The 1,153,433-nt window shown below is 40.5% G+C and overlaps 4 protein-coding genes, 1 long non-coding RNA gene and 1 pseudogene across 15 annotated transcripts; 3 read left to right on the top strand and 3 right to left on the bottom strand.

Moving 5' to 3' along the window:
- Nucleotides 1-33,247: 33,247 nt before the first annotated feature.
- Nucleotides 33,248-38,192, top strand: LOC126058616 (uncharacterized). The gene is made up of 3 exons (XR_007513258.1): nt 33,248-33,272; nt 34,760-34,840; nt 38,169-38,192. It is a non-coding gene; the product is annotated as an uncharacterized LOC126058616 (long non-coding RNA).
- Nucleotides 38,193-232,137: 193,945 nt separating this feature from the next.
- GRHL2 (grainyhead like transcription factor 2) lies at nt 232,138-396,917 on the top strand. Of its 3 annotated transcripts, none has more exons than XM_049853820.1 (16): nt 232,138-232,563; nt 285,487-285,682; nt 291,493-291,560; nt 296,647-297,040; nt 301,006-301,061; nt 304,085-304,241; nt 307,993-308,104; nt 329,783-329,877; nt 349,037-349,195; nt 358,100-358,187; nt 358,701-358,840; nt 363,871-363,902; nt 376,049-376,143; nt 385,480-385,565; nt 391,529-391,593; nt 393,883-396,917. In XM_049853820.1, the coding sequence occupies exons 2-16, from the start codon at nt 285,515-285,517 to the stop codon at nt 393,995-393,997; spliced, it is 1,830 nt and encodes a 609-aa protein (XP_049709777.1). In that variant the 5' UTR covers nt 232,138-232,563; nt 285,487-285,514; the 3' UTR covers nt 393,998-396,917. The 3 variants fall into 3 exon arrangements, with proteins under 3 accessions (XP_049709777.1, XP_049709776.1, XP_049709775.1); XM_049853819.1 differs by having other exon boundaries at nt 232,138-232,506; nt 376,052-376,143; nt 393,883-396,916; XM_049853818.1 differs by having other exon boundaries at nt 232,138-232,506; nt 393,883-396,916.
- Nucleotides 396,918-396,987: 70 nt separating this feature from the next.
- On the bottom strand, nt 396,988-846,163 carry NCALD (neurocalcin delta). Of its 9 annotated transcripts, none has more exons than XM_049853826.1 (8): nt 809,298-809,360; nt 712,551-712,603; nt 618,585-618,634; nt 589,973-590,051; nt 570,024-570,370; nt 429,425-429,821; nt 404,790-404,895; nt 396,988-402,249 (listed from the first exon to the last, which is right to left on the bottom strand). In XM_049853826.1, exons 6-8 carry the CDS (start codon nt 429,800-429,802, stop codon nt 402,152-402,154), a joined length of 582 nt encoding a protein of 193 aa, XP_049709783.1. In that variant the 5' UTR covers nt 429,803-429,821; nt 570,024-570,370; nt 589,973-590,051; nt 618,585-618,634; nt 712,551-712,603; nt 809,298-809,360; the 3' UTR covers nt 396,988-402,151. The 9 variants fall into 9 exon arrangements, with proteins under 9 accessions (XP_049709783.1, XP_049709782.1, XP_049709781.1 ...); XM_049853825.1 differs by lacking the exon at nt 570,024-570,370 and adding an exon at nt 531,048-531,159; XM_049853824.1 differs by lacking the exons at nt 570,024-570,370; nt 809,298-809,360 and adding an exon at nt 846,147-846,163.
- A 76,224-nt stretch (nt 846,164-922,387) lies between these two features.
- Nucleotides 922,388-963,211, bottom strand: RRM2B (ribonucleotide reductase regulatory TP53 inducible subunit M2B). Its single transcript, XM_049853821.1, has 9 exons — nt 963,092-963,211; nt 959,024-959,179; nt 955,485-955,601; nt 954,562-954,695; nt 954,006-954,100; nt 951,290-951,423; nt 938,012-938,116; nt 936,463-936,576; nt 922,388-931,812 (listed from the first exon to the last, which is right to left on the bottom strand). Exons 1-9 carry the CDS (start codon nt 963,137-963,139, stop codon nt 931,660-931,662), a joined length of 1,056 nt encoding a protein of 351 aa, XP_049709778.1. The 5' UTR covers nt 963,140-963,211; the 3' UTR covers nt 922,388-931,659.
- Nucleotides 963,212-972,241: 9,030 nt separating this feature from the next.
- UBR5 (ubiquitin protein ligase E3 component n-recognin 5) lies at nt 972,242-1,145,136 on the bottom strand. Its single transcript, XM_049854462.1, has 59 exons — nt 1,145,028-1,145,136; nt 1,091,762-1,091,806; nt 1,091,337-1,091,418; nt 1,090,793-1,090,869; nt 1,089,666-1,089,785; nt 1,075,200-1,075,389; nt 1,074,844-1,075,003; nt 1,074,101-1,074,250; nt 1,072,112-1,072,323; nt 1,050,317-1,050,433; nt 1,050,121-1,050,231; nt 1,048,629-1,048,783; nt 1,046,773-1,046,890; nt 1,043,345-1,043,529; nt 1,040,635-1,040,744; nt 1,039,735-1,039,847; nt 1,038,299-1,038,442; nt 1,038,093-1,038,204; nt 1,037,711-1,037,865; nt 1,037,273-1,037,470; nt 1,033,122-1,033,332; nt 1,031,982-1,032,108; nt 1,027,811-1,027,962; nt 1,027,263-1,027,358; nt 1,026,601-1,026,724; nt 1,022,435-1,022,532; nt 1,021,121-1,021,269; nt 1,020,032-1,020,123; nt 1,018,666-1,018,812; nt 1,018,458-1,018,576; nt 1,018,256-1,018,382; nt 1,018,027-1,018,156; nt 1,012,244-1,012,404; nt 1,011,883-1,012,122; nt 1,009,083-1,009,206; nt 1,008,375-1,008,486; nt 1,006,996-1,007,127; nt 1,006,256-1,006,513; nt 1,005,397-1,005,665; nt 1,005,013-1,005,224; nt 1,003,436-1,003,666; nt 1,002,886-1,002,959; nt 1,001,557-1,001,729; nt 1,001,349-1,001,462; nt 1,000,172-1,000,392; nt 998,336-998,456; nt 998,144-998,242; nt 995,121-995,364; nt 992,002-992,113; nt 991,343-991,487; nt 990,092-990,222; nt 988,493-988,553; nt 986,449-986,624; nt 986,150-986,234; nt 984,422-984,577; nt 983,405-983,518; nt 981,071-981,215; nt 979,585-979,670; nt 972,242-974,467 (listed from the first exon to the last, which is right to left on the bottom strand). Exons 1-59 carry the CDS (start codon nt 1,145,087-1,145,089, stop codon nt 974,255-974,257), a joined length of 8,397 nt encoding a protein of 2,798 aa, XP_049710419.1. The 5' UTR covers nt 1,145,090-1,145,136; the 3' UTR covers nt 972,242-974,254.
- Nucleotides 1,110,559-1,113,540, top strand: LOC126059057 (chorion-specific transcription factor GCMa-like; annotated as a pseudogene).
- Nucleotides 1,145,137-1,153,433: the final 8,297 nt, after the last annotated feature.

Genomic DNA, 1,153,433 nt, shown 5'->3' with positions numbered 1-1,153,433 from the left:
CAGTCCTTATCTTACTTGGCATCCTACATGGCTTATAGTTTTTGCATGAAGGATACTCAGAGCTGCAGGATTTAAGAAAAAGAAGGAAAACGATGAATTCACATGCATTTGGCATAAAAAGGATCTGCATTCATCAACTTTAAAAGAAATTGGGGTCCCAGGGAGATGTAAATGGTTAATGTGCTCAGCTGCTAACTGAAAGCTTGACAGTTTGAGTCCATCCAGAAGCACCTTGGAAGAAAGGCCTGGTGATCTGCTTAAAGGAAAAACTGCCATTGAAAACCCTATGGAGTTCAGTTCTACCCTGACACACAGGGAGTCACCATGAGTTGGAGTCGACTCAACTACTCTTTTTTGTTTTGTTTTTTCCATCAAAGCAGAGGGTGAGGGAACATCTGTAACCTGCTTCACACAGAAGAAAGGCCTGGTGATCTGGTTCTGTGACGATTACAACCAACAAAACCCTATGGGACGGTTTTACTCCGTAACACGTGGGGTTACCATGAGTCAGAATCAACCTGACAGCAAGGGGTTTGTTTTTTTTTTTGTTGTATTTAATGTGATTATTTAGGATCCCTGTTGGCACAATGGTTAAGCACTCAGCTGCGAACTGAAAGGTCATCAGTTCAAACCTACCAGTGGCTCCATGGGAGAAAAGGCCTGGCAATCTACTGTTATAAGGATAACAGCCTAGTAGAACCCTAAGGGGCATTTCTACTCTGTCATATAAGGTCACTCCGAGTCAGAATTTATGGCACACAACCACAACAATCTTTTTCAAATGATTTCAAGTTATATTCTTATAACAACTGTAGAGTCAATAATAAATTTGCTTACAGTTCTCTGATCATGCTCTACAATATTTTAAATCGACCTTTCTCAAAGTATGCTCTATGGAATACCTGTCCTGAAGAATGTTAGTAGGAGTAAACATTAAAAGTAACCCCTTGCTCAGTAAAATATGAGAAAAGTTGGGTTTAACACAATTGAAATCATAGGATTTCTCAGGGCTTTTGAGATGAAATTATGCACTGTGAATCTCGAAGGAGGGTTATGGTCTGCAGTATTTTCCAAATTGGATTTCCAACCCTGTTTGTGAGAAGACTCTCTTAAGACTCGTGTTCTTCTAAATACACTTTGGAAAAATGATATAAGCTCAAGGCAGATGAAACCACATTTCCTGAGTATTCTACCAAATCCAAAGTGCAAGGAAGGCTAAGAACCACATACTTGGGAACGGCCAGAGAATTTGTCGTTTTGCCAGACAACAGGAGTTCAAGAGGGAGGAAGGACTGTCGTCAGCACTAGGCCAGCCAATCTAATTGGGGCAGCAATTTTGGGGGACAAAACAGCACAAGTGTAGAGAGCTCTTTTGCTCTGACTGCTTGTCACGGAAGGAGAAAACAAAGAGAGTGTGTCCTAGAGAGTGTGCCAAGTACATATGGTGTGAGGGAGGGTACAGAGGGGCATGGCATGGGTGTGTACTGGGGTAATGGGTACAGTCCCCTCTTGAGGTTTTTGGAAATATGCTAAAATTATGCAAATAAATTAAACCAAGATCATATATTATGAAATAAAAGACCCAATTCTGTATTTCTGCAACAGCATACAAAAATCATAAAATATTTAAAAACATGAAAAATGAAAACAAGAAAAATTCTGAGTGCTTTAATTTTGCCTTATTTTGCCTTATTGCCATCACATCCAAGTGACTTGTGCCTCCCCCTCTACTCCCTACTTTTCAGTCATACTATCCCTGTGCGGAGTCCCTGAGTGGTGCAAATGGCTAACATGTTCAGCTGCTAACTGAAAAGTTGGAGGCTTGAGTCCACCCAGAGGTGCCTTGGGAGAAAGCCTGGTGATCTGCTTCTGAAAAATCAGCCATTGAAAACCCTATGGAGTACAGTTCTACTCTATTACACATGGGGTTGCCATGAGTCAGGGTCGACAAGAGTTGGGGTTGGCTCGATGACAACTGGCACCAGTATCCCTGTGAGGATGGCCCATGTATTTGGCCACTGACTTTTTTCCCCATTTCTGCACCTCACCCCAACCACACATAGGATATATCGTTTTGTTTGGGACTATTTCCCTTGACTGTGGAAACAAACAAAACAAAATAAAATTAAAAAAAAAAAAAGAAATGGCTTGAACAAAAATTGAATTTATTGGATCACACAACTGAAAAGTTCAAGAGGAATCTAGCTTCAGGCAGGGCTTGAGGGTCTCTGTTCCATTTTTGGCTCCACTTTCCAGCGCTGGCTTCATACTTAAGCTGTACACTATGGCAAGATGGCCAGAGTAGTTCCTCATAGTCTCCTACTGAAAAAAAATGAGGCTTTTTCCCAGAAGTCTTTGCAATGGTCACATTGCATCTCATTGGCTCTGATTGGGTCCGATCTCTGAGCCTAGAGATTGGGATGCTCTGACCAGCTTAAGCCTAGGTCATGTGCTACACTTCTCCAAGAGAGCACAGGGTGAGAGTGGAGAAGGAACTGATTGTCCAGAGGAAAATTCATACTGTATTGCTTACAAAAAGGTGAATGGCTGCTGGAGGATAAAAATAGAGATGTTCATCATTTTAGACTTGAGATGTCATTTAGTACAGTGGATAAGAGCACAGACTCTGCAGATAGACTATCTGTATTCAAATCCTGGTTCTGCCCTTGTATTTCTAGTGATATTGGGCAAGTTATTTAACTTGACTCTGCCTCGGTTGTCTTCCCTGACAAACAGAGATGATGATAGTGTTTACTCCATAGGAATGTGGTGAGACTTAAATGAAGTACACCTCTCCTCACTTATCAACTATCCCATTATCTGACATTTCACATTTACAACAAATATTGTATGAGACCACTATTATTAAAAAATAAGAAAAGGTTTACACACAGAAAAAAACATTCTTTCATAGTTCCCAGGGAAAGGAGCAGGAGGAAGGGTAAATTACTAGACAGAAGATACATAGTAATACTGGTGAAGGGAAAGGCAATACACTATATGGGGGAAATCAGCACAACATGACTGTCTTAGTTATCTAGTGCTGCTATAACAGAAATAACACAAGTGGATGGCTTCAACAAACAAATTTACTCTCTCACGGCCTAGGAGGCTAGGAGTCCAAATTCAGAGCATCGGCTCAAGGGGAAGTCTTTCTCTCTCTGTTGGCTCTGGTGGAAAGTCCCTGTCATCAATCTTCCCCTGGTCAAGAAGCTTCCCAGCTCAGGGACCCGGACCCAAAGAATGAGCTATGCTCCTGGTGCTTCTTTCTTGGTAATACGAGGCCTCAGGTTTCTCTGCTCACTTCTCTCTTTTATATCTCAAAAGACATTGGCTTAAGACACAACCTAATCTTGTAGATTGAGTCCAGCCTCATTAAATAACTGCTGCTAATCCCATCTCTTGGACATCATAGAGATAGGATTTACAACACATAGGAAAATCACATCAGATGACAAAATTGTGGACAATAATACGGAACTGGGAATCATGGCCTAGCCAAGTTGACACATATTTTTGGAGGACATAATTCAATACATGACAATGACAAAGGCAAAGGAAGACACTAAAAGGAACATAAGAACTATGGCAATTACTATAACACAGACAATCTTGCAAAAACAGTACTGATAAACAATAATTTGTGAAGGAATACATAGGTAGATAGGTATACTAAAGAGGTGTGGGAGGATGTTAGGGAGTGCGCCTACCTGCAGATATAGGTTAAAAACCCAGAAAAACTGTTGCTGTTGAGTTGGTTCCAACTTATAGCGACCCTACAGGACAGAGTAGAACTGCCCCCATAGAGTTTCCAAGGAGCACCTGGTGGATTTGAACTGCTGACCTTTTGGTTAGCAGCCATAGCACTTAACCACTACACACCAGGGTTTCCAATAGGCTAGGTTGTGGACATCTCTACATACATATTTGTAGATGTTGAATGTATACTAATTTAGACAGCAGAATACATAAGGGGCACAGTCATGGAAACTTCTTATGAACAACCAAACACCTCCCGAGATGAAGATACTAGGCTTGGAGGCTAAGGACCGTAGACTTGGAGGACATATATGTCAATTGGCATAACATAGTGCACAAAAACAACGTTCTGCATCCTACTTTGGTAAGTAGCATCTGGGGTCTTAAAAGCTTGTGAGTGGCCGTATAAGATGTGACTAGTGGTCTCTTCCCATCTGAGTAAAGGAGAGTGAAGAAAACCAAAGACTTAAGGGAGCAATTAGTCCAAGGGACCAACAGACTACATGAACCACAGCGTATGTGACCCTGAGACCAGGACAACTTGATGGTGTCCGTCTATCACTATCGACTGCTCTGACTGGGATCACAATAGAGGGTCCTGGGCAGTGCGGAGAAAAATGTAGAACAAAAAATCAAGTTCATAAAAAAAGACCAGACTTACTGGCCTGTTAGAGACTGGAGGAACCCCTGAGACTATAGCTCCAAGAGATCCCTCTAACTTGGAACTGCAACAATTCCCAGAAACCACCTTCCAGCCAAACAATAGAAAAGCCTATATAATAAATGATAACACCTGAAAAGAATGTGCTGTGTAGAACAAACAATTATATGAAACCAAAAGGGCAACATTTGTCCAAAAACAAAGATGAGAAGGCAGGAAGAGGCAGGAAAGTAGGAAAACCAGACGAAAGGAAACAGGAAACCCAGAGATGAAATGGGGAGAGAGATGACACAGCATGGGAATTGCAACCAATGTCATGGAACACTTTGGGTACAATTTGTTGAATGAGAAGCTAATTTGCTCTGTAAACTTTCACCTAAAACACAATAAAATATTTTTTAAAAAATCTACTATCCAACAATTTTGCCCGTTAATGGCGTGTATCTTGGCAGTAAGGAATGCCAAGGTACAAAACAAGAGTAACACTGGCTGTAATAGGTAAGGTTATGTGTCAACTTGGCTGGGCCATGATTCTCAGTAGTTTGGCAATTATGTAATGATGTAATTTGGCAGCTATGTAATGATATAATTTGGCAGTTGTGTATGATGTAATTTAGCAGCTACGTAATGACGTGGGAAACCCTGGTGGTGTAGTGGTTAAGAGCTACGGCTGCCAACCAAAGGGTCGGCAATTCGAATCCGCCAGGTGCTCCTTGGAAGCTCTATGGGGCAGTTCTACTCTGTCCTATAGGGTTGCTATGAGTCGGAATCGACTTGACGGCCCTGGGTTTTAATGACATAGTCATCCTCCATTTCGTGATCTGATGTCGTCATCCTCCATTTTTGCATAATACTGATTTTCACATAATAACCTGGTCTTTCGAACCTAATCATGTTGATAAGTGAGGAGTGGGTATACTATACATACACCACTTAGAACATGTCAGGTATGTTGTATGTTGATATTAGCTATTACTCAGGAGCTACCTGAATTCCAAGTCTTTCCCTAAGATTTCTGCACTCTCTTTTCTTACTTTATCATCCTCTTTAAATGATAAACAGTGAGTAAGGGGGTGGGGCTGGTGGGTTTGTGACATTGGAACCTTCCATTCCCTGTCACTCAGGGCCTCAGGCAGCATCAATATTATCTTATTTGATATGGAAACCCCAGGAACTTTAAGTCAATAAATGCCAATAGAGTCCTTTATAAAAATGATCGTTAAGAATCATTCATTAACTTAACACTCACTGAGTAAACGTTTATTGACTTCTATGTGTCTGCTGCACTGCGGTTGTCAACTTGAATGAGTGCATAGGCCTATTTTTCAGAACCTCATAGACTATAGGGGAAAGGGGCATGGAAACAGGTACCTACAATAAAGTGAGAATTTATTATGGAAGTGTGTACAAGGTACCAACATAATCGAGCAGCAGGGATGGGTGTTCATTTTACACAAAAGAAGAGATGGTTAAGCTGAATCTTTTAAAAGATAAAAATGTGTACAATGGACAACGAGGGAGGGTGAGGAGAAGTCATTCAAGGTTGGGAGGTCAGCATGTGCAAAGGCAGGGAGGCACGAATGAGCCATCTCAACAACTTCCTTGGTGGGAATTAGTTTTGATGTCTAGGTTAGTACTTAAACATCTAAGAAGATGGCTGAAGATGGAAGGAAATCCGTAGTAACGGGACAGCACAGTTCATTTTCAACAGCCCCAATTATAGTTGTTTTCTCCTTCAGACTTTGATGAGACTGTGTTCCAGACGTTGCAACTACTTCTCTGGCTGGATTCTTAGAAAACCAGCTGTCTAGTTCTACTGCTTCCACCCACTCTCTGCCAAAGATCTAAGTGGAGAGATGGTAAAGTACAGGCAATTGGAAACAAGAGCTGCCAGACTGAGATCTCCAGGGTGTTTATGTGGTTAGGAGATGAAGGGAAGACTCAGTTAATTAATGAAAATTTATTGAGTTCCCACCATGGGCCTGAGTCAGGCACCAGAGGTCATCTTCAAGATTACAAGCAGCTAGAGTCAGCAGGAACGTGGTTCTTTAAGTGGCTCTGTCAGCGGTGGGGTAGCAGGCAGTGCTGTTGGGGGAGAAACTGGGGGATGACTTGGCAAGATGTACCAGAAGTCATAGAATTTTGCTTACCTCTTAACATTTACAAAAGTGTGGCAGTTTTGTTTACTTTTTACTTCTAGATGTCTATTTTAAGGAAGTGATCATAGATAGACACAAATATTTATCCACAAGAAGGTCAGTTTAGCACTTTTAGATTAGCAAAAAATGGAAATAACACAAATGTCCAACCATGGGGGACTGAATAAATAAGTAATAATTTGTTCATTATAAGTAGCCATTAAAAACATACCAGTGAACCCAATCAATGTCACTGAATTGTACATGTAAAAAGTGTTGACTTGGCAAATGTTTTGTTATATACTTTACCACAATAACAAAAAGAATACCAGAAGCCTTAATAACATGGGAAAAGGCATATTACATATGGTTCAGTTAAAAAAAGTCACAAATAAGTGTGCTCACAATTATATAGTGATTCTGTATATGTATATAAATCATACACAGACACGGGAAGTGGGAAGTTAGAAACTAAACTGACGTCAATGGTTTGACCTATATGGCAGAATTTTGAGTTATTTTTGTTACTTAACATTTATATTTCTTCTTTATATATACCAAAATTTCTACTAGAAATAATGATTACTTTTATAATTCAGAAAAAAAAAATTTGTATCTGTCTTGAACCAGCCTGGCAAAATCAAATCAGAAATAATTGCTTCTTCCCCATATTCCTCCAGTTCCCCTGTCCACTTTCCTTGACTTCCGTCTTTGTCTTTGTCTGGCTCCTCCTTCTCCTCTTCTTCATTTTCAGTGACCTCCAGGTCATCTTTTGCTTGGTCTGGGAGTGCTGCCCCTCCCTTACTGCAGCCCTCTCTGACTCTGCCTCTTAGGTTCCAGATAGAACTCAATGCTCGCTTCTCTGTCTTCTGTCTCATCAAATGCTCTGGAAGAATCTAGAAATCAATGATAGAATCTTTAGCCTCATTTGTTCACCTCTGTTTTTTATACAGCATATGTTGAGGGCCTGTAGGTGCTGGGCAGCTAGGGAAACCAGATTGACACATGTGACAACTGTGGTACCACCAGCCCTGTGACACTTGGAAAGAAGAAGGCAACATGAGAGGGTTAGAGAAGCCTTCAGGAAAGAGGTGGGTGTGCAAATAAATGCACTTTGAAGGATGCGCGGGGTTTAAAAAGGCAGAGTTGAGTTGAGGGGGGATGGCGAGCAGGGCCATGTCTGGGATGTTTGGGAGGACTGTGGGGAGCCTGGCCTACAGGAGCAGAAGGTGTGTTGGTGGGGGAGGACATATCTGAATAGACCAGAATGAAAACAGGCTCTACAGGCCTCTGAGCTTCCACTGCTATGAAAATGTTTGTTACTCCTCATGAACTGGGAATGTCATAATCAAGGTTCTTTTGATTGCCAGCAACAGAAACTCACTCAAGCTAGCTTGGTTAAAGACGATGTTTATTGCAGGCCTTATTGTATCTAGAAAAGCGTTGGCAACAAGCAGCTCCTCCCTTTTCATCTGGCCTCTTATTCCGGTTTCTCCCCCAGCCTCTGCTCTGGGCTCCCCTCTTTGCAGACCAGCACTCTCTGCAGCCTTATCGGCTTTCCCATGGCTCAGAGTGACCTCCTCAGCTCCTGGGCTCCCTGACTCAGGGTCCCAATTTCTGGGTTCTGAGAGAAGAATCCGATTGGTCCAGTTCATTCAATCCTACTAGGCCAAAGGGGAATTATTTGTTAGGGTTTTTCTTCACTGTGGGTTGTGAACGGGACTCTTGTTCATCGTTGTATCTCCAGTACTTGTCACAGAGCTTGGCACATAGTTGGTCCTCAAAAGCTATTTGCTGCATGAATGGATGGATGGATGGCCAGCTTATGGATGGGTCACTCTCATCCAGACAACTGTGGGCCAAAGTGAAGGTGAGCTCAGGAGAATAATAGAGGCCATGGGAATGAGCAGTTTCCTTTGAAGGGCCAGTGGGCCTAAGGCACAGCAATTAACATCTCTAGAGCATATAAGTGGATTAGAATCCCGTTGAGTAACCTGTTTAGACTTGGTTGCCATAAAGCTCAGATCCAAATTTTGGGCTTAAGTTTAGCAACTATCGTCAGCTTAGATTTTACCAACATAAGCATTCCTACCTTCTCGTTAACTGATCTCCCTATACCTCCAAAATTTCATGAATTTTTAATAGTTATCTTAATGGCCCATTACCTGTCTTTAACTTTCCCAAACCCTTATAAATAATAATTTATTATCATGTAATTTTTTTATAATTAATTACATAAGATTTAATAATATAATGATAACATAATAATAGTAGTTTTAAATCCTACATGAATAGGTTGGAGACAGGGGGGTTCAGAGCCCATGAGAGGCTGACCCCAGAGGCACAACCTGGGCTGAGGGCACACAAGAAAGATTCTCCCCTCCATGCTCAGGAGAAGAACAAGAGCTGCTGCCTTCCTGGGCACAAGGAGGGAATTGGGCTCTGTAATTTGAATTTGGTGGGGTCAGAGTAAACTCAGGGTCTTTGATCAAGCTTAATAATGGGGTAGAAAGAAGGCGCTCCTGTTTTAATACCTTTGTCTCCTTCTATCAGATTTTTAGAATATTCTAAAGCCATCAGCTTTACCTTCTAACCATTCTCTGATGATTCATCATAGGATTCCCAGGCTAGCATGAACACCACATGGGTGTAAATTTTGTGGCTGGGATTATATTCGGGATTCCTTCCCTCACGTTTGGTCCTGTGCCAGCAGTACTCAGGACCTGGCCTTGGTCCCTCTAGGTAGCTGCTGGCTCCTCCAAGTCCATATTCCTCAACTAGCTAGCATCCTTGCCCTTCATGCCACCTGTGTTCTCAATCTGCTCCCTCCTAGCCTACCCTGTGTGCCCTGCACCCTCTAGGAATATATATAATAGGGTCTCACTGAGAGATTCCCTGGCCATTGTTAACACCAGGATATTGCCCTGCACCTGAGGCCATTTTAGTTGAGGCCTTGGAACAGTGGGCAGGCCAAAACCCCCCCTCCCCCCTTCCTACTTCCTCCTGCTGGCAACATAGCATAAGGATAGCTATGCTGGGCTCCCCCACACCCACCTCTGTCCCGTTGCCTTAGCAACAAGATTGAGAAAGTTGGGTTTCCCAGTATCCAAGGTTACATTGTGTTCAGACAACTGCTATGTGCTACGTGTGCATATGGGTCTACAGTTGGTTCAATGAGCTGAACTTTTAATTATATACAGGTGTATATAGGTGACACAGCTAATCTGGGCCTAATAACGAGATTCCCTTTCATTTGTATAACTAGAGCTCAGGGTAATAGGTAGGAACATTGCAATGTTTAATATGACCTCCCCCAGTCAACAAAAAGCTCCCGTTCTTTCTCCCAAGGAACAAGGAAAATGGTTCCTAAAGGCTGGGGAAACTGCTAAGCAGACTGAGGAACAGGGGAGAGGAGTGGATGGAAGGGAAAGATGAATGTTATTTTAAGGTTTTTGTTTAGTAACGTGGATTTGGAGTCCCTGAGTGGTGAGTCCCTGGGTGGTGCAAACGATTAACACACTTGCTGCTAACTTAAAGGTAGGCAGTTTGAGTCCACCAGAGGCACCTTGAAGAAAGGCCTGGTGGTCTGCTTCCAAAAAATCAGTCATTGAAAACCTTATGCAGCACAGTTCTACTCTGACACATGAGGTTGCCATGAGTCAAAACTGACTTGATCACAACTTGTTTGTTTTGTGTCATGGATTGAATTTTGTCCTCCAAAAATATGTGTATCAATTTGGCTAGGCCATGAGTCCCAGTATTGTGTGTTTGTCTACCATTTTGTCATCTGATGTGATTTTCTTATGTGTTATAAATCCTACCTCTACGATGTTAAAGAAGTGGGATAGGCAGCAGTTATGTTAATGAGGCAGGACTCAATCTACAAGATTGGATTGTGTCTTGAGCCAATCTCTTTTGAGAGATAAAAGGAAGAGGCGAGCAAAGAGACAGGAGGACCTCATATCACCAAGAGAGCAGCACCTGGAGCAAAGAGCGTCGTTTGGACCCCAGGCTCCTGCGTGGAGAAGCTCCTAGTCCAGGGGAAGATTGATGACAAGCACCTTCTTCCAGAGTGGACAGAGAAAGCCTTCGCCTGGAGCTGAGGCCTTGAATCTGGACTTCTAGTCTACTAGACTGTGAGAGAATAAACTTTTGTTTGTCCAAGCCATTCACTTGTGTTTCTGTTACAGCAGCACTTGATGACTAAAACAGTTTGGTTTGGTCAGTGTAGATTTACCAATGAAGAGGAAGAGGCTTCTAAATACCTTACAGCTCACAGCTCCAGGTGCTATTTCAGGGGGTCCCACAGAACACCTTCCCCCAGACAACTGGTGTCACGCTCGTACTTTGAGGAGGCAGTGGTCCACTCTCAAGCCCACTGCAGACACTAGGATCCACCAGAGGCAGCAGTCTTTCAAGCCATCTTCCTTTGGTGCCTCTGCCCTGCTTCACCTTCCTAGCTCTCTCCTGTGGGCTGTGGCTGCCCTGGGGCAGGAGATTTGCTCTGGCTGGGGCCTCTCAGCCCAGGCTCAGCTGCCCAGGGTCTTCAGGGCCTGTTGCCCAGTCCAAGGTGCCGAGCTCACAGCTTGGTTGGTTTCACAAGGGAGAGAACCTGGGTGGTTTCCAAAGCACTTTTGCAGACATCTCACACGATCCTGAAAAAATGTGAGGAGGAGGAAGGTACCATCAGGCCCATTCTGCAAGTGAGGAAACTGGAACTTTGAGGCACCCGCTCGTTAGCCTGGAGCTTGGCTGGGCCTGGCATCAAGTACACTGGGCCCTGGGGTGCTATCTCCCCATTCCTTAACTCCACGACTTGGGAGCGTGGTTGTGCTGAAGGCAAATTTTCCATCCAATTACAAAGGGGATTTTGCATACCACTTTTACTTGATGGAAATCCCGGCAGTGTAGTGGTTAAGTGCTACGGCTACTAACCAAAGGGTCGACAGTTTGAATCCACTAGGTGCTCCTCAGAAATTCTATGGAGCAGCTCCCTGTCCTATAGGGTTGCTATGAGTCGGAATTGACTTGACAGCACTGGGTTTGGTTTGGTTTTTTGGTTTTACTTGATATTCTCTCAGAGAAATAAGAAGAAATTAAAAAGATTCCATTGGCTCTAGTAGAATATAAACCTATTGCCATCAAGTCCATTTTGACTCATGGTGACCCCATGTGTGTCATAGTGGAACTGTGCTCTATGAAGTTTTCAATGGCTGATTTTTTGGAAGCAGATCACCAGGGCTTTCTTCCAACATGCCTTAGGTAGACTTGAACTCCCAACCTTTCAGTTACAGCCAAGAACATTAACATTTGTACCACCCAGGAACTCAATAAAAAGTTCTTAGTCAGAGTGGCCATATTTTCCAAATTAGAGTATAGAACATGTGGCCTGACCAGAGATTCTTTCTCATTTCTGAATTTGGTTTTATGAAAAACAAAACTCATAACAATTAAGTCTCATCTACCAATTGCCATCGGTGGAAGAAAAAAAAAAAACGTCTTGACTCAGGATTATCCCAGAAAGTTGAGACAGTTGTGGCTGTATTATTGATGGTGGTATATAGACATGTTTACTTTTTTTTTTTTTTATTCACGTGGTCCTTTTCTTCCAAGAAGATTAAAGTGATTTCAAAATAACTTATATTCATCGTTTGGTAACCATTAAAATTGAGTTCAATAGAAAGTGATTACTTGATAAAACTTCTAAGAAAAATGGCAGAGTTAATATTTAAGCTAGAATTCTGATTATTAAGTATAGCTTAAAAAATAATTCCATGTTAGGAAATTATTAAAGTCAATGGTTCAAACTTAAAAAAGACATGTAATCTTTCATTTATAAGCCATGATCCATTTTCAAAAGCTTTTAAAGGAAACTATCCCAGATTTCAGGGTTTTTTTTTGTTTGTTTGTTTTTGTTTTTTTTTTTTTCTGGTTTCCTCTCAAGAAACTTTCAGAGGGGTTTAATAAAAATGCAGGTCAGGCAAATGTCTGGAATTTCTAAGAATGAGATTGTAAACTCTTTACTACCAGAGCTATCCTAAGAACAGCTGGTGATAGCATCATGCCAAGAACTTTAATTTATGACTATCAGAAATAGTGAAAATTTTAGTTTTAATTTGATTAAGGTACATTCCAGAAACATGGGCAACACAACAGCCATGGGATTCCTTATAACCAAAAAAACCCCAAACCCTCTGCTGTTGAGTTAATTCTGACTCATAGTGACTGTATAGGACAGAGTAGAAATGCCCCAAAGGCATTCTTCAGGGAAGCAGAGTCCCACATCTTTCTCCTGCAGAGCAGGTGGTAGTTTGGAACTGCAGACTTTTTGGTTAGCAGCTGAGCACTTTAACCACTGTGCCATCAGGGCTCACTTATAATTCCTTGCAGGTTTTTAAATTAATAAAAACCTAATTGCACTACACTTTTAGTACACCTTTATATTGCTCATAAAATTGTAATTTTACAAACATGAGAATAGACTTCCATTATTTTTCTCTCATTTTGTGCTGCTCTGTGAATAGTCTCTCCTCAAACACAGCATGAAGCACCTTTAAGCTGCCTATTTTACAGCAGCAACAAAATTAAACTGTGTTTGTCTTAACTCAGAATTTTTGAAAGAAAACACCTTTGAGATTTAATAAGTTTTACAGGTTTTAAGAGAGTGGAAATACATGCTGGCCTTTTCAAAATGGGATTTGCATTCTTGCTGTAGGTGATTATAAAAAAAAATGGGATGAAAACTCAGAACCATAATCAACGTTATGAAAGCAAAAGCTCCAGAGGGCATGCCCTCTTTAAACACATGTTTGTTCTTGTTTAACGTTTAAAATTGTAAATTACCAACCACCACTTGTAATAGCCTTCATGACCGCCATGGGATTGGTAATTTGAGTCCAGGAACTCCAATTTCTTCCCACTTTGGAGACGGCATGTAAGAAACGTATTTACATAAATATTCAGAAACTCACAAAGTGCACGTGGCCACATTTTACCAGCATATTCACATCTTCCCCTGCATCTGAATGATGTTATGTGTTCTGATATTGAGCAGGTGAAACACACAGTCTTTTCTGGTTCCGGGCCTGTGGTCATTAATCTGCTTACGGAGAAACCACACACCAGAGAGAGATCTGGTACAAAATGTAACTGGGTTGAATTGGATTCCAAAAACAGCCACCAGTTTTTCCCAGATTCGACTCTGTAACACACACAACCAACCGCAGTTAAAATGGGTCATAAACACAGCTTGCGTTACAGAAGCTACCAGATTTTGGGCATTGCACCAGGACCTTTCTTTTTCCTTTTTTTCTTCCCCACTTTATCTTTGGCCAGGCTACATGCTAGCACAACTGGACCTTTGTTCTGCTGCCCACCCAGCAAAGTGAGTAGGGCTTCCTATCCTTGTGTTTTTCTTCCATCTGCACAAAAGGAGCTCTCCTCCTACCCACTCAATCAAGATTCATGCAGTGCGAGCAGCTCTTTCTAATAGGACTTGAATTTGGGGGATGAAAGAGAAAACAGAATTGAGTTGCCTTTATGGAGGTTAATTGAAATTAATCCTGGATGGAATTAACTGCTTGAATGTCATTGTTCATCCTCTTTCTTCTGTCCCCAGCCCTCTCCCACTCCTGAATGTTCCTGCTCTCCCTTCCTCTTCCCTTTCCCAGTCCTGCCCCACACTGCTGGAAAGCTTGTTTCCTAACACACTACCTGATACCAGGTTCTTAAGAGAGCTTTTACACAGCAAACCCATTCTTTCTGATCTCTGCTTCAAAGTTCAGTTATTTATTCATTGATTGACCATTAGCTATGGGCCAGGCACGTGTTGGGGATGCAAAGATTTACTCACTCATTTACTCAATATTTTTTTTAACATTTTTATGAATAAGGAAAACTGGAAAAGAATTGACACACTTGAATTGTGCTGTGGGTGAAGAATATTGAATATACCATGGACTGCTAGAAGAATGCACAAATCTCTGTTGGAAGAAGTACAGCCAGAATGCTCCTTAGAAGCAGGGGTGGTGAGACTTCATCTCATGTACTTTGGACATGTTATCAGGAGGAACTAGTCCCTGGAGAAGGACATCATGCTTGGTAAAGTAGAGGGTCAATGAAAAAGAGGAAGACCCTCAACAGGATGGATTGACACAGTGGCTAAAACAATAAGCTCAAACATAGCAACGATTGTGAGGATGGCTCAGGACTGGGCAGTGTTTCGTTCCGTTGTACCTAGGGTTGCTATGAGATGAAACCGACTCAACAGCATCTAACAACAACAGCTCACATAAGAAAGGGGATAATACAGGGCATGCACAACAGGGGGCAGGAATCTTCGGAGCCATCTTTGAATTCTAGCTGCCCTACCCATTATCCCCCTTCCCTCTCCTTTCTCATTTCCTCTCTGCAGTCTTTTGGGATTTAATCTCTATGTACTTCCTACCACTAAAAAAATGCAAGCCACATTCTAGAATAGAAATTTCTTTGTCAGAAGGGAATTTGAACTGAATCAAGGGAATTGGAACAGAACCGAACCTCCCCATTGACTAAACTGAGGTCCACTGAGTTTATTTACCAGACCATAGTATTCACTGTGCTGTAAACCAAAAGTCCACTGCCATTGAGTCGATTCCGACTCATAGTGACCCCACAGGGTTTCCAAGGCTGTAAATCTCTACAGAAGCAGACTGACACATCTTTCTCCCCTGGAGCTGCTGGTAGTTTCAAACTGCTGACCTTTTGTTGATCGCTTTAACCACCACATCACCAGGGCTCCTTCACTACGCTCTAGGCACTGTTAAATGTTTTACATACGTGAGTTTTGCTTAAGCCTATCAATAACACTATGAAGGGAGCATTGGGGCCCCCATTTTACAAATGAGGAAACTGAGACCAAAAGTAACATAACTCACTCAGACTCACACAAGTAGCAAGCAGGGGAAGCAAGTCTGTCCAAGGACCAGGGTTTTAACTGCTGCGTCAGATTGCCTTCAGCCATCACCCCACCATCGGGGGTATGTGTGTGGGGCGGGGGGTGGACAACAAAGTTCCTCCTGGGATGCGAAACTGCACTATCTTCTGAAGCTCTACACATCTGGTGTGTCAGGCAGCTCCCTTTGGTTTCCCTCTGAGTGACTAATGGTGTCTGGCATTTTCAAATCAGCCTCCCGGTCATCTTCATTAGAAACATAAATTTGAACAGGAGCAGAAAAATTTTAAACCTCAGCAATCAGAACTAAGAGACTGTGTGTGGGTTAAACCCAAGGCAGAGTTTTCGGCTTTCAGGACTTGTATCAACTTTGGTTAGAAATCAATGAAGCATGAAATAGAAACACTGACTGATCCCAAGCAAAACACACACCTTCCCTGGGCCTCTCTCTCATGCCTTTGCACTGGCCGAAGAGGCACTGGCATTGGTTCTTCAGAAATTAGCTCTTCATTTGTCGCTGCCCAGATTTTGACTGAGGCTTACAAAGGAGGCACAAAATGGTCACGTTGCTTTGTTTCAGGGCCTTTATCGGCACTTGAGAAAGCACCACGGAAAACCTGGTGGACATGTCAAGGGAAGAAGCTTAGCACAGTGATAAAGAGTTTTGGTCCAAGTCCTTGCTTAAATATTTGCATTGCCATTTGCTAGTTGTTTGACTTGGAGATATTGCTCACCCTCTCTGAGCCTCAGTTTTCTTATCTGTAAGCTGGGATTCAAATACCTATACATGGGAGAATTTAAATGAGATATTAAATCACTGAGCACATATTAAAGCACCTGCCCATAGTAAGTGTCTGATAAGGGATAACCTGATGTGTTGTTTTTCCAATTTTTTCTAATACTTTCTTGCTTGTATGTTCTGTCTGCAAAGTTGTAGCAGGGGCATCTCCATACATCCAGTGGTAGTTTAGTCAAACTGCAGCCAGGAAATAATGTCACATTTAAAAAATCTGCTTTCAGTAGAAGCACCAAATCAAACCTGGGACATCAGAGAAGCTTCTGGTACAAGAGGACATCTCAGAGCTACAGCAGTGGGTGCACAGGAGTTAGCAGAGGAAGACACTGTGGAAAGGAGCTCAGGAAGAGGAGTGAGCAGGTGCAAAGGTCTGGAGGTGAGAAGAAGCCCGGTGCCTTCCCAGCGCTCTGCGGTTTGTTATTGCTGAAACTTAAGTCTCTATCTTATACCTGCTCTGATGTCTAAATGAGAGCATGGAGGAATTTAAAACATCATCTAGATTGCTAGATATTGAAGTGTTTTGAAAAATGTGTGTGTGAGTGAAACACACACACACATACATACACACACACGCACAGACTTAAACACAGTTTTTTTAAGGCAATATTCTCCAAAGTTTCAGTGATGATTCCAGTCTTAGGAATCAGAATCTGTTATACAAACCCTGACCTAGAGGAGAAGCTGACTGCTGTTTTGAGAAGGTGCCTCTGTGGACAACACTCCCATTGCATTTTTTAAAGGAGCCAAACCATGGAAGCAGCAGTCAAGAAATAAAACAATGCATTGCACTGGGCAAATCTGCTGTAAAAGACCTCTTAAAGTGTTAAAAAACAAAGATATCACTTTAAGGACTAAGGTGCATCTAACCCAAACAATGGTATTTTCAATTGCCTCGTATGCATGTGAAAGCGGGGCAATGAATAAGGAAGATCAACGAAGAATTGACACCTTTGAATTATGGTGTTGGCAAAGAATATTGAATATACCATGGACTGCCAGAAGAATGAACAAATCTGTCTTGGAAGAAGTATGACCAGAACGCTCCTTAGAAGCAGGGATGGTGAGACTTTGTCTCATGTGCTTTGGATGTGTTATCACGAGGGACCAGAACTTGGAGAAGACTTTATGCTTGGTAAAGTAGAGGGCCAGTAAAAAAGAGGAAGGCCTTCAATGAAATGGATTGATGCAGTGGCTGTAACAATGAGCTCAAGCATAAGAGAGATGGTGAGGATGGCGCAGGACCAGGCAGTGTTTCATTCTGTTGTACATGAAACCAGCTCGATGGCACCTAACAACAACAAATCTTTTAGCTCAAGACCCAGGCACTGTAGTAAGCATTTTACCTGCATTCTGGCAGATATGTGGTTGCCTTTATTCCAGGACTTTGAACCAGTTTGAAGCGGTTCAGTCGTGGCCGAGGAAGTAAAGCCAGAATAGACCTGAATTTTCTTAAAATTTGGATGAAGTGGAACAATAACCAGAATGGGAAAAATCACAGATTTAAACCCTGAAATGGGAGACTCAAAAGAGGCATAGTGAGCCCTTTCAGGAGTTCTGCTGATGCATGAGATTGGATGATTAGCAGGATTAAAAAGAAGACACACATTCAGAGCAGCATGGTTGGGTACCATCTTTGAGCAGCCATCTTTGAGTGGGGCACAGCTGTTTCTGCCTCTGCTGAAAATTCACCAGACGAAAGATTTGGTTGCTATGCGGTGAATATGCTGCCTTTGTTTTCTAAGAGGGAGATTAAGTTTATAGCAGGGCTTCAATCTGTAATTTTTCCCGTTCCGGATATCATTCCAGTTCACTCAAATTTTAAAAATTTTAAAAATTTTAAAATTTGAGTCTGTTCCGGTTTCACTTCCTCAGCCATGACTGAACTGGGAAGAACAGGTTTGAAGCCCTGCTTTATTCATTTCTCCTTCACTCAATCTGTATGCAGTTTCGTTTCATGTTGACACAGAACACTGGGCAGGAAGACCGATTTTCTAACAGCCTGTCCTGCCTAACCAGGTGACTGGGGCTTCTGTTGTTTGTTTGTGGCTCCTGTTGTTTTTGAGGCCTGAGTGGAGGCACTTTGTACCAATGGACATGTAACCTGGAAGGGACCGAGACCAAAGGACCGTCTGCACTGGTGAAGGGGACAGAATGCTTACAGCTGGTGGACATTGCAGCTATTCCTTTCAGGTTTTTTTTTTTTTAATTTCACCCCCATATTGTATTCAGCTTTGTTTACACCCTGTCTCTCGCAAACTATGCCACAAAATGGTATCATCTGAAAACAAAAGTATCTTCCCCTGGATCTCCTGAAACACACAAACACATACACACAACACACAAAAAAGAAATTGGTACAATGTTCTCACGTCAACCAAATGAAAATCAGGGCAATGTCACTGTTTGCGGACTCCCAGATACTAGAGCCTATAGGCAAATACAGCTTCAGAAGAAAGCACAGGCAGGCCTCGCTCTCAGGCCCTGAGCAGGCCGGGCAGAGACCGCAGGCCCTACCCAGATGGGTCAGGCCGGTAACCAGCCCGCCTGACCTGGCTGCTCCTCTCTCTCTCTGCACCATTTTGAAGCTGGAGTTTCTGCATTTTCATCCTCTTCTCTCTGAAAGTCTTTTGTTTGCATGCAGAGGTTACTATAGTGATTAAAAAAAAAAAAAAACCCTGTTGGGTTAGAAATTTTGTAGGAATATAATTTAGGCAGAAGTGTGAAAATTGTGTGTTTATCTTTTGGTGGGAATAGAAGCCCGCATTCTGAGCATCCAGGGGAGCCGTGAGTGCTAGTCTGCCCACAGCTGCCCAAACCGTCTGGAAACTGGTCATTGCCTGGGGCCACTGAACGAAAGGACTGTTTCAGACGTCAGGTGAATCAGAAGTGTCTCAGGATGAGGTGAGGAAAAACAATCCTGCCCCTCCCCACTTTTGAGTATGTTGTCAGACTCCCAGGTACCCTCATCTCCCCCACACCTGAGCAGTCCTTGCTGAGTGGATGAATAAAGACTTGGCCTCATTTTCCATTCATTTTCCAAGCTTTCTCTTTCTCCCCTTAAGAGCTGTGTTGGGGGAGGTCTTCCTGAAAGCAGGGCTTGAAGCTTACTTATTTTTTTGCCACCATTTCTCCTGCTTCCCATCTGGCCCTGATTCCAGGCTCAGTGGACACTTAGTAAAAGCTTGCGTTGAATTGAGCCAACTAGCTTGCAACCCACAGCAATGCAGAACAGGAGAGACAGATTTCATCAGTGATCCAAAAGAAGTAAGGTAAATGGAAAACCTCCTCTGGAGAGGTTTGTCTGAGCAGAGTTCCTGGGACAAGAGGAGCTTTGCGTTATTACACAAGTCTTAAGACATTTCTATACAGAGGTTGGGCATTGGTGTTTAGTGGTAGAATTCTCACCTTCTATGCGGGAGATTTGGTTCAATTCCTGGCCAGTGCACCTCATGCACAACTGCCACCTGTCTGTCAATGAAGGCTTGTGTGTCACTATGATGCTAAACAGGTTAGAGCAAAGCTTCCAGGCTAAAATGGACAAGGAAGAAAGGCCTGGTGATCTGCTTCCTTAAATCAGCCAATGAAAACCCATGAGTCACAATGGTCTGATCTGCAACCAAACATGAGAATGGCACAGAACTGGGCAGTGTTTTGTCCCATTGTGCATGGGGTCACCATGAGTTGGAGGTCGACTCAATAGGAGCCAACAGCAATGACAACACACAAAGGTTGAGAAAGGGACCCCCCCCAACACATACACACAAACCCCACACAACCCAGAGCAGCATGTGATGTTGAGTTTTATATGACTATTATATGCAAAACATTTAAGTGACTCATGATGTGGGACCCACTCACAAATTCTCCCCTCTCACTCCCCATCCCTGCTGCCTTTTTTAATGCTAATTACCTTCTCCTTTGCTCTGCAGCATAAATCATAGGGAGGTGGTTTAGCTGTTCACACTAGCATTTTGTAGAAATCATAGTCTCACAGAACGTAAGCACTGCCATGGATCTTAAAGATCATCTGGAGGAATGATTCACCATCTTTTTCCACCCCAGCACCCTAGAGAGATGAAGCACACTTCAATCAGCAGGAAGAGTGCTCCATAGCAGTGATTCTAACTGAGGGTGGGGTGGGGAGGGTCAGACTGGCATCTTGGGAGGTGGAGGTGGTACCTGAACATATGAGCAAGGATTTGTTTATCAGGTTTGCTATCTATCATTAGAAGGTAGAACCCTGGGGGAATGGGACATAGGACAGGTATATTTTGATAACGTTTCTAACTGGAGCACACAGCTTGAAGCCCTGGACCCCCTACAATATGTTTCTGATACCCCCTTTGTCTACCGGCTCCTTAGGTTGAAAATCACTGGTTAAGTTAACACCCTGGTTTTTAGATGTGGAAAATCAGTGAGGCCCAGAGAAGTGAAGCGACCAGAAACACACAGTAAAAGACAACGTTGGGTGTCAAACCTAGGTTCTCCACGTCCCAATCCAGCACGGTACAACTCCAACTCATGGTGACCCATGTGTTTCAGAGTAGAACTGCACTCCACAGGGTTGTCCAAGCTGAGACCTTTTGGACATAGATTGCCAGGGCTTTCTTCTGAGGTGTCTTGGGAGGCTGTTGAACCGCCAGCACGTCGGTTAGTAGTCCAGAGCACATAACCCTCTAAAAAGGACTAAGATGCTTTTTGAAGGAGAAGAGTAAAGGCTATTATTGATCTATTCATTCATTAGTTTAAAGTGCAGCAAGATGGAGAGCCCAGAAAGTCCTTGGAAAGAGGCCTAGAGGTATGGAAGAGTATGGACTGGTGCTCGGTAGCAGGAGAAGCCCTGCTGTATCTGGGAGCTGATCCCCAGGCTTGGGCAAGGCTGGACAGGTGGTGTGCTAGAGCCAGCTCTTACTGCCTCAAGAGGGCCCACTGTGCACTTCTTTTCCCAACTCCACATTCAGTGGCATCGAGTTGGTTGCGCCAGGTCTGCCACTTATCAGCTAAGTGGTTTTGGCAAGTTGCCTAATGCCTGTATGCCATGTATAAAATGGAGATGGTAATGAAAGTACTTATCTTACAGATTATTGAAACCCTGGTGGCATAGTGGTTAAGAGTTTGGCTGCTAATCAAAATGTTGGCAGTTTGAATCCCATGGATCAGTTCTACTCTGTCCTACAGGGTCACTATGAATCAGAACCAACTCAACGGCAATGGGTTTGGGTTTATAAGGATTAAACAAGTTAATGGGTGTAAAGTTTTTAGAAGAATGCCAAGTAGAAAATAAGCAAATATATTAACAATTAGGATTGTGATTATTACTCTGCCTCATGAGTCCCCAAAAAGACAAAGAACCTCAGGGCTGTTATAAAATGCAGGTACTATAGAGAAATGTAATGGGGTAAACTGGTGGCTAAGCCGGAAACACTGGATCCATCTTGAGGAAAACAGTGAAGGGGGGGGGACAGCACCTTGAAAGCCCATGACAGTGGGCCCATTAAGATCTGCCAAACTTGGTGCCAGCTACTTTCCATTCATTTTCTCAATATCCCCACCTGCTTTCAGAGTCTTCCTCCCACCTCCCACCTCTGCTGGTATCACACTTTCTGGCTGTGGGTATAACCCTTCCATACATGGGGCAGCTCCCCTGGGCAGGAGGGCTTGTATTTGCAACTTTACTGGGAACTGTCATCAACTCTTCCCCGTCCTCAGGAATGACGCTGAGCATCTTTTCATGTGCTTGTTGGCCATTCATACATCTTCTTTGGAGGGATGTCTATTTAAGTCCTCTGGCTATTTTTTAAATTAGGTTGTTTGACTTCTTGTTGTTGAGTTGTATGAGTTCTGGATATATTCTGGATATTAAACTCTGATCATATATTGTTGTTGTTAGGTGCTGTCGAGTTGGTTCACACTCATAGCGACCCTATGTACAACAGAACGAAACACTGCCGAGTCCTGTGCCATGACCACAATCATTGTTAAGGTTGAGCCCATTGTTGCAGCCACTGTGTCAATCCACCTCCTTGAGGGTTTTCCTCTTTTTCATTGATTCATTGACCCTGTACATTACCAAGCATGATGTCTTTCTCCAGGGACTGATCCGTCCTGACAACATGTCCGAAGTATGTAAGATGTAGTCTCTCCAACTTGCTTCTAAGCAGCATTCTGGTTGTCCTTCTTCCAAGACAGATTTGTTCATTCTTTTGGCAGTCCATGATATATTCAATATTCTTTGCCAACACCACAATTCAAAGGCATCAATTCTTCTTTTGTCTTCCTTATTCCTTGTCCAGCTTTCCCACGTGTATGATGTGATTGAAAATACCATGGCTTGGGTCAGGTGCACCTTAGTCTTCAAGGTGACATCTTTGCTTTTCAACACTTCAAAGAGGTCTTTTGCAGCAGATTTTCCCAGTGCAACGTATCTTTTGATTTCTTGACTTGCTTCTTTCATGGGTGTTGATTGTGGAGCCAAGTAAAAGGAAATCCTTGACAACTTCAATCTTTTCTCCATTTATCATGATGTTGCTTATTGGTCCAGTTGTGAGGATTTTTGTTTTATGTTGAGGTGTAATCCATACTGAAGGCTCTGGTCTTTGATCTTCATCAGTAAGTGCTTCAAGTCCTCTTCACTTTCAGCAAGCAACGTGTGTCATCTGCATAACGCACATTGTCCTGATGCCCCATTCTTCTTCATATAGTCCAGCTTCTCAGATTATTTGCTCAGCATACAGATTGAATAGGTATGGTGAAAGAATACAACCCTGGCTCACACCTTTCCTGACTTTAAACCAATCAGTATCCCCTTGTTCTGTCCAAATGACTGCCTTTTGATCTATGTACAGGTTCCTCATGAGCACAATTAAGTATTCTGGAATTTCCATTCTTTGCAATGTTATCCTCAATTTGTTATGATTCACACAGTTGAATGTCTCAGCATAGTCCATAAAACACAGGTAAACATCTTTCTGGTATCCTCTGCTTTCAGCCAGGATTCATCTGACACTAGCAATGATATCCCTGGTTTCATGTCGTCTTCTGAATCCGACTTGAATTTCTGGAAGTTCTCTGTCGATATACTGCTGTGACCGCTTTTGAATGATCTTCAGCATAATTTTACTTGTGTGTGATATTAATGATATTATTCTGTAATTTCTGTATTCGGTTGGATCACCTTTCTTGGGAATAGGCATAAATATGAATCTCTTCTTGTTGGTTGGCCAGGTAGCTGTCTTGAAAATTTCTTGGCATAGATGAGTGAGCACTTCCAGTGCTGCATCGGTTTGTTGAAACATCTCAATTGATATTCTGTCAATTCCTGGAGCCTTGTTTTTCACCAGTGCCTTCAGTGCAATTTGGACTTCTTCCTTCAATACCAGCGATTCCTGATCGTATGATACCTCTTGAAATGCTTGGACGTTGACCAATTCTTTTTGGTATAATGACTCTGTGTATTCCTTCCATCTTCTTTTGATGCTTCCTGCATCATTTAATATTTTCCCCATAGAACCCTTCACTATTGCAACTCGAGGCTTGAATTTGTTCTTTAGTTCTTTCAGCTTGAGAAACGCAGAGTGTGTTCTTCCCTTTTGGTTTTCTATCTCCATGTGTTTGCACATGTCATTATAATACTTCACTTTGTCTTCTTGAGCTGCCCTTTGAAAGCTTCTGTTCAGTTCTTTTACTTCATCATTTCTTCCTTTTGCTTTAGCTACTTGACTTTCAAGTGCAAGTTCCAGAGTATCTTCTGACATCCACTTTTGTCTTTTCTTTCTTTCTTGTCTTTTTAATGACCTCTTGCTTTCTTCATGTACAATGTCCTTGATGTCATTCCACAACTCGTCTGGTCTTCAGTCATTTGTGTTCAACACGTCAAATCTATTCTTGAGATGGTCTCTAAATTCAGGTGGCATATATTCAAGACCATACTCTGGCTCTCGTGGACTTGTTCTAATTTACTTCAGTTTCAACTTGAACTTGCATATGAGCAATTGATAGTCTGTTCTACCGTTGGCCCCTGGCCTTGTTCTGACTGCTGATATTGAGCTTTTTCCTCATCTCTTTCCACAGATGTAGTCAATTGGATTCCTGTGTATTCCACCTGGTGAGGTCCATGTGTATAGTCACTGCTTGTGTTGGTAAAAAAGGTATTTGCAATGAAGACATCGTTGGTCTTACAAAATTCTATCGTGCAATCTCCGGCATTATTTTTATCACCAAAGCCGTATTTTCCAACTACCGATCCTTCGTTTCCAACTTTTGCATTCCAATCACCAGTAATTATCAGTGCATCTTGATTGCATGTTAGATCAATTTCAGACTGCAGAAGTTGGTAAAAATCTTCAGTTTCTTCGTATTTGGCCTTAGTGGTTGGTGTGCACATTTGAATAACAGTTGTATTAACTGGTCTTCCTTGTAGGCATATGGATATTATCCTATCTCTGACAGCGTTGTACTTCAGGATAGATCTTGAAACGTTCTTTTTGACTGTGAATGCAACACCATTACTCTTCAAGTTTTCATTGCCTGCAGAGTAGACTGTATGATCATCTGATTCAAAATGGCCAATACCAGTCCATTTTAGCTCACTAATGCCTAGGATATTGATGTTTATGCATTCCATTTCATTTTTGACAATTTCCAATTTTCCTAGATTCATTACTTCTACATTCCACTTTCCAGTTATTAATGGATGTTGGCAGCTGTTTATTCTCATTTTGAGTTGTGCCACATCAGCAAATGAAGATCCTGAAAGCTTGACTCCATCCACGTCATTAAGATCACCTCTATTTTGAGGAGGCATCTCTTCCCCAGTCGTCTTTTGAGTGCCTTCCAACCTGGAGGGCTCATCTTCTGGCACTATATTAGACAATGTTCTGCTGCTATTCATAAGGTTTTCACTGGCTAATTCTTTTCAGAAGTAGACTGTTCCATCCTTCTTCCTAGACTGTCTTAGTTTGGAAGTTTAGCTGAAACCTGTCCTCAATGGGTGGCCCTGCTGGTATCTGAATACTGGTGGCATAGCTTCCAGCATCACAGCAACACACAAGCCCCCACAGTACGACAAACCGACAGACACATGAGGGATCAGATATATGGTTACCAAAAATTTTCTCCCATTCTGTAGGCTGCCTCTTCACTTTCTTTGTAGTCTTTTGAGGCACAAAAGTTCTTAATTTTGATGAAGTCCATTTTATCTATTTTATCTTTTGTTGCTTGTGCTTTTTGTGTCATATCTGAGAATCTGTCATCAAAAACTAGGTCCCAAAGCATTACTCTAATTTCATCTTCTAAGAGTTTTGAAGTTTTAGTTCTTATATTTAGAGCCTGGGTCCATTCTGAGTTAATTTTCATATATGGTGTGAGGTGTAGGTCCAACTTTATTCTTTTACATGTAGAGATTCAATTGTCCCAGCACCATTTATTGAAGACAATTCTTTCCTCAGTAAATAGACTTGACACCCTTGGGTCATTCATTCTTGATCCCTTCCTCTCCCTTATACCCCTCCCGCTACTTGATCGATCAAGTCTGCTGAACTTAGTGTGACCAACCACCCCTGTTTTCCTGGGATGGAGGAATTTCACAGGATGGGAGACTTTCAGTACTTAAGTGCTTCGCTGCTAGCCAAAAGGTCAATAGTTCAAACCCACAAGCCTCTCCAGAGGAGAAAGATGTGGCAGCCTGCTTCTGTAAAGATTGCAGCCCTGGAAACACCATGGGGCAGTTCTACTCTGTCCTATAGGGTTGTTATGAATCAGAATCGACTCGATGGCAATGGGTTTTCGGGGATTTTCAGTGCAAAAATTTGGAAAGTTCCACGCAAACAGGGACAAGTTAGTCACCCTAGTTGAACGTCCTCCAAAATATTTCTTGACTTTGGATCTCTTCTCCCATCTTCATGGCTACTTTGCTAGTTTGGGAGTTTCTCCCCACTCATCTGGACCACTGCAAGAGCCTCCTGGTGTATCATGATGCCCCAGTCTTGCTCTCTCAAATTCACCCTCCAAACAGCTAGCAGAGCCACCTCTTTATAAGCAACTCTAAGCATGTTACTTCTCTTAATGGCTCTCCCCTGACCATTAGGACTTCAGTGGCTCCCCATTGTCTACTGGATGCAGCTGAGATCTTCACCTGGCACATGGTGCCCTCTGTGATCCAAGCTCTGACAACCACTCAAGACTCTTAATGACCTCCTGGGCACTTTCACACACCAATAATGTAAGCTATCTTGTGGTGTGCCCTGTGCCCACATTCCCCTCTGCACAAGTCCTTGATTTTGTATCTTTACTTACACTATTTGTCCTAATTTGGGTTGATGTTTTCAATTGCCTCATATGCATGTGAAAGTCGGACAATGAAAAGGAAAGACAGAAAAAGAATTGATGCATTCAAACCATGGCGTTGGCGAAGAATATTGAGTATACTGTGAACTGTCAGAAGAACAAACAAATCAGTCTTAGAAGAAATACAACCAGAATGCTCCTTAGAAGCGAGGATGGTGAGACTTTGGCTTGCTTACTTTGGACACATATTCAGGAAAGACCAATCAGTAGAAAAGAACATCACAGTTGGTAAAGTGGACAGCCATTGAAAACAAGGGGAACCCTCAATGTGATGGATTGACACAATAGCTGAAACAATGGTGTCAAACATGCCAACAATCATGAAAATGGTACAGGACCAGGCAATATTTTGTTCTGTTATATATAAGGTCTTGTGAGTTGGAGCCAGCTTGATGGCAACTAACAACAACAGAAGCAGAATATGAGAGAAGGATTTGGATGCAAATAGTTAATTTGGGAGGTGATCCCAGAAGGCAGAAATGAGGGTGTGAGGAGAGTAAGACAAGGAAGAACAGCCAATATATAAATGGTGCACAATCAAGGTCACTGCTGCAGACGAAGTGTTCCATCCCATCCAGACCTCTGAAGCACACAGAGTGCCTCTCTCAATTGTCCATCCACAGGACAGGAGACAAGTGGTTATCTACTGACTCTCACTCTCCTTTACCATATCAGGGAAGTTTTCTGACAACAAATCTTCAACAATTCTCTCTGTATTTTCTGTTATCCCTCCCTGTTCTAGTACTCCAATCACTTGTAGGTTATTTCTCTTGATAAGAGTCCCACATGATTCTTAAGGTTTCTTCATTTTTAAAAAATTCTTTTATCTGATTTTTCTTCAAATATATTGGTGCCAAGTGCTTTATCTTCAAGGTCATCAATTTTGTCTTCCACTTGCTCGATTCTGCTCCTCTGACTTTCTATCGAGTTGTCTAATTCTGTAATTGTATTGTTAATCTTCTGAATTTCTGATTGCTGTCTCTCTATGGATTCTTGCAGCTTATTAAATTTTTCATTATGTTCTTGAATAACCTTTTCAATTTCTTCAACTGTTTTATCTGTGTGTTCCTTGGCTTGTTCTGCGTATAGCCTGATCTCCTTCCTGATGTCTTCAAGAGTTCTGTGTATTAATCTTTTAAATTCTGCACCCAGTAATTCCAGGAAGTCACCTTCATCCAGAAGATCCTTTGATTCTCTGCTTTGAGAGCTTGTTGAGGTGATTATGGTCTGTTTCTTTATGTGGTTTGATATTGACTGTTTTCTCCAAGCCATCTATAAGTTGTTGTATTAGTTTATTTTATGTTTACTTACTGTATCCTAGTTTCTTGCTTTGTTTTGTTTTGATATGCCCAAATGGGTTGCTTGAGTGAGCTAGCTTGATTATTTTCACCTTGGAAGTTCTGACTCCCTGTCACCAGATGGTTAGAGCTGTTATCAGGTATATCAGTCTAGGAGTTCATTCACTTTTCTTGTATGGATTCAGCTCAGGTGTGCAGTACCTGGCCATCAAGTGTGTGGTACAGACTCTGCCCTACAGTCTTAGAAGGGCAGGGGTGATTGGTGTAGGTACCTATATCTGGTTGCAGCAGGGGGTCATGCTCTGAACAGGGCAGGGGGCTGAGAACCGTCCCCAGAGTGTCTCTGAAGAAAGTACATCTCTGTTCCCTAGAGCATACAGGTGGGTGGGTTCTGTAGACAGACCGTGGGCACCCAATGCTTTTGGTTGTAAGGACTGGGAGGTACCAGTTATCCTTCGACCAATGTCACAGGTGGCTGGGTGACCTGAGTGGAGCCACCAGTCCTTAGGTTCCTGATGTAGGTAGGTGAGGGCCCTGTTTAATAGGCAAATCGGTGTCAAATATCAAACACCCACCTCTCCACCGCACACCTTAAACAGTTGCAGTCTGCCAGAAAGGCCCTATTCTCCTGAAATAGGCCCACACAGGTCCATGCAGGTGGAAAGGTATTCAAAGTCCACGGACCATTTATGCCTGAACAGGAGCAGCTTCTGTCCTGAGCTCCCTGGGTTAGTGGAGCTGGCAAATTTTCTTTTCCCCTGTTGTGAATTTATTCCTTCTCCAAGTCCAGGAGCATGGCTCAGGGTGCTCAGATGGGCCTATTTCAGGCCCAGGGAAATCAACAGCCACTGAAGCCAGCTTGGGGGTGGGGGGGTGCAGTAAAATATATGCAAGTACTTAGCTTCTGCCGAGAGCACTGTTCTTCTCTGGTTCTGGAGGTGTGAGTAGGCTGTGCAGCTGGCTGCTTCTCCCTGAGGAAATTGCGGCTGAGCGCTACTACCAGCTACTACCAGCACGCTGCTGCAGCCGCTCCTGGGAGTGGTGCCTGATGGATCCCAGTGACTCAGATCCGGCAACTCCTCTCCACTTCTGAACTGTCCCTTCCCACCCCCTCCCATCCCCCCTGCTCAGTCCATTTTCTAACTTTGCCTTTGATGTTCAGGGTTCTAGCTTGTCATAAATATAATTGTTTCACTTAATTTTTCAGGTCTTTGTTGTAAGAGGGATCGCCGGAAGCATCTGGGTATTCCACCATCTTGGCCCCACCTCCTCACTCTCCTTTAGTTGAATGATACCTCCTGGATGTAATCTCCCCCACTTGCAGGCCTGGCTTTCAAAATGACCTCAAGGCAGAAACCAGAAAGATGCACGGTGCAGCTCAAACAGTGACGCTGCACCATTGAGTCTGAGTCCACTGCAGCTTCGGTGCAGGTACTACAGTGTTTTGTTCTGTAGTACCTACAGACACTGAGTCAGAACCAACTCAATGGCACCTAACAGCAACAATAACAATCCTTATGAAAACCCTACAAATTATGTGTAATTATTATCCCCACTTTATGGTTAAAGAAACTGAGGCACAAAGAAGTTTAGTAACTTAGCGAAAGTCACACAGCTAATAAGTGACAGAACTGGGACTCAATTCCAGGCAACTGGCTCAGAATCCAAGCTCTTAATCTTCATGCCCCTCTGCTAAACTAGACAGGCTCTCTGGATACATAATGGGAGGAGGTAGGAGCCTTGGGAAATGCCCTGACTTCCAGACCCCCTGCTTTCTGTGATGAGGGGAAGAGCTTGAGTACTTATACTCAGGAGATGCATTGGCACTTGAGAAGGATGCCCAGGCCACCTTATGATCAAGCTGGTAACCTCTGTAGTATGTCCCTCAGCATCTAAAATCCAGTGCCCTGAGAATGGTACACAACATTTCATTCCTTTTCCTATCAGCTGATTTTTCAGAACATGGAGAATCACCCCTGTTAGGTACCCTTGAATTTTTTTTTTTTAATAACTTTTATTAAGCTTCAAGTGAACGTTTACAAATCCAATCAGACTGTCACATATAAGTTTACATACATCTCACTCCCTACTCCCACTTGCTCTCCCCCTCTTGAGTCAGCCCTTTCAGTCTCTCCTTTCTTGACAATTTTGCCGGCTTCCCTCTCTCTCTATCCTCCCATCCCCCCTCCAGACAAGAGTTGCCAACACAATCTCAAGTGTCCACCTGATATAATTAGCTCACTCTTCATCAGCGTCTCTCTCCCACCCGCTGACCAGTCCCTTTCATTTCTGATGAGTTGTCTTCGGGGATGGTTCCTGTCCTGTGTCAACTGAAGGTCTGGGGAGCATGGCCGCCGGGATTCCTCCAGTCTCAGTCAGACCATTAAGTTTGGTCTTTTTATGAGAATTTGGGGTCTGTATCCCACTGATCTCCTGCTCCCTCAGGGGTCCTCTGCTGTGCTCCCTGTCAGGGCAGTCATCGATTGTGGCCGGGCACCAACTAGTTCTTCTGGTCTCAGGATGATGTAGGTCTCTGGTTCATGTGGCCCTTTCTGTCTCTTGGGCTCTTAGTTGTCGTGTGGCCTTGGTGTTCTTCATTCTCCTTTGCTCCAGGTGGGTTGAGACCAATTGCTGCATCTTAGATGGCCGCTTGTTAGCATTTAAGACCCCAGACGCCACATTTCAAAGTGGGATGCAGAATGATTTCATACTAGAATTATTTTGCCAGTTGACTTAGAAGTCCCCGCAAACCATGTTCCCCAGACCGCCGCGCTTGCTCCGCTGACCTCTGAAGCATTCATTTTATCCCGGAAACTTCTTTGCTTTTGGTCCAGTCCAACTGAGCTGACCTTCCATGTATTGAGTGTTGTCTTTCCCTTCACCTAAAGCAGTTCTTGTCTACTGATTAATCAATAAAAAACCCTCTCCCACCCTCCCTCCCTCCCCCCCTTGTAACCACAAAAGTATGTGTTCTTCTCAGGTTTACTATTACTCAAGATCTTATAATAGTGGTACCCTTGAATTTTTCCTCTCTGCTCTCTCTCCTTCCCTTGACGTTCCCTCAGTTTTTCCTGCCCCCGGGGCTGGATTGCTCTTCACAGGGTGACAAAAAATCAAGGTCTTGAACACCATGTTCTAGACTAAACTCTGGAAGGAATGTTGTCCTTAAGCTTCTCTGTAGCAGATGTTGTGCATTGTCCATATGTCTCAGACCTTCGGTGTGTTCTGGCCAACTTTCACTGCTAGTCTCTGCCTCTGAGCCTCAGAGCTTTCCCTCTCTCTCCTCCCCTCTGATCCCCAGCTCAAACTCCTGAAATTTCTGCCCACCTGCAGGCAGACCAGAAGTGCTAGGAAATTCATAGTTCCTGAAAGCAGTCTTCAGAAGTGGTGTACAAATTACTCCAGCTCCCCCACTTCTTGGGTAGGGTGGTTCTGAGATGTGTATTTTATACCATTTCTCAGTTTCTCTATAGGTTTAAGCTCCAGTCACTCACTGTAGTAGCTGGCTTAACTGTTGTTGTATACCATTCTGTTGATTTCGACTCATAGCAACCCTATATGATGGGCTAGAACCGCCCCATAGGGTTTTCTAGGCTGTAATCTTTACAGGAGCAGATTGCCAGGTCTTTCTCCCACAGAGCCACTGGGTAGGTTTGAACCACCAGCATTTCAGTTAGAAGTTGAGAGCTTAACCATTATGCCACCAGGGCTTAATAATGTACTCTTCTTTGTTACCTCCCTCCCCTGTATCAAGTCCCTACTGCCCTACAGGTGCTCCTTGTACTTCTCTAATAAACCACTTACTCTTGCATCTTTGCCTCAAAATCTGCCTCTGGGAAAACCCAAACTAAAACAACTCCCATAGGAAAAGCCTTAGGACTTTCAGATTCCTCAAAGTGGAGCTTCTAGATCAGCGCTGTCCATTAGAACTTTCTGTGATGATGGAAATTTCTATATCTGTGCTGCCCATATCAATAGTCACTAGACACACGTGACTATTAAGCACTTAAAATGTGGCTAGTGTGACTGACAAACTGTATTATTTCTTTTAATTAGCTTTAACTTACATAGCCACATGTGATTAGTGACTACCATATTGGACAGCGTGTATTTAAAGGACAATCACATACCTCTTTGGCCTACTCTTTATAACAAAATTAAAATGTGTTTCGATTCAGAAAAATCAAAGGTTGACCAAAGTCTCAAATAAGAAACTAATCTACAGAGCTAATGGCCTACATGAGCCACAATCCCTTCTACCCTGAGACCAGAAGAACTAGATGGTGCCCAACTACCACTACCAACTGTTCTGATCAGGGCCACAATAGATGGACCCTAACAGAAGGGAGAAAAACATGGAACAGAACTCAAATTCTTAAAAACTCCAGACTTTCTGAATCATTTGAGACCAGAGGACTCCCTGAGACTATTGCCTTGAGATACTCTTTAAATAAAACTATCCCCTGAGATCACCTTTTATCGAAATAACAGGTGGCTCACAAAATAAAATTTATTACTCTTAAGTATGGTACTAAAAAACCATCTATATGAGACCAAGAGGTCAACATTTACGCTAAAACAAAGATGAGAAGATAAGGGGGCAGGGAAACTAGAGCACTAAAAACAGAATAACCAAAACTCAGTTAAAGAGACTGTTGACACACTGTGAAAACTGTAACTAATGTCACGGAAAAATTTGTATAGAAATTGTCAAAAGGGAGCCTAAATTTCCTGTGCAAACTTTCACAAAAAAGAATAAAATATTATTAAATAAATAAATTGTTGAGAGTTGATAAGAAGAGGGTTGGAGGAAAACCCTGACTTTTTACAGTTGCATGTCACCTGTTTCGCTGGAAGAAAGTTGTGCAATCGGGGAAGTGCAGTTTCGTTTAAGGCAGCTGCCATCCACAGAAGAATCCCACTGGCAGCACTTAAAATCATAGACTTACCTGCACTAATTATAAGATTTGTACCATTCAGGATGCTTGGAGGTTTTGTAATTAGTTCAGACAAAACCACTCGAGTGTTCTCTTGGTAAAACTCTCCAAAACCCAAGCTAATTTAATGCCTCTTGTTCTTCTTTTAGCCTCGTGTCCTTAGTGACAACGTTTCTCATGACCTTGATTTTATTAGGTCGCCAAGAGAGGTTGAGAGCAAGGTCCTTTGGAGAACGTTCCTAGGGGAGAATGCTCGCTAATCACCATTTGTACCGCACAGAGAAAGAAATCAAAACCTCTTCTGCGTAATGGCCCGAGCCAGGCTGTCCACAAGTACAGTGTTGAGACCGGCCATGGCTCTCTTGCTGCTGTTGAGACAGAGAAGGCACTGTGATGACCGTGATGAGGTAAGCGCTTCAGGTAACCCTGACCTGGGATTGATGACTGACTCTTCCTCTATGTGACCATGAGATTTTGGGCTGGTTACTTAATCTTAGCCCATCTGTAAAATGGGCATGATAATAGTACCTGCCTCATAAGGTTGGCGTGAGGATTAAATAAAGCAATATATAGCATGTAGGAAACAATAAATGCTGCTATCTTCACCATGACTGTCATCAGACAATCTGAGTACAAATCCCAGCACAGCCATTTGTTGATTAACCAACCTTGGCCTTAAGTTGCTTAACCTCTCTGTGTCTCACTTTCCTCACTCTTAAAACTAAAGGACTGAAAGGAATAAAAATAATTTGTAGACAGTACTTGGCATGCAAAATGTACTAATTAACTATTATTATATCCTCCCCCACCCCACACACTGGTACATAGTAGGAATGAAACAAATACTTTCAAACTTGATTTTCCCCCTTGCCGAACAATACCATGCCTCTTTGAAATTACTTCAGTGGACTCTGAAATTTGTGTAGCGTTCTATACCTTATTAAGGTATGTCAGGAATATTCTCTCATTTGACTTATCTCATTTACTGACTGTAGTCAGGGATAAGCTATTTCACACATCAATTTCAGTGATTTTTTTGTTCATATTTGAGTCCGTTTCAGGGATAAAGAGTCTGGGCTAAGGATAGGAATAAATGAATACGTCTTGAGCACTCCCTCTGTGTCGGGCACCGTGCCTAGCTTTATTCACACTCTCTCATTTTGTCCTCAAGCAATCTTCAGCTAGTCCTATGATGGACTATATTATATTATACCCATTTCGTAGGTAGGAAAAGTGAGGCAAAGTGTGCCCAAGATCACACAGGTTGGAGCCAGGTTTCAAAACCAGGCTGTCTCCTCCAAGAGCCTTAGCTCTCCTCCACTCTGCTACTTGCCCACATCCTGCACTTTAGTCCTCTTCCCTGGAGAAATCTTGGCTTAATGATCCTTAAAAGCATTCCCCAAAGGACCCTGCACAGGCCAAGTTTGGTGAGTGGAGAGGGCGGAGCTTCCTCATGATCAGCCCTAGGGCCTGGAGCCTCAGCTCCTTTCTTTTCTTTTTAAGCTCCTCTGCCCCTTCCTCTCCTTGAACTGCTGGACCCCAGCAGCAGTTCAGCCCCTGCCCTCCCTCGCCCGTCCCTAAGGTCTGGGTGTACAGCAGCTGGCCCCACTTGCCACACGTTGGGGATGGCTCCTGTGCTCACTTGTCTGCAGTTAAGAGCTCAATGACGCATGTAACATGATAATGGATTTCCAATTGCTTTAGCTAACATCTCAGTAAATAGGCTTCTGGCTTTGGCTCCACTGCTGGCCTTTCACCGTTGTGATGGGGGCCAGTCAGATGCGGATTGATGGGTAAGTGGGAATGCGGTGCTGGTATGCATGTTGGAGGGGGGGTCAAAACTAAGTTTGGGTACTCTCTTTTTCCATCTGTCTCTCTCTCTCTCTCTCTCCAGCAAATGAAAAACCAGCTGTCGTCGAGTCGACTCTGACTTATGGTGACCCCACATGTGTCAGAGTAGAACTGGGTTCCCTAGGTTTGTAATGGCTGATTTCGGGGGGAAGTGGACAGCCAGGCCTTTCTTCTGAGGCACCTCTGGGTAGGCTTGAGCCTCCAAATTTTTGATTAGCAGCCAACCGCATTGACAGTTTGTACCACCCGGGGGCTCCCTAGAGTAAACTGGGTGGATATTAGTTATTTCATGAACACAAATGTATGGCGAAGTCCCTTTTTGAGCAAATGGTATCTTATTTCCAGACTTGCTGTGGTAGGTTGAACGATAACCTTACATGGGGTGGATCTGGGCTGTGTGTCACACAATTCACATTCCTGGCTTCCTGAGTTGCTGTCATTATCTAACCTTTCCTGAGAGCCAGCAGTGTGCGGGTGGAGACGGACAGGAAATCAGATAAACACCATCTGTGTGTGCATCTGCTCGGGGACCTCTGTACCTGATTCTGGAGAAAGGATTTCACATTTCAAGTAATGTGACTGGAAATCCTCCTCAGAATTTCTTAATCCCTTGCTACAGCCAGTGAACATTTCTGGACCGGAAGACATATGGCTGCCAAGAAGGGCTGAATCAGAAGGGAGAAAGCATCTCTTGAAATCCAAGGCCTTTTTAACAGTTGGGCTAAAAAAAAAAAAAAGAATCAGAGGCTCAAAGTAACAGCAGATTGTAAAAGTCTTCTCAGAGTGGGAATCATTCCCCAGATCTAGTCTGAATTTTCTTCCTGTTCTCTTTATTTTCACTACTGTTGGGACAGAGTCTTACTCATGTGGGAAATACGGAAGCTGTCTCTCGGCAAGTTATCCCTTAAGTGGCAGAAAAGTGTTTAGTCCTCTTTGTCCTTCGTTCCTGCCCTCTGGTTTGTGTAGAAAGCCTTAATAAACAGCGATGAAACTCCTCAAGGGGTCGACAGTGAGGATGAGGCTGAAGGTGTTCGTTAGATCCTGCAGCAGTTGCTCTGTGAGGTCTAGGCTTAGGATCAGAACGCTTCGGTTCTCCTGAGGAGCTGGCTGGCCTTTATCCCATTGTTATTAGCTGCCATCAAGTCAGCCCACGCACCTCACGCACAATGGAACAAGATGCTGCCCAATCCTGTGTCATTTCCACAAACAGGATCAGACCCGTGTTATCCATAGGGTTTTCATTGTCTGATTTTTGGAAGTAGATCACCAGCCTTTCATCCTAGTCCTTCATAGCCTGGAAGCACTGTTGAAACCTGTTTGGCATCACAGTAACACACAAGCCCCCTACTGACAGATGGGCGGTGGCTACACATGAGCTGCATTGACCAGGGATCAAATCCAGAGCTCCCACATATCAACCAGACTCACTGCCGTTGAGTCTATTTCGATTCACAGTGACCCTATAGGACAGAGTAGAACTGCCCCATAGGGTTTCCAAGGCTGTCATCTTTACAGAAGCAGACTGCCACATCTTTCTCCTGCAGTCTCCCACATGGAAGGTGAGAATTCTACCCCAAAATAAAACCTTGGTTTTATTATGGTAAATATATGTATAAGAAAATACCATCTCAACATTCTTCACATGTACAACCACGTGTTCCTAACATTGTGTCCCCGTCAAAATTATGTTTCCAGATTTTCCTATCACCCTTAACAGAAGCTCAATGTCCCTAAGCAAAGAGTTCCTCTTTCCCCCTCCCTCCTGCCTGTCCCTGGTAACCACTAATAAACTTAGGTCTGTATATACTTGCCTAGTCTAGATATTTCACATAAGTGGAATCACAATATATTTGTCCTTTTGCGGCTGAATTATTTTACTCAACATGCTGTTTCCCAGGGTCATCTATGTTGTAGCATGTGTCAGAATTTCATTTCTCTTTATTTGCCTCTACCTCTTGCTTATCAACTTTAGATGGTATAAAGCTGACTTCTCCCTACAAGAGAAGAGGAATTTGCATACTTTCTTTTCCTCCACAAGTTATGTGATAATTTTTAGTCCTACTTTTGGTTACCTTTACAACTCTAAATAACACATTTAACTTCCATTGCTTGAGTTAACCAATTTTAGAGAGTCTCAATTGACTTTCCATTATGTTGTTGTTAGCTGATGCCCCTTGCTTTTATCCAAACCAAACCCACTGCCATCGATTCCGACTCATAACCCCCCTGTAGGACGGAATGCCCCACAAGGTTTCTAAGGCTGTAATCTTTTCCAAAGCAGACCGCCACATCTTTCTCCTGTGGAGCTGCTTGTGGGTTCATACCACTGACCTTTCAGTTAGCAGCTGAACACTTTAACCACAGCACCACCAGGGAACCTGTAAACTCTCTAACTCCAGGGTCACATACCAGAAGGGCCATGCGGCAATGCAAGTAACAGACGAGGACGGTGGGGTGGGAGGCCACACAGAGAACTGAGAAGACATGCACCGTTGTGAGGAGGCAACTACTCTCAGCTCGGGCTGATTGTTGCTGGCTGGGAAGCAGGCTCAGTGTTGGTAGAGCTGCTATTTTTTTTTTTAAGAGCGAAGCTAGAATTACAGATTTTAAAAAGTACAATGTATCCCAATTTTTTAAGGTTGGCAATCAGTCAGCTGAAAAACAAACAAACCCTACTGCAAAGGCCCAAACAAACATATCTGTGGGTTACATTTGGCCCACAAGCCACCAGTGTGCAACCTCTGGAGAAACTGGTCTGCGTTCCCCTCCCTGCTTTTTACTAGACCCAGCTTGTGGCCACCCTTAGCAAGCTTAGAGGATGCCATGGCGTGCATTTTTGGTGCTTGACCTTGTATCAGGCTTGATTTTATGTATTCTTGTTTTTTTCTTTACTTCATCCTCATCACTTAATTCTATTGTATGTCCTCTTGTCAAGTTACATGTATCACTGAAGGTACCTTTTTGGAATAAGAAAGGGAAATCATCAATTACTTAATTGAAACATACCAGTCCTCTATTTTTCCCCAAACCAAAACCAAACCCGTTGCCATAGAGTTGATGTCAACTCATAGCAACCCTATAGGACAGAGTGGAGCTGCCCCACAGGGTTCCAAGGCTGTAATCTTCACAGAAGCAGACTGCCATATCTTTCTTCCACGGATTGGCTGGTAGGTTTGAATTGCCAGCGTTTCCACTGTGCCACCAACGTCCTTCCTGTTCTCCCAGACCCACTCATTTGGACTAGTCTTCAGGTGAATATTGATTAGCCTGAGACAGTCATGGTCATTCTACTCCCCTTGCTCATGATTGGATTAAGTATGGTCATGTGACACAACTGTGGCCAATGAGATATTAGATCAAATCTAGAGGACAGAAAGTAGACTCTGAGAGTTTTCTTTGTTCTTAACAAAGAACCAAGATAAGGACCCCCTCTTTTTCTGCTTTCCAAGCAGTTGTCTAAGATTGTGTGACCAAGAGAGGACATCTGAGGACAGAGGCCATCATGCTGAGAACTGGGAGATGAAAAAGCTCCTGGACCTTTGTGACCTTGTGAGTTTTTGACTCAGAAATCCTCTCCCCCTGCTTCCGGCTAGGTGAGGTGATTTTTGTTCAAGCTACTTTTAGTTAGGTTTTTCTCTTGTTTGCAGCCAAAAACATCCTAACTGTTACTTAAAAGAAAATTATTGAGTCACTAACCATGCTGAACTCACAATATTGTTGTTGTTTTAGGTGCTGTACCTATGTACAACAGAATAAAACATTGCTGGGTCCTGAGCCATCCTCACAATCATTGTTGTGTTTGAGCCCATTGTTTTAGCCACTGCGGCAATCCATCTCATTGAAGGTTTTCCTCTTTTTTGCTGGCCCTCTACTTTACCAAGCATGATGTCCTTCTTCAGGGACTGGTCCCTCCTGATAACATGTCCAAAGTATGTGAGACGTCGAAGTTCACCATCCTCTCTTCTAAGAAGCAATCTGGCTGTACTTTTCCAAGACAAATTTGTCCATTCTTCAGACAGTCCATGGTATATTCAGTATTCTTTGCCAACACCATAATTCAAAGGCATCAATTCTTCTTTGGTCTTCCTTATTCATTGTCCAGCTTTCATGGGCATGTGAGGCAATTGAAAATGTCATGGCTTAGGTCAGGTGTACTTTAGTCCCCAAGGTAACATCTTTGCTTTTTAACATTTTAAAGAGGCCTTTTGCAGCAGATTTGCCCTCTACAACAGATTGTTTGATTTTTTGACTGCTGCTTCTATGGGCATTAATTGTGGATTCAAGTAAAATGAAATCCTTGACAAATTCAATCTTTTCTCCGTTTATCATGACGTTGCTTGTTGGTACAGTTGTGAGGATTATTGTTTCATTTATGGTAAGGTATAATCCATACTGAAGGCTGTAGTCTTTGATTGTCATCAGTAAGTGCTTCAAGTCAACTCACATAATCAGATCACTATCAGACAAGTCAACTCACAATTGCCGATTATTTACCCCTCAGAAATAAAAACCCTATGGATCACAACAGAATATTGTCCTATATAGTTGCTGGAAGAGGAGCCCTCTAGGTTGGAAGGCCCTCAGAATAAAATACACAGTAGCCACCACAGTGGACTCGATCATGAAAATGGCACAGGACTTGGCAACATTTCATTCTGTGGTACATGGTGTCACCATGAGTCAGAGCTGAATCCACAGCAGCTAACAACAACCTCTCTGAAGACACAGGCTGGCTGTCCCTTGAGGGCCATCAAGTTGAGAACAACAAATAGGAGATTCTGCACCTCTGTTGCTATTGCCAAGTGGGTGGAGATAGGTCCCAGGCACAGACCCCTTCATTTGATAACATTTTCTGAGTGCGCACAGGTACACCCTTTATATCAACAATCATGGTGAAGATGAACAGGAGGAACTAGATGCTTGTTTAGGGACGGACTCACAGAATTCTAGAGATTAGAGCTGAAGGGAGTCATTGCTGACAAAAGTCAGGTAAATTCATTTTCTTCTCACAAGCTCAGGAATCCTAAACTGTCAGGACTATGCCATATCTCTTACTTTTTTCTTGTATCAAAAATCTTAGCCATGTTTGGTTCTCTTACTTAACATGAGACTGGGAAATGAGATTTGTGACACTCAGCAGAGGCACCAAGGGGTCAGCTACACTTACAGGTCACAGTAGCCCTAAACACATGAATAGGATCAGCCTAAGATAAAGCTGTAATATAGGGAAGCCTTTCCCACAGTGGCCCTGTGCCCCAATGTGACACCCTCTGGTCCGACAATCCTCCTCCCTAATTCTAGGTTTCTTCCAACTTTAGTTCCTGACCTCTCCCAGGTGTTACTAATTGCCAGTCTGACACAAAGGGCCCTTGTCTTTTCCCAAGTAAGAATATAGGTGGAAGATAAACTTTATTTCAGCAAGCTTTATTTCGCTTGAGTCAAGCAAAAGGAGTCAGCAGAGGACTAAACCTCTCCAGAAGGCTGACTCGAAAAGGGAAGCAAGGCTAGGGCCTACATGGGTTCTGTGGAGACAATAAAGTAATGAATATTTAGTGGGCTTCTTTCAAGGGGCGGGTACGTCTCAGAATGGTGGTGCATGTTAATTAGGTTGCACGCTCATCTGGAATCCAAGATGGAACCTACTGATATTCAAGATGGAGCCCTCTTGGCAGCGCTTGGCATTACTTATTATGGGATATAGTGCAAACCCACTAATCTTTGACACTGCATCACCATCTTCGGAGGGCTAAGGAAGGTTAAACAGTGGTCACACTTTGTTCTGTGCATGTGGGAGCCTGTAAAAGAGGGAGGGGCTAGAAAAACACTAAGAAGGATATAGTAATTCACAGGTTGTTTCTACCTTGTCTCATGTTGACAGGGTGTGGCTCCTGTTTACCCAACTTCTAGGTGGTAATCTTTTAACAGCTTTTTTGTTCTGCCAGCACAGTTAACCATATCTGTCTCACAGGCTATGGAAAAATATTCTTAACAACAATGAAGATGTGAATAATAGTAATGGCTAACCCATGTTGAGCACTAGTATGTGTCGGATACTAATCTAAGTGCATTAAACTGTATTTTTGCACAAATAACGTGTGCCTTCTATGTTTGTTTGCCAACTGCATTCCCCCCCCCCGTCCCGGTATTTGTGTAAGTGCACTATGCTAAATTTTATTTTTACAGCAACATGTAAAAAAAATTGACATAGCTATACTTATGAAAATGCCTCATGGGGGCGGGCATGGTTATCAAACAAATGTAGAAGATGCATGTTATTTGTGTAAAAATACAGTAATTCATTTAACTTTCACAACAAACCTTTGAGGAAGGTATCCATGTTATCCCTGTTTTATGGATGAGAGAACTAGGGCCAGTGTCACAAAGCTAGTTTGGTGGCTGTCTTCACTATCTAGTGCTGCCATAACAGAAATATCACAAGTGGGTGGCTTTAACAAACAGAAATTTATTTTCTCACAGTTTAGGAGGCTAGAAGTCCAAATTCAGGGTGCTAGTTCCAGAGGAAAGTTTCTCTTTCTGCCAGCTCTGGAGAAATGTCCTTGTCTCTTTGAGCTTCTGCTCCTGGGCAATCTTCCTGTGGCTTGGCATTTCTCTTCTGTACCTCTGCTTCCTGGCTTGCTTGTTTAATCTCTTTTTATATCTCAAAGGTGATTGACTCAAGACACACCCTACACTAATCATGGCTCATTAATAAAGCAAAGATAACCCATTCTCAAATGGGAATATAACCACAGACATAGAGGTTAAGATTTACAATACATATTTTGGGGGGACACAATTCAATCTATAACATTCCACCCTTTGGCCCTCCAAAATTCATGTCCTTGCCACATGCAAAACACATTCACCCCATTACATCATCCCAAAAGTCTTAAATCAACTCCAGCTCTAAAATTTTGCCTTCTGAATCATCTAAATCAAATATAAGTGAGATTTCAGGCATAGTCCATCCTGGAGCAAAATTCCTCTTCATCTGTGAACCTGTGAAATCTAGAATACAAGTTATCTGCTTCCAAAGTACAATGGTAGAACAGACACAAGGTAGACATTTCCCTTGCAAATAGGAGAAATTGGAGGGAAAGAAAGATAACAGGTACCAAGCAAGTTCAAAACCCAGTGGATAAAATCACATTAGCTCTCAAGGCTTGAAAATAATCCTCTATTCTTTGAGACTGTCTGGACAATGGCCCTGCCCTCTAGACTCTGAATGTTGGCTATGCCCTCTGGATTCTGGGTGGAATCCCTTGACCCTGGGCTTCAGCTGTGCTTTCCAGGCCCACTGGGATGGCAACTGTATTCTGGGCTTCAGCTTTGCTTTCCAGGCCCACTGGGATGGCAACTGTATTCCCTCGGCTTTGGGTGACCCCATTCTCCTAGTCCATCTGAGTGGCAACCCTACCCCCTCAGCCCCAGCAGTCCTCACTCTTCTGCCCCTTGGGCATGGCAGTCCACCCCTTCAGCTTTGGGCAGTGGCCCCATCCCTCTGGCACTCATGATCGGCAGCACTACACTCCAGAACCGAGTTGGTGAAGATCTGTCTCTTTGATACCTAGAAGTCCGTGGCCTCACTCTATGAAACCCAACAGGCCATGGTTCCACCCTTTGAAACAGAGGCAGCCCTGCTTTCCCTGCTCCTTCCAACAGTTCTGCTGATCTCCAAGATGCTCCAGGTATGGTCCTTTCTTTTCTTGAAGGACAACAAATGTAGCTCCTTTGGACGGTTTCCTGCCTGTAGAATTCCAAAAGGCAGGCAGCATTCTTTCCTTTCATTCTTTCTCTGTCCTTTTCAGTCTAAGCTGATGGTTTTTTTCTTTTTTCTTTTTTTGCTGTGATAGTTGGTTAGATCCATCCATCGCAGGCTTAATTTCTTTAACAAAAGATTATGTAGATGTAACCATGGCCTTTGTGAACGTTTTAGGACGCGTGCCCTTAGTGTGTACGTCAGAATTTTCTAAATCTTTAAGTTTTGTTTTCATTTTGCTCAGTTCATTTTTAAGTCCATCTCTTTCCTCTTGCATATTACTATAAGCGACAAGGAGAAACCACGCAGCCCCTTTAAGATCTTGCTTAGAAATCTCCTCAGCTAGATATCCAAGTTCGTTGCTATAGGGTTGCTATGAGTTGGAATCAACTGGACAGCAATGGGTTTTAATGGGCATCTTCCACCAAACGTTTAAACACAATCAGACAAGTTATTTGCCACTGGATAAAAAACATTGCCCTTCCTCTATTGTCCGGTCACATGTTCATCATTTTCTTTTAAAGCCAGACCAGAAGGACATTTAACGCCCACATTTCTAGCAACATTCTGTTGCTCATGCCATGTGTGTTCTCTAAGACAATAGGGACTTTCTCTATAGCTCTCCTCACTTCCTTCTGAGCTCTCACCAGAATTGCCTTTGACACCCGTAATTCTACCAATAATTCCTTCAAGGAAATCAAGGCTTTTACTCCTAAAACCAAACCCATTGCTGTCAAGTCAATTCTAACTCATAGCGACCTTATAGGTCAGAGCAGAACTGCCCCAAAGGGCTTCCAAGGATCAGCTGGTGGATTTGAACTGCTGACTCTTGTGTTATGAACCCGGTAATCTAAGAACTAAGATAAACACCTGCCTGCCCAAGCTTACCTTCCACATGCCTTTATTTAACTAATTCCCCACTTCACTATCACTCCCCCAAGCCCAAGGGCATTCTAGCCAAGGCTGCCCAGGGACAACATGGAGGCCCCCAAACTGGTACCATAAAATCCACCCTTTATCCCCCCTCTTCCAGTATCTCACTGTGTGGAGAATGATGAAGATTTGTAGGAACAAGATATGTAGACATTTGGGCTTTTATGAGGGTTAGCATGTCAGATTTTAAGGTGTATGATCTTTCGACACACTCCCAAGAGCGAGTACTAGTTGTCATGTCCAATATCGTTAACCCAGCCAGAAGTAGTGCATGTTCAAGATTAAATATCCAAATCACACAAAGAGTAAGAGGAAAAAGTCTCCAGTTCCCTTTTGCCATCCCCAGTGGTAAATACTTTTAACACCTGGTAGAACAGTGGTAACCAGGGGCTACTGATGTATTAGAATGATCTCAGATTTTCTTGGTTATGTGTCTTTCCTCATTTTGATATCATTGGGTGCATTTGTTCCAGTTACTATGGCTATATAACAAGTACCCCTCAACTTAGTGGCATAGAACAATCAATTATTATGCTCCTGTATTCTGTGGATCAGGAATCCAATCAGGGCAGAGTGAGTACGGCTCACCTATGTTGCATCTTATCTTGGGCCTCAGAGAAAACCTCAAAGGCTAGGGGCTAGGATCTTCATTCACATGTCTGGAGGTTACTGTTGCTGAGAGCCTTAGTTCCTCTCTAGGTGGCTGTGCATGTGGTCTCCCCACTTGGGCTAGTTTGGGCTTCCTCACTGCGTAGCGGCTGGGTTCCAAGAGAGAGGAGAGAGGGAAAGAGAAATAGATGTAAGTGCCAAGTGGACGCTATAACCGTGTTATGGCCTAGCCTTGGAGGTCACACAGGATCATCTCCATGGTGCTCCAGTGGCAGAGGAATCATAGGCTCATGCCTGGATTCAAGGGAAGGGAACACACAATATTGATGTTAAAAATAGTTGTGTTTGGGTGGTGGGACAAAGGGTGACTTTTGTCTAACCCATAACCATTGCTGTCGAGTCAATTCTGACTCATAGCGACCCTATAGGACAGAGTAGAACTGCCCCATAGGGGTTCCAAGGAGCAGCTGGTGGATTCCAGCTGCCAACCTCTTGGTTAGCAGCTGAGCTCTTAACCACTGTGCAACTAGGGCACCATTTTTGTCTACTTTTCTCTATTTTCTTTTTCATGAGTACATATTACTTTGATAATGAAAGCAAAGATCATTATTTTTTCAATTTTCGTTAGTAAGGGATGGGGGAAACAGGAGATCTGGGCCCCAACCTTCCCTGTGCTATCAGTTTGTGACATCTCTCAAGGCCCTAGACAACTCTGTGACTTCATTTCCGTAACTGTCAGTCGTGGTGTCATTCCTACCTCCTGCTACTTCACAAGGTTGCCTTGATGATCTTATGAGTAAGTCGATGTAAAGCATTTGGAAAAGTTAAAGGCATACACAAAGATGAGATTTACCATGTATTTGCTCTCTTCCTGAGTAAACGAGACTTCTTAAAATCAATAAAGCAAAGTAAGGCTGACTTGTTTACTTATTCACCCTAGCATTCAGGGCTATTGCTGAATCTGAGGCTGAAACAAAGGATTCACATGTTTTGAAATCCTATGAAGTTCACACATACATACAAACACACACACATGCAGGCACACACACCTATACATATATATTAGATGTGATATGTGGTTAATGGAAAGAATGGCTTCAGGGATCCCACACTCATGAACAGAAATTTCCCTTAATATTTTTGTTAGCATTTCTTTCTTTGACCTTCTTGGTATCCATCTTATAGCTCTATGTAGCACCTGTGAGCTAATAAATAATGTATCCAAAGAATTCTGCAAATCCAGAAAGGTCACCATTTGCACATCATCTGTCTGTCAAGTGAAATTTTTGGTTCAAAGCTAAAAAGCGAGTTAATTTTGGGGACTGGTGACTTGGAATAACAAATGCAAAAAGAAATAGGACATCAAGGCCCTTCACTTATTCCCCTTTCTAAATATTCATTTAAAGCCCTACTTTAATAAAATTTGATTGGTCTGAATTGGAGAAATCTTGCCACATGGGGTCACAAACATTGGGAAAGGAGAATAACTTGGAATCCAGAATTACTGGATTTATTCAACATGTATTTGTTAAGAACCAAGAGTATGCAAGGCCTAGAATGGGTGTCAACTCAACCTTGACCTTGTTCCAAGCCCCTGGCTTCCTTATCTGCATGGCTGAGGAGGGTTAATGGTACTCCCAAGGCTCAGGATCTTACCCACCACTCCCTCCTTGGATCCCAGAGCAATCCTGATTGAGGCCTGAAGTATTTATGCAGAACTACCCTTTCCGCACCCTAAGCTGAGAATGAAGCCATATGAATGACTCCAACCCCAGACTGACCTTAACTCCTTGATTCATTTCTTCTGTTGCAGCAGCTTCTTCCTTCCCTTTCTCTCCTTATGCTAGTGACATGACGTGCAACAGGCATTCCCTGATCTAATCCTCAAACAACCACAAGAACTAGATATTTCCATTCTCCCAGTAAGGAAACTCTAGCTTTTAGAGGTTAAGGGACTTGCCAAAGGCACACACCAGTGGTAAAGCCAGGCCTGCCTGTCCCAAATGCCTTCCTTTTGGCTTCTGTGCTGTCCTGCCTTCCAAGGCTGCTGTTGGGCCCCTCATCTGAGTTCTAGACCCCACGGCTTCCACCCTCATCTCTTCAGTGCTGGTTTATAGGCTAACCTGTGTTCCACTAGGGTATGCCATTGTTGCTTCCTGGGTTCTAGCCACCAAACTACCATGATTCTGGGGCTTAGCACTCTCTTTGGATGTCAGTGTCTTGAGAAATTTCACCTTTGTTGTGAGAAAGAAACTCTGCCACTCCTTTCTCAGCCTGAAAAAAATAGGTCATGGCCAGGGAACACCAAACCAAAAAAACCTGTTTCTGTCAAATTGATTCTGACTTATGGTGACCCTAAAGGACAGAGTAGAACTGCCCCATAGGGTTTCCAAGGAGCAGCTGGTGGATTCAAACTGCTGACCTTTGGGTTTGCAGCCATAGCTCTTAACCACTATGCCATCAGAGTTTCCCCAAGGAACACAGTACCAGTAATTTCCCCTTCTCCAGAGGAGAAAGGGCGGGATCCGAGCTCAAGTCTTTGGCTTCAGTAATCTGGCCCCAGTCAGAAGCTGGCCAAATGGACACGAAAATAGACAGTGGAGGGAAGGAGTGTGCTGTCTCATTAGAGGGAGAGCAACTAGGAGTATATAGCAAGGTGTATATAACTTTTTGTATGAGAGACTGCCTTGGTTTGTAAACTTTTAATTAAAGCACAATAAAAATTAAAATAATAATAAAAGTAATCTGGCCCTAGGGAGCATACAGTTCCTTCCAAAACAATGGGTCCTGTCTCTGAAAGACGGAGCCTTGATCTTGGGAGAGCCAAGTTGTTTACAGAGTCGTATTTATAGCAAGTCCTACAAACGAAAAGGTGAAGGCCTCTGAGTCATGATGGATGGCTTTTATATAGACTTTCTCACCATGGTCTTGCAACTCCCGCCAAATGATTGGGTGAGACTACCCAAATAAGGTGCTTGTGGCCCACCTAGGGGATTGGACAGCTTGCTAATAATGCAAATAAGGTGCATGGCACCCTTGTGGGTGTGGGGCCATGCAAATAAGGTGTATGAAAACCCTAAGAAAGGATTGCTCTGTTTTGCCGTTCCACTAGGCTTAAAATAGGCCATCCCAGAGGTGGAAAAGGGGGTCCTCAACACCACCAAAAAGAAAAGATGGGAGTGGAGCACGTCTTTTGGACTCGAGGTCCCTGTATGAGAACCTCCTAGACCCAGGAGACGGACAGCTGTAACACCAGAGATGGCACAAGATGGTGAGAAGAGGCGGCAAGTGTGACAGGGAACTGGCAGCAGCAGAACGAGGACACCTGCAGGAGATGGCACGGTGGATTTCCTGGCCCACAGAACAATAACTTTAAGTGAAAAGCTGAGTGCCTTCAGGCAGGAAGCTTGCTGGTGAGGTAAAGTGGCACTTCTTGGCAGAGCTAGGCTCATTGACCCACAGAGCTAGAGAGCTGAGCGTCTTTGGGTTGAGGCTTACTAGTGGAGTGGGGTACCTCTGAGCACTTATCGGTGGAGCTGAAGAGCTTTATAACACTTGCCCAAGGGCAGAGGCCAGGTGACTCAAGAGGCCCAAGGGGCTGAGGGACCGAGGGCCAAGGGGTCGAGGGCCAGGGGGTGGCCTGCCTATAGACACGGCTGAGAAGTTGTTCTAACCGAAGAACTGTATTCTGAACCTGAATTGTAAACTGGTTAAAAAAAAAAGTGTTAATGGTACCCTAGAAGCCATTGAGTCCATTCCGACTCACTCTACTCTGACCCTAAAGGACAGAGTAGAACTGCCTCATAGGGCTTCCAAGGAATGGCTGGTGGTTCGAGCTCTTTACCACAGAGCCAACAGGGCTTTAATAAACCCCATCATCATGAGTATTGTCTGTGAGTTCTGTGTGGTCATTGCAACGAATTATTGAACCCAGCAGAGGAGTAGAGTGCTGTGGGAGGGTTGGCTGGGGTCAGAATTGGTAAAAAGATAGGAGAGAGGAAGTCTGTCTGACCTCTACCTCAGAGCAATCAGCCTTGGGCTGTTGATGCTAATTATGATTCTCCTCCTTCCTGGCAAAGTTAGACCAGGAGGTCTAGCACTGCTGCTGCCCATTTTACAGCCTCAGAAATGGAAAGCTAATGTCCCAGGCTACGCTGGCCTTTTCTCCCTGCTCAAATGCAGTGTGCCCAGAGCGAAGCCGAGCAAAGACAGGCCTGCCTTTTGTTTTTTCAAGCCCACACGTTTTCTCTGTGTTCTGTCAGGGGAGGCTATACAGGACAAGTCCTGTGCAGTCAACAATGAACAAAGCCTTTCAGAATGGCCAAAAACATGGGGAAATTCCAATCGGGTTCTTAAAATTCAAAACTGGAATTTGGCACAAGAATCTTACTCTACAAGACAGAAGAATGTGCATTTGTGTGCTCTATCTCAGTTGTTTGAGAACAGCTCCTCATACTGTGTAACCAAAGGCCTTGGGTCCTGGAGGCAACGTCGGTCTGGCTCCTGACAGCCCTTGAATTCCAGCTTCTAATCTTTTACAGATCTCACTATGTACAAGCTAAACCAGAAATGTCTTCAAAAGGCAGCTTTCTAGCATTGCATATGCTGCCTATTTTCCTGGGCCGAAGTTCATTCCTTGATTGCCTGAACTGTCTTCCCTAGACAGTCAGATTTATTCCACCCCAGTTCTTTAATCATTATTTGTGTTAGACTTGATCAAACTTTCTGAAGGGCAATCGATTTTAAATAAGTAGTCCCAGGCTCAAATATAGCCTACAAAATATATGTTTATTACCCTGTAGTGAAAAGGCACTTATAAAACTGTACGTGAACCAGAGAAGGCAAGAGAGAGGAGGGTCAGCTCAGGACAGGAAGAGAATAAATTTGTCCACAAATTATATAATTCACAAATTACATCATACATTAGCAAGGAACACATTAGAGCTCAAACGCTCAGGGAGAAAAAGTAATTTGTTTTTATTCTCCCTGGTCCTTTATTTCCTCTTAACTACTGAAAATGATTTATGATGTGTAAAAAGGGCGTGGTGGCAGCGTTGGACCTTCTGGTCGGACTTCACTAGGGGAAGGAGAGAGAATCAGCATCAGCGTCAACAGTCCAAGCCTGATTCCTATGACGCGGAGGTCAGACATACCTCCTCTCTCCAACCTTTTTACCTATTCCTACACCAGCCTTCCCTCCCATGGCACTCTCTATACTCTTCTGCTGGATTCGATAATTTGTTACATTGGCCACACAGAACTCACAGACAATACTCACGATTATGGGGTTTATTAGGGAAGTACCAGCTTACAATTCAGGATTAGGAATGACTCAGGATACAGTTCTTCCATCAGAACAGCTTCTCGGCTGTGCCCATAGGCAGGCTTCTCCCTGGCCCTCAGCCTGTCAGCCTTCTAACCCTTGAGCCTCTTGGGCCAACCCAGCCTCTGCCCTGCTTGGGCAAGTGTTACAATGCTCTTTAGCTCCACCAATAAGTGCCCAGAAGCACCCCATTCTGCCAGTAAGGCTTGTTCTGAAGGCACTCAACTCCCTAGCTCAGTGGGTCAGCAAGCCTAGCTCCACTGACAAGTACCTGGAGGCACTCCACTCCACTGGTAAGCCTCCTGCCCAAAGGTGCTCAGCTGTCTCACCCCATGGGCTGGGAAGCCCACCATGCCATCTCCTGCTGGTCTCTGGTCTTCTGGTTCTGCTGCTGCCAGTTCTCTACTGTGCTTGTCACTGCTTCTTGCCATCTTGCACTGTCTCTGGTATTATAGCTCTCTGTCTCCTGGGTCTAGGAGGCTCTCAGCACAGAGGCCCTGGGTTCAAAGGATGTACTCTGCTCCCAGCTCTTCTGTCTTGATGGTAATGAGGTCCCCCCTTTCTGCCACTGGGATGGCTTATTTTAAGCCTAGCAGAATGGCAAAACTGACCAATCACCAATCCCCTCCTTAGGGTTCCATACACCTTATTTGCATGGCCCCACCCCCAGAAGGGTCTCATGCACCTTATTTACACAATCAGCAAGCTGTCCAATCCCCTTGGTGGGCCACAAGCACCTTATTTGCATAGTCTCACCCAATCATTTGGTGGGACTTACAAGACCATAGTGAGAAGCCCATATAAAATAAATCCATCGCACTGAGGCTACCCTCTGGCTTTTTAAGCCATGGTTCTTTCATACTTGGAGAATAATTTCCCCCTCACAATCATTTTACCAGTCCCAAACAGTCATTAACGATTAGTCCTTCAGTAGGGCAAAGAGTCCTCAGGGTAAGGTTACTCAGGTACCAGCCATTCAGATCTGCTGCAGGTATCCATCTGATCTCATTCTCCAAAAGAAACCTCAGCTTTGCCCTTTCTGGTGTATGATAAAATTTAACTGAGAGAAGATTATTCCCTTACTCTGAGCCTCACAAAGTATCAGCATAGCAAAAGCTTAAGAGACTTTAGGTGCAGCCACTGTACCTCAGTCCAGCAGTGCCTCTCCCTTATGATGCCAAATCAAATTATGTTGAACATGTTATCAACACCCACACTTGGAGACAGCATTGTAAAAAAGAAGAGAATGACTATTTTCTATTTAATTTCCCCTGTGATACTGTTACTGTAACTACTACTACTAACTATGATATTGGACTAGGCTTTCTCAGACTACAAAGACTTTCTTATTCCATGGGTTCGTCCAGACAACTCAGTGATTTGGTATTTCAGTTCTCTTCACTTCAGAGATGAGTAAACTTACCGGTTTATCACCACTTAGAGAAGAGAAGTTCAAAATCAATACTACCTGATGATAATAATTCTAACTGGAGTTTGTGAATCGGTGCCCCCTAAATTTCTATCCCCAGACTCTATAGAAAGTAAACAGTACATAGTGTATGTGATAGTCTCCAAATTCTGTTCTGGATGTCCATTGCTGTATGATAAGTTATCTGCAAATTTAAAACTAAAACCACTTTCTTATATCTCATGGTTTTGTGGATCAGTAACCAGGGAGGACTTGGATGCGTGATTCTTTTGCTTCCTGTGGTGTGGACTGCAGTCACTCAGAAGTATAAGCTGGCAGCTGGTCTGATCTGGAGGGTCCCAGAGAGCTTGTTGACATGCCTGGTGCCTTGGTAGGGACAGCTGGAAAGGAAGTTTGTGCTCAGCTATTCCCTTCTTCTTCTCCAAGTAATCTTGAGGCCTCTCCGTGTGGTCGCTCCAGCAAGTTCATGAACTTCTTATACAGCCCTCCACCCCCGATCCCCGAGCCAGTGCTCTAAGAGACAGAAAGTTAAATTTGCCTGACTCTTAAGGCCTAGGTGTAACGGTTAATTTTATGTGTCAACATGACTAGACTATGGTTCCCAGTGGTTTGACCAAACAGTAGTCTAGTTGCTGTTCTGTAACATAATGTAATGCCCTTCTATAATGTAATCTAATATAATTCAGTCAACCAGTTGAAAAGGGAGTTTCCCTTGAGTGTCTTCTGCCTCCAGACTATAAACAGATATTTTGGCAGAACTGGCTCTCTCTCTTCACTCTGCACTCTTCCCATCAACCTGATCTATACATCTTGTGATGCAAGGCTGCAGGCCAGACTGTTTCCTGACCAATGGATTTTGGACTTGCCAGCCCTCCACAATCACATGAGTCAATTCCTTGGAGTAAATTATTCCCTCCCCGCCTCTCCCACCTCCGGTTCTGTTTCTCTAGAGAACCCTGAATAACTGGATTTGGTCAAAGCAGTCACAGAGCCACCTGGATTTAAGGGGAATGACAAATTTATATAATGTCTACACAACTCCGTATAAAAAAGTGAGGTCCAAAAACAGATGATGGTACTGAATAACTCTTTATAAATGAATGCTCACAGTTTTGAGGAATTCCCATACACAAGAGGAGAAAAGAACTATGTATCATCTGCTTTGGGGCCCTCAAATTCATCCCTTCAGACAAATGACCTGCTCAGGGTTTCCCAGAGCACAAGTGTATGTTACTGTCAGTTGACCACCCCAGGAAGACCTAAAAAAAAAAGAAACAGTTTTGACCTAGTTTGTGAAGCCTGGATTCCCAATAGCTCTTCCTCCCCTGTGGTAGACTGAATAATGCCCCTGCTCAAAGATGTCCACATTCTAATCGCAGGAACCTGTGAATATGCTACCTTATGTGGCAAAAGAGATTTTGCAGATGTGATTAAGTTAAGGTTTTGAGATCGGGAGATTATCCTGGATTATCCAAGCCGGCCCAATGTAATCACAAGGGTCCTTGTAAGAGGGAGGTAGGAGATCAGAGTAGGTAGCAAGAGATGTGATGATGGAAACAAGAGTTTAGAGTGATGCGAGGAAGGGGCTATGAGCCAAGGAACGCAGGCCCCTAGAGGCTGAGAGAGGCAAGGAAATGATTCTCCCCGGTAGCCTCCAGAAGGAACCAGCCCTGCTAGACCTTGATTTTAGCCCTGTGTCTTAGTTATCCAGTGGGGCTATAATAGAAATATCACAAGCGGATGGTTTAACAAAAACAAATTTATTCTCTCACAGTCTAGTAGGCTAGATGTCCAAATTCAGGGCACCAGCTCCAGGAGAAGGCTTTCTCTCTCTGTCGGCTCTGGAGGGAGGTCCTTGTCATCAATATTCTCTTGGTCTAGGAGCTTCTCTGCATAGGAACCCCAGGTCCAAAGGACACACTGTGCTCCTGGCACTACTTTCTTGGTGGTATGAGGTTCCCCATTCCCCGTCTCCCTGCCCCTGTCTCTCTGCTTATTTCTCTTTTATATCTCAAAAGAGATTGTCTTAAGATACAACCTAATCTTGTAGATTGAGTCCTGCCTCATTAACATAACTGCCTCTAATCCTGCCTAATTAACATTATAGAAATAGGATTTACAACACATAGGAAAGTCATATTAGTTGGCAAATGGTGGGCAATCACATAATACTGGAAATTATGGCCTAGCAAAGTTGACAGTCTTATACCCTGTAAGACTCATTTTTGATATCCAACCTCTAGAACTGTAAAATAGTAATTTGTATTGTTTTAAGCCACTAGGTTTGTGGTAATTTGTTACAGCAACCATAGGAAACTAATACACTCTGCTAAAGCATAGCTAATAAACTACCTACAGCATCTCATGGACTTTTATCAAGAAATGGGTCAACCCAATAAAGTGTAGCAAAACTTCCTTCTGCCCAGAGATAATCTGTAATTCAGCATCCTGCCTCCAATTTAACCTCTGCTAACACACTGTTTGATCTTTGCTCTTTCTTCCTTCCTGAGTAAAAAACCTCCAGGGGCAAGAATTAAAGCTTAAGAGCTAAAGGGGAAACCCTGGTGGCATAGTGGTTAAGAGCTACAGCTGCTTACCAAAAGGTAGCAGTTCAAATCCACCAGGCGCTCCTTGGAAACTGTGGGGCAGTTCCACTCTGTCCTGTAGGGTCGCTATGAGCTGGAATTGACTTGACAGCAGTGGGTAAGAGCTAAAGGAGGAAAGGAAAACACATTTTAATACTCAAAGGAGGGAAGGACAACACATTTTGCTTTTGTTTAAACTTCAAAACTTAAAAGAGTGGTTTAACTGGGAGGAGCCTCTCTCTCTTTTTTTTATAAATTGTGCTTTAGATGAAGGTTTACAGAACAAACTAGTTTCTCCTTAAACAGTTAGTATACATATTGTTTTATGACATTAGTTAACAACCCCATGACACATCAACACTTTCCCTTCTCGACCTTAGGTTTCCTATTACCAGCTTTCCTGTCCCCTCCTTGTCCTTGCCCCTGGATTGGTGTGCCCCTTTAGTCTCTTTGCTTTATGGGCCTGTCTAATCTTTGGCTGAAGGGTGAACCTTGGGAGTGACTTCATTACTGAGCTGAAAGAGTGTCTGGGGGCCATACTCTCATAGGAGGAGTATCTTTTAATAACAAGGCCATTAAACATTGAAAGAATTTCCCAAGAATTATCTGGATGGTTCAGATTTGACTTTTCATGCCAGATAACCAAGCTCAACTAATATCTTTTTTACAAGAAATACTGTTGGAGATCTGCGTGATAACGTTTATTTAATTCTGACAAGTACTTCCCAGGCCACTTTCCTTGAATTTATTTTATTTTCTGTCCTTGAATTTTAAGCCTAATAACAAGTAACCTGGTCTTCCCTGTAAGAGATTCTGGGACGTGGAGGTTCAGCAAGGTTCAGAGACTCACCCAGACCCCATGATAAGTCATTGACTAGCAGATTTGGGATTTGAATCTAGCCCAAGTCCCAGGTGCCTTTCACTAAATCTCTCAGGTCAAGGTTCAGAAGGAAATGTTCCTGTCTAGTACCCTGCTTCTCATTTAGCAAGAAGGGTTTGGGAATTGAAATACCTTGGATGGAAAATCAGTAAGATTGCTTTATGAAGTAGTAATCTGACTTCAGTTTAAGAGAAATGGCCTTTGGAAATAGGGAAATATAAATATGGACTAATATGATATTAGATGATAAAGACATGGTAGTTATGTTTTTAAAAAAGTTCTTATCAGTTAAAGATGTCCCTCTGATGTATTTATGAGTAGAATGACACGTTATCTGAAATTCACCTTAAATTCTCTAGCTTATGTCTATAAAGGGACATGACATAAGATTGGTCACCTGTTGATAATTGTTTCTGCTTTTGTGTATGTTTTAAATTTTCCATGATTAAAAATAAAGAAAACAAAGAGAGTGCCATTGCTTAGGGGGCACTGAGCTTCTGTTAAGGGTGATGGAAAAGTCTGAAATCAGATACTAGTGATGTACAACATGATGAAAGTAATTAATGTCACTGAACCGTACATGTAAAAAATGTTGAAAGGGTGAGTGTTTATATATATATACATATATATACAACAAACATTTGTTATATATATAAACACATATGTTTGTATATATACATAATGTATATTTATGTACATATATAAAAACCAAACCCATTACGGTCAAGTTGATCCCACCTCATAAGTGACCCTGAAGAAAGAGTAGAACTGCCCCATAGGGTTTCCAAGGAGTGGCAGGTGGATTCAAACTGCTGACCTTTTGTTTAGCATCTGAGCTCTTAACCACTGTGCCACCAGGGCTTCATGTATGTGTGTGTGTGTGTATACATATATATAGTTGTCATTGTTGGTTGCCTTCAAGTCAATTCTGTCTAACGGTAACTTCCTGTACACAGAATAGAACTGCTCCATAGGGCATTCAAGGCTGTGACCTTTTGGAAGTAGATCACCAGACCTGTCTTCCAAGCTGCCTCTGGGTGGGTTCAAACTGCCAACCTTTCAGGTAGTAGTCAGGCTCTTAACCATTCGTGCCACCCAAGAACTGCAGTATATAAGTTGGAGCTGACTTGATGAAGCGTCCCGCAGCTAACCAAAAGGTCAGCAGTTTGAATCCACCAGCCACTCCTTGGAAACCCTATGGGGCAATTCTCTGTCCTATAGGGCCGCTATGAGTTGGAATCAACTCGATGGCAATGGTTTTTTTTTTTTTTTTAACAACAACGTGTATATACTTACCACAATTAAAAAAAGAGAGAGAGAGACTGTGGCCTTGGTTTCTAGGACAAATTCCAAGGAGATCTCATTATGGAGTGTCTTCTCGCCTCAACATGCCAGCCTCGGTCCTCAGACTGGCCTGCTGGAGCATTCCAGTGTCTCAGAGCAAACAACTGTCCTCGAGGCATGAGTCTGAGGAAAATGGATGTGGCAAGCTGCTCCTGGTGAGCATTTCAAATAACGAAAAGACCGTCTCTAGCTTGTTTGAAAGAGAAACAAGGAAATGCTAAGAGGGGCAGCCAAGCAGTGTCTCATCACCTCTCTGTCTGGCACCAGTGGAGATGGGACCCATGTGCCTCAAGGAAGACAAACAGAATCAGGATCAGCCGCCGAGGGCTGGGATCCATCAGGCTCCGCGAGCACAGCTGTGCCCCCTCATCAGTTCCAGGTCTACTTCTAAGATCCCCTTTCACTTTGAGATTCTTGAGGAATTTCAGAGTAGAAGGGGGAGAGGCAGGAAGCGAGGTACAAGGTCAAAAGACGTGGGGTGAGGGAACAGCAGCTCAGGGCAGTCACCTGAGTTTATTTGAGGAGCAAAATAGGAGCGCTCCCTTCTCTAAGACAGAGAGGTGGGTGAGACAGTCTGCGGCTCCCAGGCTCCCACGCGGGCCACCCGAGTAAGCCCAAGTGGGGGTGGGGGTTGAGGAGGGGAGGGGCAATGTTTCCTCTTCCTCCTTGGAGAAGTGAGATTAGTCACAGTGCAGAGGACTGGCAGAGATAGAGAAAGGCGTTTTCTGAGCTCTGCTGCCCATCCTGACTGGGTTTCAGTCAGCAACAGAGGCCTTTTTGCTCTTCTGAATACCCAGTTACTTTTCATTCAGCTGCAGGACAATTCCCTAGCAAGGGGCAGGGGTTCCTACTTAGATAAAGATAAAGATGAATGGTTCGCAACCCTGGCTGCACACTAGGATCCCCTGGGAGATTTAAAACCCTCCACTGTCACAACTCATCCCTGAGCAGTTTCTTCAGCGTCCCTGGGGGTGGAGCCCAGGCATCACATTTTTAAAGCTGTCCACACAGGGCCGGATTAACCAGTAAGCTAGGTACACATGGCCTTAATTGTGTTTACTTACTAATCTGTAGTGGACAATTTCACATGGGTTTCATGTGAAAAACAGGTGAAATTGTGCACTACAGATTTAGTAAGTAAGCACAAATAAGTCCATACATGCCTTGCTTATTGGGTAAGGCAGATGAGTCCAATGGGCAGGCCTGGTTAGAACCACCGCTTTAGAATCCTTCAGGCCTAAGCCCACATGTCACCTCTTCAAAAGACTTCCCTGAGACCAGCCTGTCTGAAACAGCCTGCTTATTTTTCTTCCAGAGTATCTAATGATAACAGATACTATGTACTAGAGTTATAATAGAGGTTTTTGTGTCTGTGTGTGTCCAACTGTTTAATTAGAAAGTTCTATATGGGCACGGACATCATTTAATCATCTGTTCTGCTCACTGCCATATCCCCAGCACCTAGAACTGAGCCGGGCACATGGAAGAGACATTAAATAGTTGCTGAAGGAATACATCACTAGGAGGCAGTTTTTATATAGCTTTTTGATTCACTCACCGGCTTGTGGTGGGAGGAGGGTATGTTAGAGCCCAGTCTGGCTCCAACCCCAGGCGCTGGAGGGAAAACCTTCCAATTTAAGGGGGTTGCCAAATCCAAACTAAACCCACTGCCTTAGAGTCGATTCGGAATCATAGAGACCCCATAGGGTTTCCAAGGCTGTAAATCACTATGGAAGCAAACTGCCACATCTTTCTCCCGTGGAGCTGCTGATGGTTTCAAACCGCTGATTTCATTTAGCAGTTGAATGCTTTCACCACTGTGCCACCACGGCTCCTAAGAGGGTGGTAAAACCGAAAAAAAGAAACCTGTTGCAGTGGCGCGGATTCCAACTCATAGCGACCCTATAGGACAGAGTAGAAGTGCCCCATAGGGTTTCCAAGAAGCAGCTGGTAGATTTGAACTGCCGACCTTTTGGTTAGCAGCCAGATGCTTAATCACTGTGCCACCACCTACGGCAACTAGTTTTAAATTGCCAAATGAAGTATTACATTTGGCAGTGGAAGCCGGGATGGCCAACAGAAACTGCGCCTTAACGCCCCTCCTCAAGCAGCGCCCATGGCACGCTCCCTACAAGCCAAACCTTAGTCAAGCCTCTGGCGTTGTCCAATCCCTCCTCATCGCCTTTCGATCGCCCTTCAGCGCACGGTACACAGCGCCATCTACTGGACAAAACATAAAATTACGTTTATTTCTGTAAGATCTTAAAGAGTTGCTTCAGAGAGGCTCCGCTTGGAAAATAGCAGCAGGTAAACCTCATTCTGGACATATCTGCTAGTTTGCGTGCCGTGTCCACCATCGTGTGTGTGTGTGTGAGTGTGTGCATATGTGTGCGTGTGTCTATGAGATTGAGATTTTACCTAATATACAAATGCACAGCCAAACCCCACCACTCTTTTAGACTCCATGGAAGCAGTGAAAAATCTCTGGGTTTGGGACCAGCAGAGTCAAACCTAAGAATTTTGAAATAACTGTAACAAAATAAAAAATGCCAAGTCCGCGCTCAGTGGGAGATACTGTTCTCTTTTTTCAACATCTGTTGCTGTGGGCCCAGACCTTGTTGACCACATAAGGGGCTGATTTGTGGTCTTTGATCAGTTTCCTGGAGCTAGAATGACAGAAGGCACAGCTGTTAGAAGAGCTATTCCAAGTACTTAAGTGGGTTTCCAAATCCTTACCTTATGTTCATAAAACTGTAGGCTGATTCAGTATTTTCATACTGCAACCTGACCCTTAGGACGAAAGCCACACACACGCACACACGCACACACACACACACACACACACACACAGAGTTCAATATATTTAGAAGCTTCTCTTAGACCATTACAGGAATATTGTATTGCATTTTAACTTAAAGAGAATCTTGAATCCCTAGGAGAACTGAAATTATTTAACTGGAAGAGAAGAAAAGTTGATTTAATAGAATCTTCAAATAAAGACCAGGCCCTGTTTAGGTGGAAATAGGAATAAAACGTGTGTGGGCTAGTCACTCTAGGGGGCTTCCACTTTATAGTTCTATTCAGGGGACATTATGCCATCTGGTGATATATACACGCTACCCTGTGTGATACCAAGTCACGTTTTAACAGAATTCTAAGATCTATCAAGGGAGTCCTGAGTAGTGCAAACAGTTATCATGCTCAGCTTCTAACTGAAAACTTGGAGGTTAGAGTCCACCCAGACATGCCTCCGAAGAAAGGCCTGATATCTACCTCTGAAAAATCAGCCATTGAAAACCTTATGGAGCACAGTTCTACTCTGACGCACACGGGGTAGCCATGAGCTGGAGTTGACTCCACACCTGCTGTCCTTGTTTGTTTGTTTGTTTGATTATTGTTATTTCTATAAACCTCAGTTTATAACTGTTTCCTCATCTGTGAATTGAGGATAATACATACTGTATTTTGTGGTGGGAAGAGAGTTAGCCTTATTGAGGCATAATTTGCATACGATAAGACCGCTCCAATTTTAAGTGTTCAACTTGATAAGTTTTGTATATATGTATACAGCTGTATAACCACCCCCACAATCAACATAGTGAACATTTTAATCACACCAAAAAGTGTCCCTGTCCATGGTCTTGGGGACACCTAGCTCAAATGGTATAACAAAGTTTGTAAAGAAAATGTTCTACATCCTACTTTGGTAAGTAGCGTCTGGGGTCTTAAAAGCTTGTGAGTGACCATCTAGGATTCGCCACTGGTCTCACCCCTTCAGGAGCAAAGGAGAATGAAGAAAACCGAAGACATAAGGAAAGATTAGTCCAAAGGACTAATGGACAGCGGCTACCACGGCCTTCGCCAGACTGAGTCCAGCACAACTAGATGGTGCCCAGCTACAACCACCGACTGCTCTGACGGGGATCACCATACAGCATCCCAGACAAAGCTGGAGAAAAATATAGAATAAAATTCAAACTCACAAAAAAAGACCAGACTTACTGGTCTGACAGAGACTGGAGAAACCCCAAGAGTATGGTCCCGGACACCCTTTTAACTCAGTACTGAAGTCACTCCTGAGGTTCATCCTTCAGTCAAAGATTAGACAGGACCATGAGACTATATGGGCACACCAGCACAGGGGCAAGGACAAGAAAGCAGGAGGGGACAGGAAAGCTGATGATGGGGAACCCAAGGTCAAGAAGCACAACCAATGTCACGAAACAATATGTGTATTAATTGTTTAATGAGAAACTAATTGGCTCTGTAAACCTTCATCTAAAGCACAATATTAAAAAAAAAAATTTCCTTGTGCGTATGATGCAATCAATCCGCTTCCCCATCCCTGACCCCTGGAAACCACTGATCTGCTTTGTATCCCATAATTTTGCCTTTTCTAGAATTCCATACAAATGGGCTCAAACAGTATATAATTTTTATGTATGCTTTTTTCACTTAGCATAATGCTTTAGAAATTCATCCCATGTTGTTGCTCTTACTAAGAGTTCATTCCTTTTTATGGCTGAGTAGTTTTCTAGTTTATCAATTCACAGTTGATGGACATTTAGGTTGGTTCCAATTTTTGGCTATTATGAATAAAGCTATTATAAACATTTGTGTATAAGTCTTTGGGTAGACATATGCTTTTATTTCTCTTGGGTAAATAAATATCTAGGAGTAAAATTGCTAGGCATATGGCAAGAATAACTTTATAAAAACTGCCAGTCCGTTTTCCAAAATGGCTGCACCATTTTGCATTCCCACCAGCAGCGTCTGAGAGTGCCAGTTGCTCCAGAGCCTTGCCAATATTTGGTATTATGATTCTTTTTAAAATTTTAGCAATTCTAGTGGGTATGTAGTGGTAATTTACTGTGGTTTTAATTTTCATTTTTCTGAAATGCTCTTAAACACTTTTTCATGTCCTTAATGGTCATTCATGTATCTTTTTTAGTGAAGTGTACAGATTTTGCCCCCCTTTTTAAAATTAGATAGTTTTTTAAAAATGTATATTAAATCATAAGAGTTCTTTACATATTCTGATACAAGTTCTTTATCATATTTGTGATTTGAAAATATTTTCTCCCAGTCTGTGGCTTGTCTTTTCATTTTTTAACAGTGTCTTTTGAAGAACAAAAGTTGTTCATTTTGATGAAATCTTTTCTAGTTCATACTTCTTGTGTCCTATTTAAGAAATTTTTCCCCAGCCCAAGGTCACTAAGAATTTCTCCTGTGTTTTATTCTAGAAGTTTTATAGTTTCAGCTCTTACCCTTAGGTCTATGATCCATTTAGAGTTGATTTTTATGTCTAGTATGAGCTAGTTAGTATGAGCTAAGGGTCAAAATTCACGTGATTGCATATGTATAACCAATTGTTCCAGCACCATTTGTTGGCAAGACAACCCTTTCCCCCAATAAATTAACTTGGCCTCCGTGGAGAAAATCAATTGACCAAAAATGTGTGAGTTTATTTCTGGATCTCTATTCTATTTCATTGATATATATATTTATCTCTTTACACCAACACCATTCTCTCTTGATTGCTTTAGCTTTATAGGAACTCTTCAAATCACGATGGGCAACTCATCAAATGTTGCTCTTCTTTTAAAAATTGCTTTGACTATTTTAGATCCTTTGCATTCACTTACATTCTAGAACCAGCTTATCAATTTCTACAAACAGCTTTCTGGGATTTTAACTGGAATTGTGCTGAGCCTATAGATCAGTTTGGGGAGAACTGACATCTTAACAAAACTGAGTCCTTTAAAAATATATATATATATACACCCCCTTAAAAGAAACTGTACCCATTAGCAGTGCCACTCCTCACATCCTCCCGCACACCAGCCCTAGAGAGCCACTAAACTGATTTTGGCTTCTATGAATTTGCCAGTTCAGGATATTTCATATGGATGGAATTAAACAGTGTATGGTCTTTTGTGACTTGCTTCTTTCATTTTAGCATAGCTTTCAAGATTCATCCATATCGTAGCAAGTGTCAGTGCTTCATTTCTTTTTCTTGCCAAGTAATACTCCATTGTATGGATATACCACAGTTTAATTAACCATTCATTAGTTGATGGGCATTTGGATTATTTCTACTTTTTTGACTATTATAAATAATGCTGTGAGAAAATATGTATACATGATTTTGTATGAACTTTTTTTTTTAATTCTATTCAATATACACATAGTAATGGAATTGCTGGGTCATGTGATAGCTCTATGTTTATCATTTTAAGGAAATGTTAAACTGTTTCCAAAACATCTGTATCATTTTATATCTCCACCAGTAATGTACAAGGGTTTCAAATTCTCTACATGCTCACCCATAATTGTTATTTTCTGTGCTCTTGATTGTAACCATCCTGTGCATATGAAGTAGCTTCTCTTTGTAGTTTTGATTTGTGTTTCTCTAATTGTTAATGATGTTGAGTATCTTCTTCATCTGCCTAGGGCCATTTATATATCTTTTTAAAAGAAGTGTCTATTGATCCTTTCCAATTTTTAAATTAAGTTATTTATCTTTTTTATTGAGTTGTGTAGTAGGTTGAATTGTAGTTCCCAAATGATGTGTCCATCCTGGATGTCAGAATGTAACTTATTTGGAATAAATATCTTTGCAGATGTAAAATATATATATATATATATAACACAACATTTGCCAATTCTATATTTTTCAGGTAGAAATTTAGCAAAATCAATTACAGTAATCGTGTTGTGCAGTCTTCGTCTATCGTTGGCAACTCACCTATCACCGTAAGTGTAAACCTACTGCTTCCCAGACAATGGTTCCTCTTCTCCCTCCCCACCCCGCCACCTCTGGTAACCACTAGTAAACGTTGGTTTCTATACATTTGCCTATTTTTTTCTAAATTTTATTTAGTTTGTTGTTGTTGAGAATATACACAGCAAAACATACACTGATTCAAGTTTCTAAACATACAATTTAGTGACACTGATTATGTTCTTCAGTTGTGCAACCATCTCACCCTCCTTTTCTGAGTTGTTCTTCCCTCATTTACATAAACTCACTGCCCTCTAAGGTTCCTATTTAATCTTTCGAGTTGCTGTTGTCAGTTTGATCCCATATACATAGTTCTTAAAAGAGCTTAATGCTCAAGGCAGACCTTTTTGATTAGTTAAGCTAGACTATGGTTTTAAGAAGACTTCAGGGGATATTTTTGGTTTAAAGTTTAAGGATTATCTCAGGGCAATAGTTTCAGGGAGTTATCTACCCTCCATGGCTCCAGATAGCCTAGGGTCCATAAGAACTTGAAATTCTGCTCTGCATTTTCCACCTTTTCATCAGGATTCTTCTGTAGCATCTTTAATTAAAATGTTCAGTAGTGGTAGCTGGGCACTATCCAGTTCTTCTGGTCTCATGTCAAAGGAGGCAGTTGTTCATGGAGGCAATCAACCACACACTCCATGTCCTCCTCTTATTCCTGACTCTCCTTCTTTCTCTCTTTCTCCAGGTGAATAGAGATGAGTTATTGAGCCTTGGATAGCCACTTGCAAGCTTTTAAGACCCCACATTTGCCTGTTCTTGTTATTTCAAAATTGAGTCTTCTGACCAATGAACCTGACATATCTCTCCTTCTTTAATTTCCTTAAGCAATGTTTTGTAATTTTCAATATACAGGTCTTATTTATATTTTTAAAATTTACTTATAAAATTTAATATTTTAATGTTATTGAAAATGGTGTTTTTGTCATTTAAATTTCTGATTGTACATAGAAGTACAAATGATTTTTCTAATTGACCTTGTATCCTGTGATCTTGCTAAACTCACGTATTGGCTAGTAGCTCTCTTCTAGATTTTTTAAGATTTTCTGTATCAAAGATTATTTTCTAAGAATAGACAGCTTTCTCTTTCATTTCCAATTTGTATGCCATTTTTTTCTTTTTTAAGCTTTTTTATTTGCCTTATTGCACTGGCTAGGACCTCCAATAAAAGGTTCACTAGGTATGGTGAGGATATCCTTGACTTGTTCTCAATCTTAGGGATAAAGTATACAGCCTTCCACCAGTAAGTATAATTTTAGCTGTGGTCTTGCAATAGATGCCATTATTGGGTAAATTCCCTTTGATTCCTAGTTTTCTAAGAGTTTTTTTTTCCTTAATTTTATTTATTTTGTTGAGAATATGCACAGCAAAACATATACTAATCCAACAGTTTCTACATGTACAATTTAGTAATATTGATTACATTCTTTGAGTTGTGTACCCATTCTCACCTTCCTTTTCTGAGCTGTTGCCCCCTGATTAACATAAATTCACTGCCCCCTAAGGTTCCTATCTAATCTTTCAAGATGTTCTTGTCCATTTGATCCCATATAGTTAGTTCTTAAAAGAGCATAATGCTCAAGGCAGACATTTTTACTAGTTAGGCTAAACTATAATTTTTTTTTTTTTTTTTTTATAGTTCGGTTTTAAGAAGACTTCAGGGAATATTTTTGGTTTAAGGTTTAAAGATTATCTCAGGGCAATAGTTTCAGCAATTCATTCAAACTTCATGGCTCCAGGAAGTCTGGAGTTCATGAGAATTTTCAATTCTGTTCTGCATTTTTCCCTTTTTGATCAGGACTCTTCTATAGAATCTTTTATCAAAATGTTCAGTAATGGTAGCCAGGCACCATATAGTTCTTCTGATCTCATGGCAAAGGAGGCAGTTGTTCATGGAGGCAATTGAGAGGTTTTTTTTTTTGAATCATGAATTAGTGTTCAATTTTGTCAAATGATTTTTCTTCATTTATTGATATGATCCTGTGGTTTTTCATTTTTAGTCAGTTAATATGATGAATTACATTGATTTTTGATAGTTAAATCAATATTTTATTCCTGGAATAAACTCCTTTTGGTTATGGTATATTCTCTTTTTTATATATTACTGGATTCAATTTCTTAAACATATTTGCATCTATATTAACAAGGGATATTTGTCTGTGGTTTTCTTTATTCATAATGTCTTCGGAGGCCCCTGGGTGGCGCAGATGGTTTGCATTCAACTCCTAAACTAAAGGTTGGCAGTTCAAACCCACCCAGCAGCACCTGGCAAAAAAAAAACCCTGGTGATCTGCTTCTATTAAGATTACAGCCAAAAAACAAAACAAAAAACCTTATGGAGCAGTTCTACTCTGTAACTCATGGGTCGCCATGAGTCGGAATTGACTGGGTATGCCATGAGTCGCAACAGGCTTTTTCTTTTTTTAATGTCTTTGGCTTGCTGTCAACTCTTTCTCATTTATGGAGTTCATTGCCCTCCTTCCCCTTCCCTGTACCATGGCCTACAGACTCTCTCAGAGCAGTAAGTTAGGACAATCCTAGGGCTCACTTATCTGTTTCCTGTCTTCCAGGGATCATTTATTCCTGATGAAGATTGCTGTTTCATGTATTATGTCCAGTTGTTTTCTTTTTTTGTTTATTTCAGGTGGGAAGGAAAATCCAGTCCCTGTGACTCCATTTTGGCCAAAAAAGCAGTGTGCTGGCTTCTGTAAGGCTCTCTCTTTATCACTCGTTTTCAGCAGAGGTTTCTGTCTGTTTTGTTCCCTGTTGTTTTCCCAGCACTCAGGAGTGTGACTGACACGAAAAAAAATGCCATCAAGTTGATTCTGAATCAAAGCAACTCTATACGACAGAGTAAAACTGCTCCTTATGGTTTCCAAGCCTGTAATCTTTATGGGAACAGACTGCCACATCTTTGTCCCATGGAGCGGCTGGTGGGTTTGAACCACCGACCTTTCAGTTAGCAGCTAAGCGCTTAAGCACTGTGTCACCAAGGCTCCTGCCTGGCCCATAAAACCAAAAAAAACCCACTGCTGTCCAGTCGGTTCCGACTCATAGCGACCCTGTAGCCTGGCACATACCCCTTGCCATCGAGTCAATTCCAATTCATAGTGACTCTATAGGACAAAGTAGGACTGCCCCATAGGGCTTCCTAGGAACAGTTGGTAGATTCGAACTCCTGACCACTTGGTTAGCAGCCAAACGCTTCACAATGTGTGCCACCAGGGCTCCAGCCTGGTGCTTACTGAATTAATAAATTATTAATTAATTAATACTGAATGAATGAATGAATGATCCTTTCTATTGTTGTACCCTGTTGTTTTTCACATTTGACTTTTCTCCTTTATCTCCCAAACTAGAGCCTAAATTTCTTGAAGACACCTCTGATCATCAGTTCAGGATCATTTTGAAGATTAAATTAAATTACATGTGAAAGGGCCTAGCCCAGAACTGTGTGCATATAGATGCTCACTAGATGCCAACTGTGTGTTTATTCATTCATACTTTCTGCTATTCATTTAATTCATTTTTATTTTCCAGGCACCAGGAAAGGAATTCAAAGGCAAGGTTCTCAGGCAGAGGTGACCTCTAAGATACCAAGTGATGGTATCATCAATGTAGCCACATCAAATTGCCACATTTTAAAATCTGTAGTTCTGCAGTGAAGTAGTGGTATATTTGTCACAGCCCACACCAAAGTCCCAGATGGAATGAGGGAGGGATGGAAGGGGGGCTCCATAACCCCCAGGAACTCTTAAGATTTCATCTCCAAAGTGGTATTGTCCATCTGTTTCTGCAATTTCCGTAGCAACTTAACAAGTATATCCTTAAATAGTAACCACTAGCAGTATTTCAGTTCTTAGTATTTCTTATTAGGTACAAGGGCCATAAAGGTTGCCCTTCATAAACTGTATGACTATTCGTGTTGTCCGTTGAACTATTCTTCTAGACCCATATGCCCCTTCAATTTGCCTCTTATGGGGAGGTCGACATTTGGTCACAACAAGCCAAAATTCATAAATCCTGTGTCTGGACATCTGTTGTTTCTGCCAGCCCAGCATCTAATACTTGTTCTTGAGGTATTGGATGCTGATCTTCCTTGGGACCCGCCCCCTCACCTGTCTCAGACTACATAGTTAGGGTGAAGGTGATGACCCTCGGATAATTGTTTATTTAGGGAATCATTCTGAGAAGCATTTCTTCCTTTAAAAGAAATATGTAAAAATAATGCTTTTTTCCCCATCTTCAATCTCCTGAAGGGGTCTATCTGTGAAGAGTTCTTTTTTTTTTTTTTTTAATGCAGAGAAAACAGTTGTGTTACACATCCTGCTTTGATTGACAGTCCACTGGCAGGCCTGGGGATATGACGAGTGTGTTCAGGCATGAAGTCCTGTAGACTTTTTGTCTTAGATGGTGTTTTTCATATCAGAACTTTTTGTTATATTTTATCATTACTTGTCATATGACTCAACTTTTAGTCACCACCAGAAGGACTCAGTGCTGTTTATCATTAAAACTTCCCGGAAACCAGAACCTAGACCTCAGAAAACGTGAGTGTTCTAACGCAACCATGGAATGAGGTCAGCAGATTGGAACAGAAGCCTTCATCTTCTTCATGTCCATCAGCCAGGTTCCCAGGCACGTGTGAGGCCCAGATATGACCACCATGCAACCCAGATTTTTCAGTTCTGATTTCAAAAATGACCCCTTGTTCCCATTTATATTTAGTTGGTCAGCTGTCTTGATTTTTGAATTTGGGATCTCAGGTCACTGTAAGACTAGAGCCCCTGGTTTTACCTTCTTTGTCATCCGAATTCTTGGTTCCCCTTCCCCACACTCCTCCTTCTGCCTCACGGGCCCCTCTTGTTCTCCCTGCCTCTGGAATGTTGGCCTATGGGTTTTAGCCATTCTCATGGCAAACTGACTCCTCTATCCTGATGACCCTCGTAGTGGATAATAGCAGTACTCTACCTCAATCCCCTCGGATCCACCCTTTTTTTTGTATTTTAACTAAGAGACTTTATTTTTTAGAGCAATTTTAGGTTTACAGAAAAATTGAGCAGAAGATACAGAGAGCCCCCAAATAGTCTCTCTCCCCCTGCCCACAGTCTTCCCTATTACTAACACTTTGCATTAGGGCGGTACATTTGGTACAGTTGATGAACCAATGCTGATACATTATTAACTAAAGTCCGTAGTTCACATTAGAGTTCTCTCTGTGTTGCACAGTCCTATGGGTTCTGACAAATGCATAATATCATGTGTCTGCCATTACAGTATCATACAGGATAGCCTCACTGCCATAGGTCTCTTTTTAAAAACATGCATTTTGGTGTGATTTTAACTACACAAAAAGACACACACAGTGCTGGAAGTGCCTAGGAGTTTCTAACCCCTCCTCTACAGCCCTCAGGCCTTAGCCACTGACCATCAGCACAGGAGCATAGAGGCCCAACTCAGGTTGGAACAACCCTAGAGTACTCCTTACACCCACAGCTACCCCAAAGATCAACCTTTTGCCTGAGATCCCACCCTTACTTGGTTTTGTTCCCTTCCCTGTCCTGCTTCTACCTCACCTTTACTGGTATTTCCTGAGAGCACATCCTTCATGAACCACTTAGACGTGGATGCTCACAGCCTAAAACAGATGTCAGGTGTCACCAGCCTGGATCTTTCTCCTGAGGTACACACTATAGCCAGCTGTCTACTGGACACCTCCGCCTGGATGGTCCATAAATACTTCAAATGTGACATGACAAAGTCAGACTCATCACTTCCAAAGTCTCTTTTCTCCCCAGTCCTGTACCTCCAACATGTCATGGCACCATCAACCTTCAAATGGCTTGTGTCAGAAATCTGAAAACTATCCTTGACCCCTTTTCCTTATTCACTCTCTTAGAGGCCATCTTTGTCCAAGGCGTGACAGTTTTAGCCCTCGGCTTCCAAGTCTACCCTCCCCACCCCATTCCTACCTGCTATTGCCCTGGCTGGACCTTCATTTTCTCCCCCTTGGACGATTACACTAGCCCTATTGTCTCCAGTCTTCCCTCCTCTAACCTACCCCCCATATGACTGCCAGAATGGTTTTCTATGATGCAATCCAGCCATATTCCTCTCTCTCTTAAAACCCTTCAAGGGTTCCCTAGCACCAGCAGATGAAATCCAAACTCCTTGGCATGGTAAACCTAGCCCCTGCCCCCATGGGCCTCACTGAACCACTAGGTGTTCCTCAGGTATGTCGTGCTCCCTCCTGCTTCCTGCTTCTACATCCACTGTTCTGTGGTCTAAAACCCCTTGCTTCCTCATCCCCTGACTGGCTAAATTTCAGTAGCCCTCCAAATTCCCCCTGAAGCTTGACAAGTTCCATGGAGTTTCCTGGCCACTCTGTACACTGACTCCTCTGTGTGCCCTGGATGCCTTCACTGCACCCCAGGATGCTGGCCAATCACCCCGCATGGGAGTTGTCTGGTCTTCCCAATAGATTGTGAATTACTTGAGGAGCAAAGGCACAAGAGCCAGAGCCAGGCAGCTAGGTGGAGCCTGGAGAAAGCCTGTCCAGGACCTGCTTTTAGTGGTGACAATAAAACCTCCTTGGAGAAACCTGAATTCCACGTGGGTGTTACACATTTGTTTGAAAGGTAACCCAAGCTCTTTGCTGTCAAAATTAGGAGTCCAGAATTAGCCTAATCCCCAACTCTCCTCCCCTTCCCCTTATTAATTCCACTCCCACCATTTACCTGGGACATAACAGACAACTGTGCCCATTATTCTCTGATGGCAAAGAAAAGATAAGCTTCCTTCTAGGGCTTTGACGATTATGTATCCCTTTTTGGGTAGGTGAGGAGGATGACATTAAAACTCAGGAAGGTGGGATTAATCTCAGCTTTAGGCTCATTAGTATTTTCATTTTCATCTCTTTGGACACTTGTCCTTTGTTTTGATATAAAGGTGGCCACCCTTAATGAAATAGGAAGTCGAGGGAAACGGTCACCCAGACTCGGGGTAGAATACCAAAAAAAAAAAAAACCCAAACCAGTTGCCATCAAGTCAATTCCGACTCATAGTGACCCTATAGGACAGAGTGGAACGGCCCTCATAGGGTTTCCAAAGAGCGCCTGGTGGATTCACACTGCCAACCTTTTGGTTAACAGCTGTAGCACTTAGCCTCTATGGCACCAGGGTTTCCTGGGGTAGACTACAAGGCAGAGAGTAAGCATCTTCAATGCACAACTCATACAAGAGGCAGTCATTTTTATCGTCCGAGTTTACACAGAAAAGTTTGTGCTCTATGACTCTCATATATGATAGTCATTCATTTTGCAAGCACTTGTTAAGCACCTACTGTATGCCAGGAAGAGCTCTGGCATTGCAGTGGTTAAGAGCTACGGCTGCTAGCCAGAAGGTCGACAGTTTGAATCCACTAGCTGCTCCTTGGAAACCCTATGGGGCAGTTTACTCTGTCCTATAGTGTCACTATTAGTTGGAATCGACTCAACAGCAATGGGGTTTTTTTTTTTTTTTTGGTTGTGTGCCACGCACTGGTCTAGGATCTAGGTATTCAGACTGACCAAGAAATGGTGCCTCTCTTCAGACAGACACCGAAATGCTAAAGAGAATATAGTGTTATTGCGGCAAATGGCCAGTTATTCCGCAATCTGTCTTCTCTTCGGAGGAATCGAATTTTCTCAGCCACTTTGGACAACTGGGAAAGACAGTGAGAGAGGAACTGGGACTCAGAAATGTCAGGAACCAAGAGCAGGTGATGGAGGAGGAGAATAAGGGAAATTTCCAAGAGCAGAGAGGAAGGAACCTTTGCAGCAAAACTTTGTGACCCAGATTCCTGGTCTATAGGTCACGCCCTTCAGATCCACTCCACATATGTGACTTGAGTTTCTTTTACAATCCTAAATTTTATGATTTAAAAAAATCACACGGCAAGCTTACTTGGTCAAAGATTACAGCCTAGAAAGCCCTATGGGAAGTTCTTCCCTGTCATGTGGGGTTACCATGAGTCAGAACCCACTTGACAACAACCACAGCAGGAATTTTAGATTCTTAATCTCTCGCTGGCACAAGTGGTTAAATACTTAACTGCTAGCAGAAAGGTTGGTGGTTCGAACCCACTGAGAAGTGCCTTGGAAGACAGGCCTGGTGACCTGCTTCTGAAAGCTTTGAAAACTTTATGGAATGTAGTTCTACTCTGCACACATGGGATCACCAAGAGTAGTAATCTACTCAACGGCAAATAACACAAGAATAAATTCTAGGGTCTGCCTATTCTATGGTTTCTTATGTCAATCCCAAGTCTTTTCAGGTTTCAGTATGCTCTTTTTTATCTTCTAAAATGAATGAAAGTACAGTTGGATCTTTTGGAGGCAGCTGTCTCTTCTCGGCTCCAGGGATCTCGCCTCCCATGCCTAAAACTCTTTTACTTGTTGGAGCCCATTTCCACCCTTGCTGTCAGGGCAACATTCCTGTCATATTTCTCACCAAACAAGGACACTCAGAAGTGGGAAGGGCCTCCCTGCTTGAATAGGAAGAGAAGTCTTCCTCCCTCCTTCCATCTCTACTAGAGTTTCAGGAAGCAAATCCCTTGTCTCAACCAGAGAAAGATTACTTAGTGTTTTCTTTCATCATTTTAATTTTCATTTAAATGCATTAAAACTCCATCATCTGAGGCTTTGGTTTTCTTTTAACAGCAATTTCATGACTATTCAGGATTTAAAGATTAATCTTTCTGTCTCTTGTTTTTGTTTTGCCATTTGGATTAGTCAGACAAACCCTTTTCTTTGTAAGGAAATTGTCTTTGTAACTCAGGGGTTATTCATCTCCTAAAAATATTCTTGGGATGCATACAGAGCTAGAAATGCATACATGATGTGCCCAGCAATGAAGTACAAAGCCATGAGTTTCTGTACATAATTTCAACCATCTAGCTATGTACAGGTTCATAGTTTCTCACAGTGCCTTAACTTTCCTTGGCCACACTATAGACAACTCCCATTTCTTTCAGTGCTTGAGAAATGGAGTTCCTGATGAAGTGCTTCTTCTGGTTATATGAAATCATCAAAATGGCATCCATAGTGACTGTCTTAGTCACTCTTTTAGTTATTTTTTTAGTGCTGCTATAACAGAAATACCACAAGTGGATGGCTTCAACAAGGAGAAATTTATTCACTTACCATCTAGTAGGCTACAAGTTCAAATTCGGGGCATCAGGTTCAGAGGAAGGCTTTCTTTTCTCTGCCGGCTCTGGAGGAAGGCCCTTGTCATCAATCTTGCCCTGGACTAGGAACTTCTCAGTGCAGGGCACTGCTTTCTAGATGGTATGAGTTCCCCCCTCTCAGCTGGCTTCCCTTTCCTTTTATCTCTTGTAAAATAAAAGGTGGTATAGGCCACACCCCAGGGAAACTCCCTTTACATTGGATCAGGGATGTGACATGAGGAAGGGTATTGCATCCCACTCTAATCCTCTTTACCGTAATCTAATCTTGCCTCATTAACCACAGGCAGAGTTTAGGATTTACAACATTTAGGAAAATTATATCAATCACAAAATGGAGTACAACCACACAATACTGGGAATTATGGCCCAGACAAATTGATACACATATTTTTGGGGGACACAATTCAATCCATGACAGTTACCTAGTGCTACCATAACAAAACTGTATTTTCTCACAGTTCAGGAGGCTAAAAGTCCAAACTCAGGGTATAGCTCTAGGGGGAGGTCCTTCTTTGTTTATTTCAGCTTCTAGTAACCAGCAATCCTTGGAGTTTCTGGGCTTGTAGATTCATCTTCTGCAGTGGTCAGATAGCACCTTCCTCCCCTGTGTTTGTGTCTATGCCGCTCTTTATATAGCTCAGAAGTGGTTAGGTTCAGGATCTACCATACACTGATATGACCTCAACTGATCAATTGATTACATTACATTAGATTGCACTATGGAAAATAATTATATTAGATTAGATGTAAGGTCATTGCATTATATCACAGCCACAGATATAGGGGTTAGGATTCCAACACATATTTGAGGAGGACACAATTCAATCCATAACAATGACCAATGTTCAAATAAGTCCACCACAAAGTCTACTTAACCCTAGAACCATACAGAACATCCTTGGGTCTTTCTCTAATGCTTCATGAGCTTCTCTGTCTTGCATTTTATTTTTCAGGGCATCACTAGACTATGGATTATCCATACTGGAGGGAATATTCCAATTATTTGAGCTTCCTGGAATTTGGCATTTAGATGACTGGAATTACTCTAAAACATATGAGTAAATGTGCTTGTCTATAAATGGCCCCATTTTGAGCAGCTTAAATGTTGACAGATAAGAAGTGATTTGGGCTTAAAATAGATAAACAGAGACAGATGCTCAGATCTAGTTCCTTTATTCTTTTCCCAGAGTGGGGCAGAAGCAGGAGCAGGAAGATACAGCCAGTGAACTACCCAGACTGTGGATCTACCTTTTTTTCCAGGAAATTTTAAGTACAGAGACCAAGAGCTTGACTTATAATCACCCTAGAGTTGTTTTTGCTGTCTTCAAAAAGTGTTGAATGCTCTGATCATGCACCAGGGATATTCAGTTGATACATCTTGCATGGCATACCAGCCGATATCCTTTCTGATTTGCTGGGTGGCCTCTGACTAGTTAGGGCTTATACCATACCAGTTGTTAAATATTTTGAATGATAAAATTCAAATTATAAGAAATTTCTAAAACTGTAGTGGAATAGTAGTTTATAATATCAACAAAGTTTTGCTTTTTTGTTTTCTTTTCCCCTCAAGAATCTCACTGTGCCCCTTCTACTTCCTCAACCAGTTTACAAAGCACTTTTGCCTATGGTATTAGTAAGTATAAGCTAGACTGTGCTGCACTAACAAACAACTGCAAACATCTCAATGGTTTAACAAGATAATTTATTTCTCACTCAATCTAAATGTCCAATGTGGGTCCGTGGGGGACTCTGCTCCACACAGTCACTCTGGGACTCAGGCTGAGGGAGGCGCCATCATCTTGTAGCTGCACCATTTGGGACATGACTTTCTCAGTACCCACAGCATTAGGAGAGAGCACTTGGAGATTTGTACGTGGGCTTTTTGCTACTACTGAAAAGAAGGGACACTCATCGCTTTCAGCCACATTTCCTGGCCAGCACTAGTCATGTGGCCCTGCCTAGCTGCGAGGTGCTGAGAAATGTAAGAGACCAAATGAAATATTTGTCTTAGGGAAGGGAAGACCCAGCAGAAATGCTGAGAGAAGGAAAAGAGTCAACTCATTTCCACTGAAGCATTCGGTAGTGAGAATAGCGTAGAGATAGAAAAGTATGGAGTTCTGAGTGTCAGAAACCATATCCTGAAGAATTCAAAGCAAAAAAAAATGTATTCATAAACACATACTGGAGAGAAAATAGGTGAAGAGTTCTAATGTTTCCTTAAAAAGAGAGGCTAGTTAAAGAAAAGGGTAATGGGGTTAGATATTGGCAGGGGCCCACCCACTGAAAATAGTGCCTAGGGAAATTAGTGTTAAATTTCTGACTGATCTCTCACAGCTGGCAATGGAAATGGTGATGGCCAACAGAAATGGCTCATCAGTGCTCCACCTCAAGCGGTGCCCTGGGTAGCACTCTACCTGCTATACCTTAGTTATGCCCCTGGTTGGTGGTATGCCTCACTGAAAAGGGGCACCCTGGGTTGAGATCTGGGGCTTAGAGGGTACATGTTAGAAAATCAAGTAGGTTTGGTGGTATTCAAGAGCAGAGCAGACCTGCAAATCTTTAAGTCCCCCTAATGGCCAGAAATGGCAGCAGGTATGTCCAGGCAGAGTCCACCAAAAACATCCAGCATTCCTGGAATCCCCAAGGAGGTCTCGGTGGGAGACTGAGAAAGCGCCGGAGAACCTGAAGGCGCCCTGTGGTTGGGATAAGGAGGATGCAGAGTGTGTGGAATAATGAATAACCAGGGGAGAGATGGAAAACACAGATGCCTCAGAGACACAAGTGGGGAAGGTTGCTAATGGCTACAGACCTGCAGGGTCATTTATACCTCAGAGGACAAATGACACCTTAAAACAGACACCCCCTTCTCTCAGATTCTTGGATACTCTTGACATCCTTGTTTTAATGCATGGCTTCTTACCTTGTGATCAGATCTCCAGTGCACCACACCCCCCTTTGTACCTCAGTTCCCATGACTGGATCTCTGCCCCAGTTCTTGCCCAGATGCAGGATTCACTAGCATTTGTTGATGTATCAGACGCCCCTTACTCACTGCCTCAGATGCTCATGGCCTCACCTATTTCCTAGACCCTCAGAGACTAGAACCCAGAGTACATGGATCCATTTATTACTTTTAGACTCAGACAAAGTACCACACCACAGAGTGTGAAATCTGGCTTCCTTTTGTATTTTTTTCTGCCTTCTTTTGGATTAATTGAATACTTTCAATGATTCTGTTTATGTCCTTTGTTTTGTCACTTTGGTGGTCACTTTAGGGTGTATAATATACATTTTTAATTTATCACAGTCTACTTTCAGGGAACATTATGCCATTTCACATATAAATAAGAACTCTATAGTAGTGTACAGATAGTCCCTGGCCAATGACAGAGTTCCATTCCTACCACTCTGTTGCAAGTCAGTTCTGGTGTAAGTCCAATATCTCATTTTTTTTTTTTTTTTTTAGTTTTCATTATTATTGCCTTTTATTATCAGTATCTTTATAAATCCAATATTTATTTGTCTTTGGGAGTTGGAAACATTAGATATAAACTTACATATATATTTTAATACACATATACATAAATAAAAAATTACTCAAATCATAAAAATTTACTCCAACGATGAAGAAGAATTGGACAATGTTGGCATTTTGTCAGTTATGGTAATAACTCCTTGTGGAAGGTTCTGGATCTTCTGGATCATCCCAGGGAAATGGGATGGCATTTCTAGTCAGAAAATTAATGAGAGTTGTTTGTGTGGTCCTTTTCTTTTTTTCTTCATGTAGTTTGCAGTAACATCTCACTGCTTCCCGAATCAGCGTATTGATAATAGCAAAGCGATCAGCATTTGGGTCTGTGTTTTCAAACAACTGAAGCCTCTGATTTAGTTTAGAAAAAAACACCAGCTAATCCTTTCACTGTAAAATTTTTTAACAATTTCTCTCCTTCCGCTTTTATCTTGTCCAGCTCATCCTCGACTTTTTCAGCAGCTTCAACATTGGCATTTCCAGTTTCTCCAGTTATACGCACTTTATGTAAGCCCAATCTGCACCTGGAGCAATGAAACCAGCCCTTGCTGGCATTCAAGTACTTGAAGCAGTCTTCTCCTTGCTGTTGCTTCAGGTTTTCAAAAAGCCTGTGTGCTTCATTTGAATTGTCAGTAAACACACAGGCATCCTCTTCTGGATTTGGTCTTCTATCCAAATCATCAAGTTTCCTCATCTAGTGGACTGGCCCTTGCCTATTCTTTGTTAAAATTGTCAATTTTATCCAATCGCTCCTTTAACTGCCTCCGAAATCCTATTCTTATCCTTAATGATTGTCAAAGGTTGAAGGAGACAGTCTTTCCTCATATGCTATTTCACTGACTTTCTTTCCGTTATCATAGGCCGTGACGATCTTCATCTTTATATCTGGGTCTAGAACTTTCCTTCTCTTCCTTTTTGGATTAGAACTTTTGGTGGCATAACTTCTTTTGCTAGACATGTTGTTGGGGGTATACACAGTACAGGTGTTATAGCTGAAGAAACTTGAACACCTTAGCTTCAAATTAACAACAGGTGTTTCTTATGGTACAAAATGCTGAACAAGATCATGCTATAGGCCTGGTCTACAGTAAAGGCAGTGTCTGTGTCATAACCTCGAAGCTGGAGTTGTAACTGCCATCAGTGGGTGTGCAGTTCAATTGTTGTACGTCGCTAAGAGTTGAATGTTGCCCAACTTTCTATCCCTTACGACTCCCAACCCCAACATTGACTTCATTATAGGCCAGGCCATAGCTTGCTATACAGCAGTGTTTTGAACAGTAAATCATAAAAATTGAACATCTGTAAGTGAACTTCTGAGAATAACATCTGCAACACTGTATGTAGTACATATTATTAACGATAAGATGTACATTAAAAAAAGAATGGTTGTAAGTATGGCTGGTCATAACTCAAATACGTTGTAACTTGAGGATTGTCTGTACTTCTATTTCTCTCCTCCAGGTCTTTGTGCATCTAACACATGCCTAGCAAGTCATTCGATTTATTATTTATATTGTTCTTGTTGTTAGGTGCCGTCAGGTTGGTTCCGACTCATAGCAACCTTATGTATAAGAGAATCAAACGTTGCCTGGTCCTGCATCATCCTCACAATCGTTGCTATGTTTGAGCCCATTGTTGCAGTCACTGTATCAATCCATCTTGTTGAGGGCCTTTCTCTCTTTTGCTGACCCTCGACTTTACCAAGCATGATGTCCTTTTCCAAGAATTATTCTTATTACTATTAACAGCTAACGTATATCGAGTATTTTGAATAGGTCAAGCACTGTGGTAAGTATTTCACATGTATTAACTCATTCTCATTCGGGAACTTTTTTTCACCTAAGTGATCTCAGTGGCATTTCTCCAGTTACAAAACATCTTTACATGGGAAACGTATCTAGAGCACTCATTTTGTGCTCAACACTGTTCCAACTGCGTACACTTGGATGCACGCATCCGTTTCCCTTAGCAATAGCCCGACAGGCCAGGTATGGGAATTGAGGTGGGTTGCTCAAGACCAGGATTTGGGCCTATCAATCTGACTCTAGAATCCACCTTCTTAATCAGTGAATGCCCTATTAAGAGAACTTTATTAAGCAATCAAATTAATGCATAATTATAATACTTCGAGAAGAAAGCATTTCATGTCAGGACAACAGATAAACAGAGATAACTGAGAAGGGTTATGTCTGCTCTCTGAACGCAGTGTTTTTGTTGTGAAAATCCACCTACTCATCTGCTCTTTGAGGCTGGCTTGCTTTGCCAGCTTGTAGATATCACTCACTCAGATCTCTTTGGCCATCTGCTTCCTCAGATAAAAGGGTTGGATTCACTTCTGGTGAGAGTATAGCTGTACTGTGCAAAATCCTATTCCTTTGATGAGTTATTCATTGAAAATGATTGTCCATGAGCCACAAAGCTAAACAAAATAGTGATAACTTTTCTACCATCTGAGTTCTGCACTTATTTTTAGAGTCTTGTCGGAGCTTTATCCTTTCAAATGATATTTCACTTACGATAGTTCTAGGGGAAATACGGTGGATGGGTGTGTGTGCAGTTATGAGTGACTAGATCAACATGTGCTCAATTGCTTGTGCTACGCACCATGTTTCTGTTGTTTATTTTGTATGACTGTGCTCTGTGGTAAGTGTTATTTGCATTTTATAGATGAAGACATGGAGGGCTCTAATGAACACAGCTAACAAACTTGAGAGAAGGACTGTGCGACCAGGACTCCCTTCAGCACACATCATGCTTGCTCTAGCTCTGTGTATCATCATTATGAATACATTATTATTTTTTCTATACTTCGTATTTATTAAACGTAAAGGCTAAAGTCAATTTTAAAATAACAGGTTTAATTGTGTAATTTCTGATTTTAAGTGAAAGCATGTTTCTGGAGAACTTAAGAAAGGAAGTGTAATCTAGAGTTGATGCTTGGCTTGGTGAAGCTGATAAATATTTTAGTAACCTGTGGATTTGAACACAAATCCTGTAATGCATTTTATTTTAAACGATTTATGCACACAACTGTGCTGTGGTGTTTTGGCCAGCAGGTGGCGATATTGTGTCACAAGGGACATTCAATGTGATGTTTAAGAGATGAGGTAATTTTGTTTCCATATCAGTTACTGTATTTTAGGATAAAATAATGGGTTCAAATTTGATCCCCTTGAATCCTTTTTCTTCATATGAACAAGGCTACACAGGTATTTCAGAAAGCTTCCTAAAAGCGATGCTTAGGTTGCTGTCCCCTGGACCTCAGAGAAGAATGGAATCAGCACTCCTAAATCCTGGCATTAGATGCCCTGGTTTCAGAATCGTTCAGAATGGCCCTCATAGAAGGTAGATTCTTAGTGTGCCGGTGGACGTTATAGTAAAATCTTCCTTATTTAGAAATTCCCAGTCCAATAATTTCAGCTATTAAAATCCCAGTCAAAAAGTGAAGCAAGGGTAAAAAAAAAAAATTGACACCAACAAAATGGTCGCGGTTCATGTAACTTTTCCATGAGAGAGACGTCAAGCTCCTTTCTTAGGGTCTATTTACGCTTATTTTAGACGTCATTCTAATCTGGCTACTGGGTTTTCTGGTACAAAACGTTAGAAAACAGCTATTTGGAAGAAGAAAAAAATGTTAGAGGCAGGTACAATGTTAGATTCACGTTCAGAAAGCTGGGTAGTAAGGCTGGGAACAGAACACAAGAACTAGAAGGCCTGGACTATTTCTTGTGGAGGGGATGGGTTACCAGTCGTCAGTTGCCCTGGAGTTGATTCTGTCTCCTGGCAGCCCCATGTGTGTCAGAGTAGAACTGTACTCCGTGGGGTTTTCAGTGGCTAATTTGGGGGAAGCAGAGATTGCTAGGCCTTTCTTCCCAGGTGCCTCTGAGTGACTCAAACCTCCATCCTTTTGGCTGGGCCAAGCCTGTTAACAGTTTATGCCACCCAATGACTCTGGGGGGGAGGGGCAACTAGCCCCTGAGTGCCTCACTGAGTGAGAGCTCAGCTCTGTTAGACAAAATGCCCCGCGTCATCCAAGTGGGAGTTATGCTTGTAACGCTCAGTTTTGTAAGGTGAGTAAATGCGCGGCGCAGGAGAGGGGAAGAGATTTCTACCAAAACGGGGAAATGAGACAAAAATTATTCGCTGCCAGGAACAGTTTCAGCGACTGGGAAAAGTAACTCTTCTCCCATTAGGATGAAGGATAAGCCCTTTGGGCTCTGGAGGCAGACAAAGTTGGGCTCAAATCCCAGCTGAGATGTGTGTTATCAGCAAGGCATTCAAGCTCCCTAAATCTCAGTTTCCTCATCCCTGAAATGGGGATTAAAGGGTTTTGGTGAGATTTATGAGAAAACGCATGTAAGGTGCTTAGCTCAGGCCAGGCATACGACAGTCCCTTAATATTCCCTGCTATAAGTTTTAATTCCTGGTAAGCCAAAGTATAAACACCTGGCTGTGACCTCCTGCTGCTCTTGGGATTCGCAAGACCACAGCTGCACCCTGGTTTCCCCTTTTCTCTTATAGATGTTGGGGCCGGATTCCACACCTGGGTTCAGGATTCTGGCTACAGCCAGCATCACACTGTTCTTGGTGCTTGCTGCAAAGTGTGCCTAGCGGCCCTCCACTGCACCCTCTGATGCTGGGATCCTGGGCCATATGACTGCTCTGTCCCCTGCATGCCAGTGTTGCAAGATCCAGCACAAGCTCGGGGACAGCACTGACCTCAGGATGAGTATCCCCAGCCCAGACAATCGCTGGCAGGCTGGGCCTGGGTCCCCTTCTTTATGTGAACTCTCCCACCTCATGCCCCTCCCTGGTCCCCCCAGGAAAGTATTCTTAGCACCTGGTGTCTTCGCGGCAGCTCTGGATTCCCATGCTGGGCTGCCAAGGAGAGCCCTGGGGGTGCATTCCCCAGACACTCTACATTAGCTTCCTGTGGCTGCTGTAACAGATTGCCACAAACTTGGTGGCTTAAACAAATTTATTCTCTCACAGTTCTGGAGGTCACAGGTTCAAAATCAAGGTGTCATCAGGGCCACACTCCCTCAGAAGGCTCTAGGGGAGATTCCTTCCTTATCTCTTCCAGCATCTGGTGACTCCAGGTGTTCCTTGGTTTGTGGCTTCACAACTCCAAACTCTGTCTCTGTCTTCATACGGCTTTCTCTTCTGCTGTGTCCATTTCTTCTCCCCATAAGTCTTTCATACAGATACTTGCCACTGGATTTAGGGCTCACCCAGGTAATCCAGGATAACCCCATTCTGAGATCCTTAACTTGATTACATTTGCAAGGACCCTTTTTCCACATATGGGCACACTCATAGGCTCTGGGTTATGGACTTATCTTTTGGGGGCCACCATTTACCCCCTACACGCTCTATGCCCTGGTGATCACTGAGTGTGGAGGGGGCAACAGGGTATGGCTGGTCGTCACTGAGTGTGGAGGGGGCAATAGAGGATGGCTGGTTGCCACTTAGTGTGGAGGGGCAATAGAGGATGGCTCTGGGGTTTCTGGTTTTGAATTGTTTTCCCAGGTTCTTATACTAACTCCGTCAAGGTATCTTTCAACCTTACCCACACTCCCCAACTCTGCCTCTTTCTTCGCACCCCCAACGCCCTCCATCACTCCAGGTTATTTGAATAAATGTGGAGCACTGACCGGAAAGATCTTCAGCATCTCCAGATCCAGCACCCCCATGCCACAGTTTCCCTAAACCAGGGCCTTGTGAATTCACCCAGGAGCCCCCCAAGTCCCCTCAATGCTCTTACCTGCTCTCTGTGACACAGACCCAAGGCCCCCATGCTCTCTCCTGGATGCTGACCCCACACCGTGACACCCAACCGCAGCCCCACTGGGTGCTAAAGCTGGCTACACCAGTTTCACTCTTGTCGAAGTCCCTTAGCACCCCAAGTGTACACACACACGCACACACACACACATCCCAACTCAGTGCCTCCAAGTAGACAGTAGCACCATTAATTCCGACAGACTTCTGAAAAGGTTATATCCAAACTGGAGTTTTGGAAATTGGCTTCTGTTTTCCCGTGATTTTCAGTATTTAGTGATGCCCCACATTTCCTTCCTCATTACTTTTGTTATAATTTGAATGTTTCTGTGCAACTCCCATGTGTGTACATCTTAACATGAACCAAGAAAGCAGCTGCTCAGGAAGCCTTACTAGAGAATCAGGTGAATACTGGGACTCTGGCCTATTGATCTGTTTAATCTCTGAGCAGGGTTGTTTGGCTCTTAAGTGAAAAGAATGCTGATTTTACTTATTCGTCACCAGCACACAGTGTCTAAAGGAAGCTGAATTAATTTAGTAGGCACTTAACAATTTGGTTTTTTAGCTTTTGGCAAAATTGCTATGTAAGATCCCCCCTACACTCCAAATTCATTCCTCCCTGAGCCTGAAGTCCCCAAAACACATGCTGCTTTGGCAGCAGAGAGCCCCACGACCTCAGCAGGGGGTCTGAAACCCCAGCATTAAGTTTCCGTGACCTTGGACCAGACACACAGGACTGCACAGGGGAAGAAAGCAATTACCTCGCCATTCAGAAGTGTCTTCTCCCGTGGACATCTGCCCAGATTCATCCTACTCTGCTCTACCCTGTCAGACCCAACACCTCTTTGTATAAGAAATATTTTGTAACACGTTCCCCCTCTTCACTAGGCTGAAGAAAAATTCATAGCTAATATAACTTAACTACATGCATGCTCTTGTTGTTAGGTGCTGTGCAGTCCCGGTGGCCCCATGTGACGGAGTGGAACTGCCCCACAGGGTTTTCTTGGCTGTAATCTTTTACAGAAGTAGATGAGCAGGTCTTCCTCCTATGGAGTCACTGAGTGGGTTCAAAATCAACATAATGCCCTACCTGTAATATACAGAAGAAATAAAAAATGGTGCAACCATTAAGCATTCAGCTGTTAACCCAAAGGTAACCAAACGTGTGGTGGTTCAAATCCACCCAGAAGCACCTCGGAAGAAAGGTCTGGTGATCTGCTAAAAAATCAGCCATTGAAAACCCTGTGGAGCACACTTCTAATCTGACGTACAGGAAGGTTACCATGAGATGGAACTGACTCCAGGGCAACTGATTTAACTTAAATAATAACAATAATATGTATTTCAACAGACTTGGCTTTGCCTGAAGACAATAAAGTAGTCAGATGCTTGGCCCTCTGTACGGAGCCCCCGAGAGTGGTTGTTGTTGTTAGGTGCTGTCGAGTTAGTCCTGACTCGTGGCGACCCTGTATGCAACAGAAAGAAGCGCCGAGACTGACTGCCTGGTCCTGTGCCATCCTCACAGTCATTGTTGTACTTTGGACCATTGTTGTGGCCACTGTGTCAGTCCATCTTGTTGAGGGTCTTCCTCTGTTTCGCTGAGCCTCTATTTTACCAAACATGATGTCCTTCTCCAGGGACTGATTGCTCCTGACAGTATGTCCAAAGTAAGTGAGAGAAAGTCTTGCCATCCTTGCTTCTAAGGAACGTTCTGGTTGTGCTTCTTCCAAGACAGATTTGTTCGTTCTTTTGGCAGTCTGTGGTATATTCAGTATTCTTTGTCAGCACCACAATTCAAAGGCGTCAGTTCTTCAGCCTTCCTTATACATTGTCCATCTTTCACATGCATATGAGGCAATTGAAAATACCATGGCTTGGGCCAGGTGCATCTTAGTTTTCAGGGTGACATCTTTGCTTTTCAACACTTGAAAGAGGTCTTTTGCAGCACATTTGCCCAATGTGACATGTTTGATTTCTTGACTGCTGCTTCCATGGGCATTGATTGTGGATTCAAATAAAATGAAATCCTTGACAGCTTCATTTTTTTCCCCATTTATCATGATGTTGCTTATTGGGCCAGTTGTGAGGATTTTTGCTTGCTTTATGTTGAGGTGTAATCCATACTGAAGGTTTCAGTCTTTGATCTTCATCACTAAGTGCTTCAAGTCCTCTTCCCTTTCAGCAAGGAAGGTTGTGTTACCTGCATATCACAGGTGTTAATGAGTCTTCCTCCAATCCTGATGCCCCGTTCTTCTCCATATAGTCCGGTTTTGGGATTATTTGCTCAGCATACAGATTGAATAGGTATGGTGAAAGGATACAACCCTGACCCACACCTTTCCTGACCAAACCATGCAGTGTATCCCCTTGTTCTATTCAAACAACTGCCTCTTGATCCATGTACAGGTTCCTCAGAGCAGAATTAAGTGTTCTAGAATTCCCATTCTTCAAAATGTTATCCATAATTTGTTGTGATCTACACAAATGCTTTTGCATAGTGAATAAAACACAAGTAAACATCTTTCTGATGTTCTCTGCTTTCAGCCAGGATCCATCTGACATCAGCAATGATAGCCCTGTTTCTGTGTCCTCTTCTGAATCCAGCTTGAATTTCTGACAGTTCCCTGTCGATATACTGCTGCAGTTGCTTTTAAATGGTCTTCAGTAAGATATTAATGATATGTTTGATAATTTTCACATTCTATGGGATCACCTTTCTTTGTAATGGGCACATATGTGGATCTCTTCTGGTTGGTTGGCCGGGTAGGTGTCTTCCAAATTTCTTGGCACAGACTAGTGAGTACTTTCAGTGCTGCATCCATTTGTTGAAACATCTCAATTGGTATTCCATCAACTCCTAGAGCCTTGTTTTTTACCAATGTTGTCTTCAGTCCAGCTTGGACCTCTTCCTTCAGTACCATCATTTCCTGATCATATGCTACTTTCTGAAATGGGTGAACATCAATCAATTCTTTTTGGTATAGTGACTCTCTGTCTTCCTTCCATCTTCTTTTGATGGTTTCTGCGTTGTTTAATATTTTCCCCATAGAATCCTTCAGTAATGCAACTCGAGGCTTGAATTTTTTCTTCAGTTCTTTCACTTGAGAAATGCTGAGTGTGTTCTTCCCTTTTGTTTTTCCATCTTCAGGTCTTTGGGCACAGCATGGTGAATGCCCCAAGAGTGGGGCAGCTACAAATGTGGACCTCAAACACCACTATGTCCCTCTCTGAAATAGTGAACAACTCCTGAAAAAACAAAACCAAGTTCAATCTTTACCCAATTTGCATGATATTTAGGTTCCTGAAAAATTCAGTGTTAATTATCATGTGAAAAAATACTTCAGTTATGTATAAAATGGAGTTAGTTTCTATGATCAGATCTTCATTAACAGGCTGTTCGTGTAGGTGAATATTCAATGGACCCTTCAAAAGTCATGGAATATGTTTCAGCCATAAAGAGTAACAAAGTTCTGATACATACTACAACATGGATGAACCTTGTAAACATTATGCTGAGTGAAATAAAAAAAAAATGTCAGACACAAAAGGATAAATATTGTGATTCCACTTACATAAAATATCTAGAATAGGCAAGTGCATAGAGACAAAATGGATTATGGATACCAGGGACTGTGGGGAGGGAGCAATGGGGAGTTATTGTTTAAGGAGGTACTGAGTTTCTGTTTGAGGTGAAGAAACTAATTTGGAAATAGTGATGAGTACACAGCATGGTGAATGTAATTGATGTCACTGAATTGTACACTTAAAAATTGTTAAAATGGCAAATTTTATGTTATATATATTTTACCATAATAAAATTATTAATTAAAAAAGAAGTCATTCAGGAGGAGGGCAGCACTGCCCCACACCTTGCAGGTTGTCTGGCATACCTGCCCTCCCTTAAAACCCAGTACTGCCCCCTCATCATTATGACAACCAAAAGCACAATGGGACCGACCACTCAGGGAAGTGGCCCTAAGCAAACCCTTTCCCTCAAAGAGAGAAGTACGGGTAAGATATCTTGGGTAGAGCTGCCAGAGAGGAAAGTCCTAAGGAGTACTGAGGCTTGGATAAGTTTCTCTTGGGATTTTTTTCTAAGCTCCATTTCTAAGAGTATTGCCTACCACTGGTTCTCTGATGTAAATCTCAATGCCTATTAGCTGGTTACACTGATGAGTGCTAAATGGACTTTAGGTTTTAATCCTACTAACATTTAATACTTTGAAGACCTGGTAGATATTTATGCCTAATATATGGAAACAACAAGAAGCCCTGGTGGTGCAGTGACTAAGTGCTTGGCTGCTAACTGAAAAGTCGACGGTTCAAACCCACCAGCCTGGTCTGGCGGGAGAACAATGTGGCAGTCTGCTTCTGTAAAAAATTTACCGCCTTATAAAGGGGTAGTTCTACTCTCTCCTTTAGGGTCACTATGAGTTGGAATCTACTCAATGGCACACAACAACAACAACCAACTCTGTGAGGCAATTAGTTCTACTCAGTCCTGTAGGGTCCCGAAGAGTTGGGACTGACTCAACTGGTTGGTTTTATATGGAAATAAGCCTATATGCAAATAGCCAAATCTGCTGAGCCAAATGCAAAGTAATGCTCCAGGTCTTTCAAAAGATTGTCTGGGATGGTTGGATAAGAATAAATAGGTCCTTCCCCAAGCGAGAGAGTCCCTGCGTGATGCGAAGGGTTAGAATGCTAGACTGCTAACCTAAAGGTTGGCAGTTCGAGAGTCCACCCAGAGGCATCCCATAAGAAAGGCCTAGTGATCTACTTCCAAAAAATACCCATTGAAAACCCTATGGAACACAGTTCTACTCTGACACTCATGGGATCGCCGTGAATTGGAGTCTACTTTACTGTAACTTGTCCCTACAGGAGAACTGCTGTCTGCTCTCCTTCTAACCCCTCAAAGCCAAGTTATCTAGAGACCACCTTCTAGTGAGCTCCCTAGCTTTGTTCATTGTGCTTGCCTTTGTGCAACTAACTCCGCATTCGCAGTGCCAATTACCCCCATTCCCAGAGGGCCTGTATTTCCTTGGGGTTTTGAACAGTCCTTAGAGTTTTTACTCTTTGGAGCAAGATAGGCAACCAGGTGCTCTCAAACTCACTGACAGGGAACTGATTTTTCCCAGCCTTGCTCAGGTTCCAGGGATGTGATTCCCGGAAGTTGTAAACCAGGAAGGAGGAGAAGGTACTCCTTCCCATTGGGCAAATATTGACCTGTGGTTTTGTATCATGGCACAGAGGCGGGGGCTAAGCCCTCAGGCGCAAGTCCAAGGGGGTGCCTGATGAGGCCAGTTGGCAAATCACCCTCTGCCCCAGTAGGTGAACCGCACCCCACCTTCCATTGACGAGGGGGGGCACAAACTTAGAAATTGCCCCAGGCACTGTTATCCTCACTATGCCTGCCATGGCAATCAAGGTCTTTACTGCCCTGGCCTCCACATACCCCTCTGTTCACTGCCACCCTATTCCAACTACACAGACTGTTTATATTTCCCATAATAAGCTGAAAAATATGCATAAAAACCCTCTTTATTTTGTTCACTCAGGTCCTTCTGGATTGTCTTTCTCCTGCTTCTGTCTGGCAGAAGCTTCCTCATGCTTCCAGGGCTCAGAGAATTCTTGCTGGCCCAGTCTAGGTAGAATTAAGCAGGCCTGGTGGTGCAAAGTTTAAGTGCTTGGCTGCTAATGGGAAGGTTGGCAGTTTGAACCTACACAGTGATGCTTCCCAAGAAAGACCTGGCAATCTGCTTCCATAAAGATTACAGCCAAGAAAGTCTTCAAGGCAGTTCTGCTCTGTCATGTGGGGTTGTCATGAGTTGAAATTGAAGGAATGGCACCCAACAACAATCCCATAGAGTAAGCCATTGGTGGTTCAGTGTTAGGCACGAAGGGGCTCCACTGAGAGCAAACCAAAAAAAAAAACCCATTGCTGTCAAGTCCATTCTGACTCATAGCAACCCTGTAGGACAGAGTAGAACTGCCCCATAGGGTTTCCAAGGAGCAGCTGGTGGACTTGAACTGTCAACCTTTTGGTTAACAGCCCAACGCTTAACCACTGCACCACCAGGGGTCCCCATGGAGAGTACAGACAAGGAAATGCACAGGCAGATTTACCTCATATTGTGAGGTAAAAAATTGCCCCAGAATTCAAAATGATTATTAAATTACCTAGACGACTTAGAAGCACCTTGAAAAATGTGTTGAAAGTGCCAGGGTACACCCGGACTCTCTGAAAACCCCGAACTAAAACCATTCCTGAGGTCAACTCTTCAGACAAAGATTAGCCTGGACTATAAGACATAAAATGATACTCGTGAAGAATGTGCTTCTTAGTTCAAGTGGATACATGGGACTAAACAGGCAGCTCTTGCCCAGAGGCGAGATGAGAAGGCAGAAAGGGACAGGAGCTGGTTGAATGGACATGGGAAATCTGGGATGGGAAGAAGGAGTGTGCTGACACATTACAGGGATTGCAGCTAGGGTCACATAACAAAGTGTGTATAAATCTTTATACGAGAAACTAATTTGAGCGGTAAACTTTCACTTAAAGCACAATTAAATAAAAAAGTGCCAAGGTATAGAGGGTAATGAATTTATATTAATGGAGGAGGAACAACTCAGGAAAGGAGGGTGAGAATGGTTACACAACTCCAAGAATGTAATCAGTGTCACCAAGCGGTACATGTAGAAGCTGTCGAATTGGTGTATGTTTTGCTGTGTGTATTCTCAACGCCAACCAAATAAATAAAATTGTATGTATATATATACACACACATACATAACTTCTTGCCTTCGAGTTGATTCCAACTCATAGCAACCCTTTGGACAGAGTAGAATTGTTCCATAGGGTTTCCAAGGAGCAATTGGTGGATTCGAACTGCTGACCTTTTGGTTAGCAGCTGTAGCACTTAACCACTGCGCCACCAGGGCTCGCTCTTGCTCGCTCGCTCTCTCTCTTAAACATATGTATATATATATACACATACTCGACTTGACGGCACTGGGTAACTGGGGGTATGTATATATATATATATATATAATGGTGCCAAGGTATGCGGTTTTCTAAAGTGTAAACCTGTCGCTTGGAGTTTTGAAAGAGGACCCTCTCTGCTTTTGCTCTGTCTGAAGATCTTACTTGAAAACCATATTCTATGTGAGGCCTCGTCATGAAAGCATGTTTTAAGGATCTTGGAGAGGTCCCAGAAGAGTGAAATCAAAGTGAGCCCACAACCACCAAATGAACCTTACTGGAAAGGCCCTGCCAGGGGACTGAGTCTGTGTGGGTTGGAACGGGGTTGCTGAACTTGCCAAATTATGTCCCTTAATTATGAAATTGTGAAAAATCCTCACAACCTGGACCAACAAGCAACATCATGATAAACAGAGAAAATGCTGAAGTTGTTAAGGATTTCATTTTACTTAGATCCACAATCCACACCCATGGAAGCAGCAGTCAAGAAGTCAAACAATACATTGTACTGGACAAATCCGCGGCAAAAGACCTCTTTAAAGTGTTAAAAAGCAAAGATGTCACTTTGAAGACTAATGTGCACCTGATCCAAGCCATGGTATTTTCATTCGCCTCATATGCACATGAAAGCTGGACAATGAATAAGGAAGACCAAAGAAGAATTGATGCCTTTGAATTATGGTGTTGGCAAAGAATATTGAATATACTAGGGACTTCAGGAAGGACAGCCAGAATGCTTCTTAAAAGCGAGGATGGTGAGACCTTGTCTCGCGTACATTGGACATATTAGATCAGGAGGGACCAGTCCCTGGAGAAGGACGTTATGCTTGGAACAGGGTCAGTGAAAGAGAGGAAGAGCCTCAACGAGATGGACTGACACAGTGGCTGCACTAATGGGCTCAAGTATAGCAAGGATTGTGAGGATGGTGCAGGACTGGGCAGTGTTTTGTTTTGTTGGACATGGGGTCGTTATGAGTCAAAACTGACTCGACAGCACCTAGCAACAACAACAGTTATGGAATAAATTATGAAATAGTGTGCCCATGCCTCTGTATTCATATATTTACTCTTAAATTATGTATCATATTATTATGTGGGTATTATTATGTATGATATCAAATACATACAAAATAGAAATTTTTAAAAGAGAAAAATAAAAAAATATTTTAACAATGATTTTAATCAATTGTACAAGATAAATTGTAGTGAAAGTTTTTTGATCAAAAGTCCATTATTACTATCATTATTTTATCATTACTATTTTAAAATCTTGTTTTGAGTCTTAGCAATTCAGTATCTGGTTCTAAAATCAGTTTCCTTCAGTACTAGGCTTTAGAGGTTGTCATAGGTTTGAAAAAAACAAAAACCAAACCCATAGCTGTTGAGCTGATTCCAACTCATAGAGACCCTATAGGACAGAGTAGAACTGCCTCACAGGGTTTCCAAGGCTATAATGTTTATGGGAGCAGATTGCCACATCTTTCTCCTGTGGAGCTGTTGGTAGGTTCGAACCACCAACCTTTCAGTTAGCAACCAAGCTCTTAACCACTGTGCCACCACAGCTCCTTAGGTTTGAAAAAGTACCCTGTAAGATATGTGAGGCCATGTGTAAGAGTTATATCATTGGCCACATTTACTGAATTGTGAGGTTTTTTTCCAAGTTATTCACAATGTCTACTTTACAGAGGAGAAAATGAAAGCCCTGGGAGGTTCAGAACTTGCCAAGGCCAAATTATTGGTCTCTTCTAGCCCGGAGCAAGAAAGAGTGAAAAAAAAAATAAGACCCAAGCGAGCAATGAGTCCAAAGGACTAATGGACCACATGAACCACAGCCTGCGTGACCCCAAAACCAGAAGAACTAGATGGTGCCTGGCTGCCACTACCTACCACTCTGACTGGGATCACAACAGAGGGTCCTGAACAGAGTGGGAGACAAATCGCAGAACAAAAAATGAAATTCACAAAAAAGACTAGACTTACTGATCTGACAGAAACTAGAGGAACCCCCGAGACTATGGCCCCAAGACATCCTCTGGACCTGGAATTGAAGCCATCCCTGGAGACCACCTTCCAGCCAAACAATAGACAAGCCCAAAAAATAAACAGCAACACCCAAGAGGAACATGCTCCTTAGAACGAGGCAAAGACTGTGTTATTATTTTATTGTATTTTTCCAGTTTTTTTAGTGGACAGTAGGGAGAAAGAATGAGAGACAGAGAGAGGGAGAGAAATTGGTTCCCACACCTCCTAACACAGAGGCTCTCCTAGTTAATTGAGGCCCTGCTCTCGCCCTCTGGGGATTACCAGCATATGAACAGTTTCCTCTGGGAGGAAAGGTTACTGCCAATATTACAGAAGGTTTTTTTTTTTCTCTCGGTGATTCCCATCTGAAACTGCCAATTATCACTGGCACCTATTGTTGCTGTTGTTAGGTGCTGTCGAGCTGCTTCCAACTCATAGCGACCCCATGTACAAAAGAACAAAATTCTGCCTGGTCCTGTGCCATCCTCACAATGGTTGCTATGTTTGAGCCCACTGTTGTAGCCACTGTGTCAGTCCATCTTGTTGAGGGTCTTCCTCTTTTTCACTGACCGTTTACTTTACCAGGAGCCCTGGTGGCACAGTGGTTAAGAGCTTAGCTGCTAACCAAAAAGTCAGAAGTTTGAATCCACCAGCTGTTCCTTGGAAACCTGATGAGGGTAGTTCTACCCTGTCCTATAGGGTCGCTATGAATCAGAATCGACTTGATGGCAACTAGTTTTGGGTTCTACTTTACCAAACATGATGTCCTTCTCCAGGAACTATTCCTCCTGATAACACGTCCAAAGTACGTGAGACAAAGTCTCACCATCCTCTCTTCTAAGGAGCGTTCTGGCTGGAGCATCTGTACTTCTTCTAAGACAAATTTGTTCATTCTTCCCACAGTCTTTGGTATATTCAATATTCTTTGCCAACACCACAGTTCAAAGGCATCAATTCTTCTTTGGTCTTCATTATTCATTGTCCAGTTTTCACGCACACATGAGGTGATTGAAAATACCATGGCTTGGGTCAGGCACACCTTAGTCCTTAAAGTGACATCTTTGCTTTTCAACACTTTAAAGAGGTCTTTTGTGGCAGATTTGTCCAATGTAATATTTTGTTTGATATCTTGACTGCTGCTTCCATGGCGGTTGATTGTGGATCCAAGTAAGATGAAATCTTTGACAACTTCAATATTTTCTCCGTTTATCATGGTGTTGCTTATTGGTGCAGTCATGAAGATTTTTGTTTTCTTTATGTTGAGGTGTAATCCATACTAAAGGCTGTAGTCTTTGATCTTCATCAGTAAGTACTCCAAGTCCTCTTCACCTGGGACCCAGGATTTGATTATCAGGTATTAAACTAACATATTTTTTGATCATAAACATTGGGGCAGATTTTTGCTTTTTTGTGACGGCTTATCAAACAGCACACTGATTTATTAAGCACAGCATGGCTAAAAGCTCAAGTGGGAGATTTAAAAATGATTGTTTATTCTAGTAAAATCTCAGTAATAGGATTAACTAGGATTTAGCATCCTCCTGTGGGAAACCTATGAAATGGCCCTAAAAATATGTTTGTGTGCAATTTCTCCCATTTCCTGATATTTTTATTCTTGTTCCTTGTAACTCGGGGATTCCAAGAACAGATGAAATCACCCAATTCTCCTGGTGGGGCTGGCATAGTTTCAATTCCATTCTATTTCAGCAAAATTGAATTGAAGCCCTATGGTGCAAATAACTATTTTGTTTGCCTAACACTCATGTCGGCTTCTAGCAAATTCACCGCCCCCTCTTTTTTGGGGAATTAATCCCCTCCCCTTCTCCAACCATGTGGCTCTAGTCATGACTGCCAATCATAGGTCCCACTCTCTGGCTACATTGAGACTAGAGATGTGGTCCAAGCCATGCCTAGAAGAGTCCTTCCCTGTCCTGAGGAGACTTGTAGGATTGTTGGTGGTGGTGATAGTGGGGGCTCTGTCTATCTGTTTTTGGAAGAAAAAAAAAAGAGCTTCTAAATTCAGAAAAGTGAAAATGAAAGTGGAAAGACCGTCCTCTATAGCTATACCCCTGGCCTTTTCTAGTTCCTTGGACTCCTAAATTACTCCTTTAGCCTAAATATACTAGTTTAAATTGAGTTTCTGTCACTTACAATCAAAACTGTCCTGTTGAAGACGACTCTCTCTTAACAGGTACCTGGTCCTATTCCCAGCATCAGGGAAAGAAAAACAAATACGATTCTATATCTGTCCTCAAGGAACTCAGAATCTATGAGGAAAGAAAGATGCCTCAACATATAACCACAAAGCAATGTGTCATGGATTGAATTATGTTTCCCCAAAAATGTGTGTATCAACTTGGTTAGGCCATGATTCCCAGTATTGTGTGGTTGTCCTCCATCTCCTGATCATAATTTTATGCTGAGAGGATTAGGTCACCTCCCCGATCCAATGTGAAGGGAGTTTCCCTGGAGTGTGGCCTGCACCACCTTTTATCTCTCAAGAAATAAAGGGAAAGGGAAGCAAATAGAGAGTTGGGTACCTTATACCACCAAGAAAGCAGTGCCAGGAACAGAGCGAGTCCTTCTGACCTGGGTGCCTGTGCAGAGAAACTCCTAGTTTGGCTGAAGGTTGATGAGAGAGAAAGACTTCCCCTGGAGCTGATACCCTGAATTTGGACTTTTAGTCTACTTTACTGTGAGAAAATAAACTTCTCTTTGTTAATGCCATCCACTGGTGGTATTTCTGTTAGAGCAGCACTAGATGACCAAGATACAATGTGATTTCTGCCATAACTGAGAGTGAATACAATCATAAGGGTTAGGGGAAATGGGCTCAGGAAATGCTAAAACTGAAGATGAATGTTTGAACCAGGCCTTCAGGTCTTAAGAGACAAAGCAAACAACAACTCATTAGGATGGGCATTTGAAATCCAGTCTCCTTCATTTACTAACTGGGCAATGTACTGAAGTCTCAGTGCCTCAGTTCCTTATCTGTAAAATGGAGATAATAATAGTACCTATCTCAGGTTTTGGTGAGTATTAAGTGATATAATGCTTGTAAAATGCTTAGCAATATAAGCGTTTAGTAAACGTTAATGATTACTATCATCCTTACCCCAGGGGCAAAGATTAACACCCACTTATTTTTAGGTTGTATCTCCTAAATGGGGCCAGTCAGGACAAAAATACCAGGGAAGACAACATCCTACACTTTGCCTGGTAACATACACTACTTCACAAAAAAGGGATATTCACACTAGCCTCTTGTCTCAGACTGTCAGCGCTGCTGTAACAGAAATACCACAAGTGGGTGGCTGCAATGAACAGAAGTTTATTTTCTCACGGTTTAGAAGGCTAGAAGTCCAAACTCAGGCTGCCAGCTCTACTGGAAGGCTTTCTATTTCTGTCTGCTCTGGGGGAAGTCCTTGTCTCTTTTCTGTTCCTGTTACTGGGTTTCTTGGTAATCTTCATGTGGTGTGGCATCTATCTTCCCCCATCTGTACTTGCTTCTGTGCCTAATCTGCTCTTTTATACCTCAAAAGTGATGAGGTTTAAGACATTTTTAAAAAGAACAATGATATTACCTCATTAACATAACAAAGAAAACTCTATTCTGAAATAAGATTACATCCACAGGTACACCAAAAAACCAAACCAGTTGCCATTGAGTTGATTCCGACTCATAGCGACCATATAAGACAGAGTAGAACTTCTCCATAGGGTTTCCAAGGAGCACCTGGTGGATTCGGAACTGCCGGCCTTTTGGTTGGTAGCCATAGCACTTAACCACTATGCCACCAGGGTTTCCACCCACAGGTATAGGGGTTAGGATTTACCACACACATTTTTGAGGGAATCTATTCAATCCATAACAGCTTCCATACACTCTCATCATGACTTCTGTATGGTTTCTGGACCCTTGTCTGTTCAGAGAGGAGACCCTCAGAAGGAATTTAATGAACTCTGCTTGGAATTTTAATGAACTCAGAGTAACATCTCAAAGAATCTGAAAGGGAGACAGAAAGCCCATTAATTTACAACCTTTTATGTAAGGTTTTTAAAAATATCCTGCTCATTAAAATTATTCTCCACAAAATCCATGGTACTGGGGGGTTTGTTCAGCTTTGCAAATTAATAAACAATGAATAAAGTACAATGAGGGACAGTTCCAAATTTGACTTTTTAATAGCAATTCCCAAAATTCTAAGACCAACAGAATCTAGTCCTGATTTCATTTGGTGAATTCTCCTGGGGTCTGGAGCACTGAGATTTTAACGAGCCTTGATAATTGGATGATTATGCTTTGCTTATTGTGAAGGTCTAGTTATACATCTTGTGTGGCAAATTGTTGCGATTCAGCAGAAGGAGCAGAGACCTGAAGTCTGGCTCTGATGACATAATGAATCAAGTTAATACAGACCACCCTCCCACTAAAAACACGTAGAAATGCTAGAAAAAATAGAAGCAGCACCTCCTCTAATTCAAGTACTGAGAATCCATTTTATTTCTCCTAGAATCCCGATTTCTGGGGTTCATGGAATTGGAATGACCCACTTAGGCCATTGCCCTGAGATCTTCTTTTGAACCTTGAGCCTTGAGAAAATGGGTTTCCTAAAATCACCTTTAAGTCAAACAATAGGCCAATAAGTAGCTAAGCAGAGACCATTTTGGCTTAGGTATTGGGCTCTTCTGAAGAATTATCTGTATGCAGTCTGTTTCAAGGAATAGAGACTCCAAGGTCAGACTAGAAGCTGTGTTTTGGGGTAAATTGTTATTATACATGTAAACACTGCCCTGGCCCTTTTCCATGTCAATGTCTGCAAGATGGGGTATAAGAATCTTTAGAAGTTCTTTCATCTTTGGAACGTTGTTGAGTCCCTAGTCGAAATGTTACTCTGATTTGCAAATTGTATATTCAGTATACTTCAGTCAGTTTCTACCGTTGGCTTAATATGATTTTTGTTTTAACAGTACATAGCTAAACTTTAGATAGAGACAGAAAGGGGAGGGGAAGTGGGAGGTTGAGAGTGAAGAGAAGGAGAAAACCCAAAGCCCAGACATGCTGCCATCGAGTCCATTCATAGTGGCCCTATAGGACAGAGTAGAACTGCCCATAGGGTTTCCAAGGCTGTAATCTTCACAGTAGCAGACTGCCACATCTTTCTCCTGCAAAGACCTCCAACCTTTCAGTTAGCAGCTGAGCACTTAACCACTGCTCGCCCCCGTCCCCCGCCCCCCAGGGCTCCTTAGGAAAGGAGAAGAGAGAAGAAAAAGGAAGCCCCCAGGTGCCTAAAATGAAGAAGAAGCTTAAAGCCATAGAATCATGAGCCACTAACTGATGAGCTGGTACTGAGATGACCAGGGGTATATGTGGACAAGACATAGGCCTTAGCAGAGAGCAGCTGAGATTTTAACACCCATGCAGAATCAGGAGACATGGCCCAGCATCCAGTGGAGTAGGGGAGTGGGGGATAGAATTGAGACTTCTGCAAAGTGCCAAGATTCTGAAGAGCTTTTTCAGAGTAAACTGGATGCCCCCCCAAAACACGCGCGCGCACGCACACACACAACACACACGCACACAAACTCTATTCGCTGCCCCAGGGAATCAACAAGGAAGCTTGTATCAGCCTAATACTCTGGGTGAGAAAAACAACTTGCCTCCTGTAAGAAATAAAAGATGTGGAGCCCGAATAGACACTACAGTACCTATATGTCATGGTGCTCCATAGTGTTTTCAATGGCTGTTTTTTTTTTTTTTTCCCCAAGGCAGCTCTGGGTGAACTCGAACCTCCAACCTTTCTGTTAGTAGCTAAGTGTGTTAACCGTTTGTACCTCCCAGGGATTCCTTAATACATTTCATAGCACTTCATTCCTGTTTTTTGGACAAGAGACCCCACATTGTCATTTTGCACTGAACCCAGTAATTACATAGCCAGTCCTAAGGTTCTATTCATTAATCTGGTGGTAAACATACAGGTTTTTGTTTGCTTTTAATTATTATTCCTTAAATAGTTCATATTTGTTTCATACCCTTCTGCATATATGATGGTTTTTTACAAGATAAAGAAAAGAAGAGGAGAGAGGAAAAAGATGGTTGAAACTGCTTGCAGAGCCTGAGGCTCTTTTCTCTAACCACAAGGAGGGCTGGTCTCTCTTATGGAAAATGGATTTTCTTTTTGGATGCAGCCAAAAGTAATTTAGTGAAGAGTCTGATTAGTGACTTTGCTGGAAAATGCCACTTTAATTCACATATAAAGTCATTACTAAAGCCAATTATCATATGGTTCATAAAGCAACTCAGCTGCTAACCAAAAAATGTTTCAAACATACTTTATAAACACAAATATCACTAGATTGTTTAAAAACCTCTTAATTGACTCTTTTGACTGTATCAATAATTTTTGAGAGTATGAATCCTGATTTTGTTCAGAAATTAAGCAAACTGCTTGTATTAGTCATCTAGTGCTGCTATAACAGAAATACCACAAGTGGATGGCTTTAACAAAAAGAAATTTATTCTCCACAGTCCAGTAGGCTATAGGTCCAAATTCAGGGTGTCAGCTCTAGGACGCTTTCTCTGTCTGCTGGTTCTGGAGAATGGCCCTTGTCATCAGTCTTCCCTTGGTCTGGGAGCATCTCAACACAGGAACCTCAGGTCGAAAGGACGTGCTGTGCTCCCGGAACTGCTTTCTTGGTAGTATGAGGTTCCCAACTCTCTGCTTGCTTCTCTTTCCTTTTATCTCTTGAGAGATAAAAGGTGGTACAGGCCACACCCCAGGGAAACTCCCTTTACATTGAATCAGGGACGTGACCTGAGCAAGAGTGTTACATCCCACCCTAATCCTTTTTAACCAGGCAGAGATTATGATTTATAACACGTAGGAAAATCACAAAATGGAGGACAACCACACATGGCCTAACCAAGCTGACACATATTTTTGGGGAACACAATTCAATTCATTACCCTACATTAAAGTCATTTCTCCACGCACGCCCTTGAACACTGTGAAAGCTCAGTAAGATTTATTTCATAGTTTATTCTTCCGATTTATGAAAAATTCAACATGCAAGGAAGCACAAATGCATCTTTTACCAGTGGGGAAAGGTATGTTTATTATTCGATTATAATTTATGAGTCAAACACAAATGTATAATGTCTATAGGGTGTCCTAAGTCAACGCTATGCTCAACTTTTAAATTTAAGACAAAGTTGGTTGCTGGCACCTCTACACCTTTAATTAAATAAGGTTCTTGCCTCTCACTGGTCAAGAATGAACAGGTAAGGCATGGAAAATTTTCCACAGGAGCAAAGCTTTATTGAAGAGGCTTGCAAGCGGAGATGAGGAGGGCCTAGGCAATGCTTAACCCCGCCTCCCACAATAAAGGATTTGCATGGGGTTTTAAAGGTTTTTGGGTGCTGGGGGTGGGGAGGATTTATGTTTATTCATAGTATAGGCGGCATTTTCCAGCAAGTGGCCCATCTGGGCAAGGAATATGTTAACTACAGTGTGCACAGCAGCTTTTTAAGATGGCTTTAAGACGGCTCCTGTCCCGGAAGCTTCTGGGATTCTTAGCAGGACTTACTATGGGGTGTCGCACCTGTGCAGTCTCTCGTTCCCTGAGTTCGATTCCCTGGCTGTGACTGTGGACCTCTGCTGCCCCTGGTGGAAGGTCACTTAGTGGTCAGAAGTGGATGTTCTGCACATGCTGCAGGGACAAGATCAGGTCTGTCCTGCTGAAAAACATGTTACAAGGGAGTACATTGTTCTTTCCGTATTACACATTCCAGGATGGGGGGTTTGCATTAGCCAAACACACAGTATTGCAAGTAAGTTGCAAGTTACAGGTGTTGCAGGGCTCCTTGCCTAGGGACTTAGTCCCTGTTTTTTCCCTATCTCAGTTTGACGGTAAAGTTCTTTTCTTCTAACTAATCAGCACTTTTCCTTCTGCTCTGCATGCCATTGGAGCTCTGGTGGCACAGTGGTTAAGAGCTCAGCTGCTAACCAAAAGGTCAGAAGTTTGAATCCACCAGCCACTTCTTGAAAATCCTATGGGGTGGTTCTACTCTGTCCTATAGCGTCACCATGAATCGGAATTGACTCAATGGGAACGCATTTTTTTTTTTTTTTTTTGGTCTGGTTGACATTTGGCAGGACTCTAGATTCCCCCCCGCCCCTTGCTAAGATGATTTACTCATTCTTGTTTATTAATTTAGATAAAAATTTACAAATCAGCTCCCATCATGTCTGATTCTAGCGTAATCTCTTATCCCATTTAACTTGCAAACCATATTTTGGTAATGACTTCCTGCAATGGTGATACACTGGGCATATTACATGCTAATGACACTCATGGGCTACATCTTCCATGATGCTAGTTTCTTATTTTCTCTGGGGGAGGAGTTAGGACAGAAGAGTCACTAAGGTTATAAAGTAAGACACCATAGGCCATGAAATTGGCTCTCTGTCTCGAGTACTTTTCTCCTTGGCCCTGTTAGTAGTCCGCTTCATAGCTCACCAGGAGGAGAAGGTATGGAGCTCTGGCACAGTCACCTGGGAGCTGGTCCCCAGGGCTAAAACCAGCAATGTGTTGGAACTAGCTCCTACCAACTTGCTAGAATCAAATGTACACATCTCTTCCCGACTCTGTGTTCAGTGACCTCACACTGATAGCTCAAAATTGATGGTAATGAGATTATTTACATCAAGGGAATTAGCCAATGCAGAAGCTTTATCTGCAGAAAGCCTGTTGTTAAACATTTACCAGTACCCAGACCAACTACCGTTGAGTCAATTGCAACTCATGGCGACCCCATGTGGTCAGAGGAGAACTGTGCTCCATAGGATTCTCAGTGGCTGATTTTTTAGAAGTAGATCACTAGGTCTTTCTTCGAAGGTGTCTCTGGGTGGACGCGAACCTCCAACCTTTCAGTTAGCAGTCTAGTCAGTTAACTGTACCACCCAGGGACTCCATTTACCAGCACACTACTGGCTAAAGGCTTGAGAGCTGAGAAGGAGCCCATAGGGAAATGAGTGGCTGCAGGCCCTGGGAAGCCTGGACTGACACCATTCAGTCATGATTTAGCTGGTCATGCTGCAGGAAGAAAATCCAGCACAAGGACCAAGCTGGAAGGACTATTCTAGAAAGCACAAACCAGCTGCCTGGGTGACCCTCACAGGGTTAGGGTGAGCTGGGTTGTTTAAGCATTCCTTTCATCACCCACTCAATTGTTTTGGGAGAAGGGAAACACTTGTTCTTCCATGTGCAGTGGGCATCCCATTGTGAAAATTGGTCCCTGTTCTTTTTTAGTGAAAACCACATGATCTCTTCTAATGTTAGATATCATCTTTTGTTCATCTGTGTCTAAACATCAATGAAAAAATAAAAAGGTAGGTAAATAACTATTTTTTTAAAAAGAAAAGAAAACCTTAATCAGAACTTAAATAGAAGAAAAGTGTTGCATAGCATTTGTTTTGATGTCTTTATCATGTTGTGAAAGTGTGTCCTCAGTTTTCCGCTTTGCAGGTGTTTATATATCATAAATGGATGAGGCATTGGTGGTTCAGTGGTAGAATTCCCGCCTTCCACGCAGGAGGCTCAGTTTGATTCCTGTTCACTGCACTACATGTTCAGCCACCATCTGTCAGTGGAGGCTTGCATGTTACTATGATGCTGAACGGGTTTCAGCAGTGCTTCCAGACCAAAAGAGGCTAGGAAGAAAGGCCTGGCTTTCTGCTGCTGAAAATCAGCCAATGAAAACCCTTTGGATCACAATAATCCAATCTACAACCTCAACTGATTCTGGGGATGGTGCAGGACGGGACTGTGTTTTGTTCCCTTGTGCATGGGGTTGCCATGAGTCAGAGACCAACTCGATGGCAGCTAACGACAACAACAAATGGAATATATAAATGGAAACCATTATGAGTGATACAAGAACTGTCACCCTTGATAAATTTGGATGGATGGAATATCTGCTGGTTAAAAATAAATGTTGTTGAAGAAATTCAGGGCTAAATGTGTACTGGATAGAAACTGTTCCCAGTGTTACTATGTCTGCTGATTTGAAGTTCAAGTGTGATGCTTCTATTCCATCTGACATTATCTAAATCATAAATAGAAGATGATGGATTGAGTCCACTTAGCAAAATGACATAGACAAAGTAATGCCTAGAAATGTATAGTTTTAAATATTTTTGTCTCAGCAGAAGTGAAATGATTTCTTTTTCTCCTTTCAAGACTAATGTCCAGTTCCTAGTCATATTAAGCTGTCGTTTTTTTTTTTTATCTAAAATTGACACTTCTGGTCACATTAATTTTATTCACATTTAAAATTGTGAATGTAAAAAGAGTAGAAGTCACTTATAAAATTCTCACTTCAGAAATGATTAGAGATTCTTTTTTTATTTCTGAGTATATATGGAGAAAAGTCTGGCTTAAAGCTCTAGGAAGTGTATGAAATAGGTAGCATTTAATTAAATGTGTTCTGGGTGTTAGGGGAGAACCTTCTAGGTTTACTCAACTTTTAGGCAACTGCCATCTTTGAAGAGTACAGCCAATACTGGTCTCTAGAGAAGAAAGCTCCTAATCCCAGAATTTATTAAATATTAAATACCTTATTGAGGAAAAGTTGAGGTGGAAAATGTCAACTCTAAAATGTCAGAAAATTCTGAAGTTGTCATGGCGATGCTAATTTGCTTTTCTCATAAAGCATTTTAATATTACTGAGAATGCTATTCGCAGACTGAGAAAACACAGCTCCCTCTGAATGATGTTGAGTAACCTCATCTTAACTATGCTACAAGGTTTTCCATTTCCTGGCTGGACACAGAAAAGACTTTGTTGGTGCTATAGAACAAGAAAAAGAAGGCACTGCATGAGCTGAGGTGGAGTCTGTGGTTGGGAGATGTCAATAAGAGAAAAACACTCTTTGAAAGGCCCTGAGCTCAAACAGCTGGCCACCGTCAAACACCACTGGTTTATTTTGAAGCAACTTAAGGGCAATTCCAAACATCCAAAGACGTTTGGAATCCAGGCCCAACCACACAGTGATGGAGTTTTGGATCCTGAGGCCCACAGTCTGCCTTGATGGGCTAAATCTAGAAGTTTCCTCTAAACTGTCCTTAATCCTTGAACTGATTTCGGAAGCTATAGCAAATGCCGTTGGTTTCAGATCTGTTCTTCAATCCTGCTTCCAAGTAGGCCATTAAAATAAAATTCTGCAAATGGCGCTCATGTCAGTGACTAAATCTAAAATAAACCTTTTAATCTAAGTGCCCCAAAACCAGCCTGGGGAGGGCAAGTACTCAGGGACTGCACAAAATCACCTGGCGTTTTGTGGGCAGGATTAAGACTTACATTGATTCTCTGGCCTTGCTAGTATGACCCAGGACATGCCATTTAAACCTCTGACTTGGATCTCATGTGAAATGGAGACAGTAATACCTATTTCACTTTGTGTGTGTGAAATTAAATGAAATAATAGATACCAAATATATAAGTATCTGGCCTGAGACATTATGATTTATTTATTTAGACTCCTCCCCCCGCTCCATACCCTCTTTCCACAGATATACATGTTGTCCTAAAAAGAATTTAAAATGGGCTGCTTCATACATACTGTTTCCTTCTCGTTCTATTTCTCAAACTCCAAATTCTTTGTTTATGTAACTACCTGGGATTTCTTGTTAGGGGAGCACAAGAAATGTTGTTAAAGCAATGTTTAGTTGGTTAGTGTTCCTTGCGCCTAAAGTATCCCAACTATTACATCTGTATTCTTTGAATCTTTTAAGAATTTCAAATGGGATTTAGTACAGGCAAATATAAGAGGTGGTTCAAGGTATATTCCTTAGGGGACTAACCACAAATTCTAAGGCAGTGATTCTTTACCTTGTCTGCACATTGTCATCCCCTAGAAACCCTTAAAAATATTGATGTCTGGGTCTCATCTCTAGGGTTCTAATGAAATGGTCTGGGGTTTGACCTAGACATCAGAATTTGTTAAGCCTTCTCAGGGGATTCTAATATGCAGCCAAGATTTAGAACTGCTGACCGAAGAGTTGCATTTAATACGTTCTTGCAAACAGCTTGCAAAGAGCTGTGCGAAGAAGCCTTTGGGGGCTAGTGTATCTGTTCTTCATGTCCACCTTTGCCTGGTCGCTTTTCTGAGCCAGTTCTATCCCTTTAACCTTTTAACTTAAACTCATTCCCATCACATGGTGACCTGCACCAGGACGGTATGTCAGTCAACACTTATGCCTCCCATCAATTGCAGGTAGAGGGTAGATAGCACACCTGAGTCCTCATTTCAGCCTTTATCAGAATGAGTGGGCAAATCTGTTCTTTCTATCCATGGAACAGCTGGTGATGAGACTGAATGAACAGGCAGCAGAAAGGGCCCCCCAACACACAAATACCCAAACATTTCTCCTAGTAGCTGTCCAAAATTTGTCACCTCCTGTTTCGTACGATTTAAATCTTGCCAACAAGTGAGAGCCTCTTTTAAAAGCCAGCTGGCCCTGGAAGGTGTAAATGTGGACTACCAACCATTCAAATCATATTGTGAGTTAGTTCAAATAGTTGCTTTTCAGCAGCACACCTGTGGGATCACAGCTCTGTGGTATTAGCAACACTAAAGCAAGGTTTCCCAACCCCAGTACTTTTATTGACATTTTGGGCTGGATAATTCTTTGATGTGGGGGACTGCCCTGTGCATTGTGGGATATTCAACAGCATCTCTGGCCTCTACCCGTTAGATGCCGGTAGCACCTTCTCCCCACCCAAGTTGTAACCACTGAATTGTCTCCAGACATTGGCAGATGTCCCCTTGGGGGCAAGCTCACCCCTGGTTGAGAATCACTGCACTAGTGGAATGGGAATTTTGAAAGAAGAGAGCGTAAAGAAGATACTCAGTAACATAGGAAATTTGGAGGAAGTCAGGCCTGGATAAGGCTGGGGAGTTGTTGATACCCCCTTACTTCTTTCTCCTGACCCACCTGTCTCTCAGCCCCAGAAAATCCCTCTTGCTGTTCTGGGTATGAAAGACAGGTGCATCTTGGGAGCTAGGAGGGCACTGAAGACAAAGGCCTTTTTTTTTAAAAAAAAAAAATATCGCCTTATACCTGTATGGAAGCTGTGCCATCTGGCACTGGCTCAGTCTCTTCTCAACTTCCTTGGTGCCTCCAAAATGTAAAATTTTCTGAGGTTAGAGTTTATTATGGGAACCACCCTACCCCACACTCTCCCTACAACAATATTTCCAGCTTTTTACGGTTACTTGTGAATGCCATACACATGGTTTGTTCATAGCCACAGCATCACATCATTTATCACCTTTGAGACCCTAAAATAAATAAATGAATAAATCAAACCAGCTGCTGACAAGCTGATTCCAACTCATGGTAATCCCCATGTGTTTCAGAGTAGGACTATGCCCCATAGGGTTTCATGGCTGCCACCTTTTGGAAGTAGATTATCTTTCTCTGAGCTGTCTCTGGGTGGATTTCAACTGCCAGTTTTTTGGTTAGTAGCCAAGCATTTAACCGTTTGTGCCACCCAGAGACTCCAAGACTATATAACAAACATTCCGAAAATTCCTTAATTCTAAACTACTCGAATTCTGAAGGGCACTATGTTTGCTAAAATGGAGGCATTTTTAAGTGCGCAGATGGAAGGCAGAACATTGCTGGCAGAGGGCTGAGGGCCTGCTTTCCAGAGTAACCTGGAGCCTCTTACCCCATGTTCTGGAGAGGGGCGAAGTCCCTCCCAGCCTTCTAGCCACGCTCTTCCTCTCAGGCTCTTTTCCAACCTTGGAGCAAGAACTTTAAAATCTACTTCCCAAGACTGTTTCTAACTGACAGGACTTGTTTTGTGCCTTTTCTCCTTCCATTTTGTTCTCTTCACCTAAGGCTTCTGCTTCTTTAGGGTTATAAGACCCTTCGCCCCTCACTGTGAGGATTATTCACCCAACACTGTCTCCCATAAGCAGGCAGCAGTAGGCAGGGAGCCAGCACAGGTGAGCGTGTGGACACTGCTCCCACATCGGAGCATTCTGTCTGCCAGCTCCACCCAGCTCAGCTTCTGACTCTAATGGGGGTGGCCATTTTGCAATGAAAGACCAAGTAAACAAAGCGTTTTTCCCGGGAGACTGGCTCAGATTTAATAGAGGATGTGTGCGAGCTTTCAGCAATCCTCGGCCCACAAGTTTTAAGCACTATACAAACTGATTTAGAACACTGGAGCCTGACTGTTTGTTTAGTGCCTTTATTGACTCAATTCCCGCCTCTAGGGCAGTGGCCTCAGCTGCCCACTCAGTCATTGTTCTCTAGTCATTGACTCAGTTCTCCTCTGAGCCTGTGGCCTCCCTGTTGGTAGTTCTTTGTTTATTTCATTTTCTGGTCCTTGAAAAGTTGGGCAATCAACTCACACTTACAGGTGTAGTGTTTCATTTTTAAAGAAGCATAATTCACTCCAGATAGTATTTTCAGTTGAGTTTGTTGTATAATAGGGACTTTTTCATTTTCCTCTTGGAAAGCAAAGGGCTGATTTTCTGGGTGATGAGGAGTGTTTGTCACTGTTCTGGTGTATTAACTCTGACCATAAGCCTCATTTGTAAAGGGTTTCTAATACGTCCCGGTGTATAATTAAGAGGGGGCCCCAAAGTTTTTGCAAACCTCACACAGTGCCTAGCCCAACTATGAGAGCTATTGATTTTGTCTCCAAGTGGCAACTTGGAAAAAAGAAGCAGGGTTTTTTTTTTTTTTTTTTTTTCATTGTTTTTTCATTGGAGCAATAATATCATTTATTGGGCATATACTTTATCCAAAGTACCATGCCTAGTGCTCTAGATGCATTGGCTCCTTTGATTGTCACCATAAACTTTTGTGGTGGGTATTATTGCTCTTTTTTATTAGACAGGGAAGCTAGGACCAAAAGGTTAAGTAGCTTACCCACAGTTCCTCAGCTTGCTGGAGGCAAAGCTGGAATGTAAGCCCAAAGCTGTTTGACTCCAAAGTCTGTGCTACTAGGCACGCCTCAATTCCCTCCCTATGACCTGAGGCACTTCCCTATTCACTCCACTCATCTCTGAGAAAAGGAGAACTCACACAGAGGGCAATAGTCCCTTGGGGGTGGTCCAGGGGGCTAGGCCTGTAGCAGCACTGGATTTTCAATGCTGCTGCTTCTCAGGGTCGGCTTGGCAGCTTCGCCCTGGCTTGGCAGTTTCTCCCCATGGCGCAGAACTGACGACGTCCACTCTTCTCTGGGCCAGAGCTGTCCTTCAACAACTTCCTCAAGCTTTCCTGCCAGAGGGCAGAACTCGTGTGCCACCTGATCTTGCTGCCAGTAAAGGAAGCTGGGAACAGCACACACGTTCACACATACATACGTACATGTGCACACACATAAGCACATGTACTCACCAGTGTTACGGAGACATGCACACACCTTCACTCAAATACACATTTGAACACATACACATTCACACTCACTCGCTCACACACGGGCACACACACACTCACACGCATACGCCTCTCACTTTCCTGCACAGAAGCTGAGCACACACTGGGATGCAAGGTCAGGAGGCCAGTGCCCAATGAACTATATATTGCTAGAGGATGGCGCTCTGTGTGTGGTGGAAACCCTGCTGGCATAGTGGTGAAGTGCCACAGCTGCTAACCAAAGGGTCAGCAGTTCAAATCCGCCAGACCCTCCTTGGAAACTCTAAGGGGTAGTTCTACTCTGTCCTATAGGGTCGCTATGAGTCAGTATGGACTCGACGGCACTGGGTTGGGTTTGATTTTTTTTTTTCTTTTTGGTGCACTGTGGAATTCTGGAGAACTTATAGCAAGGGCATGGGGTTTGTTGTAAGGAAATTTGGTCTCTATTCTAACTTTAATCACCCCTGGTCATCAGGAGTTCGGTCTCTGGCACCAGGTCATTTGCTCAGAGCATGGGCTTCAGAGCCACACTCTCTCTGTGACCTTGGGCAAGTTGCTTATCTTCTCTTTACCTCCATTTCTTCATTTGTAAAATGGGGATAATAATAATGCTTGTCTGATAGAGTTATGAGTATTAAATGAGTTCATACACATGAGGCTAGGACAGGGCACAATAATGGTGAGTTATCAGTGGCATACTATCGTTACCCAGACACCAAACTCATTGCCGTCGAGTCCATTCTTACTCATGGGGCCCCTACAGGACAGAGTAGAACTGCCTCACAGAGTTTCCAGGCTGTAAATCTTTACAGAAGCCGACTGCCACCTCTTTCCCCAGTGGAGCATCAGGTGGATTCAAACCGTTGACCTTTTGGTTAGCAGCCAAGCACTTAACCACTGCGCCACCAGGGCTCCTTTACCCAGACCCAATGGGTGTTAAAGGTGTGGACCAATCTGAGATTTCAATATGGAAATGAGGTCCCAGGAGAGATTTATCAAGTGTTACAGGCTTCAGTTCCATTTCCTGCAGTCTATAAACCTTACACTTGAAAAACAACTCCAGAGAAGAGAAGACCTTATTTTCTCTCCTTCTTAGTCTCAGAGCATCCTCGGCTCCCTCAGGCAACTGAGTGATAAATTCAATCATCTGGAGCAGATGGGTAGATTCACAGACTGCTGAAATGTCCAGGATTTGCATCGTGCTATCCCTCCATCCCTCCTCCTCTCCCTTTGGGGTTAAATTAATGTTCATTGTGTGAAAATATTGCTAAACCCAATTGGAGTAGGAGCCATGCAACAATACAGTTTTTATTGATATGTTCAGCTTATTTGTAAGTAGGTAGAATTTAGCAATTAACATGTTTATTCTGTGGTTCCGAGACATCTTCTTTTGAATAGTACAGAAGAAACTCTTCCATACTAGTTAAGCTAGCTAGACCAATGATACACTATCCTGTTCTATTTCTTTCCTTTGATCAGACCTGGTATTATTTTTTAAATCTTCCAAGCTTCCATATTCCGATCCCCGTATTTTTCCTGTCTGGTTCATACTTTCTGTTTTCTTTTTTGCTCTGTGATGGCCTACATCCTGGTGGCTTAGTGGTTAAGCACTACTAACCAAAGAGTCGGCAGTTGGAATCCGCCAGGCGCTCCCTGGAAATTCTATGGGGCAGTTCTACTCTGTCCTATAAGGTCGCTATGAGTCGGAATCGACTCGATGGCACTGGGTTTGGTTTGGGTTTTTGGCCTACACCTTGGTTCTACAAGGGCCTCTCCTTCAGAATGTCTCCATGTGGAAACTCTTCATCTTTCCTTGCCGTCTCTCACCCCTGAGTTAGGCCAGAAAGGCATTATTTTGCCTTAAAATTCCAACTATGTCGTTATCAGAGCACTCATCTCTTCAAACGAATGCCTAGAAAGAGGCTGTTTTATAGGCTTGGACCTCACAAGTTCCTTTCTCTCCAACCCCTAAGAAATGAAGGGAGATTTCCCAAGTGATTTTCCTTTAAAATTGGCTTTTTCTTTAAATTTGTACACTATCACCCCATGTTTACAAAATAATTTCTACCTAGGCCTAGAGAATTGTCAGAATGATATTCACTTAATGCTAGTAATAATTATTTGGGGAAGTGGCCTTGGGAATGATTTTTTTTTAATATATTGCATTCTTCTTTGTGCTTTTCTGTATTGATTAACTTACGAAATGAACACACATCATTTTTAATAAAAATAAAGCCATTTTAAGGAGGAAGTTAGAAGGATGTTGTTTTTGTTTGTTTAATGTACACACAGTGATACTGTTACACTTTTTTCAAATGCTTTGAAATGTACCCTTTTTCCCATGCTATTTTTGAACACCTCATTCATCTGGACCATGAAGCAGCACTTCTTTCCAACCTGTGTTTAGGGCATGTTTTAAGGTGAAAAGAAAGTTACTCCAGATATGGAGCTGTTATGGATTGAATTGTGTCTCCCCAAAATGTGTGTCAACTTGGCTAGGCCATGATTCCCCGTATTGTGTGGTTGTCCACCATTTTGTAATTGATGTAATTATCCTATTTTTTGTAGACCCTAACCTCTATGTTAATGGACCGCTGGTGAAGCAGTGGTTAAGAGCTCAGCTGCTAACCAAAAGGTTTGAATTTCAAATCCATGAGCTGTTCCTTGGAAGTGCTATGGGATGGTTCTACTCTGTTCTGTAGGGTTGCTATGAGTTGGAATCAACTGGATGGCAACAGGTTTGTTTGTTTTTGGTATGGTTAATGAGGAAAGATAGAAGCAGTTATGTTAATGAGGCAGGGCACAATCTACAGGATTAGGTTGTATCTTGAATCAATCTCTTTTGAGATATAAAAGAGAAAAGTGAGCAGAGAGGAGGAGGGGACCTCATTAACACCAAACAAGAAGAGCCAGGAGCAGAGCACATTCTTTGGACCCAGGGTCCCTATATTGAGAAGCTCCTAGACCAAGGGAAGATTGATGATGATGACCTTCCCCCAGAGCTGATAGAGAGATAAAGCCTTCCCTGGAGCTGGTGCCTTGAATTTGGACTTCTAGACTCCTAAGCTGTGAGAGAATAAACTTCTGTTTGTTAAAGCCATCCACTTGTGGTATTTCTGTTATAGCAGCACTAGATAACTAAGACAGGAGCCAACAGCTTTCTTGATTTCAGAAAGCATAGTTTAATTATATTATCAAGTCATGAGCAAGGTAAATTTCACCTTATAGGTATTTCCCTATGCCCCTCTCCCCCTCGAATTTTTGTTGCACTTTTCTAAAGACAACCAAAATGGTTATTTGGAGGAAAAGAGTGTTCATGGGTCACAGTGTATGAGTTTTCCTGGCATATTCAAAATAAATTAATAAAATTTCTGCTGCTTGTCCCTTGATGAGCACCATCAGCTACATGTTTTATACACATCCTTGGGGCCAATTTCAATTTTTTTTTTTTTAAAGATTTTTGTTGTTTAGAATATACATGGCAGAACAGAACATACACCAATTTGACAATTCGTACGTGTACAATTCAGTGACATTAATTACATTCTCCAAGTTGTGAAACCATTCTTACCCTTCTTTTCCAAGTTGTTGCCCCCTCATTAACATAAATTCACTGCCTCCTAAGTTTCCTATCTAATCTTTCTAGTTGCTGTTGTCATTTGATCCCATATAGATAGATCTTAAAAGAGCACATTTTCAAGGCAGACATTCTTTTCTAGTTAAACTTTTGCTTGATTTAAAGACTTCAGGGGATATTTTTGGTTTAAGGTTTAAAGTTTAAAGATTATCTCAGAACGATAGTTTCAGGGGTTCATTCAGCTTCCATGGCTCCATAAAGTCTGGAATTCATGAGAATTTGAAATTCTGTTCTACATTTTCCCCCTTTGGATCAGGATTCTTCTGTAAAATCTTTGATCAAAATGTTCAGCAATGGTAGCTAGGCATCATTCAATTCTTCTAGTCTCATCGCAAAGGGGGCAATTGTTGATGGAGGCAATTAACCACATATTCCATTCCCTCCTCCTATTTCTGACTCTCCTTCCTCCACTGTTGCTCCAGGCGTATAGAGACCAATTGCACATTGGATGGCCACTTGCAAACTTTTAAGACCCCAGGCACTACACAATGGATTAGGAGGTAGAACAGAAGCACTGAACAGGATATTAGGCCAAAAAAATGGGATGTCCCATGAAACCACTACCCTAAATCTCCAAACCAAGGAGTCAAATTCCACGAGGAGTTTGGTTGTACATAAGCAGCCTCAGCAGCTACTTTTTGTGTCTGTGTGTGTCACTGTAAATATATCTATCACACAACTTTTGCCTATTCAACTTTTTACAGGTGTACAACTTATTGACAGCAGTTACACTAATAAGCTGTGCAACCCTACCTGTAATCAATGAGATTTTTCCATTACCATAAACTGAATTTCAGTACTCCATAAGCAACAACCTCCCGCCCTTGGTAACCACTAATGACCTTTGGTCTCTATATATTTGTCTGTTCCTATCTTTTTATATAAGTGAGGTCATACAATATTTGTCCTTTTGTGATTGACTTATTTCACTCAGCATAATGTCTTCATGTTGCGTCCATATCGTAGCATGCATCAAAACTTCATTTCTCTTAGTGGCTGAGTAGTATTCCATTGTATGTATGTACCAACTTTTGTTTATTCATTCGTCCATTGATGGGCATTTAGGTCATTTCCACATTTTGGCTATTGTGAAAAGTATGATTTCAACTTTTAATCAGAGTATAATATATGTACAAAAATATATATCATAAATGTACAAGTCAATTTTTATAAACTAAGCACACAATATTAATGGGAATGTTCTGATCTGAAAATTAGTGTGAAAGATGAACAGTGCTTAGACCCCTTGAAAGGACTCCTCCTGCATTATCACCTTTTGAATCAGGCAATGGAATTTGGTTTCTTGGTTTGGAAGTTTAGGGTCATGGTTTTATGAGACAGCCTAATAATACCTGCCTGATTCAAAAGATGACAATGCACAGGAGTCTTTCCAAGGGGTCGTGGCTTCATGGGACATCCAAGTTAATAGACCTAATATCATGCTTATCATTCAGATCAAGAAATAGAGCATTTCAGAAAGCCCCTTGTGTTCCCTTCCAATCACTAACACCCCCCCCAATGTTAACCATAATCTTGACATATCGATTTTGCCAGTTTTTATATTTATATAACCACAGTATGTACTCTTTTGTGTCTAGCTTCTTTCATTTAAACTTAATGTTTGTGAAATTCATCTAATTTTGCATGAAATTGCAGCTTATTCATTTTCTTTGCTGCATAGTATTCTTTTGTCTGAACACATTACAACTTATTTACTCCTGCTATCATGGATGGTCATTGGGTAGTTTACAGTTTTGCGGTATTATGATTAGTGCTTCTGTGAACATCCTAGTGTATGTCTTTCAGTAAATGTTGGGTATGTATGTGCGTAGGAAGGTATGCAAACCTTCAGCTTTAATAGATGTTAATGTTGTTGGGTGCCTTTGGATCAGTTCCAACTAATAGTGACTGCATGTAACAGCGTAGAACTGTCCCATAGGGTTTCCTAGGCTGTAATCTTTATGGGACCAGATTGCCAGGTCTTTTCTCCTGCAGAGCTGCTGGGTGGGTTCCAACTGCCAACCTTTTGGTTAGCAGCCGAGCGCTTAACCATTGTGCCACCCAGGACCAAACGTTTCTTCAAAGTGATTGCACCAATTTACACTCCCACATGCCACATATGAGAATTTCAATGGACTATTTTTTATGAGAATTGTGTTGGATGGTAACCCTGGAGAGAAATACTTGCCTGATTCAAAAGATAATAATGTACAGGCGACCTTCCAAGGGGTCTGTCATGGATTGAATTGTGTCCCCTGAAAATATGTGTCAACTTTGTTAGGCCCTGGTTTCCAGTATTTCCAATGTGGTTGTCCTCCATTCTGTGATTCTCCTATATGTTATAAATCATAATCTCTGCCTGTTGTTAAAGAGGATTAGGAGGGGATGTAACACCCTTGCTCAGGTCACATCCCTGATCCCATGTAAAGGGAGTTTTCCTGGGGTGTGGCCTGTACCACCTTTTATCTTACAAGAGATAAAAGGAAAGGGAAGGAAGCAGAGAGTGGGGAAACTCATACCACCAAGAAAGAAACACTGGGAGGAGAGTGCATCCTTTGGGCCCAGGGTTCCTGTGTGGAGAAGCTCCTAGTCCAAGGGAAGATGGACAAGGAGGACTTTCACTCAGAACTGACAGAGAGTGAAAGCCTTCGCCTCAAGCTGACTCCCTGAATTTGGATTTCTAGCCTACTAGGCTGTGAGAGAATAAACTTCGCTTTGTTAAAGCCATCCACTTGTGGTATCTCTGTTACAGCAGCACTAAATGCCTAAGACAGGGTCTAAGTACCATTCATGGTTCACATTAATTTTCAGATCAAAACATTCCTGTCAAATAGATGGGAGTATATCTAATGACGTTTCCTCCTGATGAGGAGGAAATATGAGAAAATAGATGGGCATGATTTTTCTAAGCGCTCTACCAAACTCCATACCTCCGTTTCTAGCCCCAGAACTTTGATTTTAGGTCTGAATGCCTATCTGTGAGATTATTACGTACGTATCATGCTGACATTTCTACTATAGCATTTCTAGTTTCAAAACATAAATGCACTACGTAACAAAACCAGACCCCACTTTGTTGTTGTTGTCGTTGTTGTTTTGGTATAGCTGCCCAGGGGAGTGGGGGGGCCTGGCATTTGATAGCCTGAGCTTTCAGTGGCCCCTCTTGGAGAAGATGAGGCCTTGGGCTGTGCTGTCTCAAGGTGGAACAAAGCCCCATACTTAAAGTCTCAAAACCTGGAACACAGATGTATTAAGTATTTTGTTTATTGATGTAAATTTTATGGGTCTTTATACCAGTGGTATGCTGGAAATTGTTAATTTTTCCCAAATTTTGTAAGTTTGTAGTTAGACAAAGCCACTAATAAAAGTCATGTAAACTTGCTATTAAATAAATTATATTAAAAACAATTTTTTTATTATTATTATTCGGGTAATAAATACCCAAAACTCAAAACAAAAACAAATCCCAGGTATAACGAAGTCAAACGCTCTGAACCCTCAGAGTATTTTTCAGACAATCAGGCAGCTCAAAAGTGGTGTATTCATGAACTCTATTGCCTGAACTTGGAGGTCCTCTGATCAATTAAAATGGAAAAAGAAGCCTGACCAGGATTCCTGGCCTGGCTACTCATCGGACTTAGCTGGGCAGCTACAGATTCCCCACTCCTCCCCTCTAGAGAAACTGAATTGGAGCCTTCAGGGTTGGGGCCAAAGAATCTGTATTTTATAGTTTTCAAGTGATTTTGATTAGACTGGAGACCACTAGCAAACTTTTGGAGCCCCTGTTGTCCCAGATAGCCATCAAATACAAATACTACAGCAAAAATCCTAAAAAATATAAAATAAAAGGAGACCTTCTCTTCTTGCAAAAATATTCTCTCAAAATACAATTTTTTGCCAAGTAAAAGACAGATGAGAGAGCTCAGATGAAGATGGCTTTGATTCCAGGGTAAAAATAATCATAAGTAACAATTACATGGCACTGAATAGATTGCTGAACACTATCACATGTGTTATTTCACTTAATTACCCAGGACCACTTTAAGGTAGATACAATAAGCCCCAATTCACAGAAGCAGAAACTGAGGTTTGGCGGTTAAGTATATCATCTAAGGTCAGACATGCATTAAATGGCAGAGCAAGGACACAAACCCAAGCCCCCTGGTTCCAAATTTCATGTTTCTCACTATCCCCCAGTATTCCAGGAGCCATAAAGCTTCCTGAAGGCCACTTGCCAGTGGTTAAGTGTTTGGACAACTCTGAATGAGTTCTATGGAATCTTACTAGATAGTATCATTTCCTCACTTCTCTCCCCTCTCCCCATGTTTTTAGAGTCTTTCCTGTAGCAGGAAATCTGCTATGTGCTAGGGAACCAGAGATTAAAAAAAATATCTCTACCCTCACAAAGTCACAATCCAATAGGGAGATAGGCAATACATTGGTGTTACACCAAATATCATGGTCACAGGGAGTAAAATGACAGACCAACACAGTTAGGTCATAGCAACACTATTCCCAACAGCCAAACAGTGGAAACAGCCTAAATGCCCAATAGGTCAATGGATAAACAAAATGTGGTATATCCATACAAAGGAATATAACTCAGCCATAAATAGAAATGAAGAGAAACATGCTAAGACATGGACGAACCTTGAAAGGATTATGCTGAGTGAAATAAGTCAGTCAAAAAGGAGAAATGTATGATGTCCCACTTATATAAAATAGGTAAATATATAAAGACCAACATTCATTAGTGGTTACTAGGGGTGAGAGGGAGCGGGAAAGGAGAGTCATTGCTTAGGGGACACGGAGTTTCTGTTAACAGTGGTGGAATAGTTTGGAAAAGGATAATGGAGATTGTTGCAAAACATGATGAACGTAATCAGTGTCATTGAATTGTACAGGTAAAAATTATTGAATCGGCAGATGTTTTGTTATATATATTTTTACGATAGTTTTAAAAAAGGGGGCAAAAAAGTGGGAGGGGGAGATTCATGACCATCCATCTGATTGGGCATGTGGATTCATACTCTCCACTTAGAAGAAAAGTCCAAATTCTGAAAGATCAAAAGAACTTGCTTTGAGGTGCTCTTACATCAAAGGAGGACTGTTTTATTTTAAAACAATCTCACTGCCTTCAATATCCTGCTGGGACACCTTTCAGAATGTGTCCTTGGATCTTTCATCTATATTCTATAACACGTTTATCCTTCTCTGACTAAATTTGGAAGCAATGTCATCTTATTAGTGGTTCATTTACATACTCTTTAAAGGGTTATCAGTGTTCAAAAGAGACATAATACCAAAGCCAAACCCACTGCCATCAACTCAATTCTGACCCAGAGCAACCCTATAGGACAGGGTAGAACTGCCCCAGAGGGTTTCCAAGGCTGTAATCTTTATGGATGCAGACCGCCACATCTTTCTCCCGAGGAGCAGCTGGTGAGTTCCAACCCACCTTAAATAAGTGTAGGGAGGGGCTTAGGGATTGCCTTCCAGATGTGGTGTATACGAAAAACAACTTCTAATGTACCGGAAAATAGCCTTGTTCATACTCAGCAACTGGGCTCAAGTGGGGATGGGTAGGTGTGTGTGTGTTGTGTGTCTGGCAGAGTTTGGTGGCAGGTACATTATCCAGCACACTATTTCAATAATTGTTTTCATAAGCAACAATAAACTGCCCAGTTTGTTTTCAAGTGCCTAAGAATTATCCAACAATAGTAAGTAGCTGCTAAGTGCTCACTAGGCAGCTTCTGAAGCATGAGGTCCACAGTTGTGGAAGAGACAGTTTCTGCCATCCTGGAGCTTATACCTAGTGACCTCTCCAAATTGACTACTGAGGACCAATTAAACATTTCAGGAAGACTGAATGTGACCATTGCTCTTAAGCCTAACACTTCACCTCGTTGCTTAACCCGCTTGACATTTCTGAAGCAGTGCACACTACTGGTGGCCATTTCGTCTCTGCACTCTCGTTCCTTTGATTTCTGTGCTGTTGTTCTTCCAAGTTCTCATTTTTCTGAATTCTCGGTCTCCTTCTTGTCTTCATCATATCTCTCCCGGACAATTGTGCCATCCTCTTCCCTGCTTTCTCTGCTCCAGAGTCCCTAACCTTTAATCTAGTCTCATCTTTCATTTTTCCATTGAAGTTATCTTTTTTCCCCCACTTTCCAACTCTAAGATTTTATAATAACTGGGCTTCTTTAAAAATGATTTATTTTTGAAATTGTGGTATATTCACACAATGGAATACTACGCATCAATAAAGAACAGTGACGAATCTGTGAAACATTTCATAACATGGAGGAACCTGGAAGGCATTATGCTGAGCAAAATCAGTCAGAGGCAAAAGGACAAATATTGTATAAGACCACTATTATAAGATCTTGAGAAATAGTATAAACTGAGAAGAACACATACTTTTGTGGTTACGGGGGGGGAGGGAGGGAGGGAGGGAGAGGGTTTTTTACTGATTAATTAGTAGATAAGAACTGCTTTAGGTGAAGGGAAGGACAACACTAAATACATGGAAGGTCAGCTCAATTGGACTGGACCAAAAGCAAAGAAGTTTCCGGGATAAAATGAATGCTTCAAAGGTCAGCGGAGCAAGGGCAGGGGTTTGGGAACCATGCTCTAAGGGGACTTCTAAGTCAATTGGCAAAATAATTCTGTTATGAAAACATTCTGCACCCCACTTTGAAATGTGGTGTCTGGGGTCTTAAATGCTAACAAGCTGCCATCTAAGATGTATCAATTGGTCTCAACCCACCTGGAGCAAAGGAGAATGAAGAACACCAAGGTCACACGACAACAAAGAGCCCAAGAGACAGAAAGGGCCACATGAACCAGAGACCTACATCATCCTGAGATCAGAAAAACTAGTTGGTGCCCGGCCACAATCGATGACTGCCCTGACAGGGAGCACAACAGAGAACCCCTGAGGGAGCAGGAGATCAGTGGGATGCAGACCCCAAATTCTCATAAAAATACCATACTTAGTGGTCTGACTGTGACTAGAGGAATCCCGGAGGGCATGGTCCCCAAACCTTCTGTTGGCACAGGACAGGAACCATTCCCGAAGACAACTCATCAGACATGAAAGGGACTGGACAGTGGGTAGGAGAGAGATGCTGAAGGAGAGTGAGCTAATTATATCAGGTGGACACTTGAGACTGTGTTGGCATCTCCTGTCTGGAGAGGGGATGGGAGGATAGAGAGAGTTGGAGGCTGGCAAAGTTCTCACGAAAGGAGAGACTGGAAGGGCTGACTCATTAGGGGGAGAGCAAGTGGGAGTAAGGAGTAAGATGTATATAAACTTACAGGTGACAGACTGACTTGATATGTAAACATTCACTTGAAGCTCAATAAAAGTTAATAAAAAAAAAATGATTTATTTTTGGTGGCAGCATACACAACCAAACATACATTCATTCACAATTTCTACATGAACAGTTCAATGACATTAGTTACGTACTTCATATTGTGATACTCAAATAACACAACCTTGCTTGCTGAACACAAAGAGGACTTGAAGCACTTATTGATGAAGATCAAAGACTACAACCTTCAGTATGGATTATACCTCAACATGAAGACAACAAAAATACTCACAACTGGACCAATAAGCAACATCATGATAAATGGAGAAAAGGTAAAAGTTGTCAAGATTTTATTTTACTTGTATCCACAATCAACACCCATGGAAGCAGCAGTCAAGAAATCAAACGATGCATTGCACTGGGTAAATCTGCTACAGAAGACCTCTTTAAAGTGTTAAAAAACAATGATGTCACTTTGAGGACTAAGGTGCACCTGATCCAAGTCATGATATTTTCAATCGCCTCATATGTATTCAAAAGCGGGACAATGAATAAGAAAGACCTAACAAGAACTGATGCCTTTGGATTATGGTCTTGGTAAAAAATATTGAATATACCATAGGCTGCAGGAAAACGAACAAATCTGTCTTGGAAGAAGTACAGCTAGAATGCTCCTTAGAAGTGAGGATGGTGAGATTTCATCTCACATACTTTGGACATGTTATCAGGAGGGACCAGTCCCTGGAGAAGGACATCATGCTTGGTAAAGTTGAGGGCCAGGGAAAGAGAAGGAGACCCTCAATGAGATTGATTGACACAGTGGCTGAAACACTGAGCTCAAACATAGCAATTACTGTGAGGATGGTGCAGGACCAGGCAATGTTTTGTTCTGTTGTACATGGGGTTGCTATGAGTTGGAATTGACTCAATGACAACATACATATTGTTATAATCCCATTTGTGAGTGTGTTTTCTTTGTTATGTTAATGAGGCAGTATTAGTGTAGAAAACCAAAAAAGACAAACCCAGTGCCATGGAGTCGATTCCAACTCATAGCGACCCTATAGGACAGAGTAGAACTGCCCCATAGAGTTTCCAAGGAGCACCTGGTGGATTTGAACTGCCATCCCTTTGATTAGCAGCCATAGCACTTAACCACTACGCCACCAGTAGTGTAGGGTATATAAAAGGGCAGATTAAGCAAGCAAGCACAAACGAAGAGAAGATACATACCACATGATCACCAAGGAACCGAGGAATGGAAACTGAACAGAGACAAGGGCCTTCCCTCAGAGTAGATAGACAGCGAGACTTCCCCTGGGGCCGGTGCCCTGAATTTGGACTTCAAGCCTCCTAAACTGTAAGAAAATAAATTTTTCTTCAATAAAGACACCCACTTGTACTTTTGTTATAGCAGCACTGGATCAGTGGCATCACTGGGGGGATGCAGGGGTTCCAGACCACACCAGGTGACACCAAAATGACCATCTATAAAATTTCTAAAAGCAGAAATTTATTATTTTTTATAAAAATATTCCTGTAGTTAGTTACAACAACAAATTCTTTTTCATAAGCCCAGCTTACATGTATCACTATACCTACAAGGCTAAAACTCTATGCTAACTTACTTTTTGAAACTCCAGTCAGAGCTGTCATTATTACCCAATTACAGTGAAGCTTCAATTCCTGTGCCTCAAGCAGTCACTGTTGTTTTTGTTGCTGCTGGTGTTTTTATAGATGCTGATTTTGTCAAATTTGCTGGTGTTTTAGCTACAATATTGTAGTAGTTAGTTTGGGGGGATCACCAACTCTAAGGACACTACTGGTCTAGATAACTAAGGCAATCACACTTACCAAACTTTATAGCAGCTAGTTAGTTGCATGTAAATCTGATTTTCCTAATAGTATGCAAACCACTTGAAGGGTAGGTTTATAGCTTTGGATCTCTCATGTCATCAAAGCTCCAAAAATACTCTGAGTATTTTTAATAATCTAATTTTAACAACAATAATTTTGTCCAATTCTTATAGTAAATAATAGTAATAATTTTAGTAATAAAATTTTTAATAATTTTAAAACATTTAATAATGTTTTAAATAAGCAATGAATCAACTATTAAATATATTTTCCTTCTAGCTATCAGGGCTTTCCAGGAAGAATAAGCTAGAGATAAATTGTTTCTACTGAGAAATCACTAAAATAGGAAGCCCCCTGAGAACAGGCTCTGGAATGAGTGAAGCAGCAGGCAGAATCGAGAAATCCTAGAAAGGCTCCAGGTACAAACCTAAAGTTCCCAGGAGAAAATAAGGTTCCTAGTGCCAGAATCTTGCTTGATTTCCTGGGATGATCTCTCCCTTAAAAGGAAAGCTAAAAAAAAAAAAAGAAAGAAAGAAAGTAAAGCTTTTGATACACTGTTTTCAAATGAAAAATTCAAATACAATCAATGCATATATTCAATTCCTGAGAAAGGAGTTTAACAGCACTGATTTTTCTCCACTTAATATCACCTAGCCAAAAGCCTTTGGCAATAGCAGCTTTAATGTGCTTTACTTTGTTCTAAGGAACCGGTGCAGTCTAATGAACAATTAAGAGTTTATTGGAATCAAAAAGAGACTGGGGCTCGAAAAGGACAAGCAGATGCTTTGCTAAATAATCTCAACAACTTCCGCTAAAAGAACATGAGGTCATAACTGCAGCCAAGCCTGTTTAGCCCCAAATGCTGCTCTTAAACAGGGCGGGCAGAACCATTACAAAGGAGGAAAACCAAACTCGAGCTCTTAAAAACCTTGATGGTTACTTGGCATTTAGCACATGCCGGGCTCCAGGAGCTGAATGCTGTGCTTGCATTGTTTCATTTAATCTTACAGGAACCTTGGAGTTAGCGAGGGTTTTATGGTCTGCATTTTGCAGATGAGGCTTAGGGAAGTTAAGGGACCATAGGTCACCGGGCCTCTCAGTTGCGAGGTAGCACTGGAATCCAGGTCTGGATAACTCTGAAGATAGTGTCCTAACCAGCTTCTTGCAAACTTGGCAGCTTGTTACAATCACTCTAGGATCTTGTGAAAGTGCGAAACAAATCAGAATAACAAAAAACAAGTAAAATACTGACTATGTTATGGTGGTGCTCTGGCTTTAGAAAAAATAAAGCAGAGAAGAGGGACAGAGAATCAGTGTGGGGAAAGAGTAGGCTGCCATTTTAAATATGGTCAGGGAAATCCCTAGTGAAGTAACATATCAGCAAAGATCTGAGAAAAATGAGGGGGCCATGTGGATACCTGGGGGGAGAGGTTATAGCAGAGAGAGGTTCTAGCAGTATAAAAAAAATATAGCCCTGTTATAGAGAACAATCGACTGGACCAGCGACTGGGGTGGAGAGGAGGGGAGCAGCGGAAGATGAGATCAGAGAATTAAGGGGACAAGCTTATATGGGACCTTGTAAACCACTGTAAGACCTTTCCCCTCTTGCTGTTAAGTCTACTGGTGAAATTGTTCACCCTTGACTCTTAAACTTTTGAAACATAGTAAAATTGGTCTAAACTACATTAAAAGTGTATCTTCAAAGTTGAAGCACCTGAGCAAACATCAGGGATCAGGATACAGAGAAGGGAGGAGTCTGAGAACTAGGGATGGTGAGAGAAAGGCCATCAGATAGTTAGGACTCCTGACCACTACAAGGGCACACCCTTCTAAAACAAGAAAGAGTGTCAGAAAATCCAAGCTCCTTCTCTCTCTGATTTAAGAAAAAAAAATCAGAAATATGAAATCTGCATTTTTTTTCTGTCTATTGCCAAGTTTCTGACTCGCTGCCTATTTGGTTTCTGTGATTTTTATCCTGACTTCCTGACCCTGACCGTGCTATAGACTGTATCTGCTTGACCAGCTACAGTCCCATCATTCTTCTCTTCAGTTCAATTTTCTTGTCCCCACCCCCACCTCCAATTACCAGTTGCCATCAAGTGTATCCCAATTTATGGTGACCCCATGTGTATCAGAGTAGAATTATGCTCCATAAGGTCTTCAACGGCCAATTTTTTGGAAGTAGATTACCAGATCTTTCTTCCAAGGTGTCTATGAGTGGACTCAAACCTACAACCTTTTAGTAAACAGTCAAGCGTGTTAACCATTTTTATCACCCAGCGACTCCCCACCTCCAATTAGGGACTTTGTTTTAGGCGGTGGCTACCTTCCTATGGTGACCTCTGTTTTATCACATCCCCTTACTATATCTTCCTTTACACCTTCATCCCTCCCCTATTTCCTGGTCTTGGTCCCTGTGGTAGACTGTAAGATTGTGGCCCCCTGTAAACCACAGCTCCCAATAATCACACCCTGTGTAGCGCCTCCTCTATTGACTTTGGGGTAGGCCATGTGACTTGCTTTGGCCAATGGGACATTAGTAAATATAATGCAAGCAGAGACTGTATTAGTGCTGACACATTCAGGTATGTATTCCTGGAAGTCAGCTGCCATAAAGTAAAATTACTAAGGCCACATGGAGAGAGATCCTGACGGATAAGGGGCCATCTTGGACTATCAGTCCCAACCAAGCTCCCAGTTGAATGCAATCATGTGACTTTAGCTGTACGATGAGAGGCAGAAGAACTGCCCAGCTGAGCCCATTCAAACCCTCAGACTCATGAAAAAATAACAAATACTATTCTTGTTTTAAGCCACTAAGTTTTGGGGTGGTTTGTTACGCACCAATAGATAACTAAAACAACCCCCATTTTATCTGGACCAAAACCTATTAATAGTCCCTGGTCAGGGCAGGCTACCTCCACACCTGTGACAGTCTCAGTTTCTGTCTGTTTCACTTCCACCAAGACATATTGACTCAGCTCCCCCTGAGCCTGGGGCTGCTACAGGGATCTAGTTTTGGCATTTGAGCTTTCCGAGCAGGAAAGAAATTGAAAGAAACTGGATATACAAATATTTACTATTACCATGCTATGTTATGACTTGTGACTATCCTCACTTATTCTCTAAGCCTGTATTATATATGTCATTATGCTGAGTAATTTCTTTGAAAAGAATTCATATTTGCATTGTCTATCAGTGGGGTTGGTTTTGGTTTTTTTCAGCCAGAGAGCACAGTACTTCAGGTTTTCTTTCATAAATATACTCTTTATAACAGTGTCTTCTTTTGTCTAGTTTTCAGTTTCCTTGTGCTCTTTCGGATAAAGGATTGTTGGCAGTTTTACTTCTTTTAAAGGCTGGCTGTTTTAAAACAAAACTTAAATTTTTAAAAGTCCCAGAAATACTTGAGAAAAACTAACATTATATTTTTCAGTAAGAGGGTTACATTCTTACTTTTGAAGGGCTACTTATGAGCTCATGATAATAAATTTATTTTTGGTGAATTAAATGTTCACTAAAGGATGCTGATGGAGCCCTGGTGGTGCAGTGGTTAAGAGCTTTGCTGCTAACCAAAAGGTCAGCAGTTTGCATCCACCAGCTGCTCCTTGGAAACTCCGTGGGGGCAGCAGTTCTACTCTGTCCATTAGGGTTGCTATGAGTTGGAATCGACGGCGATGGGTTTTGGTTTAAAGGACCCTGACATTTAGGAGGAGTGGCTTCCATATGTGAAAATGTCTCACATCATATTCTGAAATCAAACAACATATTACATTGGGCAAATCTGCTGCAAAAGACCTTTTTAAAGCATTAAAAAGTAAAAATCTCACTTTGGGGACTGAGGTATACCTGACCCACACCATGGTATTTTCAATCTTCTCATATTCATTCTAAAGTTGGACAATGACTAAGGAAGACCAAGGAATAAGGGTTGATACCTTTGAATTAGAGTGTTGGCAAAGAATACTGAATGTACCATGAACTGCCAGGAGAATGAACAAGTCTGTCTTGGAAGAAGTACAGCTAGAATGCTCCTCAGAAGCAAGGATGGCGAGACTTCATCTCACGTACTTCAGCCACGTCATCAGAAGGGACCAGTCCCTGGAGAAGGACACAATGCTTGGTAAAGTAGAGGGTCAGTGAAGGGGAGGAAGACCTTCAATGAGATGGATTGACACAGTGGCTGCAACAGTGAGCTCAAGCATCACACGAATGAGAGTACGGCGCAAGATGGGATAGCATTTCATTCTGTTACACATGGGGTCACTATGAGTTGGAACCAACTCAACAGCAACTAACAACATGGTCTGAGTGCTAGATTGCTAAGTATTATGGATTACATTGTGCTCCTTAAAAATATGTGTTGAAATCCTAACCCATATACCTCTAAATAGGTTCCCTGGGTGGCACAAATAGTTTGCATTCGTCTACTAACTGAAAGGTCAGTGGTACGAATTTACCCAGTAGCAACATGGAAGAAAGTCCTGACTATCTTATTCCACAGAATTACAGCCATTGAAAAACCCATGGAGTGCAATTTTTCTCTGACACACATGGGATCACCATGAATCAGAATCAACTCAACAGCAATGAGTTTTTTTTGTTTAATACCTGTAAAAATAACCTGTTTGTCTTACTCCAACAAGGGTAGCATTAATCCAAAAAACAAATATAATAAATGTTGGAGAGGTTGTGGAGAGACTGGAACACTTATACAACCACTTTGGAAATTGATTTGGCGCTTCCTTAAAAAACTGGAAATAGAACTACCATACGATCCAGCAATCCCACTGTTTGGAATATACCCTAGAGAAATAAGAGCCTTTACACAAACAGATATATGGACACCCATGTTCATCGCAGCAATGTTTACAATAGCAAAAAATTGGAAGCAACCAAGGTGCCCATGAATGAATGAATGGATAAACTATGGTATATTCACACAATGGGATATTACGCATTGATAAAGAACAATGATGAATCCAAGAAACATTTCATAACATGGAGAAATCTGGAAGACATTATGCTGACTGAAATTAGTCAATTGCAAAAGGACAAATATTGTATAAGACCACTATTATAAGAACTGGAGAAACAGTTTAAACAGAGAAGAAAATATTCTTTGATGGTTACAAGAGGCGGGAGGGAAGGAGGGCGGGAGGGATGGAGAGGGGTATTCACTAATTAGATAATAGATTAGTTTTATTTTAGGCGAAGGGAAAGACAATGCACAGTACAGGAGAGGTCAACACAACTGGACTAAACCAAAAGCAAAGAAGTTTCCTGAATAAACTGAATGCTTCAAAGGCCAGCATAGCGGGGGTGGCGGTTTGAGGACCATGGTTTCAGGGGACATCTAAGTCAATTGGCATAATAAAATCTATTAAGAAAACATCCTGCATCCCACTTTGGAGAGTGGTGCCTGGGGTCTTAAACGCTAGCAAGCGGCCACCTAAGGTGCATCAATTGGTCTCAAACCACCTGGAGCAAGGAAGAATGAAGAACTCCAAAGACACAAGGTAATTATGAGCCTAAGAGACAGAAAGGACCACATAAATCAGAGACTACATCAGCCTGAGACCAGAAGAGCTAGATGGTGCCTGGCTACAACTGATGACTGCCCTGACAGGGAACCAACAGAGGGAGGGAGCAGGAGAGCAGTGGGATGCAGACCCCAAATTCTTGTAAAAAGACCAGACTTAATGGTCAGACTGGGACTGAAGGTACCCGGAGGCCATGGTCCCCAGACCTTCTGTTAGCCCAGGACAGGAGCCATTCCCAAAGCCAACTCTTCAGACAGGGATTGAATAGGTGATGGAAAATTATACTGGTGAAAAACAAGCTTCTTGGATCAAGTGGACACACGATACTATGTTGGCATCTCCTGTCTGGAGGTGGAGATGAGAGGGCAGAGGGGGCCAGAAGCTACCCAAATGGACGCGAGGAGAGAGAGTGGAGGGAAGAACTGTTCTCTCATTGAAGGGGGAGCAATTAAAAGTGTATGGCAAGGTGTATGTAAATTTTTGTGTAAAAGACTGACCTGATTTGTAAACTTTCACTTAAAGCACTATAAAAATTAATTAAAAAAAAAAAAAGTAACCCTGTTTGGAAATGGGGGGTTCCTTTTGTTATGTTAGTAGAGTTATACCAGATTAGGGTAGGTCCTAAACTAAATCACTTCTGAATTATGAAAAGAGCAGATAGACACAGTGACACATACAGGGGAAAGACAGATGCCAAGGAGCCCCAAGGATCGCCAATAGACATTAAAAACTAAGAGAGAAACTCACAGAAGGAATTGATGTGGCTGAGACCCTGGTTTGGACTTTCAGTCTCCAGAAGTTGTGAGAAAATAAATTTCTGTTCTTTAAAGACACCCACTTGTGCTATTTCTGTTACAGCAACACTAGGTAACTGAGATAACAACATGTTTTTAAAGTGCCTTTTCAGAGTTGCATCTAGACTGTGAACATGTTAAGTACAAGGATGATCAATCTAGTCTGCCACTATCTTCTCAGTCTTCAGCACAATGCTGAATACAGAGATATACTTAATAAATATTAATTGAATAAGTGAATGAATTATCTTTACAAGAAACTTAGTGCCTTAGAAATTATGTTTAATTTCTCATAGGAAACCACATGTCTGGATAAGTTAAAAAAAAAAAATTGGAATAAAGAAGCTGCTGCTCCAAAAATAATAACAACAAGTTCAGTACTCTTTTTATTCCTGTGTCAAATACTGGCAGGCAAACAGGTTCAATTTATGAACAAATACATTCTACGGAATGAGGGCCAATTCAATAAGAAAAGACATGCATGTGTGCTACCTATGCATTTCATTTGAAACTTCAAAGGTAAAATTTTGAAAGCAAAAAGAATTTTTAAAGTATCTTTTTTTCTGATTGTAAAGGTAATAAATATTTGTACTTGATATTTTAAAGACAGTATACTTAAGGAAACCCTGGTGGCATAGTGGTTAAGTGCTATGCCTGCTAACCAAAAAGTCAGCAGTTTGAATCCACCAGGCGCTCCTTGGAAACTCTACAGGACAGTTCTACTCTGTCCTCTAGGGTCGCTATGAGTTGGAATCAACTCGACGGCAGTGGTTTTTTTTATACTTAACTAAAATTGAATAAAATAAAAACTTCCATTAAAAAACAGTAAAAACAAATTGTTATCTACCTTCATTTCATACAACAAAAAAGGGATTATAATGTTTTATGATCTGCCCCTTAACAGTATCTCATGCGTAACTTTTCACTTTGTTAAATACCTCCTATGCTATCATTTTAATGGTTGAATTGTATTACTCTACTACATCTAATGTGAATACCTATTAGTTTTTTTAACCAATTCACTCATTTTACACTGCTTTCATTTTTTTAATCTTTTACAATTACTTGTAAATGAATCTTTGCATATATTCATGATTATTTCCCAGGACTGAAGTCCAAGAATAGACTTCCTGAATTAAACGGTGTGCGTTTAAATTTTTTGGTACATATTGTTAAGTTTTCCCCCAGAAAAACATTGTACCTCTCTCTGTTTCTCATTCTTAGCAGTTGGACGCTCATTCACTCATTATTATTGTTTTCACAGTCTTTGTAAGTGTGAAAAATGAAAGCGATAGCTCATATTTTAAAATTCTCTGATTATTAGTGAAATTGGACATTTCTCTATTTGATTATTAGTAAGGTTAGATATTTTAATGCTTATGAACCATTTATATGTCTTCTTTTTTCAAGCACATGTCCTATGCCTATCTCTGTCTATTGTAATATTATCCTTTGATGTGTTGGTTTGTATACACTCTTTACATAGGAATGATATTGACCGCTTGTCATATAATTTCCATAGGAAGCCAGGGCTAGAGCACAAAAAGAAGAAGATAGCGGAAGCCATGTAGCCTATGTCCATGGACACATGTGAGACACCTCCTGGAAATAGCTGGGGGTGGGGTGGGATAGGGCAGATGTTAAATGAGGAATGGCTAGGAGTTAGTTTAGGTCCTCCAAGAAGCAGACATCAAGTCAGGATTAGACGTTTAAGAGATTTCCTTTGGGATATTTATTTATCTAAAAAAGGGGAGGAAGCCAGAGAAGGTAGAAAAAGCCTTCAGACTGTGATGCAGGTCTGATCCATGTAAAGGAAAGGAAGAAGGAAGGAAGACTAAGTAAGAAAAGTCTTTAACTGTAGCACTGCTCTGAAGAAGTTTTGACCAGGCTGATGAGGAGTGGAGTCATTGAGCCAAAATCTCCCATTTGAGTCATTCCATGTCCCACAGGAACCCACTGTACTCAGTCATTGTCTAGGAGAAGCCCCTGTAAACCATGATCTAGGTGCAGACATGATGGTAGATCCAGCAGAGCAGCAGTTGGAGCTGTCAGTCAACCATGCTCCCCACTGCAGGAGATCTTTGCAGCTCATGTTCGTGGCCACCACAGTCCCATATTGGCAGATAGGCCAAAGCAGAGAAATATTATTTGCTCTAGTCTGTGAAGTCACATTTTTAACACAGGCCAGTGTGATCTTGATTGAGAAGTTTAAGCTGTAAATGGTTACAAATTTTAAAGCTTTTTGTTGCTTAAAGAGTTATAGGCTTAGTTATCTGAACTCTCTTAAACATTGCTTCATAATGCCTGTTAACTGAGGCATATCTATAGCAGATAATCTTAGAAGGCATTAAAAAAAAGAAAAACTACAGTTGCCATCAAATCAATCCTGACTCATGGCAACCTAATGTATGTCAAAGTAGAACTCTGCTCCATAGGGTTTTTGATGGGTGGAATTTTGGAAGTAGATCACCAGGCTTTTCTTCTGAGGTACCTCTGGGTGGACTTGAACCTCTAGCCTTTTGGTTAGCAGCTGAACATCTTAACTGTTTGCACCACCCAATGATATTACAAGGCATCAAAGAGGTCCTGGAATAACTGACAATTTGAGCAGAGATGGTCAGAAAGAGATTTTCTGGCCTCAGAACACTGAACAGATTGTTTACATTTCTCTATATGTACGTAGGGTTGGCTAGGGTGATAAAAGTGAGGACATGTGAAGGAGTACAGGTAACAGAAGGGAGCCTACACCCGCTATTCCAGCTGCTCAGAAAGGCCAAGGATTTAACCATTGCCTGGGAGTCCTGCCTAAGGGATAGAAAAGCTACGCAGCGTGTCCAAGATTGGAGGCCACTGGTGATTGCTCCCTCAGGAAGGATTTTAATAGACTGAAAACCTGAGCCAAAGTTCATTTGTAATGGTGTTATTTGTCAGAACGTCAATTCGAGAATTATTTGTTCAACTGGTGCTTCAGCCATATCAGATCGAGCTTGTTCACCAACACACAACACCTAGGGATTACCTAACCCCCCGGAAAGTGCGAGAGGTTAATATAGGACAGGTAAAAGGAAGTGCACAGCTGGTGGTAACTTACTGAGCTTGTTACCCAGGAGGTGACGACGGGCCAAAGCATAAATAACATCACTACTTAAACTCTTAAATAAGCTCATGCCTGATAGATCACTAGCTGTGATTTGGGGGTGTCCATCTTTAATCTTTACAGGGTGACATCAAAGAGATTGACAGCATTTACTGGGGCCTCTGTGAAAACCAGATTGCTGGACCAGATATACGATGGTTCTAATTTATTTAACTATTTGTTTTTTTAACCTGTGTATTTTTTTGTCTTATTATTACAGTGAAATACACAAGAACACAAAAACATTTCTTCTGCATGTATGCTTCCATGACATTGATTACATTCTTCAAGTTGTGTGACCATTTTCACTCTCTTTTTCCAAGTTATTTTGATTCATAGCCATGTGTAGGATATAGTAGAACTGCTCCATAGAGTTTCCAAGGCTGCAAATCTTTACCAAAGCAGACTGCCACATCTTTCTCCCGTGGAGCAGCTGGTGGTTGAAACTGTTGACCTCTTGGTTAGCAGCTGAGTGCTTTAACCACTGCACCACCAGGGCTCCTTCCTCCACCCCTGGCAACCTCTAATTACTTTTAGTTTCTATACATGTGCTTTTTATTATATAAGTGATATCGTATAGCATTTGCCCTTTTGTGACTGACTTGTTTCACTTAACGTAGTGTCTTCTAGGCTCATCCATGTTGTGGCATTCTTCAGGACCTCATTCCTCTTTACGGCTGAGTAGTATTCCATTGTATGGATACACCACATTTTGCTTGTCCATTCATCAGCTGATAGGCATTCAGGTTGTTTCTACCTTTAGGCTATTGTGAATAGTGCTGCAATGAATATTGGTGTACAAGTGTCTGTTTGTGTTGCTGTTTTCAGGTCTAACTTACTCTTAAGTGTGTTAATGTATGTGAGGAAATTCTCAGGCAGTGTTAACTTCTGATGTTGTGTTGGGCTAGGCTCATCACACTCTTGTTGGTGTTATAGTGCTCTTCAGCCAAGAAGACTATGTTACGGACACTAACCAGACATCATCTGCCTAGATCTAAAGAACTCTGGAGTCCATCTTATTTGTGAATTCCCTCTCACACAAGGTGTTGAACCACAGATTGGAGAGCCTTGAAGAACAGAAGTTATCTAAGCCCTTTTCAAGCAATAGAGTCCTAACCCACAAAAATGGAGCAGCTATGTAATATACCAAAAAGAAAGACCCAAACGCATTGCCGTCAAGTCAACTCCAGCTCACAGCAACCCTGTAGGACAGAGTAGAACTACCCCATAGGGTTTCCGAGGCTGTGATCTTCGTGGAAGCAGACAGTCACATCTTTCTCTCATACAGTGGCTGGTGAGTTCGAACTGCCAACCTTTCAGTTAGCAGTCGAGTGCTTAACCACTGCATCACCAGGGCTCCTTACGTACATATAATGGAATATTATTCAGCCATAAAGAGAAATGATATGAAAAAAGACCAGACTTACTGATCTGACAGAGACCGGAGGAATCTCTGAGACTGCGGCCCCCAGACACTCTGCTAACCCAGAACTGAAACCATTCCTGAAGTTCACTTTTTAGACAAAGATTAGACAGGCGTATAAAACAAGCAATAACACATGTGAGGAATGTGCTTCTTAGTTCAATCAAATATATGAGACCAAATGGACAACTACTGTTCAAAAGCAAGACAAGAAAGCAGGAAGGGACAGGAGCTGGACGAATGGGAACCTGAGGTAGAAAGATGGAGCTGTTATATTGTGGGGATTGCAACCAATGTCACAAAACAATATGTGTATAAACTTTTGAATGAGAAATTAACTTGAGCTGTAAACAGTCACATAAAACACAATAAAATCAAAAAAAGAATACAATAAAATATTTATAAATAAATAAATGAAGTCCTGATATATGCTACAACATGAATGAGCCTGAAAACATTATGATAAATAAGATAAGACAGACACAAAAACACAAATATTGTATGATTCCAGTTACATGAAATATCTAGAAGAGGAGAATGCAGAGACAAAAGTTTAGTAGTGGTAACCAGAGGTTGCAGGGCAGGAGTGGGGAGTTATTGTTTAAGGTATACTGAAAAAGTTTGGGGTGAGGAAAAAGTTTCGCAAAGAGTGGTGTTGGTTGTACAACATAGTAAATGTAATTATTGTCATTGAACTGTACACTTTAAATGGCTAAAATAGAAAATTTTTCTTATATATATATATATTACTGCAATAATATTTAAAAAAAAAATAGAGAAACTCCGGTTGATGGATGGTGGAGGAGAATTGTGAGGTAGGAAGAGACAGTAGGTGACCTCTGCCCATCCTCTTTCTCTGCCCCCATAGAAGTCCCTTCAACTCACAATTCGAGAAGCACTGTGTAAAGTAAGTCACTGTATTTACACCTGGATGATTAGTGACACACTCCCAGTCCCAGGAGTGCATGTTTGACTGTATGAGTACGGAGTGGCACGCCATATGTGACATCAGTGTTCTCTGATGAGCGCAGATGGACTTTTCTAAAAGGCAGCATGGTGACCTGGACAGAATATGAGCTTTGGGGTCACAAGACTTGGGTTCCAGTCTTGGCTCTGACATTACCTGTATGATCCTGGGCAAATGACTTAACTTCTCCAAGTCTCAGTTTCCTGGCCTTTAAAATGAGGAGGAAAACATCTACCTCAAAGAATTGTTGGGAAGGTGAAGTGAGATGTCCATATTGTCTAGGCCATAAGCAGGACAATCCTGGTCACACGAATGTTCTCCTACCCGTGTTTGCTTTTCTGAAGTCCTTTTGCACCTTGGCTCCCAACATTCCTCCCAGGGCTCCAGGCTTTGGCAGCCTACTTTGTATTGCAGCCCAATATCAGTGTTTCCTCAGGGATACAATCCTGATATTCATTTGACTCAACCTACAACTACCATGCATAAAAGGTACCCAGGCACTCCTCAGAAAGGGCTTGCAGGACTCTGGCTTCTGGAGAGAGAAGATGGTAGGTAGGCTCCCAGCCGCAAGATCTGCTTGGTGCCTGACCTAGCTCAGAGTCAGCCTTCCTACTGAGACTTAGTTCTGGGCCTTACCGGAGGAGAGAGAAGGCACGGTGACTTCACCTATCCCAAAAACCTCCCACCAGTTGGATTCAGGCAGCCCGATTTTCACCCCAGATAAGCATCTGTCTTGATTATAAGTCACTGGGGGAAGTCATATGTCTGGAGAGGGTGGCATGCACAGAGAAGACCAAGCAGTAGCCAAGATTCAAGAGCAAGAAGGCATGTTGAGCTCACTCAGATAAATATTGGCTGCAAAGAACAAAAAACAAAAGCACCGAGGAGAATCTACTCCAGCCAAGAGCATGGAGGCAACAAGGGCTAGAAGGAGGAAAGCATAATGGCCTCAGAGTCAGGACCCTGGCTCCCTCTTGGTTCAGCCACAGCCAAGCTGCGTGATCCTAGGCATGTCACCATACTTCTTGATTTTCTCATCAGTAAAATGAAGAGGTTGGATGAAGTGATGCCCATGGACCCCGTAGGTTTATAGGAATAAACCTATGAATACAAGACCTTGAGTTACATGGAGTCAACTAACTAGTTATATATTCCCTAGAGTCCCACTCTAACAGTTTGGCCATATGGGAAGGTGAAAGGAAGCAAAACTTTCCAACCTGGCTTATTTGGGAGAAAAAATCCTCAGTTCTTTAAAAACCAGTGGAAGCAACACCTCAGCCTTATCACAATTCATGCTAAACGATACACCACCGAAGCCTACAGCACATGTTCTTGTAATTCTGTAAGGAGATAGCCCTTCTGTTCATTGGGGGGTTAGTTAGCAGAAGTGAAAGGGTGCCGACAACGAGTAATAGGGAAAGCAGGTTTGTTAGTCTCCAATCACCCTGGAAGCCAGGAAATCTAATCTGAGGAATATCAGATAAGCAAACAAATCTGTTCGTGGTAGGAAACGAGTCCAGCTCCACAAACTAAGAAGAGAGATTGCACCAGATATTAAAGAGCCCTTTCCTCCTCAGAGGCCATCATTTCTATCTTATTGCTGATAAAGACGGTGAGACATGTGTTTACATTTCACCTGCAACACGGGGTGGACTAGTAACCTCATATCCCAACTGACTAGAAGTCTGACAGGAAACAAGAATAACAGAATTTGGCAGAAAGGAGTTGGGAAAACAAGAAGCAAGAACTCCAGTGATAAGTCAAGAAACAAATAAGCAAGAGCACACGTTGCCTTATAGGCTCAGCACAGACGGTTTTAGAGCAGGAGGAGGTCCCTGGGCAGGTGAGTGATGCCCAACAGGACCATTCCTCCAGCCTGAACCTTGTCTAATTTATCAGAGGAATTTCATGACAATCCACACCCATTTTACCACCATTTGACCAAATCATTTACGTGAAAACTCTTTATATTCTGTGTGCCAAGTATGCATCATATATCAGGCTTATTGTGTTTCAGCCAGTCTTCAAAATATTTCTGGGTATTAGGAGGCCAAATAATAATAAAATAGCTAAATGTCAGACACTCTCCCAAGCCCTCTAAGTATATTATCTCGTTTAATCCTTATCACTCTTTTACAGATAAGAAAACCGAAGCTCAAACAGATGAAGCAATTTACTCACAGTTTCAAGGCTACTCAGCGATGAAGCTGGTGGAACTCCAGCCTCGAACTATCTGCACCCAAACCCATGCTCTTGGTTTGCAATACAGCCAACTGCTAGGAGGTAGCATTTCCTGAGTACTTACTATTGCTTAGCATCTCCCAAGCATTCCATAGCCATAGTATCATTTAAATTGTGCTGTAAATTATCATTTACAGGAATCTACAAGTCAAACCAAAACCTGTTGCCGTCAAGTCGATTCCAACTCATAGCCATCCTGTAGGATAGGGTAGAACCGCACTATGGGGGTTCCAAGGCTGTAATCTTTATGGAGGAGCCCTGGTGGCACAGTGGTTAAGAGCTCTGCTGGTAACCAAAAGGTCAGCAGTTTGAATCGACCAGCCATTCCTTGGAATCCCTATGGAGCGGTTCTACTCTGCCCTATAGGGTCGCTTACGAGTCGGAATCGACAGCAAAGGGTTCGGTTTTGCAATCTTTACGGAAGCAGACTGCCACATCTTTCTCTTGAGGAGGCCAATGGGTTCTAACCACTGACCTTCCAGTTAGCAACTCAGTGCTGAATCATTGTGCCAGCAAGGCTCCTAGTCTATAATGTAGGTACTATCATTATCATTCTTTTTTCTTTTTTTAATTACAGAAGTGGACGATGAGACATTAGAAGTTTGATGGTTTTCCCAAAGTTACATGGTAGTCAAGTGGTAGATACTTAATGCACCCCTGAGCTCACTGTTAATCTCTGAGTTAAATTTAGAGAGTACCATTTGTGCACCCAGCAGTACACATATTGTGTGTTGTCAATAATCTGAATATCCAGGGTAAATCCCATCTGTTCAGCAAGTTCAATTTTATAGCTTAACTGCTTAAGGCCCTCTCCACAGGAATAATGTTTGATACCCAGTTAAATGCCACCATTTGAATCCTGGAACAGTTTCATCTCTCTCCTATTTATGGTTGTGCTTAAATACTTATTGCACATCACCAGTAATTTACCAGACAAAGACAATCCCCTCTATGTAAATTGAGGGATGGTAGCTCTACCCCCTACGTGGAACTTTGTCTAAACTTCCAATACTGGTGTGTTGCCAACTCAGTGCGCATTTTTGTCCTATTTAACATCCTGCCAGGATTTGAGCCCTGTCATTAGGAAGGGCCAGGTCTCAGAACAATGCAGGCTATTCTAAGTCGTGCCTCAGTGTCATAAAGGGCTCTAAGACTTTCCGAAAATAGACCTCCAACAGACTGAGGGCCCTAATCTGTTCCAAGTGCTCTTTTCCCAGACGTAGTATTGCCTTACCGCTTCCAGGTCTCCTCAATTTTTGAAAAGATCCACTAAAGCGTTTCTAATATCCACCTCCATTTCCTTCAGCATGTTTGGATGTATGTTTTCAGGAGTCTTATCAGTATGAAGAATCTTGAGCCATTTCTGTTGTAATCTGCCCACTTCCCAACTCCTCCTCATTAATCCACGGTAATTTGATTCTTCGGTTCTTCCATACAAGTGAATGCAGGTGCTCCAAGGGTTTCACAATTTCTTTGCCCTTGTCTCTCGTATAGCACATTACCCTTGCCGTTTGAGGAAGAAATTACTTTCGCCTCCTTTATCTTTTATCGTTCATTGTTTCTGTTCCATAGGATCCTTTGAAATGGTCATTTACGTCTTTGCCCTGTCTGCAAAGTATGCCTTGTCTTTATGAAACAGAATCTTGGCCAAGTCAGTTCACTCCTTTGAGCTTCCATTTCCTCATCTGTCAAGCAGTTGGACTGGATCAGAAGTCGGTAAAATTTTTCCCATAAAGGGCCAGGTAGTAAATATTTTAGGGATGGGGGCCACAAGGTCTCTGTGGTAATGGCTCAACTCTGCCATGGTAGCACAAGAGCTGCCATAGAAGAATAAGCATGGCTGTGTGCCAGTAAAGCTTTATTCATGGACACTGAAATTTAAATTTCAAACAATTTTCACGTTTCATGCAATACAAATTTATTCCCAACCATTTAAAAACATAAAAACCATTCTTAGCCTGTGGGACATACAAAATCAAGCAGAAGGCCAGATTTGGCTGGAGGACTAGATGATTCTAAATTTTCTCCTTATTCAAAGCATGATAACATTTCAGAACTGGAGGGAGCCTTAGAAGTCATCGAATTCAGTTGCCCCGCGTTTCAGAGAAGGAAACGGAGGACCATGCTCGGAGAGCCGGCCGGCCAGTGACAATTCAGGAAAACAGCGTGAGTCTGCTGACCCTCAGTCTAGTCACTCCCACTACCGCTCCCTGCCTCCAGCACGTGAAAACGTAGGCTGTGTTCCACTTATTTGCAGAGCAAGCTAATTTTAAAGAGTTACAAATTTGAGGAAGACTCTACTCTTAACTAGAAATGGCATTTTATAATCTTGTGTTTAAGTAAAAACATGACCATAAACACTTTTTGAATGAATGTATAAACTACTTGCTTCAGTAAAACACTAAAGAATTTTTGTCGTATGTGCTTTTTTTGTTGTTATGACTGAGGTCAAATTAGACAACAGTATACATCAGTGCAGTGCAGTTTGCAGCATTTGTGACACTTGAAGTACAAAAATAAAAGTAAATTTACACAGAAAATTTTCTTGGATGAATTGGACTAAAGTACTAAATAGGAAAATAATCATACGTGTGCACGCCACACACACATAGACAAAGAGAAAGAAGAAAAAAACTGACTTATTCCCCTTCTCAAAAGACCGGTAAAATTAGCACAAATAAATTAAAAACCACCCTAGATGAGCTGGGAGGGGTAGAAGCCTACTCTACCCTCTAAGGAGCACTAGTGGGTATTAGCATTAAAAGCCTTATTTTTGCACCAAGATTGATTCAACCGCAGTACAAACAGGTTAAAATGTGAGGTTTTATTTTAAAATCTATCAGTTACCATCTGTTGTAGTTATCTACTGCTGCTGTAACAGAAGTTCCACAAGTGGATGGCTTTAACAAAGAAAAATTTATTCTCTCACAGCTTAGGAGGCCAGAAGTTCAAACCCAGGGCACCAGCTCCAGAAGGCCCTCTCTCTCCGTCGGCTCTGGCGGAAGGCCCCTATCATCAATCTTCACTTGGTCTAGGAGCTTCTCAGCCCAGGGATCCCAGGTCCAAAGGACACGCTCTGCTCCCAGCTCTTTTTTCTTGGTGGCAGGAGGTCTCTCTTCTCTCTGCTCACTTCTCTCTTTTAAATCTCAAAAGAAATTGACTCAAGATACAACCTAATCCTGTAGATTTAGTCCTCCCTGATTAACATAACTGCCTCTAATCCTGCCTCATTAACATCATAGAGGTTAGGATTTACAACACATAGTATAATCACACCAGATCACAAAATGGTGGACAACTGCACAACACTGGGAATAATGGCCTAGCCAAGTTGACATACATTTTGGGGGGACACAATTCAATCCATAACACCATCCAAATGGATTGATTAGGCAATAGATAGATCACCCCAAAGCCTGCTTTTTCTTTTCCCTTTTTATAAAAACTGCAAAAAATGGATAAAGTGGTATGTGCGGGTGTGCGTATGTATGGTTCTAGCGTGAGGACTGGGCAGTTGCTCTCCCTTCCAATTTCAGTGACTAGGAAAGTAGGAAGCAGAAGGTTGGGATAAAGATGAATTTTGTAAAAAACAGCCCATTACAACAAATTTTAGGGTGGTAGTGGAGGGAAGAAGAGGTGGCCCAGAAAGAAGGCTGTTCCAGCAATTCCCATCTGGAACTTGGTTTATGCTTCCTGAATCTTTGCACTGTGTCTGCAGTTTTAACTTCTAAGAGAGTTCCTGCCTTAGCAGCCAACTCTGGTAAATTCTATCTAGTGATTCAGGGAGAGATATTTATTGCAAAGGGAGAGATGAAAGATATCTCATATAACTTTTCAGATGCTCCAGGCCTTTCCCTAGTCAACCTGCTGTGGATTGCTGGCTTGCTCCCCTTTCGGAACCCTCCCCTGAGCCATTCTACTCTCACAGCTGGGAAAAGGAGGAATCAGAAGTTCTAGCAGAACAGCCCCAAGTAATTCATGCTTGGTTGTCTACCCGACTGACAATAGGCGGACATCATAACTGGTCAGGAGGCTAGGATTCTCTCTTACATGTGGAAACTTTATCTTGAGGGTTGCTAAACCATTTTCCCCTGCGCCCCAGACTTTTCTGGAGCTCAAGGCTACATCTCACAAAAGAAAAGGAAGCTGGCTTTGTGCTTTGCAGAATAGGAAATAAGTGGCTTAGTTTTTCCTCTAGGGTAAAGAGGTCCTTGGGCCCTGTTCTCTTAACCATCCACAGGCCACCCAAACAAAATCTGGCACTCGTGTCTGCTCAGTATGAAAATCCTCTTCGTTCTCACTTTCTTCTCAGCTTAGCTCCGTTCTTGGTCGTATTTGACTCCTATTATCAGTTGCCATTGAGTCAATTCCAACGCATGGTGACCCCATGTGTGTCAGAGTAGAACTGTTCTCTACAGGGTTTTTCAATAGCTGAATTTTTTGGAAGTAGGTTGCCAGGGCTTTCTTCTGAGGCCCCTCTGGGTGAACTCAAAGTTCCATCCTTTCAGTTAGCAGTTGAGTACATTAACTGTTTGTGCCACCAAAGGACACCATTTAACTCCTAACCTCTCGGATTGTCTCTTTTTCTATCCATTTCTAGGTCTTCGGATCTTTATCTCTGTTTATTCATTTAGTGTTTATTCATGCCACCAATATTGGGTGCTTCCATGTACAGGCACTGTGTTAATGCTGGGATATGTACGGTAGAGAATAAAATAAAGGAAGTTCCTGAGCTCTTAGGATTTACAGTCTAGCATTGAAGAAGACAGTCAAAAAATAATTATATAACTACTAACATATTTACGATATTGTGAGTACTACCAAAAACACTAACTTAACTAAATATTTATAGAGTGCTAGGTTTCAGAACAAAGGAGCCCTGGTAGCATAGTGGTTGAAGCACTTGGCTGCTAATCAAAAAGTCAGTGGTTTGAACCCACAGGCTGCTCCTCAGGAGAAAGATGTGGTAGTCTGCTTCTGTACAGATTACAGCCTTGGAAACTCTACGGGGCAGTTCCACTCTGCTCTATAGGGTTGCTATGACTCCATGGCAATGGGTTTAGGCTCAGGACACAATGGAGAACATGAAGAAATCCCCTCCATCTCTATTCTTATTGAAACAGACCATTAATCAAAAAATCACACTCATAAATGTACAGTACAAGCTGAGTATATAATTGGAGAACTTAACATACACAGTCCTGGGTGTTGGGGATGGCTTCTGGGAGGAAATGGCATTGAAGCAGAGACTTGAGGGGTGAGTAGGAGGCAACGAGGCAAGCTGAGCTAACTCCTTTGGCTTCTCTGGCATGTACTCACTAATGTGACTCCTGGCATCCCTCCACACACCTGATTTCTGTTCCTGCCTTTTGCCTTTACCTGGACTTGCCAGGGAATCATCCAGATTAAGCTAACCTCTCCCCAGGGATCTTGCCAAGACATCTGCCTACCTGACCAGCATCCCAGGTCCCTGACTATGCATATCTGACATATGGGATATCTACCTGCTTAGTTTTTGCTTACCACCTAGCACAGGGTCTGCTTGTAGAAGCCATTCACTAAATATTAATATTTAGTATGAAGTAATTAATTTCATTTTTTTTTTTTTTTAATAAATAAAGGTAGTGGTCACCTCTTATGTTTTTCTCACATTCCTTTGCTTTCCAGGGAGACCTTAATGCTAACACACTTCTATCTGCTTTAGCTATTTACTCTCCATCAACACCAGGCCAATATTTAATTTCTATTTTATATTTATATTTTAAGGAGCCTTGGTGGCGCAACAGTTAAGCACTTGGCTGCTAATTGAAAGGTTGGTGGTCCTAAGCCACCCAATGACTGCGGTAATCTGCTCCTGTAAAGATTATATACCCAAGAAAACCCTGTGGAGCAGAACTACTCTGTCACATGGGGTTTCTGTTAGTCCGAAGTGACTCAATAGAAAACAACAACTTATATTTTATATAAATTTATATTTTAGCCTCTGGGATATCTCTCCCATTACTTTGATTAATCTAAAACTCATCACAGTCCCTCCTTCCTAGGCCTCTGTTTGTACAAACTGGAAGATTAAGCTGGAGGAATGTGTACAGGCAGTCCCTGGATTATGAACAAGTTCCGTTCCTAAGTCTGTCTTTAAGTCAAATTTGTAAGTAGGTTGGAACAGTTAGGTATGGTTCATGCCTGACGTCAGTAGTCAAATGTTTATCTTGGTATATAGTACACAGTGTAGCTCTCTATGCATTAAAAACATTAAAGAAACACTTCCAGATACACTAAACATACATCTACGACATAACAATACAGTAATAATAACAATAATGTTTTGATGCACATGCAAAGTAGTGCCTGTTTGTATTAAAAACCATCGTATCTACCTTGAATTTTTAATATAACAGGCTTCACGGGGTCGTTCATAACTACAGGCTGTATTTAAGTCAGATGTTTGGAACCCAAGGACTGTATAGCTTGATAGATTTGTAATAATATGAAGCTCAGGAGCAAGTGGATGCAGAGAAGCATGGCCTACTTATGCATGGGCAGAACTTGGGTCAAGTCTCTTTGCTCCTTCTTCACTTATTCTTTTCCGTCCTCCCTAGCCCAGAGCATTGGCTGGGCTCAGTGAGCTAAGAAAAGGTTAGGCCACAGGAACACAGAGTGCTTGTTCCTGGTCTTCCCCCAGTGGGTCTCTGAGCAAGCCACTTAATGACCTGTTGAACCTCACTGGGAAAGGAGTGACATGACCAACCTTGGAGCTGACCTCCTCGGAGGGCTGCAGGAAATCCTCGTAAGATCATTTAGAAGCACTTAGCAAAGATGAAGTTCAGGGTCAGTGTTAAACGTGGCTCCTAATAAAACCCTCGGAGCTTTTAGGAGGGAAGATATTGAGGATGGTGCTGCAGTGTTTGGCTGCCAGAGAGAATGGGCACAGGTGGGATGAGGGCAGGGTCAGGCCTGGCCAAGGAGCTGGCCACCGTGTGCTCATTTGGAGGACACTGCTCCGCCTTTGCTTCCATTTTGCAGGTGTTTGATGGCAGTATTTAGGCAATGGGAACAGGTTGCAAGGTCTGGTTGTGCTGAAGCGGTCACCTAGTTCTCATCTTGGGCTTTATTGACAGTCTGTAGTCTGTGTCTCTGGCCAGCAGGTGGGCGTCACCTCTGACATGAGCAACTACTTCCTCTGAAGGCCTTCTCTGGACCCACTTCTTGACTTGACTCTTTTCTTCCTTTTTTTGCTGTATGACTCCCAGAAACCACCCAAATTGCTCAAGTTTGAGCATTAGCAAGAAGAGTTCTTTAAATTGTTTATATAACGTAGCCACTTTCTAGAAATAAAGTTAGGGGGGAAACTAACCTAACACATTATTACTACATATTACCATTTTTGTGTATTTTCCTATCTTAATTCCAAATACTTTTTTTGCTTTCACAATGCTATGATAATGTGTATTAAAATTGGTGCCTATTTTGCTTTATTTTACTATCTAGTCTTCAAGATAATCAATTTTAATGGCTAGATATTATTAATTCAAAGAATCAATCATATTTATCTTAATTATTCCTTATAGTTTTACTTTTTTTATCCTTTTTTTTTTTATTAGTATAAATGGCACTGGAACATTTTTGCACAAGAGCAATGGCACAGAACCAGATGGTGCCTGGCTACCATTACTGAATATTTTGATCAATGATTTTATAGAAGATTCCTGATTAAGAGGGGGGAAGTGTGGAACAGAATTTCAAATTCTCATGGAATCCAGACTTTCTGGAGCCGTGGAGGCTGAATGAACCCCCAAAATGATTGCCCTGACATAGCCTTAAAATTTAAACGAAAAATACCCCTGAAGTCTTCTTTAAACCAAACAATAGCTTAATTAGTAAAGGATGTCTGCTGCAAGCATTGCACTCTTCTAAAAAATTATCTATATGGAATCAAATTGACAATAGCAACTACAGAGGTTAGATAGGAAGCTTGCAGAGCAGTGAGTTTATGTTAATGGTGGAGGAACAACTCAGAAAAGGAGGGTGAGAATAGTAGCATAACTTGGAAAATGTAATCAGTGTCACTGAGTCATACATGTAGAAATTGTTTAATTGGTGTATGTTTTGCTGTGTATATTTTCAACAACGATAAAAAATTTTTTTACAAAGACCAATGGCACAGCTCTAGAAAAGGACCTGAGCCTCCACTGAAAGTGAAAACTGAAGGCTAGCTTAAATCAAGGGTATATCTGGGGATCTGACCTGAAGTTAATTGCTTATCAATAAGACACTCCTCCAGATCATATTTATGACTTTGGGTGTAAAAATCAATATCTCAGTTGAGCTAAAGCAAGGAGGGACATTTGTAGTAAAGATGAAGGGATATTTTATGGAATCTAAGAGGGGTTTAGAGGCAGGCCTCAGGGAGGGCCTGGGTCCTGAATGTAGAAAGTTAACAGGAACCTATCCGGTTTCTCACACCTGCTTCACACTCTCTCCACTTCCCTGAATACATGGTAGGTTTACCCACATTTTAAAAATTTGGTCCCCTGTTCTGGTGTTGCTTCCTTAGCCATGATTGAACTGGGAAGAGCCTGTTCAAAGCCCTGATTTGGAACATCATCCTAGCTCCAGATATACCTGTTGGATTGTCTGAGGTTTCTGCTGCACCCGTATCACATTTCAACTTATTTCTCTGTCCAATTCTACTTCCCTCACTTCCTTGTATGCACTGTTCCTAAGAGCTTCCCTATAATCCTCCAGCACAGGAATCTCCATCTCAGACTTTACCTCCAGAGAACCCAACCTAAGATACCCAAGTCTCCTGGTTTTCCTCTTACACCACTTTCTGTCACCAACGACCTCCTGATTTCTTACAAATTCACACAATTGATTTCTTTTCTGCCTCAAGAACTTTAAAATACCTCTTTTTCTCTCTTTCCTTACTTCCATTCTCTCTCTAGCCCTTTTTTCTTTGCTTGTTTTATCTGGTTGTTACACCGATGTCAAATAGAAAACTGATAAGATAGTGGTCCCATTCTAACAGTTTTCTCTAGAAAGAGCCATACTCCCCAACAGCTATACTAAAGTGTTCTAAAATCTAAGGAAGAGAGAAATTACAGGATGGATTTTATCCACTGGGTCAAATGAAATGAATGCAGCAGCAGCTGATGTATTTATTTTTCCATAACTAGTCAAATACAAAGCATTTCACCATAAGCACAAACCTGAAGACCTGATGTACAAATCAAACCAGTGACAGTGAAATTATATACACTTAGTTGCTTTTTTGTTGAAAGTGTAATTTTTTTATATACTTCATTATTTCTTTTAATTCAGCTTTAAAATAAAGAAGAAAAAGACCAAATATTTGGATATGTAATTGCTGTAAAATTTTCAGTGGAGAAAGAGCTTCACAAGGTGAGGCATCAAGAGGAAATTGGCTAGATGACTATGTACAAATGAGATCATCTAGAAAACCGAGAAATATCTGTTACATAATGCAGTGTTCATGACTTGTAGCCTATTAAATGTACATACACAGCCAATGCTGATTTCTTAGTTTTGACAAATGTACCATGGTTATATAAGATGCGAACATTAGGAGAAGCTGGGTGAAGAGTATAGGGAAAGGGGGATAGAGTAAAGTTACTATCTATGCAACTTTTCCATAAATCTAAAATTTAAAAGTTTAAATAATACGTATTCTAATATGTAAGCCCAATTTGATTGGTAAAATGTTGAGAGAAAGTACCTCTGTGATGCTGAAATTGGGGGTTTGGGGACTTTAGCCTTTCAGAGTATAGTTAATGTGAGTGCTAATGTAAGAGAAAAGATCTTTGAGTAGTCAAAAGCTCTCATGCAAAAAAATGGGCAAAGGACTTGAATAGACATTTCACCAAAGAAGATATACAAATGGCTAACAAGCACATGAAAAGATCTTTAACATCATTAGACATTTAAAAAACTAAACAAACCCATTGCCGTTGAGTCGATCCTGACTCACAGCTACCCTACGGGACAGAGTAGAACCTGTCCGTAAGGTTTCCAAGGAGTGGCTGGTAGATTTGAACTGTCAACCTTTTGGTTAGCAGCCAAGCTCTTAACCACTGTGCAACCAGAGTTCCTCATTAGACATTACCAAACCAAAATCCAAACCTGTTGCCATCGAGTTGATTCCAACTCATAACGGCCCTATAGGACAGGGTAGATCTGCCCCATAGAGTTTCCAAGAAGCGCCTGGTGGATTTGAATTGCTGACCTTTTGGTTAGCAGCCACAGCAGTTAACCACTACACCACCAGGGTTTCCCATTAGACATTCCAAAACCCATTGCCATTGAGTTGATTCTGACTCATAGCGACTCTATAGGACAGAGCAGAAGTGCCCCATAGAGTTTCCAAGGAGCACCTGGTGGATTTGACCTTTTGGTTAGCAGCTGTAGCACTTAACCACTATGCCACAAGAGTTGTCTTTCCAAGGAGTGGCTGGTGGATTTGAACTGCCGACCTTTTGGCTAGCAGCAGTAGCTCTTAACCTCTGTGCCGTTTTAGCTCCTCATTAGACATGAGGGAAGTGAAAATTAAAACCACTTCATCCCCATTAGAATTGCTATAATCAGAAAAATGGAAAACAAGAGGTATTGGCAAGGGTGTGAAGAAATTGGATTCCTCATCCATTGCTGGTTGGATTGTAAAATGGTGCAGTCTCCTGTGGAAAACAGGCAGTTCCTCAAAAAGTTAAACATAGAATTACCATACGATCCAGCAACTCCAGTTCTAGGCATGTATATATCTCAAAGAATCGAAAGCAGACTCAGATACTTGTACTCTACTGTTCATTGTAGCACTATTCACAATATCTAAAAGGTAGAAACAGCCTAAATGTCCATCAGCAGAAGAATGGATAAACAAAATGTGGTATATACATGCAATGCAATATTACTTAGCCATAAAGAAGAATGAAGTTCTGATACATGCTACAACATGGATGAACCTTGAAAATATTATGCTGAGTGAAATAAGTCAGACACAAATGGACAAATATCGTATGATCCCACTTATATGAAATATGTAGAATAGGCAAGTGTATAGAGGTCAAATTCATTAGTAGTTACCAGGGACAGGAGGGGCAGGGAAAGGAGGAGTCAGCGCTTAGGAGGCACTCAGCTTCTGTTAAGCTGATGGAACAATCTGGAAACGGATAGTGGTGATGGTTGCAGAACGTGATGAACATAATTAATGTCACTGAATTGTACATTGCAAAAAATGTTGAAATGCTAAATGTTTTGTTACACATATTTTTACAAAAAAAAAAAATCCAGTATTAGGAAAAGAAAGAAAAAAGCTCTCATAAGCTTCCCGTAGAAAAGGTAGAGTTACCCGCAGGCTTACTCACTAAAGCCAGGCATGAAGAAATGGAGGACACTGGAAGTTGCCAAGAAACATGGATTGCAGCAAGCAGTAATACCAGGAAAGCTATCAATACATGCACAGTTGTTTGGGGACATTTGATGTGGAGGCAGACAATTCTACATACTTCAACGAGTGTGACTACGTTGTAACACATTTCAAAGGAAGGGGTTCATAATGATGTTCTTGGATGATCAAAGACGGTTGAAGTTACTTTTGGCTTAGGTAAGAAATGCTTCTTAGAAGCTCCTGTTGGCCTAGGCTCACGTACTCTCTGCACAAGCAGAAATGCAGTGTAGAGGGATGAGCCTGGGTTTTAGAGTCCAAAGTTCTAGGCTGCCTGACCTTGGGCAAGTCCCTTAAGCTTTTTGAGTCTGAGTTTCTCCGTCTGTAAAATGAGAATAATGATACTTATCCTGCAAGAGTTTCTGTGAGGATTCTGTATTAGAACCTTTATGAAACACCTCGCAAAAGTCTGGCACTCATGAGTACAAAGAGCTCAAGGAGACAGCAATTCCTGCTGCTCAGATCACCTCGTTTGTTGGAGTCTTCCAGGGCTCCGTCTCCATTTTGTATCGGAAAAGAAGATGGGCTGGTATGGGTTAAGTCAGTGACTCTCACAGGTCCCAGTGTTCAGGGTGAAACTTACAGGGTGAACAGTAGGAGAGGTTAAGAAGCTCTGGCATCTCTGTGGTCCTGCCCTTTCAGCTTGCCTTTGTGTTGTCTTCTATTTGGAGTTCCATGTGGCCTGGGGCTGCCACTGCCCTCCAACTCCAAGACGGCAGTGAGTTGCTCAGGCCAGCTCTGCTCTGAGTCTTAAGGAGAAGACTCTTCTGTAGATAGATTTTTCTTTGTGTAAATATTCCTAAGTTTTTCGCCATAAGATTAATAGGATCCAGAGAGCCAAGATCAGAGGCCAAGGAGGCCATTAGCCCCAGTTTGATATAGGTCAACTGTGCCTGTCCATTCTGGGAAAAAGAATCCTCCTTACTCCATGAAGTCCATCTTCACTAATTAGGGCCAAAGACTCCATGTGGTTATTTGGAACCAAGGCCTTTTTGGAATGGGGTTCTTCTGCAGAGCACCCCCAGCATCCTCAGTGTAGGCAGCTGGTGGAGGGCCTTTCATTACTAATATGGTGCCTTGAGCCCCTCCAATCTGCAGATCTCAATTGCCTACCTAGAATGGTGCTGGCTCTGGCTTTTAGAACGAGTACTTATCCCTGGTCTGGGCTGAGCTCTGGGTTATCAGTGTTCCTGTATGATCTTCTGAGCCTTGCTTCAAAGGACCTGGTTCCAGACTGTTGTTTTGTGTCTATTGCCAAATACCCTAGCAAGAAAAGTGTACCCTACTTTACCTGACTTCAGAACCTATTATACAGCCACAGTAGTCAAAACAGCCTGGTACTGGTACAACAACAGGCACATAGACCAATGGAACAGAATTGAGAACCCAGACATAGATCCATCCATGTATGAGCAGCTGATATTTGACAAAGGCCCAGTGTCAATTAATTGGGGAAAAGATAGCCTTTTTAACAAAATGGTGCTGGCATAACTGGATATCCATTTGCAAAGAAATGAAGCAGGACCCATACCTCACACCATGCACAAAAACTAACTCCAAGTGGATCAAAGACCTAAACATAAAGACTAAAACGATAAAGATCATCGAAGAAAAAATTGGGACAACCCTAGGAGCCCTAATACAAGGTATAAACAGAATACAAAATATTACCAAAAATGATGAAGAGAAACCAGATAACTGGGAGCTCCTAAAAATCAAACACCTATGCTCATCTAAAGACTTCACCAAAAGAGTAAAAAGACCACCTACAGATTGGGAAAGAATTTTCAGCTATGACATCTCCGACCAGCGCCTGATCTCTAAAATCTACATGATTCTGTCAAAACTCAACCACAAAAAGACAAACAACCCAATCAAGAAGTGGGCAAAGGATATGAACACACATTTCACTAAAGAAGATATTCAGGCAGCCAACAGATACATGAGAAAATGCTCTCGATCATTAGCCATTAGAAAAATGCAAATTAAAACTACCATGAGATTCCATCTCACACCAGCAAGGCTGGCATTAATCCAAAAAACACAAAATAATAAATGTTGGAGAGGCTGCGGAGAGATTGGAACTCTTATACACTGCTGGTGGGAATGTGAAATGGTACAACCACTTTGGAAATCTATCTGGCGTTTTCTTAAACAGTTAGAAATAGAACTACCATACAACCCAGAAATCCCACTCCTGGGAATATACCCTAGAGATACAAGAGCCTTCATACAAACAGATATATGCACACCCATGTTTATTGCAGCTCTGTTTACAATAGCAAAAAGTTGCAAGCAACCAAGGTGTCCATCAACGGATGAATGGGTAAATAAATTGTGGTATATTCGCACGATGGAATACTACGCATCGATAAAGAACAGTGACGAATCTCTGAAACATTTCATAACATGGAGGAACCTGGAAGGCATTATGCTGAGCGAAATTAGTCAGAGGCAAAAGGACAAATATTGTATAAGACCACTATTATAAGATCTTGAGAAATAGTAAACCTGAGAAGAACACATACTTTTGTGGTTACGAGGCGGGGGAGGGAGGGAGGGTGGGAGAGGGTTTTTTTATTGATTAATTAGTAGATAAGAACTGCTTTAGGTGAAGGGAAAGACAACACTCAATACATGGAAGGTCAGCTCAATTGGACTGGACCAAAGCAGAGAAGTTTCCAGGATAAAATGAATGCTTCAAAGGTCAGCGGAGCAAGCGCGGGGGTCTGGGGAACATGGTTTGCGGGGACTTCTAAGTCAATTGGGAAAATAATTCTAGTACGAAATCATTCTGCATCCCACTTTGAAATGTGGCGTCTGGGGTCTTAAATGCTAACAAGCGGCCATCTAAGATGCATGAATTGGTCTCAACCCACCTGGAGCAAAGGAAAATGAAGAACACCAAGGCCACACGACAACTAAGAGCCCAAGAGACAGAAAGGGCCACATGAACCAGAGACCTACATCATCCTGAGACCAGAAGAACTAGTTGGTGCCCGGCCACAATCAATGACTGCCCTGACAGGGAGCACAGCAGAGGACCCCTGAGGGAGCAGGAGATCAGTGGGATACAGACCCCAAATTCTCATAAAAAGACCAAACTTAATGGTCTGACTGCGACTAGAGGAATCCCGGCAGCCATGCTCGCCAGAGCCTTCTGTTGGCACAGGACAGGAACCATCCCCGAAGACAACTCATCAGAAATGAAAGGGACTGGTCAGCGGGTGGGAGAGAGACGCTGATGAAGAGTGAGCTAATTATATCAGGTGGACACTGGAGAGTGTGTTGGCAACTCTTGTCTGGAGGGGGGATGGGAGGATAGAGAGAGAGGGAAGCCGGCAAAATTGTCAAGAAAGGAGAGACTGAAAGGGCTGACTCAAGAGGGGGAGAGCAAGTGGGAGTAGGGAGTGAGATGTATGTAAACTTATATGTGACAGACTGATTGGATTTGTAAATGTTCACTTGAAGCTTAATAAAAGTTATTATAAAAAAAAAAAAGAAAAGTGTATCCTATATCTTGGAAAGATATCTCTTCAAAATGGCTCAAAAGACAAGGATTGAAACTCAAAGAAGAGAGTATCAGGTATCATAAAAAATTATAAATGTGGCATATCTTATGGATCCAGATATAAAGAAGACCCAGTAATCAAGCATATTTTCCTTGGCTATCCTTAAAGAATTTGGCAATTTAGGAAATAGAGCTGCCCAGTTTTGCCTGTCTCCCTTGCACACACCTGTCTCTCCCCACCTCTCACCTTGCTGTTGATTTCCTGAGTCCCAGCTTTCTATGTTCCCAACCCTCCCCCACCATTTCAGGGACTTAGAACTGATGAGATCAACCACTTCCCAACGCACTTAAAACCAATTCTCAGCTGCCAGGCTCATCTCTGATCACAAATTTACAGCATTTTAACAAGTCTAAAAATACGATAATAACAACTCATAAAATCTTGTTGACAGCAAACGTCCTGATTTGAACTGCTTCTAAAAAGAAGGCAGCATCCAAATAAACTGAGTCATAAATTGGTGGGTCTCAGCTCCTCTGGAACTGCCAACATCCAGCTCATGTACTTCCTTAGGAGGAGGGGACAGGCTTCTCGCTCTTACCTCCTTCCCTTTTCCTTGTCAGGTCTATGCCTGTCAGCTCCCAGGGGCACCTCCACGCTAGATTAGTGCTTCCTTATCCCTGTCAGTCCCTTTCAACAACTCCTTTTCCAACAGACTCACCTTTATAGTGTGACTCCATCCCTTCCCTCTAAGGAGTGTTGCTGAGTCCTTTGCAGTCAAGTATCCTCTTGTCAACACCCACATCCCCTTGATCAGTGGGTGCCATGGTAACTAGTCTGGAAAGGGTGAGTGAACAAACTTTTTTTTTTTTTTTTAATTCTTTCTTAGGAGAGTGAGGATAAGCAGCAGGAAGGTGGAGATTCTATTTCAGCCAAGCAGTGGGCAATTGTCAGCACACGCTGAAGAAGTAAACTCAATGACAGGCTTTAAACCATCAAGTTGTATCTACAGAGGGACACGAACTAGAAACATGAGGAAATCATTTTTTGTTGTTGTTGAGAAGATAAACATAGGATGGAATTGTGAGGAGTGCATGTTTGTGTTTTACCCAAAAAACCTGTTGCCATCGATTCCAACTCATAGCGATCCTATAGACAAGAGTAGAACTGCCCCATAGGGTTTCCATGGAGCGCCTGGTGAGTTCGGACTGCCGACGTTTTGGTTAGCAGCCTAGCTCTTAACCACTATGCCACCAGGGTTTCCATGTCTTTAGCATCCCTTTTTTCACCTTCCCGCATCCTTCTTCACTAGATTCAAGGCTCTCAATCAGCCCCATTCTGCCTGCCTGAAAGCTGGCCCCTAAACTCATCCTCACTATGGACACAAAGAACAGCTGCAGCTTACAGACTGTTAGTGTTGAAAGCGGGAACACAAACAGATACTTGTACATCAATGTTCATTGCAGCACTATTCACAATAGTCAAAAGGTGGAAACAACCCAACTGCCCATCAACAGATGAATGGGTAAACAAAATGTGGCACATACATACTCTGCCATAAAGAGAAATGAAGTCCTGATACGTGCTACAACATGGATGAACTTTGAAAACATTATGCTAAGTGAAATAAGTCAGTCACAAGATGACAATTTTATGATCCCACTTATATGAAATATCTAGAATACGCAAATCTATAGAGACCAAAGTTCATTAGTGGTTACCAAGGATGGGAAGTCCCTGGGTAGTGCAAATGATTAAAGTGCTCAACTGCTACCAGAAAGGCTGGAGGCTCAAGTCCGCCCAGGGGTGCCTTGGAAGAAAGGCCTAGCAAACTACTTCCAAAAAATCTGCCATTGAAAACCATTTGGAGCACAGCTGTCCTTTGATACACATAGGGTTGCCATGAGTCAGAATCAATTTGACAGCAACTAGGGTATTTTCTTTCCTTCTTTCTTTTTCTTCCTTTCTTTCTTTCTCTCTCCCTCTCCGTCTCTCTCTCCCTTTCCCTCTCTCTCTCTTTCTCCCTCTCCCTTTCTTTCTTTCAACCAGGGGTGGGAGGAAGCGGGGAGGAGGAAATCATCACTGAGCTTCTGGTAAGCATGATGAGAAATTTGGAAACAGATAGTAGTGATATTTGCACATGATGAATGTAATTAATGTCACTGAAATGTACATACAAAAATGTATAAATGGCAAATATTTTGTTCTCTTTCTATATATACATACATGTGCTTGTATATATATGTATATTTACAATAACAACAAATACTTGGTAGCACTTGAAACAGAAGAAATATGAAACAATTACTAATTGTAGAATTTAAAAGAACTACTTTTTTAAAAAATTAAATATGAAAGAGGGAGATGGGATAGGGACCAGGTTTCTTGGGTCTACTTGACTACTGTGTGTTGACAGCTGCTGGTGTCTTCCATGTATAAGGCTGGCCCAGAAAGAGGGGACAATTTAGACACTTGCAGAGACATTCTGGGGTGCCAAATCATTAGGGTGAGACTTTCTGGATCTTCATGATTTTCACTTTATTTCCCCAATCACCAGATGCTGGGATGATCAAGTAAAGGCAAGGTTCCAGGTGCTGGTGATACAAATATGACTAAGATACATCTCTGCTCTTGAGGATCTCATAGTCTGGTTTATTTTCACGTGAACAATTTCAGCAGGAAGAACTCAAGACATGATAACTGCAGGAATTGTAGAAGGGGACAACCAGTGAAAGATGGCTATAGGAGAGTGCCCTTCTCCAAGTTACCTGGAGACAGGCTGGAGGAATCTGGATCCTGCTCACCTGAGTCTTTAAGGCTTTACCAGTGGGTAGGTGGAGACCCACTTGGTCCCCTCCACTTTTCTGTGGGGAACATTCTCTCAGGAAGATCACTTTCCTACAAGCCCCTTCATTTCACTACATTAACTCTTAGCCTCCTGGACCCTAAGACCTGCTCTTGTTCCCCTGGTGAACTGCCCCCTCCTCAATACCTGAACTAGAGTTCTCTAGAGAGACACTAGAATGTTTTTCTGAGAATCTTTTATATAAAGGCTGAACAAAGACTGCAGTCTGCTAACATCAAGCTCCAAGAATCAGCCAAATACTTGGTCTATCCAGGCCTAGAATCTAGAAGACAATATTCCCATCATGCCTCTCTCCTCTGTCAATCTCAGCCTCTGGTCAAAATGCCAGGCCCTGCAGTTTCTTGTCCTGTTATCCCCAGAAAGTTCTGTGCCTTCTTCTTAATTCCCCCTTTCACTGCTGACTTCTTCCAAATTATTTTTAATGTGGGACTCTCATTATTATGATCAGACTCTTGTGTGTCCTCAACCTTTATTGCACAACACCCCCTCTCCTTTCTTTAAATAAACCTGGCTGTCTACCATTATTCATTCTGCTTTCCCCATTTGCTGTTTCAGATCCTACTCAAAACTCTCATGCAAGAACCTTTCCTCCTTTGAGACCCATACCATTTGACTAAAGCACTCTCTGGGATTCACTGCTGTCAACCACAGATTGTCCACCCCTTCAGTCATGAGGACCTTGTCTCCTACTCACACTTTTCCTTCCCCCTCAAATCCTGCCATCATCACAGGGACCTTGACCAACTGTGTCAATGACTCATCCGACATCCTGGCCTCAAAATCCCTGACATTCTCAGTTGCAACAATTTTTCCCATACAACTTTAGGAACCTACCCTCAGGACACACCCTAGTATTTGTGATCCATCTGTCAGTTCATCCATCCTTTCTTCCATTTCACAGACACTTATTGAAGGTCTCCGTGTGCCAAGAACTATGATCAGCACCAGCACTCCAGTTGTGAGAGACTAAAGTACAAACAAATAGGTGTTTGAGGTATAATATAAGAAGCATCCTAGGTGACTATCATAGAAGTTATCTAGGTGGTTTCTCCTCATCTCCTGAGTGGCAATATTGAGTGCTCCAGTTCTATCAAGTCTTGTCCTCTATGTAATGCTCTCTTCCCCGATAATCTCATCCAATCTTAAGGATTTAATTATCATCTTTATACTGGTACATCCCAAATTTGCATCTCTAGCCTGGACCTCTTCCCTAAACTCCAGTCTTATATGTCCAAATGATTGCTTGGCATCACCAATTTTATGTTTAACGGGGAAAACTTGTTGTGCCTTCAAGCAAACTCCTGATTCCCAACCTTCCCCTTCTCCTTGCTTACCTCAGGCACTTTCAGGAATTGGAGTCAGCCAAGAACTACACAGACAGCAGAGTATTTTCCCCCATGGAACTTACATTTCAGACAGCCAAAGCAGGCAGAAAGCACATATAGAAGTAAATTAATTATTTATTTTCAGGCAGTAATACATGCCATAAAGAAAATAAATGAAGGTGATGTCACACAGAATGATTGGGGATTTGTCAAGTAACCATAGACTTATTCATTATCCTATTGTCCAGAGAATTAATCGACCTAATTTTCAGCACCTTCCTATCTCAAGACTGAAAAATGAGATTTAGTATTCAGAGTGATTGTCCAGAGGAGGTAAAGGAAGCTCAAAGAAAGATTAAATTATGTCCCTTAGACTCATTTTGAAAAACAAAAGAAGACTGGAAGAAGAAGGAATGAGGGAAGAATGAAGCGAGGGCTAGAACTATGTTCTAGAAAGATTTCTTACAAGGGAGAGATAAAAATGGGGTTCTTGGCCAGCACAAAATTTCCCAGAAGACCTAATTAATCAAAGCATGACACTCCCAAAGAATTCTAGGCAATCAAGAACTCATTGCAGTGATTAAAGCTGTGTCTTACACTTTGCCTGCTTAGGTTAAAAATCTAGGAAAATATTGCTTATATTTATTTTCCCTGATTAAAAAAATCACCTTCTCTCTTAAATAAAGAAAATCCTGGAGTAGTTTTAATAAATATTGTTTTGATTTCAAGTATATGTCATTCCATAATCTAGTTTCTTTTAGATTTATAAATGATATCCACAGTCTTTATATAAAAAACCCATTGCTGTCAAGTTGATTCTGACTCATTCAGTCTTTATACAGCTGGAAATAAATATTTCTGCAAAAATGACACATTTGTAAAAGTTATAATATTTCTTAGATCAAAGTGATGCAATTTAATTCAAAATTGGCTTAAATTATTACTGTCTTTGAAAAGGGTTCAGAGCATTGCTCAATCAATTGCTCTGATTTTTCTGGATTGGCTAATAAAAGGTAGGCATATCCTTCTCAGAGTGAATTAAATTAAGCTGAGTATAACATGGGCCAGCTCCACATGATTTAAATGCAATTCTTTTCCCATCCATGAATATAGCTTTTAACACCTGAGATAAAGGACATGAGTCTGAGCGTAGGGAAGAATTGGGATTTTCCAAAGTAAATTTCTGTCTTATTGAGGTTCATGGAGAAAATCAAGCTTTGGTCAGTATAGAGGCTTTAAAACCAGAAAGGTACAATTAGTAAAATCTGAAGTCTTTAAATGTAGTTCCAATGTAGATGCCTATGTGATGGCTACCAAACCAAACCCATTCCACTGAGTTGATTTCGACTCAGAGCAGCCCTATAGGACACAGTAGATGTCTTAGTCATCTAGTACTGCTATATAACAGAAATACCACAAGTGAGGATGGCTTTAACAAAGATAAATTTATTTTCTCACAGTCTAGTAGTCCTAAGGGCATCGGCTCCAGAGGAAAATTTACTGTCTCTGTCAACTCTGGAGGAAGGTCCTTGTTATCAATCTTCCCCTAGAGTAGGAGCTTCTTGGTGCAGGAACCCTGGGTTCAAATGATGCACTGTCCTCCTGGCAGTGCTGTCTTGGTGGTATGAGGTTCCCTACTCTCTGTTTGCTTCTTTCCTTTTATCTCTTGTAAGATAAAACGTAGTGCAGGCCACAATTCAGGGAAATTCCCTTTACATTGGATCAGGTACGTGACCTTAGTAAGGGTGTTAAAATTCCACCCTAATCCTCTTTAACTACAGGCAGAGATTATGATTTATAACACATAAGAAAATCACAAAATGGAAGACAACCACACAATGCTGGGAATCATGGCCTAACCAAGTTGACACATATTTTGGGGGGATACAATTCAATCCCTGACACTTGGAAAAGTGGAGGGTCATTGAAAAAGAGGAAGACTCTCAAAGAGATGGATTGACACAGTGGCTGCAACTGGTTTTAAGTGTCATGAGGACTTGGGATCAGTCCAACTACCCAACTCAGACACAGACAGACCAGAGTCAGCTAAGAAGCAAAAAGTGACGAATTGATCCATTGAGTCATTCTTTTATTCAACAATATTTCCTGCATGCTTGCTATTTTTTGGGCTAAGCTAGTTTTGTTCATTAGCTCTCCAATTCATTCAGCAAATATTTACTGAGTGCTTCATCCTGGGGATATAAAGATAACTAAGTCCTTGTCTGCAGAAGCACCAGCCTAGCAGAAAAGCTGTGTTGACAAATCTCACTCAAACACAGAAGTGGATTAAGCACTGCACACTCGTTTACATACAGCAAGGTACGCACAGGCTTACTTGTGTTTATTTACTAATCTGTAGTGAGCAATTTCACAGAGGTTGTAAAATCGTTCACTACAGATTAGTATATATGTACAAATAAGCCTATGGGTACCTTGCTTACTGGGTAATCTGGCTCTGCCCAAACAAATGAACAACCAAACCAAGCCCCACCAACCCTGGGGGCTTCCTGTCTGGATTGCCTCCTCCCCAGGTCCAGAGGCTGATGAAGAGGGAAACTATGTACTCTGCCTGTGTATGCGGGGAAGCTATTGCAGAGCTGTTGATGCTTGCTGCCAAAGAGTGCAGATCTTAGGAGATGACACTTTTTTACTCATTAGTGGGCTTTGGATACCGAAAGGTAGATCCAGATGTTAGCTAGGGAGAGAATGGAGACCTAAACTGCTGTGAACAAGAAATTTATAAGAATTAGGGTTGGTGACTGGAAAGAAGGTGGGGCATGTCCTGATGGACAGACAAGCCCTGAGACAGGGCAGGAATATAGCGGGGCTTTTGGGAGTGACACAGCTGAGAGCAGAGAATGGTTGGTAGACCACTGCTAGTTAATACCATTTTAAGTTGTTGCCTGTATTCTGTGTGATCACAATCTCCTCCTTTGCCCACAAACCTCGGGTAAATATGTAATATGCTGGCATTACTTGGGGGCAGAAACAGGAAGAGCAGCTAGTAGGACCCAGGCAACAACAGGGAAGCTGGGTGCAGACTGACTAACAGACCTGTAGCCCCCAGATAGGCTCAGAAGCCTTGATGAGGGGCTGGACTTTCCAGGTACAGTAGGCATGCAGGTGTAAAAAGGATCAGAATCAAATCAGGATTGGAAGGTGGAACCACTTGCTGAAGCAGAAGTACTTCTAAAAATCACCTGACTGGTAAAATTCCAAGGAGCCCTGGTGGTGCAGTGGTTAAAGAGATTGGCTGCTAACTGAAAGGTCAGCAGTTTGAAACCACCAGCTGCTCTGCTGGAGAAAGATGTGGCAGTCTGCTTCCATAGAGATTTACAGCCTTGGAAACACTATGGGGTCACTATGAGTTGAAATCGACTGACAGCAATGGGTTTTTTTTTTTTTGGTTTTGGTAAAACTCTGCAGATTCTATACCTGGGGGTATGAGAGGCAGATTTGGGCTGTAAATTAAGAAATAGGATCAATAAATATTTGTGGATCAATAAATATATCTAGTCTGTGCTTAGCACCATCAACCATAGTCAAGTGGGGGTGATGAACACAGAAATAGACCTTTCCCACATGATACAGCAAGGACTAAAAAAGAGATGTGCAGGGTGCTACGGAGCACAAAGGAGGGGTCTTCGACAACCACGAAGTCTTCCTGCATGAGATCATGCCTGAGCTGGGCATTGAAGGGTGAGTAGTTCGCCAGCAGAGCAAGGTAGGATGAGCACTCCAGCCAAATGGAAGAGAGAGAACAAAGGTTCATGGTTGAGGAACAGCAAGGTCTGTGGGAGGAGCCACAGCAGTTCTAAGTGGTTAACTCCAGGCAAGGGTGAGTGAGAGATAGAGGAGGGGTAGGTAGAAGAAGCTGGGTCATAGAAGATTGGGTGCATCCTGGGGAGGCTGACTGTCCATCCACGGCCGATATCCATCCACTGTTCCCAAACAGTGCTCCAAGCAAGGTCTATCCATGATGGAGTTTTCACAGGCCTTGCTGAAGTGAGAAAAATATGGACATCTATTTCATTTAAAGGAGCCCTGATGGCACAATGGTTAAGCACTTGGCTGCTAACTTGAAGGTTGGCAGTTCGAGCCCACCCAGCAGCTCCTAAGGAGAAAGACCTGGCAATCTGCTCCTATAAAAGATTACAACCAAGAAAACCCTATGGAGCAGTTGTACTCTGTCACATGGGGTCACTTTGAAGTCGAAATCTACTCGATGGCACCTAATGTCTTACTTAAGTGGCTGTCTTTTTTCTAAAATTATACTCATTTTCAATGTTTGGTTACGATGTCCTTTCTTTTATGAAAAGATAGTGAGTACTCGATGGTTGTTTTTTGTTTTGAATGCCTTACTTGGCAAAAGGAAAAGCTGGCAGCTTTACACAGCTCTCCAATATAATTTCATTATTTGTAATATTTTATTTTACTTTGCTTTTTTCTTAACCTATACTATGCAATCCAGATGTCCAGGAATGCAGTTGAGGGTGATGAGGAGGTGTTAAAGCAGGAAAGCAGCACAGATTTGCATTTTAGAGAGAAAACTGTATGAGGATAACTTCAGGAGGGTGGAGCTGGTGACAGGAAGATAAGTAAGGAGGCAAGAGCCACTGCCTGAATGTAGAGTAGGTCTCAACCAGGGCAGTGACAGTAAAGACAGGATAAAGAGGACAAACTCTAGAAACACTTGTAAGGTATTTAAAGAGATGGAAAAACTAATCATTAACTGTATGTGGAAAGGGAAGAGGCCCTGGATAAGTAAAGCACTATTGAAGAAGAAGAATAAAGTAGGAGGACTCACATTACCCGATCTCAGAACCTGTAGTGAAAACAACCTGGTACTGCTACAGCGACAGATACATTGACCAACGGAACAGAACTGAGAACCCAGTCGTAAATCCATCCACCTACAGTCACCTGATCTTCAACAAGCGCCCAATGTCCATCAAATGGGGAAAAGACATTCTTTTTAACAAATGGTACTGGCAAAACTGGATGTCCGTCTGCAAAAAAATGAAACAAAATCCATACCTCATACCATAACAAAAACTAATTCAAAACGCATCAAAGACTTACATAGAAAACCACAAACTATATAAAGATCATAGAAGAAAAAATAGGATGACTCTAGAGGCCCTAATACATGGCGTTAACAGGATACAAACCATAACTAACAAAACACAAACTCCAAAAGACAAGCTAGATAACTGGGATCTTCTAAAAGTTAAACACTTATGCTCATCAAAAGGCTTCACTAAAAAAGTAAAAAGAGAATCTATAGACTGGGGAAAAAATTTGACTATTACAAATGCGACAAAGGTCTAATCTCTAAAATCCACAGGAAAATGCCATACCTCTACAACAAGAAGACAAATAATCCAATTAAAAAATAGGCAAAAGAAATGAACAGACACTTCACCAAAGAAAACATTCAAGCAGCTAACAGACACATAAGGAAATGCTCCTGATCACTAGCCATTAAAGAAATGCAAATCAAAACCACAATGAGATACCATCTCACCCAGCATTACTGGCACAAATAAAAAAAAAAAAAACAGAAAATAACAAATATTGGAGACGCTGCAGGGAGACTGGGACTCTTATGCACTGCTGGTGGGAATGCAAAATGGTACAACCATTCTGGAAAACGATATGGCACTTTCTTAGAAAGCTAGGAATAGAAATACTATATGATCCAACAATCCCACTCCTAGGAATATATCCTAGAGAAATAAGAGCCAACACACAGATAGCCATATGCACACCCATGTTCATTGCAGCATTGCTTACAATAGCAAAAAGATGGAAACAACCTTGATTCCTATAAACAGATGAATGGATAAACTATCGTACATACACACAATGGAGTACCACAAAACGATAAAGAACAATGATGAATCTGCAAAGCATCTCACAACATGGATGAATCTGGAGGACACTATGCTACGTGAAATAAGTCAATCACAAAAGGACAATTATTGTATGAGACCACTACTATAAAAACTCATGAAAAGGTTTACACACAAAAAGAAACAATCTTTGATGGTTACAAGGGGGAGGAAGGGTGGGGATGGAAAAACACTAAATAGACAATAGATAAGTGGTAACTTCGGTGAAGGTAAGATAGTACACAATACTGGGGAAACCAGCACAACTTGTACAAGGCAAGGTCATGGAAGCTCCATAAACATATCCAAAATCCCTGAGGGACCGAATTACTGGGCTGAGGGCTGTGGGGCCATGGTCCTGAGGAACATCTAGCTCAACTGGCATAATGTAGTTTATGAAGAAAATATTTTACATTCTACTTTGGTGAGTAGTATCTGGGGTCTTAAAAGCCTGTGAGCAGCCATCTAAGATACTCCACTGGTCTCATCCCTTTGGGAGCAAGGGAGAATAAAGAAAACTAAAGATACAAGGGAAAGATTAGTCCGAAGGGCCAATGGACCACAACTACCACGGCCTCCACCAGACTGAGTCCAGTACAAAAAGATGGTGCCCTGCTATCACCACTGACTACTCTGACAGGGATCAATAGAGGGTCCCGGACAGAGTTGGAAAAAAAATGTAGAACAAAGTTCTAACTCACACACACACAAAAAAAAGACCAGACTTACTGGTCTGACGGAGACTGGAGAAACGCTGAGAATATGGCCCCTGGACACACTTTTAGCTCAGTAATGACGTCACTCCTGAGGTCCACACTTCGTCCAAAGATTAGACAGGCCCACAAAACAAAATGAGACTAAAGGGGCACACTAGACCAGGGCCAAGGACCAGAAGGCAGGAGGGGATGGAAAAGCTGGTAATAGGAAACCCAAGGTCGAGAAGGGAGAGTGTTGACCTGTCATGAGGTTAACAAATGTCATAAAACAATAGGTACTAACTGTTTAATCAGAAGCTAGTTTGTTCTGTAAACCTTCATCTAAAGTACAATAATGAAGGAAAGAATTTTAAAGCTAAAAAAAAAAAACTTTGGAAGGTGACTTAGTTAGCTAGAGCTGCTGTAACACAAATACTACAAGTGAGTGGCTTTAAGGAACACAAATTGATTTGCATGGCATCTGTCTTTTCTCATATGTGTGTCCCTGTCTCTAATCTGCTCTGAACTTCAGAATGCTCCCTGACGCCCCTAGGAGGCAGCCAGCTGGGGGAAAGGGAGGGAGTTCTACCACAGGATACTTAAAAGCATCTCTGACATGACTACAAAGTGGCAAACAAAATCTTATTGAATATTCCAGAACATATCAGTATGAGAAACGTCCGCCATGGCCAGACCAAAAGGCTAGGTCAATTGTCTCCTCCTAAATTTAGACCCTGTAGGTCTCACAAAACAATATGTGTATTAATTGTTTAATGAGAAACTAAACTGCTCTGTAAACCTTCATCTAATGTACAATAAAATAAATAAATAAATAAAAAGGAGAAAATACATTAATAAAGAGCATTTGTGATGAGGAAAAGATCTTTTCTGGAGCAATTACTATTTGGCAGACACTGTACTAGACACTTAAAACATACTATGTCATTTAATCTTCACACAAGTTCTGCTGGGCAACATTGTTAGTTCTTACAAACAAGGGAGTTGAGAATCACAGAGGTTTTAAAACTGGTCTGTGTAGTCTCATGGGACAACTCAGTCAACTGGCATACTATAGTTCACAAAAATCATGACCTGCATCCTAGTGAAGTGAGTAGACTCTGGGGTTGTAAAAGCTTGCAAGCAGCCATCTAACACACAACTGCAGATTGCTACTCACCAGGAGCAAAACAGTAAGAAGGTAACCAAAAGCTCAGAGAAGAAACAAGTCTACACAAGCCACAACTTCATCTACCCTGAGACCAGAAGAACTAGATGGTGGCTGGCTACCACCACTGACTGTTCTGACTAGGGTCGCAACAGTTGGTCCCAAGTAGAATGGAACAAAATTACAGAGCAGAACTTAAATTCTAATTTAAAAAGCCAGACAAACTAGAACAGAGAACAGAGGACTCCCTGGGACTCTTGTCCTGAGATACTCTTTAAACCTAGAACCAAATCTATCCCCTGAGATAACCTTTTAGTGAAATAACAGAGTGGCACACAAAATAAAAGATATTATCTATAAGATCGGTGCTCTACTTAAAAACCATCAGCATGAGACCAAAAGGTCAACAATTACTCAAAAGCAAAGATAAGAAGACAATAGGGCAGGGAAACTAGAGTAATGAAAAGGGAACAAACAGAACATAATTAAAGAGAATGTTGATACATTGTGATAAATGTGACTAGTATCACTGAACAATTTGTGTGGAAATTGTCAGATGGGAACGTAACTTGCTGTGTAAGCTTTCACCAAAATCTCAATAAAACATTATTTAAAAAACAAACAAATGGAAGAAAGAAAAAACTGTCCTGTAAGTGGTGGATGTGGGATTTGAACCCATATATGTGTGGCCCCAAACTCCTCGGGAAAGCCCAGCACATAATCTGATTTCTCATCTACCATCTGCACCAAATACTGCTAGGCAAGGCCTGCATCTGTAGAGAACTGTACTTGCCTCAAAAGGGCACTTTTGGTTTGCACAGGCTTTGATGTGAGAAATCACCAGGAAGGAATCCTCTTCCGAAATCTTCTACCACAAGATTATTCTACTGCATTTGAGTGAAGAGGGAGAAGGAAAGGGTGAGAAAAGGAAAATTCAGTAATGGCAAACTCATTTACTCCCTGAAAGCTCTCACGAATGAAGGTAATGCTCAGCCTATCAGAGCACCTTGAGGCCAGGAGACCCATGGAGGTCATCCAGATCAGGGCAGAGGTGTGTCTCACCTGTCTGGGTAGGCAAGCCAAGTGCCCTGTCCCTGCCTCCTGCCAGCAGGGGTCACTCCATGAACTGAAAGGGGCACCAAGGCCACATTCAAAGGCTCGGCCACCAACCTGCCTTCCAACCCAGTCCTCTTCATTCACTTGGCCAAAGAGTAGAGGAAGGGAGGTGTCTGCTTAGGATTTAAATGGCATCCGTGGCCAACATTTTGGGAAATATTGTAAACCTAGGCTACAATACGACAATGCCTGTTTCTGTGGGGCCTATTCATTCATTTCTTTAACAAATATTTTTTGACTGGCACTAAGACTATTCCCACCCAAAACCTACCACTGTTGAGTCGATTCCAACTCATAGAGACCCCATGAGACAGAGTACGACTGCCCATAGGGTTTCCAGGGCTGTAAATCTTTATGGAAGCAGACTGCCACGTATCTTCCCCACAAGATGGCTGGTGGATTCGAGCTGCCGACCTTAAGGTTAGGAGCTGAGCACTTTAATCACTGTGCCACCATGGCTCCTGACTGTTAGTGGTGAATAAAACAGACCTGGGCTTTTTGCGTTTGTAAAGCCTGGGGAGGGATAGATAATAAACAAATAAATAACCCAAAATACATAACTAGAATTATAATCATTGCTTTCTCTCACAGTGGTGTCATACCTCTGGTAATCATCCATATATACCAAAATACCAAACCAAGCCCATTGCCATCAAGTCAATTCCAACTCATAGCAACCCTATAGGACAGAGTAGAACTGCCTGATAGGGTTTACAAGAAGTGCCTGGTGGATTCAAATTACTGACCTTTTGGTAGGCAACTGAGCCTTAAGTACTGCATCACCAGGGCTCCCATCCATATATAATCCTGCTACAACACCATCTTTGGGAGGCAATGGGGTGGGGGTGAGGTACCCTGCCAGGCTTGCAAGAAAAGACAGCTCCATCAAAGCCAGCGCTCACTGCCTGAGCAATAGCATGCAGGATGACCTGTGCTAGGAGATACTGGCTTTGGAGGAAACTGAAGGTGACCAGAGAAGATAGTATATGGACCACAAGAGATGAAGCTTAGGATAGACAGAGTTACTAAAAAATAAAGTCTAACCTCCTCTTCTCACATTGCTCTTGGGCAGAGGTGGGGGAAGGAGAAATGCTCTCGAATACCAGATAATTAGATGATGTTATGGGTTGAATTGTGTCCCCCCCAAAAATATGTCGAAGTCCTAACCCCTGGTACCTGTGAAAGTGACTTTATTTGGAAGTAGGTCATTTGCAGATGTCATTGGTTATGTTAACATGAAGTCATACTGGAGTAAGGGTATCCAATATGACTGATACCCTTATATAAGGAGGAAAACAGACAGAGAGGAAAAACAACCATGTGAAGGAGGCAGAGATTGGAGTTATGTTGCCACAAGCCAAGGAGCACCAAGGATTGCCAACTGCTACCAGAAGTTAGGAAAAAGGCATGGAACAGATTTTCTCTTAAAGTACTCAGAAGGCATAAACACTGCCAACACCCTGATTTAGAACTTGTAGACTCCAAAACTGTGAAGGAATAAATTTCTGTTGTTTTAAGCCACTCAGTTTGTGCTATTTTTACAGCAGCCCTAGGAAACTAATACAGATAGTTACTTAAATGCATATATTTCCCTGCCCCTTGACTTCGGGCTTGGCCATGCAATTTGTCTTGTTCAACGGATTGTTAACAGATGAAACACAATCCTGAACAGTTGGGCTTGTCCTCTTGCATCTTTGTCATGGCCATGAAAACAGCTTTCTCTGGATAGCTGCTGCCCCTTCAGCCTCACAGTGAACACACAGGACCAAACCCAATCCACAGGAAGGAGTCCAGCCCAACTACAGCTCAATACAATCACCAGCGGATCCACAGACAGGCGGACACATAGCCTGAGAATAAATGCTTGCTCTGGTAAGCCTGCTGTTGAGTTTTGGGGTGGTTTGTTACTCAGCATTATGTGGGAGTAGTTCATTGATACAACCAGTGCCAGGAAGTGGTTAGGAGAGTTGCCCCCTCTTGCTGAAGCCACCCCAAAACAGTCTAAGTGAAACACAACAAGCTTACTCTGCAAATACAGCATCAATAATTCCCTAGCAATTGCTCTTCTTCCTTATTACCAATTAATTCTCAGCTCTCATAGGAATTCTGAAGCCTCCATTGTTGAGTATAACTTCTGCCTAGAAAGTGAACATCGTTTGTGTGGGCATGGCCAGTCCTCAGCCCTATGGTGGCTCCGACTTACAGGGTTAAAGGCAGAAGCTTTCATTTTCATCATGCCTTGACGTGTTTGAATCTCTGTGGGAGTATAGGCCAAGGCAAGTCAAGTCCTTCCCTAGTCTTGCGAGAAGTGTGTCAATTTGCTCTGAGGGAGGAGCAAGGTGGAGCACATGGCTTATAGACATACAACAGCTCCAGGATAAAACACATCATGGAGAGGAAGTTTCCTGAGGAAAGGGGAGGTCTGTGGAGGCTTCCAGTCCAAAGGGGTTGCCATTTCCTTCTAGAGTGGACATGCTGTCAACTTTAATCTCTTGAGTGCTGTCCTGGAGCTCCGTGTAAGACGTTTAAAGCAGGACTGGTAATCTGTTGTCAGGAACACTGAGGATAATCTCTCTGTTCTCTCTCTGGTTCTCAGTAAGTGTCGATTTCATCCGTCTCTCCCCACAGATCTGCTTTCTCCAGTATTCACAAACATGGGGGTCAATAAATTGCCACCTAAAACTCTGCCCCTTTACCTCAGTCTATCTGGCCACCTCTCTCTTCCCCTTCTCTTCCCTATCCTGCCATCCCCTCCTCTCTCTAATTTCTTTTTTTTAACTTTATTGTGCTTTAGGTGAACATTTACACCACAAGTTAGTTTCTCATTCAAAAATTTATGCACAAATTTTTTGCAACATCAGTTGCAATCCCTGCATTGGAGCACTCCCCCTTTCCACCCAGGGTTCCGTTCATCTAGATTTCCTGTCCCTTCCTGACTTCTTGTCTTTGCTATTGGGCAGGTGTTGCCCATTTGATCTCGTATACTTGATTGAACTAAGAAGCATGTTCCTCATGTGTGTTGTTGTTTGTTTCATAGGTCTGTCTAATCTTTGGCTGAAAGGTGTACTTTGAGAATGGCTTCAGTTCTGAGTTAGCAGGGTGTCTGGGGGCCATAGTCTCGGGGGTTCCTTCAGTCTCTGTCAGACCAGTAAGTCTGATCTTCTTTTGTGAATTTGGATTTTGCTCTACATTTTTCTCCTACTCTGTCTGGGACCCTCTGTGATCCGTGGCAGAGCTGTCAGTGGTGGTATCCGGGCCCCATATAGTTCTTGTCCCAGGCTTGTGGAGGCTCTGGTTCATGTAGTCCATTAATCCTTTGGACTAATATTTTCCTTGTGTCTTTGGTTTTCTTCATTCTCTTTTGCTGTGGACACAATGGGACCAATAGATGTATCTTAAATGGCCACTCACAAGCTTTTAAGACCCCAGACACTACTCACAAAAGTAGGATGGAGAACATTTTCTTTATGAACTATGTTATGCCAATTGACCTAGATGTCCCCTGAGACTACAATCCCCAGGACTCTGCCCCAGCAACTTGGTCCCTCAAGCTGTTTGGATATGTCTAGGAAGCTTCTATGACTTTGCCTTGATCAAGCTGTGCTCATTTCCCCTATATTGTGTGTTATCTTTCCCTTCACTAAAGTTAACACTTGTCTACTATCTAGTTAGTGATTTCCCCTCCCCTCCCTTATAATCATCAAAGATTGTTTTTTTTCTGTGTGTAAACCTTTTCTTGAGTTTTTATTATAGTGGTCTCATACAGTATCTGTCCTTTTGTGACTGACTTATTTCACTTAGCATAATGCCCTCCAGATTCATCCACGTTGTGAGAAGTTTCAGTGATTCATCATTATTGTTTATCATAGTATTCCATTGTGTGTATATACCATAATTTGTTTATTCATTCATCTGTTGATGGGCACTTAGGTTGTTTCCATCTCTTTGCTATTATGAATAATGGTGCAGTGAACATGGGTGTGCATATGTCTTTTCATGTGACAGCTTTTATCTCTCTAGGATATATTCCTTGGAGTGGGATTACTGGGTCATGTGGTATTTCTATTTTTAGCTTTTTAAGAAAGCATCATATCATTTAACATAGTGGTTGCACCATTTTACATTCCCACCAGCAGTGCATAAGTTTTCCAATCTCCCAACAACCTCTACAACATTTGTTATTTTCTGTTTTTCTATCAGTGCCAGTAATGTCAGAGGGTGAGATGGTATCTCGTAGTTTTGATTTACATTGCTCTAATGGCTAATGATCATGAGCATTTTTTTCATGTGTCTGTTAGCCACCTGAGTGTCTTCCTTGGTGAAGTGTCTATTCATATCCTTTGCCCATGTTTTAGTTAATTTGTCTTTTTGTTGCTGAGGTGTCCCCTCCTCTCTTGTTCCCTTTCCTCCCTCCCTCTCCTCCTCACTTTCCTCATTTACTTCTTCCTTCTTCTCTGTTTTATTTTCCTCTCCCACCCATACATTTCCTGGATATAAGTTCTGATTGGTTCTATTTGGATGGAGTGGACACTTGTGATCCAATCAGCTGAGTTCAGAGTGCAGGATCATGTTGAACAAGCATGACCACAGTCAACCCACTTCTTGTTAACGGATGTTAAGGAGACATTGCAAATTTGGCAAAAATTCCTAGAGTAGTCTGTTCTAGGCAGGGCCATTTCTGTTATTCCTTTGTACCTCTACAACATTTCGTAGCATGCTGATATAAACATGTGATTGTTAAAAGCTTCAGATGGATTTATTGATTGATTGGTTAACTGACTCGGATTGATTGCAGGAGGATTTTTACATTGCGAAAGAAGATCTAGTATAGCAGTGATAAGACCAGGTCCAAGGCAGTATTAGAGGACCGAGATTTCTCAGTATCCTCAGGTAACGCTGGACAAATACCCAGTTAACAGATGAACAGTCTCAACATTGCAGCCCCAGTGTTTTCTCCTCTCCCTGCCTTACTCTGTTTCTCCTGCCCCATTACTTCCCATATGTCAGAATCAAACTTCCACTCTTCATTAGCACTTCTGCTTTGTCCCTTCCAATCTCCTCAAATCAAGGTTGAAAGGAAAAAAAAAAAAAAGCAAAACCATGGGCAGTGTACTGAGACCCTAATCCAGCTTAGGCCTTAGTACAGTCAAGCCCTTGTGACCTAGGGCAAATTACTTGATTTCTCCAGGCTTTTATTTCCTCAACCATAAAAAAAGAGGGTGAACAAGAGACAGAAAGTGCCACATGGGTCAGAGACTACATCAGCCTGAGACCAGAAGAACTAGATGGTACCTGGCTACAACCAATGACTGCCCTGACAGGGAACACAACAGAGAATCCCTGAAGGAGCAGGAGAGCAGTGGCATGCAGACCTCAAATTCTTGTAAAAAGACCAGACTTAATGGTTTGACTGAGACTAGAAGGACTCCAGACCTCATGGTCCCCAGATCTTCTGTTAGCCCAAGACAGGAACCATTCCCAAAGCCAACTCTTCAGACAGGGATTGGACTGGACTATGAGACAGAAAATGATACTTGTGAAGAATGAGCTTCTTGAATCAAGTAGACACATGAGACTATGTGGCAACTCCTGTCTGGAGGGGAGATGAGGAGGCAGAGGGGGACAGAAACTGGCTGAAAGGACATGGAAATACAGGGTGGAGAGAAGAAGTGTGCTGTCTCATTAGGGCAAGAGCAACTAGGAGTATATAGCAAGGTATATATAAATTTTTGTAAGAGAGATTGATTTGATTTGTAAATTTTCACTTAAAGCACAAAAATTAAAATAAAAAAAAAGGGTCGAATGGTTAGCACACTGTCTTCCCAGAATCCTTAAGGGCCTACAGAGGTGCTTCAGGGCTATCCACAGGGCAGGAAGATGAATGGGAGGCCCAAGCCCAGCTTCAACCAACCAAGCATCTGAGGTTTTATAATAACAGGTATAAGATGTACAATAGTGCTGCTAAACAGTACTAATTGATCTCTAAATTTCTTTTCCATATCAGCTAAGAATTTTTTTAGACTGCAAAGAAAGGGTTTTAAGAGGTTTTAAAAAGAAAGTGAGTGGTCTACTTTTCTCTCATGTAGAAAAGACCTAGGGTTCAGGGCTAGGATGGCTGCTTTACAATATTAGCAATTACCTTGTGTGATAGTTAAGATTGTGTGTTAACTCATGCCTCTGAATCAACAGGCAAAGAAAGGAGTTACCATACTGGCTGGTGTGATTGGTCTTGATTACCAAGAGAAAATCGGATGGGTGTTACATAATGGAAGTAAAGAAGAGTATGTCTGGAATGCAGGAGATCCCTCAGGGTATCTCTTAGTACTACTATGCCCTGTGATTAAATTTAGTGGAAAACTACAGCAACCCAATTCCGACATGACTACTAGTGGCCCAGACCCTTCAGGAGTGGAGGTTTGGGTCACCTCACCAGGCAAGGAACCACTATCAGCTGAGGTACTTGCTGAGGGCAAAGGGAATATGGAGCGTGTGGTGGAGAAAGTAGTTCTAAATACTGCTTATGGCCACACGACTAGTTGCAGAAACGAGGACTGTAATTGTTATGAGTATTTCTGCTTTGTACATGTGCATCAGATATTTTTGTTTTCTTTGCTTACAAAATATAAGATGTAAACAGGGCTAATGTGTTTTTTGTTGTACATGTGTTAGTTGCATCATGTTAGCAGCAAATATGAGTTTGTAATTGTCTTTGTTCAGAGATTATGTATGGTTTGGGGAGATGTGTACAGATGCCAAGCTGACAAGGGGTGGACTGTGATGGTTAAGATTTTGTGTCAACTTGACCAGTCTATGATTCTCAGTGTTTTGACAGTTGTGTAATGTTGTGATCACTTCCCTGTTGAAATTTGATATGTGGTGGCCCCCATGATGGAAGCTGCTGAGTGGTACCAGTGGGGGCAGGGCCTGTGGTGGCTTACTGCTCCCTCAGCCTTCATCTCCACCCTCTGCCACCTACTTCCTTCCTGCTCGCCTTGCCAAGGCTTTTTGGCTTGTTCTGGAGCCTGCAGCTGTCTCTTGTTCATCTGATGTCTGGTTCTTGGGACATGAGCTAGCAGCCTACTTGCTGACCTTGTGCTCACCAGCTCCTGCAGCTACGTGAATCAAAGAAGCCTTGCAGTCTTGCCTGATGATCTTGGGATTCATGGATCTTCACAACCTGTGAGCAAGAATCCCGCTCTCCAATCTGCCAGTCTTGGGTTCACCAGCACCCGCAGCTGCTTGAATCAGGAGAGGCCTTGTGGTCTTACTTGCCAATTCTGGGATTCACCAACCTTCATAGCCTGTGAGCAAGAGCCGTGCTCTCCAACCTGCCGATCTTGGGTTCACCAGCCCCTGCACCTACGTGAATCAGGAGAAGCCTCTGTCCTGATCCATGGACTTTGGACGTTCCAGCCTCAACAATTGTGGGAGCTATTTTCTTAATATAAATCTCTCTCTCTGTATAAATACATTTATATGCTTTACTGGTTTTGCTTCTCTAGAGAACCCAGTCTAAGATACCTTGGCCTCCTTTTTTCCTCCTGCTTCACTGTTCTTAGCACAGGCTCCTGGTTTCCATCTTCACTGTTGCTTCATGGTCACAAGATGGCCACTGAAGCTTTGTCCATTGCTTCTGCATTCCAAACAGGAAAAAAGAAGAAGATGGAGAGGTGTTGATATGGAGCATGGCAACTGCAACTAGTTAGTTCCCTTCGAAAGGTGTCCTGGAAATCCCAGTTAATAATTTCACTTATATTCTATTGGCCAGAACTTAGTTACATGGCCACCCCTAGCTGCACGGGAGGGCCAAAACCCATCGCCATCGAGTCAATTCTGACTAATAGTGACCCTATATGACAGGGTAGAGCTGCCCTATATGGTTTCTAAGGCTGTGATCTTTACCAAAGTAGGCTGCTATATCTTTCTCCCGTGGTGCAGCTGGTGAGTTCAAGCTGTTGACCTTTCCGTTAGCAGCTGAAGGCTTAACCAGTGCACTACCAGCACTCTTTATGAGGGAGGACAGGAAATATAATTTTCTAGTTGAGCACTTTGCTTCTCCCAAAAAGACCAGGGTTAAGTTAGTAAGGAAGAAGAGAAGATGGGTATTGTATAGGCAATTAACAGCCCTACTAAAGTTCCCACTTCCATAATACTGGACTTATAACCTGCTCAGTTCTTCAACCGCTCTAGTTCATGTGTTGCCCACACCAGGGCTTCAAACTGGTTCACTGGGGTTTGAACGCCCACTGAGAATTTGCATTTCTAACCAGTTCCCAGGCATGCTGATGCTGCTGGTTAGGAACCAATAGAGCAGTGATTCTAAAAATTTATTATACATAAGAATCACCTGAGGATTTGTTAAAATGTACATTCTGATTTAGTGTACCTGGGGTAGAAGAGAACTGGTTTGAAGCCCTGGCCCACTCTTTATCGGGTGGGTGGGAGTCTGTTTCCAGTGGGTCTTCTTTGCTGTGCTTTTTAGTGATACACTACATAATGTTCTCTCTCTTTTCTTTTTTTTTTTCCCACTAATTAGTATTATCAGGCAGTGAACTTTTCTTTGCCTGACTTTTCACAATGGCACTGCTTTCAGTGTAGCAGGCATGCTGGGTAACGAAGTACTAGAAAGTGACAGAGAAAAAAGGATAGGTGGCCGCAAGGAGAAGTGGGGCGTAGGAGAGTGCACTTGGCAGGGTCTGGCCAGAAAAACAACCAGTAGTAGATACGTATTAAGAGATTTGTTGCATCATCTGCTTATGAGGGCTAGCTAGGTGAGTCTGAATTCCGTAGGGCTGGCTGTCTGGAAGGGCAGGCTGAAACACTCAGACATGAACAAAAGCTGCTGTCCACAGGGGGAATTTCTTCTGCAGGGATGCTTTTAAGGCCTTTGAACTGGTTGAATCAGGCCCACCCAGATTATCTGGGATGATCTACTTTACTTAAGTCAACCAATTGTTGGTGGTGGTATTGTTAGGTGCTGTTGAGTCAGTTTCAAGTCATAGCTACGCTATGTACAACAGAAGAAAACATTGCCCAGTCCTGTGTCATCCTCATGATCGTTGCTATGTTTGAGCCCATTGTTGCAGCCACTGTGTCAATCCACCTCATCGAGCCTCCTCCTCTTTTTCGCTGACCCTTTACTTTACCAAGCATGACGTACTTCTCCAGCGACTGATCCCTCCTGATAAATGTCCAAAATACGTGAGACAAAGTCTTGCATCCTTGCTTCCAAGGAACACTCTGGCTGTACTGCTAAGACAGATTCGTTCTTGCTTCTGGCAGTCCACGGTATAGTCAATATTCTTTGCCAACAGCATAATTCAAAGACATCAATTCTTCTCTGGCCTTCCTTATTCATTGTCCAACTTTCACATGCATATGAAACAACTGAAAATATCATGGCTTGGATCAGACGCACCTTAGTCTCAAAGTGACACCTTTGCTTTTGAACACTTTAAAGAGGTCTTTTGCAGCAGATTTGCCCAATGCAATATGTTGTTTGATTTCTTGCTTGCTGCTTCCATGGGTGTTGATTGTGGATCCAAGTAAAATGAAATCCTTGACAACTTCAGTCTTTTCTCTGTTTATCATGATATTGCTTATTGGTCCAGTTGTGATAATTTCTGTTTTAAGTTGAGATGAAATCCATACTGAAGCCTGTAGTCTTTGATCTTCATTAGTAAGTACTTCCAGTCCCGTTCAGATTTCCATAATCGAGGTTGTGTCACCTGCATAACACAGTTTGTTAATAAGTCTTTCACCAATGCTGATGCTGCATTCTTCTTCATATGATCTAGCTACTCTGAGTATTTGCTCAGCATACAGATTGATTAAGTATGGTGAAAGGATACAACCCTGACACACACCTTTCCTGACTTTAAACCACACAATACCTCCTTGTTCTGTTCGAAGGACTGCCTTTTGGTCTATGTACAGGTCCCACATGAGCACAATTAAGTGTTCTGGAATTCCCATTCTTCACAATATTATCCATGATTTGTTATGTTCTGTAATTAACTTTGTACTTTAATCACATCTACAAAATATCCTCCCAGCAATATCTAGATTAGTGTTTCAGTGAATAAACTGAAGGCTGTAATCTAGCCAAGTTGACACATAAAATTGCCCATCACAGAGAGGAATTTTAAAAATTTGTGAAGATTAGAGAACTCACATCTTGCCCTCTCCTCACCACATTTCTCTCTCTTTCCAACTCAACCAAGAAAAACACAATTTATTTGGCCCTTCTCTAATAGACTATAAGCTCCTTGATGTTAGGACATTTTGTTTGTTTTGTTCCCTTCTGTATCCCCAGAGCCTAGAACAGAGCTTGGCACAGAGAATGTACCCAATAGCTATTTATTTAATGCTTGAATACTCATCAAACAACACCTTGTCTGTGAAGTCTTCTGCTGGCTGACTTAGTAATTCCCACCTCTGGGCACTCATTCTACTTTATCTCTCTCAAGTATTGTGTTTATCACATTGCATTCTATTTCATCTTTCTGTGTGTCACATAGATCTGGGCTCCTTGACAATGGACACTATGTCTTATTCCTCTTTGGGTTCCTGGTATCTAACCTCATGTTCAGCTTCCAGAAGGAAGATGGTACTTGTGGAATGGATTTGGGGGATGGATGAGTAGATAGATGAGCGAACGTACCACTCTTGCCTCACCTCCCAAAGCCCATATCTAACAAATCAGAATCAAACTGTTTTATCACCTTGGTTTCCCCAGGAAAAAGGGAGAGGAATAATAGAAAATGGCTGATTACCTACAAGTCTGAAGCTTCAGAAAAGGTCTGGTCTGGAGGTAGATTTGGAATTTCTTGACATATATGTGCAAGTTAAAATTACAGGGTAGAGTGACACTAATTGGAACAAGCCAATGAAGAAAAAGAAGAGGAAGGGAACTCTAGAGAGCATCAACGTATAAGAAGTGGATAGACAAAGAGGATGCAATAAAGGAGACTGAGCAGGAATGCAGAGGTAGGAAAGAACTGAGGCAAGTGAGTTTCAGAAGGAAGACATGGGCAGCAGTGTCAAAAGCTACAGTGAGGTCAACAGATCCACCCACTAAGCTCTGCCCCTCTTGACCAGTCTTTAGAGTTAAAGGACACCAGCTGAACTCTGACCCTGCTCCTCATTCTCAATATGCTCTGGACAAGGCACATTTTCCAGGCAGTCAGAGGAAGCTCTTTCCCACCCACAGCCCCACTCAGCCATCACTACCACACCTCCTCCACTAGGAGGTAATTTTATCTATACCAAAAGCCAGTTACAATGAAAATACGTATTTAAGAAAGGAAAGAAGCTCTTGCTGTTAGGTTTTATGGCTGGCAGGGTCATAACTTAGGTTTCCTCTGGGGTGAATCAGCCAAAGCAAAACCATGAATCAAGGATGCAATCAGAGTCTGAGTCAGATCTCCAGGCTGGGGTTACGAGAATGGCAGCATTTTCCAAAGCGTATGCAAGTGTCTCTTTCATGTGCTTTGGAAAACACTGCTATTATATAACACAGTATAACATAACATAATATAGTCTTAAAAGAATTAGGGAATAATTAATTAGGTTATATTCTTAAAGTGTGAGAACCATTTTCTAGCTTCCTCCAGTGGTTGATGAGAAATGAGCCTGAGGCTGAATAAGAGCAAGATCATAACCAGCTTGCTGAGTCAGAGTCTAGAAGATAGAAGCTCAGAATCAAGAGGAACAGGGGAAGTTCCAGAGTTTGGCCTCATAGGCTGGAAAAGAACGACAGCCCCACAGTATAAAAATGATAATAGAAACAAAACGCTAAGAGGGTAGTGGCGAAGGAGAGATTCAGACCTCCCTGGTCTGAAATGGCTTCCTGGGCAAGTGCCTAGCACGCAGTAGGTATTCATATGGAAGAAATGATTTAGGTAGGATTTGAGCTGCACTTAAAAGAATGTTAGACGTGAATGTGGGAGGATTATTTGGGACAGAGGAAAAGTTTGAACAATAGCCTGGTTGCTGGTGGTTGGAAACGGGAGCATGAAGCTTCAGCTTTGTGCACTCTCAGCCTCTCCCCAGGGAAAGAAGAGCTACTTTTAGCCTTGTGCTGTTTCAGGGCAAAGACGGAGGCTGAAACAGGACCCACTGCCCTCCTCAATGTCAGCTTTTGACTGAGAGTGGACTGAGCCCTGGGCCAGGCAGCCCAAATTCCCACCTGGACAAAGCAGACACTTTAGCTCTCCTGAGCTAGGCCACCTGTGTGGGGCCTGCTTAGCCAAGCTCAGAAGCCACATCTCCATTCTCTGAGCTGCAGACTCCCAGGCAGGGCCCTAATGGCTTTGTCCAGGGTTGGTCTTTTGAGCCAAGAAGGACAGTGATGCTGATATCTTGTGCCCAGCTGAGATGCTGCTTTGTTCTGAAGGACAGCCCCACTGTTGCATGCTCTGTCACCTGTCCCAAGGTCTTCCTCTTAGTCCACAGTGCCAGCCTCACAAGGCCAACGAAGCAGGAGATGCTGTGTTTAAAATGTTCAAGAGTTCTGGGCGGTGGGGGCATGTGGAAGATGTCCACAGTGAGAATGTTTAAGGGGAGTGCAAAAGCTCAGCACTTTGCTTTTTGAAAAGCCTCTCAATAAACTGACACATTCAAAATTGAAAATTAAAGACAAATAAAAAGCTTTCTTTTAGTTCAACAGTCAACTATGAGAGACTCAAGAAGGCTAGAAGACTTTAATCAAAGAGCGAGAATCATTTGCTGGGTTTTCCAGTGGTTGATCTTTAATTTCTTAGCAGTTATCCTAAGCTCCTAACAGTTTTTCCTGCCTATAAGATGGTCACCTGAGTCCACACATGCCAATGTAGCTACTGTGAAATATATGAAAGCGTTGATAAAGACATTCAGGGAAGATGAATATGTACACCAGACTGGTGGATTTCTCCCTCCTGATTGCTCCCGATTGTACAATACTGTTCAGGAGAGTGAGCAGAGGTATTTCAGCAGTGAGACTTACTGGGTCGCAATCTCAGCTCTGCCATCTATCTGCTGGTCAGACTAGATCTAACCACTTAACTCAGCTAAGCCCCAGAATCTTACTTATCTATTGTTGCTCTAACAGAAATACCAGAAGTGGATGGCTTTAACAAAGAGAAATTTGTTTTCTCACAGTCTTGTAGGCTAGAAGTCCAAATTCAGGGTGTCAGCTTCCAGAGAAGTCTTTCTGTCTCTGTCAGCTCTGGAGGAAGGTCCATGTCATCAATCTTCGTCTGGTCTTGGAGCTTCTCAGGGCAGGAACCTCAGGTCCAAAGGACACGCTCTGCTCCTGGCGCTGCTTCTTGGTTGTATGAGGTCCCCAACTCTCTTCTTGCTTTCCTTTCTTTTTATCTCTTGTAAAATAAAAGGTAGTGCAGGCCACACTCCAGGGAAACTCCCTTTACATTGGATCAGGGATGAACCTGAGCAAGGGTGTTACATCCCACCCTAATCCTCTTTAACATAATCTAATCTTGCCTTATTAACCAAGGCAGAGATTAGGATTTACAACACATAGGAAAATTATATCAATCACAAAATTGTGGACAACCACAGGATACTGGGAATCATAGCCTAACCAAGTTGACACTTATTTTGGGGGGACACAGTTCAATCCATGACCCTCAGTCTCTTCATCTGTTAAATGGAGATAATCATATCTACTTTAAGAGTAATGAGGATTCAGTGAAATTATGGGTATAAAGCATTTAGCACAATGCCTGGCACCTGGTAATAAATAAATGTGTGTACTGTCAGTGTGAAAACCACTGTCCTGTCAAGGCTATCCCCTTTTCCCAAGACAAGTGGGGACACACATTCATGGCCTTTGATCTAGTAATCCCCCTCGCAGGAATTCACCTTAAGAAATTATAAAACCTTCCCAAAAAGTTAAAACACAAAATTACCATATAACCCAGCAATTCCACTTTTAAGTATATACCCAAAAGACTAGAAAGCAAGGACTTAAACTAATACATGTACACCAATGGTCATTTGCAGCATATTCACAACAGCCAAAAGGTAGAAATAACCTAAGGATCCATCGACAGGTGAATGGATAAACAAAATGTGGTATATACATAAAAAAAAAAAACAGAGTAATTATTCAGCCATAAAAAGAAATGAAGTTATGATACATTCTATGACATGGATAAACCTTGAAAACATTACGCTGAGTGCAGTAAGTTGAACACAAAAAGACTAATATTTTATGATTCCACTTATGCGAAATAACTAGAATAGACAAATGCATGGAGACCAACGTTCATTAGCAGTTACCAGGGACTAAGGGGAAGAGAGAATGGGAGTTACTGCTGAAGGGGTACCAAGTTTCTCTTTGGGGCAATGAAAAGCTTTTGGAAGTAGATAGTGGTGATGGTAGCACAACACAGTGAACGTAATTAATGTTACTGAATCATACACTTAAAATGGCTAAAATGGCAAACTTTTTGTTATATATATTTTATCACAATAAAAAAAATTTTTAAAAAGTATACAACCAGCAGGAAACAAGATGTAGGCATAATGAGGTTTTTGGCAGAGCAATAGAAAAAAGATAGTAACAATTAAATTATGAAGTACATTTATTATAAATATCCATTTTATGGACTATTCTACACCCATTAAAATTTTTTAGGAATAATATAGCCCAAGAATTTTGAAAAAAGAACAAAATTGGAGGACTTACACAACCTTATTTCAACATTTACTATAACTCTACAGATACCAAGACGGTGTGGTATTGACGTAAGAATAGACAGATCAATAAATCAAAACTGGAAGTCCAGAAATAAACCCTGACATTTATGGTTCTTTGATTTTTGACAAGGAGGCCAAGACAATTTAATAGAGAAAGGATAGTCTTTTCAACAAAAAGTGCTGGGATAATTGACATCCATGCGCAAAAAGGAAACCTTGGTGGCACAGTGGTTAAGAGCTATGGCTGCTAATGAAAGGGTCATCGGTTCAAATCCACCAAGTGCTCCTTGGAAATCAAATGGGGCAGTTCTAATCTGTCCTATAGGGTTGCTATGAGTCGGAATCAACTTGGTGGCAACGTTTTTTTTTTTTTTTCAATATGCAAAAAAATGAACTTAGACTTTACCTCAAAACAGACGCAAAAATTAAATTAAAAAATGAATCAAAGACCTAAATATGAGATAAAACTACACCTACTCCTCACTTACTACCTCATTATTTGACATTTCGCATTTACGACAATAGTAAAAAATCTGCTATCTGACTATTTTGCACATTAACGGGGTAAGTCTGGCAGTAACAAATGCTGAGGTGCTCCCTTGCGGCCCTGTGTGTCCTGTGTACCCCTCTGCTGGCTATGGGTATGATAAACTCACTTTTCATGGCCTCTCTAACTCTCCTTTCCCAGTGAGCTCTCCATAAGTGAAAAAACATTATCTGGACAGTAGAAGCGAATGTTCAAGCACCAGCTTATCCAGATGATTAACAGCATCTCACGTTGCTTTGGTTAGGACTTCACTTCCTCTTCACAAACAGATATGAGGCCCATGTTACAGAATGAAGGGCTCCTAATTAATGAATCCTGAAGAACACCGTTGTAACACATTAATTCTACTGTTTGTGCTGTCCCCCTGCCTGAAATGTACTGTCCCCCTTTAGTCACCAGAGGACCTTCTCAGGTTAACACCTTTGTAACCATTCCTCTTTTCTCCTTTACTACTCTTCCAATGCCTTCCCAACCCCCATATTGTAAAGCATTCCCTCATTCATGCTCTAACGGACAGACTTTCGTCCTTATCCCTCTATATTGTAAAGTGTATATGCCTGTGTGCTTGTCTTCCTCTATTAGATTGTGAGTTCTCTGAAGAAGCGTCAATGTCATAACCATCTCTGAATCCCAGCACATGGCCATGGTGGTAATGATGATGAAGAAGAAGATGACAGCAGCTACCATTTATTGTTGCTATGAGTCAGAATCGACTTGATGGCAATGGGTTTATTACATTCTGGAAGAAGCCCTGGTGGCCTAACAGTTAAGTTCTCGGCTGCTAACCGAAAGGTTGTCAGTTGGAACCCACTCAGCTGGTCTAAAGAAGAAAGACCTAGTGATCTGCTTCCATAAAGATTACAGCCAAGAGAACCCTATGAAACAGTTTTACTCTGTCACATGAGGTCACTATGAGTTGGAATTGACTGGATAACACACAACAACAACTATACTCTGTGCATTTAAATTTCCTCTTGCTCTCTTTTAATCTTCACTAACCCTATTTTTTAACCCTATAGTTATGATAGATGTTATTGTCATTCCTGGTCTACAGATAAGGGAACCTAGACTTAAGGAGGTTAAGTCACTTCCCAATGTCACAGAGCTGGTGTGCAGTGGAAACAGGATTCAACCCTAGGTCATTTTGCCTCCAGAGCTACACCCTAATCACCATGCTTCACTACCTGGTCCAGAATAACAGGTGTGCAATGCATGTTTGAAGAATGACCCAGTAAATGAATGAGATAAAGAATAACATGGTTGCATAACATATTCATTTGCACCACAGACCATATTATCATTTCAGGAACCTACAAAAATTATGCATGTACAAGGTTGATAGAACATTATCCCAAAAGGTAACTATATTCTTGCCTTCAAATACCACATTTGTACAAGGATTCTGTCAAATTGTTAAATCTAGCACTTTTTTGTTAAAAAAACAAAAGCTGAAACCATGCAAAGAATTTTAGAAAGGGGAGGTTTTGCAAATCAACCAGTTCAAACTCCTTCTTCTACACATGAGGAAATAAAGGCTCAGTGAGGTTAGCTGACTTGACATCACATTATTAAATCCACAGGATATGATCATTAATTATGCATTATTATTCTTATTTATCATCACTGTGTTCTTAGCTATGCAGTAATCAAATTAGGAAACTAAGGTCTAGGGGATGAAGTGACTATCCCAGGATCAATCAGCCAATTAGGGACAGTATTGGAACCAACTGGCCTCTTCCATGGACAAATTGTAAGATTGTGTGAAGCTTGACTTGCACCTAGCATCCTCCTTAAAGTTGGGAAAACATTTTCCAAAGCATGGTCTCTGCACTATTAAAAGAGAAAAAAGAGCCAATACTTATTTCTTTTAATAGCTATGTATTTATTTCAATTATTAGAAAAACTAATCAGCCCATCAAAGCTATGAAGTCACAGATAAAACTGATTTGGAAGAGACTAACAACTTTATTCAGAAATATTTTATTTATTTAGGTTTAAGCAAATGAATCAACTTAAAGGAAAAAAAAATAAGTAAACAATATTACAGCCCATTTGTTAACGTGGCAAAAAAAAAAAAATGTGAAAGGGTAGTGTACATGTTGTCGGACTATGGGACATACTAAAATAGGATAATTCTCTCATTTTTTTAAAAAATAAATGCATTAACTGGTGCATGGAAAGGAGATGAGATTTGCTCAAGAATGTTGTTAGTTGCTGTCAAATTGGGTCTAACTCATGGCAATCCCACGTATAATAGAATAAAATACTGTTCAGTCCTGCATCGTCTTTATGATCTTTGGTATGCTCAAGTCTATTGTTGCTGCCACCATGTATTCTGAGTGCCTTCCAACTTGTGGGGCTCATCTTTCAGCACTACATCAGACAATATTCAGTTGCGATCTATAGGGTTTTCATTGACCAATTTTCAAAAGTAAATGCCCAGGCCTTTCTTCCTACTCAGTCTTACTCTGGAAGCTCCTCTGAAACCTGTCTACCATGAGTGACCCTGCTGGTATTTGCAATACTGATGGCATAGCTTCCAGCATCGTAGCAACATGCAAGCTACCACAGTATGATAAACTGATAGATAGGCGGTGGGCTCAAGAATAGGTCATAAATATTTTACATACAGTTCAAGGGTCTGGCCTTACCCTGCACAGTAAGCACTTGGACTACTCATTTATGTTTGACTGGTCATGGAATTTCACTGGTTTTAAGGTTGCCACCAGGGCTTTTTTCCTGCTTCAGATGAACATCGCAAACACATCGTGAGAACAGCAGTAGTCTCGGAATTTTATTGATACACTTACATGTTTGGTGCTGAAATAATGAACCAGAAAAGATCCCACTGCAAGTGTTCTCATGGTAATCTGTCACTTATCAGACCCTGGTCTTTTATCTGAAAATTGGCAGATTGGACAGCAACCAGTCTCCACTTGTCCTCTACAGCTGCTGTTCTGACATGTTTACTATGAACAAATACACTTTGTTTTTATAGGATGAATAATATCCTGAAAGGGCAACTTAGGTTTCCCGTTGCCTAATTTAAGCTGATCCCTGATATCCTTAGCCTTTAAGTCCTTTCTTTATTTAAAATGCCTCATTAAGTCCTCAAAATTCACAAAGTTGAGGAATGATTTAAGGTAAGGCTTTCTGTAGCGTTTTCTGTAGTTGTTTTTGTTGTTTGCAAAATCCCCACCTTAAAGAGCTGTATCTGGAATATTTGTAATCATTCAGTAGAGGCTTAACCCACCCTCAGAGGAGGATCAAGCATTAGTTCTCAGATGTGAAGTATGTGGGCCCAAAACTCTGAGCCCAGAATTTTCGTCTTAGCTCAGGTCCCAGAGGCCCACGGGTAATCCATTAAACCTCCCACTCCTACAGAGAGACACATTGTAATGTTCTCTTGGAGATACTATGTCAAAGGAGTTTTCCAAAACAATTTTGAAAGATGTGAGCCCATCCCTGGGGTTGGAACTCACAGGCATGTGAATGGCATGCAAAAGACTTCAACAAAATGGCAAGACAATCCCTGGGTTGGTTTCTAAAACTTCCCAGGAACATAATTTCTAAGGGACTTTCTAAGATGTTCCCCTCTCCCTTGCATTATATGTGGTTTAAGACATCTTTCTGGTCTTAGAAATATATCCTCCTTCTTACCTCCTGAAGCTATGAGATACTCCAAGGTGCCTTGTTAGCTCCCTTTAGTGAGAAGCCATGACAACATAGTAGCTAAGAACTTCTAAGTGTTCAAACTGAATGCAGGTTGGCAATTAGAGGTACCCAGGCTTGGGAGAGATCAAAGGTGCCTGGCACAAACCAGGCACTCAACACAACCACTGCAGTCTAGCCCTCTTCCAGCTCAGCCATTTCTTTCTTCCTTGATTATCCATACTCTTTTCCAGTTTCAGATAATCTGGCCACCAATGTGGAAACAGCAGTCCTTGACTGTTTCATGGTCCTGACTAGCTCTCCTCCTCCTCCAAATGCAGCTCCGATCTGGTCTTTCAATCCTACCTACCTCTTTCACTTGACTATCTTCACTTCTTACTGTCATCTTCTTCCCATACCCATGGCCTGAGTTCCTCCTCCTACCTCTTGTTCAAGTGGAAACTAGAGTATTTCAGTTGAAACACTTCAGTGTCAATTCAAGAATTCTACACATTTGAAGAACTATTTAACCCAGTTGCTTACAGTCAACATTCCATATCTACTACAGAAAAGAAACTTCCATGTAGTCATAGGGGATCTTCTTTAATTAAGCAAAAACCACTTACTATGGAATTTAGGCTGGTGATATAACCCTTGATAATTCTCTATAAAGACTGGAATAAAATGGTGGAAAATATACCTCAAAGGAAATGTTAATATGTATACATTCTTACGAATGCATCATGTATTTTGGCATCATCTCTGGTAAGAAGCCTCTTATCAAGTATCTCTAATGTTTCCTGTTTAGGCCACAGCTACTGTTGAGTAAGCGATAGACCAAGTGACCCTGTCTTCCCAGACTCAGTTGATTGTACCTGGTGAGGACATGGGTTTCAGGACGGCTCATCCATAGCTCAGTAACCTGTGACACAGCCTGGCTCAAGAGCTAAGCCAGTCAAATCCTTCTCTCAGGGATTTAGGCAAAGACGACCAGAGAGAAGTTAGTTCTGGTGGTGGACCAGGAAGATTTAGGGACTGAACAAACATTCTGGGCTATGTATAGACAAATAACCAGAAATACCCAGCTGGGAAGGGAGAGGATAAAAGAGGCAATGTACAGAGAGACTTTGCTGTGAGGGGGAGAATTGGAAATAAGAAAGCACACCACGGAACTGCCTCAATTCCTACCTTAGCCCTTCCAGGGCTCCCATGCGTACGTGTCCTTTCAATAAACCCCATTATTTCTGGAACACTTGGGTAAGTCTCTGGTCCTGATTAAGTCAGAGTCATGGTGGAAACTCCGAGTGAGATTGCCTTTATGGACTCTCAGCTGGGTGACCATCACAGGTTTCTCCAAGGGTAGGTTGTTAGCGACCCTTCCTCAGTGTTAGCTTGCACATCAGCCCAGGGGACGCAGACAACCATGTTCTGTTGTCATGCCAAGACTCTTGCCTCTGCCATTTTGCATTAAAGGAGATGGACATCCTTAAAGACAGTGATAAATATCTTTAACATAAAAACACAGATTCTCAGAGTAGGAAAGAAATGAGGCTACCACGTTCAACAACTCATCCCGTAGTTGCATCACCTCTGCAAATTCCTGGCCAAATGATTTTCCAGTTCAGACTCAAATACTTCCAGTGACATAGAATTATAATCAAATGATTCCCACAGCTACCACTTATACAGAACTTACTATAGGCTAAGCACTATGCTAAATACACATGTTATCTATCTTAATTTGTCTAAAAACAGAAAATGTATGCTTTAGAGGAGAAAGGGAAGAGAACCAGTATTTACTGAGCACCAATATGTGTCTTTCCCTTATCTTTATTGATGCTATCGCATTTTATACTCCCAAACCTTCTGTAATTATTTTCAAATGAAGCAACTAGGGCTCAGACAGGTTGTTTCCCAAGATCACAATCACACCTCTAGTTAAATGGTGTGTCAGTTAGAACTTCTAGCTCACTTTAGAAAAAAATTCTTATTAGTTTGAGAAAAAATAGAATTTGTTGAAAAAACTGGGGTAGCTTACAGAATTGAAAGAATGTTGAAGACCCTGACTTGGGAAGGATATGAACCAGGCTAGTTCCAAGGTCCAGGGATTGGAGCCAATACTCTGTTGATCAGAGGACTGACTGCTCAGAGAAGAATCAGCTCCAGCCATTTCTTTTTTTTTGTCCTTAGATAATTCAGTCCAAGATAGAATGTCCTGGGGAAAACAATCTAATTGGGCCAAATTGGGTCACATGGTCGCCTCTTCGCCAGGAGTGGGTAGTACAATTTGATTGGTTGTCCCACCAAGACTGCTCTCAAAGGGAAAAGGTTATTTCCCCAAAGGAAATCAGTCCATTGTTTCAGGCTAAAGGCGAATGAACTCTGGAAAGCAAAAACAAGTACTTACCACAGTGGTGGAACTGGGATTCAAACATTCTTTCTACTGCCTTCCAGCCTGAGGGATGACAAGCTTGTCTTTATGTAGAATCAAATCTGTCTGCCTCTGACTTCCGCTTATTGGTCCTGATTTTCCTACTTAGAGCCAAAAAAAAAAAAACCTATTCTTTCCTGCACCTGATAGTCCCTGACTTTTTTGAGGGCAGTTAGCACATGCTCAATCCCCCCACTTCCTAGCCCAGTCTCCTCAGCTCCTGGCTATAAATATTCCTCGTCCCTGAAACTCTTCCTCACACAACATGAGTATCTTCTTCACTCTCGTTGTTCTCCTTAGAATCAGCTTCAGGTTGTATTTCCCACTTAAAGTGTGGTAACCACCAGCATGCCACTAGGGGAGTACAGGGAGTACAGAAGACACAGGGTGACACTATCAGAGGGGATGACACCAAAAGAACTGTCTACAAAAAAAAAACCCTGTAGTTAAGTTACAACAACAAAAACATTTTTTGCAAGCTCAGCTCACACTATCAATAAACCCAAAAGGCTAAAACTCTATGCTAATTTACTTTTTGAACCTCCTAAAGGCACTGGGTTTAATGCACTTCTTGGAAACCATTGTGGCATACTGGCTAAGCGTTGGGCTGCTAACCAAAAGGTCGGCAGTTAGAATATACCAGGCACTCCTTGAAAACTCTATAGGGCAATTCTACTCTGCCTTATAGAGTCACTATGAGTCGGAATCAACTTGATGGCAACAGGTTTGGGTTTTTTTTTTTTAATGCACTCCAGTCAGAGCTGTCATTATTACTCAAATGCAATGACGCTTCGAATTACGTGGTTTCATCTGTACACACTACAGGCATGAGCTGCTGCTTTCGTTGCTGCCAATGTTTTTATAGTCGCTGATTTTGTCAGATTTTCTGGTGTTTTAGCTACGATATTGCGGTAATTAATATTTGAGAACCTATACCAATAACTTTTTGGGGAATGAAGTAGCAATTAAAGGAAAAGAAGGAGTGATAGATGGGAATTGGGATTTACCAGTAACATTAATACAAAAAACATTACTAAGGATTCTGTACGGTCTGGTATGGGAGGAGGTCCATGGGGGGGTGACACCATGAGTGACCGCACTGGGTGACACCAGCCCTAGTGGCTCCAGTGGTGACCAGAGGTTGCAGTCTGATGTGATCTGTTCAATGCAGAGTAGAGCAGAACGAACATCTCAGAATCACAAAACCTTAACAACTAAATGCTCATTTACTTCCGTATCCTCCCTGATGCAGCCTCTAGTACCTGACCAGTCTAGTTTTGTATTTGTATCTTAGCATTGCCTTTTAGTAGCTGTGTAAATTATTTATCCTTAGGTAAGGCAGTTTCTACGTAATAAACTCATTGCCGTTGAGTCCATTCTGACTCATAATGACCCTATACGACAGAGTAGAACTGCCCCGTAGGGAGGCTGTAAATCATTATGGCAGCATATTGCCACACCTTTCTCCCTCAAAGCAGCTGGTAGATTTGAACTGCCACCTTTTCAGTTAGCAGCTGAGCGCTTAACCACTACGCCACCAGGGCTCTTCCCACCTATGTAGTAATGCAATAATAATACATACTTATGGTCACTGTAATTACTAAATGAGACAATGCACATGCATGCTCAGCATAGTACCTAGCCTATAATAGGCCCTCAAAATACTTATTACTGTTACCATTTATTGCTATTATGTTGTTGTTGTTCTGTGCTATCCAGTTGATCCCGACTCCTAGAGACCCTATAAGACGGGATAGAACTGCTCTATAGTGTTTCCAAGGCTGTAATCTTTATGGAAGCAGATTGCCACATCCTTCTCCCATGGAGCAGCTGGTGGGTTCAAACCCCGCCAACCTTTTGGTTAGTAGCTGAGCATTTAAACACTGTGCCACCAGTGCTCCTTTTACTACTAATTACTAATATTATTATTATTACTACTCCATCCCAAGTGAGTAGATGTTCACCCTTTCTGTGGCCAGTGAAAGTGGTTCAGTGCTCAGAGAAGTCATGTCTGTTCTTCAGAATTTGTTCAAAGGCACACTGGGATGGATTGATCAAAGAGCACAAATTTCAGGATTTACATACACTATCAGTTGGAAAGGAGCCTTGGTGGTGCAATGGACTGGAACCTGACTCCAAGTCAAAAGGTTGGCAATTCAAACCTACCCAGTGGCTCCATGGGAGAAAGACCTGGCAATCTGTTCCCATAAAGATTAAAAAAAAAAACCCTATGGGGCAGTTCTTTCTACCACGTGGGGTCACTGTGAGTTGAAATCGACTCAACGACAGCTAACAACAGCAACAACATTAGTAGGAAATGTTATTAGTCTGGTAAATAAAATAGAACCTTGTAGGAAAATGTACAGTGGCACAGGGTAAGGTTTTAGGGTACTTCACTTTGGGTAGGAAAATGGAATCAATTTTGCCTTGTTCTTTTCAGGATTCACAGATGCAGCCATTGTGTCAGAATCTGAGCAGACCAAGTTCCAGTTATCAAGGGGTGAAAACCAACATGCAAATATTTATCATTGATAAGACACTCAGTAATTGGAGTGGCTTCTCTCACCCACAGTAAACTCTCCCCTCAGAACTTTCGAACTTCAATTTACTGTCCTACACTAACTAGACAAATAAAGCAGGGCTAGAGTATAAATGCAATATACGCCCCAGAAAATGGCCATTGTCCTTTGCTGTACTAAAACACAGTGTGGTTAGGGAATGGCAGAAGCTCGGGCCGTGGTGTCTGGTGTGATGCTTGGTGATGGAAGAGACAATAGCAGAATTTAAGGGGGTTTAAAGTGGGAGCATCACTAAGAGGCTCACTAAGCCTGTCTACTCATAGTGACCCCATGTGTTACAGAGCAGTTACAGAGTAGTACTGCTCCATAGGACTTTTTTGGCTGTAATCTTTATGGAAGCAGATCGCCAGGCCTTTCCTCAGCAGTGGGTTCAAACCACCAACCTTTATGTTAGTTGTCCAGTGCAAACCATTTGCACAACCCAGGGACCTACAAGAGAAGTAGTTAAGAGGGCAGGTTTTGGAGTCGAGAATTAGCCTCCACGAAGGCAGGGCCCAACTCTGTCTTGTTCACTGTGCTATGAACCCCTGGCATTGTGCCTGTCTCAGAACAGGCATTCATTAACTGTGAATGAATGAATAGCTACATTCAGATCCTAGATCTGCCACCTACTAACAGTATGATCTTAGGCAAGTTCTGGATATTCTCTGTGCCTCAGTTTCCTTGTTTATAAAATGGGAGTCATGACAATACCTGCCTCCAGACTGTCCTGGAGATTCACTGAGAAAATGGAGACAGATTAGCACAGCACATAGCAAGAGACAGTAATGTAAGCTGTTGTTGTTCTGACTTTTGATTATTGATATTATTATTACCAATCTTTGATCAATTCTGGTAAATGGTCTGTATGCAATCATCTCCATATTTTACAAATACCTAAAGAGTTAAATTACCACATTAAAGGAGACAGTTAAGTTTTTGTTTGCTTGTTTGTTTTCTGCAAACTGCATTTTAAGATCCTCTGCTTCGCTGTAATTAACTCTTTGAACTAGCTGCCTATTCTCCGCTGCCTCGCCCACCTCGTGGCCAGGAATGCACCTATGTGCCTCCTGGGAACACGTCTCAGGACTTCAGAGCTTGGGTAGCACGCAGAGGACTGGGAAGTACCTGCAATTTATTTAGAGCCGACTTCAATCATTTCTCCAGTAAACAGAAACAAAGTGAAAGAGGGAATTTTATTTTTTAGAAAACTAACTTGGTGAGTGAAAACAAAAAGATGAATTACTTGGGAACTTTCTAAGAGTTTTGAGTTAATTTTAGCAATGCTCCAAGTGAGATTACAGCTTTCGAGTTGCAGTCTCCCTGGGCATGACTGTACCCCTTCTCATCAACAATGAATATGGTACAGGGATGTGGAATTGATATTAGCAAAAACCCCTTTAAATTCTCAAAAGAAAACAATGTTATGTATGTGTGTGGATATGTGTCTGTGTGAACTCTCTGTTGTACTGTATATGATATAGATATATTAAAAAAAATTTTTTTTGTTTTTTCTTTTTAGAATATTCTAATTTCCTATTATTTTAAACAACAAACAAGAAGGAATCAGCTTATACAAAATTTTGTTTTTGTTAGTTACCCTCCAGTCCATTCCGACTTACGGTGACCTCGTGTGTGCACAGTAGAACTGCTCCATAGAGTTTTCAAGGCTGTGATTTTTCAGAAGCAGATTGCCAGGACTGTCTTCTGAGGCACCTCTGGGTGGGTTCAAACTGCCAACCTTTCCGCTGGTATAATGGAGCGCTTAGCCATTTGCACCACCCAGGGACTCCTATTCACAATTACTTTATTTAAATATGTTTTATCAAACCAGTATTTTTAACTTTCAAAATGTACAGATTACCTACAATTTATTGAGAAAAAAGAAAACAGTGCATTTTGGTTTCTGGACATCATATGTAGCAATGCCGAGAGAAAAAGCAAACATTTCTAGGCTGTCTCAAGCAAGATACTAGCCATCAGAGTCTCTCTTCTGCTTTCCACAATATTAACCAAAAAAAACAAACCTGTTGCTGTCCAGTCAATTCCGATTCATAGTGACCTACAGGACAGAGTAGAACTGCTCCATAGAGTTTCCGAGGCTGTAACTTTACGGAAGCTGAAGGCCACATCTTTTTCTTGTGGAACAGCTGGTGGGTTGGACCCACTGACCTTTTGATTAGCTGCTGAGAGCTTAACCACTGTGCCGCCAAGGCTCCTTTCAACAATATTAGGTCTTCTTTAAAAAGAAAAAAAAAAAAAAAGGTGTATGAGTTGGGGTACATTTCAATTCTATTACCTTTGGCATTTTGTACCAGTCTGGGGTTTATCAAGTCTTGAGACAAGAAGCACACATTCATTTTAGACATTAAAAAAAAAAGGTTCTGAATACCTTTGCAGTTTCTTCCTTGAGCTGTCTTCAGGGAACTATTTATTTTGCTTCTTTACCTTGCAAATAGCTAGCGGCTTCCAGCCAGGGCTCGACCCAACCCTTTTGTGCCCTGCAGTCATCGCTGCATCTTTAAAAGAAAACCGATTCTCTGGAATGTGGTGCGTGCACATGCCTGTCGCCCTGTGCAGCCCCACCTGCCGAGCAGGTAAACCAGATCCTCCATGCTGGCCTCCGCAGCCACATTCCAGCCAGGCAAGCTCCTACTCTCTAATTGTTACCTGTCAAACAGGTCAACCAGGTACTTGGGCCTGGTCCAAACACGCGCATGTTCCCACGAAACCCTAAACCTGCAAACCTTTGACCTTTTCATAGTTCCCAAGTTCCCCTGGTTATTTAAACCAGGACTGATTTAAACCCGAATGATGACTTCTTACCTGGCACACAGGTTCTTTTTTCTCCTCCATCAGTGGTAAAGCTGATCGTGCACTGTTTGGGGTTTCTGGGCTAGCTCACTGAGGTAATTCTAGATGGCCAGAAGGCCTGGGACAGGGTAGCAAGGGCTCCCAAAAGAAAATCCCGAGCCCTAAATCGCTCATGGCAATCGCAGGCTGTCCATCCCAAACCAAATAGAGGGCAAATTTCCTCGGGTGGATAAAAACAGATGTGACTCCCCAATGAAAATTCCCTTCTTCTCCTTTCTAGCACTGGGCTAGCAGTGGGCTATGGGATCAGCTCCAAACTTACTACCCAGAAGCCCTTGGGCAAGTCACTCAAATTGTGAGGGCCTCAGATTCCCCTCTCAAGTAAAAGAAAGAAAGAAGAATTGTAAAGACTTACTTCCGGCCCCAGTTGTGTATTCTTTTCTCTTTTGATGCCACTAAAGTAGGGAGTAGGGCTTATCACAAGAATAAAGTTGTCTTGCCACCATTGTTATAGGTGGTGTGCTTGAGGCCAGCTGAGGGATCCTGGATCAGCTGAGGGCTTGTATTGAGTAGGTTACCGGGACAGGGGGCTTCCTCCAAATGTGGAACAATCATGGCTTCCCCACCAGGGGACATGTAGATAGACTACAGAACATCTTACCTCAGTTTCCCCTCTGTGTCTCATTGAATGAGTTTATTCTAATTGTGAGAGGTAGTTGTTTTGTTTGTTTGACAGCACTGGCAATCATTTTTACTCTACCAATCATGGATTCAGAATCAATAGTATGAACTCATTGAATCTAAACCCCTCATTTTACAGATAAAGAAACTGAGGCCTAGAGAGGAGGTATGAGTTGCCTAACATTCCTCAGCTTGCCAGGTCTTCAGTTACGGAAGATTGTGAGCTAGCAAAACCACTGCCAGAGAAGTGACATCGGAAGATGCTTCCAGGACTTTTCCTGCTGTGGAATTTCGAAAATTCAGGCAAAGAACATGCACTCTTGAGCAGGTTTCTGAGACAATGCAGTGTTGTCTGGCCAATTTGCTGGGGGTTTTTCTCCTCTTGGGCTGGAGGGGTTATTCTACGAAGAGCGAAGAGTGTAGGGTCACTTCGTGCCTGCTGTGGAGGGACTGGTACTTCCCGCTCTGCATCTGGTTCCGACTTGTCCACCAGAGACAAACCGGCCAGGCCAGCTCCCAGGAGGGAAGCTTCATCAGGTTCTGGGACAGTGGGGTCAGGCAGGCTGCAGACCCACTGAGCATCCTTCTCCCCAAATCTCATTTAGGGAGAGCCAAGTGTAGAGTGGAAACCCTGGTGACGTAGTGGTTAAGAGCTACAGCTGCTAACCAAGAGGTGAGCAGTTCAAATCCAACAGGTGCTCCTTGGAAACCCTATGAGGCAGTTCTACTCTGTCCTATAGGGTCACTATAAGTCAGAAGTGACTCGACGGCAATGTTTTGTTTTTAAGTGTAGAGTGCAAATGCTCAAGGAGGGAAACTCCAACCAGTGCCCCCTGGCTTGTTCTCTGGCGTGCTATTAGACCATGAGGGCTGCTCTGCACTGTGGGCACCATGACCCTAACAAGGCAGCAGTATGTACTAAAGGGACCTTCTGAAGTCAAGGTGAACACATGGACACTTTCTCTCCTTGTGAAGATCTCTGGGAACATACAGACCAGAATGTGTTTCCTTTAAAATTAATATTAAACAGTGTCTTAGCTATCTAGTGCTGCTATAACAGAAATACCAGAAGTAGGTGGCTTTAACAAACAGAAATTTATTTTCCCACAGTTTAGGAGGCTGGAAGTCTAAATTCAGGGCACTGGCTCTAGGGAAAGGCTCTCTCTCTCTGTTGGCTCTGGAGTAAGGTCCTTGTCTCTTTTCATCTTCTGTTCCTTGGCTCCTTGGTGATCTTCACGTGGAATGACATTTATCTTCCTCCATCTCTGCTTGCTTGCTGCTTGCTTAATCAGCACTTTTCATATCTCAGAAAAGATTGACTTAAGACACACCCTACACTAATATTGCTAATTAACATAACAAAACCCATTCCCAAATGGGACTATAACTACTATAAAAGCAAAAACCAAACCTATTGCCATCGAGTCGATTTTGACTCTTAGCAACCCAACAGGACAGAGTAGAACTGCCCCATAAGGTTTCCAAGGAGAAGCTGGTGGATTCGAACTGTGACCTTTTGTTTAGCAACCATATAGCTTTTAACCACTGTACCACCAAGGCTCCTGTGACCCTCTAGGACATAGTAAAACTGCCCCATAGGGTTTCCAGGGCTGAAATATTTACAGAAGCAGACCGCTACATCTTTCTCCCATGGAACGGCTGGTGAGCTTGAACCACCCACCGTTTGGCTAGCAACTGAGAGCTTAACTACTGTGCTACTAGGGCTCCTCTGTAACTACTGTAAAAGAAAACCCATTGCCACCAAGTCGATTCCTACTCATGGCAACCCTAAAGAACAGTGTAGAACTGTTCAAGGAGTGCCTGGTAGATTGAAACTGTGGACTTTAACCACTATGCCACCAGGGTTTCCATAACCACTAAACCAAAAAGCCCACTGCCATTGAGTCAATTCTGACTCATAGCCACCCTATAGGACAGAGTAGAACTGCCCCATAGAGTTCCTAAGGAGCGCCTGGAGGATTCGAACTGCTGACCTTTTGGTTAGCAGCCGTAGCACTTAACCGCTACACCACCAGGGTTTCCCCATAACCACTGGAGAGGTTAAAATTTACAACACATATTTTTAGCGGACACAATTCAATCCACAACAAACAGTATTTACACAACATACCTGATCAGCATTATTTTCCTTTTACCAACTGCAAATTTTTCACAAGTAATACACTGTTTAGTTATCATCATCTATCCAACCCCACTTGTCCTAGTTTTAATTCTTTTCCCTGGTTTGCTCCACCATGTACTAGCTATGGAACACTGAGCAAGTGACATCAACTTTCTGAGCCTAACTAAGCTTTCTTCTTATCTGTAAAACGGGAACAATGGTGGTACTTCCCTAATAACAGCATCATTGGGCTGAATAAGTGAAATAAAGTTCCCTGCCTAGTACAGGGACTCGCATATAATAAGCATTCAGTAAATGTCAGCTATTTTTGTTGCTGTTGTTGATATAACGTTATAAAATAGTGGCCCACAGGGCCCAGTTTCAGAATGGTATATCTGACAATCAAAAGTAATTTCAAACTTTTTTACTTGTTCTCCAATACTGTGAAGGACAGGCGCTCTAGTTTCCTCACACACCGTAGTAGCGTCCTGTCCAAGCAGTATTTTAAATTCTAGGTGGTTTTCTCTGCCGTCCTTCATACTTCTCACTGCCTCCATTCACCACTTGCTGGTATGGGATCAGGGGTTCTAAATAGATGTCAGCATCCAAAAATATAGAGCATAATTAGAAAAGGCACTCTGAAGGTCTTTCCCACCATGACCCCTCTCCATTGCCTCAGCTAATTTAACTACCTACGTGGTGGTAGCATTGAACGTCCCTCTCTGACCCTTTCTTTAGGGCATCGCACAGACCACAAAGCAGGCTTTCAGAGTAAGGAGAAGAGTCAGAAGACAGAGAATCCACTAACTGAGTAACAAATGCCCAATCCTCAAATGTGAACAGTTTTCTTTAATGTCCTCAATTTTCTAAAACAAGAATGGCCCAGGGCCACCCCTAAGCTGCACAGCCAGAGCCCTGCACCAGGCAAAAGGAACCTGGACTCTAGGGATGGATGGGGAGGGACAGGTCAAGTAAGGTTTGCTGGACATTCGATCCAGTGGTTGGTAAGGAAGAAAATCAGTCACGGTTCTGCAAATAACAGATGGTATACACAACAAATGCTTACTGAATTGTGTTGACTGAATGTACCACATCCAAGGGATCATCTAATTGCATGGATTCTAACTCCTAGATCTTTCTCAAATCCATTGACCCCTCTACATCTTCAATGCTTCTGCCCTCATTTAGAGCACCATGGTTTTGCATTTGAATTAATACAAAAGCCTCCTAGCTGGTCTTCTAACCATGGTTTCTGTGGCCTTTGATGGTTTTGCTGTGGATTATCTCTCTAGTAAAGAGCCCCAGTGGTGTGATGGTTAAGTCCTCAGCTGCTAACCAAAAGGTCAGTGGTTCAAACCCACCAGCAGCGCCGAGGAAGAAAAGACCTGATGATCTGCTCTCGTAAAAATGACAGCCTGGGAAACCCTATAGGGCAGTTCTACTCTGCCATATAGAGTCACTGTGAGTCTGACTAGACTTGACGGCACACAACAACAGCGTCTCTCTAGTGAAGTCCTTGGGTGGCACAAACAGTTAAATTCTCCACTATTAGCCTGCCAAGTTGGTGGTTCAAACCCAACCAGAGGTGCCTCAGAAGAGAGAACTAGCAATCTGCTTCCGAAAAGGTCACGGCCTTGAAAATTCTATGGAGAAGTTCTACTCTGCACACATGAATGGGTCACCATGAATGGGAATCTACTAACAACAACATCTCTCCAGCCTCACCCCAGGCCTCTCCCCTTCTTTGCTCCAGGGCACACACACTTCCTGATCTTTACACAAGCATTCGCTCTGCCTAGAACACCCTTCGGGCCTGACCCCTATCCACCCTTCAGACCTCTACTTAGATATCACTTTCTACAGGAATGTCTACACACTACTGAAATCTGTAACCTCCCAGCCTCAGAGCAGCATGATGGCAGGGATGGCTTCCTTCCTGGTCACTACAGCACACTGTGCCTAGTGCAGTGCCTGATCCATCGAAGCTGTTCAATGTGTGTTTTTTTTTTTTTTTTTTAGGATACAGGTGTATCCTAAAATGACTGTGCCCACTTGACAGATAAAGAAACTGAAGTTTAGAGACATTAAATAACTCCCCCCAAGTTCACCCAGCTAGTATAGGAAAAGGTTACACGATTTCAAAGCCTGTGCTTTTAAATACTGTAAGATTTTGCCCCAAGAATACAGAATTTACATGAATTAAACTAATCAGGAGTGAAATTGTTAGAACATGAATATCCGATCTGACTCAGTGATGAAGGAGATCAAAGGTTCTAGCTCTCTTCAAATTCAAGTGAAGGTGTCACCACTCTTTTAAAGAAAGGTACGGGGACTCCCTGGGAGTAGATGCTGCAGGAAATTAGCCATTTTTACTTCTATAGATATTTAAAGGAGTCCCTGGGTCATGCAAACATTTAAGGCACTCAGCTGCTAACCAGGCTGCTAATCGAAAGGTTGGAGATTCAAGTCTACCCTCCCTAAGGTGTCTTGGAAGAAAAGCCTGGTGATGTACTTCTGAAAAATCAGCCACTGACATGGATGGGGTTGCCACGGGTCAGAGGCAACTCGAGGGCTACTGGTGACTGGTGAGGTACTTAAAAGATAATTTTAAGGCTACATTCTGAAGAACTTTTTTTTTTAATGATTAAAAAAGACGTTTGGATGCAGAAGCACATTTTTGCTCTTAGTTTAGATGCTAGCAGTTAGGAAGTTTATGAGAGACTAAGGTTCAAGGGGGACGGTTCTCCAAACTCAGGAACGCAGGGAGCGGGCTTAGAGCTGACGTCACCCTGACCCTGAGAGGTAGAGCCCCAAGAAGGATGACGAACAGGAGAACCCTGGGCCACATGTAAGGGGCACGAGAATGCCAATACCCCACCCTCCCAGGAGCCCCCAGAACTCAGGGGACTGAGACGAAACTTGATGCAGGAAAAACAAGGTCTGCCTGCTATTGGCAATGGTTAGAGACATGGCAGAGGAGGCTTGAACTCACGGTGTCTTAACCAGCTTAGAAAGGATGAGAGAAAGAATACAAAGTTGATGTTTTCTAATGTCTCACCCAGGTCTTCTGGGAGGGAATTTGGATTGAATGTTTGAGGTAGAGCCCAGAAGGACATGAGGACACCAACTGATCTGGCCTCCTGCCCTTAAAGACAATGAGAGTCAACATTACTTAGTCAAGTAATCTGGTTAGAAATAAATAAGAATAGAAGCAGCCAATTAAGACTCTGCGTGTAAAGGGAGTCACATCCGGCACCTTCCTTCCGGTTCGCTCCTCTGCATCCTGCCTTCTCCTTTGCCCCTCAGCCATTGGCACTCCCACCAGGACCTCTTGCAGGCGCTGGTTTCTGCTGAAGACAGGATGGTATTCAAGGCCCTAGGAGAATGAAGAAGATCACTGATTAGAAACTTGCAAAATGTAGCAGGATTTATAAAACAAACGATGGGAGAAAAGAACTTTTTTCAAAGGAGCCATCATAAGTCCTTTCTGAGACAAGATAGGCTACAACATAATGAAATAAAATAAAAATTAATATTGAGGTTAAAAAGGGAAAGGCGGTGATAGTGTTTATAAAAACTCAATGACACACATCAACAACAAGAGAAGTGTAGAACTAAAACCTACCAAGTGATTAGATGCAACTACTGGGTCAGCTAAAAAGAAAAAAAAAAAATCAGAAGAAGAAACATTCATTACAGAAAGAACAATGATAATCCGTAGAAATCAGTTTGTGCTTTTAGCATATAAGAACATGAAGGCCATATGCCCAAACGTAAAGCGTTATTCCTGTTTATGGCAGCAATGCGTTTTAACTTGACTGTCAGAAAACTACCTGAATCAATTAGTGGCTGAGTGAGGCAATTGACATGCATCCAAGTTCCTACCTGTAAAAGGTAATAATGTTTCGTAATAATGTATGATAATAACCTAGGGTGGTATGTGAACACTGGAAGACTGAAAAATGAGTGTAAAGAGAAGGGGCCTTTTTAAACACACACGTGCACGCAAATGCACCCACACAAAGGGTTTGTACTGCTCTTCTGCTTCAACAGGAAACCCTTACGTGGAAAAAGTAATTGGACTGAAGATCAAGTGTGTCCAAAGCGACTGGACAGCAACTGTGATGGGCACTTTGGAGAGAAGAGGGACTTTGTCTTTTGAGTACTTGGCTAAAGCTGGCTACAGAAAAATACCAACTCAACTTTCTTGGGAAGAAGGAATAAAAATTTACACTGTTCAGGTTTCATTGATAAATTTATAGGCTATACTAAGAAATCACAGTTCTAATGCTAGCAAAATTTCAAACCCATACCTACTGCTGTCGAGTCGATTCTGACTCACAGTGACCCTGTAGGACAGAGTAGAACTGCCCCATAGTGTTTCCAAGGAGCGGATGGTAGATTCAAACTGCCGACCTTTTGTTTAGCAGCCTGACGCTTAACCACTGCACCACCAGGGCTCCAAGGGACTTTGTGAATGAGTACAAATAAGGATCATTCTACCATTCTATTGTGTGTCCTTGAACTTGCTAAGGACTTTCTGAGCTACGAAGGAAATAGAAGACACCATCGCTTCCCTCAAATTTTAATCTAGTTGGGTAGACAAAACAAACATACATCAAAGTATGCCCAGTCCAAAGCAAAGGGTAAATAAAGAAAGACTGTTTGACTTAGATGCCTGGGGCCACAGGAAGTCGGAGAACAGGAGATCATCCTGTGTTATGGGACTAGATAGAGAAGGCTTCCAAAGGAAGTGAATCTAAGGAAATTTCTTGGAGTGGAAACGTCCCGGTTCTGACAAGGATGCCCAAATAAATCATTATAGAAAGGATACTTGCTGAGTGTCTACAGGGCTTATTACACTGTAGGGCTTACCCTATGCCAAGTGCCTTACATGTAATTTCCCATTTAATTCTCACACCACCACCAAAAGGCAGGTCCTAACACCATCCCCTTGCTTTAGATGAGGAAACTGAGGCACAGAGCGGATAATCACCTTGCTCTAAGTTACAGGACTAGTAATCAGCCTACAGTATTAACCACCACACTCTACTAGCCCAAGAATAAATGCTCAATAACTGTTGAGGATCCCGGTAAAGCAGAAAAATGATCAAAAGTCTCAACATCCACCCAACTACTTTTGCTGCAATAACTACTGCTTTAAAACACAGAAATCTGGTTTGGAAATCTCACAGATATCAATATGTCGTATAACATACTACCATACAAAGGATTTCCAATGACATGTTACCCCTCCGTATATCTGCCAGTTAAATGTCGATGTCTTTTCTCAGCATTCCATTCAGTTTATAACGCCAATTATAATGAGCAGAGTTTTGGCAAAATTTCATTCTTTCCCACATTGGAATGTCTGATTCTCCCTAGTTTTGTCAGTGGTGGTGTTTAATACATGCAGCTTGATTTCTTGACTTGGGTTTAGTCTTTGCCTCTGTTTAACATACAAGATGGTTAAGATCCACAGAAGTTGCAAGTCTTTTATCCAATGATATTTTGAGATAAGCCAAGAAATGGCTACATTTCACTGAGATTTCTTTGAAGTGATTCAGAGGTTTCTGCTGGAGACCATCCCTTTACTAAAATTCAGCCTGGGAGTGTATCAGGATTAAATGAAACTGAGACCTCAGGATGTCCAGTTCTTTCTGTGGCATTAGGGGTGTGTTGGATTCTTACAGTGGCTCATGCATACTGCCCAGACCCCATCATTAGTCACTATATTACATGAATGACTTGGATATTTTTTTAATTTTGCATGCAAAAGCATCCATTATGCCAAAATATGTAAGTAACAAGATCTAAAAAATACCTCATAGGCCAGAGAGAGGCCATTTATTCCACATAACTTCTCATTCTGGTCCACAAGGGCACGTGAACAAGGATGGTTATTGCACTGCAGTAGGGCTGGGAAGCTGGAAGCAGTGTGGGTGGAGAAAATGTGGTGGAAGGACAGTCTGGAATACTGGCAGCAGTTAAAAAGCAACAAACTGGATGTACCCACAGCAATGTGGATGGAGAGAATGAGTCTAGAGAACTATACCATTTACAGAACATAAAAACGCAGGCATGCAAAGCAGCAAGACACATTTTTCCAAGAATGTATATACTGTCTATACATCAAATGTATTAGAATGACTGCTTGTGGGGATGGGAAGGAACTTGGAGGGGGAAAGGGGATAAAAGAAAATAAAACAACAAACGGGTCTTGAGCAGACCAATGAAGACTAGGAATATGACAGACTCAGCTCTGCACCTGAGGTCCAAAACACAGAGAAGATATATACTTAACCCCAAAATATTTTTATTGTGAGTGCTCAGGCCTATGGCTCCTGAATGAGGTGTTTATGGCTGAGGTTAATGATTGCCAGGCGGTGGGTTCTTAAGCTCCTTGGATGTGCTTGGATGCTCTTTAGGCGAGGTTCTCAACCTTGGTTGCTCATGGAGTCACCTGGGAAGACATAAAAAATGCCAATGCCTGGGCCCCACTCCGAGAGATTCTGTTTAAGTGGTCTGTGGTAGGGCCCAGGCATCAGTATTTTCTAACACTCTTCTCCTTCCCCCTCCCAGGTAATTCTAATGTGCGTCCAGGACTAAAAACTACTGTTTTAGGCTTTTGCATTTTTTTCTAGTTGCGCATGTTGCAACTTTGGCACTGAAAGACTATTGAAATAAGATATTTTCCTTTTGCCAAACATAAATTTCATTATGAATAGAGAGCACCAAGGATGGTAAAATTAATTTATTCATGTGGTTATACATTTAAAACTTTTTAAGCGCTCTGGTGGCACAATGGTTAAGTACTCAGCTGCTAACTGAAAGGCTGGTGGTTCCAACCCACGCAGTGGCTCTATGAAAGCAAGTCCTGGCAAATCTGCTCCCGTAAAGATTTATAACCTAGGAAACCCTATGAGACAGTTCTACTCTGTCACATGGGGTCACCATGAGTCTGAATCGACTTGACAGCACCTAAAAACAACAAGAAAGATGGTTAAATTCATTTATTCATTTGAATATACATTTAAAGCTTTTTACTGGGCCACTGCATGTGTTCACATTGGGCGCTGCACAATTTTAGGGGATTTTTTTTATCCCCAGTGCAGTCTATGCAAACGGGGACCCCTGGAGTTAATCAGTGTACAACCTGCCCAGTTGTACAGAACATCCTGTTTGAGCGTCCACTGTGTGCCACGGTTACACTGGTGAAGAGGACTGACATGGTCACTGCCCTGTGGAACTTCCAACCTCCAGGAAGGGGATCACACATGTTTCTTCCATGATGCGTGACTGTGTTCTTGTGGGAGGGGAGCTGGGAAAGTTCATGTCAGGGCCCTTCACATAATGAAGGGTTTGCTGGAGGAATTGAAATTTGAATCAACACCTGAAGGATGAGAACATAGAAAGATCTGGGGTGGGTTAGGAGGACAGTGTCCATCCAGAAAGAACACTCCCTGCAAAGGCATTGAGATTTTTATCATGCTCAAAACATAACAAAGGAGCTGAAAGAGTGAGCGTGATGGGCAGGGGTGAGAAATGGGGGCTTCAAAGGAAGGCAAGGCCTGGTTACAAAAAGTCTTGTAGACCAAGTTAGGAAGTTTGGACATTATCACATAGGCAATGGGATATGCCATTAAAGTTGAGACTCTGGATAAAGATGATATTAAAGGTACTCTAGGGAGACTATATAGGGTGAAAAGAGAACCGTGGAACACTACCATTTCAGAAGAACATGGAGAAAGATGAGGCTGCAATGGAGGTGGGGTAGGGATGGGGAAGATAAGAAATTCCAGTGGGGAGCAGTTGGTCAACAGTAGCCAGTGCAGATGAGAGGTCAAGTTGGGTGAGAACTTAAGAGTGTCCACTGGATTTGGCAACACGGAGGTTATTGTTGGCTCTAACCAAGGCAGTCTTGGCATCTGCTATATTATGTGGCCCAGCCCTGGTGATATTTATCCTGAGCTGCTTCTTGGCTGGGGTTCCCGGGGCAGGGGGAGGAAATAGAGCTAAGAAGGGTGCCAGCTTCTCTGTGGGAACATGTGAAGGACTGGATGGGGATCATCTTGGGATAAGCCCTTTGCTTGGAACAAAAAGAAAGGGACGACTAAACAAATGTATCACCAAGTAAGATGGGAAAAAGTAAATGAGTAAAAGGTTAAAATGGAAAGGAAAGAGCCTATCAGGGGAGACTAAGGACATGCTTAAAGGAGACAAATCCAGACAAATGTTTAGGAAGAAAGTACCCTTCAGGGTTTACACAACCAAAACACGGCAACCCAGTTGAGGCTCTCACTAGAGTAGTCACTAGTAGCTAAGAGAGCAAATGTGTTTGGAATATAAGAGACTTGGGCTGTTTCCAGCATCACAAATTAGTATCTCCTTGGAAAGGGACTCATTTTCCTTATCTGTAAAATGGAGATAATAATGCCTAACTTGTTAGTTTGCTGCAAGGACCATAGCTCATTCATGGAGCCCTGGGTGGTGCAAATGGTTAACCTGCTCAGCTGCTAACTGAAAGGTTGGAGGTGCCAGTCTATTCAGAGACACCTCAGAAGAAAGGCCTGCTGATCTACTTCTGAAAAAGCAACCACCAAAAACTCTGTGGAGCACAGTTCTGCTCTGACACACATGAGGTCGCCATGAGACAGAAGAGATTGAAGGCAACTGGTTTATGCACCAGGCACTCTGCAGGATATGCGGAATACAGCAGTGAACAGCACAGACATGCCATCCTGAAGCTCGCTGTCTAATAAGGTAGAAAAATGTTAAATAGACTGAAGACTAAATAAACAACAATAATGACATCGCTACACTTGTGATAAGTGCTATAAAAACCCATTGCCATGGAGTCGATTCTGACTCATAATGACCCTACAGGACAGAAGAGAACTGCCTCACAGGGTTTCCAAGGCTGTAAATCTTTACGGAAGCAGACTGCCACATCTTTCTCCCACAGAGCGACTGGCAGGTTAGACTTGCCAACCTTTTTGTTTGCAACCAGGCACTTAACCACTGCACCACCAGGGCTCCTCTAAGTGCCATAAAGGAGAAAAAAAAGAATGTATGTTAGATGCTGAACAGTGCCTGGTGCATAGTAGGTGCTCAGGAAATGGTTTTTATGACCATCCTCACCACTGGAGGCATTTAATGGGACCACCTTCAGCAAGATTGTGAAAAGAGGTAATTTGTCTGTAGTGCCTGCAGATTCCCACTCTCGAAGAATGGTGGTATTTTTCTTTTCTTTCTTTCTCTTCTTCTTATCAAAATTGGTTTTTAATCAATGTTATTAAACAATCCCAGGAAGAAGTGAGCAGATCAGGGACAGAGGCTGGAGGTGAGTATCATTTCCAGATTTTCAGAATCATTCATGGTGGTGGCCTCCTATGTCACCCGGGAAGTCATCCCAAAACTTCTCACACACAAAGACAGGGTTTTCAGTGGTTGCCCCTCACCCACCCACCCACACACACGTGCATTCATGCAATTTATTAGAAGTAGCACGAAGATGAAAAAGGTGCTTTTTTGGTGATGGTAATATGTATAGTATATTGGCTCCTCTCTTTTTTTCATTTATTTAATTTTTTGGAGCAACATTGACACAAACCTGACTCATTTGGCAGGAAAGCTTGCCAATGTGAGTTGAGAGTGAGTAGGAGAGGCATTTACAATTTATCAGCCAAAAGAATCACTAAAAATAACCCCCACTGGGATAGCAAGTTCATATCAGGCATAGGGTTTGATACTCTCCACAGCTCCATGGTATATTAACTCCACTTCATAGCTGAGGGAAGAGACTCAGGGAAGTATAAGCGGCTTACTCGAGGCGTCAGAACTGTGACTTGACCCGGGCCTTATGTTTCCAAAAGCTCTTTTCACCACACAGAGCCGTCTCAGGAAGAGGAAGAAACATGAGAGGCACCAAGATGCTGGGTGGCACCCGTGAGGGGTCCACTAAAGGGCTCCTGCCTTTCGCGCCAATTATTTCCCTCACTGGGCACACTCTTACCTGCTTTTTCCAGCCTCTAATCTCTACCCTCACACACATTGTTTGGAGGCAGGGACAGTGTGACCAAGCACTGAGGGAAGGGTGAAGACAAACACAGCAGCTAGAATGAGCCTGGGCCTGGGAAAATGCTGATTTGGGCTGGGTCCAGAAAGAGACTCGGGCAGGTTAGTACAGCTGCAGCAGCTTTGCCAGGAGTATGTGTGTGCAGGTGAGAGAGAGAGACTATGAGAGAGTATGTGTGTGAGAGAAAGTGTGTGTGAATGTGTGTGTGAGAGAGAGAGAGAAAGTATGTGCGTGTGTGAATGCGTAAAGACTATTGTGTAGTTGGTATCTGTTTTTGTGCTTGTATATTTCTGAGACCTAGTGGATATAAGACTGTGTGCTTGTGTACCTGTGTGTCTGAAAGCATATGTGCATGAAACGTGTGTTTGTGTAACATGTCTGAGAACATTTGTATGAGACAGTGTGTGTTTGTGTGGGTGTACGTGCTTCTAAGAGCATGTGTGTACATTGTGTGTGAGAAACAGTGTTTGTGTAACATGTCTGAGAAAGTTTATGTAAGATGATGTATGTATGTGTGGGTGTACATGTGTCTGAGAGCACGCGTGTGTACATAAGCCTTTCTGTACGTGTCTGAAAGCACGTATGTGTGAAATGTATGTTTGTGTAACATGTCCAAGAACATCTGTGTGAAATGGTGTGTGTTTGTGTGTGTGAAACAGTGTGTAATGTATGAGTGTGAGTGTGTATAAAAAGTCCACTGGAAGATGTTTAAAGTGTTCCTCTGAAGCATATCAGTTCCTGATTGACTAGGACACTATGATCATTTTTAATGTTCCCTAGGGTGGAATTGTAGGGTGAAATCTGAAGGAACACAGTCCCAGAGAGCCTGAGCCACTAGCCCCGGGGAGTGAAATTCCTCCACACAGGCAGGTATCATTTAAAGACTTTCTCAATTAGCAGTCATACACCTGAAGCTTTAAACAGTTGCCGTATGTTTATCTTTCTCTTCAAGTTCACTCTGTTGGCTCTCATAATCAGCCAAGTTCAAACAACCCTGCTGTCTGGCGGCTACAAAGATGGCTCCCCACCCCCCACCCCAAAGCAGCTATAACCAGACAGAGGTATGAGCTGATTTGCATGATCTCTGTCTGTGTTCTGTTGCCTTTTTACTTAATTGTGCTTTATGAAGTGCCTACTTCGATCAAGGATTTGCAGTGGCTTACAATATTAAAATCACATATCCAACACGAATGCTTCAAATGCACAAAAACTTGGATCAAAACCCCAGCCATAGGAACAGAAAGTTGTTCCAGCGTGTAAGTTCCTTTGCTTAATTTTCACTTACAGTAAAATAGAGCCATTAGAGCAGCAATACTGGACAGTGGTTAAGAATGTGACTTTAGCAAGTAACAGGCAATCCCCGGATTACAAGCACGTTCCGTTCCTAAGTCTGTCTTTAAGTCGAGTTTGTACATAAGTCAGAACGGTTAGGTACGATTCGTATCTAACGTCAGTTAGTCAAATGTTTGTCTTAGTATACAGTGTACTTTTCTATGCATAAATACATTAAAGAAGTACTTTCTGATACAAAAACGTCTTTAACATAATACCAAGCCCATCGCCATCCTGTCGATTCTGACTCATAGCAACCCTATAGAACAGAGTAGAACTGCCCTATAGAGTTTCCAAGGAGCGCCTGGTGGATTCGAACTGATGACCTTTTGGTTAGCAGCCATAGCATTTAACCACTTTGCCACCAGGGTTTCCACTTAGTAATACAGTAATAATAATAATAATAATAATGTTTTGATGCACATCGCAAAGTAGCATTCGTTTGTTATTACAAATTATTGTATGTACCTCAAATTTTTACTATAATAGGCTTTACAGGGGTTGGTTCAAAACTACAAGTTGTACATAAGCCTGATGTTTGTAACCCGGGGGTTGCTTGTACATTGTCTGGATTTTAGCTAATGTGCTGTTTGCTTAAATTCTCCAAGTCTCTGTTTCTCCATCAGTAATAGGGTTGAAGAACAAAATAGGATAATGTATGCAAAGTGCTTAGCATAGCACCTGGCACACAGTAAGTAATCAATCTGGGTGGGTTGTTGGCATTACTATTATTATTCTCACTGCCATTGTTACGACTTGGATGACACCCACATTGCATCTCTTTTTGGTTGTGTGCATAGATCTAGGTGGGATTTCACCCTCCTTGGGCCAATGGGAAGAAAGGTGAAGTGAATGTGTCTCTGGAATCCTGACATCCAATAGCCCAAGAGCAGACTCTGTGGCCTGGTCTTGTGAACAGTAGCAAGATTGTTCAGGCTGCAGGAGAGAGGGCATCACTTGGGATCTCTTTAATTTTCTCTTTTTTGTTTTAATTTTTTTTTTGCAAGCTCTACTTGACATTTGCATGGGCTGGTCTGGCTTGCAGGCTCTGTGATCACCAGGCATGGAGCTGAACTGAGCCGTGGAAATGCCACATGCTCAGGTGCAGATGAGGCTGTAGCTACTGGTGTATGGTTGAAGACCCACGGGCCCCCTTCTCAAGTCCTTGACAAGTTGATCTGCTGATCTCTGACGAACAACAGATCTTCAGGCCACTAATCTCAGAGGATACCTGTAGCCTGTTTGACGGGCACAACGTACAGCACAAATACCTCCAACCTCAAATACCTGGATACATAGTCATCACATGCAGTCATTCCTCTTGTCTCTAGTGCGCAGTGCAGAGGTGATCTATGATGTCATATATTGTTAACCTCTCAGCAGAGTCCTACTGAGCCATCCAACCCAACCAATAACGACCTACCTCCCAGCCTTTCCTTGGTATTGCCTTAGTTTCCTAGGTTCCTGAGGCAAGTACCATATGGACAGGCCTGTGAGTGGGAGTTACCACAGGAGCTATTTGCCTAGTCCTGCCCAGTATTTGTTTTCCATGTAGATATGTTATCAGGCTACCATTCTCTCCCTCCACCCAGCAAGATGGGCCCAAGGGCTGGAGCTGCTCATTATTGATCTCTGCATCCCCATCCCACCTCCCAACCCAGGCCTATTTGGTGGCTGGCACTTGGTATGTTCTTAATACTTGTTGAATCAGAGCATGAGTAGGAAAGCAAGCGAGAAAAGGAATGAAGTCATTCACAGAATGAAAAAAATATTAAGGTAAAAATAAACCCTACAAGCTGTTGGGTTAAGTGTCCACATTGCATATTTAAGGGTACAAAGGCTGTGCTGACCTCAGTGTTAGGACTAGGGTCCAGGTCTTCCCACTCTTGCTGCAACCCTCGGCTGCTTCTTATTCCCTCTCATGGTCCTCATCTATCATTCTTCTTAGAGAAAGACTCCAAAATATGCGTGAAGAGCAGAGTAGCCAGGTTGGTCTCTGCCAGCCTCACCTTCCTCTGAAGTCACTAGTTCATTAACCAGGGTACAATTTAACCTGGCCTCATTACAAAACCAAATCAATAAACATTGATTGAGCGCCAGCTGTGTCGACAGCCCAGGTGACAATGAGGGAAGGCAGAAGACACCAGGGATAGGGGAGCTGTGTGCAAGTCATCTGCCTGTTAAGAGTCAATCTGATACCCCAAGTCATCCATAACACAGTCCTGAACAGGCAGCAAGTGTTCCTGTATGCTTTCAGCCAGGAAAGATAAGTGGGTTGGGGGAGGTGTCTACTGGCTCCGGAGAAAGCCCCTTTCTCCCTGAGGCAGAGGGAGAAGAGAATGTTGTGTAAATAATCAGTCCACAACTACACCCTGTTCATGCAGGAAAATTCCAAGAATGATTAAACCTGACTGAGGCTCCAGAATAAACAGAAATTTAACATCACAATCACTGTGTACCAACCCCTGCACTTGCTCTTGCCATCTCTCTCTCTCTCTCTCACACACACACACACAAACAGCCTCCATCAGTATACTGTCTACCACCTCGTCCATAAGGAAGGCAGTTTAGTCTGACGCAAGGGTAGCACAGGGAGTAGTCAAAAGACTTGATCATTGGCCCTGCTCAGCCACTCATTTACTGTGATCCTGAGCACATCAGTTAAATGTTTGAGGCCCCTACTTGTTATCTTAAAAAAGTAGAATACCAATATCAATATTTATCTGCTTTACAGGGATGCTATGATTACAATTGTGCTTCATAGATATAAACACTCCTTAGGAGTTGAGCTACTACTGTATGTTTTACACAGCCAAAGTATTCTTCAAAAGTCACCTGGAGACTTCAGTACCCCACATTCCAAAACGGATAAAAAAACTAGGCAGGAGATCAACCAGGAAATAGACGACTTGAGCAACACTATAAACCAACCAGACCTAACAGATACCTACAGAACACTCTACCCAACAATAACCAGAATACAGTCTTCTCAAGTCCACATGGGACATTCTCCAGGGTAGACTACATGCTACGCCATTAAAAAAAAAGAACCTCAAGAAATTTAAAAGAATAGAAATAATGCAAAGTATGTTCTCTGACGACAATGGAATGAAATTAGAAACCAATAGCAGGACAAAATTTGGGAAACTCAAGAATATGTGAAAATTAAACAAGACACCCCTAAATAACTAATGGGTCAGAGGGGAAATCAGAAAATACTGAGGTGAATGAAAATGAAGATACAACATCCCAAAATTTATGGGAGGCAGCTAAGGCAGTGCTCAGAAATTTATAGCTATAATTACCTATAGTAAGGAAGAAGAAAGATCTCAAATCAATAATATATCTTTCTACCTTAAGAAACTGGAAAAAGAGTAAACTAAACCTAAAGCAAGCAGAAAGGAAAAAAATAATAAAAACTAGAGTGAAAATTAATGAAATAGAGAAATAATAGAGAAAATCAATGAAACCAAAAGCTAGTTCTTTGAAAAGACCAACAAGATTGACAAAACTAGCTAGACTGACTAAAAGTTACATATAGCTGTGGATAGAGTTCTCAGACCACCTATTCATCCATTACTGTGGCCAAGGAGGCTGAGGCTTTGAAAGCTGGTGATGTGGCCAAGGTAGAAACAAGACTAGAAACCAAGAGCCCTGAGCTTCACCAGAGACTTCTGACATTCTGGCCCTCATCTAAATTCGAATACCAAATCAAATGCATGTAAATCAACTCAAATTTGAAATGCAATAGGAAAGCCACTGAAGAGAATTTTATCTTGACATCTGGTGAGAAATCCTTGAGTAAGGCAAATCATTGCCTCCTACCTTGTCTTCTGTATAAATCAAAGACTGTCTTATTTTGATTCTACTTGAAATAGGGATTACTCTCCCAAACATTGGACCTATTTTCTTTGACGGCTTAAGAACATCCCGGACCATTACTGGCAAGTTGATTCCTATTCATAGCGATCCTATAGGACAGATTAGAACTGCCCACAGGGTTTCCAAGGAGTGGTTGATGGATTCGAACCACTGATCTTTGGGTTAGCAGCCATAGCTCTTAACCATTGCACCACCAGGGCTCCAAGAACATCCCAGGGCTATAATAAATGCAGTGGGAAAGATAGTAAAACCATGCTCCCTATAAACAGCTGCTCTCTCTCAGGGTCATGGTGACTCTTTGGAGAGTATAGTCCAAGGCAGGAAAACATTGGGCAATGGAGGAGCTGGAGTATGCACTCTGTGAAAGAATTGTTAGGTTCCATCGAGTCAGTTCCATTCATAGCAGCCCTATGGACAATAGAACTAAACACTGCCCGGTCCCGTGCCATCCTCACAATTGTTGTCAAGCTTGAGTCCATTGTTGCAGCCACTGTGTCAATTCATCTCGTCGAGGGTTTTCCTCTTTTCCACTGACTCTCGACTTTACCCAAGCATGATGTCCTTCTCCAGGGAATGGTTCCTCCTGATAACATGTCCAAAGTACATGAGATGAAGTCTCGCCATCCTTGCTTCTAAGGAGCACTCTGGCTATACTTCTTCCAAGACAGCTTGCATGAGAGAATAAGGTCTACAATTTTTGGGTGTGCAGCAGAAACGGGAGGAATGACCCCACTTTGTGTGACCTCTGAGAGAAAGCTTGAATCTCTTCTGAGGAAAGACAAGTCTGGCATTACTTCTAAGAACACCATCAAAATTCCAGAACAGCACTCTAATGAGGGACCCTAAATTGTTCTCCCTCTTGAGTTTATGTAGCCCCTATTCTCCCACAAAGCAGTCCCTGAGTGTCAGAAATGGTTATCTGATTCTAAAAGGTCAGTCTTGAAAACCCTATGGAGCACAGTTCCACTCTGCAATACATGGGGTCTCCATCAGTCTGTTGATGGGACAACAACTGGTTTGGTTGGTTATTCTTCCCATGTAGGGGTATGCCCACTCTCAAACTTCTGGATTTCGCCCCTTTTGAAGAATATTTTCTTGGCCAATTGAGCTTGCTCTTCTCCTTCATAGGAATTTTATTCAGTGAATGAGTAGAACCTGAAGGCGGGGAGGGGTTTTTAGTTGTAGTCAAATGAGTTTGGGTTAGTGGAAGACATTTTACAGTTATAAAAATAACAAATAATATTTATTAAGCACTTGTAGTATCTGAAGTACCTTAGCTGAATTAACTCATTTAATCACCTCAAAATTCTATGAGACAGGTGCTGTTTTCAACTCCATTTCACAGATAAGAAAACTGAGGCAGAGAAGTTAAGTAATCTGCCTAAACTCACAAGCAACTGAGCACCATTAAGTCTGTGTTCATAACCATGCCAGATAGCCAGCCCCTGGAGAAACCCAGATTTAAATTCTGTTATGTTGTTTAGCCTTTTTCTTTCAAATTCCTACTCACTTCTCCCAGCACAATCCTCTTCAGGAACTTGAATAATAAAGAAATTAGGAATCATGATAGGAAGCTGGAGTTGGGAGCGTCTTTGGAAATCATATAAGTTAAGTTCCCATTTTATAGATGATGAGACTGACGTCTAGAGAGTCCACATAGTTGCTAGAGGGACAATAATGATACAAGAATTGTTTACATAAAGCACAACCAAGTAGCTCTAGTTTCAGTGGTTAAAGACCCCCATATTTTCAATCACCTCATATGCATGTGAAAGCTGGACAATGAATCAGGAAGATCGAAGAAGACTTGGCGCCTTTGAATTATGCTGTTAGCGAAAATATTGAATATACCATGCACTGACAAAAAAAAAAAAATGAATCTGTCTTGGAAGAAGTACAGCTCGAGTGCTTCTTAGAAGCAAGGATGGTGAGGCGGTCTCATGTATTTTGGACATGTTGTCAGGAGGGACTGGTCCCTAGAGAAGGACATCATGCTTGGTAAAGTAGAAGATCAGCAAAAAAGAGGAAGACCCTCGCTGAGATGGAGTGACACAGTGGCTGCAACAATGGGCTCAAGCGTGACAATGATTGTGAGGAGGGTGCAGGACCAGGCAGTGTTTCAATCTGTTGTACACGGGGTGGCTATGAGTTGGAACTGACTCCATGGCGTCTAACAACAATAACACAACAAACAACAAATCTATTTTATAGGTCCTTCTTTTTTTTTTTTCTTACAAAAAGTCTGCATCTTTCTGGTAAAAGAGGCTAGCCCAAGAGTTTTAAACTCTGGCCGTCCATTAGAATCACCGAAGAACTTCCAGAAACACTTACGTCTAGACCCATTGAATCAGAATCTCTGGGGTGGAGCTTGGGCATCTGCACTTTTTTTTTTTAGTCACTCCCAGATGAATTCCCTACGTAGCGAAGGCTGAAAACCCCTTGCTTTCCCAATATTTTATACACTCTGGCTGCTTGGACAAACCAACATGGTAATTAGTCAAGGAGTCAACTAGTGATCATGGAATAGCTTTTGTTTTTGTTTTTCATACTTAAGCAAAAAACAAAACCACTTGTCATAGAGTCAGCTCTGACGCATGGTGACTCCACGTGTCGTTCCCAAACCGGGCTTGGGCATCTAAGAAAAGCAAAGCCATTTTGGGTGTTGGGGTCTTGAACTCTTTCTGTGAATACGGAACCACCTTCACAGCATGCAACCACTTCCAGGTATTACATAAGCATGACATTAAGTTTAAGAAGGAGGTGGAGGAAACACAAGCTTTTGGAAGTAAATTGGCTTGTGTTTGTCTTATCTAGAAGGGCATCAGCAAACCTACCTAATAGCCCCACATATCTCGGTCTTGGCATTTTCCTCACTGCGTTTGCAAAAGCCAGTGCAAAGGCCAGATGCCCCCAAGCTAAAAGCAGGCTAAAATCTAAGAATATTTAGTCATTAAAAAAAAAAAAAAAGTGTGGAACAAAACGAAAGGCAGGCAGTTGCCCAGCAGAAATAATCAGCCTGCTTGCCCCGAGGGCAAGTGCTAATGTACAGGAGCAGAGGAATGGGTGGGGAGGAACTAGGACTCAGATCTCCCAAGCCTGGTCCCTCCCCGCCCTCAACATGAAATGAACAAAGAGCAATTTGAATCACTTCAGTCTTCCTTCTTTTATTCTGCAGAATTATGAAGATGTTCCCTACAGTGTTTTCAGGGCTAGAGTTGTATTTTGTCCATTTGAATGGGTTAAAATGAATGAATCAAATAAAAAATAAATCTCAGGATCCAAGAGAGCTGTAGGAAAGTGGGGTTGGGGTGGGGGTAGGAGTTAAATGGTCCCTTTGAGAAGTTTACCTTCAGTAGAGGGAACAGGAGAGCAGAACCTGCGCTCCCAGGCAATGATGTGCTCTCCCAGCTTTCCGCAGTAGTTTGCAGTAAAGAGAAATATAAGCTTAACACCAATCCCTCAAGGGTTCAAAGAAACAGGTTGGAATCCAACCCACTTCTAAGGCAGAATTCCCTGAAGCCCTGAATTAGTGAAAGCTCTTTGATAAGCAGTGATGAACTATGACTAAACCATCAGGGCCAAGAAAACAGTTATGAATGGAAAAAATAATTTAAATATTTTTTATATTTATGAAAAAACAGCGTGTGCAAAGAACGTTAAATGACGCGATGAGTTGTACCTGTGATCAGCTTGATATTGATGAGAGAGACTATAAATAAACTGATTGCAGTAACACGTTATTGGCCTTGCTTTGGATTCTGAAATCCATGTGAACATTTCGGAATTGTTACTACAGCCCCGATCTTCTCTGTTTTGCACATTTGAGAGCCTACAGGAAGACTCAGCTGTGGCTGCTTATGTACAACCAAAAACCTCATGGGATTTGGTTTCTTGGTTTGGAGGTTTGGGGTCCTGGTTTCATAGGACATCCCAGTTAACTGGCCTAATAACATGTTTAGCACCTCTGTTCTACCTCCTACTTCGATGCATATTGCCTGGGGTCTTGAAAACTCACAAGTGGCCATCTAAGGCACAACAATTGGTCTCTATTCGCCTGGAACAACAGAGGAAGAGGGAGAGTCAGGAATAGGAGAAAGATATGGAATGCGTGTCTAATTGCCTCCATGAACAATTGCCTCCTTTGCTATGTATGAGACCAGAAGAGATGGATGGTGCCCGGCTACCATTACTGAACGTTTTGATCAAAGGTTCCATAGATGAATCCTGATCAAAAAGCAGAAAATGCAGAACACAATTTCAAATTCTCATGGATTCCAGACTTCCTGCAGTTGTGAAGGATGACCCCTGAAACTATTGCCCTGAGATAACCTTTAAACTTCAAAACAAAAATATTCCCTGAAGTCTTCTTAAAACCAAACAATAGTTTGGCTTAACTGGTAAAAAATGCCTGCCTTGAGCATTATGGTTTTTAGAGAACTATCTACATGGGATCAAACTGACAACAGCAACTCTAAAGATTAGTTAGGAACCTTAGGGGACGGTGAGTTTATGTTAATGGGGAAGGAACAACTCAGGAGGGTGAGAATGATTACAGAGCTTGAAGAATACAATCAATGTCACTAAATGGTACATGCAGAAACTATTGAATTGGTGTATGTTTTGCTGTGTATATTCACAACAACAACAACAAAAGACTGAGCTTTAACACTGTCCTCACCTCCTGGCCTTTCCACATAGGATTTGGCCTATTAAAGACAGAGGGAGGGATTTCCACTTGAAGCCCCTTTTGCGCTCAGCGCTGGCAGAAGTCAGGGAAGGAGGCAGTTCACCCCCATCAGAGGCAGAGCACCTGAAACAGGAGCCTCCGCTGTTTTGTAAGGTGGAAAATCTGCTGTTTTGTAAGGTGGAAAATCTTTGTGACGAGCCAGATCACGCGAGAGATAGGGATACTACTGGCCAAGGTTTCTTAACCTCTGTTCTTGGTTTGCATATACACCAACAAAGGGCCCTATTGTTAAAAGGCAGTCTGAGATCTTCTTATATGCATTTAAGCAAAGTGATGTTGCTTTCTCTAACCCGAAGAAGGGAGGAGAACCAATGTTTATTAAGTCTTACTACGTTGGAAACTCTGGTGGCGTAGTGGTTAAGTGCTATGGCTGCTAACGAAGACGTCGGCAGTTCAAATCCACCAGGCTCTCCTTGGAAACTCTATTGGGCAGTTCTACTCTGTCCTATAGGGTCACTAAAAGCCGTCGGAATCGACTCGACAGCAGTGGTTTTTTTTTTTACTATAAGCTAAGTCCCTTACCAACACGACAGCAGTGGGTTTTTTTTTTTTTACTATAAGCTAAGTCCCTTACCAACACCTTCATTTTAAATCACTTAGCTACCAAATGGGGTTGGCATTATCAGTGAGCTTTTTCACACGTATGAAAACTAAAGCTCAGAGAGGGTAGGTGACTTTCCAAGGTCACAAAGGAAACTATTGGTGATGTCAGATTTCAAGCCAAAGTGTGCAGGCTCCAGGAAGCCTCCTTCTCTGCTATTTTTTCCTCTTTTGGTCCATCACTGTCTTACTCGAATTCTCTTGCCTGCTTTCCTGAAGGGTGGTTTTACCAAGGACAGCATCTTGTCCACATACTCTCCTTACTGCCAGTGATGAGCCCTGCTAGAGGGCCTTATTAAGGTTGGGAATTTCTGGACAATTGCAGCCTGAAAAAAATTCATATAATCAGAAGAAAATAAACAACAGCCTATTTTCTGAGATTTCGATCTTGCATTTGTCCTCTAGCTGTTCTTATTCTCCTTCTTGGTAATATGATGGCCTTTTGGTTCCATATTATACTATCAGTTACTAGCTGCTGTGGGTCCTGACTCGTGGTGATCCCATGTGTATCAGAACAGAATTGTGCTCCATGGGGTTTACAATGGCTAATTTTTGGAAACAGATTGCCAGGTCTTTCTTCCAAGGTGCCTCTGGGAGGACTCACACCTCCAATCTTTTGGTTAGCAGTGATTAGCAGCTGAGCATGTCAACCATTTGCACCATGCAGGGAACTCCTCACCTTGTAGTATAAGGATTGAAAGTGTGGGCTCTGAATAAAAGACAGTCAAGTTGGAATCCACTATGTGGCTTTGTAGAAGTGATTTGTTTTCCCATTTGTAAAATGAGGATAGTCATGGACTGTCGAGATCAGGACAAATACTTGACATGGTGACCAGCACATAGAAGGTACCTCAGTAAATGTTTCTTTTCCTCCTCCTCATGTTCACCCTTCTCCTTTATCATTATCATCACCATTTTCTTTATTATTGTTATTTCCCCTGGAAATTGGAGGCAGAGCAAGCGTGCTGAATCGGATGTCTGCCAGGCTGGTGTGTCTGACCTGACAGTTCTCAGCCATGAACAGGTTATCACGAGCTGAAGAGGAAGATGAGCAGGGGACAATTGCTGATATATTGGAGGCAAGACAGAGAGATAAATCTAAGCCAGGTGTTAGCCTATTTCTCTGGCTCCAAAGATACAGACTCTGGACAACCACTTCAGAGACTTCACTGTGGAGGTTGGGGAGTTGGAGGGAGCAGAGCTAAGGCGGCTACGAAGAATGTAGTTTGTGTATGCTTGTGAGCAGTATGGGAATAATGTGGGTTTTGGATTCAACCAAACATGCTTGAGTTTACCTCAACTGCTAATTAGCTGTTTACTTTTATGCAGGTTATTTGACATCCCTGACCTCAGTCTCTTCATCCTAACATTTATTAAGCCACTGCTATATGCCAGGCCCCTTTTTGGTCACTTTTTAATATATTCTAGTATTCACTCTATTCTAGTAAACACCTTGCAATGTGTTATTAATATCTTCCTTTATTTTATGCCATTGCTTCGCATTCACTCATTTGCAAACGTACACTGAGTACCAGCTCTATATCATATACTGTTCTGGGAATAGGAATATAATTGTGAACAGGCAAGCCTACTCCTTGCCCTCATGTTGCTTATATTCTGGAGGTAATCTGAGGTGTAAAGTGGGTTATCATGCTTAGCATACAGTATGTCTTCAAGTTCTGTTTCCAAATTTTAATTCTCATGGGCTCCAGACTTTCTGCAGCCTTTGAAGCTGGATGAACCCCTGAAACAACTGCCTTGAGATAATGTTTAACCCTGAAACCATAAACCAAAAATATCCCCTGAAGCCTTCTTTAAACCAACAATAGTCTAACTTGACTAGTAAAGAATGTCTGCCATGAGCATTGTGCTCATTTAAAGAACTTACTATATGGGATCAAACTGTTAACAGCAGCTCAAAAGGTTAGGTAAGAAGCTCAGGGGTAAGTTTACATCAGTAGGGGAGGAGCAATGTGGAAAAGCAGGGTGAAAATTGCCGCACAATTTGAAGAACGTAATCAATGCCACTGTACTGTACATCTAGAAACTGTTGAATTGGTGTGCTTTGCTGTGTATATTTTTAACAATAAAAAAAAGTGTCTGTTCCCTCCTCCTTCAGTCTAATTCCCTCCCCTTGTGTCCTACAAATTCAACTTTTAAGTTAAACCACACAAAATTGACATTTTTATAACCAAAAATGGCTAAAAAGCAGTCATTGCATGTGATCCAACATACTATTTGCTTACACGGCCATGAAAGGGAGAAGACTCTACTTAATTTAAAACAAAAATAGTAGCAATGACCTCCCAGTGGAAGCTCACACGGAACCGTTTTTCTTGACTTCCTAGGAAGGTGATTCCATTCCTTGCTCTGTCAAGCCTGGCTCTAAAAGCAAGGCAACAAAACAGGCTGTTGAATACTCATCGAGGTAGAAAACCAGAGCTCAACAGCAGTGTCTCACATTAGGAGCCAACAGGTGGAAATGAGGGACTGCAAAGGTGAAACAGCAAACAGAGGAAGGTTCGTTGGCACGCTGCCCAACTGGACAGACCAACTGCAGCCGCCAGCATCAACATGCGGCAAGGGAACGCTGCTGGGGGCTCACTCTCTCCCCCTGAGGCCAAGCCAATAAAGGGACAAAGACCAAAGAGAAAGTAATACCACTTTACAAAAAAAAAAAAAACATTGCCATCCAGTGGATTCCAACTCATAGTGACCCTATAGGACAGGATAGAACTGCCCCGTAGAGTTTCCAAGGAGCACCTGGTGGATTTGAACTACTGACCTTTTTTTTTTCTTTCGGTTAGCAGTCGTGGAACTTAACCACTATGCCATCAGGGTTTCCAGTACTACTTTGAACCCAGGTAAAACACTACAAAGGAGACTCAGAGAAACTTATTCTGTCCAAATGTAGTGCTCCTTCCCTAAAAATTGGGCTGCTCAAAGTATTTGACTCTATTAGCATCTAAATGCCTCCAAATAACCATTTGATTACCATGTCACAGCAATAGCCTCTTTCACTGGCAATTATCTATCATTATGGATTGCTTTACTCTTTTAATTAGAATGATAATGTCCAGTGTAAATAAAACCTTCCTTGCTAATTTCAATTGTGCACAGTGAAAAGCCTTCCCTCCCCCTCTTCCTTCTTCCTTCCCCCTGCCCTTTTCCCCTAGGATTCTTTAGACTGCAGTAGTTTACTCTGGTTCCTGAAGTGTGGAAAAAGTAAACAAGGTTTTATTTGGATTCCATTCTTCAGTTTCTCTAGACTAAAATACAGCAAAATGCCAGAGAATTATTCCAATGAAAATAATTTTCCTGGAGGATGGTAATAGTTTTAGAAAATGTTATCAGAACAAAAAAAAATCCAGAGATTTCATAATTAAGAGGATTGGGGGCAGTGGATGCTTGGCCTCAGCTATAGCTATTTTTAATTCTTTTGCATTTCCCCAAAACATAGAAATATTTTTAAAAATCCATGTTAAATTTTAGCTAAGCAGGTATTCAGGTCATTAAAAACAGGACCCATAATGGTAGATTAAATATTTCCCATGATTACAGCAACCCCCAATATAGGAACTTAAAGTAATAAGCTTTAAAATTCTGAAGGAAAGATGAAATTAAACAAATATCAGGGACTTAAAAAAACACACACACAAGAAACAAAAATCATCTCAATAAGTGACTTCAGTAATTCTCTGTAGCCTGTATAGATACTCTAGTTAGTGAGAGCTGACTGTCTCTGGGGAATGTGCTAGTCTTTTCCCAGGGTACAGGTGTCCCTCACTTGACACAGCCCGCTTGTCTCTGGGAAAACCGCTTGTCGTGGAGCCGCCAGGGGATGGGTGATTCCATTCCCAGGCTGGCTGTCTCCATTCCTCACTTATGGGAACCAGAACATCTCCCGCCCTGCCCTGATTCTGAAGATTGTTTTGAGGCTAAAACAGGGTAAGACTTCATAGTAAACGGTGTGAGGTTCTAGGGCAGAAAATAATTTGAAACAAAAATGCCAACAGTTAGGTGGTTAGATTGTGAGTATTGTGTTCTTTCTTTTTAACAGATTATTGGAATGAGTTCTATTACTTTTATAGTAAAATAAATAGAAACCAACTTTAAAAATCCTGTCTCAATTTGTTCACGTAAGGGGATTTCTTAATGGTTCAGTACACCAGAAGAAATACAACCAGGATGCTCCTTAGAAGCAAGGATGGCAAGTTTTAGGACACATCAGAAAAGACCAGTTGTTAGAAAAGCACATACTATTTGATAAAGTAGAAGGCCAGAAAATGAGGGAAACCCTTAATGAGATGGATTGACACAATAGTTGAAACAATGGACTCAAACATAGCAACGATTGTGAAGATGGTGCAGGATTGGGCAACATTTTGTTCTGATATACATAAAGTTGCCCTGAGTGGAAGCCTACTCAATGGCAGCTAACAACAATAATATAATCATTCATTTTCACTCTAATTTTGGTTTGTATGTAGAAGTTCTTTAAAGCAGCTTATAGAGCTACTTACCATCATGGATTAAGATTTGAAGCAAGTCTGACATTCACACCATCCTTCCCTGGAACACCATTAGCAGTCACACCTAGTTACTTTAACCAGTGTATGATAACACTCCAGTACACGTAAAAACAAACCATTTCCTGTCATGACTTGCATGTCTAAGAATTCTTTGGACATATCAAAATTCTCGTTATCACCATTCATTAATACAAAAAAATAAAAACCTGTTGCTGTTGAGTCATTTCCAACTCACAGTGACCCTATAGAACCGAGCACAACTGCCCTATAGGGTTTCCAAGGAGCAGCTGGTGGATTCTAACTGCCAACCTTTTGGTTAGCAGCCAAGCTTTTAACCACTTTGCCACCAGGACTCCATTAATTAACAGAGCATTAATTTATATGAGGGTGGGGATAGGTATTACTTATAACTGTGTACTCATCAATAGGACACATCATTGGTAACTTACCCGATTTCAAAATTTGGGAAGACAAACTGGATATGGTCCTCTCGGCTTCTTGCCTTTCTTCATTCACTAAACAAAACCTGCCCACTCTGCCACAGTGTAGGTTTGAAGCCTGAGTCCAGATGAGTAAACCCGGCTAGCTCTGGAGTTAGGTCAGAAGGACCAATCTGACTCTTCTGTTAAGCCATAACCTCAACCGTGCCTCTCTCAAGAGTAAAGATGCCATTTTGGCCTCCATCTTTACTCTTTGCTTTGTTTCTTACCTCGTTTAGAAGCTAGATGGGAAAAAACAGTGCAATTAATTTGGGGATCTCCTTGGAGATGCCAATAAACTGTTCCTCTAATTTTCCAGCCCTTTCTTCCATGAGCTGAGTTACAGTGTTTTCTACTATGTTTCCTATTCTGTTGAAGACAGTACATTTTGCTACATTCAACAGGTACTTTTATAAACCCAGCGTCTGTAAAAGGTTTTGATGCCCTTTCATAACTTCTTTTCACGGCAACTCACTTTATCAACATGTAATGGAAAAACAAACTCTTAAAATTTCTGTCCTCTTTTTTTAGTTTGGTAATACTTTCCTCCAAAACCATTCTATTTATACCAGCTCTTATGATTTTTTATAATTATTAAGTTGTGTTCTTTAGATACGGTTGTTCCTTACATAATTAACACATATCAATAGTCTTCATTTCCATAAAGAAATAATCTCTGTAATTTTCTTAAAATAGGTGGCCATCTCAGTCTAAATTCCCTTCCCCCAGCCTTCCCCCCGCCATTTATGATAAAGACACAGAACAGAAACAATGTCTTTCTGCTGGAATAAAAACAACAGCACAAGTATGTTTATAAATGGCAGTTGACACCAGGACTGAGGATTGTGGACATCTAGGGTATGGGAGAGACTGAGCCAATGGGAGCCGTCTACCCTGGGCTTAGAGTCCTTATGTCACGTAGCGCCCCAGTGTAAACAGATCAAACGACTTTTTTTTAAAGCTGGAATCAGATTTTTATGTGAAACTTGACTTAAAAAATATTACTTCAATTAAAAAAATCACTAAGCATATCAACAAAATGCATTCTTGGGTAGAATCAACATCCCCCCTCCAACAGCCCCTCAACTTCCATGTCCCCCCTCCAGCTGCCAGTCTGCCTAATGTCAGAGACAATAGAGAGCCTCTATGGTGAGCATGGCACCAAACAACAACAAGGTGGACATAAGGACCCCTGGTGGCATAATGGTTAAGCTCTTGGCTGCTAACCAAAAGGCTGATGGTTTGAATTCATCCAGAGTCTCTGAGGGAGAAAGATCTGGCCATCTGCTCCCATAAAGATTACAGCCTAGAAACCCCTATGGGACAGTCCGACTCGGTCACATGGGATCACTATGAATCGAAATCTACTTGAGGGCACCTAACCACAACAAGGTGGCTGCCTATATCGTGAATGTGTGAGGGGAGGGCTAGGGCTCCTCTTAGGGACTGGCTGTCTTCCCTTCAAAGGGCTAAGGTGCCTGGAGCATGGAATGGTGGGGGTGGGAATGGTGGGCAGGATCCTGGCTAAGGACCTATTTTGCATTTTGCCTGGGGCAATCTAGGCAGCTGGTGACTCACTAGCTCTTTCTCTGGAGATCCCAAGAAGGCGAATTTCACTCTTAGAATTTTCTTTCTTTACCTTGATTTGTCTTTTCCTCCTAATTTGCTCATTTTCACTGATTCCATTTTTTTATACCAGAGAAGTTAAGCTTCATTTTAGGGTACTGTGGATTGGTGGATACGTGGTTCATTCCTACCAACTGGTTGCCTAACAAGGAGTTCTGGTGGCATAGTGGTTAAAATGCTTTGTTGCTAACCAAAAAATCCTCAGTTTGAACCCACCAGCTGCTCTGCAGGAGAAAAATGTAGCAGTGTGCTTCCGAAAAGATTTACAGTCCTGGAAACCCTATGGGGCAGTTCTGCTCTGTCCTATAAGGTCACTATAAGTAGGAATAAACTCAGTGGCAGTGGGTTTGGTTTGGTTGGTTGCCTAACAGCTGAGATAATAAAGATGCAATTAATTAAACTGGAAAGGTAAGATGTCTGTGATAAAATATAGCAGCCAGGAAAAAAAAAAGGGTTGCATTTATTGTATCAAAAACACAATCATTAAAGAATCCAAAATGAAAACATGTTTTTATAAGAGAATAGAACACTTCAAGCTTCCCTGTTAAGATCTGACATTTTGAGGAGATGCAAAGACATCTTCTTAATATACAATATCCCCACACCCATTTTAGCTTTACAAGCCTTTGTGCTCGGCTACTAATCAAAAGATTGGCAGTTCAAGCACATCCAGAGGCACCCTGAAAGAAAGACCTGGCAGTCTACTTCCCAAAAATTAGCCATCGAAAATTCTGTGGAACAGAGTTCTACTCATGACATACACGGGGTCGCCATGAGTTGGAGTCCACTTGACAGCAACTGGTTCTTATTCAAAACAAGGTTTTTTTCTGGCCCCCAATGATCTGGCCTCCTGATACTCACACTTCTTGTAATGCACCAGGGTTGGTCTACGTGACCAACAGAATTACAGCAGAAGCAATGGTGTGTCACTTCCAAAATTAGATTTTAGAAGATGCTGCAGCTTCCATTTTGGTCTCTCATTTTGTCTGTCTGCCTCCCCCTCTCTCTCCCTTGCTCTAATGGGAGCCAGCTGTCATGTCCTGATGTCCCTGTGGAGAGGTCCGCATATGTCCCTGTGGAGAGGTCCACATAGCAAGTAACTAAGGCCCTTAGTCCAGCTGACTGAGGAGCAACTTCAGAAGTGAGCTTGGAAGCAGATCCTCCAGCCTTCAGATGACCACCACAGAACAGGCAACAGGGAACCAGCACAACCAGCAAGGTGCTGCCAGGTTCTGGACTCTCAGAAACTCTGTGAGATAATAAGCATTTGTTGTTGCTAAATTTGGGGTAATTTGTTACACAGCAATAGATAACAAAGACACCATGGTTTCATTGTAAAAAATGCTTATGTATTCAAAAAATACAAACAAAACTCCTAAAAGGGTTACTTTTTATGGTTTGTTTCTACTGAAATACCAAATCTACTTTTAAAGCAGGGAATTACCTAATACTTAAAACCTTAAATGTCACAAAATTACTGGTAACTCTAAAACCTGGCAACGTTTCATTCTGATTTACGTAAGGTGGCCACGAGTGAGAGCAGATTCGGCGGCAACTAACGACAACTGACTTGGAGCACACCATTGCTAAAGAAAACATGTGGCAGCTACTGACAGAATGAAAACAAGCAAGATTAAATCTGGAATTCCAGGATAATTTCTGAGGCTCCTTCCTTTTGGATAATTTACGATTCTGGTGGAAGTCTAAGAAGATGATTAAAATGCCTAGAATAAAGAGCAATCACCCTTCTTCCTGTCTCCTCATTCCTTCACCAGTCTAACATTATTTAAGCTAAACTGCTTTAAATACCAGCTGGAAAATGTAATGCATATTTAAGCTCTAATGTGCAGAACAGTTTGGCTGGTGCACAGAGTTGATGAAGGGAAGGGGGTTATTAGGAGAGAAGGCTGAGAAAAGTAAGTTTATATCCTTCTGCTTTTGGCCCTTAATGCTGGGGTACATCAAGCCCCAGCTGGCCCGGTGACAGGGTGGGTTCCAAAAGGCAGCATGGGCTGGTGGCTGCCCAAAACTGCTGGTCTTGGTGCTGTTGCTTGCCTAGGATGGTAAGAATCTCTGTGGAGATAGAGGAACAAGTTAAAAATACAGATTCTCAAACCTTACCTCTAAGGATTCTGAGTCAACAAGCCAGAGTTTGGGCCAGGAAATTCACATTCCTAATGGAGCCTTTAATACGATAAGCTGGACTATATGAAGAAGAACGGGGCATCAGGATTGGAGGAAGACTTATTAACAACCTGCGTTATGCAGATGACACAACCTTGCTTGCTGAAAGTGAAGACTCGAAGCACTAATGAAGATGAAAGACCACAGCCTTCAGTATGGATTACACCTCAACATAAAGAAAAGAAAAATCCTCACAACTGGACCAATGAGCAACATCATGATAAATGGAGAAAAGATTGAAGTTGTCAAGGATTTCATTTTACTTGGATCCACAATCAACAGCCATGGAAGCAGCAGTCAAGAAATCAAAAGACGCATTGCACTGGGTAAATCTGCTGCAAAGGACTTCTTTAAAGTGTTGAAGAGCAAAGATGTCACCTTGAAGACTAAGGTGCGTCTGACCCAAGCCATGGTATTTTCAATCGCATCATATGCATGTGAAAGCTGGACAATGAATAAGGAAGACCGAAGAAGAACTGACACCTTTGAATTGTGGTGTTGAAGAATATTGAATATACCATGGACTGACAAAAGAATGAAAAAATCTGTCTTAGAAGAAGTACAACCAGAATGCTCCTTAGAAGTAAGGATGGTGAGACTGCATCTTACATACTTTGGACATGTTGTCAGGAGGGATCAGCCCCTGGAGAAGGACATCATGCTTGGCAGAGTACAGGGTCAGTGGAAAAGAGGAAAGCCCTCAACGAGGTGGATTCACACAGTGGCTGTAACAATGAGCTCAAGCATAGCAACGATTGTAAGGATGGCTCAGGACCGGGCAGTGTTTTGTTCTGTTGTGCATAGGGTCGCTATGAGTCGGAACCAACTCAACAGCACCTAACAACAACAATGGAGCCTTGGTGGCACAATGGTTAAGTGTTTGGCTGTAATCAAAAGGTTGGTAGTTCAAATCCACCAGCCACTCCTTGGAAACTGTATGGGACAGTTCTACTCTGTCCTGTAGGGTTGCTATGAGTTGGAATTGACTCAATGGCAACATTTTTTTTTTTTTTTGGTTTAACATGCTCCTGTGGAGACGCTGATGCACAGTCAGCTTTGAGATTCATGGTCTAGGTGACTCTCCAGGGGCTGACCTCATTATTCACAAGTCCTGTGTGCTCATTCTCTCCTCTCTGGTTCCAGGGCCTGTCCATGAACCTGCCCTTGATACTTTCTGGGGCTCCTCTGTGTCTGAGGACCGGCCTGGCTTTGGGAAATCCATTTTCTCAGACACTTTCTGTTCCCCTTATTTTCTTGCTTTGGGCATCTCTTGATATTTTGGGAAATGAACTCCCTGCTCCAAACCTGGTCCCAAAGAACTTCACCCTCAGGTTAGTTCTCAGCAGTCTCCAAAGGAGAGAAGAGTTGTATTATTTTGCTTAAAAGTCACATTTTAAAATTCAGTGTCCCCCCCCCCAACTCAATGCACATATCAAACTCCCACCCACCCAGGGCCAGTGGAGAGTAGAACCCCAGCTCCTACATTCAGGCCCTTAAAAAGCATTGTCTAAAGCCCTCCATACCCAACTCCACCTGTTCACTCCTTTCCATGCAGACTAGTGACTGGACAAATATATAGAGTTTTGTGTTTTGTTGTTGTTTAGCAAAAACATTCGCTTATAGAAAAATTCAGATTCATACAGCAAGAAGAAAGAACAGTATAATGAATCTTCATAAACCCATCACTCAAATTCAGTAATCGTAAAAAATTTAGCCACATTTCCTTTTTGCTCTTTGGCTGAATTATTTTAAAGCAAGTTTCAGATATCATATCATTGTGCCTTTACATACTTCCATATGCATCTCTTAAAAATGTAGACATCTCTTTCGTGTGTGTATGCTTTAGGTAAAGGCTTACAGAGAAAATTAGTTCCTTATTAAACTATTAATACACATATTGTTTTGTGACATTGGTTGCCAACCTCACGACATGTCAACACTCTCCCCCTCTCAACCTGGGGTTCCCCATTTCTATTTGTCCAGCTTTCCTATCCTCTCCTGCCTTCTCCTCCTTGCCCTTGGGCTGGTGTGCCCATTTAACCTCGTGTACATGGTTACATGGTTAAGCTACATGTATTATTGTTCTGTTTTATGGGCCTGTCTAATCTTTGCCTGAAGGGTAAATAAGCCTCAGGAGAGACTTCAGTACTAAGTTAAAAGGGTGTTCGGGGGCCATACTCTTGGGGTTTCTCCAGTCTCTGTCAGGCCAGTAAGTCTGGTCTTTTTTGTGAGTTAGAATTTTGTTCTACATTTTTCTCCAGCTCTGTCTGGGACCTCTATTGTGATCCCTGTCAGAGCAGTCTGTGGTGGTAGCCGGGCACCATCTAGTTGTGCTGGACTCAGTCTGGTGGAGGCTGTGGTAGATATGGTCCATTAGTCCTTTGGACTAATTGTAGACATTTCTTATACAACCACCTGGCCATTATCAGACTCAACCGAATCAACAATAAGTCTTTGGCACTACCTGATACCATTGGGCAATTTTTTCAATTGTCTCAATAGCTGTCTTTTAACAGCTAGGTATCCAAATTAAGATCCTCACCAGATCCACATATTACCTTTGGTTGTGTTTCAAGTCTATTTTAATCTAAATTTCTCCACCCCCAACCCGACCCCCACCCCGACCCCCACCCCCACCCCGACCCCACCCCCACCCCCGCCCTCACCCACACCCCCACCCCCACCCCCACTAACTTGTTGCAGTAGCTAAATCAGTTTTCCCATAGGCTTTCCCACATTCTAGATTCATCTGTTTGGCTCCTTGGAAGATCACTTGACTTGTTTCTTATCCCCTGTACTTCCTGTAATAGATGTTAGCTCTGAGGCTTGATTAGATTCAGCTTCACTTTTTAGGCAATACCTCAAAGGTGGTGCCATAGGAGTACAATACATCAGGAGGCCCACAGTGTCTGGATGTTCTACTTTTAGTGATGCTAAGCTTTACAAAATGGGTTTAGGTAGTGACAGCCTTATAGCTCATTCTAAAGTTCACCTTATTAGTTTCAACTACTGATAATCCCAACTGATTTTTGAAGAGGAATCTGTACTATCATATACCCTATGACCACACACCTGGTCTACTGGTCACCTGTAACAGTTCATTACACTGCTTTGCCCTGAACCCTCAGGGTAAGTTATGGCTAAGCCCTCAGACAAGAGCTTATCAAATTTTAATGCACATACAAATCTTGTTAAAATGCAGATTTAATTCAGGAGGTCTGGGTGGTTGGTGCTCAAGATTCTGCATTTCTAACAATCTCCTAGGTTATTCCAATATTACTGGTCTCTAGCTACACTTTGAGTAGCAAGGCCTTAGGGTGTCTCCAACATCTAACATCCCAGCAGGAGATGGAAGGAGCTACAGACCACTCAGAGAAATTTTCAAGACACTCTGATGATTTATGCCAACAGACCCTAAGAATCACGGAGGACATCTGCATCAGGCAACATTCCAGGGCTCTATTCCTGGCAAATTTGCACTTTCTCAACCTTGGAACTCTACTACTTGGGGATCAGTCATGACCTCAGAAGCTCTCTCCATAAAATGTCTGGTTCCCTCTCTTCCCCACCACCCCTCCACATACAACTCAGCTTGCAGTTCTGAAACTGGAGATCAAAAAGTACAGTGAAAAATGTACTACCCTCTAGTTGTCTCCAAATCCTGGTGTACTAAAAAAGTCATGGACCAGAATATGTCACAGAGGCCTACCAGTTATCTCAACAGTATCCTGGAAAAGGTCAGGGATCTCTGTCGAAACCACCTATGAGGGCTTGGCTCCACTTTATGCAAGGGAGAGAGGGGACTATACAGAGTCTAGGGTGGATCCTAAAAGCAAACCATCCTCTTCATCAAATGCTGATGTTTTACTGTCCAAATCTCACTTTACTTTTATGGGCTTTCACTCAATCATATCCCCTTGGTTTGAGATCTAGATCTGTGGCCTAGTTAATGTCTCCTTTTGGTCCACTTAAGTATTATGGTCCCTCCAAATATCCTTTCTGACAATTTTGATCCACCTTCTAATTTTTATTCACGGTTATGGTTCTGCTTAAGACTATCCTTTTCTTGGTGTCTTCCCATGTTTTCATGGAGTACACCTTCCAATATCCTTCTGGGAAAGGGTACATGAGGGACAATGTTTGTGATTTGGGAGCTCCAAGCCTTGGACAAGAATAGTTCCCCTGAGGACCACACAACAGGCCACACCCAACACAGATCTCCTTAGGTGGAAGACCAGTAGTGATAGATTCAGACAAATGGAGTTAGATTGTGGAAGATCCAATTGGTAGATTAAGTTTCCCTATGTACTGAGGAATGGCTGAAGGCTTCCAAAAAGGGAAGGGATGGTCTCATGATATTAAATTTATTGGAATATGTTTTTCCAGGTTGAGACATTCTCAAGAGTATATTGAGGCATCACAATGAGCACGCCTCATTAAAAACCTGAAAGAGAACATTCTATTCCACAGTAGCCCCAGCCATGGTCTCTGGGTTCTCATTTTGGTATTTTCCCTTGGGTAAATGTCGTCTCTTCTCAGTTTATTTACATTTAGACTATCAAAGTAATTATAATACTTCCCAAAATAGGGAGAGATGCTTTGATGATCAATGAGATACATGAAGAGCAAAAGCACATTTTCATGTAAGGATGAAAGTGAAGAGGGTGGTATTAATACCCCACAAACACTGTGTCACTCTTGCCATCCACTCAATATGTGTTATTTCCTTCAAGATCTCATCTAAAGTATTCTTCCTCTGTGACTGTCTGTTACGGTAGATAAAAATTTTCTTACAACCCTCTACTTCCTTCTCACCCCCACATCAGTACCTCTCCTGCATTCACCTTCCCAATTGAGTTTTATCCCCATCTTTAGTAAATTGTTACCCAGTAATTCCATTATTATGATCATTATTATGATATTAACATACGACATAACATATTTTATTTTCATTCTTGTACAATTATTTTTCTCCCAGAGCTACTACATGCGTGGGTTTTTGTTGTTGTTGTTTTTGCTTAAATTTTCTCTGGACTTGTTGCTAATACTTTCCATATCCTCAAAGAACCTCTCAATACAATTTTTTATAATGTTAAATTTGGTAGGTGGATTTTCCTCCCAGCGACCACTGTCTTGAAAAACAGAGCAGTAACTCTCTAAGCTTGCTACAAAGCCATCATTCTTAGATTTCTTCTATCTCTTCTGTTGGCTCACCTGTTGGTCACATCTAACACCTCCTTGATTAATTCTACAATTTTCTTATCTCTTTTATTGTCCATTTTGCCGTTTTTTCCCCCACTTTTTGGGAGATTACCTGGATTCTATCTTCAAATATTCCACTAAAGGTTCTACTTCAGCTTTTATGTTTTTACTGTCTAGAAACTCTTTTGATTCTAATTATTATTGTTGCTTTTAAATAGTATCCTGTTCTTGTTTCATGGATACAATATCTTCTCAAATATTGATTATAGAAACGTTATCCAATATCTGTATGATCTGTTTTCCTCAAATTTGCCCCTTTAGTTAGTTGTTTGTTCTGGTCTTGGTACTTCATTTTGAAGGGTTTTCTCAACTGTCTGGTGATCCTTGACCTCATATTTATATCTAAGAATGTGGCTTCTGGAACAGTTCTATTCTGTCCTAAAGGGTTGCTATGAGTCAGAACTGGCTCAACGGCAGTGGGTTTGGCTTTTTTTTTTTTTTTTTTTGGTTTGGCATAAAAAAGCTTATTAGAAGCTCTGTATGGGAGAGTGACTTATGTAGACCAAAGGGCTTTGTTAAAAGGAGATATGGTAGAGAACTTCTTTTATTTCTCCTTCCTATCTTTTTTTATTTTGATTGGGAACACTCAAATGTTAGTATCTGTAGATATTTTCTCTAGAACTTTATAATTTATTAAAAAAAAAAATTTCCTCTGATCTCCTGTCTTAAAGGAGGGAGGCAAGGTAAAAAAAAAAATCCAAAACCCATTGCCATTGAGTGGATTCCAACTCATAGTGACCCTATAGGACAGTGTAGAACTGCCCTATAGAGTTTCCCACAGGAGCCCCTGGTGGAGCCAAACTGCCAACCTTCTGCTTGAGAGCTGCAGCACTTAACCACTACGCCACCAGGGTTTCCAAGGAGGCAAGGTAGTGATGGTATGAACTTGACTCCTGGCTTACTAAACTGGGTGGAGGAAGCTAGAAGACAGTATCTCAGGGATTAGTATATGGCCTTTCACTTACTTACCCTATTATAGGTCCAATGTCTCACTCCTCTCACTCTTGCTGGTTTGCCTGATATCCTGAAACCTGAAGTCCTCCTGGTACAATCTGACCAGAACACACTTAGTCTCCCGCCCACATGGAAGAGGAAAGGAACTTGATTGTGCTGGGCGGACGTAGGAACCCAGGGGTCTAATAACTTTGAATCAAGATTTCAAATCAATCCTCTGGTTTCAGCCCTATCAGTCCCTCCCACCTTCCACAGTAACTGGAAATTTAAAAAAAAAATTTTTTTTTTTTTAAGCCCTATGGAGGTTCTACAGATTAACCAGGCTTGATCCTTGGTGTCTACAGATGCTTAGGTCCATCTTTCTCAACTCTGCTAAATCAGCTCCTACTCCTTCAATTTCCCAATTTTGTTATCACCTTTAATCTTCTGTCTCCTCTCTTACTCTTCTTCCGATGGGGTCTCAGAAGGGAGTAATGATGAAAACATGCTTTCAATGCACCATGTTTTAACAGAATCATGCTTTCTATTGAAGGATTACCAGCTCAAACAACAGAAACATTACCTATCCTGAAGTAAATATGCAAACCTCAGCTGGCTGCTAGCTTATTCCACATGGTTAGCTCAAGATCCTTCATGAAATCAAAAACTATGAAAAACAGAAGAGGCCCTAAACTTCAAGGGAACTGTGATTTAATGCTCAGTTAAGTTATAAATCCCTATGTTGATTTCAAATTCAGGTATCCAGGTACATTTCATTCTTTCCCAGTTTCCTTCTTGTGGATAATAGCTAACTGAACAAATTAGTGTTTTCATAGAGCGAAACAACCTCGAAGTTACCACCTGTCACTGGCTCCACAGTGGATTTAGTGACAGATCTGCTATAGTAGCCCTGTATATGGTAACAGGTAGTGGGAGAACAAGCAGCAGGCAGACTTGTTTGACTAGATTACAGCCCTTTAGAACTTGATTTTCCTGCCTAGATGTCACAGAAGTGGCATCCTTTTCCCCAAGTCTCACTATAAAACATTCACTGTAATAAAATGAAAACAGCATCAAGTACTAATTTTTTCTTTACTTAGAAAAATAGAATTAGCTATTACAATAGATGCCAAAGACCACTATTAAAATGATAGTAGAAATAAACAATATATTTAACTAAAACTTTAACCTCATAAATAAAATAAATAATTTATTCTAAAAACAGTATTCCCAAAGCTTTTGGGTATTGGAATGTCTTGCCACGAGCTCTCGCGTGAAAATTTATTTTGTTGCTGCCCCCTCAAATGACCAGCAAATGCTAGATTGTGCTAAAACTCCATAACAAGTATCTTCACAGATTCAATGTTCATTTTCTTTTGATGTACTACCTGTTCCAATCAAGGACTGTGGCCAGACATCAAATAAACAAACAACCACTAGGTTGAGAATGGAATAATCCACGCAGGTAACAATTTGTTAACTACCGTATGGTTGATGAAAGTTGTTGGGAAACTCCAAGTTCGGAATGATTTGGGATGATGACATTCAATGGCTAAGGAAATGCTAGTTCTTCTTTTTAGAATACCGTATTGTACAGTGTGCATCAGAACCACTCAGAAGGCTTGTTAGAAACACAGATTGCTGCCCTTCCTTCCTGAGTTTCTCATTTAGTAGGTCCGGGGTTAGGTCATAAATGTGTATTTCTAACAAGTTCCCAAGTGATCTTATGCTGATGGTTCAAGGACATACTTTGAAAACCACTGCTGTTCTTAGGTGTTTGTGGAAAAATATGTTTGGAGAGAGAAAAGTATATTCTCATGACGGATGTGGCAGAAGCTATCACATTAATTTACAACTCTTCTGCTAAAAGAATCCAAATGATTGGGTAATGGAGGTAATTTCATGGTTGACAATTTAAAATGGTTTATGTAAACCTTCTCCTTCATTAATCTAACCAAACAACACAGCAGTAGTTAGCCAATCGAGGGAACACCGAGGTATCTAATCAAAGATGTTTTGTTAAGTATTGGAGAGGAAGAAAGCAGTTTTCACCATCATAGACCAATAAAAGAAAAGGTTTAGCCACAAATGTAAGTTTCGTTTATGCAGACAAATTTGGGACTGGTTGGCAAAAGCTTTTGGAAAATTTTGAAAATGGACTTTAGATTAAAGCTGACAGATTGATTATACTTATTTATCTTCATTCTTAAAACTCCACTAAAATCATAGTAAAAGTACACAGGTTGTTTTTCCAGGTCTTGCAAGTTTTCCATCTTTGATGGAGCGCAATATTATCATTTTTTTATTGCTCATTTTTGTGGAAAATATTTGAGTATTCCTTCTCTGACAGCTTCTGCCTTATACAGGTTCCAGTTTTTGTAGGTTTTACTGTATTTCAACACAATTCTGAAAGATGGAGTGGATGGAAGAATGGAAACAGATTTAACAGAACATCAGGAAGACATGCTCTAATGTGGTCACAGAGGCCAGGTCAGAAGTCCATTTGCCCTACAAAACCCCAGAGTGGCCTGGGCCTCACAGATAGCCAAGGGAGAAGCTGAGAGTCTCTAGGACAAGAAGGGCATAAGAGCGGTGAGGGGCTGAAAGCAGGGTGCTATGTGAAAGTTGGCATTTGGAGTTGTTAAGAGTCTCTGGTCCCCCACCCTACTCTATGCAGTCAGGTGATTGGACCTCCAGCAGGAGAACAGGAGAGAGGCTTGAGACTCAGGAACACCAGGCACAAAGAAGTACAGGAGTAAGGCACCAACAAGAAAGAAAGGAAAGTAGAAGACTGTATACTAAACAATGACTCCCCTTCGAACTTCTCCTGGACTAGAGGCTATTTCTCTTGAGACACTGAAGAGCTCAAAAGAAAAGACCTCCAGTTTCTGACATTTAGGAGCTCCTCCCATGAAAAGACAAGCCTTCATCTGATCACCACATGGCAAGCCCAAGAGTAAGCAAGCACACTCCCCTGATGTCCATACACAGAGCTTCCAGTAAGGTTTTTATTTTCTCACACTTAGGTATGAACTGAAGAGTAAAAGGGCTACAGACATTTGAGGAAAGCCTCCAACATCATGAGAATAAAACGAACACATGGAGGAAAAGGAAGCCAGAGAAAGTAGCGACAAGGCAAGAAGTAGGAGGAAATTCTATAGTAAATACTCTCAACAGATAGAAGAAATTATTACAAACATGACATAATCATAGAGTTCTATTCAAAACAAGAAAAGATGGAAAGAGCTCTAAGAATAGCTGAAATAAAAACTTCAGTAGAAAGTAAAGTAAGGAGATATTCCCCCAAATAATACAAAAGATGAAGAGATATTCAAGAGGAAAGAACAGATCAGAAAAGGTAATTTAGGATACCCAACATGCAACTGATAGGAATTTTAGAAAAAATAAAACTGAACAATAATTAAGGGCTTATGACATGTCTGGCACTGTTCTAAGAGGTTGAAATATATTAGTGAGATAATTACTATTATTATACCCATTTTATAGATGAGAAAACTAAGGCACAGCAAGATTAAGTGACTTGTCCAACGTCACATGGTAAAGGCAGGATTTGAACTCAGGCAATCTGGCTCCAGAGCTTTTATGTTCTTAACTACTCTGTTAGAATTGTAGTTAGTGTTAGCCACCTTTGAGTCAGCTCCCTACTCATGGCAACCCCATCTATGACTCAGCGAAACGCTACTTGGTCTTGTGCCATTCCCACGATCAATTGCAGACTGGACCACTGTGATCCATAGGGTTTTCACTGGCTGATTTTTGGAATTAGATCACCAGGCCTTTCTTGTTAGTCTGCTTTAGTCTGGAAGCTCTGGGGAAACCTGTTCAGCATCATAGCAACACCCAATCCACCACTAACAAGTGGGTGATGGCTCCAGCATGAGGTGCTTTGGTCGGGAATCAAACCCTGGTCTCCTGCATGAAAGGCAAGAATTCTACCACAAAACTGCCAATGCCTCATGGCTTCCCCAAAAGGAGAGGCAATTATTAAGAAATATTTCAAGAAAATTTCCCTGAATTAGACACAAGCCTCCAGATTAAAGGGTCCATTGAGCAAAGGTTGAATAAAAGATGATCTAAACCAATGCACATAATTATGAAATTTCAGAATTAATACTAGAGATAAAAAGACAATTCTACGAGTTTTCAGAGAGAAAAATTCCAGGTTGCAAAGGAATAAGTATCAGGATGGCATTGAGATTCTCAACAGCAACGCTAAAATCTGGAAAATAAAAGAGCAATTTCTATGAAATTATGAAAAATTTCAAGGTAGAATTCTACACTTGGTTTGACTCTCAATAAAAAATGAGGGTCAAATAAAGACATTTCAAGTATGTAAGGACTCAGAGTTTTACCCTCACCAACCTTTACTGGGGCTGTTACTGGAGCAAGTGCTGTGGAAAATGACTTAGTAAATCAAGAAAGAAATATGGAACACAGAAATGGGGGTTCTCACCCTAGAGATGAAGTGGCATTCCACGATAACAACTGTAGGAATTTCAGAGAGCAACTCATCTCCAGAGGAACAGAAGGACAGCAGACTTTTGGAGGATGGTTCCAGAAGGAAAAAAAAAAAATGAAATTGATTGATTATTTGGAAAATTAATGTGATAGTCATTTGATAGATCAATTGTAGAAAAATTTCAAGATAGGTGCATAGTAAACTAAGTAAACAGATAAAAGGTTTTTAGAGAATGGAAACAACCATAGTACTCCAATTGGCTCTGTTGTGGCTGCTGATTACCCAGTCAACTGCCTACTGACCACTTCTAAACCGCGGAATTTCTTCTATGTTTCAAGAATGGGGGAAAAGGAAGCTGGTTGGTATATGAAAGAGCTAAAACCTTATCTAAGGCAACAGGCAGCCAAACGCAACACCTAAAATTGATAAATAAAGAGATAGCAGTATAAATTATTTAGAGCTAAGAAAGTATATGACAAAAGAAACCAAACATGGAATTTAGTTGCCTCTAGAAAGGAGGTTGGGAAGTTAGGGGAGAGGTGGGTACTAGATTATCTTAAAATATATTATCTGGGTGGTGTTTCTATTTTGCAATTCATTTGCTGAGAGTGAAAACATGGAACGACCAAACCTTAAGCCTCATGTAATTTTCAGGAACTATCTAATTCATGAAGATTAAAATAGAAGTTATATCAATTTAGACAGCTTCACCATTAGCTTGAAATAAAATATGGTGAACCTTCTATGCCTTCTGTCTTAGCTATCTTGTACTGCTGTAACAGGAGTACCACGAGTGGTTGACTTTAAACAAACAGAAATTTATTTTCTCACAGTTTAGAAGGCCAGAAGTCCAAATTAAGGGTGCTGGCTTTAGGGGGAAGGCTTTCTCTCTCTGTTGGCTCTAAAGGAAGGTCCTTGTCTTTTCTGAGCTTCGTCCTGGGGGACCTTCATGTGCCCTGGTTTCATTCTTCCTCCATCTCTCCTCCCTAGCTTTCCTTTAATCTCTTTTATATCTCAAAACAGATTGACTCAAGATACACCCTACACAAACCCTGTCTCATTAATAAAATGACAATCCATCCCCAAATGGGATTATAACCACAGATACAGAAGTTAGGATTTACAGCACATATTTTGGGGGGACCCAGTTCAATCATAACTCCTTCCTTATTTAATTCCATAATCCATATGTGTGGGCTAGATTCCTGTCACAACTTCCACAAATACTTCACTCTTTGGTAGCAGCCTTATAAACTACACCTTCACTAATTCGTGTTGTTCCCAACCAAGGGAAACAACCACAAAACAGTCAGTTCCCTCCTGAATTGTTTCTGTAGCAACCATATTAAGCTGGAAGGATAAGCACCTTTGTAGTTGCTGCTTCTATTGAATTACAATGTAAATGTTGATGCCTGCCTGGAAACGTCAAATGACAACAGGTTTACGGAACGGATTCAGTGGTGACTTGCAGCTCTGGAATCCCAGACTGCAGAGGGGAGAAGGTAGAGTCGCGCGTGGGTTATTTTAGTATCTACTCAACCAAGCCTCTTCCCCCATCAAAACCACGCCACTACTCACCAGCCCAGTTTACGAAAGGATGCTCATCTATTTGAAAATCTATAATATACCTGGTATCTTTTACACATCGGGACAGGAAAGTGTTTGCTGTGGATAAGAATGTTAAAAATGTAATTACTCAACAGAGACGGTAATCTTCGTGTTCTTTTTCCCTTCTGGGCACAAAGTAACTTTAGTCCCGCGTACTCTTCTGCCATTGTCAAACAGTCCTCTTAATTTGGGTATGAAATGCCTCGTGGTTGTGTTGCGCCTTTGATTCCGGTTGGCTTGGGATACCTCAGTTCAGCCCTCATTCGTCCTTCCGTTCGACCCACAATCCCTACTGTTTGCAGGTGTCCCCTTTTTCTTTCCTTCTCTCCCTCCAGCCTCCCCGCTCCCACACCCCGGCCTCGGGGAAGAAGGGAAACGTGGCTTAAAGTCTCCTCAAGGCACTGACCCTCGGCTTCCACAGGCTGCCGCAGAACTGCAAGCGTGCCGCCACTCCACTCAGGTAAACTTGTGAGTGAGTTACCTGCACTTGGAGAAGGGCCTTACCTGAGCGCGCCTCTGCCAATGGCAGCTCACCTGAGGGAGCCCCGCAGCCAATCATCGCGCAGCTCGTCCCTCAGGCTTGTACCCTGTAGTGAAAGAATTCAGCTCCTTGCGAGAAAGTTACCTGTGGCCGCCCAAGTCCGCCACTTTCTGCTCTGTGTCTGCCCATTGCCACGATCCGAGAGGACTCCGCGCCGCCCGGCCGCCTCCAAGCTCGGGCCCCATGTGAGGGCCCCCCCCCTTATCCCACCTTTCCGGCTAGGTGAGGGCGCGAGCGGGCGAGCGAGCGAGAGTGGTGAGGGGGGACGGAAAAGCAGAATTACCTGTAGCTCTTGTTCTGCCATCTCGGGCGCTCTCACACACCTTCACCTGCACAGACTTGAAAGTCCAGTTTCACCAGAGGCTGAGGCTCCAGGAAAAGGGGAGCGAGTTCATTGGATCAAACATGTCACAAGAGTCGGACAAGTAAGTGGATCACACGCGCCGGCTGCTGCTACTACCACTTTGGGCTGATGGCAACTGGTTTGTTTTTTTTTGTTTTTAAGTTGTTATTGATGGTATTTTTTCCCCCTTTCTTTTTTTCTTTTTGGTGTACACAGACTTTTCCGGATTATGTTTCTACTCTAATCAAGGAGAGAAACCCTGCAAGAATGTGAATGTTTAATCCCCCCCCCCCCCCCGCTCCTTTGGGCCTTGATAGTAAAAGTAGTTTTTTTCCTCTTTCCTCCTTCCCTTACCTCCCTGTACAAATACTTGGATGTTGACAGAAGTCTGGGGAGATGAGAGTGGGAGGCCTGTTATTCCCCCTCCTGTCCCTTAGTTGCACCCTCTGCTTCAGGCTTCTATGGTCATTTGGAAGTTCACCTGACTTTCTTCGATTTGTCCAAAAGGGCCGTTGGAAAAGCGGGTCTTGGCTGCTTTTGTGTGAGCTCAACAAAGAGCTTTTATACCGAAGCAGAAACGGCCATCTTCCCGCACTTGAGCCGGAGGGTGTGCGTGTACGCGGCTGCCCGCGACGGGAGGCGAGGGGAGACCAGGGCCGCGGGGGGCAGCGGGGCACAGTCCATCGCCCAGCCCGCGCCCGGCGCCCTTCTCCCCGCCCCTGCATTATCTGGCGGTCTTACGCAGGTGCCCAGGGCCTGGGCCTTTCGGAAATGGGGGCAACTGATTTTAGGCCCCGAGTTTGCGCCTCCCCGGGGCGCAAAGGAGTGCCTGAAACTTGTAAATTGACCCCGAGCTCCGACGGAGCCTGCAGTTGCCCCTCGACCCCCCAGACCACTGTCCCTCCGCGGGACACACTGGAGCCACCACCTCAGGCGTGGCTGGCGGGATGGCGCGGGTCGCGCCGGGCCTCCTAGGGAGGCTCAGGCGGAAAGGCGGGGGCCCAGACGGCTGGGTCGGGTTCCCGCGCCTCGAAAGGCTTGCGGGGAAGCACGTCTTTCCAGCCCCGACGGGAACCCCAGGCTCGCCGGGGAGCGGCGGCCTGCGAGGCCTTCAGGCCGGGCCGGGTCGTGTGGCCGGGGTCCGGTCGAGTCCAGGCGACCTCCCAGCGGACCTGGCCCCCGCCCTCGGGCCGGCTTTGTGCGAGAAGGGGGAGGTGGGGCCGAGGGCGGGAGCCCGAGGGAGCCGGAGGTGGGCCCCGCGGCCTTTCTTGGGATTCGGTGGCGACGCTCCCTTCCCCCTTCTCTTGGGCGCGTCCGGAGCTGAGAACTGGCTGCGTCCTATTGGAAGTGCGTAGGGGCCGCCTTTTTGCTTTCCCTGGCAACTTTACCCCGGTGTTGTGGCCACCCCAAGGAGACCTTCCCAAAGGTATCTCCGCCAAGACAAGGGCCAGGTGCCGAGAGGCCACGGGCCGCCGGCGCCTTTCCTGCGGAAGTACCCGAGACCACTCAAAATGAAGGGACCTTGCGGGAGGGAGTGGGAAAGCCCAGGGACCTGTCCATGGCTGGAAGGGAAAACTATCTTCAAAGTAAACCCGCTGGTGAGGTAGGCGAATCTAGGAACCTCGGCACAAAACAGCAACAAAACAAAACCCAAAACTAATTACAACTACCATGTTCCCCACCAATGCAAAGTTAACGCGTCCTACACACTGGAGAGGAAGAACTAGTATTAAAAACACGGAAAAGGGGCAGGGGTGGGGGAGAACCGGGAGGGATGGTTGTGTGAGAATAGCCCTCTCTCCTTTCCTCCGGTTTTCTCTGTAGCCTTTAAGAAAATATTACCTGAGTCTGAAAATTGAAGTAGCCAAAAGCAGAGATTACAGCAGGTTTTTTTTGTGTGTGTATGCTTTGTTTTATTTTTACTTCTTGTCAAAAAATGGTTGCAAATCTAGTGAATGTCCGACAAGACTTATTGTAAATTCCATAATTAACCACGCAATTCACATTTGCTTTGACTTCCTAGTGTTATTATGATTCAACGTGACTGAAGCGAATTCAGACCAAAAACAGATTGGTTTTTAACAAGTTATACTCTGCACCAATAAGGGCAATTTATTTACTCTTGAAAATAAAATCTGAGCATACCAATCTGGTTTCACTATGGTGCCTTACCTAATTTTTATGGGTAATAACTCTCTGGGTTCATAGACTTAATGAAAGGAGCCTTTATCTAGCCATGGTTTCCTAGATTCAATTTTGTGTCCTGGGATAAGTAATAGTAACAATACCGCAAAGGGAAGTACTATTGCCTATTTGCCTGGACTGTTGAGAAGTGCTGGAAGTCAACAAATAACTTTTGGATCATTTTTGTGAATTCTAGCCTAGTTTTCTTAACTTAACATTCTAGTGGATGACTTGTAGGGGTGGGTTTTTGGGCCCTAAAGCTTATGCAATTGTGTGTGTGTTGGGTGGGGTGCAGGTAGTAAAAAAAAAAAAATTCTAGTGGATGACTTGTAGGGGTGGGTTTTTGGGCCCTAAAGCTTATGCAATTGTGTGTGTGTTGGGTGGGGTGCAGGTAGTAGGTCTAAGAAAAAAAGCATCTGAGTACAATGCTGGAACTTTCTCCCCTGACCAAATGATGGGCCCTGCAGTCTGAGTTTTATCAGCTTCATGCTAAATCCACCCCAGGAGGACTGCCTGTATTTTCTGGAAATAACCTAAAAGAATAAATATTTTTCCAGAAACCCATTATGGTTTAGGTAATCTTTTGGATAACATGCAAAGATATTTCCAGTTTAGCAAGTCTGGACTGAAGTAGCATCATCTTTATTTATTTATTTTTTTTGCTGTTGTGGACTTTTCAGATTAAATCTTTCTGTTTTTATGTTCTGCAGTGTTGATGCTATCAGTAATTAAAACAAAGTTTTTCTAGGACATATTGTCTTTGTACATATTTAAAAATTCTCTGCTCCCTCATCTTAAATTTTATGAAGATTTTCAATCTCTGTCAACAAGCGTATTAATTCTAACAAGGCAATGATAGATTAAGAAACCCGTATTTTACTGCCTAAAGATGTAAAATATATCCAGAGTGCTGTGTCTATGTGTATATATGTGTGTATATACACACACTTTATGTTCAATATATGCCTACTTGGAAACCCTGGTGGCGTAGTGGTTAAGAGCTACGGCTGCTAACCAAAAGGTCGGCAGTTTGAATCTACCAGGCGCTCCTTGGAAACCCTATGGGGCAGTTCTACACTGTCCTCTAGGGTCTCTATGAGTTGGAATCTACTTGACGGCCATGGGTATATACCTAATTTATCTATATGTAAAATATTATATTTGATCAATTATGTTTATCTAATGAATAAAAAATGCCTATTGATACTCATAGGCATTTTTTATTCATTAGATAAACATAATTGATTTTGGATTACCTAGTATTTTCTCACATTTAGATAGCCTAATGGGCCATGTCCTCAAATGGTTTACACTCTAATGGAAGATAAAACAAGAACAAATTTTTTTTTTTAAATAATTTTTATTGTGCTTTAAGTGAAAGTTAACAAATCAAGTCAGTCTGTCACATATAAGCTTATATACACCTTACTCCATACTCCCATTTACTCTCCCCCTAATGAGTCAGCCTGCTCCCTTCTTCCAGCCTCTCCTTTCGTGACCATTTTGTCAGTTTCTAACCCTCTCTACCCGTCCAGCTCCCCTCCAGACAGGAGATGCCAATACAGTCTCAAGTGTCCACCTGATAAAAGTAGCTCACTCTTCATCAGCATCTCTCTCCAACCCGTCGTCCAGTCCCTTCCATGTCTGATGAGTAGTCTTCGGGAATGGTTCCTGTCCTGGGCCAACAGAAGATTTGGGGACCATGACCACCGGGATTCTTCTAGTCTCAGTCAGACCATTAAGTCTGGTCTTTTTATGAGAATTTGGGTTCTGCGTCCCACTGTTCTGCTCCCTCAGGAGTTCTCTGTTGTGCTCCCCGTTAGGGCAGTCATCGGTTGTGGCCAGGCACCATCTAGTTCTTCTGGTCTCAGGATGATGTAAGTCTCTAGTTGATGTGGCCCTTTCTGTTTCGGGCTCACAGTTATCGTGTGACCTTGGTGTTCTTCATTCTCCTTTGATCCAGGTGGGTTGAGACCAACTGATGCATCTTAGATGGCTGCTTGTTAGCATTTAAGACCCCAGACGCCACAGTTCGAAGTGGGATGCAGAATGTTTTCATAATAGAATTTATTATGCCAATTGACTTAGAAGTCCCCTTAAGCCATAGTCCCCAAACTGCGGCCCTTGCTCTGCTGACCTTCGAAGCATTCAGTTTATCCCAGAAACTTCTTTGCTTTTGGTCCAGTCCAATTGAGCTGACCTTCCCTGTATTGAGTATTGTCCTTCCCTTCACCTAAAGTAGTTCTTATCTACTAACTAATCAGTAAATATTCCTCTCCCACCCTCCCTCCCTCCCCCCCCTTGTAACCACAAAACAATGTGTTTTTCTCAGTTTATACTATTTCTCAAGAACTTATAATAGTGGTCTTATACAGTATTTGTCCTTTTGCGTCTAATTTCACTCAGCATAATGCATTCCAGGTTCCTCCATGTTATGAAATATTTCACAGATTTGTCACTGTTCTTTATCGATGCATAGTATTCCATTGTGTGAATGTACCATAAATTATTTACCCATTCATCTATTGATGGACACCTTGGTTGCTTCCAGCTTTTTGCTATTGTAAACAGTGCTGCAATAAACATGGGTGTGCATATATCTGTTCGTGTACAGGCTCTTACTTCTCTAGGGTATATTCTGAGGAGCGGGATTTCTGGGTTGAAAAAAAGATTTTTTTTTATGGTAGTTCTATTTCTAACTTTTTAAGAAAACGCCAGATAGATTTCCAAAGTGGTGGTACCATTTTATATTCCCACCAGCAGTGTATAAGAGTTCCAATCTCTCCGCAGCCTCTCCAACATTTATTATTTTGTGTTTTCTGGATTAATGCCAGCCTTGTTGGAGTGAGGTGGAATCTCATCGTACTTTTAATTTGCGTTTCTGTAATGGCTAATGATCGAGAGCATTTTCTCATGTGTCTGTTAGCTGCCTGAATATCTTCTTTAGTGAAGTGCGTGTTCATATCCTTTGCCCACTTTTTGATTGGGTTGTTTGTCTTCTTGTGGTTGAGTTTTTAACAGAATCATATAGATTTTAGAGATCAGGCGCTGGTCAGAGATGTCATAGCTGAAATTTTTTTCCCAATCTGTAGGTGGTCTTTTTACTCTTTTGAAGAAGTCTTTAGATGAGCATAGGTGTTTGATTTTTAGGAGCTCCCAGTTATCTGGTTTCTCTTCGTCATTTTTAGTAATGTTTTGTATTCTGTTTATGCCTTGCATTAGGGCTCCTAATGTTGTCCCCATTTTTTCTTCGATGATCTTTATCGTTTTAGTCTTTATGTTTAGGTCTTTGATCCACTTGGAGTTAGTTTTTGTGCATGGTGTGAGGTATGGGTCCTGTTTCATTTTTTTGCAAATGGATATCCAGTTATGCCAGCACCATTTGTTAAAAAGACTATCTTTTCCCCAATTAACTGACACTGGGCCTTTGTCAAATATCAGCTGCTCATATGTGGATGGATTTATATCTGGGTTCTCAATTCTGTTCCATTGATCTATGTGCCTGTTGTTGTACCAGTACCAGGCTGTTTTGACTACTGTGGCTGTATAATATGTTCTAAAATCAGGTAGAGTGAGGCCTCCCACTTTCCTCTTCTTTTTCAGTAATGCTTTACTTATCCGGGGCTTTCCCTTCCATATGAAGTTGGTGATTTGTTTCTCCATGACTTTAAAAAATGAACAGACAAAATTTTAATGAAGCCAACAAACAACTGCTAAGCACCTGAAAGTTACAAAGAGAATGCAATGGTGTATTTTTTCAGGTCATGGAATATTAGCCCCCTCCTTGCTCCCTTTCCCCCTCATTTTGCATGGAACAATTACTGTTAATCATTCTGTGTGTTTTATCTCAAGCAGTCCTGCCATTCTAGAAAAGAAACAAAAAATGTCCAGAATATACATATCTCATGTGGATAACCTCTCAAGTGATGGGGTGACCATACATTTTAATTAAAGTTTTTATTCTTTAGTTTTATAAATGAATATGTTTGTTTCCATTTGCTAATATAAAATAATTTTTAAGGTCATAAATGTTAAGAGTTCCTCATACCTTCTTCTGTACCTCAAGCTACTGGAAATACCCATTCATTTATTCAACAAATATGTCTTGGCACCACGAAATACTGGGCATTGATCCTGGCATTGACATTCACTATTGAACAGAACAGTTTCAGCCCTCATGGAGCTTACATGCTAGTGGGTGGAAACAGTAAATCAATCAAGAAAGAAATATGTAATAAATTAGGTGGTGATAGGTGCTATGAAGGGATTGAGAGTAATGGGGGAGCTATTTTATATAAGGTGGTCAGGATGGCCTCTCTGATGAGGTAACCTTTTAGAAGAGTCCTTAGAGCAAGCGAGGGATCCAATGTTGCAGATATCTGAGTTAATCATGTTCCAAGCAGATAAAAGAACAAGTGCAAAGGCCCTGAGATGGGAGCATACTTAGCATGTTAACAGAAAGGAGTCCCATGTGGCTGAATCAGAGAGACAGAGAGCTAATAGCTGTTGTTATCTAACGTCAAGTAGACCCTCAACTCCTGGTGACTCCATGCGCAACAGAATGAAATACTGCACAGTCCTGGGTCACTCAGTGATTGGTTGCGGATTAGACTGTTGTGATCCATAGAGTTTTCATTGGCTGATTTCTGCAAGTAGATCCCAGGACTTTCTTCTCAGTCTGTCTTAGTCTGGAAGCTCTGCTGAAACTTGTTCAGCATCATAGCAACATGCAAGTCCCCACTGACAGACAGGTGGTGGCTGCACATGAGGTGTGTTAGCTGGAAATAGAACCTGGATCTCCTGCATGGAAGGCAAGAATTCTACCACTGAACCATCAAATAAACCAATATAATCGTTTTCTACTTAATAACCCAGGTATTTGCATATTTAAAACCAGATAAAATTGTACTTGTAAATGGTCCTGGCAGTCAAGAGGTAGTAATACCCAGTGAGTAAATAAAGAACCAGCTGATACCATCAGGAGCCCTGGTGGTACAATGGTTAAATGCTCCATCTGCCAACCAAAAGGTCAGCAGTTCGAACCCACCAGCCAATCTGTGGAAGAAAAGACCTGGTGATCTGCTCCCGTAAAGATTATAGCCTTGAAACACTACCAGGCAGTTCTACTCTGTCATATAAGGGTCGCTATGAGCCGAAATTGACTCGACGCACACAACAACAAATACCATCAGACCCTGAGTATCACTAGCTTAATGCTTAGGTTTTCTTCTCTACAATGAATTAAATCATGCATGCTCCTTAATTGAGAGATGAAAAATAAATGCACACATACTAGAAGCCCCCTGGGAATTGGAACCAAAGAAGAGGAATCAAGTACAGATGTTCGCTTTGTCACTCCCGCCTCCCTAAATATCTTAATTTAACCCACCTCCCCGATCAAAGATCTGTTTGTCTTTCCTGTCTTCCTCTTGCCCTTGTTCAATTTTTACTAACTGGTGTCCTCATTGACTTGTCTACTGTATCTGGAAGAGAGATACCGCAAACAATGTTTTTTAATTAGTTTCTCATCTTCAATGAAGTAAACTAATAATACAGATAAAGTTTACCTAGATAACATGATAATCTGGATTAATAAAAAAAAAAAAAGGTGAAGGTAATTATGTATGCTTAAAAATAGGAATCTCCATAGGAATCTTTTCAATCACTATTTCCCAAACTTGTCTGATGATAAACATATCACCTAAAAAAAAAAGCACATGATAAAACTACAGCTCCCTGGGCTCCACCCCAGAGCTATTGAATCAGGTTTTCCAGAAGAGGGGCTGGGGAATCTGCATTTAACCAAACATCCTAGGTATGCTTTATGATTGCAGGAATTAGGGAAATACTCCTTCAAATGTGTACTTAACATTATTTTACATAATAAATTAATTTACATACAGTTTTTCAGGTGCCTATCCAGTCCAGTGTATTACCGCTGCTAACCTAAAGGTCGGCAGTTCAAATCCACCAGGCGCTCCTTGGAAACTCTATGGGGCAGTTCTACTCTATCCTATAGAGTTGCTATGAGTTGGAATCGACTCAACAGCAATGGGTTTTTTATTGATGGAGCCCTGGTGGTGCAGTGGTTAAAAGCTTGGCTGCTAACCAAAAGGTCAGCAGTTCGAATCCACCAGCATCTTCTTGGAAACCCCAGGTGGGAAGTTTTATTCTATCCTACGGGGTCTCTGATTCAGAATTGACTCCACTGCAGTGAGTTTGAGTTTTTTTTTTGTTTATAAATGAAATGAAACCTCTGGAATTTTATTTTACATTATGCTACCTCTGGGTGAGCAACAGATCACTGGGTGGCACAAACGGTTTATGATTGGCTACAAATCTAAAGGTTGATAGTTCAAACCCACCCAGCAGTGCCTCAGCTTCTGTAAAGGTTATAGCCATGAAAACCCTGTAGAGCAGTTCTAGTCTATAACAACACATGGGGTCCCCATGAGTTGGAATCTACTTGGTGGCAATAGGTTTGGTTTGGGTTTGGATAAGTGTTGTTGTTATGTGCCGTCGAGTGGGTTCCGACTCATTGTGATCCTATAAAGACAGAGTAGAACTGCCCCATAGGGTTTCCAAGGAGCGACTGGTAGATTCGAACTGCCGGCCTTTTGGTTAGCAGCCTGAGCAACCAGTAGCGTCTGATAAAATTTTAACTCGGGTATAAGAGTTCTTAGGCCTGCTCTTAAAGTTATTTGCTTCCATTGTTTTGCTGAGCTGCCCCTTCTGGAAAAAGAGGGTCCTTTTGACAGGTCATATGTTTCCAGAGCTGCTAAAGCCCTGATTCAGAGTGATATCACCCATGTGGGCCTCTGCCAGGCCTTTAGCCAAGGGTCAGGCTCAGGTTTCAGACTGGATTCTACTCACTAGGGAGCTGAGTTGGAGTTCGAAGGCCTCTACAGTTTCATTCACGTTATAACTTAAAACTAGTCTTCATTTTTCTAGGGACTCTGATTTCACTGATTTTAGATTTCATTTTGTAGCACAAAATCAAAGATAAAGAGTTCCAATCTGATGTTGGTTGCTGGTAAAATGATTGGATGATATGATGGCTGCAGTTTCATTTCTAGGGCTAATGGTCACTTTAAGTATTGTCCCAATAAAATGCTACTAGGCTTTCTCTTGATCTGTAATTAGGTCCTGGTTTAAACTGACTTCAGAGAGCAGGCCACCCAAATTAGTGTCATCTGATTTAAGGAGGATTAGAAGTAAGGACTGGAGCAATCAATGAAGAGCTATATCTAGCAATGTCTGTTAGACTGTGCAAAGGGAAAAGGAGAACTTAGACAAGTAGCCAGGTCAGTAAAACATACATACAAATATTTAAACCAAAACAACATCCAACAACCCGAAGAAGTGTATGTTTGAACTCTATAGAGAAGCAAGGTTTTACTTTGATGCTAGGTTTTTAAATTTACTCTTTTTTTTCTCTTTTTCAATTTTATTTTATTGAACTTTAGATGAAGGTTTACAGAACAAACTAGTTTCTCATCAAACAGTTAGTACACACATTGTCGTATGACATTGGTTAACAACCCCACGACATGTCAACACTCTCCCTTCTTAACACGGGGTTCCCTATTAACAGCTTAAGTTTCCTTTTAAAGAAATCTTAGATAATTCAGGCAATTGATTCAGTTCCTCTTCATGACTTTGGTTTAACTAGGCATCCAGTTGTGGTTAAAAAATGAACAATTTGGTTAAACAGTACTTTTCCCTCCTCTTTTACTTCTTCCCTAGTCTGAACTAACATTTTTTCTCCCTGCTTCCTTTTCTTTTTTCCTTCCTTCATCTGTTTCCCTGTTGTTTCTTTCCTGATTTTGTCCTCCCAAGCTACTTGGTGGGAACTGACACACCCACAGCTTCTGTGTTATAGTTAGGTGCTGTTGAATTAGTTCCAACATAGCGACTCTATGCATAACAGAACGAAATGCAGCCGGGTCCTGCACCATTGTCACAATCCTTACTATGCTTGAGCCCATTGTTGCAGCCACTGTGTCAGTCCATCTCATTGAGAGCCTTCCTCTTTTTCACTTACCCTTTACCAAGCATGATGTCCTTCTCTAAGGACTGGTCCCCCCTGATAACATGTCCAAAATACCTGAGACGAAGTCTTGCCATCCTCCCTTCTAAGAAACATTCTGGCTGTAGGTCTTCCAAGACAGATTTGTTTGTTCTTCTGGTAATCCACGGTATATTCAGTGTTCGCCAACGCTGTAATTCAAAGGCATAAATTTTTCTTTGGTCTTCCCTATCCATTGTTCAGCTTTCGCATTCACATGAGGTAGCATGACTTGGGTCAAGTGTACCTTAGTCCTTAATGTGACATCTTTGTTTTTTAACACTTTAAAGAGGTCTTTTGCAGGAGATTTGCCCAATGCAAGCATCATATGATTTCTTGACTGCTGTCCCATCAGAATTGATTGTGGTTCCAAGTGAAATGACAGATGGGTGGTGGCTTTGCATGAGGTACGTTGGCCAGAAATTGAATCCAAGTGTATGCATAGAGGTAAATGTGAATCTGATTTTAGGTATTGTTTTAGTCCATGAACTTTGGTGCGTTCTTCTATCATTGACACCACTAGCAGCCCACCTTTGATACTTGTAGTTAAGATGATGACAGCAGATGATGTCGCGCTATCTAATTTGAGTCAATTGAGTTTAATTGTGGAAATTTTTTATTTTTAAGTTCTTAGTATAAGGAAAACCTTATCCTAAATTAACTAGGGTCCTCACTCGTGGTCAATGGCATTCACCTTGGGCTGCTGACACTCTTCCTTTTCAAGAGGTATTCAGGGACTCCCGCTCAATTATAAAAACTAGGCCCAAGCTGAAACTGGGTAGCGATTGGTTTGGCAAACTTGTCCAGGAAAAAATTCCTCAGCGAGCAGCGACAGGCTCCATAGGAATTTTTGCTTTGGCCTAGGCGGACTAGTGAGTTGCTTAGTAACAACAACATGCACCTAGGAGTCCCTCAGACAGTTTAATTGGTCTTAAAATTTAGGCCTTCAAAATTCAGACTCATCCTACTGTCCATCTGGCCTGCATGTTTCCAGTCCTTAGAGAAGTTTCCCTTCGTTTCTTTTTCGCACCACCAGGAAATTACATTTTATGCTATAAGTTTTTAATGGCAAATGGTAAAAAGAACTGGACTATAATGGGTTAAGTGGGATAGAAGCAAGAAAACAGTTCTCTGGGGATTCTCCCCCCACACCTACCCCCATTTATAACGGGAAGAGAGTGAAGCCTTTTAGTTTGATGTGTTTTGGTTAGTAACAGGTTTAAAATATAATATTATTTATAAAAACAGCACATTTTGAATTCCATACACATTTTCAGAATTTTATGGGAAGTTCTAGAAAAACTGGTACATTTCAGGGGATTTCGATGTCTGTTGGAAATAAGCCGGGGTTGTGGAGATTGTTGGTGCATTTGAATGGACTTTCAGTGAGCAATCACTGCCTGTGGCGGATGAAGTGCCTTATTTTACTTTGTAATGAATGCGGCAGTGAACTTTGTGGGGAGCACTTTTAAAGTGATCTGACTTCAAATTCACACACAAGGAAATGCTTCCTTTACAAGTGTGAATGCTGACACTCTCTGGAGCAGAAAAGGGAAGCAAGATTTGCTTGTTGCCTCTCTTTATGTTGGCACCCTGAGGGGCAGGCGGTCTTATTTTTTAACCTGTTACCCTGGGGTTGATTAAGACTCACAGCGATCCTGTAGGACAGAGCAGAACTGCCCCATAGGGTTTCCAAGGCTGTAATCTTTAAGGAAGCCAACTGCCACATCTCTCTCCCGAGGAACCCCTGGTGGGTTCCAACAGCCGACCTTTCAGTTAGCAGCCGAGTGCTTAACTACTGTGCCACCAGGGCTCCTTTCTTATTTTTTCAGCCCCCTGAATTTAGATGCAGGTGGAGTGGGGACGGGTAGGGTGAGGGGGTGGGGGTGGGGGGGAAGGTGGTTTAGGTGAGGGAGAAAGGTTGAAGTGGAGAAGAGAGGAATGGAGAAGGGAAAGGAGGAGAACAGGAGGAAGCTGTCCTTCAGCCACGGTTGAATTCCAGCGGTTTTTTCAGCAGAGCGTGAGTGGAGGCACGTCCTGCGGCGCTGGGGCCTGGGTGGCACGCGGCTAGTTGGCTCCTTGGGGAATTGGTTCTCTTTTTAACTGGGAGCCTAGATTCCTAGAGCTAGGACAAGCCAAGGGCCTGTGAGTAAACAAGTTTAAGGTTTGAAGCTCAAACGTTTGGTTTGAGGAGAAAAGTGCCTGTCCTTCTTCTATGTTCCATATTAGGGTTGTGAGTATACGTCAAAAATCTGTAAGTTTTGATTAGTTTGAAAAAATATGCTTTCTTTTTTGTAGGGAGGTTGAGCACAGGGAAGGCAAGTATATTTGCTCCTTAAAACATGAAAATAAGTATACGAATTATCTGTTTAAGATTCTGATAGCATTGCTGTGAGTTAAAATGAACTTTTGTGGCCACGCTCACCCAAATCATTGTTTTTCCTTCTCAGTTCAGTGAGCCCCATAAAATAACTGCTTTCTGTACTTAAATCCAACTTTTCAAAGAAGCAGGGAACAAAAGTAGCTTTTGCCTTTTCCCTGTTTTGCCAGTAAGATAATTAACATAAGATCAGAGGACTCAATCTCCTTTTCGTTATTTTTCATTTGAAAAATGAAGATGAACAAAATGACCTGTGAGAGAAATTACTTGCTCTTAACTTTTTGTAGGTCTCATTTTCTCCCTCCCGAGGGGTCTGGACTGGTGGTGACTCACAGGAGTGAGAGATATTAGCAAGACAGGAGAGTACAGGGTACTGGCAGTAGGATCTGTCTCCACACCCGCTGCCCCGTACACCTTTACCAAAATAAAAGCAGAGGCAAAGGGATCTAAGATGATTAAAGAGACAGACTGTGGCTGACAGGAGGAATTCAGAGGGTCACATGGAATTCAAAAGGGCAACTAGGTGATGCAATCAATGGTCTAACCAGAGAACACTGCACGGCCTCACTGAGCTTGTAGCTAAAAAAGGGGTACTAGAAAATCAGATAAACAGGGCTGGCAGGTACCTTGAGAGCCTGTGAAGTGGTCTACTCTAGGCAGGCTCATGGAGTGAGTGAGGCAATGTAAGGATGGATGGAACATTTAATAAAGCTTAATAAGCTGAAAACCTTAAACAGGTGAAAGGGCCTTCTCTTCTTTTTCTCCTTCCTCTTCCTCTTCTTGTTTTCCTCCTCTCCTCTCCCTTCTTCATCTTTTCCTTCTTCGTCTTCTCTTTCCTCTTCTTCCCTTTTTCTCCTCCTCTTCTTCCCTTCGCCTTTTAAGAAAACATGACAAAATTCAGGGACACCCATTGTCAAACAACATTGATAGCTGTTCAGAAAAGGTATTAAATAATGTCAGTGTAAGAAGAGCTAGCACCTACAGTTTCACTTCAATTGTAAGGTAATATTTCACGTAGGGTTGCCATGAGTCAGAATCGATTTGATGGCAACTGATTGGTTATTATTTCACTTCAGGGCATACAATAATCTTTCATTTAGGCTAGGAATAAAAGCTCCTTCTCTGGTATCCTATCATGTTATAGGGTTTCAAAGTCTCTGAGGTCCATTTTCTCTGAAGTCAGCACTGGACTGGAGCCCCTGGACGGTTCTCAGGTTGGAAGAATTTTGATTTGGTTACAAGACCCTGTAAGTGCATCTGTCCTCCCCCTGCAGACCATGGATTTTTAGCAGCTTCTTTGAAGTCTTGGTGTCTACTTTAAAAAATATGTAAATCTAACATATTTTAAAAAAGGCAAGTGCCTCAATATAATATGGTCAAAGGACTTGAGTAGACAAGTCATAAATCTATACAAATGGCCGATGAACATGGACAAAATATTTAACATTATTAATAATCCAAGAAATATAGATTATGTAACAGGGATGTTCCATGTTTTCCTATCAACTTGCTGAAGATTAACAAAATTGGGCTTGGGTAAAACACATTTCTAGGAGGATTATAAATTATTATAAACTTTCTAGAAGGCAGTTAGGAGTCCCTTGGTGGTACAAAAGGTTAACATGCCTGGCTGCTAATGGAAAGGTTTGAGGCCACCCAACGGCTCTCAGAAGAAAGGCTTGATGATATACTTCCCAAAAGCCAGCCACTGAAAACTCTATGGAGCACAGCTCTACTTTGATACACATGGGGTCACCATGAGTTGGAGTGGACTCAGTGGCAACTGGCACAGATAGAAAGTAGTTTCGCAAAACCAGTCCAAATGGGCCTACGCATTGACATTTGAATCCCAGTTTTAAGGAAATACTCCAGGATATTAAAGCTTTATTTTTGAAAGGGAAAAGTCGGAAAACCCCACATACCTGGCAAGAAAAGATTGGTTTAGTAAATTGGTTTAGTAAAACAGCCCAGGAAGATGATGAAATACTGTACAAGCACTATAAATCAGAATATGAAAATATTGACTGTTTCAAATATTTCTCAATATGAGAAAATGTTTATGGTGAATGATATTGGACTGCTTATAGGCATAGGAAATGAAGAATGTATAACAAAAAATTTAAAAGGTTAACAGTAGTTTGCTCTCTGTGTGGAGAGATCATAGGTACTTTTGTTTCTTATTTGTGTCTGTTTTCCTAGTTTGCTGAAGTGAGCTTGTGGTGCTTCTGTAAATTAAGGAGACATTTAAAACGTTAATTTTTAAAATGGCCATTCTGCCTGGAGTCATGTAAACATAACATGCACATTGTTGTTTTTGTCGTTGTTAGGTGCCATAGAGTCGGTTCCGACTCATAGCGACCCTATGCACAACAGAATGACACACTGCCTGGTCCTGAGCCATCCTTGCAATCGTTGTTATGCTTGAGCTTATTGTTGCAGCCACTGTGTCAATCCACCTCGTTGAGGGTCTTCCTCTTTTCCGCTGACCCTGTACTCTGCCAAGCATGATGTCCTTCTCCAGGGACTGATCCCTCCTGACAACATGTCCAAAGTATGTAAGACGCAGTCTCGCCATCCTTGCCTTTAAGGAGCATTCTGGCCGCACTTCTTCCAATGCAGATTTGTTCATTCTTTTGGCAGTCCATGGTATATTCAATATTCACCAACACCACAATTCATAGGTGTCAATTCTTCCTTGGTCTTCCTTATTCATTGTCCAGCTTTCACATGCATATGATGTGATTGAAAATACCATGGCTTGGGTCAGGAACACCTTAGTCTTCAGGGTGATATCTTTGCTCTTCAACACTTTGAAGAGGTCCTTTGCAGCAGATTTGCCCAATGCAATGTGTCTTTTGATTTCTTGACTGCTGCTTCCATGGCTGTTGATTGTGGATCCAAGTAAAATGAAATCCTTGACAACTTCAATCTTTTCACTGTTTAACATGATATTGCTCATTGGTCCAGTTGTGAGGATTTTTGTTTTCTTTATGTTGAGGTGTAATCCATACTGAAGGCTGTGGTCTTTGATCTTCATTAGTAAGTGCTTCAAGTCCTCTTCACTTTGAGCAAGCAAGGTTGTGTCATCTGCATAACGCAGGTTATTAGTGAGTCTTCCTCTAATCCTGATGCCCCATTCTTCTTCATATAGTCCAGCCTCTCGTATTAATTGTTCAGCATACAGCTTAAATAGGTGTGGTGAAAGAATACAACCCTGACGCACACCTTACCTGACTTTAAACCAATCACTATGCCCTTTTTCTGTCCGAACAGCTGCCTCTTGATCTATGTAAAGGTTCCTCATGAGCACAATTAAGTGTTCTGGAATTCCCATTCTTCGCAGTATTATCCATAATTTGTTATGATCCACACAGTTGAATGCCTTTGCATAGTCAATAAAACACAGGTAAACATCCTTCTGGTATTCTCTGCTTTCAGTCAGGATCCATCTGACATCAGCAATGATATCCCTGGTTCCACGTCCTCTTCTGAAACTGGCCTGAACTTCTGGCAGTTCCCTGTCAATATACTGCTGCAGCCATTTTTGAATGATCTTCAGCAAAATTTTGCTTGTGTGTGGTATTAATGATATTGTTCTTTAATTTCCACATTCGGTTGGATCACCTTTCTGGGAATAGGCATAAATATGGATTTCTTCCAGTCAGTGGACCAGGAAGCTGTCTTCCCATTTCTTGGCATAGACAAGTGAGCATGTCCAGCACTGCATCTGTGTGTTGAAACATCTCAATTGATATTCCATCAATTCCTGGGGTCTCGTTTTTCGCCAATGCCTTCAGAGCAGCTTGGACTTCTTCCTTCAGTACCATTGGTTCCTGATCATATGCCATCTCTTGAAATAGTTGAATGTCCACTAATTCTTTTTGGTATAATGACTCTGTGTATTCATTCCATCTTCTTTTGATGCTTCCTGCGTCGTTTAATATTTTCCCTGTGGAATCCTTCACTATTGCAACTCGAGGCTTGAATTTTTTCTTCAGTTCTTTCAGCTTGAGAAATGCCAGGCAACTTCTTCATTGCAAATACCTTCTTTCACCAACATAAACGGCGACTGTACACACGGACCTCGCCAGATGAAACACATAGAAATCAAATTGACTACCTCTGTGGAGAGAGATGGTGGAAAAGCTCAATATTATCAGTCAGAACAAGGCCAGGGGCCGCCTGTGGAAGAGACCATCAATTGCTCATATGCAAGTTCAAGCTGAAACTGAAGAAAATCAGAGCAAGTCCACGAGAGCCAAAATATGACCTTGAGTATATCCCACCTGAATTTAGAGACCATCTCAAGAATAGACTTGACACATTGAACACTAGTGACCGAAGACCAGACGAGTTGTGGAATGACATCAAGGACATCATCCATGAAGAAAGCAAGAGGTCACTGAAAAGACAGAAAAGAAAGAAAAGACCAAGATGGATGTCAGAGGAGACTCTGAAACTTGATCTTGAGCGTCGAGCAGCTAAAGTAAAAGGAAGAACTGATGAAGTAAAAGAACTGAACAGAAGATTTCAAAGGGCCTCTCGAGAAGACAAAGTAAAGTATTATAATGACATGTGCAAAGAGCTGGAGATGGAAAACCAAAAGGGAAGAACATGCACGTACCCTAAATAAAAGGGAAACCCCTACCAGCTTGCTTCTTCCAGTTAGAATTGATCTGACCCTTAGCTGAAGTACCTGCCCCTCTCTTTTCTGATACAGGTGTGCCATGCTATACACTTAGCTGCTAGTATTCATAGGACCTCCTGCTGTAGGCTTCACCCATCCATAGACTTGATGGGCTTGTGTCTCAACCGTCCTAACTTTCTGGATTCGTGAAGTCCAATTATTTTTCAAAATAGGACATGTAGGTGTAGGAGTTTCCAACCTTTATATAATTTTAAGCTGGAGAATGACTAAGAACAAGAGAAACTCAGTTTATTCCACTTGGTAGACTGAATGTGTCAGTTTCTCTCGGAAAAAATTCTCTGTAGACAAGGCTGCCTTCCAGGCCATCTCAGACCCCACCTGAGGTTGCTTGGGAAAGTCTGCAGGTTGGATGCAATTGTATACAATCCTTGAGGAGAGACAGAGCCTGGAATATGACTTCGTTTAAAAACGAAAAGTAGTTGTAGGCGAGGTGGAGATTGTATTATTTTTTAATAACAGTTTATTTTTTCCATAACGTTGACTTGCTTCTCCCCTGAGGGATGAGCATATGACTCATCTAACTGCGTCTACAAGCCAGTACATAGATCATGCCAGGCACGGGCTTGGGGCTGTGAGGGAAGCTGTAGGAGAGTGCATCGCTGGACCTACTGCAAGCGTGTTTAATGGAGGCTTTGTTGCAAATGTGAAATTGTTTGCTTATCATCATATCCAAGGAGTATCCACAGCAGGGAACAAAAAGTACATGATGTGAACCTGCTGGAAATTGGCCCCACAGCATCATAGAAATTGCCAAAATTATGTCAGAAAAAAAAAAAGAGGGGGGAAAGTTAAAAAAAAAAAAAGTGGAAATGAACTTTTGTCAAATGTGAGCAAAACCAAAGCAAACTGGCTAGAGGAATCAACACAGAGTTTGTGAAACAGCACCTAGTAGGTATACATTAGGTCGTATATTCAAAAGTAAAATTTCTGATGGCTACTCCTTCCACTCCTTCCTGCCACCATCTCTCCCTATTTTCTTCTCATTGTACAGAAAGTCATCGGATCTTAAATACTGTATCTTACATTTTCAAAATTCTTGAACTTATTGGACATTAAAAGTCTAAATAAAGGTACGCATCCTTATGAGATCTGTGGAAGGGAAACAGGGAAGGGTCAGGGTTTGTCTTTTTTATCCAGAGTTTTATCTTCAATTTTTGTCAACAGCCTATCAGGTGTGGTTTGTGTTATATTTAGCCATGCACAAACACACACTTGCTTCTTGAATTTGTCACCAAATCTTGTGACAAGATTTATTTATCACTTTGAGTACCCTGAAGTTGAACTGGGTGAGCAGATACGGCGTTTCTCTTCTCTGTCCTCATTTAGAAGACCCATGTGTTTTTTTGCCCTCTCCATCTTTCCTACACAACAAAATACCTATGTGGTGGTTACCCAGGACATATGTAACTACCACTTGCAAGTTGTCCACTGTAGCAGACCTATGCATGCTTGGCCAGGTGAATAGAATTAAACAGAAGTGGGAGGCAGAAGAAAACCTGCTATTCAGCGCTTCCGGGACTATCCAGATTTCGTTGTTGTTGCTGTCGTTATACCAAATATTCTTGGACTACGGAAAAAACGCTTTTATGATTATTTTATTATTGTGCTGGGTATTTGATGGATTATTTCATAAATCACTGGTTTGAAGCAATTCTGAATGACTTTCTTCAGGGTTTTTAAAGCTATTGCCCAGGTTGACTTTTATTGCAAACGTTTATGATACAGTTTTGCATGTGCCTGGGTTTTCTTTTTTAAGAAGCATTTCTTGGGGTGGATTTTTTTTTTTTTCTGATTTTGAAAATAATGTATGCTCATGAAGAAAAACTGGAAACAAGAGAAAAGTATATAGAAAGAAAGTCACTCATAATTCCAGCACCCTGCTAACACTTTATGTATGTGCAGGTGTGTCATAAGGGTTTATAAATTATGATCCCCTTTTTAACATCATTCATGTTATTCAGCATTTTCAACTTAATGTGATATTATTGATATTTTACCAGTTCATTAAGTATCTTTGCATGGTTTTTGAATAGCTACATAGCATTCAAAGGTGAAATCTACCATCTCCTATTTTTGATTTTTAGGTTGTTTTGCTTTTTCATTATTACAATCGGGTTTTAATATACCTTTGCATTTCTGGTTATTACTTTAGAGTAGGTTTCTGGAAGTGTAAGAACAAAAAACCCGTTGCTGTTGAGTCAGTTCTGACTCACAGCAACCCTATGTGTACAGAGTAGAATTGCTCCATAGGGTTTTCTTGGCTGTAATCTTTAGGCAATCAGTTCAACAGGCCTGCCTTCCACTGTGCCGCTGGGTGGGTTCAGACTGCCAACCTTTAGGTTAGTAGGTGAGCACAACTCCATTGCACTAGTTAGGAACCGGTAAGAACAAAAGGCATAAATATTTTTATGATACATAACTTGAAAATGACTTCTAGAAAGATTGTAACAATTTATGTTTTCTTCGCAATGTTTTGAGAGTGTCTTTCTCACATGATCTTACCAGTAAATAAGAATAATTCTTTTGTCAATTTAAAAGGCAGTTTTACTTTGCAATGCTTTGATAATTGATAATGTTCAACATTTTCTCATACTTTTATTGGTAACTTGCATTTGTTGTTTTTGAGCTGTGTGCACTGGATGAGGGGCTTGGCTGAGGGGTAGATGGGGCTGAGAATCTAGCTCTTTTCCTTCTGTTGTCTGTTCATGTTCAGGGCAAGGGGCACCTTTTAACGTTTCTATAAATGTACCATGTGGGTTAGCAGTGGCCTGTTCTATTTTTCCCTCACTTAAAAAAAATTGGGAGGCTGATATTTTTATTATTGATTTCTGAAAGCTCTTTACACACCTGAAATTATTAATCCTTTGGTCAAAATTCTGGCTATCATTTCCCTAATTTGGCATCTATTAATTTCCCAATTTAAAAAATATTCAGAACTTTAAACTTTTTCATGTAAAATGTATTACTCTTTTGTGAGTGAGAGTACTTTTGTTGCTTGCAAATGTGGAAAATTTGAGATCAGCCTTTATGGATTTAAAAACATTTTAACACATTAATTTTTCCCCTTTATTTTTGTCTTTTTTTGTTTGTTTGAGAGTCAAGTTTTTTTTTGTTTTAAATTTGTTCATTTCTTGCATTTGCAGTATTCTTTGGTGACATCCTTGGCCTGAGATTCTTTGCCATAGTCCTTAACAAACACACAACTGCAACCAATCACTTTATGGGGTTACCTCTCTTTGTCAACTTTGCAGAGGGCTGCCCACACTCCCCTAGTTTCTCCTGGTCATCAGCCTTCATCAGGTTGATTTGGTGTTCAGCACATAGGGCCTGGACCACCTTGACTACATAGGCTCATCACAGCTGGATGCAAGCAGACAGATGGGTTTGGCCTTGTCTGAGGCTTTGGCAGCTTGCTTCGCCAAGTCCACGTGCTAGGCCACGGTGGTGATGGAGGTCTTCAGCACTTCTCGCAAATGTGTATTAACTCCTTCGCACCTCCAGCAGCAAGCAATGGCTGCCTTGGCCATGGCGGTGGCTTACGGGTGGAGCCGCATCTTCAACGCGCTTGGGCGTCGGCCTCCGCACAACTCCGCAGCAGCAGGGAGAGAGCATTTTAGTCTCACTGTGAAAAATATTGAAAAGGCCCTTTGAAAGCTAGAGTTAATTCATACTTCATTGTAAAAGCATTAGAAAATAGCAATAACTCTCAAAATTACCACTCAGAGATACTGTTAATATTTTGACATTCGCATTTTTTCTCTCAATGCATGTACATACAAATATACTACATATATAGAGATGAGAGAGTGGTTTACATGCTGTTTAGTAATGTTTTAAAATTTACTATTTGTCACAAACATCTTTTCATGGCAATAAATATTTTTAATGGCCCCATAGTTTTACACTAAATGGAAATATTTGAAATAATTTAACCATTTTCTTATTGTACATATAGATTTTCCTCATTTTTAAAAATATTAAAGTCAGTACTTCAGTGATTATCCTGATAGCTAATTATTCACCCACTTAGTTATTTTCTTAAAATACTTTCCAATGAGTAGCATGTCCTGATGAAAATGTATGCACTTAAAGAAAAAAAAAGTTTGGTTCATATTTCCAAATTGCTATTCAGCAACTTTTTCCTAATTAACATTCCCACCAACAGTGTGTCTGAGAGTGTTGGAGCCCACATTCCTTCCTCAACAATGCTATTATCCTCTTTGCCAATTCCCTAGGTTAGTAAAGGATAACTTGTTTTGAATTGCATTTCTTTCCATTTACTCAAATTATATTTTTTATCTCTGTGTGTTTACCCTGTCCAGCATAGTATTTTGGTAGCTTTAAAGGTCTTTTGAGGGTTTTGTAGAGTTCAGCTATTAAGAGTTTCCTGTCAATAAAGAGTTTGTTAGCAGAGTGTGGAGCCATGATCTCTCCTCTCAATCCAAGCCATTGGGTCTGAGAACAGTTCCTAATTCATAGCCTTCATCCTTTGAAGGAGCCCTGGTGACACAACTGTTATGTGCTCTGCTGCTAACAGCAAGATTGGTGGTTTGAACCCACCCAGCAGTTCTGAAGGAGAAAGACCTGGTGATCTGCTTCCATAAGGATTGTAGCCAAGAAAATTCTATGGGACAGTTCTGCTCAGTTATATGGGGTTGCTGTGAGTCAAAAATGGACTCAACAGCACCCAACAAAAACAATTCCTCTGCCAATGAAAACACTCAGTTTCCCTAATCACCATTCGGATTCCCTAATCAAACACTACAAGCTCAGGAACTTGATCGAGGGATGGGACTTCATATCCCCAAGCCGACTGATGATTAATGAGTTCAGGATGAACGCATCCAAACAACCACAAATGAGTGATCACTTCACAATGTTTATGCCTCTCTATAATTTGCTGAGTGTCTGTAGGCCAAGTACAGAGTTAGGCACCATGCTTGGTGGTGAGACCACAAAGATAAAACGAACACTACTAGTTTAAGTTCTAAGAATGTAGTTTGAAAAAAATATAATTAAAAAAAAAAAAAAAGGCAATTGCACATTTACCTTCCATTCTTCAGGTAATTAGTTGTGGGTAAGTGGAGGCAGGTCCAGAATCAGACAAGCTCAAGCTAGGCTTCCAATTTTCTGCTTTGTTTTGATAAAGACCTGTCATTAGTTTTCATTTCTCAGGTTTGCTCAGCGATTCATCCATTCACTTTTTGGGGCCTATTATTAGTGGTTAAGAAACACTTTGGTTGTTTATCTAAATAGATGGGCTATTTAAAATGGATTCACTTCTCAAAGAGAAACGTCCAGGGCCCTGTAATTAAGCTTTGTATTAAAAATCTCTGCTGGAGCTAAGGGTTAAAACATCTGTTTGTGTTTTCTGTCATATGCATGTTGCTTGTAGCATTAAGGGCAACATTTGTGAAAACTGAGGATTTATGATAGTAATTGGAACTTTTCTAAACATTAAAACATCTAGGACAGTTAGGAATTTATTTTAAAAAAGTGTTGATGGCGTTAGAGCCAGGCCGCATTAATCAGGAACTAATTATCTGGCCTGTGAGCTATTCTTCAATCAACCTCTTCTGGTTGACCTTTTAGATATATAAATTTCCTTTTTCTAGAGATCTAGCAGAGAGGGCATCAAAAGCAAAATTCAGCTTAATTAGTTTGGCTACTGATTAAGGGAAAAAATATTTAATAGCAATAGAAGGTTGGACTCATTATTTTAAATACATTCTTAGATTATCTAGGATTTTCTGTGATCTGTGCTACACCTTATCCTATTTTTTTCAAATGTTCTTGAAACTATAAATTTAAGAATTGCTTGATTAGAAATCTACCATTTGCAAGCTACAAAATAATGGCTTTCTCTCATGATACCTATAAAGCACTATACAAATAAAGGGCACTTTTTAAGTAATTGGTCATATTATATATATTTTTTCTAACTTAAATATCATATAAGCATTTGTCCATAATTTTAATGAATTTTTTATAGATATATTAATGGCTGCAGAGAATTAGATGCTGTGGATTTGCTATCTTTTACTTACATTTAGGTTACGTGTAGGTTGTTAACCACATTTTTCACTATTAAAAAATCATAGTTTTATAAAAATCCTCAGACATAAAGTGTTTCAAGATTTTTAGATCCATTTTCCAGGATAAATTTCTGTAAGTGGAATGTTCTTACAAACACTAAAAATACATATTTAATTACAGAAGACTACAAATTTAGAGAGGAAAAGATAAATATCCCTTTTATAATTTCTTCTCTCCTGCTCTGGTAGTGCAGTGGTTAAAGCATGCAGCTGCTAACCTAAAGGTCAGTGGTTTGAACCCACGAGCCACTCCACAGGCAAAAGATGTTGCAGTCTGCTTCCATAAAGATTTAAAGCCTTGAAAACCCTATGGGGGCAATTCTACTCTGTCCTATAGGGTCACTATGAGTCAGAGTTGATTTGACAGCAACAGTGGTTTTTTTATGGGGACCACCTTCAACAGTTTGGTGGGTATCCTTCCAGATGTTTTTCTAGGCATTACATCACATATGAATGTACATGTATTTGAGGGTTTTTCCCTCATTTTTTTTTTTACGTGAATAAATGATTTTATACATATTATTTAGGCACCTAGATGCTAACCAAAAGGTTGAAGGTTCAAACCCACCCGGTGGCTCCACAGGAGAAATACCTGGCACTCTGTTTGCATAAAGATTGTTGTTGTTGTTGTTGTTAGGTGCTGTTGAGTTGGTTCCAACTCATAGCAGCCCTGTGTACAACAGAAGGAAACACTGCCTGGTCCTGTGCCATCATCATGATCGTTGTATGCTTCAGCCCATTGCTGCCTTGAGGGTCTTTCTCTTTTTCAATGACCCTGTACTTTACCAGTACCTAAAAAAAAAAAAAAATTTTTTTTTAGGTACTGGTAAAAATTTTTTTTTTTTTTTTTCCTCCAGGGACTGGTCCCTCCTGATAACATGTCCAAAGTATGTGAGGCAAAGTCTTACCATCCTTGCTTCTAAGGAGCATTCTGGCTGTACTTCTTCCAAAATAAATTTGTTCGTTCTTCTGACAGTCTGTGGTATATTCAATATTCTCCGCCAACGCCATAATTCAAAGGCATCAATTCTTCTTTGGTCTTCCTTATTCATTGTCCAGCTTTCATAGGCATACGAGGCAATTGAAAACATCATGGCTTGGGTCAGGTGCACCTGAGTCCTTCACGTGACATCTTGGCTTTTTAATACTTTACAGAGATCTTTTGCTGCAGATTTGCCTAATGCAACACGTCGTTTGATTTCTTGACTGTTACTTCCATGGGCGTTGATTGTGAATCCAAGTAAAATGAATCCATTACAACTTCAATCTTTTCTCTGTTTATCATGATGTTGCTTGTTGGTCCAGTTGTGAGGTTTTTTGTTTTCTCGATGTTGAGGTGTAATTCATACTGAAGGCTGTGGTTTTTGATCTTCATCAGTAAGTGCTTCAAGTCCTCTTCCCTTTCACCAAGCCAGGTTGTATCATCTGCATATCGTAGGTTGTTAATGAGTCTTCCTCCGATTCTGATGCTCTGTTCTTCATACAGACCAGCTTCTCTGATTATTTGCTCAGCATACATATTGAGTAAGTATGATGAAAGGATACAACTCTGACGCACGTCCTTCTTGACTTTAAACCACAAAGTGAAATGGTTGAACTCCAACCAGTTCTTTTTGGTACAGTGACTCTGTGTATTATTTCCATCTTCTTTTGATGCTTCCTGCATCATTTAATACTTTCCCAGTAGAATCCTTCAATATTGCAACTTGAGGCTTGAATTTTTTCTTCAGTTCTTTCACCTTGAGAAATGCCGAGAGTATTCTTCCCTTTTGGTTTTCCATCTCCAGGTCTTTGCACATTTCATTATAATACTTCACTTTGTCTTCTGAAGCTGCCCTTTGAAATCTTCCATTCAGCTCTTTTACTTCATTATTTCTTACTTTCGCTTTAGTTACTCTATGTTCAAGAGCAATTTTTAGGGTCTCTTCTGAGATCTCTTTTTATCTTTTCTTTCTTTCCTGTCTTTTTAATGACCTCTTGCTTTCTTCATGTTTGATGTCCTTGATGTCATTCCACAACATAAAGACTATAGCCTAGAAAACCCTATGGGGGAGTTCTACTCTGTCACATGGGCTCCTCTAAGTCAAAAATAAAATTGATGGCAACAAACAGCAACATTCTATAATTTTAATTGTTCTGTGTTAACGATGGTTTATGTTAACGATATTGAACCACCTCAGTTTTTTGATGATGGCACAATACCCCATGGTATGAATATACTATAAATTAATTTTGATGACATTTGAGTTGTTTACAATTTACACATCTATTAGCAATGAGGCAGGTAACATCGTTGTGTATAGGTATACACACACGTGTGCGTGTGTATCTTTGGACATATGAGTGACTATAGAATAAGATTTATAAAAGTGAAACTTCTGGGGCAAAGGGTACGCATATTTAAACCTTTGATAGTTTTCCAAAAATGCTATCTTACTACAATCTTAATATAATCGTTTATGTTTGAATATGCCCATTTCTGCATATCATCATAGCACTGGTCTTTAAAATTTTTGCTACTATGAAAAATATTGTATCAATACCATTTTTTGAGTAATACATACGTATTCCCCCCAGTAATTTGAAATCAACCTCTGTAATACATTAAATTCCTATGTGAATTTGGTATTATTTCTTAACTTTTTATTCCATTCTTTTGATCTATTTATGCCTCATAAACAACTGTCTTATTTACTTATCTAAGTTTCTAAAGTATTTTGGAATCTGGAAGCGCTATCTCATCTCATTATTCTTCTTTTAATGAATCTTCCTGGTGATTTTTGGATACTTATTTTTTTTCCACATAAATTTTTCTATCACCTACTGTTATTCTCAAGAGGTCCTGATTTTTTTTTAGGGGGGGGAGAAATAGGAGGGAAAGGAGAATATATCATATTTTATGGATAAAATTGGGATAGAGTCAACATCCTAATAAAGCTTTGTCTTCCTATTCAAGGGCAGAGTGTGTTTTCTTCATTCATTTAAATCTTTTTTGATTATCCTCAGTATCATTTTAAAGTTTTATTCATATGATCTTGCACTGTCATTGTTAAGTTTATTTACAGCTATCTTGTTTTGTTGGTACTATTTTAAATGTGGTATTTCCTTCCTTTATATGTTTTAGCTGGTTGTTTTTATATAACCCCCCCCCCCCAAAAAAAAAAAACCCTTGCTGTTGAGTCAATTCTGACTCATAGCAACCCTATAGGACAGAGTAGAACTGCCCTGCCCCACAGGGTTTCCAAGGAGTGTAAATGTTATTTTGCAACCAGCTACCTTACTTTATGAATTTGTTGTTTGTAATAGTTGTTCAGTTGCTTCTCTTGTGTTTTCCAGACATGCTACCATATCATGTGCAAATGATGTTTATTCACCTCTTCCAATTTTTATACCTTTTATTTCCTTCTCACCTGTAATTGTATCAACCTATCACTATACAACACTGTTAACTAATGCTGACTAATGGGGTGATAGTGGACACCCTTAGGGTTCTCCATTAAGCACGATGCTTGTCTTTGGAAAAGCTCTTGGTTTCATGTTATTAATATAATCCAACTATCCAAGTCAGCTCCTCTCTTCTAATCCCTATCTATCTGTCTGGCTTCCCTTCTATTTATCCTTTACTTTCAAATTGTCTATTAAATAATTTCATTGTTTACAAATGATGATTATTTTTTTCTCCTTCTTTCCAGTATTTAGATTTCTTAAATTTTTCTCTTGTATTACATTGGTCAGAATCTCAAGGATGTTGAATGGTGGGATGGCAGAGGACAGACTTTGAAGAAAATGCTTTTAATGTCCTGCTGTTAAGCATGCTGTTGCTGTGTGCTCCCAGTAGGTAGCCTTATCAAGTCTCTTTCCTTCCTTCTTCCCTTTCTTCCTTCCTTTTTTAAAAATTAATATTGGAACAGGTGTTGAAGAATGTAAGATGATTTTTGGCCATCAATAATGATGATTATATTGTATTTTTTCTTTTGTTATTGTCTTCATGTAGTAATATCCATAAATTTTCATATTTTAGAGCAATCTTTCATTCCTGGGATAAGCCCTATGTGGTCATGATATGTTATTTTTTTTAGTATACTGCTGAATTCAGTATACCAATTTTTTTTTGAGGGGTTTTATATCCATATTCATCCCAGTCCCACCCTTACTGGCAATCTGACCTTGAGTAAATTAGTTAAATCCCTCTGTGCCTCAGTTTCTCTTCTATAAAGAAGGAAATTTAGTAATAGACCATGCCTCTCAGCATTTGGGATGAGATAACATTTACAACAGTCCGTGGTACATGGGAAACTCTCAATAAATGTTAGCTGCAGTTATTATTATTATTAAGGAGCCCTGGTGGTGCAATGGAGCTCTGGTGGTACAGTGATTAAGAGCCGACTGCTAATCAAAAGGTCCACAGTTTGAATCCACCAACCGCTCCTTGGAGCCCTATGGGGCAGTTCTACTCTGTCCTGTAAGGTTGCTATGAGTTGGAATGGACTCGATGGCAATGGTTTTGTGTTTTTTTTTTGGTGTGGTAGTGCAATGGTTAAATGCTAGGCAGGTAATCGAAAGGTCGGCAGTTTGAACCCACCAGCTGCTCCCTGGGAGAAAAGACCTGGCAATCTGCTCCTTAAAGATTTCAGCCTAGGAAACTGCCCTATGGGGCATTTCTGCTTCGTCCTATACGGTTGCTGTGAGTTAGAATCAACTTGACGGCACACTACCACCACCATCATTATTGTTGCTATTACTGTACCTGAAACAGATCTCTTGTTTTCTGTGTGTGCACATGGGTGTGAGCTATCTTTGCTGAGTTCTGATACCCATGTTATGCTAGCTTATTAGAATGAGTTGTGAGACTTCCCATGTTTTATTATGCTCTGCAGTGATACAAACAATGTTGGAATTATCTATTCCTTGAAGGCTGCCTGAGCCTAGTGCAGGCCCTTGACTAATCTTTCAATTTCTTCTATGCTTCCATCGTCTATTCAAGCTTTCTATGTGAGGCCAGTTTTAGCATTTATATATTCCAGGAAATTCTCAATTTCATATCCTCTTTTGTATCAGTGGTTATGTCTTCTGATTCTTCATCAGATTTTACCTCTCCTGCTACCATTTTTACACCCAGCCGCACCCTCACATGCACACAAGTGGGTATTACATATGGGCTTGGGATATACAATCCCTTGTCCCACTTCATCAGCTTCCTTTACAAATAAAAACATTCCTTTTAATGTTCAAATTAAGCAATTCAGCATCCTTTGCCTTTCCCCTACCCTCTTCCACCATCCTGGGAATGCTTTTCTCCCCTCTTTCTCTCCCAGGTTCTGCCTTTTCATTGATAAGTTCATGAATCTCAAGGCTGATTTAGGTCAAGGGTTTAGTCCTGGTTACAAGAGTCAAGGAAAAAAAAAAAAATACTGTAAAATGGGAGTCTCTTCTGCCATTTCCACTTTTGTTACCTTTTGGAGTCACAGTTGCAAACCAAGACTGCTGTTTGTTTGGTCACTAATTTTTCAGGTTACAAGGCAGGGCAATTTAAGAGTTCTCTCATACAACCGTTTTCCCTGACGCATGTCCAGATGCTAGGGGCTGGATCCAGGAGAGGATCCTAGCATCAACCAGGTGTGGTACCCAGAGCAAGCCCTTCCCAGGAAAACCTGGGTACTGCTGCCACTGCATCGGCCTGGGCTTCCTCTCTCCTTCAGGTGAGTTTCTCACTAAAACTCCTGGTGCCTTTGCCGGGTAACTGCTGTTGAAACCACTTCAGTCTACCAGAAATGGTTTAGGAATATCGAACCTTGAAATAATGTGAATGATAATACCCATTATAGATACAGTGCCTGTTATGTCAGAAGAAGGACCTGGTGATCTACTTTCAAAAAATCAGCCTTTGAAAACGCTGTGGAGCATAGTTCTGCTCTGACACACATGGGGTCACCCTACCAGAGTCAGAATCGATTGCACAGCAACTGGGCTACGCTGGGCGTGTCCAGGGTACTATTTGAAGTGTTTCACATTTATGAACTCATTTATTTCTACATCAAACTCTGACAGTCAATGAGAAAACGGGGACAAAGATAGGTTAAGTAACTTGCCCAAGGCCACAGAGCTAACAGGCGGCAGAGCTGGGATTGGAACTTCGTAGTCTGATCCCACCATCTATGACTTTAACCTTCATGTCACACTGCCTGTCAAAAGGAACAGGTTGGGGTCTTGATCTACTTCTCAGGGGGTTCCTGTGTCCATTTGCCTACTTTCCTTTGCAAGAAACCTGCTAGTTTTGTTGTTGTGGGCCGTTGAGTCGATTCCGACTCATAGCATCACTATAGGACAAAGTAGAACTGGGCCATAGACTTTCCTAGGAGCCATTGGTGGATTTGAACTGCCGACCTTTCGGTTAGCAGCCTGAGCTCTTGATCACTTTGCCACCAGGGCTCCACCTGCTAGGTTAGTGGTTGAAAACTGGCAAGCCATAGGCTGCTTCTGGGCTGCAGATAAAATTTTATTTAACCGGCACAATAGTTTCTTAAAATATACCTTTTGTTTTCATCAAAGAAATGTGTTTAGTTTAGAATGTAAAAACAATACTAAAACGGTTATAGAAAATAGCACTTCCCTGAGACTCTCTCTTCTCCCTGGGCTCTGATCTCCAAAGGCAACTAGGCTTGAATTTTTGGCCTCCTTTTTCCTCTTATTCAACTCCATATATCTCAATAGTAAGTATTGCTATTTTTTGATCTATCCATTGTAGGTATTATCTATTCACTTCCTGCCATGAAGATCAAGATTTGACTACCACGTCCCAAATCCACCTCTCGCCCATAAATATCGTTGATTTATGCCCTTGCTTTAGCTTCCAGTAGCCTTGTTTTCTAAACTATTTCTCAGATAATTAACCTAATTCTCAGACAGGCAATTAACCTTTCATCCTTCCTTCCAGTAGCTTTGTTTTAGTTCGAGTAGCTTCCCATGAAAGGGTAAAACGGGAGGTAAAAGTTTCTGAGACCTCACATATTTAAAATGTATTTATTCTGTCTGTACTTGATTGATAGGAGCCCTGGTTGCACAGTGGTTAAAGCACTTGACGGCTAACCAAAAGGTTGACCATTTGAAACCACCAGTGGCTCCAAGGAAGAAAGATGTGGCAGGCTACTTCCATAGAGATTTACAGCCTTGGAAACCTTGTGGGGTCGCTGTGAGTCAGAATAGGCTCGATGGCAGTGGGTTTGGTTTTGGTTTATACTTGATTGGTAGTTGGGTTAAATATGGAATTCTAAGTTAAAAATGACTTTCCCTCAGCATTTTGAAGGCATTGTTCCATTGGTTTTTAGATTGCTGGTTCTTTGTATGTGACTGTTTTTCTCTCTGTAAACTTATCCTTGGTTTTCTAAAACTTCATGATAGTACGCCTTGGTTTTTTCCCACTCTTGCTACTAGGTGCTGCATGGATTTTTTCAATCTGCACATTCAGTTCTTTCTGTTCTGGGGAATTTTCTGATATCATTTCTTTGATAACGACTTCCCGTTCAGTTCCCTCTCCTCTCATTACCAAACTCATTATTCTCATACTGACTTTCTTGGATTGGTTTTCTAATTTGCTCATTTTCCCCTTCTGTTGTCCATCTCTCTGTCTTTTACTCTATTTTCTGGAGCTGTCCCCCCAGGTTGCCTTTATCATCTAACTCTTCCATAGGATTTTTGTCCTTTCAGTTGTCATATTTTTTAATTTATAAGAGTTCTAGTTCTTTTTATTTTTTTAACAGGCTCCTCCTTTTACTACATAGATACAATGACTTATCTTTCTGAGGATACAATTTTTTTTATTCTGTTCTCTTCACTGTCTCTACTACATAAAGTTTTTTATTTGTGTTTCTGTTTTGATTTGCTTCTGTTTTGATCTCTCTTTCATATGAGAGGTTTGCCTCAAATAATTTGTGATTCTTGTGTCTTCGTTTACATGCATACCCTGCCAGTTGCTGTTGAGTCTATTCTAACTCATGGTGATGCCACGTGTGTGAGAGTAGAACTGTGCTCCATAGGGTTTCAGTGGGTGATTTTTTGGAAGTAAATCTCCAGACCTTTCTTCCAATGCACTTCTTAGTGTGCTCAAACCTCCAACCTTTTGGTTGGTAGCTGAGTGCGTTAACTATCTGTACACCTGTAAGAGGTGAGCAATTCAATTGCTGATTAGAAGCTTTCTGTTCGTTGTCTTTTTTTCTCTAGATGCTAATCAGGCAATGTGCCTTTTCTTTAGCTTATTTCTTTTCCAATGTCAGTATTTGTGGGCCTTTTCTTTTTTTTTTTCCCTCTGGCAGTTTCCAGAGAAGGGCCCTGTGGTTGTAAGTATGAAATGGTATTTTGGAAACTGATGGGGCTAGGGGAGTCTCATAGTTTATTATGTTGTCTTTTACGTAGTCTCTCAATTTTCAGCCTAAGAATTTACCTTCCTACTCTACTGTGTCTCATACTCCCAAATCCAGGGCCTTTTGGTTGAATATTACCAGAGAATTAACCTTCTATCCATGCTGGGATGTGGGAGGGTTGGGAAAAGAGATCTGAGAGAGAGGTTATTTAACCGAACCAAACCCGCTGCCATCGAGTCAAATCCGACTCATAGTGACCGTATAGGACAGAGTAGAACTGCCCCATAGAGTTTCCAAGGAGCGCCTGGTGGATTTGAACTGCCAACCTCTGGGTTAACAGCCGTAGCACTTAACCACTACGCCACCAGGGTTTCCAGGGGTAGCCAGTCTTCCTGTTGTCAGCCACTCCCACGCTCCTGTGTTCCAGGATTCCTAATGCCTCCAGTTCCTGAGCCTTTTCATGGCTCTGTGCTTCCAGTGGACTTCCTTCTTATATATCCCTCCACATGCGTTTATCAGTTCCCGCTCTTTCTCTAAATTTACATCTCTTCCAAATTGATTGATATATACGCTACACTTTCGTCTCCCCTTCTAATCCTTTGACCTCTTTAAATATCATTTTAATGAGTTTCAGATAATGCCTTCAACCTGCCATTTTAACCAGAAGTCTCTCAGTATTATAACTTTGAATGCTTTTTCTCTTTTCATTGTTTGGTTTTCTATTTCTGGGACATTGATCATTCCTGTATTTGCTCCTCTTTATCTGTCTTTGACAGCTACTATCTACCCAAAAAAACCCAGTGTCAGCTACTATCTAGTGACTCTAATTTATCTTTTGCATTCACTGCCTTTCTTTCCTCTTTAATTCCATTTTTCAGTTCTGTTGATATTATGTTGCAGCTTCCAATTTATTTATTTGCTCTACTAATGCTGTTGTTTTGGTCCCCTCTTAGTTCTGCAATTTCCTTTTATACTTAATTCTCTTGTGTTACCAACCTTACACTTTTGTTTTATTTAATGCATGTTCTTATTACCTTTTATAGTGTAAAGCAATTTCTGTGAATTTCATTCTTTTGGGTGGAATTATTCAACTTTCTTATGCATGCTCTGTTTCATTATTTGTTTGCTTTCCTCTAATATTTTTTGCCCTATTGCCTGCTGTTTGTTTTCATATTGCTCATGATTGATATACTTTATGCAAACCTTCTTTTGTTATGACATAGTATGAATAAATTATGTCTGAATTGTCTTTCCATCCCCTGAGACCTGTTTGCATGACTTTTCAAGGTCAGCTTGAAGATTGGACTTTTGAAGACATGGTGGTGCTGGGAATACCTCAGCTTGGCCTTGTGTAGCCTGTGCTTGACTTGGGTTAAACGTTTGGTACTGCGTTCACTTCCCATCCACAGGAATACAACCTCTGTCTGTGGGGGGATGGATGCCTTTGGGTTTCAGGTCAGTCCCCTCCTTGATGATGGAGTCCTGGAGCCTCTGCTCCTGTTGGAGACAGTTGTCTTGGTTGTTCTTACCTCCTGTTTGTAGTCTCATTCCTCTTAGTCATTAGGGGTTAAATAAAAAGGTACCTTGGGGTTTTGGACCCATCATTAATAGTTCACAGCGCAAAGCTGGCATGAAAACTTCATTTGGAGTGCTCAATGTTCTTCTCTGTGCCCCTTCCCAGATTTTCCCTCCTTTACAGCATCTTATCACATGTATCTACCCTTTTGGCTTCTGCTCTGCTAAGTTCTTATACACTGCAGGGGATGACTTAATGCTGGCCCCTTCTTCTACTCAGCCTATCTATCCCTTCTGGATGGACCAAATCCTCCAGGAAAACAGAGAGGGCAGGGAACATGTCCAGGCAGGTGTCACAATAACCCCAACCAAGTCTCAAAAGCCTAGTGGCCTCTTTTAACAAAATCGGGCTGCTTATTGTACCTGATTCAGCTCTCTAGGACACCCGGTAAACTGGGCAATATTCTAACAGTTGTTGAGGAGTCTGTAATTTTAAAATGTTCACTTTCCTCAAAGACAAGGCAGCCAAGATAAGGTTATAATAAAGGGTCAAGTAATATAAAAAAAGACGACATTAGCATTGTCGTTTCTTCAGACTTCGAAGTACATGTGAAGTTGTCTGGTACAAGCATCACAGGCACTGTAATTAGGCAGCTACAATTCCTGGAAAGCTTTGCGATTCTTGTAACCCCACCTGTCTTTCTAACAGACTTAGCGCAAGTTTGGCCAGCATTTGTTTGATGTGAGTGAGGCTGGGAAAGAGAACTCCACATTTTCATGCGGCAATGACAGCAGGTAGAACAGGAGAGGAAGCTTGGCTTTGCTGACACCTTGTTTACGCTGACGGTGTCACACGGCCAGCAGGAGAGTCAGCATGTCTGCAGTGTCCTAGAAGTTTTCGAGCTTTTGGGCTCCACTCAGGCCATTTTATTCATAACCCACATCCACCCCTGTGATCTCATGCTTTGTTCACAGCATAGCATACAGCTCCTAAACTCTTCCGTTATCTTCCCTCAACGTACAGATACCCATATCACATATCCCCTTGCTCCTAATTATTACTTATTATGCCTGCATGTGACTCTTCTCATTATAAATTCATTCATATGAGGAAGGGGACCCACTGCCAGGGCACCCAGGAGCGGTGCCCACCTAGAATCTCATCACTGTGGAACTTCACCTGACTTCTTGGCTCGCCTTGTGCTTTTGGTCCCGAGAACATAACCACTCTACAGGACCCTGTAATTACTAGCTATTCCTGCCAGCTCCTCCCGACTAGTCACTGATACAGCACAGTATCCTCTTACCTACTCATAGAAACTGCTGGGTGGTGCAAACGGTTAATGTGCTTGGCTGCTAACCAAACGTTGGAGATTGGGGTCTACCCAGAGTTGCCTCAGAAGAAAGGCCTGGAAATCTACTTCTGGAAAATCAGCCATTGAAAACCCTATGGCACAGTTCTACTCTGACATACATGGGGTCGCCATGAGTCAGAACTGACTCCATGGCAACTGGTTGGCACCTACTAATCAGCGTCCTCTCAACAAGAATGACTCACTCTTAGCCAGTGACAGTTATCTCTGCACGGTTAGTGTCATTCTGCCTTTCGCTTCCTCTCTTCTCCCAGACTAGACAGACCCCAGGTTCTTCTCACCTCTGCCGCGTTCTTATAGTGGAGGCAGTAAGTAACTTATCTGGAAGGCTTTTCACAAGCTCTCATTCACCCATTTTGGGGTTTCTCTCCTAACTGGGGGGAGATTAGTGAGTGCTCTCCATACAATATAACTTCTGTCGTCTGTGCTGCTCTGCCTGAGGCATACTGGCACCAGGATCTCCTGTTCTTCCCTTTAGCCTCATCTCTTGGAGTGTAGGACGTGAGGTTGTGTATGCACTTTCCTCGTGAAGTTGCTGGTGATAAACTTTTTTACTTAAAAATATATGGATTTAGCTATTTTTGTCCATTTTTGTTAGACCTTATGGGAGAAAGATTTTTTGATGCTGCTTCGTCCCGATGTCTTTCGCTCTAAGTCTCTACAAGCTTTTAATGTTTAAGTGATCAAAATTATCATTTTTTCTTCATAGATTCTCCATTGTTTTTATGCTTGTTTTCCCAAATCCAAGATCAGATTAAAGATTCATCTACATAGTCTTCTGTTTTGTTTTGTTTGACAAGTTGAATACTAAATTTAACTAAACACTGTCTGGAATTTATTGTAATGGGTCTCAGGTAAAAGGCTAATTTAAATAACCAAATAAATAAAATAAAAATTGCTCAATTAATTGTCCCAACATCATTTATTAGAATAGAAGTTCTGTTATTCTCCTTCTTTTCTTCCTTCTTGTAAAATTTCTTTACATATGTATAATTTTACATACATGAACCCAAAAAAAAAAAAAATCCATTGCTGTCTTGTCGATTCTGACTCTTAGTGACCCTATAGGACAGAGTAGAGCTGCCCCATAGGATTTCCAAGAAGCAGCTGGTGGATTCAAACTGCCAACCTTTTGATCAGCAGCCAAATGCTGAACGACTTCACCACCAGGCCTCCTTTACATACGTGCATACTGTAATTTATATAGATGCATAACCAGGTACCGTCCAGTTAACTCCAACTCATGGTGACCCTATGTGTGTAAGAGTAGAACTGTTCTCCACAGGGTTTTCAATGGCTAATTTTTCAAAAGTAGATCACTTTGTTCCCAAGTGCCTCTGGGTAGCCTTTTGGCTAGCAGCCGAGTAGTTAACCATTTGCACCACCCAGGGACTCCATATCATGTTATGCACAGTGGGGATTTTATGTGCCTTCTTCCATTTTCCTTTTCTTTTGCCTCTTTCTTTCCGTACTGCTATACCTATATCTATATCATATCCATATCACACATATCTCCTTCCAACCCTAGGTATGTAGTACACACATGTATGTATATATAAAGATATGTGTATATGTACACATACACATACATTCATGTAAAATATACATATAAAACTAAAAACTTTTTTTCTTCTTTTCACTGTTGAGAACCAATTTTTAGTTAAAATATTTTTAACTTCAAGGACAGATCTAAGGCCAGAAGAATAAACTTGAGGTCTTCTGATTATTGTCCAGATGAAGAAATACAAGGAATTAGTTCTTATTTTTCTGATAGGTCCCAAAGAAGCCCACCTAGATTCTAATATCCAAGCCAAAATTTAAGTGTTTTTTTTTTTTTTTTTTTTCCCCAGCATTTTTGTGTTAGGTCAACGTTATTAAAAAAAAAAAAAAATTTTTTTTAATTATATAGTAAAGTTAATTTAGGGGCAGTGGTGGTTCTGGGGTAGGGCTCTCTCCTTCCATGTGGGAAACTCAGGGTCAATTCTTGGCCAAGGCACCTCATGTGCAGACTGTGGAAGCTTGCCTGTTGCTGTGATGCTGAGCAGGTTTTAGCAGAGCTGAAGTATCCAAAACTGTGTGCAGTCCGAAGATGGCCTGGCCAGGCCATCAGGGAGTCTTTAAGCCAAATACAGCCATCGGTGGAGTCCCATCTCCAAGAATGGGCCTGTCTTAGTATTCCTGCCTCTAACAATTACTGGCTGGGAGGATCCCATGGGGGAAGCATGGCCTCCACACAGATGTGATAGATTCAGCGCTGGGGCTCTCGGCCGATGATGTTCTCTGTAGCTGGAGCTCTGTGACGTGCTCATAGGTGCTGCAATATTGCCTGTGACACATTCTCTCACAGCGCCCTGTGCTTTTCCTTCATAACACTTGCCTCAATCTGCCATTATGCATTTCTGTGTGAAAGAGGTTCTGTCTTCCTTTTTCATCACTGTATCCCAGTTCTCAGAGCAATAGCACCACATAGTAGATGCTCAGTTAAGATCTGTTGAAAGAATGCTATCTTAATTAATTTTCAAGGTTTATATATAGCAATGATGCAAGTATATGAAAAAACATACCTTACATGATAAAATTTTCTATTATATCATTCTGTTGTTGTTGGGTGCCATTGAGTTGATTCTGACTCATAGCAACCCCATGTAACAGAGTAGAACTGCCCCATAAGATTTTCTTGGCTGTAATGTTTATGGAAGCAGATTGCCAGGTCTTTCTCTCATAGAGCGTCTGGGTAGATTCAAACCACCAACCTGTTGGTTAGCAGCCAAGCACTTAATGATAACCTGGGCTGATATCAGAGCCTTCTATGAAAAAAAGTCCTCAAAGTTTGAAGACTGGGATGAGATTTTTGTTATCTTCGAGAGGAAGCTCCGGTGATATGATTACTTGAACAAAAGAATAAATGAGAAAGTGAAAATTCTTACTAGAATGTAAACTCCCTAATAGCAGAGGCTTCTCTTGCTTGATCCGCTCTGTATCACCTGCCCCAGATCACTGCCTGCCACACAGCAGGAGCTCAGTGAAGCTTTGCTCAATGAACCCAGAGGGGAATTAAGGGCAGGGAGTATGGGTGGAGGGAGGGCTTTTTTTTTTTTTTTTTTTAACAGTTTCTTTTTAAAATTGTTGTAAAATATATATATATATATATAAACACATTTGCCAATTCAACACTTTTCAGGTATACGATTTAATGATATCAAATACATAATCATGTTGTACAACCATCATCCATAATTGTTACCCAATTTCCCGTCACCATGAACAGAAACTCACTGCCTTCCTCAGCAGTGACTCGGATGCATTTAACTTTCATTTTATCCTTAAATGGAAGAGTGCTTATCTGTCCCCAGAGCATCACAAATTAGCCAACAGTACACGTGTCTTCCAGTAACCTAGCCCCTAACCATTTCAATACTAACAAAGATACTGTGTAATCCTTGGGAAATGGTGTGATATCTCTGGACCTCAGTTTCCCCATTTGTGAAACAAAAGGAGTGTGCAGGCTGATGATCATGAAGATTTCTTTCAGTGCTTACATGCAACAAGATTACTCATCAACATCAAAACAAACTACCTCGGGCCATTGACAATCCTTACAAATACATAAATATATAGATTATATGTAGGTCTCAGTAGTTTTGGAATTTAAATTGCATGAAATGTGAGTTGCTTTTTGACTTTCATTTCTCTTTTGAGTAAGCTTTTTGGTAATAGGCTCAGATTGGGAGGTTTCACAAAGAAGTAGAAATTTATTCATAAAAGGAATCAAGGGGAGCTTTTCCATCCAGGTGAAGCGAGAAAGGTGCTTTGAGGTGGAGAATTGCACAAGGTTTCTGTGAGCAGGCTGAGTGTGGAGCAGAGGAAGGGAATTCAAGAATTCTGGATACACACAGAGGAAACCCCTAAATCACACTCATTTACCTCTCTGTCCATCTCATCAGAAGATCTAAGTGTTAGGAAGTTGTCCATCAATGGCGGTGGATTCGGGTTGTCAAAAATTTGAATTTTTGCTTGAAATGTTTAATTTTATCATTGGCAAAAAATACTGTCTGTTGTTTCCCTGAAGTGATAGGCTTACACTTGGTTTATTTTTGAGAAAATGTCTGCCAACACCCAAGTCTGAAACCATAGTTTGCTGGTCAGTATTCTTTCATACAAAAATGGAGCTCCATGAACAAAGCACCTGGTTCTGCTTTAACTCAAACAGTTGCACGAGGACTTTTCCTTAAGGCCATCGTTGTACTTCAGTATGCATCAGAAGATTAAAAAGATGAATATCTTTTTGAGACTTAATGAAATTATTTTTTTTACAGCTTCATGAAAGACATTCTTATGTAATACTAGCATTTTGTTTTTACCGTGAGTGTGTGGGGATAAGAATACAATGACATAATGACAGTACATTGGTCCTTGATGTAGACTACGCCAGTGTTTCCATTTATGTAAGAAACCAGAAGTTTTACCCACCATTGCTTTTGCACCACTAGTGCAAATGTCAACACGGTGAATAAGGCAAACAATGTCTTAGTATTATTATGAAAAGGAGCCTCAGTGGTGCAGTGGTTAAGCACTTGGATGCTGATTGAAAGGTCAGCAGTTCGAACCTACCAGCTGCTCCTGGGGAGAAAAATGTGGCAGTCTGTTTTCATAAAGATTACAGTCTTGGAAACCCTATGGGGAAGTTCTACTCTGTCCCGTAGTGTTGCTATGAGTCAGAATCAGCTCAAAGGCAACGGGTTTGGTTTTGGTTTTGGTTTTGATATTTATTATTATGAAAATAGTTTTGAGCTCACAGAACCACTGAAAGTATCTGCGAGACTATTAGGAGAGGGTCTGTAACCCATAATACCGTGGGAATTTCTGCTCAAGATTTCCTACATGTTATCTCTGTCCTAGTCGTTTTGTACCACTGAATTTTTAATAAGCATATTTCAACTTACATTTTCTATCAATATCAGACATTTATCATTACCTATGAAGGTGCTTTCCCTTCATACAGAGCAAAATCTTTGGCATACTTTTTAAACAACCACTCTCCCCTCACCTCTCAGGCATTTCATTCTCGTTTAGTATTATCTTTAAGAATCTTAAGAGTGGCAAAAATTCACTATCTATAATCAGCCTTTAGTTAAAATATAACATTTTTCTGGTTTATTTGATAACGTCTGCTATATCACTTTTCTTCTCCATCCATGTGTGCCTTTTTTTATTTTGAATCAAAGAATAATTCTTTCAAAAGGGGTGAGTAGAATAGTTTTTGAACCCTTGCATGTTCCAACATGTCTTTATTTTGCCATCACACTTAGCTGACTTACTGCCGGGTGTGGAATTCTAGGCTCGAGTCCCTCTGCCTTATCTTGCAGCATTCAGTGATGCATCTGTTTCGTTCCCCCCAGGTATTCGTCACATTTTCTACTTGACCTTTAACACAGGAATTTCACCAAATATGGAGAGTTGTATTGCTTTTTACAACCTTTTTTATCTTTTCTAGGCCTTTTCATTCTGTAGATTCAAGCTTGTCTTCAACTGGAGGACATTTTCATCTATTATTTCTTCATTTTCATCCTTTTCATTGCTTTCTTCTGAAACTCTTATTAGTTCAACATCATATCCCTGAAAGTATTCTCTACACCTTTTAACTTTATCTCATAATTTCTTTTCTCTCTCTCTCTCTCTTCTTTCTCTTTAAAAATTGGGAAAATTCCTTGGTTTGGTCTTCCAGATCAATAACTCATTTCTTCATGATCTATTCAGCCCTCATATAAAAACTTATTTTTACAATAAAATTTATGTATCATTTTTCTGATTGTTTCCTCTGCATAGCAGCCTGCATTTGCCTTGTAGATGCAATGCCCCCCACCTTTTTTTAACATTATTTTCTGTATTTAGCCTTCATTATTTTTCCTTATGAATCAGCTGCTTTTTTCATCTTGGAGCTTCTTTCGTTCATGTAAGGTTTCTTTAAATGTATGGTGATTCTTAGTTCTCATATTAAAAATGAAGAGTTAGTTAGATTGATCACTTTTCAAAGCTGGCAGGGGTTTATTAGCAGAGGGGAACTCACAGTTCCCAGGGGAGTCCCCTCTCTTAAATGAAAGGACTGGCCACATCCACTGAGGGTACACTGAAGAAGTGAGAGTCAAGGGGACAAGGTGGGTGTTGAACACGTTAGAGGATTTTGCTGCTGTTTTGAGCAGAATGTCTTTCCTCTGTTACCATTTGTGGTAGCTTGAAGTTACATCAAAGGAGCCCTGGTGGTGCACTGATTAAGCGCTAGGCTGCTAACTGAAAGGTTGGTGGTTTGAACCCCCAGCTGCTCCGAGGGAGAAGGGTGTGGCAATCTGCTTCCATAAAGATTACATCCTTGGAAACCCTATGGGGCAGTTCTAGTCTGTTCTGTGAAGTAGCTATGAGTCGGAATTGACTCGACAGCAATCGGTTTGGTTTTTTTTTTGAAGGTTACTTTAGGCATTTACTCCGTACTACAGAGCCTGGCTTGTCCATGGATCCTGAAGTCTCTAAGTTACAATTTTCCTGGCTGAGTGGGAAAACCATTTTTCACTTACGTACTGCCCCTCCTGTACCAATGCTGGGGTGCAAACTTCTCTACTCTGGTTTCTCCTTTATTCCAATCTCTTCTGCTTTCTATCTTCCAGAATTGCACTGCAGTTTGTTTTCTACATTAGCTATGAACATTATTACTTCTCTCACTTCAGGGAAATTGTTGGAGGAGAGGTAAACACGTGAAATGGTTTTGAAATGGAAGTCAGTCTTGCAGGCTTTTAAGGGACTTTTGTGTTTTATTTTTTACTGCTAGAGATTTGAGCACTATATGGTTTCAGAAGAACTGAACTTCTTTTTAATTTTTAAAGCTAATGGTTATAAAATAAATTCTTCTTTTAAAATTGTATTTTCCATATTTCCTATTTGTTTAATTTATATTTCTATCCTGTGATTATTTGATAACACTTTTTCATGGAACATTTAAAAATAGATGGCCTTTAACTATGTGAGACTAAAGATGAGTGAGGAGAAGTTGCTACCCCTCACTCCACACACTGGAGTGGCAGTCTGCTACTGTAAAGATTTCACTCCACACATTGATATGGAACCTGCTTCTTTAAAGATTTCAGCTTCGGAAACCCTATGGGGCAGTCCTACTCTGTCCTATAGGGGTGCTATGAGCCTGAATTTAAAAAATATGTGCCGCCTGCCTGATATGTACCCTGCGGAATGTTCTGGCACCTTGAAATTTTACAAATAATTTAACCACATTGTGTCTGTCCTCAGGGAGCTTACAGGCTTCCTTCTTGTACAGTTTGCTATTACTCTGAATTTGCCCATCCTCTCATTTACTTCCATGTGAGAAATCCTGTCGTACTTGTCTCTTGTATCCTATTGGTTTCCTAGTTCATCCTTTTTCAGTAAAAATTTTTTTCTGTTTATGGAAGTAGATCATATTAAGGAATTGTCTAAGAAAAGTACACTTAAGAGCTCAGGTTCTGGGATGCAATCCTGGTCTAACATTGACTCTTTGTGTGACCTTGGGTAAGTTGCTTAGCACCCTCTTCTCAATTTCCTTACCCGTATATAGGGCATGACAACCATAACTAACTTTAAGGTTATCGTGAAGAATAAATGAGTTAACCCATGGAAGGTGTTTAGAACACTATCTGGTATATGATAGGTGTTCAATAAACGTGTTTGGTTAAGACGTTTTGGAAAAGTGACAAAAGTATACAGGAGCAAGTAAGGATTTACTTATAATCATTGGTAACATTTTCGACTTTGGTGTATCTGTGCACACATGCACTAACCAATTTCAGTTGTTTCATATGTTGCAATTTCTAAACATATCTCCATTTTCTGGTCCTTTTCCTTCTACTCTCCATTGTGACATCTTTCTCCTTATTATTATTTATTATTTTCCTAGTGCTTTGTGTTGTGTCTTTCCTGCAGCTCCTTAATCATACCTCTAATCCTCTCAGTTCTGGATTACTTAATAGGTGGGCCAAACACAAGCTTAGGGTACTAGCAAAGTGACACGCAACAAGAGGGAGACAGAAATTGGAAGAGAGAAAGATCGATTAAGCATCATCAATGGGTCTAGCAATTTGCAGTCAGAGTATCTAAAAAGAGGAGCCTAGGTGGTGCAGTGGTTAAGAGCTTGGCTGCTAACCAAAAGGTCGGTGGTTCACACCCACCAGTTGCTTCGAGAGAGAAAGATGTGTGAGTCTGCTTCTGTAAAGATTTCATCTTTGGAAACCCTATGGGACAGTTCTACTCTGTCTTATAGGGTTGCTATGAGTCTGAATTGACTCAGTGGTGGTGGGTTTGGTTTGGGTTTTTTGGTATCTAAAAAGGAGTCCCTGGGTGACATACACCGTTAAATGCTTGACTACTAGCCAAAGTATGTTTGGTTTATTATTATTGAAGACTATTTGGAAAAGTGAAACCCACCCAGTGGCGCCTCGGTAAACAGGCCTGGTGATCTGCTTCTGAAAGGTCAGAATCTTTAAACCTTATGGAGCAGTTTTACTCTGCACACATGGGGTCTCCATGAGTTGGAATTGCCTCAGAGGCAACTAACAAAAACAAATATTTAAAAAAGAGCTATTTTAATTTCAGTAGACATTTTGTTTTACAGTTTATTATTTTTAAGAACAGTGTGTTATTATGCAGTAAAACCTGCAAAAGCCAGAACCTGTGTAAGGTAGAAACCTGCCAGAGAAGGAAAACTCAAATATTTTCTACTAAAAGGAGCAATAAGAAAGTGGTAAGACTGCAACCTGTCAAAGGTGGAAATCTTGTGAGACACGGAAAAACAAGGCAGCCCCATGGAATTCCAGCTCTCACAGGTTTCACTGTGAATTGTAGAGGGCATCATGATCTTTTTTTCACCAGGATATATAATTCTATTTATTTATTTTCATTTATTGTGCTTTAAGTGAATGTTTATAGATCAAGTCGGTCTCTCATACAAAAAGTCACACACACCTTGCTATGTACTCCTAGCTGCTCTCCCGCTAACGAGACAGCACACTCCTCCTCTCCACCCTGTATTCCCCGTGTCCATTCAGCCAGCTCCTCTCCCCCTCTGCCTTCTCATCTCTCCTCCAGACAGGAGTTGCCCACATAGTCTTACATGTCTACTTAGCATCATGATCTTTTCACTGAATTAATTGAATACTCTCTTCCTCTCAGATATAACCTTCAATGTGAAGATTGCCAGTATCACCCCAGACTTGTGGATTAATTTCGTTTCCCTTGAATTTTTTACAGATTAGGTCAAGGGCAAAAAGTTAGTGTCATTAAAGGCAAGTGCTCAGCACAGTAGAAACTTCCTAAATAAATTTCAACCCTTGTTCTAACATAGAAAGTACCTGTTATCTCTTGTGGTTTGCCTCTAGCAAAGACCAAAATGAGGGATATTACTGAAAGTAGCCAGCAGTGAAATAACTAACATCACTGGCATTTAAATTGTGGTATGGATTAACCCTAGTTGAAATGATTAGTTCCTTAGTTTCCATTTGAAAGTCTTGTCTTGTTAATGCAGAAAATGCCAAGATTCCAATAGAAAGAATAATTGACATGTCTTGAAACTTTACTGTTAAAGCTCTGAATATAGACTTTTCTTTCTTTCATATAATCACATAAGTCAGGAATCAGCTATATTTGGATGAAAACCAGACCTTAAGTGCTGAAGACTTAGAATATAAGTTAAGAAGTTTGGAGAAAAGAATTCATCCGATCTCAAGATAAAGGAAGTGTGTGTGTGTGCGCGCGCGCGTGTGTGTGTGAATGCACTCAGGGATGATGTTGGGATTGGTAGTTCTAAAAGAAAGCCAGTGGCAAAGCTGGAGAGGAGGGGTTCTAGATCGTAGGTGAAGCCAAGAAGGCTGGGAATCCAAGGCAGATCAGGGAAAGTGGTATAGGAAGGACAAAGACTGTGGACTATGTACGGGAGCTCCTGACTTTTTTTGTTTAGTGAAATGTCACTTTCTTTCTTTTTTTTTTGATTGTACTTTAGGTGAAAGTTTTTAGCTCAAATTAATTTCTCATACAAAAATTTATATGCATATTGTTATGTGCCCCTAGTTGCAATCCCTATAAGGGGACAGCACACTACCCTTTCCACCCTGAGTTTCCCGTATCCATTCAACCAGCTCCTATCTCTTTCTACCTTCTCATCCTGCCTCCAGACAGGAGCTGCCTGTTTAGTATATCTACTTGAAATAAGAAGCACATTCTTCACGAGTATTATCTTTTATAGCCTAGTCTAATCTTTGTCTGAAGAGTTGGCTTTGGGAATGACTTTATTTCTGGGTTAAAAATGAGTCCAGGGGCCATGTCTTCTGGTATTCCATTAGTCAGTCAGACCATTAAGTCTGGTCTTTTTATGTGAAAAGCCTATTTTTCTCCTGCTACGTCAGGGACTGTCTGTCATGTTCCCTGTCAGGGTGGTCATTGGAGGTACCCGGGCACCATCTAGTTCTTCTGGTCTCAGGGTGATGGAGTCTCTGGTTTATGTGGCCCTTTGTTTTTTGAGCTAATATTTTCCTTATGTCTTTGTTGTTCTTCATTCTCCTTTGCTCCAAGTGGGTTGGGACCAATTGATGCATCTTAGATGGCCGCTCAGAAGCTTTTAAGACCCCAGAGACCACTCACCAAAGTGAGATGCAGAACATTTTCTTAATACATTTTGTCATGCCAGTTGATCTAGATGTCCCCTGAAACCATGGTCCCCAGACCACTGCCTCTGTTACTCTGTCCCTCGAAGTGTTTGGAAGTGTTCAGGAAATTTCTTAGCTTTTGGTTTCCCCTGTATTGTGTGTTGTCCTTCCCTTCACCTAAGATAATTTTTGTCTACTAGCTAGTTAGTGAATTCCCCTCTACCACCCTCCTGACCATCGTAACTATTAAAGAATGTTTTCTTCTGTGTTTACCTTGAGTTCTTATAATAGTAGTCTCATTTAATATTTGTCCTTTGTGACTGACTAATTTTACTCAGCATAATGCCTTCCAGATTCATCCGTGCTGTGAGATGTTTTGCGGATTCATCATTGTTCTTTGTTGTTGCTTAGTATTCCATTGTGTGAATATATGATAATTTGTTTATCCCTTTGTCTGTTGATAGGCACCTGGGTAGTTTCCATTTTTTGCTTTTGTAAACAATGCTGCAATGAACATGGGTGTGCATATATGCATTCGTGTGTTGGCTCTTATTTCTCTAGGATATATTCCAAGGAGCAGGATTGCTATATCGTATGGTAGTTCTATTTCTAGCTTTTTAAGGAAATGCCAAATTGATATACAAAGTGGTTGTACCATTTTACATTCCCACCAGCAGTGTATAAGTGTTCCAGTCTCTCCACTACCTCTCCAACATTTATTATTTTGTGTTTTTTGGATTAATGTTAGCCTTATTAGGGTGAAGTGGTATCTCATTGTAGTTTTGATTTGCATTTCTCTGATGGCTAATGATGGTGAACATTTCCTCATATATCTGTTAGCCACTTGAATGTCTTCTTTGATGAAGTGCCTGTTCATATCCTTTGCCCATTTTTTAATTGGGTTATTTGTCTTTTTGTTGTTGAGGTTTTGCAGTATCTTGAAGATTTTAGAGATTAGACGCTGATCGGATTTGTCATAGCAAAATTTTTTTTTCTAGGCTGTAGGTTGTCTTTTTACTCTTTTGGTGTAGTCTTTTGATGAGCATAAGTGTTTGATTTTTAGGAGCTCTCAGTTACCTAGTTTCTCTTCTTCTGTTTGTGCATTGTTAGTAATGTTTTATTACTAACTATGCCATGTATTAGGGCTCCTAGCATTGTCCCTATTTTTTCTCCCATGATTTTTATTGTTTTAGATTTAAAAAAATTCTTTTATTGTGAAAGTTTACAAATGAAGTCAGTCTCTCATACAAATATTTACATACACCTTACTATACATTCCTAGTTGCTTTCCCCCTAATGACACAACACACTCCTTCCCTTCATTCTCTATTTTCATGTCCATTCAGCCAGCTTCTGACCCCTCTCTGCCCTCTTATCTCCCCTCCATACAGGAGCTGCCCACAGAGCCTCATGTGTCTACTTGATCCAAGAAGCTCACTCTTTAACAGTATCATTTTCCATCCCATAGTCCAGTCCAATCCCTGTCTGAAGAGCTGGAAATGCCACTTTCTTGGTGTAGTGAAAGTAGTTGGAGGCATGAAGAGATAAGACAGGTTTAGCTGTAACGATGGATATAGTGACTGACTCATGTAAGGGACAAAGGGAAGGAATAATAGCTTAACATTTATGGAGCTTTTATACTGTTTTAAGCACTAACTTATTTAATTCTAACAAAAGCACCAAGAAGTGGATATTGTTATTTTCCCTAGTTCAGGGTACATCCCAGTTTTACAGGTGAGGAAACTGATACATAGAAAAAGATTAACTACTTCTCCAGAGTTACACAGCTAGTAAGTGGTGCAGCCAAGATTTGCATCCAGGCAGTCTAGCTCCAAGGAGCCTTGGTGGTGCAACGGTTAAGTACCCAGCTGCTAATCGGAAGGCTGACAGTTCCAACCCACTAGCAGCTCTGTGGGAGAAAGACCTGGTGATCAGTTTCAGTAAAGATTACAGCCAATAAAACTTGATGGGCAGTTCTACTCTGTCACATACAGTTGTTTTGAGTTGGAATTGACATGGCGACACCTAACAAGAAGTCTAGCTCCAGAGTTGAGTTTTAAACAAGTATGTAAGATTTGGCTCTTGATGACCAGGGATGGATGATGGTGAGGAGGTCCAGTTGAGAAATGATGACCAGCTTAGTTTTGGATTCATTGAGTTTAAGTAGAAAAGACATCTGTGTCAAAATGCTGAACTGACTCTCAGGCATGCACATTTGTTAGTCACTAAGGTAGCAGATCAGTGAAAGCCATAAGAATCAGCAGTGGAGAAGAAAGAGCAAAGGGCTAAGGAATGAGCAGAAGAAAGAAGAGCTCAGGTAGGATAGAGATTAGGAAAGAATGGTTGGCTGAAGAGGAAAAGAACCACATTATTACAGTGTCCTGGAAGTCAGATGAGTCAAGATTTTACCAAAATAAGTAACAGCCAAGAAAATTCAAGATGAATAAGAACTGAGAACAGTCTAGTGGATTTTGAGCAGAGATCATTAGTAGAATCAATCCTAAGGAGAAGCAATACTATTATTTATTGAAGACCTGTGATGTGCCAGGTATTTCATAGGTAAATCTCTGAGTTATTTCTTTAGAACAACTCTGCCAGATACATATGCAAAAATGGAAACACAAAGAAGTAAAGTAACTCAGCTAAATTCAATGATCGACAGAGTGGAAATTAAAACTGAGAATTACTCAACTCTAAAACCATCTTCCCCTAGATAAGCAAATGCCCTTCTAGGGTTTACGGAAGAAATGAATGATGAGAAATTTAAAGTGATAATTTGTGTGAAGACTTCACTGTCTTAGTTTTGGTTACAAACCCAAAACCAAACCCATTGCCATCTAGTCAATTCCACCTCATAGCAACCCTAAAGGATGAAGTAGAACTGTCCCATAGGGTGTCCAAGGAGTGCCTGGTGGATTTGAACTGCTGAACTTTTGGTTAGCAGCTAAGCTCTTTAACCACTATGCCACCAGGCCCCTGTGGTTACAAGTATCCTTAATTACTATTATTACATGTATTTTCAGAAGGTGAAGATGTTATGTGCTAAGTTTCATATGCTTCTTCCTGTAAAGCACTCACTGCATTAGGCCCTTATTAACGCTCTACAGGAAGAGGAGGTGGTGATGGGTCTTCCCTGGCAGAGTGATCTGGAGCCTTTGTTGACTAGTTGGTGAGATCTCAAGCATATGATCCTAAGATGCTCCATGTCTTTCACAAGTGATTCATCTCTCAACTTTCCCCCCAACATCCACAAAATGAAGTGTTGGATTAAAGGAAAATATATATATATATATATATATGTATATATATATATATATAGTATATGTGATCTGAAGAATCGATGCCTTTGAATTATGGTGTTGGTGAAGAATTTTGAATATACCATGGACTGCCAAAAGAATGAACAGATCTGTCTTGGAAGAAGTTCAGCCAGAATGCTCCTTAGAAGTGAGGATAGCAAGAATTTGTCTTACATACTTTGGACATGTTATCAGAAGGGACCGGTCCTTGGAGAAGGACCTCAGGCTTGGTAGAGGGTCAGTGAAAAAGAGGAAGACCCTTAATGAGATGGACTGACACAGTGGCTGCAACAACGGGCTCAAGCATAACAACAATTTTGTGAGGATGGTGCAGGACTGGGCACTGTTTTGTTCTGTTGTAAATGGGGTCGCTATGAGTCGGAACTGACTTGATGGCTCCTAACAACAACAACATGGTCTTAGCATTACTGTGAATGCTCTGGAGCTCTTCTAACTTTCCTCCGAAGGAGGACCTAAGGGTCACGTTTATAGTTATTTACAGCTCTGTGTTCGAGGCTACTCAGAACATAACGCACCTAAAGCTACACAAAGGATATTTAAAAAGCTGGCCCGAGCGGAGGAAAAACTGCTATCCCAAAACAGCAAGGATGAAACTCAACTTCAAAAAAGTGTTCCTGACTTTCGTTAAAGTTGCTCTGTAAAACTCCCCTCTCTTTACAACTCCTACGTTTTTGCTCAGTGTACCAGAGAGATTATTCTGTTTTTATTAAACCAAGCTTCATTCAACAAAGCTCTGTATCAGAGAGATTATAATCAACAAAGAAAAAGACAAAGTCATTACTCAGAGAAAACAGCATAAAAGATCCCTTGGGCCGTCAGAAATGTTAAAAGAAATAGTCAAGTTGTGCTTTCTGAGAATATATTTTTCCATTGGACATGCAAAGATTCACCCCAGAGGAAAGGCCAATGAACCCTCTAAATATCTGAGTGAACTTTTGTACTGGGAACAGATGAAATCAGCGATCCAGGTGGCTCGGGGGAGGGCTCACGGAGTGTAAGTAGGAAAACTCAAGGAAAAATCTCTCCAATCGCCAACCTTTCATTTAGCAGCTGAGCGCTTAGCCATTGCACCACCAGGGCTCCTACTTAATGTAAATCAAGAATTGGCCCTTATCCTTCAGCTTGGTGCTTCCTTCCAAAGTTTTGGAAATGAGCCAGAGTGTTATGATAAACACTCCCCACCCACTCCTGCCACCACCACAAAAGTATGTGCTTCTGTCAAGCATGAAAGAGAATAAAATCCTCATCTTTTTCTCAATGGCAAGGTCACCGCAAATAACATGAAGCTCTTGATTCCTTCCTATAGGACAGCATCTTAGGAAGTGTTCGATGATGCCCAGACTTCGTGAGCAATGATTGGCGTTCAAAAATCTTCTGTTTCACCCTCTAAGTGAAGGCTGCAGACCAGGCATCCAAGGTGGCCCCAGCTAAACAACTGTGCAAGGGGGCGGGGGTGTTGTCACAGTCTGGGCCCACCACCTCGCACACCTTGTCTCTTCCCAGACCTCATTTCTTCTGCTTAATAGAGTTTCTCTCATAGGAGTCCACCAACATTTCCTATCTCCAAATCCAACCCTATCCTGTTAGTATTTTTTTACAGCATAGAAATGATACTTTACTGTTAGATTAAAATATGTAAATTTCTCTACTGACTCTCCAAAATGAATACAAATTGTTCCTTCTGTAGAAAATTCCATTATTCTGCATCATTTAAAAAAATTTTTTCTCACATCTCCCTATTTGAACATTGACCAGCACATTCCTACCTGTCCTTCGGATGTTTGCAAACACTTTGCTTCTTCCACGATCCACTGGTTAGGTTAGTGCCCTAACCAGTATATGCTCGTATATGCTCAAGACACCCTTGGCTTCCCTCTCACTCGCATCACCCTTGTCATAGCTGTGCTCTCTCCCCGCTGGACTGCAAGCTGTATGGGGTAAGGGACAGTGCCCATCCTGCTCACCACTGTATCCTCAGCACCTAGCTCAATGCCTGGAACCTACTGGGGACTCAATAAATACTATGAGATATTGTTAAATGAACAAGTTCAGTTTTCCTTTAATTAGTGATTATCTTAGCACTTTTACATTATAATCAACTTTACAAAAAAATCAATATACCCATGAACCTTACAGGAGTATAGAATATACAAGTGACCATAATTCTTGTTATTTGTGTAGCACTGTGTATTAACAGAGCCCTGGTGGCACAGTGGTTAAGAGCTTGCCTGCTTACCAAAAGGTCAGCAGTTCGAATACATCAGCCGCTCCTTGGAAACCCTATGGGGCAGTTCTACTCTGTCCTATAGGGTGGCTATGAGTTGGAACTGACTTGACGGAAACCGGGGTTTTTTTGGGGGGGGATGCAGTTTACGATCCCTATTTTGTCCAGGGAGCCCTGGTAGCACAGTGGTTAAGTGTTCGGCTGCTAATTGAAGGGTCAGCAGTTCAAATCCACCAGCTGCTCCTTGGAAACCCTATGAGGCAGTTCTCTGTCCTATAGGGTCCCTGTAAGTTGGAATCAACTCGATGGCAACGGGCTTGGTTTTTGGTTTTGTCAGTTATTTTATTTAATTCTCACAATCACATAGGGCAGGCGTTTCTTTCCGTATTTAAGGCATGAAGAAACCGAAGCCCCGACATCTGCCCAGCTTTTCACAACTATAGGCGGCGAGCAGGGACTCAATTGCAGGGCCTATGCTGTTTCATATCGCCACATTATGTAATGGTTAGTAAGTCCTTCCTTCCACCAAGGTTTTCCTCTTTTACCACCAGAAACCTGATTATACCCTTTTATTCCAACTCATTTGCGATTGGATCAATATTCCCTCTTTTTCCCTGGTCAGTTCCACCAAACCACTGACATAAGAGCTCAATCAGGGGCCTAGAGGCTATCTGAGGAGCCCTGGTGGCACAGTGTTTAAACGCTCAGCTACTTACTGAAAGGGTCGGTTGTTTGAACCCACTCTGTGTGAGAAAGATGTGGCAGTCTGTTCCTGTAAAGATTACAGCCTAGAAAACCCTGTGGGGCAGTTCTTCCCTGTCCTATAGGGTCACTATGAGCTGGAATTGACTCAACGGCAACGATGGGAACAGGCAAGAGGCCATCTAGTCTAGAATTCCATTGTACAAATGTAGCCACCCCCATTCCTAAATATACCTTACCATATCAGTGTCATTTTTTGACCTTTCTTCAGTGTATGGCACCATGCCAGCACAATAAAGGGCCCTCAATAGACTTTTGTTGAGGTTCACACCACGTCTCCATCACAAAGCAAGCGTAGGGACTATATACCAGTTGGGAAGTCCTGTATGAGTGTCAGCAAAAACGGACCCCTTTTAGACCTGAATGGCCATCAGAAGGCACTTGATTGCTGAGTTTCCATTGGTTAGTGTAAGTGTTGCCTTTGCTTGTCTGTATCATGTTACAATGTGCAGACATGCGTGTTACTGAAACAATGTCTCTTTGTTCCATTTTGGTTCCGTTTCATTGAATAAACAAAAGAGATGAGTGTCAAAGCCCCTGCAGGTCCTTTTGCTTCATAGCTGGAATCTCTACACGAGGAGCTGAGGACTGTCATGGTCCTTGTGTATTTGAGTATTTATCACACTCATCTTAAGAAATTGCCTTGTTTGTCAATGGTTGCTTTACCCAAGGTTAGTCTGGTTAGAATGGATCAAGGACTTCAACCTCTTTCTGTATCTATTGAAAATTCTCCAGATACACTCCTCACTCTTCATGTTGACCTTTATAGCCTGTCTCTTCCATATCATTTAAATGTAGTAGAGGCCTGTGGCAACACTGACATTCATACCTAGTCTGTCTCATTACTGTTGCTTTGTATTCTTATTAAATAGCATATTTGTAACAGGCTTTGTTTGCAAAGTGGCTTACATTGCCTTCTTCAATTAAGAGATCTGGATTGGTCTATAATTGACTAGCAATTTCAAGTATAGGTTAAACTAGATAGAACAGTTCTTAATGATCATTAAAATATTGATTAAATTTAATGTGTTGCACGTATTTTCAATTAGAACTTAGAGATTAAATGAAACTTCTCTCTCACAGGCTTACTTTGTAGCATTCATTAATGAAGAACAATTACATACAATGACTTGGCTCTACAATGACCAGGTGTGGAAAACCGAGTTTGAAAAGGATTGATTTATACTGCTTTTTAAAGACCATTATTTCTTCTCATAGACGTGAAGAAATAAATCGGTGGCTTTATAATGCAACTATGACAGTCACTTTAGTTTTACATTTCCATTCCCTTTCCCCACATTCTGTGAGAAGTACAAAGTAACGCTTATAAGCGTATTATGTATGTATTTAGTAGGAACGCTGCTCTGATGATGAGCCTCACATGTCTCTTGCTTTCACAGTAATAAACGACTGGTGGCCTTAGTGCCCATGCCCAGTGACCCTCCATTCAATACCCGAAGAGCCTACACCAGTGAGGATGAAGCCTGGAAGTCATATTTGGAAAATCCCCTGACGGCCGCCACCAAGGCGATGATGAGTATTAATGGTGACGAGGACAGTGCTGCTGCTCTTGGCCTGCTGTATGACTACTACAAGGTAGACCCCGCAGCCCCACCCTGCCCTCCTACTACCGCCAAGGCCACCGCTCCTTGGTGAGAAGAGATAATACACACACACACACACACAGACATTGCCATTGAGTCTATTTTGATTCATGGTGACCCCATGTGTTGCTGAGTAGAACTGCTTCATAAGGTTTTCTTGACCGTAATCTACAAAGTGGATTGCCAGGCCTTTCTTACATGGTGCTGCTGAGTGGGTTTGAACCACCAACCTTTAAGTTAGTAGTAAAGCCCAAACCGTTTGTACCACCCAGGGCCTCCTGAAGAGATAAAAGGGCCTCCTAAATTCAGAGGGGACAGATTCTTCACCACACGCCAGAGAACTAATAATATTTCCACCCTTGCTACAGAATTCAGCCTTAATTCTTGCTGTTCTCATTGCCTCTCTTCTTTCCCATCTCTGGAAGCACATCTTCACTACCCACCCAGAGGAAGTTCTCATTTTTGGATAATTACTTCTCATGTCCTTTGTCCACATGCATTCATATCATCAGCATAATTCCTACCCGACATCATATTACAAATGCTTCTTTGCTGCCAACTTGACGTTATGTTTATGTTTTTTTATGAAAAATATTACATTGTGTGGCTAGGCCATATTTTTAATTAGTCATTGCCTATTGGGTGGGCATTTAGGTTGCTTCTAGATTTTTCAGTTTTATAAGAACCTTCAGGACATGTAGATTTTTCAATCTTATAAGAAACATTCTAATGCATAGTTTTGTAGAACTCTTTTGCAGCAGTTCCAAAACTTAATTTTGTTTCAACCCTAACTTTCATTTATTTCAACGAGTACTGTATTTTTCGAAATACCCTTAAAACAAAATGAAGGTAATTCACTTACATTAACAAAAATATCTGCCATACAATACTTATAAAATAGGAGTATTTCAGGAACTCAAACAAGGAACAATAGCCTGTGTCGACTATAAATCTGGTAGACTTGCTCCCTCAGAACTGGTGAAGTGTGAAACTTCAACAGGTATTTACTGATTGAGGAGATTTATTGCCTGCTTTGATTGTAGACACCTCTGGTTGACGCTGGGAATTGGCACAAAGGTGAGAATGACTGTGTTTATTTTGCTAAAATTAGTTTCACTAGTTGGGTGAAAAGAACTCCAATTTCGGAATAAGAACTAGATCCCTGCCTGCCTACCCCACATCTTGAGCAACTTCAGACAAAGTCACCCAGAAGGCATCATTTTCCTTTTAGTTATCTTCAGTCTGCTTATTTCCTTCTGGCTTCCCTTTTCCTTATTTCTTTCCGGTTTCCTAATGAAAAAGAGAAGCATACCCTGAAACAAAAGTAATTAGTAATTTATGAAAGCAATATACTCTATCTCCCATATGTTCAGTGGATAATTATTGTTATTTCGGTGTTGTTGAGTCGGTTTTCAATTCACAGTGACCCCAGGGACAGAGTAGAACTGCCCCATAGGGTTTTCTTGGCTATAATCTTTATGGAAGCAGATCAACAGATCTGCCTTCTCCCTCGAAGTAACTGGTGGATTTGAACAGCTGACCTTTCAGTTAGCGCTGAGTGCTTAACTGCTTTGCCACCAGGTCTCTGTAGTGTACAATTAAGTGTTAATTAAAATGGGACCCAGATTACCTCTTCTCTTGCAGATTTGCTAACATTTAAAGAATAGTTGAAATGCTGTTTTCTATAAATATTTCAAGATGCAGCATGGGGAGTTTTACATAAAACTCAAGTTGTAGCCAAGTCTATAACTTCTTATGTTGCAGTAATATTTTCCATGATTAATTTATTAATTTAGAATATAAAGTGTATACATAAAATATTTTCTAAGATTGTGTGTGTAATAATAGAATTATATGCCTCTTTCATTTTGCACAAGCTTTACTATATTTTTACTGGAAACATTTTAGTGTCTGTGGGAAGAGTCTTATTTCCAAAAACTTGATGTGCAGATGATCATGTTGACGCCTTAGTTCTCTTTATCTTCACAGTTTATAGAAGCTGGTGTTAAAGTTATAACAAAGTTAAATCTACTTTGAGGATAGACTTTCTATGTTGTAAAGTGGAATGTTAATGAAAAAAAGAGAGTCTCTTTTTTAATTTGAGTGGGAGATTCCCTAGGTCAGCATTTGGGAGAGTTCTCCAGAAGTCAGCCACAAAAACAGGCACAAAATAAAGACAAAACAATATGTTCAAGAAATAATTTAGTATTCGGTTAAATAAAAGATGGCAAATGATTGTGTGTGAGTATGAGTTGATATGGAAGCCCAGTGGTTCATAATAACACATGGATGCATCAAAATGTTATTATTACTGTGTTATCTGGAAGTGTTTCTTTAATGAGTTTTTTGCATAGAAAGTTACACTATATACTAAGACAAACATTTGACTAACTGGCTTTAAATATGAACCATACCTAACTGTTTTGACTTATGTATAAATTCAACTTAAAGATAGACTTAGGAACGGAAACTTTTTGTAACCCGGGTACTGCCTGTAATTGTTGACAGTTTGGGCTTCCATGTGGTTTGAGAGTTGCTAATGGAAACCCTGGTGGTGTAGTGGTTAAGAGGTCAGCTGCTAACCAAAAGGTCAGCAGTTCGAATCCACCAGGCGCTCCTTAGAAATCCTATGGGCAGTTCTACTCTGTCCTATAGGGTTGCTATGAGTCAGAATCAACTTGATGGTATTTTTTTTTTCTTTTTTAATGTGTTTTAGTGTATGGAATCCCCATTTCTTCTACTTCTTTGGTTCTGTATTTAACAGGCCATTTTAACTAATTCATTCTTTCTTTGAACCAGGACCTAGTGAGGGCTTACTACATTTTAAGCACTTAATATAACCATACTCAAAGTAGACACTCAAAGATTGTAATCTTATCATAGATACCAAAATTTAAGATCAGACTCTAAGTATGGATAGGAGGCAGCCTGGGGGAGTCACAGGTAGGGTGGGGAGGTTGGGGGGAGTGGGATGAGTTTCAGGCAGAGAGGATTTTATGTGATGGTTCTGCTATAAAAGGGAGTATCATATGGTCATAGATATAGTGTGAGTGAAATGTGGTGAGGAAAGAGGGGGCAGCCCAAGTTGAGGCTGTTGTTGTTAGGTGCTGTCGAGTCGGCTCCAACTCATAGAAACCTTATGTACCACAGAACGAAACACTGCCTAGTCCTGTGCCATCCTTACAATCGTTGTTATGCTTGAGCCCATTGTTGTAGCCACTGTGTCAATCCATCTCATTGAGAGTCTTCCTCTTTTCCGCTAACCCTGTGCTTTACCAAGCATGATGTCCTTCTCCTTCAAGTTAAGCTAGGAGACATTTTTGAGGCCATGTTAAAGATTCTAAGAGTAATGAGAAACCTTTGAAAAATTTAAAGTAGGTACACGGTGGGATCAGACTTGCATTTTAAAATCACTCTGGGTCCTCCTATAAAGAAAGTGGGTTTGCAGAGACTAAAAATAGGAGATGAGAGGCCAGTAAAGAGGCTGGTGAAGCAGCCCCAGGCAAGTGATGTTAAAGGCTGAACTAGGAGGCAGACAAACAGGGAAGTGGGTGGATTTCAGAGACCTGTGGGACTTTGTGACTGGGCGTAAGAGGAGAGGGTGGGTGAAGAATGCCCTGACAGCCAAGGAGAATGTGTTTGTGCCGCAGCACACAGCACATTAAAGGGACCACAAAGTGTGCCATAGTACACAGCATGTTAAAAGGGCCCTTGCTCACCTGGTTTTTGCTCATCTTTGAGGCCACATTACCCCCTCACTTCTTCCTTAAGCTGGCCATGACTTCCCTATTCTGTTATATTCTCAAGACTTTTTATATGTTGTGCCCTGGGCTGGAAAGACTTCTCGATCTACTTGACGAATTCCTTACTCAGAGCCCAGCTCCTTGACTGAACTCCATCTTCTAGGCTTTCAGAGTGCCCTGTGAGGCTCAGTTTTCCCTCATATTACTGGGTATTGAAATTTTATGTTTATCTGTCATTGTCAGTAGATGGCAGGAACTATGTTTTATTCACATCATTTCTATCTAGCTCTTAGCAATGCCTGGTACATTGTGTTGCTGTGTGCCATCGAGTTGATTCTGACTCATAATGACCCTATAGGACAGAGAACTGCCCCGTAGGATTTCCAAGGCTGTAATGTTTACAGAAGCGGACTGCCACATCTTTTCCCCAAGGAGCAGCTGGTGGGTTCAAATTGCCAACCTTTTGGTTAGCAGCTGAGCCTTTAACTGTTGTGCCACCAGGTCTCCCTGGTACATTATAAAAAAAAAAAAAAAAAATTTTGCAAAATTAATATATGAATGAAGGATGTATATTTGATTTATTTTACTTTTATTTAACAAATACTTAGAAAGTACAAGGCATGTCTTTTTTTTTTTTTTTAATTAGCTCATTTAATTCTAGTAAAAGCCCTGTGAGTTACAGGACATCATTATTTTCATTTTACAGATGAGAAACTGAGACACATTTGCTTAATGGTAGTGCTGAGAATTGAACCCAGGCAGTTAGGCTCTAGAACTCTACTCTTAGCCACCCTACTATGTCTCCTCCATAGTCCAGATAACTGGGCTTGCATATATATATATGGGTGAGTGAAAAACATAGGAATTGCTAGGCAAATCCAGAAGAGGGCTGCTCTCATAAAAGTTCTTTCATCTCAGAATAGTGGAGGCTGCATTTTGGGTTTAAAGAATTTTGGCCAGAAGGAAGATCTGGAAATTTCACAAAAAGGGGCAAAAATAATCTAACCAACCAACCAAATCAAACCTACTTCGCACCTGTTTGCAACCATGGCGGAGAAATATAAGCAACCTGTGATACAGGAGGAAAATTAGATGATGGTTAGAAACACAACTGGTGTGAGTGTTCCTCCTTTCAAGCAGTACTTTTTCAATACTTTTTCAGGCAACATGTTGATATCATGGTTGTTAAGGTACTTAGATGGTGCAAACAGTTAATGCACTGTTAACTAAAAGGTTGGAGGTTCGAGTCCACCCAGAGGCACTTGGACAAAAGGCTGGTAACCTATTTCTGAAAAAAATGGCCAAATCTGTTTTTTGGAAATAGATTACCAGCCACTGAAAGCTCTGCGGAGCATAGTTCTACTCTGACACACAGCGGGTTGCCACGAGTCAGAGCTGACTTAATAGCAGTTGGTATGTTTGTTAAGACAAGGATGAAAGTGCATTTGAAGAAAAATTGTGGAAGCAGGCCCACAAACTCTGTATAGAGAGGCTGGTTAAAGTGTGTTCCTGTTATCTTAGATGCTTGCCTCCCCACTTGGCCAACAGTCTGCTCCCCCAGAGGTCAGCACCTGAAGTCTACCATCAGAGTGGAGAGTCAGTCCCAGTTACTTACTATAACTGTTGTAACTCCAGTTACAGTATACTATAGCTTGTTTTAAATCCATATTTTCTGTCTGTTCAGGTGCACAAATGTCCAGATTCACCCTCCACTCACATTGTTCCTTTCCCCTCACCCACTCTCAAGGTTGGGGAGGACATGGGAGGTCTTCAGGGTGGGGGGTGCCTTAGCAGTCTCCCATAAGAGCAGTGTGCAGCAGAATTGTGGGTGCTCCTTGGTGGCTGTGGTCCTGTGGTTATCACCATCCCTTTGTTTCTGGCTCTCCCATCATTGTCGTTCAGGCCACCCACCTTTAACCATCTCCTGGCTCTAGCAAATTTATAACCTTTTCCTGCAAAACAGTCCATTTTAGTTTCTTTGCTTGTGCTGGTGTCTAGCTCAGCATATGGTTGCTGTTGAATATGTGTAAGTCTGACTAATGGTTGGTGATACTTCCAGGTTCCTCGAGACAAGAGGCTGCTGCCTATAAGTAAAGCAAGTGACAATCAAGAAGACCAGGATAAAAGGTATGGTATCATGTAAAGGAGTATGCCTGGACCTCAAAATAACTTTTTCTGTTTTTTTTAAAAAACAGTATTAGACAATCTTGTTCTTAAGAGGAGATGAGGTTGGAGGGGGGACGGTCAAGAAGCTTAGCTCCTCTATCAGTCTGTTAGGATCTGGACAAAAACCAGTCTCTCAGTAGGGAAAGCAAGTTACATTTTTTTGATGTGCATCCAAAGGCCATCAGAGGGCTTTTCAGACACCTCCTTCCAGGAGGCTTAAAATCCTAAGTGGGATGATATGGTGGCAAGACAGCCCACTGCTAGGATTAATTTTTCTGATCAACCCTGTGTTTATATACTTGTGAGCAGGTTCTTCAAGAGTGAGATACTTAAAGGATCGCTTTCCACGAGGGGTGAAAGGAAGGAGTTTGGGTGTTTCTCAGCCCAGAGATGCAGCTGGGGGAGAGCCACGAGCATTAGGGAGCACCCTTGGGTGCAGGGCACAAAAGATGGTAGAAAATCACTGTGTAGCACCCCTTCCTTGTGCTCCTGAGTTAAGAACTGGCTGAAAAATAAAGCACAGACAAGTTGAGATTAAAAACTAACAAAAAGAGCTTTATTTCTGATGAAGCCGGTTGGAGAGTATGACTCTGAATTTGCAGTTGGTAGCTCTTCAGTCCTGACTGAGATACATTCACACGTACCCAGTTCCAGGCAGGACTTCAGGCCTCTCCAAAAGGACAGGCCACTTGTGGCCTGGCAGGGTGTGACTGCAGTGCCCCCTTTGGCCAGGAAGATCTAGACAAAAAGAAAGAACCCGAAGGGTCTGAATCACGCTGCTCAGCTACATCTCTTAAACTTACCAAATAAATAAATCTCTTCCCCTGCAGAGAGATAGAGAGGAGCCACACATGATTTTTCTACTGGAGCTTCTTTCACAGAGAAATGGGAAGCTAGGAGAAATGAAGCCCCCCCACCCCCTCACCCGGTCCAGCTTATACATCAGAATTTTACCTGGCTTTTATCGGAACTGGTTATGACTTCGTTATTTTGCTATACGATTGCCATATATAGCCTTTGGCTGTATATCACTTCAAGGCGCAACCCCAGCAGAAGATTAATGCTGTTTGAATCTGATTCACCTTTCCAGGAGGGATCTTCTGGGGACCTGTGCCATAGTTGGCACAGTGATGACAGGAAGAAAAAACTCTCTGATGGTCCTGGAATTTTCCAAGATCTTGCTAGATATAGAAGCCCTGGTGGCACAGTGGCTAACAGCTCAGCTGCTAACCAAAAGGTCCGTAGTTTAAATCCACCAGCTGCTCCCTGGAAACCCTATGGGGTGGTTCTACTCTGTCCGATAGGGTCACTATGAGTTGGAATTGACTTGCCAGCGACAGGTTTGGTTAGGGTTTTTTGGCCAGTAGATATGAAGCTGGACTGGTGCTGTCTGCTACCCTATAGCAGTGATCATAGCAGGTCAGGGAAAAATGAGTCTAAGATGTATGCTCTGCCTACATGACAACATAATAGACAAAAGAGGTCATTTTTTGTTAAAGCATCTTTTAGAACATTAAAAACTGACAGCATCTCATTGTACTTTAGTGGTTATTTTTGTTATTTCAATGGAGCACGTTTAAAAATCTGCCAGTGGGGTATATACTACACCACTTTGTGTAGACTAATTATGACTTAGTAGAATTCTGGTGGCATAGTGGTTAAAGCGCTTGGCTGCTAACCAAAAGGTAGGCAGTAAACCCACCAACTGCGCCATGGAAAGAGGATGTGGCAGTCCGCTTCTGTAAAGATTTACAACCTTGGTAACCCTATGGGGCAGTCCCGCTCTGTCCTATAGGGTCGCTATGAGTTGGAATCGACTTGACGGCAATGGGTTTGGTTTTGGGTTATCATTTGATCTGGAGTGCATTCATGAATTAAGGTGCCATGTACTAACATAATATTATTACAACTGCCTGTACACACAAGCTGAATCTTGGAAAAATAAATGAGAATCTCAATGATATGATCCAAATTTTTTTAAAGAGCATATTTAATGTACCATTCTTGGTATTGGATTTTTTTTTTTGTTTTATAATATTTAGTTCAATTTTAAATTCTATTGCAGGTGAGTCAGTATCTTAAAATAATTCTTACTTTGTACTAATTTTCCATTTTTCAGATGTCTTTCTGAAGCTCTCTGGCTTTAGTTTCTGTTTTATAGAGAAAGTTACACATGATCGGTGATGCTGAATTGAATTGATTATTTCCCGGTGATATGGTAATACCGATTCAACTCGATTTAAACGACATCATTATTTGCTTATTTGTTTGTAAGAACACCGAAAAATATTTTGGCTTTGTGTTTCGTCTTTAGAATTCATACATTTTGCATGAATTAAAAGGTTAAGAAAGTTGACCTAAATGGACTCTAGCTATGAGAAATCTGTTAACTGAATATTTTGGCAAAGACAGTGAGACTTTGCCTGTGAAAGGCCCAGAGAAGTGGTAACTAGATAATTGCTTTGGTAGCGAGTCAATGTAGATGAACCCTTCTTAACCCAACCTGCAGGATATTATCTATAAGATAGTAATGATTTTTGCTCCACAAAAGGGTCTGGTGAAATAAGCATGAGCCTTTGCTGTGTTCCTGATCTTTGTGAAACTCCTGCTTGGTCTTGTGGCAGCATTTTTTTTTTTAACTGATTTTTATCATGAACTTCTTTCTTTGAGGAACATCTATTAACATTCCATGTAATGTTCTGAACAATGGAGCTGGAAATGCTGATGTAAATGGGTGGTCTGGATTTTGGCATCTTCCAGCTAATTTGATTTAGATTAAACATAATTTAGAAAATTCCACTGTGCCTTATACACAGGTTTGCTGTATTGAGTTGATCAGGAAACCAGATTATTGCCTAAAGCCTTGTATTCCTTTGTACACTGTAGACTTGTGATTTTATTCCTTAGCAGATTCTTTTCTAGAATGATCTCGACAGATCTGAGATGAACTCGGAGAAGTTTAGATATTTTTTTGTTGGCTTTGTTCATGTGGAGTCACTCTTCTCTCAAGCTTCACTTTGAAGTTTTATCTGAAAAATCAAAGCTCAAAATATCAAGGCCTGTTTGATAGTTAGGAAAGCTCAGAGGCTAATGGACTTCCTTCTTTACAGAGAGGAACTAGTCCAGTTCTTGGAAGAACCAATTTTATTTGAATATTTCTCTCAGTGAGGGATGGCAGTAAGCCCCAGAAAGCACACAGTAGTTAAAAAAAGGTGCAGACATTTGAGACAGAGCTCCACATAAAACATGTAGGTGTTTCCTCTCCATATCATTTGGAATAAACCATAAACAAGTGAGAGGTAGCTCCAAATTTTACTGACCAAAAGGATTTTGGTGGGAAAATTATTTGGCTATCAACAATAATCTTCCATTAATGAGTTCCTCTTTGCTTCTACTATCTCCCAGGATTCCTTGCCGTAAGTGAAAGTATTTCATCCTGGCTTGGCAAGAATTAATTTTCCAAACCCTCTCCTTTCTCTCTCCAGTCAGGAGATGTGAGATCTGGGAGATCTTGTCTTATATAAGCCCAGGTACACCACTTCTGTAAGGCCCGAAACTAGTTCAGTGCTTTCATGTTGTTTCTCAGTTTGGCTAAAATATTTTAATGATAACTTGTCATATATCTTGTGTTTCCTATAAGGAGTTTAGCCCACGGAAAAGTGAAAAATACCCTTCCCACCACCTCCCTTCAAATTACTCACCAGGTTTCAAAAGCAAATCTTTTTTTTTTTTATTTTAAGCTCTTCTAAAACTTTTTTCTTTAGAAAGTTTTTAAACATACACAGAAGTAGAAAGGATAGTATAATGAATCCCTAAATATACATCCCATCCTCAAGGCTCGGTAATGATAGATTTTTATCCACCTTCTTAGTTTCTATCTTTTCTCCCCTTTTCTTCCTTTTTTTTTCTTTTTTGTGATATCACCTCTAAATACTTCTAACTTGGTTGGAAACCCTGGTGGCATAGTGGTTAAGTACTATAGCTGCTAACCATAAAAGTCAGCAGTTTGAATCCAATAGCTGCTCCTTGGAAACTCTATGGGGCAGTTCTACTCTGTCCTGTAGGGTTGCTATGAGTCGGAATTGACTCAATGGCAATGGGTTTTGTATCTCTTAAAATTTAAGGACATTTTATTACATAATCTCACAACCATTGTAGCACCTAACTAAATTAACAACACCTCCGTAATATCATCTAATAACCCAGTTCATGTTCAGTTGCCTCACAAAACCCATTGATTCATAAATGCCTCTTTCGCTTGTTCGGATGAGGATTCGAACAAGACCTACTTGTCATATTTGATTGTTATGGCTTTTAAATCTCTTTTAATCTATAACAGTCCCCTCACTCTTCCACTTCTTTTCATGCCTTTGACTTGTTGAAGAAGCCAGGTCAGTAAGATGTGCTACATTCTGGTCCATCCTTCTTTTTGATGTTTAAGTCATTCTTCCAGCTCCTGTATTTTCTGAAAGCTGGAAGTTAGCTCTAAAGACTTGATTAGGTCTAGAGCCAACTCTTCTCCTCTGCCCCCACCCCCCCCTTCCCCAATGCCAATAATGCCTGATATAGGTACTGAAGACTTCACACTGCAGGACACCATGAGAGGGGGAAAAAAAAAACCAAACCCTTTGGGTTGGAGTCAATTCCGACTCATGGTGACCCTAGAGGACAAAGTAGAACTGCCCTATAAAGTTTCCAAGGCTGTAATCTTCGTGGAAGCAGACTGCCACATCTTTCTCTGACAGATAGGCTGATGGATTAATCACAGACCCTTCCATCAGCAGCGGAGCTTTTGACCACTGCGCCACCAGGGCTCCTTCACTGCCAGGTGCATATATCTGATTGTCCTACATTTAGTGATGCAAAGAGTCAGGGTGGATTCAGGTGTTGTCAGCTTGGCCTTTCCATTGTAAAGTTCACAGTCGTCCTATCTCCTCGTGGCCTCAGCACCCTCTGATCAGCGCCTGCATCAGTTATTTTATCAGCAGCTGCTAAATGGTGAATTTTCTAATTCTATCATGTTGCCGGGGTGGGTTTAAATACACAGAAACTGTCTTGGCACCAGTGAAGCTCAGAGTAATTTGAGTGGAGGAGAAAACCGAGTGCAGGTCCTAAAGACTGTTCCAGTGAACCTTTCCCTAAATCAAGACCACCTGGAGAATCCCAAGAGGGAGCAGTATAGCACCAATGTCCCCGAGAGCCCAGCGGTCATCCCCGTGTCGGGAGTCACTGTGGTGAAAGCCGAAGAGTTTACACCCGTCTTCATGGTCCCACCTGTGCACTACTCCCGTGGGGATGGCGAGGAGCACCGCGTGGTTATCTACGAACAGTCTCAGTATGACGTGCCCTCCATGGCCACCCACAGCACCTATCTCAAGGATGACCAGCGCAGCACCCCCGACAGCACCTACAGCGAGAGCTTCAAAGACGGACCCACAGAGGTGAGTTCCTGGCTCTTTTGTGAGCACCCAGAGCCCAAAGTCAGAGCCCCCAGGTAATTATTTTCTCCTTAAGTGGGATAAATGAATTAAATGGTGTTTCTCTTTTTTTAATGGTCTTGTTTGTATCTTTCTTTATAAACACCTTTTAATAACCTATAGGTCTATGTGTGTGAAGGAATAGTTCTATTTTTCTGGACTCTGTAGATGACAGATTCCTTTGCCTTTAAAGTTTTAGTTGTGGTCTAAAACTTAAATATTTATGAGGAATTAAGAGATATTTGTGTGAAAACTCCCTACTTTGAAAAGTTTTTACCTTGACCTTTTTTTGTAACCTTCCAAATAGCACCTGAAGTGAAGATGTTACCTGTACAATATATATTTTTTACAATATAACTTTTTAATATAATCCTTTAAAATCTTGTCTGATTGAATAGCCAAGACAGAGGATTCGTATTGTCAATAATTCAGTGTGTGTATGTGTGTGTGTACTTTGTAGCTTACCAATAGAGACCACACAGTCTGTATTTGCAGAGAATTTACATGTGCCCTTAGAAATTGCAGAAATAATTATGTTTGCTTGCTTGTTTGTTTTAAATTCATGCATTTTAATTGTACCATTTGAGAATTAATGATAATTGTATATAATTTTGCAACCTACACCAGACTCAAGATATATAGTTTCCTCACCTTAAAAGTTACCTTGAGCCCTCTTGTGCTTGAAGCCCTCCCCTCCCGCCTTGATCTAGGCAAACTCTAGTTTGCTTTCTGCCACTATAGTTTAGTCTTTTCTAAAATTTTATGAAACACTACATTAAGTATTTTACGTTTGTCTTCTTTCACTTCACATAAGATTTTTGAGGTTCATTCATTTTATTGCTTGCATTGATAGTTTTTTTTTTTTCATTGCTGAGTAGCACTCTAGAGTTATAAATAATAAGAATAATGCTACTGTGAACATTCATGGACATATTTTTATGTGAATGCGTGTTTTTATCTCTCCTGGGTGAATACTTAGGTTTGGAATTGCTGGGTCATATGCTAAATATATGTTTAACTTTACAAGGTAGTGCAATACAGTGTTGCAAAGTGGCTGTACCATTTACATTCCCACCAGCAACAAGCTTTTGTCAACATCCTTGCCAAAACTTGGTATTGTCAGTCTTTTTAACTTTAGCTATTTTAGTTGGAATGGGTGGTAGCTCATTGTGGTTTGAATTTGCATTTCTCTGATGTCGAGAATATTCAGCATCTTTTCATGTGCTTAGTTGGCCATTCCAATAGGATGTATTCTCCAATCAGTGACTCAAATCTAGGTGCTCTTCGTCTTGTGACATTGCCACCTGTACATGTGGCTTCCGGGGTCACCCCAGCAGGGGAAGGGAGACCATGTCAATGGTACACAAAAACCCCAAACCTATTAGAGTCGAGTCTATTCAGACTCATGGCAACCTGGTCTGTTACAGAGTAGAACTACTCCATAGGGTTTTCTTGGCTGTAATCTTTATGGACAAAACTCGGTGGTGCAGTTGGCTGTTCAAACACACCATCTACTCTGCAGGAGAAAGATGGGACAATCTGCTTCCATAAAGATTAACCAAAACCTATTGCTGTCGAGTTGATTCTGACTCACAGTGATCTATAGGACAGAGTAGAACTGCCGCCATAGGGTTTCCAAGGCTGTGATCTTTACGGAAGCAGACTGCCACATTTTTCTCCCTTGGAGCAGCTGGTGGGTTTGAACAGCCAACCTTTCAGTTAGCAGCTGAGCTCTTAACCACTGCATCACAAGGGCTCCTGCCCATAAAGATTATAGCCTTAGAAATGCTGTGGAGCAGTTCTGTTCTGAACTATAGGGTTGCTATGAGTCAGAATCAACTCAACAGCAATTGGTTTTGTTTGTTTTTCGAAATCTGTATGGAAACAGATTGCCAGGACTTTCTTCTGTGGTACTTCTGGATGAATTTGAACTGCTAACCTTTAGGTTAGTAGCCAAGGGCAAACCATTTGTGCTATGCAGGGACCCGGGGAGATAGCACACTGACTTGTAAATACTTTGACTTGGAGGTGACATTATTACTTCTACTCACATTTCAGGGCCTATCTAACTGCAGGAGGGCTGAGAGGTTCAGTCCTCCCATGTGCTCAGGAACTGAGAACTACTTATGGGTGAATACCAAATGTCTTTCTTATATATTTATAATTCAACCTGGTATATTGTTCGTAGAATTAACAACTGAATATCTCCAGACCGAAATTTCTTCACATGTAGTAAAAAGATTTAGAGTTTCTCTAAGAAACTTACTTTTCCAATATTGTGATAATGAAGGAATTCTTTCAGAAGGACACTGACTATGATCAAAACTAAAAAAAACCAAACCAGTTGCCATCGAGTCGATTCTGACTCATAGCAACCCTGAAGGACAGAGTAGAACTGCCCCATAGGGTTTCCAAGGAGTGCCTGGTGGATTTGAACTGCCGACCTTTAGGTTAGTAGCTGTAGTGCTTAACCACTATGCCACCAGGGTTTCCGACTATGGTCAAGCCATTACCGTATAATAGTATTTAATACATATGTAGTGCTGACTGTATACCAAGTGCTTGTCTAAATACTTTGCCTCTATTAACTCATTTAATCCTTCCATTAACTATAAGGTGTAAGCCTTTCACGGATGGGGAAAATATGGCACTTGCCCCAGGTTACAAAGGTAATAGGTAAAAGAGCAAGTACTTGACCCCAGACAATCTGGTTCTAGAAACTGTGCTTCTAACCACTCTACTATACTGTGTTTTGCTATGCTGTGTGGCTTCTGTAATTTGTGTTCCATTGACTTGGAATTTGTGACATTTGGGATAAGTGCTGGAGATAATAGAAAATGGAAGAAATGTTTTACATTTTTGAGAAAACAGTTTCTAATACCTGTAAACACTCAATACCTGTGATGATATGAAGGATGTATACCTACTGTGCACTTATCGACTATCTTATTATCCAACATTTCACATTTATGACAGTACACCAATTCCTCACTTATGGACATGGTTAGGTTCCAAAGACCAGGTTCTTATGTGAAAATCAGCATTATGGGAAAATGGAGGATGACCACATCAAATCACAAAATGGAGGCTGACTATATCATTACATCACTGCCAAATTACATCGTTACATAACTGCCAAATCACATCGTTACATAACTGCCAAGCCCCTGAGAATCTTGGCCCAGCCAAGTTAACACATAACCTTAACCATCACAGCCCGCGTTACTCTGGCCTTGCACCTCAGTAGTCATTACTGCCAGATGTATGTTGTTAATGCACAAATAGTCAGATAGTGGATTTTTTTGCTATTGTCATAAATGCAAAATTTTGGATGACGAGATAGTTGATAAGTGAGAAGTAGGTATACAAATAACAAATGTACATACAGATAGCCCCTGACTTATGACGGGGTTCTGTTCCAATGACTCTATTGTAAGTCTGTTTTGATGTAAGTTGAATACCTCTCTCTATCTCTCTTTTTTAGTTTTCATTATTATTGCTGTTTATATCTTTATAAATTCGATCTTTGAACATCTGCGAGCGAACATCTGAGAGTGATAGCATCAGCAAATTATGTGCGGCAACATCGTATGCAGTGCACAGTGCTAACAATAAGATGTACAAAAAAGAGACAAATCACAGATGGTCATAAGTGCAGTTCATGGAAACAGCGAATACACTGTTAAGTCGGGGACTAAATGTATGAGCCATTGACTGTAGTTCTTGGTGTGCAGAGGATATGCAAGATGCATGAACATCTGATAACTATTTTCACTGTAGATTGAAAACATAACACCAAAAAAAGGAATAACTTTTTTTCTAAAGAGAGAGCGTAAAACAGATTGGATACATTTATCACTTTTTTTTTTTTTTTTTTTTGGCACAATGACTCATATTGTTTTAATTTTCATGACTTTTGAACTTTGCAGAAATTTCGGAGCGCTTCAGTTGGGGCTGAGGAGTACATATATGACCAAACTTCAAGGTAAGTTACCAGGATATCAATCTAGAAACTGAGGAACTGATAACCCTTTAAATAAATCCCAAGTTATACACTAAGCATTTATTCTTTGTATACTTTTACGAAACAACCTGATTTCCTATATCTTCAATTCTTCTCTCTATACAAGTGACTTCTACATCATTATTTCCAATCTTGACCAATTTTCTGAAGCCTAGACCCTCTTTTCTTCCTTGTTTTTGCTAGACCTCTCTTCTTCAGTGTTCCTCTGAACCGCATTCACAGGCCTCCAGTTCAACACGTGTAAAATGAAACTCTCTATCTTTCTTTTCTCCTTCTTCCCCTGCTCCTCCACTTCCTTCATATCTGAACTTCTGCTTTGATTTCCTGTTGTGGAAAATGATGTAGCCATCCTCCCAGCCACCCAAGCCACAGGTGTAAGGGTCTGTCTGCCTTCCTGCTATACTTCCACAGCATGCGCCAAGTGTTTAATGTGTCTATTCTACTTGTTATCTCCCTTTCAACTTTACCCTTGTCAACTTTCTCCTGAATTATTGCAATATAACTGATCTCCCTGCCAACGCTTTCCTTCAAGGGCCTCCCATGTACCAGCAATGAGATAAGGATTGGGAATAAAATATAACCTCTCCCTATAAGAGTCCCATAGACTTTGGAGGGGACGTACGTGGTGACAGACAAATTGCAATGCATTTCGCAAGTGATGAGTCCTGGTACAGAGATATACGAACAGAGAGCTCAGAGGATGTACAGGTGTAGGTGTGTGTGGGTGGGTGTGGATGGGAGGTGGATTGGGGAGCAAGGCTTCACAGGAAGTGGCATTTGTGTGGAGTCTTGAAGGATTAGCAGCAGGAGTGTCCTAGGAAAAGAAGGATCAAGAGCACTCTAGGTAGAGAGGCCAGATGTTCAAAGACCTTGAGTCACAATCATGCCTGAAGACAAGAGGGAATGGCAAGAAATGATTTTACCTCTCCCATCCACAGAAATTGCCAGTGATTTTTTTATTTTAGGCGGAATTAAACACAAATTCCTTACGAAGGTTGTCAGATCCCTCCATGTTCTGGTCCCTCTTTACTTTGAACCTTGTTTTCCACCTTATTTCTAACCTTCTTACTTTTTCATATTTGGCCCTCTTCTAGTCTCCCTGTTTCCACTTGATGTCCTCCTTATCCTTCAGGGTCTTGTTCCATTCTCAGGCTCCCCAGTGATCCTCCCCAGATCATCCTCACGAGAACTTGAGTGGGGATGTGGGGAGAATGAAATTCAAAACATCTCCTGAAATGTGGAATGCATATGTAATTTACATGGTAGAAATCCAGATCGCCATGTAATCAGCTCTTAGGCCAGAGCAAAGAGCCTTACCTACCACTCACGTGACCTGGCTTCTCTTTCTGCTGCTGTCACTGTCAGTGGGGTGAGCAATTCCCAGCCCCACTTGAGCTATAAAATGAAGGAGTTGGACCCCACCAGGGGTTCTTATCCTGGATAGGCTTGGGGGACATAGACACCTGAAATTATATTTTAAATAATTTATGTTGACATATGCACTTTTCTGGACGGGGGGTTCATCACTTTCTTCATAATATGTGCCCCCAAATAGTTACGAACCACTGGTCTAGGTGATTCCTAATATCCTGTCCAGCTCTAAAATTCCAATCATACTGTATCAAAATTGCCTTTTCATGCAAAACGGCAATGGAATTGGTTCTGCCTTGAATGATTTGTTTCCCATCTTGTACTAAGAAGCATATTCTGGAATTAGTTTATAAGTTTAAACCTAAGATTTTTATCATCTAAGAGGAGTGTTATTTTGCCCTTCAGCATTTTTTTTCCTCATTAGAGAAGTTAAAAAAAAAAAATCAAACAGCATGGAAATATTTAACAAAGAAAGCAAGAGTATCTTATAATCCCCTAAGTAGGCCATTTTAAGAGGCAAACTTTGAGAGAGTCACCTTTGCATCCAGCTTTCAAAGAATGTGAATTTAAAGAGCTAAAAAATAGATGGTCCCAGTGAAGATTTTTTGGTGATTCAGGAACTAAACAAAACCTTTGTTAGTGAGCCATCACTGTGTGACATCCTGTAGTGTAGCAGATATAAATATTTTTGAGTGAAAATGTTAAAAAATGATGCCCATTTTAAACAGTCGATATAATCTTCAAAGTCAGGAAAATAAGTGTTTTGTTTTGTAATTTAAATTGTGTTTTAAATGTGTTAAAGGAGGGTTCCATAAACTTCTTTTGCAATGGGCTAGGTGGTCAATATGTATTGTGGCTCATACGAACTCTGCCACAACTTTGCAATTGTAGCACAAAAGCAACCAGAGACAATACCAATAGGCAGTGTGTAAACAAATGAGCTTAGCTGTGTTCCAATAAAACTTTATTACAAAAACTGATAGCAGGCCAGATTTGGCCCTTAGATTGTTTACAAACCCCTGATTTACAGTAACCCTGTCATAAGTCTTCTTGCAGGCTTAAAAACAAACAAAAAACCCCACAATGCTCTTTGTTATGGAACTAGGTTCTTACTAATGAATATCTTGATTTTTGAATTTTCACATACTGAAATGTTTTAAAGTGGGATATAACTATTTGAAACATCTTGATTAGATAAAAAGAAGGCTAGGTATATACGCGGATTGAACGAAAGCATTTCACCCAGTTAATCTGTTGCTAGGATAAACATGGCAAATGCTATCAATTCTTGTGCTTCAGGCATTGCCCAGTTGCCAGCTAGGAGCTCACAGATCTTCTCCTGACTCAGCCTTGCTCAGGGGCGAGGAGCATCAATGACTTTCTCTCCCCTCTAAACCACCTGGCTTATGGGTCACTGTTAGAAATGTATACATTGTACTACAAATGACCTTTGGTGCAGTCTCATCTCTTTTACCATACGCTGTGTTTTGTCTCTAAAATAGGGTATGAATATTGGTTAATATTTGTATATAATACTGTTAATGTGAAATTGCTTAGGAAGGCAGGAATGTCCAAGTAAGTGAATCTGACCACTGTTTGTTTTCTGTTCACAGTGGCACATTTCAGTACACCCTGGAAGCCACCAAATCTCTCCGTCAGAAGCAAGGGGAAGGCCCCATGACCTACCTCAACAAAGGACAATTCTATGCCATAACGCTCAGCGAGACTGGAGACAACAAATGCTTCAGACACCCAATCAGCAAAGTCAGGGTATGGGCCCCATTCCTACCTCACAGCCTTTGTGGAACAGTACAGAAGAAAATTCCAAAATAAATAATTCTAGAACAAATGTCAAAGGGTTGGAGCAAGAGAACTTATTGACTTGTTGTTTATCATTTTAATCAGTAACCAATAAACCCCAGGGAAGGAACATGTTTGGAACATGCTTTCTGACTGTATCTAAGGAATTTTTTTTTTTTGCTTCATTCATTGCCTATGTGTTACCTAGTTGTTATTTTTCATCAACAGATCTCAATTTTTTAAGTGAGCAACTCTAAGTCAGGACATATTTGCGGGCAGGAAAGAGCCGCTGCTCTCTGTAAGGAGAATGCAGTTTGTTCTCTGTTCCTGGGCCCTTTGCAACCTTGTCGAAAAGCCTTCTACAGCCCAGTGCTTACTCAGTATTCAACGGATGAGACATGGTCCCTGTCAGGAGTGACTTGGAGGAATTTTCAGATTCGTGCATGTTAGTTCAACTTGTGGGAAGTGAAACTGGAACCCTAGCTTGCTGTCCTGGAAGGCTGCCAGCTTCTGATAATTCTTGCTACTGCCAAGAAGGGAGGGAACTGGTAATCCCTCGTTTCTGAAAAGGAAAATTATAGCAGAGCTCTGAAAAGGAGTTGAAGGACTCTCCTGGCCTATTGTAAAATGACTCATGCTGCTGTGCCCAGGGTGCCTTCCCCACCTTCTTTTACCCTTAGTTACCTCCTCCTGAGCTCTTCAGAGCTCTAGGAGAGGAACACCATGATGTGCCTAGAGCACAAGACAGCCTGAGTGTACCCCCAATCTCAGATTCCCACGAAGAGTCAACAAATGAGGCAGAAGAGAAGGAGCACTCAGACTGATACCAGCTTCAGAGAAAATTGAGATGGTGGTCTCCAAATTAGCTAGGCATTTGGGCTTTGCTTCAATGAGAAAACCAAGGAAGGATTGCTGCTGATTTCCATGTCCAGCAGACCCTCCTCCCTCCACGGCTGTCCCAGATCAGAGCTGTAGGAAGCAGGGCAGTTGAGAATGCGGGGAAGGATGGGGAAGATGTGGGGCTAATGTCCTATACAAAGGTGAGTCCATTGCAGATGGAAAGATGCCTAGTACGCTGTGCGCCTGCCAGCAGAACTGGTATGTTCCAGCCCTGTTGTCTCAGCTACAGTGGAGGATATACAGTAATAGGAATAACAGGAAGTACAAAATAACGACTAATATTTGTTGAGTGTCTTCTAGGTGCCAGATACTGTGTTAAGCACCATATATCTAATCACTCATTTGAAACTAGTAACAACCTTATGGAATGTGCACTCTTGTCTTTACAGTATGACAGATGAGGAAACTTGGGCTTTTAGAAGGCAGCCACTGGCCAAAGTTACATAGCTAAGACATGAGAGAATCAGGATATATCCTAGGCAGATGAACTCCAGAGCTCACCCTCTTAATCACTAAAGTGTACTGCATAAAATAGCATGGAAAGGTAGAGGAATTTTAGCCTAGGGTCCACCTCTGGATATATGTCCTAGGATCTGTACCCGGTACTCACGTGTGTATGTCTGGTAAGTAGACAGTGGATAAAGCTACTTTTTTTTTTTTTTTTTTTATAAATCTGAAAGTCCATGACATATTGTAAACTCCAAGAGTAAAAACTCTCTAAACACCACTGTCATCACCCTGAAAAAGTGGTTGGATGGTTAGTATTCTAAGCCATGACAACAGTTTGGAGCACAGGGACTTTTCCAAGAATTCCACTTTGTTGAAATCATAGAAATAATATAATATGGAGATTTTATTTCCTTGTGGTACATTTTGGCTAAAGCTTGGAGTCTCCCTTCTTGTAAAGACTTTAACACTCTCTATGTGTTGGAATTGACTCGATGGCAACGGGTTTGGTTTGATTTGGAAAGTAAGATGACATCTCTCAGAGGAGATCTTACTCAGTCCTCAGCTCTGGCATCGAAATCATTCTTGAAAACAGGGATGCTCTTGTAATCTACCAGCATTATTTTCTGAAAACAGTGTTTAAGTCTGAATTAAAGCATATAAGGCTTGGAAATAGCTGTTTCAAACTGCCTTTTTCTTTATCACTGAAGAAATAAATTTCCATACCAAGAGAATGCCATTGTTTATGCTCATAGAGTCATTTGCTAGGGAAAAAAATATTTGAAATGTTATTTTTATTTTGGAGCAGATAGAAATAAACACAGTAAACTTTAAAAAATAATTTTGAAAATTATGGTACACATAGATACAACAAAACACTTGCCATTTCACATTTTTTTTTTACATGTACAATTCAGTGGCATTAATTACATTCATCATGTTGTGCAATCATAAACTTTTAAACAGAAAAGTTGGAAGAAGTTGGACGAGAGTGAAGAGCTGGCTGAGCTCACATTTCCAGCAGCGCAGTCCATGGTTTCCTTCCTGGCAGTTAAAGGTCATGCTGCTTGTTAATCTGAATAATACAGATACATGCGTCTACACTAGGTTTTCTGACAGACATCTGCTTTCTTAAGTAATGAGTGTTAACACACATTAGGAGTGAGCCAGGGATTGAACTGACAGTCAGCAGCAAGGATGTACGTGGTGTCTATTATTTGTCAGGCACCTGGGACACTGGTAGACAAACACACTGTCCCTGTCCTCCACGAGTTTGAAGTCGAATGAGAACACATTGCTATTGACTAATTGTAACTAATTAAGTAAATGACTACCAGCGTGTGAAATGCTACAGAGCAGAAGTTCCTAAGGAATGAGAGTCAACAAAATATTCTTCTAGAATAGTAGGAAGGTGTGTTAACTATGAAGTTATTTGGAATACTATTCTCCCCTTTTCACCCCGTATCCAAAATACTTTGTAGTCCTAAGCCTTTCTACTATTTCAGAAAAATATTTCACTGACTCTCATTCCTTAAGAGCTTCTCTGTAACATTTCACACAGTAGTAGTAGTATTCAAATTGGATTCTTATTTCTACATGATAATTAGTTTCTCAGGCTAATTTTTAAAGTATAAACCAAACAAAAACCCATTGCCGTCTAGTCGAGACCAACTCATAGCAACCCTATAGGACAGAGTAGAACTGCCCCATAGAGTTTCCAAGGAGCACCTGGTGGTTTTGAATTGCCGACCTTTTGGTTAGCAACCATAGCACTTTACCACTACGCCACCAGGGTTTCCTTTTAAAGTATACCCACATTATATTTAAATAAGTAGCATAGTTGATGTTGTATTTTTTGGTCTATGAAATATCTGAGCTATGTTCATCAATCCAAATCCGTCTGTTAGTATTTCTCTCATTACCTCCACTATTCTAGCCTGAACCTCAAAACTAGAGCAGAGATAGGTGTTTGCTCCTTTACAAATGGCACGAGATTCTGCATTGAAGGGTACGAAATTTCAAAAATGTGCTTGTTTCTGATACGTGAAGAAAAGTTTTTTTTTAAGTTTTTCTGCTCACCTTACAAAATAACAAATTTGCTGGTAATTAATTGGTCAATCCAGTTGTTCATAACTTCAGCGGTAAAAACCACGTAGGAGTCTCTTTTTCTCTATGCTGTACTTATTTCCCAATCAGTTTTTAAGTGGGCCCATTTTAAAACAAAACGAGTCCTATAACGGAGCTTGAGTGGGCTTTTCTCAACCAAGAAAACAGCATTACAGAACACACCTTGGGCGGAACTGCCGGAACTGGAGCGTGTTTGAGGCAACCTAGACTGAACAGAAAGTAAGCTCCGTGATTCTCCCTTCTGCAGAGCGTGGTGATGGTGGTCTTCAGTGAAGACAAAAACCGAGATGAGCAGCTGAAATACTGGAAGTACTGGCACTCTCGGCAGCACACGGCCAAGCAGAGGGTCCTCGACATCGGTAAGTTGGCCACAGTCTTTGATGAAGTGGCAGGGTGTCGTGATGCCAAAGAAGGCCCAGCGCAGTGATCACAGAGAGCACCCACATCTCTCCTGGGATAGGCCAGGCTAGTCTATGCACTTTTCATGTTAACATATTTCATTCCCATCGGGCCAGCACAACAAAATCAGGCTAGGTCCAGAGAAAAGCATTTTCTCTTCCATGAAAGGCAACTGTGCGTCACATAATAGTAGAGATATATTTAGATTTAGAAGGATTGTTTGCGTTTCTAGAGCATGTTTCCATACCCTCCCGTGTTTGAGCTTAGCAGGTGGGCAAGCAGGTCAGATGAATGCTTAGCCCTTTGACATGAATAAACTCAGGCTCATGCAGCGCTAAGGCACTTGGTGAAGGTCACATGATTAGGTAGTTAGCTCTAGTCACTAGTTCTCCAACCATTGCTGCTTCTACTCCAACAACCTAGTGCAAGTAGTACTAGGTGATCAGGTGAACTAAAGCGTTTAAAAGACTTGAATTTTTCTGCCAGTAAAGAAGGAATGAACATGCTAGGCACATTTTCTAGAGCCTGTTTCCTCCTAAAAATGATGCCTGTTCTCTGGAGATCCCTACACTTCTGGTCAGTCATCACTTAAGGTCCAGTCAGGGGAGCAGAGCCCATGCCAAGTAGCTCAATGGAGGAGATGCATTGCAAAGGTTGGATGGGCTGAAGGTACAGTGAGCCAATCCAGAGATGAGCAATGGCAGGATCTGCAGTTATTACCTGTAGGCTGAGGGAACAAAGGGAGAAGGTGGTGTTAGCAGGAGCCACCCAGCAGGAGCTCAGACCCTGAAGAGGTTGCCTCTGCAGGAGCTGGGACCACAGTGAGAGGCGGAACCCCAGAGGAATCACTTCAGAGACATCGCTCAGTGCCAACAGGGAGGAGGAGAAATATCCTGGCTTTTCCCTGCCTCCCATTGTCCTGGTATTGCTTCCCATTGGCCCAATGTAACCCAAAGCCAGAGAGTGCAAGGCCCTAGAACATGTGGTTTGCAGGAGTCCACCTCTGAGAGATACAAAACAAAGGGGATCTTAAAGTTTCTGAAAGTTACTTAGAAACACATATACTGACATGTTTCTAAGTGATTTTAACTCTTTACATAATGCTGTTTTCATAAGAAATACGTGGTTTCTTATTTGTAGGCTTTATCACTCCATTTTGCGGACCAAGAAGGGTGTAGGAAAGCAAGGCTTCCGTTGTGTTGGGTGTCAGAAGGTGTCACTGGGTCATTAAAAGGATGTTTGTTTTGATTTCTTACCCACTGCAATGCTGGATTTTTTAAAATCTTCCATCCCACCCTTGCTAAGATCCTGTGACCCATGGCAAAAAGGTGCCTAGGTTAAGGTTAGAAATCAGCTTTGAACACTTGGAAACTAATTAGTGCTTTGTACTGCAAAATAGCTGAGCCACTCCTCCCCCAACATGTGGGGGCACACAGACACACACACACACAGAGACACACACACACACACCCTTTCTATTAACTAGTTAAACATACTTATTTGTCTTATAAACAAGGAAACAGGTCTATAGAGACTCATCCACACTCTACCTCCCTCCCTCTCAAATGACTTGTCCTTGGATAATTAGTGCAAGGGTTGGGATAAGAACAGGCTTCCTAACTCGGGTCGATGCACTGAACCTCTGGGGCAGGCTGACTAGGGCAAGGGATTCGGGGAAACTTGCCTTAACCTGCTTTTTAGCCAATTGGCATAGAGCAGAGGAATGATTTTATTTTATTTGAGAATTTAGCCTTATAATTATGACCCAAGAAAATGAGAGGAGCAATTAAATAGAAATATGGACTAAGTCCAAACAAGGCAGATAATAAAAGGATTTTATTGGCATATCTGTTGATTTAACTTTGATATCATTACAGGGCTTATTTATTATTTTGGACTAGAATGATTTCTCAGATCTTGTAGGATTTCATATCTCATCTGTCTTCTTTATCACCTCCTTCCTTCCTTCAGACTCTTGTCCTTCGTACAACACTATACGCACGTGCACACACACACTTTACCTTTGAGGTCTGTGACTTTTACTGAGTAGCATTATGGCTAGTTGGGCTACTGGCTTTGAACCGAAGATCAAGGCATTGAATAAGCCCCTTAGATTCAAAGGGATGATCTATTTTCTGAGCACAATCTATTCTCCTAATTTCAGCTAGCTACCTGGCAGCTGCTCTCACAGGGTGAGGGAACATGCAAAAACATCATCTAATTCATTGTTCTGCTGCTCTTCTGGAGCAAAACCACGTATTGCTCTGCAGTGGGTTGTTAGCACGATTTTTGTGCGTAAAGGAGAACGAGCCTGGGACGGCATGTGCATTTGGACAGAGGCACCATTGGTCATGACCCTGGAGTGCTGTGTTGAGAACGTTTATGAGGCCACAACCAGGTGTATTTCAGAGGGTTACCGATGCCTATTTAAGGTGAAGGGAGGTGGAAGTGCTTTACATTTGCCAATTTTCCTTGAGGACATTGTAATGGCCTAAAAAAAGAGAAAGAAGAATCTAAGATTATTTATTGTATTTCTTTATCAAAGCCTCCAAAGAAGCTGGAGGTTAAAGTAGGACTCAAAGTTGCAGTTTCCAAATCTTTACCAGCAACTGTGAATTCCAGTCTGGTCAGCAAATTCAGCTGAGCCATCCAGGCGGTGACCTTGAAGCTGGAGTTGAGGGGTCAAGATTAGGTCTCTCTAGCTAAAGCAGAGATTGCTAACTGGTAGTCCCTGGAGTCTATGGTGGGTTTTAGGGCAACCACGCATATCCTCAAATGAAGCTTGAATGAATATGTGCCATTTTTCATCATGTTTTCTGGGGTGCCCAGGATAGTCAGACCTGTCTGCCTACACTGGGCTGCTCTGCCTCTACTCCAGACCTCCACCAGCAACAAAGCTGATCCAGCTTCACCTCCCATTATGTCTTTCCTTCGTTTGGCATCCCTTCAGCACGCATGCTCAAGGATTGTTCTGCCGACTCTTGTACCCCGTAATAACGATGTCTGGCGAATATTCTTACGCCTTTCTGTACAGAAACTTATCTTAACTTCAACTTGGTTGTCAGTTGTTCTTTGAGGCCTGTTCCCTCATCTCCCACAGCTACTGCATTTTTCTGCAAATAATGTACCCACGTAAATAACGTGCCCACACATATAACACACATAGTGTGCCTGGGAAAATAATGTGCAAGGGGGTTGTGTGGTTGGCAAAAAACATACGATGGGTGGATTATTTGTGGAAAAATACGGTAATTCTCTGAGCAGCGTGCTGGTTGCCTGATAGAGAGAGGAATCCCATGTGTCCAGGGGAGTTCTGTTTTTGGAGAGTGGGAGCCTGAGGAAGGAGGCTGCTCCTCAGAGAGCTTCGAGGCCTGGCGGTCCAGGTGCCTTGTCACATGAGCGGAGTTCCCAGTGAGGCTCTTCCTGCATCACACCAGGCCTGTTCCTGCGGTAGCTACCCCCTCTGTCCAGGATGGTCTTTGGACAGATATTTATACCACTCACCCTCTCACTTCTTTCAGGTGTTTGCTTGTTACCTTATCAGAGAGGTCTTCCCTGTCACCTTACCTGAACGTTGTACCCTTGTCGCACTCAATCTCCCTTATCCTTATTTACTTCAGAGAACTTATCACCACCCAAGATGTTCGTTACTTACATATGTTTATATTTCTTATTGCTTTTCCTCCTCCTGCTAGAAAGAAAGCTCCATGAGAGCAGAGACTTGTTTGTTTTGTTCTCTACTCTGGCCCCAATTCTTAGCATAGGGCTTGAGACATAGTGAGCGTTAAATAAATATATCCTAATGAATGAGTAAATGAATAATGAGTGAATGAGACTCTTATTCTGCTGGCAGAGTGTAGGCCTCATGAAGGAATAGACTGTATCTTAATAACAGCTGCCATACATGTATTCATTGCCTCCTGTGTTCTAGGCACTTAATATACCCCACATATCAACATTTTGTCCTCAAAGCTACCCATTTTGTTATTCAGAAACTGAGAATGAAAGGTTAAGAATTCTACCCAAGGTTACAGCCTGGTATGTGGTGTAGGTAGGATGGGACCCAAGAATGCCAGAGTTTGCACCCCTTGTTGTCTTTATTGTTCTTTCTCTCATTCCACCATGTATCGTCCCCCTCTTCACCTCTATCTTGTCTCCTAAGTTAGTGCTTGGCACCCACCAGGCATGGGTGTATGTAGAGTAACTGAAGACATCCAGATCTGGAGAAAAGTTCTGGGGTCTGGGTGGCAGGATTCTTGACTGCTGTTCTGACATATCTGAAAGTCAATTCTGATTGGTTCTTGTGTGCTAGGTATAAACTATTTTGGAGGGGGGAAGGGGAGAAGGAAGCATTAGCAATGACTTCTGACTTGATAAAACTAAAGCAAACAAGGCAAGGCCCAAGTAGATCCTGCTGCTTTTCAAAGTCACACAAGCAGCGTTCTCCAAGTCGGACAAGTTCCTTCTTCTGAGTTCACTGAGCAACAACAGTTATTCAAGGTCATAAATAAGTTTGCAGTCTGCAGCCCAAGGAGCATTCCTGTGTCAATATACCTCCCGTATGGAATAGCCATGCAGATTATATTTGTAGTTTGGTTATCTCTGAGTGTGAGATCCTCTTCATAATGAAACATGGAGTTAGTCATGGCCCTATATTTGTTGATACCGGCTTGAAAAAAGGCATAGTTATTCCACATTCATTCAGCAAGCATTTATTGAGCACCTGCTATGTGCCAGATCATTTGTTAGACAGTGGCGATTCAAAGGTAATTAAGGCAGAGCCCTTGCCTTCAAACTACTCAAGTGCTGGGGGAGCGGAGGTTGGCTCGGGACTGAGTTCAGTCAGGGACATGTTGATTTGGAGGCACACATAGCACACAGGCAGCAGGGTGGGAGTTCCCCTGGACTTGTTTGCACAGTGCAGGTTATCCAGCCTTGTACAGTGTGTGCCATTTAAAAAATATTTGCAATGAATTGCAAATCACCAAATTAACTGGATTAGTGTCAAATTTACTCAATCAGTGGATAATCCCAAAAGCACTTTCTGGAGAAGACACATTTTTCTATTGTTAGCTTTCAAACAGGAAAGGACAATTAGAAGAACAGAGGTTCAGAAATTAATGTTAACTTTAGAAAATGAAAGCCAGAAACTACAACAGATAATTTACAGCACAGTTACATATGTCTCTCTATGGAACAGAATAAAGAACTGCTTTACTACTTTACAATGCAACTATTCCAAAATAATGAACTTCACAGTTTTTACATTTTCATAATGGGTGGTATGGCTTGTAATGTACTGAGACCGATTCACAAGTACATTCGAAGAAGAAATATTTGTTTACAGTCACATCCAATATAACCATCATTGATATAATTTTGTAGTTAATTGTGAAGCTAACCATACGCTGTTTATTCAATCTCTGCCTTTAATTCTGGGTTCATGGTAATCTTTCCCTGTATTAGGATATATTAGCTATATTGTTAATATTAATCCTGTAGTTTTCCATAGTAATTAGCAGGTAATTATAGTACATCTTTGGTTATTAGCGTGTGATTACAGGATGTTCACCAGTGCTCAAATACAATTCCATTTCTTAAGAGCCAATTGTTAAATCGTGCTCTATTGCTAGCTTTATATGAAGGTAAAGCTTCCCATGAAAACCTAAGTTCCGACTATATCAAAACTCAAAACATGTCTTCAATCTTAGTTCTTCATAATTCCCTTCGAAGGTCAAAGAGGAGCCTTTCAAAAAAACTCTAACAACAGAATTTTGCCAAGCTGACCACTGTGAATTGTTCAGCTCGGTGGTTCTGCCCCAGCCTAGGAACTCTCCTCGGTGTGGAGTCATACTCTACTTTCAAATAGGAATTGTAATTAACATTAAGTAACACTCTCTTTTTTTTTTTTTTTTTTATTGTTTCCTGGAGGGGACTGGCATTGGTGGTTCAGTGGTAGAATTCTTGCCTTCCAGGTTCGATTCCCGGCAATGCACCTCATGTGCAGCCACCACCCATCTGCCAGTGGAGGCTTGTGTGTGGCTGTGATGCTGAACAGGTTTCAGCAGAGCTTCCAGACTCAGACAGACTAGGAAGAAAGACCTGGCTATCTACTTCTGAAAATCAGCCAATGAAAAGCCTATGGATCCTAATGGTCCGATCTACCACTGGTCATGGGGATAGCATAGGACTTGACAGTTTCGTTGCATTGTGTATGGGGTCGCCATGAGTTGGGGGTTGATTAGATGGCAGCTGACTACAACAAGAGACTGGCTTCGGGAGTGTGCTACAGGTGTGCTTTCTTTAGGCTACTCTGAGAATTATGAAGAAAAACGGGAGGGTAGAGGGTTGGGTGGAGAGTTGGAGTGGTAGGGATTGGGATGGGGGAGAGGGCACGACTGCTGCCTCCCAGGAGGTCAAGTGGCTGAGTGAACTCGTGGCCCAAACAGGCCCAACAGACAAAAGTATCCAGCTACTCACTTCTCTCTTCACCAGAGTTTCTACTTTTGTTTAGCTTAGTTCTCTGGAGAGCTGTTCTTCCCCCCAGGATTATGCAAACCTGCTTTCTCCCTGCAGATACGAAAATGTGGGTTTTCCTCCTTTGAAAATAACTCAAATGGAATTTCAGTTTTTGATTTTTTTTTTTTGTAGACTCTTTTCACATTTCTGAACAGATAGGAAAGGTAACTGTGATTTTAAAAAAAAGAATTAAAAAAAAAAAACCTTTTGAAAGCCTACAACTTTAAAAACAAAATTCCATTGAGAACCAAGGTGGTAAGTCACAACTAAGTCAGGAAAGCCAGCTTGATCCCAGCTTCCTCCACAGGACCAGATGTGAGGGGGAAGCTGGGTTGTGGGCCAGAAACTCCCCAACGTGCAGATCCATATTCTCCCTCTCTTTTTCATCAGCTCTGTTACCACATTCACCTGCAGCATAAGATATGGTCTGTTTTGCAGAGAAGTGCTGTAGCTACAGTTACTGGACATTTTTTTCCATCTTCAACATTTGGTTAGGAAACATTTATGTGATAAAAGTACAGTCAGCTATGAATGTTTTTTGTTTTAAAGTATTATAAAATCCAAGTTTGTTTTCTTTTTTTAAAGGTTAATATTTGTTCAGTGAGAAAATAATAATGTTCAATAATAATTAAGCCATGATGGGTTTTCATTTATTGCACACATGCCTCAGTATGAATCCCAGAAACTCACTCTGTCAAGGACAACAGCTCTGGAGGAGTCACTTCTTCCTCTGCAGGTGTGACTAGTGAAGACCTAGGGCATGGGCTTTGGTTTACGTCCAGACAGTAGTACTTTGGGTGTTTCACTTGATTTACATTCTGTCCATCCCAGGTGAAGTGGAACTTTTTGAGTGCAGAGGGAACTTGTCTTTTTACCTTTGTATACCCCTCACCTGGCAGAGCCTGGCACGAAATAGATGCTTCATAAATGTTGACTAGTTGATGAGCAAACTGTCAGGTATGGTTTTGTGTATCTCAGTGACAGTTATAGCAAGTGGACACAGGCCTAGTTAACTGGGAAATCAGGCTGGGATTGCACTCTCTCCTCTTCCATGCTGAAAGGATCACTTTTGATAGTACCGTTCTGGATGCTGGGAGGCCAGATGCCCTTTGGGGACTTTAATGTGTCATATTTAAATATTATTTTATTATACTGTAGACCTTCTGATGAAACTTTTTTTAACAACTGTAAGACTTAGTTGCCAGCATAGAAATACAAGGGAAATGTCACCTTTTAAAATTAATTAATTAGAAATCATAACTGTTTCAGCAAATGGGAAACAAGCTTTAAAAAAAAATAAAGTAGCGAGATTGGAGAGTAAAAAATTGCAATTCCTTTAGCACTTTATCATTATTTCTTCACTGCTCTTAGGAAGTGTGTGTAACTGGTTCCAGGGCATTACTGTTTAATAAGTTGTTTCTTCTAAAGTGTTTCTGCACTGGTGGTGATTCTAAAGTCTTGAGTGGACAACCAGAAGGGACATTACAGAGAGGTTGAAAGCATGTAATGGATGTGTGGATACCCCTCTGAGACACTCTGCGTTAGCGAGAGGGTAAAGCTGTCCCATAAAGAGATACTGGCTTAGTTGATGAACTTTCAAAATTAACACACACGCACATGCACACACACATGCACACACACACACTCACACACACACATGAATAACTGAAACCACTTAGTAGACCCACTATATTTAATGCTGTAAAGTACATTATTTCCTCTTTTCATTTCTTTTCCCCCATTTACTGGGCACTGTGTTGTTTTTTCCCTCATCAGTGTGACCTTTCTTATTTAATATATATGGCTACAATGCCATGCTGTCATCTCAAACATGCAACCTATACTTTTATTTGAGTTCATATTTTTGGCATGGATTCTAATTATTTTCTTTCTTCATAGATGTATTTAATGAAACCTCTGGTAGCTTAATAGTCTCACTTTTTTTAGTATTATTTGATTGGCTTAAAATTATATTAAAAAATACAGTATGATAGTTTCATGAGACTCACGTATTTACGGAACAAAGCAGCAAAAGCTGGTCTTTTTAGCCATTTTTCAGCATTTACTTGAAGTCTTCTTCTCACTGTCTTTCAACACAAACAGATTTATGTCTTCCCAGTACCCTCCAGTGTAAAATTAGGCAAACTTAAAGTTTTTCTTCTTTGTTTACAAAACCCAAAACTTGCCAAGAGAAAGTTTTTCTAAAATTAAATTAAGCTCCTTGAGGTTGTAGAAGCCAAAGTAAGGTGAAGCTAATCTGAAGAAAACTCTTTGAACAGGCTCCCGGAATGTGGAGCTGCTGCTATTTTTTCTGCTTTTGAAAAGACCGGTAATGAAATAACTGAGTGCTTAAAAGATGAGAGCCTCATCGTTGTTCAACAAATCCTGTGCGGTAGGTCCTTTTATCATCTCCATTTTACAGACAGGGAAACCAGCTTAGAGAGGTTATGTGGCTTTTCTGAAGTCACTGCTGATTCAGTTGAACTCACCAATGGTCCCCAGAGGCTGCGGTCAGCATGAAAAAACTAGTTGCCATTGAATCAACCCCGACTCACGGTGACCTCACGTATGTCAGAGTAGAACTATGCTCCACAGAGTTTTCAATGGCTGCTTTTTTGGAGGTAGGTGACCAGGCTTTTCTTCTGAGGAACCTCTGGGTGGACTTGAACCTCCAACCTTTCAGTTAGCAGCTGAGCACATTAACCATTTGTACTACCAGGAACTCAATGGTTAGCATTGTAAGGGTAAACAGTACAGTTTCCCTCTTTTGAAGGAGAAATTAATTTTCTTAAAGAAATATATTTAAGAGATGTGGAATTTCAATTTTGAAATAATATCTAAATCCTCTAATAATGTCAAAATTGATGGAAAATAAAGAGGAATAGCAGCACGAGTAATTCAAATGGCAGTTAATGCAAAAATAATTCACATATTCACATATTTATTATATTAAGTGATAAAATGCAGACTAGGAAACTAGAATAAAACATGAAGAATTCACACATCATACAAATATAAATTATTTACAGAAGCAACATCCGTATTGTCATTCATTCAGCAAACTGTCAGAAAGTGCTAGGTACTTTTGGTTGTATCACAAGTTAAATGTGTGGACCAGAGACAAAACAGTTAGCTTAAAATTAAATCTCACTGAGTAACACGGACTAATGCAAAGAGATTAATTTTAAGCCTGTCGAAGTTGACTTAAATTTGAAGCTATATATCTTGGTGCATGTTTAGGCCCATGTGCATGTGGGTTTATATGTCAACACACAGGATATGACCTATTGTCGGTTTCAAAATCAATGTTGTGAGTCAGGACTAGCACTCAAAAAAATAAAATAAAATCAAGTAGAATACGAAGTATTATCATACTATAGAACATAATAATGGGGTACAATGTAACATGTGTTTCTTTCTCCCTTTCGGTTTATGGTAATACAGTTTGAAAGTCATGACATTGGCCTGTATAATTTCTTTTCTAGAAACAGGAGGATGAACCAAACACAAATAAAATTCTAGGCTTAGCCTAAAGAGAAAAATCCCAAGAAAGATTCCATCTTAAACGATATCTGTGAGGGTATTATAATACACCTTGAGAGTAACCAGTAATAATATTATTAATAATAACAGCTTTAATAATATCAAAGAGTCGCTGTCTACCAGTCACATACACTGAGTCACAAATTATGTTTTCATATTGTCAGTTATCATTGTTCTGGATTATATATGGTAAGGTGTTCATTTGAAAGATTATATACCACAGAACTCAAAGAGCTCTGGTTTTGTATGTAGAACAATTTCTAGCTTCCAGTCTCAGCGTGGTCCTTGTAAATTAAACTAAGTAACTAGGAGGATGGGAAGTGGTAGTTAACATGTTTGCCTGTTCCCTACTCTACAAAATGGGAATAATAAAAATTGTTACTGCTCACGGTCAGGGGTAGAACTGCATGATGTAATGTTTGTGAAGTAAATATATTTAGCATAGAACCTAGCACACGCTCAGCTCTCAAAAAGGGTTGCTGTTACTATTATTTGCTCATAGGCTGGGACCAAATGATGGAAATACATTTAGTACCTCCAAAACTCAGCTCAAGTGTCAACACACTTAAGGAAACCCAGGTTACCTCTGGCTTGGTGGATTCGTTAGAGAGTTCTTGTGAGTCATTCAGGTTTTGAGAAGATGCTTCTTTGATTCTGAAAAGCAGAGAAAAATTTCAGAGGCTACTTAGCCTGGAGTTTGTTTTTTCTATCTGCTTCCACTCACAGCTAATAACCTTAGAATGACCCCCGACTGTTTGCTGAATCTGCACTGGTCCTACCTGACCTTTGCAGATATGGAAAAGTGATGTTTGGGGAGATATGGGATGGGGGAAAGCGGGGACCAGTAATGGTTTTACCATCCACTTTGAGACTTAGGAGGGTTCTGTTAACTTTGATGGAGTCCCTGGGTGGAGAAACCTTTAACCCATTCAGCTGCTAACTGAAAGGCTGGAGGTTCGAGTCCACCCAGAGGCTCCTTAGAAGAAAGGCCTGGTGACTTCCCAAAAAATCAGCCATTGAAAACACTATGAAGCACAGTTCTACTCTGCCACACAGGGGGTGGCCATCAGTCAGAGTCCACTTGACAATAACCGGTTTGGTTCCCTTTGATATTATCTCTCTTTTGTAGATGAGAAAATACAGGCTCAGAGAGGTTCAGTAATTCACTGGAGGTCACAGGGCTTGGTGAGAGAAGGATTGGAAGTTAAATTCAGGTCTATATGTTTCTACTGCCAGTGTTCTTTTTCCCTGTGCTTTGGTTTCCTCCCTGTAAATAGACTGATAATAGCATTATGGTCCCAAATATATAAACTGTGCTGACTCCTTGGCTTCAAAAAAAAAAAAAAAAACAACCTTATTAGACTGTAGTATATGCACACTGATCAGGCAATGGTGCCCTGAGCCATTTCCAGCATTCCAAGTTCATTATTTCACTATTTCAGACAGAATCCACACCTTTTAGAAGAGAAGCAATTTTTGTATTAATTACAGCACTGCTTTTAATCTCTAGCAATACATATAAAAAATAATTAAAAGGGATAGTTATAATTTACCAAACACATGAGCCTTAATTAAGGTGAAGGAGTTAATGTTTCCTTTGACTGCCTTCCAGAATTACACTCGCGTATACCACCAGTTGGAAGAAAACTCAATCTAGAAAAATCTGAATTTAGAAATTTATTAAATGATGACTAATTTTATATATGTACATATGATAACGAAAGGATTCACCATCATACTTCCTACAACATTTAAAATAGAATTGAATCCCATAATTGCTACATAGAACATAACGTGCCAGAAAAATATATGTAAAACATTGCATATCCATGCATGCTCACCAGCCCTTGGTTGAAAACCAGTAGCTTATCATTGTTATCCCCACACTCCTTGTTTTCTTGGAAGGACTAACTTTGGAACTTTTCTCTCAATCTTCATGGTACCTACAGAATGTGGAGATGTTTCCCTATTTGCCTCCTCCTTACTGTAGCACCCCAACCCTGGCCAAGGAATTTGCAGTGGTTCAACAGTGCCTAGTCCCCCGCCTCATCAATCTTCCATTTCCTCAATGCTTCTCTATCAGCAGTTGCTGCTGTAGGATGTGCTATGTAATTTCTCTTTTGTTGTTGCTCTGTGCCTTTGAGTCGATTCCGACTTGTAGCCACCCCATGTGACAGAGTAGAACTTCCCTATAGGATTTTATAGGCTTTTTTAATGTTTATGGGAACAGATCACCAAGCCTTTCTCACATGGAGCCACTGGGTGGGTTCCAACTGCCAACCTTTCGGTTAGCAGCTGAGCGCTTAACTGTTGTGCCACAGGGGATCCTTGTAATTTCTCTACAAGGTGTTGATATCTGGTGACAATTTATTGCTTAACTCATTTGCAAGCTAAATATAGGCAGTGATTAGAAGTCTGGCCTTGAGCATCAAACAGACTCAGATTCAAATCATAGGCTGGCCTGTTACCAGCTATGTGATTCTCTGTAGAAGGAAGATGTGGACACCAACTTCCCAGAGTGGCTGTGAGGATTCGAGGATGTAATGTTGGTAAAGGACTTGGCTCAGGCTTGGCACTTGGCAAGTTCTCAATTCATGGCAGTTATTATCCCAAGAGCATTTGCATGTTAATATCAGGAGATGACAACTCCCTTACCCAAGGGGATGAGTGTTTCAGGATGGTATTCCCTGGCATGCGGGCAAGCAGATGTCTTGTAGCAGGTGGTGCTCAAATCTTACCGTGTAGGTAACTGTCTGGGCCTCCTGTATGTGGTGTTGGGCATGTAGTACCCATCCAAGAGGAGAAATCTTTTGGGAAGAAGAATACTTCAGCCACATGGACTTCATTGATAGTTGATGTAGGGCCTCAGTTGCAGATATAGTGCTTTCTAGGACTGTATGTCAGGTGAATCAAATGCCCCCAAAGGATTCAGTCATTTCTGTGTGAAGCACAGTGTTGCCCAGACCAGCAGCAATAGAACCACCTGGGAACTTGTTAGAAATGCACATTTTGGGCTATGTTGCAGACCTACTGAATCAGACTCTCTGGGAGTGGGCCCAGCAGTCTGTGTTTTACCAAAGTCCTCCTGGTGATTCTAATGCCTGCCAGCATTTGAAGAGCATTGCTATAGAATGTCCACACGAGCCTATAAAAAAAACAAACCCACTGCCGTTGAGTCGATTGCAACTCATAGCGACCCAACAGGACAGAGTAGAACTGCCCCACAGAGGTTCCAAGGAGTGCCTGGTGAATTCGAACTGCCCAACTCTTGGTTAGCAGCCACAGCACTTAACCACTATGCCAAGCCTATAAGCTATAGTAATCCAGTCTTTTAGGCTGGGTTCTCTAGAGAAGCAGAACTAGTGAAGCATATATATATATATATATATACATATATATATATGTATATATATATATATATACATATATACATATATATATACACAGAGAGAAATTTATCTGAAGGAAATGGCCCATGCATCTGTGGAAGCTGGCAAGTCCCAAATCTGTTGGGTGGGCATCAGGTAGGAGGCTTCCCCTAATTCACGTGGTTGCAGGGGCTGATGAACCCAAGATCAGCAGGTCAGATGACAGGCTCTTGGCCCATGGGGCTATGGGAACTGTCAAATCCGAAGATTTGCAGGTCAGGTAGCAGGTTGCTGGCTCATGTCGCACGAACAGGATGTCAGAGGATGACGAGTCAGGTGTAGGATCCAGAGCAAGAGAACGCGCTTTGCCAGAATGACCATATATATAGATTGAATGCAGGCTGCATCCCTGAGGAAATACCCCTTACTGTTGATTGGCTGATCACATCATGGAGGATGACTACATCATTATATAACTGCCAAATCACATCATTACATAACTTCCAAACTACATCATCGCATAATTACCAAACTGTATCATTACATAACTGCCGAACCACTGAGAACCATGGCCCAGCCAATCTGACACACGACCGTACCCATCACATCCAGTAATGTCCACTATAGAGCTATGAGGGGCTTCCTAACTGTCCCTGAAGAATGGCCATGGCCATGTATTCCTGAAGAGCTCATCTTCCTTTATATTACATTAAACAGACTCCCGTGCCTGCTCCCCATGGTTTCATTCTTTCTGATGTTTCAAGCTAGTGGTGTACTTTAGGGTTGTTCCTTTGTGTGTAAACTACTAAGGTTAATAAGAACTACCTTCTTAGGTTCAGTTGAAATAAATTTTAAAAGCAAAATCAGACTGTTTCATCATGCCTTTTTTGGAAATATCCTAGCCATTTTCCTATTCATACCCTCATTCTCACCAGGTAGATATTAGTATTGTATAGCTATTTACAAATCAGAGTACTAAACATGTAGTTTTTATGTGGACTCATCATTTTTTTAGAAGAGAAATCCACTCAGGATTTAATATGTTCATGATTACATGCTTTCATGGATTGATTTGTATCCCCCCAAAATATGTGTCACCTTTGTTAGGCCATGATTCCCAGTATTGTGTGGTTGTCTTCCATTTTGTTATTGTAATTTTATGTTAGAGGATTAGGGTGGGATTGTAACACCTTTACCCAGGTCATTTCTCTGACCCACTGTAAAGGCAGTTTCCCTGGGGTGTGGCCTGCACCACCTTTTATCTCTCAAGAGATAAAAAGAAAGGGAAGTGGGCAGAGAGGGGGGACCTTCTACCACCAAGAAAGCAGTGCCAGGAGCAGAGAGCATCCCTTGGACCCGGGGTACCTGCACAGAGAAGCTTCTAGTCTGGGGGAAGATTGATGAGAAGACTGACAGAGAGAGAAAACCTTCCCCTGGAGCTGACACCCTGAATTTGGATTTTTAGCCTACTTTACCATGAGGAAATGAATTGCTCTTTGTTAAAGCCGTCTACTTGTGGTATTTCTGTTATAGCCAGAACTAGATGACAAAGACACATGCTTTGTAATTTTTTTAAAGTGTGGAAATTATATCCCAGCCATGTTCCTATCATGCTAAAACGAGCCATTCACTCAAATCACATGATTTCCAGTCATAGGAGGGAACCCCAGTTTATTACAATGTCCTTTCCTGGTTGCACATATCAACATTTACAAAATGTGAGTCTGAGAATCTTTATTGAGGAAGTAAATTAAGGAAGGTTTAACACCAGTTTCCAAGTCTCTATTCCTACACTAAAAAAAAAAAAAAAACACTAAAGGGTCATATAAATCCTTAAGCAAATGACACTTTATCAAAGGATGTGTAATATGGATTTCAGAAACTGGAGACACGTCTATTAGCATTTTATTCATTGGATAAATATGCACGTGGATGAAAAAACATCAGTGCACTTCTAGAAAACTTTGACAATCTTGAAGGGGTAGGAGAGTGAATGACTTAGGGGCTAGAAACAAAGGGTAGAGATGAACAGACATTTCTTGTAACAGTGACACTCTAAGACTTTTAATAATTATCTCTTGGAAGAAGTCTACCATAAAATCTCCAGCTTTGTAGGTGACACTAACCTCTTCCATGAGACAAAATACTAAGCCAACTTGGATTCTCCAGTAGGGCGTTCAGAGGTATTCAGGTGGGTAGAAAAGTCATTATTGAGTTCAGTGTTGGCAAATGCAAAGCAATATATTTAAGGAGAAAGAATCCACACTGGATTCACAGAGCCATCAGCCATGCCCTAGAAAGCAGCCTAGGCAACAACTGAGAAAGTGCACGATCATCAGCAGGAAGAGTTTTAGAAGTAAAACATGGTGCATTTATGTCAAGATTCTCAAGCCTAATCCAGCACTTTAAGGAAAATATAGTAGATCTAAGAAAATAAATTAATCAGTAATAAAAAATGGCCAAGAAATAAAGGGAAGTTGAGCTTCCATTGCAGAAAGAACTTCCGTTTCCTGAGTCTGGGAAGGACAATTTGAAATATCTTCAAGTCACAAGTAAGTTAAAAGGGCATGTCAGCACATTCTCCATGTCGCAGCTATTAGAATAAGGTTGTTGTATGCTGTCAAGTCAATTCAACTCTTAATGACCCTGTGTGACACAGCCAAACTGCCCCATAGGGTTTTCTTGGCTGTAATGTTTATAGGAGCAGATCGCCATGTCTTTTCTCCCTCGGAGCCGCTGGTGGGTTCGAACCGCCAACCTTTCAATTAGCAGCCAAGCACTTAACTGTGTTGCGCCACCAGAGCCTCCATTAGAATGAGGAATCATAGCTAAAAGCTTGCGTAAGGGAAACCTGGGCACAGGAAACGTGCCCAGCCCACAATCAGAGATAGTAACAAATTTAGGAACACTGGAAGGAAGGTTATAAGGAAGGTTGCGTTTAAGAAGAACTTGGATATTTAAGGGAATACCCTCCTTAAGGAGCCCTGGTAGTGCAGTGTTTAAAAGCTTGGCTGCTAGCCAAACGGTCAGCAGTTCGAACCCACTAGCTGCCCCATGGGAGAAAGATGTGACAGTCTACTTTGGTAAGGATTACAGCCTTGGAAACCCTATGGGGCAGTTCTACCCTGTCCTGTAAGGTTGTCTCCACTAGACAGCAACAGGTTTGGTGATTTTTTTTTTTTTCCTTTGGTTTTCATTGCCATGCAGCTGGCCTTGTCTGGCAGTTCATTTGTCCACACACACACACAAATAAATAAATAAATAACAGAGGATAGAGAATGAAATGACTGCAGGTTTAGTTTTCTGTGGTCTATTGGTATTTCAAATTTTCTCTCATAGAAGAGTGTGTAGTATGGGATGCCAGCCTATAGGCCTGGTGGTATCACAGAGTTTTTCCTCATTCTAGGTCTCATTGGTGATCTCACTTGTAGAAACATTTTTTATGTCTCTGATCTAAAAACAAACAACAAAAAACCAAACCTGTTTTTTTTTGTTGTTGTTGTTTGTTGATTCCAACTCGTAACGATCCTGTAGGACAGGGTATAACCACCCCATAGGGTTTCCAAGGAGCTGCTGGTGGATTCCAATTGCCAAACTTTGCTTAACAGCCAAGCTTTTAATCACTGCACTACCAGGGCCCTGATCAAAGTGACATTGACTCTTCCAATATGTATCTAATAACTTTGGTTAAAGATTTCTAAAGCAGGCCATAAGAAGCTAGGGAATATGGCTACTGCATTGTAGCTTAGCGTTCCCACAGTGTTTTGTGAAAGGCATCTGGCTCTGGTGGAAGCTCCCTTCCTCAGCGGAGTCTGCAAATGCACAGTGTTTAGTGGGGTGTTGTGCATGGACAAAGTAGTGGATTAGGAGTTAGAAAACTCTCTTTAATTCTTGCTGTGGTCTCCTGGGAAGTTCATTTTGGTCCAGCAGCAAATCGGTAAGGGTTGGGGGAGGGGAGGCGGGCTTCTGAGTCCCTCTAAGGCTCTGCTGAGCACTCTGGGAGATGTTTATAGCTGGGGTACAGGGCTTATGCTCACGAAGCCATCAAGGACCAAGGCCTTCTAACATCACCTAGTGCTGAGATAGTACAGACTTCAGATGCAGGAATTCAGAGGTCACAACACAAAAAACAGCGGGGTTGGAAAGGCAGGAAAAGTTTACATGGAGGAAAGGTCCCTTGAGAAGGTCAAGGGATGATGATGAAAACCTAACATTACTGAATTGGTAATATTTATTGATTACTGATTTTGTGCCAGGCACAGGCTAAGCATTTTAGATGTAGGATCTCAAGGTGGAGGGATTCCAGGTAAGGATGAGCTACAAAAAGGAAAGCCCAGATGTAGCAGAAAATAGAGTTCATTGTATAAGGCTAGAGAGGAATGTGCAACATTAGTCTCTTATTTATAACCTTATTTAGAAAGTTTATAGATCCCTCCATCCATCCATCTATCCATCCACTACATTTATAGAGTGCATCTTAAATGTATGATATTAAACACTGAGAAAGCAGCAGTATTTAAGATTGCTAAGTCCCTTGCCTTCATATAGCCTATATAGCTAATGGGAAATGCTGGTGATAAATTAATAAACAAATACTCGCACATGCTATGAAGGAATTAAACAAGGAAGTGTGGCCACCTAATCAAAATTAGCTTCACCAGTCTTGTTGGTTTTTGTTTTTGGCATAAAAAAGAGGATGTAAAAATAACTTTTGTTTATTCATGTATTTGTCTACTTATTTATACTCTTGTTTCCTTCTGGGCTGTAAGAGTCATGAGACCAGGGAGCTAGTCTTGTTTCCTGTTGTTTCTCAAGTGTGAGGATGCTGGCTGGCACAGCATGGGCACAAAGTAAATATTTGTTCAATATGTTTGTTGAGTGGAGTCGGGGAAAGGATAGAGAGCAACTGACAAGGGACCCTGTGCAAGATTAGGAGACCCAGAAAGTATTTAATTTGTATTGTGTTTGTTTTAAAATCCTTTCCCTTCTTGAGCTAGTACATTTTTTTTAGGGACGAAATTTTTCATCTGGAAAAGCTATGGAAAAATAAAACTTTGTGATATAGTACCTCATGAGATCTATAAGTGTTTGACCAAAGCACTTTGTCTTATCTTTATGTCTAGCTACGACTTTTGCTTCTTATAGACAAAGGACCTAACAGCTGTTATTTTAAAAACATGTACTTCTTAAAAATCTCCAAACAAAATTGCCAGAGTATCTTTTAAAGCTAATAGTTATGAAGAATCAGGGAATTCATTCCCTCTAGTTGTCTACTTCTCTTTCCAAAAATTGGAGAGCTTGACTGGCATACTGAAAACCCAGTTTTGCATTTAAAACCATTCCAAATATAGTTATGAAGACTTATTCTATATTGTAGAATGTAAAATTATTTTCCTTTGCTTTATGCTTAATTTCCTTAGCCTTAATAAAAAAAAATATTTACTTTAAAATCAGTAAGAACATTTGAATATCCTATGAGAAAAATGGGCCAAGGCCAGAGCAGGAAATTCTTGCAATAAATTGATTTTAAAAATGATGAAAAAGAATATAAAGAAATACAAAGAGCCAGAAAATGGATGAAAGACTGTTGAACCGCTTTAGCAATCAAGGGATTGTAAATTAAAATAATAAGGCACCATGTTTTGCATATCAGCTTGGAAAGAAATGGCAACGGTTTGAGGACATAGGAACTCACACACTTGTTTGCTGTGAGTGTAAATTGTGTCATCCTTTCAGGAAGCAATCTGACAGAATGAATTAAAAGTTTTAGAAATAGACTTATCTTTGACCTGTTACTTCTATTTCTGAAAATGTATCTTAATGAAATAATTATGTATGTATGAGTATTTTGCCATGATTGAAGTGATATTTAAGATAGCAAATGTTGGACATCATCTAAATGACCTACAAGAGGTGCAATAAATTATGACCCATAACCCAATACAATAGTATTTGACCATTAAAAGTAATTTTACAGAGGTTTATTTTTTGACACGGAAAGATGCTGAAGATAATATCAAGAAAATAAAGCAGGTTAAAAATTATTGCTACAGTATTCTGTAAAATACATATTTTGGAGAGAGGGAGACAGACAGGAGAAATGGACTACATATAGACATGTTTATAGTGGCTGTTTGTGGGTGGTAGACTGTGGTTGCTTTTAAATATTCTTCTTATTTGTTCGTGATCTCTGACTTTCCTACCATGAGTGTATGCGCTCTTGCGTTAAAGTAAGAAATATGTGTGTTTTATTTAAAATGTAAAGATAAATAGTTTTCTCTAAAGTTTCTCTGAGAAAATCAGTGGAAATGTGGACAAAGGCATGAATAAACCATTTACATAGGGGGCAGTCTGGTTGACCATCCAGAATAGGGAAGAGATGCTTGAACTCACGAGTGGTAGAAGAAATGCAGATTACAACCTCAATGTGATACCACTCTGTACGCATCAGGTGGGCAAAAAGTAGACATGTGGTGAGAAAGTGGGGAAACAGGATTCTGGTGGGAGTCTAAACTGGAGCAACCCATTTTGGACAGTGAATCTGGAGAGCACATTAAATATGTCTGCCTGTGGTCCCCTACCAGTACAGCTCCCACTAATTAAGATGTTTATGGCAGTGTTATCTGTGGTATCAGAGAGTTGGAGGTACCTGAAGAGTCCATTTCTGGGGAGAAGAGATAAGTAAACTGTGGTGGGTCATCACCACAGAATTCCATGTAGCCACAGTAGAAGCAGCTGTCAATCACCAATGTGGTTGCATCTGAGAAGGTCCATAGCTAGGGCTGCCAGGTAAAATACAGAATGTGTAATTAAATTTGAATTTCATATTGCAGGGGGCATACTTATCCTAAAAAAATTATTCATTGTTTATCTGAAATTAAAATTTAACTGGACATCCGTATTTTTATTTGTTAAACCGGATAACCCTTTCCATAGCATGATACCATTTGTGACAATTAAAGCTATGCTCGTGTGCGAATCAATGTGATGTATTTCACAAGACTGTGTATCAAACACATTAATAGCTGTTGCTTTTGTTGGGGAGGAGAACTGGGATGAAAGGAATAAATAAATATCATCTAAACAAAGAAATAAGAGGGGGCTTGACTGCACAGGTAAGCTGAGTATGATTAATTCAGTTCTTTGTACCAAAAATGTAAAACGAAGCTTAAAAAAAAAAAAAAAAATTTTTTTTTCCCTGCAGTCTTCTGGGATTTTTTTTTTTTTTTTTTACCAAAGTCTTGATAACACTGCCTGGATGATAAACAGAATATTCTGTTCTACAAAAACAAAACAAAATCCCTTTGGAATGTTCAGGCACTTCTAGCAAAATTAAAGTGTCAAGGAAGTGAGTAGGAGGGGTGTAGGTGAGTGGTAGGGAACTCAGGAGCAAAGAATACTTCAGTAATTTTATAATGAAAACGGAAACTAATAAACAAATCAGTTAGAAAATTATCTCACTTAGATTTATTCCTGTAATAGAAGAACATACTTACATTCTTAGAGTGTAAATATTAGTAAAAAATACAAGCAAGTGCAAATCCTTAAGTATTGCCATAGAAATAGCCAGAAGGATAGGCAAAGTTTAAATTTACACATTGGAAAATGATGGTTCAATATATGTCACCGAGTAACTATTATTCTTTTTGACCCCTTTTTTTCTTTTTTATAATTTTTATTGTGCTTATTTCTTTGTATCGCCATATCTTCCTCTCCATACGGAAGGTGTATGATTACATTTCTTAGTCCTCTTTATTACTTTAACGTTGTCTTCTTTTATATAATAACATCGCTGTTACCCTGTTTTGGTCTCTTTTTTTTATCATCTTGCTTTGTTTTTTTGGATTTTCCTGTCTGGGTTGACTTCTGGTTGCTCTGCCCAGTGTTCTAGTCTTGGGTTGATACCTGATATTATTGATTTTCTAACCAAAGAACTCCCTTTAGTATTTCTTGTAGTTTTGATTTGGTTTTTACGAATTCCCTCAACTTGTGTTTATCTGGAAATGTCTTAATTTCACCTTCATATTTAAGAGACAGTTTTGATGGCTATATGATTCTTGTCAGGCAATTTTTTTCCTTCAATTTTTTAAATATGTCATCCCATTGCCTTCTTGCCTGCATGGTTTCTGCCGAGTAGTCCGAGTTTATTCTTATTGGCTCTCCTTTGTAGGTGACTTTTCGTTCTTTTTTTCTTTTTTAATACTACAGCTGATTACAAGGAAAGCTTTAATACAATTGGGAACATTGAAGAGATTGCATACAATGCTGTTTCCTTCACCTGGGATGTGAACGAAGAAGCGAAGGTAAGTGAAAGGTAGCACTGATTCATTGTTCATGCATTTTAAACAATGTGTCCATTTTCTGCAGATGATTCTTTTACAAAAGCCTCCACAGGTAGGGAAGGATCTGTTAACTTGAGCCAGGAAAAAGGGAAGCGAACCTGTTATCTTTCTCCAGAAGTCATGCACATTCAATTACTTACAGTTAAATTGCTTTTTCAGGGGGCGGGGGGAGGGGGGGCGGGGAGGTGTAAGGGAACAAAGGTAGTGTGCAGGCTCCTCAGTGACCCCCATACAATGGCCAGGCAACATTCCCTTCAGGCCCCCAAGCTCCATTCAGCACCAGCGGCTGGCCAGGGTGGGCCAGCAAGCCTTTTCTCCCTGCGCTGACGACTCCTCCAATCAGCCCTCTGAGGTCTCTCCATGCTGCTTTCAGAGGCAGGAAAAGTCTTGGAGCTAATGCCTTCTTCATAGCTAATGTCACAGGCCTCCTGACCGCCACTCCTTCCAGGGTTAAGCTCGGTTGAAGGAAGGGTGCAGGGAGAGTGCAACAGGTCTCTGAGCTTCTGGACTGAAAGCAACTGCGACAACCTTGAGCCCCTTCTTTCATGCCTGCTGCTTAAGCTTGTCTTATTTCTCTGGGGTGCTAGCATCCTTAAGAAGTACAACAGTAAAATCTTGAACTGGTTTGGATAAGAAACTTTCAGTTCCAGTTGCCCATGAGTGGATTTCGACTCACAGTGACCCCACATGTTTTAGAGTAGAACTGTACTCCATAGGGTTTTTGGTGGCTGGTTTTTCCCAAGTAGATCTCCAGGCCTTTCTGGGAGGTACCTCTGGGTGGAGTCAAACCTCTAACCTTTTGGTTAGCAGCAGAGTGCATAAACCTTTTTGCACCACCCATGGGAGCACGATAAGAAAGTCGGCTCACGGATTCCTGGAATTACCTTCCAGTCACGAGTTTCTGTGATTTTATGAAAACCCCAAACTTTCCTGCTATGCTGACTCTTCTTTCTGTATTCTTACCCTCTGATCCTCATTTTGCACTTCAGGGAAGTTTCCAGAAGAAATCTAAGCTTGTTTTCTGCTTCAGTTATGTGCCATCTAGGACTGTGTTAGCAGACTTTGTCTTCAAATGAACCAAAAGGTCAATGTCAACAAGTCCATTCAATGCTTTATTGTCTGTGAGCAGGGGGAAGGTTTAATAAGAAAGGAACTGGGTTGGGAATTTGCAGGCGTGACTTACAGAAGAAGATGAATTGCTCGGTGTCTCATTTCATTCATGTATAAAACAGTGTAAATGAAATGGGCTTCAGGCCCAAGAAAGATGACCCAAATGGGCAAACAGCAAGAGAGAGTCAGAGTCGCCTGGAGAATGTTCCAGTGCTTCAGTGCATCAAGTGAAGGAGGTAGGCCTTGCTCCAGGTGGGAGATTAGGTCTCACACAGAACTGCAGGAAGTTTGTCACTTGCACCCACTCTGCCTCCACTGAACTTCCTCACCCGAGTTATGTGCTTTCAGCACTTTATTCGTTCCCACAGCAATCTCAGCTCCAGTCCCCCTGCCCCTTCCTCTCCCAGGCTTGCTACATGCCTCATCCCGCCTCTTCCGTGTTTCCTATGTTCCTGCCTACCTCCACCTCACTCTGGCCGCTTCCTGCCTTTGCTCTTCCTGCCCCATTCTCTCGAGGCTCGATTATGAGCCATATGCTCAGGCAGCAGTCTGTGCCTCAGTTCCCTCATTAAAAACAAAGCAAAACAAACAAGAAGGCTTTTCCGAATCTCTCTGTTCTACCGAGCATCACGCCAGGGTTAAAATGTGCGATGATACAGTGCTCTGGGGAAGGGAGGCAGGGAGCCGAGAGCACACAACCTGGGACAGAGGGAGAGGCAAGGGGGGACAAAGGAATCATGTAACCGCAAGTGCTTTGTCACGATTGAAGCATGCTGTGAGTGTGAGCTGTAATGGTCACCATTATTTCCATTATCATACGATTTGTGATGATGGATGCTGTTGGGTGAGTGTATTAACTGTCATGTTTCAATGGCGACCTTTCACAGAAAAGGCATAATCAAAGGGACAACTTTAATAATGGAAGTTTCCAGCGCTGTGGTAGGCCAGTGAGGAAGTTCATTTGGGGTTGAGTTGGCCTTTCAGCCCAGTGCAGACCATACCACTCACTTCCCATAGGTGTGAGCTCACCTTTCTTGTTTACATTTGTGTGTGTGCTTGTGTTGTTTCAGGGAGACAAGTTTAAGCTCACATCTGCTTTGACAATGGCCGTAGGGCATATTTTATATTGCGGTAACACGTGTGTGTTTCTTTAATGTGTGCTTCATGACTGTAGCATGGTTGTTGCAATTGTATGTGGTCTAGGTTAATCAATAAGTAACAAAAAAAATAGTCCCGAATAATTTTTCCAAGACCACCAGAGGGGTTTTAAAGGAAAATCATCAAAATAAAGCCCATTTCATTAAAAAGGCCAAGTTTCTTTTTTTGTCTGCAGAGCCAAAGGCATTTCTTATAAGATTGATCTTGTAATGAGCAGATAGGAAAAAACGAAATTGCATGGTCGTTGAAAAAAAGACTTTCAGCAATACAGGAAGGGAAGGGGGCACCTCTCACACTGGAATTGTTTGTGATTTTCATATTGTGGAATTCTTCTCAGGGGCAATTGCATTTGCTTTCTAATTCCTATTGGTAACGGCCACACTGAAATCCTTTGTAGGCTTCCGGGGCAGGGTCCCTTTTAGTGTCATATCATGCTTGGCTTGTATGGCCACAGGACACACACTCGTGACTTATAGCCTTCATGTGACCCTTAGAATGTAATGTATGTATATATGTCTGTGTGTGTGTATCACACATTTATGTATTTATAGTTTAAATTTTTCAAAATTTTTGCCCACCTTTATTGAGAGATTACTTTTTATAAATACAGTTGTCCAGGGTCTTTGGAAAATTAAACATTCTGGAAACCCTGGTGGAGTAGTGGTTAAGTGCTACGGCTGCTTACCAAAAGGTCAGCAGTTCGAAACCACCAGACGCTCTTTGGAAACTCTATGGGGCAGTTCTACTTTATCCTGTAAGGTCGCTATGGGTCAGAATCTACTCGACGGCAACGGGTTTGATTTTTGGTTTGGTCATCACAGTTCCCAGTGTCTACGAGGCAACGAGTGGCTCTTGTGAGGTGCTGGCTGCTCCCCTTAATGCTTTCTCTAGGCTTCCCCATTCTGGAACTTTACCTCTGGCCCTGGTGGACATTTGAGCTTTCATGCCCCAATCACATCCCAGCCTCCAAACAACTGAATATGCGGTTTAAATCTTCATTGGTTTTCAGTGTTGGGGGAAGAAGCAATGACAAAATGGAGATTGAAATGGGAGGTAAGGTCAGCTAGGCCTGTGGCTGAGAGGAATTGGACAGAGGGCCCACCAGCGTTCCCTGGTTCCGCTGGCCAGTCCTGAGAGTGCCGCAGCAGCAGCAGGCCAGGGTTCCAGGTTGAGTTGTGTCTGCACTGTTGAAGAGAGCTGCTGTGACATCCTTTTGAACGCCCACACTGGTGGTAAATCTTTATCTTTGAAGGTGCATATTATTAAAAAAAAAAAGGAAAGAATCTGAAATCACTTGCATCCAAATGTGAATACCTATCAACAAGTTGGAGGATACAATTTTAGGCTTAAAAAGAACTTGTTTTGCAAGGTTTTGTAAACCAACTTTGAATAAAGCAGTTTTGGAAGAGACTCTAAATACACTTTGAGCAATGGCAGCAACATTTGAGAGAACCGTATGTCTTCCCAAGTTGACTATGTAGAAGGACAGTCTTTATCTGAATATTTAAGTTTTGGTGCACTTATTTTTAAAAAGGCCTAGGATTTGGTAGTCTTACCACATATGTAAAATCGACAACTGGTGATAAAATTTATGAATTTTTCTAGAGCACCTTCGCACTTTTTTCTTTTTTGTCGACTTACATTTTATTTCAATCTCTCATTTAGCATGAACAGAAGAAAGAAGAGGACGTGAAACTCTAATCATTTAATTTAATTGTAGAAAAAAGCATAATAATCAGGGAAGGTGTTAAAACTATCAGTTAAAATCAAGTTTGGGGATTATTCCAGGTTTCAGTAGTCTCGGTTGCAGCATGATTCTGGCATAACTATCACAGAATTCTTCTACCCATAACCGGTTTTGCTGGTTGTGCCCCAGCGTCTTTCTGCGCAATGACACCAAGCAGCAGAAACTGTCTCTAATAGGACATTCTTTTGCCCTCGGGGCCTGATCCGTCTGGAAGCCCATGTAATGTGAATGGGTGGCCCTGGTCCCTGAGAAGGATACGGTGATATCCAGGAGGCTGAGGTCCTAGGGGGTCACACGGCCAAAGCTTGGACTTTGGTGCGGGTGGGGCACAGGGTGACGGGAAACAACGAGCACTGGACTGAGGCTTAGACAGCCAGGTACTAGTGCTGGCATGGAATAGCCGGCCTTGTGACTTCCCTTTTCTGCACTTTGGTCTCCTCAGCTGTAAAATGGCAGGTGGGGAGGGGCTGTGTGTATGACAGATTATGAAGGTCCCCTCCCTATGACTCCTGGGGGCAGAGTGGTGGCTTAGTGATAGAATTCTCACCTTTCATGTGGGAAACTGGGGCTCAGTTCCCAGCCGGTGCGCCTCACGTGCAGCCACCACCCATCTGTCAGCGGAGGCTTGTGTTGCCATGATGCTGAACAGGTTTCAGTGGAGGCCTGGCAATAGATTTCCAAAAATCAGTCAACGAAAAGCCTATGGATCACGAAGGTCCTATCCACAACTGATCATGCGGAAGGCTTAGGACTGGGCAGTGTTTTGTTCCATTGTGTATGGGGTTACCATGAGGCAGGGTTGCCGTGAGTTGGGGTGACGTGACAGCAACAACAACAACCATATGACTCTAATGGGAAGACTGCAGTATCACATTCTCTCCATGACTCCCATTGAAAATCTATTTTAATTTTTTTTTTTATGATTCCCATTGAAAAGTCTGTTTTTAATTTTATTTCTTTCTTTAACCAAGCACTGGTGCCTAAAAAGTAGATTTGCTGGGCACTAATCCCTGAGATGTGGAATTCCCACGCAAGAACCTGTTGAATTATTGAAGCGAGAGAGCTCAGATTCCTGGCAGCGATTGCTGCCTTTCTCTAGGCGATGACATCACCCAGAGCAGGAGTGCAGCAAACCCTAATTACAGGCTTCCCTTTCTCCCCGATTTCTAAGGAGATCCTTGAGACTGGGCCCCTTATGTTTGTCCAGTGCCATTTTCTGCGTTCACAGTGATTTCAAGATTAAACCAACTGTGGTGTGCTACAAAGACGTCCCTCATGTGACCACAGAGGAGAATTACTTATTTGAGCATTAAGATGTTACTCAGTGTTTTGTGTTAACTTTCAGGAATAAGTTTCTGAAAGTGAAAGATGTGGCAGTCACTTCTGTAAGCTTTACAGCTTCGGAAACCCTGTGGGGCAGCTCTCCTCTGTCCGATAGGGTCGCTATGAGTCGGAAGTGAATTGACGGCAATGAGCTTGGGATTTTGGTTGTGTCTTTTCATGAGAACACCATACCAATACACTCCCCCTGCCCCCCGCATTTCTGTGCTTCACCCTTCCCGCGGTTTATAACTCCTGAAAATGAAGGAGGCGTCTTTACATGAAAGTTTTGTTAATCCTCTACATCCAAGTCCTTCTGAGTTTTCTTGATTCAGTGAAAATGTTCCTCCTCTCTCACTTGTACCACTAAGCATCCAAGCAGACAGATAAATCCACTACTAACCCATCCCCCTGTCTCTATGATTTAAAAAAAAATCTACTATAATTCAATAATATGAAACTTTCTCCTGAGTTGGAAACCCTGGTGGTGTAGTGGTTAAGCACTACGGCTGCTAACCAAAGGGTCAGCAGTTCGAATCCACCGGGCGTTCCTTGGAAACTCTGTGGGGCAGTTCTACTCTGTCCTATAGGGTTGCTATGAGTCAGAATCTGCTCGATGGCACTGGGTTTGGTTTTTGGTTTGGTTTCTCCTGAGTTACTTTTTTGCTGCTTTTTGGTTTAACACCTTCGCTTGTACAAGGTAGAGGAAAGTTACTCACCTGAGTGATGTCTACCCAGTTCCTTCTTCTAACCTTGTTCAGTGTCAGGAGGGGACTTTGGGGGACTGTTTAGTCCAACTCCCTGCTTTGCCAGATCAAGAGTGAATATTCTTCCCACATTTGGGGGTTGGGGGAGGAACTTTCAGGCAGGAATTGAGATGACCAAGTACACAGATGAGGCATGTATTTTCTGCTCTGGTAACAGATGTTTGTGGTGAGGTTGGGGGTGTCAGCTGAGACCTGATGGGGGTGTGGTGGGACGCAGAGACACTCAGAGACATTGTGGATAATTCCTGTGCATCTCAGATTCTCATTCCACTATACATTAACTTTCCATACACTAGGCACGCAAGGTTAGTCAAGTGGAAAAGGTAGGCTTTGAACCCAGGTCCCTCTGAGTCTAGAGTCCATGCTTTTAACCACTTTACCAACAGAGGGACATCTTTAGTTTTTTCTGTAGATCACAGCATGCTAAGATTTTTCTTCTCAAAGAATCTATGGGGCACAACCTATGTGTGACTAGAAAGAAAACAAATGATCAGCCCCATTTCCTCGAGCAAAGCAGTTCACTTAGGTCTCTCTGCTTTTGCCCCATCCCCCACTCCAAGCAAAGATAGGCTTGCTGGTCCAACAAATCTAGCTCATAGGTCTCTCCCAATTCAATGTTTGTTATTGTCTGGCACGTTACCTGTTCATATCATATATCTCATTGACCAGAATGACTATGAGAGTGAGGGCTATTTGAGATTGTTTACCCTCATCAACTGTGTATGTGTGTGTGTGTTGAGTAGCCCAACATTAGTGATCTCATTTGCATAATTATTGCCCCTCTCACTCTCCATTAATGTAGATCAGTGCATGCTCGGTAATGTTGCAATCCTGAGACATGTCAATATTTTCTTCTCTGTACCTTTATAACATTTAGTCTCTCTTTCCTCAATTGCTTTATAATTTCTTTTCCTGGTTCCTTAAGTTTAATTTCCACACTGTTTCATTTAAATTATTTCTATGCACCTTTTAAAAAAGAAATACTTTCTTCAGTTATGAATGATGAAGACTATTTCTTACTCTTTTGTTTTTTTAACCATGCAAGAAGCACAGATTAAAAAGATAATATAAAATTAAATGGAGCAAGGATTATTATCAGACAAGAGAAGGTTGCAGAAGGCACATAATGGCTACTTGACATATGTGTGCAACTTTAAGAAACTCAGTAAACGAAAATCCACATTTACCAAGCTGGTAAATCGGAAGTGAATATTCACACAGAAACAGAGTTCATTTTCTGGATAGATTCCTCTCGATCTGGGTTTCTTTGGATTCTTTCAGTGAACTGGATTTATAAATAAGTTTCACATGGAATTTTTGAAACTGTGGGGAAATTCAAGGCGGGGCGTAGTGATATTACCCCTGGGCTTTATTTCTCTTAATATTTTTACTTCATGTGTTGCCTTTGTACCTGATTTTGCTTTACTATCAAGGAATACATCTAAGACCCAAGACCCATTCTGAGGGGTGGAACGTGAGTGTGCTAAGATGAGCCAGCAAGCTGAGAAGGAAAATAAAAGTGAAAAGTTGCAAGTAAAAAGTTCTCTATATTTATAAATCCATCCAAAGTGAAGAAAGTGGAGTTAATTTATGGCTCCAGGACTGACCTGCAGCTTCCCTGGACGTAAGGGTACATTTGTATGCCCTGGGGTGTAGTGGCTGCAGCTAACTTCCTTCCTATTGTGAGATACAACTGGAGTTGTCGTATGTGGAGACTGGTTTTACCACATAAAATCCAGTGTTCTTCCTTTTCTAGCTGTGTGGATCTACCCTTTCTCTTGCAGTGCTATCTTCTGAGTTGCAACTGGTAGTCAGCAAGCCAAGCCTAGCTTGTGGTTCCATCAGCTGCTAAAAAAACAAACAAAAAAACCCGTTGCCATCTAGTTGATTCTGACTCATAGTGACCCTACGGGACAGAGTAGAAGTGCACCATAGGGTTTCCAAGGAGCACCTGGTGGATTCGAACTGCCTACCTTTTGGTTAGCAGCCGTAGCTCTGAACCACTGTACCACCAGGAGCTAGTGAAGAGGAAAAACAGCCTGTCTGTCCTCATTATCTCAGTTTCAGCAGCTTAAAAGATGGCACAGTAGAAACTGCAGTGCTTTGAGCATAGCCTGTGGGAAGATTGTAAATTGGAGAGAATATAGAGAGATCTAGAGGTCTTGTAAGGAGCCCTGGTTGCTCAGTGGCCCAGTGCTTGGCTGCTAACTGAAAGGTCAACAGTTCAAGCCCACCAGCGGCCCCGCAGATGAGAAGACCAGGCCACCTGCTCGTATAAAGATTACAGCCTAGGAAACCTTATGGGGCAGTTCTACCTTGTCCTATAGGGTCACTATGAGTTGGAATCAACTTGATGGCATACAACAACAACCATCTTATACATTGCAAATTATTCCATATCTTTGTGGTTGAAAATAAGGTTATGTTAATTAAAAGATCGGCTTGAAATTCAGTACTAAGTTATGGCCGATTCATAAGCTGCCTCAAATTTATTCTTTTTTTCCCTCCCCACTTCTTTCTCTCTTCCCCCTCCCCTGACATTTCTTTTGGGTCTAAAATGTTTAGTTTAATAAACTTACATTGACCCCCCACTGTGTGATGAGCACAGCATTTTAGAAAATTAGAGCTTCGATAGTCTTGGTGAATCATACCTCCCTAGGCTGTGTTTCGAATGGAGAATGTTCTTTCTCTGCTTATCTCCAGCACTGGACACCGAGGGAGAAGATATGTAAATATTGATTTTCAGGATGAAAAGGAAAACCAAAGGACTGAACAAAGGGGGCCATACTCTTCAGTACCTTGTGGGTTCTTGACCTCTTTTATTTTACCCCAGAGTAGTTTGATGCATTTGCCTGAGGACTTCTCATCTTGCTTACAAGAAAGTCTGGCATAATACGGAGTTGATAGATTTTACTGATTAAAAAAAAGTTACCCCTAAACTTTTTGGCTTAGGTAGGGCCAAATTTTAAACAGGCTACCATAAGGAAGGTTAGAGATATTATAGGGCATCTTCATGGTCTCAAAGAAAAAGAAATGGGGTGGTGGAGACTTCTGGGAGGAGTCTTGAAAGGTCAAGATACACACTTCGAATCAGAGCAAATGGCATTTTTATGTGTTTGCTGGGGTGTGGCATGGGTGAAGAAAGCTTTAAAAGGGAAAGGTAAACATTTGCTAGAGTCTTTGGTATTGAACTTAAACAAAGCCATGCCTTTGTTCCAGTTTTATAAGGTAATGGATGGCAGGAAAAGCTATAAACCTGCAGCTAATTCATATGGAGAAGGAATAATCTTTGGAACACATCTCACTGAAGATATCAACAGCTTGATCTTTTGTTTAAATATAGAGTATCCATGGTTTCTGCCCTGTATTCAGCTTAGAGATCTGTAACTAACAGGTATGAAATGTTGTATGTGTGGATTTCATAGAATGGCGATGTGTGTACGTGCACAATGACTAATATTTGTTCAGTGATTACCATACACCAGGCACTTTGCCAGACACTTTACACAATACTCATAATTTAAGTGGATATTATTTTTCACTTAACAGTTGAGGAATCTGAAGCTCAGAGGGAGGTTAGCTAGCTTGCCTAAGGTTGTACAGCTAGTGTGTAGCACACGTAGAATTATGAATTCTGAAACATTGCAGTTTCCACACTGCCTTTTTGAGTTGGGAGGATCTAGTAGTAGTATCCTCTTGAGTATCTCTGACAAGGGAACACTCATTCCTTCAAAGAAACCTACCTACTGCGTATCACACAGCCTTCCAGGCAGTGGGATTCATGGACAAATGAGTCATAGACCCTGCTCTCAGGGAACTTCTTGCTGGGGCAGGGAACTGAGTCATAGATGTAAATAGCCGTAATACAAGGTAGAAAGTGAAAATGGCTCTAAAGAAGGTAAAGTGTTAAAGTGTTAGGAGAGTTCTAAAGTGAGAGATAACTCTGTTTTTCATTTTAAAATAATTTTTTCCAATTAAAAAAAATCTAAATGAAAGGTCAGAAGAATAACACTGTGTATCTTTCACTTAGATTAACTCATTGTTAATATTTTGCCACGTTTACTTTATCTCCTCTCCTAGTCTTTCTTTCTCCCCCTCCTTTCCTCTCTGCTCCCCTCTCTCTCTGTCCATCCGCTACACACACAGACACACACACACACCTGTTTGTTAATTGTAGACACCTTGTGCTTTATTTCTAAATACTTTAGCATGTAGAGATCAGCTTTTGGTGCCATCAGGGAAGACATGAGGATGGATATGGCATGTGGGCTGGGTCTTAAGGGTCAGGTGGAATTTAGACACGTGGAAGTTGGAAAGAGAAGTACGCCAGGTGGAAGAACTAGATGGTCACCGGTGCAGACACTGGAAAGCAAAAGAAGAGCAGCGCCTGTGAAGCTCAGGAGAGAAGTTAGAGATGTTTGTAAAGAAGTGAGGATGGAAGTCAGTAGTGGATGAGATTTGAAAGGAGAGGATATGGAGGGTGTGCAAAAGGGAGTCAAGGATAGGACTTTAGATCTTTCCCATTTAGAGACTAGAAGAAGAGGAGCCAGAGCAAGAAGCAGTGGTCAGAAAGCAGAGCACAGTAGAAGAAAGGAGTAGAGGGAAGAGGAGGGGGAAGAAGAAGAGGTAATGGCTAATGAAGTCAAATACTTTAGGCAGTGATTTTTCAAAGTATGGTCCTCTGCACACTGCATCAGCATCACCTTGGGAATTGGCTAGAAATGCAAATTCTTGGATGCCACCTTAACAGTTGGCGTGGAATCAGTTTTGACCTGTGATGACCCCTTGTGCGTCAGAGTAGAAATGTGCTCCATAGGGTTGTCAGTAGTTGATTTTTCAGTAGACTGCCAGGCCTTTCTTCTGAAGATCCTCTAGGTAGACTTGAATTTATACCCTTTCGATTAGCAGCCAAGAGCACTAACTGTTGTGTCATCTGAAGACTCCCACCCCACCTTAGATCTACTGATTCAGAAACTTTAGAGATTGAGCCCTGATGTCTCCTGGGAGCCTAATGTACACAAAATTTGAGGACCTCTGCTTATAAGGATGCTGCTGAGAAGGCTGACCTTGAAGAAAGCCATTTCAGTAGAATGTTGAAGTTAGAAGTCAGAGTAAAAATAGTGACACAGCCTATAATAACTTATATGTGTATATGGGTACAAAAAATGTAGAAAGACATTCATTGCAGCATTGTTTATGAGATGAAAAGACTGGAAATGACCTAATGTTAAAGACATTGTTACTGTTTAAAAGAGAGAGGGAGAGAGTTATCCTCAAATTTTATTGTTAAATTAAAACAGCAAAATGCAGACCTCTGCGTGTACTATGCTACCAGTTGTGTAAAGAAGAAGACGACTTCTATTTGCTCAGCGTATTTATAGAATGACATACAAGAAAGTGTGGAGGAGACTTAACTGTTGGTTGGCTGGGGAGCAAGGAGGGGTGTTAATTTTCACAGCGTGCTCTTTGTGTGCCTTTTGAATTTTGTGCACTTTTCCGGTATTACAAACTCGAAACAAGCTTTAAGTATTGAACACGAACAGAAAAAGTTTAACAACAACTGATGAACAAGTTGAATGAGTGAATCTTTCAACCTCTGCTTAAATTCCTTCTCTGGCTGGGAGTTTTTTTATTTCCTGAAGCAGCTCAATCTATTGTTACCCGTTGTCAAACGTCTTCCTTATCCTGACGTGATGTTTCACAAGATAGAGTAGAATGGGAGACTGTTGCCCTCTGAACAGCAACGAGGGCTTTTGTCTGAGAGACTTCTCCCCTCACTCTTTCCCCTACCACGTCTGTGACTCCACCCCAACACAAGCGCTATGGTGAGATGGCTTTAATGTGTTTTAAATCAGTTCACCTTAATTAAATATCTGCTCGGATACTGTATGATCTCACTTATATGAAATAGGCAAATATATAGAAACCAAAGGTTATTAGTGGTTACCAGAGTGGGGGGGGGAGGCGTTGCTGTTCAGGTGGCAGAGAGTTTATGGTAATGGTGATGGAATAATTCAGAAAAGAGTGGTGATAATGGTTTCACAACATGAAGAATATAATCAATGCCAATTGATTTATGTATGTAAAAATTGTTGAATTGGCGATTTTTCTTTATGTGTATGCACCCAATTAAAAAATCTGTTTGTTCAAATTATTGTACATCAAAACTAATCAACCTTTGAATCGTTTGGAAATGATTCAAAGAAGCCAGTCAGGAAGCTATTTTAGTAATCTGATAAAAGGAAGGAGAACTGGACCTGTAGGAGCCATGGAGATTTAAGTAAGGAAGAGAACCTCAAAGGCGCAGTTGCTGCAGTGAGCTGCCGTTGAATTGACCCCTGACTCATGGTAACCCTGTGTACAACAGAACAAAACACTGTGATCCGTAGAGTTTTCACTGGCTGTTTCTGGAAGTAGGTTGCCAGGCATTTCTTCTTAGAACATCTTAGTCTGGAAGCTTCTCTCAAACCTGTTCAGCATTGTAGCAGCACACAAGCCTCGACTGACAGGTGGGTGGCGGCACACATGTGGTGCATTGGCTGGGAATCGAACCCGAGTCTTCAACATGAAAGGCGAGAATTCTACCACTGAACACCATTGCCCTGCAGGACCAGTTGGGGGGAAAATGACATGATGTGGGGGTGAAGAATAGCTGGAAATCAGAGGAAATGACCAGTTGGAAGACTAAGTGCTGAGACGATGGAGATAATGATAAAATGGTTTTGATTTTCATGGCATTTTAACAGTTTAAAAACATGTTCCCATTTACATGTCACAGTACCAAGTTGGGGATTATTATGCTTATTTAAAAAATGAGGAATTTGGGGCCTGGAAAGGTTGAGTAACTAGTCTAAGCCCATAGCACCAGGATTTGCACCAGCTAGATCATTTTGAGCCTTTTAGTACCTTGGTTTTTTTTTTTTTTTTTCTCGCTGTACCTTCCAGCATTGAAGGAAGTACTTTTTCTTCCTCTCACAAAACTTGACTTGTAAGTTGCTCCCGTTTACTCTCTGCTTCTGAAGTTCTTGGAGCCCTGGTGGCACAGTGGTTAAGAGCTTGGCTGCTAATCAAAAGGTCGGCAGTTCGAATCCACTAGCCAGTCCTTGGACACCCTATGGGGCAGTTCTACTCTGTCCTGTAAGGTTGCAATGCATCAGTCTTGACTTGAGAGCAACAGATTTGAAGCTCTTAGCTCCCACGATGCTCCTCTCCTCACCCTCTTATACTTTTCCTCTCTTACTGCCTTAATACCTCCTCTGTCTTGGAGAACCACCTCTGCCCTGCCCTGCTGCCCACTGCCTGAGCTGTAACCATCCCTCCTTTCCCTGTCAGACTTCCCAGCTGAGATACCTGCTCTCCACCTTTGTTCCCTCTCTCACTCATCCCAGAAGTCTAGCTCCCCTTTCTCTGGAAGGGCCCAAGAGCCTCCTTGCTACTGACCCTGATGGCTTTTTCTCAGACCTCACTTTCCTCGTTCTCTCTCATCACTTGGGTGTTGGATACTGTGGCCCCAGCTCTATCTGCCCTTGGCCTCAGTGATGCAACTGACTTCATCAAGTGTTCATTACTTCATCGCAGGGATACAAGCACCTTGGTTTGTCACTCCCTTTCAGTCTTTTTCTTAACTCCGCCAGCACAAACCCCCCTCTCCCATCAGGCTGGTCTCCTCACTATTTTCAAAGCCAGCATGCACTTTCTTCCGCATCTCATCATCTCTCTTTCTCTTACCTTAAGTCTCCTACAAGAACTCTTTCCTGGGTACCTTGTTGAATTCTCTATTCTTCAAGCTCTTACAGCAAGTATAGGCTGGATAATCCAACTTAGTATCTAATTAGTATCTAATTATGTATTTTCCACAGTGTGGAGACTGCTGTGCCCCCTTTCCCTTGAGGGCAGGGCCTTGCTCTAGATTTCTATATCTCCCATAGCATTTAGCATACTGCTGAATATAAAGTTGGTGTTCAATTTATGTTTATTGATAGATGGATAGTAGTTGGATGATAGATAGGTAGGTAGGTAGATAGATAGATGGATGGATGTCATTAGTTGCTGTTGAGTCAGTTCCAACTTATGGAACCCCATGTTTGCAGAGTAGAACTGCCCCATAGGGCTTTCAATGACTGTGACCTTTTGGAAGCAGATCACCAGACCTGTCTTCCAAGGTGCCTTTTGTGGGCTCAAACCGCTGCTTAACCATTCGCACCACCCAGATAGATAGATAGTTGTAGATAGATAGCATTTCTTGAGGATGAATCTGGTCAGAGCAGCTAAGTCCACTGTGTTATCCTGGCAACTTCAGCTACTCAGATCAATCTCAGCTTCCAGGGGGTGCTGCTAACAAAAGCAAGTGCATGGATAAAGGGGGAAATGTGTATTTTTAAAAAGTAATGTATGCCCTCCTAATTCACTTGGCAAATATTTGTTGCGGGTCTAGTATGGGCCTGGTACCCGGAATAGAATAAGCTTAAGGAGAACCAGGGCCTTCCTCTCGTGGGGCTTACAGCCTGGAGCAGACAATTTAGTAGTAAACAAATGAACAACAAATAAATTGAAATAATGTTAAGTGCTGTGAAGAAAATAGAAAACAGCAATGTGATAGAGTGTGCCAGTGGTTGCAGGCCAATGGGGTGGGGGAGGAGAAGGAGGAGCAGGAAGGCAACTCTAGAGGAAGTGCTCAAAGCAGGTATGTCTGGGGTGTTGACAGTGGACTAAAATCTGAATGAGAAGAAGAAGTTGGCAATGTAATGATCTGAAAAGGTTTGGCATGTTCTAGAAACAACCAGTTGAGTACGAAAAGACTATGGGAAACTATGGTAGATTATGTAAGTTGAATGTGTGTCTGTGTGTGTGCATACACAGCCATAGTATCTGCAGGGGAAAATAAGAAAATATAAAGTTTTAAATCCTTCCCTAAAAGTGCCACATAAATGAATGCTTCAGGTAATCTAGTAGTTTCTTAGATCTTCCACTAAATAGCAAGCTCCCCAAGGGCAGGGTGTGTCTCATCATTCTGTGTCCCTACCTCCTAGCACAATGCCAGGCACAGAGAGAAGATACTTGATAAATGTTTGATGAATGAATGCATGAAGGAAGTGAATGACTACCCAGGCCTGAGATTTCATTATGTTGATATTGTCTACTTTTAGTTTGTCTTTCTGTCTCAACTTGCATTGCGTCTGCACCCAAATACAGTCGTATCCAAATGGAAGAAAAATGATAAAAGATAAGAAAACACACTGTAAGGTCTTCAATAATTACAAGACCGGAGAAGGGAATTCAGGGAAATTGGCATGTATTTATATAATTTTTTGTGAAAGGGGAATATGATGTTCTAGTGTTAAAATTAATTATTTCTCAATGTGTAGTTTGTTCTCATACTCATAATTTAAAGACTAACACACAGGTAATTTCTTGGAAAAGAGCTCTTCGGGGTCTCCAACCATCAGGATGTAAGTAACTTCTTCCATCTTTAGTCAGAGGGACCTTCTTAAAAGTGCAAAATACAGTTGTTTAAAGAAGAAACAAATACATTATATCAAATCAAAGGTATGGTTTTTAAACTCCAAATTGCCTTCTAAATCAAAGGCAGGCCTACTCATTTTGATGGAAAACTCTCAGAAAAAATGTTTGCGTTAAGAATCAAGTTAATGTAGCAATTCATCACCTGCATGTTTTAATAAATTGTACTCAGTGCCCACTGCACAAGTCAGAAATATGACCTGAGCAGTCACTTGTCTTCTGTAGGACCCGCAAAATGGAATTATCATCCACATATAACTAACGATTAAGACATCAAATGTCATGAGACTGCCTCTGTTTCTGGGAAAGTTCTTGGTACACTTAGAAGAAAATCTATCTTTGAAACAATGATGGATTTAAAATGATAGCTGTCACTTGTCTGAAAACACCTGACTTTGTATGTTTTTCTAAACAATGAATTATGCACTATCAGAATCATAGGAAAACAAGTAACTAAGGTTTTGAACATATTCAACAAACATACAACATTCATAACTCTTGGGCGACAGACCAATTGTTCATTTCATTTATGTGCCCTTTATATAATCGGGCTCCTACTGAAGTGAAAAAGAACTTTCTGTGCTTGACATTTGGATGAGCATTTGGTAGGGGAAATCAGATTTTTTTCCCTAAGCTTCTCTAATCCACATTTACAATCAAGTGCTTTGCAGATAAACTTCCAAGAAATCTGCTCTCATGTTTGCCTGCTGCGCATGAGCTGGGACATGGTTGGGTTTGCAAGATGAAACAAATGAATGCTTATCGGTTTCCAAGCCAAGGTTTTAGTTAATGCCCTTCCATGCCTTCTCAACCCCCCACCCCTGAACTGCAGTTAAAGTTCAACCATTTGGGTTTTGAGTGCAGCACAGCGAGACTATGATTGATACCATCGGGCACCGAAACGGTTCTTTGTTGCTGGGTCAGGCAGCCAGGCGAGAGAAAAGTGCTGCCAACCCCATTATAAAATCCTTGCCTGTTATGATAACTCTGAGAGCTGCCAACACAATGTAGCAGAGAAGACAAATTCTCATATCGTTCCCTCTTTACGAATCAGGATGTCATGAATCAAAGAGAGCCCATCGGGCCTTCTACTAAGGACCCTGTCTGTATTAAGAGGCCCTTGTCTAAGTGTCTCCCAATAGAGTCTAGTGTGTGGTAGCTCATCTGACCTTTAAAAACCGTCTCTACTGGGTGACTGATTTTTGTAGCTCCTCCAAGGAGAATTTAGTCCATTTATTGTAGTGTATTACCAGTAAGCACCTGTTATTTCAGTGGTTCTCTCCTATTCAAGTGGTCCTTATAAATATACACAGTCCATCATCACTCTAACTCTCTTAGGTGAGACTGGGAGCTGACAACACCACAATTAATATTGCTTCCTGCCTGTCTGAGTGTATGTCCACTGTGAGTGATGTATGGATACATCAGTGAGCCAGCCATGAATTCTAATCATTTAGGAAATATTCATCAGAACACCTTTCTCTTCTGGCTTCTGTTGCAGTAAGCAGGCTTTATGAGGGTTTGGAAAAAACCAGTCTGGTTTGAGGTTCACATGGGTTACAGCCACCAACAGGCAGATTGCTATACGAAACCAATGGTCCAGATCACAGACAACTGCATAGCTCAAAAGAGTGATCAGTTGATTTGCTGACATCAAGCTGTATTTACATGTTCTGGCCAAGATAATCCCGTTGTCGGTAACAACAATAATAATAAAAGGAGTCAAGTGCTCGGAGAGAAGTCTATCTTTTTTTTTTTTGACCTACAGTTCAGTGTTTGATGAAGCTAATGTAATTTTTACAGCACAATTGTACTGTCTCTCTGCCCATCTAGTCCCTGACTTCTGTGATTGCAGGGACCATAACTGGCACATCTATGCTAATGCCTAGCACAGTCTCAGGAACTGGGCAGGCACTTAAAAACAGTGATTGCATCAATGAACATTGAATAAAAATTCTGTGCAGGTAGGATATCTCTAGGCGAAGTGGATAGCATTTTCTGCTGTGTGTAGCCTTGGTGGGCAAAGTATTTTTCCACCCTGGAATTTTAGTAGGAGAATTAGGTACAGCATACTCTTTCTTAGTAGTTTTCATCACTCAGTTCCTCTGGATCATCTGACATTTCCATCTTTAACCGTTCTCTTTTTCTCTACCATTCCTCAATAATGGACAACTATTTATGGAGTCCCTGCTCTGAGCCCAGTATCTCTGTGGGTTTCATATTCACTGTTCCCCTCCAGGTTCAGTGCTCTGATCTGCATTCTTGTGGCCTCTGTGAACACGTTTTGTTAGGAGAGCTTTGACCCCTCTGTGTTGGTCATTGTTGAATTACTCAATTGTCTTCCCCTTGAGCTGTCAGCTCCGTGAGGCAGGGAGATGTGTCTAATCTTGTGTTTGACCCATTGTGGGCTGGAGTAGATGTGTGTAGAATGAATGAATGAACAAATGAATTATGTTGTTGTTGTTGTTAGGTGCTGTTGAGTCAGCAAATGAATTATATAATGAGTGAAATGATTGTATCCATGGTTTGGATCATCTTTAGACACTTGTTTTCAGATGGTGTCTGGAAATGTGAGAGCCTGTGGCACAATGCACAAGGTTGTTGTGATTAGCATGACACTAAGACCTGTTAGCTGGCCCTGACTACTACTGATAATCTTCTTATTGTCAGGTGAGGAGCTCAAAAATAAAGTAGAAGTGATTTTTCTAGACCATGGCACTAGAAATGAGATGCCTGGTTGTATAAATTGCCTACAGGCATTGGGCTTGAAATGAATTAGATCAGGCCTGGTAGTTAAATGAGAAATGCAAAGTGATGTTTCTATTGCAGCTCATGGTAGGGGTCTGTGGATTCTGCAGGGCTGCTCTGTGTGGTATTGCTATGACTTAAGAGGATTCAGTTCAAGAGTTTGAAGGTGAATGAAAAGTTCAAGGACCAAATAGAATAAAAAAGAGAAATAAGGGCCAGAAAATTCTTCTGAGGAAATGGCTTTTAGAATACATTGGTGTACAGTTCTAAAGCAGTGAGTGACTTCTTTATGATACTTTTCTTTCCTTCTGTTTCATGTCTGACTTCATCAGCTCTACTTTTACTTTCTCAGTAACAATAAGCTAGCATTTACATTCTGTCTTTCAGGAAAACATCTTAAAAATGATGTAAAAGGAAAATTGAAAACCAATGCAATAGTATTCATGGGAAGGTATTATCTTATATTTTTAATATCCTGGAGGTCAAAGAAATGACTAATATGTTGAGAAGACATAGTTTTTCTCAGTTCACTTATGTAGGTTTTAAAAAATTGTAAGAATTTGCTGATAATACTTTAAGAAAAGTAATTTAAATTGTCAGCTTCAAGATAAAGTATGAAAGAAAACATTTTATAAATTTATAATTAAATAATGTATGAAATACATCCAGTGTTATGTGCTTAACATGGCATATGCATTTTTAGTATATCATTTTATGGCGACATGTGAATTATCTCCTTTCTCTTCCTCAGATTTTCATCACCGTGAATTGCCTGAGTACAGATTTCTCTTCCCAAAAAGGAGTGAAAGGACTTCCTTTGATGATTCAGATTGATACATACAGTTATAATAATCGTAGCAATAAACCCATTCATAGAGCTTATTGCCAGATCAAGGTCTTCTGTGACAAAGTGAGTAAAGATGACAGTTTTTCATAAAGGTATCTTTGTCATTACATATTACTTTTAATGACATTTTCCCCTTAGCACCTTCTCTTGTCTAGTAGTGTCAAAATAATCATCTTATCAATCACAGTGGGAGGGGTAATATTTTATTGTTAATTCCTGTTAGCTATCAAATTTTTTTTTTTATCTAGATAGTCATCTGTCAACTGTAATTTTTTTTAGCCAGTCCTTTTTACCACTGATTTAATGCCTGACTTACATGACTGTGCCATGAGTTTGATTCAATTAGATGGCTGAAATAACAGATTAATAGTTTCTACTGTATATAGATCCTGTTCTAGAATATGTCAAGTTACTTTCATTATTTTATGGGTTAAATGGGATCTGATTTAGGATTTTTTGGAATGGGATTAGCACCTATAAAGTAAGTAAAAATGCATTTAGATGATGGTGTAGTTTTTTAATCTTCCTGAATCCAACCATAACAGAGACAACACAATTAGAATAGCAAAACTTAAAATTCCATGATTAGGTGATAAGATGGCCCCACAAATCCAAAATACAAGTGGGACCAAACAATGACAATTTCAAGACCTGTGTAATATTAGCATCTGTGAGGGAGAAAGTAGAAGGAAAGCAACAGGGCCACTTGATGACCAAGAACAGGAAACCTACAAAATTGTTCTAAGGTGTTTATTGGAATGTGGGCCATCTGAGAACAGCATGTGAAATGTGTTGGGGGATATTTTGCTCCTGAATGTAAGAGAACTGAGCATTCAAATGGCTTGGACCTGTGAACTCTCAAAAGTCACAAACTCTTGTCCCTTTTGTCCCTAGGACAAAACCCTGCTCTGAAGAAAAACTCCTGGGAATAGAATCCAAATTGAGTAAGACAGGAAAAATAAAGGGATAAAAAAAGAGAAAGTCCAGATAAAAATGAGGAAGAGAAGGGAAACAGAGGAAGCAGATTTCAGAAAATACAACACTTTTTTTTTTTTTTTAAATCACTTTGGGGTCACAACAGAAGAGGAAGCATAAGAGCCATGAAGCTAGAAGAACTATGCTGGCCCATCCATTTCTTTTAAAAACTACCAACAGAAAAGAAAAATAGTTGAATCGCATACATTGTCTCATGAAAAAAGAGATTAAGATCAGACTGACTTCTCTGTGGACAATGAGTGCGTGCCAGAAACACATGTGAAGACAGGTGAAAATGGTAGCCCAGTTGTTCGAAATAAGTGAAAAAGAAATTAAGAAAATAGTAGAGGTTATGAAGATCAATATAAAACAGGATTTGAAAAACTCAGACGTGAGATGTTTGGAGAATGGAATGATTTTGAAAGTGAGTTGATAGGACTCAAGAAAGAATTTAGAAATAAAGTATTCAAATATTTCAGAAGACTGCACTAGAAACAACATAAGAGCAACATAACATAAAAATTATGGATAATGCCTTCAGAGAAATGCAAATTGGAAAGGTGTAAAATTCTAAAAATTAGGAGAAATAGAGATGGGAGAGAAAATATGTTTATAGAAGAGAGGTAAAGGAGACCCAATATACATATAACAGGAATCTTTGAGGATGAAAACTACAAAATGGAACAGAACAAATGTTAAAAGTGATAAATTAGGAAAACTTGTAATAGAAAAGATACACTTTGGAAGGACAGACTATGTACTTGGAAAAATTAACCCAGGACAGCTAATACCAAATAATTAAGCTACTGGACTTAAAAAAGAAAACAGAAACATCCTTTGAATATCTAAGTAAAAATAAATAATCATTTATAAGGAAAACAAAACTAGATAATCATCAGACTTTTCAACAGCAACACTATGTCAAAAGACAATTATATTTAAGATAATCAAGTAAAGAAAATGTGAACCGAGGATTTTATTTCCAGCCAAATTGACTGCAGACAAACTGTTATAAACAAGCAAAAACCCGGGGAATATTACACCTTGGGGAACCTAACTAGAAAATAAACTTCAGACAACAAATACAACTGCAGAGACATTGACATAAGGACTGAGGATAAACATTAAATATATATTTATTTATAGGTCTAATTCTAAATGGTGGGGGAGACAGTAACAATATAGACATAGTAGAGCAGTGGCAGCAGAAAGCAGAGATGGTCACAAGAGGGGAGAAGGAAAGGAAAGCACATTAACTAGAACGGTACAGGGATTAGGGACATTCAATTAGCAGTAAATATCCCAAAAATCCCAGTAGCCTTTCAGGTCATAATGATTTCAGTTAGCACAAATTGTCCAGTTGCCAAAACAGTATAGCCATCTGAGGGACAGTCAGGCAATCTCCATAATACAGCAGCCAGTTAAGCCAATATAAAAAGTCAAAGTATATATGAAAAACCAATGGGTCAGAGAGCACAAGGAACTTGTGGAACAGTAGAGGCACCAGATACAGGCCTGATTCTAAAACTCCTGTCTTTAAAATGATGAATAACTTTATACTGTAATACCAAAATGACAACTAACAATTCAAAACCTCAACAAAGAGTCAAGGTGGTCTTTAAAAACACAACAAAAATCAGTGTATATCTTTAATTCAGCAAATCAAATATTAAGAAAACATTATTTTCAAATAGTATGCAAAATGCAATATTTTAAGTAAAAATAGGAGAGCATTTAAGATCATTACAAAGTACCTGTCTTTGAAGTCTCTTATTTAACTCCAGATATTTCAAGGGAAATTATAGAATTCCCCTCCATGAGTCTTCTTGGAAGTGGAGCGTAAAGCCAGGAGTGAGGGAAATAGGGAGGGAAGGATGGTATAGACTGGCTGGGCAATTTATTTTCCTCTAATTTGGTAGTTGGAATTGAATGTGGGAAAGAGAGGGCTTAATGAACACTTACATAATTATTTTTTCCAAAATGTCAGTGTAATAAATACTAAAAAACAAAGACAATAAAAAAAACAAAAACATGCGGAATGAATGAAGAGTGCTATATTTTTGATCACCTTTATGCCCTAGAATAACAGGGAGTCTCAGAAGTTAGAAGGGTACATAAAATGATAAGTTTTCATTTACAATTATTTTACCTTTAAAAGGGAAAGGGTGAAAAGGAGGATTATGTTGGCTTATCCAAACACTAGTTTCCTGCTAAGTCATGCTAAGAGGGTAATGGATGTCAAGGAAAGAAAAGCAACCTGTTATATAAGACATAAAAAAAAAAAAAAGAATCATGCTAAATACTTTGCCAACCAGAAAACAGATGGAATTTCAAATATCTCCTGTTTTAAACACCAAAACATCAAATTAGTGCTAACTAGGGAAAAGGAAACAAACAAAAAAAACTGTGGAGAATGCTGGGTAAACAGTTGGTATCGATTCCAAGTAACTAATGATGAGGAGTTTTCAGTGGGTTGTTGTTTACATATCCTGAAGTTGAGGGTTAGGTGGGGGTTAGGAAACTAATAAGGAGGAGATCTCATGGAGCAAACAGAGTGGGTTAACTTTAGTTACTATTAATTTTTCTAATAAGCTAGATAGAAAATCTTTTGCTGTAATTTGTCATCACATCTGCAGCTCTAATATCAAAGCCCAGGAAAAGCCCACTCCTGGGAGATTAAAAAGGGAAATGAAAGTTTAATTTTTGCTCTTTTCAAATGGGGATGCAAGTGCTTAATTTTAATTATCCACTAAAGTGAAAGAGTTAAGAGCTATTCCATTTTGTATTGGATTGAATTGTCTTCCCCCAAAATATGTGTCAACTTGGCTAGACCATGATTCCAGGTATGGTGTGGTTGTCCTCCATTTTGTCATCAGATTATCCTCCATTTTGTGAAGTGTTGTAAATCCTAGGCTCTATGCCTGTAGTTATAGTGCCATTTGGGAGTGAGCTGTCCCTTATGTTAATAAGGCAGGATTAGATCATGTTAAAGAGGATTAGGTTAGGTTTGTTATGTTATTGAGTCAGGATTAGGGTGAGATGCAATACCCTTACTCAGGTCACAGCACTGATCTGATGATATAAGGGGTGTTTCCCTGGGGTGTGGCCTACATCACTTTTTATCTGACAAGATAAAAGGAGAAAGAAGTAAGCAGAGAGGGACCTCAGTACCTCCAAGAAAGAAGAGCTGGGAATGGAGCACATCTTTTGGATCCGGGGCCCTGCACTGATAACCTCCTAGACCCAGGGGAAGACTGATGCTAAGACATGTGGAAATCTCCAAGGGACACTCAGTGCAGAGATATTGAAAGGAGACAAAGACCTTCCCCCACAGCCAACAGAAAGAGAAGGACTTCTCCTAGAGTTGGTGCCCTAAATTCAGACTTCTAGCCTCCTAAACTGTGAGGGAATAAATTTCTATTTGTTAAAGCCATCCACTTGTGGTATTTCTGCTACAGCAGTGCTAGATAACTAAGACACATTCCGAAACTTAAAGTTTCCCAATCACAGCCCAGAGTCTTAAAGAGATGGAATTCTGCACTATTATAGTTCCCCACTTTGATTTCTAGTTAGTACACATGTGAAATTGCAGCTGAAAGAAAGGCCTTCTCTATTTTTTTTTGTTGTTATACCTCTTCAAAGGCATATGTTTATGCATTTTTAAAACAAAGAAAATTTAGAATATATATATATGCATATGTATGTGTGTATCTATATCTGTATATCTATATATATACCTATGTATCTATATCTAATCTATCTATAGTTGCTGTTGTGGGGTACAATCGAGTCAGATCTGACTCATAGCGACCCCATGTGTACCAGAACAAAATGCTGCCTAGTCCTGTGCCAGTATATATCTCTATCTATCTATAAATACCTGTATCTATATTTAATTGTTTCCTTAGTCTTCAATAAAGTTCAAGAGTTATATTACTGTAAAAAGTAACTATATATTATACAAAAACTGAGAAATAAAGCCATATTCTTAAAATAAACTAAAAGAAACAATACAAGCATCTAATAGAAACCAAGATAGCCATCATCTCTTGTGGCAAAATGATCACAATATAATCAGGGTATCTTTAGATAAATTTTTCAAATTTAACATTTCACAGTGAACATTTAGATCAAAAAGGAGGGGAATTATTTTCAAATGATAAATTTGGTGCTTATAGCAAATTACATTCTTTTGGAGGAACTATACTTTTTCGGCACTTTAATAAGAGTTGAAAAAATATTTTCTAGAAGCTTCAGGTCACAAATAATCATTGGAGGGAAAGGAATTCTTTAGAAGGTCATGTTCAAGGGGAGTTTTCTACATTTTAATTGAACACATAAAAGCTCTCCTGGGTCATGGTGGAGTCAAAAGCTTCATCGGAAAATGAGAACTGTAATTCTCTCGAGAGTCTTTAGATATTGTTAGAACTGTTTTGCCATGCTAATATCTGGACATGACAGGACGTTTCTTATATGTCACAGCTATACTGTGCTTTACTCTGTGTTTTCAATTATTCTTTTGGGTTTGCCGTATGAAAGAACAACTGTAAGATCATAAGCAGGTGACTTTATTTCCTAAAAATCTACGTTGAACATATGTAAATCTTGAAACAGATTAATTCCATACCCTTTCCTCATAGAAACAGGACAAATAAAACACTAACTCAGAAATAGAATTGCTTGACAAAGGTTGGAATGTGTCTTGAATTGGTTGTAATTTATATAGGTAGAGAATACAGAGCCACATATCTATTTATATTAAATACTTTATTCTGTAGATCTCTAAGCACATAGAATAATGTCTTATGTGGACCCAACCAAAAATAAATAACAGTTCCCATTAATAAACTTTGGTATTTTGGAGAGCCTTTGCTTATATTGCACATTCATTTCAACAAAGTGATGTCTGTGCACTTACCATTTTATCTTCTGAAAATATTGCTTATTAACTAGGTACTCGTAAAAACTCTACAAAACCTTGGTGTATTTTTTATATTGGTAAAAATCAGTTTATCTGGAAGAAACTTCCGAAGTAAATATTTCTGTATTTTATCTGCACCTTGCTATGAATTTCCGTAGTCTGCAAGTACCAATGACAATTCAAAACCTAAAGCGAATTACTGTAAATAGTTACTCCCTTTGACAGTTAAGAAGCTTTTATGATATATAAATTGCATATTGAAATTATCCGGTTAAAACTATAATAAATGTTCGAATCTTACCTATGTAAAACTCTTAGAACTCTCCTGGCATGGATGAAGTATCATGTAAGTATTAGTTGTTGATACTCATCTGTCATGGATTGAATTGTGTCCCCCAAAAATAAGTGTATTAATTTGGCTGGGCCATGATTCCTAGTATTGTGTGGTTGTCCTCCATCCTGTGAATGATGTAATTTTCCTATATGTTGTAAGTCCTAGTCTCTGCCTGTGGTTAATGTGGCAAGATTAGATTATGTTAAAGAGGATTAGGGTGGGATGTAACACCCTTATTCAGGTCATATCCCTGATGTAATGTCAAGGGAGTTTCCCTGGGGTGTGGCCTGCACCGCCTTTTACCTTACAAGAGATAAAAGGAAAGGGAAGTGGGGGTTGCTGGAGCGGGGAGAACTTCATACCACCAAGAAAGCAGTGCTGGGAGCAGAGTGCATCCTTTGGACCGGGGGTTCCTGTGCGGAGAAGCTGCTTGCCCAGGGGAAGATTGACAAGAAGGACCTTTCTCCAGAGCCTGCAGAGAAAGCCTTCGCCTGGACCTGATGCCCTGAATATGGGCTTCTAGCCCGCTAGACTGTGAGAGAATAAACTTCTGTTTGTTAAAGCCATCCGCTTGTGTACTTCTGTTACAGCAGCACTAGATAACTAAGACATCATCCTTCAAGGGTTGGCTCGAAAGCCATCTATCTCCTTTATGTTTTCCTTGACCACAAATCCCCATTGTGTCATGTTTTGCCTCATATTGGGCCTGAATTGAGAATCTGCTTTAAAAATAAGTTACTAATTTGATAAGCAAAAAAATGTATCACATTGTTTTAATTTGAACCTCTCTCTCTCATACTATATTGTATATTACCAAAAACCCACTGCTGTTGAGTCAATTCTGACTCATAGGGACCCTATAGGACAGAGTTGAACTGCCCCATAGGATTTCCAAGGTGCAGCTGGTGAATTAGAACTGCTGACCTTTTGGTTAGCAGCTGAGTTCTTGACTACTGTGCCACTGGGGCCACATATTATTTGTATTGCATGTATTCAAAACTTAAGTGAAGACCTATATGTGTGTGTATGTGAGTGTGTATATATTTACATATATGTGTATATATATACACACACACATATGTATGTATGTGTGTGTGTGTATACCACTTCCAAGATGCCTCTGGTGGACTCGAACCTCCAACCTTTCAGTTAGCAGATGAGCACATTAATTATTTGCACCACCCAGAATGTCTCTGTCTCTATGTACATTTATACATATACATATATATGTACACACATATACATATAAAAATATTCACCATTTTTGTCTTCTGTGAATTGCTTATTTCATAACCTTTATCAATTTTCTATTAGTATATTAGTGGATTTTTAAATTGAATCATTATTTATACATTAAGGACTTAACTATGTGGTATTTTATGGAAAATACATCAGTTTTTCTTTTGCATTTTAATTTTGTTGATTTTTTTTCATACAGATGCATTACATTTTTATATTGTCTAGTATGTCTCTTTTTGTGTGTCACGTGGGGGTAGTTGTAAAAGGTGAGAAGATTGCTGGCCAGTTTGTGTTTCACTGTTCCTTCATTGTGCTACCACCAAGGCCAGGCACTGCAAACATGCATCTGAAACTTTGGGGAGAAGTTTAGGCTGGGGAGGTAGATCTGGGCATCACATGTCTACAGAATCGTGATAACATGTGAGCAGATGAATTCTCCTGCTGCAAGAATGGAGAGAGAGAAAGGAAAAGGAAAACCTTGTTGGAACATCTGTCTTTGAAAAGGAAAACAAGATAGCAAAGCTAATATAGAAGACTTACCAAAGAGAAAGATAAGCAGGGAATCTTCAAAGAAGGAAAGAAATAAAAGATGACAGTCGATTGGTTAAGTAAGATGGGGTTGGCAATTTTGCAAGAAATGCAGATGAAAACTTCAGATTAAAAGGAACAAGAAGCAAAAAAGGAGGCAAATATGCCATACGTTTTTCTACCCAGTTGATTGAGCACCATCTCTAACCAAAAAAAACAAACTCGTTGCCGTTTTGAGTGGATTCTGACTCATAGTAACTATATAGGACAGAGTAGAACTATCCTATAGGGTTTCTAAGGAGCACCTGGTGGATTCGATCTGCTGAACTTTTGGTTAGCAGCCGTAGCTCTTAACCACTACACCACCAGGGTTTCCCCATCTCTAATAGCATAGGAAAATGTTAAAACAAAAACAAAAGTCATACTTGGATGTACAAAGTAAATCCTACATCTTGTCTAGTTTCCTTATGCCTGACCTCATTTCCACCAGTGTCATGATTTTTTAAAAGTTCTAGAACAATGACCGAAGGAAAAAATTTATAGGGAATCCACACTCAACTTTAATGCCACATCATGCCTAGGAATGATGTTAACGAGTCAGTGCTTCATCTTATGACATTTTATTATAATCACAAAGTTTCTTAATTTGCTTTGCTGTGGTAGGGAACTGGGTCTGCTCTTTCTGTATGGATTCAAAACTCAAGATCTTTAAATAGGCAAGAAACCAAAAAAGGAGAAAATCTAGGAGATGTGGGATCACTCGGAGGTTAGAAATGGAGCAGAGGCTAATCACCAGTCTCTCTCATAAAGCTTTCGGAGCTGAGACTCGACCTCCCTGGAGGAGTGGGCACTGGTCTGCCCAGTCTCCTCCTCCCTCTGTTTTGTTTCATGTCCCTATGACTTATGTGCTGACAGTGTTTTTGTGTGGTCTGATAACATGGCTGACATTGTATTTGTTTTTCACTGTCAGGGAGCAGAAAGAAAAATTCGAGATGAAGAGAGGAAGCAGAACAGGAAGAAAGGGAAAGGCCAGGCCCCCCAACCCCAGTGCAACAACTGTGAGTTTCCCTGGGAACGATTTTCTCCTCTGGGAAGGGGGTGGTGGACTCCAGCTGGACTGGGTACACTGGGGGGGAACAGGTGAAAAGAAGTGGGTTGCAGGTAATACTGTGTATATGCATAGGATGGCTTGCGTTGCCAGGTCAGTGGAGACTGGGCGAATTGTCCCTGTGAAAAGCAAATAGAATCACATGATCACAGAGTGTTTGAGCTAGGAAGGACTTTGTAATATCATGGAGACCAACATCCTCCTTATACAGACAAGGAAGCTAAGATGCATAAAGGTACAGGGGGCCAAGAGGGAACCAGAGCTTCACCTTGTGACCTCTTACTTGTAATCTGGTGCTCTTTCTGTTAATGCGGCGGGAGATGGGGATTTTAAAGTGTGTCTTTTCGTGTTTAGAAAGTTTCATAGGAGAAAATAGTGAACGTTTGCTAAGACTAGGGCTCGCAGTTGAGATTTGTTAGTCATGCATAACCCTCTTATGAACGGGCTTTGTGATCGTATCCAGCCTCTGATGGGAAGTTGGCCGCCATACCTTTACAGAAGAAGAGCGATATCACCTACTTCAAGACGATGCCCGATCTGCACTCGCAGCCGGTCCTCTTCATTCCTGATGTTCACTTTGCAAATCTGCAGAGAACAGGACAGGTATGACCTACCTGTTAACATCCACCTGCCACCCATCCCAGGGGGTGGTAGAACCTTAAGATAGAATCACTTCAGGCGTGTTGACCTTAAAAATAAAACTGGTGTTCCATTCACTGGACAGAAAGTCAAGGTCATTTCCTACAGAAATGGGTTTTTAAAGAAGGCATGTCTCAGGAGCAGAGACTGGCTTACTAAGGGGAAGAAGAGAAGAGAGTGAGCTGATATTCATAAAGTGTTGACAAAACAATGAAAGAGGAAAAACGTAAGAAGGCTTAATCACCTGTAAGGAAATTTTGTTGTGTTTTGTTAGCATTTTCATGTGGGATTAGCCTGATATAACAGAGCTCCACCTAATGGCGGGAAATTGAGGTGCGCCTATAGCTTCATAGCCCAAACTCACTGCCCTCCAGTTGATTCTGACTCAGAGACCCTATAGGATAGAGTAGAACTGCCCCACAGGGTGTCTTAGGACTGTAAATCTTTACGGAAGCCTACTGCCACATTTTTCTTCTGCAGAGCAGCTGGTAGGTTTGAACCACCAGCCTGTCAGTTAGTTGTCAATTGCTTTAACCATGGTGCCACCAAAGCTCCTTTAGCTTTGTAGAGTTGCCAAAAAAAAAAAAAAACCCAAACCCATTACCATCAAGTTGATTTTGACTCAGAGCGATCCTATAGGACAGAGTCAAACTGCCCCATAGGGTTTCCAAGTCTGTAATCTTTACGGAAGCAGGCTGACACATCTTTTTCCCGAGAAGTGGCTGGTGGGTTTGAAAGAGTTTCACTTAGAAGCCAAGCACTTAACCACCATACCACAACGGTTCCTTTTCATAGAGTTGCACAAGGGGAAAAACACTAATTAAATAAGACTCAATCAACATTTTTTTCCTTAGTAAATCAACAGTTTCTATTGAATAGGTAAATAATTTCACACCAAAATAAAAATGAGGTTCTAGAAAAACTTCTTTTAATAATTCCTGTCTTCTGGTGTATCTACAAGTGTTAATATTACAATAACATAAGTGTCCAATGGTTAGCTCATTATGGTAGTTGGAGTTGATGGAATATTGTGCAGCCATTAAAGTTATAATTATAGAGACCATGCAGCAACATGGAAACTAGTTATGATTCCAATTTGTGTCTATACAGGCAGCCCCCCAGGTTACAAACATACAATTTGTGTACAACACCTTAAAGAACCAACCCTGTAAAACCTATTACATTACAATTTGAGGTACATACAATGGTTTGTGATAACAAGTGGGTGCTACTTTGTGACATACATCAAAATATTATTATTACTGGATTACTATGTTAAAGAAGTTTTAGTGTATCTGAAACTGTTTCTTTAATTTTTGTATGTATACACCTCAGTTTGAAGAGAACAAGAAACATTGTAATACTTTATAAGTAGGATTATGAGATATGGATGATTTTTTCCCCCGTTTTTGTATAGTGTTTCTTTTATGTGATAAATTCTGTGTGGAACAAGAAAAATATAATTACTTTCACCAAACAAATTGAGTTTTAATAAATCTTGAATTGGTTAGTTTTTTTAAAACCTAAATTCCTTTGAGGAAAGATCCATTTTGAGAGATAGGGATATACCGGCATATTCGAGTCTTTCTTCCATTCTAAGTGTCCAGCTACTCATTGGAATTAACCTTAGTCTATTAGAGTATTAGAGTAGAAATCATTTATCAGCTTCGTTTTCTCTTTCTTGAGAAGTTTTTGTCCCACAGTGATCACTGTCATGCTTCATTATATGTATGGGACAAAGCCATTGTACAAGGAGAGCTTTTTACTATTTATGACACAACATGGTAACAAAATACCCACATCATTTTCTTAGCACATTTCCACTGAAAACTAATATAGCATTCCCACCTTATCCTACTTGTTTGATAGGAACAAGGACCCAAGGGAGAAAGCAAGGACTTTATGATTTATCAAGACATGAGTGCCAGCACCTAATTTTTGTTTTTTAAATTTCCAGGAAAGAGGTGGTTGATTTGTGTATTTGCAGTCTCTGCCCCATGGAATTTTATGGAGCTAAATTTTCACACCTTTCAGAAGAGGGATAATTGAGTTAAACTGTTCTCATTGTTTACTGCCATGATTCTGGCTTCAGCTCCAAGTCAAAGCTGACAACCTAACCTCCTTTCTTGGCAAGATTTCTCTGAAATACAAAGAGCTGTAAATGAATCTTAAGAAGAAAAGCGACCCAACCCAGCTGCTCATGCCTGTCAACCCTGTGTCCTCACTTGCCCCTTTTTGTCCTGAGTTCTGAGCCTGCCGCTTAATCAGAAGGAAGAGTGCAGCCTTTATGGTTTGCTGGTTTCTGCAGCTGCAGAGCAGTGCAGTCACCATTCCTGTTGGCAGTTGGTGAAGGCACTGCTCTTACAGTTAAATCCTAGCTATCTGGAGGTTGCCCTTCTAGAACACTGAGGCTTACCCCATGCTTCAGATTCAGAGTTAAGGGAGCCAAGCCAGTGAGGGAGTCTGCCTTGAGCTCCAAGCAACAAAAGAACACACCCTGCTGTGCTCAAGAACAACCTGTGGCTATTCTGTGGTTGATCAACTTGCATGGTCAGAGGAAGGGAGGGGCTGGCTAGGTCTTCTAAAAGGCTGGCTTTTTTTAGAGGCTTGGGAGATTGGTCCAGAGGCAAGAGAGCTTGAAAAAGAGGAGGAAAGATAGCAGTGGTCACTGTGATAGAAATGAGGATGGGACAGGGCTTGGCCAACTTTGACATACACAACAAGAGCCAGCAGTAGCAGGTCATATCCATTGCCATTGAGTCTATTCCAACTCATAGAGACCCTATAGGACAGAGTAGAACTGCCCCATAGGGTTTCTAAGGAGTGCCTGATAGATTTGAACAACTGACCTTTTGGTTAGCAGCCGAACTCTTAACCACTATGCCACCAGGATTTTATCTGAAGAAAAAGGGAGGCAAGCAATAGTATGCATCTCAGTGAACACTGCAGGTGTTAAGCCTTGCTATAGTCAGCCACATCACAGCTTTGCACAGCTGCAAGGCGGGGAGCCCTATAGTTCTCAAGGTCAGTGAGAACCCCGTAGCCGTGATGAGGGCACATCAGCTATGGCACAGTGATCTCAATTCACCTGAGGACACAGGGTGGGGTGTGGGTGTTTTCTGGTCAGCACCCATTGTCTCATTAATTCACATGCAGATCGGAATATTCTATGGAGAATTTTCAAAGGCTATTGTGAGGGAATGAATGTAATGTGCAAGGCACTGTGGACACCTGCAGTCTCACACTCACATTAATGCCCTGCTTAATGAGGGTGCTGCCTTTAAAAGACAAGGGGCAAGGGGAGCTTGGGAAGAACAGTGGGATATAGAGGCATCCTAATTTGGATGATGTATACCTTGTACACATCAGCCATCCTCACAGCCCCTGAGCCCAAGGAGGGCACCATGCCTTCCTCACAGCCTCAAGAGCATTTTCTCAAATCGTGATTTGTAAGCGATCCTCACCCAAAATCACACAGAGTTCTTGATAAGAATTCAGATTCCTGAGTTTAATTCCAGGCCTTTCCAATTAAAATCTCTGAAGCGGGGCCTAGGAAAGTACATGCTGGCAAGGTCTCCAGATATCTTTTATTCACTCTAAAGTTTGAGAAACACTGTCTAAAAATTAAATCAGTGCGAAGAGCCAGGCCACCAGCAAGGAGAGAGCAGTGGGTCATTACATTAGAGGGGGTGGAATGACAATGCAAGGACAGTGAGAGGGACAGTGAAGCGGAGGCCATTCAGGAGGGCAGCAAACCACTTCAGAGAAGGCTGCTTCCATCTTTGGGTCACCAACAATTTTGTAGAGAGCTTTCGGTCCTACTGCCAAGTCATCAGATGAAGCTTTATGCTATATTTAAAGAAACAAGCAAAAACAGCTCTGGTATTGTTTTGCACCCAAATGAAAATGGTTTGGAAGCACACAAGATAAAGCTCACTAAAGCTCCACAATTAATTTTTAGAAATCACTGGGTCAGGAGGACCTACATACATAGCAGATACCTTCTGAGTTCTTCCACAGATACTTTCATAAAAAGCAGACCAAAGTATTAATGATTACCAGGGGCAAGTGGGAGGGAGGGGAAAAAGAGGGCTCACTGCTTAGAGGACACAGTTTCTGCTAAGGGTGATGAGACCATTTGGAAATAGAAAATGGTGATGGTTGAACAACATGACAAACATAATTAATGTCACTGAATTGTACGTATGAAGAATGTTTGAAATGGCAAATGATTTGTTACATTATATATATATTTATCACAGTTTAAAAGAAAAAAAACAGACAAACATAATCAAGGATGTTTCAGAATTTTTCTAAAATCGCCTGTCTGATTTTAATTGATTCTGCCTGCCACCCCACTAACCACCTAAAGAAAAGAAGTCTGTCCTTAGAGATCCTCCTTCTGGCCAGGAACACCTTCTAGAGTCAAATAACCTTTCCCAGCCTGCAGAGCGTTGACTCCGAAATGTCTGTGGTTGCGGGGTGCCAGGTACCTGAGGCCCTTTGGGTAATAAACCAAGAGCCTGGGGTTACTGCCATACTGCCACCAGGCCCTCTTGCTCTCCATCCTCTTCCCAACATTACAGTGCCCCATGGGGACAAAACGGGGTTGAATACTCACAGACTTCTCTCTGAGAAGCCACCTTGCAAGCCAGAGACCTTTGAAACAATGATTTTTAGATCCTGCCAAAAGATTTTCTAAATGTCAAAAGCAAGGTTTGGCTTTGGGCCACGCATTATCTGATAGACTGCCTTTAGCCAGAAATCATTAGATTTCTAATTTTATTCCATTAAAATCTAGGAATTAACCTTAAGTGGAATGTGGAGGTTAAATTTACATTTCTTTAGAAATACACACACAGAGCTTCATTTAACAGTTTTCTGTCTTTTTTTTTTTAAGACACAGTGTATGCCTTAGGCAAGTCCATGCATCATGCAAAATATTTCCATGTCTTGCCTCTGAACTACAGTAAGCCTATTGTTTTGTTCCACAGGTATATTACAACACGGATGATGAACGAGAAGGGTAAGATGCTCAGCTGTTTCATTTAAACACCTAAAGGTAGTTCATGCCAGTAGAAATGGCTCTTTGAGCACTAGGTTATCTGGGACAGGGAGTGGGACCTTCCTCTCAACTCAGGGCTCAGAGCTGAGAAAAGCCTGATTCTGGGGACTAGAGGGGAGGCTGGAGGATACCATTCTTCTCCAAATCTCTTTCTTTGCCCCTCTGTCCTTCCTATGAACTGCCTTTCAATCAGGGCTTTGAACTGGTTCTGTCATGGCCAAAGAAGTGAAATCAGAACAGACCCAAATTTTTAAAATTTGGGTGAAGTGGAACGATAAGCAGAACAGGAAAAATTATGAATTGTAGCCCTGGAATGGGAGATTTGGAAGAGGCGTAGTGAACCATTTCAGGAGCCTGATGCATGAGACTGATTATTGCCAGGACTGTGGAGAGCAACACACATTCAAAGTAGTGTGGTCAGCCACTGTTTCTGACTCTGCGGCTCAAGAGATTTGGTTGCTATGTAACATGCATGCTGCCCTTGTTTTCTAAGAGGGAGATTACATTTCCAGCAGGGCTTCAACTCATACTTTTCCTGTTTCACTATCATTCTGCTTTGCCCACATTTTAAAAATTTGTATCCATTTGGGTTTCACCTTGTCAGCTGTGACTGAATTGGGCAGAATTAGTTCAAAGCTCTGCTTTGAGAAACTAGTTATTTTTCTGGGTGACTCATCTCTTCCATCCCACCTCTTTACCAATAATCTAGTTACTGAAATCATCCTGATAAACCCATACCCACCCATTGTTTGGCCCCAATACAAGATCAAGCTGAACTTGAGGGAAGAACCAAGGAGACAACCTGCCCCATGCTTGTTACCACCTGGGCCACATGCACAAAACTCTTGAAGCCCTGACTCTGGGAAGTGGGCTGGGGTGGTGGGGGGGTGGGGGGGGGGGCTGGTCAGTGATGAGGCTGGTTTGAGTGGGAGCTGGGAAAGTTAGGGGACCTTTTCACTGTCCTCTAGGATTTCAGATAAGAGAGAGTTTAGATGAGGCCAGTGAAGACTCCCTTTGTCTTCCACATCCAGTCTCTGTATAGCAGCAATGGGAAATATTCTCCATCTTTGTGTAGGATATACACCCACCTGAGTGTGGTCCTATAATTTTTCAGGGGTAGCCAAATTTTCAAAGTGCTTTCTATCCATTAACTCATTTATAGACTCAAATAATTTTAGAGACAAAAAGAGACCTTCAAGGTCATTTAGTTGAACTTCTCTCCTAGACAATGTAGCACCTATACGATATCCTTGGCAAGTGGTTAGCCAGCTTTTTCTTGAATATTCCCAGTGATGGGGAGCTCACTGCATGTGAGATAGCTCATCACACTATTGGACAACCTGGCTCTTAAAAAGTTATTTTGCCAGAGCTTATGTCTAACTTTTTTTTTTTTTTTTTTAATTATATCCATCAGCTGTAGTTCTGCTGTCTAGATAAGTCTCATCTTTCCCCTGTCAGTCAAAATCCCTTCCTCCTTGCAACCATTTTTGGTAAAACATAGTTTTAATATGTCTCAATATCTTAATCCCCTTTCAGGGGATACCACCAAGTTTGTTTATAGTCCTCTTAAAATTGGCTTTCAGAAATAAACGTGTTCTGAACCAATATATTAGGATCACTTCTTTTTACAATCTGCATGCTGTTATCCTCTTAAAGCAATCTAGAGCTACATTCATGTTTTGACATCTATATTACACTCTCGGCTTGAATAACATTTGTAGTTAACGAAAATCTCCAGATTTTTTTTTTTTCAAACTGCAGTCAAACCAGGGCCTCCCTATTCTTATGTAATTGATATATTTCCTTGTAAGATATTTCACAGATGTTACCTGAACTAGATGGAGCAGATATCACTGAACTCATTTTCTGGAGAGGGGTTGGCAAACTACAGCCCAAGGGCCTAATCAGACCCAATACCTGTTTTTGAACAGTCTGCAAACTAAGAATGGTTTTTATGTTTTTAAATGGTTGAAATAATAAAAAAAAGAACAGTATTGCATGACATGTGAAAATTATGCGAAATTCAAGTGTCCTTATAAATAAAATAACATTAGATCACCGTTATGTTCTCTGTTTACACATTGTCTATGGCTGCTGTCGTGCTGCAATAGGAGAGTACTTCCAACGGAGACCACATGGCCTGAAAAGTCTAATATATTTACTATCTGACCCATTAAAGAAAAAGTTTGCCATCCTCCTGCCCTAGAGGAAAAAGAATCTCAAAGGAGTCAAATGATTCCACAGCTGATTAGGATAGACCTTGTGTAGGGCCCAGTGTCTTACTACCTGACCTCCAGTTTTTACCTGCTTGAGCTCTAAATTTTCTAAACATCTAATTAGATTGTTCGCTTATCTTGGCACATAGATAATGTATTTCCTGTGGCTGGAACGAACAGAAATGATTAGTGTTATCAATTCTAATCTGTTACTCACATATTTTACAAGGGACAGTGTGGCGTCATGGAAAGAACATTGACCCTGAGCACGGGAAGCCCAAGTTCTACTCCTGGGCTGCTGTTGCTCAATGTGAAGACCTGGGTAAATTCCTTGACTTCTAGGCTTCAGTTGCCTCAATTTTAAAATGAAGATTTCCATCGGATGATCTCTAAGACCCCATTTGATGCTAGCATTCTATTATTATGGTATGAAAGCTTAGTAGTATGAGTGAGAAGTGTCTGAGAATCTTGAGTGTACCTTGGTGTAAAGAGATTAAGAAACTTGTCCAAAGTCACACAGCTGGTAAGAGATAGAGGCAGGATTTGAACTTGGGTCTAGCTGCACTCCTTATCACCTGCTCTTAGCCACTGTGCCCTATCACCTAACCCTATGAATTACTGACTTTTGACTGTAAAGGAAGCATGAGACAGGTCTTCATTGAGATAACTTTCTGACCTTTACAAAGGCACACCCTTGGCTCATCCCTTGGAGTGTGGGACCCAGATTATGACAAGCCCAGGTAACTGTACCTGGCAGAGAGCATCAGACATGAGGCCACAGTATGTGTCCACCTGTTGTCCAGCCCCAAGGAGTGCCAACGTTATTGGCATTTTCACCAGCTCCATCAGGACTTCTTTCTGGCTAGGTTCTTCCCGTCTGGCGTAATCACGTTATCATTAAAGAATCTAAATGGAGTCCTTTAGAGCATCAACCATACAACAACCAGCCTGGCTGAGGCACACAAGAGCCCTTCTCCCCAATGCCAGAGTCAGGGTTGTAGGCAGAAAAGGGCTTCCAGCCAGTTCTGCCCGGTTCATTCACGGCCGACAAAGTGAAACCTGAATGGACTCAAAATTTTTAAATGTGAGTAAAGCAGAAAGATAAGTGGAACTGGAAAAATTATGGTTGAAGCCCTGCTAGAAACTTAATCTCCCTGTTAGGAAGCAAGGGCAGCATGTGCATGCATAGCAACCAAATCTCTTTGACTGGCAGAGTCAGAAACAGCAGTGCCCAGCTCATAGATGGCCACCAACTGGGCTGCTTTGAATGTGTGTTGCTCTACACAGTCCTGTCAATAATCCCGCCTCATGCATCAGGCTCCTGAAAGGGTTCGCTCTGCTTCTTCCAAGTCTCCTGTTCCAGGGCTTCAACCTGTAATTTTTCCCTTTCTACTTAATGTTCTGCTTCACCCAAATTAAAAAAAAAAAATTCAGGTTTATTCTGATTTCACTTCATGGTCCATGACTGAACGAGTTGGAACTGGTTTGAAGCCTTGCATCAGACAAAGGCTTCACAAATAGGAGGGCTTTTTTGGATGAAGTGCCTCAAAACCAGAATCCAATTAATTAACAAGGAAAGCTAGAGAAAATTAAGATGAGGTTGTGCTGGGGAGCAATAATCAGCTAAGTTCCTAAACTGAATAAAAAGTGGAACTCTGATTTGTTCCTGCCTCCTAGTTAATGATAAAGTGAAAGTGCAGGGTGATTTCTATTGCTGAGTTTGTAGATCCACAGACCCCATGCAGGTTCATTGACTTTTCTCTCCATTTTCTGTCTCATAGGGAGGGAGTACGACAGTTAGGTACAGTTCTCAACAGCAGTTCCCTTGCCACATATTGGAATCCCCTGGGGAGTTAAACATACTCAGACACAAGCCCTACCCTCAGGAATTTAGATTTCATTGATGTGGGTGCAGCTTCAAAAACCAAACCAAACCCGTTGCCATCCAGTCGATTCCAACTCATAGTGACCCTATAGGACAAAGTACAACTGTCCCATAGGGTTTCCAAGGAGCACCTGGTGAATTCCAACTGCTGACCTTTTGGTTAGCAGCCTTAGCTTTTAGCCACTACGCCACCAGGGCTTCTGGGTGCAGCTCAGGCACAGGGATATTTTTTTTTAAGCCTCCAGCTCATTCTAAGGCACAGCAACTTTTCAGAGCTGCTGCGCTAGAGCCAGTCAGATAGATTGGAATCTGGCCCTGATCTTATAAACTCTGTAACTTAAGATAACCTTTCAGAGCCTTAGTTTCCTCATCAAAAAATAGGAGAGTTATGCCTGCTGAAGTTATTATCAGTATTAATATGTAAAGGTCCTAACCCATGTGAAGTGATTAAAAAATCGTCACTATTATTAATACTAAGGTTTCTTTTGAGGCTCTGGAAAAAAATATGTAATTGGGAAATAAAGAGAGGAGAGGGAGATGGAGAATAAGGGGAAGAATAAGCCAAACAGGAGGAATTTTTGGTTAAGTGTAGACCCTTAACCTGGGATTCATAGATAGGGAAAAGGGGAAAGGCTTTAAAACCACTGAAATAATATGCAAGTTGATGTGTAAATGTCATGCGTGGTAAAAAATTCTATTTCTGTCATTTCTGAAGGTCTGATTTTGTTCCACTTCTGACCTCTCATTCTTGGGAAACTCCTTTGCCTTGATCCTCCATCCACACTGGTCACCACTGAGGTGCCCCCTCTTCCAGCCTGCAGCAAGGTCGCTTCAAGTCTAGCAGCTCAGAGGCTTCCATACTGCTTTTCGGGCATGAGAATCCTTGGTGAGACCAGGTGTCTCAGTGTCTGGTGGACAAACATTTCCCTCCAAGGTCCTACTGTTGCCATGGGATGCTGCTTGGGCCCCTCAGACCTTCCAAAAACCAAACCCATTGACTTCCTTCCAAAATTTCTCTTCTCACCTTACTTCTTCTCAAGGGCACACCTATCTCCCTTGGAGCCACTTTGAGTAATCTCTTCAACGTTAGAGTCTTTATAAAACTTAAGCAAGAAGAAAGCAAAGGTTTCGCAGGCCACCTCTATAGGTTAGTTTCCATGCCAGCTCAGAGAGTCCACTCCCCAGAGGAACTTCACTCATCAGGCTCTGTACTTCTCAGGCTGCATGAGGGAGGGTCCTGTAGATGCCACCAGAGCCAACCATGAACTGGGTTACAGTGTTGCTGACAGGAAACAGGCGGTTTGGTTGTTCCTTTTCAGTGGGAATAAATACTTTAACTAGAATTCAATGTCCTTTGGGAAAGTTAGGTTATTAGCGAATCACAGTGAGCACATTTAATTGAAGTAACATTACACCTAAAAAGTCATCACCCTTCGTCCATCAGGAGTCATATGGTTACAAAATAAAATTCTTCTAGAATTCTGCACTATTTCTTTCTCTCTTTTTTTGCCTTTATCATGTATATTTATTAGGAATGCTATTAGCTGGAAATAACAAAAACAAACAAAAAACAAATCAGTGTTTTAGATAAACATAGAATTGTTTTTCCCAAAACAAAGGTCTTGAAGCAGATGACTTCTGAGAATGGTTCAGTGACTCAACATGTTTCTTGGCATTTTCTTCATGTTCAAAAACAGCTGCCACAGTTCCAAATAGAAGAAAATACGCTATTTCTCTTAAAAGATAAATTTCCAGAGACCCGAGTGCTTTTATTTGATAAGGTTCTCAAGGATGCCAAGAAAATCATGAAATGTAGGATGTGGTATGTTTTACAAATATGCATGATATGTTTATAAATATACAAATATGGCTAAAAATATAGGGAAATCCCGCTAAAGCTTTTGGACCAACTTCAATAAGTAAACCTTCATGGCTATAGCCAAAAGAGTCAATGATCTACTGATAGTTATTTTGTTAATTGTAACAAATTATGCATACGTTACAGTTACGCATACACTAAACCACGCATTTTATAGTTTAGAAATATCTGTCACATTTTTCTGAAACACTTCTTCACAACTCATCTTTGACCTGAGCTGTCCTTCTCATCAAAAAATCACTTTTTGCTTCATCTCACAGTTTAACAGGGCAATTCTTCACTACCATTAAAATTGTTTGAGATAACAGCACTTTTAAAAGCCACACATACAAGGTTGTCCTTGAAAATTTTGTCCCAAACCACAAATACTGATTCTCATCATGTTAGAGAAAAATGATCTTGTAATTGCCACAATGTTGTCCCCTTTTTGAAAATTGTTTTTAATTAAACTTTTAATTTTGAGATAATTGTGGGTTCACATGCAATTCTAAGACAGTCTCTTGTTTTGATTGATTCTTATTTCTTACTGTTGGATATTGCATTTAAAAATCTACCCAGGAATTCACAAATCTGCATCAGATATCAAGGGAAGTTTTAAAAAATATTTAAAGAAATGAAAACCATTTTCACCTTCCCTCTGAGTTATAAATTTTCACCATTTTCTTATATTAATGCCAATTGTTCTTGCCATTTTGCACACTGGGAGATTTAAACTTGAAACTCTTAATAACCGAGATTTACCACCTTTTAGAAATTTAACCTACGTATTTTTACAAAGATAACGTGTACCTTCTACATTTCTTTGCCAGCCACTCCCTTCCTCTGCAAGGTATTTTCGTAAGTATGCTATGCTAATTTTTTTACAGCAACATGTAAAAAAAAAATTGGCATTATGGCACTTCCAAAAATACCTCAGTGGGGTGAGGAAGCAGTTGGCAAGCAAACATAGACTGTGTGTGTTCTTTGCATAAAAATAAGATGATTTACACTTTTTGTTGCTCTTTATTTCTTCCTCTATTTCTGTTTCTCTTTGGGATCCTTTTCCTGTGGCCTGTTTAGTGTTTATTTTGTCATGGAAGTGCTCACAAAGAATTCTCTCAGGTTGTTTGTTGCTTTTTATGAATATCTGTATTTTGTAGTCCTTTTGTAGGATATTTTTGCTAGGTATAAAATTCCAAGTTGGCAGTTATTTTTCTTCTGTTAGGTTTCCATCATTTCTGTTCAGAAGATAGCCGTCAATCTTATTGTTGCTTCTTTGAATGTAATGTTTCTTTTTTCCCTCTGGCCACTCTTAAAATTTTCTCTTTCTTATAGGTTTTCAGAATTTTTGATGTGATGTTCCTACATATAGTTTTCTTTATTATTATTTTTTTCATGCTTGACATTTTATAGCACTTCTTGAGATCTGTGGGTTTATGTCTTTCATCAGTTTTGGAACAACCTTGGCTCTTATCTCTTTAAGTATTGCTTCTTTCCTGTTCCCTCCCTCCACTCCTTTGAGATCTAATTAAGTGTATTTTAAGTGTATTGTGTCTTTTATGTCTCTTAAATTCCTTTTTGTATTTTCACTCTCTTTGTTCACCATGCCTCAGCCTGGATAATTTCTACTGACCTAACTTTCAAATTCAAATTCTACCTACCCAGCTTTCAATTCCTTTCTTCTGCTGAGTCCAATCTACCATTATATTCAGTTGTTGAGTTCCTCATTCCCAGTATTGCATTTTTTAGTTGTGGACTTTCCACTGAATTGGTTTATTTATTTTTAATAGATTCTAGCTCTATGTGTCCTTTCATTTATTTTCTTGAACATATTAATCCAATTATTTTAAAGTTTATATTTGATAATAAAATAACTGTGTTATAGCTGTGCTATCTGTGGGTCTGTTCCTATTGTCTATTTTTTCCCCCTTGGTCATGTTTTTTGGTATGTCTGATAAATACTGACTGGATGGTAAACATTGTACATAAAAAAATATGGAGGCTCTATATAACCATATTTTTCTTCTGGGATAGGACCATATTTTTCTATCCTCTGGGTTTTAGTGTGCAGCCTGAGTGGATAGAGAGCACCATAATCAAGTCAGGGACAGAACTGACCCAAGACAGGGTTGCGGATTTTATTAGCCTTAGTCCACCTCTGGTACATCCTGATTGCTAGGATGTATCTCTGAAGGACTTACTACCAGCCTTCTTGTTTGGTGAGTCCTGAAGTCCAACTTTTGTCTCCTAAACATGGTGAGACTGTCAAATCCTCATCTATGATTTTCAAGGTCTCTCTGCGTAACTTCTTAGGCTCTTGACCTGTGCGGCTTAAGAACTTGGCAACACCTTTAAAAGAAAACTGCACAGTGTCTGGCTCACTTCTCTGTGACTCTACTCTGAAGTTTGGCCATAAGTCCTACGCACCTTTACAACCCCAAGTCCCGATTTTTGTTTCTTTTATATACATACATATAGTTTTTCAAGCTGTTCTTGACTTGAAGCTGCTACATCTTAGCTGGAAAAAGAAATATATGTATTAAATTTAAAATGACCTTTCAGGGATATATTGACCTAGTCATTTATTACTTGCAGTTATGTGGTCGTAACTGCAGAGATAGTTACTAAATCTATGTTGAGTTTTTTAACTGATTCTGTCAGGTAAATTCTATAAGCACCCCAAACTAGTATTTATTAAAGTCATTTTGGGTCAGTGGGTAATTTGTAAATGAAAATAAAATGAGAGACTTTCTGAGGACTTGGATATAAGATGACCTCCTCTTTTCTGAGGCTAATATGGGGGAGGAACCTCAATGTATTTAGGACATACATGGAAATTAGGATTCATAGGCCATAAGTAGAGGTGTGAAATAGACAAAACGTGTCTCCATGGTACCTGAAACCCCTTTCTGCACTTTTTCGAAAGCACCTTCTCACTGGATACCCAATGCCCTAGTGCAGTTCCTTCTTGCAGGTAGAGTACAACATTGCCAGGTATGACCAGAGCTTCAGACCTGGTCACTTTCCCAATTTTCTTTCTCGTGAAAATTAGCACTCTTTATTTATATCTCAGGGACTTGCTTCCCCTGAAATTGATCTCACAAGGCAATGGCAAAATATGCCACTGGACATGATGTCACTGTACATATTAACCACCATAATGTGCCAGTGGGATGGAGATTGATGGCCTTGTTCTCTATTCCTTGTGTGGGACAATGCAGTATAACAGGACTGGGCATCAGGAGACTGGAAACTTGTGCTCTTTTCATCTATAGAATGAAGCAGTCATCTCTGCCCCTCTTTCCTTGCCTTGCTTTGATAAATAAATGAAACAGTTGAATTCAGGCCATACGAACTTAATGACTCCTTCTTGGTTCATAGATTTGAAAGTGTGGAAAAACATTTTTTAACTCCCAAAAGAAATGTGGTTTATTCAAGATGTCATTTTAATTCCAAAGTGAGTCAAGACTCAGAACAAGGTGCTATCAAAAACCGACAGAACTGGGATACATAAACAAAGCTTGCAGGTGAGAAAAAGAAAGTCACTAATTTAGGAACTCTCACACAGCATGAGAGAGTGCCTGGTGATTTCTCAGGCTGTTTACTCGATTTTAAGTTTATTGGTCACTGACAGCTGTGTGAATGGATTTTCTAACTGGAGGTCATGGCCATTCCAGTTACAAGACTATAACAGAATAACATGACTTGCTTTTATGACAGGGTAGTGAGGGGAAGGCAGAGAGGACAGTGCCCTGAAAACTCATTACCACCTTCAGCTGGGACTTGAGTTTGGGTTCTTCTTCTAGTTGCTTCTATGATTTGTCTTCCAAGAGAATAAAATAATAAAATGCTGATTTTTAATATTGTTTCTTATATGCTCATTCATCATCATCTTAGGTTTATTGAAATGCATTTCATGAGGGTGCCTCTCAAAGCTGAACTCTCTAAACAGCCTCTTTCACTTATTAGTTGCATTGCCTTACAGAAGACACTTAACACATCGAGCCCTGGTTTGGTTATCACTGAAATAGGGATAAAATCAGTTCTTACTGTCGCTGGCTCACAGAGTCTATGAGATTTAAGTGACCAAGGAGATGAAGAGCACTTTGCAAATGTGAATTAAGTATTGCAAAATGGTAAATTAAGTATTGATAGACGCACTTCTTGAACCACCTGGAGTATGGGATGGTAAATTAAAACATTATTAGCTTAATAATTTGAATTAATAGAAACACTTTTTGAACTGTCCACAGTTTTGTACCATGTGTTCTCTCTACTACTAGATCCCACCATTAGCATGACTTGAGAGCTGATAAATAGTTTCATAATGCAGTAATGCCAGCAAGGAGTTGGCTTTGGAGTCAGGTTTTGCTTTATCATTGAATCCCCAGGAACTTTACCAATGTCAGTACTTCAACTGGAAAAAGATGATGGTTGGGACTATTGTTGGTAAATGGAGGCTATGGCCTGTTTCAAACTGTCTGCCTTATTTACTCTTTCCTATATCTCTCTTCCTCAAAATAGTAATTATTGTCATTATTACCTTACACTTAAATAGTGTTTACAATATATAGGGTAACTTTGTGAGTGTTTTTATATAAATTCACTGAATTCTCCAAACAACCTCATTTTAAAGGTAAGAAGACTGAGACCCAGAGAGATTACCCAAGTTCCCATAGCTAGTCAGTTATAAAGCAGGGATTTAAACCAAGATAGTGGAGGTGTGCATGTTGCTGTAATGCTGAACAGGTTTCAGCAGATCTTCCAGACTAAGACAGACTAGGGAGAAAAGCCAAACAAATCAAACCATTTCTGTGAAGTTGATTCTGACTCGTAGTGACCCTGTAGGACAGAGTACGACTGCCTCGTAGGGTTTCCAAGGCTGTAGGGTGGCTATGAGTCCCTATATGTGGACAACAATGGATTTGGTTTTTGGTTTAATCTTTTACAGAAGCAGACTGTCACATCTTTCTCATATGGAGTGGCTGGTGGGTTTGAACCAGTGACCTTATGGTTAACAGCTAAGCTCTTAACCACTGTGCCACTGGGAGGAAAGCCCTCTCAATCTACTTCTAAAAAATCAGCTAATGAAAACCCTATGGATCACGATGGTCTGATTCCATCATGTGTGGAGCTGCCATGAGTGGAGGATGACTCAGTGGCAGTTAACAACAACAACAACAACAACAGCATCAACAGTGTAGGCTTAGAGTTCATGTCTTAACAATTCAATTTGCTTAACTGCCTCTCTGGCATAGCTTTGTGTGCCTGATTCCGGAAATACCCAGAGATAAAAAATTTTCCCCAATCTGTACCTACTGTCTTGAGAGTTTGAAGAGTAGCAAGACTCAATTCGGGAACTTTTTTTTTTTTTTTTTGGCATTAATGACTTCTATTCAATGACAGGCTATTCTTCCCATTTCTCTTTCTCTTGAACAGTCCCCTCCTTCCTTAAACAGCCTCAGAATAGACAGGGACTTTGGAAGGTAATAAAGAATTGTCTGGACTGGCCCAGTTGGGGACATGCAGGGGACCCAGCATCTAGGGCTTCCAGAAAAGGGCATGGAAACCATCTCCCTAGAGGAGGGAAAGGCCTGGCCAGTCCAGGCCTTGGCCTCTATGGCACCTGCATCACTGAAGTCTCATCTGCTCCAACCAAAGGAGGAAGAATCAGGACAGCCTCTCAGCAGAGAATAGCCAGCAGTCCTGGGCCACTTCCAGAATTCCCCTTGGAAGGGAAGGTGGTTGGCAAGAGATGGACAGAGCACCAAGGCTTCAGCTACATGGAAGGTGCTGATGTGACTTTGAGGCCACACAGATACTAGGCTCACTCCTGCCACCCCCCAAACCTGAGCATCAGAGCAGAAATGGGGAGATGTTGCAGGACAGACTGGGTAAAATGCAGAAGTCTCACCTTTGTGGATTCAGATTCAGCAATGGGAAGTATGTCTTAGGTCTACATGTAAAGGTGTTGGTGTGTGTGTTCTGCCTAGACAGGGATGACTTGGGACCTGCAAGGTGGAAGAAGTAAGTTGGTGAGTAGATCTAGTTGTAGAGAACCAGGGTGGTATAAGCAAAAGAAAATGACAGGGCTGACACATGCACACCTTGTATGCTTTACTTACCAATTTCTGCTCATTTTTTCTAGCAGCAGTGTCCTTGTGAAAAGGATGTTCAGGCCAATGGAAGAGGAGTTTGGTCCAGCACCTTCTAAACAGATGAAAGAAGAAGGGATGAAGCGAGGTACCTCTCTACTTGGGACGGTCCCCTGGCATTGCTGAAGTTACAGCCTCCCACCATGAATGGCCAGGGCATTTCTCCAAGACAAGCATGCAGCCCAGGCCCCTGTGGTTTAGTGCTGGTCCCATTCCTAGGTGGCAAGGGTTTTATTCGTGTCTTAGTTATCTAATGCTGCTATAACAGAAATACCACAAGTAGATGGCTTTAACAAACAAATTTATCCTCTCACAGTCTAGGAGGCTAGAAGTATGAATTCAGGGCTCCAGTTCCAGGGGAAGGCTTTCTCTTTCTTTGGGTTCTGGGAGGGGGGATTGGGGAGGAGGTCCTTGCCATCAATCTTTTCCCATTCTAGTTGCTTCTCAGCACAGGGACCCTGGGTCCAAAGGATGCATTGTACTCCCAGCTCTTCTTTCTTGGTGGTATGGTTCCCTATCTTCTCTGCTTGCTTCTTTTATATCTCAAAAGAGATTGATTCAAGATACTACCTAATCCTGTATATTGTGTCCTGCCTTATTAACATAACTGCCTCTAATCCTGCATCAGTAACATCATAGAGGTTAGAATTTACAACACATAGGATAATTCCATCAGATCACAAAATGGAGGGCAGTTACACAGTACTAGCCAAGCTGACATACATTTTTGGGGAACACAATTCAATCCATAACAATTCATTCCTGCATTCATTCACTTGTTCTTTCAACAAATGTTTATTGACCCCTTGCTCTGTGTTAGGCACTTTTCTAAGCCCTGAGAATAGAGCAGTGAGCAAGACAGATGAAAATCCCTGTTCCCATGGGTCTTATACTCTAGTGACAGGGACAGATTATGATATAATTAAATGAAAGGTATAGTAGGTATAGCAGTGAATGTGGATAAAAAATGGGTGCATATACATTGGGAGGGAAGGGAAGGTTTCACTGAGATGTCACTAAAATGCAAATGTGAAGAAGGTGATGGTGTGAACCATGCAGATGTCAAGGATAAAAGCATTCTAGGTAGAGGAAACAGGAAGTGCAAAGGCCCTGAGAGGTAAGTGTGTCTGGCGTGTATGAGGAATGGCAAAGGAGTGGAGCCAGGTGAGGGAAGGACAATGTGGTGGGTGATGAGATCAGAGAGGAATGAGTGCGGATGCAGTTGCTAGAGCCTTGTGGGTCTGCTGAGGGCTTTGGTTTGTACTCTATGTGTGATGGGAAGGCAGTAGGGCATTGTGAACAGAGGAACAATAGGATCTGACTTAATTAATGTGATCACTAGAACTGGGGTGGGGACAGGGATGTGGGTAGGGAACTAGCAGGAGGCTAGTACAGTAAGCCAGGACATAGACAATGATGGTTCAAGCTCCATGGTAGCAGTGGAGATAATGAGAAGAGGCCGGGTTCTGAGTATATGGTGAAGTGAAACCAATAACATTTGCTGATGGAGTAGATAGATGAGAGAAAAAGCAGAATCAAAACAACTTCCAGGTTTTGGGTCTGAATTACTATCAACTAAGATGGGAAAAAATGGGAGGGAACAGTTTTTGTTGGGGGAAGGTCAAAAGTTCAGTTTTAGACGCTTGAAGTTTGAGATGTTTGTATCAAGTAGGCAGTAAGACATTCTGATTTGAGTTGAGGAAGGAAGTCTAGGCTGGAATATAAACATGGGTGTTCTTGGCATGGAGATGATATTTCAAGCCATGAGACTACATGAGATCACTAAGGATGGAACGCAGAGAAGCGAAGAGGACTAAGGGCTGAGCCCCAGCCCTTCAGTGTTAAGAGGTCAGTATTGAAGGAAGAAGCAGCAAAGCAGACGGAAAAGGAACAAGTGAAGTAGGAGGAAAACCAGGAGAGGGTGGTGTCTTGGAAGGCAAATGACGAAAGTGTAGCAAGGAGGAGGGAAGGGTCAACTGTGTGAAATGCTGCTGCTACTTCAAGGAGGATGAGGATGGGACGATATGGAACCAGGAGGGAATTTCACAAAAGCTGTGTGGTGGAATGGCAGGGAAGACAGCCTGACTGGAAAAGGTTTAAGAGAGAATGGGAGCAGAGAGATTAGAGGCTCAGAGTATAAAGGGCTATTATAATAGAAATTTAACCTTCATTACGTGCTAAGAGCCAATCACAGAGTGATATTTTACAAATGTTATCATTTAATTTTCACAACTCTTTAATTATGTCCAGTTTACGGCTGAGGAGCCTGAGACTTGGGAATTATGTAATGTTTCTGAGGCCAACAGCCCTTGGCCAAGGTCACTTTCTCTTGCTGGATCTCAGTCTTAAAATCCTCACACTAAATTAGACCCCTTTCGTCTTGAAAATTCTGTGATTGTTGGCTCCTGCACAGTATCTGACCTGCTGCTTACTTAAAGTCTCCCAAGAGGAGGCTGTGTGACCTCAGAAATGAAGCACATTGGCTCTGGAGTGCAATTAACTGGGTTTGAAATGTCAGCCCTGCTTTGTAACTAGTTGTTGATTTAAATAAGTTATTTAGCATTGCTAAGCCTTAGCTGAAACCCTGGTGCTACAACGACTACGGCTGCTGACCAAGAGGTCGGCAGTTTGAATTTGCCAGGCACTCCTTGGAAACTCTATTGGGCAGTTCTACTCTGTCCCACAGGGTTGCTAGGAGTCGGAATTGACTCCACGGCAATGGGTTTGTTTTGGTTTGGTTTGGGCTTAAGCCTTAGCTTCTTGAGCTCTAAATTTGAGATAACATCCCATCCCCTTTGTTCTTTCCAGACCTTCAAGGTGAAAGACAACTTCCCTGGTTCCCTTTGTAGTGTGATGGTATTGGAGAAGATCAGAGGCATGTGCACGTTGGAGACCAAACCAAAACCAAACCTACTGCCATCGAGTCGATTCTGACTCATAACAACCCTATAGGGGCTGGCTCAGTGCTTCTTCTAATGGAGCAGTGAGTTCACAGAGATGTGCTGCCTCTCAGCACTATCCTTCCCTCTTAACAACACAGGGAACTGAAAGGAGAGAGAGAGAGGAGCATGAAAACTTGGTATTATAGCAGTACCAATTATGGTAATAAGTTCCGGAATTCACAGAGAACCAGCACAGACATCTGATGAGGTCTGGCCCTTCCCATGTAGGGAGAAATGATTTCCTGCTCCCACCTCAGCCCCTCAAATGTCCAGTTTCAACATCTGCCACTTGGTTCATCCTCTGAACATGATGTGAGGGCATGAGCCCATTGCCACTGTCAAGTTCTGACTAAAGACAACCGGGGAGGTATCATCCGTCTATCCTTCCTTGGAATGTTTGTCGTTGTGTGCCGCTGAGTCAATTAAGACTCAGAGTGACCCTATAGGACAGAGCAGAACTGCCCTGTAGGGTTTTCTAGACTGTAATCTTTATAGAAGCAGGTCGCCAGGTCTTTTCTCCTGCAGAGCAACTGGTGGGTTTGAACCACTGAACTTTCAGTTAGCAGCCAAGTGCTTAACCATTGCTCCAACAGAGCTCCTTTCTGGGATCTTTAGGAACCTTCATTATTTGATTAAGGTCATAGTCTCCAGAGAGAGGCACAAGAAGTAAGCGGGGAGAGGCCCAGAGGAAATATCAGTACTATCTGTTGCTTTTATTTGGATATTTTTCTTAGGTACAAGCTCTTTCTTGCTTTATAAACACCAAAGGCAGAGAAATGCCTGAACTTGTAGGAGTTGTTAGGTGCCATCAAGTCAATTTTGACTCACAGTGACCCTGTGTACAACAGAATGAAACACTGCCTGGTCCTCTGCTATCCTTACAATCATTGCTATATTGAACCCATTGTTGCAGCCACTGTGTCAATCCGTCTTGTTGAGGGTCTTCCTCTTTTTTGCTGACACTCTACCAACCATGATGTCTTTCTCCAGGGACTGCTCATTCCTGATAACATATCTAAAGTACGTGAGACAAATCTTGCCATCCTTGCTTCTAAGGAGCATTCTGGCTGTACTTCTTCCAAGACGGATTTGTTCATTTTTCTGGCAGTCCGTGGTATGTTCAATATTCTTTGCCGACACCATAATTCAAAGGCATTGATTCTTCTTCGGTCTTCCTTATTCACTTACCAGCTTTCTCATGCATATGAGGTGATTGAAAACACCATGGCTAGGGTCAGGCACACCTTAGTCTTTAAAGTGACATCTTTGCTTTTTAACACTTTAAAGAGGTCTTTTGCAGCAGATTTGCCTGATGCAATGCAATGGTTTGATTTCATGACTGCTGCTTCCATGGGCATTGATCGTGGATCCAAGTAAAATGAAATCCTTGACAACTTCAATGTTTTCCCCGTTTATCATAATGTTGCTTTTTGGCCCAGTCTTGAGGATTTTTGTTTTCTTTATGTTGAGGTGTGATCCATACTGAAGGCTGTGGTCTTTGATCTTCACCATCAGTAAGTGCTTCGCGTCCTCTTGACCCTAAGAGAGGGCCTCTTACATTCCTCCACTGTTTAAGCTGGAGAAAGTCTAGGAGCCTCCTTCCATTTCTGCATTAGTCAGAGACTCACTGACTCAGAGATTCTTAGAGCTGGCAGGGTCCTTGGAACTTATGCCAGGTGGGCTGCAGGTGAGTCACCCAGGAAGTTGTAAACAATATTGATCCCCAGCCATCTCTATCTCGTCGAGTCTGATTTAGTGGAACCAGGATGGAACCCAGCAATCTGTATTTTCTGAAAGGTTGACTCTGCTGCCAGCAGGTTTGGGAAGCACTGATTTAATCCAGTATTCTTCATGGTATAAACAGGGCTTCAGACAAGACCTGCTGAGAATTTGCATTTCTAACAAGGCCCCAGATGATGCTAATACTGCTGGTTAGGGACTAACTCTGAGAGCCACTAGTAGGGCAGTGGTTCTCAAAATTTATCATACATACGAATCACCTGGGAATCTTGGTAAAATGTAGATTCTGATTCAGTGTATCTGGGGTGGAAATGCAAATTCTCAGCAGGAGTTTGAACCGGAAGGAAACAGTTCAAAACCCTGGGCATAAATAAAGGCACTGAGGCTCAGCCAGGCAAACAACTTCCCTAAGTCCTACTCTTGGGGCTTCATTATTGAAGGACACCTGGTAACTCCTCAAATGTCCAGTTTCAACATCTGCCACTTGGTTCATCCTCTGAACATGATTTGAGGGCATGAGCCCATTGCCACTGTCAAGTTCTGACTAAAGACAACCAGGGAGGTGTCATCCGTCTATCCTTCCTTGGAATGTTTGTTGTTGTGTGCCACTGAGTCGACACAAGTTCACGGTCTTCTTTGCTTTAAACCCCGTCCTCTACGCACCTTAAGTAAATCCTTGCTCTTCCTGGGCGCTGGTTCTTTCCTTTGCCTTGGGAGAAATGTGGTGGATATACTGACTGATCCAGCAGTGACATATAAGGTTAAAAGAAACCCTCGCTGTGTATGTGACAATAACATTTCAGAAGAACCAGCTATTCCATGGACACAATTACTCTCACACAAACAAATGAATCTTAGTTTTCTGTGACATCACCACTTATTAACATCCTCACAGTCAAGGGTCTTATTCTACTTCACTAAGAGTGTAAGAACTGAAGCTTGAGTGTGTCAGTGCCTTGCCCAGAGTTTCAGTGCTACACAGGATCTGCTGTCCTTTTGTGGATTCGGAGGCCATTTCCCTCGTATCCCGCCGCAGTCAGCATCAAGGGGTTCCCAACAGCATGGTCACACAGTAGTGGACTTTCAATGAGTCACATTATCATTTTAAACATGTCCACCATCTACTGAAGAGAGGCTTGAGTTTTTTTTTTTTTTTTGCTTTTGAGAAACTATTTTTTTCCCCCTATTTGTTGTAATGGGCTTTTTATAACGGTCAAGAGCATCCCCTCTGCAGCCTACCTCTGCCACCTAGAGTTGTGTGACCTTAGGAAGGTTACTTCACCTTTCAGCTCCTTAGATTCCTCATCTGTAAAATGGGGATAATAATAGTACCTACCTCATGGAAAGGAGCTACGTACGGTGCATAGTGGTTAGGCACTCGGCTGCTAACTGAAAGGTTGGTGGTTCGAACCCACCAGCTGCTCCGAGGGAAAAAGACCTAGCAATCTGCTTCCATAAAAATTATAGGCTGGGATCCCCTATGTGGCAGTTCTACTCTGTCCTACAGTACAGGGTCACTATGAGTTGGGATTAACTCAACAGAAAACACCACCACCTTGTGGAGTTCCTGTGAGTATACAGTGAGTTAATACCTGTGAAACAGCGCAAGCATCTAGCATGTAGCAAGCACTCTATGTTCACTATCATAAGTATTATTATTTTGATGATTAGGCCTATATCTAGTGAAGTGATAGTATCATAATCACAAATAAGCTATCAGTATTTCAAAATGGAAACAGCACAAATGCCTGAGTAGTGTTAATTACATTAGCAATCATTTAAACCTTTGAAAGATTTTCTGACTTTGCAGACTCTCCGCCAAATATTCAAATGCCTTGTGAACTCCGTTCCTGCATATCTTGTATACCTTATACCCTGAATGGGCAGAGTTACACAGAAATCAAGGATCACACAGACAAAAGCAATTGTCGCTCATATCCATATTTATTGCCTGGTGGCTAGTCCCACAACTGTGGTCAGATATTTTGCAAATTATTTTGAGGTCCTGAAACCAGCACTAAAATTGCCATTAGGAAATATATTGGGGTGTGGCTGAAAGTTAGGCAGTGGCCTTTGAAATATCTAAATCATAGAGACACATGAGGGCACTGTAACCTACCAGCAGTAGAGAAAACTTTCTTCTAAGAGTGACTGTTATCGTTGGAAAAGGACAGTGGGGTTGCCAAGCCCCTGACTGGTGCCCTCTCTCTCAGCTGATCTTTGACAGCCAGGGGAAGTCAGGCTCAGTGAAGGCTGCTATCGTTCATTAGAAAATCTCCAGCGGGGAGCGTGATTATAACGATCACCCATGCCGTTATTGTCTGTTAGTCTTGGCTTTGTAGCCCCTTCTCAGGGTGGCTCAGCTGGGAGTCACTGAGGGCTGCCTCATAAGGCTGTCTGCCTTTGGCTGTGCAATGTCTGTGATGTACGATGGTTGAACTTATTACCATTATGCCACCACAGACTCTGAGCTAATGAAAGCCGCCTTCGGGCTAGGCACTGGGGGTGTGCCATCAACCCAGCACCCCCCAGGTGGGGCTGTCAACAAGCCCAGCAGGAGAATGGTGGCACTGCCGTGCCTGGGTTTCTCCCACAACCCGTCAACCTCAGCACAGCTCCACCTCCAACCCTTTCCAGCAGCCGCTGTAACAAGAACAGCAGCTGTACTATTTCAAAGACAACGATTTTAAAAGAATAGATTTGTAAATCCAGTGGGAGCAGTATTCATTTTAATAGAACATGGCTTGGGGGTTCCTGAGTGTCATCCTGCTGGAAATTACATTTTTCTGTTGGGGGCCAGAGAGGGAGCTATAGAATGTTTGCCTATAACAGCCATCAATGTGTTTTTGTTTGTTTTCGTTCTGTTTTTAGCTTTAATTTACTTTGATTTCCCTCATCCTGTGGTCTAATTAGTTCCCCATGTACAGCTAATACTGAGTTCTCCTATAATGCCCCATTAGGGGACTAGATCATTTAGCTGAAGGAAGAATATAAAATATTACTTCCAAAGGACTAAATTTGGAAACTATTGGAAATATTCAATCCATTCATTTGATTGGTATTTCGTTTTTGGTAAAGAGAAGAAATGCAATACTTTAGTGGGTTTTTTTTTTTTTTTTTGGTAATACACACACTGAACATTCAGCTGGCTGCGGAGAGAAAATGCAGGCAGAGCCCATCTGTGCACTGTAGACTTGGCCTTTGTAAAGCAAGCAGCTTTAATGAAGTCTTTGGGGACTGGGGAGGAGAGGGAGAGGGGCTGGGAGTTTGGGTTAGAGCTGATTTCCTTTCCCTCAGAAGTAGGGAAGTAACTCCAACCTCATCCTTCAGGCTGATGGTGGTTGTAACTCTGTTGGTATTTGATGGGAACCAGGCTTAGCATGGGTTTATTTTGGCCTATGCATTCTTCCTGTGGTGGCCAGGTACATGGGGCTTCTTCCCCTTGACTAAGGAAGCAGGCGTCCCTTCACTGCGAGGAGGGAGAGAGAAAGGTAGTTAGCACATTGGGATCAAAGGGTTGCATCTAAATGGAAAATTCCAAATTCTTCTAGTGAGGGCAATGGAAAGCAGAAAAACAGCAGCCAGTAGCCATCTTTTTCTGGGGCTTTGAGGGAGTGTCTTAGCCTCTCTGAAGCTCAGTTTGCTCATCTCTAATGGTACCGGTGGTCCCTACCATCTCTCATATTCTGTAAATTCTCAAATTCAGATTTTTATGTTACAGGGAAATGACAGAAAGCTCTGTTTGCGTAAATGTCTCAGAGGATGCTAGAATCATGCCAATTGCTTCATAATAGCACCCACGGATTGAGTACTGGGTGCTTGTTGTGTGCCAGGCACTAGGCTAAGCATTTCACATAGACTTGATTTCATTTTACCCTCACAGCAACCCCATGATGTAGGTATTATGATCCCTGTTTTACCTAGAAAATGAAGCTTGGAGAGGTTAAATAGGCCCCACAGCAGTAGCTAAAATGGGGTCAAATCCAGGTCTGTTGTACTCCAAATCCCTGCCTCTTTGTCCACCTGCCTCTGACGGGGCATCACCCCCTCCTGCTTCAGGCCTGTGCATAGGCTGGTCATTCTGCCTGGACTTTTCTCTCCACATCTTCTCTCTCTCCCTCCCTCATTGCACTGATGCCTACACCCTTTACAAGGTTGAGGAGGAGCTCCCGACAAGGTCGGGCTGCTATAAGCACTCTCTCATGTTGTTTTCCTTCATAACGCTTATAACTACGTGTTTATTTGTCTGTTTATTTGGGGGAACGCCTGCCTCTCCAAGTGGACTGTGAACTCCTTAAGGACAGCGCCTGAGTCTTAAATCATTGCTGCAACCCCAACTCCTAGCACATGGAGCTGAGTACATAGGGGACCTGATGGATATTCAGTACTATTTTTTGAAGCAACAAATGATTAAATAAAGAGGTCACAGAAAGAGATGTCATAAAGAGACTGTGTCCCTCTCTTGAGAAATTCCAGTGTGAACATATGTGTCAGTGTCTTGTAGCCAATTAGGTGTTACACAGTTATCAGCTTATTTCGTCAAATCATCTCCTTGATAGTCCCTTGTCACATGTTGTAGGCACCTCAGGCACCCTTGCAGGATGCTGTCTGAGCCAGGGTCCGAGGCCTGACAAGTGGTGTCAGCTTCCAACACCTGTGTGACAGGAAGCAATGCCGTGACAGCTGTGGAATTGTGTAGCCTCCTTCAGTCAGACGGCTTTTCCCCCTTCTTTCTCTTCCAGTGCTTCTGTACGTGAGGAAAGAGACTGACGATGTGTTCGATGCTTTGATGTTGAAGTCGCCCACGGTGAAGGGCCTGATGGAAGCGGTAAGCAATAAACCTTCAGACTCTGGTTTGTATTCTCCTTAGCTGGAATCCATTTATTAAAATGTACCCATCAAGATTGTGCCAGAATGAGCTTTATGGGAAAAAAAAAAAGAAAGAAAAAGAAGGAGCTGAGATTTATAGAGACACTGCTTTCTATACTGTCATGGCTTATTAGCATCTTAAGGAGAAAGGAACTTTGAAAAACTGCCAAGTCCCTGTCAATTTAAGGCTAATCAGAGTGAGATGCCATGGAGGAAGGTTACCCTGTGAGTTTTCATTTGTCTCTTTGCGTGAAACCGAATTAGATACATCAACTTCCAAACATAGAACAAGAACAATTAAGAAAGGTCTCACTAGCTGTGATAGTGTAATCCAAAATAAAAATAGGATCTCTTTTGGTAAAAAATATGTATATATATTGTGAATTATACTGATTTGAGAAAGATTCTGAAGTCCCTCCCTCTCTACTCCCTATCTAGTCTAGTATTATCCACCTTGGGCTCAGGGAAAGTTACTTTACTAGCCTCTTTCCATCTGAATATGGCTTTAATATGACTCCACCTTGAATGTGGTTTCTAGCCCTCCCCTCTTTTCTTTGTCTGTGTAACTGTGTTTTAGGAGATCTAGGTTTTATAGTGGTGGACACAACGAGACACCCAGAGACAGTTCAGACTCACTTATTCACTTACTGATCTGGAAAACTGCTACACTGGAACAGCATCTAGGGTTACGGCTAAAGGTCAGAGTGCACAGGAGTGTTCCCAAGGCGCCATTTCTGCAGCCACCAAGCCCTCAGGCGGTTCTGAGCAGGAACATCAAGGACAATACTCTTAGGGACTGTTATCTAGGACTTGGTAATCTTTTCTGTTCTGTAGGATTTTTCACTAGAATGGGGGTTGTTGCAACTGAATCTAATCTGCCCCATATAAAGGAAACACTGAAATAGAAATGAACAATGAACCAACATGAACAAAAAAAAGAAAAACCAGAATCTAGATCTCTTTAAATGAACCAGAATTTTTGGACACTGAAATTGCTTGAATGAATACTTATAAGCTAGAAAAGCTCATAAAAGATTCAGACCTGTCTGGGGTCCTTTGGACAATCACAACCCCAGTCTGGCATTTTAACCTATCACTGAAACTGACTTGCCTGGGACAGAGGTGGATATGAAAATAAGTAGGGCAATTGCTTAAAATGGATATTCCCAGACCTCAACCTCAGAGATCCTGATTCTGCTAAACTGGGGTGGGGTTGGGGGACCAAGAATCTGCATTTTTAACAAGCTTACAGGATATTCTGAGTCAGGTGGGTGTGAGAACCACTGATCTGGATCAACTCCTAATGGATTCATTACCCTACAATCCTGCCTTTCTCTTTGGTGTCTTCTCTTTTCCGTCCATGACATCTGGCCAGTTCTAAAGTGTTCTGTAGGAGTTTATAGTCTGACTGCCTGTGATCTCACGGGACTACAGTGGAGTTAAATGTCACCCTTATTCACACTCAAACAGCAGCCCAACCACCTCTGCACACAATCCTTGCCACAGGAGAGTCAGGTTTTTCATCCCAAACTCATTACACCTGCCTTGCTGAGGAAGTTGGAGGGAAGAGCAATGCATAATATTGTTTGGCCTTATAAGCCGTGGAGAGGTCAAGTTCTTTAGGCTAGCTTTGGTCAGATCCCAGACAGTCCTGATTTCATCTCTCCTTTATTAAGCCTAGAAAGAAAATGTTTTAATGAAACACCAACACTAACTACTGTATTTTTATGCAAATAATTCATGCATTATATGTTATCTTAGCCTGAGTTCTCTAGAGGAAGCAAAACCAATAAACCATATAAACATATATACAGAGAGATTTATATCAAGGAAATGGCTCATGCGGTTGTAGAGGCTGGAACATCCCAAGTCTGTGGGTCAGGCAGGAGGCTTCTCCTAATTAATGTAGCCGCAGGGGCTGGTGAACCCAAGATCGGCATGTCAGACAGCAGGGCCCTGACTCACAGGCTGTGGAGATCAATGAATCTCAAGATCGACAGGCAAGACTGCTGGTAAACTGCCAGCTCAAGTCCCAAGAAGCAGAGGTCAGATGAGCAGGAGCCAGCTGCAGGATCCAGAGCAAGCAAAAGTCTGCAAGCCTTGCCAGAAAGTCTACCTATATTGGATGCAGGCCACACTCCCAAGGAAACTTCCTTTCAGCTGATTGGCTACTTGCAGCAGATCTCATCATGGAGGTGATTGTATTATCATAGGATTGCCAGACTACATCATAACTGCCAAACCACTGAGAATCATGGCCCAGCCAAGTTGACACACAACCTTAATGATCACAAACGTCTTTTGCCAACCGAGCAACCTCCTCAAGCATTATTTTCCTAGGCGTACTATGTGTGTCACATGTGAGTGTGTTATTTACTTGGGTGCATTATTCACGAAAAATACGGTATGTCCTTGCTTCTTACATTGTGTAGATGGGAAAACAGGGCAAGGGACTCTCCTTCAGGATCCTCAGATAATGCAACCTGGTGGTAAACTCCAAAGGAATGACAGTAGCAGCTCCTGCAATTTGGGGGCAGCCACTGAGACAACAGGTTCTATTTAAGTGAAGACTGGAACACTGTGAAATGAGAAGGCAGACTTGTGAAGAACCCAGGATCCTGCTCACTGTAGTTGTCCCATAATTTTATATAGGACTTGGGTAGGGTGAGAATGGGGATGGATTCTCTGAGGATAAGAACTTCACTGGTATATGACATTCCTCCCACACTGACACTTACCAGTAGGTACACATGGAGACAGTATAGCTTAGTGGGTCAGCATATGGACTTTGGCCTCAGAAAACTTATGTTTAAATCCTGACTGTGCAAGTTGCTTAAGTTCTCTGAGCTCAAGTTTCTTCATCCTTAAAATAGAAATAATAATACTACCTCCTTCACAGGGTTGTTGTAAGGACTAAATGATACAGTATAGATATAAAACTTTTTGCATGGTTCCTAGTGTGTATATCGTTGTTGTTGTGTACGGTCTAGTTGGTTCCAACTCTTAGTGACCCTACATAGCATAATAGAACTGACCCATAGGGTTTCCTGTGGAGCGGCTGGTGGGTTTGAACCACTGACCATTTGGCTAGCTGCCAGGCACTTGACCATTGCATCACCAGGGCTGCTTGGTGAATATATTAAGTACCCCATAAAGTTCAGTATTTATTGATAAACTTATGTTTGTAGTAGGAATCAGAGCTAAAGAGGACACAGTGCGAAGACCTCTTCCTTTCCTCAGATTTTGGATTTCTCCAATATTCTACTTCCTATTTTTTTTTATATAGACATTGTCCAAAAGATGGAAGGTTATTTTAGCTTATGATTTCATGGTATAAACATCCCATTTTTAATTACAAATGTCTATGCTCAGTTCAGAAAACTTGGAAGTGCACAAAGGATTAAAAATAAGCATTCCCAATGTGCACCCTCCCCTTCTGAGAGAACTGTCATTTAGCACGTATTCTCCATGCATAGAAGGGAGGGCCATGTGGGTGACCTCACCCAGCTCGTCTGCAGAAGGAATCTTTTTGTAAGCCCTGCCAGATTGCCAGCATCCTCCATGTAGTAGCCTGCTCAGTCTCACGTCTTTCCAGGGTTCTGAGTTGGGCAAAACATATCTCCCAGCCTCACATGGAGGCAAGAGGCGCCATCTCAGTGTGCCATGTCATGCCTTTGAAGATTGCACTGCGATCAGGACTCTGACTTCATGGAGATTGTTGTCCTCAGCAGCCAGTTGCTTCTTTGTTCTGGGGGAGGGAGGGTCCATGAGCCTTTCTCCTGAATAGTCGCAACACAGCCCAATTTTCTCTAAACGTTCAGAATCTGAAGCCAGAGTGCCAGGTTCTGGCTTTTGAATCCTGGCTCAGCCCTTATTAGCTGAGGGACCCTGGACAAGTTACTTAACGACTTGAGCCTTAGTTTCCTTATCTGTGAAATAGGGCCCCTAACAGCACCTACTCTGTTGTAATGATGTGAGGATTAACCAAGTTAATAGACAAAGAGCTCTCAACACAGTGCCTAGTGCATAGTAAGCACTCAATCAATGTTGCCTCCTGCGGCTGCTGCAGCTACTCCCAGCAGACCCAAGTAGAACTTGAATTGTGCAGGTTTTATGCCCCTTGCCTAGTTCTCTTATTGATTGATTTGTGGCTGACGTATGTTTGTTCAGGTGTGGGGAAGCTGGGCTAGTAATAGAGACGAAGGTCCAACCAAATTCATCCTCCCTGAAAAGACTCAAGAATCAGATTCACATCTTTTAGAAAAGGGAAAACTAACAGATGCAGTCTTGTTGATGTTGTGCTGAAAAAGACCTATTCCGTCTTAATCTGGAAGCTCTGCTGAAACTTGTCCACCATGGGTGACCCTGCTGGTATTTGAAATACTGATGGCATAGCTTCCAGCATCACAGCAACTTGTAAGCCACCACAGTATGACAAACTGACAGATGGGCAGTGGGAAAGGCAATTAGGGCAGGTCTTTCCAGGATCCATCTCTCAAACTATTGTTGCTGCGTCTTCATAAAAGGGAGACACAATCCTTGTAAAAATGAAATAAATAGTACAGGTTTGTACAAAGTGAAAAATAGAAGAATCTGCTTGTTTCTGTCCACCCCCCAAGGGTAGTCACTGTTAATAGATTGGTGAGTTCTTCAAATATTTGCTATATATTTACAGATAGACTTTTTTTTTTTAATACAAATGGGATCACATTATACACATTGGCGTATTTTCCACTTAATATCACCAACTTTTTTTTTCATGTTAATTCATGTAGGCTTTCCACGTTTCTTTTAACACCTACATAGTTTTCAACTGTGAAAATATTAAAATGTGTCTAACACATTTTGTTATATACAGTTTTTTTCTGTTACAAATGGTGAAGCTTTGAAAATCTTTACATACGTCTGAGTGTATTTCTGTAGACCAGATAGGTTACTAGGTGTGGAGGATCCGGATCAAAGGATATGTGCATTTTAAATTTTACTAGCTGCTGTCAGATTACCCTCCTAAATGGTTGGGCTCCCTTCTCTCCCATCTACAGAGTGGGAGAGCTGCTGTTTCTCACACTCTTGCTGGTGCTTTATTATTAATATTATAGGTTTTGTTAGCCTGATAAGTTAAAAGGAGTATCTTACTAGTGCTTTAACTTCATATTTTAAAATCCTGAAGCAGTGCATTTTTTCATATGCTTCTTGGCCAACCCCCACCCCCACCCCCCACCCCATGAATTGCGTCTTCATGTTATTTTCTTCATTTTTCCATTGGGTTGTCAGTCACTGTCTTATTGACTTACAGGAATCTTTACGAAGTGATGGAAGTTAGCTCCATGTCTGTCGTTTGTATTGCAAAAATGTTTCTAGTGTATTATTTGCCTTTCTCTTTCTATGCTGATTTTTGCCATACTGAGTATTTTTCAATTCTATGTTGTTTTGTCAACCTTTTTACCTTGTTCTTCAGGTGTCTTGCTTAGAAAGCTCTTCCTTACTTTACGATGATGGATACACAAAGAATTGATTCTTGTATGCTTCTGGTACTTTCATGGTTTCATCTTTCATATGTTAATCTTCAATCCACTTGAAATTTACTTTGGTGTAAGGAGTGGGATCCAGTTTAACTTGAAAACATGTTTTCTGTGTGGCTACCTATTTAGTCCCGTGTGATAATTTGAGTCCATCTTTTTCTGACTGATTTTAAATGCCACCTTTGTCAAAGATTAAATTCCTATATGATTGAGTCTTCTGTTGAGTGATTTAAGGTTTGTCGAGAGAGCCTTATGAATGAGGTGTTCAGAGAGCTGAACTCGTGAGGGAAGAGCCTTGGCCCCCAGGAGAGCCCCAGGGAGACAGAAACAGGAGCTTCATCTCTTGCCTTTGCGCGCACCCCTCCCATGCTCATCTGCCTTTTTGCCATCGTTGTTACAGATATCTGAGAAATACGGGCTGCCAGTGGAGAAGATTGCAAAACTTTACAAGAAAAGCAAAAAAGGGTAAGAAAGAAACTGAACTTAAATTTACTTCCAAATCAGATAAATCTATACGATGCCTTTCAAAACAGAGGTGGTGGCTTTTTGTACATTTTGTTGGCAACCTTTAATACAAACGGTGCATCATGCTTCCAAGCGATCAGAGAGCAGCTTGCATGGGCAATGCATTTTGAAGATCTTCAATGAGAGAGGGAGGGAGGGAGAAAGTGCGTTGTCATGAAGTCAGCTGAGATGCCATTTTCCAATGATAGGGTGGGATAGAGAGGGCTGGGGTGGTGAGGACGCTGGGGACCATGCCAAGTCACCCCTCTGCAGAGTGAAATTTATAGGGATCACATACTGCTCTCAAGTTTTGTTTCAGGGTTGCAGAGTGGGAACAAAAAGGGTACAGGGTATAGGGGACTCTTCCAGCTTTCAAAATGATCTCAAATTATCAGTGGGCTGGAGAGCTGAGTTCTCGTCATTTATTGAGTATTGGTAGGTCCTGGACCCCCCGCTGAGGGCTTTGTATGTGTTGTTCCTTTTACTCCTCACTGCTTTCTGAGGTGTAGAGCCTGTTATTATCTCCAACTTACTGATGAGGAAACTGAGCCAGAGGGAGGTTGAGCACCTTGCCCTAGGTCTCCTGGTCAGTGAGCAGAAGAACAGATTTGAATCCAGGCCTGTGGCTGGAAAGTTTACATTCTTACCCGTCACATTTGCTCTTTGATAGCCTCTGAGCCTCGCTCGGGACCCCTGTTTGTGAGGTTCTGAGAGTAGTGGCTGCAGGACCTGGATTGAGTGACAGGAGAGGGTGGCCACTGAGTCAGCTTCTGGAACTGTTTTTCCACAAAAAGCAGAAAATGAATCTTCTCTGGGCCTCTTTCCTAAAGGAAACATTACCTGCAGTGCTCAAATCTCTTGGTTGACTAGGAGTCAAGCAAGAAACCCTTTCCACTTCAGCCCTTGTTGGAAAGCTCACTACAATGCTTTTTTTAAATAGTTTTTTTCCCAAGGCCGATGCAACAGGCTGGGTGAATTCCTTTGGTGGTGAGACCCGAACAGTGTCTTGGGGTCTTACTGCTGAGTAAAATTCCTCAGTGTAGATGCACCTGCTGATAATGATAATATTTCACTTTCATTGAGCCCTGAGTCAGGCCCTGCGCTAAGTGCTTTAATGCTAACAACAATCCTATAAAGTAGGATTGTTATTCTTATTTTTGCAAAAAGAATAAACTGAGGCTCTGAAAGGCTAAACAACTTGTCTGATGACACATAGCTGTACAATGATAGTTCTTATTTTCAAACTAAGATCTGCCTGACTTTCAAGAATGGGTGTGGCTCAAGGCATTCTAAATCCTGGACAGACCCTGGAAGTTGTTGGTTTTCATAAAACTAAATCCACTGGGAATAGATTTTAGCCAAGGAATAGGTAAACCAGCTGCCATCCACTCAACTCTGACTCATGGTGATTCCCTGTGTGTCAGACTGGAACTGTGCTCCACAGGGTTTTCAATGGCTAATTTTTTGGAAGTAGATTACCAGGCCTTTCTTCCAAGGCACCTCTGGGTGGACTCCAATCATCAACCTTTTGGTTAGTAGCTGAGTACATTAAATGTTTGCACTACGCAAGGACTCCTAATGAGTAGGTAGCATGTGGTAAAAGTAAGAGCTTGAGAGTAAGGCAAAACTGATTGAACTTGGGGGAAAATGATTTAACCTCGCTCAGCTCAGTTTTCTCACTTGCAAATGGCAATGATAGCACCTTGGAGGTTGCCTTGAGGATTAAATACAAGTTCTCTAAAACATTAACATGTATTATGTGCTCAACAAAGGGTAGCTACAGTTGCTGTTTATTTTCATCATCCTTCTAAGAGCACTTTCTCAAATGCATTTTCAAGAGGCAATATGGTTTAATAAAAAAAGTTAGGGAACCTAAGTGTGTAGGTTCTGCTCTGGCACCAGTTAACTCTGTGATTTCAGGTTCTGCTAACTTTTCTGAACCTCAGTTTACTGATCTATAAGGCAAAGAGGGCTGGGTTGCTCTGAAGTCGTACAGAAGTTATCAGCGATGAGGTTAGTTCTGAAAAACAGAGGCTTTGCTGTAAGTCTCTCTGCTTACTTGAAACTGGTTTCTGTGGAAAGAAAATAGAATGAGGGTCCTCTTTTCCTGCCTTGTCTTCTCGCTCGTCCACCTCTCCCAGCCTCCACTGCAAAAGCAGGGCTAAGGGAATTCCTGTTCAGGAGCTGTCCTTGTACTGGGCCCACTGCTCATGGCAGTCTTTGTCTTCCCTCCCCTGCCTCACGTCACAGCATCTTGGTGAACATGGATGACAACATCATCGAGCACTACTCGAATGAGGACACTTTCATCCTCAACATGGAGAGCGTGGTGGAAGGCTTCAAGATCACGCTCATGGAAATCTGAGCCCTGGTCCCGGCAGCCCTTCGGCAGGAGCTCTCAGCACCTTCATCCCCAGGAAGGACAGAGGCCTCGACCCCAGAACCGCAGACTCAACTCACCCATCTCACAATTGCTGTTACAAGATTGCGCTGGGCACTAGGACAAGGAACAAAGCCCCATTTGATGTCAATATATTTGTCCCATCCACCAGGGGGCATCCCGTGGAGCCGAAGCCTGAGCCCCTCAGGACGGTGCCTTGGGCCTGTCAGATCCTTATTTATTGCCCACCTTTTTCCAGAGCCTGGGGTCCAGGACTCTGCAGGTCACTGCTGGTTCCAGATCAGACCATCCAGAGCCCTCGCCTTCAAGGGATACACATCCAGTCAATTTATCCTAGAGAGCCTGCAACATTCTCTCTGCTTTTTTCTCACCTCCCTCCCCACATCTCCAGAGTGGCTGGACCAAGTGAGCTACTTCTTGGTGTAGTAGTCACAGGTGGGGTAGGAGGTGGATGTCCCCCTCACTGGTCAAAAACCTTCAGGTTGCTCTGGGGAAAGTTGTCTTGCTAAATACCTCCAGGGGTTCCCAGCAAGTGACCACGAGGACTTGTACAGGAAGACATTCTGCTACAATGTAATTAGTAGGTGACAAAGAACGTACGCCTGGCTATCATGTACATATTGTTTATAATATTGCAATAATATATTTTACCTATGGTATATGGGCATGTTTACTGCCACTGTCCTAGGGGGAGGCACATACCTTGAGACTTGGCTTTCTGCCTCTGTACCTATTCAGGAGGTGTCCTGGGCTGGGGAAGTGGCCTTTAGGGTGTCAGAGGACTGTGGAGGGTGCCAAGATGGACTCTTGTGTGGGCATGCCCTGGGACATGTTCCTTGCCCCCAGAGGAAGCCCCTTTCCTTCTCCATGACCATGACTTACCCTCAAGGCCACCACATTTATCTCTTGGTAATGTGCTTTGCTTGACTCTTCCTCTAAGCTGTCTCTGAGAAAGGTCATATTGCCTGATGTTCAGCTCCTTCTCCAGGGCTGGTGCTGGGCACTCCCTGAGCTTTTTGGAGAGGACTCTATAGGGGTTTTGCCGTCAGGGCCCTGTTGCTGGGGCTGGCTGCAGAACTCTTTGGTGATGATGGGAATCCCGGACACTGTGTAGAGCCTAACAGTTTACAAGCACATCCTTCATCTCAAGTGGCTCCTTTAGACCAACTGCAGTTCTCAGAGCAATGCCAACAGCTTGGCTGCAACCAGTAGGCCACGGCTTCCTCTTGGGCCTCACCTGCCAGAGGCACCAGAAAAGGGATTAGCTGCTCCCGGGGGGCTGCTGAGGAAGTGAGTGAGTGGGTGAGAATGTCCTAGGAGCCCCTGCTCTTCTGCCACCAGCCTCAGAAGGTGGCCTGGGACAGCAAATGCTTGCCCCCTGCTACCTGCCTGGGAGATGAAGAGGAGGAGAAAGGCTTCCTAAACAAACACACGGTGGTGAAACATGGTGGGCCTCAGTTCTCTTCGAGAGGACAGGTGGGTGGTCAATGGGTTTGTATGCACCCTTGAAGACTGAAGCACTAGCTTTTGGGTAGCCTGACACATCCCGCCACCCTAGGCCCTGATCTAGGGCAGTTTCTATGTAAGGGCCCAGATTGTTTGTAAAGCACTTTGACGTCTTACCTGAGGCCCCCTCTCAGGACTCCTTGCCCCTTCACTTCATCTGTCCTGAGGCCCAGAACAGGGCAGAGGGCTGCTGCCAGCCCGGCTATTTCTCATTGATGCTGCAGAGCAATTTCATGGGCCAGAGAGCAGGTGCTGTGTCCAAGAAGGTCTCTGGGTGGGGGTCAAGGGGCACCTTTCTGTGTGTCCTCTGGGCACATTGCCCCTCTCTGTGGTTGCAAGGGTTTGCTTCCTGGATTCTGCTCTGCTCCAACTCTGTCCCCTCCTCATCGACTCAATGACCGCCATGCCCTGGACTGGCAGCATGGGTACCATCCTGGGTATGAATGGGACTGCACTCTAAGATGGACAAATTCAGTGTTGGAAATATGTGATGTACTATGCACTTCCCATGCTCTTTGGGCTAAACATGGTTTCAAACATGGATGGCAGATGTAATGGCCAATATGATTGGGCTGGGGCATAAGACTCCAGAGTAAGGGAGCCACAAACAAATTATTTGATAGCCTGGTGCAGGCTACCTACCCTTCTCTCTCCAGCCTCTTTGGACAACTGTTTGCTGGGCCTGCCCTAAGGCAGGACAAATCAGAGATGCTTTTGTGTTTGTCCTAAGCCCCTGAGCTGTCTTTGCCAGAACAAAGAATATGAGGCCACCAAGGGTTGGTGCTGAGTGTTACCTCCCATTGGTCCCCCATCTTTACCATCTAACCCCCCATCTAACTCCCCTCCCCTCGCCTCCTTGAGCTTCCATGGCTTAGCTTTAACGTGTCCTTCCTATTGTATATTAGCAGAGCTTTGATGAATCCTGTGGTACAGAACTTCCCAAGTAAAAACACTCCAGAAAGATAGGAAAATCTGCCCCTTCTTCCTTTTTTTGTTCCTTAGTCACAATAAATAAGCCTTTTCAACCATGGAAGATGGGGGACTCGTGGAGCAAGTGCTTTTCTTATACATCCCCAAATTGGTTAAACTTTACAAATATTTGGAAATTGGGATTAACAGAATAATACAATCAGATGTCACCTTGGAATTAGTTCCTAAAAGACAAAGACCAGAGACTTAGGAAGCATGAAATGATCAAATGTTTATTTTCCTTCTTATTTAAAATCGTGGAAATGCAAGAGAAATAGAGGGTTTGTGCCAAATTCTATGAACAGCCCTTTCTTAAAGATAAGCAAGGGAAATTGATATTTGTACAATTTGCTCTCACATTAAAAGAAAAAGGTAAACGTAACTTAATAGTTTTGTAAATGGGAGAGGGGGAAATCTATAAATAGTTATTTTATTTTTTGTACATTTTTAAGAAGAAAAAATAAATATTCCTAACATCAGAGTAAGCAACAGTGTCTGGTGCTTTCTGTGAGGTGGGTATTGGGCTCTTTGCCTGACTGGGGGAAACCCCTGCTGTGACCTTGTGGATCCTGGGCTCCCCCGGCACTTTCTGGCCCTGGGCTTGGACAAGGAGGGCGTTTGCATTCCCTCGCATTGCTGGGCCCCACCCCAAGGTTAAATTAGGGCAAAAAAGCAGTTGCTGCGGAGTCCACTTCGACTCAAGGCGGTCCCGTGTGTGTGAGTAGAACTGCGCTCCGTAGCGTGTTTTGGAAGTAGATCACCAAGCCTTTCTCCCGAGACATCTCTGGGTGGACTTCAACCTCCAACCTTTCGGATAGCAGCCGAGCACATTAACTTTTTGCATCACTGAGGGACTCCTAAATAAGAAGAAATCTGTTGCCGTCGAGTTGATTCCAACTCATAGCAACCCCTATAGGACAAAGTAGAACTGCCCCACACGGTTTCCAAGGAGCAGCTGGTGGATTTGAACTGCCACACTTTCAGTTAGCAGCCTGGCTCTTAACCACTGTACCACTAGGACTCCAAATGAGAAGAGGACTGAGGAAATCAAGAGGCCTTTGCTGTGACTTACAAAGAGCCAGCTCAGTCTCTTCGCTTCTACCCTTCCTCGCTCCCGGCTTTACTCACCCCCACTTGAATCACAAGACCTTTCCGGTACCTTAGCCCATCCGGGCCAACCTCTACGTAGAGGTTAACCACATGGCTCAAACTCCAATTTCATCACGAACTATCTCCTCTAGAATGTCCAGGATCCCTAGTCTCTGCTGGTTCAAATCCAAACACCTTGATTACTATTCCAATGTTTATTGGTGTTTCATCAGTGGCCATCCACCCCACTAACCTCCACATACATTCCTTTAACCGTTATCCATGATTATCTTCCTAAGACTCCCTCTGTTGAGACAAGTAGCATTTCTATGTTCTTCCACATCTCACTTTATCTCTCTGTGCCCACAGCTTGCAAATCTTGGCTGAAAATTTGCCTTCAGGAAGCTTTCCCTGACTAATTCGAATCCAATGTATTCCTAGTAGCTTTTATGCCTGGACCAGCTGGCAGGGAAGAGGAGGCTGGGACAAGTGCTTATTGATGACACTTCTGGAGAGATTGTGAGACTAGAGATGGGACCACATGGTCTTTTGTTCCTGATTCACGTTCCATAGTCTCGATAGGATGTTGCAGTGCACTGACCACAGACCTGCTGGGTAGGGGAGCTGGTCCCCACATCTCCCCGAGGCTGTCCATCCCTCAGCCTGTGCCAGCCACAGTCCTGCTGTGTGATGAACTCTGCTCACCATGTGTGCCACCCCCACACACCTCCTTGTCCTTGAGACTGTGGTTGGGTAGGCAAGGGTGACCAGTGATCAGTACCATAGGATTTGGTATCAACTCTTGCCTTCCTCCCTATATATTAATTCAGTTCATTTACCATGGACCAGGTACCATGATAGATGCTGGGCAGGGTGGCAGGGTGGTGGGGGTGAGGGGGGATGGGAGGTGGGGTTGGGACAGGGAGAGGCAATTTAGACACAGTCTGCCTTCAAAGGAGGAGATATGCAGTAATAGTGCTCTGGTATCATCCATCAGCATAATAATAGAGGTTTGCCCTGGGAGAGTCAGGGCTCTGTCATCACCCTAATCCTAATACAAACCCTTCAAGCCCTTAGACATTCACATTGTAATGACAGACCACCAAATCTGAACTCTGAGAAGGCTGTCAACTCGAGGGTCTGAGCCCTGTGTTTCTAGGGCGTCAACCAGAATCACTGTCACTTCAGGTCCCCCCCAAAAGTGGATGCATTGGGAGAAATGCTTGTGAAGGATAAAGGAGAAAAGTGAAGGAGTAGATAGGGTGAGCCTGCAGACTGCAAGGCACGTCTGACACCTATGAAAGGTAAGAGGGAAGGAAGGAGGATTGGGTGGGAAGAGCCTCAGACCACAGCATGATTATAACAAAGTGTGAGCCAGGCCAATGGGGAGTCCCTGTGCAAAGACCACCCACTGGAAGGGTCTCACCTTGGGCAAGAATGACCCAGTTCTAATATTCTCCCCCCAGGCCCAGTCATTGACTGGGAGCACCAGGTGAGCAGGATCTCAGAATGAACACCGAGGTGGATCCAAAGGTATGGCAGCTGGAGCCGTCAATCCACTGTGCTTCTCGCAGCAGGTTCCATAAAGGAAGGAGTGAATGAGCACCTCACTGGCTGCCATAATCAACCCTTCATTCACAGTCCGTGGTTCCTGTGTCCCTCTAAGGCAGGAACTATACCCAGGGGGAGACCAGTATCAACACCTGGAGCCCCAGTAAGGTACAGGTTCAGCTGAGGCAGCAGTGTAGGCATGAAACGCTCATGTTCCAGGTAACCATATTAAAAAATAAACATGCTTTAATGCCAGACAAAAGAGCGACACAAAATCAACTGATATAGTGGCCACTCCATGTAATGTGATTTATAAATATATGTTATTAGATCCACTTGTAGACAAGTCATCCCTGAGGCATACCAATGGGACAGTGCCCTCAGTATCCCTTCCCCACCCCAAAGAAAGGTATGAAACAGCTGAGCACTCTGTAGAGTCCTTCAGGTTGTAAGCCACTTTATTTCATTCCCTTGAACATCACAGGCTGGCTTTATTTCAGACAGAACAGACTCCATTTCCAGAGATCCCTGAACACAGCAATGACAATGAATAGCCCAGTAAGGGAATGACAAACTTTTAAGCATTCAGCCTTCTGGGTGCTGCAGAGTCCCTTGGACAGACTTGTGTGCATTGGATTAAAGACATACAAAGGCCTTCCTTGGAAGAAAGAGAAAGAGAAAACCAACCCTTGAGAAAGTACAGACAGGGTCAGTGGCAGGCCAGGATGAGGACTATGTCAGTACATTCTGGGGAGTGTTGGCATTCATTAGCCATGCAACTGGCACTTTTTTCTTTCCTGAACAGCTGGAGGCCCTCTTCTCTGCTCCCTACTCCAGCTCTGGGTTCCAGGAGACAGAGTGAGTCTGGCTCAACAAGATGTCATAACTAGTGGCAGAGCCTAGGCAGGCTTTCCCAAACATTAACTGATTCCACCCATCCAAAGAGAATTAAAAGGAGGAATTAGGTCTTCAACTGAGAACATGAAAAACTGAGAGGCAATTCCTGGAATACTATCAATAGAGTATGCTGACCCTCACCCACTCTGCACTCCTGTCTTACATTAATTCTTTGTTTTTCAAAACCAAATTTGACTAGTTGGTCCACAAAGAAATTTGGCAAGTCTCGGTACAGAACTACTATGAGGAATTGACACTCAGAGGAAGATTATGAAAATTCTTTTACTGAGCCTGGGTTTCAAAACTCAGCCTGCAGAGTTGGTTCATTTTGGCCAACCAAACAAATTTGGATTTTTGTTACCAGCTAAAATGGACTCAAGTAACACACAAGAACATGGAGGTTAGAATGGACTCAGCATCGTTTTCCTTGTTTTTATGAGGTTTATCTTTCTGTGGTTCACGTTCTACAGGAAATAGCTTGGCAGCAGAGAGACCCACTGGGGACCTCTGTGCTTTCCTTGCAGCAGGTCTCTCGTCTACATCCTTGAGTATTGGAGCCTCCTCATGTCAACTGTTTGAAGAACACAACTTGTCTGCGATCAGCAGTTTTTACTCTTTGCCTTTAGTTCAAATTAGTGTATGCTAGGTCACCAGACCAACCAGCAACTCAACTTGTGCTGTCACTTCTGGAAATAGAAGTCTATATTCAGAGAACTTAGTGATGGAAAATACTATTGGATTCCTCATAGTGGGCCTTGGAAACCATAGTAGCATTTGCCCAAGCCACCTTCACCATGAATCAGATGACTGCTCAACTTTGACTTTCTCAAGGGTGTTTGGGCATGGAAAAAAGAAAATTCTAAATATGACTCCCTAACCATGCATGTAGGTTGAACCATTGGGAGATCCTGAGAATTCATACTATTTTTTTCAGGTCTGCAGAATATTGACATGCTCAGAAAAACATGACATCTTTAATCTAAGGCTGCCAATGAGTTGATGGGCTCAATGGACAAACCACCAGCCTCTCCTCTCTCGTACTTAGCTTCGTGGTGCTCCAGTGGATGTGTCCCATTTGACCTGCCCTGTCATTCTTCAGGCTCTGACACTCTGGAAAACCATTCAAAATTAAGGTTGGGCCTTAGTCATGGTTACTTTTTACTTCCCTGGTATATCTAAAATATACCTGTTGCTTGGTGCATTTGTGCAAAGACAGATACGACTTTAAAACAAGACATAGACATTCATTATAGGGGGCTTACTTCACAATAAGCTACTACAAACAGTCATCTGGAATAAGATTGTATTAGTGCTCACTAAACATGCATTTCATTTAAACAAGGCAAAATACTTATTGGTCTGTAATACCCAATGTTTTATATACAGTAGACTTTTTTTTTTTTTTTATAAGTCACAATAGGCAACAAGATGGGTCTGGTTTTGGAATACAAGTTACCATTTGTGTTTAATTTCCACAGAAACTCATATCAGCTCAACTAGTGTAAACTTGTGAAAAAATAGCTGAGCCATCTTTTTCCTCTCTTCTGTTTACCTTAAAATGTTCACAGCTTAGAAACTACAGCCTTCTGACGAAGAGTGTGGAGTGAACCTCCATGGGGGAATTCTCCAGGTCCCTTTCATAGCCTTGACCCAGAGAGTAGCTTGTTCTTGGGGAGTCTATCACCTCTAGGGTGTGTGTGACAACCACCCAGGCAGGCGTTTCCATCTTTCAAACAAGTTCCTCAAAGCTTGCGGTAGAATCACTGGGCTGGATTTGTTCCCTTCTCTTGCCTCATCAAGTCTTGGTTTCAGAATAGACATTAGAATAGAAAGAGAAAAAAATAATAACAATAATGATTAAGCATCGTTGGAACAATGAACACCACAAAGTCTGTTTACGACAGCACTGTCCATGCTCTCCACAAGCGTGTTGGAGCACCGGGCATTCCCACGAAGCATCCACGACAAAAGAAGCAGAAGGCGTCACAGAGGAAGGCGCGTCTGGCCGCACAGGGGACAGCATCACCATCAATATTGTTTGGCAAAATGGTTAAAAAGAAGAATCAAAAGGGAACATGAACAGCTCTGGGATTCACTGGGGAGACTTCAGAACTGGCCGGCACTGCTGGGGTCACACTGCAGGAGGCGCACGATGGATGGGTCACTTTTGGCCCCCCGGATGAACTCTTCCAGGGAGAGTTTTCCTAGAAAGCAAGAGGACGGGTGAGTGGCTGGAGGCATCCACGTGAACTTACACTCTTGCTCCTGCATCTTGGGGGCTGCAACTTCTCACCTTCTCCCTGCGGCTAGTCTGACACCTGCTGTGATGTCCCAGCCCTCATCTCTCCCTGGTAAAAGCCCTGCTTGCTTGTTCTTTTGATGGCAGTGCCAAGCCCCAGAGGCAGGGGCTCTGCTGCCTTGTCCGCTCTCACATGGCCAGCACCTACACAGTGCACTCATTGCCTCAACCACACTTCCTGAGAGCCTGCTATGTTCCAAACCTCAGGCTGCGGCTGGGGAGAGGGCACTAGATGAACCTGACATGACTCTTTCTTGTGCTCCTTTTGGCTCCAGGCAACCTGTAGGGCTCACTATCTGCAGAATGAATGGCCCTCATGCCTTTATGAAGCTGAGTCGGGAGCTCATGGCACCAAGGCTGTTCCCATGATGTTACTATTGAGGCTTCTGGGCTCTTTGAGGTCTCTTGGGTCCTAAGCCCTGAGCCTGTGGCCTTTGGTTTGCTGCAAGAGTCCCTCCCCCTGCATGTGGAAAAGGCTCCCCCAGACAGCTGTGGCGAGGGACCCTGGACATAAGTGGTTATGCTTTTGACAACACGTGAGGATGGCTGTGCCTCTAACCCAAAGTAAGGAGAGTTCAACGGTATGTGTGCAAGGCAGAGAGTGGCCCACTGGGTCCCTCCTCTCAATTACAGCGTTCTCCTCCCACCCTTGATGGGCTGGAGCAGGGAGGCTCGGCAACCCGGGGTCCTAGAGTGTCACTTCCTTCCTGTGTGAGCCAGAGACATACTGAGTTCTGTTCCAGGAGGTCCCTCTGTCACTACTGTCATGGGAAGGACAGTGGGCAGCAGTATCTTCTGCATTCTTGGTGCTTCCTTTCTATGCTCAGGGAAACTTTCTCTTTGCCTGCTTTGACCCTGGGAGTGAAGCGAGTTACTTGCTTGGGCATTCTTCTCAGCTTTGCCTTCGTTCCTTCTCTTGGAAGGGCCTGCCCCAGAGAGGACTTATCTCACTCTGCTCCTCCAAAGACACACCCCGGCAGCTTGCACAGGAAGTTACATCCTCCAACACAGCTCTATCCTTTACCATCAGTTATGTGCCTGGGCAGTGCAACAGTTAATGCCCTTGGCTGCTCACTGCTCCAGTCCACCCTGAGGGCCTCAGAAGAAAGGCCTGATGATCTACTTCTGAGAAATCAGCCATAGGAAAACAGTTCTACCCTGACACACATGGGATCGCCATGAGTTGGAGGCCAACTTGATGGCACCTGGAACTGAATTGCTCCTTTATTTCTCAACTCATTCTAAACCCAGGTAGGAAGGGGTACTGATTATTGGAGGCCCCCCTCTCAGAGATACCAACAAATATGTCTTTCCCTTAGCGGCAAATCCCTCCCCAGAGCCTGGTTTTTTTTTAATCAAATTTACTTTACTTGTTTGAAGGAAAAAGGCAGGTTTTTTTTTTTTTTTTTTTCCTTTTGTTCAGAGCAAACTCTCTTAGGCTTGTGTCCTGGCCCATTTTTATAAGCCACAACCTTGCCTGTGCAGTTCTTAAAATGGTGACAAGTTTGCTCAGGCTACAAAAGAAAAAATAGGGTTCAATAGATGCAATGACACCTTTGTAGAGGAAACCAAACAAATGAGGGAAATGAAACAGTACGGTCACTTGTATACTTCCAAATCCCCCAAAGCTGGAAACCACAGCTGGACATAGTGGTGCAAACCCTATGCTCCATATAGAAATCTGGTTCTCTTGGGTTAACCCTCTGTGTGCCTCAGAATCGCTCTGGGGGCTAATTTTCCTATGTGCCTATGTCTTTTCTCTTCAAGTAAGTGACCAGAGGTTAGATGCAAAGAGTGTCAGCCAAGAGGAAGCTAGTGGCTGGAGGTTCACCATGAGGCCTGCTCTGCTGCACTGCACTATGCCTGGGTATTTGGGCTAAGACATGTGAGTGCACTTAAAGCCTCTCCTCCTTCCCTGTACATTCTCCCCATCCCCCACCACACTCCATTCTTCCCCCTTGGGAAAGCACAGGGCTTTTACCAGTGAGATGCATACCTGGGAATGGCAACTCACTCAGGGCCCTGTGATTCCATTACGCTGGAGTCTCAGTTGAGATACCATAATGTATTGTCTATGATCAACATAGTACCTAGGGTGTTACCCTGCAGTGTCTCCGGTTCCTCCTTCCCTGCTCCACAGGCCTCATCCTATTATGTTTAGGGTAGAGAATGGCCTAGAAGGAGGATAGAAGGCCCTAGAAATGAGGCATTTCTCCCCAGGAAGGGATCAGCTCTCCAGTGGCCACCCCGGTCATCCTGCTTCTTGCCTATCCAGGGTCGCACAGGGGGAGTCACTTTGACAAAGGGCCTTGACCAGGTCCCTGTGGTCGATATCTTATCCTCAAGTGGCATCTCCCTGCCTGGATTCCCCCACCGTCTCCAGAAGCCCCCATCCTCTCCAGAAGCCCCCATCCTGAGCAAAGAAATGCTACCATGGCCTCTTACCATCTCTATTGGTGTCCATCTGGCGGAAGATCTTTTCTGTCCTTTTCTCTGGGGTCGACTCATCTTCAGGCATTTTCATTACGGATGAAACCATCTTATAGATTGCCTGGGGACAGAAGCCACATAGTGGTAAGACAGAAATGTGGTTTGGCACAAAATAGCCCTGTTATTAAACCTGTCAAATACAGGAGTGAAGATGTGTTCCCTATTCCTTCCCACGAGTAGCTAGTCCTGTCTCTGCTGACGTATTGTATTATAGGAAATGTTCGGCAGTCAGCAGTGGGAGACGCTAGGCCAGGAGTCAGTGAGGACCTTCACGAAGATCCGTCAGACTCCTGTGACTCAAACTTTAATCCTGCCCCCAAGGATTTTGTTAACATGCAGACTTCGATTGAGTAGGATCTCGTAGGGCCTGAGATTCTGTATTTCTAATAGGCTTCCCTGTGATGCTGGTGCTACTGTTGTGAGGACATCACAAAAGGAGTAAGGTTGGAGATGACATTCCACATCCCAAGAGGCAGGCGATTGCAGACTGCAGTCTCCACACAGGGGCCCCTCGAAGATGGCAAACACCCGCCAGTTAATAAGGGCCCATTAGCCTTCCAGGCAGACATAATCAATCCATCCCAGGGTTCTTTCTCCACCTGTGGCAACGCTCTCACATTCTTTCTCAACAAGCTCCAGGGTATTCCCAACTAATCAGTCAGGTTTGGTACTCAACATGGAAAGAATCAGCCATCCCAGCTTTGGATTAAATAACTGTGTAACCTCCGAAAGACAAAAGAAAACAAAAACCAGTTGCCATCGCACAATGGACTCCAACTCATGGCGACCCCATGTTTGTCAGAGCAGAACTGTGCTCCATAGGGTTTTCAATGGTTGATGTTTCAGAAGTAGATCCCCAGGCTTTTCTTCCCAGGCATCTTTAGATCAGCAGCCAAGCACGTTAACTGTTTGCACCACCCCGGGACTCCTGTGCAACCTCAGGCCTGAGCTGAACTGTGTGTGTCTGGGAAATCTGAGAGATGAAAGAGAATTCTCCTAAAGAGTTTGGAAGCAAACCGCACCCCCCCCCAACCTGTGGCCTCCTCCACTAACTGTATTCTCCGCACAGTACTCAGCAAGGGGAGGCATCAATTATCAGATGTAGTTTTTATCTGGGAAGAATAATGCGAAGTCATCATTTTTAATTTCAGACTATGACTTTGCTGATCAGATTTACTTTGAGCATCTTAGCCCTGAGAAGATGTTTTAGAAAAAAATAGATTTTGCTAGGGGTTGGGTGGAGAAACCCAGAGAGATCTGGAACTCTGGGTATAGTGAGGCAGCTGGAGAGAGCAGAGAGAAGGAGGCAGTATGCAGCTAAGAGGAAAGTAGGCTCCAAAAGGGAAATATGGAGGCAAAGATTTCCCAAATCCTACCATGCATCAAGGACATATTGAAATGTTACCCTCCTCCAGGAAGGCTTCCATGATCTTCTTTCTTTCTACTGCTATGTGTAATCTCCCTTCCTCTGTGCTTCTTCTTTTGGATCATTTCATTCGACTCATCCTGAATTGTAGTTACCCAAGACACTCCCCTTTTAGATTCAAAGGTGGCGATCAGGTATGGCTGTTCACAAAATCCCTGATAGTGTTGAACATAGGGTCTTGCACAAAGTTGGGTTCATTAAATTTAAAGGATTAATTCAGTAATAACTGTCTCTTACCTTCCTTCATGCTTATTATCCTCTCAACTTGCTTCTATTCTGTTTCTATTTATAGAGTTCCTCCCTTTATCTTTTTATAATTTTTTTTCTAAACTTCCTATCCTTTTTCTTCTCCCTCCCTTCATATAATTATGCATATTCATGTTAAATCTCTTAAAGATTCTTAACCTGTCAATAGCTATGGGCTCTTGCCTTAGAAGCTGTACACATGTGCCCATGGTTGGGCACTCACCATTGCTGACAATTCCACATGGATTCAGAAGCCAATCCTGAAAATGGCCAGAAAACCCCTGATCTTAGTTTATTCCTTCCCTCATTCTCATTCATTCATTCATTTACTCAGTTGGTCACTGGGTGACTACAATACACCAAGCATTATGACAGACCCAGTCCTTGCCCTCATGGGGCTCATACTTAAATAAGGCAGACAGACATTATTAAAATAATTGAAGAAATGCATGTAAACCATATTAGAGCAAAGTGCTATAAAGTAGGGCACATGGCCTTAAGAAATGATATAGGAAAACTGTGCCTTGTGGTGCAATGGTTACGTGCTTGGCTGATGTTATGGTTTGAATTATGTCCCTCAAAAATATGTTGTAAATCCTAATCTCTATGCATGTGGTTATAACCCCATTTGGGAATGGGCTGTCTTTGTTATGTTAATGAGGCAGGATTAGTGTAGAGTGTTTCTTGAGTCAATCTCTTTTGAGATATAAAAAGAGTTAAATAACCTAGCAGAGAGAGAGATAGGGTAAGACAGATGCCAAGACACACGAAGATCTCCAAGGAACCTGAAATTAGAAGCTGAGGAGACAGGGACTTTCCTCCAGAGATGAGAGAGAGAGCAATCCCCAAGAGCTGGTGCTCTGATATCAGACTTTTAGCCTCCTAAACTGTGAGAAAATAAATAACACTTGTGGTATTTCTGTTATAGCAACACTAGATAACTAAAACAGAATTTGGTACCAGAAGAGTGGGATGCTGCTCTAACAGATACCTAAAATATGAAAGGGATTTTGGAATTGGGAAATGGGTAGAGACTGGAAGAGTTTTAAGGTGCCTAATATTAAAAAAAAAAAAAAAATTTTTTTTTTTTTTAATAGTAATAGTTAATAGTAAAGCCTAGATTGTCTTGAAGAGACTGTTGGTAGAATTATGAGTGTCAAAGGCAATTTTGATGAGGGCTCAGAAGGAATTGAGGAGAGCTATAAAGTCTCCATCTTCTTAGAGAATATATATGGTGCCAGCAACAGAATGTTGCTAGAAATGTGAATGTTGAATGTGCTTCTGGCGAGCCTTTAAAAGAAAATAATGAACATGCAACTGGAGAATGGAAGAAGGGTGATGTTTTTTATGCAGTGGCAAATAATTTATCTGACTTACGTCCATATATTTGGTGGAAGGTAGAACTTGTAAGTGATGAACTTGGCCTTGAGATTTCTAAGCAAGATCTCAAAGGGACCACGTGGTTTCTCCTTGCTACTTGTAGTAAAATGTGAGAGGAAAGAGATGGACTTTAAAATGAAATGTGCAAAATGAAAACAGAACTTAAAAATTTGGAAAATTCTGTTGTACAAACTAAGGACATATGTCCTAGAATGTTCACCATGAATGTGGCTCCACAGTCTTTTGTTAAGGACATTAAGCCTGTGACTGATGGATCTAACAAACTACCACAGCAGAAAACCCATTAGCTTGGACTAAATGGGACAGAGAAAGAAGGAAAGGAAAGAATGCTGTCTGCCTCTTAGAATTCTACAGGCAGAAAACAGACCAAAGATGCTACATCTGTTGTCTTCCAAGAAAAGAAAAGGACCATCCCTGAAGCAGCTCACAGATCAGCAGAACTGTTGGAAGGAGCGTGGGAAGCAGGACCTTCTCAGTTGCAAAGGGCGCAGCCATGGTATCCTGGATCTCAATCGATGGGGCCAGAGTGTCCTAGGTTTCGAAGAGTCAAATCTTCACCATCTTGGTTCCAGAGTTTGGGGCTGCTATTAAGGCCCTGCCAGGGGATAGTGCCACTTCCCAAAGCTGAGGGGGTAGAGCTGCCATGCCTAAAGGCCAGAAGAATGGGGGTGCTGGGGCTGAGGGGGTGGGGTTGCCACTCAGATAGACCAGGAGAATGGGGCCGCCCAAAGCCAAGGGAGCAGAGTTACTATGACAATGGGTCTAGAAAGTGAAGCTGAAGTCCAGGGCCAAGAGTCCAGAGAGCATGGTCAACACCCAGAGTCTGGAGGGCATAGTCATTGGCCAGATGGTCCCAAAGAACAGAGGATTATTTTCAAGCCTCAAGAGCTAATATAGATTTTTTTTGGCTAGGTTTTGGACTTGCTTGGTGCCTGTTATTCCTTCTTTCCCTCTACTTCCTCCCATTTGTAATGGAAATGTCTACCTTGTTTCTAGCCCACCATTGTACTTTGGAAACAGATACCTTGTAGTCTAGATTTCACAGGTTCACAGATGAAGAATTTTGCCCCAGCCTGGAATAACCCTAACGTCTCATCTATATTTGATTTACATGATTCAGAAGATGAGACCTGATGTAAGACTTTTGGGATGATGTGATGGGGTGAATGTCTTTTGCATGTGGGAAGAACATGCATTTTGGGAGGTCAAAGGGTGGAATCTTATGAATTGAATTATGTCCCCCCAAACCAGGTGCTGTAAATCCTAACCTCTATGCTTGAGGTCGAAAACCCTGGTGGAGTAGTGGTTAAGTGCTGCAGCTGCTAACCAAAATGTCAGCAGTTCGAATCTACCATGTGCTCCTTGGAAACTCTATGGGACAGTTTTGTCTTGTCCTATAGGATAGCTATGGTTTAGCCATGATTTTAGCTGACATACTAGAGCTGCCTTTCAAAAGCTGGGAAGTGGTTTGTGGTTTGTCTCAAGTGGGAGCTGTGTCCTAGAGGTGGCTGGGTGAAATGGTTGCATGAGAGCTGAAGTGTGAGATCCTCAAAAAGAGACAAGTCAGTGACACATGGTCACCCATTTCAACCTTTATGAAGTCCTACTCTGCTCACTCCTGGCAAGGATTTGGCATCTGTTTTCTGAATGGAACCAGTCCCGTTTATATGAGCATGTGTCAGGCACTGAGCTCGGCCTCATGGGAGGACACAGACACAGGTACTACCACTGTGGGGCTCCTTGGTGTCCCAAGGGATCATGTGACCATGTAGCCTTTAAGAAGAACAAGATTCTGGGCTAGGACCAGCAGACCTGTGTCTCTGTTCTCCACCCACACAGCATCCCCCTACCAGGGACAAAAAGCCCTTGGTAACAGTTGGACTAAGCACAAACAGTGAAGAAGCAGTGGAAAATACATCAAGCAGAATCAACTCAATGGCAACAGGTTTGGTTTGGTTGGTTTGGATGCTTGAGGTTATAATCCCATTTGGGAATGGGTTATCTTTGCTATGTCAATGAGGCAGGATTAGTGTAGGATGTATCTTTAGTCAATCTCTTTTGAGATATAAAAAGAGAGAGTAGAGAGAGAGATGGGGTAAGATAGATGCCAAGACACACAGAGATCTCCAAGGAACGAGGAAGCAAAAGCTGAAGAGACAAGGACTTTCCTCCTGAACCAACAGAGAGAAAGCCTTCCCCTAGAGCCAGTGCTCTGAATTAGGACTTCTAGCCTCCTAAACTGTGAAAAAATAAGCTTCTGTTTGTTAAAGTCAAACAAAAATTTGTGTATTTGTGGTATTTCCATTATAGCAGCACTAGATAACTAAGACAGCTGCTAACTGAAAGGTCTGCAGTAGGAGCCCACCAGCCTCCCTGTAGGAGAAAAGACCTGGTGATCTGCTCCCATAAAGACTGCAGCCTAGGAAACCCTAGGGAGCAGTTATACTTTGTCATATAGGGCTGCTATGAGTCGGAATTGACTCGATGACACACAACAACAGCTGAAAGGCAAGGGTAGACTTCCTTAATGAGTGATGACTGAGCAAAGATGTGTAGAAAGTGTAGGGCTTAAAGGAGTGCAGGGCAGAAGGAAGTGCACGTATAGAAGCTCAGGGGTGGGAGGAATGGCAAGACGGCTGAGAGAGTGTGGGGAGTGTGTCCTAAGATGTGGCTCTAGAGTAGGTAGCAGCAGACTATTGAGGGCCTCGTAGGCCATTTAAAGGTATTTGTGTTTATTCAAAAAGCTGAGAAAATATGGGAGTGATTTTAAATTTGCTTTTCCTAGCAGCATCACTTTCCACATTCACTTCTATTCCCTCATTGCAGGTGACAGTGTTTAGAGAATAAAAAAAAAACCATCATTCATAATTTATTCAGCAATTAAAATTTATTGAGTGTCTACTATGTGATTAACACTGCTACCTGATGGGGATATATGTGTCAGCAAGACTGATCTGCTTTCTCTTATTTTATATCTTACCAATCATCCTAACAAAGAACTTGGGAGGGACCACATGGGAAACAAAAAGTACCCCATTTTCACTAGAAGGCGGGGGCGGGGGGGACAAGAAAGCTGGTGATAGGGAACTTAAGGTTGAGAAAGGAGAGTGTTGACATGTCGTGGGGTGGTTAACCAATGTCATAAAACAATATGTGCACTAATTGTTTAATAAGAACACTTCATTCTGTAACCTTCATCTAAAAAAAAAAAAAAGTACAAGAAAAAATAAAGTACCCCATTAAAGTACTACTTAAATGGAGGTAGCCCTAGTGCACAGTAGTTAAGCCCTCAACTGCTAACTGAAAAGTCAGCAGTTCTATCCCACCAGCTGCTCTGAGGGAGAAAAATGTGGCAGTCTGCTTGCCTTAAGGTTACATACAGCCTTGGAAACCTATGAGGCAATTCTACTCTGTCCTACAGGATAGCTATGAGTCAGAATCAACTTGATGGCAATGGGCAGTCATTCTGTAATGCTTTAATAATTGTTAGAAACCCTTGTCCAGAGAGTCTCTGGGTCCCACATTAGTGAATGAACAGGGATTACAACCCACTGGCCTGGAGCACTCCTTGGAATTCTCAGTCTTTAAGGGTTGGGACTCATGAAATTCTCCTTCTTGTGATTCTGATGGGAAGTCAACTATAGTAATCTAGAGGCTATTCCCTTCACACTCTTTGTCGACGGCACTGGGTTTTGGTTCTGGGTTACTCTTTGTTGAACAAATGTATGAAAGATGAAGTAAACAAATAAATGTTAGAAAAGGAGGTGTTCGTATTCAACAGGAGGTCTTGGAGAGTTTGTCTTTAGCTATTACCCTAAAGAAGGAGATTTGTGACAAAGAAATGTAAAACCAGTTGCCCTAGATTCGTTCCAACTCGTGGCGACCCCACGTATATCAGAGTAGAACTGTGCTCCACAGGGTTTTCAGTGACTGAGTTTTTGGCAGTATATTACCAGGCCTTTCTTCCAAGGCACCTCTGGACAGACTCAAACCTGCAACCAAGGTGTAGTGGAGCATGTTAACCACTTGTACCATTCAGGGATTCCCACAGAAAGATGTGGAGCAGTTAATACAAAACAAGAACAATAACAATCAAAAATAAAAACAGAAGGTTCCATGCCCTTGATGTTTTTCTTAGGTTGCGTTGAGTCAATTCCTACTCATGTCAACCCCATGTGACAGAGTAGAACTGCCCCGTAGGGTTTTCTTGGCTGTAATCTTTATAGAAGCAGATTGCCAGGTCTTTTCTCCTGTGGAGCAACTAGGTGTGTTCAAGCTGACAACCTTTGGATTAGCAGCCTAGTGCTTAAGAGTTTGAGCCACCAGGGCTCCTCAGAAAGTATTTGCAAACCAGGCTCTGGGATGGGGCAGGAGGCACAAGGTGAGTACATTGTGGGGTTGTGGAACTAGTGAGGCCTTTTTTAAGACTCACATTTCCAGATGGTTCTTTCGTTTCACTTAGACTACATATGTACATATATTTAAAATGTACATCCACTTACAGATAGGGATTAGTGGATTGTTCACACAGCCAAATCTGTACATGGGTAGGACTAGAGCAGTGAACAAAGAGCTGAGGTCATCAGGCCCAGTGCTCCCAAGCACGGATAAGTGGATGACTGCTTTGCAAAATCCAATATTCACATTCGGGGAATTGTCTGTCCCGTTGCTCCCTTCACATGGCATCAGCAACGGAGAGCTAATTGTATTAGACCTTCAAAATCTGGAACTCCACAGCACAGGGATGGGATAGACACACAAGCCCAGACTGAAGTCTGAAATAAATCATGTCTTTTACTGCCTCTAGTTTCCTCCCACCCCCCACACCCCAGCCCACCCTCACCCAAATTTAATGGGATCAAACTGTGAAGAAGCCAGGCTACTTCCCTGCTTTATTTTTAGCAATGTCAATGAGAGGCCTAGCAGGGACATCCTGTTTTTAATTAAACTTGAAGAGTCTGATTCTGGTCTTGGGATAAATGCAGAGCTATGGGTCACCCAGGAGCCCAGCTCCTGCTCTACCCCAGACAGGCTTCTGACAGCTCCCTATGGGTGGCCAGGGCCCTGACCACTTCCTCATGGCCTATACTTTTTCTTAATTTTTCCCTCTGAAGGAATAACCTCTGGAATGTTGTGAAGGAAGCACTCAACTCTGAACTGATAAAGGTTATGGCATTAACTAAGAACAGGCACAATTCCAAGAGTTAGAGCTCAATCTTCTCTCTGAAGGAAACCAGACTGATTCTTTTCATCAAAAAATTTAGGGTCTTCCAGCAGGGAACCAGATATCCATGGCCGTCTGATGGCAAACCAAGGACAAAAGATGTTAAACAGAACAGGGTTGTTTTTAGATTATAGATGAAGAATAGTACCCTGCTTAGAAGGATGTCACATACCAGGAAAGGGGGGTGGACAGAGGCTAGTAGAATCTTTCTTGGAAATACTTTAAATATAGGATGAATATCTATAGGGTTAATATGAGTTGGAATTGATGGCAACAGGGTTTTTTTTAAATCTGTATGTCTGGAATGATGTAAGTACTTTCTTACCTGGAGCTAGAAGAACAAGTTAAATCACTAACTTTCATAGTATTTCAGAAATAGCGGTACTTTAGTCACCTTAATGGACAGGGAGAAGACAAGGAGAGAATCAGGGGCAGATTGAGTACTTCGACTAAAGCAGTTCCATTCTTACACTGAGTGTCATGTAAGATTTTACTTGGGAAAAAAATGTTTATGCTGCTAAAAATAGAGTTTGAAATTCCTAAACCATTTCATGTGTCCTTCCCTTTGTGCTATCCCTAATCTTTAAAGGTAACAGATCATTCAAAGATTTGCACACTGAATCGCACTCTAGGCACATTGCTGTTGTTACTGTTGTTAGTTGCCATCGAGTCGGCTCTAGCCCCATGCACAACATAATGAAATATTGCCTGGTCCTGCATCATCTTCATGATCGTTGGTATGCTCAAGTCCATTGTTGTGGCCACTGTGTATTCTGAGTGCCTTCCATCCTAGGGGATTCATCTTCCAGCACTATGTCAAATTATATTCTGTTGTGGTCCATAGGGTTTTCATTGCCTAATTTTCAGAAGTAGATGGCCAGGTCTTTCTTCCTAGTCTATCTTAGTCTGGAAGCTCCATTAAAACCGATTCACCATGGGTGACCCTGCTGGAGTTGAAATATCAGTGGTAGAGCTTCCAGCTTCATTGTTACAGGCAAGCCACCATAGTACGACAAACTGACAGACAAGTGGTAAGCACACTAGAGAAACTAATTATCACTATACCCTTTTATAAGTTGAAGAGTTATAGGGGAGGTAGATGTGGTCATAACATGGGAAAAACTTTCTTACATTCAGAGGTGTTCAGTGGAAGAATAGTGATGGGCTGCTGTATAGATGCAAGTTCTTCGATATTGAAGGTATATAAGCAATGGCTGAAAATCACCTGTTGAGAATGCTGTAAAGAAGTTTTTCCCAAAGTGTTTTTCAGTTACTATCAGTCTTCCAAGATACTCTAAGATCAGAGAGATACCATTGCCAAAATGTTTTGAGAAACAGTGCTCACTTTATCCCCTTCTTAGAGCATCACGTGAACATACTAAAAACATGAGAACTCCTGCAGTAAATGACTTGTTGAACTCTGTTTAACCCAGGGTTTCCCAAACTTGTTTCACCCAGAACCATTTTGTTACAAAGCATCTATGAACTTTAAGAAAGTTCTCTCTGCACCAGGACTGATCCTTAGTTGGGCTTCCTCTTCAGCTGGGCTCTGTTCTCTCTGCCCCTCTTTTTTTCAGACTAGATAAACCATAATCCTTCTCCATGAGATTTGTCCTACCAATAGCTTCTGAGTTTCTTCAAGACAGGGCCTAAATTACTCATCTTTGTATGTTCTGGAGTTAACACTTCCTTCATTCAACACAGAAACCCTAGTGGCATAGTGGTTAAGAGCTACGGCTGCTAATCAAAATGTTGGCAGTTCGAATCTACCAGGGGTCCTCCTTGGAAACTCTATGGGCAGTTCTACTCTGTCCTATAGGGTTGTTATGAGTCAGAATTTACTTGATGGCAATGAGTTTTTTGGGTCATTCAATGAACATTTATTGACCATATGCTAAACACCAGGGACTGTGCTAAATACTTTAGATTTAGAGAGAGAAAGCACAGTTCCTGTCTTCAAAGATCTCACAGTCTAGGTATCAGGAGGATTGGTAAACAGATAAATACATTAAAATGAGAGCAGAGAGTGTTGCTTCTGGCCAAGATGGAGTAAAAGGAATTGAGTTTCCCTTTCTACCTGAAGCAACAAAAAAGAAAAAAATGACAAAATATATGAAATGATTTCCAAGACACTGAACATTAGGCAATGAAGGTCAGTGATCCCTGAGAAGCTGGAAGCAAAATTGGTAAGCCCTATGATTGTCCCAATTTGTTGCCTTGAAAGGGCTTCTGGGCCATGATGCTTCCATCCAGGTGGAGCCCAGTGAACTCACTGAGTTGAGGAGATGAAGGTAAGAGTCTGGAAAGATCAAAGTGGCTAGAATTAGCATGAGAGAGGGTAAAGCGGCACAGAGAGAACCCCAGGGATCTGCAGAGGGTTCCCCTCAAGTATTCAGCTGAATCAGCGTATGCATGGGAGGAGATCACCCAAGACTGGAGAAAGAGGCAAGTGAATGGATTAGAGGAAAGACTGCCTGGTCTTCACACAGGGTCAGGAAGAGTGCCTGTTCTCACTAGCAAGATTGGAAATCCTCATGACTCACAGGGCACTGCGTACTCAGAAAAGTCCTACCTCAATGGTGGGGACTAATTAGCCCTAAACTAAGCATGACTCTGGTGTCATCTAACAAACCTTAAATGTAAGATCTGAAAAATTCAAACTGTTTCCAAGTAATGTCACTGTGTTGAAGAACAAGGCTCAAGAATATCTATAGGAATACAAAAATATCCAGCGCCCAACACAGTAAAATTCATATTGTCTAGAAACCTCCCCCCCCCAAAATTATCAGGCATGCAAAGAAGCGGGAGAATACAACCTATAAGGCAGAAAATAATCAATCAATGAAAAGTGACCCAGACCTGACAAAGATATTAGAATTAGCAGAAGGAATGTGTTCTGGATTGAACTGTGCCCCCCTAAAATATGTGTTGTAAATCTTAACCTATATGCCTATGGTTATAATCCCATCTGGGAATGGGTTGTCTTTGTTATGTTAATTGATGCAGGGTTAGTGTAGGGTGCATTTTTAGTCAATCTCTTTGGAGATGTAAAAACAGATTAAATATGTGACCAGAGAGAAAGTTGGGGGTAAAATAGATGTCAAGACACATGGAGATCTCTAAGGAAGCTGAAGAGACAAGGACCTTCCTCCAGAGCTGACAAAGAAAGACTTTCCCTAGAGCTGGTGCTCTGATATTGGACTTCTAGCCTCCTAAACTGTGAGAAAATAAAATTTCTGTTTGTTAAAGCCATTCACCTGCAGCATTTCTGTTATAGCAGCACCAGATAACTAAGAAACAGTAAAATAGTTATAATAACTGTGTTCCATATCGTCAAAAAGTTAAATAAAGACATGTTGTTGTTGTTAGGTGCCGTTGAGTGGGTTCCGACTCATAGTGACCCTACGCACAACAGAATGAAACACTGCCTGGTCCTGCGCCATCCTCGCAATTGTTATGCTTGAGCCCATTGTTGCAGCCATTGTGTCAATCCATCTCATTGAGGGTCTTCCTCTTTTTCCCTGACCCTCTACTTTACCAAGCATGATGACGTTCTCCACCAGCTTATCCCTCCTGACAACATGTCCAGATAAAGACATGAAAGATATAAAAATGACCCAATCAAACTTCCACCAACGAAAGTTATGATGTATGAGGTAAAAATATACTGGATAGGATTAACCCTTTCACAACCCAGTTATGTTCCTCTTTGAATTTTTTGTTGATAAAATGTTTTTTCTTTAATTGTATGCATGCTGAATCATTGAGTGTGTTGGAATTTTTGGTAGGTAATACGGATTTTGATACATATTATCTGGCAGACATATGTCCCTTCTGGACTTTGCAGGTAGGATTAAAAAACTAAACCTGTCTCTGTCAAGTTGATTCTTACTCATAGTAAACCTACAGGTCAGAGTAGAACTGCCCTATTGGGTTTCTAAGGAGCGACTGGTAGATTCGAATTGCTAACCTTTTGGTTAGCAGCCATAGTTCTTAACCACTGTGCCACCAGGGCTCCTGGGGGTAGGATTGGGGGGATGCATATGTCCCTCTGGACTCTGGGGGTAGGATTGGTGGTATGTCAGGTGCACTACATCTCATCTAATTGTGCCGCATCTCTTGCCGGTGCCCAAAAACGAGTTAGTCCCATGAACGTGGAATCATGTGAGAAACACAACTTCTAAATAACACAAAGGAACCTGGAAATATACTTACAAGGCTTATCTTGCTGTACAAAAGCCAAAAGAGATAGAAGTCTTGCAGAATCACACCTCTAGGATACATCACCTCATACAATACCCTGTCAAAACAGTAATTTGCAGCACACATCTGTTTCTTCAGCTTCGAGCAGTTATACAGCTCCCGCCTGCTGGCAGCACATACTGTCAATGGGAAAGCAGCTTCCCAAGAAACCCCAGAGGCAGAAAATGTAGGTGGGTTCTATATGCCCAGCTGGTCATGAAATTAATGGCCGATTAGATCTTTGTAAGTAAAAAAAGATTAGAGACTGTGAAAATACAGCAATCAAAACTATTCAAGATGAAACACAGAGAGAATAATTTATCAAATGAAGATGACATCAATGAATTGAGGGAAAACTTCAAGAAACTTAACATATATGTAATTGAGACCCCAAAGGAGAGGAGAGTGGGGCATAGAAATATTTGAAAATCCAGTTGTCAAAAATGTTCCAAACTTCACGAAAACCATAAACCCACAGATCCAAAAAGCTCCTTGATAGACATAAACTACCAAGTAGAAACAGCCCTCTGTCTAATAAAGAAGTTGAACTTGTAGTTAAAAACTTCCCCTCAAAGAAAACTCCAGGTCCAGATGGCTTCACTGGAGAATTCTACCAAACATTTAATGAAGAAATAATACCAATTTAAACTCTTCTAGAAAATTGAGAAGGAAGGAATAATTTCCAACTCATTTTTTATGGCTAACATTACCTTGATATCAAAACCAGATATTACAATTCATTCTATGAGGCCAGTTTTGCCTGACACAAAGACAGTATAAGAAAACAAAAGACCAATATCCCTCAATAACATAGATGCAGAAGTTCTAAACAAATTTTTAGCACATAGAATCTAACAATGCATTAAAAGGATAATCCATCACGATTAAGTGGGATTTATCCCAGGAATGCAAGGTTGGTTTAGCATTAAAAAAAAATCAATCAATGTACTTTATCACATTAACAAACCAGAAAAGAAAAGCCATGCAATTATCTCAATACACAGAAAAAACATTCAACTATATCCAACATCCATTCTTGATTTAAAAAAAAACTCTCAGCAAGTTAAAAATAAAAGAGAACTTCCTCAACCTGATAAAGGGCATTCTGTGAAACACCTAAAGCTAAAATCACACTCACTGGTGAAAGATTGACTTGAAATAAGACAGTGGCAGGATGTATAGACAGGAATGATAGACGTGAAAAATATTAAGTAGGTAGATTTAATAGGTCTGGTGACTGCCTGGATATAGAGATAGATGGGGAGGGGGGAAGATATCTTTGACTTGATTGATAGGATGGATGGTAGGGCTATTTGCCCAAAAAAAAAAAAAAAAAAGTTTTTTGGGGGGAGCAATGATGAGTTTGTTTTGGGGATGTTTTCTTCGAGGTACCAGTGTAGCATCCAAGTGAAGATGTCCATTAACTGTTGGACATATCAATGCTCAAGATCAGGGCTGGAGACCAAGATCTGGAAGCATTCAATTTCTTCAGTCATAAAATGGAGTTAATAAGGTCATTGTGAGGATAAATGAGATAATGCATGTGTACTGGGTTAAGAGTATCATGTCCATCTGGAAACTGTGAACATGATATTATTTGGAGATAGGGTTTTTGCAGATGTAATTGAGTTAAAATCAGGTAATACTGGATTAGGGTAGGCCCTAATGCAATGACTGGGGTCCTTATAAGAAGAGGGAAATTTGGACAGAGAGACACAGAAAGGAGAACACCATGTGATGAAAAAGGCAGAAGTAGCTGCAAGCCAAGGAATGCCAAGGATTGCCAGACACCACTAGATGCTAGGAAAGAGACATGGAACAGATTCTCCTTCAGGCTCTCCAGAAGGAACCAGCCTTACTGACAGTTTGATTTTGGATGTCTAACCTGCAGAACTGTGAAAGAATATATTTCTGTTGTTTTGAGACATCTGTTATTATTGCTGTTAGATGCCATTGAGTTGGTTCCTACTCATAGTGACCCTATGTACAACCGAGCAAAACACGGCCCGATTCCACTCCATCTTCACAATTGTTGCCATGTTTAAGCCCATTGTTGCAGCCACTGTGTCAATCCATCTCATTAGGGGTCTTCCTCTTTTTCACTAACCCTCTACTTCACCAAGCATTATGTTCTTCTCCAGGGACTGGTCCCTCCTGATAACATGTCTAAAGTACATGAGATGAAGACTCACCATCCTCGCTTCTAAGGAGTATTAGTTTGTGTTAATTTGTTACTGCTGCCCTAGAAAACTAGTACAGCACGTAAAGCACTTATCATTATGTCTAGCCCATCTCAAGCAATGAAAACATGAGGGTTCCCCAGAGAGAATGAATAAAGAAAAGGGCTGAGGAGCTCTGCTTGGAAATATGCATATTTAGAGAGTAGGAAAAGGAAGAGTCCACAAAGGAGACTGGGAAGGAGCCAGAGAGAGACGCCTTTTGGGTTGTAGGCACTTGTTAATGTTTGCCAGATGGTATTTGATACTAAGAGTTAACTTAAACTCCTAAGCTAAAGTGTGGCTTGTAATAATATTACTGTATTTTTACAGAAATAACGTGTGCCTTCTATATTTGTTTGCTAACCATGCCCTCCTTCCCGTAAGATATTTTTGTAAGTGCGCTATGCTAATTTGTTTCACAGCAACTTGGAAGAAAAATTGGCATAGCGGTACTTATGAGAATGCCTCGAGGGTGGAGGGCATGGTTGGCAAACAAACATAGAAGGCATGTGTTATTTGCGTAAAAATACAGTAATCCCATAACAAGAAAGGGGCACAACAAGCACAACCAATAAGCAAACAGTAAGGTCAGTTGTAGAGAAAGTCACTAGCCTAAGCAATTGCCTGAAAGAGTTTTCTCCGGGAAAGAAATATAAGTTGTATTCCAGGGTAATATCTGTGGTCCACATTCATAATTAAGAAGTGGGCAAGAGTTTGGAGTTGAATTCTCAAGGGCCATATCAAGATGGAATTGAATCTCTTTCCTTTTTATTTATTTATTTTTTTTCAGAATCAGAAGAGCACAGTGTTTCAGGTCTCCAAGGAACATATTAAAAGTGACATAACGTCTATGACACCAATTTAGAAAGGTCTTTGGGGAAAAAATGCAAATATCACTCAGGAAGTGGTTCTTTAAAAAAATGCAAAGAAGTCTCTCTGGCCCTTGTTTTGATCCTCTGTGGCACGAATACTCACAGGGTGGCTGTCTGAATTGGTCGCAGTCGGGTGTTCTTGAGATCAGATGGGATAAATCTGTGAATTTGTTTGATGCCCTTCGATGGCCACCACCATCATCTCCCTTCCTCATCAGGTTACCACGTAGATAACAAAAAACAAAACAAATCAAAAAAACCAAACCTGTTGCCGTCGAGTCGATTTCAACCTATGGCAGCCCCGTGTGTTACAGAGTAGCACTGCTCCATAGGGTTTCCTTGACTGTAATCTTTACAGAAGCAGATCACCAAATCTTTTCTCTGTGGCACCGCTGGGTGGCTTCGAATTGCCAACTTTTAAGTGAGCAGCCGCTTGCAAACTGCTTACACTACTCAGGGACCTGTACTGTCTTACTCATCACAGGTGAATCAGAAAGCAACTCTTGCCCACACTGCTAAAAGAAACAGAAACAAAAGCTCCTGTGATGGGCTACCAGTACACTCCCAACCTCCTTCCTTCAGGTTTCATTCATTCACAGTGCATGAAAACGTAGACAAGGGGTGTTCACCCAGCCTTCATCAAAAGTGCCAATTAATCTTGAATCACAACTATGAGGAAATGTCTGATTTTAAGAGTTATTTGAACAGCAAGCATATTTATTACAAGCAATCATTAATATCAAAATAATGAATATGCTAATTACAAATGATTCCAACTTGATCTTCAAAGCAAGTTCTCTGAGCACTGCCATGGGTAACATTATATCAGCCTGTATATTCCTTTTGGAAAAAGTTTGTAACTTGGACTTGGGAATGAATCCAGACAGGCTGCCCCTCAAACAGCCCCAATGCATGATGTGAACCTGTGGGCTCAGGTTAGGGTGCCAACCACATTCTTTCCTGGAGAGGTGATTTTCCTTCTGTCTGAGTCCTGTGAGCACCAGAGCAGCTTTAGTGTTATTCTCAGAGTAGCTGGTCTTCAGTGAGAAAGACATCAGCTGAAGGCCAGGAGCTCCTGAAGTCATCTGTTCAAGAATATCTCTTCTTTGAGTTATACCAATTGGAGATTTAGTTAAGTTATCCCGTTTTTCTTTGTGAACATACATTTCACTACTAGACAAATTTAACTTCAAACTTAATGGAAAATTCCATTGATTACTTTGTCTTTTGAATCAGAAATAACCTCCTTTTATTGTTGTAGCAACAAAGTACCCTGGTCCAGCTCTGAATACTGTGGTAGTAATAATAACCAATATGTACATACCCTATGATAAAGGAGTCCTGGTGGCACAATAGTTAATCGCTTGGCCGATAACCTAAAGGTTGGCAGTTCCAATGGTGCCGCAGGAGACAGACCTGGCAATCTGCTCCCATAAAAAATTATAGCCTAGAAAACCCTGTGGGGCAGTTGTACTCTGTCACATGGGATTGCTATAAATCAAAATCAATTTGAGGGCACCCAACAACAATAACAACAACAGACTTTATGACAGGCAGTGTTCTGAGTGCTTTACTCAAAATAATTTATTTAATCCTTACCATTATCCATGAGGTAGGTCCATTTCACAAATCAGAAAACTGATGCAGTAAGGTTAAGTAACTTGCCCAAAGGCAAGCTGGTACTGAGTGGTAGAATGATGCCTGGAACCCTGGCACCCCGGCGCCGGTGTGTACACCCTTATTGACAAAACAAAGCTGCCTCTGGAGTAAAGGGAAGCTCAGCTTGGAGACTCAGGGATAAGGAATTGTGATATTTGGGGACTGAAGAGAAGGAAAAGAGAGATTGAAGAAGAAGAAAGGCAATATTGACCTGCTTTGCCCAAGATGCATACTCTTGCCTTGGCTCCTTCTTCATCTTTGCTTTGGGCACCAGCGTGATCGATTTCTGTCTAAACCTGTGATTTTCATCCAATTATAAGGGAAATGCAGTGCAGCTTATATATGTAACCAACGGCAGGCCTGTAGTTAAGAATTTGATTTGAGAGTCCTAGTTAGTTACTTGGTCCCTGATGGTGGAAACAGTTTGAACTTGACGGCTAGCCTAAATGTTTGTGGTTTGAACCTACCCAGTGGTGCCACAAAAAAAAGGCCTGATGATATGCTTTCATAAAGATCACAGCCAAGAAAACCCTATGGAGTGGTTCTACGCGGTAACACATGGGTTACCATCTGTCAAGAATTAACAAGATGGCAAGGTTTTTTTTTTGTTTTGTTTTTTGCAGTTAGTTATTTTCTAAGAACAGAAGGGAGGCAAGTTGAACTCCATTTTCTCCCTACATTCTCTCCCTGGGAGTGCTTTGGTCCTACTCATGGGTCCATAGCTCAGCATTTGCCCCCATGCCCAAGACCCCAGAAAGCATCCAAGCATTCATGGTAGACTCACTGCCCAGCTCAGCCCCTCCCTGTGTTGCAGTGGATTTGGGGGTTCTGACTGTCCTCCAGCTTGGCACAGGGGCAGGGGACTTGCGTAAGGCAAAAGGATTCTCCTTCCTCTTGCAGTGGTGTTCATCTACAAACACTAATATCTGGTCAGGATGAATACTACGATCCAAACAAATTTATACTTAGGCTTGACAATGAATGAAGTGTAGGACTCCAATTCATAAAGCATCCAGTTCTTCTTCTTCCTTGATGTTGCTTCCTGTAGTTTAGCTTTGTTATTCACAGAATATTATTTATGGCAACAAGCTGGAATCCTTTTGTATCTCCTAACATTGGTAAGAAAGACTCTAAAATTTATGGCACTCTTTTGTAGTACTGAAGTATACTGTATTTGTGTTCCATTGCTGCTGTAGTAAGTTATCACAAACTCGGTGTCTTAAAAGAACCTAAATTTATCATTTTACAGTTCTGGAGGTCAGAAGTCTGAAATCAGTTTCACTGGGCTAAAACCAAGGTGTCCGTGGAGCTTTGTTCCTTCTGCAGGTTCTAGGGGAAATCTATTTCGTAGCCTTTTCCAGTTTCTAGAAGCTGCCTGCATTCCCTGGCTTGTGGTCTCCTTCATCCATCTACAAACCCAGCAACAGCGGATGGAATCCTTCTCATGCTGCCATCACTGTGTCGATTCTTAAATTTCTTGAATCCCTGAGTCTTGGAGGAATGTGGGTTCAGCCAACAATTTCTGTATTGACAACTGTAATCAAGCTACAGGTTTAACTCACATTAACAAATACAGCCTTAATTTGTTTATGAATCTCCTAGTCTACATCTTACCTCCAGCTCGTCACATTCTAACAGATACTTACGCAAGCACACAGCATGAGCTTAGCAGACATTGGCTGTTTTGAAGCAAATACAGTATCTGCAAATGTGCTTTCTCCTTAACGGTGAAGTCCAGCTGTTGTTGTTGTATGCCATCGAGTTGATTCAGACTCAGACTCATAAAGACTCCAAAAGACAGAGTAGAAGCGTCCCATAGGATTTCCTGGGCTGTAATCTTTACAGGAGCAAATCTCCAGGTCTTTTCTCCTGTGGAGTGGCTGGTAGGTTTAAACTGCTGATCTTTTGGTTATCAGCTCAGTGCTTAACCATTGCGCCACCAGGGCTCCTTCACAGACCAGCTATAACCAAGAAACGAGGATCTACACAAAGGCACAAAGCTACATGTGACAATGACATGGCCTAGAGTGTGGGCTTTCAAAAAGGAAAATAAAGAGGAAAAAAATAAAATCGGAATTCTTAAGATCCCACTGCAAATTCCAGTTCATCCATATGAATGTGAATGTGACATATGAATGTGACAGAATACATGAATTGTTAGTTTGGAAAGTAGCAGAATAGAATAGCATAGCCCTTAATATGAAAATGGTTCTAAATTTACTTTAATCTCATTGGTGACTTGGAATGCTGCAATATTTCCTCGTCCATCATTATGGATATTCATCATCAGGGTGTTGAGCTGTAGCAACACTGGAGGAAATCTGAGCCTTCCAGTTCAAAAAGTGTAAGGATATAAAATGTATGAAGGAACGTGTGTCCTTACATTTATGACCTGGAACCTCACTAGGGGCGTGTCAACGGGTTGAGGTACTTTACCGTGAAGAAAGGGTGAATGCATCTTCATTTTCATGATCACCTTTTATATTCCATCATGAATAGGATATAAGTTGGCAGGGCTCAGTAAGTGTTTACTGGCACCTTTTACACATTTTCTACAATTGTCCCACTCTCTTGCAAACTGGGCTCTATACCACAGACAGTGTCTTTTTTCTTCTCTGTGGTATTTATTTCCAATGCCAGGTACTTGCTGTTGTTGCTAGGTGCTGTCGAGTTGGTTCCAACTCATAGCTACCCTAAAAAAAAAAAAAAAATAGCTACCCTAGGTACAATAAAATGAAGCAGTGCCCATTCCTGCACCATCCTTACAATTGTTGTTATGCTTGAGCCCACTGTGGCAGCCTCTGTGTCAATCCATCTCATTGAGGGTCTTCTTTTTCGCTGAGCTTCTACTTTACCAAGCATGATGTCCTTCTTCAGGGGCTGGATAACATGTTCAAAGTACATGAAACAAAGTCTTGCGATCCTTGCTTTTAAGGAGCACTCTGGCTGTGCTTCTTCCAAGACAGATTTGTTTGATCTTCTGGCAGTCCGTCGTATATTTAATATTCTTTGACAACATCATAATTCAAAGGTGCCAATTCTTGTTTGGTCTACCTTATTCATTGTCTAACTTTCATATGAATATGAGGTGATTGAAAATATCATGGCTTGGGTCAAGTGCAGCTTAGTCCTCAAGGTGACATCTTTGCTTTTGAACACTTTAAAGAGGTCCTTTGCAGCAGATTTGCCCAATGTAATACATTGTTTGATTTTTTGACTGCTGCTTGCACATGCATTGATTGAGGATCCAAGTAAAATGAAATCCTTGACAACTTCAATCTTTTCTCCGTTTATCACAATGTTGCTTATTGGTCCAGTAATGAAGAATTTTCTTTTCTTTATGTTAAGACACAATTCATACTGAAGGCTAGGGTCTTTGATCTTCATCAGTAAGTGCTTCAAGTCTCTTCCCTTTCAGCAGACCAGGTTGTGTCATCTGCATATTGAAGGTTGTTAATGAGTCTTCCTCCAATCCTGATACCCCATTCTCCTTCATATAGTCCAGCTTCTCGGATTATTTGCTTAGCATACAGATTGAATAAATATGGTGAAAGGATACAACCCTGATGCACAACTTTCCTGATTTTAAACCACGCAGTATCTCCTTGTTCTGTTTGAACAACTGCCTCTTGGTTTATGTACAGGTTCCTCATAAGCACAAATAGTGTTCTGGAATTCCCATTCTTCGCAATGTTATCCATAATTTGTTATGATCCACACAATCCAATGCCTTTGCCAGGTACTTGTTGTTGTTGCTGTGTGCTGCTGAATTGATTTTGACTCATAGAGAATTGATTCTGACCCTACAGGATGGAGTAGAACTGCCCCATCTGTTTCCAAGGAGTGGCCGATGGATTCGAACTGCCCGCCTTTTGGTTAGCAGCCTGAGCTTTTAACAACTTCGTCACCAGGGATCCAGGTACTTACTTAGTACGATAGGTGTTAATGAATGCAAGAATGATTCTTAATTTCCATCAGCCTACAAGGTCCCTCCCTGCCTGGGTGTCTAACCTTCCCCCCCGCAAAAAAAATTCATTATTGTAAAGTCGATTCCAACTCATAGCAGCTCTATAGGACTGAAAACTACCCTACAGGGTTTCCAAGGTTGTAAATCTTTATGGAAGCAGACTGTCACATCTTTCTCCCCTGGAACGGCTGGTGAGTTTGAACCACTGACCTTTCTGTTGGCAGCCAAACACTTAACCACTGCACCACCAGGGCTCTTTCTCTACACTGATACTGGCCAGGAAGTCATTGACTAGGAGATCTGCGCAAAAATATTAAGTGGGAGATAACACAGTGCTGATAAAAAGAAACTTTTTTTCTTAGAACCCAATCTGGAAGCAATTCTTCTCTTCAAAAGGAAAACATATCCCTCCTTTTCATTGTTACAGGATTCCCTGGATGGAGCAAATGGTTGAGTGATTGACTTTAGGTACTAGCTGAAAGGATGGCAGTTCAAACCCACCCAGAGATGCCTTGAAAGATGGAACTGGTGATCTGTTTCCAAAAGGTCACAGCTTTGAAAACTCTATGGAGCAGGTGTTCCTCTGCACACATGGGTCACCTTGAGTCGGAATTGACTTAATGGCAACTAACAACATTCATTGCCGTGAGGCAGGGAACAGAGAGGAAGAGCCCATCACTCTCAGATAAAAGACAGAGATAAAGCAAAACTAATTAAACTGAAGCACCTTCTTAATTTAAATTTTTTTTTTGTTTAATTAGCAAAGATTAAGAAAAATCAGAATAGTGCAATATATGGGGACATGTCTCATATACTTTGGGGGTATATTTGAAAAAATAATTTGTCAAAATATATTGGTAGCCTTAGAAATGCTCTTATCCTGGCCCAGTATTCACACTTCTGGGAATTCTGTCTAAGGAAATAATCCTAAATACAGAAAAATCTTCATGTACAAGAATAATTTGTTATTTTATTTTTAAAAGTTGAGGTTTTATGCATAATAATGCAAAACTGGAGACAACCTAAATACCCAACATTGGGGAAAAATTAAACGACTTATATTGTATGACTATAATGCAAAAAAAAAAAAAAAATTTTTTTTTTTTTTTATAATGCAGTGGAAACCCTGGTGGCATAGTGGTTAAGAGTTCGGCTGCTAATCAAAAGGTTGCAGTTCGAATCTACCAGGTGCTCCTTGGACACCCTGTGTGGTAGTTCCACTCTGTCCTATAGGGTCACTATGAGTTGGAATCAACTCGACAGCAATGGGGTTATGGGTTTTGATGCAGCTATAAAAACAAACAAAAAAACCGAGTTGTTGTTGAGTGGACTCTGACTCACGGCGACCCCATGCATGTCAGAGCAGAACTGTGTTTCATAATTTTCAATAGCAGATTTTTTGGAAGTAGATCGCCAGGTCTTTCTTCTGAGGTGCCTCTGGGTGGAACCACCAACATTTTGGTTAGCAGCGGAGTACCTTAGCCGTTTGCACCACCAAGGGTCTGTGCTGCCATTAAAATACCTTTATTAAAAGTTCTTATAACACAACAAATACGTGTGGTACTATACTAAATGAAAATGCCAAGACACAAAACTTCATACACATTATGATATCAACTAGGTATTTTTAAATGCAAGGAACTAGGACCCATAGGATATATTAAAAAATTATTCTCAGTGTTTCTCTTTGTGGGTAGGGTGAGAATATGCAGGACTTTTCTTCTTATCTTTTATATGTTTTTATATGGCCTCCCCCACCCCACCTCCCCCAAAAAGAAAAATACTCACAACTAGACCAATAAGCAACATCATGGTAAACAAAATACTAAAGTTGTCAAGGATTTCATTTTACTTGGATCCACAATCAACGACCATGGAAGCAGCAGTCAAGATATCAAATGATATATTGCATTAGGCAAATATGCTGCAAAAGAACTCTTTAAAATGTTAATAAGCAAAAATGTCACTTTGAGGCCTAAAGTGTGCCTGACCCAAGCCATGGTATTTTCAATCACCTCATATGCATGCAAAAGCTAGACAATGAATAAGGAAGACCAAAGAAGTGAAGCCTTGGAATTATGGTGTTGGCGAAGAATATTGAATATACCACGGACTGCCAGAAGATCAAACAAATCTGCCTTGGAAGATGTACAGCCAGAGTGTTCCTTAGAAGCAAGGATGGGATGAGAAGGATAGTGTGAACACAGATGTTATGGGATGTGTGCTAGCCTCTGAGACCAGCTCTCCTAGAAGCCAAACGCCTGCTCCTTTGGCCCTGTTGCCTGCTGCCAGAAGCTTCCCTGCTGTGCCCCTCATTTGCCAGGACATCGAGCTGCTGCCAGCCCTCCCTGGTGCTGCCTGCCCACTAGTCCTTCCTATTGTTTGCAGTCAGGGCTCTCCTGATCCCCTCCAGAAGCCGTGACCTGGCCCCCTCAGGTTTGTCTCTGGGTTCTATCACTTGTGAGCAAACTGCCATTGCCATGTCCATAGCTCTTTACCTCCCTCTACCACCTCCCCAGAGGTTTATTGATTTCCCACAGGAAAATGTGGACAACACAAGGCCTGTTCTTCTGTTCTGTTCAGGCAATTTACTCTGGTGAGTTATTTGGGGAAATGAAATGGAGTGACTCCTATTAAAGTGACAGAGGCCTCTATTTTACAGTGTTTGTATCTCTGATGGGACAGACCCGGAGTCAAGATTTCTGCTCTTATTCCAGAGTCTAGTAAAGCTGAGGGCTAATGATAGTGATGATGATAAGCTTTTCTATATGGTAGGCACTGTGCTAAGCATTGAACATGGAAAGTCACATCTAGCCTTAAAGCAAGCCCATAACATGGGTGGATACCACTGGTAGTTCCATTTTACAGATGAGGATGCTGAGGCTCACTTAGGTGAACTAACTTGGTCAAAGTCAGAGAAGTAATGAATGAAAGAGTCAGGATTTGAACCCAGGTCAGGGCCTGATCATTAAACACCACTCCTGGCAATATAACCCCAAAGGCAGGTCATGGCAAGGAGTGGATGGAGTGGCCATATAAGCCTGACCAACTGAAGGGTGCATGTCCATCTGTAGGGTGTGGTAACTGATGTCAGGCTCAGGGATGCCAGAGCTTTTGCGTTTTCAAGAGATGCCCACAAATCTGGATTTTGATGTGCCATCTCCCTTTTTTGTAATGTGGGTTCAATTTATTTATTTTTAAGTGGGTAGGCCAAATAAAATGCCTTGATAGGCCAACAGTTTGCAACCTCTGCACTGTGATAAACTGCGCACCTTCCAATTCTTATTTGTGACGCATGCTCTTTTTAAAGGGCTACTGTTACAGTGTTACATACCTGGACGATCTCTAGCATTTCCGCCTTGCTGATGTAGCCATTGCCATCCAAGTCATACATGCTGAAGGCCCATTTCAGCTTCTGCTCCAGCTTCCCTCTGGACGTCACACTCAGGGCTATGATGAATTCTCTGAAGTCTATCGTTCCATCCCCATTGGCATCGAAGGTGCGGAAGACATGCTCCGCAAATTTGGAAGCATCCCCATAAGGGAAAAAGTTCCCGTAAATTTTCTTAAACTCATCCATTGACAAATGTCCACTGGGGCAGTCTCTCAAGAAGCCTTTGTACCATTCTTGGATCTCGTGTTCTGTAAAGTCTGTGCTTTCCAGTAAGTCCTGCATGACCTCCGGGCGCAGCTTACTGTTCTGTTTCCCCATCCTGGCAGTGAGAATTCAGCTGAAGATAGAACACAAAATATGGAGAATTTTTAGAGCTGCTCTTTAGATGCACCTTTTATAATTTACAATTGTTCCTTTGAGAGAAAGGGGAAAAACAAAAACAAAAAACCAAGCTCTATTCTAGCCCAACAATATTGCCTAGGTTTTGCAGCATAGCAGTTAGCCCAAAAAAAGGAGACAAAGTCAGGCAGAAACCACAGAGCAGAAATATCATTGACCAGGAAACTGATCTCTTTTACACAGAGCCAACCTGAAAACATAGATTGATATGAAAGTCAGTGAGTGAGTCAGAGAGAGAGAAGGAAAGACAGCACGTGAGAGAGAGACAGAGAGGTTGAGAGACAGCAAAACAGAGATAAAGACAAAGAGAGAAGAGAGGTGTGAGTGTTAGTTCTGACTTATCGGTTTGCAAGAGCTTGAGCCTGGATCTAAGAATACTGGGGTTTTGATACCCAAGCAAAGGGGGCCTATGCACAATGGTTAAGCACTTGCCTGGTAACTGAAAGGTTAGAGGTTCAAACCCACCCATTGGCTCTACAGGAGGAAAGAGACCTGGTGATCTGCTTATGTGAAAATTACAGCTTAGGAAACCCTATGGGGCAGTTCTACTCTATCCTATAGGGTTGCTGTGTGTCTGAATGGACTCAATAGCACATAACAACAACAACAACAACAACAATACCCAACCCGGGGCATTGGGTGGTTCGGTGGTAGAATTCTCATCTTATGTTCAATCGCGGCCGATGCACTTCATGCCAGCCACTACTCATCTGTAACGAAGCTCGCATGCTGCTTTGATGCTGAACAGGTTTCAGTAGAGTTTTCAGACTCAGACTGCCTGGGAAGAAAACCCTGTGGATCACAATATTGGGTCAGATCCTCAGCCGATCACGGGGATGATGTAGGACTGGGCAGTGTTTCATTTCGTTGTACATGGGGTTGCCATGAGTCAGGGGATGACTCAATGGTGGCTAACAACAACAATAAAAGGTGGCTAACAACAATACCCAATCCAAGTTTTAGCAAGGAGAACTAAAGGAGAGGAAGAGAGAGCAAAAGAGAGAACTCAGCACTTTTTATTGTCAGAATATTTCCAGGTAAAGTGCTGCTTGGATAAAACTGGTTGCCATCAAGTTGATTCTGACTTACGGCAACTCCATGTGTGTCAGAGTAGAACCGTGCTCCTCAAGGGTTTCAATGGCTGATTTTTCAGAAGTAGATTGCCAGGCCTTTCTTTCAAGGTGCCTCTGGGTAGATGGCAACTGCCAAGCTTTTAGTTAGCAGCAAAGCTCTTTAACCATTTGCATTACATAGAAATTCCAATACTTGGCTACCTACTGAATATTATAAACACAGACATGAGAAGGAAAACAGAAACAAACCAATCTAATACTGCTAACCACTACCAATCTAGTCCTGTTAATGGAATCTACTAAGTCAAATGACTGATAACAGTGGATTTAGATGGCAAAGATGCTGATTCACAACGGTGCTTGTATCTTATGTTTATCGCTTATGAAAGAGGCCAAAATTTCTTTTTTTAAATACAAATAATTTTGTTTCTCTTATCATAATAGTAGCACACTTCCACGCTAAAATAGCAAAACAACACAGTGCTGCGCAGAAGTCAACATTCCAGTCCCAATGTTTAGAGATAACTACTGCTTGCATTATGGTGTGTGTCCTTCCAGATTTTTTGTATGAGTATCTAAGTATGCTATTAATATATTATGTGTTTTAATATGTTTACATTTTTAAAAATAAAAACATATGCAATTTTTGCTACCTATTTTTTCATTTAATATAGTGTGGGGAACAAAGGCAGTTTTTATTAGATGGACATATAGCTGTAAATACTGGCTTCCCCTCCACATAGCCATTTAACATTTATCGAGCACCATGCCTGAGACATGCTTCTGATGCGGTGGATACAAGAGTAAAATGTGGCCATTCTTAAGGGCATTCTGTTGTGTGTGTACGGGGTGGTGGTGACGGCAAGGAGACAACACCATACATATTCAATCAATACATGAAACTAGAGGAATGGACTTGGTGCTGTGAGCACACACAGAAGGAACCCTCAAGCCAAAGAAGGACCCAGATGACATCAGGGAAGCCTTCTTGGAGGAGGAGGTCAGCGGTTGGAACCCAACAGAGGCTTCACAGGAGAAAAGACTTGGCGATCTGCTCCCCTAAAGATTACAGGCTTGGAAACCCTGTGGGGCAGCTCTACTCTGTCCTAAAGGGTTGCTATGAGTCAGAGTCAACTCAATGGCAAAGGGTCTTATGGTGAACTAACAAATGAAGGAATGACTGAAAAAAATGATTGAATAAACAAATAAATGATTACAACATGGAAATATGGAACAGTCTTCTTGGAAAAGGAAGCATTTTGCCGGAAGGACGAGGCCCTGGTTTTCAGAATGCTTTTTGACATACTAAAGCTATCTAGTGGTTAAGACTTGGTCATATAACCCCTTAAGTTGAATTGCGTGTCTATCTGTTTGTTGCCCTCACTAAATATAAATTCCTAGAGGGCAGTGTTTGCATCTCGCACTGCCCAAACTTCTTTCATATTGTCCATAGTTCAGAGTTCAGGTAACAATGAGCAATCTTCATTAACTGACAAGTTGATTGCTTTTCTTTTCTGAGTTCTGCACTTGGAGGCAGAGCCTGGCCCTGCTCTAGCTCCTATGCAGGCATCCCCCCAGGGGTGGGGAGAAGCAAGTTTTCTTCCCATTAGTGTGACCAACAGCTGGCAGGCAAGAGCTTACTTTTGGAGATCACTTTTTATGGGAATCAAGCAAACACCATTTTATGCAAGAGCAAAATTAAACTGGAACTCCAAATGGAGTACAAACAATTTATCAACTAAACATTCCAATAACTTTCACTTCCTCTCATAGCCCTTTTTTCTGGGGGGGGAGGGGGGAAGCAAAGTTAGAGAGACTGGTTTGTATTAGAATTTTAAAACTGTCATTTAGTTGCTAAGTTGGCAATTTGCCTGAGGCCAGAATTCAGAAACATGAGGTAATACTTAATACATGGGTTTACAGAGCTCCAAAACATTTTAAGGAATTTAAAAGTAATTTTGAGTTTTCCTTTTGGGGAATTCTTTAGAATACAGCTCTTTGGTGTGGTGTTCAATCAAATCACCGTTATTATAGTTTGGTTAAACGCAAATCACCATGTGTTTGGCCTTGGGAAAAAGTGCTATTTTGATATTTAAATCTTCTCTCTTAAGGAATGATTTATTTCCCCGAGAATATAAAGCACCATTTCTTCAAAACCAAACGCCAGTCCCTTTCTCAATGTTTAAAAAGTGCTTTTCATTTATTAGCTGTTTTTGCACTTGAAACAAATTGCCTCAACATTTTGGCTAAGTCTCCCACTGAGACTGAACTGTGCGCAGCTATTTCTCGGTAAACAGTAATTAAACCACATTTACAAATTCATTAGCACAGAAAGACCATAACACAAACAAGGGAGAACATGGAATAAGTTATCTGGGAAGCGAGTGTTTGCAATTTAGTCCAGAATTTATTTCAGTAAAAAAAAAATACCTCACTAAGGATGAGGACTGAACTTGAAAAAGCCATCTGGACTTGGTTAGACCATACAACAAAAATCTCAGGGAACATATGATGGAGTTTCATTTTTTGTGGAAAAAAAGATAGAGGAATGTCTGACAATACCTTTTTCTCCTGGGAGACAGGAATTTGTGCTTCTTTCAGTTAAAGGGGGGTAAAAAAACCGGCAGGGAAACGCTGCATTAGTTAACCAAACTTTGTCTGGAGACAAAAGCTGCACCTCAGGTCAAATCCTTTCCATTAGCCTATTCAGTCGTTAAAATATTTATTTTGTGCAAGTGGAACATAACGGGTAAAAAAAAAAACAAAAAACAAAACTCAGGTTAGGAAACAAAAATCCTTGGGTCTAAAGCCTGGCTCTATTATTTATTGTTGTGCTGCCACTGAGTGGGTCCCCAACTCATGGTGAACCCATGCACAATGGAACAAAGCGCTGTCCGGTCCTGCGCCATCCCCACCATCAGCCATGGATCAGATTGTTGTGATCCATAGGGTTTGACAGACAGGTGGTGGCTGTGCTTGAGGTACGCTGGCTGGGAATTGAACCCAGGTTTCCCACATGAAAGGCAGGAATTCTACCACTGAACCCACAATGTCCCCTTCATTATTTACTAGAAAATTATTTACTAGCTGTTGGTTAATTCACTATCTTTCCTTGCGTACCTCAATTTCCTCCTTTGTAAAATGAGTTCCATTCAAACCCCTACGTCACTGATTCGTTGTAAGAATTATTGTAAACACTGCCTCAAGGCCAGACCATGGTAAATGATCTTATCCCTGATGGCCATTCATACATTATTCCGTTGAACCTTCACAACAATCCCGCACCATAGGCAGGGTAGCCTTTCTCCATTTTATAAGCAAAGAAATAAAAACTTGGAGAGACTAAATGACTTGTCCCAAGTCACACAGCTGGTCCATGAGAGAGCCAAACTGCGAGCTCTGATTGTCCACTTGGCTGTCCGCTGGTTTTACCACTACATCCTACTAGCTCCATGGGCAATGCACATACAGAAATTAAAAACACAAAAAACAAACATAAAAAAAAAAATCCCATAAAAAGAAAGAAATAGATAGCAGGGAGGAGACACCTCCTACGGGAACTCATTCATTCCACAAATTTGTATCAAGTGTCTACTAGGGCCCTGTGGATACACCTGGGAACAAAACAGACAAAACCGCTGTTCTCATGTAGCTTAGACTCTAGTGGCAAGAGACACACACCACATAAGACAAATACGTGAAATGGTAGAGGAGCTGTACTGTGAAGAAGAGCAAAGCAGAGAAGGGGGTTAGGAAACGCCAAGGGTGGGGGAATGGGAGTTGACATTTTAAATAAGCAGCCAGGGAAAGCCTCATTGAGAAAGTGGCATTGAATAAAGATCTGAGGAAGTGAGGAAGCCAGCCATGGAAATATCTGGGGCGAGAATATTCCAGGCAGAAAGAACAGCAAGTCAGAAGGCTCTAAACTGGGAGTGTGTTTAGTGTGATCCAGCTACTTCCCCAATGTCTCATCAGACTAAACTACCATAATCTCTTTCCTGGATTTCAACGCCCTCCTCACTAGTCTCTTACTTTTTATCTTGTCCTCCTTCTCCCTACTCCTGTCCCTAATCTACTCTCCACTCAGCCCCCCAGAGTGCCCTTTAAAAACAGACCATGCTACTCCCCTTCTTAATGCTCTAGAAGGGCTTTCTGACACACTTAGAATAAAATCCAAACTCCTTCCTTTGACCAACATGGCTCTGCGTGAGCGGGCCCCAGACCATCTCTGACTTATCTGTGGGTCCTCCAGAGGCACACTGGCCTTGTAGATGGTAAAGCTTTTACCTCTTAAGGACCTTTGCTTCAGGGCCTTGAAAAATACTTTTTAAATAATGAATGACCCCTCAACTTTTTAGTTTATATACCTTTTAAGTTAGACATCAATTCAAATGGATAGACAGACAGATAGATAGATAAAACCAAACCAAACCAGTTACAGTCAAGTAGATTCTGACTCATGGCGACCCCATGTGTTGCAGAGTAGAATTGCTCCAGAGGGTTTTCTTCTGTGTCACTGCTGGGTAGGTTCGAGCTGCCAACCTTTAGGTTAGTAGTCAGTTGCAAACCATTTGTGCCACTCCTCAGAGATAGAGATAGGTAGAAAATGAATATTTTTTGCTGAATCTCTGCTGCTCTTCCTTAAGTAAATACATACCTATTCTATTAATAAACATCAGCATTCTGTCATTGGGTACTTTACTCTGAGAAAGGCAATGTAGAATTTCCTACCTTGTTTTGGGTCACATCCAATCTCCCAGTGTTCACAAAATAAATGTGGGGTAAATATTGACCATAGTTGAAAAAGGAAAAATATATGAGAAGCCACCAAACCACAAAGAACCATAACCAGGAATCTAAAATACAAAGTTAAATTTCCATTTAAAAGGAAAAAAAAAGGAATAGCAACTAAGAATGATGGCACAATGAAAGGAAATGGGAATTAGTGAACAATTTGTGGGACTGTGTGTTCTCCCCATTTTATTTTCTGTATCTGTGTGAAAGATCTGCGGCATTTCATTCCTGCAATTCCTCATAAGGCCCTAAAAGCTGTGACTTAATTCCTGAGAGCCCAGAGTTAGATCTTCCAGAGAAAAGCCCATAACTTACCCTGGACAGCCTGGTTAACTTCAGAGGAAAAGTTTCAATGCAAGCTGCACCAAGGCCTCCTAAAATGGAATTTACAAAATGCTAGCAGCTTGGCGGCCACAGGGAGCACAGAACACATGGTGGTTCCAGAAAGAGACCAGGCTAATTAAAACATTTGCCTATTTGGGGCTTGTAACCTTTTCCAACCCAAACCCTGGTGGCATAGTGGTTAAGTGCTATGGCTGCTAACCAAAGGGTCGGCAGTTCAAGTCCACCAGGCGCTCTTTGGAAACTCTATGGGGCAGTTCTACTCTGTCCTATAGGGTTGCTATGAGTTGGAATCGACTCGACGGCACTGGGTTTGGTTTTTTGGTTTTAACCTTTTCCAATAAGTGATGCTTTGAATTTTCAACAGTGCAATGTCTGAATTACGAAACCTAGAAAAAGATTTCTAAAAGGTGAGGAAGAAGATTATAAAAATTATAGATGAAGGGAGCAAGCACTCATTGACCAAGACTTGGACATCAGATATTTTAGCCATCTGAATTTTATAGGTGGCTAAAACCCTGCAAACTCATTTCTAGGTCAGTTGTCTTTTGTTTTCACTCAAAAAATTAAAAAAATGACTAGATAAAAACCTGAAGAGCATGTTGCTTCAGGAATTTTTCTGTAATGGAACCTGCCTCTCTGTGGGAGTTTAAAAGAAGACCGTACATGTAAACCGACATATTTATATAATAGAGTCCCTGGGTGGTACAAACGGGTAATGTGCTTGGCTGCTAACTGAAAGGTTGGAGGTTTGAGTCTACCCAGAGGTACCTCAAATGAAAGGCCTGGCAATCTACTCCCCCAAAATCAGTCACTGAAAATCCTATGGAGCACAATTCTACTCTGATACACATAGGGTCGTTGTGAGTCAGAATTGACTTGATGGCAACTGGTTTATTTATACTATGAAAAAATTAGGAAATAAGACACAATGGCACATCAAGGGAAAAACTGAAATATCAAAAAGGGAAAATTGAAGAGTGAAGCAGCCTTTCCTCTACCTTAGTCTCGTCTTGACCAAAGACTACTCTCTCCTCTAGCCTCTGGTAAGATGAGCTGACATAAGGAACCGAGACCTATTTCCTACAGCCTTATCAGGATCACGAAATTGTTTTGCTGGAGTTGTCTGAAATATGTTAAAAGCCTTTGCTTGCAGAGAGGTTTTCTTCCTGATGAGTGTGGGCATGTGGATGCCCGTGACCTGTTTGTTGAAGGGGTCATAGCCTGGGTCACACATGGACACTTGTTCTTATGGTGAGAGGTGACAGGGTTTGAGGAGAGAGCTGAACTAGCACAAAAAATCCCGCGAGCAGGAGGCTCACTAGAAACAAACTTGTTCTTCGGTCTGCCTTCAACCTGGTATGAGGTAAAGCCCAGGAAATCCATCTGGTCTCCTCAGGGTAAGCAGGGGTTAAAAAAAAAAGTCTCTGAAATATCTGGGACCTGGTTCTACAGAGCCAGCACTTCAGACTGGAGAGGCCCTGCCTGGCCCTGGGCCCTTCACCAAGTCTTATTTTTCATAAAAATAAAGTGTTACCACATCACTGCCTATAAAATATACATGCCGATAAGGATCTGAACAGACCATTATCTAACATCAAATCCCTCCCCACAAAATGGATTTTTTTTTTTTGCTGATTACAAAAGTAAAAACCATTATTGTGAAAAATATAAATAATAAAGGGCTACAGAAATTGAATATCCTCGCTCCAATCCAGTAGCACTCCATGGAGGATAAGCACTATAAACAGTTTTATTTATATATATCCTCCTAGACATTTAAAAGCGTATGTATGTAATTTGTACACCCTAGCTAGAAAAGGCATCATACTGTACTGTTCTGTAAACTTCATTTTACCCTACAAATACGTTGTGGGCATCCTTCCATGTTATATATAGGGATGTATCGCATCCTGTTTAATTGCTGCATTTTCATTTACTTATTGATTCAACAGATAGTCTTGAGCACAGACTTCATGCAAAGCACTGAATTAGATAATAGATACAATGGTTAGTAGAAAACTCACACAAAGCTTACAGTTCTTGGATATTTCATTGTTTAGAATTTATTTAACTAATCCCCTTTGATGGACATTTAAATTTATCCCAGTTTCCTTTTACTACCTTGGCATTTACCTTAGGCATGGCTCCTGGACTTAGACAAAATTTATTGCAAAAAGGTTCTTGATGTCAATGATCTCTAGACCCTCCCTTGTAAATTTTCCCATAAGCCATTTCCTCTAGAGTCTTTACAGCCTAACTATACATCTTGAAAGCAGCCTTGATGGCACAGTGGTTAAGCACTTGGTCGCTAACCGAAGGCTGGTGGTTCAAAATCACCAGCCACTCTGTAAGGATTTACAGCCTTGGAAACCCTATGGGGTAGTTCTGCTCTGTCCTATAGGGTACCTATGAGTTGGAATCAACTTGATAGCAATGGAGTTTGTTTGTTTGTTTTTGGTATACATCTTGAAAGGGTTTATACACCTGCTAGAATAGGAATTCCACCTGCCCCTCTGGCCTGACCATGTCATGGTACACACATGTGAGTTTGCCATTTGCTATTCCTAGCACTTATGAGGGCAAGCCCACCCTGCTCTTTAAAAAGTGTGCTTTTTACTCATGAAGGAACCCTAGTGGCACAGTGGTTAAGTGCTCGGCTGTAAGCTGAAAGGTCGACCATTCGAACCTGTCAGCTGCTCTGTGGAAGGAAGATGTGGCAGTCTGCTCCCACAAGGATTTAGAGCATTGGAAAGCCTATAGGTAGTTCTGCTCTCTCCTACAGGGTAGCTATGAATTGGAATCGACGAGATAGCAATGGGTTCAGTTTTTGGCTTGGTTATTGTAACCATATAAATACCCCTGCTCCATCTCAGCCTGAAGGGATATTTTACTGAAAAGATGCCTTGAATTCTCTGTTGCTTGATACTCAACTCCTGACATCTCATGCCCACTACTTCAAGTTCAGCCAATGGCTAACTCCCCTACCACTTCCCCCTAGATCGCCAGCAATCAGAGGTGTAAGAACACTGCATGCTGAAAGTGTCCATGAATAAGTGGACAGGGGCCTTGCTAAATGGCCACCTTCCAGGCCTACAGAAACTATAGAACTGCACCAAACAATGAAATTGTTGCAGTGCTCTGAAGTCAAGGGCTAGACGAAGTCTACACATCCCCTTGCCCTCAGACCACCTCACCATCAGACCACTGCTTTGAAGCTGCCTGTTTTGGCTGCCCCAGGCTAGTGCAGCTGCAGCTGGAGGAAGAGGAGGGTACACCAGGGCATCCACACAGACCTCCAGGGTTGCCACAAGTGAAGACCCTTTCTTGGCTGACTTCCATGGGAATTACGATTGCAATAAATGTCTGTTTATCTGCAGGTACTAAGTATTCTCTTATATAAAAGACAGAAATTATTACTTTGGATTTTGATAAAACCATAGAGCAGAACAGAGGGCCCTCATGCAGTAGGGAGGGCATAGAGTTAGATCAGTTATAGAGATCCAGACCTCATCATGTAACCAGCAGGCAGGACGAGGGACAAGAAGAGCGCAAGCTGCCATTTTTAGATATCCTCTAGAGGCTGCAAATGCCTTCAGTAAATTAATAGAAGCCCCTCCATAGAGTCTAAGAATAGTTCACAATTTAAAAAATTTATTCAGCAAACATGTGCTTAATATCTCCTGTTTCCTGGCTTAGAATGAATATTCCTACAAAAAATAATATCCTACATGGGATAGGGAAAGGAAGGGCATCTGGGATTCTGAATGAAAATTCAGGGCATTTTCATTAGTATCTTATTTTCACAATTTTGCTGAAGAGTCAGTGAGAGGAACATTGCAGTGTGTCCCCCCAAAAGAAATGTGGAAGTCCTATCCCCCTGTACCTGTAGATGTGACCCTGTTTGGATATAGGGGTTCTCTTTTGTAATGTTAATGTGTTTATACCAGAGTAAGGTGAGTCCTAAACCTAATCAGTTCTGTGTGGTGTCCTATAAAAACAGCAGAAATAGACACAGAGATATACACAAGGGGAAGACAGCTGCCATGTGAGGACCTGTCTACAAGCAAAGAAATGCCAAGGATTGCCACAGACACCAGAAACTAGGAGAGACCCCACAGAAGGAATCGAAAGGGCTGACACCTTGATTTGGACTTTAAGCTGAGAGAACTGTGAGAAATTTCTGCTTTTTAAAGCTAACCAACCACTCATGCCATTTTTTGATATGGTGGCCCTAGGTAACTAAGATAGTTGTTATATTTTGGTTTCACCCAAAGAACAAAGGGCTTAGAGAAACTGTTTCTCTAACTGTTTGGCCTTTTATGACTAAATTCATGCACCTGTTGGTCTCAAGATAGTGAGGTCACTTTTGGTGTTTGAATAGCTGCTTCTGTCAGAAGGTACCTCTCATTCCCTATCCTGGCCAGCAGGGCTGAAAGTATAAATGTTTGCCCAGCAAACATTTGTACAAGTGAGAAGCTAATTAATTGATTAAGAAAGACAGACAATGAAGTGACCTCTTTTAACCTCCTGTACCTTTTTTTTTCTTCCAGCAGACAATGAGGCCATGACAACCCAGTTGGCTCTTGGAGAAAGCAAGGTTCATGGAAAGAGAATTGGACTTCGTAGCAGAATAACTAAACTGAAGTCCTTATTACATGACTGTATTATGTGACCTTGTAAAAGTCATTTGATATATCTCCACACTGTTTCTTCTACAGTAAAATAAGCATCATAATAATACCTCTCTTATAGGGCTGTTTGAAGGATTAATGAGGAAAAGGAATCCCAATGCCTGGGGAGAAGCTCAGCCTCCTGCTGGGCACTGGGCAGGCACTGAACAAACACTATTAATCTGAATGGGATAAGAGTTCAGTTTGGTTGGGTTGTTTACAAAGATGAGCCCTTCATAGTTGGGGACATTCTCCCCCATGCTTTAGTTCTATGGAGAATTAGAAAGAGCAAAAGAAAGAAAGGGGCACAGAGAGAGAAAGAGGAAAGAGCATGACTATGAGCTTGCAGCCTAGCTCCCTCCTTGGACAACTCCCCAAATGCAGAAGATGCTTGTGGGTTTGCACACAGAGAAGACCACCTGCCAGACCTGGGCCAACTGTGGGCCCTGCAGGGAAGGCATTACTCTAACCTGGAACTAAGCAAATAGGTCTCATTAGGGAAGTAGGTGATGGACAGCCGGGCACAGCATTTCTTCTCTGATCTTCTCTCCCAGGGTTGGGGAGGACAGGGGTGGCTGGAGCCCTGTACTTAGACCTCAGGAGCCCTGAGCTGGTATCACTGGGCTGTCACCCCAATGATGTGACCACGGTGTGGCTGCTGAGGCAGGGAAATGTGTTATGCCTTCCCCAGGAGGATTCACAGACCCATGACAGGTAGGAAGTGCCTGGAAACCTGAGGAGCTTCCAGGATCACTGCCTCTAACTGGTCCTCCTGCCTCAGCTCCTGCTCCATCAGATGTGTTCTTCACATGGCAGCCATTTCCAGGACCTGGAATGCTCTTCTCTCCACCTACCCCCGTAACTTGCACACACTTACTAAATGTCCTCATCTACCTAATTCATACTTACCCCTCAGATTGCTGCTGAAGTATCTCCTCCTTTGGAAGATCTCTCTGACAACCAAGATCAGTCATGGCCCCCATTCTATGCTATAATAGCATCTTATACTTTTCTTCACACTTAGTACAATTGGAATTAACTGCCTACATAAGTATTTGCTTAGGATCTATTTCTACCAGATGCTAAGCATTCTTACAGGAGGGATTCTGTCTGGTTTCATACTGTATCCCTGGCCCCTAGCTAGCATCATGCCTGGTAGAGGGTGTATGCTTGATAAGCATTTGTTGAATGAAGGTACTTCTTCATATTGCCTAATTTTTCATTCATTGCCATTGGCATACTTATACCAAAAAATTATTTGTTGCTTAATCTGAAATTCCAATTTAACTGAGCATCCTGTATTTTTATTTGCTAATTTTACAATCCCACACAACTCATTATATCATCCCCTTCTTCAGATGCCCTCATGTTCATGTCTGAAAAGGAGGCCAGGGTGTTATATCTCCATAACCTGGGGGTTCCATTTGTCCCAGGATTATATTTATCTGTAGCCAATGCAGGCCAATGTTATCCCTGGAGATATGAGTTAGACTCCCTCTCTTTCCTCTTAACTCACCCCTTTACCCTCATCTCCACTTAATCTTGTTCCAATCATGTCTGTCATTGTCTTTCTTTAGTTTATCTAGTGCTACGATAACAGAAATGCCACAAGTAGGTGGCTTTAACAAACAGAAGTTTATTCTCTCACAGGCTAGTAGGCTAGAAGCCCAAATTCAGGGTGTCAGTTCCAGGGGAAGGCTTTCTTGCTCTGTCAGCTCTGGAGGAAGGTCCTTGTCATCAGTCTTCCCCTGGTCTAGGAGCTTTTCAGTGCAGGGGCCCTGGGTCCCAAGGACTTAGATCCTGGCTCTTATTGCTTGGTGGTAATGAGGTCTCCCAGTCTCTCTGCTCGCTTCTGTCTTGTACATCTCAAAAGAGATTGATTTAAGACAAACCTAATCTTGTAGATTGAGTCCTGCCTTATTAACATGATTGCCTCTAAACCAGCCTCATTAACATCATAGAGGTAGGATTTACAACACACAGGAAAATCACATGAGATGACAAAATGGTGGACAATCACACAATACTGGGAATCATGGCCTAGCCAAGTTGACACACATTTTTGATGGACACAATTCAACCCATAATAGCTACCAACTGCAAGTACAGGAGTGAAAGAGGATTCTCATGTTGTGTTTCTACCACATGCCTATCATATTGCTTGGAGTTTTATACACATATCTAGGCAATCTGCTGCTATAAAGATTACAGCCAAGAAAACCATATGGGGCAGTTCTGCTGACACATGGGGTAACTATGAGTCAAAATCGACTCAACGGAACCTAACAACAACAAAGTAATCCTCAGAAAGGCTTGTAAGAGAGCTATTAGTATTATTACTGTTTATAACAGATGAGTAGAATTTGAGGCTCAGAGAGGCATGAATTAAAACCCAGCTCTGCTTGTTGGTACTTCTCTCTACAAATCTTAGAAAAGCGCTGGCTCACAGTAGATGCTCAAGATATGATGGCTCCATTCTGTTGAGCCTATTTCTATTGATCATGTGTGGTGTTTCATTGCTTATGTCAGCAGAGAGCAGCTGAGCACTTATAAACATGGATGTTAGGTGAAAAGCAAGGTGTTGTTGTTGTTAGGTGTCACGGAGATGGTTCCCACTCATAGCGACCCTATGTACAATAGAAGGAAACACTGCCCAGTCCTGTGCCATCCTCACAGTCATTGCTATGTTTGAACTCATTGTTGCAGCCGTTGTGATACTCCATCTTGTTGAAGTCTTCCTCTTTTTGTTGAGCCTCTATTTTACCAAGGATGATGTCCTTCTCCAGGGACTGGCCCCTCCCGATGACATGCCCAAAGTATGTAAGACAAAGTCTTACCATTCTTGCTACTAACGAGCACTCTGGCTGTACTTCTTCCAAGACATATTTGTTCGTTCTTCTAGCATTCAGTGGTGTAGTCAATATTCTTTGCCAACACCACAATTCAAAGGCATCAATTTTTCTTCTGTCTTCCTTATTCATTGTCCAGCTTTCACATGCACATGAGGCTATTGAAAATACCATGTCTTGGGTCAGGCGCCCTTGGTTCTCAAAGTGACATTTTTAACTTCTTTGCTTTTTAACACTTTAGAGAGGTCTTTTGCAGCAAATTTGTCCAATGCAATATGTTGTTTGATTTCTTGACTGCTGCTTCCATGGGCATTGATTATAGATCCAAGTAAAATGAAATCCTTGACAACTTCAATCTTTTCTCCGTTTGTCATGATGTTGCTCATTGGTCCAGTTGTGAGGATTTTTGTTTTCTTTATGTTGAGGTGTAATCCATACTGAAGGCTGTAGCCTCTGATCTTAATCAGTAGGTGCTTCAAGTCCTCTTCACTTTCAGCAAGCAAGGTCATGTCATCTGCATATCGCAGGTTGTTAAGTCTTCCTCTAATCCTGATGCGGTGTTCTTCTTCATGTAGTTTAACTTCTCTGATTATTTGCTCAGTATACAGACTGAATAAGTATGGTGAAAGGATACAACCCTGATCCAGAGCCTTTCCTGATTTAAACCATGCAGTATCCCCTCGTTCTGTTCAAAAAAACTGCCTCTTGGTCCAAGTATAGGTTCCTCAGGAGGACAATTAAGTGTTCTGGAATTTCCATTCTTCACAATGATACCCATAATTTGTCATGATTCACACAGTGGAATGCCTTTGTATAGTCAATAAAATACAGGTAAACATCTTCCTGGTATTCTCTGCTTTCAGCCAAGATTCATCTGACATCAGCAATGATATCCTTTGTTCCAAGTCCTCTTCTGGATCTGGCTTGAATTTCTGACAGTTCCCTGTTGATGTACTGCTGCAATTGCTTTTGATTGATCTTCAGCAAAATTTTACTTGAGTGTGATATGAATAATATTGTTTGATAATTTCCACATTCTGTTGGATCACCTTTATTTGGAATGGGCACAAATACAAATCTCTTCCAGTTGGTTGGCCAGGTAGCTGTCTTCCAAATTTCTTGGCACAGACAAGTGAGCATCTCCAGGGCTGCATCTGTTTGTTGAAACATCTCAGTTGCTATTCTGTCAATTCCTGGAGCCTTGTTTTTCACCAATGACTTCAGTGTAGCTTGTACTTCTTCCTTTAGTATCATTGGTTCTTGATCATATGCTACCTCCTGAAATGGCTGAATGTTGACCAATTCTTTCTGGTACAGTGACTCTTCTTCTTCTCCTTTTTTTTTTTTTTTTAAATTTTATTGTGTTTTAGGTGAAAGTTTACAGTGCAAATTAGTTTTTCATTTAACAAATTTAAACACAAATTGTTTTGTGACATTAGTTGCAATCCCTGCAATGTGTCAGCACTCTCCCCCTTTCCCTTTCCACCCTGGGTTCTCAGTGTCCATTCTTCCAGTTTTCCTGTCCCTTCCTTTCTTCTTGTCTTTGCTTTTGGTCAGGTGTTGCCCGTTAAGTCCTGTACACTTAGTTGAGCTAAGGTGCGTGTCCCTCATGTGTGCTATTGTTTGTTTTATCGTCAGAATTGACTGAACAGCAACAGGTATGGGTCTAATCTTTGGCTGAAAGGTAGATTTCAGGATTGGCTTCAGTTCTGAGTTAGCAGGGTGTCCAGGGGCCATAGTCTCAGGGGCTCCTCCAGTCACTGTCAGACCAGTAAGTCTGGTCTTTTTTGTGTGTGCATTTGAATCTTGTTCTGCATTTTTCTCCCACTCTGCCCTGAGTGGTTGGTGGTCTTCCATCTTCTTTTGATGCTTCCTGAATCGTTCAATATTTTGCCCATAGAATCCTCCAGTATTACAACTCAAGGCTTGAATTTTTTCTTTAGTTCTTCCAGCTTGAGAAATGCTGAGCATGTTCTCCCCTTTTGGTTTTCTAACTCCAGGTCTTTGCACATTTCATTATATATACTTGCATAAAGATCAATATCCTAGGCATTAGTGAACTGAAATGGACTGGTATTGTTCATTTTGAATCAGACAATCATATAGTCTACTATGTGAGAATGATAAGCTGAGGAAGAATGGTGTCGCATTCGTCATCGAAAAGAACATTTCAAGATCTATCCTGAAGTATGACACTGCCAGTGATAGAATAATATCCATACACCTACAAGGAAGACCAGTTAATATGACTATTATTCAAATTTACACATCAACCACTAATCCCAAAGATAAGGAAACTGAAGATTTTACCAAATTCTGCAGTTTGAAATTGATCAAACATGCAATCAAGATGCATTGATAATTACTGGTGATTGAAATGCAAATATTGGAAACAAAGAAGAAGGATCTGTAGTTGGAAAATATAACCTTGGCCATAGAAACAACATGGGAGATTGCATGACAGAATTTTGTAAGATCAATGACTTATTCATTGCAAATGCCTTTTTTTCAACAACATAAAGGATGACTATACACATGGACCTTGCCATATGGAATACAAAAGAATCAGATTGACTACATTTGCAGAAATAGATGATGGAGAAGCTCAATATTATCAGTCAGAACAAGGTCAGGGGCTGGCTGCGGAACAGACCATCAGTTGCTCATATGAAGTTGAAGTTGATGCTGAAGAAAATTAAAACAAGTCCACAAGAGCCAAAGTATGAACTTGAGTATATCCCACCTGAGTTTTGAGACCAACTCAAGGATAAATTTGATGCATTGAATACTAAACACCAAAGACCAGACAAGTTGTGGGATGACATCAAGGACATCACACATTAAAAAGACAGGAAAGAAGGTATAATGGATTGAACTGTGTCCCCAAAAATGTACATCAACTTGGCTAGGCCATGATTCCCAGTATTATTTGATTGTCCACCAATTTGTCATCTGATGTGATTTTCCTTTGTTTTGTAAATCCTATGTCTATGATGTTCATGAGGCAGGATTAGAGGCAGTTATGTTAATAAGGCAGGACTACAAAATTAGGTTGTATCTTACATCAATCCCTTTTAAGATATAAAAGACAGAAGGGAGCAAAGAGACATGGGAACCTTATACCACTGAAAAAGTAGTGCCCAGGAGCAGAGTGCATCATTTGGACCCTGGGTCCCTGTCCTGAGAAACTCCTAGTCCAGGGGAAGACTGATGACAAGGACCTTCCCCCAGAGCGGACAGAGAGAGAAAGCCTTCCCCTGGAGCTGACACCTTGAATTTGGACTTCTAGCCTACTAGACTGTGAGAGAATAAACTTCTGTTTTTTGAAGCCATCCACTTGTGGTATTTCTGTTATAGCAGCACTAGATAACTAACACAGAAAGAAAAGACTAAATGGATGTCAGAAGAGACTCTGAAACTTGCTCTTGAACACAGAGCAGCCAAAATCGAATGGAAGAAATGATGAAATAAAAAAAGCTGAACAGAAGATTTCAAAGGGTGGCTTGAGAAGACAAAGTAAAGTATTATAATGAAATGTGAAGAGCAAGGTAGCTGATACATGTTCCTGGCAACTGTCTAGTTGGGAATTTTCTTTCCCAATGGAACTTTTTTCCCAAAGCAACTGTCTATGGACTTCTCTGTAGTGAGTCTTTCTTCTACTAAGATTATCTGGGGAACTGAGGTATTCTTCGTCTAGGCCCAAAGCTTATCCAAAATAATATTAGTATTGGTTTTCCCCTAATATTTTGTTTTTATGATCATATCTCAGTTTCCTGGGAATCTGAGATTAGTCTCAGGGGAATTTTTTTTTTTTTTTTTTTGGTGGTAGTAAGAGAAGATGAAAATGGAAGCATAATCTGAAGAAAAGAAAGGTGAAAATACACCCACAAAGTGATTAAAAAGCAAAAGTCAAAGTGTTCTCATCTTCTCCAAAGATAGGTTCTGTGTGTATCCAGGCAAACTGTCCCCTTTCTTTGACCACCTGCGTGTGTTGGGGTGGTTTGCTCATTTATCATCCTGCACATCCACCCACTCCATTTCCCAGCAGGAAACACATAAGATTTTTCCTGTTCCTTCTAAATTCTAATAAGAGTGTTTCATTTCTATTGGGCTACTTCTATGTTCTCTAGTTCTTGTACTATAACAAACACCGTAAAAATGAAGTAGAAATCATCATTAAAAAAAAGAAAAAGTATACTCAAAACATTCTAAAGTTGTTCACAAAAGCTCACAGTGTTTTCCTAGGATGTCTCTACCTGGGCTAGGGTCAGCTGAAGTAATATATGTAGAACCCATCTCCTGCTAATCTGCCAGGGTCAAGATAGAAGGCTTCCTGCATTCTAAGTCCCTGCACCCATACATAGTAACCCAATTGAAAATTCTCATGCTGCTGAACCATCAAATTCTCCAACTTCATTAGAGAGGATTGCAAAGAAAATTGTATTCTGCCTTTCCCTGAATAATGTGACTTCTGGCCTTTTCTATTTAATTTTTCAGCACCAAAGGGCTTATTAGTACACATAGCTTAGTATTTATTGCATCAGCAAATACGGTGCTGGTATAGGAGAGGAGACATTAGAGCTATGCATTTATCATGTGTAACTAGTAAGCACTGTGAATTTATGAAACAGGCAAACAACGTGTACTTGGAAGCACCGATATATTATAAATGGTTAGAATTGGCAACCTAAATCTTTCTCACTGATGATCCAAAGGTTTGAATATGCTTACTCCTACAGTAAAATTTGGACTTTATAGATGGTATTGCAACAAAAATGATTACAGAAAAAAAAGGAATGGAAATTTGAAATTCATCCAAATAATTTTATTGAAGGGACAGCAATAAAGGAAGGGTGTTCTACTACATGTAGCTATTCCATCTGAATAATGGAATCATTTGGACCCCGGGTCCCTGTGCTGAGAAGCTCCTACCTGGTCCAGGGGAAGATTGATGACAGATAAATTTGCCAGTAGTTCTCTTTCTCCTCATTAATGGATTATGATGCCCAGCAATGTATAAAGTGTTGCAGAGCATCATTCCAGTCCTCCAAGTTGGCTGTTTGTTCCTTTAACAGCAGCATTTTCCATTATAAGAAAATTGCACAGATATAGAATTTGATTGTACTCACATAAAAAAAAAACCCATAGGCAGTGATAATAAAACAACATAGAAGCACAGTAAAAGTACTGGAGTTAACACACCTCAGTGATGAAAACTGAGTTGGATTTGTTTTTATTTAAAAGCAAAGAATAAAAATCCAATAAACTGTATTTTAACTGTAGTATGTCTGTAGTTTAAATCACAAATAAGCTGATCATTTCTTTCCTCATTAAAGATTTTTAAATATGCATTAAAGGGTGTATTTTTAAATGTTTAAATTTACCCCCAATTGATCAAATAATGGGATTTAAAAAGTTAGAATGAATATCTCTCCTAGAATAAAATTGTGAACTATGGACTATAGTGCACAGGAGAAGCCTGTAGTAAGGTCTTCACTCAAGAAGATCCCATTTCCCTTTCAATTATTTCATAAGTATTTCCTAAGATTCCACTGTGTGCCTACTACTACGTTTAGACATTACAGTGGTTGCAAAGAATTATATAGAATGGAGGACTAGCAGGGGAGACTGGTCAGCTGGTAAACCAGAGAGACTATTGCTTCTCATAAAAGATATGGTCTTTACATTCGAGGAATAATCTAGTTAAGGCAATAACACATTGCACATGAAGTATTTAACGTATGCAATGAGGGTAGGAGCTCTTCACTACGAAATTGGGTTAAGGAACAGTCAGAATGATGAGTTTTGTCTATACCCCAACCTATTAAGGAAAATAAAGATGGCTTCATGGTCCCAATGGGGAGAGTCCAGTGCCTATGAGGTTGCACAGGTGAGTACAAAGAGAAAGTGATGCTTTCTCTTGAACCTTCCCTGCCCTTCATTCCTCAGACCCCTCAAATAACACTGAGCTGTGTGTGATACTGCATATTCCGAGGCTGTTTTCATTCATCACAGATCAGAAGAAATAGGATGACAATAAACCAATCTCTTCATGAATTTATGAGGATAGATGACATCATATTTGAATTTTAAAAATGCCCTGAGGATGAAGCACACAGTAAAGTTCTGGATACTGTATCTTATGCCAAGCTTTGTGTGATATCTGCTCCTATTTTCTTAGGTGAGAACTGCAAATGGGGCCAACAAAGATCCCAACCAACACTCAGAGCAACAGCTGTAAATGGGAAAAGATCCCTTCAGGCCAATGTGTTGTATGGGAAATCACAGAGGTCATTCTGAGTGTGTGCCCTCACTTAGCCCCTGAAAGAAAGTAGAAAAACACTGAAATCCAAAGAGCACATGGCACTGGCTTGGAAGAAATGCCTCCTATGACTCTCCAAGGAGAATAAATTTGTTGGTGGCGTGAATCAAAGACAGAATGAGGCTCAGTCCCTGGGCTGCCATTCCATCTCTGAGTTCCCCTTTCTCCCTTTTTCAGCTCCCGCCATTTGGGGTACTCATGATGTTTCCCAAGGACAGGAGCCCAATCCCTAATTCTCCACCCAACCTTTGTTCTGCCATCCTCATTTCACGAGTGTTCACCTGTTGGAGGCAGTATAGCGAGGCAGTTGGGAGCATGGTCTATTTGGATAGACCTAGGTTGGCATCTCAGTTCTGCTTTACCTCTGAGCTCCAGATTCCTCATTTTACGTATGAGAATACTGACACCAACCTCAAAGGGTTAGACAAAGCTCTTCCCTAACAAAATGCCTGGCACAAAATAGGTGGTTTTATTACTCAAGGTTATTGTTCTCTATTACCTATCCTAATAGAATAATTTGAACTAATCTGTCCTTGGCATATTGTGGCAGATTACCATTCTCACCCTTCTCATTTTAGCAAAGCCCCCTGAGTTTTGGCAGTAGCCACCCAGTAGAGACTATTGCAGTACTTCTCTTTATTTCCCAGGCTCCTTTGCAGCTAGGTGTGGTCATGTAACTAAATTCTTACCAATGGAATGTGAACAGGATTGGTATGTAAATTTTCATATCACCTCTTCAAAATGAAAAATCTTGCCCTCACTGCCTCTTGTTCCCCATTTTTGTAGGACATGAGTAAAATAGGGATTTTGTTTCATTATGCTAATGAAGCCATACCAGGGTAGGTTAGGTCCTAAACCTAATCCCTTCTGAGTACTGTCTTATAAAATGGGAAACAGACATGGAGAGAGAGACATCCACAGGCGAAAGACAGACACCATGTGATGAAGGAGGAAGATGCATGTACAAGTCCAGTAACATCAAGGATTTCTAGGAGCTGCTAGAAGCTAAAGGAGACAAAGAAGGACCTTCCCCTAGAGCCAATGTCTTGAATTCAAAATTCTAGCCTCCAGAACTGTGAGATAATAAATTTCTATTCTTTCAAGCCACCCACTTATGGCATTTTCATTATAATAGTACTAGGTAACTAAGACACCATTATTCTGCCCACCATAGAAGGGCGCAATAATGTCTCACCAACTTCAGGCAAAGGATCTCTCCAAGTTGGTTTCCCACCAGTTTTCTAACAGCACTAAAAATTTGGGTTTCTAGTGTACCTGTGGTCCAGCTTCATAAACAGTGGCCATGAATGCCCAAGACTCCACATGTCCAGCCAGGAAATGAAGTCCCTCAGAATGTCCTTCAGTTATTTATGGGACCTTCCATGTACCCATTACTGAGTTTTCCAATGCAGTCCATCAAGTATTTTCTCTCTGGCCTCAGATACCATGTGTTTTATCCACAAACCTGCAAATAATGCTCAAAGGGGCCTGCGTATAGCCAATGCTGAGAGTGCCCCCGTCAAGGGTGCTGTCTGCAGATGCTCCCAAAGCTACTTAGTCTCAGGTGTCGGAGCAGTCCTGGTTTCATGCACAACAGTGGAATGAATCAGTTCTGAGCTACATTTTGGACCTTAAATTAGTAGTGCTTATCCGAGAGTCTGATTCACAGGAGATCTCTCATGAATGACACCATCAGCTTCTGACCCTTTTCCCTCTAATCACAGGGATTGTGCTGGGTCTCTCCTCACCTGAGACCCACTCTTTCAATAGTACCCACCTCTGCCTAGATCCCACAGATGCCATCCTACATTTCTGCTGTGACCACAAAGTCTTAGGATGAAGCAACACTGAGGACTGGGGAAAGGAAGACAGAAAGACACAGATCCTTGTTGACATTATTGAGTCACCAACTGGGCTGCTCTACATAACTTCCAGTTGTGTGAAATAATAAATTTTCCCTATTGGGAGCCAGGGTTGGAGTTTTTGAAACTCGCACCTGGAAGTATCCCAACTGAGACACCATGGAAACAACCACAATTACACATCCCTGCAGATGGTCTCCTCCTTAGGTCTATTTTCCAGGAGCCCTTTTCATGCTGAGCTATGGAGAAAATGATGATATACTAGTAACCACATGAGAAAAGCTCTGATTGAACAACTTGCCACCATCAACTCAGACCTTCCTCCTTGGCTGAAGCAAGATGCGCACATTTCAGAAAATATCCCAAAGGCATGAATTTCATCCCAGGGCGCAAGGGACGCTTGGCCAACTTCTGTTTTTTCGGGCCCTGTGGCTTATGAGGAAACCCTGGTGGCAGAGTGGTTAAGTGCTACAGCTGCTAACCAAGAGGTTGGCAGTTCAAATCCGCCAGGTGCTCCTTGGAAACTCTATGGGGCAGTTCTACCCCGTCCTATAGGGTTGCTATGAGTCGGAATTGACTCGACGGCAGTGGGTTTGTTTTTTGGTTTTTATTCACCAATACCGTCAGTATAAATCTGTACACTGATATGTAAAGCTAAGTGGAGATAATGAAGAACATCTGAATGTGTGGCCTTTTGTGAACATGAGGCCCAGGTTTGAAAAAAAAAAAAAGGAACAAAGAACAAAAGAAACCCTTTCCCCAACTGCCTCCCATTCGACTATGGCAGACTCTAGTTGGTTGCTGTGATATTTACATTACTTACAACATTTTTTTTTTTAACCACTTTATTCCTGTATAGCACTCCCTATGAAACGTGCGTGTGTGTGTGTGTGTGTGTGTGTGTGTGTGTGCTATATATGAACCATTTGAAAACCCTGGTGGTGTAGTGGTTAAGAGCTATGGCTACCAACCAAAAGGTCGCCAGTTCAAATCCACCAGGCGCTCCTTGGAAACTCTATGGGGCAGTTCCACTCTGTCCTATAGGGTTGCTGTGAGTTGGAATCAACTCAACAGCAATGAGTTTGGGTTTTTTTTTTTTTTGGATGAACCAGTTAGCTACTTTTCAAAACTAACTCATTTAATCCTCATAACAACCCTCTAAAGCAGGTTATAACATTATCTCCATTCGTAGATGAAGAAACTGAAGCACAGAGAAGTTAGATGATCTACCGAAGGTCACACAGAGTGGTGGTAAAGCCAGGATTAAAATCTAGAGGGATAGCTCTAGAACTCACATTCTTAACCATACATTATGCAGTCTCCGTGCTGATACAACCATAAAACCACGGAGGTCAGAGAAGTGGTTAGGCTTCCCCAGACCAGGGAGCGTGTGATATTTGTTGGCGCCATAGTATAATCATCGTGTAATGTGTGTAGACTTTGTTGCTTCTCTCACCCTGTGAGTGTGTGCAAACATGAACACATGTGCATGTGTGTGTGTGTTCTGTACGCTGAGCATTAACGTCATTGTGTAGCAGCATCTTGTCAGGTATGTGGTTTTAACCTTGTGTGTTTTGTAAAATCCCTTCAGTAAAACTTTTCCAAGCCTCTGATTTGCTCTCTAACACTAATTTCTAACCAGACTTCGATTGTTGATTAGAGAGAAGCCCTTAAAAATAATTACATTACCCTAATATAAGGCCATTTGTATTTTTCTTTTAAAGCAATTTTCATGTTATAATTACTTCAGTTGCTCCTAAATTAAGCCCCATTTAGACTCTGCACAATGGATGGCTTCTGTGGTCAGAAAATGCTTCCCAAAAGAACCAAAAGCTATTACTGGAACTGACCTATCATAAAATTCCCATTCTACCCACTGAACAACGTTAGAAAGAGGACTGACTGAGGCAGATGTTCTGTGACCTTAGGAAGCTTTTTCTGGGATCTAGCCTGACAAAAGGCATATTATGGAACAAACGTTAATTACTGATCATGGTCTGTAACAATTTGTGGTGCAAATCTTGCTCTGCTGCTCAAGTGTACGGGAAGCTAGTTACTTACACTCAGAGCCTCAGTATTCTTACCTGCAAGATCAGGATAAGAAATGGTGCACAGTATATATGGTTGTTATAATCAAATGTACATAAAACACTTAGCTCGGTGCCTATACATATATAGAGGAAAGAGAACTTTTGTTTTTATTCAGGTCATTCCCTGACAGGGACTGATGTCACTGGGTGAGTTTCCAGGCTCTTATTTACCAGAAGCAAGAGCTACAGTTTGCTAAAGTCACATACATTTCTTCTGCTTCTCACTTTCACCTGGCTCTAGAGATAAGAAGAAATCTCTGACAACTTTCCTCTCAGCCCTTCTGCTTTCACATGGTACAGTGACCCTATGCCTTCTGGCTTAGCAACTGAATGATGGTAACATGGCATTGAATTGAGAGGGTGCAACAGGCCTCAAGAGGGCCTTGAGACTAAACCATCTGCTCCAACCTGATTATCAGAGAGGCTGGCCCTGGTTGTCAGGCACTGTCTCTGCTAATAATAAAGAGGTGTGTTGATTTCCCAAGGCCTCTCTATTTATAGCTCTCAGGGAAACCCTAAGGAGAGAAGAGAAGATTGGCAGAGCAGGATTTGGATCTTTCTAGGTCTCTGACTACAACATCTGCTGACACCATTCTCCTAAAAAAGGGTATACTCAATCCTCCTCCAAGTAATTTCAATTCTAAACACAGGGATACTTCCACCCTCCTTTCAAAAATTCCCTTTTCTCCCTGCAACAGCAACCAGACAATTCCCGGGCTGGACCTTTTGGATGGACCCTCAGAAGTCCTTCCTGCCCAGATGCTGTCATATCTCATCTGCTTCCGGGCCATGAGGCAGGGCTGCCTCTCCTGGGAGGTGTCTGCACTTGGCCCTGGGAAATAGGGACTGCAAAGAGGTCCCTACTTAATGACATGCTTTCTGCACAGTGAGCTCTCTTTGCCAGCAAGAAAATCACACTTTTTAGGGTGATAATATCTGGATTTCTCTTTTTCATCACAAACAGATCCAAATGCAGAAATGACCAGAGCGTCATTACAGGTTTGCATGCTCTGTTGAAAGCCAGGCAGCAGTCCAGGGATACCAACTCTACAGAAGGGGAGGGTCCAGAATTCACCCTAGCTTCCCCGCATCCACATGTCATCAAGTGATTGGGAGAAGATCAAAGCCAAAGGAAACAACGCTTTTCTTTCACAAGACCAAGCAAACAGAACTTACTGAAGCAGTCCCACTGAAAAAAATAATTGATGTGATTGTCTCTGTTCATTTAGGGAGACATCATGCCCCTGAGGCAGGGAAGGGCTGGACAAGATTCTGCTTTCAAAGGTTGTCGGGACCCTTTGACCAGATCCAAACATAAACTCATTGCCGTCGAGTTGATTTAGACTCATAGCGACACTATAGGACAGAGTAGAACAGCTCCATAGGATTTCCAAGGCTGCATATCTTTTATGGAAGCAGACTGACACATTTTTCCCCCACGGAGCAGCTGCTGGATTTGAACCACTGACCTTTCAGTTAGCAGCCAAGTCCTTAACCACTGCGTCACCAGGACACCTTTTTAACCAGACAGTGGCCAAATAATCCTGCTATATTCTTCGGCGCCCACCACCTGTCTGTATTATGGTGGCTTATGTGTGCAAAAAAAAAAAAAAAAAATTTTTTTTTTTTTATGTGTTGTATGATGTTGGAAACTATGCAACTGGTATTTCAAATATCAGCAGGGTTACCCATGGTGGACAGGTTTCAGGGGAGTTTTCAGACTAAGACAGAGTAGGAGAAAGGCCGGGCAATCTACTTCCAAAAATTAGCCAATGAAAAACCTACAGATCAGAACAGAACATTGTCCAATACAGTGCTAGAAGATGAGGCCTCCAGGTTGCCAAAAGCAAGAGAAACCTTCAGTTAGATGGACTGACACAGTGGCCACAAGAATAGACTCAAATATGCCAAATGATCATTAAGATGGCACAGGACCACGCAACATTTTGTTGTGTTGCACGTGGGGTCTCCATGAGTTGGAGCCTACCCAATGGCAACTAACAACAACAATTCTTCAGTACATGATTTATGGTCTATTTATTTCTAAATTAGAACTATAGATTCTCCAAACATTTCTGAAAAAGAACTTTTCTCCTAACCAATGACATGTTTTTGGCTAATGTAACTATAAAACTTAATCCCCTGTTTCTGCTTATTAAATATAAAAATATGTATTTTTAACTTCATTATGCAGTTATAAGCAGATTTTCTCATAAATGTTTTCTACCCATTGCCGTTGAATTGATTTTGACTCATAGTGATACTACAGGACAGAGTAGAACTGCCCTATAAGGGTTTCCAAGGAGCAGCTGGTGGATTCGAACTGGCAACGTTTTGGTTAGCAGCCAAACAGTTAACCCCTGCACCACCAGGGCTCCAAAAGATTTTTAATTTTCTTGGTCTTCTAAATAATCCTTGCTAGGAATACAGTAAACAGTAAAAAAAAAAAAAAAAAAAAAGTATATATATTTTTATAATTCATCCATCAAAAAAATGCAAGTACCAGCTATAATTCAGCAGAATTGAATAGAAATAGCATAATTTACATTTGCTTCTTTATTTCTAATAACGATTATAAAAATAACTAAAATATTCTGGAGATTGTAGTCATGGAGACACCACCACCTCTAAAATATAATTTGTTAAGGAATGTCTAAGCAGCCAGAATGAAAACTAACAGAGACAAGCAAATTTAAACAAAATCTTTAAATTCTAGTTTCTCTTTTCTTTCTATTGGGATCATTGCATAACAACATAGTGCCTTGAAGTAACCGTAACAAAGAATTAATCCCAAACCTGTCAAATTTACAAAGAAGCTTTGGACTAGTTAGAATACAGAAAAGATACCCGTGTATTAAAAATTCAGAAGCAGAAGACAAAAAACATAAAATGTTCCTGTGTTCTTTCAAATATATTTTTCTTAGAATTTATTTTAAAAGAGTAAAGCATTTTGATGCGGTTCCTACTCCAATGAACCATGAGGTGAGGACAGGAAGCTGACTTCATGATTAATGGATAAATAAGATGCAGCTCCGACTCTTCAGAATTTAACAATCTACTTCCCAGAAATAGAATGTGAGTTACAAATGTGAGCATGTACATAATTTTAAATGTTCTATTGGTCACTTGGGAGTTCCTGGGTGATGCAGTTAACATGCTTGGCTGCTAACTGAAAGGTTGAAGGTTCAAGTCCACCCAGAAGTGCCTTGGAAGAAAGGCCTAGAGATCTACTTCCAAAGAATCAGCCATTGAAAATCCTTTAGAGCACAGTTCTACTCTGACACACATGAGGTCACCATGAGTCAGAATCAACTCAATGGCAAGTGGCTTTAGTGGCCACATTAAAAAATTGAAAAGAAAGAGGTGAAATTAATTTTAATAATATATTTTTTTAACCAAAATTTATCTAAAGCATTATCATTTCAACATGTAATCAATATAAAATTAATGAAATATTTTACATTCCTTTTTGTTGTTGTTCGAAATCTTTGAAATTCAAAAAATATTTCATACTTATAAGACATCTCATTCTGGTCAAGCTAAATTTCAAGTGCTCAGTAGACACATGTGGCCAACGCTACCATATTGGACGGAAAAGATATTGGGAGACACAGAAAACCTATACAAGTAACTCTAATGCAAGGCTCTCCCTCATCAGGGCTATTGAAGAGGTATAAATAAAACATCTGGGAGTATCTTCAACGAGGTGGTTGTATACAAATTGAGTCTTGAAAAACTTTAAGTTAGGAAAGAGTATAATCAGTCTTGCATCATATGAAGAGCTGAGTGGCAGCTTAGTGAAACAGTGAGTACTTGGGATTAGGCCAGGGAAAAGAAACTAAGAGTCTAGGCAGGATATGTTAAGAACCTGAACAGAGACCAGGGTAGATTTAAATGATATTTTAAGGCAGATTTAGGAGAACATAGTGACTGCCTAGAAATGCAAAGACTGTAGAAAACACTTTTGGTGGTGACCCAGCAACCATGTCCTACTCCTTTCTGTTAACAGAAACTTGATTTTGTTTAGATGTTCTCCCCCTTCTTCGAGGGCATGTTTCTAAGGAAGATGAAGGATCCCCAGCCCCAAAAGGATGGATCTTGATAAGTGTAAGCCAACTAAATGAATTTTATCTTACCAGTAATTGGGTTTAGCAAGGGACATGGGATCTAATATTGGCCAATGAGATTTACAGGGAAGTCTGCAAGTAGGGAAGGGTTGCTTCTGAGAAGGGTTTCTTAGATTAAAAAAAAAAAAAAAAGATAACCTCTTTCTGCCTCTAGACATTGACATGGTAAGGGTGTAATGCCTGGAAACACTGTAGGCTGATGTCACCCTGAGGTGAGTCAACAAATACCTGGGAATGGCAGAGTGAGATATGGACTCTTAATGTTGTTGCTGTTGTTAGCTGCTATCAAGTTGGTTCCGACTCATAGCGACCCAATAAACAACAGAATGAAACACTGCCTGGTCCTGCGCCATCCTCACAATAGTTGTTATGCTTGAGCTCATTGTTGCAGCCGCTGTGTCAATCCACCTCGTTGAGGGTCTTCCTCTTTTCCGCTGACCCTGTACTCTGCCAAGCATGATGTCCTGCTCTAGGGACTGATCCCTCCTGACAACATGTCCAAAGTATGTAAGATGCAGTCTCGCCATCCTTGCTTCTAAGGAGCATTCTGGTTGTACTTCCTCTAAGACAGATTTGTTCGTTCTTTTGGCAGTCCACGGTACGTTCAATATTCTTTGCCAATACCACAATTCAAGGGCGTCAACTCTTCTTCGGTCTTCCTTATTCATTGTCCAGCTTTCATATGCATATGATGCAATTAAAAATACCATGGCTTGGGTCAGGCACACCTTAGTCTTCAGGGTGGCATCTTTGCTCTTCAACACTTTGAAGAGGTCCTTTGCAGCAGATTTGCCCAGTGCAATGTGTCTTTTGATTTCTTGACTGCTGCTTCCATGGCTGTTGATTGTGGATCCAAGTAAAATGAAATCCTTGACAACTTCAATCTTTTCTCCGTTTGTCATGATGTTGCTCATTGGTCCAGTTGTGAGGATTTTTGTTTTCTTTATGTTGAGGTGTAATCCATACTGAAGGCTGTGGTCTTTGATCTCCATTAGTAAGTGCTTCAAGTCCTCTTCACTTTCATCAAGCAAGGTTGTGTCATCTGCATAACGCAGGTTGTTAATGAGTCTTCCTCCAATCTTGATGCCCCTTTCTTCTTCATATCGTCCAGCTTCTCGTATTATTTGTTCAGCATACAGATTAAATAGGTATGGTGAAAGAATACAACCTTGATGCACACCTTTCCTGACTTTAAACCAATCAGTATCCCCTTGTTCTGTCCAAACAACTGCCTCTTGATCTATGTAAAGGTTCCTCGTGAGCACAATTAAGTGTTCTGGAATTCCCATTCTTCGCGGTGTTATCCATTGTTTGTTATGATCTACACAGTCAAATGCCTTTGCATAATCAATAAAACAAAGGTAAACATTCTTCCGGTATTCTCTGCTTTCAGCCAGGATCCATCTGACATCAGCAATGATATCCCTGGTTTCATGTCCTCTTCTGAAACCGGCCTGAATTGATATACTGCTGCAGCCATTTTTGAATGATCTTCAGCAGAATTTTGCTTGCGTGTGATATTAATGATATTGTTCTATAATTTCCACATTCAGTTGGATCACCTTTCTTGGGAATAGGCATAAATATGGATCTCTTCCAATCAGTTGGCCGGGAAGCTGTCTTCCATATTTCTTGGCATAGATGAGTGAGCACCTCTAGCGCTGCTTCTGTTTGTTGAAACATCTCAATTAATATTCCATCGATTCCCGAAGCCTTGTTTTTCGCCAATGTCTTCAGAGCAGCTTGGACTTCTTCCTTCAGTACCATCAGTTCCTGATCATATGCCACCTCTTGAAATGGTTGAATGTCGACTAATTCTTTTTGGTATAATGAATCTGTGTATTCCTTCCATCTTCTTTTGAGGCTTCCTGCATCATTTAATATTTTTCCCATGGAATCCTTCACTATTGCAACTCGAGGCTTGAATTTTTTCTTCAATTCTTTCAGCTTGAGAAACACTGAGCATGTTCTTCCCTTTTGGTTTCCATCTCCAGCCCTTTGCATATGTCATTATAATAATTTACTTTGTCTTCTCGAGCCACCCTTTGAAATCTTCTGTTTAGTTCTTTTACTTCATCAGTTCTTCCTTTTGCTTTAGCTGCTCGACACTCAAGAGCAAGTTTCAGAGTCTCCTCTGACATCCACCTTGGTCTTTTCTTTCCTGTCTTTTCAGTGACCTCTTGCTTTCTTCATGGATGATGTCCTTGATATCATTCCACAACTCATCTGGTCTTCGGTCACTAGTGTTCAATGCATCAAATCTATTCTTGAGATGGTCTCTAAATTCAGGTGAGATATACTCAAGGTCATATTTTGGCTCTCGTGGACTTGCTCTGATTTTCTTCAATTTCAACTTGAACTTGCATATGAGCAATTGATGGTCTGTTCCACAGTCGGCCCTTGGCCTTGTTCTGACTGATGATATTGAGATTTTCCATCGCCTCTTTCCACAGATGTAGTCAATTTGATTTCTGCGTGTTCCATCTGGCGAGGTCTGTGTGTATAGTCGCTGTTTATGTTGGTGAAAGAAGGTATTTGCAATGAAGACGTCATTGGTCTTGCAAAATTCTATCATTCAATCTTCGGCATTGTTTCTGTCACCAAGGCCATATTTTCCAACCACTGATCCTTCTTCTTTGTTTCCAACTTTCGCATTCTAATCACCAGTAATTATCAATGCATCTTGATTGCATGTTCGATCAATTTCAGACTGCAGCAGCAATAAAAATCTTCTATTTCTTCATCTTTGGCCCTAGCCATTGGTGCGTAAATTTGAATAATAGTCACATTAACTGGTCTTCCTTGTAGGCGTATAGATATTGTCCTATCACTGACAGCATTGTACTTCAGGATAGATCTTGAAACGTTCTTTTTGATGAAGAATGCAACACCATTCCTCTTCGAGTTGTCATTCCCAGCATAGTAGACCATATGATTGTCCGATTCAAAATGGCCAATACCAGTCCATTTCAGCTCACTAATGCCTAGGATATTGATGTTTATGCGTTCCATTTCATTTTTGATGATTTCCAATTTTCCTAGATTCATACTTCGTACATTCCAGGTTCCAATTATTAATGGATGTTTGCAGCTGTTTCTTCTCATTTTGAGTCGTGCCACATCAGCAAATGAAGGTCCCAAAAGCTTTACTCCATCCACGTCATTGAGGTTGACCCTACTTTGAGGAGGCAGCTCTTTCCCAGTCATCTTCTGAGTGCCTTCCAACCTGGGGGGCTCATCTTCCAGCACTATATCAGACAATGTTCCACTGCTATTCATAAGGTTTTCACTGGCCAGTTTTTTCAGAAGTAGACTGCCAGGTCCTTCTTCCTAGTCTGCCTTAGTCTGGAAGCTCAGCTGAAACCTGTCCTCCATGGGTGACCCTGCTGGTATCTGAATACCGGTGGCATAGTTCCAGCATCACAGCAACACACAAGCCCCCACAGTACAACAAACTGACAGACACATGGGGGATGGACTCTTAATAGCATCATTAAATCACTACATTAGCCAACCCTGGAAACATTTCATCTCTGGAACTCTTGTTTTGTGAGATAATGTATATTTTTATAATTTAAGACTTTGGGGGTTGAGTTATCTCTTAGTTGCTGCTGACAGCATCCTAACAGATACAGGGAAGAGGGAAGAATCTTGACAATGCTCAAACCACTGGTAATAAGTGTGATGTCTTTCCTTTGTTCAGTGTATTACAGCATACAAAGCTTTGCCACCCAATGTCCTTGATGGATCATCCTAACAGCTTTAGAAGGTGTTTAGAGTAGACACTACAGTCTTGTTTCACCTCCATAATATCCCTCGCCCCAATTCTTATTTGCATGTCCAGCAATTAGTAGAGTATCTGGAATAATAACAATAGTTACCAGTTCTGGAGCTTTTTCTATGTACCAGAAACTGTTAAATGTTTTGTATACAAAACCTCACTTTACTTCCTCATTTTATAATAGCTTACAACAGCTCTGTGAATTAGGTATTATTATCACCATTCAATTGATAAGGAAACTGAAGCTCAGAGGGGTTAGATTACTAGTTCAAGGTCTCAAAGTTAGTGACAGAGCTGTAACTTGAACCAGGTAGGTCTCTGTCTAAAGGTTATGTTCTTTACCACCATGACCACTATGGCACAATGCAAGCTCATATGTTTATTGCATGAACCAACTAATCAATTAATCAATTAACCAAAATAAATGGATGCTCAGAGAGATTAAGTACTTTGCACAAGGTCACCCAGTAAAGGCAGATCTAGGACTTGACAGAGGTCTTCAGACTCCAAGGCTAGTGCCCTTCCTACAACATCCTATAGTTATCATTTATTTGTGTATGAGTCTTTCCTCCATGACCAGATTGTCAGCCTCTTGAAGTAGCACAGTTTTGTTTTGTTTTGTATCTCTCACAGCAATCAGGATAATGTATTGTTCAGAGGTAAAATCTAGATTATAAGATAAAGTACCTTCAAAATGTAGATCTATCATGGCTAAGGGTGACCATATGTCCTGATTTGCTTTGAACATTCCTCATTTATATCTGTTATCCTGGCTTTATTATTAAGAATGTTCCTTTTTTACACTCAAAAATATTCCTCTTTGCACAATAAATTATATGGCCAGTTTAATCATGACAAACAAGAGCTCAGTTTACTACTGCTCTGTCAACTGTACCCAGCACATTTGTCCTTGGATAAAGATGGATCAAACAGCCACCAGGGTTCATACCCATCACGGAAGCACAGTAAGCTTTTCTGTACTATGCCCACTGCACCTCATCACCTTTTTCCTCCACCATCCTACCCACCTTCTCCTTTGTCTCAAAATCCCTTCTCCTTTGTCTCAGTGTTTTCCCTTCCAGCAGGCTCTTTCCAGCACACGTTTCACATCCTCTGCTACCAGAAATGGGGTAATAGGTTCTGAAAAGCCAGGGAAATACATGGTAATGTGCTGATGATGTCTTGCTGCTATTCTTGGCTGAAGATCTTTTCAACAAAGATCAACACCCCTTTGCAAACAGCAAAATAGAAAAAAGCAAATCTTTCATGGTCAACCACTTACCTTTTGGCCTTTAGGTTATGCGTGAATATACATGTATTGGGAATGAGGGGCCACATGGTAAACCAGAGTACTCTTACCAGTGAAAAGATTTTGTGGTGGCCACAACAGATTCCCAACAAGTTAAATACTGGCCTGAAGCTCAGCCTGAACCACCCCGAGTTCTGGAGTCATGAGTGAGGTGGGGAGAAGAACTAAAACAGCTCCTGAATACACTATAAAAAAAACTGAAATTCCTTACCAGAGATTGAATTTTTGCTTTTTCCTTTTTTTTTTTCTCAAGATAAATGTAGAAAATCATCTTGGGCTTATCAGAAGACTGATCATTAATCAGCGTAAATGTCGAGCTAGCTGTCCCCAGTGTCTGCAAAGAGGAGTATATCAAGACCCTCTATTTTGAAGATTTAATTGAAACGGTGATCTACTTTTTGGGTAATGGACCTAAGAAAAAGATGCCATGAGGCAGCAGATGTTTAAGAGTTCTTGACTCAGCACCCTTGGCCTGTGTCCCTGACAGTGGCCATATAGGTAAATTCTCTTGGTTAGACCATCTTCTTGACTTGAGTGGAGAGCAAGGCCATCTAGGATTCCCTGCAGCAATGGGCACGTAGTAGCTGTCAGACTGTGGGGCGGGGGGGCAGTGTTCAACATCACCACTGTGTTGTGGTGAGGCAAGTGCAGGGTAGACCAATAAGTCTTCAGCAAGTGGAAGTCAGGGAACATCTTTGGACTGAATGAACCCTGGAGATTCTTGAACAATTAAGAGGGGTCAGCTCAAGAGAGAGATGATGCCTGGTAACAGGATGTATGGGAGTTCCAATGAATTAACTAAAAATTAACAGGATGTGGCTTCATATGTATCCCAGTTTGTGGAGTAGTTCTCACTCGTTACATATGCATCTGACAGGAGAATCTGGCTGGATGAGATTTCCTTGCCTCCAGACCATTCCCCATACAGCTATCAGAGAAGCTGTTTTATAAAGGCACATCTGGCTGGAAAGAGACCTCAAGAATCATAGTGCATTTTGTTTCATTATTACTAAATTTATCCTATCAGAATCTCTATGATGCAATACATAAAGGTATTGACTCTTATTCACCTCTGGCAATAAATACGCCATGGTATCTGTGCCATCTTTCCAACAAGGGTGTTCCTGATAACTTTTGAAAGGATTAACACAAAGACAATAGCAGCTTTCTCCTTAGTCTCATATTTCTCTGTTTTCTCTAACAGTTTATTATTTCTTTACGAACAACATTTTGACAATAAGCAAAAACCATCCCATGCTGTAATCTCTTTTCTTTTTCTCTCCTGCTTCCTCCTGGGTCTCATGTCGATATTTACACACCGCCACTCACTCTGACTGTTTACCTAAGATGACCTTCAGATCCCATCCTCAACCTCTCATCAAATAACCTCATATTTTCCATTATTTAATATTGCCTCTCACAACATTTCCACTTCAACATGAAAACAATATTTCAAAGTCAAGTGCTAGTCTCTCTTTTAAAAAGAAGTCAGTTAAACATTTAAGATTCCATGGGGAACCCTGAGAATATTGGCCAACACTGTTCATTATTTGCTCACAATTCATGCAATTCTCATATTCTCTCCAGAAGCTAATACAGAGCATGACCTAACTCAAAGAGCTTCTAGACTGACTGCTCAGAGAGGGGTTTCAATCAATGGTTTCAATGATTTTTTTCCCCAAAGAATAAGAAAAAGGAGGGGGAGGAGAAGGACAAGAAGAAAAATGGCTGTCTCTCCTTCCTAGCTCCAACAAGGTATTTTGAACTTCAGTGTTCCAAAAAAATCTCATTTTTCTGTGAAACGATTTTTCATTTGTCCATCTTCATTAGCTCCCACTTCCAGATGGTCACCAAATTTTATCAATTGTACCTCAGAAACAAATTATTGTATTGTCCCCCTTTCTCTATCCTTACGATTATTATCCTTGACTAGGCTCTGCCTTCATTTGTACTTGGCAATGTGCCAGTCACAGTAGGCTTTCAACAGTGACTGGTGTAGTGAATGTGAAAATAGTTTCTTCTGGCATTAGTGTGCTCATTTCCTAACTGATCTAGTCTTGCCTCTAGACCATTCCCCACACAGCTATCGGAGGGGCTGTTCTCTAGAAGAACATCTATCTATGCCACTTTTTTGCTCCCAAACACCAACAACTCCCCACTGGCTTTAATGCCAAGTCTAATCCTTCATGCTGACATTACTAATTGCTTCACAAACTGGCCCCAATCTGCCTTTTCTAAAGTCATCCTTGACCCTCCCCTCAGACACTCCTGCTTTAACCACAGAGAGGGGCACGCTCTTCTGAACATTTCCTGCTCCACATGTTGACGCCTCCTGACTTCTCAGCCTCCACTCCCCTTACTCATACTGCCCAGACTCCCATCAAGTAAAGCCTAAATTGACTGCTTGCCCTCCAATTACAGATTATCAGTTATTAAGCATGCTCAGAGAGGGGTTTCAATCACTAGCCCCAGTGACTTTTTCTCCAAAGAATAAGAAGAAGGAGTAGGAGCATGTTACAGCTGTCAAACACTGCCTTGAGCACATTATGTAACATTCTAGTATTTCTTTTAATCCCAATAATAATAAAAATTAGGTACTAATTCATTGAGTAACTTGTTCAGGTCGCGCAGTTAATAAATGGGACACCTAGGATTTAAACCCATATATCTGCCTCTAAAGATCTAGTGCTCTTACCTACCATGTGCTCCTCCCCTGTAGCCCCCAACCCCAATCCTTTTTCACTCCCCTACTCTCCACCCCACCTCCACCAACATGTTTCTGGCTCTGTGCATGTACCTCTATTATGGCGCTCGCCACATTACAGTACAGGTTCTGTTACAGATGAGAGTTCCCTCGCAGGATTATGAACCCTTCAATAGCAGGGCTGGTTCTTACATATCTGTGTATTTCCAGTGCCCAGCATAGTCTGAATATTTCATGGTTTTGTTTAGTTTTTTTTTCCTGTAACTGAATTTGAATCTATGTCCTCAATAATAGGGAAAAACGCAATTCCAAATTGAATCTGATAGTTGAGCCACATGTAGATCACAGAGCTTATTTACCTAGAAAGTACAAATCCAATGGCTCAATTAGATAATAGGGAAGGTGAATCTCCACTTCCATCTCCAGCTTACTTCATAAATTAACATTTTAACTCACTTATGGAAACCTGGCATTGTAATATTCAGGGCAACCATCTGCAATTCAAACAGCTAAGCATATAAACAGTAATCTCCCATATTTTCAATAACAGCATTGCTTAATCTGAAACGCTTTTCAGAAGACAAAGGAGCATTCATAAAATGAAACAGTAGTGAATGTTGATGATGAGAAAGTTTTACAACAAAGTGTCTTGCTGATTTATATAGTACTTCCATGCCAATGGCTAGGAGAAATTTTTACAAAGATTCTCTCTCCTCAAGCCTAGGCAACATGCCAGAAGGATTGGCAGTATCCTTAAAGACAAGGAAACTGAGGGAAAGAGGAGGAGGAGGAGGAAGAGAAAGACAGTGAAAGAGAAACAGATAGGAATTTGCCTTTAACCTCGTTGTACACAGTCAGGGGAAACTTTCAAACACTAAATGAAAAAAATGACACTTTTTTCTGCAAAGACCAAATTCAAGGTAGAGCTTGAGAGCGTACCATGGATCTGCCTGCTCTCAGGGCTGGGAGAGCAATGCATTCTTTTCTACTCTTATTTTAATTCATCTATGACAGAGTTATAGAGGGCGGAGTGCAGTGAACTATAAAGCTAGATATACATCCCCAACGAAGACCAGAAAAATCACCAAAGTTTCAATTGACCAGTCACAATTCCCAAGGGCTACCAGTTGTTGTGGAGTTAATTCCAACTCATGGTGACCCCATGTGTGTCACGGTTGAACTATGTTCCACAGGGTTTTCAATGGCTGATTTTTTTGAAGTAGATCACCAGGCCTTTCTTCTGAAATTTTCTGGTGGACCCCAACTGCCAACCTTCTGGTTAGCAGCTAAGTCCATTAGCCACTGCACTACCCAGAGATTCCCCAAGGGCAGCTGATCCCTGATTAAACAATATCCAACACTGACTCTCCCTTAGTAGCTCCATGAAGAGCAAGCACTCCTCATTCTGATACTGAGGTTTCCAAGACCACACCAGACTCCATGGTGTCAGTCAAGATGGTGGCCAGTAATACAGCTGACCCAAGGTCATGGCTTCAGTCCCATTAGTCTGGTTCTGACATGATTCTCTAAGAGCTATCAACTGATAATACACAGATTAGGCCTGGTTAGAGAACATCTCACCCCCTTTCTCCCAGTGGAACGCCTCAGATATTAACAATTTGTCATGCCAAGAACACATCACCCAGATTTTCCACCCCTCCCACACTGCTTGGCTGGCCTGGCTAGCAACGGGCTTTATTTTTACAATGCTTATCACTCTGCGGCTTCACCTCCAGGCCAGCAGACTCTTAAGCAGCTGAAAACAAGAGACAGCTGGGGGCCCAGAAGAGCAGTAGCCTTTCCATGAAGCCACTCAGAGCATTCCACATTAGGAAGAGGAAAATGATTGGCCAAAGGCCGTACTGCTGAATATTCTGGGAAGGACAGAAGACAACATGAAGCGAAAGGGGTCTCCATTCACCCTAAAATAAATGCAACCTGACATCTGGATTAGGAAAGTCTGAGGTTGCCGGAGAGTGTCTGGGTATCTTAACCAGACGCAGCCAACTGCTTGTTAATTCAGATACATGGACGAAGGGCAGTGCACATTAGTGAAATTCCAGGATCATAGAGCATAGTCTGTTTCTTTTAAGCCCATAGAGCAACTAACATTCCATTAACCATACATTTTCAAACTGAGCTATGGCTGCTCCCTCTGTTAGTGAATCTGTATTTCATTTCACATTAGCAGTAGATGTTGAAATTAAAATAGTTCATGTAGGTTTGCTCCCACAAATATGATAAACATCACCCTTTACATGCTTGTTTACAATCCATATTTATTTACCCAGTTTAGCCTTTCTTCAAAGGCATCATAGATATAAACCCAGGGCCAACTCAGGTCAAATGATCATAAATTTTCAGTTAGCAGAGTACAAATGAATGGGGTTTTCCTTTACAGCTCAAAACTTATGTTCTGTCCCTTTCCTCATGGGAGCTGTGAAAAGATAGAACAGACGCTCAGATTCAAGGGAAAGGACGCTCTACTGGTGCTCTATTTGCTTCCTCCAGCAAGATCCGTTTTCATTTCCTTATGGACTAGAGAGAACAATCCTACCAGCTTAACAGCTACCTGGGGGAGGGGAAGCCTGAGATCCTGGTTCCCATGAAGCATGATGAATTAAGAAAGGAATGTGGTATGCCATGAAACCACATTTAGCTCTGGCTTTTAGTTCTCGAAATTAGGTCAGCAAATTTGCTAGAGCAAGTAGCTTAATCTCTGGGTGCATTAATGAGGAAGCCAATCGGCTGGAACACAAAGCCATTAAATCAGAGTCTATCTTCTGCATCTGTTCACTACAGGTGGCCTCTCTAGCTTAGAATGCAGAGGCGTGTAAGTGTACAGAGAACCCATCTATCACTATGCTACCCTTTGACATTTACTTCTCTGCAGTATCTGCTGTGGGATTGAGCAGTGTTTGTTTTTGGCATTACAATAAAAACTCTCTACAAGATCTCTAGGATGAAACTGCATTAACCAAATCACCTAATCAATAAACATATTTTAAGTACTTATAATGTGCAAGGTGCTGGGAGTGTAAGACGCAACCCTGCCCTTTAAAGCTTTATTATTTAGTTGGAGACAGAGATATTTACATATACTGCCAAGTAGGGATTTTTCTTTGTCCACTAATTGTTAATCTCCCCTTCTTCCTTTTAGTAATATAATCCCTTGATCTGAGCATGTGGTTGCCCTTCAGACTACATTGCCTGGCTTGTCTTAAGTATTGCCATATGGCTAAGTTCTGGCCAACAGAATATGAGTAAGAAGTGAGATGTACAACTTTTGGATTATAACTTTAAAAGGAGGTCACTTGCCCTCTTTTCTCTCCTTCCCCCTTTCCAGGACCTAGAATGTGTATGTGGAGGTATGAGCCAAGTTTTACCATCTGGATGAATCTGGATGAAAACAACATAGAAGGGGATGGTGGAACAACAATATGGAAGGAATTGGGTCCCAGATGACCTCTCCCTTGACTGCTTACTTGCCAGGATGAGAGGAGAAGAGAGAACTTCCATCTTGTTTAAGCCACTGTTATTTAGTCTCTGATAAAGCAGCTAAACCAATATCTTAACTAATACATACCTCATTTCCCCTAACAGACCAGGAGCTTCTGGATGCCTCTTTATTTCTCCTGCCCTATCACAGAGGCCTCATAAAGTGTTCATCTCATATTTGTGAATGATGATACAAAAATAAAAATCCCATTTGCTCTTGTGAAATAATTTAATATCATGTATAAGTAGCATAGTACTTGTGGCACAGTGGTTAAGAGTTTGGCTGCTAACTACAAGGTCGGCAGTTTGAATTCACCAGCTGCTCCTTGGAAACCCTAAGGGGCAGTTCTACTCTGTCCTATACGGTTGCTATGAGTCAGAATCGGTTCAACAGCAATGGGTTTGGTTTGGTTTATAAGCAGTATAAGAGGATATATGGATTAACTTATGAGGAAGCTCCAAAGAGATGCTCAGCTTGGCTTCTTAAGAGCTACAAAAAAAAAAGGGGGGGGGGTGGAATATAACATTAATTTATTAATTTCTGAAAGGTGAAAAAATTTCAAAACAAGGGTATTTTATCAGATGACTGGAAGGCACAGAGAAGAATAAGAGAATAAATGTTAGCCTACAGTCTAGCATATTTTTATAAATTAGCCCTTTTCTACAGACATTGCTATCCAGACAAGGTCTACTTTAAAAAAAAAAAATGAAAAACAGATGCCCTAGAGCAGTAACGCAGAAACTCGCCTAACATTAGTGTTTCTTGCCTGGGACTCAGTTAAGTACTGTCTTAGGATGGCTTCAGTACTTACTAACTGTATGACCCTGACAAATCACTTAATTCCTCTAAGCCTCTGTTTCTTCATCTTTACAATGGTAATTCATACACCAGTTATATACTGTATATATGCATACTATATAGCAGGCACTGTCCTAGGCATTTGCATGGTACCAGAGGCAGACAGACAACAATCAGAATAAATAAGGAAATTATACAGTATATTAGAAGGTGATAAATGCTATGGATAAAAGGTAAAAAACAGAGCAGAGTAAAGGAGATTAGGAGTGCTGGTGGCAGTGGGTTGCAACTAAATACAGTGTTTGATGTAAGTCTCCTCAAGCAATGATAATGGCTCAAATTAGGGTAGTAGCAATGGAAGTGGTAAGCTATAGTTGAATTCACGATACATTTGTAGGTAGAATAAACAGGATTTTCTGACAGGTTGTATGTGGGATGTGAGAGGAAGAAAGGAGTCGAGGATGACTCTGAAGATTCTGATCTGAGTCAAACTGGAAGGATGCATCTGCCAACCAATGACAGGGGAAATAAAGGTGCAGGTAGTTACTTTTTCCAAAAGATTAATTTTTGGACATGCTGTTCTTGAGATGCCTATTAGATATTTAAGCAGAGATGTCAAATAGGCAGTTGGTAAGAGTTTGTAAATTAGGATTGAGTTCATGACTGGTAATATATATTTGAGGATCATAAGCACAAAGACGGTATTTAAAGCCATAAGACTGGGTGGGATCATTGAGGGAACAAATGTTGCCAGGTAAGAGGCACAAGTAATGAGTACTGGGCTCCTGCAATACCTAAAGTTTAGAGACCTCAGCAACAGAGACGGAGAAGGAACAACATTTGAAATAGAAGAAAACCAAGGAAATATGAAGTCCTGGGAGGCAAGGAGGGAAAAATTGTGTCAAGGAGGAAGGAGTGATCTACTAACGCTGCTAATGGGCCAATGAAGACTGAAAAATACATTGGATTGAGCAATGTGGTGGTCATTGGTGACCTTGACAAGAAAACTATCAATGGAGAAATGGGCCAAGGCCCAAATGGAGCAGATTTAAGAGTGAATGTGAGTGTGGAACAGAATTTCAAATTCTCATGGGATTCAGACTTTCTGGAGCCATTGAGTCTGAATGAATTCCCAAAACTATTGCCCTGTGATAATCTTTAAACCTTAAACCAGAAATACCCTCTGAAGTCTTTCAAGCAAGCAACTGCTTAGCTTAATTAGTCAAGAATGTCTGCCTTGAGCATTGTGCCTTTTTAAGAAGTATCTATTTGAGATCAAATTGACAACAGCAATTCAATTAGATAAGAACTTTAGGGGGCAGTGAGATTATGTTGATGGGGGAGGAACAACTTGGAAAAAGAGGGTGAGAACAGTTGTACAACTTGAAGCATGTAATCAATGTCACTGAATTGTACATATAGAAATTGTTGCATCAGTGTATGTTTTGCTATGAATATTTTCAGCAACAACAACAACAAAAAATCAGGTACCAAAAAAAAAAAAAAAAAAGAATGAATGTGAGACAAGAAGTCAGAGACCGTAAGTAGAGGCCCTCTTCAGAAGAGCTTTGCTCCAACAGGGTGCAATAAAGTGGAGCAGTTTCTGGCATGAGAAGAGGGGTCAAGAGAAGATTATTATTTTTTAAATGAGATAACAGCATGTTAATAACATCATTACCTGTCATTCATGGAGCACCTATTTAATCCTCCTAATTATCTTGCAATGTGGGTATAAATACCTCCATCTTTCATGCAAAGAAACAGATGTGAAGAGCGAGTGAGAAACTTTCCAAAACCACAGCCAGTAAGTGGCAGTGTCAGGATTTAAATCCAGGTTATTCTAACTTGAAAGTGGGGACTCAACTACTACAGTATATTGCCTCTCATTCAGCTAATAATAGAGCCTACCTCCTGCTGTGAGATGACATCTATGAAAGCACCAGGCCAATGTTAACTGTCAGGATTCTCATCAGCCTATGTAGAAAGCTCCTAATCATGTAGAACAGCATGTAAAGAGATATATGCCCTTCTCTGGGCCCAATCTTTGGGAACAACGTGTATAAGACAGACATCCTAATATAGACTTTTATACCCAGCACTCTATGCAAACGGTATTTACATCACAGGTAGTCCAAAAGGAAAGGAGAGGAACAAATAGTAGCCGTGGATATTCTGTTTCTAGATTGGGCAGGGCAGTGGGAAGAAGTCTTGCATTTTCTTATTTTGTAAACTGGCCTGGATCCAGGGAGCATCATAAATATTTGCAGCTCCTGTGGTTGCTACATTAAACTGAGGGTGCCAATGTCCTGGAGATGGGGTTCTCTGGGAAGAGGCTCACTGCTGCCCTTGGGAATGAGAACTACTGGGGTCTACAGCTATTATCAAACCTTAACATGCACAGAAATCCGGATTGCACCAAGAATAAATTGGGCTGCAATATTGATAAATTCCTTTCAAATACATGCATAATTTAAAAATTCACACAGTTTTCTTGGTGAAGAGAAAAATGCTTCTGGCATCTTTGCGCTCACAATAAGATGTGATGATAGAGCTGTGTGAAAACTCCCTGCACTGAAGAGTGATGGGATGTGCATGTGGGGAGGGGAGTTGGAATGTGGAGATAAAGTGTCTTCCAAACCCAATGTTACTTATGTAGGATTGCATCCTGACACCTCAAATTGCAGGGACCACACTAATGAGTCGGTCAAGAGCATAAGGAAACTCCTTCATTTAAACATCAGGGCACCCTGGAAACAGCTATTTCAATTAGTGCCAGACTAAGTTGAAATGAGGATTAAGAGGTCATTTCTAGCAACAGCCCAAGGATAATTTGCTTAGGATACAGGTCTCTCCTACCATATACTTCTGCTTCTTTCCTCTGCAATGTAAGCATTAACCTCATTTCCTGTTCAGTTCTTACAGAGTACACATTCATGAGCCATAAAGAGCACTTTGCTTCTCCCCTAAAAATCCTACTGAAAGTGTCATGCACGCAGAGCATCCACAGTGGGCAACACTGATAATGCTGTGAAAAATGCTCTTTATGGTTCCCCTGCCCCCACGTCTCCTTAGTTTTAGCTACTTCTTAACTTTTAGGAAACATTCTTTTTGGGCAAAATATCCCATATTTAGTACATTTGCCAAGGTGTTCTTTGAATTTTTTCAGAAGTCCACCAATCATCTCTGGGCTACGACATGGGAAAAATTAGAAGCCTGTCCATCAGGAGGAAACCAAGCAGCGAATCCACTTTAAATTTGAAACAACTGGACTTCATATATAATAGTTCACATTTTTTTAATTTGACTATAGGAATAATACATGCTCATTGAAAACAAATTCAACCAATACAGAAAACCATAAAAGATGGCGTGAAGAATATTTTCTAGTTCCATATCTTAAAGAGTATGATGATCAGTTTGGTGTATTATCTTCCCAGATTTTTCTTTATACAGGATACATATATATTAGGTATTCCTAACTTGAACTTCTTGAAGTTGTGTGTGAAATTTTGTGTACATGGGCATATATGCATTGTTAAGGAAAAACCATAGCTTTCATCAGTTTCATAAAAAAATGTTAAAAACCATTAAAATATGTATATGTGTATATATATTGCACATATATATGTGTCTATTATAAACATGGTACATACATAATATTATACATGTACACATTCTTATTTAATTTATAAAAATCCAGTCATAGCCTACATATAGTTCTGCAACTTGTTCTATTTCCACTTATGGATTTATACTTTAGTAATAGTTGCTCTGATATTATTTCATCATCACTTGGTTTCTCTACCTTTAGGCATCAGAATCTAGTTAGGCAGATCCAGGTTGGATTCCTGGTTCCACTAGTTATAAGTTATGTAAATTAAGCAAGTTCTTCACACTCTAGAAGTCTCAGCTTTGCTATTTGTAAAATGAAGATAATAATAGTATTACTAGAATAATAGATTCATTGCAAGGCATAGATAATAAACCATATTTTATGCAGTTGATACTTGCAACTGACAGAGTAAATATTCAGTGAACATTAGTGCTTTTAGTAGGTAGAATGCACTTGGTTCAAATTCATATATATAATAACACCTGGAGGAGATTTTTAAAATTAGGATGACAATAAAATGGTTTATTGAGGATAAAGCTGAAACCACACTCTGGGATGGGATGCTATTCTCTATTACAAAAGAGTAAGTCAGCAAGCAAATGATTAAGGAACCCTGGTGGTAAAATGATTAAGTGCTCGGATACTAACCGAAAGGTCAGCATTTAGAACCCCCTCAGGGGCTCCATGGGAGAAAATCCCTGGCAATCTGCTCCCATAAAGGTTTCAAAAGAAAAAATCCACTGCCACTGAGTTGATTCCAACTTACAGTGAACCTGTAGGACAGAGTAGAACTGCCCCATAGGGTTTCCAAGGCTGTAAATCATTATGGAAGCAGAATGCCACATCTTTCTCCTGCTAAGTGGCTGGCAGGCTTAGCATCTAGGGTGAGCTGTCAACCTTCTGGTTAGCAGCAGAGTGCTTAACCCCGGGAGCAGTTCTACTCTGCCCTACAGGGTTGCTATGAGTCAGAATCCCACTGAATGGCACACAACGATAACAACAACACACGTTACAAAGGATCAGTGGTCAGCTGTAGCCAGCATGGCTAAAGGAATTGCCTATGCTCTGAGCAATCTAGACTCCTCTTCTAATGCTCCTTTTCTAGGATGTTGAGAAGGTCACAATCCATGTTGAGGTTTGCCATCCTGTTTCTGAGTCTTACTACCAACTTCTCAGACTTTGTATCTGCTTAGAGCTCAGTGTAAGTGCAGAATTCCATGGAGGCTTTCCTTTGCACAATGCTGATGGTCGGCCTCATTTTTTAACGTGGGAATGGCTTTGGCCTTTCAGGTTGTACTTGCAGCTCTCCTGTTTGCAGTACTCTTTGCCCTGCCCGTGGTGTTCTCTGCAGGCCACAGCAAGGGCAGGCCTATTGTAAACCTCTACCACTACCACCATTCACTGGGCAACAGGTACATGCCAGGCATGTAGTAAGCACTTTACATACTTTTATTTTCCTAACTGCACAGCACAACTTCTGAAAGTTCTCCTCTCTGATTTTCAGATACAGAAATTGGGGCTGAATGAAAATAAGGAACTTGTACAGCATTACACACTTAGCTGCCTCATTCCAATGCCCTGGCATTTAGAAATGTACCACAAACAGCATTTGATTCTATGTAGTGAGCTACATATTACATTTGCAAGATTTTGTTGGAAAAGGAGACGACATCAATGTTGGTGCCTTCTGGAAGTTTCCCTTGAATGGAGAAGATTCCACAGCACCAGCAGGGCTACTGCCTTATTCTCATAGAAGGTCTTGCTGCAGAATTTACAAATTTACAGTCCATACCTGCAGACGGTAGCTATATTAACTCTTTCAGCTTTGCAGGAAAGCCGATAAGAAAAAATTGATCAGAAAAGGTAAATTAATTTATCTGTGATGCTTAAGGAACCTGGTGGCATAGTGGTTAACAGCTATAGCTGCTAACCAAGAGGTCAACAGTTTGAATCCACCAGCTGCTCCTTGGGAACCCTATGGGGCAGTTCTACTCTGTCCTGTAGGTTTGCTATGAGTTGGAATCTGCTCAACAGCAATGGGTTTTATGATGCCTATGTGTATGCTAGGCAGAATAATGGCCCCAGTGATGTCCTTCTCCTAATCTCTGAAACTTGTGAATATGTTACCTTGTATGGCAAAGGGGTTTTGTCAATGTGATTAAGTTAAAGATCTTGAAGATTATTCCAGATTATCCAGGTGGGCCCAATGTAACCACAAGGGTCTTTATAAGAGGAAAAAAGGAGTCAGAGAAAGGATCCTTGGTTGCACAATGGTTGAGCACTCAGCCGCTAACGGAAAGGTTAGTGGTTTGAATCCACCAACCACTCCATGGAAGGAAGACCTGGCAATCTGCTCCCGTAAAGATTACAGCCAAGAAAACCCAATGGAGCAGTACTGCTCTGTCATATAGGGTTGCTATGAGATGGAATCAACTCCATGGCACCTAAAAATAACAGCACCAGAGAAGGAAATGTGCCGAGGTTGGAGTGATCAGGTCCATGAGCCAAGGAATGTGGGCAATCTCTAGAACCAAGGAAATGGATTCTCCCCTCGAGCTTCTAGAAGGAATGCAGCCCTGCTGACCACTGTAGACTTTTGACCTCCAGGACTGCAAGATAATAAATCTGTGTTGTTTTCAGCCACTAAAATTGTGGTGATTGTTATAGTAGCAATAGGAAACTAATACAATGCCCACATCTCGAGTGTCCTATAACATAATTGTCCAGTATTAAACTTCAGGCCCTAAACCAAATTCATTTATATCCATAAGATATCATGGTTGATCGCTTCCTCCCACTTCGTAAAGAAAATGTACTATAATAAACTACCTATGAGCTTTTAAGTGGACATTGCACAGCATTCTTGAGATTATTTCCAAACCCTAACAGCGGGAGGTCATATCCCCAATTGGCAGACATTCACTCAATGATCAACAGCTTTTCAAAACTAAAACAAGCCTGCACAATTAGAAGAGAATGCGAATTCCTTTTTCTGCTGAGACACTTGTGAACATTCTCAACACCCAGCTTTCATCAGCTCAATTGTATGAAGGTCAGAAACTCTTCCTAATTTTGATTCTAATAAATGACTTGAAGAAAAGCGTGTCCCTGTTTGTTTACATATATAAATTTAGAAGCACTGTGAAGTCTCAAACAAAATTAGACGCCAGAAAAAAAAATCAGATAACCTAATTAACAAAGACTGAACCACTTACATTTGTAGGACTCTGGATAATGCTGGCCAGTGAGCATTTCTAACAAGCTCCCAGGCTGTGCTAATGCTGTTGATTAGGGACCAATTCTGAGAACCACTAGTAGAACAGTAGGTCTCAAAAATTATACATAAGAATCACCTGGGGATCTTGTTAAAGTGTAGATTCTGATTCAGTATATCTGGGGGTGGAAATGCAAATTCTCAGCAGGAGTTTGAGCCAGAATGAACTGGTTCAAAGCTCTGCCAACAACTAAACGGACAGTAAACAAACACTGATTAAAGAACTGCCAGGATCACAGGAATAAAGTTCAAACAACAGGATCAAAGATTGTTAACAAATTGACGAGGTTTTGGTGTTCTTGTCACTAAGCATGAAGAAGAGAAGTGTCCTGCAGGTCTGGAAGGTTCCTAATGTCATAATAGTTATTTGAATAAGTTAGAAAACATCAGAACCCAGAAATGCAACCTTTGTGGCAATACATTTTTCAAGAAGAATGCTTTGGTTTTCAGAAAATCTGCTGAATGCCTCTGCGTTCTCCAACTGGACACTGCAATAACTGACATTTTCTTGCAAAGATTCTAGGCTGCTTTGGAACAGCCAAAGCAACATTAGTTGGTTCTCTTGTACAGTAAGTCGCCAGGATAGCAATGTCTGACTTAATGGCCAACTCATACTTGCCCTTTAATGTTATGTAAACTTGCCCTCACCTTGAAACAACTGAACCAAACCTTACTGCCACAAATGCTTCATCACAATCATTTTCACTTGCTGCACGTGCACCTTTTAAATCATTGAAAAGGATTTGAGACTTTTCTTGCACTAAAAAACCAAAGACAAACCCATGGCTGTCGAGTCAATTCCGACTCATAGCCACCCTGTAGGACAAAGTAGAACTGCCCCATAGGGTTTCCAAGGAGCAGCTGTTGGATTCAAACTGTCAACCTTTTGGTTAGCAGCCATAGCTCTTAACCACCACACTTCCACGGCTCCTCTTTCTCTCACTAAAGTAAGGCTAAATACGAACCATATGCACCTGTTTCTACTTACCTACAAATTCTTAACGATACACTCAGGAACGGATCACATATGTAACCTGGGCACTGCCTGCATTATTCATTTCTCCAATCAAGAGCTCCAAACAGCTGAATGTGCCTGGTATACTACACTATCTACCTTAAAGAAATCTCAGCTAAATGTGATCTCATCATCGTTAACCAAAATTACTGTAAATATCATCTTTTTATGCAAATACCACCCACCTTCTACGTTTGTTCCCCAACTGCACTCTCACCCCACCATGAGGTATTTTCATAAGCACTGGTTTGCTCAATTTTTTTTTTTTACATGTTCCCATAAAAAAAAATTAGCAAAAAATTATGAAAATACCTCACGGGGAGAGGGTGTGGTTGGTAAACAAATGTAGAAGGTGGGTGTTATTTGTGTAAAAATATAGTATTAATTTTTCCAGATTTTCCCCATTACCTAAGGTCACCTTGTAAACAAGCTCCCTCTTACTCTCCAGTGGTGGCAATTTTGACACACTTGGCCAAACTACAAAATTTCAAGTCTCCCTGTGGCTTCCAGGGCTAGAGATAGTAGCCCATGTTTCCTAAAAGTCATGGTTTTAAATAGTTTTATTTTCAGCACAGTAATTTGTTTAATATAAAACTCAATATGGTTTAATCCTTATGCTGTTTGAAGACTGTTCATATAATTAAAAAAAATAGGTATCTTTAGACTGGGATACAATTTGGGGTTAAGAAAATATGGTCACTGTGTTTTTATATGTTTTCAGGTATAAGGTTTAAATTTAATCCCCTAAATCAAACATAACTTGTGATGCACAGAGCTCAGCCAACTGAGCTCTCTTTCCTACTCACGGCAATTATACATCTGAAATAAGTCCCAATTGCTTGTTTCCTCTTCTAGCCACTCTCTCCAAAAAAAAGAAAAGGAAAAAGTGAACTGCTGTGGGGTCAGTACAGGTGGATAAAACCCACAAGCCATAAGAAGCTAAAGCTTCCAAACATGGCAGTGCTCTGGTCAGGGCTGTGTCAGCTGTGAGCCTGTGTAGACCTGTATGACCACACTACAACTGGATCAGCAAGTTCAGGGTAGGGAAGGGGTGGAGTTGGCAAAAACTCCTGCAAAAATGCACCATTCCCAGAATGCAGCATCACGAAGCACAGATGAAAAGCTTTATTTGAGAAACTGCCTAAAATAAAAATTTCCCACCATAAAATACTCAAGGAAAACAGCCCACTCTTATTCTATCTCTTTTTCCCCATTTAAACATGCAAAACCTGTAGTTACAAAGCATACCTGGAAGCAGCCTTTCCAGCCAAATGCCTAGATTTTCAGAAAGGATCAGAGTAGGCTCTAAAGGGTCTAGCAGAACATCCAAAAAAAAAAAAAAAACCCATTGCTATCAAGTGAGTCTGACTCATAGTGACCCCATGTGACCAGTCCCTGAGGAAGGGCATCATGCTTGGTAAAGTACAGGGTCAGTGAAAAAGAGAAAGACTCTCAACGAGATGGATTGACACAGTGGCTGCAACAATGGACTCAAGCATAACAATGATTGTGAGGATGGCCCAGGAGTGGGCAGTGTTTGGTTCCGTTGTACCTAAGTTTGCTATGAGTCAGAACCAACTTGATGACACCTTAAAACAACAGGCGATTCTTTTGTGATACCAGGGTTGAATACTTCTGTCTAAAACACAGGGATGGCTTCATAAGTGGAAACAAATTTTTCTGTATTTTGATCTTTGTACATCCCACTACGTCTGATTAAAGTTGATAAATGTGCTTACTCAGAGGAAGAAAGAGGCTTAAGAATCTGTGGTCTTGACTCTGATTATCAAGTGCTTTGGGGCTGGAATCAACTTCTTTAGGGATGGATTTTCCCACCCAGCAACCAAATAATAGCTTGCCCAAAGGGGGAGCCCTGGTGGCACAGTGGTTAAGAGCTAGGCTGCTAACCAAAAAGCCAGCGGTTCAAATCTACCAGCTGCTCCATGGAAACCCTATGGGGCTGTTCTACTCTGTCCTATAGGGTTGCTGTGAGTCAGAATCAACTCAACAACAATATGTTTTTGGTTTTGCCTAAAGGTGGACGATGAGAAATGACTAATTCAGATGGCCATGGGGCACTGCTTAGGCAAAGTCAAAATGCTGCTGTGATAAGCAAAGAGCTTTGAGTGATTTTCCTCTTAAACATTGCCAAGAAATCCCCAATAACCATAAACAGGGAGCCATAGTGGAATTAAATAAAGCAGACAGCATGGACTCACTAATTACCTGTAGAAGGCTGCTACTCTTTCCTTCCTGTTAACATCTTCCTCTGGGTAGCAATTTAGAAGAAAAAAATCAAAGGAAAAGAACACGGTCTCTTGAAAGTTCCTTGGCACACTACCACAAAAGCCAAAGCTGTCTTGTTGAAAAATCACTTCCTGGAAACAGGTGTGCCCCAACTTAAAGAAAGCAGGGACCTACAATGAAAGAAATAACCAAACAAAGTGATTTTCCACTTGACAAAGCTTTCTTGAAATAGGAACTTCCGTTGTGCAGTCAATTACCTAATTTGCCTTGGTGGGAAAAATCAATCCCAAATGAAGATGTTAGTCTAAAATGAACAAGTTAACCAGTGGCGAAATGTGATTTAATTTACAAAATCTCTCCAGTAACTCATGTATTATTTGAAGTGAGGTTTGCTCACGTGAAGCTAGCAAAAGCAGTAAGAGAAATTGATACATTCAGGTTGTAAGATAGAGCTTTCAGGCCCTGCCTGTGACCATTTCATCTCTCAAGTGATTGAGTGCATGGGCAACGGGACGGTGGAGGCACTCACTACAGTGAATGTGAGGAGCTGTACCCATGGCTGTCAGCTCTGCTAGCTGGGATCTCCCCTCCTACACTCACAAGTGGTCAGCTCAGCCTCATCTGAATAAGAACCATTCAATGCTGACTCCCTCAGTATCTACTAAAGCTGAGTGCTGCCCTAGGTTTTCTAAGGAAGGCAAAGACGAATAGGGTATATGCCTTGGCCTCTACTCTTGTCAACTTAGGCTAAGCAGATATCCAAGTTTGACAGTCTTGATCTGGTGGACAAGTGTTCCTGAATAGGTTTAGGAGTAAGGCTGCCAGAAAAAATACAGGGCACCCAGATAAATTAGAATTTTAGGTTGTTGTCATTGTGTGCCATCGAGTTGATTCTGATTTATAGTGACCTTATATAACAGAGTAGAACTGACCCAAAGAGTTCCCTAGGTTGTAATCTTTATGGAAGCAGATCTCCAGGTCTTTTCTCCCATGGAGCCACTGAGTGGTTTCTAGGTACCAACCTTTCAGTTAACGCCACAGCACTTAACGAACGTTACAGCTTAAGTATATCCCAAATATTACATGGACCCAACAATATATTAAAAAAAAAAAAAAGGATGTTTATCTTGAATTCAAAGTTAACTGGGTGTCCTATATGTTTATTTGTTAAATCTGGGAGCCCTACTTAGGACCTGTGATAGTTCAGTTGAGAGGTTTGTGAATTAGCCCCATCCTTAGGCTGCCCTTCTCAAACAGGGGGCTTGCTGGGAGTTGCTTTCCAGTTGTGACAGTGCCTTGGGCTGATAACTTCCTATGTCCATCGGCTCTCCTTATGACCAATGACGTATATTCATATGTATTTGTCTTCAAGACCTACAGCAGTGCCTGTATTCTAGAATTACTCAATAAATGCCTGGGCACAGAACTCGCCTCTTAACGTTATGCACTGACCAGCCACATGCTTGGTTGAAAATTCCTGATGCTTGGCAGTCTGTCTACAGCAAGAGCCCCGCAGAGTGAGAAGATTAGGAAAAACATACCCTCTGCAGGTTTCATACAGAGGCAGATCCCAAGCACCACACCCATAGATTCTGAGTTCAGTCCTGGAAACCTGCATTTTCACCTTCACCACTGTGATTCTGACCCCAGAGGCTGGAGGGGCCTGTATTTAGAAATTTCACCTCTTCTCTTAGGCTCCTGGGAAGGTTCCAACTTGGGGGTCAGTATGGGTTGGTGCTCCTGTCCACTGACAGCACCTAGATACAGCTGGAACTCTGAATCATGACAGGACCTTAGCTTCTCTACCTGTGTCACCTTCATGCAGTCACTTCTCTCCTTGTGTCCCAGCCCTGACTACTGCAAGAGCTGCCAAAAATATATCCCTCTATGCCAGTCACTTTATTCTGCTGGCATTTCCAGACCTTGTTCTCCTATTAGGACCGCCTAGCATTTCCCTGGTGGTTGCCAGGGCAGCTCCTGAGTCATGCAACTGAGAATATTCTGCTTTGTACTGTCACACACCTAACACCAGGCTGCTGAGGGGCCATGCAGCTACACTCTTAAAAACAAACTCAGTTTGGTGCTGAGAAGTTGGGGTTGTGATGGATGTGCCCTTGGAGGCAGGGTCTCTCCTCAGCAGGTGAGGAGCGAGCCCACTGGGAATGGCATATCCCTGACAATCCCGTGTATAGCTGAATAAAAGGACCTATTGACGTATCTAGTGAAATTCTAAATCTGGGAGTAAATTATCCCCGAAGATGAGAGACGGATGGTGTGTGAAGTGCATGATGGGACTGAAAATGGTTAAAATGAGACAGCGAGTGGTCTGCAAGCCAAAGCAGGCTCCTGCACTTACCTAGGATAATTTCTAGCAAATTCTAATCTCAATTTCCTAGGACTTTTGAGTTGGAATTGACTCGATGGCAGCTAACAACAACAATCTCAGGAAAGGCAAACCCAATCTTGCCTTCAATGCTTCACTTATTCTTTAACCCATTTGACAAATACTCACTGAGCATCAACTATGTAGATATAATATTAAATCTAAAAATTAAAGCCTAATTTTAATTAACCAGGAATTGAGAGCCGGCTCACTTCCAGACTGACAACTAGTAGTTTTTACTAAGTGAGCCGGACTAGGAGGCGAGGCACTCAGACCTCTAGAGAAGACTTTCAGGTAGGGATTTGAGTCAGAGGCATTTGAGCAAGGAAGTTCTGCAAGGCATGGTGTGATGCAGCAGAACCCTATACCTAAATGTATTACCCATTACCAGCAGGTAACAGGAGACCAAGGACAACTTACTTGAAGGCTCCATTCTAAGCTGTCTATGGTTTCACAATTCCTGTGAAGCGACAGCTCAATACAATTAATGCTGCTTAATACACATGTAAGCAAATCCTTTAGCATAAGTTTAAAAAGAAGACTGGTGTGGGTTTTAAATCATTATATAGGACCATGAAGGAGCCTTTACTGACACCTGTAGAATTTAGGCCTCAGTGTTTCTGCTAAAAGAGGACCGCTCTAATTAAACTTGCACTTATGGAATTGGCAAAGATAGGGAGAACTCTGTAATCAAGCTGCCACTCAGCACAAAGGACACAAAAGAGATTAGAGATTTTATTTGGATGCACTAATAATCTGGAAGCAATCTCTACCAGTCCCCAGAAAACGCCATGCTCTGTCTTACCTCTGGGTCTTCACACAGTCTGCTACTTCTGTCTGGAACACTCTTCCCCAATGCTTCTCCTGGCCAATCAGAGGTCAGTGGCCTTGTTTTTTAGTGAGGAAAGACAACACATCTGTTTCTAAGGTCAATATCAAGGTTGTCCATTCCTTTGTTTATTCATTCCGTTACTTGATTATTGAAGTGCCCTGTATTGGGCACTTCAGGAGTCCTAGTGGCAAAGTGGTTAAGCTTTTGGCTGTGAATCTAAAGGTCAGCAGCTTGAACCCACCAGTCACTGTGGGAGAAAGATGTGGCAGTGTGCTTCCGAAAAGGTTATAGCCTTGGAAACCCTATGGAGCAGTTCTACCCTGTCCCCTATAGGGTCACTATGAGTTGGAATCGACTTGATAGCAATGGGGTTTTATTGGGCACTTAATACATGCCAACCCCTGTGGTGTGCAATGAGCGTGCAGACATGAAATAAGGCACCACGTTTACCTTTGGGGACCTCAGAGTTTAATGGAGAGGTCAAACAGGACATTGTAGAATTGCGTGGCAAGTGTTATAATCAGGGTTTATATCGTATAAGAATACTAGGGAAGCCAGGAAGGATGCCTAGAGGAGGAGGTGGGGCCTGAAGAGTGTCTCCAAGGATGAGACAGTACCTGTTTGAGGCAGATATCATGGGTCTGATGATGGAACCGGCCCATGAAATCCATCCTTTTTCATTTTTTTTTTCTTTATATATATGATCCATGTCCATCATATGGTCAACCAGGGTTGGGGGTGCTGTATGTAGCCATGAAAGGAAGAGAAATTGTCTTTGGAGAGTAAGGCATGTGCCATGGACCAACCACACCCTAAAACACTAGGAAAACCAATCTGAATGTTAATAAGTCTCACTTCACGATGGCGCATTAAGCATGCAGGTTTACCTATCCTACCTCCCGAAAGTCCAGGCAAGTGACAGAAAGCATATGTGGAAGAGAATAAATCTATAACAGGGATGGGAATCAGGAAAAGTTGACAGCAGTAGACAGAAATTTTAAAGAATTTCTGGAAAAGAGCAAACAGGTGTGGTTGGATTGAGCCAATACAAATCACGACATAAAAGAGAATTTAGAGAGATGATAAAGAGATAAAAGCTGTTCTTCTCAACAGAACCCTGAAGAATTCAGGTCTGGAATCACAGGAAGAAAGAGCAGTGAGAGCAATTAGTAAAAAAGATTCTCTTCAGAATGGCTTTTCCCATCGCTTTCCACCCCATTCCCTGCTCTGCACAGAAGGGCAGTATATTAAAGTAGTAAAAAAAAAAAAAAAGTAGTACACCCCCCAAAATAAAGCTTTCCCAGCTTCAGCAGTTTCAACAGTCATAGGTTTGCCTGTCTGCTTCCTGCTCTCACATGTACCTCCCATGAGCCTAGCTGCCAGCCCTGCCATTCTTGAGGAAAGGCATAATAGAAAAACATTCCTACATAATTGTCAAGGAAATCCCAGCAGCTGCCTCTACTGGTCAGCTCAGCCCTTCGTTTGTAAATATGAGTGGGCCAATCTAAATGTGACTAGTTATTTAAGGAAAACCAAGAGCAATAAAAGAAAAGGATCTAGAAGAACAATGGGAACAACGGACACAAAAGAAAAAAGAGTTGATACAGGACACAGAAGAGAACTTAAAAAAAAAAAAAAAAGCCCTATTATTATCTGCAGGAAAATTTGAGAGAATATTGCATCCATAAACAAGAGCATGCCACTGTGAAAAAAAGGAGCCATAAGGAAACAATAAAAAGAGTTTATATAATTAAAAGAATGATTTTTTAAAAATATTCTGAATACAAAGGCCAAATAATTGAAATAAAACGTCACAAAGATAAATGTGAGATGCAGAAGATGAAGCTGAGGAAATACTCTGAAATGTAGATAAAAAGGAAAAGAACAAGTATGAGAGAAAAGTTAAAGACATGGAGGAGAAATGTAAGAGATTTAATATGCCCTAGAGCTAAGAGACCTAAGATCCTTTCAGTAATAACACAGAGGAGGAAACAAAGAAAATAGAGAAGATGAAAATTTCAAAGAAATAATGGAAGAATGTCTTCCTGAGCTGAACAAACCTTGAGAATTCAGATTCGAAAACCCTGAAGAGAAATAACAACAACAACAAAAAAGACATACCTGGACACTTCCTGATGAAATGTATGATCTCCGAGCACAAAGAGAAAATCCTAAAAGCTAACAGGGTGGGCGTGTCGGGGAAAGCTACCAACTGCTGTTAGTTGCCATCGAGTCAGCTCCTACTCACGACAGCCCTGTGTGTGACAGAACAGAACACTGCCAGGTCCTATCAACCCTCGTGAGCAGTGGTATGTTTGAGCCCACTGTGGTGGTTATTGTGCCAGTCCATCTCATTGTGGGTTTCCCTAGTTCTCACTGATCTTCTACTTTGTCGTTGTTGTTGTTAGTTGCTGTTGAATCAATTTCAACTTATGGTGACCCCATATGTGCAGAGTGGAACTGCTCCATAGGGTGTTCGAGGTTGTGACCTTTCGGAAGCAGATGGCCAGGCCTGTCTTCCAAGGTGCTTCAGAATGAGGGCAAAATGAAGACCTGGGAAGACTTCTGCTATTTTAAAAACACAAAAATAAACTCCAGAAAAATCGAAGATGAATCCAAAAAAGGGGTAGACCTGAGATACAGGAAATGGAACTAGTAATCCAGATATGCAATGGCAAGAAATCCTAGAAAGATAGCCTATACTTAGTCGAAATTAAAATAGTAGGACAAAGAGCTCGGTGAAAACCATCTTCAGCAACAAAGAGGGCAACGTGACCAAACTGAGTAAATAAGAACCAGGAAGCGCACTACGGCATGCTGCATACATCCAGAGGATTTAGGTTTCTCCAAGTCAACCAGAGAAGAGAAAGACAATTAGGAACTCTAGATAAATACGCATAAAGGAAAATCATGGCCTAAATATGAAACAAACTAAAGTACAATATGGATTTAAACAATTAGTGGAATATAAAAAAACACTAGTATCCTAAGTAAGCTTTACTAATTGAAAATATAAGCTTGTAAATTTAGAAGTCATTAAGGAACAACTAATTTTTTGAAAGTGTTGATTCCTAATCTCTTCATATTTGATTGATTTCCAATTTTTAATTGGAAATTTAATTTAGTTAGACATCAATAATTCTTGCATTAAGGAACAGTTATCTGAAGTTCAAATTCTTTAGTTTCATTTCAGGGTTTTTTCTTCTGTTGAAGTAAAATGCACTTTTTAATTTTACAATATTAATAAAAGTTATCCCTAGGCATAAAATTAAGGGTGATGTTTGTTTTCTTCTTTATAGCCTTCTATACTTTCCAAATGTTCTGCCATAAACATATAATTCTATAGCTTAAAAATTAAAAATGAGAATTAATAAAGGACTCATATAAGACTATTTGAGGTACACTCCTGAGACCAGAAAAATCTCCCAGGTTCAATGGCATCCTTTTGGACAAGCAGGATGGTAAGCGGAGTGATTATATAAAAATCGTACTGAACAGGGTTTAAGTTGGTGATTTGGAACATATGTTCCAGTCCACATCTCCTTTCCCTTCATGATCACGTACATGTCCCCGCTGTTGTATTTGCTGGTTAACAGTCTGAAATTCTATGTCATGGAATTCTGTGCAAATTCTGCTCACTTGTGCAAACCTAAAAAACTTCCGATTATTTCAGGACTTTTAACAGAGACTTTTATTAATTGAAGAGTGTATGTATGCATGTGAAAAAGGAACTGCAGGCTTGTTTTGATGTCCTTTAAAATGCCCGTTTCCTAAGTTCTGACATGATTTGACATGATTTCAGTGAGATCTGTTCTTTTTTGCAGCATCTCAAAATCAGTATCTTTTAGCCAGCCTGTAGCTTAACTCATTTAGTGCCTTTTACAAGATACTTTGTAACCTTAATAAAGTAGTGCCTCCAAATGGGGGTGCTGACAAAGCAGTTAATTACCTTTTGGCAGAGGTGTATCTAAGGTATGGCAGGCAGAGCATGTGACCTGAGTGCTGCTTGAGTGGGAGGGGCTGGGGGGGTGCCAATGAGAAGTTTCTATTGGCCATCACAGTTTCCACTGCCAGCTGTGAGAGCCATTCAGCAATTTAGAACTAATTGCCATAGACACTATTTGCCGTATATACACCACTGTCTTTTGGTCAGTTCTTGGCATTAGTCCATGGATTTTTTGGGGGGGAGCAGAGGAGGAAAAGACTCCATTTCAGAAGTGTAATGGGTTGGGCTTTTAAAGTCAGAAGTTGACCAACATTTTTGGAGATGATCATAGTATATTTTAACAACAGTTTCTTTACAAAGTGGAATTTGGACCAGCAGTTGCATCTTTTTAAAATTGCTTCTATTTTATGAAAACATCTGAATGTAACAAAACCGGTTGCCATTGAGTCAATTCTGACTCATAGCAACCCTATAGGATAGAGTAGAACTGCGCCATAGCGTTTCCAAGGAGCAACAGGTGGATTCAAACTGCCGACATTTTGGTTGGCAGTCGAACACTTAACCACTGTGCCACCAGGACTCCCTGAATAATAGAAAAAATAATTTCATGAAAACTATGACTTCCAACTAAATTACTGTTGAAGTTCTCTATAAAAAGAACTCCCAATGGTTTGCTTTAACCCCCCTTCCCTGTTGTTGACCTTGTAAGAGAGCTCAAGGCTTGACAAGGACTCCACGGCCACTCACTCCTGAATGGTAACAAGGAGTACCAACAAGGGTAATGACTTCAAGAGACAGAAACTGATTTCCAAATATTCACAATTGTTACCATCAGCAGCAATAGTGACTGACGTTCTATATGCGTAAATCACACATTTTACTCACCATTAAAGACCAAGATAACTGCCTCTCTGTCTTAAACTGGTTTAAAATCTTTATATGATTGGAGATTTTTAAAAAATTATATTCGATTCAATTTCCCTCAGGTGTTGGACCTCAGGGACAGCACTATCCTGTGTGGCCGCTGTAGTAAAATTATCATCATTTTCAATGCATAAACTCACTTCACTAGAGTGATTGACAAACTGTGTTTTTGTTAGCTACCCAGGGATTTGTATTCTATTATTCTTTATACTGTACATATACATTATATATACTTTTTGCATGTATAGTTGGCAATATTTTTTCTTAAGAATGGGATGTTCTGGTTAACATTCTGACAGTTGCCAAACACATATATGGATAGTTATTTAGCAAAGATTTGAAATATAAATAATACACTTACAACTAAAACTTCATGGTCTTTTATTCTTGACTTGATTCAAAAGGCTTATGAGAATAATGATATATGTCTAAGGGGTTTCATTATGAATATCAATGATAATTGATGAAAATGTTGTGAAGCCTTGAATTTTTCAATTGGTTTGGGTTTCATACGAATACGACTTTGCTAAACAACTGATAGTTTTTAAAATCATGAGGTTACCCAGCTCTCCCTATAGATATTATCAGCTAACATTAAAATGGCCACTCCCACAGTGTTGAAAACAAAAGAGAATTTATATTTTTTCTTATTTAAAAAGCTAGAGCTTTTCTGTAAGAAAAATGGAGATAAAGGAATCACTGAACTTAGCACACATCCACATGGTTAGGATTTTAAAATAATTTGTCTAAAGAAAAAGAGGCAAAGGTATTAAAATATTACAGTACACTTTAACACATACATTACTTACCTGTTGATTACCTTTCACTGGCTTCCTACTGAATATCAGATTAAATCTAATTTATCTTAAGTTGATAAATTCTAGGCCCTACATGGACCCACGGTATAGATTGTACCTTTTCTTTTTTCCCAGCCATTCCCTAAAATCCAAATGGGTAGGTGTCTTAGTCACCTAGTGCTGCTATGATAGAAATACCACAAGTGGATGGCTTTAACAAACAGAAGTTTATTCTCTCACAGTCTAGGAGGCTAGAAGTCCAAATTCAGGGTATCAGCTCCAGGGGAAGGCTTTCTCTCTCTCTGTTGTCTCTGGAGGAAGGTCCTTGTCATCAATCTTCCCCTGGACTAAGAGCTTCTCAGTGCGGGGACCCTGGGTCCAAAGGATGCGCTCTTCTCCTGGTACCATTTTCTTGATGGTATGAGGTCTCCACTCTTCTAGGAAGCCTCCTACGCAAAGGCACTCAGTTCTCTCGCTCCATGGATCGGGCTCCGGTGTTGTCTCCTGCTGGTCTCCTGGTTCTGCAGTTGCCGTCTCTCTGCTGCTACGGTTTCTGGTGTTAACCGTTCTCCTTACTTCCTTCTGAGTCTTCACCAGAATTGTCCTTGATATTCATAATTCTACCAACAGTCGCTTCAAGGCAATCTAGGCTTTTACTGTAGGTATCCTATTTCTTTTGCTAAGACAGCTCAGGATCCTTCTTACTCACGGATTATCCTTTCCCTTCTTGTTGGTGTCTTAGTCATCTAGTGCTGCTATAACAGAAATACCACAAGTATATGGCTTTAAAAAAGAGAAATTTATTTTCTCAGTCTAGTAGGCTAGAAGTCCCATCGGAAGCTCCAGGGGAAGGCTTTCTCTGTCTGTCCCCTCTGGAGGAAGGTCCTTCTCATCAATCTTCCCCTGGATTAGGAGTGTCTCTTGTGCCCAAACCCTGGGTCCAAAGGGCACACTCTGCTCCTGGTGCTTCTTTCTTGGTGGTATGAGGTCCCCAGTCTTTGCTAGCTTCCCTTTCCTTTTATCTCTTTAGAGATAAAAGGTGGTACAGGCCACACCCCAGGAAAACTTCTTTTACATTGGATCAGGGATGTGACCTGGTAAGGGTGTTACAATCCCACCCTAATCCTCTTTAATTTAGCATTATAATCACAAAATGGAGGACAAGTGTAGAATACTGGGAATCATGGCCTAACCAAGTTGATACATACATTTTTGGGGGGACATAGTCCAATCCACTGCAGTTGGTATTACTAAATATTCTCCAGCCTTTAAGACCCAATTCAAAGTTCACTTCATTTCCAAAGTCATCTGAATGCCTCATAAGCTTTGTAGTTAATCTATTTTTTAATCATTTAACAGAAATTTAATAAATAGGACTATGTCCAGCATTACCCTAGACATTATGAGAGGGTATAACCAACATCAAAGACTTAGCTCTGGGACTCAGCTACATATGCTTTCAGCCTCCCTAACTAGGCTGTCCAAAGTGCCCAAAGTACTTATTTTGGACACATCATCAGGAAAGCCCAATCACTAAAAAAGGACATAAGCTTTGGTAAAGTAGAGGGCCAGTGAAAATGAGGGAAACCCTCAATGAGATGTATCGCCACAATAGCTGCAACAATGGACTCAAACATGCCAATGATTATGAAATGGTGCAGGACCGGGCAAAATTTCGTTCTGTTATACACAAGGTCACCCTGAGTGGGAACCAACTTGACAGCAACTAACAATAACAACAACTAGACTGTAATCTCCTCAAAGACTGGCTGGTCCTATATTACCCTTGTCTATCCGATTTGGCAAGAACATCTTGGACGAGGTGCGGCATGTTCTGGCTAGTGAAAGTGAAACGTCTGAGTGATTGGACCACATCTGCCCAGTGTCTACATTAAGCAAATTGGACAACTAACTGGAGGAACCTTGCCAGTCCTTGGACAAGAAGAAAGGGATATTTTCATACGGCCCATTGTATGGAGTTAGCAGATGTTAAATGAATAGATGAATGAATGCACCAACCAATTAGCACCCTTAAGAAAAGTTTGGAAGAACATCAGGATGGGGTGAAATTTTAACAAGAAAGCGTCAGTGGTATTGATTTCTCTGCAATAGAAGAGACTGAGGTGCCTCTTGGAGTGAGGATTGTCAACACTGGGTTTGACCAACACATAGAGCTTTAATCCAATGGGACAGCTGCCATTTTGGCAGGTTTATTAAGAGGAAAGAGACTTTGCTGAATGAGCTAAATTTTACCTGGCCAAGAGGAATTCCCCAGCTTTACTATAAAGCATTAGAGCAGAAAAAGAGACCTAGAAGCAATGGAAATGGGCCAAAAGAGAGTGTCAAGGAAACAGCAGGGCCTAACAATAGAAAACTACGTGGCAAATTAAACAGAGTAGGTATGGGAGAGGAAGACAAAAGGGAACAGAGAGAACTAAACAATGACCGTAGGAAAATGGAATGAGTACTGCTGTCCACACCGGAACTCTCCAGCAGGGAGGATCCCAGCCAGCAGTGAAGGGTAACTGAAATATATATATATAAATATATTTCCAGAAATAACCTTGGGCTAGTTTAGGTACTTTAGGCCAAATCACACAAAACCTATTTAACTTATATGTATCTAAAGCTTAGGTCGCTATACAGTTATTTCAGTCATTTATAACCCCATATGCCCCAGTTACTCTGGCTGCCTAAGAAATTACCTCGAAACTTATAGGCTTTAATATAAGAACTTTTATTTTGTTCATGAACCTACAATTTGTACAGGGCTTGGCAGGGCTAGCTCATCTCTGGTCCACTGGGCAACAGGTAGGTTAAGGGGGACTCAAACCTCCTCACAACACGGTGGCTGGATCCCAAGGGCAAATGTTGTTGTGTGCAAAAGAGACAAAGAATATCCCAAAAGAAAAAAGTTATATTATTTTTATGATTCAGACTTGGCAGTTGCTGGAATCTATTGGTTGTACCAGTCAAAAGCCCGTTTGAGTTTAAGGGTAGGGGAAATAGCTTCCACCTCTTGATGGAGAGTAGCAAAGTTCTAGAAGAACATGTGGGAGTAGATATAAATACTATGAACATTTTCAGTAAGTATAATCTGCCACAATATAAAACATTACTTCTAGGGAAAATACAGCATAGCCCAACTTGAAAGGCATAATAGCATAAGGGATAAAGAGCCAGGACCAGAGCCAAATGGCTACAGCTCCATTATATACTTGCGTAACACTGGAAAATTTGCTTAAGCTCTCTGTGCCTTAGATTCTTCATTTGTAAAACCAGGGTGTTGTAAAAAAATTTTTTTAGTTATTTTGAAAAGAGCTTAGAACACTATTTAGCTCCCTAACTTGGTTAGTTATTATCATAACACCAGAAACACACCTCCTCCAACTTTAGTGGTGACACTTCCTGGCTCCTTGGGGAACAGTGATGGTGATAGCAGTACTAGAGACAGAAAATTAATGACAGCAGTTCACATTTTTGAGTCCCTCATACCTGCCTGTTACTATGCCAAGTAAGTTGACACAAAAATCCAAGAGATAGGTACTAATATTACCCATAGGAAAGAAAACTATGACTTAGGTAACTTGCCCAAAGTAACTTACCAACTGGTAGAGACAGGATGTACCCCCAGATCAGTTTAACTAGATGAAAGGATCCTGAGTCCCTGAATGACTGAGTAGAGCAAAGCCTTTCTCCTAAACCTGATTTGTGGGTGAGTGAAAAATGAACAGTATTGTCTTAGGTTGGGTTCTCTAGAGAAGCAAAACCAGTGAAGTATATATATATATATATATATATACACACACACACACACATATATGTATGTCTAGAAAGACGAGAGAGAGGTTTATCTCAAGGAAATGGCTCACACAGTTGGGCAGGCAAGTCCCAAGTCTGTGGGTCAGGCATCAGGTTGGAGGCTCCTCCTGACTCACATAGCTGCAGGGGCTGACAAACCTAAGATCAGTACGTCAGACGGTGGGCCTCTAGCTCACGATCCGCAGAGGCTGATGAATCCCAGATTGGCAGGTAAGACAGCAGTCTGCCGGCTTACAGACTGTGGAGGCTGATGAACCTCAAGATCAGCAGGCAACATGGCAGACTGCTGGCTCAAGTCCCAAGAACCAGAGGTCAGATGGTGAGAAGCTGGATCCAGAGCAAGTGAGTGAGCTTTGCCAGACAGTCCATATATATATTGGATGCAGACTACACCCCTGAGGAAACTTCCCTTACAACTGATTGGCTGATCACATCATTACATAACTGCCAAATCACTGAAAGTCATGGCCCAGCCAAGGTGACACACAATCTTAACCATCACAAGTATTGTATTATATCATAGGGATTTGGTGCTCTTTATTACAGCTGTGAGTCTATCACTGACTTAATACAGGCAAGATGGGATAGATACACTTGGGTACCACTAACATAGGAATTCTTCTGCTATTTGCATAAGGTGGTATTTGCATTAAAAAATCATTCTGTAGGTAAATCCTAATGGTCCTATTTGTCTTCTGAAGTAGAGGACAAATAGTCCTTGGTCCAGTGGGAGCAGGGCTGGGAGTATTAACTTGGAATTCTTAACCGTGATATGAACAGGTTGTTCACCAGCTAGAGAATGCCTCTGCTAAGGTTTGATGGTGGTGTAAATCTAATGGTTCACAGGTTATTTATTTGTTTGCTATATTTTGATGATTTTTGCTTTTAGCAAAGATTCTCTTTTTGACTACAGTGGCCAGTGTAGCTGTAAAGGAGGGAGTCATGGGTCACCAGCATGCATAGGTCTCTGGTAAGGTTCTCTGTACAGTTAGACTGTAAGCACCATGACAGTATTATGAGGTCTCAGCACAACATCCCTGGTATCTAATCCAAAGCTTGGCACATAGTAGGTGCCCCAAATTTGTTGAATGCATGAAAGACTGAATGTTTAAATAAAAGCTCAAGCAAACAAAAGTCAGAATTCAATAAAATAACGTGGGCTTTTTATGCCAGTGGCATATATGACTCAAGGACCACAGTAGGGAAGGATTCAAAAAATTTGGTATAATATAATAGAGGCAGTAGCCAGTTAATAAATGTTCATTGATTGAGTGTTGCTAACTCATGCTATACCTGATCCATCATCATGAGAAGTCATGGGAAGGCATCAGACAAGGTAACTTTAATGGGATGCGATTTTCTATTTTATCTCCAGTGATGTTGTAAATACGGTTGTCACAAAAACAACCGTGGTTTCAGTTGCATGAATCACACAAAAGTCTGTGGGAGTCAGTTGAGCAGACAGGCAAAAAATACCAACACTCCTCTCAACATTTACCTCTAATAGAAAGGGTTTAAATTAATGAAAACAGCGAAAATTGAGACTCATCCTTAAAACTATTTGTCCTTGCATTAAAAAAAAAAAAAAAAAAGCACCCTTTGGTTTTCCTGCAGAGATATGTGCAGAATTCAGAAAATATCAACAATTCCCCCATTAGGGAACGCAGCAGCTGGAATGAATATCTTTCAGACTACAGATTTCTTTCCTGCAAATCAAATATAGGACTTCAATGTGATCTGAGTATATTATATTTTACATTAACACAAACTAAACTTTACAGGGATGCTGTGTCTCTAATTAAAGGCATTTATAGAAATAAATAAAAAAAAAAATGATGGTTACCCTAGAAATAAAAGAACAGACTATCTTTAGTTTGAAGAACGTGGCTCCAGCTAAGTATTTACCATCTAATTTTTATATTAGCCAAAGTCCTAATGAGCACTAACTTTTATGGTATCACTTCTGGAAACAACATAAAATATTACGTTTTGGAATGCTGTTTTAAGTTGGATTTCCAGCATGGGCACCATTTAAATGAAAGTTGACTCTATGAAAAATGACATACTTCTTTCTGAACTCAAAATTTCAAACACCGTCGAAGAAGCAAATAGCATAGCCTGGAGTCAGAGATTGTAGATTTTTTCCAAGTTTCTTTATCAAGTTGCCACAGAGATTCAAAGCCCCCAAAGCAGGTGTTCTTTTCTGATCCAAAGAATGAGAAATGTTGGAGAAAGCCCTCTTTCGTAATCCCCCTTAAACACAGGAAGAAAAATTGCTAAGCTTCCATTTCAAATGCTAGGGATTTGGATTGAGTTTAAACAACAGCTTGCACAAAATGTCATACCTCCAGTTCCCTTACGATGAGATGGCAGGTGCTGACGTAATAGAAAGGATGGTTTTGTACACTCAAACGGTGGGGCTGAGAAGGAGGTGATACATGACAGCAGCCAACCAACTGAAAAGTTTCTCAGTTAGTTGAAAAGGAAAATCAGGCAATTTCTTCTGCACATTCAGAGTGAAGTGGGGAAATGAGTCAATTACTTTCATAAGTCACACTAAATAATAACATTAATACTTCCTGTGTTCATCTTCAATATCCAATAAGTCAAACAAGTTCGGCATTCAGATTATTTGGGAAGTATCTCTCTGCATTTTCCATTTCATTTTAAATGTGCCCCATCCTGGACACCTCTGCCAGACAAACCTTCAGGGCTCTGGCCTGATTTTCTTGAATACCAAAACTTGGAATTAACGTGCCAATTTATCAATTAAAGCACATGCATGTGCTTTACATTAAACTGGAAAGTCACGTAAGTTCTTAGTGCTTGTTTCAAATATTTATTACAGTATTTCCTCAGCTCCACTCTCATATAACACCCTGCATTCTTCATATAAGTACCAGTTGCTTATCTTCTGTGAGTGGATAAAGGTCCTTTGTAAATAGATATAGTCTTACTTCTGTAGGTCATGGTTTTAACTTGCATAACTTGCATTAGTACTATGAGTTTTTCTTCTTAACCCCTATCCAACCAGGTAAGAGTTTCTCCAAACAAGTAACATAAGACTGCTTATGGATTTCAAGGAGAAAAAGAAAGGGTTACAGTTTGCTAGCTGTATGGACACAGCATCCCTCTTCACACAGAATTAGAGAATACTGTGAAATTCACACATTCCGAGAATAAAATCAGATGTGGTGGAAATGAACTTGGAAATGGTATTGTGGATTTTGTCCAGTGCAGTTCTATGACCTTTAGGCATCAGTAGCTTATATATCATTTAACTCAGGGTTAGATAGAATTCAAGGGGGTCTAGGAACTTGGATGGGAAAAAATATTACATCTTTAGTTTCACTAACCTCAAAGTGAAATTTAGGGTTTCCTTTAATTACTATGTAGGTCACAAATCACTGTACCTATGATTTTGTTGTTAAGAGAAATCAGGTATTTTCACATCATGTTACAGTTGTTGTGTTGTGCTGTTAGGTGCTGCCATGTCCATTTTCGATTTACGGTAATCCCATGTGTCAGAGTAGAACTGTCCCACAAGGTTTTCTAGGGTGTAATCTCTATGGGAGGAAATTGCCAGGTCTTTCTCCCGCAGACCTCTTGGGTAGGCTCAAATCACCAGTCTTTCAGTTAGCAGTTGAATGCTTAACCATTGCACCACCAGAGCTCCATATCCCCAAATATCTTTTATACTCATCACTACTTCAAAATTATGGTAGTTATTACACCTGCAGAGTCCTGGTGGCGCAGTGTTTAAGAAAAGCAACGGGTTTGGTTTTCTTGTTTAGCAGTAGGTATAACAGAACCTGTTGCTGTCGAGTCAATTCTGACTCATAGTGACCCTATAGGACAGAGTAGAGCTACCCCACAGGGTTTCCAAGGAGTAGCTGGTGGATTCAAACTACTGACCTCTTACTTAGCAGCTGAGCTCTTAACCAGTGCACCAGCAGGGCTGCTAGTTTGTATTATTTAATAATGTATCCTTAATGACACCTATCACAATTTTTAAAACATTTGGGTTAATGGTATTTCAGTAAAAATGGTTTCCTTTGTAATCCTGCACAGTTTATTTTAGAAACTTTAAAACATCATTCTGAGAAGAGTTTAATAGGCTTCACCAGGCTGCCAAAAAGGTCCATGGCACCAAAAAGGCTAAGAATCCCTGAAACTACGCACAAATGGTTTAATAATGCAATAACTAGGTTTCCAGAGTAAATCATTCTTTGCCAATATCTTTTGAAGTGGAAACAAACTTGACCTTGAAATCAACACTATCTCATTGCTGTAAAAATGATTCTGATAAGAGTCATTTTTTCTTATTTTGCCATAAGACAAGACCTGCAGATTCTAGAGCATCTCTACTTTTATAGCATAAAAAAAAAAAAGCATAGCTTGTTTTTTTCCTACTGATGAACTTAATCATTGACAGTTTGCCATCAACACTGAATTGTTCTCTTATATTTCATACTGCTGAAATACAGCTATTTCACAAGGACATTGAATATAAACATTTTATAACTTTAAAACATCCTAGAAAGAGCCCCAGGAAATCTTTGCTACCTGAAAAAAACTATAATGAGAATTGCTTAAAGTAAAATAAGTAAACAATATATTCCATCAAAGACAGTGCTTTTACATGACAGCTCCACTGGTCCCATCCATGCTTAACTGAAATGTTATGTATCAATGAACATAGTTCTAGGGCTATTAAGGATATGACCTCTGGGCTATTATGATTACGAAATAAAATGATAGATGATAACTCAGTAGACGTGCCTTGAATGTAAGTACATTAGACTTTTTAGGAAATCCTCTAAGGGAGGCCCTGGCTAAAAACACAAGTTAAATGCCAGCAAGCTTAATGAGTACTTGTTCACTGAGAGGTACTGAGAAATTATTGATAGACCCACATTTATTCACTCTTCACTGCAGCCAAATGCAGTTTAAAATGCTCACCCCCAGAATCAATAAAGAATATAAAAATTTAAGAATATATTCTTTTTAAAAATGGAGATGGAATTCACATTCCATAAAATATATATTCTTCACATATATAGTTAAACTATTTTTTTTTGTGCTCTTCAAAATACTAGCCATATTACATGTGGTACCCTAAAATTTGCTTTCTTTTTCTGTTAAATTTGTAAGGTTTGGAATGCTGGTTATAAACCTCAGCTTCAAGCAACTATAACACCAAAGGTTTTCTATGAGTTACAAGCCACAAAATATTCAACTTGTATGCAATGAAAGAACACCCAAAATGACTAAACTTGGAAAGGAAATGAACGAAAACAGTGCAAAACAAAACAATTTGCATAAGGCCTTGTTAATCCCAGTTCTCAAATCATCCATCCAAGATCTGAAGCAAATCTTTAGTGACTATTTATATCTGTATTTGAGACCAAGTAAACCTACCGATGATACATTCAGTATTAGAGCTATTATTTTCTTCTCTAGGTAGTTATCTCAATTTTTTAAAATATAAAAACAGTTTATATGACTCCTCAGCAAAGACCATTCAATAATATTCTCTTCACAACTGAATTTCCAGGGGAGGACACTAAAAATGTGCACTTTGCTCCAACAACCAAAAGCATCAGCATGCATACACTTAGGAGGCTCTACCCCAACTTCCTTGGCATAGTCCAGATTATTTTTCTCTAAACAGGAAGCTGTTGACAGCTTTGCCTGGTATTTTCAGAATGCCATACGCCTTATTTACAAGAAAAACCCCCAACTTTTGTTTCAGAGTAGAATGTTCATTCGCGTTTGTGCTGTTCCTATTGTTACTAATTATGAAACCTGCAAACAAAGATAGAAACCAAATTTCAAACTATTCTAAACTGATTCAGACAAGAGAAATTATTGTAAAAAAGCAAAGTTAGTAACACATTGCCTGACTATGCTAGAGTGTTAAACCCGAAACAAGGCTGAAGAGAGGATTCCTGGAATTCAATGGGGAATATTTGGCTCAAGCTGCAAAATTTGTATCTCTAAGTAATGTTATGTTAGCAAGTGTTGAGCACGCAAGGTGATTATATTTTAACCTACCTCACAGAACATTAATCCAAATTTAACCAAATTCCAGAGACTACACAAAACAGCAACTATAAGCTGCTTCACATTTTCCCCTGATACAATATTGCTCATGAAGACAAACTTGTAAGGGGTAAAAAAAAAAAAGGACAAAGCCACAATGAGCTTTGAAAAGATCTAACTACTGTACATAAAGCAAACTAATTACCTTACACAGAAGAAGCGTGAGATTTAACAGTCCATGCTCTGCAGCCCCTGGGAAGCAACAGCAGCCTCGCGGTGGCGGCAAGAGCAGCAGCAGCAACGTCCAGCATCCACCAGACTCTCACAAGCCTTTGACTGTGTGGACTCAGCCACAGACTCTGCCTCCAGCTGACGTCAAAGTCCCTGTCACATGGCCAGATGAAAGCCAAGAGAGCATTGGTTGTCGTAGCAACCACAGACCGGCTCTGAAATTATTTCAATAGGTCATCTGTCACTGTGGTGTACGTGTGAGAGAGAGAGAGAGAGTATGTGTGTGAGTAAGTGTGAGAGTGTGTGTGAATGTGTACGCACCCACCCCACAACCATCACGGACAGCTCCCTGATAACCTCAACACCCGAAGTTGTGACTCAAAAGTGCCTACAACTTTCTCTTTAAGGCTTTGCTTAGTTGTCTCTTCAAAACATTTACCTGCAGGACAATGCCTGCCACTCTGAAGTTCCCGTAGTCTCGTTATCACCAGCATGAAGCAAGTGTCTCTCTGTACAACAAAAGAAACTGGAAAATGCTGGAGATAGTTTTCTTAGCTAATTATGTTTATTTTTAAGCAAATTGGTGAAAACAGAAGCTCAAGGGGGATTAGAAGAAAAGATATTTTTAAAACTGTAGAAGAATCTACATAGATGTACCGAGACCATGCTAAATAAAAACAAGAAAGGCAGCGGGTAGTGGCCCAGAGGATGTGCCAATCAGGTAAGATGACGTTAGAATTCCTGCCTTGTAAAATGTCTACGTAAGAATGCTGACTGAAACGGTTTCACCATAGCAGTACGTTAAAGCAACCTGTGGTAAAGTTTGAAACTTTTTTGGATCTTTGTTTCAGAACCACCATGTTGTTGCTAGCTGCCACTGCACTGGCCTCTGACTCATGGTGGTCTCACGCACAACAGAATGAAACACTTCCTGGTTGTGCCATCCCCGTGATCAGTTGGGGCAGATGGTTGTGACCTAAAATCTGAAAGCCTCCACTGACAGATAGGTGGTGGAGGCACACTGACCAGGATTTAAATCTGGGTATTTGGCATGCTGTTTTTAGGTACTGTTGAGTCAATTCCGACTCATAGCTACCCTATGCACAACAGAATGATACACTGCCCAGTCCTGCACCATCCTCACAATTGCTGCTATGCTTGAACCCATTGTTGAAGCCACTGTGTCAATCCATCTCATTGAGGGTCTTCCTCTTTTTCATTGACCCTCTACTTTACCAAGCATGATGTCCTACAGGGACTGATCCCTCCTGATAACATGTCCGAAGTATGTGAGACATAGTCTTGCCATCCTTGCTTCTAAGGGGTATTCTGGTTGTACTTCTTCCAAGTCAGATTTGTCTGTTCTTTTGGCAGTCCATGGTATATTCAATATTCTTCTCCAACACCACAATTCAAAGGTGTCAATTTTTCTTCGGTCTTCCTTATTCATTGTCCGGCTTTCACATGCATATAAGGCAATTGAGAACACCATGGCTTGGGTCAGGTGCACCTTAGTCCTCAAGGTGACATCCTTGCTTTTAAACACTTACAGAGATCTTTTACAGCCTATTTGCCCAATGCAATCCATCTTTTGATTTCTTGACTGCTGCTTCAATGGGTGTTGATTGTAGACCCAAGTAAAATGAATCCTTGACAACCTCACTCTCCTCTCCATTTATCATGATGTTGCTTACTGGCCCAGTTGTGAGGATTTTTGTTTTCTTTATGTTGAGGTGCAATCCATGCTGAAGGCTGTGGTCTTTGATCTTCATCAGTAAGTGCTTCAAGTCCTCTTCACTTTCAGCAAGTAAGGTTGTGTCATCTGCATAATGCAGGTTGTTAATGAGTCTTCCTCCAATCCTATGTCCTGCTGTTCTTCATAACAGTCCAGCTTCTTGGATTATTTACTCAGCATACAGATTGAACAGGTATGGTGAAAGGATACAACCCTGACACACACCTTTCCTAACTTTAAACCATGCAGCATCCCCTCGTTCTTTTCCAACAACTGCCTCTTGATCCACGTACAGATTCCTCATGAGCACAATTAAGCATTCTGGAATTCTCATTATCCCCAATGTTATCCATAATTTGGTATGATCCACACAGTTGAATGTCTTAGCATAGTCAATAAAACACAAGTAAACATTCCTTCTGGTATTCTCTGCTTTTAGCCAGGATCCATCTGACATTGGCAATGACATCCCGGTTCCACGTCCTGTTTTAAATCAGGCTTGAATTTTCTGGCAGTTCCCTGTTGATATACTGCTGCAGCCACTTTTGAATAATCTTCAGCCAAATATTGCTTGCGTGTGATATTAATGATATTGTTCAATAATTTCTGCCTTCGGTTGGATCACCTTTCTTGGGAATAGGCATAAATATGGATCTCTTCCAGTCAGTTGCCCAGGTAACTGTCTTTCAAATTTCTTGGCATAGACGACTGAGCAGTTCCAGTGCTGCATCCGCTTGTTGAAACATCTCAATTGGTATTCCGTCAATTCCCAGAGTCTTGTTTTTCATCAATGCCTTCAGTACAGCTTGGACTTCTTTCTTCAGGCCCATCGGTTTCTGATCATATGTTACCTCCTGAAATGGGTGAACATCGACCAATTCTTTTGGATATAGTGGTTGTGTATTCCTTCCATCTTCTTTTGATGCTTCCTGCGTCATTTAATATTTTCTGTGTAGAATCCTTCAGTATTGCAACTCAAGGCTTGAATTTTTTCTTCACTTCTTTCAGCTTGAAAAATGCTGATGGTGTTCTTCCTTTTTGGTTTTCTACCTCCAGGTCTCTGCATATTTCATCATAATACTTTGCTTTGTCTTCTCAAGCCGCCCTTTGAAATCTTCTGTTCAGCTCTTTTTTTTTTTTAATTAATTTTTATTAAGCTTCAAGTGAACATTTACCATTCCAATCAGTCTGTCACATGTAAGTTTACATACATCTTACTCCCTTCTCCCACTTGCTCTCCCCCATTGAGTCAGCCCTTTCAGTCTCTCGTTTCGTGCCAATTTTGCCGTCTTCCCTCTCTCTCTATCTTCCCATCCCCCCTCCAGTCAAGAGTTGCCAACACACTCTCCAGTGTCCACCTGATTTAATTAGCTCACTCTTCATCAGCATCTCTCTCCCCCCACCGCTGACCAGTCCTTTTCATGTCTGATGATTGTCTTCGGGGATGGTTCCTGTCCTGTGCCATCAGAAGGTCTGGGCAGCATTGCCTCCGGGATTCCTCTAGTCGCAGTCATACCATTAAGTATGTCTTTTTACGAGAATTTGGGGTCTGTATCCCATTGGTCTTTATCCCATTGGTCTCCTGCTCCCTCAGGAGTTGTCTGTTGTGCTCCCTGACAGGGCAGACGTCGATTGTGGCCGGGCACCAACTAGTTCTTCTGGTCTCAGGATAATGTAGGTCTCTGGTTCATGTGGTCCTTTATGTCTCTTGGGTTCTTAGTTGTCGTGAGACCTTGGTGTTCTTCCTTTGCCTTTGCTCCAGGTGGGTTGAGACCAATTGATGTATCTTAGATGGCCGCTTGTTGGCATTTAGGACCCCAGACGCCACATTTCAAAGTGGGATGCAGAATGTTTTCATAATAGAGTTGTTTTGCCCATTGACTTAGAAGTCCCCTCAAACCATGTTCCCCAGACCCCAGCCCCTGCTCCGCTGACCTTTGAAGCATTCATTTTATCCCGGAAACCTCTTTGCTTTTAGTCCAGTCCAATTAGGCTCACCTTCCTTGTATTGAGTGTTGTCTTTCCCTTCACCCAAAGCAGTTCTTATCTACTGATTGATCAATAACAAACCCTCTCCCTCCCTCCCTCCCTCCCTCCCCCCTTTGTAACCACAAAAGTATGTGTTCTTCTCCGTTTTTTCTGTTTCTCAAGATCTTATAATAGTGGTCTTATACAATATTTGTCCTTTTGCCTCTGACTAATTTCGCTCAGCATAATGCCTTCCAGATTCCTCCATGTTATGAAATGTTTCAGAAATTCGTCACTGTTCTTTATCGATGCGTAGTATTCCATTGTGTGAATATACCACAATTTATTTACCCATTCATCTTGGTTGCTTCCAGCTTTTTGCTATTGTAAACAGAGCTGCAATAAACATGGGTGTGTATATATCTGTTTGTGTGAAGGCTCTTGTATCTCTAGGGTATATTCCGAGGAGTGGGATTTCTGGGTTGTATGGTAGTTCTATTTCTGACTGTTTAAGATAACGCCAGATGGATTTCCAAAGTGGTTGTACCATTTTACAATCCCACCAGCAGTGTATGAGAGTTCCAATCTCTCCACAGCCTCTCCAACATTTATTATTTTGTGTTTTTTGGATTAATGCCAGTCTAGTTGGTGTGAGATGGAATCTCATCGTAGTTTTAATCTGCATTTCTCTAATGGCTAATGATCGGGAGCATTTTCTCATGTATCTGTTGGCTGCCTGAATATCTTCTTTAGTGAAATGTGTGTTCATATCCTTTGCCCACTTCTTGATTGGGTTGTTTGTCTTTTTGTGGTTGAGTTTTGACAGAATCATGTAGATTTTAGAGATCAGGCGCTGGTCTGAGATGTCATAGCTGAATATTCTTTCCCAGTCTGTAGGTGGTCTTTTTACTCTTTTGGTGAAGTCTTTAGATGAGCATAGGTGTTTGATTTTTAGGAGCTCCCAGTTATCTGGTTTCTCTTCATCATTTTTGGTAATGTTTTGTATTCTGTTTATGCCCTGTATTAGGGCTCCTAGGGTTGTCCCTATTTTTTCTTCCATGCTCTTTATCGTTTTAGTCTTTATGTTTAGGTCTTTGATCCACTTGGAGTTAGTTTTTGTGCATGGTGTGAGGTATGGGTCCTATTTCGTTTTTTTGCAAATGGATATCCAGTTATGCCAGCACCATATGTTAAAAAGACTATCTTTTCCCCAATTAACTGACACTGGTCCTTTGTCAAATATCAGCTGCTCATATGTGGATGGATTTATATCTGGGTTCTCAATTCTGTTCCATTGGTCTATGTGCCTGTTGCTGTACCAGTACCAGGCTGTTTTGACTACTGTGGCTGTATAATAGCTTCTGAAATCAGGCAGAGTGAGGCCTCCCACTTTCTTCTTCTTTTTCAGTAATGCTTTGCTTATCCGGGGCTTCTTTCCCTTCCATATGAAATTGGTGATTTGTTTCTCTATCACCTTAAAATATGACATTGGAATTTGGATCGGAAGTGCGTTATATGTATAGATGGCTTTTGGTAGAATAGACATTTTTACTATGTTAAGTCTTCCTATCCATGAGCAGGGTATGTTTTTCCACTTAAGTATGTCCTTTTGAATTTCTTGTAGTAGAGCTTTGTAGTTTTCTTTGTATAGGTCTTTTACATCCTTGGTAAGATTTATTCCTAAGTATTTTGTCTTCTTGGGGGCTACTGTGAATGGTATCGATTTGGTTATTTCCTCTTCGGTGTTCTTTTTGTTGATGTAGAGAAATCCAAGTGATTTTTGTATGTTTATTTTATAACCTGAGACTCTGCCAAACTCTTCTATTAGTTTCAGTAGTTTTCTGGAAGATTCCTTAGGGTTTTCTGTGTATAAGATCATGTCATCTGCAAACAGAGATAACTTTACTTCCTCCTTGCCAATCCGGATACCTTTTATTTCTTTGTCTAGCCTAATTGCCCTGGCTAGGACTTCAAGCACAATGTTGAATAAGAGCGGTGATAAAGGGCATCCTTGTCTGGTTCCCGTTCTCAAGGGAAATGCTTTCAGGTTCTCTCCATTTAGAGTGATATTGGCTGTTGGCTTTGCATAGATGCCCTTTATTATGTTGAGGAATTTTCCTTCAATTCCTATTTTGGTGAGAGTTTTTATCATAAATGGGTGTTGGACTTTGTCAAATGCCTTTTCTGCATCAATTGATAAGATCATGTGGTTTTTATCTTTTGTTTTATTTATGTGATGGATTACATTAATGGTTTTTCTGATATTAAACCAGCCTTGCATCCCTTGTATAAATCTCACTTGATCATGGTGAATTATTTTTTTGATGTGTTGTTGGATTCTATTGGCTAGAATTTTGTTGAGGATTTTTGCATCTATGTTCATGAGGGATATAGGTCTATAATCTTCTTTTTTTGTAATGTCTTTACCTGGTTTTGGTATCAGGGAGATGGTGGCTTCATAGAATGAGTTGGGTAGTGTTCCATCATTTTCTATGCTTTGAAATACCTTTAGTAGTAGTGGTGTTAACTCTTCTCTGAAAGTTTGGTAGAACTCTGCAGTGAAGCCGTCCGGGCCAGGGCTTTTTTTTGTTGGGAGTTTTTTGATTACCGTTTCAATCTCTTTTTTTGTTATGGGTCTATTTAGCTGTTCTACTTCTGAATGTGTTAGTTTAGGTAGGTAGTGTTTTTCCAGGAATTCATCCATTTCTTCTAGGTTTGCAAATTTGTTAGAGTACAATTTTTCATAATAATCTGATATGATTCTTTTAATTTCATTTGGTTCTGTTGTGATGTGGTCCTTCTCGTTTCTTATTCGGGTTATTTGTTTCCTTTCCTGTATTTCTTTAGTCAGTCTAGCCAATGGTTTATCAATTTTGTTAATTTTTTCAAAGAACCAGCTTTTGGCTTTGTTAATTCTTTCAATTGTTTTTCTGTTCTCTAATTCATTTAGTTCAGCTCTAATTTTTATTATTTGTTTTCTTCTGGTGCCTGATGGATTCTTTTGTTGCTCACTTTCGATTTGTTCAAGTTGTCGGGACAGTTCTCTGATTTTGGCTCTTTCTTCTTTTTGTATGTGTGCATTTATCGATATAAATTGGCCTCTGAGCACTGCTTTTGCTGTGTCCCAGAGGTTTTGATAGGAAGTATTTTCATTCTCGTTGCATCCTGTGAATTGTCTTATTCCCTCCTTGATGTCTTCTATAACCCAGTCTTTTTTCAGGAGGGTATTGTTCAGTTTCCAAGTATTTGATTTCTTTTCCCTAGTTTTTCTGTTATTGATTTCTACTTTTATTGCCTTGTGGTCTGAGAAGATGCTTTGTAATATTTCGATGTTTTGGATTCTGCAAAGGTTTGTTTTATGACCTAATATGTGGTCTATTCTAGAGAATGTTCCATGTGCGCTAGAAAAAAAAGTATACTTTGCAGCAGTTGGGTGGAGAGTTCTGTATAAGTCAATGAGGTCAAGTTGGTTGATTGTTGTAAGTAGGTCTTCCGTGTCTCTATTGAGCTTCTTACTGGATGTCCTGTCCTTCTCCGAAAGTGGTGTGTTGAAGTCTCCTACTATAAATGTGGAGGTGTCTATCTCACTTTTCAATTCTGTTAAAATTTGATTTATGTATCTTGCAGCCCTGTCATTGGGTGCATAAATATTTAATATGGTTATGTCTTCCTGATCAATTGTCCCTTTTATCATTATATAGTGTCCTTCTTTATCCTTTGTGGTGGATTTAAGTCTAAAGTCTATTTTGTCAGAAATTAATATTGCTACTCCTCTTCTTTTTTGCTTATTGTTTGCTTGATATATTTTTTTCCATTCTTTGAGTTTTAGTTTGTTTGTGTCTCTAAGTCTAAGGTGTGTCTCTTGTAGGCAACATATAGATGGATCGTGTTTCTTTATCCAGTCCGTGACTCTCTGTCTCTTTATTGATGCATTTAGTCCATTTACATTCAGTGTAATTATAGATAAATAAGTTTTTAATGCTGTCATTTTGATGCCTTTTCATGTGAGTTGTTGGCCATTTCATTTTTCCACATACTTTTTTGTGCTGAGACGTTTTTCTTAGTAGATTGTGAGATCCTCATTTTCATAATGTTTAACTTTATGTTAGTTGAGTCATTACGTTTTTCTTGGCTTTTTTCTTGAGTTATGGAATTGATATTCCTTTTTGTGGTTACCTTATTATTTACCTAAGTAAAAACCTAACTTGTATCATTCTATATCGCCTTGTATCACTCTCCATCTGGCAGTTCAGTGCCTCCTATATTTAGTCCCTCTTTTTGATTATTGCGATCGTTTATCTATTAATTTCCATGATTCCCTGTTATGTGTATTATTTTGTTTATTTATTTATTTTTTATAATTAATCTTAATTTGTTTGTTTTTGTGCTTTCCCTATTTGAGTTGCGTTGATATCAGGGCTTTCTGTTTTGTGACCTTGTATTGTGCTGGTACCTGATATTATTGGTCATCAGGCCAAACAATCTCCTTTAGCATTTCTTGCAGTCTTGGTTTAGTTTTTGCAAATTCTCTAAACTTGTGTTTATCTGTAAATATCTTAATTTCTCCTTCATATTTCAGAGAGAGTTTTGCTGGATATATGATCCTTGGTTGGCAGTTTTTCTCCTTCAGTGCTCTGTATATGTCATCCCATTCCCTTCTTGCCTGCATGGTTTCTGCTGAGTAGTCTGAACTTATTCTTATTGATTCTCCCTTGAAGGAAACCTTTCTTTTCTCCCTGGCTGCTTTTAAAATTTTCTGTTTGTCTTTGGTTTTGGCAAGTTAGATGATAATATGTCTTGGTGTTTTTCTTTTTGGATCAATCTTAAATGGGGTTCGATGAGCATCTTGGATAGATATCCTTTCGTCTTTCATGATGTCAGGGAAGTTTTGTGTCAGGAGTTCTTCAACTATTTTCTCTGTGTTTTCTGTCCCCCCTCCCTGTTCTGGGACTCCAATCACTCACAAGTTATCCTTCTTGATAGAGTCCCACATGATTCTTAGGGTTTCTTCATTTTTTTAAATTCTTTTATCTGACTTTTTTTCAGCTATGTTGATGTTGATTCCCTGGTCCTCCAGATGTCCCAGTCTGCATTCTAATTGCTCGATTCTGCTCCTCTGACTTCCTATTGCGTTGTCTAATTCTGTAATTTTGTTGTTAATCTTTTGGATTCCTACATGCTGTCTCTCTATGGATTCTTGCAACTTATTAATTTTTCCACTATGTTCTTGAATAATCTTTTTGAGTTCTTCAACAGTTTTATCAGTGTGTTCCTTGGCTTTTTCTGCAGTTAGCCTAATTTCATTTGTGATGTCTTGAAGCATTCTGTAAATTAGTTTTTTATATTCTGTATCTGATAATTCCAGGATTGTATCTTCATTTGGGAAAGATTTTGATTCTTTTGTTTGGGGGGTTGGAGAAGCTGTCATGGTCTGTTTCTTTATGTGGTTTGATATGGACTGCTGTCTCCGAGCCATCACTGGGAAACTAGTTTTTCCAGGTAATCAGCTAAAAAAATGCAGTCAGATCCCTATCTGAATTCTCCCTCTGGCTCAGGGTATTCGGATGTTAATGGAGCCGCCTGGGGAGGGTGGGGGAGGGATCAGAGAGCTAGGAGTGTAGCACCTCAGAATATAGAGCTGATCCCCGTGTTCATGCTCCGCCCGTGCCCGCCAAAATCCCGGCGGGACGGCTCCCCAGCTGGGACGCTGCTCTCCCTGCTCCAAGACCGGTCACTTCCTCTCAGGGACTTCTCCCTCCGGCGTGCCGCTCCGCTCGCGTGAACTGGGTGGGCGTCGCCCACACGAACGGCTGGGCCCCCCCCCGGGGTCAATTCAGGGGAATATAACTGGTCCCCGTGCTCACGCCCCGCCCACGCCCGGCAAAATCCCAGCGGGACGGCTCCCCGGCTGGGACGCTGCTCTCCCCGCTCCAAGACCAGTCACTTCCTCCTGGGACTTCTCCCTCTGGTGCGCCGCACCGCATGCGGGAACTGGGTGGGCATCGCCCGCACGAACGTCTGGCCCCCCCCCGGGTCGCTTTAGGGAAATATAGCTGATCCCCACGCTCGCGCCATGCCCACTCCCCGCCAAACTCCCAGTGGGACGGCTCCCCGGCTGGGACGCTGCTCTCCCCTCTCCAAGATCAGTCACTGCCTCCCAGGGACTTCTCCCACCGGCTGTGCCGCTACGCTGCTGGCGCCAACCAGCTAGGCTCCCTCCCGGGATGAGTTCGGGGGCTAGGGCTGGGCCCCTTGTCTGTGCCGTCTGCCCCCCTGAGCTCTGGCCCAAATCGGGCTCCGAAGGTCACCTGCCTGGTACGCTGGCTCCTGGTTCTGAAAACGATCACTGTCTGCCCGTATTTGTTCGTTCTCCGTCTCTAAGTCTGTGTTTGTTGTTCAGAGTTCGTAGATTTTTACGTATGTGATCGATTCACTTGTTTTCCCGAGTCTTTGTTGCAAGAGGGATCCGCGGTAGCGTCCACCTAGTCTGCCATCTTGGCCCCGCCCCCATCTTTGCTTTTTAACACTTTAAAGAGTTCTTTTGCAGCAGATTTGCCAAATGCAATACACCGTTTGATTTCTTGGCTGCTGCTTCCATGGGCATTGACTGTGGATCCAAGTCAAATGAAATCCTGGACAACCTCAATCTTTTCACTGTTTATCATGATGTTGCTTACTGGTCCAGTTGTGAGGATTTTTGTTTTCTTTATGTTAAGGAATAATCCATACTGAAGACTGTGGTCCTTGACCTTCATCAGTAAGTGCTTCAAGTTCTCTTCACTTTCAGAAAGCAAGGTTGTGTCATCTGCATATTGTAAGTTGTTTGTGAGTCTTCCTCTAATCCTGATGCTACATTCTTCTTCATATAATCCAGCTTCTTAGATTATTTGCTCAGCATACAGATTGAATAGGTATCATGAAAGGATACAATCCTGACAGACACCTTTCCTGATTTTAAACCACGAAGTATCCATTTGTTCTGCTTGAACGACTGCCTCTTGGTTTATGTACAGGCTCTGTGTGAGTGTTTCAAAATAAAATCAAACTATAAAGAATTTTCCCCCATTAATTTCAGATTAATGACAGTTGAAAACTTACCTTTTTGAACAAGGTCAATTGGCTCATTGAATTCAGAATCTACCTAAACGTATCAGGGTAAGTCTCACAAGGAGCAGATTTCAGCAACAACCACAATCCACACATTACAATTTATTCTCGTTTTAGATCTGGTTTCCTGTTTAGAAATGCACATCATAATAATGGGAGGAAGAGAAGAAGGGGAGAAGGCATGTCCTTTTGAACTTCCAAGCCCACATGTTCTCTATGATTCCTATCATCTCTATCATTTCTCTGACTTCAAATCCATGATCAACTCTTCCTCCTCGTGATGATCAATTCTTCCTCCTCTTGATGCAGCTTCAACATCTAACAGAGTAAAACTCCAATGCCACACTTTGTCAATAGGTGATGTCCTCTAAAACAAGACGTCATCAGTTTTAAAATTCCTTAAAGTCAGGGCTTCAAGTGAACTAGATCGAAAGACTAACACATTTTTATGGGGCCCTGGTGGTGTAGTGGTTAAAAGCTATGGTTGTTACCCAAAAGGTGAGCAGTTCAAATCCACCATTCATTCCTTGGAAACTCTATCGGACAGTTCTACTCTGTCCTATAGGGTCACTATGAGTTGGAATCAACTCGATAGCAACAGTTTTTTTTTTTTTTTAAAACACCTTTTCATTTTGAATTGTCTGTCATTTTTAGGACTAAGCATACCCACTGAGTTGTGCTTAAATAACTCTATGTGTATGTCATTTCTTATTTATCTGAGCTGTCTCTCAGATAAGTTTGTGAAGACCTTCAGGGAAAGGACAGAATCTTTTTTATCTTTACATCCTCAGGGTTAGCACAGGGCCCAGAACATAATGAGTGTTCAATAAATTTGGAAAGACTCAACTTTTGAAAAATAAGTGCTAAGCAATAGAAAGAAATGGCTCCTTTCCCTTCCTTCTAATAGAGAACAGAGAGCCCCCTCCCATACCAAAAAAGGCAAAGGAAGGAAAAATAAAAAAAAAAAATGTTGAGTTATCACCAAATTTTACCAGCAAGGGATTGGTCATGTTTGCTTACCAAGTAAATCAAACTATTCCTACTAAATGATGTTGTTGTTGTTGTTAGGTGCCATTGACTTGGTTCCAACTCATAGCAACCCTATGTGCAATAGAATGAAACACTGCCCAGTCCTGAGTCATTCTCACAAGCATTGTTACCCTTGAGCCCATTGTTTCAGCCACTGTGTCACTCCATCTTGTTGAGGGTCCTCCTCTTTTTTGCTCTACCAAGCATGATGTCCTTTTCCAGGGACTGATCCCTCCTGATAACACGTCCAAAGTGTGTGAAATGAAGTCTCACCATTCTTGCTTCTAAGGAGCATTCTGGTTGTGCTTCCTCCAAGACAGACTTGTTTCTTCTTTTGGCAGTCCATGGTATATTCAATATTCTTTGCCAACATCACAATTCGAAGGTGTCAATTCTTCTTCGGTCTTCCTTATTCATCATCCAGCTTTCTCATGCATAGGAGGTGACTGAAAACACCATGGCTTGGGTGAGGCACACCTTAGTCTTCAAAGTGACATCTTTGCTTTTCAACAATTTAAAGAGGTCTTTTGCAGATTTGCCCAATGCAATGCATCATTTGATTTCCTGACTGCTGCTTTTACTAAGTCATAAATATTTATTATGAGTTTATATGTTGATGTATTTTATGGATTTTGCTTTTGATGTTGGATAATCTTTTACATTAACTGGTGTTAATTGACCACTTACTATATGTGGAACATTTTCCTAAGTACACTATAGTAACTCTATGAGGAGGTATTATTGTTATCCACATTTCACGACATAAGACACGAAGGCTTAGAGAAATTAAGTAATTCATCTACCAAGTAAATGGAAGAGGCAGGATTTACACCCAGGAAGCCTGGCTCTATAAATTTTTGGAAACAACTTACATTTGACATATTTTTAGAAATAAGTTATTTCTTACATTTATTTTGTACTTTAGGGTTGGTTTTAGTTGTAATTTCTTGGGAGATTGAGAAGGCCAACTTATTTTTTCAGCCACTGGGAATAACTCTAAAAATCTTAATATAGCTTTGACCTAAGTAGTAATTTGGGGAGAAAAATCTAACAAGGAAGATTTAAATCAAGGAAAATGAGGAAAGTAAGATAGTAAAAATATCCTGAATAAATCTATGCCCAATGCCCAAAGGCAAAAAAACAAATACTGGGGGAAACTGAGAAAATTAACACCCTTGGAAATTCCAATGACTCAGCAAAAAACCACAAGACACACAAAGACCATAGAAACAATGGCCCATGGAAATGAACATGACAAAGAGAGTAAAAGTATATCTACGGATTACCAAATAATGGAAGACTATAACACAACAATATTAAACACAATTAAAGAACTAAGGGAAAACACAAAGAGCTAAAAGAAGTAAGGAAACAATGCAAGAACCAAATGAGAATATAGAAAAGAGATATTGCAACTGAAAGGGACAATGATTGAAATGACAAACAGTAGAAAGGCTTAACAACAGATTTACTCAAGCAGAAGAAAGAATCAGTGAACTGGAGGATAAGATAGTGAAAATAACAGACGCTGAAGAGTAACAAGAATGGAGGCTCAAGAAGGTTGAACACAGTTTAATGGAATTATGGGAAACAACAACAGTCCTATTGTATGCATCATGGAATTCCAGAAGGAGACAAGAAAGAGAAAGGGACAGAAAGAATATATGAAGAAACACTGACAGAAAATTTCTTCAGTCAAATGAAGGACATGATTCTACAAATCCAAGAAGCTCAAAGAACCCCAAGTGGATAAACCAAAAGAGATCTACACCAAGAGACATCATAGGCTCTCAAAAGTAAAGATTAAAAGAAAAGCCTGAAAGCAGTGAGAGAGAAAATTAGCAGTTACATAGGAAGGATCCCCAATAAAATTAAGTGTCAATTTCTCTTCAGAAACACTGGAGGCCAGAAGGCAATGGAATGATATATTTAAAGTGCTGAAAACAAACAAAACAACTGTCAATCAAGAATACTGTACCCAGTGAAACTATCCTTCAAGAATGAGTGTGAAATTAAATCATTCCCAAGCAAAGAGAAGGTGAGAGAGTTCATATCCACCAGAATGGCCCTACAAAAAATACTAATGGGAGATCTGTAGATGGAAGGGAAAAGACACTAGAAAGTAATTAAAAGCTATACACAAAAAGAAAGATCCCTAATAAAGGGCAAGTATAAGTGCATTTTCTTATAAGTGCAAGTATAAGGGCTAGTAATAAGATATTCATGCTTGATAGCTCTAAATGTTCAGTCCGTCATGTTTTTTAAATATAAAAGGCAAGGATAAAATTATGTTACAGGGCACATGAAATATAAAGATGTAATTAGTGATAACAAAAACAAAGAGAGGGAGAGGAATGTTATAGATACAGAATTTCTTGTATGTTACTGAGGTTATGTTGGCACCAGCCTACCCTAGCATGTTACAAAGACAAGCTGTTAAATATAAGATTCATGGTAATCACTAAGAAAATATATTTAAAAAAAATACACACAAAAAAAGGAAAAGGAACCAAAAAGGTTCACTAAAATAAACCAACAAAACACAAAAGCAAGCAGTAATAAAAGGACAAAGACAAAAAAAGCTTAAGACATACAAAAACCTAATAACAAAATGGCACAAGTAAGTCACTTCTTGTGAGTAATTACGATGAATGTAAATGAATTAAATGCCCTAATCTTTGGCAAAGAAATGTAGAAGGTATGCATTATTTGCATAAAATTCGGTAATATAATAACAAAAGCACAAACAGCAAAAGAAAAATTAATGGGACTTTATAAAAATAAAAAAAACTTCTGTTCATCAAAAGACTTTACCAAAAAAGTGAAAAGACAAGCTACCAACTGGGAGAGTATCTTTGGAAACCATATATCTGACAAGAATCTAATAATCAAAATATACATAAAACTTCAACAACTTAACAACAAAAAGACAAATAAACTAATCATAAAATGGGAAAAGGAATTGAATAGACATTTCATCAAAGAGGACATTCAAATAGCCACCGAACACATAAAAAGATGCTCGGCGGCATTAGCCATCAGAGAGATGCAAATCAAAACTACATGAAATATCATTTCACTCTCACTAGGATGGTTAAGATTAAAACACAAAAACTGAAAATACCAAATGTTGGCAAGGATGCAGGGAAACTGGAAACCTTACGCATTGCTGGTGGGAAAGCAAAATGGTAGAGCTGTTGTGGAAAATGGTGTGAAGGTACACCAAAAAACTAAAAACAGAAATAACATATGACCCAGCAATTCCACTCCTGGGTATATACCCAAAAGACTTGAAAGCAGAGATGCAAACAGAGACTTGTACACCAACGTTCACTGCAGCACTATTCACAATAGCCAAAAGGTGGAAACAACCTAAATGCCAATCAACAGACGAATGTTGTTGTTGTTAGGTGCCATCAAGTTGGTTCTGACTCATGGCGACCCTACGTACAACAGAACGAAACACTGCCCAGTCCTGGGCCGTCCTCACAATCTTTGTTATGCTTGAGCCAATTCTTGCAGCCACTGTGTCAATCCATCTCATTGAGGGTCTTCTTTTTCACTGACCCTCTACTTTACCAAGCATGATGTTCTTGTCCAGGGACTGGCCCCTCCTGATAACATGTCCAAAGTATGTGAAACGAAGACTCGCCATCTTTGCTTCTAAGGAGCATCCTGGCTGTACTTCTTCCGAGACAAATTTATTTCTTCTTTTGGCAGTCCATGGTATATTCAATAATCTTTGCCAATAATACCATTGGTTCTGAAGGTACCATCTTTGCCAACATAATTCAAAGGCAACACTTCTTCTTTGTTCTTCCTTATTCATTGTACAGCTTTTGCATGCCTATGAGGTGATTGAAAACACCATGGCTTGGGTCAGGTGCATCTTAGTTCTCAAAGTGACATCTGTGTTTTTCAACACTATAAAGAGATCTTTTGCGGCAGATTTGCCCAATGCAATACATCATTTGATTTCTTGACTGCTGCTTCCATGGGTGTTGATTGTGGATCCAAGTAAAATGAAATTCTTGACAACTTCAGTCTTTTCTCCTATGTTGCTTATTGGTCCAGTTGTGAGGATTTTTGTTTTCTTTATGCTGAGATGTAATCCATACTGAAGGCTGTAGTCTTTGATCTTCACTAGTAAGTGCTTCAAGTCCTCTTCACTTTCAGGAAGCAAGGCTGGGTCATCTTATATTACAGGTTGTTAATGAGTCTTCCTCCAATCCTAATGCTCTGTTCTTCATAAAGTGCAGCTTCTCAGATTATTTGCTCGGCATACAGATTGAATAAGCTTGGTGAAAAGAAACAACCCTGATGCACACCTTTCTTGACATTAAATCACACAGTATTCCCTTGTTCTTGTTTGAATGACTTGTTCCCTTGTTTGAATGGCTACATCTTGGTCTATGTACAGGTTCCTCATGAGCATAATTAAGTGTTCTGGAATTTCCATTTTTCACAATGTTATCCATAATTTGTTATGATCCATACAGTAGAATACTTTTGCATAGTCAATAAAACACAGGTAAACATCTTTTTGGAACTCTCTGCTTTCAGGCAAGATCCATCTGACATCAGCAATGATATCCCTCATTCCATGTCTTCTTCTGAATCCAGCTTGAATTTCTGGCTGTTTCTTGTTGATGTACTGCTGCAACAACTTATGAATGAGCTTCAGCAAAATTTTATTTGCACATGATATTAATGATATTGTTTGAATAATTTCTGCATTCTATTGGATACCCTTTCTCTGGATCAGGTACATATATGGATCTCTTCCAGTTGGTTGGCCATGTAGCTGTCTTCCAAAGTTCTTGGCATAGATGAGTGAGCAGTGCTGTATCCATTTGTTGATGCATCCCAATTGGTATTCCATCAATTCATAGAGCCTTGCTTTTCACCAATACCTTCAGTGCAGCTTGGACTTCTTCCTTCAGTACCATCGGTTCTTGATCATACGCTACCTCCTGAAATGGCTGAATGTTGACCAGGTCTTTTTGGTACAGTGACTCTGTATATTCTTGCCATCTTCTTTCGAAGCTTCCTGAATCATTTAATATTTTCCCCACAGAAGCCTTCAAAATTGCAATTCAAGGCTTGAACTTTTTCTTCAGTTCTTTCACCTTGAGAAATGCTGAGTGTGTTCTTCCCTTTTGGGGAAGAATAGATGAATGGATAAACAAAATGTGGTACATACGTACAATGGAATACCACTTGGCCAGTCAGAGAAATGAAGTCTTGATACAGGCTACAATGTGGACGGAGGTGGAAGACGTTATGCTGAGCGAAATCAGTAAATAACAAAAGGACAAATACTGTATGACCTCACTTATATAAAAAGACAAGAAAAGGCAAGTGTATAGAGAACAAAGTTTATGAGTGGTTACCAGGAGTGGGAGGGAGGGGTAAAGGAGAGTTTAACAGTGATGGAAATACTGCATTGATTAAGGGTACGGTTGCACAGCTGATTATGATAATTGCTATTAATAACTTGTACACCTGTAAATATTTGAATTGGCAAAATCTGTCTGATAGATTTATTTACAACACCAAAAAAAAAAAAAAAAATAGCTGCCGAGGCTGCTTATGTATCACCAAAAACCTCATGCGATTTGGTTTCTTGGTTTGGAGGTTTAGGGTCATGATGACACGTTTAGTGCTTCTGTTGTGTCTCCTAGTTCATTGCATAGTACCTGGGGTCTTAAAAGCTGGCAAGCAGCCATCCAAGGCACAATTGGTCTCTATTCACCTGGAGCAACTAAGGAAGAAGTGTCAGGAATAGAAGGAGTATGTGGAATATGTGTCTAATTACCTCCATGAACAACTGCCACCTTTGCCATGAGATCAGAACTGGATGGTGTCTGGCCATCATTAATGAACATTTTGATCAAAGATTCTATAGAAGAACTCTGAACAAAAGGGGGAAAATACAGAACAGAATTTAAAATTCTTATGGACTCCATACTTCCAAAAAAGCTATGGAGGGTAGATGAACCCCTGAAACTACTGCCCTGAGATAATTTTTAAATTCTGAAACCAAAATATCCCTTTAAATCTTTTCAAAATCAAACGATAGTTTAGCTTAACTAGTAAAAAAAAAAAAAAACTGCCTTACATATTAAGCTCTTTTAAGAACTATCTATATGGGATCAAACTGGCAACAGCAACTTCAAATATTAGATAGGAAACTTAGGGGGCAGTGAATTTATGTTAATGGGGGAGGAATAACTCAGAAAAGGAGGGTGAGAATGGTTTCACAACTTGAAGAGTGTAATCAATGTCACTAAATGGTACAAGTGGATACTGTTGCATTGATGTATGTTTTGCTGTGCATATTCTCAACAACAAGATAAATAAATAAATAAACTATTCCCAAATTATAGTCTTAACTGAAGCAAATATTTAGATTACACAGACTTGGGTAACTCTTGTTCCCTATTATAATGAAATAGCTTATATTTAAACTAGTGCTCTCACTGGGAATAACTGTAATAGCTGAATTTAAAAAAATAAGCTAATGGAAGGGATCAAAGAGTAAACAAGACTGCAATAATTTGAAATGTCAAGATTTCAGATAAAAGCAAAATATACTGAGGTAAGCCCAACATTCTTCACATGATATGCTGCTTTTCCCCATAAAGGATTTGATGATTCTTAAGTGCTACGGACCTTTTAGAATTCTCACAGGAGTGGAGGAACAAAAAGTATAGTAGAGATCTTACAAAGCTTCTGGGACTTGAAGGATTGAGATCCTGGTAAAAAAGAATAACATAGAAGTGATGCCAACATTTTGGATTGTTTTCCCCTTGAAGCATATGTCAATTCCTAAATGATGAGAGGTAAGAACACAAGAAGTCAAGCAAAAAAAAAAAAAAAGCAGCTAAGAAGATAAAACATAAATGGTGATTGTGGCAGTCTTGTAAGATATTGGGACAATGAAAATTGGAATTCAGGATCCTCCAAAGAGTTGGAGCCTAGTAAACACCCTAGGTTTTCAGGCTTCATATCTGAAAGGCTATGCCATAGAGATAATGGGAATCAGGAAACAGATGAACCCTCACAAAAACCAGACCCCATTCTAGAATGATTTCAATCCCTGATTGGATCAAGATAATTTGCTCCTACTCTACCTGCCAGAAAAAATTAACCCAAATGATGTCATCTAGAGCCTCTACAGCCTCTCATACACCATGTCCAAGTCAACCCAAAATTACCAAGCATGCCACAGAATAGGTCTAACTGACCATATCCCAAGTGGAAAAAATAGACAATAGAAAGAGATACATAGGTTATCCAGCTTCTATAGTTATCAGACAGGGACATTAAAATACCTATAATTAATATATTCAAGGAAATAGATGACAAGATGGAGACTTTCACCAACTGAAAAAAAAAAAAGGAATCTATAAAAATGAAACATACTGAAACTCAAGAATAGAAAAATACAACAGCTGTCATTAAGGACACAATAGATGGTCTCAAGAGCATAGAGGTCATATCAGAAGAGAGAACTAGTGAAATGAAAGATGGATCAGTTGATAAAATCCAGATTGAAGCATGATGAGAAGAAAAGAATGGAAAATACAGAAAAAACATAAGAGGCATTTGGGACATGATAAAAAGACCAAGAAATGTGCACTTGGAGTCCCAAAAGGACAGGAGAGAGAGAACAGGGAAGAAGCAATACTTGAAGAGGATTGGCTGAGAAATTTCCAAAACTAACAAAATATATCAAGCCACAGGTTTAAGAAGCTCTATTATTTTTTTTTTATTGTCCCACACAGAATACCACACAGAATAACTACACAGACACATCATGACCAACCTGCTGAAAACCAAAGACAAAGACAAAAATCTTAAAAGCAGAGAGAGAGGGGAAAAAAAAAGGCATTTTACCTTTAAAGAAAAGAGCCCTGGTGACACATTGTTTCAGTTCTGAGCTGCTAAGTGAAAGGTTGGTGATTTGAACCTACCCAGCAGCTCCACAGGCAAAAGACCTGGCAATCTGCTCCCATAAAGATTACAGCCTAGAAAACCCTATGGGCCAGTTCTACTGTGTCATATGGGGTCGCAATGAGTCAAAACCGACTGGCAGGCACATAACAACAACAACCTTTAAGGGGTAACAAAAGACTTTTCAACAGGAACTATGAAATCAAGAAGACAATGGAACAACAAACTAAAGTGGTGAAAGAAAACACAATTGATTCTCATTTTCCTAGGATTCTGTATTTGTAAATTCTCCTACTCACTAAAACTTATTTGTAGTTCCAAAATCAATGCTCATGGTGCTTTCACAGTCATTTGTAGACATGTGCAGAGCTGTGAAAAATTAGAATCACCTGATGCACGTCACCAGCTGAGATTGAACATAGAAACACTCTGAGTTCTTGTTTCAGCTCTCATACTATAAACAAGTGCTGTTTTCATGACGTATGTTTTGCCTTATTTTTTTCACTTTTGTGTTTTTGTTGTTGATTTCACTGTTTAAAATGGCCACCAAGCATTGTGCTGAAGTGCTGTTTAATGTACCTAAGTGCAAGAAGGCTGTGATGTGCCTTACAGAGAAAATTTGCATGCTAGAGAATCTTTGTTATCAAATAAACAATATAAATTAAATAAGGCATCCTTAAACAGAAAAGCACATAAAACAAGGTTATATATTGATTGGCTGACAAAAATGTTATGAACACAGACTCATGGGAATTTTTCTCTGTATTTCCCCAAGAGCAATGATTTGTTAATTCATGTTTGCAGTGACTTTCTAGAACATAACTATTGTGAATAATGAGCATTATCTCTAACTACTAATTTTGAATTCTACACACAGAGAAAATGTCCTTTAAAAATAGAGGTGGAGGAGCTTATACTACTGGGAGGATAGAATAGGCATCCTTTTTCTGTATTCCTCCCACTAAGTACAACTCAAAACCCTGAATGTTATATATAAAGGAAATATAAAGAAACTGAAAGGTGGAGAGAAAAAGCAGACCCAAGGAATAAAATAGTGGTGAGTTCCATAGGTTTTCTTTTTGTAACATATATCTCAGACTTGGAGCTGAAGAAACAGCAAATTCAGAATCATAAATGCTGCAGATGAAAAGAACATTTTGATGTCAGCTCTTTGCATTTCTTGACCTCCAGAACTACAAGATAATACAGTTTTGTAGTTTTAAGCTACTAGCTTTGCAGAATTTGTTGCAGCAACAATAGGAAACTAATACAGGCAACAAGTGTGTACTGAGTAAGTCTTCTGAGCAAGACCCTACGGAGGAAATGAATATGAGTCCAGCCACCAGGAGCTAGTAGGGCAGAAAAGAAAAGAGAGTAAGTATCCCAAGAGAGATATAACAAAGCGCTATGTGATCCCAGGGGAGGAACCTGTCCCTTCCAGCTAGGAGCAAACCTAGTACTGAAAAACTTCCTGCAGTGTCTTCACAGCAGGTTTCTCAGAAGACAGAGAGTTACCCTAGTTGGCCTTTGACAGCTCTGTCAAGCCCTCTGATTAGAGAATTCCTATCTACAAAAGGGTTTAAATTGTAATAACAATATTTTCACAAGAACTGGCCTGATTGTAGGTCAGGTCAGAGAATGTGCTAAAAGGCAAACAAGAAAAGGAACCAAGGGACCATATACTTTCTATCAGCTACAATTAAGATCTTTCCCAGCTTTTCAGGGAAGAATTTGTTCTTGAACTGGCTGAAATGAGAGGCTCAATATCCAGAGCTAATCCATGGACCTGTCCTGTCAAACCCGCCTAGAGGCTATTTTAATTTCCTACATTCATATCTTTGGGCAGCCATACATTTTTTATGTAGGTATCAACCAAGGAACCAAAGTGTAAGTTCTTTCTGAAGAAGCAGTGCTGTCATTCAAAGGGCACTGGGTTGAGGGTCAAGGGTATATAATCTCCAGCCTACTTCCTACCAAAACAGTCTGTGAGAGATGCTCATCACTGAGGCATTTAGGGCTTTGCTTTCTTTTACATACATAAAATAAGAATGTCGATTTACGAATTTCCTATACTGTAATGTTGTCGATATCCTCAGAGTTCAAGTGTGATATCAGCAATTTCACCAAACAGAAGTGAAAGCCCTGGATCTAGTCATGCCAGGGCTGGGAGAGACACAAAGAGAATTTCTGGAGCAACAAGACTTGTCACTGGACTTTTTTCCAAACAATTTTTATAAAAAAATTTCAACATGAAATCTTCAAGTGCCAGTAAATAAAGTTTAAACTGAGGTGGGAATAGAGAGGCAATGGGGTAGCGGGGAGGCTTACCAACACAGGAGAATCATGAAGGCAAGATGAGAAGGAAGATTTCTGACTCATTAAACCTACCAACTTGGGAATGAGTAACCGTGGAACCTTCTAAAAGAATTAGGAGAGGATTGGAGACAGAGTCCTATCAGCGTGAGTCCTCAGTTACAGTCTTTGAGCTGCTCCAGAGCCTCTTCAGTTCCTATTAATACCTCCTCAGGCCCTACAAGCCACCTCAACATCATACCAATAACTTCTCTTTTCATTTAAGCTAGCTCGAGTAGGTGTTCTATGACTTGAAATCAAGTGAGCTCTAATACAAACACCCTCAGCACATCTTTGTCCTTTTATGAGTTAGTACCACTGACTTCTCAAAACCAATACTGACCTTAAAAAAACCCATTGCCATTGAGTCAATTCCAACTCATAGCGACCCTATAGAAGGGAGTAGAACCACCCCATAGGGTTTCCAAGGAGTGGCTGGTGGATTTGAACTGCCAACCTTTTGGTTAGCAGCTGAACTCTTAACCACTACACCACCAGGGCTCCAAAAATGACCTTGGAGGTTATGTAATTCAATAGCTCATTCGTTTGAAAATCTTTAACTAGTGATTTCTGTGTGCCAGGTACTGTGTTAGTTTGGGGGGTATTGCAATGAACAAGAAAGTCACAGATAATTGGAACCTATAGTGTATTAAAGAATTCCAACATTTAATACATATTGAGCAATATAGAAGATGTCATGGATTGAATAATGTCCCCCCAAAAATGTGTGTATCAGCTTGGTTAGGCCATGATTCCCAATACTGTGTGATTGTCCTCCATTTTGTGATTATAATTTTATGTTGAGAGGATTAGGGTGGGAGTGTAACACTACCCTTACTCAGGTCCCCTCCCTGATCCAAGGTAAAGGGATTTTCCCTGGGGTGTGGCCTACACCACATTTTATCTCTCAAGAGATAAAAGGGAAGCAAGCAGGGAGTTAGGGACCTCATACCACAAGAAAGCAGCACCAGGAGCAGAGTGCATCCTTTGGACCTGGGGTCCCTGTGCCTGAGAAGCTCCTTGAACAGGGGAAGTTCGAGGGCAAGGACCTTCCTCCAGAGCCAACAGAGAAAGAAAGACTTCTGGAGCTGATGCCCTGAATTTGGACTTTGAGCCTACTTTACTGTGAGGAAATAAGTTTCTCTTTGTTAAAGCCATCCACTTGGGGTATTTCTGTTACGGCCACACTAGATGACTAAGACAGAAGGGTAGCTACCTGGTGCTAATCAAAGAGGCTTTAACTCAGTCTGGGGCTTCATGGAAGGGCTCCCTGAGGATATGACTCTCAAGTGCAGAAGAAAGAGGATAAGTGAGCCAGTTGAGGAATTGGGAAAATACTTGAGCAGAGGGAGCATGGTATGTTAGAGGAACTGAAAAAGAGACCAGACCCGGATAGAATGGGGAAAAAAAACATGGAACAGAACTCAAACTCTTAAAAAGTCCAGACTTACTGGACCAGTTGACACTGGAGGGCTCACTGAGACTATGGCCCTGAGATACTCTTTAATTAAACCTTGAACCTAAACTATCCCCTGCCCGTGCCCAAGCCAAGCCCAGGGCTGTCGAGTAGATTCCAACTCATAGCAACCCTATAGGACAGAGTAGAACTGCCACATAGGGTTTCCAAGGAGCGCCTGGTGCATTTGAACTGCTCTTAACCACTACGCCACCAGGATTTCCAATCGGTTATTTCGCTAAAGGGTGACCATATCCCCTGTGGTCACCCTTTAGCGAAATAACAGATTGGCATACAAAACAAAAATTCATGAGTGTAGGACTCCATTAAAAAAAAATCTATATGAGACCAAAAGGTCAACAATTACTCTAAAACAAAGATGAGAAGACAAGGGGGACAGAGAAACTTAGAGTACTGGAAATGGAACAACTAGAATGCAATTAATGAGAATGTTGACACAATGGGAAAAATGTAACTAATGTCACTGAACAACTTGTGTAGAAACTGTCAAATGGGAACAAATTTGCTGTGTAAACTTTCACCAAATATACAATAAAATTTTATTTAAAAAAAAAGACCAGGGTGGCACAATGCTAAGAAGAGTAAATGGTGCATGAGAGCTAGGCAATCATGGGGTAGCTTGTAGACATTTTGTAAGCCATTGTAACAAGGAGAGAGCTGAGTTACTTGCTCAAGGACAGTCAGCTAGTAGGTGGCACATTGGAACCTAGGTCATCTGACTTCAAGACCAGTTAATTTGTAAGTAGTATTCTTTTTTAAAATTTCTCTTCTGACTATGAAGGTACCACATGCTTATTACGGAGCAAATATATTTTCTATTGGCACAAAGACCACTACGCAAATTGCTCCACAGGTTATCCAGTACATACCCTGCACGATGCACATGGCAACTTTGAACAACATCACATACTTTTGCCCAATCATGTTCACACACAACAAACAGATTAGTCTCAGAAGCTAAACATCCTGAATATGCCTTCGATGATAGGATTTGTCTACATGGAGCCATAAATAGGTTGCAGGATTAGGGTTCATTGTGAAAATCTGTCCGTGTGCACAAAAGACTCCCCCACCCTCCCCCACAGGGCAGCTGCTTGCCCATTTTCACTACTTAAAACTATAGACTTGAAGATACTCTTCTAATGATTATAATCAGAGAAGTGTCTCTGGAAAACTCCATCAGCACATCCCCTGATCTCTTCACAACTTACTCTTTGGAAACTTTCTATGCATTTCAAAACCAGAAAATGATGTTTTAATCCCGCAAGCCATAGAAGCCATTGTGATGTTCCTGCCTCTCCCTGACTGCCGGCAGCTCCAATTCCTTGGTCAAACCCAAACTGAGCACTTCTGATAATGACTCATGCGCCAGAATAGAAGCCCCTTGTTCTTCCTCCTGGGAAGGCACTCGGCAAGGTTAACAGAACCAGCTCTCCCAGTCCTAGCTGGTGAAGCAAACAGACAAGGCTCAGGAAGCCTGGGAGGTAGATAAAGCACTTGATTAAGATGCCATCCTCTTTACACAGCTAATTGGCAGGTCGTTTTAAGAGTTTGTTCTTTCTGGGTCGTCATTTTATCTTCCTGCCACCCACATTAAAAGAAAGTCTCTTTCCCCTGTCCTCACAATTCCCAAGTCTAATAATAATCACTTTTTCAGCCTCTTGCCTTGAGTTTCTGACAGCATAAATAATGCAGGTGCACAGAAATAAAATGTAGCTAATGCTGGCTTTTGCTTCTTCAGCCAAGCAGCAAACCCACCCCCACCAAAAAAAAAAAGGAAAGAGATTGAATTGATAGATGCATTTTACTGTCCAGCTGCCAAGAAGGCATTGCCGACAATGAAGATTTCAGAATAATAACCCTAAAGAGATGAGGTTCAGAGCGTCCCATTCAGGGCAGCCCCTAGCCTGAAAGACGCATTGTTCCCAGCAGGTCAGGTGGAAGACTCCCTCCTGTGAATGGAGCATTCTGAGGAAATGCTAAGCCATCGTTGTTTTAAAGCCCCTCTGACACCAGAAATTTCAAATATGATTTGGTTCTCTGGGAGCAACATTATAGCCTCACAGGTGTGGGATAATCAGACATCTAAGAACAGCAGCTTCTCCAAAAACAGCTGCGGAAAGGAGAGAGCCACAACTGGTCTATTTTAAAACTGTACCAGGGACTCTTGGTTTAATATTTGCATTCTGAACACTTGTGGTGGAGTTGCGAAATCCGACCTTCCAGCTGGTAGAAGGGGGTGGAGGGGAGTGCGTGCTAGTAGGAGGTCTTTGCCCTGGGAAGTGTCCAAACTTAGAAATATATTCTTTAAAATGTCAACTTTTAAAAATGAAAATAACTTTGGAATACTATAAAATCAAGTGCTTTAAAATAAAAACAACAAAAAAAATCACTCATTCCATGATCCCGTGCAAGACCTTTTCTCCATTTTTTCTCATGCTGTCCTCCAACCTTTAATACGATGAAGAAAAAAATAAACCTAATAATAATAACTATTTCAGCAGTAACTTTTTTTGGCTTGCTCTGTACTTGACGCTATGCTGAGTACTTCATGGGAATTAGCTTCACAATAACCTCACGAGGTAAGTACCATTATTACAGACACCAGAAAATGGAGTCATAGGAGAGATTCGGTTACTCCCCTGAGGTACCTGACTTAGTAAGTGGAGTAAGATAGTTCATACAAGAGCTGGCCCTCAAATCCAAGACATTGAGAAGCCAAAGCTTTTCCCTTTTATCACTTTAGCTAATACATAACTTCTACAAGCTACGAAGCCTTGTACAAATACAAGCTTAAAAATGGGAGAAGCCAGTGTTCTTCCTCTTGCTGCTTCTGGTGGCATGTCCGGCAATGGCAGTAGGCCCTGAATTCCAGTGGTGCTGGCTGTTCCCGCAGCAGCATCCTTGAGCACGTATGGGGTCCAGCATCCTTTGCAGTTCCAGCAATGGCGTCAGCAGGTTCAAAAGGAGATGCAGGCTCCAGTAGTTCTAATGGGTGCACTCCTAGGCTCTCGGGTAGCCAAGTACGTTAACACCATCCTGGATGGTGTGTGTGGATAATGCATTTGACTGCTAACCAAAAGGTCAGAAATTGGAATCTACCCAGAGGCACCTCGAAAGAAAGACCTGGTGATCTACTTCCGAAAAATCGGCCAGTAAAAACTCTATGGAACACAGTTCTACACTGACACACATGGGGTCACCATGAATCAGAATCAACTCCACAACAACTGGGACACGATTACTAGTATTATTAGTCAAAAAATAAATGAGAAACCCCTTTCTGAAGACCAGAATCATATTTAATACATATTAAACCCACAAAATGCTGTCTAATTGTTTTTCTAAGACTTGCCAGGATACAAAAATGTCCACTGATATTTTGCATTTATGGAGAGTTCAAAAGTTTTCTGATGACAAACGGCATCTCCTCATAGAATGCTGGAATGATTTTGGTGAATAGTTACAGTTTTAGGAAATTAAAAATATACTGAAATTAGGTAGTAGATAAGAACTGCTTTAGGTGAAGGGAGTAGACAACACACAATACAGGGGAGGACAGCACAACTGGACTAAACCAAAAGCAAAGAAGTTTCCTGAATAAATTGAATGCTTCGAAGGCCAGCGTAGCGGGGTCAGGGCTTTGGGGACCATGGTTTCAGGGGACATCTAAGTCAATTGGCATAATAAAATCTATTAAGAAAACATTCTGCATCCCACTTTGAAGAGTGGCGTCTAGGGTCTTAAACGCTAGCAAGCGGCCATCTAAGATGCATCAATGATTCTCAACCCGCCTGGATTAGAGGAGAATGTAGAACATCAAGGACACAAGGTAATTACGAGCCCAAGAGACAGAAAGGGCCACATGAACCAGAGACTACATCATCCTGAGACCAGAAGAACTAGATGGTGCCCAGCCACAACCGATGACTGCCCTGACAGGGAACACAACCGAGAACCCCTGAGGGAGCAGGAGATCAGTGGAATGCAGACCCCAAATTCTCATAAAATACCAGACTTAATGGTCTGAGACTAGAAGGACCCCGGTGGTCATGGCCCCCAGACCTTCTGTTGGCCCAGGACAGGAACCATTCCCTGAAGCCAACTCTTCAGACCTGGATTGGTCTGGACAATGAGTTGGAGAGGGATGCTGATGAGGAATGAGCTTCTTGGATCAGGTGGTCCCTTGAGACTATGTTGGCATCTCCTGCGTGGAGGGGAGATGAGAAGGTAGAGAGGGGGTTAGAAGCTGGCGAAATGGACAGGAAAAGAGAGAGTGGAGGGAGGGAGTGGGCTGTCTCATTAGGGGGAGAATAATTGGGAGTATATAGCAAGGTGTATATAAGTTTTTGTGTATGAGACTGACTAGATTTGTAAACTTTCACTTAAAGCACAATAAAAATTATTTAAAAAATACAGTGAACATGCAGAATGTAAATTTTATTTATTTTTTCTGCTCTTAGCAAGGCCGTGAAACACTCTATTTAATCATCAGAACTGAAAAAGAGAGATCTTAGAGCTGGCTGAAAAAGCTACGTCCTGGAACCTCCTTATAAAAAAGCTGTAACTCTAAGAGGTATCAACATAAAAAACAAGAAGTTTCCATATACAATACCGCCCCATTGGTGAACATCACTCCAACCACCATTTTGAGTCAGGTCTGCCTTATAATTTCACAGAGCTCCTCAGGACAAAGGTATTGAAACAACATTTCTGATCAATCCTGGTAAGACTTTGAGAGAATGAAAACATGAAGACCATTAATTCCAGACTTAAGGTTCATGGTATGGAATAACCATTTCTAGAAAGAGGGACATGCCAAAGGACATTCATGGTCTGATGGTTCTTAAAATACTGGAAAATTCAAGATTGTACTTAGAAAGTATTTTTCTTTAAATGGGGTTTAAGATCAGAATATAGGAAAGTCTTAGAAGACACCCTTCCATAAAATTCCATCAGTATAGTAGAGGATAACAACAACTCACTGGCAACACCACTGAAGCAATTATATGGGGGGAGCGCCAATTTAGTCAACGGAAGAGGAAAATTCTGGAAAGACCCCTCAGTTTGTCTTCCAAAGTCCTAGGAGGAAAATTGAATGCAGTAGCTTACTTAATGATCTACATGGGGCTAGTGTGCCTTGCAAGTTTTAATTTCCTTTTGATCAACTCTCAAAAGGAAACAATGTAAGCCCTACAATTATCCTGAACAAAATGTCATTTAATTGTCATCAAACTTCTATAGTTAATTGTTTCTTTGTTCTGATCTCAAAGAATAAGGGGAAAAAAAATACCTTTTGTAAGTAGAGCATGGGAAATATTCTCTATTCTAGCTGTCATTTTGGTCCACTGCCAACCTCTATATAGAAGCTGGAATATATTATTATTATTACTGGCTATATTTGTTACCAATCAGTGCCAACCTCCCTATCTATTGAGCCCTCTCTGTTTGCACTGGCCTTTTGCACCATGACCCTGATGGAACCTAATGCTGTGTCCATGAACAAAACATTACTATTGCTATTCTCACATGCCAACAACAGCTTCCAGAATTACAAGTAAAGCCACAATACGGGGGTACAAAAACACAGATCCTACCTTCCACTGGTTTTGTCTTACCTTCCTTCAATAATCCACTATATAATCATCATCATTACTTTATCTAAATCCTAAAGTGTATTTATACTTTTATTGTAATTAAGATGAACGTTTACAGAGCAAATTAGTTTCTCATTAAATAATTAATACACATATTGTTTTGTGACATTGCTTGCCAACCCCACGATATGTCAACACTCCTCTTCTCCACCTTGGGTTCCCCATTACCAGTTTTTCTGTCCCCTCCTGCCTTCCTGTCCTTGCACCTGGGCTGGTATGCCCATTTAGTCTCATTTTGTTTTATGGGCCTATCTAATCTCTGGCTGAAGGGTAAACTTCAGGAGTGACTTCAGTACTGAGTTAAAAGGGTGTCTGGGGCCATACTCTAGGGGTTTCTCCAGTCTCTGTCAGGCCAGTAAATCTAGTCTTTTTTTGTGAGTTAGAATTTTCTAAAATTTATTTTTTGGTTGAACCACTGCTCCTACCACCTCTTCAGATACTGAGCTCAATAAACATACTATTCTCCTTACGAATTTGGTTTGGTCAACAATACGACAAGCTGAAAAGGGCAAAGAATTGAGTAACTACTATTTGCCAAGCCATGCAGAAGTCTTTAGTAATAATTCTTTTACTTAATCCTGACAAGAACTCTGAGTCCAGAAGTAGTATTCCCTTCTTACAGGTGATAAAAGTGAAGATTATGAAATTGACCAAAGTTGCAAAAGAAGAATGAGACAAACCTAGATCTGGGGTTTGAGCCCAGATCTATTTGGTTTGAAAACCTACACTCTTTTGATTGCTCTACACTATGATATTGAGACTGGAAAGATGCCATCATTCATTCATAACAAACTAACAACAAATCCTATATGATACTGAACAGGAATTTGAATGTTATCATCCACCAGAGTCATTATATGGCAGACTATGTTTCTGAAATGTGATAGGGAATATTTTCCATAAGGCAATTAACAGGCATCATTTTGTTTCCCACTCCTTCCTTTATGAAGTGCCCCAGTGTGGTTACCCCCCCACAACTGACCCAGCCCACAGAACTTGATGTACTATCCTGCAGTGATTCCACCAGGCCTAGCACTGTCTTCAAATGGCACTTCTCAAATGGCAAGCCTAGATAACATACTTCAAAAAGCCAAGTTCTACACCCTAGTTTGGTGAACAGTGTCTGGGGTCTTAAAGCTCGCGAACAGCCATCTAAGATCTAACTATTGGTCTCTACTCAACTGAAGCAAAAGAAAATGAAGGAAACTAAAGACTCAAAGAAGGAACTAGCCCACAGGATTAATAGCCCACATGAAACACAGCCTCTTCTAACCTGAAGATCTAGATGGTGCCCAACTACCATTACTGACAGCTTTGATCAGGGACACAATAGAAGGCTCCAGATAGAATGGGAGAAAAATGTAGAACAAAACTCAATTACTAGCATCCCACTTTGAAATGTGGCGTCTAGGGTCTTAAATGCTAACAAGCTGCCATCTAAGATGTATCAATTGGTCTCAACCCACCTGGAGCAAAGGAGAATGAAGAACACCAAGGTCACACGACAACTAAGAGCCCAAGAGACAGAAAGGGCCACATGAACCAGAGACCTACATCATCCTGAGATCAGAAAAACTAGTTGGTGCCCGGCCACAATCGATGACTGCCCTGACAGGGAGCACAACAGAGAACCCCTGAGGGAGCAGGAGATCAGTGGGATGCAGACCCCAAATTCTCATAAAAAGACCAGACTTAAAGGTCTGACTGAGACTAGAGGATTCCCGGCGGGCATGGTCCCCAAACCTTCTGTTGGCACAGGACAGGAACCATCCCCGAAGACAACTCATCAGACATGAAAGGGACTGGACAATGGGTAGGAGAGAGATGCTGATGAAGAGCGAGCTAATTATATCAGGCGGACACTTGAGACTGTGTTGGCATCTCCTGTCTGGAGGGGGGATGGGAGGATAGAGAGAGCTGGAAGCTGGCAAAAATGTCACGAAAGGAGAGACTGGAAGGGCTGACTCATTAGGGGGAGAGCAAGTGGGTGTACGGAGTAAGATGCATATAAACTTATATGTGACAGTCTGACTTGATTTGTAAACGTTCACTTGAAGCTCAATAAAAGTTAATAAAAAAAAAAAACTCAATTACTAAAAAAAGGCAGACCTAGTGGACTGATAGAGACTAGAGGAATCCCTGAGATTATCATCCTAAAATACCATTTGAACTTGGCACATTGAAGCCACTCCAGGGGGTCACCTTTCAGCCAAATAATAGATTGGCTTATAAAATAATATCACCTGTGAGTAACGTGTCCCTTAAACACCTAGATCAATGGAACAGAACAAACGGAAAGGAAATAATGAGAATACTCACACATTGTGAACTTTGTAACCAATGTCACAGAACAACTTGTATAAAAATTGTTAAATGGGAACCCAATTATCTGTGTAAGCTTTCACCAAAAACACAATAATTTTTTTTTTTTTTTTAATGGCAAGCCTAGGACCACTTGTATTCATTCTCTTATCATCGTCTGAGAAGGTTCAGTCTCAAGATTAACTCAGCACATAATCAAGGTGTACCTCCACCTCCAGTGTGCACAGCAGTATGCTGGGGAACTTGAAGAAGAGCTCATTGTCTGATGGGCTTGTTCTTGAGGATCTTCCAGTCTAGTTCATCCATACACGAGACAGCCTGAGTACGTAAGGAAGTATGAGAAAAACTTCAAGGACAGAGAAATGCAGCGTACAGAGCAGCCCCAACCTATAGGTCTTTGAACAATCCAGTTAGTTCTGGGCCACCTTAAAATGTGGATAAATGGAGAAGTAGGACAATCCTTCAGATGTGTGTTCCCACCACCCCTACAATAGCTCAAGAGGCTAAGGATTATTCTGAACTAGATCCAAATTATCCTCAGGCCTCCAAGCTAATTCCGACACCCAGAAAACTTTGAACCTAAGCTCCAGGATATCCTCTGGCAGGATAACGTACCAAGTCACTAATTTGGGTCTTCCCTTTTTACAGTTTTTCCACCTCTTTTAGCAGAAAGTAGTCAGGCTCTGAGTTCCCTTGACTTACCCTGAGTTCCCTTAACTTAAAGCAGGGGTCAGCAAACTTTTTCTATAAATGAGCAGATAGTATTTTGGGTTTTGCAAGCCACAGTGCCTCTGTTGCAGCTACTCAACTCTGCCATCGTAGCACTAAAGCAGCCATAGACAATACACAAATAAATGGGTATGGCCAATTTCCAATAAAATTTTATTTACAAAAGCAGGTGGCAGGCTGGATTTGGCCCATGGGCCATAGTTTTCCAACCCCTGACTTGGAAGATTTAGTTGTCAATGCCAAAAGATGTTACCAGAAGACGATCTCCCTTATGATTTTTATGTGCAGAAATCAAAGCTTACTGAAGATGCACAGAAGAAAGGAGAGAGTTGAGGGCCTTTGGAAGGTAGAGAAAAACATTGAGTTATAGTAATAAAATATTCCTAGGGTTTATGTAGTTCCATAAGGAGTTGGAATAAGCCCATTCTCCCCACCCCCAGACCTCGAGGCACATGGGGAGATGACAAGGACCTCAGAGAGGAACGATTTCATGGTGTATCCAACAAGGTTGGACCCTGGGCAGTACGGTCTCTATTTTTGGTATTACGTTCCATGTTTAAATGGGGCATGGTAGCAAAGAACCATTTCAGGGGACTGTAGGGTTTGCAATGAATATTTACGTTAAGGCCATTGCCCAATGTTTTGTTCTGCGTAAGATTTCCAGGAGCTTCTCGTGATTGTGGGGCTGGAGGGTTACAAGAGGTTGGGATAAAAAAAGTCCAAGAACAATTGAGGTGCAAGTCATATTTAATTTGATTTTTTAAATCATGTTTAGTGTTAAATCATATGCTACATGCCTAATAGAGCTAATTATTCCAGATACTAACTTGATCTTTTATCTTACAAGAAAACAAAAAAAGAATATGTGGGTACATATCTTTGGGTACATACTGAATTTTAACCAACAGGTAAGTAAAAATCATAAAGCAAGATGGCTCAGTGGTATAATCTCCTTTCAACCACTATTTGCTATTTATAAAAATGACAATTGACATGTCACACTATTCACGGGTCAATTAGATAATGAATACGTGTCCTTCATTCTTCAGGAAAGTGTTACAGTGATAATCTTTATTTTATTTTTTCAAAAATTATTTTTTATGTGGCATATTTGTCATCATAGAATAGGTTATCATATTTAGATTATGTCTTTTTACAAAAGAAAAATAAATAATCCATCTTAAGTTCAACAATTCCTTTAGTATTTTGACAGAACATATAAGGAATCTCTGAGTGTTAAAAAAGATTTTCATGGTCACTATCCATCTCCTTATAAAGTGTTATAAAGAGTCCACTATATTTTAAAGGTCTTGTTTTCATAAAATTAGCCCATATGAATGACATCCTGTAATATTTTGTGCACTCTAGATTTAACTACTCTGCTATGATAGCTTTTCTTTGAATGATTCAGGGAATGAATTTCACACCTCAGTGGTCACACCCACCTGGGTTTTCCATTAAATGTTCTTCTAATTAAAGAAGGAATTTAATGTTGATAATTCTTCTTTTCCAGTACGTTTTCCTTTATGTGGTTCTTTGGGTTCTGAATTATTGAAACAGAATCTAGCAAACACTCTAAGCGGAAACATATTGATAACATGTATGCTTTTATACAACTAATCTTTGCCTCTTCAGGCATTCAGCAATAGTTTCTATTTCTGTTTCAACAGTATTAGCTGATAAAGAATGCATTTTGCTTATCACTATATTTTTTTTAGATATTATTTCAACCATTTTTATAGCATCAGGAAGAACAACAATTCACCCAATCACATGTGGCTTTTTCACTATTAAGTAAAAAAAAATCTCAAAAGAGGCTTCCAAACATTTATCAGTAAATTTGGCAAATTTTAAAGTACTGCTGAAAATCACATGGTTTTTGCATCACCACTGCAGGGGAAGAACTACAGAGATTGGTTTTCCTGCTCTGGGTGTTTAGTTTTTAATTGAATCACTAATCATGATGACTTTCAAATGTCCTTGAACCACTACTACAAGGCACAATGAATACGGAGGTGACAGTCACTCATAAGGATGGTGAAGATCATTTGCATTTAAGTCATTCTTGAAAATGCTGTGGCAACCTGTTAGCTTGGATAAAAATGTCATTGCTTTTCATTTCATATTATGGCTGACAAAGAGTGCATATCGGAGTAACAGAAGTGTCGGCTCTGCTGTTGTCTGGGCGTAGCATGCGCTTGCATTATTAGTATTACCTTTAATCATGGTTTATTTGCAAGAGTCCTTTAAAGCCACTTGTCGGAGTAAGGAAGATAATGGAATTTCCAAATGCACTCCACTACAGCTAAGTAAAGGCAACGTGAGGCAATGTGTTAAAAGTGAACAAACGAGCCAGGTATCATTCAGACCTTTTGATACCGAAGAAGACCCTGGATCCTCAGGAGATCTCAAGTGGGCGTAGGTGATGTGGGGCTGTCTGACAAACTGATGGAATGTGCCAGGCTCAATCCACATTTCCAATATTAATACAGCTTAATTTCTTTATTTTTAGAAAAAAATTCTATATCTTTTTTTTCTGCAAGCAATGAGTTATTTTGTGCATACCCCAAAGGGTAGTGTGGTGGTCCATTTTAGGGGTCACTGTTAGAATGAGAAGAAAAGTGGCCTTCAGGTTCAAGGTTATCTTGGCCAATTACAGGATAATTCCTCATTAGGTTGCTATGAGGACCAAATGAGAATGATCTATAAACCATGCCAATGTAAGACATGATCATCACTGCTCAGGAAGATCTATCTATGCAGTTTAGATGATCTTCACCTCAGTTCATTACCTTGCAGGTAAAAATCCAGTTGTCATCCAGTTGATTCTGACTTACGGTGACCCCATGTGTCTCAGAGCAGAATTGTGTTCCATAAAGTTTTCAATGGTTGCTTTTTTTTGGAAGTACATTGCCAGGTCTTTCTTCTGAGGTGCCTCTAGGTGGACTCAAATCTCCAACCTTTCCGTTAGCAGCTGAGTGGGTTAACCATTTGCACCACCCAGGGAGTCCACCTTGCATATACCCACTCTCAAATTTACCTCCAATTCCCTGGTGACTCAAAATCTTAATAGTCTGATAGGTTAAACACGTCAAAGCTCCAACTAAATCATAAGGAGTCCTGGGGGTGCAATGGTTAAGTGTTCAGCTACTAACCAGATGGCTTGAACCCACCAGCTGCCTCACAGGAGAAAGATGTGGCGGTCTGCTTCCCTACAGGTTACAGCCCTGGAAAACCTATGGGGCAGCTCTACTCTGTCCTTCAGGGTCACTATGAGTCTGAATTGACTCCACGGCAACAGGTTAAGTAGATCATCACCTCTTTCCCCCTCCCCATTTCTATATCTGTGTATTTTCCTTTAAAGAAAAAAATGGGGCGCATTAAACAGCCATGCCTTTCCCCTAAAAGGCTGTTTGCTTTCTGGGCTCATCTTCACCTTTCCCATGAACCCAAAGTTACCTGACGCACTTGAGAATTGCCTCCTCAGGGTGCTCTGCCAGGGCTCACAGAATCTTCTCTTCTACCCGGAGGAGTTCTAGCACAGAGGCCTAAGTCAGAACTGCTGTGTGCCCCCACTGACCTCATCTAGAAGATTCTAGATCCAGGTAGCCAACCCACAGATCATAGTGGCCTCCGCTCCCACCGTTTCAGGCTGAGCCCATAGGAACCTAGTTGTTGACAGGAATCCCAATTTTCCATGACCTGGAAGGCGTGGAAACTCTGCACCTGCTGCTGCTGTTCTCACAAAGCAGCCATGATTCATAGTGCTACTCTTTAATTAGTAACGATGGAAACATTCCCCTTTATGTTTTGCCAATACAGCTAAAGCCCTCTTTAGCAAACCAAATCTCCCTCTGGGTTGTGTGTGGACTGCACCATCAGCCTCATTCTCCACAGGAAAGAGAGAAGGGAATAAGGAATGAACTTCTACTGAGTGGTTTCTATGTTTCAGGCTTCATATGTTATTTCTCCCTTACATGCGTCCAACCCACAATAACAAAGGAAGGCAAATTCTCCTTCCTGTGCCTCCTCCAGAGGAGGAACACTCCCTCTCTCCTGCCCAATAAATCCATGGACCTTCTCTTCAGGCCTCAAACAGCCTGACTCTTCCGTGCAAGGCAAACAATTTAGGCCTATAGGTGATAGGACATTGCAACTTCCTCCTCTCTCACCAGAAATAAATGGCATTTTATTTTCTCCATTTTGGCTTCTAAAATTATTGTCTTCATTGTTTCCCAGCACATAGCAAGGTTCGACAATAAGCAATGATTTCTTTTTTAGAATGATAGTAAAATTTTAGAATTATACACAGGTGACCAAATGTATTGAATTTATAGTCATGTTTACAGTGAAAATCTAACACAGCTCCCAAAGAGTGAGGTTACCTTAGGTAGAGTGATTGCATCAAACCTGAAATATGAGAAACAGGTTATGTTTATTGTTTTAAGCGAACACCTGATTTCAGGAACCTACAAAATAATAGCTATGTTGGGGATTAATGAGGATGTTTCCTTACATAAACAGTGAAAACTCCAAAATAAATATTGTAGGCTCTGACCTCCAGCTTCCTTGTAGAGTAGAAAACTGCACTCTTGCTACCTCTGAGAAATTACTCACAGTCTGTGGTCTGAATAGATCAGCAACTCATTATTAACCTGAGAAGTCTGAAATTACCGTGTCAGTCCCACATCTGTCCCACTGGATAAGCCTTTCACAGTTCTTTTTAGAAAAGTATACATCATGGAGGCAGTTCTAGAACAATTCTTTTACATTACAGCCATATTTAAGTATGGTTGAAGATAGGTATCACAGTGTTCCCAGCCACACCACGAGCCTGCATCAGAAAGGAAGCCATGAAGTTCAGGGCAGCTTGCTTTTAAGGTGCAGCCCTTCTCTCTGAACATCAGTTTCCTTTTGCAACCTGAAAGCCTGCCTGGGCCTCAGTTTCCTCATATGCCAAACGAAGGAGTTAAACTAGATCCGTGAGTTTCAAATTATAAAGTGCACACAAGTTACCTGGGTGTCTTGTTAAACTGCAGATTCTAATTCAATAGGTCTGAAGTGGGGTTTGAAATTCTGCATGTCCGGCAAGCTCTCAGGTGATGCTGATGCTGCTGGTCAATGGACACACTTTGAGTAGCCAAGGGCTAGATGACTTATAAAGAACTTTCGGGGCTGGAGTTTTTCTTATTCAGAATGATTTAAAAGCATTAAGTAAACATTTTTGCAGCATAATTTCAGAACAACTGAATATCTAAAGATTTAAGTCTTTAACGATACAGTTCAGTCCAAATTGCCTTGACCAGGACTGTTACAGTTTAATTTAACAACGCACACAAGATTCCAAATACCTATATAGGCACACCTCAGAGATATTGCAGGTTCGGTTCCAGACCACTGCAATAAAGCAAATATCACAATAAAGCAAGTTGCACAATTTTTTTGTTTCCCAGTGCATACAAAGGTTATGTTTACACTATACTGTAGTCTATTAAGTGTGCAATAGCATTATGTCCAAAAAAGCAATACACATACCTAATTAAAAGATACTTTATTGCTAAAAAATGTGAACCATCACCTGAGCCTTCAGCAAGTTGTAATCTTTTTGCTGGTGGAGGGTCTCGCCTCAGTGTTGATGGCTACTGACTGATCAGAGTGGTGGTTGCTGAAGGTTCAGGTGGCCACGGCAATTTCTTAAAACAAGGCAACAAGGAAGTTTGCCACATCAATTGACTCTTCCTTTCCCGAAAAACTTATCTATGGCATGCAATGCTGTTTGACAGCATTTTACCCACAGTAGAACTTCTTTCAAAATTGGAGTCGATTCTCTCAAACCCTGCCACTGCTTCATCAGCTAGCCCGGTGTCATCAGCTAAGTTTATGCAATATTCCAAATCCTTTGTTGTGCTTTCAACAATGTTCACAGTATCTTCACCTGAAGTGGATTCCATCTTAAGAAACCACTTTCTTTGCTCATCCATAAGAAGCAACTCCTCATCTGTTAAAGTTTTATCACGAGATTGCAGTTACATCTTCAGGCTCCATTTCTAATTCTAGTTCTCTTGCTGTATCTACCACACCTGTAGTTACTTCGTTCACTGAAGTCTTGAATCCCTCAAAATCATCCATGAGGATTGGAATCAACTTCTTCCAAACTCCTGTTAATCTTTATATTTTGACCCCCTCCCACAAATTACAAATGTTCTTAATGGCATCTAGAACAGTGAATCTTTTCCAGAAGGTTTTCAATTTACTTTGCCCAGATCCATCAGAGGAATCACTATATATGGTAGTGATAGCCTTACAAAATGTATTTCTTAAATAATAAGACTTGAAAGTCAAAATTACTTTGATCCATTGGCTGTGTAATGGATGTTACGTTAGTAGACATGAAAACACATTAATCTCCTTGTACACTGCCATCAGAGTTCTTGGGTGACCAAGTGCTTTGTCAATGAACAGTAATATTTTGAAGGGATTTTTTTTCTGAGCAGTAGGTCTCAACAGTGGGCTTAAAATATTCAGTAACCCATATTGTAAATAGATGTGCTGTCATCCAGGCTTTGTTGTTCCATTTATAGAGCACAGGCAGAGTAGATTTAGTATAATTCTTAAGGGCCCTAGGATTCTCAGAATGGTAAATGAGCACTGGCTTCACCTTAAAGTCACTGACTGTATTAGCCCCTAACAAGAGGGTCAGCCTATCCTTTGAAGCTCTGAAGCCAGGCGTTGACTCCTCCTCTCTAGCTCTGAAAGTCCCAGATGGTGTCTTCTTCTAACACAAGGCTGTTTCATCTATATTGAAAATCTGTTGTTTAGTATAGCCACCTTCACCAATTATCTTAGCTAGATCTTCTGGATAACTTGCTGTAGCTACTACCTCAGCATTTGCTGCTTCACCATGCACTTTTATGGCATTTAGAGTGGTGAATCTTCTCCAGAAGGTTTTCAATTTACTTTGCCCAGATCCATCAGAGGAATCACTATCTATAGCAGCAATAGCCTTACAAAATGTATTTCTTAAATAATAAGGCTCAAAATTTCAATACCTTAACTTAATGCTTGCTCATGTGGCAGTCCAGAGCAGTAATTTCTGTTTGGCTTTCCATGATAAGATGATTCAGGGACCCAGAGCCTTCCATCTTGTGGCTCTGCCTCCTCCGGGACAGTGGCTGTCAACTAGAGCTAATTTTGTCCTCCCCACTACCATACCTAGGGACATTTGGCAATGTCTGCAGACAGTTTTGGTTGTAGCAACTGGAGAAGGTGCCACTGACATTTAGTGGGTAGAGGCCAGTGATGTTGCTAAACATCCTATAGTGCAGAGGACAGACCAAGAACTGTACTGCCAAAAATGCCAATAGTACTGAAGTTAAGGAGCCTGGTCTAGGTCCTTAAAGTCTGTACACCCAGCCAGCAAATGGGAACAGAGACTGAGGAGAGTGGCATGGAAGGCTTTTATAGGCCAGGCCTGCAAACGGGGTACATCCCTTCCTCTCACATTTCATGAGCTAGAACTTGGTCTCATGGCCAGATCTAACTGAGTATTGTGGGAGTAGCAGCGGGGACTTGGGGTTTCTGAGTGGTTAATTCTCAGACACAAACTTATATTATACAAGGGAGAGCATAAACAGCTAGTGGATAGCTACCTGTATCTGCCACTCAAAGGTGCCTCAGGTGAACACTGCTTGTAATGAAAATTAAAAAGTATGGAATGAGATTATCTTAACTGCAGTAAGGCATAATAGCGTAAAGCCTTGCTTCTCAAAATGCCACAAACCCCTGGGAGAAAGGACTCTCCACTGCTCACAAAAAGCATGGTGAGATACGGCCTGCACTACATATTGGATCACATAGCCATTCTCAGAGATGCTCATGAAAATCCACCAACTTCTGTAAAATGGCATTTCCCACTGAAGGGAGGGGGTTGTGGCTGGGCATCATAGAAGGCTCTCTTTTCTATTTGAAGAGCATAGATGAGTACAGCCAAATAGAATAAGAGTATAAAGAAAGACACGGTGGACTTCACCTTACTTCTCACCTGGCCCAGGACACAGCAGTCATTCTTTTCCTAAGTTACTATCACTGATTAAACAGTGGCCCAGTTTCAGAAGCTAAGGCATCTGGACAAACAAATGAAAAGATATGCTACTTGTGTTAGGTTTTCAGATTAAAGCTCAATGAAATGAGTCAGAATATCTGAACCCAAACTATCTGAATATCTGTACTCTACCTTGGAAAGATTCACTTACCTTCTCTAGGCCTTGGCCCACTCATTGGTAAAATATGGTATAGAGAATTAGTTTTCAAACTGTGCCCTGGGGAACCCCTTGGAGGCTCAAATGGAACGAGTCAGTGGAGATCAGTGCTCTTCCTCCACCTTCACTTTTATTTTGCTTAAATAAAGGATTCTATAGCTAAAAAATATTTGAAAACCCCTGTCATGGACAGAATTGTGTTCCCCCAAAATGTGTGTCAAATTGGCTAGGCCATGATTCCCAGTATTGTGTGATTATCCACCATTTTGTCATCTGATGTGGTTTTCCTATGTGTTGTAAACCCTACCGCCAGGGTGTTAATAAGGCAGAATTAGAGGCAGTTATGTTAATGAGGCAGGACTCAATCTACAAGATTAAGCTGTGTCTTAAGTCAATGGCTTTTGAGTTATAAAATAGAGAAGCAAGCAGAGAGACAGGGGGACCTTAAACTGCCAAGAGAATAGTGCATCCTTTGGACCAGGGGTTCCTATGCTGAGAAGCTCCTTGACCAGGGAAGATTGATGACAGGGACCTTCCCCCAGAGCCAACAGAGAGGGCCTTCCCCTGGAGCTGGCACCCTGAATTAGGACTTCTAGTCTCCTAGACTGTTTGTTAAAGCCATCTACTTGTGGTATTTCTGTTATAGCGCATTAAATACTAAGATAACCCCTGAGAAATATGGTCACTAATTTCTAATTCCAATATTCCATAGTTAGTCTACAGGACTAGGACCAGCTCAGAAAAAAAATCTATTCATCCTAATTTATATGCTTTTTCACTTCTAAATTTTAAATTACTATTGAAAATGTAAAATTAGGTTGGCCAAATCCCCTGATCCAATCTTCTGATACTACTGTATGTGTTTGTCATGAAGTCTTTAATTCTTGAAGTTAATCTTATTCATGTAGAATAATACATAATGAAATCTCTGATGGCCTAAAGAGAATCTTGGTAGATTCTAAATAATTCAATTAGTTAGGTAATTAGATTCTAATAATTCAATTAGTTAAATTGAATTTTCACATATTGAATGGAGGTGACCCTGATCTTAAAAATCTATCATGAGATCTGATTTCTGCTGTGACCTCTGACAGTTGTTCTCAAGCCTAGCACCTACTGTCAATCACAGGGCTTTGTAGGGTTAAGGGATACTTCTTCCTGCCCCAAGTACCTGGGAACCTCTCTATTGCCAATCACTTCACTGGAATGAGCTTTGAAAACAGCCCCAGACAATATTGCTTGTGTTTTCCAATTAGGAACCAAGATCCACATTCATTCATGTCTGGCATTCTACTTGCAGTCTTATATCTGTGTGCTCTGTGTCCTTGGTTGAAGCCCTCCCTGAGCTGTAAACACAATGAGAAAAAAAGAGAGTCCCTCCAGTACCCAGCATGGTTCTTTACATACAACAAATAACCAATGAAACTAAACATTAGTGTAAGACACATGTGGCAAAGGCCACATAAGTGTAAATCATATTTTATTGGATGAATGAAAATGTGCTTCTAGAAACTCCCACATTGGAGCTCCTGCACCAGTTCTTACTTCCCACTTTCTTTACTTAGACACTGTCACCACCATTGGGGATACCACTGGTGACTGCCACCTAACTCTATTGCTATCCATCACCATTCTCCTCCACATACAAAGCACTGAGATTAGGAACATAAATCTTATTAACTTTAGCCAGCCCCCTGACCCTAGCTCAGAAGCATCAAGAATAACCATATCTAGGGAGATCACTGTGGGTCCTCATTAAAATCCTGATCCCAGCTGTCAGCAGCAATAGCATTGGCTTTTGCTGGGTTATGATGGTCTGTTGAACCAGTGATAGAATGGTGGTACGAATTTCAAGTGATGTGGCCAATGTCTTATGGGCTGATAAAAGCATCAAAATCTAAACCCATGTCTCTCCCCACTAAACACGAAGATCATAAGGCAGGAATCATATCTATCTTGTTCATGCTTAGGTCTCCAGGTCCTTGTACAATGCCTAGCACATGTTAGCTGTTGTTAGGTGCCATCAAGTTGGTTCCAACTCATAGTGACCCTATGCACAACAGAACAAAACACTGCCTGGTCCTGTGCCATCCTCACAATTGTTGCTATGCTTGAGCCCATTGTTGCAGCCACTATGTCAATCCATCTCTTTGAGGGTCTTCTGCTTTTTCACTGACCCTCTATTTTACCAAGCCTGATGTTCTTCACATGATACTTGTATTAAATAATTGGAAAAATAAAAGGCAGAAAAAAAGTGGTGTGTTATTATTAATAGTGTTTTTTAATATAGTTACATAATCAATACAGTGTATAATAATACACATTATTAATCAGGGTGACACTGATTTCCAGTCTCTAAAGGGAGTTAAAAAATTACTTCTCAAAAAGGGCAATATAGTTCAAGTTCCATATAACCTTCTATAGTCATTGAATGTTTAAAAGTTTCCTTCTTGAAAATTAATACTTTTCAGAAACAGAAAATTTTTAGAGAAGTTCACAATAAATAATCTGGGAAAAGATCAATGTATTCCAACTGCTTTGTAAGCAAAGTCAACTTGCATTCATTCACTCAACTCAAAATCTGACAAAATAGGATAACATTTGGTGCTTACTGTAATGTTATTGGGTGGACCAAACCTTTGTTTTGTCAACATGTACATTTTATTTACAGGTACTTTGACTGACACCATCCTTTCATGATTTAATATGTCTTACCTTTTGGGGAAAAAATCCATTGGGAAAAAAATCCATAGGCTATCTCAGAGACTAGAGAACTGAATTTAAAAATGAGCTTGGTTAATATTGTTAATATTTTCATAAAACATCATTTGGCAGCCTTTACCATCCAACAAGCAACTAGAAGTCAATGAGGAGGCCTCCATACCCACGTGAGGGAAGAGCTGCCTCAGTCTACATACACACCCTCCATACATGAGCCAATCTGACTCAGTCTTACACAGCATATCCAAGTAAAAGATTTAACCTGGTTGTTTACCTGTCTTCCCTGATACCCTCCAGGTCTATCTTACATTACAACCCCGAAGAATCTTGAATGGTATAGAAGGGGCCAGAGCAGTAGAGGAAGAAAATATGAATACATAGATATAGATATCTATCTATCTGTCTGTCTGTCTTGGTCATCTAGTGCTGCTATAACAGAAATACCACAAGTGGATGGCTTTAATAAAGAGAAGTTTATTCTCTCACAGTTCAATAGGCTAGCATCATGGATTGAATTGTGTCCCCCCAAAATATGTGTCAGCTTGGTTAGGCCATGATTCCCAGTATTGTGTGGCTGTCCTCCATTTTGTGATTGTAATTTTATGTTAAAGAGGATTAGGGTGGGATTGTGACGCCCTTACCCAGGTCACATCCCTGATCCAATGTAAAGGGAGTTTCCCTGGGATGTAGCCTGCACCACCTTTTATCTCTAAGAGATAAAAAAGGAAAGGGAAGCGAGCAGAGAGGGGAGACCTCATACTACCAAGAAAGCAGTACTGAGAGCAGAGCATGTCCTTTGGACCCAGGGTCCCTGTATGAGAAGCTCCTAGTCTAGGGGAAGATTGATGAGAAGGCCTATGGAGAGAGAGAAAGCCTTCTCCTGGAGCTGATGCCCTGAATTTGGACTTTTAGCCTACTTTACTGTGAAGAAATAAATTTCTCTTTGTTAAAGCCATCCACTTGTGGTATTTCTGTTATAGCAGCACTAGATGACTAAGACAGCTAGAAATCCGAATTCAGGGCACTGGCTCCAGGGAAAGGCTTTTTCTCTCTGTCGGCTTTGGAGAAAGGTCCTTGTCATGAGTCTTCCTGGGTCTGGGAGCATCTCAGCACAGGGAACCTCTGGTCCGAAGAATGTGCTCTTCTACCAGCCCCGGTTTTTTTTTTTTTTGGTGGTATTAGGTTCCCAGGTTTCTCTGCTTACTTCTCTCTTTTATATCTCAAAAGAGGTTGGCTTAAGACACAATCTAATCTTGTAGATCTCATCAATATAACTGCCGCTAATCCATTTCATTAACATCGTAGTGATAGAATTTACAACATGTAGGAAAATCACAGCAAATCACAAAATGGTGGACAATGGACATCATACAATACTGGGAATCACGGCCCAGCCAAACTGAGACACGTTTTTGGGGGACACAATTCAATCCATGACACTATCTATCCTCCTACTTACCTATCTATATGGAGTGCTTGTGGCACAATAGTTAAGCACTTGACTGCTAACCTTCCAGTGGTTTGAACCCACCAGCCACTCCATAGGAGAAAAGACCTGGTGATCTGCTCTTATAAAGATTACAGCAGTTCTATTAGGCAGTTCTATTCTGTTATATACGGGTCACTATGGGTCAGAATCAATAGCATACAACAACTATATATACATATACACATATGTATACACACACACACAGAGATTATGTTGCGGAACTAATCTACACAATTGTGGATGCTGGCAAGTCCAAAGTCTGTAGGGCACGTCTGCAGGTGCTGATGTTATAGTCTTGAGGCAGAATTTATCTTTAAAACCTCAGTTTTTGCTCTTAAAGCCTTTCAACTGATTGAATGAGGCCCACCCACATTTTGAGGGTAACCTCCTTTACTTAAAGTCAACTGACTATAGATGCTAACCACATCCACGGAATACCTTCACAGAGCACCTGGATAATTGTCTGATTAGGTAACTGGGTACTACAGCCTAGCCAAGTTGACACACAAAACCAACCACCAGGCCCTGTGTGGCTGCAGCTTGGGTGAGTGGGAGTTTGGCACGGGGAGGAGAGGTGAAACATTAGGCCCAAAAGCTAGGTTGGTGTCATACACTGAAAAGCCATACTAAGAGGTTTAAACCTCAGTGGCAGCACCAAAAGGAGTCTTCCAGGAGGAGAATGACCAATGGCTCTGCCACAGGGTGATTCAGGCAATCTTATACCACCACCCTCCCCCCAGACAAATATGTATTAGCCTCAAAAAAAAATAAATAAAAATAAAACAAAGCATGCTTGCACTGTAAGCACACAATCAAAAGTCCCTAGCCTTCTTCCAAACTAATTGCTACCCCTCTATCCCTTCTATATAGAAATTCAGGAGCTGCTGCCGAGAGCTTCCACAGTTCATAGGATATGTATGGATAAAAGTCAAATGTCTCCAGAACAAATCAGACCTAGGAGGTGACTGTGCCTTTCTCCTTTCAGACACGGAGCTCAGCCAAAGGTGGTCGAGGCAATAAGTGACAGTGAGATCCCTGAGACGGAGGCTTTCTGAGAGCCTCATCTTGGATTTAGTCTTGGAGGGCAGGGGCCTCATCAATTAGCTCCCAGCTCCCTGTGGTGTGGACTACACATAAAAAAACATATTGGCAGTAAAATAACTAAGAACCAATTGTGTCACCCCAGGCAGCCCTAAATTAGATGTACAGTGCATCTTCAACAGCTAGTGATAGTAAGGGGCCTGGAGCCAATTAGAAGGACATCCACGCAATAAGGAAATGAAGTGCTTTTAATGTGTAAAACATCATTATCCTTCACCCATAGGCAACTCAACAGAAACACACAGCTTAAAAGCATCTTTGAACTGAAAAAAAATATTCCTATGGAGCCTTTGGGTCTACAAGAAACTGGAGAGTGAATGGAAGATGATGTTTTTTGCTTCTAGACACTGGTCAGTTAAATAAAAGCAATGAATGTAAAAAATTTATGCCAGCGTGCCGGAGCACATGTAAGGGAGCTCATTAGCGGTGATTTTTCAAAAGTTAAGTCTAATGCAATCTCATTGTTAAGTGATTAAGATGAACGTTTAAGCAAAGGAGCTGCTTAGAATGCCCTGTAAGGTATGAGAGAGAAAATGCTTTGTAATTTACGCCGTGTGTTTTTGCCTTATCCCAAGTTGATGCATTATGATATATATATAAAAGTGGCTGCACGGTCACTTCTAAGGAAGCCAAACACCATGAAGCTGTTAGCCGACTTGGCCAAAGTCTTCTATGTCACTTCTTTCACTTTTATTTGAGGGGAAAATATGATATTTCAAACAGCAACCATAAAGCAAACAGTACAAATTATATGTTTGCGAAGGAAACTGCTGGTCACAGCGTTGATTCCTAGATTTTTATTTTAATCTAGCTATCTTTGTAGAAATGAGTATGCCTATTATTCATACCTCTAAACCATATTTAAGCAACTTTTGCAAAGAAGTTTAAGAACTGCTAAGGTATCATCTAAACCAAAATATGTTTTATTATACCATTTTTTACTTATGGCCATACATTACAATGGGTAGATATAAAAAATACTAATCGTTGGTATAACGCTTAGATAGCGACTTATTGAAATTGTGAAAGTAATTTAGATACACACCAACATCATACTAAGACAAGGTCCTTAATATCTTTTAAATATTCAGAGGCACTAATTACACGCAGCAGCCAAGGCATTACCGTGTTCTGGGCGGGGATCTAGGGACTAGAGCGACAGGGTGCCACATTTTCATACTTTCAATCCTGCTTGTGTGTTAGGCTGCAGTCTCAGAAGATGCAGATGGGCATATTCAAATTATATTTCCAAATAATCACCTTTTTTTCTCTTTTCTAATTTTGGTGTGCACAAATCTTTATGATTTACTTGAGTCTCTGACAGTTGTGAGATGAGGGCCAGCTGGCTAATGCAATCACATACAAGCTCCCATCCTTCCCAGCAGGCTGTAGCCTAAAGCCGGTTACACCGCTGGAGAGGTTCTCTATGCATAGTTTTTTGCCCCCCCAACAGACATGCCCTCTTCCTTCCTTCTAACACAGCGTTCTTTAGCCTCAGGGTTTTTCAGATTTTGGGCTGAATAATTCTTTGTTGTAGGGATTATCCTCTGCATTGTAGGATGTTTAGCAGCATCCCAGGGCCTCTGTTCTTTAGATGCCAGGAGCAACTCTCCCCTCTACTCCCCAGATTGGGACAACAAAAAAAGTCTCCAGACATTGCCAAATGTCACACTTTAGCACGGATCAGATCACCTGTAGGGTATATAAACACAAATTACCGGCCCACCTACTTCTGCTTCACTAGGTCTGGGCTGGAGCTTGGGAATTTGCCTTTCTAAGATGCTCCCAGGTGATGTTGATGCTGCTGTCTGGAGACCACACTCTGAGAACCATTCCTCTAGGCATCCAGTGCAGCCCACTGGGGAGAGGAGAGGACTCCCATGCCATCCATAAGCAATATTTTTGCAACACTGACCATGGTAGAGGCTGCAGGTAGCCTACCCAATATCCATCCTCTCTTTCTTCTTTACCAAGAGAACCCCAAGTTTATTTAGAGCAACAACATACCCAGCTTCAACTGCATTTCCAAACTGCTTTCAGCTGAAGTGTCCATGTCACAGTTTTACCAATGAAATGTAAGCGGAAGTCACCAGGTTGGACTTGTAGGAAAGCTCTTTAAAGGGTACTGGCTAACACTTTTTGGTGTCTACTCTTCACCACAAATTGCCCATTCCCCTTCCCCTTCTTTTCTGGAATGTGGTTATGACGCTGGAAGGGGTTTGGTCATCTCAGGACCACAAGTGACAAGCAAATGCTAAGGATGCTTGAGTGAACAGAGAGACCTGGGTCCCTGATGACATCAGGGGTTGTCGTACCAGCTCGGGGCTGCCCACCTCTTGACATGATTATATAAGTAATCCCTCTAATTCACTTAAGCCACTCTTTTGAGGTCTTTGTTATTTGCAGCCAATGAAATCCCTAACCAATACATCAACCATGTTAAAGGTGAGTGCTAGACATGGTAATGGAAAATATATGCTGCCTACCCTCAAGGAGCTTATAGTAAAGCTATGAAGCCACAAAACATTATGAGAAACTGTTTCAGAAATATTTAGATCAGAGAGCAGAGGGTGGGGTTGAGGTATGAAGTTCAGTTTAGGAGACTACGAGGGATCTCAAGATCAGAAAGTTTAACTTAAGGCATTTTAGTTAATGAGAAACAATGATCCTACTCAGTGATTCTGACTCATAGCAACCCTCTAGGACAGAGTACAACTGTACCATAGAGTTATTAAGGCTGTAATCTTTACGGAAGCCGACTGCCACATCTTTCTTCCATAGAACTGCTGGTGGGTTCAAGCTACCGATCTTTCAGTTACCAGTCGAGCACTTAACCACCTTGCCACCAGGCTTCCTTCTTAGCATGAATACAGAGCTGGTAATATGTAAAACATGCTGTAATAAATTATTTTTGCTGATTATTCATAATATCACTCTGTGAAAGGTCTTAATTTCCCTGCACATTTTCCAGATAGGAAACCAGAAACACACAAAGGTAAAATTCAATTAGCACAGCTTGATGGTGGTTAAGACAATGGGTTTGGCAATGTGTTAGCATAGAAAGGGAAGTCTCATTATTTTAGTCTATCTAGAATTAGCCAACATAGCCACTTTGACGGAAAGAGTCATTCATTTCATAAACCTGCCCCGAACAGAATTATAAGCGAGCTAGTGCCAACCTTTGTCTTTCCTGCTACGACTGACATCAAGTTTGAAAGAGAAGCTGTAACAAAAGGACAGGCACTGAGGGAGGCTACGTGGTACAGTCACAGTACAGTCAGTCAGGAGGCCCTTTCTTGAATTTGCATAATTTAGGAAGTTCTACGTTCAGCGGAGCCCTGGTGGTGCAGTGGTTAAGAGCTTGGCTGCTAACCAAAAGGTTGGCAGTTCGAATACACTATCCACTCCTTGGAAACCCTATGGGGCAGTTCTACTTTGTCCTGTAGGGTCGCTATGAGTTGGAATGGACATGATGGCAATGGGTTTGGGTTTTTTGTTTGTTTGTTTTCTACATTCACTAAAACTAATAAAGTTTTTAAAAGGCTTTTCCAGATACTGTTAATTCAAGGTATTTTGTACACCTGATTAGCCATACCGTTGTCACATGTGAGGAGGCCTCAGAATGACCGCATTCATAAGTCTAGCTCTGGGTGACGTTACCCAGACAGACTTAGTACTGCCTTTCAAATAGGTATCACTGAAGACGCCCTGGGTTTCCGAAAGGGCCGAGGGGGTGTCACAGGCCTTGGCATCAGCGCTTGCCCTGCAGAGGAAGACTTTTACTATGGCTGGAGCCTGTCCCCTCTAAGATCTCTAATACTCTGATGCACTTCTAAGATAGGACACAACTCAAGTGGACTCTGAGTCAAGGCGCGTCCAAGTTACAAGGAGAGGGCTCCCCACATATATAGCCAGGACATACCAGCTGACCTGCTGTATAAACGAATGTACCAAACAAATTACTTTCTAAGAGGTTTTTTTTTTTTTTTTTTTTTCCGTTGTAGGTAAACAATGAGAAGAAAAAACATGCACGGAGCCTGTGAGAAAAACCATGCCACTTGTGTTGGGTTACTATTTTCCTAGAATTCAAGGTCACTTGGGGACAAAAAGGAATACGAAAATCTACAGGTTAATGGAGGGCTCTGGAATGTTTTGGCAAAACAAAACAAAAATATATGCCTTGAGCCATTATAAGTTGCATGACAAAAATTTGAAAGCTTAGAATAATTTCTACATATATTATATGTGAGCTTTCTCCTTATGCATCCTTATACCCTGAAATATGTATAAAGGGCAAGATAGAAGGCACGCTCTTCTAGTTTTCTCTTTTAAGTTTGGACTTTGGTTTTGTACGAGAAATTAACTTAAGCTGTCAACTTTCGCCTAAAAAAAAAAAAAAAAAAAACACCCCAGGGCTGTCGCCTAAGCACAGTTAAAAAAAAGAAAAATAATTTTATTTAGGAAAACAGGTAGTGGCCCAAATTTGGCCCGCAGGCTGAAGTTTGTCAATACCTGGAGTAATAAATGCTACATGGTTGGTAGTTTTGTTGTTGTTATAAAGCATGGAAACTAGGCCCTCTCCCTCCCTAGGATGTATGCATTTACCCTTTTCTCTCAGCCCCACCAGGCTTCCTTTCAACACACCAGACTCCAGCTTGTAACACAGAGGTATCATGGCTGCAGTTCCTAGGTAAGAAGAAGGCAGCAGGTCACCCCTGTTTAGGAGTGTTCCCTCCCTAAAAAGCAAAAAAAAAAAAAAAGTTTGGACTTTGGGAGATAGATAAATCTGTAAATATAGATGTGACACCTTCAATGAAGGCAGCAGCAATAACAGTCAGTCCAATTCCAAAGTTAGAAAGTTATTTAATGAGTATCCAACAGGGTGTTAACCTGAGAGAGGAAAAGTTCCATGGCAAAATGCATTTGAGGATTAGTAGTTTTTTTACTTCAAGACAATTCAAAGCTTTTTATATGTTTCAACATGTGTAGAAGTCTCTGAATGGGAAATAAAGTAGAAAGCATTTCCCAAATGTATTAAACCACTTAAAACTCTTTCATTCCAGGGAAAAAGGCCCCACACCCAGATAAGCATTACTGAAAGAGAAGAACTAAGTGGGGAGCCTCACACTACCTGATTTTAGAACATATTATACTGCCACAGTAGTCAAAACAGCCTGGCATTGGTACAACAACAGATACATAGATCAATGGAACAGAATTGAGAATCTAGACATAAATCCATACACATATGAGCAGCTGGTATTTGATAAAGGCCCAAAGTCTGTTAAATGGGGAAAAGACAGTCTCTTTAACAAATGGTGCTGGCATAACTGGATACCAATCTGCAAAAAAAATGAAACAAGACCCATACCTCACACCATGCACAAAAACTAACTCAAAATGGATCAAAGACCTAAATATAAAATCTAAAATGATAAAGATCATAGAAGAAAAAATATAGACAATGCTAAGAGCCCTAATACATGTCATAAACAGTATACAAAACATTATCAGTGATACACAAATACCAAAAGAGAAACTAGATAACTGGGAGCTCCTAAAAATCAAACACTTATGCTCATCCAAAGACTTCACCTAAAGAGTAAAAAGATTACCTCTATACTACAACAAATCTGATCAGCATCTGATCTCTAAAATCTACATGATACTGCAAAAACTCAACAACATAAAGACAAATAACCCAATTCAAAAATGAGCAAAGGATATGAACAGGCACTTCACTAAAGAAGACATTCAGGCAGCTAACAGATGCATGAGGAAATGCTCACGATCATTAGCCATTAGAGAAATGCAAATCAAAACTACAGTGAGATACCACCTCACTCCAACAACAACAAAAAAAACTCCAACAAGGCTAGTATTAATCCAAAAAACACAAAATAATTAAAGTTGGAGAGGTTGTGGAGAGACTGGAACACTTATACACTGCTAGTGGGAATGTAAAATGGTACAACCACTTTGTAAATCAATTTGGTGCTTCCTTAAAAAGCTAGAAATAGAACTACCATACGATCCAGCAATCCCACTCTTTGGAATATATCCTAGAGAAATAAGAGCCTTTACATGAACAGATATATGCACACCCATGTTTATTGCAGCACTGTTTACAGTAGCAACAAGATGGAAGCAACCAAGGTGGCCATCAAAGTATGAATGGCTAAATAAATTATGGTGTATTCACATAATGGAATACTATGCAATGATTAAGAACAACAATGAATCCGTGAAACATCTCATAATGTGGAGCAATCTGCAAGGCATTATGCTGAGTGAAATTACTCAGATGCAAAAGGACAAATATTATATGAGACCACCATTTTAAGAACTCAAGAAAAAGTTTAAACACAAAATATTCTTTGATGGTTATGAGGGTGCAGAGAGAGGGAGAGGGCTATTCATTAATTAGATATTAGACAAGAACTATTTTAGGTGAAGGTAAAGATAACACGCAATACAGGGGAGGTCAGCGCCCCTGGACAAAACCAAAAGCTAAGAAGTTTCCTGAATATGTCCAAATGCTTTGAAGGCCAGAGTAGCAGGGATGGGAGCCTGGGGACCATGGTTTCAGGGGACATCTAGGTCAACCGGCATAACAAAATGTCTTAAGAAAATGTCCTGCATCCCACTTTGGTGAATGGGGTCTGGGGTCTTAAATGCTAGCAAGTGGCCATCTAAGATGCATCAACTGGTCTCAACTCCCCTGGAGCAAAGGAGAATGAAGAACTCCAAAGACACTAGGTAAATAGGAGCCCAGGAGACAGAAAGGGCAACATAAACCAGAGACTACATCAGCCTGAGACCAGAAGAACTAGATGGTGCTTGGCTACCACCAATGACTGCCCTGAAAGGGAACGCAACACAGAATCCCTGATGGAGCAGGAGAACAGTGGGATCCAGACCTCAAATTCTTATAAAAAAGACCAGACTTAATGGCCTGACCGAGGCTGGAGGGACCCCAGAGGTCATGGTCCCCAGACCCTCTGTTAGCCCAAGACTGGAACCATTCCCAAAGCGAACTCTTCAAACAGGGATTGGACTGGACTATAAGACAGAAAAAGATACTGTTGAGGAGTGTGCTTCTTGGCTCAAGAAGACACAGGAGACTATGTGGGCAGCTCCTGTCTGGAAGGAAGATGAGAAAGCAGAGGGTGACAGGAGCTGGTTGAATGGTCATGGGGAACATAGGATGGAGAGGAGGAGTGTGCTGTCTTATTAGGGGGAGAGCAGCTAGGAGTACACAGCAAAGTGTGTGTAAGTTTTTGTCTGACAGACTGACTTGATTTGTAAACTTTCACTTTAAGCACAATTAAAAAAAAAAAACACCTTTCATTCTTGGAGAATCTTGTGGGATTAGTGTTCCTTTTGTTAGATTGTGGGAAATGCTGAACTGCATGATAAGGTAAATCTGTGAATTGCTATGAGAAAGGAAGAGAGGGATGGGGAAAAAAGGCAGAAATAAATGGCAAAATTCAAAATTTTAAATCATTTGAAGTTGTGTACATCTTATGAAATTATTGACTGTGCAATAGTTCAAGGTATAAAGAAAAAGGAAATGTGTACCATTTTAACTAATTTTTTTTCTAAGTGATTAAAAACACTTAGAATCCCCATAGGTCTTTCTTTTTTTACATTTACTTTTGAAAAATAAAAATAAGCTAAATATAAATAAGTACATTAAAATAAAAATAGGTGATGACAATACAATGTTAAGGTTATGAATAATCAAGCTGTCTTGGCTTTGTCCCTAAGAACTGGTTGAACCCACCCACACTCCAAGTACCCCCTCTGCACACGGGTAAATGGCAAACACCCACTGGTGTTCTCAGTGGTCACTCAGGACCTCTTGGGAGCTTTGTGTTACCATTTATCATACCAAGACTCAAACTGCCAACCTTTTGGTTAACAGCCGTAGCTCTTAACCATTATGCCACCAGGGTTTCCACTGTATGGATAAGGACATGTAAACTCAACTGGCATTAAGTAACTTTTAAGGTATTGCCTTCTATTCACTGAACAAAAAAACCCAAACCAGTTGCCAAGGACCTGATCCTCACATGTATCAAAGTAGAACTGTTTTTCCGTAGGATTTTCAATAGCTGATTCCTCAGAAGTACATCACCAGGCCTATCTTCCAAGAGCCTCTGGGTAGACTTGAATCTCCAACCTTTTGCTTAGCAGCACATTAACCATTTGCCCCATACAGGGAGTCCTCGCCTCACTTCTTCTCAAGTTGTCTTTTCCTCCCCTCTGTCATTCTGTGCCCAACTTTGAACTTCTGGCCTCCATGGTGCCTTTCTTCCTTCAGACCAAGGGCTTGTACTGGCCTTCAAAATTTGCATTCACTACTAGATGCAAGCTTAACTTGTCCTATGATCTGATGCTGGCTCTGGAGAGCCAACCCGTGACATCAGCCACTTGGCTAGAACCTTAGCCAGTGCAATGGGGATTTGTGACCCCAGGTCAGATGGAGCGACTCACTCCCATTCAGTATTTACCTTTAGGACAGATCCACCATTAAAGGAAAATACCAGAGATCCAGTTACAGAGAGAAGTGGGTAAATTAGGTATCTAATACATTTTGGAGCCAGCCCTTGCTATATTAGAGCAGTGCCCAGGTAGAATCTAGAATAGAGATCACAAACTTAACAGCTTTTAGGGGTCAGACAGGAAATGAAAATGGATGTGATGGTTTGCATTGGTAGAGTCCATGGCAAACTGCAGCATGCATGCCCTGTCTAACAGCCGGCTGTTGCTCAGCTGCTGTGGCCGAGCTGTGAATGTAAATCCAACAAGGCTTGATGTCCCAATTTCAAAAGGAGTCAGAAAGTCTAGATTTCCATGTAAAATTTCTTTTTAATTTTTAGACTGTGAATGAGCCATACAAAATATATTTGTAGGCCAGTCTGCATCCTCTGGTTAGTATATTGATTTGGAAGATTAACCAGTCACTTGAGAGGCAGCATAGTATAGTAGTTAAGAACATGAATTTTAGAGCAAGGCTCACTGCCTGCTTCCAAATCCTGGTCCCATCAGCCACTAGCTATGTGACATATCATTTAAGCTGTCTTGGTCTCAGTTTCCTCATCCGTAAAATAAAGATAACAGTAATACCTATTTCCTTGGATTTTATGAGTATTGAATAAATTAACATCCATAAAGGGCTTTGATCAGCATCTGGCATTTAGTTAAGGTTTAATAAGTGTTATTATTGGAAACTCTGGTAACATAGTGGTTAAGAGCTACGGCTGCTAACCAAAAGGTCAGCAGTTTGAATCCACCAGGCGTTACCTTGGAAACCGTACGGGGCAGTTCTACTCTGTCCTATAGGGTCACTATGAGTCAGAATCAACTCGACGGCAATGGGTTTTAATGGTTAAGTCTTATTAAATAGGTTTTTAAAAAAGCATATCCCAAGAAAACCTCCCCAGGCCAGTTTTAGAATCTCCTGGATAACAGATATATTTAAAATTTATCATTTGCATTTAAGCTTACTGAACACTCTGTGGGAAAATCAAAATCCCACGTCTTAAGCACCCAAATGTAGGGATCAATCAAATCAACTCTGTTCTGTTTCACTTCTGTTCTAACACCAGCTACACATGTAGCACTTCTTCGTCTGACCTGAACCACCCAGAGTTGGGTCAGAGCTCACAAGTAAAGGGAACAGTCCTCCAGACTGCCAAGTCAGCCCAAGACCTCAGAAGCCAGCCACAGCTTGGGCGTCCCCATAACACCCTCGCGTCTAACCTCCTGGCTACAAATTCAGGAGTTCCCTCTACTCCCTCAGGATATCAGCCATAAGTTCAAAGTTTTCCCAGGGCCCTCACTTCTGACCTGCTGGTTCCCACTACTCCCTTGGGTTTGATAATTCTCTAGAACAACTCACAGAACTCATGGAAAGTGCTATACAGTTTTATTATAGCAAAAAGGACACAGATGAAGAGGTGCATACAGCAAGGTCGGGGAGGGTTCCCAATGAACAGCTTCCATGTCTCAGAAAGGGGTACGCTACTCTCCAGCATGCATTGGTGTCTTTTACCAACCAGGAAACCCATGGAGCTTCCGTATCGAGAGCCTTTGCTAGGGCCTCCTTATGTAGTCATGATTGATTGAATCAACCCACCACCCCTAAGGTCAGATGATATCAGGAAGTGGTCTTTTGAGCCTGGTCAGCCCCTACTTGAGTCACCTCATCAGCATAAACCCTCATGTGTAATCCAGGTGTGGTCTGCAGGCTTCATCAAAGACACTTCAATCATGAAAAAAATTCCAGGGTTTTAGAGCTTGTCTCTCAGAAACAAAGAGTAAAGACCATATTCTTTGGATAAAGTTAACCCTACAGATGGAAAGACATTTTGGGGTAAAATATTCCGAAAAAGTAGGTGGGGAGAAATGAGGAATGTTCAGTATGACATTTTTGGTGGTAAGGCCTAAAAGACAGAGGGACCAAAATATCCCAGCACTAAAATATGAAGGTTTTACATGGAAATGAGATTTGAATTGATTAGAATGTATTTCTTTCTAGTTGTAATAATCCTCTACAATATCTGTGCAATTTTGAAAGAGAGAAAGCAAATGGTTCATCCTATACACAAGAAGAAACAAATAACTGTTCAAATTTTTAAGTCTGGCTGAGCTAAGTTGATCTGTAGGTTTTGGTCAGGGGAGTTCGTGCTTGTAACTTGCTAACAGGCAGAAAATGAGCAGCTGACCATGGAACAAAAGCTCAATAGCCTCCTCTCTTCTCGAGAGACAATTAACTTCCATCTGTTTAAACTTCCCCAAGGGGCCCCCCTCCCCCCAACCCGCCCACTGGCATCCCATTTAACCTCCTTTCTACCAACTCAGAGTGAAGTTAAGAAAACCAACCCATTTGAAATACTAGACCTTATACATCAAAAGTCATGGGAGAGGCCTTGTTGACCTAAGGGTCACCACACGAGACACAAAGAAGCAAAAGGGCACTTTTAGGAACAACTGCTGTTTCGAGAATTATAAGTCAAAGGCTTAACGTCTGCTTTGGCCCAAGAGTCAGTCTGAGGGATATAAAGTACATTAAAAAAAAGGAAACCTGTAGTTCTACTTGCTGTTTACTCAGAAAGATAAAAGCATTTCCTGTGCCAGAGAGGTCTCTCTGAGTTGTCTGAAATATGGTAACAGGCACTACGGTCACTCTGAAAGTCTGTGTTGAGAGCGTACACCAGCCGCTGGCCCTGACATAAGCGTTGGTGCCTGAGTACAGGGGCATCCTTTAAATAGATCAAATGATTCTCACAACGAGACTGGAGATACCACTCTGCTTCCAATCTGGTTTAAAACAAATAGGTTACTTGTCATCTAAGATATCAAACAGCATTTTGGGGTAGAACGGCAGTCTTGAAGTGTGGGGAACAGGAAGCTCCTATATTCACCATTCTACTGCCTATATGCCTTTCCTATTCCATTCACCACCCTTCTACTTCCTCTTGTTCCCTGCATTTTATTATTCTATTTTCTCATTTTTCTGGTCTTCCCGGCAAGTCTTTTCTTTTTCTTGAAGCTTCATTCCTTCTAGCACAAAGCCAACAATAGGTCAATCATGTGTTTAAATTCAACACTGTATTTTACTGCTGAATAAACATATAGTTTTTCCAGTCTGCCACTAGAGAATAAATGGATCTTTTACTTAAATGCAGGGTTACCAGCTATTAGCCTGGAGTCTAACAACAAGTTTTGTTATAACATCATATGCTTTTTTTTTTTTCATAAGGTTAACAGATTAAAATGGGCATCTGTGATGGTTAATTTTATGTGTCAACTTGGTAGGCGGTGGTGCCCAGTTGTTGCTGTTATAAAGTAGTCACATGTGATTAAATGAGTTGGCCTCAAGTAAAGCAGATTTTTCATAATGTGGGTGGGCCTCAGTCAATCAATTAGAGGCCTTAAGAGAAAAAACAGAATTTCCTTATGGTGTGTTCTGCCTCCAGACTATAAATAGACAATTTGCCAGAACGCCCTTAGTCTTTCCTCTGTTCATTGTCTGACCTACAGATTTCGGAATGCAAACCTCCGGGAGTCTCCAGCCTGTTGCCTGACCTAAAGTGTCTGGACTTGCCAGCCCCTAACAATTGTGAGAGCCAATTCCTTGAAGTAAATCTCTCTCACCCTCTCTCTCTATATATATAACTGGTTCTGCTTCTCTAGAGAGCCCTGACTAAGACAGCATCTGAGTCACTTATTTAGGAATTTACGACAGCCTGAAACAATAAGGAAACCCTGGTGGCATAGTGCTTTAAGAGCTACGGCTGCCAACCAAAAGGTCGGCAGTTCAAATCCACCAGGCTCTTCTTGGAAACCCTGTGGGGCAGTTCTACACTGTACTATAGGGTCACTATGAGTCGGAATTGACTCAATGGCAATGGGTTTCATTTTTTTGTTTTGTTTTGTGTTTATACAATAAACCCTAATAAGTACCTACAAGGGACCAAGTACTATTAGGCACTGGGGAGACCGAGATTAATAATGCAGCTGCTGCCCTGGTACAATGGGGAAAGACTGGCATGTCTCGCAGAAGCACAGCACTCAAAGAGGGCTGGGTTAGAGGTAAGCACAGAATTCCCTGGAACCATGGACAAGAGCCTGCTGGTGGGGCTACTGGGGAGGGATGATAATCGGAGAAGAGACCTGGACATGATGCTCAAGCTGAGCATGAAGGAGGAAGAAATGTCAGCAAAGTTGGAGGGGACCAGCATTCCTGAGAGAGAGAATAGCAGTTGCAAAGTGGTAGAGACAGCGTGCATGGCTTGTTCCAAGATCTTCCAGTGACTGAGTCAGCCTGGAGCATGCGAGAAAGTGTTGAGAAATGAGGCTGGCCAGATCAGCTAGGATCATATCATGAAAGGTCACATTAAAGAAATAGAGTTTATAACAAAGGAGATGGGAACCACTCAAACACTCAGTATCTCTCCAGTACTGAGAGGTGAGGAGAACCAGATGGGAGACAGATACGCCTGTTAAGAAGTGGTTGTTGTGATGTAAGTGAGAAATGGTAAGGGTCTAAACGAAGGCAGTGGTGCTGAGGAAAGAATCGAGAGATGGCTGGAGAAGGTATTTAGTGGGTAACAGTGGCATTGGGTTCAGTGATTCATTGTATATACTAAGAGAGGAATTTCAGGCAATTCCTAGTTATCTGGCTTGGTAGTACGGTAGAAATGTCTACTGCTCCCCCATATCCAGTTTTCCCCTTCTCTAGGCACATGGGAGAGTAATGCCCATCCCCTTTGCTCACGAGTAGGACCACATGACTAGTTAAATACAATGGATTTCAAGAAGAAATGATATGTATCACTTCCAGGCCAGATCATTTGATTTCAGATGTGAGATCCTCCAGCCTTATCTTTCCCTGGAAGTGTATACTGATAAGAAGGTACTTTAAGATCAGAAGTAGCTTGGAGTACTGAGCCAACACATGAATAAGCTACATTAGAGAGTCATCTGGATCCTCAATTTCTCAATGTGGGTGAGAAATAAACTTTAATTGTGGTAAGTCACTGAGAATGTGGGAGTGTTTGTTACAGCAGCCTAAAATAGTCTATCCTGACAGATGCAGGCACCTGGCCCTCACTTCCTCATCTAAAAGGTGAGAATAACAAGAGCTCCTGTCTTGTGGGTTGTTGTGAAGAGTAAGTGAAATAGTATGTATAAAGTCTGTAGCAGAGTACTTGAGAAATGCCAAATGCTTGACAAACATTTATTATTATAAATGCCTTTTATAAAAGTTGTTAGCTGTCAAAGTATTTACTAGTTACAACAGCAAAGACCCTATTTCCAAATAAGGTCACATTCTGAGGTTCCAGGTGAACACGAATTTTGGGTGAACACTATTCATCCCAGTACAACCCTCCCCTTCCTAATCTCTGTGCTGGGGCTCCCCAGGGCTCAGGTCTCGAACTTCTTCTCTTTACTATCCATGTGCACTTCTGGGTGATCTCATACAGTCCCATGACTTTAAAGAAAACCTACATACTTATCACCAAAGTTCTATCTCCAGCCTTGCCTATCTCCCCTGAACTCCATATGTTCAAATGCCTACTCAATATCTACTTTTATATGGTTAATAGGCATTTAGGACTTAATGTATCCCAAACTGGCCAAATCCAGGACTCTCTCAATTCTGAAATACCAAAAGTTAGAAAAGGAATATGTACCTGAGACTGAGGCAACCCCAAGCTGCCAGATTCATCTTCAGAAAACTATGTATCTCAAAGGGAAATTCTAAATGTATTTCAACCTCTGTTGGAAGGAGGCAGAAGAAAATGTTGCCAACTGAATAGACTAAGTCCATCTCTTCTGTCATCCCTCCTTTTCTCTAGGTTGAAGACCTGATGCAATGCACAGAGGGGATTACTCATGATTAAGGGATATCTTTTTTTTATTGGCATGAATAGGAACAGATTAAGAAATGCGGCCACGCTGGACATGCTAATAATTTCATTCCAGAGGGTAGTAATGCTTTCAAACCAATAGTCTTTAAACATCTGTCCAACATTATTTAAAGGCAAGGTTGGGTGCTAGATGGGTTAAGGTGAGTGGCACCAAGAGTGGAAGCTTTCTTTTTATAGCCCAGCACAATTCAATTTTGGAAAAACACCCTACTCAACGTATCAAAAGCCTGCAGATAATAGGACCCAGCCCTTTGAAGGCAACTGTCTCATCACATTCTGGTCTCTTAAAGCATTCCTCCTCACCAATGAAGGCTGCTCCTTGTGAGGACGGTGGCGAATACATTTTCTCAGTAATGTCTTAACACCCTTACAGATTGTTGCCTTGGGAGCTTGCCTGGCTGGCTCACCATAGTGTGTGTGTGTGTGTGTGTGTGTGCATGAGCATGTGTGCATGTGTGCATATGTGTGTGTGCATATGCGTGCGTGCATGTTTTTAAACATGTGCGTTTAGGAATTTTGTGAGAGATAAGGAGTTAAAGTGGAGTCAGGAGGTGAAAAATCTTGAGAACCACCGGCATGTGGTATTAGTAAAAGAGGAAAAGTGCCTGATTATTACTAGAGAAGTTGCTTCTCCTTCCTTCAGTTGCAGTCCGTGAAGGCACCAACAGAAAGAAGCCAAAATGTTCTTCCCAGGGTATTTCCTCCTAAATACACCCATCTCTGAACTTAGCATTAAAGTTCATTGCTCACTCATTCAATAAAATTGTTGCCTATTCCTAGGAACTCTGTGCTTATTCACTTAAACCAGAGGTCTGTTGCAAATTGGAGAGCAGAGGGCCATATCTGGCCCTCATGTACATTTTTTCTTTTTTTGGCCCATACAGTGTTTAAAACAAAATAAAAATAGACTCTCAGCTTGATTTAAAAAAAATCAGAAGTAGCAACACTGAGCCCCCTTCCTCTTGGACTGACCCCATTTCTGTTTTTTACTCTAGAAGGGGCTGTTAGTCCCTGTTTTGTCATCATCCACCTCTAGACATTCCATTATATTATCTGCCTGGCTGCTGGAAATAATACTGTCCATAGGTGCAGGCAACAGGCTCCTGCTCTGGGCCTCTGGCTCTAGAGGACCCTACTCTGACCTTCCTTTGGCTGTGCTCTTCCTCAGAGGGCAAAGAGTCCAAGAGCCAAGGCATGTGCCCATGTCAAGCTTGGACCAACCTTCTCCTAATTCCAGGTGCTGAGGATCCCAGAATTTCCTGTCCAATTGATCCAAGTCACTTCCAGCACCTGTGTGACACCTTTCCTGGGTCATCATGCTAAGGTATGACAGTACTACTGTTATTCTCAAGGGCAGACAGGGTGGCTTTTAGTGTGGGGGGCGGAGAATGGATCTCGAAAATTTGAGACTGGAAGGCCCACATGCTTACGGGAGAAGGCTCTTGTGAGGAGCTAAGGGTGGGAAGGAAAGAAAAGAGAGAAATTAGAGCTTGACAAGGCGCCCTGGTGGTGCAGCAGCTATGTACTTGACTGCTAACCAAAAGGTTGGTGGTTACAACCCATCCAGTGGCTCCACTGGAGAAAGACTTAGAGATCTACTTCTGTAAAGATTACAGTCAAGAAAACCTTATGGGGCATTTCTACTCTGTCAAATGGGGTCACTATGAGTTGAAATCAACTTAACAGCACCCAACAACAACAGAGCTTAAGGCTTCCATCTGTACTCTTCTGCCTCAGGCGCCCACAAATATAAACGCACAATATAGTCTCAAAAGATACTGTGTTAATGAGAGACTTAGCCCAAAGTTTACACCTGTATTCTAATTTTTAGTGTCATGTTTGTGCAGAGACCAAAATGCCAGGTACTATTAATACAATACCAGTAATGTAATCCACCCACCTATGATGAAGCACTTATAAAATTATTTGGGAGTGGGCTAAAAAGAATAATTTCATCAAATCATGATAAACCAGATGCATGTTATTGGGGCTTGATTTCATACATCTTTTTGCCAAGTTCAAACCAAATTTCTCTGTGTCAAATTTCTCAAATATTTACTTGTGTTTTTGGTTCCCAGGAAACAGACACCATAGCATGTTATTCTACAGTTCAAGAATTGAGCAAATTGAAAACAGAAAATACACTATGGTATCAGCAAGGGTGCAATACTAATTCACCAGGAGAAGGAAGACCGAATTAGATGTCATAATCTTTTCAACTTAGCCTCCTTCTTCCCCATCTCATATACTTACAATTTTTTCCCATCAGAAATATGATTGCTTCAGTGGTTTAGATATACAGAAAAATGACTCTTTTCCCAACTAGAAAGCAGTGCTAGAAATGAGTGTTTTGAAGGACAGGCAAAACAAAGACCTAATAAGAAAACATTTTCCCGACATTCGTGTTTTATTTTAGGCAATTCTGTTAAATTTTGATTTGGCTGTACTCATCACGAGCCAGTTTGTTCACATAAAGTTCATAGGAAACAAAACAACAAGTGTGCACTTAAGAATCTGCTTATTTTCTGGTCCAATGATTTAAGTCATTGCTTTGCTTGAATCATTCCAGGAACCAGCCAAGGGTAGCAAGATGGGCTGTCAAACTCACATTATCTCAATGGCCCGTGCCACAGAGTGAATGCTCTTTTGGAAGAGGCCAGCTCACCACCACTGCTGCATTGATGGTGCAGTCATAAAATTCTCACCTTCCATTCAGGAGACTTGGATTTGATTCCCAGCTAATGCACCTCATGTGCAGTCCCCAACCAATCATGGGGAAGGTGCAGGACCAGGCAGTGCTTTGTATTGTTGTGCACAGGGTCGCCATGAGTCAGGGGACAACTCAAAAACTTATAAAGCCTTTGACTGGTCAAAGCCTTGACATAATTTTGAAAATTCTGAAAAGTTAGGCCACAGTTCCTTCCTTCCTCCCATCCTTTCTTTCTTTTCTTCCTCCCTTCCTTCTTTCTTTCCTCCCTTTCTTGTCTCTCTTTCTTTCTTTTTCTGATGGGGAAAGGCCCGAAGACATGAGATTTTGCCATGGGTCTGTCACTAAAAAGACCCAAGTATAAAATGAAGAAGAGAAAATTAGTAGGGAAAGGGGACAGGGGCAATGATCTGACCAAAAAAAAAAAATGAAAAACAGAAGTTTTCATAAGTTATCTAAAGAACATCTGGCAGAAATTGACCTGAAAATGTAATTTTGGATGACTGCTCTCTCAAGTCTGGAATGAAACCAAAACCTTATTATAAATATCCTAGTTGAGGTTTTGAAAGAGCAGTATATGAGACTGCATCTCGTGTGCTTTAAGTGCAATTTAATTCTTGGATTTTTCCTAAGTTCACCCAGGAAAGGGCAATTAATATCATTCTTGGCACAGTTAGACAAAGAGCTTCTTGTCTTTTCACCGTAACTTCTCTCTCTGATGTATGGACCATGCCCAGTCTCCTCAGAGCCTCCCAGTTCCTGTTCTCTTTTGGAAAGGATGGAGGCCATATCAGCACTCCCTTTTAGAGGGCACTATTTTTAAATTTTTAAATAGAAAAATCTGCAAAAATACAAAACAACAAGGAAAGTTTTCCTTTAATCGGTCTTTGGACAACTGATTTGGCTCTCAACATCCTTCCTTACTCTCCAATAAAAATTCTATAACCTTAGAACTCATCAGCTTCTAGAGGGGCCCAGTGCAGTGCATGCTGGACCCCAACACAGTCTTTGCTAACTCTGCTGTGACCATCTGCAGACACTTCAGCTGTGTGCCAGAGGAGATGTTCCCAAACAGAGATATTTTAATCCTCTGGAATTTAGATTAGATTTTTTTTTTTTTTTTTACTCTTTAAACCTGACTGACTACAGTATGTGCCTGGATAGATCAGATCTGTATTACGATAAAGACTAACACCTTTCCCTTTCTTTATTGTTGTTGTTGTTGTTAGGTGCCATCGAGTCTGTTCTGACTCATAGTGACCTTATGTACAACAGAACTTAACACTGCCTGGTCCTGCACCATCCTCACAATTGTTGTTATGCTTAAGCCCATTGTTACATTCGCTGTGTCAATCCATCTCCTTGAGGGTCTTCCTCTTTTTCACTGACCTTCTACTTTACCAAGCATGATGTCCTTCTCCAGTGACTGATCACTCCTGACAACATGCCCAAAGTATGTGAGACGTAATCTCATCATCCTTGCTTCTAAGGAGCATTCTGGTTGTACCTCTTCCAGGACAGATTTGTTCTTTCTTTTGGCAGTCCATGGTATATTTAATATTCTTCTCCAACACCACAATTCAAAGGCATCAATTCTTCTTCAGTCTTCCTTATTCATTGTCCAGCTTTCACATGCATAGGAGGTGACTGAAAATACCATGGCTTGGGTCAAGAGCACTTTAGTCTTCAAGGTGACATTTTTGCTTTTCAACACTTTAAAGCGGTCTTTTGTAGCAGATTTGCCCAATGTAATCTGTCTTTTCATTTTTTGACTGCTGCTTCCATATGTGTTGATTGTGGATCCAAGAAAATGAAATCCTTGACAACTTCAATCTTTTTCCCATTTATCATGATGTTGCTTATTGGTCCCGCTGTGAGGATTTTTGTTTTCTTTATGTTGAGGTATAATCCATACTGAAGGCTGTGGTCTTTGATCTTCAATGTATCTCGGGGGGAAATTTTAAAAGTATTTCAACCTCCGTTGGAAGGAGGCAGAAGAAAATGTTGCCAGCTGTATGAATAGAATGAGTCCATCTCTTCTGCCATCCTTCCTTTTTCGAGGTTTATGAAGTGGGAAAGGATGTTAGGGAAAATTAGTAGTTTCTAACTCCTTCTGTTTGATAGTATTAGATCCATCCTTCATGCCCAGGCTATACCTTAGGGAAAAATAACCTGTTCAGAGCATGATCCCACTACCAAGAAGTTTATAGAGGAATATCATCCCTTTAGCCCTTCAAGCCCACCCCTAAACCAAAAACCAAAACTTGCCGTCAAGTCAATTCCAACTCATAGCAACCCTAAAGGGTGTATCTAATCAGTTCTACACCGTAAATGACAGTCCAAAAGTCAAAAAGGAGGAGGAAAAGAGGACTCCACAAAGTCTCTCATCTTTCATTTAATGCTCTGCTTTTTGGAGCAACTGCATTTTCCTTCAGTCTTTTTCCCGCCCCAGTCCGAATTTGTTTTTCTGCTAGTTTATCTTACTCCAGTTAATTACTCTTTCTCTCTAGCCATCTCGCTTGCCATTGACTCCTATTTTTTTTCTCTTTAAACCAGCAAAATACTTTTCTCCCCCTCCTTCCAGTCCTCTTTGGGCCTCTTCCTCAAGGAGAAGGTTTAGTTACTTCTGTACCTCATTCCAAACCAAAACAAATTGAACAATCCCCAATGCCCTTAAAATGGGCCTCTCCACATTTTCATTGGGAAGAATGGCTTTTTATGTCCTCCAAAGTTCTGGAATCACTGGGGGGAACACTGTGGCAGTGAAATCTCCAGGGCTCTGCTGCTCACCTTTACGGAGATGATTCCCAAAGTGTGGAACACATACCACTAGTGTTACTCAGGACAATTGTAGATAGTGCATATTTATGGTGGATTATGGTTGTGTGTTTATTTTAATGTATATTAGAAAAAATACAGCTGGCATATCAGATGTGCAGTTTAGCAGATATTATTGCTTAGGGCAAGTATAAGCTAAAAATTAAAGAGTGGCTTAAAGAAAGATATTAAAAAAATTGTATAGATAGATGACGAATATCATAAAAATCATGGAACTAGGACATGAATGACTGAAACTTGAGAAACTCTGCTTGATGGAAATGACTTGGAACTAGGAAGAACAGGACATGATGTCAGCTTCTGGCCATACCTCCTTTTTCGCTTGCAAAGCCCTGAGCTTGGGATAGAGGGTGGGAAAGCAGCTGTTGACCTATGATTCACCATGCTGGAATTCACAATTTCACACCAGGGAGCAAAAATACATAGAAATATTTCTGAATGAATAAATCAATTTCATATCATGCTATAAACCAAGATAGCATTGCCATGGAATTTACAATTAGAAACAATTTGGTCCAACTCTTTCAGTTCAGAGTCTAAAGACCAGAAAATTCACATCATTTGGCCAGTATCACCGGAGTGAATAGTGGCAGAACTAAAACTCAAACCCCAAAGTTTATTCACTCTAAATCTTTCTACTACATTATTACTGCTAGATAAATCTTCCTTATGCCCAACAAATCTTATCTATTCCTGATTATATCTGGCTAGATTTAAGAGAGCAGTCGGTGACAAGATCGGAGAGGTAACACGGGACGGGCAAGGAGATTGTGTAAGACTTGTAGGCCATTGCTATGTCACCCAGGCAAGAGAGCCAGAGGAAGTGATGCAGTCACTCAGAGAACATTCACTAGGACAATCTGATGATATTTTTATAAACAAAGCCCTCTGCTCAGAGCCCCCTTTTTTAACTTTTTATTTTGGAAAATTTTTAGATATACAGAAGAGTTGCAAAGGTAGTACGAAGAATTCCCATATACTTTTCACCCAGCTTCCCCTCGTGTCAACATCTTAGATAACCATGGCCCGTTTATCAAAACTAAGAAATTAACATTGCTGCAGTACTATTAACTCAACTACAGGCTTTATTCAGATTTCACCAGTTTCGTCATTACTTTGTATTTATTGTTGTGCTAGGGTCTGGTTTAGGATACTGCACTGCATTTAGTCACCATGTCTCCTTAGTCTCCTCCAGTCTCTGAGAGTTTCTAGTCTTTCCTTGTTTTTCATGACATTAACACTTTCAAAGAGGTCAGGTATTGTGTAAAGTGTCCCTCAATTTGTGTTGTCATAATTGAGCTGGGGGGATAGATGTTATCAACATGACTTATACCTGGTGATGTTAACCTTGAGCACTTGCTTAAGGTGGTATCTTCGAGGTTTATCCACTGTAAAGTTACTCCCTTTACCTTTCCACACTCTATTTGTTGGAAGCAAGTCACTAAGTCCAGCCTACTTACTGTCAAAAGAAATTAAAATCCATCTCGTGGATGGAGAACTATCAAAGAATTTGCGACATATATTAAATCAAGCACAATAATTAACAAATATTTGGGACGAGATTTGCAAAGGCTAACATGCTCCTTAAAGGTTTGCCCACTAATTTTAGCATTCATCAGTGGGCCTTGCTTGTAGCAATTGTAACTGTGATGTTCTAACAATGATTTTCTATTTACTTCGTTTCTTATACATTTATTATTTGGAATCCTTCTATAAGAAGGATTTGTCTCTTTTTACCCATTTATTTATTTATTCTATCATTTATTTACATCAGTATGGACTCATAGATATCTATTCTATCCTTTTAGTTATAATCTAATCATATTGTAACTTATTTTGTTTCTCAAATTATTCCAGTTTTGGCTCTTAGGAGCTCTTTCAGGTTGATGCCTATGTCTTTTTGACATGCTCCCATCCTTGAAATATAAAAAATTTTTTTTAGCACTTTCAAACTGTCTGGCACTACAAGATGCTCCAAATTCATCTTGTCTTTTCCCCGCCTGAGCCTCAGAATTAACCATTTCTTCAAGGTACCATGATTTCTTTTATTGGAGAATGGCATTTAGAAACCAAGATCGGGGATCTAGCTGTGCTCATTGCTACTGAGGTGTTTTTGCTTCTAGGCCCTTTCAATGGACTGAACTAGAAAATATATGTACATATATTAATCCATGTATGTACACATATCTATATTTCTGTATCTATCTGTATGCATTGTATGTACATATGTGTGTGTATGTGTGTATATAGATGTGTGATATATATATTATATATTATATTTATATACATATATACATATATTATTAAATATAAGATTATAATCATATTCTCAGAGTTAATTTTACTCAACTGGCCGAATATCCAGTATCATCTTAAAGGCTCCACCTTACATCCAAAAGCCTAGATCAGCACTACCTATTTGATACTATTTTCTACCTCATATGCATCTGATAATACTCAAATAATCCACTTTATCCTAAAGGCTACCTCAGTTATATCATATTTAAGACTATCTGGATCTCTCCTAGACCTGTGCCCTTGATAACAAAGATGGTATCTTATTTTTTGTTAAATCCCTACCACCTGGTACAGTGATAGGTCCAGCATAAGCACTCACTAATTGTCTGCTGAAATGAATACCTACAGGTGTCCTCTGTCAACCTATTAGCCTAGTCAGGAGGGTCTCCCTTTGTGATGGTTAAGGTTGTGTATCAACTTAGCTGGGCCATGATTCTCAGTGGTTTGGCAGTTACAATGTAGTTTGGCAGTGGTATGATGTTGTGATCACTTCCATGATGAGATTTGATGCAATGTGATCACCTCCGTGATGGAGTCTACTGTGAGTAGCCAATCGATTGAAAGAGAGTTTCCTTGGGCATGTGGCCTGCATGGAATATAAGTGGACATTCTGGCAAGGCTCAGGGCTTTCTGCTCACCCTGGATCCTGCTCATCTGATCTCTGGTTCTTGGGATTTGAGCTAGCAGCTTACTTGCAATCTTGCCTCCCGATCTTGGGATTCATTCATCTTTGCAGCCTGTGAGCAACAGCCCTACCCTCTGACCTGCCGATCTTGGGTTCGCCAGCCCCTGAGGTTACATGAATCAGGAGAAGCCTCTATCCTGACCCACTGACTTGGGACATTCCAGCCTCTATAACCACGTGAGCCATTTCCTTGATATAAATCTCTCTCTATATATATATTTATATGCTTTACTGGTTTTGCTTCTCTAAAGAACCCAGCCTAAGACACCCTTCCAAGCCCCAAGCACTGCTAGGTGATGGACAGGTTTCTTTCCCTCTTTCCTTCCTTCCTTCCTTCCTTCCTTCCTTCCTTCCTTCCTTCCTTCCTTCCTTCCTTCCTTCCTTCCTTCCTTCCTTCCTTCCTTCCTTCCTTCCTTCCTTCCTTCCTTCCTTCCTTCCTTCCTTCCTTCCTTCCTTCCTTCCTTCCTCCCTCCCTCCCTCCCTCCCTCCCTCCCTCCCTCCCTCCCTCCCTCCCTCCCTCCCTCCTTTCCTTCCCTCCCTCCCTCCCTTTCTTCCCTCCCTCCCTCCTTTCCACCTTCCCTCTCTCTTTTCCTCCCTTTAACCAGTATTTACCGAAAACATACCATGTGCATGGCACTGCTGTAGACACTGGAGAATTAGCAGTGAACAAAAGAGACAAAAATTCTTGCCATTGTGGAGGTTTACATTCTAATGGGGGAGAAAACCTAGAATCTTGAATTGCAAATTTCCTATATCTACATGCCAAATAAGGAGAGGCACAGGAAGATAGAATTCACATTGGGAATAGTTTCCTTGGGTTATTTGGCTGGCTGTGGTCTGGTGGCCTTGTTCAGCATTTCCCATGTTTCTGCTATAGCTCAAAAACCAAAGATCCCAACTGAACAGCTACACTTTCCTTATCCAAATTTTTAATTCCTCTCCTCTCTCAAAGAGGACTTGTGGAGGAAGGTAGAGGGATGAGGGGAAGAAAACAAACTGGCCAGAAAGGAATAAAAACATGATTTTCCTGCAACATATCTTAAAGTCAACACTTCCTGAGCTATACCAGCAACTGCCAAGTATTCTACCTATATTAACATATTTGTTATTATTATGTCATTATATCAACAATACAATTGCATAATAATAGTAATGGCTAGCCAATACTGAGAGTTTTCCATGTGCCAGGAACTGGTGTAGTCACTCTAATCAACTTGATATCACTTACTCCTCACCACAACTCTATGAGACAAGTCCTATTATTTTTCATTTCACAGATGAATAACAAGGTGCTTAGAGAGGTAAAGTCATTTTCTCCAAATCCTACAGCTAGTAAATGGCAGAGTCCAGATATGTCAGTATGTTTGACTCAAAAGTCCTGGCCCTTTGCCTTGCTTTCAGGGAAACCTCACCACCACCATCACCACCACCAACAACAACCAAACAGGAGGCTACAACTGACCGGCCAATGCAGGCTTTGAACAGTATTTCCCTCCTCCCAAATGTCCCTTTCGGGAGTGGACCCTCTTGATGACCCGGTTCTTTCATCATTTTATTCTAACACTTCTGTTCCAGTGTTTCATCTCCCCCTGGTTATTGGGGGTAACAGATATCTCGGGTGATCTTTGCTGGACTTCCATGGCCATTGTGATCTCTCTATCTTTCCCAGCATCTCTCAGCCTTTCAATTATCTCTTCATTATTTAAGCCATCATGAAGCAATTTTTCAAAACATCCAATTAGCAAGTGCACAAAAGGGACTGGATCCATAATTAATTAATGATTCTAAGACAGAACAAAGCAAAAGCAAAGCCAAAGATATAGAAAGCAGCAAAAACTTAAGCTGCAGGAGAAAAATGTATACATTTCAGGACCGTTTCCCAGGGGGAAAAAGAATCAAACAATCCACTCACTGATTCAAATCCAAAAAGCTCCTCCGCAAGTCTTGGGACTGAACCGACATCGATCATTGGGTGACAATTCCAAATAGAACAGCTCTCACCTCCAGGATTAATGGCTGCCTCTGTTCTTTTTTTTTTCTTTTCTGTTCTAGCAGTGAACTGATTCTTCCTCCATTGTTTTTATGAAGGAAGGCTGGCTCCTCTTTCCTCCCACCATTGTCCAAGCCTCTTCAGAGACAGTTTTTCTTGCCAGATGGCCCCAACCCTTGGGATTTCTTGCCCTCCGGTAGGACAGAAGAAGTCAAGGTAGAATACCATGCATACGCCATGGCTGAATTTAAGAAACCAAGCTAAGATGACTGTGGAGAGAGAGAAAAGGTAGATGGTAAAGGGATGCCAAGATTCTCAGATGTACAGTTGCTATTTTGGGAAAGAAGAGAGGGCTTGGGTAGAAGTCCATCTAGATCAAATTCTCCCCAGACACCAACTTGCTCTCCAAAACACACAGTGAAGAGTAAATGAGAGAAGAATTCTGGCACCGTTTTTAGTGAAAGTGTTGCCATTTCACGAGGAATAGGGATTATGTTCGCTTTGGGTTATTATGGACTCTGGTGGCTGCCTGAAATATCAGTGCCAACAAGGAAAATAGCTTAGAAAGTATTACAGCAAGTTCCCACATCACCACCATGATACATGTACCAGCAGTGAAAATTACAGCTTTATACAGAACATTAGAGTTTTAGCATTCATTTTCTACTCTTTCTTACCTGTAGCGTAATTTCCTTTTGGTTCTAGATTGGGCTAATGCCAGCTTTTAGGCTGATCTCTGTGCTTAAGGGAGTATACCTAAACCCACCCTGCCAAGCCACAGTGTAAGCACTTCACTTAATACCACGGCAATGGATGCAAACAGTGTTAGATGGAAAGAAAATGAAAATATCGACCAGGACATTTTATAAGACATAATACTTGCTGCTGCTGCTCAAAAGGTTAAATACTATTATACATGTTGCTACCAATGTTACATTTTCAAGTCCTTCATAACTGCATTAGTAACACAGGATGGGACAAACTACACTTTGAGACGGACAAGATGCTTTGCCTTACTTCTGTGAATAATCAGCCTCAGCAACCATGGCTTCCAACACAAAGCAAAAGTTATCCTTTGCCACTTGGCTGGGATGTGTATTGGAATTCAGTGGTAAATCTCTTAGTGAAAAGTCTACGGGCCCACCTGCTAGCCCACTCCTCTACAGTGTTTTTAAATCTTAAATAAAAAATTAAAAAATGAGCACACATTCTTTCTCTGAAATGTCTCCTCTCAGCTACTGGGTATGTACACACAGAGTACACGTAGCAAGTGCTTAAAAATTATGAATTTCAAACACACTTAAAGATTTGGTGCAAGTGGTTCTACCAATATTCTTCCTTACAATTCCAAGATAAAACTACTTTTGGGATCCTGTGTGAGAATAGGCCAGACCCAGAATCTGTAATGATGACGCAAGTCTGGTTTGCAGCTGCTGAAAAAGTTGCTCAGGGTGTACTGCCAACTAATGAACCCTGATCCCCCTCCTAGTTACCCAGAATTCCCCAGTCACCCAGCATTCCCCAGCTAGCCAGCATTCCCAAGCTACTAGGCAGCGCAGTAGTTAAGAGCTTGGGTGCTAATCAGAAGGTCAGCAATTTGAATTCGCCAGCCGCTCCTTGGAAACCCTAGTGGGCAGTTCTACTCTGTCCTATAGGGTTGCTATGAGTTGGAATTGACTCGATGGCAAAGGGTTTTTTTTCTTTTTTAATTAAGCAGAAAAAGGAGTCCCTGGGTGGCACACGTGGTTAAGCACTTAACTACTAACCGACAGTTTTAGCAGTTCAAATTAACCCAGAGGTGCCTTGATAGAAATGCCCGGCACTTTACTTCTGAAAGACCACAGCCATTGAAAACCCTATGAAGCACAGTTCTACTCTGAAATACATTGGGTCGCCATGAATCAGAATCAACTCAACAGCAGCTGGTTTGGTTTTTTTTATTATTATTATTAAGTGAAAAATTCACAAGAGAATAACCTCTTCAGCAAGACTCTACCAGTGAAAATTTGGAACTTTTCATCTTTTTGGAGAAGCAAATAGCACAAGTTACAGTACTGCATAAAAATTAGAACACAGACTCTGGAGCCAGATTCCCTGAAAGAATCCTATCTACACAATTTTTTACTTAATTGACTTTGAGCAAAGTAATGTTTCGTTTTGGGTTCTTTGTTTTCTCATTTGTTGTTATGACAATTAAACGAGTTGATGTACGTAAAATGCTTAGACCAGTGCCTCCTTCTGGCACTGGGGAAAATCTGTGAAAGTGTTTACAAGATGTTTCAAACAAGTTCTTCGTCATCAAAACAAGTAAATTCCACAGTTGTAAAGGAGTGAAAAGCTAGCCTCAGAATATACCCTTAGGATCTACATTTGCTGTTTTTATATTTCAGAGGAAGCTACTGATCCAACGAAGCTCTCAATTCCTATAACATCAAACTGTTACTAATTATGGTTCTGGTCATATGCCATATGTTTCCCAGAAATAACAAACGTTCCATGGAAAAGTAAGTGGCTATTTTTTTTTTAATAAGGGTGGGAAAAACATACAGTAAATGTCCTTGTTTTTCTTGGCTGTTAACTTTAATATAATGAAATATTCAGTGAAAAATATGAACATTCAACTGCAGCTCCCTTTTACCAATTTAAAAAGAGACTTTAGAAATACTGGAAGTTAGAAACATATGTTCAAATAGCATTGTAAAGTAATGTATTATGAATCTCTTACATTAAAAATTTTTTAAAACGCTACTCATATCCCAGGTGTTTTTCCCAGTAGAAATTACAGTGGTAGATGCTAAACTAACTCCATGTGATTCTCATTTTCAGAAATGCAATTTTAGACTGTTCAAGAGTTTCAGTGTATTCCCTTGAGCTGCGTAAACGAAAGCCATTTTGGTTTTAAATATACTTTTGTGTGTGTGTGTGTGTGTGTGTGTGTGTGTGTGTGTGTGTTTGGTATTAGGAACACATTTTTCTCAGATAATTTCTCAGTATTTCTATTTAACAGGGTAAATGCTTTAGATTTCTATTAAGCTTTCCATATTTTACTTAAATGAACTTAAATTAAGTGAATTTTTTTTGCAATTACCTATTGAAAAAAATTAAATTATCGATCAAGCAATCTTAATTTTTAAAGGTCAGACCAGCACTAAGAGTCTGGGTTTATGTTTTAACAGATTTCCTTGAAAACAGCATGTGTATATACACATATTTTTTAAATTGGTTTGATATTCTCACTCATTTCTATTTTCTGATACAAGAAAGCCTTTGTGATAATCCCATAGGTGCTAAAAAATGATCAAGATCTAGCCCGAGATACTTTTGAGACAGGTACTCCTGTTTATAGGATAATCATTTCAAAATGTAATAAATGTGCTTACTATGTTAGAGGCAATGCCAGATGCTGGAGTTATAATGATGAAAAAAGCAGCCACGGGCTCTGTCTTCCTGGGGTTTACAGTCTAGGGCAGTACTCAGGTATAGTCTGTGCACCAGTGCCACACCATGAACTATTTTTATCACACTGCAACAAGGTAAGTACAGGCACTGAGATCAACTGTTTGGAAATTTTACAGCAGCTGGACATAGTTGCACCATCCAAATGTGTGATCAGTGTACTCATCTTGCTGAATGGGGTATAGAGCAGTTTGGATATTGCCAGGCTTGCACGGTGAGTCTCATGTGGTGGGATCTAAGTACTGGTTATGGACAGGAGGACACATATTAGCCTGGGATGAACTGGAAATTAAAAAGAAAATCTAACAACTAAAAAAAAAAAAAAATCTAACTAAAAAACGGGCAAAGGACTTGAATAGACACTTCTCCAAAGAAGATATACAAAGGCCAGTAACCAAATGAAAAGATACTGATCATCAATAATCATTGTTGTTCTTGTATGCCATTGAGCCTACTCCGACTCATAATGACCCTAAAGGACAGGGTGGGACTGCCCCATAGGGTTTCCTAGGCTGTAATCTGGGAGCAGATTACCAGGTCTTTTTTCCTGTGGAGCCACTGGTAGGTTTGAGCCACCAACCTTTCGGTTAGCAATTGAGCACTTAAACATTGCACCACCAGAACGCCTTTATTAATCATTAATTAAACCAAACCTGTTGCTGTTGAGTTGATTCCTACTCATAGCAACACTATAGAGTAAAACTGCCCCAAAGGGGTTCCAAGGGAGATGCAAATCAAACCACAATAAGATGTCACTTCTCTCCTACTCCATGTCCATTGTCACAGAGTCAATTCCAACTCACAGTGATCCTATAGGACAGAGTAGAACTGCTCACAGGGTTTCTAAGGCTATAATCTTTATAGAAGCAGACTGCCACATCTTTCTCCCAGGGAACAGCTGGTGGGTTTGAACCACCGACCTTTCAGTTAGCAGCCAAGTGCTTAACCACTGTGCCACCAGGGCTCTATTATCAAAAAGACAGAAACTAACAAGTGTTGGCAAGGATGTGGAGAAATTGGAACCCTTATCCGTTGCTGGTGGGAATGTGAAATGATATAGGCACTGTATAAAACAATTTGATGGTTCTTCAAAAATTTAAACATAGAATAACCATATGACCCAGCAATTCCACTCCCAGGTATCTACCCCAAAGAAATGAAAGCAGGGACTCAAACAGGTATTTGCACCTCAATTTTCATTGTAGCATTATTCATAATAGCCAAAGAGTGGAAACAATACAAATGTCCATAAATAGATGAATGTATAAACAAAATGTGGTATATACATACAATGGTATACTAGTCAGCTATAAAGAGAAATTCAGTTCTGATACATGCTATAATATGGACAAACCTTGAAAATATTGTGCTAAGTGACACAAAAGGACAAATATTGTATAATCCCACCTACACAAAATATCTAGACTAGGCAAATTCACAGAGACAGAAAGTAGATTAGTACTTACCAGCGGCTGGGGAGAGCCTAGAGGGAGATGTTATCATTTAAGGGTTACAGAATTTCTGTTTGGTGATGAACAAGCTTTGGAAATAGATGGTCATGAGAGTTGCACAACATAGTGAGTGTGATTAATGCCACTGAACTGTATGCTAAAAAATATTTAAAATGGCAAAGTCTACGTTATTTATATATTTTAACGCAATAAAAAGATTTTTTAACCCAGTTCTTCTCACAGGTAGTTTAATAAAGTCTAGTTTAGTGTTTTCACTGCATTACAGAAAAAGAGAAAGAGATTAATTCCAACTAAGAAAATCTGGGAAAGTTCCAAGGAAGCAATGATACCTTAGGGTGGATAGGAAGGTGGGCGGTAGAGATAATAAGGTGGACAAGTGTAAGGATGTAGTTGGAGTGTGATATGGGCACAGGAACAAGTGGAGGTAATGGAGACAACTCAGAAGAGGTAGACTGCAGCCAGTTGGTAGAGGGCCTTGAAGAGGAATTAGAACTTTATTATGGAGTCAATGGGAAGTCTTCAAATATTCTTGAAGATGATAGTGTCATAAAGGAAACTATTTTAAAAGATAATATTTGCCTCTTTGGACCCATATATAACACTTTGGAGCAGGAGGCCTTTAAATGACATAAATAATAACAATAAAAAGGAATTTAAAAAATAGTTCTCTTACTGGTATCAGATATTATCTATACATCCAAGTAAACTTACACAATCTTAAGTATTCCCATAGCACCATAGCATAAAAAAATACCACTTTAGAAGATCTAATCATGTATGATTAAAGTAATTTTAAACATCATTTCATAGCTTAACAGTGACAGAGAGAACGCATCCTTCCCATTCTCAGAAACTTTGATTAAGCCACAGATATTAAGGAAACATTAAACTAAAATGTCAAGTACCATCACCAAAGTACACAAGAGCAGCACTTTCTTTTCTCCCTCTTCTTCTCGGCTTCCTATAAAACAAGAATTGAACTCATTAAATGTGCCTCATTTAAGTTTCTCTGTGTCACCAAAAGGCTATTAATTCTTGCAGCTGACTGAGTTGGAGTCTTCTGCCACATTAAGATCCATACCTTTAAGGAAAATAGCTGAACCACTGAGTTTTAAATATTGAGGGTAGAATTTTATAAGGTAAATCAAATGAGGCTCTCAAAGTGTATATCTCCAGAAAAACATATTACAATATTAGGCTTCCACACCTTAGGCTAAATCTAGTTATTTTTTTTTTTTTTTTTATAATAACTTTTATTAAGCTTCAAGTGAACGTTTACAAATCCAATCAGTCTGTCACATATAAGTTTACATACATCTCACTCCCTACTCCCACTTACTCTCCCCGTCTTGAGTCAGCCCTTTCAGTCTCTCCTTTCTTGACAATTTTGCCGGCTTCCCTCTCTCTCTATCCTCCCATCCCCCCTCCAGGCAAGAGTTGCCAACACAATCTCAAGTGTCCACCTGATATAATTAGCTCACTCTTCATCAGCTTCTCTCTCCCACCCGCTGACCAGTCCCTTTCATTTCTGAAGAGTTGTCTTCGGGGATGGTTCCTGTCCTGTGTCAGCTGAAGGTCTGGGGAGCATGGCCGCCGGGATTCCTCCAGTCTCAGTCAGACCATTAAGTTTGGTCTTGTTATGAGAATTTGGGGTCTGCATCCCACTGATCTCCTGCTCCCTCAGGGGTCCTCTGCTGAGCTCCCTGTCAGGGCAGTCATCGATTGTGGCCGGGCACCAACTAGTTCTTCTGGTCTCAGGATGATGTAGGTCTCTGGTTCATGTGGCCCTTTCTGTCTCTTGGGCTCTTAGTTGTCATGTGGGCTTGGTGTTCTTCATTTTCCTTTGCTCCAGGTGGGTTGAGACCAATTGCTGCATCTTAGATGGCTGCTTGTTAGCATTTAAGACCCCAGACGCCACATTTCGAAGTGGGATGCAGAATGATTTCATAATAGAATTATTTTGCCAATTGACTTAGAAGTCCCCGCAAACCATGTTCCCCAGACCCCCGCGCTTGCTCCGCTGACCTTTGAAGCATTCATTTTATCCCGGAAACTTCTTTGCTTTTGGTCCAGTCCAATTGAGCTGACCTTCCATGTATTGAGTGTTGTCTTTCCCTTCACCTAAAGCAGTTCTTATCTACTGATTAATCAATAAAAAGCCCTCTCCCACCCTCCCTCCCTCCCCCCCTCGTAACCACAAAAGTATGTGTTCTTCTCAGGTTTACTATTTCTCAAGATCTTATAATAGTGGTCTTATACAATATTTGTCCTTTTGCCTCTGACTAATTTCGCTCAGCATAATGCCTTCCAGGTTCCTCCATGTTATGAAATGTTTCAGAGATTCGTCACTGTTCTTTATCGATGCGTAGTATTCCATTGTGTGAATATACCACAATTTATTTACCCATTCATCCGTTGATGGACACCTTGGTTGCTTCCAACTTTTTGCTATTGTAAACAGAGCTGCAATAAACATGGGTGTGCATATATCTGTTTGTATGAAGGCTCTTGTATCTCTAGGGTATATTCCTAGGAGTGGGATTTCTGGGTTGTATGGTAGTTCTATTTCTAACTGTTTAAGATAACGCCAGATAGATTTCCAAAGTGGTTGTACCATTTTACATTCCCACCAGCAGTGTATGAGAGTTCCAATCTCTCCGCAGCCTCTCCAACATTTATTATTTTGTGTTTTTTGGATTAATGCCAGCCTTGCTGGTGTGAGATGGAATCTCATCGTAGTTTTAATTTGCATTTCTCTAATGGCTAATGATCGAGAGCATTTTCTCATGTATCTGTTGGCTGCCTGAATATCTTCTTTAGTGAAATGTGTGTTCATATCCTTTGCCCACTTCTTGATTGGGTTGTTTGTCTTTTTGTGGTTGAGTTTTGACAGAATCATGTAGATTTTAGAGATCAGGCGCTGGTCGGAGATGTCATAGCTGAAAATTCTTTCCCAATCTGTAGGTGGTCTTTTTACTCTTTTGGTGAAGTCTTTAGATGAGCATAGGTGTTTGATTTTTAGGAGCTCCCAGTTATCTGGTTTCTCTTCATCATTTTTGGTAATGTTTTGTATTCTGTTTATACCTTGTATTAGGGCTCCTAGGGTTGTCCCAATTTTTTCTTCCATGATCTTTATCGTTTTAGTCTTTATGTTTAGGTCTTTGATCCACTTGGAGTTAGTTTTTGTGCATGGTGTGAGGTATGGGTCCTGTTTCATTTTTTTGCAAATGGATATCCAGTTATGCCAGCACCATTTGTTAAAAAGGCTATCTTTTCCCCAGTTAATTGACACTGGTCCTTTGTCAAATATCAGCTGCTCATACGTGGATGGATCTATGTCTGGGTTCTCAATTCTGTTCCATTGGTCTATGTGTCTGTTGTTGTACCAATACCAGGCTGTTTTGACTACTGTGGCTGTATAATAGTTTCTGAAGTCAGGTAAGGTGAGGCCTCCCACTTTCTTCTTCTTTTTCAGTAGTGCTTTGCTTATCCGGGGCTTCTTTCCGTTCCATATGAAATTGGTGATTTGTTTCTCTATCCCCTTAAAATATGACATTGGAATTTGGATCGGAAGTGCGTTAAATGTATAGATGGCTTTTGGTAGAATAGACATTTTTACTATGTTAAGTCTTCCTATCCATGAGCAAGGTATGTTTTTCCACTTAAGTATGTCCTTTTGAATTTCTTGTAGTAGAGCTTTGTAGTTTTCTTTGTATAGGTCTTTTACATCCTTGGTAAGATTTATTCCTAAGTATCTTATCTTCTTGGGGGCTATTGTGAATGGTATTGATTTGGTTATTTCCTCTTCGGTGTTCTTTTTGTTGATGTAGAGGAATCCAAGTGATTTTTGTATGTTTATTTTATAACCTGAGACTCTGCCAAACTCTTCTATTAGTTTCAGTAGTTTTCTGGAGGATTCCTTAGGGTTTTCTGTGTATATAATCATGTCATCTGCAAATAGTGATAACTTTACTTCTTCCTTGCCAATCCGGATACCTTTTATTTCTTTGTCTAGCCTGATTGCCCTGGCTAAGACTTCCAACACGATGTTGAATAAGAGCGGTGATAAAGGGCATCCTTGTCTGGTTCCCGTTCTCAAGGGAAATGCTTTCAGGTTCTCTCCATTTAGAGTGACATTGGCTGTTGGCTTTGCATAGATGCCCTTTATTATGTTGAGGAATTTTCCTTCAATTCCTATTTTGGTAAGAGTTTTTATCATGAATGGGTGTTGGACTTTGTCAAATGCCTTTTCTGCATCAATTGATAAGATCATGTGGTTTTTGTCTTTTGTTTTATTTATGTGATGGATTACATTAATGGTTTTTCTGATATTAAACCAGCCTTGCATACCTGGTATAAATCCCACTTGATCAGGGTGAATTATTTTTTTGATGTGTTGTTGGATTCTATTGGCTAGAATTTTGTTGAGGATTTTTGCATCAATGTTCATTAGGGATATAGGTCTATAATTTTCTTTTTTTGTAATGTCTTTACCTGGTTTTGGTATCAGGGAGATGGTGGCTTCATAGAATGAGTTGGGTAGTATTCCGTCATTTTCTATGCTTTGGAATACCTTTAGTAGTAGTGGTGTTAACTCTTCTCTGAAAATTTGGTAGAACTCTGCAGTGAAGCCGTCCGGGCCGGGACTTTTTTTTGTTGGGAGTTTTTTGATTACCGTTTCAATCTCTTTTTTTGTTATGGGTCTATTTAGTTGTTCTACTTCTGAATGTGTTAGTTTAGGTAGGTAGTGTTTTTCCAGGAATTCATCCATTTCTTCTAGGTTTTCAAATTTGTTAGAGTACAATTTTTCATAATAATCTGAAATGATTCTTTTAATTTCATTTGGTTCTGTTGTGATGTGGTCCTTCTCATTTCTTATTCGGGTTATTTGTTTCCTTTCCTGTATTTCTTTAGTCAGTCTAGCCAATGGTTTATCAATTTTGTTAATTTTTTCAAAGAACCAGCTTTTGGCTTTGTTAATTCTTTCAATTGTTTTTCTGTTCTCTAATTCATTTAGTTCAGCTCTAATTTTTATTATTTGTTTTCTTCTGGTGCCTGATGGATTCTTTTGTTGCTCACTTTCTATTTGTTCAAGTTGTAGGGACAGTTCTCTGATTTTGGCTCTTTCTTCTTTTTGTATGTGTGCATTTATTGATATAAATTGGCCTCTGAGCACTGCTTTTGCTGTGTCCCAGAGGTTTTGATAGGAAGTATTTTCATTCTCGTTGCTTTCTATGAATTTCCTTATTCCCTCCTTGATGTCTTCTATAACCCAGTCTTTTTTCAGGAGGGTATTGTTCATTTTCCAAGTATTTGATTTCTTTTCCCTCGTTTTTCTGTTATTGATCTCTAGTTTTATTGCCTTGTGATCTGAGAAGATGCTTTGTAATATTTCGATGTTTTGGACTCTGCAAAGGTTTGTTTTATGTCCTAATATGTGGTCTATTCTAGAGAATGTTCCATGTGCGCTGGAAAAAAAAGTATATTTTGCAGCAGTTGGGTGGAGAGTTCTGTATAAGTCAATGAGGTCAAGTTGGTTGATTGTTGTAATTAGATCTTCCGTGTCTCTGTTGAGCTTCTTGCTGGATGTCCTGTCCTTCTCCGAAAGTGGTGTGTTGAAGTCTCCTACTATAATTGTGGAGGTATCTATCTCGCTTTTCAGTTCTGTTAAAATTTGATTTATGTATCTTGCAGCCCTGTCATTGGGTGCGTAAATATTTAATATGGTTATGTCTTCCTGATCAATTGTCCCTTTTATCATTATATAGTGTCCTTCTTTATCCTTTGTGGTGGATTTAAGTCTAAAGTCTATTTTGTCAGAAATTAATATTGCTACTCCTCTTCTTTTTTGCTTATTGTTTGCTTGATATACTTTTTTCCATCCTTTGAGTTTTAGTTTATTTGAGTCTCTAAGTCTAAGGTGTGTCTCTTGTAGGCAGCATATAGATGGATCGTGTTTCTTTATCCAGTCTGTGACTCTCTGTCTCTTTATTGGTGCATTTAGTCCATTTACATTCAGGGTAATTATAGATAAGTAAGTTTTTAGTGCTGTCATTTTGATGCCTTTTTATGTGTGTTGTTGACAATTTCATTTTTCCACATACTTTTTTGTGCTGAGGCGTTTTTCTTAGTAAATTGTGAGATCCTCATTTTCATAGTGTTTGACTTTATGTTAGTTGAGTCGTTACGTTTTTCTTGGTTTTTGTCTTGAGTTATAGAGTTGTTATACCTTTTTGTGGTTACCTCATTATATACCCCTATTTTTCTAAGTAAAAACCTAACTTGTATTGTTCTATATCGCCTTGTATCACTCTCCATATGGCAGTTCAATGCCTCCTGTATTTAGTCCCTCTTTTTGATTATTGTGATCTTTTACCTATTGACTTCCATGATTCCCTGTTATGTGTATTTTTTTTTTTTAATTAATCTTAATTTGTTTGTTTTTGTGATTTCCCTATTTGAGTTGATATCAGGACGTTCTGTTTTGTGACCTTGTGTTGTGCTGATATCTGATATTATTGGTTCTCTGACCAAACAATATCCTTTAGTATTTCTTGTAGCTTTGGTTTGGTTTTTGCAAATTCTCTAAACTTGTGTTTGTCTGTAAATATCTTAATTTCGCCTTCATATTTCAGAGAGAGTTTTGCTGGATATATGATCCTTGGCTGGCAGTTTTTCTCCTTCAGTGTTCTGTATATGTTGTCCCATTCCCTTCTTGCCTGCATGGTTTCTGCTGAGTAGTCAGAACATATTCTTATTGATTCTCCCTTGAAGGAAACCTTTCTTTTCTCCCTGGCTGCTTTTAAAATTTTCTGTTTATCTTTGGTTTTGGTGAGTTTGATGATAATATGTCTTGGTGTTTTTCTTTTTGGATCAATCTTAAATGGGGTTCGATGAGCATCTTGGATAGATATCCTTTCGTCTTTCATGATGTCAGGGAAGTTTTCTGTCAGAAGTTCTTCAACTATTTTCTCTGTGTTTTCTGTCCCTCCTCCCTGTTCTGGGACTCCAATCACCCGCAGGTTATCCTTCTTGATAGAGTCCCACATAATTCTTAGGGTTTCTTCATTTTTTTTAATTCTTTTATCTGATTTTTTTTCAGCTATGTTGGTGTTAATTCCCTGGTCCTCCAGATGTCCCAGTCTGCATTCTAATTGCTCGAGTCTGCTCCTCTGACTTCCTATTACGTTGTCTAATTCTGTTATTTTATTGTTAATCTTTTGGATTTCTACATGTTGTCTCTCTATGGATTCTTGCAACTTATTAATTTTTCCAGTATGTTCTTGAATAATCTTTTTGAGTTCTTCAACAGTTTTATCAGTGTGTTCCTTGGCTTTTTCTGCAGATATCCTAATTTCATTTGTGATATCATTAAGCATTCTGTAAATTAGTTTTTTATATTCTGTATCTGATAATTCCAAAATTGTATCTTCATTTGGGAAAGATTTTGATTCTTTTGTTTGGGGGGTTGGAGAAGCTGTCCCGGTCTGCTTCTTTAAGTGGTTTGATATGGATTGTTGTCTCCGAGCCATCACTGGGAAACTAGTTTTTCCAGAAAATCCGCTAAAAAAAAAACTGCAGTCAGATCCCTATCAGAGTTCTCCCTTTGGCTCAGGCTATTCAGATGTTAATGAAGCCGCCTGGGAAGGGTGGGGGAGGGAACAGAGAGATAGGAGAGTAGCACCTCAGAATATAGCCAGAGTTGCTTGTCTTGCTTGGAATGACTGTTATATCTGAGATTCTCGCGGGCGCGTCGCCTATGTGTGCTGGCTGTGTGGAGATTGCCCCCGGGGGGTCTGGCCCGCTGGAGTCACGGTCAGATCCTCCGCTTCCAGCCCCACGCCCAGCGTCAAGGCTCCCCTACTGGGACGGTGCACTCTCAACTCCAAAATCAGTCGCTGCCTCCCGGGGACTTCTCGTCTCTCCAGCCGCGTGGCCGTGCCGCCCCCGTGAACTAGGTGGGTCCCCTCCCGGGGTTAGTTCAGATGGGTGGAGTAGCTCCCTGTGCTTGTGCCGCGACCGAGTGTCCTGGCTGGAACGCTGTTCTCCCCACTCCAATACCAGTCGCTGCCTCCCGGGGACTTCTCCTACCGGCTGCGTCCCACGCCGCCCGCGCGACCCGGCTGGTCCCCTTCCCGGGGTTAGTTCAGGGGGTGGAGCAACTCTCCGTGTTTATGGCGTACCTGCGTGCAGTCCTAATCCCTGCGGGACGGTTCCCCGGCTCGGATGCTGCTCTTTCTGCTCCAAGATCAGTCACTGCCTCCCGGGGACTTCTCCTACCGGCTGCGTCCCACGCCGCCCGTGGAACCAGCTGGTCCCCCTCCCGGGGTTAGTTCAGGGGGGTGGAGCAGGTCTCTGTGCTTGTGCCGTACCTGACTGGTACGCTGGCTCCAGGCTCTGGAAACAATCGCTGCTTCCCCGTATTAGTTCGTTCTCCGTCTCTAAATCTGTGTTTGTTGTTCAGGGTTCGTAGATTGTTATGTATGTGATCGATTCACTTGTTTTTCCGTGTCTTTGTTGTAAGAGGGATCCGAGGTAGCGTCTGCCTAGTCCGCCATCTTGGCTCCGCCTCCTAAATCTAGTTATTTTGTCTTCTCATTCTGGTTTTATTGTAGTGTAAGATCTATAGAACTACCAAGATACCATCCTGTTAAACTGAAAGCTCTGTGTTTAGAATTTAACATGATCACAATACAAAGCTGAAACAACAGCATGTGAGTCGCTGATTACGATAGCCTAAAGCAGTAGTTCTCAACCGGGAGAGATTTTGTCCTCTAGGAGACATTTGGCAATGTCTGGAGACAGTTGTCACGACTGCAGGGGTGCTACTGGCACCAGGATGCTGCCAAACATCCTATAATGCACAGGACAGCCCTTCACAACAAAGAATTATCTGGTCTAAAATGTCAATAGTTGTGCAATTGAGAAACCCTGCACTCAAGGTTAAACTAACATTTCCATCATTCCTCTCAGATCCGAGAATCTTGGCATATATAGAAATAATCACTTTGATTTATACAACGTGAAAACCAGAAACACAGAAATCCCTGAAAATTAAACATCTAAGTATTATACTGCCTTTTCAGCTAATGAACTACCTACCCTCTGAATTTTGCAACCAAAATTTGCAACCAAGGTGACCTTCGCAGGTGCCCTGGTTAAATTCCATCAATGGTAATCTATACTTTATACTCAGATATGTAAACATTGTCATCAGAAGTCTTCAAGCAGATCTTCACAAAAGACAGGCACAACCAAAAAACTCAAACAAGGTTCCAGGTATGTATTATTTTCTGAATTGTAAATTGGTGATGTTTTTAAGATGCACCATGAATTTAATAACAACTTTTAGGAGCATGGGAAAGAAATACCTCTCTTTATCTGTATACATCAACCGTAAGCTGTGAACTCTTTTTAGAAATGTGAAAAATCTGTAAAGTATATAATAAGGTATATAAGCTCTTTCTGTACAAAGAAATAGACAGGCTTTGAAATATTCTCCTTCTAAGATCCTTCTTGATCAGTATCAGACTCAGTTACTTTCATATAAGCCTTTTCATTGTTCTTCTCATCCTCCTCGACCACTCCAGGAAGAGGTGGTTAGCTACAGTGAGGGCAATGGTATCATTACTTCCCTCAAAACAAAAACAAACTAATAGAAACCCCACAGCTCCCCTCTCTTGTTTTCCTCTCTTGGTATTTCTCCAAAGTCATTGACTATGATCTGAGTACTATGAAGAACACCTGCATTCAGCATGTCTTAGCACTGCAAGAGCATATAACTTTAAACAGAGGAATCATCACACTTAGATGAGATACAATTTTTGTTTTCATCTAAACAACACTCACATCCACACCACATATTCATAAATAAAATTACCACAAAACCTATATATTTGCTTATTGGCGTATTATCTGCCTGTTCCACTAGAATGTAAAATCCACATGAGTGGGGATTTTGTCTTGTTCTTATGCCTGAATGAGTGAATGAATGAATGAATACCTTCTCCCAAACAGCAGTCATTATACAATTGCAAACTTCTTTTATTTTTATACTAGTGACAGGAGACAGTAGGACTCACATTCATGTTATAAACTATATCCATGCTCATTCATTCATTCATTCTCTACTGAGTCATTTATGATCTGGTCCCTGCCACCTCTGTAGCCTTATGTTGAACCACGTCCCCCTTGCCCTCCAACAGCACTGACCTTGGTTCAGTTCCTAGTAAGCTCCACACTCCCTGCTGCCTCAGAGCCTCTACCCAGAACATTCTTCTCCCATCCCCAACCCTTTCAAATTTCTTCAGGAAAGCTTTCTCAGGTCACCACTCAGGCTAGGTATAGTGTCCATGTTTTATAGTCTTACAACTCCCCATTTTTTTCCCTACCACAGCACTTATATTTGTAACAATATATTTGTGTGATTATTTGATTAGTGTCTTCCCTCAACCCCCACACCACTCGACTATAGGCAGGAACCATGTCTTCCTTGTTCACCATTAATATCCCCATCACCTAGCACAGTGCCTGCCACATAACAGGTGCTCAATTAATACTTACTGAATGAATAAAGGAATTATGTTTCCAGGACCATAACCTATTGGCAAATATATGAATCCAAGTTATATCATATCTTTCCTCCTAGGCTCAGGTTAGTAGGTACTTAGCACCTTTTGGTTAATTAAAATCAACAATCACTTATCTACTGCAAACTACACTCTCCTTATATCTACACGACACTAAAATAACTTGTTGCAAAATTGCTAGCTATTCAACTCCCTTCTTTCTATTCTTTTTGTACACACCAATAAAAAAGCAATCTGATTTTTCTTTTCACTGAATTTATTAACTGTTTTGCCATTAAGGGCATGACTGGGTAGAAAATAGTTGGTGGAGAATCAATTATTTAGATGGCCAGTGTTCGTCTCTATATATTTGAAAACATCTGGAAGCATACTTTAATATTTCCCCTGATATTGGGGTCTTGTGTTCTCAGCCTCCGAGATAATCTCTCCCTGTTATTGTTCCTGAATGGAAGGTATTCTATTGACAAAATAGATGTTTTTTGATAAAGGGGAATTTATGAGACATTAACAATAAAGACTAGTGAGCTCCCAGGGGACTTCCCCCCCAGAGGAGGAGGAAAGAGGTGTTTAGTGAAAAACCTGCAGAAAAATGTAATTCCATGCAATACAGTGTAACTGAGAAGCTAGTCACATAGCGAGCATGGGGGAAGAATATGGATTTCTTAGGAATCCAGACAAAACGATACTGGGCTCAGGGGGCTAAAGAGAGACACCCAGACAACAGGAATTAGTAATAATTATAAACCTAGAATCTATTCTCATATCTCACTTGAAATTGTTTTTTTACATATACCCTCCCTATCTATTGTTCTCAAAATCTCTGCCACCAGGCAATTTTTACTAGAGTGTCTGGAATTCTTGAGTAGAATTCCAGGAAGCCCAGGAAATTCGGACAGTATTTGCTAACTTAAGCCATCCTTTTGGAAAGCCCCAGTCAAGAAGTTTAGCCTCTTTTAAAGAGGTCAGTCCCACCTCCTGCCTTGTCCACTACTCTACAGACCAGTAGCTGGGCAGGGTGTGATTCCTTCACGTTCAAGAGCTTTTCTGTCAACTTCTCATCCAAATCATCCTCCTTTGAAACTGGCAATTGCTGCAAGTCTGTGACATGAACGCCTACAACCTCTGAAGTACAGCTTATTTGTAGAAAAGAATCTACAGTGAGGAATCACCTGCCCCTGAGATCAGAGACAAAGAAGAGAGACAGGACACTTGAGAAAGGGCAGAAAAGACCAGAAACCAGTAGCAGACATACTGATTCTCCACACCACCATACCAAGGGGAAGATTCTTATGTTGACTAATACCCATCCTTTACTGTCTTTACGCAAGAATACACATTTTCCTATTAATCTTTAAATGCCTGCAGAACTAATACAATGTCAACTATCATTTTTAGAGTTGAGATATGCATAAACGGTTCAACCCGGGTATGACAAAAAGAGAGAGCTTCCCAGGTTGCATTATCACTACCAATGTTTACTTCTATCTTTGGTCTCCAGTGGAAATGCCATGGTTTGAGAATTAGTTCTCGAAGTCATGAGAGAAAAAAAAAAATTATATTTCCAGTCTAATCTCTAAAATCTGTAGAACACTTCAACACCTCAACAACAAAAAGACAAATAATCCAATTAAAAAATGGGCAAAGTATATGAACAGACACTTCACCAAAGAAGACATTCAGGTGACTGACAGACACATGAGGAAATGCTCATGATCATTAGCCATTAGAGAAATGCAAATTAAAACTACAATGAGATACCATCTCACCCCGACATTACTGGCACAAATATAAGAAACAGAAAATAACAAATATTGGAGAGGTTGTGGGGAGATTGGAACTCTTATGCACTGCTAATAAGAACGTAAAATGGTACAGCCACTATAGAAAAAGATATGGAACCTCCTTAAAAAGCTAAAAATAGAAATACCATATGATCCAGCAATCCGACTCTTAGGAATATATCCTAGAGAAAAAGAGCCATCACACGAATAGACACATGCACACCCATGTTCATTTCAGCATTATTCACAATAGCAAAAAAGATGGAAACAACTTGTGTCCATCAGCAGATGAATAAACAAACAAATTACAGTACATACACACAATGGACTAAAGCACAATGATAATGAACAATGATGAATCCGCAAAACATCTCACAACATAGATGAATCTGGAGGGTATTATGCTGAGTGAAATAAGTCAATCACAAAAGGAAAATACTGTATAAGACCACTATTACAAAACCCAAGAATAGGTTTACACACAGAAAAAAACAATTTTTGATGGTTACAAGGAAGGGAAGGGATGGGGAGGGGAAATCACTAACTAGGTAGTAGACAAGTATTAGCTTTGGTGAAGGGAAAGACAACACACAATCACAATACAGGGGAAGTCAGGCCAACTTGACCAAGACAAAGTCATAGAAGCTTCCTAGACACATCCAAATGCCTTGAGGGGCAGAGTTACTCACCTGAGGGCTGGGGACCATGGTCTTGGGGAACATCTAGGTCAACTGGCACAACATAGTTAATACAGAAAATATTCTACATCCTACTTTGGTGAGTAGCATTTGGGGTCTTAAGAGCTTGGGAGCAGTCATCTCAGACACATCGATTGGTCCCATCCCACCCAAAGCAAAGGAGAATGAAGAAAACCAAAGACAAAGGAAAATATTAGTCCAAAGGACTGATGGACCACGTGAACCACAGCCTCCAGCAACCTAAACCCAGAAGAACTAGATAGTACCTGGCTACCACCACTCTGACAGGGATCACAACAGAGGGTCCTGGACAGAGCAGGAGAAAAATGTAGAATCAAAATTCAAATTCACAAAAAAAGACCAGACTTACTGATCTGACAGAGACAAGAGGAAGATTATGGTTCCTGTATACCCTGCTGACTCAGAACTGAAGCCACTCCTGAAGTCTACCTTTCAGCCAAAGATTAGACAGGCCTATAAAATAAACAATAACACACATGAGGAATGTGCTTCTCAGTTCAGTTAAGTATATGAGATCAAATGGGCAACACCTGCCCAAAAGCAAAGATGAAAAGGCAGGAAGAGACAGGAAAACTGGACAAATGGACACACGGAACCCGGGGTAGAAAGGGAAAGGGGGAGAGTGCTGACTCAACACGGGATTGCAACCAATGTCCCAAAACAATTTCTGTATAAGTTTTTGAATAGGAATCTAGTTTGTGCAATAAACTTTCTCCTAAAGCACAATAAAATAATAATAATAATAAACATATTTTGCTTAACCTAACTTCAAATATTTTATTACTGTTTCCCATTAAAAGGATTTACCAGATTTGGGATGAAGGTTTTTCACTCTTGCTTTCTTGTTATATCCAGATAAACCATGTTGCTTATCTAGTTAGTGGGGATGAAGGAAGTAGGATGAAAAACAGTTAAATATATTAAAGTTCAATTTTACATCAACTTCTCTTCCTTCCCTGCAATAGCAGCAAAATATAAAAGAAGGTTTTGTTCTTGCCCACATTTATTTTTGCCATTTGTTCCTCAATACAGAACTATTTGGCCAAGTAACTATTAGATGACTACTCATGCCTTGTTTACAAACAGCCACATAAAGTATTACTGAGGACTAAGACACACTACCATGCCTACAAATGTTGGCTGGCTCTCATTTGGGACCATTAGCTTATTTTGAAAAGCTTCCAAGAAATTCATATACCAGGAGATTTCTTCCTAAAAAGCCAATTTCCTAAAGATTCAATGAGATGGCTTTTGAGACCCATCTCCACAAATTAGGAGTGTAATAGTGTTCCTGTCTTAACAGGAAATCACTATTGCTGGTGCTGCTGCCCCCATTATATTATCATAGACTTTCAAATGAATTTTTTTTTTTTTTCTGAATTAGAAAATGTTCCATCTGCTTGGTGCACAGTACCCTCTTCAAGTTTCCGTACCACATGAATAGATTTGGAAAATAAGGAGGGGCCTGTATTGTCTTTTTCCTAGGAAGCAACAAGTCAGGTTTTTACTTCATTATCACATCTCCTAAGTTTTTTAGTATACTTCTTACTTTTAAATAAAGTTTCCATTTAATCAGAGTCACTACAGGAAAGAACAGAATTCTTTTTTTTAAATGAGAACGGATGCTCAGCTTTCTTTTCAGTTACATACAAATTCATCAAGAATTAAAAATGGAAATGCGTACCTCACAACAAAGCTTTAATGCCAGAGACAAACTCTCATTTTCTACTCACCAGATACAAACATATAAGCACATAACAACCGAACTAGGATACAACATCTTTGTATTTTGAATTATAATTGACACAATCTAAAACCAGGGCATTTCAGGAGGTAAGGAAAAAGATAACTCACAGTGTGCAGTCACACAGTGCCTCGGATCTCAGAGCCTTCCACAGTATCCACAGATTTTATCTCCAGCGGTTCAATGACCCTGCAAGTGCGATCACTCATAATTAATGAGTATTTTACTTGAACATTTGACAGCTCAGTCAGAAGTTTAGGTAAGGCTGTTACTTTTATTTCCTCTGTAGTTGACTTTGCAAACAGGAAACAGGAAACACACCTACAAGAACACTGACACATTGCAGCCTAATTGGTCTTTAGTTCAAAGTACTCCGGGGTGAGTCTTCTACCACAGTCGTCGTAGGTATAGTCCCCAAAAGAGCAGTAGTCAGGCCCTAGCATTTCACAGTCTAAAATCTTTTGGACAAATGCTATGTGAGCAATTTATTACAGGGAGAAAAAGGCATTCTTAGCTAACATGAAAGGACTATAAGCTTCAGAATAACTCATTTATTCTGGAAAAAAGATATACATTATATATTAAATAATATATGCTTTAAATGTATAAATTATTTAAATAGTAAATAATAGAGATTAAAATAAAGTTTTAATTTATTCTCCTGGAATGTATACAGAAGCTACCATTTAGGAATCTTAGTTACAAATCACAGAAAACTCAACTCAAACTCACTTACACAAAGAATAAAATTTGAAAAAATGTTTTGACTCATTGAGCTGAAGAACAACAACAAAAAAACCAAACTAATATCAGGTTGGTTTCAGGAAACCAGAGGTTTGCTAGTTCTCTTGGTACAGACTTAATCCCCAGGTTGCCTCCCGCCATGGAGCAAATGTGGCTGCCACAGTTCAAGACTTCCTATCCATCATCATAGAAGACCGTGTCAGCATGCATGGTGTTCCCAACAAAAGTTATGAGGTCACCCAGATTGCTCATTGGGGTATAATATGCTGAATGGATTAAACTAATCAAAACTTATCCCTAGGGCTGAGGATAGGGTCAGTACAAACCAAAAACACCTGAATAGGCATTTAGGTACTGAAAGGAAGAGGGGAGGGGAAATGGATGCTTGGGAGGAAATTAACAATGTCTATCACAGCAATGTTCGATAATAATCTGAAGATTGATATTTGAGCATGTGTGTTCACGAAAATGCTAGTTATTGGATTATCTAAAACCTCTGGAGGAGAATGAGCTGAGGTTCCAGAGAACTGATTACCCAAGGTTTTAAATTTGTAAGAATTTCTCTTAATATTGGATTTGCTGTTAGGATAATAGTTCAGAATATTGTCAATTTGTTTTTTAATACACATTATACTGTACCAAATCCTCTTGCATTTGATCTTCACTAAGGAGCCCTGGTGTTGCAGTGGTTAAGTGCTCAACTGCTAACCAAAAGGTTGGCGGTTCAAATCCACAAGCTGCTCCTCGGGAGAAAGATATAGCAGTCTGCTTTCGTAACGATTACAGCTTTGAAAACCCTATGGGGCTGCTATGAGTCAGAATTGACTCAGCTGCAGTGGGTTTGGTTTTGGGTTTACTGTCATCCAGACAATCCTGCCTCCAGAGTAGGGCAGACATTCCTGGTTGCCTATCCAATGCCCAGTCTCCCCTTCTTCCTTATACCCAGTACAAAAACCCGTTGCCGTCGAGTCCATCCCTTGATTTTGTTCAGAGCAGCAATGTGCCCTGTTAAAACACACATTTCCCAGCTACCCTTACAACTAAGGGTAGGTAGGTAGAAGAGTTTTGACCCTGGAAATGTAAGCAGAAGTTCCTTGGTGGGGCTCCTGGAAAACCTCTTATAAAAGGGACTGGCATTCACTTTTTTGCTCCTTGCCTTCCTTTTCTCCATGTTTGGGAACGTAGATATAACGCTGGTGAGCTGTATCTTGGAGCCATGAAGTGACAAGGAGGGAGACAAAAGCCATATATTACAAAGACTAAGCAGAAAGAAGGTGCCACTACTCTGGACTTGGTTTGTTTGCCTCTGGGCTTGTTACATGAGAAAAAATAAGACTCTGGCTAAGCCACTGTAGAAGGGTGCTCGTTCCACGCAGCTGAACATAATCCTAACTGGTATGAAGAAGTTTCACAACCAGGTAATGCCAGAACAAGGCTGTCCACAATATCCCTGTCCACCAATATTTCCAATAAACCACCACCTCTGTGAAGACAGAACCATACTTTGGATACTCTACTAACAGGCATTTATATCTGTGCCTTCCTTCTTGACAAATAGCTCGTTTAAATGGTCGGAACCATAGTTCAAATTGTGAGAAGGGTGTCACTGCTTTTGTTTTTTGTTTCTTTGGCTTTTCTGACATGTGACATTTATTAAGCACTCACAAAATTGGTAAGGCAAGGATGCCTTGGCTACAGCATAAGAAACTTAGGTCATTTTACCAATATTTCCTTTCAAGGCTCTCTGAGGGAGAATTAGCCACCTTCCCAAATCTTGCTGTGGACAAAGGGTTTTCTTCCTTGACTTTCTCATTCACTTGGCTATTAAAAGATAACACAGCTATTACGATAGTTAGAATAGCTTACTGAGCCAAAAGTCAAGTGGGAGACTTACTCAAAAATCAATTCCAGAGGGATTAAGGATTTAGTTGTGAAAAGCCAAACTTTAAAACTTTTAGAAGAAAATACAGGAGGACATCGTTCTGACCTAAAAATGGGAAAGGAGCTCTTAGGGCACAAAAGTGCTAACCATACAAGAAAAGATTACTAAATCTGCCTACTGTAATATTTATAGCTTGGTCATCCAAAGGAATGATAAAGAAAGCAAAAAGACAAACCAGTATCTGAAAGACATTTGTAACGCATAAACCAGCAAAAGACCAGTACTCAGATTACATAAAGAAATGTTACAAATTAGTAAGAAAAAGAAAACACACTGGAAAAGTGGCAACAGATCAGAAGGACATATCTGAGAGAAGAAAAGCATTAAGTGGTGAGTGGACTTCTGAAAAGATGCGCAACCTCATTTGTGATTAGGAAAATGCAAATGAAATTCATGGTGGGAGTATAAATTAATACAACCACTTGGACAAATTAACCTTATCTTGTGAAAATTGAGTGTTCACAAACCCTCCAAATGAACAAATCCATGCCTACTTATATTCTCTACAGAAACTTGCATATTTGCACTGGCCAACATGCACAAAGTGTTCATGACAGCTTTACTCAAAACAACAAAAAGCTGGATTTAAGACAAATGCTCACCAACAGGAGAACAAAGAAATAAACTGAATTATATTCACACAGTTGAATATTATGCAACAGAGAAAATCAATGAACCACAGCCAAATGCAACAACTCGGATGAACCTTAGAATCATAATGTTGAATGAAAAGAAGCAAGTATCAGGTGACGACATACAAAATGATAACTTTATATATAAAGTTAAAACAGCAAAATTAAATAAAATTTTAGGCAACTTCATGTGTAATACTATCTCATTTGGACTTCTGTCTCAGAAACACTTACTGATGAAGATCAAAGACCACAGCCTTCAGTATGGATTGCACCTCAACATAAAGAAAACATAAATCCTCACAACTGGACCAATAAGCAATATCATGATAAATGGAGAAAAGATCGAAGTTGTCAATGGCTTCATTTTACTTGGATCCATAATCAACACCCATGGAAGCAGCAGTCAAGAAATCAAAAGACATATTGCATTGGGCAAATCTGCTACAAAAGACCTCTTTAAAGTGTTGAAAAGCAAAGATGTCACCTTGGAGACTAAGGTGCACCTGACCCAAGCCATGGTGTTTTCAGTCTCCTCATATGCATGCGAAAGCTGGACAATGAATAAGGAAGACCAAAGGAGAACTGATGACTTTGAGTTACGGTGTTGGCAAAGAATATTGAGTATACCATGGACTGCCAGAAGAACAAACAAATCTGTCTTGGAAGAAGTACAGCCAGAATGCTCCTTAGAAGTGAGGATGGTGAGTCTTCATCTCACGTGCTTTGGACGCATTAGAGAAGGACATCATGCTTGGTAAAGTAGGTCTTCGAAAAAGAGGAAGACCATCAATGAGACAGACTGACACAGTGACTGAAAAATGGACTCAAGCATAACAACCATCATGAGGATGGCACAGTACTGGGCAGTGTTTCGTTCTGTTGTACATAGGGTCGCTCTGAGTAGGAACTGACTTGACGGCACCTAACAATAGCTAGTAATGTTGAACATCTTTTCATGTGCTTATTTACCACCTATATATCCTCTTTAGTGAAATGTCTATTCTTAGCTTTTGCTCATTCTCTAATTGCATTTTTTGTTGAGTTTTGAGAGTTCTCTATATATTCTAGATATGAGTCCACTGTCAGATATGTGGCTTGCAAATATTTTTTCCCAGTCTTCTTTGAAAAAAAGAAAAAAAACTTTTTTTTTCTTTTTTTTCAAGGACCCTATTAAAAGGATATATACAATGTCTAGGGTTTTTAGTTGTATTTGGTGGCAGGGCTGGGGAAAAGTACCTCTCCATTTTATCAGAAGTAGAAGTCCTTACAAATTTTTTTTTTTTTTTTTTAAAGCAAAGGAAACAGGCAGAAGCAGGACAAAGGGATACTAGAGAGGTACAAGGACTGATGGAAGTTTTTGGTGAAGTTTTTTGGATTAGATGAGTAACATATGTTATACATATTCTTTAGCATGTATCAAATACTACAATAAAGTAAAATAAAGAATGCTGGACATTTTATTAAAATTGCAAAAGGAAACAACCCTCTTTTCCTTCCTAGGAAATTACTACACAGATGGGCAGGGAAGGAGTCTGACAATCATATAGACTTATGTGACTCACCCGAAGAATGGCCCTGCTTCCACTCAACTGCCCTTTGTTAGAACATGTCCTGGGAGGGCCTCTCCAGAGCAATGCTGCTGCCCTGGGCATGGCTGCCTCCAGGCGACAAGCACTTGAGGCAGAACAGGAACTGTCTCCGAGCTAAGCTACAGTATACTTCAGGGCTGCAGGTTTTCTTCCTCTGCCTCGGCCCCGCCCCCACCCTTGTTCCTTCCCTATCCTTACCGCCTGCTCAGCCCAGTCTTTGGTCCACTCGTTTTACTCCAGCCTTCAGCTTCCTCAGATCCCTAACTCTTTGCACGGATTTTTATACTTCTCTCTCCTCTAGCATCTGTTTCTTTCTGATTTCTGCTTTTTTAACTGGTTTCTGCCCCATTTTTGCCTGCACAATGACCTTCCAGGCATGTGTTGATTCCCTGACTCAGCTCTTTGACTAATGCCCTTGACTTAGCTAACCAATACCTAGACATTCTGTGGCTTCACTCTCACACACTTATTTTGCTCCCCAAGGCTAGTGGAACACAGATCTTTCTTCTCTTCAAGGTGGAGAGGGAAGAAGGATTGATTTTAAAGGTCCAGAGTCTCCTCTCCTGAGGAGATGCTTCTATGAAGTCACCGGCTGCTTCTTATGTGTACTCCTTACATCAAAAGCCCAGCACACAGGCAGGAAGAGAAAAGAGGTGGGAGGACATATTAACACTGAAAAGCTTGATAAATACTAACAGCGAATACTAAAAATAACCAGGCAGAAGTAGTCTACTTTTAGGAATTTCACTTGTGCCTTTGTGTCGGGGGTGAGGGGGAGGGAGCAAGAGAAGGCTGTGGAGAAGGGGCTGGAATGTTATTAATGTTTTCTGGAGGTGGATGCACTACAGAGCTTCCCTACACAGACAGCACCACCCCACCCTTTCCTTAACTCTTTCTCAGGCTTCCGAAGCTCCGCAAATGGCTCCCTCCCTGCGCTGCAAATAGCATCCCTGCTCTTGCCAGCAGAGAGAAAAAGCAGCTAAGAGATTGCAGGCTGTTTTACTCCTCACCCTCACCCAGAGCTTCAAACCCCTGCTGAGAGTTTGCATTTCCACCCCAGATATACCAAATCAGAGTCTACATTTTAACAAGATCCCCAGGTAATTCTTAAAAAAAAAAAAATTCTTAGGTATAATAAATTGAATTGACTCGGCACTGGGTTTTTTACTTGAGTGGTTCTCAGAATTGGTCCCTAACCAGCAGGATTAGCATCGCCTGGAAACTTCTTAGAAATGCAAATTCTCAGCAAGGGTTGGAACCCAAAGAAGCAGTTTGAAATCCTGCCCTCACCCAAGCCCATCTGCCACCTTTTGACTTCGGCTCCTGGAGAGTAGAGGGCAGGGAACAAAGGGTGGTTGGAATCAGTGTGTGTCATCTGTACATCTGTAAGTCCTTAGCACTCTGGGTGTAACCAGGCGAAGTCATTAACCCCACATGACACAGTCTGCATGGTAGGGGCAAGAACTCACAGACTATGAATTCCACAAAAATGCCTGCTGCTGGGCACCCCTGCTGCCCTCTCCCAGGGTTGGGAACATGGATAAATGAGCATAATTCTTTCATGTCCAAGGTCTCCTGGTTTAACAAAATGGAGGAGAGCAAGCTGTTCAATTGTTTCTACCATTTTCTCTTCCCTAGTGAGCAATTCAGTTATTCTCTGAATCAGTATGGACTGCTGGAGTTGGAGGAAGACAACATTAAGGAAATAAATGGTTCCCATCTGGATGAATTAAAAGCACCTTTGAGCTCTTTGTCATATCTGACCTGAGCAAGCAGCAAAGAGGGAGTGCCCTCAGCCTGAGTCATCTCCTGCTCCCAGTAACATGTACTCTCAATAGCACAGTCTGACAGCAAAACACAATAAACGCTTCCTTCCAACTTGCCTCCTCTCAAAATCTCACATCCCCATCCATCTCCCTCTCCTTCCTTCATGACTCAGACAAAGATGAAGCCTCGTCTGTGCAAAGGTTAATCCCTCCATTTATGTCCTGATTCCCCCCTCCAGCTCATCCACAGCTTGTTCGATCCCTTATCCCTGTCACTCTTCTCACATCATCAGAATGCCACCTGCCCTGTTATGGACTGAATTGTGTCCCCCCAAAGTATGTGTTGAAATCCTGACCCCTGTACCTGTAAATGTGACCTCATTCAGAAATGGGGAGGGGTTCTTTTGATATGTTAATGGATCATGAATATAGTGTAGGGTGGTTTATAAGGAGCCCTGATGGCACAGTGGTTAAGCCTTTGGCTGCTAACCAGAAGGTGAGCAGCTCAAACTCACCGGCTACTCCAAGGGAAAAATGTGTGGTAGTCTGCTTCCATAAAGATTATAGCCTTGGAAACTCTATGGGGCATTTCTACTCTGTTCTGTAGGTCGCTATGAGTCAGAATCAACTTGACGGCAACAGGCTTTTTTTTGTTTGTTTGTTTTTGCAGGGTGGTTTATAAACCTAATCACATCCGAGTTATAAAAGAAACAGAATAGACACAGAGACACACAGATGGGGAGAAAACATGTGAAGGTCATTTACAAGTGAAGGATCACTAAGGAACACCTGGGGCTATTGACAAGGATACATCAACGTGGCAGAGACACTGATTTGGACTTTTAGTCTCCAGAACTATGAAGAAATAAATTTCTGTTCTTTAAAGCTACCCACTTGTGGTGTTTCTGTTACAGTAGCACTAGGTTAACAAACACTATGGATTTGCCACTTCCTTGATCAAGGAAGCTTTGTACTTACTACTGGTTCAAGTTTAAACTCCTTAGCCAGCTTTCCAGGCCTTCCATGAGTTATCTTTCACCTCTTACCTCCTTGTGCTTTCTTCTATGCACTCCAACCTCAAGGCACACTAGAACATAATTTCCTGGGTTTTCCTGTATCTGCTTTTGCTCACAGTCACAGTCACCTCTCCTAGACTACTTTAAGGGTGACTCATACAGTTTCTGTATACACTGGAGCTCACTAAGTACTTGCGCAACTAGTAAAGAAAGTCGGCTCTAAATTACCCACATTAACAGCATGCACTCTTTCACAAACCCATTATTTTCTTATGGCCAGTTAGAGGTACAGCGGGACTCTGATAGGATTCCCAGGGGCACAGACAGACACAGACTCACCCTTTCTGCTGTCTCTCTCAACGTGCATTTTTTTTTTTTATCATCCCTCCCACCTACCCCCATCAGCCCTAAGCAACCATTAATCTACTTTCTGTCTCTATAGAGCTCCCTATTCTGGACTTTTACATAAATCCAATCATACAGTATGTGGACTTTTAGGTCTGGTTTCTTTCACTTAGCATACTGTTTTCAAGGATCATCTAAGTTGTAGCATCTATTTCATTCCTTTTTATGGCTAAAAAAATATTCCATTGTATGACTATACCACATTTTGTTTATCCATTCGTCTGGTGATAGGCATTTGGACTGTCTCCTTCTGTTGGATTTTATGAATGATGCTGCTACAAGTATTCATGTGTAAGTTTTGTGTGGATATACGTTTTCTCTCGGGTATATACTTTGGGGTAGAATTACTGGTTCATGTAATAGCTCAATGTTTACTCATTTGAAGAACTTCCAGACTGTTTTCTAAGGCACAGCATCATTTTACATTCCCACCAGCAGTGTATGAGGATTCTTATTTTTTCACATTCTCACCAACACTTGTTATTATCTGACTTTTTGATTCTAGTCATCCTAGTGAGTGTGAAGTGGTATCTCTTTATAGTTTTTTTTTGCATGTCCCTAAAAGTTTTTTATTTTTATCTTTTACATTTAAGTCTTTGACGCATTTTGAGTTAATTCTGTATATGGTGTGAGGTAAGGGTCCAACTTCATTCTTTTTTATGTGGCTACCCAGTTATCCTAGAACAATTTGTTGAAAACACTATTCTTTCCCTATTGAATGGTCTTGGCACCCTTGTTGAAAATCAGTTGATCATAGATGTATGAGCTCATTTCTGGACTCTGAATGCTATTCCATTGATCTGTATTTCTATCCTTGTGCCAGTGCCACATTGTCTTAATTACCATTGCTTTGTGTAAGTTTTGAGATCAGAAAGCATGAACCCTCCAACTTTGTTCTTCTATTTCAAGATTGTTTTGGCTATCCAGGGTCCCTTTTATTCACTTATGAATTTTAGGATCAGCTTGTCAATTTCTGCATGCGCACACACACACACAAAAGCTGGGACTTTGGAATGGATTGTATTAAATCTGTAGATCAATTTTGGGAGTGTTTTCATCTGAACGATATTATATCTTCTGATTCATGAACATGGGGTACCTTCCCATTTATTTAGATCTTTAATTTCTTTTAATAATGTTTTGTAGATTTCAGAGCAAGTACAAGTTTTACACTTCTTTTGTTAGGTATATTCCTAAGTGTTTTATTTATTTTGTTGCTATTTTAAATTGTTTTCTTAATTTCATTTTCAGATTGTTCACTGAAGCGTATAAAAATACAATTGATTTTTTATATTGATCTTGTACCCTGAAACCTCACTGAACTTGTTTATTCTAATATTTTTCAGTGGATTCCTTAGGATTTTCTATAAGATCATGACATCTGCAAACTGAGATAGTTTTACTTCTTCCTTTCCAATTTGGAAACGTTTTCTTTCCTTTTTTTTCCTAATTGCTTTGGTTAGAACTTCTAGTGCAATACTAAATAGAAGTGATAGAAGTGTTTTTTTTTTTTTTTTTCCTGCTCTTAGGAAAAATGCTTTCATTTTTTTCATCACTAAATATGATGCTAGCTGTGGGTTTTTCATAAATGCCTTTTATCACATTTAGGAATTTCCCTTCTATTCCTAGTTTACTGAGTGTTTTAATGACAAAATGGTAGACGGAGTTTGTCAAACGTTTTTCCATATCTATTGAAATAATCCTGATTTTCATTTTTTATTCTATTGGTATGATGTATTACATTAATTGATTTTCAGATGCTGAACCAATTTTGCATTTTGGGCATCTTGTTTTACTATTTCTCCCAGTTCTTACAAATGAAAGTTTATAATACTCTCTATAAAGGTCCTTGTATTGGCTATGTTATATAAATCTCCAAATAGCTGTATATTCTAAACTGCTGCCAAGCCCATTGATCCAAGAATATCTGAGTTCACTGATAATGTAAATCAGAGGACTGCAAACTTTTTCTGTAACAGGCCAAAAGTAAATATTTTAGACTTTACAAATCTTATAGTCTCTGTTGCAACATACTCAGCTTTGCTGTTGTATCATGAAAGCAGCCATAAGCTATACAAAAACAAATAAGTGTGACTGCATTACAATGAAGCATTACCTACAAAAACAGGTAGCCAACCCATGAGCTGTAGTTTGCCAACCCCAATTTAAATAAAGCTTCTGATGAATGATTTACTTCAGGTTTTCTTTCCAAACTGTATCTTTCCTTGTAATCCTTGATTGGAAGGACATCAGAATTTCAGTTGATATAGTCTTTTCTTTTCACAGAACAATACTTAAGCCAAATTCAGGACCCCGGTGTGGGCCTAGGGAAGACAAAGGGTGGGGACCTGAAGGCCTCTCCAAGACTTTCCTCCCAGCCCAAAAGACATCACCCTAGGATCTGGAGTAAGGTAAGCAGCCCCTTTGAATCCACCATGGGAGCAAAATTTAATGGGGTTCCCCAAACTCAGTAATAGAGATAAATATTTTAATGTAATATTTTAAAAAGTCAAAATAAATGAAACACTCATGATGAATAAAATATCAAACTTTACATGAAGACAAAATGATATTGCTGATTTTTTATTTTGCCCTCAGGCTCCAACGTGACTCTGCTGAGCACTGTTCCTGAACTTTAAAAAAATTTTTTTTTGTATTTTGTTCATCATGGATATTTTGCATTAATTTTGATTTTTAAAATATTGTATTAAATATTGCACTAAAATTTTATTTATCTAGATTACTGAGCTTTTGGTGCTCTCTTTAATTGTGCACAGTGGAAATTGTTCAGATGGGCAAGGAGGATCAGGGCAAAGTGAGGAAAGGATGCAAGGCAGGGGGAGGGAACAGAAGCATTGGCACTCTTTCTGCCTCAGTTCCAGCCCAGCACTGGAGAGAAAATGACAGGAGCGCCACTTTAAAAAGAAATTACATTTTACTTTACTGTATGCAACTTTCAAGGAGGCATCAGCCCATGTGAGGAGTCACACCTGCTATTATATCTCTGTAACAAGATGCACAACAGGAGCTTTCAAGCATTTAAAATACTTGAATGTGCAAAGTTTCCCAATTGGTCACAAGTTCCTAATAGCTCCATGCCTCTTTCATTGGGGAGACATCACACATCGGGCAGCGTGGCTCCCACGTTCTTCAAAATATAGCAGCTCAAAGAACTCCTCGGGCAATTTCAACTACCCAGAAATAGAAAACACCCCAGGCAGAGTGTGAGAGACCAATCTTGCAAACAGCAGGATGGCAAGGTATAAACAGGATGGAAAGAAACATCCAGCCTTTCTAAAAGCCATTGCTTTTGACAAGGACAATGAGATGGGAATAAATTCAGCCCCAAATATCATGGAACAACAAAAGCTCAAACAAGTGTTAAATTATAAGCCAGGTGGTTGCAGGAATTTGCAGTGATCCATTCCAATCTGCCAATTCATCCCTTGTGGCATCTGGCTTGATTTTACAGACTTCTCTTCCAGTGTTACATGCTTAGATTTTTTTTTTTTCTCTCTCTCTCTCCTTTCTTGCACCACAACCAGCATTTTCGATGCTATTGTAATTTTTCTAAGTCACATCCTTCTTCTTCCTCTGGTCTTGTAAACAGTGTGGTTTGGAGAGCCACAAACCACGATATTTCCATCTTTCATTTGACTGAATCATGTTCTTGCATGCAGGAAAATATGTTTACATACTTGTACTGAGTCTTAGTAAATTTTCTATATGATCACTTGTATTGTCAGGGTATTTGGTGTAGCAAAACTCCAGCATTGTCCATCCTTTCAATCATTCTACCAATACTTCAGCACTGAGCATATACCCTAGGCAGTGGTCTGGGAGTAACAGGAATTAACAGTCAGACTCTGGCTTTGAGGACCACATAGTCCAATAGAGGAGAAGGACTAAAACCCACTGCCGTCAAGTCCATTCCGACTCATAGCGACCCTATAGAACAGAGTAGAACTGCCCCATAGATTTTCCAAGGAGCACCTGGCAGATTTGACTGCTGACCTTTTGGTTAGCAGCCGTAGCACTTAACCACTACACCACCAGGGTTTCCACCAGGAGAAAGACTAGGAAATAGTAATTAAACGGGATGATACTGCAGTGATAATGTGCATGGATTCCACTCATAATCTTTGCTGCTCCCAACAGGCTGCTTCCAAGCCAAAAATGTCTTCCCAGGCCAGCTGACCAGGGGCTGAGCAAACGAAGATCATAGGCAGCATTCAGTGCCTTCCAATGAGGCAAGGAAGTCCCCTCTTCCATAAAGTTCTCCTCTATCTTCCATTTCTGTTACTGCCTTGCTCAACAGACCTGTTCTAAGCCTCAGATTTCCACAGTGCCTTGCTTGGACTTAGACTCCTCCCTTGTTGCTGTTGCTGTTAGTTGCTGTCAAGTCGGCTCTGATTCATGACAAACCCATGCACAACAGAATGAAATGTTGCCCAGTCCTACACCATCCTCACAATCATTGGTATACTCAAGTTCATTGTTATAATCACTGTGTATTTTGAGTGCCTTCCAACCTAGAGGGCTCATCCTCCAGCACTGTATTGGACAATATTCTGTTGTGATCCATAGGGTTTTCATTGGCTAATTTTCAGAAGAGTTTGGCAGAATTTTTTTCCTAGTCTGTCTTAGTCTGGAAGTGCCACGGAAACCTGTCCACCATGCATGACACTGCTAGTATTTGAAATACTGGTGGCATAGCTTCCAGCATCATAGCAACATGCAAGCCACTATAGTACAACAAAGTGGCAGGTGGTGGAGAACCCTCCCTAGCTCTGTTATTTTTTATGGCAACGTGTAATACGGATTTACTATATACCAAAAATGGCACTTCAAATTTTCATAACATTCTTGGAATGGGGTTTGTTATACCTATGTTATTGGTGAAGAGAATGAGCATCAGAAAATTTTAGAAACCTGAGCAAGGCCACACAGCTAGTAAGTAGAAAAACTGAGATTAGAACCTAAGATCATATGATTCCAAGTCCTCTTAAATAGTACACTAGTCTACATTGGTAGGCATGTGTAGACTAATTCCCCTGCTAGGTTATTCATATCTTAAGAACAGAGATCAAGATTTCTATTTCTTTAGTAGTTTCCAGGTAGGGCAGGCCTACAAGCAAGCGGAATAGGTATCGGCCTACATGGTGTAATTTAAAATATCTCCACCATTGCCCAACACAGTGCCTGAAATTTCACCATTAGAGGTGCATTACTTGGGACCATGAAGGCTTTCTGGTCTTCAGGATTGGTCTCTTAGAACATAATTGCCCTAGGAGGGGTAATACTCAGCTGACTCCTCAGTGAGGGTCAGCACCTTGAGAATAAGACATCAGAGAGATGCCTAGAAAGGAGCCTAGGAGCTCTGGGTATGGGCAGTGATCCCCAGAGGAGGATGGGGAGGTTCTGAAGACGGGTGTGGATGCTTTGTTTGGCTGATGCCACCTGTGTGGCACTGAGCACAGGATGAGGCACATGGAAGGTGTATAACGCGCTCAATTTGAGGACACACTGTTTTGATCAGGTATAAAGGAAGAGGGATGGTGGTAAGTGGGCAGCAAGCACTGAGGACTCTGAGCACTGGGAAGGCGTACAAGACAAGAAGGCAGAATCCTTGCCCTCAAAGACCTTATAGTCTCTTTGGAGAGAAAATATCAATAGCAAACAATGGGTAAATAAGACAAGACAGAGGATGACCAAGCATAGAATATAACAGGAGATTCAGGAAAAGGAGAGTTCAGTGTAGGAAGGAGTAGCACTGGCTTCACTAGGGACATGAGGCTGCCAGGAATGATACCAAATAAAGATAGATAATGAATGAGTTGGAAAACCTCTTATGCCAAAAGACTCACCAGATTGTCACAACCAATTGCTACCTCAGCAGCCCTGAACAAAGAAAACCAATCTGAACTTAATCAGTGTGATGCAAAATGATATTAGGATGGTCTAGAAACAAAATCTGAAGACAAATATACAGCAGTACTATTTAGAAAATACATCACTTCAAAATAAGCTCAGCTCTTGTGATAAAAGGACTGCTATTGCTCTAATGGTTGCTCCAACAATATAAAATCCAGAATTTCAGTAATGAGTAAAACTACACAGATGTACACATTAAAATACATGGTGAATAAATGATGAAACCATTAAACCAGCAGTCATCAAGCTGATTCTGACTATAGTGACTCCACGTGTGTCAGAGTAGAATTGTGCTTTATATGGTTTTCGATGGCTGATTTTTTGAAAGCAGACCACCAGGACATTCTTCCAAGGCACCTCTGGGTAGACTCAAACCTCCAACGTTTTATTTAGCAGCCAAGTGCATTAACTGTTTGCACCACCCAGAAGCTCTGATGAAGCCATTAGGTGAGCCCAATCCCCTGGGAAAGTATAGTTAAAATGATGAGGAAGAGATCTAGTGTTGGCCACCATAGACCAACAACCTTGAGAAATTACTAGACCTTCCACTGGACTCAACTTTGATAAAGAATCGCTTCATTCTGTGACCTTCCAGCTAAAGACAAATACACTTAATCTGGGCTTTCATTTAATGCTTCCTTCACAAGCAGTAAAGGTTACTTCTATTTACTCTAACTTACTCTGTATTTTTTAAAAAGACCAAGTTGTTTAATTCCAAGAAAGAAAACAACCCCAAGGAAGAGAGGAAAGAAGAAAGCAAGCAAGCTTTGACCTTTATTTGCTAAATGAGTTATTTCACCAATAGTTACAGGTGATTATGTTCTCACCATTCTGAATAACAACTCTTTGTACTCCTTGGCATAAGAGGAAATAAGAGCTAAGACCTAAGGCTTAGTTGTGAATGAGCAGAAAAAAGAAAAATATAGGTAGGAAGAGACTTAAAAAAGAAAGATATGAGAATGGTGGAGGATCCACAAGAAATCCTTCCTCCTAAGAGTTTCTCAATTGAATTACTGCAATTTTAACTTGGCTGCTAATAAGCTATGTTCCCACAAGTTGCCTGCCTTCTCCAAGGTGGCTGCATATAAGAGATATAAACAGCAAAGGTCTCTGGTCCAATCAGCTAACAGGTTTGTAGCAACCTCTATGGAGACTCGCAAATACAGTGATCACATTATTCAAGCCCACCCTTAGGACACAGGACCCAACAAATGACGCGTGTGCTTTACATCCAGGCGCTAGCCTAAATATTAGAATTTCTAGGACATTTTGGTGTTTTAAGGAGCAATCAGTAAAAAATATTTGAGTTCCTGAAAATCTGCAGGGTGACTATCACAAAATGACAATACCAGTATTTTCGTACTTAATATTTTTATAAGAAAATGATCCCAAATCCCTAAAAAGAAATTGCTGAAAATGAATATTTAATACATTTAATATATAAAAATTTTTAAGTGTCATGTAAAAAAGTAAATTAAAAAATAACCAAACAGTATCATTATTAGCAGACATAGTAAACATAAGTATAAAAAACTAAACAGTCTTAAAATGAAAAAATTAATAGTAATGAAAAGTTGAAAAGAAGGTCTTATTATTTGAACTTTTATAAAGCGAGTTCTTAGAGTGCACATTGTTGTGATTGAATTGAGAATGGAATTTTGTGTAAATATTTTCACTGCTGAAAAAAAGCACTAGTCAAGGAAATCGTGACGTATTTATGAGCTTACCCCAATATTTTTATCTGACTCCTTCATCTTCAAATAATCCTAACTCTCGGTTGATAACTTAGAAAAGTATTTTTAAACAACTATGTGTATATTTGTGTGTGTAGGCAGTGGGTATGAAACCTATTAACAGCAAGTTGTATTTTGTTTCAAATCAAGTGTTTCCAGTTTGTCTTCACATTGCCTAGTTTGTTCATGGATGATGGAGATCCCAATGTCTACCTACATTTATCTCTTTCAAAACTTTTCTGTGGAAGTGGACATATTCTAAGGTGATCCCCAATGAATCATTGTGTAATCCCCTTCCCATAAGTGCAGGTACAGTCTGTGACTTGCTTCTAGACAATAGGCTATGGCAAAAGCAATGGGATAGTCACTATAGTGATTAGGTTACATAACGTCAGACTCCGTCTCAGCAGACCGGAGTGAGAGATTCTCCTGCTGGCTTTGAAGAAGTAAGCTGCCATGTTGTGAGAGTGTCTGTGAGAGGGCAATGTGACAACGACCTGTGGGCGACACCTAAGAGATAAAAACTACCCCAGGTGACAGCCAACAAGAAAACGAGTATCTCATTCCTACAACCTCAACTCAACTGAACTCTGCCAACAACCACGTGAGCTTGGGAAAAAAAAGCTCCAGAAAGAAAAATAGCCCATCCATTATGATTACAGCCTTGTGAGACTCTAAGCAGAGAGCAAGTTAATCTGCACCCAGGCTCCTGATCCACGGAAACCATCAGATAATAAATATACGTTGTTTTAAGTCACCAAGTTTGTGGTAATTTTCTTATGCAGCAATATATAACTAATACACATGTTATAATCCACTTGTTCAGAAAGCCTCTGAACTTGAATAACGGTTATCTTGCAAAAAAGTTTTGCCTTGCAAATTGATATGTCCTTTCTCCTTTTCAGTATTTCTCTGCTCAACTCTACAGCACATGGGGTTGCCATGAGTCGAAACTGACTCAGTGGCAATGGGTTTGGTGTTTTGTGTGAGTGTGGTGGGGGCGGGGGGGGGAGGGATTTCAGAAATAGAGGAAAATGCTTTGTGAATGTGTATACCTTTGTCCAATTCAAAACTTAAATGCAGAAAATAATTCTCCATTTGTGAGTCTCAAGACATAAATGAATTGAATACAACATTTTTCAAAATACCAAAATACTTTTATTTTGGTACTTACAAATTGAAGAGTATACCTCCAAACCAGTTTTCTTTTTTGTTGTTGTTGTCGTTTGTTTGTTTGTTTGTTTTGATGCTTGTGCTTCATTATTTTTTCAAACAAACTTTTATTTTAAACAGTTTTAGATTTACAGTATTACTGTAAAAACAGTACATAGAGTTCTCACCTAGTTATCCCTATTATTAATATATTAGTATGGTATGCTTATCACAATTAATTAAACAATATTTATGAATTACTATTAACTATAAACCTGTTGCTGTCAAGTCAATTCTGACTCATAGCAACCCAAAGGACAGGGTAGCACTGCCTCATAGGGTTTCCAAGACTGAAATCTTTACAGAAGCAGACTGCCTGCCACATCTTTCTTCCATGGAGCAACTGATGAGTTTGAACCACTGACCTTTTGGTTAGCAGCTGAATCTGAACCACTGAGCCACCAGGGCTCCTATTAACTACAAACCAAAAAAAAAAACCCAAACCCGTTGCCGTTGAGACAATCCCAACTCACAGTGCCTCTATAGCACGTAGTAGAACTGCCCCATAGAGTTTCCAAGGAGTGCCTGGTAGATTCAAACTGTCGACCTTTTGTTTAGCAGCTGTAGCTCTTAACCACTAAGTCACCGTGGTTTTCCTTGATATACTCATAGCAACCCCACAGGTCAGAATCGACTCAATGGCACACGATAACAACAATCCTTGATATGTGATAAGCTTGGCACTTCTGTGGTCTTCCTCCCAAAAGCACATTATCCCAGTCTAATCATTAACTATAGTCTATACTTTATTTGGAGCCCTGGTGGTGCAGTGGTTAAGAGCTCAGCTGCTAACAAAAAGTTCAGCAGTTCCAGCCACTCCTTGAAACCCTATGGGGCAGTTCTACTCTGTCCTATAGGGTCGCTAGGAGTTGGAATGGACTAGATGGCAATGGTTTGGGTTTTTTTGTTGTTGTTGTTCAAGTATTTTGCAGAACGTCTTTCAACTTGGATTTATCTGACTTTTTTTCATGATTAGACTGGAATAATGTGTTTTTGGGAGGAAGACCACAGAGGGAAAGTGTCATGTCTATCACATTATATCAAGGATTGTTGTTGTGTGCCATTGAGTTGATTCTGACCTGTAGGGTCACTACAAGTATATCAAAGGTAGATACTATTGATATTACATATTATATTTGAAGTTATCCTTATTCACCTAACTTGAGGTAATATTTGTCACATTTCTGTACTGTAAAATTATTCTTTTTTATCTCCCTTTCCATACTGTACTTTTTGGAAGAAACTTACCATGCACAGCCCACACTTAAAGAGTGAGGAGTTATGCTCCACCTTATTAAGGGCAGAGTATCTACATAAATTATTAGGAATTCTTCTACATAGAATATTTGTTTATTTTATCCCATTTGTTTATTCATTCAATCACTTATTTATATCAGTTTGAATTCATGGATGTTTATTTTATACTTTGGGTTATATTCTACTTTGGAATATAACTATTTATATTTTTGCTCAGATTAATTTGTCAAATTAGAATATAACTTTGTTTATTTTGTTGTTCAAACTGTTCCACTTTGGCCATTGGGAGTACTTTCAGTTGACTCCTATATCCCTTTGACATACCCCCATTACTGTGTATACACTTTTGTTATTGCATTTCCTTACTTTCTGGCACTGTAAGATACTCAAGGCTCATTTGGTATATTTGTTGCCCTAACCCTAGAACCTACCATTTGTCCAAGGAGTCCTGGCTCCTTTACTGGAGAATAGTATTAGAAACCAAGATCTGAACAGTGGGTGTACTCATTGCTACTTGGCGACCAGTGCTTCCAGGCCAAACCAGTTTTTCAGCCTTTGAATATGGGACCTCAAAATGTTCCTATATGCATAATTTATTTTAATTAATTCAACAAACATTCTTATAGAGATTACTAGAGGCCAGAAACCATTTTGCAAATATTAATTCGCTGACTTCTTATAACAACCTCATAACAACAACAAGATAGGTAAAACTATTATCCCTGTTTTATGAATAGAAAAAAGCCAAGACACCGAGAACTTCAGAAAAATGCCCGAACTCACCCAGCTAGTAAGTGGTAGAGACAGAAGTGGAACCCAAACATCTGGCTCCAGAGTTGGGGCACTGAACAACTGCACCATATTGTTTCACTGTAATGAGGACCTCACAGAGTTGCCACACAAAATGTATTAATTAGCAGATAGTGAAAGATGGCAGCTTAGTCACGCACCCTATGCTGTCCCCCTATAGCAAAGAACCTAGAAACCAAGTGAAACAGATATAGGTGCCAATCGGGGAACCAGAAGAGCAAATGGAAAGAAGAAGAATTCAATTGAACACCGGAAGGAAGGAGAAACTTAGTGAAAATAGTGAACAAGGAGGCTTACGAACTGTAGGCACACTGCCAACCTGCCTGGTGCAGTGTGGCCATCTTGAGACAAAGTGAGCAGCATTCCCAAGTGAGGAGCACCAGGAGGCAACTTCACAGAATCTCCAATAGGAGGCAGAGATACTGTGTAGACAAACCTGGAGTGAAGCAAGGTGAGCAGAACATGAACTGGATCTAAGGATGGAAAGGGCAGGAAAGCAGGTGAGAGCTCTAGGGATCCAGGTAATCATACAGCAGGGAAGGAGCCAGAAAATAGGGTCAGAACAACTCACCAGCAATGGTCCCTGATCATTTGGGCAGGTGGTGCTCACAGAATGGAGGATCCTTGAAATGGGGGCCAGAGATGTCCCACTTATCTGTATTCTGGACACCCCCTCCTCCTTGCAGTTGGCTGGGGCTGAGTCCTGATCGATGGCTGCACTCTCTAGGGAGTGCTTCAGCACCCACAGCAAAGACTGGGGCAACATGATTCCCTCCCCTCCCCCACTGCCCTTCCAATGACCAGCAATGGGCCCACTCCCCCCGCCCAGCAATCCACGATGCACCATCCCCCACCATCAGACCTGTGCCCAGAGGCTTCTGCCCACTCTGCCCACCCCCAAATCACCCCACCTGCCTGGAGACTGGTGGCACAAGACCTCCTTCCCCCAATTCTGCCACCTACGCACCTGGTGACCACTGATGTGAGTTCCTCTGCCATCTACCTGGTGACTGTTGACCCATGCACCCTTGCCCCTGTTACTCAGCAACTGGTGGTGTACACACATAATACCCAACCCAGCAACCAGTGAGAATGTTCTCTGCACCCATACCCCAGTGACCGCCTGTATAGACATATCACCTCATCAGCAATGTCAGTCACAGCCTGACAGATGCCATTTGCATCTCTGCCAAACAATGAACAGGAGATCCTAGTGCCCTCATCCAATGTCCACCCAGCTGCAACATCACAATCCCACACCCAAACAGCTCCTTCAGGCTGTCTGCACTTGCCCTGAAACTTCTTGATATCCCACCACCTACTGAGATGCCAATTCATGCAAGTCCAGTGGGCCTACTTCATCCACTTGGATAGCACTCCCTCACAATGGATATGGAGATGTCCTGCCCTGACCTCCAGAGAACACACTAACTGCTAGCACCAACTCAGAAGGACCTCATGGTCCTACAAGGGCTGTGGTGGAGCCCTGACCACTCAACAGTTGTCACTCAATATCAAGGAAAGAGCCTGCTTTCCCACCTTCATTCAATTAGTAAGGGAGGATATATGAGCCTAATCACAGAGGACTAGCATGTGGATGAGACCCACCATACCCACTAGTGAAAGGAAATCATGTCCAGCCAACAGACAACCCTGAAGTCACACATAAACAAGAACCACAAGATAACAATAATTAAAATAATATGAAAAAAACACATTCTAAAGAGAAAGAGAAGAAACAAAACTCCAGATACATCAAAACACATTTAAGAAATCAGCACAAAATAAACATATGTACACTTAGAAAATAAATAAATAAATAAACACTAATGCCTTGGAGACAACAGGCAATAACAAATCATATGAAGAAACAGGATAAGATGGCTCAAACAAGTGAGCAAAATAAAGGGGTAGAAAATTTTCCCAAGGAAGAGAGGGTAATAGAACTACGGATAAGGAATTCAAAAGACCTATGTATAGGATCATCAAAGAGATCAAGGAAAATACAGACAAAACCCTCAAAGAATTCAGGAAAACAATATAAGAACAAAATGACAAAATAAATAGGCAATTAGAAACCATAAAAAAAAAAAAAACTAGAAATCCAAAAAATTAGCAATAACAATAATATATGAAAAATAGGTAACTTAATGGAAGGACACAGAAGTAGAACTGAATCAATGGAAGAAAGAGTCAATGAAATAGAGGAAAAATGCCTTGGTACTAAAATGTTTGAGGAACAATCAGAAAAAAGAATGAAGAAAAATGAAGAAAACCTAAGAGTTATGTGGGACACTATGAAAAGGAATAATTTACATGTAACAGGAATTCCAGAAGAGGAGTGGAAAAAACACCCAGAGAGAATTTTTAAAGCTTTATTAGCAGAAAACTTGCCTAATATCATGAAAGATGAGAAGGTTTCCATCCAAGAAGCTCAAATAACCCCATACAGTATGGGCCCCAAAAGAAAGTCACCAAATATATCATAATCAAACTTTCCAAAACCAAAGACAAAGAAAGAATTCTGAGAGCAGTCCATGAAAAACAAATATCACCTACAAAGGGGCGCCAGTAAGACTAAGCACTGATTTCTTGGCAGAAACCATGTAGGCAAGAAGGCAATGGGATGACATATATAAAACCCCAAAAGAATAGGATTGCTAACCAAGAATCATATCCAGCAAAACTGTCTTTCAAATATGATGGCAAAACTAGAACATTCCCAGAAAAAAAAGAAGTTAAGAGATTTGTAAAAACCCGACCAACCTTTTAAGAAATGTGAATGGGAGCTCTTTGGACAAAGAACCAATGATATCAGACAACAACCTGAGATCAAGACACATGACAGCATCATCCAGATATCAACCTAGATAAAGAATGCACAAAAGAAAAATAAAGCTGCAAAATTGAAAACAAGGAACCAGAGATGTCAATCTGTAAATGATGACAACTTCAAAACAAAAAGGGGGAATAAATAGTATAGTTATAGAACTTCCATATGACGAAGAAGTCAAGGTGATATCAACATATAACAGGCTTTTTTAAACTTAGGAAGATAAAGGTAAGTTTCAGAGTAAACACAAAGGAAATTAATAAATCTACTCACCAAAATAAAGAAGAAAATTTAAAAAAAGACTCAGTAAACACAAAATCAACAACAAAGAAGAATATGAAAAGAAAATGCATAAACTAAAAAAACTCAGCACAGGAAATTCAGCAGAACAGAGAAACCATTAACATCACAAAAAAAGTATGACAAAATGGCAGAAGTAAATTCACATCTATCGACAATCACACTGAATGTAAATGGTTTAAAGGCACCAGTCAAGAGACAGGGAGTAGCAGAATGGATTAAAAAAATAACCCATCAATATGTCGCTTACAAGAGACACACCTTAGATACAATGACATAAGTAGGTTAAAAATCAAAGAATAGGAAAAAAATATATCAAGCAAACAGTAACCAAAAGAGACAAGAAGTGGCGATAATAATCTCTAACAAGTCAAAATCAAAATCCATTATAAGAGACAAAGAAGGGCATTATATAATGATTAAAGGATTAATATACCTAGAAGGCATAACCATAATAAATATTTATGCACCCAATGACAGAACTTAAAAATACATAAAACAAACTCTACCAGAATTAAAAAGAGAAATAGGCGGTTCTATAATAACAGATGAAGACTTTAACATACCACTTTCGATGATGGACAGAATGTCTAGAAAGAAACTCAGTGAAGATACAGAAGATCTAAATAACACAATCGGCTGACTCAAACAATAGGCATATAGAACAGACAACCCAACAGCAGCATAGCACACATTCTTCTCCAATGCACATGGATCATTCTCCAGAATAGACCATATTTTAGGCCACAAAGCTAGACTCAATAAATTCAGAAACATTAAAATAATACAAAGTATCTTCTCTGATCATAACTGTATAAAACTAGAAATAAGGAAAAAATTAAATACATGGAAACTGAATAGCACCTTACTTAAAAACTACTGGGTAATAGAAGAAATTAAAAGTGAAATAAAAAATCCTTAGAATCAAGTGAGAAAAAAACATACCAACACAGCAATAAATGCACACATCAAAAAAGAAGAAACAAAGTCAATAGCTTAACCCTACAACTTGAACAAATAGAAAAAGAGCAGCAAAGAAATCCATAGTCACCAGAAAAAGGAAATAATAAAGATCAGAGAAAAAATAAATGAAATAGGAAATAGAAAAAATGATGGAAAAATTCAACAAGACTAGTAGTTGATTCTTTGAGAGGATTAGTAAAATTGACAAACCACTGGTCAAACTGACAAAGGAAAAAAAATGAGAAGATGCAAATAATCAAAATAAAAAATGAGATGGGAAATGTTATAATGGAACCAACTGAAATAAAAAGAACCATAATAGAATATTATGAAAAACTGTACTCTGAACAAATTTTAAAACCTAGAAGAAATGGACAAAGTTCTAGAAACATACTACCTACTTAAACTAACACTAATAGAAGTAGAAAATTTGAACAGACCCATAACAGATTTTATGGGTCTGTTCAAATTTTCATTAAAAAAAACTCCTAACAAAAAAATGCCCTGGTCCAGATGGCTTCACTGGAGAATTCTACCAAACATTCAGAGAAGAGTTGACACCACTTCTACTCAAACTATTCCAGAACATACAAATGGCAGGAATACACCCTAATTCATTCTATGAAGCCAGCATAACCCTGATTCCAAAGCCAGGCCAAAAAAAAAGCACCGCTAAAAAAGAAACTTACAGACCAATATCACTCATGAATACAGACGCAAAAATTTTCAACAACATTCTACCCAACAGAATTCGACAACATATCAAAAAAATAATACATCATGATCTAGCTGGATTCATACCAGGGATGCAAGGATAGTTCAACATTAGAAAATCAATCAATATAATTCACCACATAAATAAAACCAAGGAAAAGAATCACATGATCATTTCAATGACACAGAAAAGGCATTTGATAAAATCCAACACCCTTTCCTGATAAAAACTCTCAGCAAAATAAGAATTGGAAGGAAATTCCTCAGCAAAATGAAGGGCATATATGCGAAATCAACAGCCAACATTATGCTTAATGGCGAAAGATTGAGAGCATTTCCCTTGAGACAGGAATGAGATAAGGATGCCCTTTATCATCACTCTAATTCAATATTGCAATATTGATTATTCAAAACACTGATTATTCAATATTTTACTGGAAGCCCTAGGTAGAACAATAAGACAAGAAAGGGAAATAAAGGGTATCCAAATCAGAAAGGAAGAAGTAAAACTATTTCTATTTGCAGACGACATGATCCTACACATAGAAAATCTAGGAGACTCCACAAGAAAGTTACTGGAACTAATAGAAGGATTCAGCAAAGTGGAAGGGTACAAGATCAACACACAAAAATCAGTTGAGTTCCTCTACGCTAACAAGGAGGACTCTGAAAAGGAAATCAATACCATTTACAAGAGCCCCCAGAAGGATGAAATACCTGGAAATAAACCTAACCAGGAACTAAGAGACTTACACAAGAAAAACTGTAGAACAGTACTGTAAGAAACTAAAAGAGATCTATATAAGTGGAAAAATATTCCATGCTCATGGATTGGAAGATGTAACGTTGTGAAAATGTCAATACTACCAAAACTGATCTATAGATAGAATTCAATCTCGTTCCAAATCCCAACAACATTCTTTAATGAAATGGAAAAACTAATCTCCAACTTTATATGGAAAGGAAAGAGGCCCTGAATAGCTAAAGCAATATTGAAGAAAAAGAACAAAGTAGGAGGCCTTACACTTCCCGACCTCAAAACTTATTATATAACCATGGTAATCAAAACAGCCTTGGACTGATTCAATGAGCGACATATGGACCAACGGAACAGAATCGAGAACCCAGCGCAGCTGATATTTGACAAAGGGTCAAAGGCCATTCAATAGGGGAAGAAACAGTCTCTTTAACAAATGGTGCTGGCAAAATTGACTATCCATATGCAGAAAAATGAGTCAGGATACATACCTCAGACCATGCACAAAAACTAACTCAAAATGGATCAAAGACCTAAATGTTAAAGCTAAAAGTATAAAGCTAAAGATAACATAGGGTCAAAACTAGGGGACCTAATTCTTGGCATAAAAAATCTAGCAAACAAAACTAAAAATGCACGAACAAGAGAAAATAAATAACTGAACCTCCTAAAAATTAAATACTTATGTCCATCAAAAGACTTTACCAAGAGTACCTACAGACTGGGAAAAAATCTTTGGCAATAACATATCTGACAAGGGAGTAATCTCTAAAATTTATAGAAAACTTCAACAACTCAACAACAAAAAGACAATGCAATAAAAAAGTGCACAAAGGACATGAACGGACCCTTCACCAAAGAGGGCATTCAAGCAGCCAACAAATACATGAAAAGATGGTATCATTCATTAGCCATTACCTGTACCTGTTGCCATTGAGTCAATTCCGACTCATAGTGACTGTATAGGACAGAGTAGAACTGCCCCATAGGGTTTCCAAGGAGTGGCTGGTGGATTTGAACTGCTGGCATTTTGGCTAGCATCCAAACACTTAACCACTGAACCCCCCACCCCAGGGCCCCATCATCAGCCATAAAAAAAAAAAAAAAAAACAAGCCCGTTGCCTTCGAGTCCTATAGGACAGAGTAGAACTACCCCATACTGTTTCCAAGGAGCACCTGGTGGATTTGAACTGCCAACCTTTTGGTTAGCAGCCATAGCTCTTAACCACTATACCACCAGGGTTTCCCATCAGCCATTAGAGAGATGCAAATCAAAAGTACAATTAGATACCATCTCACCCCTGCAAAAATGGCAATGATCAAAACAGCAGAAAACAAGTGCTGTCAAGGTTGTGGGGTGGTTGGAACTCTTATACATTGCTGGTGGGATTGTAAAATGGTACAACCATATGGAAAATAGTATGGCACTTCCTCAAAAAGCTAGAACTAGAAATGCCTTATGGTCCAGCAATCCCACTCCTAGGTATATATCCTAGAGACACAAGAGCAGTGACACGAACAGACATATGTATACCCATGTTCACTGCAGCATTATTCACAATGGCAAAAAGATGAAAACAATCTAAGTGCCGATCAACAGATGAATGGATAAACAAATTGTGGTACATACATAGAATGGAATACTGTATTTTTATGTAAATAATGTGCATCTTCCATGTTTTTTTTGCCAACCACGCCCTTCCCCCACCCCCTCAAGTCACCCTCACAAGCACTGCCATGCCAATCCTCTTCCACATGTTGCTGTAAAAAAAATTAAGACAGCATGCTTATGAAAATACCTTGCATGGAGAGGGCGTGGCCAGCAAACAAAAGCAGAAAGCACCTGTTACTTGCGTAAAAACACAATATTACACAACAATAACAAATAATGAGGAGTCCACGAAATATCTCATAACATGGATGAATCTGGAGGACAATATTATGCTGAGTGAAATGAGTCAATCTCGAAAAGACAAATATTGTATGGTCCCACTATTATAAAAAATCAAGAACAGATATACACACAGATAGCGAAGTTCTTTGGTGGTTACCAGGCATGGGAGGCGAAGGGGGCGGGGGGAATCACTCTCTAGATAGTAGACATTTGTTACTTTCGGTAATGGGAAAGGCAATCCCAAATATGGGTGAAGTCAGCACAACTTGACCAAGGTAAATAAAGACACTAAGAAGTACACAAGAAAAAGGGACAAATTCAGTAAATGCTATGACATGTGCAATTTTGCAATAACAGTAAAAACAACCAAAAAATACGTGTGTGGTTATGTAGGGAGACATGGATGCATATATGTGTATAGGAAGGCATATGCAAATAAATGCATGTGCATGTATAGGTGTACCTATAAGCATGCATATACACATGTTTGTGTGTGCTGTATATACATCCACATATATAACAAACCACATACGTGGCACAGTTATGGAGGCTTCCTGACACATCGAAACAACTCACAGGATTGGTTTACTGGGTCAAAAGGCCTAGGACCATAGTCTCAGGGGCAACTTAGTCAACTGGCATAACGTAGTTCACTAAGATAATGTTCTACAACCTAGTTTGGTGAGTAGCATCCGGGGTCTTAAAAGTTTGTAAGAGGCCATTTAAGATACAATTACTGGTCTCTACTCAAATAGAGCAAAAGAGAGTGAAAGAAATCAAAGGCTCAAAGAAGAAACTAGTCCATACTACTAACATCCCACACAAGCCACAAACCCTTCTAACCTAAGACCCGAAGATCTAGATGGTGCCTTGCCACCACTACCAGCAGTTCTGACCAGGCACACAATAGAAGGTCCTGGATGGAATGGGAGGAAGATGTAGAACAAAACCCAAATTCCTAAAAAAAAGTCCAGGCCTACTAGACCAATAGAGACTAGAGGAACCCCTGAGACTACTATCCTAAGATACTCTTTGAACTCGGAATTGAGGATATTTCTGCAGATCACCTTTCAGCCAAATATAGATTGGCTTATAAAATAAACAATATCATTCGTGAATAACGTGCTTCCTTAAACAATTAACTATATGAGACCAAACGGTCAACAGTTACCCAAAAACAAAGATGAGAAGGCAAGGAAGGGAAGGGAAGCTAGATCAAAGGAAACAGACAAATAGAACGGAAATAATGAGAATGCTAACACATTATAAAAATTGTTACCAATGTCATGGAACAATTTGTATAAAACCTGTTAAATGGAAACCTAATTTGCTGTGTATCAAACCCAAAAACCAAACCCAGTGCCGTCAAGTTGATTCCGACTCATAGCGACCCTATAGGACAGAGCAGAACTGCCCCATAGAGTTTCCAAGGAGCGCCTGGCGGATTCGAACTGCCAACCCTTTGGCTAGCAGCTGTAGCATTTAACCACTACGCCACCAGGGTTTCTTTTACCTAAAACACAATAATATATTGTTTTAAAAAAGAAAGAAATTTTAGAATGGAAAAATTATCAAATTAGTCAATTAATTAATCCATCCATGGAAACCCTGGTGGCGTAGTGGTTAAGAGCTACTACGTCTGTTAACCAAAAGGTCTGCAGTTCAAATCCACCAGGCGCTCCTTGGAAACTCTATGGGACAGTTCTACTCTGTCCTATAGGGTCACTATGAGTCGGAATTGACTCGATGGCAATGGGGGGAATCCATCCATTCACATTCTCTAACAAATATCTATTATGTACCCATTATATGCCAAACTCTTTGCTAGAAGTAACTATATACCTCTTGGGCAATTAAACATGACGGAGGAGACTGTTGGAATGCAGCCCTTGAGAGAGCTTTGGCAGCTGCCGGGGAGAAAGATGGCATATAAGAACCACTCCACTCAGTGGTTGCAAATATACTTTATTACGCTGCAAGTAATATTCAAGAATGATAAGCAGTGCTTTATTTACTCCATTTCTATCATTTGTCCTTTCCATAAGTTTTAAAGAGGGGGTTTAATATCTTTTCCTATATAGGAAATTCCAGTGTTCATTAATGCTACTATTTATTGATAGAATATTTGAATGAAACTATCTTCTGTGGATACAATTGAACAAAGCCCAAAATTCCATTTACAGCTCGATTGAGAAGAAAATTAAAAATATGCTCTTACTTTATGATTGTCCTTAGTAGGTGGTTCCAAGAGACCAAAGTTGAGATAATCTAAAAGAAAAGAAGCAAAATAACAATGCTGAATGTAAATATCTTACAGGACCATTTGCTTTGGGGTCATTTATCCCCATCTATTTTTTATTTTATTTTAGTGGAGAGGGCACTGTGAGGCATCCCATGACTTGGGCTTAATTTTCAACAGGGTTTTTTTTTTTAAAGAGAGTGCAGGTTAGGGTAAGGAATAAGGCTTGGCAGAAAGGACTCCCCTAGAAAAAAAGAGGCCAAAACCAAAAACCAAACCACTTGCAGTCGAGTCGATTCTGACTCCTGGCAACTCCATGTGGCAAAGGCTGATAAAATGGCAGACAAGGATTGACTTCCTGTTGATACTTATAAAGTTCTTGGAAGAGGACACAGGATTAAAGTGAAGGGAAACTCAAGCACCAGGGCCTTCATTTTTAAGTTCCCAGCAAGCACCAACTGAGCCTCCTTCCTGGTGTAACAAATATATTAAAAAAAAAAAAAAAAAGATATAGGGACACTTAAAAAAGAATTAGCAGACACAGTCCCTGTAATGCAACAATAAAAAATTACAATAAAAATAGGTCAATAAATGGAGATAATATAGGGGCTAGATTCATAGGGCAGGAGGGTGTCAGAAGCATGTCTGATGGAGACTTGGAGGAAGAGGGCGCATGATCTATTGGATCCTATCGCTAATGAGGCAGGGGAAAGTCTCTCAGATTTTGCGTACATCATCATAACTACTTTATAACCTCCCTTTGATAAAAAGTACATTTTACTATCTCTGGGAGCACCAGGCTAGACAATCTAGTTAGTCTATCTAATATAGTTTCAAAACTATCAAGAGGGTCAAAGCCCTCCAGGAAATTTGTTAAAAACAAACAAGCAAACAAAAACATATACCACTGAATTCTTAAATTCAGAGTGTCACTTTTATTAAGAATAAAATACTAAGAAATGTGCAATTGTTTAGGTTTCTAAATACCCTTCCCTTTTTATTTAAAAAAAATCAATTGTTAATAATTCAGGAAGAAAACCTATAGCAACTGACATGTTAGAAAAAAATAACTACTGATTTCAGGGTATTCAATGATGTACCAATTATTGCAATATGCATTGCTGTCAATACACCAAGGACTCGTATTCCTCCAAGCATTTAACAGAGAACTGACTACAGTCAAAGCGCAACCAGGAACTTTACTAAAAGAGTCAGTAAATTCATCTCTTTGAATATAAAAACCAAACCCGTCGCTGTCGAGTCGATTCCGACTCATAGCGACCCTATAGGACAGAGTAGAACTGCCCCATACTGTTTCTAAGGAGCGCCTGGTGGATTCAAACTGCCGGCCTTTTGGTTAGCAGCCATAGCTCTTAACCACTAGCCACCAGGGTTTCCAAACATAGAACAGAGGCAATATATTTCAGTGTAAGGACTTTGGGAAAGTTATTGAAACTCTGTATGCTCCACAAATGATAGCTACTGTTTGATTTTCTGTTCCAGCAAGCTAAAAATTCTGTTCTAAGACCAAGTCTTAATTTTTTTCTTATTCACAATAACTTGTATATTTTAAAACATAGGTAATATATAAGGTTCTGGCTTAATGAAATCAATCCTTCTGAAGTTTTCAAACATGATTTTTGTAACTGAAAAACAAAATCTGTGAAGTGGTTTTCATATATTTTCCTTTCTCTCATAGTTGCTTTCTGACATACAAACATATTACAACTTGAAAAGTGACATTCTAAGGTTTCTCATTGTTAAGATATGGAATCAAATCAAAGTGAATTCACAGTATCTTACATTTTTAAAAAATACATATATATGCGTCAGAATCGACTTGAGGGCACTGGGTTTTTCTGGGTTATATATGGAGTTAACTCTGTTTCGGACTTCCAGGTTTTACTGAAAAAAACAGGTTCTTGGTTAAAATGGCATGGTGAATAAAGGAGCAATTACTGAGCTGACTGTTCTAGGGCCCTGATGGCTTTCTCTAGTATCAAACTAGACAGACAATTAAAGACCAAGCTAGTTGGCGGTATCCACAACAGTTGGGCGGGACCAGGAAAAGAAGACATTGCACAAGAAGGTGTTAAAGCTCTCTCTATTCTCTATGCTATTGGACCAGTTTCACTGATCTCCTCACAGAAGTATATTGAAACGCACCCTATTAGCTTACATATTTATTCTCAGAGATTGATGAGAAAATGATGGAGGTGGGATGGGTAGAAAATGAACACACAAAAATGCAGGTGTAAATAATCAACAGAGTACACACTTTACACAATAACTGTTTTCATGGAAACATACACATAAAGAGAAATTTTGTAGATTACATACCTATCTGGCTAATTTAGATAATCATTTCAGGGAGGCAAGCTGATATGGTAGAAAGAACAAGAGTGGAAATCAGCAAGTTTGGCCACTGGCTAGCAGCAGGGTGACCAAGGAGCAATCACTTCTCATCACTAGGTCTCTGTATCTGGAAAGGAGTGTAATCACTCCACTTCTACTTCAAGCTGATCCTTACTTTTTCTTTAAGATCTCTGTCAGAAGGTTTATAGTTTATGAACAAATCAGTAAATAGTGCTGTCCAATTTTGTTTTTTTCAGATACCTGAAGTGAATCCGTTTGTAATGGTGATAATGCTTAAAATAGTTACTTTATATATTTTGGTTTGCATACACAAATTTCAAGGTTTATGCACTCATGAAGATAGGAATTTCAGAAAACATAGAGATAGAAATCTATTTTGAGAAGTTTTAAATATTATAGGAAGATACAGGCTAGTTACCAAAGCAATTTAACTGCTATTTCTAAGCATCCTATCAGCTGTACTATCCATTCATGCTAACGGTGAATGAAATGGTTTTAAGTCTGTTGGTTGTGGCATCTAATTTTTTGCCAAAAGCATGGCATTTTCAGCGAGCAATATATTCTTACAAGTGCTTTTAAATAGAATCAATAACGCTTTACATTTAATTTTAATTTGATTTATACAGTTTGGCAATTTGGACTTCATAACCCAACCCTAACTTTCCCTAGGACATGAAAAAGATCTAATATTTCTTCATCTGGAAAAAAATGTATAATGCTCCCAAACACAATTACACTGGAAATAGATGACATTCATCCTCTCGGGGGCACTTAGCATAAGCTAAATACACTCACAACACAGCTGCCATTTGTAAACACCGTTTACTGTTGGAACCGAGGGATGTGTAAACAGCAACCCATTCATCAGTCTACGTGAAAAGTCATGATTCCTGCTAAGGTGGAGTCCACTTCTGAACACCATGTACTTAACACTGCTCTATTTCACACAAATATTTAGTAATATTTTAAAGCATTCCATTGTCTTGTTTTCTGCTTTTAGATTGAGTACTTAAATGATAATCTAGTTCTCGCCACTTTACTAAATATGGACATTAATCACTAAAAAAAAAAAAATTACTAAATATGGACATTAATCACTAAGGGAGTGGTTTTAATAGTATTCGAGCTTCCTTTTAAGGACCACTGTTATTCCCACTGTTACCCAGAGCAGAAACTCACTTGGCCTAGGTGTTCTCCTGAAGTTCCTTTAGGTGCTACAATTCATTCGGATGGCATAATTCTGTGTCTTAAGTTGTCAGAAGTGAATATTTTTCTCACTTCTTTCTCAGGTAGGTCTTAGATTCAGAAAGCATGTTACAACAAGGTAAAAGCAATAAGAACACAAAGAAACCAACTGGATTCCAGAGAAGAGATAGATAAAATGGAGGTTAAACAAATGCCTCATTTAGACAGTTAGCCAACAACATTTACTGAGTACCCAGGAGGGCAGAGCCCCAGATGGATTTCTCCCCTCTGCACAGGCCACTGGGGATGCCAAAGGTTACAGCCCAAACTGAAGTGTCCTGCTTGTGATGGTGACTGGCTGACTCACAAGCAGAAAAATGCAATCATCCATTAGCCATACTATAAGCAGTGTATTTATTTATTCATTCAACAACCTACCATGACCAGGGGCTAGGGCTAGAAATGGATGATATGACTTCATTCTTAAGGTGCTTACTTCTAGAAGGGGAAAGCCATCTAGTCATTTATAACAGATAAGTAAACAAAGTAATCAAAATATGATCAGTGAAATGGCATAAGCATGTAAACATGAATAACCTATCTGAGCAATAGCTTCCCACACTCCACACTCCTTTCCCTTTTCGATGGTTTTTCTCAGTAGCACTTAATCGTAAGTGCCACTTGATGGTATATATTTATTTGTTTGTTTTTTCTTGTCTGTCTGTTCCACTAGGAACAAAGAGCTTGAGGGCATGGGCTTTCTTTGGTTCATTGAGGTAAACCAGTCCCCAGAACAGAGCCTGACAACTATTTGTTGACTCAGTGAATGTATGAGTGAATAAACATTACGGCAGTCTTTCAGAAGAGTGAATGATAATCTGGAAATATGGGAAAACTTCCTGGAGGAAAGGTTAGGTTGTGAAAGAAGGCAATTAAATTTTGACAAAGAAGAAGTTAACAGGTCAGTCCAGAGAATTTACTTGGCAGCACTCTAGGAACACCTAGCAATGGGGCTGTGGAACACAGGTTGTTTTCTCTGCCCAGAGTCCTGTCCTCTTAGAACTGTCCTCCTTGGCTCCACGAGGATTTGGTAGGGCCACCAGCCCTACTCTTCTGCTCCTCTGACCACAGGGGAGGGCCCAAACCAAAGCTAGGTACCTGATTTTCTCTCTTGGACATTCGAATCTCCAAGTGACAGAACGAGAGCCCTTGGCAGCTGAGTCATCAATGGCAGCCCCTTGGAAAAATGGTTCACAGTTCTGCAACCCTGAATTTCTCTAGTTCCTGTCTTCCCCAAGGCCTATTTGGTCAGCTTTCCTTAGTTCCATAAACTATTAATGTCCTTCCAATAAGCTTTTTTTTATTTCTGGCTCCAACAGTCTCAGTTTATTTCTATTCATTACAACCAAAGCTTTCTACTCACCACAGAGACAGATTAAGAGAAGAACGTGGTTTGGAAGGCTACGTAATAATAAATTTTTATTTAATATTAACTATGCACAGGTACTTAGCTAAGCTCTTAATATGAGCTATCCAATTTACTCATCAGAACCATCTCCATGAGTTCCTATGCCATTTCGAAGACGGGGACATCAAGGCTTAAAGAAGTTAAATAATGTGCCCAAGTTCACATTCTAATAAGTGGCATTTAATTCCAGAGACCACAGTCTTGACAACTTCTCTTCTCTGTCCACATACAGCCGCCTTGGGCATTACTGTCCAGGATAACAAGGAAGGCCCTAGGAGTTAGGCCTGCAGAGCTGAGACCACACAGCAACTTGGTCAGACACACAAGATAAGGGACATCAAGCAGGCTACCTCAAGCACTTGAAGCCAGAACTACAGATCTCAATGGCAAGGGTACAGAGCTGGAGATGGACTTATCCAGTTACAGAGGAGTCAATTCAGACTCATGGTGACCCCATGTGTGTCAGAGTAGAACTGTGCTCCATAGGGTTTTCTTCTGAGGTGACTGTGGGCGGATTAAAACCTCCAACCTTCCAGTTAGCAGTCAAGCTTGCTAACTATTTGCACCACCCAGGTACTCCACATAGCAGTCCTAAAATGTAGATATTGTTGTTCTCATTCTACATATGAGGGAACAGAGACTTGGGGAGGTGGCAATGTATTAACTGGCAGCTTAGGGCATGATCCCAATCTGTTTCACTTATAGCCCAGGCCAGTTCTATTAGGAACACTTGACATATTTCCCTTGATAAACAGATAACCTCACAAGGCCCTCCTTGCCACATTAACTACCATTTGATTTTTTTTTTTTTTATTCCATAGCGCTTGTTTTTCGCACCCTGGGTCACATCCTGCTTTGCTCTGCTGTCATCTACAGAAACCCTGGAGGGCCGGTCCAGGTGAGTACAGACTCCTCTAGCACTGGTAGTGCCCTCTCAGTTGTGACCCTGAGAATCTTCCCCTTTCTGCCCCAGGCCTTCTCCAGTGCTGCAGGGAGGGACCACAGTGCCAGGTGCAGACAGGAAGCTCAGAGGAGAAAAGGCCCTGGGAACCGTCCTCACCCATGGAGACTTGAACCTGATGGATCAATGCCCCTACCTTCAGGCCTCCATACAGGCAATTCTGGGAGACATTCCGTACGCTTTCAAAGACCCTAACATGGTCATATCCCTAGATGCCTACCCAAGTCCCTGTCTCAGAATTTGCTTCTGGGGGAATCCAAAGTAAAACATTTTCCAATGACCCTTTTAATTTCATTTGCCTTGTCCAGCAGAACTTCCTGAATGTGCATGCTTCTTACATGGCTCACAGGAGCTTCTCAAATGAAGGACTTTCTTCCCATTTATTTTTCCTTAACCAGAAATTGCCTTTAACCACAGCTCCCTTTAAAGAAAAGGGATATAAGGGAAAAAAAAAAAAAAAATCAAACTATAAACGTCTCTCTTTCTTTGCTTTAAGTCCTCAAGTTCAGTCTCACATCCCCACTAAAAGGAGAGCTCCTTGAGCTACTGAACACTAATGCCTCCCTGCTTGGTTAAAGTGGGGAGCAGACAGACACCTGAGCATATTGTAAAAAGACAACTCATAAATGATGATAATCTAATGGTTAATGGAGAATATTATTTTGCTGTAAGGTATTTAGGCATAAATCAATGACACTAAAGCTTTTTACTTTTACACAAAAAGTATTTAAAATATTTTTCCCTTCACATTATTAATATTCCATTACCTCTAAACAGCATCAATAGCAATAATTTTCTTCCCGTGTACATATACATACACACACACACACGCATATACCCTAACACCTGCTAAAAATGAAAGATTCTGGATCTCTTTCCTCTAAAAGTAGAGCTAATTTTGTTTATATGTCCACTCTGACCCAGAGCAACTGTGGTAGGCTGAATAATGCCTCCCTAAATACGTGCACATTCTCATCTTTGGAATCCACAAATGCTATCTTATAGCAAAAGGGATATTGCAGATGTGATTATTTTAAGGGCTTTGAGATGGGGACATTATTCTGGGTTATCTGGGTGGGTCTCATGTAATAACATACTACTCTTAAGAGGGAATTAGAAGTCAAAGAGTCAGGGGAGAAGGTAGTGTGACAATGGAAGGAGAGATTCGAGTGATATAACCAGGAGCCAAGGAATGCTGGCAATCTCCAGAATCTGAAGAAGGCAAGAACATGTATCTTCCCCTAGAGCTTTCAGAAGGAACCAGCCCTGCTCACACCTTGACTTGAGCCCAGTGAAACTGATTTCAGACTTCTGACTTCCAGAACTGTAAGAAAATAAATTTCTGTTCTTTTAAGTACCTAAGCTTGTGGCAATTTGTTATAGCAGCAATAGGAAACTCATACAGCTACTTTTTCACCCTGCAAGTTCTTTTCTATGCTGACCTCACTACAACCCAACTTCATTCCCCTCCACCAAGTTAGAGATTTGAGATTTCTCTAAATGACATGTCCTGGGTGTTTGCTTATCAACCTGAATGACATGTCCTGGGTGTTTGCATGCAAGGAGTAGGATATAGGGAAACAATGTCATCCCGATGTTGAAGAAAACATGAATTAGGAGTTTAGGACAGCAGTAGGGGCTACGGAAAAGAATTCGAGGGTCATCAACATATTGTTGATGGTTGAAATCAAGACACAGCTAGACCATGTAATATATTTATGACAGTGACTCTGATAGAGCTAGGAAGTGTATTAAAGGGATTTTGTTTGCAAATGATAAGCATACCAGAGAAGAGATACCATAGAAAGTTAACATGAGAAAATGTGATCTAGAGTATAATTTCATTTTTTTCCCCTTGAGCTGAAATACAACCTCAGCTAGATAATGAATAGAAGTGCATCTCATTCAGAGAGAAGCTCAGAGAAAGGTCTTGAGCTGTGTACTAGGCATTAGGGGATACAAAGATAGTCATAGTTGCTGCCTGTAAGGAGATTACAGATAATTTCATTACAGTACAATGTGAGGTATGATAACAAAGTCAACAAGTATACTCTGGGGGCATAGTGGAGGCGAAAGTGAGGACTGAAGAAAACCTTCCCAGAGGAGGTAGCAATTAAGATGAGTTTTGAAGGATGAGTAAGAAAGGGAGTTTAGAAAGGAACACAACCAAGGTACAGGAAATAGCACACGGTCATGAGAAGTAGTTCAAAGAATGTGACAGGGTTCTCCCCTAAGGAGATTATGCATAGTGAGAAGAACAGAGAAGCAAGAACAGGGCCCTGGAGAAGAGTAATGGTTAAAGAGAAGGCAGGGAAGAAAAGCCCACAACTTACTTGGAAAAGAAAAAGAGTGGCAGATATAAAACCTAGAGAAAATGGGATCATGGAATCCAAGGGGGTAGAGAGCTTCAAGAAGGAGGAAGTACAGTAAGATAAAAACTAAAAGGGACAAAAAAAAGACATGTGAATTTTTCTCAGAGCAACTTTATTAGATTATGAGAGTAAAAACCAGATTTCAAAGGGCTTAAAGTAAATGGAAGTGAAGAAAGGGAGGCAGTGTTTTCAGACTTTCAAGCATCTTGGTTGAGAAGGGAATGAGAGCCATGCCCACTTGTCAAGTTTTTAAACTTTGAAGACAAAAATAAACTTCACAAACTGACATGAAAATGAAGAAATAAGATTTAAAGACACGATGAGAAGATAGGGATCAACTTTCGCCATCCTCCTCAGACTTAGACAAAGGTAAAATAAATGGAAATACTACCACAGGAACAGTGGGTCAAACTGGCTGGAAATGAGAAAAAACATCTTTAAAGGAAGATACTATGTATTAAAAAAAACTTGAAGTTTCAAATTAAAGACCATAAGAAGAATCAAGGAGATCTGAAAGCAGAAGAACTAGAGAAAAAAGTGAGAAAAGTTAGAGAAATTTAAGACAAGGAAGTAGATTCAATAACAAAGGCAATATTAATAATAATTAGACAAATGTGACTATTATAAGGCAAAAAAAGAGAAATAGGTAAAGAATTTCAAACAACTAAGACATAATGTTGAAATAGGAGACAGAGGAATATTCCAAAGACCCAGTTTGCAGGGTCATCCACAAATTTAGCAAATATTCCCTGAACACTGACAAGGGGCATAATATTTCATTTACACAATGTTGTGTTAGGTGCCATCAAGTTGGTTCCGACTTATAGCGACAACAGGACAAAATACTGCCCAGTCTTGCGCCATCCTTGCAATCATTGTTTGAGCCCACTGTTGCAGCCACTGTGTCAATCCATCTCTTTTTTGCTGACCCTCTACTTTACCAAGCATGATGTCCTCCTCCAGAGACTGATCCTTGCTGATAAAATGTCCAAAGTACTTAAGACAAAGCCTCACCATCCTTGCTTCTAAGGAACATTCTGGCTGTACTCCTTCCAAGACAGATTTGTTCATCCTTCTAGCAGTCCATGGTATATTCAATATTCTTCACCAACACCATAATTTAAATGCATCAATTCTTCTGTGGTCTTCGTTATTCATTATCCAGCTTTTGCATGCATATGAGGCAATTGAAAATACCCTGGCTTCTGTCAGGTGCACTTTAGTCCTCAAAGTGACATCGATGCTTTTTAACACTTTAAAAAAAGGTCTTTTGCAGCAAATTTGCCCAATGCAATATGTCATTTGATTTCTTGACTGCTGCTTCCATGGTATTGATTGTGGATCCAAGTAAAAGGAAATCCTTGACAACTTCAATCTTTTCTCCGTTTAGTGTGATGTTGCTTATTGGTCCAGTTGTGAGGATTTTTGTTTTCTTTATGTTGAGGTGTAATCCATACTGAAGGCTGTAGTTTTTGATCTTCATCAGTAAGTGCTTCAAGTACTCTTCGTTCTCAGCAAGCAAAGTTGTGTCATCTGTATAACGTAGGTTGTTAATGAGCCTTCCTCCAATCCTGATGCCCTGTTCTTCATCATATAGTCCAGTTTCTCAGATGATGTGCTCAGCATACAGATTGAATAAGTATGGTGAAAGGATACAACCCTGATGCACACCTTTCCTGACTTTAAACCATGCAGTATCCCCCCTTTCTGTTCAAACAACTGCCTCTTGGTCTATGTATAGGTTCCTCATGAGCACAATTAAGTGTTCTGGAATTCCCATTCTTCACAATATTATCCGTAATTTGTTATGATCCACACAGTCCAATGCCTTTGCATAGTCAATGAAACACAGGTAAACATCTTTCTGGTATTTTCTGCTTTTAGCTATGATCTATATGACATCAGCAATGATATCTCTGGTTCCACAACCTCTTTGGAATCCAGCTTGAATTTCTGGCAGTTCCCTGTCAATGTACTGCTCCAGCTACTTTTGAACAATCTTCAGCAAAATTTTACTTGTGTGTGATATTAATGATATTGTCTGATAATTTCCCCATTTGCTTGGGTCAAGTTTCTTTGTGATGGGCACAAATATGGATCTCTTCCAGTTGGTTGGCCAGGTAGTCATCTTCCAAATTTTTTGGCATAGACGAGTAAGTGCCTCCAGCACTGTATTGTTTGTTGAAACATCTCAATTGGTATTTCGTCAATTCCTGGAGCCTTGTTTTTCACCAATGCCTTCAGTGCAGCTTGGATTTCTTCCTTCCATACCATTGGCTCTTGATCGTATGCTGACCTCTAAAAATGATTGATCATTGACCAATTTTTTTTTTCTTTTTTTTTTTAGTACAGTGGCTCTGTATTCCTTCCATCTTCTTTTGATGCTTCTGGCATCATTCAATATTTTATCCACAGAATCCTTCAATATTGCAACTTGAGGCTTGAATTGTTTCTTCAGCTTGAGAAATGCTGAGCGTGTTTTTCCATTTTGGTTTCCTAATTCCCTGTCTTTGTACATTTCTCTATGATACTTTATTTTGTCTTCTCAAGCAACCCTTTGAAATCTTCTGTTTAGCTCTTTTACTTCATCATTTTTTCCTTTCGCTTTAGCTGCTCTACATTCAAGTGCAAGTTTCGGAGTCTCTTCTGACACTCATTTTGGTCTTTTCTTTCTTTCCTATCTTTTTAATGACTTTTTGCTTTCTTCATGTATGATGTTGTTGATGTCATTCCACAACTTGTTTGGTCTTCAGTCATTAGTGTCCAATCTATTCTTGAGACAGTCTCTAAATTCAGGTGGGATATACTCAAGGTTGTACTTTGGCTCTCGTGGACTTGTTTTAATTTTCTTCAGCTTCAACTTGAACTTGCATACAAGCAATTTTTGGTCAGTTTTGTAGTCAGCTCCTGGCCTTGTTCTGACAGATAATTTGAGATTCTCCATCATCTCTTTTCACAGATGTGATTTGATGTGATTCCTGTGTATTCCATCTGGTGAGGTCCATGTGTACAGTCACCATTTATGTTGTTGAAAAAAGATATTTCCAATTAATAGGTTGCCGATCTTGTAAAATTCTGTTATGCAATCTCCAGCATCATTTCTATACCAATGCCGTATTTTCAAACTACTGATCCTTCTTTGTTTCCAACTTTCACATTCCAATCACTAGTAATTATCAATGCATCCTGATTGCATGTTTGATCCATTTCAGACTGCAGGAGTTGATTATAATAATATCATAACTTAATTGCAACAAACAAAAAAATGAAAGTTGAGTTGAAGTATAGCCTTAAATGTTCTTTTCATGAAACAAAGTGGGTAGATAAAATTATGATTGATCTAGTATAAAACTAAAGAGTTTAAAGTCCACAACAGAAAACCCACCCAGTGGCTCTGTGAGAGAAAGACCTAGAGATCTGCTTCCATAAGCCTAGAAAACCCTATGAAGGGGCCATGGTGGCGCAGTGGTTAAGCGTTCGGCTGCTAACTCAAAGATCAGCAGTTTAAACCCACCAGCTGTTCTGGAGGAGAAAGATGTGGCAGTCTATTTCCATAAAGACTTACATACAGCCTCAGAAACCCTATGGGACAATTCTACTCCGTCATATGGGGTCACTATGAGTCAGAATCACCTTGACAGCACACAGTAACAGCATCCTATCAGTCACTGCCCTTACTTGCTGTGCATTATATAACTTCTCTGAATCTCAGTTTTGGCGTTGGTAGTATTATCTGCCACGTGAAATTGTCATGAAAATCAAATGACAATATCAAATGAAAGGTACTTCACCAGTGGTAGGCATTCCATAATGTTAGTTCGTCTCTGCTAGGTTTTTTAATGCAATGTGACTGTGTGTTAAATGTTGACAAGCACACTAAATTTAATTATTACAAATCTCATTAATTACATCATAATTTCTAGTTGTTTGGACAGAACTGGCAGTTTGTTTTCCTACTAAGAAGAAAGAATTTGCTAAGCAAATTTTTCTGTCAACTAGAATAGGGATAAGGAAAAATGTTAAGCTACTTAGAGCTTTTAGAAACTCCTATTTACAAATAAAGAGAATTAATTTAAAATAATCATTATCTAAGTCATCGAAGGGATTCAGGGAAACAACCTATCTAGCATTGCTTGCCACTAGTTTGTATGCAATTAGTTTCTGTTTACAGAAACTTTAAGACACCGTATTAAAATGAGTTTGTATTTCAGATATCTCATCAATTAAGATGAACTTTCCTTTCAATGAATCTGAATCTGTGAATTTCTCTAACATTGAAAAAATAGAGCACTGAATCTATGTAAAGCACTGTCCATCGGTCACCAAAACCGGAAAAGGGCTTCATTCACTATCATTACACTCCCTTTTCCTAACCCTTCATTAATTCATTGAATGTTTATTGACAGCTAACCAAAGACCTGGCACTCAATTACAGTAGAATTTTTCATCTGACATCAGGGTACAGAAATAAAGTTTTCCTTCTATGATATTGAAAACATGTCTTCTCTCTCTATGTAGGCATCGCAATCAGATTCAAACATAGATGGATCTTAGGTTTAACAAGGTGCTCAATAATGGCATCTGTTGCACGTTATACTCTGTTCTTTGAATGAATAAGGACCTGGCAAGAGTTAATTATTTGCTCCAATCTTCAATACAGGATGGCCCAGCCCTTTGGCAAGCCCAGACAGACCTGGTAATCACCAGGGGATTACCATGGATCTGTGGGGTCATGTCCCTATGCTCAGCACAGGCTGAGGATATACCATAGGTCATTATCATCATTAAGGCATTTTCATAGATTCAGTTACTTCCTATATGTTTTTTATTTTTTTGCCACTTGCAAACTTTTATTATTATTTCTTTCCTTGTTCAGGGTTATTAAGAAATGATTAGAAATAACAAGACTAAGTTGGGTCACACTGTCTGCCTGTCCTAAAGTGACAATTTTGATCTGTGCTTCACAATATTTTCCATCATTGAGAACAGGGCTGTTACTAGGTATTGTAGAACTTAATTGTTAGGAGTTATGGCTCTGAGTCAGAGTGGCTAGGTTCAAACCTCAGTGACTTCACTGGAGTAACTACTACATAACCACAGTGAGATATAATCCATCTCAATTATGGCTTCGCCATCCTTAACCAAAAATCAAGAGCCCACTGCCATCTAGTTGATTTTGACTCACAGCAACTCTACAGGACAGAGTAGAATTGCCCCATTGGGTTTCCAAGGAGCAGGTGATGGATTCGAACTGCTGACTTTTTGGTTAGCAGCCAGCTCTTAACCACTGCACCACCAGGGCTCCTCCCCATCCTTAAATGGAAGTAACAGTGTATGCCTCATAAGAGTATTATAAAGGTTAAATGCAATATTGCACATAAAGTATTTAACATGGGTCTTCAAATACACATATATATGTATATGCAATGGATCATACACACACACACACACCTTTTCAAATATATATGCACACACATATAATCAAACAAAAAAAATCAAACCTTTTGCTGTCGAGTTCATTTCAACTAATAGGGACCCTATAGGACAGAGTGGAACTGCCCCATAGGGCTTCCAAGGAGCGGCTGGTAGATTTGAACTGCCAACCTTTTGGTTAGCAGCTGAGCTCTTAACCACCGTACCACCAGGGCTATACACACATATGCAATTATATATAATATGCAAAACAAATACTACTAATTCATCATATTACCAGAAGTCTGATAAGTCAAATGTTTTGATTTTCAAAAGAGAAAATGATGGAGTCTTGAAACAATTGCTCATTGAGTTCAATAAGCTTTAGGATGGGTTGTTAAGCAGAAGGTTTATGGGTACTTTTGGAAAGGGTGAGAGAAGTAGCTGTTGATTCTGACTCACAGCGACACCATGTGACAGAGTAGAACTGCCTTATAGGGTTTTCTTGGCTTTTAATCTTTACAGAAGCAGATAGCCAGGTCTTTCTCCCATGGAGCTGCTGGGTGAGTTCAAACCATCATCCTTTTGTTTATCAGCTGAGTGCTTAACCATTGCACCACCACAGCTCCTCTGAGAGAAGCAGTACGGGTTCATCAAGAGCAAGTTGTGCCAAATCATAGCTAGGGCAGGAGAATATGTCAGATTCGGTGTCTCTGGATTTCAGAAACATCTTGTCTAAGCCTTTCATTATGTCCTGTGGACAACTGAGGACTTTGGGCTCATCCACGGTTGTGGGACCACATCTCCAGCTGCCCTTCCCCACATTCTCTATTATAGCATTTTGTTTCCCTGTATCACACTCACCATATATCTAATTCTTTTTCTGATGCATTTACCTGTCTATTATTTATCTCCTCACAAGAATGTTAACTTCATGAAGGCAGGAACCATGCCTGACTTGACCACCTTATTTGCATCCCTCCATTGACTGATGCGGAGCTCTGGTGGTGTAGTGGTTAAGAACTTGGCTGTAAATCAAAAGGTCGACAATTTGACTCTACCAGCTGCTTCTCAGAAACCCTATGAGGCAGTTCTTCTCTGTGCTGTAGGGTTGTTAGGAGTCAGAATCGATTCAATGGCAACAAGTTTGGTTTTTGGTATTAACTGATGCAGAGACTAGCTTATAGTAGGCAATCATTAAATATTTGCGAAATGAATGAAGAAATGAAATAATTCCTGGCTGTTAAAAGGCAGGGCCCAAAGAGTACTGGGTTCCTGGATAAAGTCTCTATTACAGTGTTACAGCACTCCTTGGTTAGGTTCATTTAACAGCTTATCATGTATGAGAAGACAGAAGCCATTGTTAATCACATCTGCAGATGGCAAAAGTTCTGCAGCAGATCATGTGGAAGAGACTTGGGATTTTAGCTGACTGTACAGTAATTTGAGCCCTAAACACTATATGATGTAGATTTTTAACATAAACCTACTCTAGACCAGTGGTTCTCAACCTTGGCCACACGTTAGAATCTACTGGGGGAACTGGTAGACAGATAAACAAAAACATGATGCCCAGATTTACGTAGTTAGTTTTGGAAAGCATCTGGATATTGTTTCATTTGCTTTTTTCTTTTTTTGGCCACCATGTACATAGCACCCAAGCACTTAACTGATGTACTACCAGGACTCTTTGATATGATCTTGTTGTTGTATGCCGTCTAATCAACTCTAACTCATAGTGACCCTACAAGTAGAACTTCCCCGTAGGGTTTCCTAGGCTGTAATCTTTAGAGGAGCAGACGCCAGGTCTTTTCTCCTGTGGGGTGGCTGGTAGATTCAAAACACCGACCTTCCAGTTAGCAGACAAGCACCTAACCATTGCACCACCAGAGCTCCTTTGACTTGATTCTAAAATCCAAAAAAAAAAAAAAAAAGGCCATTGCCGCCTAGTTAATTCCAACTCATGGTAACCTATAAGACAGAACAGAACTGTCCCATAAGGATTCCAAGGCTGTCGTTTTTATGGAAGCAGACTGCTGTATCTTCCTCCCTCGGAGTGGCTGGTGGGTTCAAACCACAAATCTTTCAGTTAACAGCCAAGTGCCTAACCACGGTGCCATGAGGGCTCCTTTGATGTTATCTTTGGTCAGTCTATCTCAAAGCCAGTGGCTGCTTTCCCCATCACCTCACAAAAGGCAGACCAGATTCTCTGAGAGCTGACTTAATGCTTAAGATGAGTATTTTAGGAGAGTGGCAGTTTGCATGTGTTTATTGCTACTTTTTCTCACTTAATATTCTTTTCAGGGTTGAAGCTGTGCTTCTTTGAACACTTATTCACATCCTGAGCACAACAGAGTTTGTTCCATTTGCAACTTCAAGAGGAGGAGTAACAAAGAATGTTCTGAATGTGGCATGTTAAAATGAATCTCAAATATTTTTAGAAAAGTAATTATTGAGGCCAAGATCCAAGGAAAATTGGTTCCCTTAGGTAGCAATAGGAAGAGACTGAGCTGGATATCAAGGAGAAGTTCCTGACCATAGACTAGAAACGCTGTGAAATGAACCCTTTTGTGGAGATATTTAATGATTAGTAATCCATCATCCATCAGAGAAAATGTGAGTGCAAGCAAAAGAGTCGTCCATTTTAGATGACCTCAACCCGTTCCCAGCAAATGATGACAATAACAGTTAAAATATAATTATTTTTAGCACTGGATATTTTAATCTGGATAGAGCCCCAGCATCTGCCTAACCTTCAGAGCGACAGGCTTTATTTTGCCCACTGAGCCTATGCAAACAGCAGCAGGCACAGCTGGTTTGGAAAACCCAGTGGGCAAACATGGTACAATGAACACAGCTGTTAAGCCAACAGACAATCCAAAACTAGAATGAGACAAGCTCTAGGTTTGGACACAGTTCATTTTAAAGCATCACAACATATTGGATAAACTGCACAGAACGTTAACTGGTCAGCTGCTGAATGAAAAACACAGACCAAAGCAGAACAGTTTCTAAATTAAAGGCACGTCACACAGAACAGCCAAATCTGCTCCTGCTGCAGAGGGGAACACATGAGGATGATTTAGTTGCTTCTGAACAGGACCTTGAGTTAACAAAACCCACCACCAAAAGTATAGAATGTTTTAAGATAAAATTAAGAATGTTTGAAAAGAGAGGAAATACCAACTGTGATGGCTAATTTTATGTGTCAACTTGGCTAGGCTATAGTACCCAATTGTTTGGTCAAAAGCTAGTTTAGATGTTGCTGTGAAGGTATTTTATAGATGTGATTCACATTTACAATCAGTTAACTTTAAGTAATTACCCTCCATAATGTGAATGCATGGGTCTGATCCAAGCAATTGAAGGCTTTAAGAGCAAAGCCCTGAGGTTTCCAGGAGAAGAAGGAATTCTGCCTTAAGACTGTAAAATAGAAATCCCATCAGAGTTTCCAGCTGGTTGCCTTACCCAAGGATTTCGGACTTGTCAGCCCCATGATCATAAGTTCCTTAAAATAAATTTCTCTGTCTCTGTCTGTCTCTCTCTATATATATATACTTATATACCCAGAATATATATATTGGTTCCATTTTTCTACAGAATCCTGACTAATACACGAACTTTATGCCAAGGAACAAGACCTAAGCATTTAAGATTTTAATCTAATCTCAAATAACAAAAAATGTAACAGAGAAATTCTCCTGAATAAATTTTCCTCTGTACTCTAGGTTACAATACATATTAAACCCCAAAAGTAGTCCATGCTTCTCTTTTATCAGAAATTCAATTGGTCACTCAATCACTATCTATATAAACTAGTATTTATGATTATAACAATACAAACTTATGAACCAGATTCCAAAAAATAACATCTGCATCCTTCCAACTAATATGACAAACAAGGGCTCATAATGGGTATTTGGCGGCATGCTTGTCACGTGTAAGCACCTGCAAAGATGTTTATGAGGGTGTAGCGATGACAAGTTAACAAAGAACGTTGAATGAAAGCACATCTCAGGCTTAACTTCATCAGTTTCTGAAATAAATCATTGTTTAGTATCAATTCTTTTACAGTCATTAATGTATCACCAGCACAGGCCAAACACTTTCAAGTTAGAAAAAGATATATTTCCTTGTGTATAATGAAAATCCAAAACAATAAGTGTCAAAGCATTTTTTTTTTTTTTACACCAACACCTCAAGTCATGAGGGAATTAAGTTTGTCATCACCTGAATGAGTCATCTGTCTCCCCAGAATATCTACTGAATCCCTGGCCCTTTTATCTGTAGGGATACAATGGAGAACAAATATTCTGAGGTTGTCCACTGGCTCTGTTCTTCAAGGAGGTGGCAGGAAGAGAGCCCACACTCAGGGACAAATGGGCACTCAAAGAGAACAGCCTCCCTGCCCCAATCAAGGGTGCCATCCTAGAACATCACCCAATAGCCAGTTGCTGTTATTTTCACAGCTTCAACTTTCAACATAATCCAAACTGCCAGAAAACACTCATTTCCCATTTGCAGGAGCTTTTGCAGAGCCAGTTATGAGTAAAAACCATCATGCCCTGTTTCTTTTATCAGGAACCTCATTGACAGAGTCATTTATTCTTTATGAAGACAAATGAGTATGGTTATTCTGATTAGAAGCAAAGCAACATCAACTCATGAGCCAGACTCTGAGCACACCATCTAGGTCATGGCAGCTGTCCCAACTAATCCCAGATTAGGGGAAGGAGCTGAGGATACATCATGTAAGAAGAGACACCAAAGCCAAGTACATTAGGTGAATCAAATTGATGGGGGCAACTTTCCTGTACTAGTACACTCTAACAGTGAGCTTTAGTCAGTTCCTCCCAGCAGCCTAACATTGACATTATTATCCTTCACATGGGAAGATGGTCACCACTGGGTTAAGAGTAGTGGTGACAATGTACTGGACAACCCATGCAAGGACAGTCCCAGTCAGGCTGTTCCCTCTGAGAAGTCTGCTGCCCACAACCCCTTTTTGATACAGTTCTGCCCTCATGGACCTTACAGTGGTGTGGGGTGGGGAAGAAGGTAGAGGGAGGTTGAAGTAGGGAACAGGCAGATACTAAATAATCATGCAAATAACCTTATAAACCATGACAAATGATTCAAAGGAAAACTAAAGGAATTAAGAGAAAAATTATTGTTGTGTGCCATCGAGTCAATTCCAACTCATACTGACCCTATAGGACAGAGTAGAACTGCCCCATAGAGCTTCCCAGACTGTAGTCTTGAATCTTGATAGAAGCAGATTGCCAGGTTTTTCTCCCTCAAAGCCACTGGTAGGTTCAAACCGCTGACCTTTTGGTTAGCAGCTGAGCTTTTAACCGTTGCACCACCAGGGCTCCTTACAGAATAATAGGAGGTCTCATTTAGAACATCAACTCTGTTTAATGACTGTTTTATGGATGGAGAGCCTGCTACAAAGGAAATCAAACTATAGTGAGTATGAAGAACAGAGTGAAGTAGGCATGTTTAAGTAAAAAGCCTTGTGCTGATATTGTGAAGCCATTTCACCTCCAACAGTGCATCGTCTGTTATTGCAAACAGACGATGTTGCTTTTGATAAATATATTACATGGAGAACAAGAAGTTTTATGATGCTTACTGTTAGTACAGATGCCACCCTCGATCCCTGCTTCACAGGCTTCCTTCATCCCCATCAAATCAGTCTTCCGCCAGAGGAGTATTTAGTGTTTGAAAAGGCATGGAGTGAGTCCAAGTACGTGCCAGTCTCTTCCTTTGTTCAATTTGAAACGGTTCTCATAATTCCCCTTTTTCTGAGGGCACAGAACATTTGGAAACGCCCTCCAGTGCCTCTTCTACCTCACCCTCTGTTGTCTTCCCATCACTTCATCTCTTCTCCAAGAGTACAAGTGATCTAAGTTAGTAAAAAAAAACATCAAAATTTCTGGAAAAGAGGACGAGAGTCTTCGTCTTATTTTCTTTTATGCCCCAATGTTTTAAATAACAAATAGCAAAGCTATGTCTTCAGTTTAACTTTTTGCTTCAGATCCATTAGGGACAAAAGAGTATTGAACTCTGGGGGCCTTATTTTGAGTATGGGGCAATTTATAATCATTAAAGTTTTTATAAAACATTCATTTGATATCCAGTGAATAATTATTGCATTACTACTATGTGCCAGGCATTGTACTAGTCTCAGGTGATACAGTAATGGGCTAGAACTACATGGTTCCTGTCCATAAAGGGTTTACAGTATAGTCAGAGAGACAGACAATTAGACAAGCAATTGTGATAAATTATAGAAAGTGCCAGAGAGGGTACACACAAGGCACTTAATAAAGACTAGGAAAGTTAAAGGATGTCTCCCCCCCAAAAGTTCTCACTTTAAGCTAATAATTGAAGGATGAGTAGGTAGAGGGCAGAGGGCATAGAAAGTGAGGGACTGAGACTATTCTGTGCAAAAAGCAACAGCTTCAAGTGCAAAAGTCCTGAGATGAGAGAGAAGTGCATAGAAAGGCTGAAAGAAGTTCCTTATGCCTGTAGAAAAGGATATTTAAAAAAAGAGATGGGAAGTGAGTCTGAAGCAGCAGGATTTGGTCAAGTCATGATCAGTCTGGACACCAAGATAAGGAGTTGGCCTTTATCTTATGATTATTAGGACTCCCTGGAAGAGTTCTCAGCAGAAAAACATGATTAGGTTTATGTCTTGGAAAGATCATATTGGTTGTAATGTGAGATAAGGACCAGAGCATTGCAAGACTGGAGGCAAGGAGACTGTTTCAGGGAAGTTGTTGCAATAATCTAAATAAGAGATGATGCTGGCCTGATCTAGGGGATTGGCCGAAGATAAAAAGACATAGACATTGCTGAGCTCTTTTGCAGGCTACATCAACAGGACTTAGTGATAGACTGAATGGATATGGGAGGTGAGTGAAAAGGAGACTCAAGGATGATCCATGCTTCTCACCTGCCCACTTAGGTGAAAGGTACGGCCAGACTGAGAAGGAACGGCTTTAGTGGACAAAAGTAAAACTGTTGAGTAAAACTTATGGTCTGAGGAGTTGGAGATGATTTCAAGCTATCAAAGTGAAGACACTTAGTAATCAGTTGATTGAACCCTTCTTGGCACCAAGAAAGAAATGTGGATTGGACACAGGTTTGGAAGTTACTAGCATATCATACAGATATTAATTAAAACTATGGCTATGGGGAGATTATTCTGGGAGAGGGTGTTAAGGGAGAAGAGACTAGAGCCTGGGAGAAAACTCTGGAGAACATTAACATTTAATGGACCACCAGAGTAAGAAGAGCCTAGAAAGGAAGGGCCATATTGAATGAGAAGTATCCATGGAGGCTATTCTACAACACCTAGAGTACAGTGCAGCAGTTACCTTAAAGACTCTGGAGCTAGGCTGCCTGTGGTTAGATCCTGACTCTCCTACTTAACTTCTCTGGGCCTCAGTTTCCCCATTTAAAAATTGTGATGTCGTTGCCATTATTAGGTGATATGGAGTTGATGATTTCTTCATATTTATTTGTGTTTATTCAGAAGCTGACATTGTGTTCCAATGGCCATCCATACTGAAAGGTGAATCATCACCTCACAGGCACTTCATCAAAGTTCATCTACTTGGATGTCTCCAGGCAACAAGGGGCCTGAGCAGCACATAATTAAAGCCAAAGTAGCTGAAGAGGGAAAGAAGGCTGATCATTAAGGTGTCAAGGAAGAGCCAGGTGGGGAACAATGATGGATTGAAAACATGAAGAAAGACCCAGGTGGGGAACAATGATGGATTGAAAACATGCATTTAGCCTTGCTCTCTTCCCAAACCCTATTAAAATGACAGTAAAGAGATTTTATTACAGGCATAAACCTACAAGGACAAAGAAAATAAGAAAAGAGACAAAAGCAACAATATTTGGGAAGCTGGAAAGGAATGGACAAATGCTAACTGACTCAATAAACCTGAAAATATTGAATTTTAAGGCAGTAGTGGAGAAAGTTAAGAAGCAACCAGGTTTACACTGCATAACCCCCAAATGGCTCAGGAATTGGCAGCACCAAGTATTTCTGGAAGTAGCAGTTAATGTTGGGGCTAAAAGCAAGAATATCACTTGAAAGTCTTCTTAAGAGACAGACCCCCAGATCTCCTTCCTTTGAGCCAGTATAACTGTAATAGATTGCGTTATGCTCCAAACTCTTCACCTTTTCTCTGCCATGTGATTTTGTAGTTGTTCCCACTAGCAGTGGAACATATGTCTCTGCCTCACTTGAAGTTGTGTTTGCCTATGAGGCTTAAATGGTCAATGGAATATGTACAGAAGTAAAAGTGAATAAGTTCTGAGCTTAGGCCTTAAAAGACGTCTTGTGCTTCCACTTGCCCCTCTTGCAGTTCTGACATAGCTGTGAGAAGACTTATACCCTCAGTAGCCTGCTGTTACAAGAAGAATGAGAGACATACAGGATAGACCTGATCTAAACATATAGTCTCGATTTAATCCCGACCAAGCCTAGTTGACCTACAGCCACACGGGTGAAAAAAGAACCAATAAGCTATAATATACCACTGGTATTTTGTGGTTATTTGTTCCATAGAATAATTGGCTGAGATGGAAATAGTTATTACCTAGAAGTGGAATACTGTCATATAAAACTAAAGAATATGATATTTGCTTTAGTAACAGGTCACGGATGGCAAAGAAACTATTTTGATGGGAATAATATAGGAGGCTGGAAAAATGGCAACTCATGTTTTTTAATGGAAAAACGTTTGGTAAAATTGTTACCTTCAAAAATCTGGAAGATAGAAAATACACCTAATGAACTCAAAGCCTTCGGCAAGGTTTCCTAGGTGGAATGTTGACAGCATGAGCTAGATCCTGCTAGTTGTTGTTGATAAGGTACTACAAGAAAGAGATAAACTCAGAAAAGAACTGGATTTGTTAACACAATTGAGCAGGAATAGAGAGAACTCAGAATTCCTGGGACTAGCTGGATTGGAAAGAAAAATTGTTTCTCATCTCAAGCTTCTCCTACCACTAAAAGATTCTCAAATTAACATATATTTTCTGTGCTTAGGCAACATTTGAACTACCCATCCTTCTTTTCAAAAGGAGTTATCTACCATAGTTACCCTGCCCCATTTGCCCCTTTGTATGTTGGGTACGGGAAGGGCAAATAAATTGCCTTTTCAGTTCATGGGTCAAGAGAAGCCACATTTGGACCTGACATAGATAACGAGATCCTGAATTTTGAGCCTAATGCTACAGTTAGATATGACTTTGGGACCGTTTTACAGAGAAAGTGAGTATATTTTGCATATGTAAGAACATAAATAATTATGCCTAAGAGGGAAGAAGGTGTAGATTACTGCTCCCAATAACTTCACCCTTCCTTTATTCACAGTCTTTGCTATGTCACTGCAGTCCCTCTCCCTAGAAAGGTAGAGAGTGCCATGGGGAAGACAGCTGGTGTCAGAATGGTAAAAAGGAGAGTGAAAGTTTGTCTGACCTCCACCTCAGGGCAATCAGCTTTGTGCTGATTCTGATGCTGATTCCCTCTCCTCCACCTGAAGTTAAAGGACTTCAGGTGTTACTAGAACCTTATAAGAAAAACATTCGCCCTAGTACAGAGTGCACCTAACATAAGAAAGAGAATAAAAGGAAAATCCCCAGGATAATGGTGAAGGCAAATCCCAAAAGAGTAGCTATGCAGCAAGCATAGAAAGTAACCAGTCCAGTCTTAATGGAATCAGACCAGAAATCTCCTAGAGGAAGTTCTCTGAGAAAATAAATTCATAGAATAGGCAATGTGTTTGGAAAAGATTTACACAACTGAGGAAGGGTTTATGGTTTCATTAGGGAAAAGTACATACAAAGCCAGCAAATGAAAAAAATAAGACAATTAGGAACACTAGGGAAAATAAAATGCTATGTAGAAAAAGATATGTAAACGTAATCTCCTATGTGGCTTAGCTATGAACAGTATTTACATAATCTCAATAATGTAAATAATGAATATTGATACATCTAACCAAATGTATAAAATAATTATATTCAGAGGATCAAGAGATGGAAGGTTACCCATTTGTAGTCATGTTGAGGGTGATAGAAGAAGAGTTAACTCATCTTCAATAGTGAGAACTCAAGAGATAATGCCTAAAACAAAAAAAAAATCAAGAAGTAACGATGGTAACCATGTTGTCTACAGAAACTATTGGGAGTGCTCAAGAAAGATTTGCTTGTTCCAAAAGAAAGAGTAAGATGAGTTTATATACACCTAGAAAACAATGCCAAGTAGAAACAGTGCCATGGCTGAAGGGCTTGGGAAAGGCTCTGTGTCCACAGAGTTCCTGCTGTACTTTCAGACTGTAGTGGTAGGCTGGCAGAAAGTGGGGACTAAACTCATGCACAGGGCTAGGGCTAGGGGCAAAAGACCATCCTGGCTAAGGGATGGGCATCCAAGCAAGCCCTTATCCCCATGTCAGTGGGGTACGGTAACCTCAGATCACCGCCACAGGCACGTGCGTCCAGGCTCCAAGCTGATAGGCAGGAATAGCAGAGGATGCTCTGGATATGGTAGGGTGTAGTTCCAGGGAAGTCAATGCAAATGGAACAGGAACCTAGAATCCAGTCAGTGGCTGTAGGTACAAAAAAAAAAAAAAAGAGTCCAGCTTTGGAGATGGGGTAGACAGGAGGAAGATAAAGTCAGGGACAACTACATGCATGGTTAGCCAGAAAAATGCTCTTCTGGGAAGAGAGGAGGTGGCGAACTTCGGCATGCTCAGCAATCTTAGACCAAAGTCCAGTAAGGACTAGGGACACATAGAAGGATGTAGAGGGGAGGCTGGGTTCCGTAGAAATCTAGGAGGGGGCACAACAGAGGCTGCACTTAGGGCCTAAGGCTGAGTCAAGACCTTGTACTTCCACATCCCTCAAGGGGAGCTTCAGATGCTTCCCAGCTTGATGTGGGTTTGAAAAGGCTCCTTTGCTTGCCACTCCACATGACTGGAGCAGACCTGGTCTGGTGAATCTTAAAGCACTTTTCTTTATAACACTATTTTAACATTTCTCCTAATGCCTGGGATCAGTAAATATCTCTTGAACAAATAAATAAGTGATCTTATACAAGTCACTTAACCCCTCTGACCTCAGTTTCCTTGGTCTCCCCTGATATTAAGTTTCCACGATGGATATTTGTCCTAATCCTCAAGTTAGAGAGATCTGAGAACTTCTGTGATCTTTTTGTTCAGCTTGAGAATGTTCCAGTGCCCTCTATGCTGAGCCTCTGGTTCTCTTTAGAGCATGGGGCCCTAAGTCAGGGCCCCACAGCAAGCCTTGACTAAACAAGAACGAGCGGAATAATCTAATTTATGTGTTGCTTAAAGATCTATTTCTATTCCAGCTACATATATATATATATATATTATATATATATATTTTTGGTTCATTTCAACAAAAAGGAGCAAGTTCTTCTGAGGGCATTGTTAGATCCAACTGCTTCTTAGCATTCCTGGAAAACACTGGACAGGAGGGCAAGTGGAAACTGGCAGCTGGGTGTGTCTGGGAAAAAGGCCCAGGCAGCTGTGCTTCCCTGTCTTCCATCACTGAGGCATTACAAGAGCCTCAGTCTTGTCAATGCAAAGAATTCACAAATGAAAGTTAATACTGGGAGGCTGAGTCTTCAATGTGAAATCACTAACAGCTCATATCTTGCATTTGCTTCCACCTACCAGGCTTTCAGAAACCCTGGTGGTGTAGTGGTTAAGTGCTACGGCTGCTAAACAAAATGTTGGCAGTTCAAATCCACCAGGCGCTCCTTGGAAACTCTATGGGAGCAGTTCTACTCTGTCCTTCTGACCCTTTCCCTTCTTTTCTGGTCTTCTTTGAACAAAATTCGGTCCACACAATGTGTAGCAACATATGAATCTACTCAACAGCAATGGGTTACCAGGCTTTCAAAACTCCTCTCCTTGGCCAAGCTCTGATGGCTCTTCCTGATTCCAGCATCTCCCTCTCCCTATTACCTCGTCTTCCATAGGTCCTTGGCTGGCAGGATGCACTTTGTTTTACCTGCTGGTTTCCCTGGCTGCAGGCACTAGGCAAGGCCACTGCCAGCAATGCTGGTTACATGCACTTCAATCCTCACTCCTGGAGAAATGGTTTCTATGTTGACAGCCCTGGACCCAGTTTCCCATTCTCTGATCATGATTTCAGGTTCACTTGTCACCAGCGGGCCCTTGATGGGGGTTCTTCATCAGATCTAAAGTCCAAAGAGGCTAAAGGTAAAGCTTAACATCTAACCCTGGCTGAGGAGAATGCAAAAGGGAGGCAGGGTGACACACTGGGGTGAATGTGATGATGAGAGAGAAATTTAAGTGTGGACAGCACTGGAAGTTTTCCAGGGATTACTAGGGTGCTAGGGGAGCAAGGTCTCCTTGAATAGTGCAAATGGTTCACACGCCAGGTTGCTAACCAAAAGGCTGGAGATTGGAGTCTACCCAGAGGCACCTGGAAAGAAAGGCCTGGAGATCTACTTCTGAAAAATCAGATATTGAAAACTGTAGGAAGCACAGCTCTACTCTGACACCCATGGGGTCACCATGAGTCTGAATCCACTCGACAACAGCAACTGGTTACTGGTTAGCGGAACAAAGAGAGCTCCACCTCATCGAGATAAGAGCGTGGGCTTGAAACTGCCAGCACGGGCAAATGCGTCTGACAGAACTGGCTGTCATGAGGTAACAGTCAAGACTTCAAAAATAGCACCTTCCCTTTCCCAATTTCCCCTTCTGTCTTCTTCTCTCCCTTATCGCCACAGGTTTTTAGGACTGTGGGCTGCTGCACATCCTGGATCTCTGATAACGAGCCTGAATTTCTCTCAGGAACCTTTCTGAGGCCTGCCCAGGAGACCACTTTCTCACTAAGTGGAGAGGAGTTGTCAGGACAACCACACAGTCATGCCTGGAAGAATGATGTCTCTCGCAACCTGAAATAGATGTGGGGCAGCAGTAGCCCACCCTCTGTCACCAGACTAAGAACAGCCATTGCTGATGGTGACTTGGTCCTCAATTTGGGAGTTCCCAAATTAAATAACATGGTATTAAGGATGAGGCTGCCACCATCCCACTGAAGTTTTCATGATGTAAACTGTGGGTCAGCTGATACCTACTAGGACTGACCTAAATCCAGCCATCTTTGTCAGTATCTCTCTTGTCTTCAACCTGCAGAGATACTGAGACTCAGGTAAAAATCTACCTTGTACTAAATGGTTTGTAAAACAAAGTTGTCAGTGCAATTATCACTCTACCCTTCTCAACAGCCGGGGAAATTTTGCTGTTTTGAAATGACTGATCAGGGACTTTAAGGAGGACCAGCAATAAAAACAGCTTAAAGAACCACCCTTGTGGAGAACCAGGGCTGGGCACAGGGCTGTGCTCACAGCAGACACGTGGTAAATGCATGCTAGATTCCATGAGATGGAAGAAGGGTAACTCAGGCCATGCTATTTATGACATGACTATGCAGATTTAAGGAGCCCTGGTTTTTTTTTTTTTTTAGTCATACAACAGTTAAGCACTTGGCTGCTAACTGAAAGATTAGCAGTTCAAACTCGCTCAGAGGCTCTGTGGGAGAAAAGCTTAGAGAGATGCTCCCATAAAGATTACAGCCTAAAAAACCCTATGGTGCAGTTTTACTCTCACATGGGGTCACTATAAGCTGAAAATCACCTCAATAGCATACAACAACAATAATGTAGATTTATAGGGTACGGCCATCTTTGTTTTACAGCATTGTGACTGGCTTATCCTTTGTGGGAAATAGAGGGTCTTGAAATAATCATACTTGGAGGACCATTTGTTGTTAAATGCATACATGTGCCTGCTCTTCTGATCAAAAGCCTTCAATGGCTCCCTACTGCCAACGAAACTACACTGCTTCTTCAAGGCTGTCCAAATCTGACCTCATCGGCCCTTGGCTACCTTACTCCTGCTACTCCCTTCTTCTCCCGCATGCTCAAAGTTAACCTTAAGAGGCAAGTCAGCCAGACGCCCAGTCCATAAAATGTATTTAACTAAAAGAATGTAGAGAAACATGAGTAAAACCTCCATTGTCAGTATAAAGCCTTTGGCATTCATGCTAACAGGATTCAGTAGAGGCTCTGAGCTTACAAGCTTGGAGTTCAGAATTGAGAGTCCTGGAGAGGCATGAGCTGAGAAGGGGAGGCAGGAAGTGGAAGGCTGAGTGTGGGAAGAGAAAGGAACAGAAGAGGTAACTCAGCAGCTGCAAGGCAGAGAAGCAAGATCGGAGAAAACAGCCAAATCACTTCAAGTGAAATGATGCAAGCTTTCTACTCCTTCTGTCTTTGAAATACTAATAAGGTTAACACCTAAAACTTAAATCACACAGATTATGCATCAGGCACTGTCGTAAATGCTTTACCTATATAAATGTATTTAATCTGTACAGCAACCCTCTGAGGTAGGTACTAATATCATCATCATTTTACTGATGAAGAAGCTGAAGTACAGAGTGGGTAAGTGGTTTGTCCAGGGTCACACGAATAGTACATGACGGGGCCAGGCTCTATGCTCCACTTAGCCTAGTCTGCCTTTTTGCTACATCCTATGTTGCTCACCGAAATCCTAGTGGCATAGTGGTTAACAGCTACAGTTGCTAACCAAAAGGTCAGCAGTTCAAATCCACCAGGTGCTCCTTGGAAACTCGACGGCAATGGGTTTGGTTTTTTTTTTTTTGGTTTATGTTGCTCACATGTTGCTAAACATCGTGTGGATGGAATTTTGTTCAAAGAAGGCCAGAAAAGAAGGGAAAGGGTCAGTTGACATGTGTTTTAAAACATAAAGGATGAGGTAAAGAATTGTTATTAATAGGAAATTAATTTATGCTCTCCCTGACCATGGAAACCCTGGTGGCTTAGTGGTTAAGAGCTATGGCTGCTAACCAAGTGGTCGGCAGTTCAAATCCACTAGGTGCTCCTTGGAAAACCTTTGGGACAGTTCTACTCTGTCCTATAGGGTCGCTATGAGTTGGAATCGTCTCAACAGCAACGGGATTGATTTGGTTTTGGTTTCACTAAAAATATATTGAAAAAATGTCCACATAATATATTTGAAGGGACACAAATATGAGCCTGCCCAGAGCAGCCACAGGTCTGAGCTGCTGTTGATTATGCCCCTAGCCCTGTTCTGTGTAAATGCACATGGAGTTTTCCCAACCCTGCACTGTAATGCCTGTCCCCTTGCCATCATGTCTGCCAGTCATATCCTCCCATCATGCCACACTTGCTCAGATGCCACCCTCTCTGAGCATTGTAGTTACAGAGTCTTTCCTGACTCCTTCAGCCATAGAACCATTTCTACTAGACCTGTTTTATGAAAAAACAAACCTATTGCCATCGAGTTGATTCTGATGCATAGCAACCCTACAGAACAGAGTAGAACTGCCCCATAGGGTTTCCAAGGAAAGGCTGGTGGATTCGAACTGCCAACCTTTTGGTTAGTAGCCAAATGCTTAACCACTATGCCACCAGGGACCTGTTTTGTAGGTGTTATAAATTCATCTTACTCTTTTCTTTTGGAACAAACAAATCTTTCTTGAGCACTCCCAATAGTCTCTGTAGACACCATGGTAAGAAAGACAGACAGAGTCTGTCCTTCACTGGGCTTACAATCTAGTCAAGAGAACAGACACTGATAGAGCAATTAATATGACGAAGTTTTGTATGCAGTAGATTATAGGGCCTGGTGGGGCCTATGGCAGAAGGAGACAATGGAGGTGTCAGAAGAGGGCCTGTCTCTTGCTCATTCATATTTTATAACCATCAGGAAGGTGACTTGACATCACATGTGCTCAGTAAATTATGCCTAATTACTGCCAACCAAAAGGTCGGCAGTTTGAATCCACCAGCCACTCCTTGGAAACTCTATGGGGCAGTTCTACCCTGTCCTATAGGGTCCCTGTGAGTCAGATTTGACTTGACAGCAACCGGTTTCCTTTTGGTTTTCATGTACCAGGCACTGTGGTTAGCCAGAGAGACTTGGCAACCCTGCCCTCAAGGAGCTCATAGTCAACAGGAGGAAAGCAGATATTAAACACATACTGTCAAAATAGTTACATAACAGAAGAAGTATGGGATGCCTGTGGGGAGAGGAGGGGAGTGTTCTTAGGAGAGGAAACAGTTAACGCAAGGGCCTTGGGGTTAGAGAGAAAGCCTGAAGTGTAGTCAAGTCAAGAAGAGGATTTACAAAGTTAGTCACGAAGGGACAAATATTGTATGATTCCACTTACATGAAATATCTAGGATAGGCACGTATATAGAGTCCAAAGTTTATTAGTGGTTACCAGGAGCAGTTGGGAGGGAGGGGGAAAGGGGAACTTGACTCGTTGTTTAGGAGAGACTGAGCATCCATTAAGAGTGATGGGAGAGAAGACAACTCATCAGACATGGAAGGGACTGGACAATGGGTTGGAGAGAGATGCTGACAAAGAGTGAGCTACTTGTATCAGGTGGACACTTGAGACTGTGTTGGCATCTCCTGTCTGGAGGGGAGATAGGAGGGTAGAGAGGGTTAGAAACTGGCAAAATTGTCACGAAAGGAGAGACTGGAAGGAGGGAGCGGGCTGACTCATTAGGGGGAGAGTAAGTGGGAGTATGGAGTAAGGTGTATATAAGCTTATATGTGACAGACTGACTTGATTTGTAAACTTTCACTTAAAGCATAATAAAAACTATTAAAAAAAAAAAAAAAAACACCAAAAGCTAACAAAAAAAAAAAAAGAGTGATGGGAGAGTTTGGAAAAGGATAATGGTAATAGTCGAACAACATGATAAATATAACTAACTTCACTGCATTGTACATAGGAAGAATAAAAAAATAAATTAAATAAATCATGCCTAATTAAAGTAAAAGGAATACAGCAGCACCAGTTTCAACCCCTTCTGAGAATTTGCATTTCCACCCTATATACACTGAATCGGAATCTACAGTTTAACAAGATTTCCAGGTGATCCTTACGTGCAATAAATTTTGAGAACCACTGCTCTCTACTAGTGGCTCTCAGAATGGGTCCCTAACCAGCAGTGTTAGCATTGCATTCACACTTGTTAGAAATGCAAATTCTCAGCAGGGATTTGGACCAGAAGAAATCACCTGAAGACCTGCTTTGTTTAGATGACTACTAACATTTTCTACCTTGAAAATTCCTGGGTAAGTGAGCCCCTCCCACTCGTCCAAGTGGGTCATGCCACATGAAACCAGAGATGTTCCCCTGAGATCCTCCTCATTTTCTCTGACCTTTCCTGGCTTACCCGCTTTTTGCTCTTCTTTGTCTTTCCACTTGCCTACCCCTAACTCTTTTCCCTCATTTCTTTTCTCTCTCTCTTTCTGTCTTACTTGGGGGAGGATCAATCATCCTCCTCCCTCAATCAAAAGTATGGCTAAATTGTTCTGTAATAACAACCAATAGTGCTTTGGACATGAGAAGAGAAGAGCAAAGAGAAGAGAGGACAAGAGGAAGACAGAAGAGAATTGCGGCCAGAGCTCTTCTCCCTGTAATGCTCCTGGAAGGCCCTAGCAAGTGATCCAGTTAACACTCAAGATAAACCTGCTTGCCACTCCTGGCCGCATAGACTATTAGACTAGAATTTGTGCTACAAGTAACATACAAATAAAAATCATCAGCATGATCAAAGTAAACACTGAGCACATCCTATGTGCCAGGCACTATTCTAAATGTTCTACATATAGTAGCTTACTTAGAGTAACAATGAACGTTTTTAGATGATTATTCCAGGATGGGTCACACTTACTCTTGATAGTCTATTTGTGTCTTTACCAGAGTCCTTGGTCCTCTCTGAGCCTCAGTTCTTTATTTGTAACATGGAGCTGTTGGAACCACGTCCCAGACCATACGAGATCATGTGACTGAGCCCAGAGCACTTTCGTCTACCCACAGTTCCCTCTGTCCTCTTACAAATTGCTGCTCTTTTGCCAAGTGAATCAATAAACACCATGAGAATGGGGGAAAACTTTGATGAAAAAGTATCCCCAAATGTCCCATTGTAATTGATTAAATGAGAATTTAGATAAGGGACAATAAAGCTGGGAGGCCTCGGTTTATGTTATAATGGGAAGGAAGATGTAGGCTGTGGGGAAATAGAATGAAAATGCCTTTCACAGAGTCCACAAAATACTTCCTTTTGAGGAGAGGGGAAATGATGGGTACATACGATCTCAGTAAAGAGTACGGACCTACGTCAGAGGCCACAGGCTAAGGGGTAAGTTCTGAAGCACAAAGAGGTAACGCTAATGGAAAAAAAAAAAAAAAAAGTCCAGGGTCATTAGTAATTAGGAACCTGAGACATCTGTGATCTAAAATTAGAATGCTGACTGCTCATTTATCCGTTTGCTCATTTAACAAATACAGGCAATGGGGCTCCTCGGGGTTCTAGCAGTTATAAAATTTAACAACGCAAGAGCCTCTCAAATAATCTGGGCTCACATACTTAAAAATGTTTCCAGTAAAACGTAAAGCAATGTTTTAAAAACCAAAAATACTTAATATTCTTTTCCTTCAATTAAATACAATGAGACGAAAAAGAAGAAAAAAAAATGGCCAAGCAAAGATAGATGTAGCAAAGCAAAATTCAGTGTTTTAAAGCATAATTGATGCTAAAAATAGCTATAAAAGATATTATTGGGACAACTAACAAAATTCATATCTATGCTATGGACTAGATAATAGTATTGTTGCTGTTAGATGCCATCAAGTCGGTTCCCACTCATAGCAATCCCATGTACACCAGGACGAAGCACTGCCTGGTCTTGCATCATTCTCACAATGTTCGAGCCTATTGTTGCAACCACTGTGTCAGTGCATCTCATTGAGGGTCTTCCTCTTTTTCGCTGATCCTCTACTTTACCAAGCATGATGTCCTTCTCCAGTAGTGTATTAATATTAAATTTCCTAATTTTAAGCATCATACTGTGGTTACAAAAGAGAATGGATGTCCTTGATCTTTGGAAATACACACTCACTCGTGAATTTAAGGGTAATGTGGTCTCTCCCTTACAGTCAAATCGTTCAGAAACCCCACTACACACAGGGAGAGATAGCAAGAGAGAGAATGACAAAGCAAATAAGCCAAAATGTAAACATTTGGAGAATCAAGGTAAAGAAATCACGAGAATTATTTGTATCATTCTGGAAACTTTTCTATAACTTTGAAACTTGGTATAATTTAAAAGTACCCAAAAAACCCCAAACACTCACAATTGACATAATGGATAAATCATAAATGGGGCATCTACGGGGAGCATCGCCTGCCCCCAAAGAGGCTCAGTCTGGCCAGCACTGCACCTAAATCATGGTTCTCCTATCTTCTGCAGCCAGCGTACAGGAAAATCACAGGCTGGTTGTATGCCAAGCATAGAAAGGTAGCATGTTTTAGAACATGAGTCAAATGACTATGTTAAAATAAACCAATTCAAACCAGTTTCTCAGAGAGTTTATCCAAACACAGCTGGTAGAAAAAGGCATTTAATCAGAAACAGCACTGTCAAAGTCACATTACCATTAACCCTCAGTTGTGCTTAAGCTAAAAATGGTGTTACAAATACGCAGCAAAGGCAACGTCTTTGAAATTTAGTAGCAATACAGGTATGTGTATGTGTCTATTAGTATAAATGGTTTGCACTCAACTACCAACTGAAAAGCTGGCAGTTTAAACCCACCCAGTGGCACCGCAAAAGAAAGCCTAGCAATCTACTTCTGTAAGATTACAACCAAGAAAACCCTGTGGAGTGCAGCTCAACTCTGAAACACATGGGGTCTCCATGAGTCGCAATCGACTTGACAGCAATGGGTTTAGTTTTGGTATATATACACACGTTTTATATATATATACACACACACACACACACACACACGTATGTATAGGTATGTTGTTGTTAGGTGCTGTTGAGTCACTTCCGATTCATTGCAACCCCAAGTACAACAGAACACAGCACTGCAGGGTCCTGTGCCACCCTCACAATCATTGCTATGTTTGGGCCCATTATAACAGCCACTACATCAATCCATCTTCTTGAGGGTCTTCCTCTTTTTCACTGACGCTTCATTTTACCAAGCATGATGTCCTTCTCCAGGAACAAGTCCCTCCTGATAAAATGTCCAAAATATGTGAGATGAAGTCTTGCCATCCTCACTTCTAAGGAGAATTCTGGTTGTACTTCTTCCCAGACAGACTTGTTCATACTTCTGGCAGTCCATGGTATATTCAATATTTTTCACCAATATCCTAATTCAAAGGCATCAATTCTTCTTTGATTTTCCTTATTCATTGTTCAGCTTTCACATGCATATGAGGCAATTGAAAATACCATGGCTTGGGTCAGGCACACCTTAGTCGTCAAAATGACATCTTTGCTTTTTAACACTTTAAAGAGGCCTTTTGAAGCATATTTACCCAATGCAATATGTCATTTGAATTCTCGACTGCTGCTTCCATGGGTGTTGATTGAAATCAACAAGTAAAATGAAATCCTTGCCAACTTCAATCTTTTCTCCATTTATCATGATGTTGCTTATTGGTCCAGTTGTGAGGATTTTTGTTTTCTTTATGTTGAGGTATAATCCATACTGAAGGCTGTTGTCTTTGATCTTCACCAGTAAGTGCTTCAAGTCTTCTTCACTTTAAGCAAGCAACGTTGTGTCACCTGTATATCACAGGTTGTTAATGAGTCTTCCTCCAACCCTGATGCCCCATCCTTCACGTAGTCCAGCTTCTCAGATTATTTGCTCAGCATGCAGATTGAATAAGTTTGGTGAAAGGACACAACCCTGACACACATTCTTCTTGATTTTAAACCACACAGTATCCCCTTGTTCTGTTCGACAACTTCCTCTTGGTCTAAGTACGGGTTCCTCATGAGCACAATTAAGTGTTCTGGAATACCCATTCTTCTCAATGTTATCCATAATATGTTATTATCCACACAGTCAAATGCCTTTGCATAGTCAATAAAATATTGGTAAACATCTTTGTGGTATTCTCTGCTTTCAGCCAAGATCCACCTGACATGCATATATGATATATGTACGAGATGCATCTCGATGTATATGTATACACACACAGACACACACATTAGAAAGACAGAGCGAGAAAGAAATACCTACCAGGAAAACTGTAAGATAATGCTTAGTTGGATGAAAGTCAGGAAATAGTATAGACAATAGGTTAGACTCTGTAGTCCTCTGTTTAACCTCATAGAACTGAACAAGGAAGAGGATTGAAAGCACAAACTTTATAAGGCTGAAAACCCTTTTACCTAACTTCACATATGCCTAGCTAGAAGGATATGATCCTGTAACAATGGTACTTTGTTTTCACTTTCAAGATACATTTTACCCAAAGTTCATTTTGCAGCTTAATAAAATACTGAGATATCAATTGGAGAAAAGCTAAATTCTGAACAGGCCATATTTACATAGAAATTTCATATTTTTTTCCCTAAATAAAAATGTGAAATGTTTCTTCCTCCCTGGATCTCAGTGAAAAATACAGACACTACCATTCACCCACCGGGATTCCTGAAAGTGGTTTTGATTCCTGCATTATTGAGAAGGGTCTAGCTCTGGCATACTCTAGATTCTAATTAAACGAGCAAGAAAAAAAAAAAAAAACTTTTAAAATGAAAAATGCAATCAAATATAGACATTCCACTTAGACAAAATAATGTTAGCATAACAAGTGAGTTAAAAACAAAGAAGAAGAAAATAATTATTTAAAATGATGGGTGGCGAAATGTGAAGCTATTATTTTTTTTAATGTACAAAGCCTTAATCTGAAGCCAAGCAGAGATGAAGATAAGAAGATGCCCTCCGTAACCAAAGAGCATAATACCCAGGAAATCAAATGAAATTTGTCTGAAATACTCACTGCACTTAATATGAACTTAGCATCTTGATGCCAAACAAAACATTTAAGCAATTCCCCTATTTTTAGGGCTTTGTATCTCGGTGGTTGTATAATTAATCAGGATGTGTCTTGGCATACTCGCTGCCAGCCTGGAGGATATTTGTTTCCCTACCAAAAATAGTTGGAGTCTCCTAAATTGTGGAATGAATACAAAATAACCAGAGAACTTGAGGAACGTGACTCAACCATTTAATCAGAAGAGATCTGTCAGGAGGCCAAGGCTAAGGGCCTGACACCTCGTCAGATTATACAAGAACCTGCTGGAAAACAGCGATGTCAATTAACAGATTGTTAGTTGCTGTCCAGGTGACTCCAACTCATGGCGGTTGGTGATCCCATGTACGACAGAACGAAATGCTGTGCAGTCCTGAGCCATCTTCACAATCATTGGTATACTCCAGTCTATTGTTGCAGGCACGGTGTATTTTGAGTGCCTTCCATCCTAGGGGGCTCATCTTCCACCACTATACTGGACAATATTCTGTTGTGATCCATAACTAATTTTCAAAAGTAGATTGCCATGCCATTCTTTCTAGTCTGACTTAGTTTGGAAGCTCTGCTGAAATCATGGGTGACCTTGCTGGCATTTGAAATACTGGTGGCATAGTTTCCAGCATCATAACGACACACAAGCCACCATGGTACAACAAACTGACAGACTGAAAAGATTAGGCGGCACTTTGGTGGTGGGGTGTGAGATACATGATACAGATATTCTGAGGAAAGCTGGGAGGTGCCCAGCTGAGGCGTTACCTCTAGGCTACTGGAAAGGAGGCCCTGGCTGGGGTGCAGTTCATCAGGGCACCCCACACCAGAGGCTCCCCGCTTGGAATCTAGTAAGTTCCCCCCACCATCTCCTGAGAGATGTGTGCTTCTCCCCCAGAAACACTTTTCTCCTCCTCTCGTGGGACTTCAGCATTGCCCAAACTATTTTACTTCTGCGATAGCATATATCCAGCTGTATGACCCCACCTGCGGTGTCTTTCACCCTTCTGCGCCTCAGTTTCCTCACCTATAAAATGAGACGCATGGGCTCAATAACCTCCAAGGTACTTTTTAGTTCTAAAATTGGAATTACAATGAGCAATTCTGGATTCCAAACCCAGAGAAATTAACTTTTGGCCTTCTACAACCTTGGCCAAGGGCACGAGGGATTAACATGTTTCTATCTGGCCATATCTCACAATTACACCTAATCGGCCTAAGATGGAACAGCAGCCTCCCTAACAGCTCTTAGGAAAATCTATAACCTTGTCACTATAATCTCAACACAAAAGCCACCATAGTACAACAAACTGACAGACTGGTAGTGGACTTAAAAGATTAGGCAGCACCTTGGCTGTGGGGTATGAGAGACATTACACAGACATTCTGAGAAAAGCTGAGGCCTTACCTCTAGGTTACTAGAAAGGAGTGCTTGTGGGAATATACCTTTAGAGCATAATTAGTCATAGAAACTGAGCTTAGTTATAACACACTGAACACAGGGAGGAGTTCAGTACCAGGAGGGATCCTCTTAGAGCTCATTCGGGGCTGCGCTATTAAAGGACTGAAGAGCTAAATGACATAGATGTTCTACCTGCTTAAGGAATAAGAACAATATTTGTTGACTGTTTACCATATACCAGGACCTGTTGAAGGGTCTTTGCATGATTATTTCACTTAATTCTCCTCTCAGCTCTATAAGATGGGTTATTACCCTCCATGCACTCTGATAAACCAAAAGGTCTGTGGTTCAAACCCACCAGTCACTCCAAGGGAGAAAGATGTGGCAGTCTGCTTCTGTAAAGATTTACAGCCCGGGAAACCCTATGCAGCACAGTTCTACTCTGTCCTATAGGGTCGCTATGAGTCAGAATCGACTAGAAAGCAGTGGGTTTTCGGTTCTGGACTCTGACAGATAAGGAAATTGAGGCATGGAGAGGATAAATAATTCACTCAGAACTGGGATTTAAACCCAGGCAATCTGGTTTCAAAGCCAGTAAGCTTCATAACAAGGTTTTATTTTAAAATGCAACTGTAAAGCACATGAACGACACTAGTCCCTGGGCTTCCTAGCCTGCTTTTATTTCATATTTTTAAACTTTTGATGTTGAAATAATTCCAAAGATACAGAAAAGTTGTAAAAATAATACATTTAAACCAGTTGAAAGTAAGTTGCTAGCATTATGCCTCATCACCTTCATGAATGCTTTAGTGTATTTCTCTTATAACCCCAATAAACCAAAAACCAAACCTGTTGCTGTTGGGTCAATTCCGACTCATGGCGACCCCATGTGTTACAGACTAGAACTGCTCCATAGGGTTTCCTTAGCTATAATCTTTATGGAAGTAAATTGCCAGGCCTTTCTTCTGTGGTGCTGCTGGGATGTGTTCAAACCACCAACATTTAGGTTAGTAATTGATCGCAAACCATCTGCATCACCCATTGACCTACTATAACCACAATAATAAAAAAAATTATATAACCACAATACAACTGTCAAAACCAAGAAATTAACATTGATACATTACACCATCTCATCCTTAGACCACATTTGGGTTTACCCAATTGTGCCAATAATGTCTTATAGCAAAAGGAGCCAGCTCAGAAACACGGGCTGCATTCCATTCTATGGCTATTTAGTCTCCTTCGATCTGCAACAGCTTCTTCATCCTTCTTTGGCCTTCATGACTGTGGCATTTCTGAAGGTTACACATTAGTCATTTTAAAGAATGCCTCTCAATTTGCGTTTTTCTGACGTTGCTTCATAATTAGATCCAGGTTATGCATCTTTGATGTATAATAAACATGTGTTGCTTAAATGAATGGACTAATGGCAGCTATTTTATATGGTTTCATGAGAATTGAATGCGCTAATACAAGCAATTTAGCATAGAACCAGATAGTAAGTCAAAAATCTGTGGTTTAATAAAAAATATCAGGGACCTGAGTTCTGGTCTTGGCTTTGTCTCCAGCTAGCAGGATTACTTTGGGCAAGCCATTAATTTTCTGAGCCTTAGTTTTCTCATCTATATTTCATGAAAAGTGGATTAGAGCATTGCTGAGGTCTCTTGCAGGATTAAGCTATTTTTTGGTTTTGCGTGTTTCATGTTCAAATTTTTTCAGCCCTGCCCAGTGGTAAGGTAATTCTTCATTGTGAAACACAACTATTTCCCTAGCAACACCTCAAAAAGGCAGATTGTGGTATTGCTTGGGGATTCCAGTTTCCATGTGCTATCTATACTTTTAGCTCATGTTTATGAAGGGGTTCCATCCACCTCTGCACAGCGCCTGCATTTTCCACTGTACTTCATTCAACCTTCTCCCCTACCCTAATTTCCACAGACAAAACAAAGGCTGGCTTTAGTTTAACAGTCATTTGGCCTGGACCATAGTGGAAGATTTATCAAAACAGTCTAGAAAATTACAGCAAGAGCAATAAAAGTTGGTATTTTACCCTAATATTCTTCCTGAAATTTTAGGTCCTGGATGGAATCTACAGTCCTGGAGACCTCAGGTTATCTCCAAAGAGAGAGTCCCTGACAACACTATTGAAGCAGAGGACCACACTGTGGCTTATTCATTTTGTTATGTCCAAGAAAAATGCAGACGTCTACACCCACCCACACAAAAACCCAGTGACACTGAACTCAGTGACCTAGCAATCATCCACTTTTGAAAGATGATTCCTGGGCAACAAGGTTAAAAACAAAGCAATGTATCTCACAGACAAAGCTGTGTCGTGGCCAACTCTGCCAAATTCAAGTTGTGAGCCTGCATTCATCTCTTTACCTTGATAGTCCAAGAAGAACTTATGATCTACCTACAACAAAAACAAACACGAGAGAAAAAGGAAAAATATTTCTTCCACTCAGCTTGCTCTAATTTCTTGATATGCTTGAGACAATCAAGCAAATCTGGCAGAGTGTCTGTTCAATAATTAAAAAAAATAATTAGATCCAGTCAAATCACTTTTAGCACTTCTACCAGTCTGCTTCCCTGGTGGGCACCTGGAAAAGCGCCTTCCAAGAGCTCACTTAATTAGCTAACCAAAGCCAGTTCTGCCTGGGGTGGGGGGACAGAAGATGAAAAGGAAAGTTCCTGTCATCATTGCAAAATGACACCAGTAGAAAGGACCCCTCTGATCAAATACTTCTGTTTTATAATAGCAGTCTTTATCACCTTACCATTTTTTTCTGAAACGGGCTCTAAAACCAATGGCTAAAGGAGGTTAGAGTCTTGTATCTTGAAGTCCACAGACCAGCAACACTGGCCTCACCTGGATGAGGCTTGTTAGAATAGAAATGCAGAACTTCAGATGCCACTCCAGATCTACCGGATCAGAACTCGCATTTAACAGGATCCCCAGGTGATTGACATGTACATTAAAGTTTGAGAAGCCCTGGTTAGAAGAACTCCTTGAGGTACCTTGAATGGAATAAACTTATTCCCAGTCAATTTCTATTCCTTTGGGAAGGAGGGAATAGATTATTAGGCTTGTCGTAAAGCAATAACTGACAATTGACCCCCTGGAGTTTTTCGGTATTAGAATTTATTTTTACTTTTTATTTTATAGAGTTCCTTGCAATCCTGGAGCAGGTTAAGGAAATCAGACATATTGATCAATACTAGTGATATACTAGTAAACTGACTTCTAGGGCAGGGGATGGAGGGCAGAGGGGGAAGCTCTGATTCATAGTTTGCAAATTTCAATAGAGTAAATATCCCTCATAGCCAACTTCAAGCTACCAATGATTTAACAACTGGTGTGCAAAATTCATAAAAATTTAACAGCTGGGTTTTACAAGCTGGTATGAACCACTCAAAGACACCAAGGAAAGATCCTCAAAAAGGAAACGACTTTTCCAGTCCTGGCCTCTCCTCACTCAAACCTATTCACCATGAAGTAGGTTTGCTTCCTAAACATACTTTTCATTATGCCATGTCTCTACTCCTCCAGAACCTCAGAAGCTTCCCTATTGATAACGGAGCACACATTTCTAACCTCCTCTTCCTGTTTTTTAAGACTCCCTCTCATCTCATCATACCTTACTTCTCCCACTTCATTTCCTACATCTCCTTAGCATGCACCATATCCTCACTTCTGTTTCCTGTACCCCATGAGTTCCTGAGGTCATGAATGAGGAAGCATGCTATTCCAGTCACTGCTGGCATTTAACTTCCAACAATGAGGAGCAGAACTGCCTCAGGATAGAACTGACACTGTGAATGGCAGGTGGAGAGATGGAAAACATCTGGGTGTGATAAAATCTTTGAGTTGTGGATCAAACTGCCCTGAAGCTCACTCTTCTGGATTTCCCATTATGTGAGCCAATAAATACCCAGGCTTCATATCTCAGCTGAAAGCAAACCTAACAGTGGGCCTAGAAAGAAAGTACCTTGATGGAAAGAGCCACATCAACGTGAATCCAAATGAGGCCATTACAAACACACCCTGTAAAGGCTCCTACCAGCACTGCAATCCCCAGCAGAGAGAATCTGTCTGGAAAGATATCACTATGAGTTGATCATGATAACAGTGTGTTACAGTGGTTTGTAGGCTCACTGAATTTCAGAACTGAAAAGGATCTTAATGGTCCCATAATTCTATTTCCACCTAAGGCAACCACGATAGGCAATCACTAGTTTCTATAGTAAATGGAATTTACTTCCCTCCAAGGCGGTACTTTCTATTATTTTAAATTATTTGTGGTAAGCTGAAATATGCATTCCTGTAATTCCTAGTCACTAGTCATACTTCTCCTCTTTCAAGCCACACACAAAAAAGACCTTGAGATATATGAAAATATTTATCATGGCCCTCAGCTCAGTACCTATTTCCAGACCTCTCACTATCTCTCTTCTGTGGACAATAGGACAGAGCCTGACGGCAAGCCAGTAGGCATATCCCTTCAGTTTGACACCAACCCATATCAATCTACTTTCTATGGCGAAACTTAACTTTCACCATATCAGTACAGTGTCCCAATCTGTGACAAATCTAAATTTTCTCCAACTTGGCCACAAGAACATAAGGTAACACTAGCTGCTGTAACAGATAACCCTCCAAATTTCAGTGGCTTAAGTAAGACAACAGAATTTTATTTCTCTCTCACATAGATTCAAAAGTGGGTCCTGAGTGACATGGCACTGTCCTCCTAGTGATGATTCACACCCCAGAAACCTTCCATCTTGTGGTTCCACCAACTTTACCATGTGGCTTCCAAAGCTGCCAAGGAAATGAAAATAACATACAGGATCCAGTATAGGAGGTGTTTATGAACCAAGTCTAGAAGTGGTGCCCATCACTTCTGCTCACCTTCCATTGGCCAGAACCCAGAGGCATGGCCACACCTAACCACCCCTGAGAAAGGGGATGAGAAACATATTTAGCAGTATGACCAGGAGAAGAGGAATGTTTGTCTAAATGTCTTAACATTTACAGAAATCCAAATTATCCATAAGGAAAGTCAAGGATTTAACTAACTTTGAAGGTGGAAAGTGGAGTCCCACAGGAAAATAGGTATGACAATGCATTCTTCATGTTTCATAAAAATAGAAATATTTGGGGATGAAATGGAAAACAACTGAAAAAAGACTGCTTCCAAAAGATTTCCTAAGGAGTATGTTAGGAAAACCCATTTTCCCTAAAGCATAATAAAACAATAATAGTAGGTCAAAACACTTATTTCTAGAAAACAGACACTGTTGTCTGAGTTATTTGTAAGGAATAGCAATGCTGTGCTGTGTTATTCTCACAATATTATTCATTTTTAAGAAAATAAAATATATAGCAAAGGGAAAATTGATGGATTTGACTATGTAAAAATTAAAGCTTTTATGTCAATAAATAGCATAAAAACTAGAAAAACATTTGCAGTGATTATGTAAAAGAGTTATTATCCCTAAAACAAAGAATTCTTACAAATAATTAAAAAATAAATTGATGCAAAAGACAAAGAACATGATCAGACAGTCACAGAATATAAATTATCAATATAATAAAATATTTTGACTCAATAACAATCAAAACAAAAAAAAGGGGGGGAGGAGATATCCATTTTTTGCCAATCAAGTTGGCCAATCTTTAAAAGTTAGTATCCTGTGTCAATAAGAATGTGAGTTAACTTAGTATTCTCATACCTATTGACATAGGTCTGAAGAGTCTCATAGTTGCTTTCTGACCTAGAAATTTCTTACCAGCGATTCTACCTTAAATGAATAATCAGAGAAGACCACAGAAATTCAGGTATACGATGCTCATCATAATATTTTTAAGGAGGAAAATGGAATAACAAATGTGTCTAGAAATTACTTAAAGAAACAATGGTCCACTTATAAAAAGTAATACAATGCACCCATTAAAAGTCATGATTTTGAAAAATATTTAATAATATGAAATAAAGTTGTATGGGAGAAAAAAATTAAGATACAAAATAATATGTATTGCATGATTCTAATTTTATAGAACAACACACTTGGCTGCTAACCAAAAGGTTAGATGTTTGAGTACACTCAGAGGCACCTCGGAAGAAAGGTCTGGCAAACTACTTACAAAAAATCAGTCATTGACAGCTCTATGGAGCACAGTTGTACTCTGACACACATGGAGTCTTCATGAGTCAGGATGGACTCAATGGCACTTGGTGGTACTAGTGTGTGTCTGTTTAGCAGTATGCCATCTATGATGCCAAGCAGTTGGAATGCTTAAAGGAAAAGAATTACAGCTTTCCAAACACCTGCTGGAAATTTCTGGAACAAAGTATATTCTAATTATATCTACTTCTTACCTACTGTTGGTGATAACAGTGTGCTTACTATGACCTTAAAATCTTTAGCATTTGAAATAGACAATAGATAAATGGTAACTTTGGTGAAGGGTAAGACAGTACATAATACTGGGGAAGCCAGCACACCTTGTACAAGGCAAGGTCATGGAAGCTCCACAGATATATCCAAACTCCCTGAGGAACCAAATTAGTGGGCTGAGGGCTGTGGGGACCATGGTCTCGGGGAACATCTAGCTCAACTGGCATAACATAATTTATAAAGAAAATGTTCTACATTCTACTTTGGTAAGTAGCGTCTGGGATCTTAAAAGCTTGTGAGTGGCCATCTAAGATACTCCACTGGTCTCACCCCTTCTGGAGCAAGTGAGAATAAAGAAAACCAAAGAAACAAGGGAAAGATTAGCCCAAAGGACTAATGGACCACAACTACCACAGCCTCTACCAGACTGAGTCCAGCACAACTAGATGGTGCCCAGCTACTAGCACTGACTGCTCTGACAGGGATCACAATAGAGGGTCCCAGACAGAGCTGGAGAAAAATGTAGAACAAAATTCTAACTCACAAAAAAGAAAAGACTTACTGGTCTGACACAGACTGCTAAAACCGTGACAGCATGGTCCCTGGACACCCTTTTAACTCAATACTGAAGTCACTCATGAGGTTCACACTTCAGCCAAAGATTAGACAGGCCCATAAAACAAAAGGAAACTAAAGAGGCACACCAGCCCAGGGGCAAGGACTAGAAGGCAGGAGGGGACAGGAAAGTTGGTAATGGGGAACCCAAGGTCGAGAAGGGAGAGTGTTGACATGTTGTGGGGTTGGTAAACAATGTCACAAAACAAAATGCGTACTAATTGTTTAATGAGAAGCTAGTTTGTTCTGTAAACCTGCATCTAAAGTACAATAATAAAAAATAAAATAAAACCTTTAGCATCTGATCCATGAACACGCTTGTAAACCACGCAGAAGCGGCTAAGAAATTGTGCTGAATTCCCATTCCTCCAAGAGGAGGAGAGGCAAACGGGATCAAGGAATTTAAAGACTTTTATTAGGGAAGGCTTCAGTGCTTCTTCACCACCGCTAAGTTTAAAAATAATATGACTCCAAGATCCCTTCCTCTTTTGGTGAGGATGTCTTTCTTCCTGGGGATCCCTTGTCTGAATGGGACAAGAATCCAAGGGGCCCCTATTCAACCCAAGCAGCCATGGTAAACAAAAGCCATATCTTTGAGGCCAGTAATTCAGACACTGCCTAGAACATTTTGCTGTTTAAGCCTTAGTCTTTTTATCTGTAAAATAGGTTATGACACTGACTCACAGGATACTGGGAAGAACACGTAATAAAATACATGCTCTGTTACAGCTCAGTGCCCCACACAAGGAAAATGCTTTGAGTTTCCTTCCTTTACCCCCAGACACTCCACACTCCTTTTATGTCCAAAACAACCAACAGCTAAATAAAAACACTAGTCCAAATGGCATGTGCTTCCACCGTTGTGCTTTTCAAACTGTAGCAGTGAATTTTTCCCATCCAAATAAAAACCTCAGCAAGGCCTCAAAATGTAAACGGAGACAGCTGATTAACATGTTCCTGAAGCAGCTTAAATCTCCACTGTCTGGTGAAAAATACCGATCAGCAGGATGCAATCTAAGTATCTCTGCAGACCCCATTTGCTTTGGAATATAGTCCTACGAGAATTGTGATTGGGTTCTACTGTGTTCACAGGAGGAAAAGCAAGTTGGAGCTTTTTCATTGGCTCATTGGATTAAACCACCTTGGGGTTTGGCCTCAGGGGCATTCACTGCATGTCAGGAAAGGGCCCTGGGCAAAGGTGAACATGCCACCTGTCTCCATTAGTTCTGGTGACACACAGAACCATTTGTTCCTTGCCGTTCTCAGCACTAAGCTAAAGATATTTTTAATCAAAAAAATAAATAAGGGACCGTCCAAATGATGTCTTTTTTTTCTTCTTCTTCTTTATTGTGCTTTAGGTAAAAGTTTACAGAGCAAATTAGTTTCCTGTTTGACAGTTTGGACATAAAGTGTTCCATGGCAGTGGTTGCATTTCCCTCAATGTGTCAGCACTGGGTTCCCCACTGATGTCTCCATTTTTATCTGAGCCAAGCTCTGCGGGCTGGTTCTCATGGTCAGGAAAGAAATCTGCTGCCTACATTTGCTGGTGGATATAATTCAAAAGGGACCAAGAACTCCGTGTTTCTCTTATTTAAGATTACAATCCACTGTCTCTGAACAGTCATATCCTAATCTGTCCCCACCACTTGGTAATGATGATGCTATGTTATCCAGTACAATATTTAAGTTTTCAAAGCCCTTCAGCACTAATCATTTCACTTGACTAAAAGAAATCCTGAAATGGACATATTAATTATCATCTTTTTCTTTTTAACACAGATGTAAGTAGAACCCAGGTCTTCCGACTCCCAGGTGGGTCTATTGACTACTAGACCCCAGCATGGCTTCTGCCTGGTAAAAAAGCGTGATGTTTCAGGACAAACCTCAGAAAGATTTTTTTTTTTCTTCCAGGATGAAGCTTCGTCCTTGATAACCACCACCAGAAAATGGATGATAATGAATTACATTTTGTGCCACTTATTGACCAAGCCCTTTCACACATTAGATTGACCCATGTGAAATTACTGATAATTGGCTGTTTCTGACTTATAAAAACAAAAATTTCTTATGATTCAACCTAATACTTTTTATAATTTTCAAACTTCTGTAGAGTAAATAAGGAGCCCTGGTGGTGCAGTGGTTAAGTGCTCAGCTGCTAACCTAAAGGTTGATGGTTCAAACCTACCAGCCACTCCATGGGAAAAAGATGTGGCAGTTCGCTTCTGTAAAGATTTGCAGCCTTGAAAACCATATGGGGCAGGTCTACCCTGTCCCTATAGGGTCACTATGGGTCTGAATCAACTCAACAACAATGGGTTTGGTATGGTTTTTTGTAGAATAAATAGGTGAAATCTCTTAGATTTATTTCAGGTCTAGAAAACGTAGAAAGGAGAGATAAATCTAATTACATGTATGTGTGTGAGTTTAGCTAAAAAAAAGAAAAAAAATTTTTTTCTTTTTTTTAGTAAAGTATAAATCATTTGTTAGGTATAATCCCAGAAACGCCCCCTAGAATAATACTATTTAAAAAAGAAAGAAAGGGAAAGAAAAAAATAAGAAGAAAATTCTATAAACATTAAGTATCTTACCTCTAACTTGACTCTTGTCGGCTTTATTTTTCTAATCAATGGTTTATCTCTGTAGGTAATTCAGCTACCACTAACCATTTTCAAGCTCAAAAAACCAAACCCAAACCCATTGCCATCAAGTGGATTCTGACTCATGGTGTAACCTCATGTGTGTCAGAGTAGAACTCGGCTCCATTGGGTTTTCATGGCTATGACCTTTCAGAAGCAGATCTCCAGGCCCCTGGGTGGGTTTGAACCATCAACATTTATGGTTGAGTGCTTAATGTCTGCACCACCTAGGGAGTCTTCCAAGCTCAAGTCCCTGCTTATTTCAGTGTGTACTCTACAAATACTTAGAATCCAGGTAATAACAACCTCCTTAATGCCCCTTACTACTTATTCTTAAGGAGGAATGTATAAAGATTTTATGCATTTATTTAAAATGCTTCTGCTGATTTCTACTTTTACTTCCAACTCCTTTTCAGCCCTATTGATACTTTAAAGGAAAACTGTAATCGCATTACATATTGCATTGTAATAATGCTGTAATAACAAGGTAATCTTTCAATGCAAATTTCCCATCAGTGTTACGGCCTAGAAAACGCCCCCCTTTCTGAAGGGCAGATTCCTACCATTCAAAGAGCTTGAATATTTTGCAAAATTTTTGTGGCCCCAACACCAGTAAAGTTCTATCTGCCCAATAAATACTCTTACAAGCTGTGTAGCATAACCATATTCTAGCAGTATGTTACTTTATTTAGTTTTTAGTTACTCTTCAGAGCTCAAAACTTGGCACGTGGCTTAACAAAAATTAGGCTGCTCTTTATAAACTATATTACAGATTCTACCGTTGTTGTATTAGGACTTGTTTTTAAGATTCATAAGAAACTCATAAACCCACTAAGTTGGGTCAACTGTGCCTGTTACAATGGTATTCGCCCTCCCACCCGCACGCCCCCCAGCAAGATCATTTCCCTGAAGGGTCCAAAAATAAGGCAAAGCTCAGAAGCAACAAGAAATCAGGCTATACCACCAAGCACAGGTTCACTCATCTCAGCTTCCTTGTCTTCAGCGTCTGTCATGGGTTTCAGCTCAACTTCTGCTGTGTTTGCAACATTATTCCTACCCTCCAGGCGCAAAGGTTAGGTGCTGGTCCAAAACGGTACTGGAACCAATACAAAGCCTTGCCTCTTGTTTACTGAAATGCTTAACAAAACACCCTGAAATCCCAGAAGGACTGGATCTGGCCTCTCAACTCTATTTCTCTAGCTGCTCGTCTAGTTCCTCCTTACTCTCATCTTAGGTCCCTGGGTGGTGCAAATGGGCTTGTGCTCAGCTATTAACCTAACTCATAGTGACCCCATCTGACAGAGTAGAATTGCCCTCATAGGGTTTTCTTGGCTGTAATCTTCACAGAAGCTGATAGCCAGGTCTTTCTCCCACAAAGCCGCTGGGTGGGTTCGACTGCCAACCTTTCAGTTAGCAGCCAAGAGCTTAACCATTGCACTACCAGGGAATTGAGTCAATGGCATCCAATAACAATTAACCAAAATATTGGCAGTTTAAACCCACCCAGCAGCACTTCAAAAGAAAGGCCTGGCAACCTGTTTCCAGCGCTGGCCTGCAGACTCTGGTTGGGCCATTCTTGGGCTAGACCACCAAGTACAAGTTCATTCATCTCAGCTTCCTTGTCCATAATTGGGATAAAAATACCAACTTCAAAGTGTTGTTGTAGGCGTTAAGCGAGATAACCTATGTATAGCCCTAGCAAGCTGTGGGTAAATATGGTTTCCCTTCTTTTTCTTAGGATATCATTGATGAAAGTGACATGGATCAGAGCCCACTTTGCAGCCTAAAGAGAATTTTTGCAGGAAAGATGAGATTTGAAGGTTAATTTGAAATCTGCTATACAGTGAACTCAATTTATTTCCAGGTCTGTAACCAAGAGCTCAGGAGCAACAAAAAATCAGGGCAAGAATATACCAAGAAACCATAAGCCTCCAAGATTTTGGAACATCTGGGATGCAGTTCAAGCCCATTTTATTTACATTTCAAATGGATTTCACATTATCTGCACTTCATGTATTTTTTTTAACAGCTAGTAGCTCTACTCTGTCCTATAGGGTTACTGTGAGTTGAAAGTGACTCAACAGGAACAGGTTTGGTTTTAGTTTTATAAGACACAAAGACCTGGTGGTCTGTTCCATAAAGATTACAGCCTAGAAAACCCTATGGTGCGTTTCTACTCTGTCACACAGGGTTGTTATGAGTAGAAAACCGACTCAGCGGCATCTAACAACGCTAACATAAGACAGGCATTGGACTAGATGCTGCAGAGCTGGGGAAGACACATAGATGAATCAAACACTACCCCTTTACTGAAGAACCAAAAGAGAATCTACCAGCTTCATAATGCTTCCTTTCAAGCACTTGCCCAGTTCTTTTATTAATTTATTATTTTCACAGTGTCTCAGGGTCACATACAAGCTGTGTTTAGAAGTAGTGGTGGGGAGACAAGAGCTTTAATACTTCTTGTCCCCAATACTCTTTCCCCAGAAGCCAGCCCAAATGAAAAAAATGAGCATGCTTTGATATAATTACCATTTTACCAGTATTCTCTATTGTTATTGTTAGTTGCCATCAAGTCAGCTCTTAACAAAACAATGGAACAAAACGTTGCCCTATCTTGCACCATCTTCACAAACACTGGTATGCTCCAGTCTATCATTGCAGCCGCTGTGTGTTTTGAGTACCCTTCAACCTAGGGGGCTCTTCTTTCAGCACTGTATCACACAATATTCTGTTGTGATCCATAGGGTTTCAATGGCTAATTTTCGGAAATAGATCTCCAGGCCCTTCTTCCTAGCCTGTCTTAATCTGGAAGCTTCACTGAGACCTGTCCACCATGGGTGACCATATAGGCATTTGAAATATTGGCGGCATAGCTTCCAGGATTACAGGAACACGCAAGCCGCCACAGTATGACAAACAGACAGACAAATGGTGGCATTTTCTGTACAGTGTAAATAAAAATATCTTTAGAAGAATTTTCCAATTTTATGATCTTTGATATACAAACTAAGGAAAGCAGTGTGCTTGTTTTGCAAGTTTACCTTCAAGACAAGTCTCTTTCCTACTCCCCATTTCCAGAAACAAGATTGCTACAGCTAACCCTCTTCTATGTAGAAATTCTGCAGCCACCACAGGTTACAGCTGTTATTATGGCTCTTTGACAAATAAGAAATTGCAACCACAGAAAAGATGGATGACTGACTTCCCAAGGTTTGGATCTCATGTAAACCAAATACAGAGCCAGGCTTAGAATGACTCTAGTCCTGCCTGCTGAACCATACTGCTCTCCATTGTTAAATATGTAATAGCCTAATTCCTACATAGGTACTCAGACACAGTGTAAATTTGATGCAGTCAGAAATGCAATTACACTTTCTGCAAGTTCTTTATGTTCAAAACAGCAATACAAGATATAAAACAACTGATGACATGCTGACAAACGGTAATTGATGTTCTAGAAATCACACATGCATACAATGTGAAAAGACATAGCTGTATCAGAAAAGGACAGGAAATGGAAAAATAGCACCTCTGGCCACAAGCCAGTGCTAATATTTTGAGATAAAACAAAATATGCAACCATGTGAGCTGCAAATATAGATACCATACATCCTGAATCAATGCTACTGACACATGTATACATGTACACAGCACCACAGAATATCTGATGAGAGAGAAACTTAGATCATCTCAACCAGGGGTTTTCAAATGCTTCTTAAGCCTTAGAACCTTATGTTCAAATGAAATATTATGAAAATAAACATAGGACTTTGGTTGAGTGGATTGGCCCAGTGACCCCCTTGGCTCTGAAGGGGATCAGATAAACACTGTTTGAAAACTACTTCTCTAATCTAATTTCCTTATTTTACAGGCCTATTTGAAAAAAGGCCATGATTAAGATAAATGTGTGTATTAGGTAAACACAAAAACCAAACCTGTTTCCATCAAGTTGATTCTGACTCTTAGCGATCCCATAGGACAGAGTAGAACTGCCCCATACATTTTCCAAGGAGTAGCTGGTGGGGTTGAACTGCTGACCTTTTGGTTAGCAGCCAAGCTCTTAACCACTGCACCAAAAACCAAACCCACTGCAGTCCAGTCGATTCTGACTAATAGTGACCCTGTAGGACAGACTGCCCCATAGGGTTTCCAAGGCAGAGATAGACTGCCACATCTTTCTCCCACGGAGCAGAGGGGCTGTATTACTCACAGCCCTGTACTTATTTCTTCATGTTTCATGTTTATAACATCTGCTAAAGCAATGTGTCTAAATGTAAGCATGCATGTGTATCTCCTGGAGAACTGTTAAAACACAGATTTCTGAACCCTAACTCCAGAGATGCTGATTCAGAGGGTAAGGGTGAGGCCCAGGGATTTGCACTTTTAATAATCTCCCTAGTGATGCTGCTGCTGCTCCTGGTCTGGGGACCTCACCCTGAGAATCACTGCACTGAAGGACAGCCTATAGGAACAGCACTGTGCTATTGAAAAATGAGGGCACCAAAAACCCCCATTATAAGGCTCTTGTGCCCCACACATGAAGGTGCTTGCAAATACTTGTTGAAGGAATAACTGAATGAATGAGATGTCCAGGATTTAAGGTTAGATGCTGCCACTGTGCAGCTCCGTGACATTGGACATAATGCTTCCCTGCATTGGATGAGTACAGAGATTGGCTCTCTGGGAACTTCACATAAATTTCCTCATTCCATTACGGGATTTTCACACTTTCCAGACCATGGGCTGTCTGTGTTCTCCGGTGGGTTTCAGTGGAGAGGATACATGCTTTATCTTTTTTCACCTTGTATCTTCTCTTTGCACCCCACATTCACTTCCAACCTTCTTCATCCTGCTCTGTGCCCTGCATGGCTAATCCTCATGGACTAATTCAATGGGTTTTCTATTCCCTGACTTCTGTTGGGTTGCACCAATAGATGGCATGGGCAGGAGATTAGCAAGTAAGAAAAGAGCAAGTCCCTCCTTATCAAGATGTTGTGGGTTGGCTGTGTTCCATTACCCATTAGCAGCTCCTGTTAGTAGGTACTCTTCATAAAACTACCCTCTATAGGTTCCAGCGTAGTTTAGTGGTAGCTTAGTGGCAGAATTCTTGCCTTCCATGTGGGAGTCCCAAGTTCTATTCCAGGTCAATGTACCTCATGCGCAGCTACCACCCATCTGTCAGCAGTGGCTTGTGTGTTGCTATGATGCTGAACAGGTTTCAGAAAAGCTTGCGAACTAAGATGGACTAGGAAGAATGACATGGTGATCTACTTATGAAAATCAGCCAATGATACATTTCAGTATTAAAGCCACTAAAAACCAAAAACTGAACCTGTTGCTGTTGAGTTAATCCCAACTCATACTGACCCTATAGGACAGAATACAACTCCCCCATAGGATTTCCAAGGCTGTAACCTTTATGTCGACTCAACGGCACTAGGTTTTAGGTAGCTTAATCTTTATGGAAGCAGACTGCAATATCTTTCTCCCATGAGTGGCTGGTGAGTTTCAACCACCAACCTTTCAGTTAGGAGGCATTAAAAAAAACTAGTGTCGACTCAACGGCACTAGGTTTTAGGTAGGTTAATCTTTATGGAAGCAGACTGCAATATCTTTCTCCCATGGAGTGGCTGGTGAGTTTCAACCACCAACCTTTCAGTTAGGAGGCATTAGAAACTTAAAAAAATAAAATAAAAAACATGGATCATGATGATCTGATCCACCACCAATCATGGTGATACACAGGACCAGGCAGTATTTCATTTCGATGTGCATGGCATCATCATGAATAAGGGACCAACTCAACAGCAGCTAATAACATAGATTCCTGTAACTCTCTATCCCTGGCTCTTTAAGACTAGAGGTAGCTCCCAGATGTAGCTAGACCTTGGGTACTATACTGGGTCTTGATGTTTTCTTCAAACCCTATCCTCACTTTAATAAGTTGCTCCTTTGTTAAAGTCTCCTCAAATTGCCACTTTGAGAGTGTCCACTGTTTCGTGTAATACACAAGCATGTTTCTTTGCTCTTACCAGAGACCTGGGCTTGGGAACCCACCCCACCAATGACTAACTCTCCCTATGATTTAGTTTCAATTTAGTAAAAGTACCTGCTCCTTCTCTATCTCACAGAGATGACAAGATAAAATAATTTATTCGAAATCAATTCACACTTTCAGAAACGCCAATGTTCATATCTAGGTTAGTTGTAACATTTGTTGTAGATAACATCTTAAGAATTCAAAACTATCCACAAAATAAATCTCACATAGAAATTTCTTTAGGCTTTATTTGCATTATTTGTTTACAAGTATTTTGAAGTTAATCTTTTTGTTAGCATAATACCTATCATCCAATAAATGTTAGCCATTATAATTATTTGACAATATAAACTGACCTTCTACTATGTACCAGGCACAGGGCATACCAAGGTGAACACAACAGTCTACCATCCTTCCTTCATGGAGATTACAGTGTAACAAACCAGGGAGATATTAAAAATTAATTACAAAATTGATTATTTATTACTCCTTGATAAGTGTTATGCAGGAGAAACACGGATGCTTTGAGCATGTATAAGTCAAAGAGGCAGGACTAGGGAGCTAAGAGGGTGGTGTCAGGAGGTTTTGGGAGGTTTTCTAGACCCCGTCTAAGGAATCTTGGTGGCATAATGATTAAGTGCTTGACTGCTATCTGAAAGGTTAGTGGTTAGAACCCACCCAGCGGCTCTGCACAAGAAAAGACCTGGCTCCCATAAAGATTAAAAAAAAAAAAAAATTACAGCCTAGGAAACCCTGTGGGGCAGTTCTACTCTGTCACATGGGGTCTTCAACGGCCCGCGACAACAACAGACCCCATCGACATGGGCACACTTCATCTCACTATGGTTTTTTCTGAATCTTTTTCTAACAGAAACTTAAAGAAGAAACAAAGACACAAGAAATGTAAGTTCTTTGAATAAGTTCAAAGAGGGAATTAAATGGTCAGAATGAAACATTATCCATAAATGGTTAAGGTGGAAAATAAGAAAAATATTGTTATTATTACATGTGTTTTCACACAAGGAGAACAAGTCTCTATTTTCTATTTTTATCCTAAATTATTTTCATTCAATATTCACACTCTGCTATGTTTGGATACCTCTGCAGAAAAGTAAAAAGTATTCTAAGAGAATTGGGAAACATTTCTTCTTTTCTTTTAGGACATTCTTGTTGGAGTTGATAATGTTTCTCAAAGAGTCATTGCAAGTGCCCAAACTGCTAAAAGGCACTGAAAAATGAACTCGTTCTCAAATTAGCCGAATTTTCAAATAATGAGTTTAAAGCAAACTTGCTGTGAATGAGCGCATTTCAGCTTGGCCTCTTAAACTTTTAACTGCACTATAACTACTTCGGGGCAGTTCTACTCTGTCCTATAGGGTCGCTATGAGTCGGAATTGACTCGACGGCAGTGGGTTTTTATAACTACTTCAAGTGGACATGCCACTAAGGGTCATATACATGCGAGCACTCACAGCAATTCCCCTGCTCTTTGGATGCAGTCACACTGCCCCCATGCTCTAGGCCCTGCATTCCTTTACTAATGGCTCTCTGCCAGACCACAGGCCCCCTGCACACAGGCACCTGCCCTCCCATGTCATGATGAACAGCTCCCCTATGACACACAGCCATCCTATCAGAGGGCAATACACACTATTATCATCGTACTTCAGCACAGGGCAATAGGGCGTATTACTAACTTTTCTGTAATTTATGGAAAGTCCTGCTGCTCTTACTTGCCATCAAGTCAATTCCCCATATGCATTAGAACAGAACTGTGCTTCATAGGGTTTTCAAGGCTGTGACCTTTTAGAAGCAGATTGCCAGGTCTGTCTTCCAAGGTGCTTCTGGATGGGTTCCAACAGCCAAACTTTCAGCTAGTAGTTGAATACTTAACTGTCCTAGAACTTAATATAGTCTTCAGTTATTTAGTGAAAAGGTTAAAAAAGCTATAGGCCAGTCATGGTAAATACAGAGGAACTGAGAAAGCCCAGGCGCTTTGTCTTCTCTCCTCCCCTCTCTACACCTCCCCAACAAGCCCCTTGTGTTTTCTCAGTTGCTCTTCCCTTACAGGAGATGTGTGCCCCATTGGCCCAGATATAAATAATTTGTTTTCTCCCCAGAGGAGTGCACTCAGGCTTCTCAGGTTACATGGGCTGATTTTTCTAGTTCAGAAAATACGGTGGCGTTGTTGTTGTATGCCATCAAGACAATTCTGACTCATAGTGACCGTGTAGGACAGACCAGAACTGCCCCATAGGGTTTCCTAGGCTATAATCTTCGTGGGAGTAGATCACCAAGTCTTTTCTCCCATGGAGTGGCTGGTGGATTCGAACCAACAACCTTTCAGTTAGCAGCTGAGTGGTTAACCACTGTGCCACCAGGGCTCCTTCAGAAAATATGGTAACCCTACCCATATGCATCCCAAATATTTTTACCTCTTTCTCCCCTTTGTCAACTTAAGCAATCTCTATCATCCTTTAACCAAGTGACAGGAAATTAAGAGCATCTGTGCCATAACCAACGTTCAACCATTTCCAAAGCCCCCAGGTATTCCAGGCAGCCTGCTATTACCACCATCCTCATCCTCACTACCAATTTGATTAGGCCCTGTCCTCAGTGCTTTATGTAAATTGTATTTCATTTAATCTTCACAAGAATTCTGTAAGGTAAATACTATTATTCTCCCCATTTTACAAATGAAGAAGCTGAAGCCTTGCAAGATTAAGTTACCTGTCCAAGGTCTCCCAGGTAATAAATGAATGACCTGGGATGTCAGCACAAATCTGTCTGATTCCACAACTCACTGTCTACACCATAACGGTTTGTTACAATAAAAGTTGACTCCTCAACTGAAGCATGTATTGTGTGTGTGTGTGTGTGTGTGTGTGTGTGTGGAGGGGGCAGGGCACGGTCTTTACCAAACCAAAACCAAATCCATTGCCGTCAAGTCGATTCCGACTCATAGTGACCCTATAGGACAAAGTAGAACTGCCCTCTAGAGTTTCCAAGGAGCACCTGGTGGATTCGAACTGCTGACCTCTTGGTTAGCAGCTGTAGCACTAAACCACTACACCACCAGGGTATACACGGTCTTTACAGTAGTCCCTAATTAACATTCATGAGAGTAAATTCATATTTACCATTATGTCTGCAGCACTTATCACAGAGCTTGGCACATAGTAGGTGTTAAACTTGTTGAAAAAAAAGTAGAGAAGGAGGAAGGGAAGGCAAAGGAGAGGGAGGAAGAAAAGAAAGCCCTCAAAAGAAAATAATATGTTTGAAATGTTCATTGAGATAAAAGGAGTAATGAACAGATTGAGAGGGAAATATTTACATGTGGCCTGATCAACCTGTTCAGGCCACATATAAATAGACAAGAGATGCTCAGAGAGCAAAACCCCAGGGAAGTATCAGGCAGTGGGCAGCTGGAAGATTTTCTGGAAGATTTTCTCTATTTGCTAAAACCCAACAAGGCTCATAAATCCACCCCCACTGCAACAGATTGGAGAGAATGCATTTTACGCCAGGGATGACTTCGCCTTCATTCAACATTCATTTCACAAATATTCACTGCATGTCTAACACGGGCCAGACACTGGGGACAGAGTCATAAACAAAGAAAATGTTCCTACTCACATGCAGCTTACAACAAACTAGGAAGTAAACATGAGATCTATGAGGAAGCGATAAGTGCAATGCAGAGAATTAAAATAGGGTGCTGGTAGCTCTCATGGAGCAACAAATAAACATGAGACAGATCATAGTGAGGCAAAGGCTCTGCAGAGAGAAACCAAGCTACCTTCTTTAAAATAACACAGAATAAAAACCAGAACTAATTCTGCGTTTTTTCAGTGAAGCTAAAAGCTACAATCTACTCTTCTTCCCAGAATTTATAGATAAGGTTTTCCTTTCAGAATGCTGTAAGCTCAAATCGTTATAAGACAGCACGAGAGAAGTGAATGAAATTCAGTCTATATAGTGTTAGGGATGCATTCTGCAGGCACAGGTCATCTATCTTTCTGGCAACTAACCTATTTTCCAGCTTAAGTGCCACATAAGAGCCTGTTAGCTACAAGGATTGGTGAAAATCAGAAACTTAACCAGCATAGCTGTAGTGTCACAACAGAGCCTGAGGACACTGAGGGCCCTCGGCAGATCACACTCAGGAGTTGGGGTGGTGGTGGCAGTGCCCTGCCAGCCGAAAGGAGCAAGTCCAGTGCTTGGCTGAGGCCAGAGTGGGAGGAAGGCCAGGCAATTCCATGTCAGCCTTGGCATCTCCAGAAGTTACATGCAGTGGCCAGGGCTACAAAATCACATGACCTACAGCACTCAGGCAATGGTCTTGCTCCTTCACCAAAGGAAAAAACCCTCAGAAAACCACATCCACAGAATTTCACTCATCGCCATCTCCCTTTCCCGCCAAGAATCTTGGCTTTGCTTAGCCAAACCCACTTACAGGGAAAAATCGAGGTAGGGGTGTATCAGACATTACGTCACACTTATGCCATGTCTTCTGGCTGAGGAGGCATTTAAAACAGGTGGGGGAGGGGGCATTGTGCAAACATTTTTGGTTCCCAATGGGGAATTACATTACAGCACCCAGGTAGACCATAAGTCTGCATTTTATGCTGTGGGTTCTGATCATCTGCTGAATTGGGGCTTTATAGAAGAAAGATGTATTGGGGAAGCTAGGGCCTCAAGATTCTTAGAGAAAAGTGACAGGGGTGGCAAAGTATCTGGAAATGATGAAAAATGATGAAAAAGAGTTCAAAAGTCTGGAAAAAAAAAGACTTCAGGGACACAAAATAGCCTTCTTCAAACACTTAAGGACCAGCATATGGCAGAGGGATCCAAATTTCTCTGCAAGGAAAGAATTTGGCTGGAAGTTAAAGGGGGGTAAATTTCACCTGAAGACCAAACAAAAGGACTTTGTGATGACTAATGTGCAAAAATAGAGCAGGTTTCTGTGAAGGCAGTGAGTCACTGGTGGTATTCAAGTGCTGTCGAGATTCTGTGACCATGAAGATCTCTGTCCATTTTAAGACGTATTATTTTATGCTTTCCTCTTGTAATGCCCAAGGCCCTTCTAAGTCTATCCAAGGGCTACCCATCCTTTAAAACTCAGTTCCAGGTCCATCTCCCAGTTGCTCCAGGATTTTCCATAATGATTTCTCCCCTTTCTGAATAAAACACTTATTACCTGCACCATTTATTTGGGAAATAAGTATATACAGGTTTGTGGCATTATTTCCATTGAACAGTTATTTAATTCTTGTATATCAATTATTTTTCATGGATTTTATCTCTGCGATCAGACTGTGGCTCCTTGAGGGCAATAACCTTATCTTATGTGTCTCGAACTAGCCTGGTGCCTTGCACATAGCAAGCATCCAACCTATTGGTTTATTACCAGAACCCCTCCGTCTCTACTTTGAAAAACCGCAGATCTCAGTCCAGTTTCTTGTAGGCAGACATACAAGAAACGCTGTGGGTTCTTTCAGATGTCTGATACTGATTTTTTCATTTCCTAGTTATGCCCAGCTACATTTTAGTTTTATTGCACTAAATATTTCTTATGATTAAAATAGTATTCTTCCACAGCATATTTTTGAAGAAGGGAAAAAAAAAAAGATGAAAATTGTTAATTAAAAACATTTCATAACCTTTCCTTCCATCATAAAAGGAATGGTTCAGCAGCAGAAAATGCCATCCAGAAAACCAGCCACTTATGAGCGGATTAATTTTTCTTATGGTTGAATTAAACAGATGCAATTAACACTACTGATTTATTCTCCCACACAGAGGTTGCCTCTGTGAATATTTGCATTCAAGACCAATGACAAATTAAGGTGACTTTCAAACTGAATGACCATCAGGAACTTTTCGGCCTGTTTGGTCCTTTACACGGCTACCTCTTGCTGAATACGACTCCTTCAAGGGCCATAGCCTCTTTATGTGAACATTTCTTTCTCTAAATACAGCCTTTCATATATATGAATTCCCATCAGAGAAGAGTTTATTGTCTTGTTTTTTGGAGAAGCATCCAGCTCCATTCCAAAGCCTAAGAAGGTGGGAACTATCTACCCGAAGACACTGCTTTTGAACAGGTACCATGAATTTGCCTTATACCAAGTCCTTTAGGTACTTTGGTATTCAAGCAGATTGAATGGGAAACAGGACAAATCCACTTTATGTTGAAAGCCACAATGCAAACAGGCTTCTTACAAGATGGTATAGCCTTTGAAATTCCTGCGATTGCTTCTTCTTGTTTTTAATTACCATTGAGTAGGCTCTGCCTCATGAAACCCTATGTATAACAGAAAGAAATGTTGCCTAGTCCTGCACCATCTTCATGGTCATCAGTATGATTGAGTCCATTGTTGTGTCTACTGTATAGTATCTTCCAGTCTAGGGGTGTCATCTCGCAGTACTATATCACACAATATTCTATTGTGATGCACAAGTTTTCTATTTGCTGCTTTTTGGAAGTAAATCACCAGACCTTTCCTCCTAGTCTGTCTTAGGCTGGCAATACCACTGAAACCTGTCCATCATGTGTGAACCTGCTGGTATTTAAAATATCAGTGGCATAGCTTCCAGCAACAATGCAACACACAAGCCACCACAGTATAACAAATTGACAGATGGGTGGTGGTAAGATTTCTAATACATGGAAAATTCCATGTACTGTTTCCATGTAATGTGTGTTAAGTGATATCACATAAGTTAACGTATATTGGAAACCGTAAAGGGTTGATAGACACACACTTCTCCATTCTATCTGGGGCTGCTTCAGTTCTAAAAGGCAGCCTAAGTGACCCCATATGGTATGCAGAGTATAGACAATTCCATATTTAAAGGAGAAATAAACCATGGTAGGAACTGTTCTAACCCCCCAAGTGGACAGATTATACCAAATAAAAATATTTCTGAGGTATAGGTCGAATGATTCTCTCTCTGAACACATTTATCATAGAGGTTCACCTGCCTCTGAGGTTCTATCTCTCTGCCACCAAGTAGTGAGGGGTGTTGCAGCCTGATTGATGCGCATATTTCCTCCTCATCCCAGCCCCTGGACCTCTGGGGGGTTCTGCCAAGAGTTTCTCTCCTGGGATGGAACCAGGATCTCCCTTTCTTTAGGGAAAGGTTAGTTCCAAATACCTTAGCCCTCCTCTGCTATCTAACCCCACCCCTCCAACCCCAAGCCACAGCATAAAAAAAGAAAAAAAAACAAACCCAGTGCCGTCGAGCCGATTCCGACTCATAGCAACCCTACAGGACAGAGTAGAACCGCCCCATAGAGTTTCCGAGGAGCGCCTGGCGGATTCGAACTGCCGACCCTTTGGTTAGCAGCCATAGCACTTAACTGCTATGCCACCAGGGTTTCCACGGCATGGAGAGAGCCAGAAATATGCAGTCTCAAATTCCCATTGTCCCTGAACTCATAAAATTCTTGAGAGAGAAATTACGCCATTTAAATTTTCGCCCTTATCCTATTAGAGGGAAACATGTTAAATTCATCATGTAACTAGGTCCATCTGATAAGCTTGTATTTATAGAAACAACAACTAACGAACCAAAACTGTAGAATTGTGTTTATCTGTTGTGATGGATATTTTCCATTGGCCCCTTCATATCCACACTGTCCGTCCCCACATCTGCTCCCCAGAAGGCTGAACTTTATGGAATGCAGCAATGGGCTCTCTTGCCCTCTCTCTGCCTTTTGGTTGGGGTCTGCCGATGGAAGTTCTCAGCAGAGATCAGAAAAAAAGAGAAGACAGGCTAGAAGGTTCACTCTCCCAGTCATCTCCCTGGTGGATGGCTGCTTCCCTCTGCGAAAGGCATAGCCCCTGCCAGCGGCCCCTCCCACATCTAAGGCTCCCTCTGTAGCTTCAGTTCCCTCTCTTTGCCCTTCAGACCTAGGGGCAATAATGCCTACCCTGTGTATTTTCTTCATCCTTTGTTGGTTTCCTTTAACATGCCCACACTCTTATAATAGTTCTTTCCTTAAACTCTCCTGGATTGCCCCGCTTGAGTATGCCATCTGTCTCCTGCCTGGGCCCTGTCGCATTATTTTCGATCTATCATTCTTCACAAATGCCCCTACCTGATGCCAAATCCACACACCCTTCCAAAAACCATGAACACCTAGAAAATAGGGTGAGAGGAAAGAAACCGACTGGTTATAAACTATTTACAAAATCATCTCACTCCTTGTTCCTTGTACAGTTCTTCCCTGTTTCTAATTCTTTAACTTTCTAAATAAAGATTTTAATGCAAAAAAAACTCCACTTAATTAAAACATCATATATCATGATCCCAGGCACTGCATCCAATAGGACAAGCTTCCACTTCCAAGACATAGGCTTCTTCAAGCATATGGTTTCACGACATAAATACATAAATAGTTTTAATAAGAATCAGCATAACAAATATATATCATTATGACATCAAATAATATTATTTATAGAAGAAATGGTCTAAGCCTTTAAGAATAAGAGTAAACACCTGCTCTACAGGACAGCTGACTAATAAATGTTGAAGCTCTTAAGTGAAAAGAAAGGCCTTGGAATTTAATATGGAAATTGTTCAGCTATTTCTAAATGACTCAAAAAACATCTTTCAGAAACCTGGGAGATCAACAGACTGTGCAGCATATTCTTTCCATCAGTGGAAAGGGTTTAAAGGACTCTCCAAACAACATCCTCTCTGCCCTGTATTTGAAATTAAAGACAAGCCAGAAGCTATCAAGGGTAACTTCAGCTATGCAAACCCATTTGAGGAAAACAGAGTACAGCAACATTTTCTTGATTAAGTTTCCTTAGGAGCAGGGTTAAGGGAATGCTGATCACAGCGTTGGTATTTTATGATTGAAGCTGTGACCCCCTAAGACAATTCTACCCAGGGAGTTCCCACCATCATCTCAGATTGCATCTTCAACTGCTACTCACTTTTCATTGCTGCTGAGAGCTCGGGCAGTCCCATACACTTTGGGGGCTGAAATATCACAAATAGGCACCAGCCCTCTGAGTCAACCCTGACACCGAACACCAGAGTCAAGGATGTGTATTTTATAGAATTATGTAGCTGAAGGGCTTATCCAAAGATTATTTACTTCAGTAGAGGTTAAGAATATCCTTAAAAAGGTCAGTTTCATGCTCTCTTGAACCCAGCATTCTGCCCCTCACTGAGACTTGTCATTTAACACAGCTTCAAAGATGAAGGATATCCCAATCCATCAAGGATTATATTATTGACCATCTCGCCCTTAAAAATAATGAATGAGACTAATCAGACAATGACAACAGAAGAGTCTAGTGGGCCATGGTGATGATTACTTCTGCTTCTCTATCCAGTCATAAGCTCCAGACTGTGGAAGCTGGATCTGCTGGCTTTAGATGAAGAGCATTCTCTCCTTTCCATCACTGTCCACATACCTTGCTTCAGGCATCTACATGGCCTACCTGGCCCTGTCCTAGCTCCTGTTCTAGGTCCACTCCTAAGAGCATTTAAAACTACAGTTAAAGGAAGGGAAATGGTGAACTGAGAAAAAGAAAAAACTCCATGGACGCTGCGATGGCTTCCAAACATATTGGCAAATTCGTTGATGCTTCTCTCATCTGAAGGTGGAGTCAAATTCCCCTTCTCTTGAATATGGGCTGACTTTGATGCTTCACTTCTAATGAATAAAATATGGTGGAAATGAGGCTGGCAACTGCAAGTTTAGGTCAAAACGCAGCTTCTGCCTGCCTCTCTCTCTCAGGATGTTCACTTTTGAAATGCAGCCACCATGCCATGTGGAAGCCAAGCAGCCCATGGAGAGGCCCAAGTGGAGAAGAACTGGGGCCTCCCATTTTCAGGTGACCGAGCCCCTAACTGAGATCCCAGCTGACAGCCAGAGCCAACTTGGCAGCCATGTGAATGAGTCATCTTAGGAGTGGAGGTGCCCAGCTGATGCCCATGTGGAGTAGAGATGAGCCTTCCCATCCAACCCTGCCCAGACCGCAGACTTGTGAGCTAAATAAATGATTGTTGAATCAAGCCCCTCGGTTTTGCAGTGGTTTCTTATGCAGCAGTAGATAACCAGAGCAGATGCTTCGACTCAGAACCTTATTGGTAGCTCAGAAATAGAATCTGTTAAGTATGCCCTCACACAGTGAGAGGACAGAGAAATGAGGGATAAAGCAAATCCATTAGCTTTCATATCTTTTTAAACCCTGAAAGTCTAAATATGACAAAGAAAAGCACCTGTGACCTTTTACAGTTTGCCGTTTTTCTCATTTTTAAGAGCAGAAAAATTGGAAGAGTAAAAAGGATGAAAGTTACTGCCACTGGGACGGGAGAGCCAAACATGAGCGAGCATTCCAGTCCTATCCCTTCACTTTAGGATCCCGCAAACATTTCCTTTTTCTTCCCAAGCTGTTTATTTTAGCTGGCAAGATTATTTATAGTCAACCCTTCTGCCTAGAAGGACCAGCAGATAAAATTCCAAAAACACCCATTCAATAACATTCAAGGGGTGAGAGTTGAAGCTCTGGAGATTCAGAAGCTCTTTCCCATCGAAACTATCCTGCACACACTTGCCAGGTGAAGTTCCTGAAATTCACCTGTCATCATGTCGCTCCCTAGTTCTAGTTTGCATGGCAACTCTTTCTATTGACTATATTAAATCTATCTTTCTTTGGCCATCTTTTAAGGTACTATGGCTTCACCTTAAATATCAAACTATATTTCTCAACCTGCCTTGGCCATTCCTGCCTCCAAGCTTTGGTTCATGCCATGTGATAGCTCCTTACCTATGTCTGTTTTTCAATCAACCATGTTTCCAAACTATGTTCAAACCTAATCTCAATTTTTTTTTAAATACTCCCTGACCATTACAGTCGATAGTAATCCTTCTCTCCATTTGAACTCTTACAACATTCATAATCCTTAGTGCTCATTTGATATTGAAGCATGTTTGCCTGTTCTCTATAACTAGTTAGAGGTCCTTGTAAGGCAGGACCATATCTTATTCATTTTTGTGTTCCAATCCATCTAACCAAGGGTCTCCCACACCCTTGTTGGCCCTCTACTTCGCCAAACATGATGTCTTTCTCCAGCAAGTGAACCCTCCTGATGATGTGTCCAAAGCAGGTGAGTAAGTCAATGTTCTGTTGTGATCTATAAGGTTTTCATTGGCTAATTTTTAGAAGATCACCATGTCATTCTTCCCAGTCTGTCTTAGTCTAAAAGGTCTGCTGAAACCTGTCCATCATGGGTGACCATCTGGTATTTGAAATACAGGTAGCACAGCTCCCAGCATCACAGCAACACGCAAGCCACCACAGTACGACAAACTGACAAGCAGATGGGTAGCAGTAGATATGACGAGGGATCTCCCGAATCATAGCATCACAGAATGGGATCTTAAAGGTTACCTAGCACAGAAATAAATCTCGTGCTTATTATGTATGAAGAAAGATGCAGAAGTTATTTAGAGCAAACCTTCATTTTGCAGATGAAGATATAAAATACAAAGTAGTTAAACAGTAGGCCTCACAGCAGCTGGTTACCAGCAGAAATAGGTCTCAGCCTTGGGTATCCTGACTCCTGTTCTAATGTTCTTTCCACTAGAGAAAACAAACAAACAAAAAAAACTGGAGGACTGTTGACTTTTCTCAGTAAGCACTCCTCTTTAAAAAGCACATAGAGGCAATGTTTCAAAATGAATATTTGAGTGATGTTTTTAAAGTCACTTTTTACTGTGAAGAGTGACCTAAATTACTAGGCATTTTCTTCTCAAGCAAAATAAAAAATTTGCATTTTTTTCCCTAAATGAGAAAGATGTGTTTATGTATCTAACTTGCAAGCAATTTTTTCAAAGGAGAAAGGGGCTTCATATCTGAGCACTGCATCGCACGCTATCCCTGGGCTGCAAACAATGAATCAGACCAAGTAATTAGCATATCCAAAAGAAAAAAAAATAATAAAAGACCAAAGCTGATGCATTAAAACCAAACCCAGAACACAGGCAGGATGTGTGCATTTATTGGAGAAATTGATAAAAAGCAACCTAAATTACCAACCCTTTTCTTTAAGAGCCTCTGTAATCACTCCCTGCCAGCATACTAGCAAATCCTTCTAGACTAGATTCATATTTGAAATCCTGAGATGAATTGCATCTTTCCACTGACCTTGTCAAACAGGCCTTTCTCAAAACAACAAGTAATAAAAGCAGCTCCATGACCTAGATCAATAAGATCAGACAGGTAGGCTGAGGCAGATAGTAGCATAAAGTTCCCAAGTGATTTTTAATTAAAGTAATAATTGAAAAAAAAAGACACTCTGTTTTCAGGTTCTTGCTCCACATCTTTATAAAAGTAAGGAAAATTTGAAATATATATATAATTAAGATATAGTAATTATGTAGCTAATTATATATTATATTAATTGATACATTAATTTGTATTGATATATAAAGACAGGAATTGAGGTAGTGTAGTACAGTGGTTAAGAACCCAGAATCTACAGCCAGACCACCTTGTCAAAATTCCAGCTCTGTCACCTACTGTGCAACACTGGAAAAATTACTTAAAACACTTTGTAGTTTAGTTCCTTCATCTAAAACACAGAGTTAATAATATTGGCTAATTCATAAGGTTGTTATGAGGGTTCGATGACAATACAAGTAATTAAAGTACTTAGAACAGTGCCTTGCCTGTAGTAAGCACTTACTAGGTGTTAGCTGTTATTATTATCTGTAAGAGGGACAAAATTATTAATATGTGACTATGCACAGTCTTCCTCCTACGTCTAAGGAGGGTACACTTTTGCTTGTCGGGACGGCACCAGGGTTTTCTCTTGTTGTGTGATGTCTGAGTCTGGGGCTGAGAAAATCCATCACAGGTTATTCAGACTATACCTTCCAGGGGAGGTTCTGTGCAGCAAGAGGGGTCACACGTGCAGGGTGTGTGGGCTTTTGGGAAGATGGCTGGATGCAGGAGCTGGACAGCGTGTGTCAGCAGAAAGGGAATAGAGAAGTCATTTAGAATTGAGATAGCAATGTGAAGAGGGGAAAGTCTTCAAGCAACGGCAGCTTGTGATAGAATTGAAAAGGAGAGGAAAGGGAGTTCTGAGAATTTCCACTGAATGTTCTTTGAGAGATACAATAAAGATTGGAATGAATTTTTTTTCTTACTTTTATTGTTGGGCATTGTTTCCTTGACCATGATGCTGTACTTGGAATGAACCTCATGGGAACCTAGCTTTTATGTGAGTTGCACAGTAAGTTAGCGAAAGGGAGCAATTTGAAGCACACAGTTTCAGATTTGTACCAAGAACAGATTATCATGAAGTGGCAAATGTCACTGAGCAGAACATGTACACAGCTTTCAAAATGAGCTAAAATATTCCCTAGATGTATTCACTATAGCCCTTTGAAAATATTTTGGAAGTAGGTATCCAGAGATATGAAAATGTTTATCCTCTCTGATGCTTTAATGACTCATCTTAAAGAAGAAGAAGAAAAAAAAAACTCTGTATTCAATAAGATGTTTATGGTACCATTGCTTATAATAGTAAAAAAAAAAAAAAAGGCAGGGGAGGAGGATCAACCAACCAATCAACCAAATTAAAGCATGGTTGATAAGACTTTATTTAAAATGATAATGTTGCAACTTGAAAAAATATTATGATAAATGTTAATTTATACAAACTCAGCATGCTGACTCTAATCCTGGAGCTGTCCACATTCAGCTTTAAGGACACAGAAAATATTATTGGCCTTAAAATTGTAGGCTATATCCCTATTTGCTGACAATTTTCAGGGTAACACACTTGCTTCTCCTGGCTTTCAAATCTCCTTTATTTTCCTTCAACGAAATGACTTTATGAGATTAACCCTCATCTGTCTAGACTTTTGAGTTTCTGCAGTTCTTCGCTGCACTTTAGAGACCTTGTAAAAACGGTGGTGTGGGGGGTATCAGGCCTCCTCATCTAACTTCACAAGGCAGGAGGAGAATCATTATCAGGGTCAACACCCCAAGGCTGATTGCTCTGAAGGGGAGGTCAGACATACCTCCACTCTCCAACCTTTGTCACCAATTCGGATACCAGCCATCCCTCCCATGGCACTCTACTTCTCTGCTGGGTTTGATAATTCACAGTTATGGGGTTTATTAGGGAAGTAACAGGTTACAACTTGGGATCAGGAATGACTCAGGATACAGCTCTTTGGTCAGGGCTGTCTCTTCTCAGCTATGCACACAGGCAGCCTCTCTGGCCATCAGCCTCTCAGCCAAGCCTCTCCCCTGCTTGAGACACCACACTCCTCCAGTAAGCCTCAGCCCAAAGGCGTTCAGCTCTCTCTCGCTCTATGGGTCAGCAAGCCTAGCTCCACCAACAAGTGCTCAGAGGTACCTCACTCCACCAGGAAGCCTCCTGTCTGAAGGCGCTCAGCATTCTCACCCCATGAGTCAGCATGCCCACTATAGCTGCCTCACTCTGTGGGCTGGGAAGCCCACTGTACCATCTTGCACTGGCCTCCTAGTTCTGCTGCCACCATTTCTCTGCCTCCACTTCCCGTATTTTGCACTGTCTCCGGTATTACAGCTCTTTCTCTGTCTCCTGGGTATAGGGGGTTCTCAGCACAGGGATTCTAGTTCCAAACGATACACTCCGCTCCTGTCTCTTCTTCTTGGTGGTAGTGAGGTCCCTCTCTTTCTGCCTCTGGGATAGCTCATTTTAAGCCTATCAGGTTGACAGAACTGACCAACGCCTTGTTAGGGTTCCAAACACCTTATTTGCATGGTTCTACCCCCACAAGAGTGCCATGCGCCTTACTGGTATTATTAGCAACCCGTCCAATCCACTTCATGGACCACAAGCACCTTATCTGCATAGTCCCACTCAATCTTTTAGTGGGAGTACAAGACTATGGCTAGAAAGGCCATATAAAAGCTATCCATCACACCTCAGATCTGGTCCCTTAACTTCTTTAGTTCTATCACAGGAATAGCAAGAAAAAGGTTTTGTACTTATTCTCCTTGTTTTGAAGCTTTTGAAATTTCACATTCTCTGAAGTGGATTCAGAGGGTTAGTAAGGCAGTTCATAACACATTCCTTTAAATAACACTCCCAGCATGCCTAGAACAGTAAGTAGAATACCGGGAACAATGTTTTTGTTGAAAGCCTGCAGGATCCCTGCCACATAACCTATAGAATTAGCCTTGGTCTTTTAGGTAACTTATAGGAAAAGCAGAGAAGCATAACATCTTAACACTATTCATTCATTCATTCTGTAAGTGTATACTGAGCACCAACTATGTACCAGACACCATTTTGGGGACTAATTTGGTCACAGTCCCAACTTTCAAAAGATGCACAGAACATGTAGTTCTCACAAAGTATGATGAATGCCTTGGGAGAAGGAATATAGGTACAAGTAACCCAGCTTTGAAGAAGTCAGGGAGGAGGTGATAGCATTCTAATTTAATCCAATCCTAATGGATTCAAATAAATCATGGGAAAAAATTTAATAAGCAATAGCTCCAATTCAGATTCTGCATTCTCGTTCCTAAGCCACATTGTCTATTGTCAGACTGTCATGGCATTAGGACAAGTAACATTATCCTAAACACAGCCTCCAACTACCATTTCAATCACAGGCATTATGAAAGTAACTCATGGAACAAACTCCCCTCAGCAAATAGCAGATGAACTAAAATCCCTGACTGCCCACTACCACACAGGCCCTCATATCAACTGCTGGTCTTGCCATTTTGATTATCCCTGTTCCAGACAAAAATAGTCTCTCCCTCCATCTTGCCTTGGTTTTAATTTAGCTCTGTGAATGGCAGTGGTAGGAAGAAGTTATTTTGGTTTTAAGTAGAAAGGATGACATATTTTGTTATTTTTTTAAGGGTAGTAGAGGGCACACTGAATCATATTCTTTTGACTGGCATTGTATAGACAACATCCCATTTTTATATAAACAATTCATCTCCTCTAATGCCAATGGTGCCCTGAGTAGCCTCAGTGTAGCAGGAGAGAAACTACACATTGACACAGCATTATTACAACCACTATAAATTATCTCTATGATTTGAGAAAGTGTATTGTCTCTATCTAACTGCTATAAATTATTCTTTAACTCTTATGGAAACACAGCAAGTGCCACTTGCTCCCATGAGGCTGATACGTACACACAGAACAGGGATTTGAGAAGAAAGGGATTCAGCACTGAGCCATCTCCACTGTAATCCCTACCCATTTCCACTAAGTCGATTCCAACACATAGAGACCCTAACAGACAGCGTAAAACTGCCCCATAGAGCTTCCAAGGCTATAATCTTTACAGAAGCAGACTGCCACATCTTTCTCCTGCTGAGTGGCTGGTGGGTTTGGATTGCCTGCCTTTCAGTTAGTAGCCAAGCATGTTAACCACTGTGTTACCAGGGCTCTTTCATTGTAATCCCACTGAAACAAAAAACTTAAAAAGATCTTATTTTGGCCACCCAATAGAACCTCAGGAGGGGAAAAAAAAACTAATTTTGAAACATGCAGGAGTTTGCAAAAATTACCTACTCAACATAAATAGTACTAACTCATATTTTCTTCATAGGTGCCTTAGCTCTCCCCTAGGTAGAGGGCAGCCAAGGAAATGCAGGGAGGGCCAAGAGAGGCAAAAATTTCTGATGCCAACAGAGAGAGGCAAGGCAGGACCCTGAGGAGACAGAGGAATAAAGAATTCAGCAAATCATCAAATGCAAAGGAGCTAGACAAAGAGGGAGGATTCACGTAGAGAACAGAAGAAAACAGAGGATAATGGAACAAATCTGTGGGTACTTTTTATAGGATAAGAGGGGAAACCCTGGTGGCATAGTGGTTAAGAGCTACAGCTGCAAACCAAAAGGCTGGCAGTTCGAATCCACTAGGCGCTCCTCGGAAACCCTGTAGGGCAGTTCTACTCTATCCTATAGGGTTGCTATGAGTTGGAATTGACTCGATGGCAACAGGTTTGGTTTTTGGTTTTTATGGTAAGAGGATCCAGGTGACACAATGGTTAAGCATTTGAAAGGTTGCTGGTTCAAATCCATCCAGTGGCTCTATGGAAGAAAGACCTGGCAATCTGCTCCCATAACAGTTTACAGCCTAGAAAATCCTATGGAACAGTTCTACTCTGTAACATGAGCTCACTGCGAGTCAAAATCAAGTCAACAGCACCCAATGACAATGGCCAAAGCCAGAGCCATTAAGGAACCAGAGCCATCTCAGAAGATGCAGTCAATATGATTAAAACCCTTGCTATGCTCCTCCTGATCACTCACTTATCAAAACCTATAACTGTCTCTTGAAGAAGTCAGTCCCTTGCAAAATGCCTCACAAAGGTGTTTCATTGAAGACTTCCCACAACACTTGTCAATAATTCTGGCACAATTAGTTTTTATTCTGGCACTGGAGAGAACTCCGTTTCTTTGGCTGAGCATCAGCTGAAGTATCTGGCTTCATTTACAAGCCATGTTGTATGAAGAGTACATTATTATAACTAGTATTACACTCCACGTAGCAAGATGCTCATACTATGGAAATGCCATGAGAACTGGGGCTATCTGAGCAAAGGGCGTGGGATGGTGACCTGCCCTGCACTGGCTGCAGGGTGCATACTCATTAAGTAGGAGGGCGGAGGGAATTGTTGGGACTATTCAAATGGCTTGTTCTCTCTTGCTTATTCCCTCCCTCCTTCTGCCCTAATCAAATATAGTTGAATTCAGATAGGTAAAGATGTATATGTTCTGACTAAAATGTAATCTTTTTACCAAGGTCAAGTGAATTACTGAGTTTGTATTATTAAGCCAAAATTATACGTATTATCTTTAGAGGCTGCAAAATAAACTCCTTCTAAGAAAAAAAAAAAATTTTTTTTTTTTTTTAAGAAACATTAAAATATATAAGGATGACCAGTGTGTTATGGATTGTTAAAGAAAATCACATGATTAAGACGAGCTCCTTCAGTTTTGTGATTGACAAGAAAGTGGTCAACCATGCTGTTCCACACCATAAAAACACTAACGGACCACATCCCAGCCTTGCCACTTACCAACTTGCTAAATTTGGGTAAGGTAATTAACACCTTTGTGCCTAAACTGTAAATGGGAGTAATAATGAATGGTTGTGAGGATTAAAAGCATTTAAAGCAGTTTCTGGCACAGGACCACTGCGCTGTACAACTCTGGGGGTGACATTCACATTGTCGTCCACGCAGGAGGCACCTCCAGGACCTGGGCAGTGCACAGACCTAGCACAGAGAAAGTGCTCACCTGATGTTTGCTACTCTTATCATTTACTGAGTTCTTAATAGAAACTAGGTAATGTGCAAAGCAATGTCCAAGGATTTTCTTGTTTAATCTTCAGAATAACCCTATGAGGTACGTACTGCTATTACCCACATTTTAGAAACCAAGAAACCAAGGCACAGAAAGTTTAAATAATTTCCTCAAGATAAGGAAGGAATCAAGATTAGACCCAGGGTGGCCAAACTCTATAGCTCAGGCTCTCACTGGCTATACAACCTGCCAGCGATGGCAGGGACAAACACAGGACTAAAGGGACCAGGTCATTCTTAGATTCAGTGAATCAATTAATAAAATTAAGACATAAGCTTGTTCTAAAGAAGAAAAAAGGAGATAAATTATTCCCTTCATTTTCAGAACATGCAGTGCACGTCTCATTACCTGCTGCCACCACCTCGTTCCTGATGCTGCAAAGAACTGGATGGCCACATCCAAAACTAACAAAGGCCATCCATTGCTTATCCAGAGTTAACAAAGACCTTTCTGTGCCTACAGCTCCCAGAAAGGGCTGCCATTAGGGAAATAAGCCAGTAGATTGGTAACAGAAATGTCAAAACAAATACATCTGCTAATTGGCTGATGATTTGATGTGCCAGGCAACCTGAAGGAAGCTCCATTGCTTCCTGAGGAAGATCAGGAGTTTCAGTCCTCAGCTTTTTGGGCTATCTCTGTCCAACGGGCAATACTGGGTGAAGATACAATTTTAAACCAGTAAGTCCCAATGATGGAAACATGCAAAGGGGGGCAAAATAATTTACAAAACAGCAATGAAGAACTTAGAAGTAGAGAGAAGCAAGACCTTGGTTCAATACAACTTTTGCCATTTTCTGGCTCCATGACCTTGTTACTTAACATCTCTCAACTTCGGCTTCCTCCTCTGTGAGGTGAGAATAATAATACTGCCCACACAAAACTGCTGTAAGAATTAACCTTTGCCATTGAGTTGACTCCAACTCATAGCGACTGTATAAGACAGAGTAGAACTGCTCCATGCGGTTTCCAAGGAGCAGCGGGTAGATACTAACTGCCGACCTTTTGGCTAGTAGCCAAGCTCTTAACCACTATGCCACCAGGGCTCCATAAGAATTAAAGTAGGTAGCGTATGCAAAACATTTAACTCTGTGACTGGCACATAGTAAGTGCTCAAAAAGTGTTAGGTGATAGCCTTAGTGTTATCAAGCGGAAGGGTGATGTGAAGCAGATTTTTTTTAAAGGTCAGATTATTAAAGATTTAAAAGATACTGTTCCTTAAAAGAATGATATCTGAGCATGGTTCATTTATTTATTTAGCAAAGTCTACTGATTTCTGTCTATGAGCCAGGCACTGTGCCAGGTGCTGGCCATAAATAAAACATAGCCACTCAAGGCATCCTTGGGCATCCTGGTAGGGGAATCACACAAATAAATAGATGGCGGCAGTTCAGTAATTAGTTTATATTAAATGGGGTTCTTAATATCTACCTCATAGAGATTCTGTGAGGATTACATGAATGAGGTAAAATACATGGTAAGTCTCAATACTTACGAGTTGTTATTACTTAGGATGCACAGGAGCCAGAAAGAAATGTAGGATCAAGTGTATGTAAGTGAGCAGGGTACTGAATAGGAAGCCATCAAGCAAGTGAGTCAAAGAGAATCATACCCAGGGCAGTTAACACAGAATTTCTATTTCTCTGAATACTACAATATTTTATTTCTATGTGATTATTTATTTTTATAGTATTATATATTAATTTATAGCATTAGAGCTGTATTTTTATAGTCTTTATTGCTGTATTTTATTATGTGACTATTTATTAAAACAACGTGATACTATAGTCATTGACCTCTGGGGCAAGCCAAAGTTTCACTATAAAGTTCTTGCTGATATCACTGCAGCCCTGTTTCCCCTCTGAGACAGAAAGTTTCACAGTCCTTGACTCCTTGGATCCAAGGATTAAATCTTAACCATGTGCATCTGACTAACTAAACCCAGGTCCTAAACCCACATCCCAGCCACCAGCTCCGATGGTGAAATGTAGGCTCTGCCTCTGCCGAAATATATATGTGCGTATATACACACACACACACACACACACACACGGAGCCCTGGTGGTGCAGTGGTTAAGCATTCAGCTGTTAAGCAAAAGGTTGGCAGTTCGAATATATCAGCTGCTCCTTGGAAACCCTATGGGGCAGTTCCACCCTGTCCTATCGAGTAGCTATGAGTTGGAATCGACTCAACAGCAACGGGTTCGGTTTTTTGGTTTATATATACACATATGTTATATTTTATTTTATAGGTATTTAGTAAATACATTTACAGAGAGAGAGATTTATTTCAAGGACTAAATAAGATGAAAATACCACAGCAACTAGGAGGCTGATAAGCATTCAGGGCATCATATTTAAAGGTTTAATGTAAAGTATTTCAGAGAGAGATTCCACCAGGAAAAATAAAATTGAACGCGCATTTCTTTTCCCAGGAATGTGAAGTTCTGGGCACTGCTGTTTTGTCACTCGCTAAAAACCTCAGCTAAAGGAAACACGTCGGGTCCCTGCACTGAAACTGCTGGGACTGGCCTACCTTCTGCCCCATTTCTCTGGGCCTCGCGGCAGAAGTTCTTAAACCACCCGAGGCCAGGTCTGGTAGAAGCTGCTGCCAGAAGCATTTAAGGTTGTTTTGTTGCTTTGCTTTTGTTTTCAAATAATCTCCAACCAGGGATATGGGCTAGAGTGAATGTTTTTTTCCCAGAAACAGGCCTTTTCACCACCACTTGGTCATCTGGGTCTATTTTCATTAAATAATTCATGCACAAATAATCAATGAACAACTGGAAATGATTATTTAGTAATTACATTTAGCTCCAACAGAAACAACCCATTAGGACAATAAAAGCATACAGGCTAGGATGGCCATTTTTAACTCTGCAAATGCCGGTGGGGGCAACAAACAATAACACAAGCTGTGCTGGGTCCCCTCCCCCAGGGCGCCTGGAGGTCAAATTCAAGCTCTACATTCTGTTAAAGCTCAGCACTTTTCTCATCACATGGTGAGGCTTAGAAATTTCAGAAAAGCTGCCTATCAGGACCAAAATTTCAGAAGAGTCTAGTGGAACACCCATGGCCGTCGAGTTGATTTCAACTCATAGCAACCCTATAGGCCAGAGTAGAACTGCCACGTAGGGTTTCCAAGGAGCGCCTGGTGGATTCAAACTGCCAACCTTTTGGTTAGCAGCCGTAGCTCTTAACCACTACCCACCAGGGTTTCCACAGTAAGTCATTTTAAAACAATAAAACCAGCTCTAAAGAAAATGGATTTGTTCATCAATTTAATACATCTACTTTGCATTTTCCCAAACCAAATGTCACAATAATAATTTTGGAAGCTCAATAGCAATGGACCATTTTGCAGGTTATTCCGCACCACCCTCCTCTAAAACCACCCCCAACCATACTTCACCTCTCTCTGCCTCTACAATCACCTCCACCCTCTTGCCCTCTAGCTTCCTGTTGGGTTTGTCTAATGGGAGGCACCTGTGCAAGAAAAGAGGGTTGGAAGAGAGAGATGGGTTCTATTTTCCCTACTCCCTCCCTGTTTCACTGCAGAGTGTCTGCCAATAGTATGTCCCTTCAGAGCTATGGCCTTCACCCAGTGATCCTTCCTCCATGATTATAACCCTCCTTGGACTCCACTATTTCCACCCCTTGGCCCTTCAGCCCAGATGGCAATGGCTTCCCGCTGCTGCTAAATAATTGCTGGCTGCTGGACCACTTCTTGTTTGTTCTCCTAACTCTGTCCATTCTGTAGCAATCCCTTCATGACACTCTTCATTCAAACCCTCCAAGGTAAATCCTGTTTCCATGTTTCCTGCCAAGATTCCAATGCAACTTCTCTTCAAAATTAATATAAAAGTTCTCCTTTCTGGCTGAGGATGACAGGCAAACACAAAAGAAGGCCCTATCTATGAAAAATATACATGAGCAAAACAAACCTTTACCAGGTCTTCTGTTTTGGCAAACCTAATGTTTTTAATGAAGAAAACCACAGAATATAGCTAATATTCCTCCTTTCTAACTTCTCCTTTTTTGAAATAAGAAAAAAAAAATCTTACCCACTCACCCTACTATCCAAAAAACAACAACAACACACAGATAAACAAAAATCCCACTGGTTAAGCCCTAGGAAAGCCCAGTTCTAAAGACTAAGTAATTTCCCCAGAAGTTGCATGGATGCTTATGAAAGATGAGCTCTATTCTATTCTAGTTGTTATTCATTTGCAATTACAAAAAGATAAGGAACATTTTCGGAATCTTCCTCCCCACCTGGGGGTCCAGAATTTAAATTCACTACACTGCAGACACAGTAACCGTGAGTCTTCTCCTAAATGAGAGCCAAAAAAATAAATAAAAGCACTGTTTTAGACATATGTTACAAAGCAGTATATGTCACTCTTAAAATCTGCTAACAATTCTGTAACAATATATGGGATGGCACTTACTTTTTTAATTTTTTTTCCGGTCTGGATATTTATTTAGCTGGAGGCTCCTGTTTTGCTTATATCATTAACCACCAAGAGGATATTTGTTTTAACGAGTTGATAAATTGTACAATTTCCTAGACCAAATGTCATGTTTTTATTGTAACCTCTTCTTTTATTAAGGTATGGAACCCTAACAACATAAAAAAAAAAAAATAGTAGCTATTATAAATAATAAGGAGAGCATTCATTTCAGCCCGGGCACATTGGACTAGTCAGGCTATCTCTTCTGCATTTTTGCTTTAACATAGTACTGGTGATTCTCACCTTACCCCATCACCCTGATCTATTCTCCACTCTTCCCTCCCTCTGCTGTGCCCAGCGACTGTGCCTTGCTCTCTGGCTATGAGTTAGGTTCCACCAATGGAAAGGCCCCCAACGTGTCTGTCAGTTTGTCATACTGACCTTGAGTACCTTGAGTACATCCCACCTGAATTTAAAGACCATCTAAAGAATAGATTTGATGCATTGAACACTAGTGACCAAGGACCAGGCGAGTTGTCGAAGGACATCATACATGAAGAAAGAAAAAGGTCATTGAAAAGGCAGGAAAGAACGAAAAGACCAAGACGGATGTCAGAGGAGACTCTGAAACTTACTCTAGAATGTTGAGCAGCTAAAGCAAAAGGAAGACTTGATGAAGTAAAAGAAGTGAACAGAAGATTTCAAAGGGTGTCTCGAGAAAACAAAGCGAAGTATTATAACAACATGTGCAAAGAGCTGGAGATGGAAAACCAAAAGAGAAGAACACACTCGGCATTTCTCAAGCTGAAAGAACTAAAGAAAAAAAATTCAAGCCTCGAGTTGCAATAGTGAAGGATCCTATGGGGAAAATATTAAACGATGCAGGAAGCATCAAAAGAAGATGGAAGGCATACACAGAGCCATTATACCAAAAAGAATTAGTCAATGTTCAACCATTTCAAGAGGTGGAATATGATCAGGAACCGATGGTACTGAAGGAAGAAGTCCAAGCTGTTCTGAAGGCACTGCTGAAAAACAAGGCTTCAGGAATTGATGGAATATCAATTGAGATGTTTCAACAAACAGATGCAGCACTGGAGGTGCTCACTTGTCTATGCCAAGAAATATGGAAGACAGCTTCCTGGCCAACTGACTGGAAGAGATCCATGTTTATGCCTATTCCCAAGAAAGGTGATCCAGTTGAAAGTGGAAATTATAGAACGATATTACTAGTATCACACGCAAGCAAAATTTTGCTGACGATCACTCAAAAATGGCTGCAGCAGTATATTGACAGGGAACTGCCAGAAATTCAGGCCGGTTTCAGAAGAGGACGTGGAACCAGGGATACCATTGCTGATGTCAGATGGATCCTGGCTAAAAGCAGAGAATATCAGAAGGATGTTTACCTGTGTTTTATTGACTATGCAAAGGCATTCGACTGTGTGGATCATAACAAATTATGGATACCACTGTGAAGAATGGGAATTCCAGAATACTTAATTGTGCTCTTGAGGAACCTTTACATAGATCAAGAGGCAGCTGTTTGGACAGAACAAGGGGATACTGATTGGTTTAAAGCCAGGAAAGGTGTGCGTCAGGGTTGTATTCTTTCACCATACCTATTCAATCTGTATGCTAAGCAAATAATACGAGAAGCTGGACGATATGAAGGAGAACAAGGCATCAGGGTTGGAGGAAGAATCATTAACAACCTGCCTTATGCAGATGACACAACCTTTCTTGCTGACAGTGAAAAGGACTTGAAGCACTGACTGATGAAGATCAAAGACCACAGCCTTTAGTATGGATTACACCTCAACATAAAGAAAACAACAATCCTCACAACTGGACCAATGAGCAACATCATGACAAACGGAGAAAAGATTGAAGTTGTCAAGGATTTCATTTTACTTGGATCCACAATCAACAGCCATGGAAATAGCAGTCAAGAAATCAAAAGACGCATTGCATTGGGCAAATCTGCTGCAAAGGACCTCTTTAAAGTGTTGAAGAGCAAAGATGTCACCCTGAAGACTAAGGTGCTCCTGACCCAAGCCATGGTATTTTCAATTACATCATATGCATGTGAAACTGGACAATGAATAAGGAAGACCAAAGAAGAATTGACGCCTTTGAATTGTGGTGTTGGCGAAGAATATTGAATATACCATGGACTGCCAAAAGAATGAACAAATCTGTCCTAGAAGAAGTACAACCAGAATGCACCTTAGAAGCAAGGACGGTGAGACTCTGTCTTACATACTTTGGGCATGTTGTCAGAAGGGATCAGTTCCTGGAGAAGGACATCATGCTTGGCAGAGTACAGGGTCAGAGGAAAATAGGAAGACCCTCAAAGAGGTGGACTGACACAGTGGCTGGAACAATGAGCTCAAGCATAACAACAATTGTAAGCATGCCTCAGGACTGGGCAGTGTTTTGTTCTATTATGCATAGGGTCGCTATGAGTCGGAACCAACTCAACAGCATCTAACAACAACAATGGAAAGGCACCAGCCAGAGATGAATGATAGAGAAGATAAAGATTAGGGTATGTCTTCCTCCATCTTCTCTGTACTTCAAAGCCCTGTGGTTCTGATAGTGGCTAGTTCTATACATCTCGGGCTACTCCACTGGGAGGCCCCTACTGTTCTTGGCCTTCCAAAAGAGAGTAAACACTTTTCACTGGTAATTGTTCCTGATTGCCTTAACATCCCTTATTTGTTCCCTTACCAAAACCAAAAAAAACCAAACCCACTGCCGTCGAGTCGATTCCAACTCATAGCGACCCTATAGGACAGAGTAGAACTGCCCCATAGAGTTTCCAAGGAGCACCTGGTGGATTCGAACTGCCGACCTCTTGGTTAGCCACTACACCACCAGGGTTTCCTTTGTTCCCTTAGCCCTGCCTAAAAACAGTTGCCATCATATCAATTCTGACTCATGTTGACCTTATGTGAGTCAAAGTAGAACTGTACTCCTCAGGGTTTTCCATGGCGGATTTTTCAGTTGTAGATCATCAGGGCTTTCTTCTGAGGGGCCTCTGGGTGGATTTCCCTGTAAACAGTGCTTTTGAGAAATGCTTTTCAGAATTTCCTGAGTGTACCTTTCTTTTCCTGCTGGGTCCCTGATTGATACGAGGATTATTTGGAATTAAGAGCACAAACTAACTCTTGGATAATGGAAGTCCACCCCCTCCCGATATCCTTCTTAGCACTTGTAGGTCAGTGAAGGGTGCTACGATCTGTCCGAGGTTTAGAAGGGCAATGGGTCTTCTAGTGCCTGAGAACCACCTGGAGAGTGTGTTAAAGTGCAAATTCGAGGAGAGATTAAGGAAGTATCATAGATCCCAGGAGACTAAGGAGACATGGCAACTGAGTACAATGTGTTATCTTGGATTGAACCTGGGGGCAGAAAAAAAGGACATCAGCCGAAAAACCTAAATAAAGTCTGTAGTTTAGTTAGTAATATCATACTGATGTTAACTACTTAATTTCAACAAATATATGGTTATTTAAGATGTTAACATTTGGGGAAGCTGGGTGAAGGGTATATAGGAGCTTTCTGTACTACCTTTGGAACTTTTCTGTAAATATAAACTTATTCCAAAATTAAAAAGTTAACTTTAAAAAATAACAGATTTCCAGACCCTGCACCAGGCTCTCTGAATCAGAATTTCAGCAGTTGATACTCAAGCAGGAAGTTTAAGGATTGAACTTTGAAAAACAAGACCCTAAAGGACATGGAAAATATTAGCTCTGGTTGAGATAAGGTATAAACAGTTGTTTACTGATGCTAAATTAAAGCACAAGTACTTGAACTATTTAAAGAAAAGAGCTAATTGAAGCTTTGTCGAAGTTCATCTTCTATTCCAGTTAATTAGAATGATTCACCCCTTGACCAGTCACTGAATTTAGTTTTTTGTATAAAAACACTCAAAAAGGTACAGGTAATTATAGAACCACACAAAGAAAATGACAGTAGATCTCTTCCACCTCCTCCTCCTGCAATTGAGGGTTTTTTGCAGTGTGTGCCCTTTTTTTTTTTTTTTAATCTTTGAGCTTCTAATAGGACATGGCCAACCAAAGAGGATGTTTAGTAGTGATTTTCCTCCTCCTGGTGGGCATCCTGTTTCTTGAACTGAACCTTCAGCTCCCTGAAGGTAGGAGCTTAACGTAATTTTTCTGTGGTTTTCTACAACTTCAGTTCAGTGTTCTCAACCCAGGACTTTGGATTGATTGGCAACCTCTGCTTCCCCCACTCTGCCATATCTTTACTTATTTTAAACATAATCTTCATATTCAACATTTTTATGCCATTGGCACGTGTATAAATGGTGTGGTAGGAGTGTCTGACATCCTCTAACTTCAGAAGGGGGAAAGAGAATCAAGATCAACAGCTTAAGGCTGATTCCTATGAGATGGAGGTCAGACATACCTCCTCTCTCTAACCTTTTTACCAGTCCTGACACCAGCCGCCCATTCCATGGCCCTTTGTACTTCTCTGCTGGGTGTGATAATTCTTTGCAATGGCTACACAGAATTCACAGACAACACTCAGGATTATGGGGTTTATTAGGGAAGTAACAGGTTACAATCCAGGATCAGGGGCGACTCGGGATACAGTTCTTCAATCAGGACAGCCTCTTCTCAGCTGTGCCTACAGGCAAACCTCTCTCTGACTCTCGGCCTCTTGGCTTGGCCCAGCCTCTGCCCTGCTCAAGCAAATGTAACAAAGTTCTTTAGCTCTGCTGACCAGTGCCTAAAGGTACCCCACTCCTCCAGGAAGCCACCTGCCGAACGCCACTCAGCTCTCCCACTGTATGGGTCAGCACACCCACTGTAACTGCCTCACTCTGTGGGCCAGGAAGCCCACTGTGCCGTCTCACACCAGTCTCTTGGTTCTGCTGGTGCCAATTCTCCGTCATGCTTGCTGCCATTTCTCACCATCTTGTGCTGTCTCCAGTGTTACAGCTCTGTCTCCTGGGTCTAGGAGGTTCTCAGTACACGGACCCAGGTCCAAAGGATATACCCTATTACTCTATCTTCTTCTTAGTGGTAGTGAGATTCCCCTTTTCTGCCCTGGGATGGCTCATTTTAAGCCTAGTGGGATAGCAAAACTAACCAATTCCCTCGTTAGGGTTCCATACACCTTATTTGTGTGGTGACACCCCCATAAGGGTACCATGCACCTTATTTTAATTATTAGCAAGTGGTCCAATCCCCTTGGTGGGCCACAAGAACCTTATATGCATAGTCCCACCCAACCATGTGGTGGGAGTTGCAAGACCATGGCAAGAAAGGCCATATAAAAGTGATCCATTGTACTGTACCATGTGTACAAGGGGAATAGCCAGAAGTGAAAATATCATCATTATTATTACTCATTTATTATCAAAAATGTTTATTGAGCACCTACTATGTGCCAGGTACTATGCCATGCACTGGGGATCCAACAAGGAATAAAATAATATCTACCTTTGAAGACTTTAAAGTACAACTGGGGAGACAGGCAAGTAAGCAGGTAACTGTCAAACAAGTTACAGGTCTTCCCCTTACAATCTTCACACTGCAAAAAATACTTTTTGGGCATTGCAACTGAGAAAATTGAGTTTGAATTAGGAGCAGGAAAAGTAGGTACTCGTTCAGGGTTTGCTTTCTGGTAGCTGGTGGTTTTGAATGAAGCATAATCTTTCTGATCCTCAATCTTCTTATTAAAAAAAAGGGGGGGAAGGGGGGATGAAAAAAAATATCTCTCTGCCTTACAAGGGTTTGCTAAGTAGCTCAAGTAACAATGGATGTAATAGCGCTTTGAACACAGTAAAGTGTTACACAAATGTCAAGCAATATAAATTAATGACTTAAACAGTCCCTGTCTACAAACTTTAAAGCAAAGAGCTGATGGTTCAGTGGCCTTTCCATTAAGCAAAAATTTCAGACAATAAGATTTTATGGAAAGCAATCCTTTCAAAGATCTTAGTTCTGTTGCTTTGGAGTTAGCAATTAATGAGAATTAGATTAACATCAAAGAACTGTGTCAGAGGCGAGAGGCCTCCTGTAAGGAAAGGGGGCCGCCATTTTCTTAGTGATAAACCTATTTTTGCTCACTCTCTGAATAAACAGGAGAGCTCAGTTTCTTCAACTCTTCTCTGAAATTGAACGGGATTTTTTAGCCAGAGTCGGTCACATCTCCCTTTTACTCAAATGCAAGTAAAAAGAAGCTTCCAAATTAGAGATGAAAGCAAAGCTGCTACATGTCAGTACAGAGCATATAAACCGGTGAGCAATTTTCAGCAAATAGCTTATAAATGATTAGGCTCAAGAGAAGTTCTGAAAATCAGATTTGCTGTTTCAGATAAATATCATTTCTATTCTCAGCCTCTAAGGTAGAAAATGTTCTGTAAGAGCAGTTTTCCATCTTTCGCTCTGTCTGAAGAAGTCAATGAGTTTCTAAGTGCTCTCTTTGGATGCCATGGTAATGGCATGATTCTGGACAAGTCAGCTGTGTCTGGGGTACCATGTCAGGACTTTTAAGATGTTACCTAAGAAAATATGCATTTATTGCAGACTCTGATGGCATGTTTGAACTGGATGTGTGACACATTCATTTCAGGGGCAGAGTCACTGTAAACGTCTACTGGCACTGGGCCAGCACTAGGGTACCCAAGATGATGTCTCAAAGAACTCATAGTTCATTGCTGTGCAAGTTAATTATAAAATATATGAGAATACATAGGGATTATAACATCATAAAGTTTTAGCTTCTATTCTAAAATTAAAATTTTATTCTCTAGTTTTTGCTGTGACTTCAACTGTAGAAGTCCTTCATGAGTATTCCATCAGTTAAATATAAACATGTAGAAAAAGTTGAATGCTGAGCAGAACAGTAATAAGGTCAGAAAGAAGTTTAAGTTGCTTACTTGGGCCTTCAGATGCCCATAGCCTGAAAATCCGTGAAGATTGAAAGGAAAGCTATTGGCCAATAGAAAGGAGCAGCGTTTCCATCTTTACTGGCAAGACAAAATCATGTTCAGCAGGTGAGACTCTCCAAAGTCCTAGTGACAATGATTTCCCTTCACTTGACTATAATGAATAAATATCAGATGCTGTAGATTGCTCTTCTTTATTCTTGCACGTGTGTATGTATGTTTGTGTAGACCACCATGTATTATATCAGGAATCACTTCAGAGGTCACCATATACATGAACCAACCAATGAACATCTCAGTCATTTACATATAAGTGAAAGGGATTTGATAATTGGAAATAAATGGTCTTCACGAATCCCATGGATGAGCTGGGTTTCTTCAGGAAATATTTAGGAAGCACATTATATGAGCATCACGTTGAAGCCAGGAGCTGAAGGAAATACAAAAGAAATGTAATGTCTGACCCTGTTTTACTCTTTAGTTGAGGAGACAAGACAGACTTCAGAGAACAGTCAAGTAGCATTTTGTTCTATTTCTCTTGCCCCTTACCCATTCAACATTTCTTCTTTGATCTCATAGAGTCCTCCTTTCCCTTGGCTTCCACCCATCCACCATGTCCACCACTTAATCCATCTTTATGACCCCTCCCCAGAATCACACCTCTTAGCCTCACTTTCTTCTGTGCCCAATCTCTATAACCCACTGCTGTCCAGTAGATTCCAACTTATAGTGACCCTATAGGACAGAGTAGAACTGCCCCATACAGTTTCCAAGGAATGGCTGATGAATTTGAGCTGCCAACCTTTTGGTTAGCAGCCAACCTCTTAACCACTGCACCACCAGGGCTCCAATCTATAAAAAACCCATTGTTGTCAAGTCAATTCCAACTCATAATGGCCGTATAGGACAGAGTAGAACTTCCCCACATAGTTTCCAAGGAGCAGCTGATGGATTTGAACTGCTGACCTTTGCAGCCGAATATTTAACCACTGCAGCACCAGGGCTCTGATCGCCACAGAACCCTCAATATCCTTGTACTCTTGTCTTCCCAACCCTGGATGAATCTTCATTCTGTATTCTCTGCTCCAACACTGAGCACTCCAGGAGAAAAACCACATGTTATGGATTGAATTGTATCCCCCCCAAAAATATGCTGCAGTCCTAACCCATGTACCAGTGAATGTGACCTTGTTTGGAGATATGATCAGATAAGTTTATGAGGTCATTCAGGAGTCAGGTGGGTCCTAACCCCTTCTGAATGGTGTCTTATAAAAGAGGAAAACTGACACAGGGACAGGGATACGGCACCATGTGAAGACACACCTACAAGCTAAGGAATGCCAAGAAAAGCCCAGGGCTAAAATAAACTGGAAGAGACAAAGAAGGATCTTGCCCTAGAGAGTATAGAGAGAGCATGGTCCTGCCAATGTCCTATATTTGAACTCCTAGCCTCCAGAACCAGGAATTAAAAAGTTTCTGTTCTTTAAAGCTACCCACATTGTGCTATTTTTTTTTTTTTTTACAACAGCCCTGGGAAACTAAGGCACCACATAACTGCATAGATGCCTTTGAAGAAGACATGAAGAAATGACTACTGGCGAACATTAACTTCCCAATTAGAATGTAAGTTCCTTCAGGGTAGGGACTGTGTCTCACTCTGCTTTGTTAAGCCTGAGGCACCCCAACAGGCTCAATAAATCCTTATTGCAATGAATTAATGCCAGAAACAAGCAATTAGAAAAGAAGGATCTATACCCATTTGGGAAAAAAACTGATTTTTTTACAAATTTCACACATATTTTATGTGCACATAAGTACAGCTATTCAAAAATAAAATACACAATAAAGTACCCTCAGAAGGGACTTCTGCTTAAAAAACAGCTGGTGAAAGTTATTCTGTGGACTTGAGAGTTGCAAAACTCTTTGAATCTACTTTATAATTCAGAATTATTTCCTAATTTAAGATCATTCTTCTTGTTAAAGCAGTATCATGAGATCTCTCTTTACTGCATCGGAAACCACCTTCAAAACTTCACCAAATAGCCGTTGTCAGACCTTATATATGTTTCTCCCAGGGAAAAATGAGTGGTCTTTCCATGTCAGCCAGAAAGGCAAATATCAAAAGAATCCTGAAATATTTCAGGGAGCAGAAAGTCAGCATTCTATCAGGGCAATGGAGACTGGGAGGTATAAAGTTTCAGTGGAATGCCATTGCCTGAACAGAAGCCCCTGGTGGAGTGCGGGAGGCTTTGGGCCCACACTGTGAATGTCGACTGCTCTTCCCTAAGCCAGCAGCAACCCTGTCTCAGAGCTGGCGGGGGGCACTGTTCTGTTAAGCAGACTGCACTGCAGGCCTGGCAGCCTCATGCCAGCTCAGCAGGAACAAACACAAATGTCTCCTGATTCTCTTACAAATGTAATAATATCTGACAAGAGGCTGATTGGACGGCACACAATGTCATTTCCTCTAATTAAGGAACTCTCCAGAAAAACCAAAATAGCCACAAAGCACTGTCAGCAGAGCAATCAGCGATGACAATTAGATGTCAACTCAAAATTCTGGGCTGGGCCTTGGATAGGGAACAGGTTGTTTATTATGAGTATACAAATGAGCATCATAGCAGGTGCCAAGGATGAAAAGCAATAAAGAGGAGCCAGGGCCTGCTGCACAGCAAAGGTGCTGGCATCAAACCGCCTTCTGGTCAGGGAAGTAGCAGGACCTGTAATTACAGGACATGCTGCCCAAACATGGGCATTGGCCTATTTGTTTGCTTGCTTCATCTGAGGCAATGTAGGGAGGCCTAATCATGTCAGAAGCTTCTGAAGCATTGGGAAGTCTATCGCCTGTGGCCAATGCTGTTTATTCTCCCTGAAGCACCTCTCCTCTCTACCTGGACCAACTCTGCCCACTCTTCAAATTGTGTAAACAGCTCACATGCCACCGCCTTTTTGAGGGCTTCACAACTTCCACATATGTGAATTCTCCCTTCCTCAACTCCCTTAACAGATTACCATCTGTACTACAAGGTATTGACAGCAAGATTTGAGAAAAATATATAAAGTAACAACATAACACAATTGTAACAATATATAATAATACAAAAAATAACAAAATATTATCTATATACATGCACATATATATCTGTATCTGTCTATATCTATTTGTATTTTATTTCTAGTTGCAGACATATCTATAGATATAAGTAGACTGATAAAGGTATAGGTGTAGGTGGCATAGTAGTTAAGCACTTGGCTGCAAACCAGAAGGATGATAGTTCAAATCCAAATTAACATTTTCAAGATTAGAATTCTGACAACACACCCCTATCATTGTATCATACATACTCAAAGTTTGGATGATTAAAAAGCTGAGGGTTCTTGCAGAGGAAGAAGGAGAGTCAAGAATAGGAGGAGGAAATGGAATGTGTGCCTCAGTGCCTCCATGAACAACTGTCTCCTCTGCTATGAGACCAGAAGAACTGGATGGTGCCTGGCTACCATTACTGAACACTTTGATCAAAGACTCCACAGAAAAATCCTGATCAAAATTAGCTAAAATGCAGAACAAAATTTCAATTTTTCATGGAATTCAGACTTTCTGGGGCCATTGAGGCTGGATAAACTCCCAAAACTATTGCCCTGAGATAGTCTTTAAACCTTAAACCAAAAATATCCCCTGAAGTCCACCTTAAATGAAAGAATGTTGCTGTTAGGTACCATCAAGTTAGTTTCGCAATTCTTAGCGATCCCATGTACAACAGAACTCCCCAGTCTTGCACCATCCTCACAATTTTTGTTATGCTTGAGCCCATTGTTGCAGCCACTGCGTCAATCCATCTTATTGAAGGACATCCAAGCATGATGTCTTTCTCCAGGAACTGGCCCCTTCTGATAACCTGTCCAAAGTATGTGAGACGAAGGCTCACAATCCTTGTTTCTAAGGAGCATTCTGGCTGTACTTCTTCCAAAATAGATTTGTTCGTTCTTCTGGCAGTCAATGGTATATTCAATATTCTTCACCAACACCATAATTCAAAGGCATCAATTCTTCTTTGGTCTTCCTTATTCATCGTCCAGCTTTTGCATGCACACGAGGTGATTGAAAACACCGCGGCTCAGGTCAGGTGAACCTTAGTCCTTAAAGTGACATATTTGCTTTCGAATACTTTAAAGAGGTCTTTTGCAGCAGATTTGCCCTTTGTGTCCTTTGATTTCTTGACTGCTGCTTCCCTGGGCATTGATTGTGGATCCAAATAAAATGAAATTCTTGGTAACGTCAATATTTTCTCCATTTATCATGATATTGCCTATTTGTCCAGTTGTGAGGATTTTTGTTTTCTTTATGTTGAGGTATAATCCATACTGATAGCTGTAGTCTTTGATCCTCATCAATAAGTGCTTCAAGTCCTGTTTACTTTCAGCAAGGAAGGTTGTGTCATTTGCATATCACAGGTTCTTAATGAGTCTTCCTCCAATCCTGATTCTGCATTCTTTTTCATATAGTGTAGTTTCTTGGATTATTTTCATAGTATACAAATTGAATAAGCATGGTGGAAGGATACAACCCTGATGAACACCTTTTCTAAGTTTAAAACACACAGTGTCCCCTTGTCCTATTTGAACAACTGCCTTTTGATCTATGTATAGGTTCCCCACAAGCACAATTAAGCATTCTGGAACTCCCATTTTTCACCAAGTTATCCATAATTTGTTATGATCTACACACTTAAAAGCTTTGCATAGTCAAAAAAACACAGGTAAACATATTTCTGGTATTCTCTGCTTTCAGCCAGGATCTATCTGACATCAGCAATGATATTCCTCGTTCCATATCCTCCTCTGAATCCAGCTTGAATTTCTAGCAGTTTCCTGTAAATGTACAGCTGCAACTGTTTTTAAGTGATCTTGAGCAACGTTTTACTTGTGTGTGATAGTAACGATATTGTTTAATAATTTCTGCATTCTGTTGGATCACCTTTCTTTGGAATTGGCACAATATGGATCTTTTCTAGTCAGTTGGCTGCATAGCTGTTTTCCAAATTCCTTGGCATAGATGAGTGAGTATGTGCAGCATTGCATCTGTTTGTTGAAACATCTCAATTGTATTCTGTCAATTCTTGGAGCCTTGTTTTCCGCCAGCGCCTTCAGTGAAGCTTGGACTTCTTCCTTCAGTACCATTGGTTCTTGATCATATACCACCTCCTGAAATGGCTGAACAGTGACCAATTCTTTCTGGTATGGTAACTTTGTATATTCTTTCCATCTTCTTCTGATGCTTCCTACGTCGTTCAACATTTTCCCCATAGAATCCTTCAATATTGCAACTCGAGACTTGAATTTTCTCTTCAGTTCTTTCAGCTTGAGAAATGCTGAGCATGTTCTATCTTTTGGTTTTCTAACTCTAGGTCTTCGCACATTTCATTATAATACTTTATACTAAACAAAGAATTTAAAAAAAATAAACCAAAGGAAAGTTTAGTTTAATCAGTAAAGAATGTCTGCTTGAGCATTGCGATCTTTTAAAGAACTATCTACATGGGGTCGAATTGACAACAGCAACTTGAAAGGTTAGATAGGAAGCTTAGGGGCAATGAGCTCATGTTAATGAGGGAAGAACAATTCGAAAAAGGAGGGTAAGAATAGTTGCACAGCTTGAAGAATGTAGTTAATGTCATTGAACTGTACATGTAGAAATTGTTGGTGTATATTTTACTGTGCACATTTTCAACAACAACAACAAAAAAGCTGAGTGTTCTTGGCAAGAACCTTGGCAGAAGAATGGGTTCTTGTTAGTATCCCATTGGCTAGGCTTTGAAGCATCAATAGCAGCTTCATGCCGGAACCCGTTTCTTGAGCTGAAACAAAGGTGGAGAGGAGGGAGGAACTGTGTGTAGAAGGCAGGCTTCATAGATCTAAGAAATCCTTTCAAAGGAGGAAGCAATGGCAAATTCCTGCCACAAGAAAGAGTCAAGCTTTTTCAGTGTTAGAAACACAGAGCTCAAAGGGGAAACTGAAAATAAAGAGCGTTAGATATGCATTTCAATGATAATTGTACAATTAAATTGATAATTTAACTAGAAAACGCATTCAAATGCCTTAATTTTGTGCTCTTTTAACCTGTTTATCATTAAAATAAGGATACATTCACAATATTTTGACTTTGAAGGATTTTAATTTCATTATTAAAAGCACAGTTGAAAATAAAAAAAAAATAGAAATGGTGACTATGTAAAACAGTGCTTCTCAAACATTCATGTGCACATGAGTCACCTGGGGGTCTTGGTAAAATGTGGATTCAGATTCATCAGGTCTGAGGTAGGTCCTGTGATTTTGCATTCCTAACAAGCTTCCAAGTGATGGAGATTCTCCGTGTCCCCGGACCATGTCAGAGCGGTCAGGATGCAGATGGTTAAAGATATCCAAGCTGAGAGCTGAGGTGACTGTTCCTGGGATGGCTGGGAATTCACCAAGATTTGTTGGGAATTAGGGTGATGTGGGCCTCAGCCCCCAAAGACATCTATTGTTCTTCTTAAAAAACAAAACAAAACCGTTGCTGTCCAGTCAAGTCCTACTCATGGCGACCCCATGTGTGTGAGAGTAGAACTTCACTCCACAGGGTTTTCAATAGTTGGTTTTTCGAAGTAGATTGCCAGGACTTTCTTCCTAGGCACTTCCGGGTATACTCAAACCTCCAAACTTTCAGTTAGCACAAGCACATTAACTGTTTGCACCACCCAGGCATGACTGTTCTTTAGAGAGCTTTAATTTTATTACTTCTCTGGGAAGTCACAAATTTTCTCCAAATGCTTGTTCTATTGTCTCCCTCTGGTCTTTTTTTTACTAGTCTCCCTTTCTCATCTCCTTCTCACAAGGCAATTATGGCAGGAAGAAGCAAGTCTTCTTCTTTCCCTGACCCCAAACCTGCCGTTATTCTGTAAAGCTGTTCTATTGTGTTATTCCTGCCACTGTAGGCATATATTTTTGAGAAGGAAAAAGGAGGAATGCCAAATACTGTCAACCCAAGAGAAAGATAAAATTAAACTCCTCTTGGTTTTCCTATTAGGTTTTGAATTGTGGTTTTATTGCCTTCTTTCTATGTGGCTCTCATTCATTTCCGACTGCCATTTTTATTTAACAACCAATATTTCCCTTTAATACCATTGACTCTTAAAAAGCTGCGACACAGACATATAAAAAGCTTCCGCTTAAGATAAAGAAAGATACAAGAGATTATCACTCCCATCCTAACAATAAGAAAAAGCTGCAGGATCTACAAAATTATAACTCATATGAACCATGAAAGCATTATGCTGAATGAAATAAGTCAGTCACTAAGGGACAACCATTGTATGGCCCCACTTATATGAAATATCTAGAACAGGCATGTATATAGAGTTTATCAGTGGTTACCGGGGTGGATGAGAGGAAGGGGGAAAGAGGCCTCAGTGTTTAGGGGACCCTGATCTTCTGTTAAGGGTAATAGTAAAATCTGGGGATGGATCATGATTGAACAACACAGTGAACATAATTAATGTCACTAAACTGTAGATGTGAAGATTTTTGAAATGTCAAACATTTTGTTACATATATATTTACCACAATAAAAAAATGACAAAAAATAAAATACTTGCATATTTGTAAAAAAAAAAAAAAAAAAACTTAACTTGTGTTGAGTCCATCAGAGAGCTGAGATCACAAGGCAACCAGGTGAACTAATTTACACACTGACACGCGCCTCCAGGGAGAAACGATGAGACACACAAGTGGTGCCACCTTTGGCAGAGCACAATAGGAAGAGGTGGCTGCCATAAAAGTGGATAAGAAGAAGACAGCTAAAATTTTAATGAATTCTTACAGGGCAGGTATGGGCTAGCTTGAGAGTATAGAATCCCTGGAAGCTCCAGAAATGTAAGATGAGTCCAAATTCTCTCCCAAGCTTTTTTCCACGGGTCTCCAATGGGTGTTCATAAGAAATATTAAGGCGGGGCTGTAGTCAGCAGCGTGCTCCCTTTAGTGGGGCTGTAGTCAGCAGCGTGCTCCCTTTAGTGGGGCTGTAGTCAGCAGCGTGCTCCCTTTAGTGGGGCTGTAGTCAGCAGCGTGCTCCCTTTAGTAGGGCCCAGGCAAGAAACCGCATCCACTTCTCAGACCTTTGTTTCATATCAAGCAAAGCCTTAAACCACAGGGATGAGAAATGAGAAAACCCTCTCATTCCCAAGGTCCAAGCAAAAATCCACTGATTCTTGGCAAGGGGTAAAAGCAAAAGTTGTCTTCCCAGAGGCAGGGGCAAACTCTCAGGCCCAGCGTCCTGTACTGATACGAGGAAAAGGTCAGCTACCACTGGGTGAGGGGCAGGAAACTCTCTCCTACCCAAGACATCCCACAGATACAAGGCAGAGAGTGGCTGCCGTGAACAGGCGGGGAACACTGACGGAGCTCCATCCCGAGGCCCAGACACACAGCGTCTAATAGAACCCCCTCGCCCCCCACCACCACCACAGCTTTGCACTGAGTAATGAGCAAGCACAGTCTCCTGCTGAGAGAGGAACAAAAACATAGAAAGTGAGCCCCTCTGTGGAGGGTCTTGAGTATTAGTTAAAAGCTGAGGATGGAGCTTAGACACAGAAAAATACTCTAGTGCTGCAGGCCACACTAAGCACAAGGTAACTACAATCCGTTGCTAAAAAAAAAATTTCAGAGTCTTGTGCACTGAAGGTAACTGTTGTTGTTATTGTTGTTAGGTGCTGTCGAGTTGGTTCCAACTCAAAGCGACCCTATGCACAACAGAATGAAACACCGCCCGGTCCTGTGCCATCCTTACAATCGTTGTTATGCTTGAGCTCACTTTTGCAGCCACTGTGTTCATCCACCTTGTTGATTGTCTTCCTCTTTTCCGCTGACCCTGTACTCTGCCAAGCATGATGTCCTTCTCCAGTGATTGATCCCTCCTGACAACATGTCCAAAGTATGTAAGATGCAGTCTCGCCATCCTCGCCTCTAAGGAGCATTCTGGCCACACTTCTTCCAAGACAGATTTGTTCATTCTTTCGGCAGTCCATGGTATATTCAATATTCTTCGCCAACACCACAATTCAAAGACGTCAAGTCTTCTTCGGTCTTCCTTATTCATTGTCCAGCTTTCACATGCATATGATGCAATTGAAAATACTTTTTTGGGGGGGTCAGGCGCACCTGAGTCTTCAGGGTGACATCTTTGCTCTTTAACACTTTGAAGAGGTCCTTTGCAGCAGATTTGCCCAATGCAATGCATCTTTTGATTTCTTGACTGCTGCTTCCATGGCTGTTGATTGTGGATCCAAGTAAAATGAAATCCTTGAAGGTAACTGTACAGTCACAAATTCAGCTGTACCCAAACCTCCTAATCTTGTTAACTACTAAGAAGATTGACTTAACCCCTCACATCAACAGCTTTACAGAAAAAGAGGTGTGCCCATTTCTGGGTAGAAATACTATTTACTTTACTATCTATTGCTGTGCTACAAACAATGTCTGACATTCAGTTATAAAATTATGAGGCATGCAAAAAATGTAAGAAAAAAAAAAAACCCATTGTCAAGATAAAACAATCAACAGAGCTAGACGGATAGATGACCCAAATATTGGAACAGTCTGACAGCAACTTTAAAATAACTATGATTAATATGTTAAAGACTCTTGTTGAAAAGACGGATAAAATGCAGGAACAGAGAGAGAATTTCAGCGGAGGGATGGAAACTGTACAAAAGAGTCAAAAATAAAAAAAATACCATTCGGAAGTAAAGAGTTCCTTTGATACACTGATCAGGAGACAGGATACAGTTAAGAATCAGTAAACTTAAAGATAGGTTAACAGAAATTATCCACACTAAAATTTTAAAAGAGAAAAGAGCATTCAATAGCTGTACAGCAATATGAAACCATCTAATAAGCACGTGATCCTTAGGCGGTACAAACGGTTTGCTCTTGGTTACTACCATAAGGGTTGGCGGTTTAAACCCACCTGCTGGCACCATGAAAGAAAGGCCTGGAGATCTGCTCCTGTAAAAATTATATCCAAGAAAACCCCATGGAGCAGTTCTACTCTGTAACACATGGGGTCACCATGAGTTAGAATTGACTCGACAGCAGTAGGTTTGGGTTTTTCTGGGTTTAAAGTGCATATAATTAGAGCACCAGAAGAATGAGAGAAAAAGTGATGCAGAAGACATGTTTGAAAATATGATGGTTGAGAATTCTTCAACCTTAATGAATGACATCAACACACAGATTCAAGAAGCGCAGAGAGTCTCAAATAGGTAAACACAAAACAAAACCAAAAATACACCTAGACATGGTCAAACTGCTGAAAACTAAAGACAAAAGAAAATCTTGCAGGTAGACAGAGAATAAAGAAATACCACATAGAGAACAAGCTAGGAATGACAACATACTTCTCATCAGAACCATTCAGGACAAAAAAAAAAAAAAAAAAAACAAGCAAGCAATCATCTACCCAAAATCCCTTACTCATCAACAATATTTATATATTGTTTTAACGAGGGCAAAATAAAGGCTTTTTCAAAGGAACAAAAGCTCAGAGAATTCATTGCCAGCAGACCTACATTACAAAAATGTTAAAGGAGGTTCTTGACACCTTATCATCTCACAAGTACCTCAGACTTACCCACTGCCATACAGTAGATTCCAACTCATAGTGACCCCATAGGGTTTCCAAGGCTGTAAATCTCTACGGAAGCAGACTGCCACATCTTTCTCCTGAGGAGGCACTGGTGGTTTCAAACAGCTAACCTTTCAGTTAGCAGTTGATCACTTTAACCACTGTGCCACCAGGACTCATCTCAAACTTAGCAAGTACAAAATTTAACTCATTACCCCCAAACCTGCTCCTCCCCCAGTTTTTTCTCTCAGTTACTGGTGCCACCACCCACCCAAGTGTTCAAGCCAGAAACATGAATGCCATCCTTAACTCTTGCCTTTATGTCATCTTCTCTCCTATACAATTAGTCCCTGAGTTGTATCAGTTTTACATCGTAAATACTTCTAGAATCTGTCTATTTCTCTCCATATCCAGGTCCACAATCCTGATGTTTATACAGTTTATTCTATACGGGCTTTAGTATCCGTTAAGCTTGAGTTTGAGCCTTGGCTCTGCCATTTATATTTGTAGCACCTTGGTCAAGTTGCCTAACGTCCCTGTGCCTCAATTTCCTCACCTATAAAATGGGAACAAAACAACACCTAACTCATAGGGTTATTGTGAGAATTAAATAAGATGCTGAGTTCAGGTCTTATAGAGTCTTGGAAGAAACAAGTGGTTTAAAAATGTGAGCAAAACATGTTCTGTGGTTACCTGGTGGCAGATCGCTCAAAGCAAACTTCAGGCTCAAGTCAGAAGAGGTCACCCTGTCAAAAATTAGAAAGTTATTGTCTTAGGTTATCAGGAACTAGGGAAATCATGTCTAAGGAATGCATCAGTGATGCGGACTATTACTTGCTCCAGGACCCCCTTGCATCATTTGATACCTCTGCACATCCCAGCTGCCATCACTCTAGTTAAATCAGAATGACTGCTACCATGCTCCCTTCACCTGCCCTGACTGCTGCACTCCATCTTTGGACAACAACCAGAGTGATAAATATAAAATCTGAGCACAGCACTCTGCTCCTGAAACCTCTTTCATGGCTTCCTCTTGCACTTGGGATAAAGCCCAAGCTCTTTGACATGATTTACAAGGCCCTTCTGCATCTCATACCTGCCTACCTACTTCTTTAGCCTTGTCCAGCATTCCTCTCCTGCTCCCTGAGCTCCCAGGACACTGGACCGCCTTCTTTCATCACTCCTTCCCACCTCTCAGCTTTAATACACACTGTTTCCTCTTCCATGAAGCCCTGGTGACACAATGGCTAAAGTGCTCAGTTGCTCACTGAAAGGTCTGCAGTTCAAGCCCACCAGCTGCTACATAGGATGTAAAGATTGCAGCCTTGGAAACTCTATGGGGCAGTTGTACTCTATCTTCTAGGGTCCCTATGAGTTGGAATCTATTTGGAGGCAATGGATTTGGGGTTTTTTTGTTTTTGTTTTTTTGGTTCCCTCTTCCAGACTATCTCTTCCCCTCCCCCACTCACATGGCCAACATCTACTTGTCTTTCCAGTCTCCACTTAAGTGTCACTTCCTCTGTCAGGCCCTCCTCCCCCCTTGGCCATCTTAAGAAACCCTGTTTGTACTCCCAAAACAGCCTGAACTTTTTCTTTTGTAACATCATACATGGAACTACTTATTCAATATCTCGTCTCCTCTGTAAACTTAAGAATTATGTCTGTTTTGTTCATAATTGTATCCTAATTGCCTAGTCCACCACTGATCTCACAGTAGACACTTAGTAGATATTTATTGAGTAAATCAATTGATAAGCCCATTCCTCAGTCCTTAGCTTTCCAACCCATCCTTGGATTCATACTAATTATTTAACAGACTTTCTACTCCAATGCCATATTTCATTGTATTAATGGCATTAATTGTAGGAAATGTTATTTTATATACCAAGCAGAAAAAATGCTGCCAATTAAATCATGACACAATGCTCTGTACAGCTTAGAATTTTTATTTTACATTCGCTGAACGATCTCTATTAGACTTTAGACATGAATTTTTGTTGTATCAATAAAAAAGAAAAATATGAAAATATAAATGAAATAAACAGGTTAGGTATTCTGATTTATACTGGTTTAGGTAGTCACATTCAGAACCCAGCCCTTGTGAATCACTTTTTGAAGCAGAACTCATTGGCTATTTTTCCACACAACGTTGTCCTCTATGCCACCAAGAGCTTTAGCCGTGTGGTATTTCTTAAAAGAGTGCTCAGGTGTTATCTTTGGGACTTTCTTCCAAGCTGCTGATATCTTTCTACAAGTTTTTGTGTTGGCAAGAATATCTCATGACGAATTATCAGCAGAAGGTTTTAGTCAATACCTAAAGGATTCATATTCCTTTCTCAGGTGGTGATCAAATAGGTTTCTGACTGGAATATTGAGGGGTTGTAGTCATCCTGTCATACAACCAGGAATAACTACCAAGTTCACACATGCACAGGCAATGTAGCTATAGTACAACTACCACCTAAACAATTGCAATAGAAGACACTATATATGAGACGTTATATAACACATCCTGGATCAGATTATTAAAATGTGATAAAAATACATGTGTCTTAGAATTAACAAAATACAAGAGGTCAAAAAAGACTCCTCAGAGAATTCAGGAAGGTTAATAAAAGAAAAATGCAAATACTCTGTCTCTCTCTCACACTCTCATATGCATACACTCACTTCTCACATGGTTAGAGGCATGGCCAGAAACACTGGCTTCACAATAAGTTAGAATGGGGGGATGGGTGTGCAAAAGCACTGGACTCAGAAGGGGTGGGGGCGCATTCAGCCCACATTTCTCTAGCCAAACCCTGGCATGGGTGCTTTCATCCTGGAGGAAGAAGGCACTTTCTGTCTTCCTGCTAGCTCAGCCATGCCCCCATGGGATGGCATCCTCCCAGAGGAGTCTCTTATCCCTAACTACTTTTTCTCCTATTAAACTATCTTTTTAAGGACACAGTTTTTAATGACCGGAGGTCTGCTGGAAAGGTACTATCACATTAGGGCAGAATGGACAATAGCGGCAGAGGTTTCCTAATTACCAGTCCAAGCATTCCAGTGCCATGTCATGGCTGAGGAGAAGAGGAAGAAAGAGGCATCACTAGAAAATCCACTAGGGCTCTCTGTGCCTCAATTTCCTCGCCTGAAAAATGAAGATATTAGATTAGGTAATGTATCATTTCAGGGTCTCAAAAGGAAAGAGATGACACACTCAATGGGAATATTTAATGAAGGAACTCTTTACAAGGTGTGGACAGGGTTAAGGAAAGCCACCGAGGGATCATGAAGCACACCCCAGGCCTGAGGGGCTGAACCTGGAGAGGTGAATGTGAATGTGGGAGGAGGGTACCTGACAAGAGCTGTAGACATGAGAGGGAAATACCTGATAGGGGCTGTGGACATGGGAGAGAGGTACCTGACAGGGGCTGTGGACATGGGAGGGAACCGCTCATGGGAGCTGTGGATGTGAGATGGGCCCCCTAACAGAGACTGTAGTATGAGCAGGAACTGCCTAACAGGGGCTGTGAGTGTGGGAGGGGGTTGCCTGACAGGGCTGTGGCCTTCAGTAGCAAAATACACCACTACAACCTGCAGCACCAGGAGGGAGAAGCCAGGGAATAAACACTCCAATTTCTCTCTCTTCCTACCCTCTAATCTCTTGGGGGTGTCTCCATTGACCACATCCAAACAGAAACCAGAGGGCAAGAAAGTTCAGCAATGAGCCCATAGAGGTTAGCCTCCCAGAACTCAGCATGGAGAAGGCACTAAAATGGACCAAGGAGGAGAGAAAATGTCCCGCACAGATAATCTGAGTTCCTATCAAGCTCTAATGTTCTATGATAATTTGGGTACAGAATTAAGCTGTCCTGTAGCAAGAAAATATTTCTGAGTATGTACTCCAAAGATTCAAAGGAAATCCCCTAGGATGCAGTCTCTCATCGTTCAGTCTGCTTAGCTAGGGTAGCAGCACTCATTCTCTGCTGAGCTCTTACAAATGCAGGGGGGTTATGTTTTCAACTAGTAATAGATGTTTCTCCCTCATGGTCTTTGCTGTTACCCCCATACACCTTTTCAGGAAGTAGGATTTTGCAGTGTCCACTGTCTCACAGAAGAGATGTTCCAACAAGAACAGAAAAAAAGGCTTTTGACTTTCTAAAGCCCAGGGCCTTGGAGTCTCGGGGCATAGACAACATCTGATTAGACAGAGAAACACTTAGCACTACCACCCAACACACACCCAGATAAGAAATAATTATTCTGTATTAGGGAAAAGGTATGGAAATAAAGTTAGGTCTAGTAGACATAATGGCTCTTAAGAAAGGGGCTTTCCAAATCCTTTGCCTACCAGTTCCCTACCAATTCTCACTCACGGCCAGTTGCCATCCAGTCAGCTCTGACTCACAGAGACTATATGTGTGTCAGAGTAGAACTGTGCTCCACAATGGCTGATTTTTCAGAAGCAGATTGCCAGGCCTTTCTTCCAAGGTGCTACTGGGTGGATGTGAACCTCCAAACTTTTGGTTAGCAGCTGAGCATTTTTACCAGTTTGCACTAATCAGGGTCTCTTCTCACTCACAACTAATATTAAATTTTCCCATTCTTTGCCTTGACTGAGCCAGTGATCGCAATGTCACCCACCCCAGAGCATACCCATCCTCCAGCAGCAGTGACGTCCCACAGGCACTCAGGAGGAATGAGTGCTAAGTTAGAATAGAGGTGTGAAAATTTTAATTTCAAGAACCAAGGATCCTTTCAAAAGATCCACTTTAACAAATGGTTGCTTCTGAGGAAGTTCCTAGTATCACCTGCCCTAAAGACCCAGACAGTGGTGCTGCTCACAGTTTCTAGCACCTGTCCTTTCCTGAATCTAGAGGCGATGCCAAGCTCCAAAGTACATGGAGTTTTGCTGTCACCATTATACAAATGGCCAGCTGGGCAGCACTGGCTGTTAGAGAGACGTCACACTGTGCCATGAATGCTCTCTCAGAATTGAGGGGAATCACACTGGGCTAGGATGAAAACCCATTTGGAAAAACACAAAAATAAGTTTTTAGAGTAAAACAGTTTTTTTCTTCTTTCACCCAAGTTAGATTATCTCTGAGGTGCTTTATAAAATGAAGACTCTTTAACTTCACACAAGCAACAAAACGAAAGGAGTGGGGAGGTTGCCATCCCACCCATTCTCAAAGGGGAGTCTAGTGGAGGCAGAGGGTTCAGGAATGAACAAGCTGGATGGCTGAGGCCAAATGCCTTAACCTCTCTGCATCTCATGTGTCTCATCTGCAAAAAATGTCAGAGGTTTGGATAAGGATAATTACCAAGGTCGCTTCCAGCTCTAAGAATATGTGACTTTCAAGCTGAAAAAGGGACTTTCCAGTTCACAGTCCAAAGACTTGTCTTAGAAAAATGAAGTAAAAGGGGAAGAACTGCCATTATCAGCTAACAGGGTGCTAGTCTGACAAACAACAGAGAAGACATGCTCTTTGGATCTTGTCATCCTGGTGCCTTGGCGCGTCCTAGGCTGCATTCCCATCTCAGATGATGTCCTCCAAAAGGGCTGCTCCATGAATCTCAGGAATGCCCCAACCATAAAAGGAATTCTCTGGAGTGGCCCCTCTGTGATATTACACAGTGCCTCTGCTGATGTGGCAGTTTTAATCAGCTTTGGACTTCAACTCTAGAAGGAAATATCACAAATGGATCATTTGTCAAGCGCTAGGTCTAATCCTTGCTGCTTTTTTGCCAAAGTCCTTATAAAGAAGAATGCCAACTGTTGTCCTTGTATATTTGATGGGAAACTGATGGGAGAAAAAACAAAATGCAGCCTAATTGTAATATTTAACGGTTTTGAAAACCCACCATCTAAACATACCAGAAATAATATATTTTCAAAACTGTGACAAAGTCAAAATGTCTCTCAAACAGGAAAAAATAAGTCTGTCATGAGTAACTTAAAAGAAAGTAATCTGTCAGTTGTAAAATGCAATCAGTCCTTTATAAAGTTTGCATGTATCCAACTCTCTCAATAAATACCATGCTATATCAAGAATATTCAGAGATAATTTCATCAATTTCAGAAAACGTTAATCAGCTACTCATATAATATCAGGCTTTAATGGGACAGTTTCTCCTGGATCTCCCACAAGCACTTCACAGGAAGCTGGACATCACTTAATCCTCTTCTTCCTCCTCTCATCAATAACTAAATTCCATAGACTGTGCCTAGTGAACATCTTTGTCTCCTATGCTTCATCTCTACTACCACAGCCTTAGGTCAAGCCTTCATCTTCTACATTCTGGACAATTGGAAGATCTTCCAGCCTTTCACGTCTTCAATTAATTCATCCTTCTCACTACTGTCAGATTTATCTTTCTCAAATACGCACTGGATTATATCGTTCCTCTATTCTTACCCTCCCTTCAATGGCTTCTTGTTACTTGCAGGAAGAACTCAAAATTCAACATCGTGTCTTCCCACACACCTCATGCTCCAGACTTGTCATATTGCTTATAATTTTCCAATTATCATGATAGTCAGTTCTCCATGTCCTGATCAATAAACCCCTCCCCATTCCATCTCCAAAAGGGTCTGTTACGAATTAAATTGTGTCTCCCAAAAACATATATTGAAGTCCTAATTCCTGGTACTTGTGAATGAGATCCTGTTTAAAAATAGGGTCTTTGAAGATGTCAGTTAAGTGAACATGAAGTCATGCTGGAGAAGGGTGGGTCCTAATCCAATATGAGTGCTGTCCTTATAGAAGAGGAGAAGTGTCACATACACAGGGGAAAGATGGCCATGTGAAGACAGAGGCAGAGATTGGACAGATGCATATACAAACCACGGAATGCCAAGGAATACAGAAACTACCAGAAACTAAGAAGAGGCAAGAAAAGATCTTCTCCTAGAGACTTCAAAAAGAGCATGGCCTTGCCGACACCATGATTTTGGACTTCTGGCCTCCAGAACTGTAAAATAATAAATTTCTGTTTCTTAAACCCACCAATTTGTGGTACTTTGTTAAGACAGCCTTAGGAAATTAATACAGGGTCCATCTAATAAATCTGCATTACTCAACTCCTTGTCTGGGGGCCTGCATGCTCTATCATCTCCCTACCTCTCCTTCCACATGATGCTATGCTCCCCCTTCATTACTTGGTGTCAGCTGTAACAGCCCTGCTTCCCTTCTCAGAGTGGTCATTTCCATATGTTGGAGGCCACTTCACTTGCTTAACTTGAACTCGTTCTTCAGGCCTCAAGTTCAATGTGACCCCCTCAGAGTGACTTCCCTGAGCCCCCAAATGAAATCCAGTTCTTCTGTTACATGATCTATAGCTCACTATTGTTTTCCTTCATTGTGCTTATCACAACTGATAGTTATGTATTTTCATTGTGGTTATTAATTCAAAGCCTGCCACTCTCAATGGACAGTTACCTTTGCGAAGTAGAGAAGCTTCAGGTTCAAAGTTTATCCATAGACTCAGGCACAATTGCCAGTACTCAATAAAGGTTTTTAAATCAATGCATGGTAACTCCAGCCTTGTTTCCCCTATGAATATTTTTGCTTACCCCCACCCTGCAGGTAGAAAAGACCACTTCTTCCCCTGCAGCTCAGCTGTGCCCTAAACAGGCTTATACCAGAGTACCCATGATGCCTAATGCCCTTCTATGTCATTCTTCTTCTATTAGACTATAAGCTTCTTGCAGGTAAAAATCATGATTTATCCTTGAGGCATGTGAACCCTTAGGACACAGCAAAAGGGGTGCAGAGGGGGACATGTGTCCTTGGGCATCAATTTGTAGGGATGCTACAAGGATGTCAGCCAAAGAATTTTTTACTTTAACTTCCATTTTAGATTTGCTCAACATCAAATAACAAACATGAACCACCTATGTCAATTTATTTCTGGGAAAATTCTAGCTACCTACGGAGGAAGGAGACGAATACATTTCACTGTTCTTGGGTACAAGGTATCCTCACTGTTCCACTTGTCTATCCCCAGCATCTAGCATGTCATCTGGGTGTTGTAGGTGTTCAATAAATGGTTGAACTTAAACACAACATCTGTGGGTATATATGTGGACAGAGAGAGAGAAAGCAAATACAGCACAATGAATGGACTATGGCTGTTTACTGTACTATTCTGTAGGTTTATTTGCAAAACAACGAGAGGTAGAAAAAAACTAATAAATGAAGTCCCTTTCCCATGTTACTAAGTATTCCACACAATGCCAAGTATTCCCCTTTGAAGCTCTAACTCCACTAACCATTAAGGGAGAAACAATGCTCACAGCCCTTCGTGTTGGAAGGGATTGTTTATTAAATCCTCAGGGAGCCCAACTTTCTGATGAGAAAATAATAGCTTTGGGGCTGTGCCATTAGGAAGACTATTTCTTGAGGGAATCAAAACTAATCTCTTTAGCATTTCCCAATGACCATGGCAAAGTGGTCATTGCCCAGGAAAAGGTAGTCTTTTTTCTGTTAACTTTCTTGCACACCATATGTGGGTTACACCATTCCTTGCGCTAGATGATCGGAGATACAAACATGAACATCATGCAGCCCCAATCCTCTAGTTGCTTCTTCCTAAGGGATAATTTAATTTATTGTCCAAATCAGAATACTTTTGAAAGTGAAAACTGCATGGATTCTGAGAAAAGAGGTGTAAACTGGGACTATCCTGGGAAAATTCGAACTGTCCCAGAAAAAGGACATATAGTCACCCTATTTGTATCCCATGAGCGAGTGTATTTGACAAGTGTATAAATAATAATAACAACAATATGGTTAACAATGTGTTAACCACGTAATACGAAATAATACGAAGTCACTGTCATAGCATATTGCTTGGAAGTTCAAACAAGTGATAAAGTATGTTCCTTTGGGGGCATCAGGAAGAACTTCATGGAGAAGGAGCAATTTCAAGCTGGTCTTAAAATAATAATAGGATTTCTGCAGGTAGAGATGAAAAGAAAGGTCATTTCAGATGGAAAGAACTGTGTGGGCAAAGAATAAAATTGGAAAAGCAAAGCATGGGGCATAGCAAGGAAATGGAACCAAGCTAACTGACCTTCAAAAGCATGCATAGGAAAGACGGGAAATAAGTGTGGAGAGGTAGGTTCAAACCACAGTGAAGTTATTGCTTAATCCAATAGGCAATAGGGGGTCACTAAGGGTTACTGAGGAGGATAGTAATAAGACAGTGAAGGGTCTTGAATGTCAGACTAAAGAATTAAGTTCAGATAATCAGACAAATATTTTATGGAAGAGTCTTCTCCTACAATAAGAACACCAGTAAATCCATCTTACCCATCTTGAGCCTTCAAGCAGTGATATAAACCAAAAGAAAATTGTCACAGATGTTAATGTCATAAGATCTTCAAAACCACCCATATTCTGTCTCGTGGGCAGTGCCGTTTTATGTTCTGCATCAAGTACTACTTCTGTCAAATTTTTTTTTTTTAATCACGAACAGTCTCAAAGAAACCCTACTGCCAGAAAGTAGCTGTCCCAGGAGCAGAAATGGCAGTTAAAATATTCAGAATCATCCAAGCCACAGAGGATGACAACAGAACACATGGTGTTTGGGCTGAAGGAAAAGCAGGATACCAAGAGGGGAGGGACATGGTAAGTTTTTTTCTGCAGAAGGGAAATCTCATTTTGAAGGCACAGCTCATTTTAATGCAAGTCCCTCTACTACATACAAAGAAGTCTGAGGCAATCTCACATTTAATAAGAATAATTACCTTTTTTATAAAGAACTTCCTCCTTTGCCATGAGACCAGAAGAACTGGATGGTGCCCAGCTACCACTACTGAACATTTTGATCAAAGGCTCTATAGTAGAATCCTGATCAATGAGGGAAAATGCAGAACAGAATTTAAAATTCTCAGGGACTCCAGACTTCCTGGAGCCATGAAGGCTGGATGAACCCCTGAAACTATTGCCCTGAGATAATCCTTAAACCAAAAATATTCCCTGATGTCTTCTTAAAACCAAACAACAATTTAGCTTAACTAGTAAAAAATGTCTGCCTTGAGCATTATGCTGTTATAAGAATTATCTGTATGGAATCACCTTGACAACAGCAACTCGCAAGATTAGATAGGAACCTTAGTGGGCAGTGAATTTATGTTAATTGAAGGAGGAATAACTGAGAAAAGGAGGGTGAGAATGGTTGTACAACTTGAAGAATGTAATCAATGTCACTAAATGGTACGGGCAGAAACTGTATAATTGGTGTATGTTTTGCTGTGTATAGTCTCAACAACAATAACAAAATAAATAATTTTTTTTTTTAAAGTTTAATTACATTTATTCCTAAAGGTTAGCTTATAGGTATTTTCTGGATTATATAGAGAACTTCAGGAGGAAAAAATTAAATAAAAGTGTTTCAGCTGTTTTAATTTTTATCCCAGATACTAGACTAGACAAGAGCACATGACTCACAGAAGAATAAGTTATTCTAGAGAAAACTATAGGGATCCCTGGTGGTACAACTGTTAAGTGCTCAGCTGCTAACTGAAAGGTTGGTGGTTTGAACCCACCCAGAGGCTTTGCAGGGGAAAGACCTGTCAATCTGCTTCTGTAAGATTATAGCCTAGAAAACCCTATGAGCAGTTCTACTCTGTCACTTGGGGTCACTATGAGTTGAAATTAACTTGAGAGCACCTAACAACAGCGAAAACTATTATCAGATCTTTCCGGAAAAGGTGGATAACACTGGAGAAGCAATCTCATTTCCAGAGAATAGCCTAACAGGATGCCAGCACTCTGGTCTTTAAATACAAAGCCAGAATGATTTGTAAAGAGAAAGCACATATTCCCTTTCTATAGAGGGTGTGCCTTGCTCTTCAAAACATATCCCTCAGTCAGTTAAGGCATGAGCAAATGGGAGAAAGGCTGACCACGAAAAGCAGTTCTTGAATTTTTGGTATGTAGAGTTTTATATCCACGAAGATATCCAGGAATAACATCTAGGAAAAATAAACAGGACCCAACTTCAAGAGGCTCCCAGTTGCCAAAGATGGGATAATCTGAACTTTCAAAAAGATAATTGCAATTGATTGAAACCCATCAAATATGGTTAAACCCATAAGTGCACAATGACATATATGTATGTAAATACACCTTTGAAGGTGATTTAGAGGTTGATAGGAGACCAATTCATTACTTTAAAAACTGGTAAAGAAAGAAGAATTGAATATTTATCTTGTCTTTCTTATATGAGCTGTACCATTGGTTAACCAAAGGGTAAACAAGGGGAGGCACTCTCTATAAAAATACTCCAACTGATAAATGGGAAAAAAAGAGTCAGAATTAGAATATTACCATTTTACAAACCCCAGTGAATAAAAGGATCTAAACATTGAGCAGCAACAAGTGTTAACAGTACAAAAAGGGGACAAAAGAGATAGCATGCGCTTCCTGGTGGAAGAACACACCTATAGTCTTGGCAAAGGAATTGAACCTGTGTCTGATCAAACCTCTAAATTTGGCTGCCACTTTGCAGGAAATACAAAGAAACAATGAAATGTAAACATGAGTATACAATCAGCAAAACCCAGATTGTGAGAAGCTCTGCCGGTCAAAGAGCTGGGTTCATCCACAGATAAACTGTTAAGAAAAAGAAAGGGATGGAGGAAAAATCTATAGGTTAAAAGTGACTTTAAACGGTTATTAGATTTTGTTAAACGTGCAAGACTAAACTACAGTAGCTGGGGATGCACAATATGGTGATTACTATAAAATATTAAAGGTCTTAATAATGAAGTGTAAGCTAACTGAAAGTAGGTGCAGTCTCATGCATCCGCTACAGTGCTAAACTCAGAGTTCTTGTATGCCACTGAGTTGATTCCAACGCATAGTGACCACATATGACAGAGTAGAACTGCCTCGCAGGGTTTTTTAGGCTGGAATCATGTCTTACAGGAGGAGCCCTGATGGTGTAGTGGTTAAGCACTTGGTTGTCAGCGAAAAGACTGGCAATTCATACCCACTAGCTCTTTGGAAACTCTATGGGGCAGTTCTACTCTGTCCTATAGGGTCGGTATGAGTCGGAATCGACTCAATGGCAGTGGGTTTTTTAGCTACCAGGTGCTCTGTGGGAGAAGGATGTGGCAGTCTCCTTCCATAAAGATCACAGTCTTGGAAATCCTGTGGGGCAGTTCTACTTTATCCTGTAGGATCACTGTGAGTCAGACAAGACTTGACAGCAATGGGTTTGGTACTTGGTTTGGTTTTAATCATTGCGGCAGCAGATTGCCAGGTCTTTTCTTCCACAGAGCTGCTGGGTAAGTCTGAACTGCCAACATTTCAGTTAGCAGCCAAGCACTTAACCACTAGGGCTCCTTAAACTCAGAGTAGGTAAGTTTTGTTTTTTAATTTTCATAATTGTAGAATCTTAGCATTTAAACAAATTTGAAAAGTAATCTAGTCTGAGGTCTTGCCTAGTACACACACAGGTCCCATCTTTTCTGTCTATAATCAGTGACCTCTGCTTTTCATTCACCGAGTCTGTACTGGAAAAATCACAGTGACAACTTCAAAAAGGTGGACCATGCTAAGGAAGTTAACACTTCTTGTGATAATGAAGTTCTTCCTACATTAATATACAGTTTTGAACTTCTACCTATTAGTCTTGGTCCTGTTTTCCAGAACAAAGCTTTCCCTCCATCTTTCAAAGTATACATGCTTTTTTGCAATTTTTAAAACATATTTTTTATCACGTGTTCTAGCCTGCCATGAGATGGCAAGATTTTCAGTGAGAAAATCAAGAACACAAATTAAGAACATTAACTTCTGTTGATATTCAACACTCAGCAACAGTGTACCACATAGCCAGAGGTTGCCACAGCTGAGGAAAACAGCAGAGTTCAGGAACTGATTAAAACATTGAATCAGTATTTATTCCTGAGGCCTTCTACACATTGATGCCTTTAAAAATAAATATTCCTCCACACATTCACAAGATTACTGACAGTTTCTCATTAGGCGACTACTTATCTCTTTAATAAAACCAAAAGATTCTCTCATAGGTAGTCACAACATTTACCATGATTGCAAAGACGAAAATTGCCACTAATGAAGTTTCATTCACAAAAGCCTACCAATTCGAAATGATTTCTGAAGTTCCAGAGGTGGAATATGGTCTCATTTTTGCAGCGTTTTTAGCAGCATTCACAGCAACCCCTTTCTCATCTAATTGCTCAATACGTTATTTATATCACAAATTTATACTGTTGCTGTAGAAACATGACAAAAAAAAAAACAAAGAATGAACACAGAGGCTATGACAAACGTCTCTGATGGAATATCTGAGGCTGGACCACCCTTGCACAGGAACACATCTATATGAGGCTGCTGTCTCTGTTGGCCATGATATATGCCTTGGGCCACTGTCTTCATCCTCTTGGTTGTTACACGCACTCAATATGCCTTTGACATACAAAAAGCACTTACAAGTAATTTTAAAAAGTGAAGCGTAAAAATAAATTAAAAAAAGGATCAGGAGGTGACAATTTATAAGGAATAAATATAAATTGCAAATAAACATACCGAAAAGTATCTGTCAAAGCAATGCAAATCACAACAACATAAGATGCTATTTTTGCCTCAACAACTGAGCATAAGGAGAAACAGGCACACTACATGCTGCAGGTGGAAGTGTAAATTAGTACAATTTTTCAGAAGATTGATTTCCCAATACACAACAGAAACCTTAAAAAGATTCATGTGTTTTCATCCAGAGACTACTTCCTGGAATATAGCCTATAGAAATTATTTAAAAAAAAAAAAATCTGGGCACATACAAAAAAAGTGTGTACAAAGGTTTCATAATATGTAATAATAAAAAATTGGAAACACCTGAATATCGAGCAATGGATAATAAATTCAGTAATTTATGGCTCACCTAATTTTTTTTAGCTGATGGGATTCTACTCAGCCATTATTAAAAGCAAACAGTTACATAGCATTTACTATGTGCAGGCTCTATTTGAAGCAATTTATAAATATATTAACTCATTTAATCTTTACCATAACTGTATATGGTAAGTACTATTATTGTCTTCATCTTACAGAGAGAAAACTAAGGCACAGAGAAGTTACGTAACTTGCCCAAGGCCACGAAATTAGACAATGTTCAGCCAGTCAGTATTCAAATGCAGGCAGTCTGATCCCAGACCCCATGCTCTAAACCATCATGCCATTATACTATGGAGGACTACTTAGTGACATATTTAAAATATTCAAAAATTTTTAAATGTGGTTACCAAATTACAGTTTGCAGGTATTATATATATTTAGTATGTGTATAGATAAACAAATAGATATAATATGTACTATATATTATATATATATGCCATATATATATAATATTATCCATAAACAAAAAAAACCAAACTCATTGCCGTTGAGTCAATTCCGACTCATAGTGACCCTATAGGACAGAGTAGAACTGCCCCATAGGGTTTTCAAGGAGCGCCTGGTAGATTCAAACTGTCGACCTTTTGGTTAGCAGTTGTATCTCTTAACCACTACGCGACTGGGGCTTCCATAATATATACTATTATGTATATGTATATGTATATGTATATGTATATGTATATGTATATGTATATGTATATGTATATGTATATGTATATGTATGTGTATGTGTATGTGTATGTGTATGTGTATATGTATATGTATATGTACATGTATATGTATATGTATATGTATATCATCCATAGACAGACAGTAGTTGTTATTTCTAGGTATTGGGATTATGGGCATTTTTTACTTTCTTCTACTTTTCCAATTTTATTTTTTATAATGAACACACATTCCATTTATAATAAAAAAAACACAAGAATGCTGTCAGTACCATCACTGAAGTATTTCTGATAAGCCACTGTCATTAACCTAGAACTTAAGAGGACCCAATACTTAACATGATCATTCTGGGCAAACTGGAGTGCTTCCCATCAGTTTACCTGCTTCACAATCATGAGATGCAGTTGTTCTTTTTTTTTTTTTTTTGAATCTTCATAAAAACGAAAGAGTAAAGCTTTCTGGTCTCATCTGATGGCATTATACAAATAGAAATCTTCTATCAATAAAAGATTTTATTATTTCAATACCTGACGTTTCATGTGCCCAACACACGGCCAAGTAAGAGCTCTTTTTCCCTGCCTTCACCCCTAAGTCATCTGAGTTTATCAGTGTGCAGATATTTAAACACCACCAACAAAAATTCTCAGCCTGGGGAGGACAGTGCTGCTTATCATAGGACCTTGTGCCACATGGTTTGTTGGAATTTCCTGATGACCTCTGCCTTACTGTACTAAATTGACCCTATTGTTGTTAGCTGCCATGGAGTCACCCTGACTCATGGCAACCTCATGCACAATGGAAAGAAACACTCTCTAGTCCTAAGCCACCCCCATGATCATTTGGGGATCAGACCATTGTGATTCACACGGTTTTCATCGGCAGATTTTTCAAAAGATTCCCAGTCCTTTCTTCCCAGTCCATCTCAGTCTGGATCTCTGCTGAAACAGCAACACACAAGCCTCCACTGACAGGTTGTGGTTGTGTAAGAGGTGCACTGGCCAGGAATCAAACCCAGATCTCCCGCATGGAAAGCGAGAATTCTACCACTTAACCACCACTGTCCTCATAAATTGACCCTAAAGCTCCTCAGTGGCAATTCTCAACTGAATCAATTTTGAGATTTAAATTGTCCGCAGGAAAAGGACAAGTGAGATGTGACAGAAATTAAACCAGAACCTTCCCACATAGACTCTGCCCACACCATGGAAAGAAAACAATTGCTGTTCATCAGGGGGACAAATTCCTGCTCTGGATAAGAAATTATTTATCACGTAGTGTTCTGTGTAGGGCCTGCAAGAGTCTGTAAGAAGGGTGAGCCTGCAAGCCTATGAGATAATGCTGCATCAACACTCAACGGATCAAGCCCAGGAACTGCCTTGGCAACCTGCACCACCTGGCATTTGGAGGCCTTGATTATTCCCAGGGTAGCAAAGTCCTAAGGAACCCAGTGGCATAATGGCTAAGCACTCAGCTGCTAACAAAAAGGTCAGCAGTTTGAACCCACCAGCGAGTAGCTCCACGTTAGAAAAGACCTGGTGATCTGTTTCAGCAAAGATGACATACAGCCTCTGTCCTACAAGGTGGTTATGAGTTGGAATTTTCTCTATGGCACACAACAACCAGCAAAATCCCAGAATCCCTGAGTTCCAGATTCTGCAGCCTTAATCAGAACAGCACACGAACACATTTTGGTGGCATATCTGTAGTTATTAGTAACCCATTCCACAATTTTCTCACAGTTCACTTTAGCCATGTTTCTAAGGCCTCCATGCAGTTCAAAATCACAATGATTGAGGTAGCTAGAATCCTAAGATGGTCCCCAAGATTCCCGTCCCCAAGTATACGCACTTGTATAATCCCCTCCCATTGAGTGTGAGCAGAACCTATGAATAAGATGGGATAGTCTTTCCTTGATTGGGTTACACTATACGGCAAATGGAAACCTTAGTGGCGTAGTGGTTAAGAGCTACGGCTGCTAACCAAAAGGCTGGCAGTTCAGATCTACCAGGCGCTCCTCAGAAGCCCTACAGGGCAGTTCTATTCTGTCCTGTAGGGTCGCTACGAGTCAGAACTGACTTGACGGCAATAGGTTTGGTTTTACCCTAGCTGAGTGGAGAGGGGTCAGAGATGCATCCCTGCCAACCTGGAAGAAAGGAACATCGTGTTGAGAACTACCTATGGGGCCACTTGGCAAGAACCTACAGGAGGTCTCTAGAAGCTGAAAGCACCTTGACCTAGAGCTCTTAAGACAACAGGGACCTCAGTTCTACGACTGCAAGGAAATGGATTCTGCCAACAACCAGTGAGCTTGAAAAAGAACATTATACCTCGGATGAGAATCACAACCTCTGTGCCACCTTGATTTCAATCACATAGATCCTGAGCAGAGGACCCAGATAGCTCGTGCTGGACTTCTGACCCACAGGAACTGTGAGGTAATAAATTTGCGTGATTTTAAGCCAGTACACTATGATAATTTGTTACACAGCAATAGGAAACTAATACAACCACCATGCTGGGGACATGGTTAGAACTTGTGTTGCTGACATTCTTTCTCATACTTCCACTGTCTTCATAATAACACAAACAACTTTGGGGCAAAGAATCCATGTCCATAACACTCACCTCCATTCAAGGATCCTAAACAAGAGTAATGACTGGTATTTGTGCAGCATGTTGGAGTTTATTGAACTTTCATATACAATCTCATTTGAACCTTACATTATTCCTATGAGAAAGGTGCAGCAGTGGTGATTAAAAGCAAAGATTCCGGAGCCAGATTGCTTGGATTTGACTCCCTCCACTGCCACTTACTTGGTAGATGAGCTCAGGCCAGTTGCTTGACCTCTCTGTGCCTCAGTTTCCTCACCTATAAAACAGGAATGCAATAGTATCTGCCTCCTAGTGGTCTGTGAAAATTAAATGAGTTCACATAAAGCTTAGCTTACAGTAAGCACTTGATGAGTGTTTATTGCTATCAATAAATAACAGTAATATTGTTGTTATGAATAGTACTAACAGATTAAGTAGGCAAAGTTAGTTTTGTTGACTTCCTACTATAACATACTGCAACTACTACCACCTGAGGTTTTAATGGTGGTGCAGTTGTGTATTAGCCTGGAGAAAGGTACCCCACAGCTGGGGATGGATGGGACCCCCACACTCTTCCTGTTGTCCTAAATAGAGTGGAGGAAACACAGGCAAGAACAAACGGCCTCATTGCACAATATCATCACTGACCCAGTGGTGAGCAGGAGTGTGATTCTGCCTTTGGTCCCCTCATAAAATGAGCCCTGGCTCCAACCAGTGACGTGAAAAGGCTGGGTGCAAATTGAGAACACAGACACAGTGGGTTCCTGCCATTATAATCACATGCAGTCTGGAGCCAGATGGGCTGGCTGTGGCTTGATGCCATGTTGACCAGCTGCAAGAGGTATGCCTTCCAGGTGGACTTGGAGATAGTAAAACCACGAACAGCATCTCCCCTGAAGGCTTCTGGCCCATCAGAGATGGGGGAGGGTGAGCAATGCCTTCTGAGCCACAGCCAGAGCTATAATGTGAAAATGATGATAATGGCCTTGCCAGTAGGACTTCGCAAGGCGAGCCTCCTGGTATACCCACCTTCATAACACAGATACAGACTCCTAAAGGGACAGTGTTCCTGGTTCAAAGATTACACCATTCAGCAGGATGGGGTATTGTGCATGTCAGGGATGCTGTGGTTCAATAGTGGTGTTTCTCTTCCTTCGGTCTGATATGAGTATACTCCTAGTGTGGTTTTGCTAGGGTGCTCTAACAAAGAACTACAAACTGGTATAAAAAGCCACAAACTGGGTGGCTTAAAACAACAGAAATTTATTCTCTCATAGCTCTCAAGGCTAGAAGTCTGAAATCAAGGTGTCAGCAGGAATGATTTCTTCTGCAAGGCATGAGGGAGAGCCTATTCCATGCCTCGCTCCTAGATCCCAGTGGTTTCCTCCAATCCTTGGTGTTCCTTGGTTTGTAGATGCATCACACCAGTCTCTGGCTCTATCACATGGTCTTCTTCCTTGTGTGTCTCTGTGTCTCTTCTCTTCTTATAAGGACACCAGTCATATTGGATTAATGCCCACCCTACTCTGATATCATCTCATGTTAACTAATTACATCTGCAAAGATTCTGTTTCCAAATAAAGTCACATTCACAGGTACCAGGGGTTAGAACTTCAACATGTCTTTTGGGGGAAAACACTTCAACCCATAGCACTCTGTAAAAGTTTAAGATGTAGTCAAGGTGTATTACCTCAGTATAGTTTTTTGCCCCCTTAAAGAACCATTGGCCAAAGACCTACTTAGTCATCCTTTGCCATTTTACTAATTTCTCAGTTCAAGTTTTAAAGAACACCCCTTGTTAGTGGGGGAAAAAAAGTGTGAGCATCTGAATAAATATCTAATTATCTCATTTTTTTGGTGACTTTGCACTCTTTGTGCCACATACAGAGGCATGCCCAATATTCCCTCTTTCTGTCTTTTGGGTGTTTCCATCAATCCCCACCCCTACAATCAATCAATCATTGGTACCCCCATTGCTTTTGAGTCAATTCTGACTCATAGCAACCCTACAGGACAAAGTAGAACTGTCAGAGTTTCCAAGGCTGTGATCTTTATTGAAGCAGACTGCCACATCTTTCTCCTGCAGAGTGGCTAGTGGGTTCGAACTGTTAATCTTTCATTTAGCAGCTGAGCACTTAACCACTGTACCACCAGGGTTCCTTGACATTGCTGTTGCTGTTTTTACGTGCCATCGAGTCAGTTCCAACTCATAGCAACCCTAGGTACAACAGAACAAAACACTGCCAGTTCCTGGGCCATTCTCATAATCATTGCTATGTGTGAGCACATTGTTGCAGCCACCATGTCAATCCATCTTGTTGAGGGTCTTCCTCTTTTTCGCTGACCCTCTGCTTTACCAAGCATGACTTCCTTCTCAAGGGGCTAGTCCCTCCTGGTAACATGTCTAAAGTACATGAGACAAAGTCTCGCTATCCTCTTTTCTAAGGAACATTCTGGCTGTACTTCTTCCAAGATAGATTTGTTCCTTCCTCTGTAAGTTCATGATATAGTCAATATTCTTCTCCAAGACCATAATTCAAAGGTATCAATTCTTCTTTGGTCTTCTTTATTCATTGTTCAGTTTTCATATGCATATGAGGTGATTGAAAATACCACGGCTTATGGCCTCAGGGGACATCTAGCTCAACCGGCATAATATAGTTTACAAAGAAAATGTTCTACATCCTACTTTGGTGAGTAGCATCTGGGATCTTAAAAGCTCGTGAGCGGCTATCTAAGATACTTCACTGGTCCCACCCTGTCTGGAAATAGAGATAATGAAGAAAACCAAAGATATAAGGGAAAGGTTAGTCCAAAGGACTAATGGACCACAACTACCACAGCCTCCAGTGACTGAGTCCAGCACAACTAGATGGTGCCCGGCTACCGCCACTGACTGCTCTGACAGGGATCACAATAGAGGGTCCCAGACAGAGCTGGAGAAAAATGTAGAACAAAATTCTAACTCACAAAAAAAGATCAGACTTACTGGTCTGACACAGACTGCAGAAACCTCGAGAGCGTGGCCCCAGACACCCTTTTAACTCAGTACTGAAGTCACTCCTAAGGTTCACCCTTCAGCCAAAGATTAGACAGGCCCATAAAAGAAAACAAGACTAAATGGACACACCAGCCCAGGGGCAAAGACTAGAAGGCAGGAGGGGACAGGAAAGCTGATAATGGGGAGACCAAGGTTAAGAGGGGGAGAGTGCTGATATGTCGTGAGTCTGGCAACCAATGTCACAAAACAATATATGTATAAATTGTTTAATGAGAAACTAATTTGCTCTGTAAACCTTCATCTAAAGCACAATAAAAAAAAATATCACGGCTTGGGTCAGGTGCACCTTAGGAAATAAAAAAACCTGTAATTATGTTTTACCTTATCTCCCAATTACACGTAAGCATATTGGTTTGTTTAAGAGAGTTTACCTTAATTCACATTGTAAGTTGTTCTAAAAAATCTAAGGCAAGGTCACTCTCAAGTACCTAAAGGGATGTGCAGTGATATACATGAACAGTGTGATCTAAGTTGGATGAACAGCCTAGATGACTTGCCTTTTAAAACACTGTGCCAACCTAACAAAACAGCCAAACACAAAATCCCACCAGTGGGTCATGTCTGGCCTGAGCCACTCATTTATAATGGCCCCTGACCTAGAGAGTAAGAGGCTTTTTCAAAAGTTAATTCTGTACAGGGATTACAGACCCCTGTGCAAAGATACGAGGAGCTCAAGGAGGAAAGTCAAAATGACTTTAACTGCTTTCTGAAAATTGCCATCTAACTAATTTTGTGAGCTCAGAGTTCTCCACTTACCATGTCCTAAAAGCCCAAAGGAAGGCTGGAATTACACTTCGGTCTAAATATGAAAGGCAACAATGAAAAGGAAATGCTTCAGCTGCTGGTATTTAATTACCCACTCATATTTTGGTCAAAGAAAAATGTTTGGTTAGGGTAGTTTTCAAACCAATTAGCAGCAAGCTAATCAGGGAATTACCTATTGAATAGAAGGCCTTTCTACAAACCTAAAAACATTGGCAGTTAGAACACACCTAGCAGCACCATGCAAGAAAGGCCTGGAGATCTGCTTCTGTTAAGATTACAGCCAAAAAATCGTATGGAAAACACATGGGATCATCATGAGTCAAAATTGACTGGACAGCAACAGGTTTAGTTTTGGGTTTTAGTAATTCTTCAAAGTAGACTGTTTCCATACGAGGCCATAAACACTTTAAAGAGGGAAGAGGTAATGTGAAAAGTCCTCGCTAAAATCCCTTGAGAGCAAATTTTGCTTTAGCAAAGCCTCTCATAACTCTCGTTGCCATCAAGTCGATTCTGACTCATATTGGTTGAGGCCCAATAGTGCATTGTTGTTGTTGCTGTTTGCCATCAAGTCAACTCCAACTGACAGCAACCCTATAAGACATAGTAAAACTGTAGAAGTGCCCCCTGTGGTTTCCTAGGCTGAAATCTTTATGAGAGCAGATCACCAGGTCTTCCCTTCTGTGCAGCTACTGGTGGATTTGAACTGCTAACCTTTCAGTTAGCAATCGAGCGCTTACCCATTGTACCACTCATATATATAATAAATAGGCCAAACTCTTTGAGGACAGGATGTAATAGTATTACTGTCTGAAATAATACATACAGTCCTCAAAGAGTTTGGTCTATATAACAGGATGTCAAAAATAATAATTCTAAATCTGTTTAAAGATAATAGACCACAAAGCAAAATTTCAAAATTAGTGTCCAAGAACCAGTTAAAGGACTCCTCACCAACAGAATATCAAAGAATCAGAGATAAGAGAAACACAACTGAGAAAAGAATTTGTGACAAGAATTAATTTGGAGGGAGCTGTATTGTGACTGGAATCCCTGAGTGGTGCAAACAACACACTGGACTGCTAACCTAAAGGGTAGAGGTTTGAGTTCACCCAGAGGTGTCTTGGAAGAAAAGCCTGGTGATTTACTCCCAAAAAAATCAGCCAATGAAAACCCTATGAAGCACAGAGTTTACCTGATGTTACTGCTATTGATGTATTAGCTTCTTAGGGTCACCATAAATCAGAATCAACTCTACAGCAACTAGCTTACTAGTACTTTGACTCTACAACCCCCCTGGGAAAAGAGTAGGGGTGACTGTTCTCACTTCAAGCCTGGTGAAGAGAAATTCAATGGCACCATTCAAACTTGCTCATATACAAGTTCAAGCTGAAGCTAGGGAAAATTAAAACAAGTCCACAAGAGCTAAGTATGACCTTGAGTATATTCCACCTAAATTTAGATACCGTCTCAAAAACAGATTTGACGCATTGAACGCTAATGACTGAAGGCCAAACCAGCTGTGGAATGACATTGAGGACATCATACATGAAGAAAGCAAGAGGTCATTTAAAACACAAGGAAAGAAAGAAAAGACCAAAATGGATGTCAGAAGAGACTCTGAAACTTGCTCTTGAACATAGAGCAGCTAAAGCAAATGGAAGAAATGAACATGTAAAAGACCTGAACAGAAGATTTCAAAGGACAGCTCGAGAAGACAAAGTAAAGTATTACAATGAAATGTGCAAAGACTTGGAGTTAGAAAATCAAAAGGGAAGAACACGCTCGGCATCTTTCAAGCTGAAAGAACTCAAGCTTCAAGGTGCAATATTGATGGATTCTATGGACAAAATATTGAACGACAAGGAAGCATCAAAAGAAGATGGAAGGAATATACAAAGTCACTGTACCAAAAAGAATTGGTCAATGTTCAACCATTTCAGGAGGTAGCATATGGTAAAGATCCAATGGTACTGAAGGAAGATGTCTAAGCTGCACTGAAGGTTTTGGCAAAAAACAAGGCTCCAGGAATTGATGAATACCAACTGAGATGTTTCAACAAGCAGATGCAGCACTTGAGGTGCTCACTCTTCTATGCCAAGAACTTTGGAAGACAGCTACCTGGCCAACCGACCGGAAGCGATCCATGTTTGTACCCATTCCAAAGAGAGGTGATCCAACAGAATGTGAAAATTATCAAATAAAATCATTAATATCACACGCATATAAAATTTTTCTGAAGATAATTCAAAAGCGGTTGCAGCAGTGCATCAACAGGAAACTGCCAGAAATTCAAGCTGGATTCAGAACAGAATGTAGAACAAGGAATATCATTGCTGATATCAGATGGATCTTGGCTGGAAGCAGAGAATACCAGAAAGATGTTTTCCTGTGTTTTATTGACTATGCAAAGGCATTTTATTGTGTGGACTGCAGCAAATTATGGATAACATCGCGAAGAATGGGAATTTCAGAACACTTAATTCCTGCTGCCTTCTATAATTGTTGCTATACAGTTGGCAGTTATCTTGCCCTTAACCCAGCAGAGTATCTGTATTCTTGACTAAACATTAATGGGCTGTCACCTAATAACAACAACCAAAAAAACCAAACCTATTGCCGTCAAATCAATTCCGACTCACAGAGACCCTATAGTACAGAGTAGAACTGCCCCACAGGGTTTCCAAAGAGTGGCTCATGGATTTCAACTGCCAACCTTTTGGTCATCAGTCGAGCTCTTAACCACAAAGGCTGAAAATCTGAATGCAAGTAACATGCTGTAAAAAACAATTAAAGACTGTGGATTTGGGGCTTGGAAAAGGGAAAGTCAAAGGAGTTGAGACTTTTAAGGAGCAACCTGAATCAGGCTTAAAGCGTAAAAGACATTGTTAGGCGGTTAGCAAGCAGCTGTTCAGCATCTCCATATAGACAGAAAATGAAAAAGAAGCTGAATCTGTTTTGTTAAATTAGGCTGGTGTTCAAAGGGTTGGAAGGAGAAAAATCACACACCTGCTTGTTTTCTCTGCTTCCTTATCTTTACCTGAAGTAAAGGCCAAACGAGAAAGACATCTGGTGGCTACTTTTAAGCTCTAGAACTCTGGTTACATTTGCACTAGGAAGAAAAATAATTTAAGAGTTTGTTAAAAGACTCTGGCTTTGCCTCAAATGACTGAAAATAAAATAGTACCAGAATCTCTACACAACAGTACTGGGAATTTCAACATATTGTCACTTACTTGCAGCCAGTTATGGCCTTCATTTTAAAGCAGAACATGTTAAAACAACATATAGAAAATTACTACATATATTATTTTAAAATAGTTATTGCCTGATACAAGACTGGCAGCAGCAGAGAAAAGAAATTTGCGAAGATAGTGGGAAAGACTGAAAAGTTATTATTTAAGAATAAACTGATAAAAAAATTGTTAATCCTTGCTAGGTAATTTAACAAAAGAAAAAAAAATTTTTTTTTTCTTTTGTTACAGTACATAGAAACGGGTTCAGGAAGAGAAAGATATTTGGAAAGCTGCTCCTCTGGGGTGAAAGGAAACACTAGCATGATTTGTACGGGCATGGCAAGGAAGAGGCCATATTCCATTCTACAAATGGAGCTAGCAGGGGAGAGAAGTGATGTGACACTGTTGAGTAGACATTTCTGTAAGTTTGAAAGAGCCTTCACAGGCAATCAGAAGGGACTCAGAAAGGTGTTCAAAGAGTTGAATGGGGAAAGTTTAGGAAGGAATCCTTTAACAACTATGGAGGATCTATAGTGTCATGGTTAAGAGCACAGCTTTGGAGCTGGTCTACCTGGGTTGAAGTCCAGCATTGCCATTTAGTAGCTATGTGAGCATGGGTAAGTTATTGGTCCTCTCTAGGTCTCAGTCTTGACACCCATAAAATAGGGAAAATAGCAGTACCTACTTGGTAGGGTTCTGTGAGAATTAAAAGACCAAACCACATGGGATGTGCTTAGAACATTTCCTGGCACAGAGTAAGTACATATAGGTATGTATTAGTGCACTGGCTTCTCACTAGACAACAGCTCTACAAAAAGGAATGAGGAAAACAGGAGGAAACCAAGACTTAACATCACGCTCAAATCTACATCTAATTCTAAACTTTGGTCTTTCTACCATAGTGCAATACTTCCATGAATCCACGGAGTCTATAACTAAAAGGAATTGAGTTTAGTTCACTTCCTTCTCCTTCTCTGGCCTGTACTCTGATGGCAGTACTATTGAACAATGATCAAGAGGTCAGGAATTGCCTTGTTAGACAGTATCTTAGTTAACTAACACTGCTAATTAACAGAAATACCACAAACGGGTAGCTTTAACAAACAGAAATTTATTTCCTCACTGTTTAGGGGGCTAGATGCCCCAAGTCAGGTAGTCAGCTCTAGGGGAAGGCTTTCTTTCTCTGTCAACTCTGGAGGAAGGTCCTTGACTCTTTGACCTTCTGCTCCTGGGTGATCTTCATGTAGCTTGATATCACTCTTCCCCCATCTCTGCTTCTTTAGCTTGTTTAATCTCTTTTATATCTCAAAAGAGATTGATTTAAGATGTACCCTACGCTAATCCTGTCTCATTAACAAAACAGGCACAACCCATTCCCAAATGGAATCATAACCACAGGCATAGAAGTTAGGATTTACAACACATATTTTGGGGGGACACAATGCAATCCCGAACAGAAGGGTTGTTAAAGAAGTATAACAGTGATTTAGTCCATTAATTTTAGAGGTAGAATCTTAGTTCAAAGCTCAGCTCAACTTTGCACAGCTGTGTGACCTTGGGAAAGGCATTTGCCTTCACTAAAACGTAGTTAGTTCATCTATACCATGTAGTCAATTCCGACTCATGGTGACCCCATGTGTTACAAAGTAGAACTGCTCTATAGGTTTTCTTGGCTATAATCTTAATGGATGCAGACTGCCAGGCCTTTCTTTGCAGTGCCACTAGGTGGGTTCGAATCGCCAACCTTTAGGTAGGCAGTCAAGCACAAACCATTTGTGCCACCTAGGGACCTAGCTCATCTATAGATTGAGACTATTATGTGCCTACCTTACAGATGTTTGTGAGAATGAAATTAGAAAACCCTTAACAAGCACTTAGCACAGAGCCTGGCACATAGTAAACAGTCAGATTTTAGCTGCTTTTGTCGTCAGCATCATCATCATCATCAACAGGGTTCAACTATCCAACTGATATTTGGATTTCCCCTACAGCAGTGGCTTTTGAACATTTTTTCCACAGCCCATGGGGGAAAAATTCACTGTTACTCAATATGTCCATATATAAATATCTGAAAAAATTTTGCCGCACAAGTTTTCTCCTAATATATGCAATGCACTTTGGTGTTTTTCATTCTATCTTATTCTATTTCATTTGTAAAATGCTGGTCATGCCCACTAAATTAATTCCATGATCATTAACTGATCACCACGCACAGTTTAAACAATGCTGCACTACACCATTTCAGCCGACCATTTCAGGAGTAGGGAGCTCACAAAGACACTCGCTTTAGTTCACCAATGTTTACTGAATCTATAACGTGGTGAGCACTGTGTTAGAAATTAAATGCTCATCGATTGGCATAACACAGTTTATAAAGAAAAAGTTACACATTTTACTTTGGTGAGTAGCGTCTGAGGTTTTAAAAGCCTGTGAGCAACCATCTAAGATACTCCACTGGTCTCACCCCTTCAGGAGCAAAGGAGAATGACAAAAACTAAAGATACAAGGGAAAGATTAGTCCAAAGGACTAATGGACTACACCTACCATACCCTCCGCCAGACTGAATCCAGTACAACTACATGGTGCCCATCCACCACTACTGACTGCTCTGACAGGGATTACAAAAGAGGGTCCCAGACAGAGCTGGAGAAAAATGTAAAACAAAATTCTAACTCACACACACACAAAAAAGACCAGACTTACTGGCCTGGCAGAGACTGGAGAAAACCCAAGGGTATGGCCCCAGGACACCCTTTTAGCTCAGTAATGAAGTCACTCCTGAGGTTCGCCCTTCAGCCAAAGATTAGACAGGCCTATAAAACAAAACGAGACTAAAGGGGCACACCAGCCCAGGGGCAAGGACAAGAAGGCAGGAGGTGACAGGAAAGATGGTAAAAGGGAAACCAAGTTTGAGAAGGGAGAATGTTGATATGCCATGGGGTTGTTAACCAATATCATAAAACAGTATGTGTACTAATTGTTTAATGAGAAGCTAGTTTGTTCTGTAAAATTTCATCTAAAGTACAATAAAAAAAAATTAAGTGATCAGATAACTTTCAAATTATACAATTCATTCCCCAAAATAATTTAGCATGTGTGATAAAAATTACTACTGTACATTTCCAGATAAACAGAAATTAAGGGAATATGTAAAAACCAAACTCACAAGAATTATTAAAGGGAGTCCTTCACTCTAAGAACAAACAACATCAGACCACAGGCTGAATCTAGGACACAAGATTGTACCAGCCAGATACCAGTAAGAAATGAACTCTCAAGGACTATCCAAAACCAAAAGAATTCCAACAGAGAACCAGAGAGGTTAACCTGTAAATGACAACAACATCAGAACAATAAAAGAGGGAATAAATGGTGTAGGTGTAGAACTTTCTAATGGAGAGGAAGGCAAGGCAATACCAAGTAATAATAGACTGGTTCAAACCTAGGAAGATAAGGATAAATTTCAAGGTAACCACAAAGAAAGCTAACAAATCTACTCAACAAAATAAAGAAGAAAAACATAAAGTCTCAATAAAAACAAAATCTAAAAAACAAAAGAAATCCACAAACAAAAGGAACTCAGCACAGGAGAGTAAGAGGAACAAGGAAAATGTTAGCACCACAAGAAAAAGCACTACAAAATGACAGCAATAAATTCATACCTATCAATAGTCACACTGAATGTAAATAGCCTAAATGTACCCATAAAGAGACATAGAGTGACAGAATGGATTAAAAAACAGGATCCATCAATGTGTTATCTACTAGAAATGCACCTTAGAAACAAAGACACAAATTTATTAAAAATCAAAGGATGGGAAAAAAATATATCAAGCAAACAGTTACCAAAAAAGAGCAAGAGAGGCAATACTAACCTCAGATAAAATAGACTTTAAAACAAAATCCACTGTAAAAGACAAAGAAGGGCACTATATAATGACTAAAGGGACAATCCACCATGAAGACTTAACCATAATAAACATCTACACACCCAATGACAGGGCTCCAAAATACATAAAACAAACTCTAACAGCACTGAAAAGAGAAATTGACAGTTCTACAATAATAGTAGGAGACTTTAACACACCACTCTCAGTAAAGGACAGAACACCTAGAAAGAAACTCAGCAAAGATACAGAAGAGCTAGAGAGCACAATCAGCCAACTCGACCTCATAGACATGCACGGAACACTCCACCCAACAGCTGCAAAGTATACATTCTTTTCCAACGCACATGGAACGTTCTCCAGAATAGGCCACATCTTAGGTCACAGAGCAAACCTCAACAAAATCCAAAACATTGAGATAATACAAACTATCTTCTCTGACCACAATGCCATCAAGGTAGAAATTAACAGGAAGAGTAAGGAAAAAAAATCAATTACATGGAAACTGAATAACACCCTGCTTAAAAACCACTGGGTAATAGAAGGAATCAGAGATGGAATAAAAAAGTTTCTAGAATCAAACAAGAATGAAAACACATCATACCAAAACCTTTGGGACACAGCAAAGGCAGTCCTCAGAGGTCAATTTTTAGCAATAGATGCACACATGAAAAAAGAAGAAAGGGACAAAGTAAAAATATTAGCCACACAACTTGAACAAATAGAGAACAGCAAAAGAAGCCCACAGCCACCAGAAGAAAGGAAATAATAAGGATCAGAGCAGAAACAAATGAAATAGAGAATAGAAAAACAATAGAAAGAATCAACAAAACCAAAAGTTGGTTCTTTGAAAGGATCAACAAAATTGACAAACCACTGGCCAAACTGACAAAAGAAAAACAGGAAAGGATGCAAATAACCCAAATAAGAAATGAAATGGGGACATTACAACAGACCCAAATGAAACAAAAAGGGTCATATCAGAGTATTATGAAAAACTATACTCCGACAAATTTGAAAACCTAGAGGAAACGGACTTATTTCTAGAAACACACTACCTACCCAAACTAACACAAAATGATTTTGAAATTCTGAACAGACCCACAACAAGAGAAGAGATTGAAAAGGTAATAAATAAATAAATAAAAACTACCCCCCCCCAAAAGTCCTGGCCCAGATGGCTTTACTGGAGAATTCTACAAAACATTCAGAGAAAAGCATACACCAGTACTACTCAAACTATTTCAGAACATAGAAAAGAAAGCAATACTTTGGAATTCATTCTATGAAGCCAGCATAACCTTGATATCAAAACCAGGCAAAGACACCACAAAAAAAGAAAATTACAGACCAATATCTCTCATGAATATATATGCAAAAACTCTCAACAAAATTCTAGCCAATAGAATTTAGCATCATATAAAAAAAAAAAAATACACCACGATCAAGTAGGATTCATACCAGGTGTGCAAGCACGGTTCAACATTAGAAAATTAATCAACATAATCCACCACATAAATAAAAGAAAAGAATCACATGATCATCTCAATCGATACAGAAAAGACATTCAACAAAGTCCAACACTCATTCCTGATAAAAACTCTCAATAAAATAGGTATACCCAAACCCAAATCCTCCGCCGTCAAGTCGATTCCGACTCATAGCAACCCTATAGGACAGAGCAGAACTGCCCCATAGAGTTTCCAAGGACCACCTGGTGGTTTCAAACTGCCAACCTCTTGCTTAGCAGCCGTAGCACTTAACCACTACACCACCAGGGTTTCCAAAATAGGTATAGATGGAAAATTTCTCAACATAATAAAGGGCGTACATGCAAAACCAATGGCCAACATCCTTCCTAATGGAGAGAGGGTTAAAACCATTCCCCTTGGGAACAGGAACAATACAAGGATGCCCTTAATCATCACTCCTATTTAACATTGTGTTGAAAGTTCTAGCTAGAACAATAAGGCAAGAAACAAAAATAAAGGGCATCCAAACAGGTAATGAAGAAGTTAAACTCTCCCTATTTGGGGATGATATGATACTATACACAGAAAACCCAAAAGACTCTACTAGAAAATTACTGGAACTAATAGAAAGATTCAGCAGAGTAGCTGAGTAGCAGGATACAAGATAAACACACAAAAATCAGTTGGATTCCTATACACCAATAAAAAGAACAATGAAAGGGAAATCAGGAAAACAACACCATTTATAACAGCCCCTAGAACAAATAAAATACTTGGGAATAAATCTAACCAGGGATGTAAAAGGCCTATACAAAGAAAACTACAAAACACTACTGTAAGAAACCAAAAGAGATTTATGTATATGGAAAACCATACCATGCTCATGGATAAAAAAAAAAAAAAAAAATTTTTTTTTTTTTATCAAACTGTGAAAATGACAATTCTACCCAAAGCAATTTACAAATACAATGCAATACCGATCCAAATACCAGCAGCATTCTTTAAAGAAATAGAAAAGCTTATCGTTAACTTTATATGGAAAGGGACAATGCCCCGGATAAGTAAAGCACTATTGAAGAAGAAGAATAAAGTAGGAGGGCTTGCACTACCTGACCTCGGAACCTACTATACAGCTATGGTAGTCAAAACAGCCTGGTAATTGGTACAAGGACAGATATATTGACCAATGGAACAGAATTGAGAACCCAGATGTAAATCCATTTACCTATTGTCACCTGATCCTTGACAAGGGCCCAAAGTCCATCAAATAGGGAACACACAGTCCTGGCAAACAAATGGTCCTGGCAAAACGGGATGTCCATCTGCAAAAAAATTAAACAGGACCCATACCTCACAACATATGAAAAAACTAACTCAAAATGGATCAAAGATCGAAATATAAAGCCAAAAACTATGAAATTCATAGAAGAAAAAATAAGATCAATGCTAGAGGCCCTAATACACAGCATTAACAGGATACAAACCACAACCAACAACACACAAGTTCCAGAGGATAAGCTAGATAACTGGGATCTTCTAAAAATTAAACCCTTATGCTCATCCAAAAACTTCACCAAAAGAGTAAAAAGAGAACCTACAGACTGGGAAAAAAATTTTGGCTATTACAAATCAGACAAGGGTCTAATCTCCAAAATCTACAAGAAAATCCAACACCTCCACAACAAAAAGACAAATAATCCAATTAAAAAATGGGCAAAGGAAATGAACAGACACTTCACCAAAGAAGACATTCAAGTGGCCAACAAATACATGAGGAAATACACACAATCTCTAGCCATTACAGAAATGCAAATCAAAACTACAATGAGATACCATCTCACCCTGGCATTACTGGCAAGAATCAATAAAGCAGGAAATAACAAATGTTGGAGAGGTTGTGGGGAGATCGGAACTCTCATGCACTGCTGAAAATGATACAACCATTTTGTAAAATGATATGGCGCTTCCTTAGAAAGCTAGAAATAGAAATACCATATGATCCAGCAATCCCACTCCTAGGAATATATCTTACAGAAATAAGAGCCATCACACAAATAGACAAATACACACCCATGTTCACTGCATCATTGTTCACAACAGCAAAAAGATGGAAACAACATAGATGCCCTTCAACAGATGAATGGATAAACTGTGGTACATACACACAATGAGTACTATGCAATGATAAAAAACAATGATGAATCTATGAAACATCTCATAACATGGATGAATCTGGAGGACACTTTGCTGAGTAACATAAGTCAATCACAAAAGGACAAATATTATATGAGACCACTACTATAAAAACCCATGAAAATGTTTACATACAAAAAGATACAGTCTTTGATGGTTACCAGGGAGGGGAGGGGGGATGGAAAAACACTTAATAGACAACAGATAAGTGGAAACTTTGGAGAAGTGTAAGACAGTACACAATGCTGGGGAAGCCAGCACAACTTGTACAAGGCAAGGTGGTGGTAGCTCCATAGATACATCCAAACTCCCTGGGGGACTGAATCGCTGGGCTGAGGTCTGTAGGGAACATGATCTCGGGCAACATTTAGCTCAATTGGCATAACATAGTTTATAAAGAATATGTTCTACACTCTACTTTGGTGAGTAGTGTCTGGGGTCTTAAAAGCCTATTTGCGGCCATCTAGGATACTCCACTGGTCTCAGCCCGTCAGGAGCAAGGAAGAATGAAGAAAACAAAATACACGGGAATGATTAGTCCAAAGGACTAATGGACCACATCTATCACGGCCTCTACCAGACTAACTCCAGTAAAACTAGATGGTGCCCGCCTACCACCACTGACTGCTCTGACAGGGATCACAATAGAGGGTCCTAAGCAGAGCTGGAGGACAATATAGAACAAAATTCTAACTCAAAAAGAAAGACAAGACTTGCTGGGGACAGAGGCTGGAGAAGCCCTGAGAGTATGCCCCTGGACACCGTTTCAGGCCAGCCACTCCTGAGCTTCACCCTTCAGCCAAAAATTGAAGAGGCCCATGGAACAAAATAAGACTAAGGGGGCATACCAGCCGTGGGGCAGGGGCTGGAAGGCAGGTGGGAACAGGAAAGCTGGTAATAGGGAACCCAGGGTTGAGAAGGAAGAGTGTGGACTTGTCGTGGGATTGTTAACCAATGTCATAGAACAATGTGTATATTAACTCTTTGTTCTGTAAGCCTTCATCTAAAGTACAATAAAAAAGAAAAAAAAAATTATTCCTCCAGGTACTTCACAAATAAGCAATGATCTTATTAATTTTGCTTTTATAGGTAATAGTTTATACCTTGTCAACCAATTACATTAAAATAAGTCATTGTTGGTTGGACATTCCCCAATGTTACACAAAATATCTATAAATTCCACTTTACCAATTGAGAACAATGCATAATAAACACTCTCAGGTCCTTAAAGGTCTTCCTAAATCAAAAAACCAAACCTATTGCCCTCTAGTCACTTCTGACTCATAGCGACCCTATAAGACAGAGAAGAACTGCCCCATAGGGTTTCCAAAGCTGTAGGCTTTATGGAAGCAGACTGCTACATCTTTCTCCCTGGAAGCGGCTGATAGGTTTGAACAGCCAACCTTTCAGTTAGCAGGTGAACACTTATCCACTGCACCACCAGGACTCCTAAAGACCTTCCTAGAAAACATAAACTCAGTTACCAAGATGATACTGGGCTTTCCCTTACTGTATGTGACCTCCCTGTATCTGTTTAAGTTTCTCTGTCAGACTCATATTCTCACAAATACTTCTCATACATGTTCTTGGGCAACTTTTACAAACTAGAAGAGCAATAGCTATGCATTCTACTGCTCACAACCCTTTGGCCACATTTTTTAGTTATTATAACTTTATCCTAACTCATCTCACAATGAGTATTTTTCCAATGTTATAGAGGTCATATCTGACACTGTGTTAATTCATTAATAAGTGGTTATTTTGAAGATAACACTTGGTATATGAGTACACCATTGGGTATATTCTAGAGCAGCAGTGTCCAACAGAACTTTCTGTAATGACGAAAAGGTTATATATCTGTTGTTTTTGTTGTTGTTGATTGCCATCAAATCAGCTCTGACTCATAGCAACCTAATGCATAACAGAACAAAATGTTGCCCGGTCCTATGCTATCTTCATGATCACTGGTATGCTTGAATCCATTGTTTCACCTACTGTGTCAGTCCATCTCATTGAAGGCTTCCATCATGTTCACTGATCCTCTACCAACCATAATGTCCTTTTCTAGTGATTGGTCTTTCCTGAAGACATGTCCAAAGTAAGCCAGCCAAAGCCTCACCATCTCCTTTCTAAAGAGCATTCTGGTTGTACTTCTTCTAAGACTGACTTGTTCTACATATCTATAGTATCCAGTATAGAAGCCACTAGCTAGGTGTGGCTACTGAGCACTTGGAATGTGGCTAATGTAACTGAGAAACTGAACTTTTTATTTTATTTTAATAAATTTCAATTTAATTAGTCAACTGAGTCCGTATTTATGCAGATCTAGAGCAATCGTACATAACAATGATCCTAATGATGAAAAAAAAATGATGAAGCAAGTGATAATAAAAGGTGCCATTTATGAGCATTTACCAAAGACCAACATTTGCCTAACCCTTTTTTATATTAAAAAAAAAAAAAATTTTTTTTTTTTTTTAGATTGTATAATTTACTTTTCATAGCAATTCTACCTGGTAGGTACAATTATTATTCTTCCCATTTTTCAGTTGAGAAAACTGATGTCACACAGCTAGTAAACAGTGAAACTCAGCTTCAAATCCAGGCCTGCCTGCAGAGCCCAAAGCAGAACTGTCTTCCCTCCCACAGCAATATCCATTGGTCACGTGTATGTTCATTTTTTAATTTAAATGGAGAGAAAAAATATTTGTACAAGAGACTTGAGAATTAATGGTTTTTTCTCTATCATTGTAAACATCTCTTCCACTTAGTGGCCAAGACTGGCGTACAAAGGAAGGAAACTTCTGTGCCAAAGAATTCCTTCCAGTTCTAAAAACAAACGTCTCTGTGATTTAAATAAAAGATTAGGGATCGAGAGGTGAACTAGAATTCAAATTGTATTTATGGTTTGGAGAATTGCTGTCCACTTGGGGATATGATAGTGTTTTCATTTACTTAAAATTTACTCCCGCCCACTTCTGAGAGAATTTGAGGGGGCTTGGTTTTTCTTTTTTTACAGGTTAGACTGTGCTGAAGATATGTAAGGATCATAAAAAGTAGAGATCACTTGGGGAAAAAATGATGGAATAGAGAGGTTTTTAGGCATCCAAGTTCTGAGACAGAGGATTTGCTAAAGCATCCCAGCTAAGGCAAAAAATTAAAATAACAAACTAATTAATAAAAATGTAGGCTTTTGACAGTACACAGAATCCGTTATTCTCTGTTTATTTCCTGACAAAGGCAATCAAAGTGATGTGCAGGCTTCACTAAAGATACAAAATGCTAAAGTCACTTCCTTCTTTCTCCTTCTCCATAAAAGCAGATGATATTGCAGCAAAATATAACTCAGTAAAGGTAACTGAGCAGCAGAAGTCATGTTACCTGGCCCTCTCCTTTCATTAGCATGTAAATGCCCCTTCGCCCACTCGGCGCTCAGATTTGACTCACCTGCCTGGTCCCCTCTAGATGACCCCTTATGTCCTTTGTTGCTGCTGACCATCCAGACTCTTCCCCTGGACTAGGGGGTGAGCGTGCCTCCTCCACTACCAGAACAAGAGAAGAGGAGATAAGAAACAGGGCCACTTGGCTCTTGCAGCATGCTCTTTCATGCCAACGTGGGAGCTCATGAGTGGAGAACTGCCTGTTGTCCTTTACTTGCAACTGAGCTGAATTTGTGTGCATGTCAGAAATTTCATTAACTGTTTTGTATTTGTGGGTTGTGCTTCCCTATATACTTTCATCTCTCTATTTGGAGAAAAGACAATCACAAAATAATACATATACACACACATACTTTTTCAAGTTTGAAATGATAACTCTCATGATGAATTTCTAAGGAGAGGTGCTTTGTCTTTGTCAAGGCAGACAGTTGCCTCTTATACTTCAGTACACAGCTGCCTCTAACCCAGCTTTTACCTTACCACATTCCTTTAGCCCATGGTGGTGGAACATTTGGGACAAAGGAGTACAAAGCCTTTGACAACTTTAATGCTCCTCCAATCCCATAGGGAGATAAAAGGAAAAGTTTATCTATAATTTGTATGCTTATTATGTGTTACCAACCAGTTGCCATCAAGTCTATTCAGATTCATGATGATCCCATGTCTGTCACAGGAGAACTGTGCTCCACAGGGTTTTTAATGGATGATTTTTTTAAAAGTAAATCAATAGGCCTTTCTTCCAAGGTACCTCTGGATGGGCTCAAACCTCTACCTTTTCAGTTAACAGCCAAGTACATTAACCCTTTGCACCATTCAGGGACTCCTCAGTAAAGGCTAGAGAATAGCCAGATGCGCTTCCCAAAGAAATTCTTACAGTGCCTAATCCTACCACTTTAGCTGGTCATCTAAATGTTAAGAACTTAACGTTTATCTTTTTCATTTTTATAGAAACAAAGTTTTCTTCTCTGCTCTAGAATTCTCTTCTTCCTTTTGTCTGGTGGGTACTTTAAACGAGCTGCTGCTGCTTTTCCAACACTACTGAGTTCCACATTGACAACTGGGTTAACACTTTTATTCAGCAGCACTGTACTCCAAAGGATAATAGGAAAAGACAAGTAGAAGAAATCACGTAACCTCCCTACGAATCCTCAGTCTCAGCCGACCACCAAGCCGAAGCCTTGGCCTGAGCACAGAAGTCAACCTTGGTGTGCCACACAGAATCTAAAATACAGCGCATCAAGTTAGCACCGTGTTCCATTACATCTGTATCTATATATCTCTGTCTCTTTCTCTATATTTTAATGAGATTCTTGGAAGATATCATTTGTTTAGTGTGTTCATTTTGGACAATAATGAAGAATTATGTTGAAAAAGAAATTTCAACCAAACTATAAGTAAAGTTGATCATCAAATGGGCAAAAGAATAAATATTTCCCAACTGCAACTTGCCCCAGAGATATATCTACCAGAATTTTTTTCTAAAAGAAATCAAATGTTCTTTGGATTTTATCAGCAGCAAGGTACACAGGAAGAATCTCTCAGAAGCTCTTTATAAAGTTACACAAAGAACTATTTCTTTGGCATTTCATGGTTGGCAGCTTAAGATGATTTTTTTATTTTTAAGGAAAAGGCTTCTTAGTTCTTCTGACATGTTGATAACATGCATCACAGATCTCAGTAATTACAGCAGATAAATCCTGATGAAGCAGTTGAGAAGATTATAGCCTAAGAGTATCAGAAAATAAAAGGAAAAACTCTCCCACTGGGTTATGCCCTTTTTATCTAATGCAATGGGGCCTAAAGAAAATTACAGATTACAGACCTTTCTTCACAGGCTCCCTCTTGACTGCCAAAGCAGCAGACCCACCTGCCATGACAATCTGTTGACATCGTTAACTCTGACAGCTTTTGCCTTGATCTCATATAGTACTTCACAGCCTCAAAGCATTTCCACTTGCATTATCTCAGAAGGTGAGGAGAACACAAAGTAGTTAAATCCACACATAATTCAGGAATTTTATAAGGCTTCTGCCTCTTCCTTCACCTGCTAACGGGTTCCAAAATAGACAAAGCTCGATCTCACCTCTTTGGCTTTATTTGTTTCCCCACATTTGGAACTGAACAGGTATTAGCAAACTTTTTCTGTAAAGGACCAGATAGTGAATATTTTACTATCTTTGTGGGCCAAAGGTCACTGTCTGTCAAAACTACTCAGCTCTGAAATTGTAGCACGAAAGCAGCCATAGACAATAAATGAATGAGCATGGCTGTGTTCCAGTAACACTTTATCTACGCAAAAATATCCCTGGGAATGCAAAATGATACAACCATTTTGGAAAATGATTTTGTGCTTCCTTAGAATGCTAGAAATAGAAATACCATATGATCAGCAATCCCACTCCTAGGAATATTCTAGAGAAATAAGAGTCGTCACATGGATAGACATATGCACATCCATGTTCACTGCAGCATTGCTCGCAATAGCAAAAAGATGGAAACAACCTAGATGCCCATCAACAGATGAATGGATAGACAAACTGTGGTACATACACACAATGGAGTATTATGCAATGATAAGGAACAATGGAGTACCATGCAACGCTGAAGAACAACGATGAATCTGTGAAGCATCTCATAACATGGATGAATCTGGAGGGCATTATGCTGAGTGAAATAAGTAAATCACAAGGACAAATATTGTATGAGACCACGACTGTAAAAACTCATGAAAAAGTTTACACACAAAAAGAAACAATCTTTGACAGTTATGAGAGAGGGGAGGGATGGGGATGGAAAAACACGGAATAGACAATAGATAAGTAGTAGCTTTGGTGAAAGGTAAGACAGTGTACAATACTGGGGAAGCCAGCACAATTTGTACAAGGCAAAGTCATGGAAGCTCATAGACACATCCAAACTCCCTGAGGGATCGAATTGCTGGGCTGAGGGCTGTGGGGACCACGGTCTCGGGGAATATCTAACTCAATTGGCATAACATAGTTTATAAAGAAAACGTTCTCCATTCTACTTTGGTGAGTAGTGTCTGGGGTCTTAAAAGCATGTGAGTGGCCATCTAGGATACTCCACTGGTCTCACCCATTTGGGAGTAAGGAAGAAAGAAGAAAACTAAAGATACGAGGGAAAGATTAGTCCAAAAGACTAATGAACCACATCTACTTCGGCCCCCACCAGACTGAGTCCAGCACAACTAGATGGTACCCAGATACCATCACTGACTGCTCTGACAAGGATCACAACAGAGGGTCCTGAACAGAGCTGGAGGAAAATGTAAAACAAAATTCTAACTCAAAAAGAAAGACCAGACTTGCCGACCTGACAGAGACTGGAAAAACCCTGGGAGTATGGCCCCCGGACACCCTTTCAGCTCAGTAATGAAATCACTCCTGAGGTTCACTCTTCAGCCAAAGATTGAACAGGCCCATAAAACAAAACAAGACTAAAGGGATGCACCAGCCCTAGGGCAGGGACTAGGAGGCACGAAGGAACAGGAAAGCTGGTAATAGGGAACCCAAGTTTGAAAAGGGAGAATGTTGACATGTCGTGGGGTTGTTAACCAATGTCACAGAACAATGTGTGCACTGACTCTTTAATGAGAAACTAGTTTGTCCTATAAACCTTCATCTGAAGTACAGCAAAAATTTTAAAAAGAAAATGTGAAAACCATCCTTAGCCCAGGAGCCATACAAAAGCCAGCCCTGGGCTGGATTTAGCCCTTGGCCATAGTCTGTGGACCCTCGTCTTAAACAAATCTCAAAACACTTGATAATCACAGTATAAACAAGACCCAGAACCTTCCACTGGAATGGCTTGTGGAATCCTTTAAGAAGACAAGCTTCCAGCTCACAAATAGAAAGAACAATATGCCCAGGAAACTTTCGGTATGTATGTTAAAAAATTCACCACATATGTTAGAATCTTATTTCATATGTGCCATGAAATTCGAACCCAATAAAGGAATATTGGTTTCTTTAAACTCTAACCTTATGGTATTTTCCTGAAAATTGGGAAATTTGGAAGACATTAAATATTTAAATATTACTTTTACATAATAATTTATTGAAATATGAATTCAATTTAAACATGTGTATTAAATATTTAAAATTGGGAAATGTAAATATATTATTTTTGTTCTTAACTGGTTACTGAAAGTGATTAAATACAAAGACAGGTACTAGTGGGAAGCACTCTTACACATTCTCCATGTGTAATTCATTTAATCCTCACAGGACTCTCAGTCTTAAAGTTGTAGGTTCACCAATTAAGGTAAAAGATGTGCATGGACCCCCCCTCAACAATTCACAAAAGATTAACTCTTTATTCACACACAAATTGTATCCTCTCCCACTTCCACCACTACGTGATTCTTACACAATCTGAGATTCTTTAATCTCTCTAAATTATTAGAATGTGTTAGCTGTAATTTTCTTACTGATCTTCAAGGCACCCTTGCAGGTAAAGGACTACGGCATTACAGGGGTCACGTCTTTCATTCAGTCATTCATTTATTCACACATTCATTTAGCAACACGTGCACTGAACATGCTAACCAATGTGAAAGCCATTGCCCCAGGGGCAGGAATGTTACAAAATAAATAATGTCCCTTAGACCCATCAGATCGGAAAACAAGTTAAAATTCACTAAATGGTGGTGAGATATAGAACAAAAAGAACTCTCCCACACTGCTGGTGGGCTATAAACTGTACAACTGCTGTAGAGATCAATGTGTCCATGTTAGGTAAACGTGACAGTGCACTCATCCTGTGACCCAGCCCCAGAACAGCAACTGTGTAGGGCTGCATAACCAGACCGACTAAGAATTGCTGCTGAGTTGACAAAAATGACTGCCAAGTTAATTAAGAAAGACTGCACTTAATGAGATAGTTTCAAAACTATCTCAAATCATTCAAGAGACTTAAGTGACATTCACAATACACCAAAAAAGCCAACAGAACCACATCTGGACTCTAGGACCCCCATGGACTCCCCAGACGGTAGCAGCAGATGTTCAAGTTTATTGGCTCCCCCAGGGGCAGATTAACCAGTAAACACAGTACATGCTGGCTTGCGTTGAGTAAGGTGTGCACGGGCTTCATTGTGTTTATTTGCTAATCTGTGGTGAGCAATTTCCCATGGGTTCGCCACAGCTTGGATGTAGTTGGGGACAGGAGGAAGTATGCACTGCAGATTGGTGGGCAAGCACGACTGGGCCCACTCATATCTTGCTTATTGGGTAATCCAGCCCTGGTGCTGCCCACGAAGGGCCTATAACTCCCACACCAGAGGAAGATGGTAGCATTAATGAAGTAAAGAGAAAAAAGTGCAGAGTTAACACTTGAAAAGCATTACCTACTATTAAAGACATAAAAATGCATATTTCATTATTTTCATTTTTTGTGACTTATTAAGTCAAATGGCTGCATTTTTCCTTCCTGACACTTCTACCAAACACACCCCTTTGATAGAGCCACAAAATTTCATTGAGCATTCAATTTGTTCTTTTTCCACCAAACTAACAAACGGTGAAAATTCATCCATCAGTCAGTCACATGGTGTGTGGACTACGTAGTCATACTCTTAAGCACACAACATATCACTGTGCATGAAATATCGCAATGAACAGTAATAACAAAAGTAAACTAAAACCCAGTTGCTCCTTCTGTAGCTTTCTTGTTGCTTTCTTTTTATTTCCCATTGGATCTTGGTGAACCAAACTGTTATTAAACCAAAAACCAAATCCATTGCCACTGAGTCGATTCCGACTCATAGCAAGCCTATAGGACAGAGCAGAACTGCCCCATAGAGTTTCTGAGGAGCGCCTGGTGGATTCGAACTTTGACCTTTTGATTAGCAGCCATAGCACTTAACCACTATGCCACCATGGTTTCCAAACTATTCTTAGAGCCTTCTTTTTCCCACCACTGGCTGTTATAGTTTAAAATCGCATCCTTTAAACTCAGGACAGTGACAAGCAAATGGCTGTTGTTGTTGTTGTCATCAGTTGCCGTTGAGTTGATTCTGACTCATGGTGACCCCATGTGTGTTGAGTAGAACTGCACTCCATAGGGTTTTCAAGGCCATGACCTTTGATCACCAAGCCTGTCTTCTGAGGTGCCTCTAGGTGGTTCGAACTACCAACTTGTCAGTTAACAGTCAAACACTTAACCATTTGCACTACCCAGGGACTCACCCAAGCAAATGGTAGACACAGAAAAAACACTCAGAGATGAGTTTGTTAACATCTTTATCTTTTCGAGACAGGTTAATAATGAAGAACATACATTTTTGTAGGGTAATTTGGTATAATTTTCCAGGAGATCAGTCTGTCAAATACATTTTTTAAACCTTAACAGTTTGGATAGCATTTAACTAAGCAACTCTACTTCTTGGAAATTATCTAAAAGAAAATAATATCATGATATGTGAAAAGATTTAGCTGCATTATTTACTTTCTAAATTTCCATAAAGAATTTGTATAACGTCTTCAGTAAGAACAATGGGGCTTATGTTTAAAGGCATGATCTTTGCGGTGAATCGGTCTTGAGTCAGAACTCCGAGGCTGCCCTCTTCATAGCTACAAGACCTTGAGGAAGTCACCTGACTTCTTGGAGTCCCAGCTTTACAGTTTGCCAGATGGGGATAATACATACCTCCATCGTGGGGTATTTTGTGCCAATCAAAAGAGATAATGGTTATTATAGAGCCTGACAGACCTACATTTCACCTTCAATAGATGCAGTGAGTATATTTTTGGAAGAATGAATGGATGAACGAATGAACAACAGAACGAAAAATCCCAGGGGCTCTGCATGGCGAGAGGTCATGGTGAGAAGGCCAGGCTACTCCATGGACTAGAGCCTTAGCCAAGTCTTCCATCTTGCCACAAGAGTATTTCCTGGGCTAAAAGAAACCACAAAGAAGCTATGGCTCCTTATCCTGCCTCCCTATCCTACCAAAGACCTGTTCTTTTGGCCCCCCGGCTGGTGAGACTTACAGACGCTTTAGAGGAAAAAAGCCTAGTATTGAGCACCTACTGTGTGCCAGATACTTGGCAAGGGCCTGGGCCTGCCTCAGTAATGTGACCAATGTGATTCTCATGGAGCAACACTTCACTCTACTTCCTAAATACTAAATGAAGATAGAATTTATGTCATTGACTACTCATGCCTAGAAACAATGCTGCAGGCCATGAAGTCATCATTTCAAGTGTTTGTTTTATTTTTGAGGTACAAACTTGAATTTATGGAGAGAAGAAGGAAATAGAATGCAATGGTAATCTCTGTAAAGATTTCACCAAAAGCCCTGACACCTGTACTTCAAAGATTGGTACAACACCTAGAATAACTCTTAACACGACCTCCAAAGCCCTTTGTGATCTGTCTCTGTTTACTTCTCTAGCCTCATTTATAGGTATGCCATAGTATAGGCATAAGCAAAAGTCTAATTCCTTTAGCCCTCCCGGCTCTCTCTTGCCTCTGGGCCTTTGCGTGTACTGTTCCTTCTGCCTGGTACAGTCTCTCTCCCACTTGGTTAGTGCCTACTTTCAAGCCTCAGCTACTGCTGATTCTTAATCTTCTTAATTTAATTACCAGTGGTGGCATTGTTGAGGGCTACCCTGTGCTGGGCACTGTGCCAAGTACTTTTCATGTATTATCTCACTGATCCCTTACAACAAGGTTATGGGGGGTGGGGTTGTTATGGGGTTGACAGAGACTGAAAACTAACAGAAAGTGACCATCATTCATTCACAGGCAGAAGATACAAACGTCTCTGAGAGAACAAAGGACATAAGCACTTAACCGAACAAAGATGGTTTACAGAGCAGGAGCCTCAGCAGCATGCCACCTGGTCATCAAGGCCCATGAAAGCACCCTCCTGCTGTTGATACCACCACGTAGAAGTGAGGATCCCATCTGGTCCCCCAGTTTCTCCAGTTGGGCCCTTCCTAAGGGAGGTCTGAGTACCCTTATGACATTTGTCACTATTCCCTGCTAATCTGGTACTCAGGTAGAAACTTGTAATGGATTGAATTGTGTCCCCCCAAAATATGTGTCAACTTGGTTAGGCCATGTGTAGTTGTCCTCCATTTTGTGATTTTCCTGTGTGTTATAAGTCCTCATCTCTGCATGTGGTTAAAAGGATTACTCAGGTCACCTCCCTGATCCAAAAGGGAGTTTCCTTGGGGTATGGCCTGCACCACCTTTTATCTCTCCAGACATAAAAGGAAAGGGAAGCAAGCAGAGAGTTGGGGACCCCATACCACCAATAAAGCAGCACCAGGAGCAGAGCACATCTTTTGGACGCAGGGTCCCTGCGCCTCAGTAGCTCCTCGACCAGGGGAAGATTGAGGAAAAGGACCTTCCTCTAGAGTTGAGAGACAGAGAAAGCCTTGCCCTGGAGCTGACATCCTGAATTTGGACTTGTAACGTACTAGACTGTGAGAAAATAAATTTCTCTTTGTTAAAGCCATCCACTTGTGGTACTTCTGATATGGCAGCACTAGATGACTAACGCAAAACTATATATCACCAATATCTGAGTATATCTTGCCCTGAAAATACTTATCAATGAGCTTGATCCCTCAGGTTTTGGAACAACCTCAGCGAAAGGTGCTAGTTGAATGTAAAACCAATCCCAGTGTCCTCAAGATCTAACCATCTGTGGTAGCCAGCCTCTAAGATCCCTGCCTCCTAGTATTCACCCCCTTGTATAATCCTCTCCCACGCTGCATCAGGGTTGATCACCATTTGTCTGTGTGACCAATAAAATATGACAGAAATGATAGTATGTCACTTCTGAGATTAGATTATAAAAGACTGCAGCTTCTCTCTGGGGTTCTCAACCCTCTTGAATCCCTCACTCTGGGGGAAGCCATATCAAATTTTCTGTTTGAGTCTGTTTTCTCCCACTAGGTGGTAAATTCCTGGAGGACAAGAACCTGTCTATCTTTAATCATTCATTTGACATATTGAGAGCCCACACCATGCTGGGCACTGGGAATACAATGGCGAACAGACAAGCCTCCACCCTCGAACAGCTTAGGTCTAGTGGAGGAGACAGGTGTCTATCCCATAAATAAAAAATTGCAATTGGAAAGGGCTACACAGGGGCTGTAGAAAGCATTTGGCCTGATCAGGAATATGCAATGAAGCAGTCCTAAGAGGTAGTCTCTTAGCACCAGGCTGCCGTGATGAGCTGCCTCAGTTACCCAGGGAAAAGGAGGAGGAGCCTTCCTTTAGAGAGAACCTCCCATTCCAAGTTCCCAGAGGAAGGAAGAAGGCCACGTATGGCAAACTGAAAGGAGGTCAGAGGGAGTGAGCACAGAGACCCAGTGTAAGAAGCTTGGAGGAAGGAGAGGCTAGAGAAGTGGATAGGGGCCAGACCACACATCACGGCCTTGCAGACCCTGTCCAGGAGCCTCACTTTCCTATAAAGGTGATGGAAATGGTGGCCAGGGGTGGGAGCGTGGGTGTAAGTAGATCATATTTGTGGTTTAAAACAATCATTCTGGCTTCAACACAGAGACAGCCTAGAAGAAGGCTGGAGTGGAGTTGCGCAGGTCATTAGAAGGCTGTGCGGTAGCCAGCTAAAAAATGACGAGAATTTTTTCCTGTTGGATCCCAATGCCCACACAGTGTCTTAAAGATCAACAGTACCCAATATATTTTAGCTGAAATGAAAAATTTGTAGAAATAAGTGAAGGGTAACCTGCTGTGAGTAGAAGGGAGAACAGTACGTAAGAGCTCAGAGACCTTTGGTGTCTCAGGAGGTCAGAGGAGTCTTCCCAGCCTCAAAGGAGAAGAAACAGCATAGTTCAAAGCAGTAACAGGTGGAAAAGCCTACTTAAGCCTGCCTGATATAACATGTCAGCTCTGGTATATCAATTTCTTCTTCCAGAAGTTATTATATGTAAGTCATCCCTACGGATTATACCTAAAATAGGAAAGAAACAAGGGTTGTCTGGGAAATGAGACATAGCTTGGGTGACATTTGAGCCAGGCTAAATTCCCATGACAGTCTTCCACTTGGTCAAGACCACCCTAGAGACCATTTTTTGAAAAGATAAAACAAAACACGAAACCCTGTGGTGCTGGGCAGCACTACAGTTTATGTAATTTTCTAACAATTTTGCTAATTTTATCTAAACCACATTTTTACCCCTTAAAAGTTAACCTCCCACAATCATATATGTATGAAAAAAAATTATTTATTATTTAAAAATCCCTACTACTTTCAAAAGGAGCCCTGGTGGTACAGTGGTTAAGCACTTGGCTGCTAACTGAATGGTTAGCAGTTCAAACCCACCAACCACTCCAAGGGAGAAAGATATGGCAAACTGCTTCCATAAAGATTAAAAACCAAAAAAAAAAAAAAAAAAGCCTAGGAAACCTTAGGGAGCAGTTCTACTCTGTCCTACAGGGTGGCTATGAGTCAGAATTGACATGAAGACAGCAACGGGTTTGGTTTTTGGTTTTACTACCTTCAAAGGATAATGAGTCCCTTGTTTGCTGAGCAGCGAAGGGTATGAGTTTAAAGGATATTGGATTAAGCAAACCTGCTTTGCATAAGAAAAAAGAAAAGATTGAGAGATGGGGAAGATCTAGAAGGGAGGGAGGGACTGTAGAAGGGATAAGAAGAGAGCCGAATGCTGAAAATCTAAAATAAGAGACTTAGGGAAAAATATCTAATGTGATTTTTTTGAGTAGAAAAAACCTATAGGGTTTGTGATGTAACTCTCCCATCCCCCAACTCCATCATGAAATCTTCAGTAAAGGGAATTATGTGGCGGGAACGCAAAGAAGCACTAAATCCAGCTACCTGGGTGATGTGAGGCAAAGCAGAGGCTTTCCTGAGACAGCAGCAATCTGGGTTATTGTTCACGGAAATGGAACAGTGAATTATCTGATTGGTATGAGGGAGCAGTTGCCTAGCTTGCTCCACCTCTGTCCTCTCCGCAAACTTGCCTTTCTACAGAATATATACATTCTCTTCTGTCCTTCTGCCCTTGAGGTGGAGACATTCGATGTCTAGCATGGCGCTTGGCTGATTTGGAAGGCATTGGCCGTTCACTGATAGAATTCTCACTTCTGTATAGGAGAGCTGGGTTTAGCTCCTGGCCAGCGTACCTCATGCACCGCCATGAGTCTGTCAGTGGAGGCTTGTGTGTTGTATGATGCTGAACAGCTTTAAACAACTAGGAAGAAAAGTCTGGCAATCTACTTCTGAAAATCAGCCAGCAAAAACCCTGTGGACCACAACTCTCCAATCCCCAGCCTATCATGGGGATGGCACGGGACTGGGCAGCGTTTCATTCTGTTGTGCATGGGGTCACCGTGAAACAGGGGCTGACTTTTTGCCCACTAACAAAAACAACATCAACAAACCCACTTGGCCTCATGTCTAAAACCACGTTCTCCAATCTAGTTTTCATCAGCAATAAAGCTGATATAATTTCGGGTGGAATTTTTTTTTTTTTTTTATATATATGTACACCAGTTTGGCTCTTGTGTTTCTTTCTTAATTAGTTCTAAACCCAGGCAGGAAAGAAGAGTGTTATTTATAAAACCCCTCAATTTATGATCTCAACGTCTATAATAAGTACATCAAAGGTTTGCAAGAATACACAACTAGGTGCTTAATAGAAGTTGTCTCTGGGTAAGTGTATTTTCTGGTTTTCCTGTTAGAAACAGGTCTTGCTAAAATTTTCAGACTGTGGCCTCTACTAAAAATAACTCAGTTTCATTTTACATTTCCACCTGTCTTCAAGAGCTAGGATTTAAATTCAAGTCTGTGTTCCTCCTAAGCACAAGCTCTTTTACTGCATCACCATAAATCGCCCCTACCCTGATGGACTACTTTTCCCACTTTTGGTTAAAATTACTTCTTTTGATTCTACACCCTCTGCATTTATCTGTCAGACCCATCTAACATATACTGTCTTTCCTTCTCCTTCATCACTTCCCAATGGTGCAGTATTAAGGGAAAAAATGTTTTTTTAATAATAATAATAACCTACTTACAGTCAGGGTAGTTTTTCAGCATGAAGCATTTTAACACCAACACCTTAAAATCTGAGACATTAATACAATAAAACATGTGATAGAGATTGGATTGGAAGAGGGTGTGTAAGTTATGGCCAACTTGAAGTCCATTTTGCATATGATAGATACCCAATAAATATTTACTGATGACCATTTGGAAATGCATTCTAGAGCATACTAGAGAAGATGGCTTCCCAGCTGAGAGAATTACATTTTAGGGACTTTAAAACAGCCAGAAAAGTCTCCTTTCATGATATGCCATCTTTAACTAGGAAAGCAGCTAAGAAGAATAAAGTCACAGGTCAGTGTGGTTAGAATGGAAGGTGAGCTAAGCTTACTGCTGTTTCACTGCAAAAGGACATTGTGTCCATCTTGTATATACCCCTTAAGTAATGCGGTTATAAGTTTTTTACTGTATCAATTCAATTGCTAGTTTTTATTGAAGAGCAAGTCTATTGTACCCAAACTCCTGTGATTTACAGAAGCTTACCCAATAAATTTTTAGATCAGTGAATGAGACAGATAAAGAAAGCGAGAAAAACTAGAAAAAGAAATGGAATTTTTCTATTGACCTACACCTGTCCCTGTGGCCATCCTCCATTTTTCCCCCACAAAGAAAGGAATTGCTTTTCTAAAGTAGTCAACTGGATTAACTTGGTCACTGAAATTTTTTTAAAATGTGCTGAGAGCATCTCTGTTCCATTTTGCCTTGTATCCATTTCCATCTCTCAACAGCCCTCTATCCCTCACTCATGACTATGCAATAGCTGTACTGAGCTCTCTTATTCTTTCTAAAACAGTCCACCTACTCTCATGCATCCATGCTATTCCTGGGATCAGCCGAATAATGGCCCCCAAAGATTCCATTCCGTAATCCTCATGAAAAAAGGGACTTTGCAAACGTGATTAAGGTTAAGGACCTTGAGATGGGAAGATAATCCTGGATTATTCACGTGGGCCCAATGTAATCACATGAGTTCATAAAAGCAGAGAACCTTCCTGGCTGCAAAAGAACCAGACAGATGGCAGCATGAGAAGGACTCTGTCCACCATTGCTGGCTTTGAAGATGGAGGAAGGAGACACAGCCAAGGAATGCAGCCACCTCTAATAGCTAGAAAAGGAACAGAAATAGATTCTCCCCTACAGCCTTGTAAGCCTGGCGTGGCATGGTGGCATCAGACCTTCTTGTCTAAATTGACAGGGTGGGAAGAGAATCACTATCAGCATCAATAGCCCAAGGCTGACTGCTGTGAGGGAGAGATCAGACTTATCTTCTCTCCCCAACTTTTTTTCTGACACCAGTCATCCCTCCTACAGCACTCTCTACTACTCTGCTGGGTTTGATAATTTGTTGCAATGGCCACACAGATATAGACAATACTCACAATTATGTGTTTATTAGGGAAGTAACAGGTTACAATTCAGAATCAGGAAAGGTTCAGGATACAGTTCTTCGATCAGGACAGCTTCTTGTCCGTGTCTACAGGCAGGTATCTCCCTGGTCTTCGCCCTCTTGGCCCTTGGCCCTTGGCCCTTGGCCCCTCCCTCAGGCCTCTTGGGTCAGCTCAGCCCCTGCCCTGCTTGGGCAAGTGTTACAAAGCTCTTTAGTTCTACCATAAGTGCCCAGAGGCACCCCACTCCACCAACAAGCCTTGGCCTGTAGGCGCTCAGCTCTCTAGCTCCATGGGTCAGCAAGCCCAGCTCCGTCAAGTGCCTGGAGGCACCCCTCTACGCCAACAAGCCTCCTGCCTGAAGGTGCTCAGTTTTCTCGCTCTGTGGGCCAGGAAGTCCACCATGCCATCTCCTACCAGACCCTTAGTTCTGCTGCTGTCAGTTCTTTGCCACTCTTACTGCTGCGTCTCACTATCTTGCACTATCTCTGGTGTCACAGCTCTCTTTCTTCTGGGTCTAGGAGGCAAGACAGGGACTCTGGGTCCAAAGGATGTGCTCCACACCTGGTTCTTCTTTTTTGGTAGTAGTAAGGTTCCTTGCCCGCTCCCCCCGCACCTCACTCTGAGATTGGCTCTCTGTTTTAAGCCTAGTGGGATGGCAAAACTGGTCAATTCCCTCGTTAGGGTTTCATACACCTTATTTGCATGGTCTCACACTCACAGGGGTTCCATGCACCTTATTTACATTGTTAGCAGGCTGTCCAATCCCCTTGGTGGGCCACAAATACTGCCTTTATTTGCATAGTACCATTCAATCATTTTGTAGTAGTCACAAAGACTATGGCTAGAAGGGCCATATTAAGTAATTTGCTGCACCACAGTCCACCCCCTGACTCTTCTAGCTGTGGTTCTTTCATATTTGGAGGATCACATCCCCCTCCCAATCATTTTACCAGTCCAAAACAGTCATTAACAATTAGTCCTTCAGTAGGGCAAAGAGTCCTCAGGGTGAGGTTACTCAGGTACCAGCCATTCAGGTCTGCTATAGGAAGAGACAGATTACCCAATAAGCAAGGTATGCATGGGCTTACTTGTGCTTACTTACTAATCTGTAGTACACAATTTCACATGTTTTTCACCACATCCTTGATTGGTGAAACCCATGTATAATTGTGTACTATAGATTAATAAGTAAACACAATTAAGCCTGCATGTCTCTTGCTTACTGTAAGCCCCTGTGTACCTTGCTTACTGGTTAATTTGCCCTTGGCTGCAGGTAGCCATCTAATCTGGTCAGGTTCTCCAAAAGTCATCTCAGCTTATTCACCCTTTCTGGTGTCTGATAAAATTAAACTGAGAGAAGATTATTTCCCTTGCTCTGACCTCACTCGAGGTATCAGCATAGCAAAACCTTTAAGGGACTTTAGGTTCAACCACCGTACTCCAGTCCAGCAGTGCCTCCTCCTTGGTCCAATCTTTCACAGTTACTTCGTCTACAATTACAGTTTTTATAATCACAATTAACCCCCTTGACAATCAACACTCAAAACTGAATCATATAATCCTATCAGCATCTTCCCCCACCCTCTCTTCCCCAGACCCATCAGGAAAAGACGAATCTATTCATTGGGAATCCTCCCTTGTCCCTCTCATTTTGAGAGTAAGCACACTCATGAACGCATGTAAGCCAGCCACTTCATGCCTTTATCTTCCCCCATTTTAGATAAAACCAGAAAACCCAGTGCCGTCAAGTCGATTCCGACCCATAGCAACCCTATAGGACAGAGTAGAACTGCTTCATAGAGTTCCAAGGAGCACCTGGCGGATTCAAACTGCTGACCCTTTGGTTAGCAGCCGTAGCACTTAACCACTATGCCACCAGGGCTTCCCCATTTTAGATAATAGGCAGTGTTTAACGCCTTTCCCTATCAAACCAGTACGCTGAGGAGACAAGCATGTCCCTTGGTCTGAATAATTTTCAGCTCTGGTTGGACCTTTGAGCATCTGCATTCATAAGCAAAGTCCAATCCAGAGCAAGCCATCAAACTGCAGCAATTTACACCAGCTCGGAGAGTCAAATATCTCTCTCTCTCTCTCTCTTCATTTGGTCAGGTTCTGGTCAGCTTATCCCTAGCCCCTGTGGTCTAGGTCAATGGGTACCAACCATAGGCTCAGGAGTCCACTTATCTCCCTGCACTTCAGACCAGCCAGCCCTTTCTCTCTCTCTGATCCCTAAGCCCCATGGGCTAGGTCAATGGGGACAGCATAGGATCAGACATCTACACAACTCCCTGTAGTTCAGATCAGCTATCCCCTTCTCTCTCTGTCTCATCCCTACCCACCATGGGCTAGGTCAACAGGTGCCAATGGAATGTGTTCAAACTCAGCTCATCTCTTCACTGCTGCACCTCCCCAACTTCCACTCATCTCCTGACCCCAGGTGGTCACCTTAAGTAAGCATATCAGGCTGTCTACTGGCTTGCTCCCTGGAAGGGGGTTCTTCTGAGGGCACTGACTTTTCCTGCCTCAATGCACACAGCAGCAAACCACTTGCTCAAAATTCAAAAAGCAAAATGGTAATTTTTTTTTTTTTCCTGTACATCCTTCCTTCAAATGCAAATCTCTGCTCTCTCAGCAGTTCTGGGTAGGTCTAGATGTCTTTTCAAATGCAAATTGCCTGACTGGAAAGATTTTGAGTGGGGCTCAGGTTTTCAACCTAAGCCCCCAATACTCTATACAGACTGGTACTGCATTGAAATGAACAGCCTTTTTTTTTTTTTTTTTTAATCTTAGTTCCGCTTTTAGCATATCCAAAAAAGTACTAGCTGAAGGCAGAGTTATATGCTCTCTGTAATCAATAATACCCAGTATTCATTTCCATCATATATTTAAGTCTGTTTTACAACACTAGGTAGGAGAAACATTCAATACCCATAGTACATTCAAATAAACACATAATACTCTTAAAGACATACCAGTTTCACCTTCTCTTTTCTATCTTCCCATTCATATATGTATGGCCTTGGGCCTCTGGCTAGGTGGAACCAGAAGACCCTGGCCCCCTATCAATCATCTTGTTTAACTGGCATGGCTTTTGCCCCAAGCCACTACAGATGTGGCATTTCCCCCTCAGCTGCAACATAACATCTCTTATTTTCCTTTCAGCCATTACAGACAACAACAACCAAAGCAAACATGTAAGAATCATAAGTTTGACTTCCCACATCTTTCAGTCTTTCTCTTCCTATGTCCCATATTTCATGAGTCTGGAGCCCTTGCAATGAGTCCTGCTCCTGACACCAGCTGTCCAATCCCCTTGTTACGGGTTCCATAAACCTTATTTTCATGGTCCCACCCTGACAGGGTTCCATGTACCTTATTTGCATTCTCAGCAGGCTGTCCAACCTCCTTGGTGGGCCAAAAACACCATATTTGCATATTCCTACCCAATCATTTTGTGGGAGTCACAAAGGCTATGGATAAAAGGTCCATATTAAGTAATTCACTGTACCACAAGCCTCCAAAAAAGAATTCACACCATAAACACTTAATTTTAGCCCAATGAGGCCATATCAAACTTCTAATCTACAGAATAATAAACTTGTATTATTTAAGCCACCAAATGTGTGGTCACCTGTTATAACAAATATAGTCCAATATGTATTCCCTCCACTTAGAACACTCCTCCCTACTTTGACTACTTATTAAATGCTTCATTGTCTCTATTCAAATACCACCATCTCCATGAAGACTTCCCCAGGATCCCTCCTACCAGGCTCTGTGGATTACTCCCAAATCTCTTTATAGTCACCTCATTTGGGCATATTCTGGTTATTGTTGTAAACAGAACTCCATCTCCCCACACTACAACTAAACACAGGGTATAGTACCTAGCAGGTACTCCATGGCATTAGAATGAATGTTACTGAAGTCATAGGCTTGAGTTCTAAAAGAAGTCAGAGCAGATACGAAAGAAATCAGGCTATAAAAATGTAAAAAATATTAGTAAAATATGATCTTAGTGCCCATTTTTATAGGTTTCCAATATGCCATAGATCATTGCTATACTACTGTGATATTTAGGAAAGAAAAATAAATTAGTAGGTAATAATCTCCTAAAAAATTATCATCTGCTACCTTTTTTAACTATCGGATAGAAGGAGAAAATTTTTGGCCTCCCCTACCCTACTACATCCTAGGTGACAGATTTGGGTTCCCTAGTGCCTTTTAGCCCTCTTAAGGTCCCTGGTTCTCCACTTTAGCATGCATGAAAATCCCCTGTAGGGCTTGTTAAAACACAGTCTCTGGGGATCCCACCCACAGAGTGTCTGATTTAGCAGGTCTGGAATGAAGCCAAGAAGTTGCATTTCTAACAAGTTCCCAGTGATGTTGGAGATGCTTGTCAGAGAATACACGTTAAGAGCCACTGTTCTAGAGCATGGCTCACCCAGACCTCTGGTTCTGACCACTCCTGGTTCCTCTCCACAATCAGCCTAAGGAAACCTCCCTTCTGAGTCTAGCCAGATGTCTTCCTCAGGCCCTTGGGGGAGGTGAGATTATGTAAATAATTATTTTGTCCTCATCCCCCCAATATCTGCCCCCCACCACACACACAAGCACAGGAAAGTCTTATGGAACCAGACCCTCAATTCAGCCCCAATGCTCTCCTTCAGGGCTTTGAACTGGTTCTTTCTGGTTCGAACCCCTGCTGAGAATTTAAATTTCCACCCCAGATATACTGAGTCAGAACCTACATTATAGTTAAAATGTAGGTTCTGATTCAGTATATCTGGGGTGGAAATTCACATCTCAGCAGGGGGTCGAACCAGAAAGAACCTGTTCAAAGCCCTGCTTTCCTTTCCCTTTGACCCTTGCAACACCTCTCCCTTGACTAAAGCCCTGCGCCTGAAAATTAAGCAGACAAGCCACAGCATCTGGGCCCTCGGAAGCCCTGGCTCCCAGGCAAAGCACATGAAATCAATAGCCTAAGAGCAGACCTGTTGAGATCGTCTGAGAATTGGTTTTCTCTGTCCTAAGTACTTTCAGCTTAATTCAAACAGAAAGAAATCATTAACTTATTTATCTAGAAAAAAAATACTGTTTCTAAATGAGTGATTGGTTTCCAAAATATATCTAATAATCCTCTCCCGGGTCTGAATGGCTTGGTAGTATTATTTACATCCAGAAACAAAGTGACATAATCCACCTTCATCATTTTTCACCATTTAGGTTGACCATGCTCTTTCAGACTCAGAGATAGCTTAAACTCCTCCCCCACAACACACCACACACATACAATCCATACCCTTCTCCCTTTTCCACTGGGGAAAACTCAGTGAAATAAAGCAGAGGTTCTAAAAGAGAACAAGGAACAACATCCAACAGATTATGGTGAGTCGAGTCTAGACAGAAAACGACTATCTGCAGAAAGTGCTCTGAGAACCGCAAACTCCACTTACCAGTAATTCCCCAGGGTGGACAGATAGAGATCTTTTTTGGCTCTGCTGAACATCCAAGTACTCATGGCTATGTGACTGGGGTCACCCTGCCAGCCCCAGACCACCGATATTTGGGGCCTAGACAAAAGGGAGCTGACCATCAAAGCAAAAAATTCCAAATTTCACTGCATTCCAAAGTGCAAAAAGCTATTTTTCAAATTGCCTGCTATTTGTTATTATCTACCCAGCACTGGCCTGGACAGTCAAGCCTTCCTTCCGTCTGAAATAAATGGGCCTTTGCAGCCTTAAGACCACTGAAAACTGAATTTATACGGCTGTACTTCAGCCCTGCTCTCCACGAAACAAGAAATGTGAATTTTTGCTGTTGATTCCCAACAGTCCTAAGTACATAAAAATGAACTTTTCAGTCATTTGAATAATATTTTTAAATGTATTCAATGTTACATTCAAATTTCCTTCCCAGGAGTGTGTTTTCATTCCAGACCAGCCGGCGCAGTCCCCCGTAGTCGGCAGAATTTTTAGACGTGCATAAATATAAGCGCACACACAGCCGCTTACCCTGGTGAAATTTCACGTACACAGGGAGGTTATTTTTAGTTATGGAACCCAGTCAAAACTTTGTATAAAGCAAAATCAAGAACAAAATTGGTAGACAAAGTGATGATGTTCTTATTTTTCATCTATTTTTATATTATTTTCTAGACATTTCTAGACATGAGTCAAAAAAAGCGAATGCCTTAATGAAGACAGTTTTGATGACAACAGTGACAACATCGTAGCCAAACTATTTCCCTAACCTCTTGAATATAAAATATCCAATGTAAAATATTTTGAACAAAAAATAAAATCCATATGTAGACAAATTCACATCTATCTAGATACCTGTCACTTTCTGAAAATATCAGGGCAGGGTTAGTTTATGTTTTTGAAAAAGGGAAAAAGCATATAATTCATCAGATACATAAATAAACCAAAACCAAAACAAACCCAGTGCCGTTGAGTCGATTCCGACTCATAGCGACCCTATAGAACAGAGTAGAACTGCCCCATAGAGTTTCCAAGGAGCGCCTGGTGAATTCGAACTGCCAACCTCTTGGTTAGCAGCTGTAGCACTTAACCACTACGCCACCAGGGTTTCCAGATACATAAATAGCTGAGCAAAAATGACTAAACATCCCCTATAGTGTATGCTCCATAGAGCTAAGGCTTGGTCTGTCTTGTTCACTGTTGTAGCCCCAAAATCTCCAACAATGACTGGCATGTAGTAAGTGCTCAATAAAACCTATGCTTACACACCTTAGTGTATGGCTAACTAATCAATGTGCCAGGCTACATCAGCCAGCTATTGCCACAATAAGGAGCCCTAGTGGCACAATGGTTAAACACTCGGCTGCTAACCTAAAAGCTGGCAGTTGGAATCCACCCAGCAGCTCTTTGGGAGAAAGATTTGGTGATCTGCCTCTGCAATGATTACTGCCATGAAAATTCTATGGATCAGTTCTACTCTGTCACATGGAGTCACTATGAATAGGAATCAACTCGACAACACCTAACAACAACAACATTACCACAATAATGCTGTGTGGCAAACAACCACAGAATCTCAGCATCACAGATAATAAGTGTTTATTTCTTGCTCATACATCTGGTGGCAGGCTGGGTTAGCTGATCTAGGGTAGGCACAGGTGGGTTCAGGTCTGTTCTACATGTCAGTCATCCTCTTTGGACTAACATGACCCAAGGCATGATCTACAGAGAAAGCGAGGGTTGTGACAGGCCAAGCCAAACCTACAAGCTCGTTTCGAGCCTCTGCTCTTGTGTCTGCTATCATCTAATTGACAAATGCAAGTCACAGGGCCAAGCTCAGCGTCGCTGGGGTGTTGGCAAGAGTGTATATCCCCCACAGACCAGCATTTCCAAAACTTGAATAAGGTACTTCATTTTTAAAGAAAAAAAAAAAAAAAACCCTCAAGGACCTACAGGGTCAACTATTTTTATTACAATTCACCTAAATATGTAGAAATACAAAATGACTGATATACTTCTGCTTGTAAGTCTCATATCACTACAAAAAAACAAATGTACAGATTAAACTCAAACAGAACTGCAAAACCAAGAAAACTCAAAATAACATTAGTGTCATGTAAAGGATGATATTGTTTTGCTAAAACTAAACTGCTGCTTTCAATCTGAATATGGTGCTGACTCCTATGGCCCCAATTCTCTTGCATTCATTATGCCTGTGCTGCTGCGTGCCATATGAAAACTCCATTTTCCAAACATTCTTCTCATTTCTAAAAATAGCACATTGCGATGTCATTTGGCCTGTACTTGATGCAAATGCATTATTTTCATATTCAGTCTGCCTCTATTTTTACTCATTAGACCACAACAATTAACAAATTTCTATTATGCCTCAATAAACCCAAATGCACCAAAATGCATAAACAGGAGGATCAGTGTTTGTGATATTTAGTATCATCCAGATGATTCAGAATACACTTATAGGAGCACATGTTTTTTAAATCATTATTTAAATGGAACTTCAAATTTTTAAAGCTCTCACTGAGAATCCCCCAAGAATTTGAGACCATAGGGAAACATAGACCTCATTTTGAGAAACACTGAGGTAGGCTCCTTTTCCAATTTATGGCTTCCTAACTATGGAGCCCTGGTGGGTAGTGGTTAAGAGATCAGCTGCTAACCAAAAGGTCAGCAATTCAAATTCACCAGCTGCTCCTTGGAAACCCTATGGGGCAGCTCTACTTTGTCTTGCAGGGTCGCTATGAGTCCGAATCAACTCAATGGCAATGGATTAACCATAGTGCCTACCACCTATCTGTCAGTTTGCCATAATGTGGTAGCTTGCAAGTGGCTATAATGCTGTAAACTATGCCACCAGCATTTCAAATACCAGCAAGGTTGCCCATGGTGGACAAGTTTCAGGGGAGCTTTCAGACTAAGATTAGGAAGAAAATCCCAGAGATCTACTTCTGAAAATTAGCCAGTGAAAACCCTATGGATCACAATAGATTACTGTTCAATATAGTGCTGGAAGATGAGCCCCCTAGGTTGGAAGGCACTCAAAATACACAGTGGCCACAAGAATTGCCTCGAGCATACCGAAGATCGTGAAGATGATGCAGGACCGGGCAACGTTTCATTCTGTTGTACACAGGATCTCCATGAGTCAGAGCCTACTGGATGGCAACTAACAACAAGTACCACTGCTATAGTACATTACGAAGACACTCTGAGTGCAGCAGTCCCATGTTTTGGAGCCAAAAGCTCCAGCCGTTGCCTCCATGTCGTTCTCATGGTTTCTTGCATGCACAGTAACCAACAGGGCCACTACAACCCCACGCCATGCTTTAAAAACCCCACGCATTGCCTACATGTAGAATCTACTCAATGAACCTGTTCCATGAGTTGAATGATTTAATCAATTACTTGGTAGATCCCAGGGTATACAGAGGCACTGCTGAAACTTAATAGTAATTATTGTTGTTGTTGTTAGGCACCATCGAGTCGATTTCTGACTCATAGTGACCCCATGTGACAGAACTACCCCATAGTGTTTTCTAGACTATAATCTTTATAGGAGTAGATTGCCAGGTCTTTCTTCCACAGAGCAGCTTGAAAGACTATTTAAAACTAAATAGGCCAGAAAGATTAGGAAGAAAGGGCCCTGCATAATAAAACATCATTTCATAGTCTGTGCTGGACATCTGTCATTTTTTGCATTCCCACCATCCACCCTGATTTCCTTTGGAGAACCACCCATCCCAGCTGCTTGTACTCTTGGTGGGCCTTCTGGTAAAGGGATAGGCAAAGTGACCCACTCTCTCCTCCAGGAATTTCAATCTTAAGGAGAAGAACACCAGGATGGGAAATAGTTGTTGCTGATTCATCCTGTAGTGGAGTCCTGAAAGACTATCCCTAAGCTCCCCAGTATTTAGAACCCCAGAGCTGCCCAACTCCCTTTCTGAGGCTGGTCCATGCACAATTCACACTTTTACTTCAGTTCTGAAGCAGCCTATGTCCTTAAAATGGATTTCTTCTTGACTCAACTAGCTAAATTTGGTTTCTGTACCCCAACTGACAAATATCCCATCATGAATTTCTAAACATAAACAATTTCAAACAAGGCAATGATTACACGAACAAATGCAACTGTGTTTGCCTTTAGGTTCCCAAAACAGAAGTGATCTCATCCCCAACTGCTGTTTATGCAGTATATTCAGCTGCTGCAGCCCTGGGGTTAACCCTTCCTCTTCTATCCTCTGGCCCAGGGAGCTCTGGGAAGCTCCTCACTGAGAGGTAGTGTCCTCCACGCTGCCAGGGCTTGGAGGCAAGAGTCGCCAGATGCTCTGGAAGACAGGTTTATGTTCCTCTAACCCTAGTGGCACAGTGATTAAGAGTTTGGCTGGTAACCAAAAGGTTGGCAGTTCAAATCCACTAGCTTCTGCTTAGAAACCCTATGGGGGCAGTTCTACTTTGTCCTATAGGGTCGCTATGAGTCGGAACTGACTCAACAGCAACAGGTTGTTTTTTTCTTTGGTTTTAACCCAAGAGAGTGGAGGGAGAACTAAAAAATGGCTCCCGGTGCCTCCATGGCACAACTGAGGTAAAGTCTTCCAGTCACAAGTAATACCTGCTAAATCACTTTACATTCTTTCATTCTTTGTACAAGCATTTGTTGAGTCTTTCTACTTGTGCAATTGATGCAAGGCAAAACCATAGAACATTCCACAGATAGAGTCCATTGCAAATAGGGACTAAATCTCATTAATCTCTAAAACCTCAAGGTCAAATGCATTGCCTACATGTAGAACCTACTCAATGAACCTGTTCCATGAGTTGAATGATTTAATCAATTACTTGGTAGATCCCAGGGTATACAGAGGCACTGCTGAAACTTAATAGTAATTATTGTTGTTGTTGTTAGGCACCATCGAGTCGATTTCTGACTCATAGTGACCCCATGTGACAGAACTACCCCATAGTGTTTTCTAGACTATAATCTTTATAGGAGTAGATTGCCAGGTCTTTCTTCCACAGAGCAGCTGGGTTCAAACCACCAACCTTTCAGTCAGCCTCCAAGCACTTAACCTTTGCACCACCAGGGCTCCATAGTAGTAATAATAATGACAATAACAACAATTTCAAATTCTGATACATGATACGCTACTCAGTATGTGCCAGGTACTGTTCTAAGAACCTACATGTATTAACTTAATTCTCATAACAGCCCTATAGGGTAGTTACTATCATCATCCCAATTTTACAAATGAGAAAACAATATAAAGATGTTAAATAACTTGTCCAAGGTCACCCAGGTGGTAAGTGACAGAGCTGGAATTCAGCCTGGCCCCAGTCCCTGCTCTTAGCCACTACATTGCACTGCCTCTCACATCAGGAATATGCCAGGACAATTCCACTGCAAACTCTTGGCAAGTGGAGCTCCCATCTCTATTCCCTACAACACCTGACAGAGCAGGCACGAATTAAGTGACTTGTTCAAGAATGAAATTGATCCTGCTTCCTTGCAGCACCTACTTCAAAGGGACCTGTGAAACAACACACAAATATATATTTTAAACATATTGTTTCCTAAATACCTCAAGTACCTATCCAGTCTTATATCTGTTAATTACGGCTGTTAACCACGTCCACTGAGAGACACTGAGTGAAATGTAATACACATTCAGCCAAAGCTGAAGTTATTCTTGGAATGACTTATTTTTTAATAACATGAGAATATTTATTATTTTCAATTTGATGTCTAAAATAGTCAAAAACAAGAAGTTATATGCTTCCCTATGATGATGACGATGATGATTTTGAGGAGGAAAGGCTTTTTCCCGAATTGTGGCTGATGCTGGGTATCAAAGCAGAAATTTCAGCGTCACTATCATTCATATTGCCACCAACCATTTAAAGAAAAAGCTAACTCAAAAGCACCCAGTACAAGCTAACAGATAGATACATTTAAAAGATTAATCCCAAGACATTTTTAGCAAAGTTGGCCCTTAAGAGTAAAATAAAAGAAAAAAAAAAAAGGGAGGGAGGAAGATAAAGGATTTTTGAAATTGTATACTACCCTAAAAGAGAAATATCAAAAGTAAAAGCAACTCTAAATAACTTATTTCTTTGTCCCTTGGTTGAAATATCAGTATGAGAAAACGCCTGTAATTCATTGCTCATGAAATGCAATTCAACAACTTTTGGTTTCTATTCCCCTCAGTTGTCCCATTCCAATAAATGGCCAACTATCCACACATCTGCTCAAACCAGTAAAGAGAGAAGAACATTTTAAAAAAAAAAAAAAAGGAAGACCTACACTGAGTGACTGGTATACTGATGATATGAAATGCACAAAAACTACATGCCACACAGGAATGCCAACTTCCTGTCATGCGATGTTTGACCCAGCGTGCAAAGTTAAGTGACGTCAGTGTGCGGAGCCCTCGGAAAATGGGCCCAGCACCAAATGATTGTCTTCATAGATTCTGTGCTTTATTCTTTGCTGCTTTGTTCTTCTGTACATGTTTCCTCATCCACTCACCCACTCACTCATTCAATCAGGCTTTATGGAAACCAGACCTGTTTCTCTGGGGATTTCTTCAGTGGGGTGTGGCCTCTGATAAAATATCACATCCAACGATTCTTCTCACCCCAGCAAACAACCACAAAACCTCAGTCAATGGACAGAACAGACTCAACAGCACTGTTGTTGTTAGGTGCTGTCAAGTTGGTTCCAACTCATAGCAACCCTATGTACAACAACACCAGAAAAATCAGAAAGCTAAAAAGCAGAAGGGGCTTTTGAGGCCTGAAGGGGAGGAGTGGAAAAAGAAGAAAGAAACAGTTGGAGAGATGCTCTCTGGGCTCAAAATAGAAATGCTGAGAGGCTGCAACAGATTTCAATCTGCTGATGTGAAAAGTCACATTACTTTGTCCTGATGTGAATCAGTGAGGCTTTTTCTCATACCCATCCATGTACGTCCCCTGCCCCCCACACACCCAGCACCTCCCGATGGAGCCCTTCTGCAGCTGGCCCGTTACTCAGGGATTGAGGGAGCAGAGGCTGGAGGGTGCCAGCTCCAGGGACCACTCATGCCCCAGCCAAGCTACTGGTGGATCCCCAAGGAATGTTTGCTTCAAACCTTTGGGAGGTTATTCCTCCGTTTTCAAATGCTTAAAAATAAACTGGGGGCCTTTAGAGTGTTGTGAAAATGGGAGACACATGGGGCAGAACCATCAAGGCCACATCCTTCTGAAACTCAGCTTTTTGCCACCACCCCCTGCATCCCTTCTTCCCCACCTTGTCCCAATTTGAAATCCCTCCTGGGCTTTAGGAGCTGTATATTAGAGGCACTGATATCATAACACAGCCAGCGCCCTACTTCAAAACACAAAACAGCACGTTTCTGTACCACTGCATTTCCAAGCTAATAGTGGTTTTGTTATTGTTTTGACAATTTTTAATAAGTCTGACTTACTATCAGGAGGGAGGGCGTGGCTGCCCAATTTGGAGTGAGGCTGCCCAGGTAGTGCCCCCGCCCAGGGCAGGGTGAGCAGACCTGGGATGCTGCTCTTCTCCTCTGGTGTGTCCTAATGCGGGGGGGGGGGGTCCCTCCTGTGTCACCCGAGGCATCTCCTCAAACCCTGGCCCCTGTTTCAGGGTCCAGGCCTTGAGGGCGGTTATAACTACATACAATTCTCAATTACCCATGGGGAAGACTAAATACATACATACACACATACGTAAATGTATGTCCTTAGAAACCCCTCAGGATTCTTTCAGCTCTTGGTATCCCCTCCTGGACCCAAACTACAGACACTAAGCAGTAAAATCGCTCATTTTTGTTCACTCTCCCTTGCCCATGGCTGCTCATCCCAATGAGGCCAATAAAAGCTGAATGATCAAAAATTAGGCAACGAGGAGAAGCCAGCAAAGAAAAATCACAGGTAATGTGGTTCAGAATCATCACAATAAGACTGAAGGGAAAATAATTCTTGTCCCCAAGAGGGCTAACCTCCTCCTCACTCACCCTTCTGAAAATGTATTTTATGTATTAGGTTCCGGTTTCCTAGGACTTTGCTCATTTCACTGCGAACATTAGCTTAAACTCTTTGCCCAAAGTGAGAGAGGGCTTGGCTCTCTAAGACCACCTTACAGTTACTTAGAACATCTGCTCAGTAATTCCAGAATATTTATTGAGGCCCTTCTCTGTGAGTGACATGGTGGTGGCCTGGAAGACACAATTAAGAACACAACAGGGTTTCTGTCCTTGTGGGGTTTGGGGCACCTGTGGGGTTTGGGGTATCGCCTGGGAGATAGCCATCAATCGCACAAAAACTACTTAATTACAATTGTGACATGGTTTTTGAAGAATACACCTTGTGGAAACTGTTTCCTTTTAAGTCTTGCTGTTTGGGTTGTTGTTGCATGCCATCAAGTTCATTCCCTCTTATGGGGACCCTATATGATAGAGTAGAACTGCCCCACAGGTTTTCCTAGGCTATATCTTTACAGGAGGAGCCCTGGTGACACAGTGGCTAAGCACTCGTTCAGCTGCTAACAGAAAGGTCAACGGTTCAAACCCACCGCCAGTCTGCAGGAGGAAGAACTGGCACTCTGCCCTCATAAAGATTAAACAAACAAACCAACAAAAAACTCAAACCCATTGCCACTGAGTCAATTCGAACTCCTAGTGATCCTACAGGACAGAGTAGAACTCCTCCTAGGGTTTCCAAGGAGCCCCTGGTAGATTCAAACTGCTGATCCTTTGGTTAGCAGAAGAGCTCTTAACCACTACGCTACCAGGCCTCCTCATAAAGATTACAGCCTAGAAAACCCTACTGGGCAGTTCTACTCTGTCCTATAGGGTCACTATGTGTGGGAATTGACTTGATGGCACACAACGACAACAATCTTTATAGAAATAGGTCACCAGGTCTTTTCTCCCATGGAGCTGCTGATGAGTTCTAACTTCCGACCTTTTGGTCGGCAGTCAAACTCTTAACCATTGCTCCACCAGGGCTCCTTTGCTGTTTGGGTGGAGAGGGAAAACCAGCAATGAAGGGAGGCATATGGGCATAATATCTGACTAGGCAGTGTGTCTGATTCTGAGCCTTTCACCTAATTCTTTCCTGTGCTCTGATAAAGTGACATGAGTTTTGTACCCCAAGTCAACTGTGTAAAATGCACAAATGTATATTAAATCAGAACATTGATGCTATGGATTGAATTGTTGTGTTTTAACTACATGTGTTGTATTTCCTGATCTCTATACCTGTGTTGTAATTCCTGATCTCTATACCTGTGGTTATAATCCCATTTGAGAATGGGTTGTCTTTGCTAGGTTAATGAGACAGGATTAGTGTAGGGTGTATCTTGAGTCAATCGCTTTTGAGATATACAAGAGATTCAACAAAACAGCAGAAAAGAGATGGGGTAAGATAAATACCAAGACCGATGGAGATCTCCATGGAAAAGGAAGCAGAAGCTGAAAAGACAAGGACCTTCCTCCAGAGCCAACAGAGAAAGCCTTCCAGTACAGTCAGTACTCTGAATTTGAACATCTGCTTGTTAAAGCCATCCACTTGTGGTATTTCTTTTATAACAGCACTAGATAACTAAGACAATTAGGAAAGCATCTTTGACCAAAGCCCAGTATATCAGAAGGAGCCTTTCGGCACACAGCCCACAAATTATGAGAAAGGCATGTGGCCTGATCTCCGTCGTTGAAGTCATCCTTCCATAGCTTCCATCAGCACCTTATTCCATCCCCCTCTGACCTCCTCCAAGCTCTACCCTTACCCCCAAGCTCATTCCTATTAACTCCAGCCAAACCATTAATTGACAACAGACCAGTTGGCTGCAAATGGCCTGGTTCAAAGTTATTTGCATTTTAAAAGGAGATTCCAGAAGACTGAAAGAAACCTTTCAGATTCTAGAAATTATAAAGTTAAGATGCCTGCTTGACCCATCAAACCACCTCAGGTAGAAAGACCCACGAACTGTTGCCCAATCCTAACCCACAGAGAGAAATGGAGTCTGCCCATGAGTTCTTCCTCCCGTATGTGCAAACCTTGAATTGTTTTCCTTATTTCTTTTTGTGCTTAGTTCTAGCACACTGGCCTCTGGAGTGCCTAGGGTGACAGGAAAACATGTGAAGCCATTTTAAAATAAAAACTGAATCTAAATTTGCAACTCATGTTAGGACATCAGACTCAGATCAGATATCGTTGGAAAAAAAATTAGTCAACTCTGCTATTGCTTTTTTTTCATCCTTCAACTGTACACTTTTTATGTGATACAGAATCAGCCTTGTTCCAAACACACATCCACCCCAACTGTCCTCAAATGATCTTGACATAATTTCATTTTTACAAGGACTTTCCAGAAAGAGAATCTAGTAAAGTACCACTAGGAGTTATCTTTCTGTATCACGACTGCCTCCTAACACCATAAAATATTGATAAATTTTGAGTTCTAGAATAATGCAAACTAGAAAGTTGAACACACACCTGTTATGCTCAAGGACAGGGAATAATGGCTCCAATATTATCTCCTAAATCATTCTTTTCTTTTGATTAGAGATTGGAGGTATTAATACCTGGACTTAGTCAAGCGCTTAGATGGCAGCCATGGCAGGCTCTTTAAACCCACAGTGCTTGTTTTTCACCAGATACCATCTGGTTCTTCACCAGGTTCAGCATGTATCTTATTGAGGACAAGCGTTTGTTTGTCTCCCTCACTAAACTGAGAGGGCCTCAACGATAAGGACCAAATCATCTCTGCCTCCCACATGCCTACTTCCCCTTCCAAGTTCAGAGGAAGCATCACACAAGTACAGAGGAAGCATCACAAAAGGAAGGAGGTGAAGGAGGGAAGGTATTAGTCAAAGGTAAGGTGTAGGATTTCACATCAAACCGCAGGGCCCAGGATAACCTACCATACAGTATCTCCACAGTAGGGTTGGCTTTCAGCAGAGGTGTTTGAAACCAGAGTTTTCCTAACTCACCATTTCTTAGTAAATTCCTTAAGCGTGGGAACAATGTCTGATCTGATCATTAGAACCACAGTTCATCTTTCTTGCCCAGATGGTACAATATCCCATATACTTCACAGAACTCAATGAAATTTTAACCTATACACTAGAAACATGTCACTAGCATAATATGTGTACATGCGATTTGAAGGAAGCCCTGGTAGCATAGTGGTTAAGTGCTATGGCTGCTAACCAAAAGCTTAGCAGTTCAAAACTGCCAGGCACTCCTTGGAAACTCTATGGGGCAGTTCTACTCTGTCCTATAGGGTCGCTATGAGTTGGAACCAGCTCGATGGCAACGGGTTTGGTTTTTTTTGGTTTGGTGATTTGAAATTACAACAGGAAGCACACAAGTCCACAAAAATGAGCTGTTGAACTAAGCAAGATCGGCTGTTTTTGCATATTAATATTAAAATTTTTTTTGCAACTTCTTGTTCATTCATTTTTGCCATCTGCTAGTGATTGCTGGCAGAATAAGCATTAGTAGTCAACAAATGTAGTTCCATTTGTTAATTTTTTTTTTCCCCCCTCAACTTTGGAAAATATCACTCTTTGATTTGGGCTGGGAAACAGAAAGTTCAATGCTGGGAACCAATGTTCTGGAAAAGCTTAGTTTGGGACTCACTGCTGTGGAAAATCTCCTAGCAATGCTTCCATCACAGCTTTCTGTGGGTGCCCAGAAGGTCTTCTGAATGATGTGGAAGCCAGCAGGCGATCACAGCATCCTTCATCACATTTGCCTGGATTCCCAGAAACCAAAAAACCAAACTCATAGTGACCCTATAGGACGGAGTAGAACTGCCCCCATAGAGTTCCAAGGAGCACCTGGCAGATTCTAACTGCCTTTGGTTAGCAGCCATAGCACTTAACTACTATACCACCAGGGCTTCCAGATTCCCAGAAGGAACCCTTAAAAAAGATAGGCCCTATGTCCCAGTCTCAAATCCTAACCACTGAGCCACTACATTGTGGTCTTAAATAGCCCTCACCCCCTTGAGATGATAACCTCAGTTCACCTGAGTTGGGAAAATCTTGCTGGATAAGTGATTTTCCAACCAGAGGGAATTCAGAATTAAATATTGCTATGATTAAATATAATTCAAACTTACACTTTTGTGTTAAGTTTAGGAATAAGTTTTGTAATCATCAGGACATTTTGCATTTGGTATTTAACTGCTGGTAAAGTTTAAGAGCAACTGACATTAAAAAATCTGACAGATTTCCTTTGAGACTGCAATTCAAAAAGTATGGTGACATTAGCCTAAAGAGTCTGAAGATGAATATGGATTATTTAACTTGGCCTTTATTCATTTATTTGGGGAACAATTATTAAGCACATTTTTTTACCCAGAACTGGGAGAATACAAAAGAGGTAGTCTAGCTTTTTAGGGCTGGAAGGCTCTGTTTTCAAGAAGTTTGTATACTGGTCATTTACTTATTGTGTCTTAGTTCCAGGCCCTCCATTCTGCCCTTTGGTCTGTGATGCTGTGGCTAGGACTTTTTAAAACTGATTTCACATACTCCTTTGCCAGCTGGCTTCCTGTAAGGGTCTGCCAAAAAAAATAACACTATAGAGAGACTGAAAGGTGAGAGGAGGAAGAAGGGACTTCCTTCCAGTTTTAAGCTTTTGGCAGCATCACACCAACAGCAGCACAAAGCTGCCACCAGTCCCCATCTTCTCTCTACGCTGCCAAAACCACCCCCCAGATACCTTCCCTTGGTGTACCAGCAACTGGGCCACATGTACCTGGCAATCAAACTCCAGCCACATGCTCCCTCCCCAGGCAGTCTGCACCTCATCTCAGGGCCAGCCCAGTCCCACCTCTTCCACTTCTCTTTGTCCCCCAGCCCTGGGGAAGATGGCTGCATCTTGCAGTTATTATCTCTGAGTGATTTCAGTATTTTCTTTTTGCTCTTTCAGATTTCCAGCACCTGTGGTGCCAATTCCTTCTAGCAAATCTCCACTATTTGAAATACCTGGTGCGGTTTTGATTTTCTGACTGGATCCTGACAGGTGTAGTTTACAATATTCTTAAAGATACAATTATACAAAAATTTAAAAATATAAGCAAGTGAGATTATAAATGAATTCAAATGTTATGCAAGGAAATTTGCCAATACAAATCAAAGTTAAAACATACACAGTCTGAGTCTTATAGTTTCACTTCTAGAAATTTATCCTAAGGAACTAATCAGAAGCATACTCAAGATTTATGTAAAAGGATGTCCATTGCAATGTTGTTCATAGTAGTAAAAAAAAAAAAATCTAAAACAAAAATACCCATCAACAAAGAGCTGATTAGTTAAAGTATGGTATATATATACAAAAGAATACTACCTATTAAAAATAATGTAGCTCTATATTTCTTGACATGGGAACATGCCCATATTACAGATTAAGTGACACAAGAAGTTTGCAAACAGCATCTATAATATGAAAAAATGATTGGAAAATAATCTCCGAAGTGTAATTATTTCATAACAAATAATTACAGAGAGTAATTATTTCTGGGTGGTAGATATTCAGATGTTTGGGACAAAGAGAAGTATTCTATTAATACTAGTCACAAAAATACTTACAGAAGAGCTTTCATGCTAATATGGAAATGTTTAAGAGAGCCACATATATAAAATATTTTAAAAATTAAATTATTTGGAAAAAAATAGCCACTTAACCCACATTTATCTTAAATTTAACTCAAATTTACAAGGGTAAATATTCATTCTTTGATTTTTCTCTTTTCTATTATTTTCCTGTCACTTTCATTTCTTTCGAGGTATTGCATACTTATTCAACTATAAACACATAATTATAATTGGTTCATTCATATGTTAGCTCTTTATCTATGCGTGAGCCTCATTTGCTGGAAAAATATCAACCAAAGCGGAGGAGGAGACCAGAGAGCAGTCCGTGTGGCCTGAAAGCCAAAACTGCCTTAGATACTTTACAGGTCTAGGTTTTTAGCATAGCATTCTTGCAGCTTGCTGAGAAACAAAGAAACAATGGAATTACCTCCCTAGAAACAAACATCATTCAATACAAGAAACACCCTCTTCCAGCCACACAGGCAATGGAATCTATAAAAGAAAAATGACTACTACAATCAAAATGCATGAATGGGTATGAAAGTCCAATCAGTGCTTTTCCTCCTGCCCTAACAGTCATCTGCAGCCCACAGCCTGCCACTTCACACAGTCCCACGAATCTTCAGAAAGGCGAGAGCAGCTGCTTCCCGGGAGAAGACCATCACCCACTCACTCCAGCCCTCAACCTCACTCCTTAATACGATTTCACTCACAAACTCCAAGTGCATAAGAGAAATCTAAAAATAGCATTGCTCCTTGGAATTTAAAAGCTCAAAGCTGAAAATTTCCCAGGCTTCACTCCAGCAATATTGAAAACGCAGATTTTTTTTTTTCTACACCAACAGAAGCTTGGGGAATTGGGGCTGAAGGCAACGAGTTCCAGGGATCCATCTGCTCCTACTCTCCTGAGGAGAAGCAGTCACTGCTATTTTGGAAATCTCAAAATACTTAGCAAGTGTCTTATGAAAGAACACTTTAAACACTAACATAACCTCAGAGAAGCATCCGGGAACTGGGAACCAAAAACCAGATAAAATAACACTGGGTCGTCTTCAATGTCCCTAGTAGCAATCCTTGCAAATCAAGATGTACCAACTCACAGAAATTGTTTTCAACCAGGATCCTTTTTCTTGGTGGTGTGGTTCACTGATCATATAGAAAAGTAAATTGCCGTTTTAGTTTTATTTTTCCCATCGACATTCATATAATCAATCAAAACTTTCTTAATACAGTCTATACTTAAAGTGTTATACTATGGCTTTGCCACAAAGGATCTTGCCTCAAGTACTTACAGTCTAGTAGAGGAGAAAGGAATGTACAAAAATATTGCAATAAGGCAAGAAAAAAAGAAGGAAAAGCATAAAATGGAGAAAGAAAGAAGTAAGTCTTCCTTATTAGGATATAACATGATTGTGTATCTAGAAAATCCAAAGGAATGTATCTATAAACAATTATAAAAACTAATATGTAAATTAAGAAGGGTCACCAGATACAAGGTCAGAATAAAAAATTAGTTGTATTTCTATATACAAGCAATCAGCAATTGGGAATGAAATTTAAAAACAATGCCATTTGCCATGGCATAAAAAATGAAATAGGAATAAATTTAACAAAAGTTGTGCAAGAGCCCTACACTAAAATCATTACTGAGATAATTTTAAAAGACCTAAATAAATGGAGCGATATACCAAATGCATGGATTGTTAAGATACCACCTCTCCCAAATTGACCTGTAGATTGAAAAAGTCCCAATCAAAATCCCAGCTGGCTTTTTTGGGTAGAAATTTACAGGCTTATTCTGAAATTTATATGGAAATTTCAAAGGACCTAGACTAGCCAAGACAATTTGAAAAAGAAGAACAAAGGTGGATGGCTTAAACTTCCAGATATAAAGACTTACCATAAAACTACAGTAATTAAGACAATGGACAAAAATCTTGAACAGGCATTTTACAAAAGAAAATATCCAAATGGACAATAAGCATGTGAAAAAGTGCTCAACATCATTACTCTCACGGAATTGAAATTACATGCCGCATTAAAACCAAAGTGAGATACCACTACACATACGATAGAATTAAAAAAATGGGTATGATTAAATGAATGCTAGGATGTGGATCAACTATCATATATTGCTGGTGAGCATGTAAAATGATATAACCTCTTTGGAAAGCTGTTTGGTAGCTTCTGTTAATATGTCTACTCCATTACCCAGCAATCCATTCCTAGGTATACATCCAAGAGAATAAAAGGATTTATTTAAGAGAGTTTCAAAAAACAAACCAAACAATAGAGCACATAAGGAGCGCAGTCATGGAAACTTCTTAGACATAACCAAACTCCTCATGGGATGAAGTTCCTAGGCAAAGGACCAGAGACTCCAGGGACATCTATGTCAACTGACACAACATAGTTCACAAAGACAATGTTCTGCATCCTACTTTGGTGACTGGTATCCAGGGTCTTACAAACTTGTGAGCAGCCATCTAAGATACAACTATGGGTCTCTTCCAATCCAGAGCAAAGGAGAGTGAGGAAAGCCAAAGACTCAAGGGAGCAGCAATTAGTCCAAGGACTAATGGACCATATGACCCACAGCCTACACTACCCCAAGACCGGAAGAACTAGTTGGTGCCCAGCTACCAATACCAACCACTCTGACTGGGATCGCAAGAGAGAGTCCAGGATGGAGCAGGAGAAAACTGTGGAACAAAAAATCAAAATCACAGAAAAGACCAGACTTACTGGTCTGATAGAGACTGGAGGAACCCCTAAGACTACGGACCTAAGACACCCTTCTGACCTGGAACTGAAGCCTTTCCCAGAGACCACCTTTCAGCCAAACAATAGGCAGGCCCATAAAATAAACAATAACACCCAAGAGGAACGTGCTTCTTAAAACAATCAATTATACAAGATCAAAAGGGCAACATTTGCCCAAAAGCAAAGACAAGAAGGCAGGAAGGAGTAGAAAATCCAAACGAAAGGCAACAGGGAACACGGGCAGAAGTGGGAAGAGTGTTGACGCATCGTGGGAAATGCAACAAATGTCATGGAACACTTTATGTACAAACTACTGAATGGGAAACTAATTTGCTCTGTAAACTTTCACCTAAGGCACAATTAAAAAAAAAAAAAAATCCATTGCCATCCAGTAGATTCAAACTCCTAGAGGACTGGGTAGAACTGCCTCATAGGGTTTCTTAGGCTGTACTTTGAGTTGCGCAACTATCCTCACCCTCCTTTTTTGAGTTGTTCCTCCCTCGTTTACATAAACTCACTGCCCCCTAAGTTTTCTAACTATTCTTTCAACTTGTTGTCAATTTGATCCAATATAGATGATTCTTAAAAGAGTATAATGCCCAAGGCAGACATTTTTTTTTTTACTAGTTAAGCTAAACTATTGCTTGGTTTTGAGAAAACTCAAAGGAAAAACTCTAAGATTTTAATATTATCTCAGGGCAAGAGTTTCAGGGGTTCATCCAACCTCCATAGCTCCAGAAAGTCTGGACTCTTAGAATTTGAAGTTCTAGACTACATTTCCCACCTTTTGATCAAGATTCTCTTAAATGGAATCTTTGATCAAAATGTTCGTTAATGATGGCCCGGCACCATCCATGCCTGGCTTTTTTTTTTTTGTACTTCAGATGAAGGTTTACAGAAAAAACTAGCTTCTTCATTAAACAATTAGTACACTTATTGTTTTGTGACATTGGTTACCAACCCCACGACATGTCAACACTCTCCCTTCACTCCTTGGATTCCCTATTACCAGCTTTCCCACCCCCTCCTGTCTTCTAGTCCTTGCCCCCCAGGGTTGGTGTGCCCATTTAGGCTCGTTTTGTTTTATGGGTCTGTCTAATCTTTGGCTGAAGGGTGAACTTCAGGAGTGACTTCATTATTGAGCTAAAAGGGTGCCCAGGGGCCATACTCATGGGGTTTCTCCAGTCTCTGTCAGGCCAGTAAATCTGGTCTTTTTTGTGAGTTAGAGTTTTGTTCTACATTTTTCTCCAGCTCTGTCTGGGAACCTCTATTGTGATCCCTGTCAGAGCAGTCAGTGGTGGTAGCCAGGCACTGTCTAGTTATGCTGGACTCAGTCTGGAGGACGCAATGGTAGTTGTGGTTCATTAGTCCTTTGGACTAATCTTTCCCTTGAGTCTTTAGTTTTCTTCATTCTCCCTTGCTCCCGACAAGATGAGACCAGTGGAGTATCTTAGATAGCCGCTCACAAGCTTTTAAGACCCCAGACACTACTCTCCAAAGTAAGATGTAGAACATTTTCTTTATAAACTATGTCATGCCAATTGAGCTAGATGTTCCCTGAAAGCATGGTCTCCACAGCCCTCATTAGGCTGTAATCTTTTACAAAAACAGACTGCCACATCTTTGTCCTGCAGAAGCGCCTAAGTGTGGGAACCCCTGACCTTTTGGTTAGAAGCTGATCATTTAACCACTACACCACCAGGGCTTCTTCAAGACTACATTCTATGAATAAGATGCTATACACAAATCTTTATGGCATTTTTATCAATAATAGTGAAAAACTGGAAACAACTCAAGTATCGGTAGGAGACTATGTAAACAAATTGCTGTGTATTCATACAATGGAATTCTACACAGCAAAAAACTATAGACAAAATTTATATTTTGAGTCAGTTGCGACTCATAGCAACCCTATGTACAACAGAACAAAACACTGCCTGGTCCTGCACCATCCTTACAATCTTTGCTATGTTTGAGCCTACTGTTACAGCCACTGTGTCAATCCATCTCATCGAAGGTCTTCCTCTTTTTCGCTGACCATCTACCTTACCAAGCATGATGTCCTTCTCCAGGGACTGATGCCTCCTGATAACATGTCCAAGTACAGGAGACAAAGTCTTGCCATCCTTGCTTCCAGGGAGCACTCTGACGGTACTGCTTCCAAGACAGATTTGTTTGTTCTTCTGACAGTCCGTGATATATTCAATATTCTTCATCAACACCATAATTCAGAGGCATCAATTCTTCTTCCCTCTTCCTTATTCATTCTCCAGCTCTCCCATACATAGCAGGCAGAAAATATCATGGCTTAGGTCAGACACACCTTAACGCTCAAAGTGACATCTTTGTTTTTCAACACTTTAAAAAGGTCTTTTGCAGCAGATTTGCCCAGCGCAATATGCTGGTTGATTTCTTGACTGCTGCTTCCATGGGTGTTGATTGTGGATCCAAGTAAAACGAAATCCATGACAACTTTTCTCCTTTTATCATGATGCTACTTATTGGTGCAGTTGTGAGGATTTTTGTTTGCTTTATGTTGAAGGCTGTAGTCTTTGACCATCAGCAAGTGCCTCAAGTCCTCTTAACTTTCAACAAGCAATATTGTGTTCTGCATATTGCAGGTTTTAATGAGTCTTCCACCAATCCCGATGCTACGTTCTTCTTCTTATAGCTTCTTGGGTTATTTGCTCAGCATACATATAGACACAATAGCATGGATAAAACTCAAAAGCATTATGTTGAACAAAAGTAGCCAAAAACAAGAGTCCATATTGTATGTTTTATTTATGTGAAGTCGAAGGACATCAAAATTAATCTAGGGTGATAGAAATCAGAATAGTTATTACCTCTGTGGCTGGCAGCCATTATTAACTGAAAGGATTGTAATGGAATTTTCTGGAGTGACGAAAATATTTTGTATCTTCATCTGAGTTGTATTTGCACAGGTATATAGATATGTAAGAATTCATCAAGTTGTACAACTAAGTTTTTTGCATTAAAATATGGGAGGATATCTCAATCTAAAAGAAAGTACAGAAATAACCAGGTGGTAGGAGGAAAACATTTGCAGAGAAGATGTGCATATAAAGGGCTATTGGAATAATGAAATTTCTAGCTTAGGTAGTAGCGGAGGATTGGGAAGGGGGCAGTAATCAATAAAAGTATTAAATTTAAAATGGCCCTTGAAAGAGGAAAAATTTGGAAGTACAGAAATGTAGGAGGTGGGTGGGAGAAGGAAGAGAATATTGGAGAACAGAAAACATTACACACTGAATAATGAGAATCGGAACTCAGGTATACGTATACAACAGAAACAGAAAAGCTATGAGAGATGTTACAGAGGCAGAGCATGCACGACTTGCCAACAGATAAAACACAGAAGCTAGAGCTCAGAAGAGAGGTGAGAGATGGAGGGGGTTTGGAAGTCATTCTTAGAGAGGTGATATGTTGTGGTTGGTCAATAACTATTTATTGTTTGGAGGGATAGATGGACTGTTGGATGGACGGACGGATACAGGAAATCAAATCCTACTGACAAGGGAAAATGTATCAGGTTTAACCATATGAAATTGCTGATGTTTAACCATTTTTTAAACTAAAATTAGTAAATTCATATATCTCAGTCTAACAAAGAAAAAATAGGGGTCACAGGCAGCTCTTCAGGGTACTCTATTTAGGGAGAAGAAAAAGAAAAGCCAAGGAAAGAGCAGAGAGATAGGTGGGGGGAGAGCAAATAATTAAATAAAGGTTTTAATAGCCTCTGTGCATTTCAGGAAACTATCGCCTTAATTAAAAATTACCTTTAAAAAAAAAAGCACTCCTACTTAAGGACATGAACTGACATTTTACAGAAGATACATAAAGCCAAAATGCATGCAAAAAATGTTAAGCATCATAATAATCTTAGAAATAAATATTGGAATCATGGGATGCCATTCCAAAGATTTTTCAAAATAGTAGTACATATTTCTGGCAAGAGTTTAGGAAAATACATTTCCTCACACATTTCTTCCACAAGTGTAAATTCATACAGACTTGCTGGAAAACAACCTATCTGTATGTATAAAATTCTTAAAACTTTTCATATCTTGTGACTCAGTAATTTCACTTCTAGGAATCTATTATGTCCAGAATAAAAAAATGAACATAAAGATACATGTAGAAATATGTTTATCACAATTTTATTATAATAGAAAAGATATTGAAATAACCTAAATCCCCAAAAATCGGGAATTTGAGGATATTACAATGTTACAAATATTTAGTAACATAGGAGAAAGCTCACCACAAATTTAATCTTCAAAATATTTTGAAGTTGTTCCCTTTAGTCAATGAGAAAAGAGAAGCATACATCAAGAGAAAGAACTTCTGAAGGAAAATACAGCAAAATTCCCACATAAATTACACTATTTTTTTTTTCCATTCTTTAGGTTTTCATTTTCTTTTTGTTTTTTACAATGGCATGAATTACCTAAATAATTTAAAACAAACCTAGTGCTCTCGATGTCAGGAAGCATACAAAACAGTTCAAAGGATGTGAGTCTGTGCTGCAAGCACACTTTTTAAAAGCATGTACAAAGATGGATTTACTATAAAGCTAATGAAATTAAGGCTTCAAGATCTTTTTTCAGAGCACACAGGCCCTTTCCAAAACTGTAGGAGGGGTTCTAATAACGTGCCTCTACGGTCACTTGTTTTTGTGAAATTTTGCTTAGTATTTGAACAGCAATTATTTAATACTGCTGTCTCTTTCCACAACTTCCCCTCCATCATACTTTGTGTCGCATTAGTTGGCAATGGAGTTGCCCTGGGCATTTCAGGGATATGGTTAAGAGGAAGTTGGTTTGGGATACATTTAGTTTAGGGTTTCACAGGACATATTAATGAGGTCTGTGATCATTTCCAGGTATAGTTAATTTATTGCTAGCTCTCCAGGCTAAGTATGGCTTTCAAGAATATTCCTACCACCCACTGTGCTGACTCACCCAGTGTCATAAAACAAAAGTGGAAGGTCAGAGGATATGAACATGTCCTGAGATGTCTGGCACTAGAAGTATATGGGTGGTGAAGGAGAAACAAGGATTGAAATGTTCATAGCCAGAAACTAGTCTATGGAAAAATCTCCTTATCTTCAGATGAATAACAGAAGGTTCAGTTCTCACTGACATCTGCTATCACTGATGCAGTGGTTAAGCCCGCGGCTGCTAAATGAAAGGTCAGCAGTTCCAGCTCACCCGCAGCTCCACGGGAGAAAGATGTTGCAAACTGTTTCCATAAAGATTACAGCCTTGGAAATCCTATGGGGTAGTTCTACTTTGTCCTATAGGGTTGCTGTGAGTCGGAAGCCACTCAATGGCAACAGGTACAGGATATGAAGCTATAGTGGTACCAATGGTGAGGATTAAACTATTAGGCAGGATTAGGTGGAGGAAATGGCACCAGAAGTACAGCCTAGGCAGAGGCATAACTAAGGTATGGCAGGTACAGCACATGCCCTGGGCACCACTTGAAGAGGTGCACTAATGAGCAGTTTCTACTGGCCATCATGATTTCCATCACCAGCTGTGAGAGATCATTCAGCAATTCAAAACTAATTGCCATAGGCACTATTTCCCGTAGATAGGCCCCTGCTGGTGGTGCCTGTGGGTTGCTTCCCTAGTGTTGCTCTATCTACCTGGATAAATTCTAATCTCTAACATTCTTCCTATCTTTAGCTTGTACCTCAGAAGTTCCTGACCTTGGGGTGACAACGGACTCTAAGCCCCTAAAATTCTGATTTAACTTCTTGTTTCTCATATTTTCTTCCCTTGAGATCTTGATCCATGTGCCCTAATCCCAGACTGGCAACCTGTATACTTCCTCTTTGGTCCCTGAATCTCAGGAATTAGGTTTTGTGGCCTTTAATCTTGACTACATTTGTGTGCAACTGTCATGTGAATTTTGATATGAGATCTTCTTCCTGTGTGCATACTTACTTCTGCAAAATATTATTTATGTGTATATACATTTATGGAAGCCCTGGGTGGTGGAAAAGGTTAAGCACTCAGCTGTTAACTGAAAGTTTGGTTGGCTGAGTCCATTCAGTGGTGCTCTAAAAGAAAGACCTGTTGATCTACTTCCAAAAAATCAGCCATTGAAAACTCTATGGCACACAGTTGCTCTGACACACATGTGGTCACTATGAGTCAGAATCAGCTCAATCGCAACTGGTTTTATTCAGATTTATATATATCCCTTTCTATAAAAACTTGAAGAAGCTTGTAAAAATATCTGCAATAAACTAGAACAATGTGTATGTGTTTTGATTACATTAAGTTGTGAATCTTAGTTTTCTGCTCCACCATTCCTTACGTATGGCTTTCCTCTGCAAGATCATAAGATGGCTGCTGTACCTCTTGGCATCACAGCTGCATTCCAGGCAGAAAGAAGAAGAAAGAGCACCACAAAGCTCTGTTTACATCTTATCGGTCAGAACTACATGTCATTGCTACCTTTGGCTGTAATGCAGGACGAGAAAATGAGTTTTTTGTTTTTTTTTAACTGGCCCTACTGCTGCCCTAAAACTAAATCAGGGTTCTGTTAGTAAGAAATAAGAGGGAACAAATAATAAGTAGGCAACTAACAGCAAGGGCCCCATCAAGAAAAATATAAGCCTTGCACATGTAACAATCATAGGATCTACTATGCTGGGAATGACAAATTCAAAAGGAACAGCATTGCATTCATCATCAAAAAGAATATTTCAAGATACATCCTGAAGCACAACGCTGTCAGTGATAGGATAATATCCATATGCCTACAAGGAAGACCAGTTAATACAATTCAAATTTGCTTACCAATCACTAAGACCAAAGATGAAGAAACTGAAGTTTTTACCAACTTCTGCAGTCTGAAACTGATCGAAAATGCAATCAGGATGCATTGATAATTACTGGTGATTGGAATGCAAAAGTTGGAAACAAAGATTGGCAGTTCGAAAATATGGCCTTGGTAATAAACGAGATGCTGGAGATACCATGATAGAATTTTGCAAGACCAATGACTTCTTCATTGCAAATACCTGTTTCCAACAATATAAATGGTGACTATACATGTACACCTCACCAGTCAGAATACACAGGAATCAAATCGACTACATTTATGGAAAAAGACAAGAAAAAAGCTCAGCATCATCAGTCAGAATAAGGCCAGGGGCCGACTGTGGAACAGACCATCAATTGCTCATATGCAAGTTCAAGCTGAAACTGAAGAAAATCAGAGCAAGTCCATGAGAGCCAAAATATGACCTTGAGTACATCCCACCTGGATCTAGAGACCATCTCAAGAATAGATTTGACACGTTGAGCACTAATGACCGAAGACCAGAGGAGTTGTGGAATGACATCAAGGACATCATACATGAAGAAAGCAAGTGGTCATTAAAAAAACAGGAGAGAAGAAAAGACCTAAATGGATGTCAGAAGAGACTCTGAAACTTGCTCTTGAATATCAAGTAGCTAAAGGAAAAGGAAGAAATGATGACGTAAAACAGCTGAACAGAAGATTTCAAAGAGAAGACAAAGTATTAAAATGACATGTGCAAAGACCTGGAGTTAGAAAAACAAAAGAGAAGAACACACTGGGCATTTCTCGAGCTGAAAGAACTGAAGAAAAAATTCAAGCCTCGAGTTGCAATACTGAAGGATTCTATGGGGAAAATATTAAACAGCGAAAGAAGCACCAAAAGAAGATCAAAGGACTACACAGAGTCACTGTACCAAACAGAACTGATCAACATTCAACCATTTCAGGAGGTAATACATGATTAAGAACTGATGATGCTGAAGGAAGAAGTCCAAGTTGCACTGAAGGCATTGGTGAAAAGCAAGCCTCCAGGAATTGATGGAATACCAAATGAAATATTTCGACAAAATAAATGCAGAGCTGTAAGTGTTCACTTGTCTATGCCAAGAAATCTGGAAGACAGCTACGTGGCCAATTGACTGGAAGAGATTCATATTTATGCCCATTCCAAAGAAAGGTGATCCAACGGAATGTGGAAATTATCAAAAAGTATCATGAAAATCACACGCAAGTAGAATTTTGCTGAAGATCATTCAAAAGCAGCTGTAGCAGTACATCAACAGGGAACTGTCAGAAATTCAAGCCAGAGTCAGAAGAGGACATGGAATAAGGGGTATCATTGCTGATGTCAGATGGATCCTGGCTGAAAGCAGAGAAAACCAGAAAGATGTTTACCTGTGTTTTATTCAGCTGTGTGGATCATAACAAATTATGGATAATATTGTAAAGAATGGGAATTCCAGAACACTTAATTATGCTCATGAAGAACCTGTACATAGATTAAGAAGCAGTCATTCAAACAGAAAAAGGGGATACTGTGTGGCTTAAAGTCAGGAAAAGTGTGTCAGGGTTGTATCCTTCCGCAAAATTTATTCATTCTGTATGCTGAGCAAATTATCCAAGAAGCTGGGCTGTACGAAGAAGAACAGGGCATCAGGATTGGAGGAAGACTCATTAACAACCTGCATTATGCAGATGACACAGCCTTGCTTGCTGAAAGTGAAGAGGACTTGAAGTGCTTACTGATGGAAATCAAAGACTACACCCTTTAGTACGGATTATAACCTCAATATATATAATAAAAAAAAAAAAAATCCACACAACTGGACCAATAAGCAACATCATGATAAATGGAGAAAAGACTGAAGTTGTCAAGGATTTCATTTTACTTGGATTCACAATTAACATCTAGGGAAGCAGCACTCAAAAAATCAAAAGACACATTGCCTTTGGCAAATCTGCTACAAAAGATCTCTTTAAAGTGTTAAAAAGCAAAGATGTCACTTTGAGCACTAAGGTGTGCCTGACCCAAGCCATGGTGTTTTCAATCACCTCCTATGCATGGGAAAGCTGGATGATGAATAAGGAAGACAGAAGAATTGATGCCTTTGAGTTGTGGTGTTGGCAAAGAATATTGAATATACCATGGACTGCCAAAAGAACAAACAAATCTGTCTTGGAAGAAATACAGCCAGAACTCTACTTAGAAGTGAGGATGACTTCATCTCGCATAATTCGGACGTGTTATTGGGAGGGACCAGTCCCTGAAGAAGGACATCATGCTTGGTAAAGTGAAGGGCCATTGAAAAACAGGAAGACCCTCAACAAGATGAATTGACACAGTGGCTACAACAATAGGCTCAAGCATAACAACTAGCATGAAGATGGCACAGGACTGGGCAGTGTTTTGTTCTGCTGTGCGTGGGGTTGCTATGGGTTGGAACTGACTCAACGGCACCTAAAACAACAAAAATGTAAAACTGCTAAAAAAAATAATAGTATAATAACCTAGAAAGAATACAAATTGCTACAGTTGCTGTAGAAAACATTTTGGCAGTTCCTCAAAAAGTTAAACATAGAACTACCATAAAAAAAACCCAAACCCAGTGCCATCGAGTCGATTCCGACTCATAGCGACCCTATAGGACAGAGTAGAACTGCCCTGTAGGGTTTCCAAGGAGCGCCTGGCGGATTCAAACTGCCAATCCTTTGGTTAACAGCCATAGCACTTAACCACTATGCCACCAGGGTTTCCAGAACTACCATAAAAAAAAATATGACCCAACAATTCCACTTCTAGATATACATCCAAGAGACTTGAAAGCAGCAGTGCAAACGGACACATGTACACCAATCTTCACTGTAACACCATTCACAATAGCCAACAGGTGGAAGGATAAACAAAACGTGGTACATACTTGCAGTGGATTATTACTCAGCCATAAAGAGAAAGGAAGTTCTGATTCATGCTACAACATGGATGAACCTTGAAAACATGCTGAGTGAAATAAATCAGTCACAAAAGGACAAATATTGTATAATGCCATTTATCTGATATATCTAAAGGGGCAAAAGTTTAGAGACCAAAGTTTTTTTAGTGGTTACTAGGGGCAGGAGGAAGGAGAAATGGCGAAGTCATTGTTTAGAAAGCAATGAGTATCTGATAATGGTGATGGGAAAATTGGAAAAGGATATACAACATGATGAATATAATCAATGTCACCGAACTGTACATGTAAAAAAAATGTTGAACTGGCAAATGTTGTGTTAAATGTATTTTTACCACAATAAAAAAAAAACCTAGATAATTACTTATTAAACATCTTAGAGTTCCCCTTTTCTCCTTCATATTTCTTCCTTCTGAAAATCTTCCCTCCCTATTTAGATCAAAACCAGAATCTTAATGATAAACTTAAGAGAAGTTTGGCAGAAAGTATCAAGAGACATGAAAATGTTCTTACGTTTCTTTTTTTACCCCTGGGAAAAATTTTTTTTTCCAAAATTTGATTCATTTTGTTGTTGTTACTGAGAATATACACAGCAAAACACACCAAGTCAACAGTTTCCACATGTACAATTTAGTGACATTGATTACATTTCTTCAGTTGTGCAACTATCTCACCCTACTTTTCTGAGTTGTTCTTCCCCCATTAACATAAACTCACTGCCACCTAAGGTTCCTATCTAATCTGTCCAGTTGCTGTTGTCAATTTCATCCCACATAGATAGCTCTTAAAAGAGCATAATTCTCAAAGCAGACCATTTTTTACTAGTTAAACTAAATTTTTTTTATTATTAGTTTTAAGAGGACTTCAGAGGATATTTTTGGTTTAAGGTTTAAAGGTTATTTCAGGGCAATAATTTCAGGGGTTCATCCACCCTCCATGGCTCCAGAAAGTCTGGCATCCATTAGAATTTGAAATTCTGTTCCACATCTTCCCCTTTTTGATCAGGATTCTTCTATGGACTCTGTGATCAAAATGTTCAGTAATGGTAGCCAGGCACCATCCAGTTCTTCTGGTCTCATGGCAAAGGAGCCAGTTGTTCATGGAGGCAATTAGCCATACATTTCATATCCTCCTCCTACTCCTGACTCTCCTTCTTCCTCTTTTGCTCCAGATGAATAGAGACCAACTGTTGTGCCTCAGGTGGCTGCTTAAAAGCTTTTAAGACCCCAGGCACTATGCAACAAACTAGGAGATAGAACAGAAGGACTAAACACGGTATTTAGGCCAATAAACTGGGATGTCCCATGAAACCACGACCCTAAACCTCCAAACCAAGGAGCCAAATCCCATGAGGTGTTTGGTTTACATAAGCAGCCTCAGCAGCTACGCTTATTTTATTTTTTTGTCATTGTTGTAAATACATCTATCACACAACCTTTGCCAATTCAACTTTTCACAGGTATACAACTTATTAACAGCAATTACAATTATCAACTGTGCAACCCTACCCTTAAATCAGTGTGATTTTTCCACCACCATTAACCCCCCATTCTTACTTCCTCCCCCTGGTAACCACTAGTAAACTTTGGTCTCTACACATTTGCCTTTTCTTGTCTTTTCATATAGGTGAAGTAATATAATATTTGTCCTTTTGTGGTTGGCTTATTTCACTCAGCATAATGTCTTCCACTTCCATCCATACTGTAGCATCTATTAAGACATCATTTCTCCGACTGGCTGAATAGTATTCTATTGTATGTACATACCATATTTTGTTTATCTATTCATCTGTTGATGGGCATTTAGGTTGTTTCTACCTTTTGGCTACTGTAACTAGTCCTGCAATGGACATGGGTGTACGTCTCTTCTTGAGTCTCTGCTTTCAAGTCTTTCAGGTACATACCTAGGAGTGGACTTGCTAGGCCATATGGTAGCTCTAGCTTTAGTTTTTTGAGGAACCACCACACTGTTTTCCACAATGTCTGTACCATTTTGCATTACCACCAGAATTGGATAAGGGTTCCAATTTCCCCACATCCTCGCCAACGTTTGTTATTTTCTTTTTTTTTTAATCTTAGCCATCCTAGTGGGAGTGAAATGGTATCTCACTGTGGTTTTGATTTGCATCTCTCTGATGGCTAATGACACTGAGCATCATTTCATGTGTTTGGTGGACATATGAAGGTCCTCTGGTGAAATGTCTATTCAGGTCCTTTGCCCAGTTTATGATTGAATTATTTGTCCTCTTGTTGTTAAGCTGTTGAAGTTTTATACATATTTTGGTTATTACGTTCTTATCAGATATGGTTTCTGAAGATATTCTCCTAGTCAGTATCTTGTCTTTTCACTATTTTTGTAAGATTTTTTGATGAACAAAAGTTTCATTTTTATGAGGTCCCATTTATTTGTCTTTTGCTGTTTGTGCTTTTGTTATTATATTAGACAATCCATTGTTAAAAACTAAGCCTGACAGTGTTGCCCCTGCATTTTCCTAGATTTTGACCCATAATTACGGTTTCTAGATTTAACAAAGAACATTCATGGTAGTGTAGTGGTTAAGTGCTACGGCTGTTAACCAAGAGGTCGGCAGTTCAAATCCGCCAGGTGCTCCTTGGAAACTCTACGGGGCAGTTCTACTCTGTCCTATACGGTTGCTATGAGTCAGAATCAACTCGACGGCAGTGGGTTTGGGTTTTTTGTTGTTGTTAGATTTAACAAATAAAAATACCAGGTGTCCAGTTAAATTTTAATTTCAGATAAGCCATGAATACTTTTTTAGTATGTCTCAAATATTGCCTGGGATGTGCTTAAATTAAATAAGTATTTGTGGTTTCTCTGAAATTAAAATTCAACTGGCCATCCTGTATTTTATCTAGCAACTCTACCCATATCCCTGTTTCTGGGACTTTATCCTAAGAAATAACATGAAAAAGAAAGACCAAATAATTTTTATTTTCTGTACTCTTTTTAGTACTCTAGTACTGCGGCCAGAATGCTCCTTAGAGGCAAGGATGGCAAGACTGCGTCTTACATACTTTGGACATGTTGTCAGGAGGGATGAGTCCCTGGAAAAGGACATCATGCTTGGCAGAGTACAGGGTCAGCAGAAAAGAGGAAGACCCTCAACGAGGTGGATTGACACAGTGGCTGCAACAATGAGCTCAAGTATAACAACGATTGTAAGTATGGCGCAGGACCGGGCAGTGTTTCCTTCTGTTGTGCATAGGTCGCTATGAGTCAGAACCAACTCGACGGCACCTAATAACAACCACAACAACAGTCCACTGATTAGAATCACCATAGTTTATTTACTATTTTCCTCTTTGAGGGCATTTATGTTGTTTCCAGTTTTTCACTACTCTATTTATTACTGTAGGAATAGTGAAAGTTTTATGTATAATTAAAATTCTAAAAGTACGTATAAATAGTATAATGACCAAAAATGAACCAGAAAAGAAAAAAGTTGAGTTTATTAGTAATGGCAAGATTTGAAAAGTTTTCCCTATTTCTTTTCTCAGCTTTTGAAATGTCTTTAAAATATTCTGCTAAAACACTGCTGAGTTATTGTTAGTACCGAAGTTAAGCTAATACAAGACCTTAGAAGTCAGCAGATGAGAAAAATCAGTCTCATTATCCCCAGGGAGATCCTTCTCAATAATCACTTTGCTAGTTATAACAGAACGCCTCCCTGAAAATGAAAATGAAACGGTTGAGGGCATAGAAATGGAATAAGATTTTAGCAGCCTCATAACATTTGCCAAGGAGCTCTGGTGGCACAGTGGTTAAAGCACTCAGCTGCTAACCAAAAGGTTGGCAGTTCAAATCCACCAGGTACTCTGCGGGGAAAAAGATGTGGCAGTCTGCTTTCATAAAAATTACAGCCTCGGAAACTCTATGGGGTAGTTTTATTCTGCCCCATAGGGTCACTATGAATCTGAATCGACTCAGTGGCAGAGGGTTTTCACAACATTTGCCACATTTCAAAGACATTAAACTCAATAATCAGGGTGAGAAAAGTCAACTCTATTATCCACAGTTTATATGTGAGAAACAGAAATTCAGTAAAATGGCTTGCCAGAGGGAATATATCTTCTCACAGCAAGGAGAATCTAGGGAACTAACACGAAATTTCCCTATTTATCTAAGAGGCTTCTGGATTGAATACTCCCTGCTGTATCTCTAAGTATTTACCTCAATAGTTGGTGAACAGGTAACTGTAATTACATAAAAGGAATGTCATGCTTTCCTTATTAAATCATGCATGCTTTATGCTGCTTTTCTAATAGAGATGGTGAATTTGTACAACCACCCACACTTTCTCACACCTGCTGACCAGGACTGGGAATTCCAACTGAGGCCAGGGAAGAGAGTGAAGCAATGCTATCCTGGCTTCTCCAAATACTCTTCCTTACAGGGGGAGGCTGAAATCATGTGGATGTTCTCTTAATCAACTTCTACTCAAATAATTCCAGGAATTAAGAAATGCTCTCTAGTCTCTCTAAAAAAAAGGTATTGACAGATGGCCATGGTATGCTGAATACTAATTGACTTCTTGATTATATCTTGGGCACCTGTGCTCCCTCCAACTGAGCTGCACCAATTCAACTGTGTTAATTCCAAACCTGATCATGCTAGTTGCACTTCTCATTGCAATTTATTCCTAATGAAACTTTTAAGTAGTATACAAACCAACCAAATATCCTTATGAAAAGAAAGTTACTGTTTCTATGAAAACTAAGTTGAATGCTTTGGAAAGACTCAATAAAGATGAGTCATTCAAAAAAATAAAAAGAACCTAAGTGTCACTCAACAGATAAAATATGGTACATACACATACAATGGAATACTATGTAGACAAAAAAAAATGGAATACTACATAGTCCTCAAAACATCTTACAACATGGATTAATCTGGAGGACATTCTGCTAAAAGAAATAAGTCAATCACAAAAGGACAAATACTGTATGATCTCACTTTTATAAAACAACAATAGGTATACATATAGAAACCAACGTTTATTGGTGGTTACCAGAGTTGGGTGTTGGTGAAAGGAGTCCCTCTCTAGATAGTAGACATTTTTTATTTTTGGTGAAGAGAACGGTAACACTGAATGTGGGTGAAGTCCACACAGCTTGACCAAGGTAAATGATGTCACTATGAAGTATACAAAAAAAAAAGAATGTTTTTGGTAAATGCCATGACATATATAATTTTGCAACAACAGCAACCACCACGAAAAAATATATGTGTGGTTACATATGTATGAATGGATGCATATATGTGTATAGGTATATATATATGTGCATATATAGATGTACCTATATGTATATGTATATACAGGTATGTGTGTACATGCATATATATTCCCACATAAAGCAAAACACATAGGGGGCATAGTTATGGATACTTCTCATACATAACCAAACACTTTTTGGGACTGGTTTTCTGAGTTTGAAGGCTTAGGACTATAGTCTCGTGGGACAACTTGGTCAATTAGCCTAATATAGTTCATAAAGTTTATGTTCTACATCCTAGTTTGGTGAGTAGTTTCTGGGGTATTAAAAGCTTACAAATGGCTATCTAAGGTGCAACTATTGGTCTCTACCTGTCTGGAGCAAAGGAGAAAGAAGTAAACCAAAGACTTAGAGACAAAACTAGTTTATAGGGCTAATAGTCTACACAAACCATGGCCTCATCTACCCTCATACCAGAAGAACTAGATGGTGCCTGGCTACCACTACCAACCATTCTGATCAGGGCCACAATAGATGGACCCTGATAGAATGGGAGAAAAAATGTGGAACAGAACTCAAATTCTGAAAAAGTCCAGACTTACTGGACCAGTTGAGACTAGAGGACTCCCCACAACTATCACCCTGAGAGACTCTTTAAATCTTGAACTGAAGCTATTCCCTGAGATCACCTTTTAGCTAAATAACAGATTGGCTCATAAAATAAAGAATATTATTCATGAATACTACACTTCTTTAAAAAAATTATCTTTATGAGACCAAATGGTCGACAATTACTCTAAAGCAAAGATATGAAGGTAAGGGAGCAAGGAAACTAGATTACTGGAAATGGAACAACCAGAAAGGAAATAATAAGAATGCTGACACATTGTGAAAAATGTAGCAATGTCACCTCAACAATTTGTATAGAAATTGTTAAATGGGAACCCAATTTGCTGTCCGAACGTTCATCAAAAACACAATGAAATATTATTAAAAAGAAAAAGAAAGATGCATCACGAGTGTAGTTCATGTAGAAAAAGACTACAGGCAAATCTAATCAGTAGATCTATATTCAAGGCCCTACATCAAAAGATTGCCAAATTCATGTACATTTATATGCTTTAACTGACTTTTTTCTAATTAACCAACAAGTCCAATCGTGTTGGATAGGATCCATACTTAATACATGAACGCTTCTCCAAGAAACGGAATAAAACATAAAGATGAAGATGATCGGTTTTGGAATCAGCCATTCCTGAGTTCAAGCTCTAGCTCTGCCTCTCACTAGTTGTATAACCTTGGGCATGTTACTTAAACACCATAAGTTTACTTTTCCTTACCTACAAAATAAGATCGACAACAGCATCTACCTTATGGGGTTGTTGTGAAAGAATTAAATGAGGTAACATATGTCCTTGGCAGAACAGATGTCTGACCTATCATCATCATCATCACCACTACCACCTTCGAAGACACCAGAATGCAAAGTCCTTGAGTTACCAGAATGTAAAGTCCTTGAAGACATAGACACAACCCCACGTATCTTGTACCCTGTGGGTGACCCACAGGATGGGGTGAACATCCTATTCAACAGTTCTCCAAGCAGTTATAAAGTGAGCTTCTCAGTTTTATAAAAGTTCTCTCAGAAAAAAATTCACCCAAATGTTGCTAAGGCAACCCCAGACCTTCAGAGTAACAACTCTTATCAAAGGAGACGCCAAAAGCCCAAATCATTGCCTTCAAGTCCATTCCAACTCATGGCAACCCCATGTGTGTCACAGTAGAACTATGCTCCATAGGGATTTCAAGACTGTGACCTTTCAGAAGCAGGTCTGGCCTTTCTTCAGAGGCACCTCTGGGTGGGTTCAAACTTCCAGTTAGGAGTCGAGCGCTTAACCATTTGTGCCACCAATGGACTCCTCACTCCTCAAAGGGAATTTTTTTTTTTTTTTTTAAGGCTGCATGGAAAAGAAAAGAAGTTAGAGAGGTGTGAAGAAATTCAGATACCGGTGGGACTAAATGCCTGTAAGATCTTTTGGAAAGTAAAAAGTAAGATGGAACTAGCAAAAGTCTATAAAAATTAGAAAAAATAAAAGTTATAAAAAGCAAGAATGAGAAGTAATATTCTTAAGAGTCTGTCAGAATAATAAAATTCCAGTTATATTCTAGGTGGGTTTTAAAATGCCTATACTGTCCACTCCTTCCCCTTCTCATGAAATCTGATTCTGCCCACAAAACTCTCTCAGTGGCCAGCAGACCTCACACCCCCGTTCTCTTTGCCCAGGGGCACGCAGCAAACTTGAAGGGCACCCACACCTTGGTTGGCCAGATATCAATTATAAACACTTTGTCTGAAATTTTACTTCCTCCTTTACTGGCTGCTCCTCCTCAATCTTCTTTGCTGGTTCCCCTCCTCTTTCCCACCTCTAAGGTGTTGAAGTATCCCAGGACTCAGTCCCAGGCTGCCTTCTCTGTCTGCCCTATAAATATACTTCCTAGGTGATCTTATCTAGATCCCTAATTAGAATTTGCTTCCAGATTCTAATCTCCAGTCTTGAGCTCTCCTCTGCTCCAGATCCAAATATCCAAGTAGCTAGGTACTTGACATCTCCATCTGAATATCTAATAGGCATCTCAAAGCATAACCTGTCTGAAACATAAATTTAATTTCTCCCTTCAGTCCTGTTCCTTCTCCAGTCTTCCCCATGTCAGCAAATGACAACTCTAATGGTAAGCCAGTTCCTCCGACAAAAACTTAGTCATCAACTTCGATTTATTTCTTTCACATCTTCCATCCAACTCATCCACTATCATGTCAACCATACCTCTAAAATGTATCTCTAAATGACCACTTCTCACCAGCTCCAGTGCGACCACCCTGATCCAAGGCACTACTATTTCTCATAGTGACTATTGCAATCATCTGCTATTTGATGTCCTTGCTTCCCCTCTTGCTCCTCTACATTGTATTTTCCACACAGTCATCAAAGTGATTGTTTAAAAATGTGAATCAGATCATATAACTCCCCAACTTAAGATCTTTCATTGGCTTTCCATTTCACTTAGAAAAAAAGTCCAAACTCCTGACCAACTAAAATCTAGTTGCTAACCAGTCAATTCTCACTCATGGCAACTCCACGTGTGCAGAGTAGAACTGCTCTGTAAGATTTTCAAGGATATGACGTTTCGGGAGCAGATCACCAGGCTTGTTTCCAAGGTGCCTCAGGGCGGGTCCGAACTGCCAACCTTTCCATCAGTAGTTGAGCACTTAACCATTTGCACCACACTTTACCCCATTACCTGATTTTGTTTTTTATTCATTTATCAATATCTGAAAAGGTTCTGTTCACTTATTTGTTTATCTTATTATCGTCTGTCTCTGTCACTAGAGGGCATGGCTTAGAACAGTACCTGGAGTACAGTAAAAAAAAAAAAAAATTTTTTTTTTTTTTTACACACTCATTAATACCTGTTGAATGAATGAATAAGAGTCTCAGAATCTATAGACATTCATTATAAACACCAAACACTGGTGGCCATATTGAAGCTGGCTGAGAAAAGACAGACAGAAGCAAAGGTGAAAGAAGTCAGACAACTCCTGAGGGATGGAGACCACAGCCTCAGTTTCTAGTCAGTTTCCTGCTGCAGTTCCTATGAAGCCTGGCTGCATTTCAGTACCTATGTTTGGGGGTTTGCCTACTGTATCCTTTCCATGAAACCTTCTTTACCTGAACTAGCTTCAGTGAGTTTCTGTTTCTTGCACACAAACAGCACTGAGTACCAACTTAGAGCAGGTGTCTACAGCAAAGCTACCAGCTGTGTCTGTTATTTGTTCCTTTTCTAACCTTAATATAGCAAAGGCATCCTGAGGAAGCGAGCCGGACAAAAGACGACACTCTGCACATCCGTAGTATTTACCCATTTTACAGGGCCTTTTTTCTATGTAGGGTATTTTATATGTGTCTTTCTCATGATGTCCAGCTAGTCCTTGACTGAGTTGGAATTTGAAGATATAAAGTTTCTTCTCATGAAACATGATTTCTATACCCAGTACATGAAACCCACTTGTTTAGAAGCATGATAGCCTGCACTCACCAAAAAAGGGGGAATATAGACAATTCTGCCCCCTAGATCCCAATTTTCATTACACAAGTCTTTAAAGGTACAACTGTGCATTTCTTTAAAAAAAGTATGGGCATAACAACAATAAGTCCTATCTATAGTAACATCTGCTCCTGTTTTAACAGTCCTTTCTTCACACACCTCCTACAACTACAAGCACTTGACAGCTTTAAATGAATATTAACTGCAATGTAAAATTAATCAATTGGATTACTTTTACTTTGTGCATCTGAACATACAAAGCAATCTGCCAACATTTAAGGAAATCCCATCGTGCCATGAGGCATTAAATTATATTTAAGGAAGCGAGAAATTAAGATACAGCATAATGGCAAACATTCCCAAATATTACACAGCACATCCACTGACATGCCACAGGAATGAGGCAGGACTATGATTCTTCTGCCTCCAATTATTCACACCTTGTCAAATAATAGGAAAAACCTGATTGCAAACACATAGCCATTTCATTGCACTTCCCAACATTTTTTAATAATGATAGAACCCTCCTGCCACCCCCCTTCTTTAAAAAAAATCTGAAAAAACATAATTCATCTCCCTTCCGGTAACTTCATATGAAAAACTAATGTCACCATGTGCTGTTGGCAGCCAGCAGTGTTTGCTATTTTGACTTCTCACTTAAGAGTTCCATTATTCTGTACAATCCCAAGCAAACGCCTTTATTTAAACACCCTCGATCGACCTTTGTAGCCTAATTCTAGGTTCATCTTTACAGCTTCCTATAACCATTCATTTCAAGACTTCCCCGCAGAATTAGCCAAAAACAATGTACCATGTCACACTACATTCTTTCAGCTGTAAAGGGAGGCAAGACAAATATTTCACTGTGGATTTTAATGTTTGGCTCCTGGGCATATTACTGTTCTATTCCTATTAGGGCTGGTCATGGAACTTCAGGGGTCCTCAACCCAGCTGGATTAAAGCATGCTTGTCAGAGGCTAAGTGGGGAGAGGGAATTTAGTAGGTGTTTCCAACCAGTAAAAGGGCAAGCCTTGGGAGTCTCAATTTCCTCAGAAGACAGGCTCTCAAACAAAAGCATGGCCCCTGGGGAATTTCTGGGAGAAGCTAAAATTCTGTGAACACTTGGCATGGTAGGGATGGAGGGCTTGGGACTCCCAAAGAAACTGCGAAAGCAAGATGACCTTGGGACTGGTGTTTTCCATGCCTAATCAGGGGCTTTGAGGGGCTCCAGCAGCTCGAGGTCTCCAGCCCACTCACTAAGCAGTAAAGCGAAGCTTCTAAGAGCATGCAGAAGCCTAAGGGCTTGAGACATGGGACACATTTTGATGCTGGAGAAGGTTTGGAGGAGTTTTTTGTTTCTTTTTTTCTGCGAAGTGTGGTACTCCGACCACCTGCATCATAATCGCCTGAGGTATTTGTTAAATACCTCATTATCTTCAGAATCTAAATCTCTGGAGGTGGAGCCCAGGTAGCTGTTGTTGCCCAGGTTTGAGAACCACTTCCTTAAGAATTGAAGCAATGAGAAGGGCTCTTTTATGACCCCTTTTCTTGGTGATTCTCCCCTTATTGTCACACACACAAAAAAGGTGGCACAAATATTCGTGTTTTCAATAATGTTACAAAATGTACTATTTATCACAATGTCAACAAGTCACACTAACACAATATGACCAACGAACAACTGGGTCTGCTTAGAAATCAAACACATTAACACATTGTTCTTTAGGTTAAACGTCTTTAATGAATCATTTGATTTTCACTGTCTCAACAAAGCCCTCTCGTACAGAAAATGGCTTCTTAATATGGCTGGTATCACACTGATGAAAACAAGACTGCCATGGCACAGTTTCTGGACTTAGAAATAGCTTAGCCCATTTACTCCTACTATTGATTTAACATTGAGGAGCTTTCAGATAATGAGATGGTAAAATCCCATTGTTTCCCTCTACCCATCTCCTCTCCTTCTCTGCTTCCAAATCAGCAATTCTTTTTCTTTCCTATTAATTCTCCCATTCATTCAGTCAGTCAGTCAGTCAGGCAGCCAAAGTATTATGCACACACATTATGCAAGGCAGCATGCTGGTATTTTATAATAAAATGATTCTTTTTATCAAAAAAAAGAAAAAAGAACACTATTTGATAAGCATAAAAATAAATTAAAAAGCCCAGAGGCAAGCCCTTTACTTACACTGGAGAAACACTCAACCAGGCGCTGCTGGTACGTGCATAATGCCAAGCCTAACTGAACCCAGCTGGTAAAATAGGGGGCCAGAAAAAACAAAGGAAACCCTCAATGAAATGAACTGATACAATAGCCAAAACGATGGACTCAGACAAAGCCACCATCATGAGAATGGTGCAGGACTGGGCAACATTTAGTTCTGTTGTATGTAAAATCACTATTAGTCGGTGCTGACTCCATAGGCACCTGACAACATCAGTGGAACCGACCAGCTGCTGGCCCAACCCTGGGGGCAGCAATTTGGTCTACTAGTGCTAGGGGAAGTCAGCAAGGGCCGATAGTCCACTAGTATGATCCTTACCTTTTGCTTTGCCTTGTAACAACCACAGGATACAAGGAGCAGAGTTAAGTGTTGGATTTAAATTGGCTTCCTAAATCTAGCTTCATAACCAAACACCTCCATGAAGATACTCACTAGTGCTGTCACATAGCTGATTTAGCTGCTTCATTTTCTGCCTCTAAGACTGCAAAAAGGAATAAAATGGCATCAGTATTTCTCCCTAAGAGATCTTCTCTTGATGCTGAATTTTTTTCAAACTTTAGACCAGCAATTGAGTAGTAAAGTTCTCTTTGGAAATATGATTGACACATGAACACACTGTCCCTGCCAAAACTGATAAAAATTGCTGGCTGTCTTCAAATTGCAGCTTCTCCCAAAATCCCTCTCTAACTAAAGCAGATGTGGAATATCCACGTCTCCCTCCCATTCCAAACCATCTAAATATGGAACCTCCATAACTGCCCCACAGGCAAACATCCCTATGCCTTGTTTCATATTTAAAATTAATATTTCCACAGTCATTGCTAGAATAGTTGTTTTTCTTCATGCTAGGGGCACCAGTAAAGAAATCACCAGCTTTAAGAATAATGAGAGGAGGGCGTTTTCAAGATAACAAATGGCTAAATAGAAGTTTACCCACTTCAGAAGACTTCCTGGCAATAAGAAATTGAACTCTGCCTCCCAGCAAGGTGCATTTGTAATAGATCTGCAAATTTGTGTTTGCTTGCCTCTCAATGCTTGGCCCAGACCATTCTTACCACGGCTTTGATTCTAATCACTCATCAGTCTATGGGGGAATAATGTAACAGCAAGCTCAGAACAAAAACAAGAATTACAACTGAGATTGTAAACATCTCAGTCTACTTCCAAAAGGGCAAAAGAAAAGTCCTTTATTTCACTCCTTGTATTTATTAACAGCAATTGGCTGCTAATCAAAAAAGGTCAGCTGTTCGAAACCACCAACCACTCCTTGGAAACCCTATGGGGCAGCTCTACCCTGTCCTATAGGGTCGCTTTGAGTCGGAATCAACTCGACAGCAACAGGTTTGGTTTTGGGGGAGTTTCTTTTGGTGGATAAGGAACAAAAACATAACTACAGAAGGCAACACACATCAAAGAGAAAAATAACCTCAGCGTCCTCCCCACACGAGTTCATAAAGCTGATTGTCGTTACCCTAAAATGGTAACCAGCCCTAAAACTCTGAAACTGTCTACTTAAATCTACAAATCCAAGCCAACAAAGACATTTTTCCTCAATCAAGATGATCCATGAATAGCAAACCAGTATTTCTAAAAGGCTCAGCGTGATTTTGACTTTGGTAATACGTGAACCACTCTTGAATGTCTTATAAGCCTTTCCATAACTAAACAAAGCTTGAGGGCTGCAGTCATGAATATAAAATAACTGTGAAGTACCTCTGTGGACAGGGCAATGAACTTTCATGTATATGTGCTTAGATTCCAACTGGGTGATCCAACAAAGGACTAAAATGTCCCTTTATTCTTTTTATCTTTATTCATCTTTTTTTTTATCAAGCTAACACATGTGTGTTGTTTTAAAAAATCAAATAGCATTCTAAGTCTAAAATGAAAAAATAAATTCCTATTACCTTACCCTTCCCACCTCCCAGTCCTATCCCCCACGAGTAACCATTCTCAACTCTTTTTAGTCATTTCCTATGATAGTAACCTCCACATAGTAATACTAAATGCTTCATTGCTATTTCTTATTTCTTTTTTTCATTTGGACATTATCTATTACTGCTGGTATCAAAGATTAGAATTTAGCTGTTACATTATTGTCGTTACTATTAACTGGTATCAAGTCAGCCCCAACTCATGGCGACCCCACGCACAATGGGGTCAGACCATCGTGATCCACACTGGCTGATTTCTCAGAAGTGGATCACCAGGCCTTTCTTCATAGTATGTCTTAGTCTGGGAGCTTGTTCAGCATCATAGCAACATGCAAGTCTCTACTGACAGACTGTTGGTGGCTAAGCTTGGGGTACATTACTGGCTAGGAACCCAGTAGCTCTAAGAATTATGTTTGTCCTCCTGAATCTGTGTCACTTCTCTCTAAACCCACAATCACCATCACCCTGGACTAAGCCACAATCAGCTCTTGCCTGGACTCCTGTCTGCTCTGGCTGCCATTATTCAAACATTCTCTAATCCAGTCCATTCTCTATCACAGCAATCTTTCCAAAGAGCAAATACGATCATTTTACATGTCCTGAACCTTCACCCCCATCTTAAAACTCAGCGGCTTCCCATTGCTTTTGGGAGGAAGACTGAAGTTCTCAATTTGCCTAACACATCCACATGTGGCTGGTCCCTGCCTACGTCTCTAAGTCTCATTTCATAACGTGCTTCCTCTTGCTCCACAGGCTCAAATCACATATAGGATTGGGTTGATTACAAATCATAGCAACCCTATAGGAAAGAGTAAAACTGCCCCATAGGGTCTACAAGGCTGTAGATCTTCATGGCAGCAGACTGCCGCATCTTTCTCCTCAGAGCTGCTGGTGGGTTCGAACCACCAACCTTTCGGCTAGCAGCTGAGTGCTTAACCAGTCTACCACCATGGCCTTTTTCCACATTTCTCCCACCACTGACTGCCTACTAGTCTCTCTTCCTGAAATGCCTAGCATTCCTGGAATGCTATTTATCTACACAGCCCCTTCAACTAGTTATTTCCTACCGATTCATCAAATCCCAACTTATCCACGGAGTCAAGAGCCTTCTCTAACTCCAGACCAAGACAGTTCCTCTCATTGTACCTCTGAATTATCCCCTTGTTAACACAATTGGGAATTTTTCATGTGTTTATGTGCTTCTTTAATTCATGCGTTTCTACTCCTCCACTGGACTATAACTCCAGGAGAGCAGGAACTATATCTGTCTTACTCATTACTCTATCCTCAGAGCTTCACACATTGCCTGGCATTTAACAGGCACACAAAAAACTCACTATTTGTTGTATAAATGAATGACTTCACTAAATTCCCATGATTTAAAGAACTATTGCAGGTAATAGGGAAGGACTATTCTAAGGAGTTGAGGCAGAGACTGGTAGCTGCCAACATGATATCTATTCTCTCCTGTTTATATTACTGGGTAGCAATGTGCCCAGCTTTAAAAAAAAAAAAAAAAAAAAAAATTTCCCCAGACTTCCTTACTGATAACTGTGGATAGTGAAATAAAAATTAAAAAAAAGTTATTAGGTAGGGCTCTGAGTAAAGACCTTTACGAGGGTTGACTCAGCTAAGAGGCGTGCCCCTTTGCCTACCTTCCCTTCTCCACCTTTCTGCGCAGATGTGATGGCTCAACCTCCAGTTACACCTCGGATTATAAGGCTATTCTGAGAGCAGAAACACGCACTAAACATGGTAGACCAGAAAAACTAGAAGGGTTCTGGGCCCCTGATGACCAAGGTGCAACCATACCTTCCTTGGAATGACTACTGTCAGCTATTTGTTGGAAGAAAAAATAATAAATCCTTACACTTTTGAGTAACTGAATTCAGCTTGGTTCTCAGCAGCCAAATACTAACTGATGTGATAGTTAATGAAAAGAAACAAGGCCTGCCCCTAAGTACTTTAAGTATTCCTAAAGATAAAATAGATGGGCCCAGAAGATCAAGAAACGATCAAAGTAAATCAACTGCAGTCACATTCCTGAAGCAGTCATGTTTAAGTAAGTCCGCTTATTTGATTATCTACGAAGTTTCTCTTGATGGACATTCCACCACCCCCTTGATGATGAAAATCCATATCCTGAAGGCCAACCAAAATTATCAATCACACCCCAAAAGAGTCACTCTTGAAATACAAAACTTCGGTAACACTTAGAGTAGCTAATAATCCCAACATTGGCCACAGAGTTATTACTTTTAAATTCTACGAAGAACACAAAGAGCTCTGCAGCTTTGTTTATAGAAAATCATCTCAATTTAAAAGGCAACTAAAAGATAACAATAAGGCTTTGTATATCATCTTACATGTGCCTCACATCAGCTCTGTAAGATAGATATTTTACTCACTTTATAAACAAGGAAACTGAAAACCAGAAAAGGTCAGTGAGTTGTCCAAGTCCTCTCCAACAACAAATGATAGGGCCAGGATTTAAACACATCTGCCTCCATATGGGAAACCCTGGTGGCATAATGGTTAAGCATTATAGCTGCTAACCAAAGGGTTGGCAGTTCGAATCCGCCAAGAGCTCCTTGGAAACTCTTTGGGGCAGTTCTACTCTGTCCCATAGGGTTTCTATGAGTCGGAGTCGACTCGACTCGACAGCACTGGGTTTGGTTTTTTTGGTTTTGGCCTCCATATGCCATGCTATTTTTACTACCCTATTTTGCACTTTGCTGCTAACCAAAAGGTTGGCAGTTCAAATCCACCAGGTACTCCTTAGAAACCTTATGGAGCAGATCTACTCTGTCCTGTAGGGTCACTATGAGTTGGAGTCAACTCAACGGCAATGGGCTATTAACACCTCAAAATCAACAATTGTTAGTATTTCAAGTATGTGATGGCGACCTCACCAACTCCTATAAATGAGCAATGTTTCTCCTCGTGGGATTTATCATTAGGAATTAACCCTGACTTTTTGGGCTGTTTTGGCCTTAGCAGTAACATATGTTTGGTTGAGTACGAAGTACACCCATGTCATGTGATACGGGGGTGGTACACTGGTCAGACAGAGCTGGAAACGTGTCCAATTCTTCCTCCTGCCCAGTCCAGGAAGTCACTGAGGAGGATAAAAGAAACAGAGGGTGGCAGATGGAGCGAGGGAGGCAGAACTGGCTGTGGTGGGCAGCTGGGCTAAAGAACTGAGCAGGCCAGTGAGATATGCACAAATAACAAGTGTTCTGGACAATGATGCAGGAACCCTAGTTACTGGAGCTGAAGAAGTGAAGGGCCCAGAATAAGGCCATAAAACATAAACCAACTTAGTCCTGTGTTTAGATTTTGGATATCTGTTAAGTTTGGACCAGCTAAAACCCATTGAATAGAGACCAATTTTGTATTTTATACAATGCCAAGAATATTGTTAGTGGGTTCATTAAAGGGTTCAATTAACTGAAGCAAATGCTTAGATTCATTGGGGAGATAATTAATCAAAATATACACCCCGAAGTGCATGAAATTACTAATAACACAAATTCAAGCCAAGAAAATACTCTGTTAAAATTAAACCAAGTAGGGGCTAATAGAACTAAAAAGTACCTCAGACTTGCTTTTCATTATTTGGTATATCTCATGGTGGAAGCATCCATTTCTAGACATTTTCTAGAAAAAAATACATAAACATTTCAAAGACAATCATTATAACAACAAATAACACTCTCTCAAACAAGTCACCTTGCATAAAGTCAGTGAAATGAAATAAATAAATCTTGCCAAAGCTTCCCTCTTAGAATGATCACTTGTTCCAGTTTGCCTGGGACTATTCCATTTTTACCACCAAAAGTCCGTATCCCAGGAAACCCCTCAGTGTAGCGCAAACCTGGAGAGTTTGTCACTGACTGTTAAAAAACAAGACCAGTGGTCGTGTGAGCAAGAGCCTCAGGGCAGCAAATTCATCTAAAACATATATTTGAAAAAGAATCCAACATCTGGGGGTACACCTAGCTCAACTGGCATAACAGTTTATAAAGAAAATGTTCTACATTCTATTTTGGTGAGTAGCATCTGGGGTCTTAAAAGCCTGTGAGCAGCCATCTAAGATACTCCACTGGTCTCAGCCCATCAGGAGCAAGGGAGAAAGAAGAAAACCAAAGACACAAGAGAAAGATTAGTCCAAAGGACTAATGGGCCAAAACTATCACAGCCTCCACCAGACTGCGTTCAGCACAACTAGATGCTGCCGGCTACCATCACCGACTGCCCTGACAGGGATCACAACAGAGGGTCCCAGACAGAGCTAGAGAAAAATGCAGAACAAAATCCTAATTCACAAAAAAAAAAAAAAAAAAAAAAGGCCAGACTCACTGGTCTGACAGAGACTGGAAAAACCCTGAGAGTATGGCCCCCAGACACTCTTTTAGCTCGGTAATGAAGTCACTCCTGAGGTTCACCCTTCAGCCAAAGATTAGACAGGCCCATGAGACAAAACGAGACTAAATGGGTACACCAGCCCGGGGACAAGGACGAGAAGGCAGGGGTAGACAGGAAAGCTGGTAATGGGGAATCTAACATCAAGAAGGGGAGAGTATCGACATGTCATGGGGTGGGCAAATAATGTCAAGAAGCAATATGTGTATTAATTGCTTAATGAGAAACTCGTTTGCTCTGTATAATTTTTTTTTAATTTCTAATTAAAAAAAAAAAAAAAAGAATCCAAGAAATCCAAGGCATGAGTCCAAAATGAGGCTAATAGGAGGAAAGACAAAGGTCACTTTCCAAGAGCACTCAAACTGGTTACCACTGGCTCCTCACTGATCATTCCTCACTCCTCCAGGGCCCATCCTTGGAGCCTCTTTTCCTGTCTATGCCCCAACCCTAGGTCAGCTCATCTAGTGCCACCTGCATGCTGATGACACCCAAATCTCTTTCTCTAGTTTTGATGTCTCGGCAGGTCCATATATCCAATTGGTCTTAACACCCCACTTGGAGGTCGAACTGGCATCTTCAACTTAACATGTCCAGAACAGAACTTTGATCTACCAACCTCATTGCCAAGATACACCCCTAACATGCTCCTAGGTTTTCCCAATTCAGAATAAATGCCATCACCATCCACCAAAGAGCTAGATGCAAAAACCAGGACTTATTCCTGAGTACTGTCTCTCCCTCACTTCTCATCTTATTTTAATTATCAATTGCATCACATTGACTCTGCCTTTCACAGACTTTTTCCATTTGTCAACTTTTTTCTATCTTCATTAAAAATCCAGTTGCCATTGAGTCAATTCCAACTCATGGTGACCCCTAAATAAATAAAACTGTGTTCCATAGGTTTTTCAATGGCTGATTTTTCAAAAGCAAATCATCAGGTCTTTCTTCCGAGGTGGTTGAGTGGATTCAAACCTCTAACCCTTAGGTTAGCAGCTGAGCACGTTAATCATTTGCACCACCCGTGGACTCCTATCATATAGTCACAAACAGTACATTTAGGGGGATGAAGAAGGCAGAAAGGAACAATCTAAACTACAGTGCTCTTAGATGAGACAAGAACCTTGAAACAAGCCATTTATCAGTATCTTTAAGAAATTTCCCCCATATTTCTTAAAGTGTAAATGTATTCGTTTTAAAATAAGTAAATACATAGGTCCATATAAGAGGTAGTTCTTTATCAAGAGACAATAGATACACATCAAGAGACAGGATTGGTCCTTGAAATATGATTCCATAGTTCAGCCAGTTTGAAATGAAAAATGTTCCCACACAAATTGAGGCTGGCATGTTCTCATAAAACTGCACCCAGAACCCAGTGCCGTTGAGTCGAATCCGACTCATAGTGACCCTATAGGACAGAGTAGAACTGCCCCATAGAGTTTCCAAGGAGCACCTGGCGGATTTGAAAACTGCAAGCACATTGAAAATAGTAAGTATGACAAGAATCCAGTATTTCAGGTGAAGGTTGGTGGTATTAGTTTAAAAGTCTAGGTTGTAAAACACTTTTAAAGAAATGCAATCTTAAAACTTTTAAACACTAAAACTGGAGCTAGGCTTTAAATCGAATGTTTCACAGGAGAAGAGTAAACATGAGGGTCCACGAGGGGTCCAGCGTTAATGAAGGGAATAGACTCGTTATTTGCATGTCAAATTGTTTGTAAATTCATACTTCTGAATTTCTGTAAGTACCCAAAAACTATTTTCTTAAGGAGTTTAAATGTTTTCTGTGCAATGTTATTTGCACTCTTAATCTCAAAAAGGTTGTAAGTCCACAACTTCATTAATTCAAAATGCTAAATAAATAGATATTAGAAATACAAATTCTAGCCCAATGCCTACCTAAATATCCAAAATTCCAAGTTGACATCAAAATTTTGTTTACATAATAATAAAATTGAATTGTCATATGCCTACGTCAGATAATGATATATTTAGGATGATGTTATCAATTAAAAACAAATCAAAAATATTAATTGCTCAAAATGAAGAACAAAAACTCTATTTTGACTTTTCCATTTAACACACTGAAAAATCACATTTTTCTGACCTTACTGAAACCTGAAAATTCAGAAATAAAATCTAAAGTATTTTCATATATCCCATTTATCAATATCTGCAAGAAAAAGGTTCTCACAGCATACATAGCACACCAAATCAAGATGAACAAGCCTTGTTCAGATCAAGAAAATCAAATACATTGCAAATTTCTAGTCAGACAGGGACTTTTCACAACTAAATTCAGGATTGAATCAATCACAAAATGTTACTTCCATATATTTTTCCTAAAGTGATACTAAATTTTGAAAATCCCACAGTATTTTTTTTTTTTTTTAGTATACTTTACTTTTTAGAGAAGTTTTAGGTTTACAGAAAAATTACACAAGGACGTACAGAGTTCTCACATACATCCTCACCCTCCTGAGCACAATTTCTCCTATTATTGTCATCTTGCATTAGTGTGGTACATTTGAAGAACCAATATGTACAACTGATAACCAATATTGTTAAATATTGAAGCAATATTAATACATTATTACTAACTACAGTCCATAGTTCACATATGGTTCACTCTGTGTTCTATGGGCTTTGACAAATACATAATGTCATGGGTCCCCCATTACAGTATCACACGCGGCAGCTTCACTGGCCTTAAAATGTCCTGTGCGCCACCTATTCATCCTTCCCTCCCTCCTTCCCTCTGAACTAGCTTTACAATTTTAAAGAATTCAAGTAATCTTCATGAGATGTGTGAGGGCCTTGAAGAAGGGTTTTTACTGCTTCCCAAAGAAGTTAATTCATTAAGCAGAAGGCCAACTCTGGAGTGCTTCACCTTCAGGAGTCCAGTGGGAGAACGCAAAGCTGAGGCTACAAGAGCATGGTTGGAAAACTATTGAGAAAATTATCACAAAATGCAAATTCTTATAGGGTGGGCATCTAGGTGAGTGAGGTAGGAAGGGTGGGGATTGCAGTGGACAGGTATGCACGTGCCCTGTCTAAAGAGAACAAGCATTGCCCAGCTCATGATTGCTGCCCTGAGGGAATGGGATATGGTATTATTGGCAGATATTATGATTTTTCAAGAGAAGCCTGAAATCCACATTTTTATGAGATCTCTCCTATTGTGTTTTAAGTTGGCAACAAATTTTAAAACCATTTAAAAACACTACAGGTGAAATAAGGCATGTCTGCAGGCCCCCAGCATACCTGCTCTGATATAGACAGTGAATTAACAGGGTTTTCTTTATGTAGGAAGGCCACACATGACCCAGGGGAGCAAGTTGAGTTCCTGACCAGTTATCAGTTTATGCAGAGGAATTATTTCCAGACTGTGTTGTTAGTCTATGCATTCAGGAAGAGAGGCATATGAGTGTAACGCAACCTTAACGATATTCTAGAAAGCTACAAACAATTAGAAACGAGGTGTTTTTGTGTGCATGTCTTGATTTGCTTTTGTATATCTAAAATGAAAGTCTTCAGAATCTTACACATAGACAAGCAGGCTGCTCATTTATGGGCTAATTTAATAGATTCTCACATCAGGTTCAGACAAGAAATGAATGTCCCACTGAAGAAAGAGTGGAACAAAGATGTAAGCAGCACTTATGCAAATTACATGAGAGACAACTTAGCCATATTAATACCCTCTAACGCTTGCAAATGGAGCTGTGAGGGCCTGAAGTTTTAAATGAAATCAGTGTTTCAATTTTCTGTCTCATAAATTTGGGGCGAGGAGTAGTAATTTCAAAATAATAAAACACCTTAGAATAAACAAACATGAGCCATTATTAAATGACTGCAATTCTAGAACATAACTAATAGCTCGTAAAACACATCCTCTGTTCTCAAAGTAACCAATTTGATTTTGTTTGTTTTGCTTACCTTTACATTCCTATTCTATAGATGGGGCAAATAATGTCTTTAGAATACAAATGTGATTTGAATTAATTGATTGGTAGGCAACAATATTCAATGCAATTTAACAAGCATTTATTGAGCACCTTTTATATGTTCAGTATTGTGGTAGGCATAGTAGATATTACATAAGAATTCTTTCCACCCACTTATTCCTACCATTAAGACTCTACCCAAGCAACCCAGTTTACATTTGAATGGGCAAGAAAGAAAGCAAACACAAAACAATTAGAGGGCAGGAGAGGGCAGAATCTACCTATAGCTCCCTTTGGGTTCCATCTGGTGGAAACACTGCACCACAATACCTCTAGCCCTTGTTGGGATAACCTTGGTAGGGTATAAGTCTTAGCACTGGAAGAGACACCCAAAGGGCATTCAGCCTCACCTTCTGCCTTCAGTGGAGAGAGGTTTTGTTTTCATTGCACAGGTAAGGCACGTAAGGCTCAGCTAAGGAATCTGCCCAAAGGCACATAGTAAATGGGCAAAAGGCCAGAATGCAGGCCCCCGTTTCAAAGGTACACTGCCTCCTGCCCCAGTCCACAGCCCATTATATCACCAGCACCAAGTACTCATTCCTCCAGTCATTCAAGAAGAATTTATTGAAGGAATCTAATAGAAGTGGAACGAACAGACATGTGCACACCTATGTTCATCGCAGCACCATTCATAATAGCAAAAAGATGGAAACAACCTAAGGGCCCATCAACAGACAAAAGGGTAAGATGTGATGCATATATACAATGGAACACTACTCAGCAATATAGAAAAATAAATTCCCAAAACATCTTAGAACTTGGATGAAACTGGAGAACATTATGTTGAGCAAAATAAGTCAATCACAAAAAAACAAAAATTGTATGTACAAAAAAACAACTATTATATGTTCTCATTTTTATGAGATGACGTGAACAGAAAAATATATAGTGAACAATGTTCATTAGTGCTTACTAGGGATGGGGGGAGGGTGGAAGAAAACGGGTTTTCACTCTCTAGATAATAAAAAAAAAAATTAGATAATAGGCATTTGTTATTTTTGGTGATGGGAAAGGTAACACCTAATGAAGGTGAAGCCTGCACAGCTTGACAAAGGTAAACAATGTCACTAAAATGTGGTAATTGCTATGGCATATATAATTTCGAAACAACAGCAGAAACAACCAAAAAATATATGTGCAGGTATATATGTATGTATGTAGGCATATATGTGTATAGGTATACATATGTGAGCAGTGGTTAAGAGTGTGGCTGCTAACTAAAAGGGCAGCTCTACTCTGTCGTATAGGGTCGCTATGAATCAGAACCAACACAACGGCAACAGGTTTGGTTCCTGGTTTTTTTTATATATGTGTGTATATATACATATATATACACATACACATACATATATATGTTGCTGTTGTTACATGCCATCAAGTCAGTTCCGACTCACAGCAACCCTGTGTACAACAGAATGAAACACTGCCCAGTCCTGTGCCATCCTTATAATTATTGTTATGCTTGAGCTGATTGTTGCAGCCACTGTGTCAATCCATCTTGTTGAGGGTCTTTGTCTTTTTCACTGGCCCTCTACTTTACCAAACATGATGTCTTTTTCCAGTGACAAATCTCTCCTGATAATATGGCCAAAGTATATGAGATGTAGGCTTGCCATTCTTGCTTTTAAGGAACATTCAGGCTGTACTTTTTCCAAGACAGATTTGTTTGTTCTTTTGGCAGTCCATGGTATATTCAATATTCCTTGCCAACGCCACAATTCAAAGGCATCAATTCTTCTTCAATCTTCCTTATTCATATATACATATACAGATAGATAGATAGACAGACACACACACACAAAAAAAAACAAACAAACCTGTTGCCATCAAGTCGATTCCGACTCATAGCGACCCTATAGGGCAGAGTAGAACTGCCGCATAGTTTCCAAGGAGCACCTGGTGGATTCAAAGTGCCGAACTTTTGGCTAGCAGCCGTAGCTCTTAACTAGTATACACTAGGGCTTCCATATATACAGGTATATACATGAATGTGACTGCAAGCACATATTATTCATACATATAATAAAGCATTCGCATTCCAATCACCAGTAATTATCAATGCAACAATGAGCTCAAGCATAACAACGATTGTAAGGATGGTGCAGGACCGGACAGTGTCTCATTCTATTGTGCTTAGGGTCGCTATGAGTCGGAACCGACTCTACGGCACCTAACAACGACAACAACAACAATAAAGCATATAGGGAGCAGAATTATGGATACTTCTTAGACATAACAAGACACCTTGCAAGATTGGTCTCCTGGGTCTGAAGGATTAGGACTATAGTCTCATGGGACATCTCTGTCAATTGGCATAATATAGTTCATAAAGTTATGTTCTACATTTCAGTTTGGTGAGTAGTGTCTGGGGTCTTAAAAGCTTGCAAGCAGCCATATAAGATACAACTATAGGTCTCTATTCATCCGAAGCAAAAGAGAAAGAAGGAAATCAAAGACTCAAAGAAGAAACTAGTCTACAGCACTAAAAGTCTACACAAACCATGGCCTCATCTACCCCGAGTTCAGGAGAACTAGATGGTGTTTGGCTACCATGACTGACCGTTCTAATCAGGGCCACAATGATAGAATGAAAGGAAAATGTGGAACAAAATCTCAAATCCCTTAAAAAACAAAAAACAGACTTACTGGACCTGTTGAGGCTGGAGGACTCCCTGAGACTAGTGCCCTGAGATAGTCTTTAAACCTTGAGTCTATACTAGTCCCTGAGGTCACCTTTTAGCTAAATAACAGATTGGCTCATAAAATAGTCACCCATGAATACTGTGCTCCTTTAAAAAAATCATCCATATGAGACCAAATGGTCAACAATTACCTCAAAACTAAGATGAGAAATGTAAGGGGGCAGGGAAATTAGATTAAACCAAAACAGAAATATTGAGAATGTTCATGCACTGTGAAGAATATAACCAATGTCACTGAATAATCTGTGTAAAATTGTTGAATGGGAACCTAAACTGCCATGTAAACCTTCACCAAAAACACAATAAAATATTATTTAAACAATAAAAAGAAGAAATATTTATTTAGCTTTATCTACATGCCAAAAAAACCAAACCAGTTGCTGTCAAGTTAATTCCAACTCATGCTGACCCCATGTGCGTGGAGTAAAACTGTGCTCCATAGGGTTTTCAATGGCTGATTTTTCAGAAGTGGAATGCCAGGGCTTTATTACAAGGCGCCACTGGGTAGACTGAAACCACCAACCTTTGAGTTAGCAGCTGAGAACAGTAACGGTTTGTACCAACCAGGTACTCCTCTAAGTGCTAGGCTCTGCCCAAACCCACCAGATGTTCAGGGTTCAGCCAGAGAAAAGGTAGGCACTTTTTGTTTCCTACTTGGCCTCTCACGTCTGTACCTCTGACAGACCACCAAAGGTCCAAGGCCTAGTCCCCAGCTATGCACATTCAGGAATTCGATTTTATCAGCTCCCTCTGGGGTGATGAGACCCTGGGGGACTGACTCAACACCAACTAAATGCTCGAGACACTGACAAACCGGAAGGTAAGTTTACTCATTTACAATAAGAAACATATTGTTCAGTGGACGAGAATATGCTTCTATTTTTCTTTGAAGCCCTTTTTGGGAAACCAAATCCGTAAAGGGGAGACTTCTTGGAAAATACAGACTCATAAAAAAGGGACCTTGGTGAACTGGGCTCCAGGCAAACCACATAGCTGTTCACAAAATACATACCACGTCTTCCCTCCATTATTCAAGTCTTTCCTCAGCCTCAGATTATATAGTTATTACATAAGGATTTGTTTCCATCCACTTACTCCCATCGTTAAGACTCCACCCAAACAACCCAGCTTATATTGCAAATGGGCAACAAAGAAAGCAAATGTGAAACAAATAGAGGGGAGGAGAGGGCAGGCTCTACCTGTAGCTCCCCTTGGGTTACATCGGATGGAAACAATGCACCATAATACCACTAAGCCCAAGCACACCCTAGCCCATCCCCTGCCTGGTAAAATACTACTAATAGCAAACAGTTATTGAGTGCTTACTACAAGCTGGGCAGACTCTAATTTAACTTTATTTCCCCAACACCACTGTGAGATAGGTACAATCTTTAAAGGTATTTTCCCTTTAATGAAATGAAGGCTCAGAAAGATTAAGTAATTTGCGCATAGTCACACAGTGTCATGGATTGAATTGTGTCCCCAAAAAATATGTGTATCAATTTGGCCAGGCCATGATTCTCAGTATTGTATGATTGTCCACCATTTCGTCATCTGATGTGATTTTCCTATGTGTTGTAAATTCTATCACTACAATGTTAATGAGATGGATTAGCAGCAGTTATATTGATTAGATCTACAAGATTATATTGTGTCTTAAACTAATCTCTTTTGAGATACAAAAGAGGAGAGCAGAGAGACAGGGGGACCTCATACCATCAAGAAAGTAGAGCCAGGAGAGTGCGTCCTTTGGACCTGCAGTCCCTGCGCTGAGAAGCTCCTAGATCAGGGAAGATTGATAACAAGGACCTTCCTCCAGAACCGACAGAGAGACAAAGCCTTCCCCTAGAGCTGGTGCTCTAAATTTGAACTTCTATCCTCCTAGACTGTGAGAGGATAAACTTCTGTTTGTTAAAGGCATCCACTTGTGGTATTTCTGTTATAGCAGCACTGCATAACCAAGACAAACAGCTAGCAAGTCACCACCAGTATCCAAACCCAGGGATCAGACTCCAGAGCCCATCCTCCTAACCATTATACTGTCCTGCCCCCAAGGTACCCTGGCTTCTTCAGTGCCCATCTCACACAGTACCCACCACCTCGGGCAAAGCCTTTATGGATCCCATGACCCAGATGTGCTCTCACTCTCCTCCAGACCGTCATTTCTCCTCTAGCTTTTGCTGCATTTGTAACTACCATCCCCACCTCCTCAGTCAGGATATGAGGTAAATCCATCTAATAATGAATTATACTGTAACGCAAATCATGTTATTGGAAGGTTCCAGTGAATATCATTAAAGCTTCAGTTTACAACTAATAATATTCATTTTCTGGTTATATAATATAAAATGTATTCTCTGGACACTGGCCAAATCCAGTGGGGCTTAGCCGTGGCAGAGACACGAGGCAAATCCTACCCCCCTCATCTACACTGCACAATTCATCATTGAATATTGTAGAGGAAGGTGTTGGGGGGTTGGCAGAAACCCAGCTGGCTCCCTACGACACACTACTGGCAAAGGCAAAACTCTGAAGTCAGAGTACAGGCCTGGCTCCTGCTTACATTTCTTGTGACTACAGGCAAGTAGGTTTCCATCTCTGAAAATCAGCCTTCTACCTTCACACAGGGAAGTATGGGGTCTGATTTAGATGATACCAATGAGGCAACGAAGGTGGGAGGTAGCTGGATTTCCACTTAATGAAAAGTAATAGGTCTCCTATACAGCTTCAGGCCAGGGGAGGGTCCTTCCTAAAAAAACTCAAAAAAATCCTTCCTGGAGTCATTCAAATCATACTCAGTAAGGAACAGCCCTACTGCTAAGAATGGGAGCCCTGGTGGCACAGTGGTTAAGAGCTACGGCTGCTAACCAAAGGGTTGGCAGTTTGAGTCCATGAGCCACTCCTTGGAATCCCTATAGGGCAGTTCCACTCTGTCCTCTAGGGTCGCTAGAAGTCAGAATTAACTAGACAGCAATGGGTTTGGGTTTTTTTGGTTTATCTTAGAACAACAGGGCATCCAGAAGTAAAACAAGGCCCCTTTCTTGGATATGTATTGTGATGTGTCATATTTTGTCACCTAATAGTATTTTTTGAATACTTCTCCCACATTAGAGGAATTTCTACCTTATGAGTAGGTGCCTCCCCAAGATGGAAGCCAGGAACTTGTCTTCAGAGCCTACCTTGCAGCAAGGGTATAGGCATGTGACCTGAGCTCCACCAATCAGCAGCATCCATGCAAACAGGATAAGGTGAAGAAGGATGTACAATGTGGAATTTGTGTTGATGGGGATTGGCAGAACATAGAAGAGAAATACCAAGCTTTCAGAGGCCACAGTGATGGGGTTCTACCAGACAGAACCCACCTGGTGATATAAGTCCAAGGTGATATGAGTAGGGGGCCCTATAACTAGCAGGGACCACACCAGGATCTCCAATTGGACCACCAGTGGTATAATTTGTGTAGTGTTCCTGACTTCATGGCCTCCAAGTCTGACTCTGGTCCTCCCAGATATGCTTTGACTCCCTAATATCTTTTAAAAATCTCTCTTTCTGCTTAAACTAGCCAGACTGGGCACTGTTGTTTGCAATTAAGAACCCAAAACAGCATGTAATCAAACAACAGTTGTACCATTAAAGTTAAGAGAGAAAGCACACATTTGGGCATATGCGGGGATTGTTTTAATCCTGTAAATAAACATTAAGAAACGAAGGCAACTGTCTGCAAAAATTTGATAGGCAAAAGAAGCTGATAATTTGTTCCAGGGGATACTTGGGACCATTGCAGAAGGTTAAAAAAAAAAAAAAAACCAAAGGGATACAGAAATTCCATCACTGATATATAAAGAGGGTGTTTTAATCATTAGCTAGAAAAAGTGAGTTTTAAATTCTAGGTACTGCTAAATTTTTATGCAAAGCCTTTATGTAACTGACCAAAATCATTTCAATGCCAGAACTGCTTAGACTTCAAATAAAAGGCACTAATGAGAGCCCTTCAAGTCTTATTTTCCTACTTGATCAAGAATTTAAGACAAAAACCATCCTGTGATTGGCTTTCTCAGAAAGGAGCTTAAGTTTAAATAGCAATTTCATTTGGTTTGGTAACATCATCTTTCAGGATTATGACACAGATCTAGGCCTTCCCAAGCACTTTGGTTTTCCTAAGTCTTTGGATATGTCACATACGAATTAGAAGAAGCCTGTGATCCAGTCTACTTTCTCTGAGCCCCAAAATCTTGGTTATGGAAGTCCAGTTACTTGTAATAAACTTGAGAGTGTTCCGTAGTGGACATGGGTTGTTTTTGCCTGGACAGCATCCATTCCCATTTCTTCTGGTATTAACATCCCAGTTGTTGCTGGAGACCATACTCCCTCATTCCCAGTCTGTGTACTTTTTTTTGGGGGGGGGTCTTTAGCCCCTCTTCAGGAGTGAGAAATGACACAGGTCTGGCCAATCAGCATATTCCACCTCCTACACTGGCAGCCACAACTGGTTGAGAGATAGGCATGTAACCAACTCATGGCAATGAGAATCAAACCTGAAACTCTTACTGGAGCTACAGTGAGAGAAGCTTTCCACTGGGGTGGCTTAGCTAACAAATAAGGGTGGCGTTTCTGGTGGTGGCATCTTGACACCATGAAGGGAGGGCCTGCCTGAGGATGAAACCAATCCAGAGGAATGCAGAGCCAAGAGATGGCAAGAGATAGATTTCTGATGACAATGCTTGAGACCTAGATTCAACCAAGCCTTTGCCTTTACAGTTACATGAATTAATTTGCTTTTTTGCTAAACTCCTTTGAATTAGGGTAATATCATTTTCAACCCAAAGAGTCTTAACAGACTTAATAGTTCTTTTAAGTTGAGACTATAAAGATAGCAAAAGTGTTTATTAAAGTATAAAGTGAGCCATATATAGTTGTAGCAAAGATGTTAGTTTCCATTTCCCATTCCAGCATACAATTCCTTGCCCATAATACCCTACTCAGGGAAATGGTGCTGGAGAAGTCTGTGCATGAGATAGCCACTGATGGATTTAGACACACAGCCATCCTAAAGGCAGGTAGTAATTATTTTGCTGGCAGGATCCAGTGGCCTGCCTCAGTGAGCTGGGTGAATAGGATTCTCTCACTTATGAATTAGAGCTAGAAGATACTCAGAGAAATTGAGACTGATGCTGCAGCCTTAAAGGGTTTGGTTGACCATTCAGGGGCCATATGGAAAATGAGGAAACAGAAGAAGAGAGAGGGGGAGAAAGAAGTTAGTAGAGTACAGACCATACGACCTCTGAAAAAGATAATGGTCTCATTCCCAATTTCCCAGTCCTTTGCTTTGAACCCTATGACAATCACCTGTACTTTGTTTCAGGGACATGGGAACTTTTGAGGGGCCAGGCAGGATAGTAGGTAGCAACTATGGCTTAGAAGTAGACCACCTGGGTTTAACTCCTGACTCCTACTTCCTACCCAGGTGTCTGAAGGCACATTCTCCAAGCCAGCTCCTCCTTAGTAGGGTGCACAATAACAATTCCCTTACTTAAACAGGTTGTGGAGAAGATTCACTGAGATACTATACTCAGAACAGTGTCAGGCACACAGTGAGGTATGAATAAACGACAGCAGGAATTATCGTTACAATGACTCCCTTTTACTTGAATTAGTTTGAGTGAAGTCCTAGCCTTTTACCACTAAAAGGGCCCAAACTAAAGCAACAATTTACTAAATGGTTCTCCTAAATATAAATACATTTTTACACCCTACGTATAAAACAGATAACATATGGGTATAACTGTTGTCGTTAGATGCCATCGAGTTAGTTCCAACTCATAGCGACAACAGAGTAACAGACTACTCAGTCCTGCACCATCCTCACAATCGTTGTTATGTTTAAGCCCATTGTTGCAGCCACTGTGCCAATATACCTTCTTGAGGGTGTTTCTCTTTCTCACTGACCCTCCACTTTACCAAGCATGATGTCCTTTTCCATGGGCTGATCCCTCCTGATAACATGTCCAAAGTATGTGAGACGAAGTCTCACCATCCTCGCTTCTAATGAGCATTCTGGTTCTACTTCTTCCAAGACAGATCTGTTCATTCTTCTGGAAATCCATGGTATATTCAGTATTCTTCACCAACACCATAATTCAAAGCATCAATTCTTCTTAGGTCTTCCTTATTCTTTGCCCAGTTTTCACATGCATATGAGGTGACTGAGAACACCATGGCTTGGGGCAGGCACACCTTAGTCCTCAAAGTGACATCTTTGCTTTTTAACACTTTTAAAAGGTTTTTTGCAGCAGATTTACCCAATACAATGTGTCATTTGATTTCTTAACTACTGCTTCCATGGGTGTTGATTGTGGATTCAAGTAAAATGAAATCCTTGACAACTTCAATCTTTTCTCTGTTTGTCATGATACTGCTTATTAGTCCAGTTGTAAGGATTTTTGTTTTCTTTATGTTGAGGTATAATCCATACTGAAGGCTGTAGTTTTTTATCTTTATTGGTAAGTGCTTCAAATCCTTTTCACTTCCAGCAAGCAAGGTTGTCTCACCTGAATATCACAGGTTGTTAATAAGTCTTCCTCCAATCCTGATGCTGCGTTCTCCTTCATGTAGTCCAACTTCTCGGATTATTTGTTCATCATACAGATTGAATAAGTATGGTGAAAAGATACAACCCTGACACATACCTTTCCTGATTTTAAACCATGCAGTATCCCCTTGCTCTGCATCCTCTTGGTCTATATGTACAGGTTTCTCATGAACACAAGTGTTCTAGAATTCTCATTCTTCACAACATTATCCATCATTTGTTATGATACACATCTTAAACGTCTTTCTGGTATTCTGTGCTTTCAGCAAAGATCTGACATCAGCAATAATATCCCTGGTTCCACGTCCTCTTCTGAATCTGGCTTGAATTTCTGGCAGTTCCCTGCTGATGTACTGCTGCGACCTTTTTTGAATTATCCTCAGTATAATTTTACTTGCATGTGATATGGATCTTGTTCAGTAATTTCCACATTATGTTGGATCACCTTTCTTTGGAATAGGCACATACATGGATCTCTTCCAGTCAGTTGGCCAGCTACTGGTCTTCCAAATTTCTTGGCTTAGACGAGTGAGCCCTTGCAGCAATGCATCCATTTGTTGAAATATCTAAATTGTTATTCCATCAATTCCTGGAGCCTTGTTTTTCGCCAATGCCTTCAGTGCAGCTTGGACCTCTTTCGTCAATACTGTTGGTTCTTGATCATATGCAACCTCCTGAAATGGGTGAACGTTGACCAATTCTTTTTGGTACAGTGACACTGTGTATTCCTTCCATCTACTTTTGATGTTTCCTGTGTCATTCAATATTTTGCCTATAAAGCCAAAAAAACCAAACCCGTTGCCGTTGAGTCAATTCCAACTCATAGCAACCTACAGAATCCTTTAATATTGCAACTAGAGGCTTGAATTTTTTCTTCAGTTCTTCCAGCATGAGAAATGCTGAATGTGTTCTTCCCTTTGGGTTTTCTAACTCCAGGTCTATGCACATTTCATTATAATACTTTACTTTGTCTTCTTGACCCACTTTTTTTTTTTTAATGTGCTTTAGGGGGAAGTTTATAGCAAAAGTTAATTTCTCATTCAAAAATTTATAAACATATTGTTTTGTGACATCGGTTGCAATCCCCATAATATGAAAGCACTCTCTCCCTTTCCACTCTGGGTTTCCTGTGCTCATTCATCCAGTTGCTGTCCCTCCCTGCCTTCTCATCTTGCTTTTGGACAGGAGTTGCCCATTTGGGCTCATATATTTGATTGAACTGAAACCATTCCCATAGCTCACTTTTCAGGCAAAGATGAGACAGAAATAAAAAAAAAAAAATGTGAGGAACATGCTTCTTAGCTCAATCAAATATTAAAGTCACTCTTTGAAATCTTCTGTTCAGCTTTTTTTCTTTCATCATTTCTTCCACTAACTTTAGTTATTCTACTTTAAAGAGCAAGTTTCAGAGTCTCTTCTGATATCCATTTTCGTCTTTTCTTTCTTTCCTGTCTTTTTAATGACCTTTTGCTTTCCTCATGTATGATGTCCTTAATGTTATCCCACAGCTCATCTGGTCATTAGTGTTCAATGCATCAAATTTTATTCTTGAGATGGTCTCTAAATTCAGGTGAGATATACTGAAGGTCATACTTCGGGTATAACTACAGTGTAAACTCATAGCGACCCTATAGCAGTGAGTTGTTTTTTTTTTTTTTTTTGACAGTGTAAAACCCTTTTCAACTGAAGAAAACCTCAGCCATGGGCAGGACGGCTGTGTCTCAGATGTGCTGATCTGTTCTTATGTGGATGTGCCCCTGTTATTGTCCTCATTCTGTATTATGCTCTGATCCTCTGGAGTCCCACACTGATCCCTCAGGACTAGTTAATTCTGTACACCAGGGCTGATATGCCAACTTCAGAGACTTTTTGTCTATAACTGCTTGAAGTTTCAACCCCCTTTCAATTGCATTCTACAGCTCTATTTCTGCAGCTCTTTTTTTTGTTGTTGTTGTTACTGCAGGGGCAGAGCCCCAAAGTGTAATACATGGACTCTGCAAAAGATGCAGATGCTGTAGAAAGGCAAGAGTTTCTATAGCCTCTCCTGGCTTTTGGTAGGAAGAAAACAGCTAAGCCAAATCCAGAAGCCTTCTGGTATTATTCAAACCGCTGTCCCATGATTACTTCCTGTTGAGCAGGCTCACCCATTCTGAGGTTGGAAAAAAATTCATCTAGAGGCTGGGGGTTTTACTTTTTGTTTTGCCTCCTTACATGAAAATTACAAAACCATACATACAGACGTCATTCCTTTCCAAATAGGCACTATTTAATCATTCTGAACTGCTGATCCACGTTTTCCATACCTTAAAAATACTGATTTTGCAAAGAAAGATGATACAGATCAACTTTCCATAAATCTTTTTATGTAAAAGAAATTCTCTAATTCCACAGCAAAAAAAAAAAAAAAAATTATAGAAATATACTTCAAATCTGTTCCCAAAAAATGCATTGAACATAAGAGGCACACAGAAGTCCTAAGAAAGAAACAGAAGTTTGACTTTTAAAGGAAAAAAATAAGTGGTTTATCACAAAGGCCCTGGTGTATTTGGTTTTGCATTCTTTGCAAAACAGCAATATTCAAGAAACTAAACCTACACTCCCGAGGTCTTTCTCCATCCCTTCTTTTGGTTTAATTGGGACATAAATTTTTTAGTCCAATTGCTACTTTTAAAAATCAGACCACTAAAGCATTTTTATAGCTACAGAGGAGGGCTAGGGAAAGAGGGACTGAACACATTCTGTATCCTCCAACGTTTCAGGGAAGCAGACATTCTAGGTGGGAATAAGCCACTTTTTGAATTTACAGCCAGTCCTTCGACTTACAAGCTGATCAAGTTCTAAGTTTTTCCCTACCCTGCAATGTTTACAATTTAGAATGTATCTTCCCATAAAAACAATGCTATAACTACTGACTTATGTCACCCTAAGGAGTCATTCGAACCCGAGGGCTCCTAAAGAATCACATAGTTTTGTGATGTCCTGTACAGTCCAGCCCCCACTGTGGCTTTCCTTTATGGAAATGCATGTAGAGTTCCAAATAAGACATAGCATCTCAGTGCTTCTGAGCCTACGGGACTGTCACTGGTGCCAAGATACAAGTGGTGGCCGAAGCCAGCCCTCCCTTCCCTCACTCCACTTGACTTGACCAGAGGTCATGAGGGTTAAGAGTAGTACATGAAGGGGACTTCCTGTCCCTCATCCTGGTCCCCAGTTGGCTACCAGCGGAGAAGGTAAAGAGGAAGAACTAGAGGCCAGGAGGGAGGACCCCAGGGCCACGGAGTATAGGAATGGGGGAGAAAAGGAGAATTTGCTCACATTCTGCTGGATGGCTCTCTCTCCTCAGCCAGCACTGTCTGTGCTCTTCTACTGTTGGTTGCTAAGTGCTATACATAATGCAAAAGTAAATAGTTACTCAGCGCAGTTTCGAATATACAAAAACACACATTAGTCAGGCAAAAAAAAAGAAAAACTCTCAAAGATTCTAGATTTATTTTTAGATCCTGGTTGACCAAATGACTAAGCTACCCACATGTCCAATGGAACAGAAGCTGGGACTAGCACACCAGTGGAAAGTATAGTTATTTAGAAACAGAAGACACTGACATTGTAGATCTCCAAGCCTATCTTAGCTTATGAAATATGCATCAGTCAAGTCCTCAGGTGTTTTAAGTACCTCAGAGTAGTTCCTTGAATAGGACACAGGATTCAATGCAATCACAAGAATTGCTCATTAGAAAGCCCCATGACGTGTCATTGGGTTTCAAGACAGTGGAGTGAGTGCAAAACAAAATATTGATATCCTTCAGTAAAAAAAAAAAAAAAAAAAAACCTGTATTTATAAAATAACTAAAACAATGCTAAAGTAATTAAAGTAAATTATTTGAGGCGAGGAAAAGCATCTTATTCATCTTGTATTTCCCACAACATCTTGGCATAATGCCTTGGACAGAGTAGGCATGCAATAAATGTTTGTTCAATAAAAAATAATAATAATAATGCTTCCGGGAACACCCTCATTTCTAGACAAAAGTATCATTATGACCTTCCTGAGATTCCCCATAACCAGTTGCTGTTGACTCCATGTGTGTCAGAGTAGAACGTGCTCTATACGGTTTTCAAGAGCTGATTTTTCGGAAGTGCTCTGCCAGGCCTTTCTTCTGAGGCTCCTCTGGGTGGACTTGAACCTGCAACCTTTAGGTCAGCAACTGAGTGTGCTAACCATTTGTACCACTCAGGGACAAGATTCCCTATATGGTGATCAAACTAATCAATCAGAATTGAAGTTTCAAAGATAAATGTATCATTACAAAAGGGAATCAGAAGGAACACCAAAACAATAAAAAAACAATAGACAGTATAATATAAAATTACGAACAATTGGACTGGAAAGCAGGAATAACCCTGAGTGAATCATTTGGATACCCCTGATATTTAAACTTGTAAAATGAGATTGTATTTGTGGCCCTACCACTCTCATGGCAATGCAGTGCAAACGAAGCACTCGGAGCTCCCCAGGCTACACACACGTGAGGCAAAGACCTGGGGCCTGAGGGGACCAGGTGGTTCTCAGTGCAACCACCCAATTCCAGGTAAATATAAAAATCTCCCTTTCCTTAGAAGAAGGTCCTTCTGATTACAATACCACCACTTTATTGTTGAAAAACACCAAAGGACAAATAAGAGAAGTCACTTGTTTTATGGAAAGTAAAAAAAAAAAAAAAAAAACCACTCAATAAAATGTGATGGTTAATAAGCTAAAGGAGAAAAATAATCAACTGAGCCCCTCATTTCCTCCTCACCATACACCAAAATAAGTAATAGTTGGATTAAATAATAATACGGTTTTTTAAGTTAGACAATTTTTTAAAACCAATAGAACACTGAGCTGAGTATTTATCAAACCCTGTAAAAGGAGGGAGCTGTCCGTTCAAGAATACATTGCAGCTTGGTTTATAATAGCAAAAGATATGCAAATTATCTTAGTGTTTTTGAGTACTAGAATGAATAAACAATTTGTGATAACTTCATACAATAGAGGAGTCCCTGGGTGATACAGATGGTTATCATGCTCAGCTGCTAAGCAAAAGGTTGGAGGTTCAAGTCCACCCAGAAATGCCTCAGAATAGAAGCCTTGTGATCTACTTCTAAAACATCAGCCATTGAAAATCCTATAGGTGGAAGAAATTACAGTGGAACATTTGCTCACTTAATAGAAAACTTTCTTTGTCAAAGCGGCAAGCAATACACTGGAAAAGTATTTGTAACAACATGGCCAAAAACATTTTATTTTATGTTAATAAAGATCCTATACCCATGACGTATATTTTAAATGAAAAACAAACCAAGTTGCAGAATAATGTATATACTAGGATCCTGTTTTGGTAAAAACAAATAAGTTTCCTTTGTATCTTTATAAAAACGTATTTATATGCAAAATCAAGATGGAGAGACAACCTTGGGCTTTTAACACTGCTTACCTGTTCTAGACTAAACCAGACTAGGAAGAAAGGCCTAGCAACATACTTCCAAAAATCAGCCAGTGAAAACCCTATGGATCACAACGGTCCAATCAGCAAGCGATCATGTGGATGGTGAAGAACCTGGCAGTATTTTGTTCAGTTGTTACATAGGAGGTCACCATGAGTCAGAGGCCCTTGACAACAGCCAACAACAACAACCTTGAAAGCATGGAGGCATGAAAGGAGGAGAAAAGAGAGTTTTCCTTTGTGTATCTTTGTACAGAATTGTTTCACTTGTTATCCCTTTTGTAACTGGAAAAAAATAAAGAATTCTAATTTTGGTAGTTAAGAAAAACACCTAAGAGCAAAGAACATGTAACTGAAAATTAAGATAAGAAGAAACACGACTAGTATACAATAATATGAAAAAGAAATTCTTGGCCTCACTAGTAATCAAAGAAATACAAATAAAAATAAAATACTTGGGGTTATCAAATCAGTAAAAGTGTTGCAGAGTGATGATATCCAATGCAAGTGAAAGACAGTGTCTTAGTCATCTAGTGCTGCTATAACAGAAATACCGCAAGTAGACAGCTTTAACAAAAAGAAGTTTATTCTCTCACTGTCTAGTAGGCTACAAGTCCAAATTCAGGGCATCAGCTCCAGAGGAAGGCTTTCTCTCTCTGTTAGCTCTCGAGGAAGGTCCTTGTCATCAGTCTTCCCTTGGTCTGGGAGAATCTCAGCGCAGGAACCTCAGGTCCAAAGGATGTACTCTGTCCTCGGTACTGCTTTCTTGGTGTTATGAGGTCCCCCGTCTGTCTGCTCGCTTCTCTATTTTATATCTCAAAAGAGACTGGCTTAAGACACTACCTAATCTTGTAGGCCTCATAAGTATAACTGCCACTAATCCCTCTTATTACATCATAGTGATAGGATTTACAACACATAAAGAAATCACATCAAAAGATAAAATGGTAGAAAATCATACAATCATGTAAGGGAATCAGGACCTAGCCAAACTGACAGATATTTTGCGGGGACACAATTCAATCCATGACAGAGGGTGAAACCAATCATATGGCATGAATTGCTTTAACCTTTTGGAAAGCAAATTGGTGAAATGCATCGAGATTTTTTAAATGTTTGAACCTTCAACCTATTAAATTCACTGTAAGTATACCCTAAGATATAATCTTATATAAAGATTATTGTACAAAACTGATAATAGCAAAAAATTATTTAAAATTTTGACCAAATGATGAATAATGGGATGGCTAAGGAAACTGAGGTATATCCATTTGATGAAATAGTATATACTTAATAAAGCCATATGTGACATATGGTTAAGTGAAAAAATAGTACAAAATTATATATAAATGGAACTATGTATCTAAGAAAAAAACCTCTATATTAAAATAATAAAAAGAAATAGTCCAAATATTAACCCTGGTTGCCTTTGAATATCTGGATGCCAGGTGATTTTTTTTTTTTTTTTTCCTTCTTCTTCTTCTTTCTAATTTCTATTGGCCAGAATTTATTTCATGATAATGACTTACTTTTTATAACAGTGAAGGTATGTGGAGGGGACCATATTCTTTAAATGTCTAGATTAGAAAAACACAAAGCACAGTCTTCCTGTTGCTTTCCCAAGAAACTTCAGATGCCAGAGCTGACTTCTGATTCTCGCTGTCTTGTCCTTTGGCCTTGCATGAAAATGGTGGCCATGTCCTTCATTTGAGGCAGTGAAGTGTTGGGAACACAACATCACAGACTTTTCACATCCCAGTTTTCCCCTTTCCGTAAGTCACAGAACAAAATCCCCTCAAAGAGCTCTTACTTTAAATATCCTATTAGGAAATCCAGGTCACATGTCTAAGGAGATATGTAGGCATACCTCTCCCCCCACCTCCTCCATTTTCTTTCCCTCTCTTTTAAGGTCCCAGGATGGCACAGACAGTTGAGCACTCAACTATTAGCCAAAATGTTGACAATTTGAACACACCCTGAAGCGCCTCGGAAGACAGGCCTGGCCATCTCTTTCTGAAAGGTCACAGCCTTGAAAACCCTATGGAGCAGTTCTAGTCTGCGTGAAGTCGCCATGGGATAGACTCAACTCCACAGCAACCAACAACAATAAGGGCAGCAAAACAACTCTAGCAATAATCCAGCAATCTGCCTTCAAGAAATAGAAAAACAATTCAGCAGGGTGCTTAAGAGAACCCAAGGACAACAAAGTTAAACAATTTTAAATAACAAAAAATTAAAGTCCACCTCTTCTCTCAGACTTGCCATATAATCCGAATTAGTAATCATGGATTTCTACGTGCTATATTTTGGGCTCTATCCACAAGACTGAATGTAGTCAAAATATTTCCCCTTCAACTGCACAAGTGCACACAACAGTCAGATAAAGATTCATCGACATAGATTATATAGTCGTATGTTGTTGTCATTGTTGTTAAGTGCTGTTGGGCCAATTCCAACTCATAGCGACCCTATGTACAACACAGCAAAACACTGCCTGGTCCCACACCATCCTAACAATCATTCCTGTGTTTGAGCCCATTGTTGCAGTGTCAATCCATTGTGTCAATCCACCTCATTGACGGTCTTCCTCTTTTTTGCTGACCCTCTACTTTACCAACCATAATGGCCTTCTCCAGGGACTGGTCCCTCCTGATAACATGGCCAAAGTATGTAAGATGATATCTCACCATCCTTCCTTCTAAGGAACATTCTGGCTGTACTTCTTCCAAGACAGATTTGCTCATTCTTCTGGCAGTCCATGGTACATTCAATACTCTTCGCCAAAACCATAATTCAAATGCATCAGTTCTTCTTCAGTCTTCCTTATTCACTGTCTAGCTTTGGCACGCACATGAGGCAATTAAAAATAACATGGCTTGGGTCCGGTGCACATTGTATACATGTCTATATAGACATAGATATGTAGGAGCTCTGGGTGGTGTAAAGAGTTAGAGAGCTTGGCTGCTAACAGAAAGGTTGGCATCCAGAGTCCACCCAGAGGCACCTCAGAAGAAAGACTTGGTGATCTACTTCCTAAAAATCAGCCATTGAAAACCCTACAAAGCACAGGTCTACTCTGACAGATATGGGATCACCATGAATCAGAATCAACTCCACAGCAACTGATATCAACATACATACACAATCTTTACCAAAATATTTATAAAAAATAATGAAAGAAAATACTCCAGATATTAATGCTGGCTACCTGAGACTTTGAATTATGGATAATAACACTATAGTTATGTTCCTAAAAGTGCAAGGGTAAGTTAGATACTTTCAATTTTCAATTCAACTATAAATACACCAAGGGGTATGTATTCACCATTAAAAGAAGTTCTCAGAAATGTTTGTGAGAGCAAAAACATTTTAGTAAAATAATAATAATAATCCCCAAAGAGGAATCAGCTAGTGATCCTGAAGAGGCAGGTAACAGCAGGAATGTCCCAGAGAAAAAGTTTGGCAAGTTGGAAGAAAGTTTCTTTCCAAGGAGGAGCCAGTCAGCAGTGGACATGAAAAGGCTGCCAGCAGCAAGAGCAGTAACTCCAAGAAAAAGAAAAAATTCCAGATATCATCCAAGGAAGATCAGAATGGACAATGGACCTTCCCTCGGGGGGTATTGCCAAGGTGACTTCCCAACCCATCCCCTCCACAAAAAACAAAAATTCACAAAAGTTAAGAGATAAATAAAGAAATAATGATCCCCTAATTTTTCTCTTCAGTAAATTCAAGAATTTGCAATATCTTATATGAAATTTGGAAACCCTGGTGGTGTAGTGGTTCAGTGCTATGGCTGCTAACCAAAAGGTGAGCAGTTCGAATCCACCAGGCGCTCCTTGGAAATTCTATGTGGGGCAGTTTCACTCTGTCCTACAGGGTCGCTATGAGTCATAATCAACTCAATGGTAACAGGTACACGAAATTACTTTCTTAAAGGTGGTGCACCTGTACCTTCGACTGGTACAACAACGGACACATAGACCAGTGGAACAGAATTGAGAATCCAGATATAAATCCATCCACATATGAGCAGCTGCTATTTGACAAAGGCCCAGTGTCAGTTAATTGGGGAAAAGATAGTCTTTTTAACAAATGGTGCTGGCACAACTGGATATCCATTTGCAAAAAAATGAAACAGGACCCATACCTCACACCATGCACAAAAACTAACTCCAAGTGGATCAAAGACCTAAACATAAAGACTAAAACGATAAAGATCATCAAAGAAAAAATAGGGACAACCCTAGGAGCCCTAATACAAGGCATAAACAGAATACAAAACATTACCAAAAATGACCAAGAGAAACCAGATAACTGGGAGCTCCTAAAAATCAAACACCTATGCTCATCTAAAGACTTCACCAAAAGAGTAAAAAGACCACCTACAGACTGGGAAAGAATTTTCAGCTATGACATCTCCGACCAGCGCCTGATCTCTAAAATCTATGTGATTCTGTCAAAACTCAACCACAAAAAGACAAACAACCCAATCAAGAAGTGGGCAAAGGATATGAACACACACTTCACTAAAGAAGATATTCAGGCAGCCAACAGATACATGAGAAAATGCTCTCGATCATTAGCCATTAAAAAATAAGTCCTCATACTAAGACTAAGACTGAAACCAGGTTGATCCAGCTGCAAAAAGAGTGGACATACTCTTTCACTATAGAACTACAGATCTCTTCCAAATTCCTTTTTCTTTTATCAAAAATATCCCTTGCCTAATGCTGCTAACCAAAAGGTCAGCAGTTCGAATCCACAGGCCGCTCCTTGGAAACCCTATGGGGCACTTCTACTCTGTCCTATAGGGTCACTATGAGTTGGAATAGATTTGACGGCAATAGGTTTCGTTTTTTGGTTTTGAAGCTTGGTTTGGACACCCTGTAACAAAACAACTGTTATTGACTAACCAAATGAATGGACTATCAATACCCATTTAGCAATTCTGAATAAAGAAGGTACTGAATTATTCTACCAATTTTCAAAAACTTAGCCAGTCCTCCAAGTAGAACTAGAGGAAGGGCACATGGCCTTCAGATAATGAGAACAGGAAAAAATCAACCAATTAAATGGTCTGGTGGAGGAAAAGAAAGGTATAACAGGCCTAAAAATAGTTTCCATCTCATTGCTGCTTTAATAATAGAACATTAGCATGTATTCTCCTGGAAATGTCACCCAGGCAACCAGAAATACAAAGACAAAGATGTTCAGAAAAACATATGCATATAAATCTATTTTTGCCATCTTTCAAAAGTAAATGATCATTAATGCAAGGAAGACAATAATTAGGAGACTATGCAGAAAAAAAGGGTTAAGTACCAAAGGAAGCTTTATAAATAGGTACCCTGTGTAAAGTAGACTAATAAGGTATAAGAACGGGCAGAACTCTAGCTGTGAGAAGTCACGGCCCATTGCCTCAAATTCCTAAACTAGACATAGGGAAGAAATCTATTAGAAGTGTTAAATATATTTTTCTCCATTTGTTTAACTACCTAGTTTTACGTCACAGTCCAAAAGTAGACTACTAGAAATGGGGGAATCCTGGCAATTTTTTTTTTAAATATTTCAAAAACTACCTGAAGTTCCACTTAACTAGGGAAACTATGTCCCTGTTTGCCTGGAACAGTCCCCATTTGCACTTGTTGTTTTGGCATGATTACTAAAAAGCACCCCCCTTTGACTCTCAAAAATGTCCTGGTATGAACAATAAATTATATGGTCACCTTATATTTTGCCAAGAAATATTTCTTGACCACTTATGATGTGGGAACTTGTGTTAGTATGAACAGTATATAATATAGGATCCCTGACTTTCAGAACACTACAACCTAGTTGAGAAAACAGAAATAACACCGAAACAATAGTGAACCTGTGAAAGACCGGTCATCACTGGTGTGGTCTGTGATGTAAGTGTCTTAGTTCAGGTCAAAGACAAAGTAGACAATGTATCCTCTTGAATGGGACAGCCCATATAATTAATAATTAATGCTTCTTGAGCACTTAACTATATATACCAGGCACTGTGCTAAGCATGATACCCATGTGATCTCCCTTAATCCTCAAAACAGTCCTACGAGCAAGGGAGTATGATTATGTTCATATTACAGATGAGATGATTTACCCAAAGTCATACTAACAAAAAAAAAAAAAAAACCATTGCCATTGAGTCATTTCTGACTCATAGCAACCCTATATGACAGAGTAGAGCTGCTCCATATGGTTTCCAAGGCTGTACACAAGGCTGTGAATCTTTATAGAAGCAGACTGCCACATCTTTCTCTTGAGGAGCAGCAGGTGGGTTTGAACCACCAACCTTTAGGTTAGCAGCTAAGCCCTTAACCACTGCACCACCAGGGCTCCTTTAACGTCACACTAAAAAAAAAAAACCCACCGCCAATGAGTGGATTCCGACTCATAGCAATCCCATAGGGTTTCCAAGGCTGTACATATCTATGGAAGCAGACTGCCACATCTTTCTCCTGAGGAGCCGCTGGTGGTTTCAAGCCACCAACTTTTTGGTTCGCAGTTGGTCGCTTTAACCACTGCACCACCAGGGCTCCTTTAGAGGATTCAAATGTCTGACTCTCAAGCGCATGTTCTTCGCCACTGTGGATGTGGATACACTGCCTCCCGATTACCTAACCTCACCAGGAGTTGGCCCAGCAGAATCACTTGTTATTGTAGCCATTAGCCTCTCTTTCCGCCCTGCAGTAGCACAGGGTATGGTTAAACCCCGACAAATGGTTATTGAATCATTAGGGCCCAGACAAGAAGCAGAGGGTTCTTTTTGATGCTACTGAGGAGTCCTATAAAGGAGGCTGTTAAGGAGAGAGTAATAAAGAATAGTGCAGGACACGAGGCTAGCAACAGCAAGAAGCTATGACCACCCCTAGGTCTGAAGGCGCAAGGAGATGCAGTGGTTACAAGGACCCAGAAAGGGTAACTTTATGGAGAAGACTACCTGGCAGGAGCTGTGGCCTTTGGTACACATATACAGCCAACCTGCGACATACAATTCAGAAGGAGGGAACCAAAGAAATAAATACCCTACCCCACCTTCCTCCCACTCTCCCATCCCCTGCTGGACCTGCTGTTGGCCAAATTATACCAGAAATCAGAAGACAAAGATGGCATTGATGCCAGCAGGGGAGACCAATCTCTCAGGAACAGAGCCAGGTGGAGAAGGGATGAGAGAGAATGTGGAGGGGCAAATGGAAGATTCCCAGTCCACTCACTGTCCTTTCCCCTACAGAGGCCTATGGTTCAAATGAAGCAGAGCAGAGCAGCCTGGTTACTCTTTGAAGGTCAAGAAAGTGTCAGATGAACAAGCGGACACATCTTTACGAGGCCAGGGCCTGCTTCATGGGTATGCCACCTGCTCAGAAGGGCCCCACACTTGGTTTAATGCTCTGTTGTCACTGCCTTAAAGATCTTACTGATTTTTTAATAATGAACCCCATAGTTTGATTTTGCAATGGGCCCTGCTAACTATGTAGCCAGTCCTATTCAAGGCAAACCATTTTCTTCAGCTGGTGGAACTAAATTCTCTAAGTATCACAAAGCAAACGGATCCAATTAATATTAACCCCAGTAGCAATGAGACAGCAGAATGCAATACATGATAAAACCAAAAAAAAAAAAAAAATTGCTGTCGAGTCAATTCCAACTCAAAGCAACACTATAGGACAGAGTAGAACTGTGGAACTACCCCCATAGGGTTTCCAAGGTGGATCTGAACTGCTGACCTTTTCGTTAGCAGCTGTAGCACGTACCCACTACCCCACCAGGGTTTAAACAGGAGGGGCATTTTTTCTTTTTTTCTTTCCTTTCTCTCTTTTGAAGTCCAAATGTAAAGTGGCTGAAAAACCAAAATTAGTTGCCCCCTGAAGTGAAACGAACCTTAATTACAGCTGCCTCTCCAAGGCGAAGAGTGAATGGATTTTGGCACTTACCCAGTTAATATGATCAATGCAGACAACCAGAGTAATTTATGCCCAGGAGTGGACCTTCCTGATTTACCCCATTTGATGGGCTACTGTCATCTAATTAGCCAGGTAATTGCCAAAGCTACCCTTTTCTTTGCCTTCTGCACCCTGTGCTTGGAATTCAGCACTGAAAATACAGGTAGACCCTGACTTAGGATGGGGTTCCATTCTGACCACTCCATCTTAAGTCAGTTCTGACCTAAGTCATACATCTCTTTTTTTTTTAATCTTCATTATTATTGCCTTTATTATCACTATCTTTATAAATCTGATCTTTATTTTGTCTTTGGAGGTTGGCATGAGAATGGTAATAGTACATTGTGCACTACAACATTGTATGTAGTACTTATTAAGAATAAGATGTACCAAAAAAAAAAAAAAAGTGATGATTTTAAGTGTGGTTAACACCAATGCATAGTAAATTGGCAACTACCTGTATGTGGATAGGAGGCTTGATAGTGGGCCAGTGACATTTACTAACAATATTTCTAACCAAGTGCTTTCTGAATCCTAGAAACTTGAGCCTATACTGCTTCTGCTTCCCTTTCCTAAAAGACTTCAACATCCTTAACCTTCCTCTGAGTAATTACATTTAAAAAGCATTTGGGAAAGCCCCATTTAGAAGCCAGACAGAGCCAGGGCTGCTTTTTCTTCCATTCATTTCCTCTGAGGCCACTCTGCAAAGCACAGCCTAGAAAGCTTCCAGCCAGGCAGAGAGCAAACTGGCTTCTGACAGCCTCTTTCGCTCACTCTTTCATTTGAGACATAAGGAGGAGGTAGGTTTTAAGTGTTTTTTTCTTTAAAGTTTGAATAAAAGTTCAACAGATCAAATTAAAGCATTCATAAAACCTCTACTTTGTCAAACCCAAAGAACCTAGAATCTATGAGGTAAATCAGATCTAGGAGCATCATAAACAGAATCAGAGGATCAAGGGTTGTTGAATAGTGGCCCCAAACGAAATACGTCCGTGTCCTAATCCCTGGAATCTGTGAATGTGATGTTATTTGGAATAAAAGTCTTTGCAGATATAATTAAGTTAAGGATCTTAAAATGAGATCATCTTGAATTATCTGGGTGGGCCCTAAATCCAATCTCTTCCCCTGAGAAGAGGAGGAAGCAGAGATGCAGCCACAAGCCTAGGAAGGCTGACAGCCACCAAAAGCTGGAAGAGGCAAAGTACAGGTTCTCCCTTGGAGCCTCCAGATAGAGTGTGCCTTGATTTCAGATTTCTAGTCTCCAGAGCTGTCAGAGAATAAACTTCTATTGTTTTAAGCCACCCAGTTTGTGGTAGTTTGTCCCACCATTCACAGGAAACTAATACAAGCCCCCAACCACATCTCTAACCTATGGCCTCAGCTGTAGTACCTCCAGGAATGGAAAACGTGAGGCCTCCCAAAGCTGCCCATTCCATTTTCAAAGGGGCCTAGTTCTACCCTCCATCATAGATGTTACCCCCAATGCAGTGCTTCAGGTATTTGGAGACGACAATACTCAGGTTCCCACAGAACTTCTCCAGGCCAGAGAGTCCTTCAGTCATGCCTCAGGGAGGTGGTTTCCACCCCCTACTACACACTAGACATGGGGGCAGTGGTGGTTCAGTGCTAGAATTCTCACCTCCCATGCAGGAGACCTGGGTTTGAGTTCTAGCCGAGGCGCCTCATGCACACCCACCCCTCATCGGTCTACAGAGGCTTGCATGTTGCTGTGAAGCTAAACAGGTTTCAGGAGAGCCTTCCAGACTAAGACAAACTAGGAAGAAAGGTGTGGCAACCTCTTACAAATATCAGCCAATCAAAACCCTACACAGCACAACAGTCTGATCGACAACCAATCATGGGAATGACAGAGGACCAGGCAGCATTTTGTTCTCTTGTGCATGTTATTAGATGCCATGAGTCAATTCTGACTCATAGTGACCCCATGTGACAGAGTAGAACTGCTCCATAGGGTTTTCTTGACTGTAGCTGAGTGCTTTAACCACTGTACCACCAGGGCTCCTAATCTTTATGGAAGCAGATTGTCAGGTCTTTCTATCACAGAACCACTGGCTGGGTTTGAACCACCAAACTTCTGGTTAACAGCTAAGCACTTAACTGTTTGTGCCACCAGGGCTCCTTATATAGTTTACGGGGAGACAATAACCAAAAACCAAACCCACTGGGTTTCTGAAGAGTACCTGGTGAATTCAAACTGCCCACTTTTTGGTTAGCAGCTGTCATTCTTAACCACTACGCCACCAGGGTTTCCAGGCAAGACAGTATGTCCTTGAAACATATATGAAAAAAATGTAAGTTTTTTGTTTTGTTTTGTTGTTTTTTAATTGAAACTCAAAACAGATTGACAGTGTAACCTGGCTGTTTAAACAACAATCAAGTATACAGGAGTCCCTGGGTGGTGCAAACAGTTAAGTGCTCGACTACCAGCCAAAAGGTTGACGGTTTGAATCCACATAGAAGTGCCTCATAAGAATAGGCCTGATTATCTGCTTCTGAAAGATCAACTCAATGACAACTGGTTGGTTTTTTTGTTTGTTTGTGTGTTTTTCTTTTTTTTTTGGTACCACGTATACACAAAAGGGAGCCCTAGTGGTGCAGTGGTTAAGAGTTCAGCTGCTAACCAAAAGGTCAGCAGTTCAAATCCACCAGCTGCTTCTTGGAAACCCTATGAGACTGTTATACTATGTCCTATAGAGTCACTATGGGTCAGAATCAATTTCATAGTAACGGGTTTGGTTCTGGATACATAAAAGATTTTTTTTTAATCTAAATACAATAAATCAGCTACAAAACAGGCCTACGAATATATGTTGTCATTTAAAAAAGGAAAATCTGTCCACGCTACATCTTGACAGTCAAGCCAAGTTTCTACAAACCAGATTATTCCCAAAGAATCAAAATACACAGGTCTGTGAAAACCTAACGGTCCAGATCCAAGTGTATATACAGAAGAAATGTCCTGATTATCAGGCTTCCTGGGTTCAAATCCCAACTCCACAGCTCACTAGCTTCTGGCTGTGGGGAAGTGACTTAGCCTCTTACTGCTTCAGTTCCCCTACCTGTAAAATGAGTGTGGTTAACTATGACTATCCCTTGTGTAGGATACTGTTTGCTCCTCCAGATCCGGCTCCCCCTTCTTCTCTCCGCTCTGGGTCCTGGAAGGCTGATTTCTACAGACTACGATGTAGTCCCTACATCAACGATCTTTCTCACCCGCTGGCTTCTGGTTAGTTTGTTCAATGGGAAGCACCAACAGAAGATCAGAGACAGATAAAAGAGTGGCTGGAGATGTATTCACCTGGATCCTTCCCTGCTAGCCATAGCTGCCATGAGTCAGGGACTTACTCAACAGCAGCCAACAACAACAACCATGCTAGACACTGTCCTCTGCATTCACTCCAGTTTGTGAACTAGCCTCTTAACTCGTCACAGCTGGGATAGCAAAAGGGCGCTATCATCTCCTTTGTTCTGTCAGTAGTTGTATTCCTCTACTCAAGACCACACTTCTTGTAGACAACCCTCTCCATACTGCAACTCTCTCCAGAGCAATTCCAGAAACTGCTTCCTCCTGTCACCTCTTCAGGGTTAAAAAAAAAAAAAGTTGTTTTTTTTCATTAAACTTTCTGCAGTTACCCCCTTTTGAATGTGCCATCTACCTCCTATTGTGACCCTGGCTGATACATTCTTCACAGGGTTTATCAGAATTGAATGAATTAATACTTAGATCCCTGGTGGTACAGTGGCTAAGCACTGGGCTGCTAATCTAAAGGTCAGGGTTCAAACCCACCGGCCTTTTCACAGGAGAAAGATGTGGCAGTCTGCTTCCGTAAATATCTACAGCCTTGGAAACCTGATGGGGCAGTTCTACTCTATCCTGTAGGGTCACTATGAGTCGGAATCAACACAATGGCAACAGGTTTGGTTTACTTAGAACCATAGAAAGTGCCATATAGGCACATGTGGTATCACCATTGTTATTATTAGCAACAACAATCAACTTTTTGAGGATTCCTTGGCCATGAGGGGAAACCCTGGTGACGTAGTGGTTAAGTGCTACAGCTGCTAACCAAAAGGTCGGCAGTTCGAATCTGCCAGGAGCTCCTTGGAAACTCTACAGGGCAGTTCTACTCTGTCCTATAGGGTCACTATGAGTCGGAATCGACTCAAGGGCAGTGGGTTTTGGGTTTGGCCATGAGGTAGCTCAGTGCCATATTTACTTTTCCTCCCCAAGTTCCATACCATTTAGTGTGGTGATGAATACAATGTCCTCAGTTGTAAAGATGTGGAAAAAACTATTAGGTGCTATTTCATCTGGACAACTAAAACAACCCCTAACTTCTCCCCTGCCTTTCTCCTCTCCTCTCCTCTCCCTCTATCCTTCCCTCTAATGCCATTCTTCTGATCGTGCCACTGATACATGTAACCAACATTCAATGGCTCCTCACTGTCCCCAGAATGAAATTTGAATTTTCCCACTATCCTTCGCAATTCAATCCCAAACTACTTTCAAGAATGTATTCAAGAAATACTTATTGCTTGCCTATGGCATAAAGCACTGTACTGGAGATACATTCGTGAACAAAATGGAAGTCACAGCCCCTGTGAAGTGGGCTTAGCTCCTGCACTTCCCCTTGTGTACCCACATTCTAGCCAGTTTGCTCCCTAATTAAGTCAGGTACTTCCACATTGGAACATAAACTCCTTGAAGATGGGGAACTAGATTTTACTCATCGTGCATCTCTGTAGAATCTAATACAGTGTTGAACATCTAGAAACTACTCTGAAACATTGGTTGAGTGTCTAAAAATCCTGCCACGCAGGAGTGAGTAGGAAAAGGGGGTTTACTGCTTAATGGGTACTAACTTTCTGTTTGGGGTGATGAAAAAGTTTTGGAAATAGTGGTGATGGGTGCACAATGTTGTGAATGTAATTAATGTCACTGAATTGTTCACATAGAAATGTTTAAATTGACAAATTTTGTTATATATATTTTACCACAATAAAACATATTTAAAAGAAAATCCAGCCAAAGAAGACCACCTTCTTTTTTCTCTTGCCCTTAAGTCAGTCAGTATTTAAATTTTATTTGAAGTCATTCAGCCTTATTTTCAGAAATAGAAAGAATAAAACTTCATACTAAACTTATTTTAAATGTTCTATCCACAAATAATTCTATTAAGTGTATAAATTGTGGGCTTCAAATCAGAACTCTATTGTTTACTAGCCATGTGACCTTGGGCAAGTTATCAAGTGCTCCTAAGCCTGTTTCCCTTATCTCTGAAGTGGGAATGCTAACAGTACTACAGTGGACATCTGTTGTTTTGCAGTCCAAAATCCATTGGCTTGTCTCCTGGTGACAGTATAACAATTTTCTTCTGGAGAGCCACCCCTGCCCCCACTTCTCAGCCTATGGCTCAGAAATGAAATCCATGACCAGATCTAAAGCCTAGTAATGTGTGGCAACCTGCTCACCATAGAAATGGGCACAGGACCGAATCAGAGACAATGAGTCACAGCAAGTCATTGGGAGGAACACTGGAATAAAGACCCCTACATTCTGGCTGGAGTTAAAGCCCAGGCAATATAAGGCTGGAATCTTACCACCATCCTGTAGTGATATGGGATCTAAAAATGGTGCCAACTCCAAGAAAGCAAACCAAGAAAAATAGAGAGAAATCAGGTCCTGGTAATGATGCTTGAGCCCAGAAGTGTCTTCCTCTGGACTCAGTAGTTATCAGGCCCAAAATAATGTTCCTTTTTTTGCTTAAAATAATTTGAGGAGTGAGGTTCCTGGCACTTGCAACAGAAATGAGTTCTAATTAAAGCAAGCACCTCCTGAAAACATTACTACAAAGATTAAATGAGATCGAGATCCCCCATGAAAAGCACCGGCACAGAGTACACACATGGTAAGTGGTAGGTACTAATGTTATTGTGGTGATTGTTTATTGTTGTGGTTAAAAGTTCCTGACTTCCTCTAGGGACCATTTTTAAACTCCTGTGTTCTGTCCCTGATTTCTGCCTTCATTGTCCTCTAATGGCACATCCTAGTGTAGAGACGGAGAGGGCAAAGCCTGTCTGCCACTACTTCTTAAACCCACACCCTGACAGACATCACTAATTGACCACCTCACTCTTTTCTGCTGAACCTGGACCTAGCCTGGGATTTCTGTTCAACCAGATTTCCAGGCAGCCACTATCAATCAATCAGAAATGACATGCAAAATGAAACCAATTTGTTTTGGCTCTAGAGCAGCAGTCAGGCAACTTTTTCTACAAAGGGCTAGATAGTAAATATTTTAAGCTTCTCAGGCCACATATGGCCCCTATCACACATTCTTCTTTCTTGTTTTGTTGTATTGTGTGTCTGTTTTTTTCTTTTTACAAACCTTTAAAAATGCAAAAAAAGCATTCTTTGCACTCTCTTTGCTGTACAAAATCCCTGTTCTAGAGCACTGTCTTATCTCCTTCAGGGTTCCTGGGAGCCCAGTGATGGAGCACTTGGAAAGGCTGGCTGAGGCAGAAAAGCATCCACAGAACACACTAAATAGCCTGAAAAGCAACAGAAGAGCTTTGATGACAGGAGTTTTCCTGTTCTCATCATACCAACCCAAGAGTAAGCTCAAGTCCACACGCCAAGGGAAGCTACACGCCAAAGAGTAGCTACAAAGCCCTTCACCTCTGCCTTCAGAATCAAATTCACTGCAGGACCCTTTCAAGGAGCTGGGCCCGATCTGAGATGCCTGCCTTTTTTATGAAGTAAGAAAAGAGAAGAATTCAGATCATCACATTTCTCCATTGTTAGTTTGTTCCTCACAATTAAAAGAAGACACCGAAACGTTTCCAAGATAGTAAGCCACATTTCTTCTAATTCTTGGTTCCTTAGTATTTCCCAACTTTCTTTATCGTAGAGTATCACATATAAAGATTGGTTCAGTCCTCATTCTAACTATCCTCCCTGTCTAATATTCTCCATGATTGTTTCTGGCTTTAGTGAACAGGACTGAACTTTTCTTGACTGATGTTCACTTATTCATTCAACAAATATTTACTGGCAGTCAGAATCCATCTGTCAAGGCTTGCAGGTAGGGAATACTGATGGGTAGATGAGGACAAAGAGTGATAAGAGGAATGTGTGTGGGGTAATGGGGTTGCATGAAGAAGGGGCAACTCAATCAGTTGCAAGGATGCTAAGAAGTCTGCCTGGGGGGCAGGGGGTATCACTGAGTAGGGAAGAATGTGTAGGAGTTGACCAGAAAATGCAGGTTGGGGAGATGGCAGGTGCTGAGACTCAGCAGCTTGAACAGAGGCTACACAAGGGGAAGGTTGGGAGATGAGGCCAGCAGAGACAAGGGTAAGGTTGTGAAGGTCCATGAACTCCAAACTGTATCCTGAAAGCCAAAGAAAGCCTCTGAAGGAAATTAAGCAGAATGACTGACTTAGATTTGTGTTCTCAAAAAGGGTGTTCTAGCTGCAGTTTGGAAAATGGTCTTAAGTGAAAGGGGCCTGACCGGGGTAACTGAGCCCTGTTTGAAGACAACTGAGGCAAGAAGTGATAAGGATATGAACTAAATCAATGACAGCAGAAACTGAGAGAAGGGAGCATATTTCAACAACGATAACAATAGCTCACACTTATGGAGGGTTTACTAATGACAAGGTGCAGTTCTAAGTGCTTCCTACATATTAATTCATTCAATCTTCACAACAACCCTGAGATGAAGCACTACCTATTAACTCCATTCCACAGACCAAGAAACCAGAGAGGTTAATAGCCCAGCGTCTCAGAACTACCAGCGTCCAAACCAGAACTCAAGCCTGACCAACAATACCAACCACCACACTGGCTGACTCTCCTAAGATGTTTATAGAGTGAGCGTCTTCAGGACCCTGCACGGACTGGTTGAAATGGGGGAGACTCTGGAGCAATTTCCAGGGATCTGATGTGGCTATCTAAACAATTGGGCTTCAGCTTCTTCAGTCTCTCTTAAGCTCCTCCCCCAGTCTGTACTTGATCTGGCCACCACCCTGACACTCCCACCATCACAGCACGGCCTCTCCTTTGCAGCCCTTGCAGCACTGCGGTCGGCCATAAAACACAGTCATCTCCCAGTTGGAGTGAAAAGCCTTACTGGCATCACCAGTTAGGTCTGAGAAACCAGAGAGCCCCGCTCTTGGCAATAGTGTGGCGTAGTGCTGTTACTTTCAAGTAAGTCAGAACTGAGAAAACTTTGAACAAGCTTGTGTGGTTTCATTCTCAGAAAGCCAGACCTCTGCAGCCCTATTTCTGCCTTTCACACCAGCTGCCCTACGGAGCAGAACATGTACCATCATTTAGAGCCAGAGTTTAAGGACAGAAGGCACACAGTCGGCAGACAGACCCCCAGGAAGAAAATTACCCTCTCGGGGACATCTTCAGGGAGCCAAATGGCTTTCCTTCTCCCGGCATGAAAGTTAAAGCAAACCTCTGCAGCAAGAAACTTGTGTATTTCCTGCGGACAAGGAGACCTCCTGCCCCTCCCGGGCTGATACAACCCACTTTGCACATCCTGCTTCTCTGGAAGCTAAAAATAAATCGGTATGCACTGAAAAACCCTCAAACACATCTCCCTAGCACACCCTTCCCGAGTTCCCCAGTGCAAGAGGCGCAAATCTTTCAGGTCCGGAATCCAAAATACAGACCACTTCTTCCTCCGCATTCAACCGGCTGTTTTCGGTCGCTCCCAAAACCCCCTCCCCCGGAGGCCACCCTCTCATCCGCCTCCTGCGCCCTCTCAGGGCCGACACCGCAGACCCGAGAACCAGCGGGTGCCCTCGACCCCAGCCCCTCGCTTCCAGGGAAGGATGTTCCCCATGTCCCCGGGCCACCAGGCTCAGGAAAGCCCGCTTCCGACCCAACGCGCCCGCTTCCTGCCTGCCCCGCGCGCCTCTGCGCTGCCCTCTGCAAAGTTGCTCTCCTTTCCTGCCACCCATCCTCGGGGTCTCTGGGTTTTTTGTTTTTTCTCCCCTCTGGCATCGGAGGAAGGACAGGAGAATTGACAGTGTGAATTGCACCCGGGCAGGGGCGGCGGGGACCTGGTCGCCCAGCCCGCGCACGCTTCGCGCCCACCCCTGCGCCCGCCGCGCCCGAGCGCGCTGGTCCCCCCAGCAGCCGCTCCCGGCGCGGGATCCTCGGGCACACCCGCCCCAGCTGCCACTCTGACTCCACTCTGGCTCCGGAGAAGCTGAGGGAAAGGCGCTGCGACTCACCGCCTCGGCCGCTCCCGGCGTCTCTGTCGCCGCGGACGAGACAGCGGCGGCAGCGCCTTCCCTCCGCCCGCCTCCCCCTGGACAGCAGCCACGCCAGCCGCGCCCCCTTCCTCAACCTTGTTTGCTGTCTCCCTCCTCGCGGTCGCCTACCCCCTTCCACACTGCGGCCCCGCAGCCTCTCTCTGGTGGGCTACACAGCCGGGGTGCGGGAGGGTCAGGCTGAGGCGCCGGGTTGCAGGTGCAGGAGATGCTCCTACCTTGCCCTGGTCCAGCCGCAGGTCTTACCCCTGATGTGCCTCCAGTCCTATCGCACTGCCAAGGTTTGTAGCCATGCCTCCTTAGTACTTTCTAAGGAGTGCCAGCTGTTTGCCAGTTCGGGTCGTGGCTAGGACAGACTCAACCTAGAGCACCTTCTTCAGGGCTTTGATTAGGAGAGCCCTGAGGTCCCAGCTACCCTGTAGAAAAGTTCAAGAGGGCCGCCGTCGAAGGCGTTTTAAAGGTCCCTCAGACAGAGGACTGGGCCCATCAGGTGTGCAAGGTGGGAGGGGGTTACTCTTGTCAGGATTTTTCTCTTCCCAGAGCCTTCAGTGAACCATCTATGGATGGCTTAACAAAATCCGGGAGAAGAACATCCGAGGGGACCTCCCTCATTTTCCCCCATTGCAATGTCACCAAACCTTCCATCTAGACTGGAGATGATGAGAAACAAAAGCTGGTCTGGTTCTTTCCCAGTAACCAGTATCGAGTGCCTGCTGGCTGCCAGCACATGTCTGGGTCTGGCTACCTTGGCCACTGGTGACCTCTCAACCCACTGAAACTTCTTGTGCTTGTTCAACCCCCCTGAGTTTTAGGTTCCCAGATCCCACAAAAGGTCCCTATAGCAACTCATCTTCATCAGTTAAAACACCTGCTGGTTGAAAGTAACAAAGATGTAAAAGGCACCATGAGCCGGCCGTGCGTGTTATAACAATCGCAAAATCTTTCCCTATGACAGGTTATGGAGATGCAGATACACTTACGTCCAAACAGCCAGCAACTCTGATTTGAAATCAACTAAAAGGTTCACCTGACCAAAGACCTCCTTTCTTCGTTCTGCTGGTTAGTTTTATATTTCTGCAGGCTGCCACATTCTGTACTCCTTCGGGCAACACTTGAAAAAACGAAAGTTACATTAGAGATTATTAAACCAGATTATCAGATATGAAAACCTCTGCTTGAATTGGTTCGCGTTCCTGGATATGTTATTAGATCACCTAGGGGAGGTTTTGGGTTGTTTTTGTTTTGTTTTTCCTGTTTTTAATTCTAAGCCTGGGCCCACTCCCAGATATTCTAATTTACCTGGTCAGGGGCTCAACGTCTGCATGGGTGTTTTTTAGATGAGCCCCAGGAGATTCTGCTGGGCAGCCAGGGTGGGAAACCACGGGATTAGCCCATCATCAAGCAAGGCCTGAGGCAGTGGGACACAGGACAGAGATGTTTTGATTCAGGGAAAGTTCTGAGCAGGTGTTGCAAACTCAAATGCCCCTCAGGGATAAAAATAGGTGACAAAGAAGTGGTTTAGGCTGGAAAGGGCACCATGGCCCTAAAGGGGCAGCCTCATTTTTTCATGTGGGAAATGCAGGTCCAGGGTGGCCATCAAGGTGGAGGGGGGGGGAGTTGTTTTCATTTTCCAGAGAAGATAGACATCACTTGTGAACTTTTCTGGTTTTACAATGTTGGCAACTAATTTTAGAAGTATTTTAAATGCTCTTCAAGACAAGAAAGGAGTGTGTAGGCCACAGGGGGTCTCTAGGTCATCAGGTTGTTACCTGTGGTCGGAACAATCTCAGCTTGTCATTGCCTCCTTGCTGACAGACAGACTCTGCAGGAAGGACCCTGGTGGCAGAGGAGGAGAGAGGGAAGAAAGTCTCTGAGAGAGGTGGTTTTAAAATCCACTTTATCTACTCTATAATTTTGCTTTAATCGCCCCTGCATTAAAAAAGAAGGGGTGGTGGGAAAAGCTTTACTGAGACATAATTTACATAACATACAATTTTCCCATTTAAAAAGTACCATTTACTGGTTTGTAGTACACTCACAAGGAGCCCTGGTGCTGCAATGATTAAGCTCCTGGCTACTAACCTAAAGGTTGGTGGTTCAAACCCACCCAGATGCTCAGCGTGAAAAAGACCTGGCGATCTGCTTCTGTATAGATTATAGTCAAAAAAAACTCCATAGGGCAGTTCTACTCTGTCATATGGGGTAACTGTGAGTCAGAATCAACCCGAAGACACAAAACAACAACAATGGCTAATGATTATGAGCATATTTTCTTGCACTTATTGGCCATTTGTGTATCTTCTTTGGAGAAAGGCCTATTAAGTCCTTTCTCCATTTTTAAATTGGGTTATTTTTTTCTTTTTATTGTTGAGTTGTAAAAGTTCTTCATATATTCTGCATGTAAGTCTCTTATCAGATATATGATTTCCAAATATTTTCTCCTATTCTTTGGGTGGTGTCTTAAGCTGGATTCTCTAGAGAAGCAAAACCAGCAAAGTGCAAAAATACATATAGAGAGAGATTTGTAGCAAGGTAACGTATCACGTGATTGTAGAGGCTGAAACATCCCAAGTCCCTGTATCAGGATAGAGGCTACTCTCAATTCAGTAGCCATAGGGGCTGGTGAACCCAAGATTGGCAGGTCAGAGAGCGGGCTCTCAGGCTGTGAAGGTCCATGAATTCCAAGATCTGAAGATAAGTTGATAGCTCAAGTCCCAAGAGCTGGAGATCGTACGATCAGGGGGCATCGCAGGATCCAGAGAGAGAAAAAAGCCAGAAGTCTGCTTATATTTGGATGCAGGCCACACCCCCAAGGAAAATCCCTTTCAACTGATTGGCTACTCACAACAGATTCAATCATGGGAATGATTACATATAAACACTGAGAATCATGGCCCAGCCAAGTTGACACACAATCTTAACCATCACAGGTGGTACCAGAACTGGGACTTAGGTAAGGCAAGAGAGGTACCTAGGCCGCAAAATTGAAGGTATAGATTTCCGAGATCTTCCCCTAGATAGTCTATTTCGGAGGGTTCTTTGGATTGTCTCCCTTGGAGAGAGCAGAGGGTATGTCCACTGTGTATCTGAAAGTCAGTATTCTTAACACCCCACTGCCCCTTGCTCTCAGCAGGTAATTTTCATGGTCACAAATATTTAGAGATCATTTATCTAGAAGATCTTTTTGCTCCTTTCTGGCTCTTAAATTCTATGAGACAAGTTCCTTTACTCATCAGCAAATATTTACTCAGTGTCTTCTATGTGCCAGGCATGATTTGGGTCCTGTATGTACAGAAATTAAAACCCTAGTACGTGCCCTCACCAAGCTAAAGGTCTCATGGGGGGAGACTCACATATACATCTGTGTTACAATGCAATGCAAATGCTCTAATTAAAAACAAACGAATTAAAAAAAAAAAAAAACATTGCCACTGAGTCGATTCCAACTCATAGAGACCCTGTAGGATAGAGTATAACTGCCTCATCGGATTCCCACAGGGTTTCCAAGGCTGTAATATTTACAGAAGCAGACTGCCACATCTTTCTCTCATGGAGCAGCTAGTAGATTTGAACTGCCAACCTATTGGTTAGCAGCCAAGTTCTTAACCACTCCACCACCAGGGCTTGATGCTCTAATAGAGGTATCTATTTGCTTCTACTCATTCTTTTTTTTTTTTTTAACATTTTATTGTGGTTTAGGTGATAGTTTACCGAGCAAATTAGTTTCCCATTCAACAATTTATACACAGCTTGTTTTTGTTTTATGACATTGGTTACTATTTCTATTCATTCTTAACTGTCTAGATCCTTGAAGAAGCAGAGAACTTTCGCCTACTGAGACCTAATTGAATCCACTGTGCCTTAGATCAAAACTATATCTCTCATAAAAAAAAAAAAAAATTCTTTTTTTTTAACCCATCTTTTGTGGATTTTGCCCACAGAAGAGTCTTCGACTTGGTTATGGAGCCTCAGAATCTGTAGGTTCCCTTTGAGATAATTTGAGTCTATCATCCTAATTATGGCTTTTTAATTTCCTCTCAAAACTTTTTTTTTCCCTTCAATTTACAAACTCTATAAAAGGTTCCTATTTCTTTTCAATGTCTTTTCCCCCAACTCCAATCAAGGATGATCATATCTTCAGACTCTACATTGAGATCAAATATTTTTCCTCCTACACGTGTATTTAATAATATATCATCATTTAATTATAGTCCAAACCTGCTTGCTAAGGATTTACTGACATACCCCAACTAAAATCACAACAAGTGTGGTGGAAGAGTAGAAAGGATTTCATTTCGACAGATTATCCACTTCTACAGACATAGGACTACTTTGGTGCTACTCTTCATCTGCAAAGCTACATATGTGAAAAAGCAGGCCAGTGACTGTTTGACCCACCACCTGTCAGTTTTTCATACTGCAGTGGCTTGTGTGTTGCTGTGATGCTGGAAGATAGGCCACTGGTGTTTCAAATACCAGCAAGTCCACCTATGGTGGATAGGTTTCAGTGGAGCTTCCAGACTAAGACAGACTAGGAAGAAAGACCTGGCCATCTTCCTTTGTACGTTAGCTGCAGAGCTGCTGGAGACCATGAAAGCAAGCAAAAGGGAGGCTCTTCTTCTCCATGCTTACACAGGTGCCAGCCCACTCATTATTTTATCGTTTTTGAAGTTCATCTCACAGCCTTCAACACATTCTTTAGGTCTCTTTTTATGTGGCTTCCAGAACTAAATGTAATCTGAGAAGTTCCAGGTACCAACCCTGAGGTCACAGTGGTGTACTGGAGCTGTGAGAACTGATTGTGAAATATTAGGACTTTTGCAAGCCTGTGGAAGTATTTATACCACAGAAATGGACAAATTTACCACCCATCTGTCAGTTTGTCATACTATGGTGGCTGCATGTTGCTATGATGCTGGAAGCTATGCCACTGGTATTTCAAATACCAGCAGGATCACCCATGGTGGACAGGTTTCAGCAGAGCTTCCAGACTAAGAAAGACTAGGAAGAGAGGCCTGGTGGTCTACTTCCAAAAATGAGCCAATGAAAACCTTATGGACCACAACAGAACATTGTCTAACTCACTTGCTTTGGACATTTCATCAGGAGGGATTAATTGCTAGAGGAAGACATCATGTCTGGTGAAGGAGAGAGACAAGGAAGGCATGTGAGGCCCTCAGTGAAATGAACTGGCACAATAGTCACAACAATGAACTTGGACAGTCTGGCAATTGTGAGGATGACACAGAACTGGCCGATATTTTGCTCTGTTGTACATAATCTCACCATGAGTCGGAGGTAACTTGAACACAGAAAACAACGACGACAATGGACAGATGTTATAAATCAGGGCTTCTCCTCCCCTCCCCTTTCTACAAAATTGGTTCACATTGGCTTATGCATTTTTGGACGTTGTGTTTATTCACTTACTTTTGAAAGCCAGCACCACAGATGAGACTGTCATTCAGCTTGTAGACCATAAGGACCTAAAACAAAGGACAGTCAACCACCAAGAAAAAATATAGTTTCTAAGCTCAAGTACTGCTCTTCAATAATTTCTTAAATCCCCAAGACAGCAAGAATTTAAATACCAAATAGCTATAATATAAGGAGGAGAAAAACATAATGTCTTACATTGGTAGGGTGGAGGATCTTATTGTGGTTCAGAGAAAAGGGAAGATACTTGGTTAAGACTAGAGAAATCTTCATGATGGAATTAGTTAGGCATTTATTTCTTGTTTTACAAATAATTGCTGAGCACTTCCTACGTGTAAAGCCCTATGAAAGGTGCTGTGGGGGAATACAAAGGTGAATCCTCTCCTAGAAAGCTTGTAACTTTGAAGAACCTCTAAGACGGGACCCACAGGCATCTGGGATCCCATTTGAGAGCTGTGCCAAGATTGTTTTCCTTGATCCCTTCTGTTACCTCCATCTTTAGTTTGTCTGGCTCTTGACATCCCAACTTAATCTGTTCCTTGGCTTCTGATCTCTGCTCCTTAGACTTTTGGACTTCCTATCACAAGCCCTGGTGTGCTCCTCCACCGTCCTTCACATACCCCTTCTCTTCATCAGCTCTCAGCTCATGTGCCACTGCCGCAAGCAGACCTTCCCTCACCATACTCTAAAGTAGTCCCCACACTTTTTATCACCTCATCCAGTTTATTTCTTTCATGGAAGCTATCTTAATCTATAATATGTTGATCGCTTATTTACTTTTTTATTGCCTCTCTACCACTACCATCACCACTAGATAAGTTCTAGGAGAGCAGGGAAATTACCCATCTCATTCACTGCCATAACCCCCACAATTGTCACCATGCTCATATATTCAGCAGCAAATATGTAATTAACTAAGACAAATATAAATGAAGTGCAAAGATTGAACCTCAAAGGAGGGAGAGGTTACATCTAACTGAAAAGATCAGGAAAGACTTTCCAGAAGAGGTAGCATTTGAGCTGAACCTTGAAGGATGTGTAGGATTTGGGAGGCAGAAGGTACAATGCAAGTAAAGGCATGTAGGAGTAAACAGAAAAAGCAGAAACCAGCAGAGGAAGAGATAAGAAGAGCGGAGCTGCTCCAAAAAGATTGGACACATAGCCTTTGGCATCAGTTCAAGTATACATTAGGAACCTTTGGTTTTGGAAACAGAAACATCTTGCAATTTTTCTTTTGTTAAGACAGTGATTTCAAAGTCGAGCTCTACAAAATCCTCTCAGGCACAGCTTGGCTAGGTGGAGGAGGGAGTGGCTATTTGGACTAGCTTCACCTCTTGTCAACCAGAGCAACTCTGTTGTTATTTATTGTATTTGTTTGTGCTTTCAAGCAAGGATTGATTTAAAGAAAGGATCCCATATTAAAATATTTCTTTATTCTTTTTCAACATTCATGGAAAATATAAACTTTTTTTCCTAAATATGGTATAGATATCCATGATTTAGGACCTTGGGTTGCACAAACAGTTTGCACTGGACTACAAACCCACAAAGCAGCAATGCAGTAGGAAGGTCTGGCGATCTACTTCCATAAATGTTACGGCCAAGAAGACTCTATGAAACAGTTCTCCTCTGTAAAACATGGGGTCACCATATGTTGGAATTGACTGGATGACAATGGATTTGTTTGTTTGTTTATTTATTTCTTCGTTTTATCCATGATTTGGACACCTATGTTGATGTTAGATGCCATCAAGTCGGTTCTGACTCATTGTGACCCTACATAAAACAGAATGAAACACTGCCCAGTCCTGCACCATCCTCACAATCGTTATTATGATTGAGCCCATTGTTGTAGCCACTGTGTCAATCCGTCTTGTTAAAGGTCTTTCTCTTTTTCGCTGACCTTCTACTTTACCGAGGAGGATGTCCTTCTCCAGGGACTGGTCCCTCCTGATAACATGTCTAAAGTATGTGAGATGTAGTCTCACCACCTTTGCTTCTAAGGAGCATTCTGTCTGTACTACTTCCAAGACAAATTTGTTCATTCTTCTGGCAGACCATGGTATATTCAATATTATTCAGCAACGCCATAATTCAAAGGCATCAATTCTTCTTAGGTTTCCTTATTCATTGCCCAGTTTTCACATGCATATGAGGTGACTGAAAACACCATAGCTTGGGTCAGGTGCACCTTAGTCCTTAATGCGACATCTTTGCTTTCGAATACTTTGAAGAGGTCTTTTGCAGCAGATTTGCCCAACACAATGCAATTGTCCGATTTCTTGACCGCTACTTCTCTGAGCATTGATTGTGGATCCAAATAAATGAAATACTGGTGCTGTGTTCTTCTTCATATAGTTCAGTGCCTCTGATTATTTGCTCAGCATACAGGTTGAATAATATGGTGAAATGGTACAATCCAGATGCACACCTTTCTTGACTTTAAACCACGCAGTATCCCCTTGTTCTGTTAGAACAACTGCCTCTTGGTCTATGTACAGGTCCCTCATGAGCACAATTAAGTGCTCTGGAATTCTCATTCTTTGCAACATTATCCATAATTTGTTATGATCCACACAGTCAAATGCCTTTGCATAGTCAATAAAAGACAGGTAAACATCTCTCTGGTATTCTCTGCTGTCAGCCAAGAACCATCTGACATTAGCAATGATATCTCTCCTTCCACCTTCTCTTCTGAATCTGGCTTGAATTTCTGGCAGTTCCCTGTTGATGCACTGCCGCAACAGTTTTTGAATAATCTTCAGCAAAACTTTACTTGCCTGTGTTATTACTGATATTGTTTAATAATTTCCACATTCTGTTGGATCACCTTTCTTTGGAATGGGCACAAATACGGATCTCTTCCAGTCAGTTGTCTTCCAAATTTCTTGGCATAGATAAGTGAGCATCTCCAGTGCTACATCCATTTGTTGAAACATCTCATTTGGTATTCCTTCAATTCCTGCAGACTTGGACTTCTTCCTTCAGTACCATCAGTTCTTGATCATATGCTACCTCCTGAAATGGTTGAATGTTGACCAATTCTTTTTGGTACAGTGACCCTGTGTATTCCTTCCAACTTCTTTTGATGCTTGTCGTTCAATATTTTGTCCATAGAATCCATCAGTATTGCAACTCGAAGCTTGAATTTTTTCTTCAGTTCTTTCAGTTTGAGAGATGCCAAGCGCATTCTTCCCTTGTTATTTGCTAACTCCAGGTCTTCGCACATTTCATTGTAATGCTTTACTTTGTCTTCTTGAGCTACCCTTTGTAATCTTCTGTTCAGCTCTTCTACATGGCTCTTTCACATGTTCATTTCTTCCACTCACTTTAGCTGCTTTACATTCAAGTGCAAGTTTCAGAGTCTCTTCTGACATCCATTTTGGTCTTTTCTTTCTTTCCGATCTTTTAATGACCTCTTGTTTTCTTCATGTATGATGTCTTTGATATCATTCCACAACTCGTCTGATCTTCGGTCATTAATGTTCAATGCATCAAATCTATTCTTGAGATAGTCTCTAAATTCAGGTAGGATATCCTCAAGGTCAAACTTTGGCTCTCATGGACTTGTTCTAATTTTCTTCAGCTTCAGACTGAACTTGTATAGGAGCAATTGATGGTCTGTTCCACAGTCAGCCCCTGGCCTTGTTCTAACTGATGATATTGAGCTTTTCTATCATCTCTTTCCACAGATGTAATCAATTTGATTCCTGTGTATTCCATCTAGCGAGGTCCACATGTATAATTGCTGTTTATGTTGCTGAAAAAAGGCATTTGCAATGACGAACTCCTTGGTCTTACAAAATTCTATCATGCAATCTCTGATGATGTTTCTATCACTAAGGCTATATTTTCCAACTACTGTTCCTTCTTTGTTTCCAAATTTCGCATTCCAATCACCAGTAATTTTCAATACATCTTGATTGCATGTTTGATCAATTTCAGACTGCAGAAGTTGGTAAAAATCATCAATTTCTTCACCTTTGGCCTTAGTGGTTGGCGCATTAATTTGAATAACAGTCATATTAACTGGTCTTTCTTGTAGGTATATGAATATTATCCTACCACTAACAGTGTTGTACTTCAGGATAGGATCTTGAAATATTCTTTTTGACAATGAACACGATGCCATTTTTCTTAAATTTATCATTCCCAGCATAGTAGGCCATATGATTATCCTATTCAATTTGGCCAATACCAGTCTATTTCAGCTCACTACACATTCCATTTCATTTTTGACAATTTCCAATTGTCCTAGATTCATACTTCTTACATTCCACGCTCTGATTATTAATGGGTGTTTGCAGCTGTTTCTTCTCATTTTGCGTCATGTCACATGAGCAAATGAAGGTCCCAAAAGATTTAATTCTCCACGTCATTAAGGGTGACTCTACTTTGAGGAGGCTGCTCTTCCCCAGTCTTATTCTGAGCGCCTTCCAGCCCGAGGGGCTCATCTTCTAGCACTGGAACAGACAATGTTCCGCTGCTATTCATAAGGTTTTCACTGGCCAATTTCTTCAGAAATAGACTGCCAGGTCCTTCTTCCTAATTTCTCTTAGTCTGGAAGCTCCTCTGAAACCTGTCCACCATGGGTGACCCTACTAGTATGTGAAATACCAGTGGCATAGCTTTCAGCATCACAGCAACATGCAAGCCATCCATAGAACGACAACTGACAGATGCATGGGGTGGATACCTATACCATATGTAAATTTTTCAGAGTAAAGATTCATTCTTTTAACAAGATAATAACACTTTTGATATGTAGATTCTTTCTTCTTTCCTATAAATCCTATGAGTCATACATAGATACATTTGCAAAATACGTTTACAATTATTTTAAAGATAACAAGGTGGCATATCATGGCCATGTTTAAAGAAATGGAAATGGAGGATATATATGTAAATATCTAGATAGAAAAAAAATTGCCTTCTGGGTTCTGGGACAGTGTGTTCGATTTTAAGAGTGAATTGAAACAAATAGAGTAGCTGGAAAATATTCTGAACTATTTCAATAATTATATTTTTGAATGCCAAAAAAAATTTTGTTGGCATTCAAAAATGTAATTATTGAAATTCAAAGTATGCTTATCAGCTCTGACATTTTTATGTTGCATTCTGATTCTGATGGGTTTGAGTCTTGCTAGTAATTTCTTTCAAATCAATAAGAATCAAAGCTTCCCTCCTTACTCTGTGATTCAAATAAAAATTTCTTCACCAATCACATCTTTTATTTTCATTTAAAAAGCACCCCTACACAAACCATTATCTGTCATGACTTAATCAAGAAACATCTCATTTTTCTCTACTGGTATTAAGAATTTTTACATTCAAGAAGATTCAGAAACATTGCTATTAATTAATCTGTACATGGTACTAGAGGTTGAATCACTGTTATGACAAATTCCAGGGTAACCAAAATCCTATGGTGATAAACCCCATCGATCTAGAAGCCCATTTATTTCATGAAATTCTGATAAACAAAAGAATTTGGAATCCAGTTACAATGGGGTCTGGTCAATATTTTTCAATCCTAGGTGAAAATTATAGGAATAAGATGCACGGTCTGACTTGGAGATAAATCTTAGAGATACACATAAAAATTAGGATTAAATATCATGATACTTCCATCAAACTACATGATCTCTACTGCTGGTGCTGTCATTCATACTAGAATAACTTAGTTTCTGGTTCTAGTAACAGTAGTATAGCAGTGGACTCATGCTCATGAAATCCATACACATCATCACCCAGAAGCAGCTGGCTTAATGTTGTTGTTTTTAGGTGCCATTGAGTAGATTCCAACTCATAGCGTATAAGACAGAGTAGAATTGCCCCAAACGATTTCCTAGACTGTAATCTTTACAGGGAAACCCTGGCGGCGTAGTGGTTAAGAACAACGGCTGCTAATCAAAAGGTTGGCAGTTGGAATCCACCAGGTACTCCTTGGAAATTCTATGGGGCAGTTCTCCTCTGTCCTATAGGGTCACTATGAGTCAGAATTGACTCGACGGCAATGGGTTTGGGTTTTTTTTTTTTTTTTTTTTAATCTTCTCAGGGAACCTTGATGGCACAGTGGTTAAGAAATTGGTTGCTAACCAAAAGCTCAGCAGCTCAAATCCAAACGCCCCTTGGAAAACCTATAGGGCAGTTTTACTCTATCCTATATGGTCACTAGGAATCAGAATTGACTCAAGGGCAATGGGTTTGATTTTTGGTTTAATCTTCGTGGGAACAGATCACCAGGTCTTTTCTCCCACAGAACAGACAGTGGGTTCGAACCGCTGACCTTTCAGTTAGCAGCAAAACACTTAACCATTGAGCCACCAGGGCTCCCTTAGCTAATTTAATAGGATGGCAGAGTTGCCTGCTGAAGACTCAATTATGGCACCAGTTAGAAGATAACACTCTTAATGGATTAGGCACATGCTGTTGTGCTTTAAAAACCAATACAGAGCAATGTTCCTTCAGTAGCCAGAATACACGAGTCCAGAAATCAAGAGGTGGAAATGGGAGCACCACCTAAGAACCCCCTTACAGAATTTTTGCTTCCAATCCCTGCAACTTTAAGCTCTGCTGATTTGGAGGTCTTGGTTCTAAGAGAGAAATGTTTCCACCAGGGCACAACAAATGTTCCATTGAATTGGAAGTTGAGATGCTACCTGGTCATTCTGGGCTTCTTAATGTCCCTAAACCGATAGGTAAAGAGTAAGGTTACCCTTCTGGCTGGTATGATTGATCCCAACTACTAACAGGGTTGCTGCTACACAACGGGAATAACCAAAAAAAAAAAAAAAAAACCAAGCCCAGTGCCGTCAAGTCGATTCCAACTCATAGCGACCCTAGAGGACAGAGTAGAACTGCCCCATAGAGTTTCCAAGGAGTGCCTAGCAGATTCAAACTGCTGACCTTTTGGTTAGCAGCTGTAGCACTTAACCACTATGCCACGAGGGTTTCCCACAATGGGAATAGGAATGGTTATATCTAGAACCCAGGGGATTCTTTGAGGTGCCTCTTAAAACTCTCATATCTAAGTTAAAGAATAAAGATTCATGAAGCATTAGCCAAAAAAAATAAAGGGCTACTGAGGATGCAGATCCTTCAGGAAAGAAGGTTTGAGTACACATTAGGTAAATAACTCTGATCAACAGGGATTCTGGGTAACGGCAAAGGAAACATGGCATTGTAGTGGAAAAAGGAAGTTACAAATATCAACAATGGACTCCTCATAATCAGTTATAGATGTGAGGACTCTTAACAGTTATGTATATTTCCTTGCTTGCTTGTTATGTGTCTTTTGCGTGTATGTATATAGTAATATGATATACACTATTCTAATTAGTATATATGTAATATATTAGTGCACATATCATACTAATATGTGTGTGTGTGTATACACTAATTCCTTTTAGTCTCCTCTTTTTCCTTATTATCTATATACAAGGATTGGTGGTAGTAGTTAACTTTACAATTTTATCTTTAAGTAATAAAATATTCCAATGGCACACGACTGAATTAGAGGAATAATTAACATAGTCCACAGATAGCTACCATGATTGTCTCATAGAGATGTATACGATGACTTTTGGAACTTTTCTTCTTCATTTTGAGGAGAGAGTAAGGAGTGTTTTTGATTGTACAAAAATTAGTTGTCTTTTTTTAGGCAAATACATAAACATGTTTTTCTTGTATGGAAGTTTAAGCTTGCATAAAAGGGTGGTTATGAATGCTAAGTAGCCAAAGAGACAAACTGTGTCAGTTGTAAGGGTAATTTCTCTCAATTTCAACACACTCTATACTGTTGGAGACTTCAGCACTCCTCCTGCAGTACAAGTAGACAGAAAATCATCAAGGATATGTTGTTGTTGTTAGGCACCATCAAGTCAGTTCCAACTCAGAGCGACCCCATGTATAACAGAACAAAACATTGTCCAGTTCTGAGCCATCCTCACTATTGTTGTTATGCTTGAGCCCATTGTTGCAGCCATTGTGTCAATCCATCTCATTGAGGGTCTCCCTCTTTTTCACTAACCCTCTACCTTACCAAGCATGAAGTCCCTCTCCAGGGACTGGTTCCACCTGATAACATGTCCAAAGTATGTGAAATGAAGTTTTGCCATTCATGCTTCTAAGAAGCATTCTGGCTGTACCACTTCTAAGACAGATTTGTTCATTCTTCTGACAGTCCATGGTATGTTCAGTATTCTTTGCCAACACTATAATTCAAAGGCATCAATTCTTCCTCGGTCTTCTTTGTTCACTGTCCAGCTTTTGCATGCATATGAGGTGATTGAAAATATCACAGCTTGGGTGAGGGACACCTTAGTCCTTAAGGTGACATCTTTGCTTTTTAAGACTTTAAAAAGGTCTTTTGCAGCAGATTTGCCCAATGCAATGTGACATTTGATTTCTTGACTGCTGTTTCCCTGAGCTTTGATTGTGGATCCAAGTAAAACAAAATCCTGGACAACTTCAATCTCTTTTCCATTTATTATAACGCTTATTGGCCCACTTGGGTTTTTTTTTTTTTTTATGTTAAAGTGTAATCCATACCGAAGGCTGTAGTCTTTGATCTTCGTCAATATGTGTGTCTTGGTCATCTAGTGCTGCTACAACAGAAATACCACAAGTACATGGCTTTAACAAACAGAAATTTATTCTCTCTCAGTCTAGTAGGCTACAAGTCCAAATTCAGGGTGTCAGCTCCAGGGGAAGGCTTTCTCTGTCAGCTGTGGAGGAAGGTTCGTGTCATCAGTCTTCTCTGTGCAGGAACCTCAGGTCCAAAGCACACACTCTGCTCCCAGCACTGCTTTCTTGGTGGTATGAGGTACCCATGCCTCTCTGCTCGCTTCTCTCTTTTATATCTCAGAAAAAGACTGGCCTAAGACACTATCTAATCTTGTAGATCCATCAAAATAACTGCCACAAATCCATCTTATTACATCATAGTGATAGGATTACAACATATAAGGAAATCCCATCAGATGACAAAATGGTAGACAATCATACAATACTGGGAATCATGGCCTAGCCACATTGACAGATATTTTGGGGCGACACAATTCAATCCATGACAAAGTGCTTCAAGTCCTCTTCACTTTCAGCAAGCAAGGTTGTGTCATCTACATATCACAGGTTGTTAACGAATCTTCCTCCAATCCTGATACCCTTTTCTTTTTCATATAGTCCAGCTTCTCTGATTATTTGCTCAGCATACAGTTTGAATAAGTATGGTGAAAGGATATAACCCTGACACACACCTGTCCTGATTTTAAACCACGCAGTACCCTCTTGTTCTGTTTTAAAGACTGCCTCTTGGTCTATGTACAGGTTCCTCATGAGCACAATTAAGTATTCTGGAATTCTCATTCTTCACAGCATTATCCGTAATTCTTTATGATCCACATATTTGAATGCCTTTGCATAGTCAATAAAACACAGTTAAACATCTTTCTGGTATTCTCTGCTTTCAGCCTTGATACATCTGATATATGATATCCCTCGTTCCATGTCCTCTTCTCAATCCAGCTTGAATTTCTGGCAATTCTCTGTCAGTGTACTGCTGCAACCGCTTTTGAATGATCTTCAGCAAAATTTTACTTGTATGTGATATTAGTGATATTGTTCGATAGTTTCAAGGATACAGAGGTCCTAAATAATACTATCGATTTGACCTAATTGACAGTTACAAAATACTCCACCCAGCAATCTTCGATCATCAGTCTTCAAGCTTGAAGATCAATATTCTAGGTGCTAGTGAGCTGAAATGGACTGGTATTGGCCATTTTGAATCTAACAATTATATAGTCTAATAGGACAGGGATAATTTTTTTTTTTTTTTTAGTTCCTAGATCTCCCTAATCCCATTTATTCATAGGCTAACTCCCACTTAGCCTTGAAGAATTGGCTCAGTGGTGTCACACTCTGGAAGAGCATCCTTGATCTTTTCTTAACCTTATCCTTCCCATAAGATAAATTAGGGTCCCCTCTTTTATGACCCATAACATCTAATATATATGGGAATCAGAACTCTTTTAACAACCACCACATAGTCTCTTGATTGCCAAAACCACAAGGGCACGCCCCAACTGTGGTGAGCTCCATTAAGCAATGATGGATGTGTAGTAAGTACAAGGAAATGAGAGTCAGGAAGAAACTAGGTTACTGCTACCCTCTCAGGCACCTTCTCTTGAAACTCTACATACACCAATAAAGTAGTCTGTAATTTGCTGCTCTAAAAAATTAAAAGCATTAGAAGAAAATGACTTTTTCTTAATGTCTAAGGCCTGCTTTTATTAACAGCATTTTTGGTCTGGCTATACTTACCAAGCTTTGAGGCTAAAAGCAAAATAAATTGCACCTAATTTACATGAAGATAAAGGTTTAGGAAGAAATGCTTTCATCTGGCTGCATGCAGTATTGTAGGTGAGAAACAGGCATGTACATGCAATTATACTTGCGGGCTCCCATTTATTTTAGAAAAATAAACCTTACAATAGTTCAGATTTTTTTTTACTTCTGTTTTGTGTAGTACCGAAAATAAAAGCTGGTCAAGAAGGAAGGGGCCTGTGCCTTTGTCTGTAGGTTGCCCTTTCAACAAATCCCTGACATTTTCACTGGTCTGAAAAGAGATGAAATGAAATGCAAGAAGGCGTGACAGGAGGGTGAGATGGGATGTAGGCAAAAGCTTTTCCTGGATCATAACAGAATTTCTCTTGGCAAGTCTCAGAATTGTCCATTTTTAAAAAGTTTCTTTCATAGGCTTACCATACAATCCAACAATCACGCCCCTTGGTAGTATTTACCGAAATGAGTCGGAAACTTCTGTCCACACAAAAATCGACACATGAATGGTTACAGCAGCTTTATCCATAATTGCAAAAAATTGGAAGCAACCAAGCTGTCCTTCAATAGATGAATAGATAAACTGTGGTACATCATACAATGGAGTATTGTTCAGCAATAAAAAGAAGTGAGCTTAAAAACATTCTAAACATGCACCAATATCCAAAAAAACCTAAACCCGTTGCTGTTGAGTTGATTCCGACTCATAGCAAACCTATAGGACAGAGTAGAACTGCCACGCAGGGTTTCCAAGGCTGTAATCTTTACAGAAGCAAACTGCCACATCTTTCCCCAACAGAATGGTGGCTGGTGGGTTCGAACCACTGACCTCTTGGTTAGCAAGCTGAGCACATAGCCACCAGGGCTCCTTCTCCACCAATATAGGCCTGGTTAAATAAATTATGGCACATCCCTACAGCAGATTCATGGGCAGCTAACAAAAACAATAGCATGTGTACTGATATGGAACGATCAAGAAATTTTAAATGAAAAAACTGAGAGTCAGAACAATGTGGATAATGTGCTACCATTAGTGAAGTAAAGAAAAGAATAAATATATATTCTCGTGAATACATATACATGTGTGTATAAATACAAGATATTTATAAATACACAATATGAACACTCACACGCATGTGATTGTATATGAGCAAACACCTATTAAAGGACATACAGGTAGCCTGGTAGAGTGATGCCTCTGGGATAGAGAACTGGTTTGCTGGCATTTGAGGGTATCAGAAGAGTCATTTTCAAATGCATATCCTTTTCTAACCCTTTGAACGTGCATGTAATAACCATTTAAATATTTTTAAATATGTTTTTAATAAGAAGTTGGGCAGTACTTTGAAGGATGGGTAGAATTTGGTAGTGCAGAGAGGGAAGAGATGGGCCCAACTGAGGAAATAGATCGTATGAAGAAAGAGGCAGAAAAGGATGCTCTCATGTTGTGTCTGAAGCATAGCAAATAAATCATTTGGGCCCCAGAGGATGACTTCTGGGATGCACAATGAAGATAAGTTGGGATGAATGATTGGGAACAGATTGTAATGGCCTGGGAGGCTGGATTTATCTTGGAGGCAAAGCAGAACCATTGGAAGGGTTTTGGCAGGGAAATGACAACATGAAAGAAAAGGCAGTGGGAGGAGATAAATCCAGCTGCAATATGGTTTTAACCTTCAGGGTGTGAGTGGGCGGCTGCCTGGGGTTGGCAGGTTAAGAAGGGCAGAAAATAACCAAGAGGATAGATAAAGGGCACCAACGAGGGCACCAGAGCTATGTAGAAGAGGCCTGGAGACAGAAACCCTGAGCTAGAGGAGAAAGAGAACATATGCAGAGACTCAAGGGAGAGACCTCAAGGGAAAGGAGTGTGTGATTTCTCATCATCAATCTAGCTGTGCCTCAGAATCACGGAGAGAACTTAAAAAAAAAAAAAAAAAATACAGATTCCTGGGCCCATTCTAAATCTCCTAAATTGGAACAGGAGTGAGAGGGGGAGGCAGTAAAAAATATGTACTTATTTATACACTAACCCCCTGGTCCAGACTGCCATTATCTTCCACTTAAATATATGATGAGTACAGGCTGGTCTCTCCACCTTCATCCTTGTCTCCTCTTTCATAGTCTTCTTTTCTACAGGATCCCATTGTCCATTGCTATCAATTCCAAATCTTGGTGACCCTATAGGACAGAGCAGAACTGCCCACCCAAAGGGTTTCCAAGGAGTGATTGGTGGATTCGAACTGCCAACATTCTGGTTAACAGCCGAACTCTTAACCACTGCAGCACCGGGGGTCCTTCTACAGGAGAGCTGATGTTATCTTTTAAAAACCAAAGTCAGATCATGTCATTCATCTGCTCAAAGCTTTCAATACCTTCCTATCTCCCTCAGAGTAAGACCTTAAGTCCTTTCTGTGACCTAAAAGGCCCCTCATAATCTGCACCCAGTTGCCAGCACCGGGCTTTCATCTACTAGTCCCTCACAGCAGCTCAGTTCTCTTCAGTCCTTGGGCTCATTGCTATTTTTTAAATAAAAAAAAATTTAAAAATTAGCATGTTCCCAACTCCAGACCTTTGCTCGTGTTATTAATGGCTCTTTGCCCAGATATCTCCAAACGATCCACATGCCTTCCTCTCTCACTTCTTTCAGACCTCTGCTCCCATATCACCTTATCAGAGAGGTCTTCTCAAACTACCCTGCCTAAAACAACGTATCTCCAATGTCCATCAGCCTCTCTGACCCTGATCTGGCTTTATTTTTCTTCATAGCACTTGTGAACACTTGGAATATTATGTAATTTTATATTTGTTTATCACTTGTCTCCCCACGCTAAAGTACAAGATCCATGTGAGCCAAAAATTTGTTTTGCTTACTGCTATATCCCTGGTACCTAGTGCAGCTCCTAGTACGTGTTAGAAATGTAATAAATATTTGTTGAATGAATAAAAGTGTTTATAAGGTCCCCCAATTGGTCTTATATAGCCAGCCCAGTGCGTAAACTACTGGTGGAGCTGATACGAAGTAAGTTCCTTAAATATTAAAGTGTAGGTTTAATTAATACTGTTTTAAACTACTGGTGGAGCTGATATGAAGTAAGTTCCTTAAATATTAAAGTGTAGGTTCAATTAATACTGTTTTAATTGACATTTAGGGTGTAGATGCCACACAACCTGAACTTTTTAAAGCTGTCTCCCATTGGCACATCTAAGCATAAAATACGTAACTGTATTTTTTTTTTCAATTTTATTATGCTTTAGGTGAAAGTTTACAGCTTGTTAGTTTCTCATTAAAAAATTTATACACATATTATTTTGTGACATTGGTTTTAAGCCCCACAATTTGGCAGCACTCTCCCCCTTTCCCCTCCAGGTTCCCTGTGGACATTTATCCAGTTCCTGTCTCTTCTGCCTTCTCCTCTTGCCTTTGGCAGGAATTTGCCCATTTGGCCTCATATATTTGATTGAACTAAGAAGCAAGTTCCTCATGTGTGTTATTGTTTGTTTTATAGGCCTGTCTAATCTTTGTCTGAAAACTGGGCATTGAGAGTGTTTTCAGTTCTGAGTTAGCAGAGTGTCCAGGGGCCATAGTCTCAGGAGTTCCTCAAGTCTCTGTCACACCAGTAAATCTGGTCTCTTTTTTTTTTTTTTTTTTGTGAATCTAAATTTTGTTCTACATTTTTCTCCTGCTCTATCCAGGGCTCTCTATTGTGATCCCTGTCTGGGCAGTTGGTGGTGGTAGCCGAGTACCATCTAGTTCTTCAGGGCTGAGACTGATGGAGGCTCTGGTTCCTGTGATTTATCTTTTAGTCCTTTGTGATAATATTTCCCTTGTGTCTTTGGTTTTTTTCTTTCTCCTTTGTGCTGGATGGGAAGAGACCAATAGATATATCTTAGATGGCCTCTCACAAGCTTTTAAGACCCCAGATGCTACTGACCGAGGAAGGATGTAGAACATTTTCTTTATGAACTATGTTACATCAATTGACCTTGATATTCCTGATGATGCATTTTTGACATCTGCATTTGGATGTGTCATTAGCATCTCAAACTTACGTCAAAAAAAGAGCTCATGATCTCCTACCCTCTAAATATATTCCTCCCTTAATTCTTCCAACTCAGCAGATGGCACTAGGATTTGTCTTGATTCATCGCTTTCCCTGAAACTCCACTTCCAACCCATACCCAGTTAACTCTCCTTCCAGAAAAGACCCTGGCCCTCTACACTGTCCTCCATCTCCAACATCACTACTTTAGTAGTGATACAGTCTTCTAACTGGTCCCTCTGAGCCCACATTTGGCCCCAACCTCCATTCTCTAAACAACAGCTAAAATGATTGTCTTAGTTATAACCACAGGCACAGAGGTTAGGATTTATAGCACATATTTTTAGGGTACAAAGTTTAAACCATAACATTCCACCCTTTGCCCCTGAAAATTTGTATCCTGGCCACAAGTAAAACACATTTCACCCCAAAAGTCTTAAATCAACTACAAGTCCAAAATCTCATTTTCTGAATCATCTAAATCAAATATGGGTGAGACTTTAGGCATGTTCCACCCTGGGACAAAATCCTTCTTAATGTGTGAACCCATGAGATCTAGACTACAAGTTAAATCTTTCTAGATTATGATGGTAGAACAGGCACAAGGTAGACATTTCCATTACCAGTGGGAGAAATTGGAGGAAAAGAAGGGATAACAGGCACCAAGCAAGTCCAAAAACTCAGCAGAACAAATGACATTAGCTCTTAAGACTTGAAAATAATCCTCTGTTCTCTGAGACCATCTGGGCAATGGACCTGCCCTCCAGGCTCTGGATTCTGGGTGGAGGTCCCTTGGCCCTGAAATTCAGCTCCACCTCCAGGCCCCCTAGGAGCTCTCTCCACTTTGTTGTAGTTGTTGACAGGTGCCATCTAGTCAGTTATGACTAATAGCAACCCTGTATACAACAGAACAAACCACTGCCCAGTCCTGCTCCAACCTCACAATCATTGTTATATTTAAGCCTATTGTTACAACCACTGTGTCAATCCATCTCATTGAGGGTCTTCCTCTTTTTCACTAACCCTCTACCTTACCAAGCATGAAGTCCCTCTCCAGGGACTGGTTCCACCTGATAACACGTCCAAAGTATGTGAGACGAAGCCTCACCATCCTCACTTCTAAGGAGCATTCTGGCTGTACTTCTTCCAAGGCAGATTTATTCATTCTTCTAGCAGCCCATGGTATAGTCAACATTCTTCACCAACACCATAATTCAAAGGCATCAATTCTTCTTTGGTCTTCCTTATTTACTGTCCAGCTTTTGCATGCATATGAGGCAACTGAAAATACCATGGCGTCTGTCTTAGTTATCTAGTGCTGCTGTAACAGAAATAGCACAAGTGGATGGCTTTAACAAAGAGAAATTTATTTCCTCGCAGTAAAGTGGGCTAAAAGTCCAAATTCAAGGTGTCAGCTCTGGGGGAAGATTTTCTGTCTGTGTCTGCTCTGGAGGAAGGTCCTTGTCCTCAGTCTTCCCATGGTCAAGGAGCTTCTCAGGCACGGGGACCCCAGGTCCAAAGGACATGCTCTGCTCCTGGTGCTGCTTTCCTGGTGGTATGAGGTCCCCAACTCTCTGCTTGCTTCCCTTTCTTTTTATCTCTTGAGAGATAAAAGGTGGTACAGGCCACACCCCAGGGAAACTTCTTTACACTGGATCAGGGGAGTGACCTGAGTAAGGGTGGTGTTACAATCCCACCCTAATCCTCTTAACATAAAATTACAATCACAAAATGGAGGACAACCACACAATACTGGGAGTCATGGCCTACTCAAGCTGACACATATTTTTGGGTGGGGACACAATTCAATCCATGACAGTGTCTTAGTCGTCTAGTGCTGCTATAACAGAAATAGCACAAGTGGATGGACTTTAAAAATAGAAGTTTATTCTCTCACAGTCGAGTAGGCTATAAATCCAATTCAGGGCACTGGCTCCAAGGGAAGTCTTTCTCTCTCTATTGGCTCTGGAGGAAGGTCCTTGTCATCAGTGTTCCCTTGGTCTGGGAGCATCTCAGCACAGGAATATCAGGTCCAAAGGTCATGCTCTGCTCCCGGCACTGCTTTCTTGGTGGTAGGAGGTCCCCAGCTCTCTGCTAGCTTCCATTTCCTTTTAACCCTTGAGAGATAAAAGGTGGTGCAGGCCATACCCCAGGGAAACTCCTTTTACATTGGATCATGGATGTGGCCTGGTAAGGGTGCTACAATCCCACCCTGATCTTCTTTAACATAAAATTATAATCACAAAATGGAGGACAACAACAGAATAGTTGGTTAACTGTGTAACTAAGTTAACACACACATTTTGTGGGGGGCATAATTCAATCCATAACACATGGCTTGGGTGAGGTATGCCTTAGTCCTCAAAGTGATATTTTTGCTTTTGAACACTTTAAAGAGGTCTTTTGCAGCAGATTTGCTCAATGTAATACATCGTTTGATTTCCTGACCGCTGCTTCCATTTTTAATCTTCATCAGGAAGTGCTTCAAGTCCTCTTCATTTTCAGCAAGCAAGGTTGTGTCATCCACATATCACAGGTTGTTAATGAGTCTTCTTCCAATCCTGATGCCCCGTTTTCCTTCAAATATTCCAGCTTCTCGGATTATTTGCTCAGTATACTGATTCAATAAGTATGAGAAAGGATACAACCCTGATCCCACCTGTCTTGACTTTAAACCACACAGTATCCCCTTGTTCTGTTCTAATGAGTGCTTTTGATCTATGTACGGTTTCCACATGAGCACAATTAAGTGCTCTGGACTTCCCATTCTTTGCAACGTTATCCATAATTCATGATCCACACAGTCAAATGCCTTTGCATAGTCAATAAAACATAGGTAAACATTTTTCTGGCATTCTCTCCTGTCAGCAAAGATCCATCTGACATCAGTAATGATAACCCTCCTTCCATGTCCTTTTCTGAATCTGGCTTGAATTTCTGGATGATGTACTGCTGCAAGCATTTTTGAATTATCTTCAGTAAAATTTTTCTTGCTTGTGATATTAATGATATTGTTTGATAATTTCTGCATTCTGTTGGATCACTTCTCTGTGGAAAGGGCACAAATATAGATCTCTTCCAGTCATTTGGCCATATAGCTGTCTTCCAAATTTCTTAGCATAGATGAGTAAGTGTTTCCAGCGTTGCATCAGTTTTTTGAAATATCTCAAGTGGTATTCCGCCATTTCCTGGAGCCTTCTTTTTTGCCAATGCCTCCAATTCACCTTGGACTTCTTCCTTCAGCCATCTGTTCTTGATCATACGCTACCTCCTGAAATGGTTGAACGTCAACCAATTCTTTTTCGTACAGTGACTCTGTGTATTCCTTCCATCTTCTTTTGATGCTTCCTGTGTCATTCAGTATTTTGTCCATAGAATCCTTCACTATTTCAACTAAAGACTTGAATTATTTCTTCATTCTTTTAGCTTGAGAAATGCCTAGTGTGTTCTTCCCTTTTGGATTTCTAACTCCAGGTCTTTGCACATAATACTTTACTTTGTCTTCTCCAGCTGCCCTTTGAAATCTTCTGTTCACCTCTTTTACTTCACCATTTCTTCCTTTGGCTTAAGCTACTCAATGTTCAAGAGCAAGTTTCAGAGTCTCTTCTGACACCCACCTGGGTCTTTTTCTTTCTTCCCTGTCTTTTAATGACTTCTTGCTTTCTTGATGATATCCTTGATGTCATCCAGCAACTTGTCTGGTCTTCAATCATTAGTGTTCAATGCATCCAATCTATTCTTGAGATGATTCCTAAATTCAGGTGGGATATACTCAAAGTTGCACTTTGGCTCTTGTGGACTTGTTTTAATTTTCTTCAGCTTCAACTTGAACTTGCATATGAGCAACTGACAGTCTGTTCTGCCATCGGCGCCTGGCCTTGTTCTGACTGGTGATATTGAGCTTTTCCATCATCTCTCTCCACAGATGTAGTCAATTTGATTTCTGTGTATCCAAATCCATGTTTATATTCCCCATGTATGTTGTTGAAAAAAGGTATTTGCAACAAAGAAGTCATTAGTCTTGCAAAAGTGTATCATGTGATCAGCATCTTTTCTATAACTTAGGCCATATTTCCCAACTACTGATCTTTCTTCTTTGTTTCTGACTTTCCCATTCCAATTGCCAGTAATTTTCAATGCATTTTGATTGCATGTTCGATCAATTTCAGACTGCAGAAGTTGGCAAAAAAATCTTCAGTTTCTTCATCTTTGGCCTTAGTAGTTGGTGCATAAATTTGAATAATAGTTGTGTTAACTGATTTTCCTTGTAGGCTTATGGATATTATCCTATCACTCACAGTGTTATACTGCAGCATAGATCTTCAAATGTTCTTGTTGACAACGAATGTGATGCTGTTCCTCTTCAATCTGTCATTCCCAGCATAGTAGACCATATGATTGTCTGACTCAAAATGGCCAGTACCAGTCCATTTCAGCTCACTAATGCCTAGGATAGGAGCCCTGGTAGTGCAGTGATTAAAGCGATCAACTATTAAGCAAAAGTTCGGCAGTTTGAAACCACCAGAGGCTCTGTGCGAGAAAGACGTGGCTGTCTGCATCCGTAGAGATTTACAGCCTTGGAAACCCTGCGGGGTCGCTATGAGTCGGAATCTACTTGATGACAGTGGATTGGTAATGCCTAGGATATCTCTCTTCAAATGTTCCATTTCATTTTTTTGCTTTGTTTTAATTGAACTTTAGATGAAGGTTTACAGAACAAACCAGTTTCTCATCAGTTAGTACACACATTGTTCTATGACATTGGTTAACAATCCCACGACATGTCAATGCTCTCCTTTCTCAACCCCGGGTTCCCTATTACCAGCTTTCCTGTTCCCTCCTACCTTCCAGTCCCTGCCCCAGGGCTGGTGCACCCCTGTAGTCTTGTTTTGTTCCATAGGCCTGTTCATACTTTGGCTGAAGGGTAAACCTCAGGAATGGCCTCATTACTGAGCTGAAACGGTGTCTGGGAGCCATACTCCCACAGTTTCTCCAGTCTCTGTCAGGCCAGAAAGTCTGGTCTTTCTTTTTGGGTTAGAATTTTGTTCTACATTCTTCTCCACCTCTGTCTGGGGCCCTCTATTGTGATCTTTGTCAGAGCCATCAATGGTGGTAGCCAGGCACCATCTAGTTGTACTAGACTCAGTCTGGTGGAGGCCGTAGTAGATGTGGTACATTAGTCCCTTGGACTAATCTTTCCCTTGTGTCTTTAGTTTTCTTCACTCTTCCTTGCTCCCAAAGGGTGAGAACAGTGGAGTATCCTAGATGGCTGCTCACAGGCTTTTAGACCACAAACGCTACTCACCAAAGTAGAATGTAGAAGGTTTTCTTTATAAACTCTATTATGCCAATTGAGCTAGATATTCCCTGAGACCATGGACCCACAGCTCTCAGCCCAGCAATTCGGCTTCTCAGTGAGCTTAGCTGTGTCTGTGGAACTACCACGGCCCTTCCCTGTACAGGCTGTGCTGGCTTCCCCAGTATTGTGCACTTCCATTTCATTTTTAATGACTTCTAATTTTCCTAGATTCATATTTCATATATTGTACTTTCCAATTATTAACGGATGTTTGCAGCTTTTTCTTCTCATTTTGAGGGGTGCCACATCAGCACATGAAGGTCCCAAAAGCTTTATTCCATCAATGTCATTAAGGTCGACTCTACTTTGAGGAGGCAACTCTTCCCTAGTCATATTTTGAGCGCCTTCCAACCTGAGGGGCTCATCTTCTAGCACGGTACCAGACAATGTTCTGTTGCTATGCACAAGATCTTTACTGGCCAGTTTCTTCAGAATTAGACTTTCAGGTCCTTCTTCCTAGTCTGTGTTAGTCCACTGAAACCTGTCCACCATGGGTGACCCTATTGGTATTTGAAATACTGGTGCCATAGCTTCCAGCATTACAGCAACACACAAGTCACCACAGTATGACAAACTAATAGATGAGTGGTGGATTGAACACATTAAGTACTTTATGCTTGGCACCAGGTTAACCTGGAAACACAGATAAAAGACATAGTTTCCAGGGAATGCACCCTTCATACTAAGAAATGGAAGTAAACAACTCCTAAACAGGAGATGCAGTAGATTTGGAAATCTGGACTTTACAAGAAAGGCATGTTGTAAATACTTTACATTGCACCCCATTTCTCTCCTTCCCTTCACAGCAAAATTTCTTGAACATGTTGTCTGTATTAACTTTTTATATATGTAAAATTTTCTTGTTTTCTATTGCTGCCATAACAAATTACCACATACTTAAAAAGACCAAAAACCAAACCCGTTGCCATTGAGCTGATTCTGACTCATAGCAACCCCATAGAGTTTCCAAGGCAATAAATGTCTATGGAAGCAGACTGCCACATCTTTCTCTCACCGAGCGGTTGGTGGGTTTGAAGCACCAACCTTTTAGTTATCAGCTGAGTACTTTTACCACAGCACCACCAGGGCTCCTTAGTACTTAGTGATTTAAAATAATACAAATTTATCATCTTACATGTCTGTAGGTCAGAGTAAGACATGAGTCTCACTGGGCTAAAACTAAGGTGTAGGCATTACTACCTTAATTTCCAGAGACTTTAGGGAATAATTCTTTTACTCACCTTTCCCAGCTTCTGGAGGCTGGGTACATTCCCTGGTTGGTGACTATCTTCCTCCATCTTAAAAGCCAACAACATCACATCTCCCTGATCCCTCTTCTGTTGTTGCAGTCAAGAAAGGTTCTCTACTTTTAAGGTCTCATGTCATTAGATTAGGCCCACCCAGATAAACTAGGGTAATCTCCCCATCTCTTAATCACATCTACAAAATCCTTTTTGCTGTATAAGGTAACATATTCACAGCTTCTGGGAATTAGAGAGTAGACATCTTTGGGTGGCCATTATTCTTTCTACCACAGTACATTAAATTTTTTTTTTAAATAATAAATTTACTGGTCACCTATAAAGAATTACACAGTATAAGGATGAACTGTTAACAGAGATGGATATATGACAGTGTATCACTGTGTGAAAAAAAAAAAAAAGACACCTTTGCTAGCAATTAAAGAAATGCATATTACAATTCTGATGTCATTATATACCTGGTAAACTAGCAAAAAATTAATAATACTGCTAAAAACCCAATGTGGATGTGGCTTAGGGTGCTGCTGTAAGTTGTTCCAATCTTTCTAGAAAGAAATTTGGCAATAGGTAACAGAATGTTCATGTCTTTTTTCCAAATAATTCATCTCTGGGGGTATTGACCTAAGGAAATTATCCCAAATAGAAAATTTGAAATGCCATTGGTCTAAACAATGTTATGGATTGAATTGTGTCCCCAATTATATGTGTTGTAAATCCCAACCTTTATGTCTGTGGTTATAATGCCATTTGGAAATGGGTTGTATTTGTTAAATTAATGAGGCAGGATTATTGTAGGGTGTATCTTGGGTCAATCTCTTTTGAGATACAAAAGAGATTAAAAGCAAGCTAGCAAGAAGAGTTGGGGTAAGATAGGTGCAAGACACACAGAGATCTCCAAGGAACCAGGAAGCAGAAGCTGAAGAGATAAGGACCTTCCTTCAGAGCTGGCAGAAAGAGAAAAACTTCCCCTAGAGCCAGCTTTCTGAATTTTGACTTCTAGCCTCCTAAACTGTGAGAAAATAAATTTCTGTTCATTAAAGTCATCCACTGTGGCTTTTCTGTTATAGCCACACTAGATAACTAATACAGAATTTGGTTCTGGAAGAGTGTGGTGCTGGTCTAACTAATACCTACAATGTGGAAGTGGTTTTGGAATTGGGTAATGGGTGGAGGCTAAAAGAGTTTTAAGATACCTGATAGTAAAAGCCTAGACTGCTTTGAAGAGACTGTTGGGAGAATTACAGACGTCAGAGGGAATTCTGGTGAGGGCTCAAAGGAAATGAGAGCCAAAGAGAAAGTCTGTATCATCTCAGAGGATACATATGGCACCAGCAACAGAATGTTGCTAGAAATGAGGGTGTTAAATGTGACTCTGCTGAGGCTTTAAAAGAAAATGATGAACATGCAATTGGACAATGGAGGCAGGGTGATACTTTTAATGCACTAGCAAAGAACTTGTCTGAATTCTGTTCAAATGTTTGGTGGAAGGTAGAACTTAGAAGTGATAAACTTGTATATCTGGCTGAGGAGATTCCTAAGCAAGATCTTAAATGGGCCACATGATTTCTCCTTGCCACTTACAGTAAAATGTGAGAGGAAAGAGATGGACTTAAAAATGAACTGTGCAGAATGAAAACAGAACTTAAAGATCTGGGAAATTCTGTTGTGCAAACTAAGAACACATGTCATAGAATGTTCACCAGAGACATGGCTATACAATCTTTTGTTAAAGAGATTAAGTCTGTCACTGATGGATCTAACCAACTACCACAGAAGAAAATCCATCAGCTTAGACTGAAGGGGACAAAGAAAGAATGAAAGGAAAGAACTCTGTCTACCTCTTGGAATTCTACAGGCAGGAAACAGACCAAAGGAGTTACATCCGTTGTCCTCCAAGAAAAGAAAAGGACCATCCCTGGAACAGCTCACAGATCAGCAGAACTGTTGGAAAAAGCACAGGAAGCAGGGCCTTCTTGGTTTCAAAGGGTGGGGCCACAGTCTCCTAGATCTCAAAGGGTGGGGCCACAGACTCCTAGGTTTCAAAGAGACAGATCTTTGCCAACTTGGTTCCAGGGTGTGGGGCTGCTGTTAAGATGTGCCAGGAGGAAGGGTCTGCCACCCAAAGCTTAGGTGGAGGGGCTACCATGCCCAAGAAACAGAAGAATGAGGCCTGCCAGGGCTGAGGGGGCAAGGTGGCTATTCAGAAGGAGTAGGAGAATGAGGTCTCCTAAAGCCAAGGGAGCAGGGCTACCATCCTGGAGGGCCTGGAAGGTGGAGTTGAAGCCCAGGGCCAAGGGGCCTCCACCCAGAATCCAAAAAGCGTGACCAACACTCAGAATCTGGAAGGCACAGCCATTGCCCAGAGGGTCTCAGAGAACAGAGGATTACTTTCAAGACTTGAGAGCTAATGTCATTTGTTCTGCTGAGCTTTGGACTTGCTTAGTGCCTGTTATTCCTTCTTTTCTTCCAATTTCTCCCATTTGTAATGGAAATGTCTACCTTGTACATGTTCCCTCACTGTACTTGGGAAATAGATAACTTGTATTCTAGATTTCACAGGTTCACAGAGAAAGAGGAATTTTGTCCCAGGATGGAATATGCCTAAAGTCTCACCCATATTTGATTTAGATGATGCAAAAGATGAGATTTTGGACTTGGAGTTGATTTAAGACTTTTGGGGTGATGTGATGGGGTGAATGCGTTTTGCATATGTAAAGGATATGAATTTTGGAGGCCAAAGGGTGGAACATTATGGATTGAATTGTATACACCAAAAATATGTGTTGTAAATCCTAACTACTATGACCGTGGTTATAATCCCATTTGGAAATAGGTTGTCTTTGTTATGTTAATGAGGCAGGAATAGTGTAGGGTGTTTCTTGAGTCAATCTCTTTTGAGATATAAAAAAGATTAAAAGCAGGCTAGCAAGAAGAGAAGGGGTAAGATAGATGCAAAACACACGGAGATCTCCAAGGAATCAGGAAGTAGAAGCTGAAGAGATGAGAAACTTACTCCAGAGCCGACAGCAAGAGAAAGCCTTCCCCTAGTGCCAGATCTCTGTATTTGGACTTCTAGCCTTCTAAACTGTGAGAAAACAAATTTCTGTTTGTTAAAGCCATCCACTTGTAGTATTTCTGTTACAGCAGCACTAGATAACTAAGACAACAACCCTTCACAGTCACATTATTTATAAATGGAAGAAACTGGAAACAGCCCAAATGTCCAAAAATAGAGACAAGGATGAGCAAACCAGGGCATATTTACATAATAGACTGCTCTATAATCATTAAAAAGACAAGTTTATGGATTGTGTTGACTCAAGGTTATGTGCACTTGAAATATTATTAATAAAAAGTCAGTACTAAATGGTAAGTGCATAGTTATTTCAACTATATAAAAATAAGAACAGTCTGTATATTATTGTTAATAAAATAATGAAAACGTGGATGTAATAATTTAATGTTTAGTATGTATCCTAGTTTGAAAAGGGTGAAGTGGAAACTGTGGGGAATTACTAGAAAAAAGTTATTTAAGGGAAGTTATAACATATATTTATGTATACGAGATGTTTATTGATTAAGAAACATTGACAGGGATCTAAATGTACTCAGTCTTGAATTAGGCACAGCAAATAGGACAAAGAAAAAGATATGATCCCTAAGCTCAATAAACATTCATGAAACAAAAAGAGAATAGTAGAGCAAAGTATAGATAAATTGTTTTTTCAGTTCTATGGAAAAAGCTAAAAGGTTTTTTAAAAATGTGCAAAGTTCTGTGAGTCATATTCCAAATAGGATTACAATTTAGGTAATTTCGTGAAACTGTTGGTTTTTTACTATTATTTTATTAAAAATTATGATTTTTGAGTATTGTTTTTGGGGAAAAAGTGCTCTTAAAACATTCAAAACCTATGAAAAAAAGAAAATAAAAATGACAAATCGCCTAAGATCTATCCAATTACAGGCAGTTCCCAGATTACAAATGAGTTTCATTTCTAAATCTACATTGCTTTAAGTTGAATTTATACTGAAGTCAGAACAGTTAGGTATGGTTCATATTTAATGTCAGTCAAATGTTTGTCAGAGTATACAGTTTATAGTATACTTTTTTATGCATAAAAGAGTTAAGCACTTCCAGGTATAGTAAAACATTTTTAATAAAATAATACAGCAATAATAATAATAATGTTTTGACGTGTGTTGCAAAGTAGTACCCATTTGCTATTACAAACCATTGTAGATACCTCAAATTAATAATAGCCTTTATAGGGGTTGCTTCATAACTACAGGTTGTACATAAATTGAGCATTTGTAACCTGGGGACTACCTGTACTCATAAATAATCTTTGTTATCATTTTATAGAAATCATTTCAGACATCATATCAGAGTTCAACTAGAGAAGTGGAACCAGTAGGTGGTCTGTATTAATAGATTTATTGTAAGGAATTGACTTATGTGATTATGGTTAAGAAAAAAAAAAAAACCCTCTAGCCGTTGAGTCAACCCCAACTCATAGTCACACTACAGGACAGAGCAGAACTGTCCCATATGGTTTCCAAGGAACACCTGGCGGATTTGAACTGCTGACATTTTGGTTGGCAGCCAAGTCTTTAACCACTGTGCCACCAAGGTTCCAATTATGGTTTGACAAATCCAAAACTCATAAGACAGGCCATCAAGAAGGGCAGACCAGATCTCTCAGGCACAGGGTGAAGCTGCTGTACACAGAATTTCTTCTCCTTCAGGAAAAACTTTGTTCTGCTCTTGCCGTTGTTGTTGTGTCCTGTTGAGTCGATTCTGACTCATGATGACACTACATGACAGAGTAGAACTGCCCCATAGGGTTTCCTAGGCTGTAATCTCTATGGGAGCAGATCGCCAGGTCTTTTCTCCACAGAGCCACTGGTGGTTTCAACCACCAACCTTTCAGTTAGCAACCGGCACTTAATCATTACACAACCAATGCTCCTTAAGTTCTGCTCTTAAGGATCTTCAACTGAATCAGGCCCACCCAAATTATCTAGGAATATCTCTCTTACTTAAAGTCAACTGATTTTGGATTTTAATCTATCTACCAAATAACTTCACAGCAACATCCAGATTAGTGTTTGATTGAATAACTGGGGACTTTAGACTAGCCAACTATGGATTTGTAACATATCAAAAAGACCATTATAGTCTATCCCTTGTCAACTTGGCACCATACACATCTCTTAAACCATACTTAATCTCCAAATAAAGGCAACAACAAAGTTCTTTTTCTGCATAACACAATACAACTATCCTGTGTACAACTGAAACACTCTAACCCTTCCCCGTGAAAAGGATGCAAAGTCCTTGGATGATGTTAACTCTTGTCCTTTTATATTCTGTAACTTAAATACTGTGATATAAAGTTCACTATTATTAGTACATCTCATGTTAGATGATATATTAATAATAATTAACTTCATATCACAGTATAGAGAAGAAAACAAAAATATTTGCTTAATATACGTACAAATATATTCATAACAAAACAAGGAGGAAATACTCCTAACTATAACAGTCCTCAAATCCACAACTGGTCTTGTGGTTGTAGCTGGTATGTATGACTACTTTATTCCACTACACATTCCATATTCCCTGTGTTCTCAGCAAGCACCTCAGCTGGTAGCGGTTCTTTGCCTGGTAGGGTGACCCAATCATTCATTCCTAAAGGGCCTGGACCATTAGCAGTTCTGCCTGAATTGAATTGTTATAGTTTTCTATTTACTTTAATCCAAGGATGTAACAGTACTAAGAGACACCCTAAAGAATCTTGTGTATTCCAGGTATACTCTTATCTCTATTGCAGAGCAGTAACACATTTTGCCTTGGTAATCAGGATTTATCACCCCAGCCAGTATGAGAATCCTTTCTTTGCTGAGGATTCAGATGCATAAGGAGCCCAAAATGGCTGGGTGGCAGTCTCAACTTCCAGTTCAGTGGAATCATTCTTATGTCTCTTGGTAAAAGCATTTCTCCCTTTGGAATTGAGATGCTAAATCAGCAACGCCTAAGGTTCTGGGGACAGAAAGCAAAAATTTTGCTAGTGGATCACTAACTACTCCTATTTCCACCATTTGATTCCTGGAACCATAAATCCTGTGTATGGGAGAAACAGCACCATATATTGGACACTGATTTAGAGACATCAACATCCTGGAAGACATTGTGCCAGCCCTGCAAAGTATTGCCATCTAGCTGATGCTGTAACTGAATCTTCAAAAAGCCATTCCACTATTTTACCAAGCCAGCTGCTTCAGAATGATGGGGAACATAGCAGCTAAATGGTGGTACTTAATCACCAAAGACAAGGTGGGCATGGTTACTGTAATGAACAATGGATAGTCCGAATAGCCTGACTCATAGAGACTTAGGGTATTGGCTAATTGGTCACAGTGTCCCTAGAAAGGAAATAGATAGGCAGTCTTCTAAATTCTTACACAATCTGTAGGCAGAAGAGTTCTAGAACTAGTGAACATGAATATAACTTGATTCACCAAAACAGAGAGTCACGGCCCCTCAATCAGTTCCTAGACTTGTGGCCATTTACAGATTCAGAGCTCTTTAAATGAAGGAGAGGTTGGGTCTCCTTGAGAAATAACCCTGCTACGCTGCCAAAAATTTTTACTGTTGACTTTCTCCAGCCTTCTCCAAAGGGACCTATGACCATTTACCAGGGTGACTATGCATTGGGAAAAGTGCAAAAAAATCAGATTTCTCAGGGATTACTAGACACTGGTTCTGAACTAACATTAATTCCTGAGTATCCGATACATCACGTGGCCCAGTAGGAGTAGGAGCTTATGGAGGTCAAGCAGTCATTGGGGTTTTCGCTCAGGTCTGTCTCATTTGTTTCCACTGGATCCCCAAATGCATCCTGTGATTATTTCCCCTGTTCCAGAAAGTGTAATTGGAATCGGCATGCTCAGCAGATTCTTTCACCACTGTATTCCAGAAGGGAGCGGTAGTGCTGCAATTGTTCACTTTCTGGTGGTTCCTGCATATTGTGCAGAACCATCTGCAAACGAGGCCTGAGTTGTCTCTTCCTCAGTCGACTGTTTATAAGGAACTGTCCATGTGGCCATAGCTGTGATCTGTGCCAGAGAAGGTAATACAGCAGCAGTAAGTGTCATGGCCATTTGGACCACTTCCACATGCAACTTGTGCCTTCAGGGTCTGCTCAAGCCCAATCTCGCATATACCACTTCCATTTGATAATAGAATGCTGCTATGCACAGGCAACTTTATGGCTTGCTGGGTCAGACAACACTCAGTCCACGACGGGCAGTTCAAATCATGGTGGCCCATGGTTAAACATGTATGCTCCACTAAGGCCCAGCAGCAAGCCAAAAGCTGTCTCTCAAAGAGAGGGTAGTTATCTGTAGAGTATAGCAGGGCTTTGCTCTGAAATCCTAAGGGTCTGTGCTGTGATTCACCTATGCGGTTGTTGTGTGCCATCAAGTCAATTCTGAATCATAGAGACCCTACAGGACAGAATAGAACTGAACCCATATGGTTTCCTAGGCTGTAATCTTAACAGGAACAAATTGCCATGTATTTTCTCCTGTGGAGCCACTGGGGTTCCAAACGCCAACCTTTTGGTTAACAGACTAGCACTTAACTACCGCACCCTGATTCACCTAAGGTGACTCCAAAGATTCCAAATAGTATCTCTATCTGTAATTGACACTTAAAGTGCCCTCAAATGTGCCAGATCATATGGCCCAAGTGGCAGAGAAGATTGCACATATTGTATAATTCCATTTAAATAAAATATCCAGAATAAACAAATCCATGGAGACGGAAAGTAAACTAGTAGTTGCAAGAGGATGAGGGGAATGGGGAGTGACTGCCAATGAGTACAGGGTTCTTTTGGGGGTGATGAAAATGTTCAGAAATTAAACAATGATAAGAGTTGCACAACTTCGTGAATATACTAAAAACTACTGAGTTGGTATACTTTAAAAGGGTAAATTTAATGGTGTAGAATTTATGGTATGTGATAAAATAAATAAGTAAATAATTTGAAAATATCTCTGCTTCTTTATACGTTCATTGTATAAAAAATTAGAAACCACATATAACACAAAGAAGAAAATGAAATGATTTGAAATTCTTTAAAAATGATAGTCTCAGTCAATTGGCCTAATATAGTCAATAAAGCTTATATTCTACATCCTAATTTGGTGTGAGTAGTGTCTGGGGTGTTAAAAGCATGAAAGCAGCCATCTAAAATATAATTTATTATATAAATATATATAATATATTTTTTATTTTATATTTTATTATATAAAATATAATTTTTGGTTTTTACTCTGAAGCAAAAGAAAATGAAGGAAACCAAAGACTCAAAGAAGAAACTAATAGTTTACACAAACCACATCCTCATCTACTCTGAGACCAGAAGAACTAGATGATGCTCAGCTACCACTACCAGCCATTGTATTCAGGGCTGCGATAAATGGACCCTGATAGAATGGAAGAAAAATGTGGAACAGAACCTCAATTCCTAAAAAATAAACCAGACTTACTGGACTGGTTCAGACTGGAGGACTCCCGAAAACTACTGCCCTCCTGTGATTGTCTTTAAACCTTGAACTGAAACCAGTTATTTGGCTAAAAGGTCACCTGTTAGCTAAACAACAGATTGGCTCACAAAATAAAGAATGTCACCCATGAACACAGTGCTCCTTTAAAAACAATCATGTGGGAGGTGGGGCCAAGATGGCGGACTAGGTAGACGCTACCTCGGATCTCTCTTGCAAAAAAGACTCGGAAAAACAAGTGAATCGATCACATGCATAACAATCTATGAACCCTGAACAACAAACACAGATTTAGAGACGGAAAACGAACAAATACAGGGAAGCAGCGACTGTTTTCGGAGCCTGGAGCCAGTGTCCCAGTCAGCGGATTTTCTGGAAAAACTAGTTTCCCAGTGATGGCTCGGAGACAGCAGTCCATATCAAACCACATAAAGAAGCAGACCATGACAGCTTCTACAACCCCCCAAACAAAAGAATCAAAATCTTTCCCAAATGAAGATACAATCCTGGAATTATCAGGTACAGAATATAAAAAACTAATTTACAGAATGCTTCAAGACATCACAAACGAAATAAGGCAAACTGCAGAAAAAGCCAAGGAACACACTGATAAAACTGTTGAAGAACTCAAAAAGATTATTCAAGAACATAGTGGAAAAATTAATAAGTTGCAAGAATCCATAGAGAGACAGCATGTAGAAATCCAAAAGATTAACAATAAAATTACAGAATTAGACAACGCAATAGGAAGTCAGAGGAGCAGACTCGAGCAATTAGAATGCAGACTAGGAAATCTGGAGGGCCAAGGAATTACCACCAACATAGCTGAAAAAAAATCAGATAAAAGAATTAAAAAAAATGAAGAAACCCTAAGAATCATGTGGGACTCTATCAAGAAGGATAACTTGCGTGTGATTGGAGTCCCAGAACAGGGAGGGAGGACTGAAAACACAGAGAAAATAGTTGAAGATCTCCTGACACAAAACTTCCCTGACATCATGAAAGACAAAAGGATATCTACCCAAGATGCTCATTGAACCCCATTTAAGATTGATCCAAAAAGAAAAACACCAAGACATATTATCATCAAACTTGCCAAAACCAAAGATAAAGAGAAAATTTTAAAAGCAGCCAGGGAGAAAAGAAAGGTTTCCTTCAAGGGAGAATCAATAAGAATAAGTTCAGACTACTCAGCAGAAACCATGCAGGCAAGAAGGGAATGGGACGACATATACAGAGCACTGAAGGAGAAAAACTGCCAGCCAAGGATCATATATCCAGCAAAACTCTCTCTGAAACATGAAGGCGAAATTAAGATATTTACAGATAAACATAAGTTTAGAGAATTTGAAAAAACCAAACCAAAGCTACAAGAAATACTAAAGGATATTGTTTGGTCAGAAAACCAATAATATCAGATACCAGCACAACACAAGGTCACAAAACCGAACATCCTGATATCAACGCAAATAGGGAATCACAAAAACAAATTAAGATTAATTTAAAAAAAAATGCTCATAACAGGGAATCACTGAAGTCAATATGTAAAAGATGACAATAATCAAAAAGAGGGACTAAATACAGGTGGCATAGAACTGCCATATGGAGAGGGATACAAGGCGATATAGAACAATACAAGTTAGCTTTTTACTTAGAAAAATAGGGGTAAATATTAAGGTAACCACAAAGAGGTATAACAACTCCATAACTCAAGATAAAAGCCAAGAAGAACATAACGACTCAACAAACATAAAGTCAAACACTATGAAAATGAGGATCTCACAATTTACTAAGAAAAACGTCTCAGCACAAAAAAGTATGTGGAAAAATGAAATTGTCAACAACACACAAAAAAGGCATCAAAATGACAACACCATAAACACTTATTTATCTATAATTACACTGAATGTAAATGGACTAAATGCACCAATAAAGAGACAGAGAGTCTCGGACTGGATAAAGAAACACGATCTGTCTATATGCTGCCTAAAAGAGGCACACCTTAGACTTAGAGACACAAACAAACTACAACTCAAAGGATGGAAAAAAATATATCAAGCAAACAATAAGCAAAAAAGTAGAGGAGTAACAATATTAATTTCTGACAAAATAGACTTTAGACTTAAATCCACCACAAAGGATAAAGAAGGACACTACATAATGATAAAAGGGACAATTGATCAGGAAGACATAACCATATTAAATATTTATGCACCCAATGACAGGGCTGCAAGATACATAAATCAAATTTTAACAGAATTGAAAAGTGAGATAGACACCTCCACAACTATAGTAGGAGACTTCAACACACCACTTTCGGAGAAGGACAGGACATCCAGTAAGAAGCTCAATAGAGACACGGAAGACCTACTTACAACAATCAACCAACTTGACCTCATTGACTTCTACAGAACTCTCCACCCAACTGCTGCAAAGTATACTTTTTTTTCTAGCGCACATGGAACATTCTCAAGAATAGACCACATATTAGGTCATAAAACAAACCTGTGCAGAATCCAAAACATTGAAATATTACAAAGCATCTTCTCAGACCACAAGGCAATAAAACTAGAAATCAATAACAGAAAAACTAGGGAAAAGAAATCAAATACTTGGAAACTGAACAATACCCTCCTGAAAAAAGACTGGGTTATCAAGGAGGGAATAAGGAAATTCATAGAATGCAATGAGAATGAAAATACTTCCTATCAAAACCTCTGGGACACAGCAAAAGCAGTGCTCAGAGGCCAATTTATATCGATAAATGCACACATACAAAAAGAAGAAAGAGCCAAAATCAGAGAACTGTCCCGACAACTTGAACAAATCGAAAGTGAGCAACAAAAGAATCCATCAGGCACCAGAAGAAAACAAATAATAAAAATTAGAGCTGAACTAAATGAATTAGAGAACAGAAAAACAATTGAAAGAATTAACAAAGCCAAAAGCTGGTTCTTTGAAAAAATTAACAAAATTGATAAACCATTGGCTAGACTGACTAAAGAAATACAGGAAAGGAAACAAATAACCCGAATAAGAAACGAGAAGGACCATATCACAACAGAACCAAAAGCAATTAAAAGAATCATTTCAGATTCTTACGAAAAATTGTACTCTAACAAATTTGCAAACCTAGAAGAAATGGATGAATTCCTGGAAAAACACTACCTACCTAAACTAACACATTCAGAAGTAGAACAACTAAATAGACCTATAACAAAAAAAGAGATTGAAACGGTAATCAAAAAACTCCCAACAAAAAAAAAAGCCCTGGCCCGGATGGCTACACTGCAAGTTCTACCAAACTTTCAGAGAAGAGTTAACACCACTACTACTAAAGGTATTTCAAAGCATAGAAAATGACGGAATACTACCCAACTCATTCTATGAAGCCACCATCTCCCTGATACCAAAACCAGGTAAAGACATTACAAAAAAAGAAAATTACAGACCTATATCCCTCATGAACATAGATGCAAAAATCCTCAACAAAATTCTAGCCAATAGAATTCAACAACATATCAAAAAAATAATTCACCACGATCAAGTGGGATTTATACCAGGTATGCAAGGCTGGTTTAATATCAGAAAAACCATTAATGTAATCCATCACATAAATAAAACAAAAGACAAAAACCACATGATCTTATCAATTGATGCAGAAAAGGCATTTGACAAAGTCCAACACCCATTTATGATAAAAACTCTCACCAAAATAGGAATTGAAGGAAAATTCCTCGACATAATAAAGGGCATCTATGCAAAGCCAACAGCCAACATCACTCTAAATGGAGAGAGCCTGAAAGCATTTCCGTTGAGAACGGGAACCAGACAAGGATGCCCTTTATCACCGCTCTTATTCAACATCGTGCTAGAAGTCCTAGCCAGGGCAATTAGGCTAGACAAAGAAATAAAGGGCATCTGGATTGGCAGGGAGGAAGTAAAATTATCTCTATTTGCAGATGACATGATCTTATACACAGAAAACCCTAAGGAATCCTCCAGAAAACTACTGAAACTAATAGAAGAGTTTGGCAGAGTCTCAGGTTATAAGGTAAACATACAAAAATCAGTTGGATTCCTCTACATCAACAAAAAGAACATCGAAGAGGAAATAACCAAATCAATACCATTCACAGTAGCCCCCAAGAAGATAAAATACTTAGGAATAAATCTTACCAAGGATGTAAAAGACCTATACAAAGAAAACTACAAAGCTCTACCACAAGAAATTCAAAAGGACATACTTAAGTGGAAAAACATATCTTGCTCATGGATAGGAAGACTTAACATAGTAAAAATGTCTATTCTACCAAAAGCCGTCTATACATACAATGCACTTCCGATCCAAATTCCAATGCCATTTTTTAAGGGGATAGAGAAACAAATCACCAATTTCATATGGAAGGGAAAGAAGCCTCGGATAAGCAAAGCATTACTGAAAAAGAAGAAGAAAGTGGGAGGCCTCACTCTACCTGATTTCAGAAGCTATTATACAGCCACAGTAGTCAAAACAGCCTGGTACTGGTACAACAACAGGCACATAGACCAATGGAACAGAATTGAAAACCCAGATATAAATCCATCCACGTATGAGCAGCTGATATTTGACAAAGGCCCAGTGTCAGTTAATTGGGGAAAAGATAGTCTTTTTAACAAATGGTGCTGGCATAACTGGATATCCATTTGCAAAAAAATGAAACAGGACCCATACTTCACACCATGCACAAAAACTAACTCCAAGTGGATCAAAGACCTAAACATAAAGACTAAAACGATAAAGATCATCGAAGAAAAAATAGGGACAACCCTAGGAGCCCTAATACAAGGCATAAACAGAATACAAAACATTACCAAAAATGACGAAGAGAAACCAGATAACTGGGAGCTCCTAAAAATCAAACACCTATGCTCATCTAAAGACTTCACCAGAAGAGTAAAAAGACCACCTACAGACTGGGAAAGAATTTTCAGCTATGACATCTCCGACCAGCGCCTGATCTCTAAAATCTACGTGATTCTGTCAAAACTCAACCACAAAAAGACAAACAACCCAATCAAGAAGTGGGCAAAGGATATGAACACACACTTCACTAAAGAAGATATTCAGGCAGTTAACAGATACATGAGAAAATGCTCTCGATCATTAGCCATTAGAGAAATGCAGATTAAAACTACGATGAGATTCCATCTCACTCCAACAAGGCTGGCATTAATCCAAAAAACACAAAATAATAAATGTTGGAGAGATTGGAACTCTTACACACTGCTGGTGGGAATGTAAAATGGTACAACCACTTTGGAAATCTATCTGGCGTTATCTTAAACAGTTAGAAATAGAACTACCATACAACCCAGAAATCCCACTCCTCGGAATATACCCTAGAGAAACAAGAGCCTTCACACAGATATATGCACACCCATGTTTATTGCAGCTCTGTTTACAATAGCAAAAAGCTGGAAGCAACCAAGGTGTCCATCAACGGATGAATGGGTAAATAAATTGTGGTATATTCACACAATGGAAGAGTACACGTCGATAAAGAACAATGACGAGTCTGTGAAACATTTCATAACATGGAGGAACCTGGAAGGCATTATGCTGAGCGAAATCAGTCAGAGGCAAAAGGACAAATATTGTATAAGACCACTATTATAAGATCTTGAGAAATAGTATAAACTGAGAAGAACACATACTTTTGTGGTTACGAGGGGGGGAGGGAGGGAGGGAGGGAGAGGGTTTCTTACTGATTAATTAGCAGATAAGAACTGCTTTAGGTGAAGGGAAGGACAACACTCAATACATGGAAGGTCAGCTCAACTGAACTGGACTGGACCAAAAGCAAAGAAGTTTCCAGGATAAACTGAATACTTCAAAGGTCAGCGGAGCAAGGGCGGGGGTTTGGGAACCATGGTTTAAGGGGACTTCTAAGTCAATTGGCAAAATAATTCTATTATGAAAACATTCTGCATCCCACTTTGAAATGTGGCATCTGGGGTCTTAAATGATGACAAGCGGCCATCTAAGATGCATCAATTGGTCTCAACCCACCTGGATCAAAGGAGAATGAAGAACACCAAGGTCACACGACAACTAAGAGCCCAAGAGACAGAAAGGGCCACATGAACCAGAGACCTACATTATTCTTAGACCAGAAGAACTAGTTGGTGCCTGGCCACAATCGATGAGTGCCCTCACAGGGAGCACAATAGAGAACCCCTGAGGGAGCAGGAGATCAGTGGGATGCAGACCCCAAATTCTCATAAAAAGACCATACTTAATGGTTTGACTGAGACTAGAGGAATCCCGGCGGTCATGGTCCCCAAACCTTCTGTTGGCACAGGACGGGAACCATCCCCAAAGACAATTCATCAGACATGAAAGGGACTGGACAGTGGGTAGGAGACAGATGCTGATGAAGAGTGAGCTAATTATATCAGGTGGATACTTGAGACTGTGTTGGCATCTCCTGTCTGGAGGGGGGATGGGAGGACAGAGAGAGTTGGAGGCTGGCAAAGTTTTCATGAAAGGAGAGACTGGAAGGGCTGACTCATTAGGGGGAGAGCAAGTGGGAGTAAGGAGTAAGATGTATATTAACTTATATGTGACAGACTGACTTGATTTGTAAACGTTCCACTTGAAGCTCAATAAAAGTTAATAAAAAAAAAAAATCATGTATGTGATACCAAATGATCAACAACTACTTTAAAACAAAGATGAGAATGTAAGGAGCCAGGGAAACTAGATTAATGAAACAACAAGAGTAGAAATATTGAGAATGTTCTCGCATTGTGAAGAATGTAATCAGTGTTACTGGACAATTTGTGTAGAAATTGTTGACAGGGAACCTAAATTGTTGTAAACCTTGACCAAGAACACGATAAAATATTATTAAAATAAAAAATTTTTTAAATGATGAATAGAAGAATGAGATATAACATCAACCTTTAAAGGACTCATATTTTGGTACTTAATCTTTACAAACTAAGAGCAATATGACTTATAAAGCGCTATTAAAATTATGACCTGCATATCACAGGGATTATTGGGTGATCTTTCCCAAGATGTGCACTTATGGGATAAACTGCCTGCCAAATACCACAACCATCTATTATATTAGTGGAAAAGATTCCAACATCGGCCATGCCTCATGAAGGAAGCAGATCTACCCTTCTTGCAATGGACTGTACCTAGGTTGGCTCTTGAAGTGGTTGCTGAAATATAGGTGATATGGCAGAGAAGACTGAGCCAAGAAATGTCAATGAATCTAACTCTATAGTCAGAAGACTTTGCTAAGAAATTTTTGCCTTTCATAATTTTTGTTATTTAACATAAGGTGCTTTGCAATCCCCATTTTTGTGCTTATTGTTTCAATACACACTCTTCAGTCCTGGGGAAGCCCAAAGGACAAACTACAGAGTTTGACAGAGCCCTGCTCAACCTTCCTGGGTATTCATAGCCTATCGTGGTCAACCTAATAGCTCCTCTGGTTGAAGGAATTTTAGCAAGGCCTGTCAAGTGTATATCATTCTCCAAGAAATCTAATGATGTCTTTAATGGATGGGACCATGTCTAGTGGCCCGTTAGGTCACTCTGGAGGCTACTCTGAAATCTTTCTCTAACACTGAAAAAAAGAAGTTCTGGAACTTTAGTGATACTTCTCTCCAGAGAGTCTGAGGCATGATTATCTCTAATAATTTTTCTCTATTCTCTCTCATGACCTCCTCCCCTTTCACTTCCTTCACCCTGCTAACATTATGTCTCCTAGAAGCTACCATGTGGGAGGCAGTCTAGAAGCAGCTCTTTATATAGAGCCTGTCTAATTACTTAATTGTGCATTTTCAATTGAGGATGCCATGCTCACAATTTTGTTTTTTGATTCATCCTCCTTTCATTTTTGTGGTACAGTAAATATCAACAGCATGCCTCTTCCCCTCTTTAAAGTGTTTTGGTTCTGATGGATTAGCTAAGTGCAGGAAAAACTAACTAACTTTCCATCATGAGAAAATACCTTACAAAATCTTAACCAAGTATTATTTGGTAAAAAGGAAGAAAAGGAGAGAGATTAGTGTGACAATAGAGTGGGAGGGGGAAAGAAGGGGCCAAACCTCCAGGCTTCAAAGATCCTGTTTTCTAGTATTCACATCCCACTCATTGCTTTAAATATCTATTCTTTTATGTTTTTGTATCCTTGCAATCAGTTCTTGTCAGTGGGAATTGTATTGTGAATTCACACCTTTAATTCCTCAGTCCTGTGACTAGATGAGTTCATAGAACCTAAAAGACAGCACGAATAAAGTGCTAAGAAGAGAGAGAGAGGATAAAAGGAAGGTAAGAGATCATGAGATAGTTCTTCCAGAAGAAAGGAAAGCTGAAAGACTTAGCACCATGAAAGGTCTAGGAGAAGACTGAGTGTTTAACACCCTGAATAAAGTCAGCAAGTGGGGTCATGTGGTAGGGCCTCAGTTACATGTTAGTCCCATAGACTTAACAAGTATATAACAAGGCATTAAATTTTTTTTTTATGTTGCAGGACTCTATGAGTTAGAATCAATCCAGTGTCAATGGGTTTGGTTTTGGTTTGATTTTTATGTTCAGGGTAGATGTACGGATAGTAGAATTAGTTCTACTCTGTCTAAGGGGCCCACTTGTTTGGCTGGGATGTATCAGAATCACATGGGGCAGTGTTTTCAAATTTTTCACACTCACACACATGCATACACACACACACACACCCCAAGCAATTCCAGAATGGATTTTGGTGCAGAAGGAGGGCAAGTATGATTTGAAAAGCTCCCCAGGTTATTCTGCTATGCAACCTTATCCACGCCCCAGCCATTCGCCTGGAACTAACCTCACTCTACTGCTTAACCGTGAAAAAAAAAAAAAAAACCATGAAAAGCCAGCGGAAATTCTCCTTCTCAGCCACAAATGCTGCTTCCCTCAATGTGCCAGTCATGGGAGTAAGTACAACTCAAACTGGCTTAAGAAAAAACTAGAGAATGTAGTGGCTCATTTTAGTGAGCAGCCGTGTAAAGCGTAATGTCGCTTCAGGTGCAACTTGATCTAGAATTCAAATGGTGTCACCAGGACATGATCTCCACCCACTCTATTTCCTGTCTCTATTCTCTCAATGTTGGTTCCAACCTCTGCTCCTATGTGGTTACAGATGGCCCAGCAGTGCTAGCAACTACATTCTCTCCTCCATGTCCAGAAAGAAAAGAGTAAGAGCCTCCTTCACAGGATTGGTGAGTGTATCATTACACATCATTGACTCATCCTCTGAACTAATCCATGTGGTCAAAATAATGTGATATGCTAATTAGCCAGTCAGGGTCCACTCCTAGACTTGTGGTTTGAAGTCAATCTCATCCAAACCACAAAACTCTGAGTTAGAGTGGTAGTTTCTCAAAGGAAATTCTAGAAGCTTTTGTCAGAAGGAGAGGAAACAGATGCTGGACATCAAATTACTGGGGGCCATTACATTCATAGTATGTAGTTAAGTAAAGCATATGTCTTGGGAACAATACCTCATCCAGTTGTTTTGTATAACAGGCCATTTCTGACATATCTGTCTGAAGCTGACAGAAAACGAATGTCAAGGAGACTTGGTCCCTGCTCTCAAACAGCTTACAAACTAGTCAGCAAACATATGCTCTCATTTTAAAAGAAAAAAAGCTGGTCCACCTGACTAGATGTTCCATGTCTTAGAATTCAACTATTACTGACTCAGCAAAGCTCTGAAAATAATAAACTTTTTTGTTGTTCACTTTCTTCAACTAGGCATCTAACCTCATTAATTTAAAATCTTTCCTCGGATTGCCACCTGTTAAAATTGCGTGAGCCATCACCACAGAGCCACTTAATGCACTTACTTTCATTTGGGTTAAGTCAAGTGACTAGAAGAAAGAGCAACAGATCAGGAGGCAGATGGCCTGGGTTCTACCCACTTCTCAGCTATCACTAGTGATGAGATACTAGGTATGTGACTTTTTTCTCTAAATAGCAGAGGATTCTAAAAACTGGACAAGATTGAATAAAATCAAGAGAGTATTGGTCCTCTTAAATAATTAACCTTTCCCAGTTTACAATCAAAAGAAGCAAAAGAGGAGCTTTCTCTTTCAGGAAAAAAAAGGTATTCATCAATAGACACTTATTGAGTACCTACTAGTTGCAAAGCACTGTGCTTGGCTCTAGGAATAGAAAGATACAGAAGGCCCAGCTCCTGATCTCGTTGAGCTCCTGTTTTAGTTAGGGAGACAGATAAATGAACAATTACAATGCTATCGTTGAGATAAGCACAGGTTACAATTCTAATTGAAAGGGATAAGGCTGGACATGAGCCTTGATGGAGGAGGGTGAGTTTTTCATGTGGACACAAGGCAGAAGGAAAAGAAGATGCAGTCAGGTGAGCATTTCAGGCAGAGGTAACAGCATGTACAGAGGCTAGAGGAAGTAGTGTGTGTGTAGCATAGTCTCTGTTGGCCCTTTAGACCCGCTTTCCACCATTTTCCACCCTGCTTTGTGTCCTGGGGCTGGCGTCTACAGATGCATTTCCTGGGCTGCCTTGCCTTCTGGCTTCTGGGATGCACCAGATGGAGACTGGAGGGGAGTAAGAGAGAGAGGTTCAAATAAGTATTCCAACAGCTCCCTCCAGGTTCCAGGAATAGCTCCCTCTCATTGTCCCTTCAAGAATAGAGGTGGTAATGACTTTCCATTCTTATTTTCCTTAATTTGTAAGAAATCTAGTAAACTCTTCAATTATGCCTTTTGTGAGTATGTTCTGTTTCCTGCTAGGACCCTGACTGGTATATGTGTACGTATTCTGGACCTGCAGAAGTGGCTTACTCCACCTTTATTAGAAGATAGTGAATACCCTTGCTTGAAAACCCCCTTATTTGGGATCAAAGTCCTCAAATTAAGCAGGTGCTTTGTAAGACAATGCTTGTTCCCCTCAGTATCTACCTCCACTATCCCTCCTGGCAACCATACCAATAGCAAGGATCATATCTCAGCACAACCTGACTAGGAACATGTTAGACCTGCAACGGATGCAGAGCGATTATATGCTGAAGGAACTGGGATATGGCTGATATGTACTGCCAGGAACTGTCAGAAGCAAGGTGGACAAAATTAACAAATGAGCAATAAGACTGGAACGACATTTGGGTGTGTGTGTAGTAGAGTGCATCTTCAGATAGATATGGTGATGGTTAATAGAACACAGTGTTCCTAGAGGAAAAATAGATGGGCAGTCAACAGAGGTACTGCTTAATTTAAACAATCAAAAGAAATCAAGGGCCCAAAAACCAAACCCATTGCCGTAGAGTTGATTATGACTCATAACGACCCTATAGGACAGAGTAGAACTGCCCCATAGAGTTTCCAAGGAGCACCTGGTGGATTCAAACTGCCTTCCTTTTGGTTAGCAGCCTTACCACTTAACTACTACACCACCAGCATTTCCAGAAATCAAGGGATCTGCCCAAATAATCATTTGGTATCTGCCCAAATAAAAAGTCACAATCCTTTACCCAGTTCCCAGACATGAGCCATTTCTCAGACCCAGAATCCAATGACTGAAGTAGAGGTTAGTCCTTATGAGGAAGGACCCTGCAACACTGCAGCAAGTACGTTCCGTAGTAATTCACCAGGTCATTCTCTATGGGACTCCAACATGTGATATGTGGCCATTGATCTGGCAAACACATTTTTCATTCCTAATCAGGAAGGAGAATGAGAAGCAGTTCACATTCACATGGGACAGAAAAACCCTACATATTTATGGTCTTACCCCAGGTATACATTAATTCACCCCCCACCTCCCCACATACTGTAACCCAAAGGCCCTCAGACTATCTAGACATTCTAAAGAACATCAATGTGGACCACTATATCAATGTCACCAGAGGAGACCTAGTGACACAATGTTTGAGTGCTCATCCACTAACTGAAAGGTCAGCAGTTTGAATCTACCAGCATTTCCATGGGAGAAAAGACCTGGCAATCTGCTCCCATAAAGATTATACCCTAGGAAACATTATGGGGCAGTTCCACCATGTCATATAGGGTTGCTATGAGTCAGAATCGACTTGATGGCAAACAACAACAAAATATCAATGTCATAATGATCATCACAATTGACATTGGAGCATGGTAAGACATAGGCACTCCACAGGTAGAAGATAAAACCTAGAGATACAGTGGGGACCACCATATCAACAAACTTTCTAGACTAGTTCAGGGAATGCTGGGACATCCTCTCCAAAACAGAGAATGAAACTTTGCATCACACTTACCACCACTAAGAAATAAGCACATTTGGTCTTGTGTTTACTACCAGACCTTTTTAGGTTCTGGATGCAGCATATTCCACATTTGGGATTACTGTACCAACCCATTTACTGGGTGGTACAGAATGCTGCCAACTTTAAGCGGGGCCCTGAGTGAGAAAAGACTCTGCACAGATTCAGGCTGAGGGACAAATAGTCCTGCTGCTTGAACCATGTTATCCAGTAGACCCCATGGTACTTGAAGTATTTGTGGTGGGAAAAGGTGCTGTGAAATGTTTAATGTCAAGCCTTAATAGGAGAACCACAACATAGACCCCTAAGGTTTTTTTGAGCAAGACTGTGCTATCCGCAGCAGAGAACCATGCACTATTCAAAAGCAGTTCTACCATGCTACTGGGCCTTAAGAGAGATAAACATCTCATCTTAGTAGAGATGGAGCATGAAACAGCAAGTGACAATGTGGCCAGAGCCGCCCATCATGGGGTAGGTTCTTTCAAAGAGTAGCAATATACCATAAGTTAGAAGTGGTATACCCAGGATCAGGTACAAACAGGGTCAGAACATACAAGTAATGAGTACTGGCAGAAGGCCCAGAATTTCCCTATCGCATATTACACCATGGCTACATGTGGGAAGGGAGGCTTATGACCAGCTGAAAGAGGAGAAAATGGGCTGATCTTCATTCATGAATGGGTTGACTTGGTATGTTGATGTGAACTTAATATTGATTTGTAACACCACTTAGTGTGGCTCCAAAAGACATGGAAATCCTCCCAGTGAGCAGAGTTCAAGGCAGTACACCTCATCATCCACTTTGCATGGAGAAAGAAGTAGCCCAAGGTAAGAATATAAACAGACTTGTAGGCAGTGGCAAATAGCATGGCTGGTTGATCACGGGCCTGGAAAGAGAAAGATTGGAAGATCAGAGACAAGAAGATCTAGGAAAGAGGCATATGGATAGACTGATGGGAGTGGGCAAAAATATCAATGTATGACATGTTAACACCTGCCAGAAATTATCCACAATGGAAGACACATTAAGCAGCCAATTATATAGAATTATTGCCCAGTTGGCATCAGTCAGCCTCTAAGTTTACCCACCCCAGTGCTAGCACAATGGACTCATGAATGAGAACCATGGTGACAAGGATGGACGTCATGTATGAACCCAACACCATGGACTTCCATTGACCAAAGCTTATCTACTTACTGCTACTGCTGAATGTCCAACCTGCTAGCAACAGAGCTAAGCCCCCTGATATGACACCATCCCTCAAGGAAACCAACTGGCTATTCTGCCTAAAAAGAGCAGCAATTTATCTTAACTAAAGTTAACATGTAGTTTGAACATGAGTTTGCCTTTCCTGCCTTCAGGGCCTTCCCCCAGCACTACCACCCAAAGATACATTGTTTGATCTACCTCCAAGAAATGCCACACAATATCATCACCTCAGAATGAGGGACTCACTCTATAACGAATAAAGGAAGTGATGGGAACAAGACCATGGGATCCATTGATCCATCCTATTTCACACCACTAGAAACCACCAGCCTGATAACAGCAGAATGGCCTCTTAAAGACACAGCTGAGGCACCAATTTGAAGATTATAAACTGAAAGGATGGGGTGACATCCTAAATCAATGGCCATTATGCAGAGCTATGTCCACAATAGCTAGAATATTTGGGTCCAGGAGACCAAGCATTTGAAGTAGGAGTGGCCCCACTTATTGTCTCTGCCTACAATACAAGATCAACCAGAATCCTGTGAAAGCTGTGAAGCAAACTTACTGTAAGAGCCAAGTTAATTCTGAGTGGCGTAAGAGTTGACTACAGTGGATTCTATGGTACTCCACCCAGATCCCCTCCTCAGGGCCAATACACCTGTTGTCCAGCTGCTGGGAATATCTGCTGCTGACAACTCACAGCTGTGTCCTTCACTAAAGAGTCTCCTTAGCCACAGGGAATTGCCTTCCCTACAGTTTTGCCCACAGTCATGACTGGTTGATACAGGTTTACAAATGCCAGAGCACTTTGCCTCAATGTGGGACAACTATGAAGGACTTCCTTACCCCGAAACCCTTCTTCACACAACTCTGCCTCAGAATCTATTTCCAGGGGAATTCAATATAAGATCTAAATATTCCATTATTAACAAAGTAAACACAACAGAAAAGAAAACAGGGACTTACTTTAATTTTAGGTTAATACTGAGTGCAATTAGACTCATCATTTTGAATTTGGGCAACTCTTGTTTTTTAAAAGAAAAGTTTGTATATAGTGACTGGGATTCCCACAGCTACCTCCACCATCTCTTCCTTGGCAAGCTGAGCTCCCACAAGTGTCTTCCAGGCAGCCCACGAACTGTGTATAAAGTGCTCTCTGGATTATCTCAGCATGGGAAAGAGGGTTGACTCTAGCCAACAGGAGAGAAAAGGAGAAGGTTGAGAGTTTTGTAATCCACATGGTCTGTATTAAATCAAACACAGAGTACACTTTATCACCACTAAATTTTTATTTTATGGCTACCTCTCCCCTAGTGGATTTTGCAGTAGCAAAAGGGAGTGGATGAGTGTATCAGTCAGAATAGGCTAGATTCTGCTTTGGCACTAAATGGCTCTAAGCCCCTCAGTGGTTTACAACATGCGGTTGTAACAAATAATTGTTTCTCTCTCATGCTACTTGTTCAATGAGGGGTCCATTGTTTTGCTGTTCCATGTAATTTTCATTCTGGGACTCAGGCTGATGGAGCAGCCTTTATCAGAAACATTACCAGTCATTGCAGCATTGTGAACCACATGCTAGTCAGAACCACTTCTGTCAGAAGTAGCCTATGTCAGTTCTCACATATGACTGGCCAAAGTAAGTCACAAAGCAGGGATGTATAAACCTCCCATCAACAGGGGCACATAGAGAGGGGCACCAAAATTATGCATGAACAGTAATATAATCTACCACAGTGAGGTTGTTCCTTTTGTTCCATAAAAGGTGGTCAATAGATATGGTCTCAAGGGACATCTGGCTCAATTGGTATATAACATAATTATAAAAACAACTTGGGGGAGGTGTCTGACCTCCTCCAACCCCACAAGGTAGAAGGAGAACCAAGATCAACAGTGCAAGGATGACTCCCATGAGGTGGAAACCAGACAAGCCTCCTTTCTCCACCATCTTTACCAACTCTGACACTAACCATCCTTCACACAGCACTCTTACTTCTCTGCTGGGTTCAATGATTCATTGCAATGGCCACGTAGAACTCACAGACCATACTCACAATTATGGGGTTGATTAGGGAAGTAACTGTTACAATTCAGGCTCCAGAACACTCAGGATACAGTTCTTCCATCAGGACAGTCTCTTCCCAGCCATGTTGACAGGCACGCCTCTCCCTGTGCCTCAGCCCATGCTCAAAGGCACTCAACTTTCCCTCTCCATGGGCCAGGAAGCCCACAGCGCCATCTCCTGCTGCTGGGTCTCTCTTTTAAGGCAAAACTGACCAATTCCTTTGGTGGGCCAAAATTACCCTATCACCTAATCCTACCCAGTCACCTGGGTGGGAGTTATAAGACCATGGCTAGAAAGGCCACACACAAAATTAATTAATTTACTGCAGTAGTTTATAAAGAAAATGTTCTACATCTTACTTTGGTGAGTAGCATCTGGGGTCTTAAAAGCTTGTTAAGTGGCCACCTAAGATACTCCACTGGCCCCACCCCATATGGAGCAAGAGAGAATGAAGAAAACCAAAGACACAAGGGAAAGATTAGTCCAAAGGGCTAACAGACCACAACTACCACAGCCTCCTCCAGACTGAGTCAAGCACAACTAGATGGTGCCCAGCTACCACCACCAACTACTGACAGGGATCACAATAGAGGGTCCTGGACAGATGTGGAGAAAAATATAGAACAAAATTCTAACTCACAAAAAAAGACCAGATTTACTGGTCTGACAGAGACTGGAGAAACCCTGAGGGTATGACCCCCCGACACCCTCTTAGCCCAGTACTGAAGGCACTCCTGAGATTCACCATTCAGCCAAAGATTAGAAAGGTGCATAAAACAAAAAGATAATAAATGGGCACAACAACCCAGAGGCAAGGACAAGAAGGCAGGAGCGGACAGGAAAGCTGATAATGGGGAACTCAAAGTTGAGAAGAGGAGAATGTTAACATGTAGTGGGGGTTGGCAAACAATGTCACCACACAATATAAGTATTAATTGTTTAAAGAGAAACTAATTTGCTCTGTAAACCTTCAACTAAAGCACAACTAAAAAAATAAAGTGTCCAATAGACACTGGAATTTGAGCAAAGTGGGCTTGTAACTATAGTTCTTTTGCCTTACTATATTCCTGGGATTCAAAGATTAACAATAAAAGTCACTTAATCTAAAGGACAAATATTTTGGATGTGTAGTAGATATCCCACAATCTGGTTCATAAAAGAGCATTCTTTTATTGTTTTATCATGTGATAAACATATTGCTATTTCCAAACATCAAATATGATAAGTAGAGGGACAAGTTAGGTAGAAATATATGCTCTTCCCTTAACAACTCCCTCGAATCCTGGTGGTGCAGTGGTTAAGAGCTCTGCTGCTAACCAAAAGGTAGTTTGAATCTACCAGCCTCCCCTTGGAAACCCTATGGGGCAGTTCTACTTTGTCCTATAGGGTTGCTATGAGTCAGAATTGACTTTATGGCAACAAGTTTTTTGGTAACATCTTCCTAATTCATAAACACGTGGGTAGAGAAAGAATGAGACAGAGATCTAGGAAGTCAGCACCATGTCTAATACTGGAAAGTTCTAATATAAAATATAACCAGTGGTTTCTGCAAGGAACCACCATGGACAGTTCCCATGCTGAACCTCTGCTATACAGAGAACTTAACTCAAGAAGACAAAAACTGGAGGTGCTTCCCTCATTATCTCCCCTTTCTCACCATAATACTCCAACAAGGTACTATCCATAAACAGAGAATGCATGGAAGAGGAAATATAGGTAGGAAACAAAAATCTAAGGACATGTTCAAGGAAAATCAATTTTTTTTTAACTGTGAGATTCAATTTTTGTCTAGTTGTAAATTTTATCATTTTTAAGACAAATAACCAGTAGGGCAAAAATGTTAAGAAACTGATACCCTTGTTCATTGTTGGTATAATTGTAAACTTACACAAGCTTTCTGAAAGTTTGGCACTGTGCTTCCAAAATCAAACACTTATTCACAATCTTTGACCAAGCATCTGGTCTTAACCTAGAGTTGGAAACTTGACTTCAAACCCCTAACCATTACCTGTTATACAACTCTGGGAAAGTTTCTCAACTTCTCTGAACTTCAGACTACTCATCTATAAAAACAGGAATAATAATAACATCAAACCTCTTATGTCTGTTATGAAAATCAAATAAGATAATATCTGTAAAGTATTTATCATGTAGTGAATTAGATTTCTATTGCTGCATAACAAATTACCACAAATTGAGCAGCTTAAAACATGTATTTATTATCTCATAGTTTCTGTAGGTCAGGGGTTTGGACATAGCTTACGTGGGTCCTCTGCAAGGCTTCAATCAAGATGTAAGCTAGGCTATGTTCTTGTCTTGAGGCTCAACTAGAGAAGGGTCTGCTTCTAAGCTCACTCAAGTTGTTAGCAAAATTTATTTCCTCCTGGCTATAAGACTAAGGGTTCAAGCGTCCTTCTGGCTGTTGAGTAAAGACCACCCTCAGCTCCTAGACACTGCCCTCAATTCCTTGCCACATGGACCTCCTAATATGGCCAGTTACTTTTTTAAGTCAGCAAGGGAGAAAATTTCTGGAGTGAGTCTGCTAGCAAGACTGAGTCAGTAACATAACATAATCACAGGAATGACATTCAAACACCTTTGTCATAGTCTATTGGTTAGCACTCAGCTGCCCACCAAAAGATTGGAGGTTTAACTCAACCCAGACGTTCTTTGGAAGAAAGACCTGGTGATCTACAGGCAGTCCCTGGCTTACGAATGGTAGACTTACATACAACCCATAGTTAGGAAACAACCCCCATAAAGCCCACTACATAAAAATTTGAAGTACATACAATGGTTCATAATAACAAATGGGTGCGCCTTTGCAACGGTCATCAAAACATTATTATTACTGTATTATTACGTTAAAGATGTTTTAGTGTATCTGGAAGTGTTCCTTTAATGTTTTTTTATGCATGGAAAAGTACACTATAATATATTAAGACAAACATTTCACTAATTTAGATATGAACCATACCTAACTGTTCCAGCTTGCATACAAATTAGACTCAAAGGTAGGAATGGAACTCATTCATAATCCAGGGATTGCCTGTACTTCTGAAAAATCAGCCTATGTAACACTGTCTTAGTCATCTAGTGCTGCTATAACAGAAATAGCCACAAGTGGCTGGCTTTAACAAACAGAAATTTATTTTCTCACAGTCTAGTAGGCCAGAAGTCCAAATTCAGGGCCTCAGCTCCAGGGGAAGGCTTTCTCTCTCTGTCAGCTCTGGAGAAAAGTCTTTCACATCAACCTTTCCCTGGAATAGGAGCTTCTCTGTGCAGGAACCCCAAGTCTAAAGGGTGCACCCTGCTCCCAGTGTTTCTTTCTTGGTGGTATGAGGTCCCCAACTCTCTGCTTGGTTCCCTTTCCTTTTATCTCTTGAGGGATAAAAGATGGTGCAGGCCATACCCCAGGGAACCTCCCTTTACATTTGATCAGGTAGGTGACCTGAGTAAGAGTGGTGTTGCAATCCCATCCTAATACTCTCAACATAAAATTACAATCGTAAAATGGAGAACAGCCACACAATACTGGGAATCATGGCCTAACCAAGTTGATACACACTTTTTTTTGGGGGGGGGGGGACATAATTCAATCCATGACAAACACCATTCTCTGTGACACACATGGTGTTGTTATGAGTCAGAATTGGCTCAACAGCAGCTGGTTATCACTGAGGGAAACAGGAAACTCTCCCCGTTATAAGATCTGTCAAAGATACAAGACAGAGTTTGGCTTGCATAGGGAGGAGGAGCAGAATGACCAGGAGACTCACCCCCCCTTGACCCAGGCACAGAGGACCTAAGACTAGGGCTAGGCCAGGACAACATGGAACAACCTCTGACTTCCACCGCCAGACTGACTAGCAAGCACTGAGTAAGAAACAACAGGACTCTATAATTAGGGAGCAAGAACATAGAGAGAGACACCTCTGTGGAAAAGACACACAAGGAAACAAAAATCTGAAGGTGGAACAGGGAAATTCTCTGGCACCACAGTCCCCACCCTAGCAAAATTAACACCACAGGGATTTGACTTTGGTGGTATACAGAACATAAGCATAGCAACAGCAAAATCCAAACCCAGCTCAACTCCTGACTAGACTCTCTAGCTTTCTTTCACACACAGACACACAGACACACACAGACACACACACGAAAAGTCATGCCCATTTCCTGGAATAAATACAAATTAACTTGCTCTACTGTTCTACACACAATGGCCAGCGTTCAACTGAAACTTACGAGACACAGAAAAAAGCTGGGGGGGGGTGGGGAGGGAACACTGTCAAGAGATGAAGTAATTAACAGAACCAAACTAAGAGATGATCCAGGGGTTAGAATTATGAGACAAGGAATTTCAAATAATTATAATTAATATGCTAAAAGTTCTAATGGAAAGGTAGGATAGTATGCATAAAAAAATGGAATATTTCAGCAGAGAGCTGGAAACTATAAGAAAAAGTCAAAAGGAAATGCTTGGAAGTAACACACACATACAGTAATAAAGAATGCCTTTGACAGGTTCATCAGTAGGCTTGGCACAGTCAAGGAAACAAACGCGAAGTTGAAAGTAAGTCAGTAACAATTATCTAAATTGGAACAGAGTGAAACAAACACAAAGAAAAAGTGTGAAACAAACAGAACAAAGCATCCAAAAGCTGTGTGGCAATATCAATGGTCTAACATACTCAACGGCACTTAACAACAATAAAAACAATATACATGTAATTAGAAATTCAGAAAGATAAAAGAGAATGAGGCATAAGAAATATTTGGAGAGAGAATGACTGAGATTTTTCCAAAAATAATGAAAAGCATCAAACCATAAATCCAAGAGACTCAAGAACTCCAAGCAAGATAGACACTCCCCAACCGAATGAAAGCTCATAGACACATCATATTCAAACTTCTGTAAATCAAAGATAAAGAAATTCTTGACATCAGCCAGAGTAAAAGGACACATTACATACTGAAAAAGAGAGACTTCTTGTCAGAAACTCTGCATGCCAAAAGACAATGAAATGAAATCTTGAAAGTACTGAAAGGAAGGAAAAAAAAAAATAATAATAATACTCTCAATCCAGAACTCTACAGCCAACAAAAAATATCTTTCAAAACTTGTACTGTAAAACATTTTTCAGACAAACAAAATCTGTTGTGAGTACTAAGGGTTCAAAAGTAAGAAACAATCTCTGCCCTCAAGCAGATCATAGAAAAAAAAAAAAGATCAATACACTTCTAAAAATAATTTCAATATAATGTTATAAGTGAGAGGAAAGATAATGAGTTTGATTTGAATAGCATTTGTGTCTGTATGTTATCTTGTGAGTAGCTGGAAATGTGGGTCTGGAGTTTAGGTGAAAGGAAGTGAATCTGGGAGTCACTGACATATGGTTAATAGCTAAATCAAAAAAATCTGTTGCCGTCATGTTGATTCCGATCCATAGCGAATCTAGAAGACAGAACAGGACTGCTGCATAGGGTTTCTAAGGAGCAGCTGGTGGATTTGAACTACCAACCTTTTGGTTAGCAGCCGTGTCACTTAACCACTGTGTCACCAGGGCTCCAGTTCATAGTTAATGCCATGGAAATGCATGAAATCACTCTGAGACAAGTATGTGGTGATAGAAGAGAAAGAAGGTGGTCCAAAGATGGAATTGGAGAACACCAATCCTAGAAGATACAAATATGGAGAGCTACGATGGTGCTCTACTACCATCTGCTGTTTTAAAATATTCATGAGCCAACAAAAGGGGTGTGGGACACAGATGAAAAGAAAAAGGAGAACTAATGCTAATCAGTTCTTAGTAATGCCAGGTATTGTTCTAACAGAGAGATGGAGAGTCAAGAAAAGTCAAAAGGACTTTTTTTACACATATCATCTCATTTAATTTTTTCACCAGCCCTGCAATGCGGGTACTGTTATCCCGTTTAACAAATGAAGAAATTAAGGCACAGAGGCTGAATAGTTTCCCCAGTGTCACGTAAAAGTGGTGGAGCTGGGAACCCCAGCCAGGTATTTGACCCAAACCCTTTTTCCCAGTGTATTATGTTACGTCCAAAGAAGGTAGGAAAGAAGCACCATTGTATCCACACTCAATCCCTAACCATGATGGAAGTCTAAAGCCTACAGGACCAGTAGATACCACAGCTTTTTCTAAGAGACTGACGAAGGTTACTGATGGAAGGCTTCTGAAATAGACTTCCCATGAGATACAGGCACTCATATACACTGGGATGTTCAATCCAGACCCCAACTCCACATTTGGTTTCTTCTAAATGACCATGGTCTCCCTAAGGTCATGTTTCCTCATGAAACCCAATGAGGGTGGGTTCTGCTGTGTGTGACCCCCAGAATCAGTTGAGAGACACCAGGCTTTGAGAAAGAGAAAGTACACCTTACTGCAAGCCAGTCAAGCAAGGAGCTCAGAGACTAAGTCTAAACTCAGGCTCCCTGAGATTGAGGATTCTAGGGCAGTTATAGGGTTCAGGATAGGGAAGTTATGTATAATTCATGAAGCTTCTGAGACAAGGCGGGCAATTCCAGGAACTAATTAATATGTGTGCATCTGGTGGTTAAGGCTGTCTGGCAACTTGCCTGGGCCATGATTCTCAGTGGTTTGGCAGTCATATGATGTCGTGATCACTTTAATGATTTGATATAATGTGATCACCTCCACGATGGGATCTGCTATTTGTAGCCAATCAGTTGAAAGGGAGTTTCCTTGGGCGTGTGGACTGCATCGAATATAAGTGGTCATTCTAGCAAAGCTCATGGGCTTTTGCTCATGCTGGATCCTGCAGCTGGCTCCTGTTCATCCGACCTCCGGTTCTCGAGACTTGAGCTAGCAGTTTACCTGAGGTCTTGCCTGCCGATCTTGGGATTCAACAGCCTAAGACAGTGGGGGATGCAGTAGGTGCATCCCCTACTACAGTATGGTGACTAAGTGGTGTGGATTTTGGGGGGGGGGGGTGGTATGAAGCATGAAGTTCACCTAAGCACAGATTTGCTGCTTATTACGCATGTCCAAACGGATTTGGGCAGTGAAGCAGCCTCGGGCAAAGGAGCAGTGAAGTGGCCTTGGACTGCTACACAGGATGCCTTATCAGGAACTCACAGACCCAGGATGTGATGGAAGGAGGGGAAACAGTTTACCTTGTCGGCTACACTCATTCAACACAACTTCTCCAACAGAATAATACAAGTAACCCACCACTAGGAGGATGGGATTATTTACAGAATGTAAAAAAATAATAAAGGTATTTTTCTAGTCATGAACATAATTTCCATCAGTCATAGAGAGCACGTGGCTGGTTCTGAGGACCCAGGGAGAAGGTTTATAAAGGGAAACAGAAAAATATAATAAATTAAGGGTCTGTTTGGGGGCAAGAGGGAAAATCTTCTTAATGCTCCATCCAAAGATATTTTTTCCTACCAAAGATAATAGAATCAGTATGCTGAGGGTGTAGAACTAAAGAATAAACAGAGCTTTGTCATGCGTTTCAACTTTATTTTAACCACTATACAAGGGAAGACAGACAACTGGTGTTTCACACACCAGGAATTAGGAATTATAATGTGGCTTTTAGAATGTTAGAACAGAGAATTTGCCTTTTGGCTGTGTTATGGATTGAATTGAGTCCCCCCAAAATATGTGCTGTAAATCCTAACCGTTGTTTATGCCTGTGGTTAAAATCCCATTTGGGAATGGGTTGTCTTTGCTGCGTTAATGAGAAATGAGGAAGGATTAGCATAGGGTATATATTGAGTCAATCACTTTTGAGATATAACTAAAACCCCAACCAAACGCACTGTATTTCAGTTGATTCTGAGTCATAGTGACCCTATAGGTGAGAGTAGAACTGCCCCATAGAGTTTCCAAGGCTGTAAATCTTTACGAAAGCAGGCTGCCACATCTTTCTCCCTTGGAGCCCCTAGTTGGTTCAAACTGCAGAACTTTTTGGTACGCAACTGAGTGCTTCAACCACTGCAACACCAGGGCTCTTTTGAGATATAAAAGAGATTAAACAAGGGAGCAGAGCATAGATAGAGGAGGACAGATGCCAAGGCACATGAAGATCACCCTGGAGCAGAAGCACAGAAGAGACAAGGACATTTCTCCAGAGCCAACAGAGAGAGAAAGTCTTCCCCTAGAAACAGCACCCTGAATTCGGACAACTAGCCTCCTAAATAGTGAGAAAATAAATTTCTGTTTGGTGAAGCCACCCACTTGTGGTATTTCTGTTATAGCATCACAAGGTAACTAAGACTGGCAGGAACAGAACTTAAAACTCTCAGGTTTATTTTGAGTTATATCTGAACTAACAACTGTAATTTATGAACCATTACTATATTCTATACAGATCATGTTTTATGATTTCTCATAATTATCTAAAACCTACTTCATGGTCCTTAAGGGGGACAAAATCATGGCAAGGTTATGTATCACATGGGTAAAAATAGGTTCTTTTAATTAAATAATTTGACTTGCAAGAGGACCCTTACCATGCTACTTTATACAGAATGGCAAAGAAATTTACCACCTAGAATAACAGAACCAAGTTTATTTGAGACTGTCTCTATCTGATTAATTCATAAAAATTTAGCTCCTGAAGGCCAAAAATACTGTGAATACTTTGGTGTTTTTTTTAATCAGCAAATAAAAAAGAAACCAATTTACAAATAGTGTTGGAGTAAGTGGTTCCAGTATTTCCTTCAGAGTTTCCCTATTAAAACTGACTTCCTTTTTTAGCAAGACTCATATTTCTGTTTCCTATTTTTCTTTCTGTATGACTCTGTTTCTAGAGAACAAAAACATACTAACTGTCATGAATTAAACTGTGTCCCCCAAAAATATGTGTCTACTTGGTTAGGCCATGATTCCCAGTATTGTGTGGTTGTCCTCCACTTTGTGATTTTCCTATGTGTCATAAATCATAATCTCTGCCTGTGGTTAAAGAGGATTAGGGTGGAATGTCACACTCTTGCTCAGGTCACATCCCTGATCCAATGTAAAGAAAGTTTCCCCAGGGTGTGACCTGCACCACCTTTTATCTTACAAGAGATAAAAGGAAAGAGAAGCAAGTAGAGAGTCAGGGATCTCATACTACCAAGAAAGCAGTGCCGGAAGCAGAGAGCATCCTTTGGACCCAGGGTTCCTGCACGGAGAAGCTCCTAGTCCAGGGGAAGTCCAGGAGGACAAGGACCTTCCTCCAGAGCCGATAGAGCAAGAAAGGCTTCCCCTGGAGTTCATGCTCTGAATTTGAACTTCTAGCCTACTAAAAAAAAACAAGAGAAAATAAATTTCTCTTTGTTAAAACCATCCACTTGTGGTATTTCTGTTATAGTAACACTAGATGACTAAGCCATCAACTGATGGGAGAAGACAATCAGAATAAACTGTAGAAATATAACCAGAAGGGTAGGAATAAGAACGCAGATTCCTATTTGGTAGATTTTGTATGGTTTGAGATTCTGCATTTCTAACGAACTCCTTGGTGATGTCTATAATGCTGATCTGAAGACCACACTCGGAGTAGCAAGGGTATAGCCAGTGTGAGGCCAGGACTGTCTGAGAGGTTAGACTTCAGTGAGTTGGACAGTACAACCCACTGCAGTCAAGGAGGTAAGTGGGACCAAAACAAGTTGGAAAATGAGACCAGACACTGACCTCGTAATCATGTGACCAAGGCAGGACTCTACTAGAGAAGAGCATCCCTACAAGGGTCTGAAGATTTGGTGATTGTGAGCAGGAGTCTAAGAAAAAATCTTTAGAGGCCATGCAGAAGGTAAAATGTGGAAGAAAATATGAGCAAAAGTAAGCCCTGCTTGGGAAATTCTAGAGACCAAGAGAAGGCAAGACAGAATGGCTGAATAAGAATGCACTATAGCGTGGTGGCAAATACTTGTGATGGTATTGAGAATATTCAGGAGTCTAAGAGGTAAGGATCAATGTGAAACTCTACCAGTGAACACAGGCCAGGACAGGCCAGGAGCAGAAGCACAGGATCTGGCAAAAATGGACTAGAATCATATTTGAAATTAACCACTTACAGGTAGAAGAGTTTGCCAAAATCTTGAGAAGAAATTCGAATTTAAGCAAGAACACACCTATAATGTGTGTATGTATGTATACATAAAACCTACTGCTGTCAAGTCAATTCTGACTCATAGCAATCCCACAGAGTTTCCAAGGCTGTAAATCTCTATGGAAGCAGACTGCCACATCTTTCTCCTGTGGAGACCCTGGTGGTTTCAAACAACCGATCTTATGGATAACAGCCAAGCACATGTATACTGCATACAAATATTATTTTAGCAGACTGTATTTCATCCACCCATAGTAATATTTTTGCTTTCAGCTAATTCTTTTTGTTGTTTCTGAAGACTGGAGCATTATAGAATCCCTTCAGATATGGTAAATCAGTCCTGGGAGTGAACCCTGTAGACCCAACCAAGCACTTGGTCTTAATATTGGTGTCTTAGGTGAGGACTCTTTTTAAGTAGGTTAGCTACATACCCACTACTTACAAAGTTTCCAGTTGCAAAGGAACTGTGGGGTTAAGTCCTCTTTTCAGATTTTCCCCAAAGTCCTGTACCAAACTGGATGCCCTTCCTATATCAATCCACTAGTTCCTGCACTGAAGATGGTGACCTTGAGCCATGATCTATCATTGTCATGTTAGTGTCATAATTCCATTCTCTAGAGAACTTCGTCTTTACTCTCCCAGCAACATCAAAGGGACTCTTTCCAGGGGTTTAACTTTATTTTCCTTCCTTGTTCTCTCTGGAGTCCTCCTTGATTGTTTATGACTCTTCAATTTAAAGAAGTCCCAGTATACAAATTAAACCTGTTTGCTCTTTTTTCCAATATAGAAAATTGTTACCCTGAAGACAGGGTCTTCATGTTACCTTATAAGGTAAGCTCAGTCAGTCCAGCCAACTAACTCAGAGTCACTCTGTTCTTCCTCCCTCATATGTTGACAAGCACAAATTGAGTCATAGTCAAAAGGCAAATTTATTTTTGTCTCCCACTAACTTTTTAAAATTAATTCAATAAGCATAATTTCTTCTTGCCCCTGGATGAAAACATGGTAGGTATCATGGCCTTTTCTGTTCTTTCTTGGGTTATAGACTATCCTAGAGTCCATAAATTGCAAACACAGATCAACTGAGTAATCTGAATGTCCAGTCCAAGATATTAATCAAAACTTCAAACTGATTTAGCATTAAATACACTTGTCTTCTCCAGTTCAGAACTATTTTTTTGCAGTGGCAAAAAGCAATGTGGTGGGTTTTGTCTTAGGGTCATTGCTTACAATCGTGTAAGTTGGGCACTGAACAACTCCAGTAAAGGGGCAGAGTGCCACCATTCATATTCATAGGCTTTGTGTAATTTTTACAAAGATGCTGTTCGCTGGGGGCACTTCTTAGCTTCCTCTCTACCCCTCCCCCTGCTCCAGCCTGTCTGGGTCAGAGCAGGGGAGCAGACGTGTAGTAATGCACAGGAAATAGCTTTCCGAAACTGGTACTTACCTCAGCTACATTTGTACTCTCTGGACTGGCAGATGTTTAAAGCTCTTTCTTTGGTGGGGTCTTCTGCAGATTTAGGGGATACTCCAGCTGCAATCCCATGATGTGGGTGATGCTGGTTTTCCTTTGTGTGGGAGCTCTTAGACCCCCTCAGCTTCTGCTTTTCTGGGGGTTCACTCCACACATGCTCTTCCTCTGGCTAATGTCCTCTTGGTTGGGACTCAGACTGGTCCAGGCCAGCTCCTCCTCCTGCCTGGGCCAAATCTGCTGTTTGGGAATTCTTCCAAGGCCATCCAGTTACATATACCTCAATTCTGTTGCCACAGGACTAGAGTCTTCTCAGTTATGAGTCAGACCCCCATCTCCTGTGTTCCTTAATTGCAGGGAGCACGTGTCAAGCTCTCCAAGAGGCCCCATGGAAACTCCACTACTAGTCTTGAGACACAGGTAGCTCTTTACCTCTCTCACCCTTAAGGGGTGGTGGGGCTCACAATGGGACAATATTTCTCTCCAAAGAAATTCATCCCACATTCTCTCCTCTTTCCTGACTCCTATTCATATGCTTAACATGGCCAGTGGCCCAGGCATTACAGAAAGGGCCTGCAAAATTTCCTTTATAAATTCTGCATATGGGAGATGGGTCTTACACTCATTGTGGTATCTGATAGACATTGTATTAGGGTCTTTGGATATTGAGGCCCCAATTACATCCATTTTGGAGTCTCTTCATTCTTCATCTCCTGGTATTAACAGAGACTAAACTTTCAGGGAGAGCATTAATCCTCTTTTTAGATTCAACAGGAAAAACATCAGCAGAGCTCACTAGGATAATAAAACCTCTGTCTAGATCCCTATGGACACGTTGGGCAGCCAAGCTGGTCTCTGCTTAGGGTTCTCTCAGACATCAGCTTCCTGATAGGCAGGCTGCTTTCTAGTTTATTAGGCCAGTCTGTGATAATATGATTCTTCTCATCAATTTAGAGAGAAAGAATCAAGTTTAAAATACATCAAGCTGGAAAACATCCTGTGAGTGAGAGACACTCACTTCAAAGCATTTAGCTATAAGATGGAATTCTGAAAATTATATTTTAAAATATCTTTTCTTTAACATTTTGAAAAGTCTCTCTCAGAGTCTCTCTGGTAGCCACAAAACTATTTACAAAAGTTATCTCTTCTATAGCACCCCAAAGATTGGCCCACAAGTGGTTCCAAAGATGCCCTCTGTGATCAAATCTCCATTGCCAACCTTGTAGGGTAGAACTGAGTTTGTAGAGAAGTACCAGCTATTTTTAACTGCAAAGATGAAGTATAGGAAGGAGGTAGACCTCTGTGGCTACTGGAGTCCTGGCTACATCATCGGACAATGGGCTGGAAACCTAAAGTCAGGGTCTTCATGTTCCTGCCTCAAAGGACTTTCATAAGATCCGTGTCCCCAGTGTATACTTACATACCTGGATGCCCTAGTTCACTCCAGACTGGGACATGGCATCTGGCTCTTTGAAAAACTTGTAAGCTGGGGTCTCCTGTGGGTGTTTATTTATACAAGTTGGTACCCAAGGAATGTTTGTGTGTAGGTATGTGCATGTACCTGCCCCTTCCCCCAACTATTTTTGAGTCCATCTAAAGAAAAAGTGAGGCAGACACTGGAAGAACTGTTGTCATAAGGGAACGTGTAAGACACTGGGCATACCAGTACTGCTTTGGGATCCTGGTGATGAATAAGAGGAAAAGTTGGAAACAGGACTAGTCCCCCGTCATGGATGGAATTGTGTGCCCCCAAAAATGTATGTATTAACTTGGTTAGTCCATGATTCCCAGTATTCTGTTGTTGTCCTCCATTTTGTGATTGTAATTTTATGTTAAAGAGGATTAGGGTGGGATTGTAACACCCTTACCAGGTCACATCCCTGATCCAATGTAATGGGAGTTTCCCTGGAGTGTGGCCTGCACTACCTTTTATCTCTGAGGAATCTGCTAATAAGCACCCCTAAGTGCTTCTGAAGCTGGTGAACTAACATTCAAGCTTTGACAACACAGCCTTACAGTAATAAACAATCAGGGTTGCATATATAACAAAAAGTTGGAAATATTTTCACTCCCACGAAGAGATTGAGGCTGAAGATAAATCTGTGCACTATGATGTCCGAGGGTCACCATCCCAGCTCCTCTCCTCACACGTCTTTGCCTCTGGTAGCAGGAGCAGCCTTTGACAGAGTCTTGCTGCTGTATGTCTCAAAGGTGACAAATATTCCACCTGGTGGCCAGTTGAAGAGCTGGCCTTCTTAAACAGGCCATTTGAGCCCATCCTTTTTTTTATAACTCACAAAGGTCCCCACATATTTTCATTTTGATTGGAATGAGATCAGTAGTAAAAGGACCCTGGGACAAATGAATTAGGCAGATAAGCTAGGTGCCATCTGAGGACTGGATGAAGAAAATGTCCTAAGATGCCCAAAGAAAGTGAAGACACAAAGGAACCACCCCCTAGTGATGGGAAGCTGGCATGCAATTATTTCCATGAGCTTGCAAGAAAGACAGAAAAATGTTCAAGATGAGCTTCCAAGATCTCAGAGAGAGGATGGTAGGGAGGTCACAGGCAGGAGGGAGCTACCTAGAAAACAGTATTGCCAAATTGAGGGATTTGGTGTCTGCCTCAGCCTGAGAAAGAGTCAGGGTGCATGAAGGAAAGGGGAGAAGAAGGGGGCTAAATAGTGAGTTGGATGGAGTCCAAAGAGAGTGCTAAAGGGGCAGATGGAGGTCAGGGCAACAGCCCAGGAAGCAGCCCTTGCCCAAATGCCAAGCTAAGACAGATTTGGCATTCTATGTGCATCTTTTTGGTTATATTGCTGTTGCCGTATTTCCTGCTGCTATTTAGCTAATACTCTAACTTCCTTGGGCAGGAATAAATTACAGAGTTTATGCCATTCCATAGTCCAATGGTTCTCAAGCATTACTGTGCATCGGAATCACCTGGGGGACTTGTTAAACCACAGATTGGTGGGACGCAGCCCAGCATTTCTGACTCCGCAGGTCTGGGGCAGGGCATGAGAATTTGCATTTCTAACAAGTTTCCTAGTAACATAAAGGTTAGGGATTCAAATCCACCCAGCAGTACTGCAGAAGAAAGTCCTGACAAACTGCTTCCATAAAGATTACAGCCAAGAAAGCCCTATGGAGCAGTTCTACTCTGTAACACCTAGGGTTGCCATGAGTCAGAACTGACTCGGTAGCAAAAAGAAAAAAAATAAAACTTCCCAGGTAATGCTGACTCTACTGGTCCAGGTACCACACTTTAAGAACTACTGATATAGGCCATTCTCCCTCAAATAGGTGACAGAGGAGGAAGCTAAAGAAAGAAAGAGGAGAAAGGGGCATGCTAAGAAGCAATGTGCAGATAGGGCAGATAACTCCTAGGATACTGTGATTGCAGTGGTCATGGAAAAGATAAAAAATTTTAAAAAGATTTTTTTTAATTTGTATCAGTTGCTTGATGCAATAAATTCTACACGAAGTTTACCACACTGATGTAAAAGCAAAAATCTCTGGAAGACAGTAACACTCAAAGAGGCTATCAGTCCTTTACATCTTACTCTGAACAAGTTTTAAAATTCATACCCGAGAGGGTTTAAAGTATGGCGAGAGGAGAAAGGACCCACATTGTAGGGATGCCTTATAATTGATTCATTTGACCTCATTTTGCCCATGGCCGGTCTGAGGCTGAAAGTTTTGAAAATCAAGTTAGAAAGCAGAATTTAAAGTTAAAACTAATCATCTAGTTTTACTTCCTGCACTACCTTTCAATGAGCTGTCGGACCTGGGACAAAAGTATCGGCTTTTCTGGACCTTTGCTTCCTTCTCTGTGAAATGAACATGCAAATGGCACTAGATTAGTAGGTGTTTTTTTTTTTTTATCCTGAGAATAATGCAGCTGTGAGGTGGGCCTGGACTTCCTGAGTGGCCAAATAGTTAAGCACTCGGCTACTAGCTAAAAGGTTGGTAGTTTGAGGTGCCTGGGAAGAAACACCTGATAATCTACTTCTGGAAGATCACAGCCATTGAAAACTATGGGGCATAGTTCTACTCTGAAACACATGGGGTCCACATGGGTCAGAATGAACTCCATGGCAACTGGTTTTGTTTTGTTTTTTAAGGTGGGTCTGGCCTGACCACAGAGTCTGGGTTACACAGTGGTTAAGAGCTCAGGCTGCTAACCAAAAGGTCAGCAGTTTGAATCCACCAGCCACTCCTTGGAAACCCTATGTTGCAGTTCTACCCTGTCCCATAGGGTAGCTATGAGTTGGAATCAACTCGACAGCACACAACAACAATGCCGCAGAAAATGTTCTAGAATGTACTAAGGTTTTAATAAAATGAAAATTTCCTATATGAACATCTCTATTATTGCTGAAAGTGAAGAGGATTTGAAGCACTTACTGAGGAAGATCAAAGACTGCAGCCTTCAGTATGGATTACACCTTAAAGGAAACAAAAATCCTCACAACTGGATCAAAAAGCTACATCATGATGAACTGTGAAAATGTTGACATTGTCAACGATTTCATTTTACTTGGATCCACTGTCAACACCCACGGAAGCAGCAGTCAAGAAATCAAACAACATACAAGCATACCTCATTTTATTGAGCTTAGCTTTATCGCACTTCACAGATAGTGCATTTTTCACAAATTGAAGGTTTGCGGCAACCCTGCATCAAGCATGTCTATTGGCGCCATTTTTCCAACAGCAACTGCTCAGTTTTGTGTGTCTGTGTCACACTGTGGAAATTCTCCTAATATTTCAAAGTTTTTCATTATTTTTATATCTGTTATGGTGATCTATGATCAGTGATCTTTGATATTACTGTTGTAATTGTTTTCGGGCACTACAAACCACACCCAAAATATCAACATTAACAGGAGTTTGGAAGAAGTTGATTCCAGCCCTCATGGATGATTTTGAAGGGGTCAAGACTTCAGTGGAGGAAGTAGCTGCAGATGTAGAAACAGCAAGAGAACTAGAATTAGAAGTGGAGCCTGAAGATGTGGCTGAATTGCTGCAATCTCATGATAAAACTTTAACAGATGAGCAGTTGCTTCTTATGGATGAGCAAAGAAAGTGGTTTCTTGAAATGACAACAAAGGATTTAGAATATTACATGAACTTAGTTGATAAAGCAGTGGTCAGGTTTGAGAGGATTGACTTCAATTTTGAAAGAAGTTCTACTGTGGGTAAAATGCTGTCAAACAGCATCGCATGCTACAGAGAAATCTTTCGTGAAGAGTCAATCGACGTGGCATATTTCATCGTTGTTTTATTTTAAGAAATTGCCATAGCCACCCCATCCTTCAGCAACCAGCACCCTGCTCAGTCAGCAGCTATCGACATCAAGGCAAAACCCTCCACCAGCGAAAAGATTACAACTCGCTAAAGTCTCAGATGATGACTAGCATTTTTTAGCAATAAAGATTTTTTTTAATTAAGGTATATACTTTTTTTTTTTAGACATAATGCCATTTCACACTTAACAGACTACAGTAGAGTGTAAACATAACTTTTATATCCACTGGGAAACCAAAAAATTCATGTGACTCTCTTTATTGCAATATTTACTTTATTGTGGTGGTCCAGAACCAAGCCCATAATATCTCTGAGATATGCCTGTATTGCATTGGACAAATCTGCTACAAAAGACCCTATCGCTTGAGGACTAAGGTGGACCTGACCCAAGCCATGGTATTGTTAATCACCTCCTCTGCATGTGAATGCTGGACAATGAAGATGGAAGACCAAAGAAGAATTGATGCATTTGAATTATGGTGTTGGCAAAGAATATTGAATATACCATGGACTGCCAGAAGAATGAGTAAATCTGTCTTGGAAGAAGTACGGCAGAATACTCCTTGGAAGTGAGGATGGCAAGACTTCCTCTCCCTTACTTTGGACATGTTATCAAGAGGGACCAGTTCCTGGAGAAGGATATCATGCTTGGTTAGAAGGTCAGCGAACAAGAGCTTCCTCAACGAGTTGGACTGGCACAGTGGCTGCCACAATGGGCTCAAACACATCAACAATTGTAAGCATGGCACAGGACCAGGCATTGTTTCTTTGTTATGCATGGGGTCAGTATGAGTTGGAACCAACTCAACAGCACCTAACAACAATTATTTAAAAGAAGGAAAAAGGTCTGGTAGCTTCAGAATTCTGTACCCTCTGACACAATTTGTCTCAGAGAAAAATCACGGCTATATATAAAGTTATTGAGAAACTGTTTTAATTCCCCTGGAATTTAGATTTCTATGGTCTGTGGAGTTGGGGTGATTCACTCAGGCCATTTGCCCTTAAGTGTCTTATTCAGCCTTGAACCTTAAAGAAACTGGTTTCTTAAAGTCACCTTTAAGTCAAACAATAGCCTAGTAAGTAGCTTAGTGGAGATCGTTTTGCCTTAGGCATTGGGCTCTTTTGAATAATTATCTGTGTACAGTCAGCTTGGAGAAACAGGAACTCCAGGATCTGGCTGGAAGCTGTGTTTTAGGGTAAATTGTTATTATATAAACACTGTTCTGGCCCCTGTTTCCATAACAATGCAGATAAGATGTGGAATAAGTGTCTCTGGAGATTTTCTCATCTTCAGAACATTTAGACTATGAGAAGCTAGACTATATGAAGATGAACATGGCATCAGAATCGGAAGAAGACTCATTAACGGCCTGCCATATGCAGCAATCTTGCCTGCTGAAAGCAAAGAGGACTTGAAACACTGAGGAAGAACAAAGACTACAGCCTTCAGTATGGATTACACTTCAACATAAAAAAACCCAAAATCCTCACAACTACACCAATAAGCAACATCATGATAAACACAGAAAATACTGAAGTTGTGAAGGATTTCATTTCACATGGATCCACAATCAATGCCCATGCAAGCAGGAGCCAAAATGCATTTGGCAAGTCTGCTGCAAAAGACCTCTTTAAAGTGTTAAAAAAAAAAAAACAACGATGTCACTTTGAGGACTAAGGGGCCCCTGACCCAAGCCATGATATTTTCAACTGCCTCATATGCATGCAAAAGCTGGACGATGAATAAGGAAGACCAAAAAAGAATCAATGCCTTTGAATTATAGTGTTGGTGAAGAATATTGAATATACCATGGATTGCTAGAAGAACAAACAAATCTATCTTCGAAGAAGTACAGCCAGAATGCTCCTTAGAAGCAAGGATGGCAAAACTTTGTCTCGCTTACTTTGAACACGTAATTAGGAGGGATTGGTCTCTGGAGGAGGACATCATTCCTGGTAAAGCAGAGGGTCAGCGAAAAAAAGGAAAATCTCCAGTGAAATGCATTGACAGAGTGGCTGCAACAATAGCCTGAAACATAGCATCAATTGTGACGCTGGCACAGGACCAGGCAGTGTTTCATTCTGTTGTGCATGGGGTCTCTATGAGTCAGAACTGACTCAACAGCACCTAACAACAATAGTTGAAATGTTACCCCAATTTACAAATCATATATTAAATAAACTTCAATTTCTATTATTGGCTTAATATGACATTTATTTTAACATTATGTATCGCACACACATGTTGTACTTCTTACAGATTTATTCGTTCTTCTGGGATATACATATATATATACATACACACATATATATACAATTTATATGTATATTATTTGTGTGTTTGTGTGCGTATATATATATATATACACACACACACATAGCATATGTTTATAATACAAAAAAAATTGGACCCAACTAGCCCTTCTACTACTCCATACTGCTGTGTCAGGCACCAGTTAATCACAAAGTTGACTGAGTGGGAATGGCCCTCTCCTCTTTGTGTTACCCTCTGTGTGGTTTGTATCCCAACTTGGACAAGGTTTTGTGAAACCACTCTTTCAAGCTCTGCCTTCAACCCTTGTTCTACCTGGGAAGGTTTATGTAATGACCTCCATGCTATATTCAGAATCTCTGTCCTATCCCACCCCTTGGGTGAAACCCATCAGGTCTGTCTTCTTTTTCCCCCAGGGTTGATTCTCTCCAAGGAGAGTCTCCTGACCCATGCAAAATAAACTTCAGTTGAGCCACTACACCAGTTTTCTAGTATACCCAACTGTGCCTGAAGCCCAGTCGCCTGGCCTTAGCCCAGATTGAGCTCCCCACTGCAAATGATAATCAGCCTGACTTCTCCCTGGTGTAAGAAGGGGCCCTAAGGACATAGGGGCAGCAATTCTGGACCATCAAGCTTTCAATCCAGTTGAGGGAACACTAGGATGAGATCTACTGGACTGAGGGTTCTTCTTATAGCAGTGATGTATTGCGGCACTAAGGCTACTTGACTTTGCTACTTGTAGAACTAGATGGGAATTATTCATTATCAGGGCTTGTTTTTTGTTACTTAGTCTTGAAAACAAATGTTCATGATAACAGTAACAAGCCTTGTTAAATCTGTACAAATAATTAAGACAAACTGAATTTCACTTATGCCTAATGCTGTAGACAGAGTCAAGCTCTCTTATTTGTTAAGGAAACATAAAAAAATATTTCCCAGGAGACTGAAACTCTAGATACTAGGAACACTTAAAAAGTTATGCTAAAAATTTGAACAACTGGTTTGCAATATGGAAATGAAAATATATAAATGATGAAATTGTTAAAGGTGATGTAGCAAAGTCAATAGCTTCGCCTTAGAGAAACTATTGACATTAAGGCCTTTCTGAGCTAATGAAAGGTTCTAAGTAGTTGGATTTTAATGCTAAAAAGAAGATTTGAGATAATAGCTTCAATTATTTTTAGTCTATTTTGGAAACTCTGGTGGTGTAGTGGTTAAATGCTACGGCTGCTAACCAAAGGATCGGCAGTTCAAATCCGCCAGGCGCTCCTTGGAAACTCTATGGAACAGTTCTACTCTGTCCTATAGGGTCGCTATGAGTCGTAGTCGACTCAACGGCACTGAGTTTAGTGAGTTAGTCTCTTTTAAGTGTTTACATATTTATACAACACAAGAAGTCTAACATGTTCACCAAATCCACCACTGATTGCAATACCATTGTTATTTCCAGTTTCACAGATAATGAACTTGAAGCACAAAGAAGTTAAGCAATGGATCAAAGTCATCCAGCTGGTAAGCAATAGAGCCAGGATTTTAACTCAAGCAGTTGGGTTCTAAAGCCTGTGCTCTTTTGTACCTCACAGTAGCAGCCGCCACATATAGATATACTTTCTATGGATCATGACAGATTTAGGTTTTATGGGATGTAACATTAGAGTTTGAATCAACTACACAGCGACTGGTAGGCTGGTAGGCAGCTTCCAGGAAACCTGCTCCCCTGAACTGATTGTGAAAATACCCCATTTTGTCCTGCCCATAGATATCGCCCTCCTCAGACAGAGATGGATAGGAATTCAGGTATCCAGGGCCAAAGGAATTCATGTGATCCTTTCTGGTACAAGAGGCAAGAGCTAATATGTCACTGTCCATCCCAGCTCCTCTCAGAATGGGCCAGAGGGTAAGCGCCAACTTTCTGCCATTTCAGACCTTCCCCTCCCCCCTCCCACTCTCATGAATAAGCAAATACCAGGGTCACAGGTGACTCTGTGATTAGTCCAGACCTCTAGATACCTCACACGGATGTGTGGTTTTGTCAGTTGTTTTGTAACTGCTCCACATCTGTTTATGAAAGGAGATTCTTCCTCTTTCAGTTGTGCTCCAAAGTACAGGGCTTCCCTGTGAAACTGTCACTAGACTTTCATCTCTATACCACCAGCCACAGTTGAAATTCCCCAAGCGCTCCTGCAGGGAGTTTGCAGTTCTAAAAGGCCAGTGCTGATCATGAATTTCTTCGAAGTGTCGGGGTGCCCAGCTAATGCCAAGCAGCCAAAGGTCAAATGGAAACAGAATCCCTTAAAATCTACCTCCTAGTCTCACAATGAAGGTGCAGCCTCTGAGCTGAGAAACTAACGGCTCAAGGGCTCCACCATGAGGAAGTCAAGAAAAGGGACCTTTGGCTAAACATTTTCATCATCTGGAGCACCTGCCGCTCACAAGAAGTCAAAGGCAGGAGACAGTGAACAGGCGGCCAAAGGGGCAGCCAGGACACAGTTCTGGCCTGTTTGGCTCAGAAGGGGTCTTGGCACGGTGCCTCCCCCAGATCCTCTTTGGCTTCACCCAGCCCCAGGTAAGGCAGGTGCCCACAGCAGCCTCCTTTGGCTTCTTCGAGGGTCCTTGCAGATCAAGTGAGGGCTGCTGCTGTCTCTGAGCGCTACCTTGGTAGCAGCTGGCAAGATGCTGAAGCTATTCTTCCCTTTTGGAGGATTAGATGGAATTAAAAAATTAGCTTTCCTGAATTCTCCCTTTAGCCCTGCCCACCAAACCCCCCACTGACTGCAACAAGAGCTGCCTGCCAGCTGCTAGCAGGATGCAACAGTGTAGGGATCTCACCTCCACTGGCTTCTCTTCTAGAGTCTGAGCCACACCTGCAGCTGCTGGCTCTCACCACCCCCACCCTGGCCATGCAGCCCTTTGAGGTGCATGGGGACCCACTGCCCTTGGGTCTGGGACTCTACCCATCAGAGCTGCAGTGATGTCTTGATTGGGGGATTCTTGGGAAAGTGTGAGCTTTGGTATCAAGCAGAACTGGGTGTTAGAATTCTGGCTCTACCTGTGTCAGTTTAGGCCAGGAGTATGACCTTTCAGAGAAACATCTAGAAAACAGGGAAATAATATTTTATTTACTTGCTTATTATATGTCTACTGAAAAACTGACGCATTCCAATTGTGGTGTTGGCAAAGAATATCGAATATACCATGGACTGCCAGAAGAACAAACAAGTCAGTCTTGAAGGACGTATAACCAGAATGCTCCTTATAAGCAAGGATGGCGAGGCTTGAGCACATCATCAGGAAAGACCAACTGCTAGAAAAGAATACTGTGTTTGGTAGAGGGTCAGCAAAAAAGAGGGAAAGCTCGGTGAGATGGATTAACACAATAGCTCCAACAATGGGCTCGAACATATCAATGGTTCTGAGGATGGAGCAGGATTAGGCAATATTTTTTTGTTGCACATAAGGTAGCTATGAGTTTGAACTGACTTAAAGGTAACTAACACCACCACCCTCTATGCCCTATGAGGGTATATGTCATGTCTGTCTTGTTCATAGTTTTATCTTCAGCACCTAGCACAGTGCCTGACACTTAGGAGGCACTCAATAAATATCTGTGGGGGGACCAAATAAAATCCAAATCCACTGCCATGACTCATAGTGACCCTATAAGACAGAGCAGAACTGCCCCATACAGTTTTCAAGGCTGTAAATCTTTACAGAAGTAGACTGGTGTACCTTTCGAAGTACGGCTGGTGGGTTCAAACTGCTGACCTTTTGGTTAGCAGCCAAGCGCTTTAGACACTGTGCTACCAGGGTTCCATTTGTGGAGAAAAGAAGAGAAAAATAACTTCCCAATAGTACTGTTATAAGCATTAAATGGGATAATATATATAAAACATGTGGGACATATGTGCTCAGTAAATGATGGTTTCTAGCTACCGGCTTATTCTGATTGCATGACAGCATGATTCAACTAATTATGAGTGTCATCTCATTCATTCATTCGTTTAGGAAATACTTGTTGAGCATCTACTACATGCCACTCATGACAACACAAATGTAAAGAGCATGGTCCCAATCTTAAAGTGGCTCAGTTACAATTTCGATACAGAAAGATGTATGCCCCAATGGTGGCAAGTATAGAGAGCTATGAGTACACAGAGAAAGGGACCCTTTCAAAAGATGAGTAAGGGCTAGCTAGTAAAGAAGGCAGGAGCCAGGGAAAAAATCTGAAAGGGAAAAAAACTTTGTGTTAAACTTTTATAACCCATTGACAAAGCTGAGTCCCTGGCAATGAGTAGATGATTAATTTTTGCCACATACAGGAAGATATGCTTGGAATAGATTTTTATTCAGAGATATGAAGGCTGGTTGTATCTGATGCTGCCTTCAGCTGCTTAGACTCTGACCCTTTTAGAACTGTGTGAAGGACAGTCCAAGTCCTCTGAAATCGTAGGCTTTGAACTCGAAGATCTAAACCAGCAGAAGGCAGAAATTAGAGGCAGGTGCTGCCTTATGTTCTGGAATTTAAACCATCTGAGGCAAGCTTGTCTTTATTTGCCACCATTTTCTTATCCTGAGTCTAGGCAGAACTTCTTAGGAAACTCCAACCTGGACAGCTTTTAACATTTAAGTTTTGACATTTTATATATGGTCTAAGGTTTCCAAAATTTGTCATATGCAACACTGTCAGGATTTGTCTTTCTGAGTTCTACCTCATACTTTTATTTAAATTGGATCACTTTTTACTTAAAGAAACATTTCCAAAGAGTTTTATTTCCTGAATGTGATTAGGAAACTAGTGTCAGCTACCCATATAGTTCTGACATCCGAAAACACCAGTTACTGCCACTACAGGCAGGCCCCAGCAGACAGACCCTCTCCATTCCCTCCATGAAGCAATCCTCCCACACAATTCTCAGCAAACCTTGGGGCAGGATCTTGTGGAATACAGAGGAAGCTCTAAATTGGCACCTGCCTGTGGATTGTGTTATGGAGGGTATGGACATCAAGGGAATCACATCCTACCGAAAATCTGCTTGAATGCCACCAACAGTAAGAATGCCACACTCTGGGAAAGTGAGGTGTACTCAGTGAAAAGATGATGGGATCTAGAGCCTTGACAACTGGGTTGGAATCCTGCCTCTGACATTTTCTAGCTGTGTGGCCTTTAGCAAGCAACTTCTCTGAGCCTCTGCTCCCTTATCAATAATGTTACTATGATCACACAGCAATTCCTCAGAAAATTAATGAACTACTGAAATGATCGTAATTATGACTGCAACGTCTTTGTTCACTGTGAAGTAAAACCAAAAACCCATTGTCTTCAAATTGATCCCAACTCATAGTGACCCCATAGGACAGAGTAGAACTGCCCCCATAGGGTTTCCAAGGAGCAGCTGGTAGACTTGAACTGCCAACCTTTTAGTTAGCAGCTGAGCTCTTAACCACTGCATCACCACGGCTGTGAAGTATACACACATATTTATTATTTTACAGAGAAGTAATTTTTGAAGGAGCCCTGGTGGCACAACAGTTAAATGCTCAGCTACTAACCAAAAAGTTGACACCCGAACCCATCTAGCAGCTCCATGGGAGAAAGACCTGGCAATCTGCTCCCGTAAAGATTACAGCCTGGGAAACTCCATGGGGTAGTTCTACTCTGTTACATGGGGATTGCTATGAGTCGAAATCAACTCGACAGCCCCTAACAACAACAATTTTCAACATACACTGAAGCACACATTTTTATCTCAGAACACAGCTTGGACACCATCATTAATGTTAAGGGAATATCAAAAACACAGTCCTGTTCTCAGGTAAACTGGAGAATGCTTCTTACTCCCTGGTTGTTCATGATGTCTAAACATCCTAACCCTGAAAAATAAACAGAGAGCAGAAGATGTGGTAGTGGGAGTTGGCGCAGGGTACAGAAAGCCCAAATGTACAATGAGAGTTATCCTGCCTAAACAAGTCACCAAGAAAGGTTACATAAAACACGAAACAGAAAGAACACCTGTTTTTCCATCTCAGAATGGTTCTTCACTGCCCCTCCCACCACACCTCGACTCAGCCAGTTTTAGTAAGTCAGCACCACTCCATACATCTATGCTTACCTCATCATTGTTCCCATAATGCTCCGTGTGTCCTCCCTTCCAAATCTTTGCACTGGTCCTCAGTGACCGCTTCTCCAAAATCAATCTGCTCCTTCATCCCTCTACCACCTTATGTTGTCTGAAAAGGGGCATTCCTCTGGGAACCCTTCTTCCCATGCAGCCCTCTCAAATGAAGCTTTTATTTTCACATAAACTGTTGGACCTCCAGCTACATAAAGGAAAGCAGGGTTGGGGGACCTCTTTGATCCCACCTCTTTGTTACCTTCATACCATCGGTCCTCCACTCTTGTAATAACCCTACTTTTTTGAGACTTAGAACTCAACTATTTTTTTTTTTTTTTTTATACCTGTCCCTCCTAATCTTCACTTTGACCTCTGGTCAATACCTCTCATTCACCTGTGCTTTTGATCCTTTACCCCCATTAGGAGCCTTACTTTCTCACACTCTTGCTTTCATCTTTGCCAAAACGTTGAGTCTGTTCATAGCTGCTGCTGGAGACTAGTGGCTTTTTCTCTTCTGCCTTCCAAAACTCTTGTGTATGCTTCTCAATAGTAGAATCTAAACTGGAACCGTGCTGGCAAGGGGTCTGGAGAGGATAGTTTGCAGACTTCTAGACTGCAATATAGGGAAATGTTTAAAAGGCAGGCTTGGTACTGAGTATCAACAAAAATACTCATCACATTCAGCATTTTAGAAAATAGTGTCACCAAAAACAATGCTACTCTTATTTCAGTTGCCAGTACAGCACGACTGAAAGTCTACATTATAGCTGTCCCATTCATTGTAATTCTACTTGTGAGAGCAAGTATCAGACTACTTCATTAAATATTCCAGTAAAGTTGTGTACCACCACGAGTCTGTCAGTTTGTCATACTGTGGCAGCTTGCGTGTTGCTGTGATGCTGGAAGCTACGCTACCAGTATTTCAAACAGCAGCAGGGTCACCCATGATGGACAGATTTCAGTGAAGCTTCCGGACTAAGACAAACTAGGAAGAAGGACCTAGCAGTCTACATCTGAAGAAATCGATCAGTGAAAACCTTACGAATAGCAGCGGAACATTGTCTGATATAGTGCCAGAAGGTGAGCCCCGCAGGCAGGAAGGCACTCAAAACAGTACTGGGGAAGAGTTGCCTCCTCAAAGTGGAGTTGACCTTAATGATGCAGATGGAGTAAAACTTTCCAGACTTTGTCTCACGTACTTTGGACATGTTATCACGAGGGACCAGTCCCTGAAGAAGGACATCATCCTTTGTAAGTTAAAGAGTCAGCGAAAAAGAGGAAGATCCTCAACTAGATGGATTGACACAGTGGTTGCAACAATGGGCTCAAACACAGAAAACATGGTGAGGATGGTAAGGGACGGGGCAGTGTTTCATTTTATTGTACACAGGGTCACTATGAGTCGGAACCGACTCCTTAGCACCTAACAATAATAAAGTTGTATACAAGCATTTACATATTGAAACGCATATATTTCTTAATATTACAATTAAGGAAATACACTCATCCTTTTGAAATTATATGCATAGGCAAGTTAAACGTAACTTATGAATATAACATATATCTATGAATTTCATTTCAGGATGACAAAATGGATATTACAGAATATTTGTTAAGAAAGGAGGCACCAAGTCTTGTGCTGGGCAATAGCCTGTTTGTTCTCAGATCCATTCCTTGCTTTTCCCCTACCTGGCTTTCTATCACAAGGAACTGCATCTCCCAGGCTCCCTTGCCACCTGAGTTCTAGGTAGCTTGGGGTCAATGGGGGTATATCAACAGATTACAGGGTAGCAATGGGCAAAAGCCAGAATGTTTCTGCTTGCCTCTCCCCCACAATTCCCTTTGGCCCCCTGGCAGCAGCAGCTGTGTCTTCCCTATGATTGTCATTCCTGCCAGATTGCCCCAACTTCTGGACTCTGCTAACATTACTTATTCCCATTGTCCATTCCCTAGGGCTGTTAATGGTTTCTTGTAACTAATTTCTGAGTTCTCTTTGGTGTCTCTTCTTCTCTACCACCTATGTTCATAGTTCCTTTTATTAAAATCCCTTATCTAGAGAAGTTTGTTTTCCTGAGTGGATAGTTACTAATCCAGCTCTGATGGGGTTGATAAACATGACTCTAGACAATGTTAGGAGCCTCTGTGTTAACTCTCAAAAAACCAGGTGTTTTAAACACCTCATATAGTTTATAATTATATACTCATGTGTGTGATTCTTTGATTATATCCCATCAGACCAAAGCAGGGACAATCATTTTGCTCATGTAGTATAATGTCTGGACATAGTTGCCACTCAAATAAAATTTGTTAAATCAAGGAATAAACGAATTACATATTTTGGGGACTATAACTTGAAATACTTTGTAAATACTCCCTTTATCAAACCCTCCATTGAATTATACTAATTGAGTTGGGCCCCTGACTGATACACACACAAATGCCCTGATAGTTTTCGGTCACTTTATCTTTTTGCTTCTAGGAACGAATTTCTGTTTTAATTAGGATTCTTTTGGTTGCAAATCAAGGGACCTGACCTGAACTATCTTAAGCAAAAAGTGGGCACTTATTGCCCTGATAATTAACTGGCACAAGTAGGGATACATTTGGGCCTCAGGAGAGTTTAGAACTAGGTCTTTTTCTCTCACTTTGTCATTAGAATAAAAGGTTCCTCTTCCTTTAGTTTCAATGAGAAAAACCCTTGGCAAGGACTCTGGCCCAGCCTGGATTACATGCCTCTCTGTGCCCAGATAGATGAAGTTACTAGTATTGGCAGCCTCATGAAAAACATATAATTGGAATGGGAGCAGCAGTTACCAGAAGTAAATGGCAAGTAAATGAAGGGAGGACAAACAGATATTCTCCTCAAATACTCTGATAGTAATAACTCCACAGAGCAGAAATGACCTTTGTGTCATGAATTCTACTGCCAAGTTCTTAGGTTCTAGATTTGGGGCTTCTATATTAATTTTTTCCTACTGACTATGAGAATGTCCCTCACGTGTTTACAATCCACAAAGAAACATCACGAGTACGTATTTATCTGTACATACAAATAGATAATAGCAGCGGCTCTGTGGGGGAAAGATGTGGTAGTCTGCTTCCATAAAGATTTATACTCTTGGAAACCCTTTGGGGTCACTATGTGTCAGAACTGACTCGATGGCAATGGGTTGATTAGGGCAGCCCCTGAACTTACTCAAAAAGAACATATACAACATGATGTAGTTATGATACAGTTTATTTCAACATATTAAACAAAAACAAAAAAGGATCTCTTTCTTTGGAGAAAGAAAACCCTGAATTCTATATATGCAAGGTTGGCTTGATTGACCACGCATATTTTAGCAAAAAATGTTAAGGTACACTACACCTGGTAAAGCTTTCTATGTACACACTAGATACTAAATAACTTGGCTAAATAATTAGACATTTGGAAAAATCAAAACATACTTGTTAAACATAGTCAAATGCATAAGAATATTATAGGCTTAATCAGAAAGTCTTTGAATTGTTATATTTTTATCTGTAGGAAAAAAATCATTCATCTCTCTTCCATTTCCACGTATATTTTCTTTACCAGAATTAAGCCAAGAATTTGGAGGATCAAATCCTTTCCTTCCTAAAACCTCAGAAATATCAGAATCTCCTTCTAACATGAAGCTGTCTAAAGAGAAGGAGACCATTTAAAGAGTGGGAAAAAGGAAGACATACAGGTTTCACTTCCGTTCCACTCATTCAGCTTCTGCTGTGGGTGGTTTCCTGAGTCAGTTACCAATTCACTCAACTTAGTTCAAAAACACTGCACACAGTGATAATTTGGCTTTTACAAAGCCCATCAGAAGTCTTCTTTATCATTAAAAATCAGTTAGTGGATGAAAATTAACTCAATACAGAACAAAAAGCTAAATGTAAGAACAAAAAACCATAAAACTCCTAAAAGAAAATACAGGGGTATCACTTTGGGACCTAGTTTTTAACTACGGATTCTTATATACGACACCAAAAGCACAAGACAAAGTAGATAAACTGGACTTCAACAACATCAGAAGCTTTTGTTTAACAAAGGACTTTAACAACAAATTGAAGAGGCAACCTACAGATTGGGAGAAAATTTTAGGGAACCATATATTGGATAAGGGTTTAATATCTAAAATATACAAAGAACTCCTACACTTAACAACAAAAAGACAAACAACCTAATCAAATAAAGGGCAAAGGATCTGAACAGACATTTTGCCAGAGAAGAAATACAAACAGCTAACAGGCACATGAAAAGATGCTCACCATCATCAGCATTAGGAAGATGCAAATCAAAACCACAATGATATACCACTTCACCCCCACTATGATAAAATAACAAGTGTTAACAACAATGTAGAGAAATTAGAACACTTACCCATTAGTGTTCTGGAAAACAGTTTGGCAGTTCTTCAAAAAGTTAAGCACAGAACTAGTAAAAAAAACAAACCCTGCCGTCAAGTCAATTCCAACTCACAGTTACACCATAGGACAGAACAGAACTGCCCCACAGGGTTTCCAAGGACAGGCTAGTGGATTTGAACTGCCAACCTTTATGGTTAGCAGCTAAGCTCTTAACCGCTGTACCACCAAGGCTCCTAGAACTACCATAATATGACCCAGTAATTCTACTCCTTGAAAGGAGCCACACAAACAGGCATGTGCACAGCAACGTTCATTGTAATACTATTCACAATTACCAAAAGGTGGAAATAACCTAAATGTTCATGAACAGATGAATGGTTTTGAAAATGTAGTATATACATACAACGGAATATTATTCAGCCACAAGAGGAGTGAAGTCCTGATACATGTTACAACATGCTGAGTGAAGTAAGTCAATCACGAAAGGGCAAATGTATGATTTCACTCATATGAAATAGCTAGAACAGGCAAATGTATAGACATCAAAGTTAATGAGTGGTTTCCAGGGGCACGAGGGAGGGGGAAAGGATTCATTGTTTAGGAAGCATTGAGTTTTTGTTTATGGTGATGGAAATTTGGCAATGCACATTGGTGATGGTTGCACAACATGATTAGTATATTGATGTCATTAAATTGTACATGTGAAAAATGTTAATTGGCAAAAGTTGTGTTATATATACTTTCACACAAAAAAATCAGTTAATGACATTTAACCCTTATTTTAATATATACAACTGAAATTTTGGAATTGCATGACAGCAATGCTAGCTAGCATATTTAAGTGTAAGATATAAAATTCCAGTTAAATAATTTCCTTTAAATATGAAATTGATACATTTTTCTCAATAATCATTTTTTCATGAACAAATGAAAAATAAAATGTCAGAAGCAGTAGAAACATTTGCATGTTCCAAAACGAAACTTCTATAATAATTTCATGTATCAAGACATAATTGGGGTAAGCTTATATTTTAAGAATAACTGTAATTATTATATATATCTGAACAGCAAAACCCAGTCCTGTCTGAAAGCCCTAGACCAAATTGCCTTCCCAAGTTCCTCCAGGCCATGACTTTATGTCTACAATGAAACATTTTAAATAAACACATCATAGAACTACACTTCTATCCCCAAATAATGAACTTAACTTTAACTACCATAACAATGATTTAAATATGTGTGCTGTAAAAAGAAAAACACAGATGTAAACATACTCTCAATTTTTTTCTTAACCTGCAAGAGGATTAAAAACAGATTCTACAACCTGTTGATAACACTGAACATAATAAATAAACATAAGCAACTTGGAGACTTGAAAAAGAGTATAGAATATCAAATGTAGTAAGTCAGTGTATTAAAAATCCAGTATTTCACTGTGAAGACATCTTCACCTGAATATGGTATTTTTACGCAAATAATGCACATCTTCTGTGTTTACCTCCTGCAAGGTATTTTCATCTGTAAATAACAGATGCTCTCTAAAAATCATAAGGCTGTTGTGTGGATCAAATGAGATGATGTAAAAATACTTGGCGAACTTCAAAGCACTGTACAAATAAATGGTATTATCATAGACCAAAATACCTCAAGTTTATATTCTAACAAAGTTACAGCCTGTTCCTTTTCCATTCACTTGAGAACTCCTCCAATTTTAATCAATTAGAGACAGATATGAACTGGAGCAAAACTTTATACAAAAAGAAAATCTCTAAATTTTAGCTTCCAGAATTTTTATACCATTTGCACTGAGTGGGAAGCTACACTGATTGAGGGGGCTCAAACTACCTCTTGACACTTCCTAAAGATAAAGGGGGGCAGACTTCTCAAGATCTTGGTTCCTGGCCTTTCCTCATTCTCCTATGGAAACACTTCCATCTTCCTCACCATACGCTACTGTAGCACACCTAGTTTCATTAAAAGAACTGTATGTTGTAACAGTATAAAAGAGTTTTAAGCATACAAAGAAGCCACTGAAGTCAATCACAGGTAAGTTACTACCGAGTAACACCCAGTGCCGTTGAGTCGATTCTGATTCACAGCAACCCTATAGGACAGAGTAGAACTGCCCCGTAGAGTTTCCAAGGAGTGCCTGGCAGATTCAAACTGCCGACCCTTTGGTTAGTAACTGTAGCACTTAACCACTACGCAACCTAGCTTGAAACAAATTTGAAATGGTTCAATAATCCCTATCAGCTTCTTCCTTTCTTAGACCACAAACCGTTCCTCTACATGTAAATGGTTCTAAAAACCCCATTTAAAAAAATGGTTCTACAGGGGGAAAAAAAACCCAAAAACCTCATTGCCATTGAGTCAATTTCAACTCATATTGACCCTATACAACAGAGTAGAGCTACTCCCATAGGGTTTCTAAGGCTGTAAATCTTTAGAGAAGCAGACTGCCACATTTTTCTCCTTCAGCACAGCTGGTGGGTTGAACTGCCAACCTTTCAGTTAGCAGCCAAGTGCTTTAATCACTGTACCACCAGAGCTCCTGTAAATGGTTCTAGGCCATAGGGCCAGCTTTTTCCAAATTGTGTCCTGAGATGTCAACAGGTGAAAACAGAACGGTGTTAAATAAGTTTGGAAAATGCAGGGTGAAAATAGTTTATGTATTCAGCCCTCGGTTTCAGCTCTGCCTTCCAGGCATACTGTGATGGCAATTCTGCTTCCTCGGCTTTGGGTGGCCCCACTGTCCTAGTTCATCTGAGTGGCAACCTCCCACTCTCGATCTTGGCAGGCCCCGTTCTTCTGCCACTTGGGTATGGCAGTCCCACCCCCTCAGCTTTGGACGGTGGCCCCATTCCCCTGGCACACCTTAACGGCAGCCCTACACTCTGTAACCGAGTTGGCAAAGATCTCTTTGAAACTCAGGAAGCTGGGCCCCACCCTTTAAGATCCAGGAGACCTCGGCCCCACCCTTTGAAGCCATAAAGGACCTGCTTCCCGTGATCCTTCCAACAGTTTTGCTGATCTCTGGGTTGCTACAGGGATGTTCCTTTTCTTTTCTTGGACAAGAGATGTAACTCCTTTGGCCTGTTTCCCTCCTGTTAGAATTCCAAGAGGCAGACGGTGTTCTCTCCTTTCATTCTTTCTCTGTCCCCTTCAGTCTAAGCTGATGGGTTTTCTGCTGTAGTAGCTGGTTAGATCCATCAGTCACAGGCTTAGTATCTTTAATAAAAGGTTGTGTAGCCACATCCTTGGTGAACATTCTAAGACACGTGTCCTTAGTTTGTACAACAGAATTTTCCAAATCTGTTTTAAGTTTTGTTCATCTTGCACAGTTCATTTTTTAAGTCTATCTCTTTCTTGCATTTTATTATACGCAACAAGGAGAAATCACGCAGCCCCTTTAATGTCTTGCTTAGAAATCTCCTCAGCTAAAAATCCAAGTTTGTCACTTACAAGTTTTACCCTCCACCAAACACCTGAACATAATTCAGACACGTTCTTTGCCAGGGCATAAAAAGCATCACCCTTCTTCCATGGTCCAATAACATGTTCATGATTTTCTTTTAAAGCCTCACAAGATGCACGTACAGCATCCACATTTCTAGCAACATTCTGTTGCTGGTGCCATATGTATTCCCTAAGACAACAGAGACTTTCTTTATGGCTCTTCTCACTCCTTCTGAGCCCTCACCAGAATTGCCTTTGATGTCCATGATTCTACCAGCAGTCCCTTCAAGGAAGTCTAGGCTTTTACTGTTAGGCACCTTAAAACTCTTCCAGCCTCCACCCACTACCCAATTCCAAAACCACTTCCATATTTTAGCTATCTGTTAGAGCAGCACCCCACTATTTCAGTACCAAATTCTGTCTTAGTTATCTAGTGCTGCTATAACAGAAATACCACAAGTGGATGGTTTTAACAAATTTATTCTTTCACAGTTTAGGAGGCTAAAAGTCCGAATCCAGGGTGCCAGGTCTAAGGGAAGGATTTTTCTCTCTGTCGGCTCTGGGGAAAGGTCTTTGTCTCTTTTCAACATCTGTGGGACCAGTGTTCCTTGGAGATCTCCACATGTCTTGGCATCAATCTTCTCCTGGGTCTAGGAGTTTCTCATCACAGGGATCCCAAGTCCAAAGGACGTGCTCTGCTTCCAGCTCTTCTTTCTTGGTGGTAGTGGGGACCCTCTCCTCCCTCTCTACTTGCTTCTCTCTCCTTTTATCTCTTGTAAGATAAAAAGTGTGACTCCAGCAAGAATGTGACTTAAGGGTATGACTGAAGTCACACCCTCTTGTAAGGCTGTGATTCAAGAAATACCCCTATACTAAGCCTGCCTTATTAACATATAGAGGGTAGGATTTACAGAACTTAATTTCATCAGATCACAAAATGGAGGTCAACCACACAATACTGGGAATCATGGCCTAGCCAAGTTGACACATATTTTGGGGGGACACATTCAATCTATGACAGTTACGTTTTTAGTTTCCAAGGGAGCAGAATCATTCTGCTTGCCAGGTCAACTACCATGATAACCTCCTGGATTCTACTCCATAAGCGTTGTTCCCAAAGCAACTGAGAACTAAATTCCCTTTATTACATACTGAGGAATTCAAAAAAGTTATTCTCATGTAAATGAGAATCATCATCTTCCTAAGGAAATCCCTGTGTTCTTCCCCAAAACATTAAAAACACAAAGATCTAATTCTAGATATCACAATTACTTTAAGGAGGTAGGAACATTTTATTGTACCACCACTGCAATTAACACTATTTATAACAATAAAATAATAATAATTAGTAGTAGAAGTGGTAGTAACAGTAATAACAGGCTATGCATTTATTTTACACCTTAATCCTCATATCCACTCTATGAAATAGGACCTATTATTATACCCATTTTAAAGATAAGTACACAGAGGTTTTGAGAGATTAACGTATTTGCCATGGGTCTTACAAAGCAGTAAGTGCAGAACCTCAAACTCACATCTGACCCTCACCCCATGCTCTTAACCACTACACAATGCCCTCTTATATTTTAGTGATAAAACAAAAGCATTTAGGTTATATACTCGTTGTTAAACAGAAAAATTAGAGTGTATTTATATAAATCCAACTTGATTGAAATTTGGTTTTGGATTTCCTTTTGACCAAACCCCTATTCCTTTAAAGGAGATAGGTTAGGTAGAAAAAAAAATATACAAATGACAGGTTTAGATAAGGCAGTGTTTTAAAAATCTGCATCCAAGGTGAAGACGTTATCTGTGGTTTCTGCCATAACCGCAAAACGCTGATACTCTGAAACTCGTTTTTCAAAGAAATTTGTTTTCCCTTCTAAAGAAATGTTTTCCATAAAATCAAAGGGATTTTCTGCCTGGAAAACCTGAAAAGAAAAAGAAATGTTATTACACATTCTGAAGAACCCAAATTATATCCCACAAAAAGGGAGGTGATCTTGAGGTACTGCCCAGAAGACCGGTCGATTTAGCACTCAAGACTGAGACTCTAGGATGACTGAGATCACATGCTAACTTTCCAAAGAAACCATACTAGCATATCAAGCAGTCTAAAAAGTAGGGGAGGAAAAAAAAGAGTATGGATTACAACAGATTATTGTGTGTTTCGCTTGCTTTGGACATGTCATCAGGAAGGATCAATTGCTGGAGCAGGACATCATGTTTGGTGAAGTGGATGGCCAGTGAGGGCAAAGAAGACCCTTGAGGAGATGGGTTGGCATAATAGCTGCAGTGATGGACTTGAACATGCCAGCAATCATGAGGATAATGCAGGACTGGGCAATGTTTTGTTCTGTTGTACATAAGGTCTCCGTGAATTGCAGTCAACTCAATTGCAGCTAGCTAGTTAGCTAGCTAGCTAGCTATCTACCTTTACAAAACCAAAAAATCAAACCTGTTGCCATTGAGTTGATTCCAACTTATAGCAACTCTAAAGGACAGAGCAGAAGTGCCCCATAGGGTTTCCAACGAGCAAATGGTGGATTCAAACTGCCGACCTTTTGGTTAGCAATCGTAGCTCTTAACCACTGTGCCACCAGGGCTCTCTCTCTCTCTCTCTCTATATATATAAACTACTGCAAAATGCTAAATTGCAAACAATGTGCTGTGGTCCTTAGTTTGTAAGAGAACAGATAATCAATAAATTGGCATCAAAGACCATGATCAGGGGAGACAGAATAAATGCTATCCACAGGACTAGATGTTTCCAATAAAAAAGCGGGATGTACTCTGCCAGGAAGCTGTATTACTGCTTCTAAACTGGCGAAGCAGACTTGGAGATACAGCTTGTTGGATCCTGTGGGACATTTCAATGATTCATGAGGGAGAATGAAAGAGAATTTTTTGAATTTAGGAGTACCCCAGCAGGAAGTATGAACACTACAGATAAGAATACATTCAATCATGTAGCAAACCTCACACAAAGGCACTTACTACAGAGGAATAGTAGCAACGTCTTTGGAATAGTGCATATCTCTGAAGCTAACAACTCTGGATTGGCAGTACATATTTCACTTCTTTATATGTTGTCTGTGATACAACCTCAGAATTATACAAGTTTAATCATAATTATATATGAATATATGTAAAAAAAAGAATATATTCAAATAATCCAATTAAAAATGGCAAAGAATCTAAATAGACATTTCTCCAAAAAAGATATACCAAATGACCAATAAGTACATGAAAAGACATTCAACATCATTGGTCATTAAAGAAATGTAAATCAAGACCACAATGAGATATCACTTTATATCCACTCAGATGGCTACAATAAAAAACACAGATAAGATGTGTTATGAAAACGTGGAGAAATTGGAATCCTCACATAATGCTTGCAGGAATGTAAAATAGTGCGTCTGCTTTAGAAAACAACCTGGCAGTTCCTCAAAATGCTAAACACAGAGTTATGATATAACCCAGCAATTTCACTCCTAGGTACATACCCAAGAGAAACAAAACATACTTCTATACAAAAACTTCTACATGAATGTTCATGGAAGCATTACTTACAATAGCCAAAAAGTGGAAACAACTCAAATTTCCATTAATTGATGAATGGATAAACAAAATGTAATACAGCCACACAACAGAATATATTTAGTCATAGTAAGGGATGAAGTACTGATACTTGCTACAATATGCACGGGCCCTGAAAGCACTTTGTTAAGGGAGAGAAATGGGTCACAAAAGACCACATAGTATATGATTTTATTTTTATGAAATGTCCAGAATAGGTAAATTTATAAAGACAGAATCATGAAGGCGGCAATGTTTCATTCTGTTATCCATATGGTCATCATGAGTTGGAGCTGATTTGATGGCAACTAATAACTAGAACGCCCCTAAGAAGTGAGGATGGCAAGATTTGGCCCACTTTCATTGGGCACATTATCAGGAAAGACTCATCACTAGAAAAGGACATCATGTTTGGTAAAGTATAGGGTCAGAGAAAACGAGGGAAACCCTCAATGCGATGGGCTGACAAAATAAGCCACAAAAATGGATGCAAACATACCAACAAGATGGGATAGGACCACACATTTCATTCTGATATATGTAAGGTCACCATGAGTTGGAGCCAACTCCACGGCAACTAACACCATCATCAACAACGTGGCCAGGGAGGGAAAGAAGGGGAGTGACTGATCAGGTCGGAACGCTGAAAATATCCTAAAAGTGATCATGCTGATGGTTGCACAACTCCGTGAATACTCTAAGAACCACTGAATTGTACACTTTAAATGGGTGAATTACGTGGTATGTGAATTGTATCTTAATAAAGCTTTAAAGTATATATATTCCCAAAAAAGCTCAAATGCTATGTGTGCCCGACTTGTGAAATTCTGTGAAATGGACTCTCAGAAACTGTGTGTTGAGAGTGAGTTAAAAGTCAAGCTACAATGCACGGCAGGATACAGTGGAAAGAGCACTAGACCAATAGCCATAGATCCCTGAGTTTTAGAAATGGGGATCTTTCAAAAAATCTGATCTAAGTCATTCACGGACAGAGCAACCAAGACCTCACTAAATTAAGTGGCTCGTTCTTGACACACAGGAAGTACTCAAATATTTATTTACTTACATTAAACTAAAAGAGAAATGCATAACATCATTAATGGGGTTCCTATTTAAAATTCTGTATAAATGACAACCATTTGCTAATTTAAGTAATCTCTTATCAAAAACTGTCATAAGAATAGTTCTTTTTCTAGCTCCTTGAGTCCAAACTTTAGTGCATATATTTTAAATTGTCATGTTAAGATATACATTTGACGTTATAATTTTTCCTCTGAGGACCTCTTTGGCTGTGATTCCCAGGTTTAGATATACGGTAATCTTAATTGTCATTTATTTTCAATTAGTTAATATTTTCATTTTTAATTCTCTCATTTTAAAGGGTATATTTTCAATTTCTAAGTGGATGGAACTTTTTTTTTTTTTTGGTAATCTTTTGTTGTTAAATTTTAATTTTACTGCACTAAACTAAAAGGCCTCTATAATTTCTGTTGTTTGGAATTCATTAAGGTATTTTGGAGGCCTGTGGAATATGAGGTTTTACATCGAGTTTAGATTTTCTCCTACAGGAGGCTCATTTTACATACCTACAGTTAGCAAGCTCCCAAAGGAAAAATGAAACCCAGAGATCAGCAGTTTTCTAATTAACAAGAGAGGAAGGATGTGTGGCTTGAGGATATGGTGGTAAGCTAAAGGACAGCTGAGTTTGCTTTAAAGCTTACATAAGCAAATTAAAGTTCCTATAACAGATCTGTATAACTTGTGAACAAATATAATTTCTTTTAATATGCACAGTTTAAAAGTTTAAGAGATTATGTTAATATAATTATAATCTTGATTTCTCTCATTAATTATCAGTAAACAGAAAATCTTGGAACTGAAACAATAAAACATAGCTTAATCTTCCTAAAAAAATACCTTTGTTCCATCTGACTCTTTGATTACACTACTTCTGTGGTTTTGAGAAAATAAATGCTTTACCAAGAAAGGTAATGATTACCTTGCATCATGGAGTTCATAAAGCTTCTTAATAAATACAACTTAAACTTACACTTACTTGCTAAGAAATCATAACCTATAATTTCTAATTACCATGATATAATACATAGTAAATTTTTGTGAATATTCCACTTAAGTTGAGTACAAAGTGACAATTTAGTGTGCATTTACTCTATGTCTGGCAATATTTTAAGTGCTTTAAGTATAACAACTCATCAACAATCATTTGGGGTAAGTATTATTATCTCCATTTTTACAGATGGGAAAATTGAGATAAAGTTAAGCAACTTGCCCAAGGTCACACAGCTAGAAAGCAGTGGAACTAGGATTCAAACCCAGGTAGTCTGGTTGTAGGCTCTATCTTTTAAATCCTGTGAAAGCTACTATCTCTTAAATCATGTGAAAACCACACTTCTTTATGAAATTCAAGTATATTACCTCTGATAAGGAGCCCACAGTGCAGTGTTTAAGAGCTCAGCTGCCAACCAAAAGGTCAGCAGTGAATCCCTGGAAACCCTATGGAGTAGTTCCACTCTGTCCTACAGGGTTGCTATGTAAGATGACAGAAATAACTTAAAGACAACTGAGTTCAAAGAGTCAAATTATGACAGTTAATGTGTCCTAATAACTACTCCCTATTTAAATGTAAACTCAAGAACTATGATACAGACAAATGAATTTAAATCATAGTAAACATACATATGCAAGCCAAATCAAATTATATGAAGATAATCTTTTAAATAGATAACTGCAATTATTACAACGTAATTTATTGAGCCTATTGGCTCTAAAATTTACCAGCTTCCAACTTCTGTTAAAATTTCATTTTAAGTTTCAAAGGATTTTGCAGAATGAATTTATTCATGCAAAACAAAACTCTATCATGGACATTGTAAAAGTAAAATAGTATGTTACAAATGTTTTGGGTTAAATATAATACTTTAGAAGCCTTACTTGACTATAACAGTTTAGTTAGCAGTAATACATTTTTAACCTGTTACCTTTGAGAATCCGAGTTCCACAAGTAATCTGTCTGCTACAAACTCAATATATTGTTTCATCAAAACACTATTCATTCCAATGAGGCCAACTGGCAAGGCTTCTGTTAAAAACTCCTAGAATGTAAACAAACAAACATAGAATAAAATACAAAGACAGAACAATAAATGAGTACTTTCCAAAAAGAAGGAGGGTTTTAGTTTTAAGTTTTATTAATTTTCTAGGGTACTGTTCTTATTCAAGGAAAATATACTAGTATAAATTTTTTCAACATGGCAAATGATACCCATTTGTTTAAAAATGTTAGTAGTATTACTATTCACATTATTTCACACCCTCACAGAGCCAAAATAATTTGAAATTAACTAACAAAATTACTGGTATTTAAACAAGCAACACCTGTGAAGCCTGAATACATGTTTCTCAACAGAAAAAAGGAGATGCTTTGTTGTGAAATACCTAGAGAAAGATTCAACTTTGCACTACATTCTCATTTAGAATCACCACAGATGATTCCCATGGGGCACAGAACTACAGAAGAAGTAGGGAAAGAGAGAAAACTCAATTAACAAAGCACAGAAGACAAAAACAGAAATGAATCTGAGGGATGAGAGATAAACTGAACTCCAATTAAATTGAAAGGCAGTGATAAAGTATTAACATATTAACTACCTAGATTTAGTTCTCAAAATGATTAGATACCAAAACGTATTTTATGCTTTTTCCCCTTTCCAGTATGAAAACAGGAGTCTCTGGGTGGTGCTAATGGTTAACTGAAAGGTTGGCAGTTCAAGGTCACCCAGAAGCACCTCAGAAGAAAGCCTGGCGATCTACTTCCGAAAAATCAGCCACTGAAAACCCTGTGGAGCACAGTTCTACTCTGACACACATGGGGTCGTCATGACTTGGAATCCACTAGATGGTAACTGGTTTGTTTCTTTTTTTAAATATGAAAACTGTGGCTATTAAACTATGCAGTATTTAAAATAATAAAAAAAAGTTTGCTTTACTTTTAAACTAGTTCAAAAATACTCCTAAGTGGAGTATCCAGGTCAGACATCTTTACATATTCTAGTCAGGTATCTTTACATACTAAAAATTAAGTTTTACTATTCATAAATTCATTTATTTATTCATTCTGTGAGCATTTGGTACATGCTTCACACCTTGTTAGGTTATTGAGAACACAAAACAAGACTATTCCTGCTCTCCAAGGTTAAAATTCTAAAAATATAAAGCTACAATAATTAAGACAATTTATTATGTTATGACATGAAACTTCACAGGTAGATCAATGAGACAGAAAAATAGCCTTGAAGCCAATTTTAGCATATATAAAACCTTAATGTATAATAAAGACTGACTTAAAAACCAAACTATAAATTGCCTTATGATACTCGTAATACACCATGTATTGCTATCAGTTGAACCATAAAAATTGTCAATGTTTGTTTTGACCTACAAAATAGCAATTTCACACGAGTCAACTAAATATAATAATGGAATAAACACACAGAGAGATGTGCTAACTGCATAAGCTTGCCTACTTACCTGCTCAATTTCAACAGCATTAACAATGATCTCCCTGACCCTTTCTTCTGAAGGCCTATTTACTAAGTACTGAAACATCAGGCAAGCAAAGTCACAATGGAGTCCCTAAAATAGGAGAAAAATACCATTATCAAATATCTCGCAATCAGCTATTTGCACAGAGTGATGTGTCAGGCATTACACAAAGTAAGTTCAGGTAAGGCAATATGGAACTTCTGAAAGATAAGAATTTAATAGAGCCAGGGACTTCTTTCATTCAAATTTCATTAAAATGCCAACACAATAACATATAATGAAACACTTTTAACACCAGTAAATCTAAGTTCATTAGCATTAAGGAAGAATTAACAAACACAAAAAGAATCTGCAGCCAGCAAAAGCATTTTGCAAAATAAAAGCAAAACAATAAAGAAGAGTTACAAGGAAAATCCATCAATTTGTAGATGTCCAAAAAAAGTGAGAAGTGTTTGAAAAATAATGAGAAGTATTTAAAGAACAGGTGAAACACACTCAGAGACTTCAGAAGACAAAATTTATATTAAATAAGAATAGCACAAAATAAAAACAAACTCAATTCAATGAAGCCAAGAATTAAGAACATCATTTGTATAAATCTGTATAAAGCAGAATCACACTGCAGATAACTCAACCAGAGAAGAAAATAAACCTGTGAAATATCCCTGAGAACAGAACGTTACGCAAATAAAATAAATGTTAAAGAATTGTATGTAATTGGAGAACAGGGCAAGAAGAGTCAACCTACAATAGTCAGGATTCTAAAACACAGCACAGATGGTAGAAAGCTAAAAAGCAAAAGAATAACGAAATAAATTTTTCAAAAATTCAAAACAAAAATGAACAGGCCGGAGGTAGAACGATGGAGTTCCAAACAAAATTAAGCCAGAGACTGACACCTAGGCATAGTCAATTAACATTTCTAAACTACAAAGAAAAAGGAATAATACTGTAAACAACCAATGAGCACACAATGTGCACTTTAAAGAATTACAAATCAGAGTTGCTTAAGTCTTTCTAGATGAATCAATAAAAATTCAAAACAACAGAAAGGTAAAACCCTCAAATCCAAGGTTGTACTTCAGCACAGGGACCCCAGATCCAAAGTATGCACTTCGCTCCTGGCTCTTCATTTTTGGCGGTCGGAGGCCCCTTTACTCTCTGCTCAATTCTTTCTTTTATATCTCAAAAGAGATTGACTCAAGATACAACCTAATCCTGTAGATTGAGTCCTGCCTCGTTAACATAACTGCCTCTACTCCTGCCTCATTAACATCATAGAGGTTAGGATTTACAACACATAGGATAATCACACCACAAAATGGTAGACGACCACACAACATTGGGAATCATGACCTAGCCAAGTCAACACACATTTTAGGGAGACACAATTCAATCCATAACACCTTCTAAGGTGTATTCTACAGTACTTTTTCCAAGACAGATCTGTTCATTCTTCCAGCCAAAAAAACCATCGCTGTCAAGTCGATTCCAACTCATAGCGACCCTATAGGACAGAGTAGAATGGCCTCATAGGGTTTCCAAGGAGCACCTGGTAGATTTGAACTGCCAACCTTTTGGTTAGCAGCTGTAGTACAAAATAGGGTAGTGGAAAAAGCATGGCATATGGAGGCCTAAAATATGGAGGCAGATGTGTTTAAATCCTGGCCCTATCATTTGTTGTTAGCAGCCATAGCCAGGGTTTCCATTGTTCCGGCAGTACATGGTATATTCAATATCCTTCATCAACACCATAATTCAAAGGTATCAATTCTTCTACAGCCTTCCTTATTCATTGTCCAGCTTTCATACGCACATGAGGCAACTGAAAATATCATGGCTTTGGTCAGGCGCATCATAGTCCTTAAAGTGACATTTTTGCTTTTAGGCACTTTAAAAAGGCTTTTGCAGTAGATCTGCCCAATGCAATACATCGTTTGATTTTTGACTGCTGCTTCCATGGCATTGACTGTGGATCAAGTAAAATGAAACCCTTGACAATTTAAACCTTTTCTTCTTTTATCATGATGTTGCTTATTGGTCCAGTTGTAAGGATTTTTGTTTTCTTTATGTTGAGATATAATCTATACTGAAGGCTGTAGTCTTTGCTCTTCATCAGTAAATGCTTCAAGTCCTCCTCACTATCAGCAAGCATTTTAGAAGGTTTTATATAGTATATAATAAAGAAGACAACACAAGTCAATGGAGAAAGGATAGTGTCTTAGTTATCTACTGCTGCTATAACAGAAATACTACAAGTGATGGCTTTTACAAACAGAAATTTATGCTTTCATAGTCTAGGAAGCTAGAAGTCCAAATTTAGAGTGCCAGCTCTAGGGGAAGGATTTCTCTCTCTGTTGGTTCTAGGGGAAGGTCCTTGTCATCAATCTTCCCTTGATCTAGGAGCTTCTCCACGCAGGAACTCCATGGACACAGGTCCAAAAAACATGCTCTGCTCCCAGCACTGCTTTCTTGGTAGTATGAGGTCCCCTATCTCTCTGCTCATTTCTCTTTCATATCTCAAAAGTGATTAGCTTAAGACACAACCTAAACTTACAGAATGAGTCCTGCCTCATGAACATAACTGGCGCTAGTCCCATCATAGAGACAGAATTTACAACACATAGGAAAATCACATCATATGAAAAATAGTGGACAATCACATAATACTGGGAATCACGGCCTAGCCAAGATATTCTGGGGGGACACAATTCAATCCACGACAGATAAGAATCGGAAAAGCTGCTGAAGAGTGTCTGAAATAACATTAAATTATATCCTAACACCACATACCAAAACAAATTCAAATTGAATTAGAAAGCTAAATGTTAAAAACTCAAGAAGAGGCGGGGCCAAGATGGCGGAATAGGTAGACGCTACCTCGGATCCCTCTTGCAACAAAGACTCAGAAAAACAAGTGAATCGATCATATACATAACAATCTAGGAACCCTGAACAACAAACACAGATTTAGAGACGGAGAACGAACAAATACGGGGAAGCAGCGATTGTTTTCAGAGCCTGGAGCCAGCGTACCAGTCAGGTAACCACTGGCGCCCGATTTAGGGCAGAGCCCAGGGGAGCAGACGGCACAAACAAGGGGACCAGCCCTAGCCCCCGAACCCACTCCGGGAGGGGGCCCAGCCGGTTCGTGCGGGCGCCGTGGCGACGCAGCTGGTGGGAGAAGTCCCCGGGAGGCAGCAACTGGTCCTGGAGAGGGGAGAGCAGTGTCCCAGCCAGGGAACCGTCCCGCCGGGATTTTGGCTGGGCGCAGACACGGCATAAGCACGGAGAGCTGCTCCACTCCCCTGAACTAACCCCGGGAGGGGGCCCAGCCTGTTCTCGTGGGCGGCGTAGCGACGCTGCCCGTGGGAGAAGTCCCCGGGAGGCAGTGACTGGTCTTGGAGCTGGGAGAGCAGCGTCCCAGCCGGGGAACCGTCCCGCCGGGATTTTGACTGGGCGCAGGCACGGCATAAGCACGGAGAGATGCTCCACTCTCCTGAAATAACCCGGGAGGGGGCCCAGCCAGTTTGCGCAGGCGGCGTGGCGACCGCGCCGGTGGGAGAAGTCCCCGGGAGGCAGCGACTGGTCTTGGAGCAGGGAGAGCAGCATCCCAGCTGGGACACGAGGTCACGGCACAAGCACGCGCAGCTGCTCCACTCACCTGAACTAACCCCAGGAGGGGGCCCAGCCGGTTCGCGGAGGTGGCACGGCGATGCGGCTGCCGGGACGAGAAGTCCCCGGGAGGCAGAGACTGATTTTGGAGTCGAGAGTGCACGGTCCCGGCAGGGGAACCTTGACGTTGGGCGTGGGGCTGGCAGTGGAGGATCTGACCATGACTTCAGCGGGCCAGACCCCCCAGGGGCAATCTCCACACAGCCAGCACACACAGGCGACGCGCCCCGTGGGAATCTCAGATATAATAGTCATTCCAAGCAAGACAAGCAACTCTGGCTATATTCTGAGGTGCTACTCTCCTATCTCTCTGATCCCTTCCCCACCCTCCCCAGGCGGCTTCATTAACATACGAATTGCCTGAGCCAGAGGGAGAACTCTGATAGGGATCTGACTGCATTTTTTTTTAGCAGATTTTCTGAAAAACTAGTTTCCCAGTGATGGCTCGTGGACAGCAGTCCATATCAAACCACATAAAGAAGCAGACCATGACAGCTTCTACAACCCCCCAAACAAAAGAATCAAAATCTTTCCCAAATGAAGATACAATCCTGGAATTATCAGGTACAGAATATAAAAAACTAATTTACAGAATGCTTCAAGACATCACAAACGAAATAAGGCAAACTGCAGAAAAAGCCAAGGAACACACTGATAAAACTGTTGAAGAACACAAAAAGATTATTCAAGAACATAGTGGAAAAATTAATAAGTTGCAAGAATCCATAGAGAGACAGCATGTAGAAATCCAAAAGATTAACAATAAAATTACAGAATTAGACAACGCAATAGGAAGTCAGAGGAGCAGACTCGAGCAATTAGAATGCAGACTGGGACATCTGGAGGACCAGGGAATCAACACCAACATAGCTGAAAAAAAATCAGATAAAAGAATTAAAAAAAATGAAGAAACCCTAAGAATCATGTGGGACTCTATCAAGAAGGATAACTTGCGGGTGACTGGAGTCCCAGAACAGGGAGGGGGGACAGAAAACACAGAGAAAATAGTTGAAGAACTCCTGACACAAAACTTCCCTGACATCATGAAAGACGAAAGGATATCTATCCAAGATGCTCATCGAACCCCATTTAAGATTGATCCAAAAAGAAAAACACCAAGACATATTATCATCAAACTTGCCAAAACCAAAGATAAAGAGAAAATTTTAAAAGCAGCCAGGGAGAAAAGAAAGGTTTCCTTCAAGGGAGAATCAATAAGAATAAGTTCAGACTACTCAGCAGAAACCATGCAGGCAAGAAGGGAATGGGACGACATATACAGAGCACTGAAGGAGAAAAACTGCCAGCCAAGGATCATATATCCAGCAAAACTCTCTCTGAAACATGAAGGCGAAATTAAGATATTTACAGATAAACATAAGTTTAGAGAATTTGCAAAAACCAAACCAAAGCTACAAGAAATACTAAAGGATATTGTTTGGTCAGAAAACCAATATTATCAGATACCAGCACAACAAAAGGTCACAAAACAGAATGTCCTGATATCAACTCAAATAGGGAAATCACAAAAACAAACAAATTAAGATTAATTAAAAAAAAAAATACACATAACAGGGAATCATGGAAGTCAATATGTAAAAGATCACAATAATCAAAAAGGGGGACTAAATACAGGAGGCATTGAACTACCATATGGAGAGTGATACAAGGCGATATAGAACAATACAAGTTAGGTTTTTACTTAGAAAAATAGGGGTAAATAATAAGGTAACCACAAAAAGGTATAACAACTCCATAACTCAAGATAAAAGCCAAGAAAAACTAACGACTCAACTAACATAAAGTCAAACATGAAAATGAGGACTTCACAATTTACTAAGAAAAACGTCTCAGCACAAAAAAGTATGTGGAAAAATGAAATTGTCAACAACACACATAAAAAGGCATCAAAATGACAGCACTAAAAACTTATTTATCTATAATTGCGCTGAATGTAAATGGACTAAATGCACCAATAAAGAGACAGAGAGTCACAGACTGGATAAAGAAACACGATCCATCTATATGCTGCCTACAAGAGACACACCTTAGACTTAGAGACACAAACAAACTAAAACTCAAAGGATGGAAAAAATATATCAAGCAAACAATAAGCAAAAAAGAAGAGGAGTAGCAATATTAATTTCTAACAAAATAGACTTTAGACTTAAATCCACCACAAAGGATAAAGAAGGACACTATATAATGATAAAAGGGACAACTGATCAGGAAGACATAACCATATTAAATATTTATGCACCCAATGACAGGGCTGCAAGATACATAAATCAAATTTTAACAGAATTGAAAAGTGAGATAGACACCTCCACAATTACAGTAGGAGACTTCAACACACCACTTTCGGAGAAGGACAGGACATCCAGTAAGAAGCTCGATAGAGACACAGAAGACCTGCTTACAACAATCAACCAACTTGGCCTCATTGACTTATACAGAACTCTCCACCCAACTGCTGCAAAGTATACTTTTTTTTCTAGCGCACATGGAACACTCTCTAGAATAGACCACATATTAGGTCATAAAACAAACCTATGCAGAATCCAAAACATCGAAATATTACAAAGCATCTTCTCAGACCACAAGGCAATAAAACTAGAAATCAATAACAGAAAAACTAGGGAAAAGAAATCAAATACTTGGAAACTGAACAATACCCTCCTGAAAAAAGACTGGGTTATAGAAGACATCAAGGAGGGAATAAGGAAATTCATAGAATGCAATGAGAATGAAAATACTTCCTATCAAAACCTCTGGGACACAGCAAAAGCAGTGCTCAGAGGCCAATTTATATCGATAAATGCACACATACAAAAAGAAGAAAGAGCCAAAATCAGAGAACTGTCCCGACAACTTGAACAAATCGAAAGTGAGCAACAAAAGAATCCATCAGGCACCAGAAGAAAACAAATAATAAAAATTAGAGCTGAACTAAATGAATTAGGGAACAGAAAAACAATTGAAAGAATTAACAAAGCCAAAAACTGGTTCTCTGAAAAAATTAACAAAATTGATAAACCATTGGCTAGACTGACTAAAGAAATACAGGAAAGGAAACAAATAACCCGAATAAGAAACGAGAAGGACCATATCACAACAGAACCAAAAGCAATTAAAAGAATCATTTCAGATTCTTATGAAAAATTGTACTCTAACAAATTTGCAAACCTAGAAGAAATGGATGAATTCCTGGAAAAACACTACCTACCTAAACTAACACATTCAGAAGTAGAACAACTAAATAGACCCATAACAAAAAAAGAGATTGAAAAGGTAATCAAAAAACTCCCAACAAAAAAAAGCCCTGGCCCGGACGGCTTCACTGCAGAGTTCTATCAAACTTTCAGAGAAGAGTTAACACCACTACTACTAAAGGTATTTCAAAGCATAGAAAATGACGGAATACTACCCAACTCATTCTATGAAGCCACCATCTCCCTGATACCAAAACCAGGTAAAGACATTACAAAAAAAGAAAATTATAGACCTATATCCCTCATGAACATAGATGCAAAAATCCTCAACAAAATTCTAGCCAATAGAATCCAACAACACATCAAAAAATAATTCACCATGATCAAGTGGGATTTATACCAGGTATGCAAGGCTGGTTTAATATCAGAAAAACCATTAATGTAATCCATCACATAAATAAAACAAAAGACAAAAACCACATGATCTTATCAATTGATGCAGAAAAGGCATTTGACAAAGTCCAACACCCATTTATGATAAAAACTCTCACCAAAATAGGAATGGAAGGAAAATTCCTCCACATAATAAAGGGCATCTATGCAAAGCCAACAGCCAATATCACTCTAAATGGAGAGAACCTGAAAGCATTTCCCTTGAGAACGGGAACCAGACAAGGATGCCCTTTATCACCGCTCTTATTCAACATCGTGCTAGAAGTCCTAGCCAGGGCAATTAGGTTAGACAAAGAAATAAAAGGTATCTGGATTGGCAAGGAGGAAGTAAAGTTATCACTATTTGCAGATGACATGATCTTATACACAGAAAACCCCAAGGAATCTTCCAGAAAACTACTGAAACTAATAGAAGAGTTTGGCAGAGTCTCAGGTTATAAGATAAACATACAAAAATCACTTGGATTCCTCTACATCAACAAAAAGAACACTGAAGAGGAAATAACCAAATCAATACCATTCACAGTAGCCCCCAAGAAGATAAAATACTTAGGAATAAATCTTACCACGGATGTAAAAGGCCTATACAAAGAAAACTACAAAGCTCTACTACAAGAAATTCAAAAGGACATACTTAAGTGGAAAAACATATCTTGCTCATGGATAGGAAGACTTAACATAGTAAAAATGTCTATTCTACCAAAAGCCATCTATACATATAACGCACTTCCGATCCAAATTCCAATGTCATATTTTAAGGGGATAGAGAAACAAATCACCAATTTTATATGGAAGGGAAAGAAGCCCCGGATAAGCAAAGCATTACTGAAAAAGAAGAAGAAAGTGGGAGGCCTCACTCTACCTGATTTCAGAAGCTATTATACAGCCACAGTAGTCAAAACAGCCTGGTACTGGTACAACAACAGGCACATAGACCAATGGAACAGAATTGACAACCCAGATATAAATCCATCCACGTATGAGCAGCTGATATTTGACAAAGGCCCAGTGTCAGTTAATTGGGGAAAAGATAGTCTTTTTAACAAATGGTGCTGGCATAACTGGATATCCATTTGCAAAAAAATGAAACAGGACCCATACCTCACACCATGCACAAAAAGTAACTCCAAGTGGATCAAAGACCTAAACATAAAGACTAAAACGATAAAGATCATCGAAGAAAAAATAGGGACAACCCTAGGAGCCCTAATACAAGGCATAAACAGAATACAAAACATTACCAAAAATGATGAAGAGAAACCCGATAACTGGGAGCTCCTAAAAATCAAACACCTATGCTCATCTAAAGACTTCACCAAAAGAGTAAAAAGACCACCTACAGACTGGGAAAGAATTTTCAGCTATGACATCTCTGACCAGCGCCTGATCTCTAAAATCTACATGATTCTGTCAAAACTCAACCACAAAAAGACAAACAACCCAATCAAGAAGTGGGCAAAGGATATGAACACACATTTCACTAAAGAAGATATTCAGGCAGCCAACAGATACATGAGAAAATGCTCTCCATCATTAGCCATTAGAGAAATGCAAATTAAAACTACGATGAGATTCCATCTCACAACAACAAGGCTGGCATTAATCCAAAAAACACAAAATAATAAATTTTGGAGAGGCTGCGGAGAGATTGGAACTCTTATACACTGCTGGTGGGAATGTAAAATGGTACAACCACTTTGGAAATCTATCTGGCATTATCTTAAAGAGTTAGAAATAGAACTACTATAAAAAAAAAAAAAAAAAAAACATACAACCCAGAAATCCCACTCCTCGGAATATACCCTAGAGAAACAAGAGCCTTCACACAAACAGATATATGCACACCCATGTTTATTGCAGCTCTGTTTACAATAGCAAAAAGCTGGAAGCAACCAAGGTGTTCATCAACGGATGAATGGGTAAATAAATTGTGGTATATTCACACAATGGAATACTACGCATCGATAAAGAACAGTGAGGAATCTCTGAAACATTTCCTAACATGGAGGAACCTGGAAGGCATTATGCTGAGCGAAATTAGTCAGAGGCAAAAGGACAAATATTGTATAAGACCACTATTATAAGATCTTGAGAAATAGTAAAAACTGAGAAGAACACATACTTTTGTGGTTACGAGGGGGGGGAGGGAGGGAGGGAGGGAGAGGGTTTTTTATTGAATAATCAGTAGATAAGAACCGCTTTAGGTGAAGGGAAGGACAACACTCAATACATGGAAGGTCAGCTCAATTGGACTGGACCAAAAGCAAAGAAGTTTCCGGGATAAAATGAATGCTTCAAAGGTCAGCGGAGCAAGGGCGGGGGTCTGGGGACCATGGTTTGAGGGGACTTCTAAGTCAATTGGCAAAATAATTCTATTATGAAAACATTCTGCATCCCACTTTGAAATGTGGCATCTGGGGTCTTAAATGCTAACAAGCGGCCATCTAAGATGCATCAATTGGTCTCAACCCACCTGGAGCAAAGGAAAATGAAGAACACCAAGGTCACACGACAACTAAGAGCCCAAGAGACAGAAAGGGCCACATGAACCAGAGACCTACATCATCCTGAGACCAGAAGAACTAGTTGGTGCCCGGCCACAATCGATGACTGCCCTGACAGGGAGCACAACAGAGAACTCCTGAGGGAACAGGAGATCAACGGGATGCAGACCCCAAATTCTCATAAAAAGACCATACTTAACGGTCTGACTGAGACTAGAGGAATCCCGGCGGCCATGGTCCCCAGACCTTCTGTTGGCACAGGACAGGAACCATCCCCGAAGACAACTCATCAGACATGAAAGGGACTGGTCAGCGGGTGGGAGAGAGATGCTGATGAAGAGTGAGCTAATTATATCAGGTGGACACTTGAGATTGTGTTGGCAACTCTTGTCTGGAGGGGGGATGGGAGGATAGAGAGAGAGGGAAGCTGGCAAAATTGTCACGAAAGGAGAGACTGAAAGGGCTGACTCAATAGGGGGAGAGGAAGTGGGAGTATGGAGTAAGATGTATGTAAACTTATATGTGACAGACTGATTGGATTTGTAAATGTTCACTTGAAGCTTAATAAAAGTTAATTAAAAAATAAATAAATACAGAGCCTTGATACGGCCCTCACCAAAAAAAAAAAAAAACTCAAGAAGAAAGTAAGTGTAACTATTAACCTTATCTCTAGATGTGGACCACATAAAATTTAAGGCTATTATATGTTAAAAAAAAAAATTAAAAAGCAAAGGATACTTAACAAGAACAAAATAAAAATAAAAGCAAAGGACAAGTTGGGGGAAATATTTGCAACGAATTTTAATAAGTTCAATAACACATACTTAGTGAAAGAACTCAGTTACTGTACTTAAAACTGGGATTATACCAATAGACAGGGCAAGCATGGTTTTTTTCCTTTAAGGGTTACAGACTATTGCATAAATAACCTTAACACGTGAAGAACACTTATACTTAAGTAAGGAAAATATTAATATCTGAATAGGAACGAAGTAAAAGGACTGGAATAGGTAACTACAGAAAATAAAAATACAATTGATGAACACTACTATGGAAAAATGTTCCATCTAAGTAGTAATCAAATAAATGCCAAAAAAAAAAAAAAAATCAAGAGACCAGTTATCCCTATCAAATTTATCAAATAGTTAAAAAATAAATCCAGATTCTGGTGAGGGTATGACCAGAAAACACATGCTCATACATTGCTAGTGGGGCTGCAAATTGCTATAAACTTTCTGTAGAGAAATCTGCAAATAAGTATAAACGACCTTTAAAAAGTTCAGACCTTATAATGTAGTAATTCTACTTCTAGGGATCTAGCTTGGGAAAATAAAATAAAATAAAATTGCGACAAAGTTTATGTACAAAGATATTCATTTCACATTATAGCAATACAAACAAAACCCTGGAAACAACCTAAACTTCTACTAATTGTAGACTAGTCAAATAAATAATATCATTCAGAATAATACATATTGAACATACCTCTTTTTAAAAACTTACAAAAATATGAAAACAGAATATCTCAAGTTGTAAAAATATGATGTTTGTATATGTCTACACAGATTTAAATATAGAAGGTCTAAAAGCAAATACAATCAAATATTAAAAGTGGTTATCTCTGTGCTGAGTTTGATTTTTTTTTCTTCTTTTGTTCTACAAATCCTCTATGTAATCATACGACACTATAATAAAGGTTACTAAAATTTAAAGATATGAACCAAAAACAATAAATACCTAAAGCATTTTATGGCACTTAAACGTACTTTTACATATACTGTGTCATTGCATCTTAACAAAACCCTGTTATCATTTACAGTTGAAGAAGCTAAGGCTCAGAGGGGTTAGGTAACTTCCCAAGGTCACTTAGAAAAAAGTTGAGGAGCCAGATTAGTGTATTCAGTAAATGTACATAAATTGAATGGCTGACAACAACAACAGGCTAAACACTGGGAACAGAAAAATAAGTTAATGTCTCTGCACTCAAGGAGGGTGGTGGTGGCTCAGTGGTAGAATTTTCCACTTCCATGCAGGAGACCCAGGTTCAATTTCCGGCAATGCACCTCATGCGCTGCCACCATGTCTTTACCAGTGAAGGCTGGTGTGTTGCTATGATGCTGAACAGGTTTTAGCGGCCTAAAATCAATCAATTGAAACCCTATGGACCACAATAGTCCAACTCCCAGCGGTTCATGGGGATGGTGCTGGACCAGGCATGGGGTCACCATCAACTCGGAGGCAGCTAACAACTGTACTCAAGGAGCTTAGAGTCTAGCAGAGGAGATAAGAAGTACAATACAACGTTATAGACTCTAAGACAGAGACAGGCTCAAATTTCAAAGGGATATATGTAGGGAGCAATGATTAATTTTACAAAATTGGGTCAGGAAACCTTAAGTTGCATCTTATGAGAAGGCAGTCAACAGGTGGAAAAAAAGTGGTAGGGAAGTGGCAAGGGTATCACAGGCAGAGAGAACAGTGTGAGCCACAGCAAAGCAGCACAAAACAGCATGACACTGAAAGGAAACTAAAAGTACTGCGTGGAAAGAAGAGCGCATATACTAGAGAGGGAGGGGAGTTGTGGGAGAGGCAGACAGGGCAAGGATATGCAGGACCCCTTTGCCAACTGATGAGGTTGTTTTTCATCCTCACGCAACAGAGTCACAAGAGCTTTGAATTTAAAAATCTAGAAAGATTACAGGAGAGCAGTGTGAGGGATGAACTGGAGGTTTTAGGGGCAGAGAACCCAGAGATGATAAGGGATAATGAAAAGTCTGAACTGCAGCAGTGGTGAGAATGAAAAGGGGGAAGATGCCAAGAAAGTATGGAAACAAGATATAATGACTGATTGCATATGACTAGAAAAAGAAGCAATCTAAAATGACTCCTAAGTTTGAAATGTGGATGTCTGGACAGAAGGTAGGTTTACTCGATGAAACAGGAAAAACAGAAGGAGGGACAAGTTTGGGGAGAGAGATGATGAGTCTGAATTATGGAATACTAGGCTTTTAGGCTTGAGATATCTATGGAGATGTCCAGGAGATAATTTCTTAAATGTATCTGAATATATGGGTTTGAATCTTGGCAAGATTATCTGCGCTAAAGATAGCATTTTGGTAGTCATGAACACTTAGATGATCTCACGGAAATGGATGAGATCAGCCAGAAGGTCGTATACACCAAAGGAGAGAGGCCAAGATGGGAATCCAGGAGCATACTGATATTTAAGGATGAGTAGAAGAGACTAAGAAGGAATGGTAGGAAAATACAATGTCTTAACAGCCAAGGAAGGAATGACTTCCAGTTTTCTTTTAATTACCAGGATACTTGCATTACCACAAGCATTTTCGAAGGGAAAGGAAAATAAAGGAACGCCAAATACGAATGCAAAATAACTTGAAGAATCCTTCATTCCTTACTTCATCTCTGCTGATGAGTTCATTGGAAAAAGTGAGTCCAGGCATAAGACCTCTCTTCTTTAGCCAGAATATAGCGGCAAAAGATCCGGAGAAGAAAATTCCTTCTACAGCAGCAAAGGCTACCACCCTTTCCCCTGGCAAACAAAAAACAGTTTCACTTTCTGAAATATCACACATAATACAGACATTTTCAAGTTTAACATGTCTTTTGTTTTGTTTTACAATATCACAACTATTTTGCCCAGACACAAAATAAATAATTTAGCATTATGGCCAAGGGCCTTCAAAAGAGAAAATTTGCTTCCTCGACCTACTAGATCACAAAGAAAGGTATGCCTACTTCTAATTCTGTGTCAGAGACTGGGCTGCTGTAGGCCTTGGTGTCTGGAAAAAGGATATGCAACAAAAGAGGTGATTTACCTGTGTAACACATGTGTCTATGAGTACAGGTACATACATGTGAGTGCAATATGCCCATATGTACATGAGTGTACACTGGATTGGACAGTAGAAGGTAGGAAGAGCTGCCTTTATCAATCTAAAGATAATAATGGTGCAGGTGGTTAAAGGGAAGTACAGGTGTCTGGGTAAGCAAGATATTTCCATGCTATGGTCTTCTGCCACTCCCAAAAAGGAGAGCCACCAGTGTGCTCTTCACTCTTTTCCCTTTCCCTCTTTACTCCATCTACCACTCATTCCACTGCCACTACACTATTTTAAAACATGTTCTTTCCTCTGATAACCTAAATCAGAACTCTAAGGGGTTTTCCTTGAGGTTAAACCATATGAAAAACCTACCTGGAGCCCCTGATGTGGTTTTGTGGTGACTGCCACCCTCCCCTGTTTTCTCTATTTCTAGATTGTCTATCTGTGGTAGTGTTATGAAATATACGCTTTCTGTGGGCTTCATTTTTTATCAGTACCTATCTATACTGATATTTTCAGGGCATATTAAACACTTTGATATTTCTCTCCCTTTTCCTCTAAAACCACTGTTTTTCAAAGCGTGCTTTCCAAACCACCAGTGAGATAATTAGCTGGGAATAAAAAGCAAACCCCTCTGTCCCAGCCAGGCCTCCTAACTCCTTCTTTGGCTAAAGACAGGATTCTGAAGGTTTTTTCCACAAATTCTCCAGATAATTTTTATGCACACGGAGAACCACTGCTCTTTTCATTCTCAAAATAAACCAATGGCAATGTAAGCATATTTCTTTCCTGATACACTACATACTTTCTAATACCTTACATTATTATATCATTGGTTCTCAAGGTATGGCCCAGGGATCCCTGAGAGCCCCTGAGACCCTTTCAGAAGATCTGGGAGGTCAAAACTATTTTCACAGTACTACTAAGACACTATTTCCCCCTTTTACTACCATTCTCTCATGAGCATATAGAGAAGTTTTCCAAAGGCTATATGGCATATCCTCAATAACCCAAAAAGCCTAGTAAAATACTCCTCCCTTTTCTAACTACATATCTGAGTGAGGCTGAATTTCATTCATATACTTCAACCAAGACAATATTCTTCAACAAACTGAACGCAGAAGCAGATATGAGAATTCAGCTGTCTTCTATTATGTCGGAAACCCTGGTGGCGTAGTGGTTAAGTGCTACGCTGCTAACCAAAGGGTCAGCAGTTCAAATTCGCCAGATGCTCCTTGGAAACTCTATAGGGCAGTTCTACTCTGTCCTATAGGGTTGCTATGAGTCGGAATTAACTCGATGGCACTGGGTTTGGCTTGGGTTTGGTTTCTATTACATCAGACATTAAAGAGATTTGCCAAAATGTTAAAACCATGCCATTCTTCTCACTGACAGCTTTTTTTGGCAGGGAAGTCTTTTTCATAATAAATGTTATTTATGTTAAAATGCAATGGGTTAAATATTATTATTCTAAAATGTATTAATATTTTAAATGTTCCAGTTTCCATTTCTAATACACAAGTATCAACAGATAAATCCCACATAAATAAAAACTCTTTGGAATCCTGAATAATTTTTTAGAGTGCAAAGGGTTCTTGAGGCCCAAAATTTTGAGACTTGCTTCCCCACACAATGAATAAAATCAGGCAAAGACCACCAATTATGAAATAGATAAGAACTGGACAGGTAAAGAGTTATTCAAAGGAAATACCTGAATATTTTCATTAAATTCAGAAATACTTACTGAGAAAGTACTATGCATAAGACACAATGTTAATTACTTCCTCAAAGAAAATTATTGGATTCCAACTCATCCAAAAGGATGTTTATATTTAACTTATCTGTGAAAAATAAGCCTGTTACGACTATTTCTTGCCTTGGCTGGACTGCACTAACATTTTCTTTTTCAGAAACTAGATATTTGTTCCCTGAAAAATGCTAAGACTTTGATTTGCTTACAATCCTAAACAAACATTCCTAAAGTAGGTACAAACTATAGATTGCTGTAATACTATTGTCAGATTCTATGTGATTGATTCTTTTTTACCCATAATTACATACTAACGTTTTAACCTTTCAACTTTTTAAAAATAGATAATCGCTTTAGATTATTTTACCACAGATTTCTAATTAATTATTAGGAGTAATGATTTTATAAAAGGGGCATACTGAGACATTTGTATGCCTGTTCCATGCTATGACTTTGATTTGTGCTAGATAGTCACGCCACATAAAATAGTGTCATATCACCTGAGGCAAATTTGTTCACACATAAGTTAAAGCTACATACCAAAAGTAGATTTTCTATCTGCTATCCATCTCAAAGCCCAATCTGCTTTTTTCTTAACATACGGCATTGTTTCAATTGCATTAAATAAAAATTCCCTGTAAAAACAAAAGAATGAATGGCAAAGTTATTCACCTGTTTTTCTTAATCAGATTAAATTTTCATCAGAGATAATAACTGCAACTGTATGGTATGCTACTAGATCTGTAGGTTTTCTGTATTTTTGCATGTCTATAAAATATAAACATGTAGGTAAAACTCAAATTAGTGGTTTGGATAAGGTCTAATAAAAAACTGAGTAAATTCAAACATACAATTTCTAAATAGAATGTGCTAATGAACAGGTTTTTGTTTTTTTTTTTTTAAGATACAATACCTAAAGATCAACTGGTTCTATACAAGTTTGTTTTTTTTTTAATTCGTTATTAAAAAATAGAAAGCATACTCCTAAACACCCATATTTGAATAATTCTTTCTAAACTTTTAGTTTTGGAGTAAATTCTGCCCTTAACATAAGCTATATGATAAATCTTCGTAAATAAAATCCCAGCACAGATACCTTTTCTTGGGATCTCTGATGTAAGTGTCTATTAGCAAACTGTACATCTCTGAGTGAACGTTCTCGATGAGAATTTGAAAGCCATAGAAACAGCGGGCCTCTGGAACCTGTACCTCCTGACTAAAGCGCTCCACCTAAGAAAACAGGGGAAAACAGATGTATCCAATTCTGTGGACTCTCATTAAACACTGCTATTTAGAATCTAGGCATCAGAATTAACACTTAAATATTGCCTGTCATGCCACAACCGGGTCACAAAGACCTTATGGGTAATTTAAGCAGCACTGTTTGTCCATCGACTTTCAACAATAAATTAGCTGCATAATGTATTCGTTCTTAAGCAATTAAATGAACTGATCTGTTAGGTGGAAATACTGCATATAAGCCAAATAAATTTTAGCACATCTACCAAAAATAATTATTATGCTTTGTAGAATTGACCTTAAGTCATTTTTTTTGACAGTAGACAATAGATCCAATATCAATCGAAGCCTTTTCAGTTCATGGTGAAAGTTCTTATCTTTCTCTTCCGTTCTCTTTAAAAAGAAAGCATGACTCCCGATCAATTATAATTCAAGTTCAAAAACGGGCAGTCAGAACTGAGTGCCCTACTATAGAGCTCTGGAAGGGTTAGTAAGGTGCAGATTCTGTATTAGTTAAGGGTAGAAATCAAGCTACGTTTATACATTATAAGTAGTGCTGATTGGTACAAATTATGCTGGATTTCATGATATTTTGCTGGTCAACTGGCAAAAATAAATCTTTTTCTCTGACACTTCATCAGAAAAATGTTTTCAAGAGTTAACCTTCAACTAATTCATTTCTTAGACATCTTTTTTCAGGCTCAGTCTAATTATCTTGCTGCCATTATCATCATTTAATTGCTGCATGGGGACAAAAGTAAAATAAAACAAAAATCTTACCAAGTTTTCATTTACAATTCCATCACTGGCTGCAAAAAAGGCTAAGATGTGGGAGATAAAATACTTCTCATCTGATGTAAGCTTGTTCCAATGAGGGAGATCCTTTGATAAGTCAACCTGAAATTAAAAGATTTTTCAAAAAATTTAACTTAGAGTTAAATTCTTCCTAAAGTATTTGGAAAACTAACTTTTGCCCCCAAATTAAGGAGGGTCAGCTCTTTACTGGTAAAATGTGGAAAAAAAAAAAAAGTGTCTACATTACAAAGGAATCTGATTTTCTGGCTAATTGAGAAACAGACTAGCCAGAGTGTACTTTAAACATATTGACATTAACATTTAAACTGAATGATATATGAATAAAGTCAATTTCTGCCTTATATAATATTTACCATATTGTTAGGTAATCTGGTTCAAGTTGCTGTTGATTCTGACTCGGGGCAGCCCCATGTGTGTTAGAGTAGACCTGTGCTCCATAGGGTTTTCAGTTGCTAATTTTTTGGAAATAAACTGCCAGGCCTTTCTTCCATGGTGCCTCTGGGCAGACTGGAATTTCCAACCTTTTGCTTAGTAGTGGAGTGTCTTGTCAACTGTTTGCAACACCCAGGGACTCCCAGACAGACAGATAACAGGCACCCGTTAATCAATTATAGCTGCTACTTTTCCACCAACTGATCTACTTTTATACCCAGAAGTAATGACTTTATAGGCATGGTTTACTTGAAATAGAAATATTTTTTAAATGTTTATTAGAGATAGTCCTTGAACTTAAGAGATGCACCCTTGAGTTTGACAAAATCTATAAAAATTGTCTTTAAATGGACCTTGTAGATATTATTTTGTCTCAGGGGAATCTATGTTTCACAATATCCTTGCAAACATTTTAAATAAGCAACTGTCCTTTGTTCTTTTATTTATTCTAACAGAGCCCCATCCCTTTGACCTTTCCAAAAACAACTAGTACTCCATCCTTTTAATCATTTGAGTGTTCTTTTCTAAAATTCTTTTTCCCGTTAACTTATTCTTTAAATGTTTACCGAGTACCTACTACATGCCAGACACCATGCTAAGTGTTAGAGACAAAATGGGCCAGGGAGGGGGAAATATCTGTACACATTTTTTACAATACATAAGCTAAAAATCAGGTTCTGTTCTATTAAGACCTCAACTCAGGTTTAATTGAGGGACATCTTCCTGGTTCTCATTATTATATTCCTGATACTAAATGTTAATATTATAATATGCTTGTTCTTAAATATTATGTTTTTAAGTTATCCCTTTGACCACTCAGCTTCAAAAGGTCTTATAAATTTTATTTATACTACATTGGTCACTTCCCATTTCACATTTAGAGAACCTGCTCAGGGCTCCATTTTTCTCATTATAAAGTATTTCTTTAATTTTTGACTGTCACTTATAATTGTTCCTACCACCTGAAACATAAACTTCCATGTCCAGCTTTATCTCAGCTGGGCAAATTCTCAATTTCACCATCAAAATATGCCGATTCCAACCTAGCTGATTATCAGAATTGCCTAGGTGGTTTTAAAAAATAATTCCCAAATATTCTGCCTTCTAAATCAGGGTTTCTGATGGTCGGTCATATTTGGGAACTAAGCTAAACCATTGATAAAATAAGGGTCTAAAGGTGATTAAATTGTAACATATATAATTTGTTTAAATGAAAACTATTTGGACCTAAAAGTTTGACTTTCCTTCAAAATGTGTATTTGAATATTCCTATAAGCTGCCTATAAAATATGTACCAACCTGTATGTTTTAATTTTTTTAATAGCATTTCTTACAGTACAACATACTTGCCTAAAGATGAAGATAATTTCCATGTAAAATTCAAGAAACCAAAATATCAGAAATGCGTTTTTAACTGGTGACTGAAAAGACCACCTGTGTACTCCGTTTGTTCTCTTAACCATATCTAACAAAGAACTTCCTAAAAACCACAGACGGTTAAAGGACAGTAAGGTGTACCAAACATTATGGCCCAGTTTGAAAATATTGGGTTTTGGTGGTGGTGGTGGTGTTGCTGTAGTTCTACACAACTATCATACAACAAACATGTTGACAATATAACAATAAAGATGGGTAAGTGGATAAAACTTAGAGTATAACAGAACATTTGAAAAATTGATGCCATCTATGATTTCTAGTTTAAACCTCCCCTATTGTACATATAAAATAATATCTTACATTTAGTGCTTACTGAGTACAGGGTACCATTCTAAGTATCTCATTAGTCTTCAAAATAACCCAATGAGCCAAGTACTACTAGCCCAATTTGCCAATGAGGAAGCACAGAGAAGTTAAGCAGCTTTCCCAAATCCACAGCTAGTAAACAGTAGAACCAGGATTTATACCTAGGCAGCCTGGCTCTAGAGCCTCAATTCTTAACAGCATGTGTTTACATGTAAAGGATAAATGTCTCTAGCAATAGACCGATACACACACACACACACATATATATCCCTGGATGGCATGAACAGTTAAGCACTTGACTACCAGCCAAAAGGCTGGCAGTTCAAACCCACCCAGAGGCACCTTGGAAAACAGGCCTGGTGGTCTGCTTCCAAAAGGTCACAGCCTTGAAAACCCTATGGAGCAGTTCTACTCTGCACACGTGTGGTCACCATGAATTGGAATCGACTCAATGACAACTAACACTTGTCTATTTATCTATGTACATACACTTTTTTTATACACATTTCTGTGTATATATGTATGCATATGCACACATACATGTGCACACACTCACATTGAGCAAGTGATACCTACGTAGATATCATCCATCATGTTCAAAGATGAAGACCGATGATGTGTTCAGTGAGAACATGGTGCAATCACTTGCATGACCAAATGTCCTATGCAAACCAGCAAGTATTCTCTAATTTGTTGTATTCAGCTCATTTCCTAGGTGGAAAATGCTCCACTAACAAAACATTCTACAGCTGTCCTTTTGTTACGGGCAGCTGTGCCAGGTTTGATGTAGCTAAGGGGAATGCCAGATTGGGAGAAGCACTGTAAATTCAGCCAGGCAGGCTCAGGGGTCAGTGTGCTCACTGCCTGCCTGAGTGGTCAAACTCTCCACGTGACGGCTTCTTCTGTATAATCAGATAAGTCTCTCCCAGATAAGAAAGCAGGGTTACTGTGGCTTTCACTCTTTTTTTGGCTATAGCTAAGCTGCAATGTTATTTATCCTACTGGCCATCAGTAAAGATTAACCTTTATGTGGCCACTGCAAACCAAAAGTATATTTAAAAATAGAAAATGTTTTAAGATATATCAGAACTGAAAAGCTGACAGAATGAGATGCAGCCGGAAATTTGTTTACAGACAGTAGTCTAAACACAAAACATTGGAGAAGAGTGCATTTTGTGTCAGTAATTCCAAACATTATCTTATACGACTTAGCTTATTCAAGGTTATCTTATATAATTTGAACTTAATATGTTAAAATTGTTCAGTGTTTTGTAATAGAAAATATGAACACAGGACTATAGAGTGCTGATAAAGCTGATGCTTCTTACCTCTTCTGCTGTCCAGAAGGATGCCTGTGCCTGTTTATACATTTTCCAAATATCAGGGTACTGGATCGGAAAGATGACAAACCGGCGAGAACTCTTTCTTAGGAGCGGCTCTTCACTTGACTTCACTTCATTTTCATTGGTATCTGAAGATAACCTCTTTGAAGAATAAAGTACACACAACCTTTTTATGTAGTATTTCCCCTTTTAGTTATATATGAATACACATCTCGGGAGTTCAGGAGAAAGCACAGGTGTGACAGCCACTTGGCCTGGGTTGAATCCTTATTATCAAGAACATATGGCTAACATTGTTTGATTAGTCACGTGACTTTAGGAAGCTGTTTAACTTCTCTGAGCCCCAGTTTTCTCATCTATAAAATACCTATCTCATAGGTTTATTTTGGTGACTAAAAAGTGCTCAAACAGAGCCTGGCACATAATAACCAAAAGACTCATTACTGCTACTTTGAGGATAAGCACAAAACTAGACCCATAAGTGTCATGAAGAACAAATGTCCAAGTTTGTGGAGAAAATGTCTTTTAGTCCCTCTCTGAGGCAGAATAGTGATACTGATAGACTATTTTTTAATGTTTTGTTTTCTCACGTTAACCAAAATGCTACAATACTTATCTGAAAACATTCCTTACCAACAACTTGTCAATTTGTTATTTTATTTCCATTTCAACATAACCACATACAGACTTACTGTGGACTGTCTCAAAATTTTGTGGCATAAAGTGAGAAATACTATCTACAATACACAACCCCACTGCCATCTAGTCGATTCTGACTCAAAGCCACCGTATACGACAGACCAGAACTGCCCCATAGGGTTCCCAAGGCTGTAAACTCTTTACAGACACACACTGTCACATCTCCCATGGAGCAGCTGGTAGGTTCAAATCACACACCTTTCTATTGGCAGCCAAGAACTTAACCACTGTACCACCAGGGCTCCTAAATCTAGAAATTTGCTGGAATTTTGGAAATTTGCTGACACTCCGACAGGGAACAGTACCACTTTTTTTTTTCTTTTTAAATCTCAGCAGCACCAGAAGAGTTGTGCATGCATGAAAATGAGTACATAAAGAAAGGTTAAAATGTATAAATCAAGATTATTAAGATACATTTAAATTCTGGACTCTTAACCAGAACTGTCTATTTCTGCTGTGCCAGGGCCCACCAAGTTTCTTCATCCTTACCACTGCCTCCATCCATCATCATACCTCTCCAAAGGAAGTGTGCATCATAACAGCCAGGGATGGGGAAGAAATGGCTAAGGCAAGGCAAGCTTGAGAGAACGGCCCAAAATGAAAGCATGAGGCTATAGAAGGTGGAGCTTGAGCACATCTCACACGTACTGTCATAATAATATGGATTGTCTTGTTTTGTAACTACTTATTTAAAGGTGCGGGCCTCCCTAGATAAAGCACCTGAGCCCCAGAGAACAGGGGCCAGTTTTTATTTATTGCATTGTTCCCAGAGTATCAAGGATAATGTCAATAAATGATAGCTAAGTGGACGTGCTGCTAATATCTCTTCATCCTGTGCTCAGATTACCTGATGATTTTGTAATTTACTGTATGACCAGATTACAATAGTAAGATAACTCAAATATGAAATCAAGTCTTCTCTGAGCACCCCCACATCTTACCTCTACCACAAAGGCCTGGATTAGGTATGTCACTTAAATACCCTCTTTGTGCTTATTCCTAACATAGCACATATCTCACTGCAGATCATTCTACTATTTATCTGTAGTCCTCGCTAGACTACGTTTCTTGAGAGTTAAAACTGTCTTCATAGTGGTGAAATCCCAAGAGCCTAGCATAGTCTCTGACAATAGATGTTTATTCCACCAATATTTGAGCAAATTTAAAGAACTGAAGTTTTCCAGTTTTTAGTTAGTGAATTTTTTTTCTGCCATTAACAGCTTCCAATCTCAGACGAGTCATAACACACGGAGAAATACAGTTCCAGGCTCTAGAACAGGAAGTATACATAAAATCAAGACCTTCAGGTCTGGCAACGAGGTTGCTTTTGAGTCCAGTCCCCACACAGATGCTTTACATACATTATTCCATTGAGTTCATACAACAACTGTGCCCAATAGGGAATACTATTTTCATTTCACTGATGGGCAAACTAAGTCTTGGAGGGGGTAAACTACACACATAGACTCACTCAACTAATAAGTGGCAGAAATAAGATTAGAAATGTATTTACTCTGAACTCAACCCCTGCCTTAAACTACATCTCTCTCTCTCTGTAGGTAATGAGCTGGAGTAGGGCCAGTGTCTACACCTAAAGCTCAGAATTCAAAGCAGTGAGATGAGCTGAAGCCAAAGGGAGTACATACTACTATCTATCTCTAAAAAAAAAGATAGTTTAAGCAAAAATAATTTAACAAATGGCAGTGATGGAACCAATGAAATGAGCATGGGGTTGTGGGGGGGAACCACCAAATTAGATTCCTAGGAAAAGTATTTTTAAAAAATCATTTGCTTGTAAATAAAGCTGGAAGAACCAAGGTGACATGAGGCTGGTGAAAAACAGCCAAAATGATAAGGTTTATGGTAGGGATTTTTAACTGTACAAGTTTCAAAATCTGCAAAAACCAACTAAACAAAAAAACTACACTAGCCCTCCCTTTTTTCCCCAGGTTAAACTTACTATATGTAATGAGATCATGAAGCATGTTATTGACAGAAATGTGTTTCACATGTGAATGATGGGACATTAAAAATAAGGTTCAGAATTAGTGTTCTGGAAATTGGCACCTCTACCGCAGAGTTTGGTGTGAACCTAATGACAATATATTATTCCAGGTTGTTCTTTATCATACAAAATTGTTTTCACTTGTAATAAGGGCCTAGCGGGGTGGATTATCCAGTAAGCAAGGTATGCACCAGCTTAATTATGTTTACTTACTCATCTGTAATGCACAATTTCACATGGGTTTCAACATACCTTTGATTTACAAAACCAAAATAAAATCAAACCCCAAACCTGGCAACTACAACTAATCTGTCTAAAGAAATGCAGGGTTAAACGTGGGTCTCTATGAGCTAAAACTCTTACTTTCCCTCCAAATATTCACAGCATTAAATCATAAACAGCAACAGGTCTCAGACGTACAAAATCAGTTCCTTCGTACATAAATGGTTTAGAGGTATTTGCAAAATAACAGGGTGTGAAAATTATGCAGCAGCCATTTAAAACTACCCACTACGCAACCCTACAGTCTAATAAATCTCGATTTATTTACAGTTATTAGGTACTGCTACTATCATGGAAACCCTGGTGGCGTAGGGGTTAAGAGTTCGGCTGCTAACCAAAGGTCAGCAGTTCGAATTCACCAGGCACGTTCCTTGGAAACCCTACGGGCAGTTCTACCCTGTCCTAGAGGGTCGCTATGAGTTGGAACCGACTTGACGACAACGGGTTCGGTTTTTTTCTACTACCATAGAAGCAGACAGTATGAGCACGTTATCTTAGGTTTATTAGGCACCTACAACTTTCGTGGCACTTAGTATACAACACTGAATTTAATCCTGTATACATGATGAAAGTGAGACCCCAAAGATTCACAGCTAGTTAAGTAGCCTAATTTTTTTCATTGTTATGAGGATTCCCTGTCTCTCCACCCCATCCGCCTCTCAACTTCCACAGGTGAATTTCCAACTATTCTCTCTCCTTGCCTCAGTTTCCCGGGCTAGAGCTCCAGGAGGACTGGAGGAGAGTATGGGGCGGGTAAGTGAGGGGGGTGCACCTCACCCGGGTCTGAAGGCTCAGAACGTCGCCCTTGGCGGGCCCCGGAGCAGAGCAGCGGAGCGCAAACCCGGCTCCCTCCTCAGCTCTCCCCAGGGATCGACGGCCTCGCCTGCGCTTCCGACGATAAAACCAGGCTGCGGCGACGGTGCGCGGCAGGGCCTGCACCGCTTTTCTGAGGGCAGTGGGGAGAAGTTCCCACAGCGGTTATGCAACTTGCAAGGCCCCGCCGCAACCTGCAACCTAAAGGCTCGGAGTGACTGGGGGACTGGAAAGGAAGCGGCAGCGACATTTACCTCATCCTGCTTGGCCCTGGCCGCTTCCGGCCTTCCCGAATCGCCCATCGCGCAGACTCCGCCAGAGCTGCACCAGCTAAGGAACCTGAGCGCGCAGGCCACCTCCCACTATGACAGGACTCAGCTGGCCTGCCGGTAGGTCAGCGAGGTTCGCCCCGCCCCCAGCTTCAGGGACCGGTCCCACCCTGGCTGGCCCCGCCCCACTCTCGGCACCGGCCCTGCCTCCCGCCTGCCCGCTGTAGAACTTGCTCTGCGCCGGCGGCCACAGCTCAAACACCGCCGCGCCCGCCTCATCTCAGGGGCCCGCCCACTCTGGTCGGCCTCGCCCCACGCCCCCGCCTACCCCGGCCGGTCTCGCCCCGCCCCACTGAGTTGGCCCCGCCTCAGGGACCCACCTACGCCGGCCGGCCCCGCCTCAGGGACCCACCTACGCCGGCCGGCCCCGCCTCAGAGGCTCGCCTACTTTCACCCGCCCGGTCTCTCGCCGGCCGCTGAGGAACTCGCCCGGAGCGGGTTCTCGACGCCAGGCCTGGGCTTTGCTCACCTGGTACAGGAGGTGGCCAGACACGCCAAGCCACCTCTCCAGGTCGAGATTCCCCAGCTAGTCCTCGCTTGCCCCAGGAACGCGGTACGTCGTGCTAACTGGGCATGTGGACCAGCCACAGGATGAGATAAGGAGAACGCGTTATTGACGTGTGAATTGGTGAGAAACGGTGCGCTACACTATTGGTGAAAAAAGAAAGCCACATCGTTAAACTATTAATGAGGGGAAAAGGCTGGCTTGTTTTGTATTTATGCAACCGAAAAAAGGAAGTGGTTGAGGTGAAAAGCGTGTGTGAATGGGGTAGCCGAGAGTTGAGAGTGAGGAGGAGGAGAGGGAAAAATTACAAAATTCAGGAAAGTATTTTGAAAGCTCTGTGGAATTGTTTCAGCAAACTAAGCTGTTAGTAATATTAACCGTAGTTAATATTTATTGAGTTCTTACAGAGTACCAAGGCACTATACTAAACACCATATGTGAATTAATTTCACTCTTCAGGACATCTCTGTGAGGTAGTATAGCAATTTCTTTCTATTACAGATGAAGAGACTTATTCTTGGAATAACTAAGATCATCCAGCTAAAAAGCAGTAGACTCCAGAATCTACTTCAGGCCATTGAAAAGAGCTTCTCTTCAAGGTCAAAAGCTAAAGTGGTGGAGAGAGGGAAACACTGGTGTAATGGCAGTAAACCACGGCTACAGATGGTGACAAAAATTTGGTTTAAGTACTAATACCTCTTTCTCAGGGAGACTATCAAAAAATAACTAAAATGGAAAGAAAAATCATCTTATCCAACAAATAAAAATAAGATGAAAGAGTTTTAAGTAGCCTGAAGCTGAAATTAATGGGGACTCTGCCATGTCTTGAACACCATGCACCTGTTGTGTGGATAGCTAGCTGTCTGAAGCATGGTAAAACAGTATAGAAAATATATTTAAGCTTTGAAAATGACTAAAAACTCTTTCTAAAACCTGCCCCAGTGTGGGGAGAGTTACTCTTCCTTAGGCATCTAAGCAAGTGCTGAGTAAAATTGTTTACATGTATTAGCTTTAAATAATAGACAATAAATTCTCTGAGGAAATTGAATCTCAAAGTTAGGTAATTTACTGTAGGTCACATGGCAAATAACCTAAGAATTAGGGTTCATTCGTTTTTAATTAAATTCATCAAACATGCCTACTATGTGTCAGGCATCATATTAGGCATTGGAGATACAAAAGTGAATAAACTTAGTGAAAAAAGAACATGGACTCTGGAGCCAGATCGTCATGGACTTGAATTCTAGCTCCCCCATTTATTAGTATTGTTACCCTGGGCAAGTTACTTAGCCTCTCTGTGACTCAGTTTCCTCTTTGGTAGGGTGAGAAAAGAACAATTCTTTCCTTACAAGGTTGTTGTGGGGATTTAATAAAATATTACTCGTAAAGCATTTACTGGGGTGGGAAATGGCTTTGATGCGGTGGTGGTTTTCTGAGTATAGTGCTAGGGTGGGCTATCCCAGAGGTCATATCCCAGAAAGGCTCTGATCAAATCGAGATGCTTAAATCACACGGTTTATTGAATCCGTTTAAAACGTGCAGTGTTTTAAGCAAGGAGAAAGACAAGGAGTAGGCTCATATATTTAGGAGGGCATAAAAAAATTTTTTTTTTTTATGGGAAGAGGAGTTTGTGGAAGGACTGCACTGTCTGAAACTTGTGTTATTCAGTGTTCATATGTCCTGTCTTTGCTGCATCTGCCTTTCTAGCTGGTAATGTAGTTATAAGGACCAGAATTGAGGGTGAGCAAGGGGATTCAGCAGACAGAAAGTGCTTAAAGCCAACACAGACTCTTTTGGAGAGAGAAAGGAGTAGGCATACCTGGTCACAGCCGTAACTCTCCATAATTTAGCCTGCTGAGCAGCTATGGGTTTTTTCTGTGTTTCTTAGGCACAATACACGTGGGGCCAGAATGGATGTCACCAATGGGTAGCTGATTTAAGGATAACATAGTTGTTAATCTGAAAGTGACATCATCTGTACCTTATGAATATTTAAGATTTACTTGACCCGTCAAGCCCTTTCTATGTGTGCTACTCTCATTTGTTGCATTTTTTAAATTTATGTGCAACACACATATGTTCCATTCTTTCTTTAACATGCCTCATAGGTTACTAACTTATTTATTCTTTATACTTAACACATCTTATAAATCTCATTATGTCTCCAAGATAGTTGCTTCCATACTTAGTTTCTCTTGATTTTTTATAGCACAATTGACTATTCTGAAGTAATACAGCAATTACCATTACAGTGCTTATAACAGTGCTTGGCAATCATTGTTGTTGCCTCTAACTCATAGCAACCCCATGTGACAGTAGAATTGCCACACAAGGTTTTCTTAGCTGTAATCTTTACGGAAGCAGATTGCCAGGTCTTTATCCCTCAGAGCCACTGGCTGGGCTCAAACCACTAGCTTTTCAGTTAGCAGCTGAGCGCTTAACCATTGCACCACCAGGAGTCCTTTGGCAATAGTAAGCAGTATTACTAGTTTCCCCCAAGATGTTTACATTTAATAAGGACCATATAAAAAATGTATAACTAAAAGATTCCTGGGAGTAAAAGGATCCTACATTTTCATAGAGTAGCTAAAGCAAAAGGAGTAGCTTAAGCAAAAGAAAAAAATAATGAAGTAAAAGAGCTGAACAGAAGATTTCAAAGGGCGGCTCGAGAAGACAAAGTATTAATAATGAAATGTGCAAAGACCTGGAGATAGAAAACCAAAATGGAAGAACACACTCAGCATTTCTCAAGCTGAAAGAACTGAAGCAAAAATTCAAGCCTCAAGTTGCAATACTAAAGAATTCCGTGGGAAAAAATATTAAATGATGCAGGAAGCATCATAAGAAAATGGAAAGAATATACCAAGTCACTGTACAGAAAAGAATTGGTCCATGTTCAAACATTTCAAGAGACAGCATATGATCAAGGACTGATGGTACTGAAGGAAGAAGTCCAAGCTGCACTGAAGATATTGGTGAAAAATAAGACTCCAGGAATTAAAGGAATATCAATTGAGATGTTTCAAAAAACAGATGCAGCGCTGGAGGTGCTTACTCATCTATGCCAAGAAATTTGGAAGACAGCTGCCTAACCAACTGACTGGAAGAGAGCCATATTTGTACCCATTCCAAAGAACAGTGATGTAACAGAATGCGGAAATTATTAAACAGTATCATTAATATCACCCACAAGTAAAATTTTGCTGAAGATCATTCAAAGACGGTTGCAGCAGTACATCCACAGGGAACTGCCAGAGAAGTTCAAGCTGGATTCAGATTGAGGACATGGAAGCAGGGATATCACTGTTCATGTCAGATGGATTCTGGCTGAAAGCAGAGAAAACCAGAAAGATGTTTACCTGTGCTTCACTGACCGTGCAAAGACATTCATCTATTATGATCAACAGTGTGGATCATAACAAATTATGGATAACATTGCAAAAAATGAGAATTTCAGAACACTTAATTGTGCTCATGAAGAACCTGTATATATATCAAGAGGCAGTCATTCGAACAGAACAAGGGGATACTGCATGGTTTAAAGTCTGGAAAGGTGTGCATCAAAGTTATATCCTTTCACCATACTTATTCGGTCTGTATGCTGAGCAAATAATCCAAGAAGGTGGACTATATGAAGAACAGGATGTCAGGATTGGAGGAAGATTCATTAACAACCTGCGATATGCAGATGACACAACCTTGCTTGCTGAAAATTAAGTGGACTTGAAGCATTTACTGATGAAGCTCAAAGACTATAACCTTCACTATGGATTATACCTCAACATAAAGAGTACAGAAATCCTTATGATTGGACCAATAAGCAACATCATGATAAATGGAGAAAAGATTGAAGTTGTAAAGAATTTCATTTTACATGGATCCACAATTAACGCCCATGGAAGCAGCAGTCAAGAAATCAGAAATCGGATGACATATTGCTTTGGGCAAATCTGCTGCAACAGACCTGTGTGAAGTGTTGAAAAGCAAAGATGTCACTTTAAGGACTAAGGTGCGCCTGACCCAAGCCATGGTGTTTACATTCGCCTCATATGCATGTGAAAGTTGGACATCAATAAAGAAGACTGAAGCAGAATTGACGATTTTGAATTATGGTGTTGGTGAAGAATATTGAATATATCACGGACTGACAGAAGAATGAACAAATGTCTTGGAAGAAGTACAGCCAGAATGCTCCTTAGAATTGAGGATAGTGAGACTTTGCCTCACATACTTTGTACATGTTATCAGGAGGGACCAGTACCTGGAGAAGGACATCATGCTTGGTAAAGAAGAGGGTCAGCGAAAAAGAGTAGGACCCTCAATGAGGTGGATTGACACAGTGGCCACAACAATGGGCTCAAGCATAAAATTGTGAAGATGGCGCAGGACCAGGCAGTTTTTCATTCGACTCGACGGCACCTAACAATAACAACATCTTCATATAGCCTCTTTGGCAGAATGTATTTTCCAAAATTGGCCACAGCAATATTTCTGGTCCCACACACTCTTCTGGACTCTTAATACTCCTGCCATCAAAATGTGGAGTCTAATTCTTCTCCCTTTGAATAAGAAGACCAGGCAAAAGCTGTCTCTCTCTTAGGAAGTTTGCCCTTGGAAACTAGGTACCATGGTTAGAGGAAGCCAAAAACTAGGCTACACAGAGAAACCATATGAAGAAGCCCCTGTGGAAAAGAACTGAGGGACACAACCCAGCTAGCATCAACCTCCAGATGTGTGAATAAACGAGCCTTCAGAGGATTACTACCTCCCAGCCATCAAGTCTTCCATCTGAAACCCCAGACATCATGGAGCAGATACAAGCTGTCCCAACTGTGCCTTGTCCAAATTCCTAATTCATAGAATCCACGAGCATAACAAATGGTTGTTTAATGCTACCAAGTTTTGCGGTAATTTGTTGTGCAAACAGCCTCCGTTCCACTTAGAGAGTGTTGTATGTGATTGACTTAAAAGGTGATCTAGCCTCTAGTACTGAAAATACATAATTTCAAGCTACTGCTTGCTTATTGTGAGCCATTCAGTGGGTAGGTCATCATTTCTCAAACTTGAATGATGTCTTAACCCTTTTAAAGAAAAATAATTCTCATTGCCACTTCAGTATTGACTTAAAATTGTATGTTACTTAAGTATATATAGAGACCAGTTATAAACTCTTTATTCTTAGAGTTTTGTACATCTATAAATTTATAAATACAAACAAGACTACAGAAATGGTGAAATTCAAATTGTAACATCAAGCAATGGGTTTATTGTTTTGCTGAAGCCGCGACTTTAAACCAGTTCATTCCAGTTCAAACTCCTGCTGGGAATTTGCATTTCCATCCCAGATTAAACTCAATTGCATCATTGTGGATTTTATTGTGACCATTAATGAAGCAGGTTGTTTTACATTCCAGCCATGGGATAGATGACTCCATTTTTCAACACCAGCTCACCTGTATATTGTTTGTTTTTCATGAAGAACAAATGCATCATTTCCATATTAAAGTTACCTATTTTTAGCCTTCATTCAAAGTAATATTGCTTAACATTAATGTAATCATAAATGATCATCCAGATAACCCAAGACATACACATTAAAAATGCAAATAAAACGCTTGTTAAAAATTGGGAGATCCTGAACCCTATTTTGAAAACCACTAGAAAGATGTTTCTGTATTGAATGAGCCATTCATTTATCATGCAGAAGGCAAATCTGGAGGCAGGGAGATTAGTTTAGAGCCAATTGGAAAAGGCCAGGTGCTGGATAATGCAAGCTTGAAATAAGGCAGTGGCAGTGGGGAATACAGAAGGAGATATGCATGTGAGTTAAGTAGATATGCTCAAGATGACTTAATTAGTGGTTGGATAAGTAATGTATTCTAGAGGGATGCTTACAAAAAGTCAATATGCCAAAACTTTTATTGCCTCTCATCCAAGTCAAGGTCCATAGCTTTTAAGTGCTTTACTACTTAAATGGTAACACAGTTTAGTAATTCTTTATCTATTGGGTATCTTTCATGAATAAACTATTTCTTTCATTTAACACATACACATGTGCTTGCTTTGTCCAAGGCCTTTTATTTCCCTTTTACAGATGCTCTTTTGATAACCTAAACCTTGATAAATTTGGATGTCTTTTGAAATGAACTGCATGCTTCCCTGCCTTCTTGCAGAGTATATAGTTTTGAGTGAAATGGACAGTTACCTTGAGTGGAAATGTTAGCTTTGGGTGTTGTTTTCTGAATTGAGTAGAGCTGCTGGCATGCCATCCTTGTATGGCAAACACATTTAATGCGTGAAGTATTCAGATTTTTAAACGTAGTACGACATTAAATGGCTCTATTCTGTTGTGCTTCTGGAACGCTTCCTAGCTTCCTTGCTCCTCATTTGCCACTTTTCATCTGTTTGAGGAAACCTTGGTGGTTAAGTGCTACAGTTGCTAACCAAAAAGTTGGCAGTTCAGATCCACCAGGTGGTCCTTGGAAATTCTGTGGGGCAGTTCTACTCACTATGGGTTGGAATCTACTCAAAGCCAACAGGTTTTTTTTTTTTCTTTTTTATCTGTTTGAAGCACAGACCTGATGATCAAACATTCTAGGACTCAAAGCCTCTTCTTTCATTATTGTCCTGGGACTTTGGTACCTATATTTTCAGACAGCCATTATGACTGCTCTCTTTTCCCTCACTCCTCCCCACTCCCAATCGGTCTCTTGGTAGTTGAGAGTATTACTATGATGTTTTTATGTGAGCAGAATTCTTGAAGAAACCGATAACACAAATTTAGGCATTTGTTCCTTAGAAGTCTAAATCAATGTTAAAGGTGATCATCACATAAGCCTTCCATTTCTGTAGATCATTAAGGCAGGCTGAAATAAAAGTTTTAAATGTAGTTGGCTATGTATAAATAGCCAAATGCATCTTCCTAACTGAAGACAGTATTTCAGATAGAAATACATGCCCTGATAATCTTATTCCTTAAGAGATCGTTACATCCATCAAAGTCATTATGTAGCAGTGCAAACTATTGATTCAAAGACTCAATCCAGTTCAACAAGTGGAAATAATCAAAGATATATTCTGAAAAAGATTCAGAAAATTGAGGCTTTTACCCATAAAAGATATTTGCTCTTTTAGAGCAGCTCTTTATAATAATTTGTGAACATTTAAGAACAAAAAAGTCAGTTTTGCATTATGTGTGGTACTTTTCATTTTAAGACTTTTACTTAAAGATAGGCACCACGGCTGATTTCAGAAAATTCCCACATCTCCAGAGTTCCAGTTATTCTTAGGGAAAGTTACTGAATGACATTTTTTTTTTTTTTAAATCGTCAGCAAAAATATATAAATAATAATGCAGACAGACTCAGTAGAATATTTCATTGTACGATCAGTAAACACCAACTGACATGCTCATCATCATACTTTTCACAAAATAATATGGTCCGATGTTTAAGAATACAAGCTCCAGATGCCTGGAGATGTATCCTGCTTCAGCACTTACCAGCTCTATAACCTTGGGCAAGTTATTTCACCTCAGTGTCTCAGTTCCCTGTCTGTGAGGACAGTAATAGATCGTATCTCATAGGATAAAATAATACATTTAGAGCACTTGAGACAGTGCCTGGTACATAATAAGCACTCAACATTTAGTATTTCAGATATTGTACAGTCCTAACAATCCAGTAATATTTTTTAGAATATTAAAAGAGAGGTAAGAGAAGATACTTGGCTTTTATTTAACCCAAGGTATCCTGACATGAATAAACAAATCACATCTTAAATGATTTCTACATTGAGTGATGTTTAGAGAATTAATCTCTATGTTCATGGCTACCCACTTCAGTTACGGTAAACGTTGAAAATACTTTCAGTTGCTACCCAGGCACAGTCTCTTCAAGGCACCTCCAGTTGGCCTCTTATCATCAGGAGGAAGAACTACTCCAGGACTAGAACCTAATCAACAGATGTACTTCAACAAAGGTTGTAAGTAGGAAAGGTTTGGCTTTAGGGAATTTACAACAGAGGTATTTATATTTGTGAATAAAAAAGGAACGCTCTTAAGGCAGTGTTTCATAATCACCTGGGATGCTCCCTTAAGAATGAAGATTTCTGGCCACCACCCAAGACGTACTGAGTCAGAAAAGGAGATGAGAGGAAGGGCAAGGTTTAGTAATCTACATTATCAAGCGCCACAGGTGAATCTTATGCATACAGAAGCAGGAGAACCACTGCCTTAAGAGATGATCTCAGTTTGAGTTTAGATCTAGAAATTGCTGACTACCTTCAACAGACAGAAATCATCTTGTATCTTTAGGAGAGGAATTTAAAGGGTTGTTTGGGGCAAGTACCAAATAGTGAAATCATACTAAAAAAAAAAAGTAAGCCATTATATTTTGGGTAGTTGATATTCAGATGACTTTAGAGGTAGCAAATTTTTTAAAACCTTCAGTAAAGTTCATTCTTGGTCTTCTCTTCCTAAATTTGTTTCCAGTTCTATTCAACTTAATCACTAAACAAGACCAAAAGAGAACTTTATTTTACATGACTTTATTTTACATTTAGAACCGTTTTATGCTTTATGTTAAAAAAAAAAAAAAAAAAACTCACTTTGCTTTCAATATTCCTAAAAGCATTTTAACCAAAATGTTGATTTAGGAAGACTTAAGACATTGTGCATTATTTTAAATATTTTCATTCTTCCAATAGCTATTAAAAATAAGTTCACAATTAGGGTTTTCAAATGTCCTAATTCTATCGAGTTTGTTCTCTTTATCAATCCTATCATGTGCATACAGAGGTTAAGGTGATAGATAAATTTTATCTTTCAAACACATGTCAATCAGCTCTTAATCTAATTACTATTTCATTTACTTAGAAATAGCATTTAGACATAAAAACCAATGTCTCACTTTATAAAATCACCTTTGGTTAATTTACACAGATAGAATACAGCGTGTTGTATAAGTTTTCGGAAATACAATAAGTTTCACTACTATCATTTTGGCTTTTAAATATTTATAGTGTCAGCAGGGCTGAGAATATCATGTGGTTCAGTCTTTTGAAGGAAGTGAAATAATAAAAGCATAGTGTCCTTGCACATGAAAACTATCTGAAAGACCAAGAGTCCTATAAAGGAACTGAAAAGTGAGGGATTGCAGAGAATTTCTCTTTTCATTTTCAGTATGTAAAGTGACCAGCTTAAGTCACTTCACTGAAGACTTAGTGAATAAAAGTGTTCCTTATGCCACTGAATGAAGCTACTAAACCCATAAGAATTTAGGGTACTGGCCCTGGGGTGCACAATTAATGGATCATCAAAAAGAACCTGTCACTTAATTACTAAGTGTTTACGTGAATGACTTAACTTCCTATGCCAAGTAAGGGTCACACTTAACTTCCTCCATTTGTAAAAAGAAAAGGTGGCCCGGCCAGTGCCATTCAGGATTCTCTGCTAACTGTAAAATGTGGACTGATTTTCTTTTGTTTCTTATAGTCCATGTGTATATAAACTTTCGGTTTTTAAATAAAAAAAATTTTATGCACATAACCGTGTCTGGTGTATTGCCCTTAGTTTAAAAATGTACAACTACATAAATAAAAACTATTGTTTCTTCAATATTACTTGACATTTCTTCTGTAATTTCTTTATTTAAAAAAGTAAATGTAACAAGGTACTTAAAAAAGGCTAGATACAAAAGTAGTTAAGCTGCTCACGAACATTTAAAATTTTCCAAAATGTATCTTCAATAATCATGATCTTATAAAACATTTTACAGTTATCAGAAAGTGCCCAGGCTGAGTTTACATAACTGAAATACCTTAGTACAAATGTCTAGTTAGAACTGAAGTGCAGTAACCTAACTGACTGTTCATTGAAATAGGGATACAAAGGGAAAAAAAAAAAAAAAAAAAGTTGATTGTGATAAAGTATTGTGCATTGGCCCCATCATATGTACAAAAAAAGTGCCCTCACTCAAATGAACAGTACATGCAAAATATTAGTGATATCTTCTAATAGCTCAACGCAGCCAAGATAAACCGCAACAAAAGTGGTTTTTATAGGTAAAAGTGATTTCATCTCTAAGATCTGAATGTCAAGAACTTTTTACAAGTTCCATATACATGATACACAATTGCAGCCAACCACAAATTAAACACCATAAAAAAGTTAAAATGAAAACACAGAACATACTTAATTTTTTATTTTGAAATTCCCTATTCCCTCTATACAAGAACCTTTGCTGAAACACTTTCCACAAAGGCAGCAGTGAATTTTCAGAACATTTTACATTTTTTTCCCCTCAGCAAAAAGATAAATCACAGTGTAAATTATGTTGTTCTGCTGTCATCTTTGGCTGGGGTTAGACCCAGAAGTTGTTAACTAGCAAACCACTGTAGTCAAATGTTGCTAGTGCTCCTTAGGCCTTTAAACTACAAACTCAGCAAGGAATGTTTGCATTCAATCTTTTAAGTTACCACCGGGGGATACGACAGCATTAACTTCCATAAACTTTAATAGACAAATGGAAAAAATCTACAAAATTAGCTAGTCATATTACACAGCAATACACACTTTTTATACTCTACACAAAACCAAAATTCTTGGTCTTAATGGCGAGTAGCAATTTCTGTTTGAGAATCTGTTTAGAGGAATAGAGTGGGACGTAGAGTCGAGAAATGCAAGTATTTGCAGTAGGAAGATGTTGGTCATCTGGTGGCCTTATTGTGATTGAGGGCATAGGCTGAAATCCTTCTTCACTGGCTGGTAATGATGGGCTTGATGTCCAAAAGTAAACCTAAATAGAAATACAGTAACAGTTACAATTTCAGCTTTTAACAGATTAATGTTCAACTCAATTCTGGAAATTTATACACAGAGCCCCCCATTCTTATGTTAAAATGTACAAAGGAGGATTATTTTGAATTGGGTCTTAAATGTGTTTTCTTGTACTAAAAAGGGAGTATGTTCAAGGCCAGATGAGAAAAAAAGCATCAGATATGTAGGAAGGTCACTTTATCTCTCAGGGCCTCAGTTTTCTCATCTGTAACATGAGGCTCTTGGACCAAATGGTCTCTAAGGGCACGTCACACAAGGCCTCCAAACAAAAGACATGGTCCTAAGCTCAATACTCACAGAGTTTATCTAAAAAAGTTATTTTACATTTTATCTATCAGCAAAATGACCCCAGTATTATCAGTGCTACATGGTGATAACAATTCATATAATAGTTTTGGGGAACATCGACAGTATATCAAAATCCATGCAATAAGCCATATTAATACTGGGTTTTACTATGACTGCATTGCTGAACCCTTCAAGAGGTCTGAAGAGGAGAAAGATGGAACAGAAAGACAGATGATTACCCTTTGATTCCAAATCTGAGACTATCCATAAAGCTAAAATTGTGATTGTCATCTCAGCGTGTTACCTTTAGAGAGCAGCAGCAATCTTATATCCTTACAGGAAAGTAAATACAAAGGAGTCTGTTAGCCAAATGAGATGGGATCTTTCATATCTTGGCTGACTTTAAGTTACCCCCAAAAGACAGAGATCTACTGGTAGAGCTTAGCGTTTCCAAGACCTCATAAGAGATGTTAACAGATGTTGGAAGAGTTTGGGAAACACTGCGTTAAATGTTTCCCCCCTCCCCTGCAGAAGTTCTCACAACATTTAATATTCTAGTTGAAACTGTGAGTCTCAAAAAGGGAAATAAACTATATAATCCTTCCCAATAACACTGGAAACCCTGTAATTTCAGTAAGTCATGAGAGAACAGTTTGGGAAACCCTGTTATATTCTTATATCCTTCAGCTCCTCTCAGATACATCAAGAGAAAACGGGGCGGGGGGTGGGCAGGAAACACACTGATATACTGCTTAAGCCATAAGAACAGTGTTTTTGTTTTTTAAACAGGCGTTTAAGGAGTGAAGCTTATAAATTAAAGCAGCAGATAGGAAATTTTTTAAACAAACAGGGACACAAGACTATTACACAACAAGCAATATATATCGCCCAGCATGAAGGAAAAAAAAATTGGCACTGATTGGGACTTTAGGGACTAGGAAAGTCAAATGCAGACCAATTATATGTAACCCAACTGGGGAACAACCTAAATTGAAATTTCCAAGCCAAGAACATAATCAGGTGGCAGCTAGGACTGTTGATCAACCTGTCTTACCATTATAGGGAAATATTTGAAGGGTCTCTCAGGATCACGGGAGCCCTGGTGGCACAATGATTAAGCATTCAGCTGCTAATCAAAAGGCTGGCAGTTCAAATCCACCAGCCACTCCTTAGAAACCTTATAGGGCAGTTCTACTCTGCCCTATAGGGTCAGTATGAGTCAGAAATGACTCAAAAGCAACAGGTTTGGTTTGGTTAGGATCATGTGAAGATTAAGTCTTAACAAAGATGTAAAAGACTTATACAAAGAAAACTACAAAACACTTCTGCAAGAAACCAAGAGAGACCTACATAAGTGGAAAAACATACCTTGCTCATGGATAGGAAGACTTAACATTATAAAAATGTCTATTCTACTGAAAGCGATCTATAGATGTAATGCAATTCTGATCCAAATTCCAATGACATTTTTTAATGAGATGGAGAAACAAATCACCAACTTCATATGGAAGGGAAAGAGGCCCCAGATAAGTAAAGCATTACTGAAAAAGAAGAACAAAGTGGGAGGCCTCACACTACCAGATTTTAGAACCTATTATACCGCCACAGTAGTCAAAACAGCCTGGTACTGGTACAACAGCAGACACATAGACCAATGGAACAGAATTCAGAATCCAGACATAAAGCCATCCACATATGAGCAGCTGATATTTGACAAAGGCCCCAAAACAGGTAAATGCGGGAAAAGACAGTCTTTTTAACAAATGGTGCTGGCGTAACTGGATATCCATCTGCAAAAAAATGAAACAAAACCCATACCTCACTCCATGCACAAAAACGAGCTCAAAATGGATCAAAGACCTAAATATAAAATCTAAAACGATAAAGATCATGGAAGAAAAAATAGGAACAACGTTAGGAGCCCTAATATATGGCATGAACAGTATCTTAAACATTACTACAATGCAGAAGAAAAACTAGGTAACTGAGAGCTCCTAAAAATCAAACACCTATGCTCATCCAATGATGTCACCAAAAGAGTAAAAAGATTACCTACAGACTGGGAAAAAAGTTTTTAGCTGTGACATTTCTGATTAGCACCTTATCTCTAAAATATACATGATACTGCAAAAACTCAACTACAAAAAAGGCAACCCAATTACAAAAATGGGCAAAAAATATCAACAGACACTTCACTGAAGAAGATACTCAGGCAGCTAAAAGATACATGAGGAAATGCTCTCGATCATTAGTCATTAGAGAAATGCAAATCAAAACTACAATGAGATTCCATCTCACTCCACAAGGCTGGCATTAATCCAAAAAACACAATAAATGTTGGAGAGGCTGTAACACAACAGACTGCTGGTGGGAATGTAAAATGGTACAACCACTTCAGAAATCGATTTGGCGCTTCCTTAAAAAGCTAGAAACAGAACTACCATACGATCCAGCAATCCCACTCCTTGGAATATATCCTAGAGAAATAAGACCCTTTACACGAACAGATATATGCACACCCATGTTCACTGCAGCACTGTTTACAATAGCAAAAAGATGCAAGCAACCAAGGTGCCCATCAATGGATGAATGGATAAATAAATTATGGTATATTCACACAATGGAATACTATGCATCAATAAAGAACAGTAATGAATCTGTTAAACATTTCACAACATGGAGGAATCTGGAAGGCATTATGCTGAGTGAAATTAGTTGCAAAAGGACAGATATTGGATAAAGCCACTATTATAAGAACTTGGGAAATAGTATAAACAGAGAAGAAAATATTCTTTGATGGTTACGAGAGGAAGGGGTAGTCACTAATTAGACAGTAGATAAGAACTACTTTAGGTGACAGGAAAGACAACACACAATACAGGCAAGGTCAGCACAACTGTACTAAACCAAAAGCAAAGAAGTTTCCTGAATAAACTAAATGCTTCAAAGGCCAGCGTAGCAGGGGCAGGGGTTTGGGGACCATGGTTTCAGGGGACATCTAAGTCAGTCATTAAGAAAACATTCCGCATCCCACTTTGAAGAGTGGTGTTTGGGGTCTTAAACGCTAGCAAGCGGCCATCTAAGATGCTTCAATTGGTCTCAGCTCACCCGGACCAAAGGAGAATGAAGAACACCAAGGACGAAAGGTAATTACGAGCCCAAGAGACAGAAAGAGCCACATAAACCAGAGACTACATCAGCCTGAGACCAAAAGAACTAGATGGTGCCCACTATAACCGATGACTGCCCTGACAGGGAACACAACAGAGAACCCCTGAGGGAGCAGGAGAGCAGTGGGATGTAGACCCCAAGTTCTCATAAAAAGACCAGACTTAATGGTCTGACTGAGACTAGAAGAACCCTGGTGGTCATGGCCCCCAGACCTTCTGTTGGCCTAGGACAGGAACCATTCCTAAAGCCAACTCTTCAGACAGGGACTGGACTAGACAATGGGATGGAGAGGGATGCTGGTGAGCAGTGAGCTTCTTGGATCAGGTGGACACTTGAGACTACGCTGGCATCTCCTGCCTGGAGGGGAGATGAAAGGGTGGAGCGGGTTAGAAGCTGGCGAAATGGACACGAAAAGAGAGAGTGGAAGGAGTAAGCCAGCTGTCTCATTAGGGGGAGAGCAATGGGGAGTTTGTAGCAAGGTGTATGTAAGTTTTTGTGGGAGAGACTAACTTGATTTGTAAACTTTCACTTAAAGCACAAAATTAAAAAAAAAAAAAAGTGCTGGAAGCAAGAAACCTGCCTCTCTGCCCCCCTCCAAAAAAAAAAAAAAAAAGCTACTACCTAAATTGAAGGTAAATGGGAGTCTGCAGGAGGAGCCCTGGTGGCACAGTGGTTCAGTGCTCAGCCGCTAACCAAACAGTTAGTGGTTTGAACCCAACGCCTGCTCTGTGCGAGAAAGATGTACCAGTCTGCTTCCCTAAAGATTACAACTTCAGAAACCTGTGGGGCAGTTCTACTCTATCCTATAGGGTTGCTATGATTGAGAATTGACTCAACAGCAGCTGAGTTGGGAGTCTGCAGGTTTTACGCTTTCCTGAACAAGTAACCATTTTCTCTCTCTGAAATAAAAGGGAAGATATCTGAAACATTTCTAAACATTCCATGAGTGCTCAGGTTCAGATTACTGACAACTAAGGCTGGTTGGACAGGAGAAATGTCCCAGGGAACCATGCAGAGTATGAGTATAGAAAGGATCTCTGGGAGTAAGGACTGCCTCTCAAATTTCAAAAGGTATGATGCAGACTGCCTCTTAAGGTTAATGGGCAGGTTGAGTTTGGTTATGGAGAAGTCTGGAAATAGATTCCACTGACTTCTCATAAGTTTACGTTATCCATGACCGTAGCTGGATAGAGCTCTGTGCTAATAACAAGGAAGATTATGGGTTTAACACCCACATATCACCATTAAGCTATTTTCTTCCTAGTATACAGATAGCAATACAGATACTATTCAAAAAATTTGCAAAGCCTTGCTACTAGTCAAGAGGATTATGAATGTGAACAAAGAGCAACGTAAGTGAATGCGATAGGGGCAAAGTCTCAACAAGTTTATCATCTTTCTGGACTAAGGACAGCGTGTTAATAGCTAAGATGCATTTCACTCTGCTTAGCACTTCAGAAGAGATGTTCTGTAGAGAATGCCTAGAGTTTTTGAAATTGTGTCATTCCCCTACCCAAAATGAAAATGACCATTACAAACTTTTTAAAAAAAAAGGGAAACCATACACACAATTTTAAAATTTTATATTTAATAAATTTTGTGAAGCTTTTAACTCACAAGATCTTGTCGTTCTGTCATGCTCATCTTCTCTACTATTGACCAGAACCAACGCTTGAACTGCAAGAGCTTCTCAGCATTTTCTCCTAAGAATAAGGAATACAAATTTGATGTAATGTATCAGTTGTTATATTTTCAGAATGTAAGTTTTATCATTGTTAATTTCTTATAATAATAGTATTATTTTTGTCTTATAATAATGTCATAAAAATAACATATACAAAATCTAAATGATATTCGGGATTGTGGCTTCCAGTTTCTAATATAGGAAATTAGGTCTATTTGCATAATGCAAAACCTCTGTAATTCATTAGTCAGCCCTGACTCAAGATGACCAAAATAAGAAAAATGAATCACCAGCCTCAAAACTGATAATTGCATCAATTGAATACCATCCATAAATCATGATTCTTCTCACGAAAAAGTGCTTCTCAAATTTTAATGCGCTTATAAACCACTTGGGAATCTTTCTGAAATGGAGATTCTCCAAAGTTATACTATATCTGGGGTGGGATCAGAGAGTCTACATTTCTAAAAAGCTCCCAGATGATACCAGTGCTGCTGGTCTGAAGGTCACACCTGGGCTGGCAAGCTCTTAGACTATTTATATATTTTTTTCCTCCAGGGTTTTTGGTTTGTAAGTGAGACAAAGTCATATCTCACAAGTATTGAAAACTATATTTTAAAATAGCACAAAAACCACCAATATACACTGCCCAGCATGAAGGAAAAACATGATAATTTATCTAAATTTAACTTACTATAATTTAGCTGAAGCTACTGGCAAAATAGGAAAAATGAAGAGAAAAAAAAAAGTTATTTTCATGTATGCAATAATCTTGGACTATAGGTGTAACACTCTCATAATGAGATGCATGGAGCTTTCAGCATATTGTTGTACCGTCACAGCTACAAATTCTATTCTTAGTCTGCAGAGCTTTCAAAAGAGAGTTACAGCCAATCTGGTACTGAAGGTAAAGGTTATTCTGGTAGCGTTATTCACTACCTCTCTTAATCCTCCCTAGCTTCTCCATCTGTCTGTGTGTTGTTGTGTCTTTGTAAGGGTGTTTAGGGTCCAACTCTACAAAGCAAACATTATGCAAATTTTTTAATGAGGGAGTTTAAGAGATAAATCGGGAAACAACAGTAGAACTATCACATGGATTATATTCATAAAATATCCTCTTCACATAGTTGCTCACCCCGAAGAATTTATACTTGTATTTATACTAAAACATATTCTTTAAAACCTAGAAAAATTAGGGAATAAATACAAGAATTAAGAACAACCTAATGTTAAGACATCGAAATACAATTCAGTTCCATCATATTTTAAAAAGGTAAAAAAAAAATTTTTAAGAAATACCTGAGTTAATACAGCATTCCCAAGCACTGTAAATGTATCTTACACCCAGAAACGTAGAAAATGCTGACCAGACTATCTTTATTCCTTATCACTTAAGCAAACATTTGAAAAATCCCATACCTGATTCATCATTGAAAGAGGTGAAACTGATCAGCATCTGCACATTAACTTCACCACAGCCGTTTACCAAAAGCCTAAAATCTTCTGCTGTTAAATCTTCTAATGAATTTTTTGGAAGTACATCCAGCAGACCTTTTCTCATTGCCTAAAGAGTGTCAAAAATTACTCTTACTATCAGCTCTTTATTTGCCATGTAGCTTTTTTTTTTTTTTTTTTAATTTTTACCGTGCTTTAAGTGAAAGTTTACGAATCAAGTCAGTCTCTCATACAAAACCTTATATACACCTTGCTATATACTCCTAGTTGCTCTCCCCCTAATGAGACAGCACATTCCTTCTCTCCACCCTGTATTTCCGTGTCCATTCAGCCAGCTTCTGTCCTCCCCGGCCTTCACATCTCCCCTCAGATAGTAGCTGCACCCATAGTCTCATGTGTCTACTTGATCCAAGAAGTTCACCCCTCACCAGTACCATTTTCTGTCTTATAGTCCAGTCTAATCCCTGTCTGAAGAGTTGGCTTTGAGAATGGTTCCTGTCTTGGGCTAACAGAAGGTCTGGGGACCATGACCTCCGGGGTCCTTCCAGTCTCAGTCAGACCATTAAGTCTGGTCTGTAGCATTTATTAATATTGCTAAAACCCAATATCTAATTTTAGCAGCCCTCTCTAAGATTACTAGTTCCCATTTTAAACCACCTTTTAAATGAGAAAAAAATATTAAGTATTATATTTTGAATTTCTTATTAACAGACTCAAAAGAGAGAACCAAACCAAACCTGTTTTAAATGATTAAACAACAACAACAAAAAGATCAAACTTGTTGCCATCAAGTTGATTCCAACTCTTGGCAACCCTATAGGAGAGAGAAGAACTGCCCTATAGGGTTTCCAAGGAGCAGCTAGTGCATTCAAACTGCTGACCTTTTGGTTAGCAGCTGTAGCCCTTAACCACTGTGCTGCCAGGGCTCCAAAAGAGAGAAAGACAGAGCACACACACAAAAAAAAGGCGTACAGTGAATGGGCTACAAGCTCAAAAGTGAGATATTATTACATACCAGTAATTGAAATAATTTTTTTTAATTTTGTTAATAACAGGCTAGTAAGCAAATAGATAATAGCTTTAACTTATTAAATGTCCTATCCTGTCAGCACCCTAGGAAAGGTATGGTAATGGCAACAACAAATCTCCTCCCGAATACAAACCCAAAATCTAGAAGTTTCTGAGAAATTATCATATGCCTGGAACGGTTCTAAGCACTTGACATGTATTAATTCATTTAATCTTATCCCCATACTGCAGCAGAGGGAACCAAAGCACAAAGAAGTTAAGTAATTTACTAACGTCATAAACCTAGAAGGTGGTGCAGCCTTCCAGAGCCTGCACAATTAGTCCCAGCACAGGAATCAGGAACATCTGACACTTCAGTCCTGAGTCTACGTAAGTATATTATCCTAGAAGGGGAAAGAGTTAACACAGCAGTCCTAATGTTGCTCTTGAGAAGGGCTTGGCCTTTGGCTAGCATCTGGGAAGTTGGTTTCTAAGGCTGACTTGAATGCCCGGGCAATGAACCTGCTGTACCAGCCTCCCTAGACCACTGGTGCAAACAATATGATTTCTGATGAACATTGCCTTTCCTTGTGGGAGTCAGAAATTTCAGTGATCATGGCTGGTTGTATAGGCCGAGTGTCTGTGTAATGAGTCTCCAATAAAAACCCTGGGTTCTGACTCCTAAGCAGGCTTCCTTAAGCAAAAACACTGTACACTTGCTGCTGCATTTCATTGCTGGAGGAAGAAGCGTGTTCTGTGTGACACCCTATTCCCCCAGAGCAGAACTTTGGAAACCTGCATCTGAACGCCTCCAGACTCCACCTGATGTGTTTTTTTTTTTTCCCCCCCCCTTGCTGATACTGCTGGGAGTCCTTTCACTGAAACAAACCACAGCTATCAGTATAACTGCCTCTGAGTCCTGTGAGTCCCTCTAGTGGGTCACCGAAAGTGTGGGTGGTAACAGGACGGCAAAACAGTAATCATCTCAATTCCATAAGTAATCATTTCAATTTCCATTGAAAATCATTTCAATCCATTTCCAAACTTTTGTTCACCAAAGCTGTTTTCTGATAATTACATGGTTTTCCCAAGTACTTTTACCCAGAAGAAAGCAGGTGCTTCTTCTGGATTCTCTATTTCAGGTGTAATTTACATGGTAAATAAATTCATTTAGTTTAAAAATTTTGGCCTTATAGGGCAAGCTATAATACACTCTGAGCTAGTGTATCACAAATGCAGACATACATATAGCCTCATCAAAGCAAGCAACACTTGCTAAAAAACACTTACGTGTAATGGCTGTTCCGCAACTACCAACATTCTGTGCTCTGCATATTTCCTCACGTACTCATACACATTCTGGGGAGTGACTGGTATGTTGACACCATTCGGAATCAGTTCAACCTGTGAAAAATTAAACAATACCATTTAAAAACAATTCGGTCAAAGCAAGAGCAAGTCAGCAGTTCATACAACTATTTCCTAAAATTTTAAAATCTAAAGACAACTACCAGAGCTTCCACCAGACTGAGTCCAGCACAACTAGATGGTGCCTGGCTACCACCACTGACCGCTCTGACAGGGATCACAACAGAGGATACCAGAAAGAGCTGGAGAAAAACACAGAACAACATTCTAACTCATATAAAAAGAACAGACTTACTAGTCTGATAGACTGGAGAAACCCTGAGAGTATGGTCCCCAGACACCCTTTTAGCTCAGTACTGAAGTCATTCCCGAGGTTCACCCTTTAGCCAAAGATTAGAGAGGCCCATAAAACAAAATGAGACTAAATGGGCACACCAGCCCAGGGGCAAGGACGAGAAGGCAGGAGGGGACAGGAAAGCTAGTAATGGGGAACCCGAGGTCGAGAAGGGGAGAGTGTTGACATGGCATGGGGTTGGCAACCAATGTCAGAAAACAATTATGTGTATTCATTGTTTACTGAGAATCTAGTTTACTCTGTAAACTTTCATCCAAAGTTTTATATGTATATATATATATATATCTAGACAATCCTATACCTGACAAATATCTAATAAATGCAAATATTTCAGGCCTAAATAAGTACAGAAAGCCTTTCTATCTCTCAGCCTGTCTCACCGTCGCTCGGTCCATCTCTCTATGTCTGTCCATCTTGCTCTTTTTTGTCTCCTACTGTGTTGCTCTTTCTCTCTGTGTGCATGTGTGTGTCTGTTTCTCTCTGTTTCTTGGTCCATATCTATATAAACTGTTCCAGTGTAAGACAAGTATTACAGACTAACCAGATTCTTCTGACAGAAACAAAAAACTCAGTATTTGCTTTACCTGTCCTCCACCTTCTTCTTTACATAAGTCTATTGCAAATGCCAAATCCATCGCCGAGAAAACAGCATCAGCATCTGAACTCTGAGAAGCGAGGATAAGTTGCCGCAAACTTTCATACATTACAGGGTCAAAAAATGCAAAATCATGCCAGTTGACCTAAGAAAATAATCATTTGAAACTCAATTATGAAAGAAACAATATCTTCACTGAATTTGTTAGTAAATTATAATCTATGATAAAGAATTTTATCTAATTTGAGGATATAATAATAAAGAATAATCTCCCACCAAATGTATTTAATAATAAATGCTTTGGAGAGGTAAAATTTAATTATCTTCGGTTCTGACAATACATTCTTAAAGTATTAAAAAGTGTTCTTTTTATATATATATGTAATTATATATCTATATTATATATATAATTATATATATATGTTTTAACTTATATACACATATAAGCCAACAGCACAATATTTTAAAGATTCCAAAATAATATATCTGCAAAAACCAGCAGTATTAACGAACAGCAATTATGTTGAGCAGTTGGCTACGGAACTAAACACGCATCCTATTTACTCTTGATAATACTCATAAAATATAGATTATTAATTCCAGATGATGAAATTGATACACAAAGAAATTCAGTAACTTTCCCAAGGTTAAACCTGGACCCATTTGATTCCATGATCTTTTCGCTAAGCCTGATTAAAAAGTCAACATACCAATATTTTTATGTTGCTGAGATTTGAGTCCTATGAGTTGGAATCAACTCGATGGCAACAGGTTTGATTTTTTTTTTTTTTTTTGTATTCTTTGCACCATAACATTTTAGCTGGAACACTTTGTATTTCTTTGTGATAATACCATGACTTACAAATCAGTAGGGGCAGAGTTAACATTTAACTCAGAGTTAAAATACATCTATCTATGTAGCTATATGTCATAACATGTTATGCTTATATTAATACAAAACCATGTTCATCAGTGGATTTGATTACAGAAAATTATTAGAAAACTACAGATTTAACAATACTAATTCATATTAGATATGTGATATGCATCTATGGAGAAGACTAATATTTCTTTTTTGTGTCAAGTAATTTCTTTATAGCAACTTTAGAAACACTGGCAGTTTTGTTTTAAATAAAAAACTGCTTAATTAGTATTACACATTAATTTTAAAGGAAGTGGCTCCCAACACACAAAGGAATGTGCAGGCTGTTAAAGTATCAACAGACATAAAGAAAATGACCTGTAATTCAGAGATAAATATCAAACATGTGATATATTTTCTTACATTCTTTTGTCCCCCACATACACCTTACATATATTTTTTGAAGTTGGGAATGTTCTTTTCAAAACAATACTACTTCTGCCTCCACTACCACTGCTACACCTAATAATAATGGATAAAATCTGAGTCAGACACAATGCCGTTTCTTTACCATTTTATAGATGGGTAAGTATGCCAAAGTTGTCAGAGGATTTGTCTGCAACAGGATCCAGGTCTTTCAGACTCCCAGACTCACTGTATCACCCACTCTGCTATGTCATCTCCCCTGTATATGGAGACTTTTCCCATCTCACTAAATGTTTGAAAATAATTTGTATAATGACTGTAAAAATTTAATATTAAGTGAACGCCATAAACGGTATGCTAGCATATTATTTTATAAAAAGAATGTTTTTTGTAATTGTAAAAGCAATCAGGTTCATCAAAATCACTTACTTTTCTACCAAGCAACACTTTAATTACATGTCTATTCAATGTGATAGGACATAGTTCATTCTGTAACAGACAAAGTCCAAGAATTCTAAAAATAAAAACAGGTAAGAGTTAAATTTAAAAATAATTCTAGACCACATAAACTCCACCACACACACACAATGCACTTATTTTTTGGATAAAGTTTCAATGCTATTCAGTATGAAGTAGAGCAAATACACATTTTACAAAGTAGTGTCTTCTATAAAGTCTCATGAACTGAAATTTTAAAAAATTCAGATATAAGGGTACAATTATTTTACCTGCCAATGTTTCTGAAACAATTCAACCTCGCTTCTGTGTTTTTGCCAGGCCTTGGAGTATAAAACCCTCTTTTTCCAGGTTGGTAAAACAAAGGTGCATTATCATCACCATCATCTGTATCATCTAAATCCATATCCACTACGCTTCGACTAGAACCATGACGTTTTCGGTTTTCCTAATAGCAGGGAATATCAGAGGTTAAGCCCTGAGATTTATTTAAAAAACAAAACATTTGAACTGGTTCTCTGAGATCACCCAAAATGAAAAGAGCACATTTATATTTAAATGTAAGTGAATAAGAATACTAAAGGTAAATAAGCTTTTAAATTCTTCCTTTCAGGACTGTGATACACAAAGCTTATATATGTGAAATCTCAACTTCTCTATTTAAATAAAATCACTTAATGAGGCTCAAGTATCTTCTGTCATCATCATTCCTGAAACATATTTTTGCTGAATATAAATCTCTGGATTGACAATTCACTTTAAGGATGCTGTTCCATTGTCTCCTGGCTTCCATGGTTTTCTGATAAGACATCCACTGTCTCTCAAATCATTGTCTCCCTATATGTAGGCACTGTTTGTTATTCTTTGGCTGCTTTCAAGAATTTTTCTTTATCTTTGTTTCACAGCAGTTTGATTATTATGTGCTTGGACACAGTTTTCTTTCAATTAATCCCATTTGGGGTTTGCTGGACTTCTTGAATCTATAAATTTATGTCTTTCACAAATCTGAGATGTTTGCAGCCATTGTTTTCCTCAAATATTTTTTCTGTACCAATCTCTTTCTCCTTTTCTTCTGGAGATTCCAATGGCATGATCATTTGAATATGGTCCCAGAGGTTGCTAAAACTCTGTTCTTTTTTAAATTTTTTCTCTCTCAATTCTTCAGACTGGATAATTTCTAGTGATCTATTTTCAAGTTGAGTGACCCCTTCCTCTGTCATCTTCATTCTGCTACTGATCTATCCTATACATTTTTCTTTCAGATATTGTACTTTTAGCTCTGAAATTTTCACTCGGTTCTTTTTTTTAAGAGTTTCTATTTCCCTGCTGAGAACCTCTATCTTTCCACTCACTAGTATGTTCATCTTTATCTCATAGAGTATGAGATACAAAGTCTTTGTCTTTTATAATTCCAGGATGCCTTGAGTGATGCAAACAGGCGCTCAACTGTGAACCAAAAAGCTGGTGGTTCAAACCACAAAGAGGCACCTTGGAAGAAAGGCCTGGTGATCTGCTTTCAAAAGGTCCCAGCCCTGAAAACCCTAGAGTGCAATTCTACTCTGTATATGTGCGGTTGCCATGAGTCAGAACTAATTCAACAGCGACTGATTTGCTGGGTTTTCTGTTGTTGTTTTTGACAATTCCAACAAGTGGGTCATCTCAGGGTTACCATATATTATTTCTTTTCCCTTGAAAATCGGTCAGATTTTCCTATTTTTTGCATGCTAAGTAATTCTGGATTGTATCCTGGATATTCTGAATATTAAGTTGTGAAACTCTGGATTCTGTTAAAATGCTCTGGAGAATGGGGATTATTTTTTATTTTAGTCGGTAATCAAGCTGGTTAGATTCAGACTGTAGGTCTTGCCTTCCGTGTGCAGTGGTTTCAATGCCAATTAAGTTTTCAAAATCTTTATTATGCTGTTTGGATCTGTCCTGAATATATGCACTACTCAGGATAGTCTGGACTTCGGCAGTGGTTTATACTGCAGTTTAGTTCTCAAAGCCTTTACTATCTTCCAGTTAAGATGGAGTAACTGGGACCAGATTTACCCTCGCACCTGAAACAATGCCATACTGGTCATTCTTCCAGTTTTTACTTCCCTCTCCAAAAAAAAAATCTGTGTGCTATTGTTTACTTTTCAGAATTCTCAGATAGTTCCTTTTTGTATTTTGTCTACAGTTTTTGGTTGTAATTAGTGGGAGAAATGGACTATGGTGGGTTTACATATATTGGAAGTTCTCAGGTACTTAAGAATTTCTAACATTTAAATTCCAAGTGCTTATTAATTAGCACAGGTACAAAACATCCCTTACCTGGACCTTTTCTGAGGAGTCCAGCAATCCAAGATCTAGGATACTATCAGCTCCATTTTCCCTAAAAACAAACAAAAAAACTTTCACATTCCAGATGGCTGAAACTTCTGGAATGTGGTATAGAGAAACATATTAAATTTATACAAATTTATAAAAACATTTAACTTTTGAGATAAATAAATATTCAAGGACACCCACTAGGTTCCTAATGCAGTTCTAGGAGCAGAGAATTAAAACATACACGTAAAAATAATTACAGATAATACAAAAACCACTAATTAAGTGCCACATATAGGACTCAACATAATAGACTAAAGGCTACTTGATTTAAGATAATACTCAAGAGTGCTAAAGCTTGACTTAAGCTCAGAGGGTCATTGTAGAAGAACAGAAAAATGTTGAGAGAGCAGTCACAATAGGAATCAAATTCTCTAATGTATTTTGTGATTCTAGAATGGTAACAAATCCATGTTCGCTCTCAGCCAAGTGAAAACAGCTAATATGGTATGTTAGTTGCATTCAACAGAAAAAACTACATTAGCAACCTTTACGTAAATTTACAAAAATCCTTTTATCAAAAAATGCACTTTTTCTGTAATGGGCTGAGCTGTATCAGTGCGCTCCTACCTCCTGAGACAGGGCAGAAATAAATAGCAGTAACAACAAAGAAAACAAGCTTCTATCAGTAGTCTTTGGCTTGGACCATTCAAAAGCTCTGGAACAGGTGGCTGGCTGTTTATTTCCAGTGCTCCACCTGCCCTCTTATCCAGTGCTCAGCCTAGTCTCCAAGGCCTGTATCTAATCTAAGTTCCCTATTGAAAATCATGATTGGGAGAAAAAGAAATTTTTATCTAAAACCTAATGAACACTTCAAAGTTATTAGAGTATTAGATATTATAGTGGCCCCAGATAGCAGACAAGTCACAGGATAAGTATGGCCTATCTTCCTAATGGGAGCCCTGGTGGCGCAGTGGTTAAGAGCTCAGCTGCTAACCAAAAGGTTGGCAGTTCAACTCCATCAGCTGCTCTTTGCAAACCCTGTGGGGCAGTTCTACTCTGCTCTATGAGTTGCTATGAGTCAGAACTGACTTGATGGCACCTAGCAACAATAATATCATCTTCCTAATGTCACTTCTTCTTGTCACCAAGAGGAGAGAGAAACTGTTGGATATTTTGAGATTTTATATTAAAACAAATATATTAAGAATATAAAGCAAAACTTATACAATTTTTAAATAAATCAGGAAGCCATAAAAAAAAATTCATGCTTATGGCAAGCACTCACAGGCTATACCCCAAGATTCCTTGAGGTGTATGGCTTTTGCCACTAGGGGTGGAGAATTTGAGATATATTTCTTTCAAGTAATTTCTAAATACCAGGTACATAAAAGACCTTTCAGAGCCTAACTGACTGCTAAAATTCCATCTTTCTAATATATGTAGAACTCAAATGCCTCATTCATGGAGTTTAAGCCATCATTTTAAAACCTTTAAAGTCTTGTACTTTAGCGTTAGTTTTAAGATATGGTGGCACCCACTTACTGAAAATAAAGTAGCTGATTTTTAAACCTGAAATGCCTTTCCAATTATACACATTACCTTCCATGTGCAATAATGAGTTCCATGGCTTCATCCACTCTTGCTCTCAGAGAATCTTCACTAGCTAGAAGGAGAAGCAGCTGGGCTGGGGATAATTCCAACAGCATGCCAGTGATTTTACTTGCAAATGCCTATAAGTAATAAACAAATGTTACTGCTCCTACTCTCTGAAACTACTTGTTGAAATATACAATCTTTTATCAGAAGAAAAGAAGATGTGAGAAACCTGGAATAACAAATATAAAAGTGTATGAACTGGTAAGGTGTTTTATTAAACTAGACGCTTAATTATAGATATGAAAGGACTTTGGCAGAGAATGAATAGTCTATGCACTGGTAAATCTTGTGAAAGCTAGTTATTATGTTTGTATGACAAGGTGTTTAATATCCATGAGTAAAGCCACGAATACTCAATTTCCATATAGAATCTTTCTTTTATGGTAGAAAAAAGAAAGATAGAGGGAGGGAGGGAAGGAAGGAGAGGGAGAGAAGAGAGAAAGATGTCTGCATTTAAGGCTAAGGATTTACTTAAAGAAATTATAATTGCTTTTCTCTACTTTATTATTCATCTTTTACTATATGCACATATAGTTACGTATAGACAAATAAGCAAGAAAACCACAACTAGTTATCTATATTATATGAAAGAAACTATGTACAGAACATTAAAAATGAAAATTTTCCTGCAATACTTATTGGTAGTAATAGTAAAGTACGGTATTTCCTATGTGTGCTAGCTACAGCCTGGTAACAGATGAAAGTCTGCTTCAGCAAGTAACAATAATTTATTTAAATAAATACAAACCCATACCCATCGCTGTCGAGTCGATTCCAACTCATAGCGACCCTACAGGACAGAGGAGAAGTGCCCTATAAGGTTTCCAAGGGGCGGCTGGTGAATTTGAACTGCTGACCTTTTTGGTTAGCAGCAGTAGCTCTTAACCACTGGGCCACCAGGGATTCAAATGAAACGTGCAGGAAATTCTTCAGCACACTAGGAACTTGCTACGTAGAATGGGGACAGGGTCCCAACTCAGGGTAGCGGGGGGATCAAGCTAAACACATTGACCCCAGCTAGCCTTGCTTCATTCCCTGTTAAGCTTCTTTCTCATGAGGGGCTAAACATGCAGGTCCTCTACTACAAGACTTGCCAGTAGCTGACAATTTTTTTAAATACCAACTTTAATTCAAAAATAAAAATGTCGCAGCCAATTAAGAGGTAGCTAAGTGTGTGAAGTGCACAGTACTTACTGGCTGCATCGCTTGTACACGGGGATAAAGCCTCTCTCCAAGCGCCTGCCGATGTGCTGGCAGAGGGTCAGGATCATCGCTAGGATTCCCTTCAGAGGCCGGTCTAAAGGGCCTAGTGTCAATGGAAAGCTGTCTTCTAAAGTCTCTGAAAGGAGAAATCTAGTATAACTTCATTTTCCTTGACTACGAAGTGAAAATATCAGCACAAATAGGAAGGAAGGCAGAAAACCTGCACATACAGATTGCTCCAATTATGGTACCAAGGTAGCTGAATGCCTAAACAGATGATGGCTGTGAATAAAGATGAGCCAGATTTTGTCACTTGAAAAATCTATAAATTTGCAATGTATAGTTTGTACAAATAATTTGATTTTAAGGGCCTTTGAACACTCAAAGCAAGTCTCACCCCTAATTTCTGGAAATTATTGTTTAGGCAAAAATAGAACGCAACCCATTCTAACAGAAGAATATAAAGGTTTAAATATCACAATTTCCCACAATTTATATTTAAGATAAATTAAGGAAAGTATAATATGAAGTTTAATACAAATTTCAAACAATTAGGAATTTGAGTAGAATAAATAAAAAGCCAATATAATTTCAAGTGCCCCAATTAGTCCAAAAACGTGCTATTAAATAAAGATACAAAATTATCTCACCTATCCCGGTCTCTCCGAGAACCTGCTCGCAAACCACTACTCCTCCTCATTTCCCTTTCTCTCTCTCTTTCCCGATCTCTCTCTCCTCTGTTCCTTAATCTCTGCATTAAGCCTAAAAGAAAATATGAAATATACTCATTTGGATGAATATAAATGCAGCCACTTTAAATCTCGAATGTGAGGAAACGAGACGAACATAAAATGTAGTATCTGAGGATCATCTTCCTGGCGTAGGCATTGTCAGTGCCCTCTCTCACTCTCCATAAACTCTGGAGATCTGGCGGGGAGTGATTATACAGAATGTACCTGGCACATGAAAGGTATTCACTCATATTTGTTATCTGAATTTTTCCCCTTGTTGTGCCAAATCTGTGAAATAATATGTAGCAAATGGGGCTACGTTAGCTTCCCCGTAAATAATGCTGAGATTTCTTAAATGATTAGAATAAAATTTGAAAGTCTTCTCTAGTCTTAGTTTTTAAAAAAATTATAGGCTACCCAGTACATGCACTATTATTTTTTAATTCCTAAGCACAAACCAGAGTGTGGTTTCCTACAGAATTACAGAGAAAATATTTCTGAAATGTTTTGACTTTCCAGGTTTCCTCATTCACATCTTCTAATTTCTTTTGATTACAGAACTATAGGAAGTCAAATGGTGAAACTGATGATGAAAGGCTAGGGAACTCCTCCCGTTATTTCACTCCCAGTCCTTTCCAGAACTTAAGTTCAAGTAGCCTTTATGGTGGTAGTTTACAGATTACAATGAGATACAGATGTAGCTGTAGCCTAGGTAAAATGCAGTATTTTCTACAATCTCTCTCCTTCAGTTACTATATCCACCCACCTGGAAGGCTGACAATTTGCTGCCCCTACTTGAAATCAATCACCAATTATCATCTCCTTAATGCATTTATGAAAGGAGCCCCTGGCTGCTAACAGAAAGGTCAGTATTTTGAACCCACTGACAGCGCCACAAGAGAAAAGACCTGATGATCTGCTACTGTAAAGATTACAGCCTAGGAAATCCTATGGGGCAGTTCTACTCTGTCACATAGGGTTGCTATGAGTCAGAAATCTACTCAACAGCACACAACACTTTTATAATTTTCAGATTTTTAAATGTTGGTTGTAATCTTGAAAATTAAGAGTCCTCCTAATCCCTTAATCAGAAACCCTGGTGGTGTAGTGGTTAAGTGCTACGGCTGCTAACCAGAAGGTCAGCAGTTCGAATCCGCCAGGCACTCCCTGGAAACTCTGTGGGGCAGTTCTACTCTGGCCTACAGGGTCGCTATGAGTCGGAATCGACTCGACTGCAGTGGGTTTGGTTTTGGTTAATCCCTTAATCCTCCTGCTAGCATATGTAAAATCTGCACCTTTATATATCCTTACAATATACCATAAAAAATATACCATAAGTGACTATTATAACAGAAAGTCTGAAGTGGCCTTTTGTTTCAATTATGGTAGGATTCAGGGTATCTTACAGAATAGGTAAAATATGAAATACACAGTTCTGACCCACAGCTCTAGGATAGTGCTGCTCAGAGTGCTGATGTAAGAAGCTTGCACCAGGATAAACTCATTACAATCGAGTCAATTCCGACTCATAGTGACCCTATAGGACACAGAAGGACTGCCCCAGAGGGTTTCCAAGGAGTGGCTGGTGGATTTGAACCACCAACCTTTCGGTTAGCAGCTGAGCTCTTAACCACTATACCACTAAAGCTCCAGGATATAAATATAAAAAATCTTGCTACCATACACACTCATACAAAAAAGTCTTGCTACCAAAGAACTAGATGGTGTCTGGCTACCACCAATCACTGCCCTGATGGGGAACACAAGAGAGAATCCCTGATGGAGCAGGAGGACAGTGGGATGCAGATCTTAAATTCTCCTAAAAAGAACAGGCTTAAATGGTCTGACTGAGACCGGAGGGACCCTGAGGGTCATGGTCCCCAGACCCTTTGATAGCCCAAGATTGGAACCATTCCCAAAACCAACTCTACAGACAGGGATTGGCCTGGACTATAAGATAGACAATGATGCTGGTGAGGAGTGAACTTTGTGGCTCAAATAGACACATGAGACTATGCGGGTGACTCCTGTCTGGTGCCAAGATGAGAAGGAAGAGGGGGACAGGAGCTGCCTGAATGGACACAGGGAATACAGGGTGGAGAGGAGGATGGTGCTGTCTCATTATGGGGAGAGCAGCCTGAAGTTCACAGCGGGCCGTGTATGGCTTTTAGTATGACAGACTGACTTATTAATTCATAAACTTTCACCTAAAGCAAAATAAATTATTTTAAAAAAAAAGTCTTGCTAAATTAAACAGTGAGATTAGTGACATGACTGATTTACATTTGATTACAATCTCATCTCACTGGGAATTAGCAGCAAGTTCGCAAATAATACTCTGAATAGCATTTTCTATAGAATAGTATTTTCAAGTATCGTGGGGGAAATACTACAATTTGCTCACTGGATTTTTATATAACCACACGTCTTATAACCTCCCACGCTCCCAAACAATAATTGAGATGAAAAACTAGTACGACCACAAGCATTTATCAAAATAAATATAACAGTAAAAGAGTATACTGTTAAATTATCTATTAGAGTATAGTAACCTTCCCTTATCGATGAGGCTTATGTTCCAAGACCCCCGTGGATGCCTGAAACCAGAAACAGTACCAAACCCTATATATACTGTTTTGACCTATACATAAAAAAAATATCTATAATAAAGTTTGATTTATAAATTAGGCACAGTACGAGATTAACAATAATTAATAATAAAATAGAACAATTATAACAATACACTGTAATAAAAGTTATATGAATGTGGTCCCCAAGTGGGACAGAGCAAGAAAGCATGAGATTTCATCACACTACACACTACTCATTTAACACTTTCAGACTGAGGTTGACCACAGGTAACTGAAACCAAGGAAAGCAAAAACATGGATAAAGGGGGACTAATGTACTTTAAACAAGATTAACTCATTAATGTAGAATTATACAGAGGTACATTAAAATTCTCTTATATAACTATGATAATAATTGTTTTGATCAAACAGAATTTTTACAATGCTTGTTATCTGCACAGTACTTACTTGTGTGGGTGCCTTTGTTGGCATTTTGGATACAATCTAGATTTGGCAACTTTTCATTTGATAAAAATGCTTGTGCAATGGCTGTATAAAAACTTCGTGCTACGCCACTGCCCTCTCCTGGCTCATCCTTAAATGTGACTTTTACTCTATGTACGGCCATTGGTGTCGTGGCACATCTTCGACCAAAGTGATTGTTAAGCTGCCTCATAGTCTGCTGAATTAGAAGGTCTCGATCCCGATCAACCTATTAAAACATACCAAAAAGCAGCTAAATTCAATGTCGAAAATAACCCTGCATTTTTTAAAAGAAAATGTTCGTTAGAACTGAGTTAGATCCTGTTGCTCTGATTTAATGTAAGACATTCTTACATACTTTTTAATTTTGTATATTTGGAAAGAATAATCTTCTGAGAACCCAAATTACCTTTTTTTTGTTTAGTTTAAATGGTCAAGAAAAAGCTAAAATTAGATTTTTAATGGAAAAAAATGTTCTATTTTGGGACATACCAGGATAAATTACAAATGCATATAAATATTTTAAAAAATAGAAATAAAGCAAATATAAGAAGGAAATGTGGATAAAGTTCTTGGTGACAAAACACTGCAAATAAAGTCAAAAGAAACTGACGAACAGGAAAATATTTGTACCTTCTGTCACAGATAAAATTACATATTCATGCATGTGTGTATATATTACCTAAAGATACATAAAGGGCTGCTGAAAAATTAGGAAAAAACCAACAACTTGATAAAAAAATAACAGTTCACAGAAAAAGAAATATAACTGATTTTTAAATACATTAAACAATGTTTAGCTTTGAGGGAAACCCTGGTGGCGTAGTGGTTAAGTGCTATGGCTGCTAACCATGGGGTTGGCCGTTTGAATCTGCCAGGCACTCCCTGGAAGCTCTACGGGGCAGCTCTACTCTGTCCTATAGGGTCGCTATGAGTTGGAATTGACTTGACGGCAATGGGTTTTCGGTTTTTCATAGTATGAGAAATACAAATTAAAATTATACTGAATTTCTCACATATCAGATTGGCAAAAATCTAAAAATCTGACAATAAATTCTGCTAATAAGACCATGGGGGAATCAGGCATTCTCATAATGATGGTGAAAATGCAAAAATACGCAACTGCCATGGAAAGTTACTTGCCAATATCTTGCGAAATTATATAAGCATATACCTTTCAACCCAGCAATTCCATGTCTAGAAATCTATTGCAAAAATACATAAGCAAAAAAGAGAAAAGAGGCTATCTGTTACATCACTATTTGTAATAGCAGAAGACTGGTAATAAACCCAAATGTCTATCGACAAAGGACTGGCTGAAAAAACTGGGATACATCCACAAAACGCAGTGCTAAGCAGCTGTCAATATCATGCGGAACAGAACATCTGTGTACAGCTGTCGCATGATCTCAGGATATCCTGTGAACTGGGTGCAAAGGAACATCTCTGTGTACAGCTGTGGCATGATCTCTGGGTATACTGTGAACTGGGCGGAAGGCAACATCTCTGTGTACAGCTGTGGCATCATCTCTGGATATCCTGTAAACTGGGCAGAAGGAACATCTCTGTGTACAGTTGTGGCATTATCTCTGGGTATCCTGTGAACTGGGAAAAGCGATGTGGAGGAAAAAAATGTATACTGGGGGGAGGGAGTGGATAAACTTAAGAAAAATTGAAGAAGGAAGCAGTGAAATGATGAAAATCAGAATTCTCTAAATATGTCTCACTCTAGAATTGACTTTGCAAAATTAATTTACACTAATTATGAAACAAAACCAAACCAAAAAAGGGGAAAAACAATTCCTAAAAACTGAAAGCAAAATGAAACAAAAGGCCCTAGCTTGTATCCAGCTGTAACCACACAAAGAGGAATCATTTCAAGTGACTTTTAAACATAGTAATTTGATTGTACATCTCTAACTGGATATGCTCTGTTGATAAAAACTGTAAATAAATCTTAAGCTATTTTTAATAACCATTTTGTTGGTGGTAGTGTTGATGCTGTAATTCTGTGGCTGTTGTGTGCATACTGTGGGGTAAAAACAAATGATGAGTTTTATCAGTGTTGTTGGAAAGTGGGATATTTGGTGCAGAAGAATATAAAGACTTAATCTTGTGATCCTAAATCTTGAATTCGAATTGGAATTATCAGTATGAACTTATTTTACATATATGTGTATATATACACACATACACACACAAATTAATGTTTTTGTTTTTTTCCAAAGGGATTATTTCCTAGCTCTGTCCACTAAGAAGACCTAAAAACAATGATTAATCTAGCAGCAGTAAGCAACCCTAGAGCCCAGACTGTAATCTCAAAATACCATTTCCTGCTAAAAGAAACCAGGGTTCCTTGGAGAAACGGCTTTCAGGTCTGTGACAGGAAACGTACAAGATGAGACACTGCAGAAGTAAGAATGTTATCAAAGACTGCTGGAGTCAAGTCAAAAGAACTCAGGAGCCGAGATGAAGAGACTCCCATAAGCTAAAGAAGAGACAATTTGATCACCAATAAGAATAACAACCTCAATGGAATGAAACACATTAACCAAAAAAAATCAAACCCGTTGCCGTCAAGTCGATCTGACTCATAGCAACCCTATAGAACAGAGTAAAACTGGCCCATAGGGTTTCCAAGGAGTGGCTGGTGGATTTGAACTGCTGACCTTTCGGTTAGCAGCCGAGCTCTTAACCACTGCACCACCAGGGCTCCTGAAACACATTAAATGTGCTTCAATTCAGGAGTTCATAATGATACTTAGAAACAAACAAACAAAACAACTAATTGGTCATCTTTAGATCATCTGTAGAAGATGCTAGAGGACCAACTGCCAGAGGTAACAACTGTTCTAAATGTGGTAATTATCATTACTTTCTTTAACATTTAATTACACATGTACATAAGCCTAAGCAAGAGCTATGATTATTTTACGTTTTAAACTTTGTACGAATGGCATACTATATATACATATCTATATAGTATAAGAAAATCTAAATACCTTTACCTCTAGTGATAAATCTCTAGACTGCTGGTTTCTCAGTTTTTCCATTTCTCTACGGAATTTTGATTCTTTTACCTCAAAACCTCCCAATTCGGTCAGGATCTTTAAAAAAAAAAAAAAAAGGCACAATGACAGGATTACTTTCTGAAATATGTTCTTAGGCAGAATAGAATCTAAAGTGCTCAAAATACTTACTGATCCAGGTTCTGCTCCAACATCTTCCATGAACACTCTGCCGAACAGTTCTAAAGAAAGGCGCCAGCGTCCTAGTAGCATATCATGGGAAATAACCATTCCCATGAAGCTACACTGTGGCCTGTAAGAAGTTTAAAGGAGAGGGGGAAAAAAATAATTTAGCCAATTCCAATACGTGCTCACTTTGGCCAGTGAGAGTAATTTACTTGGTCTTTCAGTATTTTGAGTTTTTAAGTACTTCAAACCACAGCATCTCTAACGGGGAACTTTTCTATAGCTACTCATTCTTTGCAGAATTTCTCGTTTTTACTCCCTTATTCCTCCTGTCCTCTTTGTATGGATATATTCCCAGACTGCCCCATCTTCATCTTTCATTTTACCTCCTCTCAAAGTCCAACGTCCATCTCTACGTGATTCCCAAATCTATCTCTAGTTCGAAACTTTCAACAAAGCTTCAGACCAGCATTACCAAATGTGTTTAATATGTCCACTTGGATGATGCTCAACTCAAACTCAATATGGCTAAAATTGAATATGACCTCTTCACCACTGATTTCTTTTAGTATTTCCCTATTGCACAGATCTGAAGTTGATTTTAGTTTTTCTCCCCAATTTCTCAAGAGTGATCAAACCCTTGAGTTTCTCTTCCTTTCTTTGACTCCCTTTCCATTCCCAAAGCCAATATTCTACTTCAGCCTTTATTTACCACAAGTCTGAAGTAAATACAGTAAGTTCCCAAATTATGAACATCCCACTTAAGGGCAACTCATACTTGCCCTTTAACGTTATATAAATTTGCCCTCAGTTTGAAATGAGTGAACCAACCCCCACTCACAAAGATTCTTAATTACAATCGCCTTCACTTGCTGGAGATGCAGATTTTAAATCATTGACAAGACTTTGAGCCTTTTCTTACACTACAGTAAGGCTAAATAAGAACTTTATGCACCTGTTCTGACTTACCTACAAAATTCCACTTAAAGATACACTTAGGAACAGATCTCATTTATAACCCAGAGACTGTCTGCAATAGCTCTCTAACTGGTCTTACCTCTAACTCTTCTCTCCTTCTATCTGTCTGCTCCTATACATCCTAGCCATCTCAGCTGAAGGCACACTGCCTCTTGGAAGGAAGCTTGGACTACCCCTATTCACAATTATCCCTTGCCTTTTATGGTTTTTAGACAATGTGTGTGTGTGTGTGTGTGTGTGTGTGTGTGTGTATAGTATATTTTGTTTCCTTAACTGGCCTGTTAACTCCTCCGATGCAAAAAAATCATCTAACACTATGTAACCAAATAACATACCCCCCCCCCAAAAAAAAAACCCAGTGTGCATAAAGTATATGCTCAATAGTTCACTTCATGGTACTAAGCCACAGCATGTACTAGCAAATTTTCATTGTGAAAGCAAAGAACTTAACCTCTTGCAAGAGAATTACCAACTGCGAACCTGGCAAAGAAGCCCAGGTCAGCGTGAGAGTCACAAATCTAGAAAAATTCCGCCTTTTCTAGTTATGCACATGTTTCCTTTAACTGAGCTGGCAGTAATGTCTATAACTGACAATTTTACATGGAAATATATATATATTTAAGTCAGTAACATTAAAAATAAGTTACTAAGGTTTTCTCTATAAAGAATACTCATCAATGACAAAATAGTCAAAAAAGTCTAAAAACACCCAAATCAATATTTAATATCTGATTATAAACTAGGAAAACAGAATTCATAAAATAACATTAATATACAAATAAAATAAGAAAATTCTGTAACTCCTAGAAGAATTATAATAGCCATAAAGTTATGCAAATAAGAAAACTTTGGCTTAGCAGATACCTGAAAGATGTAAGAGGTGGCCCTTCACTTTCAGTCAGTCCGATTTCTGCTAGCAAACTACTTTTCAGTTGTGCAGCAAGATCATGAGCAGATGGCCCTGGCTTGGAGCTCTCAGCTTCTTCTGGCAGCACATTCTGTTCTTCTCCTTCCTTTTTTTGTCGATTTTGCATGTTCATTACATTTTTCAGATTGGCAGCATAAGACATTTTAGTTGGAAGAACCTGTGAATTTTTATGTTTAAAAGTTAAACATTAAAAAACAAAACTACGGTAACTACATCTTCTTTCCAAGTTTGTAATACTCTACAGAAATCACATGGAAGTAGTTAATTTTTCATTCTGGATTCTCAACTGCAGTGATGATACAGCCTATTTCTCATCTATCTGATTGCACTGGCTAACCCCCAATTCCAATGCATTTACCATAGCATCCTCACAGAACTTTTCAAAGAATCTGTGATGACTTAAGTCTCTTAGGCATTTTCAGTATTATATTTCCTTTTATTACTTAGATATTTTTTAAAAATTCTATTCAACTATACTTCTTCTATGCCTACTTTAAAATGTGTTATTACTTTTATTGGCGAGTAATAGGCTTTCAAATCACACCAATACCTGAAAACTAGATCTGCTACTTAACTAGTTGTGTGACATTAGACAATTTATTTAATCTCTCTGAGCCTCAATTTCTTACCCATAAGATCAGGATAACAATGCTTTCTACCTGACATGGTTATGAAGATTAACTGAGACAGTGTCTAGCAAATAGAATTATTCAACTAATGCTGGGTATCATTTTTAATGCTACCGTATTTATCCACCTTATTAGACTCAAAGTAATTGAGTCAAAGAAAACTTTCAAGCCAACATTATACATGCAAATTATATACAAAAATGTAAATTTTCAGCAGCTAACAACCAACTCTGTGAAACAGAAAAGCACATAATGAAACTTCCATTTTATGGATGAAGTGACCTGACACAGAGCAAGTTATTCTCAGAGCAGGCTAATGACAGTACTGGAAATCTTTCTATTACGCTATGAGGCAAGAATGTCTGGCATTCCCATTATTTTTGGAAAAACAATCTTCTGAATTAACGTACTTCCAAAAATCTGGATGCTGGGACACAAGTGGTTACTATTAGCAAAGTATTGTGAAGTATTTTTACCATCTTACCTCAAGGCAGTTTCTATCCACTGTAACCTCCATTAAGCACTTCCCACTACTGGCAGATGAAGAATAAAGACCCTGACTTGGACGGCCAAAAAGATCCTCCTTTCTAGCATTTGGCTGGAATTTTAACAAAAATATTCTAGTTACATTGAACACTTAAAAGAAATAAAGGCAATCAAAAGAAACCTTAAGGCTGGTTTGTTTAAATTACCTGCAACAGATGTGGCTGATCAGCCAAGGGGATGGCTTCAGCCAGAGGCACTTCGAATGGATTTGGCGGTATGCACCCAAGGAACGTCATGGAGTCTGAGCGTCGGAAAAATGGATGGTTGTGGCCAGTTTCTGCTGGAAGGGAGTCGTCATCCTTATCATTCAAAGTAGCACCTAAACATAAAAAGATAAAATGTTTTAGGGAAAATCATGTAAGTATTGGGATGATTAATATTAATTTGCTCAATCCAAAACTCCTGATGTCTCTTTATAAAATTTTAATACCACTCAACAATAAGTTAATAGCCCAAAATTTTGATTAACATTTTTAAAGTGATAATTCAAAATATTGGAAGTAATAAATATCATTCCATTCTGTATTCAACAGAAGTTTTCCATATCATCCTGTTTATCTCTCTGAAATTCAAAACAGAATACAGCCAGATTCCTGAGCATATTCAGGACCCAACTCACTGATGACCCCAAAAGGAGGAGATGGTCATCAGCTTAAACTGAGCACCTGCTCATTTTTAAATTCTCCTGCTCCCTCTCTAAGACTGCTCTGAGAGAGCACTGTTGGGGTTACTCATGCATCCCAGTAGGAAGTCAGCACAAAACGTTGAGCAGTGCTTACAGTGTGCTGTGAAAATGGCAGGTGGCTATGGCTAGGTTCTCAAAAAATACGTCAGGTCAATTGTCTTTCCCTGGACTGAATAAAAGTAATAATTGATAATAAGAAACATGCAAGTGGACTATTTAGCCCTACTTTTAAAATCTTTTAATCTCCATTATATTTATATATAATTATATAGAGCTGAAAAGTATAGACTGCAGAAGATTCTAAAATTCAGTGGTATTAAAACTTTTTGAGAAAATTCTTGAGTTTGGAATATTTTCTGTATTTTCATTGCATTAACTGTTAAGAGTTTTGATTATTTGCTATTCCTCATTTTCTTGGCTGAATCTATTTTGCATCAATTCTAACAAAGATTTTTTTCTAAGACTTTATTTAATGTTGTACCTATACACTTAAGAGTAAAAGCAAACATAAAGCCAAGAGAAATGCAAAGGAGAGATATAGAGAAGATAAAGTAGAAAAATACCAGCTGCTGAAAAATTAATAACATTTCTTTAGTTCATCCTTAATTATGAAACATATGCTGCAAGGATGTGTAAGAAAGAAATGGACAGAAAAAGGTAACAAACGGAACATAGAGGAGAAAAGAGAAATTCCCACCCAGACAGAAAATAATGAAGTTAAAAAGCTTGAAGGGGAAATACTGAGGCAGCCATTTCTTGAAGCAGATTAGCAGATTTTCTGTGCACTAACTTTGATTGGTGTCATCATCATTTTCATGTTCTGAATCTTCATTATCAATACCCAGTTCCAAGAGTTCTCGCGTCCTTTAAAAAGACAAGTGAGTCATTTTACACGAACTTTTTGTGCAATGTGAACAGGAGCAAAGGTGGGGGGAATTACAAGCAAGCATTGAAAAGGTCTCTTCAGTAGCTAACCAATGTTAAATACTGTTTGGGAAATAGTAGACTGACCAGCCAATTGTGCTGTGACCACAAAATGAGCTCAACAGAAGCAAAAAGCTAATCACGCCAAGAAATAGTTAGTGCCTATACAAACTCCAATAAAAATTATGATAAACAATCAGGTCAAAGTATCTTAATCATGAAGTTTAACTGGATTCTTAAGTTTTTCATTTTAAGTGAGGACTAGCTACGGAGTAAGGCTACTTTCTCCTGTCAAATATTCCTGTACTATTTCTCTTTTGCAGTGTCATTCTCCTTACTCCAAAATCTGACAGTGTACAGATGGAGACCACACCACGCAAGCATTTCTTAAACCAACCTCACGCAAGTATGGATACCTTTTGCGTTCCAATTGAGGTGTATCCAATGTTGTCTGCTGATTCATTGCTTTAATCCAATATATAAGGGCTTGAAAAACATATGCCACATGCTTCAGTGAACAAACATCCAAAACTGGAAGAACATCAGAATGCTCATCATTGTGAGACCGCATTAAAGAGAGTGCATAATTTAGGAAGTCCCCTCGAGCAGACATCATTCCTTGACGGGCACTGAGCAAAGTGGCACGTCTATTGGAGCAAAAGGAAAAGAAAATGTTTCCAAACAGAACACAAATATGAAATGTACCATTATCATATATATGCAAAATTAGGAACTGAGAATATTCTTAAATAAAAAGCACATTAAGCCTGAGATTCTGCTTTAGAAATACAACCGCTGTATCTGATTTACAGTGTCCACTGGAATGGGAGAAGGAGCTCCTTCCCTAAAAATATGGGTTCTTAAAATTCAGCATACATCAGAATCACGTGGACCCATAAAAAAACCAAACCTACTACTGTTGAGTTGATTCTGACACACAGCGACACTACAGGACAGAGTAGAACTGACCCATACAGTTTCCAAGGAACACCTGGTAGATTTGAACTGCTGACATCTTGGTTAGCAGCTGTAGCTCTTAACCACTACGCCACCAGGGTTTCCAGAATCACCTGGAAGGCTTGTTAAAACAGACAGCTGGCTTCACACCCATAGTTTCAACAGGTCTGGGACAGGGGCCAAAAATTTGCATTTATGATAAATTCCCAGGTGATGCTAATGATGCTGTTCTGGAGACCACACATTGAGAACCACTGCCTAAATAGATAAATGAAACCAAAAGCACAAGGAACAAAATAAAAACGGGTAAACTGGACTTCATCAAAATTAAAAATTTTTGTGCTTCAAATGATACCATCAAAAAAGTGAAGACAACCCACAGAATGGAAGAAAATTTTTGCACAGTGTATATTGCATAAGGGACTTGTATTCAGAACATACAAAGAACTCATACCAATCAATAATAAAAAAAAAATAACCCAATTTTAAAAACCGAGCAAAGATTCTGACTAGACAAATGGCCAATAAGCACATGAAAAGATGGTCAATATCATCCGTCTTCAGGAAAACACAAATCAAAATCATAGTAAGATACTTCATACCCACTAGGATGGCTCATGGCCATTCAAAACTACTGAACTGTATACTTTAAATGGGTGAAGTATATGGTATGTGAATTATATCTTAAACTCATTTTGCCTCAGATGCATGACAATTTAAAAAAAAAATTTTAAATCTTAAAATCCAAGGCACTTACCATATTTTTATGCAAATTACACATGCCTTCTACATTTGTTTGTCAACCGCTCCCTTCCACCACAAGGTATTTGTGTAAGTGCTGCTAGGCCAGTTTTTTCTTTTTACATGTTATGAAAATACCTTGCGGGGGGGAGGGGGGGTGGGCACACAAATGTAGAAGTGGTATTTCCTCCTTCACAAATATGGTAAGGGTTTATACAACAGCCATCGAAAAGGATTTAACCTAGAATTTAAGAGCTCTGTCTGAACACACAATCATACATGAAGAATTTCATACCGTCTGCCTTCAAGCGTTCTTAAACTAGCCTCCTCTCGTGCAGTCATCCTCTCTCTTCGCGCTGAGTTTTGAGATGCGTGAAGAGGATGGTTTGGATGTCCTGGATCACCAGCAGATGCTAATGCAGAACCATAACGTAATTGAGCTTCAGTAGAATCCATAATACTGACCATCCAGTTCCAAGTGGGAATAAGCTTTTCTTCTACATAGTTCTATGAAGACCAAACTAAAATAGTTAAAACTACCAAATAAAGTTAAATTTGATATAGTAGTATTATGTCAGCATGAAAACATTTGTAAGATTAATTCCCAGTATGCTGGAATTCTCGTAATGGACAGCCAAAAGATAGATGTGAATTAATTAACTTTTAAGTGGTTTCATACCTGTAAGTTTACTGCATCTTGGTAAGTCAATTTCACTGCTGCTGGAATCTGAGAGTACACTAGGTGATTATACTTAGGAATAAGGCCCATCAAGTCTGAGATTTGTCTGATGACAATGCTGTAAGCCCTGGCTAAACTGCTTGCAGATGTTAAGTAGCTGCTGGCATTGCTAGCTTCCAAAGCAGCTGCTGCAGCTGCAGCACTTGTACTGATGGTACCACTCCGACGTAAGTTTGAAGGATCAATATAAATCAAACCCGCTGAACTTGCTATAAGGAAAAAGGACAACCACAATGAGATAATGTCAGTTGCTAATTGTATTTCTCTAGCGCTGTATACACTTACATAAATCTAAAACATGACTCGCTAATATGTGGAAGCTGATTGAACAAAAAGCTTTTTTTAAACCACATTAACAGGGGAGGTAAGTGGTGGGTTGGAGGGGCTGGGGGCAAGAATCACTATAATGCTCTCAACCAGGAGCAGTTTTGCATTAGCCCCTCCCCGAGGACATCTGGCAATCTGGAGACATTTGTGGTTGTCACAACTGGGGTGAGGAGCAGGGAAGCCAGGAAGGGGAGCTACTGGTATCTAATGCGTATAGGCCAAGAATGCCACTAGACATCCTACAATGCACAAGACGGTCCCCCAACAACAAAGAGTTAGCCAGCCCAAGTGGTAATAGTGCCAAGAGTGAGAAACTATGCTATAATGACATATAAGTAATATTTATATTTGAAACTTAGCAAAACAATGAGGAACGATCTAAAAAATTATTTAATCTCTTCTCTGGATGAACATACGTAATTAAAATAAAACCTATTTAGCACTACTACGAATACAGAGTCATCAGACTTGCCTGCTGGTGTGGATGTGCTGGAAGGGGCTGTGCTGGCCGCCCGCTGATGCTGGGTATTGCGGACAGCCCACTGCATGGAGCGGGGAGCTTGGGCAGCACCGTTGGCATGGGAGCTATTTGTGGTTCTTTCTAATGGCTCATCAAGCATAAATGTCTCCTGTTCTATGTCATCACTCTGACTACTGCTGCTGTCGGAATCACTTGAGTCGTTTGACTGAGAATCATCTTCAGAAAAGAAGGCAGGAACACTGCTTGCTCCTAAATTTTTTTATTTTTAAAACCAAAAGCACTGTGAGTTTCTTATAATTAAAATGATCTAGCCCAAAGTGGCATGGTGGCAATACTCTCCTCTTCCCCCTCCCCAAGTAAAAGCCTTTCATCTACCACAATTAAAGCAATGTATGCCCTCTTTCAGGGAAGTATACATATTGAGCAGAATGCCAGGTTGTGTTCAATAAGTAGTCCACAAAACCCACCGTTAAAATGGTTTCATGGGGGTGGGGGTGGGGGGGGGACACTTTCAAATGAACCTTATAATTAATCCATTATTTAAAAACTAGAAAAGCAGGGGGAAAAAAATAACTAAATAATATCTTCTATCTACAGGGAAAAAGGATAAAGTTATAAAAAGGTTCTGTAACCCTCATGCATCTCACATTCAGCACGGTTTAATGCATTCACACTGAATACACACACAGCCTCAGCCTAAGCAAGGAAGGTGCCGGGACAGGGCAACATACCTGCTTCCGAGCCAGCCGTTGCTGCAGTGACGACACTTCTGCGCCCACTAGCATTATCTTGGTTGCTGTGGTTACTTTCACTGTCACTTTCTGTTTCAGCTGCGGCTAACAAGTCTAGCTCCATGTCACTCCCTAGAAAATATATTTAAATAATAAGAACAAGAAAAGAAACAAAGCACAAACTCCCTATAGATCAAGACGGGGTCTCATAAGCCAAAATATCGTAAGGGTGGGAACTAAGAAAAGCATACTGGTAAGAGAAAAGGGGTTAACTACTATGGTTAAGAATAAGTGACTACTCAATATTAGAAGTATGACTAGGTAAGTTATGGTACTCAGTGAACTACTGCACGGGAATTCAAAATCTGTTTTGCAGAGCCTCAGGTATCTGCAAAAAGTGTCTAGAACAGGGGGCTTCAGTCACTGGGCAGAGCTCTGGGCTAAGTTCACTTGAGCCATTTTCATCTGTTTTACATATTAGGCTGTCACAACAGGATAGAAGAGTGAGAGGAAGTCAAAAACATCTATCCTTGATATTTCATGGGTATATGCATATGTCAAAATGTATAAACCTGCCAACTTTAATATGTGCAGTTTATTATATTTCAACGATACCTGAATAAAGCTGGTCCCAAAAAAGTCTACCCTGGTGGCACAGTGGTTAAAGCACTCAGCTGCCAACCAAAAGGTCAGCAGTTTGAACCCACTAGCCGCTCCATGGGTGAAAGATGTAGCAGTCTGCTCCTATAGATTATAGCCTTGGAAACCCTATGTGGCAGTTCTACTCTGTCCTGTGGGTCGTTAGAGTCAGAATATGCATGATGGCAACTACGACCTGGTAGTCCCTGGGTGGTGCAAACGGTTAATGCACTCGGTTGCTACAAAAGGACAGAAATTCAAGTCCATTCAGAGGCACTTCGGAAGACAGTCCTGGTGATCTACGTCCCAACACTCGGCCATTGAAACTTTATGGATCCCAGTTCTAGTCCGACACACACGGGGCCAACGTGAGTCAGCTCTGACTCGACGGATCCCAGTTCTAGTCTGACACACACGGGGCCAACGTGAGTCAGCTCTGACTCGACGGATCCCAGTTCTAGTCTGACACACACGGGGCCAACGTGAGTCAGCTCTGACTCGACGGATCCCAGTTCTAGTCTGACACACACGGGGCCAACGTGAGTCAGCTCTGACTCGATGGATCCCAGTTCTAGGCTGACACACATGGGGTCAACGTGAGTCAGATCTGACTCGACAGCAACTCGAACAGGATCGTTACCCACTAAAAGTTTTCAAATAGATGCTACAGAATCCCTTGGCAGAAAACATACTGAACAAAATTTACTTGTAGGGAATAATTTTTCAAATAACCTGCATACCGTCTTCATCGTGCTCATCATGCTGTCCCTCGGCCTCAGCGTTTTCTTCCCCGTGTTCTTCCTGTTCATCATGATGGTCCTCTTCTCCAGCCACACCCTCTACCACCTCAACCTAAATCCAGAATCTTATTTGTAGACAATCAAAGTGCATAATAAACCCACATCTCTATCAATGGTCCCCCACAGCAATTAGTAAAATAAAACACAAAGATCCTTAACTACAGGGGATTATAAATCGTACACTTAGAGTTTTGAAAATCCTCATTGCTAGTGACAATTTGCTATTAAAAATATATCAACCTATAAAAAGTTTGATTATTAAATTAGAAGTATATAAGGATTACATTTGTGGGGATGTAAGGTTTTTTTTATACTTCTGCCATTTATGAAATTTATCTCAAATTTGTAGTATCTTCTCTACCTACAAACATATGGCAAAAAACTAGCATTTTTTTAACATTAAAAAATCTTTACTATTAACCCTTAGATGAAAGCAACTTTTTATGTACAATTTTCTACTATCCAGTAAATCAGAGATTATTAAAATATTTTTAGTATGTATAACCACAAATAAGAACATATAAAAGTCTAAAGGTTGGGTACAAATGCATATAGTAGTCTTACACTCCTGTTAATAAAAGCTAAAGCGACTACTCTCCCCTTTCCCCCCACAAATAAAAGCTTTTCATCGACCACAATTAAAACCACCTCTTCCACATCTGCTGAAACAATGTCATCCTGTTCTTCGTCTCTGCCCCGCACAGGCTGCGACTGGCTGATGCGCCTCTGCTGTGGATTCCGGATGATGTAGGATGACTGCGACTGGCTGGAACTGTAAGGGATCAGAGGTTCTGGGAATGCTGCTGCTGCCACCTCTCAGACAGACAGGACACAGTACATTTACGCTTCTCTGCGAGACCATTTAGCTCACTCATGTGAGAGACGTGCTAAGATGCTAAGAATTCTTGGAACTCAACAATAATTAATCTATAGCATATCAGAAAACATGAACTCCAAAAGAAATTATTTTATTTACCATAAAGACTTAACTTCTAAATCTCAAAATTTGTTTTTACTTTTAAACTAAGTCATTTCAATTCTATATTAATGCATATATCTATATGAGCTCTACCCATTTAAAAGTTCTAAAGAATAAGATTTTTCCTTCTCAATTGTTTCCCACACCAGCAGTCTGCAACTTCTGAAGGCTCCAACATCAACATTTATTAACAAAAAGTGTATTTATTACACGTGATCTACTCTTTCAGTGTTCAGAGGCCCTGGGTGGTTCAAACAGTTAACGTGCCCAGCTGCTAACTAAAAGGTTGGAGGTTCAAGGCCACCCAGAGAAAGGCCTGGCAATCTACTTCTTAAAAATAAGCCCCTGAAAACCCTATGGAGCACAGTTCTACTCTAACACACATGGGGTCATCATGAGTTGGAGCTGACTTGATGGACAACTGATGTGGTTAACTCTTTAAAAGACCTGACATAATTCCTACTTTGTATCAGCTTATTGATCATTCACTAGTTATTAACTGATGAATATCCAGTAAGACGATTCACTTAGTGGCTGCAATGCTGGGCTCAAAACATACCAAGACTGTGAGGATGGTGTAGGAGCATGCAATGTTTTCTTCTGTAAGACAGAAGACCGCTATGAATCAAAGCAAATTCGATGACAATGAACAATGAATGACAACAACATTGTTATATGAGTGGCATAAAGTGAAAATAGATTAATTAATAAGGACATCAAAGTTTTGAAGAGGTAGAAGGAAACAACAGAAGAAGCAAAAGTACTACACTCAAGACTTTACACTCAATGAGGTGATAAATACCACCTACCACCCAAGGAACAGCTCGGGAACTAATTTACTTTTTTACTTATTAAAAGCTGTGATTATAACACTGGTCAAAATACATCCTTACAGGAAGGAGTGACTGTAATTAGCACTATCTCTTGATTATCAGATGAGGAGATCATCTTTTTGGGAAGGTTTAAGAGGCTGGCCCCAAATCAACAAAGGAAATGGAGTGAAGAGGAGTGCTTAAGAGTATACAATACTTTAATAACGAGACTAAGTAGGGTGAGATGACGCAAGCAAAATCCTGAAACTGGGTAGAAACAGGCTTATGGGCAGTGTTTACAGGTGAGATAATCCCCAGATCGATTCAACAGACACACATTTTTATGCTCTGGAACAAAACCAAGAAAGGGCACAAAGAGTTCCCAAAGGAATACCACTTAATTAATTGCTGGGTTCCTCACAGAGAATCACAGACAGCTCAAGTAAATTAGAGAACTATTTGATGGATTTGGCAAGCCTGAAGATACATACTTGATATACAACAATTTCCAGCAAATCCTAGAGGTGTATCAATCATAAGGCTACCATGAGAGAGCTTTGTCAGATAAATCCGGATTTAGATTCTGGGGTATCCTAGGAAAACTCACAGTAAAGAAAAAGAAGTATACGTATGTAGGCATATGGAGTAATATAGACAATAATGAGACAGTAGACACTCAACATCAACCCAGATGAAACCCAGGGATGAAGTCTTAGGAACTGTCCGAAACGCTAAAGCATGTCATCCTTATTAAGAGAAAGATGTTTTCCACAAAAGAAGGGGACACGTCTTTAGGTTCTAAAGATGCTTCTTAAAAGGTTGCTATAAATACACATGGTAACAAAATCTTTACCAAGGATCTCTAGAGCCCTACTACTCAAAAATGCGACTCCTGAACCAGCAGCACTGGCGTCACCTGACAGTTCACAAGAAACACAGAATCTCAAGACCCATCCCACACCTAAAGAATTAGCATATGCGTATTAAGAAGATCCCAAATGATCTGCATTCATATTAAAGTTCAAGAAGCACAGTACTAAAGGACACCTCAAAGTTGTAGTTTCTAAACATTCTAACTCAACAAGCTTACAGTCAGGGAAGCTATCAAACAAATCAAAAAGATGAATGAAACTTAAGAATAAATAATTTTAAAACTAGAAACTATTATTATTATGCTAGATTATATGGTTGTTTTAGAGGGTATTTAAAAATCCAGCTTTCTGGTGTTATTTAGATTATACAATAAAACAGTTATATCCTTTTATGTTTTCTCCTCTCCCTAGCAAAGGCTTTCAGACACAGAAAGTTTTAGGTCCTTACATCCTCTCAACTTGGCCTTATTGAAGACAATATTTAAGGGTAAAAAAAAAAACGAAGTGATGTTGTCTACAGAAATCTGAAGTAAAATTTCTTCTAAGATTACTTCATTAACATAATAAAAACAACATCTTTCCAGGAAAAAAAAAAAAAACCCACAGCTATGTCTATCACCTTTGTAACTGTTAAAGTGCTTTTCAATGTCCTAAACAAGTAAACTGCCACTGGCGTAGCAAATGATCATGTACACAACCTGAGTACTTATGCACATGTTTTAGTAACCCAAACATGGTATCTCCAGAGAAAAAATTCACCAGAATGTTACCAGGTAGAAACTTACCTGCTAGATTGATCAGATGACGGTCGTGGTGGCAGCGGCTCCACTGAAAATAATTCCTCACTGCCTTGCATGGCATCTATGCTGGTGCTCGCCAGGGTAAACGGCGCAGTTGGGCGGGCGACCCCCATTCTGACGGGGACAATCAGCGATTCTGCTACGTTACACAACTCCTCCACGGCGTACGGCAGCAGGGCTTGGAATACACGCTTGCACTTTCCAATGGGCTGCGGGATAAAATTGCTAAAGCAAAAAGGAAAATGTAAGAGTCTTTTATGAATCCTTTCATATACATGATGTTATCACTACCCAAAAAAATGTGTGCAAAATGGTATGAACACCAAAATCAAAAAGGATCTCTTACTTTTTCTTTTTGGAAGAAGCCATTTCCACACTAAGAATGACAAAAACTCTTGCCACTGAACGGAGAAATCTCATTGTCACAGCAATAGCTTCTTCTCTACGTCCAGGTGTATATTTGTTTTGCAGTTCTTTCACTAGAGTACCCAGTAGAGTATCTAAAAGCTTAAAGAAATTATACTCTATTATTATTGAGGCATTTAATAAGATGTTCAGACATTCATAAAGTACAAAGTTCTAACACTTTTTCAACATTAACACTTCATAAAATCTCAAACTAAATTTAACCAAAACATTTACAATGTCAATGATTAATTTATACAATATACATATATTGTCGTGTGCCATCAAGTTGATTTCAACTAAAACCAACCCTACAGGACACAGTAAAACTTCCCCATAGGGTTTCCAAGGCTGTAATCTTTTTTTTTTTTTTTTGCTGTGCTTGAAGTCAAAGTTTACAAATCAAGTCAGTCTCTCATACAAAAATTTATATAAAAAAAAAAATTTATATACACCTTGCTATATACTCCTAATTTCTCTCCTGCTTCCCCCCACTCTTTTTGTGTCCATTCCGCCAGCTTCTGACCCCCTCTACCCTCTCATCTCCCCTCCAGATGAGAGATGCCAATATAGTCTCAAGTGTCTACTTGATCCAGAAGCTCATTCTTCACCAGCATCTTTTTCTATCCCATTGTCTAGTCCAATCCCTGTCTGAACAGTTGGGTTTGAGAATGATTTCTGTCCTGGGCTAACAGAAGGTCTGGGGGCCATGACCACCAGGGTCCTTCTAGTCTCAGTCAGACCATTAAGTCTGGTCTTTTCATGAGAATTTGGGGTTTGCGTCTCACTGCTCCCCGGCTCCCTCAGGGGTTCTCTGTTGTGTTCCCTCTCAGGGCAGTCATCGGTTGTAGCCGGGCGCCATCTAGCTCTTCTGGTCTCAGGCTGATGTAATCTCTGGTTTATGTGGCCCTTTCTGTCTCCTGGGCTCATAATTACCTTGTGTCCTTGGTGTTCTTCATTCCCCTTTGGTCCAAGTGGGTTGAGAGCAATTGATGCATCTTAGATGGCCACTTGCTAGCGTTTAAGACCCCAGATGCCACTCTCCAAAGTGGGATGCAGAATGTTTTCTTAATAGATTTTATTATGCCAACTGACTTAGATGTTCCCCGAAACCACGGTCCTCAAACCCCGGGCCCTGCTACGCTGGCCTTTGAAACACTCAGTTTATTCAGAAAACTTCTTTGCTTTTGGTTTAGTCCAGTTGTGCTGACTTCACCAAAGCTGTAATCTTTACAGAGGCAGGCTGCCACATCTTTCTCCCAAAGAGCTGCTGGTGGGTCCGAACCACCTACCTTTCAGTTAGCAGACGGTCGCTTAACCACTGTGGGACAAGGGCTCCTTAACACGCATGCTATTGTTGTTAGGTGCTGTTCAGCTGGTTCCGATTCATAGTGACACTATAGGACGGAGTAGAAGTGCCCCATAGAGTTTCTAAGGAGCAGCTGGTGGATCTGAACTGCAACGTGCATATTAAAAAAAAAAAAAAATCCAGTGCTGTCAAGTCGATTCCGACTCATAACGACCCTATAGGACAGAGCAGAACCGCCCCATAGGGTTTCCAAGGAGCATCTGGTGGAATCGAGCGGCCGATCTTTTGGTTAGCAGTCGTACCTCTTAACCACCACACCACCAGGGTTTCAACATGCAGTTTCTTAACTTTATTTTCATAGTCCTAAGCATTAACGTTTAACAATATTTAGTAATTAATGTTTAGCACCATTATGGACTGAATTGTGAACCCAAATATATGTGTTAAAAATCATGAGTCGCAACTGACTCGACGGCAACAGGCTGGTTGGTTTGTTTTTTTTATAGTACCTGTGGGAAATTCAGAGTCTCTTTTGATGTGCATTTTGGTCTTTTCTTTCCTTCCTGTCTTTTAACGACCTTTTGCTTTCTTCATGTATGATGTCCTTGATGTCATTCCACAACTTGTCTGGTCTTCTGACATCAGCATTCAATAGGTCAAACCAATTCTTGAGATGGTCTCTAAATTCAGGTGGGATATACTCAAGAACATATTTCGGCTCTCATGGACTTGTTTCTTCTTCAGCTTCAACTTGAACCTGCATGTGAGCAATTAATGGTCTGTTCTGCAGTTGGCTCCTGGCCTTGTTCTGACTGATTGGAGCTTTTCCATCATCTCTTTCCACAGATGTAGTCAATGTGATTCCTGTGTATTCCATATGGCAAGGTTCACATGTATAGCTGACGTTTATGTTGTTGAAAGAAGATATTCGCAATGAGTAAGCTGTTGGTCTTGCAAATTTTTATCATGCAATCTCTGGCATCACTTGTCACAGGCCATATTTTCCATTTACTGATCCTTCTCTGTTTCCAACTTTTGCACTCCAATCACTGATAGCATCTTGACTGCAGGTCTGATCAACTCTAGGCTGCATAAGTTGGTAAAAATACTCAATTTCTTCATCTTTGGCATTAGTGGTTGGTGCTAAAATCTGAACAACAGTCGTATTAACTGGTCTTCCTTGTAGGCACCATACGGATATTACGCTATTGCTGACAGCACTGTACTTCACGATAGATCTTAAAATGTTCTTTTTGACAAATGAATGTGACGCCATTCCTCTTCAGTTTGTCATTTCCAGCACAGTAGACCGTATGATTGTCCGATTGAAAATGGCCAATACTAGTCCACTTCAGCTCACTAATGCGTAGGACACTGATCTTCATGCATTTCATTTTTGATGACTTCCAATTTTCCTAGATTCATACTTCGTACATTCCACATTCTGACTATTAATGGTTGTCTGCAGTTGTTTCTTCTCATTTTGAGTCATGCCACATCAGTAAATGAAGGAAAGGCATTCAACTGGGTGTGGATTATACCAAATCATGGATTAACAATGTGAAGAATGGGAATTCCAGAACACTTATTAATCGTGCTCATGAGGAACCTGTACATAAACCAAGGGGCAATCATTCGAACAGAGCAAGGGAATACCGTGTGGTTTAAAATCAGGATAAAGTGTGCATCAGGGTTGTATCCTTTCACCATACTTACTCAATATCTATGCTGAGCAATTAACACAAGAAGCTGGAGTATATGAAGAAGAACACAGCATCAGGATTGGAGGACGTCTCATTAACAACCTACCATATGCAGATGATACAAGCTTGCTTGCTGAAAGCAAAGAGGACTTGAAGCACTTACTGATGGTCAAAGACTATAGCCTTCAGTATGGATTACACCTCAACATAGAGAAAACAAAACTCCTCACAAGTGGACCAATAAGCAACATCATGATAAATGGAGAAAAGATTGAAGCTGTCAAGGATTTCATTTTACTTGGATTCACAATCAACACCCATGGAAGCAGCAGTCAAGAAATCAGATGCCATATTGCACTGGGCATATCTGCTGCAAAAGACTTCTTTAAAGTGTTAAAAAGCAAAGGTGTCACTTTGAGCAAGCCAAAGGAGACACTGGGTCACAGCAGTACATGGGGAAGGATGTCTATACTGAAAAAAAAAAAAAAATGCAGGCCAAAAATGAGTCACGATGAGGCTGTCAGAAAAGCACATAAACGTAGGCTGCATTAACAGAAGCATAATACCCAGGACAAAGGAGGGGAGTTCTCCCCTGGAATGAGCACACCAACAGAAGAACTATGTTCAGTTCCAAGACACTCTTTAGAAGGGACACAAGGAGTCCAGAACCTGCTCAAAATAAATTGATGGGGATGGGCAGAGGTCTACTGAGTGAGAGATACACGAAAGGATCAAAAGGAATTAGGATGCCCAGTACTAAGGGAGAAGAAAGGGTGAGTGAGAGCAACAATAACAACAAAAAAAGCTGTCACTTTGAGGACTAAGGTGCATCTGACCTGAGCCATGGTATTTTTCAATCACTTCATATACATGTGAAAGCTGGACAGTGAATAAGGAAGACCAAAGAATCGACACCTTTGAACTATAGGGCTGGCAAAGAATATTGAATATATCATGGACTACCAGAAGAATGAACAAATCTGTTTTGGAAGTACAGCCAGAATGCTCCTTAGAAGGGAGGATGGTGAGACTTCGTCTCACATACTTTGGACATGCTATCAGGAGGGACCTGTCCCTGGAGAAGGACATCATGATGGTAAAGTAGAAGGTCACGGAAAAAGAAACTGCCGCTCAGCTAGATGAACTGACGAAGTGGCTACAATGATGGTGCGAGCTTAGCAATGATCGTGAGGATGGTGCAGGACCGGGCAGTGTTTCATTTTGTTGTACACAGGGTCACTAGGAGTTGAAACTGACTGGAGGGCACCTTACAACAACATACCTATGCATGTAATCCCATTTTTGGAATAGGGATTTCTTTGTAATGTTAAAGGAGACCATGTCAGTGTAAGGTGTGTCTTAAGACAATCACTTTTGAGATAATGGAAGAGCAGATCATGCACAGAAGAAGCAAGCACAAATGGCGGTGGGGTAGGGAGGAGATACAGATGTCATGTGGAGATCTCCAAGAAACACAAAGAAGAATGCTAGAGAAGCTGAGACAGGGACTTTCCCCCAGAGTGAACAGACAGTACCTTCCCCTAGAGCCAGCACCCTGAATTGGACTTCTAGCCCCCTAAACTGTGAGAAAATAAATTTCTGTTCTTTAAAACCATTAACTTATAATATTTCAGTTATAACAGCATTAGATAACTAAGACACAGTGCAATACCAAATACATCAAATCAGAAGAAGAATGTATTTCCCTCGCTTTAGGTTACTAGGAACCTGGTGGCACAACGGATAAGTGCTCAGGTGTTAACTAAAATGTTGGCGGTTCAAACTCACCTGTAGCTCTGTGGGAGAAAAGACCTGGTGGTCTGCTCCCATAAAGATTACAGCTTAGAAAACCCTATGGGTTAGTCCTACTCTGCCCTATAGAGTGACTATGCGTCAAAATCAACTCAACAGCACACAACAAAAACAACGTAGGGTATTTATCAAAACAACAAATATTTAAATTAATAAATTCATAATCCCAACTCCCTCATTTAACCATTGTTATTTCTTTCTTGTCTCTTTTCAATGCATGCTTTATTATGGATGTTAATTACAGAGAACACACAGTTTCACTTTCTGTTTTGTCTTTTTAATGTTGCTTACGATAACCTTAATTTTCTAATTGGTGCGTTACATTTCACTAAATATTTGTGCTGTAATTTGATTAGAGTCCACTATTATTGGATGCATAAAGTATCTCCATTTTTTTAACTTTACATAATTCTGTGACATGATTTAATATTTCTCATATTGTAAATTATTTATGACAAATTCTGAGGGCATTTATATTTTTATGGCTTTTGACACTACCAAATTGCTTTCCAAATGCAATGCCACCCTGCCACTGCCTGGGTGTGTTCTTTTTACCGTAACCTCATCAGCACTGGGTTTTATGGCTTAGCTTTTTTTTTTCCCCCCTAATTTCACATACAAAAGGGGCACTTAAAAAATGCACTGAGTTACTATTAACTCTGAACACTGTTCTATTCATTTACATACTGTTGTATTTGAACATATTTTAGAAAGATTTTTATTTAGAATGAGTTTCTGCTGTTAACTAAGATGCTTAAATAGCTCCAAAATTCCATTCCCCTTAACGTACTGTTTAATTAGAACCCATCAATACTTAGTAGTCTGAATTAGTAAGATCATGGGATGCTAAGTAAGAAAAGCTTACTTTCCATGTGCTTGTAATAAACATTCAGAACTTACCAAAATATCTGCTGTACATTTGACTATAAGGCAATGAGTGAAACAGTCCAGCCTAATTGTGCCACTCTGTTGATTGAGGTATACTTGTTCTTCAGGCAGAAGATGGCCTATCCTACTGCTGGCACTGAGACTTGAGGGGGAAGCAAAGATAAGATGACACCGTTGTTACAGTGTTATTACACTTACAGGGGAAATGCAGACATCTGAAAATATTTTAATGAATACATACGGGTCCTTATTCTCCTGTGACCCAAACATTATCATAGATTTCAACGCGTTCCAATCCTGTAGAACACGCTCCAATGCAAGCTGTGCAAATCTTGGGGGCTCTAAATCATGATCAGGCATATCTGAATCTAAAAAGATACAGTGGGTAAGAAGAAATAAAAGATTTTTTTTTCATACATGTCATAAATGTCAGATGTACTCACCTTCAGGATTGGCTGTTTTCCGGTTACGATCCTCCCTGATTCGAGGTGGCCTGTACTGGCAGTGCTCTACAGTCTGCCTCGCAACCGTCTGCACTAAAAATAGCAAGAGGTGTTCTCCCCTACAAAACAACGCGGCTGTGAGAAAAGAAAGGCTACTCAGATGTAGCATATCTTTTCAATTTAACTTATTTTTAAAAATCCCACTTGCCTGCTATTTGGCAGAGTGACCAGATTAGTAGCAGTGAGCAGGCGATAAAGCAGATCAAGACGAGCGGATTTCTGTCCAGCAATTAAAGTTTTACATTTACATTTCTCCCAGCAATCACAGTAGGCTGTTGGCGACGTCCTTTTAAGTCTAGAAAATATTAATGCTGAAGTCAAACCATGTAAATTTTAAAAAATATACAAAGGTCTTTACTGAAACTAAAGAAACATACCTCACTGGAACCAGATAGAGCCCTCCCTGATTTTTAAATGCCTAGTGTGCTTGTTACAGCTTACCTAACAAGGAGGGTTACTTAGTGGTATGAAATCTACAGAGCAACACAAAATTCCTGTGAGAAGAGGTATACTGTAATGACTCTGATACAGTCACTTCCGCTGGAGTATCTTCCTGAATTCCCTACCATCCCAATCCAGTGTCACTGATCCTTCTGTAGGCATCTAATGAGCCCCGCAAGGCCCTACGGGCAGGTATTTCCTGTTTGTGTCCTCTAACAGGACTACAGGCTGCGTGGAGGCAGGAATTACTGCTCGCCACCACCCTAGTACCTAGTGCAGTGAATGCACTTAGTAAACACTCAGTGAATCAACAGATTATCACTTTTAGATGCTGAAAATAGGGAAGACAAAAATATTAGCCAAAAGTATTCAATAAAAATTATACACATCAATGCTCTCCTTATCCTATACAATTACTCATTTTAAAGCACAATAGACAGTTTTTACCAGCCACTTCTCCATTATTAACTATAATATCTACACATCTGCAGTGCATTTTTATTTCTAGCTGATGATGATGCTGGGGCACTGCTCACGTTAGTGTGGATGCTTCTCATGTTTGTGAAAACCAACAAACTAGCCACAGTATCTCTACTGTTTAAGAAGAAAATAAAGTTTAAAAGTTTAGGAAATAAAAGTTTAAGAAGGAAATAAAGCACAGGCCAAACAACGTCATGATTCTCTTAATGCCTGTGGCCAATTTTCTGCTAGTAAATACTACCGCAGGGGACCTGAGACTCTGGCTGGAAAATCCAGACACAAACCTTCTGTAGATGTGTTTCTCAAAGGACTAATCTGATCCTAGTTACCATGTAGGACAGAACATGTTTCTTAGCTAACCTAGTTTTATTTAAAGAGGGTTTATGCTAAAACTAACAAAAAACAAACATTTCCCAGTATGCTTTGAATCAAGAACATTTTTGATCATAAATTGGCTTAAAGATGGCCACTTAAGAAAACTTCAAGCTTTGTAAATTATAAACAAAACATGACTTAGTATAGATTATTTCAGTACAGCAATATAAATTTAGCAGTTCATAATACTAAGCTAAAGAAAACTAAATTGTACTCACTTGCAATCATGACCTTTATGACAAACCCTTGCACATTCCGTACAACAACAAAGTGACTCCAGCAAGCCACAAGTTCGACATTCGAAAATATCCTAAAATTAAAAACAGCATATTTTTAAAAGATTTTAAATATTTATATAAGGAGCCCTGGTGGTACAGTTGTTAAAATGACTGACTGCTAATCGAAAGTCAGCAGTTCAAACTATCCTACAATTAAAATAGCATATATATTTTTTATATTTTTTAAGATTTTAAACATTTATATATAGCTCATAAGTATTTCTTGTAGTTTTTAAAAACAATCCAATCACAACAGAAGCAGAATAAAATTAATCTTTTGCTCCAGAAAACAAAGTGTCATAGAAGTATACAGTGAACACACATTTTAATTATACAAATGGAAATAAAATATTACCAATGGCGCAAGAAAAAATTTACATCATCTGAAAAATAGGCATTATACTCATAAAATCTCTATCAAGAGTTGTGGTTCACTCTCTGTTGACCCAGAACTAAAACCATTCGCAAAGCCAACTCTTCAAAGATTAGACAAAGACTATAAGACATAAAATGATACTCATGAAGAGTGTGCTTCTTAGTTCAAGTAGGTACATGAGACTAAATGGACAGCTCCTGCCTGGAGGTGAGATGAGAAGGCAGAAAGGGACAGAAGCTGGCTGAATGGACATGGGAAACCTGGGATGAAAAGGAGGAGTGTGCTGATATACTATAGGGATAGCAACTAAGGTCATGTAACAATGTGTGTATAAATTTCTGTATGAGAAATTAACTTGAGCTGTGAACTTTCACTTAAACCATAATTTAAAAAAAAAGTCGTGGGTCAGATTATACCACCCAGTAAAGATTTCCCATTATCATAATATCCCATATTTAATTTAAGAACCAACTCCTTCACCTCATTTATTTAAGAATTAAATCTAGGTTAATTTTCTTCAGAGAATTTTGTAACTCAGAGTAAAGGAAAATAGCAGATTTGCAATTCCAAAGCTGAGCAATATAACTCAGTGGGGAGGTGGGGGGGAAGACCCTAAAGATAACAGAAATACAGGGAAATGTAAAATAACTTACCTGGTTAATGTGCTCTGCTCCAGTCCATGTAAAACTGCAGGTATCATTACAACATAAGACATATAAAGGAGAATCATCAGGGTTGGTTCCTGATGGGCACACCATTCCCATAAATACATCTTCCTCTTTTTCACTTGAGGATACTTCAGCTAAAAAGATGAAGAAAACAGTAGATCATATATCAGAAAAGGACTTATTCACGCAGCCATCTGCTACTTTCCTCAAATGGAAAAGTTTTAACATACACAAGTATAAATCAGAAACTACTATATGTAATTTCTTTTAATTGATACACAAAGTCACTAGGCAAGGAAATCTACCCAATTTTAGAACAAAGGAAGGTGAAGCCTAATTATATCATCGTAACCCCAAACCACATATCACAACAATACCAACACACTACATGTCAGTCTTTTGAATTCTTAGTGCTACATTAAGCCATTAAAACTCAAGTCCTAACTCTAGTTAGCAAATTACACGTGTCACAAATTATTTATCACCAGTTTTAAAAGATAAGTACTTATTCTCTTAAAGGCTGGATAGCAGAAATTGATATTCCATAATGTTCCGTTGCCCTCGAGTCGATTCCAACTCATAGCGATCCTATAGGACTGAGTAGCACTACCCCATAGGGTTTCCAAGGGGTGCCTAGTGGATTCAAACTGCCAATCTTGTGGTTAGCAACCATAGCTCTTATCCACTATGCCACCAGGGTTTCTGGTTTGTTTTTTGTTTCTAATATTTTCATTAAACAGGAATTCCAAGTCAGGAGTAACTACAGTAAGACATATGCCTATTATTTCTACAAGATTTTATTATCATCACCAGTTAACCAATAATAGGTTCTATCAATAATCCATCTTTATTTTGAAAGGATTAGTTATTATATTATCCATTATGAATTTTTTTTTTACTTAAAGTGTCTTCAGAAATTTATACCAGCTGCTTTTTGATGGAAAATTGGAAGATAGAATATACTTGAGAAAAGTATAAACACATAAATTTTACACACACGCACTTGCTCTCGGGCACACAAATTATCATAGTAGTTTACAGTTACGTCATTTATACATACAGACATTAGGCTCAAATAATTAAGACAGTAGTAAAGTAGAGGGTCAGCGAAAACTAGGGAAACCAAATGGACTCAAACGCACCAACGATGGCACAGGACCAGGCAATCGAGGTTTTTTCCGTTACACATAAAGTCACCACGAGTTGGAGCCCACACGATGGCAGCTAACAGCAACAACACAGAATAGAAATCTATGCAAATTAAAAAATAAACAATTCTATTTAGGACTTAAAATTTACCTTTTGCGATTTTCTGGGCTGTTTCTAAGATGGTAATTGCAGCAGGATAAGCTCGGCCACTTACAGCTGACATAAATGGGGTCATCCCTCTGGCGTCCCTAAAATGAAAAATTCTTTATAAAAATATCAATTATTTTCCTTTCTGATTATAAAAGAAATGCATGTTCATGATGAAAAAAACACCCAATTTTGTTTTATTATAAAATGTCCCACTGTTACTCTGGTGTTATTTCCTGGTCTCATATTTCATTTAAGGAAGAAAGCCACCTCCGGAACCTTTGTCTTTATAAACAATGCTCTCTTTTCTTGGCCTCAGTGACACGAAAGAATAGCCCAGCAAGAGCTCTGGAGTGAACTACTCGATGTTGAATCCAGGTTCTAACACTTTCCAGTTGTGAGAATAGTAACTGTCTTTATCTTATAGAATTGTGGCGAGGATTAAATTCAAATGCTCTTTGCACAATGCCTAGTAAATAACATGTACTTAATAAATGTTAGCTGTTATTATGGTTTATCATTATTTTCTCTTAAAAGAAAGGTACCTTCGATACCCTTCACTTAATTTTCATTCCCTCCTAAAGTCCCAAAATTTCCCAAAATCCAGTTCTCAGTCATCTGTGCCTCTATCATCCACCATAGCAACTATCACTTCTTTGAAGATTATACAGTTCTACCATCTATACTTGCTTGTTTTATATGTCTGCTTGGGATTTTCCATTGTCACCTCACATTCTCCCCAAACCTGCTCTCTACCTGACTTAATCTACTTCAGCCAACAGTATCACTGTTCCTAATAATTAAGACAAAAAAAATCAGGTGCTTCATGTACTCTTCCTTCAAAAATCAATTAATTTTTACTGTTGCATCCAATCTTTATTCTCCATTTTCAAAACCAGCTCATGAGTTCAGTTTATGGCAATATGAACATTAAAGATTGCTGATAAGATATATAAAAAATAATAATCTCTAGCATATTCTTTTAGTCTCTAAACTCATTACTCAGAGAATTCACGTCCAAAGAATACAGGCCAAATACTCGGCATGGCATTCAAGAACCTTCACAGTGGTGGCTTTAGCCTAATTTTTCAGATTCAGTGGCCATTACTCTCCTCTTCAATCATCCACTTCAAATTTGTTAAATCACTATTTCCTAAAATTCTTCTTGTACTTCCCTATTTTCATGTTGTTGGCTTACTCTTTTCCCTACCTGTTTTCATGGTTCTACCCAAATTTCATCTTCACAAAGCTACTTACTACAGAATAAACACATTTCTCCCTCCTATTTTTTTTTTTTTTTACTCCAAAAAGCACTTATATGCCCCCGCCCCAATTAATGTAGGCGTTATACACATCTAATCTCCCAATTTGATTATCGACTACTAAAAAGCAGGGACAATGTTTTATTCCATGATGCAATGTTTTCGATTGTTTACAACATGACCATACTTTTGATTAAAAACAAATAATGAAGCCTCAAACTACTTCTCTCCCTAAGGGAAGTACGAGCTGGTTGAGAATAACGGAGTTCTCTGTATGTTTATTAGCCAGGAGGATTTTATCAAAGTTTACTATCTTTAGCTTATGTTATAAAAGCAACACCTAATAACCTGTGGTTGGAGGGAATTTATAAGAGCTTCTTAAATTGAAAATACTGAATATGCTTTTTCAAATCCCTCATCTCATCCTCACCCCCCCATAAACAAAGACATGCACAAACACATACACGCGTGCATATCCGCATCATGCCATGATCTGAAGGAAGAGTCAGTGCTCCCATGTATTCTCCCAGCACTTTATATATTGCTAAACAAAATTAAGGAAAACACCACCTTCCTTAACTGAGTCATTTACATGGAAGTTATTTCCAGATATACCACTTAGAAAATTTTATTAGCTACTCTAGGAAATGTTCCTACATTTACAATATAAAAAGGAAAAAGAGGACCAACTTGAGAATCTGTATGACTAGCAGCTAAAAGTCAGGCAAAAGAACTTTGTCTCTCCTCTAATTAGTTATAAACCTACTATTAACTTTTTATAAGGGCATTTTGAGTCTTTTCCAGATGTTCTGTATATTTTCTAAGAAAAAAAAAAAAACCCACCAATGTGCAAATATCAAAATAAAGGACCAGTGAAATAAAAATTGTGAAAATAAAATGCAGAGTGGATTAAAAAAAACTTAAAACATACAAGAAAGTTTAGACAACACCAGATTGAGGAAATTATACAAAGATAATCTTTAAATGCCATTAACGCAAACTAAAAATGACAAATAATGGAGAAAATAAAAATAGGCTTATGTATTTACATACACATTATATTTATATATACCTTAAACCAGTTACTGAACTGCTATTTAGTAATAATTTCGTTTCTAATCCAATGACTTATTTCACTAGTGGGTCCTTCATTAATCATAAATTCGATAATTTTCATCCAAAGGTCAAAAAGGGTTTTAAACATAAAAATTCTCTTATCTAAATCAAGGAAAGGTTTAAACACAGAAGAAGACATTCTTTGATGGTTACAAGGGAAGGGAGCGAGGTAGAGGGGAATTCACTAACCAGATAGTAGACAAGAATTATCTCAGGTGAAGGGAAGGACAACACACAATACAGGGGAAGTCAGCACCCCTGGACTAAACCAAAAACTAAGTTTACTGAACACGACAGGTCTAGGGACCATGGTTTCAGGTGACACTTAGGTCAACTGGCATAACAAAATTTATTAAGAAAATGTTCTGCATCTCACTTTGGTGCATGGCATCTGGGGATCTTAAAAGCTTGCAGGCAGCTATCTAAGGTACATCAATTGGTCCTAACCTACCTGGAGCAAAGGAGAATGAAGAACACCAAAGACACAAGGAAAATATAAGCCCAAGAGACAAAAGGGCCACACAAACCAGAGACTCAACCAGCCAGAGACCAGAATAACTAGATGGTGCCTGGCTACCATCAATGGCCGCCCTGACAGGGAACACAACACAGAGTCCTTGACGGAGCAGGAGAAAAGTGTGGTGTACAACTCAAATCCACATAAAAAGACCAGATTTAATGGTCTGACTGAGACTAGAGGAACTCCAGAAGACATGGCCCCCAGATTCACTGTTAATCCAGAATTAAAGCCAGCTCTTCAAAGATTAGAGTGGACTATAAAACAAAATGATACTTGTGAAGAGTGTGCTTCTTTGTTCAAGTAGATTCAAGAGACTAAAATGGGCAGCTCCTGTCCGGAGGCAGGGTGAGAAAGCAGAAAGGGACAGGAGCTGGTTGAACGGACACAGGAAACCTGGGGTGGGAAAGGGAAGTGTGCTGTCACATCATAGGGATTGCAACTAGGGTCACATAATAATATGTGTATAAATTTTTGCATGAGAAATTAACTTGAGTTGTAAACTTTCACCTAAAGCACAATAAAATCAAAAAAAGAAATTCTCTTAACCCCTCCAAAATAAAAACACCCGATTACATTTCTTAAATATGAGGAAAGTCATGATTGGAAGTCCCAGTTCTAGAATCAAGACACAAACCAGCGTTGGAATTCTAGCTCTAACACTCACTTGTTTTGTGACCCTGGGCAAGGGAATTAAGACTCTAAGAAGCCTACCTCTTCAAATATAAGTGGGGATAATTTATCCACGCTAGTATACTTTTTTAAAGTTTCTTAGGTGACAGTGATATAACCAATCTATGGGTCTTCAGGAAGCCCTGGTGGCATAGTGGTTAAGTGCTACAGCTGTTAAGCAAGAGGTTGGTTGGCAGTTCAAATCCACCAGGCACTCCTTGGAAACTCTGTGGGGCAGTTCTGCTCTGTCCTATAGGGTCACTATGAGTTGGAATCAACTCAATGGCAGTGGGTTTCATTTTCTGGTTTTATGGGTCTTCATTTGAAAATGACTGTCCTGTCATCTTTTTAGCAAATAAATATACACCCTGATCAAGCTAACATAAAAGCTGGTTTGTATTTATTTAGTGTACACTACATGATGTTGAAAAGATCTCTTTCACCAAAGAGAGCTTAGTAGCAGAAGGATACACAATGCTGGATTTTGACAAATTATTTTAGATGCACATAATTGTTGTACATACATTGCAAGGAAGATCGACTTAAGAAGTAAAAGTAGCTATGCTATACCTTCATATAAGAAGTACATTAAAGATTCTTACTTTGCAGAGAGGAGTTCTCGTAGATAGGGCTGTAGAACAACACTGTCACATAACAATTTTAATATAAAATGAGCATTTGCCTTTCGATCCTTGGATTCTACTACAGATGGCTCTGTGGAAGGACCTGTAAGCATGTTGTAACAAAACAGAGTAAACAAGACAAAGAATATTCTGGAATAATATATCAGGTATACATTAAATAATCCACTACCCAAAAACCCCATTGCCGTCACGTCCATTCCGACTCATAGCAATCCGACAGGACAGAGTAGAACTGCCCCATACAGTTTCCAAGGAGCACGTGGTGGATTCGAACTGCCAACCTTTTGGTTAATAGGCATAGCATCATCCACTACACCACCAGGGTTTCCCAATAATCCACTAACTAATAAAAAAATCTCCTGGTAATAGTAATAAATCATTAACTTCATCACAAGGAATTTAAACACTTTAATACGTTTTACAAATCTCATACTTCTAAATGTATCTATATACATGTTACATTTTCACTGATACGGGGAATACAATTCAGAGAATTAGATGTTTTCCAAACCAAGAAAAGCATGTGAGATAAAAGTGGAGATCTGTAGAAATCTAATATGCAAAGTGTACCTTTTTTTGCTTCTAAATGCCTAGGCAGATAACATAGTACAGATTCTCACCTGGAATGGTGGAGGTGCTTGGTCCTTGACCGGTGCCAGTCGCTGCTGTGGTAAGAGATCCCACAGCGGGGGCCAGGATAAAATCAATGTCACCATCTTTCAGTAAACAGAACAGCAGGATGTACATCATTACAGACAACATACCCCTAACATGTTCTCTTCACTGGCCTTATGGCTTTCCACTGCAAGCCAAAGGTCAAATAAGACAGAGGTTTAAGTGGAAACTTGTATTCCAAACTACTGAGAAGGAATCCACTAGATAAATTAATGACTTATGTCGATGTATTATCAACAAATGATCTACCTATCTTCTTACTAGTGTAAAAATATTTCAGTAAAAGGGGGATGACTGACAAGTATCTAAAATTTTAATTTTTAAAGTACAAATCTCTTAAATCAAATTTTTATAACTTAAAAATCAGTTAAAATAATCATTATATTACTTTCAAGTATTTCAAATTTCTGAATATTCTACTAAAATGCTCAATTTCTTCTCTTTCATGACCTTATCTTTTTTGTTAAACACTAAATAAGATAATAGATCTTACCAGGATCCATTGCAGGAGGATCAGGAACCCAACTAGGGGGAGCTATGGGAGGTGACACTGGATCCTGGTGGTCACTGGATGAAGCTCCAGCTTCATGTCTCCCCAAACCAGCTGCTCTCAATGAACGTCTCATCATTTCCCGTAATCTCAAACTAGAAGAACAGGGACAAAACCAGAGCTCACTACTATGTCTAAATGTTAATTCGCAGGTGCACAGAACTTCTCATCTGAGAAGATCAAAGTATGTTCTATAAGCAAACACTCCAGGCAAAGGAAGTGAAGCGCAAATGCCAATTCTGGAATCACAGAATAAGTCAGTGAGGGACAAAAATGAAACTGAGGGCTCCTAGCACCCAGTTCAGCACTAAAACCACTATATTAATTAAGCTCCCACACAAACTTAAGCACAGGGAACAAAAGTTGTTGTGAAGATTAGGAAATAAGTTTTATCCTTTCATACAGTTAAGATAAATGAACAGCTGAACATTAAAACAAAATAAGTGTTTCTGTCTTTCACTTATAATCAATAATAATAAAGTTTAAAAATGGACATTAGCAAGCATACTGATTAATACAACACCAATATTTTTAGCCTCAGTCTGAAACATCTTGGTAAATACACTCACTAAATTCTTCGTTTGTGACCTCAAAAGCAATTAAATTAATAACCACACAGTGAGTAGTTTTAAAACAAAAACCAATTTAGATTTATTTTTACACAAAAAGTTTTTTTTTTTGTTCTTAAAATAGTACAATTTGCATCCCAAGGAAATTATTAAATGAAACTGGAGCTTGTAAAATACGTTGTTAGATTAATGTCTGGGCTTGATTTTTTTTCTCCTGCTATACTCAAAAAAAAAAAGAAAAATTGTACAGGTGCACACATCACTAAAAAGGAACAGAAATAATCACCAACACAGGCCTCTTAAGGATTATGGGGAACTGATAACTACCTGTACAAAAATCTGTACTTTACCTCTGAATAAAAGTTTACAAAGGCTACAATGTTAACACATTAAGAATTAACAGCAATTAAGAGAAAGCACATGAGGCAAATTCCTTCACTCTGCCACAGTTTTAGAGCATCTAAATGGATAAAGAGTAAAAAACTCAGTTTTAAGGGCCAGGCAACACATAAGGGGCATCATTCTCCCACACAGATTTAATCCCAAAGACATGACATTTCTGATGTGAAAGAGCTAACATCTGTGAGTATATCTATAAATAAGCAATTTAGAAAAGATTTTATTAATGTTTGACTCTCTAATTGTGATTATTTTTTAATCCTAGGAAAAATGTGTTTTTCCATAAGAATACATTATCAACTTTATAAGAAAAATAATCTTAAACCATTCACAAAATTTCTTTTAGAGGCTACTTGCAGAAACACATCTATTTTATAAGGCATATATATGATGATGCACTTTCTGGAAAATTCTGCAAAGTAAAATTTGACGACTCAAATAATATTAATTATTATAATATGCACTATTAAAAAATAGCTACAACCAATGTCTTCTCTCCCAACTTAGAAATTTGAGTTTAAGAGTTTTAATGATATGGAAGGTGAGCAGGACACAGTTGACTGTTTTAGTCAAGGTCACCTCCCTATCCAAAGATATCACCCACAGAGAAAGGCGGGCTCCTTGCCAATCACAGTGTACCAGGGTGACTGTTTACACCGTGATGCTTCTATACCATTTTAATTACGCTCAACAGACACTTGGTATCTTAATGTGTCTTACCCAAAACGTAGAAAAAAACAGCAATAGTTGGGAGACACTTTAAATGACCTGAAAATAAATGCATGCTCTGGGCTTATAAGATGAATGTTTATTTACATCAGGATCACACACTCAATGCCTACTGCACCAGGCAGATAAATGAGTAAAGGGCAGTCAGGTGTAAGAAGTAGTGGCAAACTAGAGGCGTACATGCCCATCTAAAGGCATTCAACTTTTAAAGAAAAAAGTTTAACATTGTACAGGCTACAGAAAACATATGTGGGCTATTCTCCAACTCCTAGCTTTTAGAATGGATTTAGAATAAATGAAGATAAATTAAGACCATAGTCTCATCTTGAACTTGCAAGCTCCCAACTTTGTTGTGATGTAGTCAAGTCAGTATTAAATGAGGGGATCATTCCTTTTTTTTTTTTTTTTTTAATTGTTCTTAACATTTTTTCTTCATTTGGTCTTGGGAACATTTTTTTAAGTACAATGCCCAGCTCCTCATACAGACTCTTAAAAAAAAAAAAAACACAAAAAAAGAAAACAAAAAACAAAAAAAGAAATTATTCTTCAAGATGTTGTACACAATTCATGAAGATTCACCTGTATCCTCAGTGGCTGAGGACAATACTGAGGAGATACCACCTTGGCTGCTAAGATTCAGAGTTTTGACATTTCTTCATATAGGCTTGCCTGGAGTCATCGTATTTTCTGACAATATGGAAGAATTCAAGGATGATGTAATTTCCTCTTTGTAAGCACGTTATATCCATGCTACAGAAGCCTTAGAATCCAGTCATGTTCAAACACACCACTGTGACAAAAAAGCGAAGGTCATGTGTCTTCCAGATTAACAATCTCTAGAGTAAATACACCTGCAATCAGATGCATCAATCAAGCTTTCCACTAAATCTGACTTTTGTACTCAGGAATATTGAGTCATAACAAAACTTCTGAGTCAAAGCATCATCTGAAGGCATTTAACAGTACTCCATTCAATACTGCAATTGCATCAGTTTTGAGCTTACAGCTCATGAATCCCATCCTGCATACTCATCAAGGGGCATCGCCTAGAAAAATCCATTGTAGGCTAGAGGAGGGTTTCACTTCAGTGAAGCAGTCTGTGGACTTCCTACTGCCCGGCGTGGATAATAAGACTCCTGTGCTTTCATCTGTTCAACCGGCAGCCCTGAGTTTGAACTGGTTAAGAGCACTGTAGTGAAATCTTCGGCAAATTCCTCAAAGGAGCTTACTCTGCAAATTTATTTCTGTGAGCAACGCATCACCCACTCTTGAAGCTCCTTTTAGTCTTTGCCTTCAAAATAATCCTTACATGAAAAAAAGATGGCAGCACTGGCATTGGACAAATCATATCAGAGAGTCCAACTTGGTTTGCATCTGTATTTTCCCTGAGGAAGTGAAATACCTGAAATAATTCAGAGACTAATTTCTTCAAGAAAAATTTAAGTTGTTCTCCATTTTAGACCAAACACTTTCTCTGCCTAGTGTAATCCTAAATAAATAAGATGGTGATAATTTCCATTTTGTATAGTCTACATAATGATTTTATACTGTTTTAAGTTATGATTTGGTACATAAATATTTATTTGACAAATCTCACTTCAGGATATTTTTGAACCTGGGAAGCTATCGACTTGGTAGCTTTCCTGGTGCCAATTTAAGGATAACCATTTGTAAAAGGTAAGTTGAATATGGAACAAAAAATAGGCAAGGGATGTCCTCATCTTAAGTAGGCTGTCCAACCAATCACGTTAGCACACAGTGAGCACTGCTTTCATTAAAGATCTATCAGTAACCAAGAATTTTGGCTCAATAGTGTCTTAAATAAATGTGCTTTTTCCTACAGAAATAAAATTATACCCTGAATTCTTTATATCCCTCATCTATTTAAAAACCTATCAATTTTAACATGTTATCAAGGTCTGTCCAACCCACAACTCAGAAAGCCTGAAAATTTAAAACATCAAATATTCAGAAAACAATACTCATCAGCCTTTTATTTCTTCCCATATTATTAAGACATCTCAGAAACTGACCTAAGTAAGCCATCTGAAAAAAAAAGATTGAGGCTCTTTTTAATTACTGTTATTACCTGTTCTCCAACTAAAGAAAATAACTTCCTAGAAAGCAAGAATGATGAATTTAGAACATTTTCAAAGAATCGAGTTTGAATCACTTGTCTAAATTATCTCAAATTTATGACATATCTCAAATTCAGTTTTATCTTAAACTAAACTCTAATTAGATATCTCAGATATTTTTCCCCAGGGTGATATTTTCACTACCAAGGAAGGAGGAACAAAAAACAAAAGCAAAAAAGGACCCACCAATTCATGCACATGGTAGGTAAGAGCTACATGTCTTCCTGTACTTGAATTTTTCTTCCTCCAATTAAACTTTCCTGGTAAAAATCACATTACCTTCGGCTACTTGATGATCCAGCCCGATTACCAGGGCCATTACTTGAAACAACTGATATTGCATTTGCAATAGCTTCCACAGCAGAAAGCCTTTCTGCAAATGTATTTCTTTCTGAGCGCTCTGCTTCTGAAACATAAAGAGAAAAAACTGAGATCAATTTAAACTTCAAAAATAACTAAGAGATTAAGTATGTAGAGGCCTCTAGATACCAGCTGCTATAATTTTAATGCTCCATCCAATGCAAATATTAGGTAGCCTAATACTTTAACTTTTCCTCCTTGAAGCAACAAGACAGACTGAACTGTGATCTTTAATGTGTGGAGATATTAAAGATATCTTCTTTATTTACTTTTCATCTTTCAAAGGCCAAATTCCAATTTTCACTACGAAGGAAGGAAAACGATCTACATATCAGTATCTCAGTCTTTGGTTTATACACTACTTATAATCCTTTAGTGATTCAGTAATGAGACAAAGGTCAGAAACTTGCAAACCACTATTAAAAAATGTAGCTATCAGAATAACAAAAGCAGAATTCAAAATAAAGAAGAACATTATGAATTACATAATTACATTTTAGGTTTTTTAAAAGTTTCCCCCTTTGTTTAGCCAATTAAAAACTTTATGGTGAAATAGTCTGTTTACTTTTTTAAAACATTTAACAATTTGCTAGGTTATTTTTCCCTCCACATTTTGAACATTGGGATGAAAGCTACATTATGAAAATTGGGATGAAAACTACCACAATATAATTTGGCTTAACTTGCTAAATTATTACATAAACTCCATGGTAATACAAACTAAATCATCTGCAATTATAAAATCAGTAAAGCTCATTAAGTACCACTCATATATATACACACATATATACATGGAAACAGAATTCAAGACAACAACAACAAAAAAAAACACCCTGATGAAAAATTTTATTTACTTATGTGATACATCCACCCTAACAAGAGACAGGCATATTTATCTTTAAGAGAGTCAAAACACCAAGATTTTACAAGACAAAAGTACACACACATACACAACAAATTCTTCATTGTAATTTGCTTTTCTTTTCTCTCAAATGTTGTCATGTTTCCAAAATTCCCTAAAACTTTTTTAAAAGACCTTGTTATAGTTCTTAATCTCACCCTCTTCTTCTTTAGTTTCCTTATTGCTTGTTGGAAAGCAAACAGATACACAAGCATGCAGAATATTTCGATTTCCATCACATCTATGGCCGATGAATGTCTGTAGCAGCTGCAGATTCTGCTCTAGAACGACTGCTTGCTCAAGATTCATGAGATACTGTCGACAGGCCTCGTAGTCACAGCGTAGAATATGCTGCATTAAGGTTTGTTTCTGTGCTCAGAGAAATTAGGAAAAAAAAAAAAACTTCGATAATTTGAATAGCATTAGGAAAGGAAAAAAAAACTTCAATAATTTGAGTAGCATATTAAATATGTCAAATTTTTCTCGTGGCCAGCACTATATATAATCAGCTCTGCAAATAAGTAAAGACAGTTTCAGGTGGTGTGGCAAAAGGAGTTGAACTTAAAGGTGCCCTTTAAGCAAAATACACAATTGACAGGAAAAGAAATGGGTTGGCAAATTTTTCCTGTAAAGGACCAGTAATTATTTTCAGCTTTTACTACTACTCAACTCTGCTGTTTCGGCAGGAAACCAGCCATACTTGATGCATAAATGAATGGGAATGGCCAGATTTGGCCTATAGGCAAGTTTGCAGACCACAGGTTTACATTATATGTTATATGGCCATATAAAATCAGAATCCTATTAAGATTGTTAATCAATTAAGAAAAGGGTAAAAATTTTATTCCAGGCTTGCTCTCACCTCTTATGCTCTTCATGTTACCATATTACACTTTGATCCATGAAAACCAAAACCTTCAACTCCCCAGAAATCATGACAGATGCAAACCCCAGAGGTGATAACTAATGTGGTCCAAGACATGGTACTAATCAAGTACTAATCAAGTATCTGTAGAACACATCGTTAACTACCTGAGAACAGCATGAACATGTCAAAAAGTTCAAATGTGTTTCTTTCAAATGAAAACTATAGTTACATTTAATGGACTGAGTTAAAAGCACTAGTTTTAGAAAACAAATAAATTGCCTCATTTTAACTAGAACTAGGAACTCAAAGAAAGCAGGTGGGAAAAGAGTGTGGGAATACAAAGGAAAAGGAAGAATGTATTTGAACAATTTGCCACCTCCTCCCCAAAAGTGCCTAAAAAGCTTCTTCCCTCTCCCAACCTTACAGGGTCTAAGGGCCTAAAAGAAAACACATCCAAAAAGCCATTTCCAATACCCACCATACGTGAAGTAAGCCATTGTGACTGCTAACTATGGCTCTGAAGTGACCCCATAATAGGCAACCTCCAGTTCAAAAGTATGAGGTAAACCACTTAAGACTAAATTTGCCAAAGACTAGTAAATATATGCATTAATCAGTACGTTAAGAGAATATGTCAAAATCTCTCCAAAGAACAAAAAGACAGGGTATTTTCAAAGTCAAATAAAAATCGAGGTATTTTGTTGTACACTGCTGTGATACAGAATGTTTTCAAACAATCAGCCACATCATCTGGCTGGAAGCAGGCACTCTACAGGGAGCTCTCATCTCCAGCCTGCTGGATTGTATAAGCGTTCTCATACTGAGAGTGTAATACTACACAGAGCTGTGTTACAAGCAAAAAAGTTTATCCTGCATCGCTATATACTGTATATGTCACTTATTCTTATGGCAAAGGGGCAGAAAGGGTAGAACCACAAGAAATTTTTAAGTGAACTTTTTCTGCTCTCGTCACTGCCAGGCCCTAGTTCACTGAGGTACAAAGATAAATGATGACACACTTTATCCCTACCCATGGGATGATGACATATTTTATCTGATCCTTGAGATGCTGACAAAGTACAAGAGTCACAGAACAAAATGCCTGCAAGAGCACGTGAAGTAATAGAAATGAGTGAAGGGGGCTGAGTATAAAACACACTCACACAAGCTAGAGAATTAATGGCAACTAACACTTGGACTCAAAAAAAAAAAAAAAAAACTTTTAGTTTTTTTTAACACTTGGACTCTGGGCAACAAATTACAAGTAGTGAGGTCTGTAATGAATAGAGACTGCATGTAACTTCTAAAAGGGATAGTCAAAAGTTTCTATGTTAGATTATGCACCCAATGTTACCATATCTTCTAACGTTTTAAGAGCAACAGAAAATCTGGATTTCAAATATAAACTCTGTGATTTTTAAATATTGACAACTAATCAAGAATTTTAAAATGACGTGAAGGCTATTTCTAGGGGCCAAATTCAGGTCAAGTCCACTTCCCTGACTAGTTTGGAATCACTAGTCTAGAAGGCTACAATCAAAACTACTCAATAATATGAACACTGGGCCCTGAAACAAAAGCTTACCCGGTGGCTTTCAGGAGCACCTGGATGCAGGTCTAACAAGTTTGCTGATCATCTCCAGCCTTATGAAGGGTAAATGAGCTCCCACACCAAGTCCCATTTCCATCATTTAAAAAAAGATCCTCCAAAGAACTGCCCATATTTATCTTCAGTTCCTCACCTCCCTTTTTCTCCTTCACTTACTCTAATCAGGCCTTTATCCTCCCTGTCAATAGAGACTCAGAGACAAACCCAACAGTCACTATTCAGTTCTCACCTTACGTGACCTACAGCACCATTTGACACAGTTGATCACTGTATCCTCCTTGACACATGCTCTTCATTTGGCTTCCAGGACACCACTTATCCTAGTTTTCCTCCAACTCTTGTGGCTGCTCCTTCTCAGTCTCCTTTGCTGGCTCCTCTTTATCTCCCCAGCATTTAAACACTTACGGCTCAGTCCTTGGACCTTTCTCTTCTCCTCAACCTTGGTGATCTCATTCAGTATCACATCTTTAAATACTCCAATTCCCAAGTTCAGTTCTTCAGTCTTCTCTCTCCTGGTCTCCAGATTTACACACCTAGCTCTCTACCCGCCATCTCCTCTTGGATATCTGACAGGCATCCTAACCTTAACATGTCTAAAGCCCAACTTCCAAGTCTGCTTTTGCTCTGCAATCTTCATCCCAATAAATCGCAACTTTATACTTCCAAAACCTTGTCACCCTCGTGCTTCCTCACACTCTGTATTTAACCATCAGCAAATCCCATTGGCTCTACATTAAAAACATATCTACTATATCTAGAATCTAATCAGTTTTCACTCATAGGTCAAGCCACCATCATCTTCCACCTGTATTATTTTAATAGTCTCCTAATTAGTCTCTCTACTTCCATACTTGCCCCCCTAGAATTCTCGACACATCAGCAGTGATCCTTTTAAAATGTAAGTTAAAATAGGTCAATCTCTGCTCAAGTTGTTCCAGAGGCTTCCAGGTGTTGCCTTTGTATCTAACAAACCACTCAACCTCAACATGTTTAAAACTAAACTCATCCTCTTCCCTTATCCCATTTATTTTTCTTCCTGTATTTCCTCGCTACAATCAATCACACCCAAATCAGAAGCTTGGGGTTACAATAACACCTTCCTTTCATTTACTACTGACACCCAGTCACCAAGCCTTATAGGTTCTAATTCATCTCCTCTTCTTCACTCCCAAGAGTTTAAGCTAACTTTGTTTTGCACCTGGATAATTACGTTAGCCTTTTATCTGGTCTCTATATTTCCAATCTCTATCCTACACTTCCTACAAATCCATTCTCCACTACTAACCATCCTTTTAAAAAATGTAATTATGCCATCCTACAGCTTAAAATCTTTTTCCTCATAGCTTTCAGGGAAAAGTTCAGGCCCCCAGGTTAACACAGAAGGACCCCTAGTGCCCCTCTTCAGCCTTATCAGTTGCCACTCACTAGTCCATATGAGCCCTACCTTCTGGTTATATCCAGAGAATGTACACATTTTCTAACACATTATATAGATTCACAAAGGCTGCTCTAAGTGTCCGGGATAACATCTCCCACCTTCATCCTTGGGCCTAGGGGACCCGTACCTAATCAATAAAAGTTCTGTCTAAGCATCACCCCCTCAGGGAAATCTTCCCCACGGTCACAGTTTGATTTAGATCCCTCCTCTCTGTGCTCCCACAACATTGTGTATGCCTTAAATTACACTGTAATCACTGATTTGCTTGTCTCTCTTGCTCTAACAGACTGCTACCACCTTTAGGGAGAGGGTAATGAATGACCTATTCAACACTGTTTCCCCAGACTCTTGCAAGTATCTTCTGAATTAAAATGTCTTATAAAGGTTAAATTACCTCTACAGCCATGATGATAATGGCAGCCTTCTTTTTGATTGTTGAATTGGCAGGAAGATTTATTAAAGAATGTACACCCATTCCAAGACTACTGATAGGTGGAAGATCAAGCCAATCAGGATCCCTTATTCCTCCCATGCAATCTTTGGCCATTGGGTAGATAGTACCATTTCCATCTCGAAGAATAATAGGAGACTCCTAAAATGGAGGACAAATAATAAAGTTTAGCTCTCAATCAAAAATGTACAATAAAAATATCTATTTTCAAATTGGATGTTAGTAATAATGACCAAACAAGGTTTCTAGCATTAAAATGTATTAAGAATTCTAAATTCTTCCATAGCTTATTAACAAGTAAACAAGAGCCACACCCTAAACATCACAAAAATGCCAGTGCTGTCGTATCACTTTTTCAAAAGCAAAAATGAGCCTCTGTACCTGTCCAGCAGTGAAAATGGCTACATTCCTCTCATTCTGACCAAGGAAAGCAATGCTGCTTGTAGGAAAATTATTTTCCTGTTCTGCTTTTCCTGTAGCAAGGTCAAAGATACAATACCGTACCCAATTTCCAGTCTTCAAAACAGCATGCACACCTTCAGAAGCACGTAAATAGAAAGAAAAACTGTTATATATTTTTAGTGATCTCTGACACCTCTGGCCACATTTGTAAATTAATTCAAACAAATACACTTTATTCCATAATGTTACACACGGGACAAAAAACTGCCAATGCCCCAAACCACTTTAATTTTATTCCTATTTACTGCACAAGCATTAATAACATATAGAACATGCCAGTTAAAAGTTACAAAATGTTTACCTTTGGAATCTACATTCACTGCTAGTATTTCTGTTTTTTCAGGTATACACAGCTTTTTAGGAGTCCTCTGGAAACAGTCAGGAACTTTTGGTGTTCCACCAGTTTTCACAACCTATATAACACAAAAGAAATTTTGCTTTCAAATTCTCATAACATATGCAAGCCAGTCCCAGAATTCACTTAGTAAGCAATTCCTCGACACTTACCTGCAGCTCATCAATTCTAAGTAATCTACAATCTTGCAGGAGAGAAGAAGGGTCAGCATCTGAACCAGAACTGCTCTGGCAGTTTGTATTACTGGATGTTCCTGGAAATTTCACAGCAACATAGGCACCATCCACTTTTAGCACCTAGAAGTACAATTAAATATGGTAAGCAATATGCAGATTCTAGCCACTTAGCTAATTTAACATGGAACAAAGAGATGAAAGGCATGTAACTGGACACCTTATAAGGGTGTTATTTCTTCAAAGTATCACCATGTTATAAAATTAAACTGGACACATTCACCAAAGTTTTGCTATTCATGTCTATACTCTAGGCTCACCTCCTTGTAGCCAGGGATTACTCTGTACATGTTTAACAATCAACCGGTAAACTTTAAGTATAACCCATTAAGCCCCATCTTCCCTCCTTAATAGAACTTTCCTGGTGATGGTAATGTCCTTAATTTGCACTGTCCCATCTGGCAGCCACTAGCCATTAAATGGCTACTCAGCACTTGAAATGAAACTAAGGTGAGTGAAGAGGTGGTTTCTTAATATTATTTAATTTCGATAAATTTAAATAACTATATATGGCTAGTGGCTACTGTACTGGACAACACAGGTAGACGGCAATGCACAGTAAGACAACCACCACAGGACTTGAAACCAGGATACCTGAGCCCCACCTCTGCTACTCAGTATCTGCATGCTTTTGAGTCAGTGTGATCTTCTTGCAGGAGAGAAAATGCCTGCCCATAAACTGCAGTTCTGTTTTGAGAATCAAATGGAAGGGTGTATGAGAAAAGCCTCTGCAAATCATAGAACACAGTATATCTACCCTGTCATTCAAGTACAAGTGAAAAAGCATCACATTTCAGGAAAACCTTTATAGATTTCCACAGTTGTAGATCCATTCTGTTTTCAAATGTGGGGGGAAAAGGGGTGAAATTAACTTGGTTTCTTAGAAGGCAAGACCACCTTCAGGAAAAGGGGAGAAGAAAGTAGACAGTGAATTAAGACTTTTAAATCTATGTTATAGAAGAAGACCTCAATTAGAACCATCTAACAGATGGAGTCACCCTGAGTCGGAGTCAACTCAAAGGCAACTGGTGGTGTGTTCCAAAGAATGGACCGTATCAAAATGCAATGTACCTTTTTGTAACTTTTCTATGAATCTAAAATAATTATGAAATAAAATGCTCATAAAAAAGCAACATATTACCATAAATGCTCAAGAAAAGGCATAACGGTCCTCTGTCTGTCTGGGACAGAGGAGATATATGCATCAGATTAAGAAATGGGATTAATGAGACCACCAAAGGTGACAGAGCAGCCTTGGAAAAAGGGCTGACCGGCACTCACCAGCTGCAAATTGTTGGACAACCAATATCACTATAGTTCTATTAGTAATTAATTCTTGGATACTGTGAACAAACCTTGCCAACAGGAACATTCTTAACATCTTCCACAAAAACGACTTCCCTAAGAGACCATTGCTCTTCATTCACCTTTTCCTCTTCTTTCGGGGCAGGGGTTGACCGTCGTCGTTCTTAGACAACAACAAAATGGTAAGTACCAAAAAGAAAATGTGAAAGAGACTTTATAAATGTCATCTAAATATATGAAAAAAATCATTTTTATAGGGATACATAACTGAGGTTTCTAAATAAACTTTTGTTAACTACTGCTTTATGAATTGGGGCTTTATGAACAATTTCCACTTCAAATCAATTTATGGGGAAGAACAGCCATATCCATTAATGCCCAATTAAAACTATATTAACACTACTATAAACTGCAAAGAAAAATATATTTTGAACCCTTCAAAATTATGGCTATCTGACCAGTGATAAAAAAGGAAGATCTGTAAGTTTAACTTCAATCTCATATACTTCAATTTTCTCACTTATAAGCAATTACATTGTAAAATAAATTTTGAGGAACTTTTAAAAAAACCTGTAAATCCCAGGTATAGAAGTTAAATTCAGGTTCACAAATTCCTCAAAATCTCAGCAAAGTCGTGACCAAGTCATAACCAACCCACAGAAAGTGGGGTATATATGCTAGTTAGTTGTGATAATTTCCTTCTATTACTGCAATGCATTTTACATATATTAAAATATTATAATCCCTAAAAACAACAGAAACAGTCATTGCTGTGAATACTGTTTTTCCACTTAAAGAAAGCTGCTCAAAAGTAATTCAAACTAGTAGAAACACAATCTATATGAAAACATCTAAGAAAAACATAAATCGCTTCACATCAGAAACAAACTGAACACAGCCATCCGCATGGGACATTGTTCAGATCAGTGTGTACTACACATAAAACTTACTGTATGGCATTGACGCACTGCTGGCAATTGAGGACGCATCACTACAGGTGGACGCTGGCGATGGTGGAGGACCCATTTCTGTTTTCACTGGTTCCTGCTTACTTTCAGGCCTGAGATTAGAAACCAGAATATCCTTATAATTAGGAAAATGAACTATTAGAAATGTTTTTCAAATGGTTTAATACTCAAGTTTAGTCTTATAATTAAGAAAATGCTGTGGAAAAGGTGCACTCTGCGTACTTACAATTTTTAGTAATGTTCTAATACAGAAAAGAAAAATATATCATACACAGCTATCAACAAATTGGAATAATGACTCAAATAAGCTTTATCTAGAATAACAAAAGCTCAACGTATCAACATAGCTTTACCATAAACCTCTCGAGCAAATAAAGTTCATATTGTTGTGACTATAACTCAGACTAACTTGATTTAGCAATGTAACTGAAAAAATGGTGAAGACAAGTAACTAGAAAACCTCCTAAACCAAACCCATTGCCATCGAATCGATTCCAACTCATAGTGACCCTATAGGACAGAGCAGAACTGCCCCTTAGAGTATCCAAGAAGTGCCTGGTGGATTTGAACTGTGAACCTATTGGTTAGCACCTGTAGCTCATATTAACCACTATGCCACCAGGGTTTCCAGAAAACCTACTAGCAGATCATTAATTTCCTAAGGTTCAAAGAAAGAATTCTTCTCACAATGGTTTTAAAAAATTTTATTCTTCACGAACCATCATCTGCTATAACTGAAATAGGAAATTATAGGATTAAAAATGCTATCCCACTTCAATGAGTTATCTCATTAACACTAAAAGTTAACTACAACTATACAATATCCTATGAATACATAGTAAAACATAGATATTTTTATCTTTTAAAAGCAGAAGTCAGTTTTTAGTCAGAAAAAGTCACTTATTACTCAAAAACGCTACATATTTCATCCTGACGTATATTATAATTAGGGTCATCATCTTAACCCTTTCATCTCCTAATGCCCCCATCAAGAATTTCACCTAAGTTTAGAAATGGTCCAAAGAAAACCAGCAATATTTTCACCAGCATTGTAGCAAGAGTGCTCAGTATAAGCACAAAGTGAATACTCATGGCTGCTCTGCAAATCTTGTGATGGTGGCAGCAAGCCAGTACTGATTAATCACTTGCATGCCTCTAAAGTGAACTCATTTCAATGACTAGCAAAGAGGAATACTATTCACATTAAAATTATTATCTTAACATTTCATTTTGCTTAGCTCTTTTACTAAATTTATTAATATAGATGGTAAATTTCAAGGACAATCTTGAAAAACTTCATAAATTATAGGACATAAATATATTATAATCTCCTGTTTGTATACATCAAATATATTTCAACTGCTCTTTATTTCAGAATGTGAAAAATCTACATGTACACTATGATCCCAATTATTTCTTTTTAATGCTTGTATAAATCTAGAAAAAAATATATCAAATGTTTAAAGTGATATTTCTGGAATTTGGTATTTTTACTCTTCTCTGTTTCTATAATGTTCATTTTTTTTATAAGATTAAGAAAAAAGTTCTTTTTTTGTCCTTTTCTGATAAGTTTAAAATATTTTCATACTTGATTCATGATGCTACACAAGCTGTCTATAACCCAGAAGACTGTTGTTTTCTACCAAAAACTTTATTGGAAAAAATCTGGAAACAGATAGTGGTGATGTTTGCACAATATAAAACCCAGTGCCGTCGAGTCGATTCCAACTCATGGTGACCCTATAGGATAGAGTAGAACTGCCCTATAGAGTTTCCAAGGAGCGCCTGGTAAATCCGAACTGCCAACCTTTTGGTTAGCAGCCATAGCACTTAACCATTACGCCACCAGGGTTTCCTTGCACAATACAGTGAATGTAATTAATGCCACTGATTGTACATGTAAAAATGGTTGAGATGGCAAATGTTTTGTTATATACATTTTACCACATAAAAAAATTGAAAGAAAAAAATTTTATTAAAGCTTTTAAGTTCACACATCAAAAAACCACAAGGTGCAGCTATATACAATTCAGTGGTGTTCAGGAGCCCTGGCAGCACAGTGGTTAAGAGTTTGGCTGCTAACTGAAAGGTCAGCAGTTTGAATCAACCAGTTGCTCCTTGGAAACCCCATGGGGCAGTCCTACTCTGTCCTATAGGGTCGCTATGAGTTAGAATTGACTCAATGTCAATGGCTTTTTTTTTTTTTTTTATGTTCACATACCCTCCCACCCAAAAAAGTTTACAAACCCTGTATAGAATTCCCCTCCCCAGCACATTAACCTGTAAACCACTTCCAATGATCAAGATGCAGGCAAGAAATTATGAAGACAATTATACAAGGAGAGAGGAGAAAGAAGGCCTAATATTAAGGCCGAACACATCATTACCACTATACAGTACCTGCAAAGCAACACCATCTAATGACAAAATAAAGACATCAAAAGAGAACTCAACACTCCCATTCTGGCTGGACTCATCAACCGCAACTGTCATATACAAATATTAACCAAGTTACAAAAAGTAAAATTTAGTAATTCCCTTCAAAATTCCTGGGGATCTTACAAGACCTCAATACATTAGCAGTTTTCTATGACACTGTATGCCTAAGTCTTCTTTGATTATCCCCATGCATACACAGGTCAAACAAAGAACTGGTATGTAAAAGCAAAATGAGTTAGGGTACAGTACTTACTTAGTTTCAGTAGTTTTGCTAGCTTTTTCCATGCTTTTTAAGCTCTCAGGAGATCTAAGTTGAAATCTACAGCTATCATTCATATTCCAAACTGACTCCATTAAGACACCAACTTTAGGAATCCCAGCGCTAATTGAAAATGCAACTGCTCCAGCGTGATAAAGAGGATTATTTCTTAGGCACACCTAGCAAACAAAAGAAAATCACCATTGAGAGGACATGACTTTAAAAACAAATTAGAATAGCAATTTCAAGTGTATGAAAATACAATACATGAAAGTATTCTTCCTTGTTTTTCCAAATACAATCTTATATAATCAAGAGGCTAATAAAGCATCAACTTAAAGCTCTCCATCAAAAAAATGTATTCCTAAAATTAAGGAGCAGGAATAATGTTAGCACTTCTACTAAATACTTAACATAAAATTTCGCGCAGTAAATATGCTGACTACTTTGCTACAATGAAACAGAAGAGAAACAGCAGGGAAGAAACAAGAAAGGGTTATCATAAAAACGTGAACAAAGCAGTCGTATTTGTCTGTTTCCTATGATTTCAAATATTTTCTTCCGTAATTCATGATGGTACGTAGGGTCCCTACAACATCATCTTTATGGTGTTTGTTTCCCCAGAAGACTGTTGTTTTCTACCAGCCAGAAGCTTCAGTGGATAATTTAAATTTTCTTTTAAATTATAAGAGTATATGTAGACACTAGTTATGTAAGTTTAACTGAGTTTAAGAGTCGATGACATATAAATTCTCACTTCACTGTCAGGGCCCACCCTCAGGATCATATTCGGAAAACCAGTGACCTACAAAGGTGACATTATCAAACACATCAACAACAGCTCCATTTCCGACCTGAACAATATTTCTAGAGATATCTTTTGATTTCTCCAACAGCCCAATGTTACTGACATTCTGTTGAGTCATCCAATAACTAATGATCATGTTGTACTTGACCAGTAACACATATGAAGATTATGTTTTTTTTTTTTTGGTGCCTTAAAATGAAATATAAGAGACACAAGAAGGAGGTGGTATAGTTGAGAAGTATGGGAGCTAAAATTAGAACTACTGACTTAAAGTTGCAATTCCACCAAAAAATAGTTGTGTATCACTAAATGGAGTTCTGCAACACAGAATGAATAGTTCCTAAGAGCAGGCTTCTTGGAAAAGGTATGTCCTGCTACACTGTGATATAATGGGAAGTTTCACCCAAATATTTTCAGAAAAGACTGGTGAAATCTTAAAGCCTTAAAGAAGATCAATAAGGAGAAAGGCTTGATATGATATGTTAGAGGATAAGTTATTTATTAATGTCTTCTTATAATAATGAATAAACTTTAAAGGAGGTATGTGCCCAGGGTCCAGCGTGTAACACATACGGTGAGTATTTATTTGCTAAATACATTACTCTGAAGGATTATGATCTGTGAATGCAGGTGTAGGTGAACACTGTAAATGACCAACAGTTCTTTCTGATGTTCACACACAAATACTTTCCTCTGGCTGTAATCAGTGTTAACATTGTTGTTTTTGTTGTGTACTGTCCAATCAATTCTGACTCATAGCAACTGTACAGGATAGAGTAGAACTGCCCCACACAGGGTTTCCTAGTCTGTAATCTTTATGGAAGCAGATTGCCAAGTCTTTTCCCCACAGAACCACTCGTGGGTTCATTTGTGACTGTCTTAAGCCTCTAGTTTTCTGTAGCTTTAAAACAAAAGCTTAGTTCTACACCAAGGAATTTTAATACACTGTTACCATTCAGCAATCTAATGCCATGCTACTTTGTTTAAAGCTTTTCTTAAAATATTTTTTTAGCCTTCCCTGCCTACAGTAATGTCATCCCACCTGCTGATAAAGCAGCTGCTAGGATATCCTGCTATTATGTGAGTCCAACCGACAAGGAACTTAAAGACACCAAAAATCAGTATTTAACTAAATAGGAAAAAGGGAGCTCCTAGGAGAGAGAGAAGATTAGAGAGCCAAATCCAAAAAGCAAGACATAAATAATGAAGGCTGAACAATAATGACCAGAACAGTGGGTAATCACTGAAAACTCTCTAGTTGGAAGGTCAAAGAAGGAATCAGAATAAGACAGCCATGAGTAGGACCAAAAAAAAGCCATAAACAAAAAGAACAGGTATATTTAAGCTGAGTTTTGGAGAAAAGTAACAGCTCAAGTAGTGACTGGCTACTTTTTAAGATTTAGGGATTATAGGTGATACTACTTTGTGTGATAAGAAAAGTGAATTAAAATAAAGTGCTAAATGAGGAAATTAGCACCATATGATAAAGTAAAACTACCATCTGTCTAAGTTTTAGGGAATATAAAGTCCTTAACCATTCCTTACAGCATTTGCTATAATGAATATGAACATGAAGTTTTATCCTGAAGATAAAACTTCCTCAAGAGTCTAATGAATTAGAAGTATAACGACAGTTCTCAAACTTTTTTGACCTCAGGACCCTGCTTCACTATTAACTGTGACGGAGGACCCAAAAATCTTGTTTATTTATATGGGTTATATGTATCAATATTTATCATATTAGTAATTAAAACTGAGAAAAATTTTTAATGTCCACTTATTAATTTTAAAATAACAATAAACCTGTAGTAACATAAATAACAATTTTTTCAAAAAAATAAACATACATTAATTTTTTAATTTAGTAAGTGATACTGTTAATTGCAATGGCTAGCTTAATAGAAGACCACTGGGTTCTCAACTCTGCTTCTACATTCAATCTGTCATGATACGTTATTTGACTGATTACAAGAAAAATATTTGGTCCCACACAGATATGTAATTGAAAAAAGAAAGACTCTGCAGACTCCCTGAAAGGGTCTCAGGAAGCCAGGAGGAGTCTTTAGGCTACACTTTGGAGAACCACTAGGGTATCAGAAAATCACCTTCCAAAGGAAATCTGTAGGATCCTAAGACCACCTCAGAGCCAAAACACAGAAAGGGATGGAAACACGAGGCTTTCTGGAAATGTTCTGCCTCATGCTGACACTATCTCTATGGGGCAGTACCTTTCAAACTTGCTAGGTCATCAGAATCACCAGTAATGCTTATTAAAATGATGACCCCTGGGCCCTACCACAGACAAACTAAAAGAACGTTCAGGTAAGGAGCTTCAGACTTTGCTTTTTGAAAGTATCAAGTGATTTCTTAAAGTCAGGTAAATCTGGGATTGCTACCATGTAGGGAAACCTACTGACACTGGCCCAGAATCTATACAGTGTGACTTAGTTATAAAATTAGGAAAGAGTGATTTGACACGTAGATGTTACTGGGACCTGGTGGCTCAAATGACACTCATCTATATACTTGCTTCTAGTGGAATTGCTTATAAGGGAAGAAATGGTTTGGAAGACAAACAATGTCCCTTAGAAGGGGTTCAACTTTAATCACTTACCTGGGTACCAACGGTGATATTCGGCATTGAGGAAATACCAGCACTAGATTTGGGCTTCTTATTTTTTGCTCTAGCTTTCTCTAACATTTTCTTCCTTTGGCTAAAAGGAACTACACCCCTGAAAAAGAAAAATATAAATTAGTCAAATAAGCAGCAAAGAAGCTCTTTAAATAAATTGAAATTACCCATATTATCATTTAAGCACTTCTGGTATATTCTTTCTCTTAAATTTTTGCTTTGAAATAATAATTTTTGCAACTTAAACTTTATTATAACTTTTTCATAGGTTTAATAAATAACTGGGTACATTTTAATTAAATTTTTAAGATTAAATTTTATAGGAAATGCTGAATAAACTGCTTCGAAGGCCAGTGTAGCAGGAGCAGGGGTTTGGGAACCATGGTTTCAGGGGACATCTAAGTCAACTGGCATAATAAAATCTGTTAAGAAAACATTCTGTCTCCCACTTTGGAGAGTGGCCATCTAAGATGCATCAATTGGTCTCAACCCACCTGGACCAAAAGCAAATGAAGAACACTAAAAACACAAGGTAATTATGAGCCCAAGAGACAGAAAGGGCCACGTAAACCAGAGACCACACCAGCCTGAGACCAGAAGAACTAGATGGTACCCAGCTACAACCGATGACTGCCCTGACAGGGAACACAACAGAGAGCCCCTGAGGGAGCAGGAGACCAGTGGGATGCAGACCCCAAATTCTTTCAAAAAGATCAGACTTGATGGTCTGACTGAAACTAGAAGGACCCCAGTAGTCATGGCCCCCAGACCTTCTGTTAGCCCAAGACAGGAAGCATACCCAAAGCCAACTCTTCAGACAGGGATTGGACTGGATTATGGGATAGAAAAATGATACTGGTGAAGAACAAGCTTCTCAGATCAAGTAGACACATGAGACTATGTTGGCATCTCCTGTCTGGAGGGGAAACGAGAGGAGGGCAGAGGGAGTCAGAAGCTGGTCGAATGGACACGAAATAGAGAGTGGAGAGAAGGAGTGTGCTGTCTCATTAGGGGGAGAGCAATTAGGAGTATACAGCAAGATGTATATAAATTTTTGTATGAGAGACTGACCTGATTTGTAAACTTTCACTTAAAGCACAATGAAAATTTTTAAAAGAGTTTTTAATAGGAAACACATCTACTGACATTTTTTTCTTCCAGATAATCACATTTCATTATCAGATTCCCTCATACATTATTTCTGACAATGCAGACTTACTGATTAATTCTTAAAACATACAACACAGAATAAACATAAAAGAATAAATTTAAAGTAAGTCTTCTAACAGTAGTTATAATTAAATAAGGCATATTTGTTTTTTTTTTAACTCATATAATGAAATACTTTCATAACCTTTAAAATATTTTAAGTAATATTACTGGATGGAAAAAAAAAAAAAAACAGGAAAAATGCCCTACTACCTATCCTTGCAATTATGTAAAAACAAAGTACCACGTTTATGTATAGAGAAAAAAATTTAGAAATATCTCCAAATGTTAACAGCAGTTGTCTTTGGGTTGTGGGAGGATAGGTAATTTTTGGTTTTACTTCATATTCTTCCAAAATTTCTTAATTATATTCACTAATGTAATTTGTAAATATAGAACACATTACATATTACTTAAAATTAAAATTACTTTAATAAACTTTTTTTAAGTTTTTTTGTTCTTTTTATGTTACTTCAAAGTGAAACTTATCTCTCAAAAGCATTTTCTTTTAACTGATTGTCTATTTTCTTTTGACTGATCTTCTCATGTTGGTATTCCATCCTGCAAAGCATCTATTTATGCACACAAAAGCACTCACTAATATGAAATTCCTCCTCCTCCGTACTCACCACCAATATAAATTGTTCTCCAGCTGAGCACAGGTGTAGAGGGCACAGCAGTGTAAAGAAACAATCCGTTCTCCTTGGAGTTCTGAGTAAGTCTGTGCAGTATGCTCTAATTTAGAAGCCACGGAACTTAAGGTTTCATCCACCCATGTAGCAACCTAAAAATAAAATATTAGAAAATTTTATGTAAAATATTAGAAATTTAAATAAAAACAAGTAATTTTTTCAAAATGATTTTGGTCAAAACTAGGGCAAGGCAAACACTAATAATCTATAGGCTGAAATGCTAAAAAATGTTTTCAGTTACATGTTCGAAAAATAAGTAATTCACAAAAGATTCTTAATAAGACTAGATACTAAAATAGTTTCTTCACACATATAAATCAAAATAGCAGCTATTCAAATGAATGTCTAAAACCTAAACCAAGTCCATCTCTAAGTCACTAAACAAAAGTAACATATGCTCCAACAACTTGTAAAAGAATTTAGTGTCTGGACTGCCAGAAAAATGAACAAGTCTATCTTAGAAGAGATACAGCCAGGGTGCTCCTTGGAAGCAAGGATGGCAAGACTTCGTGTCCCATACTTGGGACATGTTATCAGTAGGGACCAGTCCCTGGAGAAGGACATCATGCTTGGTAAAGCAGAGGGTCAGTGAAAAAGAGGAAGACCTTCAACAAGATGGCCTGACATGGTGGCTGCAAGAATGGAGTCAAACGTAGTAATTGTTGAGTATGACGCAGGACTGGGCAGTGTTTCGTTCTGTTCTACATAGGATCGCTATGAGTCGAAACCAACTCAACAGCACCCAACAACAAAGCCAAACTGATAATCTGAGGTGTAATACACATACTTTCTCAATCTCTATTTTATGCTTCTCACTACTTCTTCTATTCTCAGCACTTGGCTTAAACAACTTTTCCTTCCCTTAAGTAGAAAGCTGCTTCTAAAAGTTGAATTACGGTACAGAAATAAGCAAGCCAATTAAAGAAAACATGCGTTAATGGATGAATGGATTAACAAAATGTGGTAAATACATACAAGGGAATTATTTCTCAGCCATAAAGAAAAATGAAGTCCCAATGTGTGCCACAACACGGATGAACCTTGAAAACATTATGCTGAGCAAAACAGATCAGACACAAAAGTATAAATACTGTATGATCTCACTTATATGAAATAATATATAGAAACCAAAGATGATTAGTGGTTACCAGGGGTGAGAGGGATGGGGAAAGAAGAAGTTTTTTGTTTAGGGGACAACTGAGCTTATGTAAATGGTGGTGGAATAATCTGGAAAAGAAAAGCGAAAACAGTTGCACAACTTGAAGAATATAATTGGTATCACTGAATTATACGTGTAGAAATTGTTGATGTGTTTTGTTGTGTATACTTTTATGACAATTTTTAAAAAAAAAATGATACACTGAATTGCTCTAGAGAAACTTTGTATTTATGGATCTAGTTTCAAAGATAAAAAAAAAGTGTTTCATACCTTGTTATTTTCTGTAGCTACAGTTGCTCTGATGCTATTTGCAGACAGGAGGACTATTTTTTCACTGGTTAGCCCCAAAAATGTTGCTCGTGGATGATGTAATGAAGGATTCTTTGAAAGTGTTAAGAAAAACGATTACTATTTTGTGTGCTGATATATAGAGCTATTCAATGCATGATTTAATATAATAAAATACCTGCGCATTTCTGTAAGGCTCAGATTCACTCCACTTCCACTGATAAAGTTCTCCTTTACTGCTGACAGCCAAAAGCTCTGAATATAGAGCCCCGATACAGATGAATTTTGTTCCATCCTATAAAACAAAAATAATGCAATGTTATAAATAGAAAATTTACAAACCCACAATTCTACACAAAGTCACTTTAATCACTGGATCAAATCTATATGAATTATGTGAACATATAAAACCACCACTATCCTAAGTCTTTAGTACAGCCTGCACGACCCTTCGTAACAGGGCGTAGGTGCCCTCTCTCCCCTCACTCTCCACAATGCCTTTTTCCAGTTGCTGGACTATGTCTACCTTGATCCCACCCCAGGCCTCCTGTCTGCTGTGTTCTGTTACCCATTCCCAGGTGGCTCACACTTCTCCTCATTCATGTCCATGCTCAAAAAAGCCACCTCTAACCACACTATTTACAAAACCACTACTCTTCATATTCTCTCTCCTTACGCTCCTTTCTTTTTCGTTCATGGCACTTGTCACAATCTGATGCATTATATTTACTTGTTTACAGTCTACCTCACTTGCATAAGTTTTGTCTTGTTCCACTGCATCCCCAGCACTTAGTGCCTGACACATAGTAGGTGCTCAATAAGTGTGTTGAATGAATGAAGCAAATAAACAAACAAACAAAACCAGAATAAGGAGTTGAAAAGGGGAAAGTCAGGTGCCAAAACAGAAGACTCCTGTCCTGTAGGCTCTTTCAAGCTCCTGAAACAAATGCCTGTGTTTTAAGGTTAAAAGTTCATTTAGTTTTAAGGCAATGTACATGTAATGAGTAGGAATCCAATTAAATTATAAAAAGGTTGGACAATAAATATAAAAAACCAGTATCAATGATGAATTTTTTTAACATGAGACCATTATGATCAGAGATGTGAAGCCACCCAGAAATCTCAAAGCAGAACTTTCCAATAGCAGATTTCAGCATGTACTTTTTGCTACTAGTCTATATAGTAATTCTCTGCTCTCTGGAATTCTGGCTCCAGGGATGCTAAACTAATGGTGCCTTTCTGGTTTTCTGCCAAATTCTAATCTTAGCTGGTCAGATGGGTTACAGTGCTCAGATAATGCCAAGGTTTGTATTATTATAATAGTAAAACAGGTTATGCTTCAGAGTTATACGGAAAGAACACTAATTTTGATCTTCTCTTTTACCTATACCCAGTCAGCCCTATTTTCAAGGCACTTCTATTGGAGGGGAAACAGGGGTAGGGAGAGAAAAGAGAGACAGGCCAAATGTAAAATTCTTCAAGTTAGCAATCTCTCTCTTTCCCTCACTATGAGTATCTGAAACTACAGATAGTTTCTCCATGGGGGCTGCATCAAATCTTACCACTTATCCCTCCAATTCCCTTCTTGACCTCTTAGTTTAAAATTAAAGATGGTATAATCAGACAAAAAACAAACCTGTTGCCATCGAGTCGATTCCAACTCATAGCGAACCTATAGGACAGAGGAGAACTGCCCCATAGGGTTTCCAAAAAAGTGTCTGGTGGATTCAAATTGCCAACCTTTTGGTTAATAGACAAATGTTTAACTACTGTACCACCAGGGCTCCTGATCAGACCAAGTGAGCCCAAAACCTGAATCCAGCTCTTATTAAATATGTGAGATGTAATTTCTCTGAGCCCATTTCTTGACCTCTAAAATGAATATAATAATACTAATACATATCCTTTGGGGAAGGGGCGCAAAATGAGCTAACACATAATAAGCATATAGCACACAGAGCCAGGTACAAATAACTAGTGCTCCAACTCCATTGTGATTACTATATTCCTCCAACTTATGGCCTACTCCAAGAAAATCAAAGCTTTCCGGCCCAAGCTTCCAAAATATTCTTACCTCTAGATTTACTTACGAAAGCACCATTCTCACCTCTCCCTTCCCCACATCTCAGAGAAAGAAGTGTCCTTCTCTCCTATTTAAAGATAACCTACACATACAATGGGTACAACTCCCTCTCATACCCCCAACAACCATGTACGACTCTCCTGCAATCTTATGGTAAAGTGAATTATTACCTCGCCCATGATTCACTTTCACTAATTGCTATCACACTTCCAACTGCCAAATCAATGTCCCATGTATTTAATCAATCTATCTTCTCTTTAAACATTTAAACTTAATTTAAAAGTTAAATTACCAGTTAAATGTTAAACATTTAAACATGTGACCCTGTTCATCACCTATTCTGGAACTTTTCCTCTCCTTTGATTTACAGATCACTACTTTGTACTGTTTCTTCTCCCATTACCATGACTACTTTCTCCATCTCCGCCACCAAGCACTTCCTGCCCCAGATTCTGTCCTTGTCCTTTTTTCAAATTATGCTCAACCCTCAGCCTAAATTACTGCACCCACTAGGGTGCTGTGCTTTTAAATGTACAAATCTCCTGTCTCTGGCCTTACCTGCAAGAGCTTACTATCTGGATGTCTCAAAAACAGGTAACATCACCAAAGTGTATTCAATTCACCATCCCCTCCAAAGCTGCACTTTCTCTGCAATCCCTACCACCATGAACGATACCCACCACCCATCCACCCTATAAGAAGAGAGAGAGACAGGGCAACCTGGAAGCTCTCCTCAACCCCTTTTTTCTCCTTAATGTACCGCTAGTAAACCACTGCTGCATTTGTGTCTCAAACACCTCTCAGATTTTCCCCCTGCTCTGTCCCCACGGCCACTGCTTCAGTTGAGACCTTCACAGTGCCTTATTTTAACAGTTCTACCAGCCTCATTAACTGACTCTTCTATCATGCAGACGGTGTTCACCTCCTTAAAACAACACAGCAAAATGAAATCCCACAAATCTCATCGTGTCACTTCTCTAAGGATTCTGCTAGCTTCATGGTGACTACAGAACATCTTACCTTCTTGGCAAGTTGCCGAGGGCCCTCTACAGCCTTGTACTATCCTACCTCTTTTCCTCCTCCCTCCACCACACAGCAGCAATTCTGAACTGTTCATTGTTCCTCAAACATACCATGACCTTTCATGATTTCAGGCTCATGCTTGGTATGTTAGGAATGCCTCTGCATCTTGACCAATGCCTACTGAACCTTGAAAATGCTGCTTAAATGTCATTTCCTCTGTGAGGCCTTTGTCGCATCTCTCAGGTGGTATTAGTCATTTCTCGCTCTGGTCTCCTACAACACTGTGTTCATACCTCAGTCTCGCACTATTCGCTGACCACACTATGAACACATTATACCGCATCTGAATTATCTCTTCCCCAATAAGCTCCTCAGGAGAGGGTCTATGTCATAGTCACACAGTCCAACCTAACACATGCCACATGGTAGAAACGCTATGACTGTTAAATGAACAATGAATCTTAACTCCAACTTTTTCAAACAAGTGCCTTGCTAGAGCAATACACTTCTGAACAAACCAGCCTACAGCAAGCAAAAGCGTGGTGTACAGGCCTCCTGAGAACCGACTTTTCTATACGCTTCAAGAATGGGTCAATGTTCTGCAGGATGGTAAGTCCTGCATGAGCCAACTGAGCCCCGCTGTGGGAGTCAGACAGAGGCAATGTGCGAGCCCTGAAAACCCATTATGGACTAATATGGATGGATGGCACAGTCACCAGCCAAAGAAAGATAATGGAAAAATTGCCATCAGTGCTTTGCTATCGGACTTGCAGACTGCTCGCCTTCATCTGGCCTAAACTCAACAGTGATACCTAAATCATAATCGTAGGGACAAGATTCAACACTCCAAATTTCAGAATACAAGGAACACTTCTTACAACAGGACTGCTCCCCTCAGTAGTTTTAGTCCATCTCCCTGGCGGTTCCTAATTCCTGTCCTTTCTTCTTATTCCAAGTGCTTTTTTACTGGGGGCAGGAGGAAATAAGGGCTTATTTTAGTTGAAAAGGACAGGTAATCTAGGTTTCTGGCTTTGGGAATAAGAACCTTGAGGAGAAATGTAAATTTTACCACTTGTGAATAATAATGCCTACTGAGGGGTAGGAGTGGGAAATTACACCTAAACACCAAGTCTGTTTTACCCAACTCCACTGTTCAACAATCAGAAGTGCTAGATTTGAAATTTCATTTAAGGAAATCTAAGAAAAGGGATAGGTTTAAGCATATTCAATCACTTCCTCTGAATACATACTGAACAAACAGCAATATCGATATCTGACTTCTGAAATTTAAAGTTTTTATAAAAATCACCATAATATTAAATTATCAGTCAAAACGTAACTTTTGTTGGTATAAAAAAAATCGTTCCCGTAAATTCCAACTCAAAGCGACTCTACACAACAGACTAGAACTGCCCCGTGGTTTCCAAGAAGCGCCTGGTGGATTCAAGCTGCCCACCACCTTTTGGTTAGTAGCTGCAGCTCTCAACCACTATACCGCCAAGGGTTCCCTTTGTGGGTATAAATAAATCGTAAAGGTAATAATATCCCTCACAGATCATGCTTGGTTTTGGAAATTCTATTTCTTCAGCAAAAAAAACTTATCAACAGCAATCAGAAGACTCGTTCTGGTCCTGGCAATATTACTATGCTTCAATTTCTTCATTTATAAAATAGGGACAAGATTTTGTCATGCTTTTTTTACAGGATTTTAAAAAATTAAATGAGAACATGTGAATGTGCTTTATAATAAACACTAGACAAAAGCTCATTTTTCTTAAAATTTCAAATAGCATCAAATATATCAAAAACAAGGCTGATTATAGATTGCCTGGCTTTGTTGTTAGGTGCCATTGTTAGGTGCCCGGTCCTGCACCATCCTTATGATTGTTGTTATGCTTGAGCTCATTATTGCAGCACTGTGTCAATCCACCTCATTGAGGGTCTTCCTCTTTCAAACTGACCCTGTACTTTGCCAAGCACAATGTCCTTCTCAGGGACTGATCCCTCCTGACAACATGTCCAAAGTATGTAAGACGCAGTCTCGCCATCCTTGCTTCTAAGGAGCATTCTGGCTGTACTTCTTCCAAGACAGATTTTGTTTGTTCTTTTGGCAGTCGATGGTATATTCAATATTCTTCACCAACACCACAATTCAAAGGCGTCAATTCTTCTTCGGTCTTCCTTATTCATTGTCCAGCTTTCACATGCATATGATAGGACTGAAAATACCATGGCTTGGGCCAGGCACACCTTAGTCTTCAAGGTGACATCCTTGCTTTTCAACACTTGAAAGAGATCCTTTGCAGCAGATTTACCCAATGCAGTGCGTCATTTGATTTCTTGGCTGCTGCTTCCATGGGTGTTGATTGTGGATCCAAGTAAAATGAAATCCTTGACAACTTCAATCTTTTCTCCGTTTGTCATGATGTTGCTCATTGGTCTAGTTGTGAGGATTTTTGTTTTCTTTATGTTGAGGTGTAATCCATACTGAAGGCTGTGGTCTTTGATCTTCATCAGTCAGTGCTTCAAGTCCTTTTCACTTTCAGCAAGAAAGGTTGTGTCATCTGCATAACGCAGGTTGTTAATGAGTCTTCCTCCAATCCTGATGCCCCGTTCTTCTTCATGTAGTACAGCTTCTCGGATTATTTGCTCAGCGCACAGATTAAGTGCAGTGAAAGGATACAACCCTAGCACACACCTTTCCTGACTTTAAACCAATCAGTATCCCCTTGTTCTGCCTGAACAACTGCCTCTTGATCTATGAAAAGGTTCTTCATGGGCACAATTAAGTGTTCTGGAATTCCCATTCTTCTCAATGTTATCCATAATTTGTTATGATCCACACAGTCGAATGCCTTTGCATAGTCAATAAAACACAGGTAAACATCCTTCTGGTATTCTCTGCTTTCAGCCAGGATCCACCTGACATCAGCAATGATATCCCTGATTCCATGTCCTCTTCTGAAACCAGCCTGAATTTCTGGTAGTTCCCTGTCGATATACTGGTACAGCCGTTTTTGAATGATCTTCAGCAAAATTTTGCTTGTGTGTGATATTAATGATATTGTTCTATAATTTCCACATTCAGTTGGATTGTCTTTCTTGGGAATAGGTATGAATATGGCTTCTCTTCCAGTCAGTTGGCCAGGAAGCTGTCTTTCATATTTCTTGGCATAGATGAGTGAGCACCTCCAGCGCTCCATCTGTTTGTTGAAATATCTCAACTGATATTCCATCAATTCCTGGAGCCTTGTTTTTCACCAATGCCTTCAGAGCGGCTCGGACTTCTTCCTTCAGTACGATTGGTTCTTGATCATATGCTACCTCTTGAAATGGCTGAACATCGACTAATTCTTTTTGGTATAATGACTGCGTATTCCCTCCATCTTCTTTTGGTGCTTGCTGTGTCATTTAATATTTTCCCCATAGAATCCTTCACTATGGCAAGTCGAGGCTTCAATTTTTTCTTCAGTTTGTGCAGCTTGAGAAACACCAAGCATGTTCTTCCCTTTTGGTTTTCCATCTCCAGCTCTTCACACATATCATTATAATACTTTACCTTGTCTTCTCAAGCCACCCTTTGAAATCTTCTGTTCAGCTCTTTTACTTCCTCATTTCTTCCTTTTGCTTTAGCCGCTCGACCTTCATGAGCAAGTTTCAGAACCTCCTCTGACATCCATCTTGGTATTTTCTTTCTTTCCTGTCTCTTCAGTGACCTCTTGCTTTCTTCATGTATGATATCCTTGATGTCATTCCATAACTCATCTGGTCTTTGGTCGCTAGTGTTCAATGCATCAAATCTATTCTTGAGATGGTTTCTAAATTCAGGTGGGATATACTCAAGGTCATATTTTGGCTCTCATGGACTTGCTCTGATTTCCTTCAGTTTCAGCTTGAACTTGCATATAAGCAATTGATAGTCTGTTCTGCAGTCGGCCCCTGGTCTTGTTCTGGCTAATGATATTGAGCTTTTCCATCGTCTCTTTCCACAGATGTAGTCAATTTGATTCCTGTGTGTTCCATCTGGCCGTTTACATTGGTGAAAGAAGGTATTTGCAGTGAAGAATTTGTTGGTCTTGCAAAATTCTATCATTCGATCTCCCGCATTATTTGCCACAAAGGCCATATTTTCCAACTACCAATCCTTCTTCGTTTCCAACTTTCGCATTCCAATCACCAGTGATTATCAATGCATCCTGATTGCATGTTCAATCAATTTCAGACAGCAGCAGCTGATAAAAATCTCCTATTTCTTCATCTTTGGCCTTAGTGGTTGGTGCGTAAATTTGAATAATGGTCGTATTAACTGGTCTTCCTTGTAGGCGTATGGATATTATCCTATCACTGACAACGTTGTACTTCAGGACAGATCTCGAAATGTTCTTTTTGACGATGAATGCAACACCTCTTCAAGCTGTCATTCCCAGCATAGTAGACTATATGATTATCTGATTCAAAACGGCCAATACCAGCCCACTTCGACTCACTAATGCTGAGGATATCAATGTTCGTGTATCCCATTTCATTTTTTTTTTTTTTTTTTATAATAACTTTTATTAAGCTTCAAGTGAACGTTTACAAATCCAATCAGTCTGTCACATATAAGTTTACATACATCTCACTCCCTACTCCCACTTACTCTCCCCGTCTTGAGTCAGCCCTTTCAGTCTCTCCTTTCTTGACAATTTTGCCGGCTTCCCTCTCTCTCTATCCTCCCATCCCCCCTCCAGACAAGAGTTGCCAACACAATCTCAAGTGTACACCTGATATAATTAGCTCACTCTTCATCAGCGTCTCTCTCCCACCCGCTGACCAGTCCCTTTCATGTCTGATGAGTTGTCTTCAGGGATGGTTCCTGTCCTGTGTCAACAGAAGGTCTGGAGAGCATGACCGCCGGGATTCCTCCAGTCTCAGTCAGACCATTAAGTTTGGTCTTCTTATGAGAATTTGGGGTCTGCATCCCACTGCTCTCCTGCTCCCTCAGGGGTCCTCTGCTGAGCTCCCTGTCAGGGCAGTCATCGATTGTGGCCGGGCACCAACTAGTTCTTCTGGTCTCAGGATGATGTAGGTCTCTGGTTCATGTGGCCCTTTCTGTCTCTTGGGCTCTTAGCTGTCATGTGGGCTTGGTGTTCTTCATTTTCCTTTGCTCCAGGTGGGTTGAGACCAATTGCTGCATCTTAGATGGCTGCTTGTTAGCATTTAAGACCCCAGACGCCACATTTCAAAGTGGGATGCAGAATGATTTCATAATAGAATTATTTTGCCAATTGACTTAGAAGTCCCCGCAAACCATGTTCCCCAGACCCCCGCGCTTGCTCCGCTGAGCTTTGAAGCATTCATTTTATCCCGGAAACTTCTTTGCTTTTGGTCCAGTCCAATTGAGCTGACCTTCCATGTATTGAGTGTTGTCTTTCCCTTCACCTAAAGCAGTTCTTATCTACTGATTAATCAATAAAAAAACCCTCTCCCACCCTCCCTCCCTCCCCCCCTCGTAACCACAAAAGTATGTGTTCTTCTCAGGTTTACTATTTCTCAAGATCTTATAATAGTGGTCTTATACAGTATTTGTCCTTTTGCCTCTGACTCATTACGCTCAGCATAATGCCTTCCAGGTTCCTCCATGTTATGAAATGTTTCAGAGATTCGTCACTGTTCTTTATCGATGCGTAGTATTCCATTGTGTGAATATACCACAATTTATTTACCCATTCATCCGTTGATGGACACCTTGGTTGCTTCCAACTTTTTGCTATTGTAAACAGAGCTGCAATAAACATGGGTGTGCATATATCTGTTTGTATGAAGGCTCTTGTATCTCTAGGGTATATTCCGAGGAGTGGGATTTCTGGGTTGTATGGTAGTTCTATTTCTAACTGTTTAAGATAACGCCAGATAGATTTCCAAAGTGGTTGTACCATTTTACATTCCCACCAGCAGTGTATGAGAGTTCCAATCTCTCCGCAGCCTCTCCAACATTTATTATTTTGTGTTTTTTGGATTAATGCCAGCCTTGCTGGTGTGAGATGGAATCTCATCGTAGTTTTAATTTGCATTTCTCTAATGGCTAATGATCGAGAGCATTTTCTCATGTATCTGTTGGCTGCCTGAATATCTTCTTTAGAGAAATGTGTGTTCATATCCTTTGCCCACTTCTTGATTGGGTTGTTTGTCTTTTTGTGGTTGAGTTTTGACAGAATCATGTAGATTTTAGAGATCAGGCGCTGGTCGGAGATGTCATAGCTGAAAATTCTTTCCCAATCTGTAGGTGGTCTTTTTACTCTTTTGGTGAAGTCTTTAGATGAGCATAGGTGTTTGATTTTTAGGAGCTCCCAGTTATCGGGTTTCTCTTCATCATTTTCGGTAATGTTTTGTATTCTGTTTATACCTTGTATTAGGGCTCCTAGGGTTGTCCCAATTTTTTCTTCCATGATCTTTATCGTTTTAGTCTTTATGTTTAGGTCTTTGATCCACTTGGAGTTAGTTTTTGTGCATGGTGTGAGGTATGGGTCCTGTTTCATTTTTTTGCAAATGGATATCCAGTTATGCCAGCACCATTTGTTAAAAAGGCTGTCTTTTCCCCAGTTAATTGACACTGGTCCTTTGTCAAATATCAGCTGCTCATACGTGGATGGATCTATGTCTGGGTTCTCAATTCTGTTCCATTGGTCTATGTGTCTGTTGTTGTACCAATACCAGGCTGTTTTGACTACTGTGGCTGTATAATAGGTTCTGAAGTCAGGTAAGGTGAGGCCTCCCACTTTCTTCTTCTTTTTCAGTAGTGCTTTGCTTATCCGGGGCTTTTTTCCCTTCCATATGAAATTGGTGATTTGTTTCTCTATCCCCTTAAAATATGACATTGGAATTTGGATCGGAAGTGCGTTAAATGTATAGATGGCTTTTGGTAGAATAGACATTTTTACTATGTTAAGTCTTCCTATCCATGAGCAAGGTATGTTTTTCCACTTAAGTATGTCCTTTTGAATTTCTTGTAGTAGAGCTTTGTAGTTTTCTTTGTATAGGTCTTTTACATCCTTGGTAAGATTTATTCCTAAGTATCTTATCTTCTTGGGGGCTACTGTGAATGGTATTGATTTGGTTATTTCCTCTTCGGTGTTCTTTTTGTTGATGTAGAGGAATCCAAGTGATTTTTGTATGTTTATTTTATAACCTGAGACTCTGCCAAACTCTTCTATTAGTTTCAGTAGTTTTCTGGAGGATTCCTTAGGGTTTTCTGTGTATATAATCATGTCATCTGCAAATAGTGATAACTTTACTTCTTCCTTGCCAATCCGGATACCTTTTATTTCTTTGTCTAGCCTGATTGCCCTGGCTAAGACTTCCAACACGATGTTGAATAAGAGCGGTGATAAAGGGCATCCTTGTCTGGTTCCCGTTCTCAAGGGAAATGCTTTCAGGTTCTCTCCATTTAGAGTGATATTGGCTGTTGGCTTTGCATAGATGCCCTTTATTATGTTGAGGAATTTTCCTTCAATTCCTATTTTGGTAAGAGTTTTTATCATAAATGGGTGTTGGACTTTGTCAAATGCCTTTTCTGCATCAATTGATAAGATCATGTGGTTTTTGTCTTTTGTTTTATTTATGTGATGGATTACATTAATGGTTTTTCTGATATTAAACCAGCCTTGCATACCTGGTATAAATCCCACTTGATCAGGGTGAATTATTTTTTTGATGTGTTGTTGGATTCTATTGGCTAGAATTTTGTTGAGGATTTTTGCATCAATGTTCATGAGGGATATAGGTCTATAATTTTCTTTTTTTGTAATGTCTTTACCTGGTTTTGGTATCAGGGAGATGGTGGCTTCATAGAATGAGTTGGGTAGTATTCCGTCATTTTCTATGCTTTGGAATACCTTTAGTAGTAGTGGTGTTAACTCTTCTCTGAAAATTTGGTAGAACTCTGCAGTGAAGCCGTCCGGGCCAGGACTTTTTTTTGTTGGGAGTTTTTTGATTACCGTTTCAATCTCTTTTTTTGTTATGGGTCTATTTAGTTGTTCTGCTTCTGAATGTGTTAGTTTAGGTAGGTAGTGTTTTTCAAGGAATTCATCCATTTCTTCTAGGTTTTCAAATTTGTTAGAGTACAATTTTTCATAATAATCTGAAATGATTCTTTTAATTTCATTTGGTTCTGTTGTGATGTGGTCCTTCTCATTTCTTATTCGGGTTATTTGTTTCCTTTCCTGTATTTCTTTAGTCAGTCTAGCCAATGGTTTATCAATTTTGTTAATTTTTTCAAAGAACCAGCTTTTGGCTTTGTTAATTCTTTCAATTGTTTTTCTGTTCTCTAATTCATTTAGTTCAGCTCTAATTTTTATTATTTGTTTTCTTCTGGTGCCTGATGGATTCTTTTGTTGCTCACTTTCTATTTGTTCAAGTTGTAGGGACAGTTCTCTGATTTTGGCTCTTTCTTCTTTTTGTATGTGTGCATTTATTGATATAAATTGACCTCTGAGCACTGCTTTTGCTGTGTCCCAGAGGTTTTGATAGGAAGTATTTTCATTCTCGTTGCTGTCTATGAATTTCCTTATTCCCTCCTTGATGTCTTCTATAACCCAGTCTTTTTTCAGGAGGGTATTGTTCATTTTCCAAGTATTTGATTTCTTTTCCCTCGTTCTTCTGTTATTGATCTCTAGTTTTATTGCCTTGTGGTCTGAGAAGATGCTTTGTAATATTTCGATGTTTTGGACTCTGCAAAGGTTTGTTTTATGACCTAATATGTGGTCTATTCTAGAGAATGTTCCATGTGCGCTAGAAAAAAAAGTATATTTTGCAGCAGTTGGGTGGAGAGTTCTGTATAAGTCAATGAGGTCAAGTTGGTTGATTGTTGTAATTAGATCTTCCGTGTCTCTGTTGAGCTTCTTACTGGATGTCCTGTCCTTCTCCGAAAGGGGTGTGTTGAAGTCTCCTACTATAATTGTGGAGGTATCTATCTCGCTTTTCAGTTCTGTTAAAATTTGATTTATATATCTTGCAGCCTTGTCATTGGGTGCGTAAATATTTAATATGGTTATGTCTTCCTGATCAATTGTCCCTTTTATCATTATATAGTGTCCTTCTTTATCCTTTGTGGTGGATTTAAGTCTAAAGTCTATTTTGTCAGAAATTAATATTGCTACTCCTCTTCTTTTTTGCTTATTGTTTGCTTGATATACTTTTTTCCATCCTTTGAGTTTTAGTTTGTTTGTGTCTCTAAGTCTAAGGTGTGTCTCTTGTAGGCAGCATATAGATGGATCGTGTTTCTTTATCCAGTCTGTGACTCTCTGTCTCTTTATTGGTGCATTTAGTCCATTTACATTCAGGGTAATTATAGATAAATAAGTTTTTAGTGCTGTCATTTTGATGCCTTTTTATGTGTGTTGTTGACAATTTCATTTTTCCACATACTTTTTTGTGCTGAGGCGTTTTTCTTAGTAAATTGTGAGATCCTCACTTTCATAGTGTTTGACTTTATGTTAGTTGAGTCGTTACGTTTTTCTTGGTTTTTGTCTTGAGTTATAGAGTTGTTATACCTTTTTGTGGTTACCTCATTATATACCCCTATTTTTCTAAGTAAAAACCTAACTTGTATTGTTCTATATCGCCTTGTATCACTCTCCATATGGCAGTTCAATGCCTCCTGTATTTAGTCCCTCTTTTTGATTATTGTGATCTTTTACCTATTGACTTCCATGATTCCCTGTTATGTGTATTTTTTTTTAATTAATCTTAATTTGTTTGTTTTTGTGATTTCCCTATTTGAGTTGATATCAGGACGTTCTGTTTTGTGACCTTGTGTTGTGCTGATATCTGATATTATTGGTTCTCTGACCAAACAATATCCTTTAGTATTTCTTGTAGCTTTGGTTTGGTTTTTGCAAATTCTCTAAACTTGTGTTTGTCTGTAAATATCTTAATTTCGCCTTCATATTTCAGAGAGAGTTTTGCTGGATATATGATCCTTGGTTGGCAGTTCTTCTCCTTCAGTGTTCTGTATATGTCGTCCCATTCCCTTCTTGCCTGCATGGTTTCTGCTGAGTAGTCAGAACATATTCTTATTGATTCTCCCTTGAAGGAAACCTTTCTTTTCTCCCTGGCTGCTTTTAAAATTTTCTGTTTATCTTTGGTTTTGGTGAGTTTGATGATAATATGTCTTGGTGTTTTTCTTTTTGGATCAATCTTAAATGGGGTTCGATGAGCATCTTGGATAGATAACCTTTCGTCTTTCATGATGTCAGGGAAGTTTTCTGTCAGAAGTTCTTCAACTATTTTCTCTGTGTTTTCTGTCCCCCCTCCCTGTTCTGGGACTCCAATCACCCGCAGGTTATCCTTCTTGATAGAGTCCCACATAATTCTTAGGGTTTCTTCATTTTTTTTAATTCTTTTATCTGATTTTTTTTCAGCTATGTTGGTGTTGATTCCCTGGTCCTCCAGATGTCCCAGTCTGCATTCTAATTGCTCGAGTCTGCTCCTCTGACTTCCTAGTGTGTTGTCTAATTCTGTTATTTTATTGTTAATCTTTTGGATTTCTACATGTTGTCTCTCTATGGATTCTTGCAACTTATTAATTTTTCCAGTATGTTCTTGAATAATCTTTTTGAGTTCTTCAACAGTTTTATCAGTGTGTTCCTTGGCTTTTTCTGCAGATATCCTAATTTCATTTGTGATATCATTAAGCATTCTGTAAATTAGTTTTTTATATTCTGTATCTGATAATTCCAAAATTGTATCTTCATTTGGGAAAGATTTTGATTCTTTTGTTTGGGGAGTTGGAGAAGCTGTCACGGTCTGCTTCTTTAAGTGGTTTGATATGGATTGTTGTCTCCGAGCCATCACTGGGAAACTAGTTTTTCCAGAAAATCCGCTAAAAAAAAACTGCAGTCAGATCCCTATCAGAGTTCTCCCTCTGGCTCAGGCTATTCAGATGTTAATGAAGCCGCCTGGGGAGGGTGGGGGAGGGAACAGAGAGATAGGAGAGTAGCACCTCAGAATATAGCCAGAGTTGCTTGTCTTGCTTGGAAAGACTATTATATCTGAGATTCCCGCGGGCGCGTCGCCTATGTGTGCTGTCTGTGTGGAGATTGCCCCCGGGGGGTCTGGCCCGCTGGAGTCACGGTCAGATCCTCCGCTTCCAGCCCCACGCCCAGCGTCAAGGCTCCCCTACTGGGACGGTGCACTCTCGACTCCAAAATCAGTCGCTGCCTCCCGGGGACTTCTCGTCCCTCCAGCCGCGTGGCCGTGCCGCCCCCGTGAACCAGGTGGGCCCCCTCCCGGGGTTAGTTCAGATGGGTGGAGTAGCTCCCCGTGCTTGTGCCACGACCGAGTGTCCCGGCTGGAACGCTGTTCTCCCCGCTCCAATACCAGTCGCTGCCTCCCGGGGACTTCTCCTACCGGCTGCGTCCCACGCCGCCCGCGCGACCCGGATGGTCACCTTCCCGGGGTTAGTTCAGGGGGTGGAGCAACTCTCCGTGTTTATGGCGTACCTGCGTGCAGTCCAAATCCCTGTGGGACGGTTCCCCGGCTCGGGTGCTGCTCTTTCTGCTCCAAGATCAGTCACTGCCTCCCGGGGACTTCTCCTAACGGCTGCGTCCCACGCCGCCCGTGGAACCGGCTAGTCCCCCTCCCGGGGTTAGTTCAGGGGGGTGGAGCAGGTCTCTGTGCTTGTGCCGTACCTGACTGGTATGCTGGCTCCAGGCTCTGGAAACAATCGCTGCTTCCCCGTATTAGTTCGTTCTCCGTCTCTAAATCTGTGTTTGTTGTTCAGGGTTCGTAGATTGTTATGTATGTGATCGATTCACTTGTTTTTCCGTGTCTTTGTTGTAAGAGGGATCCGAGGTAGCGTCTGCCTAGTCCGCCATCTTGGCTCCGCCTCCCTCCCATTTCATTTTTGACAATTTACAATTTTCCTAGATTCATACTTCGTACATTCTAGGTTCTGACTGTTAATGGATGTTTACAGCTGTTTCTTCTCATTTTGAGTCATGCCACATCAGCACATGAAGGTCCTGGAAGCTTTACTCCATCCACGTCATTAAGGTCGACTCTACTTTGAGGAGGCAGCTCTTCCCCAGTCATCTTTTGAGTGCCTTCCAACCTGGGGGGCCCATCTTCCAGCACTATATCAGACAATGTTCTGCTGCTATTCATAAAGTTTTCACTGGCTAATGCTTTTCAGAAGTAGACTGCCGGGTCCTTCTCTCTAGTCTGTCTTAGATTGGAAGCTCAGCCGAAACCTGTCCTCCATGGGTGACCCTGTTGGTATCTGAATACCAGTGGCACAGCTTCCAGCATCACAGCAACACGCAAGCCCCCACAGTATGACGACCTGACAGACACATGGGGGAGACTGCCTGGTAGAGGTTCTTAAAATACTCTTTAACAGACAATCAAGAGTGATCTGTGTTTCCTGTTAACTGCCATGTTTATTTCGAATACTTTAAAGGTGCTACCTTTCATTTGAAACGTAGACATCATTACACTACTGGTCTTATCTACAGACGGTTTACTTAAGAAAAGCAAAATTTAACACAATGCCTAACTCAACTACTAAAAATATTACACATATATTTGAATATGTACATCTAAGGCATGAGAACTCACAGCATTTCATAAGGCCTCATCACATAATGATCCATTCCTCCATTCTGCTCCTGTCCTCAGGGTCCTTGCTACTCATGTGGCAAATACACTGTCTCACTTCAAAGACTGGTAGAATGTACCAAAACCAGACCCTGATTATTTGCAGCTTCATTTTTTCTCCAACACAGTGGTAATAGTTTTTGTTTAAAGGACAACTTCTTCCAGTTTCTACTGAGCTAAAGATTTCATGTATAGCAATTAAATACTTACTGAGGTTAAATGAGACTAGGCCACACCCCAACCTTTTATGCTGGTCTGAAAACTTTAACAGCCCTACAAAATACAAATTACTCTATGTCACTACCGAATTTCAGTTGCTCCAAGTTCTTATAAAACTTGAGCTATGTGTTCTACTGGTACATTTTTATACATGGGCTATATATACATATATACACAAACTTTTTGAGAGTATTTTGTTTATTCACTTTTTTATTCAGTATCTAGGACAGGGTTTGGCACATAAATATTTGAGGAATGAATTAACAAAAGTACATCTGTTAATAAATATTATAAATGCACTGAAAATATTAATTGGGAATGACTGCCATATCTATCACAACTGGTCACTCACAACATCCAGTTTCATCCAGCAAAAATCTGCCCAACACTACTTTAACATTTGTGTGTAAAGAGAGAAAAGTAAAACACCATCAATTTTCCCAGGAGAATTTTAATTATATACAAAGCTAATCAACCTCTCTGTTTAGATCATCAGATTTTTATACCAAACCCCGCAGTACTGAATGCAGCACTGGATAGCATGGCTTAACTGTTCCAGGTCTTACAAAGCAGTGGTAAAGCAAGTAAACATTTTAAAGATAAAGAGAGTCTGAGTGGTGTAGCGTCTGGGACACTGCAGGACAGCAAAATATCACAATTAATTAAGCTCATTACTTCTGTCAGATCAGCCTTCTGAATGTTCAGAAAACCTGGAATAATACCACCAAATATACCTATCACCTGCTCACTACTACATGATGTTGCTCAGGTCCTATAAATAATCAGTATATTTTCCATCAAAAGATTCCCATTTTTCTTCTTCTTTGGCAGGGTATTTAGTAATATAATTAGTCATTTAGCAATATAATTAGTCATTTAGCATGCTATTTACATAATACATCAGAATGCAGGGGCAAAAAGATGTGAAAAGGATATATTCATTAAGAAACTCTCCAAAGAAGGGATGCTGGTAAGGAGTGAGCTTCTTGGATCAGGTGGACACTTGAGACTATGTTAACATCTCCTGCCTGGAGGGGAGATGAGAAGGTGGAGGGGGTTAGAAGCTGGCGAAAAGGACACGGAGAGAGTAGAGGGAGAGAGCAGGCTGTCTCATTAGGGGGAGAGTAATTGGGAGTGTGTAGCAAGGTGTATATGGGTTTTTGTGAGAGAGACTGACTTGATTTGTAAACTTTCACTTAAAGCACAATAAAAATTATTTTAAAAAAACTCTCCAAAGAGACCTATGGATTAAACAAAAAAGTAGCAGAGATATCTATGTGCCAAACACGAGACAGGTGATGATCAAAAAAGGCCTGGTATAGCTTACAGTAAAGCTATGGAGAGGGACATTAAACAAATTTAATAGTTATAAACTGGGACAAGTCCTATAAAAGAAGGAAAAAAAAAAAGTGGTAAGTAAAAGGTAATAAGAAACGAATAGAGAGGTCCCACATTGCCAATGAGACAGAACAGTCACAGAGGCTGCTCTGATCAGGGGACACAGAGCCTGAGACTCAAACGATGAGAAAACCAGCCAGCCTTGGGAAGGGAGCATCATGTGCTTATGCTCTAAGACAGGAAAGGGCTGGGCAAGTTCAAAGAACTGAGAAAAGGCATTTGATGACAGAGGGAAGGGTGGCAATAAATGAGAATGGGAGGCAGGAGTCAGTTCACACAGGGCTATGTCAGCTACAGTGAGAAGTATGAATGTTGTTCCTAGCAGAGCAGTGAGAAGCCACTGAAAGGTTTTACCAGAAAGAGGCAAATGCAGAATAACCTTGTTATTGCTTATTAATATTACAAATTAATTAAGTTAATGCTAATATTATAAACAAAGAACTTATCTCTCAGAGGGTTCAGGGCTCAAGTGCTGTAGCCCACGATAAACTATTCTTAAACTTTAGAGCGAGGAAAACATTTCTTCTGGAAAACTGCTGTCTCCTTTCATTAGAGAATAAGAATTATGTAACCCGCTTTATTTCATTTTTTGTACCAGGCACCCAGACCCTCAGGACTTCAACAGTAACTATACTTTCCTAGGCTTTTGATATATCTATATTCCTCTAAATAATTTCAATTTTCTAGCTTTGCCTTAATAGTCCTATAGAAAACATTTTAGAACAAAAGATTTTAGCTAAAAATATATTCAGAGCATTATTTATAATAAAAGGGAAGGAGAAGCCTGGAAACAAGCAAAATGCACAGGGCTCTCTCGCTCCTCCCTGACCTGCGGAAACTGCCTGTTCCCTCTTCCTGGAACAGGGCTCTGCTTCTGCTTGCTCTTTATGCTTTACATATACTAACTCATTTAATTCTCACAACAATCCCTTGAGGCAGAAACCACCATCATTATCCCCCATCTTACAAATGAGAAAACTGAGGCTTAGAGAGGTTGAAGAATTTGACCAAGGTCACACAGCTGGTAAGTAGTAGAGTTAAAATATGAAATCTGGCAGCCGGGCTCCAGAGTCTACTTAGTCATCACTCAAAGTGGGCTTCTGAGACTTCCAGAGTCTCTTGTGATTAATTCCATTATGAGACTTATTTGATAATATTAACGTCATTTTCTGCCTTCCTACAAAATTCCTACCCTATCATTCAGCAAAAGACCTAACACACACCAAGTATTTAATAACACTGTTACTAAAATAATACTGACTGAATGACCCTTACCTCTGTCTTCATGGAGCTTTCAACATCCTATGATAATTTTAAATTATGCTTTTATGCTAGCTTTGACATTTAACTCAAAAGAATAATCCACTAGACTATTTATAGTTTGAAGTTACATCAAATATTTTCTATTCAAGAGTATACTGTAAGGGCTTAAAGAAGAGAGAACATTCCATGATTAATGAGCTTTAATAACCTTTTGGTTGAAATACTGAAGAACTGGGTATCTCTATAAATGAGTGGTGGGAAAGGAGGTACAAATCCAGATAACTTACCAAGAAAATTTCTCATGTACCCTAACATAAGGCGGAATGAAAAAATACTGCGGATACCAGTAGTTACAATTTAAGAATATTAGATTATGTCACTTCTGAAATTAAGCTGAGATGGATATTTTGACCAAAAAAAAAAAAACAAAAAGACACCACTCCCAAATACTTTGGGGGAAGCATGATACAGTAGGAAAACAGTGCCTTTGAAATCAGGCTTCCTGGCTTCAGTGCTGGATCTGCTACTAATTAGCTATGTGAACATGAGCAAAAGACAGGATTGGTTTCCTCATCCATAAAAATGAATGGATAGAGACAAACTATAAGATCTCCTCCTGCTATAAAATTCCAAGTTTACTGTTGTGTACAAAATTAAGACTATCTTGTGGTAACATGATGTGCTGAGGATGTAGAAATTAACTATTATGTTAAAATAATCCATCAGCTACCAGGATTCTTTAGAATCACAAACCCCAATCAAGATTATAAAGAGACAGATATTTTACGAGTAAATATTTATTTGTATGACTAATTATCATCTGTCCCCTGTACTACACTCCAAGTTTCATAAGACAGGCTCAGTATCTGGTTTTAGTGATCACTACAGCCCCAGCAGTCCCTGGGTGGTGCCAATGATCAACTCGCTTGGCTGCTAACCAGAGGTTGGAGGTTCAAGTCTACTCAGAGGTACCTAAGAAGAAAAGCCTGGCAATCTACTTCCACAAACTCAGTCACTGAAAGCCCTATGAAGCATAGTTCTACTCTGACACCCATGGGGTCTCCATGAGTCAGGATCAACTCAATAGCAACTGGGTTTTTTTGTTTTTGTCTTTTTATATAGCTCCAGTAACTAGCAAAAGCACCAGGTACTCAGTGGCAATCAGTCAACCAAGTCTGTGGCGTGGCAATGAAATGATGGATGCATACTCTCCAGCTGCTTGCGTTTCCAAGTGTTGGCCTGAACGTGAAGCTCAAATCATCCTAAGGTAAGAATTCCCACTGGGCCCCTCATTAGACCCTCTGCTCTTAGCAGATCTATCTCTTTACCTCTTTGTACCACAGCAGACAGCCAAGTGCATCCTGACTCCCCATCTTCCCACACTCTCAACTACTTCTTCCAAAGTAACTCTCCCCTCAAAACTTCTACTCCTCAGCAATCACTTCCCCCAACAATGTTGGTCCCACATATTGACTGTTCCCGCACGTGGCATTTAGCCTATGCCCCTGTATAATTCTTCATGCTGTCCTAGCTCTGGATTCTCTTTCTGAGTGTAGCATTTAGCCCTGCTGACAAACACCTACCTAATGGTATTTGTTGATGACTGTGATAAGTCTTTACAGTTTAACTAGGTTTAAGTTGTATTCTTTCCTGAATTGAATTTGTCTATGTCTTCATTTCAATCGTGAGCTAATAAAAAGTTTCTTTTTCAAAGATACTGTTTTAAATTAGGTGTTTAATAGAAAAAAGGTATAGGTAGAATATATTTTTGCTTCACATATTGCTATTCCTTCATTCATTCAATGTCTAAACAAACCAAGAAAACAACAGACTGAAGTCTGTACAGTGTCAAGATTTCATGGTGCACTTAAGTAACCATCCCTATGAACAGGCTGTACCTAAAAACATGCCTACCAATTAAGGTCAACAAAGACTGGCTGAATCTAACAGGGTGTACACTGACCAGGAAGAACGCTTCCTAAACTTGTATTCTTCAAAACCACTTTCATCAGTCAAAAATAACGCATGCTAAAGAAGCCTAAACTAATACATACAAGACTCACGAGTCCTCTATTACTTCCTGTCACCATGCAACAGACACAGCCCTAATATGCGTGAGGCAACAGAAATAGGAAACAGTGAACAAAGGAGAAAAAAAGCGTAATTGTTTAAATGGCCTGCTACCATATGAAGTAAAAGTAGAACTTGGGACATTTCTAGTTTTATGGAAATAAGTAAGAGAATACAATTCAAGGAAAGTCTGGCAGCTGCCAAGGGAAACAAAATGCCTCTGCTTCCAAAGAGACTGATTAAAATTCATGTTCCTTCTTGCATTCAATCTTTCCACATGAGTTGAATGCAGAGGAAAATGAATTGCATCGAGACTCACAATAATTGCAGAAAAATTAATCCAGAAGGTTAAATATTTCCCTTTAATATCTGAAATTCAAATTTAGAAAGAAAGAAAAGATTTCCACATCAGACTCTTACCTGCTAGAGATTAACCTTAACATTCTCATTGTCTTTCAGTATACTTCCAGTTAAGAAAATTCCCCACCCAACTGGCTCTGGGAATAAGCTACAGGCACACCAAAAAACAGGTAAAAAAAAAAATCTATGGCTTTCAATAGTTGCCTTTGAATATAAGACTTATCAACCACTTAAGACAATGCACAGGCTGTTTTACCTGTGGCAGTGATGGAGTTTTAAAGATTCAAATCAATTGAACAAACCCTGGATGCTTCTAGAAGCCAGCCATTGCACTACTCCTCAGGATGCAGAGCAGGGCTCCGCCAAGTCCACTCCCGTTCACCCCGCTTTGTCTCGCACACCATTCACAGCAAAGAGCCTGTCAGGACTCACTGCCATTAAATGGGGCAGCTAAGTGATCACAGAAACGCAGATTCCCCCACCCTGCTGTGTCAATGACCACAAACTCCCCCTGCATAAACCTGAAGCCAAAGTTTCCCTTCTGACTAGGGTCCGTCTGACGTTAGGAAATAAATTTCTACCACGGACTATTCTATCAGTCATCAGTAAAGTTATTACCAGGAAAGAAGTTCTAAAACAGAATGTTCATGTGTTATCTAGAACTACCATCCTGATTTCTCTGATTTACCTCATCAAGCCAGAAGAAAAATAGCACCACTGAACATATCTCCCTGAGATGACTCATGCAGTGCTTAATAAAGATACTCTACTTGTATCTTAAAACAAAACAAAAATATCACTTTCTGTGTGCTTTTTTTTTTAATGGTAGTACAGATATCCAAAATAAATAAATAAATATGGGCGGGGGGGGGCCTGCCAGGAATCCATTTAAATGGAGGGGCATGGGTTTTTCTCAAATACCTTATCAGGCCACCATTGCAAATCTTCTCCTAGAGAGACTGGACTTTGAACAGGCGTATTCTTCTTATCCAAGTTTGGTTCTCCTTCCTTGCTGGTAGAGCCCCTTTCATTATCAAATGAGGCTCCATCAAGCCACCTTCGTTCACGTAAACGCAAAACGGATTCACGTTCACGCAACAGCTCAGAGTCTCTCTCTAAGGGAAGAAGGAGAACTGGTATGCAATTGGGTCACACCAGTGGGATAAAAGTAAGCCACTCTCTAGTAAAGACCCTTCAGGATGCAACTAATAGCAGTTTATCTACTCACAAAAATATTTAATGTAAATGTATATCTAATAAGCCTGACATGCAACATTCAAAACATTAACCCTTTCAAGTGAATGGATGAAAATTATAAACTAGTGTTTTTTAAAACTATGTAGAGGCAGACTTTGAATTGCTTTATTTTAAAATGGATTTTGATTTTTTTTGTGAAGTTTTAAAAGTTTGACTTTCATTAAAAATGGTTACTGTAACTTTTTTAATTATTTTAGAAAATTTGCAAAATAAATGAGAATTAATACATTAGATACAAGTAGGTAAGACCAAAAAGAGTACTTATAGTCTTCAGTTATTTTTTAAAAATACTGTACCAAAAAAAAAAAAAAAAAAAAACTTGAAAAGGTTAAAATACATGTCCATTAATATAAACTAACTATAAAACTTTTGATAACTCAAACCCATGTTTAGAGTTATTTTCTAGGGCTGGATTTTTATGAATATGTCTTATTTAGAATTCTGAGGAACCAGACAGACTTTTTCTATTTCCCAATCTTCACAGAAAGATTTCCATACCAAAATACTTCCCTTCCAATTGGCTTACAAACTAAAGTCAATTTACCCCCCAGGGTACTCATACATTATTTTTTTTTTTAAATAAAGTAATCAAAATAAACTTTCCAAGACTTAGATAATAAGAACTAGAAACACAATTAACTTGAACCATAGGGAAGTACCACTTAAAAAAGTCAAAATTGGTCACACACCAGCAATTTCCTACGGTTCAAATACCTACACAAAATAACCTTAGTAAATGATAAAAGGGAGAAATTCAGAAGGAGTTGTGTCAGGTACCGTAAATTTAAAAATGCAATACTTGATGCATTTATGGCTGTAAAGTATGCATTTACATTAAAATTTTCAAAGCTATTTCATAATAGATTAATTATATTAAAAGATCACCACAAATTTGTTATTTTAAAACTCTTCCTTTTAAGCACTAGGTATTTGCAGCAAGATCTTAATATGAGATGGCACCTTTCGCAATCTAGTAATTACCGGTAAACAATACAGCTGATTCTTGACTGTTATCCAAATCATATTTTAGATTCTGGAAAACTGAAAATATTGACTTACAAAAGTTATGATGCAACCTAAAGCTATACCAATATATATAGAGAGGCTAGATTAATGATTTCAAAATCCTCTTTCTGACCTCTACTATACACTATATCTTTTATTAAAGATTTAAAAGTTTTAAAAATAGCATTTTAATAAATTAAACATTTCTATATATTTATTACCGGCCAATCCAATAAGTTTTTTTTTTGTATTTCACTCTTTCATCTAGCCAGGCTTTAAAAAGAACCGAAAAATCGCTTTATTTTAATCAAATCAACTAAGGAGACTTGTTTTCTGAATGCTGCATGTCACTGACTGTAAAGTAGAATTCTGCTTTTAGTTCAGAATCCATATTCTAATTAAAAACACGTTGGAATAAGTCATAACCTTTGATATGTATTCTACATGTGTTATAGACAAGATCATCTCTAAAATACTATTGTGGCTCTTCAAAAACAAAAATAACTTGTTTTAATTCCAAAGCATCCAAAAGCATTAATAAGTAATAAATCCATCTACTGCAATATTAAAAACTCAAATACGGCAAATTCTACCTCTGCCACTCCACAGAGTCAGCCAGTGATCAGAAAGAAATAAATACAAAATTACCTCGAGAGGAGCCTAGCCTGGAAAGTGATGAACGACGAAATGAAGGGTAACCAAAATAGCTGATGTCTTCAGAAAACATGGCGTCTGCATCGATAATGACACTTGGGTGGGCAGAATGAATGTCGGCATCAAGGAGAGACATTAGATCCTCTACAAACGGAAACAAGCAAATATAAAATGCAACAGCTATAAAGTGAGCATCTGTAGGACACTAAGAGATCTCTAAAAATTAAAATAAATTAAAATCAGGGACTGACTACTGACATTACTTGAGGAAAAAAGTAAACGTTAACATTGTTAACATAGATTTTAATGAACACTAAATGCATGCTTGTTGCTTAGGCTACCTACTAAATAATCAGAAGGAAAAAACATCATTTAAGATATAATATTTGTGAGATATAGGGATTACACAATCAAAATCTAAATACACCTCAATGATATTAAACCATATTCAGTAATAAAAGCATCAAAAACAACATTCCGGAGTCATCTGTCAGCCAGTGATAAAACCATATATATACAACCATCTTTTTACTGGGACCAAACACAAGTCCAATGAACAAAAAACATATCCCATTTTCCCTGAAAAGGAACTTTACAATCAAATCAAACAGCACTGCCGTAAGAATTATCTTATACCTTGAAAAGAACAGCCAGAAAATGATTTGTGCTTTAAAATCCCATTCCCCAGTCAAAAGAACACTCCAAAGACAAGACAACCATGATGGTGATCCACCAACCTCCAGGTAAGTAAGATTCACTGGCTGTATCATCCCCATCATCTCCATCTTCGTCATCCCGGCTAAGTAAATTATTTACAGCAAGGTTTACATCAAGGTTTGTTCGCTGAAGTTCCCGAATAATGACACTTCGGGATTTGCCTTGTAAAACAACTTGGGCCTGAAATAAAAAATCATAACAAAATAATAAAAAATAAAGGAAAGGACAATGCTAATTTCTTATTGATGAAATTCTTTATCAAAATCAGCTTTCTAGGATCAGTACAAAAAAAGCAGTTAAGACTACAGTTCACCATATTCCATTAAACTTCACCTTACCCTGTTGTCTTACATTAAGTACCCTACAGTATTCATACCTGTGAAATCAGCTCCTCTGGAATGACAGATGCTGGAATAACTGGCTGAGGCTGACTGCCCAGAAGCCCCGACCCTCGATCTCGTCCAGTCCGAATAACTCGAGTCTGTCGGCGGGAATCTCGAGCTCCAGCTGACGACCTTCCTGAAGATCCTCCTCCACTTCCACCTACTCCTGAACTCCAGCGACTTCTAAATATTGAAGAATTTATAGAATTAGCATTTTAACAATCATTCTGAAAAGATCACTTTGGGTCTCATTTTCATTCTCTTTATTCAAGATAATGTTATTTGTCTAATTAGACATAATATATACTGTAGTGTTTTGACAGGAAAATAGGGTAATAAAATTGAGCTTTAAATTAAGTTATAATTCTGTAAATGCTGAAGTATAAATTTATCACTTTTTAGAAACTTTTTAGAAACGTCTAAACTTCTTTTAATATAATTTTTAAAGTATCCACATACCATATATTTCTAGTCACAACCATAAAATGAGTTGTACAGCACATTTTGCCTTTGCACGGAAGACCCATCAAACCTAACTACTAACACACTGTCACGAAAAAATAAAATCCAGAGTTTGGAACTCAAAGTACTTTGCCTGCAATACACTCATTTGCAACGACAGTATTTCATTAATATTTAGCACTATTAACTACCCTGATCAAGAGAAAGCTACTAACTACTTAATGAATACATTAACTTTTTCCGTAAGTATAAGAAAATGATGTAGAAAGGGTATGAAGTCTGCAACATCACTTATTGTTCCAAAAACCACAATTAAGTTTTAAATTAAGTCAACTGGATAACCATACAACAGCTTTCTGCATTCGGTCAGATGTTAAAGAAAATGGTCATTACAAGTCACTTTAGCCTTTCAAATTATGACAATGCCAGTTTCCTTTAAAATGAGTAACAGATTCTTCTAATAGACCATGCAACCCAGAAAGAAGTACTTTACTCCCAAATCCTCTTCAAGTACTCACTTAAAGTTAAAACCTTCAGCTTTCCATTGCAAAAAGACTTAGTTTAAATTTGTTTTTCCATTTCTTTTTTTCCCCTTAAAAAGTTTTACATATATTAACTGTAACAATTCTCCAATCAGTAGGTATCAAATTTCTTGATTGAGTCTTCTCACTTGACTGGAAAGCTCAATCTCTTCCTAAACAAACAAATAACCTTAGTTTTCTCAGTATAATGAAAACAGAAAAAAAAACCTCGAGAAAAACTGGTACTGTCCTTTTGAAGGCTTTCTACACTTGTTGATGCATGCTATCAACTCATGCTTATGCAGTATCTGCATCTATAGCTAAGGACTTCCCAAAATAATTTTGGAGAAAAACAATATCGTGCATCCTCAGGTCTGTAGTATGAAACAGCACTTATTTCAGCTATGTAATAGATTTTAGAAATGCAATGCTAAAATCTCGCAGGCCAAAAGAAAAACAAAAGGGCTTCATTAAAAGCATACTGTATTAAAAAAAAAAAAAGATGTCACATGCTATCAAAGAAAGCACTAATATATAGACGTTTTCTTTTCAAGTTATAGGTATTGTGGTACTTATACAAATAAAGAAACAGGATCAATGAAAACCTACATAGGCATATTCCAATCAAATATTAAATTAGCATTTCTACTTCAGGTTTCCCATAAGTTGTAAAAAACTAAGTCTTTCCGGTGGAACTACTCTTTAGGAATTTCTTTGAACATTCAAAAGTTCAAATACATTATTTCAGCTTGAAAACAGGGAGAATCACACCAAAGAGCCTAAAACAGATAATAACTAGGGCAACTAAATGTCCCAGTTTTCCTGGGATGGTACTAGTTTAAGCCTATTGTCTAAGCCTAATTATTAATTTCACTCGACGATGTCTCAGTTTGGACAATAGATTATATGGTCATGGTGGATATAATGGACGACCCGACATTTCCACCAAGGAATGCATACCATTTTCCTCCAAGGAAATACCATGAACTATGGTCAGATACACTACACAGATACACACCTGCACCTGGGCAGACCTACAGGCATTACAGATGCTCCACAAGAGGTACAGAGGTTACAGAGATGAATGAAGCCAAGATATCAGGAAAGAGTAGAGAATATCTGCCTATCTAAAACATTCTAATTCTCTTCTTTAAACACCGCAGGTTCAAACACCACTGTCTGCCACTTTGCAATCTCTGCTATACAAACCTTCAATTGGGGTGAATTCAAAAACAAATATCGAATACTTCTGGCTTGCCCCTTAACCTGACTGTTTTCACTGGGCATGGGAGCGGGGGGGAATACCATGTTTCCCCACGCTCACCTGCTATGCTGTGTTTCTCCTATCAGAATCCAAACAACCTAGCAGTCTCTCCATTTCAATTGCTCTTGAACACTCCTCTACCAGCTTGCTACGTAGATAAAGATTGATGCATTAAACTAAGCATACACTAATAGAAAGTTACTAGTGGTCATAAAAGATAGCACTAGAATTAAGGATTCTTTTTGCCTATAATTATGGACAGCTGTATAATTTTCGTAGGAACCCTGGTGGTGCAGTGGTTAAAGCAATCAATTGCTAACCAAAAGGTCAGCAGTTGGAAACCACCAGTGGTTCTGCAGGAGAAAGATGTGGTAGTCTGCATCTGTAAAGATTTACAGCCTTGGAAACCCTGTGGGGTCACTATGAGTCAGAATCAACTCGACAGCAGTGGGATTTTTTTTAATATTTAATTTTTAATATGGAACTCAAAAATACTGGGAAAACCTATATCTACTTTCTATAGTTTGCTTATCAAAGCACTGTCACAATTTTGATCCTATTATGTGGTTCTCAAGGAACAAAGAATGACTTGAAAGCAACGAAGGCAATTATATCTGGTATGGAATTAGTCTATAACTTGCGAACTTAAAGCCCATTGGCCAAATCTTGTCCACATACTTGACTGGCCGATTAAAAAGTATATACATTCATCAAAAACAAGGAAAATCTGAGAAACCATCACAGTCAAGAGAAGCCTAAGGAGACATGATGACTAAATGCAATGTGGTGACCTGGATGGGATTCTGGAATAGAAACAGGACATTAGGTAAAAAATAGGGAAATTTAAATAAACTATGGACTTTAGTTAATAATACTGTATCATTACTCATTCATTAATTGTGAAAAAAAACATGTTATTCTAATGTAGGCCATTAATAATGGGGGAAACTGGGTATGGGGTATACAGGAACTCTCAGTACTATGTTTGTAATTTTTCTGTCAATTTAAAACCGTTCTAAAGTAAAGCGTTTTTTCATTTTTAAATTACATACATAGACATTTGCATTAAAATATACAATTAGCTCCAATACGTAAGTATTCCACATAAAAATCCAGATCTGCAGCTTCTCTTAGGACAAAACAAAAGGGGGAGTAGAAGGACAGAGGTGTTTCCTGTATTCTCCTATGACAGTAACAGCTTATCCACTGTCTTCTTTAAAAATGAAGCAAGCAGTTTGTCAGAGTTCTACTATCTACTATCTTATCTACCGGCCCAGCTTCAACTATTTGCAACTGCAATTACAATCACCTGCTTGGCTTTTATATTTCAAATCCTGCACTGATTATTAGTTCAGATGAAACCCTAAAGGACATATGGTAACTCAAACCAACTAAGAGCAGTTTATACCTATCATCTATTATGGCCAGTCATCAGTGATAACAGAAGATGTTTTCAATTCAAATATCTCCATTTTAACCTTATAGTTAAACACAAATGAACTCCTTTCTCTTCTCTCCAATAAATTTGCCCCCCTAACCCTTAACCTCATTTGCAAAGAACTTAACAAAACTACCTAGGAGAAGGAAATCCTGGTGGCACAGTAGTTAAGTGCTACAGGCACTAACCAAAAGGTCGGCAGTTCAAATCCAACGGGCACTTCTTGGAATTTCCATGGGGTAGTTCTACTCTGTCCTATAGGGTTGCTATGAGTTGGAACTGACCCGAGGGCAACATGTTTTGTTTTGTTTTTGGATACCTGGAAGAAGGCATAGGCATAAGGAGTCCACAGACTTTGAACGGTTTTTACCCCTGCATGGATCTATGTGGACCCATTTCAACAGCATAGGCCCTCATTAGCACAGTGTAACAGGGTATATACCTGAAGCCTATTTTCATCTGTATCTGCTATAAGGGGGAGTGGCAGATTCATGACATTTGACATCACCCTGCCCATTAAGCAAGGTCCTCACCTACCCACATCAGGGACCTGAGGACTGGTGGCTCCACCTGCTCTACCAAGACACCAGTGACAGGGGTCCAAGAAAAAGTGGTGACTCCCAGTCCTTACACCCAACAGCATTGGGTGCCCACAGATCGGCTGCAAAACCCAGCTACCTACGTGCTCCAGGGAACAGGGTAGCACTCAGAGGTAGCAGTCAGCACTCTGCCTTGATCAGCGCATGACCCCCTACTGCAATCAGATACCTGGGCCTACACCAGTTGCCCCTGTCCATCTAGGTGAGAGCCTGCACCACACACTCAGGACCAATGACCTGGACAGCTGAGCTAAATCCAGACATGAAAAGTAAACAGACTCCTGGGCTCATATAGCTAGTAACAGCCCTGGCCACCAGGAGGCAGGATGTAAGAGCTTCAAAGACGCCAATAATCAGACTAGCTCACGTTACCAGCCTATCTGGGCATATCGAAACAAAACAGGAAGTTGGGACACTGTAAGCAAACATAAAATGAATAAATATAATAACTTATTGATGGCTGGGAGACAAGAGTCAATATCAAATCACATAAATAGGCAGACCATGATGGCTTCAGCAGGCCACCAAAACAAATAATTAAGAAACCTTCCAGAGGAAGAGAACTTCTTGTAATTACCGGAGGTAGAAATCAAAAGACTAATATACAGAACTCTTCAAGAGATCTGAAAGAAGATCAAGTAAAACGCAGAACAAGACAAGGAACACACAGACAGCGCAACAGAGGAACTTAAGAAGGTTATACAAAAGCATAATGACAAATTTAACAGGCTGCAAGAATCCAGAGTAAAAACAAATAGAAATCCAAAAGATTAACAATAAAATTTCAGAATTAGAAAACACAACAGAAAGTTGCAGGAGAAGAATTGAGGCAATGGAAGTCAGAATTTGTGAGACTGAAGATAAAGCACTTGACACCAACTTATTTGAGGAAAAACCAGATAAAAGAATTTTAAAAAATGAAGAAACCCTAAGAATTATGTGGGACTCTATTGAGAGGAAGAACCTACAAGAGATTGGTGTACCAAAACAGAACACAGGATATAAGAGAGAATACAGAGAGACCTGCTGAAGATTTGTTAGCAGAAAACCTTCCTGATATCGTGAAAGATGATAAGGTATCTATCCAAGAAACTCATCAAACCCCACACAGGGTAGATCCCAAAAGAATGTTACCGAGACTTATTATAATTAAACTTGCCAAAACCATAGATATAGAATTTTATGAGCAGCTAGGGATAAACCAAAAGTCACCTACAAAGGAGAGTCAGTAAGACTAAGCTCTGACTACTCAGCAGAAATGATGCAGGCAAGAAGGCAATGGGATGACATATACAAAGCCTTGAAGGAAAAAAATTGCCAGCCAAGAATTATATATCCAGCAAAACTGTCTCTAAAATATGATGACAAAATTAGCGCATGTCCAAATAAACAGAAGTTAGGGAATTTGTAAAAATCAAACCAAAAATTGTAAGAAATACTAAAGAGAGTCCTCCAGTTAGAAAATCAGTAGCATCAGGTAAAAACCCAAGACTATAACACAGGACAGAGCAACCAGGTATCAATTCAGATAGCGAAGTCACAAAAATAAATCAAAGCTAAAGCACTGAAAGTAGGGAAACAAAGAAATTAATATGTAAAAGATGGTAACGTTAAAACAAAAAACAGGTACTAAAAAATGTAGCCGTAGATCTTTCGTATGAAGAGGGAGTCAAGGCGATATAAAGAAATAAAAGATTAGCTTAAACTTAGAAAAACAGAGGTAAATATTAAAGCAATCACAAAGGAAGCTAACAATACTACACATCAAAACAAAAAACAGAAAGACTCAGTAAATGTAAAATCAACAACAATAAAAAAGATGAAGAGAAAATATATAAAGAAAAACAACTCAGCACAGAAAATTAAAGTGGAACAAAGAAATTGTCAACACCCAAAAAAATACAGCACTAAACTCATACCTATCAATGATCACACTGAATGTAAATGGACTAAATGCACCAATAATGTGACAGAGAGTGGCAGAATGGATTTAAAAAACACTACCTCTCTACATGCTGCCTACAAGAGACACACCTTAAAGACACAAACTAAAACACAAAGGATGAAAAAATATATACATATATCAAGCAAACAATAATCAAAAAAGAGCAAGAATGGCAATATTAATCTCTGACAAAACAGACTTTAAAGCAAAATCCACCACAAAGGATAAGGAAAGATACTATATAATGATTAAAGGGTCAACACACCAGGAGGACATAACCATAATAAACATTTACACACCTGACAGGGCTCCAAAATGGATAAATTCTAACAGCATTGAAAAGAGAAGTAGCTCTACACTAATAGTAGGAGACTTCAACACACCACTTTGGGTGAAGGACAGAATATCCAGAAAGAAGTTCAATAAAGACACAGAAGATCTGAATGCCACAATCAACCAACTTGATCTCACAGACATATACAGAACACTCTACCCAACAGCTGCCAAGTATACTTTCTTCTCCAACATACATGCAACATTCTCCAGAATAGGCCACACATTAGGCCACAAAGCAAGCCTTAACAGAATCCAAAACACTGAAATATTACAAACCATCTTTTCCGACCATAAAGCCATAAAAGTAGAAATCAGTAACAGAAAAAGCAAGGGAAAAAAAAATCAAATACAAGGAAACTGAATAATACCTTGCTGAAAAACTACTGGGTTACAGAAGAAATTAAGAACGGAATAAAGAAATTCACAGAATCAAATGAGAATAAGAACACATCCTAACAGAACCTTTGGAACACAGCAAAAGCAGTGCTCAGAGATCAATTTATAGCAATAAATGTACATATCCAAGAAGAAGAAAGGGCCAAAATCAAAACATTAACCCTACAACTCGAACAAGTAGAAAGAGAGCAGCAAAAGAAGCCCTCGGGCACCAGAAGAAAGGAAATAATAAAACTTAGAACAGAATTAAATGAAATAGAGCTAACTGAAAGAGCACAAGACCAAAAGTTGGTTCTTTGAAAAGATCAGCAAAATTGATACACCACCCACTAAACTGACAAAAGGAAAACTCAAGAGGAAGCAAACAGCCCAAATAAGAAATGAGATAGGTGATATCATAACAGACCCAACTGAAATTAAAAGAATCATAACAGAATACCATGAAAGTTGTGCTTCAACAAATTCAAACATCTAGAGAAAATGGACAAATTTCTAGAAACATACTGCTTACCTAAACTAACACAAACCAAGGTAGAACAACTAAATAAACCTTTAACAAAAGAAGGGATTGAAGAGGTAATTAAAAAACTCTCAGCAAAAAAAAAACCTTAGCCCTGACGGCTTCACTGGAGAATTCTACTAAACTTTCAGAGTAGAGTTAACACCACTACTACTAAAGGTATTTCGGGGCATAGAAAAGGATGGAATACTCCCAAGCTCATTCTATGAAGCCAGCTTAACCCTAATACAAAACCAGGTAAAGATACCACACAAAAAGAAAACTACAGACCAATATCCCTCATGAACATAGACACAAAAATCCTCAACAAAATTCTAGCCAACAGAATTCAACAACATATCAAAAACATAATCCACCATGACCAAGGAGGATTCATACCAGGTATGTCTGTTCTTTGGAAACCCTCGTGGCATAGTAGTTAAGTGCTACAGCTGCTAACCAAGAGGTCGGCAGTTCAAATCCGCCAGGCGCTCCTTGGAAACTCTATGGGGCAGTTCTACTCTGTCCTATAGGGTCTCTTATGAGTCGGAATCCACTCGACAGCAGTGGGTTTGGTTTTTTTTTGGTTTATGTAGGGATGGCTCAACATTAGAAAATCAATGTAATCCATCACATAAATAAAATAAGAACCACATGATTCTTATCAATTGATGCACAAAAGGCATTTGACAAAGACCAACACCCACTCGTGATAAAAACTCTCAGCAAAATAGGAATAGAAAGAAAATCCCTCAACATAATAAAGGGCATTTATACAAAGCCAAGAGCCAACATCATCCTAAATGGAGAGGGTCTGAAAGAATTCTCCCTGAGAATGGAACCAAACAAGGATGCCCTTTATCACCACTCTTATTTAACACTGTGCTGGAAATCCTAGCCAGAGCAATTAGACCAGAAAAATAAATAAAGGGCATCCAAACTGATAAGAAGCAAAAGTATTCCTATACACAGATGATATGATCTTACACACAGAAAACCCCAAAGAATCCACAAGAAAACTACTAGAACTAATAGAAGATTTCAGCAAAGTTTCAGGATATAAGACAAACATACAAAAATCAGTTGGACTCCTCTACACCAACAAAAAGAACACTAAAGAGGAAATCACCAAATCAATACCATTTACAACAGCCCCCAAGAAGATAAAATATTTAGGAATAAATCTAACCAGAGATGTAAAAAACCTATACAAAGAAAACTACAAGCACTACTCCAAGAAACCAAAAGAGCCCTACATAAATGGAAAAACGTACCATGTTTGTGGATAGGATGACTCAACACTGTGAAAATGTCAATTCCACCCAAAGCGAACTACAGATCAGATACAATGCAATCCCGATCCAAATTTTGATGACATTTTTTAATGAGATGGAGAAACAAATCACCAACTTCATGTGGAAAGAGAAGTGGCCCCGAATAAGTAAAGCATTACTGAAGAGGAACAACGTGGGAGGCCTCACACTACCTGATTTTAGAACCTATTGTACCGCTACGGTAGTCAAAACAGCCTGGTGCTGGTACAACAGATACACAGACCAATGGGACAGAATTGAGAATCCAGATGTAAATTCATCCACTTATGAGCAGCTGATATTTGACAAAGGTGCAAAGTCTATTAAATGGCATAAAACAGTCTCTTTAACAAATGATGCTATCATAACTGGACATTTGTCTGCAAAAAATGAAATAAGACCCATACTTCACACCTTGCACAAAACCTAACTCAAAATGGATCAAAGACCTAAATATAAAATCTAAAGCAATAAAGATCATGGAGGAAAAAACAGGGACAATGCTAGGAGCCCTAACATATGGTATGAACAGAATATAAAACATAACTAACAACGCACAAACACCAGCAGAGAAACTAGATAACTGGGAGCTCCTAAAAATCAAACATTTATGCTCATCAAAAGACTTCACACCAAAACAATAAAGAGAAAACCTACAGACTGGGAAAAAAATTTTGGCTATGACATATCTGATCAGGGTCTAATCTCTAAAACTTACAAGATACTGCAAAACTTCAACCACTAAAAGACAAATTACCCAATTAAAAAATGGGTAAAGGATAGGAACAGGCACTTCACCAAGGAAGACATTCAGGCGGCTAACAGATATATGAAGAAATGCTCACGATCATTACCCATGACAGAAATGCAAATCAAAACTACAATGAGAAACCATATCACCCCAATCCAAAAAACACAAAATAATAAATGTTGGAGAGGTTGTGGAGAGACTGGAACACTTATACACTGCTGGTGGGGATGTAAAATGGTACAACCACTTTGGAAATCCATTTCGCACTTCCTTAAACAGCTAAAGACAGAAGTATCACGCGATCCCGCAATCCCACTCCTTGGAATATAGCATAGGGAAATAAGAGTCCTCACACAAATAGATATATGCACGCCCGTGTTCACTGCAGCACTGTTCACAACGGCAAAAAGACAGAAACAACATAGGCGCCCATCAACAGACTAACGGATAAATGAATTATGGCATATTCACACAGTGGAATACTGCACAATGATAAAGAACGACTATGAATCTGTGAAACATCTCATAACATGGATGAATCTGGAAGGCATTAAACTGAGTGAAATTAGTTACAAAAGGGCAAGTATTATATGAGACCACTATTATAAGAACTCAAGAAAAGGTTTAAACACAGAAGAAAACACTTTTTGATGATTAAAAGGGTGGGAAGGGAGGGAGAGAGGAATTCACTAACTAGATAAAAGAGAAAAAAAACCTCGTTGCCATCAAGTCAATTCCAACTCCTAGCGACCCTACAGGACAGAGTAGAACTGCCCCATAGAGTTTCCAAGGATCAGCTGGTGGATTCAAACTGCCAACCTTTTGGTTAGCAGCCACAGCACTTAACCACTATACCGGCAGGGTTTCCGACAGTAGACAAGAATCATCTTAGGTGAAGGGAAGGATAACACACAATACAGGGGAAGTCAGCACCACTGGACTAAACCAAAAGCTAAGAAGCTTCCTGAACACAACCAAACACTACGAGGGACCATGTGGCAGGGGCGGGAGTCTGGGACCCATGGTTTCAGGGGACATCTAGGTCAACTGGCATAACAAAATTTATTAATAAAATATTCTGCACCTCACTTCGGTGAGCTGCCTCTGGGCTTCTTAAAAGCTTGCAGGCCGCCATTTAAAATGCATCAACTGGTCCCAACCCACACGAAGCAAAGAACACTAAAGACACAAGGAAAATATGAGCCCATGAGACAAAAGGGGCCACATAAACCAGAGACTTCATCAGCCTGAGACCAGACTAACTAGATGGTACCTGGCTACTACCAATGACTGCCCTGACAGGGAACACAACAGAAAGTCCCTAACAGAGCAAGAGAAAAGTGGTGTGCAGAACTCAAATTCTAGTAAAAAGTCCGGACTTAATGTTCTGACTGAGACTGGAAGAACCCCAGAAGACAAGGCCCCTGGACTCTCTGCTAATCCAGAACTAAAACCATTCCCGAATCCCACTTTTCAGACAGAAAATAGATTGGGCTATAAGACATAAAATGATACTTAGTTCAAGTAGCTTCTTAGTTTAGGGAGATACACAAGACTAAAAGGGCAGCTCTTGTCTAGAGGGGAGATGAGAAGGCAGAAAGGGCTAAGGGCTGGTTGAGTGGACACAAGAAATCGGGGTGGAAAGGAGTAATGTTCAGTCATATTATAGGGATAGCAACTAGGGTGACATAACAATGTGAGTATAAATTTTTCTACGAGAACTAACTTGAGCTGTAAACTTTCACCTAAAGCACAACAACAACAAAATACCTAGGAGATTTTTTAAACATTTCCTAGCATGTGTTTGAAATATTTATTAAAGGGAGGAAAAACAGCACCAGCAAGAAACCTTTTGCCCTCAAACCTGCCAATTAGCAAAAAAAAAAAGAAAAACCAAAGGAAAATTATTAAAAGATGTCCTATAAATTGTCTGCTATGCATTCCTAAGAATGATCAGTCAAAACAAATGATCAATTCTCAATTATCCATACTGGTGGAAAAGAGAAACAATACCAATTATCTCAAATTCTTTCAAATGAGGCTTTTAAATAGAGACCCCTCACTCCCTGACTCAGTGACATCACTGTGAACCCAAAGTGAACAAGCCCTCCACAGGGAGGGGGACCAGAAATATTTGTGGGGGATGGTGTCTTTCATATTCGATTATATTTGGTAAATCTGTGGTTGACAGTCCCCTTTGGGGATTTAAGATCTTCCAGTTCTAGATTCTCTAGTACATGTTATGAATTACAAACTTCTTTAAAGTCCATTGTAATTAACACAGAAATAGAAAAATTTACTGTGCAAATTACGGAAAAAGGAAGTTTTATTATAAGGAAAATATTTTTGACTTTATAAAATTTCTGGATTTACAAAACAACCTGATCACACTTTCGCTATAGACAGACTGAAAAGACTTTTCAAAGAGGTCAAGAGAAACAGTAAGTCAAGTGTTTACACTTTGTGGACATCTGCAAACTCAAATAAAGACAAATGACCGGCACTGAGTTAGTGGGCACTGCGACATTTTTCAATATTGCAATTCACGGACCCAAAGCTAAAGCTGAAGAAAGCTGTTACGGGGTCTGCTGTTCTCATGTGCGCGTATCTGGGCGGGGACACCATGGTGGGGGGAGTATGGGCAACAATGGGGAAGGAAGACCCAAAAACTGATTCTCTGTGTATTTTAAAATCTTAAAATTAGCCCTAATCTTTGGAATAGGTCTACAGAAGTTTTATTAAACTCATGTATATTACTTTATTATTGTATTTGTTGCATATTTTATTAACGAAGTCATAAAACTCCACTGCTTGATTTCAGCCATTCTGTCATACAGTCTATTGTAACTGGTTTTAAACAAGTTTTATTTTATTAAGACAGAAGAGGATTTAAGTCTAGGACAATTGAGCAGTATAATAAATAAGAGTAATGGATTATAAACCATGGAATAAAACAAATATCCACAAGACCATAATAATGCAAATAAATGAAAAGGAACAGAAATAGAAGAGGGTAAGTGAGGAAGGAGGGAAAGTTCTTATGCTTGAATTCCAATTCATAAATGTAAAAGGAATAAAAAAACTTTTTTAATCATCATTCGACAAACACCACAGTAATAACTGTTTCAGATAAAAATTATCCATAGTCACTAAAATTGGATGCTAACATTAAGTGGGCAAAGTATCTACCCACAAAATATACATTAATGACAATAGGGAAAACAGTAACTTCACAGTGGAGAAACCTAGCAAACACTACCTTAAAAGTTAACAAATTACCAGTAATAAAACATATCACCATCACCATTTCTGAAGTACTCTTGCCAAAAATGCACCACCTGGGTTTAATCATGAAAAAACAACAAAAAGACACAACCTACACGATAAGGTAGTTTTCAAAATCATCAGCGTCCTTCAAGTTAAATAAAAATTGAGGAATTGTCCCAGATTGGAGGAGACTAAGGAAACATGACAACTAAGTGCAATGTGATATTGTAGGCTGAATCCCAGATCAGCAAGAAGGGTTTTAGTGGGACAACAGGCAAAATGCGGATATGCGCTACAGATTATGCCCTGTACCATCGTTAACTTCCTGGTTTTGATCATTGCACTAGGGTCATGTCAAATGTTAACACTTGGGGAAGCTAGGTGAAAGGTACATATGAATCTGTATTTTTGCAAGTCTGAAATTATTTCAAAATGAAAAATTAAACTCAAAAATAAGAGTACAAACTACTATTAAGTAATGAGTATTAAATTACAATTACGAACAAGCGTCACTAAGTAAACTAAACCTGAGACCAGCAAATTTTTTCTGTAAATGGCTGAACAGCAAACATTCCAGGCCTCCTTGGCCAAGAGTTCTGTGTCTCCACTGCTCATCACTGTCACTGTGTCACAAAGGCATCCACCAGCACTGAGGGAAAAACCGAGTGTGGCTGTGTTTCAATAAAGACAAGAGCAGGTGGATTTGGCCTGCAGGCAACAGTTTGCCAACCCTTAAACTGAACAAACAATTTTTATCGTTAAAGAAGGTAAAATTTTGACACAGCACGATAGGTAATAATCCTCTTCTGTTAAATAATAAATTTCATTTGTTATTCCATGTTATTTACAGAATTCTTTATCCTGTACTGTGAGCAGAGGATCTTTAAACAGAGAAAGACAACATTTCCATATATTCCCTATTAATAGTTCTCACACAAAATGAGCTAAAGGATGCACTTAACTAAATGATCCTCCTCCCACCCCAAAATAAACTTATTTCAGCACAAAAGCAAAGATAATTACTTTTTTTTATTACAAGGACTCCAATTTTTAAATCCATATTTACTTTACATACAAATTCAGTGTCCAAAAAAATTTTTTAAATTGCCTCCTCACCTTAAATATATTTTAAACTGCTTTTACTTCTGGTTTGCAATTTGTACATGGTTTCTTTAGTTTGTCTAGATAGACTGAGTAACTTAAAAGGTGTACATTGTATACATAAATTTGACAATTAAAAATAACTTCTTTAAAGCCTGTAAGACTTAGCTACATGATTCACAAGCCTCATTAAATGAATACAGAAAGAACTACAAGTTCTGGATACCAAGAAGAAATAAATGTTAGATGTTTTTATCCAAGAGATAAGTCACAAATTTTGACCAAAAATGGTGTCGTTAAAACTTTAAATGACATAAATGGCATGATGACATTATAAACACAGCCAAGCATTATATATTTTTAAAAGATCAAGACCTGGGCTAATTGTGATTGGTCTGTGTGTGTTATTTTTATCACGGGGCTCACCGTGAGCAACATGAGCTCCCTGCCCAGAGCTCAGGAGTTTCCTCATTCTATCACTAAGGCATGCTGATGGCCACTCAGAGTGAGAGTGCGCACAGAGTGATGGCATGGACCAGTGGATGCCTTCACCTGGCCACGACTTACCCTAGGGTGTTGCCTGCCAGCCTGCCCAGAGTCTCAGAACCTGATAGAAACCACGGGGAGTCGCTTGTCCTACCAGGCCTCGAAGTCCTCCCTGCCCCCGAGTTGCTGTTCAACTTTGACCTGGGGGAAAAACAAAAGGAGGAACAATCACAAAACAGTCCAAAACTCCCTAGGTACAAACCTGGAATTCCAGGTCTCACTGCTCTGAGTCAGCCCCAACTCATAGCATCCTCGTGCACAACAGAATGAAACACTGCCTGGTCCTCCACCATCCCCAGGATCAGATGCTGATCAGACAGTTGTGATCCATAGGGTTTCTACTGGCTGATTTTCAGAAGTGGATCGCCAGGCCTTTCTTCCTAGTCCATCTTAGTCTAGAAGCTCTGCTGAAACCTGTTTGGCACCGTAACACACAAGCCTCCATTGACAGAGGAGTGGTCGGTAGTGCCTGCACTTGAGGTACACCGGCATGGACGACAAGAATTCTTACTGTGATAAAATACCAGCCTAGCAATTCTCTGCTAACTCTTACTGAAATTTATACTTCATATCAAAGAGAAAATCTAAAACCTTATAGCCTCATAGCAATCTATTGTCCTTTTTTGGTTGAAACCTTTTTCATATTTTAACTGCAAATTTATTTTAAACAGTAAATTGCCACTTAGATTTTTTTAGTAATCACGTTTTCCTTAGATGCAACCAACTGACAGACGTAATACATTATCATGCTTCCTTCTTTATATACTATTATTTTTACAGACCAAAATTTTAAAGGCTTCGTTGTTTTCAAATTGAGTTACTTGATTTGGAAATAGTAAAGGTGAAAAACGTCATCTAAAAAAACATTTCAGTCAAAGAACAAATAACACATAAAATACCTTTCTTCTGGGAACCTATTTCCGGTAAGTAATCAACAGCTCTACTACTTTTCATGCTAGTATAGTCATTAATCTCTGCTTACATAAAAATTAAAATCAAACTACAAAGTAACCATTTCACTTTATTTCAAGCATCTGATTTTTTTCCAATGCTTTTTTTTGTGTCACCAAAATGAAAACACACGTTTAATATAAAAGTAATACCTTCTAAGAGCTAAGTATTTATTAAATAGAAATGATATATCTTACCCATCATTATTGTCAGGTTTACCCAATTCCAATCTGTCTGGTTGTACTGAAAAACCAATCCTGCAAACTCTACCATCCTAAGAACGAACAAAATAGAAAAAATTTCCAAAGTAAAAATGCATATTAAAATCTGAATGTGGTCAACAAACAGTATTCTCTGCCTATCACTGTCAATTTAGAAGACAACAAACAAGTTCCTTTCCTGAACACTTATACCTAAGCTGGGGAAATATGAAATACATACATTATCAAAAAACCAGTACAAAATCATTTAAAGAATCTCAATCAGAATTCAGAGTAAGGAAATGACTGGGTATCAGGAGCTTCCCCATTCTGTGACTAGTTCCAAATTCTAGTAAATCATTCAAACTTTCTCTGGACCCAGACTCTTTTACACAATGAAGAAACAGAACTGGGTGGTCTCTGAAATAGCAGTTCCACGTAGCTTCTATTTTCTCTGGTTAAAAAGCAAGAAACAAGATGATACACAATTCTACCTTAACTGCTTACTTTCCATTTCTCTACCTTCGAGTAGATAATTTACCTCCAGAAGAAAGGCAGCATGATTTGGTCCCACGACACACTGTTTAATAGTAGCCTGTTCCAATACATTCAAAGGGGGATGGCTGGGGAAGTTAAAAAAAAAAAAAACTATACATAAGCGAATCATTTTTTAAATGGTGAATACATTCTAGGTTATTCCCCCAACTAACAAAAGAAAAAAATTGCTGGCATGACCTTCTTTAAAAAAAAAAAAAAAACTTTATATATTTTAAAACAAAAATTTAAAAATAATAATTATGAGATCCCATTATGCCAGAATTTTTTTTAATCAGTATGAACAGAAACTATGATTCAAATGAACCCAACTCAAAAGATTCTTAGTAGCTGCTGCCTAAATGAGTTTGTTTTCCTAATTTAAAAAATGTGTTCTTTGTTGGAAAATTTAAAGTATCTTAAAATTCTTACCTGTTTAAATTATATTTGTTCAGTTTCTCTGAAACTTCTCGTAACCTTTAAAAGCAAAATAATGCATAAATAAACCACATGTACAGATCCTCTGTAAATAAAACAGTTCTAACAGTCACTTGGGCCATTATTTTGGTGATTTCCAAAATACCATTTGAAAAAAAAAAAAAATGCTATCAAGACTATACATCATGGCAAGAATGGTTTTTTATATATTATCTTTGACTTTTGTCCTGACCACCCCCACCCCCCACACACCCAAAATCACCAGCAGGCTCTGCAATTTCTCTTCCCTCACCACCCCATTAGCAACCTCAGTAACAAAAATGATAGTATTGTTAATCCCATTTCACAAATGAGGAAACAGGCTTCTAGAGTTTATGTAACAAAAATGGCAGCAGAGCCCTGGTTGCAGAGTGGTTAAAAGCTACAACTGCTAACCAAAAGGTTGGCAGTTCAAATCTACCAGCTGCTCCTTGGAAACCCTATGGGGCAGGTCTACCCTTTCCCATAGGGTCACTATGAGTAGGAATCAACTCGAAAGCAACGGGTTTAGTTTTAGTTTAAGGGAACACTGATGGAATGGTTATTACTCAGTTAAATGTTCTAATTCTTACAAAAATCATGGTAAGACTCCTAATCACATGTGTAATGTATACAAATTTGTGTTGGAAACGATATCCACAGATAGCAAGGGGGTTACTCCCAGCTCATCTACTAATAACTGGGCTCACTTAAGCTCACTAGGTCTCAGATTCTCTTCTATGTTAGGGAAGGACTATTTGTCATCTCTGGTTCCTTGCAGAACCCTTGTGGCGCAGGTTAACCGCTCAGCTGTGAACCAAAAGGCCGGCAGTTTGAATATACCAGTCACTCGTATAGGGTAGGTCTACTCTGTCCTACAGGGTCGCTGTGAGTTGGAACCCCATCAACGGCAATGAGTTTTTTCTTTTTTTGGTTTTGTTTCTTTTCAGTCCTGAAATTCTTTGAATTTTAAGAAAAGCAAGTGTATCAGTGGAGGATATGTATGTAATATTTATATGAGAATAAAAACCAAGCCCGTTGCCATCAAGTCGGTTCTAGCCACTGCACCACCAGGGCTCCTTATATGAGAATTAAAAAAAACCTGTTGCTGCCGAGTCGATTCCAACTCATAGCAACCCTTTAGGACAGAGGAGAACCGCTCCACAGGGTTTCCAAGGAGCAGCTGGTAGATTCGAACTGCCAACCTTTTGGATGGCAGCCTGAGCTCTTAACCACTGCGCCACCAGAGCTCCTATAAGAGAACTGCACTTATTGTCATATTCAGTTTCATACCACATCTTACCTATCTCAAACTTTCATATACTTGATTTTACATGTCCATTTCCACTGCTTCTCCAAATAGCAAATGTTTAAAAGTACTGAAAGTCAATCCCAAAAATTTACACAAAATTTACAGTCTTCTAAATCTCCAGAGAGCTACTGGCCCCCTACATATTATCTTACATAGATCCCAGATGATAGTGACAAAAGAAACCTTCAAGCAAAAAAAAAAAGTACACGAAATAATAAGGAACATTAAGTTCCCTTTTACATTATAGTCTTCAGCAGACACAAGTCACACAATTACCTCAGGACAATGACTATATTCATTTAAATTTCCTAAATTATTAAATGCCTCTAAATAATTATCTGGCACTCGTCTTTAGGATCTTACAATACTTGAAGTTATTAATTATAACATTCTTATAGCAATATTAACAAAAGTTTTCCTTAAAATAAAAGAAAAACCACCCTAGAAGCTCACCAAATTCCATTTCAAAATAAATCTTTACATGTGATTATGATGGAAAACAATTTTAAGAGTACAGCAGAATATTGCAAAATAACCACATAGATCAGCATTTAATCTCATTGAAGACAGACAAGGGAAAGCCTTTGTGAAACAGCTGTTTAACACAACGAACAGATAGGTTAGCAATCAGTTTCTGGCAATCCGTAGTACTTCTACACCAAAGAATTATTCTATATTCCAATTGTTGGGTTTTTTTGTTCAGTGCTGTTGAATTGGTTCTGACTCATAGTGACCTTGTATACAACGGAATGAAACACTGCTCCGTCCTGCACCATCCTCACAATTCTTGCTATGTTTGAGCTCTTAGTTGCACTGTGTGAATCCATCTCGTTGAGGGCCTTTTTTCCCTGACCCTCTACTTTACCAAGCTTGATATCCTTCTGCAGGAACTGGTCCCTCCTGATAACATGTCCAAAGTAAGCAAGCTGAAGTCTCACCATCCTTGCTTCTAAGGAGCCTTTTGGCTGTATTTCTTCCAAGACAGGTTTATTCACTCTTCTGACGGTAATCAATATTCTTTGCCAACATCATAATTCCAATGAATCAATTCTTCTTGTCTTCCTTATTCATTATCCAGCTTTCACATGCATATGACATAATTGAAAATACCATGGCTTAGGTGAAGTGTACCTTAGTTCTCAAGGTGACATCTTTGCTTTTTAACACTTTAAAGAGATCTTTTGCAGCAGATTTGCCTAATGCAATACATCATTTGATTTCCTCACTGACACTTCCATGGGTGTTGGTTGTGAATCTGAGCAAAACGAAATATTTGACAACTTCGATCTTTTCTCCATTTATCATGTTGCTTATTGGTCCAGTTGTGAGGATGTTTGTTTTCTCGATGTTGAGGTGTAATCCACACTGAAGACTGTAGTCTTTGACCTTCATCCGTAAGTGCTTCAAGTCCTCCACACTTTCAACAAGCAAGATTGTGTCACCTGCATATCACAGGTTGTTAACGAGTCTTCCTCCAATCCTGATACTTCGTTCTTCTTCATATAGTCCACCTGCTCAAATTATCTGCTCAGGATATAGTGAGTAAGTACAGTGAAAGGATACAACCTCGACTCACATCTTTCCTGACTTTAAACCATGCAGGATCCCCCTGTTCTGTTTGAACAACTGACTGCCTCTTGGTCTATGTTCAGGTTCCTCACGAGCACAGTTAAGTGTTCTGGAATTCCCATTCTTCTCAATGTTATCCATAACTTATTATGATCCACACTGTCGAATGCCCTAGCATAGCCAAGAAAACACAGGTAAACATCTTTCTGGTATTCTCTGCTCTTAGCCAATATCCATCTGATATCAGCAATGATATCCCTTGTTCCATCTCCTCTTCTGAAAAATGCAGCTTTAATTTCTGGCAGTTCCCTGTGGACGTACTGCTCAAATGTTTTTGAATTATCTTCAGCGCAATTTTACTTGCATGTGATATTAATGATACTGCGCAATAATTTCCACATTCCATTGGATCACCTTTCTTTGGAATGGGCACAAATATGGATCTCTTCCAGTTGGTTGGCCAGGTAGTTGTCTTCCAAATATTCTGGCATAAGAAAATTAAAACAAGTCCACAAGAACCAGAGTACAAACTTGAATACACCCCACCTGAATTTAGAGACCATTTCAAGAATAGATTAAATGCACTGAACACTAATGACCAAAGACCAGACAAGTTATGGGATGACATCAAAGACATCATATATGAAGAAAGCAAAAGGTCATTAAAAATACAAGAAAGAAAGAAAAGACCAAAAAGGATGTAGAAGAGACTCTGAAACTTGATCTTGGAATGGAAGAAATGATGAAGGAAGAGAGCTGAACAGAAGATTTCGAAGAGCAGCTTGAGAAGTATTATACTGAAATGCGCAAAAGCCTGGAGTTAGAAAACCAAAAGAGAAGAACACATTCAGCATTTCTCAAGCTGCAAGAACTGAAGAAAAAATTCAAGCATCAAGTTGCAATGTTTAATATACTTAATATAGGGTTGCTATTTTTTTTATTAATATATTTAACATTTAATATCAATCAACTCAATGGCGATGGGCTTTTTTTTTTTTGGATACGCAAAAAACTGAACGACACAGGAAGCACCAAGAGAAGACTGAAGAATCTCTAAAGGCATACACAGAGTTGCTGCGCCAAAAAGAACTGGTTGACCTTCAACCATTTCAGAAGACGGCATATGATCAGGAACCAATGGTACTGATGGAAGAAGTCCAAGCTGTACTGAAGGCACTGGCAAAAAACAAGGCTCCAGGAATTGACAGAATACCAATTGAGATGCTTCAATAAACAGATGCAATGCTAGAAGCGCTCACTCATACTCCAATTAAATAACCTATTTTATTCCTTTAAATTTATAGTCATTTTACAGAGATAGACACTGCAACTTTTTTTTTTTTAAGCACCAAGTTAGCAAGCTGATGTTAACAGTGAGACAGGAAAACAAAGCATAAAGGCTCTTGCTAGAAGCTAATGTATTTCATTGCTGCTCTTGAAATCCCTTATAATTTAAATCTCATTCACCTCAAATTTAACATTCTAATTTCAAGGATGATTCATCATCTCATAGATCCTCAACTGGCAAAAGCACTTGGTACAGGGTCTTCAATTTCATAATTCTCTGCCTACCCTCTGTCACACAACATACTTGCATGCTCAGACACAAATACTTAAACTGGACTAAAACTGAAGGATCTTACTGAATTACAAAAACAATGGAACTTTAGGTATACTTAGATTCACAAAAAGCTTCAATTCTCCAGGACAGAATGATATTCCTGATCCTATCATCTACCAGATGATGGTTTCCACATATATAGAATTGTAAAACAAGTACACACCTAGCCACGTTCTATGCTTACTGGCAATGGTTGTAAAGATGGAAAGTGACAAGCTGTTAGCAGTACATTTCCTCCAGTCTCATTCCTACCTGTTTCAGGCCCAGCCCAAATATTACCTTCTCCATGAACTTTACCTGGTAGCCCTGATTTTCTTCCTGCAGAAGTCTACAACTTCTGTCTCATGCATGACTTTCACTGTCTACATTCTAGTCATCTGTGTTTCCGTCTGAATTCTCTGTCTTCACAGACTCTAAGCAAAGACAGGATAAAACATGCCAAGTCTCTCCTCACCGCCCCCCACCTCTTTGGATACAGTTCTGACTGTGAAAAAATGTACAGTGTTACTTGTACACAACCCATCTCAGAGGCATTAAAAGTTACTAATTTTCATGTCAACAAAACCAACTCCCTGGGTCTTCCATTTCAAATTAAAGTTAAGAATAAACACAAAAAGTGTGAATATACAAATTTCTTTTAGGCTAGTGCCTGTATAACTTTTGCATGCAAACCAGTTAACATGGAGAAAGCATTTAATAACTTACCACTTATCCAGTAACAATATTAGCAAAAAGCCCAACCGCCAGTCATCTATTCATGGAATAAAACTTTTACATACCTATATAATTTTATTTTGGAATGAAGGGCTTAATAAACCACACAAAGAACCAACAGTTAGTAAAGGTTACTTGCAATACGAAATCACAGAATTCCACAGGAAACGTCTCGAAGCTCACCTCTTGTCATCAATGTCAGAGAAGGCAGGTATTGCCAAGACACAAATGAGTACATTAAAAATCTATGCCTGGATAGTCTCTGGTAGAAAAAATGATATACTCCAGGAGTATTTCTGGCATTTTTCCAAAGGTAAATCCTCTGAATCTTAAATCCTAAAACAACTACCTCAAACTTCAAGAGGTTTTTTTTTTTTTTCTTGGGGGGGGTGGAGGAAACAACTGCTATGTTACCAGATAGATGGTAGGAACAGAGTCAAACCCATCTTTAACCACAGAACATGGTCTTTCCATTATATCATCATGCACTTTTCTTAAGTGTAAGCAATCAGTCCTCAACTTTGACGCACTTTTTTAAAATACAACTACCACACCATACTATATTCACTGCCATTTCTCAACTGCTTCTTCACATGACAACCAGTCACATTATAACTGCTCAATAATTTCAATCTATCATATATGGTGGTCCCACCTGCCAGCCTCTGCAACTGCCAGGCTAGGCTTCAGGCAGAGTTACAGAGGGCATTTTGAAATGGTCATTTACTTGTCCCAGCATTTAGCAGGCACACCCTCACCCCCTACCAACAAACTGAGAGCCTGGCGTTAGTTCGTTCAATCCAGCCTACACGGTATCCAACCCCAAATCCCTTCTCACACTCTTGGAGCAAATCAATTTCCTTTAGGGAGGCGTGAGTAAAAACAGAGGGGCCAACTGGGTGTTCTCCTTATGGTGACTGCGGATTCATTTGTGTGCGAAAGGGAGAAAATCTTTCCCCTACCCACTCAACTCTGTAATTTAAAGATTAGTAGCTACTTTGACCCCCAAGGCCAGGGATGCAAGGATTCTTCCTATAGTCCTAGGGAAAAAAGGGATGCCTTCTAATCTCAAGCTCTCTTTCTCTCTCTCTCTCTCACACACACACCCCTCCCCCAACCCCACACATACTCCACTGAGATGACTGATAGGTGTGTGGGTCACATTGTTGTGAAGAGTCACAGTGGCCTTCTGCGTTGCCTCTGCTCAATGAATAAGTACTAGCATATTCGGGATGATCTCTTCATCTCCTGTCATCACGAAAACCCTCTCACACAATGTCTGAAATTTGACTTTCAAGTTTTCAGTTTTTGGCCACATTTTTGAAATCCATTTTGTTTGTACCTAAATTTACCCCGATCATTATTTCCCCAACTATGGAATTTTACAGAGCAATAAATGGGGTGGTACACAATAATGAAATAAGTAGTATGATTTTTTTTTCCGACAAGGATACACACACACAAAAAAATCACTATACCTCATTTTCACACCGAAAAAATGTAAGAAGACCTTAATCTTTAATAAATATAAATTTAGCTGTGTTAAAAACTCCCTATTTTGTTCTTCGTTTTTCTCATGTCACAGCTGACCACAAAAAAAATTATTAAGTTTAACATTAAGGAACCAATGGTTACTGTAATAACCAAACGTGAATTTAAAATATTACCAAAATAAAACAAAATATTTTGGGAGTCAAGAAAGCAGAGATGATTAGTTTATTTCTCTGTACCTCCTGTAACCGAAAACCAAACCCATTGCCGTTGAATGGATTCCAACTCACAGGGACCCTATAGGACAGAACAGAACTGCCCCCAGTAGGGTTTCCAAAGAGCATTTGGTGGATTTGAACTGCCAACTCTTTGGTTAGCAGCTGAGCTCTTAACCACTGTGCCACCAGGGCTCTGTACCTCCTACAGGAAAGGTAAATCAGAATCTCTGGTTATGGGGCCCACAAATATGCATTTTCACCACCCCAACAGTCTTCTTTCTCCACTCCCTCATTAATATACTCTAAGGATTCTCTCAAATGTTCTGGTCTCAGAACCACTTTACACTCTTAAGAATTACTGTTGTTGTTGTTAGTTGCTGTTAAGTCAGCCCCAACTTGTAGCAACCTTATGTATGATAAAAAAAAAAAAAAAGAATGAAAGAATTATTGAGGACCCCCAAAAAGTCTTTATTACATATTGACATAAATTACCTTCTTAGGAAAAATAACTATTTTCCCAAAAATATTTTTGATACAGGGACTGTGTTTTATGTTTTGTCAATCACTTTATTATCAGGCTTAAAAGACAGCCTGACACTCAAATCTGCTTCTACATTCAATCTGTCACACTATGTTGTTTTAGTTGAAGTATATGAAGAAAATCTAGTCCCACCTAGATAAGTTGTTGGAAAAGGGGGAAATATTTTAACCCTTTTTGTGCTTGATAGCACATATAGTGACTATGTACTTTTTCAACCTCTGAGGCTTACTGGGAAGCTACTGTACAGCTGATAGTACCTGGTACCTCAAGGGAGGGGCCTTTATGACTGTTTGAAAATGAAGAAATGAACGTGTGCTGTCAATAACTGATTTTATAGGGTATTGTATGAAGCATCTAAATTTTTGGTAGAAAAAATAGAAATTTTGAAATTTTTTATTAGGTAAACATGTATGTAACAGGAGACCTGGTGGGGACTCTGTGGTACCATTACCATACACCATATATACCACTAAGTACACTAAGAGTAGGTTTGTGGGAGGAGGCAAGAAAAAAAAAATCCATATTACCTACCAAAAACTCAGACACACTCAACAAACGATTCAGCGTGCTTTCATTAATGAAAACACATGGTACTAACAAAACAAAGAATGTGTGCCTAAAATATTATCAGAAAATAATTCGGTTACCAAAAGTACTCCTTCCTGAAAACTGCAGATATTCTTCTTTGATGCTACACCAAAACTTGACAAGTGATAGCTTCTTAAAAGCTGGTGGTATGTGGAATCTGAAACCTATCAATGAACTCTGTGTCAATCTTTTACCTATGCATGGTTCTGTAACAGTCTGCATCAGTCATTTGTTACTCATTTATGCACATCTTCAAAATGACATTCACTAATGTCACTACAGCATCAAGTTCACAGTGGTAGATACAGATGTTCTAAAATTCTAATTTTTGCTTGAAAGTTCTAATTTCTCTCATTGACAACAAACAGCTTCAGTTATTTTCTTTAAAGTGAGAGGCTCACTTTGTTCATTTTAGAGAAAATGTCTGTCAAATACCCAAGTCTAACCAGGGTTTGTCTGTCAGTCACTCAAGTAAAAATGGTGCTCTATGAACTAGGTGCCTAGTTCAACTGATAACTAAAACAACCTCAGAAGTGCTTTTTCTCAAGACAACCACTGTTCTCCTCAGTTTATCACAGTGAATATTATAGACATATACTCAAAGGTAAATATTTAATAAATTTGGTAATTTTTACTGCTTCCAAGGCCACTGTTAAGTGAAACAGCCTTTTTTTTTCCTCTAAGTGGGAGAAAGTGAATAATACAATGACTATTAGTACAGTTTTATATCACTGCCTTGATCTGTGCTAAAAGCACTAGCAGTCTTACCGCCTACCATGGCTTTTGAGCCATCAGCGCAAACGTCAAAACAGCAAAAAAGACAAAGTCTCAGTATTACTGTAAAGATAGTTTTGTCCTCATGTAGCCCCTGAAAGGGTCTCAGGGATCCCCAGGGTCCATAGATCACTCCCTAAAACTGTTGCTGTGTTCTATTCTAAAGTGTTGTTGTCAGGTGTCATCGAGACAGTTCTGACTCATAGTGACACTATGTACAACAGTACAAAACATGGCCCAGTCCTGTATCATCCTCACAATCATTGCTATGTTTGAGCCCACTGCTACAGACACTGTGTCGATTCATCTCGTTGAGGATCTTCCCCTTTTTCCTTGACCGTGTACTTTACCAAGCATGATGTCCTTCTCTAGGTACTAGTCCCTCCTGGTAAAATGTCCAAAGTACATGAGACAAAGTCTTGCCATCCTAACTTCTAAGGATGAACCCAATACTAAACTGATGTTGAAAAGAAATGATAATTGTCCATTTTTCTTACTAAAATGAAGTTCAACCAAGATAACCTCTTCATTACACACTTTCAAAATACTTCTTAAATTGTGGATATTCTTTGATTCATCAAAACTTGACAAACAATAGATTCAGGTTGGTTGCAATGTGGAATCTGAAACACTATGAATGAATTTTTCATACTGTTACATTAAAACTCACTGGTCTATCTTGCCAAGAGCCTGGCAGCACAGTGGTTATATGCTTGGCTGCTGCAAGGTTGGTGGGTTGACAATTTGGACCCACAAGCAGTTCCGCGGGAGAGAGATGTCTGCTTCTGTAAAGGTTTACAGCCTAGGAAACCATATGGGGCAGGTCTCCAACCCTACGGTTAGTATGAGTCCGAATCAACTTGACAGCTACAAGTTTGTTTGTCTGTTTGTTTTTTTTGGGGGGGGGGGGTCTACCTCACACTTTGAATAAATCTTTTACCCATGCATGATTCTGTTCATGTATAAATGGCATGGCATGATAGTGTAATGGCATCCCTGATAGTATTAAACTCTTGTGAGGCACTAAGAGTCTACCATTCACTCACTACTGATTTTCAATGTGGTTGGGGGTGCAGTATCAAAAGAACCTCTTAAAGATTTACATGCAAAAGCTACTAAAATGGGGAGATGGGGTGGAGGGGAACAGGGGTATGGAGCGGAACAAACTGCCAGCCTACAGATGTACTTTGAGTCTCGTGGTATTTTAATCTTTTTTTAAATTCTCAGCCAAGTTTTAAAATTGGAAGATTTCACATAAAATCTCACCTTCTCCTGAAAACTCAGATCTAGCAACAGAGCTTGTACTCCTTCATGGTGGCTAGAAGGGCCCTAATCTCCCTCACCTCTATAGGACTGAGTTTGAGAAGGTAAAGGGATTACTCCTCCTAAAAAAACCTCCTACCCTCTAAAAAAAACCTATTTCCTTGGTGAGGCGTAATCTCAGTATAGTCTAATAATTCAAATTATCAGCTTTTACACTGGTGCCTGATAACCTTGCTCAGCCACAAATGTTAACCACAGTTTATTTCTTTAAATTAGGCTCAATGACTTCTAAAATAGCAGCCTGGTTTTGCTCTTACTGTCAACCCTCCAAAACAACAGGTAGCGAACATACGGCTTTACTCTTACAGTACACAACCCCAGATCAAACCAAAAAACAGCTTTTGTAGAGAGAAAAATCCATGTGTCAGCCTCTTGAATGACTGGTTATAGACAGGACTTATACATACTTCATGCTTAATACGGTGAAGATGACAAATGCCAGCTTATATAATCTGTTTACTTCACCTTAAGTAAATGATACAGGACATTCATTTTCAAGACACATTCAAGACCAAAAAGAAGTTTCTAAACAAATACTGTAAATTTACTAAAGTAATACAAAAATTTTTTAAATGTGAACATCATAACTATTTTCCCCAAAATGATTTTTAGCTGAAACTGACAGATTTCTATAAAACTGAGAAAATTCATAAGAAATGCTCTGCAAACTATGATACAGAAATATGGCATTATACTTACAGGTAATTTCTTTAAAATATTCTGGTTAAAAACTCCTATACAATGTCATAAGTAACATTTTTTTTACTAATAAATGGAAAGGAGACCAAATCCTAAACCACTGTGCCATTTGAAAGATGAACAGGTCTGTAAGAAACTAAATGCTGAATACAAGAAAATGAGTCACTTTCCTTTAAAGCAAAACCCACTATGTAATTTTCCGGTCCATTCAAAACAGGAAAAGGGAAAGAATACACATGCCAAACGGAAAAGAAGAAAATTGGGGGAAAAGATAAAAATTAGGCCTTTAGACATTAATTCTTAACAATTTCGTAAGTCCTGTCTCATCTAATTTCATTTTCTTAATGGTAAGACCATCCATATAAACAAGAATTGAACTGTGCTAACAAAAAAGACAGGAAGACTCTTTAGAGCTCCCACCCAAACATGTTACACCCAAGCAAAATTTCAAGAGAAAATATTTGGCTTTCTTCACCCTTTCGCCATATCCACACTCTGAATACCTGTAAATTCATTTATTAAAGTATCTGCCAAATGCAGATAATGTATTCAAATCGTTACAAGCCCAATTTTAACTCTGCATACAAATCAAATGTCTCATGAGATAACTGATGCACTTTCATAACACAAACATGGCATTTGGCAAGTTATCCAGTCCTCAGAACTATACTCTGAAATACAACACTTATAATGAAATCTGATTTTTCCATAGAAACAAGACAATTAAGAAGGTTATATTCCTGACCCAGGGTCTTGATGCCATTAGATTCCAGAGAGATTCTCTAAACAAGCACTACTGTGACGGTTTTTTGTTGCCCTTAAACATCAAAGATGAAATCACAGTTTTACTGCCTTTGAAATGGTCATTTTACATTCCTGAGCTGCCATCCCACCAGCATCAGAAACTGCATCTGGTGTCTTGTTGGCGGCAGCACAGTAGAAAGGGAAAAGAACTGAGCTGTGGTGTCAACAAATCTGGGAGAGAGAGATCCCACCCCTACCATTAACTGGCCCTGTAACCTGGGATGAGCTTGCTTTAATCGCCCAGAGCCTCGATTTCTTGATCTGTTAAGCAGAGATAAAACCATTTGTCTTGTAGTATCGCTATAAGGATTAAAGATTATTTTATAAGATGTCTTGGAAAGAGCCAGGAACTTAAGTGCTCAATGAATGGCAGCCATTATCATTATTATTAAACTATATTTTTCATCCTTGGATAGCCTGCTACATTGCTGCTTTGCAGCCAAGTTTTGACTTGAACTGGTAGCCAAAGTAAACAGGGCCCAATTTGAGTCCTGCGATCTGGTAGGAGCCTGAGGACCCAGGGAATGTCGGCTATGTCTGAGAATTCCTGGAACCAGAAATCTGTAGGCACACTCTCTAACTCTTTGGCTCTTGTACATAGGTTTTTATTTCACAAAGAGATCTCTTCTCTTCTTGCCCTTACATTTTTATTCTCATCTCCTCTCACTGTTTCAGAGGCATCCCCATAGTCTCACAATTCCCTAACTAAATCATACTCACAATGCTCTTATTTTTTTTTATACACCTATTCCCTCAGCCTAGAATAACCATACCCCACTGCCACCTTCTCCACACCTGGCTACTAAGCCTTCAAGGCAAGGCTCAAAGAGCAAATGTGGGAAACCTTAGCTCACCCTCCACTATAGGCTAAACTAGGCACTTCTCTGAGTTCCAATAATAGCTGATGCATATTTCCTGCATAGCACTCCTTATACTGTAACAATTATTACTTATTTGTTTGATGAAATATTTGTCTCCTTCACTGCCCGGCAAGCTCGCTGAAGGCAGAACTACGTTTATTAATCTCTAAATCCACAGCACCTGACAGAGTAACCATCTACCAGATGAATCGGTGGCTGAATGAATAGGCATTCAGATGTCTCGGCTCTAAACCCTACACTGCCTGAAAATAGTGGATTCACAGCCTTTTCTTTCTTCTGACAGACATTTTTAGAGATTTTTAGATGTTCTCCTATGTAATCAAAGTTACAAGACTAGATTTTTAAAACATACCAAAGGAATGTTGTCCTATGAAGTAATCTCCCTATGAGGTTAGACCCTAATTCAAATGAAGATGCACTAATATGCAGAATTTTTTAAATTCTTTCTTTGGGAATTATCCCAGAGAAAGAGTTTACCAAACTGACAGAAAAATCACACAGTACTTTATAGTCTCCCACTTCCCTTCCACTTAGAGGGCAGTCTTCTTTCTCCTTTTCCTTCTCCTTCCTCTGCATTTTAATCTGGGTTAGCGTTAGGAAAATATGCTGAATGGAACAAGAGGAAGCTGAAAGCACAAGTAAGAAGAAAGGAGGTCTCATCAGGAAACAAAATTACTGATAGAATGTCCACTTGTGTGCGGCCTGCCTGCTTAAGTGCCTTAAATTGATAACGTAAGTCTAGCTGGCTAAGTGTCTTAAAATGCGAACTACACAAAGTCCAATCCCTGGAAGTCTTCTATTCGCAGGTGACACAATAAAATATCTTGACATTTAATGTGGAAACCCTGGTGGCGTAGTGGTTAAGAGCTACAGCTACTAATCTAAAATGTCAGTAGTTTGAATCTACCAGCTACTCCTTTGAAACTCTATGGGGAAGCTCTACCCCATCCTACAAGGTTGCTATGAGTCGGAATCAACTGGAAGGCAATGGGTTTGGTTTTTTGGCTTTAACATTTAATGCTGCACCTAAATAGTAATAACTGTATATAAAAACATACTAATTTTTCGTTGGTTTTGTCTCATCTGGCCAATCAGCATAGCCACGAAAAGAAAAAATTAGCACCAGCCCGGTCATACCCTGGGAGGAACTCTGGTGACGCAGTGCATAAAGCACTCGGCTGCTAGCCGAGCCCACCAGCTGCTCCACAGGAGAAAGATGTGGCAGTCTGCTTCCATAAAGATTACAGCCTAGGAAACCCTATGGGACAGTTCCACTCTGTCCTAGAGGGTCATTATGAGTTGGAACTGAATCAATAGCAACAGGTTTCATTTTTGGTTGGGTCACACACCTAGATACCTGAAAGAAGCCCTGAGTTTTGAGTCCCAGCTCTGCCACTGGGTGACGATGGGTAGATATTTAGCATCTATGTAATGGTTAAGAGCTCATCTGCTAACCAAAACGTCGACAGTTCAAATCCACTATCCGCTCCTTGGAAACCCGAGAGGGCAGTTCTACTCTGTCCTATAGGGTCGCTGTAAGTCGAAACTGACTCCACGGCAATGGGTTACTCTCACTTCTGCCAAAAGTGGCTACCATATCTCCATACCTCCATATCTCCAGATACAAAGTCCAGTGATTTGTATTCTGACTAAATAAATTATGATACATCCATAGAGCCATAAAAAGGATGAAGACACTATGTGTTTATATGGAAAGAACTCTAAGATATCCTGAGTGGGGGAAAAAAAAACAAGCTGCAAAACTGTGTACAGTGTGCCACCATTGTGAAAAATTGGAAGAGAATATGTGTACTTATTTTCTAGCACATGCATCTCTGAAAGGAGTAACATTAGTCACCTATGAGGAAGTGAAGTAGAAGGCTTGGGGACAGAGCAGGGAGACTTTTTACTGTATGCCAATTTATACTTTATGGATTTGAAACCACACAAATGTATTCCAACTCAATTTTTTTTTTTTCCTTAAGCACCCAAGGTGATTCTGATGATCAGCTAGGTTTGGAAATCACTATTCTCAAATACCACAAATACACGTAAGAATTTAATACGCAATTAATATTAATTTAACATGCAATTAATATTCTGTTTGTTGTTGTTGTGTGCTGACCAGCTGATTGTGACTCACAGCAATCCTACAGGACAGAGTAGAACTGTCCCACAGGCTATAATCTTTACGGGAGAAGATCACTAGGTCTTTTGTCCTACAGAGTGGCTGGTGTGTTCAAACCACTGACCTTTTGGTTAATAGCTGTCATGGGTTGAACTATGTCCCTGAAAAATATGTGTATCAATTTGGCTAGGCCACGATTCCCAGTATTGTGTGACTGTCCACCATTCTGTCATCTGATGTGATTTTCCGATGTGTTGTAAATCCTATCACTATGATGGTTAATGAGATGGATTAGCGGCAGTTATATTGACGAGATCTAAAAGATTAGTGTCTTAAGCCAATCTCTTTGAGATATAAAAGAGAGACAGGAGCAGAGAGACATTGGGACCTCATACCACCAAGAAAGCAATGCCAGAAGCAGAGCACTTCCTTTGGACCTGGGGTCCCTGCACCTGAGAAGCTCCTCAACCAAGGGAAGGCTGATGACAAAGACTTCCTCCAGAGCCGACAATGACAGAAAGCATTCCCCTGGCGCTGGCACCCTAAATTCGGACTTCTAGCCTAGTAGACTATGAGAAAATAAACTTCTCATTGCTAAAACCATCCACTTGTGGTATTTCTGTTAGAGCAGTACTAGATAACTAAGACAGCAGCCAAGCGCTTAACCATTGTACCACCCTAGTATTCCATTTAGGGAGGTATTAATAAGCATACTATTTCAAGTTTGGAAATGTTGTTTAGTATAGCCCCCTCATAGGAATTCACAATTCACATGCTTCTATTAAAGGCTCTACTACTAAGTCTGACAATTAAATAATCTGCTCAACTATGCTTAATCTCATGTTTCCTAAACTGAAGTTGAACATGGAACACTCTTCAGGGTCACTTTTTCTAGCAAAATCTTGGGGGAACCAGAGGACCCCGGTTTGGGATCTAAGCTCCCTGATGTAGAGACAATGTCTTACTCATCTCTTTAGCCCAAGACCCCAGAGAGCATCTAGAACATAGAAAGCCTCTTCGAAAAGTAAGCTCAACAGTGACAAACTGCCTTCCTGTCTTTTTATCTAAACAAAAATGATATCTCAATTTTCTTATTGTTTAACCAAGTTAAAGTATTTAAAAAAAAAAAAAAAAAAAGAGGTACCATAAACTATCCCGCTCTGCCTAAAATTATCTTGTTTAAAATGGCAAAACATCTATAACAGGTGATTTTTAAAATTTGAATAAGATGACAGGCATTTTTTATTCAGTTAACTGAGCAGGAAAAAAAAAAAAGGATCCACTTTTAGGTGATAACAATAGATTTCAGTATCATTTTCCTTCTACACTATACACAGTCCTTGCTGGGAGTCTTTATTCCCCTCAAGTCAGACTAATCAAGTAAGTTCTACAACACGCCACTGGATAACCTCACTTGATATTGAAAACATGCTAATCAGCTGTGTGAAATGGCCTCTTTGAAATCTGTACCTACTTAAAATTGAGTCTGTAACTCAGAAAGCTTGCCTTCAAATATAATTCAGAGAACTGCACTGAGGAGTAAAACAAGTATCATTAAAACTACAAACCAGCAGAGCCAAATTTAAGGGGCTCTACCAGATCCCTGTCTCTTTTACCACTGTGGAGCACAAATGAGCACAAATGTCTCTGAATGGCAACAGAGCTACCACAGCTAAGGCCTAGCTCCCATATTTTGACCTTCGGGAATCCACAAACACATGCTTCCAATTATTTGTTTTAGAGTAAATACTCAGCTCAATATACATTAACTCAAAAGGCAGGCCCTGATTTACGGACTGACATAACTGGTCAAAAGGCTCTCATCCCATCCCATCTCAGTCCTCGCTCTCATCTCACAGCCACAGCAATGAAAACCACATTAAAAACGAAAAAAACCTTAAGTGATTTTAGGTATTGTGGGGATATGACAGTTGGTGAGTTAACAGTGGGGAAGATTATAAAGATCTGCCTAACAATCTTGCAATCCCTAATTATCTTCCCACAAAGTACTAGCTTTCCCCCACCTCTTTTTTTTTTTTAATGCCTGGAAATCATTTACTAGTCAGAGAGATACACTTCTATGTTCTCAGATCTTGCAGCCCCAGGAATTAAGAAGTTTTGGTTTAATCAGCTATGTCCCTCTCTTCATAACTAACTTCACCTTCCTAAAAAGGAAAAACGGGGTGAGGTGTAAATGGGGACATATCCAAATGCTAAACTGACCCCCAGCCCAGTGCTCTGCATAATCGCCACTGTCTCAGACCTGACCTAGCAACCACGAGGTTAGCACAACAGGAATGCTTACGAAACTCAGTCACCTTTTTTTTTTAATGCCTGGAAATCATTTACTAGTCAGAGAGATACACTTCTATGTTCTCAGATCTTGCAGCCCCAGGAATTAAGAAGTTTTGGTTTAATCAGCTACGTCCTCTCTTCATAACTAACTTCACCTTTCTAAAAAGGAAAAACGGGGTGAGGTGTAAATGGGGACATATCCAAATGCTAAACTGATCCCCAGTCCAGTGCTCTGCATAATCGCCACTGTCTCAGACCTGTCCTAGCAACCACGAGGTTAGCACAACAGGAATGCTTACGAAACTCAGTCACCATCGTCATAGCTACAACATACGTATACTTCTCCTGTTTCCCAAAATATAACCGGCATTTGTATAATGCTTTTAGTGTTTACAAAGCAAAACAGATGACAAACCTAACAAAATAGCCAGCCTACATGGAAAATACCATTAGTAAATATTGTCAACTCACAACAGAACCTTACAATTGTTTTACCCCCAACTAAATTCTCTACATCTCCTTCTCTTAACACTGAAAGCCCCACAGACCAGATGTGGAGAGTCAGTGAAAAGGCCGTTCCACATGTTTGCGTGGTCCTTTCTCTCCTCTTTCTGCCCTTTCCTTCTAATATTAATAAAAGGAGAGCAAATTAAACTAAAACTAACAGAAAGGTGAAAAATGTAAAAAATATTTATTAACCAACAAATATTTACAATTATATGCAGTATGCACACCAGCTCTGGTAGAAGAACGGCTGGAGCAGAGACGGTATAGTGAATCCACCCTGGAAAACCTTCTGAATACAATCACGTACCGCATAACGTCTGTCCAGGCAACATCCAACCGCATATACGTCCATGGTCCCCTAAGGTTATAGCAGAGTTCAGAAATTCCAATTGGAGAACAGGATGTAGTGGATGTAACCAGATGTAGCAAACACAGCAGCTACCCACACACATCACATGTCTCCTGTATACAAAGTGACTGCACTGCCAGGCATATAATGGTACGGTAAATTGTAGAGGCAGGTTATTTACCCCAGCAAATAATACAGTGTTCACAAAACGTCCGAATCACATAATGTCCTATTTCACAGAATGTATCATGGATGTTAAAGAACGCATGACTTTACATAGTTGTGAAAAACAACTGTTTAAAAAAAAAATGCTAAGATCAATTGCAAGACAAACATCTCCACAGGTGGGAAATGAAGCTAAAAGTGCTCCCCAGTGACAGAATGGGGACCAGAGCTTTGTTAGAAAAGTTGGTAGCTGAAATGTTTAATGGTAACCACTAAAAGAATAGAAATACAATTAATTGCTTCCAAATCAACAGAGAAGACAAAAGAGAGAGCAGGGAATGCAGAAAACTAGTAATCCAACAGAAGAAAAATTAAAAAATCAGAAAATATGGAATTCGGACAGCAGAAATAAATCTATTCAAATATATTATCCTCACATATAAAAAGTCAGAGATTATTAGACTGGAGGGGGGAAAAAAACATTAATAGGAATACAGAAGGGCACCATAACAATAAAAGTTTCACCATGAATATTTAACATTCATGAACTTGAATGCTCCTAACACCAAATTCTTTGCCATCAAGTCGATTCTGACTCATAGCAACCCTACAGGACAGAGTAGAACTGCCCTATAGGACTTCCAAGGAGCAGTTGACAGATGTGAACTGCCGACCTTTTGGTTAGCAGCTGAGCTTTTAACCACTGCACCAGCAGGGCTTCCTCCTACCACCACAGACTCAAAAACAGAGCAAGCAAAATCAGCTATCTGAGAAACTGTCAAGTCTACACTCCAATGAAAGATTTAACATACTTCCACCAGAAACTGATAGTTCCAGCAGACAAAATATTGGTAAAGATAGAAATTTTGAGAAGAAATATTAATACGTTTGATCTAGCAAATAAGTATACAGAAACTTGTCCCCCAACTGGGGTGCAGTAGGTTTTTTTTAAGCAATAAAGCATGTACCTCTGACTTCTCAATTTAACAGATTAGTAAAATTTTCTTCAAATTATAAGGACAAACATAAGGTTGCCAACTTTTCATTTTGCCAAATTTAAAAAAAAAGAAAACCCAGTAACTACTATTACCAGTATTTCACAGAAACAAAGATGAAGAGGCAATCTTATGGAAAGACTGCCGCATGTTTCTGCTGCAGAGCGACTGATGGATTTGAACTGCCAACCTTGAGGTTAGCAGTCAAGCACATAGTCACTGTGCCACCAGAGCTCCAGGAAAGTCATGATACGAAATAAAAAAAAATTCTCACTAACCACAGACTGTGAAAACTTTATTAGAAACTGGCACCAGCAGAGAACTGCACTTGTTTCAATATTAACATTTTTTTTAATCTCAGGGAAACACATATAGGTTTTTTTCATTTAATACTGAGTTCTGGATAAATAGTCCCCTTGTTTTACATTTGAGAAAACAGAGGACTACAGAAGTTAAGTGATCTACCTCTAATTACACAATTAAGAGGAGGGAGGGAGAATAGGGGACAAAACAGTCTCTCCAGACCTCTCTTCTTCCATCATACCACACCTGCCAAGGGTCTGATTCAATCCATAAATACTTCCTGAACTCCCACAGTATGAGGCCTGGTGTTAAGTACTATGGGAAATAAAATGCACTATTAAAACACAGTGGAGAGGGGGAGAGACTAGCAGAACCACCTGGAGGGAATTTTCTACATCCTTGGGAGCATATCTAAAATTGTTAGCCAGGGAGAAGACTATGTATTCTACCCCTCAGGAAGCCTGGGGAACAAAAGGAAAGCTGAGTAGCACTGATTCAATCCACACATCTCACATAGCTGACTATCTACTTATAAGAAGGATATACATACAGAGAGAAAAACAAATTAAAAATAAAGCACTAAAGCAGGTGCCAAAACGAGTGCTATCAGCAAAAATCACTAAAAGAAGGTAGAAGTCACTTTGGCTTAGAAGATTCACCGAGAGCCAGGGCTTCAGAGGAGTCAAGACTTTAAAACAGGTCTTAGCGAATGTTTGAATTCATCATTTCAAAAAAAAAAAGGCAGGGGGGGGATATTCAACTAAAAGCATTTATGATGATTTATCTACTGAAGAAAAAAATGTCTGGCTTTTATACAACTAAAAAAGTTAAAGTTCTCCAAAACACTTTGGGAAGCCAAAGGGAGAATTCTAATATTTAAAAATATTTATTTTTCTTTCAAGTTATCTTAACGGTAGACGGTACAAGAGCAGTCTGCTAGACAAAATACAACTGCAAGAACAAATACCAGGAGTGAAAAAGTGGTTTGAGGCAGAGGGTGACCCTCTGAGTCCAATGTTGCCCATGGATCAGCATCAGAAAACAGTCTCCCTATCTAAGCTGCATGAGTGGGCTCATCTTGATCATATTAAAGCTTTTGAGAGCAAAATTCCCAAACATCTCTGCAGGGAGATGAACAGACGAAATCCTTTAGGAACCAGACAATGCTGATTCTGAGGACAAGGAGATATTAAACTGGATGCTAATTATATGAAACTGCCACAGAATGTGAAAAAAAAAAACCAACTGGTTCCAGGAGTGGCCAGATTCCTACACAAAGCACAGCTATAGCTCAGAGTGCAGCAGCACACACAGGTACCAGTTTTGGGTCATGTGTAACACCAACCACCTCAACTCCTGCATCCTCAAGAAGCCTGCCTGGGCATGGTGATACACAGCCACAAGTGCTGGTGTAGCTGCACCCTGCTATCTGTGACGAAGCCTGGCAGAAGCAGCAGAGGAAATGCTGTCCCAACCGTGATGGGCCTCTGAAGCTAATTCCCTGCTGAGGCCATGGGGGCTTCCTTCACTAACTTCTGAAGGCACAAGAGACCCTTCATCTTTTTCCAGTCAAAGGCAGAACATGATCATGCAAAATCAGAAACCAAAGTAGAAGCAGAGGCAAGAAGAGCAATGAAAAAAGTGCACATGGTGTCTTCCTCCACCTATCTGAAACTGAAGGCGAGTTCAGAGACGAAGTCTTTTCCAGGTAAACACAAAGCTGGGAAAGTTTACCTTTAATTCGGTCTTTTTTATTTTAGGAAGGTGTTCAGTTGCCTGCTAGTTACAGTGGACCTTTAATTTCTAATACTCCCCAGCAGAGGTCACTGAATGGTTGCTTATCCTTCTCCAAGAGATATGGTTTTGAGGGGACCACTCATCTGACTGATTACCCTTCCAGTTCTATGAGAAATGCAAATTGTCCAATAGTAGGGTCTACAAGTGCAAACCTGCTTCAGCCTTCCGCCTCTGGTGTCTGCCCAGATTACGAGGACCTTCAAACATGAAATAAAAATGTGGCTTTGGGGAGAAATCCTCTTAATGACAAATGTTGCTCCAGGTACCGTTTTCCCCTGGCCAGCTGGCCTTTGGACATCTCCCTTTCCCTGAACTCTTCAGAACCCTGTTTCTAGCAGATTCCTGTGGAACCACCTGCAGCCAAAACTAGCTGTCACCCATTATGGCCAAATCCAGGGTGTAATCTTTATGATGAGAAGGTACAGAAGGTACACATGGATTTTAACAGCTATTTCCCTTCCACTGTGTACCATTCATGGCAGAAGGACCCTTTTCTCCTCACCTACACCTCTGGCCCTCACTATCAATAGTACCTGCCAGGTAAAAGCCTCAAATGGGATTTTGATGAAGAAATGAGATGCACAGGTTTAGACCACAGCAACACTGAAATACTTCTGAAATCTCTGTCCTCTTAAGATGACTCGAGTCTTTCACAACCCCTTCCCCCCCGCCCCAAAGTAAAACTGTTTTGGGAAACAGCTGATTTTTTTTTTTTTTTTTTTGGTAACAGTTTTCACAAAATAAACCAAACCCGTTGCCATCATGTCAATTCCAACACAGATAAATAAGCATCCTGACAAGCTGAGGGCAAGACTTCTTTCTTTCCACAAAAAGTAACATTTGGGGCTTTTCCTTCTCTACTCTTAGACTTCTATTCCTAGCACGGAATGGGAATTTGTCCCATCTGTGAAGTGAAATGCTTTCTGCTTATTTTCACATTGTTTGTGGCTCTCAGCACCTCAGTTGCACTATCTGTTGGCTTTTCATTGTCCCTAATGTATCTCAAACAGCAGAGATATAAAAGCCCACCTATCTAAGACCACTGTGTTCAAACCGTGGTACTGATGAAGAATACTGAACATACTGTGGACTGCCAGAAAAATGAACGAGTCAGTCTTAGAAGAGATACAACCAGAATTATCTTTAGAAATGAGGATGGAGAGACTTTGGCTCATTTACTTTGGACACATCATCAGGAAAGACCAATCATTAGAGAAGGACATCATGTTTGGTAACGTGGAGGATGAGCAAAAACAAGGGAAACCCTCAATGAGATGGATAGCCACGACGATGGACTCAAACATGCCAGCAACCATGAGGATGATGCAGGATTGGGCAACATTTCATTCTGTTACACATAAAATTGCCATGAGTTGGGGCTGACTCAACAGCAACTAAAAACCCCACTTAGAATCACACGACACCTTTTTGGGAACTGTGAGAAGGAACGAACTAGGAGAGAGGGTTAAAGAGCTGTGGGGGTGTAGAGAGCTGAGCTTATACCTGAAATATTTAATACTTTGTCCAGTTATACGATTAGTTTATAAAATGTGTTTTCTCATTGATTTCTAAGGCTTATCAGACAAGGAATACGACCCAACTCCATTCAATAATGACGAACAGAAAAATTAAATGGCAGCACGAAGAGAAATTCTAGTGGCAGTAATTGGTCTCCTCTGTCTCTCCTTCCTTCTTCTTCACTGCCTTCCCTGTCCACAAGGGCTTAGGTTCTGTTGGGTTCATTTTTATTCTTTATAGTACTGACTCAGTGCCAAGTACGTAATACATGTTTGATATATGTTTGCTTAAAAAAAGTCTTGGTGCAATGAACATGACTGTCATCAGCCCAGCTATATTCTGATTGCCAGTTCCTCTTCTGGCCTGAAGTACTTTAGAATAAAGGTGAGCCTGGACATCAAATCTGAAAAGAACCAAGCAATAAATATTTAAAAAAAAAAAAAAAAATAAGGAACAAATATCAGAGACAATTGAATACCACCCTCCTGTGATCAGAGAATTATTCTTTTAGGAATCAAAATATCTCTTCAAATAAAGCTGAACAAATATCAAAGTAGACCATTTAAAGACAGCTGATATAACAAAAACAACAGGGAAGACGAAATCGCAGATACAGGTATCTCTAACAAAAGGATCCGAGATATGAAGGACACAGATCTGACAATCCTTCCACTTTGCTACCTTTTGTGGGTATAAAATCATACAAAATGAAGGCTGTATAGAAGAACTTGAATGCTCTGAAGGAACCTAAAGAATAGGAAAATGTAGTAAAACTTTTCTCCCTTCCCCTCACCAGATGTAAAGGAAAGTAAGGTTGAAAACATTTCAAGAAGGTAATAAAACACAAGACCGATTACAATGAGTTTTGAAGAACTTTTATCATGCCTGAAGACCAATGGGGGCCTCCAAAAATTAAATTTCGAGTCAAGAATGAGTCTAGTTTAATGTTATTAAGCCTGCATATCCTGATATACTCCTTTTCAGGTGGATAATACAGGGTTATTGCATTGCTAGAGCAATACCACTAGCAGGCTTCAAGTGTCTCCTGAGAGTAAACAACAGGGCCGCAGCCAAGACCCACTGATACATAAGCAGAGATTACAGGAAATGTACAAGCTAAAGAGAGAAACACAGACAAATCACACTGGGTATGGACAACTGGCGTACTTACAAAAAACAGGAGTAATTTTCACATATAGACCTACTAGCAACATGGTCCACTTCCTCTTTTTGACCTCCTCCAGAACTTCTCATCAGTCCATTCTATTTTACAATTAGTCATTTACTGCCTTGAACTGTTATCTGATACTTCTATTGTACTTTTTTACATTTCTACTTTATTTTTGCAACTATATAGTAAGCTCCTTAAGAATAAGGTCTGTGACTCAACTTTTTGCACATCTGGATATTTAGTATAATAGGTACTGCATAGATTGACTAAAGATACCAGAAAGTTATACAAAACCAAAGAGCAACTGTTCACAACCTTTCCCATGCAAATAGTACATAAAGGATTAAAAAAAAATTAATGTCACTATGGTAATGATTGCAATGTGTCCCCTAGTCGACCATCTCATGCATGTAAGAATGGAGAGAACAGCAAGAGCTTAACACTTAATAGCTGTTGGCTCCAGAAATAAACAATGCTCCTAATCTCAACACTCAGTGCAGCATGGAGGCTATCTGTCACTTTATATATGGTCCTCTCTCTTCCATCAAACCCCAAGCAAAGGGAAGAAATGAAAAGATACATGAGATGATCCCATCTTCTGCAAATGGACTGATATTTTGAAACAAAAAAAGTATTCATATAGCCATAAGGTAACAGTTAAGGTACTGCTTTTAAAGGCTAAAACACTGTCCTTTAAACTATAACATTTTATTTTTATCTATACATTTTTAAAACTTCAGATCACATAAAGGTACCCATAGATGCCTCAGCAGCAGAGCCTGCTGATGGGACTTAATGGCTGAAGGCCTGTCTCAGAGACCCAGGACTCAGCAGCTATGCTGCCCAGCAATCACGCTTAGTCTCCTTAATCTTGAATTTCCTCCCCAACAGTGCTGCCAGGGTATTGTGAGATGAGTTAATGTTTGGCAAACACAATGTTGATACATAGTAAAGATATAACAATAAAAATAATTTTTAAAGTGACCAAACCCTCCCAATTTACAGGATCACCCTCTAAACATTACATAATTCTTATCCAGAAAGTTACACACCTCAATTCCCACCCTCAATTCCCTCCACAAAACTGTAACATTATTATAACTTTGGAGTCCCTGGGTGACAAAAACAGGTAACACTCAGTAGGTTCGAGTCCACCCAGAGGTGCCTCTGAAGAAAAGCCTGGCGATCTACTTCAGAAAAATCATCTACTGAAAACCCCATGGAGAACAGTTCTACTCAGAAGCACACAGGGTCACCATGAGTCAGAGCTGACTTGACAGCAACCAGTTTTGGTTTCGGTTTATCTTAACTTCAGTTTTTACCAGAGCTCAGCATAGTGACATGAAGAAAACTTTAGTACCAATTATAAAACTCACTGTCCATTGAGTTTTTCAATATCTCTAACGTAATGAATAGTCACTAAAAATTTATCTCAGAGCAAAATTAAGAAAATGTTTCTCTTTGATACAACATAATAAGCACTGCAATTCTTCAGTCACTGGTTTTTGTCTTGGCTTCTAGAAAGCCAAAAAAATGATTCTACTTAATTCAACACTTCGCTGACACCTCCTACAAACTTTACCATCCAGGACTTCTAACTTTTTCTAGATCTGAACTTCAGACCTGGGTAGTCCATTAGTCTAGTCCCGTCTCCTCATTTTTTAATGACAACAGTAAGGCTTAGAGAAATAAAGCCACTGAACTAAAATTACAAGACAGAACCACAATCATTGCTAGAACTGAGATCACCTGTGTTCCCCCCAACGTTCTTTCCACTGTGCCAAGCTGCCTCTAGATTTTCTATCCTTTTCCAATGGTCATTCACGACTCTTTTGATTAGAGACAGACAAGACAACAAAAAGTACTGTACAAAATAAATACAGGGTCAATCTTTTACACATTGATACAAGATCCCCCAAATTCATCACATGTTCTATTTAATAAAAACTGTAAAACACCAAGAAAAATAATATGCATGGCTAATTACCTCTTTAAAATTGGCTACAAATAATACCAAAATTCCCCCTTAAGCAAGGATATGAAATAATAAGGCCTCTTTCTAAATAAGCTTTACATGTAAATATATGTCTTCTTCTTATTAATCATACTGGTAAGCCACACATTTATTTCAACAATAATGTCCTGCCCAAAAGATCTCTGGAACTCCCCTTTTGGAACTGGCTTTAAGGTTTCTTTTGAATGCCCTACATTCCCATGCCTGGCACACTGCAGGCATGCAAATGATTACTGAATAAACATACTCAGGAGCAGTAAAACCTAGTCATTTCAGGGCAGATGTGATTTCTGGAAATAGAAACATTCAGTCCTAAAGCTGATGAATCAAATGGATGATGAAGCTGATAGTTCTTGTCCAAAGAAAATACTATTCCACAGGAAGTACAGCCTGCATCTGCACACAGTCACAGTAAAGAACTAATCACTAGTCCACATTTCAATTTTTACGTCTCGGAATATATCAAATGCTTCACATTTCCTAAATAAGTTGCCCAGTTAACCACCTGAGCATATGAGCAATACCAGTGATGTCAAAGAAACACAATTACATTGACTTCCTTCATGATTCTGACCTAGATGCTTTCGCAGGGGGGCCTCTGTGATGTTAAATTGTTGGACTATCAAGCTCATTACTTCTGTCTGGCAATAGTATGTTCATCAGTAGTTACTACTTTCACAAAATGCATTATTACATCCAATGCCATAAATGCCAAGTTTTCACTATTTCTGTTTTCAAGCACATGGTATCAATTTTTTTTTAACTTTCATAGTGCCCAAGTCTCTTTCTAAATAATTATACTTTACTACTATTAGTTTATCATCTTTGTTTATCATCTTTTTGAATGGTCATGGTAGTTTAAAAAAAGAAATCCATAAATTCTTTGAGGCCCCTCCCAACAACAGGCAGAGTCTAATTCTCTTCCCCTTGATTATGGGCTGGCCTTATGACTTGCTTCTACAGAAGAGAATGACACTGCATGACTTCTAAGGCTAGGTCAAAAAAGCCATGCCAGACCTGGCTCTCTCTTTCTTAGGACACATGCCTTTGGAGCTTTGAGCTGCCATGTACTATGTTAAAAGCTCCATGCTGGAGAGGAGAGACCACATATAGATAGAGGTGCCTGCCGAATCCCAGGTGTTCCAGCTCCAAGCTATTTGAGTCTTCTTCACAGACCAGGTGCCAAACATGTGAGTGAAGAAGACTTCTAGATGGCTCCAGCTAAAATCTAGCTGCAAGTGCGTAAGAAATCTAAAGAACCACCTACAGAGCCCAGTCAACCCCAGAATCATGAGACAACAATAAATGATTGTTGTTTTACACCATTATAGTTGGGTGATTTGTTACACAGCAATAGAAAACCAGAATGATGGTCAAACAAAACCTCAACAGTTTCTTTGGTCTTGGTTCTGCTGGTATTAAAAAAAGCTTGACTTGCTTCATCTTTGAGGTCTTTCTTACCAAATTCCTTTAATTGTACTGGGTTTTAAAAAAAAAAACTGCTTTATATTATGTATACCTGTGAACTTCCTTAAACATCTCAAGTATCTTTTTCAGAAATCTGTTTAACCTTAGACTTGTCTGGATAGTAAATCTTTGCTGAAAATAAAAGGTAGTCTTAACATCAACCAAAAAAAAACACATTTCTATACACCCTAATAACTAACACAACAATGACAGGCCCACTCTCCCGTGTATCACACCAGGTAACAAATACTGACAGAGTGGTCTCATTTCCTCATCCCAGCAATTACAGACTGCATAAGGAAGCAAAGGCTGACAAGGCCAAAACCTTCACCAACTACTTACCTCTTCTTATAAAAATGGTTCCCAAAAATCCCTGACAAGTTTAACAAGTCTACAACTCGGGCTGTCACTTCCAAGTTTTGTTTTACTCTTTTTTGTTTTTTCCTAATTTTGTTGTTGTTGCAAAATATACACACCAAAACATACATCAATTCAACAGTTTCCAACTTAGTAACATTACATTCTTTGAGTTGTGCCACCATTCTCACCCTTCTTTTCTGAGTTGTTCTTCCCTCATTAACATAAACTCACTGCCCCCTAAGGATCCTATCTAATACTTTGAGGTGCTATTGTCAATTTGATTCCATATAGATTGTTCTTAAAAGAGCATAATGCTCAAGGCAGGTCTTTTTTAACTAGTTTAGTTAAACTATGGTTTTAAGATGACTTCAGGAGATATATTTGGTTTAAGGTTTAAAGATTATCTCAGGACAATAGTTTCCAGGATTCTATCTACCCTCCATGGCCCCAGAAAATCTGGAGTCCATTAAAATTTAAAATTCTGTTCTGTATTTTGCCCCTTTTGATCAGAATTCTCCCATGCAATCTTTGATCAAAATGTTCAGTAATGGTACCTGGGCACCACCCAGTTCTTCCGGTCTCACGGAGGCAATCAGGCACACATTCCATATCCTCCTCCTATTCCTGACTCTTCCTCTATTGCTCCAGGTGAATGGAGGCCAACTGTTGTGCCCTGGATGGCCACCTGTAAGCTTTTAAGACCCCAGGCACTACACAATGAACTAGGAGGTAGAATAGAAGCACTGAACACATTATCAGGTCAATTAACTGGTACATCCCATGAAACCACAACCCTAAACCTTCAAGCCAAGGAACCAAATTCCATTAGGTGTTTGGCTGCACATAAGGAGCCTCAGCAGTAACTTTTTTTTTTTTTGTCATCATTGTAAATATACCTATCACACAACTTTTGCCAATTCAGCTTTTCACAGGTGTACAACTTACTGGCAGCAATTGCAATTGTCAGCTGTGCAGCTGCCCTTAATGTGATTTTTTTTTTCCATCACCGTTAATCCCCCTTTTCCCCTTCCCTCCTGCCCCTGGTAACCACGAATAAACTTTAGTCTCTGTACATTTGCCTTTTCTTGTTTTTTATGTAAGTGAGGTTATACAATATTTTTGTGATTGGCTTATTTCACACAGTATAATGTTTTCCAGCTCCATCTATACTACAGCATGTATCAAGATTTCATTTCTGCTAATGGTTGAGTAGTATTCCACTGTATGTATGTACCATATTTTGTTTATCCAGTCCGTCTACTGATGGGCATTTAGGTTGTTTCTACCTTTTGGCTATTGTGAATTGTGCTGCAATGAACACTGATTTACAAGTCTCTTTTTGAGTCTCTGCTTTAAAGTCTTTTGGGTATATAGCTAGGAGTGGAATAGCTGGATCACATGGTAGTTCTATTTTTAGTCTGCTGAGGAACCACCACATTGTCTTCCACGACTGTACTATTTTGCATTACCAACCAGCAATGGATAAAAGTTCCAATTTCCCCATATCCTCCCCAACATTTAGTTCCTTTTTTTTTTTTAGCCATCCTACCAAAAAAACAAACTCGTTGCCGATGAGTTGATACCAATCCATAGCAACCCTAAAGGACAGAGTAAAACTGCCCCACTGGGTTTCCAAGGGGAAACCCTGGTGGCGTAGTGGTTAACAGCTATGGATGCTAACCAAGAGGTTGGCAGGTATTGCTGACCCTAGGATATTGTCTGACAATACAATGTAATCCAATCATGACATCTGGAAAATTCATCAAAACACATACACGAGGAGGCGGAGCCAAGATGGCGGACTAGGCAGACGCTACCTCGGATCCCTCTTACAACAAAGACACGGAAAAACAAGTGAATCGATCACATACATAACAATCTACGAACCCTGAACAACAAACACAGATTTAGAGACGGAGAACGAACTAATACGGGGAAGCAGCGATTGTTTCCAGAGCCTGGAGCCAGCGTACCAGTCAGGTACGGCACAAGCACAGAGACCTGCTCCACCCCCCTGAACTAACCCCGGGAGGGGGACTAGCCGGTTCCACGGGCGGCGTGGGACGCAGCCGTTAGGAGAAGTCCCCGGGAGGCAGTGACTGATCTTGGAGCAGAAAGAGCAGCATCCGAGCCGGGGAACCGTCCCACAGGGATTTGGACTGCACGCAGGTACGCCATAAACACGGAGAGTTGCTCCACCCCCTGAACTAACCCCGGGAAGGTGACCATCCGGGTCGCGCGGGCGGCGTGGGACGCAGCCGGTAGGAGAAGTCCCCGGGAGGCAGCGACTGGTATTGGAGCGGGGAGAACAGCGTTCCAGCCGGGACACTCGGTCGCGGCACAAGCACGGGGAGCTACTCCACCCATCTGAACTAACCCCGGGAGGGGGCCCACCTGGTTCACGGGGGCGGCACGGCCACGCGGCTGGAGGGACGAGAAGTCCCCGGGAGGCAGCGACTGATTTTGGAGTCGAGAGTGCACCGTCCCAGTAGGGGAGCCTTGACGCTGGGCGTGGGGCTGGAAGCGGAGGATCTGACCGTGACTCCAGCGGGCCAGACCCCCCGGGGGCAATCTCCACACAGACAGCACACATAGGCGACGCGCCCGCGGGAATCTCAGATATAATAGTCATTCCAAGCAAGACAAGCAACTCTGGCTATATTCTGAGGTGCTACTCTCCTATCTCTCTGTTCCCTCCCCCACCCTCCCCAGGCGGCTTCATTAACATCTGAATAGCCTGAGCCAGAGGGAGAACTCTGATAGGGATCTGACTGCAGTTTTTTTTTAGCGGATTTTCTGGAAAAACTAGTTTCCCAGTGATGGCTCGGAGACAACAATCCATATCAAACCACTTAAAGAAGCAGACCGTGACAGCTTCTCCAACTCCCCAAACAAAAGAATCAAAATCTTTCCCAAATGAAGATACAATTTTGGAATTATCAGATACAGAATATAAAAAACTAATTTACAGAATGCTTAATGATATCACAAATGAAATTAGGATATCTGCAGAAAAAGCCAAGGAACACACTGATAAAACTGTTGAAGAACTCAAAAAGATTATTCAAGAACATACTGGAAAAATTAATAAGTTGCAAGAATCCATAGAGAGACAACATGTAGAAATCCAAAAGATTAACAATAAAATAACAGAATTAGACAACACACTAGGAAGTCAGAGGAGCAGACTCGAGCAATTAGAATGCAGACTGGGACATCTGGAGGACCAGGGAATCAACACCAACATAGCTGAAAAAAAATCAGATAAAAGAATTAAAAAAAATGAAGAAACCCTAAGAATCATGTGGGACTCTATCAAGAAGGATAATTTGCGGGTGATTGGAGTCCCAGAACAGGGAGGGGGGACAGAAAACACAGAGAAAATAGTTGAAGAACTTCTGACAGAAAACTTCCCTGACATCATGAAAGACGAAAGGATATCTATCCAAGATGCTCATCGAACCCCATTTAAGATTGATCCAAAAAGAAAAACACCAAGACATATTATCATCAAACTCACCAAAACCAAAGATAAACAGAAAATTTTAAAAGCAGCCAGGGAGAAAAGAAAGGTTTCCTTCAAGGGAGAATCAATAAGAATATGTTCTGACTACTCAGCAGAAACCATGCAGGCAAGAAGGGAATGGGACGACATATACAGAACACTGAAGGAGAAAAACTGCCAACCAAGGATCATATATCCAGCAAAACTCTCTCTGAAATATGAAGGCGAAATTAAGATATTTACAGACAAACACAAGTTTAGAGAATTTGCAAAAACCAAACCAAAGCTACAAGAAATACTAAAGGATATTGTTTGGTCAGAGAACCAATAATATCAGATATCAGCACAACACAAGGTCACAAAACAGAACGTCCTGATATCAACTCAAATAGGGAAATCACAAAAACAAACAAATTAAGATTAATTAAAAAAAAATACACATAACAGGGAATCATGGAAGTCAATAGGTAAAAGATCACAATAATCAAAAAGAGGGACTAAATACAGGAGGCATTGAACTGCCATATGGAGAGTGATACAAGGCGATATAGAACAATACAAGTTAGGTTTTTACTTAGAAAAATAGGGGTATATAATGAGGTAACCACAAAAAGGTATAACAACTCTATAACTCAAGACAAAAACCAAGAAAAACGTAACGACTCAACTAACATAAAGTCAAACACTATGAAAGTGAGGATCTCACAATTTACTAAGAAAAACGCCTCAGCACAAAAAAGTATGTGGAAAAATGAAATTGTCAACAACACACATAAAAAGGCATCAAAATGACAGCACTAAAAACTTATTTATCTATAATTACCCTGAATGTAAATGGACTAAATGCACCAATAAAGAGACAGAGAGTCACAGACTGGATAAAGAAACACGATCCATCTATATGCTGCCTACAAGAGACACACCTTAGACTTAGAGACACAAACAAACTAAAACTCAAAGGATGGAAAAAAGTATATCAAGCAAACAATAAGCAAAAAAGAAGAGGAGTAGCAATATTAATTTCTGACAAAATAGACTTTAGACTTAAATCCACCACAAAGGATAAAGAAGGACACTATATAATGATAAAAGGGACAATTGATCAGGAAGACATAACCATATTAAATATTTACGCACCCAATGACAGGGCTGCAAGATATATAAATCAAATTTTAACAGAACTGAAAAGCGAGATAGATACCTCCACAATTATAGTAGGAGACTTCAACACACCCCTTTCGGAGAAGGACAGGACATCCAGTAAGAAGCTCAACAGAGACACGGAAGATCTAATTACAACAATCAACCAACTTGACCTCATTGACTTATACAGAACTCTCCACCCAACTGCTGCAAAATATACTTTTTTTTCTAGCGCACATGGAACATTCTCTAGAATAGACCACATATTAGGTCATAAAACAAACCTTTGCAGAGTCCAAAACATCGAAATATTACAAAGCATCTTCTCAGACCACAAGGCAATAAAACTAGAGATCAATAACAGAAGAACGAGGGAAAAGAAATCAAATACTTGGAAAATGAACAATACCCTCCTGAAAAAAGACTGGGTTATAGAAGACATCAAGGAGGGAATAAGGAAATTCATAGAAAGCAACGAGAATGAAAATACTTCCTATCAAAACCTCTGGGACACAGCAAAAGCAGTGCTCAGAGGTCAATTTATATCAATAAATGCACACATACAAAAAGAAGAAAGAGCCAAAATCAGAGAACTGTCCCTACAACTTGAACAAATAGAAAGTGAGCAACAAAAGAATCCATCAGGCACCAGAAGAAAACAAATAATAAAAATTAGAGCTGAACTAAATGAATTAGAGAACAGAAAAACAATTGAAAGAATTAACAAAGCCAAAAGCTGGTTCTTTGAAAAAATTAACAAAATTGATAAACCATTGGCTAGACTGACTAAAGAAATACAGGAAAGGAAACAAATAACCCGAATAAGAAATGAGAAGGACCACATCACAACAGAACCAAATGAAATTAAAAGAATCATTTCAGATTATTATGAAAAATTGTACTCTAACAAATTTGAAAACCTAGAAGAAATGGATGAATTCCTTGAAAAACACTACCTACCTAAACTAACACATTCAGAAGCAGAACAACTAAATAGACCCATAACAAAAAAAGAGATTGAAACGGTAATCAAAAAACTCCCAACAAAAAAAAGTCCTGGCCCGGACGGCTTCACTGCAGAGTTCTACCAAATTTTCAGAGAAGAGTTAACACCACTACTACTAAAGGTATTCCAAAGCATAGAAAATGACGGAATACTACCCAACTCATTCTATGAAGCCACCATCTCCCTGATACCAAAACCAGGTAAAGACATTACAAAAAAAGAAAATTATAGACCTATATCCCTCATGAACATTGATGCAAAAATCCTCAACAAAATTCTAGCCAATAGAATCCAACAACACATCAAAAAAATAATTCACCCTGATCAAGTGGGATTTATACCAGGTATGCAAGGCTGGTTTAATATCAGAAAAACCATTAATGTAATCCATCACATAAATAAAATAAAAGACAAAAACCACATGATCTTATCAATTGATGCAGAAAAGGCATTTGACAAAGTCCAACACCCATTTATGATAAAAACTCTTACCAAAATAGGAATTGAAGGAAAATTCCTCAACATAATAAAGGGCATCTATGCAAAGCCAACGGCCAATATCACTCTAAATGGAGAGAACCTGAAAGCATTTCCCTTGAGAACGGGAACCAGACAAGGATGCCCTTTATCACCGCTCTTATTCAACATCGTGTTGGAAGTCTTAGCCAGGGCAATCAGGCTAGACAAAGAAATAAAAGGTATCCGGATTGGCAAGGAAGAAGTAAAGTTATCACTATTTGCAGATGACATGATTATATACACAGAAAACCCTAAGGAATCCTCCAGAAAACTACTGAAACTAATAGAAGAGTTTGGCAGAGTCTCAGGTTATAAAATAAACATACAAAAATCACTTGGATTCCTCTACATCAACAAAAAGAACACCGAAGAGGAAATAACCAAATCAATACCATTCACAGTAGCCCCCAAGAAGATAAGATACTTAGGAATAAATCTTACCAAGGATGTAAAAGACCTATACAAAGAAAACTACAAAGCTCTACTACAAGAAATTCAAAAGGACATACTTAAGTGGAAAAACATACCTTGCTCATGGATAGGAAGACTTAACATAGTAAAAATGTCTATTCTACCAAAAGCCATCTATACATTTAACGCACTTCCGATCCAAATTCCAATGTCATATTTTAAGGGGATAGAGAAACAAATCACCAATTTCATATGGAAGGGAAAGAAGCCCCGGATAAGCAAAGCACTACTGAAAAAGAAGAAGAAAGTGGGAGGCCTCACCTTACCTGACTTCAGAACCTATTATACAGCCACAGTAGTCAAAACAGCCTGGTATTGGTACAACAACAGACACATAGACCAATGGAACAGAATTGAGAACCCAGACATAGATCCATCCACGTATGAGCAGCTGATATTTGACAAAGGACCAGTGTCAATTAACTGGGGAAAAGACAGCCTTTTTAACAAATGGTGCTGGCATAACTGGATATCCATTTGCAAAAAAATGAAACAGGACCCATACCTCACACCATGCACAAAAACTAACTCCAAGTGGATCAAAGACCTAAACATAAAGACTAAAACGATAAAGATCATGGAAGAAAAAATTGGGACAACCCTAGGAGCCCTAATACAAGGTATAAACAGAATACAAAACATTACCAAAAATGATGAAGAGAAACCCGATAACTGGGAGCTCCTAAAAATCAAACACCTATGCTCATCTAAAGACTTCACCAAAAGAGTAAAAAGACCACCTACAGATTGGGAAAGAATTTTCAGCTATGACATCTCCGACCAGCGCCTGATCTCTAAAATCTACATGATTCTGTCAAAACTCAACCACAAAAAGACAAACAACCCAATCAAGAAGTGGGCAAAGGATATGAACACACATTTCTCTAAAGAAGATATTCAGGCAGCCAACAGATACATGAGAAAATGCTCTCGATCATTAGCCATTAGAGAAATGCAAATTAAAACTACGATGAGATTCCATCTCACACCAGCAAGGCTGGCATTAATCCAAAAAACACAAAATAATAAATGTTGGAGAGGCTGCGGAGAGATTGGAACTCTCATACACTGCTGGTGGGAATGTAAAATGGTACAACCACTTTGGAAATCTATCTGGCGTTATCTTAAACAGTTAGAAATAGAACTACCATACAACCCAGAAATCCCACTCCTCGGAATATACCCTAGAGATACAAGAGCCTTCATACAAACAGATATATGCACACCCATGTTTATTGCAGCTCTGTTTACAATAGCAAAAAGTTGGAAGCAACCAAGGTGTCCATCAACGGATGAATGGATAAATAAATTGTGGTATATTCACACAATGGAATACTACGCATCGATAAAGAACAGTGACGAATCTCTGAAACATTTCATAACATGGAGGAACCTGGAAGGCATTATGCTGAGCGAAATGAGTCAGAGGCAAAAGGACAAATATTGTATAAGACCACTATTATAAGATCTTGAGAAATAGTAAACCTGAGAAGAACACATACTTTTGTGGTTACGAGGGGGGGAGGGAGGGAGGGTGGGAGAGGGTTTTTTTATTGATTAATCAGTAGATAAGAACTGCTTTAGGTGAAGGGAAAGACAACACTCAATACATGGAAGGTCAGCTCAATTGGACTGGACCAAAAGCAAAGAAGTTTCCGGGATAAAATGAATGCTTCAAAGCTCAGCGGAGCAAGCGCGGGGGTCTGGGGAACATGGTTTGCGGGGACTTCTAAGTCAATTGGCAAAATAATTCTATTATGAAATCATTCTGCATCCCACTTTGAAATGTGGCGTCTGGGGTCTTAAATGCTAACAAGCAGCCATCTAAGATGCAGCAATTGGTCTCAACCCACCTGGAACAAAGGAAAATGAAGAACACCAAGCCCACATGACAACTAAGAGCCCAAGAGACAGAAAGGGCCACATGAACCAGAGACCTACATCATCCTGAGACCAGAAGAACTAGTTGGTGCCCGGCCACAATCGATGACTGCCCTGACAGGGAGCTCAGCAGAGGACCCCTGAGGGAGCAGGAGAGCAGTGGGATGCAGACCCCAAATTCTCATAAGAAGACCAAACTTAATGGTCTGACTGAGACTGGAGGAATCCCGGCGGTCATGCTCTCCAGACCTTCTGTTGACACAGGACAGGAACCATCCCTGAAGACAACTCATCAGACATGAAAGGGACTGGTCAGCGGGTGGGAGAGAGACGCTGATGAAGAGTGAGCTAATTATATCAGGTGTACACTTGAGATTGTGTTGGCAACTCTTGTCTGGAGGGGGGATGGGAGGATAGAGAGAGAGGGAAGCCGGCAAAATTGTCAAGAAAGGAGAGACTGAAAGGGCTGACTCAAGACGGGGAGAGTAAGTGGGAGTAGGGAGTGAGATGTATGTAAACTTATATGTGACAGACTGATTGGATTTGTAAACGTTCACTTGAAGCTTAATAAAAAAAAAAAAAAAAAAACACATACACACCACTAAAAAATGAAAATATTATACACAGACCAATTAAAAGTTTGTGAGCACTGAAAAATGATAGCACAATTGTACTTCTAAATGGAATGATGTGAATATTAAATGATTATGTGGCCCTTGGAAAAACTGCAAATATTTTTATAAAAATGGCTCCATGAACATGCTGTAAACATCAGATGAAGCCACATATAATGTGTGAACCTTGTAAGGAATACTGGTTGGAAACACCTAGCTATTATACATAGACATTCTGAGGACAATGGAGAAAAGTGGATATACACTGGATGATTAGAAAACATTTTTATTTTCTAAGGTGTGAAATGGAAAGGTTGTTGTATAGAAGGTCCATATTCTTATACAAATATTTAAGGATGAAGTATCATGATAACTGCAACTTTCAGACAATTCAGCGAAGTTATTTATACATACACAAACATTTTGGAAATATGACAACATGTTAACAATTACTGAACTAGGAAGTGGGTAATCAGATATTTCGCCGTTTATTCCTTCAATTTTTCTGCATGCTTGAAAATGTTTACAATAGACTGTTGGAAAAAATTAAAACTCAACCTCACAAAAAATACATATACCCACCCACACACAGTCAAGGATCACCAAACATTTAAGAAAGGCTTCCTACATGAAATAATAAGCCAAAAAACCAAACCTGCTGCTATCGACTTGATCCTGACTCATAGTGACCCTATAAGACACAGTAGAAGTGCCCCCATAGGGTTTCCAAGGAACAGCTGGTGGATTTGAACTGCTGACCTCTTAATTAGCAGTCATAGGTCTTAACCACTGTGCCACACGAAATATACCAAACCCAGTACCGTCAAGTCGATTCCAACTCATCGCAACCCTACAGGACTGAACAGAATTGCCCCATAGGGTTTCCAAGGAGCGCCTGGTAGATTAGAACTGCCAACCTTTTGGTTAGCAGTCAAGCTCTTAACCACTCCACCACCAGGGCTCCAACATGAAATACGGACAAGGAAAAAAGTCAAGTGAAGTAACACTGTGCTATCTTTCAATATTACTGAGCATATTGTTTTTATTGTTAGGTGCTGCCGAGTCGATTTTCAATTCACAGAGACTGCACATGACAGAGTGGACCCCCCTATACGGTTTTCTAGGCTGTAATCTTTATAGGAGCAGTTCCCCAAGGACGTCACTTCCCAGCTTTCCAAGATGGCACTCACAAACCCAAAGTGACCAAAGGGCAAGATTCAAAAGCAGCACCTCATGGATAATGAGAATGTTTAATAAGCCATTTATGGCTATTTCAAAGAAATGTTAGTTCAGTGGGCTTTTCCCATCACTTGATTACAATTCTTTATACAAATAGCATTTCAAATGGGTGCAATACAGAAATTCAATACCACACGTTTCAGAAACATGTCATAATTATTAACATACAAATAGAATGTCACTGGAATTTAAGATCCACAAGGGCATGAATTTTTGTCTCTCATACTGATGTAGCCCAAGTGTCTGGCTCAAAAGAATCCCTCAATAAATATTTGTTGATTAACAATGAATAAATGCATGCATGAATGAATGAAAGTTTAAGACAAATTTTTTAAATGCTCTCTGAGAATTTTCACTTATATTTAAGTTAAGATGAAAGTTCTGATCAATTTACTAGGGAGAAAAAGTCGCTTAAATTTTACCACAATGTTTTTTACAAGCTATCTTTTTCTCCTCGGATGAACTCTGAATTTAAGATGGAAAAGATAAATTCTTGACCCAAATCCACAAAGCTTTCATTACACACCAATCCTTTGGGGCAGGGATGTGAACAAATATTCTTTAAGCTTGAGTCAGAAATTATGATCTTATAATGGAGCTTTGTTCAATACCAAAGCTCAAAATAAAATTTTATAAGTAATAAATCTATTCATAGAATCATCCTTAATTGGTCTTATGCAAAGAATTATATTTCCTATAAGAAGTTTCTGGAGAAAAAGAAAACTTTAAGGAAATGAATCAGTATTCTTTAGTCAGTGCTTTTCACATTATTTTAGGTGAACGGCTAACTAGAACGGTTTCCTAGGGATTTATTCTATTATTAAAATAGTACACTCATATAGAAATCTATAAAATGCTGAAACATATTGAGACATATCAAAATAACAATCCATAACCCCAGAGACAAACACATGGTCATATTTCCTTTCAGCACTTCTTATGAAACTTTTGGTTAAGACCATAGACTTTTTTTTTTTAATCTTTTAGATAGAAAAATGCACTTTTAGTCATCTCAGTGATATTATCACATAATTTGCATTGTTTTTCCCAACCATTCAAGCTTGTTCATCCTCAAACACAAAACAGCTTGGACAGAGGTAAGAGATGCTATTTGTAGCCATGAAACCCAGCAACTGGCCTAAACTGGGATGGAATTCACACCCTTTACTGCACTAGTTCAATTACTCTGAGTCTAACCAACTGAATTAACCAGTGATCACCAAATTATGACCCAGTTTTTTTTATATCAAATTTCCTTTTACTTTATCATGATAATATTAAGCTCATTATTGAAGAATATCCTTTTCACAAGGAAACTATTCAACAAATTTGAAGCCCTCCTGGTGGTGCAGTAGTTAAGAGCCCAGCTGCTAACCAAAAGGTCTGCAGTTCAAATCTACCAGCTGCTCCTTGGAAACCCCACGATGCAGTTCTACTTTGTCCTACAGAGTTGCTATGAATAGGAATTTCCTGCATCACACAGTTCCCCCACTTGCGCCAGCCCCTCAATATACCTCCTACTCACTCTCCTCATCCTCATTTTAGCTATTTCTTCTTCCAGTAAGTCATCCCCCTTCCCAAGACCAGGTTGTGTGCCTCTTGTGAAGAATCCTGAACTCTTCTTTTTACTGTACTCATCACACTGCACTGTAATGGTCTGCCTTTCCCACTGTACTGTAGGCTCCACCACCACACACCCAAGACTAGAACAGTGACATGCAGCACAATCTTCCAAAAATTTGAATAATTAAATGAGATACTATTTTAGTATTTAACCACTAACCAGTTGCCATCAAGTGGATTCCAATTTAAGTAGAGCTGCGCCCCATAGGAATTTCAATGGCTGATTTTTTTTTTTTTTAAGTAGACTGCCCACCCCTTCTTCTGAGGCACCTCTGGGTGGACTCAAACCTCCAACTTTTCGGTTAGCAGCCAAGTGCATTAACTGTCTGCACCACCCATAACTCCTTGGCAGTACCAGGACCTCCTAAGCAGCCTTCCCTAAGAGAACAAAAGTCTCAACCCACTAGCCATCAAAGAGGAGCAAACACTCCCAACCCCGGAAGGTGATAGGCTGTCAAGTGTGCTTTTGCTTTATCACACACTACTTCAAGGAAGTTTTTGCTAGCCAGGACTTCACCCCATTAAATTTATATGGAAATCATAATTACAAGACAATAATATAATTGAACAAAATTTATTCATATCAAATTAAATGCATCTGCCTCAGTAGTTTAAAATAAAGGGGGCGAGGAAGCAATCAGAAGACTTGGGCTGATTTTTAAGAGCTCCCCTTCAGTTAAACCAACAAGGCAACAAGAGCTAGAAAGCTCTATTATATTCCATCCTGTAAAAAACCCGTTGCCATGGAGTAGATTCGGACGTATAGCAAACCTATAGGACAGAGCAGAACTGCCCCACAGGGTTTCCAAGGAGTGTCTGGTAGATTTGAACTGCTGACCTTTCGGTTAGCAGACTGAGCTCTTAACCACTGCACAACCAGGGCCCCAAATTCTGTCCACTGCTCCTCAATGCCTATTAGAACAAGTACAAAAAGTGTAGAAGAGCAGGTATGAGTCAGGAAATAAAAATCAAACCTTACAATAGCAGATCGGACCAACATACATCGGTACACCCACAGTCATACAGATTTAAAGCTGAAATGAACTTTCAGACATCAAATACACCCTGTCATCTTATAAATGAGTACGATGAGACACACTGCAGGGAAATGACTTGCCCAATATTACACGACTTGTTAGTAAAAGGATCAAGCCTCCTCACTCTGAATTCAGTGTCTCAAGTTCTCACAGCTCACTCTCCCCATCAGGTCTTTCGAATTCTATTAAAAATTGCAATATTTGATAACGCATACCAATACTATAAACCAAACCTTCTGACGACAAATAAAAATTTATTATAAAAATGTAAGAGATTAAGCAGATCTATCGAAATTCAGAAATGTATTCTTAACTATTTCATCTCACCTTGTGGTCTCAGAAGACTAAATATGATATAAAATTCCCTATCCATTCAAATAGTTATATCACATGAACATAAAACCAAATTCATTGTTGTCAAGTCAATTTTGACGCATGGCAATCACATGGACACACATGACCACAAATAATCTTGAAATATTTACTGGCCATGCACTATGAAAGTGAGTATTTTAAACAAAGACAGTAACAATGAAAGGCTCAGATGTGACCTGGTCTCACGTTTCAGCGGTGCTCTATCGCGACGCTCCTCACAAAATTCGAGTAGGCCACGCGGTCAATCCCACCCAGCCTGTGCACGAGGACTGAACAGAAAGGAGCAGACTCTCCACACAGGCCCTTGGTCAAGTCTCCCCTCTCTCCTCCTTGCCACACTCTTACAGCATTAAGTGAATGCATTAGGATGGAGCAAACTGTCTGCACACGCTGATGCACTATATTTTCTTATCTCTTTTTTTTTAGACAGTATCTTCTGCAAACGAAAATCAAACAAAAAAAAAAAAAACACTGTCTATGCATATGCTGTTGTCCTACAGTGCCAGGGTTCTAGAATATTATTAAATTCTGATTATCAATATAGTACCAAATACTAAAAACAAATGAAAACCCTTTGGTTGCTGACAGCATCTTTGATACCTATAAATCAAAATCCATTAGGCTCAAGAAAACTGAAGTAAGAAGATGAACCTTTCTGCGTATCCTGCAACCCTGTCTTCAAAGGCCTTCCTTGGCATCCAGGTTCAATCATTAGATCCTTGCTTCCCTGCTGTTGTTGTTAGGTGCAGTCAAGTTGGTTCAGACTCATAGCAACCCAATGTACAACAAATCGTTGCTTTGTTTGAGCCCATTGTTGCAATCACTGTATCAATCCACCTCATTGCTTCTCTAGAACTTGCATTACCCATTAACACTTCTCTCTTTACTTACATGTCTGTCTCCCCATTAAACTAAAAGCTCCATGAGGATAAATGCCTTTGTAACCCCGTGTATACAACTTAGTTGGCAAAATACTTACTGAATTAGAGTAAAATGTATTTTCCCACTTCCCTTGTTCATTTTTTCCAGTCATCAACAAAATTAAAGTAAAAGAAATCAGTCACCATAGACTCACAGTTCTTTCTTCCTCTGAGCCATTCTACAATACAAAAACTCTTTTCCCTCTCATAATCCTAAAAGCTGAGAAACAGGAACGGAAAAAAACTAAGTGATCAGGTCCAACACTCTCATTTTACAAATGAGTTACAGCATTTATTCAAGGTCACTTCGAACAATATCATTAGTATCACAAGCAAGTAAAATTCTGCTGAAGATAATTCAAAAATGGTTTCAACAGTACACCAACAGAACTGCCAGAAATTCAGGCTGGATTCAGAAGAGGACATAGAACAACGGATATCATTGCTACTGTCAGACGGATCTTGGCTGAAAGCAGAGATTATCAGAAATATATCTACCTATGTTTTATTGACTACACAAAGGCATTCAACTGTGTGGATCATAACAAATTTTGGCTAACATTGCAGAAAATGGAAATTACAGAACACTTAATTGTGCTCACACGGAACTTCCACACAGACCAAGAGGCTGTCATTCGAACAGGACAAGGGGATTCTGCATGGCTTAAAATCAGAAGAAATGTGCATCAGGGGTGTATCTTTTCATCATACTTGTTCAACCTGTATGCTGAGCAAATAATCTGAGAAGCTGGACTATGACATCAGGATTGGAGGAAAACTCATTAACAACCTGCGTTATGCAGATGACACAACCTTGCCTGCTGAAAGTGAAGAGGACTTCAAACACTTACTGATTAAGATCAAGGACCTCAGCCTTCAGAATGGATTACATCTCATCATCAAGAAAACAAAAATCCTCAGAACTGGACCAATAAGCAACATCATGACAAACACAGAAAAGATTGAAGTTGTCAAGGATTTCATTTTATTTGGACCCACAATCAACACCCATGGAAGTGGCAGTCAAGAAATCAAAAGGTGCATTGCGTTGGGCAAATCCACTGCAAAAGACCTCTTTAAGCGTTAAAAAGCAAAAATGTCACCTTGAGGACTAAGGTGCACCTGACCCGAGCCATGGTATTTTCCTATGCATACAAAAGCTGGACAATTAATAAGGAAGAGTGAAGAAGAATTGATGCCTCTGAATTATGGCGTTGGCAAAGAATATTGAATATACCACGGACTGCCAGAAGAATCAACAATCTCTCTTGGTAGAAGTACAGCAAGAATGCACCTTAGAAGCAAGGATAGCGAAACTTTGTCTCACATGCTTTGGACATGTTATCAGGAGAGACCAGTCCTTGGAGAAGGACATCATGCTTGGTAAAGTAGAGGGTCAGCAAAAAAGAGGAAGCCCCTCAATGAGATGGACTGACACAGTGGCTGCAATAATGGGCTCGAACACAGCAGAACATACACCAAGAATTTACCAAAAGAAGATCCAATCTTCATGTCAACTGAAAAAGCCTCTTACATGTCCTAAGGGCCTCTGGGTAGTCAAGAGGCCCTGCAGAAGAAAAGCAAAATGCCAGCTGCCCTAGAGCCTCCTCTACCCAACATAACTTTATGAAGCCAGAGACATTTTGGGAAGGTATGGGGTGCCTGCTGTATGGATGTTTTATGTACTCCTCATAATCTTTCAACCCTCATAAATAGCAGAAAGATGAGCAACTGCCAACAAAATCAGCCCATGTGTCATCTCTGACCCACAGAGCACGGGCAGACAGTCTCCACAGTGGAAAACACCCACATTCCTAATTCTGCAACCCCGTGGCAATGACAGAGAATCCTAATAGGGACTCATCACGGGCTTGAGGAAGTAGCTGGGATCAAGCCTGAAATGTGGATTATCCCCTGCTGGTAACTGTAAGAAATGAAGAAAAAGTAGTTCCTACACTTCCCCGAAGATGCGCCACAACACAAAAAGCTGCACTGTCCGTAGTCCTGAAGTACTTCCTCCTTCCCCCTTCTATTATTCTCTGATATACACAAAACAATCAGAATACCTGATAAGCAAAAAAATGCAATCATTTAAAGAAAACATCAGTGGATTTCTTGGAGCTGAAGACTCCAGTTTAAACTCCACTAGAAACACAAGAATACTAAGACAACAGATGTTTAAACTAGGCTTACATGCAATTTAAGAAAAATCACTTGACTCATGATTCCTTTAAAAACTTAAAGTAAGTTTTAAGATGTCAAAAATGATGTTACAAAGCATAACTGAACAAAGTTCAAATTGCCTTTGGCCAAGAAGCAAAGCTAATACAACGTAAGGGAATAGGGGACCAAATGCACAGATCCAATACTCCTCCCTCCAAAACCTTTTTCACACAACGCCCTGTTGTCATCTTCTAAACATCTAAAAAAAAACCCACCATATCTTCTCTGCTTTCTTAACTTGACGTTCTCTATCAAATCAACTTCCTATTCCCAAACTCAGCTTTTTCTCAAGGCTTACAAAACCCATCATCCTCCACTTCTCACATTACATCAAGTGGGCTCCTACAGAAAAACACCCAGATAGATTTCCACCACGCCACTAAGTAACAGGGCCTTGGAGACACTCATACAAGGCCATCTTTGGATTTCCAGGTTATCTGTAAGGCAGATTTCATGTAAAGACCTGGAACACCTCATCTCCTGAACCCTGGAACAGCAGCCTCCATTCATGCTGGAGCAGAGCCAACTGCTTGAAATACTAGTAGGGTCTCAACATTTTTTCTCCAATACCACTATGACCTGAACTGATGGGGAGGAGAATAAACATCTATCTATTAATTCATTCAATGCAGTGTTCTGTAGACTGGACACTGCCATAATCTTCATAACTATCACTCTAGAATATCACCATTACAGTTAACAGAATTCTAAAATATAACCTTTCATATACTAGTATATATTTTTTAATATGAACATTTGCTGTCAAGAAAGCAATTATTTTAGTATCAGTGGTTTCTTACTATGAAAAATATTGTCACAAATTAAAGTCAAGAAAAATGTCAAAGATATAAAATTATACCCAGGATGATCAGGAGTCTACAAAAACAAACAAAAAAATCTATGTACAGAAAAATAAACTTGTAAGTCGCCAAAATGTTAACAATGATGGTACTGTTACTTTTTTATTTACTCTTCCATATTTTCCAATTTTTCTATAAAAATTTTTTTGTAACGAGTAAGTTTTTTTGTTTTGTTTTGAATAAAGACTAGGGAACAGGCAGAAACTGAAAACAACCCAGTAATCCTTGGGTGGTGCGAAGAGTTAACACACTCAGCAACTAATCAATAGGTTGGAGATTCGAATCTACCTAGATGCATCTCGAAAGAAAGGCCTGGCCACCTACTTCTGAAAAATCAGCTTGAAAACCCTATGGAGAATGGTTCTACTCTGACATACACGGGGTCACGATAAGTCAGAATCCACTTGACAGCAACTGGTTTGCTTGGTTTGAAAATAATCCAAATTTCTAACGGCTAGAGAATTTTTTTTTTTTTTAAGAGACTATTTTAAAAAGTGGCCTATCCATATACCATACGGTCGCTATGAGTCAGAATTGGCTCAATGGCAACAGGTTTGGTTTCTTGTTTTTATCCATATAATAAAATACTGCTACTCATTCTACATACAACATGGATGAAATCTCAAAAACATTATACTAAGTGTAAGAAACCCGACACATGATTCCATTTGTATGAAATTCTAAAAAAGACAAAACTACAGTAGCCAAAAGCACAACAGTTGAAGCCAGGCAGGGGTGGGGCACCAAGAAATTTTTTGAGGTGGTGAAAATGTTCTACATCTTGATTGTGGCGGTGGTTACACAACTGCTTACATTTGTCAAAACTCAACAAACTGTACACTTAAAATGGGTGAATTTTATTGTATGTGAATTATACCTCAAAAAGTTGGTTTAGAAAATAAGTAAGAGTAGATAAAGTCAAAAACACTTAATAAGGTAGATGAGGCATCGGAAACTGAGCAGGTAACATTTCTGCTAAAGTACCGTGTATTTACACACGAAATAACACCAACTTTTTACACGTTATTTAATATCCTGACAAAAATCAGAACGTCACAGTTATCTAAGAAGTCACCATACTTCTTATTTTGAAGGGGTTTATTACCACTACACTGATTCTATCAAAAAAGTAAAGCGACATATGATCTCCGGAGAATAATTTTTAATTTACAGCCAAGTTCAACCAATACTCTCATCTTAGAAGAAGTATGTTGTAAACTTTTCCCATGACTCAATGTTACTCTTCAGTGTGCCCCATTCAATATCACTTAATTTCAAGAATTCCATCTTAGCATCATTACATAACAATTACAAGTGACTGAAGAAAGACCACTATCATACTGGAGGTTGAGAAGTTACAGCGTCATGCTGTAAAGAACCTTAAAATTTCCAGTGTGACACTGCCTCTCTCTTTCTAAGGCTACAATTCCAACAAGTTTTCTCTTCTAAGGATGTCTGGTTTTGTAACGTGTTAGAACCCAGTTAGTTTTAATTATGTAAGGTCATCAAAATAGTCAATCCAAAAAAGGCATTTATGAGATAACAGGAAAATCGGAACAGACTAAATTTTGACATTAAAATGTTTTTAGGTTTTTTTTCCCCCTTCTTGAGGTTTCATCTTTGAGATACATACTGAGAGTTTATCAATTAAATTACACAATGGAGGGGAATAAATGAGAGGGATAAAACCAGACTAGCCATGGATTGGCACTGTTGAGGTTAGATGACAGATACATGGGCGTTCATTACACTATTCTCTCTACCTTTGTATGTTTGCAATTTTCCATAATAATAAGCTTATATAATATTCAAGAAAAAAGTTTTCATTTCATCAGAAAGCAAGGTGTCAAGATGACTGAAACAATGTAACTGGAGTTTGTTTTCTCAGTCAGAAGTATATATGACAATCTATGTGGGATCAAACTTTCAACAGCAACTCAAGAGGTTAGACAGAAAACTTGGGGACACTGAGTTTACATTAAAGGGAGGGAAACAACTCAGGAAGGGAGGGTAAGAATGGTTGCAAAACTCAAAGAATGTAATCAACGTCACTGAGTTATATACGAAGAAACTGTTGAATTGGTGTATGTTCTGTTGTGTATATTCTCAACAACAACAAAAATAAGTTATTTTTTTAAAAGTATACATGACAAAAAACAGGAAACCGTAACTATATCCTCTTGCAAAAAACTGCTCCCTTGCAGGAGGGCAGTGGGATGCAGACCCCAAATTCTCATAAAAAGACCAGACTTAATGGTCTGACTGAGACTAGCAGGACCCCGGTGTGGTCATGGCCCCCAGACCTTCTGTTGGCCCAGGAAAAGAACCATTCCCAAAGCCAACTCTTCAGTGAGCTTCTTGGATCAGGTGGACACTTCAGCCTATGTTGGCATCTCCTCCCTGGAGGGGAGATGAGGGTAGAGGGGTTAGAGGCTGGCAAAATGGACACAAAAAGAGAGAGTGGAGGGAGGGAGTGGGCTGTCTCATTAGGGGGAGAGCAATTGGGAGTATGTAGCAAGGTGTATATAAATTTTTGTGTGAGAGACTGACTTGATTTGTCAACTTTCACTTAAGGCACAATGAAAATTTAAAAAAAAAAAAAACCTGCTCCCTTCAACATACCCTGTAAGATTTATTGAAGTGTAATTCGAAACAATCTTCAGTGATTAAACTTTCCTTTAGAGACTATTTCCTAAAATAACCTAATTGTTAGAGGAAAAAAATTCTGACCTTTCTTAATTTCGTCCCATTATTCCCAGCTGAACTCCAGTGTGCCACGTAAATTCCATCACAAGTGTCTCTTTATCCCTAGGCCTATGATTTAGTCACTGGTTTCTTGATTTATAATATCGATCTGCCCTTGTTTGTTTTGATTTTCAATTTTTTATTTGGCTATTTTATACCCTGTCTTTAATCTTACTCCCATAAGCAACTTCATTTTATCACTTTAGTTAAGTTCCACTGCGCTTTTCCAGCACCAAAACCAAACCCGCTGCAGAGACAATTCCTCCTCATAGCAACCCTGTGGGACACAGCGAACTGCCCTACAGGGTTTCCAAGGTTGTCATCTCCATGAACGCAGACTGCCACATCTTTCTCTCACAGAACGGCTGGGGGGTTCGAACCACCAACCCTTCTGTTAGCAGCTGAGTGCTTAACCACTGTGCCACCAGGGCACAACCTTGCTAATATTACTGTTTCTAAGTAACAATCTCAGTAATCAAATAGTGAGATTTCCCACTGGTTTGGTGATGTGATACTCTACCCCACACTACCTAATACTTGTGTTTTTTGGTGTAGCACATTGAAATTTCAGGAAGCTTTTCAACTACAAAAACCTCTACCCACCACAAGCTTTGTTCAGCTCCATGTAATCTTGGCATATTTTCTGGCTCCTACTAAGAGGATGAGGATATGCCTGAGTTTTTAAAACTCAACACTTTCTAATAAAAATAATGAGCACTTACTAAATGGCATACCCAATACAAAAGCGCTGTATATGCCAACGCTGTCCTACAGAACGTTCTGTGATGGTGTTCCATATCTGTGCTGTTCAATATGGTACTCACTAGCCACAAGTGGCTACTGAGCATCTGAAATGTGGCTAGTGTGACCAGGAAACTGACTTTTTGATTTTATTTAATCTCAATTAAGTTAAATTTAAATAGTCACATTTTAAGACTAAGTATCTTGCTTGAATTTTTCTTCGTAAATAGTCACATTTTGACACTAACTTAAGAAAGTATCTTGCTTGAATTGTTCTTCCTAAAAGTCATTTCCATGTATATTTACACCTATATGCATTCAAGATAATCCAGGGCAACTGACATTTTGGACTGGCTAATTCTTTGTTGTAGGGCTGTCCTGTGCACTGCAGGATGTTTAGCAGCATCCCTGACCCCTAGACACCAGTAGCAATGCCCCAGCTGTGACAGTAAAAATTTCTCCAGATATTGCTAAATATCCGGGGGGGGCGGGGCGCAGGGCAAAAATCATCCCCAGTTGAGAACCACTGTTCCAGGACTGAGTCTGGATTCTACACTCGATGCTAAGGACATTCTACAGCAATTTCCTTGAGTTTCTGTTATTTTCCACTTGCAAACCAGACAACACTTAACAGCGGTTAAAAGTAAAAAAAAAAAAAAAAACTCCTCATATTTTCCCCAGAACCTACATTATAATATTGATGTTTTCCCATCCACAACTCAACTGTTCCTCACCAACCTAGAGGTGGGTACTAATTTAGAGACTGGGGTGACAGGAGTATGGAGTGAGGCTCTAAGAGGTTAAATTAAATGACTCACCTACCAGCAGACAGTAATAGGTATGAGGGCTGAGACAAACCCCGATTTGGGATTTCCAAATTGCAAAGTCCTGTCTATACTATTTAACCTTATAGCCTAAAGGAACATCAAGGGGAAGCTCCTTACAGAAAAACCCTTCTCATATGACAAATGCAATCAAGACTGTTCATGACTACACAACACATCACAATGCCAAAAAGCAAAGCTCACAGGAAAATTCCACATACAGACAAATAATGAGAACTGGTTTGTATTATAACCAACCTACATCCTGAGGAATGATTCGGGACAGGGGCAACAAGTCATACCGTCACTGCATTCCCTTAATGCTAGCCTAACCTAGTAATAGAAAAGGGTTAAGAAGGTCAGCTTCCTCATCAAGACACAAATCAACCTGAAGCCCTGGAGGGAAGCGCTTAAAGGAAGAAGGAATCAAAACTCTAAGACAGGTGGCTGCTCTAAGGCATCTAAGGATGCCTCAGACAGCAGAAACATTTCAGGATACAGGCCACATAAGACAGTGGAAAGAGCCTTGGACTTTACAAAAGAAAAAAAAGCCCAATGATCCATCAGGTAGACCTCATCTGCCAGTAACTCACCGCGTAAATTTGTAAATTCTCTGGGCCCATTTCTTCATCTGAATAGTGAGAAGACTACAGTCTACATGACTTCTTAGGTACTTCCAGCTCTCCCTTCAAACTCAACATCATGTTCTTGGTATCATTTTGCTATTTCTCTGAGACAATGTTTTAGACAAGATCAAGGCACTAACTCAAGAAATTCACTAGAAAGAAAATCAAAATGTCACAAAAGTATCTGAACACCTACGGTTTAAATTCAACTCAATGAATATTTACTGAGGGCCCGCCCACTCTGACCAGGGGCTTTGTAATCCCACGGGGAAGCCACAATGTGGCCAGATCAACATCCTAGACTCTGAACTTCTCTTGGCCCTAGTCACTGCCCCCTATAATTATTAACTTCGCTCATTCATTATCTAGCCTCCAAGGGACAATAATTAAAGATTTTTAACCTAGTATGTGCAGACTATCATAAAATTAGGAAGTTTGGGAACACACATTAAGAAAAAATATCAGGTGTTTTTCTTTGTGCTGGGTACATTTTAGATGTTTAAGACATCAGACTATTACACTGAACAAAATGTTTGACTTTTAACAGAATGTATGTATTTAAAGAAAGAAAATTTATTTGGAGAAGAAAATATTGGTGGTGGTTTCAGCTCAACAGTTTTCTTTAACTGGGCAATTTATTTACAGTACCATACTGCCTCATCAATCTTACTGCTTTTCAGGTAAAGAACAAAGTCTACCTATTTATAATTTTTCATCCAAAACTATCATTTATCATTTAGTTTATGACTATCACAAAAGACACATATCTTACAAAAATCAAGCTACAGTAGCACACTCTTTTCTATTACCAGAACTTAATAAGCTTTGATTAAGTTTTTATCTGAAGATGAAGATCTTCTGGGCTGCTCGTTCTGGATCATTAAAAGGGTCCAGAAAAACCAATCATGAATGGAAGCATTTTTCTCAAGCAATAGGTTGATCTTGTGCAACTCTGCCATGAGGCATGCAAAACAGATCTTTTCTTTTGAAGGGCAGACACAACAGCTCCCAGCACAAATCTACTATTCCAAAACTTAAGTTGCATGACTGTCTCAAATGCTGCCTTTACAAAACGAATCTTGACATTTTTACAGCTACTAGATACAAGTACCTAAATTTCTACCTACAGCACGTTTCTATTTACTCAAGTATCTGTCATATTAATGCACAGATTTTATAACCTAAATCAAATACACTTGTCTTTTTTCCTTATTTCATGGAATTAAAAATTCAAGATGGTCTCAACATTCTTAATATTGTATCTTGACACTATAGGAATCAAAATCAAAGCTGACTGTTTACACTCATATTGGAGGAAAAAAAGGCATCTGTAAGAAAGATACATGTAAATTTCTCAAGACAGCTGAAGCAAAAGGAATGCTCAAAAATAAACCAGGTGCCCAATACAATTGTACTATAGGTTTTGGCGTGCACAGCCAAGTGAGTAAGCTAGTCAGGATTCCTGATACATAACAGAAAATTGGGTTTAATATAGAAAACATGACCTAGTTCTCTCCTCCCTGGTGCAATTTTCTAAGTTACAGGACAAGTACTACTCACTTGGTTCTATAAATGACAGTAGAGCTATCCTCACTACCAGCCTGAATCTAAAGAAAATTACTTCTAAATTTACAAAGAATCTTATGTTGAAGTCTTAAAAACATCACTAAATAAACTCAAAGGATCAGATAACAAAATGTTAAAATAAATAACTTGAAGGTTATTTCCATATTTAAAGGAACTATGTGACAACTTAAAATGGTTAACATTTTCAAAAAGTACTCCAAAAGTTTCACAAGCATGTTAAATACAGTATGGCTACAGCAAAGATTACACAAATCCAACCCAGTGCTAAAACCAAGCCTCCAGTTTTCTGGACTTAAAAGTTGCCCGGCCGACCTGAGGCGGTTATACACATCAAGAAAGGCCAATATTTTAGCAGCAAGTTAGGCCTCTTCCTCCCTCCAGGAAGCGCATGACAAACAGGGCGTCATGCAACTTATGTCACCAGGTCACTTAGCAAAAATTATACCTAACTTCTAAACTTGGGACCAGACGGCCTATTACACTCACAAGAAATACACAGAGTAGTATTGGGGGAGAGGGAGGCTTAAATGCCCTACCTTCTGATCCTGTAAACATTTAGCCCATCATTCGATCTGAGTCCTAGATTCAAAGACATGCTTTAATGGAGGCCTCCCTCGACCTCCTGAGTCTGTTTTGCAACAGTAAAGGAACTTTTCCTGCTTTATCTCAGTTCCCTGTGAGCATGCGGCCCTGCAATTCAATATCCTAAACTGGCCGGGAACGGTGGAGGAGGGAAGGGGAGGAATCCATGGCTAAAACAGCCTTCTTATGAAAGACAAAAAAAAATACATATCATAATTCCTCCTCTGCCCACAGCAAACTCATCCTAGAAATTTACAGCGTGTTAAGAAGAGCAGCATTGCGAGCTGCAAACGCTAGGAGTTTTCCTTTGACTCTACGCACGGTTTTCAGCTGTCAAATTACAACTCAGGAAAACACTATCATTAGAATAAAAAGGGGAACAAAAAAAGCTCGCACCACAGGGGCTGGAAGGATGAACTGCCAGTACCGTTTCAAGACAGGGAGAGCAAAGGCAATCCGCCCCGCGACGCCCGCCTGAATTCATCCCCTCCCCGGGCAGGCAAGCCTCACTGCAGGGGCTCAAATTCAATAATAATAACAATAATCATGGCGCTTCCTCCCTCCCTCGCCGCCCTCCCTCCCCCGCGAATGCCGGGAATCGGCTTCTCCCCCCGGGATCTCCCAGGACTGGCAGCTCCGGTCCAGCTCTCCGGACCCAGCTCCCGGGAGCCGGGGCGAGCCAGCCCAGCCCTGCCCCGGCCCCCTCGCCGCGCTTCTCCTCTTCCCTCTCTTTTTACCTCCACCATCCCCCATCCGCATTGTCTGTCTCAATTCAACTTTGACTAATATGGATTCCTAGGGCCTGGGCCGGGAGGTAATTACAGCCCGCCCCCCCAACCCCGAGAGCTGGAGCCCCCCATCTCCGCCGAGTTCAACGGGGCCGCTCAGGGCGGGGGCTGCGGTGCGCTCTCCCGTCTACACCGCGGCCCCCGTCTACACCGCGCGCCCCCCGCATCCTACTGGACAAGAAGTTTGGCCCGGAAGGGGCCTAGCTCGGGGCCGGGAGGACCCCCCCGGCGGGCGGACTGCGCGTAAACACCGGCGCCCGTCCGGCGCGGCCCCGTGGGGGAGGGGAGGGCGCCCCTCCCCCCGCCCGCCCGCCCGCCGGCCCTATTACCTGTCATTGAGCTGGTCCTCGGTGCCCGGCAGCGGGTGAACCACGAAATGGATGGACGTCATGGTGCTTCCTTCTCGTCCTCCTCCCGAGGACTGCCCCCTCCGGCGCTCGCCCACCCCCCGAGACCCCTTCCCCTCCCCAAAACCCACTGCCGCCGTCGCCGCCTCCTAGTCCCCAGATGGAGGGAAGCAAATGCGCAGGGGCCGCCGCCGCCTCCCTGCCGGGCGTGTGTCGGCGGCCCGGCGACTCGGCGGGGCGGGCAGGAGGGCGGATCAACACGCCACCCGCTCCCCCGGCGACAGCACCAAAGAGTGCGAGGCCGGCGGCCGGGACCCGAGCCGCGGCACCGCCGCCGCCGCCAGCGGCAGCCGGGCGTCGGGAAAGGGGCGACTGGGGAGGGGGAGAGGGGCGGGCTGCGGGGTCGGTGTGGTCCCGGCGGCAGACGGGGTCCGGACTGGGGGAGGTGGGGAGGGAGCTGAGCCCGCACCGCGCGTCACTGGCGAGAAGCCGCCGCCGCCGCCACCAGCACCGCCGCCGCCATCTTCACTTCTGCCCCAGTTTCTCCGTCTCGCAGGCTCCGCTCCGGAGCGGCGGGGGCGGGGCGAACGGGAGGAGGAGGAGGGCGGAGACCGGCGGGCGGGGGCACGGCTGCGGAGGGGCGGGGCTCCGGGAAACGGGCGGTGAGGCCCTCTCGATTGGGCGGCTCAACGTTGTCGGGCCACGGCGCTGTAAGGCGCGTGAGGATTGGGCTGGTCGGCGCCCGAGCCCAGCCCTCCGCGGGGGGTGGGCTAGCTCGGAGTGAGTGTTCCGGGGAGCACGTGTTAGGGAAGGAGGAGGCGCAGGGGCGGCCCCGCCGGGGCTGGTGGGGAGTTCGGGAGGGAGGGTAAGTGTGTCCCGAGGGAGGTGGGAAGGGAGGGGGGCTCTTCTCTTCTCTCTCCCTGATTTCCCTGGGGCAACCCGAATTATTTTGCCGATCCTTCGGGGTGTTTTGTTGTTTCTCTTTCATCCGCGTTTGTACTTAAAGTGAAAGTGTAGTATCAGATAAAGGGCAAGAAATAAACAGCCTTTTATTTTATTGGAGAAGTAAGGTATTTATGTAAGGGCCTTACCTGAAGGTGATAGTAGGATCAGGGAACTGACTTTGCAGTTCTTTTGCAACTCTGGTCTCCGTAATGTCCCCCAACACCACCACCATCCCATACCGCCACAAAGAGAAAACGTGGACACAAAATAATTTACTGATCTAAATGATTCATCATTTTTTTATTATTGCTTTAAAGTGAAAGATGGTATATCTTTTCTACAAAGAAGTTCCTCAGCTTGTCATCAGTGGGATCATAACTGGAAGTACTTGAATGGATTTATCAGCTTTTTTTCTTGGAAAGCCAAATCATAGCTTTCTTCCCAAGGTTTCTATGATCTTTTTAAAAACTCAAGTACTTCTGAGGAACTCTAAAACTTAATGGCAAAAACTGAAAACAGTTCCTTCTTCCCTGACATACCTCTTAACCAGTCTGTGTGAATGTTAGTTAAATCAGGGGTCCTGTAAAATGTTAAGAATAAAATATCGCTTTTCCTGTTAATGCATTGCACACACACACACTCTTGCTTAGGAAATTTCCTTGTGCAAAGTATATGAAAATTTGTTTATAAATCAGAATAGACTAGGTAGCCTTTGAGACAAACAAGGGAACACTTTTGTAGGTCCCTTGCTCCAACATCGGCCCAGATTAGCTTAGATTAAAAGTGACTTCAAGGCTACTGTGTGTTAGAAACCCTGGTGGCACAGTGGTTAAGAGCTAGGGCTGCTAACCAAAAGGTCGGCAGTTGAGATCCACCAGGCATTCCTTGGAAACCCTGTTGAGGCAGTTCTACTCTGTCCTGTAGGGTTGCTGTGAGTCAGAATTGACTTGATGGCAACAGATTTGGTTTTTGGTATGTATTAGAAGTCCATGTGAGCCGTGGGGAGACAAGGTGGCCCAGTGGAGACTGTTGGTTTTAGAAACAGACCTGGATTTGAGTACTGGTTCTGCTATTTAACTAACATTATTATCTTGGGTAAGTTATTTAACCGATTGTAGCTTTTTTTCCTTCTCATTTGTAAAATGTTATGTTATTTTATTTAATGTATTAATAGAGCTGCAAAGAATTGTGATGGCGTACATATTGGACACCTAGAGCAGTTCATAACACATAGTAAGCTCAGCAGATAAAAGATTTTATTTGTTGAATGCTCACTTTGTACCATTTTATATACCTTTTATATGTATCAGATTGCCTTAGGGTGGTAAATGGTATTATCCCCATTTTGTGGATGAGAATACTGAGAGCCAGACACCTTCAATAACTTGCCCACGATGACATAGATGATAAGTCCTAAAGTTGAGACTTATACCCAGGTCTTCTGACTCTGATTCAGTTGCTCTTTCTACTATACCACAGCTGCTATTAAGTAGTTAATAATTTAGAAGGAACAGACTATTTAAAGCCAGTTGAAAAAGATGTGATATGATAAATGCAATAAAAGTACTATGGAAGTTAAAGGAGAAAGTGATTCCAGTGAAAAGAATTCAAAATCATTTAAGCTGAGCCTTCAAGAATGTTCTGGGCAAATAGATTACGTAGCTTAAATCCGATCCTTTTAGATTTGTCCCTGAACCAACTCCATACTTTGCCCATACCGTGCCTTATTTCTCTTTTTTTCCAAATCTGTCCTTCATCTTTTTATTTTGCCTCCACCCTCCTTTTGACCTGATTTACCCACTCCTAGTTTCCAGTGGTTAAGAACTTGGCTGCTAACCAAAAGATCGGCAGTTCAAATCACCAGCCACTCCTGGGAAATCCTGTGGGGCAGTCTACACTGTCCTATGGGGTCTCTATGAGTCAGAATCAACTTGACAGCAAAGGTTTCAGTTCAGTTAGTTTCCTTTAAGGACTAACGTGCTCCTGACCCAAGCCAAGGTGTTTTCAATCACCTCATATGCATGTGAAAGCAAGACAATGAGTAAGGAAGACCGAAGAAGAAGAATTGACGCCTTTGAAATACGGCCTGCCTTTGGCAAAGAATATTGAATATACCATGGACTGCCAGAAGAATGAACAAATCTGTCTTGGAAGAAGTACAACCAGAATGCTTCTTAGAAGCAAGGATGGCAAGACTTTCATCTCACATACTTTGGACATGTTATCAAAAGAGACCAGTCCCTGGAGAAGTACATCATGTTTGGTAAAGTGGAGAGTCAGAGAAAAAGAGGAAGGCTCTGAAGGAGATGAATTGACACAGTGGCTGCAACAATAGGCTCAATAATAACAATGATTATGAAGATGGCACAGGACCCAGCAGTATTTTGTTCTGTTATACATAGGCTTGCTATAGTCGGAACCAACGCAACAGCACCTAACAACAACAATGACAGTTTCTTCAAGGAGCCCTGGTGGTGCGGTGGTTAAGCACTCAGCTGCTAACCAGAAGGCCAGTGATTCAAACCACCAGCTATTCCACAGGAGAAAGCTGTGACAATCTGCTTCTGTAAAGATTACAGCCTTGGAAACCTTGTGGGGCAATTCTGCTCTGTCCTATACGGTCCCTGTGAGTTGGAATTGACTTGACAGCAATGGGAGTTTCCTAGAACTGTGACATACTTTCTTGGCAGCCCTTTCGAACTGCCTACTTGATCTCTGACTCACGACCATCTTGGCATTGCTACCTTTTTGTGGTCCCAGACTGGCATGTTTGCAACAATCCTCTTCTTCCAGGGCTGATACTTTGGTGGGTCATATTCTGAACCGGGAAAAAGAAGAACAAAGTCATGGAGTTGTGAAAGCCAATAGGATGCATGGGTGGAGTGGTGGGGGAAATGGAGATAGAGAAATAGAAATAAGCAGGACTCAAGAAAAACAATCTCTGTGAAGACTCAAAGCGTAATACCAAAAACAAAACAAAGCCTATTGCCGTAGAGTCGATTCCAACTGATAGCAACCCTATAGGACAGAGTAGAACTGGCCCATAGGGTTTCCAAGGAGAGGCTGGTGGATTCAAACTGTCAACCATTTGGCTAGCAGCCAAACTCTTAATGGCAGTGCTACCAGGGCTCCCAAAATATAAGGCTACAAAAGGAGGCTGGGGACTTACTAGTCCTTTGAATTAATCCTCCCTCTGAGGACAACTAGAAAAGTTGTACAAAATATTTCTTTAAATCTGCTTAAAGAAAAAGAGAGCTAACAAAATAATGATGACTTCCCAAGCCAGGATCCAAAGGAAGAATGAGACCCAGGGAAGTGAGTCCTATGTTTGGAGCCACTTTTTCTTCTAAAGATGAATGCCAGTTCTAGAGAGACAGGCTGAAAAGCCAAGAGTCTGAACACTTGACAAATGCTCCGGACTAAAACAACAACGATTGATATGCAGGGCCTCTTATTCTGTGCTGAGACCCTGAAGGGCTACACCCCTGAAATAGGCCAAGTCTTAGATTTGGTTTCCCAAAAAGCAGACCTTGAGACAAGGGTTTGACTATAAGTAGTTTATTCAGAAGATGATCCCAGGAAGCACTGTATGGGAGTGGAAACAAGGAAGAGAGAAAAGCCAATAAAAGGGGTTCTAGTGAATGTTTTACCACTGTGGGTAACTGGAGCTCTGTCCTACTGGAAACCCTCTGAGAAACTATGTGGGACACACCTCAGAATTGTCCCACTGAGGGGACAGGAAGCTAGGAGTATTTATGATCAAATCTGTCTTTCAGTAGAGGATTGCTCTCCTTGACCCTTCAAGCCTTCCCCACTTGTATGCAAAGCATACTCCTATGGCCAAAGAATACCACCAAGAATTTCAAAAATGAAAGTAAAAATATTAAAAAAGAAGAAGGTAAGAATTTTTTAGTACCCAAGCCATACTAAAATGCTAAAGGATATTTTTCATCCAAAAGGAAAATGATTCCCCAGTGTAAGCTCAGAGAGGCATAAGGAAATTAAAAGGGAAAACATATAGGTATATGAATATTGACTGAATAAAACAATGGGGCTTAAAATATGGAGACACAAAAATACCACTGGCCAACACCGACAAAAGGAGAAATAGAAAACCTGTCTAGTCTTATACTATCAAGGAGATCAAATCTAATTAAACTTTTCTACAGAGTAAACTCCAGGAAGAGATGAGTTCACTGTTGAATTCCAGCAGACAGTTAAGAAAGGCATTATGTCAATCTTAAATATTAACTCTTCAGGCAAAAAGAAAACACTACCTAACTCATTTCATGAGACCAGCATATCTCTTAGCATACTACGAATAGAAGAGGACTTCTTTAACCAGTTAAACAGTATATAGTCATGTGCTGCATAAATGTCAGTTCAGGCAACATCCAACCACGTATACGACTATGGTCCCAACTGCCATAAAGCCTGTTATATTAAAAATTTGAGGCACATACAGTGGTATGTAATACCAGACAGGTGCTACTTTTTGACATGCATCAAAACATTATTAATATTATTACATTAAAGATGTCTTAGTGGATCTGGAAGTGTTTCTTTGTTTATGCATAGAAAGGTATACTACATACTAAGATAAACATTTGACTAAATGGCATTAGATACGAACCATACGTAACTGTTCCAACTTAACGTACAAATTCAACTTAGGAATGGAACTCTATCATAATTTGAGGACTGCCTGTATATAATGGTGTTCACACAACATCCAAATCACGTAACGTGCTATTTCAAAGAATGTATCATGGACGTTATGCAACACATGACTATGTAAAAAGCCTTCCAGGAAATGTTTCACCTAATGACAAAATGTTGAAAGCTTTCACCTTAAAACTGGGAACAGGATGTCTGTTCTCGCCACTCCTTATCAACATTGTACTAAGGTTCTAACTAATGAAATGAGAAAAAATAAATAAAAAGTATAGGGATTACCTTTCCTAGGCAGCTCCTGAAGATGGCAGAAGGTCAAGTCCTGGTATTCAGTGGTTGAATCCATCTCCAGGGCTTCCTATAGACCAAAGGGGCCAAGTGATACTGCAGGTCTGAAAGGTAGTGACCATGCATTGTGAGAGCATTAACATTTCTGGCAATTTCTACAGAATTAGGTTGAAGTACCTGGCCTTGGCCTTCTTGCACAGGCACATGGACACCAAGCTATCCCAAGATCCCTGCAACTTCTGGACACCCAGGCACATCTTCAGGTGGACTGTGCAAGGCACTCTTCCCAACAAGACCAAGCATGGCCAGGCTGCTCTGGAGCATCTCAAGGTGTTTGACAAGATCACACAAGAAATCAGATGATGATTTCTGCTCAGATTTGTGTGTCTGAAGACCACATATAGGTTTACCTACTTGAAGCACCTGGCTCAAAAGGTTTGCTGGTAGTACCAGGCAGTGGCAACTACCCTGGAGGAGAGAGGAAGGAGGAAGTCAAGATTTACCACAGAAAGAAGTAACTCAAATCAGCCAAGAAGGACATGGAGAAGAAAACTAGCACCAACAAATAAACAGAAGTCCTCAAGACTCACAGACTCCTGGTCTGGGCCCAATAAAAACTGTTTATCCCTCAAAAAAACAAGAAGACTGATATTGGAAAAGAAAAACATTCTCACAGACCATATTTGAGTACATACTAATTAAAATTAATAAATGAGTTTAGCAAAATAGAAATAAGGTTAATGTGCAACAAAACCAGTTGTTTTTATATACCAAACCACAAAAAAAGGAATAAAAAAGAAATTTTAAAAATACATCTAAAATAATATTTAAAAAACTCATATCTAAGAATAAGTCCAATCAAAGGCATGTAAAACTTATACACAGAGAACTTCAAAACATTTTTGAAAGAAATCAAAAATGATCTAAATAGATGGGGAAATACACTATGTTCAATAGCCCTGGTGCCTCAGTAGTTAAAGTACTCATCTGCTAACCAAAAGGTCAACAGTTCAAACCCACCAGCCACTCTGCACAAGAAAGATATGGCACTCTACTTCTGTAAAGATTACAGCCTTGGAAACCTGTGGGGCAGTTCTATTCTGTCCTGCAGGGTTGCTATGAGTCAGAATCAACTCGATGGCAGTGGGTTTGGGTTTGGGATACCATGTTCATGGACTAATAGATTTAATAGTGTGAAGATGTCAAGTCTCCCTAAACTGATCTATAGATTTGGCGTGATTTCAATCAAGTTTCCAACATTTTTTCCCCACAATGGAACTTGTTATTTTTCAAACTTATATGAAAATGTAAGAGACAAAAGATCAGTGGAATAGAATAAAGAGTTTAGACATAGACAGGGGCAGATTACCCAGTAAGCAAGGTAAGCACGGGCTTACTTGTGCTTACCAATCTGTAGTGTGCAATTTCACAAGTAAGCCCGTGCTTACCTTGCTTACTGGTAATCCACCCATGTCGGGGATTGTAATTTGAAAAGAGGCTTTGATTCTGTAGGAAGGTGCTGTGGGGTTAGGAGAGACAGATGCCAGCCATACCTAGAAGCAGAATCTTTGATGTGATGAAAAAGGTGAAATTGTTCACTACAGACGATCTGGTAAGCAAGACAAGTACCGAGATTACCTTGTCCAGCCCTGGACATAAACCAAAGCTTAATAAACAGATGATTTATGACAGCATAGGCACTGCAGGGCAATTTGGAAAGGAAGATCTTTGCAATAAGTTGTCCTGGGAAAATTGGATATCATTATTAAAAAAAAAAATTAAACATAACCCCTCTGCCCACATCACACACAAATATCCAGGTGGATTATAGATCTAAACATAAAAGGTGAATAATAAAATCTCTAAGAAGATAATATAGAAGAATATCTACATGACTTTGGGATAGGAAAAGATTTCCTAAACTGGATAGAAAAGCTCTAATTTGTACAGGAAAAGGTCACTAAATTAGACTCTATTATAAATAAGAATTTCTGTTCATCAAAAGTATACCATTAGGAGATTGAAAAAATAAGCCACAGAATGGAAGAAGATATTTACAATACATATTGTTGTTAGGTGCCATCGAGTCGATTTTTAACTCATAGCAACCCCATGTGGCAGAGTAGAACTGCCCCATAGGGTTTCCTAGGCTGTAATCTTTACAGGAGCAGATTGCCAGGTCTTTCTTCTGTGGAGCTGCTAGGTAGGTTCAAACTGCCAACCTTTCAGTTAGCAACTTAACACTTATTACACCACTAGGGTTCCTTACAATACATATGACTGGCAAAGAATTCACAGCTAGAATATATAAGGAATTCTAGAAATTAATAAGAAAAAAACAGAAACCCCCCTTTTTTTTTAAGTAGGCAAAAGTCTTGAATAGGCATGCCACCAAAAGAGATATGCAAATAGCCAATAAACATATGAAAAGGTGCTCAACCTGCTAGTCAGCAGGGAAGAGCAAACTAAAACCACAATGAG

The sequence above is a fragment of the Elephas maximus genome, chromosome 15 (assembly GCF_024166365.1).
Source record: "Elephas maximus indicus isolate mEleMax1 chromosome 15, mEleMax1 primary haplotype, whole genome shotgun sequence".
Taxonomy (NCBI): domain Eukaryota; kingdom Metazoa; phylum Chordata; class Mammalia; order Proboscidea; family Elephantidae; genus Elephas; species Elephas maximus.
The sequence above is the reverse complement of the archived record's forward strand: the minus strand, read 5'-3'. Positions and strand labels throughout refer to the sequence as shown.

Excerpts from the sequence above, each read along its gene's own strand:
- GRHL2 (XM_049853818.1), top strand. The coding sequence starts at position 232,487 with ATGTCACAAGAGTCGGACAA. Across the intron at positions 329,878-349,036 it reads ATGTGAACGAAGAAGCGAAG|ATTTTCATCACCGTGAATTG; the intron begins GTAAGTGAAAGG and ends TCTCTTCCTCAG. Across the intron at positions 385,566-391,528 it reads TGAAGGGCCTGATGGAAGCG|ATATCTGAGAAATACGGGCT; the intron begins GTAAGCAATAAA and ends TCGTTGTTACAG.
- NCALD (XM_049853824.1), bottom strand. The coding sequence starts at position 429,802 with ATGGGGAAACAGAACAGTAAGCTGCGCCCGGAGGTCATGCAGGACTTA. Across the intron at positions 404,896-429,424 it reads AAATGCTAGAGATCGTCCAG|GCAATCTATAAGATGGTTTC; the intron begins GTATGTAACACT and ends TTCTGTCCCCAG. Across the intron at positions 402,250-404,789 it reads GATGGACACCAATAGAGATG|GAAAACTCTCCCTGGAAGAG; the intron begins GTAAGAGGCCAT and ends CTTGCTTTCTAG.
- RRM2B (XM_049853821.1), bottom strand. The coding sequence starts at position 963,139 with ATGGGCGATTCGGGAAGGCCGGAAGCGGCCAGGGCCAAGCAGGATGAG. Across the intron at positions 955,602-959,023 it reads CCTTCTGGACAGCAGAAGAG|GTTGACTTATCAAAGGATCT; the intron begins GTAAGAAGCATC and ends TTTTAATTTCAG. Across the intron at positions 951,424-954,005 it reads AGATAGAAAATCTACTTTTG|GGGAAAGGGTGGTAGCCTTT; the intron begins GTATGTAGCTTT and ends TTTGTTTGCCAG.
- UBR5 (XM_049854462.1), bottom strand. The coding sequence starts at position 1,145,089 with ATGACGTCCATCCATTTCGTGGTTCACCCGCTGCCGGGCACCGAGGAC. Across the intron at positions 1,046,891-1,048,628 it reads GAGAACAATTTATATTGGTG|GGGTGTAGTTCCTTTTAGCC; the intron begins GTGAGTACGGAG and ends TTTCTTTTTCAG. Across the intron at positions 998,457-1,000,171 it reads CCACCTCTTACATCTTTCAG|GCCACAGTGTAGCTTCATGG; the intron begins GTATCTGCTAAG and ends AACTTCTTACAG.